At 41.0% G+C, this 1,152,375-nt stretch overlaps 5 protein-coding genes and 1 long non-coding RNA gene across 32 annotated transcripts; 2 read left to right on the forward strand and 4 right to left on the reverse strand.

Moving 5' to 3' along the window:
- Positions 1 to 14,320: 14,320 nt before the first annotated feature.
- On the reverse strand, positions 14,321 to 716,419 carry LOC144602333 (serine/threonine-protein kinase BRSK2). 13 transcript variants are annotated; one of them, XM_078415328.1, is made up of 21 exons: positions 716,152 to 716,419; positions 484,713 to 484,807; positions 345,814 to 345,899; positions 314,702 to 314,842; positions 193,739 to 193,855; positions 175,195 to 175,228; positions 163,243 to 163,311; positions 136,711 to 136,857; positions 117,497 to 117,530; positions 113,660 to 113,840; positions 106,146 to 106,243; positions 102,839 to 102,989; positions 102,093 to 102,158; positions 100,321 to 100,381; positions 99,280 to 99,883; positions 93,761 to 93,809; positions 73,683 to 73,806; positions 66,908 to 67,088; positions 60,715 to 60,804; positions 58,688 to 58,735; positions 14,321 to 15,418 (listed from the first exon to the last, which is right to left on the reverse strand). In XM_078415328.1, the coding sequence occupies exons 1-21, from the start codon at positions 716,240 to 716,242 to the stop codon at positions 15,408 to 15,410; spliced, it is 2,478 nt and encodes an 825-aa protein (XP_078271454.1). In that variant the 5' UTR covers positions 716,243 to 716,419; the 3' UTR covers positions 14,321 to 15,407. The 13 variants fall into 13 exon arrangements, with proteins under 13 accessions (XP_078271454.1, XP_078271458.1, XP_078271451.1 ...); XM_078415332.1 differs by lacking the exon at positions 14,321 to 15,418 and adding an exon at positions 15,519 to 16,111 and having other exon boundaries at positions 99,280 to 99,487; positions 113,660 to 113,824; positions 117,499 to 117,530; XM_078415325.1 differs by lacking the exon at positions 14,321 to 15,418 and adding an exon at positions 15,519 to 16,111 and having other exon boundaries at positions 113,660 to 113,824; positions 117,499 to 117,530.
- Positions 716,420 to 757,353: 40,934 nt separating this feature from the next.
- On the reverse strand, positions 757,354 to 846,359 carry LOC144602336 (uncharacterized). The gene is made up of 5 exons (XR_013548436.1): positions 846,134 to 846,359; positions 828,466 to 828,532; positions 818,495 to 818,561; positions 759,744 to 759,801; positions 757,354 to 759,645 (listed from the first exon to the last, which is right to left on the reverse strand). It is a non-coding gene; the product is annotated as an uncharacterized LOC144602336 (long non-coding RNA).
- Positions 846,360 to 846,756: 397 nt separating this feature from the next.
- On the forward strand, positions 846,757 to 861,666 carry tollip (toll interacting protein). Of its 3 annotated transcripts, none has more exons than XM_078415343.1 (7): positions 846,759 to 846,938; positions 848,300 to 848,449; positions 851,066 to 851,248; positions 852,973 to 853,125; positions 855,700 to 855,790; positions 859,170 to 859,190; positions 861,065 to 861,666. In XM_078415343.1, the coding sequence occupies exons 1-7, from the start codon at positions 846,903 to 846,905 to the stop codon at positions 861,277 to 861,279; spliced, it is 849 nt and encodes a 282-aa protein (XP_078271469.1). In that variant the 5' UTR covers positions 846,759 to 846,902; the 3' UTR covers positions 861,280 to 861,666. The 3 variants fall into 3 exon arrangements, with proteins under 3 accessions (XP_078271470.1, XP_078271469.1, XP_078271471.1); XM_078415345.1 differs by having other exon boundaries at positions 846,924 to 847,027; XM_078415344.1 differs by lacking the exon at positions 859,170 to 859,190 and having other exon boundaries at positions 846,757 to 846,938.
- A 9,149-nt stretch (positions 861,667 to 870,815) lies between these two features.
- On the reverse strand, positions 870,816 to 977,645 carry ppp6r3 (protein phosphatase 6, regulatory subunit 3). 7 transcript variants are annotated; one of them, XM_078415351.1, is made up of 25 exons: positions 977,463 to 977,645; positions 964,389 to 964,621; positions 962,623 to 962,809; positions 960,166 to 960,303; positions 959,688 to 959,753; positions 956,419 to 956,531; positions 952,414 to 952,527; positions 951,309 to 951,438; positions 947,759 to 947,911; positions 945,084 to 945,242; positions 942,547 to 942,611; positions 933,833 to 933,948; positions 931,767 to 931,852; positions 930,766 to 930,852; positions 929,938 to 929,984; positions 918,338 to 918,392; positions 916,907 to 917,037; positions 915,907 to 916,034; positions 906,820 to 906,970; positions 904,685 to 904,782; positions 901,614 to 901,812; positions 898,616 to 898,633; positions 898,204 to 898,320; positions 896,904 to 896,993; positions 870,816 to 873,145 (listed from the first exon to the last, which is right to left on the reverse strand). In XM_078415351.1, exons 2-25 carry the CDS (start codon positions 964,613 to 964,615, stop codon positions 873,094 to 873,096), a joined length of 2,727 nt encoding a protein of 908 aa, XP_078271477.1. In that variant the 5' UTR covers positions 964,616 to 964,621; positions 977,463 to 977,645; the 3' UTR covers positions 870,816 to 873,093. The 7 variants fall into 7 exon arrangements, with proteins under 7 accessions (XP_078271477.1, XP_078271475.1, XP_078271473.1 ...); XM_078415349.1 differs by having other exon boundaries at positions 929,938 to 930,017; XM_078415347.1 differs by having other exon boundaries at positions 929,938 to 930,035.
- A 37,227-nt stretch (positions 977,646 to 1,014,872) lies between these two features.
- Positions 1,014,873 to 1,026,553, forward strand: syt19 (synaptotagmin XIX). Its single transcript, XM_078414811.1, has 4 exons — positions 1,014,873 to 1,015,265; positions 1,017,441 to 1,017,560; positions 1,018,552 to 1,018,663; positions 1,026,246 to 1,026,553. Exons 1-4 carry the CDS (start codon positions 1,014,873 to 1,014,875, stop codon positions 1,026,551 to 1,026,553), a joined length of 933 nt encoding a protein of 310 aa, XP_078270937.1.
- Positions 1,026,554 to 1,053,772: 27,219 nt separating this feature from the next.
- On the reverse strand, positions 1,053,773 to 1,106,405 carry chka (choline kinase alpha). 7 transcript variants are annotated; one of them, XM_078415356.1, is made up of 13 exons: positions 1,106,140 to 1,106,405; positions 1,105,760 to 1,105,960; positions 1,099,181 to 1,099,289; positions 1,086,415 to 1,086,471; positions 1,075,330 to 1,075,443; positions 1,074,480 to 1,074,613; positions 1,068,796 to 1,068,900; positions 1,067,423 to 1,067,481; positions 1,067,123 to 1,067,207; positions 1,064,051 to 1,064,159; positions 1,060,121 to 1,060,227; positions 1,056,661 to 1,056,742; positions 1,053,773 to 1,056,511 (listed from the first exon to the last, which is right to left on the reverse strand). In XM_078415356.1, the coding sequence occupies exons 2-13, from the start codon at positions 1,105,942 to 1,105,944 to the stop codon at positions 1,056,452 to 1,056,454; spliced, it is 1,206 nt and encodes a 401-aa protein (XP_078271482.1). In that variant the 5' UTR covers positions 1,105,945 to 1,105,960; positions 1,106,140 to 1,106,405; the 3' UTR covers positions 1,053,773 to 1,056,451. The 7 variants fall into 7 exon arrangements, with proteins under 7 accessions (XP_078271482.1, XP_078271484.1, XP_078271485.1 ...); XM_078415358.1 differs by lacking the exons at positions 1,105,760 to 1,105,960; positions 1,106,140 to 1,106,405 and adding exons at positions 1,093,082 to 1,093,221; positions 1,093,328 to 1,093,398 and having other exon boundaries at positions 1,099,181 to 1,099,233; XM_078415359.1 differs by lacking the exons at positions 1,099,181 to 1,099,289; positions 1,105,760 to 1,105,960; positions 1,106,140 to 1,106,405 and adding exons at positions 1,093,082 to 1,093,221; positions 1,093,328 to 1,093,398; positions 1,097,013 to 1,097,029.
- Between the last annotated feature and the right edge of the window lie 45,970 nt (positions 1,106,406 to 1,152,375).

Here is a 1,152,375-nt window from a genome sequence, read left to right on the forward strand (position 1 = left end):
GCTGGGTCCCCATTGTCCATTCCCACAGATATTGCCCGACCTGCCGAGTATTTCCACCATTTTCCTTTTCTAACTTTCACTTCAAGCATGTGCTGTTGGCTTTGATATTTGATTTCAGTTTCTCCACTTGACAATACCCAAGCAGAAATGGTTTTTCTCATTTATTTGAATTGTCCATTTTATGAAATGCAATGACAGATTGTACTGCTCTTATTCTCCTCTCCAAGTCTCCAGTCATAGATTAGTCAAACTAGCGTAACTTTGTCCCCGGCATCCTAGTCACTACTTGCTGTGCCACATTTGTGAGTTTTCCACTGCTTCCACTCCTGGTTCCCCATCATGCCACTGAGCTTTTAAAATCTTCCACCTCCAGATTCCCATTCCTGAGAACTGTCAGAGAAATGTACCATTTTATCCAGTAAATTTAATTTCAAGGTTCCAAGAGCTTATCTGCTCTAGCTTAATGCTTTTAAGAAATTCAACTCCAACCACCAAGTTTCCCATCGGGCAAAAGGTATAGATGTATGAAAACGCCCCCCTCCAGATTCAGGGACAGTTTCTTCCCAGTTGTTATCGGGCAACTGAACCATCCTACTACAGCCTGAGAGCAATCCCGTGCTACTATCGACCTCATTGGAGACCCATGGATTATCTTTGATTGGATTTTACTGGACTTTATCTTGCCCTAAACATTATTCCCTTTATCATGTATCTGTACACTGTTGTTGGCACGACTGTAATCATGTATTGTCTTTCCGCTGACTGTAACAAAAGCTTTTCATTTTAGCTTGGTACACCTGACAATAAACAAAACTAAATTTGATTTGAGTTGAATACATCACTTCCCAGGACCACTCCTTTTTTCCAAACCTACACCAGGCAGTGCCATCCAGTTAGTGCCATCCTAGAATGGTGGCTCTAGTTTAAAGCCTGTTCAAGCCCTCAGCCACTCATGCTCCCACTCTTCCCATCTGTCCTCACCCCTCCCAGCTAAAGGTGTCAAGAATGGCCCAAGGGGGTGTGATGATGGGAGAATTACAGCTGACAAGGGAAGTCGTGATCGAGGAAAAACATCCAGAGGAAAGGATGCGCAGGTAAGGGGAAACAAATGTGATGTTTCCTACTTAAGAGAAGAGGAAAGTCATAGTCATAGATCTATCAGCATGGAAACAGGCCTATGAGCCCATCACATCCACACCAACCAAGTTCACTAACAGAGCTAATCCCACCTGTCTGCACCTGGCCTATATCTCTCCAAACCTTTCCTACTAAGTAACTGTCCATGTCTTTAAATTTCAGAATTTTACCCGCTTCCACCATTTCCTTTGGCAGCTCGTTCCATGTCTGCATCACCTTGTGGAAAACTTGTCGCTCAGGTCAATTTTAAATCTTTCCCTTCTCACATTAAACCCATGTCCTCTTGTGCTTGTGTTCCCTACACTGGGCCAAAGACTGTGACCATCTGCCTTATCTAGGCCCCTCAAGAATTTATTTACTTCCAAGGTCACCTCTTAGAGGCTGGGCCAGAGGTCTGGTGCAGGGCACTCCACAGAGAAACAGCTGCTGAACAGTGACCATCCTGTCTGCACTTCTCTCATGGCCACAGGTTTTGGGTGACCATTGATAACTTCCAGAATGTTGAGTGTTGCAAAAGGTTTGAAGACATGTGTAGGGCAGGAAGGGCACCAGCATTAAATTAAACCCCTCCATGCAATGGCTGGAGAGGTGACTAAGTCACAACAAACTCTGGCTCAGGGGACTGCTTACATGGAAACATCTGTCCAACATTCAGGAATGAGCCATATTTCTTTACAAAATATTGCGACGGATTCATACGCAGCAGGACAACTTGATATGAAATAAAACCAGCGGACAATCTGAGCCCATGACAGTTTATATCATAAATGCAAATGCCCAAAATTCTCAACATTTCTATTGTTAAATGCAAGAAATATTGGAAATGGAGTGACAAGAACGAGAAGTGTGAGGGCAGTGATATACATATTTTTAAAATATCATCTTCTACTTTGCCAGGAGCTTTTTGTTTCATTTCATTTCCCAATTTAGTTGTACTGCCAGGGGGTGATAACATCGCAGTAGGTTTAGCAGATAATCAGAAGCTTCATCTGGTTACCTTGGTGTAGATGCAGGGTGTCAGAAATAATTAAGTTAGTAGAACATATGAAAGGGAATGAATAAATAAATATAAAAAATTTCCAAAACTAAATTAAGATAAAAGATACAAGGTGCTTGATTTTTCCTCTGCAATAAAAATATGAATTACAGAAATGTCTCATTTATCCAATATGTATTCAATTCAGCTAAAATATTCCAAGGATATTAAGTGATTTAATGTAGAATTGCAGTGTAAGCCATTGTGGTTTAAAGCGTGAGGAGATAGCATACACAGACAAACCCCGCATAATGGCTGTTCGGGTGACAATACCTTGCCCTTAGAGAATTCACAAATCACTACCAAAATATTCGGAATATGGAATAAAAATTCATTCTTATGAAATGTATGTGAAAAAAAAATGGCATTACAGGCCGTTCGCAAGGAATGTACTCCCTGGCCCCTCCCGTAATGCAAAAGTCACCTGTAGATCGACTATTTATGTCAAGGTTTATGCATAGAATATTAGTGTGTGATATACAGTCATACCTTTTTGGAACAATTCTCGTGAAACCAGCACACTCATGCACCACCACCATCGCATTCCCCATGGATGCCAATGGCTGAAAATATATTATTAAATACAAGTTATTAAATATTTATTAAATGAGAACTCATCCCCATGTTACACTTAGTTCTCGCAAAAGACTGTGATGCTTTGATATCTGTATAATCTCACCTGTCTCACCAGTATCCAGCTATCTTTAACCACCACAGCAAGTCCTCAACCTTATGCACATCAGGGATGTTGAATAAAAGCACAATCAGTTAAATGGTATTTATTTCAATCATGTACCCAGAATCCTTGGAAAGAAAATTCCTTGGACAACTCATGTGAAGTGAGTGGTGGAGCTCTGGGAAACAGAGGGATCTAGGAGTGCAGGTACACAGTTCCTTGAACGTGGCATTACAGGTAGATAAGGTAGTCAAAAAGGCTTTTGGCACATTGGTCTTCGTCAGTCATAGTATTGAGTATAGAGGTTTGGAGGTCATGTTACAGTTATATAAGATATTGATGAGGTCGCATTTAGAGTATTATGTTCAGTTCTGGGCACCATATTACAGGAAAGATGTTGTCAAGTTAGAGAGGCTACAGAGAAGATTTACAAGAATGTTGCCAGGATTCAAGGGTCTGAGCTATAGGGAAAAATTGAGTAGGCTGGGACTCTATTCCTTAGAGCATAGGAAGATGAGGGGTGATCTTATAAAATCATGAGAGGAATAGATCGGGTAGATGAACATAGTCACTTGCCCAGAGTAGGGGAATCGAGAACCCGAGGACATAGGTTTAAGGTGAAGGGAGAAAAATGTAATAGGAATCTGAGAGGTAACTTTTTCACACAAAGGGTGGTGGGCGTATGGAACGAGCGGCCAGAGGAGGTAGTTGAGGCTGGGACTATTGCAATGTTTAAGAAACAATTAGACAGGTACATGGATGGGAGAGGTTTAGAGAGATCTGGGCCAAATGCAGGCAGATGGGATTAGTGTGAATGGGACATGTTGGTCGGCGTGGGCAAGTTGGGCCCAAGGGCCTGTTTCAATCTATGACGCACATAACCAACTCATCCATGATCCCAAAAGATTGCCCAAGAAGAATTTCATGAAACTAAATGGCAACTGCAAGATAAATAAGAAAGTATAAGCCAACAGTCTCTTCATTTTCCTTGCAGTAACCTGGATAAAAGTATCACATCGATGATATGGCTTACGCCAACACATTAAAGGCCATCTCTTCATATTTGTACCATTGCATTTCAGCAATTCTGCAATTTATATAATTCTATCAATCTGTGTTTAGAATCATCAAATTACACAAAAGCAATGACATTTCAGGAATAGATACCAACTCATCAGGCACTGGATTCACACAGAGCCAATAACGAGAAACATACAAGTCATATGGTCTACAGGGGAAAGTCCAGCACCAAGAGATTATTTCACTGCCACATATATTCACAAAAGAGACAATTACAGAAGCATATCAAATCATGTAAAACTGCTGGGGAGGGGTGGTGGATATAAGCTAATACAAAGAAGAAACATAGAAGAAACCTACTCTAACACTCTTTCAGGATTTTATTTTTTCAATTGAAAGAAATGATGAATGCATCTTACATTTTGTTTTATTAGTGCGCTCCATCTCGTAAAAGTGCTGAGATAAAAACATTTTTATAACCTCATCATTACTGTGACAATGTTCTTAAATCTACTTCGAACGTGGAGCAAAACTGAACTGAACAAAGAGACAGGAAATTTGGCACTCCTGCACAATGCCAATGCAAATTCTTCATGAGCCTGCTCTTCCAACTGAATAAGCCAACTTTGTATCTGTCATGTTATATTACTTTTCTGCCATGTTATGTACCTTCCAGCGAATGATATGTTGGCATTCATAGCAAGAGGATTTGAGTTTAGGAGCAGGGAGGTTCTGCTGCAGTTGTACAGGGCCTTGGTGAGACTGCATCTGGAGTATTGTGTGCAGTTTTGGTCTCCTAACCTGAGGAAAGACGTTCTTGCCTTAGAGGGAGTACAGAGAAGGTTCACCAGATTGATCCCTGGGATGGCGGGACTTACATATGAGGAAAGACTGGATAGACTGGGCTTGTACTCGCTGGAATTTAGAAGACTGAGGGGGGATCTTATAGAAACATATAAAATTCTTAAGGGGTTGGAGAGGCTAGATGCGGGAAGATTGTTCCCGATGTTGGGGGAGTCCAGAACCAGGGGTCACAGCTTAAGGATAAGGGGGAAGTCTTTTAGGACCGAGATGAGAAAACATTTCTTCACACAGAGAGTGGTGAGTCTGTGGAATTCTCTGCCACAGAAGGTAGTTGAGGCCAGTTCATTGGCTATATTTAAGAGGGAGTTAGATGTGGCCCTTTTTGCTAAAGGGATCAGGGGGTATGGAGAGAAGGCAGGTAGGTACAGGCTACTGAGCTGAATGATCAGCCATGATCATATTGAATGGCAGTGCAGGCTCGAAGGGCCGAATGGCCTACTCCTGCACCTAATTTCTATGTTTCTATGTTTCTATATACGCATATAAATTATGTATCATTGGAGTATTGTATTATAAAATTTTAACAATTCTTTGCAAGAAGTAATTCTCCAAAAATATACGTATGAATGTAATAATGGCTATTTTTGTGTGGCCTTCAGCTTTGATCTCTCCCACATGGAAACATCATTTAATTTACAGGAAGGACCAGCTGCACACAGAACACACCAAGCGTAAAGTCAGAATTGACCAACAAACCATAAATCTCAACTGCAAGCTCAGGGCCTTTGCTTACCTGAAAACTCAATGGCAGAACAGTATTCTTCAACAATATGATGTTTAAAAAAACAAGTCAGAAAAAAATCGGACTGCACAGGAATGTTGAACCTGGTTGGCTTTTAACCAGCAGTTGGGTTTCCAAATTGGGACGTGGATTTAAATACAATTAATTAAATTTATGAGGAAATGCAATGTTGTTTTAAACTGTCTATATTTTTAATAGAAAATAGTCATTTAAACGCGCTGATTAAACAATAGACAATAGGTGCAGGAGTGGGCTATTCGTTCCTTTGTGCCAGCACCACCATTCAATGTGATCATGGCTGATCATTCTCAATCAGTACCCCATTCCTGCCTTCTCCCCATTCCACTATCCTTAAGAGCTCTATCTAGCTCTCTCTTGAAAGCATTCAGAGAACTGGCCTCCACTGCCTTCTAAGGCAGAGAATTCAACAGATTTACAACTCTCTGACTGAAAAAGGTTTTCCTCATCTCTGTTCTAAATGGCCTACCCCTTATTCTTAAACTGTGGCCCCTGGTTCTAGACTCCCTCAACACTCCCCCATGTTTCAATAAGATCCTCTCTCATCCTTCTAAATTCCAATGTATACAAGCCTAGTCGCTTCAGTCTTTCAACATACGACAGTCCCGCCATTCCGGGAATTAACCTAGTAAACCTACGCTGCACGAATATCCTTCCTCAAATTTGGAGACCAAAACTACACATAGTACTGCAGGTGTGGTCTCACTAGGGCTCTGTACAACTGTAGAAGGACCTCTTTGCTCCTATACTCAACTCCTCTTGTTATGAAGGCCAACATACCGTTGGCTTTCTTCACTGCCTGCTGTACCTGCATGCTTCCTTTCAGTGACTGATGCACTAGGACACCCAGATCTCGTTGTACGTCCCCTTTTCCTAACTTGACACCATTCAGATAATAATTTGCCTTCCTATTCTTACTACCAAAGTGGATGACCTCACACTTATCCACATTAAACTGCATCTGCCATGCATCCTCCCACTCACACAGCCTGTTCAAGTCACCCTGCAACCTCGTAGCATGTTCCTCACAGTTCACACTGCCACCCAGCTTTGTGTCATCTACAAATTTGCTAATGTTACTTTTAATCCCTTCATCCAAGTCATTAATGTATATTGTAAATAGCTCGGTGTTGGGACCGCAGCTATTTACAATATACATTAATGACTTGGATGAAGGGATTAAAAGTAACATTAGCAAATTTGTTCCTCTGGCTTCCCGCTCTTTTTTGCTATGTTATACTTATTCTCTTTTATTTTTATGCTGTCCTTGACTTCCCTTGTCAGCCACGGGTGCCTCTTACTCCCCTTAGAATCTTTCCTCCTTTTTGGGATGGATTGATCCTGCAACTTCTGCATTATTCCCAAGAATACCTGCCATTGCTGTTCCACCGTCTTCCCTGCTAGGGTCTCCTTCCAGTCAAATCTGGCCAGCTCCTGCCTCATGCCTCTGTAATCCCCTTTGCTATACTGTAATACTGACACTTCCGATTTTCCCTTGTCCCTCTCAATTTGTAGAATAAAACATATTATGATCACTGCCTCCTAATGGCTCTTTTACCTTGAGTTCCCTTATCAAATCAGGTTCATTACACAACACTAAATCCAGAATTGCCTTCTCCCTGATAGGCTCCAGTACAAGCTGTTCTAAGAATCCATCTCGGAGGCACTCCACAAACTCCCTTTCCTGGGGTCCAGTACCAACCTGATTTTCCCAGTCTACCTGCATGTTGAAATCTCCCATAAGTACCGTAGCATTACATTTTCAACATGCCACTTTTAGTTCTTGATTCAACTTTCACCCTATGTCGAGGCTACTGTTTGGGGGCCTGTAGATAACTCCCATTAGGGTCTTTTTACCCTTACAATTTCTCATTTCTATCCATACTGATTCTACATCTCCTGATTCTATGTCACCCCTTGCAAGGGAGTGAATATCATTCCTTACCAACAGAGCAACCCCACCCCCTCTACCCACCTGTCTGTCTTTTCGATAGGTCGTATACCCCTGAATATTCAGTTCCCAGCCCTGGTCTTCTTGTAGCCATGTTTCTGTAATTCCCACAACGTCATACTGGCCAATGTCTAACTGAGCCTCAAGCTCATCCACTTTATTTCTTATACTTCGCGCATTTAAATACAACACTTTAACTTCGGTATTCACCTCCCCTCTCACACCGGTCACCATTGGCCCTGACCTTACTCTCTTATCCCATCTAGAACTTTCCTTCCCATTTATTCTAGAGTCCTTTGCAATATCTCCTGTATTCGCTTCCCCTTTAACTCCATCTTCATATTCACAATTTGTCAATCCCTCCCCTCCACTACTTAGTTTAAAGCCACACGTGTAGCACTAGCAAACCTGCCTGCCAGAATATTGGTTCCCCTGCTGTTAAGGTGTGACCCATCCCTTTTGTACAGGTCACCCCCTACCCCAGAAGAGATCCCAGTGGTCTAGAAATCTAAATCCCTGCTCCCTGCACCAGCCCCTCAGCCATACATTCATATCCCCGATCTCTCTGTTCCTGCCCTCACTAGCACGAGGTACAGGAAGCAATCCAGAGATAACCACCCTCGACGTCCTACTTCTCAGTCTTCTTCCCAACTCTCTAAACTCACGTTGCACTACCTCCTTCCTCTTCCTCCCGATGTCGTTCATGCCCACATGCACAACTACTTCCGGTTGATCGCCTTACCTCGGTAGGTTATTCTGAAGCCTGTCCATGATGTCTTGTACCCTGGCACCAGGGAGGCAACAGACCATTCTCAACCTGCAGCCACAGAATCTACTGTCCCTACCTCGGACAACGGAGTCACCCACTACTATGTTTCTTTCCGACTTTGGTCTCCCCGGTCTGGTCTCCTTGCCTGGATTAAAGCCACCGACCTGTCCGCCGCTCGGACTGGAAGCGCCTTCTGCCCCGACAGCTCCCAAGAGGGTGTACCTGTTTGCAATAGGCACAGCCACCGGGGTCTCCTGTAGTCCATGTTTATTCCCCTTTGAAACGGTCTCCTGCCTTCGCTCGACCTGGACCCTTGGCGTGACAGCCTCACAGTAGGTCCTGTCCAGGAAACTCTCGCATTCCCGGATGGCTCTGAGATCATCCAGCTGCTTTTCCAACTCCACCACATGTCCATTCAGGAGCTGCACCTGGACACAGTTCTTGCAAGTGTAGTTCCCAGAAGCTCCAGCTGAGTCCCTAACTTTCCACATCCTGCAGGAAACACACTGTACCAACTTGTCCGCCATTACTTTAGTGTCAAAAAACAAATCATGCTCAAAAACAAGTGTATCCTCCTCACCTCAGCCTCCTCGCCGAAGACTCGCAGCCGAAGACTCGCACTTTTCTCACAGGGCACTTCCCTCCACAGGGCCGCACCCAGACAGGGCCACGCCCCTTCAGCAAGCCTTGTTTATATCAGTCACTAAATTGACTAATTGGCCAATTTACCAAGCTAATTTAATACTCAGCCAATCCCTGCACTCACTCCTATCCTGCCTTCCTCTGGCGAGCTTGGAGGTGTGCGCTCCACTGAATGCCTGCTGGTGCTCTTTTTTAAACAGACTTTTACCTGTAATTCACACTTACTTTCTTTCAGCCAACGGTCGTCCTTGCTCCTGCTGCTGCTCTCCCGACCTTTACTGACTGACTGCTAGCGTCCCTTTGGCGCTCTCTTTTTAAGCTTAAACTGTGAAAGGAAAGTAAGAAACAGCAAAAGAATAAAAATAATCCAATAAAGATCACATTTGCAATAAGTATATCGATAAATGGAATAGAGGAGAAACACAAGGTTTTGTGGATGTTGGACAGGCAGTGGAAACCCACAGCCCGCAGTTTCTGTGCATGTGGGAATCTCAGGATGTTTCACACACACTGAGGGACCAGGTACAAGGTATCTGCAGCTGATGGATTTCCAAGAACGAGGAGCAGCTGGAGACACTGCACTGAGAAGGCAGGGTTTCTGAGATCATACATCCAAGGGGTGGGCATCCTGCAGCAGGAAGACATCAAGTCAACAACAGGGTGACACGAGACACTGCATAATCATACTCCAAACATTTCTGCAACAGTCAACCTGAGTCGCTCAAGATGTATTCTCTCCTCGGGGCCAAGTAAAGGACATCACAGAGAGAAGGGAGGAGATAATTCAATAGAGGATGGGAGTGAACTGGAAAAAAATGGTGAACATTGGTACCAACAACATTGGTAGGACAGGGATTGAGGTCCTCCAGTAAGATTTCTTGGAGGTGGGAAGTACCTTGAAATGTAACACCTCAGATACTATGAAACCATGATACGTGTATGATAGATCACAGAAATGAAATTTGTGATCCCCATGATGGCTGGGAAGTTAAATTCAAGCAATGAAATTATTCAGTTTTTTTAATGTCATGCTGCTGGTTCCCATGAAACTAACAGGCCTGGACTTGGAAAAGTCTAACTGGTCCGCTGAACTACTTCAGAAGAGGAGATTGGATTAATCTCCATGAGGACGGGGGGAGATTTTCTCATGGGGCAGTTCATAAATAGAGTTGGAGAGGATTTAAATTGGATGGGCACCAAAAACACAATGGTGGACAAAGGAGTCAGGGCAGCAACATCCCTAGAGTAGGAAACTTTGGTCGGAAGTAAACTACGTGAAAATGTGAGGAAAACAATGTCAGGTTTAGAATCCATATGTGTCAATGCACAGTGTGATGAACAAGATGGATGTGTAACCATAACATAATCACAATAACCAAAATGTGGCTCAAAAAATGTCAGGATTTGGCTCTGGCACAGTTAATAGATCGCTATCTCACAGCTCCAGTGAAACAGATCCAGTAAAATCTTGATAGTGCTGTATGCGTGTAGTTTGTACATTCTCTTTGTGACTGTCTGGGTCTCCGCCTGTGCTCTGGTTTCTCCAACATCACAAAAGCATGTGGGTTGATAGGTTAATTGGCTGCTATATATTGTTAATTGGATGGATTGGATATATTGCCCTAGTGTAGAGATGAGTGGTCGAACCTTGGGAAGAGTTTGCAGCATGGAACAGTACAGTACCGGACAGGCCCTTCACTCCTCAATGTTTATGCCAAACTCAAGTTAAACTCATCTCACCTGCTTGCACATGATCCATATGATAGGCCGTTGATGAGTGGAAGGGAAGGTGGGGTGAATAAGAAACAGGTTTAGTGTAAATGGAAACTTGGTTGACACAGGATTAGTTATGATCCAGTTTCTGTATTGTGTGACTCTTCTTACAAGTTTTACATAAAAACTTGGGAAGGAAAGAAAGATAGCAGTTGGCACTACTGGTTAAGGATAATCTAAAGTTCTGGTGAAAAAGAGTAAGAGAGAGAGAGAGAGAGTTTTTTGTTTGCGGCCAAGGAGAGAATCCATTTAGTTGTAGATAGTAAGTAAAGCAAGTGTCCTCACATTACTGGAGATGGTTCAAATGTCACCAAACAATGGGACAGAGATAGAGGGACACATTCACAGGGACATTTTAGGGATGAGGAAGAATGATGGATCGGTAGAAAGGAAGGAGTCATTGTTTGAACTTGTTCTGTGCATGAAGTGGTGCAATTGACCATATGTCAGTGGGGAATCAGCTAAGAATGCTTGATTATCAGGGGCAAGGACAATCTAAAGAAGAGGGTATTAATTGAAGAGCAACTTTAATGGAATGTTAAATGATTTGGCCAGGTTAAAGTCGAAGTAAATTTTTAGGGAAAGTTCTAATAGAACAATTGGAGATATTTGAAGAGATATTACAAATTCATTTTGGGTATATTCCCATAAGGAGGAAAGTTGGGAAACCACAGCCAGATGTCCAGAAGTCCCTGGATAACAAAAGATGGAGAATATAATGAAACAAATAAAAAGCATGTATGATTCATGCCATGTAAACAATTCAATTGAGAACTGCGTTGAGTATAAAAAGCCAAAAGGGGAGATAATGAGGAAAGTAATACAAGTACAGAGAGAATGTAAGTGTGGGAAGTGCAAGTTTTGTATTGCATGAGAATAGTAAATATATGTAGTCAGTGGGGTTGATTGGAAACCAAAATACAATCAATGTAAAGAGGCAGAGGCTTGGGCTGGAATGCTTGAATACTTTGTGTTGGTCTTTCCCAAGGAGGAGCTTCCTCACTTCAATCTGAGGTATTAGAGATCTCACTGTGATCTGTTCTCACTGTGACCATAATATTCCACTCAAGGTAAAGCAGACTAAACTCACAATAGAGAGCATGAATTTGAATTTGAACATAAAAGGTTTGTCTCACCATGAAGTACATCTCCCAATCTTCATTCCCTCCGAAGTCCAGAGAAATGAATGAGTAATAGATTTTAAATAATCCAATTAATACTGTTGGCAGAGTTATTATCCCATTATTCTAGAAGGCAATATTTACCATCAATGCCCGACAATAAATTGTGGATTTAAACCTGTCATCACATATGAGCTTGCACAAAGCACAATCAGTCCGAGAATCAGAGGGCTTGGAGGGAGGAGTGGAATAGTGGTGTGATTTAAAACAGTGGAAACTATTGCTATGAAACAACACTAAACACTCACAATTAAAGAAGCGAAATTGTAGTTACCTCAAAAACCTGCTAGTGTCAGAATTAATTGTTAGCATTAATTGTTAGCATTGTTAATTAAAAGTAAGGTAGAAAGGAAAATGGATGATTTATGAAATGAAAATGTGCAGGCTGACAAGATTCAAGATAGCTTTATTTGTCATCCAAATTGGACGAAATTCAGTCACCCACAGTCCAACAATAAGGGGCTGTGAATCCAGGAAGGAATAACCTTGAGCCTCATCATCCCCCAATTCACTTTTTTTTAAAAGGTAAACACTGCACTTTATTGCTGGTAGACAACTGACATTAAAGTACTCACAACATACCAAGAAGGTAAGTACTGGACTGGAGAACCTGGAACTAAGGGATAGACTCAGCACAATTCCTGCTCATCTCGGTCCAAAGATATTAGGGAATTCATAAAACCCAGTGGCCTGCAGATGTGAGTACATTATAAGGTGAGATCAAAAGAAGTGTCAAAACTAAGGGCAATCAAGATATTTGAGGATTTGATGGTAAAATTCAGTTTGAAGTGCAGGATCAGCTATCATTGCACAGAGTGGACCACTGTTAAGGGGTTGGATGCTCTACCTCTGCTTATTTGGAAATCTTGTGTTCTATGTATGTGGTTGTGATAAATATTCCATGTTGAGAAGTGAACATTCTTGCATGCAACACAATACAAACCCCTGTGTAGGAGTATTTAGTCACCTTCCCATTTTCTTTCTTCACAAAGGAAAACAAAGTTGGAAAAGAATGGGGCTGCCAAGAAATCTCCTTCCTGTCACCACACTCTAGTTGCAATTGAACTGCGGAGCCCCTCAGTGGACAAAGTTAAACCTCCTGGAGATGAACTCATGTTGTTTGTCATATGGTTCTGCTTAGCCAGCTTCTTGTGTGCATGAAGTAAATCTGAAAGCAGTTTTTATCGCGCAGCACTGCAGCCAAATAGGACAAAAAATGGCCGCACTGGAACCGTGAAGAGGAATTAAACTGTTGGATAAACAATAACACAAATAAATACGTGATTTAAAAAAATTATCATTTTCAAATAGCCTGAAAAAGTTGTAAATCAGCAATAAATTAATTTATCTATTATACAACCGATCTACTGGACACAACCTGAGGCCACGCACCAGACCTTATACTTGCCTGAGAGTGACCAAGCAGCAGATTTCAGCATTAATAAAGTATTTGATTTCATCTTCACAAAATGCTGGAGGAAGGCAGTGGTTAGGCAGTAGCTGTGGAGGGAATGGACAGATGACGTGAGTGAGGTCTGGGACCCTTCTTCAGACAGAGTAGGGGGGAGAAAGGAAGAAAAAAGCGGTAGGACTAGGGCAAAGTCTGGTAAGTGATAGGTGGATGCAGGTGAAGCCGGTTCGAAGGCAGAGAGATGGGTGGAGTAAGTGGCAAAGGCTGCAGGTAAAAAGAAAACAAAAGGGTGACAAAAGGAGAGAAGAGAAGGTATTAAATGTAAAGTCGGAGGGAGGGATATGGCGATTTGGTGAAAGTCGCCTAGTCTATGCTTGGTCTTGCCAATGTAAAGGAGCTCACATTGGGATCACTGAATGCAGTAGAAGTAGTTTGTGAAGGTGCAAGAGAACCTCTGTCTCAACTGGAAGGGCTGCCGGGTCCCTGGATGGAGGCTGGAGAGTACGTGTAGGGACGGGTGCAACATCTTCTGCGGTTGCAAGGGAAAATCCCTGGGGAGGGGCAGGTTGGGAAGGGACGGATGTGCGAACTAAGGAGTTGCAGAGGGAGAGGCCTCGTGAAACGTGGAAAGGGTTGGGGATGGGAAGATGTGACAGGTGAGGGATCACGTTGAAGGTGGCGGAACGGCTTCCGTTTTTCTCCCCCCACTACAATCAGACTGTAGAAGGGTCTGGACCCAAAACACCACCCGTCCATTCCTTCCACAGATGCTGCCTGACCCACTGAGTTTCTCCAGCACTGTATTTTGCTCAAGATTACAGCTTTATGTAGTTCGTTGTGTCTTGGTCTTGATTGCATTTTTGGTCCATCTTTGGCCCCTGTGGCAATTTTTCTGTTTGCTCATATCAATTAGATGTTCAGATATAGTATGTTTGTGACACATGGTTGAATCAATGTAGTTGCTACTTGTTCTGCAGACCCCAAGTGTTCCCATTTTAATCCGCAGAAAGCTGGAGTCTTATTTCCACTGGGCTTGAAAGAAGAATAAAGTAATCCTGCCATCTGGTGGCCATCAGCAAAATATCAGCAGACAAAAGTAGTGGAATTGAATGAATTTATTGATCTTGCACTGAAGTTGCTCACAGTTATATTACAAGGGGGTGGGGTGGGTGGGTACATTTTGATAGTTGGTCTGTTAAATAAGTTTTTTTTTTCTCCAAAGTACAAAATAGGAAGGATATCAATATAAGTATTGCTTTATTTCTTCCCCTTCCTGCTTGTACCGTCCATGTTGTAGTCCAGCAGTTTTGCAGAGGTACAGTGTAAGGAAGCATTAATTAGTGTGGGCACAGAGGAGAGCAAGAAAGAGGACAGAGCATTATGGGGACAATTACAGCAACATCATGCAAAGAAAAAACCATGTCTGACATGCACACAGTTATACAAGATAAATTCAATAACAGTAACTTCCAGTGGTTCAAAGTCCATTGTTAATTTACTTATGTACAGGAACTGGCTCAATAATTTACCTGTGGTACACGCACACTGATATGAAACTAACAAATAGCAATATAAGTTAATCATTTCAGACACTACTGCTATTCTACATTCTTAAATTACTGTTTGCTTTTTAAACATATACTACAAGTTCCTTGAATTGGGACAGAATAAGTTAATATTGTTCACAAAGCTCTGATAAATTGGACAAAATATTTTTTTTTCCTTTAATACAGTAAGTGTTGCCTCTATAAGTCATTCACAATGAAAGACAACATTCATACACCGAGACATTCTGTTGAATTACTGGGGTTCAATAAATAAGGTCAGAAAGGGGGGAAAATATATATAAAATGTCCACAATAAATGTAGCCTTTTACACTGGTGGGTGATCAAACCCCCATGATAGTAAACCAGCAACACGGTTCAGTTGAACATGGTGCCCTTGTGAAATGATGAAAATATATATATATTATATACACATATATATTACCTTGAAAATAAATAATACTGACAAACTTATAACTGGCAACACAGTGTTTGAATCTGTTTTTTTTCTACAGCTAAACAAGGTGTCACAACGAGACAAACAGAAAATATACAGAGAGGAGGGTTGGTACAGTTGTTCGTGCTTTATTTGTTGCTGCTATGTTGTCTGACCCTCCGATCTCTTACCAATCAGCAGCAGTCTCACCAAAGTCCTGCTTCAACAAAGAAAAAGTCCACTGTAGCTGCCGGAGCTCATATTAATAATGCAGTGCTGTTTAGTTCATCCCCTCCCACCCGCCCCCATACCCCCTCTCTGGTGGACATACTGCTGCTGAAGGGTGTCAAGTCTCTCCCAGGAATTCCGTTCCTTTTCCTGGGATGCAGCAGCTCCGGTTTGGTCAAGTGTTAAGCGTCAAAAGGGCGCCAAGTTCCCACATGCACCAAGATATCAGCTGCCTCTCCTTCGACAAATGTCCGCAGCCATAGGATTCACCAGAGGAGAGTTAACAAGTTTTCTGGACAATTCCTGGCAGTAGAGTGGAAATAAATCAGGTCATCATAAAAGGAGAGCAGAAAAACAGGGAAACAAATGTTGTAGAGGGCTTGCACGTGCTAATCCTTAGTTACATACAATCATTCCACCATACAAAATCTGTCTATGGACATTGTACCGAAATAGTCTGGTATTTACATCCTTTTAGAACATGGGACTAATTCTAAATGGATTTAAGGTTGTTCCTGTGTCCCAATATTTGGCACCATCTTTGCCTTCTCTTTCCCAGCTGGAAATTTAGAGTCTCCTCTAGAACCATTGTCAACTGAATCAGAATCATTCCGCTTGCTGTTTGTGCCATGTTTGGTTGGCGTAGCTGGCAGATGAGCTACTTGCCCATTGTTCTTCTCGTCTGAAAAAAGTTGTTTAATTACGTCAAAGAAGTTACTCAATGGGCTGCCTGGGTACACAAACAGAAAGAAAGAAAGAACAAACAAACAGATGAACAATGGGTCACGAAAGAAGTGAAATGAGATCCATAGCCACAATGTGCCTGAAATAAAAAGCAAGTCCCTGCTAAGCCCTTGAAATCACAACTATTTTGTTCAGTTGGCTGGTTGTTTGGAATCAACAAAGTCCAATACTTCACATAGCTTTATAGATATGATTTTTAAAGTGGCTTTGGAGTCTCAGTTTTTCTACTTGAATGGAATTAGTTGACGGAAAGAATGGAAGAGAGTACTGAAGATGCTGGAAGAGCATTGGAAGAAAGGATGTTGCTGAAAAACCTCTGAGGACTCAGCTACCAGACCTGATGGAGTGCAGACTTCAATACAGAGACTCAACTCTCTTACATCTTTCTAAATTGTGACCTTCTTACCAATCTTGGAGATGGAGGGAGGGAAAGAATAGGAAATGTAATCCTCTGCAGATCAGGGCTTTTCTGAACAGTAGATCATTCATCAGGAAGCACAGTACATTACAGTATCTGGAGCTACATTACTAAGCATGACTGAAGTCAAAGAAGTGCATACTGGATACATTTAGTGTGTTTACAGTCTCATTGCCACAATTAATGACTGAAATATTTGTACGTTTTCTGGATGGAGACTGTTTCCTAAACTAGTTACCATAGTTCATTATCATCCCAACCGCTAAGCCATTACTTAAAAGAAACCATTTAAATTTATATTTCATATGACCAAGTTTATGACTTAATAAAATCGTCAATTTATTTGTAAATGCACAGTAATTTCCATCATGGCCCCAATTTAACTTTTATTTCTTGAATGCCAAGGTACTGAATATGTTTCCTAATGTGGAACTGAATTTCATGGAGCAATGGCCCATTGGTCACTAATTATTATTGGCCTATAGATTCTGAGGTTCCAGCTCGTTGCTGTAAAGTAGGTTGATAATAGCATTTTGGGAATCAGGAATGAACTAAATTTTCATAAATCAACTCACTCCTTAACCACTGCTCATAATCTCTCCCTAACATCGCTCCACTCCACTCCACCACAGCAATGTATCCTGCCAACATTCTCTGTCTACATTCACACAAAGAAAATTGTTATTTGGGCAAGATAACAGAGGCTTAATGTTGTCTCTAACCAAGGAATATGTTTGAAGAGGAGGAGAGGAAAGAAAACAGATCAACCGCTACTTGTTGCTTAAATATATAGAATTATCATTAATTACAAACCATGTAATGGAAGATTCTCTCATTAGAGCTTCTTTAATTACATGGTTTGTAATTGATTTTTTTTCGTAAGTGGTGCAATGCCATCACTGTTCAAAAGACTTGCTTCTAGCTTTGCATTTCTATTTGACATGAGCTTCCTCAACATGCTGCCGATAAATTAAATAGGTTGCATTTCCCAGCTCAGGGGGATGGAGGTTCAATTGGAAGGAAAGGAAGTAGGACTGAATTACATTTTCAGAAACTAGACCCATAATCTTCCCCTAACATTGCTCCACCCACACCATAACAAAGTATCCTGCCAACATTCCCTGTCTACAAAGCCGAATGGTAAACCTGCTTGAATGCCACAGAGGAGTCTGCAGATGTTGGAATCTTGAGCAAAAAACAAAGGAATGCAATGGGTCAGGCAGCATCTGAGGAGGGTATGGACAGGGGACGTTTCAGGTCAGAATCCTTCTGTCTGATGCTGCTTGACCCTCTGAGTTCCTCCAGCAGTTTGTTTTTTGATCATTAATGATGCAATGTGAACACAAAATGTTGCTGTGTTTTTTTTAGAGATAGTGTGGAAATAGGCATTTTGGTCCACCGAGTCTACACTGACCAACGATCACTCATATACCAGTTATATCCTATGCACTAGGAGTAATTTACAGAAGCCAAATGAACCTACAAACTTGCACACCTTTGGAATGTGGGAGGAAACCGGAGCACCCGGAGGAAACCCACAGGCAAAACGCACAAACTCCAAACAGGCAGCACCCGAGCTCAGAAATAAACCCGGGTCTCTGGCGCTGTAAGGTAGCAACTCTACTGCTGCGTCACTGTGCTGCCCTGGTCTACTGAAATACAGAGGACTATATTTTTCACTAGAAAAGCCATGTTACACTTTTATCATTGAAACAATACTATTTGTGTTGTAGAGGGTTTTTTTTTCTCTCTGAACAAAGGCAGGGCTTGTTTAAGATTATAGTGTGATCAAATCACAATTGATTCAGATTCCTTTAACTTTTTGATATAAAGTTTGCACCACATACTATTAAACAAGTCACAATCAGAGCAATAAAGAGATGAGCAGAATTGGACACCCTGTACCAATTGTTACATTGTACCAAGGTTAAAGAAATCCATACCATGAAATCATACCCTGAAATGTTTATTTCCCAGTGCAGAGCCTTACAACTCAAAAAGGCGAATGGTCAACAGACCAGAGCACGTTAGACCATGTCAACAGACCTCAGGCAGGCCACTGAGAGGAAGTTGATCAAAGGCAAAGTGATGGTTGGGTTAGAGATGTGAGACAAGGTTAGAGATGGAATTATAATCTTAATTAAAGGTTGACAATAAGGCTACAGACCCAAAATATGTTAGAGAGGACTAATACACCTTACGCAGGTTACAGAATTGTACACTGACACTGAAGCCCAGGTTCTGCAGCAGGAGCTTTCTCCAGCAGCAGAGCCTCATTATTTTGTCCCTTGAAACTCTGTTACCACTCAATTATTCATTACCCATTGGCCTGAATGCAGCTCCCAACTGCCACCGCTGTTCCCCAGTGGTGTCAGGTTTTTTTTGTGAAGTACTTAAATCAGGATTATATTTACCAATTATAGTATCATTTTGAAAAATCAAAAAACAATCTCAGACTCAGGCTGGTGGATTCACAGCTGAGGTCCTTAAGCTATCTCACACAGATCAACCTGTAATAAGTAATTTCATCCCAATTCCATCCCAATTTCACAGTAAATTTTGCTCCGCAGGTGAACATGTTGCAAGGCTCTCGGCAAGCACCCCGGAGAGTGACCTCTGGAGCTAAATGAAAGATCAGCACTTTCATTTCCCACTATTCACATGGCTCTCAGCAGCCACCCCAGAGAGTGGCCTCCAGAGCTAAATGAAAGATCAGCACTTTCTGTTCCCGCTATGCAATTCCTCATTTAACTCTATTCTGAGGAAAATAATCAAAAATGACAATTTTCTATTCAAAATAATACGAATGCCTGTAAATTATTTCAGGGACAACGCACCATCTTTAGTACACCAGAGAATCAAATGCCTTCTTTTGAAATGTTATTCCTACAAGTATGTGTGTAGGTTAACAAATCTAACCTGTCTTTCAGCATTAAGCTCCATTTATCTTCCTCCATAGACACAGCCTGACTTGTTGACTATTTATTTCTGATTTCCAGCCTTAACAGAGTTTATACTTCACAGTTGCAGTCTTGTTTCTTTTCCTCTCATGCACCCTCATTCCCTTTTTAGTATTTATATTACCTCCAGAAAGATCGACCGTGATTAACAAGCCCTCTCTCAGCCTCTTCCACCACTGCTTGTGTCAGTCAGTTTCACACGTAATGCAAACTGTCTCATGACATAGGAGGCCATTCAGTCCATGGGTTCTATGTTTGCTCTTAAAGCATTTCCATCAGTTCCACCCTCTTAGTTATATCCCTGTAACCTATTCTCTCTCATGTGCCCATCAACATCATACTGATTTTCCTGTTACCCATCTACATTGGGAGACAATTTCCAGTGGCCCACACTGGGAGATCATTTACATGCGGGGAAAAAAATTGGAGCACCCAGTGGAAACCCATCCAGTCACAGTGAAAATGTGTAAACCTCATACAAACATAGGTCAGGATTAAATCCAGGGCACTGTGGTTATATGGCAGCAACACTGACTGCTACCCACTGTTTCTCTCGTAGTCTCCACTGTATATCGGACAATCACTTTCTTATTACCTTCCATAACCTCTCTTATAAATTTCTATTTTTTCCAAGTACTGATGAAAGATCATCAATTCCATTATCATGTATCTATACACTGTAAATGGATCGATTGTAACCATGTTTTGCCTTTCTGATGACTGGTTAGCACGCAACAAAAGCTTTTCACTGTACCTCGGTACACGTGACAATAAATTAAACTGAACTAACCTGAAACATTGATGGTTGACTTTTGGACTGCAGGAGAATTGTGGATTACGGGGATTTGTCAGGAAAGGGTTGAGATCAAAGATCAGCTCAACCATGTTCTTATTGAATGACATTGCGGGCTTGAGGGGCCACATGGCCTACACCTATTCTTATTTCTTATGTGCTTATGTTCTTAAACATGTAATGGCTTCATCTTTGCAGTCAAACAACTCTAAGGCATTCTATGTTGCTATGTTATTAAAGAGGACATTATGGAAATAGAGATGCTGCTCGAACTGGCCCGCTCCTCCATCAGCTGCACAAATCCAACATCTAACCAAAAAACATATCACCTGAACATGTGGGATGGCTTCACCTACTCTGATCTCTTTACAGGCACACTCTTAATGAACAAGCAAAGGTAAGCACTTGTGCATACATGAGTCCTATTAATGCTGTGATTTGTTATTATTGCCACTAAATTATCTCTCTGGCAGTGAAATTGTTCTTTTTCCTCTTTCCGTTAAATTTTAACGAGGTTTGAAGATTTAAAAAAAATCTTTTGGGGCAGACCATCCTCATTCCCATCTCCATCACCAGTTTGCACCAGAAGCACTTCTCTTGTAGCCGTATTTACAAATGACCCACGAACCGGGGTCACGAGCAGCAACTATTCCTTTAATCGCGGATACTGATGGCCACTGCTGCTAGACCTCTTTAAACAGTTTACAATGTCCCCAATGGAGATTTATTTAAACATTTTTCCAACCGATGTAAATAATTGAAATAAATTATTAATAAAAATTACTTGGAAATACCTTCATGTATGAAAAATTAATTAAAAGCATTAAATAAACTAATGAAGCCACAATTGCATGGGCTTATCTCTATTTTTTTAATCCTTCAACGCAGGATGGGTTGAGTCCAGCAGTGGACATGATGGTCAGGTTCACCACCATTCATACCTCCACACCAGCTGTAACCTCTGCATTCCTGTGGCACTGCTGGAAAAATGAAAGTATTATGTTTTTTCCTCTCTTCTCATTCTATTGAACTTCCTTCTCTCCTCTGCCCACTCAATAACTTTCCAAATATTGTAATCAAACCTGCCGAGAAGGGAAGTGTAGAGGTTTGGCAGGCTGACTTCTATCGTACTGAGGCCAGGCGCCAGCTCTTGGACACCCCCTCATACCTACCCCTGGACGATGACCCCACAGATGAACACCAGGCCACCATCTCCCAGAACATTACTGATATCACCTTTCGCCATCTCCCTTCCACACCCCCCAAATAGGGAGTACCCTATTCCCGCACTGCCCACTTCAATCTGCTTCTCATAATCTACAAACAAGACTGCCCTGGCAGACCTATTGTTTCTACCTGCTACTACTGCACATAGCTCAACTTCAAAAACATTGATTCTACCTTGTTCTCCCCCCTCTCTTCCCCCCCCCCCCCCCCCCCATTGTCCTGTCTCTTCTGACAATAATAGTCTGAAGAAGGGTCTCTCCATGTTCTCCAGAGATGCTGTGTTACTCCAGCACTTTGTGGGGCTTTTTCAAGATTCCAGCATCTGCAGTTCCTTGTGTCTACATCTTCCTTCCCTCCTTACTCCATACCTAGATTGTGTATGCTTCATTGAGAATTCTTCAGCCTGATGGACAAGACCATACAAAGCTGCTGTCCCTAAACCTCCTGCTGTGTGAAATATGCCAAAGCAGCATTATACTTTTAGTATGTTCTATCTTAAAAGCAGGCAGAAAATTTGTGAATAAATGCAAGTATTACAATCATTGGTGCTCTTGATGACAAAGTACGAGTTGATTCCAAAGTGCATTAAAATGATCCAAATCTATATAATATGGATCAATTTTAGAAACTGCTGAGGTGGGTACATAATTTGTACTTGGTTATTTTGAAATATATGAAATGAAATAACAAAGTTGCACCTTTTCTGAAGAAGCATTAAAGAAAGGGCCTATCTGTGTTCTTAGGATGATGGAACTGATCCCACAGCAAGAAACACAGATTACTCGGTGTCCTGGACAAAAAATAACCATTATATCTGATCATTAGCACTTGCTGCTAATGAAAGTTTGCTGTGCACCAATTTGCTTCAATAATTCCTATGTTACTATAGTGATCATACTGCTTTAAACACTTGAATGGCTGGAGAGCACTCTGGGGTGTCCTAAAGTTACACCCTAATAAGTGCACGTCTTCTGTCCTTTGCACAAACATTCCATTTTCAATTTCTTTCCTTCACAGATATTCCAGCATTTTAAACAGTGATTTAAATTTTCCCACCCTCTGGTAATGCTTGGATGACAGAAAGTTTGTGAATAAATACAGACCTTACAATCACCGGTGTTCTTGACAACAAAGCACATTTAAACGATCTAAAGCATTAAAGGACGACAGGTTCTGAAATACTGACAAGCATATTGGATGTGTTGCCTCTGCCCTGATGCTGCTAAGCTATATTTATCAATTATGTCTGTTGACAATCTGCTTACCCCTGTCATGTGACTCTAATATGCAGCTGTCCTCAATGAGATGCCACTCTTCCAAAAAAGATGTGCAGGAAGGAACTGCAGATGCCGGTTTAAACTGAGGATAGACACAAAATGCTGGAGTAACTCAGCGGGACAGGTAGCATCTCTGGAGAGAAGGAATGGGTAACGTTTCAGGTCAAGACCCTGAAGAAGAGTCTCGATCCGAAATGTCACCCATTTCATCTCTCCTGAGATGCTGCCTGTTTAGTTGAGTTACTCCAGCATTTTGTGTCTATCTTCTGCCGAAAAAGATTTTGTACTTGACGTTCCAACTATGCTCTGGCTGAATTACAGCAACTGGGAGCAGAGGCGATTAGTGTGGAACAGTTCTTCGGGATGAGAATCAAATTCAAGCTAATGCACCAGGGAAAAGAAATGGACAAAGTATTGTGAACTCTGGGACCCATGAGACCATCATTACAACTGCGTACAACCATTACAATATTAGCATTGATTTCAATTCAATGTCAGATCAATATTAAATTAATTCTACCTCAAAATATAATTTTAAAAAGTCAAAGTACAAACAAAATTAGTAAATTACTCTCCGTCAAACAGGATCATATCAATCAATAAAAGTAAATACCAAAATCAAGAAAAATTAAATTTATAACAAATAATTGAAGAAGTGCGTTAGTTCACAAAAACTATTCTTTTGATGCTGTATTATCACAAAATTCTACTGATGAATCCTGGCATGTTGTCAAAGCAATATAACTGTCAGAAGCTAAACCGAGGACTGTTAAGCTGCTGTTGTCTGAATGCAGTTGAGCTCACAAAGAAATACAGCTGGCTCAAACAACACAAATGAGGGTGCTGTCTGAACTTTGGTTAGTTAGTTGTCCAGTGTATTCCTCATTACAGTGAGATATCAAGAACTGCCTTTCTAACTCAATCCATGGTTTCATTCATTCTTAATTGGGCTACTGTGAAGAACTTTCTTCAGTAAAAGGCTGCTGTTGGCTGTTCTCTCAAATAGTTTCCATGACCCATACTAATGTTACAACGATGCTAATCATTGTAAATGTTAATTGCAGGTCTCCATATCTCTGTGCCGTGTTGAAATACTCACATTGCCACGTCATTTTTTATCTCGCAAGGAATTTTTGCACTTACAAAACTGAGCTCCGTGACTTCCTCTCACACCATTACCGAGGCTCAACTATATAATGACTATTGCTTTTGCAGAAAGATGGGAAGTGAAACTGCTGTAATTAGCTTTGTATAAATAAGTAGTATGTTCCTTCTTCTATATCCTTAAGAAATGTTGCATCTATTTCCAGTCAAAATATATTATTTTATTTGAAGTACTCCAAGTGCCAATATTAACACCAATGCATTGAAGCACTAATATATTGCTGCTTTACATCTAATTTATTCACAGGATCTTGCTGGCTAGTTGCTCCTTACTTTCCAAAGATTACCATAAATGTTAACTAAAAACACTTGCAATTGATGACAATTATGACATTTGAAAGACACTTGGACAGGTACATGGACAGAAAAGATTTAAGATGTAGGCAAATGGTTGGTTCGACACTTTGGTCGGTTAGACACTTTGGTTTGCAAGGACGAGTTGAGCGAAGGGCCTGTTTCCAAGATGTATATGACTCCCTGATCTTAAATATACAAATAATAAACCCTATGGTAATCAATAGCCTTTTGGGTTCTATGCTTAGAGTCAGGGCCGTCTTAACCATGGGCCTGATGGGCACTTGCCCGGGGGCCCACGAGCATAGGGGCCCCATGCTGATCTGTGTATGTTAAGTGACTTGCAATAAATAAATACTACTTTAAAAATGTAGGTTCAATAAGTGCTTTTTTCGCAACATTTTCGGTCCCAGTGCTTCTCACAGCGATCTGTAAGTGCTTTTTGCAACAATGTAGCACCCTAAGTCCATCGCTAAGTGCTTTTCGGTAAGTGCTTTTCGCCGGCACGACAGGGGGGGGCTGGTAGGGAAAGGGGGGTGGGGGAGAGTAACGGTAGGGGCCCCAGTACACTGCTTTGCCCGGGGGCCCATAATGCTGTAAAAACGGCCCTGCTTAGAGTGATGTTGTGTGGAATTTGAGTGGAGATGATTTTCCTCCAGTGATGTCTGATGGCAGAACAAATCAACAGGTTCAGCCTTCGGAATCAGTCCATAGCTCCCAAACTTCCTTGTTTGATAGCTCTTGTTTGAGAGTCTGTGAGTTACTGCAGTTTAAATAATTGAACTCCAGCAGTTCCATTTGACAACTACTAGTTTAGTTTGGAGATACAGCACGGAAACAAGCCCTTCGGCCCACCGAGTCCGCACCGATCAGCGATCCCAGCACATTAACTCTATCCTGCGCACACTAGGGAAGATTTACATATATATACCAAGCCAATTAACCTACAAAACCTGTACGGTTTTGGAGTGTGGAAGGAAACCCACGATTTCGGAAAAAAACCCATGCAGTCACAGGGAGAACGTACAAACTCCGTACAGACAGCACCCGTAGTCGGGATCGAACACGAGTCTCTGGCGCTGCAAGCACAGTAAGGCATCAACTGTACCGCTGTGCCACTATACCGCTATGCCATTGTACCTCTGTGCCCTATCACACTGATACAGTTTTGAATCACACTGCAAGAGAACAGGAATACTGTGACAGTTAGCACATTCTGCCATAGACCTCTGGTACGTAAATTACTCACCAATATTTTCCAGATAAGTATTTATTGATGCCAATAACCTAATGCAGTCTGTCACTGTTAGCTGTTCCAACATGTGGACACAATTCTGCAGCTTGTTATTGTTGCTGGCCTTCCTGAAGGGATTGCAATGAACAACTGTCTTTCTTTGAAAGCGTTCAGATACACTTACACCTGAGGCCTGTGGCCTAGGAACTGACATTTCCTGACAGAAAGCTTGTAGTTTGACAAAACCCTGAGGAAATGATTATCTGCTTTTATACCAGAAGGAAACAACAAAAGAGCAAAGCATCTGTCCCGAGCTATCTGCCAGAGGAATACTCCATGCTCCAAATTGTTATTTCATTATAATTGTTCCTGACAGATGGATGGATTTAAAAATAAGCAAAATTAAATTACATTTACTTTCCAACTTTGCATTTACAACATTATGGGGATTAAAAAAATATTACAATTGCAAACATAATAGAGGAAAACAAACCCTTTGCCCAATAAGTATATTTAACACTTGTGTTTCCCGGAGAAATCAAATTTACATGCAAAGAAAACTCCTGTAGCCAATCATTGGATGCACCAAAAGTCCATTAAAGTAAAAAAAAAAAATCAAAACTACTGGTTATTCAATGGATTAGAAAATTATACCTATTATCCAAACCACATCCCCTCCGCCACCTCATCTAAAAAACAAAAAGACGGAGGACAACCCAGAAAGAGAAGTGAAAGCCAGTTTACATGGGTAAAATATCCACACTAACTCCATATATTTTGGGGAATGGAAGGGGGGAAATAAAAAAATTAAAGAGGGAGAATAAAAAGGAGGGACAGAGATCAGGAAGGAGGAATAAAGAAAGGCTGGAGGGAGGGACGGAGGGAGAGAGGCTAGGAATGAGGGACGGAGACCTCTGAGGGAAGCAGGTGCTTTTGGAAAGACTAATTTCTTGATGAAAGAAATTCTAGCAAATGTTTTTTATCTGTTTGATGGTTTGACTGGAAGTGATCATAAGTTCCCCATGAATCAAACTCTATTCTCCTACTGTTGGTCTCTTAGTTTCTCATCTACACGCTGTGAAATATAAATACTGCTATCAATAAGCACTTTTTTTGACAACTTCAAGGTTTTTTTGGTTTTTTGGAGGATGTTGCCAGGACTCGAGGGTGTGAGCTACAGGGAGAGGTTGAGTAGGCTAGGTCTCTATCCCATGGAGCGCAGGAGGATGAGGGGGGGGATCTTATAGAGGTGTACAAAATCATGAGAGGAATAGGTTGGTTAGATGCACAGAGTCTCTTGCCCAGTGTAGGGGAATCGAGGACCACAGAACATAGGTTCAAGGAGAAAGATTAAAAGATTTAATAGGAATCCGAGGGGTAACTTTTTCACACAAAACATGGTGGGTGCATGGAACAAGCTGCCGGAGGAGGTAGTTGAGGCTGGGACTATCCCATCGTTTAAGAAACAGTTAGACAGATACATGGATAGGACAGGTTTGGAGGTATATGGACCAAGCGCAGGCAAGTGGGACTAGTGCAGCTGGGACATTGTTGGCCGGTGTGGACAAGTTGGGCCAAAGGGTCTGTTTCCACACCGTATCACTATGCTTCCACATGGGTTTCTATGCCAGAATCGTAGTCTCTAATGTAGATGAAACTCCTTCACAGTGCAAGGTATCTTCAATGAAAAGATATAATCCCAACAGGAACTTAAGTAGGAAGGAAGTTTATATTTATTTCATTGATTGATTGAAAGATACATCATAGAAACAGGCCTTTCCCCTCACCGTCCACGCCGACCATTGATCACCGGTTCATACTAGTTGTATGTTACCCAATTTTCTCATCCACCTCCTACATATTAAGGGCAATTTATAGAGACATTTTAACCTACAAACCCGCATATCTTTAGGATTTGGGGTGAAAGTGCAGCACCCAGAGGAAATCCACGGGGTCACAGGGAGAACATGCAAGGGCAGGATCAAACCCGGGTCTCCGGCGCTGTGAGGTAGCAGTTCTACCAGCTGTTTTTCAACCTCAGAACACCCTAAAGCACTTTGCAGTCACTGATGTAGACCTAAAATCTAGCAACAGTGCTAACGAAAAAAAAGGCTGGCAATTTGGATATAGTAATGTTCCAAGAACTGCTGTAAGACAAATAACCAAACCCTTCTAGTGATGCTGGCTGAAGGATAAATATTAGCTGGTATGTACAGAATTCTTCCAGGTTACCCTCTCTTCTGGAGCTTTTACATCTATTTACAAATCAAAAGGGATTACCTAATAGGCAGCACAGTATTGAAATGTCATCCTAGATTATGTGCAAGTGATAAAAACCACAGCTGAGAATGCCATCATTGAGTGAAAGTAACAACTTAAAAAAGCTATCAGAACACCAACAAAATGGAAAAATAATCAAGGAATTTAAGCACTAGAAAGCACAGCAAATACTATAAAACTATTTGGCAAATGATAAAAAATAAGATAATAGGTCAAAGTTCAGGTGGATTATGTGACATTTAATAAGATACAAGTCTTTGAGAGCCTCTTCGGGTTTTCGAATAACGATGGACTTAGGTAGACTTTCAATTAAACCTTCAATGAGAAAGTGCAATATGATGCCTATCATAAATAGTAATGTGTAAAGAACGACAAATGCCACAAGGAACTTTCCGCCTTAAATGATACACAAAAACTTGATGCATTCTGGACTGCACAGAGGGACTCTGATTATATTCTGATTTAAAACTATAAATCAAAAAAATCAAAGGGTTTTCACCGGTTTATGTCCCGAAGGCTTTTTGAATTGGAATGTGCACTTAAAGAAATGTTATGGAAATAATTTGAAATTTGAATAAAGAAAGGCCAATGTTCCTCCAGCATCTAATGGATCATTACAAATCACTTTTATATTTAAAAAAAATATATACATTTTTATTTCTTAATGGAAAGAAATGCATGAAAAATTTCCTTCTGAATATAGATTAACAGTAACATAGCACAGATTCATTTTCGAAGATGCTCAAGGATTGCTATATCCGGGCATTTATAGCTGGAATGGAAAGCTGAAAGGTTGCCATGGAAATCCCATGTTTCAGCAGTGCATTGACTGATGACTTCTCTAGGTATTAAGGGCAGTATCAATCTTGGTTCTGCGAGCTACAATTTAAAGCTCTGCTTCTTGCCTCCTTGGGCTCAGCGTTGAAGATATTTCCCTGTGACCTTTATTGGTTTCATTTTTCCTGATTTAATTAATCTGTTGCCGCAGTAGTGTGCTCGGAGTTAAACTGAAAAGAGTGGGGCATTATAGATCTATATAAAGCTTTTGCTTTTGCTTTCAATTCAGTATTCCATTTCCCCTTTAATCAGATTATTTTTGACAGCTTTATGTTGATTTGGGAAAGTTACCCTTCTTTGTGAAAGACAATAGACAATAGGTGCAGGATTGATGGATTGTTGTCAGAATCCAGACAAGAATTGGTTATTTGGCTTGCTGTCAGAATACTTTTGGTGCAGAGTTGAGCAGACTTTACTTGTGATTTGAATGCTTGAAAAATGGTGGAAACTGATTCAACGTAACTTTCAAAAGAGAATTGGCAAATGTTCAAACTGTAGTCAGTGGAGTAAAAGCTAGTGAGAGTGATTAACTGGAGAGTGAAATGGCACTGGCATGATAATACCAAATATTTTTATAACACAAAGACAAAAGTTAAATCAGCAACAAACTAGGCTACGTCAATACTATTCTCAGAAAATAATCAAATTATTAATTTTAAAGTATTTTTGGGAAAAACATTTGCCTTGAAATTAGATTGCATTGCACTACAGCACCCAACTTTTAGGGCAGTAAAACACTTGTGTTTAGCACCCATGCCAAATTCGGACTTTACAAAAATAATTGTAAAGTTGGTGAAAATCCAAAATGAAATAGATTTAGGGAGGGTCAGATCAGAAATAAGTGCCAAAAAGTGGGATGAACAATTTTTAACATGACCTCAATCAATTTTGTGACACTTTGCTGTGCAGCAACCAGGAAAAGGCACATTCCCCATGGCCACACCCATTCGAGAAGGCACAGGTTACAGAGCATGGGGGAACAGCTCCTACATTCATTCAAAGGACATGCAGGCTTTGCTCAGTGAGATGCATGCCGAAAGCAAGATCCTGTGTGCTGGAGTGGGGGAAACAGGAGGCATAAGAAGGGCCTGAGGTGGCTACAGTTGCCCTTTCTCCAGGAGTAAGAATCACCTGCATAATGGACAACATTAAAAGAAATATCACATTATTTTGATCTGCACGCTACTGTTTACTTCATGGTGTTGCGGGTTTGCCACTGTAGATTACACTAAGTATAGGTTAATGGCAAAATGCATTAAAGGAGATTTGATGGGTATGTGAGCGAGAACGTTACTGGGAAATAGGGAAAGATAAAAGATGAAAGATTGCTCTGCTCGAAATCAAATGGGCTGAAAGCCTTTATTGTAATAAACAGGTAAATTATGTAATTACTATGATTTCAATAGGAAATAAATGCTTGTGTGATATTCTCTGGATAAATTTGAATTGTATTTGATTAGTGCTTAAAAAGTCATCGAAGTTTCAGGCAATAATTCTTTTGCTGCAGTAATTTTCAAAGACAGCAGCAGTTTTTAATGCTTTAGTATTCAATCATGAAGTAACATCTTTTTTGGAGGCTGAGATCAAACATTTGAGTTCTGAACAGCTCCTCCCATGCATACTCACAACACGTGTGCAAGAGACCTCCAGGGAACACTTCAAGAATTCAGGTAGGCAGGAGCATCGATTCAAAAAGATAACTTAAAAGAGCTCCACTGGAAATATAAAATGCTATGGAAACAGGCAGGATGCCCTGGGTATTTTACATATCAAATTTACATCTCACTTGAGTTATATTGCAACAATTATCTCTCTTTCCGTCTCCAGAGGCAGCTTGAGTCTCAGCTACTGCTGCGCTCTCAGTTTCGGATGACTGTAAATTAGATGAGAGGTTGCATACCTTAACCCTTAGTCCTAACTCTGAGATAAAGTACAAAGACCTGACATTAACCGTTTTTCAATTTCATTAGACATTAAACATCTCACAGTGGAAAGATACATTCTGGGAAGGTCCAAGTGAGCAATTTTCTACTTGGATTCATGCAGTATATTGCATATTCCTCCATATATACGAGATTCCTCCGTATATTGAACTATAGCACACTAAGGTAGTGACTTCGACTGATCTGTATGATTGGACAATGTCTATGCAATTTGGAATCCCAAAAGATTCATACACACTTATATGAATCGGTCCGGACCAGCGGTTAAGGAGTCTTACTCCAACCCCCTTAAGAATAATTAAGGATATGGGGAGAAGGCAGGAACGGAGTACTGATTGTGAATGATCAGCTATGATCACATTGAATGGCGGTGCTGGCTCGAAGGGCCGAATGGCCTACTCCTGCACCTATTGCCTATTGTCTATTTGTATAAATTCAACTATGTATTTTTATTGCTGCTGGTTACTTTTTGGGCTTGTCTGCTTTAGTTTATTGATAAACATTTCATCTGATAATTCTGCTACAAAGTGTCTTAGCACTGTTATTACTTCATTTCATTGAAGCTTTATGAATTTGTTCCCATTTTCTCTCATTGTGGTTCCTTATGATTAGGCTATTGTCAAAGCATCTCCCATACAACAATTGATTATTTTTGATTTCAAACCTGTTTCTTCATCTCTTTCTTCTTATGTGTTGATCATGTGTTAAACTTGATGCAAGGCTACAAATGTTAACATCTTTCATCTGCCTACTGGTGCCATCCAGCCCAGCCCACTGTTTTCCTATACTTTTTGGTTTTGGATTGTTTTGTGTGTTTGAGAACAATCAGTTGGGGTTTTCTTTGATTATGACATATTTAAAAGAATGGGCAGTACAAAGTTCACAGCATTAACACCCAGCCAATTACAGATGCCCCCCCAGGTTATGGTGGCCCATGTTATGGAAATTCATCTTTATAGAATTCACAAATCACTTCAGAAATTCAAGGTCTATAAGAAAATTCAAGGTAACTAGGCAAAATGTATAGGGTTTGCTGAAAGGAAAGTTGTGTTTGACATAGTGGAGTTCTGTGAGGAAGTGGAAGGTTGGTATACAGACAGGTACAGCAAGTGATTAAGAAAGCTAACCAAATGTTGCCATTTATCTTGAGGGGTGGCACGGTGGCGCAACGGTAGAGTTGCTGCCTTACAGCGAATGCAGCGCCGGAGACTCAGGTTCGATCCTGACTACGGGTGCTGTACTGTAAGGAGTTTGTACGTTCTCCCCGTGACCTGCGTGGGTTTTCTCCGAGATCATCGGTCTCCTCCCACACTCCAAAGACATACAGGTATGTAGGTTAATTGACTGGGTAAATGTAAAAAAAAATTGTCCCCAGTGTGTGTAGGATAGTGTTAGTGTGCGGGGATCGCTGGGCGGCACGGACTTGGTGGGCCGAAAAGGCCTGTTTCCGCGCTGTATCTGAAATATGAAAATAATAAAATATGAAATGTTAATGGAAGTTAAGCAAGTGTTAAATAGTGCGGACATATTATGTACAGTAATTGCCTCTTTATTTAAGGAAGAAGTCAAGAGTGTTTTATTGTTATATGTCCCAAAACAGAACAATGAAATTCTTACTTGCAGCAGCACAACAGATATGTAAACATAATTTACATTTGAGTTGGAAGCAGAGAAGGTTTGCTAGACAATCACAGGAATGGATTGGTTGTTTCCTGAGGAATGATTCGATTGGCTAGGTTTGTATCTGCTGGAGAAAGTGAGAGAGGAATGAATTGATATTTTTAAGATCTTGATTGGTCTTAACAGAGTAGACATGGAGAAGATGCTTCTTCTTACGAGAGAATCCAGGCGTTACTCTTTAAATATGGGAGACTCATTTAGGCAATTCTTTTCCTCAAAGAAAATGGTGAGTGTTTGGAATGCTCTTCTTCAAAGGGTGGTGAAAGCAGAGTCTTTGAATATTTTTGAGGCAGAGGTAGATAGGTTTATGATACATGAATGTGTGTTTTAATAAGTGTTACTGTGGATAGGAAGAATGTAGTGTTTACAATAAGATCAGCCACGATCTTGATGAACAGAAGAACTGACTCGTTGGACTAAGTGGCCTATTCCTGCTGCTAATTTGTATGTTTATATATTACCTGAATTTGATTATGTTTGTAACAAAATCCGGACAAATCATACACAACTGCTAAGCTGGCACCTAAAGTGTGCACAAGATATTATTTATTGCATATAATTTCCTGCCTGGCCTCTTCAGAGGATCAGGTGGCCCTTGAAGTTATTTCATGGGACTATCATTGCTTGTTTGAAATATATCTTAATTATATAACTGGACAAATTATATCAACAGTATTGGTGTTCATGTGCCAACCTGTTAAGTGGAATTTCAAATACTTAAACGGAAAAGGAACATTAAGGCAATAGTAACACCATAATATTTTGCTGAAGTGAATTAAAATGCAGGCACGAAATCAAGCAAGAGTAAAGTAATTCAGTAAACTAAACAAACATCAGCCATGCTATGACATATCTGTATGTCAAAGATTTATTCTACTGCCTTCACAATTGGTTGCTTGTACTCCAGTTGATCTCACTCCATTAAAGGCATTTTTAATAAATTTCCATCCTACTATGAACGCACTCATCATGTCTGTGGGAATGGGGCCTCCAGCACACAGAGGGAGTACACAACTCGATACAAACACGTCTGACATGCTGAGTATTTGCAACATTCTCTGTCTTTATTTCGGGTTTCCAGCATCTGTAGTATTTTATTCCTCCTTTCCATTCTGTCAGCTTTAACAGTACGATTCATTAATAGGGGCAGCAGTGCTGAAATACCAGTCCCATAGCATCACAGGCAGATTTTCCATTTTGCTGGTTAAGTGTAACATTTTGAAAGGAAAGACAAAAAGAGTTAAACCAGCCAAGAGCCAGCATGAGAGGCGCTGAGGAAGACCAGAAGGGTTGTTGTGGTACTGCACAAAGCGCCACTCCATCTGTTGATTTATTGAACTGCTCACTCGGCAGGCCCTATGGCGGTATCCATAGAATGTATCCACCATATCCATGGAATGGGATCAAAGCTAAATACAGAATGAAACTGACAGCATGGTACGAATCCACCCAGACGGTTAAATACACACCTTGACCTTACAATCAGCATCAATGGTCATGGAATGGATACCATGGGAATAATATTTCCCATTCGAACATTCTGTCTGATACTGACTGATCTGCAGCTGAGATTTTGTTGTTGTTGCTTCTGCTACAATACCATGAAAGCGTTCTTTACTTATAAACAATCTATGTCCTGAGAAACAGGAGAGCTTTAAAAAAAAAAAAATCAAATGCAATAGGAGGTGGTGTATCATGAAAAATATATTTTTCCATCCATCACTTTTTCTGCATAACATGAAGCATTAATGACCCTTCCATAAATTGTGATTCCATTATTTTTGTGCCTTCTTTGATCCATCAATGCAACACAGGTTACAAATTAGATGAAGATGCATACAAAAACTGGTGTTTACAAATCTGCTCAAAACCTCCCACCTTCCTGAATTGCAGTCAGTGATGCGGCAAGTCCCTGGTGATACATTTTCCCTCAAGCTTACAAGTGAGCCAAACAGGACTTGTCCAATTACACATCTTCCAGGACCAGCATGCTGTTACGTTGGTTGCTCGTACAAATTGCAAAAAGATACCCTTTGGTTAAATACACACTGAACTTCATTAGTTTTCAAGAGCACTGCAATTTGAAATGTCACATCATGGAAAGAGTATTGTCATGTATTCAAGAGAGAGTTAGATGTAGCTCTTAGGGCTATCGGAATCAAGGGATATTGGGAGAAAGCAGGAACAGGGTACCGATTCTGGATGATCAGCTGTCATCCTATTGAATGGCGGTGCTGGCTCGAAGGGTCGAATGGCCTACTCCTATTTTCTATGTTTCTATGAAACTGGGTAAGAGCAAATCAGTAGCAAAGACAGACACGAAATGCTGAAGTAACTCAGCAGGACAGGCAGCATCTCTGAAGAGAAGGAATGGGTGACGTTTTGGGTCGAGAGCTTTCTTCAGACTCTGTGGCAAAGTCTGCTTAGGTCATCTGTTGCCAACCATAGGTAAGGCAATAGTCATAGTATCTCAAATATTCAACAGCATTTCAAAGTAGTATCCTTTTTCTTTTTATTCTGCACCGATTGCAAAGATTTACAGAATTCTTTCCTCCCAGATATATTTACTTCACCTAAAGAGATTCCATTTTGGCCCTTAATCATTCCATTACTTCTGATTTAATTATTCTGTTTCCAAATATATTACAACATTGGTAAACTTAGAGTTAAACTAGAATGAATGGAGCTCTAAACAACTGGTACCACTACCATCAGAACAATGCTGATCTCATGACTGAAATATAATGTTTATGTTTTTAGTACAAACAGATTGCATTGCAGCAACATCTGTTTTTGTGGCATGGTTGAAATTTAAATTCTCTGGATCTGCAGAGAAAAGTAAATAAAAACCTTGCATTTATACTGTGCCTTTCATAATCTCAAGACTTTTCAGTGAGTGAAATACATTGGAAATACAGTCACTGCAAGAAACACGACAACCAATTTCTACAAAGAAAAATTCCATAATGTCAATTTTATAACTGTTGAACTGTCTTTAGTGATTTATTAGTGTTTCAATAATAATGTCATGGGATCGTTCATGTTCACTTGCAGTGGCAAATGGGTAGGAAGGGACTGCAGATGCTGGTTTAAATCGAAGATGGACACAAAATACTGGAGTAACTCAGCGGGGCAGGCAGCATCTCTGGAGAGAAGGAATGGGTGACGTTTCGGGTCGAGACCCTGCAAATGGGTTTCAGTTTTTGATCATTTGACAAGCAGCACCTCCGTTCACTTGTTATGTGACAGCGCCCCCTTCCTTGGATGTCACTCTGATCCCGATCACTGGCTGACAGGCCAGGAGAGGCCAATCCCCAGCATTATTGGTCACAGCTGGGCAATGTTACCAATTAGCTGATATTAGTTGGTTACTTGAAGGTATCACAAAATGCTGGAGTAACTCAGCAGGTCAGGTTACTCCAGCATTTTGTGATATCTTCGATTTGTACCAGCATCTGCAGTTATTTTCCTATATTAGTTGGTTACTTGAATCTTGTCAGCCTACTCCCTATAAAACCCAGGCATTCTCTCCAGATGGGAGAAGATGGGATGCCTCCCTGCTAGCTGTGTTCCCCTGTTGCAGGTTTGAGGAACACTCAGCCACTGGTATAAACCGGTGACCGCCAGTGTGGTCAAGACTAGGTTGTGGTCCTAGTGTGGTCAAGACTAGGTTGCTGGGAAGAAACCCTTGACACCCAGTGCCTCTACTGAGGTTAAGACTGAGTGACTGGGGAAAAGCCTGAGATGCAAGAACCTCTCTGCTCACAGACAAGGAGGGACTGCTGCCATACACAAACACAGGCAAAGGCTGGCTGCCAGGATATTCCAGAGATCGCCAACATTGCAGTTTCAAGCCCAAAGCTGAGCTGCCTGGCAGAAATCTGAGACTGCCAGTGCGTCCTCTCGAGGCAAGGGTGAACTGCAGGAAAGCCTGAAATTGCCACGTCTCCTCATTCAAAGTCTAGGACTGAGGTGCTGGGACAAGCCCTAGAACCCCAGCATCATTGTACATGTGGTCTGATGGTGAGGGACAGTGCCCCCATGTGGTCCAGGACTTTATTGCCACTTTAAATAAAATATATCACGTGAGCTCATCCTACTGCATCTTAAGTATCAGTGTGGTCACTACCGAACCATGTGTCATCCCTGATGCCACAATGAACAAAATGGTATCAGAAACAGCACACAACAAATATGTTGAATTGACTCCTTTCTATAACTGAATATCACCTATCATTCATATGTTCAAAGAGACAAGTTGTATGGTTCCTTATTCTGTCACAAAGAAAGCTTCATTCAGTCCTCACCTCCATCCAAAGTGAGAACACGCATCCAGAAAGTTGAATCGAGCACGCACAGTACTTGGACCAGCACCTGCAAAATGCCTTTCTCAGAAAATAACCAGAATGTTGGCAAGATCCATTAACCTCATAGCTGATAAATGTAATGTTCTTGGACTGGGTGCACCTGTCAACTGAAATATGAATAAATCGGGCCTATGGGCTTCTGAAAGTGAGAAACGTGCGACCTGAAGAACACATGGTGGGTAGAAAGAGCATAGGAGAGCCAGCATGTACATGTAGCTGGTAACAAAGACATGGACGGATTCTTCAGCATTGTCAGGGCTATTTCCAGCCCAATCACCAGACTCAACCCATTGAGAACCACTGAGTGCCTCCAAGCATCACAATCTACAGGATGAGTGGAAAACTGTTTAACCTTTTTGCCTCATCGCAGAGCAAAGATCATCTTGAGCTACACTATACATAAAATATTCATGCCCGCGCACACTGGCAACCAAATCTCCAAACTATATGTTGATTCTTTCACTTAAGTTTACTTCATACAAAATACCCAGAAAGGAAAGGTGACCACATGGCCCCAGTTAGGGGCAGGAAATAAATGCTGGCCTTGCCAGTAACGCTCAGGTCCCAAAATGTCAATAAACAAACAAATAAATAGATCTATAGATACCCAACACCAGTCTCCTGAAACAGATACTCCACTCCAAGCTCTGTCACAGCATAGGATCCAAGGAGGGCAAAGAAAGCACTTGGGAATCCCTCGCCCAAGATTGTTGAAACTGGTGGAGGGGCATCTGTAAAGGCACCAAGCACTTTGAGCAAGTGGAAGGAGAACAAGAAGCCAAATAGTCTACTCAGCAGTTCCATCCATCTGTCCCATGTAAAGTAAGCAAATCATCGTTTGTGACTGTAATAAAATAAGTATTCCTGAATTCAGAACAAGGTGGACCTAAAGCAGAAAACGGCCAGAACTCTTGCTTTATTTTCTAGGATTCAATCTCATTCATTTTTGTTTTTCACTTTTGCTCCTATCTCAGTTTTATATCCCGGAGCATCTTTCGGGGAAGCTCCACACTATCTAAGACCACAGCAGAAGTCTCACTCACGGATACCTGGTTTGAGATTTGCTGGAGGTCCAGCAAAGAAACCAAACTTGAAACAGAAAGAAGTCATCAATCTCAGAAGATCTGCACAGAAAGGAATCCTTTAATAACTGCGCACATTGCAGATATCTTTTAGTTTTTATTTTCCTTTTAGAGAAACAGTGCGGAAACAGGCCCACTGAGTCCACACCGACCAGCGATCCCCGCACATTAATACTACCCTACACACACAAGGGACAATTTTACATTTTATACCGAGCCAATTAATCTACAAACCTGTATGGCTTTGGAGTGTGGGAGAAAACCGAGGATCTCGGAGAAAACCCACGCATGTCACGGAGAGAACATATAAACTCCGTACAGACAAGCCCCCGCAGTCAGGATTGAACCCGGGTCTCTGGCACTGTAACACAGGAGCCCTACCGTTATGCCACCATGCTGCCTTTTTGCTTGAATTAACTCTGGAGAACCTTGGGGTATTCCACCTTATGGTGGCGGATCCAGATCTGATTAATCCTTGTGATTTCTCACCTTTTCTGCGTACAACATAAAACAAATTGGTAGCACTTACTGAAGCTCACAATGTGCAATGTTAAAGAAGATGCTCGTGTAATAATAGATGTTGAACGTAACTGCACTGGTTAAAAGCAGGAATTCCTCTCAGTCAATCACACTGCTCAGGCATCAGTTTTACAGGATTTAATACGAATCAAATGTAAATGTTAGCCGTCTAATTTTCTGATGCTGGGCTAATCTAATTCATTATCTTTTGCAACCATCTAGACTTCGGAAACATGGTCCAATTCATGTTAATATGAAATGACATTTGTTCACATACACACAAGGGCAATGCAAATGCAAATAGACAAGCTTAGCTGTTTTGATGGTGATAATATTTCTCCCTGTCCCTCCATACACATTGCATGGAAAACAAATTATTATAATTACAGGCATTCAATATGATCATGCAAATCAGCATATCAATCTGAGCATGCCATTTTTAAAAATTATACAAAATGTATTTGCTTTATCAGCATGAAATTTAAATGATGCAGGGCTGAATGCAATGCCAATTCCTGCTTAGCATCCAGTGAATTATAACTTATTTATCAAACCTGCTCTGACTTTTTCACATATACTTACAGCAAGGAAATAATAATTCATTGATAGTCATTAACATGCACATACTTACTTGAACCCTCTTCTGTTGATTCCTACTCGGTTTGAAATGACAAAGAATGATTTGCTATACAAATAGTTCACAGTGAGCATGCAAAAGGAGAGGCGGACAAATACAGCATCGACATTGGGGGCTGAAGAGCCTCTTTCAATGCTGTAGTTTCTAAGCAAAATTCTTTGGAGCCACAGGGTTCTGCAATCACATTATACAACACTAAATTTCAAATTGGAGATTGTACTAAATATGGAATTTAACTTTGTTTTTCAAGATGACTTAATAATTCAAAGACTAGGTTAGATTTGTTTATCTAAAAGTTAAGTTTATTTGTATAATTTGTTTTCAACATAGTCCAAATGTCAAACTAAGATCTGATAACAATACTAATGTACACTTAAAACCAAAGAGAGAAAGGGTTAACTGGGTTAAAATAAATAATGGCTACAATGGGGTTGTATAAAGAGGTGCACTGTCAAGAATATAGGAAGATTAGGTATTGCCATTATTTATTGAATGTAAATACATCTACATAGAAATTTAGTGTAAAAAATATTAAAATGTTAGGCGTTATTTGATAATAATGTGTAAGTCAATTAATTGGGACAGGCAGGGCTTGCAACTAGATTCTAAAAAGTGTCATTTATACATCAAAGTCTATTTTAATAGAACATTACAGAAAGAGTCTGCAACATTCATTTAAAGAGAGTTTCCAAAAAATAGTGAACAGGGCTCATAACAAAAAGGACAACTTCTCCCAATGAAAGCAGACCAAGTTCAGAAGGAAAATGCAGTAAGTGGAGGTGTTACTAACAAATTTCATGTGCAAAATCAATGCTATCAAGGTATGTGGATTTAAATTTAGTTAATAATCTGGAATTTGGGTAAAAAAGTACATATTGTTCTCTCTCCCAGTTATGACAAATGGTTTTCAACCTGAAATATGAACTCCCTTTCTTTTTCCACAGGTGCTATCTGACCCACTGAGCATTTTCCATTTATATTTCAGATTTCCAGCACCAGAAGTTTTTGTGTTATTCACTAACAACTACTCTTAGTAATTCACTAACAACTACTCTTAGTAATTGATGATCAAGAAAGCTACCAGAGCGACATAAAACCCAATCGAGATCAGTCTATCTTTCAGGGGAAGAAATTTGCCATCCATACTAGGACAGATTTATAAACATAGCACAAAAAAGAAGGAAATTTGTGTTTGGTAGATTATTTCTTTGTTGTAACAATGCTTCTTGGCAATAAATCTTATACCGTTGGAAAGCCTGTTTATTTTCCTTTTAAATGGTGCCACATTTGTAAGGAACATGCATTTGTGGGATGAGCAGCAGAGCTGAGTATGTGGGTTGCGCCCATGAAAAATCTGCCAAATCTTCTCTGCCAATGCCAAACAGCTTATACTGCCATTGACTCTTGTTCGGTGTTGTTTGGTGGATTGGATGATTGAAGTCTGAAGAAACAAGACATATTGGCAATTTAACAATTTATTCATTTAATAAACAGGAGCCACAGTAGCGTGTGGAAGAACCATACACAGCCATAACAGCCTGGCACCTCCTCCTCATGCTGGTCACCAGCCTGGTCACACACTGTTGTGGGATGGCATCCCATTCTTCAACCAGCATTTGTCGCAAGTCAGCCAACGTGGTTGTGTTGGTCACTCTGGCACGAACAGCACGCCCAAGCTGATCCCACAAGTGTTCAATGGGGTTGAGGTCAGGACTGCTGGCAGGCCATTCCATCCTCTCCACTCCCAAATTCTGGAGGTAGTCTCTCAGAAACCCTGCTCTGTGGGGGCGAGCATTGTCATCTTGGAGGATAGAGTTCGGTCCCAGACTGTGGAGATATGGGATTGCCACTGGTTGCAGAATCTCATCTCGATATCTCTCTGCATTGAGATTGCCTCCAATGATGACAAGCCTCGTTTTTCCAGAGAGGGAGATGCCGCCCCACACCATCACACTGCCTCCACCAAAAGATGTTACTCTATCGGTGCAGCAATCAGCATAGCGTTCTCCGCGTCTTCTCCACACTTTGACCCTATGATCCAACTGCCGTAGGCAGAATCTGGACTCATCGCTGAACATAACGTTCCTCCACATGTTCAGGTTCCAGTGCACGTGTTGCCGACACCAGCGCAAACGGGTCTGACGGTGAAGGGCAGTCATGGCAGGCCTCCTGGCAGCCCTATGACACCGGAGATCGGCTGCGTGCAGTCTGTTCCGAATTGTCTGGGCAGAGAGCCGTCGGCCATATCATCCTGCAAACCTTGACTGCAAATCTGTAGAAGACAGCCTACGGTTCCTAAGTGCTGACAGGGTGAGGAAACGGTCTTCTTTGGGTGTCGTCTTCTTGGGATGCCCACTTCGCGGCCTGTCTCTGAATCCCCCGTTATATGGAACTTGGCCTTCACTTTGGAGATGGTACTAGGACTCACTCCAAATAATGCCGCAACTTGGTTTTGCGGAACACCAGCTTGAAGTTGCCCTATCGCACGGGCCCTATCCAGATCAGTCAAACGTGGCATGCCGATTCTTGGAGCAGACACCTACTGACCACTGTAGCAGGGCCCATGCTCACAGATGCTGCCAATCAGGTGCCAAACAGGCACCTGATTGTCAGCATCTGGAGGTACCAGAAGCTCAAAACAAGAGTCAATAGCAACAGCAGAATAAGCTGTTTGGCATTGGCAGAGAAGATTTGGCAAATTTTTCATGGGCGCAACCCATATACTCAGCTCTGCTGCTCATCCCACAAATGCATGTTCCTTACAAATGTGGCACCATTTAAAAGGGAAATAAACAGGCTTTCCAACGGTATAAGATTTATTGCCAAGAAGCATTGTTACAACAAAGAAATAATCTACCAAACACAAATTTCCTTACTTTTTGTGCTATGTTTATGTGACTGCATGCATTTCAATGCCCTTTGAAATGGGGCAGCAAATCACTCAATTATCGCTAAATTCTGATACTGCTAAATTCAAGCAGAGAAAGAATAAAATCAGATGGTGTACCCAGTATCAACCTAAACACCAAATACGGGCAAGGCAAAGTTGCTGGCAGGCCAGTCGATCTTGCATAGTCCTTGAAGTTCAAATTGGGAATTTGGCCCACAGACAAGTCAAGCAATAGTCAGGGATAGTCTCACTCATAGAATCAAATTTTACAAACAATCTGGCTGATTCTTCCATCACAATACCTTGGGTTCTGATAGAGGTGGCATCACAGGTTTATGGGCAAGAGGAAGTGATCCTTAAGAGTCCTCAAAATTGACTCTTGGCTCCTTACAGTCAGACCATCAGGTCAATAAGGGCAAGATCTTGCCTTCATACTGAGAACATGCTCCATTGTGTTGCATGGTGCTATAATTGTGCTGAATGGGACAGATTGAGAACAGATCCTGCAGGTCAGAACTGGGCATCCATGAGAAGCAACAGCAGAATTATACACTATCCCAACCAGTATATACAGAGCCTTTTTTGGTATATCCTTCACTCAATGCCATTACTATTATGTCAAGGGATCAAGCCTGATTCAGTGTTTAGTGCAGTGGGTGTGCCAGGACTAGCGCTAGGCACATTGAAAGTGATGAGGTGCCAGCCTCATGAATTTACAATTCAGCACTGCATGCATATTTAAAATCAAAAGCAGGATGCAATTGGCCAAGTTAATCATTCTCACAACCAATGGATCAAAGCTCTGCGCTTTTGTTATAAGCCATCCTGCTGCTAACAGATTACTGCACTGTTCTCTCCTAAACAAATGGTGTAGTCCCAATCCACCAACCTACCTTTGGCACTTTTTCTTTTATCTTTTTGTTGTAAACCTTGCTGTTATATATTATTATGTTGGCAGCTATCCAACAATGTGGAAAACTGCCCAGGTGTTGCTGTTCACAAATGGTCAGACAGATCCAAACTAGCTAATAACCACCCAATCACCAGCAAACTGATGGAACCAATTACTGACAATATTCTCAGTGGCACTTAGTCACTAATAACTTAATCACCAAGATGCAGTTTGGATTTTACCAAACTCTTTGAACTCCAGATCTCATCGCCGTCTTGGCCCAAACACGGCCCACAGAACTAAATTGCAAAGGTAAGATGAGTGTGATTGCCTTTGACACCAAGGAAGCATTTGACTGAGTTAAATCCCTCAACAGCAAGATTTCAGGAAGCATCATTGAGCTGATCCATACTGGATCAACCAATATAGGTGTTCGAATGTATCAGGAGATCGATACTCTTGTGGCCACTGACCACAATTCATTATTCATAGGGCACAATTCAGAAGTGTGATGGATTTACATTCATTTACAAGAACGAGTGCAGCTCCAACAACTCTCAAGTAGCTTGACACTATCCAGGAGAAGCTGGCCGATTTGGATTGGCACCCCATCCTAAACAATTAACCTCTTCACCAGTGTGTAGCGCTTATATAATGCATTTACACTACCTATTTAACAGCACTACCTACCTAATCTTTAGCAGGAATGCAACATTTGGAAGAACATTCATGAGAAGGACCACCATATGCTCAATGGCAATTAAAGATGTGCTTCCCCTTTACTAGAGATTTAAAATCTTTAAATTAATTTTTTTTAAATGGTTGTCATAGATGATTAATGGATGAAACACACAACCATAACCTTTTCAATCTATCGCCAATAGAAACAGTTTAGCTCAGCTCTGAGATTTAAGGAACTTGGCCAGAAAATTTCAGCCTCTTCATTTGGGGAATTAAGTCAGCTCTTGGCTAAGCTGCCAAATGGAACATCCCATGACGAGAGAAAAACTGACTTTATTTTAACAATTTTTATTGACTAATCAATTTAGTTCAGTAAAATTAATCACCACAAAAAGCTGGCAATGCTCTGATCAGGTTAGCTGGCAAAGTACTAAATTCTCCTAATGTTTTTCACGTTGAAAGAGGCATATTGCCAGGAGTCTTGCAGAATGTGCCCTGAGTGCAATTTACTTAAGTCTGACTGAAAGGAGTTTTCACAATCCAGAATTAACTTTATATTTGAGTTAATTTTTTCCCTTTAAATGTCCTTGATGTTATATTCAAAGGAAATGCTACTCATTCAACAAGATCACTGATGCCTGCACTTAAAAATGACACATCCTGGTGAATAGACCTTTATTAAATTCAGAAACACTTAACATATTACCCCCAAATTGAAATGTCTTGCTACTTCTACTTTAGTTACTGGATTATGTGACTGTAATAAAATAAATTATATATGTTTACAACTATTGCAATGACAAATTGTGTAACAACAATAATCCAGTTCGCGTGGGTCAGATTGGCAATGAAGTAAAATGGAGAGTAGGGAGCTGGCACTCTGATTACCACTTCATCTAATTTTCCTTTCTAGTTGTGAAAGAAATAAAAATATCTGCACAGTGCATAAATGACTGTGAATCTGTTTAGTTTTTTAGTTTCGTTTAGAGATACAGCACGGAAACAACCCCTTCGGCCCATCAAGTCCGCGCCGACCAGTGATCCCCGCACACTAACACTATCCTATACACACTAGGAACAATTTACAAGTTTACCAAGCCAACTAGCCTAAAAATCCTGTACGTCTTTGGAGTGTGGAAGGAAACCGGACTTCCCAGGGAACAAACACGCAGGTTATTGGGAGAACGTACAAACTCCGTACAGACTGCACCTGTAGTCAGGATGGAACCTGGGTCCCTGGCGCTGTAAGGAGGCAACTCTACCGCTGTGCCACCCTGCCACCCACAATCACAAAACATAATTTAAAAAGCACGCCTGGCATCAAAAGTAAAATACTTCACAGAAGTTACTGTGATAATTGCAATTAATTAAAATTAATAATAGAATGATTAAAGGATATAATGTACATCATGATCTCATGCTCTTCCTCATATTATCTAATGTCACTTTGTCTCATTTTAATCCAGGGTTAGTGTCTGATTGGCTAAAAACACACCTTTACTTTTTAGTTACTTTCTCACAATTTTTTAAAAAGTAGTCTTCAAATCCAAACAATCAGGCAAAAGCAGCAGCAAAAATGCTTATTTTTGCATTTAAAACCCAAAACTGTTTCAATAAACAAAATCACCTTGAATATCTCCTTTGCATATCATTAATCAGAATACTTATTCTGGAAAAAATATTGCATTCTCCAATTTCTTATAGTGGATTGATAAGTTTTATGGAACCCATTGATATTTGGGTTCAAACTATCAGAAATAATTTCATCCTTTTTCTGCCACCTTATTATGCTTAATGTGTTCTTATCTGCTGTTGGTGTAACTGAATTGACCAATAGCTATAGACAAAAATGATTCATATGGTCATGTGTGTGAATAAACGTGTGTGGACTTGATTGTAGACTTTAGGAGAGCTCCCCCTCCCCTTCCCCCACTCACCATCAACATCTGTGGAGTCATTTAATTTCCCTGGAACCATCATCTCCAGGGACCTTAAATGGGAGGCCACCATAGACTCCACAATCAAAAAGGTCCAACAGAGGATGTACTTCCTGCGGCAGCTGAGCAAACACAATCTACCACAGGCAATGATGGTCCAGTTTTATACTGCCATCATAGAGTCTATCCTCACCTTTTCCATCGTGGTCTGGTTTGACTCAACCACCAAGCATGACATCCGGAGGCTGCAGCGCATCATTCGATCAGCCGAGAAGGCTGTTAGCTGCAACCTTCTTCCCATTGACGAACTGTACACTGCAAGGGCCAGGAAGCAAGCGGGTTAAATGATCTCTGACCCTTCTCATCCTTGCCACAAACTCTTTGGGTGTACTTCCCTCTGGGAGGCAACTCCAGACTGTCAAATCTGCCAAAGCCAGACATAAAAACAGCTTTTTTCTATGAGCAGTAGCCCTACTCAACAGCCAAAAGTCTGAAGCCTCCTTTTTCTCTGGTATTTTATTTTATTCTTCAAATGTTTAAATTATGTTTTATTTTTAATTGTCTACTGTATATCGTGTTGTTATCCATGCGAGCAAAGCACCAAGGCAAATTCCCTATATGTATACATACTTGGCTAATAAAATTTATTCAATTCAATGATCCTACATTTTGGATATTTTTAAGGCAGAGTTAGATAGATTCTTGATTAGAATGGGTGTCATGGGTATTGGGGAGAGGCAGGAGAATGGTGTTAGGCAGGAGAAATAGATCAGCCATGATTGAATGGCTTAATGGGCCGAATGGCCTAATTCTGCTCCTATCACTTATGACCTTATTTTGACTTCAACCACAGTAACAGTTTATAGACAATAGACAATAGGTGCAGGAGTAGGCCATTCAGCTCTTCGAGCCAGCACCGCCATTCAATGCGATCATGGCTGATCACTCCCAATCAGTACCCCGTTCCTGCCTTCTCCCCATACCCCCTCACTCCGCTATCCTTAAGAGCTCTATCCAGCTCTCTCTTGAAAGCATCCAACGAACTGGCCTCCACTGCCTTCTGAGGCAGAGAATTCCACACCTTCACCACTCTCTGACTGAAAATGTTCTTCCTCATCTCCGTTCTAAATGGCCTACCCCTTATTCTTAAACTGTGGCCCCTTGTTCTGGACTCCCCCAACATTGGGAACATGTTTCCTGCCTCTAATGTGTCCAATCCCCTAATTATCTTATATGTTTCAATAAGATCCCCCCTCATCCTTCTAAATTCCAGTGTATACAAGCCCAATCGCTCCAGCCTTTCAACATACGACAGTCCCGCCATTCCGGGAATTAACCTAGTGAACCTACGCTGCACGCCCTCCATAGCAAGAATATCCTTCCTCAAATTTGGAGACCAAAACTGCACACAGTACTCCAGGTGCGGTCTCACCAGGGCCCGGTACAACTGTAGAAGGACCTCTTTGCTCCTATACTCAACTCCTCTTGTTACGAAGGCCAACATTCCATTGGCTTTCTTCACTGCCTGCTGTACCTGCATGCTTCCTTTCATTGACTGATGCACTAGGACACCCAGATCTCGTTGAACTCCCCCTCCTCCTAACTTGACACCATTCAGATAATAATCTGCCTTTCTATTCTTACTTCCAAAGTGAATAACCTCACACTTATCTACATTAAACTGCATCTGCCATGTATCCGCCCACTCACACAACCTGTCCAAGTCACCCTGCAGCCTTATTGCATCTTCCTCACAATTCACACTACCCCCCAGCTTAGTATCATCTGCAAATTTGCTAATGGTACTTTTAATCCCTTCGTCTAAGTCATTAATGTATATCGTAAATAGCTGGGGTCCCAGCACCGAACCTTGCGGTACCCCACTGGTCACTGCCTCCCATTCCGAAAGGGACCCATTTATCCCCACTCTTTGCTTTCTGTCTGTCAACCAATTTTCTATCCATGTCAGTACCCTACCCCCAATACCATGTGCCCTAATTTTGCCCACTAATCTCCTGTGTGGGACCTTGTCGAAGGCTTTCTGAAAGTCGAGGTACACCACATCCACTGACTCTCCCTTGTCAATTTTCCTAGTTACATCCTCAAAAAATTCCAGTAGATTTGTCAAGCATGATTTCCCCTTCGTAAATCCATGCTGACTCGGAATGATCCCGTTACTGCTATCCAAATGCTCAGCAATTTCGTCTTTTATAATTGACTCCAGCATCTTCCCCACCACTGATGTCAGACTAACTGGTCTATAATTACCCGTTTTCTCTCTCCCTCCTTTCTTAAAAAGTGGGGTAACATTTGCTATCCTCCAATCCACCGGAACTGATCCTGAATCTATAGAACATTGAAAAATGATCTCCAATGCTTCCACTATTTCTAGAGCCACCTCCTTAAGTACCCTGGGATGCAGACCATCAGGCCCTGGGGATTTATCAGCCTTCAGTCCCATCAGTCTACCCAAAACCATTTCCTGCCTAATGTGGATTTCCTTCAGTTCCTCCATCACCCTAGGTTCTCCGACCCCTAGAACATTTGGGAGATTGTGTGTATCTTCCTCAGTGAAGACAGATCCAAAGTAACGGTTTAACTCGTCTGCCATTTCTTTGTTCCCCATAATAAATTCCCCTGTTTCTGTCTTCAAGGGACCCACATTTGCCTTGACTATTTACAGCCATGAGGGCGATTTAAGTTAGGTTATTCACAGGCCTAGAATTAAACCTAGTAAGGTACATTGGAATCAATGCTTTTATTTATTGTGTTGGCTAACTAAGCCTGAAGAGAACTTGATGGGTAGGAAGAGAACTTGATGGGCATATAAAAATAGCAATTCCTTTACGTTTGATAAGTCAATATAATTGGATTTATAGGTGTGAAGTTATGACTGGGCAGCTAAGGACAAATGATCTCATCTTGATCCGTTGTATCACAAAATGCTAGAGTAACTCAGCAGGTCAGGCAGCATCTCAGGAGAGAAGGAATGGGTGACGTTTCGGATCGAGACCCATCTTCAGAAGAAGGGTCTCGACCCGAAACGTCACCCATTCCTTCTGATTTTGTGATACCTTCGATTTGTACCAGCATCTGCAGTTATTTTCCTACTCATCTTGATCCTTTGAGCAGCAGCTGCTCCTGACCAATATATTATAGGATTATATTCAAAATATGGTCACGTAGAATATCGTAGTTAAGTATAGCTAGCTGGCCCAAAGGTTTAAGCACATGCCTTGAATGAAAAATGAAGAGTAAATGTTTCACAGGTCCTATCAATATCAGAATCATGAGGAAAAAATGAAGGCTAGACCAATGAAAGAGACATTAGGAGAAATGATTTCCAAACTGTTTGTGGCACCTTTTGTATTTATAAAATAACAAATATTTGCTGTACCTCAGAAAGTACTTGACAGGTTATAAAGCACCTTTGAGTATGAATTTGCAATGTGTTAACATCAACCTTACTTTCAAAGGGGAGAACTAACTTAGTTTAAGGCAAGCATTCCATGGATGGGCTTATCCACGACCTTTTAATAATAGGATCAATCGTGGAATGAGAGAGAGAGAGAGACAGAGCAACAAAGGGGTCAAAAGAGGAAAAGGGAATGGGGTAAAGGATGAAAGGATACAAAGATATGTCCTGATTTAAATGAGAACTACTCAGAGATGTTCTGCATCTGCATCTGTCAACAAGAGACCATATCAGAAGTGAAAGGCTAGAATTAGAGAGCACATACTTTGTACATTGGCATCTTAGGAAAACACTTGGGGTAATGCAGAAGCAATTTGTATGTGAAGGCAAATGTTATTACAGGGGTTTAAAAAACTACCTTCATCAGATAGGGTGAGTGGCTGAGTTGCACAGGCAAGGATCATGTGTTAACTGTGGAGGGAATGGGTAAAATGTCGACATCAGAAGATAAAGCCAGTAAATGGATTTACTCAGAGAAAAGCTGTCAACATGATGGCAACGTGATGCAATACAGCAATTGTACTGTAACATACAATCCATCTATTGTATGAAAGAGCAGACAGTTCCAGCAGCTGAGATCTTTTCCTCAATGGGATCTAGAGTAAGACATTTTGTGTTGCATTCACCACACAAACACGATTCCCAAATCCCAGAGAGAGCATTTTCAGGAAATCCTCAGATCAAATATGCACTGGAAGTCGGTTTCAAAAATTAATAGAGTACTGAACTGTGTTGACTGAACAGACACGCTTATATCAGTATTGAGTTTGTTTCCTGAGAAAGTATATCTGTGTTATTTGCCATACTGATCCAAATTTTCTTGGAGCAATTGAGAGGCTGGCCTTCCTGTGGCAAAAGAATTGGAAAAATGAACTATTAAATTGAAGATAATGTTGGGCGTGTGGTGTTGGAGGTGGAGATTGGCTACACTTGGCCTCACCTGGAGAGTCACAGCAGATATTGGTAGTTAAATGCTGTGTCGTTCCAATGTTGGCTGACCTGAACAACCATTGGTCCTTCTTCACACAAGTTATGGGATACGACTTTCAAAGTAATGTGGAGACATATGACTAAATCTACAGCATAATGCAGAAAGCCAAATATCAAAACAAAAAGGTCACCAAAAGCAGGCGAGAATTAACCATCTGATTTGATAATGATAGTTCCTGTAAAAAAAATCCTCGGGATGAACAGCAATCCTAGTTGACTATTTTAAAAGGCAAGGGATCAAATGAAAAGAAATGGAAATTTCAAATGATTAGGGACATGAAGCCATTTTCACCTCGTTTGCCAGCATGCGTTCAATAAATCAATAATTCAACCAGTGGCTGGTGAACATTAGGGCAGGAAATATCTGTGAAATTCTTCCAGAGGGAAAAGATACATACCAACTATCAATGCCCCTGACACAATTCCTCCAAAGACCTTATTATAAATTAGCTTTGGTTGGGATAGGACAGATTATAAAATGCAATTATTGCTGGATTTTCCAGTGATTTAATCATTGTTTTTTTTGGCCGAACTACTCAGGCAGGCTATTTCCACTCCAGGAAACCAATATGTCTATAAATCTGTTTGACTGGCTTAAACCTGTTGAGCAGTACAATTTCCTATTGCTGCCTTGTACAATACATTAATATTGAAGGTGAAACTAAGCACCTTGTCAAATGTCGAGAGCCTCCAAACTGACTTCACTGCTTTCACATCGACAAATACATGCATTTTGCCCCAGTAACCTGAAGGACTGTGTAATCTGAGGCAACTCTATATTGTAAATCATGACAATAAGTAGATAGTCAAACAGGGTCAATACACATCCCCACACTATACATTCCATATGATGTTGGGAAAATATCAAAAACCCTCATAAATCATAAAATGTAACATTATTTTTTCTTTAAGAACAGAATACTACTCATGTTTTTTGCTTTGCTATACTCTCCCTTTTTAAAAAAATAATCCTTTGCCCTGCCTGATGTGTAGCAGTCAACATGATTTTTCACCAAGGGCACCTTCCTAAGCATGCTTTGCATTAAGCATGGTACAAGATTGTGATTTTCAGCCTTAACCATAGTCTGCCCAAGGTTACCTGCAGAACCATCGTAGGCAATTGATGATGGTGGCGTAGGACTTTGCGTGAATAACTTCAAAGCAATGTTGACTGAGAAGCAAAGCCCCTGATCCTAACTTTCAATCAGTGTCTCAAATTCCACTTGTCAATATTGATAACGTGTTCACTGAAATGGATGAATAGTGTCCATGGCAGATATCTTTGGATAAAGATGTTGTGGTTATTAGCCATGTCCCTCGAGTCATCCACCAATACATGTTTGCTAACAAATGGTTAGAAGATAGTTGGATCTGTATTCTTTGGAGTTTAGAAGAATGAGGAATGATCTATATTGAAATATGTAAGATCCTAAAGGAGCACAACAGGGTAATGGATATTCCATTCGAGGGAGAGTCAAATGAAATTACCCGAATGTTCAATCAAAATGGAGGTATGTAAGAATTTCTTATTGTGGGATTTAGTGTATCTCTGGACTTAAAGTGTAAGAAAATAACTGCAGATGCTGGTACAAATCGAAGGTATTTATTCACAAAATGCTGGAGTAACTCTGGACTTAAAGTACTATTTTTTGCTGGGGTTTATGGATCATTACAAATAGTTAGAGAAGGTGGATGCCTTACTGAAATTCTGGGGAATTGGGGGGGGGGGGGCTTGTAGAACTGGCCCAGAAGAGAACTCGTCATCTAGAGCAGACCAGCAATGATCATAGAAACATAGAAAATTGGTGCAGGAGGAGGCCACTTGGCCCTTTGAGCCAGCACCGCCATTCATTGTGATCATGGCTGATCATCCACAATCAGTAACCTGTGCCTGCCTTCTCCCCATATCCCTTGATTCCACTAGCCCCTAGAGCTCTATCTAACTCTTTTTTAAATTCATCCAGTGAATTGCCCTCCACTGCCTTCTGTGGCAGAGAATTCCACAATTTCACAATTCTCTCATGTTATATGACAAGGCAGATTTGAGAGGTGAGTGGCCTACTCCTGCTTCTATTATTTGTGTTTTTGTACACAGATAACATGGTGCAGTAGAGTGTGTACAGGGACACCGGAGCACCAGATGCGACCGAAAATTTTAAAAATGCAGATGAAGGAAATCTGAAATAAAACAAAAAAATGCTATAAAGACTCTGAAGGGGTCAAGCTGTGAATGGTCAACTATTTCCTTTTGCACAGATGCTGCCCGAATGGCAGGGTTTCCTCGTATTTCAACCTCACGGCCATGATTTGAGGCACAGAGAAGCCCTCCAAAGTGGCGATGGGAGTGTGCCACCTCACAAACTACCCACCCAACTACCTCATCGGGCACCTGCTGCTCTTTTGGTTTGAAGGGTCTGTGGTTCCCACATTGGGCCCATTGATCACCTCAGAACCCACCTTAGAAGAAGCAAGTCATCCTCAATGCTGAAGGATTGCCTGCGAAGAAGAGGAGCTCCTCATGCAAATGTTGTTGCTTGTGTTTGGAGAAAATCTAATAGCTTAGTTGTGGGTTCATAAGTTGCCAGCACAATAATTTTCAGCACTAATTGATGACCTAATGATAATTTTCCATGAGAATTCAATAATTTACTTTAAGTTTAAAGGAGAATTTTGCAGAGGTAAATGTAACTTGTTGAATCCTAGACAATCAAGTAATTCTGCGGAGTCTATTTACTATGATTGGTGCAACATAAATATGTGCCTGAATACACACACCTCTATCACTATGATGCTGTCCTTGACTATATGTATTTAGGCAGTAACTCAAGCTTAAAATAAATATTTGGTTTGAAAGACTGAGAAAACATAGGTATTAAAGTGCAATTACACTACACTACACTCAAATTCCTTCATTCTTTTATGCCTGTCCATTAAACCCTGCCGCCTCTTGTCATGGTTCTGTCATCAAACATATATGCCCTACATGCAAATTTTGCCCATAAGATTCACCCATAATTTTAGGCAGGGAATAATTTTAGGAGCAGTTTCAACGACATTTACGTCTTTAACTCCATTTTTCAGTTGTGAAAGTGCATTGCAATCTTTTAAAGCCAAAAGTCTTATTGCAGCACCAAGTTAAGATTGCTGTGAGGTAGGAATGTACATTTTCCCTTTCACCTTCAACAACAGGATTCTCCAAATGCTTTTGACAATTTTACATAATTCTAAGCAATTTGAAGGTGATTTTGACAAAACTGTCACATGAATACAAATCCACTTGCATTAACAGAACCTATAAAATGTAAGTTTGTCATTTTAGATGCATGTGACAGAAAAAGATTCTGCTATTGAAAGAATCAGAACCCTTTCCCTAAAAGTATTATCCAACAGTGGCTTGTCTGAACAGCACAAAAATAGTGGTCAATCTCAAATTACATTGGGAAGCGCTGCATTGATGCAACATAAAATGTTAAAACCAGTTGAGAATTGCAGGATTTCTCTATAATGGCACTGTGTAACTGTATTACACTATTGATATAGGGATCCTCCAATATATCTGCACACAAAGTTTAGTTTTCACTTTTCCATGGCTAGATCATTGGCAAGGAACAGCATTTTCTGTAGCAACAGGGGAGGTCACAGCAGATCTTACTAACTTGATCGAGCTGTTTGTGGAGGTGACAAAAGTGATCAATGAGGGCAAGGGCAGTTGATGTTGCCACCATGGATTTTAAGAAAGGATTTTAGTGATAAAGCCCCCCATTGTAGGCTGCACAGGATTCACAGTCATATGGATTCAGAACTGGCTTACTAATGGATTCAGGCTGGAGGTCTATGTCAAGAGGAGTGCCAAGGGGATCGGTGCTGGGATCTCTTTTGTTTGTGATATACAGAAATGACTTGGACATAAATGTAGATGGGTTGGTTAGCAAGTTTGCACACTATACTAAAATTACTGAAGTTGCGGAATGCTAGGAAGACAGTCAAAATTTACAGTGCGATATAGATCTGCTACAGAAATGGGTGGAGAAACAGAGATGGAATTTAATCAGAGCAAGTGTGAGGTGAAGCACTCTGTAAGGTTGAGGGGAAAATATATAATTGACAGCAAGACCATTAGCACCATTGATTTTCAGTGGGAACATAAGTGGCAACACGTGGATGGAATGGTAAAGATGACATAGGGTAGGCTTGGCTTCATTGGTTAGTGCATTACGTTTAAGAGTCAGCAGGTTATCCTGCAACTTAAAAGAACAATGGGTAGGCTGCAGATAAGACACAAAATGCTGGAGTAACTCAGCGGGACAGGCAGCATCTCTGGAGAGAAGGAATGGGTGACATTTCGGGTCGAGACCCTTCTTCAGACTGGCTAGGGATAAGGGAAACGAGAGATATAAACGGTGATGTGGAGAGATAAAGAACAATGAATGAAAGATATGCAAAAAAAAATGATGATAAAGGAAACAGGCCATTGTTAGCTGATTGGATGGTGAAAATGAGAAGCGTGCTAATTGGGTGGGGCAGGGATAGAGAGAGAAGGAATGCCGGGGCTACCTAAAGTGAGAGAAATCAATATTCATACCACTGGGCTGTAAGCTGCCCAAGTGAAATATGAGATGCTGTTCCTCCAATTTGCCTTTAGCCTCACTCTGACAATGGAGGAGACCGAGGACAGAAAGGTCTGTGTGGCAATGGGAGGGAGAATTAAAGTGTCCAGCGACCAGGAGATCAGATTGGTTCAAGCGGGCTGAGCGAAGTTGTTCCGTGAAACGATCGTCCAGCCTGCGTTTGGTCTCGACAATGTACGAGTCCACATCTTGAACAACAGATACAGTAGATGAGGCTGGAGGAGGTGCAAGTGAACCACTGCCTAATCTGAAAGAACTGCCGGGGTCCCTGGACAGAGTCGAGGGAGGAGGTATAGCGAGCGACTGGTGCTGCATCTTCTGCCATTTCTGGGGAAGGTACCTGGGGAGGTTTGGGTGGGAATGTATGAGTTTACCAGGGAGTTGCGGAGGGAATGGTCTCTGCAGAAGGCAGAAAGGGGTGGAGATGGGAAAATGTGGCTTGTGGTGGGATCTCGTTGGAGGTGGCGGAAATTTCGAAGGATAATGTGTTGCATTTGGAGTATTGCATGTGGTTCAGATCGCCCCATTACTGGGAGGATATGGATGCTTTAGAGAGGGTGCACGAGGTTTGTTATATGCTTAACAATTCCCAGGACACAATACACCTGATTAGAGGATATTAGCTGCAAGGTGAGGTTGGATAGACTTGGATTGTTTTCTCTGGAATCTGGAGATTGGGGTGAGTGTATAAAATTATGAGAGGCATAATTTAGGGTAGACAATCAGAACTTTATCTTCAGGTGGAAATATTAAAGACTAAAAGGCATGGCTTTAAGGCCAAAGGGGTCAAGTTTAAAGATGTGCGTAACATGTTTTTTTTAAACACAGAGGGCAGTGAGTGATGGTAATGTGCTGCCAAGGATGCAGGTGGAAGCAGATACGATAGGCATTTAAGGGACTTTTAGATAGGCATATACAGTGGATTCAGAAAGTATTAGACCCTTCACTTTTTCCACATTTTTAAAAAATGGATTAAAATGGATTAAATGGATTAAATTCTATTTTAAAAAAATCATCAATCTACACATAATACCCCATAATAAAAAAGTGAAAACAGGTGTTTAGAAATTTTTACAAGGTAATAGTGAAATATCACATTTACATAAGTATTCAGACCCTTTACCCAGTACTTTGTCAGCGATTACAGCCTCAAGTCTTCTTGGGTATGACACTACAAACTTGGCACACCTGTATTTGGGTAATTTCTCCCATTGCAGATCCTCTCAAGCTCTGTCAGGTTGGATGGGGAGTGTCGATGCACAGCTATTTTCAGGTCTCTCCAGAGATGTTCGATCGGGTTCAAGTCCCGGCTCTGGCTGGGCCACTCAAGGACATTCACAGACTTGTCACGTAGCCACTCCTGCGTTGTCTTGGCTGTGTGCTTAGGGTCGTTGTCCTATTGGAAGGTGTACCTCTGCCCCAGTCTGAGGTCCAGAACTCTCTGGAGCAGGTTTTCATCAAGGATCTCTGTGTACTTTGCTCCGTTCATCTTTCCCCCGATCCTGACTAGTCTCCCACTTCTTGCCACTGAAAAACATCCCCACAGCATGATGCTGCCACCACCATGCTTCACCGTAGGTATGGTTTTGGCCAGGTAATGAGTGGTGTCTGGTTTACTCCAGACGTGACGCTTGGCATTCAGGCCAAAGAGTTCAATCTTGGTTTCATTTGACCAGAGAATCTTGTTTCTCATGGTCTGAGAGTCCTTTAGGTGCCTTTTGGCAAACTCCAAGCAGGCTGTCATGTGCCTTTTATTGAGGAGTGGCTTCCGTCTGGCCACTCTACCATAAAGGCCTGATTGGTAGAGTGCTGCAGATATAGTTGTCCTTCTGGAAGGTTCTCCCATCTTCACAGAGCAACTCTGGAACTCTGTCAGAGTGACCATCGGGTTCTTGGTCACCTCCCTGACCAAGGCCCTTCCCCCTGATTGCTCAGTTTGGCCGGGCAGCCAGCTCTATGAAGAGTCCTGGTGGTTCCAAAGTTCTTCCATTTAAGAATGACAGAGGCCACTGTGCTCTGCAATGCTGCAGAAATTGTTTTATACCCTTCTCCAGATCTGTGGCTCGACACAATCCTGTCTCGGCGGTCTACGGTCAATTCCTTCATCTTCATGGCTTGGTTTTTGCTCAGACATGCACTATCAACTGTGGGACCTTATATAGACAGGTGTGTGCCTTTCCAAATCATGTCCAATTAATTTAATTTACCACTGGTGGACTCCAATCAAGTTGTAGAAACATCTCAAGGATAATCAATGGAAACAAGATAAACCTAAGCTCAATTTTGAGTGTCATAGCAAAGGGTCTGAATACATATGTAAATGTGATATTTCAGTTATTTCTTTTTAATTACTTTGCAAAAATTTAAAAGCACCTGTTTTCGCTTCTTCATTCTGGGGTATAGTGTGTAGATTGATGATAAAAAAAAAGAATTTAATCCATTTTAAAATAAGGTTGTAACGTAACAAAATGTGGAAAAAGTGAAGGGTCTGAATACTTTCTGAATGCACTGCAGATATGCAGGGAATGGAGGGGTATGGATCATGTGTAGGCAGATTAGATTAGTTTATCTTGGCATTATGTTCCATTTAGACATTGCAAGCCGAATGCTCTGTTCTTGTGCTATACTTTTCTATGTTCAATAAGCATACATGTTTGCCTTTAAATTCTTTACAATTTACTATAAAATATTAATATTTGAAATGTCAATGAAAATGTGAATCAAATATTACAGATCCTGTTCGGTATGATGAAATGAAGCAAGTGGGAGGAAGCTTGATTTGACTATAAACTCTGACATAGACCTTTTGGCGAAACGGCCTTATTCTCAGTCTTGATACATAAACCACACAGTGGATTGTTATCTAATTTGGGCATGATTATTTTACAAATGTTATTTCTTTCACTCAGCTTTGTGGCATAGTTAATCATATCTCATCAGCCAGTAACCTAATTAAAAAAATCCTTTATATTGAAATGAGACATCAACCATACCTTAACTTGTCAGTACTTACTAATACATATAAGTTAAAAGGTCACCACAAATTCAAAATATACTTTACCACTTTATATTTGTAATGTTTTGGGGAACGATAACCATAAATAACCACCGTACCCCCTCCCCCCCCCCCTTTTCCTGTGTGGGCATTGGCTTCATGCTGAAACATGGATACTATTAATCCTCTGTTATCTTGCTCAACTTTCTAACATTTCCACATGAACGTAAAGAGAATGTCAAAGCAGAATCTGACTGTGTCCTTAATCGTCTCCCATGCTCAGTCAACGTTTAAAAGGCATAATTGGATAGAAATTATCAAACCGGATTTTACCTAATTTGGAGACAAAAGAGACAATTTAAGCACGATGGTCCTGGTTAAGAATGGCCGATTTACCACCAGCCCAGTTTGTCCAACTTTCTGGCTGTGTACCAGATTAGGCTGGGGAGTTCAGAATTGAATCACAAGGGGACTTACATTACCAACACCATTGAAATATGAATACAATATATGCACTTTAATTTCACTACACATTTATGTGTATGTGACAAATAAAATTGACTTGACTTGACTTGACAAGAAAGGTGCAACAGTTCCTTCCAATGAATGTCAATACTATTCAAGGACTCAAAAGGTTATCAATGATGAAATTTTCAAAAGCATTAATACAAAGAGCCCAGATTTATAAATACGCTATAAAACAATAAAAGTTACTTATAAAATAAGATGCTTACAATTCTTTTTTAAAATTGATAAACATATACATATATGTATAAAAATTAAAATGTAGAAATATTTTGTGGGATATACTTAAACACAAATTGTACAAATAAAATAGACTTTAGTCTTTGTGGAATCATGCACAATTCAGTGGGGGTGTTAGATGTGTTTTCTTGTCCACTTAGCATTTTATGGGCATTGGAACATGAGCAAAGCAACAGCAAATCCTGAATATTAGGTTAGTGTGCAACTGCCTCACGGGAAAAGCAGTAATAATCAAGTAATTGAGGTTCATCTTGAAAGGACTATTAAAGCTGCGATCTTTTCATTCACTGCCAAAACAAAAATGCAGTAAGGCATCTCAACGCACCACAAGCCTATCTGGCAGGCAAAGTCACCCAGCGGCTGCTGTGTAAGACGGTGCTAATTATAACATATTGCAGCATGCAGCACCAGCAACAGAAGGAACTAAAGTGTGATTGGAAGCGTGGTTTCAAAATCTGGAAACTTAAAAAGACATAACATAGTGCTCTCCATGGGGTAAGAGTGATTGGTGGATTGGGTGGGGGGGGTGGGGTTGGGGGGGGATCTTACCACATTTTGAAAGTCTGCCAGTCAGCAGCTGCATACAGTGAGAAGTTGCTGGATTACAGGAGGAGAAAGGTACATGTTTCTTTACTGCATAAACCAATAATCCAAAACAAGAATATGCAGACAAATAAATCATCGCTAGATTAGCACTAAAAATTTTAAAAATAAATAAAGACCCCACAATATTTTCTCATGGACATGGCCCCATTTGAACTGAATCTGTTGAATGGCAGATCTTCTTCGATATAACTAATTCAATCTTCCTGAGGATGACAGTGGCAGGGTTGATGAGATTATAGTAATCCATCAAAATGGAGAGAATGAGCAAAGAGAAGTGAAAACAGTTCATCAGAGAGCTGAAAGATGTGGAATGGAATGATCGCACGCACAGATATAATGTTGTAATCATGTTGTGTTACATGGAGATGAAAAGCAACAGCAGAGGAGGTATTAGAATATTTTGATTACATAATGTTAATGTTACCCAGGAGACCAGAGGGAAATTGTACTTGTTTAGATGAGGCAGATACATTCAAATGAGCTAAGGTTCCATTACAATTTGCTAAGGTCACCTAAATATCATTATTAAAATTTCACAAATCCCAATCCTTGCAAAAGCAAAAGGTAATTTTACATTGAAATTGCGGGCAAATTAATCATTTTAAAATCACATTTTACGAAATATTTTACGTGAAATATATCTTGGTAAAATTCCACCATAGAAACCCTGGATGAAGCCTAATCTTTCCACTTAATCACCTAACCTTTGGAGCATCAAGGTAAAAGTAAAGCACCAGCTGCATAGACAAAGCTATAGATGGGACCCAGTGGTACAAGGAACAGCATTCCAGTGGAGGGAAGTAGGATTTGCTCCTGGAGATCTTGGTGTACAACTTTAGCTGCCGTGAGCAGTCTGGAGCAATATAGGCTATAAAATGCCAATGTTTACCACTAGATTTTTGCTGTATTTCAAACATATTCATAACTGATTTCAGCTGCAAGACTAATGATTGAAATGCATCATCTGGAGACAAAGTATGTGTTCAAAATGACATCATTGTGAATGCAAGGTTTTCACATGTTACCCATTGGTTAAAACGAAGAATGGCCCCAATGGCCCCACACTTTAGAACTATCACTAGGATTTCAAAACATAATTGTTTTTGGAGTTAGGACTTCATATTTCAGCACCACTGCAGCGATCACCATTCTCTGCTAATCTGCTTGGTTGAGTGTAGGAGATCGCTAACATTTATTTTGCTGTATGCACCTTAAATAGCTCAGAAATATTATTCCATTGTTTGCGCGCTGTAGTGATCTGCACAGTTAATACTGTTTCTGAAATTATGCTCCATTGACTTTGTGATGCTATTTCATTATATATTAGGTTTAAACAACAGTGAACTAGCCTCCCAATGTGACCTTATGCTCTCATTCACTGTATCTATATCTCACTTTTCTCATTGAATTTTACATATATGATGCAGTGCTGTTGTAGCTCACTCCAGTATATTGTCCTTTTGGTGCTTAGGATATCTTACCTTATGTTTGAAATAATGTTGTTTTCAATCCAGGAGCAAATCCTTTTATTTTGTTTTTCATTTTTTTGAAGTTGATAAAACTTGTGTAGCTTGCAACACAACTTCAAAGAAAGACTTTTTACTCTTAAAAGGTGCAATGTCGTTCACAGTTTGTAATAAGCTTTTTGTTGCACTGGCCCAAAGTGTAACATTGATGTCATCAAATTCAGTTATGTAAAAATAGTTAGCACAACAGAAAATTTGGTCATTATGCAAAGTTCTGCAAATTTCAGGGTAAAAACCTGACAAAAGCCAAACTTCTTATTCCATTAATTTTACAAAGAGATTACCAGAAGATTAAAGAGTTGATTATTTGAGTGTTAACACTCAGAGATCTAAATGGCATGTCATGATAGAAATAGTGAAATCACTTTAGGATTGTTTTTATAAGCATATAAGATGGCATCAATTTAGCACATTTTTCATTTTGCAAGAAAACGTAATATTTACCAGACAACTGTTGCACGGAAGGCTGGTCATGTGTACTTAACAACTGGACCTGAATTGTTTCCACGACTCTTTTGAACCGACGACTTGGACCTATTAAAAGAACAAAGGTAAAAGGAATGACCCATGTATTCTCAATGTAAGCACAACAGGCTCATCACATGGGCACAGCGTATCGGGTGCATTGCATGATTTATGTTTTTAGAGCTTGACCACTTTCTGAATCTCTGTAAATACTAACCACGCACATTTTATCTCAATTTCATTATTTCTACAGTGTAGAAGTGAAACAATGAAGACTGAGTGCAATCATTGCAATGTGGAGCTTTCCCGAAAAATAATGTAGCAAACATCAGCTCACTTTTGATTTATATATTCCTTCTTTTCTCCTGGGATTTCCTTTCTCCAGTGGAAGCCTGAGCCCCGCTAATTAACTGCTTAAATCCAGACTGGAGTCATAGATTCATAGAGCAGTGAAACAGGCCCTTCGGCCCAGCTCATTCATGATGATCAAGATGCCCCATCTAAGCTAGTCCCATTTGCTTGTGTTTGGCTCATATTCTTCCAATCCTGTTCTATCTATGTACCTGTCTAGGAAACTTTTAAATGTTTTTACTTCAGTTTTAGTTTATAGAGATGCAGCGTGGAAACAGGCCTTTCAGCCCACTGAGTCAGCACCAACCAAGGTCACCCACACACTAGTTCAATCCTACACACTGGGGAGAATTTACAGAAGCCAATTAGCCTACAAGCCTGCACGTCTTTGGAGTGCGGGAGGAAACCGGAGCACCTGAAGAAAACCCACGCAGTCACAGGGAGAACGTACAAACTTCAGACAAACAGTGCCAGTAGTCAGGATTGAACCCAGGTGACTGGCGCTGTAAGGCAGCAGCTCTATCACTGCACCACTGTGCCGCCCACCTATAGTTCCTGCCTCAACAACTTCCTTTGTGTATAGGTATGGAAAGTGTAAGGCACATTAACACCCATATGTCTCATCACAAATGCCTAGCCCACAACCCCCATTCCCCTCCCGAAATACACTTACACTCACTCTCTCAAAGATGACTACAAGGGAGCAAAAGACTCTTGAGTTCTAAAGAGTGACTTTTTTTGTCTTGAGTACCAGGTTAGTGACAGCAAAGATAATGCTGTCCAAATGAAATCAATTAAATTAGATCAGCTTGGCAATTAAACACATGATTTTCTGGCCAGTGTGCTGCCTGCCTCTGAATCTTTAACAAGTGCTATCGATGTAATATTTCTAAAGTGTATCACTGGCAATTTTAGCTGCTTCTGGGAAGCAATTGAATACAAATTGATTGGTAAGATTGGCAGGAAATGGCTGCTTTTTCTGGTTCTCCACATAAAATTAAACATGGGTCGTAACTGCTAAATTACAAGACGTTGGAAGATCTTGAGCACAAATTCAATTTAATTGATTGTGCATGCTTTTGTAATTCCTTCAGTGGTTCATTGGACATAGCATGACACAGTGTCTGATCGTTCAGAAATAAGAGTATTTTTGATCAATGGGAGAATTAGAGACCTCTTATGGAGGGGATGGTGGAGTACACTGTCACACTCTTCAGGTTATAAGGAAAATCTTAGAATTGCTCAATCCATCATGAATAACCACTCCCCAACATCAAACGGACCTACAGGAAGCACTGCTTCAAGAAGGCTGCTTATATCATCAATGATCCGTACTACTCTGGCCATCCTCTCATCTCATTGATACCATCTGCGAGAAGGTATAGGAGCCTGAGAACTGTTAGATCCAGGTTCAAGAACAGTTTCTTCCCATCAATAATCAGGCTCTTGAACCACACAACACGTGGAATTCTTTGCCACAGAAGGCTGTGGAGGCCGTCAGTGGATATTTTTAAGGCAGAGATAGATAGATTCTTGATTAGTACAGGCGTCAGGGGTTATGGAAAGGCAAGAGAATGGGGTTAGGAGGGAGAGATTGATTAGCCATGATTGAATGGCGGAGTAGGCTTGATCGGCCGAATGGCCTAATTCTATTCTTATTATTTATGACCCCAAACCAAAACCCTATCTCAGCATCAAACTACTGTGAACTGTGCACGAAGGTTCTCAGCACCAAACTACTGTGAACTGTGCACGTAGGTTGCACATGTACCTTGGCTTGAGCTATCATGGTCTGGTTTACGTAGAATAACTGATCATTTATTGTATATTTATCTGTTGTGCTGTCATGCTTAATGTAGTAAGTTAGAATTTAATTGTTCCGGTCCCTGGTGCATGTGACGTTTAAACACGCTTGACTTGACCTTGAGGTAAATAACAGATCATCATTGAAATCTAAGACATCAGTGCTTGCAAATGAATAATGGTGAATCTTATTACCCTGAGATTAATATAAATGCATTTTGTAGGAGTAAGTTCCTTATTTTACCAAGTTAACAAAAGCCCTCTCCCATTCCTCAACCCTGCCTATGCAATACATTAATATTTTATTCGAAAATAAAATGGTGGGGTGGAGCTACAGCTAATTCTGCACTAAATGTGCTGGTGGACAGATATATGGAATGTTACAGCACAAGAACAGACCCTTCAGGCCACCATGTTTGAACATGATGCAAAATTAAAGTAATATATCTTCTGCCTACACGTGATCCATATCAATCCATTCACTGCATGTTTATATGCCTATTCAAAAACCTCTTAAATTCCGCTACCATTTCTGCTTCCACCACTACCCCTGGCAGCATATTCCAGGTATCTGTTACTCTCTGCAAAAAAACTTGCCTGCACATCTCCTTTAAATGTTCCCTCTCTCACCTTTAGCTTTGCTCTCTAGTATTTGACATTTCCAGCTGGGGAGAAGATTTTGACTCTCTAGCCTGTCAATGCTTCTCACACATTAAAAAAAATAACTTCCACCTGGTCTCCCCTCAGATACCGATGCTCCAAATAAACACAATTCAAGTTTATCCAATGGAGACACAAGGAACTGTTGGTGCGGTTTTACAAAAAAAGACACAAAGTGCCGGAGTAGCTCAGTGGGTCAGGCAGCATCTCTGGAGAACAGGTGATGTTTTGGATTGGGTCATGGTACTGGGACAGGCCCCATGGCCCCAACCTGAAACATCACCCATCGATGTTCTCCAGAGAGGCTGCCTGACCCTCTGAGTTACTCCTGTACTTTGTGTCTTTTTCTCCAAGTTTATCCAAACTCGGCTTATAGCTATTATCCTCTAATCTAGCCAGCAGCCTGGACGAGCATTCCTGAAGTTTGCTTTTCTGCTTTCTTTGATAACAAGGTTCCTGCTACAATGCTAACAGACACTAAAATTGCCACTTCCTCAGGCTTAAACACTGAAGGTTCTGACCTGTTGCTAATATAAGACCACATTGGGAACATAGCAAGAATACCCAGCCAAAGGAGGTAGGGATCTATTTAATATATGTTGTTGGTCTTGATAATAACAAACACTGAGAAATTTTATTAGCGAACTTGTGGAAAATGGAAGATGGTTTACTGCAAAGCCATGACAATTTCAGGGATCCAGAAGCCAAATAAGTTGACTCCTATTCAAAGTGATGCTAATATAGGGTCAAAATATGGAACATGACTGGTGGTATGCCTTCGGATATTGGCTGCCATTGATTACTCCATGCCTGGATTTCTAATTAGTAATGTAACTGAAGAACTTTGCAATTTTCTTTGTTAACTTAAAACTAAGATGCTATGACACAAATTGCACCATGAGTCATTTAGCACAAACGTATGATTTGCAAGTGATGGTGCTTTTAAAATGTTGCTTCCTCTTCCCCAGGAGTGAAGTTAGTGCCACTTTAATGAAAGGCTGTCAGACACTAATGATTACCTGTGGAGTCCTTTATTGTGCTGTGAATTTAATTTTACAATTCACTACTTTCTCTTCACCAATCACTGAGCTACTGTCTTTGGATTTAGTTTGAACTAACTGTCATTCTGAATGCAGTCAGGTCAGAGATTTTTTTTGCTGGTAATATTTCTTAAAATAGATTTTTTTTAAAAATGCAAGCATTTCGTAATGCCTCTCTTGACTTAAAGAGAATTGGATCAGGCAGGGCTCAGGGAGGGCATTGAATTTATGCAAAATGAAAATTAATTCGTAACTATGCTTCATTAAACACATAACACTGGTAAAATATGAAAGTATCTGTGCCAGCAATGGAAAGAGAGACCAATCGAGTATCAATCACACACGGTCAATATTAAAATAGATTTCGAGTGTCTCTTTAATACAATTGCAATCCTATCAGGTATTAATTTTGCTAGACAGTGGCAAAGAATTATGCTCATATTGATACACAAGTCATTCAATCAACTACCAAAATCTAAGAAAAGCTCTTCTGCTGCAAATCTGCACATGTACTTTTTTCTCCACCGACATTTAAAAGGAAGTCTATGGAAATTTGAATTTCATTAATTACTCACAAATTATATACCATAAATTATAATGACTTGGCATCGAAAGGCTGTTGATCAATCTGCAGCCTGCCAAACATTTATAATTCACTCTGCCTTTCCACCACTACCCTCCCCCTCAAACCCCCCACCCTTTGCTGCTAAGAATAAAAATACTACAGATCTTTTGGTAGACCTTCCTTACTGGAAGTGTAGTGTCTTTTATACTCATCTAAAATTTAACAAAGCTACAAATCATAACCTGTCAACAGCAGCAGTGATTGCTCATCAGTGTTACATTTAAGTGGCCCGTTCCAAAAAAAATCTTTTTTTTCATGGCCTCTGATGATTTTACAATTAATTGGCATGTTAATCAACATATTTCATTTTGGTTTCGGGTCATATTTTGTATAAGCGGGTTCAGTATTCCGACTGAGCGTGCGCAGGTCATAGGTCGCGGGGGCATAGAATGGTCGGCAGCTGATCCACTATGTGTAAACAAACCTTCGTTTCATCCGTTTTTTCCAGTTTTTCTCCGTATAGGTAAGGAAATACTGCTTTCAAAACTGTTAATTTGGTGTATATATGGTTAATTAGTAAAAACGATGATGATTTTGTAGGTTTTTTTGCTTTATGCGGCGAGTTCCCCTCAACTCTCCCCAACACTTTAACTTGTCCCGGAGCTGTGGAACCGCGGCAGTTCTCCCCTCTCCCCTCTCTCTCTCCCAGCGAGATCTGCGCCGCTCCTCCATTCTCTTCCCCGGCCCCGTCTCCCTCTAACGCAGTGAAATAAGAACAAACACAAGTGTTGTGCTTGTTGTTCAGAAGCCCCGCATCCCCGGGGAGAGCGGCGGTGGCGAGAAGGGAAGTTCCCTTGAGTTTGTTGTTTGCGAGGGGGCGCTGCGATCTCTCGCCTTGTCCCGGCTCTGGGTCAGTGGCGATCCGCTCTCCGGTAACCTTCGCCGGCAGCTTCTGCCTCCAGTCCACGCTGTCGCCGCCGCGGTTCCATGGCTCCGGGACAAGTTAAAGAGTCAGGGAGAGTTGAGGGGAACTAGCCGCATAGAGCAAAAAAACCTACAAAATCATCGCAGTTTTTACTAATTAATGCTCAGTTGGATTACCAAACTCACTTATTCTGCTGGAATAATGACCCTTTGACAGTACATTTCAGAGAAAGAAAGTATATATATATTTAAAATTTGGGCAGAGATTACTAATTTATATTTCAGCTCTTAATGCCAAATGAAGTTAAATGCATTGTTGTACAGGCATAATTTAATTCAGAATGTCATAATATACATAATGTGAGTAATTCACGAGAACAGGGCACTACAGCTACTTATTAAAAGCTGCGAAAGGCTAAACATTGATAATGTGAAAAGAAGCTGAAGGTGTTTTTTTAACCAGGATTTATTTTTATAATTACAATGAAATGATTTAAGAAATGAAGAATCAATATTTAATTTTTAGAATACATTCCACGTTCAGTTCTTATGTTTTACAACTGTGGAATTCCTTCAAAGCTGTTTTCTGCCAGCGAAGTTTTCTTTCCCCACTTGAATTCAATAAGCATATCCTATCTGTTCCTGTGTCTGCAATACTATAATAAATCATGGATGACCTGAAGAGACACAGAACGCAATATTACTCAGAAATGAAATATTATGCATAGGTTCCAGTGATAATCAGAGTGTGTTCAAAAGGCCTGCCTACTTCCCTTCCAGTCATTAATAAGGTTATAGTTACTCCCATTACCCTTGTTGTTGCTGTTACCTGACAGCAGTGTGAAGGTGACTGAATAAATCCCATTCTCCTTCCGTGCTTCTCTGCCTTCTGTGTAAGTGATGTCCACCTGGAATTTAACTGGCTTCTGAAACACAGCTGGTCCCCCAGTGGATTTGTACTCTGCCCGGAAACTTGTCTGAGACATGACACTGTGACTTAGGCTGGGGATCTGCAATTTAGAAAATGAACAAAGCATTTGTTATTAACGGAGAAATGGGCTTGAATTTCTTTAAGTAACATCGGTGTTATACAATGGGGAGTTAGGTATTTCAGACAAGGTCACAGGTATAAGCTTTTTAGAAATGTTTGAAATAAATTAATCATTTCCTGATGGCAAAATAGAGAAATTAGCATTCATTTTCATAATACTACGAGGTCGTAAAAGTGACCTTCATCAGAATCTTGCAGAAGAGCACAAGGTTGAAACATGCAAAAGGTTTTGGTCACCCTGTCCACCCACCTAATGTAAATAGTACCTATAAATTGGTAAGCAGAATGTATATGTTAGGTGTGGACAACGGAATGAGTTGGTAAGTTTATCAATAGTATTCCCCCAGGTGAAGTCATCCGCGTTCAGGTATATTAAAATTTTAATGCAATTTTTCTGAACATTGTGGCCTGCAGAGCCAGAAAGTGCTCACTATTCAGATCAACAACCTTTATTGCTGGACTAATATATCGTTTGTACTCTTTCATTGCTCTCTGCTCTGCAAAGTCTAAGATGCTTTTGTGATGTGAGCGAACTGGAGCACTACATACATAAAGTTAGAGGCAGTGATCTCCAACAATATATATGTACACTGCATCGAACCTGAGATGAAGAAAGAGCTTAACTGAAAATATTTATATATATCTCCAAGATTATATGAAAGGCTTTAAGTTTACACCCGGCTGGTTGAAGAAGATGGACTTCTACGGACTGGTGAAGAAGGGAAAATCTGGCTGGGGTGGAGACTGCAGTAAAAGCAGCCTCTTCACTCAGTGGTCATTAGGTCAAATTGCATTGGCTTGGAACTGCTATCTAACTGCAATGCAAATATCAAAGGGTTCTGGATTTCCATGTAGATGGCAGTGCATCTAACATGCTGTATTGCTGGATTCTGTACCAAGCCTTGGAGTGATTCACCATCATGCTGAGCTAAAGAGCCGGATACATAACTGGACTCTCAGCATCTACCACAGCCTCATTTATTTAAAAGGGTCAGCTACCTTCATCAAATCAGTAATATCGTTTGCCCTTTCTGAATAATATTACTGCTTTAATTACACTTGCAAATGTAAATGGGTTTTTTAACACATTTTTGTATAAATTTTAATTCAAAAATATATTTGAATCTACTTCTGCCTCCAATCATCTGAGGTAGCAAATAAGAGTAGGAGAAACCTTTGATCACGAGTTTTGTAGGTCACATTGCTATCTGGAGGGCTGCAGCCTCTGGACACAATACTTAAACCTCACTGAAACAGCTGTATCAATGACATCTCTGGGACAATACATAATGGCTACATAAGGTTTATGCATTCACTGGAATATTGCAGCAAATTAAGATAAGGTTCGGAGGAGTATTATAGGGGATCAAATTATGTAAACCTTTCTTGAGAGATATAAAACAAATGGAAAATAGTTTAGTTTTGTACTGAAAAATTAAATATTGCATTGGATATTAGCATTTAAATATGGTTTATTTTTAGGAGATCATTCTGATTAATCTGTACAACAGAAAATAGTCTAAGGTGAAATTGTAATAAGTCAACACTTTGCTGTAATCTCTCCGTGCCTTGTCTGGCCATGTTCCAGACTGGCTACATGTACCTCATTAATAAGCAGAGCATGATAATAATCAGTTCATTCTAATATTTAATTGGTGTGTCAGGAACTTATCATAGCAAGCAGTGAAGTCATTGGGGATATGCAGTGACTTTCCTGCAAGGACTGCCTGCAAAGTCCCGCTGCCCCTTGCAGTTGTACAAAATGTATGAGCACTCAACTGGAACTGGGGTTCGGAACAAATCCTGAATGAGGCGTGATGGAAGGGGACACGATATTTATTAATGATGTAGAAGGGAAGGACAAATAGGGTATGGAAGGACAAATGGGGTAGGGAGGGAGACAGGAAGGGGAGATAGGTGCCGAGGTGAAAGTGGTTGGTGGGAGGTGAAAAAGAGGGAATAGGGAGATTAAGGAAATATGCAAAGAGATGAATGAAGGATGAGGGGGATGAGGGTAGATTACAGTGTGGATTGAAAAGGGAAGGAGGTAGGGGAGGAGAGGGGAAATTGGGGAACATGGGGAAGGAAAAGTGGGGAGGGGAGGGGGAGGGAAGGTGAGAGGCAGAGCAAGCAGGAGATAGGAATAGATGGCTAAGGGGAGTGCCAGGCTGGGAGGTGGGACACGATGAGGAGCAACTCAGTACTTTCCTTAACTGGCTTGCACTCTTCCCAACACTTAGTGGCCACCTTTTTTGTAATATTTGCTGCTCCCTGGGATAAATGAGACAATTGATGACTCCATTTTCCTTTGGGAGAACCAGGAGCAGGCCCAGGCTGGTATTCACAAAGCCCCAAAACGGATGAAGGTTGGAGGGAGTAATGACTGTCTTTCTCTATGCTTCACCCAATTAGTGCCCAGAACCTACATTATCCAAGTGTGGTCTGTTAATGCAAATGATGCATGTGCAGTTCTGTTGATGCACATGCCCTAACTCTCTCACACACACGTGCTGTTGTGTTATCTCATGCATTCTTCTTCTTCTCTCTTCTTCCTCTTCCTCTTCTTCTTCTTCTTCTTCTTCTTCTTCTTCTTCTTCTTCTTCTTCTTCTTCTTCTCTTCAAGCAGTCTCTTGGCATTCTGTGTTTTCTGAGGCCAAGATGCAAGAAGCACAGATTGTGTTAAATGTAGAACAAGCGGAGCTCGAGCAGATGGATGACTCCATTGCCAAAACATGGCCTCCATGTGCTTCTATTAGATAAACAAAGAGGTTGGTGTCTTTCTGGATACTTGTCTATCAATCTGTGCTGTCTAGGGTCAATGATTACCATGAAACAATGACTTAGAGAGAGCCTGTTTCAGGTGTCTGCTGCCAGACATGCAAACAATGTGGTTCCCCAAAGTCTCAGCCATACCCTTCCATCACCTAATGCAGCTGGTATAGAATGATCAGAGCCTCAAAACTTCAACTATCACCCTGGAAGAGGGCAGCGATCTTGATGCTGGAGGATTTAGTGGAGATGGTGTTGGTAGTATTTCACGAGTTCTTGGAAATATCTTTTGTAGGTTATAGAAACATAGAAACATAGAAAATAGGTGCAGGAGTAGGCCATTCGGCCCTTCGAGCCTGCACCGCCATTCAATATGATCATGGCTGATCATCCAGCTCAGTAGCCTGTACCTGCCTTCTCTCCATACCCCCTGATCCCTTTAGCAAAAAGGGCCACATCTAACTCCCTCTTAAATATAGCCAATGAACTGGCCTCAACTACCTTCTGTGGCAGAGAATTCCACAGACTCACCACTCTCTGTGTGAAGAAATGTTTTCTCATCTCGGTCCTAAAAGACTTCCCCCTTATCCTTAAGCTGTGACCCCTGGTTCTGGACTCCCCCAACATCGGGAACAATCTTCCCGCATCTAGCCTCTCCAACACCTTAAGAATTTTATATGTTTCTATAAGATCCCCCCTCAGTCTTCTAAATTCCAGCGAGTACAAGCCCAGTCTATCCAGTCTTTCCTCATATGTAAGTCCCGCCATCCCAGGGATCAATCTGGTGAACCTTCTCTGTACTCCCTCTAAGGCAAGAACGTCTTTCCTCAGGTTAGGAGACCAAAACTGCACACAATACTCCAGGTGCGGTCTCACCAAGGCCCTGTACAACTGCAGCAGAACCTCCCTGCTCCTAAACTCAAATCCTCTTGCTATGAATGCCAACATACCATTCGCTTTCTTCACTGCCTGCTGCACCTGCATGCTTGCTTTCAATGACTGGTGCACCATGACACCCAGGTCACGTTGCATCTCCCCTTCTCCCAATCGGTCACCATTCAGGTAATACTCTGCTTTCCCGTTCTTGCCGCCAAAGTGGATAACCTCACATTTATCCACATTATATTGCATCTGCCATGCATTTGCCCACTCGCCTAATCTATCCAAGTCACTCTGCAGCCTCCTAGCATCCTCCTCGCAGCTAACACTGCCACTCAGCTTCGTGTCATCCGCAAACTTAGAGATGTTGCATTCAATTCCCTCGTCCAAATCATTAATATACACTGTAAATAACTGGGGTCCCAGCACTGAGCCTTGCGGTACCCCACTAGTCACTGCCTACCATTCCGAAAAGGACCCGTTTATTCCTACTCTTTGCTTCCTGTCCGCCAACCAATTTGCTATCCACCTCAACACTGAACCCTCAATACCGTGTGCTTTAAGTTTGTACACCATTCTCCTATGTGGGACCTTATCGAAGGCCTTCTGAAAGTCCAGATATAACACATCGACTGGTTCTCCCTTATCCACTCTACTAGTTACATCCTCGAAAAATTCTATAAGATTCGTCAGACATGATTTGCCTTTGGTAAATCCATGCTGACTTTGTCCGATGATTTCACCACTTTCCAAATGTGATGCTATCACATCTTTAATAACTGACTCTAGCATTTTCCCCACTACCGATGTTAGTCTAACTGGTCTATAATTCCCCGTTTTCTCTCTCCCTCCCTTTTTAAAAAGTGGGGTTACATTAGCTACCCTCCAGTCCTCAGGAACTACTCCAGAATCTAAAGAGTTTTGAAAAATTATCACTAATGCATCCACTATTTCTGAGGCTACTTCCTTAAGCACTCTGGGATGCAGCCTATCTGGCCCTGGGGATTTACCTGCCTTTAATCCATTTAATTTACCTAACACCACTTCCCGACTAACCTGGATTTCCCTCAGTTCCTCCATCTCATTAGACCCCCGGTCCCCCGCTATTTCCGGCAAACGATTTATGTCTTCCTTAGTGAAAACAGAACCAAAGTATTTGTTCAATTGGTCTGCCATCTCCTTGTTCCCTATGATCAATTCACCTGTTTCCGACTGCAAGGGACCTACATTTGCCTTAACTAATCTTTTTCTCATGACATATCTATAAAAGCTTTTGCAGTCTGTTGTTATGTTCCTTGCCAGTTTTCCCTCATAATCTATTTTCCCTTTCCTAATTAAGCCCTTTGTCCTCCTCTGCTGGACTCTGAATTTCTCCCAGTCCTCTGGTATGCTACTTTTTCTGGCTAATCTGTATGCTTCATCTTTTGTTTTAATACTATCCTTGATTTCCCTTGTTAGCCACGGATGCACTACCTTTCCTGGTTTGTTCTTTTGCCAAACTGGGATGAACACTTGTTGTAGTTCATCCATGCGACCTTTAAATGCCTTCCATTGCATGTCCACCGTCAACCCTTTCAGCATCAATCGCCAGTCTATCTTGGACAATTCACGCCTCATACCCTCAAAGTTACCTTTCTTTAAGTTCAGAACACTTGTTTCTGTATCGACTTTGTCACTCTCCATCCTAATGAAGAACTCTACCATATTATGATCACTCTTGCCCAAGGGGCCTCGCACAACAAGACTGCTAACTAACCCTTCCTCATTACTCAATACCCAGTCTAGAATGGCCTGTTCTCTCGTTGGTTCCTCGACATGTTGGTTTAGAAAACCATCTCTCAAACATTCCAAGAAATCTTCTTCCTCAGCACCCCTGCCAGTTTGGTTCACCCAATCTACATGTAGATTGAAGTCACCCATTATAACTGCTGCACCTTTAGTGCATGCATTTCTAATTTCCTGCTTGATGCCATCCCCAACCTCACTACTGCTGTTAGGTGGCCTGTACACAACTCCCACTAGCGTTTTCTGCCCCTTAGTGTTTCGTAGCTCTACCCATATCGATTCCACTTCCTCCAAGCTAATGTCCTTCCATTCCACTGCTTTAATCTCCTCTCTATCCTTGTCTCTGATCCAAAAAGGAATATGGAGTGTTCTGTGATTTCGAAATCTTCCATGGAACTGTCCAACTTTTGTCCATCATAACAAGAGTCCTTTGCATATACTTTGAAATTTTGGTGAATTGTCATATAGATGCAATATTGACTCTAGTCTGCTATATCTGTCCTATTATGAACAGATAAGTACCTGAATAGGAGAAGCACATGCCAACCTTTGGCAAATTGTTGGAGCAATGGAGAGGAGCTCTTGGGAAACACTCACCTTTTACATGTTCCTTCCTGCAGATAAATAAGTAGTGATATACCAATGCCAAGAGCTACACCTCCCAGTTCCTCTCTAAGTCACAGACAATCATGACTTGGAAATATATTACTTCAAGCTTCTTTGTTTTTCAGCCAAAATCCTGAAGCTCCCAACCTAACAACTATGGAGATTTAACTTGATCACATGGACATCAGTAGCTTTTTGAAGGGTTGCCACCATCAGGTGGGGATCAAGGAGTATTCCAAAATAAATATCATCCTTAAGTCAGATTGCAGATGAGAGGTGAATATGGTTTGTTGTTAGAAAATAATTGTTCACATAATCTAGCATTCGTAGTTGAACATCATGTATAGATACTTTCTCAAATTTTGGCCATACTGCATTTATTAAAAAATATATATTTTAAAAGTTGTGCAATTACCCAACTTCATCAAGCCAACATCCATTTAACTGGCTGGCAATGATAAAAAAATGTTTTCTAAGAATTCCCCTCATATATTCAACATAAATTGATACTTACTGAGAGAAATGCATGGACAATGTCGGCCTTAATGGAACTCAATGGCTTGTCCTTGATCACCACAAAAATCTGTTCCTCTTTGTCCAGGTTGATGAAGTTACCAAACCATGATTTTTTGGCAAGTCTAAGAAGAAGCAAATATTTTTATCCCAGGTTTCTGAAGCATTCACCGTCATTCATTATTTCAGTGGTGCATGTTTCACTGAAGTGTTAACAAGAAAAATCAATACAACTGATGGCTTGGTAAGTTACTGGACCAGAAAAGGAAGAGCTGTCAATTTTGAACAATTCTTCAATATTCTTGCAAATGACTCAGATCAGAATTTGCCATAATTATCACGTTATCAAAAAGATTTCCTCATGGAACCAGGCAAACTTTGAAGTTTGTCCTCCTGTTCTGTGTGCTAATGACACCAGCTTAAAGGCACCCTTCTCCCAAACAAATGCATTTTCAACTTCACAGGTGATGCCTGACACCTGAATTACTTCTTATTCTTTCTTATACAACAACGAGTGTCAACTGTAAATGTCAAATTAAAGCCACTGTGCTAAGTAACCGCCTGAGAAGTTAATTATTATGGTAAATTGACATTTATATCAATAAACCACAATATAACATTCTTTGCAGAACTCTTATTTATATTCAAAATTCTGACCCATCTTGAAGTGTGCTCCAGACATTTTCAATCAACTTGCAGATTACTAACTCCTGAAGGATATGTGGGAAAGTGGTACTCTCAAGGACAGGAAGCTGGGGGGAGGGGGGGGGGGAGAAGGAGGAGGGAACAGGGGGAGAACGCCAGACAGTGCAACTAGATATCCATGCTGCTCCTCTGTGATGGGAATTCTGAGGTCTGGAATGTTATTGCTCCATCTCTCCATTATCCAGCTAGCAAGTTCCTAACCCTAACCCCTAACCCTAACCCTAACCCTAACCAAGTTTAAACATTGTCAGCTTCCTCTCAAACGACGATCTAACATTGCTTAGCATTTACTTTAAAGCATGCACAAAATTAGGACCGGAGAAGATAAATGGGAAGAATGTAATATCCTCCAAAATATATATACATAGGAGGTCCACATGGCATTATTTCCACCTACGCTAACCACAGTTTAAGACATAAATTTTGGAGTCAAATGACATCCTCCATCCACATTGCAAGCATAGGCCAGTTCCTCATCCAGAGCAAAACAATGAATGAGATTAGTCGGTATGTGGCTTTCTCCAGATGATCTTAAGTACAATGATGTATATCGGAGGCACTTTTTTGGGTAAGAGTAACAGGATTTATTTCTTAGTAAATCCTGTGAGTTGTACCTTGTACGAGTCGGCACATGAAAGCATCCATGAAAACGCAATGAATGGCAGGACAGAAAAGATTTACATGGATATTGCCAGAACTCGAGGGCCTGAACTATAGGGAGAGGTTGAGCAGGCTTAGACTTTATTCCTTGGAGCGCAGGAAGATGAGGGGTGATTTTATAGAGGTGTATAAGATCTTGAGAGGAATAGGAGAATCGAGAACCAGAGGACATAGGTTTAAGGTGAGGAGGGGAAGATTTAATGGGAACGTGATGGACAATCTTTTGTTTACACAAAAGATGGGTAGGTATATGGAATGAGCTGCCAAAGGAAGTAGTTGAGGCAGGTACTGTCACAATGTTCAAGAAACATTTAGACAGGTACATGGATAAGATAGATTTAGAAGGATATGGGCCAAATTCATGCCGGTGGGACGAGTGTAGATGGGGCACGTTGGTCAGCATGGGCAAGTTAGGCCGAAGGGCCCATTCCACACTGTATGATTCTCTATGACTCTCTCTCGAATAGTAAAATATCTTCAGTAACATCATTAGTTTTACTTCAGTTTCACTGCTGTTTTTTTTATTGTGGTAATCTTTCTCAAATAGGTCTCTCTTGCATCTTGCTGGAGAGTGAAACGAGTAGAGTCAGATGAATGCTAACGACAAATGGAGGTGCAAAAAGAAAGTAAGACAGAAAAAAAAAATGGAGGATAACGAGGAAAATGAATACATCAAAGTCATTTGGCTGGTTTCACCATCCGCAGCATTTGCATGTTTTAGCTATATTTGTAATGTTCATTTGAGGTAAGAGCTTATGAATGAATAAAAGCTGCATCTAGATTTTAACATTTGGAATTTATCCAGTATTGAGAACTTTGAATGCAAGTCTGAAATACAGGTGCTTTTCTGGAATAGTAGAACTGAACTTAAGATTGAAATGTTAAAACAGGAACCTAAGATAAATCATTTCCACCAAGAATTCAAGGGCAAATAATAGATAATTCAGAGTCAAGACAAAAGAGGTTTCCAATCTTGTGATTGCAACTCCAGTCTTTTTGGAAAGGTTAGAAATGGACTATTGGAGAAACATCAGTAAATCCCCCCAAACTACCTTGTTAAATAGATACAATGCCCTGATATGTAGTAAAATCTGTTAAAAACTGCACCAGGGTATATTCTGCTAATGCGTATTTTGTGAATATCTTTAAATCCTCAAAAATGTTGATGATAGTCATGAAAACAGCTGCACACACCGAAGTTAAAGACCCATCAATATAGTATTACGGCTGCTGCATAGTAATAAACATTCTGCTTATGATGCTCAATTAACAAAGCTGATTGTACTGCAAGGCTCACTGAATCCCAAAATTGACTGTGGACTCATCGCAGTAAATTAAAAAGTGGACTATTATGTTGCCTCATCTTTTTCTGTTATAATGTTCCAGCTTGTTACTGCTCGAGCTGCAGCCAGAACGCTGATTAAAAGGGCACCGCGGCTGTTCCTTTGTGTAATGAATATAGTTGGTGTCCATTGCAAAGCAACCAGAATGGCATCTGTGCCAATATGTGAACCACACAGTGATTAAACTTGTGAGGACATATACACTGTCATTCTTGTCATGTAATACCCCTCTAAAAAATGTACTTCTGTTCACAAAATAACAAAATAGGGACTGAACGACTCTCCATTATAATCCTAATTTCTTTAGAGTTCCAAATAGTGAATTTAGTGAAAGCATATTTCCAAGATGTCCGAATGTGTTTTATGACTTTACGACAGCATGGCAGAGACTAGAGATGGGCATTATGGCAGGGTGTACCATTTCCCCGTTAGCGTTTACAATGGCGATGGAGCTAGTGATTAGAGCATCACAGTGGGTCGTCGGCGGGGAGAGACGGCAGGATGGACTACGCCTCCCTCCAATCAGGGCCTATATGGATGATATGACCTTGCTGACCACAACAGTAGCTTGTACAAGAAGGTCGTTAGAGAAGCTAAATGACAATCTTAAATGGGCTAGATTCAAGATTAAACCTAGTAAGTCACAGAATATTTATTTGGCAGGAGGAAAGGTAGTAAAGAAAAGGTTTTGTGTAGATGAAGAAGAAATCCTGCCTATAATGGAGAAACCAGTTTAAAGTTTGGGTAGGTGGTATAACAGGAAGTTGGATGATACTGAACTGGTTCAGCAATGTAAAAAAGGACGTTACTGATGGGTTAGAAAAAATAGAGAAGTCAGGGTTTCCCGGCAAGTTGAAGTTGTGGTGTTTGCAGTTTGGGCTATTCCTTAGGTTGATGTGGCCTTTGCCAGTATATGAGGTGCCAATTTCTAAGGTGGAAAGGTTAGAGAGTTGGTTAGTTCATATATTAGGAAATGGTTAAGAGTTCCACGGTGTCTTAGTAATGTAGCTTTATATGGGAAAGGTATTTGGGAGGAGGAAAGTACAGGTGAATTCAGTTGGCATCAAGACTCGGAGTGTAGCAGTTCATTTTGTCCGTGAGGGGTAGAAAGGTAGAGTAGGGAAGTTTGCAGATAGGTATGAGTCAGGCCAGTTACGGGGAGCCAATGATTGGGAGATGCGGGTAGATTTAGAAGGAACGCTTGTTGTTCTGCAGGAAATAATTACTACTAGTTTGAGGCCTGATATAGTGTTAGGGTCAGTTAGTCAGCGGATAGTGTATTTTATGGAACTGACGGTGCCTTGGGAGAACTTAGTGGATGAGGCTTATGAAAGGAAAAGGCTTAGGTATGTATTGACAGCAGAAGTTGAACAGCAAGGATGGAGAGCAAGAGTACATCCTGTAGAGATGGGTTGGAGAGGTTTCATAGCGAGATCAACCACTTCGCTATTTGGAGAGCTAGGAATTCGTGGACAGAGTTTGCGTCAGGCTGAAAAGCAGATGCCAGAGGCAGCAGAGCAAGGTAGTAGGTGGATTTGGTGGAGAAGAAATAGTGTCAGTTGGGGGCAGAAAGGAAAAGAATGACATGTGGTATGTGTATTTCTTTGTAATTGTAGTCTGTGCAAGTGTACCCTGGTCTTATGCAAGGGTGAGATTTGTGGTGTTTCGAAGCTTAATTAGGCTAGGATTAGTGGAAGATAGAATGCAGGTGTTTAGCATTTGTTAGAGTGAGTTAATTGGCTGCAGCTTCTTTTATTTAGTAGATACTGGTAGCATTGGTGGTGAGAGTAGGTATTGAGGGGGTTGTTCTGGGACGCCAGAACCAACTGTTGAGCCTTCCCGAGGTGTCATGGGCCTAACTCAATGAAACGCCAATGAAAGGAGGTGCCCACTTGATAACCCTAATGCTATACTCTAGTTTAGTTTAGAGATGCAGCGCGGAAACAGGCCCTTCGGCCCATCGAGTCCACACCGACCAGCGATTACCCCGCACATTAACACTATCCTACACACAATAGGGACATTTTACAATTATACCGAGTCAATTAACCTACAAACCTGTACGTCTTTGGAGTGTGGGTGGAAACCAAAGATACTAGAGGGACAAGATGGACCACTCCATTTAAATCGCCTATACTGAAGTGTAGTACGCAAAGGAGCCATTTTAGTAGGCAAAACCCACCGTTCGTTATGCCTCTCGCAGTGTAATCAGTATTTTGGGGGAACAGTATGTGTGATTATACCATTAAAATGCAGAATATATCTCATCTATCAATTCACAGATTTTTGTTATTTTTGTTTTAAAATGTTTCTGCCTACTAAAATGGCGCCTTGACGTACTACGTTTTTTAGGGTCAAGTGGTCTATCTTGTTCCTCTAGTATCTTTGGTGGAAACCGGAGCACCCGGAGAAAACCCAGGCAGGTCACGGGGAGAACGTTCAAACTCGGAACAGTTAGCACCCGTAGTTGGGATCGAACCTGGGTCTCTGGCGCTGTAAGGCAGCAACTCTACTGCTGCACCACCGTATACTTGCATTTACGGGGTTTGTTTTTGTTTTAAAAGAGAATTAATATTTAGGTAGCTGGGTTTTTTTCACATATGGAGTCATTTATTGTAAGTTGGTGTATATTGGTAGATAATATTTTGGTTTTGGGCTTGGCTTTCTTAATTGAGCGCTTATCCTTGAGTTATAGCACAAGTACTTTGTGTTTTAATTGTAATTTATCGATAAGATGTAAAGTTACTCTTGGAATTGAAATTATGAACTGTATAGACAATAGACAATAGACAATAGACAATAGGTGCAGGAGTAGGCCATTCAGCCCTTCGAGCCAGCACCACCATTCAATGCGATCATGGCTGATCACTCTCAATCAGTACCCCGTTCCTGCCTTCTCCCCATACCCCCTCACTCCGCTATCCTTAAGAGCTCTATCCAGCTCTCTCTTGAAAGCATCCAACGAACTGGCCTCCACTGCCTTCTGAGGCAGAGAATTCCACACCTTCACCACCCTCTGACTGAAAAAGTTCTTCCTCATCTCCGTTCTAAATGGCCTACCCCTTATTCTTAAACTGTGGCCCCTTGTTCTGGACTCCCCCAACATTGGGAACATGTTATCTGCCTCTAATGTGTCCAATCCCCTAATTATCTTATATGTTTCAATAAGATCCCCCCTCATCCTTCTAAATTCCAGTGTATACAAGCCCAATCGCTCCAGCCTTTCAACATACGACAGTCCCGCCATTCCGGGAATTAACCTAGTGAACCTACGCTGCACGCCCTCCATAGCAAGAATATCCTTCCTCAAATTTGGAGACCAAAACTGCACACAGTACTCCAGGTGCGGTCTCACCAGGGCCCGGTACAACTGTAGAAGGACCTCTTTGCTCCTATACTCAACTCCTCTTGTTACGAAGGCCAACATTCCATTGGCTTTCTTCACTGCCTGCTGTACCTGCATGCTTCCTTTCATTGACTGATGCACTAGGACACCCAGATCTCGTTGAACTCCTCCTCCTCCTAACTTGACACCATTCAGATAATAATCTGCCTTTCTATTCTTACTTCCAAAGTGAATAACCTCACACTTATCTACATTAAACTGCATCTGCCATGTATCCGCCCACTCACACAACCTGTCCAAGTCACCCTGCAGCCTTATTGCATCTTCCTCACAATTCACACTACCCCCCAACTTAGTATCATCTGCAAATTTGCTAATGGTACTTTTAATCCCTTCGTCTAAGTCATTAATGTATATCGTAAATAGCTGGGGTCCCAGCACCGAACCTTGCGGTACCCCACTGGTCACTGCCTGCCATTCCGAAAGGGACCCATTTATCCCCACTCTTTGCTTTCTGTCTGTCAACCAATTTTCTATCCATGTCAGTACCCTACCCCCAATACCATGTGCCCTAATTTTGCCCACTAATCTCCTATGTGGGACCTTGTCGAAGGCTTTCTGAAAGTCGAGGTACACCACATCCACTGACTCTCCCTTGTCAATTTTCCTAGTTACATCCTCAAAAAATTCCAGTAGATTTGTCAAGCATGATTTCCCCTTCGTAAATCCATGCTGACTCGGAATGATCCCGTTACTGCTATCCAAATGCTCAGCAATTTCGTCTTTTATAATTGACTCCAGCATCTTCCCCACCACTGATGTCAGACTAACTGGTCTATAATTACCCGTTTTCTCTCTCCCTCCTTTCTTAAAAAGTGGGATAACATTTGCTATCCTCCAATCGACAGGAACTGATCCTGAATCTATAGAACATTGAAAAATGATCTCCAATGCTTCCACTATTTCTAGAGCCACCTCCTTAAGTACTCTGGGATGCAGACCATCAGGCCCTGGGGATTTATCAGCCTTCAGTCCCATCAGTCTACCCAAAACCATTTCCTGCCTAATGTGGATTTCCTTCAGTTCCTCCATCACCCTAGGTTCTCCGGCCCCTAGAACATTTGGGAGATTGTGTGTATCTTCCTCAGTGAAGACAGATCCAAAGTAACGGTTTAACTCGTCTGCCATTTCTTTGTTCCCCATAATAAATTCCCCTGCTTCTGTCTTCAAGGGACCCACATTTGCCTTGACTATTTTTTTCCTCTTCACGTACCTAAAAAAACTTTTGCTATCCTCCTTTATATTATTGGCTAGTTTACCCTCATACCTCATCTTTTCTCCCCGTATTGCCTTTTTAGTTAACTTTTGTTGCTCTTTAAAAGAGTCCCAATCCTCTGTCTTCCCACTCTTCTTTGCTATGTTATACTTCCTCTCCTTAATTTTTATGCTGTCCCTGACTTCGCTTGTCAGCCACAGGTGTCTCTTACTCCCCTTAGAGTCTTTCCACCTCTTTGGAATAAATTGATCCTGCAACCTCTGCATTATTCCCAGGAATACCTGCCATTGCTGTTCTACCGTCTTCCCTGCTAGGGCCTCCTTCCAGTCAATTTTGGCCAGCTCCTGCCTCATGCCTCTGTAATCCCCTTTGCTATACTGTAATACCGACACTTCCGATTTTCCCTTCTGCCTTTCCATTTGCAGAGTAAAACTTATCATGTTGTGATCACTGCCTCCTAATGGCTCTTTTACCTCTAGTCCCCTTATCAGATCAGGATCATTACACAACACTAAATCCAGAATTGCCTTCTCCCTGGTAGGCTCCAGTGCAAGCTGTTCTAAGAATCCATCTCGAAGGCACTCTACAAACTCTCTTTCCTGGGGTCCATTTCCAACCTGATTTTCCCAGTCTACCTGCATGTTGAAATCTCCCATAACCACCGTAGCATTACATTTTTGACACGCCAATTTTATCTCCTGATTCAACTTGCACCCTATGTCGAGGCTACTGTTTGGGGGGCTATAGATAACTCCCATTAGGGTCTTTTTACCCTTACAATTTCTCATTTCTATCCATACTGATTCAACATCTCCTGATTCTATGTCACCCCTTGCAAGGGAATGAATATCATTCCTTACCATCAGAGCAATCCCACCCCCTCTGCCCACCTGTCTGTCTTTTCTTTTTTTTATTTATTTTTTTTATTTATTTTTTTATTGGAGATAGGTACATAACCTGTTTACATCTTTACAGTCATACATTTTTAAATTGATAATATTGTCAATTATTATTATATTGTCTCCAATACCTTTTGCCCCTTTTTTTTTTTTTAAACAAGATAGAACTAAAGAAATAGATGAAGTAAAGAAAGAAAAGAGAGAGAAGAAAAATAAAAACAAAAACAAATTTTAAAAAAAACAAAAAAAAAAAATAAGGAAAAAGTTAGTTAAAGAAGAATGGAAAAATTTATTAAAATAACAAAAACTTCATTCGAGATATATTCGTACATTTCAAAGTATAGCATTTCATCCATTCTTTAGTCCGAGTGCTAGTCAGGTTCCTGTGCTGAACTATTCTGACCCTTTAAGTAATCAATAAAAGGAGACCATGTTCCAATGAATAATTCCTGTTTGTCCAACAGGGAAAATCTGATTCTTTCCACGTTTAAGGTCTCCGTCATTTCTATAATCCACATTTTGATTGTGGGGGCCGTAGTGCCTTTCCAAAATTTTAGAATTAATTTTTTTCCTGTTATTAAACTATAATCAATAAAGTTTCTTTGTGTTGTTCTAAATGTTTGATTTAATTCTAATATTCCGAGTATAATTAATTTTGGATCTGGGTCCAATTGTGTGCTGGTTACTTTAGATATTATGCTAAAAATATTTACCCAGAATTTTTTAATTTTTATACAGTTTGCAAACATATGAAATAATGTAGCTTCTAAATGTTGACATTTATCACATTTAGGTGAGATATGTTGGAAAATTTTATGTAGTTTTGTTTTTGAATAGTGTAACCTATGTATTACTTTAAATTGTATTAGAGAATGTCTGGCGTTTAGTGAACACTGATGTATATGTTGCAAACTTTCTTCCCAAGTATCTTTCGTTATTACTTGGTTTAATTCTTTTTCCCATTTTTGTCTGTATAAGTCCGTGGAGGGAATGTCACTGTCTAATAAGATATTATATATATAAGATATTAATTTTTCTGTATTAGGATGTTTGTTCCAACATTCATCAAGAATTTCTGAATTTCTAATTCGAAAATTTTGGGAGTTTGATTTTACATAATCTCTAAGTTGAAGATATCTGAAATAATCATTTCCACGAAGACCATAAGTCTGTTGCAACTCCTGAAATGTCAGAAAGGTGCCTTCCTTATAAAGTTGTCCCATATTTTTAATTCCATAATCCTTCCATTGTGTAAAACCCCCGTCTACCCATGAAGGCTTAAACAAAGGATTATTCACAATTGGAAGAAAAAGTGATAAATTATCTAATTTTAATGTCTTTTTTAATTGTTTCCAAATTCGTATAGCACTAAATATTATAGGGTTTTCCCTATAAATTTTTTTGTTTAATTTAGACGTAGCAAATAATATCGAACCAATATCAAAAGGTAAACAATCTTCCTTTTCCATTTTTAACCAGTCTGGTTGATGATCTATTTCTTCCAACCAGAAATTCATATTTTTAATATTAACTGCCCAGAAATAAAACAAAAAATTGGGTAAAGCCAGGCCTCCATTTATTTTTGATTTACACAAGTGTCTTTTGTTTATCCTATGATTCTTATAATCCCAGATAAAATCATTAACAATAGAGTCCAATTTTAAAAAAAAGTTTTTTGTCAGATATATCGGAATTGTCTGAAAAAGGTATAATATTTGCGGTAAAAAAATCATTTTTATGGCATTAATTTTGCCAACCATTGAGATAGGGAGTGTTTTCCAATATTGAATATTCTTATGTAGTTTGTTCAGTAATGGGGGGAAATTTGCTTTAAATAATGATGTATATATCTTAGTTACATAGATACCTAGATATTTAAATTTTTCATTTACTATTTTAAATGGAAATTGTTGTATTATCTGTTTATTATGTCCCCTTATTGGCATAATTTCGCTTTTATTCCAATTTATTCTGTATCCTGAAAGTGAACCAAATTGGGTTATTAGCTTTAATAAGTTTGGAATACTAATTTCTGGTTTTGTAATGTAAATTAATACGTCATCTGCGTATAGAGAAATTTTATTCACTGTGTCCTTTGTGTTATATCCATGTATTTCCGGATGCCCCCTAACTCTTTCTGCCAGTGATACTGATTCAACATCTCCTGATTCTATGTCACCCCTTGCAAGGGAATGAATATCATTCCTTACCATCAGAGCAACCCCACCCCCTCTGCCCACCTGTCTGTCTTTTCTATACGTTGTGTACCCCTGAATATTCAGTTCCCAGCCCTGGTCCTCTTGTAGCCATGTCTCAGTGATCCCTACAACATCATACTTGCCCATGACTAACTGAGCCTCAAGCTCATCCACTTTATTTTTTATACTACGCGCATTTAAGTACAACACTTTAACTTCTGTATTTACCTCCCCTCTCACATCGTTCACAATTGGCCCTGCCCTTAATTTCTTTTCCCCTCTAGAACTTCTGTTCCCATTCTTCCGAGAGTCTTTTGCAATATCTCCTGTATTCCCTTTTACCTCATCTTCATATTCACAATTTGTTAACCCCTCCCCCCCACTACTTAGTTTAAAGCCACAGGTGTCACACTAGCAAACCTGCCTGCCAGAATGTTTGTCCCCCTGCTGTTAAGATGCAACCCGTCCCTTTTGTACAAGTCACCCCTAGCCCAGAAGAGATCCCAGTGGTCCAGAAATCTAAATCCCTGCTCTCTGCACCAGTCCCTCAGCCATAAATTCATACCCTCTATCTCTCTGTTCCTGGCCTCACCAGCACGAGGTACCGGTAGCAGTCCAGAGATAACCACCTTCGACGTCCTACTTCTCAGTGTTTTTCCCAACTCTCTAAACTCCCGCTGTAGCACCTCCTTCCTCTTCCGCCCGACGTCATTCGTGCCCACGTGCACAACGACTTCAGGTTGATCGCCTTCCCTCACTAGGATTTTCTGAAGCCGGTCTGTGATGTGTTGAACCCTGGCACCAGGGAGGCAACAGACCATCCTCAAGTCCCTCCTGCTGCCACAGAATCTTCTGTCCGTCCCTCGGACTATGGAGTCACCGACCACTACGGCTCTTCCAGACTTCGGTCTCCCCTGTCGAGTATCCTTGCCAACAGGTCCGCCACTCGGACTGGAAACGTCTTCTGCCCCGACAGTTCCCAAGAGGGTATATCTATTTGCAATAGGCACAGCCACTGGGGTCTCCTGTAGTCCACGTCCACTCCCCCCTGAAACAGTCTCCCACCTTCGCTCGACCTGGACCCTTGGCGTGACAGCCTCACAATAGGTCCTGTCGAGGAAACTCTCGCATTCCCGGATGGCCCTGAGGTCATCCAACTGCCTCTCCAACTCCACCACACGTCCCTTCAGGAGCTGCACCAGGACACAGTTCTTGCAGGTGTAGCTCCCAGAAGCTCCAGCGACGTCCCTGTCTTCCCACATCCTGCAGGAAACACACTGCACCAACTTTTCCGCCATCACCTTGTGCCTATAATCAGCTCTGGCTTAAAACAATTGTATCCTCCTCACCTCAGACTCGCAGCCAAAGACTCGCACTTTTCTCACTGGGCACTTTTCTCACTGGGCACTTTTCTCACTGGGCACTTTTCTCACTGGGCACTTTTCTCACTGGGCACTTTTCTCACTGGGCACTTTTCTCACTGGGCACTTTTCTCACTGGGCACTTTTCTCACTGGGCACTTTTCTCACTGGGCACTTTTCTCACTGGGCACTTTTCTCACTGGGCACTTTTCTCACTGGGCACTTTTCTCACTGGGCTGCACCCGAACAGGGCTGCACCCTTTTGCAAGTATTGCTTATATCACCAATTAAATTGCCTGATTGTCCAATTTACCTGACTTCTCACTTAAACTAGCACTTACTTTTCTGCTCAGCCAACGGGCGTCCTTGCTCTGCTCCCGGACTTTTCAAATTGACTACTAGCTTCCTCTTGGCGCTCTTTTTAAACTGCCTGTTCAACTGTAATTAGCACTTACTTTTCTGCTCAGCCAACGGGCGTCCTTGCTCTGCTCCCGGACTTTTCAAATTGACTACTAGCTTCCTCTTGGCGCTCTTTTTAAACTGCCTGTTCAACTGTAATTAGCACTTACTTTTCTGCTCAGCCAACGGGCGTCCTTGCTCTGCTCCCGGACTATACAATCCATACAACTCACAAAATCATTACTGCTCTTTTGGGAGCTGCTACTCCACATCAGTAAAAGAGAAAATAATCTTAAAATATTCATATGCTGTGCATCAATCAAGATGGACAACTGGATGCAGTTTGAATAGAATTACACTGAATGGTTTCATTAAAGCACATCATTATCGCATGACTACATGGCAGGTCATCTACTTAAATAACCCCTTTGATCTCTTTTGTTAAACTAAAAGGTTTGATGAAAGACAAATGTCCACATGGTCAAAAAGAAGATGGAAATATAAAATAATTTCAAAATAACAAGCATTAATTATTAAACATGGTTCATCATCTGCCCTAAATTGAAATAAATATTATTTTATTCTCTTAATGATTCTCAGAAGCAAATATATTGTCACAAAAAGTTGGAGAAACTCAGCGGGACAGGCGAGAGAAGGAATGGGTGACATTTCGGGTCGAGACCCTTCTTAAGCAAATAAATTGTTGCCTGTTGAAATTCTAAAAGTGGCGTGAAAGTAGTAATTAGTCCAGTCACATGGATATTTCTCAAAGGAACCATGCTGATTCTGTTAGACAATAGACAATAGGTGCAGGAGTAGGCCATTCGGCCCTTCGAGCCAGCACCGCCATTCAATGTGATCATGGCTGATCATTCTCAATCAGTACCCCATTCCTGCCTTCTCCCCATACCCCGACTCCGCTATCCTTAAGAGCTCTATCTAGCTCTCTCTTGAATGCATTCAGAGAATTGGCCTCCACTGCCTTCTGAGGCAGTGAATTCCACAGATTCACAACTCTCTGACTGAAATGGCCTACCCCTTATTCTTAAACTGTGGCCCTGGTTCTGGACTCCCCCAACATTGGGAACATGTTTCCTGCCACTAACGTGTCCAACCCCTTAATAATCTTATACCTTTCGATAAGATCCCCCCTCATCCTAAATTCCAGTGTATACAAGCCTCGTCGCTCCAGTCTTTCAACATATGACAGTCCCGCCATTCCGGGAATTAACCTAGTAAACCTACGCAGCACGCCCTCAATAGCAAGAATATCCTTCCTCAAATTTGGAGACCAAAACTGCACACAGTACTCCAGGTGCGGTCTCACTAGGGCCCTGTACAACTGCAGAAGGACCTTGCCACTAGATTTACATTACTTGGAATAACACAAAAGTGTAGAGTTAATTTCAAAGTTGATGATGTGGAGAAGGTGCGAATGGGTGAGCAAATTGGAAATAATTGTCAGTTTGAAAGATTTAGTTCTGAACAATGACAAGGAAAAATCGAGAATAAAAATGCATTGCTGGAGGCTGAGTTCAAACAATTGAGGAGATCTGTCCCAGTAAAATTGGAGTCAAGGACTAGCAATTGGAAATGACAGGAAACCTTTAATGATGAGAGAGTTCAGGTGTATTCCAGGTAATTCCTCACAAAGAAATATGAAGATACAGTGGTTCTTGGATGGCAAAAAGTATGAGAAGCAAATGTCAGCTCTGTATTGGAAGGGAAAATCAGACTGCATATACTAATTTCAGAAAATAGTGAAAATCAAAATGGGCCAGAATGGGATTAGATTATCAACTGAGGTGTTAAATTGAATATTTTTCAATGAGAAGATTAAACACAAGTGGGAAGCTGTGATCATAACGATGGAAATCTATTGGCTGATGTACTAAGTGAGTACCATGCACAGGGAATTTACCAAGGAAAATATATTTGTTCCAAGTATTGTGTTTTAAGATTCATGTTACTCCTTTCCTACATTTTGAGGTGAGAAAACATATATTGTGGACCACTGAGGATGGTGAAGTCTGTTTCAGAGAGGCATTTAATGAAGCTGTACACGAATGAACACCAAAATAATAATGTGTAGGGAGGAACTGCAGATGCTACTTTACACCAAAGGGAGGCACATTTTGGTAGATAGACACAAAATACTGGAGTAAATCAGCGGATCAGGCAGTATCTCTGGAGAAAAGGAATAGGTGATGTTTCGGGCCGAGACTCTTCTTCAGAGGGAGAGGGAAATTGGTAGTGTAAAAAGGTACCGAACAAATCTGAGCCGGCAACGACAGAAAAGAGCTCACAATGGCCCATTGTTGGTTGTGGAGGAGATGATAACGAAGAGATACGAACAGTGAAACTAGTAGGACACCTAAGGTGGGGGAGGGACGGAGAGAGAGGGAATGTAAGGGTTACATGTTCTGTACCTTTTCCCTCTCCCCTGACTCTCTGTCTGAAGAAGGGGCTTGACTAGAAACGTCACCGATTCCTTTTCTCCAGAGATGCTGCCTGACCCACTGAGATACTCCAGTATTTTGTGTCTATCTACCAAAATCATGATCTTTTCTCTCTTTCTTTCTCCAGCCAGACAGTTGTGGATTTCTCTGAGTACAGTCTTCCTATCTAGGCAGCCATCAGTTGACCAGAATTGAACAAGTTAAAAATGCCGATACATTTCTGATTTTATTTTGCTCCTGCACATAAGAGATGAAACTCAAGTCAAAAGATTTTTTTAAAACGTAATGAAAATGAAGCTGAGAAAAAGTCACAGGAAAAAAGAAAAATACACTGGAAATCAGAAATGAAACAAAACATTTGCAGGCAGACAAAACTGTTAATGTTTCAGTTCTGATAAATTTTGAGCAGTAGTAATTTTATAACTGTTTCTCTTTCCACAGATGTTGCATGATAGACTGGGCATTTCTAGTAGATGGCATAGATTAAAGAATCAGATATTACATCCCCTTTCTCTTCCTCTTTCAGTTATAAAGTGAATTAAGAGATAATGAAAATTGATAATGCAACATTAACTAGTACTGTCAGTGTAAAGCTACAGTGGATCAGAAAGAACTAAAGTTGCATTTTTAATCTCCTAAATTTAATTAATTGCTGAATGTATGAAAAGGTTATGTTATCTTTGGAATTAATTAAATAATGCTCGAGTTTCAATTAGTACGTAGTAGCATTTGTTTCGAACAGCAAGAAAATTACAAAATTGACTTGAACTTTGGCATCCTGGAGAAAACCAATTAACGATACGCAACATTTTTAGTGTTTAGCCATTTTTCTATAGACTTATTATACTGGAAACACCATAACATTTGTCATCCGCGGCCAAAAAAAAACCAGCCGTCAGTATTACAGATTCAAACGCTATTCGCTCTCGGTGAAAATCTAGTTATATCAGGCTCTGTGTACATGGACCGATCGTCAGTTAGCGAAAACTAATCATGGAGACTAATGGAACAAGATGTCTCAAACACAAAGTGTAAGACGGTGTGCTACAGTGGTAAAATCCCTAGACAGTTCACACCAATGGGTCCAGTGCAGGGCACATCTTCAAAAGGAAAATAATAGTGCTGGCTCAGACACAGTGCCGCTCTTTAAAATATCACCAGGACTCCAAAGATTAGATTAGGAGAGGTTGCATGAAGTAGATTGCCTTTCGTGTGTTGCGCAACTTGCAAATGGTAACTTGAATAAGGCTCACAGGATTTTGAAAGGTATTTAGGGGTTAGATGGACTCATTTCTCCCTTGGTGAAGAAGTGTAGGATAACAAGGCATAAAATTTGCAGATGCATATAAACTGAAGTTGTTCAGACAGAACTTTGTTTTGAAATACCTGGAAAGATTTACTATATTAAAGGCCCCACATTAGAACATAGCAATCTAAATTTAACACAGATGCATGGAGTGAATGATTCTAGCAAGGTGATTGAGGAGAACCAATGTAATTCGAAACACTATCATTTTTTAAAAAGCCATAGGACCAGAAAGGTTAAGGTGGCAGGACAGGTTGAGAATGTGATCTTTGGGTTTATATAGTTTGTGAAAGCAAAGGTTGTGACACAATTATGAAGTAATGGGTAAGCCTTGGCTGGAATACTGTATTCAGTTCTGGACACCACGCTTTCCTAAGCCTGATTCATCATGGCCTCAAACATCCGCTCCATTGAAAGCATCTATTTGCGGCGCTACCTCAAGAAGATGGAAATTATCATTAAGGATCCGCAATATCTGGGCCATGTCCTCTTCTCACTGCTACTATCAGTCAGGAGCTACAGAAGCCCAAGGTTCCATATCACCACATTCAGGAACAGCTACCATGACTACCATGTTCTTGAACAAACCTGCACAACCTGGATCCTACCTCAGCAACAGAACACATCTCTTGCCGTTGTGGAATCTTTTGAATGTGGACATTTAAAAAAAACATTTTTAGAAATGTTTTGGTGTTTTTGTGTGTTTGTCTAAGTCTGTGTGTCCGTGATACTGCTGCAAGGAATAGTTTCATTGTGCCTATACCTCCATGCTTGTGCATACGGCAATAAACTCAACTTGACTTGTTATCATGACTTCAGAGTGGCTGGACAGATTTTTCTAAAATGATACAAAGGATAAAATGTATGGTTACACGTAGATCAGGGAGACTGCCATTCACTGCAGGTTAGAGAAGGATAAAGGGAGATTTGATAAAACATTATTTTTGATTGAGTAAATATTGAAAATCAGTTTCCTGTAGCAAAGATTCAATAGCCAGAAGATATAGGTTTAAGATGATTGGCAAAAGAACAAGGCAGTAAATAAAGAAAAGTAAATTAATGCAGCAAATTGTTGTATTCAGGAAAAACAATCCTGAAAGCAAAACTGATTCCACTTGTAAGAAATAACTGACTAAATATTGAAGTGGAAAATTGTGCAGGCATTAAGTAAAGAACAGAGCAAGGGACTAATCTGATTTCAAAGAAATGACATAAACATAATTGGCCAAAAGTAGAGATTTCATCATATGAGGAAAGATTGGAAAGACTGGGCTTGTATTCATTGGAATTTAGAAGGATGAGAGGGGATCTTATAGAAACGTATAAAATTATAAAAGGACTGGACAAGCTGGATGTAGGAAAAATGTTCCCAATGTTGGGGGAGTCCAGAACTATGGGCCACAGTCTAAGAATAATGGGGAGGCCATTTAAAACTGAGATGAGAAAAAACTTTTTCACCCAGAGAGTTGTGAATTTGCGGAATTCTCTGCCACAGAAGGCAGCAGAGGTCAATTCACTGGATGAATTTAAAAGAGAGTTAGATAGAGCGCATGGGGCTAGTGGAATCAAGGGATATGGGGAGAAACCAGGCACGGGTTATTGATTGTGGATGATCAGCCATGATCACAATGAATGGCTGTGCTGGCTGAAATGGCCTTCTGCACCTATGTTTCTATCACACAATTCTGAAAACCAGAAGCTCTGTGATGTTGAAAATAAATTTAACCGGAAGAGGAGCAATTCTGAACTTATTTCTGCCATTTTAGTGGCTACTGGGAAATATGTTTTCTTGTTTTTCAGTGGTACTTAAGAGCACTTTTATTCTTCAAGTAATGTGAACAATAGCCCAAGTTAGGAACAGGGGACGTACAACGAGATCTGGGTGTCCTAGTGCATCACTCACTGAAAGGAAGCATGCAGGTACAGCAGGCAGTGAAGAAAGCCAATGGAATGTTGGCCTTCATAACAAGAGGAGTTGTGTATAGGAGCAAAAGAGGTCCTTCTGCAGTTGTACAGGGCCCTAGTGAGACCGCACCTGGAGTACTGTGTGCAGTTTTGGTCTCCAAATTTGAGGAAGGATATTCTTGCTATTGAGGGCTTGTGGCGTAGGTTTACTAGGTTAATTCCCGGAATGGCGGGACTGTCATATGTTGAAAGACTGGAGCGACTAGGCTTGTATACATTGGAATTTAGAAGGATGAGAGGAGATCTTATCGAAACGTATAAGATTATTAAGGGGTTGGACACGTTAGAGGCAGGAAACATGTTCCCAATGTTGGGGGAGTCCAGAACAAGGGGCCACAGCTTAAGAATTAGGGGTAGGCCATTTAGAACTGAGATGTGGAAAAACTTTTTCAGTCAGAGAGTTGTGAATCTGTGGAATTCTCTGCCTCAGAAGGCAGTGGAGGCCAATTCTCTGAATGCATTCAAGAGAGAGCTAGATAGAGCTCTTAAGGATAGCGGAGTCAGGGGGTATGGGGAGAAGGCAGGAACGGGGTACTGATTGAGAATGATCAGCCATGATCACATTGAATGGCGGTGCTGGCTCGAAGGGCCGAATGGCCTCCTCCTGTACCTATTGTCTATTGTCAACACACAAAATCATTTGCAGTGAAATTTACGACCCCAGACCAAAAAAAGTTGGTATTTATATCCTCATGGAATAAGCAGATTTTACTAATTCTGATCCACCTGAAACTATTTTATTAAAAGGGCAATATTCAATATTGCATTCTTTTTTCTGAAATCTGTTAATCATAGGACCTTTAATACACCCTCACCAAATGGATTGTTCAACTCATGGACTAGACTGCTGCCCACAGCAATTGCTAGTACATTTATCTTCCTGCAAGGAAGAAGGTGGGTCAATGGTGTAATACCTCTTTGGTCAACAAAGCACAGGCCCTGCAACTTCCTGTTTATTAGCAAAACAAAGCCCTTGCCACCCTGCTGAGAACTTAATTTCCTTTGTTCTTTGGTGAGGTGTGGTTCTTTGATAAGGTGGTGTATTTTCCACAATCTACCTCTCTGAGAGTCTTCAGTGAACCTGGATCAATCCCAGAAATCAGAAGATCCACCTTCATGCAAAGCATGGCTGGACACTGAAGCTCTCACCCACAAAATGCAACAAATGCAATCAAGTTTTCAGAGGACACAAATTTGAAAATGCTGTGTAAAATAAAGTGATAAACTTTAAGAGAATATACACAGAATTTTATTTGACATTACTGCAGAAATCAGCCTTGGGACTACCTTAGGAAGGAATGAGTGGTTTCAGGATTAGTCTGGATATTGTTTAGACTGCGGAGAGCTTCCCTTGAGGAATGAATACAATGCTGAGATCGGGTCTCGGGTGGTATTTATGTAAAACCAGCTGCAAGGCTTCTTTTTGCATTTGCTAAATATATCCTTCCTCTGGGCGATTAACCTGGAATGTCAATCTTTGGAGTGTCTGTGGCATAGCAAATTCAGTCACAAGTGACAAGCTGTGACATGATCAACAGCAATAGACTGGAATGATCAGAGGCCGGGGAAGCTGAGAATGACATGACTTTGACTCCTTGGGTGGACATCTAAGTGCCATGCCACCTCTGATCTTTTAGGTCAGCTGTCTGGAATAGGATCTGAATCTCAACTGGGTATTATCATGACTGACAATAATACAATGATTTCAGAGTTGCTGTTTCATCCTCACCAGAAAGTCAGATATTATTTAGGAAAGAATTCCTGGCTCATACAATAAATAGCCAGTTCCATTGTCATTTATAACCTGCATGGATGTATAGGTGAATGCAGAGAGCAGCAGCCTGCCAACTTAAATATCTTTACCTGACTCGGAAGTTGCAAGTTAAGGTATCTTTCAGAGACATGGGACACAAGAAAATGGCAGGAATGGGCTACCAGGCCACTCAAGCCTTTTCCACCATTCAATAGGATTATAGTTGATCTATTCAGGCCACCAACTGAAAATAGCTTAGCAGGGGTATTTAAAGCACAACAATTTTTAATGAGGAGAAGGAAGGCCGCAAACAAATTCCTTGATATTCTATAGTAATCTATATCTTCCCAAAGTGGACAAAGACATGCTAGTGTAAGCAGCGGATGAAAGAGCAATGGTAGTTACTTACTCTGGGGAAGACTCCGGAGTTAAGCTTGACATCTCCTCTGGCGTCGGTACTGCATGAAAGATTAGAAAAAACATATTGTTCAATTCAGATGTGGAACCACCGACATCTCAGTGATTTACACCTTTATAGGAAATGTTTCAAAAAGCTATACATTTATTAAGTAATTGAATACTTCAATAGCTTTGATAATTGCTATGTGTAGGAAGGAACTGCAGATTCTGGTTTAAACTAAAGATTGACACAAAAAGCTGCAGTAACTCAGTGGGACAGGCAGCATCAGTGGAGAGAAGGAATGGGTGACATTTCGGGTTGAGACCCTTCTTCAAGGGTCTTTGCTATTGCTTTGCTATGTCTTTGATATTGCTTTGCTATGTCAAAAATCAGATACATAGAAATGTAAAGAACAAAACTATCAAAGCTTCCTTTTAACAGCATTTTATGATTGCCAGGCAAATTGAAGTCTTAATATCAGTGAATCTGAACAGATTTGAATAATTTGATAATTTAGGATCCACTAGTTTTAACAGATGTGCAAAACTTGATGCTTAAATACATCCAATCAATTTTGGCAGCCTTTGAAAGACAGACCTTTTTTGGATTGATGCAAGCAGAGATAATCTACAACACCAACTCCTCAAGCCACAGTTATGATGAACCAAAATAGCCCATGTCTGCAATGAATGGAAGTGGGGAGGAGGGGGCCTTAATCAAGTTTGGAAACGTTAAAATGTCAGATTGGCTGATGATAATGACAAAACAAAATTGCCAATGAGAGAATTGTATATCTCGAGGCATGATAAATGTTAGCACAATCCGAAACTTGGATTGAAAGTCAAAATTCCCTTCTGATATCTAGATTCCATTACTGTGCTCCCACCTACATGATATTTTGATTTATTTTGTTCTGAAAATTGTATGAAGAGTAGGAAACAACACTTACTCTAAAGATACCACTCATTGTGATTTTGACCAAAAATTGATCTTCCTCCTGACTCTTACACTGGTACATTCTTATAGACAATAGACAATAGGTGCAGGAGGAGGCCATTCGGCCCTTCGAGCCAGCACCGTCATTCAATGTGATCATGGCTGATCATTCTCAATCAGTACCCCGTTCCTGCCTTCTCCCCATACCCCCTGAGGGTCTTGGTATGGAGACACTTTGTCTCGCTTTAGAATGTGAGCCTGATATTTTCTTTCTTTATTTGTTGGGAAGAGGGCATTGTTGGCCAGACCAATATTGACTCCCAATCTCCGACTGGCCAAGGAGGTGGTGGTGAGGCATCTTTTTAAACAACTGTAGTCCTCCTGGTTAAGATATTTACACAGTGCTGATAGGAATGGAGTTCCAGAGTTTAGACATTGAAAGATCAACAACATACTTGTCAAGTCAGGAGCATGTGTATATTAGTGTGGAACCTACATGAGGTGGAGTTTCCATGTGCCTAAAACAGCTGCTCTTAAAGGTTCAAAGGTCTTTTGTTGTCACGTGTACCAATTAAGGTACAGTGATATTCAATTTTTGGTTGGTGTAGTTTGAGGATTAGGTAATGCTGAACGAGTAACTTCCTGGGGTCAGAGAGTGCATTGCCAGGGGAGGTATGTGTGTGTAGGAAGGAACTGCAGATTCTGGTTTAAACCAAAGGTAGACACAAAATGCTGGAGTACCTCAGCGAAACAGGCAGCATCTTTGGAGAGAAGGAATGTGTGACGTTTCAGGTCCAAAGAAGGGTCTCATCACAAAACTTTACACGTTCCTTCTCTCCAGAGATGCTGCCTGTACCGCTGAGTTACTCCAGCATTTTGTGTCTAGCCAGGGAAAAGGACCACAGGTTCTGCCATTTGAGACACGATTGTCACTTGCAGCCAACTCCAAAGGCAATGGAATAAAGGTCACCAGTGCAACAGATCCCAAAGGAGTTGCAGCAGCAAAGGTTCTGTTGGGGCTGGTTGTAGGCAGTGGGTGGGATTATGTACAACACTGCCGAATACTTCTTGGTGTTCTTTTGCAGTCCCTTTGTTATCCAAAAACAAGTTGGACAGTACATTCTACTGTACATTCTACAGTACATTCTCCTAGCGGCACGGTGGCGCAGCGGTAAAGTTGCTGCCTTACAGCGAATGCAGCGCCGGAGACTCAGGTTTGATCCTGACTATGGGCGCCGTCTGTACGGAGTTTGTACGTTCTCCCCGTGACCTGCGTGGATTTTCTCCGAGGTCTTCGGTTTCCTCCCACACTCCAAAGACGTACAGGTATGTAGGTTAATTGGCTGGGCAAATATAAAAATTGTCCCTAGTGTGTGTAGGATAGTGTTAATGTGCAGAGATCGCTGGGCGGCGCGGACCCGGTGGGCCGAAGGGCCTGTTTCTGCGCTGTATCTCTAAATCTAAATCTAAAAAATCTAATAGAGATATTTTCATTCAGCGTGTGGAGGTGTTGTGGAGAACAACAATTGCATTTTCTTGTATCATTATATAAAAGTTAGAAGGAATGCAATGGCAGATATGCATGAAAATAAAATCTTTTCCTTTACCCATTAATTACATTTATACACTTTACTAAGAAAACAAGGAAAATATAGTTATATCAAAATTACAGGCACCAAGTAAAAATTATTCATCTAATTTTCAATTCACTCTTGTAATAAAAAAACCAACTTGCATAATCCTAGTTATGGTCAGGTAACCTGGAGTAATGCTATTTATTGTAGACTGAAGCTTTGATTGCACTGTGAATGTAATGCCTTCATTAAATTTACACAGAAACGGCCATTAAAGATGCTTAGTTACAAGTTCTGCTCTGGTGGATCTCAAAGCAGAAAAGCAAGATAAGCAAAACACCAATTTTGTAATAGAGCTTGAGGAAAGGTCATTATATATTAAAGAAATTAATGAAGAAAAAAAAGTCAACTATCCATAAAAAATACATTGGAGTTCGATATAGACAAAAACATAACAAAGCTCCCCTCCCCCAATTGTTGCCTTTCCTGGAAAAAAGAGCAGACCATTTTCAGTTGCTTTCGCAAAAACAGTTTATAAAATAATTGTTTTAATAAATCAATATTCACCGGAATAGTTTGGAACATAGGGTAATAAGTTTATACATCTTCAAATAAAATTGTATGTGTTCAACTGGTCAGAGATCCAGTTCATGGTATTGGTGGAATATAGGGAGGCTTACTGAAGACCTAGCTACCATTCCTGAGCGACTTTAACAGCATGGCCTGCTGTCAGCCTACCTCTACTGTAAACATTGGGTAGAAAGTGACTACCAGCCCTGTGAAGCTGAGTTTGTGGAGTCAAAGGAGCACTTTATTCTCCCCGGGGCCAAAAGTAAAATGAAGTAGTGTTTGCGAAGGAGGCAAGATTAATTTCACACAGCTAGTGTCTAGAGTTACTCAAGATCTTAAAATATTCTTCATTTCCAACAGTGCACTAGAAATACTCAGCATGGAACCAAATTTCTATTTTGTATGAGTTCGTTCTTTAGTAATTATTTTAATAATATTAATTGTATTTCCTGTGGTTTTAATTTCTTCAATTAAATTCAAGACGTCATAGTGAAAATAAATCATTGTTTAATAAATTATACACCATTGACGGACTGGTTCCTATTGTCTCCAAAATTTCATTACAACTCTGCTTCTAGAAATTTGCCAAGTTCATGATCTCTGGTGATATGCTTTAAAATGAAAAAGATTGTTGAGTGGACTTTAATTGAAAGTGTGACATTTAAAGATACTCTTTCCACCTTTCTGGTAGGAGAGACAAAATCCTGATGAAAATAAAGGTCTCAATCTCAAAGACAGAGGAAGCAAGGGTGGGGATAACATAAAGAAAGAAGGAATCATGTTCCTTCCAATCATGAACTAGCCTTTTAGCATCCACAAATCTTAAGGCATTTGAAACTGAAATTTGACAGGACTCAAATTTCCACACCAGCATTAGTTCAAAAAGCCATTCGACTTAGAAAAATTCAAAATACCTATTTATATTGAGTTGAATTGATTGATATTTTTAAGGAGGTGATGAAGGTGACAGATGAGGTTAGGCCAATGGTTGTTGTCTACATAGACTTTAGTAAGGAGTTTGAGAAGGTCCCTCATAGAAGACTGGCGCAGAAGATCAAGATGTACAGGAATCACAGTGACTTGGTAATTTGGATTCAGAACGGAGTTACATATAGTAGACAGAGGATAGTGCTGGAAGGAAGGGTAATATTTTGACTATAGGGATGTGTGCTTGGATGTCTCTTGTTTCATATATAAATAAATGACGTACTAAAGTGTTGATGAGTTGGTTAGTGGGCTTGCACACCACACAAGAATTGTTGTAGTTCTGGACAGTGAAGAAGGTTGTCAAAGGAAACTGCAGAATATAGATCTGTTACAGATATGGGTAAAGAAATGGATGGCAGATGGTATTTAATATAGGCAAGTAGGAGGTGCTGCACTTTGGGAGGTCATATGCAAGGGAAAAGTATACAGTTTATGCAGGACCCTTAACAGCATTGATATTCAGAGTGATGATAAAGTGGTCTAAGTTTATATCTCCCCAAAAGTAGCAACACAAAAAACATGGTAAAGAAGGGTATGGGATGCTTGTCTTTATCAGCAGGGCATTGAGTATTACAGTCAGGATGTCATGGAACTATAGCTTGATCGGACATGGGTTAGCCACATTTGGAGTATTGTGTATAGTTCTGGTCGCCCTTCAATACAGGAAGGTGTGGAGGCCACGGAGAGGGTGTAGAGAGGTTTACCAGAATGTACCCGAATTAGCGGGTATTGGCTATGAGGTTGGACAAACTTGAAATGTTTTCTGTGGAGCGTCGGAGGCTGAGTGATGACCTTATAAATACTTACAAAATTATGGGAGGCATAGATAACGTAGACAGTTAAAACTTTTTCCTAGGGTGGAAAAATCAAAGACTAGAGGGCATATGTTTAATGTGAAAGTGGCAGTTTAAAGGAGATGTGCGAGGCGAGATTCTTTTTATACAGAGAGTGGTACATGAACACATTGCCAAGGGTAACAGTGGGAAAACACATGATAGTGTATTTATGAGGCTTTTAGATAGGCAGATAAATATCGAGGGATTGAAGTGATATGGATCACATGCGGGCAGAAGGGATTACTTTAATTTGGCGTCATTTTTGTTACATTCATTGTGGGCTGAAGGACCTGTTCCGTGTTGAACTATTCTATGTTCTATATCAGTCATAAAAGAAATGTGTAGGAAGGAACTGCAGATGCTGGTTTAAACTGAAGATAGACACAAAAAGCTAGAGTAACTCAGCGGAACAGGCAGCATCTCTGGAGAGAAGGAATGGGTGACGTTTTGGGTCGAGACCCTTCCTCAGTCTCAACCCGAAATGTCACCCATTCCTTCTCTCCAGAGATCCTGCCTGTCCCGCTGAGTTACTCCAGCATTTTGTGTCTATCTTTAGTCATAAAAGAGATATGTCTGGAGCATTTCACAGAACTAACACAAAAGATAAGGTTTGAAAAGAACCTACCTTGTAATTTCCTGCGGTGAAACCGCGGCGAGCCAAGGAAACTGTTTTTGATTGAATTCAGCCGCGTCCTCCAAGGCATTCCTCCAATGCTGGGGCTGGACGGTGGTGTTGCATTCGGAGTACTCGCTGGACTGTCCTTGGGAGTATGGACTGGTGTGCCCTTTGGGGTGGGGAGGGGACTTCCCCTTGGGGAAGGATGAGGGGTCACCTGTATTATAGGGATAGATTTGGTGCTTGGATCAGTACCGGGGATCAATCGGACAAGAGACAGGGGTGTGATCTGGACTGAGGGAACAAACAATTGGGTTGGTGATGTGACTGTGGTTTGCTGACTTTGTACGTTTTTAACAGGAGGGTTCTGAGGAGGGCGTGTTTCCGATATTACAACAGGATTAGATTTAGTGGCTTGCAAAGGTTTATCTGTGAGCTTACTCTTAGAAGGAAGAGTATGAGTCATTGTATTCGATTGAAACCCTATCTTTGGTTGAAGCACATTACTGGGCTTTGTTGTATTTCTATGACAATGAGGAATTATGGGGGAATGTGGTCTGGGCCAGGGGTTAAGCTCGGGACTACGGGCGGGAGCAAAAAACCTTCTGATAGGCTACACGGCAGACAGCATCATGCACGGACAGTCAAAGGAGAAAAACATACAAGACATAGCGTGGCACACAGACATAAATCAGGAGGGTGGGAGTGCAGAAAACAAAAATACGTGCCGTTAGCCGGTAAGCAACAGATCATAACAAAAAAGTGAGCATAAAATACAATCAAATGTATAGGCATTCAAAATCATAAGATTTACACCAGCAAATTAATAGGAAGAGAAGCAGCACATTTTACTCAATACGTTTGATTAACCAAGACCAATAAAAGGCAAACACATAGCCAAAGCGGCAGTAATGTAACTCATGGCTAAAGGGTTCAACCAATCCTGTAATTGTTACTTTTAGATGAACAAATCAAGACACAGAAGCTGTAGTCAATGAAATGTAGGACAGCTGACAGTCTAGAATGGAAGATTTGGTCATTATCACTTACCCTTGGACTGCTTAGCGGGCTGGTGGAGAGGCCAGATGATGCTCCACTTATTGATCGTGATCTACACAGAGAAAAGGCACACCAGAATCACCTCAGCTTTTAAAAAAATCTTAATTCTTTGAAAAAAAAGCATTGATCACAATCATTATCTTCTTAAATAAGGTGGATTTGGGCATTTGTCCACCCGTCTTCCATTCATCGTTAAATTACAGTGATTTTAAATGACAGAAAGCAGTTACCACATTCAGACACCATGTTTCTGTGTCCCTCCAATTCGCGCCCCCTTCTCTCCTGGTACTACTTACTCTTACTGTGGTCCGCTTTCTCAAACCTTCCTGTACCTAGATCAGTTGTTCTAGACAGTTAGCATGTACTAAATTCTGTATAGGTGGCCCCAGCCGATATCCATTCATGCTAACCAATGGTACTGAGCCAAATTATAGCACACATATCAACGTTCCAGCCGGAAGCAGGTTGGTAAACTGAATATTGGACCATTATTGGACCATTGCATGTCGTAAAACTTTGGGTTCCGGAGTACTGCACTTACCAATTAAATCATCAGTGGGGTTTGTCACATTTCCTTAAATTATGTATTCTTTTTGTACCATTATGTGCTCTGCATGTACAAATTTTTCAAGTCAAGCAACAAATTGCATCAAGGGAGAGAATTAAAATGTGCTGCTGCAATTAGTAAAAAATATATAAATTCATCAGAGGCAGTTCAAAGAAGGTTCATTACAATGATCTAATAGACGGAAGAATTTTCTCATGAGGAAAGGTTGTGAAGATTGGATCTATGCCCATTGAAAGAACATGATTCTTATGAGGCTTGACAAGATTAATGAAGTGAGATGTTTCCCTTCATAGGAGGGCCCAGGCTAGAGGGCATGATCTCAAAACAAGAGGGTGATCACCTAAGAGAGAGGTGAGGAATAATTAATTTTCCTGAAAAGGCTGAGTGGTGTTGTAATTTCTTGCCTCAGAAAGCTGCGATGGGCAAGTCCTTGAATAGATTTGTAATCAGTAAGCGAACCAAAAGTCGTAGGCTGAGGGTGAGAAAGTGGACTTGAGGAATGGTGGATTAACTGTGATCATATTGAATGGTGGACCAATCTTGAGCAAAAATGTCCTACTGCTGCCTCTATTCCTTATGGTCTCATGGTCTTACTTTAAGTCGTACTTGTCAAACAGCATTCCAGCTACAGCCACCAATGAGAAACATTTCACCCTACTACAAAATTAGCATTCATATTTGCTGATTATTACCTCTGAATATTATCAATTAATCTGAGTTTTAATATCCCATGAGGAAGAAGAATGCACATTAGGAAAATCGTACATGCAGATACGTCAAGCACTTTTAGACCCATCATGGTATCCAAGGTAACACCTTGAAATACATCACCAGAATGCCATGCAGCGACTTAAGGAGAGGAAAACAGCAAAGATCAGGGCATCAAAGCAACTAGTAATTATTACCCAACAATATCGACTAGAAATGCTCAGGCTTTTAACAAATAAATAAAAAAAGATTTGGGGGAAGAAAAAAGAGGGAAGGTGAGAACTACCCAAGCCGGTGGTTAATTAATACTGTGGACATAGTGTGCAACAGAGGAAACTCTTGCCATTCAGATGTGGGGGTGGAAATCTTCAGGGAGTGGGAAAAAAAAGAGAAGCTAATTTAGCTATTTCAACAACCATGTGCACTTAAGGGCTTCTAAAGCAGCTATCCACAGTGAGGGAGAAATCATGTGAAACACTTTTACTACCTTTCTTCTTTGTTGACTCTGGGATTGGCATCTGTGATATCCAAGCTTTTACTGAACATACTTTTACTACAGTAGGGACAGTAAAACAAAAAAACAAAAACAAAATTACATTGGTAACGAATTTAAACAGGGGCTATTTTAAAACTAGATATATATAAATATTTCAAAAAAGAAAGCTTTTTATATCACTATTGAGAGCTATTGACATTGAAACAAACAACTTGAGCATTTCACTATGTAAATCTTTTAGGCTTTGCAGGATACTAAAATGAGCTAATTGTTGGCTGCAGTGCACATTATTTTAGATATCTAGTTGAAAAACATAAGGTGAATATTGAATTAAGATTAATATTGAAAATGGTGCAAACATGTATTTTTTGGTAAGAAATGGATTTGAATGTGCAGCATGAAGGTCGACTGTGATGTAAAAGTGCACATCTTCCCTTGACACACCTGATTCTTTGCCATGTAATGCCGAGTCTGATCATTTTCAGACAAATTCAGAAATCCCTGTGCTGTACAGTCAGCATTCGGGTTTGTCGCACGCTCAAATAGAGCGTCACAAAGTGCAAGAGTACAGGGTTGAAAGGCGCCTCTCGACCTGTGCTCTCCAATTCACCATGAAGCTTTCCATTCTTGGTGGAGTGAATGGAATAACAATGTAAAAATAAGAAAAAGCCTAAGTTCATTCCCTTGGTTAGTCTGTGAAATAATGTTTCATGATTTGATACAATACGACGTTGTACCTCTGGCCGTGCTGTGCCATCTCTATAGCACGCCGCGCTGGAACTGGAGAGCCCCCGTCTGTCACGCTCAGTACTTCCATCGACTTCCGTTCAGGTCGCCGCTTGCCATGCCGATTTAACATTGGTGAGTCTACTCTTTTTCTAGGTGGATCTTTCAAGACCCATGATAATTAAAAATTGCATATTAAAAAAAATCTCATCATTATAACTATTTTGTGTATCTTAGACTACCTCTACACAGAACATCAACGCTGTTTAAACTCGAGCCGAAAAGAACTAAGCCTCATACAATATATTATCATGTCCGTCTTTATTAAATACTAAGCAGTAAGAAGCAAACACTTAATTGTGTACACAAAGTTTTTTTTTAGTTTTAAGCCTCACTTTTTAATCTAAATGCAAGTCCTTTATTTTAAAGTGCTTTAGTGTAAACCTTTGAAAACATTACAATGTGTTTAAAGAGGAGAAATGGTAGATGAAACGAGTAGATGGTAGGAGGTCCTCGAGTACTATTGCTGGTATTGATGACAATGATACAAATTTAGGGTTGATCAAACTACCAGAATCAGAAGAGAAAGGATATCATGTGGGAATAGATTACACTGAGAATAACACAGGCATAATTTCAATTTTATAACAATGACAATTTTGCATAATTTCAAATTTATGGTGGACAAAGGAGCCAACCAGAAACAGACAAGTCAGGAGGTTTAAAAAAAAAAGCAGACACAGATGGATGGAGTCAAGTGATGGAAATAAGCCAAGGATAGATGTTCCATAATTCATGTAGAGGACATCAATAATAACTTTGATCTGGTTTGGTTTCATTCAATTAACAGGCAGAGTGGCAGTGACACACAAGCTAAAGATCAGAGTTCTTGCTGAGAATCAAAAGACAATGACTCTAATCTTCCCAATAATTAGATAGAATAAATTTCTGCCTATCCAACATTGGATTTTGGGCAACTGACACACTGAGAAAGAATCCAGAATCCAGAGATTGTTAGGTAGAAATGGCTGTTTTTGTCTACATGGTGAAACTAGCTCCATGTTTTTCGATGACTACGGGTGCTGCACTGTAAGGAGTTTGTACGTTCTCCCCGTGACCTGCGTGGGTTTTCTCCGAGATCTTCGGTTTCCTCCCACACTCCAAAGACGTACAGGTATGTAGGTTAATTGGCTGGGTAAATGTAAAAAATTGTCCCTAGTGGGTGTAGGATAGTGTTAATGTACGGGGATCGCTGGGCGGCACGGACTTGGTGGGCCGAAAGGGCCTGTTTCCGGCTGTATATATATGATATGATATGATATGATCTCAAAAACCAACAGTTGAGAAACAAGAGGGGAGAACGGGTATGTTTGTGATGGTGGTGGTGATGATGGGAGGGATGGGTAATGGAGATCCGAGATAATTGTTTGGGAATAGAGGGTGAAGTCATTGTTGGTGGTTCTCTGGTTACATCTTGATATATGTCCCATCCAGTTGGACAACAGTGGAGAAGTGCTAGAGAAGGATGGTGTGGTCAACCATGGTTGGAGACAGATCAAGAAGGATTGGGAGGGATAGATTAATTCACAAAATCACATGGAGCATCAACATTACTTTGGAATGAGTTGTATTGGCTAGGATTGGGCACTTTTTTTGGGGGGGGGGGGGGATGAAATAAATATTTTTGGACATAAATGTGAGAAGCTTCAACATATTCACTTTAAACTCAATGTATAGGTCAGCGGGCTTGTGCATTGTGGACCAATAAGATTTGGAGCAAATTCTGTATGTACCATAGAGCATTGATTAATCATAAGGTTTTGAAGATAAATGGTGAGAAGCAGGCCAAGAGACCACTAGAACACTTAAGTCTGCTTGGATAAGAATGTAGGTGGCAGTTTTTTTGGAGTCAGGTGAGGTTACCAAAGTGGAAGTAGGAAATATTATTGATGGAGCAAAAAATGTTTTGTATACGTACAAACTCGGTTCTAGCAAATAACACCACCATGGTCTTGAACTATTGGCTCAGTTCCAGTTTCCTAGTCTGGGAATGGTTGCCTGGGGAATAAATTTGTGGTCAAGACATTGGGTTCAGCCTTTCCAGATATTATTACAATAAATTTTTGTGCATTTCATATTGTTGCTGATGAATGGATAGCTTCAATGTTAGAGTAGAAAATCAAATCCATGAGTTCTTCACACTTATTTTAAGAAATTAAACTGGTGGAGGAAGACCAAAATGTAGTTTGTGGTGTAGAGAAATTAGGGATGCGTCTGGATTTCTCAATAAATTTTGTAATGAAATACAGGACCCAGTAATGCGTTGTGTGTCCATCTGGTCTGACAGTACTTAGTTAAGTCAGCATCATCAAAAACTAGGACCCTTGGTCTTAAGTGACCAGAGATGACTGCCCATGAGATCTGATAAAGGGTGAAATAAATAGTTGTAATGGTTTTAATGGTGAGAAAGGAATTAAAGTCATTGCAAATGATGTGACTTAGCAAATTGGTGGCTTCAAAAACATCAAGATTAAATTAAGTTGTTGGAGGCAAGGGAATTGGGAATTTAAAAGTGTGGCAGTAAGGGATTTGAGAGAAAGTATTTCTTCAGGGGTGGATTGGAGGGTGAAGAATGAATTGAGAAATTGATCAGAGATTATTTCCATCTTTGAATAAGAATACACCTTACTGATTAAATTTTCAGAAAATGTTCAACTGGCTAGAATTCAGAAATGGATTGAATCATATTATATTGATCCTTAATCCTCGTTCTTTTCTGAATAAAATCAGCCCTGCAGACACTAGAAACCTTTTGAGGCTTCATGAAAGACTTAATCCTCAATGTGTGAACCTAAACAGAGAACCTCATCAGGTTTTCCAATTGTGGGGCTTCACATCCATCCTGTTCTCACTTTGTAGTTCATACAGGACTCGGAGATGGCTATTAGATGGTAAACATGAGAAGATATTCATTATTTTATGCTCCAGGCACAAAAGACAAAAAAGGTCAATTTATGTTGTTTTGCCATAGTTCTGAGTGAGATTAACTAACATCAGCATAAATCCAGGATTGAACCATACAGGTTCTTTTTATAAAGAGGCTCCATTCAAAATGGCTGAGCACTTTTCCACTCATTCACTGAAGTAACCATAAATATAGTTCAAGCATGCAAGGCAGTGAATGGAAACTATTTGGATTATGTGCAATTCATTAATTGAGATATTTAATTATCTTTGTGTACAGCAAAGTTTAAATTGTCAAATGAGGCTCCTCTGCAGATGTTATCTGTAAAGCTTACAGTTACCCAAGATGCTCACCTATATCATTTTGAGGAGGCAAGTCTTCATCTTCATGGCTTGGATACCGCTCTTTCCGATCAAGAAGAAGAAAATAAATCATTTTTTCCTGATTTTCTCTGTGTTGGAAAATAAATCAAATCAGGAGTGCATCAGTAATATTATAATACAATCTACAAGCACGCTGCACTAATATTATCTTATAACATAGCTACATAAACTTTTTATATCGCAATAAGACATATTGCAACCCACACACAACTTGAGTTTGTCCTGCATTTATGAAGAAACTGGTTTAAAATCTTATAACTTGCTAAGATGATAAATTACATTCACCGAATGCAAGCCCCAATTTTAATGTAACCTGCTCGGGATAAGCTGCTAGAATTGTGAAAAATGACTTATGGCCACCTTGGAATTGGAAATCCACCAATCAGTACTGTAACAACAGATCTGCTTCAGGTGGAAATACACCTCCCAGAAAATGTCCCTTATAATAATTGGGTTTTTAGTACTCTGGTATGATTTTAGTAGACAATTAGGAAGCCCAATTCTGCTGAGCCCAAACTCATGGAATGGCTTCAGAAACTGACTGAAGCATCTTTTAAAAAAACTACCCGCATGCAAATACCCAGGATCTCAGAGAATAGTGCATTTGCAAGGCAGTTGTCTGACTCTATGCCTGTTATATGGTGTGTTTGCAGCTATATTCTAGTTCACCTCTGCTTCCATACCAACTACTTGCCTTTCGCAATTGGTTATTTAGAAAATCAAGACAATATGAGGAAAGGTCTTATGAAAAGGAAGACGTGTTCAACAAACATATTTGAGTATGCAAGAGCAGAATTGACAAAAGGGAACAAGTAGATATAATATAGACAAAAGATACTGCCAATGCTGGAAACTTGAGTAAGAAACAGTCCTGGAGGACTCAGCTGACAAGCAGGTTCTTGACAGGAAATTCAGACTGAAGAGAGGTCCCGATCTGAAATGTTGACTGTCCATTTCCTCCCCAGATGCAGACTAACACACTGAGTTTAGTTTAGTTTATAGATACAGTGTGGAAATAGGCCCTTAGGCCCACCAAGACCATGCCAACCATCGATCACCCGTACACTAGTTCTATGTTATCCTACTTTTGAATCCTACACACTGGAGGCAATTTACAGAAGCCAATTAACCTTCAAACTTGCAAGTTTTTGGAATGTGGACGGAAACCAGAGCACCCTTGCGATCATAGAGAGACCGTACAAACTCTGCACAGACAACACCCGTAGTCAGGATCGAACCCACTTCTCTGGCACTGTATGGCAACAGTTCTACAGCTGCGCCACTGTACCGTAAAATACTATGCATTTTGCTGAAGTACATCTAGTACATCTGGTTTTCCAGATGTACTAAATCAAGTAGGTAACTTGAGCATTCGATGGAAGGAAAATATGGTAATATCGATACAGGACTGGTAACTAACAGAAAAAAACCCATCAGGATAAGTAGGTAATTTTCAACTCGGCAAACTTAAGAAGCAAGTAGTTATAGGGATCAGTGCCCGAGTCATTGAACATATTTTAAGTTGAGATTGGTAGATTTTTGGTATATAAGGGGGACCAAGTATTATGGGAAATAGACGGAAAAGCTGATTTGAGACAAAGATCAATTCAACCATGATCTTATTAAATGGTAGAACAGGCTCAATGGGTGGGGTAGCGTACTGCTGCTCCTGCTTTTGAATGAATGAATGAATGAATGAGTTTATTGGCCAAGTATGCATATACAAGGAATGTGCCTTGGTGCTCCACTCACAATTGACAACACAAACATATAGTTAACAATTAAGAATAAAGCATAAACACATCAAAACAATAAGGATACACCATTACGGTCTAAACATGTGGGTGAAAATAAACCAGAGCAAAAAAGAGACTACAGACTTTGGTTATTGAGTGGAACTATCACTCGTGGGAAAAAAAGCTGTTTTTAATGTCTGGCTGTGGCTGCTTTGACAGTCCGGAGTCACCTGTCAAAATGGTCACATAGACAAAATGGCGGCACTGCCCTAGCAGCTGCCGCTCACCTGCGGTCCATTTGTCTTTGTGATTTTGTTGTTTTTTTTTTGGTCTTAATTGTAGTTGTGATGTGGTGTTTTTGTGTTTGTGTACTGTGTGTGTATGTGGGGGGGAGGGGGAAACTAACACTGTAAATAGATGTCCCTTCAGAACGGAGACCCGACCTTTGTTTTCTGGGCCGTGTCTCCGTTCCAGCTGCGGCCTACCATCGGCCCAACTCCTGGAGCTGTCGGCCTCCGGGGCTCTGGTTCGCGGAGCCCGCGGATCGGACTTACCACCACCGGAGCCGGCCGTCTTCGGAGGCTGCGGGAGCGGCTGCGACTCGCCTTAGGCTCGGGCCGCGTGGATGCCGACATCGGGAGCTCCAGCAGCGGCAGCGGGTTCGCCCGCCCTGGATCGCGGGGCTTGGGGCGCGGACATTTCACCGTCCGGCGCGGCCTAGGATGGCCGCGGGATATTTCTCTGCTGGGCGGGGGCTTCAATGTCGGGAGCCACGACCGCCCGACGTGCAGCAACAGCAGCAGCGTGTTCGCCCGCCCCGGATCGGACTTATCATCGGCGGAGCCGGCCGTCTTCGGAGGCTGCGGGAGCGGCTGCGACGCGACGCGCCTTGGGCTCGGCCCGCTGTGGACCGTCCGGTGCGGCCTGCAACCACAACAACCTGGCTGCGGGCGAGGACAGCGGGAGAAGGGAAAGACATTGTGGCCTTCCATCACAGTGAGGAGAGGACTGGAGGAGACTCACTGTGATGGATGTTTCTTTGATGGATGTTTCTTTTTTGTGTGTTTTTTGGGGTTGGGTGGTTTGAGTGCCTGTTTGATGCTTTTATTGTTGTACTGTGTTTTTGGGGGTTTTGGGGTGTGTGATTTGAATGCCTATTTAATGCTTTTATTGTTGGACTGTGTTTTGGGGGGTTTTTGGGGTTGGGTAATTTGGGTGCCTATTTAGTGCTTTTGTTGTTGGACTGTGGGTGATTGAATTAACATTTTGTTCAAGATGGCCGCGCCGTTGTGTTTGGCTGCCTGCCACTGTATGTTTCTTTTTTTTTCCTAGTCAGATGTGCAGCACTTTGGTCAACGTGGGTTGTTTTTAAATGTGCTATACAAATAAATTGACTTGACTTGACTTGACCTTCCAGAGGGAAGTCCTTCGAATAGTTTGTGGCCAGGGTGAGAGGGGTCAGAGATGATCTTGCCCGCTCGCTTCCTGGCCCTTGCAGTGTACAGTTCGTCAATGGGGGGAAGGTTGCAGCCAACAACCTTCTCAGCTGTGCGAACGATCCGTTGCAGCCTCCGGATGTCGTGCTTGGTGGCTGAGCCAAACCAGACCATGATGGAGAAGGTGAGGACGGACTCAATGATAGCAATATAGAATTGGACCATCATTGCCTGTGGCAGATTGTGTTTCTTCAGTTGCTGCAGGAAGTACATCCTCTGTTGGGCTTTTATCATATCATATCATATCATATATATACAGCCGGAAACAGGCCTTTTCGACCCTCCAAGTCCGTACCGCCCAGCGATCCCCGCACATTAACACTATCCTACACCCACTAGGGACAATTTTTACATTTACCCAGCCAATTAACCTACATAATAGTTATATATTCATTTATCTTCATTAAATAATAATTGCTCATCTTGGGTGTTGTTTTTCATTCACCCTTGGTGGAAGAGTAGCTATGTCCACAAGCCAAGAACACCAGTTGCACTTATTGGAAAAGAGCAAGAAGTCTTTACACACCGAGTCTTCACACAAATCAAGAACGACAGTTACACTTATTGGAAAAGAGCAAGAAGTTTTTACACACTTTTCAAATCCTCTAGACCCAGCAAAAGGTGTTTTTTTTGCTCCCTTTTCTTTAAGGATATCCTTCCTATAGAAGAACAACATCACTCCAAATGTGGCCTACCAACATTTGTACATCTGCAACATGACATCCCAACTCATGTGCTCAATATCCTGACCAATGAAAGCAAGCATGCCATTGTGTCCTTCACCACTTTGTCCTCCTTTGTCACCAGTGTCACATACTTGCTTACAAATTGTGAAATCTCTTCTAGGATTCTGATGAAATGTTAATAACCTGAAAGATTGTTTGTCTGTCTGCAGACAATTTCCTGAGTACATATTTCCTACGTAATCTCCAGGTTGCCAAATATTTTAACTCCCCTTCACATTCCTATACTGACCTTTCTATCCTGGGCCTCCTCCACTGTCAGAGTGACGTCCTACGTGCAAATTGGAGAAACAGCACCTCATATTTCCCTTGGTCAGTTTACAGCCAGCGGTATGTATATTGATTTCTCTAATTTCAAGTAGACCTTGCATTCCCTCTCTCTCCACCCCTCCCCCACCCTCGTCATCTTGCTAGTTTCACAGTTCATATCCCTTCATTATCACCTCCTCCACAGCCAACAATGGATCATTGTGGGCACCTTGGCCATTGATGCCTGCTCTGATTTGTTCTGTACATTTTCATATCTCCAGTTTCCCTCTCCCCTGACTATCAGTCTGAAGAAGGATCTAGACCCGAAATGTCACCTATTTTTTTTCTTCTGAGATGCTGCCTGTCTCACTGTGTTACTCCATTTTGTGTTGATCTTCGATATAAACCAGCATCTGCAGTTCCTTCCTACACATATTTCCGAAATCTGTTCTGCTGTTTTTCTTGCCCGCTCAATTACAAACACCCCTTCCATATAAGTTGTGTTAACATTTGGAGCATTGAGATCCCACAAATGATTCGCATGCTCAAATTGATCCATTCCATTTCATCGAGGAAACACAACAGAAACGAGGGGGAGAGCTCAGGGGAGAGAGGGAGAAAGAGAAATGAAACGAGAGAGGGAAAGAGGAAATGAGAGGAAGAATAAGGGAGCGAAGGTATGGCAGGATGGGAGAGATGGATAGAGAGACAGAATGCATTTGTGCACAGTGAGAACCAGCCACACCCATGAGTATGTTTTATTTGGATAGAAATTGTCTTGTCAGGGGGTATGTTGAAACGTAATAATCTCGGAAGGGTTGAATACTGTAAATCTCTTTAATCGACGGAATTGTAGCAATTCAATTATGTTCAGGTAATGATATCTGACAGTTTTTACATATACTTCACAAATCACCAAGATTATACTAGATGAATACACTTAGTGACCGCGTGTCATTGCAAAAATCACTGCATTATTCTTTCTGCAAATTGCCATATTTAGGATGAAAATAGAACTTTCATACTGCGTGATAAAATAGAAATGGATTTTTTTTAAATGCACTGCCACATGTGCACACCGTGAAATTTTAAACAGTGAAATAATGGGCCATTAAAAGGCACAATAAAGGGCTGGCCGACCACTGTGCTGGTTAGTAATTGTCCCATGCTTGAGATGACGAATGTGGGATGCATTCAGAATGTTCTGTTCAAGTTTTCTGTGTTTGAAATGGACCTACATTATATTTAATTTACTCAGAATTAAATTCTACCGTTACTGTCTGAAAGGCTTTAAAATTAAAAGCATATTTATTTAGTTCTCCAGTCAACCTCCCCTAACAACACAATCTTTTAAAAATGTGTGTTTTTCTGTTCACAGAGCAAAAGGATGGAATAATGTCAAAATCACCAGAACAATTAATATTTCACAGCACTTTGACTACTGGATGTCTTGAGCAATATATTAAATTGCAGTCACAATAGAGGCCTATGAATTTTAATATTAACTATGCATGTGGATTTCACCACTGTGACAAATAAAATGACCAGTATATTAAACCGCTCTAGGTTGCAAAGATCTAAGGGATTTGGCAAGAGATGTGTTTGTGTGCAGATTTATGCCTGTTGGAGATTAGATGCTCACTGGTAATCATTTCATTATTGGCTTCTCAATGTAAAAAATATAGCCGATTTTCACCCTCAATTCCTTTCCTTAAATCGAATAGTTCTGATGCCGCGGTGAATCTGGTGTCTATTCTGCAGACTGTATATTCTACACTAAATCATTCCTTCCATGAAGGAAAACAAGTTGAAGACATGAATAGAAATCAGGTTGGCTTGGTGAAGTGGGTTTTAGTGCAAGGGGAATAAGCTTCAAGATAGCAATTCAAGCATATATATGGGTATGATGTGCAGTTCGGAGTGTATCTGCCTCCTATGTTTCCACTATGTAAAGATTGCTTGGTAGATTGGCACAGCATGGAAATGTCCGAATGAGTCTGTGCAGACCATCAAGTACTCATTTACCATATTCTATACTAATCATATTTTTTTCTCCCCACATTGCCATCAATTTCCTCAGATTCATCGTTCACCTTTACACTTGGGGCAATTCGCAATAGCCGATTAACCCATCAACCAGCACATTGATGAGGAAGGTGAATGCAATCTAAACATTAATTTCAAGAGGACTAGAATATAAAAGCAAGGATGTGTTGCTGAGGCTTTATTAGGCACTGGTTGGGTCATGTTTGGAATATTGTGGGCAGCTTTGGGCCCCATACTGGAGGAAGAATGTGTTCGTATTGGAGAGGGTTCATAGGAGGTTTATGAGAATGATCCCGGGGATAATTGGGTTAATGTATGAGGAGCATTTGATGGTTCTGGGCTTGTATTCGCTGGAGTTTAAAAGGATGAAAGGGTATCTCATTGAAACCTGGCGAATAATGAAAGGCCTATAAAGAGTGGATGTGGAGAGGATGTTTCCACTAGTGGGAGAGTCTAGGACCAGAGTCACAGCTTCAGAATAAAAGAATGTACCTTTAGAATGGAGATGAGAAGGAATTTATTTAGCCTAGAGGGTGGTGAATCTGTGGAATTCATTGCCACAGACAGGGATCGAGCCAAATCAATGGGTATTTTAAAACGGAATTGATCGATTCTTGATAAGTAAGGACGTCAAAGGTTACGGGGAGAAGAAAGGAGAATGCGGTTGTGAGGGAAAAATAGATCAGCCATGATCGAATGGCGGAACAGGATCGATGGGCCGAATGACCTAATTCTGTGTCTTGTGGCCTAAATCCCATGAGTTCACAGGAAGAATGTGCAAACTCCAACCGACAGCATCGGAGGTTTGGATTGAACTGTAGCTGTGAGAGAACAGCTCAACTAGCTGCACCACTGTGTTGCCACTGAATTATTCTAATCAGCGTTGCCCTACAAATACCATGTTAATTTAGCACTATGCCAGGATGTGTCTGTGATATTCACAAGCATCTTGCTTGGGTTTAGTGCATCTTATCAAGAAAATCAAGCTCTTTAATCCAAAGTATGATAGACTATTTAAACATCTGGGCTGTTCCCTTTCCCATCCCAATTCCATTCCTCAGAGCATTCCCATTCAACGGCCGCCAGTAAAAAGTACTTGCTGAATCGGCAAATGGACTAATTCGGCAATTAATGTGAGCCAAAGGTAGTTAGTGTAACAAATATAAAACCAGCACGATGCATTAATACTATCAAGAAAACAAAACGATACTTACTCTTCTGACACCAAATCTTGCATTAGCTTGTTTTTATCTCTAAAACAACCCAGTGAGTGCATGCTGTCCAAGACATCAGGGTCGATGTCCTCCAGTGACGGCAGTGAGCGGATCTGTACCTTTCTTGCAACAGGCTGCTCTGGTTCAGGTTCATTCTTACCCCCACTGTAAGAACATAAAAACCCAAAATTCCAATGCTATAAATTAGCATAAAGTTCTTAGCAAGTGGAATTAATTTTTAACTAGCTATGGTAGTTTGACTTAAAATTTCATAATGAAGAAGAAAATCACAAGCAGGTCATGATTTATCTCATATCTGTAGGTAAATTGCCCTGCCCATTGACTCAAATAGCACTGGCTGTCATCCCCACACATAAATCTTTTCCTATCGCTTTAAATATCTTCAGAATAGATTACGATCTGATTCATTCATGCTCAGGATTCAGGACTGTTAAAAATGTTTTTTGTTAAGTGTTTTGTTACTGTCTGGCCCAAATGGAACATGCAGTCTAAAAATAAATTCTTAAGTTCTTAGTTCCCAGTGTTATCTTGGAATAGCAAGGAGTGAGGTAAGGTAGAGGAATTAGCTTGTGCAACCCTTTCATATATGGGTGTTTCCGTAAATACAGCACTCAGTAGTGAAACTGAAGGTCTCCAAACTTCCAGGTTATTTTCCAGTTTTTTATGTAATATTCCCATTGTTTCATATCCTGTGTTTTAAGTAGTATAGATCATGGTGTACAGTCAAAATAATGAGATGAAGCAAAAATAAGTAAATCTGTTTTTACAAAGAAAAATATCAGATATGTCCCTGTATTTTCTTGCCTTTTTTTGTGACATTTTTCAAGCAGGATTTCATCAAATCCTTAGGCTAATTTATACCAGAAAGATTACATTAATTTTGCAATTAAATAACTCTACATAAGCCAAATTCTGACTAAGCTTATGATTTTTACCATTTATCACCCGATTAGATGGTTTTCTGATGCCCCAAGTTTTTGCAGCAGAACATGAGTAGCAGTGTCCATTTGGTCACGTGTGAAATGTGTGAATTAAAAGCAGAGTAACCTTTTTGTAATATTTGTTTCTTTTTTATTGTTTATATTTTGCGTTTAAGCTTTCCGTTGAAATACGTAATAATGAATAGAACTTAAAATCCTGAAATAAAAATCTAGATTGCTGACTTATTTTATCGATGTCTCATTCTGTAGTCCCTCCCGTTGCGTAACATCGTCAATACTATAACTGGTTTTTTTTGCACTCGTCGCGATTAAATAAAATTTCAAACAACGCGATTATAATGACCCTGACGTGAACTATGGGCCTCGTGGTGGGTTATGTGCCGGAATTTTGTAGGGGAGCTTGGAAATTAGTATTAATAGACAGTGTCCCATTTGTCTTTTATGTCTTATCTATCTATATCTATAGATGTATATCACTAAAACTTTTCTTGTATGTTTGTTTGTTTGTATATATATATATATTTGTTCCCGAAATACAGCCAAAACGGTATATGATAGCGCAACAATTCTAGGCTCACCTTATTCACCATTGCTCTGAGGTGTGCAGTAGCAGGTTACGTTCAAATTGTTGTTATATTTTAAAAGTTATTGACATTTTAAACTTTAATAAATCCCTTTTCCACTTGCTGTGCCCGTCAGCCGCGCCTACCTCTGTTTTCAACGTCACAATGGAAGGTCAAAGAAGATAGCTGCCGGATCCGGGCGTACGCAGTTGGGAGCTCGGAGGGGGCAGGACCCGCCCAAGTGACGGAAGTGGCGGCTAATGAGGGGGGTGAGCAGAGCGGAAGAGGCGGGACCGGAAGGGGGGGAACGGCACCCGCACGCGTGATGGGAGCGGCGGCCAATGAGGGATGGGGGAGTGGAGCAGAAGAGGCGGGAGCCGAAGGAGGCAGAGGGGGAGGTTCCCGCCCCCCAATGAAGAGAGGAACTGCGGGGCGGGAATAGTGGCGCCGCCGGAGAGCCCCTAATAGTGGAGGGGGGGAGGAGGGGGGATAAGGGGGATTGAGGGGGATGGAGTGGGTGATTGGGTGAGTGGGGGAGGGGAGGGTGCTAGACCATGCAGGAGAGGTTTGGGGGAGTTTTAAGGGGAGTTGAGGGGGGATGGAGTGGATGTGGGTGAGGGGAGGAGGGGGGATAAGGGGGGTTGAGGGGGGATGGAGTGGGTGATTGGGTGAATGGGTGAGTGGGGGGGGAGGGGAATGGGGAGGGGGAAGTGGGGGAGGGGAGGGTGCTAGTAAATAAAAAATATCTCTTTTTTTTCCAGATTTTAGAAGTATTAAATTTTGGTCGATTCTGATCACAAATTAGCTCAAAAGAATCATAAGGAGGCCCATTTTTAATGCTGTGTTATTTCATTATGATTTAATAACTTTCAAATTTGGCCAGCCATGCCACAGGTTGGTACCCTTATTAACGGAAACACCCATATCTAATGTCCAGGTGCACAGTTCAGGCATTGGCACTAACAACACCAGCAGCAGTACATAGACTATTAAGTAATAACAGCATATAGACTATTAAGGCAATATCAGTACATAGATTACATTATTTGTCTTACAAAGTCTTTGAGTGATACAGTGTGGAAACAGGCCCTTCAGCCCAAATTTACCCACACCGGTCAACATGTCCCAACTACACTAGTCCCACTGGCCTGAACTTGGTCCATAACCTTCCAAACGTGTCCTGTCCATGTACCTGTCTAACTGTGTTTTAAACATTGGGATAGTCCCAGCCTCAACTACCTCCTCTGGCAACTTGTTCCATACACCCACCACCCTTTGTGTGAAAAAGTTACCCCTCAGATTCCTATTAAATCTTTTCCCCTTCACCTTGAACCTATGTCCTCTGGTCCTCAATTCCTCTACTCTGGGCAAGAGATTCTGCATCTACCCGATCAATTTCTCTCATGATTTTATACACCTCTATAAGATCACCCCTCATCCTCCTGCGCTTCAAGGAATAGAGACCCAGCCTAGTCAACCTCTCCCTTTAGCTCACACCCTCTAGTCCTGGCAACATCCTCGTGAATCTTCTCTGAACCCTTTCAAGCTTGACAGGATCTTTCCTATAACACGGTCATCGAAGGAGGAAGGTAAGGTTGAGCGAAATAACATTTAAAATCTGAGAGCATTCCATAGAAATTGACAGCTAATCCACAGGGCAATTAAACTACACAGATTACATGTGCAATTTGACACATCTCCTGAAGACATCGAACTTATGATTGGTTACAGGTACCTGCCTGCTGATCATTCATATTCTGTACAAGTCTAGGTAATGAGTGGTAGCAGGTTCTTCAACAATATCTAAGCATAATCCAACCCAGTCCTCGCTTGCTGACAAGTAAACATTCTGGTATGTGTAACTGATTTTTAGTCTGGGATGAGAGCAATATCATCAAATGAATTCCCATTATGTGATCCATCTGAGACTGAACAACCTAGTTCAGACTAGCAATGTATTCTACGATCCTGATTGACAGTAATGCCTTTGTTTCATGTTAGGGTTTGAGGTTATTTGCTGACCTATTAGGAAAGCCATATTTTCTTATTTTAATGATTTTGCAGGCAAAACTCTCATGTGTCAAACATGTCCAAGAAAACTGAAAATCAAAAAAAATGAAGTCCATGTTTTAAGTTCCAAGCCTGCCATATTGCCAAGCTATATTATTCCATTAGACTTTAATATACCAGCAATGTCACAGATGATTTGTGAGAGATTAGGAAAATCTAACAGGTTGTATTTGCCAGAAGAAAAAAAGAGACAGAAACAAATAAAGATGCTAATAAATGTAGCCAAACTAATAGTTGTACTTACATATACCAAGAATGTTTTTGGATCTGGTCTAGCTGTAAAGGAAAATAAATTGAGTAATATATTACTTAATGACAAGGGGAATGAAGAATCACACAATGTATAAATATTTTAATAGAAAATTCTATCACAACATTGTAATATAATTTTTATATCAAACTGTTTTTCAATAACTAAAGCACTGACATCTGCAATTTCATTAGGTTTTCACTTCATGTGATAGGTACAACAGGATATGTTTTATAAATTAATTTAATAGATAGCATTATCTGTTTTGGACATGTCCTGTTTGTTCTATTTTTAATACACTCATTCCTTGGCCAGAGGCACCATGAATGTTCGTCCTTCAATGCAAACACAATAGGTGTTCAACCTTTTTCAATAATGTGAGGAAAGTATTTGTATTTTCAAACTCGAGTCTTTTTTATATAAAGATCGCTTGCTTAAACATTGTTTCAAGCCTCCTCTCAATAAGAACTAGCAAAAACAGATTGATATAGGTAGTTTATTTTGAAGCACTTTGCAGACAATATTTTAGTTTGGACAGGATAAAGAATTGGTGTTAACGTTTAATATGCCGATTAATTAAATGCGCTAATATACGAATATGAAACAATCAGTTATATCACTCCTCGTACGATTAGTTTGTGTTGGATGACAGATACACAGAGCAAGGCAATGAAGAAGTCATGAACACATGTTTAGCGTTTCATTTTTGCCTAACTAATGCTTCATGGAACACAATTCCAACTAGCCAACCAAACAAAAAGTGATTTGTGAACAGCTGAGAATCAGCAAGTGGCAATCTTTTGGAAGGACTGTACAAAGTGGTTGTTGCAACCAAGAGCTGCTGATGTTGTTTCTTAATGTTATCAGTTCACACTGGTTTGGAATATTAGTTTTGTACTTGGTCACACATTCTATTTCTCTCACTTATCACCTTGGGAAAACGAAACCCTGATCTATTTCTTTCAATGACGTCCTGTGGTCTTAATGTCCTGTGGTCTTAGTGGTCTTACCTTAACATGGTGAACCACATTTTTACCATGAGACATGCACTTGAATTGTTAACACTCAAACTCAAAAGACGAATATAAACAACAATTCAAGGATAGATATGCATTAATCATGGCAACATCATATCTATCTGAGATGTCTCAGAAGTGCTGTCAAGGTTTAAAAAAATTGACATTGCTAATATTTCTCAGCGAGTTTATTGTATGAATAAAATAACCTTCAATGAGGCGGCCTGTCATTATGCTAATTGACATATTTTATCTTTCATGTTACATTTACACAAAATAGGATTAAATAACACATCACCCAGCCTGTTCATGACATCTGCTGCCAGGTACACAGCAATAATTTTCTAAAAGCAATACACTGTTTTGATTGTGAGAAGCATGCAGTTCTGGCAGTTATGAGAATCAAAAGGGTAAAACAAATAAAGATTGCAAATAATTGTGGTCGGACGTAAAGGTATAAGAGAGAGAAAGATTTACAAGAATGGATCTCACAACAGAAGGCACTGTTGCTCTCCTTACAGCAAAGAAGTTTGACAGGAGATTTGAGAATTACACTTGTGAAAAATTGCTTTACTGTGGCAAATAGAGCAAAGCTGTTTCCATCGAAGGCTGATCAAGGAGCCACATTTAAAGTGAGACGCAAAAAAATGGAGGTGTTGCAAGGATTTCGCTTTCAACTCGAAGATAAGTTATGGTCTAAGTAGAAGGATAATTGAAACAAAGATGCTTCCAAGTAAATGGAAATAAAAAACATCCACTTCATGTATGAAAATTTGCCTGTCTGGTTTATATGTGACTCCAGACCTACTAATTTGATTAATTTTAAATTGCCTAGCAAGCCACTCAGTTGTACCATAACCACTACGATGAAACAGAGAATGAATAAAATCAAATGAATCATCCAGAACCACCCTAGAATGTAAATTTAGAAACAAGAAATTCAACCAAACAAAGTTCTCCTCACAAACATGTCAGGTCGAGCGCCTAAATTTAGACTGCTTTCAAACAGACTAGTAACAGTTGTCGCCATAGAATCATTCTTTCCGAATGCCCCAGTCCCCCATCACATTTCCTTCCTTCCTATTGGCAGGACAGACCCATTGGAGGTATTGGCATGAAACAGAAATGATTCTTCATTTGGAAACATTAACTTTGCTTCTATGTCCACAAGACATAGAAGGGAAGTCAGGGACAGCATAAAAATTAAGGAGAGGAAGTATAACATAGCAAAGAAGAGTGGGAAGACAGAGGATTGGGACTCTTTTAAAGAGCAACAAAAGTTAACTAAAAAGGCAATACGAGGAGAAAAGATGAGGTACGAGGGTAAACTAGCCAATAATATAAAGGAGGATAGCAAAAGTTTTTTTAGGTACGTGAAGAGGAAAAAAATAGTCAAGGCAAATGTGGGTCCCTTGAAGACAGAAGCAGGGGAATTTATTATGGGGAACAAAGAAATGGCAGACGAGTTAAACCGTTACTTTGGATCTGTCTTCACTGAGGAAGATACACACAATCTCCCAAATGTTCTAGGGGCTGGAGAACCTAGGGTGATGGAGGAACTGAAGGAAATCCACATTAGGCAGGAAATGGTTTTGGGTAGACTGATGGGACTGAAGGCTGATAAATCCCCAGGGCCTGATGGTCTGCATCCCAGAGTACTTAAGGAGGTGGCTCTAGAAATAGTGGAAGCATTGGAGATCATTTTTCAATGTTCTATAGATTCAGGATCAGTTCCTGTGGATTGGAGGATAGCAAATGTTATCCCACTTTTTAAGAAAGGAGGGAGAGAGAAAACGGGTAATTATAGACCAGTTAGTCTGACATCAGTGGTGGGGAAAATGCTGGAGTCAATTATAAAAGACGAAATTGCTGAGCATTTGGATAGCAGTAACGGGATCGTTCCGAGTCAGCATGGATTTACGAAGGGGAAATCATGCTTGACAAATCTACTGGAATTTTTTGAGGATGTAACTAGGAAAATTGACAAGGGAGAGTCAGTGGATGTGGTGTACCTCGACTTTCAGAAAGCCTTCGACAAGGTCCCACATAGGAGATTAGTGGGCAAAATTAGGGCACATGGTATTGGGGGTAGGGTACTGACATGGATAGAAAATTGGTTAACAGACAGAAAGCAAAGAGTGGGGATAAATGGGTCCCTTTCGGAATGGCAGGTAGTGACCAGTGGGGTACCGCAAGGTTCGGTGCTGGGACCCCAGCTATTTACGATATACATTAATGACTTAGACGGAGGGATTAAAAGTACCATTAGCAAATTTGCAGATGATACTAAGTTGGGGGGTAGTGTGAATTGTGAGGAAGATGCAATAAGGCTGCAGGGTGACCTGGACAGGTTGTGTGAGTGGGCGGATACATGGCAGATGCAGTTTAATGTAGATAAGTGTGAGGTTATTCACTTTGGAAGTAAGAATAGAAAGGCAGATTATTATCTGAATGGTGTCAAGTTAGGAGGAGGGGGAGTTCAACGAGATCTGGGTGTCCTAGTGCATCAGTCAATGAAAGGAAGCATGCAGGTTCAGCAGGCAGTGAAGAAAGCCAATGGAATGTTGGCCTTCGTAACAAGAGGAGTTGAGTATAGGAGCAAAGAGGTCCTTCTACAGTTGTACCGGGCCCTGGTGAGACCGCACCTGGAGTACTGTGTGCAGTTTTGGTCTCCAAATTTGAGGAAGGATATTCTTGCTATGGAGGGCGTGCAGCGTAGGTTCACTAGATTAATTCCCGGAATGGCGGGACTGTCGTATGTTGAAAGGCTGGAGCGATTGGGCTTGTATACACTGGAATTTAGAAGGATGAGGGGGGATCTTATTGAAACATATAAGATAATTAGGGGATTGGACACATTAGAGGCAGATAACATGTTCCCAATGTTGGGGGAGTCCAGAACAAGGGGCCACAGTTTGAGAATAAGGGGTAGGCCATTTAGAACGGAGATGAGGAAGAACTTTTTCAGTCAGAGGGTGGTGAAGGTGTGGAATTCTCTGCCTCAGAAGGCAGTGGAGGCCAGTTCGTTGGATGCTTTCAAGAGAGAGCTGGATAGAGCTCTTAAGGATAGCGGAGTGAGGGGGTATGGGGAGAAGGCAGGAACGGGGTACTGATTGATAGTGATCAGCCATGATCGCATTGAATGGCGGTGCTGGCTCGAAGGGCTGAATGGCCTACTCCTGCACCTATTGTCTATTGTCTATTGTCTATTGACATGTTGTCTCCTGCAGTTTTTGATTTTTGTCTACAATTGTGCTGCATTGATTAGATTAAGAACAAAAAATGATCACTGATGAGTTATCTTGAACAAATAGCAACATCAGAAATATATTCTATGTATATATTCCCATGGCATGCATCTCATTCAGCCATTACTATCACGTCTGAGGATCTGGAGGTTTGCAGATTGGATTTCTGCAAACCACGTCCATTTGTGACCTTAAATTTCAATGAGCTCAGTGTCTCAGGAAAAACAACCTTCAGCAGAACAAAACTTGATGGAAAAGTCTCACCCTCACTGGCTTGTCCATGACGATAAGAGTGTCTTCAAATGTTCTTTCTTTGATCAAAGAATACAAAAGGCTTAAGATTCCCAGAGAAGACTGAAGTAAAATGCTAGCTGTGTTACTAATTATAATTTTCTTTGACAAGCAGAGAGTTATCTATTTTTGAGATATTGTGGTGAAGGAATTAGTGATTCTGGTGAATTAGTAACATGCTGTAGCAGTTGGTACTGTGCCTCATAGTTCCAGGGACCCACGTTTGATCCTGACATCTCGTCTGCGCAGAGTGTATGTGTTTCTCAGTGACCACGTATGTATTCTCCTGGGTGCTTTGATTTCCTCCCTCATCAGGTAAACATGCAATTGAGCAATAGATTGGGTAAACGCATAGAGTTACTTGCCCAGAGTATGGGAATGAAGAACCCAACAGAGGGCATAGGTTTAAGGTGAGGGGGGAAAGATTTAATAAGAACCCGAGGGGTAACTTTTTTACACAAAGGGTGGTGGGTGTATGGAACGAGCTGCTGGAGGAGATAGTTGAGGCAGGTACTATCGCAACATTTAAGAAGCATTTAAGAGGTACATGGATAGGATAGGTTTAGAGGGATATGGGCCAAATGCAGTCAGATGGGACTAGTGTAGATGGGACATGATGGTCGGTGTGGGCGTTGGGCGGAAAGGCCTGTTGCCATGCTGTATGACTCTATGACTCTATCACAAAGACATAGTAATAGGTTTACTAATTACTGTAAATCTCTCCTTAATATAGGCTCATGGGAAAAACAATCAAAATGGCTGGTAGCAAGCATGGCCATGACAGGCTGATTAGGAATGGGCTGAATGGCTTCCTTTTGTGTCTTTATAATATGATTTAAGGAATGAAGCTACAACATTGGACCACATTTAGAAGAATACGAATAATAAACCAAACAATTAAAGTGCCAAAACCATAAGAACATAACAATCTTCAATTTTACTGATATACCTTTGAAACATATAGTTATATACTTTGATGGCATTAGACTGAAACTTGAAACGTTGATTGGGAAAGGCTGTTAGGAGGTAAAGAGAAACAGGAGGCTTTTGAAAGTGAGATAGGGAGAGTTCAGGAAAAGCATGCTCCTGTTCGAGTGAAGGACAAGTGAGCTGGTTTAGGAGGGATATTGAGGCTTTGTTCAGGGAAAAGAAGGCATAGGTCAAGTATCAGCAGCTGAGATCAAGTAAGTCCCTTGAGAAATATAGTGAATGTAGGAGTACACTTAAGAAGGAAATCAAGAGGGCAAAAGGGAGACATGAAATATCCTTGCAGATAAGGTACAGAAAATCTTTAAAGATTCTAAGTACACTAAGATCACAAAGGTAACTGGGGAGAGAATAGATCTCCTTAACGATCAGTGTGGTTATCTATGAGGGAAGTCATGGGAGATGGGCTAAGTCCTAAATTAATACTTATCTTTATTTATTGTGCTGAAGGTTGTGGAAGCTTGAGAGTTCAGGGAGGAGAACCGTGTTATCCTGAAATATATTGACATCACAAGAGAGCTGCTGGAGGAGGTAGTTGAAGCAGGTACATCACAAGAGAGCTGCTGGAGGTAGTCGAGACCACTGTTGGTGGTCCTGAAGCACATAAAAGCGATAAATATCCACAGCATGATCAAGTTTATCCTAGGATGTTGTGGGAAGCAACAGAAGAAATTGCTGGGGTAATGGGAGAAATGTTTGTATTTTCATTAGCCACATGCCGGAAGACTGTAGAGTGGCTACTTACACAGAGAAAGGCAGAACTCCAGGGGAGTGTTGTAGAACAGAGAGGCTGAGGATATAACTACATTGTTTGCGGAAAGTGGTGATATAGTTAGACAGGCTGGTGAAAAAGGCATAACACACTCTTGCCATCATCGGTTAGAGCACAAAGCACAATAATTGGGACATCATGTTACAGCCGTACAAGATATTGGCGCGATGACACTCGCAGTGTTGTGTGCAGCCCTGGTCACCGTGCTAAAGGAAGGATGTAATTAATCTAGAGAGGATGTAGAAAAGATTCATGAGGATGTTGCCAGGATTGGAAAGCTAGAGATATAAAGAGAAATTAAATATGCTGGGACTACTTTTCCCTGGAGGAATGCAGGCCGAGGAGTGACCTTGAAGAGATTTATAAAATCATGAGGGACATAGATAGGGGTAGATAATTGTTTGTTAGGGATTACTCAGGGATTATAAAATTATGTGGTAGCAGCAGCCATTAATTCAAAACAAAAAAAGTCATCAGAATATTTGTTCTAATGTACAGTGCAAACAGACAATCTGTCCGTTCCTGTACGTATCAGCCACGCATAAGCCAACATCAAATCAGAAATCTTCAGCTTCATCTATTTCATGCCATTGTGATAGAGATGAAGGAAAGGCCCAGACCAGACTAATTTTGTCACTGCACATCAAGCATGGTCATAGAAATATTTGACCGTCTCTCAATAATTGGTGAATTTGTGTACTCAAGAGAGTCATCCCTCACAACACTAATAAAGGGCATCTGGATTCCCTGTCCTCAGAAGCTTTTAGACCATCCATTTGATTAGCTTTCAACTAACAAAGGTGTTGGAACATTCAGAGAGTCTTGTCAGCTGCATTGAAAATGTGTAATTCAATTGAACTCTTTTGTCAGACCCAAAATATCGGAGTAAATAATATAATTGTAGCTGTTGACATTATGCTGAATTACCTGCTGTTATTTTACAAATATAAAAATTTAATGTACTTTGAGTCGAGAAATTCTACCAAGAGGATCTCCAAGAGACTCTCTGTATCTCTTGATGAATAAAGACGTGACTTTGTGACTCAGTTCAAAGGTAACAACAGTTGAAATGGTCTCCTAAGGTGAGGAAATCTAAAATTATAGTGCATAGTGTTAAGATGGGGGGGGGGGGGGGGGGGGGGAGATTTACAGGAGAACTGAGGGACAGGTTTTTCATGTAAGGACAGTGGGTGAATGAAAAAACTGTCAGAGGAAGTGGGAGAAGTAGGTGAAATTATAACTTTTAAATTACTTGTACTTGGAGAGAAAAGGTTTATAGCAATAAAATGCTGGCAAATGGGATTAACTTGGGTAGGCAGCTTGGTCGGCATGGATGAGTTGGGTCGGTGGGCCTGTTTATGTGTTGTAGCTCAGACCTTATTTTGTATTACAAATATAGTTAAATTAATTAAAGGACAATTATAAGATATTGAATGATTAGCATTTTCATGGTTGTCAGCACCACACACTATTAGTTTTCCAGTTCATTTCCAAACTAATGACAAAATATGAAAATAGATTGGAGAATAACATTACTTTTACAATATTCTTAACAACCCCCTCGATACCAATTCTTTCCAAGAAATGCGAGAACTATTAGATCATTAATGAACAAGAAAGTTTGCCCTAATTGATGATTAAAGCACACCCATGCAGAAAGTGAAGGCAGTGCCTCAGTGCCCCAAAACAAAACATTTTAACTTACAATTAATATACACTTTGCTACAACAATACTCTTGTCTAGGCAGAAAGTTAATATTGCTGATTAATGAGCGATATGCAATCCATCATACTTTTCTAAGGTTTGGTGCTCCATTACTTTTGTAAACAGTTTGTTCCTCCTAATTAGACCTCTCCAAATTCCATCTACTGCTTTATGGTTGTTGAGACAGATACGGTTAATGAAGATACAAGAGACTGCAGATGAGGGAGCCTGGAGCAAAAGAAGCAATCTAATGCAGGGTCTCAAACTGACATCTTGACCGGACCTTTGCCTTCACAGATGCTGCCTGACCCACTGAGTCTTCCAACAATTTGTTTTAGCTTCTGCTGATTCTCTACCTTTCTTTGTAGGTGTCTAGAATCTTCTTAATATAATATCATGATAGATCAAGTAAAATCAGGTGGATTTTGGATGCAAAAACGATGTTTTTTTGGCACCCAAAAAAGGGTAAAAGGGTGATAAACTGCAGATTGTTACTTGAAATGCATGGAAATTGCCAAAGGATAAATAGGATTTGAGAGGCAATTGCAGGGCTCAAAGTTTGGTGTGGGCAGAACAGGAACTGATTCATGGGATAATGGAGAAGAAGAGATGGTTTATTGGAATAGGCTCGCCTGAAATGTGCCTGAAATGTGCTGGACCAGTGTCTTGTCACATCGCAAAACGATTGTAGAAATAATTAGAGGAATCAATCCCTAATTCTCAAGTAAACCATTCCATAGTGTCTGAAGAAGGGTCTCGACCCAAAATGTCACCTATTCCTTTTCTCCAGAGACACTGTCAGACCCGCTGAGTTACTCCAGCTTTTTGTGTCTATCCTTAGTTTTAAAAAGCCTGATCCTCTGAAAAACATATTTTGCAAACTCTATTTAAAAGAAAAACAATGTGTTCTTTTGTGCAGAGCAAATAAAAAAAAAACCCACAATGTTCAGAACAAATTCTATGAGGAGTTCAGTTCAACAAAAACAATGGCTGTGCTCAGGCATGACAAGGTGATGTATTGCAATGCAAACAGCCTTCAACTTCAGCATCAGCAATGATGAGTAAGCAGGTATGCAAACACAGCAGAGCCAAGCCAGGAGAGAAAGTGGTGGCAGTGTTATTGAGGTATTCAATACATCCAACAAGCTGACTGTCTTTTTGAAAAAAATAGATATGTTAAGAGTGCATGAACTTGCAGTCATCTAATTAGTTAATGTATATACAATAAAAAAACACAGTTGTAGGATATTTCATTCACGTTAGGTGTTGGATAACTGACAATTATATTCCTTGCACATTTAGACTATATCTTACAAATTCTAGGATATCCAATTTTATCAATGCATTAAATGATATTCTGGGCTTAGGTTTTGGTTTATTATTATCACATGGACCAAGGTACAGTGAAAGGCTTTGTTTTGTATGCTATACTGTCCTGCTGGCTCTGTCCTGGGGGTTGGAGTTGGATTCACTGGAGATGGTCTAGGAGGGGAGGATGCTCCTCAAACTATAAGAGCACCTTGAACAATACAGCTCACCCCTTCCATGACACACTGATCAACCCGAGGAGCACCTTCAGCAAAAGACTAATTCCACCAAGATGCAGCACAGAACGCCACAGGAAATCCTTTTTCCCTGTGACTATCAAACTGTATAACTCCTCCCTCTTCTGTCATGGGGTAGACTGACTCCCCTTCCCCCCCCCCCCCCTCCCCCCCAATTTTTGCACATCCCCAATCCTGGACTTACCACTTGTCACTTTAATTTCATGTATCTTGTTGTGTTTTATGACTGCTGGAAGACCAATTTCCTTCCTGGGATAAATAAAGTTCTATCGTATCCTATCGTTTACCAAACAGATCAGATATACTATAAATCAATACCATCAAGTCAAATTCAAGTACAATACACAGAGCAAAGGGGAAGATACAGAGTGCAGAATATAGTTCTCAGCATTGCAATGCATCAGTTCCATGAACAAAGTCCAAAGACCACAATGGAGTAGAAGTGATTACTCCAATGCTCAAGCTAATGGAAGGACTAATCAGGAACATGTTAAGAGAGAGGAAGAAGCTATTCCTGAGTCCGATGGTGCACACTTTCAAGCTTTAGTATCTGCTGCCAGATGGGAGTAGGGGGAAGAAGGAAAGACTGGGTGGAACAAGTCATTGATTATGTTATAGAGTCATAGTCACAGAGTGGAAACAGGCACTTCGGCCCAACTTGCCTGCACCGAGCAACATGCCCCATCTACACTGGTCCCACCTGCCTGCGTTTGACCCATATCCCTCTAAACCTGTCCTATCCATGTACCTGTCTCAATGTTTCTTAAATGTTTCGATTTAGGACATAAAAGGAAATGAAAAACTACAGGGCAGGGATAGAAGTAATTAAAATGGATATGCTTAGTTTTATTTTATTAGAGGCAGGATTTCAAGTAGTTACCATGTATGTTTTCATTTGGACTAGTCTAGGAGTCCTATCTACTATCATTTTCTTTAAATTTTTCCTACATGATGTTTTTAAGTGCCAAAATGTGTTAAACTAAAATAAGAACATATCATACTGACAACTTTATGGAGCCATGCAACAAGATGCTAATCTGTTTGCAATGTTATGCTATGGAAATGGTCTTTTTGTTTCAATATGGTCTCATCATGTTTTGCATAAATGAATATTCCGGAAAATATTTTTATTTCATTTGGCTCTCTATACCTTCATTCCATTTTCCTTCTTTCACCTACCAAGTCTGATCTTTACTACATCAATTACTACTCATGAATTAAATAAGTTTACGTAATATAATTTCTATTCATTCCACCAGATGGGATTAGATTGACTATTATTTAATATTCTAACTTTACTTCAATGGGAAGTCCACATGAGGATGGCATGAAATAGGTCGTTGATCCAATCTGAATACTTTCCTGCAAAGTGTTTAGAGAAAGGTTATCCAGTCTATCAAGGGCAGTTTCTCTTGTTCTCCTTTTCATATTCCTTACATTTATTGTCCTCATTCTAAACACCTTGCCTTCACAAAATAATCTATTCTGCTACAAACGCTCGTATAGGAGCAGGAATGGGCTATTTGACTCCTCCATCTTGCCTCACTATTAACTAAAATCATAGCTAATCATTGCTCATAATCTTGTAATTCTGTATGCCTGCCTATCCCCTGTAATCTTTCATCCTCTTCATTATTATATAAATGCTATAAATAAATACTTAAAATGTAATTTATTTTTCCCTTCATTCGCTAATCCCTATTTATCTGCATGGGGTTGAGTGGTTCTTGGATGCAATATTCCATTGAGAAAATGCTCAAATGTTGAAGTAAGTGTTTATATTTCCTTATACCAGGTGCCTTAGTAATCATCAGTTTGTGCCCACTGTAAAATCACAGAAGTTTTCCAATATTTTGCAGTCCACTTTCACAGTCAGCAAACTCACCAAAATGTTATGAAGGCTTTACTGAGAGTGCCATAATTTACAATACTGGGATACACATTTATTGAATTTTGGTTCTGCTCTACCAATTCTCTTTCCTTTCAGTTTAGCGACAATCCAGCCCCAGTTACCCCTGTGTAACTCCTGCTCTCAGTACAGTTTTCTTCTTTACTCCCAATTTTCACTAGATTAAGGGATTTCATTCTTCAAATATCTTCCAGCTCTGATAGATTAGGCTGAGATGTTACCTTCTGTTTTCTCACAGAAGAAAGATCAAATTAATAAATTCAAATCTCAGCTCATTTTGAACTTTACCTAATATATTTTATTCCTGATACTACCACTTCAATCAGATAGCGGCATTAGTGTCGAAAAATATGGCAAAGCAGCTCACAAAATCCCAAAGATCACATAACTCAACATAAACTTGGTCAAAGAGTGAGTTCTGCCTTTCATTTTGATTTCGAGGTGACCATACACTGTGTTGTCAAATGAAATAAAAAAATAAATCAGAGCTTTCATAAGATTTTCAGCAAAGTGCTGAAGATTACTAGGATTAATAAATTATATATTTGACAATATTATCATGGGCAGCACAGTAGCGCAGCAGTACAGCCGATGCCTCACAGCTCCGGATACCCAGGTTCAATCCCGACTACGGGTAAAGTCTCTGTGTAGTCTGTACGTTCTCCCTGTGACTGCGTGGGTTTTCTCCAGGTGCTCCAGAATCCTCCCACATTCAAAACACATGCAGAATTATAGATTAATTGGCCTAAGTAAATTGCCCCTTGTATGAAGGATGCAAAAGTGGGATAGCATGGAACTATTGGATGGGTGATCAATGGTCAGCTTGGACGGTGGGCCGAAGGGCCTATTTTTATGTTGTACCTCTAAACTAAACTAAAAATTATGTGGAAGCATTTTGAACATTTACGGAAATATTATGAACATTTTACTAGTCGGCTAAAAAACTGAATTCACACTTGCTGTGCAAACTTTCAGAAGAACTGATCTGGTCAGCATGGATCCATGACCTCCATAACACTATGTTGAGATTCTTCAGTGGACAGGCATTTGGTTCCCAGTCGCTTCGCCTCTAGATATCTCCTTATTTGTGTTAATTTAGTGTACACTCTTGCAGCTACTACCAGGGCTAAAGTGAGTGTGAGCACAAATTTACAATGTTTAAAAGTTAAACCAGTGTTAAATTGCCAGGATCATATTGAGTTTCCAACAGTTTGATGCAATGGATGAATTATGTAGAAATATGTAGGTATGACATTTTCAAAATTCCAAGAATAGTTTTGAGAGCATGACATTGAGAAAAGCCAGAGTAGTAGGCATCTTCTTCAAACAACTTTCATAAATCCAGAAGAAACAATGATTTACAGATGCTGGTTTACAAAAAAAAGACACAAAGTGTTGGAGTAACTCAGCGGGTCAGGCAGCATCTATGGAGAACCTGGAAAGGTGACATTTTGGTTCGGGACCCTTCTTCAGACTGATTGTGGTGGTGGGGAGGAGGGGGAAGAAAGCTAGGAGGAGTAGGACAAAGCTGGGCAAGTGATGGGTAACAGGAGAGCAGCAAGCATCACAAAAGGGGAGCAATGAGAGTGGGTCTCACAGAACACACATCAGAGAGTCAAGAGTGTTTTACTGTCAAATGTTCTGAAACAGAACAATGAAATGCTTACTTGCAGCAGCACAACAGATTTGAAAACATAATACTCTGTAGACACCATAATAAACATGGGTGGTGTAATATGCATAATGGATATTCTATTCTTTGAGTCAATGTCCAGAAAACTGAAAAAGTAAAAAAGAACAAATACATCTGAGAATCACTGCCGCAGAGCATGATAGGAAGCTTGAGACCTCTCTTGCTCTTTATAGAGTAATCTACTCACTCCTGTTCCCAAATGCATAACCATGCTGATATTAACCTTCTAACCTATATTTCATTTTACTTTGAAAATTATAATCAGGTCTGCACTGGCCATATTTTCTGAAAGTATGGCCAGTGCAGACCTGATTATCATTTTGAAATCACATCATAACTACTTGCTTTGTAAAAAATGGTTTTCTGCACATCACTCCTGAAATTTTTACCACTCAACAGTATTTCCCTCCCTCACAAGTGGGCAGAATATGAAAGAAAATTCTGGTACCAGTTAATGTTGAATGCAAAATATTTCAAAATAATGACAGCACCTCAATTCAATATGCAGTGCAAACTTCAACATAGTATCCTGAATATGCTTAATTAAAAATGAAATATCATGTGTAAGAAATAACTGTAGATCCAGGTTTAAACCGAAGATAGACACAAAAAAGCAGGAGTAACTCAGCCGGACAGGCAGCATCTCTGGAGAGAAGGAATGGGTGATGTTTCGGGTCGAGACCCTTTTTCAGAGAAAATCATGTGCTGCCTATACTGTGCTACCACAGACACACAATACAAACTGGGTCAATTATCCCCTTACCATTAAATGAGATTTCTACTATTCTTGTTACAGTGCAGTGGTTCGTGATCATTTGAATATTCTACAAATGATCTTTTGATTATCCTGAAGAAAAGTATTGTACTAAAGAATTTTTAAAAAACCTCTCATGTGGCTTCCCAGGAACGGCACTTGGCAACCTTAGACCTCGCTTATTCTAAGTCAAAAGTTTTATTTCACTCCTCCCATGGTATCACAAAGCTGTATTTTAAACGTCGACCATACCCTGCGGCTTTACTTTACTTTGTGCTAGATTTTTAACGTTTTGATTGATTTTATTGATCACATGCCAACTTAGATTTAAATTTAGAATAATTTCTGCTGCAAATGTGCACAAAGCTACCCTGTGTAGTTCAGGTGCAAGTAGCCTCACAAATTTATTTCAAGAGGCAGAAGTATGTTTATGAATGTATGTGATGAGTCCAAAAAGCACCAGTTTTCATATCACTTATATCTCGCACGTTATGAGCTGGAAATTATGAGAACTAAGAAGGTTAACCACCCATTCAAAAGAGCAAATTAAGCTTTTCTTAAAAATATTGAATTTGGTATCAAAATCAAAATTGCATTGAGATGAACATTTAATCTTCTATTGCACATTGCTGAGAAGGACAAAATATTTATTCTTTGATTGCTATTGGAATAGAACAGCAATTTTGATACTTGGTAAGGATTGCATTGCCGATCAGTAGCATGCAATTAGAGAAATGAATTTTTTAATTGCCGGGTCTCTTTGAAGCTGGACCAAGAAGTATAAGAAACATTTTACAATTTGCTACCTACTGCCTTGCAAGGGAGCTCAGTTCGACTCTATCCAAAGTAGACTAGCATATTGGGACAAATAAAAGCATGCAACTTTGTTAGGATTGGAGGAGTTCCCCATACTGCAAGATGAGACTGATTGCAACCATGAATCCAAATTATTCTGCAGGGTCTGCATGTCACCTCTGCCTTCTACTGCCACTGACATGGCTTCCACCTACATAATGTTCATCTGATCAGCAACTATGAACAGTAAATTATGCAGGTCAAAATCTGGGATGCAGACCGCAGTAATAATACTTGCCCTTGCACCAGGTCACAAAACCAGCTACATTTGAGCAATCATAGCAAATTGTAAGGTGGCAAGGAAAATTGGCTTGACTCATTTCCCATGCCTAAAATGCATGGAGCCCATGAAATCCGATGGGGGATAAGAACATAAAATGGAAACAGAAAAATGGCATTTGGCTGACAAGCGTACTCCATCATTCAATAAGATCATGCTCTACCTTCCACCTCAGCATAACTTTCCTGTTTTATGCCCTCCAAACCCCTTGATTGCTCTAATAATATGTTTGAAAAGTAGCTTGAATTCTTTAAATCTGTATTTGATTAAATTATAATCAGTACTTTAAGTTGACTTCTCGTGGACAATGAAACCTGATCATCTGGGTGGCAGAGAGGTGCAGCAGTTGTCATTGCTGTCTCACTCCTTCAGAGACCTGGGGTGGCACGGTGGCACTGCAATAGTACTGGACCCCAAGAAAGGGAGTTTGTAGAGTGCCTCTGAGATGGATTCTTAGAGCGGCTTGTACTGGAGCCTACCAGGGAGAAGGCAATTCTGGATTTGGTTTTGTGTAGTGAACCGGATTTGATAAGGGAACTCAAGGAACCATTAGGTGGTAGTGACCTTAATATGATGTTTTAATCTGCAATTTGAGAGGGAGAAGGTAAAATCAGAAGTGTCAGCATTGCAGTTGAACAAAGGAGACTACGGAGGCATGAAGGAGGAGCTGGCCACTGTTAATCGGAAAGGGACCCTAGCAGGGATGATGGTGGAACAGCAATGGCAGGAATTTCTGGGAATAATCCAGAAGATGCAGGATCATTTCATTCCAAAGAGGAGGAAAAATACTAAGCGGAGTAAAAGGCGACCGTGGCTGACAAGGGTAGTCAAGGACAGTATAAAACTAAAAGAGAAGACGTAGAAGGGTCTTGACCCGAAACATCACCCATTCCTTCTCTCCCGAGATGCTGCCTGACCCGCTGAGTTACTCCAGCATTTTGTGTCTACCTATAACATAGCAAAGATGAGTGGGAAGCCAGAGGATTGGGTAACTTTTAAAGAACAACAGAAGGTAACTAGAAAGGCAATACGGGGAGAAAAGATGAAGTACGAAGGTAAGCTAGCCAAGAATATAAAGGAGGATAGTAAAAGCTTCTTTAGGTATGTGAAAAGGAAAAGATTAGTTAACACAAATGTGGGTCCCTTGAAGACAGAAAATGGTGAATTTATTATGGGGAGCAAGGAAATGGCAGACGATTTGAACAGGTACTTTGGTTCTGTCTTCACTATGGAAGACACAAACAATCTTCCAGATGTACTAGGGGACAGAGGATCTAGGGTGACGGAGGAACTGAAGGAAATTCACATTAGTCAGGAAATGGTGTTGGGTAGACTGATGGGACTGAAGGCTGATACTCAAGGGTACTCCCAGGGTACTCAAGGAGGCGGTTCTAGAAATCGTGGAGGTATTTGTGATCATTTTCCAATGTTCTATAGATACTGGACCAGTTCCTGTGGATTGGAGGGTGGCTAATGTTATCCCATTTTTTAAGAAAGGAGGGAGAGAGAAAGCAGGGAATTATAGACCAGTTAGCCTGACATCGGTCGTGGGGAAGATGCTGGAGTCAATTATTAAAGATGTAATAGCAGTAATAGGATTGATCCAATTCAGCATGGATTTATGAAGGGGAGATCTTGCTTGACTAATCTTCTGGAAATGTTTTGAGGCTGTAATAAGTAAAATGGATAAGGGAGAGCCAGTGGATGTAGTGTATCTGGACTTTCAGAAAGCCTTTGATAAGGTCCCACACAGGAGATTAGTGGGCAAAATTAGAGCACATGATATTGGGGGTAGGGTATTGACATGGATGGAAAATTGGTTGGCAGACAGGAAACAAAGAGTAGGAATTAACGGGTCCCTTTCAGAATAGCAGGCAGTGACTAGTGGAGTGCCGCAAGGCTCGGTGCTGGGACCGCAGCTATTTACAATATATATTCATGATTTAGATGAAGGAATTAAAAGTAACATTAGCAAATTTACAAATGACACAAAGCTCGGTGGCATGTGAACTGTGAAAAGGATGCTCTGAGGATGCAAGGTGACTTGGATAGGTTGGGTGAGTGGGTAGATGCATGGCAGGTGCAGTATAATGTGGATAAATGTGAGGTTATCCACTTTGGTGGCAAGATCAAGAAGGCAGATTATTATCTGAATAGTGTCAGATTAGGAAAAGGGGAAGTGCAACGAGACCTGGGTGTCCTTGTACATCAGTCACTGAAAGTAAGCATGATGTACAGCAGGCAGTGAAGAAAGCTAATGGCATGTTGGCCTTCATATAGAGAGGATTTGAGTATAGAAGCAAAGAGGTCCTTCTGCAGTTGTACAGGGTCCTGGTGAGACCACGCATGGAGTATTGTGTGCAGTTTTGGTCTCCTAATTAGAAGAAGGACATTCTTGCTATTGAGGCAGTGCAGCGTAGGTTCACAAGGTTAATTCCCAGGATGGTGGGACTGTCATATGAGGAAAGAATGGAACGACTGGGCTTGTATTCAGTGGAATTTAGAAGAATGAGAGGGGATCTTATAGAAACATATAAAATTATTAAGGGATTGGGCACGCTAGATGCTGGAAACACGTTCCCGATGTTGGGGAAGTCCAGAACCAGCGTACCCCTTAAGTGTAAGGGGTAGGCCATTTAGAACTAAGATGAGGAAAAACTTTTTCACCCAGAGTTGTGAATTTGTGGAATTCTCTGCCTCAGAAGGCAGAGGAGGCCGATTCACTAGATGCATTCAAAAGAGAGTTAGATAGGGCTAGCGGAATCAAGGGATATGGGGAGACGGCAGGATCGGGGTACCGATTGTGGATGATCAGCCACGATCATATTGAATGGAGGTGCTGGCTCGAAGGGCCGAATGGCCTACTCCTGCACCTATTTTCTATGTATCTATGTAATAGAGTTGCTGAAAGGTTCGATCCCGAATACGGGAACTGCCTGCATGGAGTTTGTACATTCTCCCTGTGACCATGTAGGATTTCTCCGAATACTCCGGTTTCCTCCCACATTCCAAAGACGTACAGGTTTTTAGGTTAATTGGCTTCAGTAAAAATTGCAAATTGTCCCTAGTCTGTAGGATGGTGTTAGTGTAGGGGGATCACTGGTTGGCGCGGACTTGGTGGGCCGAAGGGCCTGTTTCCGCGCTGTATTTCTAAAACTCAAAAGACCCGGGATCAACCGTAACTTTGGGGGCTATCACAACAGGGTAGTTAAAGGAACCTTCTCTTTAATCAGTCACCTCCTTTCTTTTGAAGCCTATGACTCATACTGCCATATGGCTGCATGAATGCCAATAATCTGAACTATATTACTCAAATGCCAATCTTCTCATGTGCCCGGGCACCGAGAATTATCAGGTTATCTGCTGTAGAGGGCTCTGCATCTGAGCCTGATCTTATTTACACTTACCGTACACATACTACATTTTTCTAAACAGTGATTAAATTAAGAACTCTGGCTAATTTTTCTCACTTCCCCTAGTCTTTTACATGCTGAAGCTGAGCTGGGTAGAGGGGGAAGGGTTGAGACGCTGGTAGAGGGCAAAGCATTTCTGCACCATCTGGCTGAGATCAGCAATCTCCGTGTGCAGATCGTGGATTCTTGTTAGTCTGTGTGGCTTGGCTGCATACTGGACAATTAAGTTAATCATTAAATCAGCAGGGAAGCGGCTTTATTGAAAAGCAATCATCTTCTCCAATCTACCATAACCTGTGTTCCCTAACCAAGAAAAGATGCTTTTACGCAACAGTGGCTTTGCCTTGTAATTGATCATACCTCACCTCGTATAGTTAGATATTCCTCTTTACACTTCACTAGAATTTCAATGGATTGTGACAACCAATGCCTCAACTTTAAATGAGAGATTTAGTCAGCCTACATTTGTATTAAAATTTGCAGCAAGCAAGAATGCTGAAAAATAGGAACGTGAATCGCTGACATCTGTGGAATTATGAATGCTGAATTTTATTGAATTGTCATTCTGAAAAATATTTGACTCAACTATTGTTATCACTGTTCTCTTCTTTTATTAATGTGTTCAAAATAAATTACCAAATGTGCTGTGCGTGGTCAAACATGAGATTGATGTACAACCATTTGGAAAGAAGTGGAGATAAAGAAAACCAATACTTACAGTCAAGCGTTTTGAAGCATCCACCTCAATCATTCCCTTTAAGAGGTTTTGGCAGTCCGGTGGTATAAAGTGTGGCATATGAAACACTCCACGTTTTACTTTTTCCAATAACTGTCTCAGATTATCATCGTCAAATGGCAGTGCTCCCTGCAACACCAGGAAATCTCCGTTAACATTTTTCCTTAGCAAGCTGACATAGAAAAAAACCCATAAACTGATTTTCCTTTTTTGAAAACTCTGCATCAAATGTCCATTACCTAGAAAATCTGAAAATGTCTGGGGGTGGGCGTTAGGATGAAATGGTGAAATATAAGATAACGATAGTTAAGGGTTAGTTTCAGAAAATTATCTCGATTTTCTCCAGGATCAAATGAGTATTTACATTATGCTTGTGTTCCACACAAATTCAAGTTAACACCTTTCATGAACCTACTGTGTTCCAAGTTACCAAATAACTAAAAGCAACTTCTGAAATAAATATTACAAGGTAAGAAATAAGGAAGCCAATTGATCCACAATGACCTTTCTCAGAAAATAATGAGTTGTTGCTGGTCAGATAACAAGATTTTAATGATATTGGTTTGCGGAAAAGCAGAATGCTTTGGAGAGCTCTTCTGTTATTATTTAATTGGTGAGGTGGGATCTTTTTAAAAGCCAAATAGAGAGGGCAGATGGAATCTTGATTTAACAGCACATGGAAATCCACCACTCTTGAGAGTGCAGCACTCCTGATCTGCCAGCCCAGCTGAGATGTTCAAGTCTCGGGCGGGAGACGGGGGTGGGGGTTAACATCAACGGAAGTAGTAGCTGTATTCAGCTCATATAAGATTAATTATATGAGGAATCTGCCTATAAAGTTTGTATTTTATATCGATCACTAAATTAATACAGAAATTTCAATGTTGACATTGTCAGTACGGGCAGAGCAGCAGGTTAGGAAGAGGAGAGAAAACATACGAGGTTTCTCTTATATAAATGATTGTTTCTGGTCTGAGGCCAGCATCAGTAAGGATAGGAAATAAAGGATGTAGGAAAGAACTGCAGATGCTGGTTTAAATCGAAGATAGACACAAAATGCTGGAGTAGCTCAGCGGGACAGGCAGCATCTCTGGAGAGAAGGAATAGGTGACGTTTCGGGTTGAGACCCTTTTCCAGACTGTCTCGACCTGAAACATCACGTATTCCTTCCCTCCAGAGTTGCTCCAGCATTTTGTGTTTATCTAGGAAATAAAGGAGTTGGTTGTAATGCACTACAGGAAATTAGACATTGGCTACCCTTCTAGCAAAATCAACGTGATAATGGAAATCATCGCAATTAAACATTTTGGTGGTGCTTATGGGTTTCAACACAGATTATTTTGCAGGTAACACGAAACACCACAGAATTTTCATTTGCTGCCGGAAGAATACTGCTTTTTTTTGTCACCTAAATCATTTTTTGGTTCCGGTTAAAGCAAAGGTGTAAAGAAAGTACCAGCGATAATGATAAATGTCATAAGGCATGGAGTGGGTCACCCAGCGACAAATGTTTAGCCCATTTCAGGCACTCACTGAGCAAACTATAATAAAATGGTGCTTTCCGGGTGAGATAGAATTCTAGTTTCACTATCAATAAGCATCCTAACTCGAGTAAGACATGAGTCCATTACAATCCTTATACATGGTAATATTAAGACCTAAAGGAGCTTGATGGATCTAATGTTTTCCATATTTAATAACTTGCAGAGTTGGTTCTCAATCTACTCAGTCACAATTTCAGATGGGGTCACTGATATTTAATCTAAGGCCATAATGATATCAGATAGAAAATTAAATTTAAAAAAGGCTCATCCTCAAGAAAAATAAGTCAATAAGTGATTCCCAATGCACTTCAAAGAATGAATGATTTTTTTTGTTAATGAAGCTGACTGCATCACCATGGACAATTAACTCAAGAAGGGTTCATTATTTAGTTTTTCTTCAATGATTCATCAGATTGATTATTTTCTTAGTTTTATATAATAAAACAAAACTGATAATATTAATTTCCCCATTTTGACATAATTCTGTTGAAAGCAATAGTTTTGATGCTTGAAGCCATATTGACCAGAGCATACATGGGAATGGATGGCAATGCATCCAAAAGGTTTTTTGTCTTTCTATCCCATTGTAGTATTTGGTCTAAATACCTTTCTTCTTCAATAACAAAAATGACTTAGTTTTGATATAAACATAGGTGATAATGTCCCCAAATTATTCTTGTCTAAAGGCAAGGAACTCCATTTAGAATTTCCTCATTCTTTGATAGTCCCTCTGGATCAAAGATGAATTACTTCGATGTCATTTCTGAGAGTTCTGAAGGGGCTGAAAGTGTCAATGTGGTATTTCCAAACTCTTCCACAAATATGGCAAGAAGTTCCTGATGGGGCAGGTTGGTGATATGTTCTTGCCTTCATTTATATTTCTGTCAGCTCTTAATGCATGGACTCAAGGCTCTGAAGAACAACTTGCATGGCTCCTCTCCACTTAGGACAGTAATGAGCCAGAGATTCTTCCGGTTAGAGGAAATTCACATTTTTCATGGAGGCTTTCAGCATAACCTTGAGCCTCTGTCCTTATGGTAATTCTTGCCATGGCAGAACGTGGAATAGAATTTCTATTTTAAAAGTCTCGTACTGGGCATTCAAAATGGTATGGCCTGCCCAACAAAGACAACTAGGTTTAACTTGAGTAAAACCAGGTTTATTGTCATATGCCCTAGTGGAGTGAGATACAGGTATTCTGAAAATCTTGCTTGCAGCAATATCACAGCACATAGACTAACACAACACACAGCATATATGCAGAAACCTACACACAAATTCTGCAAGACAGGGAAAATACAAGGCATTTGTGCAAAACACAATTAGAAGATATGTCCATGGTAATGCAAGAGGTGGTTAAAAGTGTCCATGCAGAGGTAAGATTCGGGTTGTGCAGGTTGGTTCAAGAACCTGATGGTTGTAGCTGTTCCTGAACCTGGTGGTGTGAGACTTCAGGTTTCTGTCCTGCCTGTCGGTCAGTGAGAAGAGGGCACGGGCCAGAAGGTGGGGATCCTTTAGGAAAGATGCCAACTTCTTGAGGCAGCCCCTCTGTACTTTTATTGGGTGCAGGGCTGTGATAGTGCAGGGCTGTGACTGTGGGCTGAGTCCACCACTGTCTGCAGCCTTTTGTATTTCTATGCTTTGGAATTGTGCACCGTGATGCAACCAGTCAGGATACTTTCAACAGTGAAGAATTTGTCATATTATTCGCTGATATGCCAAATCGCTTTAAATTTGTAAGATTGTACCCTCATGTTTAGGGAAGTTGAATGGAGGCAGAACTGACTTTTCTTTCATTTATCCTTCCAGTGAATTTGAAGGACTTTACATAGACATTATTGGTGGTATCTTTAAACTGGTATGGTGCTGGTAGTCTATGTCACAAAAGTATACCGGAAGAAGGGTAATACAAAATAACGAAATCCTCCAATGTACTTGGTTTCATTTTCTATCTTTTCTAGAGTGAGGATGACTGAAATGCAGGAATAGAAAGAACTAGACCAAGTGGACCCATTGGGCCCAAACCTCTCCTGCATTGGTGCAGCACCTTCTCCTTCCCCCTCCCCCTCCCCTCTCCCCTTCCCTCCTCCCCTTCCCTCCTCCCCTTCCCTCTCCCCCTTCCCCTCCCCTTCCCTCCTCCCCTTCCCTCTCCCCCTTCCCCTCCCCTCTCCTCCCTCCCCATCTCTCCTCCCCTCCTCCTCCCCCCTCAACCCCCCTTATCATCCCCCCTCCCTCCCTAGGAGATAGAGAGGCCCAGAAGCGGTTGGAGGCGGTTGGAGCAGCGTCCGGGCGGTAGGTTTAAAAACCCAGCGCGGGGCTTTGTTCACCCTGAGGCCCAGAAGCGGTTGGAGGCGGTTGGAGCAGCGTCCGGGCGGTAGGTTTAAAAACCCAGCGCGGGGCTTTGTTCACCCAGAGGCCCAGAAGCGGTTGGAGGCGGTTGGAGCAGCGTCCGGGCGGTAGGTTTAAAAACCCAGCGCGGGGCTTTGTTCACCCAGAGGCCCAGAAGCGGTTGGAGGCGGTTGGAGCAGCGTCCGGGCGGTAGGTTTAAAAACCCAGCGCGGGGCTTTGTTCACCCAGAGGCCCAGAAGCGGTTGGAGGCGGTTGGAGCAGCGTCCGGGCGGTAGGTTTAAAAACCCAGCGCGGGGCTTTGTTCACCCAGAGGCCCAGAAGCGGTTGGAGGCGGTTGGAGCAGCGTCCGGGCGGTAGGTTTAAAAACCCAGCGCGGGGCTTTGTTCACCCAGAGGCCCAGAAGCGGTTGGAGGAGGTTGTAGCGGGGGATAAAAACGTTCCCACACACTTTAAAAGAAGTGTTCTGGAGGAAGCCGCTGATTGGTGGAAGCGGACTAGAGGAAGCAGCTGATTGGGCGTTGTAATTCTGCTTTTTATTCGTACTTTTAGTTAAGGGTTCGGTGAGTTCAGGGTTCAGGAAGTTAAGGGTTCAGTGAGTTAAGGGTTGTGCTTTTTAGTAAAGGTACAGTTTAAAGGATTAAGAGGGATTTGATTTAATTTGGGGGTAAGACATGTCAGATGAGATCGGCCCCGTGGATTGCTCATCCTGCAACATGTGGGAGATCAGGGATATTGTCGGTGTCCCTGATGACTACGTGTGCAGGAAGTGTGTCCAGCTGCAGCTCCTGTCAAACCGCATTGAACGGTTGGAGCTGCGGTTGGACTCATTCTGGAGCATCCACGAGGCTGAGAAGGTCGTGGATAGCACGTATAGTGAGTTGGCCACACCACAAGTAAAAGATAAGCGGACAGAAAGGAAACGGGTGGCCACTAGCCAGCATAGCAGTAGGCAGGTAATGCAGGAGTCCCCTGCGGTCATCTGCCTCCTAAACAGATATGCCATTTTGGATACTGTTGGGGGAGATGCCTCATCAGGGGAAGGCAGCAGCAGCCAAGTTCATGGCACCGTGGGTGGCTCTGCGGCAAAAGAGGGGAGGAAAAAGAGTGGAAGGGCTATAGTGATAGGGGATTCAATTATAAGGGGAATAGATAGGCGTTTCTGCGGCCGCAAACGAGACTCCAGGATGGTATGTTGCCTCCCAGGTGCAAGGGTCAGGGATATCTCTGAGCGGCTGCAGGACATTCTGAAGGGGGAGGGTGAGCAGCCAGTTGTCGTGGTGCACGTTGGCACCAACGATTTAGGTAAAAAACAGGATGAGGTCCTACAAGGTGAATTTAGAGAGCTAGGAGATAAACTAAAAAGTAGGACCTCAAAGGTAATAATCTCTGGATTACTACCAGTGCCATGTGCTAGTCAGAGTAGGAATAGGAGGATATTTCATATGAATATGTGGCTTGAAAAATGGTGCAAGGGGGAGGGATTCAAATTTTTAGGACATTGGAACCAGTTCTGGGAGAGGTGGGACCAGTACAAACAGGACGGTCTGCACCTGAGCTGGAATGGAACCAATGTCCTAGGGGGAGTGTTTGCTAGTGCTGTCGGGGAGGATTTAAACTAATGTGGCAGGGGGATGGGAGCTGGAGCAGAGAGACAGAGGGGTGTAAAATGAGGGTAGAAGCAACAGGTAGCAAGGTGAAAAGTAAAAGTGGCAGGCAGACAAATCCAGGGCAAAAATCAAAAAGGGCCACTTTTCAACATAATCGTACAAGGGGTAAGAGAGTTGTAAAAACAAGCCTGAAGGCTTTGTGTCTCAATGCAAGGAGTATACGTAATAAGGTGGATGAATTAAATGTGGAGATAGTTATTAATGATTATGATATAGTTGGGATTACGGAGACATGGCTCCAGGGTGACCAAGGCTGGGAGCTCAACATCCAGGGATATTCTATATTCAGGCGGGATAGACAGAAAGGAAAAGGAGGTGGGGTAGCGTTACTGGTTAGAGAGGAGATTAAAGCAGTGGAAAGGAAGGACATTAGCTTGGAGGAAGTGGAATCGATATGGGTAGAGCTACGAAACACTAAGGGGCAGAAAACGCTAGTGGGAGTTGTGTACAGGCCACCTAACAGCAGTAGGGAGGTTGGGGATGGCATCAAGCGGCACGGTAGCGCAGCGGTAGAGTTGCTGCTTTACAGCGAATGCAGCGCCGGAGACTCAGGTTCGATCCTGACTACGGGTGCTGCACTGTAAGGAGTTTGTACGTTCTCCCCGTGACCTGCGTGGGTTTTCTCCGAGATCTTCGGTTTCCTCCCACACTCCAAAGACGTACAGGTATGTAGGTTAATTGGCTGGGTAAATGTAAAAAAAAATTGTCCCTAGTGGGTGTAGGATAGTGTTAATGTACGGGGATCGCTGGGCGGCACGGACTTGGAGGGCCGAAAAGGCCTGTTTCCGGCTGTATATATATGATATGATATGATATGATAAGCAGGAAATTAGAAATGCATGCACTAAAGGCGCAGCAGTTATAATGGGTGACTTCAATCTACATATAGATTGGGTGAACCAAACTGGCAGGGGTGCTGAGGAAGAGGATTTCTTGGAATGTTTGAGAGATGGTTTTCTAAACCAACATGTCGAGGAACCAACGAGAGAACAGGCCATTCTAGACTGGGTATTGAGTAATGAGGAAGGGTTAGTTAGCAGTCTTGTTGTGCGAGGCCCCTTGGGCAAGAGTGATCATAATATGGTAGAGTTCTTCATTAGGATGGAGAGTGACAAAGTCGATACAGAAACAAGTGTTCTGAACTTAAAGAATGGTAACTTTGAGGGTATGAGGCGTGAATTGTCCAAGATAGACTGGCGATTGATGCAGAAGGGGTTGACGGTGGACATGCAATGGAAGGCATTTAAAGGTCGCATGGATGAACTACAACAAGTGTTCATCCCAGTTTGGCAAAAGAACAAACCAGGAAAGGTAGTGCATCCGTGGCTAACAAGGGAAATCAAGGATAGTATTAAAACAAAAGATGAAGCATACAGATTAGCCAGAAAAAGTAGCATACCAGAGGACTGGGAGAAATTCAGAGTCCAGCAGAGGAGGACAAAGGGCTTAATTAGGAAAGGGAAAATAGATTATGAGGGGAAAACTGGCAAGGAACATAAAAACAGACTGCAAAAGCTTTTATAGATATGTCATGAGAAAAAGATTAGTTAAGGCAAATGTAGGTCCCTTACAGTCGGAAACAGGTGAATTGATCAGAGGGAACAAGGAGATGGCAGACCAATTGAACAAATACTTTGGTTCTGTCTTCACTAAGGAAGACATAAACCGTCTGCCGGAAATAGCGGGGGACCGGGGGTCTAAAGAGATGGAGGAACTGAGGGAAATCCAGGTTAGTCGGGAAGTGGTGTTAGGTAAATTAAATGGATTAAAGGCAGATAAATCCCCAGGGCCAGATAGGCTGCATCCCAGAGTGCTTAAGGAAGTAGCCTCAGAAATAGTGGATGCATTAGTGATAATTTTTCAAAACTCTTTAGATTCTGGAGTAGTTCCTGAGGACTGGAGGGTAGCTAATGTAACCCCACTTTTTAAAAAGGGAGGGAGAGAGAAAACGGGGAATTATAGACCAGTTAGCCTAACATCGGTAGTGGGGAAAATGCTAGAGTCAGTTATTAAAGATGTGATAGCATTACATTTGGAAAGTGGTGAAATCATCGGACAAAGTCAGCATGGATTTACCAAAGGCAAATCATGTCTGACGAATCTTATAGAATTTTTCGAGCACACGGTATTGAGGGTTCAGTGTTGAGGTGGATAGAAAATTGGTTGGCGGACAGGAAGCAAAGAGTAGGAATAAACGGGTCCTTTTCGGAATGGCAGGCAGTGACTAGTGGGGTACCGCAAGGCTCAGTGCTGGGACCCCAGTTATTTACAGTGTATATTAATGATTTGGACGAGGGAATTGAATGCAACATCTCTAAGTTTGCGGATGACATGAAGCTGGGTGGCAGTGTTAGCTGCGAGGAGGATGCTAGGAGGCTGCAGAGTGACTTGGATAGATTAGGCGAGTGGGCAAATAACAGGTATAACAGAGCTTTATTTGTCGTTCGGTACCGAAGTACCGAACGAAACTACATAGCAGTCATAGAAAAAATAAAAGAACACAAGACACATAACCCCAACACAAACGTCCATCACAGTGACTCCAAACACCCCCTCACTGTGATGGAGGCAACAAAACTTCCCCTCTCTTCCCCACGCCCACGGACAGACAGCTCGTCCCCGACCGACCCACACAGTCCCCGCACCGGGCGCTGAAAATTGGTTGGCGGACAGGAAGCAAAGAGTAGGAATAAACGGGTCCTTTTCGGAATGGCAGGCAGTGACTAGTGGGGTACCGCAAGGCTCAGTGCTGGGACCCCAGTTATTTACAGTGTATATTAATGATGGCAGATGCAATATAATGTGGATAAATGTGAGGCTAGATGCGGGAAGATTGTTCCCGATGTTGGGGGAGTCCAGAACCAGGGGTCACAGCTTAAGGATAAGGGGGAAGTCTTTTAGGACCGAGATGAGAAAACATTTCTTCACACAGAGAGTGGTGAGTCTGTGGAATTCTCTGCCACAGAAGATAGTTGAGGCCAGTTCATTGGCTATATTTAAGAGGGAGTTAGATGTGGCACTTTTTGCTAAAGGGATCAGGGGGTATGGAGAGAAGGCAGGCACAGGCTACTGAGCTGAATGATCAGCCATGATCATATTGAATGGCGGTGCAGGCTCGAAGGGCCGAATGGCCTACTCCTGCACCTATTTTCTATGTTTCTATGTTTCTATTTAAACTTTAAAATGTGAATAACTTTAAAAATATAACACCGATTTCAATGAAACTTCTTCCATTAGCACCAAAGGGACGACGGTGAGTAAGGGGGGGGGGGGGGAGGGAGGTAAAATTGTCGCACTATCGTGTACCGTTTTGGCTGTAGTTCAGGAACAAACAAACAAACAAATGAGAGTTTTAGTATATAGATGAAACAAGAAGGAGGACATCTTTACTGTGCAGCACAATGATAATTTTGTGTTTAAACCAAAGTGATAGATGACACAGGCAGTAGTCAAAACAAACAAATGATCAAAGACATTAATAAAAGGTTATTGGATGGTCTCTGCAATAATACATATAGTCTTGACAAAAGAAACATGAATAAATATAAAACATAAATAAAAATGGATCACGCTGTTTCCTTGCAAAACCTATGCTATGTTGGCCAACCATTATCTGCAAGAGAAACAACGTAGTCTGGGGGTAAAAAAATAATGTGGCGTGTGTAAGATAGCAAAATCCATTTGGTTCTAAATTGCTGTTCAGAAAATCTTCCTGTCAATTAAAGTCAATTTCTCTGGAATCAGGACAACTCATCCATAAAGAAGAGTAGAGTTAAACTAATTACTCTTGGAGTGTTGCTTTTGCCGTTATAATGGTCTTTTGCCTCAAATAGCTCAGGTAATCATAAAAGTGAGGGAAATAAAAGACAGCTTTGGCAATATAATAACTTTGACACGATGAATCATTTGGGATTGTATTTTCAGGTTGCTCAGAATAGATAAATAGGTGCTGCCTCAATGAAAATAAATCAAATGTGAAGTGAATGATCTTGGGAGTATTTTAATACTGGCCACTAGCAGAAATTGGGACAATGGACATTTATAATGGTCAAAACTTGTTACCTGCCTGACCTTACTACAGTTCTGTGGGCTGTGATTTTTAACTGGGGAGAGTCACACAATTGGGACCACCTTATAGATTGGAGTTTGCTGATGTTTCAGAGACCAAGTTCCATTTTATCCTTCTTCAAAAGGTGCCAGGAAAGAAGACTCATTGAAGAATTTAATTTATTTTCCCTGTTAATGAGAAAGAGGAGTAGTCTTCCACCTGATCCTTAACTCATTGGCTGAGATACCCATCTGACTTCAGCTCAGTCATTAGAGACATAGAAAAAGTGAAAGGTCTTTGAGGTACTTAGGGTAGGGCAGTCTAAAACTAAAGGTCACAATTTAAGGCGAGAGGGGGAAAAATTTAACAGGTGCCAAAGGGCCTTTAGTGAATGAAGAAGTGGGAGAGGCTGGTACAATTACAACATTTAAAATACATTTGGAGTAGTATATGGATAGGAAAGGCTTAGATATATGGGCCAAACTCAGCGAAATGGAATTAACTCAGGTAGGCAACTTGGTCGATACAGATGAGTTGGGCCAAAGGGCCTATAAAATCATGCAGTGGAGTTCAAAATGGTTTGCTGCTTGTTTCATATATATACAGCCGGAAACAGGCCCCCTCGGCCATCCAAGTCCGTTTCAGTTCCCTAATGCATGATGGTACGTAGATCGCATATTCTAGCCTCATTTTTCTGGCAGAATAATACAAGCTTTAGTTGGATTCAAAACGTTTGATAGTGTTTGACATTTATTTGGTAATTATTGTGTTTAAAATTTTAAAACTAAACACTCTTATCCCAAATTCAATCCAACAGTTTGAATTCTCTTATTTACCAACTATAACTGGGGCTTTAAAGTGTGTGCAATGTGAATGGGTGTTTAATGGCTTGGCTTGACACATTTGCCCACTGCTCACAACAAAGAAAGTATTTTCCATATGAACCAAAGCATACACACATTTATAGGAGCTATTAATGGAATAAAGTGCCATGGGATTCGCAATTACCCGGCATTACTGAAAAATTGCCAGGAAAGTACATTTAATGCCTTGTATATTCTCCTAGCAGCCAATAACAACAATAATTATAGTCTGAAAGTCACATTCAGTTTAAACTAATAAAGAAAAACGTCAACATTATTTTAAAGTAAGGCAATTTAACAACAGGAGAAAATATTCTGGCAAACCAATTGTATACCAGCCTAGAAATACAATCAACAAAAAATGTATTTGTACAATTCTAAAAAAAACAAGATGCTATTGAAAACTGGCTTATCTGGGGTAGAGCAATATCTATTCCTGGGTCTCACCTGCCAGGCATTTAACCCCAGACAATTTAACATGATTTTCATTTGTGTTAGCACTGTTACTTGAGTGTAATACATGGCCAAATTATATCAACGGTGATAAAGTGCCCAATATTTGTTTCCAGCATAATTTTCAATCTTATTGTCTAAGAAGTAAGAATAACTCACTGAATAACCAGGTTCCACTGACCCTGTTTCACAGTCTTTCTTCTCACTGACATTATTGACCTCCTATGTTCTCAAACAATGCTTCATTGTTGTGTCTGCATTGCTTTGCCTGTGTCACAAATTATTCTCTCCCAGTGGAGAAGCATGAACGGCTGGGGTTTAAATCGTCCTTGATTATGTTGGCCATTTTTCCGAGGTGGTGAAGTGCTGAGGTAGTAGTTTAAGGAGGGGCTTTTTTTGTGTGATAGACTGGGCTGCATACATAACTCTGCAATTTCTGATGGTCTTGTACAGAGCAGATGCGAAACCAAGCTGCGATGCAGCCTGTTAGGATGCTCAGGGCATCTATAGAAAATAGTGAGAGTCATTGGGGACATGCCAAATTTCCTCCGTTTCCTGAGGGGGTAAAGGCATTACTGGCATGCTTTCTTGCCAAAGCATCAGTGTAGTTGGATCAGGGCAAATTATTGGTGATATTTACACTGAGGAACTTGAACCTCCAAGCGCATCTCCACTTCAGCACCATTGATGCCGACTGAATGAATACCACCCCATTGCCTGAAGTCAATAACTAGCTCCTTCATCTAGTTCACATCAAGGAAGAGATTGTTGTTTTAACACTATGTTACAAATTTCTATCTCCTTCCTGTAATTTATTTCATTAATCTTCGAACTCCAGACCACTACAGTGGTGTCATCGGTAATAGAGGTAGAGCAGAATTTAGGGGCACAGTTGTGAATGTAATGGGAGAAGAGTAAGTTGAGCATTAACGTGGAGGATATTTTGTCATCTATTGTTACCGATTCTGATTTAAACAGGCTGTTGATGGTCCAATTTTGGAGACTACTCCGAAAGCTTAGGGCACATGGGATCCAGGATGTTGGCAAATTTGATCCAAAATCAGATTGGCAACAGGAGATAGAGGGTGAAGGGTAGAGTATTGATTTTGTGATTAGATGGCTATGACAAGTCGTATTCAACAGAGATTGATGTTAGGACATTGGCTATTTGTAATACACGTGAAAGATTTGGATGTGGATGCAGGAGACACGATCAGTAAGTTTGTAGATTACACAAATGTTGGTGGAGCTGTTGACAGTGTGAAAGGTAGTCTCAAATTATAGTGTGATATCAATATGTTAGTGAAACAGGCTGAGAAATGGCGGATGGAATTTAATCCTAAAAAATGTTTTGGCAATTCATGTTTAGAGTAAACATGTGAGGCTACAATTTACACCATGAAAGGCAAGGTCCAAGGGATTATTGAGGAAAAGAGTGACCTTGACATGCAAGTCCAAAGATCCTTGAAGGGCACAACGCAGGTGGATAATGTGGTCAAGAAGGCAAATGAGATATTGGCCTTCATTTGTTGTGTTATTGAATACAAGAGCAGGGACATTATGCTCCAACTTTATAAAACAGTGGCCAGACCTCCGTTGTGCAGTTCTGGTCAATCTAAAGGAAATATGTGATAGCATTGGAGAGGGTGCTTAGGAGATCATCGGGATGTTGCCAGCGACAGAGTGTTTCAGTTACAATGAAAGACTCAGAACACAAGGATAAATGCCATTTTGTGGAATCAAATATATTCTAATCAGTCTGTGGATCAGTCTGTGGATAAAGCTCTGGGTACGATTCCGTTCTTGACCTTCTTTAATTTAGCAGCATTGTGCTTTACGTTTCTGGACTTGTTGTTTCTCATATGACTCAAATATGCTTTGATTTCTTCCTCCCCCTCCAACTGCATTATGTTCCATGGCCTGCTTCACCAAATAATTTGTTCTCATTCCACATCCTGAGAATGGCCAGACTATGCAAATGATTATCTCAAAGGTAAATAGCAATTAAAAAGGAATATAAATCACAGTCGATGGCACTTCATCTTGCCATCCGGTAACACATGTTTTTCCTAATTTTGTTGGTACTAATTTGATAAAGTGACCAGCTTGGGGTTCTTTGTTGTCCAGCTCAGCTGATTTCCAGAATCACCCAGAAATGTCTCTAGTTGACTGTCTGGACAAGCTGGGAGCAGTGAGTCAAGATGGACATTCCTGTTCCGTGAAATATATAGGAAGGAACTGCAGATGCTGGTTTAAACCAAAGATAGACACAAAATGCTGGAGTAACTCAGCGGGACAGGCAGCACTTCTGGAGAGAAGGAATGGGTGACGTTTCCGATCGAGACCCTTCTTCAGACAGCATTTTGAGTCTATCTTTCATGAAATATATATATATATTCATAAACTTTAATAGTATTTAAACCTACCACCATATACTGATCCAAAAATAACATGCAGCAAATTGCTCATGTGACTTTAATTATCATTGATCAGTCTGTCCTCAACTGCATGTATTCTTTATAATGAAAGTCAGATTCCACCAGCCATTGCTCAATACGTCAATGTACAAAATAATAGCAACAGTAGTTCTAAGGGCTGATGATTGCAGTGATATTTTCAACTTGTGCCACACATGAAATAAATCTCATCAGGTGGAACATGACTCAACACTCAAGCACTTTGAAAAGTCACAGTGTTGGGAGTTTTTTGTTGTGTGCTGTTTTTAATATTTCGTCATTGATGAACTCTTATGGATAGTACACAAAAGGCAACATTCCAGTGAATTAGTAATCAATACCGATATATTTTATAGTCCACATAAGCACAGATTTAAAAGATAAAAAGAATTAATATAAAATTAAAAAGAACAAATAAAAACCAGCATTGAAGATAACTTCAAAACTAAAAAACAAACAAACAAAGCTTGTATACACTGGAATTTAGAAGGATGAGGGGGGATCTTATCAAAACATATAAGATTATTAAGGGGTTGGACACGTGAGAGGCAGGAATCATGTTCCCAATGTTAGGGGAGTCCAGAACCAGGGGCCACAGTTTAAGAATAAGAGGTAGGCCATTTAGAACGGAGATGAGGAAAAACTTTTTCAGTCAGAGAGTTGTAAATCTGTGGAATTCACTGCCTCAGAAGGCAGTGGAGGCCAAGTCTCTGAATGCATTCAAGAGAGAACTAGATAGAGCTCTTAAGGATAGTGGAATCAGGGGGTATGGGGAGAAGGCAGGAACGGGGTACTGATTGAGAATGATCAGCCATGATCACATTGAATGGTGGTGCTGGCTCGAAGGGCCGAATGGCCTACTCCTGCACCTATTGTCTATTGTCTATAAAGCTCCAATATTTAAGTACAAGTGGATTTTGCCTATACTTAACTGACCCACAATCAAGGTGTCAGATCAAGAGCCTTTTGTTCTCCTGCGTACAACCACAAATGGTGTGGACAAATTACCAATCTATGGGGCAATGGTCCAAGAACCTCTCATCCTTCACACAGAAAGAACACCCCATGGAAGTCCCAAAGACAATGCTGAAGCATTTGCAACCAGCCAGAAGAAATTTAAGGATAAACAAACTTGGTCTCCTCTTGAGAGTCAGGAGGGTTTAAACTAGACTGGCTAGAAGATGGGATCCGTTACAGTAGTGAGGGAGGTGAGAGGCTGGAAGTCATACAGTAGTCAATGACAGCAAGTTCAGTAGAAAGGATAAGCAGGAGAATAGGAGGGAGTGCATGAAAAAACTGTTGGATTAAATTGCATTTATTTAAATGCTATAGATCTGACGGGTAAGATTGTCGAATTCAGGGCATGGAAAGATAAGTGTGTCGAGGATGTTATAGCCTTTGCAAAAATCTGGTTAAAGGAGGAACAGAACTGGCAGCTTAATATTCTAGGGTATAGGTGCTGCAGACAAGATAGAGATGAGGGTAAAATAAGAGGAGTTGTTTCATTGATTAAGGTGAACATCATGGCAGTTGTCCAAGGTGACATTACTGAAGGATCATCCAGTGAGGTTTTATGGATAGAGCGGACAAATAAAAAGGGGATGATCACCTTGATAGGATTCTACTATAGGCCCCCATTTAGTCAATGGGAATTTGAGGAACTAATATGCCGGAAGGCTTTCGACTGCTGCAAGATTAATAGTGTTGTCACAGTAGGAGATTTTAACATTCCCAATATAGACTGGAACTGCATAGTGCCACTGCCATAGACGGGGTGGACTCTGTCATGTGTGTTCAGGAAAGTTTCCGTAGGCAATATGCAGTGGGTCTGTGGGGGTTGCAAAGAATTGATGGGGTTTGCAGAGAATTGCTGGAGTGAGTGAGTTTTGTTACAAACTGTTGACTCCTTGAAAGGAACAGTTTGGGGACTTGAGCACAGAGACAAAGAACAGCTTGTGAACTCAAGGTTACAACTGATAAGAACCGAGACAGAACTGTGAACAACAACCCTTCACAGGTCGAAGGTAATGAGGTAATGCCATCCAGCCCCCTGGGATCACGACCAATAAGGAAAGGACACAACATGGGTAATTGGGTTTGAGCCAGTAAGAGGTGCCACAAAGATTGATAGCCTAATACATCCTAAGCAGATACAAAAGTCCATTTTTCAGTTCTTTGTTCCGTAAGTTCAGTAGTTATGTGCTGTAGCTTTGCTCTGCAATTTTGCCCTGTAGTTTTTTACTTTTGTTCTGAAACTGTAACACCTGTAAACTGTAAATAAAGAAGACTTGTAACTTACACCTGCACTTTATTTAAAACTAGAAAAGGGTGGACTCGTTAGGCCCAACCCTCTCCTGCATTGGTCACTCACCCTCCCCTCCCCCACTCCCCACCTCCCCCCTTCCCCTCTCCCCCCCACTCCTCCCATTCACCTCCCCTCTCACACTCACCCATGACAGAAAGGGGGAGGAGTTATACAGTTTGATAGCCACAGGGAAAAAGGATCTCATGTAGCTGGGGTTAAGTGTAGCCCTAGGCGAGGAGATGGGATTGAGAAGGAAATCAGGAAGGCAAAAAGGGAGCATGAGATTGTTCTGGTAGATAATATTAAAGGAGAATTCAAAGATACTTTCTGAGTATATTAAGGGTAAATGGGTAACTAGACTGAGAATAGGGCACCTCAGAAACCAAATTGTTTGTCTATGTGTGGAGCTACAGGAGATGAACAAGGAACTGGGATCAGTAGGGCAATTGGGCTAAGGAATGGCTAATGGAGCTTTATCCAGATTAGTATAAGGTGTTGCATTTTGAGAAGTCAAACCAGGGCAGGACCTTCTCAGTGAATGGTGGGGTCCTGGGGAGTGATGCAGAGCCACTTAGCTCTGGACCTCATTGTATCTGTGGTCCAAACATGGAACTAACAGCTAAATCCAAAGACTAAGTGAATGAGACTTGCTACTAAAGCTCAAGTTAACTGGGCACGTAGCAAAGAGCACAGGGCTCTTTGAAATCAATGGAAATCGAGGAGAAAATTGACCACTAGCCTGTTCCATCTATCTTGATTCCTCAAAGATATTTCCTGCCTTCGAAGCTCAAAATTGGGATGCTAATTGATGATCCACAATGTTTAATTCCATTCACAGCTCCTCAGAAAGTGAAAGCCGTCATCTTACAAAATTCAAGTCCAGACTGATAAGGCAAATAACTTTTATTCTACATGCGCCAAGCAACAAGTATCGAGATGAGAGAGTGTAAACATCTTTCCTTGTTAATCAATGACGTTACCAACAGTGAGACCATTCCCATCAATGGCCTGGAGTGAGTGTGATGATCACTGTTGACCGGAAACGTAACAAGCCACATAAACATCCTAGCACTTGAGCAGGTCAGAGCCACCTATCAAATGATGAATGATTCACACATTGATTCCCCGAAGCTTTTCCACTATCTATTACTCAAATGTCTCAAGAAAATAATCTCTAAGAATTCAATTAGTTGATTCTTTCATGCTTCTAAAGTAAATTTTAAATCATTCTTTCAAAATTAATGTTGCCCTATGGGTTTTTATAACATTAAGAAATAATCAGAGAGCTCTCTGCATTCTTCAGGTTAAGATCAAGCATCAAATGCAGGACGCTGTGTGCAGCAATTTGTCCTTGGGCCATGATTAATGATGGATATAAATAAAAGGTTTCTGATCAAAGGACAACCCCATGTAATTAATGTCAAACGAAAAGAAGCAGAGATCATGCCCCATATTAAATAATGATGAAAGAAAAATGGCTGTTCTATAATGTCAAATTATATGTTCTTGTTATGTAAAATAAGTTTAATATAATTAAGCTCACCGTAATTCCAAAATGTAATGGAATGTTAACACACTATTTCTGCAGCTGATTCGCAACGAAAACAAAAGAGAAATGAAAAAGACAGTATGTATCTTTTCCTTTGGAAAATTACCCACTCAATTTAAATTAACAATCTATTTCTAAGATGTTGTGATCCTCCAACTTTGGAAAATAAGGCTTCTGGTTAAAATAACAGAAAATATTCCTATCCCAAATGTTCATGTTTTCAGTGAATATAGAGTCATTGATTTGCAACATCATACTTGACACAACATCAACAAACATATTTATGCGAAAAGGAAAACCTGAAAAGGTAGTTTCAACTTAACTGCATTTTACAAGTACTTTGAATATACATTGGAATATCTATTAATATTTGCAGCATCTAGATAGATAGATCTGGCAAAGAAAAGTGATTGATGATCATGAGAGACAGAGCAGTGTTTTTTCAAACTGGGGATAGGCCATATGGTTTGTAATCTATTTCTCTCAGCAGCAAGCCCTTAAGAGATTCAAAAATTCTAAACCACTTGCCAGTATTTATGATCAGTCATGGCAATCTGAATTTTGATACCAATCTTGATTAATTTCATATTTAGTCACAATTGGTTGAAGCTGATAAATTGCAATTGCACAAATGGTGCTAAGACTAAAGAATAACAGACACTACTCCAGAGCGATATCATGACAAATCTACAACAGGGATCAAGAATTAAAAACATTTCAACATTTTAGGAGTTAGAAACATAGAAAAATAGGTACAGGATTAGGTCATTCGGTCCTTCGAGCTTGCACCGCCATACAAAATGATCATGGCTGATCATCTCAAATCAGTACCAGTTCCTGCTTTTTCCCCATATCCCTTGATTCCTTTAGCACCAAGAGCTAAATCTAACTCCCTCTTGAAAACAGCTAGTGAATTGGCTTCTGTGGCAGAATTCCACAGATTCACAACCATCTGGGTGAAAAAATGCTTCCTCATCTCAGCCCTAAATAGACAATAGACAATAGGTGCAGGAGCAGGCCATTCGCCCCTTCGAGCCAGCACCACCATTCAATGTGATAATGGCTGATCATTCTTAATCAGTACCCCGTTCCTGCCTTCTCCCCATACCCCCTGACTCCGCTATCCTTAAGAGCTCTATCTAGCTCTCTCTTGAAAGCATTCAGAAAACTGGCCTCCACTGTCTTCTGAGGCAGAGAATTCCACAGATTTACAACTCTCTGACTGGAAAAGTTTTTCCTCATCTCTGTTCTAAATGGCCTACCCCTTATTCTTAAACTGTGGCCCCTGGTTCTGGACTCCCCCAACATTGGGAACATGTTTCCTGCCTCTAACGTGTCCAACCCCTTAATAATCTTATATGTTTCAATAAGATCCCCTCTCATCCTTCTAAATTCCAGTGTATACAAGCCTAGTCACTCCAGTCTTTCAACATACGACAGTCCCGCCATTCCGGGAATTAACCTAGTAAACCTACGCTGCACGCCCTCAATAGCAAGAATATCCTTCCTCAAATTTGGAGACCAAAACTGCACACAGTACTCCAGGTGCGGTCTCACTAGGGCCCTGTACAACTGTAGAAGGACCTCTTTGCTCCTATACTCAACTCCTCTTGTTATGAAGGCCAACATTCCATTGGCTTTCTTCACTGCCTGCTGTACCTGCATGCTTCCTTTCAGTGACTGATGCACTAGGACACCCAGATCTCGTTGTACGTCCCCTTTTCCTAACTTGACACCATTCAGATAATAATCTGCCTTCCTATTCTTACCACCAAAGTGGATAACCTCACACTTATCCACATTAAACTGCATCTGCCATGCATCCGCCCACTCACACAGCCTGTCCATGTCACCCTGCAATCTCATAGCATCTTCCTCACAGCTTTGTCATCTGCAAATTTGCTAATGTTACTTTGAATCCCTTCATCCAAGTCAGATGGCCTACCCCTTATTCTTAATCTGCGACCCTTGGTTCTGGACTCCCTCAACATCAGGAACATTTTTCCTACATCTAGCCTGTCCAATCCTTTAATCATTTTATATGTTTCTATAAGATCCCCTCTCATCCTTCTAAATTCCAGTGAATACAAGCCCAGTCGACCCATTCTTTCATCGGCTGTCAGTCCCGCCATCCTGGGAATTAACCTGGTGAACCTATGCTGCACTCCCTCAATAACAATAAAGCCCTTCCTCATATTAGGAGACCAAAATTGCACACAATACTCCAGGGGTGGGCTCACCAGGGCCCTGTACACTGCAGTAGGGCCACCTTGCTCCTAAACTCAAATCCTCTCGCAATGAAGCCCAACCTTCCCTTAGCTTTCTTCCCTGCCTGCTGTACCTGCATGCTTACTTTCAGTGACTGATGTACAGGCATACCCAGGTCTTGTTGCACCTCCCTTTTGCCTAATCTGACACCGTTCAGTTAATAATCAGCCTTCCTGTTCTTGCCACCAAAGTGGATAACCTCACATTTATCCACATTATACTGCATCTGCCATGCATCTGCCCACTCACCCAACCTATCCAAGTCACCCTACAGCCTCATAGCATCCCCATCACAGCAAACACTGCACCTAGCTTTGTGTCATTTGCAAATTTGCTAACGTTACTTTTAATTCCTTCATTTAAATCATTAATATATATTGTAAATAACTGGGGTCCCAGCACTGAGCCTTGTGGCACCCCACTAGTCACTGCCTGGCATTCTGAAAAGGACCCGTTAATTCTTACTCTTTGCCTCCTGTCTGCCAGCCAGTTCTCTCTCCATGTCAATACCCTACCCCTAATACCAGGTGCTCTAATTTTGCACACTAATATCTTGGGTGGGACCTTGTCAAAGACTTTTTGAAAGTCCAGATACACCACATCCACTGGCTCTCCCATATCCATTGTACTTGAATGAATGAATGAATGAATGAATGAATGAATGAATGAATGAATGAATGAATGAATGAATGAATGAATGGATGAATGAATAAGTTTATTGGCCAAGTATGCATATACAAGGAATGTGCCTTGTTACATGTACTTGTTACATCCTCAAAAAATTCCAGAAGATTAGTCAAGCAAGAAGGTCCTGACCTCAAGCATTTAATCCATGCTGGATCTATCCATCCATCTATGACCTATCTGTCACTGCTTTCCAAATGCGCTGCTATAACATCTTTAACAATCGACTCAAGCATCTTCTCCATTACCGATAGCTAACTGGTCTATAATTCCCAGTTTTCTCACTCTTTCCTTTCTTAAATAGTATAGTTACATTGGCTACCCTCCAGCCCACAGGAACTGATCCAGAGTCGAGAGAACATTGGAAAATGATCACCAATGCATCCATGATTTCTAGGGCCACCTCCTTGAGTACTCTGGGATGCAGGCCCAGGGGATTTTATCTGCCTTCAGTCACAACAGTGTACCTAACATAATTTCCTGACTAATGTGGATTTCTTTCATTTCCTCCCTCCCATTAGGTCTTCGGTCCCCTAGTATTTTTGGGAGATTATTTGTGTCTTCCTTAGTGAAGACAGAACCAAAGTACTCCTTTAACTGTTCTGCCATTTCTTTGGTTCCCATTATAAATTCACCTGTGTTTGATTGTAAAGGACCTACATTCGTCTTCACTAATCTTTTCCTTTTTACATATCTAAAAGATATGCTTTTAGTCAGTTTTTATATTCCCCTCAAGCTTTCTTTCATGCTCTTTTTCCCCCCTCTTAACTAACCCCTTTGTCCTCCTCTGTTGAGTTCTAAATTTCACCCAGTCCTCTGGTTTGCTGCTTCTTATGGCCAATTTATATGCCTTTTCCTTGGAACAAAAGGTGCTAAGACTAAAGAACAACAGATACTACTCCAGAGCGATGTCATGACAAATCTACAACAGGGATTTTTTTTATCTACAACAGGAATCAAGAATTTAAAACATTTCAACTTTTTAGGAGTTCTTCTGGAATGCAAAAGGCATGAAGTAGTGTCCATCAATATATATTTTTTAATTGCCTTTGCTATATTCAGAAGTCTGAAGAAGGTCCTGACCTGAAAAGTTGCTTATTCGTGTCCTTTAGAGATGCTGCCTGATTCACTAGGCACTTTGTGTCTAGCACTTTGTGTCTTTTTCTGTCAATGCTCTAACATTTTCAAGAAGTCTAAACTAAATTAAAAGTCCTTCATTACCTTATATTTTAATCTTTCATATTTTATCTGACAATTGCAATCATAAAGCAATCAAAATGCCCAAAAGTAATTTGTGACCATATTTCCGGCGGTGAACTAATCATTAAACCAGTGAACTGTGAAATGTGTCAACATGAAAACCTGAAAACTAAGTGTAATTTTTATGCTAGGTTACTTTTCGGTATACATGATATTCATATCATATCATATATCTACAGCCGGAAACAGGCCTTTTCGGCCCTCCAAGTCCGTGCCGCCCAGTGATCCCCGTACATTAACACTATCCTACACCCACTAGGGACAATTTTTACATTTACCCAGCCAATTAACCTACATACCTGTACGTCTTTGGAGTGTGGGAGGAAACCGTACCCGATGAAAATGAAATATTACATTAGTCGTATGAAATCCAGCAAAATGGCTGGCACAGGCGGCAGACTGATGCCCAGCTCACAACTGTTAATCTGAACAGAATATTGCAAAGGAGGAATCGGACAGGTATGGAGCATCAACATGCCATGTCAGGGTGAGGAAAGGTAGATGAGGTTCAAAATGCCCTGACCTCAGCACTTAAGACGTCAGCAATTTTAACTCCTGAGCCAGTTTTAGGCTGCTGGTCATCTCTCCATCTGTAATGGGGTAAGCAACGAACAACCGGTAGCTGGTCGCCATGATAGTTGGCAGAAATTTGTTTGTAGCTAGTGGTTTTAGTGAAGGTTTTACAGGACAGAAGGAAGGGAGCTGAGGGCAGAGGGGGGCTTGTGCACTCCCAAGGGCCACTCCTCTCGTTGTACCATGCTCACTCAGATCAATTAAAATATCAATCAGGGTCTTTAAAAACAAAATACTCATATTTCGAGAAGGTTCCTTCTCCGTTTAATTGTTCCACAATCACCTGAACACTCGATCTATCCTTCACACTCGGGACAATTTACAGAAGCCACATAACCCACAAATTTGCACTTCTTGGGAATGTAGGAGGAAACTGGGGCTCCTGGAGAAAATCCATGCAGTCACAGGGAGAACGTACAAACTCACTACTAGCAGCACCTGTCGTCAGGATCAAACCTGGGTCTCTGGCACTGTAAGGCAGCAGCTTAACCGTTATGCCATCGTACTGCCCCCTATGTCTCCTATCGCTTTGCCTTGAAGGATGCCGCTTGACCGCTGAGTTCTTCCAGAGGTAGTTTAAGTTACAATTACCAAAGGTTTTCCTTGCCTCTCTTCACCAGGGTTTTCCCTCAAACAAATAATGGCCAAGAGCAGTTGCCTGAACTGCACAGTGGGTGTAGTCTTCACTATGTAACAACGTTAAAGAATAGCAGGGAGTATCACTTGCAGTTGCCCTACACTTTTCACTATCTTTCTCACTGCAAAGCCCTGCCTCACATCAAGTGGTGCGAAGTGACAGGCCTAATAGAAAACTAGGAACTGCAGATACTGGTTTACAAAAAAGGACACTAATTGTTGGCATAACACAGCGGGTCAGGCAGCATCTTGTTACAAAATAAGACACAAAGAGCTTAAGTAATTCCTTCTTTCCAGAGATGCTGCCTGTTCCGCTGAGTTACTCCAGCTTTTTGTGTCTATCTTAAGTAACTCCTTGTTCAGTCCTGACCCAAAACATCACCTGCCCATGTTCTTTAAAGGCACTGCCTGACCCGCTGAGCTACTCAAGCACTTTGTGTCTTCTTTTCTAATGGAAAACTGTTCAACCTTGTTCACACCGAGGGTGCAGGGTATGTGGACTGTGCTGCCAGAAGAGGTACTTGAGGCAGAAACTATAACAATATTTAAAAGCCATTTGGACAGGTACATGAAAAGGAAAGGTTTGGACTGATATGGGTCAAACGCAGGCAGGTGGAATTAGTGAACATGGGGCACCTTGGTTGGTATAGGCAAGTCGGGCCGAATGGCCTGTTTCCGTGCTGTATGACTGTATAACGTCATCTAAGTGCAAATAAAGATCAAGCAACCTCATCAGTTGAGCTGCAGTATGCAAAAGCTTTATGTGTATATGTGTTCGGAGCCAAGCTCCCAGTTAGTTCCGACAAAGAATCCCTGACCCGAAATATTAACTGGTTTCTCTTTATCTCATCCAGACACTGCTGGACTGGCTGAATTAGATTTGTTGAGTCATGGAAAGACACAGCACAGAAACAGACCCTTCGGTCCAACAAGCCCGTGCTACCATCAATCACTTATTGACACTAATCCTACACTATTCCCATGTTTTACTCCATCCACTTTCTCATCAATTCCACCTAGATTCTATCATAAGAGGCAATCTACAGAACCAATTAATCTACCAAACTGCACATTTTTAGGGTGCGGGGGGAAACCCACAGATTCACAAGGAGAACTAAGACTCCACATGCAGTATCCAAGGTTAGGGTTAAACTCTGGTCTCTAGAACTGTTGATTAGGCAGCTCCATTACCGGTGCCACTGTATTGCATTTTATGTTCTTGTCCAGGTCACTGGAGACTTGTTCAATGAAACACACAAAAGGATGGCCTAACACTCAACATCTGGAAAACAAAGGTCTATTATTAATCTGCCCCTGCCGTGCAATACAACCATCTGATGATAAATGTCCATAATGAGACCCTGGAAAATATGTACTTCTCAAATCTTGGAAGCCTCTGTTCAGTAAATGTAACCATTGACAATGAAATTCTCCATCACCATCAGCACAGTCTCTTAATATCAGAAGAAAAACGTGTTTAAAGATCAATACCTCAAAGTTGATACAAACGCATGGTCCAACAGGCAGCAGTGGTTCCTGGTTTCCAATGTTCTTCTGAAACTATACTACAGCAGCCACCTCAACGCACTGGGAAGATACCAGAGATTTGAGATTCTGCAAAATCCTGGAAACATTTTATCAGGATGAATCACAGCATGGTTTGGGAACAGCTCCATCCAAGACTGCAAGAAATTGCAGAGAACTGTGGATGTAGACAAGACCATCTGCACAAACCAACCTCCCTTCCATTGACTTTATTTGCACTTCACGTTGCCTCGGCAAGACCACCAGCATAATCAAGGACAAGTCGCACACAGGCTGCTCCCTCTTCTCCCCTCTCCAGGCAAGAGGTATAGAAGTACAGCTGTTATCAGGCAACTGAACCACCCTATCAACAACTAGAGAGCAGCCCTATCTACCTCATTGGAGACCCTTGGACTATTTTTGATCGGACTTTACTGGGCTTTATCTTGCACTAAACGTTATTCACATTATTCCCTTTATCATGTATTGTCTTTCTGCTGACTAGTTAGCATGCAACAAATGCTTTTTATTATACCTCACTCAGTACATGTGACAATAAACTAAATTCAAACTCAAAATGAGCTGACAGGGTAAGTGAACCAACAACAGCACCAGCATAATATGCACAGCACCGAGACCATGATGACACTTGGTTTGCTTTGAGGCTGGTCTCCCAGAAGAGACACTCTGTCGTGTGAAGGGATTACCAGGTGGATAAACTGAAAATTCACAGATGTCATCATCCCACTGACTCCCACGATTTCTTGGATGCATTCTCCATAGCACCATGAACTTCAAGTCTATGATCTGGGAGCACGCAACAGCTCAGAGAAAGCAGTGGAACAAACTCACACCTCACAAACTACCCCCTGGTCCATTGGAGAAGAGAAGCAATGTTGCACATTGGCCTTATCAGTCACCACATGCACTAGCAAACTGGAAAGCAAACAAGTCACCCTCTATCCCAAGGGACTGCTTAAGATTTGTGATCCCTAACTTCATGCACTAAATTATATTGCTTAATCGCTAGTCATAACACCAATAGATTATTCCTTGATCTATATGAATTCTACCTAATTTTATATCTCTTTTAACTTAACCTAACATTTAAGGCATGAAATGCTCTCTCTGAATTGAATCCAATTAGAAATGACATTTCTACTGTTGCACATGCATGATCTGAAGAAGAATTTCTTTCACTCATCATATATTGAATCATTGCAGATCATTGCAAAACACCAGTTCAGCCGTCCTTCTCACAGGCATAGTATAAGATTATTTAAAAATCTACTGATCAAGTGGTTCCTTTGGGTCCTTCTGCAGTTGTTTAGGGCCCTAGTGAGACCGCACCTGGAGTACTGTGTGCAGTTTTGGTCTCCATATTTGAGGAAGGATATTCTTGCTATTGAGGGCGTGCAGCGTAGGTTTACTAGGTTAATTCCCGGAATGGCGGGACTGTCATATGTTGAAAGACTGGAGCGGCCAGGCTTGTATACACTGGAATTTAGAAGGATGAGAGGGGATCTTATTGAAACATATAAGATTATTAAGGGGTTGGACATGTTAGAGGCAGGAAACATGTTCCCAATGTTGGGGGAGTCCAGAACCAGGGGCCACAGTTTAAGAATAAGGGGTAGGTCATTTAGAACGGAGATGAGGAAAAACCTTTTCAGTCAGAGAGTTGTAAATCTGTGGAATTCACTGACTTAGAAGGCAGTGGAGGCCAATTCTCTGAATGCATTCAAGAGAGAGCTAGATAGAGCTCTTAAGGATAGCGAAGCCAGGGGGTATGGGGAGAAGGCAGGAACGGGGTACTGATTGAGAATGATCAGCCATGATCACATTGAATGGTGGTGCTGGCTTGAGGGGCCGAATGGCCTACTCCTGCACCTATTGTCTATTGTCTAAAACTAACCAAATATTCTGTGTAGGCTCCAGTCCTTGATGGAATTCCGGTTTAGGCAGGCCAACCCGAACAGTTGAGCATCATCTCACTTTAATTGCTGAAGATATCTGATAGATTACTAGGGGCCAAATATATCCATCAACATCTCTACACGTGCAGACAATCTGATATGGAGACAAATGATAATGCTGTCAAATTAAACCCTCTGGGTACCGCACTCACCGCTGCTTTGCAGCACAGCAGCACATCTTCACAACAGAATAACTTGAACAAATGCACTGCATAAAATTATCATTAATTCCAAGAGCAGAAATGGAAGAAAATAGTTGAAAGTACAATAAGCCAACACATACCAAAACAGTAATCTTCTGCGCATCAAAAGATCATTCCATATTTTTCAGAAGGAAGTAAAATTCTTTAAAGACTTACCACCAAGAGTGCAAAAAGGATGACACCACAGCTCCAGACATCTGCTTTTCGACCATCATACTTTTCTCCCTAAATAGAACACATTTTTCAATTAATTATTTTGTTCATAAATATGCGACAGTTAAAATAAATATCCTGTCACAACACCACATTGAAGTTCTTTTAATTTTCGGCATCATTATTATCATGTTCATCGGTCTGCATCTCTATGCAAAGTACTGGAGCTTCTACCTTGTGTGGTAGAACCTTCCAAAATGAAGGTTTTGCCGACTTATATTTGTCTTTTGCTGGAGAACCTTAATGTACCTGGTAGCCATCCTGGTGTGTTTTTACTGTGCAAGAGTTACGCAGATATATCTGGTTAAAGAAGTCTTTATGCATGCTGACAATTTGAATCATTTTTGCAGGCAGCTGTAGAACACCCACAGGATAGGAGCCAGCTGCACTTATACTGGTTCGAGGAATACAATTTTTTTTAAATTTAAAATTAATCATTATGCTCAATTCAATTACTTACATTATAATAGAGAGAGCTAGGTTTGCTTAATAACAATAAAATATCAAATATTTGTGTATTTATCAGTCAATATTAAGCAAAAATATTCCACCCCACCTCAGATTCCGGAGAATGGTATACATTAAGATAATGAAAAACAGGCAGATGAATTCACTTCCTGTCCACTGGCAGGATTTGACTAATGAATTCCCTAGGGATCTGTACTGCGTTCTTAACTTTTCATTATGTTTTTGAATAGATGAAAAAATAAGGAGTTGCATTGCCAAGATTATACTGAATTGGGAAGCATTGCGAAAGAGAGATCCAGATTACAAAGAGATAGAACTAGATCAAGTGGGTAAAAAAAATTCTGTTCATTAAGCTTTAATATTCTCTTTGATCATTCCCTTTGAAATTGTATCAAAACCATGCAGAAACAGATGGGCTATCCCTTATTTTCTTGTGTTTTTGCAGAATAACAGAATGGTTACAGAATGGAAAGGGGCCATTTTGCCTCTCATATCTGCACGGGCTCTCTGCAAGAGCCATCCAGCTTCACATCGTCCAGAAATGTTTCAAGTTACACACGCATGCAGCTTCCTTCTGAATGCTGCAATTTATTTGTTCTTCGCTAAACCCACCACCCCCCCCCCCTTCCAGACGTGCATTCCAGACTTTAACAGTTGCTCTGTAAAAGAAAATGATCCTCGTGTCACTTCTGATTATTTTATCAATGACCTTCCTTCTATGTCCCTTAATTCTTGCCTCCTCTTCTGACAGCAACAGTTTTGCTCTGTCAAGACCCTTTTAAATACTTCTACAAGTTTTTCTCAGAAGCTGTTTGTACCACAGAGAATATGCCCATCTTTTCTAGTCTACTGCAGTCGAATAGACTACTAGTCTATACGGCCAGACTAAAGTTTGTCAAGCCTGAAATCATTACAGCAGTTCTTTGTTTCTAAAATCATTTTACTCATCTCCAAAGCCTTTTACTTAGTTCTTAAAACATGGTGCCCTTTAGGGATTGTTAGCCATCGAACATTGTTCAAGAATTATGCGGACAGCAGACAAATGAGAAGCAGTCTTCAAAAACAGTTCAAATATAAACTACGAGCAGTAATCAACTTTGAAATGAAAAGGACAGCTCTGTAACCAAACAGTGCTGTGTAGAGAGGACAGGCTATTGGCTTTCAGCGGGAGGCTGTTCAAGTGATATGGTTTGTAAACTGACATGACCACGAGACATTCTGGTATGCACAGACCAAGATAACGAGGTTATGTTAATTGACCGACATCAAGCCAGGCATCAGACATCTTCAGCCAAGTTGTTTTGCATCATTGCGATGAGATCAAAGCACCGTTGTGTCAGAAATCAAAGAAAGTTCCAGAGCAAACATGTTTTATCATTTAGCACATCAATAATTGTATTTGCCCTGTCTGTCAATCATTGAGATATTTGTGTACCCAAAGAATCAATCCTCACAATAATAATTTTGGTGTTTGGATTTTCAGTCCTCAGAAACTTTTAGACAGTCAGTCTCTATCGATTACTTTATCCTATTAAAGGTGTTTGAATATTCAGAGGTATCTTGTCAATTTAGGATGTTAGTTTAGTTTATTGTCATACACACCAGGATGAATGAAATTCCTTGTTCACAGAGTAAATTATAATGATAAATCATAAGATCATAAGTCAAAAGATCATAAGATTCCTGAGATGCGGCCTGGCCCGCTGAGTTACTCCAGCATTTTGTGTCTACCTTCGATTTATACCAGCATCTGCAGTTTTTTTCCTACACAATTTTCTTTAGATATGAAGCCCAAAAGTGCTCATAATATTCCAATGTGGTCTGACCAGCATCTTACAAAGCCTCAATATTATATCCTTGCTTTTATATTGTTGAAATGAATGCTAACATTGCATTTGCCTTCCTTCTTATCTTTCTTTCTTTCGTCAGAGGGTGGTGAATCTGTGGAATCCTGTGGAGGCCAGGTCAATCGACATTTTTAAGGCAGAGATTGACAAATCCTTGATTAATTTGGGTGTCAGAGGTTATGGGGGGAAGGCAGGAGAATGGGGTTAGGAGGGAGCGATAGATCAGCCATAATTGAATGGTGGTGTAGACCTGATGCGCCAAATGACCTAATTCGGCTCCTATAACTTATGAACTTATCTACTCCTGCAAAGTAATATTTTCAAAAATCCTGCACCAGCACTCCCAAATCCCTCTGCACCTCCAATTTCTAAATCCTTTCCCCATTAAAAAAATTGTTTACTCCCTTTTCCTTCTACCAAAGTGCATGACCATCCACTTGCTACACAGTATTCCATTTGCTATTTCTTTGTCCACTCTCCCAACCTGCCCAAGTCCTTCTGCAGACACTCTGCCTCTTCAACACTGCCTGCCCCTCCATCTGTCTTCATATCATCCGCAAACCATGCCACAAAGCCATTAATTCCATTATCCAGATCATTAAAACATGTACCATGAAAATTAGAGAACCCAACCCCAGCCCCTGTGGAACACCATTAGTCACCACCCGCCAACCAGAAAAGCCCCCCTTTATTCCCACTCTTTGCCGTCTGCCAGTTTTCGATACATGCTAGTACCTTGCCTCTAATACCCTGGACTCCTATCTTGTTTAGCAGCCTCATGTGCAGCACCATATCAGAGGCCTTTTTAAAATCCAAGTAAAGAACATCCACTGACTCTCCTTTGTCGGGCAATCCTGCTTGCTACTTCCTCAAAGAATTCCAACAGATTTGTCAGGCAAGATATATATTATCGACCTATATTATCATGTGGTTCCCAGTGTCCTAAAACCTTATCCTTAATGATGGACTATAAAATCTTACCAACCACTAAAATCTTACCAACTAGATAAATGGATATGTGTGTAAAACAGCAGAATGATGCAAGGTTGTAGGATTGTAAGATATGCAGTCATCGTAAATATGTAATTCAATCAAATCATTTGTTTGCACCCAAAATATTACCAACACTCTGTCGTTGTTGTTATTGCAATTGCTTTTAAACCTGCTGGTCTCTTTGTTCATAAGAGTCTATAAACTTGATGTACTTTGAGTTGTAGGAGACTGTCCAGAGTATTTGCAGAGCATCTCCAAAGGGATAGATTCTGTAGAATGCCTTCTTGTCGTGCTGAATAAAGTAGTCAGAGAGAGCCTTTTCACTCTGGTGGGACACTCAGCACAAGAGGAAATCACAGTAAACCTTTTAAAAAGTGAACTTATGAAATTCCTTCTCCACACAAGGTTTATTATGTCCCTCAAAAAGCTGTGGCTTTCAAAGATTGAGATTGCAGACTTGTGCTATGATGATTTCTGGGCATATAAAGGAGAAATGTGAATAAATGTGAGTGAGGTGCAGATCAACTTTACAGGCTCCATGCTATTCAAATACTGAAGGCAGCATCTGACTTGGCTGGTGGCTCCTGTGTACCTTCAAAGTTATACAGATCTAATGAACAAGTATATTTATATTGACAGTGATAGATGAGTTGTCAACAATTCACAATGATTTGACTCACGGTGCTACATTGGGAACATGTTTCCTACCTCTAACGTGTCCAACCCCTTAATAATCTTATATGTTTCGATAAGATCCCCTCTCATCCTTCTGAATTCCAGTGTATACAAGCCTAGTCGCTCCAGTCTTTCAACATATGACAGTCCCGCCATTCCGGGAATTAACCTAGTAAACCTACACTGCACGCCCTCAACAGCAAGAATATCCTTCCTCAAATTTGGAGACCAAAACTGCACACAGTACTCTAGGTGCGGTCTCACTAGGGCCCTGTACAACTGCAGAAGGACCTCTTTGCTCCTATACTCAACTCCTCTTGTTATGAAGGCCAACATTCCATTGGCTTTCTTCACTGCCTGCTGTACCTGCATGCTTCCTTTCAGTGACTGATGTACTAGGACACCCAGATCTCATTGTACGTCCCCTTTTCCTAACTTGACACCATTCAGATAATAATCTGCCTTCCTATTCTTACCACCAAAGTGGATAACCTCACACTTATCCACATTAAACTGGTTCTGCCATGCATCCGGCCACTCACACAACCTGTCCAAGTCACCCTGCAACCTCATAGCATCTTCCTCACAGTTCACACTATCACCCAGCTTTGTATCATCTGCAAATTTGCTAGTGGTATTTTTAATCCCTTCATTTAAGTCATTAATGTATATTGTAAATAGCTGCGGTCCCAGCATCGAGCCTTGCGGTACCCCATTAGTCACTGCCTGCCATTCTGAAAGGGACCCATTTATCCCCACTCTTTGCTTTCTGTCTGTCAACCAATTTTCTATCCAATTTTCTATCTAAAGACTGCTACTTTAATGAGAATAGAACTCCACTCTGTGCATTAAATGAATGAACTTGGGTTATGAGAATTATTCATGACTCTTCGGCCATGGGCTGGAATCTTGAAACCCTCAGAAGAGGTGGCTATTTTGAGCTCTGATGTAGGAAGAGATTACCCCAGGCAGATAGAGGAGAAGATTCAGGAGGGTGCTCAAAGCTTCTTTGAAGAAATGCAGCATGTTTGTTATTTACTGAGAATCTCTGGCCCACGACCACAAGGTTGTATAACCAAAGGATGGAGCAAATCACCTCCCAACCCCCTACTCGCCTATCCTATCAGGCACCTCCTGTCTTAGAGTCATAGAGTCCTACGGTGTGGAAACAGGCCCTTAGGCCTACCTTGCCCACGCTGACCAACATGCCCCATCTACATTAGTCCCATCTGCCTGCACCTGGCCCATATCCTTCTAAACCTATCCAATCCATGTACCTGTCCAAACGTCACTTAAACATTATCGTAGTACCTGCCTCAACTACCTCTTCTGGCAGCTCGTTCCATACTACCTCCTCCAACTGATCGTTCCATATGACCTATATCCACACTTTCCATGTCTTATCTGTGGAGGAATCTGCATTTCGCATATTGACAACCTGAGAACCCATAAAGCTGCACAGGAAGCAAATCATCCTCAATCCCGAGGGACTATCTAAGGAGTACGAGGTTACTCATCAAAGAACGCATCAATTCGGTACTAAACTTTAAAGGTGGGATAGAACTATAGAATTTACTTGGTTCTAGGTTTTAAACAAAGCCACAGAGAAATAAATTGAATTTTTGAAGTATAAAGCAAATCTCCCCCTGCCCCAGGATACAACTTGTTGAAAATTCTCAAGGGATTGTTATAATGAGGTATGATTGTATCAAACTGCTGAAACATATAAAAGATTTACAGCATTCTTCACATTACTATGCATTCAAATGTGTCACAGACTTTGAAGAGAGTATGATTATGAATATAATCTACATTTATCTATCTGCATGTTCCCATGCATTTATTATCAAACAAAGTTTCGCAAATGAAGTGCCAGTTACAGCAACGTCCCAGAATAGTTGTTCTAAAGATAGCTGAATCGGAATATTTGTATTCATTCGGCAGTTATATTTTATTCCATTCTTTAGAGTGACACACATAGGGCCAACAGTGGCTAGTGGAGATTTCTATCTAGCAGACAATAAAGACCACCACCCACATTGTCGGACACATGAAGATACATCTGCAGTGAAAGAAAGAAATATTTTCATCCAAGTCCAGGCTTGGCATTGGGTCTTTTAAATCGGCTGCAGTAAATAATGGGTTATGAACACAGATAAGTACTAGCTTGCCTTATCAATTCTGCATTACAACAAGTTAGCTGTTTCTGGGTATTGCATGAGCTAAAAGCCAACCCATTGAACTGAAATGTAATTGTGCTACGCTGCCTCAATACAGCAACAGTTTACAAAATGAATTTGTATGAAAATTCTGAAAAGTTTCAGTAATTTAGAGGTCTGCAAAAGAGTACAAAAAAAACCCCAAAGAAAGAGAACAATATTATGTCCTAGAATTCAAAAAAATAATAATTTGTCATAGAAATTAAAAACTTTATTATCTTCAATGACATTGGTGGAACAATGATTCTCAAGCATCAATCGAACGAGGAAGCTGAAAACATTTAGCATAAATCCGGTGATGAAATCTTTCAATAATATACTATGTAGCAAAGTGTAATGGATGTGGCTGGAATATGCTGGAGTAGGAAAATGCATGACATTTCTTGCTCTGAGGGCAATTTCTTGCATCCTTCAGCTCAAAAGCTTTTACTTGCTAGAAGTGGGTGTTGATGACAGCACAGAAAGGACTATTTGATACTTTGATGAACTACAGGGCAAACATGCATCTCCTTGAGCTTTAAGAATCACAAAATAAACAGTAGAAGGAATGAGAAAGGAGTTAAATTAGATTGGGTGAGGTCAATATTAAATCTGGTAACAATATTAGAAATACAAAAACCAAAAGAAAAATTCAATAAAGGGGAAGAAGAAATAACAGAAAGAAAAAGTAAATAAATATTTAAACAAAAAGCAAAAATACCCATGCACAGTGTCCAACTGGCATCCCTTTCACTGTGGTGCGAAGAGATTTGGATAATATATTGGCAGCCTTAGGAGAGTGGCTAACAAATCGAAAACAGACTGAGCGGATATATTGGTCATTTAATGAACTGGTAATCAGTAATTAGTCAGGTGCTACTCATTATACTATATTAATGACTTGGACTGAATGTAGTGGGGTATAGATGGGTTATGTGAATGAGCACAAAGTTGGCAGATTGTGAGACTAGCCACTTTAGGAGGAAGAATGCAAAAGCAAGCTATGCAACGTTATTACAAAAAGGGGATTTGGGACTGCTCATTCTTGCAACACCAGAAGTCATCATGTAGGTACAGCCAATAGTTACAAAGGCAAAGGAGTACGAAGTTAAACAATAGGGAAGTATTAATCAAACTTTACATGGCACTACTGAGATACAATGTGGGGTACTGCAAACAGATTGGGTCTCCATATTTAAGAAAGGGTATATTTGTATTGGAGGTAGTCCAGAGAAGGTTCACTTGGTTGATTCCTGGTAAGTTGAGTAGGTTGGGCTTACACACATTGCAATATAGAAATGGGAGCTGATCTTACTGAAACATATAAGATACTGAGGGCCATTGACAGGGTGGATGCTGGCAGTCTGGAGTGGATGTTTTCCACTGAGGATGTTTTCCCCAGTGGCGATATGTAGAATTGGGAAGCATAGTTTCAGAATAGGTGATTTCCCTACAAGCCAACCCTTCCCACAAGGCAAATATGGAGGAATTTTGTCTCTGGTTCAGGTTATGAGTCTCTGGAATTTTCTACAAAGCAGAGTTATTGAATATATTCAAGTTAGAGATTGAAAACACTTAAACGACAGGGTACGGGGAAGTTCAGAAAAGGGGTGTTGAAGCAAGATTGGATCAGCCATTATCTTTCTGAATACCAGCGTTCATGGGGCCAATTGATTTGTAAAAGCCAAAGCCAGGTGTGAGAGGCGAGTTAAAACGATTAGTAAACATGAAGAGTTTCACATAACCCTCCCCTGCACCCCCTCTCTTTCTTTTATTTTCTCTCTTTCTCCTGCTCCTGTCCCCACCCCAGTCATACTGCTACTTTCCCTTCCTCCTTCTGCTCACCTCCCAACCCTCCCATCCCCAAGTTCTCTATTTTCCTTCTAATCCTGCTGTTGCTCGTCCATGCTGAACCCAGTCTCCCATATCTTTTCCTTTGGTTTTACTTTTCCACTCCTCCTCTTCTTTCCTTATCTGACACCCTTTTGTCGCATTTTCACCTCTAACCTTTATCACTCTACCATTTTTACCATTCGCCAATCACCCCCCCCCCCATCCTTACTTATATCCACCTATCACTTACCAGGCTTTGCCCAACCCCTACTCTCTTTTCCAGCGTTCTCCCCATCAGTCTGATGAAGGGACCTGACCCCAACGCTGTCTGTTTATTCTCTCCATAGATGCTGCCTGACCCGCTGTGTTCCTCCGGCATATTGTTTTTTGCAGAAGTGGCACATGCTCAACTGGTTTTGCAACTGTTTAGTGAATGATCCACACAGATCTCTTAGATAATATTCGAGCATGAGTGGAAGTAATTTTGTAAACCCTCATTTTAACGGAACCCCTTATAACGAATGGAGCTGCCAACACTACCCCTGGCTTGCAAGGTGCACCAGTGCAACATTTTTCACTCACCGCACATGTTATAAGGTCATAAGTAATAGGAGCAGAATTAGGCCATTCGGCGTATCAAGTCTACTCTGCCATTCAATCATGGCTGATCTCTTCCTCCTAACCCCATTCTCCTGCCTTCTCTCCAGAAGCCGTAACACCCGTACTAATCAAAAATCTATCTATCTTCAGCCCACTTTTAGAACTAATTTATTTCAACTAGAATATTTTAGGACTTTGCAATGCTACCAGTAATTTTGAATTCCAATGTTTTTTGATACTTCATACCCTTATTTGATACACTGTATGACCCTGAAGGAGTACTGCTTTATCTAGTTGCTCCAAATCTGAGGTCTGTATTCAAGGAAATAAATTGAGAATAAATCTGTTACGTGACAATGGGACAAAGTATATTCTGTAAACAACTGTGATGATACTAATTATCTGCTTTCTTTTTGTGAATAGGAATGCCTATGTACCATGTATTTATAACATTTTTTAATAGGCCTAATCTTATTCTTCATGTTTGCAGCTTCTTCTGAAGTAACCAGAATTATCTAGGTCATGAAAGTCCCCCGGCTCATCATCAACGCAATTTTGGAATCTGCCTCCTCTCTGTTTATCTTTTTGGATTACTCATTGCATCAGGTTCTTCTTTTGCTCCCCTTTTCTTTTTCTCGTTTGTTTCTTCTTTCCCAATTATCCCCAGTACTGGTTGTGCTGCTATTTCTTCCAACAAATGTAGGGAAGGATCACAGTATCTTTACAGCACAGCAGGAGGCTGTTCAGCCAAATGAGTCTGCGCTGGCTCTGTAGAGAAACCTGTTCAGTCCTATTCCTTGCAGCCCTGCAAATTATCGTTTCTCAAATCCCCTCTGGCCACCTTAATTGTTTCCACCACAACAAGCAACAAGTCTTCACCACTCCCTATGCAATTTTCCCCTCACATTCCCACATTTGCTCATCACTTTTCATCTGTATACTTACATATTCATTGAACCATCTGCTTTTGAGCACACTTTCTTTCCTTTCAACCCATCTAAACCAACAATGATTTTTTGGTGCTTTCTTGGACATTCCTTGCAGCTGAGATCCTTCATTTCTGGAATCATTTCATTAAATCTGTTCAGCATCTTCTCTGAGAGGTTTATATTCGTCATGAAATGTGGTAGGGTCATTTGAATTAAATAATTCAGCTATGGTTCAAAGTACAAAAGACATGAAAGTTTGTCAAACACTATTTGTAGTGTTTGACAAACTTTCATGTCTTTTGTACTTGATGCCTTTATTTATGAATCAGGAGGCCCCATATGCATTACTAACTGCACTCTAAAAATGCCTGTCTCTTTCAAAGACTTGGGTACGCCAAAACCCAGGTCCCACTGTTCATGTGCATCCTTTAAAACTGTTTTATTTAGTCTACATTGTTTAGTTTAGTTTAGTTTAGTTTAGTTTAGTTTAGTTTAGAGATACAGCGTGGAAACAGGCCCTTCAGCCCACCGAACAATAAGGAGAACAAGGGAGGCACCCACAGTGCTGCTCTTGTTCTCCTTATTGTTCTCCTTGTTCTTTCTGCCAAAGAGCATTATTTCACTCTTCCTTGAATTAAATGTCAATTGCCACTCAATAGCCAGCCTCTCTGCATTCTTTAGTAGTCTACTACTAATGTTTAGTTTAATTTCGTTTAGAGATAAAGCGCGGAAACAGGCCCTTCGGCACATCAGGACTACGCCGACCAACGATCCCCACACTAACACTATCCTACACGCACTAGGGACAATTTACATTTATTATAGCAAGCCAATTAACCAACAAACCTGTACGTCTTTGGAGTGTGGGAGGAAACCGAAGGTCTCGGAGAAAACCCACGCGGTCACGGGGAGAACGTACAAACTCTGTACAGACAGCACCCATAGTCAGGATCGAACTCGGGTCTCCGGCGCTGCAAGCGCTGTAAGGCAGCAGTTCTACCGCTGCGCCAATGTCTTCACTGTTTACCATATCTCCAAACTAGATTTCCTCTGCCAATTTTGAAATTTAATCCTGTATGCCTACATTCACCTCATTGGTACGGATCAAACTAAACAGCACCTCACTGCTTGAGTAGCTTACAACCCAATTCTATGAACATTGAATTCTCCAATTTTAAGTAACACCCTGCAGTCATTTCTCCACTGTTCTATCCCACTTTCTCTCCCCCACCCCTCTCGTGTATCCTTCCACTTATATTCTCCCTTTTGCTTTACATTTCACTCCTCTTCTTCTCTCCTTTTCTGACAGTCTTTTGGCTCCTTTTAAAATTATAAACTATTCAACAGTTAGTAAATATACTTGTGATTTTCAGAGGTTGCAAACAAATCTCAATCTGCAAACTCAAGTGTCTGCAGTGTTCTCCAAATCAAGATGACCTTCACTCTCAAAATCCTTGCCTCTGGTCCACAGAAGGATGCATCTGCTGATAAATGGCATATATGACACTTTGTTGCTCACTGCTGCTTTTGAGTCATTGTGATTTTATACTCACATCTGGACAAGACATTTGGCTGCACTGCAGTGCTTCCAAAATACAGGCATTCTTGGAGGGCCCTGCAGATACCTCCCTGGCAACTTCTGCCATAAGAACACTTTGCATAAAGAAGCCATCTCCATGAATCATTCTTCTAAAACCTGAGCTAGTTCCGCTGCCTCCCTGGGAAGACTTTTCCTCCCATCGTGGTAGCCCACACTCATTATTAGCCAATGTTCCCAGTGGCCATTGGAGTGCTGACAGTATTGTAATGTAACTTTAAGGACTCCGTCCTGAGGTCAGAAATGTTTCTAATGTAGGAGATTTTAACCGAAACACCAAGTGTTTCTGAAACAATGCAGCACTACCAGCACTGTCATTACAAATTTGAGGTTCTGTAAGTACAGTGTAAAGGAGATTATTATTCCTTTCTGAAAGCTGGAAAAGAGCACCAATTAATTTCTAGGCCTGTGAGAAATTATCTCAAATTTGCAAAAAGTGAATATTAGCTAAAGCTGCTAGATATTTCCTACTTCGGCCCAAAATATTTCCTGTACAAAATCAAATACAAAATGAATTATGTACAGGATCTGAAAGGCATTCATTATAGTAATAAATATGTTGTTCTTTAGCCCGCTTGTTTTCCCTATTTTGTGTCTCTTCAAACATGACTTATTTCTTTGCTCCATTAGACAAGATATTTATCAGGTAACAGAAGAAAACAATATTTGGTTGAACAGACTATTACTCTTCTCATGATGGTTTTATATTCATATTAAAAAAACAGCTACAAAGTTTTTCCTTGGTAGATACTTACCCTGATGACTTCAGGACAGGCGTAATGGGGTGAACTGAAAAAATAAGAGAAAGCAACACAGTCAGTATATTATACAGTCGAACTAAAGACTCCTTAATTTTTCACATTAGGTGTTGAGCACTTCTCACCGACAAGTAATACGTAGGTTTGAAGATTTATGGATTTATGTACTTAAATGGATGTGACAAAAACATGAAAAAATATTGGTTATACAATCTCTCACCACTAATGTTTAACTTACACATTAAACAGAATTTAATGCTGTATTATTTTAAGTCATGTAGAAAAGGGTGCCTGAAACTATTCCTAACACCCACTGGTGTTTTGTGTTGAGAATGCAACAATCGTCCTTCATATTCTTTCCCCAACTCATTTCTTGTACAAGTGGGTAGTGCAGTCTTTTGGTTGAGTTTCTGATAATAGTTCGTCTCTCTCTCTCTATGGCCTTTCCTTGTGAAGTATTTTACTGATTTGTATTACATTCTATTTTTGGATACACTCCAACATTGGGAGCAAGAAATTTTACAAAGAAGGCTTGTTGCGTGATAGCAGTTTTTCTCGCAACAACATAATTTGGTCACTTGAGTTACCTCACAAATGGAAATGTCCAAAAAGGTAGCAACAAGTCAATGGCGGCATGAAGCACTAAAGCCAGTACATTTACAGTAAAAACTGCCCACTAATGGATTGGCTTGCCCACCTCATTTTACAAAAGTGGTGATGGATGTAAAGTGTTCCCTCAGTGCAAAAGAAATAACTAATGCATTTTGCAGTACAGAGGCCTGGAGTTAATTGCAGAGCAAGCAGATGGTCAGTTAAGTACTAATTACAAATTACCTTCCCAATATACACTTAACAGCATATAATTGCTATTGAAAATCATTATGATCCCAACAATTGAATGTGTATTTAACTGTGCATTATTACTTTAAATCAGTAAGTTAACCATCCATTAAAACTGGTGCATATATGGCATATTTTAACAGATACTAATTCCGAGTTCTCTTTACATTGCTAACATCAGATGAATATTTTTTTTAAGTAAATCACACATGAAACACAAATTATTCTGTAAATCTTGTCTTTGTACACTAAAATTAATGATCTGAAGATATAATAAATTCATTTTCATATTCATTACTACCAGATGGTGAGACACTAAACATCAACATTTTTCATGCCACTTATTGGCTCGGACTTTGCAGTCAGCAGTAAGCTGCTCACACTGCTGATCCCTGGGCTAAATTAGAACTACTTATTCACATGGAAAGAAGATTCACTTCACTGCAATCGGGCCTGCCATGTATAAATCTCATTGTGTTTAGTGAGGGGCTGGTGCTCATCCTTTTACAACTTTTACAATCTTTTACAACTGATGGAACACACCCCTGAGGTTAGTTGACTGTCAACGATGTTGAAAAATAAGATGCTTCTGATGCACAAAAGTTGGGACATCATGATGTAGCTGTACAACTCGTTGGTGAGACCACATTTGAAGTACTATCTGCAGTTCTGGTTGCCCAGTTGTAGGAATTATGTCATTCAGTTGGAAAGAGTGCAGAAGAGATGCCAGCTGGACTTGTGGGCTTGAGTTATAGGTAAAGGCTAGATCTATTTTTCTTTGGAGCGTAGGAGGCTAAGGGGTGACCTTATTGAGGTGTACAAGACCCATGAGGCCCTGAATAAAGTTTACAGATAAAACCACAAGGCACAGTCTTAAAGTTAGAGGGAAGAGATTTAAGAGGAAGCTCAGGGCAACTTTTTCATCCAGAGGATGTAGTCCATGTCTGAAATGAGTTGCCAGAGGAAGTTATTGAAGTAGATACAATTACAACTTTTAAAAGTCATTTTGATAAATATATGGATAGGAAAGACTATGGTCTAAATGCAGGCAAAACTGGCATTAACCCAATAAGTCAACATGGTCAAAATCGGCCAAAGGACCCGTTTCTATGCTGTGTAGCTCTATGTTTCAATAACTTTGTTTATTCATTTATGCTTATTTGTTAGTGTTTTGGATTACCGAGGGTCTTTGATCGTACCAGGCCACTCCAAGGTTGAGACTCTGGAATTTGCACCTTAAACCCTCTTTTGTCTTAATTATGCAGGTTCCAAATTTCCATGACTGAACAAACTAGAGCCCGGAAAAAAGCAGGGAAATTTCCTAGGTTTTTCTTCCACAGTTCTGAATAACCTAAACTTCATGATGAACATAGATTTAACTTTGGTCAGTGACATACTACTGGGGTATCGGCTAAAACCCAAATCTGGAATCCACGTATGCTATTTGGAACCGGTAAAGTTCTGGGGTATAGGGTAAGTAGAAAATACTGAGCTAATCAATAGTGCTGGCTGCTGCTCCGCTCTCTGTTTCCTATTTATTTTCTTATGCCCTCTTTCACAGGGTGAGTCCATGCCACACCATTGTGCAGTCAATGGCATTGGGTTGGACATTTCCTCATGCCTAGATCTTGGCCAGGATGGCACAAATGAACACCTGGCCACTATCTCCAAAATCATCACCAATGTCCAGTGATCATCTCTCTAGTCTCCAGTCTTATAATTCCGCAAACCCACATTGGCCCTTTCTATTTTCTCCCCAAAATCCATACCTGGACAGGCCCATTGTCTCTGCCTGCTCCTCCCCCACCAAACCCATCTCCAAATACCTCAATTCTATCTTGTCTCTCATTGTTCAGTCCCTTCCAACCTACATCTGAGACAACTCACAAGCTCTTTACCACTTTAATAAGTTCCAATTCCTGGGCCCCTATCGCCTCGTCTTTACCATGGACGTCCAGTCCATTAACAGCTCCATCCCCATCAGGAGGGCCTGAGGACCCTCTGGTTCTTCCTTGAACAGATATCCAATCATTTACGCTCAACTAACACTCACATTTAGAATAGAAAAGAATAGAATATCTTTACTTGTCATTCAAAACAAGTTTGAACGAAATTTAGTTACCATGCAGTCACAACACCAAAAAAGCAACAAAAACACACAACTACATAATTCAACACAAACATCCATCACAGTGACTCTCCTCCAGGTACCTCCACACTGTGATGGAAGGTAAAAAAAAGTCTTATCTCCTTCTTGCCGAAGCCTCCGAAGTCAGACAGCTTCGCCATGGGAAGTAAGTCTGGAGGCCACCAGCTCCCTGTTGCTAGGCCGCAGCACGAACAGAGATGCGACGCGGACAAAGGTCGCATCCCCGTTGAAGAAGGATTTTTAAAAAACGTTTCCCCCATCCCCCCCCCCCCCCCACACATAATACACAACTAAAAGTAAACTATAACATACATCTAACATTAAGAACAAGACAAGAAAAAAAAAGACAAACGGACCGCAGGCGAGCCGCAGCTGCTAGGGCAGCCCCGCCACATCCGGGTCCTCCCATAACAACTCCTCTTTTAACTCCTCATACTTTCTTCAAGTTGAAACTGTAGCCATGGGCACTAACGTGGACCCCAGATGTGCCTATTAGTTAGTTAGTTACATTGAACACTCCTCGTTCCAAATGTACCCCGGCACCATTCCCCAACTTTTTCTCCGTAGAGAGGACCTATTGGAGGGTTTGTTTACACACTAAGGTGACATGGGTAGAGCTCAAAAATAAGAAAGGTGCAATCACTCTAATTGGATTGTTCCGTAGGTCCCACCAACAACCAGCAGGAGATAGAGAAACAGATGCGTAGATAGATTACTGAAAGATGCAAAAGCAACAGGGTTGTCGTAGTTGGTGACTTTAACTTCTGCAATATTGACTGGGGCTTACTTATTGCAAAAGGCTAAGTTGGGGCAGAATTTGAGTTTAGTTTGTCTCCCTCGTTCCTTTGTTTAAAAAAAGAATTGGAGAGAATCCAAGGAATTACAGGCCAATGTGCCTCACATCAAGTGGTCCAGACCTCCCAACATTTGATTTTACAAATTCATAAATTTGATGTCCAATATGGCGCATAATGCAACTTTTCAGCAAAAAAAATGTATGCACACCAAATGCACATATGCGTTGCGCTACATTCATGTGTGAAAAATGACTATTATTTCCAACAGTCTGTAGTTCTTGGACTACATGTACAATGTCAGGCCTATCATGAGTATATTCTGTTATTTATAGATAGGTTATGGAACAGAGATACCTTTTGCAACACAAATAAAAAATTGTTTTGTTTTGCTTTTTCTATTTTGCTTTTCCCTTACACATCCCAATTCTCTTGGTATTGAATAAAAGAACAATGGTCATAAAATGTATGACTAAGTTATGAAGAAAGAATTGATATATGCCATTCGACTAAGCATACGGAAGTACTTGTTGAAGTAAATTCGCACATTAATTGATAATCAGCCCAAAAAGGTGGTAATTGGTTTTTCTGCTGTGTTTTATATTTTAACACCGCTTTAATGAATTAATATAGTTATATAATTTTGCACTTAAATTTAATATTTACTCATTGCAGTTCCACCACTGATTTTCTGGCACTCTTGGTTCCAGAGCTTTGCTGGTTTATCCAGCCAGCCAAGGAAGTTGACTATGGGGATAGATGTGCTGGCTCCAGCTGGGCTGGAGTTCCAGAGCCCCGGCCGCAGTTTGCAAATTCAACCCACCGATCAGCCTTGGAAGTCCCGATGAGGTCGAGATTGGCTGTCTTGCCCAGCCTGGGTGCCGCATTTTCGGGGAGACTTCCAGGGCGTGGGGGATTTCTCGCCGAACCCATAGCGACCTCTAGTGGCCGAATTGACAAATTGCAATTATCGACTGTTTTGCGGAAAAATGTGAGGCGAAATCGGAATGGCGGAAATGAAATAAGAAAGCGGAAACTTTCCGCCAAATTTGGAAGGGTTGGGAGGGGTAGTGGTAGGAGCTATTGGAGAAGATTCTTCAGGATACGATTTACTCCAATTTGGAAGAGAATGGATTAATTAGGGACAGCCAGGTTTTGATTGTGGCTTACCAACTTGATTGGATTTTTTGAGGAGGCGATAAAAGTGATCAATGAGGGTAGGGCAGTGGATGTTGTCTACATGGATTTAAGTAAGGCATTTGATAAAGACCCCATGATAGGCTGATCTAGAAGATTAATGGTGACTTGGCCAGAACTGGCATACAATAGACAATAGACAATAGACAATAGGTGCAGGAGTAGGCCATTCAGCCCTTCGAGCCAGCACCGCCATTCAATGCGATCATGGCTGATCACTATCAATCAGTACCCCGTTCCTGCCTTCTCCCCATACCCCCTCACTCCGCTATCCTTAAGAGCTCTATCCAGCTCTCTCTTGAAAGCATCCAACGAACTGGCCTCCACTGCCTTCTGAGGCAGAGAATTCCACACCTTCACCACCCTCTGACTGAAAAAGTTCTTCCTCATCTCCGTTCTAAATGGCCTACCCCTTATTCTCAAACTGTGGCCCCTTGTTCTGGACTCCCCCAACATTGGGAACATGTTATCTGCCTCTAATGTGTCCAATCCCCTAATTATCTTATATGTTTCAATAAGATCCCCCCTCATCCTTCTAAATTCCAGTGTATACAAGCCCAATCGCTCCAGCCTTTCAACATACGACAGTCCCGCCATTCCGGGAATTAATCTAGTGAACCTACGCTGCACGCCCTCCATAGCAAGAATATCCTTCCTCAAATTTGGAGACCAAAACTGCACACAGTACTCCAGGTGCGGTCTCACCAGGGCCCGGTACAACTGTAGAAGGACCTCTTTGCTCCTATACTCAACTCCTCTTGTTACGAAGGCCAACATTCCATTGGCTTTCTTCACTGCCTGCTGAACCTGCATGCTTCCTTTCATTGACTGATGCACTAGGACACCCAGATCTCGTTGAACTCCCCCTCCTCCTAACTTGACACCATTCAGATAATAATCTGCCTTTCTATTCTTACTTCCAAAGTGAATAACCTCACACTTATCTACATTAAACTGCATCTGCCATGTATCCGCCCACTCACACAACCTGTCCAGGTCACCCTGCAGCCTTATTGCATCTTCCTCACAATTCACACTACCCCCCAACTTAGTATCATCTGCAAATTTGCTAATGGTACTTTTAATCCCTTCGTCTAAGTCATTAATGTATATCGTAAATAGCTGGGGTCCCAGCACCGAACCTTGCGGTACCCCACTGGTCACTGCCTGCCATTCCGAAAGGGACCCATTTATCCCCACTCTTTGCTTTCTGTCTGTTAACCAATTTTCTATCCATGTCAGTACCCTACCCCCAATACCATGTGCCCTAATTTTGCCCACTAATCTCCTATGTGGGACCTTGTCGCCTATGTGGGACCATACTTAGAGAAGACAGTGGATTGTGGAGGAAAGGCTTTACTCAAGCCGTATATTTTCCACTAACATTTGACTTCCCAAAGAGCAATACCCCCATTGCTAGGATGAAACTCCATCTGCCATTTCTGTAACTGATCTACATTTATATGTCCATACATACACACACTGTGAGGAAGGCATTATGTTCGGTACAGACATTTTGGGCTGAAGGACTGTTCCTGTTCTGTATTTTTCTATGTTCTACATTCTCTGTACCTCTTTGGGGAAGCTTTCAGTACATACTTGAATCTTTCACTCTGTCTCCCTAGAAATGTTGTCCTTCAACAGAGCCTAGAACAGTGTGTTTACATTGGGAGTCTGGTGTGGGGCATGTAAATGATGTCTCAGTCAAACATTACAGATTAAGAATAACTAGAGCCTCACTGGTGGGGTCGTCGGCCTGGAGGAGCTCACAAATATTCAGTGACTGCCAGTGAATTTGAAGGAGTTTGTGGGAACTGTGATGGCAGTGTTTTTTCAGTGTCTTGAGATGTTTACTGTGACAATACGTTGCAGAAGCATACTATTGCGCTGGGGTGGGGGAAATTGCTGCCATCCAGTAGACCATGTGCCTGGTTTGCAGTCTTGATCTTCAATGATCTTTTCCCTCAGCCGATTAAAGGCTGTATTAGCTCACTGAAGTTAAAAAAAAATCAAACTAATGTTGTACCTCCAAATGTTATTGCAACCCCAAACTGGGTGTAGTGTTGCCTTCAAATTGAACATGATTTGAGCTGGATGCAGATACTGTGTGCTAGAAATTGAATTATTCCATGTCATACACTAACGGCTTTGACCTTTATGGCTTAAAAATTTATGCATACAAAATCATTACTTCAAAATTAATAAAATGTCACCAATTAACTATAACTGTCAAAACTAAGCGAAGCAAAGCAAGCAAGTTCGAGGCAGTTCTTTTCTGTCAGGTTTACTTCATAATTAGGTGGCTGGAAGTACTGCTAAGAGACTTACATCTACTTATGCACTTCATTTCCACACAAGTGCCTAGTCTCCATCCTCTGTCAGCAATTAGAAACTGATGAGTAAAAACTCTACTGCCATGGCTGAGTGCAGCGCCAAGTTCAAATGGGAGGCAGCCTACCACTGACTGTTTATGTTTCCACTATTTAATGAAGAACTCCCTTCAACAGACCAGCAGGTGGAAACTTGTCCTTGTACTCTGCTTCTGCAGTTCCTTTCCATAAAAGACAATGGAACAGCGTTTGGGGAAACGAATAGCTGCAAATAACCCAAATCAAATTTGTATCCAAGTACTCCAGAAGAACAGCTGTAACTTTTTGCTAGAGCTATTCCACATTAAAATTGATTATCTGAATATTCATTATCAATGACTGATGAGAATATTCATTTTTTAATTCAATAATCATTCATTGTGATAAATAGCTCCATATAGAGAGCAATTAATGCAGCTACCTCTTTTCAGAAAATTGGCAGAAAAAAGATGTTCAAATAAATTAAAATATTCAGACATTTATCATACTATTAAATGTTCATTTAATTGCTAACCCTCCAAAGAATTGTATTGTAATTTTATTGGAGCTCAATATTGTTATATCACTGGAATCAAATTCTTCATCCTTTCACTGGGGCAAAAGAGGATGCATTTATCAGTCAACAATATTTTTCTAGATCCCATTAATCTAAATGTGAATCTCACAAGTGTTGTCCCAAAAATATTAATATTTTTAAAATTTATTTGCCGACAACTGTACATTATCGTTGCTCTGTTTGTTTCCTCTTTGTCCTTGACGTAAGTAACGTCTTAAGTTTGTGCGCGAAGAGCAAATTGTTTATGAGAATTCTGATTTTCTTTTTCCGTTAGTTTGGTAACATAACAATGTGGAGTCAAACTTTGAGGAAAAATGGGATAATCAAGTTCTATTTGGCAGGTTATTTTGAACTAGTCCAATATTTTGTCTGTGTTGATTTGATTTTTTGGATGCACATATCACAATAGGACATTGCATTTAAATTGCAATTGTCGTCAAGCAAAAACATCCCATGCACTTCAAGCTTTAACCAAATCTGAGCAGGAAGAGGAGTGGAACTAGTGATGAAGGCTAAAAGGCTGCTCAGTCATTGGAGGTGTGACATTCCGACCAATACCACTGAGGACAATTGGTGAATGTGCATGTTAATGGTGTAATTGAAACCAGGAATTACATTGTGGCCATCTCATCTATCAATATTCTGTATCATTAAAAGCATTGCCCTGCTATTTAATGAAGTATATCTGGGGATTTAATATTCTGTCATTAGTGCATTCAGAGAGCTGTCCCTCGACACTGTATGAAAAGTAGCATGATTTCCTCTTATTGGGTTCTGTCCTCAGAAACTTCTAGACCATCCATATGAATTACTATGTCCCAGCAAAGGTGTTTGGATATTCAGAGGTATCTTGGCAGGTACAATGTAAATATGTAATTCTGTGGTTAACTGACCATACTCAAAATGTTAAACTAAGTAGATAATTATAGCCATTGAAATTGTAAATAATCGTTTATTGTTGTCTTTGTGTTAAAATAAAAAAACTCAATGGACTTTGCGTTTTGAGATTCTACCAAAAGGAAGAATGCATGCTTCCCCTGAATAAAGACTTTTGTAATAACTAGTTTCAGCCTCCGAGTAGCTTACTTCACATGTCACAACAGTAAAAATATAACAAGAAGATATTTCACCTTCTGGAAAATATTGCCACCTTTGGTAACATTGACCATAATGAGTCAAATATGAATCCCAATTTGGAGTTACAAGAGACTGTAGTGGCTGGATTCTGCAGCAAATGGATGAAGGGGCTCAACCCAAAAGATGGACTGCCCATTTCCCTCCACAGATGTTGGCTAGCCTACTGAGTTCCTTCAGCAATGGAATTTCGAAATCCCAATTTGTTAATACATTAATCCCAATATTTTAATTCTCCCCCCGCGCCTCAGCTCCCCCCAGATTCTTCCACTCACCTACATGTGAGAGACAATTTACATTGGCCAACTACCATATACCAAGCTGCACATCTTTGGGATGAGGGAGGAAAATAAAGCTCCTGGAAGCAACATGCAACATCATCGGAGGAGATAGGAATGTAGAAACCACTACTCTAAATCAGAATTTCAGATGACGGGTCCCAACCTGGACCATCGACTGCGCATTTGCTGCCTGATTCAATGAGTTCCTCCAGCAGATTGTTTGCTGCCGAAATGTCTCCACTACCTGAAGTGACACTTAGCATAAACAAAGATGGGTGCAGCTGTTGCAGCCCTGGATGACACAGAGGGAATTCCTCAGAGTAGAATCTTGGGGGCATTTTCATTTTTTCTTTAATGATCTTCCTTAAAGTCATAAAGTTAGAATTGGGCACATTTCTAGTTTAGGAACAGTATCAAATATTTGACATCCGCGATGTCCTCTTTCTTTAGAAAGCATGGTTTCCCCCCTGGTGTAGACATCCAAGGTATCCTCTTGCTTTAGTAAATGTGGTAAATTTAGTAAATGAACAGCACGTCATATCCCTCTTGAGTAGCTAACAGCCTAACGGGGGTATGAACATTGAATTCTTCAATTTTAAGTAACAAACAACCCCCCATTCCTCTCCCTCTCCCCCCCGGTGCCCTACCTAGACTTGCATCAATTTCTCCCCTACCCTCTTCTACCTATATTCCTTCCTCTGACTTCACAATTCACACCTTTTCTATCCTTATCTCCAACCTTTTGTCTATTTATCTCCAGCCTTTGTCTATCCAACTGTCAATAAAAACAATCCCCTCACCTGTATCCACCAATCACTTGCCAGGCTTTGCCCTGTCCCCAACAGTCAACCTGAAGAAAGCTCCCGACTCGAAACATCAAATATCCATGCCCTCTAGAGATGCTGCCTGACCCACTGCAATACTCCAGTACTTTGTGTCTTTCTTTGTAAATCAGCATCTCCAAGATTTTCCTCACCTCAGAAGAGGTCAGCATGAATGAAACCCTCTGCACCATTGGAGAAGATTGCAGCTCTGGAGGTAGCTCGTGAGCTAGACAGCAGCTTATCGGTGACCTTCAGACACTGCTGCCTGTTGCTTTTTAGGAGGTTCGGGGCTTGTTGGGAATCATTCCGAGGTCAGAGTAATGGCCGCAGCTGGAGTCACCTTGCAGGAGCTGTAGTTTTACATGACAGCAGCACAGCCAGCATTGGGCTCAACCCTCAGAACTCCACACACGTGGCCAAAGGGAGAAAAGCTAAACATTGCAGGGATGTAGCTCATAATAAGTCCTTTTAAGCACCAATCTGACCTGCAAGACAGATTAGTCTGAAAGTTCAGTCCTGGGAACCATTTGCAAACACAGGACTAACCAAATACAGTGCCCTCCATAATGTTTGGAACAAAGACCCATCATTTATTTATTTGCCTCTGTACTCCACAATTTGACATTTGTAATAGAAAAAAATCACAGGTGTTGAAAGTGCACATTGTTAGAATAAAGGCCATTTTTATACATTTTAGTTTCACCATGTAGAAATTACAGCAGTCCTGATACATAGTCCCAGCATTTCAGGGCACCATTATGTTTGGGACACAGCAATGTCCTGTAAATGAAAGTAGTCGTGTTTAGTATTTTGTTGTATATCCTTTGCATGCAATGACTCCTTGAAGTCTGTGATTCAAGGACATTGCCAGATACTGGGTGTCTTCTCTGATCTTGCTCTGCCAGGCCTGTATTTCAGGCGTCTTGAGCTTATGCTTGTTTTGGGGCCTAGTCCCCTTCAGTTTTCTCTTCAGCATATAAAAGACATGCTCAATTGGGTTCAGATTGTGTGATTGACTTGGCCACTCAAATATTGACCATTTTTTAGCTTTGAAAATCTCCTTTGTTGCTTTAGCAGTATGTTTGGGATAAGTGTCTTGCTGTGGAATGAATCGCCGGCCATTGAGTTTTGAGGCACTTGTTTGAACTTAAGCAGATAGGATGTGTCTATACACATCATAATTCATTATGCTACTACCATCAGCAATTGTATCATCAATGAAGATAAGTGAGCCAGTTCCTTCAGCAGCCATACATGCCCAGGCCATAACACCCCCACCACCGTGTTTCACAGATGAGGTGGTATGCTTTGGATCTTAGGCAGTTCCTTCTCTCCTCCATATTTTGCTCTTGCCATCACTTTGATATAAGTTAATCTTCGTCATCTGTCCACAAGACCTTTTTCCAGAACTGTGGTTGCTCTTTTAAGTACTTTTTGGCAAACTGTACCCCGGCCATCCCATTTTGTGGCTAACCAGTGATTTGCATCTTGCAGCGTAGCCTCTATATTTCTGTTCATGAAGTCTTCTGCGGATGGTGGTCTTTGACAAATCCACACCTGACTCCTGAAGAGTGTTTCTGATCTTCGGACAGGTGTTTGGGGATTTTTTTTATTATAGAGAGAATTCTGTCATCAGCTGTGGAGGTCTTCCTTGGCCTGCCAGTCCCTTTGCGGGTAGTAAGCTCACCAGTACTCTCTTTCTTCTTAATGATGTTCCAAACAGTTAATTTTGGTAAGCCTAAGGTTTGGTTGACGTCTCTAACAGTTTTATTCCTGTTTCTCAGTCTCATAATGGCTTATTTGACTTTCATTGGCACAACTTTGGTTCTCATGTTGATAAGCAGCAATAAAAGTTTCCAAAGGTGATGGAAAGACTGGAGGAAAGATTAGGTGCTGAGAGCTCTCTTATACCTGTATTAAGGAGGCAATTAAACACACCTGAGCAATTACAAGCACCCGTGAAGCCATGTGTCCCAAATATTATGGTGCCTTGAAATGGGGGGACTATGTATAAACACTGCTGTAATTTTTACATGGTGAAACCAAAATGTATAAAAATGGCCTTTATTAAAATCTGACAATGTGCACTTTGACCACATGTGATTTTTTCTATTACAAATCTCAAATGGTCGAGTACAGAGGCAATGAGTGCTTATCTGTACGGAGTTTGTATGTTCTCCCCGTGACCTGCGTGGGTTGTCTCTAAGATCTTCGGTTTCCTCCCACACTCCAAAGACGTACATGTTTGTAGGTTAATTGGTTTGGCCAAAGGGCCTGTTTCCGCGCTGTATCTCTAAACTAAACTAGTCACAAGAACACGAGTAAATAGGAGCAGGGGTAGGACAACTGGCCCTTCAAGCGTGTCATGTGATTCACTGTCTCAACACCTCTTCTGTGGCCAGTTTCCTATAGCCCTGAAATCCACAATCTTTCAAAAAATGATCTACCTTCTCTTTAAATACAATAAGAGATTGCAATGCTATGTTCTTGCCAACAAGTGCAGCCTTATTTTTTTGCGAAACCAGCTGCACAATAAAATAGCATCTCCATAGATGCTGCCTTCCTGGCTGAGTTTTTCCAGCATTTTGTGTTCTGCTGAATCTGCAATTAGAGTCATAGAGTCATACAGCACGGAAACAGGCCCTTCGACCCAGCTTGCCCATGCCGACCAAGGTGCCCCATCGACACTAGTCCCAATTGCCCGTGCTTGGCCTATATCCCGCTAAACATTTCCTGTCCATTAACCTGTCCAAATGCCTTTTAAATGTTGTTATAGTTTCTGCCTCAACTGCCTCCTCCAGCAGCTCATTCCATATACCCACCACCCTCTGTGTGAAAACTTGCCCCTCAGATTCCGATTAAATCTTTCTTCTCTTACATTAAACCTATGTCCTCTGGTTCTTGATTTCCCTACTCTGGGTAAAAGATTCATAAGGTCATAAGTGATAGGAGCAGAATTAGGCCATTTGGCCCATCATTATCAATCTACTTCGCCACTCAATCATGGCTGATCTATCTCTCCCTCCTAACCCCATTCTCCTGCCTACTCCCCATAACACCTGACACCCTTACCAATCAAGAATCTATCTATCTCTGCCTTAAAAATATCCATTGACTTGGCCTTCACAGCCTTCTATGGCAAAGAATTCCACATGATCTATGTGTCTACCCTTTCTTTATCCATCATGATCTTATATATCTCTATAAGATCTCCCCTCATTCTCCTAAGCTCCAAGGAATACAGTCCTAGCCTGCCCAACCTCTTCTTATAGCTCAGGCCCTCAAGTTCTGACAACATCCTCATAAATCTCCTGTAGCATCTGTACCCTGGAACATTAAAGTGCCAGACCTGGCCCTCTCTTAACCATGTTTCCGTGATGGCTACAATGTCCCAGTCGTACATACTTAAAGATCCCTTGGGTTTATCTGCTTTACCCGTCAGGGCTTACACATTAAAATAAGTGCAATTCAAACCAACAGTCCTTCCTAGCACCCAGGCATGCTCGTGCTTATTCTGTCAATTGAACTTTCTTTCATCACCATCTGTACTGACTTCCAGCCTCTCATCTGCCTTAGCCCTGGTTAGGATCCCCCCCGCCCCCGGCCTATCTGGTCCAAACCCAACTGTGCAGCACTAGCGAACCTGCCTTCCAGGATATTGGTTACTCTTCAGTTCTAGATGCAACCCATCCCTCTTGTACAAGTCACCTCTGCCCCAGAAGAGATCCCAATGGTCCAAAAATCTGAATCCTTGCCCGCTGCACCAAATCCTCAGCCACACATTCATCTGGCCTATCTTCCTGTTCCTACCCTCAATAACATGGCACTGAAAGTAATCCAGAGTAATCCACAATGGCACAGCGGTAAAGTTCCTGCTTTACAGCGCTTGCAGCGCCAGAGACCAGGGTTCAATCCTGACTATGGGTGCTGTCTGTACGGAGTTTGTACCTTCTCCCCGTGACCGCATGGGTTTTCTCTGAGATCTTCGGTTTCCTCCCACACTCCAAAGATGTACAGGTTTGTAGGTTAATTGGCTTGATGTATGTGTAGAATTGTCCCTAGTGTGTGTAGGATAGTGTTAATGTGCAGGGATCGCTGGTCGGTGTGGACTCGGTAGGCCGAAGAGCCTGTTTCATGCTGTATCTCTAAACTAAACAAAAATGAAAAATCACTACCCTGGAGGTCCTTCTTTTTAGCCTTGTACCTAATTCCCTGTAATCATTTTGCAGCGCCTTTTTCCGTATCCTACCAATGTCATTTTATGTCAACATGTACAATGATTTCCGGCTGTTCACGCTCCCTCCTTGAGAGTGTCATGCAGCCATTCAGAGACATCCTGAACCCTGGCATCGTGGAGGCAACACACCATCCTGGAGTCTCGACTACTGCTGCAGAATCTCCTGCCTGTATCCATAGTGGTAGTCACCTACCACTATGGCTCTGCCTGACATTACCCTCACTACTGTGCCTTGGTGCCAGGCTTGGTGCCACAGCCCTACCTGATACTGCTGCTCAACCCTGACATGTCATCCACCTGACAGCATCCAAAAGGGTGCACCTGCTTTGAAGGGGGACGACCACAGGAGTTAACTGCACTCCCTGTCCGTTTCCCTTCCTCGTTTTCACCCACCTCTTTCTTCCTTGACATTGGGAAAGACTGGAATTCACTGGAATTTAGAAGGATGAGAGGGGATCTGATAGAAACATATAAAATTCTTAAGGGATTGGACAGGCTAAATGCAAGAAAAATGTTCCCGATGTTGGGGGAGTCCAGAACCAGGGTCATAGTTTAAGAATATGGGGTATGCCATTTAGGACTGAGATGAGGAAAAAGGTTTTCAGCCAGAGTTGTGAATCTGTGGAATTCTCTGCCACAGAAGGAAGTGGAGGCCAATTCACTGGATGTTTTTAAGATAGAGTTGGATATAGCTCTTGGGACTAACAGAATCAAGGGATATGGGGAGAAAGCAGGAATGGTGTACTGATTTTGGATGATCAGCCATGATCATATTGAATGGCAGTGCTGGCTCGAAGGGCTGAATGGCTTACTCCTGCATTCATTTTCTATGTTTCTATGACAACCTTGCCACACATCTTACCCAAGAAGCTTGCATTCTCTCCGATGATCCTTGAGTCTACACAATAAAATCTATTGGCTCTGTGATTTAGATGTCAAACTGATTTATCATTTTGTTGTCACATTGAATGAATTCTCCTGAGAATGTTATCAGCACCCTGACAAGTGATCAGTTGATGTTCTGGTTATGTCCTCTGACACTGTTGGGAATAAATTGGTGGGCTTGGGTGTGCTGGCTTTCTGGTTATTATTTCTCTTGAACTATGTTTTATTCTCAATTTTTTTCCACTTAGTTGGTGCATGAGCAGGAGTGTCCCGGAGAGACATTCAGACATTTTATAGTACTCTATTATTTGAAGTGTCAGAATTTGACGGGCAATATTCAATTCCTTCATCTTTAAGAGATCAAAATTGATCAGAATGAATGCAACAACTTTCCACTTTCACTGCATGAAGGTGCCCTGACCCTCAACACCATTGTCTCTGAGAGCAGGAGGCACATATAGAGATGGCAGGAAGGAGGGTGCCTTGTATGCTAAATGGAAATGGAAAGTAAGGTGCCAATTTGGTAACTTCGGATTCACACATACATCACCAATAGCTGGAGAATTAATTCATTAATGAATTAATTCATTTCTCAGACTGCCATGGACTTCCCAACAATTCAAAAATGCTTGTATGCTTTATATAATGGAACAAACAAAGGGGTTGTGACCACTTAAGGACATAATGTGGCATCTGAAATCCTGCTCACATTGTCCCACTTTGGGCACTTAGCTTGTCATCCACCCTGTAGCAATCTTGCATGGGTAAGAAGATTAGCTATTATGATATAAAGAATATTATTTTATTAAAATGAAAACAAAATGTCTGCAAATAACATTATCAATGGGCAGTGTTCTAGCTATAAGAAAACATCACTGAAATAAAAAGCACTGCTTAAATCCCTGCCATCTGATCACTTCTTGATATAGCCTTGTAGCCTGAATAGTTTTGTACACGGCATGCACTCTTGTTAAATATAATACTATATTTTTATATTAAAGCTCATTTTTATATCACATTCAAAGCACTGTAGGGATGGATTCTCAATTTATTCAGATGGTGTAAACAACAGTGAGAAATATATAGAGTTTTAAAGAAAACATTTATTAATATCATATCATTGTTACCAATTGATGCTACATTGCAATGGTAAAATTGCATACTCTGCTTTGTGGTGATTATGTTCATTCTATTAATGCAATGAAATGGAAAGAAACTGAGATGGAGAAACCCTCCTCTTTCTGAATAATGTAATCATTATAGTGAAGCTGTAGCTTTGTGCTTTATAACTCTTTGAGCTAGGATTAATTTAGCACAGAATGATGAGACTACAGGCTCTCCTTAATCTGATGCCTGAATATGAAATTAATTTCCGGTGGGAAACTGCACAACACAAAATAATGTACAATTTAGCACTAATTTGCAGGAGGAAACATGCTGGGCTGACTCCTGAAAATGCTAAACTGCTATTGCCTCTTGGATTTGATTTAGTTTAATTTGGTTACACTGGACACGGTGATATCTGGTCATGTTGATATATAATACAAAGCAAAAATGTTGAAGTTACATTGAACTACTCACCACAATAGTTAAAAATAAGTTTATGAAAAGGCAACGCATACAGATACTTTGATTGAGGCATCCTGGCTGGGTATACATTGAATTGGCTCTTCTCAATAGCACCAAGAAGGGATTGATATTTTTGGATGAGGGAGGGAAATATTGAATGTGTGCCCTGCTCTAATTGCTTTGTAGTAAGTTCTTCTGAAATTTCCATATCTGAGTACTGGATGAAGGACAGATTGTAATGGTTTACAATATCTTCCTTGATTGAAAATCCCAATGTCACTCACAGTACAGATACACACATGGAGAAATATCACTTGGAAAAGAATAGAATACTTTATTGTCACAGTGAAATTCTTTGCTTGCGTACGTTGCCAGGTATGCAAGTAGCCGCCCATAAAGGGCGCTTACAAAGTTACAAATTCCCCCAACCCCTGCGCCAGTTCCCCCTTTATTCTTCCCCTCTCTCCCCTCACTCACGGTGGTTCCTCCACGCTGGGTCCTCCATTGTCCATTGTTCAATCTTTGACTGTGCATTGCTTAATGTAACTTCGAGGTGTCAGCAAATTAATGTCACCATGTTCCAAATTGGAATTAAATTGCTCCATTTTGTCAGCAAAGGGCTGAATTGCCTCCTTCCGTGCAGTACATTTCTATGATTCTGAGAGTAGGTGGGATATGAACACCTTCTTGATCGCTTACAATACACTTGAACACAGCAGTGACTGTGCATTGTACTCTGTTGCCAAAATTTAGTTCCTTGAATGAACTTCAAATGAATTCCTTCCCAATGTTCATGAGAAAGAATCAAAACAATATTGAAAAAGGACCAACTGGTCTGCTTATATATTATCATGTTTCAAAATCTGACATTTCCCCACCCAGGTTTGACAATAATTCTGTTAAACTACAAGCATCTTTGACCAGAAATTTTAAATCAACTTGTACCTATTGGTCATGATGTGTTGTGGAAATTTGGTATTATTTTTTGAGTTGAATCACTTCTACTTTTTTTCCTATTGCTATACTCAAAAGTATCATATGTAACAAGCGCAACAAAGGCATTACTTTTCTTTTACATACGATAAATGCTATTGTAATTAATACTGGAAAGGCTTATGTAAAAATGTTTTAGCATATCTTTGATGATCCATACTTTACAGCAAGTTTGAACATAGAAGGACATCAGTATTCCTTGCTGTTTAATGAGATGGATTAGGACACATTCTGCAATTAAAAATTATTTTGCATGACATTGTCATTGGGAGGCAATAGCCTCATACATTTTAAAGAATTGCCATTTGTTGTTGTCAGTGTTATAAAGAGTTGCTTGTCTGACCCGGTGTATGTGAATTATTACTATCACCATTGTTTGAATTAAAAGCAACAGCAAACTCTGTTTGTAATAGTTATATCCTGCCAAAACAATGAGCACTCTCAAAAGCTAAATCAAGATTAATGGAAGTTCACGATAAACACCTTTCTGAGGTTTGACAACATCTTGGTAAATCACATTGCATTGTGCTTCGAATTACAATAGACAGCAACAAAATGGATTACTTTTCAAAACTGGTGCTTGTGCAACTATGCTGAATATTTGCATTAAAACAAATTGTATTTGTTTAATGTAGAAGCTAACCTTCAGAAGCAATCGATTATTAAAATATGTTTTTTGTTTTCTTTATTACAACAGCAAAATGTGAACTCACCCACAGCTGGTTTCTAACAAGCTGTCGCCAACCTGCAGTGATGCCATTCCAAAGTCTGCTATCCTAATGTTATTCTTTTCATCCAACAATAAATTTTCTGGTTTCAAGTCCCTGTGGCTGGAGGGAAAAGAGTTCAAATTACACGTGGATAGAACCTTCCAGTCTAGTCCTGCTTAAGTAATTTTACATTCAATTATCACCATATGTTACAGTTATTCAGTCAAATCAGTGAGGGTTTTGCCATCTAAGGTAAGATAAACTTATAAAAGAACAATTTTCTAACAAGATAAAAAGAAAAATTCTGCAAGAATAAATGACAAAATAACACATAGCATCTCAAGCAGTATATTGGCCAATTTTACATCCCAGTCAGATAATCGAAACAGTTCACACAGAGGTTCTCATTCAAAAATATTAGAGTACCTTACAAATGCTGGCCAATATACTATGTACTTTCATGGGCATAAATTCTGCAGCAATGTCTTTATGTTAGGAACATAAAGACAATGCAATAATGATTCATTTTGCAAACCAATGGATTAAGTTCAATCTGCACTTGCTTTTTGCTATTGTTAAATTCATTAGGACTTTTTTTTCTCCAGCTCTGATGACTGTGAGAAACAAGAGCAAGCCTTCCTTGAATGTAAATGTAGGTTCTGTACCAACTACAGGAAAAATGTGTACATTTTGGTTACAGTGTGGGTTGTGTGCATTATGAAGGATTTTTCAGGCTTAATGGGAATAACAGTCTTTTAAAATTCTTTAGGCCAAAGCACCAGTTTGTTTCAAATGTGTCGTGGAAGTAAAACTGTCCCCCTCGTTAATACTTTGGGTCACAGCTGAGCCCTCTGCATATCCCCCTTCTCACTTATATGGTTCAATGGTTCTTTATTGTCAATAATGCACTGCACAGTGATATTCTTTTTGCATTGCTCACACGTGCATAAGTCGCCATAGTTTGGTGCCATTTACAAAAAGTCCAAATTCCGGTTTACGTGCTCGATGTACTGGAGCAGCTCCTGATCAAGGTAAGCCCCAGGCCATTGCAGGGCCTCCTCTGTCATTCTCAACTGACTCGGCCCATGAGCCAACATCCCTCTCCTCGCCCAAACGCCCTTGTGCCACGGGGATTTCGGGAACTGAGGAGCAAACTTAAGAAGGAAGTCAGGAAGGCAAAAAGGGGGCAGGAGATAGCTCTGGTAGATAACATGAAGGAAAATCTGAATAGAGTTTATGTACATGAAGAAAAAGAGGATAACCAGAGAGAGAATTGGGCCTTTCGGAAACCATAGCGGGTTGGTGGGGGTGGAAGGTGATGGTGGAAGTCTGTTTTTTTTTGGACTGGAGGCCTGTGACTACTGGCATGTCTCAGGAATTGTGCTGTGTCATGATTTGGATGAGAATGTAGAAGGCATGATTAGTAAATTCACAGATGACATTAAAGTAGGTGGTATCGTAGAAGGTGAAGATGGTGTGGAAAACAAAGCTGGTTTCAAAGGTTACAGCAGGGTCTTGATCAGTTGGGCAAGTGGTCTGAGGGATTGTGTTAATGGAGCTTAATGCAGATCAGTGCGAGATGTTGCATTTTGGGAAGTCAAACCTGGGCAGGACCTTCACAGTGAATGTCAGGACTCTGGGGAGGGTTGTAGAGCAGAGGGATCTAGAATTGCAGTTCCTTGAACATTGCTTCACAGGTAGATAGAGTGGTCATGAAGACTTTTGGTACAATGGCTTTCATGAGTCAGGGTATTAAGTATAGACGTTGGGCTGTTATGTTAAAGTTGTGCAAACATTGGTGAAGCTGCATTTGGGATATTGTGTTCAGTTTTTATCACCTATATATTCAGTTTTTTTTGGGAGGATGATTGTTAAGCTGGAATGAGTGCAGAGAAGATTTATGAGGACTATTTCTTGGAGCTTAGGATGTCACTCTGGCAGGATGCCTTCTCTGCCACAGAAGGCAGTGGAGGCCAATTCACTGGATGGTTTCAAGAGATATCTAACAGAATCAAGGGATATGGGGAGAAAGCAAGAATGGGGTACTGATTTAGGATGATCAGCCATGATCATATTGAGTGATGGTGCAGGCTCGAAGGGCCGAATGGCCTACTCCTGCACTTCTTTTCTATGTTTTTATGAAGAGCGGAGATCATGAGGAGAATACAAAAAGTGAATGCACAGAATATTTTACCCAAAGTAGGGGAAGCAAGAACCAGAGAACATAGGTTTAAGGTGAGAGGGGAACGATTTAATGGCAACCTGCGATACAACTTTTTCAAACAGAGGGGGGTGGATATATGGAATGAACTGCTTGAGGAGGTAGTTGAAACAGGTGCTATAACAACATATAAAATAAATTTGGACAGGTACATAGATAGGAAAGAGTTAGAGGGATATGGACCAAATGTGGGAAGGTTGGTCTACTGTAGAAAGGGCATTTTGGTTGGCATGGGGAAGTTGGGCCATTGGGCCTGCTCCCATCCTTAGGATATGATTCTATGTCTCTATGACCCTGACCATTTCTCTTGAACCTTGCGGAGCATGCTTGAGAGAATGGATGGTCCATTCCTTGTGGAAGCTCTATTATGATAAAGGTTAAGATAGCTGTATAGCACAAAGACCGTTGGTCTTCCTTTGACATACAGCTAGCTATAACTGTACAGTACATGGTACTTGAGAGTCATCTTTACTAAGATTAAATGCAAATGGGGGATTGAATAGCATGTAGTTTTATTAGATAATAATTATGTATAGAGCATATATTGTGATTGTTAAAAAGAAATTCGAGAGCGCGCAAGATTTCAATTGATCAAAATCTGTATAAAAGTTGACACTTCTGAGCATAATTTCAGAGTAGTACGGCAACTGGGATTGTGCTGCTCTCCTTGTGCACGTAAATAAACTGTGACTGGAAAATGAATGCAAGTTCTCAGAGTCCAGTTGATCGGCGACAACATCCTCTTAATTCATGGTTTGTCCATTATGGCTCTTAATTGTTAACCTGTATGGTTAACCTCCTTTACTCTATCTGCATACTCATCTTGGGCCTTCAAGGTTGCCAAGTACATCAGGAAAAGTTTTGTTTTCCTTTATTATTTGCACCACTTCCACTGTGGTAAGGAGTCCTGCTCTATTGCATCTCTTCTCTAGATAGTCTTTAAAAACACAACCATCTTTTCTTCCTGCTTTCCTCCTCCCAGTGGTGTCACTCAAAATAATAACTTTACCTTATTCCACATAACCTGCTGTTCTAAAAACACAAATTTCCCTTCCCTTCAATAGCCTGATTTAAGATTCTCTCATCCCGTGATCACTCTTGTCAAAGTGGTCTTTGACTGACTCTTCTCCACCATTTTCTGGTATGATTGAGAAGCTTGAGGAGATCCGATAGGTCAATGAATACTCTCTTGAACTTATATAGGTGTACATTGGAGGCCATATTCACTGGTTGCATCGCTGCCTGGTTCGGCAACTCGAATATCCAGGAATGAAAATGATTGCAAAGAGTGGCCAACATTGCCCAGTCCATCACGAGTTCTGACCTCCCCACCATTGAAGGCGCTGCCTCAAAAAGGCAGCTAGTGTCATCAGAGTCCCACACCATTGAGGCCACACTCTCAATTCACTCCTGCCATCGGGCAGAAGGTATAGGTGCCTGAAAGCGGTAACGCCATGTTCAGGAGCAATTTCTTCCCAACAGCCATCAGGCTGTTAAACATTACAACCTCCAGCTGAGCTCCAAATTACATAGTTTTGGCACTATTATTATTTGTTTGATTTTTTTATACACTCAACTTCTTTTTTGTTGTTCATTATGGTGTTTACAGAGTACTATGTTTACATATCTGTTGAGCTGCAGCAAGTAATAATTTCTTTGTTCCATTTGGGCTTGTATTTACTGGAATTTAGAAGGATGAGAGGGGATCTTATAGAAACATATAAAATTATTAAGGGATTGGACACGCAAGATGCAGGAAACATGTTCCCGATGTTGGGGGAGTCCAGAACCAGGGGCCACAGTTTAAGAATAAGGGGTAGGCCTTTTAGAACTGAGACGAGGAAAAGTGTTTTCACACAGAGAGTTGTGAATCTGTGGAATTCTCTGCCTCAGAAGGCAGTGGAGGCCAATTCACTGGATGCATTCAAAAGAGAGTTAAATACAGCTCTTAGGGCTAGTGGAATTAAGGTGTATGGGGAGAAGGCAGGAACGGGAAACTGATTGTGGATGATCAGCCATGATCACATTAATGGCTCGAAGGGCCGAATTGCCTGCTCCTGCACCTATTGTCTGTGTATCTATCTATCTAGGACATATGCCAATAAAACATTCTGGATTCTTTACACAAACGTGCAATTCTATTTATCTACTCACGATAGTGCAAGTCAGCATGTATATCAAGAGTCTATTCTGGACTATTGCAATTATTCTACTTCATATCGTATACATTGTGGGCAACACAGTGGCGCAGCGGTAGAGTTGATGCGTTACAGTGCTTGCAGCGCCGGAGACCCGGATTCGATCACGTCTGCAGATGCTGTCAGTACGGAGTATGTACCTGCTTGGGTTTTCTCAGAGATCTTTGGTTTCCTCCCACACTCCAAAGAGGTACAGGTATGTAGGTAAAATGGCTTGGTAAACGTAAAAATTGGCCCTAGTGCGTGTAGGATAGTGTTAATATGTGGGGATTTCTGGTCGGCATGGACCAGGTGGGCCGAAGGGCCTGTTTTCACGCTGTATTTCTAAACTACACTAAGCTAAACTAAGCATAGAACAACATTGAAGTAGATCATACTGCCTATTGGGTCCATGTCAACTCCCAGTAAATACTCCCATCGGTGCCATTCTCCCTCCCCTTATCATCGCTGCATCCCTGCAACTTATTCCCTCTGACAGAATCTGTGCAAACTCCACAAAGACAGCACCCCAGGTGAGGATTGAACCCAGGTCCCAGGAGTTGTGCGGAATAAGCACTAACTGTTTCACCATGGTGGCACCCTCATAGTGTAACTCCGTTTCACTGCTCATCATTTACGGTGATTTATATTCTCACATTGGGAAAGGTGAAACATTGGGGTGATTATGATGTTGCTCCATGGACAAATCTATTTGAAGGGTGACCATGAAACCTTTTCCCGAAGTAATTACCACCTTCAGGAGAGGAGGGCTAGGAAAAGGATGTAAAAATTTAAATCTGAATGAAACATTTTGGGATTCAAAATAAAATTAAAGTAAACCTTGTCGGTTTAATCAGTTTTTCATAAATTATTCTATTGGATCAATAAAGAGGTGTACAGTCTAAATACTGTAAGGAATTGTATTGAACATACAGGATAAAAAGTTTACATAAATATAAAAGTTTTCAGAATTGATAAAATTAAGTTTTTTCACACTTAACATAATAAAAATTGTATTTCATATAAACAACAGGTCATAATTCCTCTTTCGGCAGCTCTGCTTCACCAAGCATTACACAGATTCAGCAGATCAGATCAAAATGACTAGTCACAGATGGAGAGAGTGATTAACATGGCCATCCATCTTCCATTCCACATTCACAACGAGGAAAGAACTTCCATCAAAAATAAACTTTAAATTGCATCAATCATCAACAATGTGACATTGCAGGCTGAATAATCAATGCCATTATCACTTTCGAATTCACCAGACTATGAAGGAACTAATCATCGAGACAAGATATCTACTGACATTCATTTTGCACCAACATGAAAGGTTCTAAAACATAATCCAACTCCTGAAGCAAAATTAGGGTTTTGCAAAAATTATTCCATCTGCTGAAATGTACCTAAAAAAATTCTTATTGCTAACACACAAGAGCACGACCTAAAAGGCTGCCACTACTTACAGCATATATTTTGTCTCAAGACTGATTGAAGATTATGAATGTAGGGTGCAGCAGAGGTAGGTGACTGGGAAACAGATGGCTGTGCTAACAGCTCTAGTGACTGCTTTCGTGACAATGGCTAATTTTTCCTGGATTCACTGATGTTGGCACTGATGCTGTTGCAAATATCTCCTAGCAATAACTCAGAGACGGACAGGGTAAATCACACATGAGAGCCTTTTCCCCAACAATGAACAACCTTTTCCTTGCAACAGGTGCATCGATAAATAAAATATCATCTGTGCCTGTGTTTGAAGAGGCAATTTCTACTTTGTGCAGCAAGTAAAATAAAATATTATGTCCTTTATGGCTGAACCCAATGGCTAAATGAAGGCCATTGAAACTGAGCGATGATAATCTATACAGCTAGCAGTAGTAGGAGGGTTGTTAGCTCTGTGACATAAAGCCTCTAAAGTCAACTTGATTAAGTGAAGCACAAACACTATTTTCGTGAACTGATTCAAGTTTTTAGAAGGAGCATGTTCAGCTCAATAACACTTCTCAAGTTGGAGATTTTCAGAACTGTTCTATAGTCCTCGAAAGAAGACAGGGCATTTAACCATGAGCTGCAATTCTTTTTCACGTTCTTCGGTACCCCTTGTCTCGTGAGAGGATAAATATCAGCGAGCATTCTTAAATCACTGCTTCGGTAAAGATTTTGTAACCATTTTCTTCATCATTGTTGAGAATGATGGTTCGCTGTCCTCAATACAAACATTAACGTCACTAATAGCACATTGTTTGATTTTCATCACTTCTGGAGTTATATTCATCAGACCAATTGGGAAGGACGGGGAACTGGTCCAGACGACCATGTGGTATGATATTTGTGAATGTAGAAAAACAAAATCACTTATATTGAAGCAGGCAGACTACAAAGAAGGAGATTCACCTCTCTCCATTGGATGGGAAAATTGATCCCAGTATTAGAAACCTTGTATTGAATAATCAACATGACCATTATGGAAGGAAGGAACTTATTCACTACATTGAGGGGAGAAGCAGATTCCTGAACTAGGGGGGAAACTGATGCAGATAGGCAGCAGATAGGCTGAACTGCTGATCAATCGGCCATTGACAACTTTGAAGAGTTTCAGATTGTTAAGCCAGAGGGAGGAAGTTCAATTTTCATAACGTTGGGTTGTAAGCTACCAAGGAGAATATAATAATAATAATAATAAACATTTATTTTATATAGCGATTTTCCAAGTGCTCAAATACGCTTTACAAAAACAGTCATGACATCAAAACAAACAGACGAACTATCCTGACGGAGAAGCGGCGAACAAATAGCGCCAGCGTCCTCTCACGTCAGGGTCCGGCAGTAGACAATAAAAACACAGGACACACAATTACAATTTTAACACAAACAGCCATCACAGTGATTGCTCCAGGCACACCCTCACTGTGATGGAAGGCAAAGAAAAGTCTCATCTCCTCCTCATCCTTCTCCTGTGGTGCCACGAGGCGATCGAGGCTCCCGACTTTTGAAGCCCCCACCGGGCGATGGAAAGTCCCAGGGCCGAGCCGAGCAGGCCGATGAAGGTCCTGAGCCCCCACCGGGCGATGGAAAGTGCCGCGGCCAGGCCACGCAGGGCGATGAAGGGCCTGCAAGCGGGTCGATCAAACCTCGCGCTCCGGGGCGGTCGAAGCTGCTACGGCTGGAGCTCCCGAAAGCCGGTCGCCAGCCAGGGACCTGCGAACTCCAGATGTTGCGGTCTGCAGGGCCCACGGCCGAAGCCTCCGAGATGGTAAGTCCAGGCCCTGCGACCGGAGTCTTCAAGGTCGATCCCAGCTGGAGGCCGCCGACTCCACGGTGTTAGGCCGTAGCGCGAACGGAGATACAACACGGTAAAGGTCGCATCTCCGTTTAGGAGGAGATTAGAAAAAAAGGTTTACCCCACCCCCCCACCACCCCCCACGTATACAGAGTTAAAAATAAATCAAAACATACATTTAAACGATAACAAAAGACAAAATCAAAAAAAAAGACAGAGAGACTGCCGGTGAGCCGCAGCTGCACAACGCAGCCACGCCCCCATTAAGCGCATATGAGATGCATTAATCCAGTTACTGAACTCAAAGCTAGAAAAATTTAACTAAATGATGTCTTTCACCTGGGTTTATACCATTTGAATCATTATGAATCCAGCCTATGCATATAATTTATTCAGTGATATTGCTCTTGAAACTTTAAAATAACTTTATTCAGTGAATTATATCATAACACTTCTTAGCTCTGAATATGTTCTGTATTTAGGTAGCAATATAATTGATACGATCTTAAAAGTGGTACAGAAATACAAAACACTAATTATGTAATGTGGAATCAAATTCATTTGTACTGCTTTGTTGAGAATGCCCATTGTTAAAAGTAGGGAAACACAATGAACTGCAGATACTGGAATCTAGAACACAAGGTTCTACGCAAGATTCCAAAATTTGTGTTCTTCAACAGTAAGGAATGCATTGCTAGCTTGTGGCAACAAAACACTAGATAAATATACATCTTGGTAATTAAAGATCTTCGACTACGTCATAGACCTAGCTGCAATCTCTGTTCTTGTCCCCTCTAGGTCTGATTTATTGTGCTTTGATTAATTGCTAACTTACTCGTGGCACAACACCTACTCTCTTTCCCCCGGTGGTGCTTCCATTCTGTATCTTCTGCATCTTCTACTTCGAGGTGACCAGTGTTCCTGAGCAATTTAATCCGCCATTGTCTGCGGGCCCAGTTTTTCCTATGCTGATGATCTAATCATCCCTCTTCAGCCTACCACTTTTATTAATAAAAAATCCCTTTCCTGGATGCAGCCCAGTGGTAAAAATTCAGCACAGTGGTAAGATGCATCGCTATGCTTCTGAGGGTTTACAGACCTACGACGCAATAACTAAAATAGTCAAATTAAGTGATTTTTCCCTAAGATATCTGTTGCAGATGCTTGTATCTTGAACAAAAAAACAAATTGCTGGGGGAATTCAGGGGGTTAGGCAGCATCTGTAGAGTTCAGAGTCTGAAGAAGTGTTCTGAGCTGAAACATCGTCTGCGAACTTGCCTCCACAACATCTGCAGTCTCCTGTGTCTCCATGTTAGTTGAATATTCTGGAATTCTCCCTATCAAGCCCTGTGCCTCTTTAAAACTTTCTTCAGAGCAACCCTTTTAATCAAACGCTATCAGTCAATTAAAAAAAATGCGTGGGTATGATTTCTATGTGAATCATAATTTCTTACTACTCTTTATCAATTTTACTAGACATCTGCTAACATTTGAACTCCAAATGCAGTGATAGGCAGCATTTTTTTTTATGGGGTAGATGATCTTTTTTTTATTGATTGATAATAATCTGATAGAACAGATCACCTGGCTGTGTTGGAAGCTGTCTGATTCCTACTTCAATGATTTTATTTCAACAGCCTGTCAAATGAGTGGATGATCTGCCCCATCAGATCACTGCCCGGGAATGATGATAAAAATTCACTTGCACAATCCAGATTAATCATCAAAAAACCTGGCACTCAGGCCTTCATGTTGAATCGAATCTGAGCAGGTGTACATTTAAATTAATAAAAGTTTCACTTTGGTACTAAAACCAGCCTGCTCATGTTGAACCAGTGATATTTAAATACCATGTAGGTCCAAGCAGTATATTAGGTGGGATGTGCCTAATGCTCCCCACTGTCACTGCACCATGACTTCAGCGTACACCATGAACTAAATACATTAGTCTCCAGGCAAAACGTTTATCAAAAAACATTGCACCTCTTTTTCATAACTGCTTCATTTCTCACTACTAGTTTGTTGTTTCGTCCATTTTCAAGATGATCTCGTTGTTTATTATATTACTGCTTCTATTACTTTATCATTGTTATCTTTTTGCATATCTTTCATTCATTGTTCTTTATCTCTTTACATCATCGTCTATATCTCTCATTGCCCTTTTCCCTAACCAGTCTGAAGAAGGGTCTCAACCCGAAACGTCACCCATTCCTTCTCTCCAGAGATACATAGACAATAGGTGCAGGAGTAGGGCATTCGGCCTTTCGAGCCAGCACTGCCATTCAATGTGATCATACTGATCATCCACAATCAGTACCCTGTTCCTGCCTTCTCCCCATACCCCTTGATTCCACTAGCCCTGAGAGCTCTATCTACCTCTCTTTTGAATGAATCCAGTGAATCGGCCTCCACTGCCTGTTCCGCTGCATCACTCCAGCTTTTTGTGTCTATTTTTGGTTTGAACCAGTACCTGCAGTTCCTTCCTATACATCTATTACTTTGTTGTATATAAGTTGTCTGCTTTATGTCCAACTTTAGTAAATGAGATTCAAAGTTACTTCAAAGTATAGCATCCTGGGAAATCCTCAACACGTAAAAGGTGTTGCTCTAATGCATGTCTTACTGAGTTTGCCCTTTCTAATTGCCACTTCCCTCTGTGTCCATCCTTAGTTACTTTCTCATCAACTATCCGTTTCTATTTTCCTTCTCAGATACTTGTGTTTCCCTTTTCCCCTTACACTTCCTGAGTTCAGAATATATTTCACTCCATCATTTGCTCTCCCTAGATACAAAAACATTATCAAAGATTTAAGGCTCTTATTGTGGTTGGCTTTAGGCAGAGGGCCATCTGGGTGCACAAAGTGGAATGTGGGAATGTATGGACTGGAGAAAAGCAGGGAAACCCTCTGATCAAATATCAGTTAACTTTACAATTTTAATTTTAATGAAGAGCCCAGAAAACCCTCAGAATGGTCTAGGTGAACCTTAACAATGGGCTGAATCCTGGAAAGAAATTTTACATGAAATCAGCAATAGGCTTAAAGGGAGTCTGCTGGGTGATCAGCAGTGGAAAAACTGGAGCTGGGGAAACTGGAGGATTAGAGAGCACAGAACCTGCGGTGATCTTTAAGTAGAAGAATTAGAAGATACAGAATAGAAGCACCGCTGGAGGAGAGAGTGCAGGAGATGAGCCAAAAATGAGATAGTAGATGATCAAAGCAGAATAGATCAGACCTAGAAGGGGCAAGAACAGAGATTACAATGAAAAGTCAAAGATATTTAATTACGTAGACTTATATTTATCCAGTTTTTTGTTGCCACTAACTAACGTTGCATTCCTTACTTTTGATGGCTAGCAATCTCAACAAAGCAGTATTAATGAACTTGATTCTACATTAGATAATCAGGATTTTGTATTTCTGAACAACTTTTAAGATTATATCATTTATACTGCTATCAAAATACACAGCATATTCAGAGCTAAGAAATGTGTTGATATAATTCATTGAAATAAAAGTCATTTTAAGTTTCAAGTGTAATATCATTGAATAAATTATATACACAGACTAGGTTCAGAATTATTTAAATGGGGTAAATTTTTTTTACTTTCATTCAATTTTTTCAGCTTTGCTTTCTGTAACTAAACTAACGTAATAATAGTACATTTGAAAGAGAAAACAAGATTGAAAGCAAAGGATGTGAAGGATCACAGCTACAGTACATGCTTACAATTGTTGATCAAACAGACACTAATGCAACTCAGTAATCACCCATTGATAAGATCATCATTTGAACAGACATGCTAATTTTAATTTGATGGAGATTGAGATAAGAAAAATAGGTCAGCTGCTTTTACAAATGCATGCGACTTCAAAAGCAGTTAACTTTATGTAACAAAGTTCAAGATTTTATATTAGCGAACTTTGTAAGATCTTTGTAACATAGTGATTGGGTCACAGCTAACTATTAACGATTGTGTTTTTATATGTATTTCAGATTTCAAATGGAATAAGCCTAAAGGAAAGTCATTTGTTAGTTCTGAGGGAGAGATCTGAGAATCCTATTAGCGCAGAGGAGATGAATGACTAAGCCACTATTTTTGAAGTTCGAAAGTATGTAGATTACATGACTCGGAAATCATAGAAAATTTACAAAGCGAAGGAGGCCATTCAATCCATCTTGTTTATGCCGGGCAGAAAGATTACTTAATCCCATCCCACCTTTCAGCACCACATTCCAAACGCTGCAGCTCACAGTTCTTCACTTTAATATCCAGATATTTTTAAACGCGTGAGTTTTTGCCCCACCAGAATTCCAGGCATACCCAACCAATCTCCAGTTAAAAACACATTTTCCTTATTTCCCTTTTAATTTGTATTAACAAATACTTTAAATCTGTCCCCCTATTATCTTGATTAAGTCTTCCCTCAAAATTGTCTGTTCTGGCAAAAACATCTCCAGCTTATCCAATTTTCATTGATACAATTTTCCAGGCCTGACAATATTCTTGGTAAACTCCTTTCCAGCATGATTACATCTTTATCTAGGCAAAACATAGATCTAGATCTACCGACTAGAGGGCAGGCCACCCTAGACTGGGTATCATGTAATGAGGAAGGATTAGTTAGCAATCTTGTTGTGCAAGGCCCTTTGGGCAACAGTGACTTTAATATGGCGGAAATCTGCATTGGGATGGAGAGTGACACGGCTAATTCAGAGACTAGGGTCCTGAAGAATAAAGAAGACTTTGAAGGTATGAGATGGGAATTGGCTAGGATAGACTGGCAAATTATACTTAAAGGGTTGACAGTGGAGATGCAATGGCGAAGATTTAAAGCCGCATGGATGAACTCCAGAAATTGTTCATCCCTGTCTGGTGAAAAAATAAAACTGGGAAGGTGGCTCAACCATGGCTGATGAGGGAAGTCAAGGATAGTGTTAAAGCCAAGGAAGAGGCATATAAATTGGCCAGAAGAAGCGGCAAACCAAAGGACTGGGAGAAATTTAGAACTCACAGAGGAGGACAAAGGGGTTAATTAAGAGGGGGAAAAAAGAGTATGAAAGAAAGCTTGCGGGGAATCTAAAAACTGACTGTAAAAGTTTCTACAGGTATGTAAAAAGGAAAAGATTAGTGAAGACGAATGTAGGTCCTTACAATCAGAGTCAGGTGAATTAATAATGGGAAACAAGGAAATTGCAGAACAGTTAAATGAGTACTTTGGTTCTGTCTTCACTAAGGAAGACACAAACAATCTCCCGGAAATACCAGGGGACCGAGGATCTAGTGAGAGGGAGGAACTGAAGGGAATTCACATTAGTCAGAAAATGGTGTTAGGTAAACTGTTGGGACTAAAGGCAGATATATCCCCAGGGCCTGATGGTCTGCATCCCAGAGTACTCAAGGAGGTGGCCCTAGAAATCGTGGATGCATTGGTGATCATTTTCCAATGTTCTCTCGACTCTGGATCAGTTCCTGTGGACTGGAGGAGAGCCAATGTAACTCCACTTTTTAAGAAAGGAGGGAGAGAGAAAACGGGGAATTATAGGCCAGTTAGCCTTACATCGGTAGTGGGGAAGTTGCTGGAGTCGATTATTAAAGATGTTATAGCAGCGCATTTGGAAAGCAATGACGGGATTGGTCAAAGTCAGCATGGATTTATGAAGGGGAAATCATGCTTGACTAATCTTTTGAAATTTTTTGAGGATGTAACAAGTAGAATGGATAAGGAGGAGCCAGTGGATGTGGTGTATCTGGACTTTCAAAAAGCCTTTGACAAGGTCCCATACAAGAGATTAGTGTGCAAAATTAGAGCACATGGTATTGGGGGTAGAGCATTGACATGGATAGAGAGCTGGTTGGCAGACAGGAAGCAAAGAGGAGGAATTAATGGATCCTTTTCAGAATGGCAGGTAGTGAATAGTGGGGTGCCGCAAGGCTCAGTACTGGGACCCCTGTTGTTTACAATATATATTAATGATCTAGACGAGGGAATTAAATATAACATCTCTAATTTTGCGGATGACACAAAGTTGGGTGGCAGTGTGAGCTGCGAGGAGGATGTTATGAGGCTGCAGGGTGACTTGGATACGTTGGGTGAGTGGGCAGAAGCATGGCAGATGCAGTATAATGTGGATAAATGTGAGATTATCCACTTTGGTGGCAAGAATAGGAAAGCAGATTATTATCTGAATGGTGTCAGATTAAGAGACAGCGAGGTGCAATGAGACCTGGGTGTGTTTGTACATCAGTCACTGAAAGTATGCATGCAGCTACAGAATGCAGTGAAGAAAGCCAATGGCATGTTGGCCTTCATTGCAAGAGGATTTGAGTTCGGGAGCAAGGAGGTCGTACTGCAGTTGTATAGGACCCTGGTGTATTGTGTGTAATTTGGTCTCCTAATTTAAGGAAGGACATTATTGCTATTGAGGGAGGGCAGTGTAGGTTCACCAGGTTAATTCCCCGGATGGCGGGACTGACGTATGATGAAAGAATGGGTCGACTGGGCTTGTATTCACTGGAATTTAGAAGAAAAAGAGGGGATCTTACAGAAACATATAAAATCCTTGGAGGATTGGACAGGGTAGATGCAGGAAAAATGTTCCTGATGTTGGGGGAGTCCAGAACCAGGGGTCACTGTTTAAGAATATGGGGTCGGCCATTTGGGACTGAGATGAGGAAAAACTTTTTCACCCATAGAGTTGTGATTCTGTGGTATTCTCTGTCACAGAAGGCAGTGGAGGCCAATTCACTGGATGTTTTCAAGAGAGAGTTAGATTTAGCTCTTAGGGTTAAGAGAATCAAGGGATATGGGGAGAAAGCCGGAACAGGGTACTGATTTTGGATGATTAGCCATGATCATACTGAATGACGGTGCTGGCTCAAAGGGCCAAATGGCCTACTCCTGCACCTATTTTCTATGTTTCTATCTGGAAAATTAAGAAAGAAAGAATTGCACCATTTTCTTCCATTAATTTACATAAATTTTGCCTGGGCTGTGTTACTTTTCAATATTTGCTGCACCCATTTGATCCCATACTGCCAATGAATCTTTTGAAAATATCCTCTTGCTTCTGTTGGACTAAACCTGTTAGAGCCACGAAACAATGTACTGAACGTATCTGCATATCCCAGATTTGAATTCTGCAGAATTTGCTTAGAGCTAACGATATAATCGCCGCGGTCAACTAATGGTGGTAAATTTTACACGTAAGCACTGCAAATCTTAAAATACAGCAATTGTATTAATGTGTCTAGAAATCCAAGGCATGATTACATAAATTTCAATGTGCACGTCCAAAATTTATGATAGTTGTTAGTTCAGGCCACACAATTTTAACAAAAGGAAAATCTTACAAGAAGTGTATTCCAGGTTGATGATAAAAAACAAGGTGAAAAGCTAAAGTTCAAATAATAACCCCACCGTATTGACATTTCAATAAGTAAATAAAAGAGGCTAGCTGGTATGTGTGGTGGAATTCGTGAATTCTGAGTTTATTTATGATGTGAGTAAAATGTCCAAGAATTTTACTTCAAGTATCAACCTTGGTTCAATGTTACTTTTGTCACCAGAGTCCGGAGGTCATAGTCCAGGTACTTCCAGCCAAGGTAACATTTGTATTTCACTGTATTTCTCTGGGGAACTGCTGCAGTCAGAGGTGCTGCCTTCCAGAAAGAAATTAAGCCAACATTCCATCTGTCCTTTATCATTGGTGCTTATAGGAACTTTCTGCTTGCAAATGAGCTTTTATATTTCCTTATAAATATAACTTATAAATAAGTTACGGAGTTAAATCTATGTACTTAAATTGTGAGAAATACTTTGGGGAATTCCTGAAATCAAGAAAGGGCCCAATAAATATACACTTCATACATGGTTAGTTTTAATTAATTTTCATTCAATTTTGTTTTTTTTGTTGTTGAGGAAGTGGTCCTGGGCACAATGAAAGAGACTACTTAGAGTCATAGAGGGATACAATGTGGAAACAAGCCTTTCGGCCCAACTTGCCCACACTGGCCAACATGTCCCAGCTGCACTAGTCCCAGCTGCACTAGTCCCACCTGCCTGCGCCTGGTCCATATCACTCTAAACTTGTCCTATCCATGTACCTGTCTAACTGTTTCTTAAACGTTGGGATGGTCCCAGCTTCAACTACCTCCTCTGACATCTTGTTCCATACACCCACCACCCTTTGTGTGAAAAGGTTACCCCTCAGATTCCTATTAAATCTTTTCCCCTTCACATTGAACCTACGTCGTCTGGTCCTCGATTCCCCTTCTCTGGGCAAGAGATTCTGTGCATCTACCTATTACCTTTCATATCGTTATGTGCGGTATTGATCCTTTCCCCCCTCCTCCAAAGATAAGCCACCATTCTGTATCTGTGCACTGGAGGAGCACAGCAGCAAGAATGCAAAGATTTCAATGTTAATTTATCAGCCCCCCAAAATAATTAAACTGACCAGGAACCAAACTGTAAGATGCATGACCATGACCTTCAGATGAAATTTGGTCAGTGATAATTTAAAATGAAATAAAAATTGCAAGCTGAATCTGCAGAAGTATTTCATTCTGGGAGAGGTTAGGCTGTTGAAATAGAGGTTAATGTAGTCATTTCACAGTCCCCGCAGGAAATGTTGCATACATTCTGTTGCTGCGACAGGACTTTTATCCTGCTTTTCACTTACTTTTAACAAATCGTCTGCACAACATTTCCATTAATATGCTTGCTTGTCATTTTTGGGCTCTAAAGTTTGTAGAGCTGCATGAGACAATTTTAAGCTTCCCTGCATGGCCAAAAACTAGGTACTTGGGATTGGGTCCAATCTTTCAGGATTCTGCTCTGCTTTGATTTAACCTGCTCTGGAAAAGGTAGATGGGAAGGATATCTCCTGGAAACCTCAGATTCTTGCTTAAATCCATAGATTGAGCCTGTCTCTGCACTGGGAAAGATAACATGCAGCCCAGCACAGCCCCTGCCTAAACAATTCCTGTTTTGATCCAAAAGACTATCAAGGAATTTACAACCACATTGAGAGAGCTAACAAATCTCTATAACTCAGCCTTTTTATTAGTGAATTACTTCTCTTTCACCTATCAATGTTTTTATCAATGTCCTAATCTCAATCTCATTTCTGGAACTGGTTCTGGGCACGGAATGCACTGACCTTAATCTTCCAATTAAAAGCAGACCATTGGATTAAAATCTCTGGCCTTTACCAATGTGATTTACCAATGTGTCAGGGCTCCCAAGTGAAGGCAGAAGTCCTAATCTTTTGTTGAGATGATCACTGCTCCCCGGACAACTGCACATGGGTTTGAATTCCCAGTCAGCCAGAATTGTATTTTTTCTCCTTGACAATCTATATTTTGGTGATGATCTTAACTCTTTGACTCTGATGTATCAAGCAGTTCTCAACCAGTGCTGAAAGACTCTGGAAGCTCTACTCAGAATGCTGCTCATGCCCAGTGCTGTAACTGTATTTGGATAGTAGTCACTTATTTTATCATAATCAAATGGGTGTGCAATTTTACAACATAAATTGAAATATACAGGTAATAGTTAACAGGTGACTAAAGGCTGCTTGGAATGATTTAAATGGCATAAGAACATAAGGAAAATAATTCGTAGCCCATTCCATTCTTTATTCCATAAGATTTTGGCTGATCTTTTATCTCAACATAATTTTTCTGCACTAACTCTACACTGATGAGCCAAACATTATGACCACCTACCTAATATGCTGTTGGTCCTTCGTGTGCCGCCAAAACAGCGCCGACCCGCCGAGGCACGGACTCTACAAGACCCTCAAAGGTGTCCTGTGGTATCTGGCACCAAAACATAAGCCGGACCCAGGATTTCCTAGCAGAACATTGCACAGAGCATCACACTCCACCGGCTTCTCACATTGCATCCTGGTGCCATCACATCCCCAGGTAAACGGCGCACACGTACACAGCCATCCACGTGATCTAAAAGAAAATGGGACTCATCGGACCAGGCGACCTTCTTCCCCTGCTCCAAGGTCCAGTTCCGACGCTCGTGTGCCCAATGTAGGCGCTTTCGACAGTGGACAGGGGTCATCATGGGCACTCTGTGGCTACACAGCCCCATACGCAGCAGGGTGCGATGCACTGTGTATTGTGACATATTCCTCCCGTGATCACCATTAAAATTTTCTGTGATGTGCCACAGTAGACCTTCTGTCGGTTCAGATCAGACGGGATAGCCTTCATTGCCCTCACGCATCGATGAGCCTTGGGCACCCAACACCCTGTTTGTGGTTTGTCCCTCCTCGGACCACTGTCGTTAGGTACTCACCACTGCTGACTGGGAGCACCCGTTTCAGAGATGCTCTGACCCTGTCATCCGGCCATAACAATTTGGCCCTTGACAAATTCGCTCGGGTCTTTACTCCTGCCGATTTCTCCTGCATCTAACACATCAACTTCAAGAACTGACTGTTCACTTGCTGCCTAATATATCCCACCCCTTGACAGGTGCCATTGTAACAAGATAATCAATGTTATTCACTTCACCTGTCAGTGGTCATAATGTTTTGGCTCCTTGGTGTATATTCCTTTATTTGCAAAGAATGCAAAAATCTATTGATTTCATTGATGAACCAAGTTGGGAAAGATTGTGTTTAGAAAGTATGAAAAATACTATTAATGTGAGATATTAATACTGGACTACTGCAACAGCCTCCTCTATGGCTCACCCTCAAAAATCATCAGTAAACTTCAATACATTCAAAACTCCGCTGCCCGTCTACTCACCCACTCCCCGATCCGTGACCATATCACCCCCGTCCTTTACAAACTCCACTGGCTCCCCATCCCCCAGAGAATCCAATACAAAATCCTCCTCATGACCTACAAAGCCCTCCATAACCTGGCCCCATCCTACCTGACTGACCTCCTCCACAGGCACATTCCCACCTGCACCCTCCGCTCTGCTGCTGCCAATCTCCTGTCCCCCCCCATCTGGACCAAACTCAGATCCTGGGGGGACAGGGCTTTCTCCATCGCTGCTCCCACCCTATGGAACTCACTACCCCAAACCGTCAGAGACTCCTCCTCACTCACCACATTCAAAACATCACTGAAGTCTCACCTCTTCAGCACTGCCTTCAACCACTGAAGGTCACCTCACCTTCTGTCTCCTTTCTCTGTTCGTTTACTTATTTATCTATTTATTCACTTCTCTATGTTCTAGAAATCCCTGTAAAGCGTCTTTGAGTGTTTGAAAAGCGCTATATAAATGTAATGCATTATTATTATTATTATTATTATATAGTTTAGTACAATATAATTTTTTACATCAATTATATTTAACTCCGAAAAAGTTAAACAATTTAAATCCAAATTTACCTGACATTTGTTTTAGATGCAACCAGGATGTGGGTACTTTTTTACACTCCACATGGGCATGTCCGAAGGTAACTCCTTTTTGGAAAGACCTAAAAAGCTTTTTGGAACAATTGATGAATAAGACCATACCATTGGATTCAAGGTTGTTTTTATTGGGAGATACTAAAGGAATATTACCAAGATTAATTTTAGATAAATATCAGGAAAGATTTCTCAAAATAGCAATAGCAATAACAAAAAAATGTGTGGCGGTCACTTGGAAAGATCATAAGGAAATAAGAATTGAAAGATGGTATGCAGAAATGCGTAGTTGTATCCCATTAGAAAAAGCTACTTATAATCTGAGAAATAGATATGATTTCTTTTTGAAACTTTGGAACCCATTCACTTTAAAACTAGGATTAAGAATTGGAAATATTTAATTTCAGGATTGTTTTGATACCCTTAAAAAGAATTTAATAAGAAATTAGCCGGAAGTGTTTCCTTCTTGTCTCCAGGTTTCCTTCTTTCTTTCTTTCTTTCTTTTTTTTCTTTCTTTCTTCTCCTTTTTCCTCTTTTTTCTAACTGGGGGGTGGGGGGAGGGGGGTTGTGGGTGGGGAGATAATACAAAACAATACATGTATAATTGAATTTATAATGTATAATCCAATTTATAATGTAGCTACCATTGGGTACGATGAGCTGTAACATGTATGTGTTTTGTTAAAATTTAAATAAAATTAATTAAAAAAAATAAAAAAAATCTATTGATTTCTGCCTTGAATCAGCTCGGTGAATCAGCCTCGAATCAGCTTCTATGGTCCTTTTTACATAAAGAACCCCATCAGTTCACTGCCCATTGAATGAAGAGATTTTTTTTTCATCTCACTTTTGGATGCTGATCTTTTATTTTGAAGCTCCGCTCCTGGTCATCAAAATCCTTTTGTAAATCTGCTACATTAATCAATGAGAAAATGATTCTTTTATTTGAATTTTCTATTCAAACAATGAAGTCAAGTGATTGTCTACAGTGGTGCCTTTGCAATCATGTCTGGTCATCTAGTGAACTATCATTTGACCGACGTGCCACCTCTTTCACCCCTTTGCCGAATGCTTTTAGACCTAACTTCCGAGAGTTCCACTGACCGCATTTTGTTTTACATATGATACGGGAGGAGGCCATTTGGACCATTGAGACCCATGCCATTTTTCAGAATAATCCCATCAGCCTTCCTCCCTCCTTGATTTCCATGTAACCTATTAACTGTCCCATGCCCATTAACTCCTCCCTGATTCTCCCAGCACCAACTGGGAGGTGGGAGGGGAGGGGTTAATTTACAGCAGCAAATTTACATACCAGCACGTCACTGGGATGTGGAAGGAAACTGGAGCACAGTCAGCTTCAGAGGTCAAATGGCACCCAGAATGCTGGTGCTGTTAGGCAGCAGCTCAACCTCTGCACCCTTGTGCCACCTGTGGTCAACTCAGCCAACTAAACCCTTCTTTGCAATAACATGATCTAGATTGTTGAAGGTTGGCGAGCTTTTTAACTGTACAAAGCATCACAATTAATCCTGATGCAAAACTGTTATGGCATCATCAACTGTCTTCCTGCAAGATTCACAGGATAATGATGAAGAATTGGTTGATTTATTTTTTGTTTCTAATGGCGTCACAATGGCGCATCGGTAGAGTTGCTGCCTTACAGCACCAGAGACCAAGGTTCGATCCTGACTACTGGTTCTTTCTGTATGGAGTGTGTATGTTCTCCTTGTGACCGCAAGGGTGCTCCGGTTTTCTCCCACACTCCATAGACATACAGGCTTGTAGGTTAATTGGCTTCTGTAGGTTGCAAGTTGTCCCTAGTGTGTAGGATAGAACAAGTGTACGGGGTGATCACTGATTGGCACGGAATTGATGGGCCATAGGCCTTTTTCCATGCTGTATCTTTAAACTAAACTAAACTAAAATAAAATGACAGAATATAAACATAGAGAGATGAAGATTAAATTAATATGAACATACACAGGACATCAAGAAATTGGTCCTTCAGCCTGCAACATGATTACAATTTAAACTGCATATCTGCCTGCATATGATCCTACGTTCTTACATTCTGTCTGTCTAAGTGCCCCTTAATTGCTGTTATCATTGCTGCTTCCACCAACTGCTCCAGCATGTTCCAGGTACTTTGTGAAGGAAAGAACTGCAGATGCTGGTTTAAACCGAAGATAGACACAAAATGCTGGAGTAACAGGCAGCACCTCTGGAGAGAAGGAATGGCTGACATTTCGGTTCGAGACTGTTCCAGGTACTTGCTGCCCTTTGTGTAAAAGAATTGCCCTGTCCATCTCCTTTAAATTTTCCTCCTCTGTGTCCTCTGGTATTTAACATTTATGGCCTGGGAAAAAGACCCTGATTATCTACTCTATCTATGCCTCTCATTATTTTATATACTTAGAGCAGGTTGCCCTTCAAGCCTCTAACACTCGAGAGAAAACAATCCAAGTTTGCCCAACCTCTTCTTACAGCCAGCAAATATCCTGGTCAACCTCTTCTGCTTTCTCTCCAAAAGTCTCCTTATTGTTCCTGTAGTGTGGTGCCCAGAACCTTACATACGTGGTCTAAATGAAGAATACAGCTGCAATAAGTTTAGTTTAGAGATACAGCGTGGAAATAGGTCCTTCGACCCACTGAGCCCACGCCGACCATTAATCACCCGTACACTAGTTCTATGTTATCCCTCTTTCTCATTCTACACACCAGGGGCAATTTACAGAAGCCACTTAATCTAAAAATCTGTATGTCTGGATTGTGGGTGCAAAACAGAAGACCTGGAAGAAACCCATGCAGTCACAGGGAGAATGTACAAACTCCGCTCATACGGCACCCATAGTCAGGTTTTAACCCATGCCTCTGGCGCTGTGAGGCACAGCTCTACCGCTGTGCCACCTTAAAAATCTACCTGATGTTTATACTCAACACTCCAACCGATGTGGAATGTGGATGGAAAGATGGAAAAAAAGCTGCTGAAACTAATTGTAATATTTGCAATAGAATCAGTAGTTTTATACCTGGGGCCTGGGGGTTTATACATTTGCTGACTGCTGCACACATTGCATACACCAACTGGGACCCTGTTGAAGGTTTGCATCACCTGATGCACAAGCAAAGGTGTCATAGAAAGCACCACAATCAATATAGCTCAGCAAAATCTGTATCTAATTAACTTTCAAACAAAATGGATTAAGTCAGAGCTACTTACTATTGTCTAAAGCATGATTAAAAAAAGATGCAGTGCCATACCAGGTCACATTGGTATGATCTGTTATGAAACTGATTAGATTATATTCAACCAAAGAACAGTTAAATGTGGGCCACATTATTTTTGGTTCTTATAGAAAGAGTAATGAAATTTCCTTTTTTGCATCTAACAAAATGTCAGATGAAATAGTTTTCTTCATTTAAATGCATATATCAATGCATATTCCATGACAACTTTTGCTTGTGATACAAAGTCTAATAATATCGTTTACAGACCTTTCATTATTTGCTGCAGCCTGTGCTTCACTTGTGCTTCTAATAGCTATCGAATTAGTAAGCGTCATTCATCACAATTGTATAAGGCCTGAAGATATGGTTGAAAGTTGGCCTTGAATTATGAATGTGTGAGTGGATGCCATCACAGTCAATGGTCTATCATAATGGACTGATAATTCACCAACATTATGCAAAAAAAAACCTTGAGCACTCTGCTGTATGAAAAAGTGTGGGTCACAGAAAAGGTAAAAGTGGCCATGGTGGTAAAATCTGTAACTTGGTTAAAAAAAAGCAGTACAAGCCATCCAAAACAGAATGACATTTATCCAAGGGAACAAAATACCGTGTTTTAATCTGGTACGAGTCGGTAATACATTTTATTAATGGGAAAATCTAGACTGAAAGAATGATTCTAATAAAAAAGACTATGACCTAAGTAATCTTTCTGCCAATGTTTAACCAGGCAGATGCACATGGATCACCATCACCCTACGGCCTACACTAACAATCACGTATTTCAATTTGTTCCTCTTCTATTCAATCTTCTCCCATATGAAATCTCAGGACAAAATTAAAATCAAATCCCACCTTTTCTATTCTCTCTTCCAATGCTGTTCAGTGAATTTAACTCAATACTCTTCTTTGTGAAGTTTTAGAAATCGGTTTCCTTGGTGGTCCAACGTATTCTTATTATTTGCATGTTCATAGTTGATTAGTTTTTATTAATAAGTTCTCATTGGCATATTTTCTGTTCAGTGGTGACTTTTGGCATTATTATGAGTATTAAATTTGAACTCACCCAGGTTTAACTATTTTACACATCAAGCAAGCATAGAAGGGATAATGTTGGCCCAGAGGCAAGAGCACTATCAAATGTGTCAGGGTGTCAGACCAAGGACAGTGAACAGACAGAAATCTTTCTGAAAACATCTTTGAAACAAAGAAATGACCTTTCTGTGTAACACATGTCATACCATGGAGAAATGCATGCTATTACAAATCAAACACATCACTATAAAGGCAAGCAATTGGATGAAGGAAGTATGCCTCCAGCTGTCAGCAAAATTCAGACATAAAATGCATACATTAAAGAAGTCAGAACACTCGCCTATAAATACAGTAAAAACTTGGATAATCTGTGAGTCCAGTGCATGGAATTCCCAATGGTTCGACGGCCCATTCCCGAGCTCCCTTTAAATTTAGCGGGGACTGGTTCCCAACGTTTGATAAACCTAGCATAGCCCTGTTTCCATCATTTCCTTTAAACACACTGCCCATCTCTTCCTAAAACTCACCAGTACAGTTTCCTGTGGCTCCCTCTGAATTCATAGTTTCCCATGCTCATTTCCAAATCATCTAACCCTGTTTCTTGCACTCCCTGTAAACATATTAAGGCCATTTTCCACTCTGCCAGTTAACACACTATGGTCCTGTTTGTCACGCTTTCTTAAAACTCTTTGGGCCCCTATTTCCTGTGCTTCCTTTAAACACTTCAAGGGACTTGTTTCCTGCATCCCATTACATTCACCGAACCTGTTTCCCATGGCCCTTTTCAAACCGTATTTCCCACACTCCCTTCAAACTCACCAAGAACCTCTTTCCATTGCTCCCTTTTTAACATACCTGGGCATCATTCACTGGTTCACTGTGCTCTCTGTAAACACCAGGTTCACTGGAACATTTATTTTACTTGTACATGACATCTAATAAAGTGAATTAAAAGTCAGGAAATCTATGAGTCTTACACCAGCAAAGTCCTCAGACAATCCACCCATCAAAGTTTTACTGTTCTTCAAGTTTTTGCTGTAGACTGAGTGCTGCAATCAGTGTAACATTGTTTACAAGGCAAACGTACCACATGTTGATACACAGAGTACATTAATATATGTCCATGCAAGTTTCCAGAATGGCACATATACCACATAAAGACTATCACTGAACTGTCAACGTGCCATATGTCTGGAGTCTGCATCCTTCATGACATTTACCACATATTACAATTTCTGCAGTTCAAGGCAGAGGTTTATCACCACCTTTTCAAAGCCAATAAGAACATATCTTAAGAACAGGTCCTAGGCCACCTGGCTCCTTAAGCCTGCCCTGCTATTGAATATGATCATGACTGAGCTTCTCTAGACCTCAACTCATCCTCTGTACCTGGTTCCCATAGCCCCCAATCTTTCAAAAGATTTTCTAACTTCACTTTAAATATTTCAAATAGGTGGCAGCAAATCCTGTGATTTACCCTCCCCTGCAGGAGGGAACTTTTTCATACCTCATTTTAAAATAACTGGCTACTTATCTTGAAACCATATCCCCTTGCTCAGGTTTTCCTCACCAGTGAAACATCTCAACATCTATCTTGTCATGCCTCCTCGGGATCTTATATATTTCAGTATGATCACCCCTCACTCTTCCAAAAACCAAAGAATACATCCCCAACCTATTTAGCCTCCATTGACAAGACAGGTCTTCCTTCCCTGGAATTACCTTGCTGAATCTCTATTTTGTCTCCTTGCAATGGTACCATATTCAGCAAGGTAAATATTACAGAATCTTTGACAGAATTCACTTTCGGTGATTTGGCCACTTTCTGTGCAAGAATTAGAAAAACATTTTCAGATAACTGAGTTGCAAGTTGGGTATATAACAAATCGAGCCACTTACCAATGAGAGATATACTACTGTGCACCAAAAAATGTTTTGTTGATATTGACCGTACGTTAACCAAAAAGAAACCACTGGAGGAACTCAGTAAAATCAAAATCAGGCAAAATATGTGGAGAGAATGGACAAACTATGTTTCAGGTCGAGACAATTCTTCAGAATGATGGAGTCGAGGGGGAGATAGTTGATAGGGTCCCAAATCTGGAACATTGTCTGTCCATTTCCATCCACAGATGCTGCTGACCTGCTGAGTTCATCCAGCAGTATGTATCTTGCTCAAGATTCCACCATCTGGACTCCTGTGTTCACCTGGACGCTTGTTTGTTAGTTTCTTTTTTAAAGAGGAAGCTATAAATGCATTCATTATTTGTGAACTGAAGACAAAAACTGTGAATTTTACTTCAAACTGCAGTAAATTGTCAACCTCAAGTATCAGAGTATTTATCATTTTTTTATTGGGTTTAACACCATGAAGCGTCATTCTACCACCCTACACTTTGCAAACTACCATCCATATTCTGTTCAGGTGTTTGGTCCACATATATCAGTTTTGGGTGATGTTGCTGAGGCAACAAATTAAGAGCCAAAGGGATCTCCTGGACTAGTGCGATGACACAGGGAGGTGTTCACGAGTATTTTTTCCCAACAACTGGATTTTTTTGGATTTCTTTTAATATATCTCCCAGGAAAACAAGTGACCTCAAATGGGATGAACGGTTTACATTTTTTTTGTTGCACAAGGTGTTACAATTGTGCGGAAGAGGCTTGATGGACTAGTCTCTACGTATCTGTCATTTCTCACATTTAGTCTTTTCACAGTGAATTACTATACGAGTACTAATCTACAGCTCTAGGGTGCATTACCCTGTCCATTGTTAATATCTAAATACTAAATAATAAAATACTAAATACTTTCTGTAAAATGTTTTAGGTCACCCTTAATTCAGTCTCCCAATCAGTGCTTTCAGCTCATATTCAATATGTTCTAATTGGCTCTACTGCCTTTGAAGTTAGTTCCAGTTGTGTTGCTGAGATGTCAACAGGATTTTTACATGGTACTTTTAAAATGCACAACTTTGTGAGTTAGTGTCACGTAGGCTTACTGCATGAACTTCTATCTTCTATCGCTTTATTGCATTTCCTCTTCAGTTGGATTTCAGACTCATCTGTACTTCCACCTCAATTCCTCGTGAATTACTGCTCCATTGGATTTTCCCCTTATTCTCCTGGCTCTCTTTAACCTAATGGCCTTTCAGAAGCTCGAATCAATGCCCCCTTCACCCACCCTCCCACTCCCAGATTTTGACTGTAGCCAACAATGCAAGGATAAAATACAATAACCATTACACAGTTGATGATAGACACAAAATTCTGGAATAACTCAGCGAGACAGGCAGCATCCTTGGATAGAAGGAATGGGCGACGTTTCGGGTCAAGACCCTTCTTCGTCTGAGGAAGAGTCTCGACCTGAAACGTCACCCATTCCTTCTATCTAGAGATGCTGTCTGTCCCGCTGAGTTACTCCAGCATTTTGTGAGTCGATCTATTCTATGAACCCTGACAGGCTGTGACGGCAGGATCGGAACAGTTGCCACTGCTCCACACTATTCATTCCTGCTGTACACTTCTTGGCGCAGTAGCACAGCAGGTGGTGTTACTGCCGCACAGCTCCAGTGATGCAGGTTCAATCCTGCTTTCTGCCACTGTCCATGTGGAAGTTGCACGTTCTCCCTGTGACTTTATGGGTTTCCGCTTGGTGCTCCAATTTCTACCACATCCCAAAGTGGTGTTGGTTGGTAGGATTCTATTTAGCTACTGTAAATTATCCTTGGTGCAGGGGGTGGCTGGAGAATCACAGTAGAGCTGATGAATATGAGAGTGAGAATAGGTTACAAGGATATAAATGGGGGGAATGGGACTGGTGGGATTGCCCTGAGGGCCTGATGATGCAGGGAAGTATGAAATATTCAATACAGATATGTTATTCAGCTTACAATGCAAGGGAAGTCTTGTATTTCAGGCAGTGTTGAACGATCACCATTTATCACAGTTTAAGCAGGGACCAATACTATTCACTTGTTTCAATTTTGGCCTCGGAACACTGCAGTACAGAGATGCACTGATACTTAGTTTTCAGTTGATTGCTGAGCAGGTTAGAATGTTCTCCTTTGGTATTTATATGTATTTTTAAGTTTAGCCATATGCAACCACTTTGTCAAAGAAAAATGCCAAATGTACTCATTCATATATATGAATGATCTTCAAGCTGTTCCAAAACACCTCAGTCAATGAAATGTTTCTTCAGCAGAATCACTTTTGTGATGTAAAGAAGCACAAATGAAAATTAGATGAAATGATAACTCACAATCAAATATGAAATAAATGAGCAGAAAATCCGTTTGTCTTAAAAGCTAAACCAGGGACAATAGAATAGATCGAGACACACCTCTGACAGGGCAGCATTCACTAGGCATTCACTAAATTATGAGCATACATTTTTGGGACAGTTTGAACCTGCTACCCTCAGACCTAGAAATGACAGGAGCATGAGGGTCGACTCATATCCATGTAAATACAGCTGAAGTGATTAAACTTAAAAAGCACCCTTGTGACACCACCATCGGAAGCATCCACATGAGGCGCTGCCTCAAGAAAGTAGCATCTGTCCTCAAAGATCTCCACCATCCAGGCCATGGCCCCTGCTTGCTGTTGCTGTTAAGCAGTTGGCACAGAAGCATAAAGTCCAATACCACCAGGTTCAGGAACAGCTACTCTCCTACAACCATCAGGTTCTTGAACTGTCCTGCACAGCCCTAATCTTATCTTGGCAACAGAACATTATGGACCACATCTTACACTACCATGGACTCATTTTATAATTATGTTTGCACCACTGTCTTGACTGTTGCAGTTTTTCTTTTTAATATTTTGCAGAATTTTTGTGTAATTTATGCACAATTTATGTTCTTGTGCGTTGTCTATGTGCTTGCGTTGCTGCTGCAAGCAAGGCAATAAACTCAATTAGACTTGACATTGGACTTATTGTTGGACTGTGGGTGATTGAATTAACATTTTGTTCAAGATGGCCGCGCCGTTGTGTTTTGCTGCCTGCCACTGTTTGTTTCTTTTTTTCCTAGTCAGATGTGCAGCACTTTGGTCAACGTGGGTTGTTTTTAAATGTGCTATACAAATAAATTGACTTGACTTGACTTGACTTGACATACTATGAGTGCAATGCAAGAAGCTATGCTAAGCATTAAAAGTACACGGAGGAATAGCTTTTGCAGTCCATAAAAATATGGATTTGTACTTAGGGCATGCAAAGTCACACAAGTGCAACAAATAGCGCTATACAATCCCAGAAAATGTAGCATTGTTGGCAATTTTAATTACATCAGTGTCCCACTTGTGGCCATCATCATACCGCATACATTGCCACATGTTAGTGGCAAACCGACACACACATTGCACCACAACCCCTTATTAGACAATCCCTCAGGATTGAGAATGACTTGTTTTCATTCCATTTTTGTGATTTCTGAGGTGGACAATGGCACACTGAAGACACATTTCATCAGTGTTATCTGTCTTCATTCTGCCATAGATCCAAAGATATGGGGAATTACTCATCTTTTCCACGGTAACTTTCACAGTTGAAGGAGAACAGACATACACAGGCTTGGGCCTTTCCCGCTGTCTCCCTCCTTGCTTTTCATGCACTTCCTCAACCATTTTCCCAGCTACAACTCTACAACTCTTCTGGCAGATCGTTCCAAATAACTGCCACCTTCTGTGAGAAAAACTCTCCCCTCTCTTTCCTCTTAAATTTTAATTTTCGCCATTAAGTTTCCCTCTTCGCACCACTAGTTCTAGACTCCCCTGCCTTGCGGAAAAGTTTCTGAGTATCTATCCTATTATGTTTCTCATAATTTTATAAATCACTTTAACAACTCATCGGGAAGTCTCTCACAGTTCCAGTGAGAATAAACCCAGCCTATCAAATCTCTCCCAAGAGCCTCATTCCTCCATTCCAGGCAACAGCCAGGTGAATGTCTTTTGCACTCTCTCTATTACTACCACCTCCTTTCTGTAGTGTGGTTGCCAAAATAATGTAGAATACTCCAAGTGCAGAGTAACAAATGTTTTGTGGAGTTGCAGCACAACATCCCAACTCTTATACTCAATGCCTTGGCCTAGGAAGCAAGCATTCCAAATGCCTTGGATAGACACAAAATGCTGGAGTAACTCAGCAGGACAGGCAGCATCTCTGGATAGAAGGAATTGGTAACGTTTTGGGTCAAGGTCTTTCTTCAGCTCAGTCTTATGTATATTTGGTGTAAACCAGCATTTGCAGTTCCTTCCTACACATTCCAAATGCCTTCGTCACTACTCTAGCCACCTGTATCGCCATTTTCAGGGAGCTATGGACCAGCATCCCAAGGTTTCTCAATACATCAATGCTTCAATGCTTCTAAGCTCCTTGCCATTTACTCTATTTAACTTTCCAAATGACAAAGCTCATTCTTGCCTACATCTATATACTAAAACTCTTGTTTGTTTGTTTGTTTGTTTGTTCCTGGACTACAGCCAAAACGGTAGACAATAGCGCAACAATTTTAGGCCCACCTTACTCACCGTCATCCCTTTGGTGCTAATGGAAGAAGTTTCATTGAAATTGGTGTTATATTTTTTAAGTTATTTACATTTTAAAGTTTAAATCTATCTCCTAGGGAGGGGTTTGGAGGGAGGGAGGGGGGGGAGAAGGGAGGATAAGAGTGGTTGAGGAGGTTGGAGTGGGGGGGAGTGGAAGGGAAGGGGGAGGGGGAGAGGAGGGAGGGGGAGGAGGGAGGGGAGGAGGGAGGGGGAGGGGAGAAGGGAGGGAGGGAGGAGGGGGGAGAGGGGGTTTGGGGGGTAGGGGGGGTGGGGGGTAGAGGGAGTGAGGAGGGTGGGGGTTAGGGGGGGGTGGGGAGGGGGGAGGGAAGGGGACGGGGGAGGAGGTGGAGAGGGGAGGGTGGGGAGAAGATGCTGCACCAATGCATGAGAGGTTTGGGCCCAACGGGTCCACTTGGTCTAGTTAAATTCTTTTTGCCATTGTGTCGCCCAGCATTCCAACTCATCTGTCCACAACACAAATCTTTAGACAATCTTCTTCCCTGCTTACGACTCCACCAACTTTTATGACATTGGCAGATTAACTTATCTAAGTAATTTATATAAATTACAAACAACATTGGTCACAGCACTGATCTCTGTGCTTCAGTCAGATATACACCCATCCATCACTATCCTTTGCGTCCCATCGCCCAGCCAATTTTGGATTCAGTTAGCAAGATCCCTTGTCGCTTGTACTCTTCCATTGCAACAAGATTAATCTGGCTGCTTTTGCATCGCTCCTGTTCTTCAAACAAATAGATCATAGAAAACAGAATTTCCAATGGGAATCCTGATGCTCATCTTTTTGACACCACTTAGTGATCCTCATCAGGAACAATTTGTTCTTGTTTAAAACATGAGCAAAAGTTTCCCAGATAAAATACCTATTCTAAAAGCTTCAGTGAGCCTAATGATAAAAATCAAATGACTCCACAAGTATTTTCAGTTTAGCTGTACTATTTCGATGGACTGACCCTGACACACTATACTTCACAAAGTTGGAGGAGAAAGGAGAGGCAACAGTACTTAGGATGGATACATTTTAACTTAATGTTCTGCTTATCTTTACTCAGCCACTTAATCCTTACAAGGCTTGAGAAAGCCTACACCCACTCACAGGGCCGAGCCTCAATTACCTGATCTAATTCTAGGGATATTATGTAGAGATCATAAGTTTTAAGATAGTTATGAATAAATCTGGACCATGAGGGAAGGTACTAAATTGGAGGAAGGTACTAAATTGGGGTAAAGTGGAATGTTGGGTAAATCCACATCTGCCCCATGGGAATCGTTTAAAAAACAGCTGATCAGAGTTCAGACCTGGCCTGTTCCAGTGAGGAGGAAGGATAAGGATGGCAAGGTGAGATAACCTTGGATGATCAGAGGTGGTAAATTTGGTCAACTTTGTAAGGTTTAGAAAGATGAAATCAGACAGAGCCTTCGCCGAATATAAAGCAAGCAGGAAAGAAAATCGTCAAACGGAAGGGCCGAAAGGGGCCATGAAATGTCATTGGCGAGTCGGATTAAAGAAGATCCCAAGGACTGGAGAGTAGCTAATATTAAAGGTAGACACAAAATGCTGGAATAACTCAGCGGGTCTGGCAGCATCTCGGTAGAGAAGGAATGGGTGACGTTTCCGGTCAAGACCCTTCCTCAGACTGAGGATATCTGAACAAGTGTCTCGACCCGAAGCGTCACCCATTCCTTCTCTCCCGAGATGCTGCCTGACCTGCTGAGTTACTCCAGCATTTTGTGTCTACCTTCAATTTAAACCAGCATCTGTAGTTTTTTTCGTACACGAGTAGCTAATATTGTTCCTTTGTTTAAGAAGGGAAGTAGAGATAATCGAGGGATTATAGCTGGTGGGCCTCGTGCCTGTGGTAGGGAAGCTATTGGAGAGGCAGCATGACTTTGTCCATGGCAGGTCATGTCTTATGATTTTGATTGAGTTTTTTTGAAGAGGTCACAAAGGTGATCGATCAGGGCATGTGGATATCATTCACATGGATTTTAGTAAGGCATTTGATGCCTACCCCTTGGAGGCTGAACAGAAGATAAGATGCATGGGATTCATGGTTACTTTGTCGTATGGGTTCAGAACTGGCTTGCTCACACAAGACAAAGGGTTGTGGTAGAAGGATGTTATTCTGGCTGGAGATCTGTAACCAATGGAGTTCAGCAGGGATCTGTGCTGTGACCTCAATTGTTTGTGATGTATATAAATGACGAATGTAAATATAGATGGATTGGTTAGTAAGTTTACAGACAACAACAACATTGGTGGAGTTGTGGACAGTGAAGAAGGCTGTCAAAGTATACAGCAGGATATAGCTTGTATACACTGGAATTTAGAAGGATGAGGGGGGATCTTATTGAAACATATAAGATAATTAGGGGATTGGACACATTAGAGGCAGGAAACATGTTCCCAATGTTGGGGGAGTCCAGAACAAGGGGCCACAGTTTAAGAATAAGGGGTAGGCCATTTAGAACGGAGATGAGGAAGAACTTTTTCAGTCAGAGAGTGGTGAAGGTGTGGAATTCTCTGCCTCAGAAGGCAGTGGAGGCCAGTTCGTTGGATGCTTTCAAGAGAGAGCTGGATAGAGCTCTTAAGGATAGCGGAGTGAGGGGGTATGGGGAGAAGGCAGGAACGGGGTACTGATTGAGAGTGATCAGCCATGATCGCATTGAATGGCGGTGCTGGCTCGAAGGGCTGAATGGCCTACTCCTGCACCTATTGTCTATTGTCTATTGTCTAGATCGGCTACAAAATGGACGGAGAAATAGCGGATAGAATTTAAATGTGAGGATTTGCACTTTGGGAGATCGAATTTAAGGAGAAAACTTACAGTTAATGGCAAGACCCTTAACAGCTTTGATGCACAGAGGAATCCTGGAGTCTGAGTCCATAGCTCCGTGAAAGTGGCAAACACAAGTAGATGGAGTGATAAAGAAGCCATTAGTAAGCTTGTCTTCATTGGTCAAGGCATTGCATATAAGAGCCAGGAAGTCATGAAGTAGGTTTGTAGGACATTTGTTAGGCTGTATTTGGAGTTTCAAATTTGCATTTGAACTGCGTGCATTTCTGGTCACCCTGTTATGTCGAGGCTTTGGAGAGCGTGTGGAAGAGGTTTACCAGAATGATGCCTGAATTAGAGGATGTTACCTATAAGGAGAGAAGAAAACTTTAATTGTTTTCTCTGGAGCTTTTGAGGCTGAGGGTAACCCTGATATGAGTGCATTAAATTACAAGAGGCACAGATTGGGTAGATAGTTAATACCCTATTCCTGGGGCGGAAAAGACTAAATGGCATAGCCTTACGGGTATGGGCTAAAGTTAAAGAAGATGTGCCAGATAAGTTTTTTTAAGATACGGAGAGTGATGGGTGCCTGGAATGCGCTATCGGGGATGGTGGTGGAGGCAGATCCAATAATGGCGCTGAAGAGGCTTTTAGACTAGCACATGGATAAGCAGGAATGGATGAATATGGATCATGTGCAGGCAGAAGAGTTAGTTTAACCTGCCATTGTGTTCGGCATGAAGACTGTGGGCCAACGGGTGTGCTCCTGTGCTGGTCGGTTCTATGTAGAGTGTAATAGTGAATGATCCTCCTGATGAACTCCAACCACTATGGAACAGCAATCAAGAATAATGAATGGTGATTATGAGTGTTTGTGAGTGCACGGTCGGTGCTCACTTGTCCTGATGTGCAGCAATGTTTGGTCTTCGATGGTGCTGGCATCTGTCAGCAAGTATTCATTCAGTCTTAGTCCCAAATTGTCTTACCAATAGCTGCAAAATCTCTGCCTCATATGGATACAACTCAATGTATTCCTTCAGCAATTGCAAACCTCAAAGGCTTCAGGGAAAAATAACTACATCATGTTAAATTCCAGAATTACAAAGTAAATTTCTGACTGGCCACGACTACAGAGAATGATGCTCGCACATTATTTTTTCCTGCATCTTCAGTGTCATCGGAATCATATCTGATTTGTTCATAAAGTTTCAAGTTCACCAATTAACCTTTCTAATCTAAACTCTTTTCCCTTTATTTTTAGGTTTAGCAACTGCAGGAAATACTTTTTTTTATTAAGAGAACATGACTAAACCAACATGCAATCTATAAAAATTATCTCAGAAAAGTTCCTATCAGCAGTCTGAATAAAACCAAAAGCTCATTTCATTTTTGCCAAAAGACCTTGTAAGATTAATCAATGAAGTTCCTCACCCACTTTCTCTCTTCTAATTCACAATAATTGATATTTTAGATTGTGATTAATCATGTCATCACCATCCTTGAGGGTGCAATGATGCTTTTCATCATTGTTCCAAACTCTTTGACACTGACTGTAAAAACAGTATTTCGAATGAAATGCTTCACTGACCCATTCGATTTGTGTCCAAGCATTTATTGCAGTATTCGTAAATATTGTTAACTTAAATTCCAACAACTTCAGACTTTGTTTTCCCTCCACGTAACATGAAGATCCCACTGGAAAAGCTTCCCACCTCCTTATGGAATAGAATCATAAAATCATACAGCATGTGCCAGCTTGTCCACGCTGACCAGTGGGCATCCTTCCATTTTAATCCAATTGACTGATGCTTGGTCCATCGTCTTCTATGCCAAAGTGCTCCAGGTGCTCATCCTGACACTTAAATGCTATCAGTGACCCACCCTCAATCACTCCTGACATCTTCTCTAAATATCGATTCAGGATCAGTTCCTGGGGGATTGAAGGGTAGCTAATGTTATCCCACTTTTCAAGAAAAGAGCGAGAGAGAAAACGGGGAATTATAGACCAGTTAGCCTGACATCGGTGGTGGGGAAGATGCTGGAGTCAATTATTAAAGAGGTAATAAGGGCGCATTTGGATAGCAGTAAAAGGATTGGTCCAAGTCAGCATGGATTTATGAAGGGGAAATCCTGCCTGACTAATCTTCTGGAATTTTTTGAGGATGTGACAAGTAAAATGGATGAAGGACAGCGAAAACCTTTGATACGCTCCCACATGGGAGATTGGTGAGCAAAATTAGAGCACATGGTATTGGGGATACGGTATTGACATGGATAGAGAATTGGTTGGCAGACAGGAAGAGAGTGTAGGAATAAACGGGTCCTTTTCAGAATGGCAGGCAGTGGCGAGTGGAGTGCCGCAAGGCTCGGTGTTGGGGCCGCAACTCTTTACAATGTATATTAATGATTCGGATGATGGAATTAGAAGTAACACTAGCAAGTTTGCAGATGACACAAAGCTGGGTGGCAGTGTGAACTGCGAAGAGGATGTTAGGAGGTTGCAGGGTAAGTTGGACAGATTGAGTGAGTGGGCAAATGCATGGCAGATGCAGTACAATGTAGATCAATGTGAGGTTATCCACTTTGGAAACAAAGAGACAGATTATTATCTCAATGGTGTCAGATTAAGTAAAGGGGAATTGCAACGAGACCTGGGGGTCCTTATACACCAGTCACTGAAAGTAAGCGTGCAGGTACAGCAGGCAGTGAAGAAAGCTAATGGCATGTTGGCCTTCATAACGAGAGGATTTGAGTATAGGAGTAAAGTAGTCCTTCTGCAGTTGTATAGGGCCCTGATGAGACCACATCTGGAGTATTGGTCTATTTATTCACAAAATGCTGGAGTAACTCAGCAGGTCAGGCAGCATCTCGGGAGAGAAGGAATGGGTGACGTTTCGGGTCGAGACCCTTCTTCAGGAGTATTGGTCTATCTGTGCAGTTTTGGTCTCCTAATTTGAGGAAGGACATCCTTGCTATTGAGGCAGTGCAGCGTAGGTTCACGAGGTTAATCCCTGGGATAGCGGGACTGACATATGAGGAAAGATTGGAAAGACTGGGCTTGTATTCACTGGAGTTTAGAAGGATGAGAGGGGATCTTATAGAGACATAAAATTATAAAAGGATTGGACAAGCTAGATGCAGGAAAAATGTTCCCAATGTTGGGGGAGTCCAGAACCAGGGGCCACTGTCTAAGAATAAAGGGGAGGCCATTTAGAACTGAGGTGAGAAGAAACTTTTTCACCCAGAGAGTTGTGAATTTGTGGAATTCTCTGCCACAGAAGGCAGTGGAGGTCAATTCACTGGATGAATTTGAAAGAGAGTTAGATAGAGCTCTTGGGGCTAGTGGAATTATGGGATATGGGGAGAAGGCTGGCACAGGTTACTGATTGTGGATGATCAGCCATGATTACAATGAATGGCGGTGCTGGCTCGAAGGGCCTAATGGCCTCCTCCTGCACCTATTTTCTATGTTTCTATGTTTATCTTTCCCAAATACCCTAAACCTATATCCTCTAGTTTTATCTATTTTTAATAAGAAGAAAATAAATGATATGGAAAGGATTCCATTCATTTTTTGATTTGTTTTCTATTACTTCACAAGTATAGCATCTTTTGCATAAACAACAGCTGCATACTCAGATGTCTCACACACACGCATGCACGCACACACATACACGCAGATCAGAGGTGCCCAGGCCATCACCTCATCTGTTCCATTTGATGTCACCAGAGAAAGAGAAACAATTTCATTGAATCTGGGTTGCCACAAGCTATGCTACGAAGTGACCCTTAACCAAACTATTTCAGCAATCCTAACATTTCTCATTTTACAGCTGAACCAATCTGCTTTCATGCAGACCCCAGGGATGATTAGGTACTTTAACCCCAGCTGAGACATATTACCACTCTTTCTATCTGCTCCTGTACACACAACTGACACTTTAACAAAGACACTGGAAAACTAAAAGAGAAAGAAGAGCTTGTCCCTGACACAAATGGTAGAACTTGCATTTGATTTAAAGAGTACACATGCTGGTGTCCGGGGACCTGACCTGAACAATGGGAAATAATGAATAAAGAATTATATTTTGAGAAAGTCTGACATTCCCCTAGTCCTTGAGGAATTATGTACCCACCTGTTCAGCAAAAGGATGCATAGGAGATAGAAACAGAGAGAAAAACTAAGATTCCAGGAGTTTTCTTCATACTTGAAAGTTAGAAGCTTTTATTGAAAATTTGAAATTATTTCACTTTATTATATTGAATATGCAAGTCGTAGTGGAATGGTGAGCACCATTGTCTAAATGCGGTCATTTTGAAACAGGAGTTGGATGAGTCATTAAAATAATAATACACAAAATATTAATGATTGTGCAATCTGTTTTACTGTGATCAATAGTGCAGATCAAAGCTTCTAGAATTTGGACTTGGTTACTATTTTAACTGCTAATGTGGAGAGCTGGCTGAATCAATTATATGCTAAATTACTTTTTAGATATGTGCTGCCTGAAACCTACTGAAAAAATAATTCAGTATTTCTGTCCCTATGGATACCCTGGTGTAATTGCAGCTTAGCTTTTACAATAGACAATAGACAATAGGTGCAGGAGTAGGCCATTCAGCCCTTCGAGCCAGCACCGCCATTCAATGCGATCATGGCTGATCACTCTCATTCAGTACCCCGTTCCTGCCTTCTCCCCATACCCCCTCACTCCGCTATCCTTAAGAGCTCTATCCAGCTCTCTCTTGAAAGCATCCAACGAACTGGCCTCCACTGCCTTCTGAGGCAGAGAATTCCACACCTTCACCACTCTCTGACTGAAAAAGTTCTTCCTCATCTCCGTTCTAAATGGCCTACCCCTTATTCTTAAACTGTGGCCCCTTGTTCTGGACTCCCCCAACATTGGGAACATGTTTCCTGCCTCTAATGTGTCCAATCCCCTAATTATCTTATATGTTTCAATAAGATCCCCCCTCATCCTTCTAAATTCCAGTGTATACAAGCCCAATCGCTCCAGCCTTTCAACATACGACAGTCCCGCCATTCCGGGAATTAACCTAGTGAACCTACGCTGCACACCCTCCATAGCAAGAATATCCTTCCTCAAATTTGGAGACCAAAACTGCACACAGTACTCCAGGTGCGGTCTCACCAGGGCCCGGTACAACTGTAGAAGGACCTCTTTGCTCCTATACTCAACTCCTCTTGTTATGAAGGCCAACATTCAATTGGCTTTCTTCACTGCCTGCTGTACCTGCATGCTTCCTTTCATTGACTGATGCACTAGGACACCCAGATCTCGTTGAACTCCCCCTCCTCCTAACTTGACACCATTCAGATAATAATCTGCCTTTCTATTCTTACTTCCAAAGTGAATAACCTCACACTTATCTACATTAAACTGCATCTGCCATGTATCCGCCCACTCACACAACCTGTCCAAGTCACCCTGCAGCCTTATTGCATCTTCCTCACAATTCACACTACCCCCAGCTTAGTATCATCTGTAAATTTGCTAATGGTACTTTTAATCCCTTCGTCTAAGTCATTAAATATATCGTAAATAGCTGGGGTCCCAGCACCGAACCTTGCGGTACCCCACTGGTCACTGCCTGCCATTCCGAAAGGGCCCCATTTATCCCCACTCTTTGCTTTCTGTCTGTCAACCAATTTTCTATCCATGTCAGTACCCTACCCCCAATACCATGTGCCCTAATTTTGCCCACTAATCTCCTATGTGGGACCTTGTCGAAGGCTTTCTGAAAGTCGAGGTACACCACATCCACTGACTCTCCCCTGTCAATTTTCCTAGTTACATCCTCAAAAGATTCCAGTAGATTTGTCAAGCATGATTTCCCCTTCGTAAATCCATGCTGACTCGGAATGATCCCGTTACTGCTATCCAAATGCTCAGCAATTTCGTCTTTTATAATTGACTCCAGCATCTTCCCCACCACTGATGTCAGACTAACTGGTCTATAATTACCCGTTTTCTCTCTCCCTCCTTTCTTAAAAAGTGGGATAACATTTGCTATCCTCCAATCCACAGGAACTGATCCTGAATCTATAGAACATTGAAAAATTGTCTCCAATGCTTCCACTATTTCTAGAGCCACCTCCTTAAGTACCCTGGGATGCAGACCATCAGGCCCTGGGGATTTATCAGCCTTCAGTCCCATCAGTCTACCCAAAACCATTTCCTGCCTAATGTGGATTTCCTTCAGTTCCTCCATCACCCTAGGTTCTCCGGCCCCTAGAACATTTGGGAGATTGTGTGTATCTTCCTCAGTGAAGACAGATCCAAAGTAACGGTTTAACTCGTCTGCCATTTCTTTGTTCCCCATAATAAATTCCCCTGCTTCTGTCTTCAAGGGACCCACATTTGCCTTGACTATTTTTTTCCTCTTCACGTACCTAAAAAAACTTTTGCTATCCTCCTTTATATTATTGGCTAGTTTACCCTCGTACCTCATCTTTTCTCCCCGTATTGCCTTTTTAGTTAACTTTTGTTGCTCTTTAAAAGAGTCCCAATCCTCTGTCTTCCCACTCTTCTTTGCTATGTTATACTTCCTCTCCTTAATTTTTATGCTGTCCCTGACTTCCCTTGTCAGCCACAGGTGTCTCTTACTCCCCTTAGAGTCTTTCCACCTCTTTGGAATAAATTGATCCTGCAACCTCTGCATTATTCCCAGGAATACCTGCCATTGCTGTTCTACCGTCTTCCCTGCTAGGGCCTCCTTCCAGTCAATTTTGGCCAGCTCCTGCCTCATGCCTCTGTAATCCTCTTTGCTATACTGTAATACCGACACTTCCGATTTTCCCTTCTGCCTTTCCATTTGCAGAGTAAAACTTATCATGTTGTGATCACTGCCTCCTAATGGCTCTTTTACCTCTAGTCCCCTTATCAGATCAGGATCATTACACAACACTAAATCCAGAATTGCCTTCTCCCTCGTAGGCTCCAGTACAAGCTGTTCTAAGAATCCATCTCGAAGGCACTCTACAAACTCTCTTTCCTGGGGTCCATTTCCAACCTGATTTTCCCAGTCTACCTGCATGTTGAAATCTCCCATAACCACCGTAGCATTACATTTTTGACACGCCAATTTTATCTCCTGATTCAACTTGCACCCTATGTCGAGGCTACTGTTTGGGGGGCTATAGATAACTCCCATTAGGGTCTTTTTACCCTTACAATTTCTCATTTCTATCCATACTGATTCAACATCTCCTGATTCTATGTCACCCCTTGCAAGGGAATGAATATCATTCCTTACCATCAGAGCAACCCCACCCCCTCTGCCCACCTGTCTGTCTTTTCTATACGTTGTGTACCCCTGAATATTCAGTTCCCAGCCCTGGTCCTCTTGTAGCCATGTCTCAGTGATCCCTACAACATCATACTTGCCCATGACTAACTGAGCCTCAAGCTCATCCACTTTATTTTTTATACTACGTGCATTTAAGTACAACACTTTAACTTCTGTATTCACCTCCCCTCTCACATCGGTCACAATTGGCCCTGCCCTTAATTTCTTTTCCCCTCTAGAACTTCTGTTCCCATTCTTCCGAGAGTCTTTTGCAATATCTCCTGTATTCCCTTTTTTTACCTCATCTTCATATTCACAATTTGTCAACCCCTCCCCCCCACTACTTAGTTTAAAGCCACAGGTGTCACACTAGCAAACCTGCCTGCCAGAATGTTTGTCCCCCTGCTGTTAAGATGTAACCCGTCCCTTTTGTACAAGTCACCCCTAGCCCAGAAGAGATCCCAGTGGTCCAGAAATCTAAATCCCTGCTCTCTGCACCAGCCCCTCAGCCATAAATTCATACCCTCTATCTCTCTGTTCCTGGCCTCACCAGCACGAGGTACCGGTAGCAGTCCAGAGATAACCATCTTCGACATCCTACTTCTCAGTGTTTTTCCCAACTCTCTAAACTCCCGCTGTAGCACCTCCTTCCTCTTCCGCCCGACGTCATTCGTGCCCACATGCACAACGACTTCAGGTTGATCGCCTTCCCTCACTAGGATTTTCTGAAGCCGGTCCGTGATGTGTTGAACCCTGGCACCAGGGAGGCAACAGACCATCCTCAAGTCCCTCCTGCTGCCACAGAATCTTCTGTCCGTCCCTCGGACAATGGAGTCACCGACCACTACAGCTCTTCCTGACTTCGGTCTCCCCTGTCGAGTATCCTTGCCAACAGGTCCGCCACTCGGACTGGAAACGTCTTCTGCCCTGACAGTTCCCAAGAGGGTATACCTATTTGCAATAGGCACAGCCACTGGGGTCTCCTGTAGTCCTCGTCCACTCCCCCCTGAAACAGTCTCCCACCTTCGCTCGACCTGGACCCTTGGCGTGACAGCCTCACAATAGGTCCTGTCGAGGAAACTCTCGCATTCCCGGATGGCCCTGAGGTCATCCAACTGCCTCTCCAACTCCACCACACGTCCCTTCAGGAGCTGCACCTGGACACAGTTCTTGCAGGTGTAGCTCCCAGAAGCTCCAGCGACGTCCCTGTCTTCCCACATCCTGCAGGAAACACACTGCACCAACTTTTCCGCCATTACCTTGTGTCTGGCTTAAAACAATTGTAACCTGCTCACCGAAGACTCGCAGCCAAAGACTCGCACTTTTCTCACAGGGCACTTCCTCACTGGGCTGCACCCGGATAGGGCTGCACCCTTTTGCAAGTCTTGCTTATATCACCAATTAAATTGCCTGATTGTCCAATTTACCAGACTTCTCACTTAAATGATCAACCAATCCACGTATTCTCTTCTGACTGACTTATTACACTGTAATTCCCATTCACTTACAGCCAATGGTGGTCATCTCTCCAACTTCCCGACCTTTACAGACTGATTAACAGTGCCCTATTGGCGCTCTTTTTAAACTGCCGTTTCTACCACTATTAACAGGTACTTACTTTCAGCCAATGGTCGTCCTCTCTCCAACTTCCCGACCTTTACAGACTGATTAACAGTGCCCTATTGGCGCTCTTTTTAAACTGCAGTTTCTACCACTATTAACAGGTACTTACTTTCAGCTCACAGGTACTTACTGTGAGGGTGAGAATATTAAATTGATTATTTCCCATTAAGATAGACTTTCATGTCTTAAAAAGTGAGACCATTGAGAAACAAAAGCTGGGCCAATCACTCTGACTTTTGCATGCAATAGTGCAAAGTTGAGTTCAAGATAATGCACTGCACATACAGCAGCATCATAAAACTATGAGTGTTGGAAACATAAAATAAAAGCAGAAAATAAAATATCCGATATGTTTGTCCAATATGTTTGTAAGCATCAATTAGGAAAAGATGTCTTAACGTTTGAAATGTGATACTTTTCTCAAAACCAATCTGCTCTATTGGAACAAAAAGTTGACAAACACAGCAAAGGGAGGCAAAGGAATAGTTGATGTTTGAGGTCAAGAAGTCAATTTGAGGAAGGATATTCTTGCTATTGAGGGCGTGCAGCGTAGGTTTACTAGGTTAATTCCCGGAATGGCGGGACTAGCATATGTTGAAAGACTGGAGCGACTAGGCTTGTATACACTGGAATTTAGAAGGATGAGAGGAGATCTTATCGAAATGTATAAGATTATTAAGGGGTTGGACACGTTAGAGGCAGGAAACATGTTCCCAATGTTGGGGGAGTCCAGAACAAGGGGCCACAGTTTAAGAATAAGGGGTAGGCCATTTAGAACTGAGATGAGGAAAAACTTTTTCAGTCAGAGAGTTGTGAATCTGTGGAATTCTCTGCCTCAGAAGGCAGTGGAGGCCAATTCTGAATGCATTCAAGAGAGAGCTGGATAGAGCTCTTAAGGACAGCGGAGTCAGGGGGTATGGGGAGAAGGCAGGAACGGGGTACTGATTGAGAATGATCAGCCATGATCACATTGAATGGCGGTGCTGGCTCGAAGGGCCGAATGGCCTCCTCCTGCACCTATTGTCTATTGTATAATAAGATCCTTCCTCAGGACAGGGTACAAATGTTTCCACTTGCCACCTCCCAGCCTCCATCATTATTTCCACCCTTCCTCCCCAGTCTGGCTCTATCTGCCCAGCAAGCCTTTGTCACCTGGATTCACTTATTGCTTTCCAACACCTGTTTCATCCCTCAGCCCCACCTCTTTATACTGAGTGTACACCCTCAGTCCTTTTACAGGGTCTCAACCCAAAACATCGACAATGCCTTTGCCTTCATAGATGCTGCCTGACCTGCTGAGTTCCTCTTGCAGTTCGTTTTTTAAATTCCGATTATGCAGTCTCTTGTGTCTCCAGAGCTAATGGAGTTTAATTTGTCTCACTACTCTTCCAAATTAACGATTCAGATTTGAAACAAGAAATAGTGAATAGCCACAGATGATTTGGGCAAGGAGTACCAAATATACTTATGCCAATATACTTATGCCAAATATACATCTGGCGGCTCTTTGATCATTGTTGGAGAGGGTACGTCAAGAGATATTTAAAACCATTCGTGATCAATGTTTCAACAGATTCATTTCCATTGAAAAAAGAATACTGCTTGAGAATACAACAACTCACTGTGAAAGCCCCTTTTGGCAGGACAATGAAATTTCTGGCATTTGTGTGCATCACGTTATCACACTCAACAGCCATTATCCATGTTTTGCTCTCTTTGGAACAGGCTGGGAATAAGACTTTCCAGTTGAGAAATAGAAAAAAAAACCAACCACAGTATTAAGTAATGACAATATATTAAAATTTAGAAAAATATCTGATGTTCCTACAAAATAAATTAGCACAAAATTTGGAAAGCACATTTAAATTTCCCTTTTGAGAAATGCTAAACAAGGTGAGCTTTTCAGTGCTGGCATCAAAGACCTGACAAAGAATAAGTCTTGTACTTCTGTCTCCACCATCAGGTTTCCATGATGTGAATTTTACTTTGCAGACAGTCTTCAGACTTGTGCTAGACTGGCAGTTGGTGCCAAAATGCTCTGCACTGTGGGCAGCATTGTAGCACACAGACAAGCCAAATGTATTCACAAAAGATCCTTTCATCCTATTCCTTTCATCTGTATTTCACATCTTAATCCCGAAATGAATAAACAATGTTGGCTCATTGCACCAACCAGCCAGCTAGATAAATATTTGACTCTCCAGCTGGTGACCACCACATTAGACTGATCTTTGTGCAGTGTTAGAAAACTGCCATAACTGTTACTATTAAAAAGCATCTGTATGAAGACCAGTGAATCACAATCTGCGGGTTGTGTTTCCTTTTACAACATTTATACATTCCTTATACAGTATTTTCTATCAGAGTCATACAGCATGGAAACAGCCCCCCTGGCCCAATTTGTCTATGCCAAACAAGATACTCTGTCTATGTTAGTCCCACCTGCCCACATTTGGCTAATATCCTTCTAAACCTTTCTTATCCATGTACCAATCCAAAAATGTTTTGAATGTCATTATAGTACCTGCCACAATTACACCGTATGGCAGTTCATTCAATATACCCACCAGCCTCTGTATGAAAAATCTTCCGATTAAATCTTTTCACTCTCACCTTAAGCCTATATCCTCTAGTTCTAGGTTCCCTGCTCTGGGTAAAAGACTGTGCATTCACCCGATCTATTCCCCTCATGATTCGTCAGAAGATGAATTTATTTTTAATCATTTTCTTCCACAACTTTCACCATGAAACACTCAAGAAATCTTGTGTTGTTTTTCCAACTATCACATCCTGGAAAGAATGAAGTTAAGGCCAATAGAGGCATAAAAGCCCTGGAATGATTAAGTAGTAAAAGCTATCTGGATTTCTACTACTACTCATCGTCCATTGGCTTCAGTTGCAGATTAAACTAGAGCTAAATAAGAATTGAACATGACCAGAATTGGAAAATTGATATCTACCTTGCAGAGAGTGAATGTCATCTTTCGGACACCTACTCATATCTCCCATGACCCCACCACTGGACATCATGCTATTGCTTCCCAGATAGTCAGTGACTTCATGCCTCCATTGAAATCTTCCCTTCACACCTTTTAAACTGTTTCCATCTCCTCTATATTATCCACAAGCAGAATTGTCTTGGCCAACCTATGGTTTGAACCTGTTCTTGTCTCCCAGTACTTATTTCTTCCCACTTTAATGTTCCTCTTTCTCTGTTCATGCAATCTCTGATGCCATCTGCCACACTGACTTTCCAATTTCTTCCTCCCTCCCAGCGCATTATTAGCATGGATATCAAATCCCTCAACACAGGATTGTGTCAGGGGCCTTTGCTTCTACCTTGAATGGAGACCCAACCACTCTCTGTCCATCACCATCCACCTTCATTTGGCTGAACTCATTCCCACTTTGAACAACATCTCTTTTAACTCTATTCACTCTATTTCCAAATCAAAGGTGCAGCTGTGCACCTGCATTAGTCCAGGCTCTGCACATCACTTTGTTGTGTAAGTCATTGTTTCAGATTTCTTCTCAGGCCTCTTCCCAATCCTCTTTCACCAGGATACTGTTGACTGATGTGATGCTGCTTCATGTTTTTGTACCAAACTCATAATTTCTCCACTTTTGTTTCTAATTTCCTCTATTCTCACAGTAACATTGTCCATTTCTGACTCTTCACTTCCTTTCCTCAATTTGTAGGGGTTAGGTTAGCAATCATTATTATTACAAACTCATTGACTCACACAGCTATCTTGACTTTACTTCTTCTCACCCAGCTCCCAGTAAGGACTGCATTTCATTATTCATATATTTCTGGCTCTATCACATCTGCTCTAATGATGAACCTTTCTCCAGCAGTGTTACCAAGACATCTTTCTTCTTTCTCAACTGTGGCATCTTCTTTATTATCAGCAAGAGGGCACACAACCACGTACTCCAATGCTTGCATTTATGCTTTCAGTCTTTTTCTTCCCTCTTTAATTAAGGAATGGTCCCTTCATTCCGACCCGTCCATTCCAACGTCTCTGCTACCTTCAAAGTGATGCCTCCACCAGAAGCACCTTGCCCTTTCAGCATTCGAAACGGACCAATCCCATGGTTTTCCTTCCACAATGACCAACTCCAAACATGGAAAATAGGAGCAAAGGAGGCTATTTAGAATTTTGGGCCTGCTTCACCATTCAATATAACCCTATTGAGATAACCATCTACTTTAATACTCTTCTTACCTTTTGTCCCTCAATCCCTTTAGCACTAAGAAATATATCTACCTCCTTGAATATGCATTCAATAACATTTCATGGCATCTCCCATGCAACCAGGGATAAAGAAATACTTGTCCTTTTATCTCCTCCTTTTCCACCATCCAGGGACCCAAACACTTTAGTTTAACTTAGCTTGGTTTAGTTTAGTTTAGTTTAGTATAGTTTGGATTAGTGTAGTTTAGAGATACAGCGTGGAAACAGGCCCTTCGGCCCACTGAGTTCGCACTGACCCGCAATCACCTGTACACTTGTTCTATCCTACACACTAGGAACAATTTACAGAAGCCAATGAATATAAAACCTGCTTGTCTTTGGAGAGTGAGAGGAAACCGGAGCACCCACATCATGCGGTCACAGGGAGAACGTACAACTTCTGTACAACTCAGTGCCCATTGTCAGGATCAATCCCTGGTCTCTGGCGCTGTAAGATCTGGGTGTCCTAGTGCATCAGTCACTGAAAGGAAGCATGCAGGTACAGCAGGCAGTGAAGAAAGCCAATGGAATGTTGGCCTTCATAACAAGAGGAGTTGAGTATAGGAGCAAAGAGGTCCTTCTACAGTTGTACCGGGCCCTGGTGAAACCGCACCTGGAGTACTGCGTGCAGTTTTGGTCTCCAAATTTGAGGAAGGATATTCTTGCTATTGAGGGCGTGCAGCGTAGTTTCACTAGATTAATTCCCGGAATGGCGGGACTGTCGTATGTTGAAAGGCTGGAGCAATTAGGCTTGTATACACTGGAATTTAGAAGGATGAGGGGGGATCTTATTGAAACATATAAGATAATTAGGGGATTGGACACATTAGAGGCAGGAAACATGTTCCCAATGTTGGGGGAGTCCAGAACAAGGGGCCACAGTTTAAGAATAAGGGGTAGGCCATTTAGAACGGAGATGAGGAAGAACTTTTTCAGTCAGAGAGTGGTGAAGGTGTGGAATTCTCTGCCTCAGAAGGCAGTGGAGGCCAGTTCGTTGGATGCTTTCAAGAGAGAGCTGGATAGAGCTCTTAAGGATAGCGGAGTGAGGGGGTATGGGGAGAAGGCAGGAACGGGGTACTGATTGAGAGTGATCAGCCATGATCGCATTGAATGGCGGTGCTGGCTCGATGGGCTGAATGGCCTACTCCTGCACTTATTGTCTATTGTCTATAAGTCTACCAGTGTGCCACTCTGCTGCCTCGGATGAAACAGTGATTCATTTGTACATTAAATTTAGAGTGCTGCATCTTTTGCTCACAATTTAGTCTCCTTCACATGGGAGAAACCCAACACAGATTAAATAATCACGGCACAACACCTCCATTAATTCCATAATGACAACCCTGAGTTTCCAATTGCTTGTCTCTTTAATTCTGCATTATGTTCCCACTTAATCTTTGATCCCTTACATTGTTCCGACAAAACCTAATATAAGCTCAAGGAACAGCATTTCATCTTTTATTTAGTCATGTTGTGGCCATCAACTTTCAACACAATTCACAATTTCTTATAATGAGCTTTTACAGTTTGTCTCAGAACTGCTTGTAGCACTTTTTCAGTTTTTCTCTTCTCCACAGATGCAGCCTGACCTGCTGACTCTTTCTAATATTCTGTTTTATTTCAGATAACCTGCAACAGGATTTTTTTGTATCTCACAGTTTCAGGATTGTTTTCTTCTCCCTCTCCTTTGAACTAATTCATCTCCTTATACTTCCATTCCCACTAGATGGAACTGTGATGATGAAGCCCTCACCCGTTTTCTGACAGCATCTCTAAATTTTGTGTCATTCATTCTACAATATATCACAAACATTCCCCTTATTCCCTTACTCCTTCTCTGTAACTTAAAACATATTTAGTTTCTAACTTTTCCCAATTCTGATGAAAGGTCAGTGACCAAAATCACTGACTCTATTTCATTCTTCACAGATGCTGCCTGACTTGCTGATTCTTTCCAACAATTTGCATTTGCATATCTGAATGTGTGGTTTTGATACAGTTCTGACTTTTTATTTCTTCACACTTTTCCATTTCCATTTTGGAAGGTTGAAATAAAAGCCATTTATTCACCACCCCCTGTGAATGGGAGTTCCTGCAGACTGCTTTTGAAGTCTACCAGCAGGTGGCATTCAAAGTATTTTTTTAAACATCAGAAAAATAGGTTCTAAAGAATGGAAAATACAGGGGAAAAAAGCATTTGCATTTGATTTTTACATGCAAACCTTGTTAAGAAAAGTTTCTCGTTTCTGTTTTTGAATGCATTGTGCACATTCTTGTTGAAGTCCCACCAATGAGAAAATTGGACTGGACCCTTAAAGCGGTATTCACCTTTGTGCAGGTGTTAATATCCAATCGTTATTTATGCAAATAATAATGCCATTAAATGCTGCAAAAATTCAACTGCCAGTTTAATAAGAAAGTTTTTTAGCAGGCTGCAGAATTGAACAATCTTGATTTGAGCAAAATGAGGATGCATTGAGAAAGGTTCTTCACAATGCAGTGTAGATGCAAGAAGTGCAGAGGTCAATCCCTTTTGTATTACTGAATGTTTATTCCCAAACACAGGCAAGGTAATTTTGAATGAAGGGGGAGCTTCTAGCTAGTGTTGACAAAATTGCTTGTTCACAACAACATTTCCCTTACATCATTCCAGGAAAGCAAAAGTTTTGTTGGAAGTGCATCTTACAAGTTGGGAACTGCGCTCGTGTTTTGGATATCCTTGAGGTTTATGGTGCATTTAGAGTTGCAGAGGGACAATAGGTTTTGGCTCAGAAAAGACAAATTAGCTTCTAGGAACAGCTGGGAGCAATAAGGAAGTGCAAATTCTGGATTATGATGCCCAAGAATTTCAATAAATGATGAATCACAGATGGGGTCATGAAAAGCAAGAGGCGCGTGGTTGGGCTCTTGAGAGAAAGAATAAAACTTCCGATGAACACATTTTCATTACCCTTTGAAGGACATGGAGAGGATCCAAATACAGTAAATCTGTTGAGTGAAAAAGTAGAGCCGTCTGCAACGTAGGAGCTGAGGAAGTTAATAGATTTCGAGTGGATTTGATTGAAGAGAATGAATTGAATTTGATTAAAGAGAATCTGTAGAAAATGAATGAAGGAATAAAGCAGGTGGCTGATGGAATCGTTGAATATATGGTTAAAGGAGTCAATGGGGTCAGGCATTAACTGCATGTGGGAGTTGAGAGAAACCCAAATGATGTGAACATAGATTTGGTGGAACCTAAACGATAGTGACCTGATTAAAAGTACAAGGTACCAAGAACACATTAGAAAAGGGAAATTACAAGTGAATTTATCAAAGTTTTCCAGACCAGAATCCCAGATGCAGCAAGATATATCACCAGAAACAATTAAGCTGCAATCTAAAATGGTCACAATGTGATGGAAATTAACAGAAATTTTCAGATGTCAGAGAGCCCAAACTTGCTACAAGTTATATTGGAGACCACTGAAATTTTTGGCAAAATTAGTCATGAGACTTGTGACGCCAGAATTCCGGGGATTTCAAACCATATCAATAGGATATAGAATGCATCCTTGAAATAATATAGCATTATGGAAGTGATAACATTGTGATGACCACATCCAGACAAGTTTGGATAGCTCAAAGTACCCATGTCCATTAAGTAATTTCATGGTCACCTGAACTCTGCAGTGTGCAGTACCGTGGTACAAAAGAGCACAACCTGGCATTAATGTCTGTGTTAATAGAACTGGCGCAGTATTTCATCGCACCTGTAAAAGTCATATTATATAGTTACTACATGGTGATCATATGAGAATTTTGTTTGCTTGCTAGAAAATTCAAAGGCACCTGTGGAACCAATTCTTGTGCACTTACCGAGTAAGAGCTGAGCGCAGGGGTGCGGTAGAGACAAATGACGTCCAGTTCTGAGGCAGCAGGATGTATTCATGGGCAGCTGGGGCTGGTGGGTTTGCAGTGGATGTAGGAAGGAATATTGGGGATTGACTCAGTCAGGAGAGTGGTTGAATAAAATAACGGCTGCTTGGGATTGGCGTAAGTGAGAGGGGAAAGTAATCAACTATTGGGGACTGTTTATGGCAGGAAAAGGGTCGGGACTTTTTATTCATAGCTGAAACATTGAACACACAAATACTAGGAAATTGCAGCAGGAAGTGGGCATCAGGCACTTCAAGCATATCCCTGTATTTAATATGATCATGGCTGATCTATGTTGGCCTCAGTCCTCTTCTATGCCATTTCTCACATGATCTTTTTCTTGATCTCGCAAATATTTATCCACCTTCACTTTAAATACTTCCTGTGATCGAGCTTCCACCATCCAGTGGGGCTTAGAAATTCAGACATTCACCACCCTCTACGAGAACTTTCTACGTAACTCAGTTTCAAATGACCATCCCCTGATCTTGGACATGTCCTCTTGTTTGAGAATCTCCCACTTTTGAAATGATCTGAACATTTACACTATTAAACGCCGCTTAGTATCTTAGATGTTTGAATACGGTTATCCCTCGTTCGTTGAAATTCCAAGGAATTCGGGCCCATATTATTTTGTTTTGCTTGGTAGAACAACCCTCTTATCTCAGGAATTAGCCTGGTAAATCTCCTTTGTCATGCTTCCAAAGTTATTATATGTCTTTTGAAGTAAGTGGATCAAATCTACACGTAACATTCCATCTCTTCTTGGAAAATGCTAGAAATAAAACTGAGCCTTGATCTCCTTACGCCTATTGAAAGGAAAACTTTCAGTAGGCGTAAGGAGCTCAAGGGCCCGGCCCCCTTATCGTACTAACCACAACGACAATTTGCCAAGTATCTTGCTCCTATTATCTTCTAACATTCGTATAAAAATCCACTGATTTCACATTTGTCCCTCGATCCCTTTAGCACTAAGAAATATATCTACCTCCTTGAATATGCATTCAATAACATTTCATGGCATCTGATTTCACATTTCAGTGTCTGGCATACAATGACATCAATATGACAAATAATTGTATTGCAAAATTGCATTTTCAACACAGCACGGCGTTAAATCAAAATCTGTCTTGATGCATTCATTCATGATCTCACTGCTTTTGCTGTTATTAACCGGTAAATTGAATACCTGTTCATGATAGGAAAAAGCCCATTAAATCTGCACAGTTCAAGAGATTGTTGTTTAACACCTTAAAACATAAAACCAATTTTCCCGCCAATTATATTATTGTCCTTATTATGTAGATCGACCTGATGTTGCTTAGAGCCATGTGGCTCCATTCTATTTCTCAAAACATTCCTAATTTAGAGGATAGCTTCTGTAAGTCTTTCTCTGATTGTTTTTTCACTAATGTATATATAGAGTTCTTTAATGTAGTCACATTTAGGATTATGGCAACAGGAATGTGCAATTTAGTTTTGGAGCATACTGCCATTTTAAGTCAAAGGAATTTTACCTAATTTCTCTAACATTTTATCGTATTCATAATTTTGCAAGTAGGAATTTTGCAAGTAAGCTGTTGTTCATAGACTACAGCACAGCATTCACCATTATCCCCTGCAAATGGTTACCAAGCTCACAGAACTAGAAGGTAGACACAAAATGCTAGAGTAAACATAATTAGTTCTCTGCGCATCCCTCTGCAACTGGATCCTCATCAACAAAACACAATCAAGAGATTGTTGTTTAACACCTTAAAACAACAGTTCTTCCTTGATAACTATCAAGGCTACGTGCTCAGCCCCCTGATCTACCCACTCTATACCCATGATTGTGTAGTTGGACACATTTCCAACTTCAAATTCATCGACGACACCACTGTTGTTGGACGGATTACAGATGATAATGAGTCAGAGTATAGGAGGCAGATCGATCGACTGACCAAATGGTGCCCGAACAACAACCTTGCTCTCAACATCAGTAAAACCAAGGAATTTATTGTTGTCTTTGGTAGAGGAAGGTCAAGGATTCACAAACCTGTCTTCATCGACAGTATGGTGGTGGAGAGAGTCATGAACTTCAAATTCTTGGGCGTGCATATCTCTGAAGATCTATCCAGATGCAATCATAATGAAGACCTATCAATGTCGGGTTCCAAACTGCATAGAGGGGAGCATTGATTTATTTATATACACTGATGAGCCAAAACATTATGACCACCTGCCTAATACGCCGTTGGTCCTCCGTGTGCTGCCAAAACCACGCCGACTCTACAAGATCCCTGAAGGTGTCCTGTGGTATCTGGCACCAAAACTTTAGCAGCAGATCCTTCAAGTCCTATAAGTTGCGAGGAGGATCCACCATGGATCGGACTTGACGATCCAGCACATCCCACAAATGCTCAATCGGATTGAGATCCGGAGAATTTGGAGGCCAGGGCAACACCGTGAACACTTCATCATGTTCCTCAAACCATTCCCGAACAATGTGTGTGGTGTGGCAGGGCGCATTATCCTGCTGAAAGAGACCACTGCCATCAGGGAATACCATTGCCATGAAGGGGTGTACTTAGTCTGCAACGATGTTTAGGTAGGTGACACGTGTCAAATTGACGTCCACATGAATGGCTGGACCCAGGGTAAACGGCGCACACGTTCACGGCCATCCACGTGATCTAAATGAAAACAGGCCTCCGGACCAGGCAACCTTCTTCCACTGCTCCAAGGTCCAGTTCCGACGTTTGCGTGCCTAATGTAGGCGGTTTCGACGGTGGACAGGGATCATGGGCACTCTGACCGTCTGCGGCTATGCAGCCCCATACGCAGCAGGGTGCGATGCATTGTGGGGAGAGAGGGAGTGAGGGGGTGAGGGGGGTTGGAGGGGGGAGAGAGGGGGAGAGGGGGAGAGAGAGAAAACAAAAGCAATATAGAGAGAGTGCTATTGCAGACACTGCTTCTGCTCCATTTGATGTCCTCTCTGACGCAAATAAACTTGTTGCAGCTTTACGTTATAATTGTTACATCTACATAAACTATTCATAAACTTGTTTCTCAAGCCTCCAGAAAATCTGTGAGCCTTCACCTAATGTAAACACTAACACCAACGAGATCCAGTCCTTGAAATATTAAGAAGCTTCATTATACATTGGATTCACCATGCACCACTTCCCACCCCACTACACCCAATTAAGGGTTAAATTATAAACTTTAATGGCTCTCCTTTTGAAATTTTCTTCTAAACCTGTAGAATTTATGTAAAGGTAATTTTAATTCATCAAAGTTCAGCAAATTACTGTTTCTACCTTAATCTGATTGTTTATTTCACTTGGTGAAGAGATTTAAAAAAATCATTAGTAAGCGTTGGTGAATTTTCTACATTTTCTACAGAATGTAAACATATTGTGTTAGCCCGACGGTGCCCACACTTCTAAACCATGCATCATCCCATACCCCCAAATGATAAGAAGCTTCAAGAAAAAAACCTACTCATGATGCATCATGGTAATATTTGGTTAAAGCACAACAAGGATAATTGCTTTACAATTCATGGAATATTACAATATAAATGGTTAATTTGATCTCCATCCAATTGATCTTTCTGGCACTTTATTGTGTACTCCTGGTTCTTACAGAGGTCATCTTCTGTTTCATGAACACATACTTGGAATGCTTCGATAGATTAAACTCCTCTGCAATATCAGCAATTAATATCACCCAGATACCCATTGCACAAAGCAAGGTCCAGAAAGGGATGCATTGAAAAATCGTGCTACGTAACCGGAGATGTTAGCATATAGGGGGGTTGCGCGGCAGACGAGGTCACGACCCCTGACCCGTACTGTTGCCACGCAACGCCTTCTGGAGTGCAAGCAGTGAACGTCAGGTAAGCAGTTACTATGGCTGACAGTTTCTGTCCCAGCATCAGCGCATTGAATAGTTGGGATATTTGCTTAGTCTTTTGTTTAGAACGACTTCTGTTGTGGAACAATTCATCCGTCCTAATTTGAGAGGGTGTTGCAGTTGAATGTTGCGGCTGCATTTTGCTGCTGCTCGGCTTCCCCCCGACCATCCGGTTGGTCTTCTCCCATCAGCGCGTCTCCGGCTCCCTCCCGGCGCTTCGAGTGTCCCGCCACCTCTGCTCGTTTCTGCGCTCCTCGCTCCTCCAGGTTTGGCGCCCCTGCTCCGCGCCTCGCTTCCTGCAGCTCTTCGGCCCATCGCCGCTCCTGCTGGCCCCCCAGCCCTTCTCCCCGCTCGCCCTCTCCGTCAGCTGGGCTGCCGGGCTCCGTTTCCACTTGGCCGGCACTCAACAGCTCGAGGCTGGGGCTGCCAAGCAGTCCTTCGCCTCGGCTCCCAGCCCAGCTCTCGCTGCTGCTCAGTCTCTCCCCGGCTCCCCTTCCTCCTCCTTTTCGGGCTTGACACCCTGCTCCTCCTCCTCTTCCACCGCCTCCTCCTCCAAGGCCGACGAGCACGGCTCCCTGGGCCCTTCGCCCTCAGGCCCCGGTGGGTCGCCGACCTCCAGCACTCGCTGCTTCTGCCCCTGCAAACCCTCCAGGCCTCTCGGCTCGGGTTCTTCCCACTGCTCCTCTCCCAGCTCGCTCAACCCCGTCTTTTCCTCCTCGTCCTCTTCTTCTCCCTCCGGTCAGTGGCCCTCTGCTTCTCAGCCTTGCTCTCCTGCCTCCCTTCCCAGCCGCGTTTCCCCTTCTCCCACCGGCTGGCCAGACATCTTCCCAGCTGCTTCTTGCATCTCCGGGCGTTGCAGCCTTTCTCCCGGTTCCTCTTCCTCCACCGGATCCTCCAGCTTCTTCCACATTTTTTACAGCACAAAAATTGACCTTTTTGGCATTTATTTCAGGTAAGAACGTATGTGTTGCATGTGTTACTAATGTATGCCGGAGGTTGCCATGTACTCCAGAAGGCTTGAGCGACTCCGTGCGTCACGCCCTTTGACCTTATGACCTTCTGTGCAATCCCCCTATAGCGCAGCATTTTGCAGTACAAATAATGACACTGTTATAATGGAGTAAATAAATTGGACAACTTCCAATGTACGAGGTTGATGTTCACTTTTCCCATTCCTCTTGAAGATACAGTAACACCTCGATTAGCACTCTTGATACATTCGAAGAAAATGTAGTGATAAATGAAACAGCGCTCCACAGGGTCATTGTAACGGCATAAATGGAGATGCAATCCGGATAAGTTATTTTCAACTCACTTATTGCTAACTCACTTGTAAGTCTGTATACTTTTCCACAATGTGTACTGAATCCAAACTCACCTTTCACTCTCTCACTGCATTTTCACGGCTTGTCACGTTGACCTTACTCTCCCTGGATGTTTACCTGCTCATTCCACTTCGATTCGCGGCTCCAGTATAAAGAGTTGTGAAAAGACCAGATTCGCTCCTGCAGCTTACTCCCGGCTTGACACCCAACCAAAACTTTCAATAAATGGTAGCCCATCAAAACACTGCTGTTCATGTCCAGAACTCATGATTGTCCCTCACTCGCAACTGAGACTGGCCGGCCTGCACCTTCAGTCTGCCAGATGGGATTTGGCATTCTTGTGTTTGGAATCTACTTCCATGTCGGTCTCTTGCTGTTCTCCTGCAGTGGACGGAGCCCACATGATTTCAGTTTTACCGACCCAATAGTTCTCTATCCCAGCACTTGTTCCACTGAAATCCTGCCACTTTCCACCCCTTCCCTGTCCTCTCCCTCGTCTACATGCTCGTATGAGACATATCTGATCTTGGCTTCCTTCGTCCACTGCCTACGTCTGACTGGAGCTTCGACCGCACATGTGAATCAATTATTGCACGTGTGCTGGTGACAGCAGTATCAACATTCCATCCCTCTCTTAAATACTTAAGAATATGAGGAATAGGTGAAGGAGTAAGAAGAGCTGTGCTTTGTCTTAGAATATGATCATAGTTAATCGGATCTTATCGTCAGCTCAGCTTCTCTGTCTGTTCCCAATAATTCTTGCCCTCTCACAGATCTTAGATGTGTCAGTCCCACAGCTCTCTTAGTAGGAAATCACAGGCATCTGCTGACAGAAGAAATTCCTCCTCGTTTCCCTCTCAAATGGATAACCGCTTATTCTGAATACATATCTGTTCGGTCTAGGTTCCCCCATCTGAGTTGTTCTCAGGTTGGCCAAATCACAAATCACTTTATGCTGCCAAATTCTGCGGTCTATTTATCATTTTATTTGTTGGGGGGGGGGGGAATAAGGCTCCAACACGAAAGGGCGCTATAGTGAAGCAGCGCTTTGAGGGTGGTGTTACTGTAATGGCCTCTTGCTAGAACAGTTTTGTATCCCATGTAGTGCCCATATGAAGTGTAAGTTGCAGTATTTAACTGAGAGAAACTCAATACGCATGCATGCCCAGCAAAACATTAAGCTTGTCCATTTATGTGTACCTGAATTTTTAAAGGCATGATATGGTTGAGTGACTTTCCTAATTGAGAATTGAAAATATATTTTAATAATTGAGGATATTTACTCTATCAAATTTTAATTATGGCTTGAGATTTTAAAATACAATTTAATTTTGCTCTTTTTTTGTCATTTTTTCTTAATCCTAGCTTTCGTTGTCTTGGTCTATTTCACTTTCTGTACATGATTATATATTGATTCCAATATTCTAACCATTTCTTGCTGGTTTAGACAATCCAAGTGTCTGTGAACTCTTCAATTGCGAACTAAGGAGCGGATTGCCGCTCGCTCTGTTGATGTTAGATTCAGATCATCTGCAGTGGGTGATGTGACATTTTGGATTTACAATCATAGTAATAACCTGTGTTATACCCCTCCACAGTCTGCGGACAACTGCAGGCATGATGCCTGATGAGTATTTGCTGCTGACATAAAATCCCAGCTATTATTCCAATTGTGCAAGCTCTTGATTACAAAACAAATCCGTTAGCAATGGTGTTGTTGCTGTCAGAGCACCCGAGACAGTTTGATGAATTGTTTAGAGTTTAATTGGGTCAGGAGCTGCAACAGTAGAATGCCAAACGGCCTGATAATGTAATTCTTCATAAGCTGTTTCAACACGGATAATGACTCCTGGTTGCTTGGTGGTTACTGGGCTGTTATCTCGAGCACTGGGCATTGATCCAGAGGTGTGAGTTTGAATTCCGCCAAATCGGACGGGGAATTTGTTCCAATAATACAGTGATGAAGAAACTGATGGATTATTCCAAAACCCCAACTGGTTCATAGATGTCCCCTAGGGAAGGAAAATCTTGCATCCTTACTCAGTTTAGCCCATATGTGGTTCTGACCCCAAGTTACCTGTCAATCTGCTCAAGGCCAGTTAAGAATGGAGAATAAATTTTGACCTGAGAGAAAGACTGGCCCCTGGAATGCTTTTTAAAAAAATCAGGCATTCAAGGAAACATAAAAGATATTAAGCCAAGGAAAATTTGAGAGATAAACCCTTACTCACGAAAATAAGTTTCAAATAGGAGAGAGATGGAAAGACATATGAATGTGCAGAAAAGATTTCAGCAAGAACCCAAAGGTGGCTGAAGGTATGGTTGACTACACTTCTTCCCACCCTGTTTCCTGTTGGGACAATTTACATTTATACCAAGCCAATTAACCAACAAACCTGAACATCTTTGGAGTGTGGTAGGAAACCGAAGATCTCGGAGATAACCCACGCAGGTCACGGGGAGAACGTACAAACTCCATACAGACAGCACCTGTAGTCAAGATTGAACCCAGGTCACTGGTGCTGTAAGGCAGCAACTCTACCGCTGAGCCACCATGCCGGCTGATGGGGTGGTGATGGGGTGCTGGGGTAAAAGGAGGAGGAATGCATAGAGGCCTAGGCAAGAACCTGAAGGACTCTTCATTAGGAATGCTACTTAATTTACTGATTTGGCCAACCTGTGTAGCTTCTTGTGCGACCTCTCCCCCTGGTTATCATGGCTAATGCCATTGGAAGCATTTTTGTCTGCATATCCCTCCAACTCTTTTCTAATTACTATCCAACTAAGATTTTACAAATTCACTTTGTTACCCAGACTTTAAGCCACATCTAATTAGATGACATACATTATCTATCTGATTATTCACTGTGAATGGCTTGAAGATTTGTTTATACCAAAGGTGCTAAAAAAAAATCAATTTGCTTTTGCACAAATGATTCTGGTGACACGATTGATATCTAGAATACATGACTTGTGCCAATGCTTGATAGTCCATCCTGTCTCTGGGTGAAGCCTGTTCCTGAACAAAACCCCGACTTAAAATGCCTTTCCAGTCGTTGACCTGTTATTCTCAGGAACCCGCAGCACAGTGATAGAAAATGGATAAAGATTAAAGCTGCCGCTGGATATACTTTCTCCAGAGTAGGGAAAAAAAGATAGAAGTACAAAATATACAAAGCAAATTTGTAAGTATCAGAAAAACAAATGATTTTCCCAGGTAGTTAGAGACATTGGATGCTTCGTCTACAATCCACGTTTACTTTTTTCCCCATTTTAGATGCTAGCAGAGCAGTTTTACTTTACCGACAATGGCTATTTCCACTTCAAACATGCACTTTGGTGACCTGGTGTAGAAAAATCCATCCCATTCTATATCCTTACAAATCATATTCACATGCTTCATTATGCATTGTATGATCCAGCATTGTTTACTTCCAATCAACGCTACTTTTAAAATGAAGCAATGATTTTGTGCAACAGTGGCTGAGAGCAGTTTGCTGTGACCTTCCAGGAAGGTCATGCAGACATTGTTAACTCTGTCCTCCCTTTACTTTCTTTCCCAACTAAGCCCAGACCCTTGCCAAACCATGCACAACCACTCCTCACTTCCCCTACTTCTTATCAGTCACACTTAATTATCAGTACTGTGGCAAGAACAAGCTGGAGAGTTTGAAAGCCAGTATAAGCCTTTCAGCACTCAAAAATTAGTTTAAAAAAAGCATTGTTGCCTGTATTAATAATACATAAAGAATAAATTTCACATGATGAATGTGTGACGTTGTCACTCACTGCAATGATATGAAAGTACAAGTCAGATATGTAGAAATGATAGTCCCTGTTTTATTTATGTGCAGGACGCTGCTGTCACATTTTTTTTCTGATCTCCTGGACATATCTTTATAACCATTCCAATTACCTTCCCTCAAAGTGATTGATGACAATAATGAGGCCATAGCAAAGCACACTTAACTTTCACATTACTGTACATACTTCCTGTCTAAAGTCTATTCATATTTTATGAAGCAGCAATACTCTGCTTTTAATCACACGGTAGAAGACTTCCAATCGGATCTGCTATGCAGATCTGGGGAGAAATAGCTCTGGGCATAAGGGCCGACACAAAACACTAAAGACATCGCTCTGTTGCTATCCAATCAATGCTAAAATGGAGCCGTTTCTCAGAACTATAATCAAAATGCCAGGGCTGGATGTCGCTAATACCCAGTGCGTCCAACTGTTATTATTCTTCATGAGCTTTTTTCAACAGGTAGAGTTATTTTTTTAATTATATCTTCCCTGTCAGTTCTGCTGCCATGCATATAATCCAACTGAAAAGACAGCATTGATAATAAAAAACAAATGAGCTAATAATAGTCACGTGCTAATCCACAGTACTCTTCAATTGTTCAAGCAGCTTGTTCTAACGAGGTGGCCTTCAACTTCTACAGGAAGATACTTATTCAGAAAGGGTAGCACCAGTGAATTTCCACTTTTTGGGAACAATGAAAACTTAAGGGTCTTGTTCCTGCAACTGTTTTCGATTAATATTTGAACTATTTCATAAAGAATACTAACTTTTCTGTCAGAACTCCTACATCAAGCAGTGAATAACCACAGGGAAAATGAAACAGAAACATTGCACGAACACCTTCCATCACTGATGACGTGTGTACAGACAGAGTAATGTCAAGTCATGTTACGATATTTCACATGTTTGTACAGAGACATGTCACAACTTTTATATCAAGGACCGTGAGATATCACTGTGAGTCCAGACACAGATATAAAGCCAATCTTGAGCTACAATATTTCCCAGTTTCACTTTTGTTTTATTTTACCACTCACAATGGAGGAAAAAAAGCTAGCCTATTATTTCTAATCATGTTTCAGGGAACACCATTCAGTGCTCCATAGGACATCTTTATGATTTAATGACCAGAATTTCTGCATGGAATTATTTTCATATGTCTCTCCAAACACACATTACATTTCAAGGGCCTCAAGGGACTGAGGTCCATCTTCCTCACTTCATCTTAGATTCTGTACCAAACAAGGATAAGCTCATACAATACCTAGTCCATAGTATAAGAATTTTTACTTAATAAAGCATGAGCTACAAAATCTGAGGTGACAAAATATACCAACATAGGAACGAACATATATAAAATCATTCAGTATTCAGTCTGTTTTTATCCACCCACACATGGATAATATGCTCAAAACATAACAACTTTAAAATAAATAGATTGGAATCAAACCATCACAATAATGTGGTTCACAGGATAAACTGTGGGTCAAGAATTCAAAAATCAAAAATAAACTGCCTGTTATTAGAATGATAAACTAAATTAAAGGGAAAATCCTATTTTGAAGCTACATAAAACTCTGAACAAAGCATGTTGTCATTTAACTAAAGTCAGTTACTTGCAGAATCCCAGCAATAAGAAAAAAAACATTCACATTTCCACGTTGCTGACCCTGAGCAGAGGGATGATTTAAATGTGCCATTTGCAAAAGTCAACCTTCACCTACAGTGAACTTTGAAGTATTTTAGCCCTATGCTGTTACTGATGGTTTTTAAGTGAGAAAAGGCACGAGAATGCATTCAATGCTCAGAGTGCTTCACAAAAGAAATAGAAATCATATTCTAATTTTCATTTTCTTAATCAAAAACTCTTGTTATGGACCACATCTCTCTAGCTGTATATTAATCTGGCATACATACTTTTAAAATGTTCATCATATGAATAAACTAACATGAACTTCTCGGGATTTTTCGAGTAATCATATCTCTGTCAAACACTGTATATGTTTTCTGCTGTGCTTGAACCTAATTGGTTCTACTAAGTTGTGAGTGGATTTTTGAAGACTTTGACAGAGCTAAAGGTATAGTAAAATTTAGTGTGTCTTATACAGATGTTGAAGTTTAGTAAACACAAATCAGGCAATAACAATCATATTTTTAGACACCCCAGACTTGGCCATTTTTTCCCACAGAATTATTTTCCAAATGAATCACCATTATATGTGTTCAGGATTCTTGCAATGTATGCATGAACATGATTCAGACATTTCACCAAATGTTCGTCATTCATTGGTTATGACTGTTGCCTGCTTCTTGTAAACACAAAGCAAATACATCAATTTAATAGCAAAGATTGCTATGCAAAATCCTTATTTCAGTTCTTCTTCCAACAGCTGTAATGCCATCAACTACAGGGAGATGTAAAAAGCATAAATATATTTGGCCTGTCCTTCAAACCAGAAGAGTGATCCAACATTCTGTTTATGTTCCATTTTGGCAGCTTTGAATTGTTTTCCATTAATAAAGTCCCTTTGGAAATGTGTTATGCATGTCTTCCAAAAGGATAGGATCACATCTCTATTTCAAGCATGAAAAACATAATTTCCACAAGCTATAAGAAATTCCGGTAAAATCTATGGGAACATTAGAAAGGTTTACCAAATCATGCAAAGGTGGAATGCTATTAGGTCAGTTAAGAAGGATCTAATCTGAATCTACTGAAAATACTTTTGTGGGTTGAGAAAGGTTTGTATGTGAGACAAAAATGACAAAATCATACAACACAGAAGGCCATTTAAGGCACAGGGTGACAGAAAGGCAAAGTTATTCATCAGGTCAGGAAGAACAGCCTGAGCCAGTTGTTTTAAAAATAAAAAGGCTTAGGGATAACCAAAATGGGGTGTGTAAGAAGGAACTGCAGATGCTGGTTTAAACTGAAGATAGACACAAAAAGCTGGAGTAACTCAGCGGGACGGGCAGCATTTCTGGAAAGAAGGAATGGGTCGAGACCCTTCTTCAGACTTAAAATGAGGTACTTGTGCTGGACCGTGGCAGTTTAAAACTCACAAGTGCAGATTAATGATCTGGAGATTAGATCACACTGAGACAGTTTTTGGTGGCTTCAAAAAAATCCATGGAAAAAATGAGAATATGGTACCAGTTTATAAATACCACTATCTCTCATGGGCCCAGAGAGGCTGTTGAAAGTGACATGGTGTACTGCATTAAATTTCACCGTACCAACAATATTCTCATTTTGGATAAGTGACTGCGGGGCAAACTGACAATTCCTCCTTCTTATAGGAGAGGCCATGAACAGATTTCTCAAAGGTTAATATTTCTGGAGAAATTATTGATTGTTGGACTGTGGAGCTCTCCAGGCAAGGTGTCAAAGGCAAAGCTATCAAGTGCACCTTGCCTCGGGGTCAGCATTCCAATTAACGTGGGATTTGGATTATGAAGGGCTACTGTGGGATTCTAAAAATAAATGACTGCCAGATTAGCAGATTAATCTGGATCTGCAAGCAAAGACAGGCAGATACAATCATTTCCAATTGCCACTGGAAATTTGTTACATAATCTCCAGCAATCAAATCACCAAATTAATCTGATACATTCACACCAAAAGGTCACAATGGTAACTGAAACAAATCGAGAGAAAATGTAGAATTGGGAAATAGAGTTTGTCACCCATTTAACCTCCAGGGAAAACAATTTTTTTTTTCTTGAATCTCAAAAAATGGTACACTCCACACCATCTCCACAGATCTGTTTGTGTACACTTTCATCACTTAGTATCCCTTAATCATCTTGATTTTTCGAAATGCTCGAGTTCTATTTCTTGCTTACACTTGTTTAGTTTACTTCTCAAGGAGCACATCTTCATATATTAACAGTACATGCTGGGAATCTGTTCACATAGCTAATAACTTTGAACCTTCTCTCAATTTATAACATTTTTGATTTCTAATATTTCTTCGTAAATGCAAATTGTTTCTCCTTCCTCTATAGCTGCCGGCATTAGCGTTTACCAGGCCATTCTCCCATCCACAAATGCACAATTTACTTTTACTGTCATCTGGAACATTCATAATCTTCATGGCAGCCCGCAGCACTGTTTTCTCCTGAAATTGACAAGTTGTCAGCCATGGATAGTCTAAGCAGGAATCCCCACAAACACAGATGCACTCACCTACACAACTTGCTGAGCAGAAATGCTTCAAACAGTAGGAATCAGCTTGCGGTGTAGTACAAAAAAGGAAATAGACAATAGACAATAGGTGCAGGAGGAGGCCATTCGGCCCTTCAAGCCAGCACCGCCATTCAATGTGATCATGGCTGATCATTCTCAATCAGTACCCCGTTCCTGCCTTCTCCCCATACCCCCTGATTCTGCTATCCTTAAGAGCTCTATCTAGCTGAATGAAAATGATAAAGATAAGTGGAAATATAGGGACTAGGAATGGGACAGAAACAGAGACTGGTGCTGATGGAGAAAAAGGGTTAAAGCGGGGAGAGATGCTTTAGATTGGAGGAAGAAGGTAAGCTCAAATAATCATGGGAGAGGGGGAAGTGGAAGACAGATAGTAAAGATAGGCCAACAAAGTAGAGAAGCAGTGACAATATGGTTCAGAAGGGCAAAATGTCAGCTATAACTGAACTGAAAGTGGAAGAATGAAATAAGAACAGCAATTAAATTGTGTTGGGAATGCAAGGTTTATTGAAGGGAAGGATGTTTGTTGACTTCTACATGACAGGGGAATAAGTACAAATCTGAACGTGTACTGATGGAGAAGAGATGTAGTACCATTTTCCTGAAGGGAATAACAGAGTGGAAAAATGGCTCTGCAAGGGGGTAAAGGGCTGGATTTCAAAGAATGACATGGGAAGTAACTTCGGAAGGTTAGATGTCTGTTTGACAGATTTAACATAAGAAACTGAGTTAACATTACAAGTTAGTTACCTTTCATAGGAACTAACTAGTTCTAACACAAACAAGAAAGGTAGGTTATCCGAAATGTGTGCATTCAGTGTTGAGTCCTGAGGAACAGAAAGTAGCTAGTTGGAAGATGACATGAAAGTTCAGATAGCCAGCCTTTCCAGTTGGTGCTAGGACTGGCCAATTCTCAGGAACGTGTGGATGTGGACAGGATGTTTCCACTAGTGGGAGAGTCTATGACTAGAGGTCATAGCCTCAGAATTAAAGGACATTCTTTTAGGAAGGAGATGTGGAGAAATTTCTTTAGTCAGAGGGTGATGAATCTCTGGAATTATTTGCCACAGAAGGCTGTTGAATTGAAGTCAGTGGATATTTTTAAGGCAGAGATAGATAGATTCTTGATTAGTACAGGTGTCAGAGGTTATGGGGAGAAGGCAGGAGAATGGGGTTAGGAGGGAGAGATACATCAGCCATGATTGAATGGCGGAGTACACTTGATGGGCCAAATGGAATCACTTATGACCTTATGAAAGCTAAGTAAATTGTTTCCTCTACACAGATATTACATTCCTTTTTGTTTTAGATTTCCAGCAACTGTGTTTTGTATGCCATAGTTCCTTAATTATTCTGCCTCTCTCCTCTACTATCCTAAACAACTCCTCTTTACAGAGAGCTGTAATTCACAAGCCATCACCACACTCTCACAGATGACTTTCCTACCTTTTATTCCATTCAGTAACTCCTGTTCACCCTATCAGTGACATTCCTTACGTTCTCCAACCTCCCTGTAATATCTTGCATTTCTGCTATGTCCTTGTTCTGATGAAAGGCTATCAATCGGAAACACTGTTTCCCCTTCTATGGATGCTACTTTACCTGCTGAATATTTCCAGCAATTTCTGATTTTATTTCAGATTTTAAACATCTGTACATTTTTTTTGCTTTTCAATTTGTTAAAGCCACTCTTTTTTTTGCCACCAATGCTGATATTGTTTTCTTAGCTCAGTGTTAAATATTGTCATTATTTTCATTTGATTGTATTTCAGCTACTTGCTTTAGGAATTTAGAAGTGCATTGCAAATGCGAGATATTGGGAGTGTTAGACACAAAAAGCTGGAGTAACTCAGTGCGAAAGGCAGCATCTCTGGAGAGAAGGAATGGGTGACGTTTGGGTCGAGACCCTTCTTGAGTCTCGACCCAAAACGTCACCCATTCCTTCTCTCCAGAGATGCTGCCTGATCCGCTGAGTTACTCCAGCTTTTTGTGTCTATCTTCGGTTTAAACCGGCATCTGCAGTTCCTTCTTACACAAATGGGGGGTGTTATCAGATATCTAATCTAAAAAAAATATTAATTGCAAAACAAAAGAGATTGAAATTAAACAGAATGGCTTATTTAAATAAAAATATAGAAACTCTCAACAAATAAATCCCTGCATCAGTCTTCAAATCAACCACTCATTTTTCCCCCTCAATATTTGTGCTTTTCCCTGCTTAGGGAATGTTTCCCTGCTTAAGCTATGTTTCATTACTCCAAAGCAAGTGAAGTAATGTTCCCATCTTGTACGTACAATTGTTAAATTTCACACAAAGAGGTACAAACTGAGCCATTATTGAGATGCCAGTCAGTATATTTCATAACTTCTAACTGTCTTGGATACTCATTCTTTAGGAGAATCTGAAGTATTTTAAAACAATCCACTCCAGTTATTTTAATCAATTTTCTATTTCATTATTGATATCCTTTTTTTTAGTGTAAACCTGACAATAACTATCTACAACGTGCATTTAAAAAAAAGTTATAGATAGATTTTTGGCTTCTGTTTGACACCAAAGGCCATAATGTTCGAAAAAGATTTACATAATTTTTAATTAACAGTTGTAGTTGGAAATGGATATCAAACACCAGTTATTGTTATACTGGAATCAAATCTTTTAGGCACATAAGAATTCAACACAAGGAACACAAGTGTTTTGGCTTCTTGTTTCATTCTTTGGCAGCTTTAATGCTCAGGAAGTGCGATGCATATTGTTTCAATCCTTCCCCACCTCTGGTTGTCAGTTTATTTTAGACTCTCTTCACGTAATGCAAACCTCCAGTTAGAGACAGGTTAAAGATCTGAGTTAGACACGTAAAGGACTGTCAGACAAGTGGCATCTAACTCCCAGTGGGATTTGTTTGACAGGAATGATAGGATAAAGGGAAAGTTTTACTCCCCACAGACATGATCCCTGAAGAGGTTTCTTCTGCCTCCCTAAGAACCGTTTCAGCCATCATGCATGAAAATAGCCATAACGCAGATGTCAAAAACCATGTCAAAATATACATCATATGACATGAATTATTGAACCTACTTTTGGCAGCACATTTATGTTTAATGCATTTCTACATTTTCATTATCCGTGGCTCTGGCTGTGCTGCAGTGACAACTGATATACCATGATGTAAAACCAATTGAAAAGACTAAGAATTTGCAACATTTAATTTGCTGTGGTCATATTTTCTGAACTGTGTCAACAAATGCTTCATTTTAAAAGAACACTGCTTATTTAAAGATAATGGCAGAATGGAGGGCACTTGCTGCATTAGAACTATCCTGATGACATTTACAAAACAATAGTCTGAAAACTGGATGGCTTACTTTAAAAGACTGTTATCCAAAATCAATTGTATCTGTTCATACCATGTTGGCAATCATTTCTAGATGAAATAATTCCTATCGTGAAATTGGATCAGGAACATTTTGGCACAACCTGCATTATTGTTTGAAGATACAAGGAACTGCAGATGCTAGTTTACAAAAAAAGACACAAAATGCTGGAGTAACACAGCGGGTCAGGCAGCATCTCTGGAGTATATGGATAGGGTTGTTTCGGGTCAGGACCCTTCTTCAGACTGCAAGCAGGGTCTCAACCTGAAACGTCACCTATCCATATTCTCCAGAGATGTTGCCTGACTAGCTGAGTTACTTTAGCACTTTGTGTCTACATTAGTGTATGATTTTTTCCCCCCGATATCTGGCATGCACCCAGTGCACACCAAACATTTACACTTTTACTAACATAAATTGGAGTGAAAAGCACCACAATGCACACATTGTGGAACTGGTCAATACATTTAGGAGCCTATATTGCTGTAAAAGGTATGTTGGTGCCATCAGGACATAAAGATGGGTAGATGGAATATAGAATGGAATGCAGATTGCTCAAACATCCTTCAAAGCCCACAGCATAAGCCACATCTGACAGTGATATTTTCCTTTTCATTTACCTGCTGAGAAACTCAATGGGCATCTTAAGTGGTGATAATGTTGGAAGAGCTGCATTGCTGGAGGCTTTAGGATAAAAGTGCCAGGTCGCTCAACGAGGTTGAGGACATTGGGGTCAAACGCAAAATCCTTCAGCAAAGATCCCATTCCCAGAGAATCTTCCCATAGACGTGCCTGATGAGCAATGTATTCTCAAGGTCAGGTTTTCAAAGTTATTCATTAATGGGACATGTGACATTTTGTGGGAGGATCTTTGGCCACATTGTCATGCCTGGGCTGCCCACTGTGCAGGACAACATGAAGATGATTCTTTACCTACTGGGCATTGCGGTGTTTCCAGCAAGAGATTCATACCTTCTAGTTTGTGGCTCACCTTGGCATTAAAGAGGAACAAAGGAACACCATCATCCTTTTTGATTTCGGTGAGGAGAAGGTGGTGGCATCTTGGGAACTGGGACCTGCCAGCATCGCTAAATTCCTTTACCTGCACACGCCTACTGACTGCATTTATGTGAGCACAAAGTCTCTCATTAATAACCTGGACCTTATCAATATAAACTGAAGGACAATGAAGGTTACAAGGAATTTGTGTCCACTTAACATCATTATTCTGCCAGTTAAAGACATATGAACAGGAGCATGATTAGAGCACATGCAAACTCCATACAGACAGCACTGGAAGTCAGGATTAAACCCAGGTTGCTGAAGCTGAGAGGTAGCATCTCTACTAACTGTAACACTATGTCCAAAGATGTGACATAAAGCTCATCTTTGAATGGCTCATCTTTAAATTGAATAGGTGAAAACAAACCTGTCGATGGTGGATACCTTAAAGAGTTACGGAAATGGAGGAAATTACAGAGACATGTTGCTAGGTCCAGATCAAAGAAGGATTTAAAAATTACAGTGAGAATTTTACAATGTTAAAGTTAATGTAAGTCATTAATCATAAAATGATGAGGAACAGAATTAGTTTGAACACAGCAGCTGAGTTTGAGGTGATTTCACATACAGAATAGATTGACGAAAGCCAAACAGCCAAGCATTGGAATAGTTACATCTGGTGGTAACAAAGGCACAGGTGAAGGTTTTAACGATCTAATTGGGGTCAAGGTGTCCTTAGGGGGATCCTAACCCAGTGTCAGAGTTTCTTTCAGGAATCCGCCTTTCAATTAATCACATGAACATAGTCAGTGACCATGTGGTGGAGAAGCAATAATATGTGTTCTGAAGCACAATTAATATTTCTGGAACACATCCCCTAAGCAAAAGCAATTACGTAATTTTAAATTTTAAATCCTCTTTGGAAAAACAGTGTGTCTCTTCCTTCCTCAGATGCTGCCTGATCAGTTGAGTTCCTCCCTCACTTTGTGTGTTTGCTAAAGATTCCAACAGCCATGATCACATTGAATGGCGGTGCTGGCTCGAAGGGCCAAATGGCCTACTCCTGCACCTATTGTCTATTGTCTATAACATCTGCAGTTTCTTGTGGCCGTATTACATTTTTTTCTATTTCTAGAAAATCTAAGCAACTTCGTCAAATGCTAAACCATAACTCTAAAATATTAATAAGGCAGGGTTTTTTGCTGTTTTGCTTCCCTGCATGGGATTGTTGCAGACTGTCTCCACACATTTATACCCAATAGTTCTGTATGTAAAGGGCCTATTTAGCAAGCACAAATTATCCCAAATTCCAGCATTGTGATCTCAGTGGTGTTGTAAGGATCTCTTCCCTCTAAATGCACTCTTTGACAGCTGGCAAGGTCTTGCCTCTAGATCAGCCAGTTGTAAAATTTGGAGACATTTAAAACCTATTATATTTAAAGCCAATAGTTTAAAACATAAAATAAAGGAAAGAAGTCCCTTTCCTCCTGATTCTTTGCCCAGCAACCACATCGAAATCAATGGAGCAGGATCCAAGAGGCAATTCGCATTTGTAAATGCTGGAGAATTTTCATTAAATGCAGTTGGTCCAGAAATTGACAAATTCAATTTCCTGAATCTAGTGTTTGGTCTATATATAACTCTACATTTGACAGCATTTGTGTGGTTGTCCTACACTTGCTTCCCTTTAAACTGGAAACCAAAATACAGCTTTTAGCTTGAGCACCATGCCATTACTTTGCACGATAGTTATTAAGCATTATGGGTCTGGAATGTTGGATCAATATTTCCCAATTTTATTTAATCACATAGATATGACATCATCTTATTTGCTTATTTGTGTAATAATTTCAACAAGGTAATTTAACTGAGATAACCAGTTAGTGAACAATTGCCAGGAAAGAGTATTTCAGCAAAGTAACACGTTAATTTATGCAACAGAAAAATAAGTTAATTATATCCCTACACCCATACTTCTAGCTGCTAATGAAGAGACTGCTATTCCTTAATCTGGACACCAGAAATGGTTGTAAAAAAGACAATTAGTTTGGCCTCTGAGCACAAAACAAATGACTAAATATAACCTTCATGTCTTCACCATTGACGTACAGGTATGTAGGTTAATTGGCTGGGTAAAATGTAAAAATTGTCCCTAGTGGGTGTAGGATAGTGTTAATGTACGGGGATCGCTGGGCGGCACGGACTTGGTGGGCCGAAAAGGCCTGTTTCCGGCTGTATATATATGATATGATGATATGATGATGATTGATCTCTTATGATATTGTCAATGTGCATTATATTTTGAAGATGAAAAATGCTTGAGTATTGCCAATTATCTAAAGCGAATGACAATATTAGGTGTAAACCCTTCATAAACTTAGCGGAACAATCATCTGCTTTTAAAGTAGTTTCAAATTTGTCATGCGGAAGCAGTTTCAGGATAATTGGATTCTGCCAACCCAACTTTATCAGGCTCATAATCACGATCCAGTTCAAAAACCTTGGAAAAGATATCTCCATTCCAATCCTCAAGGACTTTATTCCAAGCACTTTTAATATCTGTAAATGGAAATCTGGGGATTTAGGTAATTGCCATCCAATGCTTAATACCGATTTGTTAGATATATATTAACTAATGTAATTTCCCATGCATTGTTTCTTTTGCCACATTGCTAAGAATTATAGTGCACTTTGCTTCTTGGACTCACTCCTCCCCCAGGTAGATTTTAATAATACTATTTTGTGCTGTGGCCCTCCCATTAAGGCCATTCCATGACTTGTTCTCTCATTAAGGCCTCACATGGTACCAACTCACCATGTACAAATCTTACCCACCATCCCCAATGCCCAGAGGTCCATATGCTCCAGGCCCTACCATTCATACTTCCTGATACCACCAAGCCATTACACTCTCTGAATTTCTGATCAGCTTAAGTGACAATACCAACTCCCTTACATTTCACCATCATCAGATCCAATCAGGCCAGTGATGTCTGGCCACTCACCACCTCACCCAGCCACTGACCCAAGGACCAGGCTCCAATCTGGCTCCCAATTGCCAGCCCTCTTTTGCTTTACTCACCTCCACCTCCATACTTTCTGGATCCTGCCCAGTATGTTGCATTTTCCTTTGTGTAATGAAATTGTGCAACAGCTCAGTAGCACTGTAGGCGATTGACCTTCTGTTGCAAACTTCTGCAGTTTCAACCACTACCGCAGTTCACAAACCAAGCTCACAAATGAAGTACTTATTGGTGCACACTTTAGGACACACGTCAATTTGTGGGTCCATGCTTGAGAAATTATTTAATTTGCCAAAGTTCATTACCTTTTGTATCACACCATGAAATCGTTACTTCTTGTTTTTGCACAGCGCCAGGAAAATTGACAGCTTAACCAAAGGGCAGGTTTGCGGATAAAGAATAAGCCATTTTGGATCATTCAACTGGATGCATCAACTGGAATTCTAATTTAGCAGTTCCAATGGTTTGAGCATACAACAGGGAGTTCATATCATATATCATATCATATCATATATATACAGCCGGAAACAGGCCTTTTCGGCCCTCCAAGTCCGTGCCGCCCAGTGATCCCCGTACATTAACACTATCCTACACCCACTAGGGACAATTTTTACATTTACATTTACCCAGCCAATTAACCTACATACCTGTACGTCTTTGGAGTGTGGGAGGAAACCGAAGATCTCGGAGAAAACCCATGCAGGTCACGGGGAGAACGTACAAACTCCTTACAGTGCAGCACCCGTAGTCAGGATCGAACCTGAGTCTCCGGCGCTGCATTCGCTGTAAAGCAGCAACTCTACCGCTGCGCTACCGTGCCGCCCATGGATTATAGCACATGAGGGAATGCAGGATTTTGTTTGTCATTCCTAGTCTGCATCACTTTTGGCAATTAACCCTTGGTGTGCTGAAGATGATTGTATAAGATTAGCCAATCTACTATTGACAGGAATCAAATTCAGAGATTTCCTCAGTTTGCATGATTCAATAATTCACCAGACAGCATGTTCACTCAATATGTGACCAAAGGAGCCCAAGTTGTTCAATATTTAATTGCAATTTTAAAAAAATCCCATAAATGAATAGTGCCTTGAATACAGTGCAATTTATTTACATCATCCTTGGCAATTCCAAGTGGTTTGGAATATTCATTTAGCCTTGCAAATTTTCAATCCACTATGCATTGTAAATGAATTTATTTTTCTTTTTGTTTCAGGATATTCTTAACTCAGCTCCAAATGTACTGTTTATTTCATCTATCATCACAAATTCTTCTTTATCCAGTAAACGTCTTTTAATTAGCTGTTGTTCAAAACCTGTTGATGTTTGTACATCATAAAACCATTGAACAATAAAGACCGTTCATAAATGAACAATAAATTATGACAAGTGTGATGATATAAGTGGTTTATTCATCAAATATTTTATGATGGATTATTCAGAGAATAATATGGAAACATGACCTTTGGCCCAACTTGCCCATGCTGACCAACATTGCCCATCTCCATTAGTCCCAGCTAGCTGCTTTTGGCATATATCCTTCTAAACGTTTCCTATCAAGGTAATTGTCGAGACCTAGCACAGACTCGGCGATCGTTTCGCTGAACTCCTTCGCTCAGTCCGCCTTGGCCTACGTGATCTCCCGGTTGCCAAACACATTAACTCCCCTTCCCGTTCCCGCACTGGTCTGTCTTGGGCCTCCTCCATTGTCAGAGTGAGGCCAAATGTAAATTGGAGGAACAGCACTTTATATTTTGCTTGGGCAGCATACAACCCAGCAGTATCAATATTGATTTTTCTAATTTCAAGTAGCCCTTGCATCCCCTCTCTCTCCATATGTACCTGCACTCCTAGATCCCTCTACTCCACAACACTCCAGAGTTCTGCATTTATTGTGAAAGCACTGCCCTGGTGTGACTTCCCAAAATTATATATATGTATATATTTGCCTGCTTGTCTGTTCCCGAAATACAGCCTCAACGGTACACGTTAGCGCAACAATTTTAACACCACATTACTCATCATTGTCCTGTGATTTAAATGGTTGTTATATTTTAAAGGTTTTTCACTTTTTAAACTTCAAAGATCACCTTTTTAAACTTTAAAAATCCCTTTTCTACGTGGCCTGCCCATCAGGCTTGTTCGACGTCACAATGGGAACCCAACGCATCCGCTTCTGCACAGTTGGGGCTCATTGATCTGATACTTACGCAAGATGGCTGCCGGATCTGGACGTGCGCAGAACAAACAGGTCCGTGCCTGCGCAGTTGGGGCCCATTGATCTAATACTTATGTAAGATGGCCCCCTCCCGCCTGGCCCCAGACCATCACCGGCTACAACATCCAGCGGGCGGGTGAGACACAGACACAGACAGACACACACACACACACACACACAGAGACACAGACAGACACACACACACAGACAGACACACACAGCGGCTGCTCTCCTTCTTCTCCTCCTCCTCCCTCGCCGCCATCTTGTGCACGCCTCCCACTGCCACGCTGCCTGCCGGGAGGTGTAGTCCCCGATGGGTACACCCTGTTCTAAACTCCATTAACCACTCCTCAGTCGATCTGCCCGACTGATCAAGATCCTGGTGCAATTCTTGATTATCGATCTATTCCAATTCATTTATAGAATTTTTAAAAAAACTTTTGCAAAAAACTGAGTTTATGTAAAACGGAGATACAAGAGACCAGCTGATGAGTCTGGAGCAATAATTAGCTAGAGGAACTCAGAAGGTATAGCAGTATTGTGGGAGGAATTGCACAGCCAAAATTTTGTGTCGGCAACCTTCTTCTGTTCTGAAAGATCAGAGGGATGATGGCTAAGAGAAAGTAGAGAGGGGAGAGGACGGCAAGAACTGGCAAACAATAGTTAGATGGATCCACATGAGGAGGGTTTGATTGGCTAGTAGAGACATTTGGAAGAGGAAAGGAAACTACCTGTATTTGAAATTTGATTAAATAGCTCAATTTTTCTCCTACTTCTCACTATATGGGAGGCCATTCAACACACTGAGTCACTGGCAGCCCTCGGTGCAGCCTCATTTAAACCATTTCCCCACTTATTTCTTTTTCACATGCTTATTAACTTCATCCTGGTTCTCCCACCTCCACCCATACTTGGGGTAATTTGCCATAATCAATTAATCTATCAATCAGCATATTTTTGGGATGTGGGAGGAAGCTGGGGAGAACACACTTGGAAATATCTCAAACTTGAGCAACCTTAGGGGAAATCCCCAAACATTTTATTATCAGGCTAAGAGGACAACCATGGAAAGAATAGGATGGGATTGTTAAAATGTTTTACTTGCATTCACATGAAGAAAAACAACTGTTGCTGAAGAATAAGGGACATGGATGGTAGAATTCAATAACGTTACCATCAAAAAGGGGGAGAAAAGATGAAAAGTAACCATCTAAGGAAAAATATAACTATCATCCTAAGAATTCATAAAGAGAGACTCCAATCAACGTTCAGTCACTATCAATGGCATCAAGGTCCTGGAAGAAACCCAGTAGAACTAACTGGTTCCAACCTTCCAGTGGGTCTAAATTCAGTCCATTGGGTCCAACCTTCCTAAGGTCTATGTCAAACCCTATTTCCAATTCATCTGGTGCCTCAACATTTTTATTGTGCTTGTAGAACATGTCCATTCAGGGTCCAGAATTTACAGGAATTAGAGGGAGGCCACCATATAATTAGGCTAGAGTGGAAATCATGAGACTGAGCGGCCATTTTAAACAGAGGGAGGATTAAGTCCGTCCTTAAAAAAATAGCTGAATTATTTTTACACGACATTTCTTATCTCCTGTTTGCAAAAGAAGTAAAACAATAGCACAGCAGACCATATATTTCAGCCTGGCAGATATAGTCTTCCCACAACAAATTGCACTGTGTTGCAGAACCATCACTAAACTAGGTTATTAAGTTGACCCTTGCATTTTGGTGCAGCACTAGTTTGTCTGGGAGCATGAAGAGCAGTCTCAGTACAGACACATGGCAAATCAACTCTCCAAAAAACTAATCTAACTTAATGTTATTTTACCACTTGTCCTAGTGAAATTGTAAATGAACAGAATCTAGCAAATGGACCAATTTATGTGTTTAGTTTGCTCACTAAATTTTTTTTTACATGGTTTACAAATTTAATTTGAATTCATAATCTTTCTCTATTTCCCCAAAAAGAAATAAAGCATAGTTCAGTGTTTGCAGTTCTCCTATTCATGTGTTGCGCATCGGACCACCCAAGGTTTTCAGACAGGTTAAGTGACCGGCACAGCAACAAATTCCTTGGTGCGGGGGTTTCATTACGTTGGAGGACAGGTAACGGGGGTAAGAGAATGTGACAGCTCAGTGACAGTAATATCCCTAATAAAGCCTTGCCGGAAAACACAACTTCAGAATTATTAGTGATTTTAGCCTCTAGCCGTTTTGGAATGAGGCATTGCTCTCCCTCTACAATGGATGGATGAAGTGCAGAGTGGCATCAATCAAATCTGAGAGAGAAATGAGTGGCAGCACTGTGAGTGCTTCCAAGGGATGTTACAACTTATACATTTGGAGCAAGTGGAATATGTTCCAGATTTTTTTTATACCATGGAGAAGCGAACTAAGTATCAGAACATTTTCAGCAGATTTCAGACTCAGAAACGCATTCAGAGCTCACAATCGTTTCAGGCATTACCAACCCAAACAATAGGCACATATCTTGATTTGGAAAGCTTTGTAATGATATACAGATTACATATTATTACGTTTACTTTTGCTGTCAATACTTTCCCTTTTGATAACAGGCATGGTTCATCATGATCTTCCATATTTCTAAATGACTAATGGTAAATAAAGCAGCATTTATGCCACTCAAATGCATTTTACAACAGGTTCATACAATGAAGAACAAATTACCAATACAGCTAGATTGTTTGGTCACACATAAGTGTCTCAAGTACCGATGGTGAAGTTTAGAAGGATGTAGGAAAATAACTGCAGATGCTGGTACAAATCGAAGGTATCACAAAACGCTGGAGTAACTCAGCGGGTCAGGCAGCATCTCAGGAGAGAAGGAATGAGTGACCCTTCGGGTCGAGACCCTTCTTCAGACCCGAGGCATCACCCATTCCTTCTCTGCTGAAATGCTGCCTGACCCGCTGAGTTACTCCAGCATTTTGTGATACCTTCGTAAAGTTTAGAATATTCTTTAGACAGTTCTCCTCAAAAAAAAAATCCCTTAGGAATTGCTGTAGAGTGTGCATGAAAGGAGTATTACATCACCTGCAACCCTGAAGAGACCCAATTACAGAGCAAAAATCAGCCACTGCAAGAAGCCTATGTAATACAGTCTAAACTGACATGGGAGCCATCTGCCATCCCAACAATTGGTAGTCTAAATTCACCAATACTGCAACTCTAGATAATCCAAGTATGTGGAAGTATTACAGCTAAGAATTGCCTAAATTGACACAAGCTTACTGACAACACATGTATGGTTAGAGATTTCCAATGAGAAATGGAATGGTGAAGATTTTAAGCACAAGTGACCTTTGTTTACAAAGAAGTCATGAAGAATGGCTGGCACAAGTATGCTGGTATTCAGTTGTCAGATAACTTTGAATTGTGTGGCAGAAATCACTGTATATTTAATGAAACCAAATAAATTAGTAATTTGTGGAGTACTGGTAGCCCAAGGGAAGAATGGTTTCACCTGATAAAATGAAGCCTAAACACAAAGCATGACAGACACTGACGACATGACAACATTTATTGGCCAAATTGTCAAAAAGGATCAGAGTCAAAAGCTTAAGCCTGTCAGTACAAATACACAGTTTTTATAATTGTAGAGTTTACCAGAGCTAAAGCTGATTATCATGAATGAACAAATATTCTTTCCCCAAAAATTATTGCTACAACTGGGGGGTTTCTATTTTAGGCAGCCGATAAGAGCATACGGTTTTATCAGCTCAGGTACTGCATAATTAACTGCAGTGCAAAGCCTTTTGACTTCTTTCCAACAGAAAAGGCCTGTTTCCGGCTGTATATATATGATATGATGATGATAATGTTCCACTTCATTCACAAGCCATTTTCAGGTCTTAACTGAAGGAAATTGCTGATCCTGTGCCACATGTTTAGAATAATTTTGTGCTGCAAGAACTGAGAGGCTATCCAAACACATTTCACATATGTTCTTTGCAAGCAGCTGATAAAGGAGACGTTCTATCAGTTTGGGCTGGATTTGAACCTGGTGAGCAGAGGTAAAAGCTGGTCCACTCAGTTCCTTAAAGTGTCTGAAGAACTAAATTACCTCGGTTTCTGCAGAGAGATGACAGATTAATCCGGCGACGACATAGAGCAGGTTAATGCTTAGATGTCGTAATCATAGGAGGCAGAACACCCAGAGAGAGATATATTCAGGTGGGTCACTGAAGGAGTAGCATTCTATACTTCCTCTGTTTCATGTAACAATATTGTAAATGTGTTCATCAACAATTTGAAGTATTCTAATCACAGTGCAGAGGATAATTTCCCCCATTCTTCTGCCATATGGAGTAGAATTAGCCTGTGATAGGAATTTATTGCAACAAGGTAAACCAATGCTGATGGTTTGGAAGTAAAATGAGAAACGAATCCCACTGCCCCGTATTATCTGCAGATTTGACGACTTCAATTTGCTCCACAAAATCTCCACTCCCAATAGAGTGCAGCAGATAACCTTTGCAGCAAGAACGATACGCCTAACCAATTTATCTGAGCAGCTTTTCTGTGTTTCCATTAGATCAAGTCAGTGATTCAGCTCCTAACAGAATTGATATCCCTTGATTTTGACATCGATGTAGATTGATAGGAATATTACCAAGAGGATAACACATTGGCTGGTATATATTGCAATATCCTGCCATTACAAATACAAATTATCTGAAAAGTTGCAAAGAATGGCACAATAGCATTTCTATAGAAGTATCCTGCACACCTTAATATATTGTTGTTAACACAAATTCTTACCACTATGTTTTCCTGCGCAATACATACCAAGTGTATGTATTGCAGCACAGTGACGCAGCGGTAGAGTTGCTGCCTTACAGCGCTGGAGACCCGGGTTTGATCATGACTACGGGTGCTGTCTGTACGGAGTTTTTTCTTTCTCCCCGTGACTGCGTGGGTTTTCATCGAGATCTTCAGTTTCCTCCCACACTCCAAAGACGTACAGGTTTGTTGGCTTATTGGCTTGGTGTATGTAAATTGTCCCTAATGTGTGTAGGATTGTTTTAATGTGTGGAGATCGCTGGTCGGCGCAGACTCGGTGGGCCGAAGGGCCTGTTTTCGCACTGTATCTCCAAACTAAACTAAACTAAAGTTGAACTTCTCATTATTTGAAATGAAATCTGCCCCAGAACGACAGGTTCCATGATTTAATTTAAAAAGTGAAGCCAACTTGGACTATAAATGCAGACGTCAGCAACCCTAATTTTATTTCCGAAATTTTAAGACAGCAAAGGTTGTTAATAATCTGGACAGTTTATCAGCATAAACTGAAAAATACCCCTTATTATTTACAATTATTAATTACTAGACCAAGTGGACCCATTGGAGCAGCACCCTCTCCTCCCCCCTCCCTCCCCCCTCCCTACCCCCCCCCCTCCTCCTACTCCCTCCCTCCACCCCCCCTCTCTCTCTCCCTCCCCCCTCCATCCCTCCCTAGGAGATAGATTTAAACTTTAAAATGTGAATAACTTAAAAAATATAACACCAATTTCAATGAAACTTCTCCATTAGCACCAAAGGGACGGCGGTGAGTAAGATGGGCCTAAAATTGTCATGCTATCATGTACCGTTTTGACTGTAGTTCAGGAACAAACATACGAGTTTTCGTATATAGAAGACTTATCAATCAGGAAAGATTTTAAGAACAATATCTGAAAAGTACCAAAAAATAGCAATTGAATTCAAGGTCATATGAACTTTACTTTTCTATTTTGTTGGTCAGAATTCCTGCCTCAGAGAACAATGTGGTAAATAATAGAAAATCTCACAAATTCTTCAATGACGTGAAAAATATAATTTTTTTGCTATTGAGCTATGAAGAAATGATGAAACAACTTGAAAGTAGGGTTGCCAACAGTCAAGTAGAAAAAGACTTCCTGCATCTGAAAGGACCCATTGCCCTTCATAAAGGCACTAATTATCCTATAAAATCAACAGAAGTTATGGAATAGGGATCAGGAATCCTCACAACAGATGGATCCTTAGGTATCAACCTTTGAAATGAGCTCTTGTTTAATTGTAAAGTTAGTGCTGTGTCATGGCCTCCTGGACCTGCTGTGGAGATTGTGGCAAAGACCCCAGGCAAGAACTGGACTCTTCTCACTGTCTGCGCATTCTTCATGGCTACTGGATTTGGTGCTCAAGCTTCATCCTTGCCCTCATATCTAGGTGATGCAGACCACGGTAACCAGGGCTCATTCAACGTTGTAATAGAGTTTCAGAGTTCAGCCACTGCCTCAGTTTGTCGTCAATGTTTCAGCTGAGTCCTCGACAATTGCAGGCTTCAGAGCGCACCTCCTTTTCATGCGGGACTGGATCTATCCAATGCTGAGTCTGCAACCACATCTGATGCCAGGATAGGCCCTTCCTAATAATCTTACAATAACACAGATCATTGTCATTCAGCTGATTGGGTCAATGCCACTTCCAAGGGAAATACACATATCATTCACATTCCTCCTCTCCATATTTTTCTAGACATCTGAAACGTATTCGCTCCCACACAACACCATTCACACTTCTTTGGTTTGTTTTGCTGTTAAGCTACATTGAGTAGGTTACAGCAGATAATTAATCTGCAAGCAAGTTTTTTGGATGTGGGAGAAAACTGAAGCACTCAGAGGAAACCGTGGAGGTCACAGGAAGAATGTCAAATCTCTGCACATTCAGCACCTGTGGTCATGATTGAATCCAAGTACCTGGAGCCGTGAAGATGCAGTAGTTTCTACATGACTGTAGCATTGGGGCCAGTCCAGCATCAGATCCACTTTGGAAGTTGGGCCCAAGACTCATCAGGAACAACACTGGGCCTTCCTCCAGGGAGAAGACAGCACCACTAGTCATCCCATTGGGTACTAAAGCTATCTTCTCCAATCAAATACAGATATAGGTCCACTTCCAGCTCAAGTTCCAGAGTATTTTTTCTTGGTGACCATAGTCCAAGAATATTTAATACTAATCTATTGGGCACATGTTAGCCACATATAACACTGAGCTGCAACACTGATAAAAAAAGGTTTGCCCCAGGAAAAGCAGTTTTCTGCCAATTTAAAACTCAGGTAGAGGAATAGTGGGCACAGGTGCACACTGTATAACACTGGGTTACAGTGCTTGCAGATTGAGAGCAATTGCCTTTGTTTTCAATGTCATATCATATCATATCATATCATATACATACAGCCGGAAACAGGCCTTTTCGGCCCTCCAAGTCCGTGCCGCCCAGCAATCCCCGTACATTAACACTATCCTACACCCACTAGGGACAATTTTTACATTTACCCAGCCAATTAACCTACATACCTGTACGTCTTTGGAGTGTGGGAGGAAACCGAAGATCTCGGAGTAAACCCACGCAGGTCACGGGGAGAACGTACAAACTCCTTACAGTGCAGCACCCGTAGTCAGGATTGAACCTGAGTCTCCGGCGCTGCATTCGCTGTAAAGCAGCAACTCTACCGCTGCGCTACCGTGCCGCCCAAATGTTGTTGCAATAAGAAGCCATGGTAACATTGAAGTCAAAGGAGATTACGGGTAAATCATCTAATGGTTTGGAGTCATAGATTTGCAAAGGAAGATGGCTGTGGTTGCTGAAGATCAATCATTCTAGTCTAAAATAATGGTGAGATAGTTCTTTGCAGCAGGTGTCCTCTGTCTAATAATTTTTAGCCGCTTTTATCGCAAGGTCAGAAGTGAAGACATTTGCTGATGAGTGTTCGATTGCACTTTCAATTAATGAACAAATAAACCAGTCCAAGCCTGCGTGCAACAAACCAAAGCAACGTATGCCATTGATACAATTTATACCATTGATATGCCAGGCAATGGCCATTTCCACTACAAGTCCCCACACTATCACAATTTTACAGGGTCCACGGATGACAAGAAACTAAGCTGGACAAGCTGCAAAATGTTGTGGCTACAAGAGCAATCAGACACTGTGTATCCAGTGTGAGTGACTTAACTGCTAACACCTCAAAGGGCTTTCCACCATCTGCAAGAAACCTATCAGGGGCATGAAGAAATACTCTCCACCTGGCTACATGATTGCCACTTCATCAACAAATAGGAAGCATGATAACATCCAAGAAAAAAAACAGTCTGCTTGTCTGACACATATCTACTGTTATTTATCTATATATATTTATATTACTAAAACTCTCATCTTGTATATTTGTCACTTTGTTTATACCCGAAATACAACCAAAACGGTGTACAATAGCCCAACACTTTTAGGCCCACCCTACTCACCATTCCCCTGCGGTCTCAATTGATCAAGTTTTGTTACATTTTAAAAACAATGAACTTAATAAACTTTAATAAATGCGCCCCCCCCTCGCTGGGAGAACCGGCGCATATCCCGGCGTGCCCCTCGCCTGACCTTCCTCCTGTGGTACTGCGTGGCGGCAGAGGGTCAAAGAAGATGGCCGTCGCCAGGAGAGGTTTCCACCCAACGGGTCCACGGCTCGCTCTGGCCAACGCGATGGCAGCCCAGGGGCAGGGTGAGTGGCTCCCTCTCCCCTTTCCTCTCCCCCTCGCCTGCTCACGGCCCCGGGGACGAATCCCCGGCCTGCAACGGGTCTACGGGTTGTCAGTTGGGGAAGGGTTGCCGGGCCCGCAGGAGAGGTTTGCACCCAACGGGTCCACGCCCGTCTAGTAAACATTAATTCTCTTCATCACTGGTGCACTATAACTGCAATGTGTAACCTCAAGACATCTAATGCATTAAATTTATACGCCTAAATTATTCTGACAGTACTTTTCAAACCAACAGAAGGACTGCAGCGGTTCAAGAGGGCCGTTCACCAATCACCATCTCAAGGATAATTTAGGATGGGCTACAAATTCTGTCCTTGCCATCACATTTGCATCTTGAGAAGTGAATAGACATGAAAAAAAACATATTCCAAACATATAGTTTATAAATGGTCAGGCTTTTTGCCTTGAGGGTTTACCTCTTAATATAATTACACACACTTAAGAAATGCAATAGTTCCAATCAATGGTCTGCTTCCAGGAACAGGTAGCTGGCAGATATCATATATTGTATTTCTCTTTTGTCTTTCCTTTATTCTATATCATGTCATCGAATGTCAATGTGATTGGAAACAGTTTGGCCAACTTAACCCGGGCTGCTCCCAAGATCTTTATTCGGGCTGCTGCATCACTATCCAATGAGCTGGATTTGATCCTGATCTCAGGTGCTGACTGTGAGTGGTTGTGAAGCCACAAACCTGTCTGCAACGTGACCCACCTACAACTTATTCCTTATCGATGGAAGATAATATTAATAACTCTACTCACAACCCAAGCTATAGGTTATCTCAAAGATAGACACAAAATGCTGGAGTAACTCAGCGGAACAGGCAGCATCCAGAGATGCTTCCTGTCCCGCTGAGTTACTCCAGCATTTTGTGTCTATCATCGATTTACACTAGCATCTGCAGTTCTTTCCTACACATATAGTTTATCTCATCTCTGTGGCTCTTTTTTCCTAAGCGATCTCGTGTCTCTCTGTGATTAATCAACCACAGTTAGAAAGTAATTATCAATACTCAGCCCCATTCATTATCATCAAAATGATTGTGATTTTCCAAGATTGGTGTTAGATTTTCACACCAGTGCTACTTGTAGTTAAAAGTGATAGAGCTGGAGCTAGAGTCTAGTAGTGGCTTGATTAATTGGCGTAGAGCATATCCTCTGATTGCATTTTAATGATTTGTTAATGGGGTTGCCAAATGGTAGATGTTGTGTTGGCTGATTGGGACTTTTTGAAAGACAGGTTCTTATTACATTGATATATGATTTTTTTCAGGCACTTGTTATTGCTGATCTGTTACATCACAAACTAGTTTAGTTATAAAGGTTGCTAAAGAATAAATACAGGCTCAAAATAATCGCTTTGACAATTAACAAAAGATATGCAAAAGTTTATTCTTTAGGAATTGAAACCGAGTCGGGAAAGGACTGTTTTTCTTCAATATATCAGGAATTATTTTCAAAACGACAGCAAGTACTATGGTGAACTGCTGAGATTTCTGACTCACCAGTGTTTGGTGTGGGGCATACTAATTAGAAATTCATGAACATGTATTAAAAGATGAGATCGGAGTACTGAATGGTGGTTTATGGTTAAAAGTTGCTAATCTTGCTTATTTCTTAGAAGGTCCCACAGTCAGTAACACAAACCAATAGTGAGATGGCAATGCTTTGTTCTGATTTTGTGGTTTGTATGTCTTTCCTTTGCATTTATTTCTACTTCAAAGCAGAGTCGCCCTTACAAAAAAAAACATTTCCAATTAGATTTAAGGTTAATTTTTAAAGCCCAAGGCATCAATTTGTGAAATAGTTCAGTACCTATAATAGTCAATGTTTGGTAGGAAAATAATACCTCCTGGGTGTAATAACACAAAGTTTAGGGTAATAAAATATTTACACAAATTTACAATCCCATCCATGTAGCTGTAAATTAAGCTCTTCAAATATTTGCAAAGATTTAATGTATTTCTCTGAAATTCCTCTGACTACTTTTCTAACAGAAATGCTAATCTATCTAAAAGCAATGGGTTGACACCTCTATTAAAATATCATACAGGGGAATTTTATTGACGGCATCAAACATTCATATGCTAATATTCAAAGAACCAATTTCAAAGCAATAGTTGATCTAAAAATACTACACTCATTTCCACTCTAGTCTTATAAGAAAATAACTGCAGATGCTGGTACAAATCGATTTATTCACAAAATGCTGGAGTAACTCAGCAGGTCAGGCAGCATCTCGGGAGAGAAGGAATGGGTGACGTTTCGGGTCGAGACCCTTCTTCAGACTTCTCCACTCTAGTCTTATTGGAACCAATTCTTTAGCTGTGTTGAGCAACACAAATTTTATGCAGCGATATCAAAAGAATCATTGGTTAGTTTTATTTTATGTCCCAATTGCCAGGTTGATCATAATTCACTCTACAGCTGACATTCATGAGTTATCAGGTCACACCATTCTTCTGATGTAACTTGTATCGATAGATCATTTATCTTCCTTTTCTAAATTGAGTGGCAAAAATGTACGTTGGTTTATTTTATTGAGCAATTAAAAGAGTATTGTTGTTACAAAATATAAAATTTGATGCAGCATAAAGTGAAACTGTCAAATACTTGTATTCAGGCCGCTTTTGACATGCATCGTGCAGGCAGTGGTGTGTTCATTTAAAGAAAAAACAGAGTAAGTGAAGGAGAATTAAACAATGGTTCATCATAAAATTTAACCTTTCAAAATTGACAAGCCACTAATTTATCCACGCTTGGCCAGCTAGAGTTGTGTGGGCAAGCTATGTATTGATTCAGCCTTCATATTACACACTTCTATTCACCTAACCGGAGACTATGGATTTTAGTTCATCACTCATGCAGATAGTTTTCTCATAAGCAGACAGTTTCTAATCTATGGTCATCCTGACAAGGTCACAACAGAGATCTGAGGAAAACTATTAAACAAAAGCAAGCTAAAACCTGATAATAAATTTAGTAATTTCAGAGCTAGCTCTCTCTTGCTTCAGTGACAGCACTCTTAACGCAACCACAGAAGGATATGGTTGGTTGACATTTTCGGTTGAGATCAATCTTCAAATCCTAAACGTCGCCTATCCATATCCTCCAGAGATTCTGCCAGACCACTGAGTTACTCCAACATTTATGTATTTTTTCTAAACCAGCATCTGCAGTTCCTTGTGTCTTGTAGCACTATGGAAATGTTAATGGAATTATTTTTAAAATGAGATAAAAATGAGATATTAAGTTAAGATGCCACCTTGTCTTCCAGATAAATATAAAATAACTTATGAGACTATGTCAAAAATAGATGAAATGCCCACCCAATGAACATTAAAACGTCAAGTAAAAATAACAAATAAAAATACTTTCTGGTAAGTTCTCTGACTGCTGTTTGTGAGACTTTGCTTTCTGCACATTGGTTACTATATATGCTACAGTAAAATATTCATCACACATGAAAAACACATGGTCTTCCAACTATTTTAGTATTTTAATTAAACAAAACCTGGGAACATCACTACTCTGTTGCAAACTGACATGAGTTTATTATCCAAGGAAAATGGATAGAAAACTACATGCATATCTGCACCTTAGGCCGAGCAAATTGCACTGGAGAAATAGAGAACATTAACCCTATGTTTCCACGCCTCATGGATTAATAGATTAATAGATGAGATTTCATCTCATCATAATTTAGTTAAAATAGTCATTTCACATTTTATTATGATAGGGCGTTTTTAGATTGCTTACTGCTCAACTCCATTTCCTTGAGTTGAACCAGTAACAACTGATTAATGATATGGCATCTGCAAGTTGACAACAGAGCAACTGTAAGAATTCTGGTGGGAATGTGTGGGAACATTTTAACTGAAACTAAATATATAAAAACTCACAAACAATTAAAAACAAAGTGGAATTCTTTTCATTCACTCTGTTCAAATATTATACTTTCTATTTCGATTTTATCTCCCAGAGATTAGCACAATTGCAATGGCTAAAACTAAAAATTAATTTTTACAAAAGAAATTCGTTCAAGGTATGTGGCAATTTGTGATGCTGTAACGTAAAGTGAACATCTTAAAAAGGATGGAAGCCTTGTATTTCGCGTGCAGTTATTGTCAGTTTACTCAAGGGCAAGAGGCTAAAACTACTGCCATAATTTTTCAACATTCTTCCTTGTATTAACTACAAAGAAATGAAATCATAAAACTCATTATTATGAGATGAAGGTACAAAAAGATGATGTAATGTCCAAATATAAACTGTACGGCAGTTTAAAAATCTTACTGTTACAATCATTGCAATGAAGAGTTTACTTTTCAGCTGAACTAAGACCGGTAATGACATGAAGACTTGAAAAAATAACTCTGTGGCCGCAAGTCTGAAATGGGATCCTCTGCGATAAACTCGATTGTGGAATAGTACTTGAGCTGTTCATTTTATTATTATTCTTCAACCTGGATAAAATATATAATTTCGATTTAACGGGACACTAGTCTTAAAACCTGCTGCAAACCTACTGATTGCAGAATATGCTGATATCCCGGCCTACCTTCTTCATTTCCAATAGGTTGTTTTTAGATGAACAACTACTGTAAAATACTAACATTACAAAAATTCATGGACCTAGGATCTAGGTACAACAGCAGCACTAGGAATCCTGAATATTTTGGGGATTATTAAAGTCATATTTCACTGATTTGAAACAATTCAAAACTATAAAATAAAGAAAAATGGGAGGGAGAATTTCCAATTTGACAACAGCACGATATTGACTAAATATAGAGGTTAAACAAAATTCCTAAAATATTCTGAATGCTTTCCTAAATCATATATTTCATACAAGTTATATTTAAAAACTGTCAACACTAAAATTTGTGATTATTATAAAAGTCCAATTGCATATAAAACTAGACTGGTTTACAGAATGGAGACAACCCAAATGGACCCCATTGTTCCCTGTTGGTTTTCATGCTTCACTCAAATCTCCTCCCATCCTTCATCTAACCTTCCTTGGATATTTTTCTATTTTCTCACGTGCACTTAACTAGCTTTCCCTTAAAGCGTCTTAATCTGTTCACCATCAGCACACAGCAGAAGAAATTTCCACAGCTTGCAGTCAAGCAATTTTAATTTGAAAATCTCCAGGCCCTTGCCTTCCAAATGGTATCTGGAATTGGAAGTGATATCAATCAGCATTTCATGCCAACAGAAACTTGCTGATGGGCATTGTTGCTGATGTCAGCAGACTGCGGAGTTTACAGACAAGAAATTAAATTCCGTATGGAATTGCTTTTATTATAAATTACCTCTTTTACTTGCTTTCCTGAGAAGCAGTTCTACATTTGAAACATTCTGCTATAAAAAAAAACAACTTTTCTCAAACTATGGAAGGAAAACTTCTTGACATTTAAGAAGTAAAATGCTTTGTATTTTGGAGGATGTGGTTTGCTTCTGCATTCTCTTATTGAAATGTTACTTCTCTGGACAAGTCAAATGATTTCCCCGAGTTCTGAATGATCTTCCACTTTAAAGTGGAGGCAGTTGAGAGATCATGTAGCATGCAATGTGACGGAACACTCAGTTTGCAACTAAAAGACAGTACCTACTCAAGTTAGTGAGGTTACTTTCATTCACTTGAACACTGGCATCATTGCAACCAAGTAGACTGTGCAACTTTTTTTTCTATTTCTGTCTGTCTGTCTGTCTGTCTGTCTGTCTGTCTGTCTGTCTGTCTGTCTGTTGATCTCTGTAATTTCTATAAGGATAAATTCTACATACTCTGATTTTCTATCTCCTTAAAACTGGACTGTAGCTGTGATCTTTCTCTTTAAATCTGGCGTGATGAAATTGGAAGTTCCCTTAGTCAAGAACAAAGCTGTTATCTTTTCTCACATTGAAACAACACAATAAAACAAATTACTTTTGAAGTGCATTTGTTATTGTAGAGCCAACTGTTGAGATGAATGGAAGCATCATTCTATGAATTGAAAGAAGTACTGATACTGAAACATTAATAATGTATACAATTTGTGAAATGTTGTTGTAGATTTTGGTGATGGTGGAGCTGTAAAGCAGTATGCTAACCTTTCCAGGTCCAGTCAGAGGAAATTGCAAGACCCACTTTCTTACAGGTATTGAAATGGTCTTCCCATTTGAGACATGTTATAGAACTTGGAGTGAGGAACTCCAAGTGATGGTGGACTATCAGCATTTGTAAAGAGAAAAGGTGGCTGGATATTGTGGTGTCAGTCACGTGTCAAATTTCTAAATATTTCTGACAGTCAGATGACGATCCTGCAGTCAAAACGTCCAACTGTCTTTTTCCTGTCACAGATACTGACAAACCTGTGGAGTATAGCCAGCATTTTCTGATTTTGTGCCAAATTTCCACCATTTGCCAATCCTTTCTATTTACTTTCCATGCGTAGGACAGTGCTAATGGATAGGGTGATCGCTGGTTGGCACGGAGGGTCGAAGGGCCTGTTTAAACACTATTTCTATAGTCTAACGGTAGAATAAGCTTGAGGGGCCCACTGGTCTATTAGTTCATTTTCAGGACCTGGACATTTCTGGAATAGCCAACGTTTACTTCCCATCCCTGGTGGGAGTTGAACTAAAATCTCCGGATTACCATGTTAACATCACACCCACTGCATCACCACCACACTAGTGTTCTTAATTCATATGGTCATATGAAACCGTAACTGTTTCTCTCTCCATTGATGCTACCTGACACTATCCCATGCATTTTCAGTTTTTATGTCACATTTCCAGCAACTACAGTTAATGATCATTTTTGTAAAAAGATATAGAGTCACGCAGTGTGGAAACAGGCCCTTTGGCCCAACTTCCTCATACTGACCAACATGTCCCATCTACACTAGTTCCACCTGTACCCTACACTAGTACCAACATGTTTACATTGGTACAATACTGGATAATGCCAAATGGGACATTCTCTAAATTCTAATATTTCTTTTTTAGTGCCTTTTGAAATAGACTTTTCTTGCGTTATTTTTCTTCTTAGCATTTGATAGAATACACTGTCACCCAGCTGCAGCAGTTCATCATTGTAAAACCTTCATGTATTCTTAATGTATTGTCACCAGTAATTTATAGTATGAATGTAAAATTAAAGAAGTATGTTCTGATGTTACTGCCAATTGCTACTTTGCTGCCTAGCAACTGCTGAATGCTCTAACAAAGCTTTTCAACAACAGAATTTGAGTGGGCGACCGAGGTTAACCAGCATCGACAATGGATTAAGCCAATGAATACAATATTCATATCAGTTCATTTCTTAAATAATATTGGTTTGGAGATGCGAATTTAGCATTAGGATTTTGCATTTTGTAAAGTTGATTGCTTCTATCTATGTTCACCACAAGCAATGGTTTCACTGTTGCTTCATTGTTACAAGATGCACACCGCTTTGTAGTATGGGTATAACAATGGTTTTACTTCATGTTTTGTCCCATGATCCTTTTATGACTTATTGTTAAGGCTATTCTGGTTTGAAACTGGTCTGTATCAGGGGTCTTTTTATAACTTGTTTTCAGTATAAAGCCCTGAGAAAACTCATCATTATTTTTGAGTAATAAAGTGTGTTTGAAGTTGGAAACACCCAAAGCCTTGCAAATTTGCTCTTTTGACATTCTCACATCTGGCTAAAGGCTCGATCATTTTTCTGGAAGTGCATGTATGCACTTATTTTTCATCGACCAATGTTCTTTTTCTCCCATCGTCACCAGGAAGTGGTCGATGCTTTGCTGGGGTGATGCTCAATGGTGGCTCTGATGAGACTATTCTATCTAGATATTCAATGGCATAATGCTTTTCTGGCCAATTTAAAAACTTGCTGCAGTACTAAATTTAGATCTCTAAAAGCATTTAAAACAAAATGATATGCAATTGAAAATCAATTTTTCTATTAGTGTAGCTCACATAGTTGATTTCCAGGTTATTTTGTACAACTCGGAAAATACGACCAGGCATTTCCTGTCACGATTCTCTCCCTCCTACCACATCCGCCCCCACCACCCCTGTATCAAACAGCATGCACCAAGCGTTACTCTCACCTTTCCTCCTTCACTCCCCCTCCAATGCCTCAAGTCTGCTGGAGTGACACAAGTAAATCATTGACCGAGAGCTCACTACTCCTGCTCCTTCCAACTCAATCAACTTCCTCAAACTGGCTGCAAGTGAGAAAGATTGGGTGGCACTGTTTAAAATATGACAATGTAGAATGCTTGGTTTCTTGCAGCCATTGTCAGTTCACAAATATACTCCCATAGGTCAACCTTTAGGTGTACTGACATTTCTCAGCATCCATTTTTTGCCAAAGTTCTTCACATTTCATGTGCATCAGCAAATAAATACACTATGTTCCAGCACTATTAGCAATTAGGAGTGAGAATGACATCAGAATATTCGTTCTCTTATTCCAGGAATACTGAATGAAAACAGCTACGATGGCAAATGCAAAAAACTTTCCTGGCCTGACCAATCCATTAGCTCATTAGAAATGTTAACCTTTCCAATGAAGAGCACTCCGTGTATACGTAATCTAATTTTGTTCCAACACTCATGCTTTTACAATAATACAGCAGGAAATTGAGCAAGATTGCATATTATTTATAGACAGTGAATTAAAGGATCACTGAGTTATCACCATTTACAATGTCAATGTGGAACTATACAGTGGATTTTCTAGGGACTTTCTTGTGGTATAAGGGATTCTAGTGTGTGCAATATGGATCTGATCTGATATAACCATCTAGCAGATGCATCAACAAAATTCAGTGATTCAATTTATTTAAAGGACATTCTTTTAGTTTAGTTTAGATCGGAGATACAGTGCGGAAACAGGCTCTTCGGCCCACCAATTCCTCGCCGACCAATGATCCCCACACACTAACACTATCCCACACACACTAGGGACAATTTACAATTATACCAAGACAATTAGCCTACAAACCTGTATGTCTTTGGACTGTAGGTAGAACCCGGTGCTCCTGGAGAAAACCCACAAAGAGAACGCACAAACTCCGTACAGACAAGCACCCATAGTCAGGATCAAACCCGGCTCTCTGGTGATGTAAGACAGCAACTCTACCACTGCGCTACCATGCCGTCCATAATTTTTGATTAACTTGGTCACTGTTGGTATAATATGCAAGCCAGATAAAAGTATAATATAAGATCAGAGGTGGCTAAACAGCAATGGTTCAAAGGTACTTTACTGTCACATGTTCCTAGTTAGTGAAATTCTATTTTTACATATCTACATATTACTAAAACTTTCTGTTTGTTATTCTGAGGGATGTTCATCGATTCTGTGATGTAACCATATTTTTGTGCCCCCATCACACGACAGCACAACAATTTTAGGACCACCTTACTCACCTTTGTCCTGGGGACCCTTTCATCCAAGTTTCATTTAAATTGGTGTTATATTTTTAAAGTTAGAGAGATTTTAAAGTTTAAAAATTACCTAAAAAAAAACTATTTCTTGCCATGTTCAGCATGTGACGTCACAATGGGACCCGCCTGAGTGACGGCCAATGAGGGATGCGCAGTTTTACATGCACGTGCGTGCGCAGTTGGGTCCCGTTCATCTAATACTTACATGTCGGGTGGGGGTGGGGGAGTGGGGATGGGGGAGAGGAGGTGGGGAGGAGTTTGAGTGTGGGTGGGGGGCGGGGAAGGGGTGGAGGGGGGAGTGTGGGTGGGGGGGGGGAGGGGGAGTGGGGGGAAAGAGGAGGGGGCGTGGGGGAGGGGAGGAGGGGGGATAAGGGGGGTTGAGGGGAGATGGAGTGAGTGAGTGGGGGGGAGGGTGCTGGACCAATGCAGGAGAGGCTTTGGGTACACGGCTTGCTCTAGCCGCAGCACTGGCGGCATGGGGCCGAGGTGAGTGGCACCCTCTCCTCTTCCCTGTCCCCCCTCACCCACCCACGACCCCGGGGAACACTCCCCGCCCCGCAAAGGCTTCGTCAGTTGGAGAGGGTTGCCCCAGGAGAGGCCAGAAGGAGAGATTTGGGCCCAATGGGTCCACTTCAGTCTAGTTCTTCTGTAAAAATACTATCCAAAAACAACATGTGTAAAGTTAGAAGTAAGTAAGCCCACAAACAAGATCCGATCCAACTTCTGCAGTTCTGCCAGAATTATTCATGAAAGGTGGTGAATAATTCAACAGTTACTGCGAGGTGGAGGCTGCAAGCCTATTATCATCCTCAAAGGCAGAAAAGTCAAGACAGTGAAAGAAATGATATGTTTGTAAACATCTTAAGCCAGAAGGGCCAAATAGAAAATTCAACTCAGCTTCCTCTTCAGATCTCCAATATCATAAAAACTAGTCTTCAGGTCAAGTCAATTCACCCCGCCTACTTTCACAAAACAGCTTTGTGAACTCTTCAAATAATGAAGTATACAACATGCCTGAACAGCACATCTTCTGGCATGCCCAACAATATCTATGCCCAAACAAAAACAAAATGCTGGAAGCACTCAACAAGTGGCATCCAGAGGGAGTCCTTGAACTAAAACATTGACTCCGTTTCCCTTCCCATGGTGTAATGTACATCGCAGTCACAGTGTAAAGGGCACCCTGATTAATTCATCGCTGGCTTTATCTCAATAATAAAGGGAGAGATTGAACTGTTTTTCGCCTTCCATCACAGTGAGGAATGTGGAGGAATCACTGTGGTGGATGTTCATGTTAAAATGTATTTAGTGTGTCCTGTTGCTTTTTATTGTTATGACTATGGCAAATGAGGTTCCTCGTATGTTGCAAAACATACTTGGCTAATAAAGTATTATTGTGATTGATTGTGATTGTGATAATGAATTAAAGGGCTACAGATAATGATCAATGATAATGGCCTAACTTAAAGAAATTTACAAAAGAACTGAAATGAAAGAAATGCTAGAGGAAAAGTTTGTGGGTTTACACCGAAAATGTTGGAGCAATTCAGCGGGACAGACAACATCTCTGGTTAGAAGGAAAATTTGCTTAATTTGTAATCTCAATGTCATTCAGTACACAGCAATCAATAAATGTACACTAGTGAGCCTGCCAACACCAAGAACAACTCAAATTTCAACAAACTGAAGACTTGGCATCAGAACTTGTTCGTAAAAAACTTCCATTTATATCTTTTGATGATTGCACTTCATATTATTTTCAGGATATTTAAGCACTTTACAAAATCTGGATTATGCTTGAAATCAGTCACTGCTGTTATGTGGGAATCTGTAGACAATCTGCACACAAAAAATGTAAATCACAAATTACATTTGGATGTAATTCAACAGGTTCATTGGCCCACCGAGTCCACGTTGACCATCGATTGCTCCTTCACACTAGATCTATGTTATCCTACTTTCTCATAGAAACATAGAAAATAGGTGCAGGAGTAGGCCATTCGGCCCTTCGAGCCTGCACCGCCATTCAATATGATCATAGCTGATCATCCAGCTCAGTAACCTGTACCTGCCTTCTCTCCATACCCCCTGATCCCTTTAGCCACAAGGGCCACATCTAACTCCCTCTTAAATATAGCCAATGAAACTGGCCTCAACTACCTTCTGTGGCAGAGAATTCCACAGACTCACCACTCTCTGTGTGAAGAAATGTTTTCCCATCTCGGTCCTAAAAGACTTCCCCCTTATCCTTAAGCTGTGACCCCTGGTTCTGGACTTCCCCAACATCGGGAACAATCTTCCCGCATCTAGCCTCTCCAACCCCTTATGAATTTTATATGTTTCAATAAGATCCCCCCTCAGTCTTCTAAATTCCAGCGAGTATAAGCCTAGTCTATCCAGGCTTTCTTCATATGAAACCTAGTCTATCCAGTCTTTCTTCATCCACTCCCTACACAATTTACAGAAGCCAGTTATCCTATAAACCCACACGTCCTTGGGATGTGGGAGGAAACCAGAACACCTGGAGGAAACCCATGCAGTCACAGGGAAAACGTGCAAACTCCATGCTGACACTCCTGAGGTTAGGATTGAGCCCAGGTCTCTGGCGCTGTAAGGCGGCAATTCTTCCAGCTGTGCCACTGTGCCACCATTTTAGTTTTGGGCGATGTTGCAGAAGAAACCAGTAGTTCATAGGACACTGGGAAAGCTCTGTAGAAACTTCCTGTAAACTCCCAACACTTATTAAATGCTGAATTTTGAAATTAGTTCAAAAATTATCCATGACAGCAACATGTCTTTGAAAACCAAATACAAGTATCGGAGCTGGGAGGTCCTACTGCATTTCTTTCTACAGGGCCCTGATGAGACCACATCTGGAGTATTGTGTGCAGTTTTGGTCTCCTAATTTGAGGAAGTACATTCTTGCTATCGAGGGAGTGCAGCGCAGGTTCACCAAGTTAATTCCCGGCATGGTGGGACTGACATATGATGAAAGAATGGATCAACTGGGCTTATATACACTGTAATTTAGAAGGATGAGAGGGGATCTTATGGAAACATATAAAAGGGATTTTAAGGGATTGAGCAGGTTAGATGCAGGAAAAATGTTCCCAATATTCGGGGAGTCCAGAACCAGGGGTCACAGTTTAAGAATAAGTGGTAGGCCATTTAGGACTGAGATGAGGACACACCTTTTCACCAAGAAAGTTGTGAATCTGTGGAATTCTCTGCCACAGAAGGCAGAGGAGGCCAATTCACTGGCTGTATTCCAGAGAGTGTTAGATATTGCTCTTAGGGATAACGGAATCAAGGGATATTGAGAAAAAGCAAGCACAGGGCACTGATTTTGGATGATCAGCCATGATCATATTGAATGGCGGTGCTGACTCGAAGGGCCGAATGGCCTACTCCTACTACTTTCTATGTTTCTATGTTTTTATTAACAATTCTGGACAAGAATTTAACAAAAGGCAGCAGAAATCCACATTCTAACCACTAAGCAGTTTTCCGATTTTTTGCCGAATGGGCAAGGTCCATTTGAGTATCATCTGTATCTCATTTTTTGTGTGTAATCTTAAAAATGGGGAACCTCGGAAAACACAGGCATCCCTCAGAAATATCAGCCCGGCTGAGCTTTAAACCACAACTTTGAAGTGAAGTGTTACTATTTTAAGCAAGAGGAAATTAATTAGGTTGATTATAGAATCAAATCTCCAAACAGGTGTAAATTGGATATCTGATCTCTTCATTTCCATTCCCAAACTTTCACGTTATATCAGGCTTTGGGCTGAGAGATCACCAGAGGAATTCGATCAGCCAAATCGAAATAGGGAATTAACAAAGGAAAGCAAGTGCAAAGATTGGGAAATGTCCTTAAAATTATGTCCATAAACAATGATAAAAGCTCCATACTTTCTTATTTGGCCATGTAGGTAGAATGGTCAGGAGATTGAAACATTTTAAAATCTTCCATTTAAATTACAGCAAGAAAAAACGAAGAAAATGTGACAATCCGAATAAACCATTTTACAGAGAATAGAAACATCCTTGAAATAAGTACTGCCTACTTCAAGAATGCATTTTCATTTTCCCATATATCAATACAAGTCATGGCTATTGAAGAGGCTACTGATGTGAGTGCCATTTGGGGTGTCCGTGGCAATGCAATGTATGCACCTTATCTAAGGGTTATATTAATGCAACCCCATTGCAATAGAGTGTTGTACTCAGCCTATTGATTCACTCTTGTTATACAATGAGCCAATATTGTTTTCTGAAAGCAATTCATGCCCTGCTCTAGATTATAGCAGAGATTCTACTGCTGTTCGTCTTCATTTTCATTGCCTTGAACACCTGAATGGTTTTTCCTGCTGGCACAAATTTTCAAGCCTCACCGCTGCTGCTAACTTGATGAACTCCTATACAGTACTCTAGAAAGGGCTGTTCAACTGGTCTCTTACATGGATATAAATAGAAAACATGTTCAGAATTCTTAATAAGCTGTGCATGATTTATGATATAACTGTTTGCTAACCACTGAATCACACAGTTGAGATTCCCATTAACCTGCCCACATGTGGGTAAAAAGTCTTTCCTCTCCTTCACACAATCGCAAACTCATTTTCTCAGGTCCTTAACCATATGATCTTCACCCTCAGAGCTCTGAAAAAAAATAATAATTGTGAAGATGCAATCAATTCAGATGAAGGTATGGAAAAGACAGCTTCTGATTGCATTCATTAGCATACAGGCAGAGAAGCAATTCTGCGGTTTTAGATGTAATGCCTGATTTGTCTTCAAATCCATTCATTATTCAGTGTTTCATAAAGAAAGAGTTTTCTATAGCCTTCTCATCTAAACCTGCAAATAACAGAATGGAAAAGGATTGCCTTGTACATATGTGGAATGATGTGATCAAGCAAATGAGGGAAATGTTATTTTAAATGATTATCCTAGGGAAATCCAGGGTCCAGCGCCCTCAACATGATTTGCTCACTATTGCAAAGGACTGAATTAAAACAGTGATTTAATCTGTGCCTTGGAGTCCTATGATAAGACATTTTCTCCATATTTCAGAAAACATTTATCCAAGACTTCATCATATTCTTTACAAAATTATATAAATGTATGATTCAGAAAAAGGTTGGAAATTATGCTTAGAAAGTGCAGAGAAATAACGCACTACCAAAACAGAACCAACATTGTACATTTTAGGAATAAATACACCAAATACAAAGAACAAATAACTGGAATACCATGGAGCACTTGCTACAATAACTCAAGCGCCCTGCTAAGCCCTCGGTGGCTCATATATCTTTTCAGGGGGCACTCATTCTTTGGAACATGTTAACAGACTAAACAAAACAGGAAATATGAGAAATCTATTCAACAAATCAAAATATAAACCTATAACATGTATTTATTCATACTTAATTGTAATAAATCCTTTCATCCTACGCTAAACCACCACACCATGCTGAAGGCAGATAGGCAATCAGATGCAGGATCTCTGCAAATCTGTGCTTATGCTAGATATTGTGGGGTTTTCTAAATATGATTCATGGGAATTAGCTTCATCTTCACTGTCTCTTCCTTTCTTTAGAGAAACAGTTAAATATCACTTGATTCTATCAACCACATAATCCAGATTAAAAAATTAATGTCGTCTGCGCCAGATAAGCACAAATGTTAACCTCCATTTTAGCAATCCATTTCAAATGAAAGGAAGTATGTAGGACAATTCATTCCCATCAATTTCTGAGAATTTTTTTATGTCTACAGATATTACAGTAGATGTAATTTATATTCCAATCATTTCAGATGGAAAACAAACAATAGGATTTAGAAAGGGGATTGAAGGAGACATCAGGTGGATTTTCCCTTCTATGCCTGTTTAAGTCACAACGGGGAACAAAGAATTATGTATAATACTTATAAATACATTATTTTTACCCCTGATAAAAAATAAAGCAGGATAACACATTGCAGCACCAATAATGTTTTATACGGTTCACAGAGTGCCTATAACACAAAGTTTCTTGAACACAGTCATTTCGCATACAACATTTAGCTCTCATCAATCTGAATGCAAAACTTGTGACAGGTAGAAGAGAACTTTCTGCAAACAATCCCAATAGTTGTGTGGAGATACCATTTTCAAAGTCTGTGGTTTTTAATTCTTTCACAGATGTGAACATTGATACTTATGTCCAGGTTGTTCTACATGTTGCACACAAGGAAATCAGGAGTGAGTGGAACCAACAGTCAGAGAACAATACATGAACTAAGCTACATCAGAAGTGGTTAAGAATCAACCACATTACCACATATCGGTCAGGCTGGGTAAATAAAGCAAATCTGCTTCCTCAGAGGATATTTACGAAACTGCTGAGCTTTCACAGCAATTAAGTAATTTCCTGATAGCACTTTGCATGAGGTCAAATCATGCCGAATTGGCTCACCATATGGACACTTAATAGTTTCTACCTAGGTATCATCAGGCAACTGAACTAGCCTCTCATCAGCTAGAGTGCAGTCCTGACCTCCCATCTACCTTATTGGAGGTCTTTCAACTATTTTTTATCTGACTTTACCGGACTTTATCTTGCACTAAATGTTGTACACTTTATCCTTTATCTGTGCACTGTGTACAGTAGAGAGAATATTGACTGGTTGCATCACGGCCTGGTTCAGCAACGTGAATGCCCAGGATCGAAGAAGACTGCAAAAAGTTGTGAACACTGCCCAGTCCATCACCGGCTCTGACCTCCCCACCATCGAAGGATTTTACCCGAATCGCTGCCTCAAATAGGCAGCCAGCATAATCAGAGACCCACACTACCCTGGCCACACACTCATTTCACTCCTGCCATTGGGAAGAAGGTATAGGGGCCTGAAAACTGTCAAGTCCAGGTTTAGGAACAGCTTCTTCCCTGCAGCCATTCGGCTATTAAACACTACAACCTCAAATAAGCTATTATTGGTATTATTGCACCATTATAGACAATAGACAATAGACAATAGGTGCAGGAGTAGGCCATTCAGCCCTTCGAGCCAGCACCGCCATTCAATGCGATCATGGCTGATCACTCTCAATCAGTACCCCGTTCCTGCCTTCTCCCCATACCCCCTCACTCCGCTATCCTTAAGAGCTCTATCCAGCTCTCTCTTGAAAGCATCCAACGAACTGGCCTCCACTGCCTTCTGAGGCAGAGAATTCCACACCTTCACCACTCTCTGACTGAAAAAGTTCTTCCTCATCTCCGTTCTAAATGGCCTACCCCTTATTCTTAAACTGTGGCCCCTTGTTCTGGACTCCCCCAACATTGGGAACATGTTTCCTGCCTCTAATGTGTCCAATCCCCTAATTATCTTATATGTTTCAATAAGATCCCCCCTCATCCTTCTAAATTCCAGTGTATACAAGCCCAATCGCTCCAGCCTTTCAACATACGACAGTCCCGCCATTCCGGGAATTAACCTAGTGAACCTACGCTGCACGCCCTCCATAGCAAGAATATCCTTCCTCAAATTTGGAGACCAAAACTACACACAGTACTCTGTTGTACTTCGTGGTCCGGTACCTGTTGTACCTTTAGTGACTCTGGACGGACCACAAGTACACGTGTATAAAAGGTTACAATGCTGGAGCTCAACTCCAGGCTGTTTATTCCGTGGTCATCTGGATGCAGCGTGACCACCCAATCACACCAACCTCTTATATACGCACTCCTGCACATGCAAACAAAGTAGTCCTTGGGATACACAAAGTAGTCCCAGGCAATATCACAACATCCCCCTTGTCTTATAAAAGAAATATCTATATATATATATATATATATGTAACAACAAACTCTAAACACAAACGTTTTTTTGAAACACCATATAACATTAACAAATATCAACGGTAACGTGCAGGTTTCTTACTGGCACGTCCCGAGCGTGTCACATAATCCCCATCATCATTACGGGCCGGTCGTTCCTCCGCTTCACATTGGGTCTCAACCCTATCGCTGTCTGGGGGGACACAATGGGGACCAACCCCTGGCTTCTCCAGTGGAAGATCTCTCAACTGCACTCGATTCCTCCTGAACCGATTTCCATTCGGCGTCTCAATAATGTAAGACCTTGACTGGGGTTCGTCGCAGACCGATCTCACTTCTGCTGGAACCCAGACCTGATTCGCTTTATCCAGAACCTGGACCTTCTGTCCAGCGTGCAATGGCAACAAGTCATGTCTCTTGACCGAACTGTCAAACTGTGCCTTCATATTCTGCTTACGCTCCTCAAGTCGCTCAAAGGTCCTCTGCCCTTCGTATGCCTTGTTCATGTCAAGGTTCGTGGGGAGAGGCGTCCGAATCTGTCTTCCAAACATCATCTCCGCCGGTGACGGTAACTTGGAATCAATCGGTGTAGTGCGCAAGTTGAGTAAAGCTGCTGCTACACTCTGTCTCGTTGCCAAGGACTTCTTGATAACAGACTTCACCGTTCGTACCATGTGCTCAGCCAGCCCATTCGACTGAGGGTACCTAGGCGACGACATTGTATGGGTGATTCCCCATTGCTTGCACATGGACTGGAAAGCTTCACCCACAAATTGTGGACCATTGTCGGAGATGATCTCCGTCGGTGCTCCTAGCAGACCAAACATTCCAGTCACCATATTAGCAACCATGGCACTCGTGGTGCTAGTCAGTCGGTTGACCACCGGAAACTTGGAATGGTAATCCACCATGACAAGATATTGAACGTTGTCAATTTCAAACATGTCCATTGCTATTTTGGTCCAAGGTGTGACTGGTATCTCATGTGGCATGAGAGTTTCCCTCATTTGCTCTGGCATGTGCATCTGGCACGGACTACACCTTCGGACAAGGTCATCAATGTGTTGGTTCATGTTGGGCCAATAGACCATTTGTCTCGCTAGAAGTCTCGTCTTCTCAATGCCTTGGTGGCCAACATGAAGTTGCTGCAATACATCCTGTCTCATCGACTCAGGAATGACTACTTGCCGTCCTTTGAAAATGGCCCCATTTGACATGCCCAACTCATCTCGAAAAGACCAGTAGGGCCGCAGGTCGGTAGGTATCTCCTGTAGGGTCGCCGGCCATCCGGAATGGACATACTGCATAACCCTATGCAGTATAGGGTCACGACAAGTTTCTGTCTGCAGCTCCACCCTTTTGAGTTTGCCGAAGTGTATCAAGTCGACACCTAGCGTGTCCTCGATGTTGTCGAAGAAGATGCTCTCTACATGTACATCGAGATCTATGCTCTCTGTCTTCTCCGGATTGGGCAGCCTGCTGAGAGTGTCAGCAATGATCATCTCAGCCCCAGGTCTGTGCTCTATGGTGAAGTTGTATCCTTGCACCTTGATGAGCAACCGCTGCAGTCGGGGTGGGGCACTCGTGAGTGGTTTGCCGCAGATAGTGACAAGAGGCTTGTGATCAGTCAGCACCTTAAAATCCCGCCCAAATAGGTATGTATGAAACCTTGTGATGCCAAAAACCAATGCAAGGGTCTCGCGTTCAATATTGGAGTAGTTGGACTGGCATGAAGACAGTGCCTTCGAAGCGTACGCAACAGGCCGTCCTTCCTGCGAAAGGCATGCTCCCACTCCTTTCATTGACGCATCTACCTCAAGGGTGACAGGAGCATCAGGGCGATAGTACTGGAGGACAAATTCCCCCTGTATGCAGCTCTTCAGGTTACAGAACGCCGTTTGGTGGTCTTCTTGCCACAAGAATGGGACATCTTTCTTCAACAAATCCCTCAAAATGGCGACCAGGTCAGCATACTTTGGGATGTAGGGCGATAAAAAATTCATCATCCCCAGGAACCGTTGTAAATCTTCCTTATCTTGTGGTGTTGGCATCTTATGAATGTCCTGCACCTTACCAAGATCTGGCCGAATGCCTGTGTCTGAATACATTGTCCCGAAGAAGTTGATGGAGTTAGCCTTCACTACGCACTTAGCACTGTTGAAAGCTAGCCCTTCCCGGGACGCTGCCTCTAACAGCTTCTGTAGATTATAATCATGTTCTTGCACTGTGGATCCCACTATGACAATATCATCCGCAATGCAGACGCATCCAGGAACCTGTTCTATGATCGTGTCCATACGCTGCTGGAATATATCCTGACTCACCGACAAACCGAAAGGCAACCTCCTATAGCAATACCTGCCAAAAGGCGTGCGGAACGTGGTAAGTTCCTGGCTAGCCTCATCAAGTCGGACAGACCAATAACCCGCTTTAGCATCGAGTTTGGAGAACAATTTCCCATTGGCAAAAGCCGGATTGATCTCCTCAAGTGTCTGGATCTTGTGCGGGCAACGTTTGAGACTTGCATTCAAACGCTTCGGGTCTAGGCATACCCTGATTGACCCATCCTTCTTAACGGAGGTGGTTATTGAACTGCACCAGTCCGTATGGTGAGTCACCTTTCGGATGACTCCATCATCTTCCATTTTGTCCAACTCAGCCCGCAACTTGTCTTTGAGATGGATACTACATTTCCTTGGCGCATCAATGTGTGGTGTGGCCTCCTCCTTGAGATGAAGGGTGGCTGGCCCCTTGAAGTTGCCAATCCGATCAAACTGATTAGGCCACCTCTTCATTAGGTCCCCCACCGAGTTGAAACTGTCTTGCTCCTTCCGAGCATCTGATGGGTGCTCCTCTGTTCCCATAGCATGTATCGTGACAACCTGAAGTTGCTTAATACCTGGGAGGCCGATGACAGCGGATCCTGCCACGTCTACCACGAAAAATTCCTGAGGACACCACATCGACCCTTGGTATCGGCACGAAACGGATATAGTGCCAACACACATGATTTCCGTCCCATTATATGCTGTCAGACGGACTTTGCATGGTCGTAGGTGCTGCTTGTATTTGTCATTGGGATACATGTCTCGTATGATCCGAAGGGGAAGAGTATTTTCTCCAGCCCCGGTGTCTATCTTCACCTTCAGTCGATGTTGCCCCTTCATTGACGGGCATTTGATGTTCAACACCGCAAATGCCTCATCACCCATTGGAGGCATCCTGTCCATACCTGAAATGGTGATATTATGGACATACATATCCGATCCTTCCTCTTGACTGTCACAGCACGATGCATCACCGTCATGGGACTGCTGCTGCACCTCGTCAACTCGCTTGTATTTGCCCCTGGACCATTTAGATGGGCGCACAGGATCCACTTTATTCCTACAGCATTTTGCCCAATGCCCTTTCTTGCCACACTTCTTGCATGTGTCGCGATACGCCGGGCATTGCCTGGGCTTATGAAGCAAATCACAGTAGCCACAAGGGTTTTGTCTCTCATCCTGCGACTTCTGTTTCGTCGACCCTCGTGTCTTGACAGCATCAATATGGCTAGACCCGGGCTCTAAATTTGCAATGCGCTGTCTGCCCGCTGCAATGGCCTCATACTGCCTGCCTAACGTAAGCACCTCTGGAATGGTGTGACCTTTAGGCTTCTGTATAAGCTCTCGCTGTAGACCTTCATGGGGCGTGGACGTGATTACCAACTCCATGACTCTGTCAGTGAGCTCCTGCTCAGTGAAGTCACACTGGAGGCTTTTTTCGCGACACCGGGTCACAAACTGAGCAAGCAACTCCCCCGGCTTCTGGCGATACCGCATCAACTCCAACCTGTGGACCCTGAAATTTACCTTCGTCCTCAGCTGGTCCTCAAAAAATGCCCATATGCACTCCGGTTTGCTCCGATCCTCCACACTCAGACCTGACGCATTCAAACGACGAAGGCCTTCCACTCCCAAAGGGATTTTTATCTTCATGGCCTGCTTAGATTCCGATGCAACTTCTAAGTCTTCCAGGCACAGTTGCAACCTTTCCTTGAACAGGGAGAACTCAGTGGGGATGTCCAGCACTTGCCAGTTCATTTCAGGTAACCGAGACATATTATTTGCACTATATGGCGGAAACACGGTAACTTGAACAATTATAAATAAAACCAAAAACAACGGTATCACAGGACCCCAACCCTTGCTATCAGCAAATCTATAGCACTATATGCATTCACAGAAATAAACATACATATACCATAGTATCAAATGCAAACAGTAATCTTGCAGTATTACACACAGATAAGCACACAAAGCAATGTCCAAAACTTCCCTTCAAGAAGCAGACTGGCCGTGTAGATCAGCGTAGCGTAGGCTCTAGATGGGTGAAGGTCGCTGCTCCACTGCGATGATCTGCCTCGCAACGATGGGCCCGCAACGATGGGCCCGCAACGATGGGCTCACAACGATGCAGCTCCCAGCTGCTGTAACCGCGTTGCGATCGGGCCTCGGCTGCGGTGCGCGTTGGCCCCGCCCACAGGTGCTCCCGGCCGCTGCTACTCAGTCGACGCGTGCTGCCGCTGCCTTGGGCCCAGGGCCTTCCCGACTCACCGGTCGCCGCGCCTGGGTAAGGATGCAGTGCCTCGACCTTACCGGTCGTCGCGCCTCCGTGGGTGGTCGGTCCCTCCGGTCGCCGAACTCCCCCGCGATGTCGGGTCTCACCGGTCTCTGCACTCCCCCGCGATGTCGGGTCTCACCGGTCCCTGTCGGTGACGGTGTCGTCGTCGGTGTGGGCCTTCACACACCTCCCTCAGCAGTTTGCAACGTCCCGTCGGCAGCTCAGCGCTGACTGCAGATCAGGTAAGTGCACATACACGGTAGGCCCTGTCGAGAGGCAATCCAGCGTCCCGTACGAGCTGGAAACTACTCTTTATTTCTGTTTCTTTCCCCTAGGGCACTAGTTTAATTATTTTCGTAGTATAGTTTTCACCAAAAAAAAATTCTTTTAAATTTAAATTTTTTTTTTTTTTTTTTTTTTTTTGACTTGTGAACCTTTTCCGCTTGGGTTTCTCTTTACCTTTCTAGGCAAATCACCAAACCGCTGCCACCATGTTGTACTTCGTGGTCCGGTACCTGTTGTACCTTTAGTGACTCTGGACGGACCACAAGTACACGTGTATAAAAGGTTACAATGCTGGAGCTCAACTCCAGGCTGTTTATTCCGTGGTCATCTGGATCCAGCGTGACCACCCAATCACACCAACCTCTTATATACGCACTCCTGCACATGCAAACAAAGTAGTCCTTGGGATACACAAAGTAGTTCCAGGCAATATCACAACATACTCCAGGTGCGGTCTCACCAGGGCCCGGTACAACTGTAGAAGGACCTCTTTGTCTGATTTTTTGTGTGTGCGTATGCATGCATGTGTGTGTGTGTATATAAATATATATATATATATATATATGTATATTAGATTGTATATACACACACACTGAACTTTTTTTCTCTCTATTATATTATTCAAGTGTACTATGTTTACATGTTCTGTTGTGCTGCTGCAAGTAAGAATTCAATTGTTCTCTCTAGGACTATACTAAAACTCTAGTTTGTTTGTACCTGAACTACAGCCAAAACGGTACACGATAGCGAGACAATTTTAGGGCGACCTTACTCACCGTCATCCCTTTGATGCTAATGGAAGAAGTTTCATTGAAATCGCTGTTATATTTTTAAAGTTATTCACATTTTAAAGTTTAAATCTATCTCCTAGGGGGGGGGGGGGAGGGAGGAGGGAGGGAGAGGGGAGGGAGAGGGGGGATGGAAGGGGGAGGGGGAGGGGGAGGGAGAGGGGAGGGAGATGGAAGGGGGAGGGGGAGGGGGACGAGAATGCAGGAAAGGTTTGGGCCCAACAGGTCCACTTGGTCTAGTATATGAAAATAAAACTCTTGACTCTCTCTTGACGGTTTCATTGTAATCATGTAGTCTTCATTTTATTGGATAGCATGCAAATAATAGCTTTTCACTGTACCTCGGTACACATGACAATAATAAACTAAACAATCCATCTCTGGTACTCGGCTCAGTTAGCTGTCTAGGATTCCTTTCATTCATAAAGAATTTACTGTTTACACTTGGGATTTCCATTTCTGGAACGGGCATATTGCTAACGTGACCATTGTGAATACTTGAACGAATATTCAGTTTGAATATTTATTATTTTATTCTTACCCAATTTAAGGTGGTGTGTATTGCTTGCTGTACAAACAAACAACATGCAACCAGTCAACCATCTTCCAACAGTGAGTTAACAAATAATTCCCTTCCTCTCCACCACCACCTCACCGTCAGCACCATTTTTAATTTGCTTAATTGCTACTTAGGACTGAGATGAGGAAAACCTTTTTCATTAGGACTGAGATGAGGAAAAACTTTTTCACCCAGAGAGTTGTGAATCTGTGGAATTCTCTGCCACTGAAGGCAGTGGAGGCCAATTCACTGGTTTCAAGAGAGAGTTAGATTAGCTCTTAGGCCTAAAGAAATCAAGGGATATGTGGAAAAACCAAGAAAGGGGTACTGATTTTAGATTATTAGCCATAAACATATTGAATGGTTCACTCGAAAGGCCAAATGGCCTACTCCTGCACCTATTTTCCAATGTTTCTATGTTTCTACCTCATTGCAACAAATTTATCTCCTTTAAGTTACATCCCAATTGCTTGACCTTAGCGACTTCCCACTCCCAGATAATGCAGGATTTTAGAGTTCTGTGGCAACTGATGATATCCTCTTGCTCCAACAGTCCTGTTCTGACTTCTACATTCACCGCACTTTCAAGTCATAACCCAACACCTATTCACAATGAGCATTGCTTCAAGTGGGTGAAGAAGAAACCATGCACATTTTCTTATTCTGAATCTATATTACACCTAATTGAACCAATTAAAACATGCTGTCATGTCCGAGCACTGAGGCTAGGCTGGAAACCCAATGCAGAATGTAATCTGGCATTCTACTTGTGATTTTCACATCTTCTACATTTTTCCAGCTCCAGCTGAAATTGACATGAAACAAAAAGAGATTGGAAATATAATAGTCAAGAAGTTCTCAGGTGTGACAAAATGGAAAATTCTGGTATCGGGACCGCTTTTGTAATGAAAATTGAAAATGATAAAGGCAACAATGTTGATGCACAAAATTTATTTTCTTTCCAGAATGATTACTATCTGACTTTTATTTTTATATTGAAAGATCTTATGGGGTAGGAATGCAGGGAACATGGGGAGGTGGGGTGTGATCTTTTTCGAGGCATACAATAGTATTAATTGAAAATCTGAAAAAAAGCAAGGATCTGGAGTTTTTAAAACAGCATTGGGCTTGGATCACAATGAAAAATACAGTTCCTGTTTTGAATATATCAAGAAATGCATTATGTAGGAGGCACAATTGTTTAGAATATACCTCAATTATTTCCATAAAACCTCAAGATCAGCGCATGTTAATAATTCTCGTGCTTAATGTAAGTTCTGAAGAATAATTTCAGTTATGTCCATCGTCAGTAATTACAAAACAAAATCATTAATTGGTCCCTATTCCTTAACACCTGGAGAAATCAACAAAACTGAATGACTAATTAGAACTATCGATAGGTAATGCCTACCCAGCCATGAAGACATCACCCGTATTTAATTAATATTCACAAGTGTGGTTATGCTGTTTGTTGTACTTTGCCGGTGAATCTGGCTTCATTAAAAGGTCACATTTTACAGAATCAGAAATAGAAGCATGTCAATCAACATATGGTTAGACTCAGTGTTTTGTACATGCTTAGTTTCCCTGGGATCCAAAGATTATAATGTACGAGTATACTTCTACATTTTTTAATTGATTATAACTCAGACACAATGACCTTTATACTTGAGTTGATCTCAGCCTGAAATATTTCCTCTCCAGAATAAATTATGTAGGATACCTATCAACCCAGTTTTACATCAACAAAAACAAAGATACTGAGGCAAAAAGGACATTTTTCAAAGTATCAGTTCACATTATTAAAAAATTTTCAATGGAAACCATCAAAATCTGCTTATTAATTAAGACAACTTCAATAATTAATTATGTAACTGAACTGAAGTGAGCAGGAGGTCTTGCTTTAAATTTGATAATGACACATGGCCTTAGCGGATTGAATCTGGTAAAATCAGGAAGGAAATGTGCGATCTAACATGAAAGGAGATTAGCCAAAAATATCATGTGTCTTTTATTGGATTATTACATACATGTACATTATAAAATTATAGCATTCTTATTACTGGTAATTTTGTTGAAAAATAGATACAAAACTAAAACTGTTATCTTATGCTCACACTTTCTATAAACTGCAATTATTAGTGGAAATTTGAAATGCATGACGATTTAACCTCATTACCAAAATTTTATCACTTTTAAAATAAGAACCCTAGCAGAATATGAGTTGATATTCCATAAAGATTAATAATTGCATTGTGTCAGATGGTAATCATTTACACTAGTTAAAATACAAGACACACCAACACATTTATAAATTATTTTTTGAATTCTCTGCACTTTGCAATGAATTCCAATGGGATTTTAAAGCTTACATGAACAATGGGCACTGCATGAGTAGATGTAGGTGCTGAGTGACATGCAATTATGACCACTCAAAGCTTTCCGAAAAATACTTTCATAAGTCACTCATGTCAATCATGATTACAAGGGGATATTTTTGCATTTAAAAGAGTTGCATTGCAACCTAACCCAGTATTTATTCCCTAATTTTATATTGATTTGCATTTGAATGCCAGTTTTGCATATTTGTCAAAGTCATTGAATCAACGTGACCAACATGCAGCATTTTCTTTGGCCAGGAATAATTTTCTACAAAGACAATGACAAGCAGTTCCCGCAGAACACGGCACTGTTGACACTTTTAAAATTCATGTCAGCTCTTATGCTGATCATTATAAACTCATCAGGTATACATTTCTCAGTTCCAGATTTTGGATTATCTTGGGATTTCTCTTCAAGCTGCATGACAATAGTCCTAAACCTGTATACGAGCCAAAGATTAGTTACTGCAAAGGTCCAGCCAAATGACATTTCCTCGGCAAGATAAGGATGCATCAATTCCTTTTGTTCGAAATCCTTCATTTGCAACGCAAAATTCATCAACCTCTTTCAGAATAGAAATATGTATCTATCAAATTATAGGACAAGTATTGCAGAATGATTTGAAACACATCTTGTGAAAACAAATGTTATGACCAAGTCTGTTTATTAAAGATACTTTTATAAGGTGACCATATTGCAGGGGGGCACAGACTAGGAGCACAACAAAGACATACAAACAATATTGGTTTGCAGTTTGGGCAGGAAATTATATTTTAAGTAGATTGTATCAGGCACTTCAAATGCAAACAAATGTACAGATTATGAATGCAGAGGTGATGCCAAACCACTGAAGTATAAACACAATTTTAAAATAATACTACAACTTGGTTCAGATTCACCAGCACCTCTTTAATTAAATGCTGCCGAGAGGCAAGATTTCTGTGGCGTCTATGTGCAGTGGATGCTGTGTGTTGTGTGAGGAGTCTTGCTTATGCCCTGCTTGTGTTTACTTCTATCTTTGCTCTGTTTACATCTCTTGGTCTACTCCCGTCTCTTTTCTTTTTCTTTTTTTTCTTTTTCTTTTGTTTGTTTGTTCGTCCGTATCAAAAAATGTTTATTCAATTACGATACAAAATAATGCTTACAAAACAAAACTGTGGTAACACACCTATCACCAAGGTACAAAATCACCAAATTATCTAAGACACTAAATTTTCAAATAACTACAATACAATCCTTATTGAGGATACATTCCCCCCTCCCCCCCCCCCCCCCCCCCCCCCCCACACACACACCCATCCCGCGGGTGCCCAGCGGTCTAGGAAATCTCCCAGAGTGCCCGTGGACAGCGTGTAGTCCTTTTCTAGTACCACCCGGACCAGACGTAACCCTGGAAAAGGGGCAGGCAGTCGGCTCCGGGCAGAGCCCTCTTCCGCCTGGCGCCGTGACTCGCAAATGGCCAGCTTGGCCAGACCTAAGAGCAGCCCAACCAGGACATCTTCAGCCCTACCATCTCCCCTACGCACAAGGAGTCCAAATATGAGGATGGTGGGTGCAAACTACTCCCTTCTGTTGGTATGTTCCCCTTCATGCACCTACACCCACTTCAATAGCTTGTCCTCTCCTTCCTCCAAACCGATTGCCCCCTCTTCACTGTGATTTAATATCCCCTGCCCTGAACTACTTTATATTCTTTCTCATCTTTCGCAAAACTGATTATTTTCCCCATCTCTCTCCTGCAACATTTTCCTCTTCTCCCACTCTTCAAGGATTTCTTTCACCCGATTGCCTCTTTACCCCCATACTTTTCTTTCCAGTTTGATCTCTGCTCTTTTCCTCCCACACAGATCATTTCTTACTTCTCCACCTCCCATCATCGATCAAAAAAGTTCATTGATGATTGTCCCGAAAAAGAGGAATGGGTGATCACTGAATATTTAAAATTCAATTTGCAAGCGCTATTTGTTTATGGATTCTTCAGACATAATGGGCCAGGAATGGGAAAAGGCACCTGCCACGACATCAAAGTAGATCTATTTGTGTTTCAGTAGGAGTGTGCTTCAGGTCTTATGCAAACTATAGCTCCACCTTCAACACCACAATCCCATCCAAACTCATCTCCAAACTCCTCAACCTAGGAACTGGCACCCCACTGCCACTGGATCCTTGTCTTTCTGACCCATAGAGAACAATCAGTGAGGATAGTTGGCAACACCTCCTCCACAATAATTCTCAACACTGGTGCCTGCAAAGATGCATTGTGAACCTCCGTACTATATTCCCTATATTCCCTATACATTCAGGACTGTATGGCCAAATTCTGCTCTAGTCCCATCTACAACTTTGCAGAAGATACTGTGGTGGGCTAGATCTCAAACAATGACAACATGGAGTACAGAAAGGCGATAGAGAATTTAGTAGCATTGGACACTGGACTTTCTTTCAAGAAATGTTGTGCTCCATTGCTGAGTAATTGTGTTTTACACTGTGGTATTTTTCTCTTTGATCTACCTGTTGCGCCTAGTGTTATCTGATTCGAATGGATAGCACACAAACAAAAGCTTTTCACTGTATCTCAGTACACATGGGAATAATAAACCAAAACCCAAACCAAACTAGACAAATAAATGTGATCCTACTGAGGTTTGGTCCCCAAAATACAATGCCTGTTCACGAGAGATGTTGCCTAACCTGGTGAGTCAGGTCTCTCACCTGCTATTGCAGCCACTGTATTTCATACCTTGAAAAACCACTATACTGGTCCCATGCCAGCAATGATTGAACCAGCTCCACTTAACTCGATTCTATCCTACCCCACCCCCCTTGTCCAATCCTTCCCATCTAACACATACCCTTCAATTTTTTAATAACTTTCAGTTTCCAGGCCCCTGTTCATTCATCTTTACCAAGTACGTTCAGTTACTTCATACCTCCATCTCCCACCAGGAGGGCCTTAAGGCCCTCTGTTTCTTCCTCGAATAAAGACCCAACCGATTACCCTCTACTAACAGTCACCTGGCCTAGCGGAACTTGTCCTCACCATCAATGACTTTTCCTTTGAATCCGCCCATATTCTCCAAATCAAAGGTGAAGCCATGGGCACTCACATGGGCCCCAGCTATGCCTGCCTTTTTGTCGGTTACATTCAACAGTCCTTATTCCAGGCATACACTCCCCCAACTCTTTCTCCGCTACATTGACGGCTTCATCCGGCCTACCTTGTACACCCATGCAGAACACATGGACTTTATTAACTTCACTAACTTCTAGCCTGCCCTCAAATTCACCTGGACTATCTCGGACCTCTCTCCCCTTTCTCTATCTCCATCACAGGAGACAGACTATCGACTGACATCTATTACAAACCTACCAACTCCCACAGTTATCTGCACTAAACATCTTCCCACCCCAGACACAACAAGGACAGAGTTCCCCCGGGCCTCATCTGTCACCCAATCAGCCTCTGCATCCAACACATTATCCTCTGACATTTCCATCACCTCCGATGTGATCCCACCACTAATCACATCTTCCCATCACCACCCCATCCCACCTTCTGCAGCGACCGCTCCCACCACATCTCCTTGGTTCACTCATTCCTTCCCACTCAAACCACCACCTCCCTAGGTACATTCCCCTGCGACCGCAGGAGATGCAACATCTCTCCTTATACCTCCTCCTTCAACTCCATCCAGGGACTCCAAATGTCCTTTCAGGTGAGACAGAGGTTCACCAGCAACTTGTCCTGGACCACCCATATTGGAGCAATGGCCAAGAAAGTACACAAACACCTCTACTTCCTAAGAAGGTTTAGGAAGTTTGGCATGTCCTTACAACCTCTCCCAACTAATACATAGATACATAGACAATAGGCCATTCAGCCCCTCGAGCCAGCACTGCCATTCAGTGTGATCATGGATGATCATCCACAATCAGTACCCAGTTCCTGCCTTCTCCCCATATCCCTTGATTCCACTATCCCGAAGAGCTCTATTTAACTCTCTTTCGAATGCATCCAGTGAATCGGCCTCCACTGTCTTCTGGGGCAGAGAACTCCACAAATCACAACTTTCTGTGAGAAAAAGTTTTTCCTCATCTCAGTTCTAAATGGCTTGCCCCTTATTCTTAAACTGCGGCCCCTTGTTCTGGACTCCCCCAACATCGGGAACATGTCTTCTGCATCTAGCGCGTCCAATCCCTTCAATAATTGTATATGTTTCTATAAGCTCACCGCTCATCCTTCTAAATTCCAGTGAATACAAGCCCAGTCGCTCCATTCTTTCATCATATGACAGTCCCACCATCCCGGGAATTAACCTCGTGAACCTACGTTGCACTCCCTCAATAGCAATAATGTCCTTCCTCAAATTAGGAGACCAAAACTGCACACAATACTCCAGGTGTGGTCTCACCAGGACCCTGAACAACTGCAGAAGGACCTCTTTGCTCTGATACTCACCTCCTCTCGTTATGAAGGCCAACATGCCATTAGCTTTCTTCACTGCCTGCTGTACCTGCATGCTGACTTTCAGTGACTGATATACAAGGACACTCAGGTTTTGTTGTCCTTCCCCTGTTCCTAACCTGACACCATTCAGATAATAATCTGCCTTCCTGTTCTTGCCACCAAAGTGGATAAACTCACATTTATCCACATTATACTGCATCTGCCATGCATCTGCCCATTCACCCAAACACCCAAGTCACCCTGCATCCTCACAGCATCCTCTTCACAGTTCACACTGCCACCCAGCTTTATGTCATCTGCAAATTTGCTAATGTTCCTTTAATTCCTTCATCTAAATCATAAAAGCATATTGTAAATAGCTGCGGTCCCAACACTGAGCCTTGCGGCACCCCACTAGTCAATGCCTGCCATTCTGAAAGGGACCCGTTAATACCTACTCTTTGTTTCCTGTCTGCCAACCAATTTTCTATCCATGTCAATACCCTACCCCCAATACAATGTGCTCTAATTTTCCCCACTTCTCTCCTGTGTGGAACCTTATCAAAGGCTTTCTGAAAGTCCAGGTACACGACATCCACTGGCTCTCCCTTGTCCATTTTGCTTGTTACATCCTCATAAATTTCCAGAAGATTTGTCAAGCATGATTTCTACAGATGCGACATAGAAAGCATTTTATAGGGATGCATCACCGCATGGTTTGGGAACAGCTCCATCCACGACCACAAGTTGCAGAATATGGTGGACGCAGCCCAGACGGTCACACCAATCAACCCCCATTCTACTGACTCCATTTACACCTCACGCGGCCTCAGCAAGGCCCCCAGCATAATCTTGACTGAGCTGCACCCTGGCCACTCCCTCTTCTTCCCTCTCCCAAAAGGCAAGAGGTAGAAAAGTGTGAAAACGCACACCTCCAGATTCAGGGAGTTTCTTCCCAGCTGTTATCAGGCAACTGAACCATTCTTCCAACAACTGGAGTGCAGTCCTGAGCTACTTTCTATCTCATTGGAGACCCTTGGACTATCTTTGATTGGACTTTACTGGAGTTTATCTTGCACTAAATGTAATTCATGTTATTCTCTTTATCATGTATCTGTACACTGTGGATGGTTCGATTGTAATCATGTATTGTCTTTCCGCTGACTGGTTAGCATGTAACAAAAGCTTTTCACTGTACCTCGATACACGTGACATTAAATTAAACTAAACACATGGACCTCCTCTAAATTCATCTAATCCGCTGTTGCCAATGTGGGCTTCTGTACATCGGCGCAACCAAACGTAGACCCGGAAGCTACAAAGCTGGAATGGAAACAAGTTATCCTTTAGAGGGACTGCTGGATAGAAACATTTTAGTCCGTCTACCTGAGTGTCCCAACACACAGCATTTACTACAAAAGCCACTTCATGGGCAAATAGGATGAAGCTTTAGAGGTGCAGTTATGTTAATCTATTGCTTATGTGCTGAATTTCTGTTTTGCACCAGTTGCAGACACGTGTATTATTATAGCCTGACTTCTCCCTCAAGAAGGACAGCATTTCCTCCTTCATTGAGTGGCTTAGAGCTTATGTTCCAATGTTGACTGACACTCTATGGAACCCCATGGAAGCTTCTAGTGTTTCCTTGCAGGGCACAAAGAGATAGATGTACTCCTTCTAGCCCACATGGGAACAACTGTAACACCTTTGAGGCTGCTTATATAACTCGCCCTTCTTAGATCTAATTTGGTCCATGAGTGATCTGGGTACAAGTCAAGTCAAGTCAAGTCTGCACTCGGGCCTCACCAACGTCAGCAAAGCCCAGTATAAAAACTTAAAGCAAAACTCCATGCCTTCAAGCAGCCACAAATAACCTGCTCAAAACAGCAGGTTAAAATGTCTCCACTCGGAGGAGAGGCAAGTTCCAACTGTTATTTTAAGTGCTGAAATCAGCGTCAACGTCTTTATCTGATGTCAGCCAAGCATACGTTCAGATTTATTGCCAATTACATTTTTCTAATAACGTAGCTATGTGTAATTTATTCCATTAGATCTGATACATAATATTTATGAAAATAATTTAAAATATTAATACATGCACTGGCAATGCAGAAGATATCTATAGTTTATCTAACACAGGGTGCTGCAATGACCCGAGGCGACGCTCTCTGCATTAATTAAAACAATATGAACCTCAAGCAGTCAACTGGCAGGGAGAGATATCCTCGCTGCAGAGAAAAAAACATTTTTGATTTCAGAAATAAGGGGAAAGGCCCTCAAACGACCACAATTGTGAACCGAACATCTCCACTATGAATAGCACTTACCCCCAATTTTACCATGATGTGCACCACCCACAATTATCCACCGATCCTGACAACCACTAATTCCGAGGCAGCTTCGCTTCTGCCTACCCTCTAAAAATATTGAATTCGTGTAAATGGATGGTTGAAGGTCAACTATTTCCCTTTATCACTACTGGCTCCCATGCCATTTCCTCTTTCCCAATCATTTCATCCCCATCTTGAATACACATCGCTCCTCTTCATTTCACGGACTCACTCTGACATCAACCAAGTGAATAAGTAGACAAGAAATTTTCAGGCAAAAATAACAAATTCCTACCAATAACATAAGACTGAATATCGAAAATCTTCAATATAAAAGCCATCCATTCCCTACTTCTAACACATTGCATTAAGCCATGACTATAGGACAAGCTTTCATTTCTCTTTCAATGATAGCTTTTTTGTTTGGGAGTGGATTGCAGGAAGAATCTATGGACCCTGACCTCAGAAAGTTCCATTTCATTTTTAACACATCATCTAGCAAACATTGCCAGTTTGCAGTCAAATGAAATAAAACAAGAACTGCCAATGTCAACAGTGAACTAGGCTGAGAGGATAACAGTATTGCAAAATTACATTAATCTACTGAATAGGATTCCTTTAATTGATGAGTTGCTTTATAGTGGTGCAACAAGGTTGAAGTCTCATCATTTCTACATGTCAAATAAACTTCAAAGTTTTTCTACAGAATACATTATTAGGACATTAATATTTTTCCAGATCTTCATTTAGTTAAAAAATACCAAAGTGACATTGTCTTAATGGTTGATAGACTGTCTTGTTTAACCTGCTGCCTAATTAACCTCAAGTAATTATGCCTATATTAGAATACATTTACATCATAATCAGTTTCACATTAACTTTGATGAATAAATTCACTTCAAATTACAATGTGTTTTATTTTAAAACTTAAAATGAGGAGTTGGTTTTGCTTTAAACATTTCTGTTATTTACCTTTCCAACCAATACTTGCATTTTGCGAGAGGTTAATTTTGTGGAATAGAAAAAGATTAAATCATTTACCATGTTTAATTAGTTTTTCTATGTGTCATTGGGCAGTACATGCAACTTTCTATATGAGTAGCGGGATATGTAAAACCCATCAGTCTGAAACACTGTAGTAATAAAATCAGAAGTCAGTAGTCAGCAGGATATGGATCAACAAATACACCGGTGAGTGCATGCAGCTCAGATGTTTGTAAAAGACTCAAAGCTGTTCTCATCATGAAGATTATTTATAATTCCTTGAACCCTGCCAGACATTATTATCAAACATGCATTTCCTCCAGTGCTCCACAAGTAATCTTCTATCCGTTAATCTTGGCAATCTTTTCCAAGGAACTCAATATGAAGATTATTTATTTAATTGAACAATTGCCAGTCAATTACCACATAGGCATTCAGCCCCTCTCTCTAGGTTCTTTTGATGCTCATTAAAATGTTGATTTCAAAGCATTTAACATTTTGCATTCTCCTTCTGGTGATAAGTATTCCCTGACGTTGTTTTCTTTTCTTAATCATTTTGTCAAGCATTAGTTGCCTGCTATTTGGCTCGCTGCTCCAGCATTGCAATCGCAAATGGCTTAAACTTGTAAATTGAAAGTAATTTCTGCATCCTCTAATACGGAGGTCTATCTCAATGAAAAGTGAGTGAGATTTCCATCAAATATTAGGCTCCATTAATGATAGTTCTGGAAGCGATGTTTGCTTTTTTTTATTTTTAAGAATTCTACTTCTCCCATTTATAACATTACTATTCTCTTGGGTTTTGCAGCATCATCCATTTGGGGATGAGGTTCTCCTGCATTATATCCTATCACAAACATTCTCTTCTGATATCTCTTCTTGTACTCAACATCTCTACCAGCATTGTGAAACTTGTTTTGTTGCTAACAATTTCCAATTCTGGTGAATGATCATCAACCTCAAAATATTTCTCTATCCTTAGATTCAGCCTGGTTGCCTGATCAACTGTGCATTTCTCCCCGTTATCTGCTTTTTTAATACATAGGGATTGTTCTGTCAATTCGGGTTACAATTTGGGAAACAAGTACTAGTTTTTTAAATATATAAAAATATCTTGCTGTCACTCTGCCCTAAGACCACTGGACATGCTAGCTTCAATAAAATAGCAAAAGAATTCTAGTGCAAAATAAATTTCAGCCATAAAGTAGTGACCACAAACTACAGTCATATTTTGGATTTCTGATGGATTCACTGATCTGAGAACTCCAACCTATAATTACTGCGTAGTTGTCTTTCCTTAACTCACTGTGCCATTATTTTATTTTATTATCTCGATATTGCTTGGTTTATTTATTTAATATGATTAATATGAATAGAACTGGAAATAAAAGTTTATAAATTATTTTAAAACCACATTAAACCATTGGGTAAGACGTCAAAAACTTGTTTAAAGAAATAGTTATAAACAATTTTTTTTAAAGTCACAATAATTCAGTACCCTTCTGGTAATTCTGGTCACTGAAAGGAAGCATGCAGGTACAGCAGGCAGTGAAGAAAGCCAATGGAATGTTGGCCTTCATAACAAGAGGAGTTGAGTGTAGGAGCAAAGAGGTCCTTCTGCAGTTGTACAGGGCCCTAGTGAGACCGCACCTGGAGTACTGTGCGCAATTTTGGTCTCCAAATTTGAGGAAGGATATTTTTGCTATTGAGGGCGTGCAGCGTAGGTTTACTAGGTTAATTCCCGGCATGGCGGGGCTGTCATATGTTGAAAGACTGGAGAGACTAGGCTTGTATACACTGGAATTTAGAAGGATGAGAGGGAATCTTATCAAAACGTATAAGATTATTAAGGGGTTGGACACGTTAGAGGCAGGAAACATGTTCCCAATGTTGGGGGAGTCCAGAACAAGGGGCCACAGTTTAAGATTAAGGGGTAGGCCATTTAGAACGGAGATGAGGAAAAACTTTTTCAGTCAGAGAGTTGTGAATCTGTGGAATTCTCTGCCTCAGAAGACAGTGGAGGCCAATTCTCTGAATGCATTCAAGAGAGAGCTAGATAGAGCTCTTAAGGATAGCGGGGTATGGGGAGAAGGCAGGAACGGGGTACTGATTGAGAATGATCAGCCATGATCACATTGAATGGCGGTGCTGGCTCGAAGGGCCGAATGGCCTACTCCTGCACCTATTGTCTATTGTCTAATTCATCGCATATTACTCGTGCTGCAGCGCTAATTATTCTGGATTAGGCTAATCTCATTTGACTACAGTATTGTCATGCATATAGCAGAACTCCTTCTCATAGAAAGGCAAGGCAAGTTTATTTATATACCACATTTCCGCACAAGGCAATTCAAAGTGCTTTACATAAAACATTAAAAAGCAATTAAAATCAATTTAAAAACAGTAATTGAAGAGAATAGAAAATAAAAACAAGCTAAAATAGAATAAGACAGGTATAAAATACAAGAATAAAAGTTACAGAGCAGTGTAAGAAATGAATAATTATTTGATTTAATAAAAGGCAGCGTCAAACAGAAAAGTCTTCAGCCTCGATTTAAAAGAACAGAGTTGCAGCGAACCTGCAGTTTTCTGGGAGTTTGTTCCATATATGTGGTGCATAAAAACTAAACGCTGCTTCTCCATGTTTAGTTCTGACTCTGGGGACAGAAAGCTGACCTGTCCCAGACGACCCGAGAGGTCTGGATGTTTCATAATGGAGCAGAAGACCAGAAATGTATTTTGGCCCTAAACCATTCAGTGCTTTATAAACCAACAGTAGTATTTTGAAATCATTTATTTGACAGACTGGAAACCAGTGTAAAGACCTCAGAACTGGAGTGATGTGATCCACTTTCTTGGTCTTAGTGAGGACTCGAGCAAGAATAGAGAGAAAGATGAAACAAATGAAAAGTAAATGACTGCCAATACAGAAGATCACACAACATCAGAGATAATGATGTTAGATGGTCTCACCTTAAAACATGCAACTTAAAAAGCCAAGTAAGGACACAGTTACGAAGAATAGGACTGGAACTCAAGAAGTAATCCTGTCATCATCTATAATTGGGCTCTAATGCATAATGGACACCAACGGCTTGTCTTCCAGTAGAAGGACAAATGCATTGTTTTCTACTTTGTCTTGGGACCAACTACTACAACACCACTATCAGGGATGCTCATCATTCCATCCCTCGACCACACTTTGGGTAATCGGACAACTTGGCAGTGCTCCTTCTTCCTGTATATAGGCAGTGGCAGAAGAGCACCCTCTCAGTGGTGAGGACTGCACTGAGCTGGTCAGGGAAGACAGAGGAATGACTCCGGAACTGCTTGGAGTTGGTAGATTGCACAATGTTCTAGGATTCGGCAACGGCCCTGAATTAATAGATTACAGTTGTTGCCGAGTGCATTAGGAAATGTATGGAGGAGTGCATTCCCATGAAAACTATCTGAGTGTTCCCCAACCAGAAGCCTTGGATGAACCAGGAATTCTGCATTCCACTGAGAACTAGATCTTGGGCATTCAAGTCTGGTGACACAGATTCACACCAAAAGTATAGGTACAAACCTGATAAGGCCATCAAAAAGGTTAAAGGAGAGTTTCACTGTAAACTAGAGGATGAGACGGATGTTCGGCAGATGTGTCAGGGCTTGCACACCGTAATTTCCTACAAGGCGAAACCAGGGGGCAGCTCAAACGACAGCAAAGCTTCATTCCCAGACCAGTTCAATGTGTTCTACGCACACTTTAATAGGGAGAACACTGATGTGCCTACCGGGCCCCCATGGCCCCAAATGGTATTACAATATATGTCACAGAGGCTGACGTCAGAAGATCCTTCAAGTGGGTGAAACTTTGGAAAGCTTTTCGACCACAAAGTATACCTGTTGCGTTCTTAAAACCAATGCAGACCAACTGTCTAGAATTTTGCGGACATCTTCAACCTTATCATTACTGAGGTCTGAGGTTCCAATCAGCCTTAAAACGGCATCAAAAATACCAGTGCACAAAAAGAGTAAGCTCACATGCCTCAATGACAACCCGTGGCACTAACTTTATGAAGTGCTTTGAGAAATTGGATATGATGCACATCAACTCCCACCGTAACAAGATCCTGGACCCACTACAATTTGCCTACCACCACAACAGGTCAAAGGAGGATGTGATCTCACTGTCTCTCCACTCTGCACTGCACCACATATGTCAGGCTGTTGGTCATAGACTGTAGCTCGGCGTTCAACTGTTCACCAAGCTCATGGGACAGAGTTTCTGCAAATCCCTTTGCAACTGGATCCTTGATTTCCTCATCAACAGAACACAATCAGTACGAATTACCAGCAACACTTCCTGTTCAATAACCATCAGCACAGGATCACCTCAAGGCTGTGTGCTCATTCGCTTGCTCGACTCACTCTATCCTATGACTGCGTAGCCAGGCACAGTTCCATCTCCATCTTCAAATTTGTCAACGTCACCACTGTTGTTGGACGAAATACAGATGCTGACGAGCTAGAGTATAGGCCGCAGTTCGATCGACTAACCAAATGGCACCAGAACAATAACCTTCTCTCAATTGCAATAAAAACCAAGAAACAGATTGCTGACTTTAGAAGAAGGCCGAGGATCCACAAACCTGCCTTCATCGACAGGACGGTGGTGGAGAGAGTCAAAAGGTCAAATTCCTGGGCATGCATATCTCTGAAGATCTGTCCTGGACTCAGTACATTGATGCAATGCCTTCACTTTCTTAGAAGATTGAGGAGATTTGGCATGTCAACAAATACTCTCTTGAACCTCTTGAAGGTGTACAGTAGAGACCATATTGACTGGTTACATCATGGCCTGGTTCGGCAACTCAAATGCCCAGGAACAAAGATGTTTTCAAAAATTAGTGAACATTGCCCAGTCCACCATGGGTCCTGACATCCCCACCATTGAAGGGATCCACAGGAGTTGCTGTCTCAAAAAGGCAGCCAGCATCATCAGGGACCCAGTCCACCCTGGCCACGCTCTCATTTCACTTCTGCCATCAGGATGAAGGCATGAGAGCCTGAAATTGTAACGTCCAGGTTCAGGGAAAGCTTCTTCCCAACAACCATCAGGCCATTAAATACTACAACCTTCAACTAAGCTCCGAACTACATAGATTTGGGAGGGCATTGTTTTTTGTCTTAACACTATTATTATTGTTGGTTTGTTTTTTAATATTCTGAATTTTAGAATATTGGTGTTTATTATTATGTTTACAGTGTACAGATGCTCCCCGACTAACGATGCCTCGACTTACGATATTTCGACTTTACAATGGTGCAAACGCTGGGCAACGGCAGCGACCCGTAGCTCGCTTCCGGCCATGTGATCAGGTGTATTAAACGCATTTCGACGTACGATATTTTCGGTTTGCGATGGGTTTATCGGAACATAACCCCATTGCAAGTTGAGGAACACCCGTACTATGTTTACATATCTGTTGTGCTGCTTCACGAAAGAAGGAAAAAAGACAATAAAACACTCTTGACCGAGTGTGATGGGGATCCCAGTGGGCAAACTGGATATGAATCAGTGAACTGTAACATGTAAATAAAAAAACAACAACAATTCAGAGTTTAAATATCAGGACTATTAAGTTACTTCAATACCATTTATATGGTCAGTGTTATTAATTAATTCTAGCTTCTGGCAAAGTGCTCATTTTCAGCTGTTTACCAAGTAAATATGACTTTAGTTTTGGATGTTACAATAAGCTATTTTACCAATAAGGAAACTTTCGAAAGTCAAATTCAACAGCTCTGAAGGAATCTGACTAATTATCATGTTTTTGATGCCAGTCTCAAGATGAATCCCCTTCCTGGTGTACTCAGATGAAAGTCAGATGGTATCAAAAGATTCTAAAATTATTACTTTCATCAAATTTTAATAGCATCCCCATAGTAAAGAGCCTACATGTCCACAGAACCTTTTCTCGATTGATGTGATCAATCTCAATAACTGTTGAATAGTTGTCTGGCAACATAGCATTCTGTACACTGCATTAAAACATAAGCAGATTGATTTTTCTGATTAATGTTACAGCAATGTTTGTAGCTTACCATATTGAATGACTATGGCAGAAATCTAACGCAGATATGATTTGTCTGAAGAATTTTCTGGCTTCCTTTGGTGTCAATCGTCCCTTTTTCACAAGATAATCAAAGAGTTCTCCCCCAGAAACATGTTCTAGCACCAAGTACCTGAGAAATGAAATAAAACAGAGTAAGATAAGTAATGAGACTCTCTGAGGAGCTGTGCAAATATAACATCTTGAATTGGCAGAATAGTTCTATTGAGAGGTTGCATCTCAATGAAAGTGACAACATTTTACCCTATTATCCACTTTTCTATCCCTTTTCTCTGTAAAGCGTCTTTGAGTATATGAAAAGCGCTATATAAATAAAATGCATTATTATTATTATTATAAAAGCAAATACCTGTTTGAATTAAAAATAACATGCAAAGACATCAAGAGATTAACTCCACAGACACAAGAGACTGCAGATGTTGCAGTCCAGAGCAAAAAACAAACTGCTGGATGAATTCAGTAGGTTGAGCAACATCAGTGGAGGAAAGAGGGTGGTCAATGTTCAGGGTAGACTCACTGTATTAGGACTTAACCTTAACCTTATGAGAGATTAACTGTCCTGCACTGATAAAGGAAATGGCTCTTTAAGACATTTATGGGACATATTTACTTATCCCAAATGTACAATTTTAGATTAGTAATTATTGGGAACTGTCAATAATTGGCAGTTAACTGTCAACTACTGGCTCGAAGGGTCAAATGGTCTCCTCCTGTACTATTTTCTAAATCCTCAAAAGTCGAAGCCAATGTAAGATAGGACTAATTTCCCCTCTAATTTTAATCAAAATTATCACTTTAGTTTTGTGTTGTATGATGATGTTACAATGATGGGTTGAAATATTGATGTGTGATAAAAGTATTTTAGGGTACATTGTAAATGGAGGAAATAAACGATACTTGATGATGAGCAAGTAAGAATGTCATTGGTCCGGTTCATATCCGCTGCATATGACAAATAAATAAATGCACACACTAATGGCATAACAAGTAGTGTTTATGAATAATAGCACTTTGCCATTGGTTTAGCAAAAGTGTTAGTCGATTTCTAGTCAAAGAATTATATAGCACGGAAACACGTCCTTGCACCCAACTTGTCCATGCCGACCAATGAGCTAATCCCACATGTTTGTGCCTGACCCATATCTCTTCAAACATTTCCCATCCGACCATATGTACGTACCTGACCACATGTCTTTCAAATGTCATAACTGTACCTGCCTCTAGTACTTCCCCTGGCAGTTAGTGCACCATACCCAAGGTACTCTCAGGTCCCTTTTAAAACATTCCCCTCCCACCTTAAACCTCTCGTTTTGGACTCCCTGACACTTGAGATAAATTGTAGCTATTCATCTTGCCCATGCCCCTCATGATTTTATGTACCTCTGTAAGGTTACCCCTCAGCCTTCTAGGCTCCAGGGAAAAAAAACCAATGGCCCATCCACTCTCTCCTTATAACTCAAATCCACTCTCCTTATAACTCAAACCTTCTGGGCCCAGGATCATCAACATCAATCTTTTTTTCACCCTTTCCAATGTAATAACATCCTTCTTTTAAAAAGATTTCCAACTATATTAAAACAGTAGATAGAAATGTTGGAATTCTTCCATTAATATCGGTAATAGTAACTTCCTTGCACTGGAAAGAATAACTAAGACAATAACATATTAATAAATAATAAGTTTGAAATTGATAATTGTCTGAAAAACAGAGAGCTTTTCACAAAACAGGCTGATGTTGCCAGGGATTGATCCTGCCTGCTCGTATTTACAAATCATCCTAAAGGTATTAAAATTAAAATTAAATATTTGAATAACTAATTATAAATATGTATCATGGCCTTGCCAGAACTGAAGTTGTTAACTGATTTTAGAAAGGTTTTTTTTTTAGCCTCATTTTACTTTTTAAAAAATAGTTAAGGAAACTATGAAGGCAGAATGGAATCCCAGTGTGCCAGCAAGCTGGCACATACTTGGTGACCTTGCCTGGTTGTCATGCTGAGACTGCAAATTCAGGAACAATGATTCAGCTGACATCGTACTTAATGGCATTTTTACATTTTCATAATAAAGGGCCTTGGGAAAAAAGAAATCCTAAAGTACTGACTTGCGTGCTGTCCCTTGCTCACTTTAACTGGGGCACCGCTGGCAATCAAGCCCAACAGAGATCAGCAATTTGCAATTACCATGGCTAACAGTGAGAGAGCTGCCCTATGTGCCCCAGAAGTCAGTGCCTTTAAGCTACTGAAAACTGTTTGTCGTAGAAGTGCTGACTGGTTGACCTCCATAACACTCCTTCAATGTACGTTCCTCAATAACACTTCCTGGCATGTGGCAAAAAGCAGAATAAAAAGAGTAGAATAAAAAGAGGGCAGGGTAGATTCTGGCTACCTCTCAGCACTGCATAGTGAATTATTGCAGGAGCTGAGAAGAGGGGGAAGAACAAATATAAATAAGATAATAAAGAACAAAACGAATGAAAATTACATTATATAGCAAAGAACTAATTTCATGTCAATTTGATAACTCGTCATGTGCCAGGAGTAGGCCACGTGACACCTCGGGTCCGCACCAACATTTAGTAACATCAGTACTGATTTGTCAGTAATCTCAAATTCACATTTCTAACTATGATGACCTTTCACCCCTTTGCTTATCAAGTATTTATCTCCGCATTAATAAGATTCAAAGATTATGCTTCCACCGCCCTTGAAGAGAACGCCAAAGACTTAATGCACTTTCTGTTAGCTATCCAAACTAGTTGCTCCACCCACATACCAACATTTTCAAATCATTCACCAAATTATCCTGTGTCAAAAGTCTGTAATTTCTCACCATTTAGAATATGTACAATCTTCTTCTCGACAAATTGAATAGTGTCACACTTTCACACATTATATTCCACTTGCTGGATCTTTGCCCACTCACACAATCTATTTATAACAATCTGTAACCTTCTTATATTATCTTCAACAACTTTGGTAAATTTGATAAATTTGCTGCTGAGACAAAGACAGGCACTTTGGTAGCTTCATCCAAATCAATTAAATAAACTTAAAACGATGAAGTTCCAGCAACTGTCTCTGTGTTACATCACTGGTTACATCTTGCCAACCATGAAACTACCTACTTATGCCCTTCTCTCTTTCCGGTTGGCCTTTGATGGGGCATCTTGTCAGAGGCCTATGGCAATCTTAGTGTATTCATGCTTCCACTTTACCAACAGCACATTATTTCTTCAAAGAACTTAAATAAATTAGGCAAAAAAGAAACCATGCCGACTTTCTCTCATTACCTTGAATTTTTCCAAAAGCACTCCTGTCATGTGTTTATTAATAGAAACATAGAAACAGATTAAATAGGTGCAGGAGTAGGCCATTCAGCCTTTCAAGCCAGCACAGCCATTCAATATGATCATGGCTGCTCATCCAAAATCAGTACCCCGTTCCTGCTTTTCCCCCATATTCCTTGATTCCTTTAGCCCCAAGAGCTAAATCTAACTCTCTCTTGAAAACATCCAGTGATTTGCCCTCTACTGCCCCCGTGGCAGAGAATTTCATTTGACTTGACTTGAAGATGCCAGTGACAATCCTGTCTCCTAAGATGGGGACAGAGAGTTCCAAAAAAGAAGAGATTTAAAGACGATGAGATGTGGTGTAGGTGAGTTTCAGGGCAGGGTTGAAGACGATAGCAAAGGTGGTGACATTGACCTAAGAGTGCAAGAGACAGCATCCCCTCCCCTCCCTCCCTCCCTCCCTTCTACCCCCCCCCCCCCCCCCCCCTTTTCCTCCACTAAAAGTCGGTTAACCAATTCCACGGTTCACTGCTATACGTCTCTAGCCTACAGTCACTTATCAGGGAACCTCCATGCCTGTGGTCATCTGTTGCCGGTCCCGATTTGTCTACCGTTTCCTTTGCTCTCAGCTTTGTCCTCCACTCTCCCTACTGCAATCAGTCTAAAGAAGGATCCTGAACCAAAATGTCACCTATCCTTCAGGGATGCTGGCTGACCCACTGAGTTACTCCAGCATTCTGGGGTAAAGCTCCTGTACCAACTCCAAAGCCTCCACATCCCTTGAGTGATGAGGTGACCAAAACTGCAGACAATATTCCAAATATAGTCTACCCAAAGTCATAGACCATATAACAGTACAACACAAGAACAGGCCCTTCGGCCCACAATGATATCATGAACATGATACCAAGGCCATCTCTAATCTACTTGCACAAAATCCATATATCTCCATTCCCTGAATATCCAAAAGCCTACCCAAAAGCCTCTTAAATGCCTTCACCATGTTAGCCTCAACCACCAACCCTAACAGGATATTCCAGTCACCATTCACCATTCTCTGTGTAAAAATGTTGGCCCGTACTTCTCCTTTTAACTTTGCCCTCCCAGCTTAAAGTTATGCCCTCTGGTATTTGATTTTTCCATCCCGGGAAAAAGGTTCTGACTGTCTACCTTATCAATGCCTCTCAACCTTTCAAGTAAGACTGATGTACAGGAGACTACCCACCCACCCTCTCCCACCCCACCATTCTACGAGCAAGTGTTCAGACACTGGAAAATAAAGTGGAGGATTTAAGGATAAAGGTGCTTTATCAAAGGGAGATGAGGGGATGTTGCATGCTCTGTTTTACAGACATGGCTCACCCCCAGAGACATGGCTCGCCCCCAGCTCCCAAACTCCCCAACGAGAAGCCTTGGATGAACCAGGTGGCGCGCAATCATCTAAGGACCACATCATGTGCAGTCAAGTCTGTTGATGCAGATTCATACAAGAATTCCAGATACAACCTTGGTTAGGCTTTCAAAAAGGCTAAAAGGGACTTTCACTCTAAACTGAAGGATGAGACGGACGTTCAGCAGCTGTGGCAGGGTTTGCACGCCAGCACTTGGTGCAAGGTGAAAGCCACAGCGAAGCATCACTCCCAGACGAGTTCAATGCCTTCTACACTCGTTTTGATAGAGAGAACACTGATGTGCCTACCCGGGCCCCCATAGCACCCGATGGCATTACAGTCACAGTTACAGAGGCCGATGTCAGAAGTTCCTTCCGGGGGATGAACTCTCGGAAAGCTTCTAGAACTGATGGTATACCAGGTCACAATCTCAAAACCTGTGCAGATCAACTGGCTGGAATTCTTTGCTGACATCTTAAACTTCTCATTACTGTGTTCTGAGGTTCCCACCGGCTTAAAAAAAAAGATCAATAATACTGGTGCCTAAGAATAGTAAGGTGACATGCCTCACTATCTACCGACTGGTGGCACTAACACCCCTGGTGATGAAGTGCTTTGAGAGTTTGGTTATGGCACATAACAACTCCTACGTCAACAAGCACCTGGACACACGACAATTTGTACTTGCCACAACAGATCAAAGGAGGATGTGGTGTTGCTAGCTCTCTACTCTGCACTGGACCAATTGGACAATCAAAACACATACGTCAGGCTGTTGCTTATACACACGTTCAACATGATCATCCCCTGCAAACTGGTTACCAAGCTCAAGGAACTGGGTCTCTGCACATCCCTCTGCAACAGGATCCTTCACTTCAGCATCAACAGAACACAATCAGTCTGAATTGGCAGCATCACTTCCTGCTCAATAACCATCAGCACAGGAGCACTGCAAGACTGTGTGCTCAGCCCCTGCCCTCTTCACTCTATACCCATAACAGTGTAGCCAAACATACTTCCAACTCCATTGTTAAATTTGCTGATGACACTACTGTTGTTGGGCAATTTGGCCTGAAAACTGAAATGTTCAAGTTCAGGAACAGCTTCTTCCAAACAACCATCCTGAAACACTCTGAAACACTACAACCTCCAACTAAGCTCCAAACTACATAGACTTGGAGGGGAGGGAAGGGGGGGGGGGGGGGGGGGGGAGGGGGCATTGTTTTCGTCTTTGCTCTATTATCGTGTCTGTTTTTATATAATAAATAGTGCTTACTACTACGTTTTACATATCTGTTGCACTGTTGCAAGTAAGATTTTCATTTTTCTGTTTTCAGAACATATGACAGCAAAATACTCTCAACTCTCTCTTGACTCAACTCTATACATCTATCAGGTCTCCCTGCAACCTCCAGCATTTCAGAGAAAACAGTCCAAGTCCGACCGTGTTGCAAATACCCCCTAATCCCGGCAACATTCTGGTAAACTATCTCTGCGCTCTTTCCAAGGCCTCCAAATTCTTCCTGTGATGCGGCGAACTGAACTGCATGCAATATTCCATTGTTACCTAACCAAAGTCCAATAAAGCTGCATTATGACATCCTGACTCTTATACTCAGTGACCAGACCTATGAAGGCAAGCATACCGTTTGCCTTTTTTACCACTCTACTTAAGTTGCCACTATCTATTTGAATTGCCACTATGTACTTGAGTTGCTAATTTCAGGAGTCAATGAATTTAAAGTGGAGTTGAACCATTTTTCAAAGCAGCTCATCAGTTTTGATTTATATTTATCTATTTAATTTCTTTTAAATTGCAGAAATCTGGGTGGCACAGTGGCTTAGCGATAGAGCTGCTGCCCTACAGTGCCAGAGACCATGTGGGTTTTCTCCGGGTGCTCCAGTTTCCTCCCACACTCCCAAGACGTGCACATTTGTATGTTAATTGGCATCTGTAAAAAGTGTAAATTGTCTCGAGCGTGTAGGATAGTACTAGCGAAGAGGTGATCGCTGGTCGGCGTGGACTCAGTGGGCTGAAGGGCCTGTTTCTGCGCTAAAGTCTGAATCAAAAAGAGTTGCTATGTCCTTTCACGGAGAATGAAAGGATTTCATTCTATTTCCACGCAATTAACTGCACACCTCAGGAAACAAAAACTAAACAAATCGTCCGCATTCGGCTTGGAAAGTTTCTGTATTAAGGCTTGCAATGTAAAACAAGCACGCGGTGGAACAGCATGTTCACAGACGGAGCTCAAACCACTTTAAATCAGTATGTAGTGCTTTATGATTTGTGCAATCTATATGGGGGGCAATTTAGAAACAAAAGGAAAGACACAAATTGCATGAAGATTACAGCTCCACACTACTGGTTATGGCAAAATATCTTGCTGCTTTCATAATTGTTCACTCAACAGGAAAATTTAATTTGTCCTCTGATGACCTGGTTTTTTACATAAAAGCAGATTGTGATGGAGATGCTTGTACAATTACTTATACCGCATGTGTGGAGGTTATTTTGAGACCTTTTTATTCTGCCAGAATTACCTTGGATCGACTGAGCCAACATTGACAGCTGCTGGAATCTCACTTTATATCACACAACTGAGGAGTTTACAATGCAGACCAGTGATAAACTACAATTCTCATGTTACCCAATCCCAATAAATGTAAACATTGCCAATTTTAACTGGAGAATAAAGGGGAAATTCATTCTTATTTTCTGTTCCATTCCTTCATTGAACCCAACTCTCCATGACTCTTAATTTATTCCCGTCTCTTTCTCTTTTCCATGAACCAATCCATTTAATTCATAGAATCATACAGTCCTACGACACAAAAGCAGGCCTTTCGTCAAACTCGTCCATGCCAGCCAAGTTGTCCCATCTAATCTCGCCCCATTAACCCGTTTTCGGCCCATATCCCATTGACCTGCTCCTATCGATGTACCTGTCCAAGCGTCTTTTAAATACCTTTATCATGACAGGAGCAAAGAGGTCCTTCTGCAGTTGTATAGGGCCCTGGTGAGACCACATCTGGAGTATTGTATGCAGTTTTGGTCTCCTAATTTGAGGAAGGATGTCCTTACTATTGAGGCAGTGCAGCGTAGGTTCACGAGGTCAATCCATGGGATGGAGGGACTGTCATATGAGGAAAGATTGGAAAGACTAGGCTTATATTCAATGGAGTTTAGAAGGATGAGAGGGGATCTTATAGAGACGTATAAAATTATAAAAGGACTGGACAAGCTAGATGCAGGAAAAATGTTCCCAATGTTGGGGGAATCCAGAACCAGGGGACACAGTCTAAGAATAAAGGGGAGGCCATTTAAAACTGAGGTGAGAAGAAACTTTTTCACCCAGAGAGTTGTGAATTTGTGGAATTCTCTGACACAGAAGGCAGTGGAGGCCAATTCGCTGGATGAATTTAAAAGAGAGTTAGATAGAGCCCGAGGAGCTAGTGGAATCAAGGGATATGGGGAGAAGGCAGGCATAGGTTACTGATTATAGATGATCAGCCATGATCACAATGAATGGCGGTGCTGGCTCAAAGGGCCTCCTCCTGCACCTATTTCTATGTTTCTACACCTGCCTCAACTATCTCCTTTGGCAGGTTGATTTATAAACCCACCACTCTGAGTGAAAAGGTAGCCTCTCAGATTTCTATTAAATCTTTCCCCTGTCACCTTAAACCTAACTCCTCTGGTTCCTGAGCCTCCTTCTCTTGCGAGAAAATTTCTGTGCATTCACCTGAACTATTCCCCTCATAATTTTATAAGATCATCCCTCAGCCTCCTTCCCTCCAATAAATAAATAATGAATAAGAACCAAAAATGTAGATTATTCTCCCACTCAGACACTACATGGCGTTAGCTATAGATCGAGCCAAGGTAAAGCTCTGCAAACCCGGTGGAGTGTTAAGATTAGGAATGCTTCTTGAGTGCCTGAGACATCTATCAAAAGATATGGTTCTCAAGGTTTCTACAAACACAAAGAGTTGGAAATGAATGATGTGAAAACATTGGTTGTATTTTTAAGGAATATGGCAGCATTTAGAATTTCAATGCATGCACATACCCAGTTGGAATTTCCAAAGTTCCAAACAATTATTTGCAGACGATCCTATAACCATCCCATGGAGTCCGACAACACTGAGCAAAGATGCAGCAATTCTCCAACACTTACGCCATGAGGATTTAATTTTCCTTGTTACTTTTCGACATTTACAATTATTTGATATTTTTAACAGTTCTGGAATGCTTTGCAATATTGGTAACATTTAGAAACATAATCTGTATTGTGACTGTTTAAAGAGCAGGCTAAGCAATGAGGTGCGGTTTGCCTGCGGTTAATATCAGTGTTTTCAGGGCTTTCATGGAGGGATCTTGTTCTACCACATCTGTATATAGTAGGGAACTGCTTCATGACTCTAAGCTTGCCATTGAATTTGGAACCAGCTTCATCCAGCATATTTTCACCAGAGTATATGGAAAAGGTGAGGAGTCAGTCTGATAAATAGGAAGCACAGGTGGGCCACCACTGTCTGCACAATTCTGGCTCATTAACTGTGTGTGTCACTTCGCAACTGTGAGACACTACCTGTCCTGCTGAGTGAATCCAGAATTTGTTTTTTATTTCGTATTTTCAGCACTAGTTTTTGCTGTTTTATTAAAATTGTGCAACCCGTGATTCTTGTCAACATTGAAGTGAACCATTAAATGCATTACCTGAGGGGTTCTCTACTAATAATAATAATCAGTGAGGCTCCAACTTAGATTTTTTACATTTAGGCATTAGGAATTTAAATACACACTTGGAGGTCTGACTATGTGCCTGAAATTACATCAAAAATATTTCAATTATGCTGAGCAATTACTCATCTAAACATTAAGTAAGAGCTACACTTCTCTGCTTTACAAGCCAGAAGACTAAGCACTCCCATTTTATCTTCGGCAGGATTTTGAAGCAAAGCACAATCTCAACTTAGAGTTCACCCAAGGTTAGCAATTTCAATTTTCCAGTGTCTTTGAATTTCAATTCTAAATCCACCTGCTGCAGTATTGATAAATAGTTTTGCATTGCTGACATGCCCATATAAACCATTTTAAGACTCTTCATAGTTTCTATTATAGTCATGACAGTTCTGGTGAAATCTTCGGTTGAGTTACCTTATTTATCTGTGCCACCCAATCAGATGCCAGTCAGATTGTTTCAATGAACTCAAGTGGGAATAAAATATTATATGTGTACAGTTGAGGTATTCCATGAAAAGGAGAACATTTGCAATACTTTGCTGGTTGTGAAGTTGATCCTAATGAGCGTATTTTTCTTTTAAGTGATCACGAGCTTGTATGTATCTATCCAACAAAGTTAAGACAGAAAATGATGCAATATCCAATATATCTGTGAAAAGGTCTGATGTAGAAAATGGACCTTCAATACAAAATATAAAAATGTATCATATGAACTGTTTAATTTGTTTTTACATTGAATATTTTATATCTTAATATTTCTCTCTGAAACCAACAGCTGACATGCGAGGTACTAATTTTGTGGATTTATATCTTGCTGGAACTAGAGCATCTATATATGCATTTCATGCATCATGCATTATTACTCCATTGATCATGCCATTTTACTGGACAGATTGCTTAAAAGAAACCTAACTGGAGGAAATAGCTGCGTCTAACCATTTAGAGTTATTATCCCAATCTTGCTCTATGCATGTGTTCCAGAACTACAATTCTACAGACGCTGTCAGTCGAAATAAAAACAGAAAATACTGGAAATACTCAGCAGATCTGGAAAACTAATGTCTTTAATTCAAAATATCTATGGGTTGTCCACTTTGGTAATTCCAGCTTCAGTACTTGTCGGAACTCTAGACTATCCATGCGTATGTGTGTATAAAAGTGCATGAATATCAATGATTCCATGATACTTTATTGTCATATGTATCTAGGTACAGTGAAATGCTTTGTTTTGCAAACAACCCGGTAAAATCACGTAGCAGACCTCACTGAGGCAGTACACTAATGTCGCCATGTTTTGGCACCGACAAAGTTAAAGGTTCACCAAACAGTCCAATCTACTGCCTGCCGCCGCACCTGGCAGCGGTCAGGCCTCACCAGGGCCCCCTTTGTCCTCGGCAACCCCCGCCAGGTCACCCCTTCATTCTCATGGGTCCTCCCCACCTGGTTCCTCTTCGTTCTCCGTGGCCCCTGCCGCCCCACCTCACCTCCCCCAGGTCCCCATGAAATACCATTTCATGACAGAAGTATAGAGACATGACTTGAAATTCCTATATCTTATAAATATCATGGTACCTAAAATGTGTAATATCATTGTATTATCTGTTAACTAATTTCAAATGTGCTGGAGCTTTTATGTATGTCGAGTTTGATAATAAAATGTACTTTGTTACAATGTCAGACCATCACTGCAGCCACACATCCACTCAAAAATACAAAATTCTTGAGGCATATGCTGCGAAAGATAGAAACACGAAGAATGAAGGCTAATGAATTAAAATCCCACAAATCCCACATTTCAAGATCAAATTGTGGATCTAAAGCCTCCAAAATTAATTTCTCCTTAATGAGTTTCTTTTCCATAAAGAATATTCTAACATGGAGAAACATATGCGCATTTTTAATAAAACACATACTTCAAAACATAAAATCGGATTTGCGTGCTTTCAATATCTATATATGTACACTGTATATATGCAGTATTGTACTTCTACCCATTCCTAGTTAGTAAAATTATGACCAGATTTTCATTTTCAGCAAGGCTAATTAACATACAGGCTACATAAAAAATTTAAAGCATGTAAGAAAACAGCCTTTTATTTCAGTGGAAAATTTATCTGATATTAATTGTGCTTGTAATTCTGAACAGATAGTATTGCTTAAGATTGGATAATACTGACTGATATTTTGCATCCTGAACTATGCAAGTGAATTCAGATTCTAAAGCAATAATCTTTTTAAAATAAAATAAAAGTAAAATAGTATCAAATTTTCCCATTTTTAGGAAAAATTAACTTCAAAAAGGTGAAATGCTAATATTTTTCATCATTACTGTTTCTATCCAGTATAAGGAATTGATACCTCCAGTATCGTATATGCTACAGCACTAAAGTATATAGCTTCACTGCTGAACACACTGTGAGCTGGTCAAATGTTCTTAAAGTTATTCATTATGAAAGTTACAAATTCGTGTGAAAGGAAAGAATTGGAGAGTTCCTCAAGCTCAATGCTGAATTACAAAATTGGTTCCTTTCGGAATGTTTGCAATATATTTATTGTAAACAAATAATAGTGTCAGTGTGTCTCTTGCCATTATTTTGCATGGATATATTCCTTAAGTCTTCATGTGTTTGGTTATCATGCTTGAGGCCTTGCCTTTCTCTCAGTTAAGAAATCCCAACTAATTGGATGATCTGGGTCTCAGACTTCATAAATGCTGGAACTAATGATGCTCTAAGGACAACTGGCAGGAACTAAAATGTAAGTGGAGACAGAATTCATTCATATTTCATTGCAAAATTGTCTTATGTCCATATAGTATTCTATCTAACATTCCAACTAAACAATAGAAATAATATCTAATCATTCCAAGTATGTCTATGAGAGACAGGATTTTGGAAAATGGATGTAAGCCGAGCTCTGTAGTAGTACGGCTGTTCACAAGGCCTGAATACACAATGTTAAAATGCTTTAGGAAAATAGTAAGAAGTTGATAAATTCTGGCATTCATTTTAGAAACATACTGTTATAAAGGCACACAACATAGAATGGGGTCCTTCGGCCTAATGAGTCAGCACTGATCATCAACTTCTCATTACCACTAATAATAGATTAATTCAATATTTTTGTGTTTTCCCCACATTCATATCAATTGCCTCAAATTCTACCACTCACCGACACAGTAGGGGCAATTTACAGCTACCCACATGTGTCTTTAGGATATGGGAGGATTATTTAAGAAGGCCAGTGAGGACAAATCAGGGAACTACTGGCTGGTGAGCCTGACATCAGTGGTGGAAAAATTGTTGGGGACAATTCTTAGGGACAGGATATACATTTGGATAGGCACGGATTCATTAGATATAATCAACATAGTTTTGAGTATGGGAAATCGTGCCTCACAAATCGTTTTTTGAAGACATCCAAGAGGATTGATGAGGTTGGGCAGTTGTCTACATGGATTTTTGCAAGCTCTTTTACAAGGTCCGGCTGGTTAGGCTTGTCTGGAAGGTTATGGTGGATTGAATTCAGAATTGGCTTGGAGGAAGCAGTCAAAGGGTAGTAGTGAACGGTTGTTTTTCTGACTGAAAGCCTGTGACCTGTGGAATGTCACAAGGATTGGTGCTGTTGTCTGTTTTTTCTACATTAGCGATTTGGATGACCATGTAGTTAACATTGTTAGTAAATTTGCAGATAACAACAAAATTGGTGGGATAGTAGACAGTGAAGGATGATGTGTAAGTTTACAACAAGATCTAGATCAATTGGGAAGGTTGGCCAAGGAATAGCAGCTGGAATTTGATTCTGACAAGTGTGAAGTTTTGTAGTTCAGAATGTCAAACCAGGGCTGGACTTACATAGTAAATGGTAGAGCCCTTGATCATATTTTAGAAGAGGGTAGTGTGGCAATACCAGTGCATGGTTCTTAAAGGTGGTGAATCATATGAACAGTATTCTGAAGAAGGCATTTGGCTCACTTGCCTGCATTGGGAAGGGTATTGAGTTCAAAAGTTGGGACATCATGATGCAGCTGTACAAGTCGTTGGTGAGACCACACTTGGAGTACTGTGTACAGTTCTGGTTGTCCAGCTACAAGAAGGATGTCATGAATTTGGAATAGGTGCAGTAGAAATTCACCAGGATGTCACCTAATCTTGTGGTCTTGAGTGATGAAGTGGTTTGATAAACTGGGGACTGTTTTCTTTGGAGCGTAGGAGGAAGAGGAGTAACCTTATTGAAGTGCACAAGATCATGAGGGGGCATGGCTAAGGTGAAAGCTCACAGTCTTTGTCCCAGGGTACATGATTCTGAAAGTAGACGGCATTGGCTTAAGGTGAGAGGGGAGAGATTTAAGGAGGACCTTAGTGGTAACTATTTTATTCAGTGTGTAGTTCGATTCTGTAATTTGCTGTCAAGGAAAGCTATGGAAGCACTTACAATTCTGACTCTTAAATTACATTTCGACAGATACATGGACAGCAAGGGTTTAGAAGAGTATGAGCCAAATGCAGGCAAATGCAGTCAAATGCAGACAAATGGAACTCGCCTAATATGCCAACTTGGTCAACTTTGGAAGTCTGTGGACATTTAGGTCCTATGAAGGGTGTAGATAAAAGAAATTTAATCCTTTGCCATCTGATGATTATGTAACGCTTTAAACATTTTCACAATGTCTTTTCTATGGCCATATACATTTGTCATGTGAATTTGCACTCTTTTTTTAGTTACGCTGGATTACATTTTGGTTTTGAACTGTAAACATTTCCCGGGGTTGTGGCCTGATATGCATATCACATGGCTCAATAGTACCAAATTGTAAAAATGTCAACATATTGAACATGGTCAGTTTAATTCAATTATTAGCATTGTTTAACCTATTTTATTGGGCCAGAATGCAATTCCAGTCATTACAATTGTGGGAAGGATTCTAAATTTAGGCATGACACGACGATATAAACAGCAATTTTAAATTTCATTAATACCAATTAATTCTCTGACAGCAATATAGACCCACTTAATAACTGAACTGCATTATCAAACCAAACAAACAAAATTTAAAAGGATACAAGTGAAATAAGTATGGCTTTACCTTTATTCTTTCTCAGTTGAGGAACCTTTAGAATATGCCCAGTAACTGACTCAAATACACACAACTGAAAACATTTTGCCTCGCTGTGTTCTGAAAGGACTTTATTCTCCCAGATCCTCCTTCTCTGTCACATCTACTCTTAAGAAGATATAGGAGCTTTTGAGATGTATTTCCTATTGCCTTAACTATGGCTTCCTCTCTACCATTACAGACAGTGTTCCTGCCTAAGCCTTGTCTATTTCCCCATACCTCTGCTCTCCCTCTCCCTTCCGCCAGATGGAGCACAGATAAAATTCCCCCGCTCTTCATTTTCCACCCCACTAGCTTTTGAAATTTCTACCAACCTCAACAAGTTTCCAACACCGGATATATCTTCCTTTACTCTCCTTGTTCACCATTCCAAAGAGACTGTTTCCCTCATCACTTCCTGGTTTGCTCTTCCATTGTCACTAATAAAACACATTTCTCAAAGCAATTGCAGAAGATGCTCTTTTACATTGATTCACCTACAGTACTTCCAAATAGCACATGATGTAGTCTCGTCCACACTGGAGAACTCCAGTGCAGATTGGATGAATGTCTTGCACAACATCCTAGTGGCCCATAGGAGTGATCTTTGCCTGTCACTTTATTTTTCTATTGTACTCCAACACTGACTTATTTGGCTGTGACCTCCTGCAGTGTTCCAGCAAGGCTCAATGTAACTGGAGGATCTATGCCTCATTTCTGTTTGAGCCTATTATTATAGTCCTCAAGATTTAATATTGGATTCAACAGTTGACCAGGTCTTTATTTTTCTGCCAATATTAGAACTTGGAAGTTATGATGTATGAATATCCATTTGTGATAGTAACTGATCTTTTCTCTGTCCACTGACATTACCTCATCTGCCTGGCATTTCCAGCATATTCCTGATAGCTTTAGTTTCAACAGCTCTGACCTGTACTTCACAACTTTTACACGCCCCCTTGTTTTGCTAACAGCCCTCATTCGTCTATCAACCAGGCAGTTCTGCAATCAATAGAACAACAGCACAGAGCCATTAATTACCTCATAGCGCTGGCGACACATGTTCAATCCTGACCTTAAATGCTATCCATGTGGATCTGCGTGGATTTTATCCGGGTTCATCCGGCTGGCGGATAGGTTAAATGGTTAATGCAGGTTGTCACCAGGGGGCTGATATGAGTGGAATTGATGAGAAGATAAAGAGAAGTACAAAAAAACAAGGAACTGAAGTATTATTAGCGGAAATGGGTAGCTGATGGTCGGTGCAGATTCAGTGGGCCAAAGGGCTTGTTTCTACACTATGTTTTTATGACTATGTCTGCAACCCTAGCCTCACCTTCAGAGATATCCCCTTTCTCTTTTCCTTCATCCCCCACAAACACTGCAACCAAAAACTATTTATTTTCTTTCTTTCCCAGTTCTGATGAAAGGTCTTTGACTTGAAATATTTAACTAGTTCTCTTTCCAGAGATATTGACTAATCTGCTAAGTGTTTCCAACATTTTCTGTTCTGTATGACAATATTTAATTCTGCATTCTTACAAATATATAGGTGTTTCTTCCTGTCAACAGCTATCATTTATTTACTTAATAAGTTCTATAATCACAAGTGCAAATTTATTCATTTGGTATTATTAAATATTAAGCGTTAGAAAGTTGGGAATTGTGGAATACTCGCAAGGATTATCCACTTGGTAAGGTAATGGAAAAATTTTAGAAAGTCAATCATTTTCTTGCACATTTGGATAAATTCAGATTTTTGTACAAATTTCTTTTCGACGAAGACAAAATTTAATGAAAAACTTTGAAAAAAGTGCTATGTTTGCTTTTGTAAATGTGCCAAATTATGTGGACACCGCTCAGTTCTCTGATTTACTACTTGCTGTGTCACTCTTCTCATGCTTTACCTTTTTTGGGTGTAGAGAACCAAACAACTTGACTCTCCACACCCAAAAGATATCCTTGGGTGGTGCATGTGCCCTGAAGCAAGTAGGCCTCCGTTGGCAGATTTCAAAAACTTATCAACCAGAAGGCCTGACAGTGTTTGAAGCTGCCCAATGTAATGGTTAGTGACATTTTAAAAATATTTACAAACATATTTAAACAACTTTAAACATTTAAAACATCTTTAAAATAGCACATTTATTATTTGCAATTATCGCAGCTGTCATCATTATCACCTGTGAATGAATCATGTGGGTTAGTGTTGGACAAAAGACATCTTGTTTCAATGGTCACCTCAGCCCACTAAAAGTCTCTTTCAAATCAATTTCAATTTTCTTGACACAATACACTCTCCTAATAAACGTGTTATGTTACTCATGTAATGAAGCAACATAGATGCATGACATTTTATTACTTTAGTGCTTTGTGCCCTTGCAGAATTGGGATTACAGAAAAATACTTTACTCCTTCAGCCAGGATATAATCTTTGATAAAGTTAGTTAATATTTACAAGTTTTAATAAAGTAAAATTATTTCTAATATCTAAACGGCCACTTCATACCTAACATATAGGTCCTGGTGGGAAATTCTGGGGCAACATCTTTGTTCAAAAGCTCTAGGCTATGAATGGCATTTGTTTTATTAACAATCCTGCAATTTCAATCACGAGACCTGATGAAGATAAGGTTGCTAAATTAACTGATGATAGGAAAGAAAGTTCTGAAGAGGTAATAAAGAGGTTATTTAGGGATAATAGTTGGTTGGCAAAACAGGGTCCAATGTGGGAACTGTAAAATTGCCCATTTTGGCTGGAGAAATATTACCATCCAAATTGTTTAGAAATTGTGTCATTAGAGATGCAGAGGGATCTGAGTGACCAAGCGCATGATTTGCAAAAGAGTAATATTCAGATACAACAAATAACAAGAAAAGCTAACAGAATGTTATTATTTATTGCTCAGGGAATTGAAAATGAAGATAGGGAAGTTACCTTTTGGCCATAAAGAGAATTAGTGCAATGAAATATACATTAATGACTTGGATGAAGGGATTAAAAGTACCATTAGTTATCCTTCATCCATTTTACTTGTCACATCCCTAATAAATTCCAGAAGATTAATCAAGTAGGATTTCCCCTTCATAAATTCATGCTGACTTGGACCAATCCTTTTACTGCTATCCAAATGCGCTGTTATTACCTCTTTAATAATTGACTCCAGCATCTTCCCCACCACCGATGTCTGGCTAACTGGTCTATAATTCCCCGTTTTCTCTCTCGCTCCTTTCTTGAAAAGTGGGTTAACATTAGCTACCCTCCAATCCACAGGAACGGATCCTGAATCTATTGAACATTGGAAAATGATCACCAATGCGTCCACGATTTCTAGAGCCACCTCCTTGATTACCCTGGGATGCAGACCATCAGGCCCTGGGGATTTATCAGCCTTAGAGCAATCAGACTACCCAATACTATTTCTCGCCTAATGCAAATTTTTATCAGTTTACTCTGTTTTTCCTAGATCCTCTGTCCTCTAGTACATCTGGGAGATTCTTTGTGTCTTCATTAGTGAAGACAGATCCGAAGTACCTGTTCAATTCTTCCGCCATTTCCTTGTTACCCATAATAATTTCACCCGTTTCTGCCTTTAAGGGACCCACATTTGTCTTTACTAATTGGCATCGATAGACTTGAGGATAAATTCATTGGCTATATTTACAAGATTTCTTAGAGCAATACAATGGGGGAAACAACCAGGGAGTACACTAATTTAGATGAGATATTCGGAAATGAGACAGGATTAATTCATGACCTTTCTGCAGCAAGACCCTGGACAACATTCAGGCATGGGATAATAAATAGCGAGTAAGATTTGTATCACAAGATGAGCCACTGCAATAAGAGAGAATCTAACTACCTACTTTTGACAATCAGTGGCATTACAATTGCCGAGTCCACCATCATCAACATGCCTGGGTCGTTGCTAAGCAGAAGTGCAACTGCTACAGCCACATGACTACCATATAATAAGAGTAGGTAAATATCTGAATTTCTTGTGGTGAAGGTCTCACCCCTGACACCCCAGAACACCGTAAACAAGGTATAGTCAGGACTGGGGCACAGGCATGTCTGCAGATTCCAAAACCGTAAATCATCCCAACTGGACATCAATATTTCTGACCTAATGACAATGAAGTAACTAAGTCCTGAAACTCCCTACTAAACAGCATTAATTTCAACAGGACTGTAGCGATTCACCATCTTCTCAAGGGATGGGTAATAAATGTTGCCATTGCCAGTGTTGTCCACATCAATGAAATGAATGAATAAAAGCAATGATAGGGTTCTGGACTACTGACCAATGAAATGAATTCAAATCCCACCATAGAACTGGGAGTCATACAGCTAAACTGCGCGTTGCTTATCTGAGCAAGTCCCATTTACATCGCTCCATTCTGTCTTTGGTGTTCACTAGCGATCCCCCATCAATGAACTAATGAACCCCTTGCTTCCAGACAGGTACACAGAAGCGTCCCTTGGAAATCCAGTTCGGTTTTCAAAACTAAATTTTCGAAATAACTTGCTTTTTAAAATAGTACACAGTTATAAATTTTGGAAATATTCATGTTGGAAAAGGGCATTGCCGGATATTTTCAAAATTATTTCTGAAAGGAGGATGTTATCCAATCAGTTTACCAGTTAGACACCAGCTCAACAAAAACGAGAGGAAAATATACAGCACGATGCATTTATAACAGTAGAACTGTATGTTGATTGGTACTAAATTGCACAAAATACAATGCCAGCAAATCCTCAGAAAATAATGAGAATAGATGTGGATGGCTTTCTAATGATGAAATCTAACCTTGCTCTGACCCAGATATTCTCATGTAAATCTGCTTATTATTTAAGCATCTCATGCAGTTAACAATTATGTAAATAAATTAGGAGGTCATAAAGGTCTGATTCCTTGATGACATTACAATAAGAACCAATAGCCTTTGCAGTCTATTTCCATACTTTGCATTCATACAAGGGAACTGGAAAGTAGAAAAATGCTGTTTTGCACTTATAGGATAAAAGGAAATGTCTCATCGTACTGTAGCAAATTAGTTTCATCATTGTGTACGAACTTAACATTGAGCCGAGTTTCAAGCAACAAATTACGTACATTTGTTCAAAGGCTAATTAATGTACATTGCAACACCAGTCAAAAATTGAAATTCTCATAAGGCTGTTTTGCTAGATACTTTTGTATTGATTAAAAAATCTATAATAAAATATATTAAAATGTAGCTTTTGTTGCAATTTATAAATAATGTAAAAGTTATATCCATTCTGATATAATATCTTGTTTTTTTTTTAATCCTTCAGGCAATAAGCCAAATCTCTTTGTTTTAAAGAAACAACAGCCGCAAAATCTAAGAAATATTTTCAAAGACTCAATAAACTAATTGTGCCCTAAAAGATTTTTCATGATCTTCAGAAGACTTTTGAGGCTTTCTGTTGCCCCAGATTATTTTGAGCGCAATTACCACTGCAGTTTGAAACATGAAGTTATACACAGAATAAAGTTAGCTATTAGTTGTTCAACCTACGATCACTTGCTGAGATCTTAATGACTGGCTAATTTAGGTTGTGGCATTTTTAATAGAGACACATAAATATTAACAATAGTAAGCCATAAATGTTAGAATCCACTTGTTGGATCACGATGAACCTTTCCGATCCTCATGCTCGCTCCCTTGGTGCTAGCCCAATGACCACATTAAGCCTCTGCTATCAAAGCTCTTTACATCTGTCTCTCTCTGGTCATCTGTGTCCCTGATAATCAGAGATGTTTAAAAACAGTTGAAATAGATTTAAATATTTTAAAAACAACTATATTGAACCTTTTTATTCACAAAATGCTGGAGTAACTCAGCAGGTCAGGCAGCATCTCGGGAGAGAAGGAATGGGTGACGTTTCGGGTCTCGACCCGAAACGTCACCCATTCCTTCTCTCCCGCGATGCTGCCTGACCTGCTGAGTTACTCCAGCATTTTGTGAATAAATCGATTTGTACCAGCATTTGCAGTTATTTTCTTATACAACTATATTGAACCTGTTCTGCTGCTTATAAAATGGTGTCACACCATGGTGCCATTAGTTTTTCCTCTTTGGCAGTCAACATTGGAGCACCTCAAGGCTCTGTCACTCAGTCCCCTGATCTACTCTCTCTATACCAATGGCTGCATAGACAGACACAACTCCAACGCCATCTTTAAATTAGCCGATGTACCACCGTTGTAACAACAAATGAGTAATGATGAGTCAGTTCACAAGAGATTAAAAATCTGATTGAATGGTGCCAGTAAAACTATATTGCTCTAGATGTTAGCCAGACCAATGAGTTGGTTGTTGACTTCGGCAGAGGAAAGCCAGGAAACCCGGGAATCCACGAACCTGTCTTCATCGTAGAACGGCACTGGATCTCCAAGTTCCTGGGCATGCACATCTCTGAAGATCTATCCTGGGCCTAACATGTCAATGTATTCATGAAGAAAACCTCATTAACACCTCTACTTCTTTGGAAGATTGAGGAGATTCAGTACATCGCCAAATAGTCTATTGAACATCTTCAGGTATGCGGGAAAGAGCATACAGCCTGGTTGCACGAGGCCTGGTTCATCAACTCTGGATCTATTGGCCTCCAAAAGGCAGCCAATATCATTGAAAACCCCACCGCCTTGGCCATGTTCTCATTTCACTACTATCATTAATGTACACTGTTCCTTTTCAAAAATAAATTATTATTATCAGGAAGAAGATACAAGAGCCTGAAAATTATGACCACCAGGTTCAAGAACAGCTTCTTCCCAGCATCCATCAGGCTTTTGATCATTACATAACTTAATTTAAGGCGGCACGGTAGCGCAGCGGTAGAGTTGCTGCTTTACAGCGAATGCAGCGCCGGAGACTCAGGTTCGATCCTGACTACGGGTGCTGCACTGTAAGGAGTTTGTACGTTCTCCCCATGACCTGCATGGGTTTTCTCCGAGATCTTCGGTTTCCTCCCACACTCCAAAGACTTACAGGTATGTAGGTTAATTGGCTGGGTAAATGTAAAAATTGTCCCTAGTGGGTGTAGGATAGTGTTAATGTACGGGGATCGCTGGGCGGCACGGACTTGGTGGACCGAAAAGGCCTGTTTCCGGCTGTATATATATGATATGATGATGATAACACTAACCTCAGCAGCTATGATCCTCTATGGACTGTGTGTTTGGTTGCACTCTGACTTTGTTTTTTTGCACTATCATGGTTATAAGGTCAAAATTAAAATGAATTAATTAATATTAATTATTTGAGCATTATTGATTTTACAAGTCTGGTACAATGCAGCAAGTAAGAATTTCATTGTTTCGTTGTTGGCACATTTGACAATTAAATAGTCTTGACTCAATCTTGACTTTCAACTCTAAATATTTATTTTAAACTTGGGAGTTATCAGTTTATTTGTAAAACAGTTAACTGATATAAATGAATGAAAATAGAAATATTAATTAAATAAAGAAAACAGCTACCATTTATCTTATCCATCTAGGTTGATGATCCCATTCCAACAAAACGTGTCATGCTAGATGTGCCAGTTACGCCAACTTAAAACTAAGGGGCCAGATTTTAGTCGATCGGAACTTCCGTCTCATCATAACAGAGCTCCACGTCATGACTTGTAATGAACCAAATTTGATTAGGGAGCTGAAGGTGAAGGAAACCCCAGGAGTCAGTGATCATAATATGGCAAAATTCAACCTACAGTTTGAGAGGGAGAAGCCATAATCAGATGTATTGGTATTACTGTTGAGTAAAGGTAACTACAGAGGCATAAGGGAGGAGCTGGCTAAAGTTGATTTGAAAGAGGCCCTAGTAGGAATGACAGTGATGCAGCAATGACAAGAGTTTCTGCGAGTAATTCGGAAAATGCAGGATCTATTCATCCCAAAGAGGAAGAAACATGCTGAGGAGGGAATGATACCACAATGGCTTACAAAGGAAGTCAAAAACAGCCTAAAAGCAAACAAGAGGGAGGCACAGAGGTGCAACAGGAGAGTTGCTGCCTTACAGCACCATGATACATGATTCCCTTGAGTTTAGGACCAGGGGGCATAAGTGAGAATAAGGGAGAGGCTGTTTATGGCTGAGATGAGAAATGTCTGCATTCGCAGTGAACACCTGGAATTCTTTACTTGGACAGTAAATGGGAGTAGCTCAGATTAGAGAAGAACTGAAAGAAGTCTGGGCCCACTTTTGTTCACAGTTGCAGAAGAAAACCTCTATTTAAATTTGCTGGAATTAACTAATTTGGAGCACAGTTGCATCTGAATTGTGATAATGCAAACGTGTATAACTGCTAATCTCTCTGTCATTAATTTGCAGGTAGTCAATTCAGATAACCCGTCATCTCTGAAATCAGTTTAGTGAATCTTTGTTATTCCTGCCGCATAGATATTTTTTTTAGGTAAGAAGCTCAGAATTGCACACAGTACTCTAAATGCGGTCTCATCAAGACAACACAACTACAATAAACTCATCTGACATTTCATCACCTCCAACGTGATTCCACCACAAATCTTTCCATCTCCACCCCTTTCTGTCTTGCGCAGAGACTGCTCCCACCGCAACTCCTTGGCTCACGAATACCTTCCCACCCAAACCACCTACTCTACAGTTACTTTCCCCTGCAACTGCAGGAGATGCAACACCTGTCTTTATACCTCAACTCCATCCAAGGAGCCATGACAGTCCTTCCACGTGAGACAGAGGTTTGCTTGCAGCTTCTTTAACCTTATCTACTACATCTGGTGTTCCTGGAGTACGCTCTTGTACATGGCGAGACAAAGCATTGACTCGGCAAACATTTCGCTGAATACTTACACTCAGTCTGCTAAGGCCCACTGGATTTCCTAGTTGCTAACCATTTTAAATCCTCTTCCTATTCCCATACTCACCTTTCTGTCGTGGGCCTTCTCCATTGTCGAGTGAGGCCACACGCAAATTGGAAAAGCATCTCATACTTTGCTTGCATAGCATACAAGCCAGCGGTATGAATGTTGAATTCTCTAATTTTAGGTAACAAACTTCTACAAACACCTCCCTCCCCCCCCCCCCCTCCACCCTGCCTTCTCCCTCCCTCCACTAAGAGTCCATATACCAGTTCCACAGTTCACAACTTTGTATCCCTCTTGTGCTCACGCCATCTCTAGCCAAGAATCGGCCTATCAGAGAACCTCGTTGCCTGACGTCATCTTTGCCAGCCTTGATTTGTCCTGTTTTTTTCTCTCGCTTCCAATTGCCCCCCACCCCCACTACAATGTGTGAAGAAGATTCCCGACCCGTCCCATTTTCCTCGGAGATGCTGCTTGCTCACTGTGTCAATCCAACGTTTTGTGTCTATCTTTGCACTAAACAGTTGTCAGATTAAAAACAACTGTGGGTGTAGAATGTGACTGGAACACATCCCGCCAGTTTCTAGAAACTGCTAAGTTCGGAGATGATGGTTGCTGTTTTATTGATTCTAATATAAGTCTCATTTATCACATTTTGCTCTGTCCTATTCAACTCCTCACAGATTTCTAATGATTATAATGAATTATTTATACATAAATTAACCATCTCCAAGCAAATGGTTTCAGTCATCTACAGGAATAATTTGAAAGGGAATTCAGTTATTAAGTGAACATTGCAAAAGAACATGAACATATACCTAATGCAGTGGGAGAAGAATGATAGATACTGCAGTATATTAAACCAACAATTTAAATCTACAAGTTTCATAGCATATGACCTACAATTGCAAAAAAAAGAAATATGATGGAGCCATATCTCCGCAGTTATTTGGAACATCAGTTCTTTACCCCGACAAAGCAAATTAAATTAGCAGTCAGAGCAGAGCTTACATATAAAATAAATAGCTCTGAAGTACTTGTGCCTGCACTTGCAACAATGGATTTTCATTTAAAGTAGGTAACACATCAAACTAATCTATTCATGTGTGTGATTATTACCTAATCATTTACAGGACACATATGCAATTGTGTGGTTTATGTTTCAGGGTTTGTTGGAATACGTTTTTAAAGAATGACAATGTTATTAATTATTGATTGAATGAACAGTCACCACTGTGTATAGGAACAAAATGGCCTAGAATTGATGTTGCAATGACAGGAAAATGACCAGTAATTACCATCATTGCAGTGTGAATCCAATTCCAAATTCTAGAATAAAAACACGCACAGTCAAGGGCAGAAAGCTGATTACAGTTGCAGGGATTCCATGTTCAATTATGAGAACTTCAGCTAATTGTGAATTATAGTTTAGTTTATTATTCTCACGTGTACTGAGGTACAGTGAAAAGCTATTGTTGCGTGCTATCCAATCAAAGAAAAGATTACCCATAAATACAATCATGCTGCTCAGATAAAGGTGACAACATTTAGTGCAAGATATAACATTGATATAAATATTCTCCTTGTAATAATTAGTCTTTGTATTATCAGTTAAAACTAAGTGCTGAATCGTGTCCTGAGCCATATTAGAGATTGGTACACTCTGACAATATAAAATTAACTTAATACATGTGGATTGTGAGTCCCATTAAATATTTGAGATTAATGGATTTGAAAATGATTATTTTGACTTTATTGTTTACATGATTACAGTTTCTTCCTTACTCCTGTGTGTTTGATTCATTATTATTTTGGGATGGGGAGGGGGAGGGAGAGGGGGATAAAATGCTGCATAGATGAGGGTTATATAAAATTGAAAATTAATATTAAACTCTGAATCATGTTATACATACTGAATTAAATTGGAAATGTTAATTAGTTTTTACATAATCCTGAATGTTAAAAATTACAATTGCTTCTACTTTAATAATAAAATTGGAAGTAAATTTCAATATCATCAGTGATCCATGCCACAAAGTAAAGGCACTTATTCATACCAATGACGTGACAAGAACGTCCATCTTGGATTCTAAAGCAGTCAAAATTGTGAGCACTCTCTGTCAATAGCCTGTCCAGATAGCATACAAAAACCCCTCAGGATTACAAGGAATTTTGCAGGAGCAAAGTATATTGCCTGAGAGATAATGTTCAAGACTATATTGAGCAGTAAATGGGCACTGAAGAGCCGGAGTCTAGTCGAAATAACGCCATGTATTAAAATGAGATGACCAGTTAACAAAGTCCAAAGTAGAGACAGAATGAAACAACTGCATTAACTGATAAAGGCAGCATACACTACAGTGGATGATTTATGACAAACATTAGAATTCAAAAGGAAGTTAGCAACAAGCTGCAAGTGGATTCCAAGATGCAGTACCGAAAACCACAGGAGATCCTTTTTCCCTGTGGCTATCAAACTGCTCCCCCCCAAATCTTTGCACATCCCCAATCCTTTCCATTCATCACTTTAATTTCATGTTTCATGTATCTTGTGTTTTATGACTGTTGGCAGATCAATTTCTCTCCGGGGATAAATAAAGTTCAATTGTATCGTATCGTTTCGTGAAAATTCTATGTGGTGTTGTGGACTTAACCTACACTTTTGGAACAATATCACAAATGAGGTGAATTAAGAGGTTAAGAAACTGAATAAAGAACTATAAGTAGAAGGGGGGAAACAAAGTTAGAGTAAAGGACATCTTTTTCCAGAGTGATGAGTGGATAGAAGTCTCCCTCAAAACTCCATTTGAGGGCACTTTTGTTCATTGTGTATATTTTAATTTGGCCATAAAAATTTGAAGATATTTCCCAAGTATAGGAGACTGTGTGGAGATAATTACAGAAAATAAAAGAAAAAATGTCAAATTGATTAAAAAAAGAAGGGAGAATGTTCCAAAGAATGATTGATGACATTCAATTTCAGTAAACATGAGGAGATGCATTTTGGCCAAAATATTGTAACGGTTACCAGTTAAGTTTAAGTAGATCTGCTGCTTTAGGACTTGCGAACATAGAATCACTGAATATCAAAGGAGCATCAAAAATTAGAAACAATTTGAAACAAAATGGCAGCAACAAATGCTGACAAGATTGCTCATAGCTGACAGCATTCTAGGCTTTATCTACAAGATCTCAACATTACAAAAGCCAAGACCCAGTGATGAGCCCATAAAAAAACCCGTAATAAGTGAGGATCTGGCGTAAATAAATAAAAAATATGATCAAAGGCTTAAGTGCTACCCTAGTTTGTTTCTGTTTCAGCAAGGTATTGTGAAAAATTTGAAGCTTTTGAAGTCTAGGAAAGATTGGACAGGGTAGATAGAAATATGTTCCCAGTTGTCATAGTGTCAGGTATAAGAGGTTATACTTCATTGATATATTGGAAAAGGTTTGGAAAAGCGGGAGAGATGCATAGAAGGTTGTAAAACGATTGAAATTATGTTCATGATTATGGACCAAGTCAGAAACATAGAAACATAGAACATATAGAACAAAGGGCGGCACGGTAGCGCAGCGGTAGAGTTGCTGCTTTACAGCGAATGCAGCGCCGGAGACTCAGGTTCGATCCTGACTACGGGTGCTGCACTGTAAGGAGTTTGTACGTTCTCCCCGTGACCTGCGTGGGTTTTCTCCGAGATCTTCGGTTTCCTCCCACACTCCAAAGACGTACAGGTATGTAGGTTAATTGGCTGGGTAAATGTAAAAATTGTCCCTAGTGGGTGTAGGATAGTGTTAATGTACGGGGATCGCTGGGCGGCACGGACTTGGAGGGCCGAAAAGGCCTGTTTCCGGCTGTATATATATGATATGATATGATATGATATATTATTCAACATTTAAGATAACTTTTTATAAATGGCTAAAATAAGTGAGTGGAGTGATGAGGAAGGCAGGTAGGTAAATATAAATCAATTTTTTTTTTACGAAGAAGATAAGTGTTTGGTACAGAATATAAATTTCACATTGTGAACCTTACTGCAATTCTATGTCCTTGTTTTATGCAGACAAAAAGAAAATGAACAGATTTTGTTTCCAGCACCCTGTGTTATTCTGAACAAGACCAAATATTCAGTCCATCGGCGAAAATCCCCTGCAGCAGAATTTCTCAGTCTTGAAGACAGTGTGGGAAAACTTCATGTAAGGTGGTTGTCTATACATTGGTTCAATACAGGTTCTCAAAAGTACACTGCTAATCTTGCACAAACAGTGTGAAAGTTGAAAAAAATGCAGATATTGATAAATCTGAAATAAGGACAAAAAGTGCTGGAAACACAGTAGGTCAGGCAGCATCATTATAAAGCAAAACAGAGAACTGGCAAACAGTCTTTGACTAAGAACATTAATTCAGTATTTTTCTGCCTAAGCAATTAGTTCATCACATACCAATTGCAATTTATTTTCAATAGAGAATAAATTTTGTTGAGGCATAAAGTGCACCTTTCATTTGTGGCAATTTCACCTCAAAATAAAAACAGAAAATTCTGAACAGCCTCCAATTCTACTGTATCGGGTCTTGGTAAGTCAATGCACAGTACTCTGAAGCGACTTCACCTATACTTAATATAAATGTAACAAAGCTTCCCCATTTCTAAACTCCAACTCTTTTGCAATAAAGACCAGCCTGCTATTTGCTCTCCTAGATACTTCCTGTATCTGCCTGTTAAGCTTTTGTGTTTCATGGACAATATCTTGATCCTTCTGCATTTCACTCATTTTCAGATTTCATTTAACTAATATATAATGTTTATTTCCTTTTACCAACTGCATGACTTAGATTTAGATTTAGAGATACAGCGCAGAAACAGATTTAGATTTAGATTTAGAGATAGTGTAGCAACTCTACCGCTGTGCGACCATGCTCCCCACACTAAACTCCATTTACCAGGTTTTTGCCCACTCACTCAATTCATCAATTGGCCATTTTAGACTCACAATACCCCCATCAAAACTTGCTATTTCACCAATGTTCACATCCTTGACAAACTTGGATACCTTACATTCTGCCTCCTCTTTATTTGTTTTCTTTGTGATAACCAGTTTTCAATTACACTAATACACTTCCAGCAATACAACAAGCTCTTATCTTGTGCACTAGCCATTTATGTGTATTTTGTAGTTCTCCCCTGACTCTCAGTCTGAAGAAGGATCTTGACACCCATTCCTTCCATCCAGAGATGCTGCCTTTCCGCTGAGTTACTCCAGCATTTTGTGTCTATCTTCGGTGTAAACCATCATTTGCAGTTCCTTCCTTTGCACTTATGTGGCACCTTGTTAAGTTGCCTTTGGAATTGCAAATGCAGCAAATCTATAGGACTCCCTCATCTACACTAATTTGCTACATGCTACATCCAAGCAAATGTATCAAACATGATTTGCTTTTCATGAAACCATGTTGACATGGTTTTATTAGATTGTTTTCCTAAATGATTCATTGTTTCCTCATTGCTTTTTGACTCTCACCTTGCCACAATAAATGTTAAAATAACTGGTATAGAACAGAGCTGGAACATCTCAGCAGGTCAGGCAGCATCACTGGAGGACACGGGTAGGTGAGGTTTTGGGTTACAGCCTTTCTTCAGACTGATTGTAGCAGGGGAGAGCAATCTGGAAAAGAGGTGGGGCCACAACAGAACCTGTAAACGATAGTTGGATACAAGTGAGTAGGTCATCACTTGTCGAGACCCTTCTTCAGACTGATTATAGTGGGGGTGAGAAATCTGGGAAAGGTGAAGACCAGACAATCAATCGGAAGAAGGGTCCCAACCCAAAATGGCTCCTATCCATGTCCTCCAGGGATGCTGCCTGCCCCTCTGAGTTGCTCCAGCATTGTGTTCTGTGCAAGATTCCAGCATCTTCAGTTCCTTATGTATACTTAAAATAACTAAGATACAGTTCCGTTCCTCAACAAAAAAACGCAAAGCAGACTGTAATACGCTGTCCAAACTAGTTGCAAAAATATATTATCTTCTTAGGAGGTAATGAATTATTTTCCTTTCAATAGTTTGCCCTCTACAAACATTGAACACATCACAGGTTGAAGCATACGAGCTGTAGCCCTCTACAAAAACTGCTTGAACATAGGGTGAGGTATGCCAGAGGAAAACCTTTTCATTTGACCAGCCCTCAAAACAGCATGAACGAGACCAGGAAGATCATTGTACAGAGGATCAGTATCCCAAGTCTGTCACCATAACTTTTCATTCAGTAGGAGGAAATGCATAAAAATATCAAAACTACATCTACCATGATTAATGTTTTTATACTTTTTGGTTCCAAGAAATGTACAACATATTTTGCTTGGTTAAACCAATAGGCCACAACACATCAGCAGGTCAAGGACAGCACAGAATTCCAGTAAAGAAATGCATAGCAGTGACCAAACCATCTGTACAAATCCCTCTATCTCTTTGACATAAAAACAGGTTTCTAAATGTAAGTCACCATAGCAGCTTGCATTTTTTAAAAATAAACAGAATCTGTGTAAGACATTGAGCCAGCGCAATGGTGCAACTGATAGAGCTGCTGCCCCACTAATCCAGTGACCCAGAATCAATCCTGACCTCAGGTGCCATCTGTGTGGAGTTTGCACAATCTTCCTGATTTCCTCCAGGTGCTCCTGGATCCCCCCACATCCCAAACAGGTTAATTTGCTATTTAAAGTTGCCTTTAGTGTATTTGTGAGTGGTAAAAGCTGGGGGGAGTAGATGGAAATGAGGGAAGCATAAAACAAGATTAGTATAACCGAGTGCTTGATGTAGGCATGGATTCCGTGGGTCAAGAGTCTATTTCCATGCTGTATGATTCTGACTCCTGATGATACCGTCACTAAATAGGGCTACAGATTTAGCACCATGGATAGAATCCTCTGGTATTCTCCAATCTTGATTGTCACCGAGAGACAAGATCCAAGCTGATCTTTTAAACACACTTTAACTAAAGCAGGAAACTTATAAACAATATGTGGCAGTCACATGCACAGATATTCATTTAGATTTTTTCAGTAATTTATTTTCACAATGTTAGATAGAGATGCTTTGTAGCCTTTGCACTTAGTGCTTGGTCTGTCAGTACACATGAAATGCATAGAGGAAGCCCTCTACTTCATCCCCGGTCTCTATTTCACAGACTAGTCATCCTTCAAATCACTCCAAGTGAGAAAGCTAATGTACTGGAAAATTATGCAGTTTAGTTATGTGAATTGATAACAGAACACTAAAGAATCTTATCTAAACACATTCACTTACATCTCAAACATTTGCAATATAAGCCAGACCTTGGATGTGAACGGTTGATAAAATAATCCACTTGTGCTACCTCCTCATATAATGTATCTATTCCATTGATTCCAAATTTTGTTAGCCGAACATACCTTCACTGATCTCAAAAAATTTAAGTGTCCAGATTGAAAAAAAAGGGAAATTCAGGTCTTTCAGGTATGCAGCAAACTACAACCCATTTTAAAAGACAATGTTCCAATTGGAATAAACTATTTTGATTATTTGCAAATACCTCAAAATTGAAAATAAAGTGAACAGAAGCACATTCATTATAAAGCAATTCACTGTAAATCAAGAGAAATGAAGCAGCATAATGTGCATTCAGTTAAATACTAAATATATACCTACAAATATTTTTTATTTTCATAGACGTCATGTAGCTTTAAAACATGTGGATGTTCTATTAACTTCAAGATGGCGATCTCCCGTTCCACCTAAAAGACAAAAGAGAAAAGTCAAAATACACATACAGAAATAATGGAAGATTTCTGCTCTTTCTTGAAACCTAGATTTATACACCAGCTCTATTAAAGACAACATAAATATAACAAAAAGTAGAAATATTACAGGTTAACACACAAACCTAATGCAACTTTTCAAAAATATTATTTTGCATAGTTAATTAAAGGAATTATTGACATTATGGTCAGATGATTGCACCAAATGTGAACATGTTGCAATTTCAGTCTTTATTCAGCTTTTATCAAAGATTATCCAGCCAATTGATGATATTTCAGGGCATAATGGCCCATAGCATACACTGAATGGTGAAAATGGTGAATACTTGTACTCACCATTCACCCGCCTGCTAAACTTGTTCTTACTTGAAGCTCGCATGAACTTTGGCATGATCATCAGACCTTGCTGATCAATAAAGCCCAATACAGCACAGGGTCTTTCTGTGTAGGAAAGAACTACAGATGCTGGTTTAAATTGAAGGTAGACACAAAATGCTGGAGTAACTCAGCGGGACAGTCAGCATCTCTGTAGAGAAGGAATGGGTTTCGGGTCGAGACCCTTCTTCTGGTTGCAGTATAGGAAGAATGTGGAAGCTTTGGAGAGGCTGCAGAAGAGGTTTACCAGAACGCTGCCTGGATTAGGGAGTATTCGCTACAAGGGGAGGTTGGACAAACTTGGTTTGTTTTTTTTAGAACAAAGGGAGACCGGATATAAATATATGAGAGGCCTAGATAGGGTAGGCAGTCGGAACTATTTTCCCAGGTGGAAATGTCAAAGAAGGTATAGCTTTGAGGTGAGACAGACAAAGTTTGAAGGAAATGTACAGTTTTTTTTTTACAGAGAGGATGGGGGTGCCTGGGACTTGCTACAACAATGGTGTTAATGAGGCTTTTTGACAGGCACATAGATATGCTGAGCGTGGAGGTGTATGGATCATGTGCAGGCAAATGTAATTCGTTTATTTTGGGATTATGTTCAGTACAGTAATTATGAAGTGCTAGTTCCCGTGCTGTACTTTTCTATGTTCTATGTTCTAAAGGGAAATTTGAAAGATAAAAAATGTAAAGTTATTTATTTTAAATGAATTCACATGGGAATGTATGATACACAGTGGTAAACTGTAAAATATTAATTAAGTTTATCATTTAAGTTAGTTTAAGTTTTCATTTTGTTTTAGTTTAAATATGAACATGAGCTGTTGTAACACTGGACATCTGAAATAAATGCAAGGCAATGATTTTTTATTTCTCTCTCTGAACATTTCCTTCAATTTCTGTTTTTAATTGCAAGATTTCAAAATGTTTCATTCTCTGGTTTAGAGTTGTTAATTGATATTGGATTAGCAACGTCATTAAAACATATTTATGCTTTCAAATATCAAGCCTGACTTTCTGGGGTATATTTAATGGGCTCATCCAGTGTGTAATAATGGTGAAGCCTAAGCTGAGGTGCCATTAATATTGAGGGACATAGTGGAGCAGCATAAATTGACCAGCAAGTTCAGGCAGACTTGCAACTCTCGGTATACATTTTAACTGAGAGAATTTTAACTGAGAGAGTAGGAAAAGGGACCAACTAGACTAATGAGTGGCACTGTGGCACAGTGGTAGAGTTGCTGCCTTACAGTGCTTACAGCGCCGGAGACCCAGGCTCGATCCTGACTACGGGTGCTGTCTGTATGGAGTTAGTACGTTCTCCCATGACCGCTTTGGTTTTCTCAAGATCGTCAGTTTCCTCCCACAATCCAAAGATGTACAGGTATGTAGGTTATATAAGAAAATAACTGCAGATGCTGGTACAAATCGATTTATTCACAAAATGCTGGAGTAACTCAGCAGGTCAGGCAGCATCTCGGGAGAGAAGGAATGGGTGACGTTTCGGGTCGAGACCCTTCTTCAGACTGATGTCGGGGGTGGGACAATTGGCTTGGTGTATAAATTGTCCCTAGTGTGTGTAGGGTAGTGTTAATGTGCGGGGTTCACTGGTCGGCGTGGACTTGGTGGGCCGAAGAACCTGTTTCCGCACTATATCTCTAAACTAAGCTAAACTAATTTGATGACCAATTTGGACATTAACAACTGCATGTGGCTTGTACACACCATTATTTGTTCAAGCAAGATTTCTCTTATTATAACAATTTGTAAACCTTGAGAAGAGGATGGGGAACTGTACATATACATGCCGAACAAATAACATCAATTTACCACTTTTTACTACAATAATCTTATAACGGTTGTCTGGAATAGCTGTTTCATGCTATCAATACAATGTGATAGTAATGTAGTAAAATCTGTGACACTCATTATCATTATAAAAATATACTATCCTTGGTACCAAATGCATGCATTGCCAAGTGTGATATGGAAGAAACGTTTAAAGTACAACCAGATATCCTATCCTGAGAATACAAAAGTAACCACAGTAGCCTTGATTCTAATTTTAATAATCTAATTAACAGGCTCTGACATAAATGGAAAGAGGACTAAAACAACTTACGTTTTTAAAGGCATTTTAAAATGGCAAATTATCCTGAGGTGCTCCACAAGAATGTAATCATTCACAAATTTCACTATGCCAAAGAAGCAGATGAAGCAAAGAGCTGAATGGAAAGGCAGAGACATTTGCAGATGCAATTTCAAAGTTTAGAGTCAACAATGGTAGAATGAATGTCAGGCGACTATGCAAGAACTGCAGGATTCTTGAAAGGGAGAAGTTAAAAAAAAATTGACTATTTACATTAGACTCCAGAAAAATACTTTAAATAGAGCAAGTTAATCTTACTTTGATACAACAAAATGGAAACACAAGGAACTGGCAGACAAAGGCATTTTGAGATGGGGCTGTGACAAAGCCTGGCAAGTGACGGGTGGACGGGGTTTGATTGGCAGATGAATGGACAGGTAGAGACAAAGACAAGACAAAAGGGTGTCAGATAAGGAGAGAAGAGGAGTGAGATGTAAAGCAAGAGGGAGTGGCATAGGTGGAAGGGGATGGGAGGTGGAAAGGAGGGGAAAGTTAGTGGGAGAAATGGATGGACATTGGGGTGGAGGGCCACAGAAAAGAGAGAGGGGTGAAAGGGCTTCCCTAAAATTGGAGAATTCAATGGTCATACCATTGGGTTGTAAGGTACCCTAGGGGAATACGAGGTGTGTTTGGCCTCACTCTGTAATGGAGGAGGCCCATGACAGAAAGGTTGGTATGGACATGGTAAGAGGAGTTAAAATGTGAAAAAAGAGTTCATTACCCAGTTGTACTAGAGTCTTGACCTCTTTTCTAGCTTTCTCCCCCCTTCTACAATCAATCTGAAGAAATGCCCCGACCTGAAAAGTCACCTTTCCATTCCCTCCAGAGATTATGCCTGACCTGCTGAGTTACTCCAGCACTTTCTGATGCAGCAAAGATATTTTATAAGGAAAGTTATTTCAAACAGCAATAGTCAATCCAAAGACACATTTGTCTGGGCTAATTGTTGGACGAATTCACTAATTTGAAAATTAAATTTCGAGTTGGTAAACAAAAAAAAAATAGGACAACTGGTGAATAAATCGCATACAAGTACAAGTTTGAAAAATATCTTCCTGGTTGTTCAAATGCTGAAGTGTCATGAGATTATCTTGTCTTGCACATACAGGACGTCAATTAATTATCCCATGAGACATTTTGGAGTCCTTCCCAATGACTCGAGCTGGGAAGCAACTTAGAAAATCAGCAAAATGGCCAGAAGAATAAACCTTGAATTGAAAGAGTAGCTGAACCTCTGACTGATTAGCAATAGTGAACTGTCTGTGCTCCATCAGGGAGGTGAGAATTGGAAGCTGACAGAAGAACTCAAATGACAGCCCCATTCTTCAAAATGTTCTGTCAATCTGTCTCACTTCAGTTCCCCAGTAAAGTACGATCAGGCATTCATTATTAATTGTGCAACATTTCACTTCACTGATGTCACTCTTCCACTGTGCAGGTGTAATCAAAAATTTCTTCCACTCACAAGGTGTCATGATTGCAGCCTCAATGTACAAGGCCACATCACATTTAAAACTGACTCATGAATTATTCTTTGCTTTCTGATGTTTTGTTCTGTGAGGAGGTGGAGGGGATTAGGAAAAGGGACCAGCTTTTATTAAATGCACCAGTCCTGAATTCTGGTCAGAAAAGCCTAGGGCATTTTCAATAACAAAGCTGAACATATTGCAACAGTGCAAAATTAATTCCTGTGCTTTTAAAATTATATTAAATTGCAGCATATTTAATAACATTACAATGCTATTATAATAATGCTCATGGTGTGTTATAGCAAATAATTGTACAATTTTTGACTTACAGCTCACATTACTATACAACTTTAAATTAATGCTAAATTATTATTTTTTTAAATAATTATTTTTATATCATGAGCACTTACCCATGAATTATTGCCCACATTAAATGTTAAAGTAGTTTTATATAATAGATTTCAGGCTACTTTATATGCCAATTTATTTTCTGTAAACACATTTATTCAAATATATTATAATGAATAGGCATATATGATTTTGAGAATTATATTGCAATAATTAAATATAAATGTTTTTTCTAAAGCAGTGTATTATTCATGGGAGAATGTTTAGGCATGTCCAGTTTTATCATCTCCTCAGCTTACATGACATTTAGAGGAGCATTCGTATTCAACAGGAGCAAGCTAATCTGCAGGTTCTGCTCCCTTTACCAAGAAAATGGTTGAACACCTTTTCAGGAAAGGAGCGAGAGACAAAGCAGGGAATTACAGACCAGTTAGCCTGACATCGGTGGTGGGGAAGATGCTGGAGTTAATTATTAAAGAGGAAATAACAGTGCATTTGGATAGCAGTAAAAGGATAAGTCCAAGTCAGCATGGATTTATGAAGGGGAAATCATGCTTGACTAATCTTCTGGTATTTTTTGAGAATGTGACAAGTAAAATGGATGAAGGGGAGCCAATGGATGTAGTGTATCTGAACTTTCAGAAAGCCTTTGATAAGGTCCCACATGGGAGATTTGTGAGCAAAATTAGAGCTCATGGTATTGGGGGTAGAATGTTGACATGGATAGAGAATTGGTTGGCAGACAGGAAGCAAAGAGTGGGAGTAAACGGGTCCTTTTCAGAATGGCAGGCAGTGGCGAGTGGAGTGCCGCAAGGCTCGGTGTTGGGGCCGCAACTATTCACCATATATATTAATGATTTGGATGAAGGAATTAGAAGTAACACTAGCAAGTTTGCAGATGACACAAAGCTGGGTGGCAGTGTGAACTACGAAGAGGATGTTAGGAGGTTGCAGGGTGACCTGGACAGGTTGAGTGAGTGGGCAGATGCATGGCAGATGCAGTATAATGTAGATAAATGTGAGGATATCCACTTTGGTGGTAAAAACAAGGAGGCAGAATATTATCTCAATGGTGTCATGTTAGGTAAGGGAGAAGTGCAGCGAGACCTGGGTGTCCTTGTACACCAGTCACTGAAAGTTGGGTGCAGGTACAGCAGGCAGTGAAGAAAGCTAATGGCGTGTTGGCCTTCATAACGAGAGGATTTCAGTATAGGAGCAGAAGGCAGGCACGGGGTATTGATTGTGGATGATCAGCCATGATCACAATGAATGGCGGTGCTGGCTCAAAGGGCCGAATGGCCTCCTCCTGCACCTATTTTCTATGTCTATGACCTATCTACAAGTCTAAAAAGCTGACAACAATGAAGATCCCTTTTTCAGATCCCTTCAGACCTTGGGTTTCTACCCAAAACATCACCTATTCCTTTTCTCCAGAGATGCTGCCTGGCCCGCTGAGTTACTCCAGCATTTTGTGTCTATGTTTGGTGTAAACCAGCATCTGCAGTTCCTTCCTATACAAGATCCCTTTTTTAAAATCTGATCACAAGCCAACACCAGTTCCTTCACAGCCCATTAGCCTCTCTATAATTCCACTGTAAAATGGAAAGAACTTTGTACCAATGTAAAAATAATCATGAGAATATTAGAGAAAAACACAGAAAATAGCTGGTGCATCTCATAGTCAGTCACTGTCATTGTAGAGAGAAAGATATTATTGCTTTATGACATAATGCTATTTGTATCATGCTGCATTATGCTGCATAGAACAAGCCCCATTATAATAATAATAATAATAATAATGCATTACATTTATATAGCGCTTTTCATACACTCAAAGACGCTTTACAGGGATTTAAAGAACATAGGGAAGTGAATAAATAGATAAATAAGTAAACGAACAGAGAAAGGAGACAGAAGGTGAGGTGACCTTCAGTGGTTGAAGGCAGTACTGAACAGGTGAGACTTCAGTGATGTTTTGAATGTGGTGAGTGAGGAGGAGTCTCTGACGGTTTGGGGTAGTGAGTTCCATAGGGTGGGAGCAGCGATGGAGAAAGCCCTGTCCCCCCAGGATCTGAGTTTGGTCCGGATGGGGGGGGGATAGGAGATTGGCAGCAGCAGAGCGGAGGGTGCAGGTGGGAGTGTGCCTGTGGAGGAGGTCAGTCAGGTAGGATGGGGCCAGGTTATGGAGGGCTTTGTAGGTCATGAGGAGGATTTTGTACTGGATTCTCTGGGGGATGGGGAGCCAGTGGAGTTTGTAAAGGACGGGGGTGATATGGTCACGGATCGGGGTGTGGGTGAGTAGACGGGCAGCGGAGTTTTGAATGTATTGAAGTTTACTGATGATTTTTGAGGGTGCGCCTTAGAGGAGGCTGTTGCAGTAGTCCAGACGGGAGGTGATGAGTTCATCCTTGACTCTTTGTACAACCAACTGGTATAATATACATTTTTCTCCAGCAGTTGTTTTTTCCTCATTCACTATCCTTTTACACAGTGCATTCCAGATCGTTAAAAAATTGCTGATGAGAAAATGATTTCATAAGACACCTTTTAGTCCTTTTGCCACTGACCTTAAATCTGTCACCTATGATTACTGACGCAAATGTTATAGGTTTTCGTTGTTTACCAAAATTCTTCAAGGTTCTTAATAATTCAATTAAACCTCCTACTCCAAGGTGAAAATCCCAATTTTCTCTAACTTTTTAATACCCCTCTAAAGTCTGGAAATAGCGCACCATTAAGTTAATATTCATTTTATTCACTCTTTATGTCACGCTATACTACTCTGCATTATAATTCATCCACCAGGTCCTGTCCATTTCATCTTATTATTAGTATTGTGGTCTTTTCTATGTTTCTGAATATTGTCTCATTTATCAGCTTTGAAATTATCGCTCCATGCTCAGCTTTGCATCACAAATAGAAATCAAAACTCCCAGCAGCCCTGTGCTGATCCCTGGGGTACACCACTGTATAGTCCACCGTGGTCAGAAAAATAGTCATTCTGCTTTCTATGCCTTGATCAATGTGGTGCCCACAGTTACTGCTCGTTTTGTCTTTGCTAATAGGTTTTGCCAAGATGTGCCACTTTATCAAATACTTCTTGTAAATCCCTGAATATACTGTAACATCAGCCACACTATTTTTTTTCAATTTTCTTCATCAGGTTAATCAAACACGATTTGCTTTTAACAAATCCCAGCAAACCTATGCTTTTCTGAATGTCAATTATCTTTGCATGGATCTTGGCCCGAAAATCTGTTTGCATTGGCATTAAGCTGTCTTGCTGAGGGACTTGTGGTGGTTTGCTCTAGTGCTAACTGCACATCTGGTGCAATAATTTGTAAACCTAAAGAATACCATTTGGTTGCTTTTTCATATGAGCGTAATTTCAATGGAGAGTGATTTCAGGATTCTTGTACTAGCTGAAATGCACCACAACGGACTGAAATCTCTGAAAAGGAGAAGTGTTCACTGCCTCAAACCACTGCTGGAACTCACTGAGCAGCCTGGAGCCATCAAGAGGAAGACTGATAAGGATACCGACTTGTGCTGATTCTTACCAGCATTCCACTGAGCTGTGCCTTATTGTGGAAAAGGTGGACACCTCGAGAGATATTATGAATGTTTAAGGACCCATGAAGCCATCCATGAATGATAATGAAGTGGTACTTGGAGTGAAATTATGACAAAGAATAGTGCCATGAGGACCTGATCCCAGCGCACAAAGAAGTTTAAAAAGCTCCATGTGTGGTCAAGGTCAATGAAATATCATCTCCCAACAACTTTGCAACCACACTCTTACAACCATCACTACTCCAACTCTCAAATATACATATCACACTTTACACATGCTTTAGTATTTCAATCATGGTCGGTGTGCCACAGCACATCAATTGCAAACACTCCTTACACATTGCACACAAATAGGGATCTGCAGTCTTAAATCACTGCTTACATTGAATTTCTACCCCAATGTTTCTGAACCTTTCTTCACCAGTACTTATTGGCTGATGGCAGATGACTGATGACTTATTTCTGGGAGAAAAATTTGAAACTTTCCATTCTCCTGTGCAGTGAAAGACTGACTAGTATGTCAATAACTTCACCCTTGCCCCTTTCTGCAAGGGTGAAAATTATGAAGAAAATATTAACCACTCATTTCATACTCACACATGCCCTCTCTCTCATTTCATCACTTTGGTCCCTAAATTTGCTCAACCCCCTCCTTTGACTACCATTTTCCACTTTATGGTAATAGAGTACTTTAGTTCCCTTTGATGCTACCCGTGCTTAGAAACATTCTTTGTTCCTCCTAATTCCTTTCATCACTCAATCCACCTTGATTGTCCATTGAATTACAAATTTAAAATTTATCACAAGCTTCCACTGTATGTTCCATCTTTTTTCTTGGTACATTTAATCACCAAGAGTAATCCAGCCTTTAACACTTCCACATCCTCCTCATGCATAGATTCCATCTGGCCCTTCTTTGTTCCGTGCTGTTCACATTGTTGTACTGCCCATCTTTGATTCCTATCTACCAGGGCCAGTTCCTTTTTTAACTCAGAATTAATTTTTAAAAGTCCTTCTCCAATTCAATTTTTTAATGTTTGATTTGTCCTTGACCTTTTCCAATAACTACTAAAATACTGATATAATCTACAGCATTTGTTTCAGTGAGTAAACCCAATTTCTGTTTTGCACCTTCAACATTATCTGTAATCTGTCAATAACTAGAGACAAGGAAGAAATAAACAGTACAAAATGTCTGAGACATAGTGATCCATTTTCCTCTTCTGTTGATGGCTTGGCATATACTCTAAAGTAAATGGAGAGTAATAATGAATAACTCATGTTATGCTATGAATTCCTGATAAGTGGAAGCAATTTTGTTACAAGCACATTATTTACCACTGACAGCAACAGCTTGTGTCAGTGATAAAATTTGTCTCTGAGTCAGAAGAATGTGGTTAACTCTCCACTTCATGACGAGGACATAACTTGGGCTGTCACTTAAGTGCAGGACTGAAGGAATGCTACTTTGCCAACACTGCCATCTATCAAATCAATAATGGGAAAGTCCATCTGTCGGACAAGATGAATATGTATATCTTGAAGAAGGACAAATAGCTATTGTGACTAGATATCATTGCTCATGCAACCCCACCACAAATTGATTAAATAATGAGCATTAGTAGGAAAAAAACCTGCAGATGCTGGTTTAAATCGAAGGTAGACACAAAATGTTGGAGTAACTCAGCGGGTCAGGCAGCATCTCTGGATGTACAATTTACCTGCCTGCTAATCTTGCTCTCTTTGACTACAGGATCATGTCTCCTGTGCCATCAGGCACCTTGTGTCCCATCTGGGAAGAATCTGATCCCACATTAGTTCATCAGTCAGCTCAGAACCCTCAGGGCTAGGTGGAAGCAAGTCATTCTTGATACTAAGGGAATGCATAAAAAGACAATTGTCATTCACAAGCTGTACTGGTTGTGTTGGAACATGCCAAGGACATGATTTGTTCTGCAAATCATGTTTGTGATAAAAGAGTATTTATTAAAATTGATTTTGGTTGCGCATGCTGCTATTTTCATGAAATATTCTTCCAGGCAAATGGAAAATAATGAAAATAATAGTAAGCTTCTTCGCAACAGATGCATAATTACTTAGTATAAATAAAGTTTATTTTGAACAGATATGCAATTGCCTTGCAGAAATAAAGTTTTATTTTCCTCATAAAATGATAATGGTAAACTGATATTTGACAGAGATCTTTAAAGAAAAAAAGCTAAAGCGACAACAGCTAATTACTGATTCATCTAATTGCGCTCCGGTAAGTCAGGCTCAGGTTCAATCCTGTACATCGGTGACCCCTGGGCTATTAGCCTCATCTGGTGCGGCTAATTAGCTACTCATGAAGCATGGTTGCAAGTGCTGAGTGGTGGCTTCTAACTGTTTTCTGCATAATATTTACAAGGAGGTTGAAAGACGGCAAAGCAAGCAGGAGGAGTTCGCTGGTGCTCTAGCAATGTAGAATTAACACTCCCACTGCAACAACAAGGAACCTCCATCAAACCAATGTGCTCATTTCCTGTTGGGCTCTCATTGCCGTGAACAACACCAATAAAGCATAGACAATGACCAAGAAAACCAATGCACAAATGATAAAACAAACAGCAGATTGCATTTGAAATTACCAGCTCCTGGCCCTCACTAGGTGGTAGCACTGGGACAGAAGATATGAGGCTCAAGTTCCATTCAAAAACTTCAGCAGGTAACCAAGCCTGACAATTCAGTGTAGTCTTAAGGGAAGGCAGCAAAGTTGGAGCTAATATTTTTCAAATCAAATTGTTTGTCACTGCTTTGGAAAGGGTGCAGAGTAAGTGTATCAGAATGATGCCTGGATTAGCGACAGGGACAGATTGGACAGACTTAGATTATTTTCTCTGGAATGTCAGAGATTGTGGAGAGATGTGATAAAGTGACATTAAATTATAACAACCATGGTTAGGGTAGACAGTCCAAACCTCTTTCCCCAGGATCGAAAAATAAAATACCAGAGGGCACAGCTTTAAGATGAGAGGGGCAAAGATTAAAGGAGATGTGCAGGGCAACTTTTTTATACAGATGATGGTGAATGTCTGGAAGGCCCTGCCAGGGGTGGTAATTGCAGCAGATACAATAGTGACATTTAAGACATTTTTGGATAGGCACATAGATATTCAGGGAATGGAGGGATATGGATTATGTACAGGTAGATAAGAGATGGTCTTGGCATCATGTTTGACACAGAAACTGTGGGCTAATGAGCCTTTTCTTCTGCTGTACTGTTCTATAAAATACTCAATCTGAATATTTGTCACTTTATTTGTGAGCAGTCTGACATTCTCCTTGGTTTCCCCTCTTATTTTTAATGTATAAAAAGACAACGTCACAGAAATATCAGAGAAAAGACTGAGCCTCAAGGAGAACACACAGAGTTGTTAAAGATACACAGGAAGGAAGCTGTTGTGGATTTGTTTAGGTTCACATTGAACATCAAAGAAAGTGAAAGTGGAAAATGCAAATTATCAACATAGGTTGTCTCTCTACCAAAGTGAAAATTATAAAACTTAGAGATATAGTTTAACTTCATTTGTATCTTAAATAGGTGATCTTTTTAAACAGTGATCCCGAGTTCTAAATTCGCCGCCCAGAGGAAATATCTTCTTCACTTTGACCGGATCATAACTCTCGAAATCTTCCAGCTTTTGGTCAAGTCTCTGTAACTCTTGTAAATTCCCGAGGACACAAGCCTGGTCTGTATAACCTCTCCTCATAAGGCAACCCATTTCATCCAAGGCAGTAGTCTGGTAAATCTTCTCTGAACTGCTTCCAATGCTTTAGCATTCTTCCATAAATAAGTGGACAGATGCGGAGCCATTTCCTCATATAACTGAAACATTACTTCCTACTTTTGTATTTAATGCCGTTTGCAATAAACAATAATATTCTGTTAATTAGTTGCTTGACTGCATGATAGCCTTTTATGAATCATTTACTGGGACATCCAGATCCTTCTGCGTCTCAGGACTCTGTAATCTCTCGCCATTTGCAGAAAATGCATCTTTTTTTCCTTTTCCTGACAAAGTACATAATTTCACATTATTTTCCATTTGCTAAATCTTTCACAACTCACTTAATCTATCTCTATCCCTTGGTAATCTCCTCAAGACCCCATCAAAGTGAACTTTCCTGTCTAACTTCGTACTATAAGCATATTTGGCATCCATACGTTTGGAGCCTTCGTCTAAGTTAGATATACAAATTGTAAAGAATTGATGCCTCAGCACCAGTCCCTGTGATGCACCACTCAAAGCAATGTGCCATCCAAAAAAAGAACTATTTATATAAGCTTTCTGTTTGCTGTAATCCAATCAATCTTTTATGCATGCCAATACATTACCACTGAGACAATTGGCTTTTATCTTTTGCAATACCTTAATGGTGGAAACAGTCTCAATTGTAACTTCAAAAAATGTATTTAATAAATATTTCATGGGAGGAAGTTGCAGGAATTTGGGGGAAGGGGAGAGTGAGCCAAATTGGACAGCTCTCTCAGAGAGCTGGGCTAAGCTATTTCCCACTATCTAAAGCACATGTTACTTCTTCAAGTTACTTCTTCAAGTTACTTCTTCACTTCTTCATGGAAATCTATTTCCCATTATCTGCAGCACATGTTACTTCTTCAAAGAACTCCAACAGACAGGTCAATCATGATTTCCCTTTCGCGAAATGATGCTGATTTTGCCTTGTTAGCTTGTATTGTTTTAATGCCCTGCAAAAACATCTTTAGTCATCATAGCTTCTAACATTTTCCTCACCAACATTGATAGGCAGATGTGCAATTTTGAAATAGTCAATCTCACAAAATGAGGAGAAGGGTTAGACTAATTGAATGGGAATAGATTTATTTCATAATGGTACACAGGAATCATGGAAGCTCACAATACTGACGAATGCCATTCATTCCATCGTGCTTAGCCCAGCTCTCTGAGAGAGCTGTCCAATCTGGTTCACTCTCCCCTTCCCCCAAATTCCTGCAATCTCCTCCCGTGCAATTTTTATTGAATACACTTTTTGAAGTTGCTACTGAGACTGTTTCCACTATCATCTCCGCATAAAAAGAAACCCCATGACCCCTCTGCCTCTCGCCAAGTGGCTTGATGCCACTTTTAAGACATAATAAATACTGAACAGGATAAGTACAGAACCAAGAGTAAAAAACAGAATAAAGAAATTAATTAGTTTAAATAAAAATGTCCAACAAATGTTACAAATTCTGAAGAGAGGTGCAGGGATGTCATAGGGATGAGTCATAGTTTTACAGCATGGAAACAGGCCCTTCATCCTAACTTGCCCACACCGGCCCACACGTCCCGTCTACATTAGTTCCACCAACCTGCATTTGGCCCATATGCCTCCAAAACTGTCATATCCTTGTACCTGTCCAAATGTTTCTTAAACGTTACAATAGTACCTACCTCAACCACTTCCTCTAGCAGCTCATTCTATTCATGAATTGCACAAAAAGATGTTAACATTTTGATCGGTATTGTGCGCCCTATTAGGATTGTGAATCTTAATGCAAATTGATCATAAAGTTCAGAGTGGCTGTTGATTCTATGGAGACAACGAGGGAAGTCAAAGGCAATTTATTTATACTACTATAATAATAAACTTAACAGAGCAATATTATCAGTCACCCAGAACTACTTTAATACAATATGGGCAGCCTAATTACTGGGTAACAGCATGTCAAACATGCAATGGCCTCTTTTGGGTTCAGCTCATTGTCTAGCTTTTGTCGTCCCTATGACACATACTCAAAGTCAGAAGGGTTCCGGTCCGAAATGTCACCCATCCTTTTTCTCCAGAGATGCTGCCTGACCCGCTGAATTACTCCAGCACTTGTGTCTATCTTTTATAAACCAGCAACTGCAGATCCTTTCTAAGTTATTGATGTTGGTAGAGAAAAAAACGAGTAGCAGATTACTTTTTTTAAAAAGGTGAGACACTAAAAATCGTTCATGTTTAGGAGCTCTGTACTCAAGTCACTAGAAGTTAACAAGTTGATTCTGCATGCAATTAGAAAGACAAATGCTTTGCTGGCCTTTATTGCAAAAAAAAACTGGAGAACAACAGTAAAGTAATCTATTGTTAGTCCAGGAATATTGAGTGCACATCTCACCCTCAAAGGGAATGCAACAAAGGCCCACCAGATTGGCTCTTAGCATGAAGGTATGGTCCCATGAGCAAACTGGTCCTATACTTTACTGGATTTGGAAGAATGCAGGGTGATCACCTTGAAACATAGTCTTTGTACAGGACTAGAAAGGTAGTAGCAGTGTTGATTTTTCTCATGGATGGAATGTCTATAATCTAAAACTATGGTCTCGAAATAAGTAGTCCGGCATGAGGAGAAATTCCCTCACATCAGAAACAAGTGAAGTAAGAATTTCATTGTTCTATCTGGGACATATGACAACAAAACACTCTTGACCTTCGACCTGTAGAATTCTATACGCAAAAAGTCTGTGGAGACTCAATCATTTAATTTATTCAAGGCAGATAAACAGGTTTCTCGATATTAAGTAAACCAGGACCATGGGGTTCAACAGGAAAATGGCTGAGGTAAAAGATCAGCGATGATCTTGTTTACTGTATGTTCGTGTTGTTACTTTTGAGCGGAGCACCAACGCACATTCCTTGTATGTGTACATACTTGGCCAATAAACTTATTCATTCATTCATTATTGAATGATCGAGGATTCAAGAGGATCAACTTATCTCCTGTTTTCTCTTTTTCTTCCGTTAAGTCCTTATGTTAAGTCATGTGGTCACATGCACACCCATGGTCTGAAGAAGGATCCCGACCCAAAATGTCACCTATCTATATTCTCCAGGGATGCCAGCCTGACCTGCTGAGTTACTCTAGCATTTTGTGCCTTTCCTTGGTAAACCAGCTTCTGCAGTTCCTTGTTTGCACATGCAGAGCTGTGGCAACAGTTTAAAGAAGTGAAGCAGCATAGACTCATTGGAGGGTACATGCATTTAGGATTACATGGGCCATTGGGATAAAAAACTACAGCAATCATATCTATTCCAACAATGAGTTAGTATAATAGGTTAACTGTCAATAACACCTTGAACACCAACTGACCTGGAGGGACACATTTACAGTTATGCTAGCATTTAATGAGCACATACTCATGTAGATCCCAGCAGATAACTGGCACATACACATAATTGGCAGCAGTTAACCAGCACACACTCATGTACGAGCAGCAGTTAACTAGCATGTACCATGTAAATGTCAGCAATTAACCAGTGCATCCTATGTAAACACCAGCAGCTAGCTACCCCATACCCATATATATGCCATCAGCTGATACCTTCCTATGTAAATACCAGCAGTTAAAATCCCACACTCATGTAAACACTGCCAGTTAACCAGCACTGTTCATGTAAATGCCAGGAGTTAACTGGTACATACCCACATAAACACCACGGGTTTCAGGATTTTGGCACCTTCAGGATGTAGACCTCAGCAAAGAGTGGAGGCAGCTGAACAAGCAGCAAAATGCTGTGAATGCTGCAGGTAATCCACTACAGTTGGAAGCACACATTAACACTGCAAAAGCAATCACATCCAGTCATGTGTTCACATCCTGTATTCTATAAATTATGGTAGGCCCATTAACATTGATAAGAAGCATGTCCGAACAAAGACAAACTAATCAAGCTATATCCTATACAATAAATTACCTCACTGTTTGTCTGATACCATCATATCTAATTGAAATGTCACCCTGTGACTCATGTCACATTCTCATTATCTTGTTAACCTCTAAAACAGAATCTATTATTTTCCGGTAAAGAACCTTTACCTTGTCTGCTCACTGCCATGATACCCTAAGTCTTCCCTCAAAGTGTTGGAAAACACATCCATTCTTTTTCATGCCATGGAGCCATATTCCAAAACAATAGCAATCAACAGAAATGGACGTGGTCAGTGCTTCAGTGTGAAAGTGCCACACAAAAAATGTTTAGCCAATCCTCAAAGAAATAATGTTACAGGATACCTCACCAAAGTTATCGAAGAAGAACCACCCAAACCCAAGAAATTACTGTATCTTGCTCTTTTCAATGTTTGATGGTAATCAGATCTGTGGTACACTAACCATCCACCAGATTTATGACTGTTTTGAATTTTTTTAAATATGGCTAGATTTTATTTCAAATGGCAATAAAACCTCACTGTTCATATTCTTACAAAATGTATAAGGTCTACATTCACAATTGTTTTAACGTAGGTATTCTCTCCAGAGATTATCATATGCAGAACTGCACCTTAAATTCTTCGTTGCACTAAAAGCCATAAAGTTTTGTTTGACTATATAGCCTTTGGTTCATCTGGAATGGACACAATGGACTAAATGGCAGGCTCATTCACTAAATATTCCATGTGTCTATAGTTCTACCCAACTTTCACTTAGACAATAGACAATAGGTGCAGGAGTAGGCCATTCGGCCCTTCGCGCCAGCACCACCATTCACTGTGATCATGGCTGATCATCCACAATCAGTACCCCGTTCCTGCCTTCTCCCCATACCCCTTGACTCCGCTATCTTTAAGAGCTCTATCTCTCTCTTGAAAGCATCCAGTGAATTGGCCCCCACTGCCTTCTGAGGCAGAGAATTTCACAGATTCACAACTCTCTGGGTGAAAATGGTTTTCCTCATCTCCGTTCTAAATGGCCTACCCCTTATTCTTAAATTGGTTCTGGACTCCCTCAACATCGGAAACATGTTTCCTGCCTCTTGCGTGTCCAATCCCTTAATAATCTTGTATGTTTCAAAACAATTCCCTCTCATCCCACTAAATTCCAGTGTATACAAGCCCAGTCACTCCATTCTTTCAACATATGACAGTCCCGCCATCCCGGGAATTAACCTCATGAACCCACGCTGCACTCCCTCAATGGCAAGAATGTCCTTCCTCAAATTTGGAGACCAAAATTGTACACAATACTCCAGGTGTGGTCTCACTAGGGCCCTTGTTATGAAGGCCAACATGCCTTTAGCTTTCTTCACTGCCTGCTGTATCTGCATGCTTACTTTCAGTGGCTGATGAACAAGGACACCCAGATCTCATTGTACTTCCCCTTTTCCTAACTTGACAACATTCAGAAAATAATCTGCCTTCCTGTTCTTGCCACCAAAGTGGATACCCTCACATTTATCCACATTAAACTGCATCTGCCAGGCATCTGCCCACTCACCCAACCTGTCCAAGTCACCCTGTATCCTCATAGCATCCTCCTCACCGTTCATACTGCCACCCAGCTTTGTGTCATCAGCAAATTTGCTAATGTTACTTTTAATCCCTTCATCTAAGTCATTAATGTATATTGTAAATAGCTGCGGTCCCAGCACCGAGCCTTGCGGTACCCCCACTAGTTACTGCCTGCCATTCTGAAAGGGGCCCGTTAATCCCTACTCTTTGTTTCCTGTCTGCCAACCAATTTTCTATCCATGTCAGTACCCTACCCCCAATGCCATGTGCACTAATTTTGCCCACTAATCTCCTACGTGGGACTTTATCAAAGGCTTTCAGAAAGTCCAGGTACACTACATCCACTGGCTCTTCCTTATCCATTTTCCTAGTTACATCCTCAAAAAATTCCAGAAGATTAGTCAAGCATGATTTCCCCTTCATAAATCCATGCTGACTCGGAACGATCCTGTTACTGCTATCCAAATGTGCCGCTATTTCATCTTTTATATTGACTCCAGCATCTTCCCAACCACCGATGTCAGGCTAACTGGTCTATAATTCCCTGTTTTCTCTCTCCCTCCTTTCTTAAAAAGTGGGATAACATTAGCTACCCTCCAATCCACAGGAACTGATCCTGAATCTGTAGAACTTTGGAAAATGATCACCAATGTGTCCACGATTTCTAGAGCCACTTATGTGCGCTGGGAGGCAGATTATCAGGCCCTGGGGATTTATCAGCCTTCAGTCCCATCAGTCTACCCAACACCATTTCCTGTCTAATGTAAATTTCCTTCAGTTCCTCCGTCACCCTAGGTCCCCTGACCACTAGTACATCTGGGAGATTGTTTGTGTCTTCCTTAGTGAAGACAGATCCAAAGCACCTGTTCAACTCGTACATTTATGTGAATAACTTTGGTGGCAAGAACAGGGAGGCAGATTATTATCTGAATTATTGTCAGATTAGGAATAGGGGAGATGCAACGAGATCTGCGTGTCCTTGTACATCAGTCACTGAAAGTAAGCATGCAGGTACAGCAGGCAGTGAAGAAAGCTAATGGCATGTTGGCCTTCATTGCGAGAGGATTTGTGTTTCGGAGCAAGGAGATCCTGCTGCAGTTGCACAAGGCCCTGGTGAGACCGCACCTGGAGTATTGCGTGCAGTTTTGGTCTCCTAATTTGAGGAAGGACATTATTGCTATTGAGGGAGTGCAGCGTAGGTTCATCAGGTTAATTCCCGGGATGGCGGGACTGACATATGATGAAAGAATGGGTCAACTGGGCTTGTATTCACTGGGATTTAGATGAGAGGGGATCTTATAGAAACATAAAATTCATAAAGGATTGGACAGGCTAGATGCAGGAAAAATATTCCCGATGTTGGGAGAGTCCAGAACCAGGGATCACAGTTGAAGAATATGGGGTCGGCCATTTAGGGCTGAGATGAGGAAAAACGTTTTCACCCAGTGAGTTGCGAATCTGTGGAATTCTCTGCCACAGAAAACAGGGGAGGTCAATTCACTGGATGTTTTCGAGAGAGTTAGATTTAGTTCTTAGGGCTAAAGGAACCAAGGGATATGGGGAAAAAGCAGGAACCAGGTACAGATTTTGGATGATCAGCCAAGATCATATTGAATGGCGGTGCTGGCTCGAAGGGCCGAATGGCCTACTCCAGCACCTATTTTCTATATTTCTATGTTTCTATGTTGTCGTTCCACAGGATGAGGCAGATTCAATCCTATATTTATAACTACCTTCTGCTACATTTGATATTGTCCTTTTGCGCACCCTTTCTTTTGTTTTGGTAGTGATGACATCAGTTATGTTGGTACCACACACTGGAATTCTTTGTTCAGGGTCTCTTTCTCGCCCACCCTATTTTCCCTTTAAGTCCGTAATTAAAATTTACAACTTAGACCAGTTATTCAATCATTTCTTCTAAGACCCAACATCCATTTACTTCCACTATTGTTAAGTGCCTTGGGGCATTTTTCTGTATTAAAGTTGCAATATAAATGTAAATTGTTGTTCAATCTGAAATCCTAAACAAATAAGTTATTTTGTCCTCGCCTTGATAACATTTCTCTAGCTTGTAGGGATTAAAACAAGTCCTTTGCTGGTATCACTGCTCCAGCAGATTTCTGTCACCACATAATCAATTTACCTGCAGAGAATCAGAAAAGGTTTTGACTTTTAAAAAGGATTCCTGGATGCATCTTGATCTATAAATAACAACCTTTGGTTTCTGCCACATTGGAGTACAATCAGGAAAGGGAAAACTTGCATTATTTCACCATCTCAGGATTGTCCAAAAGATTTCACAGCCAATTCAAATGTTAAATGGGAAATGCAGCAGCCATGTTAGACACAAGATCCCACAACAAAAAGTATGATCATTAGACCGTCTTTGGTTTAGTTATGTTAGTAGAGGGATAAACGTTAGCCATGGGGAACCTTAACCTTCCTGCTCCTTTTCAAAATAGTGCCATGGGATATTTGACATGTAGCTGAAAGGTGTGATCCTCAGTCAATATAAAAGGCAGGAGGATGCAGTATTAGCCAAGATATTTAGGATTATCATCCCAATACAGACGCCAGCTCTGTATTACAGTAGGAATTACTGACGCATCTGCTGACATTGCAGAAATGTGGGGATTTCCTTGACAGCAGTAATAGATCTATATTTACCACATGAGTGATTTTAAGTGTTTGAATACCAAAGTGATAAACATAAAATGTAATTAAATTCAATTGATTTTGCCATGTATGCAAATGAAATGTATATGATGCATTCAAAATGTAGATTGAATGATTCTTAATGGTCACAATTTCTTGAAGAAATTATATGTGACACTGCAACAGAGGATATTTTAACTCACCTTGTATGTTATATAAAGTGGTCTCATGGGAACAGCGTTCAAACAAAGAGCAATGCTGCATATTTCCTGCGGTCAGATTATTTTTATGACACTGGAGGATATCATCAACAGTGTGGGTACTACTTGTTGGCTAACTGTAGCATTTCATGCTCTTTGGATCCAGGAAAGGCCAAGGAGGCTATTAAACCTGTCATTTACATTCGCGTATCAATGGCATTTAAAATCAAAGATGCGTAACTCAATCAATGATCCCAAGAAATAATGAGGAAAAAAGGAAGTGAAGAAAGAAATTAGGAAGGAAAAATTAAGGAAGAAATCCGAAGGGAATTGTTAAGTGCAGTCTACATTATTATGCCGACAATTACATGGCCAACTTCTCAGAAGTGGTAAAAAGATAACTATTTGATATTGGCTGGATTAGCTGATGAAAAATTGTTGGCTGAATAAGCAAAATAATTTCCTGATTTTCAACATAGTGTTATATGATGGATCGGCAGCAGAAGCATAGGTAATATATATAGCAGGAATAGCTCATTATTATTTATTTCAATTAAATAGTCCACTATCAGGCCTACTCTGCCGGATCTTGGTTTGCAAAATAATGCAAGGGAATGAAACGAATAATTTTTGACTGTTTATGAAAGATCATGAAAAAGAGGGTAGAGAAAATAAAACTAATTTGAGTATACTACGGCTATCTCACATCCGAATGCAATTATTGTGTAAAGATCTGATAAAATTGACACAAATAACAGGGCTGTGCAGTTCAGAACCCAGGATTCTGAACAAAAGGTGATTGAATTATCTATGGTAAAAGATGAGCTGGAAATAGTATTACTATATACTTCCCTGGACATTGGCTAGATCATTGCAGCAGTCTGTAAAATTAGTTCATAAGGTAACTTTATCTGTGAGATCTTGCCTAAGAAGCACCTCCAGGGTTTAATTTAATTGACATTAGCAAGATAAAGGATAAATAACGGTTTGGTAACAGGAAAGGAAAATAGGTCTTGTTAATCAGAGGAAATAGCACACTTTATTAATGCTCCTGAATGTTTAAAGTAACCCAGGAGGTATCTGTTTAGCGATTGGCAGTATGGTTATTTATTTTGTTTTCTGAACTTACGTAAATGAAACACCATGTAGTTTGCCATAGCATCAGTCAAATATAAAGCAAAAACTACCTCTTGCAAGATGTACCTCATTACCATGATGTTCAAACCCCAAAAATACAAGAGGATAAGCATGTAACACATTCACTGGATCCTTTTTCCAAGATCTGCAGCAAACAACTTACATTATGGATCTTCATACCAAAATTAGCAACGGGTCATGGAACATAACATCAAATAATTCACTTGGAATTAAAATTGACCAGATCTCACTTGGATAGTTCAAAATGGGAAACAAATTATGTTTCAGCAAATTACAGTGACTCTGAATAAGTTGGAATACAATTAAATGAATTCCACTAGAGTTAAGATACAGTTGTGCAAGTTTAAAAATTGATCACTTGCAAGGCAGTGGTTGTGCCTCACAGAATCTAAAACCCAGGTAATTCAGTCACAGCAACACAGAGAGATTTGCACTAATCGTAATGGGACAGATGGCAATGAAAAGGTAACAAATGAGGAAATGGAAGGAGATGCTCTGATCTTTGCTTCACACTTGTACTTCACATTTTCTTCTCCAAAACAAGTAAATTCAGATACGAACGTTTGCAACCACCAAATTCAAATGCAACTCCAATCTTAAGATCACATCATACAAACCCACCACCCCACCAAGAATAACGTGAACAGCAGATGCATGGGAATGACCATCAATGCAGTTTCCCTCGAGGTACAAGTTTCCCTCTAGGTCAAACACCATCCTGACTTGGAAATGAAGGCCATAGCTTAATTATTAATCATAGAACTCTTTCCCCAAAGTCATTGTGGGAGAATCTGTACAAAAAGGAATACACTGATTCAAGAAGGTTGCTTACCATTGTCTTCTCAACACATGCTACGGTTTGATTTATTGCAAGGTCTCGTAGCCGCCATAATTTAGCCTTAAAGGCACACATGCTGGAATGCATGCTTACACGTATCCTCATCATTAACAATATTTATCTCCATTTAGTATCTGAGAAAGATAAATCCTTCACAGCGACCACTCTGTCATGGGCAATTAGAGATGGACAAATACCAATGGAGCTAATATATAGAGTGGATGTGAACTCGACAATGACGAAAGGATAATGTGATAATGCTCTTGGGGAATTAGAGGCTGGTAAAAAGTGTCTGCGGGAGTATGTTCTTTCAGACCCTTCATCGCTATAATTACAAGCTCCTGACAAGAGGTTTTCAGGGAGGTCAATGTAAGTAGTAATACTGTGTGAATGTATTCTATGGATACCAGCACTTGGGGATGCCTGCAATGCAGGCAAATCCTCATAATCACCCTGTTTGCTCCAATCAGCTGATAAAATGGTGAAAATGATTTAAATCAGGGGGAGGAGAGGAGGGAGGGGGAGTTTGTTTGTTTGTTCCTGAAAAACAGCCAAAACGGTACATGATAAAGCAACAATTTTAGGCCCATCTTACTCACCATCGTTCCTTTGGTGCTAATGGAAGAAGTTTAATTGAAATCGGTGTTATATATTTTAAGTTACTCACATTTTAAAGTTTAAATCTATCTCCAAGGGAGGGAGGGAGGGGGGGAGGATGGAAGATAAGGAGGTTGAGGGGGATGGAGTGGGGGGGATGGCAAGGGGGGAGGGGAGTGGGGATGGGGAGGGGAGGGGGCATGTAGGGGGAGGGAGGGGCAGGGAATGGGGAGAGAAGGGGGAGGAGAGGAGGGAGGGGGAGGAGAGGAGGGAGGGGGAGGAGAGGAGGGAGGGGGAGGAGAGGAGGGAGGGGGAGGAGAGGAGGGAGGGGGAGGAGAGGAGGGAGGGGGAGGAGAGGAGGGAGGGGGAGGAGAGGAGGGAGGGGGAGGAGAGGAGGGAGGGGGAGGAGAGGAGGGAGGGGGAGGAGAGGAGGGAGGGGGAGGGGGAGGGGGGAGGGGAGGAGAAGGGACGGGGGGAGGAGAGGGTGCTGCACCAATGCAGGAGAGGTTTGGGCCCAACGGGTCCACTTGGTCTAGTGGTTATTAATTTTTCAATTATTACAGTCACATTGTAATTATAGCACCAACCACTTTCCTACAAGTATTTATTCTGGCACATACTGGCTTACTTTCACCCTGGACTAAAAGAAAAGTAGTTAAAGTCTCCGCTCCTTTAATATAATTTTGGATGACCTTTGATAACGTTGCATGAGCAGCAAAAAGTGAGATGTGACAGCACAGATTAACATCAGTAGCCTGGAATCATCGAGGGGTTAGAAAATCAAGAGTGGACATAACCTCATCTTCAATGCATAGAGCACTCAAGACACCAGTAAATGTCGGCATTCGAGGTTGCAGGATTTCACAGACGCCAGTAAGCACAAAGAATGCAGCTTTAAGTAGAGTGGTTTCAGTTAAATAGTGTGAAATTATGTTTACATAAGTTGTCATTTTGTGAGCAAAGAACAGGTCGTTTTGCAGATCAGTGAGGTTGAAAAACCATGCTGCCGATGAACTTTGGATGTTGAACTATTGACAACATCTTGAGAGAGTTTTACTTCAGAAAAATAATGCAGAGGAAAATTGAGATCTTACCAAAAGGTTAGAAGCTGAATTTCCTTCTGGGTGTTGATGTCCAGAACTTAACACAATCTGTTCTGGGTTAAATTGATTCTCAGCAATGTAGTGCAATATATTTTTTGGTGCTATAGGGAGAAACTTCTAGGCCAAAGTACCAAATCTAAGAGTCAACTTAGCCCTTCATATAATGTGGTAACAAGCATTTGGTGTGGAAAAAAGAATTTAGAAAATTAAGTGTAGAACAGATCAATTACTCAGTATAATATGAACCCCATGGATAACATAGAAAAAGTGTTTTCCACTGGGCAATACTAAAAATGTTAAAGTCAAGGATTTGAATTGTAATGCACATTTATTAATCTCTATGTATAACCCCCAAATCGAATCATACTTTTATGTTATAAATCAAATACATTGCACCATTCATCAATTTTAATGACAAAAAACAGCTGGCTGCTGTGTTAGTCACATTCCTTATCCACAACGGTGGGACACTTATGTCAGACAAAGCACAAGGTTATATTTGCTATGTTTATAATATTTGAGAATTTATACTAACTTTCAGGAATTTACACAGGAAAAAAAAATGTTAAAAGAAGTGCACTTTAAGGTTTTGGCCCAAAAGGTGGTATTGGAATAGGTAATCATCACAACATTAACAAACAGAAATTTCCATTACTTGCATAATTTGATCCAATGAATATATGTGGGTTGCAGGTAGAAGCTACAGGTCATGATACCAACACCTTGGAATGACATTTCACTGCAAATTGTAATACAGAAGTTTTAAAAATTAATTCAGTTGATTGATTACTTTAAATAATGACTAAGCCTCTGTTACTTTCCCTGTATTCCTTCAACTCCATATTTAAAGAAAACACAATTTAATTTTATCCTGCCAATATTAGAGACATAGAACTAGTCATGAAGCATGATTTGCCCTGTCTCTTCTTCCTCCTGTTCTGTCTGATTGAAATCGATAGGATCACATTTCAGGAGCAGAGTTCATGATGCATATGTTACTACATTGCACACTAAGGCCCCACAGTAGAGGAAGAATTTCTACTCCAGTACGTTTTGCTTTAATGGGAAAGGCCAGTCTCAGGTCTGCCAGTGACTCCTCTGCATGTGGCTGGAGGACATAGCTGGAGGACTTGCAGAAATATTTGCACACTCATCACTCAATGACCTCCATAAAATCAATTAATTTTGGCACAAGATTAATGGAAGAATTAATGAACCTTGCAAACGAAAACCTCTGTTCTTTAACTGGTAAGGATCGCATGACAACCAGAACATCCGACAACACAAGAAAGTAGCCCCTGATCGCAAAAGCCACTTCTGGTTAGTAAATAAATATCTCAAGCACTGGTTTCATTCTTCAACATCTTCTCACTTCACATTGCAATATTCTACAGACTACTCATAATATTGAGCACTATCATTCAGATGATTATTAAAAAGTCATTATATCATATCATATCATATCATATCATATATATACAGCCGGAAACAGGCCTTTTCGGCCCTCCAAGTCTGTGCCGCCCAGCGATCCCCGTACATTAACACTATCCTACACCCACTAGGGACAATTTTTACATTTACCCAGCCAATTAACCTACATACCATTACATCTAACGTGATCTTGCACCTTTGATATGCCTTTATTCGTCATAGTTTTGCAGTAATCTAACCTTGAAAAGAATATGCAGTTAGATGTGCAGTATGGTGCCTCTCACTTCTTGTGTTTCATCATGAGGGGATGTACCTTGCCATTCACTCAGTATATCCTCAAAGGCATACTGCTGAGATTGACAATAAGCTCGGATATTTTTCTCCCCAAATGCCTTAATGAAGTAAGCAGAGTTCCAACCTAAATATTTTAGATCTCTATCTTATGCTCCATATGAGCACTCCAATGAAGCAAAAACTCAATGGCAGTAAAATTAAAAATCTGTAGTTTGAAAATTCAGTAATTTCACTCCCAATTAGCATCCCTATAAAACATTCATCCACTTATTATTGAAATCTCAAATTTGCTTTGGGTTAAGGGAATAGTGTGCGAGTTCAGCATGGTTTAAACTATCACTTCATAGTCTTTCATTCCTGGAAATTGGCAGCATAGCAGATTAAAAATAGAGAACGTCTGCTGTCATCCCACTGTGATATAAATATTTGGCACTAAATCAAGGTTATGGAGTCTGTTGCCTTCGACAGATCTATCAACATTCTGAAGTGAGCTCCCGTGTGCATGGGGATCAGGGTATTTCTGTCTGTGGCAATCGCACTGTGAGAACTCCTCAGGCTGACAGGAGACCTGCTGCGTGGATTCTGTAGAATGATGTCTGCTTCTTTAGTTGATCAGGAGATGGAAGTACCTATTCACTCAAGACTCTCAGAGATCTCAGCAGACTTCAAAGTAAACTTCTACTTTAGCATTGCAGAGTGGAATTATCTGAGCTACAAGTTACAACGGTGAGCTGGCACATCAGAGACTTTAATATAGTGTAATTATACACAAATACTAGCATCTATCTCTATTATACAATTCAACATGGTTTGGAATACGATTCATCTGCTACCCAACCATTAAAGTATAGCATTTTTTTATTTTTTTATTTTTTTTTCAACTGTAACTGTCGAAATAAGTCATCTTCAACAGTGGACTGTTTAAAAGAAAGTGCAAAAAAAAAATCTCTGCAGAGTATTTTACACTTCACCAGGCCTGGTACAAAATTGTTGTTTGGTTAAACAGTACTTTATATTTAGTCCTTATGCTCTTATTTCAAACCAGAGAGTTTCCATAGCTAGGCATTCCCTGGAATAAGCAGTAAAGCCTGAAAAATTCTCCATGTTTGCACTTTTCTTGCATCTTATTGGTCTTTGGTACACATGGTTGGATGGAACCACACAACAAGGGAACATATTGAAATACATGAAGGAAAAAAAAGTCAGAGGACTGGTGACGCGATTTTGGTATAGGTTTAGTCTATGATTTGGCGACTTCGGTCACTGATAGAACCAATCGTCAATTGAGTGTAAGCTGCAATCACTAACACTTAAGGGATACAATTTGGACAAATGGATATTATCGGTACCATCTACTGCAAGCATAATTATGAAGAAGTGCATATTACAAATCATTTTTAATTGAATAATTGAATCACTCACAGAAAACCTGCTTTGGGATTATTCAGAACACTGCTCCTGAACCACAGGAGTCCAAACTGGAATATTAATTCAAAAGGGTATGGTCAGCAGAATTTCATTATATTTGTGAAAAGACGGCCATTCAACATATGAAATTTTGTTTATTCAATCCACCACATAACAGTGCCTTCCAACACTGCTGCATTCTCTCTTTTTCATACGATCAAGTTTCCAGATGATCCTGTTCGTAGTACAGTATAAAATTGATCCATGTTTCCAGCTATTGAACTGTACACTCCAACTACAATTGCAGGGACACACAAAGTATGCCGCCGAGATGTTTCTTTCTATATTTAAATTGCCTTATGTGCCCAGCTGTACTGGAACTACGCATAAAACCTTCAACCCTGCTGGGCACAACTTCATCATCGACTGGAGGAAATGAGAGCAGTTTATGTCTTTCTCCTTCACTGCTTTTTGTTCATTTTCTTTTTAGCTGTAGTGCAATTCACAGGGGATGGACTATGCTGTTCACACAATGCGCTGGAGCCCCGGAGGGAGTTCTACAACAACTTATATTATTACGTGGCAGCTGATGGCCACTGCATCAAGATACTCATTCACCAGTGCCTTTGCACCAAAGTTAATCATTCAAAAGCTCTGCCCCATTGCAGATGTGCAGGAGTGAACTACATCATCAAGTGTCCGGTGCAACACAGCAGTAAGTCTCCTAATCAAAGGCAATGAAAAAAGTGTCATTATCTGCACAGATTGAACATGAACTAGGGCTACTGGCAACTAGCATTTTAAAATGCACCATGTTCCCAAGGTACAGATGACATTTGCTATCCAATTAACATTTACAAGCAGAACAACCTTCATCACTCGATCAAAAAAACTCAAAAGGCATGTTGGGAAATTGACCTTGTGGGTAGAAAAGGTGTCCTTGTGATATCTTTGGTCATGCAATTAACTCTCATGGACAAAATGAAAATTGCTTACAGGGGCATGATGTGAAAAGAGTACTTTGAAGCAAGCTAGAAAAGTTAACACTTTATTCCTGATGATGAATGAGTAGAAAACCTCAGCCAAAGAAATTCAGGGAAATTAAAAATGATGAACTTCAGAATATGTAAATCGCTACTGCCACAGGCACTGAGCTACACAATTCATCTAAATTTAACGATGAACATCTCAATCCTACTCTCCAAAGTCTGTTCTTCTGTGCATGCCAATCTGGACCAAGCCTCATTTGCCTGGCTTCATTTTCAGGCAGTGGAACTGTAAAGCAGGTTCAGTTCATCTTTTTGCCTGGAGGGGCAGCCTTCAACACAGAGCGTGGGAGTTTTAAACCAAATTTCAACTGTTTGCACAGGTTCAGCATTGACATTCACAAGAAATAGCCTCACCTTTGTCACGTATGCAGTGCACTCCACTGACTGCTGGCAACTATTTATTTCTGAGGTATTCAATTAGAAGAACACCTAAACAGTCTTTATATCCGTCTCCAATATTGATTTAGTTTTGTTATTCTTTTGTATAATCAACTTCATTAACATGTTCACCAACTTTTGGTGAACTTGACATATACTTATTGAGCTGTGGATTGTGCTAATGTCAGAACTGACACAAGGTCTTAGACTTGAAATGTTAGCTGTTTGGCTTTCCAAAGAAGCAGTGTGACATGCAGAATGTTTCCAGGATTTTCTGCTACTAATATCTACATCCAGATTTCTTTTAGGCCTCAACACTACTAAATCTATTATTAATATCATCTGCAAATTTTACTAGGATTTTATTCAATACAATGTTCAAATAACAGGTGAATTCAACTATTAGTTTCAATATATAGGTATATTTTTAAACACTTTAGACATTTACAGTGTTTTGCCCTTTCTACCTAGCTTTTAATCTAATTTTCTACACTTTTCTTAATCATTTTTTTTGTTGTGTCTCCAATAGAGTCCTTAATTTTTCCTTCCAACGCTACAGCAATGCAAAGTTTAATATTCAATTTGTCATTAAAATTGAACCAGAGCCACACTAGTTAACCGTCAGTGGCTGCAACAGCTGTTTGTTTTCATAGGAAACCAGAGAATCCTCTGTCCATCCTCTTCAACCTAACCAAACACATTCATGCATAGTGCAAATCACTCGGATGAGCGGTGCATTGCAAAGTGAAAATTGCCTGATCCCCCCTCCTCCTTGCAATCTCAGAGGCCCCCTTCGCTCTCCATTGGCCTTTCCTAGCACTTTGAGGTCCTTCCTTGCTCTCTGAAGGCTCTCCAAAGGCCCTCCTCAGCCCTCTGACGGCCTTCTGCACTCTCCGACGTCCCTCCTTGCTTTCTGTCGGTCCCCTCGCTATCCAATGACCTTCCTCACTCTCTGATGGCTCTCTTACAACCCTCCTAGCTCTCTGATGGCCCACCTCGCTCTCTGCCGGTCCCTCCTCGCTCTCACTGTGTGGGTCCAGTCAACGTCTGCGGTGGGCAAGCCAGGCCAAACGGGCCTACGGGAGGGCTTGGCCCAGCTCACAGGGAACACTCCTGATCGCGCTGCTCGCTAAGAATACACCCAACGTAATCACATTATTTCATGCATTGACATATTTATACTGCACCATTCCCTCATTGCTTTAATTCCCGATTCTGATAGGTTTCCACTTGAGCTGCGATCTCCATATGCAATTAGCAAGGAAGATACTAGAACAGTAACGCTGCACCTGCTGGGAAAGGTTGGCCTGCCTTGACCTCATTTCCTTTTGAAGGTAGGGAAGGCTGAAGTGTGACAACCAACACAGGTCTTTGAAATTATTGAAGATTTTAAAAATTAAAAATTAAAAACTTAATTTCAACTTGTGTCAAGAAAAAAAATCGAAGTACATTGACAGTGACTAACCAGTGGTGAATATCAAAACAATCTGCTTTACTATACATCGCCTTAACATTAATTTATTTTCCTTCAGATATATTTTGTGTTAAACAGCAAAATCAAGGAACTATAAATTATTTCACACCATGTTGCGTATCCTGGGAAGGAATCTAAAGCTCTCACCGTGTAATTTGGCGTAAAATATGCTGAACACATGCAGAGAAGCCTGAGGGCACTTGCAGAGGTGGCAAGGGTGTGTTATGTGTAATCTGATGTCATGAGCAAAAATTCATTTTATGCCCAATGCCTATGAATTAAATGGACCATATGCACTGAAGCAGCTGTTAACTACAGACCTGGGGCTTCCAACAACATGGTTTAAATGGAGGCCTTAACCTGTAACTAACATGCCCAATGAGTGTACATGGCAGGCAAGTAGATTTTCTAAGAATTTAGGTCTGCACCTCTCCCACCACCCACTCCTAATCCTCTTGATGATGTTGCTCATGCCTTTGTTAGAGTCCCTGACCCCGAACCTCCTCCAACACCATACACGAAGTTGAGGCAAGGTTTTAATGAGCATTTTTGCTCCTAACCCCCTTTCACTGTGCATGATACTTGGGTCACCTATGCAAAATAATATATTGGAGTCTAGCGCCATCACACAAATTACTGTAAGTGATTGTTTAGAGATACAGAGATACAACGCGGAAACAGGCCCTTTGGCCCATCGGGTCTGCGCCAACCAGCGATCCCCGCACATTAATACCATCCTACACCCACTAGGGACAATTTTTACATTTACCAAGCCAATTAACCTACAAACCTGTATGTCTTTGGAGTGTGGGAGGAAACCGAAGATCTCGGAGAAAACCCACGCAGGTCACAGGGAGAACGTACAAACTCCGTACAGACAGCACCCGCAGTCGGGATCGAACCCGGGTCTCCGGCGCTGCATTTGCTGTAAAGCAGCAACTCTACCGCTGCGCCACCCTCATGACGCTGTGTGGTGGTTTGGACAACCTTTTAAGAATTTTGAGGTCAAATAATTGATAGAAGCTAAAGCTCCATAGAGTGTCGAACAAAATACTTCATGCTCTCTTTACCTTACCACAATTTTCTTCAAGATGATGACCCAAATTTGATACGAACTCTCATGCAGAAAAGTTTTGTCTTCATCCCCATCCCCTTGTTATTTCTCGTTGTTTAGTTTTCTTTCATTTAGTTCAAAGATACAGCATGGAAACAGGCATACCAGTCATCATCATCATCATATATATACAGCCGGAAACAGGCCTTTTCGGCCCTCCAAGTCCGTGCCGCCCAGCGATCCCCGCACATTAACACTATCCTACACCCACTAGGGACAATTTTTACATTTACCCAGCCAATTAACCTACATACCTGTACGTCTTTGGAGTCCAATTATGCCGACCATCAATCACCCTTTCACACTAACTCTAGGTTATCTCACATTCTCATCCACTCCCTACACAATAGGAGCAATTTTACAAAGACCAATTAACTAACAAACATGCACGTCTTTAGGATGCGGGGGGAAACTGGAGCACTCAGAGAAAACCCGGCTAGGCAAGTGGACTGAGGAAAGGTTGATGGAGTTCATTGCAGAAAAGCTCACAATGCTGCATTTTGGGAAGTCAAACCAGGGCAGAACTTACACAGTGAATGGCAGGTTCTGCCAAGTGTAGAAGAGCAGAGGGATATAGGAGTGCAGGTACATAGTTCCTTGAACGTGGCATCACAGGTAGATAGGGTGGTCGAAAAGACCTTTGGCACATTGGCCTTCATCAGAGTACTGAGTATAGAAGTCAGGACATCATGTTACAGTTGTACAAGACATTGGTTAGGCCACTATAGAAACATAGAAAATAGGTGCAGGAGGCCATTCGGCCCTTCGAGCCAGCACCGCCATTCACTGTGATCATGGCTGATCATCCAAAATCAGTAACCTGTGCCCAACTTCTCCCCATATCCCTTGATTCCACTAGCCCCCAGAGCTCTATCTAACTCTCTCTTAAATTCATCCAGTGATTTGGCCTCCACTGTGGCAGAGAATTCCACATATATGTGGAGTATTGTGAGAGTATTGTGTTCCCCCCTTCTGTTATAAATGAATCCCTCACCCGCATCTTCTCTGTGTTCCATAGTTCTGCTCTTCCTTCCCTGACCCCAGACAGAACAAGGACAGAGTTGTCCTGGTTCTCACCTTTCAACACCAGCCTCCGGATCCAATACATCATGCTCCAACATTTCCATCACCTCCAACATGTTCCCACCACTAGTCACATCTGCCTATCTCCACCTTTTTTTGCCTTCCGCAGAGACCGCTCCTTACCCAGCTTCTTGGTTCATTCATCCCAACCCCTCCCAAACCTCCTGCTCTCCAGGAACTTCCCCCTGAACAGCGGGAGATGTAACACCTGTTCCTATACCTCCTCCCTCGTCTCCATCTCGGGGCCGAATGGCCTAATTCTGCTCATATTACTTGACAAGACCCAGCAGTCCTTCTTGGCGAGACAGAGGTTCAGATGCATCTCCTCTAAACTCATCTACTGCATCTGGTGTTCCCAATGTGGCTTCCTGTACATTGGCGAGATCGAGCATAGATTTGGCAACTGCTTCGATGAACACTTGCACTCGGTCTGCCAAGGCCTACTGGATCTCCCAGGTGCTAATCATTTTAACTCCCCTTCCCATTCCCACACTGACTTTTCTGTCCTGGGTCTTCTCAATTGCTAGAATGAAGCCACATGCACACTGGAGGAACAGCACCTCATATTCCACTTAGGTAGCTTACAACCCATGGTATGAACATTGAATTCTCCAACTTTAGGTAACCCCCCCCCCCCCCCCCCCAATAACCCCCACTCTTTCCACCATCCCCCTTTCCCTCCCCTGTGCCCCACCTGGACTACCATCTATTTCTCCCCTCCCTCTCTCCCCCCCCTCCCCTGCCACAACGTTTCTCCCGCTGGCTTTACAATCCATGACTCTTTAAACCTGTTTCATTCCTTTCTTTCATTTCTCTGGACTTTGTTTCAACCATCTGCCTATCAAACCCACCCTCACCTATGACAACCTATTACCTGCCACACTTTGTCCTGCCTCTCCCCTTTTCCAACTTTCTTCCGCCCTCCTACAATCAGTCTGAAGAAGGGTCTCCACCCGAAATATCACCTATCCATGTTCTCCATGGTTGCTGCCTGACCCATTGAGTCACACCAACACGTTGTGTCCTCCTGCATGTCAGCATCTTTAACATACTGTCACACGACAGCTGTCAAATTCAATTGCACAGTGTTTGTTAATATTTGCCTATTTGTTGCATTGTTATAAAATATTCCAGAAGATTTTTTAACATAATTAACATGTATTGTAAAACAGTTGCTCTTATATTCCACATGATATTTTGCAATCTGTTAAAAAGAGCAATCATATCAAAAGAAGATGTGCACCGATTCTCACATAGTTTATAGTTTGCTAAATCTGATATCAAACTCTCCTCAACAAATTGGGTAGGAGAATATTTGTAATTGTGAAATAGTGTGCAAGCATTTATTTGCTTAGGAAAACATTGAATAAAAATAGCAAGATATGGGGAAATTCTCTGGTTTAAAAAAAATCTATTCATCAAGCTATGGAAGCCACCACTCAGCCAGGTTAATCTCAAGCTCAAAGCCGTAACCTATAAAATAATCGCTCCAAAACATCAAACATGCCTTGGTAAATGTAAAAGAAACAATATTTATGGTCATCAGTTATAACCCATAAACCACGTTCATTCTTTACAATGATAAATGAGATTAATAATCAGTACGAAATGAAGCAGTGTTGCTGCGTTGTGGATAATAAACATCTCCATAAAACCATTTGCTTTGAACAATAACCAAAAATCAAGTCCTAATTTTGAAGTACTTTAATAAAAAAGTAAACATTTGTTCAAAGTTTCCACATTGTTATATTTGCAGGAAAATGACCTGCCAAGATGTAACAACTACAGCGTAGATCAAATGTGATAGCATGGTAGCTACAAGACAACTCTGAAATAAACAGGGAGCAAAGAGACAACCTCTTGAAGCAAACAACTTCAAAAGGTCTGGCAAATACAATGCTCTCTATAAGCAGACAACTAGAAAATTGAGTTAAATAAAATCCTTCATTAAAGCCATGGCTTGAAGGCAACAAATAAATTAAATGTAGAAACAAATGCCTTTTATCACATATGATATTTAGAAGTTATTTTAAAATTGTATTTTGGGGCTGCAGTCTTCAATCCACGAAGAATTGCATTCACCAACAAGTGTTTGAAAGTAGAGATATTGCACATACCTTGACAATGGCTTTATTAATTATTCCTCATTGAGGAAGTATAAATAGCTGTCATACTGCCCTGATCCCCAAGATTTTGTGTGTTACATATACTGGTTTACCCAAAATCATCCATTGTTGTTTATTCTAAAATTGCACAACAGGCCGATCATTTATAGGTAGCTCTCCATTTTAAAGACAATTGCAAATGTTTAATCATTGCCAGTGATGCCCAGATACTGAAAAATAAATGGAAGAATTAAGTGACGTTGCCTACTTTTGAGAAGGTAGGGGGGGGGGGGGGGGGTAATAAGTTGAGTGAACATGTAATTGCTGGAGCTCTAGCCCATGAGTCTGATAGTTGCTGAACAAGTGCCTGGAAGGATCATTTGGTCAAAACCTAAAGGCAAAACAACATAGACGCCACAATCTGTAATTAGGGACTAAATTCAGAAAAAACTATAAAATCCTAGAAGATCAAAAGCTATTAACAAGATGTTAGCATTAGGAAGATGTCTCTGAGTGAGTGCTTGATGGATATTGATGGACAACGTTTGGATCAGTTTAGAGTAGTGCCTGAACAGCATATGAGTGAGGTTCATAATAGTTTGGAAAATAATAGACCCGCTGTCCAGTCACAACACTTTCATCTGGTAAAGCCAATCACTTGCATTCATGTGCATCCACAAGCCCCCCCCCCCCCCCCCCTATAATCTCACTGTGGCTAAAAAGGTAATGTGCAGTACAGTAAACCCTTGCAATAATGACCACTATCTCGTGGATTTCAGTTATAGCGGACCGAGGCTCCCATTGAATTGCACCCCCACTTCCGCCATTTCCCCAATGAGCCGGCGTCACGTGGCGTGCTTCTGGTTGTGGGAGCGGAGAGAGCGAGCAGCGCGAGTACCAGGACCGTCCCTGGCGCACCAAGTTTGCGGCCAATGGCTCTGCGGCTTCACATCCTGTGAATTCCCATTTGTTTCACCCCCCTTCTTCTCTTCTGGCCTTGAGTTAAACTTTACCCCCCCCCGCTCACTCGGTTACAGCAGACAATCGGCAACAATGGACACCATCCTCCACCCCATGGTCTATTATTGTGAGGGTTTACTGTATTATAATAAAGTAACATTATTTTAACGCAACAAGTTATATGTGCCACATCTCTAAAATGTTATCTCACATCAACAGAGCAAAACAAACATTAACAAATAGAAATGGAGTACAAATTCTGAAAAACTCCCCACAGATTATCTCCATTATTCAAAAATAGTGGAGAGAAAATAGGGAAGATAAATCAATCAGCCAGACATATTTGCAATCAGACAAAACATGAATGACTATAAAAAAAATAACCATTAAACTAAAATAATCTGGTAAATCATTACTTTATCATGTCATTAATAAAGGAAAATCATATTTGACAAATCTGATCCATTTTTTGAGTTACAATTATGATGAAAATAATGAACCAACAGTAGTAGGGCATTTGCATTCAAGAAGAGTTGAGGTCCCACACAGTATGTTATTGCATAAAATTAGGGTTCCAGCAATTGAGGGATATTAGTCTAGTATGGTTCATTTTCTTGTGGATATGCTGTTAGTATTGGGCATGGTAAGAATTCGTGCATGCTTTGGATTTAAAGGACTGAGTATGATATATCCAAGTTTACTATTGCTAAAAACCTGTGAGAAAGCAAGCTGTGAAGAGGATGTAAAAATGCAAGTAGGAGGTAAAGATAGGTTAAATGAGTGACAAATAACTCAGCAGGTGTAATATAAAGTGGGGGAATGTGAATTTACCTAGTTTTGTATTATAAACAGAAAAAGCAGAATCATTTTTCAAATGATGGGAGATATTCAGATTGTCTTTGATGTCTTTTACACAAATCCCATGTGGTTACGTTCCAAGTACATTAAACAATTAAGAAAACAAATGGTAGATCAGCCTCTATTCCACATAAATTTAAATGCAAGAGAAAGAAAGTGCCCTGCAATGGTACAAGAGCAGGTGACTCCACAAGAAATTTTGGTTTTGTACCAAGGGAGGGATATTTTTGCCTCTCGCCTCAGAATATTCCATTTATTTGCTGGTATTTTTGCTTAAGAATTCTCGGAGGTATAGATTCACATCTATTGTATATGAAGTCACTTAAAGGTTTTGATAGAATTCTACTTGGAGTGCACCGTGGAAAGATGAGCTTCTTAGGTCAATGATCCCTTGAATGACATAAAACATCTAAATGTCCTATGGGGCTTAACAGAGAAAATAGAAAAACTAAAATAATAGATCACAATATCAGAATCAGAGGTCATTCATTTAGAATGATGACAAGGAGAAATCGTTGAAATTCTCCTTCTCATCGGGCCGAAGGAGCTTTGCCACTAAGTATATTCAAGACAGGGTCAATAGATTTTAGGATACCCGGGAATTCAGGATTGTGAGGGTTGGCATGAAAATGGAGATAAAGAAAAAGACCAGTCATAAAATTGAATGACAGAACATGCTTGACAGACCAAAAAAGGTCTCCTCTGGTTCCTATTTCTTAGCTGGGATAAACTGAGAATTTCTATTAGAAAGAGGAAAGTGATTGAAGAGAAACAATGACATCTTGAAACATGGGGAAATTAGGACCTTGATCAGTTAGTGCTGATAACTGTCTTATTTCATAGAATTGGATGGCTGGAGGAGTCGTTTATACTTTGTTCTAGGATTTGAGTAAATTACTTTGATGTTTCAGTTGAATGCTTCCACACATGTACCTATTTCTTGCTCTTGTTGTGGCGAATTCTCCTTGATATCTTTTCAAACTTTAAAGAATTACCTTTGGAAGGCCAAGCGAGAGAAATAGTAATCATTTCAAAGCATGCCACGTTTCAAGATCCTGAGAGCTGCAAAATGACAATCCACACTCTGTTTGGTTTAGTTTAGTTTAGAGATACAGTGCGGAAACAGGCCCTTCTGCCCACCGAGTCCGCTCCGGCCAGCGATCCCCGCACATTAACACTATCCTACACACACTAGGGACAATTTACACATACACCAAGCCAATTAACCTACATACCTGCACGTCTTTGGAGAGTGGGAGGAAACCAAAGATCTTGGAGAAAACCCACGTGGTCACGGGGAGAACGTACAAACTCTGTACAGACAGCACCCGTAATCTGGATCGAATCCGGGTCTCCGGCGTTGCATGCGCTGTAAGGTAGCAATTCTACTGCTGCGCCACCATGCCTCCCTCAGAGTAAGAACCAGATGTAAAAGTTGGATCTAATTCACGTGGTGCCATCCTAATTGCTAACATTGTTAATTTAACTTATTTGTATCAATTGCATCAGCCACCTTTAATCAGAATGCTGTTGGATAATACCAGCTTACTTTCACCCCTGTCTGGTGCACATTAGATTTGTTTCCACAACATGCCAAAGAGTACCCAGATAGGCTAAAACACAGAAGATCTTCTTGTTCTTTTGCCTCTGTGGATGACGAAATACAACAACGATGATGCTTATTTAAGCTGTAACAATATTAATTGTGGATAGACACAAAAAGCTGGAGTAACTCTGCCCATTCCTTCTCTCCAGAGATGCTGCCTGTCCCGCAATGTTTCGGGTCGAGACCCTTCTTGTCTCGGCCCGAAACATCACCCATTCCTTCTCTCCAGAGATGTTGCCTGTCCTGCTGAGTTTTTGTGTCTATCTTCGGTTTAAACCAGCATCTGCAGTTCCTTCTTTCACAATATTAATTGTGGATCATTTTAAGATCAGCATTATGAACTAAATTTCAGTCTGTTCTGGGATAATGGATCCTGCACCTGTATGTTCATTTTATCCTTGAATTACAGAAAATGATATCCAGAACTTAATTTAGTTTTTTTTTGAAGGGCAGATGTATTCAGAATTTTATGTCCATAATTTTCAACTCAAAGCTGTTATATCCTTAATGGAATATCCTAAGTATTTTTTCCAAATATCTCTGTAGATTTTCTGCATGCATAATGGATTGCAAATCATAATGTATATACAAATGAAAGTATTTCACAGAGTTGCAGAACATTTACAGCAAAAGAGGGGGGCCATTTGGCCCACAGAGACTATACTGGCTTTCAGTAGGACCTCCAGCTAGTCCCACTGCCCTATCTTCTCCCTACAGACCTCCAAGTTCATTCTTGCCAGATAGTTATTTGAATACTATAATTGAATCTGCATGGGTACTATGACTATTAATATATTCTAAATCCTACACACTTACTGTGTAAAATAAAATTGTCCCCTGACTTTTCTGCCATTTTGCCAATCTCCTTCAATCTATGTCATCCCATGCATGTCCCCTCTTCCAAAGACAACAGTTTTTCTCTTGACTTGGCCTAAGCGATCTCTCAGTTGCCAAACATTTTAACTCCCCTTCCCATTCTGACCTTTCTGTCCTGGTCCTCCTCCACTGTCAGAGTCCACACACAAATTGGAAGAACAGCACCTCACATTGCGCTTGAGCAGCTTACAACGTATGATCATTGATTTCTCTAATTTCAAGTAACTCCTGCATTCCTTCCCCTCCCTTCTCTGCCTCCCCCCCAACCCTCCCCCCCCAACCAACCCCCCCAACCCAACCACCCCCCCCCCCCCCACCAACAACCCTCCTACCCAAGGAACCCTACCACTTCCACGAATCCCTATTGTTATAAACCCTTCCCCAGCGAACAATGGGCCATTATGTGCTCTACCCTTCAGGAAGTCATCTGTTGCCGGCCCTGTTTTCTTACTCCAGCATTTTGTGTCTACCTTCTCTCTAAATACTGTTTATACCCTTCATGCTTTTAATACTTCTATCAGTTACCTTTGCAAACTCAACTGTTCCAAGACCAGACCCAGCTTCTATCATTTTAACAAAACGCCACTTACTAACAAGTCCCTCATCCCTTTGGAATAATTTTACTAAAGTTCTTTTGCATCCTCTCCAAAGCCTTCGTATCTTTCTGAAAGAATGACATCCAGAACTTCACAACAAAAGTTATGATCAACCAGTGTTTTCTAAAGTTTCATGACAGCTTCCTTGCATTTGCACCCTGTGCCTTCATCTACAAAGCCCAGGATTCCATGTGGGTTTTTTTACACCATTTTCTCAAGCTTCCCTACTACTTTCAACAAACAATGCATTTAAGTTCATGGAACACTATTTTTGTGTTCCTGTTAGAACTGTGATCTATAATTTATATTGCCTCATCCATTCTTCCAAACATGTAACACTTCTCGTTTCTCATCATTAAATTCCATCTGCCATGTTTCCACCCATTCTAACAATCAAGTATTTAATTTGTTCTCACAGGTATTTTGCCTCCGAATTTTCAAAAAAAGCAGTAAAACATTTAGGCACCAACATTTTGGACAAAATATTGTGGAAGTAGTACATCGATATATACTGCTTTTATTGGTCTAATTATGTCTGCAGAGAAACACAAAGTAAAAGGCTGTGCCATTATGATCTTGGTTTCTTCTGTTTGATTAGTTCTAGTTCTATTTTCTGCAATTTGGCTGATCCTTCAAACATTCCTACATAAGATGCACAACCCAAGATTCTTTTCTTTAAAAAAAACAAAATGCTTATCAAATATCTTTTGTCCATGTCTGCCATAAATATGTTATTTAGGTTCATACCATTTTGCACTTTTGTCTGTACTTCTTACGTTAGTGGGCATTATATGATCAATGAATCTTAGATTTTACAAGAATTTCTGCATCCACCACCCTCTCAAGTGGCGAGTTCCAGGTCCTCAGTGCTCTTTGGTAAACATGATCCTCGTCTCTTCATTACTCTTTCTACCAATGACCATAAACCTGTTGTTATTGATCTCTTTATAATGGGAAATACATCCTTCCAGTTAAAGACCCCTTGACTCTCAAAGGTTTATACAGGTCGTATAGGGACATTGAACGTCTAATTTATGTAAAGCCCTTACATACTAAAGAGCATTTGGGAGACTAGCTGGATGGATTTGCTGGTTGCTGTCAAACTGCAGGCATCTTCTGCCATGTGGGAGATCAGTTTGTTGCAATATCTGAATGGTTGAGTTAAATGCCCTGGTTTAACCTTCAGTTTCCCTTGGTTGCTCTATGTTTTATCCAGCTATTTTGCTGGGAAGTTGCATTTCAGGTTATGAACTGTCCTCATGCAGCCTGTTGGGAGACTGGACACCTAGAATAGAATTTACCTCAGCCTCCTTTGTTCCAGAGAATCCCAGTTTGTCCAATTGTTGTCGTATTTAGCATTGTCCAATACTGGTGAGATCATGGAAAAAACCCTTTGTCTCCATATGTAGACAATTAGATGCCGTTTTTGCTGGCTTTAAAGGGCCAATAAATTTTCAACCCCTTTCCCCGTCTTATTACTATTCCCTTTAAGTACCATCATTCTCACTTGATACTTGTTTTTCCACTCTGCATTACATGTTTGAGTGTTCTACTGTGATGATAGATGAGCAATATTTACTATGTGTAAGAAAGAACTGCAGATGCTGGTTTAAACTGAAGATAGGCACAAAAAGTTGGAGTAACTCAGCGGGACAGGCAGCATCTCTGAAGAGAAGGAATGGGTGACGTTTCGAGTCGAGACGCTTCTTCAATATTTACTGGTCAGTTTCTCATTTCCTTATAACATTTCTCCATTTTTGCCTCAAAGGAACAAGATTTAATTTTACTACTGTGATTATGTATTTCTGTATTATGTATTTCTAGAACCACATGATTTGGTATCATGTTTCTTGCCTTTTTTTGCTTATATTGTTTTTCCTCCCATATCAAGATTTTGGTGAACATGTGTTTGCTCCTCTGCAGCACTCCAATGCTTTAATCTAATAGAATCTATAAAAGATTTTATTTCTCAATAGAATGCATATTTTCAGAATTATGAGGTCATTCTTTAAATGTTGCCAATTATTGGATATTGACAAACATTTACATCTTAATTTCCCAATCTACCCCAGCAATTCACCCCCTCACCAACATTACTGGCTTTAATTAAGTTTTAATTTTGGAAATTAAGTACATCACTTGAACTCAAAATGAAAATCGATCATATTATTACAATTCCTAAGTGACGCCATTAACAAAAGATTACAAATTAACCTTACAAGGCAATATTAATAATATTCCAAAGCAAAACACTGCAGATGCCATACATCTGAAATATTTTTTTAAAAAGTGCTGGAAATGCCCAGTCAGATAGGCAGCAACAATAAGAGAAAAAAATAAATTTAATGATTCAGGTCAGTAACTCTAATTCCAGGTTGCTTCTACAATGTGTTGCACTAAAAAAACATCACAAATGCATTTTGCGAATCTGTCCATTAAACTACATAGTATAAGAAAATAACTGCAGATGCTGGTACAAATCGATTTATTTCCAAAATGCTGGAGTAACTCAGCAGGTCAGGCAGCATCTCGGGAGAGAAGGAATGGGCGACATTTCGGGTCGAGACCCTTCTTCAGACTGATGTCAGGGGGGCGGGACATAGGAAGGATATAGGTGGAGACAGGAAGATAGAGGGAGATCTGGGAAGGAGGAGGGGAAGGGAGGGACAGAGGAACTATCTAAAGTTGGAGAAGTCGATGTTCATACCACTGGGCTGCAAACTGCCCAGGCGAAATATGAGGTGCTGTTCCTCCAATTTGCGGTGGGCCTCACTATGGTACTGGAGGAGCCCCATGACAGAAAGGTCAGACTGGGAATGGGAGGGGGAGTTGATGTGCTCGGCCACCGGGAGATCAGTTTGGTTAATGCGGACCGAGCGCAGGTGTTCAGCGAAGCGATCGCCGAGCCTGCGCTTGGTTTCGCCGATGTAAATAAGTTGACATCTAGAGCAGCGGATGCAATAGATGAGGTTGGAGGACGTGCAGGTGAACCTTTGTCTCACCTGGAAAGACTGTTTGGGTCCTTGGATGGAGTTGAGGGGGGAGGTAAAGGGACAGGTGTTGCATCTCGTGCGGTTGCAGGGGAAAGTGCCCGGGGTTGGGGTGGTTTTGGTAGGAAGGGATGAGTGGACCAGGGAGTTATGGAGGGAACGGTCTCTGCGGAACGCAGAGAGGGGAGGGGATGGGAAGATATGGCCAGTGGTGGGGTCCCGTTGTAGGTTACGGAAATGTTGGTGGATGATATGTTGGATCCGCTGGCTGGTGGGGTGGAAGGTGAGAACGAGGGGGATTCTGTCCTTGTTGCGAGTGGGAGCAGGGGGAGCAAGAGCGGAGCTGCGGGATGTAGAAGAGACCCTAGTGAGAGCCTCATCTATAATGGAGGGGAAGCCCCGTTTCCTGAAGAACGAGGACATCTCGGAAGCCCTAGTGTGAAACACCTCATCCCGGGCGCAGATGCGGCGTAGACGGAGGAATTGGGAGTAGGGGATAGACTTTTTGCAGGGGACTGGGTGGGAAGAAGTGTAGTCCAGATAGCTGTGCAAGTCAGTGGGTTTATAGTAAATGTCCGTCACTAGTCTGTCTCCTGTGATGGAGATGGTGAGGTCCAGAAACGGGAGGGAGATGTCGGAGATAATCCAGGTATATTTAAGGGCAGGATGGAAATTGGAGGTGAAGTGTATGAAGTCAAACTACATATGCTTGTTTGATTACTAGATTAAAGATCCACATAATCATTGTTAAAAGCTCTTCCTATTTCAAATAGTAGAATTACCTTCAGGGTAGTTTTTTAAAAAAGTCAGAATTCAGTCTTTAAAAAAGATATTTAATCAGTAACTAGACCAAGTGGACCAATTGGGCTCAAACCTCCCCTGCATTGTTGCAGCACCTTCCCGTCCCTCCTCCCCCCTTCCCCTCCCCCCACACCTCCACCCTCCCCTCCCCCTCCCCCTCCCCCCTCCCCTCCCCCCTCCCCCCTTTCCCTCCCCTCCCCATTTCCCTCCCCTCCCCCTTTCCCTCCCCTTGCAACCATTGCAAAGTCCGAAGTTGCTTTCCTCTCCGGCAATAGCAACCATTAGCTTCTCACATAATCCAAGTCATCTGTACCCGATCATGGAATTGTCATGTTATTGTCATGTTTGTCATGTTAGCTATTGCCTATAAATTATCACAATAATTATATGACGATGCAGAAAACAATTCTCCTATTTTTTTTCATATCATATTTTATCAAAATTTGAAATGGCATGAGACACAATGCCAGAGAAATGTTTAAGCTCTTGCAGTTTCAAATGTTATGTTCTAGAATGATTGGTAGGCAATTAATCAAACTGTTATACTTTTGATCCAGTCCCACCTTTTGAAATTCAGCATCTTTTTGACCGTTCCAGGTGAATATTGTTACAGAACTGTAACCCCTGAGTGGGTTGGATAGATAAAATCCATTTTCTGAATATGACAATTAACACACCAGATGCAGTGACCACCCAAAGTAGTTCAAACAAAGTATTAATTTTCAAAATAAAACACTTTGGCAAGTTCTCAGATCATCAAAGATGCGATATAAAAGGAACCTTGTTCCTTCTAAATAAAGACGACTGAGAGCTTTTATTGTCCCGTGACTGTTGGACTGCTGACCCAGGGTCATGCTGTTTCTTCTGGTGTAGCCCGAGGCACAGTCATTCACAGGGAGCCCGAGTCTGAACACCTCAGCGGAACAGAAAGCAGCATGAGGGCTGTCTCAGTGTAACGGGCAGCTGCACTTGCAAAACAGCTTTGAAAACTAGAGAGACCCCAAACCATCCATGCTGCCTCACTTATTGAAAGCTATTCACAGTCATTCAAAATCACTTTGGGCCTCACCAAAAATAATACTGTTAAAAATTGTTGTTAATGATAAGGCACACACACTTAAAAAATGTAAACTCAATTAATTTAACAAAAGCTGACATCTACATATTTGCATGGGATGGTGTAGTCGTATATTTTCCATAACCTAACCACTTTAATGTTTAATATTCCAGTTTAATTTAACACTATATAACTCACTAACGAGTGACACAAAAAGATGCTGCTTGGCCCATAATTCCAAACAATCCCGACAATCCTATTCCCCCCGCTTCCTTATTTCCCTATAGCCCTTCAAATTATTCTCTCTCACGTGTTTATCAACTCCTGTTTGAGAATTTTACCTGTGCCAAGGGATAACTTACCTACTATGGGTTACTCGAGTAACAGGCGGGAAACAAGTCATTTGCTTCCATTTTGCATGTATCATGGGGAGAAGGGTGAAGAAAAAAAAGTCTAAAATCCAGTGAGAATAATTTTATACTTTGGTTGGGCTCTAGAAGTTCTGTAGAATACCATAGTTAATTTAACTTTTCCTGTGCATATCTTAGGGACATTGTGTTAAATTTCAAATACTAGCATGTTCCTCTTTGTATTGCGGCTTTCAGGTGATATACCATTCCACACTTCCATAATCAATCTAGCTTCTCTACGCAGTAAAACAAAAACACAAAGTGCTGGAGTAACTCAGTGAGTCAGGCAGCATCTCTAGAGAACATAGATCGGTGATGATTCAGGTTGGGACCTTTCTTCAGGCTGATTATGGTGGGGTAGAGGGAGCACAGGGAAAAGGGGGGGGGGGGTAAATATATAAATTTAAAAGGAGGGTTGTTTGTAGGTTTGTTACCTAAAATTGGAAAATTTTCCATTGGATGAACATTGAATTCTCTCTTTAGGTAATTAACCTACAAATAACTCTCCCCTCTTTTAACTCTCTATCAATCTCTCCATCTACATATCTACATATCTATCTATTTATTTATATTTATATACATAATTTATATACATATATTTCTCCCCTCTATTCCCTGGATTCATAACCATTTCTCCCCAATCCCTCCACTTGTATTCCCTTTTCTGGCTTCACAATTCGTATTTCTTTATCCTTATCTCATGCATTTGGTCTTTTCATCGCTACCCTTCATTCAACCATCTATCAATCAACCCCCCTCCCCCCACCTGTCTCCATCTATCACTTTCCAGGCTTTGTCCTGCCTCCACCTCTCTTCCAGCTTTCTCCGCCCCTACCATAATCAGTGTAAAGAAGGGGCCCAACCCAAAGAGGCCCTGTCAAGATTCTCAAGAGATGCTGCCTGGTCCATTAAGTTACTCCAGCACTTTATATCTTTCTTTCAATGAACCAGCATCTGAAGTTCCTTGTATCTCCTTCTCTGTGCAGTGTCATTCAAATAAATTTCTATATCCGCTGAAAGTCCTTTTTTGTTTAGGATGGGAGTGTCAGAATACAATAAATGTGCTGTTATTCCAGTGAATTCAATCAGGCTTTTTTTACATCCAATGCTGCCAGTTTCATTGGGAGATATTTACAATGGTGACTCATCAAGGTTCACTTCTAACACACTGACAGTACTTTCACATCTGCAGGATGCGCAAAATTGCAAGGTACCTGTATTTCACATATGAACTACTTATCGGGAGCAGAGCAACTCATAAATAACACTGGAAGAAGGGATCAACCTATTGTGGCCACTGGCGGTTACAATGTCTTTAAAGGGTGAACAATGCCAGGAATTATTTTTTGTTCATTTTTCAGATGTTACATGAAGCTGAAAACATAAAAAGACATTAATTTGTGAGGTTTCCCTCTGTTACAGAAAAATTAAGAACACTCTTTTGCTATGATGTGCAGGGCAGAAGAATAAATTACCTACCTGGTCACTGAAGACTTCACTCATTAGTCAAGTATTGAAAAAGTGCAGAACACACTACCACTGTATATGTCATTTCAAGGACAGTCCAACACCTAACTCTTCAGACTGAATGATGGATACCAGGAGCAAATTCCGCCTCTAGATATCATCACATTTAAATTTCTAAACGCTAATTTTGTGGAGGGGTGGGGGAAGGGTTTTCTTTATAACTGAGTTAACTTTGCACGTTTTGGCTTATGATATTTTAAGTACTTTTTTTTCATAAAACACAGAGATATGTAAAATCCATTCAGGAATAACTAACTCAAAGGATTCAAATTTATTAAAATGTATTTATAATAAATACATTTATTCAAATGTATTAAAATCACAGCCTTTTCTTGATATTTCTTGGCAGAAATTTAAAATTACTTACAAAATGATTTAAATGCTTCTGTGGGATACACAGCTAATACAAAGAGTCAGCATTATGCTCTAAAGGTTTTTCACACTGGCTCCTGTTTCAGCATGCATAGCAATGGACTGAAATATTATTTTGTTGCAGTCCACAAAAGACTTCTGTTAAAACTGTTTCTCACCTATTTCTCTATCTTAAAGCACATAATTCATAACTTACAAGTCACACAACCACAATATTTGGCATGCTGTGTAGAACAATGGACTAACTACCCAAAGAAATCAAGGGTGACATCACCAGAATTGCAACCTAATTAGGGATGGGTGCCAGTGAATTCTATTCGCATACATTCCCAATATCAAAATGAAAAGCAACACTTTTTCAATTTGTGATTGGGCATTTATTTATTTCAAATACGATTTTTCACTTTGCAAAATAGATTGCAACACAAGGGTTACAGACATTTATTCTGGATTGAATTCCTGGCATGTAACTCATGACGGAAACACGTGCTGGGATTTGCGATCTGCTGCACATTAATAGATCTGTTAATCCTCATTTGGAATGATGAGGAAAGAATTACAGAATGCCAAGTCGCACCAACAACGCCATGCCCTTTCCACAGAGGAGCAATGTGTGTAACATTGATTAATGAAGGCAATGGTTGCAACTGAGAGGAAACTGAAGCACATTCACGAACATTAATGTCACAGTGTACTGGAGCTCCCAACAGATAAAACATTTATTAGTTAGAGCTCCCCATTGTGCACAGACAAAATGGTGCTTGAATGCAAAGGAGAATTTAAACACTCAGCACCATTAAAATATGGCCTTTTCTATTTTACAACTCAACATACACTGGGAACGGATCATTGCAATTCATATTGTATTTTGGGGTATTTGTGGTGATCCTGGTGAAATACATAGAAAAATGTATAGACATTTCTGCAAACATTATCCAAGTGATATACACAAAGTTAAATATATATAATTTATATTTTTCTTCAAGTCCCTCAACTATGATACTTATTTAATTCCATGCATCGAAACAAAATGCTCAATTCGACTATTATACATCAGCTAGTTTAGTTTAGTTCAATGTCAAGTGTCAGTGATACTAAAGTCCATGCCTCCAAACAAAATTTAGTAAAACTTCACTGACAGGTAAATTGCATTGACTTGGCCAAAACCAAGCATTATGAGCAGGGGAACATTAAAATAAAGGATAAATACACCTTAAGAATGCTCAATATGATCATTTGTCATTCTGTGTCTCGTGGCTAGCCTTTCTCACAAAGCCAACAATGAAATGAATCAGAACGATACAGTTAATGAGGATGGTCACATTATTAGTCATTATGGTAAATATAACATCTTTGATCAACTAGTGCCTATGATAGGAACAAAGTTAGCACAATTAATTGACCAGAGCCTACAGTATTAAGTAAAATAAGATTGAACTGAATGTTGCAAGTTTGCGTCAATGATACTAAATTGATTGACGACCAGTTTGTAATAGCACAAGAGTGCTATTTCGCCTGGGCAGTTTGCAGCCCGGTGGTATGAACGTCGACTTCTCCAACTTCAGATAGCTCCTCTGTCCCTCCCTTCCCCTCCTCCTTCCCAGAGCTCCCTCTATCTTCCTGTCTCCACCTATATCCTTCCTTTGTCCCACCCCCGACATCAGTCTGAAGAAGGGTCTCGACCCGAAACGTCACCCATTCCTTCTCTCCCGAGATGCTGCCTGACCTGCTGAGTTACTCCAGCATTTTGTGAATAAAAAGAGTGTTATCTATTATGCTTATGGTATTAACTAGTGTTAATTAATTGATCCAAGTCAAGTCAAGTCAAGTCAAATTTATTTGTCACATACACATACTCGAAATGAAAGTGGCAATGCCTGCGGGTTGTGCACAAAAAGACTTACAATTACAGCATATAAATAAAGTTAATAAGTTACTAAACATAGCACAAAAAGTGTCGACAAAAATTTAGTCTCTGGGGTTATCAAAGTTGACAGTCCTGATGGCCTGTGGGAAGAAGCTCCGTCTCATCCTCTCCGTTTTCACAGCGTGACAGCGGAGGCGTTTGCCTGATCGTAGCATCTGGAACAGTCCGTTACTGGGGTGGCAGGGGTCCCTCATGATCTTGCTTGCTCTTGAAAACCAACCTGCAGGAGAAGCTCATGTTGTCCTTCTATCGCTGCTCCATCGAGAGTGTGCTGGCATACTGTATAACCACATGGTATGCCAGCTGCTCAGAAAAGGACAGGAAGGCCCTTCAGAGGGTCATCACGACGGCCCAGAAGATCATCGGCTGCTCACTGCCCTCCCTGGAGCACCTGTTCAGACTACGCTGCCTCAGTAGAGCAGGCAAAATAATAAAAGATCCATCCCACCCCGGCCACCGTCTGTTTGTTCATCTGCCCTCTGGTCGACGTTTCAGGTCGATCAAATCCCGAACAAACAGACTTAAGAACAGTTTTTACCCCAGGGCCATACGAGAACTGAACACTACCTTTGCACTAGGCAACACCGTTAAAAAATCTTGTACTTAATATAATTGTATTTAATTGTATTTATGTATTTATTTGTTTTTGCATTTATTGCATATATGTTTGTACGCACCGTCAGGATTGGCTATTTTTTAATTTCGTTGTACTCGTTGCAATGACAATAAATGAATATTATATTATAGGTCCTGCAGGGGGACGAGTGTAGTTCCCATGGTGCGTTCTGCCGAACGCACTACTCTCTGCAGGGCCATCCTGTCCTGGGCAGAGCTGTTCCCAAACCAGACTGTAATGTTGCCGGACAGGATGCTCTCTACAGCCCCAGAGTAGAAGCAATGAAGGATCCTCAGCGACACTCTGAATTTCCTCAGTTGTCTAAGGTGGTAAAGGCGCTGCTTAGCCTTACCCACCAGTGCGGCAATGTGCGTTGCCCACGTCAGATCCTCTGCGATGCGGACTCCCAAGTATTTGAAACTGCTCACCCTATCCACAATAGACCCATTTATCTCCAGTGGCGTGTACGTCCTTGGATGTTTAGCCCTTCTGAAGTCCACAATCAGCTCCTTTGTTTTAGTGACATTCAAGAGGAGGCTATTGTCCTGACACCAGAGTGCCAGATCAGCCACCTCCTCCCGGTAGGCCTTCTCATCGTTGTTGGAGATCCGGCCCACCACCACAGTGTCATCAGCAAACTTGATGATGGAGTTTGAGCTGAACCTGGCCCTACAGTCATGTGTGTACAGGGAGTACAGTAGGGGGCTAAGGACGCAGCCCTGGGGGGATCCTATGTTCAGGGTGAGGGAGCTAGATGTGTGTTCCCCCATCCTGACCACTTGGGGCCTGGCAGTGAGAAAGTCCAGGACCCAGGCACACAGAGGGGTGCTAAGCCCCAGTTCCAGCAGCTTCTCAACCAGTCTGCTGGGGACTATTGTGTTGAATGCTGAACTAAAGTCAATGAACAGCATCCTCACATAGCCCCCCTGGCTGTCCAGATGAGAGAGAGCGGTGTGTAGAACCTGGGAGACCGCATCATCCGTGGACCTGTTCGGACGGTATGCGAACTGTAGTGGGTCCATGTTGCGAGGAAGGAGGGCGCAGATGTGCTTCTTGACTAGCCTCTCAAAGCATTTCATGACAACCGAGGTGAGGGCCACCGGTCGGTAGTCATTTAAACACGCTGGAGAGGCATTCTTTGGCACCGGTACAATGATGGATTTGATCTTAATGACAGTGATATCTGATCAAGTTATGTTTATGATGAAGATTTCAAGAATTCTATTCTGCCCAACACTAACTTCCTGATGAGTACACTGATAATGATACTCTGTTGATAACACCAGTACAATCAATAACAATAAAGTGATTGATGTCATGGTATTAAGGATTAGCATGATGAAATGGTGCGTAGAATATTGTTTCATCATGAAAACATCTGGCTGAAATGCCACTGAATTTGCCAGTGGCAAAGCCACTAAAATGCAGTTGTTTTTAATCAAAATCTTCTTAACTTTTAATATTTCATGTCACTGCTCTGAAAATATCTCTTTAGTGTACTGGTTAAAATCTTTATAGGCCATTTAAAGAACTATTAGTTGTAAAATTCTTTGCTTTATTACTCCCCCAAGGTTGTGTTGCCTAGAGTAGACAGAATGATTAACATACGGCATAGCAAACGTCAGTGCGCATTCTAATGGGTGTAACTGTGATAATGGTATCTTGGCTTATCCATTTAGAAAATTCTGAAAAGAGAGCTGACAATGTGACATTTTGCTACTGCATCCTATGGATATAATTTTTTTACAAATCTTAAAGATCCTAAATTGTGTAAAAGTCAAATGTTTTATACATGCATTTATTGCATGGATTGATATCCTTGGAATGTGCTGCAATCAATAATATCATCATTGACCATATATTTACAAAGAATGGTGTTGTACATAGAAGTCTAAAACTAATGGAGGAATTGCCTTACCTAACTTCTTATTTTATTATTGGGCGGTTAATATTAAAAATATAACCTGCTGGTTGGATGATTCTGATCAACAATCGGATTGGTTAAAGATGGAGAAAGAGGATTGTTTACCATTTGATATTGGTGCGATCCTCTTAGCTCCAATAAATTTAAATAAAAAAACATATGGAGGTAATCCCATCATACACAGTGTTATCCGTACCTGGAAACAATTAAATCTTACTTTAAAATTGAGTAAATTATCTGTTTTCCTTCCTATTGCGAATAACCCTTCTTTTAAACCGTCTGTCTTAGATAGAGGATTTGATCAATGGAAAAGTTATGGAATTAAAAGGGTGGGAGATCTTTATCATAAGGGAACTTTTCTTTCTTTTCAGGATTTACAGCAGAAGTACGGATTGCATGTTAATAATTATTTTAGATATTTACAACTTAGAGACTATGTAAAATTACACATGCAAGAATATAAGTTTAGAGGTCCAGAAACACTTGATGTATGCCTGAATCGACATTATAATTCAAATAAATTAATATCCTTTATTTATAATACTCTCCTAGACACTGACATTCCGTCATCAGAATCTTATAGACGAGCATGGGAGGACGAATTGAATCAACTCATAATGCAAGATATATGGGATGAAAGTTTACAACATATACACCAATGTTCATTAAATACTAGACATTCCTTAATACAATTTAAAATAATACATAATTACATTATTCGAAGACGAAATTAAATAGGATTTTTCCTAGTATCTCTCCAATTTGTGATAAATGTCAATTTCAGGAAGCGAATTTAACTCATATTTTCGTAACTTGTATAAAAATGCAAAACTTCTGGTTGGAGATTTTTAAAATAGTTTCTAAAGTTATCAACAAGCAATTGGATATGGATCCAAAATTAATTATATTAGGATTATCAGAACATACTACAAACTTTACAACAAGTCAGGTACATTTTCTTGATTACAGTCTAATAACTGCGAAAAAATTAATACTTAAATTTTGGAAAAAACCAATAACCCCCACAATTAAAATGTGGACTACGGAAATGACAGAGACCCTGCATTTGGAAAAAATAAGATTTGCCTTAATTGACATACCCGAGTTATTTTTTAAAATATGGTCTCCATTTATTGAATTTTTAGAAAAGAAAATGGGTTTGGCGCAGGACTAAAATAAAAAATTTAAATTAAAAGTTGAAACTTGAGTTAAGGGTTGGATGTACAACTGTGGTTATTGTCTCCCGGATCTACTCCCTTTAATTTTTATAGTTATATCTTTTTTTTAATCCTCTTATTCTCTCTTCTCAATAGTTTAGTTTTTTTTGTTGTTTTTTTTTTCCTTTCATCTTTATTTTTTATTTTCTCTCTTTAAAATTTTAAAAATTGAAGCTATGTAAGAACTCTGTAACAAATGTGTCTTTTATTTCTATTTGTACATATGCTTTTCAAAAATAAAAAAAAATAAAAATAAAAAAAAGACGACGTTTTATGTCTGGTGCACAGTTTGCTTCGACCACCATGACTTGCCTAGCTCTCATGGTATTGTAGCATTAATGAAGGCTATTTTTTAGTGCACTGAGGAAGTTCTCCTGATGCACTTGACCTGCAGCTCACCAATGTGACCTTCTGAACAACGGATAATTGTAGGAAGAAAAAATAGTGAGGAGTGAGGAATATAAAAAGTAAAAGCATTATGCACAGGAAAGACGACAATGAACCAAGGATATCTAACAATAGAATATTCCAGGTAATATTTTACTAGCCCAAATTTTTTAAATGTTACTTCTCCCCAAGGAACTTGTCAATTATGAGAAAAATAAAATCCGAGCTACAGAACTAATCATTTGAGAGCTCAAACATACAACAGAATTTTCCAAAGCTCAATCACTATATCTTTATTTCTATTTTTGAAAAAAGTTGTCGCAATTATGAAGGGAAAATCATTGCAGTGCTCATCCGTCCTAAAATCTTTGTTATAAAATAACATTGCACATTAAAAAGTGTAACCTATACGCACCAGATATATTAATTATTACATGCCATGAACAACAATTTATTCTTTGTTCTAAATGGGCATCTCATACAGAGCCATCCCAATTTGTGTGTGAAAATTCATAGCACTAAACAAGTCATTAGAAAGACAATGTAGACGTAAAAAAAACAATGCTCCAAAAGAGATAGGTAAGGGATTTTAGATCACAGCAGTCATTTCCAAAACGTAATTTGTATTTTGGTTCCATTTCATTAATAGTTTTCAGGTGTACTAAGCTCACAGTGTCCTCCAAAATGTTTGGGACAAAGACCCATAATTTATGTATTTACCTCTGTACTCCACAATTTGAGATTTGTAATAGAAAAAAAAAACCACATGTGGTTAGAGTACACATTGTCAGATTTTATTAAAGGCCATTTTTACACATTTTCGTTTCACCATATAGAAATTACAGCTGCGTTTATACATAGTCCCCCCATTTCAGGGCACCATATTGTTTGGGACACATGGCTTCACAGGTGTTTGTAATTGCTCAGGCATGTTTAAATGCATCCTTAATGCAGATATAAGAGAGCTCTCAGCACCTAGTCTTTCCTCCAGTCTTTCCATCACCTTTGGAAACTTTTATTGCTGTTTATCAACATGAGGACCAAAGTTGTGCCAATGAAAGTCAAAGAAACCATTATGAGACTGAGAAACAAGAATAAAACTGTTAGACACATCAGCCAAACCTTAGGCTTACCAAAATCAACTGTTTGGAACATTATTAAGAAGAGAGGACACAGGTGAGCTTACTAATCACAAAGGGACTGGCAGGCCAAGGAAGACCTCCACAGCTGATGACAGAAGAATTCTCTCTATAGTAAATAAAAAATCCCCAAACACCTGTCCGGCAGATCAGAAACACTCTTCAGGAGTCAGGTGTGGATTTGTCAAAGACCACTGTCCGCAGAAGACTTCATGAACAGAAATACAGAGGCTACACTGCAAGATGCAAACCACAGGTTTGCCGCAAAAATAGAATGGCCAGGTTACAGTTTGCCAAGAAGTACTTAAAAGAGAAACCACAATTCTGGAAAAAGGTCTTGTGGACAGATGAGATGAAGATTAATTTATATCAGAGTGATGGCAAGAGCAAAGTATGGAGGTGAGAAGGAACTGCCCAAGATCCAAAACATACCATCTCATCTTTGAAACACGGTGGTGGGGGTGTTATGGCCGGGTATGTATGGCTGCTGAAGGAACTGGCTTACTTATCTTCATCGATGATACAACAGCCGATGGTAGTAGCGTAATGAATTCTGAAGTGTATAGACACATCCTATCTGCTCAAGTTCAAACAAATGCCTCAAAACTCATTGGCCGGCGGTTCATTCTACAGCAAGACAATAATCTCAAACATACCGCTAAAGCAACAAAGGTGTTTTTCAAAGCTAAAAATTGGTCAGTTCTTGAGTGGCCAAGCCAATCACCCGATCTGAACCTAATTGAGCATGCCTTTTATATGCTGAAGAGAAAACCGAAGGGGACTTGCCCCCAAAACAAGCATAAGTTAAAGATGGCTGCAATACAGGCCTGGCAGAGCATCACCAGAGAAGACACCCAGCAACTGGTGGTGTCCATGAATCGCAGACTTCAAGCAATCATTGCATGCAAAGGATATGCAACAAAAAACTAAACATGACTAGTTTCATTTACATGACATTGCTGTGTCCCAAACATTATCGTGCCCTGAAATGGGGGGACTATGTATAAACACAGTTGCGATTTCTACATGATGAAACCAAAATGTATAAAAATGGCCTTTATTAAAATCTGACAATGTGCACTGTAACCACATTTGATTTTTTTTTCTATTACAAATCTCAAATTGTGGAGTAACAAGCAAATAAATAAATGATGGGTCTTTGTCCCAAACATTATGGAGGGCACTGTAACTACTTTCAACTGATCCAAAGCAACCATAAAGAAAACAGGTCGAAGGTATTACAAAAAGCTGGATTAACTCAGCAGGTCAGGCAGCATCTCAGGAGAGAAGGAATGGGTGACATTTTAGGTCGAGACCCTTCTTCAGACATAAAGAAAACAAATGATCTAGGAAAAGGTAAGCAATTCAGAAGAACTGCATCACCCCATCTCTTTATTTTTATAGTCTTGAACCAATTCTGAATGAAAGCCCTGACAAAACATCACTGAAACATTAACTCTGTTTCACTCTTCATAAATGCATTTTCTATGATAACTGCATAATAAAAAACCTGGCTGCCAGTGATGCCTCTATCTTGGAAATTAAACAGATGTATTCTCATATGCTTGATGAGTTCTTATAGTTCGTTGAAGAGAGCTGAACAATAATCACAAATTATTTTAAAGGTATTATTTATTGACTGGCTTGTGCAGCGTATTTACCACAAATCAACCATGATTCACTTAATATTGCTTTAGTCTTTTGTCAATAACATGACTTCCATTGCCTACGTTTTTTTGCAATCTTTTAAGTCTTAAAAATGCAGGAAAGCCTGTTTTATTATCACAATGTTTCAAATATTGTTAGGAAGAAAGAAAATGTTTTATTTCCTAAAAGCCAAACCAAATCTCTCAAACAATGATTTTTTCAGACTCACTCAAGGAAATTGATTTGGAAGCAGTACTTTGATGAATATTTAAATGACACTGAGGAATGTATGTTTTAAGTACAGATGGCTTAGTTGGTCATTTGAATGAAGGGTAGTCAATTATAATAACAATAATATTTTCTACTAACTCTGATAAAAAATGATCTCAGCAATCAATTTAAATGTTAACTAAATTGAGAATTAATGCAAATCTTACTCAGTGAACAATGCACCTGAACAAGATGTCATTCATGCAAAAAATAACTCAGATTGGTATCTTCCATTCCTGATGCAATCTTTGATTAGGGCTTCCTGTTATTTTTTCTTTTAAATAGGCAAAGGTAAAGAACTAGCTTTAAAACATAAATTTATGTATTTATATAACTTGGCATATTAATAGTTAGCTGTCGATTACTGAGATGATTATCCTGGGGAGCCAGAAAATATTGTGACTATTCGTTTTTCAGCAATTATGGTCTCTAAGTGTATTAAATATTTATCTTAAAGTCACTCAGTAAATAAATAATTGCTTCATCAATGTTTCTTTCACATTTTTATTTAAAATGGTGATTTTAATTGGTACCAGAAGCATAAGCGCATATAAAGATGAGTTGGAAGGTTATGAGAACTGAAAATCTGAGACTCAAAATGGGAATTAAGGAAACATATACATAAAGTTTAGTATAGATAAATATTTTGCCCACAACTTCCCAATAATAAACTTGCAGTGATTGGTCTGATGTCAGAGTAATACATTGAAACATCCATCTATGCCATTAATTAATTAATTATGTCTGCTTCAGCTGTTTGTCAAGATAGTTCCCTCAAACCAAAAAAAGACTTCAACTGAAATATAAACAGAAATTGGAAGAAACACTCAGTAGATCAAGTAGCACCCAGACCAAGAACCTAAAAGAAACCTAGACTTGAAATGTTAACTATTTCTCTTTCCACACCTGCTGAGTTTTTTCTGCTTTCCTTTTCTGTTTTCAGTTTAGATTCCCAGCATTTATCGCTTTTAATATATGGAAGGTAATTGCTTGCAATGTTTCAGGAAGATGGTAGGTGCAGTGCGAAGTTTTAATCTTTATTGTCAAAAACAAAATCTAAATGAAAGGTTTCATTTTTCACTTCACATGAAACAGTTGTATAAGGTCAAAAATGATACTAAAATATAAAACCAGTTTGTCCAACCTGCACCAACAGCTTCAGAAATACCATACTTCTGATTGGAAAGGGTTAGATTTTCAACATCCACCAGTAATCGCCAATTCACTGACTTTCCACTACGAGTTGAAATCTCGTGGCCAGTGCAAGTTCCATGGAGAATTTTGTTTGTGAAACTGGTTCACGGAGTGGTGAGAGATTGCTGAGAGGAAGGAACAGTTTCTCTAGATCACTTTAGGACTTTATGCATGGTTGAGTGGCTGACTTGGGATTGGAGTGGGTTGGGTTTAGGATAGGTAGCTGATAAGGTAGGGATATGAAAAGAAGGAAGATAATTCTAAGGAATAGGAAAAAACAGATAATTCTAAGTTTGGTCTCATATTAGGACAATATTGATGCATTTTAAAAGAGGGTAAAGCGAGGCTGCAAAGTTAATTATTTTCACTTTTTAAATACATCCATCATTCCAGATGACAGGTACGGAAAACACTGCAGACAATTCTCAGTTGTGCTCGTATGTGGGATGCGATGGGTTTGAGGCCACTTCGAAAAAATGACACGGTTGAAAACATTTGCAAGTATTTCCCATCCATGCAACAGGGAGAATGCCATCCGCTTGCATTCATCCATGATCGATGAACATATAAAATAAAATAGTACTCCTCAAGAATAGGCCCTACGGCCCACAATGTCTGTGCTGAACTTGATGTCAAGACGCACATCTCCTTTAAACTCTACCCCTCTCGCTTTAAACCTATTCCCTCTGGTATTTGATGTTTCCATCCTGGGATAAAGGTTCTGGCTGTCACAAAGTTACTTAAAGGGACAAGCCTGTTGATTTTAGTGAAGGATGTTGGCAGGCCTGCTGCTAAAAAAGCAGCTGGCAGAAGAAGGCTCTTGACCTGAAACGTCACCCACCCCTTCTCTCCAGAGATGCTATCTGGCCCGCAGAGTTACTCCAGCATTTTGTGTCTATCTTCAGCTACAAACCATTATTGAGTCATGGGTAGATATCCAATTGGATTATCCCCTTTATAATAGCAATCAATGGATAATCTCCCCCAATATGTAATGAATGGGATTGTAAAATACTCCCAAATCATACTCTGGCAACATCAAATATATTGCCCAAACAAGTTACTTCAAAAATAATGAAGGATAAAAAAATTTAGGAATAATGACAGATTTAATTCTAATTAATTTTTTGTTTGTTAAATTTTTTAAGTAATTCCGATGGTGTGACTATCTATTAAAATGGCACATGCTGGTGGGATAATTTGGGGAAATAGGTTTGAAAAGTAACCTGCATAGATTAGTACCTTAAGCACAATAAGACATTCCAAGCACTATATGAAATATAAACTGAAATATTTCACATGCTCCAGAAAAGGCAACATTGTAAAGCTGACCATCAGTTTAAACATTGAGGTACAATTTAAGGAGTTATAAATCAGAAGAGACAGAAAGATTTAGGGAGGGAACTCTAAAGCTTAGAGTACAGATGGCTGAAAGCATGGCTGCCAAACATTACATACACCAGTATCTTCCTGTTTGGTTGAAAAGTCATTGAGCTGAAATTTTAAATCAGTTTTTCATTTTTTACAGATGTTTCCTGCTGGATATTTCCAGTATTTTCTGTTTTTACCTCCAACTGTTCTTGTTTTATTTACTCTTGCTTGCACATAAAAAAAGGTTTATTCTGCAGGGAAATGCATTTTCCAATATTTTTAAGGATGTTACACCACTTTTATTTCTTACAACCAATATAAACCACTATTCCCACGACAAGGCAGACAAATTGATTTTTCTGCCATTTAGAGACTGAAACACACGAATGGATAATACAGCTATCAAGCATGACCTTTATAGCTCCTCGCAACTGTGCAATGAACTGACAATGTGTACATAGAGTCAGAGTGATACAGTGTGGAAACAGGCCCTTCAGTCCAACTTGCCCAAACTGGCCAACAAGTTCAAGCTACACTAGTCCCACCTGCCCGTTTTTGGTCCATATCCCTCCAAACCTGTCCTATTCATGTACCTGTCTAACTGTTTCTTAAATGTTGGGATAGTCCCTGCCTCAACTACCACCTCTGGCAGATTGTTACACCCACCACCCTTTGTGTGAAAAAGTAACCCCTCAGATTCCCATTAAATCTTTTCCGCTGCACCTTAAGCCCCATGAACCTATAAACCTAAACATGAAGCGTACTATTTTATTTAATGTATGCAAGAAGCAACTTGCCAAAGCCAAACTCAAGAAACATGAAAGTAGCAGGTGTCGGCCCGCCCAGCCCTTCCACCCTGCCCTGACATTCAAAATGATCATGACTGATCAGTCCAAGGCCTCAGTTCTCTTCTGCACCTCGTCCCTATAGCCCTAAATTCCCTAGTCTTTCAAAAGTCTAGCTACCTCAGATGGCAATGCAACAATGCCATTCTGGGAAGCTTGCATTTATAGGACCTTTGAAAAATATCTTTAAGGTGACACATATCAGCAGGCTTAAAATGTGCTAAAACAATTTCTAAGCCACCAAAATATATTGTGTTGACAAATTTTAACTATATGTGAAAAAGGTGCTGAATTGAAGGCTTTGCACCCATTTAAAATGGACACCCAAGCAAAATAGGGGTACACTTGAGTGCAAATGCTACAGAGGTTTTTAATGTGTTCGTGAACAAAAATGTTTTGTCCCTATTGGCTTCCACCACCACCCCTGGCAATGTGTTCCAGAGCCTCACCACCCACTGTGCAAATAATGTACCCTGCATATCTCCATTGAACTTTCCCCCTCCCACATTATAACTATGCCATCTAATATTGGTTATTTCCACCAAGGGAAAAACGTCCTCCCTGTCTACCTTATCTATGCCTCCCATAATTTTATATACTACCAGAAACCAGGCTTTGATTCTGACTACAGGTGCTGTATATACATTCTCTTATTATACATTCTCCCTGTGACTGCATGGGTTTTCTCCGGTTGCTCCACTTTCTTCCCACAAAGACATGCAGTTTTGTAGGTTAATTGGCCTCTGTAGATTGTCCCTTGTGTGTAGGATAGAACGAGCATAGGGGTGATCATTGCATCTCCAAACTGTATCTCCAAAATTTACTCAAAACCTCCTGCAATCTCAGAAACATAATGTGGTCTGATAGGATAACAACTGAGGATTGCTATAGTGCAACAAATGATTGGCAACTCTGTCATAATGGTGAAAGTGAAGCTGGATGTAAGAAAATGGTTAAATTTTGAAATATTAAGAGGGAAATATCAACAGCCTGCATTCTTATGGCTGCCACAAACTCATTATGTGGAAGGGAAAAATGTGGAACGTTTCCAGTTCAGGGAAAAAATAGTTCGTCACTAACCTCACAGCTCAGGTCGCTGGTGTTGAAAGAGTAGATGGCCTCAACCATAACCTGCATAAGTCATGGATAATGTGGCCACCTGCTCCACTAATTGAAGGTTGTAATTGATCCAAACTGTGATTATTGCCTTGGGTCCCATCAAATCAACACATCCACTAAAATGAAATGTGGGAGGGACCTCACTGCCATCTGTCACTGCAGGAGGCCATTAGTTGGACTGAAAATCTGGTAATCCAATTGTGAAGCTTCTCAGGTTTCACAATAATTAAGTCCCACCATGATTGCCAATGTCCTTGTATATAACACGCCTTTACATGATGTTTTTAATCACTTGGTATCTTGGTTTCAGAATTTTTTTGCAATGCAGGCCTTACTTGGATACCTCATGATGCACATCATAAACACAGGATTCCTTTGATAATCAGAGAGAGATTTCCTCTTTCACCAAATTGTATCACATGGGAAAAAAAGTAATTTGCGGGGAAAGTCATGCAGGATATATATGCTGAAACTAAAGACAATACTGTAATGTGAATATGGAACAAGCCATTTTCAGTTTGTCAGAGTCCCTGACAAACTGGAAACGGCAGAAGCAGACTCACAATTAAACATTAACATGGATTGCATCAATTCCTCACAATGAAACAGCACAGACATGTTGTAACGAAGGTGACAGATATGATGAGATGAACTGTCACACACTATTGAATTCTTAATTGGACCAAATGTTCAACATTTGAAGTTAGCATTAATGTTTCCCACAGCAGAAGAAAATGTCAAAAGTAATACAAGTTGATGCATTTGTCTGAAATCTTGAATGACCTTTAGTTTCATAGGTTGTAATTGAATAGTTATTCAAAAGGGTCAAACGTTGATCATTTAGCATATTTCATTCTGTTACGGTCATTCATAAATTCATCCATTTCAATTCAGCTTGAAGGTCAAGATTTGACATGTGGAATGATCTGAATTTAGGGGCAGTAGAATGAGCACTAATTTATTTCTCTTATACCATGTGTTGATGGAAAAACTGATCAAAGTCAACATAAAATAATACCTGGTTTAATTTAATCATGATTTTGAATTAGTCAAGGGTTTGCATGTATATGAGGTTGAAGAAACCCCCCAAAAATTAAGGATAGTCTACAAACCTGAAATGTATCTTTTGTCCACTTATCACGTTTCAAACAAGGTACATTTTCATGTATGTAATGTAGGAAAAAAACTGCAGGTGCTGGTCTAAATCGAAGGTAGACACAAAATGTTGGAGTAACTCAGCGGGTCAGCCAGCATCTCGAGAGAGAAGGAATGGGTGATGTATCAGGTCGAGACCCTTCTTCAGACTGATGTCAGGGGAGGGGGCGGGACAAAGATAGAATGTAGTCAGAGACAGGAAGACTAGTGGGAGAACTGGGAAGGGGAGGGGATAGAGAGGGGAAGCAGATACGACCTGAAGTTAGAGAAGACCATGTTGTTACCGCTGGGGTGTAAACTGCCCAAGCGAAATATGAGGTGCTGTTCCTCCAATTTGTGCTAGGCCTCACTCTGACAATGGAGGAGGCCAAGGACAGAAAGGTCTGATTAGGATTGGGAGGAGGAGTTGAAGTGCTGAGCCACCGGGAGATCAGGTTGGTTGAGTGGGACTGAGCGGAGGTGTTGAGCGAAACGATCACCGAGTCTGGATCTCACCACCTCCATCACAGGAGACAGACTAGTGACCGACATCTACTACAAACCCATTGACTCCCACCCTGTTTCCTGTAAAAACTCTATCTCCTACTCTCAATTCCTCCGTCTACGCCGCATCTGCGCCCAGGATGAGGTGTTCCATACTAGGGCATCGGAGATATCCTCATTCTTTAGGAAACAGGGGTTCCCCTCTTCCATTGTAGATGAGGCTCTCACTAGGATCTCCTCAATATCCCGCAGCTCCGTTCTTGCTCCCCCTCCCCCCATTCGTAACAAGGATAGAGTCCCTCTTGTCCTCACCCTCCACCCCATCAGTCGACGCATATAACAAATTATCCTCCAACATTTCCGCCACTAATGGGATCCCACTACTGGCCATATCTTCCCATCTCCACCCCTTTCTGCTTTCTGCAGAGACCGTTCCCTCCAAAACTCCCTAGACCACTCGTCCCTTCCCACCCAAACAACACCCTCCCCAGGTACTTTCCCCTGCAACCGCAGGAGATGCAAAACCTGTTCCTTTCCCTCCTCCCTTGACTCCATCCAAGGGCCCAAACAGTTTTTCCAGGTAGGGTAGAGGTTCACCTGCACCTCCTCCAACCTCATCTATTGTATCTGTTGTTCTAGATGTCAACTTCTCTACATCGCCGAGACCAAGCGCAGGCTCGGCGATCGTTTCGCTGAAAACCTTCGCTCAGTCCGACTCAACCAACCTGATTAACGGTTGGCTCAGCACATCAATTCCCCCTCCCATTCCCAATCTGACTTTTCTGTCTTGGGCCTCCTCCATTGTCAGAGTGAGGCCCAGCACAAATTGGAGGAACAGCACATCATATTTCGCTTTGGCAGTTTACACCCCAGCGGTATGAACATTGACTTCTCTAACTTCAGGTAGTCCCTGCATCCCCTCTCTATCCCCTCCCCCTTCCCAGTTCTCCCACTAGTCTTCCTGTCTCTGACTACATCCTATCTTTGTCCCGCCCCCTCCCCTGACATCAGTCTGAAGAAAGGTCTCGAGATGCTGCCTGACCCGCTGAGTTACTCCAGCATTTTGTGTCTACCTTCATGTACGTAATGTTGAGTTGACTGTACAAGTGAGTAAACCTCATATACTGTGTAACTATCACCCAAAACATGATAACTTGGATTTTGCAGATTTTAGATTTGGAACTTTCACTCACGAAGTTCAACCTATCCAGTTAACAAAGAATGAAATAAAAGCTGCCATCCCGCCAGAATCAGTTGTCCCACTGGGCTAATTAGAATCAGATACAGGTAAAATAACGAGAGAGCAGCATTACCCTAGATTAAACGTTAAACATTGACAAAAGCCAGCCAACTAGCTTTGAAACAAAATACAATCAAGCTTTACCAATCAAACCCAAAATGTACGGATTTTGGGCCATTACATCCATTCTGCATTCCTAACTGAGTAGCGGATGGAATAGCACAAGGAATATTTGAAGATTCCAATAAAATACCAACAGACCAGCGTCCTTAGGAACTTGGTAAGGCCAGACATTTTAATACCCAAGCACGTTCTTATTTCATTCATTTTAATATGGAAGCTGGAAATATACAACGCTCCGGCCGTCAGATCCTGCTGCAAACCTGCCCACATCTCTGACCCCTGGTGTCCTGGCCTTAGTTCTGCAGCACACCATGTCCACAGCACCAGTTGCACTCTCACCTCTGGCTGCACTCTGACCACTCATACCCAGGATCGCCACCACACATTCTCAATTAACAAGTGAGCCACTTGCCAGATCTTCTAGATTTTTAACAATCAAATGCCGGATTATCCGAATTTTACTGTGGTTGAAGTTGATTAGGTGCAGCTTGGCATGGTTAAAGAGTTTATTGAGCTTAAAAAAACTTTAAAAAAACTATGGATGAAATACTATTAATTGCTGAAAATCTTGTTTAAACATTTAATTGACAGAAGAGAATGCAGGATTGTACAGGCTGGCCTTATCTGACGAAGGGTCAGCCTGAGGCAGTGATGCCTTTAAGTGATGCTAATGATTCAGGCAGACAAAGCTAACAACTGTAGGTCTTGATCGACAAATGCAATATAATTATATTGCAACTGTTAGATTGTACGGTAGACAACATGAGAGTATTTCATTATGTGTGTTCTTATGTGAATCTACAACAATTTTTATTGTGGATAAATGTGTATTTGTATATATAATGTATACAATATAAATGTATATTGGACGAATAGCAGTAGGGGGGGTTTGCTGTTAAGTACTAAAGGGGGACAAAATTGGTATCAAATAATCAACGGGAGAAGTAACATCAATAATCAATAGCTAAATTGTAAGCTGCTAATGCTAGATAGAGGACAGTCAGTGCTGGCTAGAATGTTGAATTATTCTTTGGAATACCAACAATTACACAGAGAAATAAAAACTCACAAAGTAAATGTACAGCTCAGACAGTACAGTAACAATGTACAGTACAAGAGACGTTTGGGCCATAAATTTGGCCCCTTGTGTATATTGGTTAACGTCTTATTTTGGAGCTTACAGTCTAAGACTACTTAATAATATTATAATGAAGGTACATGGGACATAGGGTACATCCAGTAATGAATACATCAGGTGATCAAATAAAACCTGGTGATGTTGCTGATCATGCAGACATAGGACAGAAAAGTAGGATAAAGAGGGTGAGATCTGAACATTGTCACTGCAGTTGAGTGGACAGTGAATTGATTTAGTCAGGCGACTTCAGAAAGTATGTTTGGCCTAGGCTTGCTGTGAGAATGATATTCATAAAGAGCAGCTAACAGGTAGGATGAGGTTTTATAAGTTTGATAGATTATGTGGTTTGAAAGTAGAATTGTGATTTGTAGCAGTGTTGTGCATTGATAAGTGGAAAGTAACACATATGAAAAAAGCTATTTTGTTAAAGGATCCCTTGTCTGCTTATGGTAAATTGCAAATTTATAAGATAAGACAAAATTGTTCATAGTTTTTTTCCCTGTAGATCATGACAACCATGGCAGGACTTTGTCATTCAAGATAAATTATCGTAAGATGCACTCCTAAATTGGGTAAACCAGTTTCTAAATGGTGACAGGATAGTGTGTGGGGAACATTAACATAAAAGATCGACAGGTACAGGATATATGTGAGATGCAGTATCCTCTCCAAATACCAGAGAGAAATCAGGCAATGGGCCCCACTGCCTCTTCTACTCTCCTCCCTTTTACATTATGGTTGTTAAAACTGGCCACACAATACCTGTGAAAAGCCAATTGGAGAACCAGTGACCCCTTGATGCCCAATAACTGGAAAGGGGAAGGAAAGGGAAGCTTTCAAATCCAAACACACATTTGTTTCGGAACCCACATGCTGGAATCAATACATAAATAAATAAATAAATGATGCTGTTTTTATCAATGTTATATGTTTCCTATTTACTCTATAAGCTTCATGCAAACAAGGAATTTCTTTGCACCCTGGCATATATAGCAATAAACTAAGCTGTATCAGAATCTGATCTGAAATGACTCTGCAGATATGCTGCTGATCTGAAAAAGATAATGTAAACAACTTGCCTTTTTGTCCTTTTGGAAAAAGGCCAACATATCAATCGATAGCGTGGAGAAAACTCTGCACCTTGAGTAGCTAACAGGCAATGCTCAGAAACCAGGACATCGACAGTGCCACCTGGGGCTTGTAGAAAGAGGACAGATGCCTTAATGATGAACAATGCTTACGTGCTTTCCTGTGCAGAATTATTAATCAGCTTAAACTGTAAAATAATACCTACTATGACATGTTGTATCAAGTCAGAACATGACAATAAACAAATTGAGAACTGTAACAGTAATCAGTGATGATTGTACAGCAAGGATTGATCATATTTCCCACTAACATATCTTGATGAGACCCCTGGATAATGGAAGGTGGATGTTATATAACTATTCATTGTTAGAGGTAACAGAAATGGATGGAGCAGCTATGTTACAAGTACAAGAAGGTTTAAAGATATCATCTAATTGTAGGACTAATTCTGAAGTGTAGTCATGACAGCAGTTTGGAAAAAAAAACTTGGAATGATCCGGGAGCCAGACTTGAAAATTACAAATAATCTAAATGTGTTGGACCTTTTGAACTTCAGCAATATAGCCAATGTTAATAATTAGATTTTACTGCTAACCCACATATGGACAGGTTTACATCATAGTCTGCTTAAAATCAAGTAGCAGATCCACTCTTTGACAATCAAGTGTTGTCTTTGAGGATTTACTCAGATAACATGTTTGAAATATTTTATGCTGTAAGCACAAGAACATTTGAGGAGAAACCCTGGAATTATCTTCTGCAACACAAAGTATTAAATGGAGAAATATTAACTTTCAATATAAAAGTGCAGACAAAAGGACTGCAGAATCTAATGCAAAATATTTTACAATCAGCAGATGCAGTGAAGTAATAAACCTGTCACAATTAGTTTATTGCAAACAAAATTTTGCATGTTGGAACTAACAGTCCCAACAAGATACTGGGAAGAAGTATGGCATAGATGGCATACCATACAATCAAAACACTAGGATGGCCCAGTTCAGGTGACCATTCATGAACTGATCATTTGGCTGATGACAGTAACAGACAATTAGGATAATGGGCAAGAGGTTTGAATATCAGTTAGTTGCAGGTGGAGGCAGTTGAATTGGAATCAGAAGAGCAGTCAACATAATCAGTTGATGTGAGAACTATGTTTGATCCAGGCACATTATCTGAGTGACATTTATACACAACAAACGTCAGTTACGTTGGAGATCTGTGAGTGGAAAGGCATAAATGGTTTGAAATTAGAATAGTAATATGTAATAGTACTAAGAATATTGGTAGCATATTAAGAATCAAAGACTCTTCTGCAACTCATGAACTCACCAGGATTTCCCATAGAAACCACAGTTGCACTTGGGAAAAAAAAGGATTTATGTACTAAACAGAATCTTATTTACCAGTCACAAAGTAGTCTCCAAGATAGACGCTGCTCTTTTAGATTGGTAAACATTTCCGGATGCCTAAATAATCATATGCTGATATTTAGTACATTTGTATCATTTTAGGTTTACACATTTTACATCACTTTGAAGATGATACTGGACATCCTTCTCTTGCAGATTTTTCTTTCATACATTCGGAACATTTATTTTTCTCTTCAGTACAATTTGCATGATTAGTCTCTGAAGGTCTGAAGTACGTGCAGCCCTTGGGTGACATTTCATCATTAGCCACCATGGAAGTCAATGTGAAGCAATGAAAAGCAGTCTTCAGGGCAGCTTTGGGCAACTTAAGAAGACGAGTCAGCCAGTTGGCCAAGATTTGATTTTTTTTCTTCAATAAAGTCTAACATCAATTCTTTTGAAGTTTTACAGATCTCTAAGAGCAGTATATCACCTGAAGAAATCAGACCACACAGTGTAAAACTGTTCCAACTTCTGGCCCAAAGAGTTTGAATGGCATCACATTAAAAAGCATCACACCATTAAAAAGCAATTATGTTCTTAATTATCGAACTGCGGGGAGTTTAATGGGCAATTAATGTGCAAATCCAACAGGTCGAGAGTGAGCTGCCAAATAAGCAGAGCAGGGACAACGACCAGCAAGTCCTTGAATTTGTAACTAATGGCAAATCTCTTGACCGCTTGAATTTGTTGGTTGATTTGTGCTTTAATGACAATGTCTGCTGTTGGCACACCATTCTCTTTGCCAGCAAGGCAGTCTCACTCATGGTATATACTATAACTTTATCGGATCTCTTTTTGGATCATTCCCATGCACAGCGTTTGAATGGTGTAAAATGGTGGAATTCTTGCACAAAACTGCATTAAAGGCCCACACACAAATGGAGATCAGTATCATTTGCAAACAACGTGAGGGAAAACAGATACAATAGTGTAGTAGGAAGGAACTGCAGATGCTAGTTTAAACCGAATAGACACAAAATGCCGGAGTAACTCAGCGGGACAGGCAGCACCTCTGGAGAGAAGGAATGGGTGATGTTTCAGGTTGAGACCCTTCTTTAGTCTGAGTCAGGGGAAAGGGGGAGTCAAGAGTGTTTTATTGTCATATGTCCCAGATTGAACAATGAAATTCTTACTTGCAGCAGCACAACAGAACAACAGAATATGTAAACATAGTACACAGTAAACAATATAATAAATGAGAGAGAAAATAAAAGTTCAGTGTGTATGTATATATACTAGAGGTATGGAGGAATAAGGTGTGAAAGCATACAATAAGTGAAGACATGTTACTACTGGATGTTTTGCTTTCACCAGTGATGAAGACAAAACCGACAAGACAATATCTTAAGTGGCCAATAGCCAGGTTTAAAGACACGTGACCACAGATCCTTATTTGCTTCCAGTCTTCAGTCTGAATGGAGCGAATACTTTTAAAGGCACACTAATATCGGGAAGATAGTTTAATGATATAACTCACAATCAATAATCGTGACCATTTAAATTTACAACTTGCACTTAAACTTATAAATCTTGCTTCAAACATCTTGAGGTTAAATAACATATGCTGTAATATTCTATGACTCCATGTCTCTATGTCTAAATTATGTTTATTTCGTAGTATATTTTTTCATCTGATCTCAAATACAATATTGTTGTTTGGTCACGGAGCAGTTTGAGCTGTATAATGCAATCATGAAATATTTTACATCCTTCTCAATTATTACAGAGCAAAGAAACATCCTCCCAGCAGAGTAATACACTGTGCTTATGTTTATAGCATACTTCATGTGTTAAAGAGCAATTGCAATAGCAATTAATAAAAAAATGTTATCAATGGTTCCAAATCTGATTAAAAAATGTAGCTTTGGCTATTATGCTCCTTAGTTTCATATACAGAATAAACAGAATGTGAAGAATATTTTGTCCAGCAAGCCTATTTCCTTAACAGAGGAAATTTTCCTCAACAGAGCATGCAACATTTGACAAATCTGAAGTGCAGTAATGAACTGATGCATCTTTGCACGCCAAAAACAAACTGTTAGAATTGCAGTCCCTCTTGATGCCTTCTCTTCACATTCAACACAGTTGCCAGCTCCAAAGGAAAACCTGTGTTTCCACTGGACCAAAGCACACCTTGTGTGTAAAGTCATCTGAGAGAGTTCTGCATGAACAGTAAACCCATTTGTAGTTTCTAGATTACATAGAGGGTTCTGTCTACCAATAATAGATGATCGTGAGCCATGCCAAACGCTCACAGTTTTCACACAGGGAGCTAATCACAGAAATAGGAATGTGCAAGGAGCTTTTATGGTCAGTACAATTAACAGAACAGCTTGTAACCAGTTCATTAAAAGATAAAACAAACTGATTTGTTAACCTTTGGCCAGATATCTCTGCAGAAACTTAAAATGAACAATTACTTCTCAGAAAAACAAGAAATACTGATGACACCAGAATTATGTAGGCGTCTTAACTATGAAACTGTGTTTTGCTTTGCGGCTTCTTTCACAGGAAAGCAAGAAACAAAGGAATACTCGGTCCATGAAAGCCCATTGGATCTCATAGTGAGTTATAGCGTCATAGAGTGATACAGTGTTGAAACAGGCTCTTCGGCCCAACTTGCCCACAGCCGCCAACATGTCCCGGCTACACTAGTCCCACTTGCCTGCACTTAGTCCATATCCCCCCCAAACCTGTCCTATCCACGTACCTGTCTGACTGTTCCTTAAACATTGGGATAGTCCCAGCCTCAACTACCTCCTCTGGCGGCTTGTTCCATATACCCACCACCCTTGGTGTGAAAAAGTTACCCTTCAGATTACTATTAAATCGTTTCCCCTTCACCTTGAACCTATGTCCTCTGGTCCTCGATTCCCCTACTCTGGGCAAGAAACTCTGTGCATCTACCCGATCAATTCCTCTCATGATCTTGTAAACCTCTACAAGATCACCCCTTATCCTCCTGCGCTCCAAGGAATAGAGACCCAGCCTATTCAACCTCTCCCTAAGACCCTATAATCCTGGCAACATCCTCGTAAATCTTCTCTAAACCCTTTCAAGCTTGACAATATCTTTCCTATAACATGGTCCCCAGAACTGAACATAATACTCTAAATGCAGTCACACCAACGTCTTACACATCTGCAACATGACCTCCCAACTTCAATATTCCATTCTCGGACTGATGAAGGCCAATGTGCCAAAAGCCTTTTTGACTACCTTATCTACCTGCAACTCGACCTTCAAGGAACCATGCACCTGCACTCCAAGATCCCTCTGCTCAACAACACTCCCCAGAGGCCTACCATTCAATGTGTAGGTCCTGCCCTTGTTAGACATGCCAAAATGCAACACCTCAACAGCTCCCGGTTATTTTTTTTGTAAACTAGCATCTGCAGTTCCTTGCTTCTACATGAAGACTAGGGAATGTGGGACAGTTAATGGGAATGTCTTGAGGACAGTCAGTATCGCAGTCGAGGAAGTGTTGAACGTCCTAAAGCATAAAAAAATAGACAAATCTCCTGGGCCTAATTCAACAAAGTGTTTGCAGTGTCTACGCTTGGTCTCCTAGACAATGAAGATGGTTATCAAAAATTACAACAGGATCTTGATCAGTTAGGCAAGTGGGCTGAGGAATGGTTAATGCAGTTTAATGTAGATGTGCGAGTCGTGGCATTTTGGGAGGTCAAACCAAGGTGGAACCTTCGCAGTGAATGGCAGGGCCCTGGGGATTGTTGTAGATCAGTGGGACCTTGGAGTGCAGGTACATAGTGCCTTGAAAGTGATGTCACAGGTAGACAGAGTGGTCAAGAAGACTTTCAGAAAATTGGTCTTCATCAATCAGGGTACTGAGTATAGAATGTAATAAAAAGGATCTGTGGATGCTAGTTTATGCCAAAGATTGGCATAAAATGCTTAAATAATTCAGGGGGTCATGCAGCATCTCTGGAGAAAATAAATAGCTTATATTTCAGGTCGGGACCTTTCTTCGGACATTGTAGTGGAGGGGTGGCGGGGGAATAGTAAGCAAGAGAAAAACCAGGACAAATCAGGGGTTGCCTTCTGCAGAGACTGCTCCCTCTGCGACTCTTTGGTTCACTCGTCCCTTCCTGCCCAAACCATTAGAATCCCAGTTACTTTCCTCTTCAACTACAGGAGATGTCACACCTATCACAAGATCAAACGTGACAGGAGCAGAATTTGGTCATTCAGCACATCAAGTCTACTCCGCCATTCAATCATGGCTGATCTATCCCTCGTAACACCATTCTCCTGCCTTCTCCCCATAACCTCTGACACCCGCACTAATCAAGAATCTATCTATCTCTACCTTAAATATATCCACTGACCTGGCCTCCACAACCTTCTATGGCAAAGAATTCCACAGATTCACATCCCTCTGACTAAAGAAATTATTCCTCATCTCCTTCCTAAAAGAACGTCCTTTAATTCTGTGGCTATGACCTCTAGTCCTAGACTATCCCACTGGTGGAAACATCCTCTCCACATCCACTCAATCCAAGCCTTTCATTATTCTGTACGTTTCAATGAGGCCTCCCCTCATTCTTCTAAACTTCAGCAAGTTCAGGCCCAGTGTCGTCAAACGCTCATCATATGTTAACCTACACATTTCTGGGAATATTCCTGTAAACCTCCTCTGGACCCTCTCCAGAGCCAGCACACCCTTCCTCAGATATGGTGCCCAAAATTGCTCACAATATTCCAAATGCGGCCTGACCATCACCTAATAGAGCCTCAGCATTACATCTCTGTTTTTATACACAAGCCCTCTCGAAATAAATGCTAGCATTGCATTCGCTTTCTTTACTACCGATTCGACTTACAGATTAACTTATTGGGAATCCAGCACTCCCAAGTCCCTTTGCACCTCTGATTTCTGGATTCACTCCCACTTAGAAAATAATCTACATCTTCATTCCTACTACCAAAATGCTGGACTCCACACTTTGCTGCACTATATACCTCTGTTCTTATACCTCTTCCCTCAACTCCATCCCAGGATCCCGACAGTCCTTCTAGGTGAGACAGAGGATCACATGCACTCCCTCTAACCTCATCTGCTGCATCCAGTGTTCCCGATGTGGGCTCCTGTACATTAGTGAGGCAAAGTGTGGACTCAGCAACCGTTTCACTGAACACCTACGATCGGTCTACAAAGACCTATTGGATCTACCAGTTACTGGATCTCCCGGTTAACTTTAACTCTCCTTTCCATTCACATACTGATCTTTCTGTCCAGAGCCGCCTCCATTGCCAGAGTGAGGGCACACGCAAATTGGATAAACTGCACCTCACATCTTGCTTGGGTCGCTTACAACCCGGTTGTATGATTTCTCAGATTTTAAGTAACTTTTACAAATACCTCCCTCCCCTCCCACTTCCCCCTTCCCCCTCCTCCACTAAATGCCTGTTAACCAGTTCTAAAATTTGCAATTGTGTATCTCTCTTGGCCTCAAATTGTCTCTAGCTAACAATTGGCCCATCAGGCAACCTCCTTGCTTCTCGCTTCCAGTCCCCCCCACCCCCACCAAACCTCCACTACAATCCATCTGAAGAAGGGTTCCGAACCAAAACGTCACCTATCCAGTTTTTTTGCTCTGCTGGATATTCTTCATTTTAGTTCCAGTTTCTTATTAAAATCAAAAGAACTTTCAATCTACCAAATGCAGACGCTGCCTTTTCAAAAATAACTATCCCATAAAAATATAATGCTGCTTAGTGTCTCAACAGTTAGAGAATGCCATCAGATGTTCGGTGAATTATAGTGAGCAATGGGTGGTTGTTAGAAATATTCCATATGATATCACGATGCAATGCGTCAGCACCCTCATTCTTTGAAACAAACATATAAATGGAATTTCCAACTGGAAATCCAACAAGTAATAGGTTTTTTTTAATATTAAGGGAGCAAATCATGAAATAATAATGGTGTGTTTTATGAAATAAGAAATGTAAGTTAAACAACACATCTTTCACTGTGTTTCTTTGTATTTTAGTTAGCATCCAATGAACATATCGTCTATATGTTGCTTACTCTGCAATATTTCTCAATATATATTTTTTCATTAAGTATGAAAAGTCCACACAGGCATTAAAAATGCCATGATACATTGTCTTTTAAAATTGCAGCTGTTCAAAGCCGAGGGCCATTAATGCAGCGGTCCAAAGTAATTGTCTTATAATGTGTATCAGAAATGGTGGTAATGGATGTGGACCCAATTGTTTCGATGTTACAATGTCAAAACAAATAATTAATAAAGCCAGGAAGAATGATAAGTATCTCTGCTTTCATGCAATCGGATAGCAGTACAGTGCGATGCTCCACTGAAAAGAAGTGTAATCCCTTTTCAATGTCACAATAGATTTACATACAGTTCAATGATCAAGTTGTTATTTAGCTGAAATTTATTTTTCAACCTTTAATTTAGATGAGCCAATCTACCATTTGTAAATGTAGTAAATCCTAAATCTGTGTTGTGTAATGTAGTAAATCTTACAGTAAATCCACATTCTAGATTGGATGTTGCATTCCTATTGTTTTTAAACTAATTTGAAAGTAATGTCAGTTCAAGTCATGTCTTTAACAATCCTGGGCTTGCTGTCCACACTCGACCTGAATGGTGTTCTTGTGGCCACCTTGAGCTTTTGCAGCTCTGCAGATCCACTGGAGCTCAAGGGCTCTCAGAAGTGCGGCCACGATGGCATAGCAGTAGAGTTGCTGCCTTACAGCGCTTGCAGTGCCAGAGACCTGGGTTTGATCCCGACTACGGGTGCTGTCTGTACGGAGTTTGTTCGTTCTCCCCGTGACCGCTTGGGTTTTCTCCAAGATTTTCAGTTTCCTCCACACTCCAAAGACGTAAATGGATGTAGGTTAATTGGCTTCGTGTATGTGTAAATTGTCCCTAGTATGTGTAGGGTAGTGTTAATGTCCGGGAATCGCTGGTCAGTGCAGACTCGGCGGGCTGAAGGGACTGCTACTGCCTTGCTATGGAGTGGCCACAAACAGTGACTTGGCCTCAGACGGCAGTCTCTGTCTCTGAAATGCCTTGATAAGCTTTTGCAGCTGTCAAAGGAGTAGATAATAAGATACTCAAAAGTAGTTTGAGGAGATCTAAGTGGTTTGAAGAAATTAAAGAAATCAAAAAAAGTTTAAAAAAAATTAAAATAACTTGAAACACTAGAAATTGAACAAAATTTAAAATAACAAAAGGAAAACAAACAAATCGTTCACATTTCCAGTCCAGGTCAGGGACTCAACTGTGTTTTGTCGAGCAGTAGATCTGGTGTTCAGATGTGCTGACAGTCAGCATCAAGCTGATATGTGTACAAAATATTGCCAACAACTGTCAATGAAACTGTTGGCCACAGATAGGCATGATTTGGTCTTGTGTACTAAAGCTACCAACATCGACGAGCAGCCCTGCACACTTTACAATATGGATTTAATCTTATGCATATAATGAAAGGAAGGCGGCATGCGCATATGACAGAGAGAATAATCTACTTTTTTAATAATGGATTTTCATGTAAATTGAACATTATCAGCAAAATATTATTTGTCTTAGTTATGCAACTTACTGACACATCAGGCTGTACTTACTTCTGAAAAATTCACACAGAAACAAGTTGAAGTGTCAGTCAAAGTAGAAATGCCTGTATCTTTATGATATCTTCTAGCATTTTCTGAAACCAAAATAATATGTCATTGAAATAACTGTCATCTTTCCTTCCCTTCTATCTACCCACCTTCTTCCCAATATCCATACCTGCAATGACTCCACATTTTTCAACTGAGGTTATTTCATATTTTTTCCAAAAGCAATTACAGGGGCTGGCATTCACTGAATTGCATTCAATTATGCTAACTTGGAGATACAACTTCTCCATTTGAAATAAAGATGAGCAGCAATTTCAAGGCTTACTTACCAAAGAAGCCTCTTTTTCTTTTATTCCACAGGAGCAAAATGTTGAGACTGCAATTATTTTTCAAGGTGATACCCCTTAAGTGGATATCCAATGTGAATAAAAGTTGAGTTTATTTATCGGAACTGATGATTCATGTCTGATATACAAGTCTGAAGTAGCGTCCCTACTTGAAATGTCACTTTCCCATTCCCTCCACAGATGCTGCCTCACCTGCTGAGTTCCTCCAGCACTTTTTTTGCTCAGGATTCCAGAATCTACAGTACCCCGTGTTTCAATTGAAATATGGTTCAAGCCAATTCTTGTTCCAAACTCCAGGAATATTAAATAAGATGGTATTAGTTTATTATTGTCACATGTACCAAGATAGTGACAAACTGAGCTGCCCCACTGTGGCCTCAAATCGACTTTTAATCAGAAAAGCTGATTCGGGTCGAGACCCTTCTTCAGATGTCTCGACTCGAAAAGTCACCCATCCCTTCTCTCACGAGATGCTGCCTGACCCGCTGAGTTACTCCAGCATGTGTCTACCTTTGATTTAAACCAGCATCTGCAGTTTTTTTTCCTAACATAATATTAATGTTTGTCCAATCATCAACTAGCTATTTATCGTACAAAGTGGATACAATTTACTTCAGTGAAGGAAAGTCAACTTTGTACAAAGTAGATGCAATTTACTTTAGTGAAGGAAAGTCAACTTTTGAGTGATGATAGGACTTTTTTGCCTGCAAAGTTATTAGGCAGTCATTCCCAGATCAAACACACGAACATGCATCGTAATTTTTTACAGTCTGATCCACTTCATGTTCTGTGTCAACTGAATACTTTTCCAACTGTTCAAAAATACATTAGTATTCAGCTGAAGGGACTTTTACATTTAGCACTGCATAATGCACCATTGCTGCAGCAGAGCCATCAAGCTAAACAATGGAAAGCTACATAGTTCTAATTATAGCCAGCAGCAAATAGACCCAAACCCTACTTGAACTCAATTTAATGCGGTTACATGCACTCTCATCATGTCCCATTGCAGATAACAAAATTGAAATCACTTGTAATGTTCAACTTCTGCAAAACCAATTTGCATTTTTTTTTCACCACTGATTGGTCCAGAAATTGAAAATATCACAGACAAGCACAGAAAATAAAATTATCCCAAAATGTGTCTTTACGTTAGAAATAAACCAATTAAAACCCTTTGTATCTGACTGAATGGGCATTCTATGTTTCTCAGAGTAAAAGGACATTATCTTTAGAAAGGAGATGAGGTGGAATTTCTTTCATCAGAGGGTTGTGTATCTGCAGAAGCCATTGCCACAGTTGGCTGTGCAGGCCAAGTCATTGGGTATTTTTAAAGTGGAGATTGACAGATTCTTGATTAGGAAGGGTGTAAAGGGTTATGGGGAGAAGGCAGGAGAATGGGGTTGAGAAGGAAAGATAGATCAGCCATGACTGAATGGCAGCGTAGACTCGATGGGTCAAATGGCCTGATTCTGCTCCTATGACTTGTGAACCTATGAAATATCAGACAATTGAGATCATACCTCACCATGGCTGGCATAGTTGCTCATGTTACAGAACTAACAGGTCCAATCAGAAAAGGAATTAGTTTTTTTAATCTATTTTGAATGCTAAAAATAGGATAATAAAGAGGACACACGTATACTGTATTTTTATATGGAACTAGACGGGCGTGGACCTGTTGGGTCCAAACGTCTCCTGCGGGCCCAGCAACCCCCCTTGGGTTCAAACCTCTCCTGCGGGCCCGGCAACCCTCCGTCCAAACGACTCCTGCGGGCCCAGCAACCCCCCTAGGGTCCAAACCTCTCCTGCGGGCCCGGCAACTTTCCGTCCAAACCTCTCCTGCGGGCCCGGCAACCTTCCGTCCAAACCTCTCCTGCGGGCCCGGCAACCCTCCGTCCAAACGACTCCTGCGGGCCCAGCAACCCCCCTAGGGTCCAAACCTCTCCTGCGGGCCTGGCAACCTTCTCCCAACTGACGTCCCGTGGACCCATTGCCAGCCGGGGAGTGTCCCCTAGGGCCGGGGGCGGGCGAGGGCGGCGTGGAAAGGGGAGAGGGAGCCACTCACCCCGGCCTCGGGCAGCCATCGCAGCGACCAGCAGCAAGAGAGCAGCCGCAAGGTTTGTCCTGCCAGCAGCCATCTTCTTTGACCCTCTGCCACCGTGCTGCACCACGGGAGGAAGGTCAGACGCAGGGCACACCAGGATGAGCGCCAGTCCTCCAGGCGGGGGGGGGGGAGGGGTGGAGCGCATTTAAAGTCTAAGTTAATTGCTTTTAAAATATAACAAAACTTGATCAATCGAGACCACAGGCGAATGGTGAGTAGGGTGGGCCTAAAATTGTTGCTCCATCATGTACCGTTTTGGCTGTATTTCGGGTACAAGCAATCAAACAAACAGACAAATATACAAGATGAGACTTTTAGTTTTATATTTATATATATATTTATATATATATATATTTTTATATATATAGATGTATGCTCAATGACAAGGCTATTTATTGAGCCTTGCTGTACACTTTAGTGACAATACTCTGCTTAAAATGATAGTACAATTTCATCAGCAAGTTGCCTTATATTGTCGAAGAAAATGAATTTGGGGTTCACGACTGAATTGATAAATCATGATTACTAGGTTCCTTTTCTAGAAAACTGCTTGGTTCAATGTCCATAAAACTAATAGTCAGTGAGACAGCAAACGTATTTTGAGAGATGGAGGTTGGTTAGTATGTGCATTTGGTGCATTTAGCTTTAGGCTACAATTATTACTACTGATGCCTTGGAGATCTGTCGCATCACCATGACTGCTTTCCTCTCTTTAATCTCTGATGTCAAGGCCCGTCAGCGAATTCTAACGATATTCCGGAGGGGAATCTGTTCTGAAATCAGCTTGGTAATGATGTGAGCGGTGTGAAATGCCAGAGGAGCTGTGCCATTCAACATACCACAAACACTTTCACACATGGTCCATAGCTGAGTGTGCAAAGACTGAGCAGTCACTGCACAGAACTCATTCTGCTGAGACCGTGCAACTCAGCCATGCAAAGCTTATACCATGTGGAATAGATTAATTTCTCCAGAACCAGAAGCAATTTGTTACAGAAATGCATTTCTGATATATTTCAAGCAATCTCAGTGGGATGATCTGACACATCTTGTCCACCGTGTGCTGCACAATAAATCGACAACTCCTCTGCTAAACAACAAGATTGTTAAGCTGTCTATGTTTTTTATATTCATAAAACGGTATTTATGGAAATGACTCTGATCACTTCTAGTCTTCACCACCAACCATCCATAAGAGCGCACTTATACAGCCTGTCCCACCCACCAGAGATGCATTTAGGACCTACTATTTACAATCCGCATTAATGATGTAGCTGAGGGAACCAAATGTAATTGTTTGAACTTTGTGGATGACACAAAATAAAGCGAGAACGTGCGTAGTAATTAAAATGCAGAAAGGGCTACAGGCAAATGAATAAGCAACAGCATGGCACGCTGTCTGCTTACTTTTTAGGTACTGAGTGACTGAGAAATGTTCATATCATCATATCATATCATATATCTACAGCCGGAAACAGGCCTTTTCGGCCCTCCAAGTCCGCGCCGCCCAGTGATCCCCGTACATTAACACTATCCTACACCCACTAGGGACAATTTTTACATTTTACCCAGCCAATTAACCTACATACCTGTACGTCTTTCATGTTCAAAGAGACCTAGGTACCCTTGTATACAAGTCACTGAAAGTTACCAATGCAGATGCAGAAAAGCAATTTGGAAGGCAAATAAATTTGGAGGCCTTCAATGCTGGATGCTACAAGAATAAGGATGCCTCTTTGTATTAAAAAAAAAGACCTTGGTGAGCTGCTGGAGTATTCTACACATTTTGGTCTCCTTTCCTGGGAAATAATATACTTGCTATAATAGGGAGTGCAATGAAGATTCAATAGACTTGTTCCTGGAACTGCAGGTAAGGACTAACAATGGAGAATTAGTAGATTAATTAGTAGATATATATATATATATATTTGCATGAATTAGAATCAAATATATATATATATATATATATATATATATATATATATATATATATATATATATATATTTGATTCTAATTCATGCATTTGTATTTTTTCAATCTCCGATATGGCCAACCCCTCGTTTTGAGACAGTAATCCCAGCTCTCGACCCAATAACCTGGATCCACTGCATTGAGCCCTCGAATAATTTTATCTCAAATTGCAGTGAATAGAGAATTAATCTACTAAATCTACTAATTCTCCATTGTTAGTCCTTACCTGCAGTTCCAGGAACAAGTCTATTGAATCTTCATTGCACTCCCTATTATAGCAAGTATATTATTTCCCAGGAAAGGAGACCAAAATGTGTATATATATACATTCCTTTTATTCGTCCCACACCGGGAATATTTACAGTGTTACAGCAGCAAAGTGAATAGCAAGAGAGCAAGGGATCATTCATTATAAATAAAAGATACATAAATTGTCATCAGTTTTCTGTGTGTTCTTAGCTGTTATTTTTGACTCGTCTGCTGGGAACAGTGCTGGTTGTGCAGTCTCACAGCAGCGGGAAGGAAGGACCTCCTATATCTCTCCTTCACGCACTTGGGGTGAAGGAGTCTGTCACTGAAGGAGCTACTCAGTGAAGGAGCTACTCAGTGCAGTGACAGTGTCCTGCATGGGGTGGGAGTCGTTGTCCAGCAGCGATGTTAGCTTTGCCATCATCCTCCTCTCTCCCACCACCTGCACTGAGTCGAGGGGGCAACCCAGGACAGAGCTGGCCTTCCTGACCAGCTTGTCGAGTCTCTTCCCTTCCGCCGCTGAGATGCTGCTGCTCCAGCAGACCACTCCATAGAAGCTGGCCGATGCAACCACCGTGTTGTAGAAGGTCTTTAGCAGTGTCCCCTGCACTCCAAAGGACCCAAGTCTCCTTAGCAGATAAAGTCTGCTCTTACCCTTTCTGCATAGCGCATCGGTATTTTCAGTCCAGTCCAGTTTATTGTTGAGGTAGACACCCAGGTACTTATAAGAATCCACCCTCTCGATGTCCATTCCCTGGATGGTCGGTGTCGGGGGGACCTGGCTGCGCCTGCAGAAATCTACCACCATCTCCCTGGTTTTCCCCGCGTTGATCCGGAGGCAGTTCCGCTGGCACCAGTCCACAAACTCCTTGATCAGTTCTCTGTACACCCTGTCCTCGTTGCCCGTGATGAGGCCAACAATAGCAGAGTCGTCAGAGAGCTTCTGTAGATAGGAGTTTGCAGAGCTGTGCCTGAAGTCCGCAGTGTACAGGGTGAACAAGAATGGCATTAGCACTGTTCCCTGCAGAACCCCAGTGCTGCAGACCACCATGTCCGGGACCAGGTGCTTTGTCCTCACATACTGTGGCCAGTTGGTGAGGCAGTCCAGAATCCAGGATGTGAGGTGGTGATCCACTCCTGTGCCCTCCAGCTTGCCCCCCAGGAGCCTCGGCTGGATGGTGTTGAATGCACTGGAGAAATCAAAAAACATGATTCTCACAGTGCTATCCGGCTTCTCCAGGTGTGAAAGAGCTCTGTTCCGTAGGTAGATGATGGTGTCCTCCACCCCGATGCAAGTCTGGTAGGTGAACTGCAGCGGATCCATTGATGGTCTCACCAGGGGGCGGAGATGGGCGAGGACCAGACGCTCCAGTGTCTTCATCAGATGTGATGTCAGTGCCACCGGCCTGTAGCTGTTGAGTTCCTTCGGGTGCAGCGTCTTTGGTACCGGTACCATGCAGGATGTTTTCCACAACTGTGGAACTCTCCCCAGTTTCAGGCTCAGATTGAAGACATGCTCCACTATTCCGCACAGCTGGTCTGCACAGCAGGACTTGAGGAGCCTCGAGCTGATGCTGTCCGGACCAGCCGCCTTCCTCGCATTGATCTTCCTGAGCTCATTTCTCACCTGGTCTGTGGAGAAAGACAGATTGGAGCACAGGGGCTGGGTGCTCAAGGGTGTGAGAGGAGGAGGGGGTGTGGGGGGGGATGGGGTGGGGGGAGGAGGTGGGGGTGGTGCGGTTGGGGCAGGAGAAGCAGAAGCAGTGGGTGGTGACTGTGACCCAAGTGCTGTGGGAGGGGAGGTGGGGCAGTGTACTGGACGTGCAGACAAGGGGGGCTGCAGCAGGGGTGACTGGACGGGGGAGGGGTAGGTGCCTGATCGAACCTGTTGAAGAAAAGGTTCAGATCGTTCACCCACCTCTGGTCCCCCGCGGCCCGGGAGTCCGGTTCCTTGTACCCAGAGATGGTTTTGAGGCCTCTCCAGACTCCACTGATGTTGTTCCTCTGCAGCTGGTCCTCCAGCTTCTACCTGTAGCTGTTCTTCCCCTCTCTGATCTTCCTCATCGGCTCCTTTTGCACAGCCTTCAGATCCTCCTTATTTCCCGACATAAAGGCCCTCTTTTTCTCCTTAAGGAGATCCTTTATGTCAGGGTTGACCCAGAGTTTGTTGTTGGAGAAACACCGTACAGTCCTGGTGGGTACAGTGTTCTCCACACAAAAGTTAATATAGTCAGTGAAGCACTGGGTTAGACCGTCAATGTCCTCCCCATGGGGATCACAGAGTTCCCCCCACACAGTTGTTTCCAAACAGTATCTCAGGGCCTCCTCCGTCTCCTCGGACCATCCTCTAACTGTGCGGGTCACCGCTGGTTGCCTGTGCACGAGAGGTTTGTACACAGGCTGGAGATGGATCATGTTGTGGTGGATCTCCCCTGGGGGGGCTAACAGCTAACAGCTCGATGTCCCTGCAGCAGAGCTGCTCTTTAACAGTGATGTGCCCAGGGTTACACCATCTATCATTTACAAACACAGCCAGTCCTCCTCCTTTTCTCTTACCACTCTCCACTGTTCTGTCCAGTTCAATGAACGTGAGGCCAGTTTATTGGCTATATCTAAGAGGGAGTTAGATGTGGCCCTTGTGGCTAAAGGGATCAGGGGGTATGGAGAGAAGGCAGGTACGGGATACTGAGTTGGATGATCAGCCATGATCATATTGAATGGTGGTGCAGGCTCGAGGGGCCGAATGGCCTACTCCTGCACCTATTTTCTATGTTTCTGTGTCCGCCCACCTCAGGTGCAAACCGTCCAGTGAGGCGTTCGTGTCTGGAGTTAACGTGTTCAGCCAGGTCTCTGTAAGCAGCATGATGCTGCACTCCCGATATTCCCTCTGGTGCTGGGTCAACGCCGCCAACTCGTCCATCTTGTTGGGGAGAGAGCTTACATTTCCCATAACGATGGACGGGAGCACTGGTCTGTAGCGTCTCCTCCCGACTCGACGCTGGATTCCAGCACGGCACCCTCTTCTCTTCACGGGGGACGTCGGGTCTCTCCTGAGGCAGCACCGCTGGTTTACGGAACGCTAACAGGTGCTCCCTCGTGTGAACAAATAGGGCCCTGGCTGCGCGTGGGATCTCCGGACACGGTAGGCGAAAACAATAATACAAAAAACATCGGCTTTGGTCTCCATACCGCGCTAAAGTTACACAAAACTAATACGCAAAACTAATACACAAGAATAGTGAGAGAAATAACGTAACTAACTACTAGGAAAGAGAAAAAACGCTCACCAGTGAGCAGGAGCTGCTGCAACGGCTGCTGCACAGGGAGGTGCCATCTAGGCTGTTTGGTCTTCAGGCCTCATCGCAATTCAATAAAATTATGACTGATTAGAAGTACATTCCTGCCTAGTTGTGGAAACCTTTCATTGCATTGCTTATTGAGAACTGATTTACCTCTGCCTTGAAGCGTTTGAAGTGGAGAGTTCTTTGAGAAGAAAAGAAAAACACCTCATCTTCTGTCATCGTCTGTCCTGAAAAGGACGCGTTTCCCAATTTCTAACTGCCAAACATGACTGCAAGGTGAAGCAGGAGACAATAGTCATTCCAGCTTATTTGAGAAAGCATGAAATACGGAATGTTGTCCTGTCACATAACTCAGACAAGTTCTTCATGTTAAAAAAGTACAAGGTTGGCATTAGATGCTATCTATGATTTAGTTGGTAATATTTTCACCTTTGAGTCATGAGGTTGTGTGTGCAAGTTCCACTCTAGAGATTTGGATATCAAAGTCTTGGCTGACAATCAGCTGCAATGTTCAGTGCGTCTGCTGTATGTGTAATCTTTCAGATAGGAAATAAAAAAGTATATATTTTATTATTCTGTCAGGTAGATGGAAAAATGTGATAACATAATTTTGGGGGAAAAAGGCAAGGAGAAGGTTTGATCCCTCAATCATTATCAAAAAAAGTAAAACAAATGATCTACTCATTATCGTTTCATAGTCTGTGGGATATGCTGCCAGATTTTCTATATTACAACAGAGATTATTTCTCAAATGCACTTAATTGGCGGTAAAGCAGCGTTAGCTGTTCAAGGATAATAAATTACTTAATACACTTAATACTAACGTATTATTTCTATTTCCATTTACATGCATATCGATAATGTAACTGGCAGAATATGCAGGTGGAATTCCTTGCAATCAAGTCAAGTCAACTCAAATCAAGTGTATTACTATATGCATAAGTATGGCGAAGAATGCGTACAATGAAAAACTTCTTGCAGCAGGCACATAGACTCAGTAACATAAATTATAAATAAATCATTTCTAAATTCCATGAGCAATGAAAAGAACAAGACTGTGCAGAAAAACAAGACACGAATGCAAAACACAATTAGAGAACAAGTCCAGGGTTGTGTAACACATGGCCGTGTTCCATTGCAGTGGTGACATTCAGGTTTTGCAGGTCAGTTTAAGAACTCGATGGTAGTAGGAAAATAGCTGCTGCTGAACCCGGTTCAATGGGAGTTCAGACTTCTGTACCTCCTGCCCAAGGGCCGCAGCGCAGAGATGATTTGGTTGATGGAGATCCTTGATGATAGATGCCACCTTCTGGAGGCCATGCCTCGTGTAGATGCCCATGATCAATCGGGTGGAGACCGGCTGTTTGAGCTTCTAAATGTTGGAATTGCAACAATTGATGCATCAGTTATGTTATAATTGCAAATGGATAAGCTCAGAACCAGCTGCATCAATTGTTCTCCTGAGCTGACAACATTCCTTTGAAATTATACATTGAAACTAAAACACATTGCTGGTCTTAACTGAAAAGTAGACGAGAGATTATATTATTTCCAAATGACCTGGCCTCTGGAATTGTTTCAGCTTATCTCTACAGCATTAACCATCTGCTTCCCAAGATATCTAACTGCAAAAATATACAATTGAAGAACTCAGATTCATATAACATTATCAGTAACTCGGTCACAATTGCTGCACAATGAAATATTCTTGAAATATAGGCACTATTCTCATAATAGAATGAGAATCCATATGTCCTAACTTTAAAAAGTAACATTTTTCCTCTGATAAGCCACAGTGAAAGGATATTCTCTGTATATTTCATTAATATCAGTTGATTATTATCAAGGTTAAGCTTTTTTTTGGCATATTTAAGTTTTTCATCCAGAAAAACAATGAAAACTGGTGTATGATATCAACAGATTGCATGTAATTTAATGCTGTTTTCCTCAGAAAAAAACATTGCATATTAATCACAATACAATAAACTTACTGTGAAGCACATTGATCACACTACAGAAGGTGTAATGGAGCTCTAAGGAGATCCGGACTGCACTGTTCATTGAAAAGGACCAACAAGCACATGTGCCTGACAGATGGTGGCAACAGAGTAAAAATTAAGTAGTATAATTCTTCCTCCTTACCAAGAAAATAATGAAATGAATAGGACAAAAGTTGACAGGTAATCATATTATTTTTTGGAAGTGAACAGAGATCTGCTTTTAAAAATAAGCTGGAAAACTATTGTCAAATGAAATACATCAAAATAATGTATATCTTGAGTCATGTGGAAATTTGCCATAAAGCAAACTTCAAACTGCAACAGGAAGAGTAAATGGATTAAAATAGATTAAAATAGAATTTGAACTTTACAATGGTTACATAGGCCAAGCCTCATGTTGTATACAATAACAGAATTTTGGCCACCATGAAAATTGGAGCAGTTAAATTGCAACCGTAAGCATTAAACTAACTACATCTTGCTAGAACAAGCTTATAGCTCTGCACCCCTGAACAAAATATTTTTTTTCAGTCTGTAAACATTTGTATTTTTGCAAGCTTTTAAAAAAACATTGAATTTGGATTAAGCATTTATATTTGACATGCAGACTTTCTCCAAACTCTCACCTCTGAGATTTTTGTGGTGCTCAATAGTAAGTTACACACGTCAGGATCAAAAAGATCAACTTCCGAACATGTAAAAAGGTATAAAAAGGGCGAGCGCCAAACTAATGGCTACTTGCAGTGAAATACATCACGAAAATTGTCAAAGTTAGGAACCAGTAAAAAGGGTGCACCGTGAATCAACACATCATGAAATTCTCCCTAAATGACATGGAACACACACGTTATTCAAGCAGGGTCATATGTTTTCGTGTAATAAGCCATTTCCTGCCAGGGGAGAGTCATCACATTGACTGATTTGGCAAATCTGAATCGATCTGCTGGTGTTGGAATCCTGTAAAAATCCCAGCCCAATCTTCAATGGCCAGGGACAGATGTACAGACGTGAGTGGGTGGGGGTGGTACAGGCAATGCAAACCCAGTGTCCAAAAGAACTGCAAAATATGTTGACTAAGCAATGCCACACTATTTGGTCAGCTATCATGCCTGATTTTTTTTAAAACGGTAAATATTTCTGACATTAAATATTAAATGGGAATATTAAAAATATTGTGTTAAAACATTTAAAAATATTACTGGACCATGCAACAATTAGAAACAAATAAAGTTAGTTTGGGCAAAGAAAAGTAAATTACTTAAATACTTAATTCCTTGCAGCTATTCCTCTACTGAAATGAATTGAAATGCTCTTCCTGTTTAATCTCAATTAATCTTGTCTAAACTGACAGAGGTCATGGGAAAAATCTTCCATAGGTGGAGAGAATGTGCCACAACCTCTTTCTCTACTTCACCGCTGAACTGCACAAGGAATCTAACATCAGAGTGCATTCAGGAAAATGCTGGTGAGGAACTGCCAGCAAATTCAGGATATTGCACATGCACACTCAGCAACACTGAACGTTCTGGCACTTTCACAGGGTAACACCAGAAGTCTCTCCCATGGAATTGCTAGCATTTCTCTGCAAATTCCAGATCCTTCACCCATGGTTAATATTTGAACATGTTGCTGCCTCAAAACTATAATATCTCCCATATATATTTATATGTTAAATTACTCGCACAGTATTTGCAACATCCACTGAAGGATTAAAGCAAATAATTCTGGCTTCCTCAAGTTTGAGCATATGGTTAACATTACAAATTATTAAAACCTCCCATTCATTGGAGTAGGTAAGCCCAGCTCTAATTATCGCAAGGATGCGTGATGTAACACCTTCATTTGCACCAATGTACTACAGCACATGATTCAATTTATTACGACAAAATTAGAACTGGGCACAGAATACCTGCAATAGCGTGGAAAAGATATATCTGATTATTAAATGCTGCACTAACATATGTCACTTAGAAAGAAACCGTGAACTACATGAATGTGCTCAACATAACAGTGATAGTGTGAATGGAATTAGAACACTTTAATCAGATTCAGGAAAACAATATTGCAGGGTAACCAGACACAGTTTAGTTTAGAGATACAGCTTGGATACAGGCCCTTCGGCCCACTGAGTCGGCAGGCCAATGATCCCTGCACATTAACGCTATCCTGTGCACACTAGGGACAATTTACACTTGTACCAAGCCAATTAACCTACAAACTTGTATGTCTTTGGAGTGTGGGAGGAAAGCGAAGGTCTCGGAGAAAACCCACCCAGTCACGGGGGAGTACATCCAAACCCCGTACAGGCAGCACCCGTAGTTGGGATCGAACCCGGATCCCCGGTGCTGCAAGTGCTGTCAGGCAGCTACTCTACCGCTGCGCCCCAGAGGTGCAGGAACATAAATAGAATAACTTGGTTATGCAAATGAGCGTTTGAGTGCTCAACTTTATGTCATAAATCAGGTCTTCCATTTTTCTTTTGATGTGTACATGCAAGAACTATTTTATTCTTTTGAATTTATGATCATTAGAGAATGGGCATTATACTTAACATGCACAAAACAAATGTCATCAACTAACGTATCCAAAGACGTACAGGTATGTAGGTTAATTGACTGGGTAAATGTAAAAATTGTCCCTAGTGTGTGTAGAATAGTGTTAGTGTGCGGGGATCACTGGGCGGTGCGGACTTGGTGGGCCGAAAAGGCCTGTTTCCGCGCTGTATGTGAAATATGAAAGAAGAAAAAAAAGAAGAAGAAAAAAACTCTGCCACCATGTATTGCACTATCTCCAATGCCAATAAAGTTCCACAACCAAGCCCTGGAAAACATAGAACACTGCTCATATCTTTCAACAAAGGCAACTGCCGGTGATGAAATTCACCTTCACGTTCAGTATACAACTTTAGCTGTTAGCAAAAAAGAGCTTTTAAGATAAAGACCTCAAATCCAACTAAAAGCTCAGTCATCTCTGCCCTCTTTTCTGCCTCTGACCCATTGGCTTCTTACACCGGGTAGTTCAAAGCATTGAATAAATATCCCCAACAAAGTGTCTGCAAAATCCTCCAGATTTACTGGCAGTTTAAGCACGGTAACATCAGCATTCTCTCCAAGCTACCATCTGCAGCTGCGGCTCACCGGCAGTCTCTCCGTTTTTTTTTGTGTTTTTTTGTCATTGTTGATGTTAAATGTACGTTTTGTTTTATTTTTAATTCTGTGTATGTAGGGGGGTGGTGGGGGGGTTGGGGGAAACCTTTTTTTAAATCTCCTCCTCAACGGAGATGCGACCTTTACCGTGTCGTATCTCCGTTCGCGCAACGGCCTAACATCGTGGAGTCGGCGGCCTCCAGCTGGGATCGACCTTGAAGACTCCGGTCGCAGGGCCTGGACTTACCATCTCGGAGGCTTCGGCCGTGGGCCCTGCAGACCGCAACATCGGGAGTTCGCAGGTCCCTGGCTGGCGACCGGCTTTTGGGAGCTCCAGCCGTAGCAGCTTCGACCGCCCCGAAGCACGAGGCACGATCAACCCGCCCGCAGGCCCTTCATCACCCTGCGTGGCCTGGCCGCGGCACTTTACATCGCCCGGTGGGGGCTCAGGACTCTCATCGCCCTGCGTGGCTCGGCCGCGGCATTTTCCATCGCCCGGTGGGGGCTCAGGACTTTCTTCGGCCTGCTCGGCTCGACCCTGGGACTTTCCATCGCCCGGTGGGGGCTTCAAGGGGTTGGGAGCCTCGATCGCCTCGTGGCGCCACGGGAGAAGAACGAGGAGGAGATAAGACTTTGCCTTCCATCACAGTGAGGGTATGCCTAGAGCAATCACTGTGATGGCTGTTTTGTGTAAAAAATTGTATCTGTGTGTCTTGTGTTCTTTAATGTCTACTGCTGGACCCTGACGTGAGAGGACGCTGGCGTTGATTATTCGCCGCTTTTCCGTCAGGATAGTTTGTCTGTTTGTCTGTTTGTTTCTATGTTAATTGTATTTGTAAAGCGCTTTGTGCATGTGTTAAGGCGCTATATAAAATAAATATATTATTATTATTATTATTATCTGCGGCATTGAGCCTGCAATTACACATTGCCAGCTCTGGTCATTAGGTCATGTTGTTCACAGGTTCTACACCAGACCCCAAAAGTAGGCACTGTCTTCTGGGCTCCATCACAATAAGAAATTGCCAGGCAGGCAGAGAAAACAATTCAAGGTTGTACTCAAACCTCCACCATAGAGTATTACATCTCCATCAACTCTGGGCAATTCCTGGCCCATGTCTGCTCAAGATGAAGGAGGAGCAATCAGAATGGCATTGAGAACCTTCAGTCCATTTATTACCCATGTAAATGGCAAAGGGTGTGCACCATCACCCAAAGTACTCACCTGCTGGCCCAATCAAGCACTTCCAACCCCTGCTGTGGCAGAGTTTGCAGATCACGCATTGGTCTCCTCAGCAATCACAGAACCCATAGGGATGGAAGCAAATCAGATTTGATCAAGATGGATTGCCTGAGAGAAACAGCATCCCTCACTATACTTACATATTACAGCTGACATTGCTTTTTCACAAACTGCAGGGTTTTTCTCTGATACCACGCTGTTTGCAATATGAATAATAGAGCGTGAATGTCCTTAGGAAGAATAATGAAGAATGCCGCACGAGCACTCGATATGCCATTTTCACTGCTCAGTATAAATCAGATGCTCCAAATTATTCAGAATACAATTGACACTGGTACAGTTCTGGTACAATTTAAAGATTGCACGGAAATGGCTTGAGTGCAATGGGACCATTGATTGTTGAGGTGGAGGCAAGGGTAGTGGAGAGGACAGAACACCAATGTATTTGGATTAGAAAAGTCAAAAACATCACGGCTAAGAAGATCAGTGAAACTGGCATCATGTTCAAAGAGAGGAGATATGGAATGGCGGTTGAAGTATAAGGTGTGCGCGCTGCAGGGATGGGGGCAAGAGACCTGCACTGGTAGTAAAGGGGTGGGGCTTCAAGTCTCAGTGTTGGTGGAACAATGTACTGAAATTGAAATTGCCGTCCCATCCAATCAACAGGAACAAGCAATGGTGAGAAATGCAAACCAGCCCGTCCACTGGTTAGGCATCTTGATTGAACAAAACAGTAATTGTGAATGAAAGGTTTGTACTCAAAGTCTTATTAAAGCTGCAATGTAAAACTCTCTATATGGGAAATGGAATAAATGAGATAGCAATAAAACATATCATCCACAATTTAAAAAAATAAACAAAACAGGACTGTTGAAATGGTCACATCAAAAAATAACAGTGATTTCAAACAAAAGAGCACAAATGTCACTGAGAAAATATTTGTGTTTCTAGGATCTCAGAAAATAGATATTATAAGGAGAATCACCACCTTTTTCCACTTACAGATAAAATAATTTGCAAATTAAAATTCCTTGAAATATGCCTTTTCAACAAAAGGTTAATATTAGTTTAATTCAGTTATATAAAGAAGCTTCAAGATTTTTTTTGTTCTTCATATCCTTTACATTTAGTTCAACCTCGGTAATTTCTTTAAAAATTATAATACTCTGAGGCAAATATGTACACAGTGATATTGTTTTACCTCTATTTCTGTGACCATATTGATTTTGCACCAATTCCCACACATTTCCTCTGCCCCACACAGTGTGGCACATGACAGCTTCTATAGCTTATGTTTCCAAAGCCTCTGAAGGGCTATAAAACAATACATATTTTACCTGACAGAAACTTGGGCAATGCTTAATACATTGACACATCAGTTAACCCAACAGAAGGAAAAATATGCTGCAGGGACTTGAAAACAATAGTTGTGTACGACAAATGTGAAATCAATTTATTAGAAATTCAGTCGGCTTTGTTTAGCAAATTTTTTGTGGCTTTGCCTGGAAGCAAACTACAAGGCGGTGAGACATCAAGGGCTTCAGAGGGCAAATTATGCCATTAAATCTCAAGTAGTGTGCGACTTATCAAAAGCTGAGGTAGTTTTATCCCCACAGAATCCATCATGGTCAGTCTTTTGGGTGATGGCAGGACATGGAATTTCAAGAGGCTGTTAACAAGGTGGAGGCATACTGCCAAGCTGAATTCCATTAACCAAAATCTAAAAATATGCATTCTTCAATGGATTAATAGGTACAAAACAGAAGCAAAATGAATCGCTAATTTTTCCTATCCCTTGCCCAGGGAAATGAAATACTTCACTAGGATTTTATTGAGAGCAAATTGAGAGCATTAATCAGTGCTGGAGTCACCCGAGGCCTGTATGCCTCATCGCCACATCTTGCAGTGGTAAGCCAAAGATTATCCTTCACAAAGCAGAAGGCATCAAACCAGGCTTTCCACACATAGCTTTAGGAGAGCAAAGTAATTTAAGGATATAAAGCTGAACATCAAGTTCAGGAATATGTAACATGACTGCTTATGGTATTTAATTTATTGAGCGATTTAACAACAGGTTCACTTAAAGATTTACATTTCAATAATGCAGCTCATCTCCAATGTTATCTGTGGTTTAGTAGTATTACTTACACAATGAATCACAAGGTTATGGGTTCAAGCCCCATTCAAATGGGGGAGAGTGTGGCAGCTAATTTGTATACAGCAAACAGACACAATTTGCAAAATGATAATGTCACGATAATATATATTTCGTTATGTATATTGAATGATAAATATTGGTTAGGTTACTCGAGACAACTTCCCTCGTCTTCTTCAAAATGGCACCAGATCTTTAATGTCCACCCAAGATGGAATCTTTGTTTAGTGTTACATGAAAAGACCCTTGACCTGTTCAGTACTTTAATGAGGTCTTGGCCTAATTTTTTGTACTATATCGTGGCTTGAACCCATAACCTTGTGATTCAGAGGTGTCAGTAATGCCTATTAAACTGCAGGGGAGATGCAGTAGGTGAGATGCAATACTAAATAGCAAATCATTCATGAACATGCTTTTATTTCACTCAATATGAGGTGAACATGGCTTGAAAGCAAAGTATATGATTGCATCCTGGTTGATGGGAACAAGGAAGTGGAAGGGTAAAAACAGAAACTGCACAAAAACTGTTATGGGATGTCAGGCTACGATCTGGCAGCTATAATTCAGTGGCATTATTTTCAGATACATAAACTAGTCAATCTTTAGTACGCATTTAGTCACCACCAGAAATAAACTGAGGACTAGTATATCCCTCTCTCCCTCTCTGTCCAATGTTAGTTCTTGTAATAATAAAAAGAATGATGAAAATACACAATCTATCTGCAGTCAACAAAAGGGGCATTGGATCTAAACAGGCTAAGGTCCATTTCTAGCTAGAACACAATATTTGATCATTTGTAACTGAACAAAATAAATTATTTGAGTTCCATATAAATTAATTTGGTGTATTTGAAATGATAATTTGCGACTTTAACATGTCTTTAACATTAACATGGCTTTAATGTCTTGAAAAATACATGATGTATAATCAATGAGCAATATATTTGATATGGTGTAGGAAAATAACTGCAGATGCTGGCACAAATCGAAGGTATCACAAAATGCTGGAGTAACTCAGCAGGTCAGGCAGCATCTCTGGGGAGAAGGAAAGGGTGATGTTTTGGGTCAAGACCCTTCTAATATATTTGATGACACTAATTCAGCAGGATCTTCCTCTTTTTCATGGTTTATTATTTAATGTGATCAGTGTTATTCAACTTAATTCACTAATAAATGCAGGTCCAGGACAAAAACTGATCTTCAGTTTACATTAATTCAATTTTGCCCAGTGATACAAAAATTCAATGCCAAAAAGTGATTTAAAATGTTTTATAAGAAAACAGTCATTGTAGATCTAAAATGCTGCAGGTTAGTGCAAAGGATAACAGATACTTAACAAAACATCCAATGATTTCAGCTTTGCATCTTTGGTTTACTTTCCTCAATAGTGATTTATTCTGCTGCAAGAAAACAAATGACATGAAACTGAACAGTGTGTTCTCTGTTCATCTGCACATGGTCATGAGAACTGCATATGCTTTCAACACATGAACATGTGCATATTTCCCCAACAAAATGCATGCTTTGTTTGTGGAATAGCAAACACGTATGAAAAACAAGACAGCAAAAGATGGCAAAGCAACAAAAATGGGCAAAAATATGGTTGATAATTATTCACAGGCTACTGGATTCCACTTGTTTTAGATGCAGAGCAGTAGAAGTGACTTTGAGAACTGATGTGTGGAAAAGGGTCTTGTTACAATGGGGTGCAGTCTAACAGAAGGTAGACACAAAATACTGGAGTAACTCAGCGAGTCAGGCAGCATCTCTAGAGAGAAGGAATGGGTGACGTTTCGGGTCGAGACCCTTCTTCTGAAGGTCACGACATGAAACATCACCCTACTCCAGCATTTTGTGTCTACCTTCGATTTTAACCAGCATTTGCAGTTTTTTTCCTATGCAGTCTAACAGGTCTGGGTGCCATACTGTCACAGCAGCACAGCAGCCCAGAAGGAGCTTAACATCTAACATATGCTCAGCGTTCTCAATACTTGACCTTGATGTTCTCAATATGCTGGCATGTGATAAAAAAGGGAAAAAAGTCCATTGCATCGAAATAGCATCCGTCACCTCATTGAACAAAATACTTGCATTAAAAATATTGCGATTGGTAATGAACTGCCACAAGCTGAGACATTCTGTATTTATCAGCAGGGTGCAGAGCCAAATGGCAGAGTTCATAAATTCAATTTGATTTGTGGTTGGGAAATATTTTGACGATGCTTATTGATAGATGGCTCTTCTTGGTTTTGAATTTTAGACATGAAAACAGCATAGACACGAGGAAAGGATGTTCTGAACATCAAGCATTTAATTCCCAATCTAATAGGAGTATGGTCCAATCTTTTTTCTATGACTATTGCACATTTCTGAAAGCAAATGTGTCCTGAATCAGCAATGTTTCATATAATCTGTGCAACCTACTGTCCTAAAGGTCCCTGTGGGAGTGTCTGCTTGAGCCATGGTGCCATTTTTGCAACATCATAATTTCTTACATGGGAACAATTGTGTAGGGCTTCACAATATAGAAGTTACCTGAAAAAGCATAAAAAGTATCAAACATGGAAATTATATGAAGCAGAGGGTGAAAGTGGCAATGGTTGTTCTTAACCAACATCAGATGCTGATGGAAATTTTAGCTGCACTAATATTGCTAGGGGCTCCAAAATAGTGAAATGTTTTTAGCTTAGAGCTCCTCTATACTAAAAGTGCTCTCAGCCATGTCACTTTAATCCAAGTGGTCATCTGGGAGCAGTCATGAGTTGCCTCCAGCATGACATTGGGAACTACACAGTCCTCTAGCACCCAAGGTCAAGACATCATAATGTGTACACACGCTGTCATTTGTACCAGTCATAAAGAATTGACCTCATAGGTTAACTGATAAATGTTAAGGTAGATAATAAAGCATCAGTATGGTACTTGCTTCCAGCGCCATTCAAAACCTGACAGATTGTAACAAATGAGAGACATGTGTGTTACACGTGTTGCAATGGGATTTATGGTACTGAGCTTGAGGGGAAACTGGAGCAGGAATTGCAAATAGGATGCATACTATGGCATCTGAAAATATGTTTAGGCAGCCTGTTTGCAGTGATAATATCGAACAAAGGGGTTTAAATCTTGAGCAAAAAAGATATTCTAGAGTTAACAATTTCTATGTAAAATATACCAACATCAACGGCTGATATTTATTTTTCAAGATTGATCCTGTGTTTTGCCAAACACAAGTAACACAGGTGCAACATTATCATCGGGTACTGGCGACTAAGAATGAATATGTCAATAAATACCTCTTTCAAAAATAGGCATCAGAAACCAAGCCAGTTAAAAAAAAGCCTGGAAGACAATCCAGTTGGACCAGTGCCTGTACATGCTAAAAGCACAGCTGTATTGTAAAATCTTGCATTTACATAATGCTGTTCACAGGTAAAATGGGCTTTGAGTCAAAGAAAGTAATATTAGGAAAGGTGACTCCTGGGAGCTCAGATATAACACATTCAAGAAGATTTTAAAATAATATAATTAAGTAAGAAAAAGAGAAAAACGAAAGGAAAAATTCATGGACTGATAGTAGGCCAAAGAAGGTACAGTCCAAAACAGAAGGCAGCAAGAGAGGAGGCAAGCATAAGCTAAGCGCACAAAAATTCTAGCGGAACATACTGTATATTGTAGACTTTTGAACAATCAGAGGTCGAAAAAAGACAATGCCATTTGACAATAGAATGAGAAATTAAATCTGACCAAATGAAAATATGGGTGCTGGGCCCAATGATGTATGTGGTTTATATCAATGATTTGGATGAGAATGTAGAAGGCATGATTAGAAAGTTTGCAGATGACACCAAAGTGAGTAATATCGTAAATAGCGAAGAGGAATATCAAAAATTATGGCAGGATCCTGATCAGTTAGGCAAATGGGCTGAGGAATGGTTAATGGAGTTTAATAGTCAATGGAGTTTAATGCAGATAAGGGATATGGATATGGGATAGATGGATATGGGCCAAATGCGGCCAGGTAGGACTGGTGTTGATGGAGCCTCTTGGTCGGTGTTGGCAAGTTGGGCTGAAGGGTCTGTTGGCATGCTGTGTGACTCCATGACTCTATCCCTGACCCCACTTTCCCCAATGACCAGAATGTTTTGAAATTACCTAGGAATACATATTTTTGTTAAGAAACATTAATTATTTCTTAACAAATCCTAATTTTTAACAGCTACTTACAGTCAGTTAAATTTGAAGAAAATAAAGCTGAGGGAAGGCCCTAAATTAACAGCATGATAATTTGTTTTTAATATCACAGCTGGGCTGCAGACAAACTGGAAATATTGCAGAAGAGTAATACTTATTTTTATTCATTGCGGTCATTTGCAAAAGACAGTAAGCATTCTTTTCTGTGGGGAATACAGTATATTTACATAAACACGATTTAAAAAAACACTTTAATCATGCCATTATGATGGTGGTTTTACCTTATTAACAGGCTCTTTTTTTTTCAAATATGCATTCCTTGGTACACTTTATTATTCCATGTTTATTATTACAAACTCGGGAAGGCACTGGTTTGGCTTGTGAGCTTTGCTGCAGTAACAGATGAGTTTGGGGGCTGTGATTGGGTTTCTAGGCAGCAAACCCCAGGAGCAACTCAGAGAGAGATCAGAAACCTAGAAGAGGCTGAGATAAAGGCCAGAGAATATAAAAGAGGATTGATGTGGTGGCCTGATATTGCAGTATTCACAATATCACAATTCAGATTGGCACTTAAGCATGGTTCTTAATCTTATATGGTAATTACCCCCAATTAAATAATTCTATCTATCTACACTACCTACCTGCTAGTTGTTGCTTTGAACTTTTAGAACTTAGAACATAGAACTGTACAGGACAGGAATAAACCCTTCAGCCTACAATGTTTGCTCTGAACATAATGGCAAGTTAAACTAATCTCCTCTGTGTACAGAAGATACACAGGGGCGGAACACTCTCCAAGACAGACGTAAAGCCCACTGTTTGACCTGTTTTTACAAAATGTTAAATGGTCAGCTCAACATAGATTACCACATCTACACCAAACCCAAACCTATCAGGAGTAGATGAGGGCATTCGATTCAATTTGAGATACCAGCTGTCAAGACAGATGTGTATAGCAATTTATTCTTCCCTCGCACAATTAAAGCATGGAATAGTCCACCCTATTATAATTACTCAACCAGACGCAACTAAATTTAAGGCAGCTCTTCTTCTCCAAGAAGCCCTTCTTGCTTAAGTCCATACTCCGCCACCTCCAGTTTAAATTCCATTCGGAATATTTTGGAGGACCAAGAACCAAGAACCAAGAAGCAAGAAGCAAGAAGATCTATATCCCTCCATTCCCTGCATATCCAGGTGGCTATTACCATATTACCACCCATGGCAGAGCCTTCCAAGTAACCACTACTCTCTGTATTAAAAAACTTACCCCACACTTCTTCTTTAAGCTTTACCCCTCTCACCATAAAGCTATGCCCTCTGGTCTTTGACATTTCCAATCTGGGAAAAAGATTCTGACTGTTTACCTTATCTATGCCTCTCAGAATTTTAAATATTTCTATCAGGTCTCCTCTGAACCTCCAACATTCCAGAGAAAAGAATCCAAGTTTATCCAACCTCTCCTCATAGCTAACACCCTTAAATCCAGTTGCCATTCTGTTTAAATCGAAGGAAGACACAAAATGCAGGAGTAACTCAGACAGACAGCATCTCTGGAGAGAAGGAATGGGTGACATTTCGGGTCGAGACCCTTCTTCACACTGAAGGGTCACCTCCTCAAAAAAATCAGTCTTTCATTGGACATGACCAGCCATGAACAAACCCATGCTGAATGTCCCTAATTAGCCCATTCCTTTTCAAATGCAAAAGGATTTTTTATTCCTTTATTCTCAAAGCCCTCAGACACATTTTCACAAAACATTTTGTGGCTGGCAATATTCTACATGTGGTGTTACAACATTTTCAAACAAAATTGGACAATCCATAAAGACCTAAACTTCATTTATAATGGATAATTGCTTTTAACGTGTTAAAGCCATATCAGCCTCAGTAGGGATTTTATCATGTCTTCTCACAATGCCGATGACATTTCTACTGTTCCAAATAACTGTTCATATTCATATAAAGGTGGGGATAGATAATATTGAAAAGATTGAGGAATTGCGGGTTCGGAGGAACTGGTACAGAAAGGGAGTTGCAGCCAGCAGAGGTAAGATATGATCATATTGAATGGTGGGGCAGGCTTGAAGGGCCGACAGGTCTACTCATTCTCCTATTATCTTGTGTTCATGTCATACATTCAGGAAAGGAAATGAAGAATTAGAATAAGAGTTGTAATCACCATCTCAATGAAGCCGTTCTCTAGATTTATTATGAGGCTTCAATCTACCTAATCAAAGGTACTGTTAGATTATACATGATCTAGTTCACTCAAAACAGTTATATTTATGTCATTCCACAAGGTGGTTACACCTACAGTTGACATCTTGCTGTCTTCAAAACTGTACATAAAAATCTGATACCTTGCAGCCGCACAGTGCTGGGAATACGGCCATAATTGTTTTCCAAATTTACAATCTTCAGTCGCCTTGAGGTTTGAGGTTCTTCCTTCAAAACTGAAAACTGCTAACATTCAAGTTTTCCATTAAAAAGGTTATAGCCTGAAACTCCAAAATCTGTACAGCAACTTGCTTTTGGTTTTATAACAGCGCCACATCAGTATAGTTATGATTCACATGTAAAAGAGAGAAATGGGATGATGCTAAATAGACGGCCTATTCAGCCTAATACATCTCTATTGCTTCTTTGTTGAAGTTATCCAATTAATTCTTCTCCTTTGCTGTTCCCCATAAACCTGTATTTTTAATTCCTTATCCTATAATCTTATATTTTAACTCCCTTTAAGTATACTTTCATATATCAATATTGAATGTGCTTCCACCATACTCTTTCACAATGCATCCCAGATTATAACTTAATTTGTAAAAAATGGTGTCCTTTAGAAATCAACTTAAATCAATGTCATCTGAATCTTGACATCTTCTGTGATTAACTTCCCAATTTTCTTCACTCAATGGAGAAAAACACAAATTTCACATGTTTTTTTTCACACAACTCATCTCTAATCTCTAGTAACATCATTGGATACAGGTGAGGTGATGGATAACTGGAGTGTGGCGAATGTTGTGCCTCTGTTTAAGCATGGCTGCAGGGAAATATACAGCCTAACATATGTGGTAGGCAAGTTACGAGAGATGATTCTGATCGATAATATGTATGCATTTGAATAGACAGAGGTCGATTACGTATTTATTCACAAAATGCTGGGGTAACTCAGCAGGTCAGGCAGCATCTCAGGAGAGAAGGAATGGGTGACGTTTCAGGTCGAGACCCTTTTTCAGACTGAAGTACAGTCGATTACGGATAGTCAACGTGGTTTTGTATGTGGGAGATCATGTCTCACAAATTTGATTGCGTTTTTTGAAAAAGTAACCAAGAAGGTTGACGAGGGCAAGGCAGTAGAAATTGTTGATATGGAGCTGAAAGGCATTTGACAAGGTTCTGCTTGGTAGGCTGCTCTGGAAGGTTCGATCGCATGGGATTCAGGGAGAGCTAACCAATTGGACAGAGACTGTGTTTCATGGAAGGAAGCAGAGAGTGAGAGTGGAAGGTTGTTTTTGGACTGGAGGCCCATAACAAGGATCAATGCCGGGCCTATTGCTATTTGTAGATGAATATATACAAGGCATAATTAGTTTGTTAGAGAAAGACACAAAATTCTGGACTAACTCAGTGGGTCAGGCAGAATCTCTAGAGAATATGGATTGGTTACATTTTGGGTCAGGACTCTTCTTCAGCCAGATTGCAGGGGGGGCAGAAAAGAAAGCTGGAATAGAGGAGGGGCAAGGCAGAGCATAGCCAGTAATAGGTGAACACAAGCGAGGGGGTTTTCTGATAAGTAGGTTGTTGGACAAAGGCTAGAAATGGAAAGACAGCTGTGAGCTCAAAAACAATAAAGAGCTGCGAGTTTTGAATCTCAAGGGGAGAAAAGTATCTCTGAACTAAAAGTTGTGAATTGTGCAGCCAGTGGGAGAGATGCCAGGGGAGGGGAGAAACCGGCCCAAGGTCAGCTAGGGTTCAAGGGGGAAGGGAGATGGTTTAGGGGAGAAGAGAGGGGGCTGTTTGTGGGTTAATTAAACTGAAATTGGAGAATTCAATGTTCATACCACAGGGTTGCAAGCAGAATATGAGATGCTGTTCCTCCAGTTTGCATGTGGCCTCATTCTGGCAATGGAGGAGGCCAAGGACAGAAAGGTCAGTATCAAAATGGGAAGGAGCATTAAAATGAGAGATCCAGGAGGTGATCACAACCAAAAAGGCCCATTGAACAGAAGTTCCTGTCCCTGTACTTATGCTAATAGACAATAGACAATAGGTGCAGGAGTAGGCCATTCAGCCCTTCGAGCCAGCACCGCCATTCAATGCGATCATGGCTGATCACTCTCAATCAGTACCCCGTTCCTGCCTTGTCCCCATACCCTCTCACTCTGCTATCCTTAAGAGCTCTATCCAGCTCTCTCTTGAAAGCATCCAACGAACTGGCCTCCACTGCCTTCTGAGGCAGAGAATTCCACACCTTCACCACTCTCTGACTGAAAAAGTTCTTCCTCATCTCCGTTCTAAATGGCCTACCCCTTATTCTTAAACTGTGGCCCCTTGTTCTGGACTCCCCCAACATTGGGAACATGTTTCCTGCCTCTAATGTGTCCAATCCCCTAATTATCTTATATGTTTCAATAAGATCCCCCCTCATCCTTCTAAATTCCAGTGTATACAAGTGTAATAAAGCCAGAAACTTGACCAGACACCTCAGAATTTTCAGTACATATTGTTCCAAGCTCTGTCTCTTTTTCTCTTGCCAGGAAATTGTACCATTTCGTTACCTATTTAGTTACTGCTGGTTGAATTGGCCTTTAATTTCAAACTCTTTCAAAAGAGGAGCTTTCCTGGCAGCCTCAAAGCTATAATCTGTCACTGTGGAGAACAATAGGCAAGAGGACACAATTAAGCTGTCTTCTTAAAACAGGTGGTAACAATCCTCCAATGTGTTAATTATGGTGCTGCTTTGAATTAGCCCAGTTAATAATATGGACTGGATTTGATCTTCAAAGAAATATGGATATTCCATTTATGACAATACTTTTTTCAGTTCTGGGATACCACTCGATATTTTACAACCAATCTATTATTTATGAAATTCATTATCTCCCAGCTGACAATATGCAACTTTACATGCAGCAAAGTCACAATGGACTGAATAACTAGTACAGTGTACAGTTAGCAATCAAAATGATTTTTCTATGTGGCATAACGAGATTCTTACACAAATGAACCATTGTTTTGGCCAGAGCTTTTTTATATATTAGGATTTTTATATATTCATGACATCCGACAAATGTTTCACAGTGAATAAAGCACACTGCTGTTGTAAATATGTTTCAGAACATAGAAGCTTCTTGATTAAAATGACCAAGATTTATCTCACTCACATTCGACTGTTCTGATAGAATGCACGGTGGAGTAATCTCTGCTGTCTGTTATTGATTGCGAGATAAACGTTGACTAGGCTACAAGGTTTATTTCACTCACATGTTTAAACCGTAATGTGTATTCTCAATGTTTTAATGTTTTATGCTTTATTCTTAATTGTTTACTGTATGTTTGTGTTGTTACTTGCGAGCGGAGCACCAAGGCACATTCCTTGTATGTGTACATACTTGGCCAATAAACTTATCCATTCATTCATTCATTTATTCATTCATTCATTCATCTTCACTAAAGGTAGCTCTTCCAGAACCTAAACATAATTTCATTGGGGGCACCAGTTTACAAGGTTTGCTTAGGAGCTAAAGTACAACAGTTAGCTTAGCGGCAAAATTACCATCACGGAGACACATCATTTATTTGCAAATGTTTTACAAGATCCAAGAGAGATTTACGACCAAGTTTGTTGCTTTAATATCTTCCTTAAATTTGAGAGTGGTTGGCAATAGCAGTCAGCCTGTCTGAAACAACCTGGCCAGGTTGAACATTAAGCTTTTCTGTCAAACCTAATTAAAAAGAGGCAGGCTATAGCATCACCAGCAGAGGAGGCAACGTTCAACAGATTTCCTCTGGTTGCAGTAGTGATGCAGCTATCTCTCAAATTTAAATCCTGCTCCAAGAGGCACCTGTCTCTCATTAACAACATGGAGCTGTATTGTGAATGCAGCATTAGAAATTACTTTTAACCTTTAATTTATAACAATTGGCTTCAAATAGCAACCCTAAAATGTTAATCCAATTCATTAACTGGCATATTTGCAGTTTTGCATGTGAAAAGAGGTGAAGCAGGTATAGATAGCATCAGGGACACATTTGTAAGGAATCACAATTGGATTCCCACCTAATTAAATAACTTCAGGTTGAAGATTTGATTGTGTGAATGTAGGAAGATATATGGATACATTTTCTGCTGCACAATATGTTTCTCCGAAATAGTTTGTAGTTAAGCTATATCCAAGTAATTAATTTTAATTATGCAAGGTCTAAAACACTGAAGATATGCTAATATTATACTGTGAGACTGTTGTGTAAAGATCAACTCCCAACATGAAGGACACAAATCACAACCTGGGAATTTGAAGCATTTTAAATAGCCCTGGAATACATTAGGAAGACATTTGCATGGAGAACACAGTGTTTTTGTGAAAAATTGCCCTTGATGGCTTAAAAATTCAGAACACAATTGTTTTGAAGGTCATTGAATTTGCTTAATTAAAAGTTCGCCATTAATTCTTTCCAATACACAATAAATAACAATAGAAAGTTCAACTTGCACAACTCTGGGGTGGCACAGTGGTGCAGCTGTTAGAGCTGCTGCCTCACAGCACCGGAGACCCAGATTTGATCCTGACCTCAGATGCTGTCTGTGTGGAGTTTGTGCATTCTCCCTATGACCATGTGGGCTTCCTTTGGTTTCCTCCCACATCCCAAAGACGTGTGGGTTTTGTACGTTAACTGACCTCTGTAACTTGCCTTTGGTGTGTAAGGAGTGGATGGTCAATTGGCATCCGTCCATCTGCGAGAGATGATGGCGCTGCCTCAACGTTGTCCTGCTTGCAGAGGGGAAAGTTTAATCGGTGATTGCATTTCCTGCTGTGGCTGACTCGGCCTATCCTTGACAGGCAGACCCTCCCACAGGAGAGGTTGTCTCTGGCCGTTAGATTGGGGAGTGTGTTACTGTTGCTCTTGGCCATTTTGTGGTGTTGTGCTGTCCTGTTGCTTTGTGCCCGCCTTTCTTCACTTCTCCCAGTCTTCAGCAGTCAGTTGTCAGTGTCAATTTTAAAACTTTGACACATCTCTTTTAATTGTATCCTTGTAGCAAAGCTTTTATCTTGCTCTTGGCCTCCATGCATTGGCAACCTCCCCATCAAGCACATTTTTGTGGATGCGTCCATTTTCCATCCTGTGTACATGTCCAAACCAGCAGAGATGCTTCTGCTTTAGCAACACAGGGATGCTAGTTATGTTGGTCAGGGAGAGGACAGATTTATTGGTGAATTTGTCCTGTCAAGAAACTCCAGAATGCGATGAAGACAGCAGAAATGAAATTATTCCGTTTCCATTCTTAATGTAGGTAAGTGGTCCAAGCTTCACTGCTGCATGATAACATGCTCAAAATACATGCTTTCTATACAGTTATCTTGGTCTTCTTGATTGTGATATTCCAGCTATCCTGTTGAACTGTATTATTCATATATTGACTTTATCACAGTACATAGGTGAATTGTTTTGCAGAATTTACCTGCACATATTTTGTCAAAGATGCAAATTATGTTTCAAATTTTGATATGAACTGCTTGCCGAATCGTCGAACAAAAACTGCATTTAGGAAGCTTCTCTGCAACTCAGATATTTTCATTAAAAAAAACTCTCAAATGCCAGCAACAAATTTATATTCAAGGCCTGTTGACAACAAATGACTAACTGCATTTTTACATCATGGAAGAAATACTACTTGCAGAGTTCAATATTTCTTCATGAAGCAAGTACCTACTTAGATTTAATCAGAAGCGTGGTGAAATGGTCTTCCTGCTGGCCTTCTCTCTATAGGTGTGAATCAAATTAGAATTGTGTGGCAAGCTCTAATGCATTGGTTATTTAACACAATTTCTGGTGACTCCCCCAGATACCAGCTATCCACTAATAGTCAATACACTTCAGTTTCCAATTATACCTACATTGATTGATAATGGCACTGCAAAGATCTGCAGTATTTCCAGTATATTTCTGCTTCCCATGCAGCTAGCTCCATGACTTTAAGAGCTCTTCAAAGAAATGCCATTCACATACTTAAGTTCAAGGAGGGAGCAACAACATGCCAGGAACATGTTCTGAACCAAACCAATAGCTGAATGACATATTTCATTTCTTAATGTTAAATAGGCCTATTTCAACCTACAGTATAGTAATCTTCAAAACAAAACAATGTGCATAACACAAATTTAAATTTATGCAAACTGATGCATTACCTTTAGAGTCAGAGAGTCAAACAGCATGTAAACAGGGCCTTTGCCAACCAAAATGCCCTATGTACACTAATCCCACCTGCTCATTTTGTCCCATATCCCTATAATTTTTCCCTATCCATATACCTATCCAAATGTATTTTGTATGTTGTTAACCTGCCTCAACTTCTCCTTCTGGTAGCTCATTCCATATACCCACCACCCATTGTGGGAAAAAAGTTACCTCTTCGATTCCTATTAAATCTTTCCCCTCCCACCTTAAACCTGTGTCATCTGGTTCTTGACTCCGTAAAAGACTCTGTGCATCTACCCTATCTATTCCTCTCGTGATCTCAAACACCTCTATCAGATCAACTTCCTACGCTCCAAGGAATAAAGTCCAGCCTGCCCCACCTCCCGCTATAACTCAGGTCCTTAAGTCCAGGTAACATCCTCGATTTAACTAAGAACATTTTATCACAGTGAGATCTAATTTCTAATTTCTTTCTGTGGCAAGTCTTATTTCTTAAAAATGCCATCAGAAGTTTCCTTTCGACAAACGACCTCTGCTTCAAGCACAAGGAACTGCTTGAAACTTACACAGTGCACAAAGTGCTGGAGTTCTGCGATGCAGAGGGATTTGAGTGTTCCAGAGCATGATTCACAAAAGGCTGGAGAGATAGACACAAAATGCTGGAGTAACAAAGCGGGACAGGCATCATCTCTGGAGAGAAGGAATGGGTGACGTTTCGGGTCGAGACCTTTCTGCAGACTAGTCGGGGGAAAGGGAAATGAGAGATATAGACAGTGATGTAGAGAGATATAGAACAAATGAATGAAAGATATGCAAAAAAGTAACAATGATAAAGGAAACAGGCCATTGTTAGCTGTTTGCTAGGTGAGAACGGGAACCTGGTGTGACTTGGGTGGAGGAGGCTTGGAGAGTGAGTGAGTGCAGGGGTTACTTGAAGTTAGAAAAATCAATATTCATACTCCTGGGCTGTAAGCTGCCCAAGCGAAATATGAAATGCTGTTCCTCCAATTTGCGATTAGCTCACTCTGACAATGAAGGAGGCCTCGGACAGAAAGGTCAGTATGGGAATGGGAAGGGGAATTAAAGTGTTTGGTAACCGGAAAATCAGGTAGGTCCAGGCGGACTGAGTGAAGGTGTTCAGCGAAACGATCGCCCAGTCTACGTTTGGTCTCGCCGATGTATAAGAGTCCACATCTTGAACAACGGATACTGTAGATGAGGTTGGAGGAGGTGCAAGTGAACCTCTGCCTAGCCTGAAAGGACTGTCGGGGTCCCTGGACAGAGTCGAGGGAGGAGGTATAGGGCCAGGTGTTGCAGGGGAAGGTACCTGTGGAGGGGGTGGTTTGGGTGGGAAGGGATGAGTTAACCAGGGAGTTGCGGAGGGAATGGTCTCTGTGGAATGCGGAAAGGGGTGGAGATGGGAAGATGTGACGTGGTGGGATCCTGTTGGAGGTGGCGAAAATGTCAGAGGATTATGTGTTGCATGCGACGGCTGATGGGGTGAAAGGTAAGGAAAATGGGGACTCTGCCCCTGTTGCGACTAGGGGGAGATCAAGGGGTACCGAGGAGACACGAGTGAGGGCCTCATCTATGATTGAAGAACCCCCGTTCCCTAAAGAATGAGGACATCTCGGATGTCCTGGTATCAAATTAGGGAGACTGTGCTTCAGTTATATAGGGCACTGATGAGAAGACATCTAGGGTACAATGCAAGTTTTGGTCTCCTCATTTAAGGGAGTTATCAATCCATTACAATCAATTCAAAGAAGGTTTATACTTGGTATGGGTAGTTTGTTTAATAAGGGTAGGTGACACCAGGTAGGCTTGTATTTTAATCATGATGTTAGACTCGGTTGAAACATACTATACAAGATCCTGAGAGATCTTCATGTTGAGAGAATATTTGTGTTGTGGGAGAAACTGGAACCAGAGATCACCATTTAAAATTAAAGGATCATCAATTTAACACAGAGATATTGTGAAAATCCTTTGGTCTGAGATTTATGATAATTTGGAACTCACTTCCTCAAAGGCCGGTTGAAGAAACTGAATATTTTTGAGGCAGAGATAATTTGATTCAGAATAAGTAGTGAAAATTATTGTACTAAAACAGGATTATGCAGGTGTAATTAAAATCATTTCACCCTAGATCTTTTGCATCTTTCTTTGTAAGCCTGTTATGCACCTCCTCTTACCTCCTATATTGCATCTGGTGTTCCTCTTGTGGCCTCCTGTACATTAGCCAGACCAATTGTCGACTCGGCAACTGTTTTGCGTGCCAAGGCCTACTGGATCTCCCAGTTGCTAACCATTTTAACTCCCTTTCCCATACTGATCTTTCTGTCCTGGGCCTCCTCCATTGCCAGAGTGAGCAAATTCTCCACGGAAACTGGAGAAACAGCACCTCATATTCCACTCGGGTAGCTTACAACCCAACCGCATGAACATTGATTTGTCCAATTTTTGGTAACCTCACACAACTCTCCCCCCCTCCCCTTCCCCTGGACTTGCACCTATTTCTCTCCTCCCACTCCCCTACATTCCTTCTCCTGGCTTCACCATCTGCAATTCTTCAAACTGTCTGTCTCACACTATTCTGCTCTAATCTCCTGCCTTTGTTCCAACTATGTGGCTATCCAAATCGCCCCTTGCCTGTGTCCACCTACTGTTTGCCATGCTTTGTCCTGCCTCTCCTTTCTAGCCCCCCCCCCCCCCCCCCCCACCTCCACAATCAGTCTGAAGAAAGGTCCTGACCTAAAACAACACCTCTCCATGTTCTGCAGAGATGCTGCTTGACTTGCTGAGTTACTCCTTTTGCTTTGTAAACATTTGTGTTGACATCTATCCTGATCGACAACTTTCATTAAAAAATAGAAAATTATCCAGTCAAGAGCAGGAATGAAAGTTATAATGTGTGAGTTAAAGATTCCTTCATGGATCCTTAATGATCTTAAATTGGTGGGCCCATGGGAAAAGCAGACTAAGAAGCAATCAGTCAACATTGTATAAACATATGATGTTCGGCTGAGAAGAATTGGATAGCTTAGCTTGAAGGAAAACCTCTCCAAACCTTTTCTCTGAAGAGTTTTGTAATATAATCAACAGTGATTTTCTTGCTATTTACTGTTGAGGAGATATATATAACAGCCAGATAATTTCATTTGTGTGGATTTTTGACACTGATTACTTCATAAATGTATAAAAAAACAGTGGAGTCAATCATCACAAATTCTATTCACTGACCATTGATTCTTTCCCCTCTTGGGTACTGTCTGAAACTGACATCAAATCCTGTCACAGAACCACAGCCTGAAATCCAACCTTTGGATCCTACCCTAAACTTGCTGCTGATATTACAAGGTTCCATCATGTGAATCAACTTATCAAAGGCTGTGTTTCTGTGCCAGTGATGCTGAGTTTGTTTCAGACAGTGGTAGGAGAGGTAGAATAAATGGCTAGTAGACAGAATTAGTGATGATTTACTCCACTAGTTTCTATACAGTTATAAAGTCATCAATGATAAAAATCCATGCAAATTCTAAAAGTCAGGTAGACAGCATAGCTACATGGAGTGCTTGGTGGTCAGTGTGGACTCAGTGGCCTGAAGGGCACTCTTTCTGTGTTGTATCTCTCTCTATGATTCGATGACTCAAATGCGCTTCTCCACTATCTTAAATCTTGAATACATTTCGGTATCACCTGCAGATCGACATACCAAACTCCCAAAATCATTGTCCAGGACTAAGATGGGCAACATTACTAGAAATGTGCTTCTATAATGAATCCCATGTGTTAAGTAAAACTTTTGGTTTGGGGATTTCTATCTCAGAATTTGAAATTGCTGCTGATACTATAAGATTAGAAACATAGAAACATAGAAAATAGGTTTAGGAGGAGGCCAATCGGCCCTTCGAGCAAGCACCGCCATTCATTATGATCATGGCCGATTATCCACAATCAATAACCTCATATCCCTTGATTCCATTAGCCCCTAAAGCTCCTAGGAAAGCTTTAGGGGCTAATGCAGAAAGGAATATGGGAAGTTTGTTATTCTGAGGTTCCTGGTAATGTCGAGTCCAAAAACAAAGTTCCTCCAGTTTGCGTGTGGCCTCACTCTGGCAATGGATGCAGCCCCGGACTGAAAGGTCAGTATGGGAATAGGAAAGGGAGTTGAAATGATTATCAATCGGGAGATACAATCGGCCTTGACAGACTAAGCGTAAGTGTTTGACTTGGTCTCACTGATGTACAGGAGCTCACATCAGGAACACCACATGCAGTAGAAGAGCTTACAGGAGACCACATCAGGCTAATTACGTTCCCTGCATGACACGGCATAGGGTTACGATGGGTTCAAGTCACAACCCATCTTTCAAATGTTGTACTGCACAACATATGCTATCTACAATCAATGGCCTTGCTGTATGCAAAACATTAAGACCAAGAGACCATCAATAAGTATTATGAGTCAATAGGTATTATGAGTCAAACGCACAACATTATTGAGACAAATGAGAAAATACAAATACTCTCTGGTGAAGACATTGGTTATCTGGTTCTAAAGAAGCAAAAATTATCAGACATGGAAAGGACAAAAGTAGTATGAAACATGAACCCAGATTAAGGCCCCGTGATAATCATCATTTCCCTTTACACAATATATTTTTTGTTAATTAACATTGCACGGGATACCCATAATCCCCCCAAATCAAATAAATAATTTGCAAACTCTCGTTGAAACTGCTGCTCAATATGTTTCTGTTTTCAGCAGATATGCCTTCTTTGAAATCTGCCATATAAAACACATGGAAATTAAAACAATCAACAAGATGGTAAAACAAAACAGTGCAATAGATTAAACAAAGAAAGTCTGTGGTGGAACTCGTGGTATGACAGGAATGAATAGATAAGAAAAATAATAACAACGTAAGCGGAAATGATGGACAAAGGAAAAAAAAAGAGACATTTAGGGTTTTCCAAATTAAACATCAGAAAGATGCCAGTGTATTTTAACAGCCTGTGTTACAAAAATAATGAATCCTAGCCCTGGAGGTCTAGTCTGATTCAGATTCCCATTTCTCTCTTTTGTCCCTTTTCTCTTAATCTACCTCCACCTTGAACCTCACAGGATAATGTTTCTGCATAGGCTCTTTGTAGAGCTTTACCTTTATTTGCTGAGAAATGCCTCATTCTGGAACCTAATTAGCTGTAGCAGTTTGAAAATGCTGCTGATTAAAGAGGTTCCACAAAGCTGCCTCTCTCCAGGAACAGGACTGCGGGTCATCAGGGAGGGAATGGAATCCAACAAAGAAACAAGAACAGACAGCTGTACAATTGCCCAGGAGAGGCTGAGTTTGGACAAGTCAGCAAAACGTAGATTTGTTCAGATTCAATTGGAAGATATCTCACAGTCGAGTATTTTTGTAGATAATCTTTTAATTGGTTTTCATGCTCTAGAGGAAAGGAATTGGGTTACGGAACACTTCCTTGAATATTCAGCAAAATGTTACGCTTTTCACTGCAATATACATAGATTTTAAACTTGCCCATTGCAAAAAAAAATCTCAGTATGGCAACAAGAAATTGTTGAAAATACTATTTGCCCTTAAAATAAATCTATCAGATATAAAATACAAACTCAAAACATGCTAAATACCTAATACTTGCATTGTGACATTTTAACGTGAAAATATTACCCATTTGTAAAATTTCGGAGTTGATTTTTAAGAGGTAAAGTCCTCCTCTGCCTATATGAAGCTTCAGTTTCACTTCTCGATTGCTGCTGTCATGAGAGCCAATATAAGACATTTAATTTACAGACATTATTCTAGAAAGTAGCAAGGCTAGAAATGTCAGTATCCCTCAAATAATAGAAGATTACATATATTATTCTGTACTTGTATAAAATGTCTATTACTTCCAAAGAAAATAACTATAGCGGAACTTGAAGTGAGTGAAACAAAAGGTGCTTCGAGTGGCTGTAAAACCAATGCTGAATGAATATAATGGTTGCAATTTAATACAGTGCTCAGACGCAAACGGATGAGCCCCATTATTCCTATCACCAGTTCAGTTCAATAGACAAAAGAAAATTAACAGCATTGCGCTGTAAAGTCCTCTTTCAAGCATTCAAATTACCAATTGAAATTAAATTGTAAACTAATGTATTCACTATTAAAACGAGATAGCTGGCACAGGCTACCATTAACACTCCCTGAATTTCAAGCTTTTGTTTCTGTTCAGTCAACAGGAATTTACACCTTTGTTTATTATTTCATTGACAGCTCATTAAAACATGAACAAATTTGATATGCTTTAAGGCACTAATAACACGGTGGTCATTAATTAAAGGTTAAAACCATTTACCATCAGTTAAGGTTTAAGTAATGTTCAGTGACAAAATTGACTTTTAAAATTATTGCAGATTAGTAAAAAGATTCAGACACCTGATTCCATCGTGATCAGGAGCATGCACACTAAGGTGCAAAAACACTACAGTAATTATCACTAACAACTTCCTCCCAAACAACAGAGTGATAGAAGAGTTATTTACTCGACCATCTTCAAATGCTTCATGAATTATACTCCCAGTGTTTTCAAGAGAAGTTGATGCCTTATCTATAATCTTGCATGGTTCTCTCGTACCATTCCTTTCGATGGGAAGATTGCTCATGCCACTCTGTGACTCGAAAGGTGAGAGACAGAATGCAGTGAATTACAGATCGGTTTGACTAACATCTGTTGTGGGGAACTTCCTAGAGTCTATAATTAAAAATGCAGTGATGGAACACCTTGCTAACTTGATCAGCGTTGGTTTCCGAAAGATAGGATATGACACGCAAACTTGATTAAAATTTTTGAAGATGTGCTAAAATCGGTTGACAGTGAAATGCCTTGAAATAATTACACATTTTATTTATGTGATCTTCCAGAAAGTATTCAATGGATTTCCACTGAGAGATAGTAGTCAATTGATGAAAAGGGAACTGAAGCCAATTATATTGAACTGTGTCCCCACAACAGATGTTAGTCAAACCGATCTGTAATTCCCCGCATTCCGTCTCTCACCTTTCAAGTCGCAGAGTGGCATGAGCAATTTTCCCATCTAAAGGAATGGTACGAGAGAACCAGGCTGAACAGCATGAAACCGAAGAGAGGATAAAGGGGAGGTACTGAAAACTGCAAGGAGGGGTGCAGGACTGACGAAATCATACTGCTAGGAATTGGCATTAGACTTGATGGGCTGAAAGTGTCCCAACAATTCAATAATCCTCTGCAAGAATACGTGTCGTCATCACCTTCTCCAAGAAATGTGGGAATGTCAATAAATCTGGTAGTGCCTTTATTGATCACTTTCAAAGATTTATAATACAATACATGAGAAAAACAGTACATTGATAGGAATAAACAAAAGCTACATTTGTACTGTAGCTTATCTTAATGAAATAACTTTGCAGGCTTCATACAGTGAATTGCTTTTGAGTGGCCTGTTGGCCTCTGCTCAACACTTAAGTGGCACCACAGGGCAAAGGTACCCAAAGGAGATTCGTGCTCATTCACCCTTGACACACCATGTTAATACCAATACACATTCCTTCTCTCCAGAGATGCTACCTGTCCCGCTGAGTTACTCCAGCATTTTGTGTCTACCTTCGATTTAAACCAGCATCTGCAGTCCTTTTCTACACATGTTAATACAAATGTTACGCTGCTCAATTCTTAATAGTGTGTGTTTTTTGGCTCACAGTTTTTATTCATCCAAACTAGAAACTTCAGAAAAATTCTAGTTTCAGATTCCTAGCTATTTTCCATGCACTACATAAATTAGAAAAAATAATTTAGAAAAAAACACTGTGCTTAATTTACATCATGTAAAATGCAATGCTACCAGTTAACACAGCAACAGGATTATGAACTTTGCAAACAGAAATATAAACAAGAAGAGCAAGGAAGTCATGATAAACCTCAATAAAACACAAGTTTGCCCAAAGTGGAGTACTGTTATTTGTTTATACACACTACTCTTCAGGAAAGATATGAAGACTTTAGGAGGGTAAAAAAGAGATTTATAATGTTACCAGAGATGAGGGATTTTTGTTACACAGCTGGACCGGCAGGGAAATTCAGAGAGGTACTGAAAAATATATTTTAAATTAGACAGAATAAGTTTGAGAGAAAATGTTCCCAATGGTTGGAGACTGAACAACCAGAAAACAATGAAAATAATTAACAAATGAACCAAAGGTGCAGAAGAAAAAACCTCTTAAACAGCAAGTGGCTCGGATCTGGATTGCATTGTCAGGGTGGCTGTGGAGGCAGATCCAAATATTATTTGAAAGGAATCTGGATAAGAAAACACCATGTAATTGTGGGGTGAGAGCAGGCAAGTGCAACAAGCTATATTGGCCTTGCAATAGATCAACATAATCTTAATGGTCCAAATGACCTCCTCATATTGCTACCTTTACATGATCTTAGACAAGTGCAACTAGTTATATTGACCTTGCAACGGACCAACATGATCTTAAAGGTACAATACAATACAATACAATACAATACAATATATCTTTATTGTCATTGTACCCAGGGGTACAACGAGATTGGGAATGCGCCTCCCATACGATGCACTAATTTAGGTAATTTAGACAGCAGCAACCCAACGAAACGAACAGTTGTAACAGTTTTGGACAGGGTAAAGTGCAAGTTGATCTATGCGTTGTGGCCATCCGGCTCAGCAGGACCGGTTCATAGCAGCTATGGCCCTGGGGATGAAGCTGTTCCTGAGTCTGGAGGTGCGGGCATAGAAGGCCTTGTATCGTCTGCCCGATGGAAGGAGTTCGAACAGACTGTTGCAGGGGTGTGAAGAGTCTTTGTGGATGCTGGTGGCTTTTCTGAGGCATCGTGTGTTGTAGATGCCCTCCAAGTCTGGTAGCTGTGTTCCGATGGCCCTCTGAGCTCTATGGACTACCCGCTGTAGAGCTTTCCTTTCTGCCTCCGTGCAGCTGAGGTACCACACAGGGATTCCATGCGTTAGGATGCTCTCTATGGTGCAGCGGTAGAAGGTCTTCAGCAGCTGTTGGGGTAGACCAGACTTTTTCAGTGTTCTTAAGTAGAACAGTCTTTGTTGTGCCTTCTTGACCAGCGCAGCAGTGTTATTGGACCATGTTAGGTCCTCCGAAATGTGAGTGCCCAGAAACTTGAAGCTGGACACTCTCTCCACACTGACCCCATTGATAGAGATCGGGGCATATTCCCCGTTATGTGACCTACGGAAGTTGATGATCAGCTCCTTGGTCTTGGTGGTATTTAGGGACAGGTTGTTATCCGAGCACCAGTCCGCCAGGTTCTGCACCTCCGCTCTATAGTTTGTTTCATCCCGTTGGTGATCAGCCCGATCACCGTTGTGTCATCTGCAAACTTGACAATGGTGTTGGTGTCGAATGCAGGAACACAGTCGTGTGTGAAGAGGGAGTAGAGCATGGGGCTCAGAACACAGCCCTGTGGTGTGCCGGTACTCAGGGTGATAGTGGAGGACAGGTGCGGGCCCATTCTCACTGCCTGCGGTCGTTCCAGCAGGAAGTCCAGGATCCAGTCACATAATGACGAGCTAAGGCCTAGCTGGTGGAGTTTGGTGATGAGCTTGGTGGGGATGACCGTGTTGAAGGCGGAGCTATAGTCTATGAATAGCATCCTCACGTACGTGCCCTGTCTCTCTAGGTGAGTCAGGACAGTGTGAAGAGCCAGTACAAATGGCATCCTCATATTGCTACTTTTACGTGATTCTGAAATGATTCTTTATAGAGCATCATTTATAGAGCACTATTTTGTGGGCCCACTCAGGCTATGCATTCCCAAACTATTTCAACTATTTTGAGTGTTATCTGCTTTTTACTAAGGAGCTTGTTGGTGATTTGTATTGTGTATTGTCGGAAGTGCAGCGCAAGATGAGATAAATACAATGAAAGTATAGACACCATGTTCCACCATCTGCTACTAACCAGTTTTCTCTAATGATAATAATGCTACTTAAGGGGAAAAAAAACATTCCCTCAATTAAAATTTATGGAGCAGAACAATAACAACAACATTTTGCCCCCTCAAGGATAGATCATAAAGCTGAGAAAATATGCAATGATAACACCATTCACTCTTCTCAATTTAGTTCACAACATTTCCCTTGGAAAGAAAACTTATTCTTTAATTTTATGCCAATACAAAAGACAAATAGATTGCCGTCTGGAGTGCATTTGTGGAGGGTTGAAATAGTCCATCATGTCACTGTGTTTCATTTCATGCATCTGTTCCCGCATTCTCAAATTAAATTTACCACAAAGCAGCAAAATCATGCTGCCCTAGACTTGGCAGTTATGTGGATTGATGTAGCATTCATGTCTGCCAGATGTAGGTGAAATAGATCTGAAGGGTTCCCTAAGCCCATGACATCTGTCCAAGGCCCCGATGTATTTAGGAAGCTTTGACGGTAGGATAGGAATGTCACTCTTTGAAATTAACAGGCATAGTTTGGGCACAGTGTTAGTCAGGATCCCACAGTACTTAAACAAAACTATGGGGAGCAGATATATTCTTATGTCACACACTACTGAGGGTAAGGTCACCAATGTGCTTTTTTTGAATGGCAGTCTACACACCTGTTCAGTGATTGTGTCATCATTTCATTGTCCAGCCTCATGGCACATACATTTATGAATCATGCCACTTTGTTGTCAACAGAAAGCACTGGTTATATAAAGATCAGAAGATCATAAGTGATAGGAATAGAATTAGGCCATTCGGCCCATCAAGTCTCCTCCACCATTCAATCATGGCTTATCTATCGCTGCCTCCTAACCCCATTCTCCTGCTTTCTCCCCATAATCTCTGACACCTGTACTGATCAAAAATCTATCTATCTCTGCCTTAAATATATCCACTTTGCCTCCACAGCCTTCTGTGGCAAAGAATGCCACAGATTCACCACCCATCCACGGATTCACCACAGATTCTTCCACAGATTCCACGTTAGATAGGTCGGGGGGGGGTTAAATAATAATCTATGAAAGAAAGAGATGGTAGTTGAGAACTTAAACCTACACAGTCCATTTGTTGTACTATGTTGTTTATTGTGGGGATGGTCTCTACCTTCTAAACGCACAAAGTTATTAGTGCTCACAAGGTCACTGGATACAACGATGAGGCAAAACTGAAGATAATAAAGGACAAGTTCAGTCATTTGCTACTTAACAACCATTTTTTCTTCCTTCAGTTAATTACAGCGCAAATAATTTGAATAGCTGCTGGGTATGGAGGCCAGGAATCTTCACATAAAGGAGGGAATGCAGTATTATCTTAATGCCTTTGCAAATTTGCAAGCTGTATTTGCACTGCAGAATAAAAAGTAACACTATGTTAAATGCTTTGAGACCTTTCAAAATAGTGATAAGGCCTTAAATAACTATCTCCATACTTCCTAACAAAAATAGTTACTATACTACTGCCCTTCAGCATCCAAAAGATAGTCTAAGAATAAAATGCTTGGCAACCTCAAACTCTCACGTTTGGCATTGCTCAGGGTTGGTTCAGGATGGTGGCAGAAACAGAGATAAAAAGGAAAGCAACTCTGAACAACTGACAGGAAAAAAAAATACCAATAGAAACCATTTCCATATATTGGACAGTGAGAAAACACCTCCCTTTGAAGGGACATGTGGCACTCAGGTTTTTTGGTTCAGTCACTCAGTTGAGTGTTTTCCACATACCATAGCTTGCTGTCAAAATTATTTAAGCGCACAATGTTATAGGGTTGGTATACTTATTACTTTTTGGCTATTGCACAAAAACTACTGAAATCAGCCAAAATCTGAATAAATCTGAATAAATGTCACTTATAAAATAATCCATAGCGCAATGCAAAAAAATAAGGTCAGCTTTAGTTATAAGTTATGTTTCAACTATTAAATATTTTCAGTTCATACAAATAGCAATGTTTAAATGGTTCTTGGCAACAGATTCTCAAATGTTAACTATATTTGTCCTGTAATTTTTCTAACCTAATTTATTTGGTGCAAATAGGAGGCCCTGGATCTGAAGAGTCTATTATTCCACGGACGAGATTTGCATTAATTGTCACTCTCCTGCCTTCAGATGATTTGTTACAGTTTTGGAAGTGCAGATAATGAAAAAAAAATCAGATTATAACACACATCTCATTGACAAACATCGTGAAGAAAACAAAACAGCCTGGGTAGAATAATTTCACAAAATGAATTTGTGTCCATGATATTCAATGAGATTACTAATGGATGTCCTCAAAGCCTCCTTAAAAAAAAAGTCACATCCCCACCAATTTCTTGAAATCCTTGACACAAGATAACTCAAATTGGAGAATGAGCATTCAGGATGGTAACCACAAAAACATGCATTGCGGTCACACAGAAGCCCATGTGAACAGCAGAACAAATGCATTATCTCACAAGTTACCCACCTACCCACTACCGCCTGGACTGTCTATGCAAGAGTTTGCGATTCTCACATTGAGCTCATCAGTTACCTCAGAATTTACAGAATCAGACTGGAAAAGAGTCACCCTTGGACATCCAACAAAGAGGGCAAAACTGAATTTATCTGCAGATCTTTTCATTTTACTTTCAAAATATCCATGTTTGTAAACGATTCCAAGAATCTTCAATCAATAGAATGTATTTTAAAATGTGGAGCGCTTCTATTAATTAGCAAATTAAAACATGAATTACAATGAAGTAAACAGAAAAATTACCAAAATGAATTTTCATTGGAAGGCAAAAAACTAATTTAAATGAAAATGGTGGAGGGCCCACTTCATTAACGTGAAACCTCCAAGGGAAGCCAGACATGGTGGATGAAATTTACCATTGTCTTCAATGCATCAGCATAACCTTATTGAAGATCAATAATGCCATGTCCAGGACATCGCTGCAGGCATTACTCAGGGTGCTGTGCCAGGCCCAGCCATTTTCAATTGCTTCATCAATGACTGTTGTTCCTTCAAAATGACTATGTTCATTGATAGTGACACAATGAACAATTCCATTCACAATTCCTTAGCAGATGAATTAGTCCATACCTGCATGCAGCAAGACCTGAATAACATTTAAGCACAAGTTGACAATAAGAAATTTCTGTGCCATAAAAATGCAAGATAATGGTTGGGCCTGGTGCGGTGACCAGGGGAACAAGAGCACTGATGTCCTGGGGTTGGATGATAGATCTCAAACAAGGCTGATAATTAAAAATATTGGTGCCATTAGACTGTCAGACAATGACCGGCTCCGATTGCCTGTCTCAGTGCAGCTTGTAAACTTTTCAAGATGTTCTACATCATCACAAGCAAAACATTATGTGTATTCCACTCACCATTAGAGTCTGCAGAGAGCTCCACCTACTAAAATCTACTGCAGTTAGTTGTCTGGGCCATTCTGACAGCACCCTTTCAAATTAACATCCTCAACCATCAAAAAAGTCAAACTCTTCAGGCAGATGAGAACACTGCCACCTGCAGGTTCCAATTCAAGTTACACACGATTCTGACTATCTGAAATATATCATCATTCCTTCATATCTGCTGGGTCCAAATAACAAAAGAACATAAGAAATAGGAAGTTGGAAATGCCAATTGCTTCTGCAAGCCTGCTCTGCAAATGAACATCAGGATTGCCCCGATCCTCACACCTTGTTGTTTAAATGTCAATCTCTTACTTGAATATATTCAATGCTTTTTCCTGCACATTTCCATAGGGTATAGAATTCCAAAGATTCATGACCTACTAAGAGACGACAAATTTCTGTAACTGGGCCATTCCGTATTTTGAAAATATGCTCCACAATTCTTGATAATCTCACAAGGGGCGACATTCTCTCCGCATTCACCCTCTCAATTCTGCTCAGAATCTCATCTTTCATAGAACATAGAAGAGTATAGCACAGGATCTGGCCTTTCAGCCCATAATGTCTGTGCTAAACATGATGCCAAATTCTGCCTGCACATAATCCATATCCCTCCATTCCCTGTACATTCATACACCTATCCCAAAGTGCAATAAGATAAATTGGAAGATTGGCATATGAGAATTCCATGCAAGAGTTTGATAACAGCAGGAAAGAAACTGTTCTCGAATCTGGTGGTATGTGATTGAAGAAGTTCTCGTAAACTCCAGCCAGTTGGTCCACACAAGTTTTATGAATGTGGCCAGTCACATGATTGGGGCCAGATGCTTTCTGAGGTTTACCCTCATGCAGGATCTTCTGACATCAACCTCGGAGACTGAGATCACATTGTTATTGGGGGGCTGTGGTGACCCAAGAAGGTACACTGATGTTTTCCCTTTTGAAGAGAGTGGAGAAAGTACTGAGCTCATCCGGGAATGACGCCTTGTTGTCACTTGAGCTATTTGGTTTTGCCTTGTATGCAGTGATGGCAAGCAAGCCCTGCCATAGCTGCCAAATGTCCATCTCATCCTCCAGGTTAGACCAAAAATGTCTTTTCATTTGGCTTTGTCAAGGTCATACCTAGACTTCCTAGAAAGCCTGCATTTGCCAGATTAGAATTCCCATGATCTGGTCCTCAATGGGTTGTCAGCCTCCAGGTTCATCCAAAGCTTTTGGTTATGGAACATTTGAATGGTCTTGGTGGGAACACACTCCTCCAAAAAATTCTTGATGAAGTCAGTCACAACTGCAGCATATTTATTCATGTCTGTCGCTGAGTCTTTGAATATTGCCCAGATTACCAATGTCAAGCAGTTGCGGAGTCGTTCCTCTGCCTCCCCTGACCAGCTCTGTGCAGTCCTTGGCATTGGAGCTATACTCTTCAATCGCTGCCTTTAGAGGGGGGGGGGGGAGGGGGGGGGATCTTGATGTAGCTCAACCTGAAAACTCAAGTATCCCTTGCCTCCATGGATGCCACCTTACTCAATGTTTTCATCCAGCTGTTTGTTTTTGATCACTTAAAAGCCAATTACAACAAGCATGCATTCAAAGTCAGAATCCTGTAGACCACCCTACAAATTACTCCTTTCACTGCACATACTTAAGACTGATATTTCCTTACATTTTCAAATATTTTCTTGCCTATCGATGCCCATTTGTCTAAATGAGTATTCTTCCTTATGGATGAGAATCCCCTGCTATTTCCCTGACTGACACATTTGTAGTGCCACAAATTTGTTTTCAAGAAAGTTTTAAGGAGAGCAAGGTTAAACTCAGATTGTTTTGAAGATAAACCACTGCTTTTATGTTTTATGGAAATATACAAATATAAAATATAATCATAATAAATGTACATCCACTTCCTATTTTTTGGATTAGCATGACACGTTACTAAAATAAAATCAATGAAAATGCATTAGGCAATACGTTTTTGTATTTAAAAGTGCTGACAATCATCAATTGTATTTGGTATCAATGCAGTAAAACTTGGCACACGGAACCTCTTCCTTATCAAAGACAGAAAGTTTTTCATGATCAGGAATAAAAGCAGAAAATAATGGAACTACATACCAGGTCAGCTTGCACCTGAGGAGAGCTGGCTTATGAATATTTAAGTTATCAGGTTTGAACTGCTCTGTTGACACCAGTGACCAATACCTATGTCCAAGGTATTGTCATAATTTTCATTAGATGCAAAAGTGGACTCAATCAAGGAATGCTTAAAACTAACATCTATCCAACATGTCAATAGTCAATAGTCAATAGTCGTTTATTTGTTACATACACATAAATGTGTAGTAAAATGAAACATTACCCGCAGTTGAACAATAAGACCAATAAGATTAATCAATAAAAATGCAATAACACATACAATCACACCTAACACCAAACAAAAAGAAACATCCATCACAGTGAGTCTCCTCCAGTCCCTCCTCACTGTGATGGAAGGCCAAAATGTCTTTTTCTCTTCCCTGCCGTCTTGTTCATAGAGCCGCAATTAAACATATATATATCGTCATCGATGGTTCGCAGTATCTCTGCTTTAACAGGCAAGGAAAATGTGGTTTAAGAGTTGAACAAACTCATATCATGAGCACAAGATAAGTTTAAGGGAAATCCACCACAAACTGTAAATGGAAACATTTCCTCACTATTGTCTATAACATTTTCTGAACTAATACAAACAGGAAATGTTCCTGGAAGGCTCATTTAATCAACACAAATGATCTAAGGAATCTCCATAGCACTGGCTCCATAGCAATGATCTATTTGCCTAATTTAACAAAAGCAATAAATGCTGGAAGAGCTCAGTGGAGCGAAAAACTGAGCCAATGTTTCTGGCTATGTACCATTTACAAGAACTGGATATTGACAGGAACTATCACTGGCAAAACATGGCTCACATCCAACAAAATGCCAACTGTCAATTACAGCAAAGAAATTTAATCTTCCCAAATTCAACTAAAGATAAAATTGGTCTGGTTAGATAAAATAGTTCTGATTACTTGCAACACATTTAACTTGACTGAAGGTCAATTTATTAATAACGTTGACTATACCAGCTCAATCCAAGAAGTAAAATTTTACCTTCCCTGTGGAAATTAGGCAAGGGGGCAGTTAAAACCATTCAGATTTGTCACCCATCCTTTTTCCCACCAAAAGTTATTTTTAGATTTGTGTCTCTGATATCCGACCACAGACAGCAAAGTCACCCTTTAAATATGCTGGTAAATGTCTATTCACGTCATTATGCCCAATTGCAATCTAAACAGTCAAGATCTTCCAGAAACTTGCAGTGCCAAAGCAAACTTCTACAGAAGATGAAAATCAGAAGATGCTGGAAATGCAGGGCAGGCTAGACTAAGGGGATTGTAAATAATTTCCTCTGTTTTTCTCTTCACAGATGCTGCCTGACCTGCTACTGTTTTCCAACATTTTCTGGGGCGTGTGTGTCCTGGGAAGAGCAGTAGTTGTTCAGCCAAAGGCTTTTGTCATCCCTATCCTCAATTTTATCTTCCCCATCTCCTTCCCTTCCTGTGACATCCTATTAGAATTCCATTCTCCATACTTACTATAGTAGCAGCACCCTCATAAGCATTCACTTCTCTGGAGGCAAACATCCATTCCCCTTTCATTCCAGATCAGATATTGGCAGAACCATCTTAATGCAGACCAGAAATTAAAATAATCCTGGCCTAATATTTCCAGTAATAATTAACCTCTATCCAACATGCCTAAACCTTACCAGTATTAAAATCAAGAGCCTTAGTTGTTTTCATTCATAAACAGATCAGGATAAATAACAACATCATAAACATTGACATTCCTGTCACAGATTTAGTTGTAGGATGTACGAATGACCTAAGGTCCCTGGTGTGAAATGCAAATTTGATGTTTGAGATTGTTCATAATCACTATCCAATAGCAACTATTAAAACAAGATATGAAATGCCTCCAACTACAACAATAATGTACATTGTAAGATGGTCACTTTGATAAAGAACATGCTGGTGTATTGATTTAAATTCAAATATCTTGAGAAGATATGGGAAAGGTTCGAAGGAAGAATAACCAATATTTGAATACAATTGTTGAAAAGAAGTTAATGCTTACCAATTATCATGAATTTCAGCTCGAAACCCAAGGTCAAAACCCAAAGGCAGGTCACTATTTCGTTCAGAGATTTTATTTTAAAATAGATGCCAATATTTTCATGGATTTTCCAAGCATGTTACAACAAATTAAACACAAGTATTCTTAGTTTTACTAAAGTAAATTCAGAAAGTGGTCATTGCTGTAATATCTTCTTCAGGATTCCCAGCTCCCTGAGGACGCCTATTTTTTTACACCTCAAATCGCTCAGTCAATAAAACTACTGTCAGGTGCAATCATTTGAGGATTAAAAAAGAAAATGATTCGCACAATGTTTCTGGCAAAATGTTTCAGTTTACAGGTTTGTTCATATCAAAGCCCTGCATTTTTCGACTTGTAATATACTTTTTGAAAGATTGACATGTCTCAAGTTTAAGAAAAGGAAATGATTAAAAAAATGACAGACTTATTTGCAGTAAAAGGGTGTGCGTGGTGTTGGTACTTTGCTCCCTGGCTGCATTCTCCTACTTGAATGATGCTCCAAGGTGACAGAAAAGATCACTTGTATTGTGCTGGAGATAGCTGGGACAGGCAGGAGAAATGGGTGGCGTTTCAGGTTGAGACCCTTCTTCAGACCGTTTCTTCCTACACACTTGGTTTAGTTTAGAAACAGCATGGAAACAGGCCCTTTGGCCCACCGGGTCCGCGCCGACCAGTGATCCCTGCATATTCACACTCTCCTGCACACATTAGGGACAATTTTCACATTTACAAAGCCATGTTACCTTCATACCTGTACGTCTTTGGAGTGTGGGAGGAAACTGAAGATCTCGGAGAAAACCCACGCAGATCACGGGGAGAACGTACAGACAGCACCCGCAGTCAGGATTGAACCCGGGTCTCCGGCGCTGCAAACGCTGTAAGGCAGCATCTCTACCGCTGCGCCACCGTGCCACCCCTTGCATTTAGGAATGTGCGATGTGGCGGCGCTGCCCTAGCAGCTGCGGCTCGCCTGCGGTCGTTTGTCTTTTTCCTTCTTGTCTCTTTTTTAATGTTAGATGTATGTTATAATTTACTTTTAATTGTGTATTATGTGGGGGGGGGGGGGGGGGGGGGACTTTATTTTAAACTCCTTCTTTAACGGGGATGCGACCTTTTTCCGGGTCGCATCTCCGTTCGTGCTGTGGCCCAGCAACAGGGAGCTGGCGACCTCCAGCTGGAATCAACCTTGAGGGCTCCGGAGGTTGAGCCCTTGGACTTACTTGCCATCGCGGAGCTGGCTGACTTTGGAGGCTGCGGAGGCTTTGGCTGCGGGCCCTGTGGACTGTGACATCGGGAGCTTGCAGGTCCCTGGCTGGCGACCGATTTTCAAGGGCTCCAGCAATGGCATCTTCGTCCACCCACAATCGTGGGCCTTGGGTCAGCCCGTTCGCGGGACTTTTCATCGTCCGGCACAGATTAAAATCGGCCGCGGGATCTTCTATCGCCCGGCGGGAGCTTCAGAGTCGGGAGCCTCGATCGCCTCGACGCAGTAGTTTTGACTGCGCGATCGCGAGTGAAGAAGCAAGAAGGAGATAAGAACTTTCTTTTGACCTTCCAACACAGTGTGGAGGTGCCTGGAAGAGAGTCACTGTGATGGATGTTTGTGTTGAATTATGTAGTTGTGTGTTTTTGTTGTGACTGCATGGTAACTAAATTTCGTTCAAACCTGTTTTGAATGACAAAAAAATAAATTCAATTCAATTCATTTCAATTTTGGAGGCAATTCTGATGAAGTTCAGAAGCTGTTCAGTAAAGGTTGATTCCCAGTAGAAAGGGTTTTGATTATGTGGAGCTGAACCTCAATTCATTGGAATTTAAAAAGATGGCAGGTGATGTTTTTCAAATAGATACAATTCTGAGAGGAGTTGACAAGTTTCATACCGAAAGAATGTTTCCTTTTTGTGGTATGACTTGCAAAAGTAAAGCAATTAAAATTAAAGATGCTCAAATGATGGGAATTGAAGTAATGCAAAGGGCCTGAGAACTGGAGGAGATTACAGAGATAGGCAGAGAGAGTTTTGAAACAAAGTCAGGAATTTAAAAATAAGTTGAGGGTTTATTCAGGGTCAAATCAGGATGTGAAGGAGTAACAGATCAGCAGGAACTAGAGTGAAGTAGGGCATGAGCAGTAGTATTTTCTATTACCTTAAATTTATGCTTGTGTAACTCTGCAGGCCAGGATGTCAGATGGAAGAAGAAGTTGCATGGAAGTTGCATGGAAGTTGCATGGAAGTTGCATGGAAGAAGATTGATACCAGAAAAAAAAAAGCAAACTGACAGTTGTAAAAACAAGCAAACTAGTCCTTCCAAACCATCAAATGAAATGACTTGCAGGGCTTTTCTCGAGGCAACAACGGAACTCCACATCACAGAAATAACATAATTCACTTAGCAGCCAAATTATTGAAGTAAATTACATAATTCACTTACGTAAAATTGAATTATGCAAACATTTAGGTGGGAGAAATACTGAAGTATGTATTGTTTCTTATGTTTTATTCTCCAAGTAAGTCATTTTTTAATCAAAGTCTTCAAACTCAAATGCTGCAAAATCTCCTGTTTCTCTTTGTTCTTCAAAATGAAACATAGTAATAGTGTGGATGATTTGAGTGTGGTCAAAACTCAGTCCAGAAGCTACAACAGTGACTGACAGTAATTGACATCCGCACATCAACTCAAACTCTGTTCTTTATAATTCATAGGAGACAGCTGCAATAACATTGTGTAGCTGTCGATGGTACCAGAATATCTCTGCACTGCTCTGCAACCTGACCCACCGAGCTAATCATTACTCTTAATATCTTGGTTGCTACAGACAGGCATGATCAGTTATATTGTGCAAGTCAGGCACCATATTTGACATACTGTCACAAGCTCAATGTCCAGCTATCCATAATGTACTAATGACCAGGACTGCTAGGTCTTGTTATCTCTTCATCAGTTCTTTTCCACGTGTCTGTGGATATTGGCAAGGTAACTACAGCAAGAAGCACCGTACCACAGAAAGGTCACTGGAGCTTGTTAAAAAGCAAGCTGTTCCCCCTAATGATGCTCTGACTACCAGGTGTAAGAATATGATGCATGGAACAAGATTGTACACAAAAAAAAGCATACTGACAGATGTAAAAACAGGCAAACTAATACTTCCAAACCATAGAATAAACTTAATCACATGGCTTTTCTCAAGGCAGCAATGGAGTTCCACATCACAGAAAAAAAGCCTAATTATTAAAGTGAATTACATAAATTATTTTGAATTATGCAAATATTTACAAGGAAGACATAAATCAGTCACCAAGCTTTGATAAGTTTTCCAAAATTTTATGATAATTCACAAAATAAATAAAACACTTTACCCCCATCTTTCTTTAACGTCCACTTTGGAGCTTTACCGTAGGATTTCTTCAAAAAGTCAGACTGAGTTCTGTTCCACATGCTAGTAGGCAGTTTGTTTCCCCAAATGTAATAAATTCCAGTTATCCTCTGCTACCACCACCCAATTCATTATTTTAAAAAAATTATACTGACCCCTCAGTCAACTGTGACTGAACCGAAGATATTAAGGCAAATAAGCAGCTATGTCTTCAACGCTGCCCAGCTTTCAATAAGGTGGAATGTTATTTAGTTTAGAGAAACAGCACGGAAACAGGTCCTTCGGCCCACCGAGTCCGCGCTGACCAGCGATGCCCACACATTAACACTACCCAACACACAATAGGGACAATTTACACTTATAACAAGCCAATTAACCTACAAACCTGTACGTCTTTGGAGTGTGGGAGGAAACCGAAGGTATTCCTCAACACAAGGTATTCACAACGCATAGATCAACTTGCACTTTACCCTGTCTAAAACTGTTACAATTGTTTCGTTGGGTTGCTGTTGTCTAAATTACTTAAATTATTGCATCGTATGGGAGGCGCATTCCCAATCTCGTTGTACCCCTGGGTACAATGACAATAAAGATATATTGTATTGTATTGTATTGTATTGTATTGGAGAAAACCCACGCAGGTCACGGGGAGAATGTACAAACTCCATACAGACAGCACCCGTAGTCAGGATCGAACCTGGGTCTCCGGAGCTGCAAGCGCTGTAAGGCAACAACGCTACCGCTGCGCCACCATACCGCCCTGGAATATTGCATTCATATATTTTTAATTATTGCATTAATATTTTTAGAAATAACTACATGAAGGCAGTGGTTATTTTATTTCTAAGATACAATGGGCCTGTTAATTAAAATTATTTATTCACCTTTAAGTTTAAAAAGTTGGTCCATGAAGCTTATGATAAATGGCACAATGAAGAAAATGCAGCATTTGCAACTTTGGTGAAAGATGGCAGCACAGCATCTGCTAAATTCTTCTGCTGTACTTTTGTATAGTTTGACAGGGTCGAGAACATATGCTGAAATGTATATTGTACCTTCTTAATCAAAGAAATCTAGGAGAAAGAAGGTAGTAGAAGAAGAAATAAGGAGTAAATGAATTAAATATTAGATTAGGTTCTAAAGAGATATAAATAATAATATAATAATATATTCCTTTATTCGTCCCGCACCGGGGAAATTTACAGCAGCAAAGTGGATAGCAAGAGAGCAAGAGATCATTCATTATAAATAAAAGATACATAAATTGTCATTTGTTTCTGTGTGTTCTTAGCTGTTATTGTTGACTCGTCTGCTGGGAGCAGTGCTGGTTGTGCAGTCTCACAGCAGCGGGAAGGAAGGACCTCCTATATCTCTCCTTCACGCACTTGGGGTGAAGGAGTCTGTCACTGAAGGAGCCACTCAGTGCAGTGACAGTGTCCTGCATGGGGTGGGAATCGTTGTCCAGCAGCGATGTTAGCTTTGCCATCATCCTCCTCTCTCCCACCACCTGCACTGAGTCGAGGGGGCAACCCAGGACAGAGCTGGCCTTCCTGACCAGCTTGTCGAGTCTCTTCCCTTCCGCCGCTGCGATGCTGCTGCTCCAGCAGACCACTCCATAGAAGATGGCTGATGCAACCACCGTGTCCCCTGCACTCCAAAGGACCTGAGTCTCCTTAGCAGATAAAGTCTGCTCTGGCCCTTTCTGCATAGCGCATCAGTGTTTTCAGTCCAGTCCAGTTTATTGTTGAGGTAGACACCCAGGTACCACCCAGGTAAAGAGAGGAAAAGAAAGATTGAATAAAGATTAAAAGAAAAATATGCCAAAATAAAGTTTTTTAAACCGAAATAAATCAAATTTACTTAACTGTTGAGATTACAAGATTTCTGGTAGATGATTAACAAAATTTAACAATCATTACTTTGCTAAAGGAGCACTTAATTTGCACTGAAGAAAAGTAAATTCAGTGCCAATGCATACTTTACCTTACCCATGCAATTTTCCCTTCAACTATTTATCCAATTACCATTGGAAAGCTATTACTGAGCATATCCACCACCCTACCAAGCCATGGATCCTTGCATAAAAAAAGTTTTGTATCTTCTGCGGCTTCTGTTAATCACCTTAAATCTGTGCACACAGTTCTGTTTATTTCCTCAATCTATGGGTTTTAATCATCTTGAAAAAATCTCCCCTTGGTCCTCACTGTTCTAAGGAGGACTACCATAGTTTCTCTAGGTAATCCACGTAACTTGTATTTCTTGTCCATCTCATCTATATGCTCTCGAAAGCTTTTATATTTATTCTGTAGTGGTGCTGAGAAATGCACAGAGTACTTCAGCTGGAGGCAAGCAAGTGCTTATACAGCAAAACAGGAAATGCTGGAGGAACTCAGCACGTCAGGTAACGTCCGTGGAGGGAATGGACAGATATGTTTTGGGTTGGGATCATAATCCCCAAATATTTGTGCTCTATGTCTCAATTTATAAAGCTTGGAATCTCATATGCTTCAGTAACTCCTTTGTGAACCTGCCCTGAGAAAATTCATATATTTCCAGGTCTTGCACTCTCTGGAAAATGACCAGTGTTGTCTTTCCCCATTCTTCTTACAAAAATATGCATTTTAAAGTGTTAAGCTTATCTTTGTGTTGTGAATTCAATGGACAAATGGAACTACTTCAGCCGCACAGCACCAGAGACCCAGAGGGCGGCAAAGAGGCTCAGCAGCAGAGTTGCTGCCTTACAGTGCCAAAAACCCGGTTTGATCCTGACTACGGTTGCTGTCTGTACGCAGTTTGTACATTCTCCCTGTGACTGCATGGATTTTCTCCAGGTGCTCCAGTTTCCCCCCAGAATCCAAAGACGTACATGTTTTTAGGTTAATTGGCTTCAGTAAAATTGTAAAATTGTCCCTAATATGTAGGATAGTGTTAGTGTACAGGATGATCGCTGATCATCGCGGACTCAGTGGGCCAAGGGGCCTGCTTCTGCACTGTATTTCTACAGTCTAAATTCTAAAGACCCAGATTCAATCCTAACTTTGGGTACCGTCTGTGTTAAATTTGCACACTCTCCCTGTGACCAAATGGGCTCCAGTTTCTTCGCACATCACCAAGACATGTGGGATTGTAGGTTAATTGGCCTCAGTAAATTGCTCTTAGTATGTAGGGAGTGGAAGAGAAAGTGGGATAGCAAAGAACTAGTGAGAACGGGTGATGGATGGTCAGCATGGACTCGTGGGCAGAAGAGCCTGTTTCAATGCTGTACTCTAAACCAAATTTCATGGGGAGGTTATGTGTAAAGTACCATTTTTGAGAAACTAAGCGAGAAGAGCTGAAAAGTATAAGGAAGTTTGTGAAATTCACAATTCACTTGTCTCTTCCTTGTGACAAGTTATTCACTGATTTGTCAATGGTACGTGTGTCATTTTAATGCTTTAACATTTTTCAACAAATTCCAGTTCAACTATTTTTTTATAAATAGATTTTAAGCAAGACTTATATTCCTTCTGCACAATTAATTATTTTTGATCTTTCTCTACCCATCTAGGCCATCAACTTCCAAGAAAAGTGGGCAAGTAATCTGTGATGCTATTGACTAATGTTCTTGATCAAGCCACTGTCCAGACTTGATAGAACTTGTGCTGCAATTTGTATTGGTCAGGATTCCTCCATCAATGGGGTAGACATGCCTTAGAAATAAACTTTAGATGATCTTTCAGAATAAACTAACACCTAATACAAAATAGTTACTAATTTGTCTGGCCAACAGGAGAAACTAGAGAGTCGTAGAGTAATACAGCACTGAAATAGCCCTTCAGCTTCAATTTGCCCATGTCAGCCAAGATGTCTAAACTAGTCCAATTTGCCAACATTTCACTAATATCTCTCTCAATCTTTCCAATTCATGCATTTTAAACATTGTCATTGTACCCAACTCCACAGCTCTCTCTGGTAGCTCTGTCCATAACCCACCATCCTCGGTGTAAAAATGTTGCCCTTTAAGTCCCTTTTAAATCATTCCAATCTCACCTTGAATCTATGCCCTCCAGTGTTAGACTCCCCAACCCTGGGAAAAAAAGACTGTGATCATCCACCTTATTTATACCCTTCATAATGTTATATACCTAAGGTCACCCTCAGCCTCCTGCTCCAGAAACAAAAGCACCAACCTATCCTTATAACTCAGGCTCTTCCAGCCCAGTAACATTCTTGTGATTCTTTTCTCTACCCTTTCCAGTTTAGTAACACCTTTCCCACCATTGGACAACCTGAACCGCACACACTACTCTGTGTTGTTTCACCAATGACCTGTGCAATTGCAACATAACAAACCAACCCCTGTTGTATTCAGTGTCCAGATCGATGATGGTAAGAATGTTGAATGCTATCCTTACCATCCTTGTGCACCTGTGTCTCCACTTTCAGAGAAGTAATATACCTGTACTCCTCATTCTCTCTGATCTACAACAAAGACCTTGACATTTACTGTGCAACTCTTGCCCTGGTTTATCTTATCAAAATATAACACCTTGCACTTGTCTAAATTAAATTCCATATGCCATTCCTTGTCCCACGTCCTCAGTTAATCTAGATCCTGTTATAATCCCGGATAATCTTCTGCACTGTCCACTACACCATCAATTTTGGTGTCATCTATAAACTTAGTTATCACGTTAAACATCGTCATCCAAATCGTTAATATAGATGACAAACAACAGTGGACAGAGCACCAATTCCAGTGGCATACCACTGTTCAATGGCCTCCGATTGGAATAAAAACCCTCACTCCCAATATCTGCCTCCTTTCACCGTCAATTTTGTACACCTTGTCAAAGGCCTTGCTAAAGTACACATGGACAACTTCTACCACATGCCCTCATCAATCTTCTTTGTCACTTCTTCAAAAAGAAATCTCAAATCAAATTTTAGAACAGTCTGTTCTCTGCATATCTGTTCTCTGCATATCTTTGAAGAAATGTGTAATTTCTTCTTATTGTTTTCCCTAACAATACTAAATATAAAGAAATATGCAGTCAGACTGGAATAATGGCCCTGTTGGGGATACTTTTGAGCATTAATAATAGAGATGGTCTTAGATAATTGGAAACAACTATCCCTCATCACCAAAGGGTCCTCCATTGGTGTCCAAGTGTCTGTTGCACGTATTGTCACTAGTTTAATCATTTGAAAGCTGCCTGATGATTTGCAATGCTTTGGCCTGGAATGCAAGCAAACTCAAGCAAAAAATATTACTCTACAGAAACCTCAGATATAGCAACAACAGAAATAAATAAACGTTTGATTCAGTAAAACCTGCTGGGTCAGTACTGATAAGTTGTGAAATAGTGGGCCATTAGCCACCAGCCAAGCCTCTGAATAATTGCTGCTTTATTGTCTCATCTGGATTCCCAAAGTTAAATCTAGTTTTGTCACGGGTATAGAAAGAGACTTCAGATGAAGTTTGCAATTAAATCAACTCTTAATACATAATGGCTATCAATTTGAAAACCAAGATGCCAAGCTGTTACGACAGATAATGTACACCTACCTGCAGATGTGTAGCCGGGCAGCGTTCATTTTAAATTAGCCTTAAATGTGTGATTGAAAAATTAATAAATGTTGTGTTATCTCTCCCTTTAACATACAGAAATGGTCTGGTGTGCAATGTTGTGTAGAGCACTGCCCTGCCTCCAAAGCAACCTGGTAATCTTGAAAGAGTGATGTGTTTATATTGCTATCAAGCTGACACCATCTGGCACTACACTGACAAAACGTTTTCCACCGAGTTTCACAGCAAGAAGACCTCTAGTATTTGATTAGGTTTCGGGTAAAACTGCCATAATTAAGCTTCTGTCTAATAACACACTGTGATTAATAAAATCCACAGGAATAACAAAACTGCTCTTCTTGTCAATAAAACCACCTACTATTTGTTGCAGTATTTTTAAAAGGACATTCCTATTAAATTATTACTGTACTTAAAATGCCAGAACCACATAGTGTTGCTCAAAAATTGAATTTGCTCATTCAGTATACTTCTAATTCTTGTTACTGCTGACTTTATATCATGACACCGTGAAGCATTGAATTCTAAATCCTATTTGCTCATATCATTAAAAATATCATGTTGCTTCTGATTCTTTGGCCAATCAGTTCAGATCTGAAAAGTAAAAAATGGTACAGGCTGGAAATCTGAAATTAAAAAAACCTGAAAATGCAGGAAACATAGTAAGTCAAGCTGCATCTGTGGAAAGGAAAGCGGAGCTAACATTTCAGATCATGGACCCTCCAATGATGCTGTCTGATCTGCTGAATATTTCCAACATTTTGTATTTTAATTTCAGATTTCCAATATCTGTTTCCAACATTTTCTGTTTTTGAGATTTGTGTCCTCTTTTACTTTAGGTTTTCCTTCTCTTCCTCACTCTCTTTGGTATGAAATGTTCCTTCTTCAATGTGTATTCAAGACTTGGTACTTTCTGAGCAATCGAATACTGGAACTACAATCATATTTGTTGTATGCTTCAAAAGGAAGAAGAGAATGTACACATTCTAGTATTTGGTCAGACACTAAATTCAAAGTAAAATTTATATTTTCTGCTGATTATAAGAAATTGTCCAATAAAAGTTGATTTTGCAAACTCGCTGTGCTGGTGCCGAAGGTCGACTTTTCACTTTCCTGCTGACAACAGCACGACGACAGATTCAGAATAGTAACTTATTCGGCAGTTGTATGTGCTCAGCATAAAATTTACATCTTTCTCCTTTGAATACCTTGCCCGCAAGCATATTGTGCCTTATTGAATTTTACAGGATTCTACAAATGATATCTTTCCTCAAAGGGTACTCGAGATAATGCTAACCATGGAGTGAAGAACCATGTGCTGTCGCCTATAAAGGTTTAAAACTGGGACACAAGGATTAACATCCAGTGACTTGCTGTAAATTATGGTGAGGATATTTTCAAAGAGGATGGGATACGTTCATTAGATTGTCGAGTGTCTATAAAGTTAATCCACCTTAAGGGTAGTTAGTTATGAAGCTCAGTTAGAATTTTCAGTTTGAAACAATTATTCTTTTAATTTGTCTTTTACTGTTTCAAACTGAAAATTGTTTAAGCATCAAAATCTCCCTTCATTTTGAGCCACACCTATCTCCATGTTGGCAACATCACAATTGTATTAGTTAGTCATGCAAGAAAAATTCAGAGAATGGCCATCACATTAAATAAGTGAGATTTGCACTGAACAAGAGGACATATTGTACTGGGAAGGGAAATAAAGTGAGATTATTAAATTGCAGGCACACAATGGTCAGTTTAGAATAATATTCTTTGAAGAACAGGAAAAGATATGCACATTAATTTACTTAATCCTCTTAATCTACATGACTGTTGCACATTCCACTTTAATCATTCAGATTAATCATGGAGTTTAATGCTGATATGGAGTTTAATGCTGATTATGGAGTTTAATGCTGATTATGGAGTTTAATGCTGATAAGTGTGAGGTGCTGCATTTTGGTAGGGCAAATCAAAATAGGACGTACAGGGTAAATGGTAGGGAATTGAGGAATGCAGTGGAACAGAGGGATCTGGGAATAACTGTGCATTGTTCCCTGAAGGTGGAATCTCATGTGGATAGGGTGGTGAAGAAGGCGTTTGGTATGCTTGCCTTTATAAATCAGAGCATCGAGTATAGAAGTTGGGATGTAATGTTGAAATTGTACAGGGCATTGGTGAGGCCGAATCTGGAGTATGGTGTGCAGTTCTGGTCGCCAAATTATAGGAAGGATGTCGACAAAATGGAGAGGGTACAGAGGAGATTTACTAGAATGTTGCCTGGGTTTCAGCACTTAGGCTACAGAGAGAGGTTGAACAGGTTGGGTCTTTATTCTTTGGAGCGTAGAAGGTTGAGGGGGGACTTGATAGAGGTTTTTAAAATTTTGAGAGGGACGGACAGAGTTGACGTGGGTAGGCTTTTCCCTTTGAGAGTGGGGAAGATTCCAACAAGGGGACATAGCTTCAGAATTCAGGGACAAAGGTTTAGGGGTAACATGAGGGGGAACTTCTTTACTCAGAGGGTTGTGGCTGTATGGAATGGGCTTCCGGTGGAAGTGGTGGAGGCTGGCTCGATTTTATTATTTAAGAGTAAATTGGATAGGTATATGGATAGGAGGGGATTGGAGGGTTATGGTCTGAGTGCAGGTAGATGAGACTAGGTCAGGGAGAATGGTCGGCGTGGACTGGTAGGGCCGGACAGGCCTGTTTCCATGCTGTAGTTGTTATATGTTATATGTTATATGTCAAATAACAGAGTGAATCAACGGTGGTATTATGTCTTATAAATGACATTATTGAACAACAAAACCAGTGTTGCATGCATTAAAATACTTATTACAATCGCTCCTGTGGTTCTCTTATTGAATGGCACTTTCAGCTTATTGTTTCTTTTCCTTTATTAACTGAAGCTGAATATACCCATGCTTAGGTTCAGTCATTAAGCAGGATGTCATTTTCATCAGAAATATTAAAGCAACTTCCCAGTAGTTCATGCAGAAGTGAAAAATTCTAATCAGCATATTTTTCTCGGGGTTACATTTATAGCATCGTGGAATGGTTACGCGACAGAAAGAGGCCATTTGCACTATCATCACTACACTGGCATTTTTCCAGAACAACTCACCAATTGCATTTACTGTATCTTTCTCTGTGACATTTGCTTCCACCACATTCCTATCCAAAACTCTCCTGACAGCCACAATGAAACCTGCCTTCACCACATCTACAGCAATGAATTCCAGATTCCACCACATCTCAAACTATATGTCTCCATATGACACTCTCAATTCTCCTCCCCGTTATTTTACTCCTGTGATCTCTAGTCCTCTACCTCTCCAACCATAGAGTTCCCTCTATTCACTGCCCAGACCATTATTTTATATACTTATGACAAATCTTCCCTCAGTCTTCACTTCGTCAAACAGTGGAGGCGCAAGAGGCAGCAGATGCTGGAATCTTGAACGAAAATCAACTGCTGCTCAGGCGGAATCCATGGAGGAAAATCGACAGATGATGTTTCACGTCAGGAACCTTCTTCAAGACTTCAAAGAAAATGGTCCCAGTACCACTAATCTATCCTGTGGCATTTTTTTCAAATACCTTCACATTCTTCCTATAAGGTGACAATTAAAACTGAGCACAATACTCCATTTGAAGTTGGACCAGCCTACTCTAAAGATTCAGCATTACTTCCTGCTTATATATGCTATTCCTCTCTTGATCAAATCCAAAATTGTCTTATTAAGCGTTTTCTAGTTCTGCCCTACCACTTTCAAAAGGTTGTGCATACATCCCCTGGTCCCTCTGCTCCTGAAAACAGGATATGTTATTCTATATTGCTTTTCCTCATTCTTTATACCATTATGCATCACTTCACACATTGGCAGCACAGTGGTGCAGCAACAGGTGCTGCTGCCACATAACTCTAGCAACGTAAGTTAGATCCTGACCCTGCATCATGATGTCAGTGTGGAAATTAAAAGTTTCCCCAGTAATTGTGTACGTTCTGCCTGGGTGGGCCGGTAAAACACTACCAGTGTTAGTTGGTAAAAGGATCGGGATGGAGGCAGTGACTCAATGGGCCAAACAACTTCCTTCTATGTTGTAAGAAAATATGAGAAATATTTAACTTCATCGTTCCCTATTGTTAATTCTATCAAAAGATTTCATAGCTATAAGCATATCCAATAGCAAATTAAGCACTTTCTCATAGGAGACTGTATTAAAGCCAAGCGCAGCCCAGCAAGTACCGGAATTTACTGGTGATATTCATTGATCAAACAGACTTTGAGGCAAATCAAGTCACAGACTCACATATACCAATTTTCATAAATTAATATCTTGTTTGTGGATAGTAAATGTATCAAGCTTAGAAATCACTGACAGACTAGAAAGAGAATCCCATCTAGGGCAGGGGAGCTAACTCATTGCAAAGAGCTAAAAAGAGGCAAAAATGTTAGTTATGTATGATATGGCTATTTTATTGAGCAGTATGAATTATATAATTTGATATGAGTGGATTACTTTGGCAAATTATGCTCATCATTGAACCCCAAATTGGAATTATTTGTAAGTTATTTATGGGAAATGCCAGTTTTTATTGCATAGCACAATGTTAGTACATTTCCAAATCATAATGTGCACAGCACAGAAGGAAATTTCAAGATGTTGCAATTACTAGATAATTGCTCCCTTTTTTCTTTCTAAATGAAAAGATTAAGGGATTTTGCCAATGTTTTGAGATGCATTTTATGATTAATTGAAATGGCATTGTTTTTGTCTTGTTACATTTCTATAAGGTGCAATTTTACCTCAAAATATTTTTTTCTGAAGTAGTGTCCTATTCCAGAAAACACACTGAAATGATGTAGGATACATTTTTAAGGAACAATTTCTGCATTGGAACTTTATTTTATGGTGCAGAGCAGAGCAATAGATAAAACACCTTATTTACCAGTAACATTTCTGTACAGTATGTTATCATATCATATATCATATATCTACAGCCGGAAACAGGCCTTTTCGGCCCTCCAAGTCCGTGCCGCCCAGTGATCCCCGTACATTAACACTATCCTACACCCACTAGGGACAATTTTTACATTTACCCAGCCAATTAACCTACATACCTGTACGTCTTTGGAGTGTGGGAGGAAACCGAAGATCTCGGAGAAAACCCACGCAGGTCACGGGGAGAACGTACAAACTCCTTACAGTGCAGCACCCGTAGTCAGGATCGAACCTGTGTCTCCGGCGCTGCATTCGCTGTAAAGCAGCAACTCTACCGCTGCGCCACCGTGCCGGTATATTCATTGTAATTATTTTCTATCATTAAAATTTAAAACATATAAAAACTGAAGTTTGTGACTATTTCATTTTAATTGATTGATATGCAAAACAAAACATTGGAAGTAGCATGCCTGGCAATGAGCAGTATTGGAAAATATGTGTGAGTTTTTTTTGCAGCACTGGGCGATAATTGTGGCTTTATTAACACAAGAAGGTAGCTCAGTGGTTGAACAAAACTAGAGTTGAGCTCCTAAAGTATTGACAGCAAATGAAGAGCAAGGGAACTCTGCATCAAAAAGGATGACAAAAGCTACAGAAAACCTCAAATGAAAAATCACTAATGATTTATTGAATAATAAACTGTTCAATTAATGAACAGATGAACCAACAAAAAACATGAGGAGGCTTGAAAAAGAATGAAGACATTTTCTCTAATTGAGAGATTTAATGCTCAAGATAAGGTTGAGCAAGCAAGGCTGGGCCAAGGATTGAGATAAAAGATGGTGATGGTGGCGGACGGAGGAAAGCCACGTGCCGGTGAGCGGGATGGGGTCTCACCCGCATCCTCGGAGGTGGAATTCAATCATTCACCTCCTCGCACAAGTCACATTTGTGCATCTGATGTAATTTTCAATCAGATGTGCATCAAAGTATAGAACTCCTCAAGTGATGTTGCAAGAGAAGCACTGAAGAGAAAATTATTGTCCTGGAACCAACTAATATTAAAAAAAATAGATCTGTGCAAAGGCTTGGGCACCATTAAGCTTCATTTCAATCTTTAATGCTTTATCATGAATCCATAATATGCTACACAATTCCCTGATCCGACCCACTAAATGATCCAGTCTCAAACAACTATCGCTCATCCCCACCAATCTCCCTCAGCATCAGTGCAATTGCTCCAACGCCCTATCTCCCTCCACCCGAGGATTCCCAATCCTTTCCATTTGTGTCACTATTGTCAGTCCTTCTACGTCCTCCACTTACCTTGTCCCAACTAGCCTAAGCCCTGACTTTTCCACACCTATCAATCTTCCGCACTCTGACGTGCCCAGGCCCCAAGTCCCCCTACCCACCAATTTTACACCAAACTCAATCAGTGATTTGCCCCAAACTCAAGCTCAACTTTCGAACCCCATTCATCTATCTCCCTTTTCAATCTGCCCGAGCTGCTAATCTCCCGATCATCACTGCTAAACATCTCCTGCTTGGCCATGTCCACACACTCCTCAATTCCAAGGCACCCCAATTGAGACTTCCATCTCCACTTCAAATGAATTCTCCGACCAAACCAATTATCTCATCCGATCCTCTGGACTGATCCTCTGCCCAAATCAGGCCCCTGACCAACACAACACCCATAAGGGCAGGCAATAATTTCTTGGCAACTATTCCTTCATGACATTTTCAATTCATGTAATAAAAGCTGTTAATATTAATTGTAAACATTTATTTCAGCTGCAATCTGCTTTTTTGAGATTGAACCACTGTTGCTGCTAAAAAAGGACATCAACTTTGAACTGCATAAAATCAGCAGTAAATTGATAATTAACTGGCCTGAATGCTTGTATGTGCAATTTAGCAGCAAAATAGGATCACAAACATACGCTACAGGAATATAAACTTTGAGTGCCTCTTGGGGAAAGTGGTGGAAAATTAGATTAGAACAAAGCTCTGCAGTGGGAGAGCTTTTCTAAATGTAAAAAGATTATACAACACTAATAGTCACATGATAAGCCTTAACATCCAGATCAAATAGTATTATCACCAATTAGACCATTCTTGTTTCACTATTGCAATCTAACCTGTGCTGCTGGTAAAGTTTAAATGAAGTTAATTTGAAATTTTATCTGGTCATTTACAGGTAGGTTAATATTTTTCATTCTTGCAGAATTTCTTTGCCGCCTTTTACGTTGTTCTAGTTATGAAATACAAGAGAAATTCACTGAAGGTTGGTGGATAGAGCACTCATTTGTCACACAGTAAAGCAAGAACTCTCGCAGTGCACTGATAATGTCCTGTGACTACTTACAAGATTTGCTCAGTGGGGGTGCAGGTCCAGACTGTGCAATTTAATAAAGGCGTGCAGATACACAATATTAACAATTCTATTGGCAAAACTTCTTAAACTGTTTATAGTACAATCTAAACTCACCTGATTTAATTAGATCCTTACAGTTTCCCCAACAACAAACTATCATAAACTGAATTTGTTCCACTTGGGGTTTAATTTCACAAGTTTTGTGTCAGCCCATTTGTCATTAAAATAAACTTCTCACTTGCTTTCTCTTGGCATTAAATCTATCAACATACATCCTAGGCATGAAAAGTAATTGATGTGAATTTGTCCCTCAGCTCCTCTCTGCAAATATTTTGCTTTGTAAATCTCCCAATATAAGTATAAGTAGGGATCAGAAAGCAGTGCACTTATAGTAAAGATGGTCAAATTTTGAATAGTGCACTAATCGTAAACATGAACTATAGACAATAGATGCAGGAGTAGGCCATTCGGCCCTTCGAGCCAGCACCGCCATTCAATGTGATCACGGCTGATCTTTCACAATCAGTACCCCGTTCCTGCCCTCTCCCCATACCCCCTGACTCCGCTATCATTAAGAGCTGTATCTAATTCTCTCTTGAAAGCATCCAGAGAATTGGCCTCCACTGCCATCTGAGGCAGAGAATTCCACAGATTTGCAACCCTCTGAGTGAAAAGGTTTTTCCTCATCTCCGTTCTAAATGGCCTACCCCTTATTCTTAAACTGTGGCCCCCTGGTTCTGGACTCCCCCAACATTGGGAACATGTTTCCTACCTCTAGCGTGTCCAATCCCTTAATAATCTTATATGTTTCAATAAGATCCCCTCTCATCCTTCTAAATTCCAGTGTATATAAGCCTAGTCGCTCCACTCCAGTCTTTCAACATATGACAGTCCCGCCATTCCGGGAATTAACCTAGTGAGCCTACACTGCACTCCCTCAATAGCAAGAATGCCCTTCCTCAAATGTGGAGACCAAAACTGCACACACTACTCCAGGTGTGGTCTCACTAGGGCCCTGTACAACAGCAGAAGGACCTCTTTGCTCCGATACTCAACTCCTCTTGTCATAAAGGCCAACATGCCATTATCTTTCTTCACTGCCTGCTGTATCTGCATGCTTACTTTAAGTGACTGATGAACAAGGACACCCAGATCTCTTTGTACTTCCCTTTTTCCTAACTTGACACCATTCAGATAATAATCTGCCTTCCTGTTCTTACCACCAAAGTGGATAACCTCATATTTATCCACATTAAACTGCATCTGCCATGCATCTGCCCACTCACACAACCTGACCAAGTCACCCTGCATCCTCATAGCATCCTCCTCACAGTTCACACTGCCACCCAGCTTTGTGTCATCCGCAAATTTGCTAATGTTACTTTTAATCCCTTCATCTAAGTCATTAATGTATATTGTAAATAGCTGTGGTCCCAGCACCAAGCTTTGCGGTACCCCACTAGTCACTGCCTGCCATTCTGAAAGGGACCCGTTAATCCCTACTAAATTTTAAATGTTGTGCCAACAGAACTCAAAAGCACTTCATAATGCAATGTAACCATTGGATAGTTTACAATGTGTTATTTTTCAACAAGAAGAATGTAGCTTTTGTTTCCATTGCGTCTCTGTAATAATTTTTACATTTACATATGGATAAAGGACAGGTTATAATTGGCTATTTGTTCAATATAATGAATAAAATTAATTTTGTTAAGAGCCTGAAAGTGGAGAATTCTATTGAATCCCTCCCAATAGACCATTACCTTCATTAGCACAGACTCACTGAGCTTCTCCCTGTTGACGATCTTTATTGCAACCTTTTGACATGTTACACAGTGGACTCCAAGCTTCACCAACCCTGTTGTAAGAAAAATATAAGAAGAACATCAATTAAGAACCATTTAAGAACCATTTCAATATCAATGCTTTTAAGTTATACAGAATAGATATTTATCATTATGAAATTATTGCTAACTACTTGATTTAAAAAAAACCCTAAGCCTAAACATTCAGAGCTTCTGCAACTGTCACTGCAAAGAAGGTTTACATAATTTTGAATGTCACTGGTGAATAGGGTGGCAAAGGCTGATATATGTGAATAAAAACTTCCATTGGTGTGTACTGACTCTAGGCATAGAATTTCTGCAGAAATAGACTGACATTGGCTCCTTGACACAATGTTCATAATGTAGTCAATTCAGCAACTCTATTGAGCTTAAACAAATCGTTTTACCTCTGAAACATAATTATTTCAAGTGAGTTATCAAGTATAAGCAAAATGAGTTAACAGTGTTTTATTTATATTTGATTGTCTTTTCACTTTTGAGCTGAAGTTTATTCTTTATCTCCTGTTTAACCATGAACTATCCATTCGGGAATCAACGTTATTAGATGTAGAAACATTGGCTGCTCAAAACTCAGGTCTTTTTTCACTTTTTAAATGCAATCATCTGATCTGCCTAAAAGAAAACTTCATTGCATTTAAAAAGCAGTTAAACTACAGATATACACTGCAGAAAGAGTTGAAATTCAATGCAGGTTAGAAGAAAAGCTATCTGGGGTCTGTAATCAGACAAAATAGCCATATTCAGAGAAAGTTAAATGCAATTGAACCAGGCCAAATGGTTCATGAAAGGTAAATAATTTTGAACAAATTTGTCACAGTTCTTTGAGAATGTAACAAGCAGAATTGATAAAGATAAAACTCTGTAGATGTGATGTATATGGATTTTCAGAAGTCATTTGACAAGATGCCATATCAAGGACTAGTGCACAAGAGCTCAAGAGTATTCGGGGAAGTGTTTCAGCATGGTTTGAAAATTGGTTATTACAGAGAAGATAGAGAGTTTGATTCAATGGTTTTATTCAGACTGGAAGAATGTAACTAGTGGAGTGCCTTGAGGATCATATAATGGACAGCAACTATTTACTTTTTATATTAATAACAATAGACAATAGACAATAGGTGCAGGAGTAGGCCATTCAGCCCTTCGTGCCAGCACCGCCATTCAATGTGATCATGGCTGATCATTCACAATCAGTACCCCATTCCTGCCTTCTCCCCATACCCCCTGACTCCACTATCTTTAAGAGCTCTATCTAGCTCTCTCTTGAAAGCATCCAGAGAATTGGCCTCCACTGCCTTCTGAGGCAGAGAATTCCACAGATTTACAACTCTCTGACTGAAAATGTTTTTCCTCATCTCCGTACTAAATGGCCTACCCCTTATTCTTAAACTGCAGCCCCTGGTTCTGGACTCCCCCAACATTGGGAACATGTTTCCTGCCTCTAGCATGTCCAATCCCTTAATAATCTTATATGTTTCAATAAGGTCCCCTCTCATCCTTCTAAATTCCAGCCTATACAAGCCTAGTCGCTCCAGTCTTTCAACACATGACAGTCCCGCCACCCAGAGGAAGGATAAGAATGTAAGGTATTCAAGTTTTCAGATGATAGCAAAATAGACAGAGAACATGCTGCAATGTGGATATTAGGACTCTGCAAATTGATGGAGATAGTTTGAGTGAGTGGGTGAAAATTTGGCAAATGGAGTTCAATGTGGGCAAGTGTGTGATTATGTGTGTGATTATGCACTATGGTAAGAAGAATCAAAAAGCAGAAAAATTGCAGATGTGCGAAGTACAGAGGGATCTGCGTGTTTTCTTGTGCGTGAATTGCCGATAGATAGCAGACAGGTACAGTAAGTGGTTTGGAAGGCAGTTGGCATTTTGGCCTTAAACGCAAGAGGGTTTGAGCTTACAAATAGGTGTATGGTTACAATTGTACAGGGTACAGGTGAGGTCACACCTGGAGTGCTATGTACAGTTTTGGTTCCTTTGTTTAATAGAGGCATTGGAGATGGTCCAATGAGTTTTACTAGGCTAATTCCTGAGATTAGAGGTTTATTATAACATAAGCAGCGGAAGAAATTAGATCACTATTCTTTGGAGTTTAGAGGAATGACCGATGATCTTACTGAAATATATAAAGAATTCTGGGAAGCATGACAGGACATATAGAGATATTTCCACCAATAGGAGAATTACAAACATGGGGACAAAATTAGAAGTTTAGAGGGTGGTCATTTAAAACTGAGGTAGGTAGATACTTCTTATCACAAAGGGTGGTGAGTCGTGGATGCTTGATCATTTGAAGTACTAAAAGAGAAAGTACATAAATATTTGAAAGATAAGGAAAATAAGGTTTATGTGAAACTGGCACAAAAGAGATGAGGCTTGGGCAGATCATCCATGGCAATACTGAATGGGAGGATAGACTTGATGGGACATGGCCTAGTCCTGCTAAAGTTTTCCTAGGTTCTTCATGTGATCTTCTCAACGTGCGGGCATCTCATTGAATCAAGGCTCTCAAAAGGTTCAACAGTGTGGATGATCTGAAATTGCTTTACTTGATGGAGAGATCATTTAGGGACAAAATCTGAGAAAACGTGGTCAGATATTTAATTGTGTTTGTTGTGTGGGGGATGTCTTCACCGAGAACAATGAACAATTCATATTTTCTACAGGTCTATTATAGCTCAGTGATTGAGTATTTTCAAAGCTGCAATCCAGGATTATGGAACATGAAGGAAATCAAGGAATATGAGATTGGAGAGAAAACTTAAGTTCAAGAAAGAGAGCAGCTATTATTCCTTGAATATTCAATGGGTCCCATATAATAAATCAAACATTCAAACATGGCAATACCTTTGCTTTTTTCAATCTTATTTCCTAAAGATCATTAGACAAGTTGCAAAGGATCTCTAACGCAAGTGACAATACATCTCTTTTTATGAGGAACTTGCTGCATCTCAAAGGTAAGTCAGCTTTATGTTCAACCCTATCATATGAGGAATTTGCATCAGGTTATTTTTACAATTACCAAGAGAGGTAATTCAGAGGTATCTGCCATTCATTGCCGACAATACATGGATGTAGAAAAGGTACTTGCATGACTGCAAAGTTCTTTGCCACAAAATAAGGTCATGAAAAGTGCTATACAAATGCACATCCCTTTACTACTTTTGTTTAGCTTTACCACCGGCTAAAAGACTTACTTATGAGTACTTGACTTAATTATAAAATGAACTAGGGTAGATTTATATCAAAAAATGCAAGCCAAACTCTGCTGAGGCATTTAATTGAAATTTATGGAGCTTCTTCATTTTTTGTTTCTTGCTGACAACTGACGACTGTTGCAATCAGTGCATCCAAACATTTCAAATATTACCCATCATTCTGAATGACAAAATGGCCTTTCCAATGAGCAGTCAAGGAAATTCCCCACCACTTAGCGGTTTTGTACCTCTCCATTTTCTGAGGGAACACAGCATTTTAATAATAGCTTATGAAGTTGTGAGACAAATGGACAACACTGGCAGCTCTGCAATGGTTCTTCTTTGCCTCCAGGTTCTCAAATCAGGATAAATAAATGAGCTCTGTAGGACGTTTCTACAGACATTCTGCCACAGGATTTGGTGCAGAACCCGGCACAAATCATGGCACGATTTCTGCATGAATAACCCTGCTACTTTGCAATGCAAATGAGCCAAAGGTTTAAGTATCAAGAGGTAGAAAATGGTGGAACAAATGTGTTCCATCTGTTGCTGCTCTTTTGCCAGAGGTGAAGCTTTTGATCATCAACTCTACCCAGCTCTGAAATCGGCTTTGGTTCAGACCACACTCACAATATGAGATTTTTTATTTTTATTTTAGGTTTTCCAGATTAATCAGAATTTACAAAAGCATCTTTCACTCTTTGGCAACACTTTCCCTGTTTTGAAAAGCATCAGGGGTCATGTGGAAGAACTATTGGGAGCATTATACACTCAAGTGTTTGGGTTGAAATATTAACCTGACTCAACTAAAATGGGGCTGCAAATTTTCCAGTCCTTCAAATGAACCTGCTGAGCTTGCAGGGGAGGCCATGGGAATGAAAGAAAGATTTCGCTTAGCATCAAGTTTCATCTTTTGTGCTTATGTTGCCACACAAAACATGAGTTCCTGTTGGAGACTGGTACTTGCGGCAAGCTCAGATACTTCTGTGACTGTAGTGAATGCTGCCTCATTCTCCACAAATAAAACATGACAGGAAACTAAACATAATCTACAATTTGCAGGGGAAACAGGTCAACCTGTGCAAAGAACCCAAAGGATCTGGCACATTTTCTATGTCGGGGTATCCTGCTGAGTATATCATCATTTAGAGGCTGTAACATGTATCCCCAAGCTAAACATGGTTTGCACTGTGAGTTGCCAGACCTGCAGGGTCAGTGGGGCATCTGCAGCCTCACTGAACAGCAATCACTTTACCCACTGAGATAGAAAAATGGAGTTAGAAACTGATCAACAAGACAGAAGGTGCATCAGTCTCAAACCAGATATGGAGTGAGATGGTAAAAATGACTAAATCTGAGCAAGACAAATGAGACAGAAAGACAAGGCCAGAGTTTATTTTAATCTAAGAAGATTACATTTTTAATAATTATTCTTTGAACCTCATGGTTAACTCTCTAGCATACAGCAAAAAGACAAAACAAATTAAATTCTCTCTTTATTGACTACGTTAAGCACCAGCTCTAACTTCTTACAATCACGTTATTCGGAGCTGCTAATTGTCCACATGGAACAACTGAAGGTTGAGGGTAAAAATCCTTCTGTGTAAAACACACAAAAGTCTAGTATTAACTGATCAATAAGTTGGGACCTTTTTTAGCTTCCAGCTTCCCTCAAAACTTGCTGCCCTTTTTTTTGCTTGTTATTTAAGGCATATATTTAGTTCTCATATTGATAACCCACTTCCCTTTCACTGCTGTGCTACAGGGAAGGAGCTTACGTTCCGCTAAAAGGTTGTTACTCAACTTAGCGTTTTGCATCTGGTGATGAGCGAGATATCGGCCAATTCAAGGTAATCAATGGACTACAACAGAGCATTGTTTCTTGCTATCCAGTCTATAGTCAAGAAATTGAAATGGAGCCATTGTGGATTAAATTGCCTCAGAGTGTAGAAAAGTCGGACCTCATTCAGTGGACAGGAATATAAGATACGAGGGATTCACAAATGGGTGAGATTGAGCACAGAGGCTGGAAATGCGCCCCTCTCCCAAAATACAAATCAGCTGTTCTTCCACGAACAAATGACTGAAATTGCAAATTCCTTTCCTCCATTCTGCGTCCAAGGAGACCCCATGCTCTAAATTATCTATCCATCTTTGGAGCAATACAGTCAGGTGCCATCTGGTGCACAGGTTCTCGTATCGCCCGAAGTGCAAGTTTGTATTAGACACCACCAGAGGTGTAGGCACATGTCGGCTTTTGCCTCACAGCTTCAGTGACCCAGATTCAATCCTGATCTCCAGTGCTGTCAGTATAGAGTTTGCAGATTCTTCCAGTGAACATGTAGGGTTTCTCCTGATGCTCTGGTTTCCTTCCACATCCTAAAAATGTGTGGTGGTTGGCAGGGTAACTGGCCCTATGAAATTGTTAGCAAAAGCTGAAATTGCCCCTGCATCGAGGAACAGTAAAAAGATTTTTGTTGAATTGAATTGAATTGAATTGAATTGAATTGAATTGAATAAGTTTATTGGCCAAGTATGTGCATATACAAGGAATGTGCCTTGGTACTCTGCTCACAAATGACAACACAAACAGACAGTTAACAATTAAGAATAAAGCATAACCACATCAAAACAATAAGGATACAACATTACGGTCTAATCATGTGGGTGAAAATAAATCAGAGCAAAAAAGAGACTACAGACTTTGGTTATCAAGTAGAACTAGTACTCGTTGCTTGCCATCCAGTCAAAGAAAAGGCTAGACATGATGACAATCAAGTCATCCACAGTGTACAAATGCCAGATAAAGGGTACAACGTAATGTTCCACATACTAGCCACCCACCATGTGAAAACGTTGCCCCTCTAGTTTCTATTAAATCTTTCCCCTCTCATGTTAAGCCTATATCCTCCAGTTCTCGATCCCCCAGCCCTTATAAAAAGACTGAACTACTTTCCTCATGTTTCTGTAAACCTCAAAATACTGTGAGGCAGTATGCTGCACAGGTCCCTTTTGGTCTTGTACGGGCAGCAAGCTCCTGTCATCCACACATGACAGAGCCAGTAATCTGTCAGACTGCATTGTTCCTGTCAGACATACGCATGAGAGGAAATTGTGTCCTGTCAACTTGGATAGTTGGAAAGATTGCGTAAGGGATTCACCAGGAACCTGTACTTGCAGTGGGAGCTTGGATAGGCTGGGACTTTTTTCATTGGAGCGTAGGAAGCTGGGAGGTGTCCTTATTGAGGTGCACAAGATCAAGGGGGACATGGATAAAGTAAATGCTCACAGCCGTTTTCCCCAGGGTAAAGGATTCTAACACTTGAGGGCACGGGCTTACGGTGAGAGGGAAGATTTAAGAGGGTTTTCAGCGGCAACTATTTCACTCAGCGGGTAATCCATATCTGAATGAGCTACCAGCAGAAGCTGTAGAAATTGATACAATTATGACTTGGACAGATGTAAGAATAGGGAGGGTGTGGAGGGCTATTGGCCAACTGCAGGCAAAAGAGACTAGCTTATAATGTCAACTTGGTCGGCACAGACAAAATGGGCAGAAGGTTCTATTTCCATGCTGTACAGCGATGGAGGGAGATCGATCGACTGACCAAATGGTGCCAGAGCAACAACCTTGCTATCAATGTCAGTAAAACCAAGCAACTGATTGTTGACTCAGGAAGGGGATAGCTGAGGATTCACAAACCTGTCTTTATCGATGGGAGAGAGATGGAAAGAGTCAAAAAGCTCAAATTCCTGGGTGTGCATATCTTTGAAGATCTTCCAAAAGTGGTGAACTCTGTCTAGTCCATCACGGGTACTGACCTCTGCACCATGAACTAGGGTCTACGAGTCACTGCCTCAAAAAGGCAGCCAGCATCATCAGAGACCCACACCATCTAGCCACACTCTCATTTCATTCCTGCCACTGGGAAGAAGACAGAGGAACCTGAAAACTGTAACGTCCAGGTTCAGGAGCAGCTTCTTCCCAACAACCATTCGGCAATTAAACACTATTAAATACTACAACCTCCAAATGAGCTCTGGACTACATAAACTTGGGAGCATTGCTTTTGGCTGGGCACTATTATTGTTTGGACACATGACAATAAAACACTCTTGACTACGATTAACAATAAAATAGAGCACAGGATTCTGACACCAATCGTAAACAGAGCACGGGCTGCCTTCGAATATATTGAATAGGGTGGAGGCTATTGCTCTGATGTGTTGCAGCATATATTCCAAATGTGACATACATTGCAGATTAGAGGCTGCTGTAGGTTCTATTTAAGGGCAAATGCAGATTAACTGATAATTATCTTTCAATCAATGACAGATAAAAACATTTAATCTGCCAGTTGATTGGCAACACTGCACTTGATGGGAACCCATTTGTAAATGGTCAGTCTGATTTCTCACATTACAACTGTGTTAATTTCACGAAGGTTCTTAATGGGTTGTAAAGTTTTATGAGATGTCCCAAGATCAGAATTGTTAAATAAATGCAACTTGTTATTGTATTTATGAGGCACATTTATTTAACATCTCTCCCTCAGAATATAACATTGACACTTGGTACTCAGAAATAACTAATTAATGTGGATTATGTTCAACTTGCTTAACACCAAAAATCTTAATATTTGTAATTTCACACTGAAATAAGCATAGAACCGGAAAATAAATCTGCAATTACTTGAGTAATAACTGCAAACATTATTTACAATGAATTCTGAAATTAACTTAATTGGTGATGCACAAAGCAAAGCCCTCATCATCCAGATATCGCTTTAATCACATGACGTGACTGACAGTCTAACCACAGCATCATGACCAGACCTATTATTTTATTTTAATTATACATTGTTTAAGATTACCAGTTGTGTTCTAATCTCTTGGTTACTTAGATTCTTTAATAACCTATGCTTAGCTTCCAACTGAGCAAAATAACCTTCTCCACAATACAACACAAGTGTGTAATTTATTTGCTTCCAGATTGATTTTGAGTATTATGAGGATTGGGGAAAAAAGAAACTTATTTTCACACCGTAACATTGAATGTGCGCACTTCTCGCAGATTGATCCGAAGAAATCCGTACAAATGTTTTCCTTCTATTTCAAAGCAATGGATACATTTTTTGATTGTTTAGAACCCTAGGATGGTGTGACAGTAATTTAGTTCCACTGCGATCCGAAAGGCTGAAGAAGAGCCTTCAGTTGAGCTTCATGGACTTGCTACCCTGATCCAAAGTGATGATTCTTTTATCCCTGTACTCGAAAATGTATTCCTTGCAGAGAGCGATCCCAATGATATCTGCAGCTTTTTGGTACCTTGGACAAGTTGTGTTGTAAGCTACCGAAGCAGAATATGAGGAGCTATTCCCCTCAATTTGCATGTGACCTCAATGTGGTAATGGAGGCAGCCCAGGATAGAAAAGTCAGTTTTGGGGTGGGAAGGCGAGTTTAAAAGGTTAGCAATCGGGAGACCCAGCAGGCCTTGGCGGCCCGAGCATATGTGTTCGATGAAATAGCTGCCTCATCAATGCTTGGTTTCCCCAATGAAAAGGAAATCACATCAGGAGCATAGAATGCAATCGATGAGGTTAGACGAGGTGCTTGTGAACATCCGTCTCACTTGGAAGGGCTTTGGGATCCAAGGGTCCCTGGATGGATATGAGGTGTGTGGGCAGGTGTTACATCTCTTGCGTTTGCAGGGGATAACTGCCTGGGAGGGGGGGGGGGGGGGGGTTGGTTTGCGTGGGAAGGGATGAGTGAACCAAGGTGAGAGCAGAACTACCAGAAACGAAGGGGACACAGGTAGGAGATCCATCTACAACAGCTGGAGGGAGGGGGGCATGGTTACTAACGAAAGAGGACCTCTCGGATGTCCTCAAATGGAAAGCCTCATCTTGGGAGCAGATGCAGCGGAGACGGAGAAATTGAGAGTAGGGGATGACATCTTTGCATGAAGCATAGAGGGCAAAGTTGTAATTCAGTCGATAGTCTGTCCCCTGTGATGGAGACAGATAGATTGAGATTGGGGAGAGGGATGTCAGAGATAGTCCAAGTGAATTTGAGAGCAAGGTAGAATGTGTGGTAAAGTCGTCAAAGTAGCGGAGAAAGAGTTGGGGATGGTGCCAGTGTACCTTTGGAACAAGGAATGTTTGACATAGCCAACAAAAAGACAGGCATGGCTGGAGCCCATATGAGCACCTTTAACTTGAAGAAAGTGAGAGGAGTCAAAAGAGAAGTTGTTCGGGGGTGAGGATAAATTCTGCCAGATGGAGGAGAGTGCTAGTAGAACAGTTCTGATTGGGCCCTTGTTCAAAGAAAAATGGGGGGCCTACGACCTTCCTGGCAGGGGATGGAAGTGTAAAGGGACTGGACATCGATGGTAAGGATGAGCCAATGGGGGCCGAGGAATTGAAAGTTATTGTGGTGATGGACAACCTGCGGGGTGTCCCGGATAGTTTCCTCTACTTTGATAGTTGAGCAAATGACTGTTTAGAGCAGAGAAGAGGAGAGGAAGGAATGAGGGAACCAACTGGCATTCAACCAACATGCAAATTCAATTTTCCCCACAGTGGTCTCTGGAGGGTAATGCTTTCTGCTCTCTGCATAAAGTAGACTCGATGAACATAATGACCTTGCTGAACAGTTCAGCTGACTACTGACTACCAACTGCTTTTACTCCCCACCATTGTTGATTCCATCTACACTTCATGCTGCCTCAGGAAAGCAATGGACATAATCAAAGACTTGTCCCACCCCGGTCATCCCTTCTTCTCCCCGCTCCCATTGGGCAGAAGATACAGTAGCTTGAAAGCAGGCACCGCCAGGCAGTTATCAATGAAGTCAAAGTTGATCTCAAACAAAAGTACTAAATTCTCTCTGCAGTTAAATGAACTATTTCAAATATCTTAATCAACTGTATAACCCAAATTCTTCCCAGCACTTGAAAGTGGAGCTGTATTGGATGCCACAGCAAGAGTCCAGGCAGCATCCAATCAACGGATGCACTCAAACACTGAGTTAAAAAGGGTCTTAGTTTAGAGATACAGTGCAGAAACAGGCCCTTCGTCCCACCGAGTCCACACCGACCAGTGATCCCCGCACATTAACACTATTCTACACAACTAGAGACAATTTACACGTATACCACGCCAATTAACCGACAAGCCTGTATGTCTTTGGAGTGTGGGAGGGAACTGAAGATCTCAGAGAAAACCCATGCGGTCACGGGACAAACATACAAACTCCGTACAAACTCCGTACAGACAGCGCCCATAGTCTGGATCGAACCTGGCTCTCTGGCACTGCAAGTGCTGTAAGGCAGCAGCTCTACCGCTGCGCCACCGTAGAGGCTGTTTAAAAGGCAAAGAAAGTAAAACCTGCCGATAAATGGGAAGGATGTAATAGAAATAAAATCAATTTCAGTCAATCATAGCAGCGTGGTCAGCAAGCTTAACTGACAAAGGAATTACCCTATCATTTCTTCTCTGCCTGTCTGTACTATTATCAATACATGTAGAAGGTGAATGGATCGCTTAACATTAAACAGTGTACAAAGTGAGAATCCTGTGGGATAGGGTCTCGACCGAAACATCACCCATTCCTTCTCTCCTAAGATGCTGCCTGACCTGCTGAGTTACTCCAGCATTTTGTGAAATAAAAACCTTCAATTTGTACCAGCATCTGCAGTTATTTTCTTACACAGCCTGTGGGATAGAATGGACAAACAGAGTTATGAGGCTTTAAGACAATACAATGCCTCTTGGCAAGACACCAAGCTGTGCTGTGCATAGCTAAAGGTGCTGTGGATTCACTGGAAATAACAAATGCTTTACAGAAGTGACAGACTTAATATTTAGGTCTTTTGCTTTTAGAATTACAAGTAGCATATGGTAGTAGGAATTGATTTTTTTGTTTTGTTTTAAGAGCAGCAGAACTTCCATAACTGGTTTCAATCAATCAGTTTCACTCCCAAGTACATGATTACAACCATATAACACTGCTTAAACAAAAATCAGAGGCACAGCAAGAAAGCAGGCTTTTCAGCCCACCAGGACCGCATTGACCATCAAGTAGCCATTTTTACATTGATCATATTCTAACCCATTTTATTCTCCCCACATTTCCATCAGGTCACCCCAGATCTTACAGCTCATCTAACATTTACACAAAGTCACAGGAGAACCTGCAAACACTACACACAGCACCTGAGGTCAGAATTGAACCTGGGCTTCTGCAGCTAAGAGGCAGCCGCTCTGTTAGCTGGTCCCACATTGAGGCCCCACTGCACATCTTATGGCATATTTAATCAGTTCCTTATCCTGTTTGCGTTTACTTAGACAAAATTATCTGGACGTAGAATCATCAAAGTTCATCATTACATTTGTAAATCATGAATATTTTCTAATTTGAGATATGAAATATGCAACTTATTTTATTACTAATAAAGAATTACTGCAAAAATAGAAGGGATGATTATTGTTAAATATATTTCAAACTCAGATTAGGCCTAGTACAGTTCAATATAGAGAAATATTGTCCACACTTTAAAATGGAAAAGATGATTAAATATGCAAACTCATATTTTGCTCATCGGCAGATAAATGAAAAATGAGGCAGATCTCTTTGCTTTCTCACAGAGATAACATATTTTTAAAAAAAATTTAGTCCACAGTAAATGATGCTATGTCTAAACATTAATTTGTTAGTCATAGTGCTAATATGAATTTGGCATCACTGGTTGAGTTGCACGAGTTGCACAGCTTCTGCATGAGTTGCACAGCTTCTAATGTCTAATCCACAACTGCTCATTTATTATTGATGTGAGGATCTTTTATTCTTCAGTGTATATGCCAGGATCTTAAGTAATTTGAACTGGAAGATAACTGGAACAGAGACTCTGAACTATTCCTTAATATGTCATTATAGTACTCCGATAGTAACAGTGTAAAAAGAAAAACTCAGAAGCCAAATAGAAACAAAGAAACATAGAAAATAGGTGCAGGAGGAGGCCATTTGGCCCTTCGAGCCAGCACTGCCATTCATTGTGATCAAGGCTGATCATCCACAATCAGTACCCTGTGCCTGCCTTCTCCCTATATCCCTTGATTCCACTAGCCCCTAGAGCTCTATCTAACTCTCTTTTAAATGCATCCAGTAAATTGGCCTCCACTGCCCTCTGTGGCAGAGAATTCCACAAATTCACAACTCTCTGGGTGAAAAAGTTTCTTCCCACCTCAGTTATAAATGGCCCCTTTGTTCTTAGACAGTGGCCCCTGGTTCTGGACTCCCCCAACATTGGGAACATTTTTCCTGCATCTAGCTTGTCCAGTCCTTTTATAATTTTATACATCTCTATGAGATCCCCTCTCATCCTTCTAAAGTCCAGTGAATACAAGCCCAGTCTTTCCAATCTTTCCTCAAATGACAATCCCTCCATCCCAGGGATTAACCTCGTGCACCTACTGCCTCAATAGAAAGGACGTCCTTCCTCAAATTAGGAGAACAATACTGCACACAATACTCCAGATGTGGTCTCACCAGGGTCCTATACAACTGCAGAAGGACCTCTTTGCTCCTATACTCAAATCCTCTCATTATGAAGTCCAACATGCCTTTAGCTGTCTTCAATGCCTGCTGTACTTGCATGCTTACTTTCATACCCTCATACCTTACTTTCATACCCTCATGCACAAATAGTGTCATACCCTCAACAACTTCTCCTTCGATTCCTTTCACATCCTCCAAATCCAAGGGGGTAGCTATGGGCACTCGCATGGGCCCTGGCTATGCATGCCTCTTTGTAGGGTACATCGAACAATCCCTGTTCCAGGCGTACACTGGCCCTATCCCCAAACTCTACCTCTGCTACATTGACAAATGCATTGGTGCTACCTCTTGTACCCATGGAGAACTCACTGACTTCATCAACTTCACCACTAATTTCCATCCTGCTCTTAGATTTACTTGGACCATCTCCGACATCTCCCTACCGTTTCTGGATCTCACCATCTCCAGGATGAGGTGTTACATACAAGGGCATCAGAGATGTTCTCATTCTTTAGGAAACGGGGGTTCCCCTCTTCCGTAATAGATGAGGTTCTCACTAGGGTCTCCTCAATATCCCGCAGCTCCGCTCTTGCTCCTCCTCCCCCTATTCATAACAAGGACAGAGTCCCCCTTGTCCTCACCATCCACTTCATCAGCCATCGCATGCAATATATTATCCTCCAACATTTCCGCCACCTCCAACGAGATCCCACTACTGGCCACATCTTCCCATCTCCACCCCTTTTTGCTTTCCGCAGAGACCATTCCCTCCGAAACTCTGTGGTCCACTCGTCCCTTCCCACCCAAACCACCCCTTCCCCAGGTACTTTCCCCAGCAACCGCAGGAGATGCAACACCTGTCCCTTTACCTCCCTCCTCGACTCCACCCAAGGACACAAACAGTCTTTACAGGTGAGGCAGAGGTTCACCTGCACCTCCTCCAACCTCATCTACTGTATCCGCTGTTCCAGGTGTCAACTTCTCTACATCGGCGAGACCAAGCGCAGGCTCGGCGATCATTTCGCTAAACACCTCCGCTCAGTCCGTCTTAACCAACCTGATTTTCCGGTGGCTCAGCACTTTAACTCCCCCTCCCATTCCCAATCTGACCTTTCTGTCCTGGGCCTCCTCCATTGCCAGAGTGAGGCCCAGCGCAAATTGGAGGAACAGCACCTCATATTTTGCTTGGGTAGTTTCCACCCCAGCGGTATCAACATTGACTTCTCTAACTTCAGATAGTCCCTGCTTTCCCTCTCTATCCCCTCCTCCTTCCCAGTTCTCCCACCAGCCTTCCTGTCTCCTACTGCATCCTATCTTTGTCCCACCCCATCCCCTGACATCAGTCTGAAGAAGGGTCTTGACCCGAAACGTCACCCATTCCTTCTCTCCAGAGATGCTGCCTGACCCGCTGAGTTACTCCAGCATTTTGTGCCTACCTTCGATTTAAACCAGCATCTGCAGTTTTCTTTCCCACTCATAGTGTCATTGTAAATGTATTCAAACTCTCACAGCTGTTACTTGGCATCATATGCTATTATCATACATTTCACTATGATATTATTCTATTTATCATTAAAGTGATGGCTAGAAAGAGTGGTTCTATCCCATTCTACATTAATTGGAGATCTAAATTTAAACCCCAAGATTCTTAAAATTATTTCCGCTTTGGCAAGGCAGAAGAGCCTTGAACAAAGCCAAGCAATTTATGGTTGCTTCAGTACTGTATGATAAAATATTCAGGTGGAATTTAGGATTGTGGTCGAAATATATTAAACATGCCTCCTGGTGAACTTAGGGCACTGAATATAGAAAAAAGGAACTGAAGATGCTGGTTTACAAAAAAAGACACAGAATGCTGGAGTAACATAGCAGGTCAAGCAACATCTCTGGAGAACATGGATTGGTGACATTTCGGGTTGTGACCCTTCTTCAGACCTCTTCATTGGAAGAAGGGTTCGTACCCAAAACGTCACCTATCTATGTTCCCCAGAAATGCTGCTTGACCCACAAAGCACTTGCTGGGAATGTTGGGAGGCAGGAAAACATTGCCAGAGGATACAGATTTAAACAGATTTATAAAATGAGGATTTTTTTTAAATTTACACAGCAAGTTATTTTCTTTTGGATTGCATTGCTTAATGAACGGTGAAAGCAGATTCATCCATTCCTTTGAAAAATAAACTGGATTAGTATTTTAAGAGAAAACTTAGAACGATGGGGAATGGGAATGGTTGGAAAAAAATAGTTTTGCTCTTGCATTGAGCCAGCAAGAATCAAAGGACTGAAAATCCTCGTGGTGCACTGTTAACATTCAATATTCTTTTTGTGAAATTTGCGACTGGTTTCCCTGCCTTTTCAGCATGCGACCTATCGTGAAACATGCTGCGCAAACTTTCTCTAACTAATAACTAAGCAAAGTTAGGATTTACCTGATATGAAAAAAAAGATGAGAAAAGACTGTTTATGGATACACTTCAAAGCCATTGGCATTTTGACAATCTCAGTTTTGGTGTAGCCTGGATTAGCTGATCTGAAAGAGACTATTGAACATTGATGCGAGTAAGAATTAGCCAACTCTTGGCCAAGAAATCACAACTTTTATCATGAATGATATTGTATTGACTGCCCTTTGACTTTTTATGCTGATGCACACCACCACTTAGGTTCTCTCTGTCGTAAGAACCCCAGTGGAATTTTTAATACATTTTCTCTGATAATCAAGTGGCAATAAACACTATCATTATCAAATGTACTTTACATAATACAGCTTTCATACAATGCAGTACTGTTTTAGACCAGCAATGACACAATCTGATCCATAATTTAATTTTCTAATTTCTTAGCTATTATATAGAGCATATACTATGTTATAAACATCGGAAGATCGCATTCAGGAATATCAGCTGGTTAATCATGCCTGCTCCACACCCATTGTGCCTGGAGCATCACAACCCTTTCCACCACCTTCATCTGCAACAGTTTAGTTTTGTTTATTATCACGTGTAGCGAGGTACAGTGAAAAGCTTTTTACTGACAAAAACCACCCTGGCACCAACCCTCACCTCAGTTCCCATAACCACCCTGGCACCAACCCTCACCTCAGTTCCCATAACCACCCTGGCACCAACCCTCACCTCAGTTCCCATAACCACCCTGGCACCAACCCTCACCTCAGTTCCCATAACCACCCTGGCACCAACCCTCACCTCAGTTCCCATAACCACCCTGGCACCAACCCTCACCTCAGTTCCCATAACCACCCTGGCACCAACCCTCACCTCAGTTCCCATAACCACCCTGGCACCAACCCTCACCTCAGTTCCCATAACCACCCTGGCACCAACCCTCACCTCAGTTCCCATAACCTGGGAAGAGCAAAATCAAACTTCCTCATTTAGTTTAGTTTGGTTTAGAGTTTAGAGATACAGTGCGGAAACAGGCCCTTCGGCCCACTGTGTCTGCACTGACCAGCGATCCCTGCACACACCCTAGGGACAATTTACACTTATACCAAGCCAATTAACCTGTACATTTGAAGTGTGGGAGGAAACTGAAGATCTCGGAGAAAACCCAGGCAGTTACGGGGAGAACATACAAACTCCGTACAGACAGCACCCGTAGTTGGGATCGAACCCGGGTCTCTGGCGCTGCTAGGGTTGTAAGGCATCAAATCTACTGCTTCACCGCCCTGCCGCCCTTTCCTACATTTGTGACTCTATTCATTTTATGTGTGTAGCTTTGTGCAGAATTAAAACATATGTGATGTTATTTGAGAAACAAGTTCTCCTTAAGAATGTGATTCTGTTGTAGAATATTGGACTGTTTCACAAATAAATTTTGAATGTTACTATCTTCACATTAATTTTGGTCCTCCAGCATTTAAATGTGCTGTAATAATGCCGTTGAATACATTTCTCATATGTTATAAATTAAAAAGAAATGTTAGAGAACAGTTAATACGATTGGTAGGCTATTTTACAGTGATTATTGCTATGTGCAATCTTAAGCAGCTGTTCCATCTTCATTACTCCTGAAGGGATGCTTTTAATCTTTCGCTTGTTGATAACTGGATACAGGGCACACAGATTTATTTTCCCCTTTTCTTGATCTGCTTGGCGCTGAAAGTGACTACGTATAAATACAAAGCAACAAGCAGACGTCAGTACCTCCTACAATGGGATAACAGGGACCATCATAAGACGAGAAGCCAGTGTATGGTCATATCTGAACATTAGAACAGATAGCTCGGTTAATGAAGGTGAAAGAGAACATACCATGGAGAATCTTTCAAACCACTCTGCAACTACCTCCCAATATAATCTCACCAACTTGATAAGGGCTGAAACCATTACTGGCAACAGCCAGCTGTGATGAAATTGTTTTATATATGGTTATTTACTACAAGTAATTATTTTGCAGTTGATAATGTGTCCTGCTCTGTTGGGGATAGTGATACATACTCAAAGGTGGTATGAAAATAACTATCCAACCACTACCAGTCAAGGGACTCCCGCTATTCCTCCGACTTTGTCACTTAATTCTCCCAGTTTGTCTGAAGTTGAAACTCAAATTGATCTATCTGCTTAACGCTCTGGAAAGTATCATCTGATACAGAGCACCAGAGCTAATTAAAATACTATGTTTCCTCATTTATAATATCTCAAAGATAGCGCATAAGTCAGGCTCAATGCAAATTGTACCTCTAAAGCCTTCAGCAAAGAGCAACTCCACATGGATGAACCAATAATGTTAACAAACACTTATTTTATTATGTTTCACTGGTAAGTTTTGCCCTGATGATCATGCACAATTCATTAAATTAGGAAGTCTGATAATGTCTGCTAAATTCTCGTGGTTCACTTCAACATGAAAACATTTCAGCTGGTGCCAAATGTGAAGCCTGAGGGGCAATATAATACATTGAGTTATGGGACCTGCAATGGAAGATGCTTTTCAATGAAGCAGCAACTGTATAGATTATGCAAAGTACAAAAGCTTTGAAGGAATTGAAAATTATTTCCACTTCCCAGAAGAATTTTCTGTTGAAATTAATTAGTGCCCAAAGCATTGCTACAGGAATCCTTCCTACAAAATAAATGTCAGACTTGCATACTCAGTCCTCCCCCAGTCTAAACAGTCAAGAAACATCAGTGGCCCAAGAGCCCTGAAGCAGCATAAAAAAAGTCAAAGTGTTTTAATAGCACTTTTCTTGTCCTAAATAATTTGGATTTGATTCTGGTTTCTCACAGGACCGTAGACAGTGGTGTTACTGAAGCCCGAGTATCACATGTTCACAGAACTGGAGCCATTCATTATCAATTCATTTCTTTGCAAACACAAGTTATTCACTTCAGAATAGAGCAGCGTTAAAAGGATTCAAATTTCCCAGCAGGTACAATAAATAAAATATAATGGGCTTAATGGACCACAACAACAAATCTGTGCATCATTCAATCACAGGTCTGAACCAATTTCACACTCTCATTGAAATATCATTAGAATACAAACTTCTCATGGGCTGAACAATAACACATTTTCAAGTTATCAATTTATTAAAAATCTGACTGCACCGATTTCAATTTTTTCTCATGCCTGTATCAAGAACTCATGGAACAATTGAATACGAATCAAAGGAGCAGTTACTGAAATAGGACTTTAATGAAGAGCTATTACCTGAATAAAATTATTTCCATTAGTAGCATGACGTGCATGACAAATCTCTATTAAGGCGTACATGTTACTGCACATGTTACTGCACACTGAAACCCAGTATGGGCAAGATTCTGAGTCTTTTCGAAATGTATTTATTGAAACTCCATGGTGATGTATTGTCAAAATTGGATGATCCCTAACATAGAATATTGAATTGATGCACACAATAAAAAAATTACCAATCCAAGTAAAACACATCCATTCCAAATGAGCTAATGAGGGAGCAGGATCAATTAGATCACACACATGAACTGGATGTGTAAGAAAATAACTGCAGATGCTGGTACAAATCTGAAGAAGGGTCTCGACCCGAAACGTCACCCATTCCTTCTCTCCCGAGATGCTGCCTGACCTGCTGAGTTACTCCAGCATTTTGTGAATAAATACCTTTGATTTGTACCAGCATCTGCAGTTATTTTCTTATGCAGAGTTACTCCAGCATTTTGTGAATAACCACATGAACTGGATGATGTGTGCTGAGGTAACATAATTTGGAGCACCAATAACGTGGTCCACATTTTATGCCCATGTATATTCTTATTACCAAACACATTTGGGATTTTCCAAAGTGCATTGGATAACAATGTCAATTACATAACAATGCCAAACAAGGTCAAATTAGGTGAATCCATCCACTGACTGCCAGAAGTATGTTCAAAATTTCATAAGTTCTCGGAACAGAATTAGGCCATTCAGCCCATCAAGTCTACTCTGCCATTCAACCATAGCTGATCTATCTTTCCCTCTCGGTGGATGTAGTGTATCTGGACTTTCAGAAAGCCTTTGATAAGGTCCCACACAGGAGATTAGTGGGCAAAATTGGAGGGTAGGGTATTGACATGGATAGAGAATTGGTTGACAGATAGGAAACAAAGAGTAGGAATAAACAGGTCCCTGTCAGAATGACAGGTAGTGGCGAGTGAAGTGCCGCAAGGCTCGGTGCTGGGGCCACAACTATTTACAATATATATATATGATATAGATGTTGGAATTAAAAGTAATACTAGCAAATTTGCAGATGACACAAAGCTGGATGGCAGTGTGAACTGCGAAGAGGATGCTAGGAGGTTGCAGGGTGATTTGGACAGGTTGAGTGAGTGGGCAGATGCAGTATAATGTAAATAAATGTGAGGTTATCCATTTTGATGGCAAGAAAAGGAGGCAGATTATTATCTCAATGGTGTCAGATTAGGAAAAAGGGAAGTGCAACGAAACCTGGGTGTCCTTGTATACCAGTCACTGAAAGTAACATGCAGATACAGCAGGCAGTGAAGAAAGCTAATGGCATGTTGGCCTTCATAATGAGAGGATTTGAGTATAGGTCCTTCTGCAGTTGTACAGGGCCCTGATGAGACCACATCTGGAGTATTGTGTGCAGTTTTGGGCTCCTAATTTGAGGAAGGACATCCTTGCTATTGAGGCAGTGCAGCGTAGGCTCACAAGGATGGCAGGACTGTCATATGGGGAAAGATTGGAAAGACTGGGCTTGTATTCCCTGGAATTTAGAAGAATGAGAGGGGATCTGATAGAAAAGTATAAAATTATAAAAGGACTGGACAAGCTAGATACAGGAAAATTTGTCCCAATGTTGGGGGAGTCCAGAACCAGGGGCCACAGTCTAAGAATAAAGGGGAGGCCATTTAAAACTGAGATGAGAAAAAACATTTTCACCCAGAGAGTTGTGAATTTGTGGAATTCTCTGCCACAGAAGGCAGTAGAGGCCAAGGATATGGGGAGAAGGCAGGCACGGGTTACTGATTGTGGATGATCAGCCATGATCACAATGAATGGTGGTGCTGGCTCAAAGGGCCAAATGGCCTCCTCCTGCACCTATTTTCAATGTTTCTGTTTCTATGAAAGTTCAAAGTGATCAGTGTGATTCGTAATGCTGCATAACCCATCGTCTAATGACAAATGTATTCTTCCTTAAATTAAGGAATGGCAAATTACAGCAGTAAATAGGAAACACAAGGAACTGCAGGTGCTGGATTACCAAAAAATACACAAAGTGCTGGAGTAATTCAGCGGGTCAGGAAGAGAAGTGGAGGCAGAACAAAGCCTGGCAAATGATAAGCAGATATAGATGTGGTCGCATTGAGCATCTACGGCATTCAGCATTCCCAATGTGGCCTCCTGTACATCAGCAAGACCAAGCCTAGGCTTGACAACTGTTTTGCTGAACACTTGCGCTCGGTCTGCCAAGGCCTGCTGGATTTCCTGGTTGCCTACCATTTTAACTTCCCTCCCCAATCCAATACTGATCTTTCTGTCCTGGGTGTTCTCCATTACAAGAGTGAGGCCACATGCAAACTGGAGGAATAGCACCTCGTATTGCACTTCAATGTCCAACGGTATGGACATTGAATTCTCCAATTTTAGGTCACTAACCTTCAAACAACTTCCCCCTTTTCTTCATCCACCACTTCCCTCCCCCCCCTCTCCCACTCTTCCCTGTGCCCCACCTGAATTCCTACCCATCTCATCCCTTTTCCCTCTGCTTCCACCTATATTCCTTCCTCTGGCTTTACAATTTGCATCTCTTCTATCCTATCTCACACTTTTTTGTCTTTTCACCTTTGGCCTTTGCCCAACCATTTGCCAATTAAAACCCATTCTCGTCGATATCCACCTATCACTTGCCTGACCCCATTCTCTTCCAGATTTCTCACCTCCCCCCTCACAACAGTCTGAAGAAGGATTGTGACCCAAAAAGTCACCTCTTTTTCTCCTGAGATGCTGCGTAACCCACTGAGTTACTCCAGCACATTGCATCTGTTTTTACAACAGTAAATAGATCTTTTTCACAATCTCTTCTTATCGGCAACAATTTCCATTTGTTAAAAATCGCAATCATTCGCCGTGTAATAAACATATTCATAATGACCATGTCCACCATGACGGCCATGGTTTAGGGGTTGCATTTTAAAGAATGAAACGCGACAAAACACACACCATGTAACCTGCCTAAATGTGACAACATTATATTGTGCTAGTTTTCTCATTGATTGTTCTCATTTTATATCAGCGGAGAAGCTATTTAACTCCTTATTGGTGAAGTTTACAAATGATGACATGACATCCCATGTCAAATAGCATACTTTGCAGTGTATCAAAGGGAAGAGGTTGATTTCAGGTTCTATGGAGGATCTGTCTCAAATCAATAGTAATAAACATGGACAACACAGTAAATCCCTTGTTCTGCTCAATGGCATATCAGGGGACAGCAGCTGTTATAATCACTTCCATTAGATCATTTTTCTTAACACCAGGTGTCCATTAGCAATCACAAACCCACATCGAACAATGGCTTCATTGATTTTTAAAAAAGTAAATATCTAAGGGTTTACAATATGCTGTGTGAATTAGTACTGACAAAAATCAATCTTTGATTATTTTCCGCATAAATTTAAATTCTAAATCCATAATAATTACTGACGGAGAGCTAGAACACTCATCCAGATTACTTTGAACACTTCAGTGTCTCAGGTCACACTGGAGGAAGTCACACAAAGAGATGAGGAACATCTTCCGCGCTTTTACTGTGAATTATTTAAATATGAACTACTTTGAGATATGACAGTTTGCATACTCAGAACAGCCGGTGGCATTGGACCTTTGGATTCTGAACTTTTCCATTACAGGGCCTTTTATTTCATCATGGCTGGGTACTCCATGATTGAGCTTGATTGTTACAGCGTGACAACAACTACATAGTCATTCTCTCATACAGCTACCAGCATGTTTGAAGGTGAACTGCATAGACATCAATCTTTATGAGTGTGCCAAAGTTCTATGTAATTCTCAAATGCTCAGTTTATCAGGCAATCCATGTCTCTTGCCCACAGAACAAGTGGCAGTCACCGATCACTCAGTAAATCAACATGGATGTGTACATACAGATGTGTACAACATGATCTGGCTTGAAAGAACTACCATTTGCACATTCAGATATTTACAGTCATTGCTTCAGCATTTCAATGCTCCTTTCATTGAGTAGCTTTATATGCCGAGTGCCTTGTTTTGGCAACAAGCAAAAAGCTGGGAATTAAGACAAAATAGTGCAAGTACTCAGAAGGTCAGACAGCATCTGTGGAGAAATTCTTCAAATTCTCCAAAGACGTACAGGTATGTAGGTTAATTGGCTGGGTAAATGTAAAAATTATCCCTAGTGGGTGTAGGATAGTGTTAATGTACGGGGATCACTGGGCGGCACGGACTTGGTGGGCCGAAAAGGCCTGTTTCCGGCTGTATATATATGATATGATATGATATGATAGACATACCTTGAGGAGATTTTGCAGTGGAGCAGACAAAATGTGCAGGAAAGAACTGCAGATGCTGGTTTAAATCGAAGGTAGACACAAAATGCTGGAGTAACTCCACTGGGCAGGCAGCATCTCTGGGGAGAAGGAAGAGGGGTCCCGATCTGAAAGAACACCCATTCCTTCTCTCCAGAGATGCTGCTTGTCCCGCTGAGTTACTTCAGCATTTTGTGCCTATCTGTGAAGAAAAATGTATTTTATTAGAATTGCAAAAAATAGAAATCAGACTTGTTTTAAGTTCCTGAGCAGGATGAGAGAAAGAAAATGTGGAAGGATGAAGGATGAAGTCCAAAACATACTAAATGACACAAGTTAAAAATCAAGAAAACCCACGAGGGGAAAAATGAAAACAGATAAAGCTGTAGGTACTCAGCAGGTCAGGCAACACTTGTGAAAAGTGAAACAGAGTTAACTTTCAGGTTGAATAGCTTTTAAAATATCTACTCTCTTTCACTTTACAAAGAAGCTGCCTGGTCTGCTAAATGTTCGAGCAATTTCGGTATTTTTACTGAATGCTTCAAGTTGTTGTGGTGCCGGCTAAGTGAAAGTGCTTAAGGCTTGTTTAACAAACTGTAATTATATGTCATGAAATGTAAATAAAAGAAAATAAATTAAAGAGAATAAAATATCTCCAATATACCCTTTGTTTCCTCCAACTCTCTCCCTTCTCTGCAACTCAAAACATTTGATTGCTAACTTTTTTTTAGTTCTGATGAAATATGAGCTGCTCGACCTGCTATGTATTTCCAGCATTTTCAGTCATTGTTATGAATGACATGACCATTTCCCTCAAATGTAGTGGGAAAGTCTAGAACTAGTCATAGCCTCAGAATTAAAGGATGTTCTTTTAGGAAGGAGATGAGGAGAAATTTCATTAGCCAGAGGGTGGTGAATCTGTGGAATTCTTTACCACAGAAGGCTGTGGAGACCAAGTCAGTGGATATTCTTGATGCAGAAATAGATAGATTCTTGATTAGTGCAGGTGTCAGACGTTATGGGGAGGAGGCAGGAGAATGGGTTTAGGAAGGAAAGATAGATCAGCCATGAATGAATGGCGGTGTAGACTTGATGGGCCAAATGACCAATTCTACTCCTATTCCTTATGACCTTATGACATGCTATCTAGAGATATCACTGAGGAAGGCTCACCATCTCAATGTAGAATTCAAAACAAAGATATCTAGCACCCAAAGCATCTACAAATTGGTCAGTGCATGCCAACCTAGAAAACTGGAAAACTATTGACCAAACACTTCGGAAAAGGTACCATGACCTCAACATGTTGCTAGTTCAAAACCAGCATTGAAGAAAGCTCTTAGGTACATGGATGTACAGTATTCACAATGACTTGGTTGTGTAGATTCAGAATTGGTTTATTCACAGAAGACAGAGCGTTGTGGTGGAAGGTAAATATTCTGGTGGGAGGTCTGTGACCAGAGGAGTTCCACAGGGATCTATGCTGGGACCTCTGCTGTTTGTGATATATATAAATAACCTAGACATAAATATAGATGGGTTGGTGAGTAACTTTGCCTGTGACACCTAAATCGGAGGAGTTCAGACAGTGAGGAATGTTCTCAGAAAATACAGTGGGATATAGATCGGCTGCAGAAATGTCAGATGGAGTTTAATCTGAGCAAGTGTGAGGTGTTGCACTTTGGGAGGTTTGAATGTAAGGAGAGAGTACACAGTGTAATGGCAAGACCCGTAACAGCATTGATATGCAGAGGGAACTTGGAGTCCAAGTTCATAGCTCACTGAAGGTGGCAGTGCGAGTAGATCGGGTGGTAAAAAAAGGAGTATGGTATGCTTGCCTTCAATGTTAGGGACATTGAATATAGATTCATGAAGTCATGATGCAGCTCTATAGGACTTTGGTTCGGCCACAATTGGATTATTGCATGTAATTCTGATCGCACTATTACAGGAAAGCTGTGGAAGCTTTGGAGAGGGTGCAGAGGTTTACCAGAATGCTGCCTGGATTACAGAGTTTCAGCTCCAGGGTTGGATGGACTTGGATTGTTTTCTCCGCAACATTGGAGGTTGACGGGAGACTTGATAGAAGTATACAAAATTATGAGAGGCAAGATGTCCACCACTAGAGGGCATAGCTATAAGGTGAGAGGGGAAAAGTTTAAATGAGATATGCGGGGCATGTTTTTTTCACAGAGAGTGGTGGGACCCAGGAACGCGTTGCCAGTGGGTGGTGGTGAAGGCAGATACGTTGCTGCAGTTTAAGAGGCTTTTAGATACACGCATAAGTGCAGGAATACAGGGATATGGATCATGTACAAGAGATGAGATCAGTTTAGCTATGGCTTCATGTGTAAGAAGGGAGAGCTGAAGAAGTTTGAAGAAGGGTCTCGACCCGAAATTTCACCCATTCCTTCTCTCCAGAGATGCTGCCCGTCCCGCTAAGTTACTCCAGCTTTTTGTGTCTATCTAACTAAGCTTCATGTTTGGCACAAACATTGTGGGTTGAAGGGCCTGTTCCTGTGCTGTACTGTTCTATGTTCTATGTACCAATGTTGTCAAGCTGGAAAAGGTACAGAGACAATTTACAAGGATGTTGCCAGGACTAGAGGGTCTGAGCTATGGGAAGAGGTTGAGTTGGCTAGGCTTTATTTCTTGTAGCGCAGGTTGAGGGGTGATCTTACAGACGTGTATAATATCATGAGAGGAATGGATCAAGTAGATGTACAGACTCTTGCCCAGAGTAGGTGAATCTAGGACCGGAGGTCATAGGTTTAAGGTGAAGGGGAAAAGATTTAATAGGAATCTGAGGGGTAACTTTTTCACATAAAGGGTGATGGGTGTATGGAACAAGCTGCCAGAGGCAGTAGTTGAGGCATCCCAACATTTAAGAAACAGTTAGACAGATACATGGATAGGACAGGTTTGGAGGGATATGGACCAAACGCAGGCAGGTGGGACTAGTGTAGCTGAGAGATGTTGGCCGGTGTGGGAAAGTTGGGCCGAAGGGCCTGTTTCCACATTGTATCACTCTATGACTGTATGACTCTACCCAAACAGAATATGAGGTGATGGTTCTCCAGTTTGCATGTGGCCTCACTCTGGCAATGAAGGAGGCCCAGGACAGAAAGGTCAGTATGGGAAGAGGAGTTAAAATGGTTATTTATTTATTTATATTGAATGATCTCTTGCTCTCTTGCTATCCACTTTGCTGCTGTAACACTGTAAATTTCCCCGGTGTGGGACGAATAAAGGAATATATTATTATTATTATTATTATTATTATTAACTGGGAGATCCAGTGGGAGATCTTGGCAGACTGAGCTCATGTTCAACGAAAGAGTCGCCGTGTCTACGCTTGATCTCACCAATGTACAGGAGGCCACAATGGGAACACCGAATGCAGTAAATGAAGTTAAGGAGGTGCACGTGAACCTCTGTCTCACCTGCAAGGACTGCTGGGGTCCCTGGATGGAGGCGAGAGAGGAGGTTTGGGGACAGGTGTTGCATCTCCTGTGGTTGTAGGGGACAGTACCTGGGTAGGGAGTGGTTTTGGTCAGAATTGATGAGTGAACCAAAGAGTTGTGGAACGAGCAGTGTCAGTGGAAGGTGAAAAGGGGTGGAAATGGGAAGGTGTGACTGGTGGTGGAATGGGATCCCGTTGGATGTGACGGAAAAACCAGAGGATGATGAATTGGATGTAGTGGCTGGTGGGTGAAAGGTAAGGACAGGCGACCCCACGAGGAGGGGGGACGACGCAAGGGGGGCTCCGCTGCAGCACTGGAGTCCACCGACGGTCCCAGTTTGCAGAAGGTCTGCATGAGTCCAGTATCCTTTGGAACCGCTGGCCACAGCTGGCACGATGCCGCCCAGTTAATACATGATTGAATACATCTGGAAATGACCGGATGATAATAACACCACATGCAGTAAACTAGTGGTGAGACTGGTCCAGCTCTGGGGCTCACTCTATTCAGCTCATGCCAGGATCTCTTTCTCTGGTTCCTCTGTGAAAAAGACTGCATTGGGGAAAGTCTCATTCCGATTCCCCGTAGCTACGCCCATCATTCCAATTCGGGATATAGCGTGTGGATAAAATTCTGGACCATTGATCCAGAAGTGCAAATTGGAATCCCACCATGGTAACGATAAATGCAAGTAATTATGTTAAATCTAGATTTTTTTTAAAGTCTCAGTAATGGCTATCTCAAAGCCATTTGATTTGTTTAAAACCTAGGTGCTTTACAACAGCTACAGTAAGCACACACTCATTTCTCCAGCACATTTAGGTCTCGTTGACTTCTTTACATGTAAAATGACCACCCTGCAGTGGTACAATTTACATCAAAACCATAAATCTTAAAATAAACAATGACTACAAAGCTGAGTGTTAAATGCTCTGATGTAAAGAATATGCTGAGATTGGTGTGCACTTAATGGAATGCACCACTTGGCCTGCCCTATGCAAAACCACCACAACTTGTGTTTCCATTGCAGTTATTACTGGCAGACAGATGTATAGATTTCCTGAGAGTCTCCTGCAAATAAGCTAGTATATTTTGGCTACTACTTAATTAAATAGGCAGCACACTCGGATAGCCCTGCTGAAAGGTTGGGGGGGAGGGGGGGGATCAGTCTGAAGAAGGGTCTTGACCCGAAACGTCACCCATTCCTTCTCTCCTGAGATGCTCCCAGACCTGCTGAGTTACTCCAGTATTTTGTGAAATAAATACCTTTGATTTGTACCAGCATCTGCAGTTATTTTCCTACATTACAATTTGTTCACTCTGCCCAAACCAACGATAGATCCAGAATACCTCATAGTCTGCACAACACAGATATCCATTGTACAAACATTTACCAGCAGAATAGTCGTTTAGTTTAGTGACTACCTCTTTGTAGTCTATTAGCAATATGAAACCTTTTGCACCTTGAGGATACATTTTCTCTTTTTTATTTCCATCTTGAAGCACCTACCAAAGTGAGAAATGATGAAAAAGACCACTATAATTCAATAAATATCCACGAGCTACGGATGCAACTAAACCAAGTATTGCTATGTGGCAAAAATCAATAGCTTATTATGTGTTCTGGTAGTTTGGAACTAATGAAACTAGTTTAAATTTTGACCTCAACATTCACATGCAAGGACAAGTGTTGGGTGATTCATTTTCAACATTATACATGGATTGCCATTATTTTATGGCACCCAGGATTTTTTTTTCATCATTTGAAAATTACTGATAAATAAAACAAGGGATAAGACAACTAAAACAAATCAATGCAGGTATTTCAAATTGAACAGATCAACCTCGCATTACAAGAGAGGCCCATGGGCAATCTATTGTTTGAGTGAATTACTGAGAAACAGAAAACACTTATTCATTATGGTTGTTATATAGTGTGGACAGTCTCACCCCACCCTCATATACTAATGCATTGATGATTTTAAAATGTCATTGACCTTCTGGCTATATATTACTCACTAGTGTCACAAACCAGCCACAGTTTCTATGGAGCAGAACTATATCATTGAATTGTGTCAACCGAGAAAGATGCAGTAAACATGTCCTCAGTAAAATAAGATTGTGCACTTAGGCCAACCTAGTGAATGATAATCACCATAGACCATGTTAATATACTAGTTACGATCTACCAATAATAAAATGAAATTGTTATTAAACATTTATAGCTGATCATTAAAATAAACTATTGCAATTAAATTTATTTGTGTTGGAGCAAAATAAACATTGTGTCACACCAATGTCTAAATACTGAAAAATGTATATATTTTTCTAAAAAATGCACACTAGACTAGGCCAAATATGCCTACTTTCTTTCAAATCTAGTATTCAGTTGACATGACAGTGAAAATGTTGGGATGTTGAGTGAGTTTATTCTGAACAATGTTTCCAAAAATGACAGTAATTTCTTTGTGAAGTCAGAAATGTGTTAACTTGTGACAGTTTCTTCTCTACTATCTCTTTGAAACAAGAACAATGTTTTATTTTTCAACTCCTGGACTAATAGACAAATTTGCTAATCCTAATGATAGCATGAGAAAGTGCATACTATCTTGGTCTATGAAAGAGCAAATGTTCCTGGTGGGAGGAATACCACAGCTGAAAGCAATGTCTGAAGAAGGCTCCCAACCTGAAACATCCACAATCACTGTCCTTCGGGGATGTTGCCTGATGTACTGAATTACACCATCAGTTTGTGTTCTAAGCAGCTCAGTGGGTCAGTCAGCATCTCTGGAGGACCCGATCATTCTCTCCAATGTCTGCTGCTGACCACAAGGTGGCATTTTCACAACAGAAGCCTATATCTAACCGATGCAGTTCAAGTTTCTCTCAGCCTCTCTACCTGCCATTACTCCACTAAATCTTAAGTTTTTCATTAGAGTGAAGATGCAAACACAAAGGTTAATTTGAACATTTTACCAAAGGGTTAATAAATGACCACATCATAACCAATCACATAATTTAAATAGAAGATAGATACAAAAAGCTGGAGTAACTCAGCGGGACAGGCAGAATCTCTGGAGAGAAGGAATGGGTGACGTTTCGGGTCGAGACCCTTCTGCAGACTGGTTAGGGACCGTAACCAGTCTGAAGAAAGGTCTTGACCCAAAACATCACCCATTCCTTCTCTCCAGAGATGCTGCCTGTCCCACATAATTTAAATACTGTTTAAAGTATTTCTTCATTCTACCACAAGGTAGAATGAAAAATTGGAATGAAAAATTCTCCAAGAAACGAAGTCTTCTTTGGGAATTGAATTAGGATTTCACTCTCCGCCCATGTGCATTTTCAGGCATGTTTGAGAAATAAAGAAAAATGTACAGTTTTTTAAAACCTGAAGAAGAAATTCCAAAGTAAATGTTTTCACAGAATGAAGAAATACACTGTTCTATTAATTCTTTACATCCATTATAGTAATGTAGTTTGTGTAAACTAGTAAGAACAAAAAAAAACAATCACCGTCATATATATTGTTTGATAAGAATATGTCTTCGTGTATTGTATGCTACAAATGAATTAGTCAGCGAAACGTACGTGCAAGGTCAAAATGCTTTGATAAATATTCAAAATAATTATTTGTTATATTTCATGTATAACAATAATAATTAGGAATTGTTATTAGTGTTTGTTGCAGTACTGAAGTACACTTAATGTGATAATGTAAATACAAGCATTTCAACAGTTTTAAAATACTAATAAGTGCGTCCATTTGAAAATATCATGCTTGGTTCTGCTTTATTTAAAAATATCATATTGGATGAATTTATGTGGTAGTAACCCACGATAATGCCTTGCAGATACACCTTCATAAAGATGTATGTTGCAACAGATGACACAGCTTTATTTTGACTATGTTTTGTTTACGTTTTAAAAGTTGTTCAAGTATCTGTGACATTCTATTTCATTCACTCAAGCTTGTTAGAAAGATAAATAAATTACCCAAAGAAAAGTTACTATCCTTTGACAATCAAAATAAATCCGAAGAAAACAATGTTAAAAGGATAGTGATTACTGCAGATTATACTGGATCCCCATACACCAAAGAGTTACACAATTTGTTAGGATAATACACCATTTTTAAAAATTCTTCTTAACTTTTGGCGTTGTTAAACTACAGCAATGGGCTTTTAGAGAATTTTGAGATTACTGGTTCTGGCTTCTGACCTTTAACTATTTAATAAATACCTACAGTGCCCTCCATAATGTTAGGGTCAAAGACCCATCATTTATTTATTTGCCTCTGTACTCCACAATTTGAGTTTTGTAATAGAAAAAATCACACGTTAAAGTGCACATCGTCAGATTGTAATAAAGGCCATTTTTATATATTTTGGTTGCACCATGTAGAAATGACAGCTGTGTTTATACATAGTCCCCCCATTTCAGGGCACCATAATGTTTGGGACACAGCAATGTCATGTAAATGAAAGTAGTCATGTTTAGTATATTGTTGCATATCCTTTGCATGCAATGACTGCGTGAAGTCTGCGATTCATGGACATCACCAGTTGCTGGGTGTCTTCTCTGGTGATGCTCTGCCAGGCCTGTATTGCCGCCATCTTTAACTTATGCTTGTTTTGCGGGCTAGTCCCCTTCAGTTTTCTCTTCGGCATATAAAAGGCATGCTCAATTGGGTTCCGATCGGGTGATTGACTTGGTCACTCAAGAATTGACCATTTTTAGCTTTGAAAAACTCCTTTGTTGCTTTAGCAGTATGTTTGGGATCATTGTCTTGCTGTAGAATGAACCGCTGGCCAATGAGTTTTGAGTCATTTGTTTAAACTTGAGCAGATAGGATGTTTCTATACACTTCAGAATTCATTATGCTACTACCATCAGCAGTTGTATCATCAATGAAGATAAGTGAGCCAGTACCTTCAGCAGCTATACATGCCCAGGCCATAACACCCCCACCACCGTATTTTGCAGATGAGGAGGTATGCTTTGCATCTTGGGCAGCTCCGTCTCTCCTCCAAACAGGTGTTTGGGGATTTTTCTTTATTACAGAGAGAATTCTTCTGTCACCAGCTGTGGAGGTCTTCCTTGGCCTGCCAGTCCCATTGCGATTAGTAAGCTCACCAGTGCTCTCTTTCTTGTTAATGATATTCCAAACAGTTGATTTTGGTAAGGCTAAGATTTGGCTGATGTCTCTAACAGTTTTATTCTTGATTCTCAATCTCATAATGGCTTATTTGACTTTCATTGGCACAACTTTGGTCCTCATGTTGATAAACAGCAATAAAAGTTTCCAAAGGTGATGGAAAGAAGGGAGAAAAGACAAGGTGCTGAGAGCTCGAAATACCTGCATTAAGGAGGCAATTAAACACACCTGAGCAATTAATTAGATTTTTAAAAAATTGGATTAAAAATGAAATAGAGTAAATGCCTGTTTGAAGGTCGGCATGGATTTACTGGGCTGCAAAATGGTCCTCCCAATCCTGAATCATTTAAAGCTGTAGGTTTGATTTCTCTTTAACCACTATCTTTACCCGAGTTGTTTACAGTAGGTTTCAAAGTCTTTCAATCGGTGTATGAAGGGCAATAATGTCATTCGGTGTGTAATATTTATTTTATTTTACACATTGTGACTTTTCCAAAATATTTCAAATTTTAAATAAGATAGTTTCTACAGACATCTTCATTCGCTTCTGTAAATGCAGCGAAAGATGTTTGGTAAAAAATATTAGACCCATGTGACAGACTTGCATTGCCCTCCACTTGTAGCTTAGTTGAAAGAATTTCAGTCAGCAGACACAGTTTAGGTAGATGAATGAATGGATGGTCAGATGGATGAGTGCATCGGATATATCCTAATCCAGCTGGATGTAAGGTCACAAACCATTCAGTTGACCATATGCTCTTGTCACCTCTTGGCTTGGGCCTTTACAAATGAAGAATTATTGAGAGTTCCCAAATTGCTGTGTATATAGAGCACAACCATTCAAAATTCAACCACAAAAGAGCAAACTAGATTGGTCTTACAGCAATGTGAATAAATTGATTAAAAAACAATTTTTTTCCCCCGTGTGTAAAAGTTTAAATTAAACTAGATTATTGAAGATAATAGGATATAATTTGTTTCTTTGAGTACAATCAAGCAGCTTCTTCGGACATTATATCAGTTTCCTAGCAATTAGTCGGGCACCCAAGCTTGATCCCAGCCTTCAGTGCTGTGTTGCCAAGTTTGCACAATCTCTGCATCACAGTGTGGGTTTTCTCCTGGTGCTCCAGATTCCTCCCACACCCCAAAGAGGAGGGGGGAGGGGGGAGAGGGAGGGGAGTGAGGAGGGATGGGGGAGGGGAGAGAGGGGAGGGGGGAGAGGGGAGGGGAGGGGTGAGGGGAGGGGGGAGGGTGGAGAGGGGAGGGGGAGGGGGGAGAGGGGATGGGAGGGGGGAGGAGAGGGTGCTGCACCAATGCAGGTTTGGGCCCAACGGGTCCATTTGGTCTAGTATGACCTAAAATTTGGTCCATCACAAGAATAAATATTTTTAAACAGCATAATTTATAACCTGTGAGTAAGCCCTGTAAATTGTTTAAATGACCTTAACAATTATACAGAATCATTCATAAGCTTCAATGGTATACAATAGTCAGCTTCTTGATGAATTGACTGTATCTTATTAACTGTTTTAAATTGATGCTTTTTAGTGCCCCAGTACATAACAAAGATTATTTTTAAGAGCACTTTGAAAATTCAGTAATGGTTTCAATTTGCAATGTTAATTTATCCACGTTGGTGAATGAACAGTTTTGTGTGTTGTTTTGGAACTTGAAGGTACTTTTTAAATTGGTACAAGGAATCACATAACTTAAAGTTGTGATGAATGTGACTTTTTTGACGACCCACAATCTTTTGCGTTTGTGTGATCAAATTGGATGAATGGAACCACCAGTTCAATCTATTAGAACTCAGTAAGACTTTCAATTTCTCATTGAGAGATGGAATCATAAAACACAGGACAATCTTCTTCAGTCCATTACATCCATGTCAATCATCAAATACCCATCCATACTACTCCCATTTACCAGAACTCGATCCGTATCTTTCAATACCTTGACAATTCAGTGTGCAAGATTTGTGATTTAATTATGGAGGGAGAGGGAGAGGGAGATGGGGAGGGGAACTGGGGAGGGGGACAGGGGAGGGAGGCAGGGGGGGGGGGGGGGGGGGGCGTGTAGGGGGAGAGAGTGAACCAAAACCTAAAGAGTCATTTGATAAAATTCTCATGGAAGGAACATTTCAGAAATGCCAGAATATGGTATGATGGTGTAAAGTTGATGGGCAAGAACTGAATAGCTGGATCTAATGGATTTTGCGTGGATTAGACAAGTGATGAATATCAGGACTGAATGGTGGGGGGGAAAAGGTCACTCTTTACGGAAAATGGAACTAGATCAGCACTCGTGAACTCAATTTTAAAGATTGCATTCATATAATACTGTTCCTCCATCCATATATATTGGAAATTGTCCATGTAACATTGTCATTTAGATGCTTTTCTCATCAGTCAATGCTGGCACCATAGAAAGGCTGTAAATACAATGCAAAAATCTACCATGAACAGTATCCATTAAAAAAGAATCTATCATTGAAATGCTGACAAAGTGCACATTAATACAGGCATAATGTCGACACACATATAAAAATGGATGCCAACGCACTACATGAACCATAAAAGATTTCAGAAGTATGGGAAAAGATTAGTATAACAAACATCACATGTAACCTAATTGTTTAAATTTGACCAATTTTCAGGTTCTGGGCATGGTAAGGCTGGCATTTATTGCCCATCCCTTGATGAAGTGCTGCCTTTTTGAACCTCTGCAGTCCTTCTGGTGAAGATACACCCATAATATCGAAACAAGTGACTGCAGATGCTGGAATCTGGAGGAAAAAAACAAACTGCTGGAGGAATTCAGCAGGTCATGCAGGGAGGGGGAGGGGGAGGGGGGGTGGGGAGGGAGGGGAGGAGAGAGTGCTGCACCAATGCAGGAGAGGTTTGGCCCAAAGGGTCCACTTGGTCTAGTAAAACAATAGAATTGGTTTTGGTGAAATGATTGGATTTTTATGAAAGGCGACGTTGTACACAAATGTCTTCTAGGGTTTGCTGCCCTCCCTGGTTTGGGACTCCAGTCACACAGGAGGACTTTCAATTGCCCTCTCAAATGGCCCAGAATTATCCAAACTTCAGAAGACATGGGACAGACGATAAATAACCTAGGAATTTGGTGTAACGGTCCATTAGAACAACAAGCAAAAATGAATGTAAAAAGAAGTTAATATTAATATCTTTACATTTTCGGGCAAAATACCACTTAACATCCCAAATTCCGGGGAATACAACTTTGCCTTCTGTAAGTCAAAAATAAACCTGTAAATGCCAGAAATCTAAAATAAAAACGGAAAATGCTGGAAATGTTCTGCAAGCCAGGCAGCCTCCGTGGAAAGATAAATGAAGTTAACGTTTCAGTGGGTCCACAGCTTGAAATGGTCATTCGGTTTCTCTTTCCACAGATGCTACCTGACCTGCTGATTTGTTCCAGTATTACCTGATTTTGTTCTTCAGCAATTCTGGAAGTTAACCTATGAGAAATTTAAATATCACTTTCTTAAATATGTACTACATTCTCTTCAATACCAATTTCTCTGACCAAATCTGAACACAGGAATCAAAGTGCGACCCTTCCAGTGTTCTCAGTAGAAGCTGCAGAATACCTGATGCCAACCACTGTTGACATTGCTTCAGCAACACTGTACTGCATTTAGTCTTTTGAACTTAGAAGTTGTCTTCCAAGAGACTTCTTTAATTTTAAGGAATTGAATTTTGAAACTAGGGTTCAATATGCATGGTCCATTATTTCAAGCTACCCCAAAATATCTAACATACATTGACTTCATCATTTCTGAGGTGGGTGTTATGCCCAGAAGTGTGAATGCATTCCTCCAGATGTTTTCTGATTAATCTAAATAATTAAGAATCACGTCCTTAGTTTCAATTTCCACCCACTCCACTCCAAACTCCACCCCTTTCCCTCTCGAGATAAAACTACAACTCATTAGCCTTTTTCATTAGTTTTTTTTACCTGCGTACCAGCTCTGAGTGCTTTGAACACACAAGCACCCACATTCCTTTGTTCTTTCATAGTTGCCAGTCTCTTGCAGAATAATAACTTTAACATGATTCAGTGGTACAGAATGCATACATACATTTTTGTTATGCAAAAAAAATATGATTTGCAATTAGTTGTTTAATAGGGCAACAGAAAACAGGATATGTTAATTATGCATTTCATGGAATGCTTCAAAGGCATTGCTTTAATTTAAAATAATTAGCTCAGCGCAGGCCCAGAGATAAGTTAGATGTTGGTATGCTGCACATTAATGAGGTGAAGGCTTTGAAGAGGTTTCCTCAAATGGCACATCATTTATTTAGATAAGTTGAAGCTAGTACCTCTTCTAAACTAAGAGGGAAATAGCTGTCAATCTTTCAAGAAACATTCAGTGTAATTTATTTTTAAATGGGCTACCATTTCCAAAGTATTATTTACAGGTTTCAGATTATTATCAACTCTACTAATAAATACATACGTCCATTGATGCTGCATGAAATGGTGGCCTAATCTATGTGTCTCCTATGGACCATATGAATTTGGGCCTCGATGTGCTAACCTAGGAATTTGGTGTAACAGTCCATTAGAACAACAAGCAAAGTATTGATCATAAAGTTTAGCTGGCATGGAGGGAACTGGCTAATCCCATGGATGCGGAAGTGGGGGTGGTCTAGGCAACCAGGACAATATGGAGTCCAAAGCTTAGCTTGGGGTCAACAGGACTTGTGAACAGTCAATCACCAGGGGATTGTAACTAGCAGATTGGGAATGGTGTTGGTGATAGGAACTGAAGATAATTTATTTGGCCTTCCCAACATTTAATTTTTCAATAGCTTCAGTCTATCCAAATTGAAAGTCAGACAAGTCTTGTGATAATAATGAAACGGTGGAGGGGTCAAACATTTGTGGTGGCAAGATCAAGCTTGATATGGTCAGCAGAAGTCATGCATTTTGGGATTAATGATCAAACTGCTAAAGGATCACAGGGATATTCCTTTCGGCAATTCCTCCCCCTCTCCCCCCACCCTGCAGATGGTGCCTGACCAGCAGTTTTGTTTTATTGCTCTGGGTTCCAGCACAGCATCTGCAGTCTCTTGTGTCTGCATTTTGGGATGCCGTCTTTAAATGAGAAATCGAAAGCCAAGCATCAGTCCTTGAGGAACTCCAGAATTCAAGGTGCACGAGATAAATAAAATTACTGCAGACTTGAAGCAACAATTCACACATCAAACTGGTAAGTGTCACAGATTTGATCAGTGTTCCATTCCTTACCGAAACATTGTCACTGTGTTAAATGGGCATTCAGCGTTTCTCCCTGGGTGGAGTGAGAAATCAAAAAGATATTCTGCGCTGGTTGAATGGCTCTGAGCAGCTGGTTCTGAATGACGTCATCAAAATCTTGAGCACACTTTTTCCTCTCTTTTTTTTTCTTCTTTTTTTCTCTCTTTTCGTTTTTCTTTTATCCTTATCTTTTTCATATATATACCGACATATCTTCTAGGTATAGATAACAATTTGTTTTACACAACCTGGGGATATTTATGTTATACATTGCCATTGCTTATGCTTATGTATTCCCTTATATTTATCCACTTATGTATTTTTGTATGCCTATTGAAAATACTATAAATAATTTTTTTTTTTTTAAAATCTTGAGCACAGATCATTTGCCCAAGCAAATGAAAATGCAGAGTCCCTCAACTGGTACCACATTGGTTTTAAAATATTTTTGTCTAGATAATATAAGCAAGAAAGTTGCAGTGGTGTCCTTTCAGCAGTTATCTCTTCAATATACCCCACGATGGCTGATTAAACACTTTGATTTTCAAATGTGAGAATGAATCAGAATTCCATCAGCTCAAAAATTGCTTTTAGATGTAATGTTCTATTCAAGGATGCAAAATATATGCAGCATTTCTATTTCAATTTGATTGTTCATCAGTGCTAATATTACCATTTGAGTATAGACAAATTAATTCTATATTTATAAATTTCATGTTATTTTTAAAAAAATACAATAGATTTCCAGGTGTGGATAGTCTAGTTTCCAGATTATTGCCACATTGAACATTTATCCATTGTGAACAAAGCATCTCTTGAAACTAAAACAGGAAGTGAATACATCTTCCCAGTTTTAAAAGGCAATGTAGGCAGAAAATATATAATCTCCTTTGAAAGTACGGTTTTAAAAAAGAATTGCATCACTTCCAAGTTGGTGCCAATTAGTTCACAGGCTGCATCCAAAATTCAAGCCTTGAACTTATGAGCTACATGCACTTCCTATTCTGCCCCAAGTGTAAAATGTAAACTGCCTAGAAAATGACAGATGGAAGGATCTTGAATAATTAAGGAGTTTCAGCAGCTTCTCATCTAGAAACATAACCAATATCAAACACTGTAAAGTATGACAATAGTAGTTGACAATGTCAGACATACAGATAGAATCAATTAATGAAACACTGAAATAAATAAGAATTTAAATTTAAATAAGAATTACCAAAATGAAAACCTTAATTTTATTATGCATCTGTTGCAAAGATAGCTACTGTTCTCTTGCACCCAAGAGTAATTCCATTCAGGGCAAGTTTTATGGCAACAATCAAGAACTTATATGGAGCTCCAGATCATTCCCTTCTATAAGCAAACCTCCAAACGTAAGTACTAGCTTGATAACATCTTTATATATTATTTTAATTCATATCAATGTTAGCCAATTCACTAAACAGTAAGTGCTGATGGTATGACCATGAAATTGGCAGTTACTAAAAATATTATTGTAATAGAGCTAAATGTCTACTGTGTTAAATCTACTATTGTAACATCACTTTGTCAGGCTCATCAGCTCTTGTTCATTTGAATCCCATCAAAGGTCACAATATAGAATTTTCTTTGGAAAACTCAATAACAAATATAAAACAAAGAAATTGATATTCCACATTTTGCCTTCAGCAACAAAATGCTGGTGCTCGACAAGGGCCTTAAAGAAACCCTCTTCACTAAAATCTAGCAATCTTTGGTGCCACAGTTTCTCCTTTCACCACATCAGTGAGCCACAGAGGATCACTGGCACCTCTGCAAAGGCAGTGCCGCTGGGCAAGCTGAGCATCTAATCACACTGCAGAACTTGCACAGAAAGAAGCGAACCAAGATGTAGAAAGTAACATTTTCAACTATCTTTAAACATTTTGTAAAAGATAAATAAAAATTATGATACACATGATTAGATGAGAGCTGAAATACCAACACGAAAATTTAAAACAAAAATAAAAATTAATATTCATTTAAAAAAAGTTTGGAATTTTGAAATAATTATCTTTAGGAATTAGTGTACAAAGTTATATAATTATCTTATTAGGGCCAGAGGGCTTGTTAGTGTATAAATATGACTTTGTCTGACCTACCAAGCTCTGTCCTACCTCTTCTCTTTCCCAGCTTTCTTCTCCCCTCCCATATAATCACTGAAGAGGTGTCACCTATCCATGTTCTCCAGGCATGCTGCCTGACTCGCTAAGTTACTCCAGCACTTTGTGTCCTTTTCTAAATGCTTATTCAAGGTAAAACATTTTCAGGATACGTTTTAGTTAGCATTGTTGAGTTCTTGTCAATTCAGTGATTTCTGCTGACTGCAGTGGAGAGGGTTGCTTTTGCACAGGAACTATTCACAGCACTGACTGTTTTCCCAAACAATGTGTAAATCATAGAAATTGCTGTCAGATTTCCTCCTTCAAAAACAGTGACAGTTGATATCCATGTGGTCAGTCTCACACCAATTCCAGGTGTGGAATCAACTGAATCTTCCACAGGAGCAGCCGAAATTAAAGACCCATTATTTCAAGGTTGCAGCATCAATCCGAGATAAATAAATTATTAAAACCTTACAAGTTGCAATAGTATCTTTTGACCCAAAAGTGAAAAACTATCCAATGATAATATCAGGAAAACCATTCTTATATTTTAACAGTTGCAGGGAAATGTAAAGGGCCTGCCCCACTCAGGCGATTTTAAGGCGACTGCCGGCGACTAGGCTGTCGCCGAACGTTCGCCGGGGTGTCGCGGGCATGATCGTGAGGAGTCTTCTAAGAATCGTAGCGGATCTCGGCGCGTCGCGGAAAAAAATTCCAGATAGAAATTTCTCGGCGACAGCTGGCTTGTCGCCAGGTATCGTAGCTTATTGCGGGCGCTGTCGCGTGCTGTCCCCAGGTTTGCTAGGTTGTCGCAGATGTATTTAGAAGCAGGTAATATTAAATTAAGAAAAGGCATTTGAAGATACCAGAAGATAGTTTTGTTTAACCAATTTATTTACCATCAGGACATTTGACAGGTAGATTGAAGGCGACAGTTTGACGGTCAGGCAAGCGTGGGAATTTTGCGATGTTTCCGAAGATGGTGTAATCTCTTAGCCTGGTGCTAGTTTCACAAAAAAGGTAACTTGTATCGACCTGACTCAGCATTGTTGTGATCATTGTCGTAGGGTAAAAGAAAATTTTGGGGATCTGCTACGTCTTTGACAGTCGCCGGCAGTCGCCTTAAAAATCGTGTAACTGGGACAGGCCCTTAACCCACTATGAATGAAGCAACTAAATTTATTTTGTTTTTGTTGGTCATTATTACTTTGTGTTAGTAAAAGTCAGAATAGATAGATAGATAGTGTAGAACCTACAAAATTACTATGCTCATTAAAATTAAAAAGTTAACAGGGGTAACTGAGGGGTAACTTCTTTACTCAGAGGGTGGTGGCTGTATGGAATGAGCTTCCGGTGGAAGTGGTGGAGGCAGGCTCAATTTTATTATTTAAGAGTAAATTGGATAGGTATATGGATGGGAGGGGATTGGAGGGTTATGGTCTGAGAGCAGGTAGATGAGACTGGGTCAGAGAAAGTGGTCGGCGTGGACTGGTAGGGCCGAACGGGCCTGTTTCCGTGCTGTAATTGTTATATGGTAATATGGACACTTTGTAATGCCTTTCTAAGGTCGTGCTTGTGGAATTGTTTCATTGTATAATTAAAAAGGCAAGGGAATTGGCTGAATGTACTAATAATAATTAAGAGAATAATTTGTAGTGATAACCGGAAGATACTATAAATTACAGATGGAAATAACTTTATACTCAATGCATACATTTATTCTTTGAGAAAGACCACAATGAATTGTTAACCCTATAGATTTTTACACTGAAGTGATTATTACATTGAAGAGTTATTGTAGAGATTATTGTTAATTAAATAATACAGGCATACACTTGAAAATTTCCTTTTATGTCCAGTTGCCTGGTATTTACTTGAGAGTAAATTCAAGTCACATCTTGGATGCGAGGGCAGTAAGATGCACTGTCTTTTGGCGAACAATGATCATTGGAGATGATCATACATTGCACAGGGTGTATTTGTTAATAGGTAGATCCGATAGTCCCCTGATCTGTCATCATGACTTACCTCAGTTCCACATTTACCCATCTTTTTCCATCTAGTTCCCCCTTTAAGTTCTCAGCTTGATTACCTTCTCGTAAGCAATCTAGGTAAGTGAAAGACACATGCTTTTGGTTTTCTAAACACATATACATTGAATGGCTGTTTAATTTGTATTGGAAGCTTCCGAAGGAGGAACACAATGATTCAAAACAAAACACAGGACAGAAGATACCTACCTACAGAGAATAGTGCTGCAGAATAGACTCACAGGTAAAGCATTATAATTAGAATTTATGACCCAACGCTGAAGAGATTAAATGAATTGGCCAGGTATCCTGTTGAGACTATATCACTGGAGATGTTTACAGAGGAAATAGTTACGTTTTTGAAAGATATGGGAATTGAGGACTCGGTGGGGCTAACACTGAAGAGGATTTAAGGCCTGGGGCATATCCACCATGGTCATATTAGCAAGGCAAGGCAGGGCAGGGAATCTGCTCCTGCTCTTACATTCTCGTGCTCTTGTGTGTTCATTATCAACTGAGCCAGAGTGGTGTTTTGCATCTCACACACCTGTTATTTTTCCTTCTCTATTCTTATTCTCTATTTAAATTTCCCCCGGTGGTGATTAACAAGCCTTTATCATCCTATCTCACCCAACACCACAAATGTCATGTAATTTACTTTCTCTTGGTCTTAACGCTTTCACATCCATTCCCTTTTTCTTCTCTCGAGCCCTCCCCCATCTCAGCAACATTATATATTTTTTACTTTTCTCAGTCGGAATGAAACTTCATTGACCTGAAACATTAAATGGAGCATGGTCCTGGATACCTCCACCATTTGTTGACTTTATTTATGTTTTCCTGCATCTGATTTTCAATGTGTTGAGTGTTATTTTAGACGTACTATATATACGTTTTACACCTCAGTCCTGAGAACTGAACATTGCAAGACATGAGGGGAGATTTTCCCAGCTCTATGAGTACAGCCCATGATTAGCTTCATCATCTGTCTTTGCAAGAAAAAAACAAATCTGACCACTTCAACTCACACATTGGACACTGCAGCACATCACCTGAGGGTCAGTCCTCATTGTCCTGATTTGTCATCTATGTACCCGCAAGGTCAGCTCTCTGCCATATCTTGATTATTTTTTCAGATCTTTCACACTATATATACATTGTGTCAATATTTTGACCAGTTATCAGGCCACTTGAAACAAGTGTCTGCCTGCTGCACACTGTTCAAATAGAGCAGTCTTTCTTCACACAAATGCATCTTGTGATTTAAACTATCACTAATTGTAAGTATCAATACATTCAACAGAAGTATTAATAGATTTTTTAAAACGTATTTAAATCATTTAGTGTGTTAGTTATTAATTCTTAATAGTATGCATATTAATTATTTTAGAATATATTCTTTAAGAACATATAGGGCATATTCGGGTTTACTTCAAGGTTGGGATAAAATGTTGGGTACAATGGAGAGATATTTAGTAGCATCCAAGTTTTTTGTTTTCCACTGGAAGTCCTCTCTCTCGTAGATGATGAGGACTTGGTGTACACCTGTTTATTCATCCTAGCTGTAGCAAATGAAAATAGTATAAGCAGAGTGCAAAGTTCTGCCATGTGAAATGTATAGTATAGGACGAAAAGAGTTAATTTAAATTACTAGCTTGCAGATTTCTTTGCTTTGCACTTTGACAGTAATAAGCTCAGGTTGAACTTATTACTCTTGAAGTAATGTTTCTTCAGATAACCATGTCCATGTCATATGTTAAATTTAAAGCCAATTACAAGTTTCCATTTGAAAATACTTTGTAGTCAGTTAACAGAGGCTAGGCATTACATTGAGCAGCGCCATTTGATCAAGTTCCTATTCTGTGAACACCGTGTAACAGCTGGAATGCAAAACCTACCCCATATTAAAAAGAAGCCAGGCACAGGCAACTTCAACTTCCCTGTGAATGAACTGGAATGGAAGTAAGGCACCTTGGATTCTGAAGGACTGTCTCAGAACAAGGGGACTGTCTCAGAACAAGGTGACAGTGACAGCAGTTCAACTGTAGTTCTGCTCTCGCTCCCCCTCCCTCCAGATAAGGGAAAAAGTATAGAGATCCTATGGACGTTACCTTTCATCATTTTCTGGCATTTACGTCATTTTCAACGTGATCCCACCACCAGTCATATGGTCAATGGTTTCCTTATTGTCACATGTACCAGGTACAGTGAAATACCTTTTTTGCCTACAGCTCAGCAAGACTATCCTGGTACATAACCACAATCACCCAGTTAGTACACCGTGCACAGAACACCCCTCAGACTAGATTTGCAAGAGGTGTCATTTTACAGTCCAAGTTGCAGCTGGCCACTAAACCCGTTGCAGCCATCACCTCCATTCTGGTCTTCCAGTGATCCAATGGTCCTTCTCCATGCCTGGCCCTCTTCAGCCCTCGTTCCCTGGGGGGCTCCACCCACAGACGACCTTGAGGCTATGAAAGGTGAGACTCCCCCAGTTCTTCTTACTGGGCCATTTGTCCAGCAAACGCCACCGTCTCCTTCCACCCCCTCTCTGATTCCCAATCCACGGGGCGAGCAGGGGCTGGGCTCAGTGGCCTTCCCTCTCCGGGCGAGCCAGGCCTGCGGTTGGGATTCAGTCGCAGCTTGCCCTGCCCAGCCCTAGCCTGCTGCGGGGTCTGCAGCGGTCCTCTCCACAGTTTGGATTCTCCAGTTTTACATAACTAACCAACAAACGTTTCCTCCCATTCCTTCTCTCCAGAGATGCTGCCTGTCCTGCTGAGTTACTCCAGCTTTTTATGTCTATCTTCGGTCTAAACCAACATCTGCAGTTCCTTCCTTTACATATATAGTCATACATTGCAGAAACAGGCCCTTAAGCCCATTGAAACGGCACCATCCATCAAATACTCATTTGCACTATTCCCTCTGACTTATTTTATTCTTCCCACGTTACCATCAACTCCCCCCAGATTCTACCATTCACCTCCATATTAGGGGCAATTTACAGGTAGGTTCCAATTAACCTACATACCTGCACACCTGTGGCATGTGAGAGGAAACCTATGCGGTCACAGGGAGAACACACACGCATCGCTGAATGTCAGGATCGAACCCAGGTGGCTGGAGCTGTGAAGCAGCAGCTCCATCAGCTGTGCCACTGTGCCGCCCCAACTTGGATCACCAGATTCAAAATCCAGAATGCTGGCCATTACATCAAGTTTGACATCAACTTTGTGGAAGCATTCTAGAGAGTTTCCCAAAAAATATATGTTGTGGATCCAACCAGTGAACGGGCACTTTAGATCTGGTTATGCATGAAGAGAGAGTACTCTCTTAGTAACGGATCCTCTGAGGACGAATGAAAGAAATGATAGAATTTCACTTTCAGTTTAAGAATGACAAACTTAAGGCAGAAATTAGAGTTCTTAAAATTAAAGAAAGGCATTTGTGGAGATGCGAGTGATAAACTGGCTCTGTGAATTAGGAACATTTAATTAACTGCTACAACTGTGGAAATAGTTTATCATTCTCAACAAATATACATGCCATTGAGATATAAAGTCTCTACAGAAAAGAGGTCCATTGTGGTTAACTATAATAGTTTATGTTGGACATTGAATGAAAGAAAAGGCTGAAAATAATAAAAGAATAGAGGAAAAATTGGAACATGGGCATAAGCCAGCAAAAACCCAAGAACATAGCTCCTGCAAATCTATAATACGGAACAGAATAACTTTGGTCTTTTGGAAATACTTATCAGTTCTTCAAATTCCTGTCTTCCATCACCAAACTCTCTTAACCAGGTCAAAAACTTCTTCATTTTCTTAAGTTTCACTTTCAGAATTTTAGACAAAACGTCTTATTGAATGCCTTTGAAGATCGATATAAACTGAAAGCTGATATTCACCTGTCTCATGCCTTTTGTTACTTACTCAAAAAATTAAATTTGAACCATTAGACATGATCTTATAGAATTTTTCGAGGATGTAACTAGTAGAGTGGATAAGGGAGAACCAGTCGATGTGTTATATCTGGACTTTCAGAAGGCCTTCGACAAGGTCCCACATAGGAGATTGGTGTACAAACTTAAAGCACACGGTATTGAGGGTTCAGTGTTGAGGTGGATAGAAAATTGGTTGCCGGACAGGAAGCAAAGAGTAGGAATAAACGGGTCCTTTTCGGAATGGCAGGCAGTGACTAGTGGGGTACCGCAAGGCTCAGTGCTGGGACCCCAGTTATTTACAGTGTATATTAATGATTTGGACGAGGGAATTGAATGCAACATCTCTAAGTTTGCGGATGACACGAAGCTGGGTGGCAGTGTTAGCTGCGAGGAGGATGCTAGGAGGCTGCAGAGTGACTTGGATAGATTAGGCGAGTGGGCAAATGCATGGCAGATGCAATATAATGTGGATAAATGTGAGGTTATCCACTTTGGCGGCAAGAACAGGAAAGCAGAGTATTACCTGAATGGTGACCGATTGGGAGAAGGGGAGATGCAACGTGACCTGGGTGTCATGGTGCACCAGTCATTGAAAGCAAGCATGCAGGTGAAGCAGGCAGTGAAGAAAGCGAATGGTATGTTGGCATTCATAGCAAGAGGATTTGAGTTTAGGAGCAGGGAGGTTCTGCTGCAGTTGTACAGGGCCTTGGTGAGACGGCACCTGGAGTATTGTGTGCAGTTTTGGTCTCCTAACCTGAGGAAAGACGTTCTTGCCTTAGAGGGAGTACAGAGAAGGTTCACCAGATTGATCCCTGGGATGGCGGGACTTACATATGAGGAAAGACTGGATAGACTGGGCTTGTACTCGCTGGAATTTAGAAGACTGAGGGGGGATCTTATAGAAACATATAAAATTCTTAAGGGGTTGGAGAGGCTAGATGCGGGAAGATTGTTCCCGATGTTGGGGGAGTCCAGAACCAGGGGTCACAGCTTAAGGATAAGGGGGAAGTCTTTTAGGACCGAGATGAGAAAACATTTCTTCACACAGAGAGTGGTGAGTCTGTGGAATTCTCTGCCACAGAAGGTAGTTGAGGCCAGTTCATTGGCTATATTTAAGAGGGAGTTAGATGTGGCCCTTTTTGCTAAAGGGATCAGGGGGTATGGAGAGAAGGCAGGTACAGGCTACTGAGCTGAATGATCAGCCATGATCATATTGAATGGCGGTGCAGGCTCGAAGGGCCGAATGGCCTACTCCTGCACCTATTTTCTATGTTTCTATGTTTCTATCCATCCTTTACAAATCCATTTGGCTTTCTCAAAGCAGTTCAAATTTCTGTTCGCATTGAGTCACTCAGTCGTTAAATGTAGATTCCAATAACATTCTCAAACACTATAATTTATTGTTTTCTCTCTTTCACCTTTCTTAAATAATGGAGCCGCATTAAATAAATGAGCTATATTTGCAATTTTCCAATCTGAAGGGGTGATATCTGAATCATGAGTATTTTGAGAGATTCTGAAAATGTGAATGGATTTTCTTCTTTCAGTTATTTTCTGTGATTTACATAGAAACATAGAAAATAGGTACAGGAGGAGGCCATTTGAGCCAGCACCGCCATTCATTGTGATCATGGCTGATCATCCACAATCAGTAACCCGTGCCTGCCTTCTCCCCATATCCCTTGATTCCACTAGCCCCGAGAGCTCTGTTGTTGATTTCAACCAACTTGCTTAAATTCACAAATAATTCCCATAATCAGCATATTTACGGACCTTTTGACAACATAGATGTTCATAATATTCAAAGTAAATGTTTTGTACTTAATAAACTACCATCCAAGCTTGCATCTTCTGGCCATCAAAACATATTGCGGACTCAGGATGAAAATGTTCCTCAGTGTTCACATATCTCAATATAAAGACCTAAAGAATCTTATTGAAGCACCAACAGTACACCGTTAACCTACGAGTTTAGGAGGAAATGTTTGGCAAACACACAAGAAAATGTAGTCATTTATAGGCTGTCCATTGGGAGCACCAGCTCAGTTAATGACATTCTGGTCAATAATGGTCAATTTTTTGAGGCCGTAACAACTAGTCAAATTAAAGAGTCAAATCAACACTAAACCAAAATACAACTCAGTTGGGCAACTGTGCCTGCTTGAAAAGCTAAGGAGGATCTAAGGTTTGCACCATCTGATACGAATGAAGAATGTCCAGAATTTTGTAAAGCTTGTTATTTAAGAAGACAAATTTAAAAGTATAGTTCTCTCGGGTTATACATATTTAACATTACTCATTAATGTTTTCAATTAAATATGATCATCAATAAACCAAACACAGAGTTAGTTTTAAGGGTTGCTTTTAATTTTCCCTTAAATTAAAACAATATTTAACAAAGTACAAGACATTGGTAAGGACTCATCTGGAGTACTGCATACAGTTCTAGATGCCCTGCAATAAACTGAAAAGGGTAAAAACAAATTTACAAAGATGTTTCCAGATCTGAAGAATTTGAGTTATAAGGAGAGACTGGATGGCCTGGGTCATTTTTCCCTGGAGTGTCAAAGGCTGAGTGGTGACAATGAGATTTATGAAATTGTGAGTGGCATAGATAAGGTGAATAACTGAAGTATTTTCCCCAGGATAGAGGAATCCAAAACTAGAGGGCGCCGTTTTAACATGAGAGGAGAAAGATTTAAGAGGAAACATTTTCACACAGGGGTTGTGCATGCATTGAGCGAACTACCAGAGGAAGAGATAGATCTGGGTACAGTAACAACAATTAAAAACATTTGGACAGATGCATGGATAGGAAATATGGGCCAAAGGGATTGCTTCTGAGCTTCAGTGCTCTGTGCCTGTCTATGACTTTATGCCTTTCATTTTCTTTCAGCAACTAATTTGACGCTAAATCTCTATCCCCATCTTGCTCTTCTGCTTATTTCCCAGACATATATGATTAAGGAGATGGACTGATTGCATCATTCACAGAGATCCCAGAAACCAGAATGCCTTGCCATTCTCAGCTCACACTTCCAACAAGTTGGAACAGAAATAACATTGGAACCAAAGGATGCAAGGAAATCCCCTCAAATGGTAAAACGGTGCCATGTCCTGTTCCCGCAAGTGTCAATATTGCTGCTTATTTCTCATACAAAATTCAGCGAGGCTTAATGCAATACAATGCTTATCAGGTGTGCATGAAAGTATTAAAACCAATTGCGTTTATTGTTTTAAGTTAGTGTTATAGTGTGGAGATACCAACAGCTCTGCTGTAAACAGCAAAAGCTTTGCATTCTGACAGACAATTTCTTTAATATACTGGTTTGAGAACAAGACTGTTCTTGTAATAATTCACTTTGTGGTATTTTTATATATGCTGGATATAATGATAACAATGCATCCAAATATACAGAAGTTGTTTGGATAGTACCCCTACTAATCCATAATCAGGATTATATAATGGAAATGACAAAATGGCGTGTAGGATTTATGTCATTTTTAAACATAGCTAAAGAAAATCACAAAGCAACCCGAGACGTGAATAAAATCTAATCTGCTATTGTTGATCCTACAGTATTCTTTGTCATGTTTGGTAAACTATCTCCAAGCAGTGGACTCTATTCCTCTTACAACAAGTCTAGTTTCAATGAATAAGTTGGGAGGGTGCCTCAATAAATGAGCTTCTTATGCAATGAGGATTAATTTCAACTAACCTATCGCCTTACACTACGTTCAATGTCCTTCAATGTATTTGAGCAAACCTTTTCCAATTTGCCCCAGCAACATGGTACAAGCTGTCAGTATTCCATGAATGGCAAGTACAGACAATACCCACATTATGGGAGATTATGCTCCTAGGAAACAGGCCATGCCACTATTTTCCGTAAAGTGAAGATACCTCATCTGCACATGCGAGTTTTAAAAAAAAATCTTGCTATTTTCTGTTTTTCACATAAATTCTGTGAGACCAAATTTTGTCCCGTACCTCAAACCTTTATGAATTGTGTCGGGGGGAATTTTCACAAATTGAATTGCAATAAAGTGTGGATAGCCTGTATTACTGACAGCAAAACCACTGAAAGGAGATCAATTTTACATAGCATTGATTCAAATTCCTGCTGTTGAAAAAATTCATAGAGAAAGCATCTTACAACACAAAATGCCAACACATAGATGTAAAACTGTATGCATTGAAGAATGATACTTCCAAGCTGGCAATTTTGAAATCTACATGACAAACGCTTAACTGTGACGTTATAAGCACTGGCTGTCTAATTATCTCTCGCATAAATTGTTGTAATTTTTGTGTGTGTATCAAGAGTACACAAGAAAACTGCAGCTCGTGGGGATTGCGAGAGAGAGAGTGAGCGAGAGAGCAGCAAGGCCAGAGAACGAGGTTACATCAGTTTTTGCATTTCGCTGGTACAGAGATGCATGGCAATGCATGCATGCAGGGAAAGAAAAACAGTTTGTAAAATGGACAATACCATAAACTTCATACTGACCACCCGCCACACACCCGCTCAAGTTCTAATGACTGCTAAATATAGTATCATTTTGCTGTGTCCATCTGCCATCTTTTTATTCATTCACATCCCTCCTGCAGTGGGCACTTTGGCCACATTCTGTTATCTCTTTTTACAGGTCTGCCACTTTGTGCTGCATACATTTGCAGGATTACCTGCTGCCATTCTTTTCCCAAATCTCTCAAGCACTGCAATTAGGCCAGATAAGCCCTTTTCATTGAAACTAGACTTTTCATCCACTAAAAAGGGTAAAGAAACTCATTTTGATCTGCTTATTTTTAAAGAATATGTTAAGCTCTGTTAGAAATTTTGTTTTAATAATTGGTATTATAGCACGCATCCAATGTCCAAAATTAATTTATCCTCTGGAGGCACATTTGAGACTAATTTATACAGCTTGTATATGCAAGCTGATTGCCAGGCTCAGTAAATGAGATTTCCATGCCTAGAATTTAAAACTACAAATGCTTAGCTTTTAATTTTGGTAATTAAAAAGGCATGCAGCATTATTGCAAAAACAAAGGAGCATATTACAGTAAACTCTGCCTAATATTTCTGCAACCAAAAGTCTCATGCAACTGACAAAAATTGGAAGAATATTTAGCAATTTCAATTTTTTTTCACAAAAAGTACATTTGTGTTGAAACGAATGAAATGCATTTAGAGTATCCAGAACACAGAAAATAAGTTGCACTGTCCTTTTGCTGCTACCATTGGGAAGAAGGTACAGGAGTCGGAGAAAATTTACCTCCAGGTTCAAAAACAGTTTCTGCTCATCAACAATCATGTTCTTGAACAGTCTGCACAATCCAAACCACAACCTTACCTCAACCACCTCAGCCCTACTGAACCATGGCATACTTTGTTTTTTGCACTATCATGGTCTAGTTTATTTAGAATAACCGAAAAATTATTGTATATTTATTGTTGCCTCTAATGTGCCTGTAAAGCTGCAACAACTAAGAATTTCAAGTTTATATTCAATGTATATGACACATAAACACTCTTGAATCTTGCTCGTAACAGACATGTGCTTATCGTGAGTTGCTGTGTGCATTGATCGGTTAGGGAAGAAAAAAAATGAATAAAATACGTAATATCACAATTAGTTGCACATCTTTTTTTAAAAGAGCAAAATTCACAACAATAAACCCATATTAGTGAAGGCGTTGGGCAAACTACAGGATTCTGATAATGGGGATGACCTACGAAGCCATCAATCACTGTGGTTTGTGACCTTTTACTCAACAGTGCAATGCAAAATCTAGCTAGTGTCTTGTGGTTTGCTGCCCAACGCTGTTATGGATCAGGTTCAAATGATGACAGTGGCAGTAGGGACTGAACTGCATCTGGCAGATGCAGCAAATCATGTTGTAGCTCAGAGTACCAGACCGAGCTTTGACAAGATAAAATATTATCTGGTCTTTTCTCTTTATAAATTCTGACAGATGGCCATGTACTTTGTGCATTCTATGCTTATATTGCTGGTAACCATCACCTAAATTTGACTTTTTTTTGTCAGTCATTTGATCACAGTTTCACTTGCTGGAATCAAGAGAAAGGGTTCAATACCTTACGAATAAGACGATGACATTTTGTTCAGTGCATCAGGTGGAATTCATACAATACCGAATAACTAAATATCCCATTCCACATAACAGATGTAGGATACAAATAACACATGTGGTTCACCGTCAAAGATTTCTGGTACCTAATCGAACTGGTAACAAACTGATGTAAATATCAATTGTATCATTTGGCTTACACCATTTTATTCTTGCTTATCCTGTTCATATTTTCTTGTATATCTTGTTTTATTTGTTAACACAAGCAGACATTAGTTTTGTAAACTTCAGTGTCACAATAAATATTTCAAAAATAAATCAGTTGACATTTTATTACGTTAATCTTTTTTTTATTTTCCAATAATTAGCATCAGAGTGGTTACCTATTTTTATGAGGTCAGAATCCCATTAATGTTTTGCTTGAACACTCTAATACATCGCATTATGCAGTGATGGTGAAGCAGAGGATTCATCCGTATTTGAATCACAAATCTGCAAACCTCTAAGCTAAAGGCTAGATACTCAACCCAAGCAAAGAATAAATAAAACTAAATGATTAACAATTTTAGGAGACTGTTTTGTTCTAATAAAATCTGCCTCACTTATTTTCAGCCAAAATAGGAATTCTGATGGTATTTCCTCACCTTTCTGTTTTGCAGAAAGGAAACTTTAGGAAAGCCATGAATCTACATGGAAAAAACATTTCACAGCAGGACTGTGAAGGTGACAAGTTATGGGAGCTAGGTTGTCGAATTTAGACAATAGACAATAGACAATAGGTGCAGGAGTAGGCCATTCGGCCCTTCGAGCCAGCACTACCATTCAATGTGATTTTCTCCCCAACACAAGCCCAATTTCTCCTCAACACAAGCCCAAACCCCATTCCAAACGATGACCATGTTAACAAATATTACTTATGAATCCCACTCTCGAAGCGTCTACTAGAAATACTTGTTTGAATTGCTTTTCAATATGGGATAGGTTGATTTAGAAGCCCAGTCGATTTTCACCTGACAAAACACAAAATTTATAATTTTAAAAGCAATCTGGACTTTTTGTTCAATTTGACACAATGGCATTTTAACTACAAGTATTATTAAAACTTAATCATATTTTCCCCAATTCTCTAATGTACCTTACGCTACATTTCACACTTTGTCCAAGCATAACAATTTATGGAACAATGGTTCCATTGACAACACAGATTGAAAATAAATGATAAAAGCAGGCAGAAGATGGGAGAGTATTAGGTATAAGCTCAGCAGAACCTATTCCCCAGCCCAGCAAATACAATTGGCCCAATAACCCATAAACAGAACTTGAAAAACCCTGCTTTTCAAAATAATGGAGAACTGCCAGAGCAGAAACAGTTTAAAATGATCAAAGCCTTATTTTTTGCAACAATTACACTTTTTTCAGAGTGATTCATCTCACAATAAAACATCATTTCAGCTTGCTAAGAAAGCGCTCAGTCTTTGTCTTGTCTCATCTTTTTCTATGATTTTCAATTTCTTGTCATTACTCATCCCCATTGAGAGCTGCAAACATCATGTCTACATTCTTACAATTTAAAAAGCTGAACAAAGCCTACTTTATTCCATTAAGCTCTAGCTGATCAACAATTGCTCTCCATTACCAATGCAGTTCAGCTGTCTTTGTTTTAAATCGAGTTAAAACCCGTGGAACATTTCCAGTCAAGATTCCGAAACTAAATTCTAGCAGTTCTCCATTATTTTGAAAAACTAAATTTCAAAATAAACTTATCAGAGGTATTTGCAATGTAATGCTTTGGATCACACATCACAGTGATAGATAGGTTTCAGATAGACGCCTCTGGAGAATATTGACTTCACACGAGTAAGTTCACTGTTTTTGACTAGGAGTAACTTAAGTGTGCACTTGATGGGTCAACAAGAAAAAGACAAGTGAACTCTCCCGATGATGTTTATTTAATGTCTATCTTCCGGTTTCAGCATCCTCTGAGAAGCAGGCTACTGAAAATAGTAATCACATTAAACTACCCTTAGATCCATCTCAAGAGTTCAGAACAACTCGCTGCAAAATATTTTAATACATTTAAAAGTAAGTAACTACATTACTTTAATATTGACTTTAATTAAACCCTACCTAAAGTGAGGGTTAGACTTCAAAAACATGTATGTTTATTTTAGGGGCTTACCGCACAATTTTTGTCTACAAAAAAATGGGGCACAAATCTGTAACATTCTGTCCAAATGACAAGAGTGGTTCAACTAAGCCATAACAGTTTATGGCAGTTAAATTACAGCAATCTTATCCATCTGAACAGATGACCTAGGAAAATAACTGCAGATGCTGGTACAAGATGCTGGTCAGTCTGAAGAAGGGTCTCGACCCGAAACATCACCCATTCCTTCTCTCCAGAGATGCTGCCTGACCTGCTGAGTTACTCCAGCATTTTGTGAAATACCTTGAACAGTTGACCTGATCCACTGTAAAACAGAGAAAACCACAAAACTAAGGATATATCTAAGGTGTATACGTAAAATAGATACATCTCAATAGTTAATTCAATTAATGTTGATATGAGAGAACTCCTGGAAGACTACAATGTGACCAAAAAGGTTGATAGGGGCAGAGCTGTAGATGTTGTACACATGGATTTTTGCAAGGCTTATGACAATGCTCTGCATGGTGGGCTGCTCTGGAAGGTTAGCTCGCATGGAATCCAAGGATAGCTGACTGAATAGAAAATTGGCTCCATGGAAGGAAGCAGAGGGTAATGGTGGAAGGCTGCTTTTCAGACTGGAGGCCTGTGACCAGTGGTGTGCCTCAGGATTCGGTGCTGGGCCCACTGTTGTTTGCCATCTCTATCAATGATTTGGATGAGATCATGCAAGGCACGATTAGCAAGTTTCCAAATGACACTTAAGTGGGTGGTATCGTAGATAGTGAAGATGGTTGTCAAAGATTGCAGCAGGATCTTGATCGGTTGGGCAGGTGGGCTGAGGAACATTTGATGGAATTTTGTTAGTCCCTCAGACTAGCATCCCTCAGAATAACAAACAAACAGAGTTTTAGTAATATATAATTTAGATGAGTCAATTGCATAGAAGGGGCATGTTGGGCGGCGTGAGTAAATTGTTTTCGCACTGTGTGACAATATGACTATAAACCATGAAGACAGACATTTCACTTTGAACATTAGATCAAAATTTCAAGAATTTATTTTTGTGAAAAGTAAAAGTCAATGTCGATGACTGATAACACGATATCACTGCTGGAATACATATCACTTGTATAGACCAGTGAATAAAAAATAGCATTTTAATTAAAATTGTCAGATATAACAAGTTTTAAAGTTTAAATAATTGTGCACAGCTAAAATGATTTGGTCCTTCCAGATGCTTTATTAAAAACTGATGATATTTTGCCCTTGCACAATTTTGTAGCAACACGATTCAATGCATCCCTTCATCCTACAGCAAAGCAGCATTTTTCCAGTCTGCTCTAGAGTTACTGTTACTGCCCTTGGATGATGGTTTATGATTTTTTACTCTTCATCTCAGTCTTTTTTCCATGGTTTGCAAACCACAAAGTAGAGGGCATAGGTTTAAGATGAGAGGGAAAAGATTTAATAGGAACCTGAGGGACCAACATTTTCACAGAGGATGGTACCTATGTGGAATGAGCTGCTAGAAGAAGTGGTTGAGGCAAGTACAGCAACAGCATTAAAACAACATTTGGATGGGTCATGGATACGAAAGGGACATGGGTCAAACATGGACAAATGAGCATTTTGATGGGCATCTTGGTCAGCATGAACAAGTTGAGCCATAAGGTCTGTTTCTAAACTATATTAATTGACGATTCGATGAGTCTACTCCCAGGTCCAACAACCATTCAGGTTCAACTTAACTTGAACAAGCAAAAACATTTGGGAAATGACACTTCAACCCTTTTGAAAGATTAGTGGTAAAGAAATAAACATAATCATATTGCAATTTATGCTAAACACAACATTTTGTAACCTGGTGAGATTTATTTTCTTCTCCAGTTCGAAGTAACATGAAACGCATCAAGAATATATTATCAGTCTTGTAATTTTCTTTATATTCCTTGGGTTTCCAGAGCGAGAATGAGAATGCAGGCTACCAGTTGGTATGCAGGCCTCGACAAAGCTGAACCAGTTATAGAGACTGCCAGTGACGATTGTTAACCATTCTACATTGGAAAGTACCCAGACTGGTGCTATGACAAATCATGAATAAATTGAGATTTTCAATTGTTTTGCCTTCATGTTGAAAAATGGCTTTGACTTGTTCCAGTGCATAATTATGATGTCACTACATTACTAACGACACCAATGTGCTTTGCAATGCAATTTATCATGGGACATTATATATTTAAAAGAAGTGCGTTAATAACCATGTAAAATATGTATGATTTTATTTTAACTATATAAATTTTAGGGTGAACATAAATAGTATCTACCGTGGAATCATGAGTCCCAAATTTTATTTATTGTAATGAATTAAATTTTAATGTTCTTTTATGAAAATGACTCACTCACAATTTGGAATTAAAATTTGACTGTAGTTCTGCTGCAATCTGTAGTCATTGACCAAAATCCGTTATATGGTTTACTCTAAATCTAGTGTAAGATTAAAAAAATACTATTTTCATAATTTAAAAGTAAATCTAGCCAACATATTTACTCTCCATTACCCTTATTCTCACCATTTATTCTGCACACATATGTCTAAGCAGGCTGCGGTAGAATTTGATCAGGGGCCCTGGAGTCAACCCAACCTGGCCTTTCCTGTTGACTCCCCTGCTCACTTCATCACTGAGGACTTGCCATGCTAAGTAATCAACAGTTCACTGCAGCAAACCCCTGCCTGGCAGCAAGAGGGGCTGCAGCATAAAAGAGCCACATGGAGATGATTCACTGCAGCTACATTTCACAAGGAATTACCTGGGGCAGGGACAATATATGGCATATGAAGAATTATTTTTAGCTGGTGTTGGGATAAAATTCCCAAAGCAGATCAAACTTGCTCTTTTTTAAATTATTAATTGATAACACTCATCTTCAGTTATTGGCTGGCACGCCGATAAAATACTGAGGGAGATTGTACTTTCAGAAGTCATAGCATCATAGGTAGTACAGCATGTTTGCCCCACCTTGTCCATGCCAAGGGCATATTGGATAAGTCCCATTTTGCCTGGATTTGGCCCTTAGCCCTTCCTATCCATAGATCTGTAAAGATATTTTGTAAAAAGTTAAAATTGCATCCACTTCTATTGCTTCCTTTGGCAGCTCATTCCAGATAGGGACTACCCTCTGAGCAAAAAAGTTACAATTAAATTATTTCTCTCCACTTTCACCATAAGCCTATGCCCTCTAGTTTTAGAATCCCTAAAGGACACTATCCTGGCAAAAAAAACACTGCACTCACTTTATCCATGCATCTCATGATATTGTTTTATTGTTCAATAAAGTCACTCCTTAGCATTCTACACTCCAAAGAAAGAATTTATAACCTATCCAATTCTCAGTGTAACGCAAGCCCTGAAGCCCAGGTAACATTTTGGTGAATCTCTTTTGCACCCTTTCCAACATAATGGCATAGGTGTTTTACATAAGACCTTAAACCAATTGAACATAAAAGATGCAATGATGCTACCCTTTTGTCTGAAGAAGGGCCCCGTCCCAAAACATCACTTATCCATGTTCCCTATAGATGTGAGATGCTGTCTGACGTGCAGAGTTATTCCAGCACTTTGACTTAAATCAGGAAGATGGTGTCAGACTGGGGCTTCATATGTCTGGTGAACGGAAACGATTGCAGAAGGTAAAATATTCCAGTGCTTTGGAGATTCAGGAAAAAAAAATACGCGTCAATGGTCAGTGCGACAAGTCTGTAATTAGCTTGTGGACGCTGAAGATTGTAAAAACCAAGAGAGTAGAATGCTAGAGAAATAGGACAGGCAAAACATGATGCAGATTAGTTATGAGAATACAAGCTCTTTTCATTCTTTATCTTAGGCTTACTCAAAATACTTAAGGGAAAAAAACATATTTTTATCACATTTCATGTTTTATCCCCAAGGATAAAGAAAGTTCAGTCAATGCAGCAGCACGTTAACTACTAGCAGCACTTATTCTCTCTTTAAAATATGATGGTAATTATGGTTATTGGATTCAATAGGTTACATAGATTCATTATATCGATGAATACACTCTTACAGGTGTAAACTTTTGTTGTGTGCTAATTAGTCAGCGGAAAGACAATACGTGACTACGATCAAGCCTCTACAGTGTACAGATACAATAGACAATAGACAATAGGTGCAGGAGTAGGCCATTCGGCCCTTCGAGCCAGCACCACCATTCAATGTGCAAGATAAAGCCAGTAAAGTCCGATCAAAAACAGTCCGAGGGTCTCCAATGAGGTAGATAGATTCAGAACTGATTTCTAGTTGTTGGTAGGATGGTTTAGTTGTCTGACAACAGCTGGGAAGAAACTGTCCCTGAATCTGGAGGTGTGTGATTTCACAATTCTATACCTTTTGCACGATGGGAGTGGGGAGAAGAGGGAGTGGCCAGGATGCAACTCATCCTTCATTATGCTGGTGGCTTTGCCGGAGCAGCGTGAAGTGTAAATTGAGTAAATGAAAGGGAGATTCATTTGTGTGATGATCTGGGCTGCATCACAATTCTCTGCAATTTCTTATGGTGTTGGATGGACCTGTTCGCAAACCATGCTGCGATGCATCCTGATAAAATGTATGAGACTAAACTAAACTCAAACTCAAGGTAGAGAACATATTGATTGGTTACCACATGCAACTCAAATGCCCAGAAACGAAGATTACAGAGACACTGCCGTCCATCAAAGGTACTGACCTCCCCACCATCAAATGATTTTATAGGAGGTGCTGCCTCAAAAAAGGCAGCTAGTACCATCATAGACACACATCACCCTGACCACCCTATCATTTCATGCCTACCATCAGGAGGGTATGAGCTATATGGAGCGGTTGAGTAGGCTGGGTCTCTATTCCATGGAGCGCAGGAGGATGAGGGGGGTTCTTATAGAGGTGTACAAAATCATGAGAGGAGTAGATCGGGTAGATGCACAAAGTCTCTTGCCCAGAGTAGGGGAATCGAGGACCAGAGGACATAGGTTCAAGGTGAAGGGGAAAAGATTTAATAGGAATCCGAGGGATAACTTTTTCACACAAAGGGTGGTGGGTGTATGGAACAAGCTGCCAGAGGAGGTAGTTGAGGCTGGGACTATCCCATTGTTTAAGAAACAGTTAGACAGGTACATGGATAGGACAGGTTTGGAGGGATATGGACCAAGTGCAGGCAAGTGGGACTAGTGTAGCTGGGACGTTGTTGGCTGGTGTGGGCAAGTTGGGCCAAAGGGCCTGTATCCACACCATATGACTCTATGACTCTAAGAAGGTATAGGAGTATGAAAACAGTGACCACCAGATTTAAGAATAACTTCTTCCCAACAGTTTAGGATCTTAAACACAACACAACACTAATCGCAACTACGAACTGTCTTTGGTTGCACTAAGAACTCTGGGTTTTTTTTGCACTAGTATTAGAGTAATTAATTAATAGATTTTTAATTGATTTTATTTACTATATACTATCTACGTGTATTGTGTTTACAGGCCTGTTATGCTGCTGCAAGTAAGAATTTCATTGTTTGGATGACAGTAAATATGACTATTAAACACTCTTGACTTGTATAGATTCAAGATATCTCATGCAGTGAAGTTATTTCGTTGTGCTTCCTCTTACTTTAAAAAACACTTCATCTTTCTCTTTTATTATTCTTATTTATTAATGCATACTGATATGTTCATAGAATTGGAGTGGAACTCTGGCTAGGTGTATTAAATTATACTTCATTGATTTTTATGCAACTTAAGGCAAGACCATGGGAATGAAGGCAAGCTTCAACCTATCACCACACTATTATGCATTAAGTGCTTTCTTTCCAATGCCTGTCCTTGCTCTTACAAACATTTTGAATGCAATGGTAATAGCATTAATGATGATATTCACTCCATGGAATATACTTCAGATTCCATAAAATGATTTGAAATTGATAAAAACAATGTATAAAAAGTTTAAAAGAATGTATCATTATCATATGGCATGTCCTGCGATTTTAAAATTCTGAGTTTTGAATTAACATGTTACAAACAGAATAAACATGACTTAATGGAGGACAAATGTATAAATCATGTCTTATGGTTCATCATGAATCCTATAATTCGAGGGAAAATGGTTTATTTTAAATGTTCATCATTGGTGGTCCACGATAAGCTGGCTTCCAAGATAGAAATTTGTATTTGATTTTTTAAAAACACTTGTTTGATATACAGTGGTTTAAATTGGTGAGGGGATGTGAATCCATCAAAATTTTTCAGTGTTCATTCTGGCACAATTAAACTGTGCTGTTTTCCTACAAAAGCTCCTGGAGTCACTTCAAAAACATAATACCAAAGATTGCAGTGGAAATGCAGCAGCTGCCACTTTGTTTCCACTGAAAGCTCGTGGCAATTTACGACCAGCAATCAAGCAATCGCCGATGACTATTCTCTAAAAATATGTTTTAGGATTTTTTTCACTGCCAACTCACCAGGAGAGGAGAGTAGATGTCCCTATTAATAAAGCTGAAAATAAATCGAAAAACAAGCCGTCCTTTTGGGTATAAATTGTGAACAGAGAAACTGTTTCCAACTGGTCCAACCCAGTTAACAGTGATTATTTTTGAATGACCATAATTCTGCCCATAATCTACAGGGCAACTCACTGGCACAGTACTCTGTCCAGCTAAGAACACATATATTTATGTGTTAAGCCCTCAATGCAATCTTCCAAGTTATAATAACAGCTTTGTACAGAATTTCAGTTTCTTTAAATGTCAGTAAAATAGAAAGCTCGAGATTTGGTTTTGCCCAGCCCCAAGTTAACTTCTAATTCCATGGAGTGGAGAGATAACTGCCTGTGTGACTTTAGATCCTGGTTTCAAAACCTTGGTTGTGAGGAATCACGGAGAGAAAGCATGGCATTTGCCCACTAGGAAGAAAGTGATGAAGCAAAGCTATCAGAGAAAGTAGGCTAATTGCATGTTACTCAGTTCATGAAAGTCAAAGATGATGGCTCAAAGCAGGATCTCTTGGCTGAAATTATTGCTCATTCTGAAAGATCAGGAATAAGATGAAGAATTTATGAAAGAAGTCGAAAGGTTTTAATGCAAAATCTTCATGGATCTATTCTTGAACAAAAAATACAAGTTCTACATTCTATAACACATGATAAAATAATAAGAGTTTATTAATGCAATTTTCCCACAAATGTTATGCACGTTGCAAATGGAACAGGAATTTTAATCTAAAATATGTGTTATGGGAGAAAAAATATTTCAAATTTTAAAGATAGCTCCTTTCCTTGTGGCATGTGAATCTTAAAACTGCTTCTGCATTATGCAATAACCAGTATCCCATGTTATAATTAACATAAATTATCCAACTGAGGCGTGAACATTTGAAGGATTCACAAATCTACCAGGCCAGACTCCGTAATAGCTCACGTAAAATCAAATAGACTAAAATATAGCTGAGCACAGAACTTAGTACACCATAAGGGTGGTATGCATTCAATTCAAATTGTATGAATGATAAGCAAATTTTAATCTGGAAATATTCTTGTCTCTTTACATCTGCATAATTTTCATCATTATCTTCCAAATTTTGATTGGTGCAATAAGTTACGAACTGATAATGGTTGACTGGAACATTCCTAAAAACAGCAATTATTTAACCCCATAATAAAACTGGTTTATCAGTGGAACCAAATTATATTCTGTATTTTTATATTTTGTGAGAATAGTTTAACATTGGAGAGAAGATGGAAGATATTTACCTACCCAGATGGTTGAAATAAGTCTGGACCTCACTCCCTGAAAGCATATTGAAACAGAAACCTTCACCAGTTCTCATGTGTGTACCTGAAAAGTAAGGTCTGCTATCGACCTAATGTCAGAAGCTACAATTAAGCTGGGTGACTCTATTTCAACTGACACTGACTGACTCAATGTGCCAAATAGCTTCATTCAGATGTTGTAAATTTCCATGATTCCAGAATAACCAAATTAACACAATACGTTTAATTTACAAATGTATTTATCACCATTGTAAGATCTTTCAGTTGTGCAATGATATGTAAACTTAAACAAGAAAAGGCTGCTTGATTTAAACGTTAAGGGCCTAGAGTTTTAACATAAGTTCTATTTACGCAGATGTATACAACCATAGCCAAAAAAGTAATGCAGGGCACAAATATTAAACGCTTCTAGGGAATTTTCCACAAGACCAATCAATGGGCATGATGGAAAATGAGGAAACAGTTTGAAATACAATTAATATACATCAGGACATTAATGTTGATATATTTTGTTTTAAATGTTACGCTAACATTATTAAAATACAAGCTATATCAAATCGTAAAATAGATAATTGCATAGTGGAAGTTAGACTCTACAGTTTGATGCAAATTAAGTTAATTGAATATTTATTGACTTGACAGCATGTTACCCAACTCTCCATCATCTTCCTGTACTCCATCTCATCATTGTTTGAAACCCAGCCCATTATGGTGCTATCATCTGCAAACTTGTAAATGGAGTTAGAGTAGAAATTTGCCGCACAGTTATGGATTGTTATGGATGATAGTAGATCCACTTCTGGAACCAGCACACAAAGACTTGCCATACTTAACCATCTTGCAAACTCTTGTTGTAGAATGCGGAGGCTGCAGGCTTATATTCCCTCCCCACTACCTTATCTCCAATCTCCCACCCACGAGCTGCAACATTTAGGGTTGGGTCGAGCCAACCAGAGCTGGTAGCACTTAGCTAAATCACTTGCTCACTGAGTTGATGAGGTTAGCTGGCAACCACTCTTCTGGCATCTGCTCAATTTCCCTTCACAGCTGTTCATATGATCCTCTCCAACACACTGTTCTTGTTTATTTCTGACTTCCTGACTGTTCGGGTTATGAACAGTACTCAGGAACAGAACTCTGTCATTACTTGGGGATTTCGTGTAGTTACAGTGACAGTTTTCATGAAGAACTTAATGATCACCATAAACGATTATCAGGATGTAGCAGTTTTCAAGCACCATGATTGGTAATTGATGGAAATAGACATTGGTCACCAGGAATACTTATTTGAATAGAATTGAAAACTGGCCCTTCAATTCAAATCTTAGACATAAACAGAATGCTTCCTCTGCATTTTTATCAGAATTTAATAAGCTTAATGACCTTAAATGGGTAGTAGATCATGGGATTAAAATACAAAGCAATATATAGTCTTCAAAAATGTTATCAAACAATTGTGTGATGTGAAAATAATCTGTATAAAAATAAACTGTTTAAAGTAATCTAAATATGAAAAATGAACATATAATGTTACAGAAAAGCTGCAAGGATTCATCTAAAACTTAAAGTTGCAACTTCCAGTTTTATTATGGGAAATTCTTTTTTTTTTAGCTGGCTTCCTTTTACTTAATAATTCAAGTATAAAGTGACTGCAAAGTATTGATTTTTGACTTCATTTTTAATCTGGTATTTACAGATTGCAGTTTACACTTAAACATTAAAACTGGAACAATCCAAATTGTTTCCAAGGCTTAAATCACCAGGATCTTAAGTTTACATTCAGCATCTAATTTCACTTTGAGGATATATATTTAAGGTGAGAGGGGAAAGATTTAATGGGAACCTGCGGAGCAACTTTTTCCTCACAGAGGGCGGTGAATATATGGAATGAACTGCCAGAGGGTTAGTTGAGGCAGGTACTACAACAATGTTAAAAAGACATTTGGACAGGCACATAGATAGGAAAGGTTTAAAGGGATATGGGTCAAATGTGGGTAGCTGGGACTAGTGTAGATGGGGCATCTTGGTTGGCATGGTTGTTGGACCAAAGGGCCTGCTTCCATGCTGTATGACTCTTATGATTCCCTATGACTCTAAGAGCATAAGGTGACTACAAAGGGATATAGATAGGTTGAGTGAGCAAAGATATAGCTAGTGGAGTGCAAAGCTGGAAATTGTGAGGTTGTCCTTTTTGTCTGGAAAAAAAAATGTCAGAAACTGTAGAGTTCTGAGATGCGGGTGAACTGGGTATTCTATTGCCTTATTCTCAAAAGGCCAGAAATTGGAAAAGCTAAAAGAATGTTATTGTTTGATGCTTGGGGAAATTAATAGAAAATTAGTGGCAATATGCTTCAATTATATGGGGCCTAGGTACCCCACATCTGGGGTACTCTGTGCAGTAATGGTCTTTTTTTTAAGGAAGTGTGTTAATGCATTGGAAGCAGTTCACAGGTGGTTGATTGGGCTGGTAAATCAGAGAGGAAAATTGTCTGATGAGGAGAGATTGATGTAGTTAGACTTGTACCCATGGTGTTTTTAGAAGAGTGGAGGGGACTTGATTGAAGCATACAAAACCCACAGGTATTTTGACAGAGTGAATGTAAAGGGGATGTTTCCTCTTGTGGGAGAATCTAGAAATGGGGTCAGTTAAAAAATAAGGGATCTGTCATTTAACTCAGAAATTACCCTTTGTTTCTCTCATAGGAACATCAGTCTTGGGAACTCTCTTCCACAAAGGACAATGAAAGCAGTATGTCTCTTTTTTTTTAAGGCAAAGGTAGATAGATAATTGAAAACAAGGTGTAAAAGGATACTGTGGGTAGACTGGAATGCAGACTTGAGTCTACAATCAGATCAGCCATGAGGAACCAAGTGGCCAACTCCTGCTCCTAATTTGTATGTTCATAAACATATGAAGTCAGAGTAGCGCCGGAGGTAACTCTGAGAGCCAGTGAGTGTCAGGCCTCTCCAACTTTCAAAGCAGCTCTGTGAGTGAAGCAGGCTGCCTACTTTGAGAGAGACCCCCTACTGCACTCGTCCACACCAGTGTACTGAGAGCCAGGTTCCCAGCAGAGGGCCGTGCCGAGGGCAAATTGAAACAAACAGGATGGATGTGATTCAGGCAGCCAGGGACTTTGGGGAAATGGATGGTACGTCTCATTATATTTGTCCATGTTATGCTGTTAAATGGTGATGGAATGACTCTCACCACTCACCCTTCTGACATTTGGCCAGAATTTCCACCAACTTGTTTGTATGTATTTCCAATGAGATATTTACACCACAGCGCGCAGATACAGTCAAAATACTAGGTTCTTTAATCAAACAGAAGAATCCTCAAACAAAGAATAAACCAGGCTGGACAAAGAAGAAAACATGAATTAAGATGAAAACACAAAATTAAGTTCTAATTGGGGAAATATAGAGACAATGGAGAAAGGTAAAAGGGTTATCTTAAACGTTTTTAAAAACAGTTCTTACTTTGTTTAGACCTCCAAAATTCATTTTCCCCAAAGAGCAGAGACTCAACATATGTAAAATTACTTCCTTAGAGCAAAAGCAATTGATCAACAGTATTTATCATAACTGAGGTGAGAAGAAACTTTCTCACCCATAGAGTTGTGAATTTGTGGACTTCTCTGCCACATAAGGCAGTGGAGGCCAATTCACTGGATTGATTTAAAAGAGAGTTAGTTAGAGCTCTAGGGGCTAGTGGAATCAAGGGATATGGGGAGAAGGCAGGCACAGGTTACTAATTGTGGATGATCAGCCATGATCACAATGAATAACAGTGCTGGCTCGAAGGGCTAAATGGCCTCCTCCTGCGCCTATTTTCTATGTTTCTATCTATGTTTCTATGTAACATGCTCTGAAAAACTTATTTAAACTCTGACAAACCTTTTTAATGCAAAATTAGTAGTGATGTATTTGAAGTCCAAGCCATCGTACTCATGCTAATGTTGAGACTATTTGCAGCATTACCAATAACTCTCTGTGGAGGAGCAGATTCTCTCCCAAAGCAACATATGGATTTCTATGTTTAATTCAAATGTGCATATGTCAGAAGATCCTGTCATAAGTAGGTGTCGATGGCCTCATCGTTATTACTGTCACAAAATATTACTATTATTGAATATGTTAGAAAAAAAACAGCAGAAGCAAGGAAGGAAATGCAAGAGTGATCACAAAAATCAGGTTCTAGCCATAATTTACACTTGAGAGTTTTGAGGTTATCATGTCAAAAGTGAAGGTACTTGGCATGTGCTTAATCTATCAGTTTCCCCTCGCCCAAACCCGCCGACCCACTATCAAAGCACTAGTCAATGCATGCTCCTTTAATACAGTGCGATAATGTCCTCATGATAATCTAATTTACAATTCAGCCCATGCACCTCCTCAGGGAATTCATTCTCTGTTCAAAGCAGTCTCAAGCTACAAGGCAGAGAGATGTACATTATGTATACACAGCAGAAGGCATTAATAAGGATTGCAGTTGTAGTGATCCCTGGGCCTGCCTGATAAAGGTGACTCACACCCATAACGCATTTTCACTTGCAGCAGCATCAGGAAGGTTAACCGTGTCACTCCATCAAACACGACAAGGCAACATCATTTATTCTGACAGCTGGTACTCTGAACACTTGTAGAAGGACCGAGAAAAGAACATAAGATGTTTCAGGCTGCTGATGATATCATGCCTCAAAATGAACAATTTGTATTTTTATTCATTCATAAATGAAAGGTGACAACGCATGATCTTGCTCTCGGCAGCTGCTCCAACACCCCCACAGTTTTCCCAATAGAGACCTTCACAAAATCTAATTTCACTTCCAGTTAAGAGGTTTATGAACCAAAGCCCACTCCGTTGCAGGCTGCAGGAACAGACTTGCTCTCATTATTCATCCTTTTAAGATCAATACAATATTGAATGGGAAAAGGGCAGGCTCCCATGCACAAGACAGGTGTTGTAAGACAATCAAACTGTGCAACCAGCCTAGCTTAACACAGCATTTTCATGAAATGCATTCAATTGCAATTGGCATATGCAAAAAAAGAGGAATCGCTGTTTGCTGAAATCTATACAGCTTAAAGTTAGCTATGAAAGTACGAAAACCATAAACAGGACTGAAGTAGTTTAGCAATGTATGGACAGCTCTATACTTTAGTGCATCTTATTTGTGATGACTCTTATTAATTAATTTCCATACATTAATTCATTACCACACACATCCCTTTCTACACCTTCCCCTTATGTTCTATTTTTCAAAAACATGGAATAAATTCAGCACGATTTGTTGAAAGCTAAATCTATTATGCCATTATAAAAACCAGCACTTTATAAATTCGAGCCATGTCACTTATACTGGTTACATTTATTTTACTCATTGTTGGTCAGCGCATTACACAGTTTTTCAGAATCTCAGGATAGTGGTAATGTTTTATTATTATTTGCTTCATAACAACAAATATTCGCAGGTTTCTAAATATTTCTGAATTCCCAAAATAGGAACTGCACTTCAAAATCTTTACTCTGACTCAAAGTGCTTGGAATGCCCTGAGCCTCCAGGCCATGTCATGTAAAGGCAAGACTTCCTTGTTTCTTTTTGTTGGGATATGGGTCCATTAGTACATATTGGTGAAAACAAGGGAATACACAACCTCTATGGAAGCACAGGAGTCATTCAAGACTTATTCCTGTCTCCAGATCAGAAGGATACTAATTCAAGAGTTATTCCAGAAATTTGAGCACTCAAATCTAGCTTGACCCTCAAATACAGTATTGATAATGCACTTCACAGTTGGAGATGCCATTGTTGAAATGAGAAGTCAAATGAATTGTCAAACAGAAGATCCACCTGCTCTCTGAGGTGAACATAAGAAGAAACAGTACCAATATTTTGAGGAGGAAGAGAGGTGACACTGATGATTCCTCAACTAACATCACTAAAATAAATTATTTGTTAATTACCAGATAATTAATTTTCTGTCATACAAATCTATAGCCACCTTTCCTATATTATTCTGGTGGCTCTACTTGTATTTAACTCATAAACAGCTTGAGAGGTCTAGAGTTTGATATGAATACAGGTCTTTATTAAAGAGCAAATATGAGTCCTTTAACGTTACTTTGATTTTTTTTTAAATGGTGCAGGTGAACTGTGGTCAACACAGTGGATCTGGTACTTAAATTGAACCAACAACAAGATTACCTATGGTAGTGTCTCAACTCCTTCCTTATTTACCAGAGATTTAAAGCTGTCTCAACAAATGGAGGAATGAAACTCTGCACTGTGCCAATATGTGGGTGAAACATCTTTTTGAGAATATGCAATCTATGCAACTGAAATAGCCTTTTAGCAAAATAGGATGATATGGTCAAAATAAATGTGGTACCATAGCGGACTTCAGTACCCCATTACATATACAGCAAAGTTTTGAAGCCAGTTTTTTACTTACATTTATCAATTATTTAAGTTTAGGCCCAAAGTTGCACAGACTACTAGAGTACAGTCAGCATCAAATCTCTGCAACCATCTCTTTGGCAATTCTGGATTTTAAAAAAGAATTATATCACTGATTCTCTACTGGAGCAAATTTACATAACACTGGAAAATATCTCATAACGAATCCAGTGAGTATCAATTGCCCTCAAAGGTCCTCCAGAAAAGTCATAATGCTTAACAGAATGGAAGAAATCTTTGAATTTTAATAAGTTCCAAATCATTTTCAACCCATGCCCACCTTGTCAAGGGCCTGCGAATTCACAATTTGAATAAACTGATAAATGGTAGTGGACTCATTTGTAATTCCCACTCTGCACATCGCTCCCACCTCACATCCATGCCCAAAACATATTTTTCAGAATCCTCTTCAAGGACTGAGAGATCAGGCTACATGGCCATTAATTACCCTCTCGATCAGTACTGTGTGAAAATGGTTTGAACTTTTCAACAAGACTGTAACATGGATGATTAAACAGAAGAGCAATAACCTGGACTTTCTTGCCATGTAGAGTTTGGTTCCTTGAGTGCTAGTCTATTCACCCACCACAGCTTCCCACAAGTAACTGCAGGATGCTTCTATATTTAAAGTTATTCCTAGTTCTTCTTTAAAATGACTTCTTTCAATTTTGTTTGTGGACAATACACTGCCAAACAATTCAGTGTAAAGAACATTTCACAAAGATCTTTATTTTACACCTGCAATTATTAAGACTCATGTGTCTTCTGTTTTCAATAATGCAATTGAATAGAATTCATCTTCTTTCCAATTTGCGTCACAGCAGGCAAAATATCAGGAGACATATTTTATTGCTCTTTCTGCTGAGAAAGAACTCTGAACATCACCTATTTTGTGTCAGCTTAAAATGTTCTTTCCATTCTTAAAATACAACTTTCCTAAATTACAACATCAATGGTGCAATGTTGCGAATAAAGCTGTTAAGTTACCATCGCTGTTGCAGAACAAATTACCGAAGAGCAAATTTGCATTGGTGACTGGTATTTCAGAATTAGCCATGTTAAGACTGCTCAAACATAGCTCACTTTCATTCACTTTGGTAGCTGCATGTACTTTTGCGTAAAAATTCATATACAATGTATACATAAAATGATTCTTGATTTCATGTCAAGCTGTGTGCATGACCAGTAAGTACGAGAATGCCATGCAGCCATGTAGATGGGTTTTTTAACGCATGGTGCTCGAAAGAAGGTGCAATGACTTGCTTCAGATCAGATAAATGTTGATTTTCACTAACTTTTTCCATGTGTAGATTCTGAGATCCTGAAACAAAAAGCCTGTGTAGGAAGGAACTGCAGATGCTGGTTTTAACCGAAGAGAGACACAAAGAGCTGGAGTAACTCAGCGGGCCAGGCAGCCTCTCTGGAGAGAAGGAATGGGTGACGCTTCGGGTCGAGACACTTCTTCAGGCTGGTTAGGTATAAGGGAATCGAGAGATATAAGCGATGATGTAGAGAGATAAAGAATAATGAATGAAAGATATGCAAAAAGGTAATGATGATAAAAGAAACAGGCCATTATGAGCTGTTTGTTGGGTGAAGACAAGAAGCTAGTGCAACTTGGATGGGGGAGGGAAAGAGAGAGAGGGAATGCCGGGGCTACCCGAAGTTAGAGAAATCAATATTCATACCACTAGGCTATACGCTGCCCAGGCAAAATATGAGATACTGTTCCTCCAATTTGTGTTTAGCCTCACTGTGACAATGGAGGAGATGTAGGACAGAAAGGTCTGTGACAGAAAGGAATGGGAAGGAGAATTAAAGTGTTTAGCTTTAATTAAAAAAATTGTTGATATTTCCTACATTAAGAGTTCAAAAAATAGGATATGTTGTTTTTTTGTGTTTCAGGTCAGACTGCCATGGAACTCCCTTAACGTCCCTGTCTCACCTTGCACCCAAAGTTGATTCCTATGTTCAACCAAAGATGAATAATCTACCCTATTAAAGAGGGGTTAGCATCACAGAGAAGCTGTGCATATTACATACACACGCTTGCATATTTCCAGTATGCTATTGTCAAGTTCAAGAAACCAATTCAAAGACTTGAAAGAAATATTAGAACAACCGGGGGTATTGCTGGCAGAGGATACACTGACATTCAAAGATGTGTAAGAGGCACATCTTTTACAATACTTACTGGTTGTCTCAGAAATTCCACAAGAATTCCATCTGACCAGCAAGGTTTGCAGGCAAAGAAAAGAAAGTTGTAAAACCAGCAAATAGTTAATTCTAGTTCTTCAGGCAAGCAAACCATTTTTGGAAGTTTATCAGAAATGTTATTTTGCAAATGAGTCAGGAAATCTGTCTTCCCCTTCAGCTGACTGTAAAATGTCTGAAAGCACAATTTCAAGGAAGGGCTTCTCCATGGTATTCTTGCCAATATTTAACCTTCAGTTAATGTCATAATTACAAAGTACCCATTATTTACCTACTGCAGTTCATGAATGCATGTATAACCGACTGACTACATTAGGGACTAAACATCGTAAAAGTTGCCTTTCAGCAGTTTCAGAGAGGGAAAATTTCCTTCCTAATCCTGCAGGTCTTTCTCTCTGCCTGCTTCTCCACTTTCAACATGCACCCTTTAAACAACAGCTGCACATCTTGCTGCTGCAACTGGTTTTCGCCTCGCTATTGCAAAGCTCATGTATTTCATCAAAGTATTTTAAAGCCTGCGTGCACCAAACACACTCTTTCTACTATTGGTAAGCATTTCTCAATATACCTTTTAGCATTTTCAACTGATTCTCAACAAATCCCTCAGCAAAAATAAACAGCACTTGTATGTGTACTTGTACTTGTATGTGCACTTATGTGTACATGATCTGTCGGGCTCCGTCCCAAGTGCTGCAAGCAGGATAATGTGGGGAGTTTTATCAACTGTTGATGGGTGCAAATCTTGGACTTCTCGTCCCACAAACTCTATGGAAATATCTTCACCAGAGTGTCTTTTGAGGAAGTGATGAAAGTGATCAATGAGGGTAGGGCAGTGGATGTTGTCTACATGGATTTTAGTGGGGCATTTGATAGAGTCCCTCATGATAGTAATAAAATTACAACAGCCATAGCTAGATAGTTAGAACCTTTTTCCTAAGGTGGAAATGTCAGAGACTAGAGGGCATAGCTCTAAGGTCAGATGGGCAAAAATTAAAGGAGATATGTGGGGCAAGTCTCTTTTGCAGAGAGTAAAGATTGCCTGGAACACACTGCCAGAGTTGGCAGTAGAGGCAGATAAAATAATGATATTTGAGAGACTTTTAGATAGGCCAATGGATATGCAAGGAATGGAGTTGTATGGGTCATGTGCAGGCAGAGGAGGTTAGTTTAACCTGGCACCATGTCAGCACAGATATTGTGGTCCAAAGGATATGTTCCTGTGCTGTGCAGTTTTTAATGTTCTAATGTTCTTAATTTTCAGTAGTCATTCAAGGTGGCAGTTCGACAACATCGAGGGGAGGGGGGAGGGGGAGGGAGGAGGGAGGGGAGATGGAGGGGGGGTGGAGTGGGGAGGGGAGGGGTGAGGGGGGAGGGAGGAGTGGAGGGAGAGGGTAGGGGGGAGGAGAGGGTGCTGCACCAATGCAGGAGAGGTTTGGGCCCATCGGGTCCACTTGGTCTAGTAATTGATTAAAAAGATGTCCACTGGCTTATGCCAATTGAGCTCCAGGGCCATAATTATTGTTATTTGCCTTTTTAAAATGGAAAATATGAAATGTTTAATAGTTGGCAGCATCTGTGGTGAGAGAAAGAGAGTTCATATTTCAGGCAATGACCTTTCATCAGATTTTGTATGTGTTCATTCGTATATTGACAATTAGAAGTCACTTTAAATTATGGCTACTGCCACAATTGGTATTCAACTCAAAAGATTACAAGCCATTGTAGATATAAACTACAGTTTTGGTGTTCCGTTAAATGGACACTGCATTTTTCACATGCAAACTAAATATATTTTGTAGTTTATAGCTCAAACACAGGCTGATTGCATTTACTCCACCAAACTCGGAGATAATAAAGAAGCTCGAGATGATTTTACAATAAATAACAAAGAGCAAGGGGAGACACATAGTGCTGGAGTAATTCAGCTAGTTAGGCAGCATCTCTGGATAACATAGGTGACATTTCAGGCCTGGACCCTTCTTCAGACTAAAGAAAGGTTCTGACCCAAAATGTCACCTATCTATGTTCTTCAGAGATGCTGCGTGACCAGCTGAGTTACTCCAGCACTTTGTGGTAAATCAGCATCTGTAGTTCTTTGTTGCTAGGTGTAGCATGGGGAAAGTGTTAAATTTCAAGCCCAATGAAAATGCAGGAAAAAAAGTTGAATTTGGACCCTTCTATCTTTTGGACCCTATTGAAGAAGGTCCAGGCCTGAAACATCACCTATGTTGTCTACAACTGTCCAGAAGAGCCTGCCTCACCTCTCTCTCTCTCTCACTGCTATATACTGGCTTTCATCTCTATGAACTCTCAGAGCTGAAACATGGCCTCTACCTGAAATGTCGACTGTCCCTTTGCCTCCACAGATGCTCTTTGACCTGTTGAGTTCATCTAGCAGTTTACTTTCTGCTCCAGATTCCAGCATCTGTGGTCACTTGTGTCTCAATGTTGAGGTTAACTTGCTTGTTGTACCACAGTGAAGCCACAATCAAGTTTCAACATAGAGCGAGTGAAATTAATTTCGATCAACTTTGCTTTATGGTTAATAAGAATCATATTTACAAATATTTTAATTCCTGGTCATTCAAAATATAGATCTTGGCCAAATACTTTAATTGTTGTAATAATTGTAATTTACATATGGTATTTTTCAATGGAAGATGCCAAAGAGTTAACCAGTAAGAGAAAAGATTGTCACTCTTGCTTACTTTGTATATCATTAGTCTCTATGGGATCTTCCAGTATTTGGGAAATAATAGAATAAAGACAACCAAAAGGCCATGGCCATGGCTTTACCTATGAACATTTTAGTTTGTAGGTAGAGAATGTTGACTTAATTTTTGGAGTTTTCTATATTGCTTCAACAACCATTAAGAACTGCAGAAATAGACTGCAGGAACCAGTCCCATATAATTGCTCCCATAACGGCTTATTGATGGCGGTGCTGGCTCGAAGGGCCGAATGGCCTCCTCCTGCACCTATTTTCTATGTAACCAAAGATAGTTAAGTCAAGAATGCTGCTTTTTATTAGTGGAATGGAAATATTACTGATGCAATATTTAAAGTGTGCTTAGCTGGATGATCTGGGTCAGTTCCACTACTGCAATGTGCATTAGTTTGAAAGGTACTGGAGCACTTAAAGGACTGAAGGAAGAGTGAGTAAGAATTGTGGCAATGCTCGTGTCACAATTCTTCTGTATACTTGAACCATAAAATTGCTCCCATAATGGCTTATTGATAATCATTCTGAACAAAAAAAGGAATTTGAAAGGTTTATTTATTACACAAATAGTTTCAATTCTTCTTAATAGAGACGCCATTTAAGAAAAGGGAAGAATATTAGTAAGTACAAATCACACCCAGCTGATAAAGTAATATTATCAGTAAGTATAATTTTGCTGATGTTTGAATCTGTTTTCTTCAATAAATATTGGTACATGAAATACAGTTCAAAATAGATAATATGCAGTAGTCCCTTAGGGCAATTATTCTGCTCTTTCTACTAGAGGAGGATAGAGTGAATGCCATTCTTTGGACCAAGTGGTAAGTCACTGGATGAGGCTAAAACAAAAGTCACCATTGGTGCTATTGCTCTTGCAAGCAGGGACGCTTGTGCAGATGGACGGGACATCAAAGTGATATTGTTCAAATGCAAACACATTAGGTAGGAAGAACTATAATTTAGATTATATTCCATGGATTCCTGTGATCCAGTTGATAATCAGTCACATGTAGCAAACCATAAGGTACTGCAATGCCAGTGAGCTAGCTGTCATTCTGGCCCAATGTCTTAATATTGTGCATCTTGTCACAGATGTATTGCCCTCAGTTAGGCATTTCAGAATTTCAAAATAATCTGTCAGGGATGACTGAGAGTTTGGCTTTTCTTAGCTAAGAAGGCAACATCTTCTACGGAGTGGTGCCACAGACACTCAACAAACATTTGAAGCTTCCTCGGTCAAAGCTTCGGCAAAAGCTGACAACAATTCAAACACATTTAAAATTAACACATTACACAGACAAAGGAGAATAAATGTCCATTCAATGACAACATTATACAATCTGTTACAGACATTCCCTTTATTCCACCCATCGCCTTCCCTGCCACTAAGACTAACTTACTTTCTCAGTTCTGTTGAAGGGTCTTCAATGCAAAACGTTAACTGTTTCTCTTACCGCAGATGATGCTTGACCTGCTGAGTTTTTCCAGTATTTTCTGTTTTTATTTCACATTTTAAGAAAAGGTAAGTCTGAATTGCATTACATTATTGCAGAACAGAATTAATGGCCACTGCGCACTCAGGTCATTTTACCCTGAAAGTAAACGCCTCTCTGCTCTAAACATTTGCTCAGCACGCAGCCAGTCACACGATCACAAGGATGATGATTTTTGCCATCTTCAAACTAGAATTAAATTCGATAATTCAAACTAGAAACTGAAATTCCTAATAATTCCAGATTATTCAGACAAGGGACATCATTGTTTGAGATGTAAAGTACTTCCACCCTGTATGCAATTAAAACAACACTCACTATGTTGGCACGGTGGCACAGTGGTAGAGCTGCTGCCTTACAGCCCCGGAGACCCTGGTTTGATCCTGACCTCAGGTGCTGGCTGTATGGAGTTTGTACGTTCTCCCCATGACCTGCCTGGGTTTTCTCCGTGATCTCCGGTTTCCTCCCACACTCCAAAGACTTACAGGTTTGTAGGTTAATTGGCTTGGTGTAATTGTAAATTGTCCCTAGTGCATAGGATAACGTTAGTGTGCAGGGATCGATCACTGGTCGGCATGGATTTGGTGGGCCGAAGGGCCTGTTTCCATGCTGTATCTCTAAGCTAAACTAAATAAAGGTCAGGCAGGTAATGGGGCATTCTCCTGATGGTTAACTGTGGAAAAGAAAAACATAGCCGATCAATTCAACTAGGTGATGAGTAAAAGATACCCATGGTATTGTTCCTCAGTGTGAAACACTGGCTATAGGAAATGGGGAAACTAAAATTAAAATCTGTATTGAAGATTAACATAAGATCCAACTGAAAAGATAGCACTTCAAAACAATTGTATGACCCATGATTCCATAATAAATAGCTGTACTTGTTTAGCAGGTGAAGTTTCACTCGGTAAAATATGAGGTGATATGGTTTAGTACGAAGAATGCAACGAGGCAATATCAAATTAAAAATACTGTTCTCGAAGGAGTGCAGGAACAGAAAAACCTAGGGGTATGAGTATATGTCATTGAAAGTGGCTGTAGATTTTGAAAGAGATTATCATGATACACAGTTTTGAGCTTTATTAATACAGACAGTGAGACTAAAAGAAGAGAAGTCATGTTGAACTTTTAAAACACTGGTCTGGCCTCAATTGTGTTCAATTCCAGTCATTAATGTATATTTACGATATACATTAATGACTTAGACGAAGGGATTAAAAGTACCATTAGCAAATTTGCAGATGATACTAAGCTGGGGGGTAGTGTGAATTGTGAGGAAGATGCAATAAGGCTGCAGGGTGACTTGGACAGGTTGTGTGAGTGGGCGGATACATGGCAGATGCAGTTTAATGTAGATAGGTGTGAGGTTATTCACTTTGGAAGTAAGAATAGAAAGGCAGATTATTATCTGAATGGTGTCAAGTTAGGAGGAGGGGGAGTAATCGAGATCTGGGTGTCCTAGTGCATCAGTCAATGAAAGGAAGCATGCAGGTACAGCAGGCAGTGAAGAAAGCCAATGGAATGTTGGCCTTCATAACAAGAGGAGTTGAGTATAGGAGCAAAGAGGTCCTTCTACAGTTGTACCGGGCCCTGGTGAGATCGCACCTGGAGTACTGTGTGCAGTTTTGGTCTCCAAATTTGAGGAAGGATATTCTTGCTATGGAGGGCGTGCAGCGTAGGTTCACAGGGTTAATTCCCGGAATGGCGGGACTGTCGTATGTTGAAAGGCTGGAGCGATTGGGCTTGTATACACTGGAATTTAGAAGGATGAGGGGGGATCTTATTGAAACATATAAGATAATTAGGGGATTGGACACATTAGAGGCAGGAAACATGTTCCCAATGTTTGGGGAGTCCAGAACAAGGGGCCACAGTTTAAGAATAAGGGGTAGGCCATTTAGAACGGAGATGAGGAAGAACTTTTTCAGTCAGAGAGTGATGAAGGTGTGGAATTCTCTGCCTCAGAAGGCAGTGGAGGCCAGTTCGTTGGATGCTTTCAAGAGAGAGCTGGATAGAGCTCTTAAGGATAGCGGAGTGAGGGGGTATGGGGAGAAGGCAGGAACAGGGTACTGATTGAGAGTGATCAGCCATGATCGCATTGAATGGCGGTGCTGGCTCGAAGGGCTGAATGGCCTACTCCTGCACCTATTGTCTATTGTCTATTGTCTATTAATGTGGAGGGAAATTGTGAAAGATTTGGAGCGAGTCCAAAAAGAAAATAAGAAAAGAAAAGGGATTTGGACAGAGGGGATAATGGGAGATTGTTCCCATTGGTACAGGGGTTAAGGCAAGAGTCACAGTTTTGAAACGGAAGGGGAAGAGACATGAGGTAAGGTATTTTTAGTAGCGGGTAGTTGGAATGCACTTGCTTCTTATGGTGAATACAGATTCTATTATGGCCTTCTAGAGAGAACTGGGTAAAAACATACAAAGGAAAGATTTGCATAACTATGGCGAAAAGGCAGGGGATGTAAGGGGGAACTAGTGAAATGCTCTGGTAGAGAGCTATTGTGGACATGATGGACAAAATGGCCTTGTTTTGTGAGGCCAAGTAATCATGTGCCCATTACATGATTCTACATGTTCTATTATGGGCTGTTGGGCTTATCCTATGTAATAGAGATTGTAGGTTTGGGAAGTGTTGTTGGAGGATGCTAGGTGTGTAGCTACAATACATGTTGTAGATGATGACATGCAGCCATGGTGTGTCGGTGATGAAAGAATTGAATGTTTAGGATGGTGAATGGTGTGCCAATAGAGTGAACTGTTCTGTTCTGGATGGTGCTGAGCTTCTGAAATTTTATTTCAACCATATTTACCCATGCAAGTGTAGATTATTATGCCATTTCCTGAGTTTTATATTGAAAATTGTGGAATGGTTTTGGCGTGTCAGGAGGTGTATCACTTGGTGCAAGAAACCCTTGTATGCATTCAAAGTATTTGTGTGTGTGGTTCAGTTAAATAGTTGGTTAATGGTGACACCTGGGATGCTGAGGGTGAGCAAGTTAGAGATGGTAATGCCAAGGTTAGCCAGAGAGATCTTTCTTATTGGAAATAGTTATTCCACTTTTCTACTCCGAATATTGATACTTTTCAGCCGAGATCTAGATTAGTTTTGCAGCATGCAGGTTAGACTGCTTCATTATCTAACAAGTTGCAAATGAAATTGAAATAGTGCAATCATTAGCCAACATCCTACTTCTAAACTTATGATGGGAGGAAGGTCATTGATGCAATGGCTGTTCCTCCGTGAACTCTATAACACCGGGTCTCAGACTAACATGACAAAATTCCAAAAGCACAACGATTTTCCTTACATTGAACACACAAACAAATTGATAAAGCTGCACTGGGACTGCTCGCTCCCTCTGGAATACCATTTAGTAAAAAATTGCATGCCTTGAAACAGACGCCTTCTCTCTATGCCACCAGTTAAACTCACTGAGGAAGATAAGAAAGCTGCCAGTTTAAATTTATATAAATAATTCCAGGCACAAATACTTCAATACTGCTTTCTATCATGTGAATTATTTTGGTTTTGAGATTACCTTGTTTGTTTCAGTACAGCTTAACAAATACAGTTGCTGAATTGTGGATTTTTTTTTAAGCTGGGCATGCATCACCAGCCAGAGCTGTCATTCCTCTGATTTTAATGAAGGTGAATGAATGCTTTAAAAAAAGCGTCCTGGTAAATGATTAGAATTGATCAAAGCACATATTCTGAAATTGCACACAGCTCCAAAATTAGTCTTGAACAGAGCTCTACAGAAAAGGTTTTGTGTGCATCCATCATATGTAGGACTCTGAAATGTCAAACTGCCAGCCAAGCACTATTTCATGGATCTGTTCCACGTCGGCAAAGCCTGGGCTGCAACAACACTGCTCAGTGGAGTAGAACCATCTGATGGATAACAACACAAAAAAAGAAACTTCCCTTCGCTCCTATTGAAATGAAAATAACAAATGGTTTATAATGAAACTCAGGCCAATCAGCAACTGGACCACATAGTTCGGGATAAGCAACGTTTTGTACATTCAGCAAAAAAAAAAATTTCAACCTCAGAAGGGGGAACGTAAATACAGATGAGGGTTGTTCAATGGAGATCACAAATCAGTTACAAGTTGCAGAACAGACTTGAATAACTAATGGTGCACTGATAATCCTATAATTATTAAATTAATCTCCTTGCATTATTTTCCTAAATTACAAAACACTGCTGCCTTTCAGATGATGAGCCCCAAAATACCTTGGCACCTTGGGTGGCATGGTGGCGCAGCGGTAGAGTTGCTGCTTTACAGCACTTGCAGCTCCCAAGGCCCAGGTTCGATTCAGACTACGGGTGCTGTCCGGACGGGGTTTGGACGTTCTCCCTGTGACTGTGTGGGTTTTCTCCGAGATCTTTGATTTCCTCCCACACTCCAAAGATGTACAGGTTTGTAGGTTAATTGGCTGGAATAATTGTAAATTGTCCCTAGTATGTGTGGATAGAGTTAATGTGCTGGGATCGCTGGTCGGTGCGGACTCGGTGGGCCTAAGGGCCGGTTTCCGTGCTGCATATCTAAACTAACCTCACCCACTTGACCATTCTTCAGGTGTAAAATCAATCGGGACTGCTGACAAGTAATTCACATTCATGGCAGATCACTGCTGACCCAACAGCAGGAGTCATAGTTAGCTTTCAGGGAAAGGGAAGCCTGAGCAACTTGGCTATTTTAAATAGGATTTGTTCCAGGAATAAACTACAGGGTGCCAGGCGGCAATGCAATAGATTAAAGCTGAAAGCCACACATGTACCTCAGATGTCCAGCCACTAGCAGTGAGATAAAAACAGAAAATGCTGGAATTACTCAGTAGTTTGGACAGCATTTGTGGGGAGAAAAACTCAGCTCAGGTTCATGACCTTTCATCAGAATTGGGAGACCTAACAGGTTTAAGCACCTGGCAGGAAGGCAAGGAAGGAGAGGAGTGGGAGGAACAAACTAAAAAGTTTTGTATAAGGATGAAAAAAGCAAGAGAGATAAGAAAACAAAAAGGAAGATTTTTGATTAGTACAGGTGTCAGAGGTTATGGGGGAAGGCAGGAGAATGAGGTTAGGAGGGAGAGATCCATCAACCATGATTGAAAGGCGGAATAGACTTGATGGGCCGAATGGCTTAATTCTACTCCTATCACATGACCTTATGATGATAGGGTGCAAGGTTAACAGGTTTGCAATGGTCCAAGTGGTGCAAATCAGAAGAGCAGAATAAAGTTGCTGATGGAAAGACGTTGAAATTGATTTGAATAGCAGCCAGGGCTTTCTGTGTAGCCCAGCAGGCCACCAGAGTCTTGAAGACTGAAATCTCCAAGAAATCAAATAAGAACAAAATGGGAGCTGCCAGAACGAACAACTAGGTAATAATGCAAAATCATAGGATGAGCAATGGCCTCCATATAGTAGTATTATTTGTAATTTTAAACTGTGTATAGAATTAAACTATGCCCACTTAGGAATCGTTTATAAGAAGTCCATGACAGCAATCATGTGAAGGCTGATTAAGTGTAAAAGATAACAATAAAGAAAGCTAATGGAATGTTGGCCTTCATAACAAGAGGATTTCAGTATAGCAGTAAAGAGGTTCTTCTGCAGTTGTATAGGGCCCTGGTAAGACCACATATGAAGTATTGTGTACAGTTTTGGTCTCCTAATTTGAGGAAGGACATCCTTGTAATTGAGGCAGTGCAACATTGGTTCACGAGATTGATCCCTGGGATGGCGGGACTGACATATGAGGAAAGATTGAAAAGACTAGGCTTGCATTCACTGGAGTTTAGAAGGTTGAGAGGGGATCTTATAGAAAAATATAAAATTATAAAAGGACTGGACAAGCTAGATGCAGGAAAAATATTCCCAATGTTGGGCGAGTCCAGAACCAGGGGCCACAGTCTTAGAATAAAGGGGAGGCCATTTAAAACTGAGGTGAGAAAAAATGTTTTCACCCAGAGAGTTGTGAATTTGTGGAATTCTCTGCCACAGAGGGCAGTGGAAGCCAAATCACTGGACAGATTTAACAGAGAGTTAGATAGAGCTCTAGGGGCTAGTGGAATCAAGGGATATGGGGAGAAGGCAGGCACGGGGTATTGATTGAGGACGATCATCCATGATCACAATGAATGGCGGTGCTCGCTCGAAGGGCCAAATGGCCTCGTCCTGCACCTATTTTCTATGTTTCTAATAGATGCAGTTGCAAATGTTACGATTTTCACCAACATGATGCAGGATACCTTATGGCTGCTTCCACAAAACGTACATAAATTAAACGCTAACGACCTGTGGCTCAGATAAATTTTACACAGTAAGTAAATGTATCCCTTCTGACCTTAGAAAACTTCTATCAAGACATTCCAACTTCAAAGGTTTAATTTTGATGCTACAAAAGAGTCAGACCACAATACGGCCATCACACTTTGAGCTCCTGATGCGTGTTTACAAAGAATGAGTTCATGCTACATGGATGTGCAGGAAGAGCAGAAACCTCCCAGCAAGAAAGAGGCTACTTAGGAACACTGCATGTCAAGTCAAGTCAAGTCAATTTTATTTGTATAGCACATTTAAAAACAACCCACGTTGACCAAAGTGCTGTACATCTGATTAGGTACTAAGGAAAAAATGAAACATACAGTAGCACGCAAACATAACAGCACATACAAAACAGTTCACAGCGCCTCCTCAATGAGCCTCAAACGCTAGGGAGTAGAAATAGGTTTTGAGCCTGGACTTAAAGGAGTCGATGGAGAAGGCAGTTCTGATGGGGAGAGGGATGCTGTTCCACAGTCTAGGAGCTGCAACCGCAAAATGTACCTCATACGAAGGGAACTTCAGGCAGAAAGTTGCCAGGGTTTTGTTTTTAAGGCCCCTTTGACAGCCTGGACTTATGGGAGTCCTGCAAAGTAGATAAATGCCTCTTGCAGATATGAATACAAAAATCGCTGTGGCCAGACATTAAAGGTTCCCCTTTTGACACTCAAACTTTTCAATACATCTGTAAGGTTGCACTGAGAAACACAGTGCCAGAAGTGACATGTATTCGCAGAGACTATAAATCGGGTGATCTTCAGAGTGAGCATGACATTGACTTTGAATCTGAACGCTTTGTGAATTTTTTTACAGCCTCACTAAGGACCAAAAGCATAAAACTGTAGATGTGGGAATTCTGTAATAAAAACAGAAAATGATGGAGATATTCAGTAGATCAGGCAGCATCAATGGAGAAAAAGGTGACCAAGAGAATCCAAATGACACAATTCGGCTTGGTCTGTGAACATGACAGATCCTGACAAATCAGCAACAATTAACAAGTATTCAACAGCCACATTTAGATGGCACCAACAGCATTTGTGCCATTTCGATTCTCTTGATCTTATTGAAACATATAAGATAATTAGGGGATTGGACACATTAGAGGCAGATAACATGTTCCCAATGTTGGGGGAGTCCAGAACAAGGGGCCACAGTTTGAGAATAAGGGGTAGGCCATTTAGAACGGAGATGAGGAAGAACTTTTTCAGTCAGAGGGTGGTGAAGGTGTGGAATTCTCTGCCTCAGAAGGCAGTGGAGGCCAGTTCGTTGGATGCTTTCAAGAGAGAGCTGGATAGAGCTCTTAAGGATAGCGGAGTAAGGGGGTATGGGGAGAAGGCAGGAACGGGGTACTGATTGAGAGTGATCAGCCATGATCGCATTGAATGGCGGTGCTGGCTCGAAGGGCTGAATGGCCTACTCCTGCACCTATTGTCTATTGTCTATTGTCTATTCCCTTCATTCTCTCCAGGCCTCTCCGTTTTCTACAAGTCACAACAGGCTTACTTTATCACTTTCCCAGTTCTAATGAAAACTTGCTGAACCAAAGGGTCAACTATTTCTGACTCCACATATGCTGCCTGACCCACTGAGCATTTCCTGCACTTTCTGTTTTGACATGAAGGAGGCCTATCTAATTGAAGGCGAATCAGCATTAGACCGAGTTCCTAGAGGATGAACAAGGCACTACTGTACCTTTTGCAGGTGAATGTGGGGAAGTTACTTAAAATTGGAGAATTCAGTGTTCATACCGTTTTTGGTGTAAGCTACCGAGAGGGCCCTGGTGAGACCACACCTGGAGTACTGTGTGCAGTTTTGGTACTCAAATTTGATGAAGGACATTCTTGCTATTGAGGGCGTGCAGCATAGGTTTACTAGGTTAATTCCCGGAATGGCGGGACTGTCATATGTTGAAAGATTGGAGCGACTAGGCTTGTATATTTGGAATTTAGAAGGATGAGAGGGGATCTTATCGAAATGTATAAGATTATTAAGGGGTTGGACATGTTAGAGGCAGGAAACATGTTCCCAATGTTGGGGGAGTCCAGAACAAGGGGCCACAGTTTAAGAATAAGGTGTAAGCCATTTAGAACGGAGATGAGGAAAAACCATTTCAGTCAGAGTTGTGAATCTGTGGAATTCTCTGCCTCAGAAGGCAGTGGAGGCCAATTCTCTGAATGCATTCAAGAGAGAGCTAGATAGAGCTCTTAAGGATAGCGGAGTTAGGGAGTATGGGGAGAAGGCAGGAACGGGGTACTGATTGAGAATGATCAGCCATGATTAACATTGAATGGCGGTGCTGGCTCGACGGGCCGAATGGCCTACTCCTGCACCTATTGTCTATTGTCTATTGTCTATTGTCTAATATGAGGTGCTCTTCCTCCAGTTTGCGCGTGACCTCACTCTGGCAATGAAGGAGGCCCAAGCCAGAAAGGTCAGTATGGCCAGGGGAAGGGGAGTAAAAATGGTTAGCAACCAGGAGATCCAGTAGGGCTTGGCGAAACGAGCACAAGTGTTCGGCGAACAGTCACCTAGTCCACACTTGGGTCTTGCCAATGTACAGGAGGCCACATTGGAACCACCGGTTGCAGCAGATGAGGTCAGAGGAGTCTCAACTGGAAGGACTACTGGGACCCCTGGATGGAGACGAGGAATGAGATATAGGGACAGGTGTTACATCTCCTGCAGTTGCAGGGAAAAGTACCTGAGGAGGGAGTGCTTTGGGTGGGAAGGAATGAGTGAACCAAGGAGTTGCAGAGGGAGCGTTCTCTGGAGAAGGCGGAAAGGGATGGAGATGAAAAAATGTGATTGGAGGTTGGATCACATTGAAGGTGACGGAAATGTCAGAGGATGATGTGTTGGATGCAGAGGCCGGTGTGGTGAAAAGTGGGGACCAGGGGAACCTAATGTTTGTTGTCTCTGGGGGGAGGGTGGGCGAGAGCAGAACCATGGACACAGAGGAGACGCGTCAGGGATCCATCTATGACAGCAGGGGGGAAACCATGTTTACTGCAGGAAGAGGACATCTCGGAAATCCTGCAGTGGAAAGCCTCATCTTGGGAGAGGATGCGGTGGAGATGGAGGAATTGAGAGTCGGAATAGTTGTGCACTTTGTCTACGACTGCAAGAGAGATGTATTCCACCCTGTAACTGATCATTTTTTGCCTTTGTTGTTATTAAAGTTGGCTCTTTTTGTGGGTGAATTGCATCAGGTGTAATTCAGACCGATATGGTGCAAAATCTTGCTGGAGACAAATTTTGGACATGCCAGCAGTGTAGCAAATTCTCACACAAAAATATACTACCCCATTACAATTGATCCCAACTTTCTCAAAAACAAACAGAAAATTGAGTGCTGCCCAGTATTTCATTTATGAAATGGTTCATAAATTATTTTCATTTGTGCAGATATTTTTAATGTGGCACAGAATGATTTCTAGCTATACTATTTAACATATTCAGATATTTTTGCAGTATTTTACAGCTTCAGTAAATAGAGAATGCAATTATACATTCATCAACATGAAAATAGATGCATACATGAGCTGAGATCTGGCTGCAAAAAACCGCTATAAATGTTCAGTTAAATACAGCTGAAAGTAGTTTTAAATCATTTTGAATTAGGTCACGGGGTTGTAACACCTTTTTTTGCCAAAATTAATTAATTATGCATTAACAACTCATGATTTGGAACAGAGTTAGCAACCACATTATAGCATGTGCTTATCAAGACAAGGATAATTATGGTCAACTGAAGCCAAAAACTCCCATTAAACGTTGCAATTTCAGGAAGGCTAAAGAACAGTTCCATATCTCCCTAGTCAGCACACACGAGTAATCACATTTAGAGTCGTATAGTCTGGATTATCATGTAAATTCCCCAGCTGTCGTTCAGAAAGTTTTGCCAAGTGTTGACAAGGCTACAAGTACCGTGTAAGATCAGAGAGTTTGGTCGCAGTGGGGAGAGAGAAGGCATTGACAGGATTAGTCTGGCTGAGTAGAAATAAACCTCCTGTCAACCAAATACATTGTTGGAAAACAACAGTGATTGGTGGATGGAGACACTAAGAGGCTGCAGATGCTGGAATCTGACGTAAAAAGCAAACTGCTGGAGGAACGCAACGGGTCAAACAACATCTGTGGGGAAAGGATCTTTTAAATTTGAAAAATAAATTTTATTATTTACAATTAAATATATACAGCAGTATAACAAGGAAAAGAACAGTGCACGGCTCTTTCCATTTGTGGTGCCGTTCAGTCTAAATGTTCATAGTGTTATTGTTTTTTGTATACTGGTGGTGTTAGCACATTTTTGTGTACGCAGAACCATTGTTACTCGTGAGGCCTCCTGAGGAGATATTCACAAAATGCTGGAGTAACTCAGCAGGTCAGGCAGCATCTCAGGAGAGAAGGAATGGGTGATGTTTCGGGTCCAGACCCTTCTTCAGACTGATGTCAGGGGGATACAGTTGTTTGAGGGACAGCCACACAGACGGACTCAGCCCCTCAGTCAGTGACAGAAATCAACATTTTAGGTTGCATCAGGGCCCTGCATCAAGTCTTAGGGTTGGGTTGCATCAGGACCCTGCATCAAGTGTGAAGAGAGACACAAAAAGCTGGAGTAACCCAGCGGGACAGGCAGCATCTCTGGAGAGAAGGAATGGGTGAGGTTTCGGGTCGAGACCCTTCTTCAGACTGGTCAGGATTAAGGGAATCGAGAGATATAGTCAGTGATGTGGAGAGATAAAGAACAATGAATTAAAGATATGCAAAAAAGTTACGATGATAAAGGAAACAGGCCATTGTTAGCTGTTTGTAGGGTGAAAATGAGAAGCTAGTGTGACTTGGGGTGGGGGAGGGATAGAGAGAGAGAGAGGGAATGCCAGGGCTACCTGAAGTGAGAGAAATCAATATTCATACCACTGGGCTGTAAGCTGCTGTTCCTGAGATGAGATGCTGTTCCATGAGATGCTGTTCCTCCAATTTTCATTTAGCCTCACTCTGACAATGGAGGAGACCTAGGACAGAAAGGTCTTTGTAGGAATGGGAAGGAGAATTAAAGTGTCCAGCAACCAGGAGATCAGGTATGTTCAGGCGGGCTGAGCGAAGGTGTTCCGTGAAACGATCGCCCAGTCTGCGTTTGGTCTCGCCAATGTATACGAGTCCACATCTTGAACAACGGATACAGTAGATGAGGTTGGAGGAGGTGCAAGTGCCTAACCTGAAAGGACTGTCGGGGTCCCTGGACAGAGTCGAGGGATGAGGTATAGCGACAGGTGTTGCATCTTCTGCGGTTGCAGGGGAAGGGATGAGTTAACCAGAGAGTTGCTGATGGAACGGTCTCTGCAAAAGGTGGAAATGGGAAAATGTGGCAAGTGGTGGGATCCCGTTGGAGGTGGCGGAAAATTTTGGAGGATTATTGTTGTATGCGACAGCTGATGGGGTGGAAGGTAAGGACTCAGGGGACTCTGTCTCTGTTGCGACTAGGTAGTTTCCCTTATCCCTGGCCAGTCTGATGAAGAGTCTCAACCCAAAACGTCACCCATTCCTTCTCTCCAAAGATATTCCCTGTCCCGCTGAGTTACTCCAGCATTTTGTGTCTAGCCAGTTTAAACAAGCATCTGCAGTTCGTTCTTACACACTTAGAGTGAAGAGTGTAGGTTGACAGACTAAGGAGAAGGGAAGGAGTGAAACAGGGGCCAGTAAATGAAACATAGGAAACAGGTGAAATTGTAGGCTAATCAGCCTTTTGAGCCAGCACCACCATTCAATATGATCATGGCTGATCATCCAAAATCCTGCTTTTTTCCCCATATCTCTTGATTCCGTTAGCCCTAAGAGCTTAATCTGATAGATGGAAGCAAAGAAGGAAAAAAGGCAGAGGGAGCTAGGAAGGGGGAGGGTGAAGGTGGAGGAGACAGCTGCTGGAGGGTGATAAGCGGTGACACAAATGCTGCAAGTGCTGGGATCAAGATAAAGTTATCAAGAGGGTTTATCTGTCATATGCACCAGACATGAACTGGAACAATGAAAGTCTTACTTGCTGCAGCTTTACAGGCACATTAGATGCAATAACAAAAACAAATAAAGAATCAATAAATTATCAGTTAGTCTTTGCAAACAACCTGGTAATAGGCAAAAGCCAAAGTATGCAGAGCAACCATAGTGGTATAAAGTTCATAGTGGTTCAGTACTGAGTTAGTGTTGTGGTTATGGTTGTTTGGGGTGTTTCAAAAACCTGATGGGAGGAAGTTGTTCTTGAATGTAGGGAACAGTTCTCAGGCTCTTATATCTTCTCCAGGGTAACAGTCAGAAGAGAGCAAGATGTGGGTCTTTGAAGATATTAGCTGCTTAATGCAGTGCAAACTGGATCCCTTCGACAGTGGGGAGGTCAATACGCGCAATGGACCAGACAAAGTCCACTGCTTTCAGCAGCTTTATTCATTCTTGAGCATTCAAACTGAAGAAGGGTCTCAAGTCGAAAAGTCACCCATTCCTTCCCTCCAGAGATGCTGCCTGTCCCGCTGAATTGTGGTCTATCTAAGGTGATAATGGGAACCAGTAAAGGAGAGACAAAGGGCATATGTGCTCAAAATGGAGCAGTATGGGATCCAGTGGGTGAAATGTGTGGGTAGTACGTGGATGGAACCAGAAAGGGGGTGGGGGACAAAAGTGGGTGATGGATGAGGCTGAAAGAGGATATGGAAATGGGAATAAAAAATATGGAAGGAGCCAGAGATCGATTGGAAGTAGAGAGAGAAGGGAACACAGTAAGTAAAGGTTGCCGAAATTGGAAAATTCAAGGTTCATACCATTGGGCTGTTGACTGCTCAGGCAGAATATGTGGTGGTGTTCTTCTAGTTTACATTGGGCCTAACTGTGACAGTGGAGAAACCTGTGGATAGACAATTCAGTGTGAAAATGGCAAGCGGAGTTAAAACGGCATGAAACTGAGAGTTCATGTTGGCCAGTGCAGACAGTGCCCAGGTACTCTGCAAACTAGTTGCCGTGTGTGCGTTTAGTTCTGATGACGTACAGTGCTAATATGATTGGGGGTTGGATCTGCTGGTGTCAATGGAGAAATTGAAGATGCTAAGATTTGTGGATAAAAATGTCAGCTAGAGGAGATAAATTGCAGAAGGGAGTTGATGGAAAAATAATTTTTACAGGATATTAGTTGTTGACCTTTGAGAACTAAGCATGGTGGATTTTAATCAGCTTAATCCATTATTCTTCACATAGTGTGAATCATTCTTGTATAATTTGGCAAATGTGGAAAGTCTTTTAAACACAGTCCAGAAAATTGCTTATAAACAACCGATTGGCAAATGCATCAAGTTAGTTTGCAATCATTTCTTTAATATTAAAAAAATATTATTTATTGATTAAAAGCAATGTGCTCTACAATATAATGGTTTTCAAAAGAGGCAACATGACCTCAAGTTTCTTGGTATCCCTTAAACTTTCAACAACCTTCTGGTTTGTTCAGCAATATCTGTGTCTCAACCCATATATATTATTTAAAAATAGGTTTTGATGCTCAAATTATAAATGATGGATAACACCAATATTAATCGTTTTTGCAAACAATCTTTAGTTTCTTAATTGAGAAATCAACTGAAAACTAAATGCCCCTCCCCCCACCCCCTTTGTTTGAAAGCAATACAAAAATATTAACTGGTTTACATTTAAATATGTAAAGAAAGATATAAAAGACAAAAATGTAATTGTGTGAAGGAAAGGGCGATCCTTCCTGTGTACATTTTCTGATACTATTCTTTTCATTGTGGTTCCATTGGCAGTGGTAATGCTACATGGCATGCCCAAATTATCATTCTTCATCTATGATCCTTGACAACTGATTAACTGTGTGGGCAAAAGAAGAACCACCAGCAAGTCCGTTCCTCAACAGCAACACTAAATCTCGATATGGACACACATGGGCACTTTTCAGCAGAGGTTACTGAGGGGGGATCTTATAGAAACATATAAAATTCTTAAGGGATTGGAGAGGCTAGATGCGGGAAGATTGTTCCCGATGTTGGGGAAGTCCAGAACATGGGGTCACAGCTTGAGGATAAGGGGGAAGTCTTTTAGGACCGAGATGAGAAAACATTTCTTCACACAGAGTGGTGAGTCTGTGGAATTCTCTGCCACAGAAGATAGTTGAGGCCAGTTCATTGGCTATATTTAAGAGGGAGTTAGATGTGGCCCTTGTGGCTAAAGGGATCAGGGGGTATGGAGTGAAGGCAGGTACAGGTTACTGAGCTGGATGATCAGCCATGATCATATTGAATGGCGGTGCAGGCTCGAAGGGCCGAATGGCCTACTGCACCTATTTTCTATGTTCCTATGTTTCTATGTTACAAGATAGTAATCAGGAATATAAACACAAAATGATCTTCCCACCTAAACAGTAGTGCAAATGAAGCTGTTTCAGCGTTCAAAATTAAGATTTTAAAAAATGGACACCAAGCCAGAGTTGGGCCTATAAAGGTTCAGTACATCTAGCATTATATTTGTCAAATACGGCTGGATTATCTGGAAGTTATTTGTGGACTTGCCACATTTATAGAGATTTTAAGTGCATTTGTGATAGGGGTGATGGGCAGTATTTTATATGACAAAGGAATTAAAATGAACGAGGGGTTTGAGATTATTCTCATTAATTCTCATTACATAAAACCACAAATATGACATCCCAAAATAGCACCAAGAAGGAACTCTTCATGAATTTTATTTTGATTATTTATTTCAATGCAAATGATGAGTTTACATTGCCATGGAGCTATCAGCTTTATTCTACACAGATTAAGTTAATGGTAATAGCTATTATTAAAATCATCCCTATAGAAAATAATGCTCATTTCCTCTTATCAGACATCTCAAGTAAATGTGAGCTCAATTATGAACCTCTCTCACTCTATTATAATCTGTTCATAGAACTTGAAGCATCAAACTATTTATAATTAATTTCTACATAATCTATCCTCATTAATGTTGAAATAGACCCGTTTCAATGTCATTTGTTAAAGATATTCTATTGGAGGCATTTGCTAAACTTGAGAGCAGATTTATAATCCTGCTAAAATGGGACAAAGATAAGGTTTCACATGGTAGCTGTTTTGGAAGGTTAAATCATTTGGGATCCAGGGAGAGCTAGCTAACTGAATACAGAATTGACTGCATGGTAGAAAACGAGGCATAACACAATAGACAATAGACAATAGGTGCAGGAGGAGGCCATTCGGCCCTTCGAGCCAGCACCACCATTCAATGTGATCATGGCTGATCATTCTCAATCAGTACCCCGTTCCTGCCTTCTCCCCATACCTCCTGACTCCGCTATCCTTAAGAGCTCTATCTAGCTCTCTCTCACAGAACTAGTGTGTGAACGGGAGATTGATGATCGGCATGGATTTATCTATTTGTTCATGGAATGTAGACATCGCTGCATTTACCCTGTATCCCTAACATCTCCTGAATAGAGGCAGCAGTTAAGAGTCGAGTTAAGAAATGGCTGTCTGGAGGCCACGTCAATGGCAGATTTTGCTGGAGGACATCAGTTATCCCAGAGTTATCATTGCCTGGAACAACTTTATTAAAGCAATTAATCTACCAACATTAATTGAGCATTATTAACAATTTCTGATTTGGAAATGGACATTCATATCAAACTATTATATACCACTGGTCACACCTAGCTTTTAACAGCGAAAACATACAAACTCCACACAGACAGGTCTCAGTCTACCAGCTGCACAACTGTGCTGCTCTAAGAAGGTGGCTTTTGGCATACAGGTCTTCATCGATCAGGGAATAAAGTATAGAAGCTGGGACATTATGTTGGTGAGGCCGTTTCTTGGAGTATTGTGTTCAGTTTCGGTCACCCAGCTATAGGAAATATGCCATAGAGAAGATTTACAAGGATGTTTCACGGACTCGAGGGCCTAAGCTATTGGGAGAGGTTGGGCAAGCTCGGAGTTTATTCCTTGGAACGTAGGAAGCTGAGGGGTGATCCTACAGCGGTATATAAAATTACAACGGGAATAGATAGGGTGAATGTACAGAGGTTTTTTCCCCCAAAGTCGGGGAATCAAGAATTAGAGGGCATAGATTTAGGGGAGTATAAAAATGTTAATGGAACCTCAGGGGCAACTTTTTCCACTGGTTGAGACTGGTAGAATAAGAACTTTTAAAATGCATTTGAATAGATAAGTGAAAAGGTTTAAAGGGATATGAGCTCAACATAAGTAAATGGGATGAACATAGATGGGGCATCTTGGTTGGCATGGCCAAATAGGGCCGAACACCTATTCCAGAGATGTCATTGCAGAGAGTAAAATCCCAGATCTTTCAATTATTTGATTTTTGGTCTCTGGATGGTACTCCAGCAACATAAGCACTCTGCTACTGCACCTTTTCAGAGATACAGTCTTGTGTGCAAGATCTGTTCTGGCTTGCCTATATCACCTGACGATATTTGCAATGCCCTGCTGCTAGTTTTGACCTTAACTTGTAAAGATTTTTTTTAAACTAGTTTTAAACAGTGGCCTTTAACAGATTTTTATGAATGTCCATTCCCAAATCAGAAATTGTTAATAATATTCAATTAATGTTGGTGTGATTAACTGCTTTAATAATCCTACAGATGCATTGTTGCAGTATACTAGCCATCTATTCTGCAATCAAAAACAGATAAAAACATCAATGAATCACATATTCACTTAGACTGCACCTGGCTGGTGAAATTGGCAGATTAATGTGCCGCCATGCCTTGGGTTTGTGTCTCAAGAGGCATCACCTTCACCTTTCTTTGTCTGGGGGGAGGGGCATCAAGCGGGAAAAGCATTATTTCTATTCCACGTCTGTCCCACATAACTGATGGATTGATTCAAATTGATGTGATTGATCACGATGCACTGATCACGAATATAAATGTATTTTGCCAGGGAAAGGTGATCGTTTAGCTGATCACCTCCACTCAGTCCGCCTAAACCTACCTGATCTCCGGTTGCTCAACACTTTAACTCCCCCTCACATTCCCACACTGACCTTTCTGTCTTGGGCCTCCTCCATTGCCAGAGCGAGGCCCAGAGCAAATTGGAAGAACAGCACCTCATATTTTGCTTTGGTAGCTTACACCCCAGTGGTATGAACATTGACTTCTCTAACTTCAGGTAGCCCTTGCTTTCCCTCTATCTCCATCCCCTCCCACTTCCCAGTTCTCCAACCAGTCTTACTATCTCCGACGACATTTTATCTCTGTACCGCGCACTCAGTCTGACGAAGGGTCACTCAGTCTGACATCAGTCTGACGAAGGGTCTCGACTCGAAACATCACCCATTCCTTTCCAGAAATGCTGCCTGTCCCGCTGAGTTACTCCAGCATTTTGTGTCCATCTTCAATATATTTTGCCAACTATGCTTTCAGGAAGAGGGAAGGGTTAAAATAATTTGTATCTCAGGAATGTTGTCACACATATATTACCATGATAACTATATCATAACAGAAAGACTGACAGACTTCAAAAACACAGACAATCCTCGATAGACATAATCTTTTTGTGGTTAGAAGAGTAAATATCATGCTTCAAAAGCAGACTCAAAATAGCACTGCTGGCAGATCAGTCTCCGGCTGCACTTAAGATATACACGTCCACTTTCAACATATGCTGTAGACTTCTAGATGGTCTCAGGACTAACCATTTTTATTTCAAATTTTCCCCATCTGTGATGTTTGCTTTTTGTTTTATCCCTAAATTATAATGAAAAATTATGTTATTCAGACCACAATAAATTATTCATAAGCAAAGTCCCTCTGTTTCATTAACAGAGTAAGAAGGGATCCATACAAAGATTCTTTTTTCACTTCATAATCTGTGTTTGTCTGCTCTACTCAGTCAACCATGCACATGCCTGAGTTTACCCTTTTAAATACAAGTTCAAACACTTTTCAGAGTTTGAATATTCAACACAAGCTTGCTTTAATTAGTTAAAACAAGTCAATCAAGTGCAGGGCAACCTTCTGGGAACATCTCAAATTCTCATTACTTGCTTAACCTATCCCAGTCAATTTTCAGCATCTGTCTTGAAGGAAATCCTTTGAGAAGGTCTTAATAATGATGATTGGATACTTGGCCCAGTTCAGAAGCCTGCACAAAGGGCCAGGTCTTAAATTTAAAATGTCTAACCACTGAGTTAAGTGACCCTAGGGCATTACACAATTACTTTAGGGTAGTGTGCAGCCCAATCTATATATCAGAAGGACCACGAAAGTCAATTAAATATTCCCTTGCATGGTACCATCATAACATGAACAATGAAACAAAACTAAATGATACCGACTCTTTGAACACGTGACATGTTTTTATTTTAAAAAATAGCGGCCTGCATTTTGTAGCAGTTGTGAAGGTAATACTCCCTGTTTTCCACTTACTATCCCATGAAATTTACGGTAACTTCACAGTTTCCAAGCATTTCTAATTTATTGCACACACTGAAGCTGCTGTTGGTTCCAGCTGTGTGTTTTGTATGCTCCATTGTAATCAAGAGAAATCAGCTGAATTGACAAAAATTTCAACAGTTTACAATAGGCACAGCAGTAGAGTGGTCTGAAAATGCTACCCTGTTTGTTTACGATGCACAAGCAGGGTTTTAACTGCATGCTTAGCCAGAATTATTGCTTAGCCTTCTCTCCAGCTCTTAAAAACAAAACGTAAGGTAAGTGGTGATATAAATGTTTTAAATGTATTTTACTACAAATATCTGTGCTTTAAATATTTGAGCTAACCTCTTTCTAATATTTCAGTATCTGTCTCGGCAGTTCGATGAGACTGCCGACATGAGAGAAAGACGGAGATCACCAGACCCCTGCAGGAAGTTTTCTTCTCAGTCAGTGGAAAGCACAACTATTTGGCCGCTGACCATAAATTCTCGGCCAACAAAGGTAGAGCTGCTGGAGGAGCTCAGCAGGATAGGCAGCATCAATGGAGGGAAATGGGCAGTCAAAGTTTCAGATTAAAATCCTTCATCAGGTCTGGAAATGTCCACCCCAGATGAACAATCTCAACCCGAAATTTCCGACTGTCCATTTCCCTCCCTAGGTGCTGCCTAACCCACTGGGCTCCTCCACCAGTTTCCATTCTTTTCTCCAGATCTCCATTATTTGCAATCTCTTTTGATTCCCAAGCCAAGATCAACTTCCAATAGAACAAAAATCAAATGTATTTACCCCATTATGTGAAAATCAAATATTTTTATAAGATGGTGTTGCCGTACAATAGCAAAATATATCAGAAAATTAAATGTTCAGAGATTTCATAATTGGTCAAAGCACAATAATTCTAGAGCAATCCTAATAAATTCAAAACTTGAAGGCTGAAAAAAACCTGGATCATTATTATAGCGATTTCCAGCAGATCTATGGCAGTGATCGGAGAAGTGTAGCTCATACATTATACACTGCCATTCATGAACAAAAAATGAGCACAGGGGTTTCTGAAATCCGTTTCTCATAAATTATATATCAGTGACTTTATTTACCTTTACATATAGCTTCAAATAAGATTCAGCTCACACAATGAAAAACTTGTCCTGGAGTTTTAAATAATGCAAGTCACTGTTTTAAAAAATGATATCAGCAACTATGTTTTCAGATTTCAGGGCAGGCAGGGAATAACCCCATGCTGTGAAGTAAAATGACAGCTTAGGGCAGAACAATATAGTATCTCTCCATCACTCGTGGTCACCTCTGCTCTGGGTGCTCCTCCGTGCTAATGAGGTAAAGGACATAATTGTATTGAAATTAATGCAATACATTATTCCAAATATATATTTTATCCATAAATTTGCACTTATACAATACAGAATGTACAACAGTCAAATGTTGTACCAAGCATGTCGTTATATTTGCTTTCAATATTTACATCAATATGCCATCATTTTATTATTCCAAATGTTCTAGCAGTGAGAAGTTTGACAGGTTATTACACAAGGCACAGCCTTTTGATGAACAGTGGTATGAGGGTCCTACGCCTTCCCCATGGAGCCTTTGTAGTTGGTGTACCGAGCTCATGGGAGTCTCTCAGCAGGCAATCCTGTATCTTGGAATGTGCCAGCCTGCTGTTTTTAATTTTCCTTTACAATGGAAGACCAGCAAGTTTCTGGCAGTCCATTTTACATTTTTCACCAAGTACATGATGTTATAACATTAGTCATTGTTGGTCTTAGTATACAGACCACTGAATATTTTTCAAGATCTCTTGGCAAATACACACTCCAGCAGAAATGCCCATAACATAACCATTTCAACAGACTGAAGTCAACAGGGGTCTAATAAGTGTGCAAAGGGCAATGATGTTGGCTTCCCAACTTCTTAACATTGTGGTTAAATGTCATCTGATGGCTATTCCATCTCTTCTTCATAATTCTGGTTTCATCCTTTATGAATCTGCTCCATCACCAGGGTTGGTTCACTAATTCCACTCTCACTCCCACCCTTCATGGCTGTTTGCTCCTTCATTCACCCTTCTTTCAACTTCTAAGTTCCCTTCCAAAGAAGCTTGCCATCTTTCTTCCAGCTAAAAAGCTCATGCCGGTATTCTATTACAAGCCCCCTTTTTTTTCTCCTGCCATGCCTGAATTGACTGGAAATTGTTGTGATGACAAGTATTTGGCACCACACTTTTCATGACACTAAAGGTGCAATCTTCCCGTGTGCATTTCCAGATTTTAGTTTCAACATCATCACTTCAGTAACCAAACTTGGTCAACTCTCAACGATGTTGCTCTGAGACGCCGTCTACTGTAACCCACATGATTAATCCCCGAACAGGGACATTTCCTGCTTCTCTTCAAACAATCCTTTTTTAAAGTTCTCTAGTTTGCAATGGGATCTCCATCTCTTATTAGTCATCCATCAAGATCCCAAGTATTTTAAAATTAATCTCATGCATGGAGACTGCGTAGGATGTCGAAAGGAAAACAAATTCACCCACGGAATGAATCCAATTAAGGCTTTATTTTAATGCTTCACTCCTATAATTTTGGTTTTCCTCCCCCACATTCTAAATTCCTCCTCAATTCTCCTAAAAAAGGCGAGTTGTACTGATGCATATTTCCACCAACATTCAATATACTTCAGTGCCCGATGACTCACATTATTTGCATGTGCCTCAAACGCAGTCGCAGTTAACAAGAATGGTTCACAGATTAACCCATTTTAGGTGTGATATGATATCCATAGGTACTCACTTTTTAGTAGTATCCAATGGACTGCAATAAAGGAATGGGAATCCCAGTTGTTTTGTCTCAACCTGGCATGGGAATGCTAAAACCAATTATAGCTGCCTCCATCAGCCTAACGATCAGAGAACAGACATAAAAAGGGTATTCTACATAGCTCTTCTGCTTGCCGCCTACACCAAATCCTCATTGATGCTTCAAGCCTGTTTCAATGGTTTTTATTCGGACTTTAAGCACAAAGAGAACAGCTGGGCTCTCAAAACAGTACCAGCATTCCGTTCTCTACCCACAGTCATGCATTCGTCCTTCTTCAAATCTTATTGCACTTTGCTTAAAATCAGTAAACTGATGCCGCATCTTCTTTCTGCAACAACACATTTCATTCCATTATAGGTTAGTGCCAAATAACTCTTCTAAATCTTCTTATGCAGAGTGACAATTTGAAAATAAGAATTCTACAACAACGAATTCCCACCAGAAGCAGAGACCTTTACTCATTCATATGACAAACTCCCTTATTATTTTAGAAATTAAACCTGGATTAAATCTCCTCTCGTACCCTAGCGAAAGTGGTTTTAATGACTTACTTACTTTAAAGCTATAGATTTCCATCTATGCATCATCATGATGAATCCAGGGAATATTCTCTGTGAATGATGTACAACAGGGCATCCATAATTGCACATGGTATTCTGTGTCCCAATCTCTGCTTCACACAAATTTATCACTGCTTTATTACTAAGCACCATAGCTCTATTTCCAAAACCAATTATTGTTCTTTCCATGGCTTTATCTGTCTCACTCTCATTTTCAATACATGATCTACTTGCTCTCTTTGATCTTTCTACTTATCTACCTTTCAGTATCTTTCTATTTAGTTTTTACTCATATTCCTTGCATTACCTCAGGCAATCTCTAATGTTTACTGTTACGACACACACACACAGATGTCAGAAAAGGTATGGCCAAGCAGGAGAAATTGCCTTCTCTGCAGCTGCATCTGGATAATATAAATTACAGTAACTATGACTGATGATTTAGGTGCCTTGAGAAAGGTAGTGATTTTCTGTTGTACAAGATTATGATCGTTCTACTGATTTACTGCTAAAATACCGCAGCATTATTGCAGGTCCTGTCACATGATCTGTGCACCTTCAGATTCACCATGATTGAGCTGGTGATACCCTTTGCCCTTTAGAGATGAAGAACTATTTAATCTTCAAACGGCATTGCAAAGCTGCAAATCTGACAGCAAGGAATCTCTCCATCCTATCTCCAAAAGTAATTTTGAGCTGAGGATGAGCATTTTGTGCAAGGAAAATGATAACACATCCACTTGGGACTGCAAAGTAATCGTATGCTTGTTTACGGTGATATCATTTGGCCCCCTAACATGATCGCCTTTAATGTAATTGTACTAATACCTGTGATCAGCAGTTCATTATACTCGATAAACGTACTTTATATCATATATATATATATATCATGTATATCATTAGATTTTGTGGAAGTTATTATGCACAAGATGTTGAAGGCCATAGGGAAGATGACTCTGAAACAACTGATTCACAGCATCCCCGGAAATGTCCAACTATATAGATGACTCACTGTACAGATTTATTAACCCCTGGTACGATGCGTTGCCATAATCTCATTTTAGGAGACACAAAGAACTGTAGATGCTGGAATTTTGAGAAAAACACAATTGCTGGATTTGGATATATATGAAATGCAAGAACAAAAACATTGAACTTCAAAAAGACCACAATCTATTAAAACATATAAGATATCCGGGATTGCTCAATTAGATTCCCAAATAATAATCACTACTAGATAATAATTAGCCTATTGTTAAAGAATCAGTTTTCTTTCATGGTGCAAAAGGCAAAGGGGAATACTCAGAAGGGTATATGCTTAGAAATCCATTTGCATATGGAAATATGCACCGGCAAAGGTAGATTGTCCTGTTGCTGTGGATGTGCAATTTTCATCCATTGAGCAGGAACAGGAGAATTGCTAATTAATGTCCTTTCTCCCATCAACGCACAATAACTTCTGGAGTTCCACATATAAGCTTGAACAAAACTCTGTGAATTAGCGTTATGACTGCAGGAGATAATCCTTGAAATCAGCATTGGACAACTTTGAAGGTTGGAGAGTGTCTCTTTGAATAGTTTAGTTTAATTTAGAGATACAGTGCGGAAACAGGCCCTTCGGCCCCCCTAGTCTGCGCCGACCAGCGATCCCTGCACATTAACACTATGTTACACACACTAGGGACAATTTCTAATTTTTACCAAGCCAATTAACCGGAGCTCTTGGCGAAAATCCATGCAGGTCACGGGGAGAACATACAAACTCCGTACAGCCACGCACCTGTAGTCAGGATCAAACCTGGGTCTCTGGTGCTGTAAGGCAGCAACTCTACTGCTGCACCACTGTGCTGCACTAGATGATTGCAGAGACATGAGTGCAGGCACTCTATTTCAGATATGCATGCCTAGATCCCAGTGGAAAAGATGTAGGTTAGACAGAACACCATGCACGTTCAGGCCCCCAGGCGGCCAAAGGTCTGAGTGAAGGTGTAAGGAGGTGGTAGACGACAAAGAGCTCATTGCCATTTATGATGCCCTCGTGACTCGGTCCCAATGTCTGAAAAACATGCAATGGCATTATATGTATGATTATACATAGTGGAAGCAGCACTAAATTGCATCTGTTTGGGATAGCGATCACAGTTCCATAAGTGTTAATAGACACAAAATGCTGGAGTAACTCAGCGGGACAGGCAGCATCTCTGGATAGAAGGAATGGGTGACTTTTTGGATCGAGACAAGTGTTAAGATTGTTTTGAGCACGGATAAGTCTGGATCTGGCAGGAAAGTACTAAATTAGAGAAAGGCAATTAGTTCATGCGATTAGTTCAGGACAGGTACAATGTATAAAATTCAGGACAAGTCACAGAGAGGAGAGGTATCAAGGGCGATGGGCTAATTGTGGGCAAATGGGACAAAGTTAGATGACGCATCTTGGTTGGAATGGACGAGTTGGGCTGAATTGCCAGTTTCCATGCTGTATAGCTCTATGTTTGTGAGCTATTCTACTAACTCTTCTACTTTATTCCACTAACTACTAGTCATTCTACTAACGCTTCTATTAACTCTTGCATTCCACTCTACTAACTCGTGCACACTTAGCTCATCTACATACTAAAACTCTCGGTTGTTTGTTTGTTTGTTCCTGATCTACAGCCAAAACGGTACACAATAGCTCGACAATTTTAGGCCCACCTTACTCACCGTCATCCCTTTGGTGTTAATGGAAGAAGTTTCATTGAAATCAATGTTATATTTTTAAAGTTATTCACATTTTAAAGTTTAAATCTATCTCCTAGGGAAGGGGGAGGGAGGGAGGGATGGATGGGGGTGGAGGGGGGAGAATAAGAGGGGTTGAAGGGGATGAAGTGGAAGGGAGGGGAAGGGAAGGAGAAGGGGAGGGGGAGGGGAGGGGCAAGGGGTGGAGGGAGGAGGGGAAGGGGTGGAGGGGGAGGGGGGGAGGGGAGGGGGTGAGGGGGGAGTGCTGCACCAATGCAGGAGAGGTTTGGGCCCAACGGGTCCACATGGTTTAGTGTCTTACAAAAACCTTCAATCTTTCTACTTTTACTGGTACATCATATTTACACACATTGCAGCAGACCGGTTAACACACTTATTGCTCCCTCACAGAAAGTACAAGCAACAGACTGGATAGGCTGTACAGATCCCAAGGGTGAGCCGCCTTGTGGAGGGGATTCATACATTTATCCTGCCTGCAGGTTCAGCAGGCAGTGAAGAAAGCCAATGGAATGTTGGCCTTCATAACAAGGGGAGTTGAGTATAGGAGCAAAGAGGTCCTTCTGCAGTTGTACAAGGCCCTAGTGAGACTACATCTGGACTATTGTGTGCAGTTTTGGTCTCCAAACATGAGGAAAGACATTCTTGCTATTGAAGGAGTGCAGCGTAGGTTCACGAGGTTAATTCCCGGAATGGCGGGACTGACGTATGTTGAAAGACTGGAGCGACTGGGCCTGTATACTCTGGAATTTAGAAGGATGAGAGGAGATCTTATTGAAACATATAAGATCATTAAGGGATTGGACACGCTAGAGGCAGAAAACATGTTCCTGATGTTGGGGGAGTCCCGAACCAGGGGCCACAGTTTAAGAATGAGTAGGCCATTTAGAACAGAGATGAGGAAGAACTTTTTCACTTAGAGAGTTGTGAAGCTGTGGAATTCTCTGCCTCAGAAGGCAGTGGAGGCCAATTCTCTGGATGCTTTCAAGAGAGAGTTAGATAGAGCTCTTAATGATAACGGAGTCAGGGGATATGGGGAGAAGGCACGAACGGGGTACTGATTGTGCATGATCAGCCATGATCACAGTGAATGGCGGTGCTGGCTCGAAGGGCCGAATGGCCTACTGCACCTATTGTCTATTGACTTGCAGCAAGACCATGCAGTCTGAAGCCTGGGCTGCTCAGCCAGAATTGAATTCAGTTCACCCTTCACAGCTGTACAACTAATCTCCATCAGCCTGGCAATGGCCGCAAGATGAACTCTGTGAAGAGGAATAAGGATAGGTAAACAACGCCGATGACACACTAAGGTAATTCACAGGGTGATTGCTCATTGAATGTATGGCTGTGGTCTTGATTGGAAGTATAAAAATATTTCTCACATTGAATGATTTAATTCTGATCACATGATTGGTGGGATGATCAATACAATATAACCGTTGTCATCGGAGATTAATGTTTCTCAATGCACATAAAACCTAAAGTCACACATAGGTACAGTATATCATCCCCTGAACTCCGCATACCCAACGATCTAGGTAAATATGTGTTGCCAAGCGGAGGAAACATTTTGATGAATCATCTTTACTCGTTGAGTATAAAGCATCCATCTCAATGCAGCTTTATACTGCAAACTACATTACGTGGCATGCACCAAACGCTGCTGTGTGAAAAGATCTGAAAGTTACGTATTTCTCGGCAACCATTACTTTATTTCCATAGAAAGAGCAGGCCAGCCACAAATTCCTATCTGCAGCTCTGCCTGCAGAAAGCGGCATGGTGCAGAAAATCTAGCCTTCAGATGCATTCCTACTCAGTTTGGTGATGGAGGAGCACGGTTCCATGCAGAGCCCAGTAAAATGAGACTTCCTATCCTGAGCCCTTTATACCCGACCACTCCTGCTTGCTCTGTGCGATAGTCATTCCACTCTTGAACAGTAGAAGCAGAATCAGAATCTGACTGCAGCAATGGAGATTTAGCTGTTCGGGCCAAGGGAATCAAGGGATATGGGGAAAAAGCCGGAACAGGGTACTGATTTTGGATGATCAGCCATGATCATATTGAATGGTGGTGCTGGCTCGAAGGGCCAAATGGCCTACTCCTGCACCTAATTTGTATGTTTCTATAGTTTTTATCGGAAGTAAAAAGGGTTCACATCAAAAATGCTCTGAAACCTCCAGGGGGGTTTGCTGTTTCAAAGTTCACTGACTCCATTGATTTTTGCTCTTACCAACACCCTGACAAACCTGTAAATAACAGGTAATCTCTTTATATGTGTGTGGGGATGCATCCTTCTTTTCAGATATTCTGAGTTCATTACACATGCATGAATTTATTTCACAGGACATGCATCAATTGTGCATTGTACTATGATGGATAGAATGGTCTGCATGCTTCTAGTTTTATGAGCTAAGGAACAAGCTGTAAAGTACCAAAAAGATTTCCTATTTATCATATCATATCATATCATATCATATATATACAGCCGGAAACAGGCCTTTTCGGCCCACCAAGTCCATGCCGCCCAGCGATCCCCGTGCATTAACACTATCCTACACCCACTAGGGACAATTTTTTTTACATTTACCCAGCCAATTAACCTACATTTGATTTCACAAATCTATTAATTTATTTTCTGGCTTCTCGATTTATGAATAAGTATACCGATTTGATATTTTAAGCAAACTGGAGAAAGAATTTCAACACCTGATTCCTTTGATTCTCCAACCTGCAATTATTTAGATAACAACAATTCCTCAAATAGAGAAGCCGTGAATTTACCAATAACTTGCAAACTGCTGGATACATCATCAGCATTAGGACTGTAGAATGAAAGAAATAGCTTCACAAGGATGTGTCTACCAATCCAAGAGCCACAGAAAACAATTATCCATGCACTATGCTCCTTTTGTCTGCTCACATTGCCACTCTGAGTACACACAACTCTCAATCTACTTAATTCTCATCATTAAAGATCACCAAAGTATATTTTGCATTTCAATATTTTGGGAAATTCTCGCAAGTTTCATTATTTTAATTATACTGTGCTGTTCTTTTGAAAACAACGCGGGAGTTGCCTTCTGGGCTTGCAAGGTGAACAATCAATACAAGTTCTCTATCCTGATTGCCCTTCATTGCTTTCAATTTTAAAAAAATGATTTGGGTTGAGCTACAAAGCATTTTGACAAGTGCAGCTTTGATTTATAAAATGCTGGTAATCGTAACTCTACCCAAAAGGAGTATGCCAGTATCACGACATGTGATATTGAATAGACACGGCATTTTGTTAACTCTTCCTTTCAGTGGTCTTTTGCAACAATGCTTCTCAGCAATTGAATATGAGAAATTATAAACATAAGGACATGAGAATTAGCAGTGGCGGTAGGCATCCACCCTTTGATCCTTCTCCACCAATCATTAAGATCATGTTGATCTTCTACCTCAGTATCATTTTCCAGTAACATCCCCATATCCCTCCATTCCCTTAATGAGTTAGTGACCCAGGATGATTTGATAGACTTCTCTTCCTTTGCCCTGGCATTCAGCCTCCTTGCATGCTTCTGAACACTGGCTTCAAATTTCAGATTTTATAAACATTACGTTTTGCCATCTGCCATTTTGCTTTCCATCATTATTGTATCTAAATTGTATGTCTTTTTGGTATCTATCTAAATCAACCAAGTTGGTGGTATAGCAGATAGCTCTGTGAATTCAGGTGCTATTTGCATGGAATTTGCTCATTCTCTCTGTGGTTATGTGGGTTTCTCCCAGGTGATCTGGTTTCTCCCACATACCAAAGATAGGGTGGTAAGTTAGTTGGCTATATTAATTTGCCCCTAGCGAAGGGTGGCAAATAAATCATGGGAAGGAGGAGTTGATTAGATCACATGGAGGCTAATTGGGGAATGGGAATGAATTTCAGAATGCTCTGAAATCTGGCATAGACTTTGTAAGAAGTTGTAACGACGACAAGTCGTTTAACTTCATATAAAGTTCTGTATTAGCTATAAGCTTTGGAGACCGCAGAGAAAGAGTCCCACATTCACAAGCATCTCGATTGTTCTAATATCTTATCAATAAAGCTACGTCCACGCATGTGCAAAACACATACCACAGGATGTCAGTCTGAAGATCCAGCCTGGATCAGGAATATAGTGGCTGATCGACATCCTCCTTCTTTAGCACATGCCTCATAAAATAAAGCAAACATGCATGCAAGCAATATGGCGAAGCTTATAAAAAAAACTGAATATACTGCTTAACAATCTAACAACTATATCAAAGCAAAGCAAACCAAAGCAATATCCGCACCAACGGTCATGTATAAAAACATTAAGTCATTAGTCTTTGTATCTGGGATTTGGTTTGCAGACCCATCCTGCCCGAGTTTTGTAGGGCCCTTCAGTGGTACTTCTCACCGGAGATGCCACCACCGGCACGAGCTTTACAGGCAATTTCTCTATCGGTACCAGATTAACAGGTGACTTTTCCATGGGTGGTTCCTCCACTGCCAGCAACGTCACCGGTGGTTCTTCCGCAGGTGCTGACACGGGCACCTGATTCCAAAGCTGTTCACGGTCCACTGTCATGTGTGGCATCGCCAGTGTGAAGTACCCCTGAAGGGCCTAATTCTGTTCCTATCACGTGACCTTATGTCATACAGAATTAGGCCATTCAAGAATTAGCCCATCAAGTCTACTCCGCCATTCAATCATGGCTGATCTATCACTCCCTTCTAGCCCCATTCTCTGACCTTGTCCTCATAACCCCTGACACCTATACTAATCAAGAATCTATCTATCTCTGCTTTAAAAATACCCATTGACTTGGCCTCCACAGCCTTCTGTGGCAAAGAATTGCACAGATTTGCCACCCTCTGTGCATGGTTATGCTTCTATGTCTTAAAGAATAGCCCTCAGCTAGTATCACCGTTGTGCAAGATCACAGACTGGAGTAATGAATTTTAACTTATACTCAAGGAACTGTTGTTTCCAGCCAGATTGTGTGTGGTATGGCAGCCTGTCTAATGATTTTTTTACAGCAAGCTTACGTTGTGCATTTGGAGTTGACTTTTCTGTGTAAATTTTAGCCAGATTGCCAGGTCAACTGCTTGGTAGAAATGGATGATAATAACTTGATCCTCTCACTGTGCTCATCACGTCAGTGATTAGCGGAGCCATGTTGATTAGAAACAAGCAGCCTGGGTCAGCTCACTCTCTCAAGGTGAAAGGCTAAATGATGTGATGTTCATAAAACTAATATCATCGACATCTTTATTTCATTTTCATTTCTGGAGTATTTCAGTAATTGCAGAATTCCAGTATCTCACTACACTACACACTACACGGACATTAAAATAGTTACTGCACCCTTCATATAATTACTTTTGGTCTGGGCTTACCAGGATTTTGGCTGTGTAGAGAGGCTATTAAAAGGAAGTATTCCAGATAATTTTCAGGTATCTGTGATCAATTTTCCAATAATCACCCAGGAACTGACTGTAAGTACAGAACATAAAAATGGGCCCACTTAATCATTCATTAAAATTGTAGGGATTGTTCAACATATAGTAACATACAGGGGTCAAATTATATATTAGAACAAGATCTGAACACTGAATTATTTTGGATTTTGCCACATCAAAAGTAAACAGATCAATCTCTGTCTCTGGAAATGAATAACTATGGTGCCAATTGCAAGCCAATTCATAAGCTATGTACATCCAAGTTTATTAAAAGCATGACCAAATACTTTAGCTACTTCTGAACACTGGCTTCAAGTTTCAGATTTTATAATCGTTATGTTTTGACATCTGCCATTTTGCTTTCCATCATTATTGTACCTAAATTGTGCGTCTTTTTGATATGAACCTAAATAGTGGAGCAGACTTCTTCTATGCCAGTCCCTCAGATTGAGGATGACTTAACGTTACTCTAGTTTTGTGAGTTCCGTGATGGATAATGAGGTGATCATGGAGACCTAGGTAGGGCAAGTGGTAGCTAATGAGACGGTTGGATGGGCAGTTTGTGTTCTGCTCCCTCCATCACTTTAGCAGAGCTTCTATGTGTTCCCGATTCAAGGTTCTCCATACCATCCCAAATCCTCCTTCGCAACTTTGAGCGGTCATAAGAAGAGATTCCCAGGAATCAATGGAGATGTTACATCCCTTCAGAGGATTTGGAACAGATCTTTTCATCTGTTCAGTTCAGTTTTGTTTAGTGTCACGCAACAAAAGCTTTTCACTAACCAGCAGAGGAAAGACAATACATGAGTCTGAAGAAGGGTCTCGACCCGAAACATCATCCATTCCTTCTCTCCCGAGATGCTGCCTGACCTGCTGAGTTACTCCAGCATTTTGTGAATAAATACCTTCGATTTGTACCAGCATCTGCAGTTATTTTCTTATACTTACAATACATGATCACAATCGATCCATTTACAGTGTATAGATACATGATAAGGGAATAACGTTTAGTGCAAGGTAAAGCCAGCAAAGTCCGATCAAGAATAGTCCGAGGGTCACTAAAGTGGTAGATAACAGTTCAGGACTGCTCTCTGGTTGTGGAAGGATCTTGATTCCTATACCCAGGGAAAAAGACTCTGTGCGTTAACCTTATCTATTCCCTTCATGATTTTATATACTATTATAAAATCCTCCCTCAGCCGCTTGTGATCAAGAAATAAATCTTCTCTGCATCCTTTCCAGCTCAATAGCATATTCCCTGTAGAAAAGTAACCAAAAATGAACAAAATTTTCCAAATGCATCTTACCAATATCTTGTACAACTGTAACATGATGTCCTGACTCCTGTACAGAATTCCCCGAGCAATGAAGACCAACATGCCAAAAGCCTTCTTTACCAACCTGTCTAAATGCGAAGCCACTTTCAGGGAGCTATGTACTTGTACTCCTAGACCCTTCTGCTCCTTAACACTTCTCATGGCTCTACTGTTAACAGAGAAGGTCCTTCCTTGATTTGACTTCCCAAAATGCAATACCTAACACTTATTTCAATTAAACTCTGGTGTTGGGCATGCAAACAACATGGCCTGCCCATTCTAGCCAACTGAGCGGATCTAGGGCCTCAATATTGAGGATATTGGCTTAATAGGTATAACTGATTTTGGTTTCCTTATTCTTCCAGTGAATAGGGATAATTGTATGAAGACAGTATCAGTGGTATTTCTCCAGCACCTTGAGATGGCTACTGTAGGTAGCTCAGCTCTCAGAAATGCTTAGGAACTGACAGCCTGCAACATTTATTTAGGGTGGAGAAAGGAAATCAAATACAATGATTAAGACTTATCCACCCACAATAATTATTAAATCACTCTATCGTTTATTAAATCATTAAATCGTATATTTAATCGTTCATCAGTAACTAGGAATATTTCACTGAGTTGCAAAAGGAAGAACAGTTATTTCTTTAAACCTTTGCGTTCCTCTCAGTAATAGAAATTTATTCCATCTCTGTGAGGTGCCAAAAGCTTTACTAGCTCACCTTGCCAACCTCTGAATTTTACAATGCAATGATAAATTGCACAAACTATTTCTGCCATTATGTCTAAATAAATCAGTAATCCAGAGGCTGCACTAACAATCTAAAGACACATTTTCAAATGTCACTGTAGCAGCTGCTGCATTTAATAATTTGGCATTAGAAAAAACACTGGTCATGTGTGGCAATGACTACAAAACTACCAGATTGTTGTAAAGATTCATTAGGTTCACAGACGTCACTCAAGGGAAGAAACCTGGCATGCATAATTAGGATTACAGACCCACCAAAATGAATGATTCTGAAATGGCCTAGTAAGCTACCCAGTTCAAAGGCAACTAGGATAGAGAATGAACAGAGGCCTTTCCAGCAGATTATTGATTCCAATCTATGAATAAATACAATAATTTTAGAACTGCATCTCCATACAATGTTGTATACATTTCCAATATTACTCACAACTTAAATTTCAGCAGTGAATGAGCATTTTCCAAAACAAAATCTAATTTTTCATTTGAATGTATCGCTGCTACCTGACAGCCCTGGGTCATTTTCTTATCTGGTAGCTTTGTAAAAGGAAAAAAATACTTTCAAAAACATAATCACATTTTTTTCATTATGAGAGGAATTTGTCACGAGAATACATGTGCTCCTCAAGGCGTGTTCAATTTACTGCATTGTCTGTGGCTTTGGTGCAAATTTCTGAGCAATCTTATTGCTTGGAGACCATGTTCACTAAGAGTTGCCTAAACCCCGTGATGTGGCATGTTCACCCAGCAAACTGACTAAACATTCCCTCTTGAAGTTGGAGTGGATTTGCACCTTTGTCTCAAATCAAACGGCCAATGTTCCCCTAAAAACTCTCCGCTAAAATTGATATTGTACTGAGAATTGAACAAGTAATATCTTACCACCTACCAGAAAACAAAACTTTACTCCCAACAATTCTCTTTGCACAGAGATGTCATTTTTAGACATTTGTGATTTGTGGCAAAATTTAATGAATGCAATGTTTTATTCATGTAAAATCACAAATAAAGTCACGTGATTAGTTAAAATGATAGCGGATGCCAATTATCTTTCTTAAAATACTTCTCCAAGTGTTTCCTTCCAATAGCCCACTGACAGTCAGCATTCACCTGCACATCCCCTCAGGAATTCTGTCGCACCGGCTGAGCATAATTCGTGACTACAGCTGGTGACGCAAACAGGGGAAAATCTATTCTGCCTTTCTAATCCTGGAACCAAGAAAAGCTTATCTGAAGACAGTTGGGAGGCAGATTCTATTCTTAGACTTTAATTTCACTGCACATCATAACCAGATTTTCCAGCACAGTACAGCAAGCACTTTTAGCTCATCTCCTTTTAACCAGCTCAGCAGTCAGAAGAATTAATCCACGGCAAGAGAATGCAAAAAAGTTCAGGCAAAAGAGTAAAAAAAAACAACACAGTGGTCTTTGGGAATGTCTTGACCAGATGTTTCGGAAAAAAAACAGCATTTATTATTGATTCTGCTTCCTCTTCACTAAATAATGCTTATCCCTGAACACAGCACTGTGTAGCTTGAGTAATCAGTGACCAGGAAAATTCTCATGAAAACCTATTAAGGACAGCCATTATTCAGTCTGCAATCAGTTCTTCACTTAATAATGGACAGAATTGAATCCAATTCATTTATATTCAAATAGTGAGTGAAATGCAAGCAAAGATTATGGAGAATTTACATTAAGAAATTATCCCATAATTAATTTATTACGGTAAAAAATTAAAAAAGACTCCGAGACCCACAGTAGAAATGCATTACAATGCAATGTAACTGCACTTCAACTGCAGTGAAAGCCAGTATTCACGTCTGTACCACACAGGTGGTGACTTTCACATGAGACACAGACTTCAGTATACTTCTGGCCTACAAAATATAAATTTGCGCTATCTACCCATCTGGGGGATAAAAGCACCATGTAGCCTGGTGGTGTGTAGAAAACTTTTAATCTATAGATTTATGGTTAAAAAAAGGAGTAACTAGAATCAGTGAAAGCCATTATCATTCTAGGATCTTATCCATGCAGAAAATTGGTAAGTACGGAGCCGAAGGTAGAATAATCCAGAAATGTTGCTTTTTTTTTCAAAATCATGTCGCCTTAAACTGCAGAAAATTATAACATCTCCTTCAAAACACAAGGTCAACCCTGGACCTTTAAGAAGTGTAAATAGCATGACAATGCCCTGGTTGCTTCATTACTAAAAGGGCAATTAAAGTGTGTGGATTAAAATCTTCACATAAAATCTGGGCTATGCAATGCTGAGGAATATTGGTTGAAGCATACTTTCCTAGATTTTAGTAGTACTTCAAGATCTAGGATATATTGGACTTCAATAATGTTATTATGCAGTGAATTCAACCGGCTGCTAAGATATTCCCAAATGAATTAAGACACTACAATATCTGACATGATAACATTACTTCTGACAGAACAGCTGCAGTTTTTTTAAACCAAAGTCACAAATCCTACACAGCAAAGGAGAGGATAGGTATAGAGCAGGTACACGGATAGGATAGGGTTAGGGGGAATATTCATTTCGTTTATTGCTGTCACATGTACCGAGGTACAGTGAAAAGCCTTTTTGTTGTGTGCTATTCAGTCAGCGAAAATACTATAAAAAAAGACTATCAAGCCGTCCAAAGTGTACAGATGCTGGATAAAAGGTGTAGCGTTTAATGCATGATAAAGACCTGTAGTCTATGAATTAAAGCCTGACGTAGGTGTCTTTCTTATCCAGGTGTTCCAGGGATGAATGTCGAGCCAGGGAGATGGCATCAGCCATGTACCTGTTGTGGCAGTAAGTGAACTGCAGTGGATCAAGGTTGCTTGGCAGGCTGGATTTAATTTGTTCCATAACCAGCCTCTCAAAGCACTTCATGATGGTGAATGTCAAGGCCACTGGATGGTAGTCATGAAAAATATGATCGGGGGTATGGGGAGAAGGCAGGAACGGGGTATTGATTGTGAATGATCAGCCATGATCACATTGAATGGCGGTGCTGGCTCAAAGGGCCGAATGGCCTACTCCTGCACTTATTGTCTATAAATGGGACTGGCATAGATGGGGCATCATGGTCAACATGGACGAGTTAGGCCAAAGGACTTGTTTCCTATTGTGTTACTCTATGACTCTATATGTACGTCCTTCTGATTGTCCAAACAGGCACACCTGCATACTCTGCCACCGGGCCATTTCTATTTATCACTAGGCGTATCAGTCAATCTCTCGCTTTTTTAAAATTTTATTCATGAAACTTGACAGGAATATAAGGTCAAGAAAAGACAGAAAAATATTTGAAAAATCACAACAGTTGTTCAAATTTTACCTTGTTTATTTTTATAACATAAGCATGACATTTTGAGTTCATTATTCACTTGGAATGTGCTGCATGCTGAAGGAAGAGTGCTAAAAAAGCATCAAACAGTAATGTTTTTTCTTGTATTTCATTAGCATTGAATTAGATCAAGGCTTAATTATTTTTTCTTTAGGTTAATTGCAACTGACATGAAATATTCTGTGATGAAGAAATCATCTTTTTTCCAGATAATACTATTTGGTATCTTCTAAACGTGTCCCCAAACAGCAATGATCACAAACTAAAAAGCAGGCATGTTCCCTCTCCCCTGACTCTCAGTCTGAAGAAGGATCTCGACCCAGAAACATCACCTATTCCTCTATTCCTTTTCTATAGAGATGCTGCCTGACCCGCTGAGTTACTCCTGTTTTTGGTCTCTATCTAAAGCAGGTATGGATGGCATACCCAGGCTGGAGTACGGAAAGTCAGGGTCCCTCCCTGTTCACTATCCATTAAATAACACTGAAAGTTGCAAAGTCAATGTCAGCAGGGAACCACTTGCAAATGCCTGCAATGCTTTCCAGTCACAAGGCTTGCTGATCATTTCTACCGGAGCTCACAAATGAAGCGCCGTTGGATAAGAGCAGGATGTTTAGCTTGTCCAGCCTGTCTCAAGAAAGACAGCATAAGAGGAATCGAGGGTCTCGACCCGAAACATCACCCATTCCTTCTCTCCCGAGATGCTGCCTGACCTGCTGAGTTACTCCAGCATTTTGTGAATAAATCAAGAAAGACAGCGGTGGCCACTCAGCCATTTTATTCTGCCTTGGGTCTGCCAGCCTATGAAAACATTAGATGCTGGAGGAAGAGTGAAAACAAATCTCCTCATTTAAACATATGTAAGCAAGCTCCAGTTCTCCAGAAAGATAACTCAAGGATTTAAGGGATACTTAATCTTTCCTGCTGCCATAAGATCAGCCTATTTGTTAAACATCCTGCAATTGAGCCAATGGCATTGTACTGATGTAGAAAGACAAAAAAATTTTTTTAAAGTGACACAACAGAACTGAAATCTAAGCAAAACAGCATTGCATTCTCAATAATTTACAGACACTGGGCTTTTTGTTACAACCACATATGACAAAAATCCCACATTGCACATTTCCAAAAGCTTTTTCTGGTTTTATTTTTTGTCCTGACCAAGATAGATGTTCATCTGTGGTTCACTGGTAGTACACTTATCTCAAAGGCACGAGGTCATGGATTCAATTCACACACCAGAAACATGAATGTGGGCTGACACTTCAGTGAATGCTGCACTGTTAGAAGTACACATCCATTATTCAAAAGAAACCACAGGAAATCTCGGAGTTTCCTGGTAAAATGTATCCTCGACCAACTCCTGAATGGCAAATCTAATCATTTATTCCAATACTATTTATGGAGCTAGCCATAGGCAAATTGGTTGTCAAGTGTCCTGCTTTGCAGCACAGGCTGCTCTTCAAAAGTAATAAAGTTGAAATTTTAGAGTCCCTAAAAAAGGGTGCTAAATAAATGCTGGTCCGATTATTAAAAAATCATGGAAAATATTTGGAACTAAATATAATAGAAATAATTTTATTGATTTCAACTCAATTTCACGCCTTCCCGCGGTATGATAAAATACAGTATTCATCGCAGTGTATTTGCAGTTGAATGCATTTACATTTACACACTTCAGTACATTTTGTTGGTACTAATTATTTGAGTTGACAGGGTTGAAGGGACTTGTATTCGGTGAGAAAGATCGATTGCTGGCTCACTGTAATCCTTCAATTGTGTAATGTGATGTTTAGTTCAAGAATCCAACAGACCTTGCCAGCTGTATATTCAAAACATTCCCCAAGGATATAAAGGGCAAGGCCCAGGAGATGCACTGAAAATACTGCTGAAAAAGAATGAAAATAAATTGGAAATTTGCATTTGGAAATGAGGATCAAAAATGTTGATTTTAAGCTGGTTAAGGAACTAGGACTTGTAACAGAATTATTTAACAAAACAAACATTTTCCAATCAACTGCTGGACCAAACAGATCAGGAGAAGAATAAAGATTTATTGCTGTGTGTTTAACAATTTTAACAGTTATTTTCTGGATATATATGATAAAAATATTCTACACTCAAGAAATTAAAATGTTAAAAGGTACATTATATGTCCACGGTCAACTTCATCAGACTACAAATGTGAAGTAGAATATTGAAATTATTCCTGAAAGATTATAACAGTAACATTATGAGCCGGAGGCAATCCGCAGTAGCACAGAGATAAAAGATTGGATACAGGATCACAGTCAAGCCGACAAAACACATATAACTGGTTGAGTTGAGCTGAACGATGACAGTCCTGTAGTTATACATTCACGGAGTCCTACAGCATGGAAACAGGCCATTCATCCCAGCTCATCCATGCCGACCAGCAGAGAACCTGGAGGATGGCTGTCAACCATTCTCAATTCACCACTTCTCAGAAAACCATTTCTACTGAGCCATACACGCAAGTCCAAAATGTGTAAGAAGGAACTACAGATGCAGGTTTACACTACAGATAGACACAAAATGCTGGAGTAACTCAGCGGATCAGGCAACATCTCTGGAGAAAAGGAATAGGTAAACGTTTTGGGTCAAGACCCCTCATCATACTGGCAGTTAGGGAGTGGGAAACTAGAGGTATGGGAAGGTACCAGACATGTAATCAAGTGTCGATGCATTTTCTTTCCTACTCTAACTTTGGAAACATCACTTTGCAATGCTGCGGAGAGGATCTAGATCCATTTAACATCCAACCCCACATATTTAAAATGGATTTGCCTGCTGTCAGCACAATAATCCCATTCATTAAATGCTATTGCTGACCCTGTGGAAAAAAGGGCAAATGCAGGTAAATGTTCAACTTACTATATGCTGTTTTACTTAAATGTTTTTAAGCCATGTCCACTTTTTTAAATTATTTTATTTATTTAAATCTATTTGAATGGCTTTTTAATTATCTCCAACTATGAGAGACATTTTAAAAGCAATCAAAAAGCCTCATGATACACCACCCAAATCCTATTCACATCTTGGAGCTCGCTCAGCCTTGTGGAACTGGCACTGGAAGTGGAGCAGGCTGTTTGATCGGCTGTCCGCAATCAGAGCTTCAGGCAGATGAGCTTCACAGACGGCAAATCCGGGCAGCAGGGAGAATCCAGCACTAGCCAGCCCAATGTCACCTACCCAGACATAGGGCTCTAACAAGTAGATGTTATCAGAATGACAGCCTAGAGCCCCAAGATCTTGCCTTACTTCATTGCAACTCATAATAGCTTTTTATGCCGTGGAAGCAACAAAGGTTTTGAAACAATATGTACAGTATGCAGAGAAATGAACAGCAGTAGAGGGGAAATAAAAGAAAATGACAGGATTTTCCATCTCTTTCACTGCCCAATTAATACCCATTTCTCCTCTCATCCATTCCCGCAGAGGGCAACTCATCTCAGAGGTTGTTTCAGACCAGTGGACATACATTTAAGGTAAGCAACAAGGGGTTAAGAGGTGTTTGGAGGTGATTTTTTTTCACTCAGAGATTATTCTAATCTGAACAGACTAGCTGAAGTGGTGTTGGAGGCAAGTACTCTCATTACATTTAAACATCACTTGAATCACCATGGCAAGGTAGGCTATGGATCAAGTGCTGATGAATGGGATTAGTATAATAAGTATTTGGTGGTTAGCATGGATATGATGGGCCAAAGGATCTGTTTTTCTACTCTATGATGCTATGCGTCTAACTCCTTGAGTTATGTCCTCCACCATCCTCTGCAGGTTTTGGGTCATTAGAGTTTCAAAGCTATATCGAGGTGACTATAATATCACCACAAAATCTAATCCATTTCTCAACTGAAATTAGCAGATTCAGGGGTCAGTAATAAGAATTTTGATTAATTTTCTTCACTTAAGTCTAGAGCACAGGAACCAACTGTGCTTCCTCTGGTTGTGATTAACTAATGTAGTGTGGATTTAGAGCGCAATCTGTGCCCTTATTTGTCTCCATGGCGCTGCAATTATAATCTTAATACAGATGAATATTGGGGAAGTTTAACCAGGGCAATCAGCATATGTCACAGTACCAGCTGTAAACACTTAAATCGCAGAAAAATTATATGCAACTTTGCCAATAGTTGCAACAGCTTCCCCTCATTTCCATATATTCTATGACTGCGAACAATCAAGACAGATATTCAAAATGAACAGTAATTTAAAACAATTCTTCCATAGGTTGAATTTGAACTTCTGTATTAAAGAGGAATGCATTCAGTTTTTAAGGTTAATCAGGAAGATTTGAATCAAATGCAGGCAAATGGGACTAACTCAAATGGGGCATTTTGGTCGGCATGGATGAGTTGGGTTGAAGGGCCTGTTTCGTGCTATATGACTCAATGACTCCAGTCTTAGCCATTGACATTCAGCTAACTTTCATCAACTATAGTTCTGTGGGACAAAATGGATGTTCTTTCAATAGTTTACAGTAATACTATTGTCAGATGCCCAAAACGTGTTTCCAATTTATACTCTTGTTACATCTTTGTCAAGAGTGGGCTGATTAAGTATCAAAATATTATCGTATTGTTTTGTTCGGGAATATGAAAAACATAGTGTTCTTGACAGAGGAATGGAATAGTTCCCATGAGACCCAGGATTCACAAGAAAAATGAATCTGGGTATGAATTGATGAAATGAATGGAGTAAAATAATAAGGTGAAGATGGGTGAGGGTGTAACTAGACAGAAGCCACCAGTGAAGGATACCAAGCGAAAGGGTTGAACATCGATGGTGAAATGATGAGAGTAAAGTCAGGAAACCCAAAACCACAAACAAAGCGCAGTTCCTAGTAAGATGGAGGTGGGAAAAGACTGGACCAGGGAAGGGGAAAAGAAAAAGCCAATTTAGGAAAAATAAGTTCCATGTGACAAGAACAGACGGATACAATGAGTCACCTGGAGTAGTCCTGTTTCTGTTGGATATAAGTAACTGGGCATCTCTGAAAGTAGAAGAATAGGAATGAAAGAAAGACATTGAGAGAAGATGAGATGAGTGTTTGATCCAGAAAATTATCAATGGAAGGATCATGTTCCAGGAAAAGTTGAAGAAGGTACATGAGAGTTGGCACTCCTCAGAAATATAAAAGTCCATTGTTTATTGAAGTCTAACTAATTAATCTGTTTCAGATGGTGAGTGAGTGTTGTGAACTTCCCAGCTCTTTATCAACTAGAGCTTTAAGTCTTTTGCATCCATTTTAATAGATGCGCAGGGACCTTAGTTTATTTTCTACAATGAAAAGGAAAGTGTTGACACTCAATTAGTACTGTACTGAAATGCCTGTGCGGATTATGTGCTTAAATCCTGGAGTGGGGTTTGAATTAACTTTTTAAGAGGTGAGAATGCTGCCTACTGAGCCAGGCTGGCACATTAAAGATTGTGGATGGCAACTGATCCATGCATAAAATAAGGTGGCATTTGGGAAATCATCCATTGTGAGGGGGGTTTTATAAAGGAAAGGACCCAGTTACAAAGCTGTGAATGGCAGGGGAAAAAAGAGCCATTTAAGACAAACAGGGACATCTAAGAGAGGAATTAAAGGGAAATGTGCGAAAAAATAAGTAGGTTTGAGGACAAAGAACAGAAATCGGGAAAGTATCAGAGAGCTTGTCAAGAGAAACAAAAGGCCTTGAAAATAGGAGCGGTGTACAGAGAAGACAAAAAAAAACATTACCAAAGAACTAAGAAACAGATTGGCTAATAGGGAACAGACAACCTAATAAAAGATAGAAAAGCAGGTAGTTCTTAAGGATAAACATCTTTTTATTGTGCGTTGTGTCCATAATGATTGTGAAAAATTCTGAATTTAAGGGATTATTTTGAACAATGGAATAAAAATAATTCAGTGAGATTTGTGAACATAATTCACAAGCGGCAACATAGGAGCAGCCAAATATAAAATGATTCTACCCACACATCCATTTAAATTTAGCTTATTTATTGTCCAGATAATCAGACCAATATTTCAGTAGTAATGTGTACAGGATGCTTCATGGCATGTTGCATGTACAGCACATGGACATTCCGAAAATTAAAAATTAATAACAAATTTTCTGACAATGACATGTTGATTACTTTGAAAGTCTATTGTTGCATCATCACTGAATTAGTCAGTGACTGTCGACTGAAGTCAACCAAATTAACTATTTACTGTTCAAGATATTTGAGTTAAGGCCTGACAATGAAAGAAAACATAATGTGCTCAACCATGACAATGTTGACTGTATAGGGCAGGGATGCCCAGAATTTTGGACTTGGAAGGCCGTTTTTCCGGTTTCAGTGGAAACCACAGCCAAAACTGTTGCTGACACTTTTTCGTACGTGAAGCACTGCCAGCCAACAACCAACCATTCTCTGTCTCTCTCTCTCTCTCTCCTATGTTCATTCTCTGATCCCCTTAATTCTATGCAATGATGGAAGAGCACAGAGCAATATCTAAACCACTTCACTGAGGTCTGCAGGCCAACTCCACAGTTGCACTGTGTTCATCTGGCCCATGTTTAATTTCGAGGATGTTCCTGTTGTGACTTTATAACCTCTAACTAAATATTTTAAGGGGCAAGAAGAAGAAGTAGATCAATGTCACAGCACACACAAATGCATCAAGCTTAAATACAAAGGTTGAAAACATTTCATATTGTTAATGTTCTAAACCATTTTATTAACATTTTCTACATTTTTAACATTTTGAAAAATCTCTCTGAAAATTATCATAATAATTGGAGTATCTCCCTTCCCTTGATGCTATTCTCTTGATGGAAAAGGTTTAATTTGCTTTTGACCTCAGGGAGGAGACTGAAAACAAGATTTAAAAAACATTAGAAACTTGATGAAGGTTTCTAGTTTTTTTCTTATCTGAAATGTTTCATTCTATTGTCCGCAAGACAATCAGTTTGAATATCTCAGTAGCATTTAATGTTCAGCTAATAAATGTCTGGTATGGTTTCATAAGATCATGGCTGATCTATATTTCCCTCTCAACCCCATTCTCCTGCCTCACCTTTGACACGCTTACTAATGAAGAACTTGTCAATCTCCGCTTTAAAAATACCCAATGACTTGGCCTCCACAGCCATAGCATGGAAACAGGCCCTTCGACCCTACTTGCCTACGGCGATCAACAGGCCCCATCTACACTAATCTCACCTACCCATGCTTGGCCTATATCCCTCTAAATCTATCCTATCCATGTACCAGTCTAAATGTCTCTTAAAGGTTATGATAGTACCTCAACTACCTCCGCTGAAAAAATGTTCCATTCGCCCACCACCCTTTGTGTAAAAAAAGTCACTCTTCAGGTACCTATGAAATCTTTCCCTCCTTACCTTAAATCTATGTCTCCTGGTTCTCAATTCTACTCTGGGCAAAAAACTGTGCATTCACCCTATCTATTCTCCTCATGATCTTGTACACCTCTATAAGATCACCCCTCATCCTACGTTCCAAGGAATAGAGTCTTAGCCTGCCCAACCTCTCCCTATGGTTCAAGCCCTCGTAAATCTTTTCTTCACATTTTCAGCTTAACAACTTATTTCCTATAAAAGGGTGACCAAAACTGAAAACAATACTCCAGATATGGCCTCGCCAATGTCTCAAACAACTGTAACATGACCTCTCAAGTTCTATACTCAATACTCTGACTGCTGAAGGCCGATGTGTCGAAAGTCTTTTTGACCACCCTTTCTACCTGTGTTGCCACTTTCAAGGAACTATGTACCTGCACTCCTAGATCCCTCTGCTCTACAACACTTCCCAGAGCACTGCCATTCCCTGTGTAGCTCTTGGCCTTGTTTGACTGCCAAAAATGCAACACCTTACACTTCTCTGTATTAAATTTCATCAACCATTCCTCAGCATCTTCTTTAGCCATGGATGACATACCACAAGGCTGGAGTAGCAGCTAATTTTATGGTTCCCATATTTAAGAAAGACGTTAGGAATAAACCAGGAGACCACAGATCTTCATGCCAGTAGCTGAAAAATTGATGGGAAAAGTTCTTAAGGATGAGATTTGTGATAACACTGCAAAAACAGGGTCTGATTAAAGGAATCAGTGTGGTTTTACGTGTGGGAAATCCTGCTTCACAAATATGATTCACTTCTTTTGAGGAGGCTACCAGGAAAATTGATTGTAAAGCAGTAGACATGGTATATATGGACATTAGTAAAGCTTTTGACAAGGCCCCACGTGGTAGACTGGTCCAGAAAATGAGGATACATGGGATCCAATGTATTGTGGCATACTGGATCTGAAATTGACTTGGTGATAGCAGGCTGTACCCAGTGATGTACCACAGAGAATGGTGCTGGGACCTTTACTATTTCTCATATATCTAAATGAGTTGGATGAGAATGTCTGTGGCTGATAAATAAATTTGCAGATGACACAAATATTAATGAGTAGTGAACAGTGAAAAAATGTTGTGAAAGGATGCAGAGGTACATGGATCAGGTCGATTCTGAACAGATTGGTGACAGATTAAATTTAATTCAGAAAAATGGGTATATGGAACAAGCTGCCAGTGGAGGTGGTAAAAGCAAGTACGCCTACAGCGTTTAAAAAGAATTTGGACAGATATAAAGATAGGAATAGAACAGCAGGATCTGGGCCAAATGCAGGAAAAAGGGATTAACATGAATTGGCATTTTGGTTGGCATGGAGCAGTTGGGCCGGTGGACCTGATTCCATGCTGGATGACTCTGGGTACTGCATAGGTTGACAAGGTGGATGTAAAGAGAGTATGTGTGTATGGGTGAATCCCAAACTGGTTACAAATAAAGCACAAATTAACAAGAGGATTTTGAAAAATAAGACTAATTCGGAACAGACAGAAAATAGTGCTTCTATTTTGGAAAAGAGCAAAATCTTGATACATACGTAAAAGATGGTCCCTTAAAAATAATTCAATGAACACCGGTGAGAATAGGGAAATTTGCCCCCAAGGGAAATTGTTGAGATGAGGTGAGTAATGCACTTAATGTCTTATTGTGATGATCCTTGAGGAGAAAAGATGGGAGGAGGTTCAAATGGTACCTGATCTGGCAACAATGCAAAATTGCATTTTTGGAGTTCCATTTCCATCATCACCCCTGCAATGTATAATGTTGACACTGACATTTTTGTGGATAGGTTGTCATGCCCATTGGGTTTAGATCGTTTGAAATCTGCTTGTTTACATGGTTGTGGTGGAGATCAGATGGCTAGCACCCACAGTTTGTATTACACTATTCAAGGATTGGGAAGTGGCATTAATAATTAACAGTAAGCATAATAAGCGGCAAACTACAGACTGGAGAGAATCCTTTGTGACCACTTGAGAATGAACAATCACCTCCACTGATTTCTGCAAATTCCCTTTGCATTTATAGATAATGTTTGCTGTCTGTAAATGCAAACATAAATGCAGTATGTATTGATTAGCTCTGATGAGAAAATAATGCTTTTCACATGATCACAAAAGCATTACAAGCCAGAAGATAGAGTTGATGATCCACATGCTGAGATTCTTCTTTCCATTATTTTAACAGTAATCTTCCAGTGAAATTGAAACCAGATGATTGCATTATCAATGCACAAAACCCTCCAAGCACTTTGTCACTGTCATTTTAACCCATCATTAACAGTTTTCTCATGTGAACTCCAGAAGATAGTCTGAATGTGGGATTAGGGATACAGGGATACAAAAAATAAAATATGCATGTTTACATAATTGTCCAACACATCTCAAAAGGGTCTGAAGAAGGGTCTCAACCCGAAACGTCACCCATTCCTTCTCTCCCGAGATGCTGCCTGACCTGCTGAGTTACTCCAGCATTTTGTGAATAAAAAGAACATCTCAAAAACTGATTCCTGAAGAACTGAAAACAGGACGTGGCGGTGCTGCACAGCAGCTGCGGGCGGCTCACCTGCAGTCCGTTTGTCTTTTTTTGGCTTTTTTGTTGTTGTCTTAATTGTAGTGTTTGGATGTGATGTAGTATTTTTTGTTGTTGTGTACTATGTGTGGGGGGGTGGGGGGGGGGGACTATAAAAAATGTCTCTTCCGTACGGAGACGCGACCTTTTTTCTGGGTCGTGTCTCCATTCACGCTGCGGCCTACCATCGGCCAAACAGCTGGTGCTGGCGGCCTCCAGCTGGGACCACCTGGGGCTCTGGTTCGCAGAGCCCGCGGACCGGACTGTACTCGCCACCTGCGGAGCTGTCTGTCTTCAGAGGCTGAGGTGGCGCTGCGAGTGCGGCTGCGACTCGCCTTCGGAGGCTTCGGCCGCGGGCCCTGTGGGCGTCGGAAGCTCGCAGGTCCCTGGGTGGGGGCCGACTTCGGGAGCTCCGGCAGCGGCAGCGTCTTCGCCCGCCCCGAATCGCGGGGCTTGGGTCGGCCCGCTGTGGACCTTTAACCGTCCGGCGTAGCTTGGAGTAGACCACAGGATTTTCCACCGCCTGGTGGGGCTTCAATGTTGAGAGCCCCAACCGCCCCGACGTGGCAATTTCGACTGCCTGACTGGGGGAGAAGACAGCAGGGAAAAGAAAGACATTCTGGCCTTCCATCACAGTGTGGAGGTGACTGGAGGAGACTCACTGTGATGGATGTTTTTTTGTTTTATGTTGGTTTTGTGATTGTGGGTTTTATTGCTTTCTTTTTTATTGCTTCTCATTGTTGACTGTGAGTAACGTAATTTTGTCCAAAAACATGTTTTTGGATGACAATAAAAGCTATTCTATTCTGAAACTTCAAGGAATGGACAAACAATTAGGTAAATTAGGTCTCTTTCAACAAAGTGCCTCTTTTCCTATTCATAATCAACAGCTCAAGTTCTCCCCATTTATCATTCATTACTCTCACTTCATTGTTTTCAATTTCTCTTTCACCATGTCACGCATTCATTCCATCATATCCTCCCTCAAGAACTAACAACATTAAAAAAAATGAGACAATTTAATTCGCTGTTTGAAAATATTCCTCAGTTCACACAAGACAGCAAGGATGTAGGGACAGAGAAGAGAGAGCGAGCGAGAGAGAGAGAGTCAGAACCAGGCACAAGGCAATAAAGGGATACAGAAGGAGAGGCAAAGAAATGGAATTTAAACTGAGAGTGAATGAGCATGACAGAGAATAGACAGATAGAGACAAAGAGAGTGGGAATCAGGCAGGGAGTTATCAATTCAAGTCAAGTTTATTGTCATTTGCAGAAGTTTGGCAAGGTACATGTACAATGAAAATCTGGCTTGAAGCTGCATCACAGGCACATAAACTCAGACAATGCACAAAAACGTAAATTCTACATAAATTCTACATGACAGTTAAAAAAAAACAAGGCCAGAGTATTCCATTGAAGTAGAAATAGGGTTGGGCAGGTTGGTTCAAGAACCTGATAGTTGGAGGAAAGAAGCTGTTCCAGTGCTGGTGGTGTGGGACTTCAGGCTTCTCCTGATGGAAGGTAGCAGGAGGACAGGATGGCGGGATTCCTTGATGGTTTCGATGGGAGGGAGCACTCTCTGCAGTCGCTCGTGTTCCTGTGTGTTGGAATTACCCATACCAGGTCATGTTGCAACCAGTTAGGATATTTTCTCAAAAACTTCTGCGGAAGTTTACTTGAGTATTTTGATGACAAGCCGAATTTCCTTAAACATCTAAGCTAATAGAGATGCAGGCGTGCCTTCTTCGTGTTTATGTCTATATGCCAGGCCCAGAGCAGGTTGTCCAATATTAAAAGGATGGCTAGGAAAATAACATGTCCTCATAAAGATCAGCACAATAGCATTTGTGTAGAACCACAAAAAGATGGGAAAGATATTAATGAATACTTCTCACCTATTTTTAACTGAAAAGAGCATTGAAGCTAAGGAAGTTGTGATGTCTTAAACTATATATGAATTACAAAAGAGGAGAGATTTGTGGCTTTAAAGTGCAATAAAGTGGATAAATTCAAAGTGTACCTTTGAACCTTGTAGGAAGCTATGGAGGAAACTGGGGAGGCTCTTGCAGAGATATTTACGTCATCGTCAGCCACAGGTGAATTTCCAGAAGACTGGAGGGTGGTTAATGTTAAACATAGTACTCTGTAAACACCATAATAAACAACAAAAAAGTTCCATATATATAAAACATATGTAACAATAGTGCAATACGACTTTCAAAAGACATTTGGACGATTTAAGGATAGGGTTTAGATGGATATCACCAAATGCCAGCAAATAGGACGAGCCCCGCATGTCAACTTGACCAGGGGGCCGTGGTCTGTGTCCATGCAGTGTAGCTCTATGGCTCTATGTTTGTACAGAGGAATATGACACTGCCAACTCTCTCCACCTAAATCCATCTCTCCACATGGCCTGACATCCCCTTTCTGGGCAACAATTAGTTCCTTCGCTTTGTTGACATTCAGCAAGAGTTTATTTTACTGCATCAGTCAACTAGGTATTCTATCTCTCCTTCCGCTGTAATAAGAGCGAAAGGGAGATGGACTGGCAGAGAAATAGGAATAAAGAAAGAAAAACCTCGACAGTGACCAGGACAGAAAGAATGAACAGAAAGGAGGTGTGACAAAGATGATGGAGAATGACACCATAATGAGAGGAAAAGGGAGGCGGGAGAAAGGATGGGGGGGGGGGGGGAGAAAGGGAAGGGAAGGGAAAAAGGGGGTGTAGGGAAAAAGGGGGGAGGGCAAAAGAGGGGGGAGGGCAAAAAGGGGGGAGGGGAAAAAGGGGGAGGGGAAAAAGGGGGGGAAGGCAAAAGGGGGGGAAGGCAAAAGGGGGGAAGGCAAAAGGGGGGAAGGCAAAAGGGGGAAGGCAAAAGGGGGGAAGGCAAAAGGGGGGAAGGCAAAAGGGGGGAAGGCAAAAGGGGGGAAGGCAAAAGGGGGGGAAGGCAAAAGGGGGGAAGGCAAAAGGGGGTGGGGAAGGGGGAAGGAGAAAGGGAGGGGATTGGGGAGGGGAAAAGGAGAAGGGGCAGAAGATGTTCCTTTGCAAACATAACAAATTTTCGACAATGGTCCGAGCCCACTTACCAAACAGCTTCCTTACAATTATAAATATTTGACAAGCTTGGGAATGTGGGACTGAAACAGGTGGAAGAAGACAAGCGGTTGGGGAATACTTTCTATTGGGACAGGGAGAGATTGAGCCCATTATCAGCCTTCGCTGTGACATATCAGCTTCAAATCTCTCACCTTAAGCTACAAAAGAAATTGTGGTTTACAATCAGCTACCAGGCTTTGCCGCAATGGATCAAAAGCACTGCACAGGTCTCTGGGTAGCCCTGCAGTGCAAAGATATATCAATGCCATTTATTTTAATCAGCTGGTACTGTTGTATCAGCAGATGTGGAGCTGCCCGAGGCCCAGCTCAGGTCTCCAAGACAACTAATGGAGCAAATGAAGCAAGATCCTAAATCCCTAGATATTTGAGGGTTAATGGCAGAAGAAAGCTTAGCCAAAGCTGTTCCATTTGAGCTTGCCACATCAGTATTTATTACTGTTCTGTCTGTTGGTGTTAATGTAAATTAAGTTATTTATACTAAGTTAATTCTAACAACAAAGTGCAGCTGTTCTGAAGTAATTTAAACTAATTTGAATTCATTTTAAATCACCCCTCCCAGCACAGTCACCACCCCATGTTGTAAAAGCCACAGGTGGCCCAGGAGAAAGAGCAAGTAAATTGTCCTTGAAGCTTCAATGAGTAGTTTTGGATGTTCCATGGGCATTGGCTAGAGTAGAGTCTGAAGTATATTGCATATTTGTCCAATAATAGTCTTCAATATGAAAGGTTTGCTGTTTTTTTTCATTCATCGCGTCAGTTATGCTCAATTTGGTGACACTAAGGTAACCCCAGTGAATCCGCATTTTAATTACAACAGAAATTCATTGTTTGTTGCTAGGTGTTGTATACAAAACCAGAAAGAGCTCAATTTGATCTTTTATCTGTGTTGAACAGGAAATTAAAAGACAAAAAATAAATTGTCACCATAGTTCAAAGAGCCCTTTATTTACTGATTATGAAGGGCTTTGGATGCCATGAAAGGTTCTATATAAATGCACAGCTCTATTAACATGCTGTTATTTCCATTGCTGTTCAACTGGGCCACCAGCCCAGATTGTGGTGTAAGAAAAGGGTTTTTGTTGCTCTTATTCCCTGTCCACAAAAGCAAAACTAATGCATAGGAAGGAACTGCAGATGCTGGTTTAAACTGAAGACAGACACAAAAAGCTGGAGTAACTCAGCGGGACAGGCAGAATCTCTGGAGAGAAGGAATGGGCGACGTTTCGGGTCGAGACCCTTCTTCAGACCCTTCAGACCCAAACAAAACCAATCATTAAGTTTAAGGATTGTCACTTAGGCATTAAACCTAACCGGGTGAGGCTAACCTAACCATTGAAACACCAGGTAGTGCCAGCAATGGCTGCCTTGCCATTACTGTCTGTCCCTTCCTTCTTTGGTGTTTTTTTAGTATGTGTTAAATGTATGTTTTACTGTTCTTTAGCTTGTTTTATGTGGGGGGTGGTGGGCAGGGGGGGTGGGGGAAACCTTTTTTTAATCTCTTACCTCGACTGAGATGCGATTATCTTTTTTTCCATATCGTATCTCCTTCCGTACTGCGGCCTAACATCCAGGTGTTGGCGGCCTCTGCTGGAAACCGACTTCAGGAGCTCCAACCGCGGGAGCCTGCAGGACTTAATATCGCGGAGCTTGCGATCACTGTCAGGGATTGACCTCGGAGCTCCAACCGCGGGAGCCTGCGGACTTTAACATCCTGGAGCTCGTGGTCCCTGGTTAGAGACCGACTTTGGGTTCTCCAAGCCGCAGGAGCTTCGACCACCCCGATGCGGGAGCTTCGATCGCCCCGACCTTGGGAGAACAAGGGGCCACAGTTTAAGAATAAGGGGTAGGCCATTTAGAACGGAGATGAGGAAGAACTTTTTCAGTCAGAGAGTGGTGAAGGTGTGGAATTCTCTGCCTCAGAAGGCAGTGGAGGCCAGTTCGTTGGATGCTTTCAAGAGAGAGCTGGATAGAGCTCTTAAGGATAGCGGAGTGAGGGGGTATGGGGAGAAGGCAGGAACGGGGTACTGATTGAGAGTGATCAGCCATGATCGCATTGAATGGCGGTGCTGGCTCGAAGGGCTGAATGGCCTACTCCTGCACCTATTGTCTATTGTCTATTGTCTATAATAAAGAGGAAGAAGCTTGGACTTTATTGCCTTCCATCACAGTAAGGAATGTGGGAAATCCACTGTGGATTATCATAAACTAATGTTTATGTTAACTTTTATGTAGTTGTGTGTCTTGTTGCTTTTTTTGGTATGGCTGTATGGTAATTTGAATTTCACTGTACCTTAATTGGTACATGTGACAATAAACTGAGCTTTGAACCTTTGAACCTTTGAACTCAAGTCATTTTGACAGGATATACCAAGGATAAATCAACTTTTAAGGTCAAACATTTTTCAATCTGGGCATTGGATTACCTTTCCAGTGCAATAGATCAGCAATTATTTCCTGACTAAATTGAGGCAAAAATGAACATGATTTTTACAAGCCTTATTTACTTTTGTTTTTAGTTCAATCTTCTTCCCATGAAGTTAATCAGTTAAGACGCAGTTTTATAAAACATTCCCCAGAAGCCATTTTTTGGGTATGCTCTGCCATTTATTTTAAAATGAGAGCAAGCCATTTCACCCAAATGTACTGGATTAATGATTCTGAACCCCTTTCCAGTCTCTTACATCCATCTCCAGCAGCATGTTGTTTATCTATTTTCCTTTTATGGATTTCTCCCGTTGAATCCTCCAGGGTATTTCTTCATAATTACTGCATGTTGTAACAAATATCATATTATAAGCACTCTCAGGTAAAGTAGTTTCTCTTGGTCTTTAATGGATTTGGTAGTGACCATTAGATTTTCATGAACTTTAGGTTTGCATACACATACACAAGTGCAAACACCTCTCCCTATCACACATTCCCTATCAAATGACTTCATCATTTTAAGGACCTCTATTAAGTCACTCCTCGACATTTATTTTCCTGAAGGAAAAAGTCCAGCCTTGCTTCATAGTAATGACTTCTCCCTTCCGCTGTCCTTTTTTTGCAAATATTATTGACACCTTCTCCAGTGACTCCATATCCTTCTTATAATATGGGTACAATATTATGTGAACATTTATTTAGTTACAGCTGCATTTTGAGATAAGGAAGATGATCCCTGCTGCAAATGTACTAGCTGTCATTTTTGAGTATTCCTGTCGACGCTCTTATAAAATTGCCAGGAACTGGAATTACAAGAGGCAGAGAAGATAGAGTGGTACACAATTTAGAAAATTAAATTGACATGTCCACATTGCGAGTAACAGTACAACCGCAATTACGATGTGTGATGCATGTATTAGTTTGCTTCTCTGCAACATACAAGTTATGTCTGTTAAATCTGAAACACCATCCACATTGGAGTGGCCAAATCATTAAGTGCTGGAAAATTTCACCGATGACAGACCAGGATCTTCAGTTGAAAACATACAGAATAAGATTACACCAAATGACCCCTGCAAGCACACTCTGCCGTTCAAAAGGATCATGGAAGTTGTGACCTTGGCCTCGGTTCCACTCTCCCGTCTATTCTTCATAACCCTTGACTACCCTTTAGACCAATAATCTATCAGAGCCTTGAAATCATAGAAACATGGAAAATGTCAATTTTGGAGGCCATTTGACCCTTCGAGCCAGCAACGCCATTCATTGTGATCATGGCTGATCATCCACAATCTGTAACCGGTGCCTGCCTTCTCCCCATAACCCTTGATTCCGCTAGCTCCAAGAGCTCTATCCAACTCTCTTTTAAATGCACCCAGTGAATTGGCCTCTGTGGCAGGGAATTCCACAAATACACAGCTCTGGGCTCTGGGGGGGAGGGGGAGGGAAGGGGGGGAGATGGGGAGAGGGGGAGAGGGGGGAAGGGGAAGGGGGGAATGGGGGAGAGGGGAGGAGAGGGTGTTGCACCAAATGCAGGATAAATTGGGGCCAACTTGGCCTAGTTTATCCTAAAATTATCTTCTACAGTTCTAGATGTTTTGTAAAGTAAAACCACCCACCTGGCATTAATCCGGTCAAGATACCTCAGAATGTTATGTTTTAATTTCCCCATTCTTTTAAACTTCAGCAAGTCTAAGGTCAATCGGCTCAAGCTTTCATCATAAGACAGCCCCTTTTCTGAACAAATCTTCCCTAAACCGCATGTGAAGCAAAAATATCCATCCTTAAAGACAACTCCTGACTGCTCTCATACATTCTCATCAATTGGAGATGCTGAAGTCTTAGAATGATGCACGATGGATAGTGGTTATTCAACAAACTGGTGCTGTGATTTTCTTCAGCCAATTAATTTGATTAGGCTATTATGTATACTTTTACTGATTACTGATTAAGAACTTAAGGAAATGCACAATTGCATTTTAAAAGAATTCAGAGTTTTAATAATGGTTTGGTGCAAATATTTCCAGCTTTTAATTATCTTTCTCGACAAGTATTTGAGTGCTTATAATGTGTCCCCTTCTAACCTTCCTTCATGACCTGTGCAGATAATCTGTCGCTATTTATAATGAAATCTTCAGCACATCACAACACCCTTTAATCTTCTTGCAGAAAAAGTTCTCATTGCTGACAACTCTAACCATCATTTTTTTTGTAACAATATGACTACTCAAAACTGGAAGACCCTGTATTTTCCATTCTCACACACATTAATTTTCTATTCTCCCAAATTAAAAAATAAAAGTTATTTGACCTTTATGACTTTGTACCGCTATCCTTAATATCCTGTGCACCTATCCAATTTTTCTGCCTCTAAAGAATACGACTTTGCCCTATGTTTATTTTAAATTTAAAAAACATCCCTTCACATCTATGGAAATAACCGCCACCTATCTCTTCATTTTGCTTTTGTCCACATTCTCCATTTGCCTTCCACGATCTCATTACCATTTGCCAATCCCCAACCCCATCACGTTAATATTACAGCAAATTTTCCTAACATGATATCACTGCAATATAAAATAAGTGCACAATATTTATTTTTACTCTAATAGGAAAATGAATATTGTGCCTGTGGGAGGATTTTTTTTAAATGTCTTTGTCTTCCTGGCCAAAGCACTATGTGAAGCAGCCTTCTCCAAATGACAATGGAGGAAAAGTTTTGAATGGTCAACCACTTCAAAGGCTGCAGAAAGTGGATGGCTTTTTGGGGTGCCTCTGTGACTGTGATTGGAGCCATTAGTGCTATGACCTTTTTCCAAATCGTCTCAAAACCTGCTACTCATTCCATCTAATATCACTTCCTTCCAAGAGCATTACCCAACCCATTGGCACTATGTGTATTGCTCAGAGACCACTATTTTATTCAGCTATGCAGCTTGATAGATTATTTCAATTTTCTATTGGACAGGAAGTATTTAGTTTATTTGCAAAGGAATACATTCCACGGAGGACTATGATGCAACACGGCAGGATTTGAAACAGACCAGAAAATAAAGGACCAATGTCGCTATCATTTAGGAACAATACCTGTGTTGCATACAAATGAGACTTTATTATTTAATAATATATTAATTGATTTATTTTATAATAAATTAACATATTTTATAAATTAATGGACTTGTTATTCATCTTAAATTCCCCTGAATAAAGAAGGCAAATTATTTCTGCCTCCAAATATGTCTGAGGTAGACAAAAAATACTGGAGTAACTCAGCGGGTCAGGCAGCATCTCTGGAGAGAAGGAATGAGTGATGTTTCGGGTCGAGACCCTTCCTCAGACTGATGTCAGGGGAGGGGGCGGGACAAAGAAGTCTTTGTCCCGCCCCCTGCCCTGACATCAGTCTGAAGAAGGGTCTTGACTCAAAACGTCACCCATTCCTTCTCTCCTGAGATGCTGCCTGACCCGCTGAGTTACTCCAGCATTTTGGGTCTACCTTCGATTTAAACCGGCATCTGCTGTTTTTTTTCCTTCCAAATATGTCTGTCAGTTCATTAACGAGGCCAAGTAGTAACATTCGCAGTGACTAGAGGGGAATTTGTAAATTATGATATGCCCTTGCACCTGCTGCTCTCATGCGTCTCAGCAGTAGAGGGGTAGGCTGTCACAATCTACCATTGATAAAGGGAATTAATATTCAGGGTTGGGGATTGCTTTGTTCTGCACAGTACTAAACTTCTTGAGAGTTGTTGGACCTGCACTCATTCCTGATTCGTGTGTTATTGATGGTAGAAAAGCTTTGGGTATCAAGAGGTGAGTCACATATCACAGGAAACCAAGCCTCTGACCTGCTCTTGCAATGACCTCCTGGAATATTGATGATGGAGAACTTATTAACGCTAATGCCAATGAATGTTAAGGATATATAGACTCTTTCGTGTCGAAGATAGACACAAAATGCTGGAGTAACTCAGCGCGACAGGCAGCATATCTGGAGAGAAGGAATGGGTTTGGGTTGAAACCCTTCTATTAGACTGAATCTCAAAGGTAGAACTGAGAGAGATTTATTGCTGCAATGGTATGAGGAATTTTTATTAAACAATTTACCACATAGTCTCTGGATTATTACTCAAACCATCTGCAAACTGGCATAAGAACTGTCAGATTAGGGAGGTGAATGATTTGAGTTGAGTGCATGCTTCACAGAACAATAGACAATAGACAATAGGTGCAGGAGTAGGCCATTCAGCCCTTCGAGCCAGCACCACCATTCAATGCGATCATGGCTGATCACTCTCAATCAGTACCCCGTTCCTGCCTTCTCCCCATACCCCCTCACTCCGCTATCCTTAAGAGCTCTATTCAGCTCTCTCTTGAAAGCATCCAACGAATTGGCCTCCACTGCCTTCTGAGGCAGAGAATTCCACACCTTCACCACTCTCTGACTGAAAAAGTTCTTCCTCATCTCCGTTCTAAATGGCCTACCCCTTATTCTTAAACTGTGGCCCCTTGTTCTGGACTCCCCAAACATTGGGAACATGTTTCCTGCCTCTAATGTGTCCAATCCCCTAATTATCTTATATGTTTCAATAAGATCCCCCCTCATCCTTCTAAATTCCAGTGTATACAAGCCTAATTGCTCCAGCCTTTCAACATACGACAGTCCCACCATTCCGGGAATTAACCTAGTGAACCTACGCTGCACGCCCTCAATAGCAAGAATATCCTTCCTCAAATTTGGAGACCAAAACTGTACACAGTACTCTAGGTGGGTCTCACCAGGGCCCGGTACAACTGTAGAAGGACCTCTTTGCTCCTATACTCTCAACTCCTCTTGTTATGAAGGCCAACATTCCATTGGCTTTCTTCACTGCCTGCTGTACCTGCATGCTTCCTTTCAGTGACTGATGCACTAGGACACCCAGATCTCGTTGAACATCCCCTCTTCCTAACTTGACACCATTCAGATAATAATCTGCCTTTCTATTCTTACTTCCAAAGTGAATAACCTCACACTTATCTACATTAAACTGCATCTGCCATGTATCCGCCCACTCACACAACCTGTCCAAGTCACCCTGCAGCCTTATTGCATCTTCCTCACAATTCACACTACCCCCCAGCTTAGTATCATCTGCAAATTTGCTAATGGTACTTTTAATCCCTTCATCTAAGTCATTAATGTATATCGTAAATAGCTGGGGTCCCAGCACCGAACCTTGCGGTACCCCACTGGTCACTGCCTGCCATTCCGACCCATTTATCCCCACTCTTTGCTTCCCAAAATGGGAGAAATAAATTTGAATGCATAGTGCATCAATTCGGTAAAAAAGTCAGACCAGTTCCTTTGAGATAGGCTTGGATTGAATAACTAGGGGTTTGGGTAAGGCTTCAAACAAAGAAACGGGTGGGAGGTTTCGGATAATGGGGAAACAAAATGGGTCTAAGTTAAAGGTCAAGCCAATAGCACAGAGTATTGATATGGGTAATGATCACAGTGCAATGGAAAGGGACAGAATGCATAAAGAGAAGAGTGCATCTGCCAACAGGATCAATGTAGGGAACATTAAAGATTTGTTTTTTTTAATTCAGAGCAAGATCGAAGAATTGACAACATAAATAGAAGCAAATGGATCTAACTGCCATCGTAGACATATTGCTGCGTTTACTGGGCTGGAAATGGATATTCTGGGCTTGACTTTTCAGAAAGAAAAGGAGATAGGGTAGCTTTGCGAATGAAGTATGGGGTTACCATAATAGTGAAAAGTAATCTTGGCTCAAGAGATCAAGCAGGAGACTCAATTTGGGTGGAGATAATAAATAGCAATAGATACATGATTGGACAAGAAATAATAGCGACTGATAAGAAAGATAATGCAACAATCATGTGCAACTTAATATTCCTTCTCAAGTATAGTCCTCAATCCCCTAAACTCCTCCAGGGATACACTTGATCCCTTTATTCACAAAATGCTGGAGTAACTCAGCAGGTCAGGCAGCATCTCGGGAGAGAAGGAATGGGTGACGTTTCGGGTCGAGACCCTTCTTCAGATCCAGCATCTGCAGTTATTTTCTTATACACTTGATCCCTGCTGCCTATTGGTGATCCATGCCTTATTTTTTCCTGCAGAGAGCCTCAATTTCTATTGTCATCCAGGTTTCCTTGTTCCCAAGCTGCCTTTCCCTTCATTAGAACAGGAACATGCATGCCTTGCACTCTCGCTTTTAAAAGCATCCCACTTTTCTGACATTCCTTTACCCACATATAACCTACTACAATCAACCTTAGCAAGTTCCTGTCTAATAACATGTCGGGGGCAGCACAGCAATAGAGTTGCTGCCGTAATGCGCAGAGAACCTGGTTTGATCTTGGCTAAGGGTGCTGTCTGTACGGAGTTTGTACGTTCTCCCAGTGACCGTGTGCGTTTTCTCCAGGTGCTCTGGTTTCCTTCCACACTCCAAAAACATGAGGATGAGTGGATGGATGAGATGGGATCTTACAGAAACATATAAAATTCTTAAGGGATTGGACAGAAAAATGTTCCCGATGTTGAGGGAGTCCAAAACCAGGGGTCACAGTTTAAGAATAAGGGGTAGGCCATTTAGGACTGAGATGAGGAAATGCTTTTTCACCCAGAGAGTTGTGAATCTGTGGAATTCACTGCCACAGAAGGCAGTGGAGGCTAAATCATTGGATGTTTTCAAGAGAGTTAGATATAGCAATTAGGGCTAACGGAATCAAGGTATATGGGGAGAAAGCGGGAATGGGGTACTGATGTGGAATAATCATATTGAATGGCGGTGCTGGCTCGAAGGGCCAAAAGGCCTACTCCTGCACCCATTTCCTTTGTTTCTATACAGGTTTGTAGGTTAATTGGCATCTGTAAAAATTGTAAATTGTCTCTAGTGTGTAGAATAGTGCTGGTGTACGGGGTGGTCACTGGTCGGCACAATCATGATGGGCCAAAGGGCCTGTTTGCACACTGCATCACTAGAGTCTAGAGTCTAAACAACAAAGTTAGCTATGCCCCAATTCTGAACTTTAATTTGTGGGTTCCTGCCATTATCCATAACTATTTTAAAGCTAATAACATTGCTGCCGCTGGTCCCAAAAGACTGCTGCTCACTGACTTACATTTTGCAATTTCCCAATAGTAGGTTAAGCTTTTCCCTCTTGTAAAAACTTTTCTGAACACATTGGACTGCACAGTGGTGCAGCTGGTAGAGGTGCTTCCTCACAGTGCTAGTGACCCACCTTCAATCCTGACCTCGGGTGCTGTCTGTGTTTAGTTTACACATTCTCCCAGTCACTGTGCAGATTTTCAGGTGTATTGGCCTCTGTAAATTGCCCCTAGTGTGTAGGGAGTGCATGCAAAAGTGGGATTTTGTGGGTGGACCATTCAGGTGCACCCCATCCCTCCTGTACTGGTCACCTCTGCCCCAGAAGAGGTCTCAATTGTCCAAAAATCTGAATCCCATCCACCCACACCAACCTCAGAGCCTCAAAACGCCAAAGAAAGCATATTATCTGAATCACAGCTTGGTTTGGGAACAGCTCCATCCAAGATCGCAGGAAATTGCAGCGAATTGTGGACTCAGCCCAGACCATCACACAAACTAACCTCGCTTCTATTGACTCCATTTATACCTCACGCTGCCTCGGCAAAGCCTGCAGCACAATCAAGGATGAGTCACACCCTGGCACACCCTCTTCTCCCCTCTCTCATCAGGCAAAAGGCATAGAAGTGTAAAAACACACACCACCAGATTCAGGGACAGTTTCTTCCCAGCTGTTATTAGCCAACTGAATTATCCTACCACAACCAGAGATCAGTGTTGAGCCCTATCTCCCTCTTTGGGGACCCTTGAACTACTCTAGATCAGACTTTGCTGGCTTTACCAACGTTGTTCCCTTATCATGTATCTATACACTGTAAATGAATCGATTGTAATCATGTATTGCCTTTCTGCTGACTGGTTAGCATGCTACAAAAAAGCCTTTCACTGTACCTCGGTACACGCGACAATAAGCTAAACTGGATACAGAACTGAGATTCACCTGTTGTAGCTTCCTGTTCTTACCTTCACTAGCATGCGTCTTTGGGAACAATCAGGAGATAATACCTCGAGGTCCTGCTTTATAACCATTTGCCTCGGATCTGAATGTAAAACCCTGGGAAAAACGTAATAGCACTGAAAGTACTGATTATGAGTTAAATCAACAATATTCTTACCCACTCAAACTACCCACTGAGTCAAGACAATTCCTCGATCTTCCCCTGACCCGACTATGGCCTTTCTCGGTAAACACAGTATTAATATTTAAACATTACATGCAGTGTTACAATCAACAGCAACCTTCAATAAGGAACGTGTTGAAATAAATATAAGAAAAATGCACAGTGTGTTTACTTCAAGAACCTACTGATGTACAATTCCTAAGATTTTTTAAAAAACATTTATCATTGCCAAATGTGCGGGTGACTATTGGAACAAAAGCAGCCAAATTCCCCAATTTAATAGAGTTGCTGTTTTCATGAAAATTATTTGATAAACTGCTTTCCATTCACTAAACCAAGGACAAAATCATGCTGAAATGTATCACGGCAACTCATGGATGTAATGTCCTTGCAATGAAAATGATGCACAATCCTCATTCCAAGGGCAAAGGAAAATGTTAACACATCTACTTAAACATAGAAAATAATTATTGCGATCGATTTGATCAAAACCATTGTTCATCATTCATCTCTTCAAAGACCTTTCCATTACACTAATAACAACAATAATTTCCCCAATACCTGTATTATTTTAAACAAAATAGAATGTGTTCATCCAAAATTTGGGCTAACCCCTGGGCTATGTCAGTGCAGTGGTGCACTGAATGGTCCATACACATCTCCCCTAAACACTTCAGACAGACAGAAAATCATATTCAAAAGGTTTACTCTTTACTACTCTTTACAAGTTGAATACTGGTTACATAATCCAGAGTTGATCGGAGGCTTGAAGTAGGAATAGTTATGGATGCTTGAACCTGGCTGAGCTAAAGCAACTGCACAGTGGCGCAGTGGTAGAGTTACTACCTTACAGCGCCAGAGACGCGGGTTCGATCGTGACTCTGGGTGCTTGTCTGAACGGAGTTTGTACTTTCTCCCCGTGACCTGAGTGGGTTTTCTCCAAGATGTTCGGTTTCCTCCCACACTCCACTGACGAACAGGTTTATATGTTAATTGGCTTGGTGTAAATATAAAATTGGCCCAGTGTGTGTAGGGTAGTGTTAATGTGTAGGGATCGCTGGTCTGTACAGACTCGGTTAGCCGAAGGGCCTGTTTCCGCGCTGGTATCTCTAAACTAAACTGAAGTAAACTTCTTCCTCAGTAAATATACATCAGATAAAAACACAAAGTGCTAGAGTAACTCAGTGGGTCAGGCAGCATCTCCGGAGGACATGGATAGACAATGTTTCGAGTTTGAACCCTTCTTCAGGTTGATTGTACAGGTTGAACACCGATTTTCCAGCACCCTTGGTGTATGAAATATTTTTCCGGACCAACAGAGGTGACGTTGATAATGAAACGACAATACACTCCTGGCCTGCTAAAGACACCCTCCTGTGTCTCTAAAGCACCATGGAGTGCCAGAAACTTAAATAAAAGAAATCTAAACTGAATGCAAATGTAATGACTTGCTGACACATCCCTCTATCCAGCCATTTGGAGTCCTGGCTTCTGATGCCATTCATGAATCACAAAGTGCACCTGTGAGCCCTTCTCCACCCACCGCACTTCCAGTGACACGGTTGTTGTTGTGGCCCACTTGAGAATAGCACTCTTAATGGATCGCTGTCCCCTTCCCACCTCCTTCTCTCTCCCCCTGTCCCCTCCTCTGTAACCTCCCGCCCACTAAAAACTGCAAATGCTGAAAATCTGAACCAAAAACAGAAAATCCTAGAAAACCTCAGTAGTTCAGGCAACACTTCTGGAAAGAGGAACGGTCAAAGCTTTAGATGTTCGACGCTGTTTTTTTGTCTTTTTTAAAAAACAGATGCTGCCTGACACGGAGCTTTTCCACCATTGTATGAACGCTAATTTGCTGTGTATAAAGATGACCTATTCCATTAATTGTCTCCAGAGCTGTCTCCAGAGTCAATTACCATATAAATCAGATAGTATCTGCAAAAGGATCACAGGATTTTGCTTTTTTTAAAAAATTTAAAGCACTTCTGTACTATAGGGAGGTACAGGTACATTGATGCCTCAATGATCAAAACAACCAACTTTTGCATTTCTACATATAACGTGAATGCTTGCAACAGCAATTCTCTGTCTTGAAAGAGCACAAGGCTGATTATATTTTATGAGACTCATGTAACAAAAATGCACTAAGAATCACTAATGATATAATTACCATCATGAGTTGAAACAGGTATGGTACTCTCACTTCACTCATTAATGCAGCTAACATTATAGTAATAATTAATGGAATCCTGCATTATTATCCTGTGGTGTCATAAAACCAATCTTTATTGTCCTAGATGCAAAAAGTAAACTCTGCTGATGCAATCAATAAAGCCATTAAAACTGTCTCAACTTAGTTTGAAATTTCATAATTGTTTTTATAACCAAATTATACTTAATTAAATATTTTAAGAGGAAACTTTAATATCAAGATTTGTAGCACTAATGCATTTGGCATTTTATACAGAAATCTGCAAATAATGTCCCAACAACCTTATCAAGAACTATTAAATCATAATTGCACGGCTTTTTATTTACCTGCAATAGAAATCACTATTCACTTTCCACTCAGCCTCTTGGACCCATGACAATGGTTAAAAAACAGTCATTAGAGTTAACCCCTTCTAATGTACTTGTATATTTATATGATAGCAGCAATTTGTATTACACCAAAACATTAACATTATAGTAATATCTTTGGATGAATGCGTTAGAACACTATCTTTGACTGGGAGTTGAATCTAGCTCTAAGTGTGGCACAAAGGCATAACAGGTAGTGTGTTATAGCTTCAACTGGCAGAAACAATGGGTCTGCAAAGGCTGTCCTGTCTGTGGATTTGAGGAAGAAATTGAAGGCGGGCAGTGCGGGGCTGGTGAACCATAAGGTTGTCGGCTTCAGAGGGAAGATCGCCAGAGGTGCTGAGATCAGTAATTCTCTGGGAGATAATGACCTGGTGTTTATCTGTGGAGTCATGGTTAAGGCGTACATATCGCCAGGCTTCAGGTAGCAAGACGAGGTTTTATGGTTTTGTTGAGCCTGCTTTGCTATTTAGTAAGAGTCTAGCTGAATTACCTCAATTCCACTTTCTCATTCGAGTCTCATATCTGTCAATTTCCTTTATTCATCCTCAGCACAGCTATACAACTCAGTTTAGTATAATTGACAAGCAATTGAATTATTTATGCCTAAATCTGAATCATTAATGTAAATTATGAATAAAAGCAGTATCTGTTCTCGTGCTGATCCTTTGGGTAAACCATTTTCTATCTTCCTCTAATCTGCATAACCACCTTTAATGCTGACCGTTTTCTATTTTTAACTAACTTTGCCTCCATGCAGCTATTTCCATCATCCAAAATCAGTCATTTGTTCCTGATTTTACCCCATATCCCTTGGTTCCATTAGCTCTAAAAGCTAAATCTACCTCTCTCTCTTCCAAACACTGTGAATCTCGTACATCTCATCTTCTGGAACAGCCCACCATTATCAAATGCCTTACTAAAATCCACGTAGCCTGCCCTACAGTCATCAACCACATTTGTCACCTCAAAAAACTCGATCAAGTTAGTAAGACATGCTAATGATTTGCTCATTAGCCCATTCCCTTCCAAATGCAAGTAAATCCTATCCCCAAAATTCCTTTCCAATAGCTTCCCTAGCACTGATGCGAGGGTCAGCAGCCAATAATTCCCTGGTTTCTCCCTACTTCCCGTTTTATCAAAGAAACAAGATTAGCTACACTCTGGTCCTCCGGGACCTTGCCTGTCGCTAGAGAAGACGCAAAGATTTTCGTTAAGACTCCTGCAATCTCCTCTCTTGCCTTTCTCACTAACCTGAGATAAATCCCTACAGGCTCCGGAGATTTATCCACATTCAAGTTCTTCAAGAGCTTTCCATCTCAAATTGTCCTTGCATATTAGTATTCTCACCACAGATCTCCCTGCGCTCCATGTCCTTTTCCTTGGTGAATACAGATGCAAAATACTTGTGTATTACTCGCCTACATCAAGCATAGGTTACGTGTTACGCTTACCACCCAGGCGGAGGATTTAACCCTCTTCTATCTCCCCAAGTTAGAGATGTATTTTCTCCTTTCAAATCCATCAATATTAATCATCCTTTTTGGTTCATCATCCAGTGAGATACTCTATTCCATTATTCTATCTCAATACGTACATTTCAACAGGACATTTGGGCCAATTAGTCTATATAAATGTACACACGCCACAAGCCTCCTATTCCCCCTCTTTATTTCAGTCATATGTGTCGTATGATTATTAAACTGTCCATAGTTCAACAGTTACTCCATTCTTTGGCCAGCATTCCCCAAGGTCATCAACCCCATTAACATTTTTTGATTCTATGCTGCTGCTATTGTGGATCCTAGCACGATATAGCTAAATTGATCATCTTCCTCCAACTTAACTATCACTCTTAACCCTCTCCACTATATCACTGCATTTCATCTTCAGTCTTCTCCATCCCTCTTTCCCTAGCAGCCGACTACCAGGCTTGATCTGAAACCATAAAATGCTCCTGATGGATACAACCCTTGCTTTCTTTTCCCAAATGCATCTTTGTTATTTGGCTTCCAAACTCATTTGGGTATGGAGTTCAATTTATCAATCATTTTCAAAATAGAGATTTTAGGCACGGTAGCGCAGCGGTAGAGTTGCTGCTTTACAGCTAATGCAGCGCCGGAGACTCAGGTTCGATCCTGACTACGGGTGCTGCACTGTAAGGAGTTTGTACGTTCTCCCCGTGACCTGCGTGGGTTTTCTCCGAGATCTTCGGTTTCCTCCCACACTCCAAAGACGTACAGGTATGTAGGTTAATTGGCTGGGTAAATGTAAAAATTGTCCCTAGTGTGTGTAGGATAGTGTTAATGTACGGGGATCACTGGGCGGCACGGACTTGGAGGGCCGAAAAGGCCTGTTTCCGGCTGTATATGTATGATATGATATGATAATGGTAGAGTTGCTGGCTTACAATGCCAGAGACCCAGGTGCGATCCTGATTCGGGGTGCTGTCTGTACGGAGTTTGTACGTTCTCCCTGTGACCGTTGGAATTTCTCTGGGTGCTCCAGTTTCCTCCAAAGACGTGAAGGTTTATAGGTTAATTGGCTTCGGTAAAATTGTAAAATTGACTAGTATGTAGGATAGTGTTGGAGCATGGGATGGTCACTGGTCATGGTGGACTCGGTGGGATGAAGGGCCTGTTTCTGCGGGATATCTCTAAAGTCTTGTGAATATGCCAATGAATGTATTGAGTCATTCGAATAAATAACAGCCTTGTCAATAATACCTAGATTCCAATAAAAGAAAACCAGACCCACCAGTTCCAGTTATATTATTGAGTACAACAATTTCAGTTGATTGCTACAGCTAGTTTTTCAGCCACCAATGATTCTCTTTGGTATTTACTGTCCCACTGGCTCATTATTGGTTCTTGTGTGCTTCAATCATTATTCGTTGTGCATGTCATCAACATTTCCTTTGAATCTTTTACAACTCCTGCTTTCTATTGCACAATCCTTCCCCCATCTGTTTCCTCGTCTTTACTCTTGTTTAAAGACTCTTGAACCTCTAATTCATTCTATTATTAATGATCAGTGATCAACATGAAATAGTAACTGTTTCTCTCTCCATGAATGCTGCCAGACTCCTGTATTTCTAGAGTTTTCTGTTTCAGATTTCCAGCATCCACAATGTTGTGTTTTAGTTGCAGTCATGCTTGGCATTACAATTTTGGTGTTCTGCTCTGGATTTATTGAAAGCGTGAATAATGACTTTGCTAACCAAGCAACCAATAGATCACACCATAATCACACTGACACAGTGTTGTGCATCGTTTGTGCATTGAGTATTTTGCATAACTTATTTCAGTAGAACTAAGAACAAGGCAGCAATCCAATTTATCATGAATAATCTCCAGTAAGATAAGAAAATTCCTTTACATATACATATATTAAACAGATGCGGCTGGATTACTAACACACTATTCTGTATAATTTAATCTTACAAAAATAACTCTTATCAATTGCTCTTCATTTAATAAGGGTGCGAAAATAGCAATGCCAAAAGGTTGAATGAAGTACTCTCAAATACGATACTCTCATGAGATTTGTGGCATTTACTGGTTCACGTCATCGCACTCTTTTACCCAACTACAGTCAAACTTAATCTGGCATGTACAGGGCTTTGGCAGTACCAGACTTGCAGATTTTCCTGATGTTATTTTATTAACATAGAAACATAGAAAATAGGTATAGGTGCAGGAGTAGGCCATTCGGCCCTTCGAGCCTGCACCGCCATTCAATATGATTATGGCTGATCATCCAGCTCAGTAGCCTTCTCTCCATACCCCCTGATCCCTTTAGCAAAAAGGGCCACATCTAACTCCCTCTTAAATATAGCCAATGAACTGGCCTCAACTACCTTCTGTGGCAGAGAATTCCACAGACTCACCACTCTGTGTGAAGAAATGTTTTCTCATCTCGGTCCTAAAAGACTTCCCCCTTATCCTTAAGCTGTGACCCCTGGTTCTGGACTCCCCCAACATCGGGAACAATCTTCCCGCATCTAGCCTCTCCAACCCCTTAAGAATTTTATATGTTTCTATAAGATCCCCCCTCAGTCTTCTAAATTCCAGCGAGTACAAGCCCAGTCTATCCAGTCTTTCCTCATATGAAAGTCCCGCCATCCCAGGGATCAATCTGGTGAACCTTCTCTGTACTCCCTCTAAGGCAAGAACGTCTTTCCTCAGGTTAGGAGACCAAAACTGCACACAATACTCCAGGTGCAGTCCCACCAAGGCCCTGTACAACTGCAGCAGAACCTCCCTGCTCCTAAACTCAAATCCTCTTGCTATGAATGCCAACATACCATTCGCTTTCTTCACTGCCTGCTGCACCTGTACGCTTGCTTTCAATGACTGGTGCTCCATGACACCCAGGTCACGTTGCATCTCCCCTTCTCCCAATCGGTCACCATTCAGGTAATACTCTGCTTTCCTGTTCTTGCCGCCAAAGTGGATAACCTCACATTTATCCACATTATATTGCATCTGCCATGCATTTGCCCACTCGCCTAATCTATCCAAGTCACTCTGCAGCCTCCTAGCACCCTCCTCGCAGCTAACACTGCCACCCAGCTTCGTGTCATCCGCAAACTTAGTTATTCCAACACACTTTTAATTCATGCTTTTGAAAATATATCACAGTAAATTTCAGTGAACTCATTAAGCTTAAAAGGGGACACAGAAAACAGCACCCCTCCTGCCCCCCCCCCCCCTCCCCCCATGAATGTAAAGTGAGCTTGGGAACTTTGCAAGTGTATGTGGAGTGCAGAACCAGACCCCAGTGAGTGGTGGGATAATGAGCATACAGGGAGCCTGCAAGTGGTCAAAGACTACTGGAACTGGGGATTCAACGAGCGGTTAGCGAGTGTAGAAACCAAGGCCTGATGTGATCCAAATTGAAAGAACGAACCAAAGATGGTAGGATTTACCTCAGCATACATCTTAACCTGAGTTAATGGAAGCAGCCTATTACCATTGGAGTCTTTATATTTTCTTTACCTCTAATATTATTTATCGCTGAGGATTAAAAGACAACTCCCATCCAATATATTGACATTGTCTCAGATTATTCAACAAATGTCACATCAAAGAATTATTAGCATTGGTTAAATGAGCCTCAATCTAATTTTCTATTAAACTACTAACCAGATATAATTGGATGGAATCTGCCTGCTATACATTAAAATTGATGCTTATATGCTTTTTCTTATGGGTTTAATCCATTTTACCACATTTTATATCAAAATTTATAATCAACGGTGCTGAATCATATTGTAGTTATGTTATTTTGTCTTTGAAACATGATAGTAAAACAAGCCTGCTGGCAGCTCAGATAAAAGATTCCATGCACTATTTTGAATAACAGCAGAGGAACTTTCCCCATGTGACGGCGCTAATAATTATCCCTCAATCAACATTACGAAAATAAACAGCATGATTATTTATCTGCTTCAGGTTCTGGGGACTTCTTCTGTGTGCAAATTAGCTTAGGTATTAACTACACTGCAACAGTGAGACCCCTTCCTTTATTGGTTGGCTTGAGCTTATGAAGGGCATTCTCTAGAAAAAATAGAAGAAACTATACTTATATAGATCAGTTACAGGTATGGCAGAGAAATAGCAGACGGAGATAAATGCGGGCAAGTGTGTTCAGTTTGTTTACTGGGTTAAATTTGGTCACCGTTCTGTATGAGGGATGGTATCAAGCTGGACAGAATGCAGAGAAGATTTACGAGGATGCTGCCAGGATGAGAGGGGCTGACCTATAGGTAGAGGTTGGGCAAACTAGGTCTTTATTCTTTAGAGTGCAAGAGGCTGATCTTATGGAAGTGTACAAAATGATAAAGGGTGTAAAAAATGTGAATGCACAGAATATTTTACCCAGGGTAGGGGAATCAAAAACCAGAGGACATAGGTTTATGGTGAGAGGGGCAACATTTAACAGGAACTGGAGGGACACATTTTTCACACAGTGGTTGGTGGGTATAGGGAATGAGATGCCAAAGAAGGTAGTTTAGTCAGGCACTATAACAGTATTTAGAAGAATCTTTAGATTACTAATTAGGTGGGAAAGATTTAGAGGGATATACGGGCCAAACGTGGAGAAATGGGACGCTTAGACGGGATATCTTGGTTTCTCCCCCCGGGCCCTCCCCCACCCATTACAGCAGTTCAGGTAATGGAAATTTGCCTTTACAGAATTCACAAATTATTGAGATTCAGAATAAAAGTAGCTTTTGTGGAATTTATGTCAAAACGTTAAATAAATAAGCATTTTTGCATATGTTGATGAATGTGCAAGGAACATCGTTTTGCAATACGGCTTATTTTCTTGGAAAGCCATTTTAATTCACTATCCAACTCCAATCTCTCTGGTCTGTGGCCTACTGCACTGCTACAATGAAACTAATGACGAAGAACAATACTTTAACTTCCATCTGGTTATGTTAATTCTCTAACTTTAGATAACAAACTCTTTCTTCATGTAACTTCTGCCATTAAGCCACTTATCATATCACTGACATTCATTTTGTTCCACATATCCCTCCCACGCCTTGCCTCCCACACTTTCTCTCTTATTGAAAAATAATTTGCATCTCTTTTTTCAAGTTCTAATGATGAGTCACAACCCCAAAATGTTAATTGTTTCTCTTTCCCCAGATGCTGCTTGACTTGCTGAGTTTTTCCGGCATTTTCTATTTTTGTTTCAGATTTTCAGCATCTGCAGGTTTTTTTTCCAGCAACGAATCAGGGCCATGCTGACGAGAGGGCAGGAGGTGGTGGTAGTTCTCACTGGAAACACTGGCCATTGGCGAGCATGATCCAGCCTACAAAATGTCAACAAATATTTCAAATCCACTATTCATCCATACCCTCCCCCTCAACTTGGTCCATAAAAACAACCTCAGCTTTTAAATAAAGGTTAAAATGTGCACACAATCATGAGGTATATGTTAATTTAATCCGTTTTCTAGCTGGTGAATTTCCCAAGATAATATCTAATATTATTCTTCACAGCTGAGAATCTCTCTGTTAGACAATCATCAGTAATCAACAAATTTATAAATTCTATTTCTAATCTTGGAAAAATTGTGAAAATCTGTGGTAGACTGTCTGATCCCTGAAGATTTACTAGTTAACAGCTCTATCCAGCTTTAAAATGTAATGAAAACCAAAATCTGCAAATGCATCTCAGAACTAACTCGATTTTTGATTGTCAATCTAAATTTCTGTTTTTAGCTTTGTTTTAGCCCTTTTTAAAGGCAATATTGCTCACATCCAAGTAAGCATCTTCATACAGATGGATAGTCATAAACTGAAATCATCAGATATACAAAAGACTGTATCCATTCAATACCGATTAAAACACTTTGCTTTTACTTGCATAGTACCCTGTACCTCCTCCCTCGACTCCGTCCAAGAACCTCGACACTCCTTTCAGGTGAGGCAGAGGTTCACTTGCACATATTACCTCATCTAATGTATCCGCTGTTGTAGGTGTGGACACCTATATATCGGCGAGACCAAGCACAGGCTCAACGATCGTTTCGCTGAACACTTTAACTCTCCCATCCATTCCCATACTGATTTTTCTGTCCTGGGCCTTCCTCCATTGTCAGTGTGAGGCCAAACGCAAATTGGAGGAACAGCACCTCATATTTTGCCTGGGCAGCTTACAACCCAGTGGTACGAATATTGATTTTTCTCTAACTTCAAGTAACCCTTGCTTTCCCTCTCTCTCTGTCCCTCCCCACCCCAGTTCTCTGACTAGTTTCACTGTCCTCCTGATTAATTTTACTGTTTATATGCATCATTGTCACCTTCCCCTCAGCCATCAATGAACCACTGTACATTTCCTTGATCACGACTGCTTTGATCTGTCCTTTTCACACCTTACATTCTCTTTGTGCCATTCCATATCTCCAGTTTCCCTTTCCCCTGACTCTCAGTCTGAAGAAGGGTCTGAACCCAAAACTTCACCCATTCCTTCTCTCCAGAGATGCTGCCTGTCCCACCGAGTTACTCGAGCATTTTGTGTCTAACTTTAAAATACAGTTCATTTCAAAATGCGTTAGAGCCAATAAAAAAAAAACTGAAGGCTACTTGTTCCTAAATAATTTGAAAAACTTCTTATAATGATGAGTGGCAAGGTGGTTGTGTACAACAGCAACTCATATTTCACTTGGATAGATTATAACCCAATGGTATAAACATTGAATTTTCCAGTATCCAGTAATACATCTCACCAATATGTATACATTTCTCCCACCACCCCATCACCCTGTTCCTTTCCCTATCTCCTTCCCACATCTCCCTACATCGATCCCCATTTCCCTTTTATCCTGCTCTTTCCCCTTCCGTCCCTTTCCATTCATATCCCTTCCTCCAGCTTTACTTTCCTTGCCCATCTGCAAATCATCCCCCCATAACCTGTATCCATCTATCACTTGCCAAACTTTGCCTCACCCCTCTCCTTTCCAGTTTTCACCCCCCTTCTCCATGAATCTGAAGAAGGGTCCCAATCCGAAACATTGTCCGTCAATTTCCCTCCAGGGAGGTTGTCTGATCCGCTGAGTTACTCCAGCTCTGTTTTTTAACCACAGGAACCATGTTGGAGGAAGTTAACCAGCATCTGCAGTTCTTTCCTACACAGTTTGCACAAATGCCTGGATTACTTTGCCAGAGGAGTTGAAGGTTCCCATCACTCTCAGCATACTTGCTTTAGGATAATTCCAGCAGCTACTACTGACCTCTGTCACATTGCAGTCTGCTGCATACTGCAGCATTAGTGAGGTCACACTAGCTCTACTTTCAAGGAGCAGGACATCAAAGACAAATGAATACAAGAAGCAACATACAAGTGTACAATGAATGCAAATGAACTACACAGTGAGGTCTGGAAAGGGATAGTATTTATTTCTCTTTAATGTTCAGATGCGTTTGCTGAAACAATTATAAGTGTTGATGGAATGTGTTGTGTAGAAACCATTCCATAACTTCAAAATGCACAGATCATACTTTCAAAATGTATTCAAGTATGTTTGCTATTCATAAAATGGAACAGTCACATTGGAAAGGATACAGTAAAGAGTCACTACCTTAATCAAGTATTCAGGCAACGAGCCAGGAGGGAAGATTAGAGAAGCTTAAATTTTACAATTAGCCAATGATGAAGCTATGAAGATCAAAGGATATGAAATCTTAAATAGATAGCTAAGCTAAACACAGTTTATTGTTTCAAAGTAATGTAGGAAAATCAGACTAAAGCAAATGCAGGAATTAGTAAAATATAAATTTAGAACAGGCAACAAGAAAACAAAATACTCAAAAAGTGATTAAATTATAATCTTCCACTGGACAAATTAACAGCAAAGAGGTTTGTATATTTCAAACACACTTATATGCTATTGATTGATAAGTTAGTGGATTGGCAGGTTTTCAGGAACTAAATATCTTTTATCTTCTGGCTCTTCTCCATTTTGTGTACTAAAATACATTTTTAAAACCTATAAAAGGAAGGAGGTAACTGCTGGAAGAAAACAGATCAACAAAGCTTCTCTAATGGGAAAACATGCAAGCGGAATTACATTTTGTAAGGTACTTTCAGCGATACCAATTGAAAGATTATGTATGTATAACATCATGAAAGTCGGTCATTCCACGTTCATGGGCAAACTAAAATCATAAGCATTAAATACTAGTACATGGATATATACAGTAACATAAAAGCTTAGAACAAATATTGTAGACAATGATGCGCATCTTAAAGTTTCAAATGTAAACTTAATGATTTTATGTCTGTAGTTGAATTTGATTTCCACATAAACCTCTCTCCACTCCCAGTTTCCAAGTGCAAAATGTGACAGTGTCAGGTTCTATGGACATATTTATTTTCTACTATTGCACCTAAATGAGGTTTGCCAGTAGAAACCTAAATAAACTCATTGTCTCGGAGTGAGATGGCTTGAAGAGAAATTTACACTAATCGTGAGTGGGAACATTGGCTGGAAATCTATAGATTATTTTTCCTTTTTACTTGTGACAGGTCCATTATTTACAATGTTAAAATCCAGTGATAGAATCATAGATTTCCCATTAATGTACTTTTGTCTCCATCTCCATAAGACTTATATATTAAATGTATTATATTAAGTGGAAGAACACAGATACAGGAAAATACCCCCACTGCAGCTAAACTTAGTTGACTCAGAAAATGTGGAGCAAAGCATATTTCTTTGCTGCAATCCAGCCAGAGAGGTTAGCTTTATATATTATTTATATGCATTTAGTTTTGTTTTGGATGCCATTAAAGAGAAAATGGCATGAAAAAGCTTTCTGTTATAGTGCAATGTAGTCTTGGCCATCAATTTTGAAGCTAGATTGAACATTCATCAAATGTATTCAGTCTGAGGTTATAGATGTATCTGTAGCAGCAAGGACACAAAATGCTGCTGCTTTGGACTGTGTGCTTTCCCCACAGGCTCAAAATGTTCAGCAGTACCATAATCTGATTATTAGGGATTTCCACTGACTACAGCAGTAAAGGAAGATTAAATGAAAAGAACTGTGTGGTGATAAAGAGTCAGAAACCCATCGCTGAGAGTGAATGTTAGAATTACTTAATACTTGTCGTTCAGTTCATCCAGATTTGATGTTAGCGTTCAAGTATTCAAAGCCTGCAATATTAGGTATCTCACCAAATTTGTTTCCATTGGCATCAAAAATACAATTACAACTGCGAAGTTCCTGCGAATGCACTATATTAGGCGATATTTAAACATAATTAAACTGCCAATGAAATTAAAGTCAACTTTAAAAGATGTATCCTAAAATAAATGCTGAAAACTCTTAGCAGGTCAAATAACCAACATCTATTGAGAAACTAGGTAACTATTTCAGGTCAATGACCTTTCATTATAATCCAGGATGAGGCTAAAACTAGTCAGATTAGCAGGTATTATGGTCACCAGTTGACTTGTGTCCTCTGCTATGAGCATTAATATATTCTCTAATACCTTGTTGGTACACTGCTGATTTATAATCCAACGCGTGATAGATGGCCCAGATTCCAGAGTTGGCTTTTTTTGATCTTTGGAAATTTCTGCTAATATTCACTATATTTGTATTGGAAACAGGTTTTCCACATATTAAAAAAAGTTAGAAAAAGTGGACTTTCCTTCCTTTGCCAACTTTATTTTGGTGAGTAATTTGCTTCGTGTCTTCCTGGTTCTACATTTAATTTAGGGAGTGAATAGCCACTGTTAATGTCATGAAATCAGAAATATTAGCCTGATGTAAAATCTCTCATGAAACAATACTGAAAAAGGGCACTCCTGAAGAAGTGTCTCAACCTGAAACATCACCCATTCCTTCTCTCCAGAGATGCTGCCTGTCCCGCTGAGTTTCTTCAGCTTTTTGTGTCTATCTCCTGAAAAAGGGCACTGTTCTTTAAGTAGAACAGCTCGATACAGTCCAACAGCTTTGACTAACGCCAGTTGCTCAAGATGAGACAGTCTTGCTGAAGGTGAAGGTTAGGGTTAACCAAAATTCAATGCCTCGCCAATAAACACCTACAACTACACAAAAGATATCATGCCACAGAAATCAATTGTCATCTTTGCATGTTTGGGCATGGTAACACAATTCTTACCAAACAATTCTGGCACCATTGAATTGTACTTTAACTGAATGTGGGGAATCGGTGTCAGGTGTTTTGGGTCAGCAAAAAAACCTGGTGTCTGCTGCAAGGACATCCACAAAAATGCAGCAAAGTGCTGGCATAGACAATGTCCTTACTCATCATTGAATCCAGGCACCACTGCAACAACGCATTTTATTGTTTTATAAACCATTATCATGTGAATATCAGGAGTCAAATGCAATCAGATCATGAATTGCATTAATACTGGCCTGAAATACTGCTTTAGTGCACATGGCACTGCAGGTAGTGCAGCTGTTTCACAGTTCCAGCGACTAAGTTCCACCCTGGCTTCGAGTGCTTATTGTATGCAGTTTGCACATTCACGCTGTGAATGTCTGGGTTTCCCTGGTGTGGCTCCCATATCCAAAGACACACTGGCTGTTCCTGTAAATTGTCCCGAGTGTTGGTAGTCAATGGGAAAATCAGAGAGGCATTAATAGGTATCTTTGGAAAAATAGGTTACAGGAAATTAAATGTCTGATGGAATTTCTCCAAGACTGATGGAATTTCTCCAAGACTGATGGAATTTCTCCAAGAGCCAACTTAGACTCATTGCCGAAACAGCCTCTTCCTCCTTCATACAAAAAAGAAGGGGATTATTTTCCTCTCTCATAGTCTTTTTACTCTGAACTTTGGCAAAGGACACTGAACTCGACCAAAATATTCTGATCCCCCTATCATTGGGGGAAAAAAATGCGACCATCTATAAGTATCAAAACAAAGAAGATGTCTGTATAGCTACCCAAGGAAGCGATCATTTAAAGGTTGAGGTGCATGGAAATGTTTTTCCTTGGAGTGTGGTAAATCCCTGGAATTCACTGACCCCGAGGTTGGTGGAGCCAAATCATTAATGTGAGAGGGGTAAGATTTGGAGGAAACCTGAGGGGCAACTTTGACACATTGAAAGTGGTGCATGTGTGGGCAAGCATGTGTAGGAAAGAGTAATGGAGGGGGTATAATGCGACATTTGGGAGATACTTCAACAGATACATGAATGGAAAAAGTTTTGAAGGATATAGCCAGGTGCATACAAGAGGACTGGCTCAATTAGGCAATATAACCATATAACCATATAACAACTACAGCACGGAAACAGGCCCGTTCGGCCCTACCAGTCCACGCCGACCACTCTCCCTGACCTAGTCTCATCTACCTGCACTCAGACCATAACCCTCTAATCCCCTCTTATCCATATACCTATCCAATTTACTCTTAAATAATAAAATCGAGCTAGCCTCCACCACTTCCACCGGAAGCCCATTCCATACAGCCACCACCCTCTGAGTAAAGAAGTTACCCCTCATGTTACCCCTAAACTTTTGTCCCTCAATTCTGAAGCTATGTCCCCTTGTTGGAATCTTCCCCACTCTCAAAGGGAAAAGCCTACCCACGTCAACTCTGTCCGTCCCTCTCAAAATTTTAAAAACCTCTATCAAGTCCCCCCTCAACCTTCTACGCTCCAAAGAATAAAGACCCAACCTAGTGCTTTTATTGTTGGACTGTGGGTGATTGAATTAACATTTTGTTCAAGATGGCCGCGCCGTTGTGTTTGGCTGCCTGCCACTGTATGTTTCTTTTTTTTTCTAGTCAGATGTGCAGCACTTTGGTCAACGTGGGTTGTTTTTAAATGTGCTATACAAATAAATTGACTTGACTTGACTTGACTTGTTCAACCTCTCTCTGTAGCTTAAGTGCTGAAACCCAGGCAACATTCTAGTAAATCTCCTCTGTACCCTCTCCATTTTGTCGACATCCTTCCTATAATTTGGCGACCAGAACTGCACACCATACTCCAGATTCGGCCTCACAAATGCCCTGTATAATTTTAACATTACATCCCAACTTCTATGTAGTCTGCATGGACAGATTGGGCCTGTTGCCGTGCTGTGCAGCTCAATGACGACAAATTCATGATTCCAACAGATTTTTCAGATTTTATGGTCATGTCCTAAATCCTTATATTTAGCAACTGTAATTTATCATTTGAAGTACTATTGTGTACCCAGAACCCATCCAAACCCAAATGTGGAACAAAACATGACAGGAAATTGAATGCTTATTTCTACCTGCATCATCAAACAATCCCTTCTAACTGCTGGCTCTTAAAACGAAAACCACCTCTTGACTTTGGAGATTTAAAATTGCTTCAATTTCTGAAGAAGGGTCTTGACCCAAAACGTCATCCATTCCTTCTCTCCAGAGATGCTTCCTGCCCCGCTAAGTTACTCCAGCATTTTGTGTCTATCTTCAATTTCTGAATCCTTGTTCACAATTAAGCAAAGAATCAAAGAACCAATAGATTTTTCCAAGTTAAAGAATGCTGGAAGAACCAATGTGGACTTTGATTTTCTGTGGCCTTGATTGGTGACAGAAGTGATGAAAAAAATAATGCAATAAAACAAATAACATTTTAAAGAAAGTCTTTCTTCTGCAGCACAGAGCTCTGGGATAAATCTGAAACAAATTAAATCAATGATTGCCTCCAACATCTCAGAGTTGATTTGAAATGATAAAGAACAATGATTCCCAACAACTGCAACCAATCTGCACGATTACCGGTTAATTAAAAATTCTACTCTCCTTTGATAGATTAACTAAGGCAAGCATTTTATAGGACCTCAGCCAATTGTCATTTCATTAAAAAAGTAAGCCTTGACAAAGGGAAATCTTTCACAATCTCAAGTAATATTTCATAGTTGCTGCCAAACAACAAATTAACAATTACGCAGCATGGTCAAATGGAACAGAAATGAAGCAAGTCTTAACATGCCATTTGATAACTAAACTTTTATCCTGCAGGAATAATGATATCCATAAATAGACTTTTCTCATGGAAGGTTTCTATTATAAATCAAGCTAAATCTTAATTATTGCTCCGAATCCAACATTTGGTGAAATATAATAATGGCACATTTATGACGAGGAAAATCAAACCATTTCTTCCACCAGTTTCAATTTGTGTGAGACGAGAGGGGTGATTGATGCATATATTGCCCATCAACTCTCCACTGCTCTTTCTCCCAACAATCAGAAAGGACAGCTCCATAATTGACACAATTTTTTTAGAAACTCAACCCCACCTATTACTGCAATGATTACATAGTTCACTACAGTGCAGTTAGCCACAGTCAGAATCGTTCAGCACAGAAGCAGGTCCTACTGCTCACTATGCCTATGCAAGTACCCATCTGCACTAATCTTATTTTTTACCCTCTCACATTCCCCTCAATATCAGCCAAAGACGCCCAGGTTTGTAGGTTAATTGGCTTGGCATAATTGTAAATTCTCCCTGTTGTCTGTAGGATAGTGTTAGTGTGCGAGGATCGTTGGTCAGTGCGGAATAAGTGAGCAGAAGGGCTTGTTTCTGCGCAGTATCTCTAAACTAACTAAAAATCCCCCCCCCCCCTCCCCTCACCCATGAAAATTTCCTACCACCCACCTACAACAAATGCAATTTCCAGTAGCCAATTAATCTATCAATACATACGAAGATAGACACAAAATGCTGAAGTAACTCAGCGCGACTGGAAAAAAGGAATGAATGACGTTTCGGATCGAGACCCTTCTTCAGGCAATACATACGTCTTTATAACATGGAAGGGAACTGGAGAATCCAGGAGAAATATATTGTGTGGGATCTAGGAGTCACAGGGAAATTATGTAAACCTCACATACACAGTACTCAAGGTCAGGATTGATCCAAGCATTCTGGAGTTGTGACAGAGGAGTACTAACCATTGCACCATGGTGCTGCCCTAATGACCAACTTTCAGTCTGCTTGTGCACTGCAAATGAATTCACGAGGATTTATAATTTTCTCAAATACAGGTGTCAAGAATGTTTTCTTTTTTCACGCATTGCTCCTTTGTATTCTTTATCATCTCCTAATGAAGGGGATAACAACATAACTGCTGCTTTGTGAGCTAAGATTGGGAGTGGTGTAGATTCGCAAAATGGGTTCACATCCCATTTCTCCATGGAAGGTGTGGCTTTTTTTTATTGCCAGGCAGCAGAAACAAAAGGGCATTGATTTAATGTACTGTAAGTGGAACGAATTTTAAGGCAAATCTCAGGGGTAAGTTTTGATTTTACAGAGGGATTGCTATCCAGAACATACTGCGAGGGAAGGTGGGAGAATCAGGATCAATTATTACATTTAAGAGACATTTAGATGGTCACTTTAACAGTCACAGTATAGAAGGAGATGGTCCTACCGTAAGCAAATTGGAATAGGACAGATAAACAAAAAGGTCGACATGAACATGCAGAATGGCCCGTTACAATACAATACAATATAATATATCTTTATTACAACGAGATTGGGAATGCGCCTCCCATACGATGCAATAAATTAATTAGCTAGTCAGTATTAATTTAAACAACCCAATGAAACAAATTAGAACAGTTTTAAAACAGAATTAAGTGCAAGGAGATCTGTGCCGGTTCACTGTGCGATGTGACCATCTGGCTCAGCAGGACCGGTTCATAGCAGCTATGGCCCTGGGGATGAAGCTGTCCCTGAGTCTGGAGGTGTGGGCGTAGAAGGCCTTGTATCGCCTGCCCGATGGTAAAAGTTCGAACAGACTGTTGCAGGGGTGTGAAGAGTCTGTTGAATAGCTCAATGACTGAGATGATTTGATATTAGTAAGTTATTGTTTTGAAAGAACTTGAATATACTCCAAGTAATAGAGACGGCAACTACCATAATTCATAAGGTTAGTCAACCTTCTGAGGGCATGTCAACAAGGCTAGGACTATGTAATTATGTTCAATCCAAGCATTATCACAAAGATATGAATGTAGACTCCACTGGATTTGAAAGCCAAATACTTATCCTACAATAAAGTTATTTCCTACATTAATTAATTGATTACAAAACGGAATTAATATGACTTTTTAAGTAAAAAGCTGGTTTACTGTTAAATCCCATGATTACATCCATCTTTGTTGCTAAAAATTAGAACAAGGATTTGCTTTAGTTCTTTGAAATTCTGCTGTTAAGGTTATCAGACACAATTTTTGTAACAACAGGATTTTTTATTGCAAGAAAATAATATGTCAGAGTTATGTCAAAAATGTTTCACACTGTAAGCATTTGACATGGCTAGGTTATAAAGAACAAATTTCATTTAACGACCACATATACAGCTGCTCATCCTCACATCCTAGCTCCCTGATACAAAACTCAGTAACAAGGTCTGTAAACCAACTCAAGAATTAAAACAAATGATTATTAAAATATTTTAGATTCAGAATGAAAGCACCCTTGGTTATAAATAATTCAACTGATTATCAACTTCATAGATTCTAAATCTTTATAAAATCAAGGAAAATCTTAATAAAGATGCAACTTGCAAACACCATTTCAAAGAGCAACCGCAAAGAGTTAAGAATATCTCGAACTTTATCAATAGCTTGTTAAGTTACAAAGCCACATGTAATGAGAATTAATTGGGTGCCTTTGAGTTATTAGATCTCAAACCAAAATTAGAACATTAGATTCAGACCAGAATGAATGGTGTACTCGCATGTTTCAGGATGTAGCTGTGCATGAGCTGTGATTGAGGCTAAGTGCAGAGGATTGGGCAAGAAACTTGAGCGGCGGGAGATGGTCAGTTAAGACAGGGACTCTCCTCTTTCACCTTATCATCGTTAGGGTGACAGTGAGGGGGTGTCATTGGTATGTTCCCCCTGCAGGAAGTGGAAGTTCAGGGAAGCTTTGGGTGGCCCTGGTGACTACACCTGGGAAGTGTGGCCAGCTGCAACTCCCGACTGACTTTATGAAGGAACTGGAACTGGAGCCAGACACATCAGTATCATCCGGGATGCTGAGAGCATCGTAGATAGGAGTTTTAGCAAAGTGGTGGCACCTAAGGCACCTGTAGAAAGCAACTGGTTGGTCACCAGGAAAGGTAAAGAGAGTCGGCAGAGTGCAGGAATCCACTTCGAATGTAGCCATTCGCCTTGAAAACAGATATACCATTTTGTATAATGCTGAGGGGGTTGGCCATTCAGGATAAAGCATCAGCAGCAGCTAGGTCTGTGGCACCACAGACTGAAGCACAACAGGAAAATGTGAAGTGAGACAGGGCTCTAGCGATAGAAGACTTGATAGTTAGGGGGACAGGCAGGAGATTCTACAGCTGCAAAACAAGGATAGTATGTTGATTCCCTGGTGCCAGGATCGAAGATGACTCTGAGCGACTGCAGAGCATTTTCAAGGGGGAGGGCGAGTAGCCAGGTCATTGTACAAATGATATAGATAAAAAAAGTGATGAGGTTTTGTAAAATGAATGTAGCAAATTTGTCAAAAGGTTAAAAGGCAGGTTCTTGAGGGTAGTGATCTCTGGGTTACTCCCAGTGACACATGCTAGTGAGGGTAGGAACAGGAGGGTAAATTAGATGAATGCATGGCTGAAGTGCTGGTGCAGGAATTCAGATTTTTGAACCTTAGGATCTCTTCTGGGTCAGAGGTCACTGTAGAAGGCAAGGCAAGGCAAGTTTATTTATATAGCACGTTTCAGCAACAAGGCAATTCAAAGTGCTTTACATAAAGCATTAAAGAGCAATTAAAAGCAATTAAAAAGTCATTAAAAAGAATAGAAAATAAAAACAGGCTAAAATAGAATAAGACAGGTATAAAATACAAGAATAAAAGTTACAATGCAGTGTAAGAAATGAATAATTATTTGATTTGATATAAGGCAGCATCAAACAGAAAAGTCTTCAGCCTAGGAGGACAGTTAGCACCTGAACTAGAGGGGAACCTCCATCTTGGGCAAGTTGGGAGGGTTTCAACTAAATTGGCAGGTGGTTGGGATCAAGAGCAAAAATGAGGCAGATGAAAGGCTGGATGTTGAGTTGATACAGAAGTCAATGACAGCAAATTCAGTAGGCAAAAGAGGAGGAAGCATTGCAAGAATGATGAAATTCTCAATGCAAGAGGTCTGACAAGCAAAGCCAATTAACTCAGGGCAAAGATAGATACATTGGACTGAATCATCGCAACCATTATAGAAACATAGCTAAGTAAGGGACAGAACAGGTAGATTAATGTTCCTGGGTAGAGGCGCTGCAGGTAAGATAAAGGTGGAGGAAAGAGATGGGGAAAATTGGTCATTTTGATTAAGAACAACACAGCACCAGTTTGAAAGGAAATGACTCAAGGATCCAGTGAGCTTTTATGTATGGAGCTGAGAAATAGGAAGGAGATGATCACCGTGTTAGGATAGTGATGAAGACCATCAAATAGTCAAAGCGAATTAGAGGAAAAAACATGCAGGGAGATTGTAGAGTTGCAATATATAGAGGGCACTACTAGTGAGAGGGTAAAGTTTAACCTACTCTTGAAGTAGGTTCAGGCAGGACAAGGCAGAGGCATCAGTGGGGGTGCACCTAGAGACCAGTGATAATAGTTCTACTAGTGTTTAAATAGTTATGGAAAAGGACAGAACTCGGTTAACTAAGTTAAAGTTTGCACTTGGGGCAAGATGAATTTTGATTGCAATAGACAGGAGCTCGCAAAAATTGATAGGAATAAGTTACCTGTGGGCAAAGGGACTTTGGGCAAGTGCAAGCTTTTGAAAGTGAGATAGCACGAGTTCAAGGTCTGCGCATTCCTGTTAGAGTGAAGGACGATGGCAGGAATAAGAAACCCTGGTTGTCAAGAGATTGAGGTTCTAGTAAAAACAATGACGGCGGCAGAGGTCAGGTACAAGCAGCTGGGGACCAAGTAAATCCCTGGAGTATAGGGGATGCAGGAATATGCTAAGGAGGAAATCTAGGGAGACAAAAAAAGGCATGAGATAGCTTTGGCAGAGAAGATCAATGAGAATAGAAAGAGATTTTATAAGTATGTTAAGGGAAAAACTAAATAGGGAGAGAGTAGGGCCCCTCAAACACCAAAGTGGTCATCTATGTGCAAAACCACAGGAAAGGGTGGGGCACTCAACAAAAATATTTCTCTCCTGCCAGAACTGTGGAGAAAGACATGAAGACTAGGGAACAGGAGAATGTTAATGGGGATGTTTTGGGGTAGTCTACATTACAATAAAGGAGGTGTGCAGAAAAGAACTGCAGATGCTGATTTATACAGTAGACAAAATGCTGGAGTAACTCAGCGGGTCAGGTTGAATCCTGCCTGAAAAACAGTCTGACCCAAAGCATCACCTATTTGTTTTCTTCAGTGATGCTAAGGATGAGTTGGGCCGAAGGGTCCGTTTCAGAGTTGTATGACTATGTAATTTTTCTATTCATAATGGCACAAAGCTGGCATGTTTTATTGCAAGTTTGATACATTGGCTAAATACATGCAGTACCCCAATTACACTAAACAGAAACTTGTTTGCTGAAAAGTCAAATGTGATTTGGATAAAATTGTGGGTTTAAAACAAAATACATGTTGGAGCCTGTTGATTTTATTATTGACAGACAGCTACAAAAATCATTTTACATTGGTAAGTTTGGTAAGTGGCCTTGTGAGCTTGCACCAATTAAAATGATAATAAAACCTGGTGTATTATTCATAACAAGAAGCCTGGAGAATTTATGACGCAGGAGCCTACCATTCGGCCTATTGCATATTTCAGAATAAAAATCTATCAGATTAATTCATTTATTCATTTCAGAAAATGGATAGTCTACCACTACATGGCTGACTCAATGCTCCCTGGCTGCCAAATAAGGATTGCTAATAAATGCTAGTATGACGCACATCCCGAAAGCAAAGAGATTTAGGACAGAAATAACTGCAAATTCTTAATGCTGGAAAATATAAATATAAAATGTTAGAAATACACAACTGTCAAATAGTGTGGGGAAAAAGAAACAGAGTTAATGTTTCAGCTTAATAGTCTTTCATCAGACTGACAACCATAAGGTTAAAAAAGAAGGATAAAATGAGGGAAAAATAGGTAATCTGTGCTGGGGTAGAATGGACAGGAGATTAAATGACTAAAAGCCTGCTGCAGGAAAGATTGGTGGAATTAGTTAAAATCTGCAAGTAAACAGATATTAAGGAAAACTGTTATACCTTGTCATCTGATTATAATATGATTTTTCTAATGTTTCCAGCGTGGAAGTGCTTTGTTTTATTTTTCCTTCAATGCCAAGCCACTTAAAACACATTTAAAATTAGAAGACAATAGAACATAGGCTATTAGTGGGTTTAAATTTTGCAGAAAAATGTTGTATTCCTCTTCAGAACTTTAAAGAAAGCAGTCATAAGTAGATACTCTGTTTAAGGACATAAGCAGTCATACATAGGTATTTGTTTAATTTTTTTTTAATTGATTTGTGTCTTTGTCACTCAAGGCCAAACTCAAATATAATCTTGAACAACTAAAGCCAAGACATAGATGTAATTTAGACCCTACTTTATTGTTACTTATTCTGTTGTTACTTTAGACATCAATTTTAAATTAGAATATAGAACAGAGATTATAACTGATTATCAATTATAAATGATTATATCAACAGTTTATTCTAAAAATTGCCAGTGCAAATTTGTCATGCTGTATTGACATTCTCCTGCAGGCTTTCCGGGTCTGCTCAGAAGCAACTCATTGAAGACTCGCTGAGCAAAACACAAAATCCTGGAGGAACTCAGCGAGTCAGACAGCATCTTTGGAAGAAATGGACAGACGTTTTGGGCCGGATACCTCCATGCTATTATCTGTGAGATTCTATGGATCTGCTGATTCAAATTGGAAATATTCTATCGTTAAGTACAACTGAGACCACCTAATTACATTTTCTAATAAAACTGCATAATTTGCACTTTACATAGTTTAATGCTGTCTCTTTGTAATATAGGTATTCCAGCCCTTACACATAGGGCTTGGATACCTACTAATTCTGAATACTGAATAATCTGTTCAATGGGCTTGAAAAGGGTCCTTCCATCAGCAATTCTCCACCAAGCCTAACTGACTGTTTCAAAAATGCATAATTCTTCTTGGGGTAATTGCATAAGCAACCAATTTCTGTTTCCTCAATGTTTGTTATTCTTTAGGTGATTCTCCGTATAACAAATATCTAAGGACAGTTACACTTGCAACATCTTCACAGCATATGTATCAATCAGAGGAAATTAACATTAAAGAGATTGTGCAGTTAAAGGCAACATTTAGATTTTGATTTCCTCTTCCAAGTCGGTTGACAAAGTAAAAAGTAAATAAGACTGTCAAAATAGAGTAGAGAATATTTGAGATATTGTACTTGAATGATTGATGGGAATTTACCAAATACAATGCATACTTATTCTCAAACACTAAAAAAAATTCACATAAACTTTTGACTTAATCCAGAGTGAAGGCCTAAATGTGTTTCACCATTTGAGGATTCGGTGTGCTTACAACGCTACCTTATAATACTTGTACATAATCATATTTTTTCAATATATTTTAGAAGATGACAATAAAATTATCTTGATAAGTCTCCTCCAAATGTTTGCCCCCCTCGAAAACCATTATATCCTGTTGCTCCTAATGTTTTGGAGCTACAAATGCACCCAATGCTCCAGATGAAGCTGATCAAGGGTTTGTTTTTATAAAAGGTTTTTCATGATTTCCTTTCTCTTGGACACTATCCTTCCATTTACAAAGTCCAGGATCTCATCTAATTTTTCCAATCACTTTCTCAACTCGGCCCAGAACTTTCAATGAAATACATCTTAGATTTATTTGTTCAGGTGCCCCTTAAAAACTGCACCACCGTGTTTATAATGCCTCCCTAAATGTAACACTTCACAGTATTCAGTGTTAGATTTTGCCTTTAACGTAAGTTTATAAGGTAACACTAGCCTGTTATTTTTTCTTGTCTATTTCTCCCTTCGCCATAGTTTACTTCGCCTCCAAGTTTTATGTCGTCTACTAATTTAACAATTGCGCACCATACTCCCAAAGACAAGTCATTTATATTAGCAGTGCTCTTTGAACTGATTTCATTGTTCGCTTCCCCCCAGTCCACAAACAACCTTTCACCACCACGGTTTCTTGTTACTTAGCCAATTGTCTATCCGTAGGACGACAACAATTTATTATATGAACTCCATTTTGATAACAAGATCGAGAAAGGGCAAGGGGAGGAATAAGGCTTTAGTATCTTGCTTGTGTTTTGGTATCTTTCCTACCTTTGTGTGATGTCATTCAAGCAGTAGACATTAAAGGAATACCCAAGAGTCAGATCACAAGAATCCAATTTGTGTGCTTTACCAAGGCATCTGCTAACTCCTCAGGAGATGACAAGTGTAAAGGGAAGGCCTGCTGGGAGGGCAATGTACCGTTGTAATAAAAGTTGATTCTTGTTAAGCACTCAGCTCAGTGCTGAACTCCAGCAGTTTCCCATTATACTGGATCACTTGAAAAATGCATATTATTCTGTAAACAACTCTCCATTTATAAAGTCAAATATCTTAAACAGTTACTGTGAAAAAAAAAATTCTCCTTCATGAGATACTGCAGATATTTGGTTAAATCTCTCAGACATGATTTTTGCATGCTTTCTCTGCTGCAGTAACCAGCTGTGGCGTCGTGACTCAGATGTCATTATGACTGGTAATCTGGGAAATAACAAGACACAGTTTTATATAAATAATTAATTAATGCTTTCATCTAAAATTTGATGCCTCTGAAATTGTTCTAGTTTTGAAAATATCATGTCCCAGCAGTGATGGAACCCAATATGATATTGATAATGAGATTTCAAAGCAATCTGAAAATAGTTGCACCCGTTCCTACCCCACCTACCCTTATACATAAAGCTGCATCACAAACAAATGAATATAACAAATTTATCACCTAAATGTGCCAACATTATAAGTTTGTTTGTTTTTAATGTTTCATTCTCACTTAGCAGATATCCTTTGGCTTTGCTGAGCAAAGATTTTGGCGCAATGTTATGGTGCATCAGATTTTTTTTAAATCAAACTATAATCCTGTTACATAGTACCATTCAGAACAGAATTCCGTAACAGTGAAATCATAGATGACTGGCTTTCCTACCCATGTGACCCTATCATCTACATCTGTGGGGTGTGTCTTTTAGTGTCGGACTTACAGAGCATGGAAACAGGCCCTTCGACCCAACTCATCCATGTCAACCAAGGTGTCTATCTAAGCTAATCCCATTTGAGCCATCTTCCTCTAAAGTTTATCCATCTATGTACATGTCCAGATGTATTTTAAATGTTGTAATTATGCCCACCTCTAGTTTCCTCTGGCAAATCGTTCCATATACCCACCATCTCCTAGATTAAAAGATTGCCCGTTAGATCCCCATCAAATCTTTGCCCCCTCACCTTACATCTATACACATGTTTTTGACTCCATTACCCTGAGAAAATGACTGACCAGTCACTTTATCTTTTACCCACTTGATTTTTATAGCTCTATAAGACCTTCTGTATCTGCTGTTCCAGGTGTCAACTTCTGTACATCGGTGAGACCAAGCGCAGGCTCGGCAATCATTTCGCTGAACACCTCCGCTCAGTCCGCCTTAACCTACCTGATCTCCCAGTTGCTCAGCACTTTAACTCCCTTTCCCAATCTGACCTGGGCCTCCTCCATTGTTAGAGTGAGGCCCAGTGCAAATTGGAGGAACAGCAACTCATATTACCAGAACATTGGTAAGAGCGATATGAACATTGACTTCTCCAACTTCAAATAGCCCTTGCTTTCCCTCTCTCTCCATCCCCTCCCCCTTCCCAGTTCTCCCACCAGTCTTACTGTCTCCGACTACATTCTATATTTCTGTCCCGCGCACTACCTCATAACAGTCTGAAGAAGGATCTCGACCTGAAACGTCATCCATTCCTTCTCTCTAGAGATGCTGCTAGTCTTGCTGAGTTAGTACAGCATTTTGTGTCTACCTTTGATTTAAACCAGCATCTGCAGTTCTTTCCTACACATTTTATCCAGCCTCTCCTTATAATTCAAGCCGTCTAGTTCAGGTAACATCCTCATTAATCCTCTCCGCACCTTTTCACCTTAATGACAACCTTCTTATAGCCTGGTGACCAAAACTAAACACCATACTCCAATTGCAGTCTCACCAATGAATTGCACAGTTGTACCATGATGTTCCAACTCCTATATTCAATGCCTTTACCAATAAAGGCAGGTGTGCCAAATGCCTTCTTCACCACCCTGATTACCTATGCCACCATCTTTAGGGTACCCTTTGGTCACTCTGTACCCTTTGACTTCAACATTCTCCTGGACCCTACCATTTATTCTGCAACTCCAACCCTGGTTTAAGTTGCCAAAATGCAACACCTCACATTTGTTAGAGTTCAATTCCATTTGCCATTTCTTAGCCCATTTACCCAGTTCATCCAGATCCTGTTGTAATCGCTGATAACCTTCTTCACTGTTTTGTACTTCCAGTCTTTCTCAATAACATAAAACTTACTGCAGTGCACTAAACTGTCTGAAAGATTTTATCTGATTGTAAAACTTACTGCAATAGATACAGCCAGCCTATTAAAATGAAGCAGGGCTTCACTTCATAGGAGTGCCTGTTGCAAATAGGAAAGCATCCAAGTACATAACTAGGGTGCGAAGGGAGAGGCTGACGAACTGAAACTCTATGGTGGATCGGACTTTGCGATAATGATTTTCTATTACTTTTCAGTATTGTAATCCAGAATGTTATGCTTGTTCTGTAGATATGTTAGAGACTCTCACTGTTCCACAGTTCTTCCAACACAGCCCAAAATCAGATACTTCCAAGAGCAAGTCCAATCTCAAAAATGTGGAGTAAACAAGTTAAATAAGAATACAAGAATAAAAGTTAGCCAGATGCCTTACTGCGAATGCAGCGCCGCAGACCCAGGTTCGATCCTGACTACGGGCGTCGTCTGTATGGAGTTTGTACGTTCTCCCCGTGACCTGCGTGGGTTTTCTCCGAGATCTTCGGTTTCCTCCCACACTCCAAAGACGTGCAGGTTTGTAGGTTAATTGACTGGGTAAAATGTTAAAATAAATTGTCCCTGGAGTGTGTAGGATAGTGTTAATGTGCGGGGATCGCTGGGCGGCGCGGACTTGGTGGGCCGAAAGGGCCTGTTTCCGCGCTGTAGAATCTAAATCTAAAAAAAATCTAAAGAACGCAGGAGCATGCAAGATGCAGAAGAATGCAGAAGCATGCAAGATGCAGAAGAACACAGAGCATGCAAGATGCAGATTCTGTTTTACAAAACTGCTTTACATAAACAAGCTATTTTATCCCCTGGAAACCAAAAATGGGGCAATGAAAATTAAATATAGCACAGAATAAAATGGTATCTACTTCATTATTAAACATGGTCAGAGCAGTTCAATCTGACCTTTCATCTGCTATAAAACATCGCAGTGATTGAATTTGTTCCGAAAATTAGTATACAAGCTTTTTTCTTCTGCCTGATAATTGAAAACAGTGTTTGAAGTTTAGTTTATTAACAAGGAAGGCACTGCACTTATGATCAGACAACTGTGTTAAGAATCAAATGGAACTCTGTTTATATCTTAGCACTAATTACAGGAGCACAACACCTAAGAGAGCAAAACAATGAACAATAATCAGCTGGTGGAGAACAACTATGCTTTGAATGAAACGCTGTACTTTTATTTAACCACACAAGGCTTCAGCAAATGCACAGGTATCAAATATAGAAATTAAGCTGAAATTACAAAGACTGCTATCTGAAAAATAAGATCAAAATAATAGATAATTTATGATTTAAACACATTTTGTGGTCTAATTTACTAAATTAATTTTCTGTTTCAATCTTATTTTATTGTTTCCAGACACGCCTTGTAAATTACAACTCTATGCTTTCTCTGCCAAGGTAATCTGGTCTTCCAGACCGTAAAACAGTATTTATGCTTTGGGTTCCCTCGCAATTTCTCTCGTCTGTTTCATCCTCCCTTAGAAGGTTCCATTAGTCAGTTTTTACATCACATGCTGGAGTCACCAATAGCTGCACTCGCTGAACTCCAACAAGAACATGCAAAATCATGAACAGAAGTAAGTCAGCTGCCATTCATCTGCTCTGTCATTTAATAAGATGACTATAACTTCATCACCTGCCTGTGGTAATTTTTCACTCCCATTGGAGTAAAAATTCAAAAGACTCGCAACTTTCTCCGGGAACATTTTGCCTCATCGCTTAAACGAGCACCATTCCGAGGATAGGCACAAATGCTGGAGTAACTCAGCAGGACAGGCAGCATCTCTGGAGGAGGAGGATGGGTGATGTTTCGGGTCTAGACTCCTCGTCAGACCATTCAGAGCAATCATCGTCACCACATCCACCCTGTGAAGACTGTTGTCCTGGGGGTATCAAGGCACAATTGTGCCTGCCCATGTGCCCAACATGCCATTTTCACAGTAAAATTTTAAATGATTAGAGACCACACAGAGTCAGGAATGCACATAAGAAAATAAACGCTTGACTTACTTAGCAGGCAAGAGTCATGGAGAGAGAACTCCACCAGATACTTTGACGGAAACACAAAATAAACCCTAGTGTTTGAGGCAGGCAGGCAAATCTTCTTTTTAAACTGAATAAATAGTCCCATCAATACTGGATGAACATGGTATACCATTTAAGAGTCCACAATCAATAACCCGTGCCTCCCTTCTCGCCATATCCCTTGATTCCACTAGCCCTTAGAGCTCTATCTAACTCTCTCTTAAATCAATCCAGTGATTTGGCCTCCACTGCCCTCTGTGGCAGAGAATTCCACAAATTCACAACTCTCTGGGTGAAAAAGTTTCTTCTCACCTCAGTTTTAAATGGCCTCCCCTTTATTCTAAGACTGTGGCCCCTGGTTCTAGACTCACCCAACACTGGGAACATTTTTCCTGCATCTAGCTTGTCCAGTCCTTTTATAATTTTATATGTTTCTCTAAGATCCCCTCTCATCCTTCTAAACTCCAGTGAATACAAGCCTAGTCTTTTCAATCTTTCCTCATATAACAGTCCCGCCATCCCAGGGATCAATCTCGTGAACCTACGCTGCACTGCCTCAATTACAAGGATGTCCTTCCTCAAATTAGGAGACCAAAACTGCACACAATACTCCAGATGTGGTCTTACCAGGGCCCTATACAACTGCAGAATTACCAATCAAATTCAGTCATTTCTATGTGGATTGTCCAATGTTTAAACTGAAGTTTACCTTATTGTAAGTTTCCTTTTCCATACTTAAGGGTCCCAAGACAAAATAAGAGTTTCTTCTATGTCAACTGAGTCTATATTCTGAAAATGTTTCCAAGAAAAAAATTGACCCGAGCAGAATCAGATGAAAATAACCTTCTGCCCAAATAAACAGCATTACAGATTTAACTCCTCTCAACCCATTGTTTTTTTCCATTTAATGACAAGCTTTAGAAATTGTGTTGCTTTTTATATTAACAATTTACACTAAGCATATATTTTTGAACTGAGATATCTTCATCACAAGAACAAAATTAATTTTTAATGTACAAATGGCTGAAAAATATTAAGTATGCTGGAGACCTTGGAACCTCCATTGAAGAGTCCAGTAGGTCCAACATTCCATTCTCACAAGATCATAAAATATTTAAGATATGGTCATCCTAATTTCTCTATTCATTGAAAATCTAATCCGCTGACACATGCAAGCGCTACTTGAACGATGTAAGTTTTTGCCTTAATGCAAAGGTATCAAAGGAAAAAATATCTGTGTCTACTTAATTACCTTTTTGTATGATAACCCGCTGCTAAATATACTGGTGCCTCCATAGTATCCACCAACATTCACTCAACATTTCACAAACATTTTTGCTCTCTCAAATACTGTCTATCTCAAGAGATTTATTTGTGTTAAGCCATTTTAGCTTGTCTAGGATTTATAATGAAATATGAATTTTGCCTTGTATTTTTTGGGGGGGAGCAAATTGTACTGGTCTTCCCTTGTGAATACTTGAAGAAGTAATTGTTCACAATATTTATCCCTCAATCCCTTCTCCCAGCACAAACACATTTAATTGCCTTTTGAATCTGCTTATATTGTCTGCCTCAAATGTCCTCCTTGGTGACTTTCCTGCACCATTTAGTTTCTTTGGATGAAAATTTCTACCCGACTTCTTATTCCCATCTAATGTTTACAAGTGTTAGTCCATTATTTGATCACATTCCCATAACAAATAATTTCCCTGGGTCAATTTTCTTCATATTCTTTCAAGCTTTGATTGAATCACCAAAAACAAAATTACATTTTACTTGGTATACAAGATTAACTCAATTAACATTTTCTCATAACATAAATTGCTGATATCCAGAATCCTTAATTGGTTGTGTCTGCACTTCTCAAGGGTAATAACATGTTTAGTATTAAGTGACCAGAACTGCCTGCAGTACTCCCCTGCATCCACAATTAGCCCTCACATCATTGGTAGATTAGAATTACATTTTATCTTAAGCTTTCTTATGAACAAATCAGTCTATCCAGATATTTTATTTGCTAAAAAGGTTAGCCTATAAAACACATCTAATGTGGCACCTGTACAATGCTGAGAAACAAATTATTGTAATAATTTACTGCGCTGAAAAAAACAGGTAATGATCCAACATAAATCAATTTTTTTAAACTCAGCACTGGTATTAGGGTACCTGAGAAATTATTGTACGCTCCAACAAGGGTGACCAAAAGGTCAGAACCAACAAAGAATGCTATGAAAAAAGATAGTCTTACTTTCCCACATACTTAGGAAAGTGATGTCATTATGACTAATGTAATTTAAAATTACATTGACATGTCTAATGTCAGCTTGGCATTTCTGGCACTTAAATTAAGAAATATGATTTAGCATATTCTATGTGCTGAATTAGCAGCCCTCCCAGTGTGGTTTATATGCAAGCTTCCACTGATAAATTGAGAGTTCAGAAATATAAATCATTACATTTCCCAAGTTTCCAATATTCCGTACATTTTACATATCATTGAATAGAATATGATTTGCTGCTATTTTTTACTATTGCACACATTTTTTTTATGCATGCTTGGACAGGAGGAGATTTCATTTTATTTTTGTAACTAAACTTCAGCGTTAATATTCCAGATGGCGAACTTGATCGTAGGATCTTACTGATGAAATGATAGCAAATGACACAAACATTTGAGGATAACACTTTGATTTCTGTTCCATTGCCATTATCTGATAGCAACAAGGCCAAGAATTGAAAATCAACACAAGAAATCTACATTTCATCAATTTAAACACCCATTGTCCCAATTTAGTAGTGTCAAACTCTTGCAAAAAATACAGATACACTGACTGTTTTGTACACCACAACATTCTTGCATACTTACATGAGGAATGATTAAAAATAAAGCAAAATGTTAAAGAAGCATAATGGTTGGTTCAGGTACCTGGATTACTGTTTATCGCAAGATATCATATAATTCTAATATCCCAACTAAATCACATATAAGTGCTGAAATTATGGCCAGTAGCCCAAAACATACATCAATCAATACTGATTTTTCTTCATATCACTACATTCACAGAGGTGCACAATGAGAATTTCCACCAGGGCCATTACTGTCAGTTCAAAGACTGACACAAGTAATTAATATGGACAATGTTGATGTCAGTTACATTTTAGGCTATCCAAGCAAGCATACTTAAATGAGAAATTTCCTTCAAAAGCTCCAAAATATTGAGAAGGTACTACAACAGTGCAAATCATAAATGAGTCAAATTTCTATTGCAACATGAATCCCGGGGATATATTGTTCTAAGTCTAATATCTCCAGATTTGAAAATATGATTACTAGACAGAAAACTACCCACAAGAAAAAAGAGGAAGTCAAATTCATCATTAAGAGAAAATATTGGAATTCAGATCAAAGCTGGAAAGTATGTGTGATAATGATTGATTGGCCTTGAGTGAATTCTTCTGTTGATCTTGACAGCCACTCCAATGTTTTGAAAGGGAACAAAACAAAATGGGGAAGATTGGTCAACTCTGCCTTTGATAAAGTCCCACACAGGAAATTAGTGAAGAAAATTAGAGCACATGGTATTAGGGGTAGTGTATTGACATGGATGGAGAATTGGTTGGCAGACAGGAAACAAAGAGTAGGAATAAACGGGTCCCTGTCAGAATGGCAGGCAGTGGCGAGTGGAGGTGCTGGTTCTGTGCTCGGTGCTCAGGCCACAACTATCTACAATATATATTAATGATTTAGATGATGGAATTAAAAGTAACACTAGCAAATTTGCAGATGACACAAAGCTGGGTGGCCGTGTGAACTGCAAAGAGGATATGAGGAGGTTGCAGGGTGACTTGGACAGGTTGAGTGAGTGGGTAGATGCATGGTAGAGGCAGTAATAATGTAGATAAATGTGAGGTTATCCACTTTGGCGGCAAGAACAAGGAGGCAGATTATTATCTCAGTGGAGTCGGATTAGGAAAAAGGGAAGTGCAACGAGACCTGTGTGTCCCTGTACACCAGTCACTGAAAGTAAACTTGCAGGTACAGCAGGCAGTGAAGAAAGCTAATGGCATGTTGGCCTTCATAACGAGAGGATTTGAGTATAGGAGTAAAGAGGTCCTTCTGCAGTTGTACGGGGCCCTGGTGAGACCACATCTGGAGTAGTGTGCACAGATTTGGTCTCCTAATTTGAGGAAGGACATCCCTGCTATTGAGGCAGTGCAGCGTAGGTTCACGAGGTTAATCCCCGGGATGGCGGGACTGTCATAGGAGAAAAGATTGGAAAGACTGGGCTTGTATTCACTGGAATGTAGAAGGATGAGAGGGGATCTTATAGAAACGTATAAAATTATAAAAGGACTGGACAAGCTAGATGCAGGAAAAATGATCCCAATATTGGGGGAGTCCAGAACCAGGGGCCACAGTCTAAGAATATTGGGGAGGCCATTTACAAATGAGATGAAAAAAACCTTTTTCACCCAGAGAGTCGTGAATTTGTGGAATTCTCTGCCACAGAAGGTAGTAGAGGCCAATTCACTGGATGAATTTAAAAGAGAGTTAGATAGAGCTCTAGGGGCTAGCGGGCTCACTTAAAATAAGATGGATGCCACAGATTATAGACCAGAGTGCACTGGATGTAGTTCCTGTTGAAAAATCATGAATTAATAAAATGTTAGTCATTAGCACGAGATAGTAAGAGAGGATTATTTACCCAACAGTAGCTTAAAAATAGAATGAGAACACTGTGGGAATGTAAAAAAATAGGGAAAGAAGAGGAGAAACTTGAATAAAGGGAGCATGAAATAAGAGAGAGAATAAAGAGAAAAGGACAGGGTAAAATCAAGACTGCAAATATGTAGCTATTAAAAGAAATCTCACATTGTCAGGTGAGATTTCAAAATAATTACCATACAGACCACAATATGAAAGCAGTACCTATCCATTTACCATTAAGCTGGAGGTCCAACTCTGTTCTTTAGTAGCCATAACTACGTTGCTTGCACTGTCATCACCAAGTCATAAAACTGTGGGTTCAAATCCATTTCCAGAGACTTACACAGACAAATCACCATAGACATAACACCATAGTGTAATATTAAGGAGGGCTGTACCATAGGATGAAACATTACATTGGAGGTTGCATCCGTTTCCTTAGCTGAACATGAGGGAGTAACTCATCTGCTCTTCAATATAATACCATAATGTGTTTTTTTTAATGTTCTTGGTTAATATTTTTTCTTAATAAACATCACAAAGAAAGCTAAAGTACATTTCAGAATGTACTTCATTGGCTAAAACATATCATGGGTTAAGTCATCAAGGCTCTAAAAGGCACAATATAATTGTTATTCTGCCTCTCATTTCAATAAGTATTAACAAACATGCCAGGAGCAGCACCAAGTGGACTTGTAAACAAGGTGGTAAAGTGGTAAAATCACAATACAGGACTACATGCTTGCTAAACAGTGTAAACAGCATGTCATGGGCATTGCTGAGCAATTATGCAACACTGGATTAGATTAAAAGGCTTCGGAATTGCCAAATCAAGGCATGAATGGTGATGGACAATTAAACAACTAATGGTAGGAGGTAGCACCACAAAAGTCCTCACTGATGGCAGAGCTCTGCACAAGAGGAAAAGCCAAAACCAAAGTATTTGCAAACATTTTCAGACAAAGGGTCTAGTGAGCGATCCAACTTGCCTCCCCCTGACACCAGGTTTGAGCCAATTTAATTCATTCTGCGATATCAAAGCTTAAGCATACTGATATCATCCTGGCTGTCGTGCAGGATGTGTTCAAGAAACAGCAGTGCTTCTGGCCAAGTTGCTCCAGCTGCAGCATTAGCATCGACCTGACAATGTGGAAACTTGCCCAGGTCTGCATCCACAAAAGGCATAAGAAATCCATTGGGCTAATTGATGCCTTATTTGTCTTCTCTTGATCATCAACAGTCATGGAAGTTGATTTTCCGACAAGACTTTCATCAAATAGTAGGTCCACTACCCATTCACTCCCATGCCTTCACTGAATGCCCACACGCTGCCATTAACTTAAAAGGGGAAAAACACGGTGCCCTAGTTGGTCAAATACTTAATATCACAACATTTACTGCACATCTCCTTTGCAAAGAGGCAGGCTCCAAAAACTTGCTCACCCATACTTAGTTTGACTTCTTCAGGTTCACATGGCTCCATCAGCCTAGATCCAAATGTGAACAAGGCAGAGAAATTTTATGGGGAGGTGACAGAAATTGCCTTTGTATCAGCGTTTGACCAAGTGGGACATCGAGGAGGCCTAATGTGATTGCCATCAAGGGGAATCAGAGTGAAAACTTTGCATTGAAATCATGTCTAGAGCAAAGGAAAATAGCTGTGGTACAAGACCACGGAACGCTTTTGCTGGATTTTCTCGGGACTATATACCATCTAACTCCCATTGGATGCAATATTGAATCTGGGGCTTCTTCAGCAGAATTTCAACCTGTGCCACCAAAACATTACTGCAGCAACATGTCAAAGCTACTTTAACATGATTCACCAGTCTATAGCACCACCACTAAAAGGAGGGATTCTCAATCTGTGGAAGACTTGCGTCTGTAAATCTGCAAGATATCTCGATGGAATTCATGGAAGAACATGTATACTATCCAATTGGTTTACCTCTCGTGGTCTATCGGGTAATTTTTGTTCTTCTCAACAAATCAAGGCTTTTGTAACAGTGAAGCAATGCACTGTTGGCTGTTGTAAAGTTGTGCTCAGGATCCGTCAGTGCTAACTCAGACTCTTTAGAGATAAACATACAAGATAGTCTTCAATAAAGCAGGTAGCAAGGCTTCTTCAATACTGCTCAAGCAAGTGTAACAATATACAAGACCCTCCAGAATATAAATCGCACACCTTTTTCATTTGGACATTCTTTCTCATTGAGTCAGAATCCTTAATTGCACCAACTTTATTGCATGCAGACCTCACCGAGTTCCAGTAGTAACAAGCAACCATTTATTTTTCTGGAAAAAGGCTATTTCTCAAATTCCGTAGACTTTATGGAGGCAGCAGAATAGGTACTCAATGCTTCACTGGTCAGGACAGATTCCTTCTCACGAACACTGTGGGAATATCTTCACCCCAGAGTGCAGCAGATCAAGGGATGACTCATCACTATGTTTTTGAGGACAGTTAGGAATGTTCAATAAATGGTGGCGTTGGCACTAAAGGCCACATCTTTGCATGAATACATAGAAGAAATTAGCACAGGTACACATGAACATTTAAAATTGTGCATTTTTGTTGCAAAGTACGACAAAAACACGGCACAGTGAGGCTAGTGGCCACTGCCTCACAGCAACAGAACCCATATTCGATCCAGATCTCGAGTGTTGTCTGTGTGGTGTTTGCATGTTCTTCCTGTGATTGTGTAGGTTTCCTCTGGTTGCTCCATTTTACTCTCACATCCAAACACGTGTGGGTTTGTAGGTTACTTGCTCTCTGTAAAGTGCCCCTAGTGTGTAGGGAATGGAAGCAAAAGTGGGATATCATAGAACTAGTGTGAACGGGTGATAGATGGTCGGCATGAACTCGGTGGGATGAAGAGCCTGTTCTTAAGAGCCGATAAGATACAAATTATATTTATGACTATCACTCTGAGAAGAACTCGGCTGGATATTATAAAAAATGGCTCAAGTTCCTTGATATAAAACCCAGGCAATTCTAACTATTGAGCATTTTAAACATTTCACATATATGCCCCATTGTTGCCTCCACCCTTCTTTTCACTCACCGTACAGCATCCAACAATGCCAATCCCTTTCCAGTAAGTCCCAGTCAAGGAAAGGGAAATAGGAAATAGCGGCTTTGAGGAATGTCCTCAGGAGAACACAGAGCGCACATGGAAAGCCCTGCACATTGCTGAGCAACTGTTGTGTCGATGCTTAAAGTCAAAGGGGAAGTTTACTCACAGATCGGTCTTGCAGAACAGAACATCAGGGAACCCTGTCAGCAGACTGGAATAAGCCAAAGGTAATGAGTTGAGGGCCACAAAAGCTCTTTAAGATATTAGTAAGCAACACCCACCCAACCCAGCAAGGAGCAGGCCACATTAGAAGAGGCTGCAGAGATCTGAAAGCTGGAAGCAACTCTTGCTTCTCTACTGTAGTAGGAAGGAACTGCAGATGCTGGTTTAAACTGAAGATAGACACAAAATGCTGGAGTAACTCAGCGGGACAGGCAGCATCTCTGGACAGAAGGAATAGGTGACGTTTTGGGTCGAGACCTTCTCTACACCCTTCAACATCTCCAATGGAGTCAAACTGGGCTGTGTTCCCGCCGCAGTACTGTTCAACCTCTTTTTCAGTTGTGTTCTGCGTTATGCCCTCCAAGATCTTGATTGCGGTGTCTTATTCAAGTACTGACTCGACGGCTCTCTCTTTGATCTACCTCGACTGAACACCAAGACCAAAACTCTAGAACGCTTTATCTCTGAAGCGCTCTTTGCGGATGATTGCGCCCTCATGGCAAACAAGGAATCTGACCTCCAATTTATCGTGTCCAGATTTGCAGAAGTGGCACAGCTGTTTGATCTTAATATCAGTCTCAGTAAGACAGAAGTCCTCCACTAACCAGTCCCAGGCTCTTCAGCACCACCACCAAGTGTATACATTGACAACGCACAACTGAAAACAGTTGAAGCTTTCAAGTACTTGGGTAGCGTGATATCTTCTAATGGCTCGCTGGACAAGGAAATATCGACCAGAATCAGCACGGCCAGTCAACCACTTGGTCGACTGCGAGCACGAGTGTTAAACCACCACAACATCAGGCTGCCAACTAGGCTGAAAGTCTACAACGCTGTAATACTCTCCAGCTTGCTGTATGGATGCGAAACATGGACCTTGTACTGAAAACACATCCGCCAGCTTAAGAAATTCCACATGCGCTCTCTGTAGTTCGTCATGGGCATTCGCTGGCAAGACAGGGTGACCAACGTGGAAGTGCTGGACCAGTCTGGCTTCACAAAGCAATAATCATGAAGGCCCAGCTTCGATGAACAGGCCATGTGATCTGGATGGATGAATCCTGCATGCCTCGTCAACTCCTGTACAGAGTTCTGTCACAGGGTCAAAGGAACCCAGGGCGCCCAAAGAAACGGTTCAAAGACTGCATCAAGGACCACCTCCAGCACGCAGGCCTAGCCCCAAAAGAACTGGAAACCCGTGCCAGTGACAGGACGGGCTGGCATACAACCACTGGGAAGGCGGTCAGCAGTTTTGAGGACAATCACCGAATCCGACTCGTTAGTACCAGAGACAGGACGAAGGCTACAGCCCTAAATCCACCCACAGCGGCCTTCATGTGCCCCCACTGCTCCCGTGTGTGTGGCTCATGCATCGGTCTCGTGAGCTACACCCGGTCCCACAAGACATCAGACTGCACAACCATGCTATCGTCATCTACAATGGGCCACAACCATTTCCAGCATTTTGTTTTATTTTAGATTTCCCCTACCTGTGATATTTAGTCTTGTAATTATGGCTAAAGAGACAGCAGTTCATATATTCAATAAGTGCCCAAAGAAGACCTTAAAAGCCCATCAGTCTACCCTGTCAAATTAGCATGGTTAAACAGGAACTACTGTTTTATTTCTCACAAACAAAATAATCAGTAGCTACCTACTTATTAGAACAAGGCCCATGTCACTGTAGTGAATCGACTGCCTGCACAGAGTTAAAAATGTTAGGGAACCCAAAGGCATTCAGACAGAAATAATGGCATCAGCAATATCTTTATCTTCCAGAAAAATCAATATGTTACACTGTTATCCAGAATGACCAGGAATCCTCAGATTAACAAAAGACAACTTCACAATCTCACTGCAGCAAAATCCCATCAGTGAGAAATTTGTCAAATCAAGTCCTTCTTGTAAAAATACTGCATGCCACTAAAAAGCTCAGTAATAGCACTCTCCATTATGCGGCATATCAGGAAGTTTATAAGGAGATTATATCAGAAGAATGAATGCAGAAGAAGCCAAAGGACAGACTCCTCTTCAATCAAAAGGCACATAATGCTTGCTAGTTTTCCGAAAAGCGACAAGATATTTTTAGCATCATTTATTTGACATAGGTTCAAATAAAGTGCTGATCCCAAGAATGATATAGGTAGCCACCCAAACAACATTACGCTTGTGAAGGTAACAGCACCCACACTTACCATTCAAATTATTCCTGCAACAACTCAGAACATTCAAAGTGCTGCAAAACCTGTGGACGTAATGGCTACAGTGACCATTTCTCAGAATGATTAAACCGAAAACACCTTTTGCAAAAATGACTGTGCTTTAGCCATTTTTTGTGGTTGGAAATTTCTGCAGCCCCAGCGCAAGGAATTCAGCCTGCCCCAGACTACACCTTCCAATCCCAGCAAGCAAAGGTTAATTGTTGGAAATAAGTTTTTTTAAATCTCAAATTCAATCGAAGCCGTTTAACGCTGGTACATAAACACAGGCAATGGGTTGCACTGCCACCACCCTCTCCTTTAAAGAGATGCTACAAAAGCTACAACAACACCAAGCTGTCCCATTACCATTAGTCACGAGCCTGAATTGTCGTGAACCTCACACACACACTCCAGTTATAAGAGCCTAGATACTTTTTAAAAAATCTTATAGAGAAATTGATAGTCTCCAAGATATTACTCAAGTGTAATTGAGGGCAGCATCCATATATGTTGATATAAACACTGGCATGCTGGAGTTGTGGTCATCTAATGGGAGGTGGGTTCTCAACTGCTCGGTGAAAGGAGACTCTCTGTCAAACCCAATACACAGAACACGTTCAGAAGTGTGGGAATTCTCCACTTCTTACTCCACTTCTAAACTAATCAGAAAGAGACACAATTTCAAATAGTGGTGGGGAACAAAGAGAAAGAAAGGGAAGGCAACATTCAGGGAATGTGGGATGTATATCTAGTAGCTACATGCATTTCCCTTGTCTTTGAATATCTCGCTCTGAGACCATGTAACCACAATGCCTGAATAAAAGGTTTTAAACCCTGCCACTGGACTCTGAGCAACATTAAGAATTCAATGATCTAACAGGACCAATGTCAGAAAAATTCAGGAATATTTTGGTACTTAACCTGGGAGGCGACATGGCTTGGTCAGGTGTCAGTTTTCACAGTATTTTTAGGTGGGTCATCCTCTGACCCTATGTGTTGGCCTTAGGATGTGGAAGGTTCCACCTCAGGGACAGACTATCCACTGATGCGTACTACAAACCCACAAACTCACAGAGCTACCTTGACTGCACCACCTCTTTCAAGGACACCATCCCTTACTCTCATTTTCCCGGATGAGGCTTTCCATTCTAGGACACCCGAGATGTCCTCTTTCTAAAGTAAATATTATTTTATCCCTGCTGTTGTGGATAAAAGCCTCACCCGTGTCTTGTCTGTGTCCCACAGTTCTGCCCTCGCTCCCTCTTTCCCTCGGACAGAATAAGTATAGAGTAATCCTGGCCATTACCTTTCATCCCAATAGACTTTGCATCCAACAAACCATTCGCTGACAATTCCGTCACTTTCAACGTGATCCCACCACCAGTCACACCTTCCCTAACCATGCCTTTCCGTTTTCCAGAAGGACCATTCTCTGCAATTCCTTGGCTCACTCATCCCTTCCCACTCAACCCACCCTTCCCCAGGCACTGCTCCCTGCAACCATAGGAAATGTAACACTTGTCTCCATATCTCCTCCCTCACATCCATCCAGGGACATCAGCACCTCTTCCAGGTGAGAAGTTCACATACATCCCTTCCCACCTTGCGTATTACATTTCGTGCTCCCAACATGGCCTCCTTTACATCAGCGAGACCAAGCATAGACTAGGCAATCGTTTTGACGAACATTTACGCGGTCCATCGAGACGTGCAGGATCTCCCGATGGTAACCATTTTAACACTCTTCCCATTTTCATACTGACCTTTCTCTCCTCTGCCTCCTTCATTGCGAGAGAGTACCCTCACGCAAACTGGAACAGTACTTCATATTCCAATTGGATAGCTTACGATCCAACGTTATGAATATTAAATTCTCAATTTCAAGTAATACCTCCCAACACCTCCCTTTTGCCTGCTCCCACACCCGAGTATGCACACATTTCTCTCAATATCCCAGTCACCCCATTCCTTTGCCTCTTCCGTATGCTCATTTTCGATCCCCGACTCCCATAGTCCCCTTTTACTCCCCGCCCCCTCCTTACCCCTCCCACCCATATTCTGCCCTCCTGCTTTATATTTCACTCCTCCTCCGCCCATTTATGTGGCTGATCTATATCCCGCTGAATACTCAAAGTCTGCAATCCAACAATCTTAGTATCATCTGCAAACTTACAAATGACTTCAATCTGCATTTACATCAAAGTCATTTATATACATTACAAACAGTAGAGGTTCCAGCACAGATCCCTGCAGAACTCCACAGGTCACAGACATCCAGCCTACATAAAGCCATTCTACCACAACCTCACCTTCCATCAATAAGCCAGTTCTGAATCCAGACAAAAGTCTTCTTTCCTTATCTGATGCTCTTCTGTACCCTTTTCAACCTAGGCTTCCTCACATTCTTCACCCATCTGTCAATTACCCCTTCACTCTCCTGTATCCACATATCACCTCTCTATTCCAGATTTCTCCCCTCTGTTGCAATCCATCTGCAGAAGGGTCCCGACCAAAACACTGTCTGTCCATTTCTCTCCACAGATGCTGTCTGACCTGTTGAGTTCCTACAGCACTTTGTTATTTGCTTGATGTGGAAGATTCTGTTGTTGGAAAGGACCTTGCCATAACTGATAGAGGTGGATCTGGCCCACTAGTTCAGGAATGTAGAAATTGCATCAGACGAGTGCGAATTTCCTTTCTGGGCAGCTAATTGGCCTGAAGGTTTTCTGGGTCAAAGTTGTTGCAGGTCAGCAGTGGTGTCTCTGGATAGTCAAGGCTGCTTGGAGGATGTAAACCAGTGGCATTGCCACAGAATAAATATTTGCATCTCCCAAAAACAAAACAAGCTGGAAATCTTTCCAACTCATAATGTAGGTACTTTACCTTTCTAAACTTTAACCTTTCAAATCAAGTTTCAATAAATAATTGTTCAAAACCCTTTTATGGAATGACGCTCCAGTGCATGACAGTATTTCATAATCTCGGTTGACAAATGATTACTGCACAGTTGGAGTTAGCTTTACACACCAAATATTAAACTAACTTTCGATAGCTCCTCTGTCCCTCTCTTCCCCTCCCCCTTCCCAGTTTTCCCACTGTCGTCCTGTCTCCACCTATATCCTCTCTTTGTCCCACCCCCCCGACATCAGTTTGAAGAAGGGTCTCAACCCAAAATATCACCCATTCAGTCTCACCAGAGATGCTGCCTGACCCGCTGAATTACTCCAGCATTTTGTAATACCTTCAAATATTAAACTAAAGTCACCCGAGTTCACCGTTATGTTCAGTGGATTATAAACAATCCTTGGAAATTATTTAAACCCCAAGGAATTTGCTCATTGCCCTTGATACCAGAATGAAAAGGTGGAAGTAAGTTTGGTTTCCCTTGGGGCTGTGCTGGCTCCATAAACATTGGTTATAATCTCTCACTGCAAAACCTATTTAACTCTTCTGACCAATTCCATCCAAGCAGATCCACGCTATTGGATGAAGGGATTAAAAGTACCATTAGCAAATTTGCAGATGATACAAAGCTGGGTGGCAGTGTGAACTGTGAGCAAGGCGCTATGAGGTTGCAGGGTGACTTGAACAAGTTGTGGGAGTGGGCGGATGCATGGCAGATGCAGTTTAATGTGGATAAGTGTGAGGTTATCCACTTTGGTGGTAAGAATAGGAAGGCAGATTGTTATCTGAATGGTGTCAAGTTAGGAAAAAGGGACGTACAACGAGATCTGGGTGTCCTAGTGCATCAGTCACTGAAAGGAAACATGCAGGTACAGCAGGCAGTGAAGAAAGCCAATGGAATGTTGGCCTTCATAACAAGAGGAGTTGAGTATAGGAGAAAAGAGGTCCTTCTGCAGTTGTACAGGGCCCTAGTGAGACCGCACCTGGAGTACTGTGTGCAGTTTTGGTCTCCAAATTTGAGGAACGATATTCTTGCTATTGAGGGCGTGCAGCGCAGGTTTACTAGGTTAATTCCCGGAATGGCGGGACTGTCATATGTTGAAAGACTGGAGCGATTAGGCTTGTGTACACTGGAATTTAGAAGGATGAGAGGGGATCTTATCAAAACATATAAGATTATTAAGGGGTTGGACACGTTAGAGGCAGGAAACATGTTCCCAATGTTGGGGGAGTCCAGAACCAGGGGCCACAGTTTAAGAATAAGGGGTAGGCCATTTAGAACGGAGATGAGGAAAAACTTTTTCAGTCAGAGGGTTGTAAATCTGTGGAATTCTCTGCCTCAGAAGGCAGTGGAGGCCAGTTTTCTGAATGCATTCAAGAGAGAGCTAGATAGAGCTCATAAGGATAGCGGAGTCAGGGGTTATGGGGAGAAGGCAGGAATGGGGTACTGATTGAGAATGATCAGCCATGATCACATTGAATGGTGGTGCTGGCTCAAAGAGCCGGATGGCCTACTCCTGCACCTATTGTCTATTACCCATTATACCAGCTTGTGGTGAATGAAACCTAAATATTTAGACCAATTCTGATAGAGCTTCACATAACATACAAGTCTTATAATTTAGGTGGACTTAGCCGAAAATTGAACTAGTGATCGTGGGTGGCACAGTGGTGCAACGGTAGAGCTGCTGCCTTCTCCCTGTGACCGCATGGGTCTTCTCCAGGTGCTCCGGTTTCCTCCCACATTCCAAAGACATGCAGGGTTGTAGGTTAATCAGCTTCTGTAAATTGCCCATAGTATTTAGGACATAGAACTAGGGTACGGGAGATCAATAATCGGCTTGGACGGTGGGCTGAAGGGCCTGTTTCCATGCTATATCTCTAAAATTAACCAGGCAGGTAAGCTTTACAAAATTTGATGATTAAACACCAGCAGCAAGTGGAGCTCATAATTCTATGTCCTTAATGTACCAAATCTTTCTGGATTTAGTAAACAGGAAATGAGAACAGATTATGAAAATCAATCTGGGAAATGAGAAATATTACAAAGAGGTGTAAATACTTGCCTGCTTGAATTTGATATTTATTTTTTAGTTACTCAGCTTATAAAAGGTCATTCTCAATATAGCTGAAAAGCTGTTTTTGTTAGAACAGAGGAAATTAAAATAGAAGTGATTAAAAAAGGGATTGGATAGCTGGAATTGGTCAATTTCAATGATTCAGGGGTTCAGAATGGACAGAGGGAAATAGTTAAAAGATTAAATATATTTGAATTTAAAGTTTTTTTAAACACTCAGGTGCAAGATACAGAAAGTATTACTGCTGGTTGATATTATAGTACAACCCACAGCAAAATTTAGATATACTAAGCAGGATTTTAGAAGAAAGCCAAATAGTTTATTAGGTGCAGGAATAGATTTGGTATTGGTCAGGTCTTTTTCCTCCACATCAGCAGATATCCTTAGTAAAATATATAATTTCCCACCCAACCAATGTACTATTCATTTAAATTCTGCTGTACAAGTGTCTGGGGGTAAGAAATACATCTGGATAGGGTAAACCTGGGAATTGCAGGAGAAAATTAACAGGAGGGGGAAAGTTAGTCAAATAAGTTAGGGGTAGGATTAGCGTGGATGTCTCCCTAGAATTCATAGAACTTTGAACAGTGCAGCATTACAGGCCCTGTGTCCCACAAGGTCCATAAAAAACAGGATGCTAAGACCATTGTGTGCAGTTTTGGTCTCCAAATTTGAGGAAGGATATTCTTGCTATGGAGGGCGTGCAGCGTAGGTTCACTAGGTTAATTCCCGGAATGGCGGGACTGTCGTATGTTGAAAGGCTGGAGCGATTGGGCTTGTATACACTGGAATTTAGAAGGATGAGGGGGGATCTTATTGAAACATATAAGATAATTAGGGGATTGGACACATTAGAGGCAGGAAACATGTTCCCAATGTTGGGGCAGTCCAGAACAAGGGGCCACAGTTTAAGAATAAGGGGTAGGCCATTTAGAACGGAGATGAGGAAGAACTTTTTCAGTCAGAGAGTGGTGAAGGTGTGGAATTCTCTGCCTCAGAAGGCAGTGGAGGCCAGTTCGTTGGATGCTTTCAAGAGAGAGCTGGATAGAGCTCTTAAGGATAGCGGAGTGAGGGGGTATGGGGAGAAGGCAGGAACGGGGTACTGATTGAGAGTGATCAGCCATGATCGCATTGAATGGCGGTGCTGGCTCGAAGGGCTGAATGGCCTACTCCTGCACCTATTGTCTATTGTCTATTTACCTACCTGCGCATAATGCACATTCCTTCCCTCCTTGCATATCCATATGCCTATCTAAAAGTTTTTTATATGCCACTTATGCATCTTCAACTACAACCCCGGTAGCGCGCTCTAGGCACTCACCACCATGTGTGTAAAAAACTTGCCCGGCGCATCTCTTTTTCTAAAAGTTTTGATGGGTTTTGGAAAGGTTTACCAGAATTATAGGTAGACACAAAATGCTGGAGCAACTCAGCGGGTCAGGCAGCATCTCTGAAGAGAAGGAATGGGTGACGTTTCGGGTTGAGACCCTTCTTCTTACCAAAGTTATGCCTGGATTAGAGGATTTTAGCTACAGGGAGAGGTTAGATGGTCTTGGATTGTTTTCTCTGGATTGCCAGAGTTTGCTAGGAGCCTAATAAAGTATTTAAAATTATGAGAGGCATAGATAAGGTAGACAGTCAGAATCTTTTACCCAGGATGGAAACGAAATGAAATACCAGATGGCATAGCTTTAAGATGAGAGGGGCAAAATGCCGTCTCTCCTCTCAAAATGGCTGCTCACCAACTCTTTCCTCAACCTTTGAAGATTAAAAAAGAACGAAATCTGCCACAGATCTGCATTTTCCCTGCTTCTAAGTTAGAGCCAGATTTGGCCATACAGTCATGAGTGTATAGGGAGTATAGTAGGGACTGAGAATGCATCTTTGCAGGGCACCAGTGATGAGAATTAAATGCCAACTTCTCAATTAAAAGCAGTTTGATCTTCTCCAAAACAATTTCAAGTTTAACCTCCCCATTCATCTAGCTGACATTTTATCTCAAAGCAGCTTAATTCACAATTACATTCTCCTACCCTTTCCAGCACGTGCCTTTCTCTCTCCATATTTTCTCTTATGTAAACTGCACAGCACTCCTTTATTCCTTCCCAACCCAAAGGTTAACTTACAGTTAATCACTTTCACCCACCTCTGCAACTACAGGCACCAATCTATTCAACCTTTGCTCCTGTTTCTTTCCCTTGAATGCTGCCAATTATTTTCTTTTCTCCTTTCTTTTCTTCTCATCCATTACCCCCTTCCTCCTCTCACCTGGCACTGCCTCCTACCTGACAAGACGTTGATCATGTAAATGGTTTTCATTATTGCGGCTTTAGTTGCAAGCTGTTGTACTGATAGAAATTCCTGCCTGCAGTCAGTAACGATTGTGATCACTTGCATCATTAACAAGATGCTCACAGGAACAGCACTGAAGAGAATGGGGCAGATAACAATGCTGATTTGTGTTAGCAAATATTAACATGTGGACTGAATCTCAACAATGCTAGCAGTTGGTATGCGTGCTCGTAACAGTATCGTTCAATTTTGTTTTAACTCTGAAAGGCTTGACACAATGATTGAGTTTTTTCCTGGAAGGCCTAATATTTTTTTTTGAAAAGGTAAAATTTTAGTTCACTTAAAGACAGAATAAACCTAGCTCACATAGTGGCTTTCATCACCTTAGGCTATCTGAAAATGTTCTGCAACCATTGTTTCTAAAGGTTTAGTAGCCACTGTAATGTAGGAAACACATCAGTTAAATTACACACAGGGGAGTTCTACAAAAAACAATGATAGAAATAACTATATACTAGAATCTATACCTGTAATCTACTTTGCAGAAAACGATCTGTAGAATAGGTGCCCACTTTGTAGAGTACACATGTTTGGTTCGCAGGGGTGACCTCAAGCTTCCAATTGCCAGTTACTTCAGTTATTCTGGTCCATTTGTGACCTTCTGTACTTTTCAAATGAGCCCCATGCAAGTTTCAATCTGGATACATACAGTCCAGAAGGCTATAATTTATGGCAATGGTTTTCTCTGTTTATATCAGAACTGGCTTGCATTTCGGTAGGTTAGACATCTGCAATATAACTCATTTTGCATCTGCCTCACAATGGCATGCAAGCCATAATCCTAATCCACAAATCTACAAAAGATCCAATGTTAGTGCAGACCAGTGTCAAGATAGATCCATTATTGCTCCAAGTTTTCTTCAGTCTTTCTTATTGCAATACTGCTCCTTACCCCCAACAAGCTTACACCTGGTGTGACACTAATTTGCAGAATTAATGGGAAAATTATTTTTCAAATGTTGCTGCCCAGTTTTGAGCAACCACGGGCAAGGTGGACCCATGTCACCTCCACTCCAGAACCAAGATCACCCCAACCTCTGTAGTCAAGCTACAGCAAGCAGAGACAGAGATCAATATTATCGTCTTGTAATCAACATCTGCAAGATAAATGTCATCCAACAACCCACCCCCACAGTACAAAACTGCCCTCTAATAATAAAGAACTGAAAAAAGGCGTCAATTTTCTCCATCGGCAAACACTGATAGTGAAATTGAGCATTACTTTCAGAGTACCAGCACAGACTTTGGTCATCTCAGGAAAATGATGCTTGAAGTTTAAGACTGAAATCTGACAAAACCAGGCTGCAGTGATTCATCCCTTTTTTAATTTCCCATGACATGAATTATCAACAGCAAGCACCTCAAATAGTGGTAGATTGCATTTTACATTAGATAACATTTTCCCTGTACAAGCCTCCAAATCCACAGAAAGGATGAGTAGACCAAAGTCAGCATCCTCTCCCAGGCCAACTACCCTAGAGGCTCTGGGCATGCCACATCATTAGCAGGTCCAACTCAACCATGACTAAAGCAGAAACTCCCCGAGATCACAGGAAGAAATTACAAGGTGGAAGAAATAAAAGATTCCAAGAGGTGCACAAATTCTCCTTGAATATTGCAACATCCTTACTTAAGTGAATACCTGGCCCACGACTGCTCAAAACGGGACAGCAAGATTTGGAATGGAATACGAGGAGCCAGGTGCTGAAAAGCATGTGGGAAAACTGGCATCAGTTACACATGGAGCATACCACCTCCCAAATTACCCACATCCACTGAGCTCCTTCACCTCACATCTCATAAATCCACATTGGTCACTGTTATCTCAGAACCCACAGAGATGGAATGGATGCAAGTCCGCCTCAATCCCAGGGGGATTAAGACTGCTGTAATGACAGAAATCCAAAAGCTGTCTTCATTTTGCATTCAGCCGCAGAAGTGAAATGGATTAGAGTTGCTGTATTCTCACTAAAAGTAACCAAAATCGAAATAGAGTTTTAAAAAAAAGTATGGGAAATCCCAATTGATGCCAGATAACCACACAGCCACAGAAAATTGAAATTGAATTCTCTAACAGTAATGCTGGGATTTGAACCTTTCAAGGAAACAAGATTACAACCACAACCTCTGAATTATTGGTTCAGTGACATGACTGCTGCACTATTACAACCCAATTATTAATTTGAATGCATTTAATAAGACTATTCTAGCAGTTTCTTATTAGAATTTTTAATTGGTTCCTTGTTATAAAAGCTGTAGAAGCAGTATTTTCCAAAACTGACTTAAAATTGAGCCCACTAGAATGCATTCAAGGAAACCAATATTGGTAATTTTCAGATTTGCCAAAATAAAGCGAAAATGGGAACCAAAGAGGGTATCTTCTCAGGTACCGAGAGATCTGTTTATTTCTCACATTTTCTGTTCTTTTAAACTAAAGATTTGCTTTGCTGTTTGGAAAAGTTGTTAATTTACATAATTTATCTTCAAGTGGTGCTTTTCCCTAATTCAAAGAAAATGAGGATTTGTGCCCTTTTCAAAATTGGACTTCCTGACACTAAATTCAATGTCACATAAATGAGAAAATTGGGGGGGGGGTGGGAGGTAGAAATGGAAGCATGTTCATATTCCATAGATACAAGGCTCATTTAACTTCAGAAAAAAATAAAGTAGATTAGTCATTAAATGTGAGCCAAAGCATTCTAGAAGAGTTGTCATCATATTTAAAAATGGAAGAGCCTACAGGATGAACAAAGCTGCTTTTGCATGGAGGAATAATCCTTGGAGAATATTATTTTTCTTCTAAGCATTCTGTGTTAATAAATAATTAATTTGTGGGCAATAAGTTCCTTTGTCACTTTTTCCCCCAAAATAATCAATGATGCTAGTGATAGAGAAAACCTATAACCTGTCCTTCCATTTTCTAGGTCATTCTACTGATGTGACTGATGGGGATATGCCTTCTACATCCAAAAGGAGGTTAATAAACCTTAGCTTGGAGTGGAGGAGCCTGGGAGGAGGGGTGGGAGATAGAAAACTTCGGAATGGATTGAGCACTTGAGGAAATAACGTCAAACAAGATTACCAAAATCTCCAAGGAAGCAGTTGTTGTCATGAATCTTCATTCATGGAGCCATTTTCTCAAGATTTTACTGCTGAAATGAAAGCACTTGGGAATAAAATTAATGGGTGTAAATTGGGAAATAAATTGGCTGTTTAATAGGAAATAAAACAGCAGTGATCAATGGTAATACTTCTAATTGGATAGGTGCACAGCGTCCAGGGAACATCCTGCAGAACACACTCTTTACAAATGATGCTGATGAAGACATTACAAGGTTAATGCAGAGGGTAGCAAGCAAAAGGCACGAAGGAGGATGTTTTAATATTTAAAACATACTAAAATAGTAACTACAATTGAAGTTAATAAGCAAACAAAAATAAGACGACTGTCAAAATATGGATGTAAGCAAACACAGCAAAATACTACAGATAAATTGGTTTCTGCAAGTCAAAGCATCACAAATGTTACTTCAGACACTCGAAAATAGTTTTTGTTATGGATGAAGTTGAAAAACTAGAAGTGGGAAAAAATAATATTTTTAAAAAGTAAAATCAGTCATCAGGATGACAACACATTAGAAAAACCTAAACAAAACTAATATTGAACATGATGAAATCTTGAACAAACAGGGCAATAATTCCCATGTTGAGAGTCACTGATTTATAAACATCAATCACTAAATTAAACTTCAAGACCTTTATCATTCACACTTTTGCAATCTGTTATTCTCTTCAAGCTTAGTTCAGGCTAATGAAGAAAATGAGCAGAGCACGTTTCTAACGAGAATACTGCAGCTTGAGACATACTACAGTTTGGGACTGCACTCAGGAAAATTTATGGAACCTAATGGTGATTTACAGATCATAGTTCATTATCAAAATAAATCTACCTTTGTGTAGTCTACACTTCCGATCCCCGAATTCCATCATTAACATCTGCAGCAGGCTTTTGGTTTAACCATTAGCTCCGAGGTGATGCAAAACCATGTAAACCACAACCTTGCTCTCCACTTCCAAAATTCGCCTAATTTTCCAGGATTATGATTATCTTACCTTGCAAAAATGTTTTTCTTCTCCAAATGAATCTCTCCCTACAAAAAAATATTGCAAGGACAGCATGAACAACTTTGTTACTAATACCAAGATATATTCAGCTGTTCCTCTTCTTCCCTCTCTTCCCCAGACTAAGCTAACCCCTATAATACCGGGTGGCACCGTCAGCGATGACAGCCTCGTCAACGGTCTGTTCAGCTTGTTTGTTATTTTTACAGTGTATTAAAAAGTGTGTTAATATTCTCTGGTTTGTTTTATGTGGGGGTGGGCATCGGGGGAAACTTTTTTTCCAATCCCTTACCTTGCCGGAGATGCGATTGTTTTCCGGATCGTATCTACGGTCGCTCTGCAGCCTAACATCATGGAGCTGGCAGCCTTGCTCGAGGCTAACTTTGAGCCGCCCAAAGTGGACTTACCATCGGAGTCTGCAATCCCTTGCCTGGGATCGACGCTCCAACCGCAGCCGGCGGATTCCAACATCGAGGAGCTCGCAGTCTTGGGTAGGGACTGATGTCGGGAAGCTCCAGTCGCATGAGGTTCGACTAGCCCCGACCCGAGGCCCGATCGTCTGGCGCGGAGGAGCTGAGATCCCCCAATGTGGGAGCATGATTGCCCTGACGTGGAGGGCCTGACCACTGGCTGCAGAAGCCAAGATTGCCACGACAACGGAAGGCTCGAGGCCCCCAACCGTGGGAGAACAAAAAGAGGAAGAGATTTAACTATTTTTTCGACTTCCATCAAGTGAGGAATGTGGAGGAGTCCCTGTGGTGGATGTTTATGTTAAAATGTATTTTGTGTCTTGTTGCTTTTTATTGGATGTTGCAAAACATACTTGGCTAATAAAGTATGATTATGATTATGATAGCACCAGTTCCTCCTTGGCCTAAACATCACAGCTTTCTCTAGTTTCATTCTAAACCTCGTGACAGAGTAGGTAACACTACTGCCTCAGAGCTCCTGTGTGCTGTATTTGATTCTAACCTCAGCTACAATGTGAACTTTGCACTTTCTTATGACAATGGGCTACCTGGGTGCCTGTTTCCACCCATACCCCAAAGACATGTGGTTTGCCAGGTTCGTTGGCCTTTGTAGATTGCCCCTAAAATGTGGGCAAATTGTAGAACCTGAAAGAAGTTGATGTGAATGGGGGAAGGGGGACAGGGGGAGAATTTGTGTTAAAAAAAACAGGATTAGTGTAGATTGGTGCTTGATGATTGACAGAGACTCGATGGGCTGATTTCCATTCTACAGATCCTCCCTCGTGTAATCTCCTTTTGGCTTTGGCATTTATTTAAATTTTCTCGGATGGCTTCAACAATGTGGCCCATTATTGCAATCTGGTGCAGAGGAATATATTTCTACAATGATCATTAGTTTCTTGATGGTTGACATTCCATTTCATTCATTTTTTCAATAAAAGCAAACAGCTTCTTCATTGTAACCCAATTACACACGTTTACAATGACATTAATTACTTCCTCTAACCTTTAATTGAATAGAAATCTCAAGAAACTGCTAAACACATTACAACAGCTGCTGTATAACACTGTCCTTTATGACTGGAACCCTTGACACAATCATTGATTATAGGTAATTAATGGGATGTTTAAAGAATGCGATCCTGTGCATCCAAATTTTCATGCAGTTTTGAAAGTGTTGAAGAATTTTCCAAAGCATTCCAGTGCTCCCAAATGGCTTGCACCAATTAACTAATTACACGTGAATTAAAGTTTACATTTACTTGAAAAAATTATTTGATAAGGGAACTCAAGGTAAAAGAACCATTTGGAGGTAGCGACCACAACATGATAAGTTTTAATCTGCAATTTGGGAGGGAAAGGGTGAAATCATATGTGTCAGTAGTGCATCCGAGTAAAGGGAACCACAGAGGCATGAGCTGGCCAAAGTAGGCTGGAAAGGGACCCCAGCAAGGGTGACGGTGGAACAGCAATGGCAGGAATTTCTAGGAATAATCCGGAAGATGCAGGATCTTTTCATTCCAAAAGAGGAAGAAAGATTCTAGGGGGAGAAAGAGACAACCGTGGCTGACAAGGGAAGTCAAGGACAGTATAAAACTAAAAGAGAAGGTGTATAACATAGCGAAGATTAGTGGGAAGCCAGAGGATTAACAAAAGGGTTACCTTTTGTTTTTAAAGAACAACAAAAGGTAACTATAAAGGCAATATGGGGAGAAAAGATGAAATATTTTAAGGTAAGCCAGCCAATAATATGAAAGAGGATACCAAGAGATTCTTCAGTTATATCAAGAGTAAGAAAGAGGCAAGAGTGGACGTTGGACCACTGGAGAATGATGCAGAAGAAGTAATAATGGGGAATCAAGAAATTACAGAGGAGTTGAATAACATTTTTTTATCAATCTTCACAGTGGAGGACACCAGCAACATGCCTGAAATTCAAGAGAGTCAGTGGGTGGAAGTTAGTGGAGTGGCTATTTCTAGGGAGAAAGTGCTTGGGAAGCTGAAAGGACTGAATGTGGATAAGTCACCGGGACCGGATGGACTGCACCCCAGGGTTTTGAAAGAGGTGGCTTTAGAGATTGCGGAGGCATTGACAGTGATATTTCAAGAATCACGCGAGACAGAAGTAGTCCCAGATGATTGGAAAATTGCCAGTAGTACTCCGTTGCACAAGTCAAGTCAAGTCAAGTCAATTTTATTTGTATAGCACATTTTAAAAACAACCCACGTTGACCAAAGTGTTGTACATCTGATTAGGTACTAAGGAAAAAATGAAACATACAGTAGCACACAAACATAACAGCACATACAAAACAGTTCACAGCGCCTCCTCAATGAGCCTCAAACGCTAGGGAGTAGAAATAGGTTTTGAGCCTGGACTTAAAGGAGTCGATGGAGGGGGCAGTTCTGATGAGGAGAGGGATGCTGTTCCACAGTCTAGGAGCTGCAACCGCAAAAGCGCGGTCACCCCTGAGCTTAAGCCTAGACCGCGGGATAGTGAGTAGCCCCAAGTCGGCCGACTTGAGGGACCTGGAGTTAGAGAGGTGGGTTAGAAGATTTTTGATGTAGGGGGGGGAATGTCCATTTAGGGCTTTATATGTGAATAGGAGGAGCTTGAAGTTGAACAAGAAGGGAACAAAGCAGAATTGTGGGAACTATCGGCCGGTTAGTCTGACTTCGGTGGTTGGTAACATTTTAGAGTCCATTATAAAGGATGAGGTTATGGAGTACATATAAGTTCACCATAAAATAGGCCGAAGTCAGCATGGCTTTGTGAAGGGGAGGACTTGTTTGACAAATTTGCTGGAATTCGTTGAAGTAGTAAATAGCAGGACAGACAAAGGAGCTTTGGTAGAAGTTGTTTACTTAGATGTTCAGAAAGCCTTTGATAGGGTGCCACGTGTGAGGCTGCTAAGGAAGATGAGAGCCCACGGTATGAAAGGGTAGATACCAGCATGGATAGCAGGTTGGCTGGATGCCAGAGAAAGTGCACGATGTTTTTCTCCACCTAGAAACAATTTCATGAAACATTTGTTCCTGAACTTTTAAATACAGGAAAAAAGCAAGCCAATGGTTTTAGCATCACAAACAATGAAATATTTCCATATTCCTGAATTATATATTACAAAAGGGAAAATGAAATAAAATCAATAACCTAAAAGAGCAAAAGTTAAACTGAAAGATCACATCAGGTGAATAAAATACTTAGTCTATGATTACAAATATTCAACAGTAAACTTATTACTTTCATCTTACCAACGAGGTACTTCTCCCATCACTCACCATGAAATAGGTTTGTTAATTGTTATAGACCCAAAGTTGTCTTTCTGAGATTGATTACAGAAGACAAGGCTACCATCTAGGGATTAAAAAGCCTTCACAGGCTGCTTTAATTCTGGTCAGTGCTAAAAAGTCAATAAATCATTACTCAATCATTCATTGGTACTCAAGAGGCATCTTTAAATGTAATGTAATGAACATTTGGCAAGAAATTGACACAAAAGAGCCAAATTTGCCTCAAAATACTTATCACTGACATGGATAATCAATTCTAGGTGCTTCGTAAAAAGAATGCAGATACAACATGCACAAAATTTGATCGAAAACATTGTCGTGAAAATACAGGTTATAACCAGAATTTGAACCAATTCTGGTTAATATAAATGACAGGCAAATTGACAACTATATATTTTCCGTCTAAGATGGAGTTTGCATTGAATAAATGGAAGACATCTGCCCAAATGGAAAATATTACAAAAGAAAAAACTCAATTGCCAATTTATTGCTACCTATTTTTGCTTTTTATTGACAATTACGTCTAAATTTTAGAAAATCCATGCACTTTTCCAACAGATTGTCATTATTTCAGTTCATCTATTCAGGCTCAATTCAAATGCAATCCAAACATTTGCACTTCATTTTGATCTTTCCTTCTCCAAAGTTTTTCCTGTTTTTAAGTATTTATCTAATTTTCTCTTAAAAGATGGAACGGTCTCAGCCTCAATCATTCTAAATCAAAGTACTCTATTCTGTAACTATCATGCTGATCACTCTTAACCATTTGCCCCACTATCAAAAACAATTTGAAATTAATGACAATTATCAAATTGATTAAACAGGCAAGACAACCTTTCCCTTGTTAATCTAGTATTTGAAGTAACTTCTCACAACTAAAATTCCTCATCCCTGGTAGCATCCTAATAAAACCACAAATATATACCTGTACTGCGGCTTTAACAATCATGTTTTAATTCCTTGAATGAGCGAGAACTGCATTATGAAGGCAAAACAAGTAAAATGCCTATATTTTCTAGACATTCAAAGAATCAGAGGTGATCTCATTGAAAAATAGATTCTGAAGGTGGCTTGACAGGATCGATGCTGAGCTGTGGTTATCTTTCCCCAGACAGTATAGAACTAGGTAAAATAGTTTCTGTATAAAGAATCAGACCGGGAATCAGGAAGTATTTCTTCAAAGGGTCAAAAGTCAAATACTATTTATTCTAATCAATTCAAGCCTCTGCAACCTTCATAGATTGCTCCTTTAGAACAATTCTTTGCACCAAATTCCAAATAAAACTTAATATCGCCAACAAAAGAGGGAATTACAGCCTCTGAAAAAGGTCATAAGATGGTTCCTTACTTATATTTTCTCACAGGAAATAAAACGGTGCTGGCATTTAATTTATTGCCCAGATAAGTGTCACCTTCTCATTTGGGAGCCATTGAACTTTGAACCACACTTGCCAACTCAAATGGCCATCTTAATGATTCATGCTTTGAACATTTTTAATTCAAATAGGTTTTTATGATTGGTTACATTATTCAATACATAAAACATTGAGCAGCAAAATAATTTGCTTCACGATATCAGTCTCAGAAATTACTTTGCTCAGTGAAGAACAAAATCAACCACTTAAGAGAGGCTGCTCCAAAACAAACCAATATTGTCAAGCTTCAAAAGCATTCCTCTTGTTTTGTCAGGATGGAGATAGACTGGGGAGAACAACTTCTTTTAAATAAAAACATTGGTTTTCAATCTTAGCAAACCAATTTAATCTATTTAGTTAAAGGTTTTAATTTCTTACATTTAAACTCTCCCCACCTTTCAATGTTCCCATTTCATTCTGTTAATGTACTATTTTATACCAACTCTATTCCACGGTCACAAATCGCTTTCCATTTACTTCAAATTTGACCAGGTATATTGGGATATGGGCCAAACACATGCAGGCAGAACTAGCATAGATGGAACATTTTGGTTGGTGTGAACAGGTTGTGCCAAAGAGCCCATTTCCATGCTGTATGACTAAACACTGTCCTTTCTCCATGCAAGGGCCTTAATTCATACAGAAATCTGATGGCAAAAGACCAAGGATAATCCTGACCTAACCATGTGCCACATTCTGCTTCCAATGACAAGAATTGTGGATGATCTGACCTGTCTACCCTCAGAACAGAGATCAATTGCAGTAAATTTTCTCCTACCAGGCAAGATCAACTCGCTCTGAGATGAAATCAAGGATCTATTCTGAACAAAGTACCACATTATCTCATAGGTATTTAGAGGCTTCCACGTGCAAACATTCCAAAAGATGCAAATCTGTTTTCTGGAGAATATACAGTGTGTATCAATCTAATCAATCTAGTAGTAGTGTATCAAACTAATTTATCAAAGACACGCATGAGTTGTGTTTTCGCAATAACCATTTTACATAGACAAATGTGAACTGAATGATATTTCCAGTTGGCATTTTAAGCACCTAGTTTTAAACTGATTGTAATGCACATCTGCGCCCAGGTTTTCCATACCAGGACATCAGAGATGTCCTCATTCTTTAGGAAACAGAGGTTCCCTTCTTCCATTATAGATGAGGCTCTCACTTGGGTCTCCTCGATATCCCACAGCTCTGCTCTTGCTCCCCCTCCCCCACTCATAACAAGGACAGAGTCCCCCTTGTCCTCACCTTCCACCCCATCAGCCGGCGCATACAGCATATAATCCTCCAACATTTTCGCCACCTCCTACGGGATCCCACTACTGACCACATCTTCCTATCTCCACCCCTTTTCTGCATTCCACAGAGACCGTTCCCTCTGCATTCCACAGAGACCGTCTCCCTCCCTGGTCAACTCGTACCTTCCCACCCAAACCACCCCCTCCCCAGGTACTTTCCCCTGCAACCACAGGAGATGCAACACCTGTCCTTCTACCTTCCCCCTCGATTCCATCCAAAGACCCCGACTGTCTTTCCAGGTGGGGCAGAGGTTACTTGCACCTCCTCCAACCTCATCTATTGTATCTGCTGTTCCAGGTGTCAACTGTACATCGGCGAGACCAAGCGCAGGCTCGGCGATCGTTTCGCTGAACACCTCCCTTCAGTCCGCCTTAACCTACCTGATTTCCCGGTTGCTCAGTACTTTAACTCCCTCTCCCATTCCCAATCTGACCTTTCTATCCTGAGCCTCCTCCATTGTCAGAGTGAGGCTCTGTGCAAATTGAAGGAACTGTACCTCATGTTTCGCATGGGTATCTTTCACCCCAGTGGTATGAAGATTGACTTTTCTAACTTCAAAGAGCCCTTGCTTTCCCTCTGTCTCCATCCCCACCCCCTTCCCAGTTCTCCGACCAGTTTTACTGTCTCCGACTACATTCTATCTCTGTAATGCCCACTCCCCTGACATCAGTATGAAGAAAGGTCTCGACCCGAAACATCACCCATTCCTCTCCAGAGATACTGCCTCTCTCGCTGAGTTACTCCAGCATTTTGTGCCTACCTTCGATTTAAACCAGCATCTGCAGTTCTTTCCTACACATGAGAACCATAATAGTTATTTTCATCTGTGAATGTACAGAATTTCACAAAACAGAGGTCTGCCTTCCATTGTGTCACAGTCTTCTCTGGCCAAGGACACTGTCACACAATTTTTATGTTTTCAATCATGCAGCCAGAAACGTTTTAATCTCGTGAACAGCTCCTGAAGCTTAGTCCATTCCACTTAACATACAATAAGATCAGTTTAAACATTTAAGCATTTACTGCATGAACATGATCTTCTTGTAACACAGACAAATATCTTATATTATGTCTTACTGTCAAATAAGATTATTCCTTGTTGCTACACTGTAATTGTGTCTCCAAGGATTTCCTTAAATAGACAATAGGTGCAGGAGTAGGCTATTCGGCCCTTCGAGCCAGCACCACCATTCAATGTGATCATGGCTGATCATTCTCAATCAGTACCCCGTTCCTGCCTTCTCCCCATACCCCCTGACTCTGCTGTCCTTAAGAGCTCTATCTAGCTCTCTCTTGAATAGGATATACCATTGAATTTATATTTCAGAACATGGAGTATAGATTAGATAGCAGAGTTGGTTGCCATATGTTAAAAGTGCAACACAGAAATAACAATATTGAAATGCATGTGTACAACTTCAAATGGCTTCAAGTAATTTATGAAGATCTTAAGATTTGTAAATGATATTCATACCGTAGACGCTGGAAACCCACAAAACTAGAGGCTATAAATCAAAGATAAATCACTGAGAAAAACAAAGTCAAATGCATAAGTAACTTTAATTGGAGACCAATGCAACTGTGTAAGTTACAACCATAGGGAATGATTGAGGGTTCTGGTGTCTTAAAAAAGTCTAGAAACAAGGTTATGCTGCTTACTTAATTAGGAAAGCTGCATGTCACGTGGGGTGTAAACATCTTATACAGTTGAGCTTGCACCATTTGCTGCATATGTTATCTAATGCTGTAAGATACAAAGACAAACTAAACTAAAATAAAATAAGGCTTAATGCCTAAATAGTTAAACTCTTGCCATGTATTTTGAGAATTCCAGCCTCCAATGAGACAATTTAAGTCCCACGGCTATCCATCCTTCACTTAATCTTCTGCTGATACAATTCCTGGGAGAAGTTTCAGAAAGCCACTAGATGAAATGTGATATTCCTGCAGAACCTCAAAAAGTGGAAAAGTAGCACATTTGTGGTGACAAATTGCACGTGGACATTAAAATACCCAATGGAGATATTTGTTGCATTTCAGACATGGTCATTTATATTTAACCATACCCTTATTACCAAATCAAAATAAATTATCTTCCACACATTTAACCGGACTATGGATTAAAAAGTAAGTACACATTGTGAATCGTAAAAACAAAAATTGAGTAAAATCATGATCTAACCCAAGACATCATAATTTAGAGACTAAATTAATCATCTCCGCAAGGAATTACTCGGCTTAAAGATATTACAGGGAGATAAATATGGATTTTTGGTGAAACAGTCACTTTTCATTTTTACACTTCATGGGTATAATTTCGCATACATACATTTGGATTATGGTAACATTTTAAAGTATCATGCATTTAATTGAATGAGATGTTGCAAAGCTTTTAACTATTCCAAGCCATAATTAGTAAAAACTCACTATTCCTGAAAGACTAATTTTGTGTGCTTCTAATTCTTAGTAATTATTTCAAAATTCCATGAATTAAAAAATTAAATATATAATACTTTAAGTGTTACCATAACCCAAATGCATGTCTTGCTCTTAATTTTACCCTTTGCAAGGTGCTTGAAAAGATATTAAAAACAGGACTTCGCATTTCCTGGCTCACTCTGTGAATTCTTAAATGTAATTGGTTCCTTTTCCAGTCTGATGGCATTACTGTTGCTGGATGCTACAGATTCAGATTAGATAATTGTCATAAACACTGATACAGCATTCAGCTGCATGTCATCATCTTACTGAAGTCTTTAAATTGAAATCAATGCGATTTTTTGGCCAGATTTGAAAACTTTCAAAATCTTGGAAATAGAACAACAATCCTCAGAAACTCTGCAAAACCATTGAAAGCAATGAAGATGCAGTTACTGGAAAGAGATTGCAAATCTACAGCATATACCTTCAGATTACTATGGCTGACAAGTGAGAGTTTGTTCAGTTTATTCACGATTTAGATTTATTCCACTAATCTACACCAAAAGATGTACACTTCACTTCAAGATAGAGCTTGTGCATTAAATCATGCTTTCATCTTTTGAATAGCTATCTATTGCCTGCTATAAACAAGTCTGCTGTACAAGGAAATTAAATATTGACTGACATAACTCAACTATAATTTTATCACCTACCGTTCTGTTTTACAGGGACTTCAGTTTTACAGCTGAGAAAATAAGAAACCTCTTGTTCATACATCAACAATGGGCAAAATAGTTGCTCTGAATCACCATTTTCTGCTGAAGCCATCTTTGCAACCGAGAAGAATACTAAATCCCATGGATCTTAAATGGTACACAGCAGTTACAGAAAGTGGTTGAGAAAAAAAACAAATATTCCAACGGTTACTGAAATGCAACAAATAGACAATAGACAATAGGTGCAGGAGTAGGCCATTCGGCTCTTCGAGCCAGCACCGCCATTCAATGTGATCATGGCTGATCATTCTCAATCAGTACCCCGTTCCTGCTTTCTCCCCATACCCCCTGACTCCGCTATCCTTAAGAGCTCTATCGAGCTCTCTCTTGAATGTATTCTGAGAATTGGCCTCCACTGCCCTCTGAGGCAGAGAATTCCACAGATTCACAACTCTCTGACTAAAAAAGTTTTTCCTCATCTCTGTTCTAAATGGCCTACCCCTTATTCTTAAACTGTGGCCCCTGGTTCTGGACTCCCCCAACATTGGGAACATGTTTCCTGCCTCTAACGTGTCCAACCCCTTAATAATCTTATACGTTTCGATAAGATCCCCTCTCATCCTTCTAAATTCCAGTGTATACAAACCTAGTCGCTCCAGTCTTTCAACATATGACAGTCCCGCCATTCCGGGAATTAACCTAGTAAACCTACGCTGCACGCCCTGTTCATCTATCCTGTTCAGATTTTTTAAATCCTTTGTCTTTGCCCAGATTACTCAGTTGAGGTTATGCAGTTCTGTAAAGTCATTCATATATTGTAAAAGTCGCACACAACAACTGGAAATTCTGTTTTTATTTAATTTACATTGAACATAAGGAATTTTTGTGGGTCCAACATTTATTGTTTGAGTGCAAAATTTCCAGTCGCTCTCACGTGCTTGACACTTACAATATTCACTCTGCACCTCTCACTGGTCACATCTCTCACCTGCAGGCCAATTCCTCCAGAGGTTAGAACATTTTCTAGCCCATCAAATAGCTGAGGGTCAACAGAACATGCTATGGCACAAATAATTCATTGGTAGCATTTAAATAGAGCTGGAAATCAAAAATATATCTGGTCTTGCCAGGGCTCATGATGAGCCAGAAAAAGTTGGTTTAATATGACACCCAACAAACACTATCGGTAAGCAAATGGAAACACAACCTGCACTTCAAAGTTGAAATGTACCCATGGAAATTGCCCAATGCTTTTTGCAGTTAGGTTTTAGTCAAAGTAAAACTTTATTCCATTTTCTTTAAAGATAATTCAAATGATCTCCCAATACCCTGTGGAAAATCTCAGGCACTGAAATGCATCTGCACAACTTATCAATTATTAAACATTTCCAACTTTATAAGCAGCCTTTTAACTCTGTAAATCAGATGAGAATGTGCACAGCGAAATCAAACAATAACATCAGATATACTTTTCAGGTGATTTAAACATAGGAATGATAAAAACTTTTTTTTTTAAAGGCAAAATGCATGTCATCACTCAAGGGCAAAAAGGACAAACTTGAGACATCTCATGATGCAACAGGGTTTCTTTAAATCTTCTTATAGACTCGTGAGGTTAATAATGTACTTCCAGTCGTTTCTGTGGGTTGCAAGGACACAATACTGAGATGCATGCAGATTTTGCCAGAGATAAAACACGCAATGTTTGACAGGCTAGGTAAATGAATGGTAGGAGAGCTGGTGATATTTTTGCTGCGTTCTGCATGCTCATGGACACAAAGGTTCTCTTTGCCTTTCCAGATACTGCTTCTCCATTTTGCTTGGTCACAACTCAGGGATTCCCACAAGTTGAAGATGCTACATTTCTTCCAGAACATTCAGGAACAGTTTTTTGTTCTCTTGATAATCTCTCATCACAACAGAACTTTGAGTATGGGCTGATATCAAAGCATGTGAACTGCATTGGGCCATCTCCAATCGGGAAGTGGTCTGGTTAATTAGATACTGGATATTGCGGATGCTCAAAGAACTACAAATTCTGTCTTCAAAAAATCCTCCAAATCCCTTGTGTAGGGAGGAGCTGCAGTTACAGGTGTACACTGAAGAAAGACACAAAATGCTGGAATAACTCAGCTGGACAGGCAGCATCTTTGGATCAGAAGGAATAGGTGACGTTTCGGGTTGAGATCCTTCTTCAGACTGAGAGTTAAGGGAGAGGCAGACACAGAAATGGAAGGATAAATTGTGAAAATGAGACAAAGTGGATGAAGTTCAAGGAAAATGTAGAATAATTCATTGTTAGCAAGAGGAAAGTGACGAAGCATACAAAGATAAAATGTAATTAGGAAGACAGTCAGACTGGTCAGAGAACTAGGATGGGGGTGGGATGGAGAGAGGGTGAAAGCAAGGGTTTCTTGAAGTTAGAGGACATTCGTACCACTGGGTTGTAAGCTGCCTAAGCAAAATATGAGGTGCTGTTCCTCCAATTTGTGTTGGGCCTCACTCTGACAGTCGAGGCCCAATTCCCATAATGACTTTTCTGTTCTGGGCTTCCTGCACCGTCAGAGTGACCCGAAATGTCACCCAGTCCTTCTATCCAAAGATGCTGCCTGTCCAGCTGAGTTACTCCAGCATCTTGTGTCAATCCTCCAAATCCCTTGCAGTTTAAGTGAACTGACAACAATGTCCTCCACAGGACAACGTCCTGAGCATCAAGGAATACTGAGTGCATGAACAGATTAAACTGAGTAAGCATCATGAAAGCTGTGAAAAGAGGCAGCAACAATTGCCAAGATCAAAAATATATAAAATAGAACATGAAACCGCATTTACACAGAGTGCAGTAGGGGTGGATTCACAAGTTTCACTCCAGTGAGCCTGAAAAAGAACCAAGAAAAATCAATGAAACAATGGGAATGATCTGCCAGCCAGCCATTTGTCCAATTCAATCATTCTACTTGCTTAGCTAATGTGTTTTGCAACTAGCGTGCACCTAATAAATTGTGCTCTTAATGACTCTTACCAGATTGATTTGCACTCAAACCTTTAACAGTGGAATAGGATAGACTACTCTCAGTTCCAACAGCTGTCGTTTTTGTGCACAACTTGATCATTTACCCAAATTCAAAGGAAAGAGAGTTGGTTCGGTTGGATGGTCATCACTAAAATAGAAACAATAAAGTTCAAACCTTCAGGATTTCAAATTTGGATTTGCAATTCAGATTCATAGCAAGTTGTAGTTTTCTCTTTGAATTTTATGCACAGGTTTATAATTTGTCAGATGCTTATGATTATGGCAAACATAAATTTATCCTTGTTGCATTTCAAGTGGTGTTTCTGGTGATTAATTCAGGAAAAAATACACAAGCTTGATTAAAATCAAAATACTAGTCATTGCTGCAATGGCCACCACAGATGATAAACAACTAATATCCTTGGACAATAATAAAATTGAAATAAGTGTAACTGCAGTTAACTTTCTGCAACTAGGTTTGCCAGTTGAGCACCTAGAATTATGCCAGGATTCCATGACAAATGCATATCTATATAGTGCCATTCACAATTTCAGGATGTCCAAGAAGCACTTTTGAAATGTAATCCTTTTGTCAGTAACGTGGCAGTCAATTAGTTCCCCAAATTCCCCAAACAGCAATGTGCTAACAACAAAACTTGCTACATGGTCACCGCTTACAACCCAATGAACATTGATTTCTCTTATTTCAAGTAACCCCCACATTCCCTCTCCCAAGAAACAGGAAATATGGATGAAATACAGGGTGGTGAAAGAGGCAAAAGAAAACATAAAATAAATGAGGGTTACTGTTCCAAAAATAAAATCCAAATGTGTAGTTATGGATATGCATTCATTGTGTTTAAAGCAAAAGGAAAGTGGGAAAATAATACATATTCGGATACACAATGCATCACTGACTCTATGACCTTAACTTTGAAGGGAAAATAACTTTGGATAGGAAACAATATCATAACGAAGATTGTAAAGAATGAAAAGGAGGTTTAGAGCAAAGCCTGATGAAGTGTTCTATCACTGCACCAAAATGCAAGAATACCTAAGGGATTGCATTAAGTTGAGATCCATGCAGATAGCATTCAAAAGTACAAGGGACATTACAATTCTTTATATGCTTTACAAACCAAATGGCTGAGCAAAGATAGGGATGGAAATCTGCAGAACACTCAGGATGACGAACATGCAATGAAAGTGGAAATTTTAAATATCCCCAAGGCTGAAATAAAAGTAATGAAGGTGGCCTTTTTAGAATGTTTTCCAAATTGGTTTTTGCTTGACCAACGAAAGAAACATTCTTTCAATTAGTCATGGAAACTGATGCGATTTAAATAACTGTATAACAGAGGGAGAACAAATGTAAAATAAAAACCGAACATGACTGAAAAGAGGAAAGCTCTATTGATATAAATGGGCCAAGTGGATAGAAAATTAACAATCAATCTTAAAGATCAGTAATGGAGAATTCTCATTGTGTACAAAAATCTATTCCTGCTGGTGAAAAGGAGGCGCAGCTATGTCATGTGGATTAAATAGCTATTAAAACATAATTAAATTTTAAATTAAAACCAAATGATGAAATTTCCAACAGTTTCTAAAATTGGTTTTGGTGACTGGAGAAAGGAAGATTTACCTTTTGACTCTTTATAAAGGCTAAGTAAATCAGAAAAAAAACTGATATCTGGGTCTATAAAATAATAATCAACCAACAATAAACAACAATTATTATGCATCACCAAACTATTTGTCAATGATATAATCTTTTTAGAATAGCTCTACTGTTGTCAGCACTCTTCAGAGCCCACAAGTGCTGACTGGCATCCTTTAATGCACATGTAATAGGATTTGTTGTCCATTGTTGGAGGAAAGCACCTGATTCACAGATGACCATTTCAAAGTCAAAGCTTCATATTTCAAATATTTTTTAGACACGAGGACTCAGCTTCATTGTTTGGCTTGCAATGTTTGCAAAACAACCATCGGATGCTACCTTTACAAACTGTGAAGCTGACAGGAATTCTTGGAACCTATCAATCAAAAAATTGGTGTCACCAATTCACTGCCCTTCCACTGGCTCCATTGCGCTGCTGCCTCCTCCAATTTAATTATAAGAAATCAGCAAACAATCGATGATATAAGCATTTATGAATGATTTCTATTGCAAAATAACCAAAAATTCTTGTTGCCACAAATATTGCATGAGGTATAAGTAAGTGTTTCCAATGAATTACTAAAACTTCTTCCCCTTACAGCATTGTGTGTATATGGGTTGCAAATTCTACAAATAAATATTTCAAAATATTTCATGCATCATAAAAACAGAAAATGGTTTTTTTATTTTTTGGATTCTACATTGATTTGTTGCATTCTTTATTTCATAGTAAAATGTACAAAACATGATCAAATTGTGTGCTTTTTCCTTTATGGTTTGTTTTCTGAGAGAATTTTAATTGGCTCTTCACCCATCTTATTGACATAATTGTTAATATTGTCTTAAAGTCATTCTGCACGGAAACAGAACCTTCGGCCCAAGCTCCCAATGCTGACCAACACGAGTCCCACCTGCCCGTGTTTGGCCCATATCCCTCTCAACCTTTTCTATCCATGTACCTGTCCAAATGTCTTTTAAACGTTGTTAATGTACCTGCCTCAATTACCTCCTCTGGCAGCTCGTTCCATGTAGCCTGCACTGTCTATGTGAAAAGGTAGGCTCTTATTAAATCTTTCCAACCTGGTTCTTAATTCCACTACTCTGGGTAAAGGGGCCTTATCTTTTCCCCGCAATATCCCTGTAAATCTTCTCTGCACCCTTTCCAGCTTAACAACATCCTACTGCAGGGTGATGAAACCTGAACACAACACTTCAAAACAACATCCTGTACAACTGTAGCATACAATCCAACTTCTATAAAATACCCTGACCGATGAAGGTCAATGTAATGACACATTCGTCCACCCGATCTAACTGTGATGCCACTTTCCAGGGAACTATACACCTGTACTCCTAGATCCCTCTACCCAGGGTACTTGCTATTCACTTCCCAGGGACTTGCTATTCACTGTGAAGGCCCTGCCGTGGTTTAACTTCCCAAAGTGCAACACCTCGCATTTATCTGCGTTCAATTCCTTTAACCATCCTTTGGGTCCACTTGCCCAACTAATCAAGATCCTGCTGTAATTTTTGATAACGATCGTCAGTATCTATGATACCATTGACTTTAGTGTCATCTGCAAACTTACTAATCATGCCTTCTACATTCTCATCAAAATCATTAATATAAACCATAAGTAGCAATGGGCCCCAGCTCCATTCCCTCATGCACATGACATCAGAGGTCAAAAAACAACCTTCTACTATCACCCTCTGCTTCCTTCCATGAAAGTCAATTCTCTATTCAGTTGGCTTGCTCCCTGAAAATTCCATGAAATGCAGAGTAGCCTACCATGCTGAATCTTATTAAATGCCTTGCTGAACTCCATTTTTGCAACGCCCACGGCTTTGTCCTCATCAACCTTTTTGGTTACTTCTTCCCAAAACTCACAATTCATAAGTCATGATCTCTCATATACAAAACCATGCAATCTTTCCTCTAACTTCCCACAGTATCTTCAGCTATATCTGATCAGGCTCAGGATTTTGTATCTGCCTTCATACGCCATAGGACGTTCCGCACCTCCTCACCTATAATACGGACTGTCCTCAAGACATCTCTATTAACTGTCCCAAGTTCCCCAGTTTTCTTGTCCTTCTCAAATAAGTCTCCTATCACCATGACTCTGCCTGACATTACCCTCCTCCACTGTGCCTCAGAGCCTGGCTAGGTGCCACAAACTTGACTTTACCTGTGCTCACCCCGACAGGTCATCCACCCTCCCCCCCAACAGTATCTAAAAGGGTATGTCTATTTAGAAGGGAAATTGCCACAGAGGTTACCTGCACTCTCTGTCTACTCCCTTTCCTCATCATCACCCACCTACTCTTTTTTGGTACCTTCGGCGTGACCACCACGCTTTTACTCATATCTATGAAGCTCTCATTCCCCAGGATAACCCAGAGGTCGTCCAGCTGTAGCACCAGTTCCCTAATGCGGCCTGCAAATAGCTCCACCTGGACATAATCCCCACCGGTGCAGCCAACAGGGACACCAGTAGTATCCCTGACTTGACCACATCCTGCAGGAGGAATAGTGCACCATTCTACTGGTCATCACTCCTGCACTAAATCCACAAGGAAAAAAAAGCACAAGAAAACAGCAGACTGTCCCTTTATTTCCTGTCCTCCTCTGCTCAGCCTCCCCACTGACACCTCTTGAGCCAAAGTCTAACACTTACCTTCAACGCAGCACCTCACCGAGACAGTCTCTCTGAACACGACCACTCCCAAAAGGCTGCACTGCGACACCTTATTTTCTTTTATGGCTGCTTAATTAGCCAATTTCTTTCACTCAACTCATCCAACTATTGCCTTTTGAAATCTCCTGCAGTTGCTCCAACACTGAAGTGGACGCACTCTAGCAATCCAGCGGCTGTCTTTTTGCCTGTTAAAGGTGTAATAAATCTACAGCAGGTGCACATTTAACTCATAGTAGACCTACATGGACTAAAAATTGAACAACATTTGAACAGTTTGTCAGATGGAACCAAGATTTTTTTTTTAATTAAGCAAATATAACTAGCTTAGATGGGCATGCTGGTCAGCATTGATAGTTCAAGCCCCTTTCTGCGCTGTATATCTTTATAACTCTATGAGTGATTGTCAGGATGAACTATGTGCAAGATTATCTCGAGTTAAAAAGAACCATATTAAAAAGTAATATTTGACGATGAAAAGCTGCAGACAGGGTGATCATGTACAAAATCCTTTGAGCCCAGAGGTGCATCAAGGGTCAAAATCAGTTATGAGCATAGTTGAAGGTTAAAGTCACTTAAGAACATTAGAGTAGAGGTCATAAAAGTGCACAATATTAGAATTTAATGTAAAAACATAAGGTGTTTCAAGAAACCGTGAAACAATAAACTACGCTTGTGCCTGTATTTACAGCCATTCCCCAATTTACAAAAGATATTAAAATCATGCTAAGATTAAGTCAAATAGCTAAAAATAGTTATCTTGCACATGAAGGAAATCAAACTTAAACATGGCCAGAATCAGATCCTAATGCAATTCTAATTCAGACAGTAAGCAATATTTCTAACTCAGTTAAACAAAATAGGTCAGTGGACAAGAAATCATATTCAGCAGTGAGCTCTTGAGAATTTTAATAACCATATGCGCTAGTAATAAACATCAAATTCCACAAATCTGTCTTATGTAGTTGAAGTGATGTTTGAGATTTTTTAGGTCCTTGGGAGTATTATTTCCTACTTGCACCCCTCCTATTCAAAATAAGACAGATTTTCCAAAACTTAAGTCAAGGTTTGTGTAAAGACGAGAAATGGAGAACAATGTATTTCCCAATCACTAAATTTTGTTGTAAAATATAAACAAATCTTATGTGATACCAGGCATTGTAAAATCAGAATTGAACCTAGCTGATTTTTTTCCTATTTTAAATATAACATTGAGAATATTAAATAATATTAATATTAAAAGTACAAAGTCAAATAAATATAATTGTCGACAATCTAGTTTCTGATTCAACCAAATTCACTGAACATTGCAAAAGAGGGAAAAATGGAACCAACGGAAAGTTTACAGAAAAAATGTTAACAAGTTGAACATGCAAAAGACTTGCTATTCTACATGTAATGTGTACCTCAAACTACAAATTCTATAGCATATAAAGACTAGTTTGTTAGATTATGGATTTAATTTCCAGCAACGTATTCCCGCCATAATTCAGAAAAACAATGGCTGCCTGTGGTCATGTTGCAGAGAAAATGAATTCCATTACTTTCCTAGTACATTATGGACACATTAGTCGGCCATGTCGAAAGGTCTATGAAGACAAGCAATGACAAGGCAAAGATGACAGGATCACCCTCACTAACTGCACTGCAATCTTCTCTCAGCAGTTTAACAAAACACATTAATCTTCTTCCAGCCATAGAAAGAACATCATCATCAAATTAGATGCTTTCAGCAGGATTTTACATGCAAGTTCATTTTTCTTGATATTATAATGAATGATAGATGTAAAAGAAATTATCTTGCAAGAAAAAAACCTCTAAAAATAAAAATCACATACAACTTGGAGAAACTCCATTCCATCATCATTCTATGCATTTAAACTATAATCATTATTTAGAATAATTTGATCCTTTGGAGTATTGAATGCCACCGAGTAGCTTCCTCAATAGAATGCAATAATTTGTAAATACAAAAAACAGATAGAAATGGGATGGGAGAAAATAAAATCATTCTGCCACTATTTCGTTTTATTTCAAATTAGATAGGTTAGTTTAGAGATACAGTGTGGAAACAGGCCCTTTGGCCCACTGAATCCATGCTGACCAGCAATCCCCACAGACTAACAGTATCCTACAAACACCAGGGACAATTTACAATTTACAATTATACAGTTCCACATAACCTACAAACCTGTACGTCTTTGGAGTGTGGGAGGAAACTGGAGATTTCGGCAAAAACCCACGCAGGTCACGGGGAGAATGTACAAACTCCAAACAGAGTTGGCTCACAGTTTTGCTCAACAATGCAGTTGGTGACGATCTCAGAATATTTTCACTCTTGCAAGAAATTGAATAAACAACAGACGAGCAAAGATCTCTTCCAAGCATATAAAACTGTGTCCAAATTGTTACTGATAATATAAAATAGTCATTCTAAAATCAAATTAAATATTAAAATTACAGTGTGAATTATTCTGTACAAAGCTGGATAAGGTTCATCATGGAAGGAAGCCTACATAGCATAGGTTTGGGGGTGCTGTTGGAATAGTTCAAACAAATAATTGCAGTGCACTTTGTGGATGGTACACCATAGCTAAAATGTGGAGAGAATGGATCACCAATCCATTACAACTCAAAGAAAAGAAATCAACAGGAAAATAGTTCCATACAATAAGCTTTCAAAACTTTGATAACATCTTATTGGCACAGTCTCAGGCACATGATAAATTAACCTCAAATGAAATATTTGGTTTGGTTTTTGTCAAGTCTCATTTCTGGTTGGTTGCATGGGACCATGCATTGATACCTGTTTTGTTTTTAAACAATTTTTTTTATTTAACTGTTCCAAAAAACAAATTCTAGCAAATTTCAAGTAAATGCCATGTACAGAAAATGTCATTTATTTTTACTGGAAAAGTACTTACTACCTGGCAGTTTAATTTACCTAAATTAATAATCCCATTTTCTCCAATTGATTAACCATGGCAAATATGAAACATTGCTGTGACAAATTACACTGCACAAGATGCTGATTTAGCAAATGGATTGAGGAAAATTAAAATACCTTTCTTTGTGATGATGACAATGTTCCTCGTAGGTAAAAAATAAGAGCAGTTTTACATTCACGTGAAAAACAGACAGTTCAAAACGCTCACTTGCAGTGTGATCTGCTTATGTGTTGCGCAAAAGCTTCAGAAAAATACTCTTTATGAATGGGTAGTGATATAATGTAAAACAAGTTTGTTATTAACTTAGCCACAAGCCAATTAAATTATTCCTTTCTATGTTCATTAATATGTGACAGGTTGCCAAGAGAAAGAGTCCATGAATTGTTTAAAAAAGCTGAAGCATAATGTGCTAAAGACTGTTTAGATTCCTTTCAGAGGCCTTAATGCAATGAACCTCAATGAACGTAACACTGAAAAAGCATTCTGGACAGGGATCATTTCTGGTATTTCTCTCTGCCATAATCATTTTATTAATCTAAAACATTATGACCTTCCGTAGATATTTATTACTGAGCTAATCCCCCAACACCCACTAGGAGATCCTTTTCAAATGTACCATTTTCATGTTCACAAACAATGACTTTGAGATAGAGCAACTTCTATCGTACATGCAAACAACAGCAACCCAGTTCTGCAAACAATGATATAAATGGGCAATTAATCTGCTTGTAGTGTTTTGGCTGAGGAAGGAATGTTGGCTGCAACGTTGGCCTCCCCATTGGTCAAATATTACCACTTTGCTGTCTGAAAAGTTAAACACAGGGTCAGTTTAACAATTCATCCAGTGTGTGTCAGCTTCAGTATGCACTGGAGTGTTAATTTATGTGTTTAAGACATTTATTTAGGGCTCAAACCCATAATCTTCTGAAGAGATAATGCTGTGCCAAGCCGACACTAATAGTCGCTTTTAAATAATAATTTGCACTTCACTTTACCCAAATAATTAGAAATTTAGTAGTTACTGTGTAAACAGTCTCACTTTACTAATATATTGCAGCCAGGTATGTGGATTTAAATTTCAAACTAGCCAAATCATTCTATTATTCCAAAAAGCAATAACTCCAAATCTACCCATAAAATGCCTGAAAAATATTCTCCTAACTTGTCTTTACATAAAGTCAAATTCACAAGACTTATTTATTTTGTTAGAAATGTTTTAAGAATTGAAATAATCGTGAAAGATCTCACTCAGTACAGCAAAGTTACAGTTACAGTCATGGAGAGACACCTCAGGGAAACAGCCCTTCAAGTCCACACTGATCATCAACATAAATCCTATGTTAATCCCATTTTTTTTTTTAAAGTTGCTGAAATTTGAGCTGCCCACCTAAACACGAGGGGACGATTATAGCAGCCAATTAATCCACCAGCCCATATGTTCGGAAAGTGGGAAGAAACTGTAACGGGCAGAGAAAACCCGGGTGATCACAGGGGAAACGTGCAGACTCCGCGGACAGGAAAGGTGAGGATTGAATTTGGTTCTCTCGTGCTGATAGACAATGTCTTTACTTGTTGTGCCACTATGGTGTTGATCATTGAAGGTTAGAAACATTTCCCAAATACTGAATTCACCCTCTCTCTGGAGACCAGTTCTTGAGGGGATTTTTTAACAATTCAGAGCTTGCACTGGCAACGTAATCCTAAATGAACCATGCAAAACTGACATGATTATTGTACTTTTAACATAGCAAACTTCCAACAAGGTAAGTACTGCTATTCCACTCTGCCAGGAAGTGACTTGATGACTCAATTCATTCGTTACTAAAAACCATGACAAACTGCCCTCATCTCCACTCAATGCTGTTACTTTAAGAAACAGAAGTCCAAAATTTGGAAGAGCACTGAGAATTCTTGCAAAGAGCATTCTTGCTCATAGTTTACACAAAGACAGAAACTCTTCTATAAGTATAAAAGCTTTTTCTTGAATGAGATATAACTGAATGGATGCCATTAAAGGGATGGAGATGATAGAAAAGGCAGAGTCTAGTAGCAGAGGATCTAAAATGGGGAAAGCTATAAACAATGATTTGGAGAAGTGAGGGTGTTTGCATTATCTGAATATTTATGAAGGGCAGCAGTCAGTGCCGGTTTAAACTGGGGGTGACAAGGGGTAAGCAGCACTGCTAATAATTGGTTTGAGAAACAAAAAAGGAAGACATTTTCAGGGATTAGATAGTGTTGAAAACTTGAACTGTGTGTAAAGTTAGCAAAGAAGTACAATGAATTGGAGAATAAATCAGCAAACCATTGGGAGAGCGAGAGAAGGGGAATGTAGTTGGGAACTTCAACCTCTCAAAATGACAGAACAAAAATGCCTTCGATTCCAGTCCTTTCCCAACTTAGGCACAAAAAGCTGGAGAAACCCAGCGGGTCTGACAGTATCTCTAGAGAAAAATAAACGGTGATGTTTCGGGTCAAGACCCTTTTTCAGACTTCCCATCTTTCCTTTTTGTTGACTCAAAGACATGTACAATGGTGAAAGATTACTTCTGCCCATTTATGTTCCTACAGAAATTTAAAGCCCAATCCAGTAGCTTTAGACTGCTGAATCTATTCTATAGTAAAACAATATTGAGTATACTTATTGCTTCTAAGAAATAATTTAATTATTTTCTTTCAAGAGCAATAGGTTTGCAATCAGAAGCATACTTTGTTTCCCATGCTATCAAGTATATGAAGAAGCTCATCTAGGCGGAAGACAATGTTTCCTAAAATATGTGCACCACAAATAGCTGACACCTCCTACTGAGCTTAATGAATCTTAATGAATGAAGCTGGGTGCACAAAATCATTTTGGCATGCACTGAACAGTCAATTTCACTGCCACTTATGTAGTTAATATTAATCAGGAAGGCCATTTATTGATTGTTTTTTCCCCTGTTCTGACAGGGAGATGAAGAAGGTATTCAGCATGCTAACCTTCATTGGCCAGAGTATTGAATATAGGAGTTAGGGCTTCATGTTACAGCTGAACAAGACATTGATAAGGCCACGTTTGTATTACTGTGTACAGTTCTCATCACCCTACTATAGGGTTGTCATTAAACTGGAAAGGACGCGAGAAAGATTTACGAGGATGATATTGGCTTTGAGCTATGAGGAGAGGCTGGGCTAATTTTCCCTGGAGACAATGAGGCTGAGGGATGCCCTTGCAGAGATATACAAAAACCATGAAGGGTATAGATAAGGTGAACAGCTACAGTCTTTTCCTCAGGATAAGCAGGTTTAAAACGAGAGGGTGTGGGTTTAAGGTGAGAGGGGAAAGTTTTAAAAGGGAACCCAAGGAGCAACTTTCTTCCCACAGGGAGAATGGTGCATAAATGGAATGAGCTGCCAGAGGAAGTGGGAGAGGTAAATCCAATTACAACAATTAAAAGACATTTGAACAGGTACATAGATAGAGCTGGTTTGGAGGGCATGAGCCAGGAATAGGCAAGTGGGATTAGCTCAGTTCAGCAACTTGATATGCAGTGACAATCTGTACCAATGAGAGTATGTTTCCATGCTGTCTGGCTCTATGACTCGAGCTCTGCAATCCGTATTGGTTCAATAGACAATAGGTGCAGGAGTAGGCCATTCGGCCCTTCGAGTCAGCACCACCATTCAATGTGATCATGGCTGATCATTCTCAATCAGTACCCCGTTCCTGCTTTCTCCCCATACCCCCTGACTCCGCTAACCTTAAGAGCTCTATCTAGCTCTCTCTTGAATGCATTCAGAGAATTGGCCTCCACTGTCTTCTGAGGCAGAGAATTCCATAGATTTACAACTCTCTGACTGAAAAGGTTTTTCCTCATCTTCGTTCTAAATGACCTACCCCTTATTCTTAAACTGTGGCCCCTGGTTCTGGACTCCCCCAACATTGGGAACATGTTTCCTGCCTCTAACGAGTCCAACCCCTTAATAATCTTATAATCTTTTCTCAAAGCAAAACAATCCAGATTCTTTGTTACCCACTAGCTGTACAACCATCATTATTCATATTCAATTTTAAAGACTATGAGCAGACTATCCTTCTGCCACAGTCACCTCAAATAATTTAACATGTTTTTTTATAAGACATCTCAAATTAATTACAAAAACAGATCAAGGAATAATTAATACAAAGTGAGGATGACTTTAAAACAAAAGTTCTCAAAGCATGATCGATTTTCTATCAAACTACCACAGCACACGGAGGGGCTATCCAGAGCAACTCCACGGGAAACAACAGGAGTACCAACCAGAATTAGTGGTTCAAACCAATGAGAATTCCCTGGGATCACCATGTTATTGATTCTACAATATGGAAGCCCAACTGCTATGGAACCCTAATATTTCTCAGATCTCCTGAAGCCACTCAAGAAGAAACCTTTCAACCTCTGAGATGTTCCAAGTACACAGGAACATTCCTGGTTGGTATTTCTGACATTGGTTATTTGGCAAGTTTGACATTTTTTCTCTCAATTTTGATTCTGAGGATCCATGTTTCTACTCCATTCCAAACCCCTTCTCATGCAAATGTCTGCTTGAAGTATAAATAAAAACCCTGGAACAGTCTGACTGCTATGTTATTAACCTTGGCCAAAATCTGACTAATACAAATTTCATCCATGTTAGCATAATATACACAATTTGTAAATACTTCACTGTACAGTCTAGGCATTAAAAATAAATCATCATCAAATAAAAGTGTGGAACATAAGTATCAAATTTATCAGTTCCAAATATTTTACTTATAACTACATACGTTTATAAAGCAAGTAACCCCTATATCAAATGCAGCTTTATGCTGTTATCACAAATGCAGCTTATAAAGGTGTTGAATGGAACAAGAATAAATATTGTAATATCCTATTATAAATACACTAGATTTTCATTTTAGCTTCGATGTCTCCATTTAGTCACAACTGTTAACTGAACGACCCTTGTCATTGGAAGCGACATCCTTTCTACCTCTCTCTACAAATCAAAAATCTTTCAGATAATGTGGCCTGCCTTGAAAATTATGATAAATTAGACACTTGGCTTGCATTTCAAACTATCAATCAAAATGCATCATATTAGTTGTGAGACTCGCGTGTTTTCTCTTCATTCAATTTGTTTCCATTTACAATATTAAAATCAAGGTTCAAAATACCTGTATATTAAAAACAAAGTTTCAGTAATCTCACCAGACTGCCATCACCATTAAAGTCCATTGCAGGAAAAAAGCATATTTTCTTTTCCATTTCTCTCCAAGGACAGTAAATCTTAACCAGTTTTGTCTTTGCTTTGTAGAGCATTATAATCCAATTTGTTCAACAAAAGGTAAATAACACTATTACAAAAGTTTAGTTTAGAGATGTTTGTCACATGGACATTTAAAGTTACTTAAAACATTTAACACCAAAGTTACTTAAAACATTTAACTGAAGGAAAAAGCTAATAATCACAAAAAAACAAATCCAATATTTAGTTGAGCCCTGTTTCACTGCACCTACTGGATGTTAAATCCAAAGTATATTCTTACTTACCTGAATTGGCAATGACCAGAAATGACAAATGACTTCCAAACATAATTAATCTATATAATTTGCTGCTATTCGATGGTACAATGGTGTCTCAGCTCCATTCATATCCCAAAGATGTGCAACTTGGTAGATTAATTGGATACTATATATAATTTGCCTCTAATATGTGAATGAGTGGCACAGCGATAGAGTTACTGCCTTACAGCGCCAGGGACCCGGGTTCAATCCTGACTACAGGTGCTATCTGTTCGGATTTTGTACGTTGTCGCTGTGACCATATGGGTTTACTCCGGTTTCCTCCGACATTCCAAAGATGTGCAAGGTTGTAGGTTATTGGGTTCTGTATTAAATTGTTACTAGTGTATGCGTGATCGCTGGTCAGCGCAGACTCGATGGGATGAAGAACCTGTTTCCAGGCTGTATCACTAAAGACTAGAGTGGTAGAATGAAGTATCAAGAAGTTGGAGAGCAGGTGATTAGAATAGTTGGGAATGTGGAGAAAATAACATGGGATTAGTGTAAAGTAAGTGCTTGATGGTTATGGCTGGTGTGGACATGGCTGACCAAAGGCCTGGTTCCATGCGATGCAACCTTGGGATAATCATCTGCTAAGTAGTTACTTCCAAGTAATTTTTACTTTTCAAATTCAGTAATATTTTTTCTAAAATACTTTAGCTTTAGCATTTTAAATCTACTATGGGCAGCACAGTGGCACAGCAGTAGAGTTGCTGCCTTACAGCGCCAGAGACCCGGGTTCCATCCTGACTACGGGTGCTGTCTGTATGGAGTTTGTACATTCTCCCCGTGACGGCGTGGGTTTTCTCCGAGATCTTCGGTTTCCTCCCACACTCCAAAGACGTATAGGTTTATAGGTTAATTGGCTTGGTATAAATATAAATTGTCCCGAGTGTAAGATTGTGTTAATGTGCGGGGATCGCTGGTCAGTGCGGACTCTGTGGGCCGAAGGGCCTGTTTCCGCGTTGTATCTCTAAACTAAACTGAACTAAACTAGTGTTCAGGGTGATTAATAGTCAGCGTGGACTCGGTGGACCGAAAGGCCTGTTGTGCGCTGTTTCTCCAAGGTTATGGCGAGTCTGGAGGCTTGTACTTTGTTAAAGAAGTTTATTGCGGCAGCAATATTCAATTACAAAGGATAACAAACGAGATTACAGACAACCATTAACTCAAACTGTTCACATCGAAGTTCTCTTCCCACTACCCGGTTTTTGGGCCCCAAAACCACCACCTGACCTTGCTGGCCAATCAGCGGGTTCGACTCTCAGGACCAATCCCTATGGGCGCACCACCATGTGACCTTGCTGGCCAATCCGAGGGTTCGACTCTCAGGACCAATCCCTATGGTCGCTACATGACCCCCCCCCCCCCCAGAACCCGAGGTACGGAACCTAGCAGGGAGCCGGATTTCGCGACCAGAACGAGTAAGGAGAGGGGCTGCAGGAACCACAGGAGCAGGGGGTCCCGGATCAGGTGGAATTCCAGGAGGACGGCCCGCCGAGGCGGTTGGCCGACCAGGACAGGGCGGTCCTGATCCAAGTGTGCAGGTTTGAGCCTGGACACAGAGACGAGCTCACTCCTGCCCCCAACATCCAAGGTGAAGGTGACCGTCCCTTTACGCAACACGCGGAACGGTCCTTCATAGACCCTCTGCAACGGGGAACGATGGGCATCTCTACGCAGAAACACAAATTCACAGTCCTTCAAGGCAGGCGGTTCGTGCACCATGGAACACCCGTGACGTGAAGTAGGAACCGGAGCCAGGGAACCCACTCGCGCCCGGAGGGATGCTAAAACCGACGGAACCGAGGGCTGCTGACCAGAGGACTCCGGAAGGAAATCCCCGGGCACTCTGAGTGGCGAGCCATATACCAGTTCTGCGGACGAAGTTCCGAGATCCTGCTTAGGAGCAGTACGGATGCCCAAAAGGACCCAGGGGAGCTGGTCTACCCAGTCAGGGCCGTCCAGCCGCGCACTGAGGGCCGCCTTAAGTTGCCTGTGAAACCTCTCCACGAGCCCATTAGCCTGTGGGTGGTACGCCGTGGTCTGCTGCAACCGGGAACCGTACAGCTCCGCAAGCGTAGCCCAAAGGGCAGAGGTGAAATGGGATCCCCGGTCGGTGGTAATGATGGACAGAACACCGAAACGGGCCACCCAATGGAGGGCCAGGGCCCGGGCACAAGAGGCGGCGGAGGTGTCGGACAACGGGAAGGCCTCCGGCCAACGGGTAAATCGGTCAACCACCGTGAGTAGGTGAGTGTAGCCCCTGGAGGAAGGTAAAGGCCCAACTAAATCAACGTGAATATGAAAAAAACGGACCGCAGGGACCGCAAACTCCTGCACCGGAGGTTGGACATGCCAGTGAACTTTAGCGGTCTGGCAGGGAACACAGGAACGGGCCCAAGCGGCTACTTGTTTCCGCAGGCCATGCCACACAAACCTAGCGGCCACTAAGGCAGAGGTGGAGCGGATGGACGGGTGCGCCAGCCCATGAATGGCATCAAACACCCGGCGATGAAGGGCGGCCGGCACCACCGGCCTAGGGCGGGGAAGGGAAACATCACACCAGACTTTTGTACCCGCAGGCCCGCAAGCCACTTGGGCCAACTTCAACCCCGACGTGGTGGACTTATATGCTGAGGCAGTGTCTGCCAGGCGCTGTGCCTCCGCAAGCTCCTGGAAATCTACCTCGCATTCCACCGCTGAAATTGGGGAAATGGCTGGCCGGGACAGGGCATCAGCAACGGCATTAAGCTTACCCACGACGTGCAGTCACGTGCCTCTGCTGGCGGGCCGACCATGGGTCGGACACTTTCGAAAAAGCAAAAGTCAAGGGTTTGTGGTCCGTAAAGGCCACAAATGGGCGGCCTTCTAGAAAATACCTAAAGTGACGGACAGCTAAATAGAGAGCCAGAAGCTCTCGGTCAAAGGCGCTATACTTCAGCTCAGCCGGATTAAGCTGTCGGCTGAAAAACGCCAAGGGCTGCCAACTGCCATCTATCTGCTGTTCCAAAACCTACCGCCACGTCCGACGCATCGACCGTCAGGGCCGTGGGGGCGGAGGCGCTTGGGTGGATGAACATGGTGGCGTCTGCCAGAGCCACTTTAGCTGCCTCAAAGACCGTCTCAGCGGCCGCGGACCACTCCAACTCGACAGGTTTGCCTGCGAGACACTGGAAGAGCGGACGCATGACCCGTGCCGCTGCCGGTACGAACCTATGGTAGAAATTCACCATGCCCACGAACTCCTGCAACCCCTTTATTGTGGTGGGTCGCGGGAAGGCACGGACAGCCTCCACTTTTTCGGGCAAAGGAGTGGCGCCGGCAGAGGTGATCCGGTGTCCTAAGAAATCAATAGAGTGGAGGCCAAATTGACACTTGGAGGGGTGGATGATGAGCCCGTGGTCTTGAAGCCGCCGGAACACGGTCCGCAAATGGACCAGGTGTTCCTGCTCCGAGCGACTGGCGACCAGGATATCATCCAAATAAAAGAAAACAAAAGACAAATCCCGACCAACATGGTCCATAAGCCGCTGGAAAGCCTGTGCCGCGTTCTTCAAACCGAAAGGCATATGCAACAATTCGAACAACCCGAACGGAGTGATCATGGCAGTCTTTGGAATGTCTTCCGGACGCACAGGAATCTGGTGGTAGCCCCGCACCAAATCAATTTTGGAGAACACCATGGCACCTTCCAGCCCAGACGAGAAGTCCTGGATGTGCGCTATTTGTTAGCGGTCTGCCGTGGTGACGGCATTAAGGCGTCGGTAATCTCCACATGGTCTCCACCCCCCAGATGCTTTGGAGACCATATGCAACGGAGAGGCCCACGGGCTGTCGGACCGACGGACAATGCCCATTCGTTCCATCTTCTGGAATTCTGCACGCACCACCACCAGTTTGTCCGCCGGTAACCTCTGGGCCCGAGCGAAAACGGGGGACCCCTCGGTGGGAATGTGATGGACAACGCCGTGCCGGGCAGAAAGGGCGTCGAAACGCTGAACGAGCAGCTCCGGAAACTCAGCCAGGACCGCAGCATACGGGTCGGAGGCCGCGACAACGGCCTGGACAGTCGGACTGGGCGGGGTGGCCGGCGGTGGAGCAGCGGGCTCATCGCTGCTAGCGGAGGGTCGAAGGCCTTTACCTCGGACATCGGGAACTAGCGAAAAGGCCCAGAGGAAATCTGCGCCCAGGTTCGCCTGACCGACTTCCGCGACGATAAACGACCATTCGTACTTGCGGGTGCCGAAAGCCAGACATTGCCCGCGTACCATACGTGCGGATGGGGCTACCGTTAACCGCGATGAGGGTGGGCCCTCTCTTACCCGATCGGGCTTCGAGGTCGGTTGGCGGCACGATGCTGACTATGGCTCCCTTGTCGATCAAGAATTCTGTGTCCATGAATCGATCTCGGACGTAGAGGCGTCGGTTCTGGCCAATCGCAACCGCCTCTATGTACGATCGGCCGAGGCATTTCCCGAGAAGGTGCAAGGTGAGCGGCAGTTGCGGGCTTCTCCACCCCATCGCAGATGATAATAACACCAGCCGCGCTTGTGCGGATCTTTTTGGCTGGGTTTTGAAGAAATGGCGGGAGTCGCGGCGCCATCTTGGTGCCGCTGCGGGCTGCCTAATGGTGCCGAGACCCTGTTGATCGAACTGTGTTTTTTCGATTTGGACGCCATGAGTGCATCAGCTTTCTCCGCATATGCCACGGGGTCCTTAAAAGAACAATCCGTGAGCATAAGCCCAACGTCTTCTGGAAGTTGCTCTCGGAATGTCTGCTCGAACATGAGGCAATCCTTGTGCTCACCTGCCAGCGCCAACATTTCGGCCATGAGGGCGGACGGCAGCCGATCTCCGAGATCCGGCAGGTGCATAAGCCTCTCAGCTCGATCATGCCTACTGAATCCGAAGCTTCGAAGCAAGAGTACCTTCAGCGCCTCGTACTTGCCGTCTGCAGGAGGGGAGGTGATGAACTGCATCACCCGCGTGGACGTCTCAGGCGGTAGAGCGCTGACCAGGTAATGATACTTTGTCTCGTCCACCGAGATGTTTCTCAGGTGGAACTGTGCTTCAGCATGGGCAAACCAAAGTTGTGGTTGATGCGCCCAAAACGGAGGAAGATGAACGCTGACCGCGTTTAGCTGCGGTACGCCGGGCGTTAGAACCAAAGAAGGGGCGTCTTGTCCCTCCATGGTAGATGATCGGCTAGATCACGTCGGGGTTACCTATATGGCGAGTCTGGAGGCTTGTACTTTGTTAAAGAAGTTTATTGCGGCAGCAATATTCAATTACAAAGGATAACAAACGAGATTACAGACAACCATTAACTCAAACTGTTCACATCGAAGTTCTCTTCCCACTGCCTGGTTTTTGGGCCCCAAAACCACCACCTGACCTTGCTGGCCAATCAGCGGGTTCGACTCTCAGTACCAATCCCTATGGTCGCACCACCATGTGACCTTGCTGGCCAATCCGAGGGTTCGACTCTCAGGACCAATCCCTATGGTCGCTACAAGGTCTACACATTAAAACATTCAGTTCAAAGTTTCAGGAAAGGAACAAAATAGCATCAAAATGTTATCCATTTTAAGTGAAAGGATTCAAGTGTCCTTTTAGAAAAAACCTCAACGTCCACTGAAAAAAAAAGACTAGCTGCTTCAGTGGCTGCTTTTCATCTATTGTCATTAGGGGGGTGCGTGTTATGGTCACATGCAAAGTGAAAATAAAGGAAATTTCCCAAGTATCTCTGCCTGATATTCTAATCCAAAGTTGATTCAATACAATATCCATGGGAAGGTTCACAAAGTTTGCTGAACAGGAAAATAAATGCTACTATTATTTTCTCTTCACATGAACAAAATGCAAATGCCACAAGTAGTATGTTGATTCCAGACCACATTTACTTTAGACCTTTAAACCATCAGTTAACAAGGCAGTGGGCAACATCAGCAGCCACCATTTTTGTGGAAAAGGTGGGGGGGGGGGGGGGGAGGTGAATGGGGGAAATAATTCACAAGTAGATGAAAAATTGTTTTGTGTTTTCAAAAATGAAATATCCAGACGTTCATAGATTTGATGAATTTCAGAAAATTGTACATCTTGCAGTTCAACTATAATTAAAAATGTAAATAGAAACTTACCAAGTTTCTGGAGCACTTCCAACATCAAAAAAGAATCTTAATGATCATTGTAAAAACAGAGAATTCAAAAAGCACAATGTGCAGATGCTTCAAATGCCTTACTAATTCTGTTTTCTTAAAACAGATTTCCCTTTGATATTTTTTAATTTGAACTCTCTTTACCATCATTTATTATTGTTATTATTAGGTTCAGACACTATAACTGCTTTATTGAACACAGTCTACACTATTAAGTGTTTGCCTCATCAAAAGAGTTTAAAGAAAGACACAGGGTGCTGGAGTAACTAAGCTGGTCAGACAGCTTCTCTGGAGAACATGGATGGGTGACTTTTCAGGTCCTGACTTCTGTTAGACTGATTATAGGGGGGATGGGTGAAGGGGTGGGGGGAAGAAAGCTGGAAGAGACGAGGGACAGGACAAAGCCTGGCAGGTAATAGGTGGATCCAGGTGAGGGGGTGGGGTTGGTTTAAGCAGATGGTGCACAGATGGTGGCAGAGATGAAAAGACAGAAGATGTGAGACAAAACAATGAAGAGCTATGAATTGTGAAGCTTAGCAGTGACATGGGTGATGCATCCATCTCTGACAGCAGGGGGGAAACCATGTGTACTAAAGAGCGAGGACATCTCTAATGTTCTAGAATGGATAGTTTCATCTTTGGAGTAGATGAAGTAGAGACGGAGAAATTGAGTTAGGGATAGCATCTTTGCAAGAGATAGGGTGGGAAAATGTGTAGTCTAGATAACTGCGAGAGTATGTAGGATTGTAGTTGACGTCAGTCGATAGTCTGTCTCCTGTAATTATAATTAAGTTAAAATTATCCTGGTACCTCTAAATTCTAATCCCTACATTTTCACACTCTTTGCTACCTGAAGCTCCTAGATAGTGTGTGAAGGTGACTCCTCATCTATTCCATGTTGCTCCGTCACCTTTATGCGAGTTATCGAAATGAAATGAAAAAGCCATCACCGTCACAACCTTGCTAAAACACACATTGTGTAAGTAAATCCAGCTGCCACACATTCCCACTTTCCACTATTTAACAAACAGTTTTGTCTTTTTTCAATAAATATTTGGAGATTCGAATTGACCAGAAAGAGTTACTGCAACCCTCCTATAGCCACCATTGACTAGGAAAGAAAATATGGAAACGATAAATACAAAATGTAGTAATTTCCTTATACCACAGCCAACATAACATGCATAAATTTTATATGACTGGCTCTTACTGAGAGCAAACAGTGAACCGTGTTCCACTCTATAATTACCTATTTATTCAAGTGTATTTTTTAAACCCCAATGTAAATATCATAGATAAGAGCCTCACCTTTTGTATGCTGAACTATTCATTGCCCCAAAGGTTTAAAAAATGGATATTTTACCATTGCAGCATTCGATGTGTGCATCATTCTCCAACTTTGCTCAGATTCTTTTCACATCCAAAACAAATAGAGGTAATGATTCATTGACTTGTTTCAGACTTTATCACATGCTTCATCAACAAATTTGCCAAAGCCCCTTCAATGGTAGATTATAAATTTGAGAATAGTGTCCATACCATCCCTCTTCAAAACTATTCAAAATATAACTGGAAGCTTAATTTCACTCAAATGTTAGGGCAGACCACGTTTCATGATGCCTAACTATTAGTGACCTGAAAGTCAAAGTTGAACTCCAACACATTCAATTTAAGGAAGTACATAAAATACCTTCAACAATGGATTCAAACATGTTCGTTCAAATGCCAAAGATTTAAAAAAATTGAAAGAAAACTCTAAAAGCACGTTATAAAACTTGGTGTGGATACTAAATCAAATACAATCAGAGAAATAAATTGTTAAATTCTAGTATTCATCAACACAGGATTGCAAATTATTGTCACTAAATTTATTTGAACCAATTTTGAACTAAAATATCTTCCACCCTGGCAATTTAGATTCATAAGATTTCACAACAAAGCACCGTAAACCAGATAGGAATTGGTGTGTATTGAAAGAGCAAAATATTTACATATTCCGGATAATGCAGATGGTAGAACATTAGCCAATTTACTTATCCTTCACCTACTAAAGTCCCCAACTTCAGTTGTGTAACACTGCTTCACCTCAGCAAAATAAAGAGGACTCACTTGGAAGATATATTTATATTTTTCCAAGTATTTGGCTTCATGAAACAAACTGGTGATGCCCGAAGAGCGGGTCTTTTGCACTCTTGGACACACGTGTTTAGTTGAAGAATAGACTGCACAATTTACACAGTAGGGAGAAGCTTCCCTTTGATAAACTGGTAAAACGTCTGTCAGAACAGCTGCAGCCACACAAAGCTTTCAATGGAGTTCAGTTTTTCTTTTAAAATATGGTCAAGATTAAGGACAATTGTAAGTAAGCTGTGCATTCACAATCTTTGCTGTCTCTGAAATTCGGGGAAAAACAGATAAAAGGCTTGTTTTTGCATCATATTACAAATAAAAGGCTTGTTTTTGCATCATATTACATTTGGGCAATGGCCACATGTCCAGTGATCCGAACCTACCATGATCAACCTATTTATAGGATCCAATAATTTTTTTTAATAATTCAGTGGAATATTGCTTAATCATTCAATATAAGTTTGTTGCAAACCACGATATGCATGAAAAATTTCCATACTTCAGTTTAATAAATGGCTTTTTATGAGTTTGAACCAGCTAGCACAGCTCCTTCATTTTAAAATTTCAATTGTTGCTGCAGTGTGACCTTTTCTATCCATTAACAAATATAAAACATTGACAGGATCGCCGATCAAATGTTTCCCGTCCCATCTCCCGCCCCCCTCCTCCTCCCCCCCCCCCCCCAAAGGAAAGAGACTAGGTTTCTCACGTCTTCAATATAACTCTGATCCCCAACACTAGAAATCATTGTGGCTCATCTGTGCATTGCCTCAAGCATTTGAGCACCCATCATTTCTTGGCAACAAAAAGAAATAGACTGACTAGAGTTCTGAGTTTTATAAATGCTGCTTATTGGATTGACACAAAGCATTAAGCTTGAGAATTTCAGCTTTTCCATTTCTGTTTCAGCATCATGCTCTATGCCCCTTTCCAATGTGTAGTCATTGAGATTTGTCTGCTTAAATACTTAAGGATGCTTAAGTATTCTGCCCATTTACATACTTTGCACACCTTATTCTTCCATTTTTAGATATTTCTGGCAAACCCAGTGTTGCATCATTTGCAAAATTAATGGAGTTCAGACTTAGTTCGTGATTAAACCTAATAGAATGCAATCCATGCATCAAGCACTTCCACCTCTGCTTTCATCACAAGTCCTGTAAACAACAAAGATTCTTTGACCTGAAGGATTAGTTTAGTTTCTCTCTTCACAGATGATGTGTGCTGATTGTTTCCACCATTTGCCATTTTTACTTAATCCTCTTAAATATTTTTATTTAACCTTCAGCCAATTTCCTATTGATACCCAGGATGTTGTCCAAATTCACAGGTTTCAAGGTGTACTGTGTTATTAAGTTTCTCAGCCCATTTTCGTATCACTTGTAAGTGGTCAAGATTGGTCAGATTATATTTTCCTATTTCCGTGATTAACTATATTACTGATGTAAATATGATTTAAAGTTAATCAATTCTGCTAATTCCATGAATCAAAAAGCTATCTAATGGTTCTGTATACATGTCCATTTTGTCACTTTCTAAAATATGGACATATTAATCAGTTTTCATCTATTGGCACCTCCTCGGGGAGCGCAAGTTTTGTTTTAATATAAGAAAATAACTGCAGATGCTGGTACAAATCGAAGGTATTTATTCACAAAATGCTGGAGTAACTCAGCAGGTCAGGCAGCATCTCGGGAGAGAAGGAATGGGTAACGTTTCGGGTCGAGACCGTTCTGTTTTGTTTTAATGATCATTAATTATTGCTTGATCAAATTCGTTTGAGGAAACGTGACATTATTTCTTAGACAAAAGATGTAAAGCATGTTACAGTTACCCAAATTGTAATAGTAAATGTCAACAATTTGGAGCAGAGGTGACTTTGACATGTTCCCAATGTTGGGGGAGTCCAGAACCAGGGGCCACAGTTTAAGAATAAGGGGTAGGCCATTTAGAACAGAGATGAGGAAAAACGTTTTCAGTCGGAGAGTTGTAAATCTGTGGAATTCTCTGCTCAGAAGGCAGTGGAGGCCAATTCTCTGAATGTTTTCAAGAGAGAGCTAGAGCTCTTAAGGATAGCGGAGTCAGGGGGTTATGGGGAGAAGGCAGGAACGGGGTACTGATTGAGAATGATCAGCCAAGATCACATTGAATGGTGGAGTAGGAAAATAACTGCAGATGATAGTACAAATCGAAGGTATTTATTCACAAAATGCTGGAGTAACTCAGCAGGTCAGGCAGCATCTCAGGAGAGAAGGAATGTGTGACGTTTCGGGTCGAGACCCTTCTTCAGACTGAAGAAGGGTCTCAACCCAAAACGTCACCCATTCCTTCTCTCCTGAGATGCTGCCTGACCTGCTGAGTTAACCCAGCATTTTGTGAATAAATACATTGAATGGTGGTGCTGGCTCGAAGGGCTGAATGGCCTACTCCTGCACCTATTGTCTATAGAATTACTTAAAGCATTTTCATCTGCACTAGTTTAAATACGTTAACAAAATTTCAATTTTCAAAGAAATTACTCCATCTAAACAGTGTAAATATGGAGCAAAAATATTAGTGGTAGAATCAGGCGCTTAATCTTGTTTCTCTCAGCGAATGCAGAGATATAAAACCAAAAGCGCACATGAATAACATAAAGCCGCCTGCGTTAATGTTGATAATAGGTAAATCAATCCAAAATCGCAGTCCTTAATAGATTTTTTAAACATGAATTCATGAATGAGGTGTATCTATCGGCTGAGTAGGAAGAGATATTTTAATGACTGCGCAATTGTCAATACCGTCACTTCAGCCTGCAACAAGTTTTACCATGAAGGAAAACTAAAGTTTGTATAAATTTCCATACTAAAAAATGGATTTAAAATAATCGATCTATGTCAATCACAATCCATTGTACATGCTGTATTTAGATTAGAATGCCTTTGAATATCTGAAATCACTTGAATACAGGCTTTAAAACATAAGTATCTGAAACAATGCTTACAGAATTAAGCACAAAATCAAAAATGAAACTGAAATATAACCTTTAAACCATTATAAAAATCATGTTATTAATGCATCAGATACTGGTGAGTAAACTCAGCTACTGTCGTTAGAAAATGTGTTATTGTTGGTGTGTAGAAATGGCAAGAATTTGGAAATCAGCTTGTATTAAAGTTTATTTTTCCTGTAAATTCTTAGACGGTAAACAATTTCCCCATGAATAATTACTGTAATTTTGTACGAATATTAAGAAAAAAACCTGGTGCAAAGTGGATTTTACAGTGAACACATAGTCGTTGGCTGCCGCATTGATAAATGTTTTACTGTTATGCCAACTGAATGGGCACAGATAGAGACAGACAAAGGAGGGACAATAAAGCAAATTTGAAATAAATAAAACATTAAACATTAAAACATCTGATCAACATGAAAAGTTTAATCCTTATTACCATCTTTACATAAATGTTGTTGAATCTGGATTCTGCACAATAGGTATCTGACATATCATTCTCCTCAAATATAAATCCACTATTAATTTGTGGTGCGGGTGGACAGGAGTAAGGATTATTTAATAGTTTTAGTTTCTTCAGGAAGTTCTTTTCCCAATAATATAAAAACAGGGAGCCATTTTAGTTTCTTTGAAACAATAAACATCAGCAAGCTGGAATATACAGGCTGATGATTCACTTAACTGATCTTCATATATAATTTCATTCTACAAAATCTTTTCCATTTTGTTCAAGCATAATTCTCTTTAAGGGATATATAATGTACACACTAATGTGGTCGCAATTGAAATTGCCAGCAGAATGTAAAATGTTACAATTTCCACCATCTAACATCCAGGTAGTTAACATCAAATTACATGTTTTGCCAAATTCCTACAAGGTTCAAATCAGATTTGTTTTGTGGTACTTTATGCTTTAAAGGAAAAGGATTGCCACTTGTGATAAAAGGATTTTTCATCGCCTCTGTATTGTGCTTGATGTCCAAAGATGAAACATAAAACAGGAAATACTGAATGTCGTTTTAGGAAATAAGCGTTCCAGCAATTGATGTTTCCAATTACCAATGATACATGAAGAATGGAAGGCAATACATCAGAATGTACAATAACCAGCTGCTTTGGAATGGCTTCAGAAGTTAGATGTTGCTTCCGTACCATGGAATTCTCCCTTGTGGCATCAGGGAATTGTTGCTCTGTAACATTTCTAAAAAGAATGAAGCTATAAAAACAAACATTTTATAACTTTGCACCCTGGAGGTGCACAATATATGGAAAAGTACTTTTACTCACAAAAATACATGAAATCTGATTTTGCTTCTGAAGTTAGAAAATCTATATCAATGGGACATCAAGAACTTGCTTTGAAAATGTAGTATTTGGCCACGGTGATCATTCTAGAGATTGCATTTTGAAATAGCAAGCAATCATTCACCAAAATTCAACAAGAACTTCAACCAACAGGAATCATTATGATATCAACAATGATAATGACAATCCTCTACAAGATTTGAAGTAACAAGTTTACCTATCTTGGGAAATGTCGATTCTATTGCAAATCAAAGGGCAAAAGGCACATTCGATGCCTTTCAGATTACATCCAGCCTGGTCCATTGTATGATTCATGAGCATTTCGCTTTCTCCAATGTGTTCTGAACTGATGCAGATTACAGCAATGGCACAACACCAAAATGAATGTGGCAATTTATTTTGTATTAAAACTTGTTTTAAGTTGTAACACTGCAAATATTTTTCTACGTGGTATCCAGTCAAGTAAAAACTAAGTTGTGCATTATGTTTAGTATGTATGATTGTTCATGGAGTTATCATTCATGAAAGACCTGTGCTGCTGTTCTAGACAATAGACAATAGACAATAGGTGCAGGAGTAGGCCATTCAGCCCTTCGAGCCAGCACCGCCATTCAATGCGATCATGGCTGATCACTCTCAATCAGTACCCCGTTCCTGCCTTCTCCCCATAACCCCTCACTCCGTTATCCTTAAGAGCTCTATCCAGCTCTCTCTTGAAAGCATCCAATGAACTGGCCTCCACTGCCTTCTGAGGCAGAGAATTCCACACTTTCACCACTCTCTGACTGAAAAAGTTCTTCCTCATCTCCGTTCTAAATGGCCTACCCCTTATTCTTAAACTGTGGCCCCTTGTTCTGGACTCCCCCAACACTGGGAACATGTTTCCTGCCTCTAATGTGTCCAATCCCCTAATTATCTTATATGTTTCAATAAGATCCCCCCTCATCCTTCTAAATTCCAGTGTAAGAAGCCTAATTGCTCCAGCCTTTCAACATACGACAGTCCCGTCATTCCGGGAATTAACCTAGTGAACCTACGCTGCACGCCCTCAATAGCAAGAATATCCTTCCTCAAATTTGGAGACCAAAACTGCACACAGTACTCCAGGTGCGGTCTCACCAGGGCCCGGTACAACGGTTATTCATCAGCCAAAGTCATCCCTGTCCCACCTCCGCACCACAATCACCCCTACTCCTTACAAATAATGTACCCAATCTTGCTTGCTACTTCTAAGCCTAGATCCTAAACTTGCCATTATCAACAAATCCTTCCACCATAGACAAGGATGGTTCAAATTTCCTCAAGCTCTCGCATGTCAGCCCTTCTACTGCCCTTCTAATTTTGGCTGGGGACACTCTTTTGCTATCGAATTTCCCCACCACTGGCCAAAATGAAAAAAAACTGACGCATTTCTCAAATACCTTGAGTAAAAGAACAACAAAACCCTGTATTCCAGTCTATGGAGCAAAAACAAGTATCTCTGCAGTATTCCTAGTCTAATTGGTTTCCATAAGTGAATGAAAAGCGAGGAGTGAGGCAAAACAAACACATGCATCAAAAGACACCAACTTTGCAAGATTAAAAAGAACATAAGACAATTTACATCTGGTTTAGTACAACAGTACCATTACCAAACACTTTGCCAATTATATTAAAATGAAGCCTCTTAAAGAACAATCCTGCATACAATTTAGCCAAAACAATTCTGTTTGGCATTTATTATCCTCCATAATCTTTGAAATGTGGGCCCTTAATTGTAACACTTAATCGTAAGATTTAAGGAACACTCTTCATGCAGCTGAATGTTCCTAGGTGCTTCAAGGTAGTTATATAAAATTTAATCACAACTGAAGATAATTATAGCAGATAGATGATAATGTTTAACAGAGTAGGACTAATAGGAATTTTGGAGAGGCTTCCAAAATTGTAAGCCCTGGAAATCAAATATGATCAACAAATATTAAATAACCAGCAATATTCACAGCACATCAAAAGGAATTTTAGACAAAGAATAGTGAAGGGTGATAGATTTGGGAAAAAAAATTATTCTATTTATTGAGACCTTCCAAAAATACATCAGCAAATCCTATTACTTTGGTAGCTTTAAGTGGTCTCTTGAGTTTGAGGGCGACTTGCTTCCACCCCATTTTCATGGATTCTGAGAGAACTGTAGAAGTCAATGTGGGAATGGAAGCCAAGGACGGGATGATGAGTAAATTGAGCATCTTTTCCACAATTAATGAAGGGTTTCTGTATGCTCCTGATGGGCGGACTCTAGCTTCCTAATGCTATTATAATTGCTCCTCCTCTACTTTAAACTGTCATGAGACAGGGATCCCCAAGAATGTTGGATTGTCCCCACCTCTCCTTGGAATTTTTGAGCACTTCCTTGATTCTTTTCATGTCAGCCTAGTAACCTCTTCAATGCAAAGTGACAGGATGATCAAGTAGAAGTTTGCCTGAACAAATTGGACACTGGAGATGAGAAGATAAATGCAACTTGACAAATACTAGAATTATCTCTTTGATCTTGAAAAACCTTACTCAGAAGAACACGTGTGATCCTGCACATCATTTGCTTTCCCAACTGAATCTCATATCCCTCTATTGGAGAAATCTACTCATCTTGGCCTTAAGTGTATTCGTGACTGAGAGTCAATAAATAATTCCAAAGATTCTCAGCCCGCTAAGTGCTGAAATTGATCCTAGTCCCTTATCTGGAGGTTGTGACCCCAAGAGGAAACAGCCTCTTAACAAATATCGCATCAATCACTCTCAGAACAACGGATAATTCAACACACTCTTCTAAAATCCTGTACGTATGTTACTTAAGCAACAACCTTCTAATGTCATAAATTTAATACACCTGGGCTGCACAGATTCCATTACAGGAAACTACTTCCTTGAGAATGCAGAACAAAACTGCACAATGAAGCACAAATAAGATATTCCTAAAACCCCACAACTAGATTATCAAGATTTCCCTACTTCCTATTCAAAATACCTTGCAACAAGGCCAACAGGCTATCTGCTTTCTTGTAATGTTTTGTTTCTCCATTTCAAGATTCCTTGGTATCAAGGGCGGGTGGGGACAGAGAGAATAGTTTGCTCATGATAGAAGATATCGGAATTATCTGTCCACATCAGAATCTTGGAATGATGAGCAGTTTTGACAGACTAAAGGAGGACATAATACTGCTTTATTTGTTCCAGCCTCCTCTGGCAATTAATGACTCAACAGCTGTCCACCATATCCATTCAAATCTGCATTCCCTACACTTAGGATGTAGCCACAGAAATGGAAAATATTTGTTGCCAGATAATTATATTTTCACTAATTTTATCCTGGTTACCTTATTCTTAAGTTGCCTTCTTCAGAGAAAAATCAGTTGGTAACTACTGCCAAAGTAAAATAATCCTTTAAGAATGATAATAACTCAATTACAACTGCACACCTGAGCTTGGTTCAACCAAAATAAACTTATTCAATCTGTTGTAGAGAAAATTGCACATTAATGTGGAGAATCAGTCTAAAATGGAATCCATTGTATTCAATAACCCAAAGGAAGTTTATTCCTCCACTAAAGATAGACATAAAATGCTGGAAGAACTCAGCAGGACAAGCAGCATCTATGGGTCTCGACCCAAAACATCACCCATTCCTTCTCTCCAGAGATGCTGCTTGTCCCGTTGAGTTACACCAACATTTTGTGTTTATCTTCCATGTAAACCAGCATCTACAGTTCCTTCCTACACATTATTCCTCCACTGTCAAGACAACTTCACTAACTTTAATTCTGTATTGCATGATTTGGAAACTACGCAAGATTTTGGGAATCCTCATCCAAGACATGCATCATATCCACACCAGCTTCAAATTTAACACCTATTCCAAAAGGCTATCTATTGGTCGGTATAATGCCTAATATCAGGAACAAATTCAAACCCACGTATTAAAACTTCCAGCTTCACGACATGATACCTTTTTAGAAATCTGCAATTCCAATTGGATGACATTGGCAAACATTTAGTGATATCAACCCTTCTACAATTTTGGATTTCCTTATCACTCTTTCCATGATAATCTAAAATGAAAGACAGAGCTTGGGAATGTGGAAAAGGGTGCTGTAGATATGCTGACATAAATTACACAAATTCAACATGATGGTGAAAAGAAAGTGTGTGATATAACAAGATATTAGTGAAAAAAAAGACACAATCAGAAAACAAATGCATGAGGTAGTCATAGTATCCTGTTCCAAGTAAAGGTTTTTGATGATGGTGGGGGTGGAGTTGGGCCCATGATGCACTGGGCTGGGTCCACAACTCACTGCATTCCGCATGTTGGAATCCCTATACCAGACCACGATGCAACCAGCCAGGATTTTAACAGAATACAAGATCTGTTTACATAAATCTCTATAACATTCTTAATTGCATTGGTATCATTTAATTTATTAGCAAGACATTTCAGTGGGTTTAAACATTTACCATTCACATCTGAGAGAGACAGCTGAATCCATAACACTCTATTGAGTTTTAAATTTTGTCTGTTACTTCCAATATTTTAACCCGAGGAGATTCTCTACACGGCCGATCAAGCTCAAGTTTCCATCTCCTGTATCGAACCGGTGAAGATGCTAATCAAGGTTAATACTGTATTGGGTTGAACCCTAATGCTGGGCCCCCAAACTCAAAATATTCCATTTAACAGGAGCCATTTTTTATCTAATTCACAAAATATTGTACCTTTTTGTATCTACAGAAAACATCTGTTCGGACATCTAAGACCTCAAACCTACTACAAAAGTCCTAGTCTACCAGACAGCAGTGATTCCTGCTCTCCTATACAGGCCTGAGACATGCACCATTCATGGCAGGAATTCAAAACACTGAAGAGGACCCCCAACGCTGTCTCCACCAAATTCTCCACATCAAGTGGCAGGATAAGCAAACCAATGTCAGTGTCCTCTCCCAAGACAACATCTTAAGTGGACCACATAATTCAAAAGTGACATCAGACCGCCAAACAGCCACTCCAATCCTCACAATGACAAAAGAATATGACAAAAAAAAGCTTCATAAGGTGATCTCAAAGCCTCTCTAGAAATAAAACCTGCAATTCTGTCATCAACTAGTCCACGAACTGAGACCAGCATCCACAACGGTATTCAGAATCTCAAATCTCTTTATTAGAGTCAGAGTCATACAGCATACAAATAGGCCCTTCGGCCCAACTTGCTGATGCCAACCAAGGTGTCCCACCTACACTAGACCCACCTGTCTGCATTTGACCCATATCCTTCCAAACCTTTCCTATCCATGTATCTGTCCATACTATTGGAAGCATGTAGAAGACTAACAACAAAAAAAGTGCACTTCTTTCCTTAGTATTCACCCACCTGCCCAGTCAAGTACCTCCTTCCTAGTCCACCTGTGGTAAAATGTGTGGATTCCACATTAGCCTCATTAGCCAATTAAGAATCCATAGAACTGGAGTGACACCAGAGGATTGCTTCAGTATTCACAATTAACAAACAATATCAAATTTTCTTGAACAAGTATTTCAACAAGATTCAGGTAGTTGCCTCAAAAGAAGCTAGTAAAACGTTTTTGTTCTGCAAGGCATGGTGGTTGGGGAAAAAAACATTGTAGAGATTCACCAATGGAGAATTAAACACCTGATATTACACCTAACCTACTAGATCTGGCCAGATGTACAATAATCATCTGTACTGTATCCAATGATATCACTACCATTTTGATTCTGAGCAATGTATTCCCATTGATGTTTCTAATTGTGGTGTTATTGCACTCTTCCTTCACCCACTCCCCACCCCACCCCACATAGGCAAACCCCCATCAAGGTCAGTTCCCTTGTAGGCAGACTAATTTATAAAACAAAACATAGGTTGAATAACAAACTGTAAACAGTGTTATTCACTACTTTGAAACATAGTGCAAAATTTTGCATTGTTCCTGTCGAACAAGATAATTCACTTTAAAATGACTGTATACCAACTCTGTTGAGGTGGGAGTCGTAAACCAATCTACCTCTGCCACTCAAAGGATTTTTGCTTTGATTACAATCTATAGTTTTGCCTTTTACCCGATGTCAGTCCCACGTTCCACTAACACCCATCCCAACAACGGAAAAATGTGTTGGTACAAATTAAGCTTTAGCGAATCTCAAAATATCTCCTGCCATACAGCAAGATGTAGAAAGGTTTATTTCAAGAAAAGTCATTACGACAAATTACTTTATTTTGCTTCGGACGCATTATTGCAGCCTGCAAAGGACTTAAATTACCAATAAGCAACTCTAGCCAAAGGCTGTAATAAAACAAACGGCAACTTTATGGTTATGTGCTAAAAATGTACCTCCGGGGTTAGATACGTGTTCGCTGTTGTGCTGTACCGCCAGCTGACCATTTATAACACATTCTCGCCTAGTTAACGTAACCCTGGGCTATATTTTAAACATTATATCGGCCAGAAGTAATAAAACTACGTGGTCATTTTTTTTGTCTTTCCGTGAAATTACCATTGCTCCATCAAAAACATTGGGAACCCTGAACAGGTTCACCATGTCTCATTACACTGTTAAAATATAGCCCTAACTGGACGCGAGTTGGAAAACATTCCCAACTGTACGTGCCAAATTAAGGACGATGTCTGCCAAAAACGGCATCAGCTGAATTCGCTCCATCTGCCATTTACCAAAAAGGATTCGACACGAAGCGTTTTAATCCTGGTGCGAGGATGGACTCGCAGGACAGCACCTGGCGCACACAATCTCACTCACTCCAAGATCATCCTGCCTAACAGGGGAAATAATCAGCTTTCCTGGATAATGAAAATCGCCCATCTGTTAAGCCCTCTGCAAAAAAATTGACCTTTCTCCACATATTATCTTTACGTTCTGTCGGAAACAAAGAGATAAAAATCAGAAATATATATATGATTTATATCTCCAATATATATATATATATATATTGAAAACAATGGTATTTTAAATCATTGTCCTCTGTTAAATGAGAGCCCGGACTAGGGTGTGGGTGACAGGAGGCAATGTTTCCGCGGATAATAAACAGGAGGTAGGGGCCGTTCGCCAGCCGGTGTTTAGACAAGAGAAACTGGACAGTTAATGCCAGGAAGTCGGCACAGATACTCAGATCCGCAGCGACACGTGGGTCGGAGAATCGCTGAAATAGAACTATGCCGATTCATTGTTTCCATCCCAGGTCGGCAGAGGGCATTTACATATAAATCTTCCAGCGAGTGAAGCGGCGCTGATGCTGGTTACCACTGATGGGACCTCTGTCCGGTGATTCCCGTTAGAAGCTACATTATTAGCCCAGCCTGGTTTGCGCATACCACCACAAACAGAATCACCGGATTGAAAAGCTCTCCCTTACTATGCAAACACATCCAACATTAGGTGTTAATACAATATATACGCGAACCCAAATATTTATTTAGTCATCTTCCCCTCCTTTTACAGGGTCCGTGGACAGCTGCGCTCTCTGGCGATTCCCTTCTCTCATCCTTTAAACACACCTTTTTTTTTAAGGTACAGTACAGAGTTACTTTATTCGTAGCCACCTGGTACATAGAAAATGCCAGAAAACCAATGCACTTTCCTTTAGGAAATCCTCACTCTCCTATGCAAGACTTCCAAAAGTATTGGTTTTTAAAAAAGAGACACCGAGAATCATCACCCACCCATGAATACATAATCATCTGCTGTTCTGGATCTGTCGTGACTGTAGCTGGAGACTTGTCGGTCAATAAAACCGCAGAAACGTTATATCACACCACCGCTAAGAAGATTAACAAAGCTAAATGCCTTGCAATTGACTAAAAGCCTGGCTTCAAGAAGGTTGGGAATACATGACTGTATTTGATGAGTCCAGTACTATCTACAATGCAAAAGAAACAGGGCATGCCCAAAAACTGCAAATGACTAGGACAGCAGCTGGTGAGGTGACGCCTATTGTAGTCTCAGACAACAGATGGACAAGCTTTGCGTTTGTACTGTGTGGTATAACGCATCAATTCTTTCAAGCACACTTAAATAATCTAAAACATTACCCACATCCTTTCGGAAGCACCCGAAAAGATGGCAGAAATATTCAGATTTTAATTATATATATTTTCTAACAACGCAGTTTAACTTGACATAACATATTACATCACAATTCTATTTTTAAAATTCCAATTTGATTACACTTAATCAACATTGTTCAAAAGAAAGCACAGAAAGGGATATCCCCGGACTCCAGTTACTACAAAGTACACTCAAGCTTGGCAGTACCACAGATGAACATGCAGCAATGCTGCTCAGCAATACTTCGAACAGAGAATAAAACTGTTTCCTATGTAGAATTTCTCAACAATTACAAAATTAAAACGCTGTTCGCATTACAAAGAAATATTTAAATTGTGCAAGATATCATTACACTACAAGCTGCATTATAAGGCACTCCATTAGCCTGATACAATAATAAGTGAAGCAGTTATTGATATTGACTAGTGAATGTCATTAAAATTTGCGCAAACCTGTCTGTCCCTTTCCAAGCGTTTTTTCCAGTCGATATGGTCCCACATATTGAGCATGTTGGGCTCCCCCGATTTCTTTACCCGTTGACATTTTGACCGGGCTTTTACAAAACAAAATCCTTTGCAGATCCACTAATTGGTAGGTTTAATGCAAATTTGCTTTTTTTCTGCAATTATTCTTTGCAAAAAATAAAACGAAAAGGGCTATGATCCATACACCATTGTGCTGCTCGCCAGTTCTACACCATGAAACAGTAGATACGATGCTTTACGCTGAGCAACCCAAAATGCTAGCGGAAGCGTCTTGACGCGAAATGATTGACATTACAACGAGCCACACATTGCAATGAGGCTCCACAAGAGCCGCTGCAGCAAACACCAGCCAGATTGCAATGTAATAAGGAACTTCAGGGCGAAGTCACTTTTTAAAATAAAAAAAAAGTTAAATATTTAGAAAGTGACTGATACAAGGAATAAACTCGGAAATGAAAGCGATACCTCAGAAAATAATAATGCACATGAATGTTTCCAAGACAAATGCAAAACTACAAAGCCCACAGTGCACTGCTTCTAGCAGGCACCTGTTCACTGCTTTCTGTAATGTCGAGCTGGTGATTTTAAAAATTCCGCCCTCAAACGTTGTAGGAGCCCATCGACTTTACACAGAAGTCGAAATATATTTTAGCATGAAGCTGTCTGTCCCTGGTTATGCAATAGTTTGTGGGTGGGTGTCACTTTGAACCCAGCACGCTGTGGTTGGGATGCTCCACTGAAAGGCGGCTGCCCTGAGGAGGGGCTGCACTCTCCACCAGGGCGCGCAAGCGCGCTTTCTCCCCCGGGTATCAGGTGCATCGCATGGAGCTCAGCGGGTTTACCAAGAAAGAAAGAACATGGGGTGGAAATTATGTATTCATTTATCATCCACAACAGCAGGCTGTCGCAATTTATGTTTATTTTGAAGAGAAATCGAAACACTGTTGCTCTTAAAGAAACAGTGACTTCAATCGCCTCTTAAAGCAGTAATGAATTGACAATATTTCCTTTTGTACGAACACGAATTAACTCCTTCAATCCCCCGATCGTACCTCAATTCATTTGCCTGCCTTCCCTCCGAAATGGTCTGATTCTAAGACTGCGCACTCTTGACTCTCCCACGACAGGAAATAGTTGCGCTGTATTAAATCTAAATCCCGGATTCATTTCAAACACTTTGATCAGGTCATCCCCAAGGCTTATAAGATCAATGGGATACAACCAACTCCTACAATATCTTCTCATAATATAATCCTTTAAACCCTGGTATAATTCTGGTGAAGTGTGGTGCCCCATTTCAAAGTCAATAGATTTTTCAGATTCGATGCCCAACGTTTTATTACAGATGGGATGTGACCAAAGCTGGATAAACTGCTGCATCACTTCCTCAATTTGGAATTCCAAAGCCCATGAGATGAAAGCTAATAAGGTATTAATCTTTTGATACTCGTGGACATAAGCAGCTCTTGCGCAGCTCCGAGTTTCTTATCATGAAGGAAATAATCCAACCTTTTCCCCCGCACTGCCATAGCTCTTTCCCAGTTAATTAATACTGCGCCTTTCCATTGAACTGTCTTGAGTGCATTTAAGCATCCTAGTATTATCTTCAAATCAGCCATTTAACTCCCCGTTCACTTCATCCAAATCAGTAAGTCAAGTCAAGTTTATTTGTCACATGCACATACATACACGATGTGCAGTGAAATGAAAGTGGCAATGCCTGCGGATTGTGCACAAAAAAGAATTACAGTTACAGCATATAAATAAAGTTAATAAAGTTAATACAGAGAAGATAATATATGAAACAAACAAGATAGGATCCCAAGGAACAAATATTTTCACATTTATTTCAATCACTGTTTTGCTGATAATCATAATTTTGTGCTTTTGTGACACTTTACATTCTTTGCTTATTTAATAGATACTACTTAAATATCTGCTACATGCTTATTTTAGAAAAAAAGAGTTACAAGGAAAAAGGAAACATTATCTAAATAATGTTTATTTCATTGTTAGCTTTAAATACCAGAGTCATCAGTTTCCACATTCATTGTTCCTAATGATACCCATGAGATAGTTTAGAAGAACACCATTGATAAACCTTGAGTGGAATTCTATTATGTTTGTAATATTCATTTTCACGTAGGTTCTGATGAAAATAAAATACTTTTCCATGTGGTATAAGCACAACGTGTCTGAGAGTAGATATATTTGAACGGATTTTCTGTTATTCTTATGGGATATTCATAGGAAATGCAATTTTTACATTAGTGTGGATTTTGTAACAGCCCATATCTCTTGTGCCTTTGAGGCTTGATTTCTTTCTTCTTAACTTCCCCTGCTCTTTGAATGCAGCAGTAGTAATGAACATTAATAAAATGTTCTTGGAGTCAGCAAGGGTCTGCTTTATAAGATTTTTAACCAGATGTGCTTATGTTTATCATATTTTCCAACTGCCAAAAATGAAATGAGCACTTCCTGAAATTAAATGTCAACTCATTTTTATTTCCACTTTATTAATTTGATCCAAATCCCACCTCCAATACCCAACCTTCCATTTGTTAACAATATTGTGCTGTTTTGGTCACCCTGCAACAGGAAAATGCAATTAAGCTGGAAAGAGTTTATGAAGATGTTGCCAGGACTGGAGGATCTGAGCTATAGGGAGAGATTGGGTAGGCTAGGACTTTATTCCTTGTAGTGCAGGAGACTGAGAGTGATCTGATAGAGGTGCATTGAATTACAAGGAGAATAGAAATGGTGAACGCACAGTCCTTTTCGATGATAGGGGAATCAAGAATTAGAGTGCATAGGTTTATGGTGAAGGGTAAGATATAAGAGGAACCTAAGGGGCAACCTTTTCATACAGAAGGTAGTGGGGATTTGGAACATCCTGCCAGTGGAAATAGTTGAGGCAGGTACAATAACAACACTTAACAACATTTGGACAGAAACATGGATAGGAAAGGTGGAAAGAGATATGGACAAAAACAAGGGCAAATAGAACTAGCTTAGATGGGGTATCTTGTTCGGGATGGATGAGTTGGACCAAAGGGCCTGTTTCCATGCTATGATTCTATGACTCTAATAGAAAATAACGTCAAATTTCTTCCACTGCTGTTCTTATTGACATTTAATGTGTATGGTGTATGTCACCCCTGGACCCTTCCGACCTTTGTTCCTGCTAAAAGTTGTTGAAATAGATGTCAAATTAGTATAATGATCTCTCATGATTCTAAAGCAACACTTGTTAATGAATGTTAGCATTAGCAATCATCAGCAGTGGTGTAATAAAACCCTTTAACAAAGGTTCACAAGAACCCAAGACAAAGGTGAGAAAATTCAGGATTTTTGGCTTAAACTCAATTTCTTCCAGATTAATGGTACCTACTAATTTCAACTTCATTTCCCTGCGTGTATGCAATTCATTTCCTCAAATAGTTTTATTTTAATTTGCTACATTATAACCTCTACGTGCTGTGAAAGTACCTTAAGTACTTTTGTACAAACGTATAGATTGCACTAAATATTTCCTGAATTACATTGTCAACCGTTTGAAAATATAATAAGACCTTGGCTGGGTTTACTATAAACTAAGATGTCATACATAAAGTCACAACTTTTTTATTGTTTGAACAATGGACTTTAAAAGTGCTTTTATGAAGCAAGGCCAACTTTAAAATAAACAATCTTTATTTCATATGTGGTAAATAACAAACAGAAAACACTTCACACTGCAGAAGTCTAACTAGCATGCAATTGTTTCCCTTTTATCTGGCATTTATTATGAATAATGCAGTGTTTGAAGTTTTCTGGTTGAAATCTGATGGTTTCCCTGGAAGAGACAAGTTCCAAGACAAAGCTTGAATTCCCAAATGTTACTGTTTCTTTTGTGATAGACTCATTGACTGAGCTAGCAATCAACTTTACCATAGCACAAGAAGACTACTCTCTATGTAGTATTGTGTGGGTTGGATCATGTTATTTACGGCCTGTTGCTTAACCTTTTAATGAAAACACCATTTCATCATTAAAAGTAGTAATATACATTGTATCCTCTTTGGCCACAGGCAAGGTTGTAAAAGACTGGTGAAGAGTTAATATTGTTCCTTGTTTAAGAAGGGCAGCAGGGAAAATCCAGGAAATTATAGGCTGGTAAACTTCACATCTATGATAGGGAAATTACTGGAGAAGATTCTAAGGGACAAGATTTTGCCACATTTGTAAATCATGGACTTATTATCCAGTCAGAATGGCATTGTGCAGGGGAGGTCCCATCTCATTGCGCAGGGGAGGTCTCATTGAGTTTTTTTGAGGAGGTTTTGAAGATAATTAATGAGGGTAGTGCAGTGAATGTTATTTATGTGGTGTTTAATAAAGTATTAATAAGGTCTCTCATGGTAGGCTGGTCCAGAAGATTAAATCACATGGAATCCGGGGCGAGTTGGTAAGATGGATAGAAAATTGGCTTGGCCATAGATGACAGATGGTAATGGTGTTTGTCTGTGACCTGTCGTGTTCCACAAGGATCATCGTTGGGACCTCTTGTTGTATTATCTATAAATGATTAGGTGGTCCAATCAGTAAGTTTGACATGACATGAAAATTGGTGGAATTGTGGATTATGAGAAAGATTTTCAAATGATGCAACAAGTTATAGATAAGTTACAAATTCAAGCAGAGAATTGGGAGGTGATGCATTAACTAGCAGTTTCCTGAGGAGCATTGATATACAGAGGTATCCTGGGGTGCAAGTCCATCGCTCCCTGAAAGTGGCAACTCTAGTGGGTAGGATAGTAAAGAAGGTGCACTGTGTGCTTGCCTTTATTGGTCAGGGCAGTCATGTTGCAGTTATATAAGACTTTGATTAGACCTCATGTGAAGTATAGTATTGTGACTAGTTCTGGTCACCAGATAGGGGGAAAGTGGGGTTATTTGGAGTGGACGCAAAAGAGGTGCACCAGAATGTTGCCTGGATTGAAGTGCATTTGCAATAAGGAGAGGTTGGCAAACCTGGGTTGTTTGTTCTGGAGTGCCGGAAACAGAGGGGCAATATGATAGAAATATATAAAATGATGAGAGGCATGAATAGAGTAGATAGAGTCATAGAACCATACAGCATGAAAACAGATCCTCTGGCCCGCTGACCAAGATGCTCCAACTAGTCCCATTTACAGTACCTGCATTTGGGCCATATCCCTCTTAACCTTTCCTATTCACGTAACTGTCCAAATGTCTTTTAAATGTTGCTATTGTACCTGTCTCCACTATTTCCTCTGGCAGCTCATTCCATTTACCAACCACCCTTTGTGAAAAAGTTGCCCTTCAGGTACCCATTAAATCTTTCCACTCCTGCCCTCCAGTTCTTGATTCCCATACCCTGGGAAACAGACCATGTGCATTCACCCTATCAAGGTTCGTCATGATTTTGATACACCTCTGTAAGATCACTCCTCAGCCTCCTCTGTCCCAAGGAATAAATTCCTAGTTTGCCCGACTCCTCCCCATAGCCAATGCCCTCCAGTCCTGGCAACATCTTCATAAATCTTTTCTACACTCTTTCCAGCTTAATAGAATTATTACTACAGCAGGGTGACCAAAACTGAACACATTACTAGAAATCATAGGTTTACGGTGAAAGGGAGAAAGTTTAAAGGAGGTGTGCACAACAAGTTTTTTTCACACACAGGTGCCTGGAACAGGTTTAAAGGGTAAGTGGTAGTATCAAATATAATAACAACATTTAAGAGATATTTAGACAGACACTTGAACAGGCAGGGAACAGTAGGATGCAGACCATATACAGGCAGATGGGATTTGTTTAATTTTGCATCATGGTCAGCATGGTGGGCTGAAGGGCCTGTTCCTGGGCTGTATTTACTGTTCTCTGTTAACTTCCCAGATAGCTTCTCTGGGAGTCAACTTTAAAGATAAATCTCAATGACAAAAAGTGAATCAACCTCTCATTCATGAAAATAAAACAGAGCATTATTTATTTAATCAGATTACTATCAATTTGTCACAAAGAAATGCATTAATATAATCAAGTAATGATATAATGGGTACAAAACAGCCTTTACAAATGTAACTCTGCAAATAATATTATCTCCGGTTCAGCACTGCAAAACAGTCCTTTCAGTGGCCACCCGGTCTTCTATTGTAGCTGGAGCAGTCCAATTTTTAATCATTCTACATTGTATCTTGTGATTTGAGCTCGATAGAATATTACTCACAATTTACATGAATGCAACTTATTTTTGTTGCTCATTAGGTCATAATGTCATAAGTGATAGGAAGAATTAGGCCATTCGGCCCATCAAGTCTACGCCATTCAATCTATCTCTCCCTCCCAACCCTATTCTCTTGCCTTCTCCCCATAACCTCTGACACCGGTACTAATCAAGAATCTATCTATCTTTGTCTTAAAAATATCCACTGACGGTCTCCACAGCCTTCTGTGGCAAAGAATTCCACAGATTCACCACCCTCTGGCTAAAGACATTTCTCCTCATCTCCTTCCCAAAAGAACGTCCTTTAATTCTGAGGTTATGACCTCTAGTCCTATACTCTCCCATTAGTGGAAACATCCTCTCCACATCCAATCCACCCAAGCCTTTCGCTATTCTGTATGTTTCAATAAGGTCCCCTCTCACTCTTCTAAACTACAGCAAGTACAGACCCAGTGCCGACAAATGCTCATCATAGGTTAACCTACTCATTCCTGGGATTATTCTTGTAAACCTCTTCTGGACCCTCTCCAGAGTCAGCACATCCTTCCTCAGATATGGAGCCCAAAATTGCTCATAATATTCCAAATGCAGCCGTACCAGCGCATGTTTTTAATGGGATAAAATTCTCAAAGTGCTTAACTGGATAAAACTTACGATTAAACCAAAAGAAACAAGTATTTTCTGTTTTATATCAGATTTCTAGCATAGGCAGTTTTGTTTTGCTTTTCAATTTGAAAAATCAGATGATAATGTGAGAATGTAATTTATCATCACAATGTATTTAACTCACTTACTATAAAACTCTTCAACATAAATAAGTGAAAAAGCATACATTATACATATTTTGTGTAACATTTCCTTTGGGCCCAGTCTAGTTTCCCTGTACAGGCAATAATCAGTGTATGATTATCGGAAGCCTGAAACAAGATAACAAATTAACTACTGTCCCCAGTGGTTATATAAATATACCTTCAGTGTTTGATTCATTGTCTTGGCAGCCGCGCAGCATGTGGCCGGAAGCAATACTGTAAACTTATGTGAACCTACTTACATTTAAAACACACCACCTGAAGGATACCTAATTGCATTTTTATCGGTGGAAAAATGTTGCACAATATTCAAAACACCATTGCTCTGACATCAATAGGAATTGCCAGTGTCCCTGATTTAGCTCTGTCAGACAAATTTACAAAAAATATAGGTGGGACAATATATGGGACTATCATGTGGGGGTCAATAAAGGGGTGTTAATTTAATGCTTTGCATTAACTTTTCTGTAGGATCAGACTGCTCTGTTTCTCCCGAGTTCCAAGCAGAATATAGTTATCTACTTTTTCAACTGATATGTCCATCAAAGAATTTTGTCATTTCATCTACCTCTGGAGAGGTTTCACTACAATAATTACAGTGGAATCCATAATTTGTCGGATTTTTTTATGTTCCTTGGGATGATGTTCTATGACCTCAGACCTTCAAAGGGCTATTTAATTTGTCATGTTTCTCTGATCTAGATTGCTTCCTTGAAAGTTTAAAGAAAGAACAGACAAGGACAGGATCCTCAGACCCGTAAGCTTCATGTCACCAACCTCCATGAGTGGCATGTATTTGTATTTCAGTGGAATAAATCTTACACAATGAAGATATTTTCTATCTATCTAAGATCTTAATCTATTTTTCGAAGTATTGTTAGATGTGAACATTTACTTCTATACTTTTGATATCTGGTAGCCTGGATTCCATTCCGAAGCTTTTCTTTGTCCACACTAACATGCAACCCAACCCTTTTTCAGATGCAAAAGAAATGCAAAACATACAGATTAAACAACCATAAATGAATTCCTGCTAAATTTACAGGGACTTCTTTTAAGGATTATTTCTTATCCCCTTCTTTCTTATCAGGGTTACATTTTTATTTATTGTTCACATGGAGCAAATCTTTCTAGCATTGTTTATGATCATCACATTTCTGTTGATACTTGGTCTGGATGCAGAGGGCCCACTTCACTAATCCAAAGCATCTTAGACTCAAGCAACAAGCTGTGTCTCCAACAGTGAACTAAATAGGACATGCTCACAAAAAACGTAAAAAAGCTAGCAAAGCACCACCTCCAAGTATGGCCTGCTGTCAAAGTTGCATATACTTTTTAATATCTCTGACACAGACCATATTAGATATTGAAAAACTATTTCCAAAGTAGCAATTATGTTTTATAACTAAATAAATAGCATTATAGACAAAATATAATAAAACAATTTGATTAAGTACAGTAGCACAGTGGTGTTACTGGACTAGTAGACAGACTTCATTGATACAGAAACACAAGTTCAAATCCCATGGCAGCTGGGCAATTTAAATTCAGGTAATTAATTAAGTCTTCGATTTAATAAAGAAAGGTTAGTCTCAGAAGCGGGAAGTAAGAAACTCCAGGATTGTTGCAGAAAAAATCATTTGGTCCACTGATGTCCTTCAAAGAAGGATATATGCTGTGCTTCTCGCCTGATTTCTATACATGAGTTTAGTCCTATCAAGAAAGTTAAATATTAACTGCCTCCTGAATTCAGGAGGATGGGCTGGAGAATAAACATCAGCATTGCCAGTGATGTCCATGCTTTGAGACTGATTTTTAAATTTAAAAAAAGCTCTTAAAAAAGCACTTTCACACGTGAATAATTAAAAAAACATTAAGCTAAAGCTTAAGCATTAAACACAAAGAACTTTTGTTCCCCTTTTCAATTTTCTTCACAGCTCTTCAAGTCCCATAATAATCCATAATGAGTTATGGATCCTGTGGCTGGTTTAAACTAACCCAGGATCATGAGAGGTGATTCTCCAGCAAGACTGAATTGGAATCCACATGGAATGTATTAATGGATTCATGCCGCAAATGTGTTGGTAACTTAAGAAACAAGGAACTGCAGATGCTGGTTTACACAAAAGGACACAAAGAGCTGGAGTAACTCAATGGGTCAAGTAGTATCTCTGGAGAGCATGGATATGTGATGTTTCAGGTCAGGACCATTGTTGAGACTTAGTCTATTGATAATGTTGGTATTTTTCATTTTGCTATCATTTAAACAGGCCCACAATCTTATTAGTATAGAAAATAACAGAGTTGTTTTCAAAATTAGCTCTGGAGGTTAGCAAATTTCTGAAACTAATCAGATCTAACCCAAGGAGATAAATGTCTCCTTCTGAGATGGTTCACTACAAAATTCTTAGACTTGTTGGAAAGTACTTTAACATGGAACAATGCAAATATAGATTCGTTCATGAAAGCTGGGAGCATATCTGGAATTAAACTTGAGTCCATGCTTGACTCTGGAAAAATTGTCTTGGTGTTTAAAGAGGTGAGCTAATAATCTAAATGGGTAAAATGTTGTTGGATTGGAGCAGTGTCAGAATTAATAACATGTCTTGCAAGCTTCTTGAGACTAAGATATTAGTACAAAGGCAATATCATGGCTGAACACTGAGTAGAGAGTGGAATACTTGGTGCTCAAGATGCTACTGAGAAATGTATGCTCACAGCACTGAGGTAAGAAGTTACCTTCTATAATTAAAGACAAGAACAGGACTAGACTGTTATCTTTCTCCATTATTCATCAAGATCCTGGCTAACTTTCTACCTCAATGCCTGATTCCTTCATATCCAGAAATGTATATATCTTTGCACTGAATGAACTTAATGACTCCCCTCAGTCCTCCAGAGTAAGGAATTCCAAAGATTCACCAAAATTTAGAGATGTGAGAGGAAAAAATACTTCATCTGAGCACTCACCATCTCTGAACGATGTAGTAAATGGTAAACCACAAAAGCATCAAGAGTGTATATTGCTGGGATGCAAGGAATTACACATACCTGTATGGTTCAGCAATTTACTCATACCCCCACCAATAAAACAATGATGCTTCCAACAAACCATCCATTGTAGTCACTTTCTCCCCCCATCAATGGATGTTTTTTCTTTCATCATTGAGCATTTGAAATGCCAGAAGGCAAAGAATGGCCAACATGAAAAAGTGTTGCAAAACATAAAATCATATATTTAAATGGAATGGGAATTATAATTTCTTATCAGATGCTCTAAAGCTTTTAAAACATAGCTGCAGACATTGGCATACACATTTATGGTGAAAACTGCATGTCATAATATTAATTTGATATCAGGAGTGATATAAGTATACCATAAGACGCTGTTCCAGATATCAACTTCTCTACATTGGCGAGACCAAACGCAGGCTCGGCGATCGTTCCGCTCAACACCTTCACTCAGTCCGCCTTAACCGACCTGATCTCCCGGTGGCTCAGCACTTCAACTCCCCCTCCCACTCCCAGTCTGACCTTTCTGTCATGGGCCTCCTCCATTGTCATAGTGAGGCCCAGCGTAAATTGGAGGAACAGCATCTCATATTTCGCTTGGGCAGTTTACACCCCAGCGGTATGAACATTGACTTCTCCAACTTCAGATAGTTCCTCTGTCCCTCTCTTTCCCCTCCCCCTTCCCAGTTCCCCCACAGTCTTCCTGTCCCCTACTACATCCTAGCTTTGTCCCGCCCCCTCCCCTGACATCAGTTTGAAGAAGGGTTACCCATTCCTTCTCTCCTGAGATGCTGCCTGACCCGCTGAGTTACTCCAGCATTTTGTGTCTACCTTCAATTTGAATCAGCATCTGCAGTTATTTTCCTACCCATAAGACAACCTCATCATTCCATTAATCATTTTGGTGAACTTCACTCCACTGTTGCCAAGGCACTTACTTATGTCCTTAAATAATGTCACCAAGACTGGAATCAGTCTCCAAATACAACTGTAACAAGATTACTTTACCTATGTATTCCATCCCTCTACTAAGAGTCCAACATTCCATTTGCCTTCATTGAAAAACAGATCATCATATTGCTATGAAAGTAGATGAGGATGTATCTGTAACATATGTTACATGTGGCAAAATATATTTGAGAAGCATTGGTGGATGGAGTAATGGAACACAATTATCATCACACAGATATACTTGCCTTACTTATATCACAGATATATTATCAGCAACTACGGTTGCATTATGCATTACTTAGGTTTAGATTCCAGAGGTGCTCCTCAGAAAAAAGCCTTGACCAGATTTTAGGTAAGATTATTAGGAATAGTCCTGTGATCCAACTGATTGCCGATGACGAGCAGGTACAACCACCTTCATGCTTGAAACTTCCTTCATTAATAACGTTACTAGTGTATAACATGGTTATGTATTTATACTTGAAAGTATTTTAGATTTGCAATTTTTTGTACCTATGCCATTGCAAATTTCTTTTATTCTCAAGTACATTTATACATCAGCATCGTCTATAGTTTAATTTCTAAAATTCTTTCCATGCTTTCACACGTTAACCATTTTATCAATAATGTTTGTCAGCCTTGACTCAATGTTTATATTTTTACTTAAGTTCAAATGTTGTGGTTTCAAGCTGCTGTCTGGAAATCAGGCACTTAATCTAATCTACACCAGTTCAGTACTAAGGAATTCTACTTTTCCATCTACTTTCTCAGCTGGGTGGAAAAGACATCTTTAGCCAGATCTTCAAACTGCAAATGCTGAGAAAACTATCTCAGCTAAGCATTAGCCCTCAATCAATAATACTAAAATACATTTTCTGGTCATGTGTTTCATTGTTACTGTGAGCTTATGGTAAACATATTTAAGCCATATTTGCCCACGTTAATCAATAATATCTTGTAGCTATTTAAATGAATGTGATGTGTTTTTAAATATTCTGAACAAATGAAAAGCACAATGAATGTCAATTTTCAACCTCAGAGTAATCAGTTTTATGAAGACCAAAAATCTTAAAATTATGACACTACTATGACATCCAGATCTTTGTTATTCTATTTCTTCATTACATTTCTCCCAATATACCAGATATTAACATAACATTTTCCAATTCATGTTTCTTTTAAAAAGAGGCTTACCACCACTGTTACAATAGCACTGTTCAAAATCTTAATCATCTTGGTAAGTGGATGGTCTCCTGACAGGTTTCAAGTCTTCAATCCACACAGTTCTCTAATGAACAGGAAAAAATCTAAATTAAATCATTTTATCACCATTTCTGATAACGACTTTGTCTGGGATCCCTGTGAAAGGTTAGTGGAGATCAGAATGTGATTCCACACTGTTGACTTGCTCTCTTAAATGGGGTTTGATCTAAACACAGTACAAGTTGTATGAAATATTTCTAACAATTACACAAATACTAAGGACTTACAATATATCCCAGAAAAAAAAGCAAAATTAGATTATGTTGCACTATTCTGCCAGGCAGTGGCTTTAACATGAATTTGTGGGTAAGGCACTTTCATAAACCATGCAAGACCAAGTGGCCTGTGGCACACCTCATCCACCAGCAACTGAACGATTTATAATCCTTCTAAATTCCACAACCTAAAACTTATTTAATAGTGTGCAGATTTACAATCACACACCAATTGCTTGTATTTTTCGTTTAAATTAATATATTATATTATTATATTAATTTATATTTTGAAAGCAGAAATGTACTGCAAAATAAAGTAATTTTATTCATCAAGGTAGTTACGAAAGACACAAGAAGCTGCAGATGCTGAAGTCTTGAGCAAAACACAGATTGCGAGAGTAACCCAGCGGATCAGGAATCAATGGACTGGTGACGTTTCTGGTCGGGGCCCTTCAGACCTAAGATACTAGTATCCTCTAGTATCTTTCATTCAGACCAATTGGGAGAGGGTAAAGAAAGCTGAAAAGGAGAAATGGGGGTGGAGCAAAACTGCAAGATTGCGTGTTTTACTGAATATATTGAACATTTGGTTTTAATGGTGTGCAAAAAGGGAGCGTTGTTCTTCTTTGACCTGAGAACTTGAAAAACTGCTGCAAAGTTTGCCCTCCGTTATATATATCCGCACAACCATGAACTGGTTTATTTTCAAAATGGTGTTAAGTTTAAAATAAAGATGAAGACTTCTCTGAGAAAATGTTTGACAAGTGAATGTTGTTGTGTTGCACACAGGGAAAAATGGTGGAGCAGAGGAACAGGCCCTCCGGCCCACAATGTCCGCGCCCAAACATGATATTTTTAAACCATCACACGATGCGGGAAGATATAGTAATTACCCATAATCATAAGTTATATCCAGCCCAGCTTTTCTCACATAGAGTGTCTCAGGAGCATCCCAATAAGGAAATATGGTGGGAACCGAGAGACAGTTTCCGAGCCACCAGTGTTCAGTCGCTGGAATGAAAGTGCATCCGAACTTCATTCCGCGTTTCCCGCTCAAAGCCCGCGATTGCCGCCGCACTTCGTGTATCCCAGTCAGAGAGGAGCACGGTGGTCCTCACGGGATCACGCTTAGGCTGTCGAAAACCGCACTCATTTCCAACCAGATTCTCCGCCTGCTGAATTGGTAGGCATAAATTATTTTACCTATTCCTTTTATTTAAAAAAAAAATCATATCTATTGCTTTAAACTGATTTTAATCAACGTTGTTTTTCTGGGGTTTAAAAAAAAAATGTACTTCGATTTTAATTGCTTTGAGATACAGTTCAAAAACCGTTAGAAGTCGCCGCCACTTTGCCGAAGCTTAGCCCCGAGCCTTGGGTTTTGGTCAAACTCCTCCGGGTGGAAAGTCTCTGCCTCTTGCCGCCTGATCTCGCTGTCCGGTTTTTGTGTGAGGAGATCCAGCGAGATCAGCTAAGTCCGGACTCACAAGGACAGTGGGCAGCGACTCCAGGTGGCGGGCCAGGCCCAGCAAAATCCAGCTCAAGGTGTTTACTCCCAAAGGTCTATTGTGAAACTTACATTTTATTCCGAGAAACGAATCCACCGGTGCAGTAATTTCATTTATCCCTTGTCACATTTTAGACCTGACAGCATAACTTTACATCAGGTTGCATTTCTTCTACAAGATGCACTCATTAAAAGGAGAAAGTTGAGAGAAAGCAGAATAAAAATTCTGGGATTTCTGAGAACGAGTTTTAAATTGAAGAATTTATGCATACTAAGAATATGTATTTTAGTTCCTACTTTAATTATTAATAAAATTGTATCTTATTTAAGTTTTGATGGTGCTGATTTTGAATCCCTCAAATTATCAATGGAAGAGTAGCTTAAAGCTTTTTGAGGAATGAACAACATGATAATTTATGAGAAAGATAGCACCAACTCAAAGGTATCTATCCAACACCCTTACAATTCAGAAAGATACTCTTTAAACTTTGTTATGTGAAGCACCACCCATCCCCCATCATGCTCCAAAATCTGCCCCAGAACACTCAATGCACCGACCGAGTGGCTCACTAAAATAATTCAGGTATTCAATTGAAGGTAGACACAAAAAGCTGGAGTAACTCAGCAGGTCAGGCAGCATCTCGGAAGAGAAGGAATTGGTGACATTTTCATGGGTCAGGTATTCAATTTATATGCTGCATTGTTTCAGGAGCCATAGGCAAATATAAGTCAGTCCACAGTACATCTATGCATCCACTAGATATCAGACATCTTAACTGCTCAGGCAAGTCAACGCCCCCATTTCCTCCCCCCCCCCCATATTGAGAGAAGAATACACAATGCCCTTACTTTCTGCCAAATTGTTGGTTTACCACAGTGCAGAACTTGATTGGTTAGATCATTTTGGCTTCCTTGCTCCCACAGAGAGAATTGTACCAGACATGAATCAAAAGAGATATAGGAATAGAACTTAGTCAAATATTTGTGTTAACATGCAAAGGGTCCCTGGCCACGTACATTTTTACCTAATTGGCAACCGGAAAATTAATTTGTGCCTTCTGCTACTTGGCCTGTTGATTCCTGCAGCTGTGTGCATGTATCTGTGATGAATACCTGCCTGAAGCACACGGATTATGCTGGGGTGATGTCAAGCCTCACGGAACATTCATGTGATGCCTCATTGCCACTTAGCACCGTTCCATTGCACAGGAATCAATCTCAAACAGCCTCCACTAGATAAAAAGGATCTGTAATTATTTTCAGTTTTGTTGCAATCAGCTTGCTGGAGAGTACATAGTGTTCTGTGGAGCTGGAGTTGGAACTTTGAGGGTCACAATTTTTTATTTCTCTCCCACTTAGTGTAAACCTCCATCTCACCAAGTTGACAAAGTTGTCTATCTGTAGAAACAAAGATCTGTAGAAGCTGGTCAATACACAAAAGGACACAAAGCGCTGGAGTAACTCAGCAGGTCAGGCAGCACCTCTGGCCGGGCCGGAGTTCCAGAGCCCCGGCTGCAGGTGACAAATTCGACTCGCCAATTGGCAGCGGAAGTCGGCTATGGGAACGGATCTGCCAGTTCCGGCTGAGCTGGAGTTCCAAAGCCGCAGCCGTAGGGGGAAAATTCAACCCTCCGATCAGCGTGGAAGACCCAATGAGGTCGAGATCGGACACCTCACCCGGCCTAGGCGCCATATTTTTGGGGGACTTCCGGGGGGGATTTTAAGTGTGCTCTCGTAATTTTGTCCAGATTAAAGGAGTTGCAAGACCATCAGTTGCCAGAAAATTGGTGCTGGACCTGTATTCACTAATGGGAAAGATTTGCTGAAAAACCATTTAAGTAGTGGTCAAGCACTATATCTACATTGTCAAGGCTCTGCATTCATTCAGAGATTCAGAATGCTCTGCATTCAAAGCTCACTTCATTCATTCCTGTTGTTCCTACTTTAATCACTGCAACAGAACAGTAGATGGTTCTTGGTGCATGAATTGCTCAGGTGCATTCTGCATTTCATCTAAACTGGAACTCCCATCGCAGAATATTCCAGTCTTGCTCTTGTGAGCACGACGCAGTAGCCCGATGTCCTGCAGCAGCAAAAGATGGAGAGTGGAGCAGGAAGGTACGCCCTAATGAAAACAAAATTGCCATACTTCTTATTCACATGCAGTTCAGCTGTCACCCCACTCCTCTGTACATTGGTTTATGTAAGAAGGCACTCCGTACCCACATGCAGCAAGACCATACAGCAGTTTAGAGTTGGGGTGATGTATGGCATGTTAACCATGCCACACTTCTTAGCAAAGACTAACTCCAACAAGAGGAAATCTAAATGTTAGTAGAAACACAGGAGGCGACATAAGAACTTGACCTTATTAGGGCTAACAACCCTTTGCAAGGCACAACTCACTGTTACTGAAGACTGGGATCCCTTTATTCTCGGGGCAGTTCCAAAAGACCTGATTTAACGAGCTCATTTGGCACAAAGCAGCATGCAGCTCAGCCTCCGCCATCAACCATTGATAATGCCTCTACTGTGTGCAGTGTGAAAAATGGATAGCAACAATTCATCAAGGTTTTCTCATAAAAACATAGAAAATGCTTCCATTCTACTGTCAATGCCGATAAGAGCAGTAGTCTCCTGTGTACATTGATTCCTGAAAATCACTCACAATCCTGACCTGAAAATAAAGAATACACCTACCTGCTTCCTCGTTTTACGGAGCTTCTCAATATTCCGCATCGTGGATGTTCCGTCATCACACTCATTAAAACAGGTAAAGAAGGTTTCTCTTTTCAATGGTTTTTCGGCAATATGACCTCCCAAAGACGACCATTTCTCAAAAGTGACTGATTATAATAAATGATGCAGTTCCTCATTACCATCCCAGTTTTACTGCTCATTTCAGTGTCTGTTTGAACACTGTGGATACTAGAACCAAGCAAATCAACAAACCAAACAATTATAGACATTGAATCAATACTAAAATCAAACAATAGCTAAGTAATTATCCTGTGCACTCTATTAAAATGTCTATCTTCCAAGTGCAATGGTCCATTCTACCATTTCATTACAGAGACCGCAGTAGCTGCAGTGAAGTTGGTGGATAGATGCGGTCTAGGAATGGGGGAGAACAGAAGGATTTCAAGGGTGATGGAGAACAGCTCTGATCTGAGATGCTCTGACTCAGTGCACTTCTTCCAGGGACCTTTAGCAACAGCATTGCAAGCTGGACAGCTGTTTGTTTATGCATCTCAATCTGCATCAGCCTTTGTCTGGGGCCATCCCTTCTCTCCTCAGGTGGAGATCTGACGAGTGACCTCATTTTCCAGGGACCTAGCATGCTAGTTATTCAAACCCCTACTTCAATCCATTTGTGCATGGGGACTCATCACAAGGAGGTGATATTTCTAAACTGCCCTTTCCTGCCAGTTATTTCTTCAATCTTCTTCTGCTTTTGGCATCAGCTCCAGTATGTGGAGTGGATTTTCCCAGCGACTGAAATTCCAAAAGTATGAGGGTATTGTCATGAAGAAGGACAAGCACTATACATTTCCATTTGATGGTCAGAATATTGGGGGTTTTTGAGACACTGTGTAATGTGCTTAGTGTTAGAGTACATTCAAGAACTGTGTGTACTATGTCACACTTTATACTTTGTTGAACAAGCTGATTAGTTGAGCTTAGCTCTGCTCGTGTTATTTTCCTTTGTAAGTAGCAACACCAAACAGACATTACAGTTCACTCAGCACAAAATTATACAGGTGTATGCCAGGTTCTCCTGCATCTCACATGGTGTCTTCATCCTCCATTCTGCCTTTGTTTGAGAAAGGGCATGGATCAGATTTGGTGCTAAAAGCTGATGACAAAATCGCTATGGTTAATGACACCCTTTTGGGTTCCACCTAAAGAAGCTGAGCAGAGGTATGATTACTTTAATTCTTTCACTCACTTTTCCAATATTTTGGCCAATCTGCAGAATCCATATATATAAAATAAATTTATCCATGATCACAGGGCTCTTTACATACTCTACAACCTCATGTTTGATAATTGCATTCTGCTAACCAAGCAATAAGTGGAATAAGCAGAGAACAACCAGGATGAGATACCAGTTGTGAAGCTTAAAGCTTCAAGGAGACCACAAGACAATCATATTCTTATTAATTTAATTAATATCTTTGAACTTTTCTCTGAATAGCCTGGTGCAAACTATACATTCCTAAAAATTAAAACATTCCCATTAAAAAAAGATTTTTTTTCATAGGCACTTATCAGCACAGTTCCCTTTATTGTAATAACCTCATTCCCAGGTAACATTAAACAATGTAATAATTGTACAGGAAGGTAGAGAAGACTAAAGAACATCAGACCTCAAGATAGGATTTATATTATTTGAGAACAGCTTTATCAAACATTATCTTATAGACTTCAAACATCTCTTATAGATGGGTCTCTCTTCTATAAAAGTAGCCTTGTCCTGCAGGGAAACACAAGACTTTCATTAATAACTTCTGTGGCAGGACACCCTTGAGCAATAGCTCATTCGTTACCATATATATCAACAGGTTATTGTGGTTGAAATACTTCATGCTTTTGTGCATTTGAGCTTTTCAAGTACTTTTGTGAAGTGCGTGTAAATTGTGGCCAGGGAAACATGCCAAAGTGATTAAGACACACCACTTTATTTTATTTTGCACAATAAAATAAGCACATACAAATGAGAAACATGAGAAACAAATGGTCATTGTTGGGTGGCTCAGACACAGTTTGATATGTGTGTGAAAGTTCACATTTGCTCTGTCTTGAGAGGAGGTCTTTTAGCATTGCATTAAATAATTCTGGATGATGTTTGTGCGATTGAGGCCTTCAGCGATCCCTTGTTAATTTCTGAACACTGCCACCTTGGTGTCGTGGTATGTTCCTTCCATGACATGCATCCTTTGCAGCACTTCCTGCAGCATCAGTTCAATCATGACATGATCAAAGCAGATAGCCCTTGCGACTGACATAGAAAATAGTGACAGGAGGAGGCCATTCGGCCCTTCGAGCCAGCAACGCCATTCATTGTGATCATGGCTAATCATCCACAATCAGTAACCTGTGCCCAACTTCTCCCCTTATCCCTTGATTCCACTAGCCCCCAGAGCTCTATCTAACTCTCTCTTAAATTCATCCAGTGATTTGGCCTCCACTGCCCTCTGTGCCAGAGAATTCCACAAATTCACAACTCTCTGGGTGAAAAAGTTCCTTCTCACCTCAGTTTTAAATGGTCTCCCCCTTATTCTGTGGCCCCTGGTTCTGAACTCACCCAACATTGAAAGCATGTTTCCTGTATCTAGCTTGTCCAGTCCTTTTTATAATTTTATATGTCTCTATAAGATCCCCTCTCATTCTTCTAAACTCCAGTGAATACTGACAAAGTGATGAATTGTAATACAATCATAACATCGTCTTTTCCTTGCCCCTTTCCCTTTTTTTAAAAATGCTCTGATGTTAGCAATAATCTCTCAAAAACACTAAATGCTCCACCTTTCCCAGTCTATAGTCTTTACTTCATAGGTTCTCACAAAGACTGAAAATGCATTGTTCCCTTTAAGAAAGTGAGGATATTTTGGCTACAAAGAATTGCCATTATTTCTTATAGAGGCCTCCAAAGCCGGGCACAGGTAAGTTCCATACTGCATATTTGCTGCAACAGTAATTGGATCTGAAAGGACTATTCTTCAGGATGCATGATTCCATTGGCGTGCCATGTTTCCTATTCACCATCATAGGCACAAGGACAACTTCAACGTCTTCCTAACTCTTCCTTCCCTTAGCGAAATGGTCAAGAAGTAGGGATAATTGGTGAAGGAGTCAGAACAAGGGGCCACAGTTTAAGAATAAGGGGTAGGCCATTTAGAACTGAGATGAGGAAAAACTTTTTCAGTCAGAGAGTTGTGAATCTGTGGAATTCTCTGCCTCAGAAGGCAGTGGAGGCCAATTCTCTGAATGCATTTAAGAGAGAGCTAGATAGAGCTCTTAAGGATAGCGGAGTCAGGGGGTATGGGGAGAAGGCAGGAACGGGGTACTGATTGAGAATGATTAGCCATGATCACATTGAATGGCGGTGCTGGCTCGAAGGGCCGAATGGCCTCCTCCTGCACCTATTGTCTATTGAGTCATTGGTAGAAAAAGTAGAAGAAAACACATTGCAACACCTTTCTTTCTTACTCCAAGTACTCTTCTTTGGAGGTTTTCTTTTCGCCAAACACCAACAAAACCAAATTGCTGAAATATTAAAGACGATATGAGGAAAATTATATTTTTGTTCAGTGGACGCCAGGAATGTAGAAATCTGAACCTGAAAAGATGGGAGAGCCAGAAGCATTCACCACATTTAAAAGCACACAAATTTGAAGTGCTGTAATTTGCAGCATGATTCACTAGTAATACAAGATGGGATTAGGTTAAGTTGCTCTTTTTCAATTGACTTAGACGTACAGTATGACAAATGTCTCTTTTTCTGCAGTAACTCCTCCATGATTCTTGCATAAATATTGAAAATACTTTATTTTAGAATATTAGAAATTTGTGGTCTTGAATTTCAATATTTGTCCCTTTAGAATAGCAGGAACGGTGAAGATTTATAAAGGGAAAAATAAATTAAGGAAGTTGCTTCCCATATTATCTTCCCTTTTTCCTATTATGGTATGTGTAAGCTACTGTTTAAATCTGTGTTAAAATTTCCTGTTTTAGCATTTGAATCTACAGTTTAATGTCATGAACATTTATGTCACTGATGCAACTTTACAGTGATATTCAGAATTTAACTCAAGTTGCTATTATATGTCTCAGGCACACCTGCTTATTTGCAGTTTAGGGACTCTTTGAACACTAGTCACAAGATACCAAGGCAACATTTTCAAACAAGATTTAATGTTTTTCTTAGAAAATAATAGAAGTTTGGAGCTCATTTTCTAGAATCCTAAAAAGACCATGAAAATCCAATAACAAAATCGAATTTGTATTATTGAATCATTATAAACAAAATAAATTAAATATAAACAAATGTTTTCCTAAACACCATCAAAACTCCCTCAAAAATGAAATAAAAACAGAATGCAATGTATTCATTAACTATTAATCAATAGCCCTTGCAGTGTATTGTCCCTGAAAAATAATTTTGTTCCTTGCCCGTAAGCAATTCTCTAATACAATTGCACACTCCACATCTGGATTAATGATGTCTGGGAGATTTATACTGCTAAAGTGGCTCATTAGCTGCTTGAGAAGTGTTAAGGCATCATTATTCCAGGTGGACTATAATTGGTTGATATTTGCTCATTGCCACTAGCAAAATCTTTCCTGCAGAAACTGAATATTTTAGTTTTGTGATACCCTTGTTTCATTATCTGGTTATGATTGTTGTAAAAAAGGTAGGTTCTCTAACACTGGTCATCAAGAGAGGATTTCTGGCTTCCACCCGATTAACATTCATAAACAGCAGACTTGCAGTACAGCATATCCAAAATAGCAGCTCAATCCTCCATGGAATTTCTTCTCTCTTGATATCAATTGTATAGGTCTAAATTTAAAATAGAAGGTTAAGAAAGGGAATTAGAACATGGAGAACAACTTCAGTTGTTAGTAAGAGGGTCCTTGAAAGGCCATTTAACGTTCAATTCTTGTGTCTTTTGGGTTGTGGTGTGACTTAATGGTAGCAGCAATGAAAATTCTTACTGTGTTTTACTGTCAATGTTCAGTATATAATGGTTTACATCACAAATTATTTCCATTACTGGAAGAACTTTCAACAAATCCATTCTACAAGCATTTACAATGTTTTTATAGCGGGGTTTTACACAGGGTTTTGTTCATCGTTTAATTATTTTTCTGCCATTAAATTTTGTTTCTCTTCAGCTTCTTTAATTATTTAGTTTCTTACTGACAGCAGTTCAGATGTCAAGTCAACAGCTTGCACATGTGGTCACTGTTGCTTCTAAAATAACTAGAAGAAGGCGGTGTGGTGGTGCAGCGGTGGAGTTGCTGCCTTACACGCTAGAGACAGGTTCAATCCTGACCACGGGTGCTGTCTGTACGGAATTTGTACGTTCTCCCTGTGACCGTGTGGGTTTTCGACAGATGCTGTGGTTTCCTCGCACACTCCAAAGACGTACAGGTTTGTAGGTTAATTTGGCTTCTATAAATTGTAAATTGTCAGTGTGTAGGATAGTGTTAGTGTGCGGGGATCACTGGTTGGCGCGGACTCAGTGGGCCGAAGGGCATGTTTCTGTGGAAACATGACCGCAAAAGGAGAGAGTGTGGCATCTGCTGCTGAATAACAACAGCCTCACTTGGAGAATGCCACAGGGAGCGAGTGCAAACTCCTCACACAAAGCACCATACAATGTATTCAGAAAGTATTCAGACCCCTTCACTTTTTCCACATTTTGCTATGTTACAGCCTTATTTTAAAATGGATTAAATTTATTTATTTTAATCATCAATCTACACACAATACCCCATAATAAAAAAGCAAAAACAGGTGTTTAGAAAGTTTTGCAAAGTAATTAAAAAGAAAGAACTGAAATATCACATTTACATAATTATTCAGACCCTTTGCTATGACACTCAAAATTGAGCTTATGTTCCATTGATTATCCTTGAGATGTTTCTACAATTTGATTGGAGTCCACCAGTGGTAAATTAAATTGATTGGACATGATTTGGAAAGGCCTATACCTGTCTATATAAGGTCCCACAGTTGACAAAAACCAAGCCATGAAGACGAAGGAATTGTCCATAGACCTCCGAGACAGGATTGTGTCGAGACACAGATCTGGGGAAAGGTATAAAACAATTTCTGCAGTATTGCAGGTCCCGAAGAGCACAGTGGCCTCCATCATTCTTTTGTGGAAGAACTTTGGAACCACCAGGACTCTTCATGGAGCTGGCCGCCCGGCCAAACTGAGCAATCAGGCGAGGAGGGCCTTGATCAAGGAGGTGACCAAGAACCCGATGGTCACTCTGACAGACCTCCAGAGTTCCTCTGTGAAGATGAGAAAACCCAGAAGGACAACTATATCTGCAGCACTCCACCACTCAGGCCTTTATGGTAGAGTGGCCAGACGGAGGCCACTCCTCAGTAAAAGCCACATGACAGCCCACTTGGAGTTTGCCAAAAGGCACCTAAAGGACTCTCAGCCCATGAGAAACAAGATTCTCTGGTCTAATGAAACCCAAGATTGAACTCTTTGGCCTGAATGCCAAGTGGCACCACTCATCACCTGGCCAATACCATACCTACGGTGAAGCATGGTGGTGGCAGCATCGTGCTGTGGGGATGTTTTTCAGAGGCAGGAACTGGGAGACTAGTCAGGATCGAGGGAAAGATGTACAGAGCAAAGTACAGAGCGATCCTTGATGAAAACCTGCTCCAGAGTGTTCTGGACCTTAGACTGGAGTAGAGGTTCACCTTCCAACAGGACAACGACCCTAAGCACACAGCCAAGACAACGCAGGGGTGACTTTGTGACAAGTCTGTGAATGTCCTTGAGTGGCCCAGCCAGAGCCTGGACTTGAACCCGATCAAACATCTCTGGAGGGACCTGAAAATAGCTGTGCATCAATGCTCCCCAACCAACCTGAGAGAGCTTGAGAGGATCTGCAGAGAAGAATGGGAGAAATTACCCAAATACAGGTGTGCCAAGCTTGTAGCGTCATACCCAAGAAGACTTGAGGCTGTAATCGCTGCCAAAGGTGCCTCAAAGTACTGAGTAAAGGGTCTGAATACTTATGTAAATGTGATATTTCAGTTATTTATTTTTAATTACTTTGCAAAAATTTCTAAACACCTGTTTTCGCTTTTTTATTATGGGGTATTGTGTGTAGATTGATGATTTTTTAAAAAAGAATTTAATCCATTTTAAAATAAGGCTGTAACGTAGCAAAATGTGGAAAAAGTGAAGGGGTCTGAACACTTTCTGAATGCACTGTTCATCATTAATATTAATATATTCCTTTATTCGTCCCACACCGGGGAAATTTACAGTGTTACAGCAGCAAAGTGGATTGAAAGAGAGCAAGAGATCATTCATTATAAAAACAAAGACAAGGATAAATTGTCATCAGTTTTCTGTGTTTTCTTAGCTGTTATTGTTGACTGTCTGCTGGGAGCAGTGCTGGTTGTGCAGTCTCACAGCAGCGGGAAGGAAGGACCTCCTATATCTCTTCTTCACGCACTTGGGGTGAAGGAGTCTGTCACTGAAGGAGCTACTCAGTGCAGTGACAGTGTCCTGCAATGGGGGGGGGGGGGGGGGGGGGGGGAATTGTTGTCCAGCAGCGATGTTAGTTTTGCCATCATCCTCCTCCCTCCCACCACCTGCACTGAGTCGAGGGGGCAAACCAGGACAGAGATGGCCTTCCCTTCCGCCGCCGAGATGCTGCTGTTCCAGCAGACCACTCCATAGAAAATGGCTGATGCAACCACCGTGTTGTAGAAGGTCCTTAGGAGTGTCCCCTGCACTCCAAAGGACCCGAGTCTCCTTAGCAGATAAAGTCTGCTCTGACCTTTTCTGCATAGCGCATTGGTGTTTTCGGCCCAGTCCAATTTATTATTGAGGTAGACACCCAGGTACTTATAAGAATCCACCCTCTCGATGTCCATTCCCTGGATGTTCGGTGTTGGGGGGACCTGGCTGCGTCTGCGGAAATCTACCACCATCTCCCTGGTTTTCCCCGCGTTGATCCGGAGGCAGTTCCGCTGGCACCAGTCCACAAACTCCTTGATCAGTTCTCTGTACGCCCTGTCATCGTCGCCTGTGATGAGGCCAACAATAGCAGAGTCATCAGAGAACTTCTGTAGATCGGAGTTTGCAGAGCTGTGCCTGAAGTCTGCAATGTACAGGGTGAACAAGAATGGAGCTAGCACTGTTCCCTGCAGAACCCCTGTGCTGCAGACCACCATGTCCGGGACCAGGTGCTTTGTCCTCACATACTGTGGTCGATTGGTGAGGTAGTCCAGAATCCAGGATGCGAGGTGGTGATCCACTCCTGTGCGCTCCAGCTTGCCCCCCAGAAGCCCCGGCTGGATGGTGTTGAATGCACTGGAGAAATCAAAAAACATGATTCTCACAGTGCTATCCGTCTTCTCCAGGTGTGAAAGAGCTCTGTTCCATAGGCAGGTGATGGTGTCCTCCCTCCACCCCGATGCGAGTCTGGTAGGCGAACTGCAGCGGATCCATTGATGGTCTCACCAGGGGGCGGAGATGGGCGAGGACCAGACGCTCCAGTGTCTTCATCAGGTGTGATGTCAGTGCCACCGGCCTGTAGCTGTTGAGTTCCTTCGGGTGCAGCGTCTTTGGTATCGGTACCACGCAGGATGTTTTCAACAGCTGTGGAACTCTCCCCAGGTTCAGGCTCAGATTGAAGACATGCTCCACTATTCTGCAGCTGGTCTGCACAGGACTTGAGGAGCCTCGAGCTGATGCCATCCGGACCAGCCGCCTTCCTCACATTGATCTTCCTGAGCTAATTTCTCACCTGGTCTGTGGAGAAAACAGATTGGAGCACAGGGGCTGGGTGCTCAAGGGTGTGAGAGGAGGACGGGGTGTGGGGGGGGGGGGGGAGGGAGGAGGTGGGGGTGGTGCGGTTGGGGCAAGAGAAGCAGAAGCAGTGGGTGGTGACTGTGACCCAGGTGCGGTGGGAGGGGAGGTGGGGCAGTGTACTGGACGTGCAGACAAGGGGTGACTGGACTGGGGGAGGAGTAGGTGACTGATCGAGCCTGTTGAAGAAAATAATTTAATCCATTTTTGATTGAATCCAAGTCACTGGAGCTGTGAGGCAGTCGCGCTGTTCGCTGTACAAATTTGCAGACCACAGTAAGCTATTTCTCCTCTGGTTAGATTGGGTAAAACAGACTCAAACCACAGCCATGTAGAATCTCGTGTCAGAGAAGCACATATTTGCTATTACACTTTCCCACAGATCAATGTATTTGATAAGGTTCAAGTCTGTAGCAACGCTTTGGGAAAATTACTTGTTACCCTCTCAGTTTGTGTGCTATATCTCTCTTGAAATCTGTAACTGTATATTGAATGTGATTAACAAAAGTGCATGGAGCAACATGAGCAAATATGAGCACAGTTAATTCAAATTTAGAATTTACTGCATGATAAGGTGATGGAAACCCATTCTGTTGTAAGCCTCAAAAGGGAATTGTGTGAATATGTGAAGGAAAACAAACTGCAGAGACATGAGGAGAATGAGAAAGACAGTTGTTCTTTAAAAGAGCTAGTGCAGATTTCATGTGGCAAAAGGAAAATAAATCTGTTATTGCATGTATGATTTTAAGCAATTAATTCATCGGTTCATCTTGTCTTCCATTAAGCGTTACATTACCTAATTCACCCAGTGACAGCTGGAACTCTGTTCTGTCAAATGGAATACACAGTGACCATAGTTGTTTTTAATTCATGACATTGACAGGTAGATTATTGAATTACTATATTGTTACAAGTATACACTTATTTTTTAAATTAATGTCAGTTTACAAGCATTTTAGATCTGAACAATAACCCACTGGAAGGGATAAGTTAAAATGACACCACTACAGTGGTCTCAAGCATTTTCACACTTACTGTCCATTACCAACTTCATGTCCTATATTTTTGAAAATGTGGATAGCATATATCATGCAGCATTTATGTGTTAAGCAAAAATGGTTTTAAACAATAGCTTTCTTAATGTTTCAATGCCATTAATATTCATAGGTGCATCCCATCTGGACCATGTATTCTGAAGATAACTAGGTGTCTCAATTATTGCTGGTGGCACGTAATCCCTTGTTATTTCAGCAGGTATACAATCTCATTTAAAATAAGCTGTATAATATCAACATTAAAACTACAGAGAAGATGTAATATCACAAGAACAAATTAGGTACTAGTCTGATAATACCATGTCGTAAATGTCAGTATTTTAGTTTATAGTGCAGACTTACACAGGATGAACAGTCCATCAGAAAAAAAATGTTGCATCAGTTACGCTGACCATGCATTTTCTGAGTTGGGGAAAGTTCAACTATCATCTCATGTCTCCAATGCTACAACATTACTTGATGTCCATTAAGTTTGTTTTCCTGTTATTTAAATATTCTTAATTGTTTTGGTACTTGAATTAGTCACCACCAAAATGTAGTTAACATTGAAGCAGACTTGAGCAGATTCCATGCAGGTATCCAAAGTTATTTTTCTTTGTTTCAATTCAATTGAACTGTGCAACATCAATGCAATGTGACTAATGTACTAAATATTTAGTTTTCAATTGATCACAATTTTATAAATTGGGCCTTATGAGCATCAGACTGAAGATAGTCATTAAGTGCCATCTTGTAAAATTGTCACATAAATTACTTCGTGAAAAATGCCATAACTTCATTTGAAAATAACGAGCAACATGTCATGTCAATTTGTACTTTCCAAAGTGGCAAAAATGGTATGAAAATAATTATTTTCTTCTTAATTTAATTGAACAATAAGTTAAGTATCGTTCTCAATATCACTGATATAATGATATCAAATGTTTTTTTGTTTGAACAAAATATATACACTCAGTGTAAAATAATGAAATCCACACCATAAAAAACTTTTTGGTGGGTGATGACCATGTGGTGTGCCCGAGTTACAGTGTAGGATGCTTTTCCTCAGGGGAATGTGTTATATGCCTTCAAGTATTGGCCCTTCCAATGGTTTGGTTGGTCTGTAAGCGGTGTCGGAATTTATGTAATTTATGTGTCCTTGTAGAACATGATGAATGATGTAAAATGGAGGAAATTAAGAAACATACTCAAGTGAAAACATATTTATATTTAAGTGTGACTTTGAACACCATGGAAAATGGTATGTATGTATAAACACAATGTATAAATATATAAAATTGTGGGGAGTTACTGTGATGTTACCCTTTAATTGTTTCAATTGTAATAATTTCCTTTGTATTGCACATGCATTCATGCTTCAGAAAAAGGGTGTTACACAACAAATTATACTATTCAATTATTCTTTGTTCTGTTGGCAATTGCAAAATGGTCAGTGCCGACCCAATGCAGAGCAACTAATAATGCTAGGATATGGGGGGGTTGAGTGAGGGGGAGGGGGGGAGGAGGGGGGATGGAGTGGGTGAGTGGGGGGGATGGAGTGGGTGAGTGGGGGGGAGGGGAAGGGGGAGTGGCGGGTGGGGAAGGGTGCTAGACAAATGTAGGAGAGGTTTGGGCCCAATGGGTCCACCCTTTTCTAGTTATCTATATTGTTGATTACAGCTATGTGCAGGACATATTGTCAGAAATAGCAAATGCTCTCTCTGAAATATATTAATGAAATGATTTAAACTCGGTTTGATACTGGGGATCACGAAATAAAACATGTTAACTGGCAATTCAGAAATAAATATGATTTAGGCATCGGGGAAAATTTATCTGCCCTTCTTTGAAATAGTGCCACGGAATTTTTATTCTACTTGGTTTTCATTTCATCCCAAAGATAGCATCCCTAACATCTTTTTACACGAGAGTCTCGTTTGCTGCCACATAATCCCCTGCCTGCGTCTCTAACAAATCTCTGATCACTTTGTCTGACAACTCCCTTCCCCGCTGTGCCCCAGAGCCAGGCCCGACACTGTAGGCTGGTTGCTGCTGCTGTTCTCCCCTAACCAATACTCTGCCAAAACAGTATCCAAAGGAGCAAAGCTGTTGTCAAGGGGAACGTCCCCAAGGGATTTCTGAACTTTCTGCCTATTGCCTTTCCTGGTAGTCACCCATCTACTTCCTGCCTGTACATTAGGCATGATCTCTTCACTGTAACTTATTTCTATGACACTCTCACACCGAGATCATCCAGCTGCAGTTTCAGTTCCTTAACGTGGTCCTTAAGAGAGACTGTAACTGAATGCACTTACTGCAGGTGTGGTCCTTGGGGGGGGTGTATGTTTTTTTTACACAAAGTAGGTTGAAAGTGCTTACAATGTACTGCTGGGGGTGATGTTTGAAGCAGAGGCATTAGTGGCATTTAAAAGACTTGGATAGACATATGGATATGCAGGGAATGGAAGAATTGGTTATGTGCAGGTAGATAAGTGATGGTCCAGGTATCATGTTTGGCAGAGACATTGTGGGCTGAAGGGCCTGTTCTTGTGTTGTACTGTGTTCTAGACGCTAAATGCCTTTTAACTGCAGTTCAGGACACCCCTAGTTTATGCTCATTCAGGTTACAGAAACCTGCCCTTACAGAATGAACCAATCACCCCAAAAATTTAAGATACTAATTCAAATTCATACATTGATTTTTTTGTGGAAAAAAAAGTAAATCAACACATTTTTTTTTCAACTCTTGTTTCTTGACTCGGGCATAGGGGATGGGGTTGATGACACAGAAAATCACGGTATGGACTAATGTCTAGGACGCCAAATACCCTGTAATTTGGGGGTCTCCTGTAATTGTGTTTGATTCCACCAATTCCTCTGACAGCATGTTCCAAATATCAATCACTCTCTGTGGTGAAAAACGAAGTGCCTGTCAACTTCCCTTGAAAACCCTTTCCCCTCACCTTAAATCCACACCCTCTTCTTTTTATGTTGCTAAAATCAATGCAGTTTCATAATCCACATGCATTTCTACTTGTATAGTAAGTAAATTAGTTTATTGCCCCAATTCCACTCCTGGTACCGGGCTCCATTGTTCGAGATTTCTAACACGCACATATACAAAACCATTGCCAAGTCACAATCGGTGATGTTTATAGAAAGAAAAGAAAAAGAAGGTAGAGCTTTTGCTTTATCAACTTACTGCTGCTGAAAATGAAGGAACATACAGTTTTGTCATAAAATTACATCAGGAAGATGAAGAAGACAGAAAAGTCATCAGACATGCGTTATCTGCAGTGGATGTGCCATCCAATTCTTTTGATGTGTTTGAGAAGCTTGGTGATCAAAACTGAGAATTATGACGGCCCATATATTGAAGGTGGGTAATTCTGTGATGAAGTAGTATGGCTGTCTACTGAGAGAGTGCAACATCTGCTATTCCATGAACTTCCATACAGTGAAAATAAATTTAATGGCTTCATGAGAATGACTAAGATAAGCGTCTGTTGATGGGTTTGGAAAGTGCTGAATTTGCTAATCTCTGTTCAAATGTAATGGTAAAATCGGTTAATTTTGTGTTTGTGATGTCAGAGTGGTTTTGTGTACAGATCAGCAAGTAGAAATAACTTGGGTTGATACTGCCGTGCTATAATGATGAACCTTTGTTTTATTGGAAGTAATATGCCTCAGGTACCACACATTATAGAAACCCTAGCTGACTTTTCAAATGATTAATTAAACTAATAAAGAGCCATTGCATATTTTGGAGAAAAGTAGAGAAGTATGACTCACCTGTGCAAGAGTAGCAGAACTGTGTAAGAACATATTTGACGGCCAATTCATGTTATAGCTATCCGAGGGATTCTCCAGCTGCAGTGAGCACTAGCATTTGCTGGCATGTTGAATCATTTCAAAGCAAATTCATTTCCTATAGTTTGACCTCAAGTGGATGGTATGAATATTATCAATTATTATTTTCCCACAGCCAAATAGCCTACTGACATTCCATTATCTGATCACTTAGGTTCACACATGAAAAATCCGCGTATAGTTAAGCCAGTACTTTGGCCTAGTTCAAATGACCGTAAGAGAACTTGATAAAATGATATAGACTTCACAGTAATAAATGTGACTATTAATGTTTTCATTGTGACAAATTTTGATTTTAATACAGAAACATCAGTGTAACATATTTTAACATTCGGTAGAAAACATGCTAACATAAAGTACACAGGTCCACGTGTGTTCCAAGTTGTTCTTGTCTCTTAATTGAAAATCATTTAATGGAGATAATCAGTGACAAGGACCACAACAGAGTCCTTATTGTGTTATAACTCACTTGCTGCAAAGACTGATGAGTGGAAGGTCTTCTGTTAATTTGGTTTAATCAAGACATTAACCATAAAATCAATATTTGATCTTTAAACCAGTTTATTGGCTGGATGCTCTAATACTTTCACAGCAATCCATTTTGGATTATTGACAAATACTGGAATTTCCAATATTTGAGGATTACATGCAGCCAATAAAGTGAATAATTGATGTCTGCCATAAAGAAAGTATATTGATCATGTAACCACAGGTTTCTGGAACTTATCAACAGATGTAAACAGAGGTAGGCAATTTTTAGCTCTTTAGACTTAATCAACAAATACAAAACAATTCAATCTTCCAATGTAAAAATCGATTAAACAGCCTCTACATCACAGAAAGCCAGCAATGAATTCACATGCTGGCTGCCTGTAAAATAATATGTTTGTGAAATTTTCCATTCCACACTCTGTAACATGATCAAATTAGTATACTGTACATGCAATAACATTGCCCTACATAACAAGATGCTCTCAATATATTTGTATTTTGTAAAAGCATTGTGTAGGAGCCATGTGTGTTTATTAGCTGGCTTAGCATATTATATTATTTTGTATCCTGCTGTTGTGGCGGTGCCCGGGGGCTAGGCCACTCCCTTGGTCATTCCCCTCGGCACTGAGTGGACAGGGGGGATTAGGTCACTCCCTGGGTCATTCCCCTGGGGACAGAGTGGTCTGGTGTACGGGGTTTGTCAGAAGGGGTTATTGTTTTGACTCGTGGGGATTGCTGAGTGAGTGTATGTTCAGATACTGCATTAAAGTTATTGTTACTTCTTACCTGGCGTCTGGCCTGATTCCTGTCGCGTCCAGACCCACTACACTGTATTATTTTTGGACACTTGGGGGTTGTCATGAGATGAATACATATATGGGCATAATGGGCATGTATGGACTGGGAGGAGCCAGAATTATGAGTACATCTGGGTATGCAGAGATGTGATGTGTCAGACACGAAGGAGCTATGGCTAGATACAGTTCTTACCAGATCTATGACGGGAGAAATACTAATCTGTTTGTATCACTACTTCAATAAATGACTAATTAAACTAACGTGGTGAAGATCTCTCTGTTGTTGGTCTACGTCAAGAACATTCACTCCACTCCTCCGTGAAGTGGTGGCAAGAGGAGAGGAGTTCAGTGGGAAGGACTGAAGTTGCTACTACAATATTGTAAGAATTTCCTCAGCCGAAGTGAATAACTAAGAACTATCCTCATTGAGTGAAGATAAAAGTAGACCTGTCTCTAAAGAGTCATTTAAAGTTATAATTGGCTCTATGAGTGAGACTGGAGCTTGTGAAGCGACTGAACGGAACAAGGATTGTTTATTGCAAAAACCTTGAACCGAATTCTACAGACTGGACAGAGTCATTACCTGCGCTGATCTGACTAACTTCGAAAGCCAGTGAGTACAGCAATAAGCTATTGGAAAAGCTGTTTTTCAGAAGTTGTATTGGAAAGCTGCTACTGAAAACTTTGATATGCTGAGAACAAATAAGTGACATTGAGCATCGCAAGAAATCAGTTTGTTTTGAATTCCTTTTAAGATACGACAATGCGTCTTAAAGGGATAGTGTACAAATATGTCTGTAGCAAGATCTGATGTTCAGCCACAAGGTGGTGACATCAGAAAAGATTCTGAAAAGTTTGAAATCGAAGAAGAATACGAAGCATTGAAACAGTTATCACTGCCTGAAGATGACCTTGAAAAGCAAGATCAGTGGATGCACCGAACAATGGACGCTTTCAATGAGTTTACACAGGATACTGATGCGTGGTTATGCAAGGTTGGTCATCACACTACACATTCCATTGCTGAGAGTGCCACACAACATAGTGGTGTAAACTAGGATGTCATTGAACCTGAAGACAAGTGCTTCAAAGGTCTCAAAATCTAAATTGAACCTCAAATCTCTTTCTTCATCATGTGCATCTTCAACGCTCTCTGCTCATATAAAAGCTGGCAGATCTGGCCATTCTCGAAGAACAGGTTGCCTCCATGAAAGGCAGGCATGATATTGAGGCACAAGAAATAGGAAGAACAGAAGAGAAGGCAATTGGAAATGGAGGAAGAACAGAAGCAAAGACAATTGGAAATGGAGGAAGAAAGAACAGCTGAGAAGACGGAAGGAACAATTGGAACTAGATGCTGAAATGGCAGCAACCAAGACAACCCTCAATGTACTTGATGCAATGAAATCAAGACGCAGCTCGATAATATCTGATGGGGGGAACTCTTATGTGGCAAGGGGAACTGCTCAAAAGCATCAGCTAAATTAGAGCCACATGCAGCTGAATACTTGCCTGATCAAGGGCAAGAGGTTGTTAGACCGAAACAAACAACTCTGGGACCATTTGCTAAAGCTCGTGATACGACCAATCTAACTCAACACCCTCTTCAAAGGCAAAAGGCAAAGATCAAGAAATGATAGAACTGGAAACTTTAGGAGATCCTGCACCAGAAAACACAGCACATCTTGAAGATGTTTCAACCAAAGTAATTCCTGAAAAAACTAGTTCCACAGAGAACTCTACAGTTTTTGTCGATGGTGGAAAACTATGAATCCATCACCGGCAAAACTGAAGATGACCATCCAGAAATCGCTGTTACAAATGGAACTACTCTGGATGGTGAACTGCGAAACCAGATCACAGTGGAAGATAAACATTATTGTCTAGACTAACCTTTCAAGCAAGAAAACGCCAGCGAAAGTGCGACAGGACTGTTTCATATCTAAGACTGGAAAACAATAGCAAAGAAATGCACCACAAAGTTAGGTAACACTTAAAAGCCCTCCAAACCTGTTTTCCATCTGACTGTCAATCTGATTTTGTATATTCAGACCACAATAGCAGTCAGGAAGTCATAAAGCATGTGTCTATCCATTACCAATGGATATTCAACAATCAGTACAGTTTTACTTGAAATATCTGTGAGATTTTATACACAATTTAAAGACTTGTTATCTTTGGCTTTCATTTCTTTCTGATAAACGCACAGCTGATCTGATAAGACACTGACGCATAATTATACATATGTGTCTGGAGAGTGAGATTATCTGCAGCAATAAGGATACAACCAACCTCCAGCCAGCCTTATCTCAGCTCATTGGAACCAACACTTAAAGAAGAAAAATCTAAACTCTCAGGTTGATTGGATGTGAACAGTCAAAAGACTATTAGGAAAACAGCTTAATCGTGGGAGATCTGGTTCAGCAGATGGTTGGTTTCTGACATAATATTCAGGCAGAAATTCTTCATTCAATTAAAACAAAATCTGAATTGAATTCCCCATGCAATCAAACAATAATGTAAAATGTGTAGAAATTGGGAAATGGGATGGGGGGGGGGGAGGGTCGTAATATTAGACTTAAAGATTTCAAATATGAAAAAAACATTTGAACATTTGTTAAATGCCATTCATCACTAATTTATACAAGGTTATATGAATCTAAGGAACTGCAGATGCTGGTTTACATAAAACACAATGTGCTGGAGTAACTCAGCGGGTTCGGCAGCATCTCTGGAGAACGGATGGATGACGTTTCGGGTCTGGACCAATTACACAATGGCACATGTGGGAGAGGTGATAAAGTATTCCATGTATTGTATTTATATGGACGACGTCTATGGATAAATGATTATTTTGCACATGAGGTGCCATCTCAGTATAGATACATTTTATACATTAAAAGGATTTCTGCCAAACTTCCTTCAATATTACAATGGTGAAGCTAGAAATTGAAATGTGCGAGTCAAACTGTGTCAATCACACCCACATATATACGCTCTGCCCTAGAGCATATATGTGGATGTAATTGACAGTTTGACACTGTTGCTATCTCTACAACATGCTCAGCAAAGGAATCAGCAAGACATAAATAGCCCTATGGATTTTTGTGCCACCTTCTTTTATCTCTTTGCTAATTATTAAATCAACACATCAGCCATGTGATGTTTCTTTTCTGCAATATTCAAAAATAAATTTTGAACACAAGTGTTGCCATCGACTTTAATGATTGTAAAGTCTTTGAACAGTGAAGAATAACATTAATCTATAACTTTATGCCATCATTAGATGACAACTTTTAATGCATGCTTACAATACTTAAAACATTGATTTCAATAGAATGCACACCCCAACAGTTTAAATTCACCATTTCCTACAAGGTTTTAATTGGCCACTAGACAGGCGTGGACCCGTTGGGTCCAAACCTCTCCTGCAGGCCCGGCAACCCTCCCCCAACTGATGACCCGTGGACCTGTTGCCAGCCGGGGAGTCTCCCCCGGGACCGTGGGCAGGCGAGGGACTCACCCCAGCCCCGGGCGGCCATCGCTGTGGCCATTGCGAGCCATGGACCCGTTGGGTGCAAACCTCTCCTGCAGCCGCAGCTCAACAGCGACGGCCATCTTCTTTGACCCTCTGCCGCCGTGTGGCACCACGGGGGGGAAGGTCAGGTGCAGGGCACGCCGGGACGCCGCCCCCCCCACTCACCCACTCCATTCCCCTCAACCCTTCTTATCCCCACTCCTCCCCACTCATCCACTCCATCCCCCTCAACCCCTCCTCCCCTTCCCCCTCACCCACCCCCTTAAAATTCCCCAAACCTCTCCTGCATTGGCCTAGCACCCTCCACTCCCCCCTCCCACTTCCCCACTCCATCCCTCCTCCCACTTCCCCACTCCATCCCTCCTCAACCCCCCCCTAACGCCTCCTCCCCTCCATCCCCCCTTATCCCCCCCCTCCTCCCCTCCATCCCCCGTCATCCCCTCATCCCCGCCTCATCCCCCCCCCCCCCAAATTGGCTGGTTCTGCGGTCAAGGAAGAAACGGAGGGCTTTAAGACCCTCCTGGTGGGGGATGGACGTGTAGAGTGACTGGACATCCAGAGTAAAGATGAGGGAGTGGGGGCCTGGAAAACGGAAGTTCTTGAGGAGACAGAGCTTGTGAGGTGTCTTGGACATAGGTAGGAAGGGATTGGACCAGGGGGGGAAGGATGTAGGTGGACATGAACAGGCAGAAACAATGGGTCTGCCAGGCGGCACGGTAGCGCAGCGGTAGAGTTGCTGCTTTACAGCGAATGCAGCGCCGGAGACTCAGGTTCGATCCTGACTACGGGTGCTGCACTGTAAGGAGTTTGTACGTTCTCCCCGTGACCTGCGTGGGTTTTCTCCGAGATCTTCGGTTTCCTCCCACACTCCAAAGACGTACAGGTATGTAGGTTAATTGGCTGGGTAAATGTAAAAATTGTCTCTAGTGGGTGTAGGATAGTGTTAATGTACGGGGATCACTGGGCGGCACGGACTTGGAGGGCCGAAAAGGCCTGTTTCCGGCTGTATATATATGATATGATATGATATGATATGATATGATATGATATGATATGATATGATAACTTCACAGTCCTTTTTAAATGATCTTTTTTCCATGAATCTTTTTGTAAATACCTTTGGAATGAGAGGTTAGCCCAAATGTTACAATGATTACAATAAAATCTCTCCTGTAAATCCCCATAAATAAAATACCTGAATGCTTAAGTCACTTACTCCAGTGTCAAAATGTCTCCCAGATCAATGGGAGTCATTGTTGCTTAATCCTTTAAATGGTTTCCATTTAAAAGAAATACTTGGCCTATTGTCACTATTTAGGCTGGAACTGGAGCCAGCAGACAGGATGTTTAAAGGACAGAAAATTGCATCAACTTGCTATCACATTGGTAAATTTTACAGAATATACATCAGCCAAAACATTATGACCTGATGAGCCAAAACATTATGGCCACCTGCCTAATATGCTGTTGGTCCTGCGTGTGCAGCCCCATACGCAGCAGGGTGCGACGCACAGTATATTGTGACACGTTCCTCCCGTGATCACCATTAAAATTTTCTGTGACTTGTGCCACAGTAGACCTTCTGTCGGTTCGGACCAGACAGGATAGCCTTCGTTGCCCTCGTGCATCGATGAGCCTTGGGTGCCCAACACCCTGTCCCTCCTCGGGCCACTGTCGGTAGGTACTCACCACTGTTGACTGGGAGCATCCCACAAGCCTTGCTGTTTCAGAAATGCTCTGACCCAGTCGTCTGGCCATAACAATTTGGCCCTTGTCAAAGTCGCTCAGGTCTTTACTCCTGCCCATTTCTCCTGCATCCAACACATCAACTTCAAGAACTGGATGTTCACTTGCTGCCTAATATATCCCACCCCTTGACAGGTGCCATTGTAACAAGAAAATCAATGTTATTCACTTCACCTGTCAGTGGTCATAATGTTTTGGCTGATCGGTGTAGTTTAGAATTGTTAAGATGGGAACCGTAGCCTCAACTGTTAGGAGGAATGGGAAATAAAGCAGGATTCAAGGTGAGCAGAAAGAAAGTGGTATAATTTTCTCTCTATATCCTTATCATATCATATCATATATATACAGCCGGAAACAGGCCTTTTCGGCCCTCCAAGTCCGTGCCGCCCAGTGATCCCCGTACATTAACACTACCCTACACCCACTAGGGACAATTTTTACATTTACCCAGCCAATTAACCTACATACCTGTACGTCTTTGGAGTGTGGGAGGAAACCGAAGATCTCGGAGAAAACCCACGCAGGTCACGGGGAGAACGTACAAACTCCTTACAGTGCAGCACCCGTAGTCAGGATCGAACCTGAGTCTCCGGCGCTGCATTCGCTGTAAAGCAGCAACTCTACCGCTGCGCTACCGTGCCTTATAATCTACCTCTGCCTATATTCCAGACAAATCATTAAGGCGTTTAGTAAGGGAGTTATCAAACAAACTCTGACATCAAACCACATGAGGAGATTTTAAAACAATTATCAAAAGTCTAGTCAAAGAGATGGGTTTAGGAAGGGTATTCCAGAGTTTCTGCTCCAGAGAGATGCCAATGATAGGGCAATTGAAATTAGAAACTTGCAAGAGAAAAAAAACAAATATTTCCTTGTGAAATATTATACTGGGGGCAATTCTAAATAGAAGGAAAAATGAAACTATGGAAAGATATGAAAACACGGGCAGGGTAGTACTGTACACCCTCTTGCAGGAATGTGCCATTTAACTGTCACAAATCCTTTCTGTGCTCTTATGTCATGTGCTGACATCTATACATTTTTTCAACTATTTTTATACCTTAATTTCTTCACATTTTATGCTCTATGTCTGTGGTATTCAGTGTCCATCATAATATTTTTTGATAAGACTGCTCATGCAACAAAATGAACTGGAATACAGAATGATGTTTTTGGCAACCCATTAGTGTTTCTATTTAGTATCTGTTGCCAGAACATTTCAAATTTGCATAGTTTGCTCCATGTGGTACACATCCAATCCAGTCAGATTGATTAGTATAACGAGTGCTTTCATCAAACAGAGCGGCAGAATAACTGAAACTCAGATCCTATCCAGTGCTGATTAAAAAGTTTCACACCTGTACAACTTTATTGATTGTAATCTGTTCCCATTTGTTACTATTATTGATGATTTCTGCTCCAAGACATCGATGACGGTTAATCTGTTTCTGTTTATCTATCCCAAGGTATTTATGTTTTGCAAAGCTGGGGTCTATCTCCTGCTGTTTTTTAGGCAATACTCTAGTTACACAATTTCATTCTTATCAGATCAAGCGAATAAGTACACAAATTGGGCATAAACAACCCAGCAGTTACCTCTCCCAGTTTCGCTTCCATTGACTTTAAAGTTGAAATTGATTCCTTTCCTGTGAACATAATTTACCTTGGTGAATATCCCAAAAAGGATTTGAGATAATACATAATTGTTTCATATAATGATCCTACGTGGGCAACTGTAGGCAATTCATGTAGCCTCCTCTGCTCTTGGTAATTAATTTTCTGTTGCATATTGGAATTTGTTCTTGCTCTTTTGTAATACTTATGGCAAACATTTGTATTTATTTTTTGTAACTATTCTATCCACCTCTTCTCTATTTGCTATTGTGAAGCACCTGCATAACTCAGGCCTTCCCTAATTTATTTTTCTGTTGTATTGTTTTTTATTCTTCTGATGAGTTTTCTAAGACCATGCTCCTTTCAGCTGTTTCTTTCTCATTGTGCACCTCTGTTCAATAGTCAATATCTTTTTAGAATGGATGACATTTGTAGCTTCAGTTTTACGTGTTCATTTCGCTTGTACATCTGTGTAAATGATTATCTGACCTTTTTATGATTATTACAAGATCATGCAATTTCCCTGCAGGATAACTCTCCAGGGAATTGCAGTCTGGTAGCCTTGCAGCACATCTCTTAAGGAAATTGCTTAACTGACGAGCACCAGGTACCTAACAGGAATACAACAGATAAAACCTTTCTGGATTTTTGTCTTAGTTAATTAAGAAATAAGTTTTTATAATTAAACTAGACCAAGTGGACCCGTTGGGCCCAAACCACTCCTGCATTGGTACAGCACCCTCTCCTCCCCCACTCTCCCTCCCCTCCCCCCTCCATTCCCTCCTCCCTCCCTCCCCTCCTCCTCCACCTCCCTCCCCTCCTCCACTCCCCTCCCTCCCCTCCTCCACTCCCCTCCCTCCCCTACTTCACCCCCTCCCTCCCCTCCTCCCCCTCCCTCCCCTCCTCCCCGTCCTCCCGCTCCCTCCTCTCCCCTCCCCTCCCTCTCCTCCCATCCTCCACCCCTCCCTTCCCCTCCACACCCTTCCCCTCCACACCCCTCCCTTCCCCTCCAAACCCCTCCCTTCCCCTCCAAACCCCTCCCTTCCCCTCCCCCGCTCCCTCCCCCCCTCGCTCCCTCCCCCCCTTCCCCGCCCCCCTTCCCCCAACCTCCTTCCCCCACCCTCCTTCCCCTCCCCCCCCTCCCCCCTCCCCCTCTCTTCTCCTCCACCTCCTCCCTCCCCCTCCCTGCTTCCCCCTCCATGCCCCTCCCTCCCCCCCTACCCCTCCCTCCCGGGAGCAACCCGTGGTTGCTGTAGCAACCCGCCTCCCTGCGGCCGCCATTGGTGGAGTGAGGGTGGGGAGAGATTCCTGTCCCGTCCCGGTGCGTGGATGTTCAGTGGTAGATGGCGGCGGCTCTCCCATTGTTGTTGAGCCGCTGAACTCTCGGCGGCATGGGGAAGGCGCTGATCCGGCTGGGGAGAGGAGGGGGGACGGGGGAGCCGAGGGCAGGTCCAGCGCCAGGCCTCACTGCTGCCGCTGCTGCTGCCGCCTTTCCCCTTGGCCCACCTCAGGCTCGCGATTACCTGGTCACGTCCAGGCCTAGGCTCAGGTTGCTTCCCCCGGCACCAGGCCTGGCTACCCGGCCCCAAGAGACAAGCGGCCAAGCCCTGCTCAACGGGCCCCAACTGAGCAGGCGCGGACACGGTTTGTTCTGCGCACGCGCGGATACGTCAGCCATTTTACGTAAGTACCAGATCAACAGAGCCCCAACTGCCCATGCGCGGTTTTAAAAACTTTAAAATGTGAACAACTTAAAAAATATATCACCGATTTCAATTAAACATCTTCCATAGGACCACGGGACGACGGTGAGTAAGGTGGGCCTAAAATTGTTGCGCTATCGTGTACCGTTTTGGCTGTAATTCAGGAACAAGCGAACAAACTAGAGTTTTAGTATATAGATGGGAGATTTTGTTTTATTTCTTTATGTTTTGATTTTCAGAACTACCTTAAAATTGTAAAAGCAGTTTTCATAAATGGGCTTCGTTTGTGACAAATTTAAAGCTGAGTTAGTCTACACTTCATCTTTTTAGAGGTGTGTTCTTGTTGACCTTACTTCTATTCATGATAAAGTGTAATTTCACTGGTTTGTGGTCCTAACTGTGAGCTTTGTCCCAATATATTCTAGAAATGCTGATGCGCATTTACCAGTTTCTCAACTTAATGTTTACAGATAAAACAGTATAAAAATATATTTGAAATAACAGATAATACCACACAGATTACTGATTTACAGATGAAAGTATATGACTATTTAGTTGTATCTATGGGGAGGTCAATATTCAGCAAATGATTAAAAGATAATAAGTATAATATAAAAGAGAATATTCTTCTGGAGCAACCTCTCTAAACATAATTTTAATGCAGAAGCAATGCTTACAATAGGTGTTTTTACTGTGACTATTTGATTTCCACATCAGATACCACACGAACAAGGTGTTAATCAATGCAAGCTTTATTATGGACAAAGCATCTATGCTCAACAACTTATACTTCAGGGCGGCAAAGTAGAGCAGCAGTAGACTTGTTGCATGTGGCTGTGTGCTAACAACTCTTTTTTGGCTGATCCAGTTTAATTAACCCTTTCCCTCCAAGGAATTACTACTCAACATGTTACAAACTAACCCTCTTCTTATAATCATCAAATCAAACATTTTATCGTCATAATCAGGTTTATTTTTGAAAGTATATATCATAGTTAACACCTGTGAAGATAGGGAACATGTCAATGTACAAGTGTCATCTTAAAGACATTTTCACAGTTTGGTTTTATAAACAGCCAACAATTAGCCACAAATTGACTTCAAGATGTGCAACTTTTCAGTTAGAAGATCAAGGCTATCATCCAACCTGGTTTGACTTGGCTGTAGCACAATACGTTTTTTAAAAAGTGCCTCTGATCACAGTCAACTGACTGAATGATCATTATGCATTTTCAGCATCTGCGGGCAAGGCATGCCAGATTGGGAAGGAGTTTTGCTGTGACTTTAGCTGCTTATAGAAACTGAAGTCTTAATAAGAATTTTGATCCAATGCGAATTTTGCACCATGAGTATTTGCAGAGGCTTTGATCTATCCTATAATTATTTTTAGGTCTCCAACTGCACAAAACAATAGTTGAATACTTGAAGGTATACTTGAAGCAATACAAGTCAATAGATTGGCAAAGAAAACATATGGTATTCTTACCTTCATTGGTCGGGGCATTGAATATAAGAGTTAGGAAGTCATGATACAGCTCTAAAAGATTTAGGTTTGGCTGCATTTGGAGTATTGCTTGCTGTTCTGGTTGCCTCATTACAGAAAGGATGTGGAGTCTTTGGAGAAGGTGCAGAAGAGATTGATCAGAATACTGCTTGGATTAGGGGGTATTAGCTACAAGGAGAGGTTGGAGAAACTTGGATTGTTTTCTCTGGAAGGAGGGAGGTTGATAAAAGTATATAAAATTATGAGAAGCATAGATAGGCATCCTTTTTCCCTGGATAGAAATGGCAAGCCTTACCAACATAGTTTTAAGGTGTGAGGGGCAACGCTTAAAGGAGATATATGGGTCAAGAATTTTACATAGAAGGTGGTGGATGCTTGAACATGCTGTCTGGGGTGATGGTGAAGGCAGATACGAGAGTGGGTTTTTAAGGCTTCTAGATAGGCACATGGATGTGCAGGGAATGGAGGGATATTGATCAGATAAGATTAATTTAAATTGGAATCATGTTAAACACAGGCATTGTGGATTGCATGGCCTGTTTCTGAGCTGTACTGTTCTATGTTATTAACACAAGAAAATGGGAACAGGGGTAGATCATCAGGGCCTCCAAGCTTGCCCATCATTTAGTACGATCATGAATGATTAGTGCTGGCTTCAATGTTCCTGTGCCCCTCTGTTCCTCGATCTATCAAATATTTATTCATTTCCACTTTAGGTGCTACTAATGATCTAGTTTCCACCAGCCACAGGGGCAGAGATTTTCAGAGATTCATCACAAGTTATGAGAAGAAAGTAGTACGTACCTCAGTTTTAAGTGACCGTCCCGAATCTCGTAACTATATTCCCTTATTCAAGTCCCTCCCACTTGTCAAAACATCCCAACATCTACCTTGCCAAGCCCCTTTAGAATCTTATGTTTGAATAAGGCCATCACTCGTTCTTCTAAAGTCCAAGAAATACAGGCCCATATCTGACTTCAACATTCTGTGCAACCAGATTCATAGAAAGCAGGAACATGACTTCATAGACTTTACTGATGCCTGAAGATCTAGACCTAGAAATTACTCAATACCCAATTTCTGGTATTAAAACAGAGTTATAGCTCACACTAACATAGTCTGTTTTAGTTGTACAAAGATAAATTGCACGGTTCACAAAAGAACGCTGCACTGAAACTGACTTTGTCAGTGGAAATGCAGTATTTCCTATTCAAGTTCTTGTAATTCACGCTATGCATGATCTTTGAGCTGCTTATTAAAGGCGCATACCACAATACAAGCAAAAGGTTGCCAGCTACAAGGTAGTGTTGCTGCTAAATACATGCATGCTTGCGGCGAGAGTGAGACAGGCTGCTGAAGAAGAGTATCATAAGGTGGCATGTTCTTTGTATAAGGAGGCCATGGTGATCTCCCCGGACAACGGCCAAGCACTCCTATCAGAAGCTAGCATGGGAGTACTTTGCAAGGACATCAATGCTGTCAACGGTGCTTGAGGATGCCGGCAACACAGGTAAATCTCTGTGCCCAATATGCTTGCTCCTTTGTGCTGAAGAAAAAGTAGACGTCCTCTTGATTCAGGTGTCTGCATGACCTAATGCAGCAGGGAACAGCAAACTGTGATAACTGGCAGAGATCAGCAACCTGGCTTGTATTTTAGATTCAGAAGCCAGGAGTGGCTGTCATACTAACCTCCAAGGACTGAGCTGTCAAGCCATACACGCGAGGTTGCATTTTGAAGTCGTAAGATCTGAGAAAAGACAAGGATGCAATTTGAGTGTGGGATTTTTAAATGATAATGTTTCAAGGGAAACACGGTTAATAATACCAGGTCGTACTGGGGGAAAATAAGTTTTCTTATCATTGAGTCTGAATAGCTTCATAACAATAGACAATAGGTGCAGGAGTAGGCCATTCGGCCTTTCAAGCCAGCACCGCCATTCACTGTGATCATGGCAGATCATCCACAATCAGTACCCCCGTTCCTACCTTCTCCCCATATCCCTTGACTTCGCTATCTTTAAGAGCTCTATCTAACTCTCTTTTGAAAGCATCCAGAGAATCGGCCTCCACTGCCTTCTGAGGCAGAGAATTCCATAGACTCACAACTCTCTGACTGAAAAAGTTTTTCCTCATCTCCATTCTAAATGGCCTACCTCTTATTCTTAAACTGTGGTCCCTGGTTCTGCACCCCCCCAACATCATATCATATCATATATACATACAGCCGGAAACAGGCCTTTTCGGCCCTCCAAGTCCGTGCCGCCCAGCGATCCCTGTACATTAACACTATCCTACACCCACTAGGGACAATTTTTACATTTACCCAGCCAATTAACCTACATACCTGTACGTCTTTGGAGTGTGGGAGGAAACCGAAGATCTCGGAGAAAACCCACGCAGGTCACGGGGAGAACGTACAAACTCCTTACAGTACAGCACCCGTAGTCAGGATCGAACCTGAGTCTCCGGCGCTGCATTCGCTGTAAAGCAGCAACTCTACCGCTGCGCTACCGTGCCGCCCTCGGGAACATGTTTCCTGCCTCTAGCGTGTACAATCCCTTAATAATCTTATATGTTTCAATAAGATTCCCTCTCATCCTTCTAAATTCCAGTGTATACAAGCCCAGTCTCTCCATTCTTTCAACATATGACAGTTCCACCATCCCGGGAATTAACATCGTGAACCTACGCTGCACTCCCACAATAGCAAGAATGTCCTTCCTCAAATTTGGAGACCAAAACTGCACGCAATACTCCAGGTATGGTATCACCAGGGCCCTGCACAACTGCAGGAGGACCTCTTTGCTCCTGTACTCATAACAGACTAATTTTGTATGTTGTACAATTGCTGACATAGTTTGAGGAAATGATGTGCTGCAAGTGCTGGGAACAATCCTGTGGGAGAGTGAGAAGACTCCAAGTCGCGCAGAAATCTGCACAAAAATGTCTATATTTCCATTTATGTCAGCTTTTCAAAACAGCATCGCTGTCGTTTTGGAGGTGTGTGAATGAACTTCCGTGCCCTAATTTCATATGATTTAGTTTGGGGGAGTGCCCACCGGCTGTGTAATACTTGAAGTAGGGGCAGAGGTAACTTCATTGTTTCTGAAGTGGAGTTACATCTGGTACATTCAATAACCATGTTCCAATGACTGTAGATGTGCCAACAAGTCGGGGGAAGTAGCCAGCAGCAGTGGAGATTGCTGAATCAATTGTAGGGCCATCACATGAAACAGCACAGGATGTTTCAGACTATCCAAATCCCAACCAGCTGTCACTGAAACCCTGCAGCCAGCTGGCACATGAAACTCATTTCACAGGAGAATCACTTGAAAGTAGTAGGCTTGGAGTTAAGTATACAATCCACTAACACTAAAAATCACTGTGGTAAAACACAGCAATACATTCCTCATACATCAAAGAAAGCAAGAAAATAAATCTGTTTGTTTATTTGTAATTCATGCACCAACTTTCTGATTATGAAAATTAGAGCAGCAGTACAGCAAAGAATAGTAATGACTGGCATTGAGTGCGCATTGAGCATGGCACTGCAGATAGTATTTTGAGCTTTTTATGTGTGAGAACAAGAGAATGCCTTATGCAGTTCAGGTAATATGCCACGTATGCCTTAGTTACATTGGCAATTAGTCACCAAATATTCAGGATCCTGTTCTCCACTAATATGGATTCTGTTTTGATTCCCCTCTATACTTAGGACATCTTTGTGATGGTGTGGGTAACAGACATTAAAGATCCTGAAGACCTTGTATCTAATCTGTCCAAGTGTTAAAAGATCAATGTGCCAAAGGTTTCGTGGAGGTGACTATGCCTTGTTCTGTCGGTTCTGATTAAAGATTATTGAGAACTGAAACATTATCTCTGTTTCTGTTTCCAAAAATATGAGTTGATTGAGTAATCAAAATATTCCATGGTTATTTCAGATTTCCACCACCTACAACATCTTGTATTTGTTCTGTAGTTTCTATTCTGTTCTGATCTGAGAGTAGGTGTTAACATGGATTCAGAGGAGTTAGGTTCTTAAAAGGCAGCCCAGATTGTACATACTAGTGTTTCTACAGGAGCTCCCAGCTGGGTGCTGAGACTAGTCCCATTTCTACAGGAGCTCCAGCTCGGTGTTGGGACTGGTCCCATTTCTACAGGAGCTCCCAGCTTGGTCCTGTTTCCAATTCACATAATTAACTTTGATTCGAAATGACAATGCCATTGGTCCCATTTGATAATGACGCCACACTGAGACATGTAGTAGTGGCTTTCGAAGCAGCAGCTAAGAACCTACAAAATAATTGGGGGCATGATATGTGAATGAGTACCTGAGGGTAGAATCAATAGAAAATAGTTGGAAATCAAAGATCAAATGAAGCGGTATTTACAAAAGTAAAGAGGGCAAAAGTGCATGGTGACAGGAGTTACAACATTATGAGTGTAACAGGAAGGAGTAGAAAGTACCAGCATAAGATTGCACCAACAGGTAGTCATGGTACGGAAAGATGAGAAGATAATATGAAAGACATTTAATCTGAACGTCATTTATAGCAAGATAAATAAGTTGAGAGCGCAAATCCATCTCCATACACCAGAGCACCTCCTGCAGCCAATCTTGGAACCCCCAATTGTGTTGAGCTTTGCATTTCAGATATTAAATGTGTTCTACATCCCTGTAGATTCTGGGCTCAGTAAATTTCAATAACCAGCACTTAAAAATCAGGAAACATCTCCACCTTCCAATCGCTCCAGCAATGGATCAAGGGTAAATGTTCCCACAGTTTCCTCATCCTAAATCTAACCTTCTTCACCAATGCAGCATAAATTAGTAATACTGATTGATGGGAGTTTATCACAATTACTTAATTTCAAATTTTAATATTTATAGTCAACTGTATCATTTGACCCGAGGCTAAGACAAAATAGTTAAAAAGAGATAAAATCAATTCACAATTTTCTCAAAACTTAATTGAAACTATTTTATTATTTAATGTCATTGTTTCTTGATATTTAGAGGGCATGCAGTTCTGCTGAGCCAACATATTGGATGTGTTTTCCAATTAAATCCTACACTCGCTCACTAATGCTTTCCTTTGAAATTCTGAAATTTAGTGCAATAAAAGCAAGTTTAATGTTTACATAGCCTGGATCACAGGCTCTTCTTCAGTACTTTTTCTCAGAAGTATATTCAAATTTGAGATAGTATCAAGCCTTTTGAAAATGTTTGTTAGAGGTTTTTGTACATTGGTATGGTTTCGATATACTGCTGGCATGCATGTTCTAGTTCTGAGGGAACCTGCAAAACTACAGATTGTTAGTCCTACAATGTACAACTTTAGTGGGCTTAGGCAGTCACGTAAAATGTAAATGAAAGTGAATAGAAAGTGGCTTTAGGGATGAGTTCCTGAAAACCCAGCTTTTACGTAATTGAAAAGCTCAGACCTTTAAAAGACCCTCGTACTTCCATCTCAAAAACTTAAATTTGAATATAAAAGTCTAATCTTCAATCATATGTGCTCAACTCTCAGTAATTAGACTGCCAGATGGAGTACTGTAATAGATTTACTACTCAGGGGAAGAAATTGTGTCAAATTGCAGCGTTTACAGATGATACATACCATCTTTTTCCAATGCACACACAAGATTATGATGTGAAGAAACAATGAAAATATAAATAACGGAAAAACAAATACCTAAAATTGGACACTTCGTATATATAGAATGGAGAGTGAGGAATTTGAGGATTATGGAACTTTAGGGAATTGCTGGGTTGAATGGAGTTAAAAGGTGCAAAAAGAAAGTGCTTATGTAACTTTGGTACACGAAGGTCACAAAATGTTATGAGTTTTGTGTTCGAGAATGACTTGTCTTCAGTCATATTTACCAATAAAACAGTCAGCTCAATATTACTACATCATTTGATGACAAATATCAAGAAGAAAAATAAAAGGTCACTGTATTTTCCCCACAGAGGGATAAAACAGAGAGTTGTATTTTTCCTCACAAAATCAATAGCAAAGGAGGCAGACAAATATAACTTGCTCTCCTCCATAAGAACATTTCCAGTGATATCAGAGAGTGAACTTGGAAATTCAAATGGTTCCCAGATCATAAGTTTACAAAGTCTATGCTCGTGAAATTTGAATACAGGCTTGCTATTTATCCCCTGCTTTAAAAAGGTAAGGAATAATAATTTTTTACATAGGTAGAAATATATGGGAAAATGTGTCCATTTATGAAAACCATAATAATAAAGGAATATAACAACAATCTAGGTTTATAAATCCTATTGAACATTTTGAAGACCAACTACTCCATTATGCCTGTTATATTCTGTTAAAGTGTAAGTTCTAAGCAATATCTTGCCATTTTTATGCTTCCTCACTGACCAGCCATAAAATCACTTGGGGGAACTCAAGGTACAAGAAGAACAGACAAGCAATCCTAAACCTAATCCTAATCCTAAACCTGAGCAATCCAATCCTAAGCAATCCTAAGCCAGACCTGCTGAGTTACTCCAGCATTTTGTGATGAAGAAGGGTCTCGACCCGAAACGTCACAAATTCCTTCTCTCCTGAGATGCTGCCTGACTTGCTGAGTTACTCCAGCATTTTGTGAAATAAATACCTTCGATTTGTACCAGCATCTGCAGTTATTTTCTTACACTAGCAATCCTAAGAAATTCCTTTCTGATATCCAGTGATTACCAAATTAACTTCTAGGAGTCAGCAGTTCTAGAAAAATAAATATTCTCTAACGTCAAATTTCCATAGGCATAGAACTTCTGCAAAGTTCCAGGTTTTGTCAGGTAAGTGACGAATCACAAACCAATTTAGCATATGTCAAAACTGCACTGCAATGCAATGCTCAGGCAAATAGGGCAAGCTGTAAAAGCATATATTCTTTGCATGATCCCCAGAGAGCACAAGCGAAATGCAGAGTGCTGGCCATAAAAGTACAAAACACTGGATCAGGAAAGCATTCAAAATTCTAAAGTACCAAAGTAAAAAAACAGATTAATTGGCAACTTTTCAAAAGTTAAATTTCTTGAAGTAAAATGATGCACCGAGTCCCAGCTGAGGAGGTCGATAGGCAAAGGAACACCTTTAGCTGAGGGTGCAGCATCCAAGTTAAGAGAGTGACTGCAGGCCTACCAATGGCATCAGATCGGAGTGAAGCGATTAAGGTGGTCCTACAGGGAAATCAGGGACATTGGGTGGTGACAGCTTCTCACTTTTGATTCCTATTATAAATATGAATATAATGAATAATGGGAAGCAATTGGCAATAAAAACCAAGCACATAATGATCAGTGTTGGCATGAAATACATGCAGTTGCAAAATATTTAATAGGTTCTTTCAAAGCGCACATATTCTGTGTTGGTCCAAAAGATGTTCCTATCAAACCATGCACTTAAGGACCATATGGGAGTGGGAAATATTTTGAGATGGATTATGTCCATTTTGGCCTCCACCTCAAATCTTACATTTTCCATCCCAACCATGTTCCTTGCCACAATCATTTTACATGTGGTTCTACTTCACCCCTCAATGTACCAGTTACTTTTTCATTAAAAAATTGTTCAAAAACTAGTTTCAGCTGAGGCAAAATAAAATAGGAAGTTCATAACAAAGAAAATCGAGTTAAGGAATTAATAAACCTAGCAGCATGCAACCAAACAAAGCCATATACATCACATTCTGGAGGAACAAGAAGTACTTGAACGCATTATAAATATTCACAGAGACACACGGAAAGCTCGGAGGCACTGCAAGTAAAGACTAATCCCAGAAATGTTGCTGTTCACTGTTTGTTTCTCAACGAAAAATAAGATGTTGCATTTAATCATCAGCATGGGACTGGAGTATTCACAACCTTTTAGGCTGTGATCTGAATGGTTCCCATGGTGTTCTTTGTGGTGCACTTTGTGCTTTCTGAATAACAATTGTTAGTAAAAGACTTCACTGCCGAGGCTTGCGTTTCCATCTAAAAGACACCACCAGTATGAGAACTCTGTTTTGAACTTTGTTTCTCATATTTATTTCTTACATTTCAGTTCTCAACTTTAAAAAATAAGTCAAACATTGAAAATTATTAAGTTGATGGTATAAAAAACATGTTGCCAGGCAGATGCATCTTGGGTTTGAGAATGCATTTTCTTTGAGAATGCTTAAGCAGAATGTTTTGAATACAAGAGAAAAGTTGCGATAGGACATCCTACCTGGTACATGCTAACTATATTTGGACCTGACCCAAGGCATACAGGGTAAAGCTAGCCAAAACAAAGATCGTTTTTAAAAGTTAATTGAAACTAAATAACACAGCCACTGATATAATGCAAAATGCTGCATATAATGTTCAGATACAGCTTAGTTTATTGTCATATACACCAGGGTGCAATGAAATTCCTTGTTCACTTGAAGCTCACAGGGTAAACTGTATTTACATACGGTAATAATAAATCAACAACCAGTATAAAAAAGCAGAACAGTGCAAGATTATAGTGCAAACTGAAGTAATGCAAAAAAAATTGTACAACAACAGAATAACAAAATGAGCTAGAAGTAAAAGTGTTGTTCCTCTGGGAACAGGCATGAGAGAGGTTACTGGTTCAAAAGTGTAGTAATGGAGAAGAAGCTATTATTAAGTTTGGATACCCAGGATTTCAACCTCCTATATTTTCTCGCAAGGTAGAAGAGAAGATAGAGCAGAGCCAGGATGGCAGACATCCTTGATAACATCTCCACCGCACTACAACATGCTATGAAGCAGTGATGAGGAAGTGATGAGCCTGTGATGGACTGAGCTGTGTTCACCACACCCTGCAGATCAGGGGTCAATAACAAAGCAATTGGTCGATATTCCTGATGTGGCCTAACTTCCCAGTTGGATGCCTTTTCAATTTCCTTTCATTTCTCCTTACTGATCTGTCCATCCTCATCCTTCTCCATTGTCAGCGTAAGGCCCAATACAAACTAGTGAAGCAGCAGCTCATATTACGTTTGAGTAATATAACCTAATGATATGAATATTGAATTTTCCAATGTTAGGTAACTCTCCTCTCTATTTTTTCCTTCCCTCCTTCCGATTCTCCTCTGGTCCTTCCAAATTTGTCCTCTTTTCTACACCTCCCTCCAATCCCTGCTTCTCCTATTTTCATTTCCCCTCTTCCTCCTACTTCCATCCACCCACTACACACTGTTCACACACAGGCTCCTGCCCTCTTAATTGGGTTTTGGTTCCATCTATCATTCTCCTCTCCCCTGATGGTTCCCATCATCACATTCCTTATTTATCAGATTCCATCACTGGTAGCCTTTGTGTTCCTCCCCTTCACCCTCCTCTCATCCATTCTGGTGCTCTTATTTTCTTTTGTCAGTCTTCATCTAGCATTCACCTGCCTCTGCCTCCCCGTTTCACCCCTGCTCCTGGCTCGACCTGCCCTTGATCTATTCACCAATCACTTCTGGCTCCTGTTTCACCACTCCACTGCTCTTTATTATACTGACAATCCCCCCTTTCCACTCTTAGTCTGGATGCAGGGCTTTGAACTGAAACGTTGACCATTTCCCCTTCCAGATGCTGCTCAAGCAACTGAGTTCCTCCAGCAAATAATTTGTTGCTCCAGATTCCTGTGTCTGCAGCCTCTTGTGTCTCTTTGTTTCCCAGGTCTCTTGTAGTTTTTCTTAATAGTGAGGTGGAGTACATTTCATTGTAGGTTGAAACCACTAGTGCATCCCATCCACTGACATTATTAATGTGCGCCTTATCGTACAAAACTCCTCATTCCGCACAACCATTTTTCCCTTCATCTTCCATTGTTCTCTCTTCAGGGCTTTTCCACCATATATCTAATGCATTCTCTTCTGCAATAATCTCTTTTTATCTTTGCAATTTCAATTGTAGGAGTCCAATCTCTGCCTTGCATGCTGAATAGTCAGCACAGGTATTTGATTTTGTTTCGCTGTCTCGCATCATGTGGATCACTACCTTTAAATCACTGAGATTGTGAAACAGATTATTTTCATCCTGTTCACTATTCACATCCTCTCTAATCTACTGTCCTCCTGCTGCCTGTGCATCCAAATAACTACACATTGTCCTCATTTGTTTCCTTCCAACTTTTCTCTCCTGTCTAAGCTTATACAATTTATTTTTTTAACTGCGCTGTTAGAACATACTTTTCCTGAAATTTTGTCACCTTGTTCCTGAAGTTTTTTAACCTCGTTTTCAACAGTTGAACATCCTTTTACTTTAACATTTCAACTGTTTCCTTCAACATTTTATATTTCTTCCGAAGTCCCTGCAATAACTATTGCTTTTTTATTCATGTACTAAGAAGCACAGAGATTTTATCCTTATTTGATTTTTCTTAATTGTAGACGTTATCTCCCATTTTTTCATTGGATCTGGTACAGCTACAATGATATATATTCATTCCATTTTCAACGGTTACTTTTTCAAATATTGGTCTGTCCATCAAGCCCCAACCAGGGAGCGAGCTATTCTGTAGGTTATCCCAATGCCCAATATCTGTGTTGAGCCCTGAACACATCCATCTGGAATAGAGCTTGCCAAGATTCACTGAGCAACACAACTCAAAACTTAGAAATCATTTCAAAAAATATTAAAACTGAGTAAAACAACTACTAATATAATGTGAAATACTACAAATAATATAACAAAAGATAATGCAAGAATCTACAAAATAACTATGATATAAAATTAGGTGGTAAAAATCTTTAAAACTATAATTAAATAGCATGACTGCCACAAATTTTGTGCTGTAATTTTCTTAAGCATTTTGTTAAGACTTAACTGTAACTATGTAATTATCTTTAACTGTCATTCCAAGTATACATATTGACCAGACCCATCCATGGTTTCTTTCAATTTGTCCTGGTCCACCTCCAATTCCTTTTTCATAACACAAAAGTATCATTCCAATGATTATTGTAATGTTTATGTGCTATAATACTGAGAACTATATTCGGCACTCTGTATCTTTCCCTTTGCTCTCCTTATTGTACTTGATTGTATTTACATAAAGTGTCATCTGATTTGATTGGGTAGCATGCATAACAATGGTCTTCACTGTACTTCAGTACATGTTACAATAAAAAAGCTAAAGCTATCCTCGCTAACCCTGTTCATTTCTTATGCATGCCTAGGGCGGCACAGTGGCGCAGCAGTAGAGTTGCTGCCTTACAGTGCCAGAGACCTGGGTACAATCCTGACTGCGGGTGTTGTCTGTACGGAGTTTGTACATTCTCCCTGTGACCGCGTGGGTTTAGTGTGTAGGATAGTGTTAGTGTACAGGGTGATCGCTGGGCAGCGTGGACCCGGTGGGCAGAAGGGCCTGTTTCCATGCTCTGGAGTAAAAAAGTAAAGAAGCCTACAGCCCAGTTAGTTGTGTGTCATCAATTTTTACAGAAATATTGGTAAGATCCTGATTTTATCGGCTCCTTGAAAAGTTCCTGCAGTACAGAGGTTCCATGGATGGTGAGATTGCAGAGAAAATGGATACATAACTTGCGTCAGGTTAATCTTATTTGTGAACCGATAGGACTTTTCTTGCAGCTTCTTGAAATCGTAACCTGATCAAAACAATTATTTCAACAAGATTGTGTGGTGCCCCATTGCATTCTGGAAAAGAGTTTGGCCATTTTTGGGCAAATGATAATGGTGGTCAGTAAGTTAAATACAACTAGAGAAAAAGAATTATTCAACAAGGTAAATTGGTCAGACATAAAGACAGAAAAAGCTGAAAATGCTCAGCAGATCAGGCAGCAGCAACAGAAAACGAAATTGAGTTAATGTTTCAGGTCAAAGAGCCTTAATCACAACTGAAACAATATTTTTTTCTCTTTGCACAAATGCTAACCTGATCGCTTCCAGCAATTGAAGAAACAAACAATACAGATGCTTTACACATAAAAAATAAATAATGATGTCCTTATTTTGGAAGATACATATGATGGATGGTGAGACATTAGTTTAATGTGTCTATACGTCATCAATGGATGCTCACTGATTTTCTAAAAGTGCAGATTTTTGAGAATCAGCAGTGAGATTGATTTGCAATTCACTCTGTATCTCTCCCTGGTAAAACATCTGACATTTGGCACTTCAGCACAATGTTACCGTCTTCAGTGACTAAAGAGGGTTTTGGTGAAGAAAATACACATGCATAAATCTCTCTTCTGATAGCTGATCCTGTAGTCAGTTAAGTTAACCAATTCCCAGTTCTTCATTCCAACATAGTTTAACCAAGCTTATAAGATTACACCTTTGCTCCTTTATAAAATTGTAAGTAATTTATCAATGCTGTAAAAAGGCCCATTACTCTCATGGGAATGGACTCATATAAAAGAAGAATCCCAGGTTATATACAATCTTTATTACATGATTTAGAGGCAAATTGGTAACATTTTATAGAAATATAGGAAATAAAGTTCAGGGCAAGAATTTCTTGAAGGTTCAAAGGAATAGTAAAAATCTCAATTGCCCAAGTATTTAGGATGACTCTTTAATTTTTTTTCTAACTAAATGATTCCTAAACCTTTAGAGCAATTCTTAAAGAAAAATCAACAACCTTCATGTAGATTGGTCCAATTTCGTTCTTCTGCTCAGCTTGATCTAGTTTTCCCAGGTTCTTATGATTTGCAACATTCTTGATCATATCAGCAAAATGTATTTAATATTTTCCCTATGCCTTTTCTCTGCAATAATCAATCTTTACTCTTCAAACTCTTATCATACTCAGATATCTCATTGATTGTTCTATCTATGTTGCCTTGAAAGCTCATGTATCTTTCCATTAATAAAAATAGGTCTTCTTGAAGTTATCAACTCCCGATCTTAATTTAAAGCTCCTCATCTTAAAGGTTGAGGATAGGTTTTTCTTTATATTTTCCAGGATTTAAAAAAAGAATTCTGAGGAAGCTTAAAGGAGATTGTACAGGGCAAGTTTTTTTACACAGAGTGGTGGGTGCCTGGAGCACACTGCCAGGGATGGTGGTGAAAGCAAATACAATAGCTGCATTTAAGCGGCTTTTATATAGACACATGAATATGCAGGGAATGGAGGGTTATGGATCCTGTGCAGGTAGAATGAATTAGTTTAATTTGGCATCATGTTTGACATAGGCAACAAAGTGCCTTTTTGTGCTGTACTGTTCCGTGCACTTAATTCATATGTGGCTTGACTTGCCTGACAAGGTCCTATTTTAATCTATTTTTAACCCACCAATCATTATTCACAAACGCTGGTTAGTGAAAGCAAATTGGAAAAACGCAAGGATAAATATTAATTTTAGATTAAATCTTAAAGTAAAGAACAGTAATTGTGAAAGAGTAACAAATATGAAGTTGAAATAAATCTTCAAACATACAGGCCATGTCTATCGATCAGTGTCTTAGGAGAAATAGCTGGATCTGGAATCCTATCTGCCTCCACTTCCTAAGATTGCTAGCGAGAGACTTATGCCATCTGGTGCTCAATGATCTGCAGACATCATCTGGATCTGATATGACTTTTCCTGTGGAAGTGACAGTTGTCTCAGCAGGCAGCTTTCATGCCATTGCATTCTTCCAAGTCACCATGGGAGATATATGCCACATCAGGCAGTTTGCAGTATGGGTGTAGATCAAGCAAATGACTTCTATGATGTATACAAGAGGCAACGACTTCAGACTTATGTGGAAAGGAGACATTAGTTGGACAAAGCAAACAGGTTTTAGTAAATAGCAGGATTCTTTGGTGGACAACAAAAATCAAATATTTATATATATCTGTATCAAAGCCATTCAGTCAATTTCATGAAGAAAAAAACATTTGCACTGAAATAATTTTCAGTTGGCTTTTGACTGTGAAAATGTAATTTGTTTAGGAAATAACCAAGAAATCTTATTTGCACAAAGCTACAACGAATCTATACTACTTTAAGGAGGAGTAACTGTGGTTTGATTTTAATTTGAAAACCAAGGTTGTTCTTGACGTCAATGCAAGGCTTGCTGGGAAAACTCATGTCAGCAAGGGAAGATCTCAGTTTGTGCACCTCAGAATTTGTTTACTCATCATCAGATGGCATCTTTATTTTCAATAAATCTCCCAAATGCACAGTGAAAAAAGTGCATGAAAAGCAAACTTATTGTGTGCAATGCTTGAGATGGAATTTCCCAGAGGAGGCAGGAGAGTCCAATCTAGATTTATCAAATTGTTGACAAGTAATAAAAATGTGAGTAAAAGAAGAGAACAGATTATTTTCAACTATTTTCGCCTGACAGTATGTTAGATAGAAACATAGAAACATAGAAAATAGGTGCAGGAGTAGGCCATTCGGCCCTTCGAGCCTGCACCGCCATTCAATATGATCATGGTTGATCATCCAGCTCAGTAGCCTGTACCTGCCTTCTCTCCATACCCCCTGATCCCTTTAGCAAAAAGGGCCACATCTAACTCCCTCTTAAATATAGCCAATGAACTGGCCTCAACTACCTTCTGTGGCAGAGAATTCCACAGACTCACCACTCTCTGTGTGAAGAAATGTTTTCTCATCTCGGTCCTAAAAGACTTCCCCCTTATCCTTAAGCCGTGACCCCTGGTTCTGGACTCCCCCAACATCGGGAACAATCTTCCCGCATCTAGCCTCTCCAACCCCTTAAAAATTTTATATGTTTCTATAAGATCCCCCCTCAGTCTTCTAAATTCCAGCGAGTACAAGCCCAGTCTATCCAGTCTTTCCTCATATGTAAGTCCCGCCATCCCAGGGATCAATCTGGTGAACCTTCTCTGTACTCCCTCTAAGGCAAGAACGTCTTTCCTCAGCAACAATCGCCAGTCTATCTTGGACAATTCAATTCAATGTTGGTTTCCTTGGTTGTAATCAGATACAAGAAATCTATATGACTCTCTTCATCTGTAGTGACTTCCCTCTCTAGCACATGTACTTTCATAGGTGGGATTGCCTTTCCCATCAGACTGCCATTCAAGCCAGTTCATAGTCAGTAAAGGAAATGGTAGCATTATACCTACATTCCTAAACTAAGATTAGATGGTTAGCCCAAAGATCTGGAAATGTGAGTTTACATATCATCTAGGGAATTTGAATTTAATGAATTGAATGATCAGCACTTTCCCCTGCAATCGCAGGAGATGCAACGCCTGTCACTTTACCTCCCCCCTCGACTCCATCCAAGGACCCAAACAGTCTTTCCAGGTGAGACAGAGGTTCACCTGCACCTCCTCCAACCTCATCTATTGTATCCGCTGTTCCAGATGTCAACTTCTCCACATCGGCGAGACCAAATGCAGGCTCGGCGATCGTTTCGCTCAACACCTTCGCTCAGTCTGATTAACCAACCTGATCTCCCGGTGGCTGAGCACTTCAACTCCCCCTCCCACTCCCAGTCTGACCCTTCTGTCATGGGCCTCCTCCAATGTCATAGTGAGGCCCACCGGAAATTGGAGGAACAGCACCTCATATTTCGCTTGGGCAACTTACAGCCCAGCGATATGAACATTGACTTCTGTAACTTTAGATAGTTCCTCTGTCCCTCTCTTCCCCTCCCCTTCCCAGTTCTCCCAATATCTTCCTGCCTCCACCTATATCCTTTCTTTGTCCCGCCCCTCCTGACATCAGTCTGAAGAAGGGTCTCCACCCGAAACGTCACCCATTCCTTCTCTCCTAGATGCTGCCTGACCTGCTGAGTTACTCCAGCATTTTGTGATACCTTTCGATTTGTACCAGCATCTGCAGTTATTTTCCTACACATCTATTGAAACAAAGTTCATTTTGACATCTTCCAATGTATTATGTGGCACTATGAACGTGCTAAGGGGGATAGATTTGGAATATATCTAGAGGGGAGAAATTGGGTATCTCTGAGACAATGTGGACCTTTGAGGCAATGTGGCAGGAACAGAATATTTAACAATACAAGTACAGTAGGAACTTCATGGATTGACACATCTCTCAACGACCATTACCATCAGTTCAGGGGACAACCTGGGTTGATAAAGAATATATTGAAAACCCGCTGGGATTGGCAATTTGTATAAATGAAAAAAGGTGCCAAACTAATAAAGTTACAACATGAAACTACATGCACACCAAGCAGATGGAGCCAAGCTAAGATTGTAGCTCTGCAGTCTTGTCACATTAAATCATGAACAGTGGCGGACAACCCCAAAACTGATGGGAGCAGGAGGTTTCATGAACATACTTGTAGAGACACTGATGGAAGGGCCCAGAATAGTAATGCAACAGCAGATGGTGTGGCATTTGCGAACATCTTTACATGAGTGGATGATATTTCTAAGCCTCCTGCTGAAACAGAATCACCACAGAAGCCAGTCTTCAGGAAATTAATTTTTACTGCATATGATTTCAAGCAGCAGCAAAGGCTATATTGGCCCTGAAGTAGCAATGAAGACTTATGCTCCAGATATAGTTGCATCTCTAGCCAAGCCCATTAATATTACAATATTAATATCTACCTAAAACAAAGGATTTTTTTTGAGAAACAGGATAAATGCAAGCCAGCCAAATACCGTCGAGCTGCCATCTAGATGGAATTATGTCTGATACAAAGTGTAAAGGTGTGGTTGGTGAAGTTTAAATATCTCAGCTGCAAGCTATCACTGCAGGAAAATAGAATAATGCCAAACCACCCTCAGTTGCTTCTTAATGACTCTCCTTCCATTGCAAAACTAGAAATGGGGATTTTGCTGATGGCTGCATTCGCAACTCAAGTAAAGAAGCACCCTGGGCGTAACAAAAACTGAACACCATTCAAACATTATACAAAGTGGAATAACTCAGTGGGTCAGACAGCATCTGTGCAGGGAATGGATAGGTGATGTTTCAGGTCGGGACCCTTCTTCAGACTGATGTTAGTAGGTAGGAAAGAGAAGGGGGCGGGACAGAGCCTGGCAAGTATTACGTGGTTAGATGTGAGGAGCATTGATTGAGAGATCAATGGAGTAAGTGACAAAGGTAGAGATGAAAATGAGACTAAATGTTTCAGATACAGAGAGAAGAGGAGTGAAATGTAAAGTCAAAGGGAGGAATATAGGTGGAAAGGGATGGCAGCGGGGGTGAAGGGAGCAAAATGGTGGGAGAAACGGATGCCCACCAGAAGGGACAGCACAGGAATGATAGAGGGTGCTACTTATAGTTGGACAATTCAACATGCATACCATGGGGTTGTAAGAAACCGAATTGAAGATATGAGGTGCTATTCCTCTTGTTTGCATGTAACCTCACTCTGGCATTGGAGGAGGCTCAGGACAGAGAGGAAGGTATGGGAATGGGAAGAAAACTTAAAATGGTTAGCAACTGGAAGATCCAGTAGGCCTTGGTAGACTGAGCGCTTGTGCAATGAAATGGCCACCTTGCCTACATTTGGTCTTGCTGATGTAAATGAGGTTCTGGAGCACCAGATGCATTAGACAAGGTTTGAAGAGGTGCATGCGAGCCACTGTCTTACCTGGAAGGGCTACTGGGGTCCCTGGATGGAGGTAAGGGAGGAGGTGTAGGGATACTTACATTAGCAAATTTGCAGGTGATACAAAGCTGGGTGGTAGTGTGAACTGTGAGGAAGATGCTATGAGGTTGCAGGGTGACTTGGACAGGTTGTGTGAGTGGGCGGATGCATGGCAGATGCAGTTTAATGTGGTTAAATGTGAGGTTATCCACTTTGGTGGTCAGAATAGGAAGGCAGAGTATTATCTGAATGGTGTCAAGTTAGGAAAAGGGGACGTACAACGAGATCTGGGTGTCATAGTGCATCAGTCACTGAAAGGAAGCATGCAGGTACAGCAGGCAGTGAAGAAAGCCAATGGAATGTTGGCCTTCATAACAAGAGGAGTTGAGTATAGGAGCAAAGAGGTCCTTCTGCAGTTGTACAGGGCCCTAGTGAGACCGCACCTGGAGTACTGTGTGCAGTTTTGGTCTCCAAATTTGAGGAAGGATATTCTTGCTATTGAGGGCGTGCAGCGTAGGTTTACTAGGTTAATTCCCGGAATGGCGGGACTGTCATATGTTGAAAGACTGGAGTGACTAGGCTTGTATACACTGGAATTTAGAAGGATGAGAGGAGATCTTATCGAAACGAATAAGATTATTAAGGGGTTGGACACGTTAGAGGCAGGAAACATGTTCCCAATGTTGGGAGAGTCCAGAACAAGGGGCCACAGTTTAAGAATAAGGGGTAGGCCATTTAGAACTGAGATGAGGAAAAACTTTTTCAGTCAGAGAGTTGTGAATCAGTGGAATTCTCTGCCTCAGAAGGCAGTGGAGGCCAATTCTCTGAATGCATTCAAGAGAGAGCTGGATAGGCAGGAATGGGGTACTGATTGAGAATGATCAGCCATGATCACATTGAATGGCGGTGCTGGCTCGAAGGACCGAATGGCCTTCTCCTGCACCTATTGTCTATTGATATGTGTTGCATCTTCTGTGGTTGCAGAGGAAAGTGCCAGGGAAGGGGTGAGGGGTTTGGTTGGGATGGGATTAGTGAATCATGGAGTTGTGGAGGGAGTGGTCTCTGAGAAAAGCAGAAATGGGTGGAGATGGGAGGATCCCCTGCCTGCTAACCATTCTAACTCCCCTTACCATTCCCATACTGTCCCTTCTGTCCCCGGTCTCCTCCATTGCCAGAGTAAGGCCACATGCAAACTGGAGGAACAGCACCTTATATTCTCCTTGAGTAGCTTACAATCCAATGGTATGGACATTAAATTCTCCAATTTTAAATAATATTCCATATCCCCCTTCTCTTTCCTGTGTGCCCCTATCTTTCACACGATCCCATCCACTTGCTCCCCTCTCTGGTTTTACATTTCATTGCATTCCTCTCCTTATCTGGGGCGGCACAGTGGTGCAGCAGTAGAGTTACTGCCTTACAGCGCCAGAGAATTGGGTTCTATCCTGACTACAGGTGCTGACGGTACGGAGTTTGTACTTTTTCCCTGTGACCAGGTGGCTTTTATAACCATATAATATAATATAACCATATAACAATTACAGCACGGAAACAGGCCCGTTCGGCCCTACCAGTCCACGCCGACCACTTTCTCTGACCTAGTCTCATCTACCTGCTCTCAGACCATAACCCTCCAATCCCCTCCCATCCATATACCTATCCAATTTACTCTTAAATAATAAAATTGAGCCTGCCTCCACCACTTCCACCGGAAGCTCATTCCACACAGCCACCACCCTCTGAGTAAAGAAGTTACCCCTCATGTTACCCCTAAACTTTTGTCCCTTAATTCTGAAGTTATGTCCCCTTGTTGGAATCTTCCCCACTCAAAGGGAAAAGCCTACCCACGTCAACTCTGTCCGTCCCTCTTAAAATTTTTAAAACCTCTATCAAGTCCCCCCTCAACCTTCTACGCTCCAAAGAATAAAGACCCAACCTGTTCAACCTCTCTCTAGCTTAAGTGCTGAAACCCAGGCAACATTCTAGTAAATCTCCTCTGTACCCTCTCCATTTTGTCGACATCCTTCCTATAATTTGGCGACCAGAACTGCACACCATACTCCAGATTCGGCCTCACCAGTTTTCTCCAGTTTCCTCGCACATTCCAAAGATGTGCAGGTTTGTAGGTTATTTGGCTTATTTCAATTGTGTCTCGTCTGTAGGATAAAACTATTGTATGGGGATCACTGGTCTATGTGAACCTGGTTTCCACGCTGTATCCTTAAAACTAAAGCTAAAACCCTTTTGGCACCTTTTCATCTCTAGCCTTTGTCACTTATTCCACCCATCAGCCAATCAAAACCACTCCACTGTATCCATCTATCATTTGCCAGGCTGTGTTCTACTCCACCTGTTCCCCCCCCCCCTCCCCCCTTCTCTGAAGAAGGGTTCCAACCCAAAATGTCACATATCCATTCGGACCACAGACGCTGCTTCACCCACTGAGATACCCCAACACTTTGTGTTTTGCTCAAGATTCCAGCGTGTGCAGTTCTTTGTGTTACCATTCAAGCATAGCAAGTGGCAAGTAATATTCAAGCCTCAGAAATACCAATCGATGACCATCTTTAAAAAGTGAATTTAAGTACTTCCTAACATCTAATAATATCAAAATCCTCAAATCCCAAATAATTAACTTACTTGTTATTATAGATCCAAAGCTTGATTGGGCAAGATAGGCAGGTAGGCTGGCTGCAGAGAGCCAGAAACCAGGTATTCTCTGGCAAGTGAGGCCATCTCTTCACATCCTAAAGCCTTATTTACAATTGCAAGATACTTCAGGAGTGTTGTGAAATACTCCCCACTTACTTGGGTAAGTGCAGCTCCAATAAAACACCTAAAGCTTTGCACCACCCAAAGCACAGCAATGTACTTGACCAGCAACCTTCCCACTAGCTTGAACATTCAATCCCGATATCACCTGTACATCATGTCCACCATTTACAAAGAGGATTTTAGCAGTTATTTCGATGATGGCATCCTTTAGAAGATGCCATCATAGAAGTCTTGTGTAACTTCAAAGACAGCAGGGATGTATGAATGGCCACTTGCATGTACCCCTCCAAGATGCACACAACAATCCAGACCTGGTCATATATCATTATTTTAAATTGCAATTGGGTCAAAATCTTGTAACTTCTCTATTTCAGTGTCTGTATATACAGCACACTGACTGCACTGTTCCACCAAGATGGCTCAGCACAACATTCTTAAGGACACTTAGGGATGAACAATAATGCTGGCCCGCCGATGAGGCCAACATCTCATGAGAAAATTAAAAATATCTTCCAAACCATCAGCATTAATAAGCCAAATATTGTCAATAAATCTCCACCAAATCCTTTTCTGAAACTGGCCAACTACCTGGTATCATCGGAAATCCTCTTTTTATTACTAGATCAAACCAGTTCATAAATAAAAGCAGAATAGTTGGAAATATTCAGCAGATATGCTTCTGGCCTGCTAAATATTTCCATGTGTAGGAAGGAACTGTAGATGCTGTTTATACCGATTATAAAATGCTGATTATAAAATGCTTGAGTAACTCAGGAGATCAGGCAGCATCTCTAGATGAAAGGAATAGATAACATTGCAGGTCGAGACCTTTCTTCAGGTTTTCATCATGTTCTCTTTTCATTGCTATAGCAATTTGCTTTTGTACCAACCCTTTAAATGATACACCTGCATGGGATTTTGTGATTCACGCCAAAGCATATGCAAATGAAACCGAGTGAACTTTCCCTACATGTGCAACTTAGCCAGAACAGAGTTCACACATGTTCAGACGGACTGTGCCATTCTAATGCCTGAAAGGCACAGATGTGGGCAAGTAATGGCTTATAATGGCTACTGTATAAAGGAAAAAAAAAAATTGTGAACTATACATATATTTCTTTAAGACACAAAAAATAGACAAAATGGACCATTTGTGGCTCACAAGAGAAATTAAATAAAGTATTGTCAAAGGTAGAGACTTACAAAATTAGCAGAAATAGCAGTAGTTCTGAGGATTGAGAACATTTCAGCAAAGGAAGAACAAAATGCTGACAGGTAGGTAATGAGAGTGCCAAGAAACATAAAATTGGATTGTAGGTGTGTACAAAGGAAATCACTAGTGAGAGCAAGTGTACAGCTCTGACCGACACGAATAGGAGAATTAATAATGGGGAAATTAAGGAAATGGGAGAGAAAACTAATAAATACTTTATTTCAGTCTTCATGGAAGACACAAAAATATCTGCCAGATATACAGGAAAATTTAGTGTTTGGTAAGAAGGAGGAGCTGAAGGAAATTAACATTAATAAAAATAAATATATAGTTCAAGGGAATTTGTTGAAACTGAAGGCTGATCATTTTCAAGGAACTGATCATCTATAATCCATCATTTTGAAAGAGGTGGCAATCAAAATAGTGGATACATGCTCTGACATCAGCCTCAGAAACTGAGGTCATAAGGGCGTTAGGGGCTGGGGCACTCATGTAGGTGTGTCATTGTTCTCCTTTTCAAAGCGTGCACAAAAGGCATTGAGCTCATCTGGAAGTGATGCGTTGTTGGCCTTTTGCTACTCAATTCCACCTTGTAGGAAGTGCAATCCCTGCCACAGCTGTCCAATGTTCTTTTGTGAATTCAGCTTAGTCTGGAATTGTTTCTTGCAATAGGTTCAGGGGTTGTACCTGGAATTCTTGTATGACTCTGAATTGGCAGTCCAAAATACCACAGATCTAGCCTTCAACAGATTACAAATCGGTTCATACAGGCCTTCTGGTTGGGGAAGACTTGGAATGTCTTTGTAGGTATACACTCGTCCACACATTACTTTATGAAGTTGGTGACGACTGTGATATATTCATTCAGGTATGCTGGACAAATTCTTGAATGTGGACTATATCTTTTAAATAGATGACAGATTAAGAAATGTGGATGTTCTGAAAAGCAAAGGTGTCCTTGAACACAGAGCTATTGAAAGCAACCATGTAGGCAATCAGACAATTAGGAAGGCATTTTGGTCTTTATTGCAAGAAAATTTAAGTGAAAGAGAACTTACTGCAATTTTAGAGAGCCTGGTGAGATGGTGCCTGAGTAATGTATACAATTTTGATTTGTTTACCTAAAAATATATAATTGCGGTAAAGGGTGTGCAACAAAGATTCACCAGACTGGATCCTGGGGTAGCATGATTACTGCATGAGGAGAGACTGAGTACACAAAACCTGTATTCTCTAGAGATTGTAATATGAAAGGTGATCTCATTGAAACACACAAAATTCTTACATGTCCCAATAAGGGATGATTTCCCTGTCAGATGAATCAAGAATCAAGAGTCACAATCTCAAAATAATGGGTAGTCCATTTAGACTGAAATAAGGTGCAGTTTCTGAACCTTTGGAATTTTCAATAGCAGGGGACTGTGGAAGCTCAGTAGATGAGTTAATTCAACACAATGATCGATAGGCTTCTGGCTATTCCAGGAATCAAAGGATATGGAGATGATGCAGGAAAATAAGTTGAGATAGATCAGCCATGATCCTGATGAATGATAGAACAGGCTTGAAGAGCCAGATGACCTATTCATACTTCTGATTCTTATGTTATGTTTAATCAGCTTTATATCTAGCCAATATTCATATATCTAAATCAGTTTCCTTCAGTGTAATAGGCTCTTGCTTTCTGTGAGAAATCAAAAATGGCATCAGAATTTTATAGACACAATATATAACAATGATTATCCCCTGTGTAATGCCTTGGATATGTAGTTCTCAATGAATTACCTCCACCAGGTTTCTTTGAAGGCCAAATTGCTTCAAGTGCTCATAAATACAGCCGCCTGTCAAGCAGACAGACTTCTCAGCATCCAATGGGATTTTATAATCAAGTTAAAGAGCCTGCAGGCTGCAGCTAAGAGGTGCTAAAATTGTTGTGTATTAAATCCCATCTTATACAAACATGAATCTTCTGGGAGAAAAACACTAACCAATTAACCAGTATTTTATGATATCTTCTAATCAATATTGAGAAGTAAAGTAGGACTATAACTAATGTATTCCATCAAATATTTTTTGATGGAATATGATATACATATTGAATTAGACACCAACACCATCACTGTCTTTAACATATGAAAATATACCAAGAGGAATGTACACACAAATTATTTGCATGCGCAGGAGACTTATAAAACATTTAGTTTCCTTATGATTTGTAAATCTGTTTCCGAATACTAGAGGATGAAGATTTTCAATATTTAGAGGCCTAAATTTCCTCAGGATTAGCAACAGCATCACATCTAGTAATGACCAGTGCTGCTGATGATTGCAGCTATCTGTGCCTTTGGTGACTCATTTCAGGGATATGCATGGAAGTAAATGCCACAAAATGCAGCAACATTCAGAATGCAGCTCCCTGCCCCTTCAGTAATGGAGCTGAATGTTATTCCCTTCAATAAATGTATTTTCAGGTCCAATTCTTGACAAAGGGCAACAACAGAAGACAACATCAGATGTAAACCATTGGTATTTCCAGTGTTTGCAACCTCTGGCATGTTGAGCTTGTAAGGTTGTTTCTTTCAAGTTTTGTCTGAATTGTTAAAGGTGATGAATAATTAATTTCTCCAAACTGTGAGAAAACATGCCTTTCGACATAGGTGGCCATTTTTTGGAAACACCAAATTTAACTCAGGGTCTCAAGTAAAATAACTGTCACCAGTTCTAGATGAACCCTTGGACGGGTAGTTATTCACAAAATGCTGGAGTAACTCAGCAGGTCAGGCAGCATCTCAGGAGAGAAGGAATGGGTGACGTTTCGGGGCGAGACCCTTCGTCAGACTGAAGAAGGGTCTCGCCCCGAAACGTCACCCATTCCTTCTCTCCTGAGATGCTGCCTGACCTGCTGAGTTACTCCAGCATTTTGTGAATAGATACCTTCGATTTGTACCAGCATCTGCAGTTATTTTCTTATACTACCCTTTAACTCATAGATGAGTTAATGTTCAGCTTGCACTGAAGATCCCAAGTGTGTGGGAGGCAGAAGACAAAGAGATTTCCCACACGCTGTGCTTGGCAAATTGTGTTTAAGTGTTTTTGTTTAATGGCTTATGCATTTTTTTATTAGTCTCTCTAACACAAACATTTGTGCTTAAACTGTAATTAAACAAAGCATAATAATTACTCTGTCATTAATTTAATATAGGATTGAAGTCGTATAATTTTAGAATGCTTTATTTAAAATAGAAAGTGCACTGAAATCATCCTTAAATTTTCAGGCATACTTAAAAATATTTAGAAGTAGAAAATGCTTTTGACTTCAATGGAGCATTATGTGCAAAAATTGAATTAAATCAGCAGCCAAGCTCAGTACTAATGACCACCAACACATTTTGCCCCTCCAATCCAGGGCCGGAAAGTTTCCAATGCATGAAAAGTTTTTCATAAATGACTGCAAAGAACAACAACTTTTTTAGAAGGGGTAACTTCACAGCCTCAGATGTAAATCAATGGTACCCCCCAGTTATTGTAAACTCTGGAAAGTTGAGCTCTGTAAGGGTGTTTCTCACAAGAACTGTATCTAAAAACAGTGCAGTTTTGCCCGAATTGTTGAAGGTAATTAATAATTAGGTAGATTTTTTTTGTGGCTGGAACTCAGACACTCAATTCTGATGATACAGTAGCCAACAGAGCAGGTCAGAGACTGTGTATTCTAGGCTGAATGACTTACCTAGTGATAACCCAAGACTTTTCTGGCATCCACAATGCACAAGTCAGGAGGGTGATGGAATTCTATGTTCATCAGAATGGATGAGCTCAACTCCAATGGCACTCAAAATACTCGACACCATAAAATCAAGCAGCCCACAACCCCATGAACCTCGCCTAAATATTATTTTCCTCTTATCACCAGCACTCAATGTATTAATTACAAAATGCAAAGCATTACCTGCTGAGGCTATTCTGACTGCACTTGCCAGATTCGCAATTCTGGAACACCCTTCCAAACAGCATTGTTGGAGTACTTGGCGGGGCAGGCAGCATCTCTGAAGAGAAGGAATGGGTTACTCCATCATTTTCTGTCACTCTTCGGTGTAAACTAGCATCTACACATTGTGAGAGTACTTTCAGGAGAAGGGCTTCAGAATATCCAGCCCCTGACCTGCTCTGTAGGTGTTTATATGGCTAGTCATGTTGAAATGATGGTGGATGGTAACCCCAAGGATGTTGATGGTGGTAACAGTGATGGTAATGTTAAAGAATATCAAAGGTAGGTGTTTAGATTCTCTCTTGTTGAAAATGCTCATCGTCTGACACTTTTATAATGTGAGTGTAGTGTTACCGACCACTTATCAACACATGCCCACGTGCTATCTCTTATCAGTGAATGGAATTGAACATTATTCAATCATGAGCAAACATACCCATCTCTGAAGGAAGGAAGATTAAAACCTCCCTGCCATTAAGATGTTAATAGTTGGGCATAGGTTACTGTTTTGAAAAACTTCTGCATTGATGAATGATTGATCTCCAATATCCACAACTATATTCCTTTGTACATTATATTATTCCAACCATTGGTGTGTTTCCCCATTGATTCTTTTTGACCTCAGTTTTATTTGGTCTCCTTCATTTGACCCTTCATTGGGACGAAGCCCCCACATCGAGGCGATCGAAACACCCGCGTCAGGATGCTCGAAACTCCTGTTGCTTGGAGTTCCCAAAGTCGGTCTCTAACCAGAGACTGAGGGCTCCAGGATGTTGACTCTGCAAGCACCCACGGTTGAAGCTCTGAGGTCGACCCCTGGCAAAGGGATTGCCAGCTCTGCGATGTTAAAGTACGCTCCCCGTGGTGGAGCTCCTGAAGTACGTCTCCAGCAAAGGCCGCCAACTCCTCGACGTTAGGCTGCAGTGCAGACGGAGATACGATCCGGAAAAAAAAATCGCATCTCCGTCGAGGTAAGAGATTAGAAATAAATTCCCCCAACCCCTCCCCATCCATCCCCCACAGAAAACACTAAAAACATACATTAAACGCATACAATTAAAACACAAAGAAGGAATGGACAGACAGACTGTTGGCGAGGCAGACTTGCTTCTTCACGTTGACAATGCATCATGTTGTGTGGTATTTTTGTCATGCTGAATGAGATGTAATCAGAACAGGTAAAGGGTCTGTCCCAGTTAGGCGATTTTAAGGTGACTGCCGGCGACTAGGCTGTCACTGAACGTTTGCCGGTGTGTCGCGGGCATGATCGTGAGGAGTCTTCAATGAAACGTAGCGGTTCTTGGCGGGTCGCGGAAAAATTTACCTGCTAGAAATTTCTCGGCGACAGCTGCCTTGTCGCCAGGTATCGTAGCTTATTGCGGGCGCTGTCGCATGTTGTCCCCAGGTTTGTTAGGTTGTCGCAGATGCATTTTGAAGCACGTAATATTAAATTAAGAAAAGGCATTTGAAGATACCAGAAGATAGTTTTGTTTAACCAATTTATTTACCGTCAGGACATTTGACAGGTAGATTGGAGGCGACAGTTTGACGATCAGGTAAGCGTGGGCATTTTGCGATGTTTCCGAAGATGGTGTAATCTCTTAGCCAGGTACTAGTTTCACAAAAAAAGTAACTTGTATCGACCTGACTCGGCATTGTCGTGGTCATTGTCGTAGGGTAAAAGAAATTTTTGGCGATCTGCTATGACTTTGACAGTCGCCGACAGTCGCTTTAAAAATCGTGTAACTGGGACAGGCCATTAACCTAACTCAAAGCTGGGTACCGTAAGGCAGTATCAAAATTATATTCCATTACAATCTGCAACCTGATAGTTTGGCAAAATCTAGCAATTGCTATCAAGCCAGTGGAACAATTCTGCCTCAATAAAATGTGACAGAAGAATATACTAAGTGCAAATCAGATGTAGCAAAATCAACATGGCAAATTATTACACAGTAATGTGCTTTATATAAGCTAAATAATAGAAGCTATGTAAGTGAGCTCACAACCAATGCATTAAATCTAAGTCAAGGATTGTGATAATATTTTCAAGCATGAATGAGCCAGCTTTTAAGTCCAAATGATAAGGCTTTGGAAAACATGAAGTCCAAAATCTATCAAAGTCAGGATTTGACAGAGTGTAACATCAAGGAAGTCATGTATAATTCATATGCAAACCAGCGGGATAGTTCCCCACTAGTTGTTGTTCCCAGCACAAAGGAAGATGGTCGTCAATGTTAGAAGCATGTCCTCTCAGCCAATATTCAAGCTTAGCCCGACCAGGGCATATTAACTTTCAAAAATGGTATTCCAGCGGCATCGCCTTGACACTGAATGTACAATAATGTCAATATTGTATGAATGATTCAAATAAACTATCTTACGTGTACATAAACATTTGGGCACACAAATTAGGAGCAAGAGCAGGTCAGTTGGCTCCTCAAGTCTGCTCTTACATTTAATAAGATCAGTGGATAGAGTTAAGAAACTGCAAGGGTAAAAAGACCCTGATGGGAATTATATACAGACCTCCGAATAGCAGCCAGGAAGTAAGGTACAAATTACATCAGGAGATAGAAAAGGCATGAAAGAATGACAATGTTACAATGGTAATGGAGGATTTCAATAACAGGTATAACAGAGCTTTATTTGTGGCAGCGGCTGACTAGCAGTCTGTCCGTCTTTTTTTTTCCCTTTTTTTTTTTTTTTTTTTTTGTTGTGTGTCGGTGTTGGGATGGTTTTTATATATATTTTTTTGGTTGTGTATGTGTGGGAGGGGGTGGTGGTGTGGGTGGGTGGGTGTGTGGGGGAACTTTTCTCTTCCTCACGGCGCGGGGTGCGGCTCGGCTGCGGGGCCTAACATCGCCCGCTGCGGCTCGGCCGCTGGACTTTACATCACCCGGTGCGGCTTGGCCGCTGGACTTTACATCCCGGTGCGGCTTGGCCGCTGGACTTAACAGTGCCCGGTGCAGCTCGGCTGCGGGGCTTAACATCGCCCGGTGCAGCTCGGCTGCGGGGCTTAACATCGCCCGGTGCAGCTCGGCTGCGGGGCTTAACATCGCCCGGTGCAGCTCGGCTGCGGGGCTTAACATCGCCCGGTGCAGCTCGGCTGCGGGACTTTTCACCGCTGGTGCGGCTCGGCTGCGGGACTTAACATCGCCCGGTGCGGCTCGGCCGCGGGGCTTAACATCGCCCGGTGCAGCTCGGCTGCGGGGCTTTTCATCGCTGGTGCGGCTCGACTGCGGACTTGACATCGCCCGGTGCGGCTCGACCACGGGACTTAGCTGCGCAAGGCTTGGTCGCGGGCATTTCATCGCCCGGTTCGGCCGCGAGACGTTTCAGCGCCCGGTGCGGGGACTGTGCGGGTCGGTCGGGGACGAGCTGTCTGTCCGTGGGCGTGGGGAAGAGAGTGGAAGTTTTGTTGCCTCCATCACAGTGAGGGGGTGTTTGGAGTCACTGTGATGGACGTTTGTGTTGGGGTTATGTGTCTTGTGTTCTTTTTTTTTCTATGACTGCAGGTAGAATGGGAAAATTAGTTTTGTACTGGATCCCTAGAGAAGGTATTTGTAGAGGGCCAACGAGATGGCTTTTTAAAGCAGCTTGTGGTCGAGTCCATATGGGAAAAGGCAATTCTGGTTTTGGTGTTGTTTAATGAACCAGATTAGATTAGAGAGCTTAAGGTGAAATAATTACTAGTAGGCAGTGATCATAATATGATAGAATTCATCCTACAGTTTGAGAGGGAGAAGCTGAAATCAGATATATTGGTATTACTATTGAGTAAAGGTACCTACAGAGGCATGAGGGAGGAGTTGGCTAAAGTTGATTAGAAGAGGACGCTAGCAGGAATGATGGTGGAGCAGCAATTGCAGGAGTTTCTGGGAGTAATTTGGAAGATGCAGGATCTTTTCATCCCAAATAAGGAGAAACATACTAAGAGGAGAAGGAGGCAACCAAGGCTATCACAGGAGTCAAGTGCCGAATAAAAGCGAAAGAGAAGACTTATAATATAGCAAAGGCTCTGGAAACGAGGGTGCTGGAAAATCGGTGTTCAACCTGTTTCAACATTTTTTTCAGATATATAATTACAAAAGAGGCAAGAGTGGACATTGGACCGTTGGAAAATTACACTGGAGAAGTAGTAATGGGGAACAAAGAAATAGCGGACAAACTGAATACGTTTTTTGCACCAGTCTTCGCCGTGGCAGACAGCAGCAACATGCCAGAAATTTATGAGTATCAGGGGGCAGAAGTGAGTGCAGTTGCTATTCCTGAGGAGGAGGTTTTTGGGAAGCTGAAATGTGTAACAGTGGGTAAGTTATGTGAATTTGGTGGACTACACCCCAGGGTTCTGAAAGAGTTAGCTGTAGAGATTATGGAGGCATTACTGGTGATCACGAGATTCAGGAATGGTTCCAGAGAACTGGAAAATTGCTAATGTAACTCCACTGTTAAGGTGAAGGAGGCAAAAGATTCGCCAAGGACTTTTACCTCCTCTTATTGTTCCTCCTCACCAGATGATTTGCAAAGTTATTTTACCCAGCTGCAAGGAATATTTATGCATCAGTTTTCAGAAACATTTGAAACAACAATTTATCTGTTCTATCACCATAATTCTGTCAGGAATAAATTCTGCTTGAGTAATACTAGTCCATTAAACTCCATTTTGCATTTCAGAATTCCTGCAGTACTTATGTCAATTTAGTTTTCATTTTGTTTTGAACTCAACATGATAATGCTGACTTGCTTGCTGGTATAGATGTTCTCGTAAAATGGATGCAGAACCAATAGGTTATTTATCAATCTATATTAAGAATGGAAAAACACAAAATATTGGTCTCATTAGAAAATTATTAAAATCCTATCACTTTTATTTTGACAAGATTTAGGCGCATGTTAAAAAGTAATTGTATGGAAGGTGTTGTCTGATGCATGTATTGATTCAAGAAGTAATCCAATCATTTCTGACGGAAACAATGGATGTTTGGAAAAGAGTCACCCTGGGAATGTATTGAATATAATGTCCAGGAAATAGATGTGCCTTTGTGATTGGATTCAATTTCCTTCCAAAACTTAAGAGTTCAATTCCTTCTCCCTATTACAATGTTATTACATTTTAATATCAAATAGAGTTTACCTATTCTGTTATTCCAGCAAAAGATCAAAAGAAGCTTAAAATTTACCATCATGTATTACTGGTGAACCTATAAACTGGAAATGAGTTGAACAGACTTGTAAAAACTCAACGAATCACCATTAAAGGCATAAAAACATAGACAGGTAATCATTGGAGCCCATTCAAAAGCATAAATATCACTTTGGGGTCTGTTTCTTGATAACTAACTTGAAACATGAATTGTCTTACAGATTTAATTTTTAAAAGGTTTGCATACTGCAAAATCAGTTGTGACTCTTACTTTTTGCATAATTAATTCCTTAAGGGAATTTATGTCCAAATTATTTTTCTTTTAGCATGGAAGAAATTTTCTAAAATTTCTCCAATTATGTGTAAATGTATTGCTTGGTGTAATAAAGACCAATAGTGCACAGGAAAGCTTCAGGTTTAATGAAGTCGACTTCAACCTGGGGCTTTAGTTAGAATATAACTGGAAGGTTTCTGCTCTTAATCATTTTTCAAATGGCCATGGTAATTTAAAGAGAAAATTTAGTTTATCTGTGGTGCATCTCATAGTCAAAACTTAATTTGAAGCAATATCATGGAGATTGGATACAGTCCGTTTCCACCAGTGCATTAACAATGCCCATCTCTACCTCACTATTACTCTTGACTCCTATTCATTTAAATTATCACACTCTCAGTACAGTATAAGCAGACATTGCTCTCTTCTGGATTTCTTCAAAATAGTGTTCAATATGGAGGAACATTGTTCATTCACTGATGGAGGGCTGTAAGTCGTAATCAGCAGGTTTACCCTAAATCCATATTCATTTATCATGTTTAGGGCTCCGAGAAACACAATGTTCTGATAGCATATCAATGGTTTCCCATCAATGAAGAGAGTTAATAATTACCCATGCTCTTGCAGGATTTGAGAGTTAAGAACAATAGACAATAGGTGCAGGAGTAGGCCATTCGGCCCTTCGAGCCAGCACCACCATTCAATGTGATCATAGCTGATCATTCTCAATCAGCACCTGCCTTTTCCCCATACCCCCGACTCCGCTATCTTTAAGAGCTCTATCGAGCTCTCTCTTGAAAGCATCCAGAGAATTGGCCTCCACTGCCTTCTGAGGCAGAGAATTCCATAGATTTACAACTCTCTGACTGAAAAAGTTTATCATCATCTCAGTTCTAAATGGCCTACCCCTTATTCTCCCCCAACATTGGGAACATGTTTCCTGCCTCTAACGTGTCCAATCCCCTGATGGTCTTATATGTTTCAATAAGATCCCCTCTCATCCTTCTAAATTCCATGTATACAAGCCTAGTCGCTCCAGTATTTCAACATACCACAGTCCCGCCATTCCTGGAATTAACCTAGTGAACCTACGCTGCACGCCCTCAATAGTAAGAATATCCTTCCTCAAATTTGGAGACCAAAACTGCACACAGTACTCCAGGTCCTGTACAACTGTAGAAGGACCTCTTTGCTCCTATACTCAATTCCTCTTGTTATGAAGGCCAACATTCCATTGGCTTTCTTCACAGCCTGCTGTACCTGCATGCTTCCTTTCAGTGACTGATGCATTAGGACACCCAGATCTCGTTGTATGTCCCCTTTTCCTACCTTGACACCATTCAGATAATAATCTGCCTTCCTGTTCTTACCACTAAAGTAGATAACCTCACATTTATCCACATTAAACTGCATCTGCCATGCATCAGCCCACTCACACAACCTGTCCAAGTTATCCTGCAACCTCATAGCATCTTCCTCACAGTTCACAGTGCCACCCAGCTTTGTGTCATCTGCAAATTTGCTAATGTTACTTTTAATCCCTTCTTCCAAGTCATTAATGTATATTGTAAATAGCTGCGGTCCCAGCACCGAGCCTTGCGGTACCCCACTAGTCACTGCCTGCCATTCTGAAAGGGACCCATTTATCCCCTCTCTTTGTTTCTGTTTGCCACCCAATTTTCTATCCATGTCAGTACCCTACCCCCAATACCATGTGCTCTAATTTTGCCCACTAACCTCCTATGTGGGACCTTGTCAAAGGCTTTCTGAATGTCAAGGTACACTACAGCCACCGGTTCTCCCCTGTCCATTTTCCTAGAAAGTGGGAGCTACTTGGGTTTTGCAACCACCCAACAGTTTCATCACTAATTTTACCTCTACAGCTTTTATTTCCAGCTTTAATTCTCAAAGCCTAATTTTAAATTCACAACTCCAGAACTATTAAATCAGGATTCTGGACTATCCACCGAGGAACAAAAACACAAGGCTACACAATTCTATGAGATGTATAGTTATTGGTCAGAGACAAAGTTGCCTCACAACCATCCCAGTGAAAGGAATAAAAGACTTAGAGAGGAAATTGAAATGAAGAAATAAGGAATTCACAAATTTGAAAAAAAGAAAATGGTTCCAAGCAGTAATATTGAAGTGTATTACAATATTCAAAAATCACAAAATTATCTTCAATAACAGCCTGAAGGAGAAACAAGAATTAATTTTCAGTCAGAAACATGAAATTTAATGAACATTACATTGACTTTTATAGGACTAACTACTACAAAAATGTGACATGGATGCTTAGTAACCATCTAAACAGTTCCTGGCTCTTCACTGGCAAAGGAATAGGATCGATAGCTGTCGTTTGACTATATGTGGTGAGTCAATAATCCTGTTGTATCCTTTGCAAATCAATAATAGAAATTGTGTGTATCCTTATCGATGTTTAGCTAAGATTTGGAAATTCTGAGAAATGTACACAGTGGACTATTACAAAATAGATATTCATCAATACCCCAAAGTGATCCATCTCATTTGATTAGACTAACAAAAGAAAAAATGTAATTGCAATTAAATCTGGAAAGAGCATTTGATTTGGCAGATGTTAAAGTTAGCATTGTAGCTGACTCTGACCTACAGTGAGGTAACAAATTAGAGCCAAAAAAATTGTTCAGCTCAGAAATGAGCAATTTGGCACACCACGTCCATGGCAACCTTTATCCATTTGCCCGCATTAGGTCTGTATATTTCCATGCCTTGCTATACAAGTATATGTCTAAATCGCTCTTAAACATTGTATCTGGTTCCCCACCTCCTCTAGCAGGAAGTTCCAGATATCAACCACACTCTGTGTAAAAACATTTTCCCTATATTTTCCTTTAAAATTTCTTCCATAAAACCTAAATCTGTGCTGTCTTGTTTTTGATACCTACCATGGGAAAAAGATTCTAACTATCTATTCTATCTATTGCTCTTATAATGATACATAACCCCTATCAGGTCATCCTTCACCACAGAGAAACAAATCCAAATATCTCACCATAACTGAGATTTTCCAATTCAAGCAATATCCTGGTGAACCTTATCTGCACTCGCTCAGTCCAACCACATTCCTCCTGCTGCATAGCGACTGGCATGACACACAGTACTCCAGGTGTGGTCTTGCCAGTGTTTCATAATGTTCTAACATGTTGTCCCAACTTTCATATTGTAGGCCCGGACCAACGAAGGCAAACATGCTGTAGGCCTTCTTAACCACCATATCTACCTGTGTGGCAAACGTTCAGGGAACTATAGAGTGATGAGTGGTGAGTAATCAGTGACCAATCAGGATCTTGCGCATAGTTTTGCATAAAGCTTGTGAGATATTCTTCAAATATGGGGAAGATAATACATCCCAGTACTAGGAGAATTGGATAAAGGTTGAAACTATTCGCCTTTAAAGAGGCATTAATGCTGACAGAAAGGCGCAGAGTTACAGAGAACTGTGGGCTGAAATGTCTCAATCTACAGGAAAGGGAAGATCACTCCAATTCTACAGTTTACAGAACATAAAAGTGAATTCCAAAATTGACCTAGTGTGTGTCGCATCAGGCTCTTTAGGATCTTCGAACACAAAACAGATAGCAGTGCTGAGGAAAACAGCAAGCCTGGAAATGGCAGTGAAACCCATTAAGAATGCCTGTTATGAAAAAGCCGATATGAAATTAAAAAAATTAAAGGCCCAGTAAATTTGCTGATGGCACCACCGTTGCGGATGGATTACAGATGATGATGAGTCAGAGTATAGGAGGGAGATCGATCGATTGACCGAATGGTGCCAGAACAACAACTTTGTTCTAATCACCAGTAAAACCAAGATACTGATTGTTGACTTTAGAAGAAGAAGGCCGAGAATCCACAAACCTATCTCCATAGACAGGACGGTGGTGGCGAGAGTCAAAAACTTCAAATTCCTGGATGTACATATCTATGGACCCAGCATATTGGTGCAATCATAAAGAAAGCCGATCAATGCCTCTACCTCCTTAGAAGATGAGAGAGCAAATTGACTGGTTGTATCACTGCCTGGTTCGGTAACACGAACGCTTGGGAGTTTGAAAAAGATTGCAAAAAGTGGTAAACACTGCCCAGTTCATCACGGGTACTGACCTCTCCACCATCGAAGGCGTCTACATGATTCATTGCCTCTAAAAGGCAGCCAGCATTATTAGAGACCCACACCAACTTGGCCATGCACATCAGGAAGATGCTATAGAAGCAGGAAAATTGTAACAACCGGGTCCAGGAGCAGCTTCTTCCCAATTTCCATCAGGCTATTAAGCTATGCAACCTCCAACTAAACTCCAAACAATATAGACTTGTGGGATAGACAACAAATGCTGGAGTACCTCAACGGGACAGGCAGCATCTCTGGATAGAAGGAATGGGTGACGTTTCAGGTAGAGACCCTTTTTCAGACTGAAAGTCAGGGTAGAGTGAGACACAGCGATAAGGAAGGGGAAGGTGTCAAAATGAGACATCAAACGAGATGAAGATTCAAGGAAAATGTAGAATAGATCATTGGTAGCTAGGAGAAGGTGACAACAAAGCACATAGATAAAATGTAATCAGGGAGAGTCAGACGGTCGGAAAACTGGGAAGGGGGAGGGATGGAGAGAGAGGGAAAGCAAGGGTTACTTGAAGTTAGAGACGGCAATATTCATACTGCTGGGGTGTAAGCTGCCCAAGCGAAATATGAGGTGCTGTTCCTCCAATTTGCGCTGGGCCTCACTCTGACAATGGAGGAAGCAGCGTGGGAATTGGAGGGGGAGTTAAAGTGTTCAGCAACCGGTGATCATGTAGGTTTAGGCAGACTGTGTGGAGGTGACCTGGGGGAATTGTTTTTGTCCTTGCACTATTATTGTCTGTTTTTTATATACTGAATCTATTTGGCGTTGTTTATTATGATGTTTACAGAGTTCTATGTTTAAATATCTGCTGCATTGGGACATATGACAATAAAACATCTTTGACTCTACTCTTGAGGGTCTTGGGAATGCCCAGTGGTGGGTTCTCTAAGATAACATATTGCTTAGATAAAGATGTTATCACAAGCATACATAATGCTCAGTTGCATTTCATGATTTGACCTGGAAATGGTTGCAAATCAAATAAATTAATATTCTCCATGGATTGTCACCTTGCCGTGGTGGAGAAGCTTGTGTGGTCCTGAGATCCTGAGAGCGATGCCGTCTGGAGCGATGCTCTTGGTAGGGTCACCCATGGCAGTAAGGTCCCTGACAAAGAGCAATCCAACCAAGACCTCAACGGTGAAACAGACGGAGCATGATGGCTGAATTTAGTGGAGGGTCACAGCGGCTGGAAAGGTGGATGAAGGCTGCAATGGGCAGGTGCTATAGACGGGAAGGTAGATGCTCCCGCCCCCACGAGTCTCGGGCAGATGAGGCTCATCAGCCTGGGGAGGCAGTCCATCTAGGAGAGGGAAAACCCTAATCTAAAACCTCCACTGCCTTGTGGCCATATCCATTCATGGAAAAGGCTCCAGGAATAAACCTCAAGAAAAATCCGGAGTCAGAGTCCCGAAGGCAGTTTGTCGTTGTCTACAACTTCGTTCTGGCAGCTCTTGCGACGGCGTTGGTGCCAAACTGTAACGGCTCTGCTGTTCCTTTGGTCAGCCATGACCGAGGGGGGCCTTAGATTAATATCCAAAACAATAGCAACAAATAAATCATTGCTAGGTGCTCCTTTTCTAAGGTAAATGAGTTTTGAGGACGGATATTGCTTTTAATGGAATGCATTTCGAGCTTAAAAGTGTGAGCGCTTTTATTTTCATAAATATAACCACCAAATGGCGCATTCCACATAATCCCCTCAACCATACACAGAATACATTCTGTCTCATCCCATGTGGCCATTATCGTCAGAAGGTGGAAGGCGTCTGAAACTATCTGTGTTTTAGCCTTTGATGTGACTACGGTCACACGTAGGGGCTCCAGACTCCAATCTCTTCACATAAACTTATAATCAATGAACAAATATGGTTTCAAGCAATTAATTAGACCATGTAGAGAAAATGAAATAAGGTGGAAAAAATGAAGAAGGAAAAGGTTTTTTAAAATGTCAATAATAGTTAAATTCTGAAATAATGCCTTGATTTTCAGTTTCCCTGTGGTCATTTGGTAGGCATAAATGGGAACAAAATTTGTTGTTAGCTTTGAAGAAGGTTGGCCCCCTCCTTCCCAGCAAAGGCCTTGTTTGTCCCGGAGCTATCGCATGAGGTGGCCAACACAGGCCCCACTCACAAATAGCAAAAACATGCTTGGTCACCTCACTAAGTCAAGCCCACTGACTTTATAAGAATGGTAAGGGATTGAATATATTTAAATGGTTCAGACAGTGAAAAACAATTGAAATGTATTGAAATTCCATTAAAACTTGAAATATATATTTAAAATGTAAAATCTGTAAAAACAAAAATAAAACACTAAGAAATACATTAACACACTTTAACAATTTAAAATACAGCGCAACACTTCAACAAAATCTAAATTAACAAATATTACTAAAGTTCATTACAGACAATTTTCTCCATTAAAATCAGTGGGAATGCACATTATGTTTTCCTTGCACTTGGCATAGATTTTGATGGTAACTTTGAGATACAAATGCAGGATAAATGCTCAAGTTGTCCCACCATCAGAGTCCAGCAGCAGAGTGCATTCAATTGCATAGCAGGGTTGTCAAAATGTCACTTAAAACCTGAAAATACTAGCTTTAATCAGTTTTGTTTTGCAAATTCACACTTTTGCATGGATTTCAATACCAGGTGTCTAACATATTCAGTTATAGTGCAGGCTGTGGAAGAGCATTTCATTTGGACTCCAGCTTTAACATTTGGTGGCTGTGATTAATCATGTAAGGTTGCCCTCTGGTACTTATATACAGTTTACTCTAAAATAAAGGGCGGCACGGTGGCACAGCGGCAGAGTTGCTGCCTTACAGTACGCAAGACCAGGGTCCGATTCTGACTACGGGTGCTGTCTGTACAAGTTTATACGTTACCCCCCGTGACCTGTGTGGGGTTTCTCCCACACTCCAAAGACGTACAGGTTTGTAGGTTAATTGGCTTGGTAAAATTGTAAATTTTCCCTAGTGTATGTAGGATAGTGTCAGTGTGTGGGGATCGCTGGTCGGCGCGGATTTGTTGGGCTGAAGGGTCTGCTTCCACACTGTATCCCCAAACTAAACTAAATTAAACTAAACTAAACAGTAAGCACTTTAAATTACAGTGCTATTCTCTGGTAGACACAAAATGCTGGAGTAACTCAGTGGGACAGGCAGCATCTCTGGAGAGAAGGAATGGGTGGCGTTTTGTGTCGAGACCCTTCCTCAGACTCCTATTCTTTGGCTCAGCTGCCTTCGAATGATCCCTTTTAACTGAGGAATATGTGAAAACCACCAGGCCATAAACAAAGACACAAAGTGCTGAATTAACTCAGCGGATCAAGCAGCATCTTGGGAGAACACGGATAGGTGACGTTTCGGGCAGAACCCTTCTTCAGAGTACAAGCACCATCCGCTCAGAATAATGCATTGTATGCCAGTTTAACTTCATCTTTACCTGGCCACTATGAATTACAATACGATCTAATTGGCTATATTAGAAGAAGATCCTTTGTTGTGCATTACAAATAATAAAGAGTTAAATTATTTCCAAGTAAAAACAAAACAAAATAATGCTAAATTGCAATTGTGTTCACAATGGATATCAACTTAAATTTAACAAAAAAATATTAAACTGATGGTACATTTGGAATTCCATGATCTCTGTTTTTAAGCCAATTGATCACCACAGTCCCTCCGGCTTTGCTGTATATGTTACTTTTCCTATAACAATTAAGAAAGTACCATGTGCCCCAATAATCTATCTGTCTGCACTGGCTAGCAATACTGTCTGCACTGTCTGCTCCAGCATGATTTAGTAAGCTGGCTATCTTCACTGATGTGTTTTTCAGCGTGATACCATGTTTTCCATTGATGGAATCATATTCTGCAAGGCAAAATTGCTGAAACACCATAAGCAGAAAATAAAAAGAAACAAAACACTTTCTGGAAATCAAATACAATTTGTGATCTCTTATATTACAGGAAGTAATGAAAAAGTACAGTAATCCTCAACAGATTAAAATGCACTCTAATCTTCCATGGTGCTGAGGTACCAGTTCATGACGATCAGAGGTCATAGCGCATTGTGAGTGAACGGGGTTGCATCTGGGAATGATACACAGGCTGGGGTCAATTTGAAAAGGTCAGAATCAATATATAGGGTAGTATGAAATCTCAAAGTGAGTTAGTTGATCTATGGTGCGTGGGCTTGGGTCACACTGAAAGTGAGGAACACATCAAATCACTGTCACGATGCAGTAGAGACTGGATAGTAAAGATATAGATTGTCTCTAAAATAGATTAGATTAGATTAATCAAGACATAAACAGAGTATTGCACATAGAATCCTGACTGTTATCGATAGAATAAAACAGAGTTGAGTAAAAAAGTGACAGTCAAACTTAAAAAGAAGACCCTAGTCTTACTCCTTACATGAGGCACCATGCCTGTTTTTACATTTTTTAAACTCAAAGTTTAATTCTGATGCAATTGACATTAATTTTCACGGTCTTCCCCATTACATATTTTGAAGCGTTGTTTCAAAAATTGTACATGTTCCATGTGTGATGAATCTGATGATTGTCTGAACGAAAATATTGTTACTGTTTGTAATTTCCTAGATTTTTCTCATCAGCTGCATTTATTGATTCCATTAATCAATCTTAGATCATTGCATTTTAATAACCGTCGAGGTGAACTTTGTGCCAACAGACAACAAATAAATGTCACCATTTGACACAGGATCTTTGGTCTTACGTCAACAAAGTTTATGCTCGCTCCGTACTTCCTGTGTGGTGGGTAGTCTCTACTAATCTGTTACTCTTGGCTGTGGAGCTACATGTGAAGGAGAAAGCTAACTCTGTTCTTTGCCTCCTGCTCCAATTGGAGATGTTGCTGGTCCATCTGCTCCTGCTGATGCTCATTTTGCAACTTCTATTCTTCAGTGTGCTTTCCCTGCAGTTCGAGCTCCCGTCGGTGCCATTCTTGCATCTTATTCTGCTTGTATGGGAGCTGTGCCTGCAGTGTTACTCCTTGTCATGCTCCTTTCCATACTCTTGCTCCTGTTGCTGTTTTCAGTCAAGGTGAGGTCAAACTAATGTACTTTTTAAATTTATTTTTTAATCCTCATCACTTTGTACTCTTTGGCAGTTTGTCTTTTTGTGATCCAGATTTCCAATCAATTGGACAAAAAATGTCAAAAACAGCAGGTGGAGAGAGAAACAGTTAACATTTCAGGCTACCATTTGTCAGAATTACTACTTTTTTAAAAATTCATGGAATGTGGGTATTGCTGTCCAAGATTTATTGCCCATCCTTCATTGTCCATGAGATGCTTGTCCATGTGCAATATGTGGGAAGTTCCAAGATTTCCAGTCACTGCAAATAAATATGATATACTTACAAGTTGTGGTGGTACTGATGGGTCAGGGTACGGGGGGGGGAGAATGATAATCTGGTTGAGTGGTGCCAGAACACCAGTCTTGCTCTCAATGTTAGCAAGATCAAGGAGCTGATGGTTGATTTCAGGAAGTGCAAACCAAAGCTTCATGAACATGTCTTCATCGGTGGGACAATGAGGGAGAAAGTCAACAGCTTCAAGTTCCTGGGCTAGTACATCTCTGAAGATCACTCCTTCGCGCAGTATGTTGATGCAATCACAAAGGAAGCTCGACACCCTATAGGTTTGAGGAGATTCGGCATGTCACAGAATACTCTGGCCAATGGTAGAGAACATACTGACTAGTTGCATCACTGCCTGGTTTGGCCCACTGAAGGGATCCACAGGGAGCACTTGCTAAAGAAGGTAGCTAATGTCATCGAATACTCTTACCACCCCAGTCATGCTCGCATCTTGCTGTTACCATTGGGAGAAGCTACAAGAACCTGAGAACCATCACTTCCAGGTTCAAGAACAGATTCTTTCCATTCACCTTCTGTCTCTTAAACCACACTGCATAACTCTTCGCACAACCCTATCACAGCACCGAACTGCTCCAGACTTTGTATGAGGTTTCACTGTATACTTCGGCTTACACTGGTTACCTGGAACAACTGATAATTTATTGTACTATTGTTTATTGTAAATTCATTTGATTGATTGAAAGATACAGTATGGAAGCAGGCCCTTCGGCCCACCAAGGATACACTGACCTGTTCACACTAGTTCTAGTTATCCCACTTTTGTATTCACTTTCTACACACTTGGGGCAATTTACAGAGGCCAATTAACCTACAAACGTGCATGCCTTTTGGATGAGGGAGGAAATGAGAGTACCTGGAGGAAACCCACACAGTCACAGCGAAAACGTGCAAACTCTACATGGACTACATTGAGTTCAGGATCGATCCTGGCGCAGTGAGATAGCAGCTCTACCAACTACACCACTGTGCTGCCCCCTTTGCTACATTGTGGTGTTAACATGTCTGCAAAGCCATATCAAGTAAGAATTTCATTATCCCAGTCGCAGTGCTTAATACAATTAAACACACGTGAGTTTGACTCTTGGTGTGTAATTTGGAGGAGAACATGCAGACCACATATTCCCATGCACATACTGGGTCTGTGTAAGTATGTGTGTGGAGGGGGCGGGGGTGGGGGGGTGCAGTCAGTGGTTTAGGAGGAACTATTGAAGAAGCCCTAGTAAGTAGCTGCAGTGCAGTTTGGAGACGGTACAATTTCTTAACACTGGTGATTGTCCTATTCAAGTTAACATTCATAGTGTGCAATATACTTGAGAAGGCCCACATGCATTTGTTGCTTTTGATATTCCATACAGAGGCCTGTCTTTTCATGGAGGAAGACATCCTTATGAAGACGTGACCTATGGCCAGTAATGCTTGAGTGGGACTTCTCCGAACTCTGCAAGAATGAATAATGGAGCAGGAATGGTTGCATGTTGGGGGAAGTTGATGGGTGGGGGAGGTGAGGGGGAGGTCTCCATTATAAGTCACCAGGTGAAATTCCTGTTTTCTCACATAGGCATCAAGCCAAGAGAATTTGAATTAGTGTTTGGTCTGTGTGAGTCCTGTAACATAGACTCTCTGAGTGAGTTATCTGAGTCATATTGTTGTCATCCTTATCCTCCCTGCAGCAGGAATTGTCAGGTGAGAATGCTTTTAGTGATCATTGTGCAGATAATCATATTTCACTTTCTGATGACATCAATTCATTACAAATGATAGCAAGAAGTCATATGTGCTCTTCATTTCTGGTAGAAAAACACACCACGACTTATCTTGTCCAATGCCGCTTCCATGTCATCTGTCAATTGCAATAAATGGCCACTTCTGCTTCTCTGCTACCCCCCCCCCCCCCCCCCCCCCATTTGCTGTGCTTTTTCCCCCTGATAAATGGGAGGAAAAGACCCATGAGTAAAACTAATGGATCTAAAAGTACAAAGGAGAGTTGATGGTTTGGACGGAGAGCATTTTTTGAGGTTGATTGTGAGGAAGGTATGACGATACATATAAATGAGAGTGGAAGTTAACATTGGATAGAGAAAGGAGAAAGTACATTGACAGAGGAGGTTGGCTTCAGTTGCAAGGGAGGATTGTTGTGCAGCAGTCAGAATAATAAATGAATGGGTAGCATTGATTGCATATAAGAATGCAAGAGCATGAACTCACCATCACTGCTCTGATTAGGGCATGGAATCTTTATCAGCGTTCAGTCAGGAGCATGGTATCAGGCTCCTGTGGTTAACTTAATTGGCAATTACCAGCCATGCCTCCACTGAAAAGCTTTGTTCCAAGAATAATATTTTCTTGTAGGTTCTTACAAACCCCAGCAAAAAACACCCAGAGAGGCACCACTAGAATAAAGCCCAACCTTTGAACTTCAGAACACTGTACAATAATGTAGAAATAAAGAACTGCAGATGCTGGTTTACCAAAATACTGGAGTAACTCAGCAGGTCAGGCAGCATCCATGGAGAACATGGGTAGGTGATGTTTCGGGTCGGAATCATTCTTCAGACTGATTGCAGGGATGATGAAGGAAAGGTGGACGAGGGTAGGGGCAGAGCAAAGCATGGCAGGTGAACACAAGCAGGTGGGCATGGTGTTTGATAGGCAGATGGTTGGAAAAAGGCCAGAGATGAACACACACTAGGTGCGAGTAGAAGAACTAGAGATAGACACAAAATGCTGGAACAACTCAGCAGGACAGGCAGCATCTCTGGATAGAAGGAACGGGTGACATTTCAGGTCAAGACCCTTCTTCAGAAGAACTAGAGAGTTACGAATTGTGAGGCTAGTTTAGGAATGAAGGTAGAGGGGGAGGGGAAGGGAGAGATAGGTGCAAGATCAGCCATGGCTCGGGGAGGGGAGGGGGAAGAAAGTGTATGGGGTAGAAGCCCTTGCACCTATCCCTCCCCTCCCTACCCATACCACCTACATTCCTAAACAATTTGCACCTTGTCAATCTCCTTTCTTCACAATTCGCAACTCTCTCATCTGTCTCACACCTTGTGTGCGTTCATCTCTGGCTTTTGTCCAACCATCTTCCTATCAGAAACCTCTCTTACCTGTAATCACCTATAACCTGCCATGCTTTGTCCTGCCCCTTCACTCTTCAAGCTTTCTTTCCCCTTCCCCTGCAATCGGTCTGAAGAAGAATCTTGACCCGAAACATCACCAACCCGTGTTCTCCAGGGATGCTGACCTTCTGAGTTACCCCAGCCTTTCGTGTCTTTGCTTCATATACAATAATGGTTTGACTCTGAATGGTAACCAACCATCATCTGGTGTCATTTAAATGGTGGTTGAAATTGACTCATGTAGGCAGGTCATCGTCATGCTTCCTGACATTAATTAGTTGGGAAAGCTATTCTGTAATGCAGTGGCTTAGTTAGAAGATCACTGACCATCAGAATTCACCTATTTCCTGGGTTCCTTCATGTTACTACAATGCCCTATCACCATCCATCCCCCCTTCCTAACAAAAAACCCTACACATCCACTTTCCACCCTCAGTTCATCAGGAAATTAAAATCCTGCCCAATGCCTCTGAAGCAGAATTGGTATTGTTTTGCCTGAGGTCTGTGGTTTATTTCCTTCCCTTTAATCGTAGGTTCCAGTTCATGCCACTTCTCCTTATATTCAGTGAACACACCCTGGGGTGAATGGCTATACATGTGCATTTCTTTTGCCAGGCTCCTGATATACTATTACATTTTAATTTAATCTCATAACCGCAGGGATAAATAGCTATTAGTGTTGCACTGGCTTGAAAGAAATGATTTAATCCTGTAGTTTAATATGTATGAAGACAGATAAATGTGTAAATTTGCTGAAAGATCCATGCAAGGTGGAGCAGTGATTATAACACAATTTTTTTCTCTGTTTTGATTCACATTTCTATGTGCTGTGTCATCTTATGGGACTATTAAAGGAATTTTCTAATTATATGTAGAAAAGTGAGAATACCTTTAGATGTATTGGCTCAAGTTTTCTTTTTTATTTGTTCAACGTAATTAAATTTTCATTAGTATGTAACTGACTATATTGAGATTCATGAAATAAACATGCAAGCCATGCAAGCCACAGGGAGCACAACTGACCCTGAAGATTTCAAATATCAATAAAAACCTACAAGACTCTGGGTATCTTCTGCCTGCTTTTCTAAAAACATCATGGTCCAAATATGGAGAGAGCAAAGTATTTTGTGGCAGAACCCTTCAATTATACATCTCCTTCAGCTTTCAGCTTAAACAGTTTTTTCCTGTAAGTCGATGAAAATGTCCACAAATAATGATGTGTATGAGACTATGGCAAAGCAAATCCTGGCCTTGTTTTTTAAATTTCTGAGGAAGTATGTTATTCTTACCAGCACTATATGGGTTTTGTCTCCAAAAAATTCTTGTTCTCCCTCTGCTGACTGGTTAAATGTAATGTAATGGCAACTTTCCGACTTTTCCAATAACTTATTTTCCAATTGCCATTACTACACAGGGAGTAGGAGTGATCTTACGCAGACCCAACAGAACAGATCTTCCAGTCGTTATTTCCAGTTTAATTAGCTGTTTATTGAAGTAGTTGCACAAACAAGGAGAAGAACATACCAGGCTTTACTTATTTCGCAAACAAGTCGTAGCTGGCTGCTCTGTCCCTGGTCTGGTCCCAAGTCTCAGGTCTGTCCAGTTGTTGGTCTGTCCAGGTCTGGTGAGAACTGTATGCTCTCCCTCCCTTTGTCTGGCAGTTCTTGTCCCCTATGCGCATCTAATGACCGCCCCCAAGTGTCCAAAATAATACGGCAAGGTATATCTAGACAAAAATATCTAGACAAAAAGTTGGCACTTTAAGAAGCCAAGCTGCAGCAGTCTTCAGATTCCTCCACAATGAGAAATAGGTGAGCAGAGAGTTTGTGGGGTTCAGTGGATTTTTGACAATGACGTTCATTGTGATGTCTTGTTTGATTCCTGGATCATTAGCAGAGATTGCAGATTCCAAGTGAGGTTTTAGCCATTCTCTGTTTGGCTTGCTGAGAAGCTCTGGTCCCTTTTACAGCTTAAGAAGCGGTCTGCTGGTAGTCCTCTAGAGGCTTCATCTGCAGGATTTTCCTTTGTGATAACATATCTCCATTGCGATATGTCAGTAGCACCCCTTACAAAAGAGATCCTGTTTGCTACAGATTTTGAAAGCGTTTGGTTTCGTTGTTGATGTATTTAAGCACTGTTGTGCTATCGGTCCAGAAGATGGATATGTCTAGTTGAAGCTGTAATTCTTTTCACAGCATTGTGTCAAATCTGACAGCTAGGACTGCAGCTGTAAGCTCCATTCTGGGAATCGTCATTTGTTTTAATGGTGCCACTCTAGAGTTCTCCATTATGAATGCAACATGCATTTCTTTATTATCGTTTTCCAGTCTTAGATATGAAACAGTACCATAGCCACTGTTGCTGGTGTCTGAAAAGTTGTGCAGCTGTGCATATCTGATTTGACTAAAGGCTTAATGCACTGGTCTACTTTAAACTCCGCCATCTTGTTGAGACCTGCTAGCCATCCTGCCCATCGCTGAGAGAAGGTTTGGGGTGTGTTTTCATCCCAACCAAGTTTTTCCTTACCGAGTTCGTGCATAATTAGCTTGGCTGGCAGAGTAAATGGTGCTAGAAATCCTAAAGGGTCGTGTGTAGAGCTGACCATGGACAAGATGCCACGTCTAGTGTATTGTCGTTCCTGTGCAGCGATTTTGAACTTGAATACATGTTTCAACAAACCAGCGCAATCCCAGTGCTCTTTCCATTGGTAGATTGTCTTTGTCCAGTCCAACTCCTTGATCTCTTTGGTTCTGTTTTCTTGTGGAATGGATGCCAATGCAGCACGGCTGTTGCTGATCCATTTTGACAGCATGACTCCTCCCATTTGGCAGATGGCAATCAGGTCTTTCACCATCTGAACTGCTTCCTGTTCCGAAGGCATGGATTTTAAACAATCATCTACGGAGAAGTTGTTCTTTACTGTGTTTGTCACCTCTGCTGGAAAGTGAGCTTTGTTGTCTTCAGCAGTTTTCCTTAATGTAAAGTTTGCACAAATTGGTGACGACACGGCTCCAAAAAGATGTACCTTCATCCGGTATTCAACAAGATCTTGCTGCACATTACCATCGGGCCATCACAGGAATCGCAGATAGTCAATATGCTTTTCTGATACCTTGACCTGATGCAACATTACTTTGATGTCATCCATTTCTGTGAGGAAATATATATATTCATTATGAAATTTCTCATTCTTTCCAAACTTGCGTTTCAGGCTCTGGAATGCAACGGTTATTTGGTATGCTGGCGTTTTCTTGTTTGAAAGGTAAGTCTAGACAATAGTGTCCATCTGTCATCCTTGCTGAGCGATTCACAATATCCAAGAACTTTACATCTTCTCTGGATATTTCCTCTGTTTCCTTGCTGGTTCTTTCACTGAAGTCGTGATTGTACTGTTTGACCAGTAGCTTCTCTAGGCTTGCAATGGATATTCGATTGATAGCAGCAGCAGGGCAGCCGTTTACATCCCTGTTGTCGTTGTCTCTTGCGAACACGATGCTGTCCGTCAAAGAATGAGGCAGCACACGAAGTTAGTCCAACACCACTTTAATTTGCTACACCACTCCTCTCCTCTCTGCCGCGCGCCAGCTTCCCATACTCCCCGGGGTACCTCATGACCTCTCCCTAGCCAAAGGTTATGTACTTTGCGTGGTTCACCACCAGGGGCCGCTATAGCATCTCCTTTTAGAACTGAATGTCAAAGCTTTCTAAAACGTAGCAAGCAAATGTCTCAATAACTGTCCTCAAAAGAATGTGAGGTTTCCTGTAGCTGGAAGTGAGAATGCAAATAGGTACTGTTTGATTTTGCAAATCGATGATTGCATTATCCACTTCCATTACCACTAGAATCTGTGATGATTTCAATCTGCATATGCTGAGATGCAGCATTCCAGTTACTCCTTTGAAGATACCTTTAATAAGCATATCTTTAGGCTGCTATAGTGGAATTAAAATGGGATAAGTTAAAGTAGCCAAGAGCTATGTATGTTGTTAATAAATTTAGTCACATATTTCTGCTCAGCATGTGCTCAAAAACTTTAATTTCTTTGTCAAAGATTATCTATTTGATCAGCCCACATCCCCGGTTTCGCCTTCAGAGAGATGCTCCTTTTTAAATTTATTTTGCTGCACAGGGAAAATGTGAGTTAAGCAATTCTCAGATGCTAAAGAATAACATTGTTGCATTTGATGAGGTAGGAACTGTTACAGTACATATGCAATAATGTCAAATATTTTTTGGAAGATAAAGTGTCTCCTAGACTGTTATGGTCATGCTTCCTTAATATAAGTATGAATCTATCACTAGTGGATATTGCAGCTAGGATTCATGGCATGAATTAAAAATGGATAAATCCACCAGTGCAAAAAACAAACTGCTGATTGAATTCAACGGGTCAGGTAGAATCTGTGGAGGGAATGGACAGGTTCAGTTCTGTCTCTATGGAGTTTGCATATTTCTCCGTGATTGTGTGGGTCTCCTCCAGATGCTGTGACTTCCTTGTTCAACCCAAAAACGTGCCTGTAGACAATAGGTGCAAGAGTAGGCCATTCGGCCCTTCGAGCCAGCACCATCATTCAATGTGATCATGGCTGATCATCCACAATCAGTACCCCGTTCCTACCCTCTCCCCTTACCCCCTATCTGATCAGTCTGAAGAAGGGTCTCGACCCGAAACGTCACCCATTCCTTCTCTCCCGAGATGCTGCCTGACCTGCTGAGTTACTCCAGCATTTTGTGAATAAATACCTTCGATTTGTACCAGCATCTGCAGTTATTTTCTTATATTCTTATATTTTCTTATACCCCTTACCCACTAACTCCGCCATCATTAAGACCTCTATCTAGCTCACTCTTGAAAGCATCCAGAGAACTGTAGATTAATGGGCCAGTGTAAATTACCTCTCAGTACTGGTTAATGATTAAAAAAAAGAACCAAAGGGTAGATGATGGGTATATGTGAGAGAAAATAAATTGTAGTAATGCAGGAAATTAAAGGGAAGGGCAAGGGGACTAATGGGATTGCTCCTCCTGAGAGACAGCATGGATCCTATAGTCTGATTGGCCTCCTTCTGTGCCATTATAAGTAAGTATAAGAAACATTTGTCAAAAAGATAAAGATACAACATTAACCAGGAGCTTTGGAGGAAGTATTCAAAACCATGAAGAGTTCTAAGTAAGTAGGGACTGTTTTCAGCAGCAGTCACCAGCAGGCACAACTTAACCATTAGTCAGTAAAAATATTACACAAGGAAAATAATTTTTTCATGCCTAGTTTTAATCTGGAATGCACTACTTGAAAGAGTAGTGCAGGCAAATTCAGTGGTAAATTTTACAATGAAATTTGTCATACCACAGGGTTGTGAGGATAGAGCAAAGGAGTTGGATTTTTCTCCCACAATATTGTTACAAACATCTTCAGTTAAATGACTTCCTTCCCTACGGTATTAATCCATAATTCTACAACCAACAGATGGCCAATACAGTTGTGACAGAATAATCATGTGATGTGAAGGATAAAAATATAACTAAATGTGTCTTCTTAATCGAAAATACGTTTTTATTTACACAAGGGGGAAGGGAGGGGAGGGGGGGGAGAGGGGAGGGGGAGGGGGGGAGGAGAGGGTTCTGCACCATTGCAGGAGAGGTTTGGGCCCAACGGGTCCACTTGGTCTAGTGGCAACTAAAATTTGCATCACACAAGGGCCAAACGATCAATGCATGACCAATGACAGGGTTCTGTCTGCCTTTGATACTCAACACACCTATTACTAAATTTCACCTGATCCCTTAAACCTTTTCATCTGTAGAACCTGAGTCAGGAGGGTCAAATAATTTCCACTTGGATTAATGAGTGCCACTGAGACCATACAATACAATACAATATATCTTTATTGTCATTGTACCCAGGGGTACAACGAGATTGGGAATGCGCCTCCCATACGATGCAATAATTTAAGTAATTTAGACAGCAGCAACCCAACGAAACGAAACAGTTGTAACAGTTTTGGACAGGGTAAAGTGCAAGTTGATCTATGCGTTGTGGCCATCCGGCTCAGCAGGACCGGTTCATAGCAGCTATGGCCCTGGGGATGAAGCTATTCCTGAGTCTGGAGGTGCGGGCGTAGAAGGCCTTGTATCGTCTGCCCGATGGAAGGAGTTCGAACAGACTGTTGCAGGGGTGTGAAGAGTCTTTGTGGATGCTGGTGGCTTTTCTGAGGCATCGTGTGTTGTAGATGCCCTCTAAGTCTGGTAGCTGTGTTCCGATGGCCCTCTGAGCTCTATGGACTACCCGCTGTAGAGCTTTCCTTTCTGCCTCCGTGCAGCTGAGGTACCACACAGGGATGCCATGCGTTAGGATGCTCTCGATGGTGCAGCGGTAGAAGGTCGTCAGCAGCTGTTGGGGTAGACCAGACTTTTTCAGTGTTCTTAAGTAGAACAGTCTTTGTTGTGCCTTCTTGACCAGCGCAGCAGTGTTATTGGACCATGTTAGGTCCTCCGAAATGTGAGTGCCCAGAAACTTGAAGCTGGACACTCTCTCCACACTGTCCCCGTTGATAGAGATCGGGGCATATTCCCCGTTATGTGACCTACGGAAGTTGATGATCAGCTCCTTGGTCTTGGTGGTATTTAGGGACAGGTTGTTATCCGAGCACCAGTCCGCCAGGTTCTGCACCTCCGCTCTATAGTTTGTTTCATCCCCGTTGGTGATCAGCCCGATCACCGTTGTGTCATCTGCAAACTTGACAATGGTGTTGGTGTCGAATACAGGAACACAGTCGTGTGTGAAGAGGGAGTAGAGCATGGGGCTCAGGACACAGCCCTGTGGTGTGCCGGTACTCAGGGTGATAGTGGAGGACAGGTGCGGGCCCATTCTCACTGCCTGCGGTCGTTCCAGCAGGAAGTCCAGGATCCAGTCACATAATGACGAGCTGAGGCCTAGCTGGTGGAGTTTGGTGATGAGCTTGGTGGGGATGACCGTGTTGAAGGCGGAGCTATAGTCTATGAATAGCATCCTCACGTACGTGCCCTGTCTCTCTAGGTGAGTCAGGACAGTGTGAAGAGCCAGAGAGATGGCGTCCTCTGTGGATCTATTTGCCCTGTATGCAAATTGATGTGGGTCCAGTGAGTCAGGGATGCTGGATTTGATGTGTGAGAGGACCAGCCTCTCAAAGCACTTCATGACTATCGGCGTTAGGGCAACCGGGCGGTAGTCGTTCAGGTTGGAGATCTTTGCTTTTTTCGGCACCAGAACTATGATAGCCGACTTCAGGCACTTGGGGACCGTAGCCAGAGATAATGACAGGTTAAAGATCCTGGTGAATACCTCAGCCAGCTGTTCAGCACAGTCCTTCAGTACCCTTCCTTGAACTCCATCCGGTCCTGCAGCCTTGCGTGGGTTGACCCTTTGCAGAGCGCGTTGTACCTCCTGTGTGCTCAGTTGCAAGACCTGTCCCACCGCCTCGGCTGGGGTTCTTTCACTCTAGGTGGTTTTGCCAGTTTCAAAGCGGGCAAAGAAGGTGTTAAGCTCGTTGGTCAGTGCCATATCGCTGTGGGGGCAGGCAGGGCTGCTCTTGTAGCCAGTGATGTCCCTGACACCCTGCCACATGCTTCTGGTGTCCGTGGTGTTGAAGTGGTCTTCCACCCGTTGCCTATGGGTGTCTTTGGCCCTTTTAATACCTTTGTTCAGGTGTGATCTGGCAACACTGTATGCTGAAGTGTCACCAGATTTAAAGGCAATGTTGCGTGCCCTCAGCAGGTTCTGTACCTCCTTGTTCATCCAGGGTTTCCGGTTTGGGAACATCCTTATCTCCTTGTCCTCCGTGACATTCTCCACACAGCAGTTGATGTAGGAGAGCACAGTGGATGCGTATTCCTCGAAGTCTACCTCTGAACCGTAGGTGGCCTGTTGTGCAAACAGGTCCCAGTCGGTGCGATCAAAGCAGTCCTGGAGTTGTAGGGTGGCATCCTCGGGCCATATTTTGACCGTCTTTATTGTGGGTTTGGTCATACTCAACATTGCCTAGGACAAAGTAACATTTGTGGTCAGCACCTCACTTCCCTTCCACCTTAAACATTTACTCCTCCTTCCTCTACCTTTAGTGCATTGTGGCTGCAGTGTAAGTCATTTACAAGGCGTATTGTTGCATGGATTTCTTTTTTTGGCAATCACTAAACCTTCAACCACCTTAACCCAAGGGGAGAAACACATAAGAAAATAAACCACCTGCAAGTTCTTTATATATCTTTATTTTTATTTTTTTAAGAGTATTATATTTACAGATCTGTTGTGCTGCTGCAAGTAAGAATTTCATTGCTCTATGCCGGGACATTTCATTGTTCTATTTCAGGACAGATGACAATAAAACACTCTTGACTCTTTCTCTATCTCACATACCCTCATCACTTGAAAATACATGGTTGTTCCTTCACTGTCTTTGAAATGTCTTGAAACTCCTTACCCTACTGCACCAGATAATACTCAGAAAGGCAATTCATGACTACCTTCTCAAGAGTATTAGCAATGAGCGATAAATGTTGGCCTGCTAACAATCATAGCTTGTGTAAATAAAAAAGTATTTTCGATTAAGAAGACAAATTTAGTTATATTTTTGATGAGTAAGGTGGGCCTAAAATTGTTGCGCTATCATGTACCGTTTTGGCTGTAGTTCAGGAACAAACAAACAAACAAACAAACAAGAGTTTTAGTATATAGATTTATCAGTCAAGTATTTTTACAAGCAGACATGGACAGTGTCATTATCTGAGGGTTTGAAAATGGAACCAAAAGCTTTAAATCATCAATAAACGCCCCCACTTCTCTTTATGATGTAGGCGGGTTATTGATGATATAGTGGATAGTGAGCCCAGGACACTGCCCTGAGAAACTCCTGCAACAATGGTCTACTCATGAGATGACTGTTTTTCAACAAAAGTAACCCCTTCTGATGGTTTGAAATTCACCATTAATTAGCATTCCCTCATTCGCACAGATTTCAATTTTACCAGAGTTCGCTTGGGAAAACGAGGCAGACATTAGTTGGTAAGGAAAGAACATTTCTTTCCCCAAAAGACAATATGAGCCAGATGGGTTTTTATTACAATCTGGTGGTTTCATCTTCATCATTACTGATATTTTAAAAAATTCTACTTTATTTAATTAACTGAATTTGAACTCACTTGCTGCCATGCTGGGATTTGAACTTCCGTCTCCTGATCATTAGCCCAAGCCTCCAGATTACTAGTTCAGAAACATACACTCTCCCGCAGTCCCTAACAAGGAACTTCAGTTATTAATTTTTGTACTGGCTCCATAATGATAGCCAAACTGGGAATACAACAGGAACACTAATTAACCTTGTCTGGAAGATGGGGAATTCTGATGCATTACTTAGATCTGTACCATGGTGGATTAAGTTGACCTTGTTTCATAACATTCTCTGCTTTGTGAAGACAAGTCCATTTTATTGTAATCTATGAAAAATGCTGCAAAAGTGTTCATTCTAGGTTGGTGCAAAGATCAGAATAATAATACTTAATTTCAGAGACTTGGAATTCCATAGATAATGTATCCGATAATATATCAGTGTCCTTCTGCTGTACAATGTTGAACATGACTCTTTTGCCTTATTACATTACATTGTTCTGAAGTAATAAAGTGACTCTTGGAACTGGTCACAACCAAGATTTTAGTTCTACATTTAAGAAAGCAGATGGTTCATTTATCTTTCCAGTAATCTTATTTCATCCTGGGTTGTTGCACCATGCTGTTCACACTTAATTGTGTTGTTTGCATACTGACCTAAATTATAAGGATCATGAGGTTTTTTCAGATCCTAAATATTATGAAGAATCTTGAACATGGGATAAATAATAAAGGCAAGACCCAAAATGATAAACCTGCTACATTTTCAGTTATACCAAGCCTGTTGATTTTACTTCACTTCACTTCACTTTACTTTACTTCACTTCTCTTCTGTTTTGAAATGTTAACTAGCACAAATTAGACTCAGTAGAAAGGAATTTACTCTGAATCTATCAGATAGTCTATATTTTCAATGAATCAATTCATCCAAATAACTTGCTATGATGTTGGTACATTGAAGCTACAATATGATGAGGTTACTCTAGTTAGTTGTAATGATTGATTTATTCATAGCCCACTGTTTTCATTTAATAACAAACATATCAACTGTATTTTTCAAAGCAACACTTTTATCTAGCAACAAAAGAAGTACCTTTGCAACAAATAGAAATAACCATACCAGTGCACAGTGGAGGTTCACATGAAATTCCAGACCGATAACAAGATTATTAAATGGTTTTATTGTTGACAATCTATAAATATCCATAATTAAGAAATGCCTGAATTGTTTTGTCATGAAAAATCAGTACCTTTGGTTCAATAAAATTCACTGAACTTTTAGTTAAGTTAAAAAAGGGTTCCCTGACAACAGATGTATAATGAGCCAATTCACCAAACATCAAGCTGTCATTATCTTCTACTTCACCTCATTTAACAATTATGCCTAATAATTCTCTTCTGAAACTAAATCTATTAGAATGAACACATTGGACATCATGAAAATTAAGTCCACAAATTTCAATTCCCTGTACATTGATTGCATTTGTGCATTTTGTGTTGTTTTAATGTTGTGCTTTCCCACGGTGGATATTAATGGTACAAACCTTTTGGCTTCAGATTCTTTCACTTCAGCGGGACACTTATGTGGTATTGCACTGGTAAATAAAACTGGACACAGTTACGAGATGGCTGGTAAGGCATAATGGCTACTCCAATAAACTGCAGTAAAAAGAGACTACAAAATCTGCACTGAAGCCAGTAAAAACCTGATTCATGGTTTTGTCCAAGGTCTCCATCAGCTCCAAAAGAATGTTCTTGTTCAGAATGTATGTTAAACAAGACTTTGAAGCAGATAGTACTCAGGGATAGATGGAAGTTTTTTCAGATGGTCAAACAAACTGAATTATTGCAAAAAGCATATTCCTCGGCAGCAGCTATTTCCAATGTCTTAGATAGTTTGCATAATGAGAAATTTGCACAACGTCTTGGATAGTTTGCACGTCAGACATAATGTGCTCCATCCACGATCATGAGTAGAGTATTGACTTTGCACATCCCTCCAGTCTATAGGCTCCTGGTCTTCCTTTCAACTCCATATCCACTTTCTGGTGTGCTTTTTCTGATCATGGTTAGAAGTGAGCATCTAGTTTAATTTTGAAATATATTTTTGAAGCAACATCTTTTTCTTTTAATACTGAAATTACAATTGAGGATTTTAATACTACAGACATAGTGTCCTCATAGAATATTGTAATTTTTCTGTAGATTATTAAGTGATATTCACCCAACAGTTGATGGTTTCAAACCCAGACACCAGTGAGTTTATTGATCCCCCAGTTTATTGTCATCTCTGCTGGAAAGTGATCTTTATTGGCCTCAGCAGTTTTCTTTAATGCAACGTTTGCACAGTTTGGTGATAACACAGCTCCAAATAGATGTACCTTCATCCGGTATTCAACAAGATCTTGCTACACATCACCATCGGCCCACTACAGAAAACGCAGATAGTCAATATGCTTTTCTGATATTTTGACCTGATGAAACATTGCTTTGATGTCAGCCAAAAAAGCAACCGGTTCTTGTCTGAATCTGATGAGAATGCCAATGAGTGAGTTGGTTAGGTCTGGACCCTGCAGCAGTTGGCAGTTAAGTGATGTTCCTTTGAAGACTGCACCACAGTCAAAGACCACCTTTCTTTGACTGATACACCCCTGGTGAGGGATGTACCAGAGGTCTCCATCACTTTGATTCATCTGGTCCACTGGTACCCTTTCAGCATAACCACTGCCAATCATTTCTGTGAGGAAATTTCTGTGGCCTACCCCTTATTCTTAAACTGTGGTCCAGAACAAGGGGCCACAGTTTAAGAATAAGGGGTAGGCCATTTAAAACGGAGATGAGGAAAAACTTTTTCAGTCAGAGAGTTGTGAATCTATGGAATTCTCTGCCTCAGAAGGCAGCGGAGGCCAATTCTCTGAATGCATTCAAGAGAGAGCTAGATAGAGCTCTTAAGGATAGCGGAGTCAGGGGGCATGGGGGGAAGGCAGGAACAGGGTACTGATTGAGAATGATCAGCCATGATCACATTGAATGGCGGTGCTGGCTCGAAGGGCCGAATGGCCTACACCTGCACCATTTGTCTATTGTCTATTGAAAGATGTATATTTATCATTAAATTTCTCATTCTTTCCAAACTTGCATTTCAAGCTCTAAATGCGCTGCTCTGGAATGCAATGGTTATTTGGCATGCTGGCGTTTTCTTGTTTGAAAGGTAAGTCAAAAGTGTCCATCTGCAATCCTTGCTGAGCGATTCACAATATCCAAGAACTTTACACCTTCTCTGGACATTTCCTCTGTTTCCTTGCTGGTTCTTTCACTGAAGTCGTGATTGTACTGTTTGACCAGTAGCTCCTCTAGGTTTGCAATGGAAATTAAATTGATAGCAGCAGCAGGGCAGCCATTTACATCCCTGCTGTCGTTGTCTCTTCCTAAGGGACCATAGATGACCCATCCCAGTAGCGTCCTCACAGCCTATGGTCCATCCCCTTGGCTGTTGACCAGCTCCCAAGGTTCCAATACCTTTGAAGCATTTGTCCCGATGAGTAGGTCAATGCCAGAGTCTATTTCAGGAATCTTGATATCCTTCAAGTAAGGCAATTGTATCAGGTCTTCCTGTCTGGGTATGTTTAGCTGAGAAACAGGCATGGTCTTATGTATGAACACATCAGATAGATGAATAAAATCGTCCTTGTCCAGGCTAGATATTTCCAAACCTGAGATATGACGACTGATCACAGGCTTCACTTGGTTCATTGTACGCAAGAGAATTTTGGTCTTTTGACCAGTAATGTTCAGCCTTCTCATCAAGCTTTCTGTGCAAAAGGTGGATGAACAACCGGGAACCAAAAATGCATATGTTTGCAACACTGTGCTCCCCTTGTGGCTCTTCACTTGTACTGGTACAATGGAGAAGATGCAGGTTTCATCACCAGCCCCAAGATACCCACACATATGAGGAGAGAGAACAGCATTACTCGCAATTGGTTTTTCATTCTGTTCTGTATGTTCTGGTTTCTTTTCTTTGTCCTTGTCCATGTGAAGTGTTTCAGGATGATTTTGGTTGCACACATCACGTCAAATGACTCTTGCAGTCTTTGCTCATGTGACCTATTTTCAAACATCCAAAACAGACTCCCGTCTCCTTTAAGAAGTCTACCTTCTCTCTGTGCCCCTTCTTCCTGATCTGTGGACATTGCCCCAATGTGTGACCACTTCTATTACAGAACAAAGAGGAACCTTGCGGCTTGGTGGTAGATACATTTCTTTTCATTCCATTTGTTGTCAGATTTTCTTGCACCTGCGCTTCTACAGGTATTACAGTTGTTGCAAAACTGTTTCCTCTTAGTAGCTGCCTTTCTCTTGTCGTAGAAAAGTAGAGCTTTTGACAGTTGCAACTGGCTTAGCATCCTGGATGTTTCCAAAAAGGGGATCTGATAGTATCTTCACTTGTTTCTCCATAAAGTCTATCAGGTCAGAAAATCTAGCTCGATATCCACGCTGCCCCTGTAGCTCACAAGCCTTATCCCTCCACTTGTCTCTGAGCTTGTAAGGCAGTTTTAGAAGGATAGTCTTCATTTTGGAAGCGACATTCATTTCCTCCATATAGGTGAGATGTCCCATTGCATTGCAACAACCTCTAAGGAACAGTGAGAACGCTTGCAATGCTTTCACATCCTCTGATCTGATCACTGACCAGCCAAATGCCTTGACCATATATGCAGTGGCAATCTTATGTTCATTACCAAAGTGCTCGTTAAGCAGATCTTTTGCTCTTTGATAGCCCTGGGCTGGAGGTAAGTGTTGGCAGCTGCGGACTAAGTCTTTTAGATGCCCTCTTGTGTATTGCTCTAGAAAATGTATACGGTCACTGTTATCATTAGTCTTTCTTTCCACTCCTCTCTCAAATGCCGTGATGAGAACTTCATACTGCAAAGGATCACCATCATAAACAGGAATGTCTCTTGGTGATAGAGTAGAAGAGAGATTTTGTTGAGCCAGAAGACCAGTGATGTCATTTTGCTTCTGAATTAGGTTACAGATATCAACTTGGTTTTTCACCTTTAGGTACAAGAGGGGGGAGGGGGGGGGGGGGGGGTTGTGCGAACACGCCCCTGCACACCCTTTTGCTTTTCAGTTTTTACATTTTGCCTTTTAAGAGAGTGTTGAGTTAGATGAGTCTTATCATGAACTATAGCAGATGGTCCCTGAGTTGTTTGTTTTGGTCTAACAACAACACATTCTGAATTGGTGCACTTGATCAGGCAAGTATTCAGCTGCATGTGGATCTAATTTAGCTTATGTTTCCTTTTGAGCAGTTTTTTTTTCTCAAATAAGAGTTCATCCCATCAGATACTTTAGAGCTTCTTGATCTCATGGCCTCAAGTACATTAATTCTTGCACGTTGCTGCCAGTTCAGCATCCAGTTCCAGTTGTTCTTTCTTTCTTCTCAGTTGTTCCTTTATTTTCAATTGTCTAATTTTTAAACATATAAAATTCTTAAGGGGTTGGAGAGGCTAGATGCGGGAAGATTGTTCCCGATGTTGGGGAAGTCCAGAACCAGGGGTCACAGCTTAAGGATAAGGGGGAAGTCTTTTAGGACCGAGATGAGAAAACATTTCTTCACACAGAGAGTGGTGAGTCTGTGGAATTCTCTGCCACAGAAGGTAGTTGAGGCCAGTTCATTGGCTATATTTAAGAGGGAGTTAGATGTGGCCCTTGTGGCTCAAGGGGTATGGAGAGAAGGCAGGTACAGGTTACTGAGCTGGATGATCAGCCATGATCATATTGAATGGCGGTGCAGGCTCGAAGGGCCGAATGGCCTACTCCTGCACCTATTTTCTATATTTCTATGTCTTCTCTTCTGTTCTTCCTCTCTTTTCAATTGATCTTTTATTTTGAATTGTTCATTCTTCCAATTGTTCTTCTTGTGCCTCAATCTCATGCTTGTCTTTCAGGGCGGTAGCGCGTTTCATGAGAGCAGCCTTATCTACCTGAGCTTTCGTGTGAGCAGAGAACATTGAACATGCACATGATGAAGAACTAGATTTGTGGCTTAATTTAGGTTTTAAGATATTTGAAACACTGTCATTAGGTTCAATGTCATCTGAGTTTACAACATTCTGGTGTATGGCACTTCCAGCAATGGAGTGTGCGGTTTGCTGACCAACCTCAGATAACCACACCTTTACATCTTGTATAAAACCGATAAAAGCTTCCATTGTTTGTTGAACCCACTGATTTTGCTTTTCGAGTTCATCTTCAGGCAGTGGTACTTCACCAATGAGTCGTAATTTTCTTTGACTTCATCACAGAGCTTGATTCATTGAATCAGGTTAGATTGTACTTCATTTATATTTTCCTTTGATTCCATGAGTTCTTTCAGCATTTCCATTAACTTCATAGCTTGTTTACATCTCGAGTTTCTTCTCTTCTGGTGCTTTTCAATGAGCAATTCCAAGCCTTTGGCAGTGTGTTTAATAACCCTTTTTTCCTTTTCAGAATCCTTTCCAACATCGTCATCTTGTGACTGAGCATCAGATCTGACCACAGACATACTTGTACACTATCCCTTTAAGATGGGTTGACGTAAAAGTCATAGCAGCACAAATATTTTAAACAACTGATATCGTGCGATTCTCTAGGTCACTTCTTTGTTCTCAATTCTCCATTACATTAGCCGTTTTCCAACACATCTTCTCACATATAGCTTATCCAATAAAGATTAATTCTGTACGTACTCACTTTCCCTGCCCGTTGGCTTTCGAGGTTTTCAATCTCCATTAGTCAGATTAGCGTAGGTGGCGACCTTGTCCAGTTGTTTGGGAATAGCGGCGTCATGATTGTGAAATAAAACAATCCTTGTTCTGTCCAGTTGATTCACAAGCTCCAGTCTCACTCATAGAGCTAGTTCTTACTTAAGATGTAATGGCAACTTTCCGACTTCTCCAGTAACTTTTTTCCCAATTGTCATTACTACACAAGGAGTCGGAGTGATCTTACACAGACCCAACAGAACAGATCTTCCAGTCGTTTTTTCCAGTTTAATTAGTTGTTTATTGAAGTAGTTGTATAAACAAGGAGATGAACATACCAGGCTATACTTATTGCCCCAAAAAATACACTACCTTGTGCATCTAATGACTGCCTCCAAGTGTCCAAAATAACACGGCAAGATATATCTAGACAAAATAATATAACATGCCAACAGTAGCTAGTCTAAACATAAATGGCTCCTACGGATAAGCTTCAGAATCACTTCTAATTTCCAAATGATCTGTTTTATCTCATTTCCAAAATGTTCCTCAGCTACGTGACATCTAAGGTTGCTCCATTAAAAACATTAACTAATTTAAATCCAAATAATACATTATAATTGGAACTGGAACTCAATTACTCAGAGCGAAAAGGATTTGTGAGCTAAATCCTTACAAATAACATATTCATTTGATTCAAAGTGTTCTTTCTGACTGTAAGTACATACAGAAAGAAAAGACAGGATTAAAAAACCCCAGCTATTTAATGTACTTGGTGTTCCTCAATTATTACTTGGAATCCTGGATAATTAACCCTGAGTCAGCTAGCAGTTTTACATAGACTAATGTAATTATACCAGGCTATGGCTGACAATACAGATGAAGTGAGGAGCCTGACTACCAACAAAGACGAAACACCCATAAATCTTCCATCTCATCTTATATTGTAGTTCCACGTACCAGCTGGTCTTGGTGCAGCATCATTAGGGGCCACAGATCTTCTTTGTTAACGTGACTCTTGTTTATTCTAAGAAGGAGGGAAGAACAAACAAAACATTTTGTTGTGAGAGTTTAATTTAAAGATTTGTTAAGATGAGAATTAACATTGAGGATGCAATACCATACTTGCCCGATGAAGAATTTGCACTGGTTCAAATCTGAATGGATTTTGAATTATGTATGGTGCTAATTCAGTGTCAAAGCCCACAAACAGGATTTATGTTTTGGAAAACACTGTCATGGGTCCTGAAACACAGGTAAGTTATTCCATGTAGCAGTATCTTATCAGAAATGTTGTCACTGTAAATTTCTTATCATTGATGTCTAGGTCCTGAAAAATCTACTCTGAAAACTGCAGAAACAGAACGAAGCAAAGTCGGATTGCTCCAATACTATAGATACTGAAACCAAAAATCACTAGTTTCAATATCAGCAATCAATTGGTTTTCAAATTAATTAAAAATGGGATAGGCAGCTACAAAAATCACACTGTGTGCACCTCTGCATGGTAGCAGGGAACTCTATGCAGCCTCCAGTAGAATATTATAAATATATGTTTTTTTAATATACCTCCTTAGGTCACAGCGCTGTCCTGCACTGCACTTGTTATACACAATCTCACTGGTGGGTTTCCCTGACACCTGATGAAAGAGAAATTTGATTAGTAAACAGTTGAACGAGTTCATGATTGTTGAGTAGGTGCATGTTGGTGCAAGTGACAATGAGCTTTTTCAGATAACTTTGTGCATGTATTTGGTTTCTTGTTGGTAGTATCAGATATTATCTGGATGGTGGAAATATTGCTGACTGGGATATATATGTGTCTTCTATTGTGCACAGTAAATAAGCGACGTCGAGAAATCTGCGTATGAAATTTGGTTCCATTGATTACACTTAAATTGAATTTTAGAGGTGGAAATCAATGTACATTTATTACCTCATTATATAGTTAGTATACCTATGCTGTTGTCTGTTGAAGTGCCTTCTTCTCTGCCTGTACCACCCTCTAATGAAGTTTATATGTTCAATAACCTTACTCTTTTGACCTCTCTGAAATACCTTCAAGAATACATTTTAAATTCTGGAAACTGCTGTTATGTCAGCAAACTATTAGCAAACTAATCAAACTTTTATCCAAAAGATCTCTATTTTAAGAAGGTACATTTAGCTCTTGTTTTCTGACCTATGTTTAAAGAGTTGTGCAAATGTAATACCCTCATATAATCCATCATTTAAACTGTAAGCAACAACTGTAGGTTTTAGTTGTTAAGACATTAATTGGTCAGATTTGGTATTTTATGCTTTGGAAAGAGGCAAGAGAACGCGTGGGCATCTCATGATCTGCAGGTCTGTGATTTGGTGGGCTTTTTGCCATTCACAGCAAAAACAAAGATGCAAGTCTCAGATCATTAAAAATTCATCCTGCCTATGGCTTGTGAAGAATTCAAAATCAGAGAATTATTGACAGCATGAATGAATGAATGAATAAGTTTATTGGCCAATTATGTACACATACAAGGAATGTGCCTTGGTGCTCCACTCGCAAGTAACAACACAAACATACAGTAAACGATTAAGGATAAAGTATAAAACATTTAAACATTAAGAATACAACATTCCGGTTTAAACATGCGAGTGAAATAAACAAGAGCAAAAAGAGACTACAGACTTTTGGTTATTGAGTAGAGCTACTACTCGCGAAAAAAAAAGCTGTTTTTATGTCTGGCTGTGGCTGCTTTGACAGTCCGGAGTCGCCTTCCAGAGGGAAGTGCTTCAAAGAGTTTGAGGCCAGGGTGAGAGGGGTCAGAGATGATCTTACCCGCTCGCTTCCTGGCCCTTACAGTGTACAGTTAAATTTAGTTAAATGTAGGACAGTGGCAAAAATATATGTTTAAATTAAAATAAACCAGCATATTATGATGATGAGTGGAGTCTGAAGATTCTGTCAGTTAAAATTGCTGGTCTGCTGTGCAAGAAATCTAGTACCACCTTGAAATTAAAATGCATGCATTGGCAACACAGGGAGAAAAGAAATATTGGAGCCAGGATGAAGCAAAGTTGGGTGAGCATGAGATTGAGGGAAAGAATAAAGGTGGGTATGAGCACCTAGAGGAAGAAAAGGAGAAAGTAGCACTCTTCAAACTGGCAGAGATGTTTATGGGTGAGTGAGAGTCGATGGCTTCAACCTGTAATTCTCTTCAATGAAACAACACGTTGAACATTTGTGACTTCAGAATAAGGGATGGCATATTTTAGTTAATAATGAGTCTAGAATCTTCAAAAACAGGCAGGATTAAGATACTTAACAGGCAGGTTAAGGACAGAAAGGCCTGTATTCATTTAGTATTCTTCACTGTACATCCATTGTACTGTGGGAATCAAAATGAGGGAACAACTCATACCTTTCATTACACCAAACACTACAAAACTACAGTTTACGAGTTTGCCAATAGAATGGAAAGGTGTACGGAAGTCATGCTTAGAGGCGGGCTGTGAAACCGTACACAATGATGCGTAAGAGTTAATGTTGAAATAAGTTTCCTTCTTCAATATGAAAATAAATAGAATTGCAATATAAAAATAAATAGCACGAGTCATCTTGACATAATATTGTTCTTGCTCAATGTTATTAGGTTTTCTAATGTTGTATTATTTATTTTGTGTCTTAAGCATTGTTCAGCCATTCTTCACGGTGCAACACATTTCTTTGTCAATTAGAATCCAAATTATGGTGAATGATCATGTGCCAGGTTATATTGTCGGAACATTGGTGAGGCTAAAAAATCTATGCTGTCACTGAAGAATAAATAGTATAGAAACCAGTCACAGGGCATATGTGAGATTAAATCTAAAAATTACTGTTTAATTTGTGCCACGCTGCTAATAGCATTGTGAAAATGGCATTTTGCTGTCTGTACATGTTGGAATGTACAGAAACCACTGTGTTTATAAGGTTGATAAGAATTAAATGCAGCACATTTATTAAGAGATAATAATTACAAATGCAAGTACACTTTTAATGATGTGATTATTAAGGAAAGCCAATTCAGCCTAGAAATTCATTAGCTGCTTAACAGCAACATTCAACATCATTGCAGTTAGCCTTTGCTGTTCCAGAATGCGGCATTAGGATTGCAGTTTCAAAACTGTCTGAAGAAGGGTCTCGACCCAAAACGTCACCCATTCCTTCTCTCCAGAGATGCTGCCTGACCTGCTGAGTTACTCCAGCATTTTGTGATACCTTCGATTTGTACCAGCATCTGCAGTTATTTTCCTACAGTACAACTGTGCAAGCAGGTATCCCAAGGGAATGCTTTCTAACAATGAAGGCAGCATTCATGATCATTATTACCAGATCATGTTACCATGCATCTAAAATGCAGGGCTCCAGCCCTTAAAGGTATAGTCCAGCGTTTCTCAACCTTTTTACCCTTGCAGAACCCTTGAAATAATTTTCATGTCTCAGGGAAGCCCTACATAAAAATTCATCACGTACAGCTCCGGTCCACTGACCACTAAAGGCCGTTTCACACTGGCGCCCGATAGACGTCGCTAAATATATTCCCTGTGATTATTATACTTTAAAATGATATAACAGGTTGAAGACTTTATTATAATACCCAAGAATTTTCCAAGAATATGCCGTAGGTGTATAATAAAATTACGAATATGAAAAATGACTCAAAAATCCATTTACATATGATTAGCAAGGATGTGCATTTCTGCTCTACATTGGTTCTAGTCCTGGGGAAAACAAACCCACATATGACCACTAATTGCAGTAATTTAGAGTATAATGTCATCTTGCTTATTGAAGTACATATTGAAGTACTTGAAGTAAGTTCACACATTAATTGATGATCAGCCCAAAAAGATGATAATTGGCTTTTCTGCTGTGTTTTATATTTTAACCCCACCTTAATTAATTAATATAGTTATAAAATCGTGCACTTAAATTTAATATTTACTTATTACAGTTCCACCACTGATATTTTGGCACTCTTGGTTCCAGAGCTTTGCTGGTTTATCCATTTTACCTGACCAAAGGAGGTCACGGCTTCCGAGAGGGATACAACGGTACCGGAACCGTCCACCTAGGTTGCTGGGGGGAGTGGGGGCGAGATGCCGGCCAAGGAAGTCGGCTATAAGGATAGATGTGCTGGCTCCAGCTGGGCTGGAGTTCCAGAGCCCCGGCCGCAGGTTGCAAATTCAACCCACCGATCGGCCGTGGAAGTCCCGATGAGGTCGAGATTGGCTGCATTGCCCAGCCTAGGTGCCACATTTTCGGGAAGACTTCGCGGGGGGATTTCAAGTGAGCTCTCGTAATTTTGTCCGGATTTAAGGAGGCGCCAGACCACCAGTTGCGGGAAAATCGGTGGCGGGCCTGTACTGAATAAATAACTGAGAATTTTCACCCAAACTTTTCAGATTTACATGCAATACTCAACTTTTTAAAAAGTGCATTTGATCTGGTTTGAAATGATTAGCGGCTATTTCTCGTGGAACCTCTAGCGGAACCCTAGTGTTCTGGGGAACCCCGGTTGAGAAACGCTGGTATTGTAGCGACAACTACAAGTCTCGGACTCGCCATAGTATAGTTAATACACCATTGAGAGGCTAGGGACCATTGATTTGGATTCATTGGCAGGAAGTGCAGTCAAGGTCTCCACTGAATGTGTAATTCTCGAGAGTGTTGACCAATGCCAAAATAAATCTTGATATGGATATTGCTCAAGATATGTTATGGTAAAGGTACAAACTTGCACTAGCTATCCAATTGTTCTGCTATCATGTAACATAGTCAAATCCCTACAAATAACCACACACACAGATAGATGCGCGTGCATGCACACACACACTTACACATATACACATGCGCACACATACAAACACACTTCAACAGTAGAGGCCCCTCCTCGTCATGGGTACCATATCAATGGTATTTAAGTATTCATTGTCCCTGCCTTCCCTATTCAAGTAACCATACTAAGGAAAAGTCTGCATCTATGGTGACCACCTTCCACTGAAAAGCAAGCACTATTATCATTCCTATTAATTTCATATTTATCTTTGTGGACGCACCAGAGAGAAAGCATTGCCTAAATTAACTATACAAAGAGAGTAGGAGGAGTAGGAAAGGGAGAAGGCAAAGGAGAAGACAGAAAAGATGAAAATGTGGAGGAAGGGCACCTTGCGCTTTTGATCAAAGCGCAGCTCAATTGCTGGCACGACAAGTGCATGTAGGTTAAAGCATCAAATTTCATGAGGACAGCTACCTGTCATTAGTTTGCTTAAGACATGATCCTGAAATATGGAAGCATTCAAGTGTAGATACACAATGAAATGCATGGTGCATTGCCTAGGCTGTCATAAGGAATGCATGAGATGGCTGGGAATATTTTTGTCACAAATTATATTCAAATCTAAGAGAATCAAAATAACATTCTTTGTATTCTCAGGAGACTGTGACACTTCATATTTTCAACCGATCATCGGGTTTGATACTTTTGAAATTACCTATGCAGTACCTTCCAATAACCCCAACAGTCATGAAGACAAGGTCACAGATGATGATATTGAGTGAAATTAAAACTACAACAAAGCAAAGGATTGTTGTATAATTTTGTAGAATAGCCATGCAGTGCAAAAGTAGAAAAGCGACTTGGAAACCATTCGTACATGATATTGCACAAACACTGCGACATTTGCATGAAATTCACTATAAACTCACTATTGAACCTCTTTCAGACGTGCTGTGAAGTAATTGCATTGTCAATCTATAGTCACTAGCTGAACCTTTGCGGATATTTCTCACAAATGTAATCAAGGTATGGTTGAAGTAAAGCAGTTGTTAAGAAAAGAAAATAAATATGGTTCCCAGAAGCAGATACTTTGCTTCAGCACAAAATCGACAAACAGCTAGCATGATGTGCAATAATGTTAAATGGCAGGCACCAATACAAATGTCAAGTTTATTCAAATATTAACTTTGGCATGGTTTTGCAGACCAACACACTAGTAATCATTTGCTTGCCATTACAGGTGGCTAAAGTAGTCTTGCCATTACAGGTGGCTAAAGTAGTCTTGATGAAAAAGAAATTGTCTGCAAAAGCGAGCATTCTAAATCTAATTTAGCTTATGTTTCCTTTTGAGCAGTTTTTTTTTCTCAAATAAGAGTTCATCCCATCAGATACTTTAGAGCTTCTTGATTTCATGGCCTCAAGTACATTAATTCTTGCACTGGTTGCTGCCAGTTCAGCATCTAGTTCCAGTTGTTCTTTCTTTCTTCTCAGTTGTTCCTTTATTTTCAATTGTCTAATTTTTAAACATTTAAAATTCTTAAGGGGTTGGAGAGGCTAGATGCGGGAAGATTGTTCCCGATGTTGGGGAAGTCCAGAACCAGGGGTCACAGCTTAAGGATAAGGGGGATGTCTTTTAGGACTGAGATGAGAAAACATTTCTTCACACAGAGAGTGGTGAGTCTGTGGAATTCTCTGCCACAGAAGGTAGTTGAGGCCAGTTCATTGGCTATATTTAAGAGGGAGTTAGATGTGGCCCTTGTGGTTAAAGGGATCAGGGGTATGGAGAGAAGGCAGGTACAGGTTACAGAGCTGGATGATCAGCCATGATCATATTGAATGGCGGTGCTGGCTCGAAGGGCCGAATGGCCTACTCCTGCACCTATTTTCTGTTTCTATATCTTCTCTTCTGTTCTTCCTCTCTTTTCAATTGATCTTTTATTTTGAATTGTTCATTCTTCCAATTGTTCTTCTTGTGCCTCAATCTCATGCTTGTCTTTCAGGGCGGTAGCGCGTTTCATGAGAGCAGCCTTATCTACCTGAGCTTTCGTGTGAGCAGAGAACATTGAACATGCACATGATGAAGAACTAGATTTGTGGCTTAATTTAGGTTTTAAGATATTTGAAACACTGTCATTAGGTTCAATGTCATCTGAGTTTACAACATTCTGGTGTATGGCACTTCCAGCAATGGAGTGTGTGGTTTGCTGACCAACCTCAGATAACCACACCTTTACATCTTGTATAAAACCGATAAAAGCTTCCATTGTTTGTTGAACCCACTGATTTTACTTTTCGAGTTCATCTTCAGGCAGTGGTACTTCACCAATGAGTCGTAATTTTCTTTGACTTCATCACAGAGCTTGATTCATTGAATCAGGTTAGATTGTACTTCATTTATATTTTCCTTTGATTCCATGAGTTCTTTCAGCATTTCCATTAACTTCATAGCTTGTTTACATCTCGAGTTTCTTCTCTTCTGGTGCTTTTCAATGAGCAATTCCAAGCCTTTGGCAGTGTGTTTAATAACCCTTTTTTCCTTTTCAGAATCCTTTCCAACATCGTCATCTTGTGACTGAGCATCAGATCTGACCACAGACATACTTGTACACTATCCCTTTATGATGGGTTGACGTAAAAGTCAGAGCAGCACAAATATTTTAAACAACTGATATCGTGCGATTCTCTAGGTCACTTCTTTGTTCTCAATTCTCCATTACAGTAGCCGTTTTCCAACACATCTTCTCACATATAGCTTATCCAATAAAGATTAATTCTGTACGTACTCACTTTCCCTGCCCGTTGGCTTTCGATGTTTTCAATCTCCATTAGTCAGATTAGCGTAGGTGGCGACCTTGTCCAGTTGTTTGGGAATAGCGGTGTCAGGCTTGTGAAATAAAACAATCCTTGTTCTGTCCAGTTGATTCACAAGCTCCAGTCTCACTCATAGAGCTAGTTCTTACTTAAGATGTAATGGCAACTTTCCGACTTCTCCAGTAACTTTTTTCCCAATTGTCATTACTACACAGGGAGTCGGAGTGATCTTACACAGACCCAACAGAACAGATCTTCCAGTCGTTTTTTCCAGTTTAATTAGTTGTTTATTGAAGTAGTTGTACAAACAAGGAGATGAACATACCAGGCTATATTTATTGCCCCCAAAAATACACTACCATGTGCACCTAATGACCGCCTCCAAGTGTCCAAAATAACACGGCAAGATATATCTAGACAAAATAATATAACATGCCAACAGTAGCTAGTCTAAACATAAATGGCTCCTACGGATAAGCTTCAGAAGATCCATCATTGTACCGGTGCCAAAGAATGCCTCTCCAGCGTGTTTAAATGACTACCAACCGGTGGCCCTCACCTCGGTTGTCATGAAATGCTTTGAGAGGCTAGTCAAGAAGCACATCTGCGCCCTCCTTCCTCGCAACATGGACCCACTACAGTTCGCATACCGTCCGAACAGGTCCACGAATGATGCGGTCTCCCAGGTTCTACACACCGCTCTCTCTCATCTGGACAGCCAGGGGGGCTATGTGAGGATGCTGTTCATTGACTTTAGTTCAGCATTCAACACAATAGTCCCCAGCAGACTGGTTGAGAAGCTGCTGGAACTGGTGATTAGCACCCCTCTGTGTGCCTGGGTCCTGGACTTTCTCACTGCCAGGCCCCAAGTGGTCAGGATGGGGGAAACACACATCTAGCTCCCTCACGCTGAACATAGGATCCCCCCAGGGCTGCATCCTTAGCCCCCTACTGTACTCCCTGTACACACATGACTGTGGGGCCAGGTTCAGCTCAAACTCCATCATCAAGTTTGCTGATGACACTGTGGTGGTGGGCCGGATCTCCAACAACGATGAGAAGGCCTACCGGGAGGAGGTGGCTGATCTGGCACTCTGGTGCCAGGACAATAGCCTCCTCTTGAATGTCACTTAAACAAAGGAGCTGATTGTGGACTTCAGAAGGGCTAAACATTCAAGGACGTACACGCCACTGGAGATAAATGGGTCTATTGTGGATAGGGTGAGCAGTTTTAAATACTTGGGAGTCCGCATCGCAGAGGATCTGACGTGGGCAACGCACATTGCCGCACTGGTGGGTAAGGCTAAGCAGCGCCTTTACCACCTTAGACAACTGAGGAAATTCAGAGTGTCTCTGAGGATCCTTCATTGCTTCTACTCTGGGGCTGTAGAGAGCATCCTGTCCGGCAACATTACAGTCTGGTTTGGGAACAGCTCTGCCCAGGACAGGATGGCCCTGCAGAGAGTAGTGCGTTCGGCAGAACGCACCATGGGAACTACACTCGTCCCCCTGCAGGACCTACACATCAGGAGGTGCAGATCCAGAGCAAGCAAGATCATGAGGGACCCCTGCCACCCCAGCAACGGACTGTTCCAGATGCTACGATCAGGCAAACGTCTCCGCTGTCACGCTGTGAAAACGGAGAGGATGAGACGAAGCTTTTTCCCACAGGCCATCAGGACTGTCGACTTTTATAACCCCAGAGACTAAATTTTTGTCGACACTAATAGTAACTTATTAACTTTATTTATATGCTGTAACTGTAATTCTTTTTGTGCACAACCCGCAGGCATTGCCACTTTCATTTCACTGCACATCGTGTATGTGTATGTGACAAATAAATTTGACTTGACTTGAATCACTTCTAATTTCCAAATGATCTGTTTTATCTCATTTCCAAAATGTTCCTCAGCTACGTGACATCTAAGGTTGCTCCATTAAAAACATTAACTAATTTAAATCCAAATAATACATTATAATTGGAACTGGAACTCAATTACTCAGAGCGAAAAGGATTTGTGAGCTAAATCCTTACAAATAACATATTCATTTGATTCAAAGTGTTCTTTCTGACTGTAAGTACATACAGAAAGAAAAGACAGGATTAAAAAACCCCAGCAATTTAATGTACTTGGTGTTCCTCAATTATTACTTGGAATCCTAGACAATTAACCCTGAGTCAGCTAGCAGTTTTACATAGACTAATGTAATTATACCAGGCTATGGCTGACAATACAGATGAAGTGAGGAGCCTGACTACCAACAAAGACGAAACACCCATAAATCTTCCATCTCATCTTATATTATAGTTCCACGTACCAGCTGGTCTTGGTGCAGCATCATTAGGGGCCACAGATCTTCTTTGTTAATGTGACTCTTGTTTATTCTAAGAAGGAGGGAAGAACAAACAAAACATTTTGTTGTGAGAGTTTAATTTAAAGATTTGTTAAGATGAGAATTAACATTGAGGATGCAATACCATACTTGCCCGATGAAGAATTTGCACTGGTTCAAATCTGAATGGATTTTGAATTATGTATGGTGATAATTCAGTGTCAAAGCCCACAAACAGGATTTATGTTTTGGAAAACACTGTCATGGGTCCTGAAACACAGGTAAGTTATTCCATGTAGCAGTATCTTATCAGAAATGTTGTCACTGTAAATTTCTTATCATTGATGTCTAGGTCCTGAAAAATCTACTCTGAAAACTGCAGAAACAGAACGAAGCAAAGTAGGATTGCTCCAATATTATAGATACTGAAACCAAAAATCACTAGTTTCAATATCAGCAATCACTTGGTTTTCAAATTAGTTTAAAATGGGATAGGCAGCTACAAAAATCACACTGTGTGCACCTCTGCATGGTAGCAGGGAACTCTATGCAGCCTCCAGTAGAATATTATAAATATATTTTTTTTTAATATACCTCCTTAGGCCACAGCGCTGTCCTGCACTGCACTTGTTATACACAATCTCACTGGTGGGTTTCCCTGACACCTGATGAAAGAGAAATTTGATTAGTAAACAGTTGAACGAGTTCATGATTGTTGAGTAGGTGCATGTTGGTGCAAGTGACAATCAGACCTTTTTCAGATAACTTTGTGCATGTATTTGGTTTCTTGTTGGTAGTATCAGATATTATCTGGATGGTGGAAATATTGCTGACTGGGATATATATGTGTCTTCTATTGTGCACAGTAAATAAGCGACGTAGGGAGATCTGCGTATGAAATTTGGTTCCATTGATAACACTTAACTTGAATTTTAGAGGTTGAAATCAATGTACATTTATTACCTCATTATATAGTTAGTATACCTATGCTGTTGTCTGTTGAAGTGCCTTCTTCTCTGCCTGTACCACCCTCTAATGAAGTTTATTTGTTCAATAACCTTACTCTTTTGACCTCTCTGAAATACCTTCAAGAATACATTTTAAATTCTGGAAACTGCTGTTATGTCAGCAAACTATTAGCAAACTAATCAAACTTTTATCCAAAAGATCTCTATTTTAAGAAGGTACATTTAGCTCTTGTTTTCTGATCTATGTTTAAAGAGTTGTGCAAATGTAATACCCTCATATAATCCATCATTTAAACTGTAAGCAACGACTGTAGGTTTTAGTTGTTAAGACATTAATTGGTCAGATTTGGTATTTTATGCTTTGGAAAGAGGCAAGAGAATGCGTGGGCATCTCATGATCTGCAGGTCTGTGATTTGGTGGGCTTTTTCCCCATTCACAGCAAAACCAATGATGCAAGTCTCAGATCATTAAAAATTCATCCTGCCTATGGCTTGTGAATAATTCAAAATCAGAGAATTATTGACAGCATGAATGAATGAATGAATGAATGAATGAATGAATGAATGAAGGAATCATTTTTTTGGCCAATTATGTACACATACAAGGAATGTGCCTTGGTGCTCCACTCGCAAGTAACAACACAAACATACAGTAAACAATTAAGGATAAAGCATAAAACATTTAAACATTAAGAATACAACATTCCGGTTTATACATGCGAGTGAAATAAACAAGAGCAAAAAGAGACTACAGACTTTTGGTTATTGAGTAGAGCTACTACTCGCGGGAAAAAAAGCTGTTTTTATGTCTTGCTGTGGCTGCTTTGACAGTCCGGAGTCGCCTTCCAGAGGGAAGTGCTACAAAGAGTTTGTGGCCAGGGTGAGAGGGGTCAGAGATGATCTTACCCGCTCGCTTCTTGGCCCTTACAGTGTACAGTTAAATTTAGTTAAATGTAGGACAGTGGCAAAAATATATGTTTAAATTAAAATAAACCAGCATATTCCAAACATCTGTTATGATGATGAGTGGAGTCTGAAGATTCTATCAGTTAAAATTGCTGGTCTGCTGTGCAAGAAATCTAGTATCACCTTGAAATTAAAATGCATGGATTGGCAACACAGGGAGAAAAGAAATATTGGAGCCAGGATGAAGCAAAGTTGGGTGAGCATGAGATTGAGGGAAAGAATAAAGGTGGGTATGAGCACCTAGAGGAAGAAAAGGAGAAAGTAGCACTCTTCAAACTGGCAGAGATGTTTATGGGTGAGTGAGAGTCGATGGCTTCAACCTGTAATTCTCTTCAATGAAACAACACGTTGAACATTTGTGACTTCAGAATAAGGGATGGCATATTTTAGTTAATAATGAGTCTAGAATCTTCAAAAACAGGCAGGATTAAGATACTTAACAGGCAGGTTAAGGACAGAAAGGCCTTTATTCATTTAGTATTCTTCACTGAACATCCATTGTACTGTGGGAATCAAAATGAGGGAACAACTCGTACCTTTCATTACACCAAACACTACAATAACTACAGTTTACGAGTTTGCCAATAGAATAGAAAGGTGTACGGAAGTCATGCTTAGAGGCGGGCTGTGAAACCGTACACAATGATGCGTAAGAGTTAATGTTGAAATAAGTTTCCTTCAATATGAAAATAAGTATTGAATTGAATAAATAAAAATAGAATTGCAATATAAAAATAAATAGCACGAGTCATCTTGACATAATATTGTTCTTGCTCAATGTTATTAGGTTTTCTAATGTTGTATTATTTATTTTGTGTCTTAAGCATTGTTCAGCCATTCTTCACGGTGCAACACATTTCTTTGTCAATTAGAATCCAAATTATGGTGAATGATCATGTGCCAGGTTATATTGTCAGAACATTGGTGAGGCTAAAAAATCTATGCTGTCACTGAAGAATAAATAGTATAGAAACCAGTCACAGTATATGTGAGATTAAATCTAGAAATTACTGTTTAATTTGTGCCACGCTGCTAATAGCATTGTGAAAATGGCATTTTGCTGTCTGTACATGTTGGAATGTACAGAAACCACTGTGTTTATAAGGTTGATAAGAATTAAATGCAGCACATTTATTAAGAGATAATAATTACAAATGCAAGTACACTTTTAATGATGTGATTATTAAGGAAAGCCAATTCAGCCTAGAAATTCATTAGCTGCTTAACAGCAACATTCAACATCATTGCAGTTAGCCTTTGCTGTTCCAGACTGCGGCATTAGGATTGCAGTTTCAAAACTGTCTGAAGAAGGGTCTGGACCCAAAACATCACCCATTCCTTCTCTCCAGAGATGCTGCCTGACCTGCTGAGTTACTCCAGCATTTTGTGATACCTTCGATTTGTACCAGCATCTGCAGTTATTTTCCAACAGTACAACTGTGCAAGCAGGTATCCCAAGGGAATGCTTTCTAACAATGAAGGCAGCATTCATGATCATTATTACCAGATCATGTTACCATGCATCTAAAATGCAGGGCTCCAGCCCTTAAAGGTATAGTCCAGCGTTTCTCAACCTTTTTACCCTTGTGGAACCCTTGAAATAATTTTCATGTCTCAAGGAACCCCTACATAAAAATTCATCACGTACAGCTCCTGTCCACTGACCACTAAAGGCCGTTTCACACTGGCGCCCGATAGACGTCGCTAAATATATTCCCTGTGATTATTATACTTTTAAATGATATAACAGGTTGAAGACTTTATTATAATACCCAAGAATTTTCCAAGAATATGCCGTAGGTGTATAATAAAATTACGAATATGAAATTGAACACAAAAATGACTCAAAAATGCATTTACATATGATTAGCAAGGATGTGCATTTCTGCTCTACATTGGTTCTAGTCCTGGGGAAAACAAACCCACATATGACCACTAATTGCAGTAATTTAGAGTATAATGTCATCTTGCTTATTGAAGTACATATTGAAGTACTTGAAGTAAGTTCACACGTTAATTGATGATCAGCCCAAAAAGATGATAATTGGCTTTTCTGCTGTGCTTTATATTTTAACCCCATCTTAATTAATTAATATAGTTATGTAATCATGCACTTAAATTTAATATTTACTCATTACAGTTCCACCACTGATTTTTTTTGGCACTCTTGGTTCCAGAGATTTGCTGGTTTATCCATTTTACCTGACCAAAGGAGGTCCCGGCTTCTGAGAGAGATACAACGGTACCGGAACCGTCCACCTAGGTTGCTGGGGGGAGTGGGGGCGAGATGCCGGCCAAGGAAGTCGGCTATAAGGATAGATGTGCTGGCTCCAGCTGGGCTGGAGTAATAGAGCCCCGGCCGCAGGTTGCAAATTCAACCCACCGATCAGCCGTGGAAGTCCCGATGAGGTCGAGATTGGCTGCTTTGCCCAGCCTAGGTGCCACATTTACGGGAAGACTTCGCGGGGGGATTTCAAGTGGGCTCTCGTAATTTTGTCCGGATTTAAGGAGGCGCCAGACCACCAGTTGCGGGAAAATCGGTGGCGGGCCTGTACTGAATAAATAACTGAGAATTTTCACCCAAACTTTTCAGATTTGCATGCAATACTCAACTTTAAAAAAAGGTGCATTTGATCTGGTTTGAAATGATTAGCGGCTATTTCTCGTGGAACCTCTAGCGGAACCCTAGTGTTCTGGGGAACCCCGGTTGAGAAACGCTGGTATAGTTAATACACCATTGAGAGGCTAGGGACCATTGATTTGGATTCATTGGCAGGAAGTGCAGTCAAGGTCTCCACTGAATGTGTAATTCTCGAGAGTGTTGACCAATGCCAAAATAAATATCTTGACATGGATATTGCTCAAGATATGTTATGGTAAAGGTACAAACTTGCACTAGCTCTCCAATTGTTCTGCTATCATGTAACATAGTCAAATCCCTACAAATAACCAACCACACACACAGATAGATGCGCGTGCATGCACACACACACTTACACATATACACATGCGCACACATACAAACACACTTCAACAGTAGAGGCCCCTCCTCGTCATGGGTACCATATCAATGGTATTTAAGTATTCATTGTCCCTGCCTTCCCTATTCAAGTAACCATACTAAGGAAAAGTCTGCATCTATGGTGACCACCTTCCACTGAAAAGCAAGCACTATTATCATTCCTATTAATTTCATATTTATCTTTGTGGATGCACCAGAGAGAAAGCATTGCCTAAATTAACTATACAAAGAGAGTAGGAGGAGTAGGAAAGGGCAGAAGGCAAAGGAGAAGACAGAAAAGATGAAAATGTGGAGGAAGGGCACCTTGCGCTTTTGATCAAAGCGCAGCTCAATTGCTGGCACTACAAGTGCATGTAGGTTAAAGCATCAAATTTCATGAGGACAGCTACCTGTCATTAGCTTGCTTAAGACATGATCCTGAAATATGGAAGCATTCAAGTGTAGATCCACAATGAAATGCATGGTGCATTGCCTAGGCTGTCATACGGAATGTATGAGATGGCTGGGAATATTTTGGCACAAATTATATTCAAATCTAAGAGAATCAAAATAACATTCTTTGTATTCTCAGGAGACTGTGACACTTCATATTTTCAACCGATCATCGGGTTTGATACTTTTGAAATTACCTATGCAGTACCTTCCAATAACCCCAACAGTCATGAAGACAAGGTCACAGATGATGATATTGAGTGAAATTAAAACTACAACAAAGCAAAGGATTGTTGTATAATTTTGTAGAATAGCCATGCAGTGCAAAAGTAGAAAAGCGACTTGGAAACCATTCGTACATGATATTGCACAAACACTGCGACATTTGCATGAAATTCACTATAAACTCACTATTGAACCTCTTTCAGACGTGCTGTGAAGTAATTGCATTGTCAATCTATAGTCACTAGCTGAACCTTTGCGGATATTTCTCACAAATGTAATCAAGGTATGGTTGAAGTAAAGCAGTTGTTAAGAAAATAAAATAAATATGGTTCCCAGAAGCAGATACTTTGCTTCAGCACAAAATCGACAAACAGCTAGCATGATGTGCAATAATGTTAAATGGCAGGCACCAATACAAATGTCAAGTTTATTCAAATATTAACTTTGGCATGGTTTTGCAGACCAACACACTAGTAATCATTTGCTTGCCATTACAGGTGGCTAAAGTAGTCTTGCCATTACAGGTGGCTAAAGTAGTCTTGCCATTACAGGTGGCTAAAGTAGTCTTGATGAAAAAGAAATTGTCTGCAAAAGCGAGCATTCTAAAGTTTGATTGTGTCTTTTTGTGCTGTTTGGTGTCCTGCCAACAGTTAACCAAGTGTCATTCAACAGCAAAAGCACTAAAGTGTCATAAACAGTAAAAACAGAATTCACCGGCTGCAAATCAATGATGGGGAGATTTATGTGAACATTATTGAAGGTTCTCTGTGCAGCTCATACCAAAGACAAATTATTGAAAGCTGGAACATTATCACTTTTCAGAAATGAAGAACAGGGGATATGTTGGCAGCTATATTTTTATGCACTCGATTCACGCAGATCTGCAAAACCGTGTTCAACATCTTTGTGAGCCTGACAAAGCTACGAAAACCCAGCATGAAAGCAAATGCAAGGAAGGACATGAAGTTGAATTAACATGGGAAGGGATGTAGCGTGAAGATTTGTTTGCACTTATCTTTCAGGACATTGTCTATGGCCTGAGCATATGTAGCATCTAAAGAGTAGTTACTTAGCTTTTGTTACAATTCTAAGGGATAATCTTGTTGAGTTTATAGGAGAGAAACAAAAGCTTTATAGCAGAAAGCACACAAGTAGTTGTCAAAGTGGGAGTCAGGAAAAAAATCAAATACAAAATAAATTGCTACTGAAAAAACAATTTTATATGGATTTCAAAAGAAGCGTATGTGTCCATTGACAAAAAAATCCACTTTTTATCTGGCTAACTGACCTGCAATTTAATGTTTTACCTGAAAATCAGAGCAACAGAATGGCATACCACCTTGAAGTATTGAAATCTACCGCTGAGACTGCGAGATGACGGTTGGGGAAGGGTTCTTCAAGGAAGGACTTAGCATCTGAGCTAGCAACCAAATTGGTTGGTGGGGAGAAGCTATTGATCTCAGGACCTTTCTTGTGCATTCCCGGATCATGGCCTTAGACTGTTCAGGGATAGGGAAGGTGCACAATGGCCTCGAGGGTTTGTGACATCGGGGGCTTTGAAAATCAGGGGTTCAAGGTGTCAGGGGTGAAGAATATGGGGAGATCAGTGGATCAGGGGGTCTTGAACATTGAGTTCGTTATCCGGTTGTCTGCCTTGAGGAAACCAGTAAAATTGACCCATTAACCTCACAACGCTCCAAAGGGGACTGGTATTGTCCTATGCATGATTGACATGAAAATTGCATTAGTGTGATTCAGTCTGGAATGTCCCAGTTGAGTTTTGTGAATTAAACCAGAAACGATTGATACAAAAGCAAAGAAAACCAATATTATTGAATTGGTTATGCTGACCCATACAATTTATCACATCATGTTTGTGATCTGCAGTGCAGACAGCCAAAGGAGGTACATGCGCACAGTATCTTCTGAAATAAATGGAAGTGTTTGATTATCTCCTCGTTCTGCCCTTAGTGGTGATTTATGATGTACAAAGCATCTTAACCTCAATGTTACATAAAAATCTTAGGCTTCAAGAAGCTTGCACAAGACGCTCTTTGGTCTGCCTGAACCTCATTGATCACCCAGCACCGCGAGATGTCCATCAGGGAATGTTGCCGACTAGCCCATTCCAGACTGCAGGAGAACATGCTGAGGGAGCACCAAAGCTTGGTGCAGCCAACGCCAAGGCTCTATGGTGGAGGACCACAGTCTAGGGTCCTTCCATTGCTGCACATTGGGGGGGGGCAGGGTGTGGTGGAGACACCCCTCAAACAAGGGAAGAGATATCACCCCAGGGGGGCTACATGAGTGGCAAGGGTGCCTGGTATAATAGTTATTGTAAACACTACAAAATACAATGCTAAGGAATCTATGTAAAGCCACTAAGAATGTCAAGATTTTTTTTGCATAGTTCTTGTTTTATATATTTTTAAAATTCTGAATAAAGTTCATTTATGGGGAAAAAAACCTCGTGTGGACTGAGGATCATTCTCAGTTTGTGCAAACATGGTTTATTGAATATCCGTAATGTATCATTTTGCATTGGATGTTAATTCCAGTTGGGAGGCAGTCTTTCACAAAGGCTTAACATGAAAACACAGTAATCCCTCGTTATAACAGACTTTGGTGCCCGATGTTGCTGATTGTCCGCTATAACCGAACAGAGAACTAAAGTGAACAGAGAACTAAAGTTGCTTGAATTGAAAAGGAAGATCCAATGATAATTGGTATGCAAGAGTGAAAATCATTTAAATCAAAATGTTGTATTGAACAATCTTGATTCTAGCCAGAATTACACATGGTAGTAATTTTTGAATTGATAACTTGTACCCTTGCATAAAATCGGTGAATCAAATTTCTGAGTAGCATGATTTGAGCTTCTCTTTGTTCAAGATTATGTGTTGACAAACCAGGCAGTGACAGAGTTTGAAAATTGAACAGGAAAATGTACAGCCTCATCAAAGTCTGCCATATTGCCAACAGATTTATACTGTATTGGATAGCTAGAAAACTTTAAAATGTGATCTTTATTCATCGTTGTTTAGGTGCTACTATTCAATTATCAATAGTAATGCAACTATTGATAATTCAAATAGTATTAAGTGACATTTGAGAAAGCAAAAAACCTTGCATCAGATTATGAAGTGAAGCAACAATTCAGCCCATGTTTCTCATCAAAATTATTCCTGTTGATTCTTCGTGTTTAATTTCCTCATTTCCTGATTTGAGGAATTTCCTGATTGCAGGTGTATTGGCTGTTAAATGTGCTTGCATATTGGTTTCCAAATATATGACGCATTAATACAGGCTTTCAATTCATCTTCTTCAGTAAAATTGTGGAATTACTGGGAGCAATTGCAGAAAATCTCCATCCAGCATTTAAGTAATATTTCCCATTAATTTATTATTGTGTTTAAGATCTTGCAACAATCAGTCAAATATTCATAGATCCATAGAGCTATACAGTGTAGAAAAAGGCCTTCCGCATAACTAGTCTATGCTGACCACAGTGGCTATCTGAGTGAGCCACATTTGTCTGTTTGGCTCAAATCTCTGTCACCCTTTTCTATTCATGTCCAAATCTCTTTGAAACTCCCTGTACATGGTTGATGTTACCATCGTCTGCTTCGATCCATGGTTAGTCCATAGACAGATCAGTATCTGCAACCAGTTTAAGTTGGCATCGGGACCAGAAGAAGAACAAGCTATGCTCTTCGGCAACAGACCTATCTTCCATAATTTTAGCATCAGGTCTGACTACATGGAGATGCTGGGGATGTGGTTCTGAGAGGTAAGGCCTGCAACAAAAATTGGCTAGACCAGATTGCCAACATCAAACCAAAATTTTGACTGTGGAAGCGTCAATGCTGCACAACCCATCCTTTGTGGTAAAGTTCTTCCAGCCCAACATCTTTGGGCATGACCATCCGGCAGTGGTCAGCATGGAACATTCTGCAGGGCAAGGACTCGATGGATCCTCTGATGTTTCCCTGAGCATACTGCCCAGCTTGTGTGGCCAAATGTCTCATTGCCAGCATTCACTAACAAGCACCAAGATCTCACATAGATAGCAGTGAGAGGGACCCTCCCAGTCAGATCCTTCCTGTACATTACTTACTGCCGATGAATGCTGCCCTCAGATGGCTGCTATGAAGAGGAGATAGTTGCCGAGTTTTTTGCAAGGTGTAGATTTGCAAAGAGAGTCTGGAGAATGATGCAAGGGTCCTTGTCACGAATTAGCTACCATAGGAAGTGGCAGAGGTGGGTTCAGTTACAATATTTAAAAGACATTTTGGAAAGGTTCAGAGGGAAATGGGCCAAACAATGGAGGCAACTTGGTCGGCGCAAGGAATTGGTCTGAAGAGCCTGGTCTGAAGAATTGGTCTGAAGAGCTGTATAACTTTATGACTGAAGAAGGGTCTCAACCCGAAACGTCACACATTTCTTGTCTCCAGAGATGCTGACTGTCCCGCTGAGTTACTCCAGCATTTTGTGTCTACCCTCTATGACTCTATAACTGTGCAGACAGTCAAATTTTCCCATTTTAAACTCTGAAAGGGCAAAATTTCTTCGACCTTTAACTTTACAATATTTCTCCATACCCAGATTAGCTGAAATTCAAATATATCGTTTTTCCATTTCTTGTTACCTGCATTTGGAAATTATGTCATAAATCCAGCAGATGGCAGTATACATCCACTACAGTATTGTATAAAGGAGTGAATTTAATTCCAGAGTCATAGAGCTGTAAAACACGGATATGACCTTCGGCCTACCTTGCCAAGTTGGCATACTGGGCTAATCCATTTGCTGCCTTTAGCCCATAACCCCCTAATCCCTTCCTATTCATGTATCTGTCCAAATCTATATACTAAAACTCTCGCTTGTTTGTTTGTTTGGTCCTGAACTACAGCCAAAACGGTACACGATAGCGCGACAATTTTAGGCTCACCTTACTCACCGTCGTTCCTTTGGTGCTAATGGAAGAAGTTTCATTGAAATCGGTGTTATATTTTTTAAGTTATTCACATTTTAAAGTTTGAATCTATCTCCTGGGGAGGGAGGGGGGAGGAGGGGGGATAAGGAGGGTTGAGGGGATGGTGGGAGGAGGGAGGGAAAGGGGAGGGAGGGGGGAGGAGAGGGTGCTGCACCAATGCTGGAGAGGTTTGGGCCCCAACGGGTGCACTTGGTCTAGTATCTTTTAAAAGTTGGAATTGTATCCATTTCTATGGCTTCCTCTGGCAGTTAACTCCAGATACAGACTACCCACAGAGTGAAAAAGGGTGTTGCTGAAGTCCCTTTTAAATCTCCCCCCTCTCACCTTAAGCCTATGCCAACAACTTGTACAGCTGCAACATGATGTCCCAAACGCCTTCGGGGATCGCTGGGCGGCACGGACTTGGTGGGCCGAAAAGGCCTGTTTCCGGCTGTATATATATGATATATGATATGATATCACATTGCCCATCTGACTTGTCTGTGGTAACCATGCACCTATACTCCCAGATCTCTCTCTTCTGCAGCACTCCCCAGGGTTCTACCATTTACTGTGCAAGTCCTGTCCTGGTTTAACATACCAAAGTGCAACACCTCACATTTGTCTCAGAATTAAATTCCATATGCCATTGTTTGGCCCTCCTCCTCAAGTAATGTAGATTCTGTTGTAAACTTAGATATCTTTCTCATTGTCCACTAAACCACCAATTTTGGTGTCATCTGCAGATTTATTACGAATGTTAACTGCTTGACATCCAAATCATTAATGCAGACAATAAACAGTGGACCCAGTACTGATCTCTGCGGCACTCCATTCGTCAAAGGCCTCGAATCACAAAGACAACCCTCCACAACTTGGGTGGTGCAAGGGCACAGCCTGTATAGCTGCTGTCTCAGAGCGCCAGAGCTAGGGTGCTGTCTTGGTGAAGTTTGCACATTCACCCTATGACCACATGGGTTTCCTGCAGGTGCTCTGGTTTCCTCCCACATCCCAAAGACATGCTGATTTGTAGGTTAATTGGAGTCTGTAACTTGCCCCCAGTGTTTAGCGAGTGGATATAAAAGCGGGATAACAAATAACTAGCATGAACAGGTGATCAATCGTCTGTTAGTTTAGTTTTAGTTTAGTTTATTGTTACATGTATGGAGGTTCAGTGAAAAGCTTTTTTGTTGCATGCAATCCAGTCAGCCGAAAAACTATACAACCACAGTGTGCAGATACAGGGCTAAGGGAAATGCTGCTGTTGAGTAGAAGTTTAAAAGAGTGGAATGATTGTAATGAATGATTGCAGACCCACTTCTAGGTCCAGCACGCAGAGAATCGCCTGGTTTGGGCACCATCTTGACTGTCGACAGGAACTCGGTGGGTCGAAGGAGCTGTTTCCATTCTGTATCTCTAAACTAAACTAAACTACTTTTTGATTCCTTCCTCCAAGTCATTTTTGAATCTAAACTTAGCTCACTTTGGATTCATTGCGCTCTAACCTTCCAGAGTGGCCTACCATGAAGACGTTGTCAAAGGTCTTACTAAATTCTAGTTAGGCAACGTAAGCGCCCCTTTCCTCATCAACCCTCTTGGTGAACTTTTCAGAAAATTTCAACATATTTGTGAGACATGATTTCCCACCCACAAGGCCATGCCACATGGTCAGTCCATGCCTATCCAACTGCTGGTAGATCCTGTCCCTAAGAGTCCTCTCCAGCAACTTTCCCTCCACTGATGTCAGCCGGCTTGTCTTTGCTGCCCTTCACAAATAACGATGCAACATTGACCACTCTCCAGTATTCTGGAACTTCAACTATTTCTATGAAATTGCACCATCACGAAATACCCAAGTATATAAACCCACAATAAAGATAAACTGAAAATACGCCCTAAATCTACAATATGATATACAAAATGTAAGTGTATTCATTTTGTCCAATATGCCAACCATTCACAAAATAATACTTCAAATTAAAACATAAAGCACCCTTGCTGTACTTTTGAGTCTGGAACATAATTAAAACTGCATCACTGCAAGATAATATTTCATATTATTTCTAACAGAAATATTTTGAGGTTACCAAAGGTAGACACAAAATTTTGGAGTAACTCAGCGGGTCAGGCAGCATCTCAGGAGAGAAAGAATGGGTGACGTTTTGGGTCGAGACCCTTCTTCAGTCTGTAGAAGGGTCTTGACCCGAAACGTCACCCATTCCTTCTCTCCTGAGATGCTGCCTGTCCCGCTGAGTTACTCCAGCATTTTGTGTCTACCTTCAATTTAAACCAGCATCTGCAGTTATTTTCCTGCACATCTTGAAGTTACCAATGTCAGACCTGCTTCCACTAGAGGGAGTAAAGTACATGTTGAAACCAAAGCAGAGAATTGACGGATGCAAGAGTCGATTTGCGGAGAACTCAATGGGACGATCTGCATCTCTGGAGGAAATTGGATAGTCACCTTTTTGGGTTAAGACCCTTAATCTCAACTGAAAGAGTAACCAGTACACAGAAATGAGCATGAAGGGGTGGGGTAAGATGCCTTCATATCGTGGTTGGCCAACGACAAGTCATTGGTAATATTAGTGCCATGGAATTTGAAGTTCGGAACCATTTCTACTTCAGCATCATTGCTATAGATTGGGGCATGTACTCCACCAAGCTTTCTGATGTCGATGACTAACACCTTCGTCTTACAGGCATTGAGGGAAAAGTGTTGAAGGCGGAACTGGAGTTGATAAGTAGAAATCTAATGTAATATCCTTTCTGTCTAGGTGTTCTAGAGGTGAGTTTAAGTTCAGGGAGATGCTGTTGCTGTGGACTTGTTAAAACAGGATCAAGTCTGGTGGAAGGCTGGATTCCAGGACAGGGTAAGAAATTATGCCTTGATCAATTGGCCAAGTGGGCTGAGGAATGGTTGATGGAATTTAATGCAGAAAAATGTGAGGTGTTGAATTTTGGGAAGTCAAACATGGGCAGGACCTACACAGTGAATGGTAGGGCTCGGGGTAGTGTTGTAGAAGGATCAAGGAGTCCTGGCACATAGTTCTCTGAAGGTGGAGTCGCAGGTAGTTTGGGGTGGTCAAAAAGGCTTTTGGCACATTGGCCTTCATTAGCCTGACTATTGAGTATAAAAGTTGGGAGGTCACATTGCAGTTGTATAAGATGTTGTTAAGGCACATTTAGAGGATTGTGTTCAGTTCTGGGCACCATGTTATAGGAAAGTTGTCAAGCTGGAAAGGGTACAGAGAAGATTTACGAGGATGTTGCCAGAACTAGAGGTTCTGAACTATAGGCAGAGGTTGAGTAGGCTGGGACTCTATTCCTTGGAGCGCAGGAAGATGGAGTGATTTTATAGAGGTGTATAAGATCATGAGAGGAATAAATCGGGTAGACGCACAGATTCTCTTGCCCAGAGTAGGTGAATCGAGGACCAGAGGACATAGGTTTATGGTGAAGGGGAAAATATTTAATAGGAATCTGAGGGGTAACTTTTTCACACAATGGGTTGTGGATGTATGGAACAAGCTGCCAGAGGAGGTAGTTGAGGCAGGGACTATTCCAACATTTAAGAAGCAGTTAGACAGGTACATGGATAGGACAGATTTGAAGGGATATGGACCAAATTCTGGCAGGTGGGACTAGTGTAGCTGGGCCATGTTGGCCGGTATGGGCAAGTTGGGCCAAAGGGCCTGTTTCCACACTGTATCACTCTATGACTTGCTAAGCAATCTAATAAGCAACAAGAAAAATAAAAGTGCAGGACAGGTTGAATATATGGGGACAGAAACAGAGCTAACTTCCACTGAAACACCAGTCACCTGGCCAGCTCATTTTCCAATGCAAGGTCTAATATGGTCCTTTCTTGAGTAGGACTAACTACGTACTGTTTCGGGAATGTGTAGGAAAGAACTGCAGATACTGGTTTAAAACGAAGATAGACACAAAAAGCTGCAGTAACTCAGCAGGTCAGACAGCATCTCTGCAGAAAAGGAGTAGGTGACGTTTCGGGTTGAGATCCTTCTTCAGACTCAAAGGGTCTTGAAGGGACTTCAGGATCTGAAGAAGGGCCTTGACCCAAAACGTCACTGATTCCTTTTCTCCAAAGATGCTGTGTGACCCGCTGAATTATTCCAGCATTTTGTGTCTATCTACTGTTTCAAGAAACCCTCTTGAAAACACCAAATAATTTCTGCCCTGTCTAAGCCATTTGCACTCTCCCAGTCAATACTGGGGAAGTTAAACTCGCCCGCTATGACAATATTGTTGCTTTGCATCTTTTCTTAATCTGTCACATATCTGTTCCATATCTGTGGAGTACAAAGTGGTCACCCATTCTGGGTTTAGTTTCCTCAATGTAGAGGAGACCACATTGTGACCACCAAATGTAGTTAATCCACTGTGCTTCCTCTGTGCACCTTTAGTTTAGTTTAATTTGGAGATACAGCCCACTGAGTCTGCGCTGACCAGCGATTCCCGGACACTTACACTATTCCACACACTAGGGACAATTTATAATTATATGACACCAATTAGCGTATAAACCTGTATGTCTTTGGAGTAGGAGAAAATTGAATGGGGAAACCCCACAGGGAAAACGTACAAACTCCGTACAGACAACACCCGTAATCAGGATCGAACCCAGGTCTCTGGCGGTGTAAGACAGCAACACTACCGCTGCGCCACCCTACCTGATGTAATGGATTGATTACTTTTCGTGGTTATAATTTAGTCTCTTTCACATTGGGAAGAACTTGCAAAACTAAATTTTTCACTTTATCACACATGACAATAGTAAACCAATACCAACAAGCATTTTGGGTCTATGGGTGGTGTGGAGAAAGCTGCATCTCCTGTGACTCTATGAGCTGTTGTTGTGAGGAGAAAAATGTGTAGTGATGGAGAGGAAACTAAGCCAGAGCATCTTGGAACAGTCTCTTCGTGATGCTCTAAGATGAGTGGAAGAAATTATGTGTCTAGGGATGTCATCATGTTGGAGATGTCAGTCAGAATTCATTGAATGTGGAAGCTGATGGAGTGGAAAATGAGGACAGAGCTTTGTCCTAGGGAGGGGGGATGGGAAAAAGATGAGAGCAAGAAAAGAGGCATGGTTGGACGTCCAGTTGTCTGGTGGTGGGGAAAGCACAGTTGAGGAAATAGAAAGACACGTCAGAAGCATTTGTATGGAAAGTGGCACAAGAACAAATACTATAGAGATGGAAAAAATGCTAGGATGACATTATTACTGGAAGCAGGATAGGAGGGAATGTATTTAAGTAACTAATACATCCATGGTTTTCTATTCTCTACCTCTCACCAAAAACTTCAAATTATTCAAACTATGGTAACACCTATCCCCCTCAAATGCTGGTTGGGGAATCGTAAGCGGGAAAATTGGATCTGGGATTGGGTTTCTCAGTTTTCACCTTCTACCTGGGGGAGTAGACTAACAGATACTAATTACTTCCATAATGAGGAAACTTTTTTAGAAAGAATGATGAGAATGAAATGGAAAAAAATGGCAGTTTGCTTCAGTATTATCATTTATAAGCAAATAGGAAAAACTAAAACTAAAAGGGAAACCACGTTTGTTCTTCATAACTTTAATATACAAAAATGGTTTAAAATCCCTTAATTAAAGATAGACTTAAAATAATCAAAGAAAATATAGCTTTTGAAATTACTATTTCACATGCAGTTTTATTTATATTTTGAAGTATATTTTGTTAATTACAAGTAACCAAAATAGTAAGTTGCATTTTTAAATTTTCATCTGTTGGTTTATTGACTTAATTGTTTTTAAATGTTATCTCCGTAATGTTACTAGTGCCCAAGGGCTCCAAATCCAGTCTTGTGAGCATCTTATCCCATTTCTGCCATCTTGGCCTAGAACTCCTCCTAAACGTCTCTATTCCCTCTCCCCTCCATTACAGAAAGAAAGGAGTGTTTAAAATGGTTTTCACAACTTCAGGCTATCTTCAAGTGTCTTACATATTACAATGCATCTTTGAATAATGGGCAATTGTGTAATATAAAAGGAGACAGCAAATATACATGCAGAAAGCTCCCGCAAATAATAAAGATAAGGGTCCTGATCCCAAAGCATCTGTCCATTCATCTACAGATCTCCCTGACCTGCTCAGTTCCTCCAGTACTCTGTGTCTTCTCAACCCATATTCCTTCCTCTGGCTTCACATGTGCACGCTTCTTATCCCACTACCTTTGTCTTTTCATCTCTGACCTTGGTCCAACCATATGCCAATCAAACCCTCCCTCACGTACATCTTCCCATCACTTGCTAGGCTTTGTTCCACCCCCACCTGTCTAGTTTACTCCCCCTACTACAATCAGTCTGAAAAAAAGCCCCGACCCAAATTGTCACCAATGCATGGTTCATCCTGTTTTGCTCTGTAAGAGAGGACTCTCTGATTTACGGGCTGTTCCCAGGGACACATTTGGAGACGGACATAAAGTGCTGCAGGAAGATCATGAACTTGGTGAAAGACACTCTTTGGTCTACCAGAAACATGTTGGCCTCCCAGCAGAATGAGATGTCCGTCAGGGAATTTTGCAGACTGGTCCATTCCAGACTGCAGGAGAATGTGCTGAGGGACTCGCTGAAGCTTGGTGCAGCCAATGCTCTGTGAAGGAGGACCACAGTCTTGAGTCCTCCTACTGCAGGATATTGAGGGGCAGAGTCCACTGGGGACACTCCTCAAACAAGGGAATGGAAATCACCCCCAGAGGGCCATACGAGTGGCAAGGGTGCTTGGTTTAAGGATAGTTTACAAACACTATCGAATATGACACTAATGAATATATAGATGCTGAGAATGTCAGAAGAGATATTGTTCTGTTCTTGTTTTGTATACATTGTTTATTCTGAAAAAGTTTATTTTTGGAAATTTAAAAAAATGTTCTCCAGATATGCGGTCTGAACCCGAGTTACTCCAGCACTTTGTGTCTCTCTCGTATCGTGATGTTGCTCGAGGATAAATATTGACAAAAACACCAGAAATTAAAAACCCTTTGAAACAGACTGACGGAATGTTTTGCATTCACCTGGGAGTGCAGGCAGGTAGGTAGGTCTTCGTTTAACATCTCAGCCAAAGACAGCATCTCTCATAGTGCAGCCTTGTATTACACGAAAAAAAACTATTCTCGAAACTCAATCTCTCCCACCAAACCTTGCCATTTCATCCTCCTCGTCGAGGTTCAAACGTCTGTTTGTCTGACAATGCTTTCCTGAAGAGTTTTTGGAGCGTTTTGCTTGGGCGTCCGTCCAGACCAAAGATACCAGAGGAGCAAGATGGACCACTCGACCCTTCCCCCCCCCACCCAACAAAAAACGTAGTATGTCATGGCGCCATTTTAGTAGGCAGAAACTTGCAGAAACTTGCAGAAACATTTAAAAATAAAAATAACAAAAATCTGTGAATTGATAGACGAGGTATATTCTGCATTTTTAATGGTATCATCACACAAACTGTTTCCCCAAAACACTGATTACACTGCGAGAGGCATAGCGAACAGCTGGTTTTGCTTACTAAAAGGGCGGCTCCTTTGCGTACTACACTTCAGTATAGGCGATTTCAACGGAGTGGTCCATCTTGTTCCTCCAGTATCTTTGGTCCTGCACGCAGGCGGAGTGTGGGAAGCCGGGGCTCGGTCGGCGGCGGCGGCGCGCTGACGTCAGCGGGGCGGGGCGCGGGCTGAGAGCGGACGGCGGTCCGCACCCTGCGGTTGTGAGGAGTCCGACAGCAGCAGCAGCCGGAGCGGGCGGGCTGGAGGGAGGGACCGACCAGGGCATTAAACTCACAGTCTCCCCGACATGGCGGCCACTACTATCGCCACCCAGAGAGGCCCGGTAAGCTGTCAGTAACCGACACCCAGCCCGCCGCGACCCATCTCCCAGCCCGGTCCCTCTCCCGCCTCGGTCTACCCTGCCGCGGCCTGGTAAGGAGCGGATATTTGTGGCCCCGAGCGCCGCTTCGGCAGCACCACACCCGGTGCAGCGGCGGCAGTTTCGGCTGGTTGACGCTTCCTTGAATCGTGTTCATGTCCAACAGCTGTTTTGCAATTCACTGTGTGAAATACTGTGCTGCCATTTCCAGTGTGTTATTAGGTTATTTAAACACCATGAAATCTGGTAATCAGACTGACCCGGTCTGGGGAAGGTGTTTTATATCCGTCTACCTGGTAACTCAAAAGTGGCATTATCATGACATGAGACGGTCACGGGATTCCAATATTTGTAAACCTAATGCTATTCACGAAGGCCACACAATTCTCTTTCGTTTTACAATCACGTGTTTAAGAATGTTTTTAATTTTTGTTGTCAGCTGCGATTGAATGTTTTCCTCGGGGTTTCATCACATGACATCTCCACCGATTACCCCATCTGCTGCTCCCGGAATCAGTTGTCAAAGCTTTCATCCGTGATGGTCAAAGATTGTTCCCCTTTTCCAACATCTTTAAATTGGGTTTTTTTTTAAATGATGATGAAGGCCAATGTACCACCTTATCTACCCGTGTCGCATTTTTCAGGGAACCCTCTGTTCAACAACACTCCCTAGAGCGATACCATTCATGGTGAAGGTCCTGCCATGGTTTTGCTTCCCAAAATGCAACACCTGGCACATCTGCATTAATTTTCAGCCATTCTTCAGCCCACTTGGCCAGCTGATCAAGATCCTGCTGTCATTTGTGACAGCCATGTGCACTATCTATACCACCCAGATCATCAAAGTGGAACAGTCTTGCTTAATTTTGCGCAGTAGTCAGTGATAAGGCTTTGCTTTTGTGTTCCTGATGGGACCCTTGCCAAGCATCTGAAATCATTGAATACATGGGGCACTCAAAAAACAGGAAGGGTTAAAATACATGCAATATTCTGAACTAGGAATTACAGACTGTGTTTGTGGTCAGTCATTTAGAAATACGATGTGACTATTTTTCACTTGTTTTTATTAATTTTGTTAATAATTGGTTGTTAATTGTTGCTATTCATAACTGCGGAGCAGTGCAGATTTGTACTCTGTGTATATATATATATATATATATATATGTGGCAGATTTGGGTTTTTTTGGCAAATGAAAGGAATCAAATGGTATGAGAAATAGGAAGGAGGTGTTCAGATTGAAGTGTGGCTCTATTATGTTTTACTGTCAGTTAATTATGGAGTATGTGGAAAACAACTAAATAATTGAACTGTTGCTCTTTTTAAGGTGTTCATTGGAGAATTGCCTCAAGATTTCCTTCGCATTGTACCAACACAGCAGCAGCAACAAGTACAACTTGATGCACAGGCAGCTCAACATTTACAGTTTGGATCAGATGCAGTTACCATGGGCAGACTAAGCATCACAGTGGTACAGGTAGAGAATTTTTAAAGCACAAAACTGCTTTGCTATCAGAAATGGGCATGGGTGCATGTGCGAATCCTGCTTATTTGCTAATAATGAAAAAATGATCTACTCTCCCAAAATGCTGCATAAGTTGTTTGTTGTATCCTGGTAAACCATATCTGCCTATTCCTGCACTATCTTTACTAACTGTAAAGTGTTGCAGTCATTTAATTGGAAAACAGTTTATCTTGTGTGTGTCGACCCAAAACGTCACCCATTCCTTCTCTCCAGAGATGCTGCATGTCCCGCTGAGTTACTCCAGCATTTTGTGTCTACCTTTGGTTTAAACCAGCATCTGCAGTTCTTTCCCACACATGGAAAGTTGCCAGTCAAATGGAATAGTTTGTCCTCGGTGGTATAATTTTTCTTGTGCTATTGGAGCTGCACTCATCTTGATAAGTGGAAAGCATTCCATCACCCTCTGATTTGTGCTTTGTGAAGCACAAAATATGTAGAGGACTCGAAGATGAATATTACAACAGAATATACGGGCCTCCAGACTACTTTCATAAGACAGATTTTGTCTTATGAAAGAACATCCTGAAAGTTTCATAATCACCAGTTATTTTTTTATTGATTAACTGAATTTGAACTCAGAAGCTGGCATAGTGAGATTTGCTGGTCTTTAGTCCAAGTCTCTGGATTATTTCAAAATAACTAGTACGTTGTTATAGCTATAGGCTGCCAGATAGAGAGACAGATTTGTTTATTGTCATATACACCAGGGTGCAATGAAATTCCTTGCGAATATTCCTACCAGCTGGTATGCACAGGTCCTGAGATTGTGGCTAAGGACTCTATCCTGGCCAATTGTTTTCCTTGAGTTCACTCTTAGAAAAGCCGATTTTACAGTGACAGTGGGTATCCCCATTGCATCCGAGGCTGTTGTAGTGGAATTATAGTAATGTAATAATAGTCAAAGGTGTTTGGACCTCGGGCGGGACAGGAGACGTGTCTACAGTATTTTGGTGGCACACTCTTGAGGTTGAGATGGATATTGGCCATACAGTCATGGTTGTACAGGAATTGAGCAAGGCTTGGGTGTACAGGAATTGAGCGAGGCTTGAGCACACAACTTTGAGGGGCACCAGTGTTGAGGATCAGAATGGGCGAAATGTTATGACTAATTCTAACCGACTGAGGCCAAAGTCCAGGATTGTAACTATAAGTTTATTTGGTATAATGATGTTGAAGGCAGAGTTGTCATTAATTAATAGCATCCTGAAATAAATGTTCTTGCTGTCTGTGATCAGGGCTGAATGTAGTGCAAGGGAGATGACGCCTTCTGTAAAGCTCTTCTGGTTGGCAGATTGCAAGGTGTCTAAGTGGGATGGGCGGGGGGGGGGGGGGGGGAGAGAGAGGAAGATGGCAATGTATGGCAAGCGATAGGTGGATACAGGTGAGGGGGGAAAATGACAGATAGTGGAGTGACAAAAGTAGAAGTGAAATGGAGACAAAAGGGGGTCAGAAGAAATGCAAACCTTCTAGCTCTGCATGATACTCCTTTTTCCTTATATGATGCCCTCCATCAGAGTGAAGATGGGTGCCGAACCAAAACATCGTCTGTCCATTTGCTCCACAAATGTTGCCTCCAGCAATTTGTTTTTTTTGCACAAGATTTATTTGCTTCATTGAAAATGCCTACTAATTCAAATTGTGAGTGAGGATCCAATCAGATTATTAGATTTTTCACTTTCAATCATCCTGATTGTTAGTTAAAGATGCCAAAAAATGCAGATTTTATTGAGTATGAAAATAAGACTGGAGTAGAATTCTTGGTATTCTCAATAGACTCATCGTTGCCTTCCTGTTTTGAATATTCACATTTAAAATGATCCCACATGAACTGCAAGCTTAAAATCAAAAAGCTCATGTTTGGAAAAATCCGTCATAGATCTTCACAAATGTAATTAAATGAAAGATTAGAAAGAAATCATGTTTGTTTTTGCAGATGAAAATTGACAAAATCTATCCCACTTTTATTGTGTCCTCTCTCACCCAACTATCTACTTCCCTCCCTTCCTTTGTTATCAACAAAGCCATTTTTTTTGATAACAGAAAATGTTTTAATAGACTGCCTGCTCAGTGATTCGGAAAAGCTGACATTTGGATGTCTATTATGGTGATGATGACATTTAGATGATGACATTTAGTGAGTAATCTATGACTCACTGCAACATTGTGTTTAGGTTTGAAACATTTAAATATTATGTAGCAAGATTTAATTGTCCCCTCTTCTTTACTGTTTTTTATTCACTATCTCCCTCCAACAAAGAGAGTGCATGCTATTCATTAACATATGGAATTGCATTACCCTATTTCTGCATTTGTTTGAAATAATGGCCAAACATCTTTGTACTTTAATAGGAAAGCTATCTACTTGTAGTCTGGAAATTATGTGCCCCTTAATGATGACAGAATTGTAAAATTATGCCTTGCGATACAAGCCCTGATTTGGATCTATATGAGCAATGAATTTCATGCAGTACTTAGCCTGTGTTGGCGTCAGCAAGACTGGAATTTGTGCAGCTTTTTGATGGAACGTGTTATATTTTATTTATCTAATTTTACATGTAAATTCCTCAGGCAAAACTGGCAAAAAACTATGGAATGACACGCATGGATCCGTATTGCAGAATGCGTCTTGGATATGCTGTATATGAGACACCTACAGCTCACAATGGGGCAAAAAACCCAAGATGGAACAAAGTTATACAGTGCACTGTACCACCTGGGGTTGATTCGTTTTATCTGGAGATATTTGATGAGGTGAGTTTCTTAAGGTTTTTCATTCATAATATTTTGTATGCCATGTTTTTCAGCAGAACAATCTTTGCTCAGAATCCAGATTTCAGTTTTAAAATGTCTGCAAGTTTGTAGACTTCCGTACTTTATTCTGCCATCTTGGGCTCCAGTGACCTGGTTACAATTCCAATCTCTGGTGCTGACTACTCAGAGTTTGCACGTGTTCTGCCTATCAGTGAATTTTCTTTGGGTGTTGTAGTTTTCTCTTATTTCCCAAAGGTGTGTAGGTCAATAGGTTTATTGGCTACTGTACATTTCCCCTAATATGAAGGTGAGTGGTGTGCCTTCTAAATGGGGAGCGCGATGTTTGGCATGGACTTGGTGGACCAACTGTTCTGTGTGGGCCTCTGATCTGGCATGGAGGTCCTTGCCGCTGTTTTGTTTACATATTTGCTTAATCTTTTTACAGGTTGAACACCAATTTTCTGGCATCCTCTGTTCCAGAGCCTTTATGGATTATCCATTTTTTCTGGGCCAACAGAGGTCACGTGATAATGAAACAACAATACACCATTGCCCACTAATGACACCCCTCCCGTGTTTCCAAAGCACCATGAAGTGCCAGAAACTTAACTAAAACAAACATAAAATGTAAACTCAATGTGAATGGAATGACCTGCTGACCTAATCCCGGTTCCTACCATTTTCCCTGCCGTTTAGAGCCCCAGCTTATGACATCACTCCCGACTTGCAAAGTGCACCAGTGAGCCCCTCTTCACTCACTGCACAGTTGTAGCCCCTGGGGACAGCACTTTCTTTGGGTTCTTGCCCACTCCTCGTGCAATCGAGGGTTTACTGTATTGTCTTTGCAAAACAGGAAAGATCGAGAGCATAGTTCATTCTTACACAACCGGAAAGAGCACTCGCCACTTGCAATGCCATCTGTAGCCGCTCATGGAATTTCAACTCTCGTAATTTTGTCCGGATTATGGATGGGGGCCGGGGCACCAGTTGCCAGAAAATCGGTGTTCTACCTATATTTTTAAAAATGCTCCTCATAATGGTGATGGTGCTTACTCAGTCATTTTTGCCATTAACCAGTTTGGATAGGTGGTTTTCTATTCAAGCATATGTAATTTCATTAATACGATGAACGCAGTGTGTTCCCTTCAGTGATCCTTAATTTAAGTTAACAGTCTCTTATGAAGACGTTTATCTCGTACCTTGATACACTCCTGTTCTTTTAGTTGGAAATAATTTGTGTTTTACACATCAATGATGGTTTCTACTGGTAAACTTAAAATTTTCAAAGTGTTTGCCACTTTTTGCAGAGTAATGTTCTCGTTTCCTGATATTAGGCAAACTGATCAATAATCTCCAGGTTGTTCTTTCTCGCCTTTAAGCAGCAGAATGACCCATTGGATTTTCCAATCTGAAGGTACAGTTCTGAAACCAAGATGGTAGGGTGCCTGTGTAAATACATTTCTAGTGAACCCTAGACCAGCTTATATTTGAAATTGTCCGGGTTGGAATGATGGATTTCAGCTAAAGAAATTTTCTGTGCTTAGCAGATTTTTACAAACTCTATCCATGTACAACAAATCAAGGAATGTGGTTACATTTTAATTAAATCTTGTTTCTTTTCCATTCCAATCTTTGAAAAAATACTTTATTGACAGATGAACTTTAAAACTTGCCTTTAATTTCATTGGCATATATTTTATTAAACATATATTTTATACTTGCAGCGAGCTTTCTCCATGGATGATAGAATTGCTTGGACTCACATAACTATCCCAGAATCGCTAAAAGAAGGGAAGGTGGTGGATGAATGGTACAGCCTTAGTGGGAGACAGGGTGATGACAAAGAAGGAATGATTAACCTTGTTATGTCATATGCAGTAAGTGAAACCTAAATCTTTTCACTTTTACTTTAAACATGTTGATATGGTTTTTTGAGAAGGAATGTCTTCACTGATTTTTTTTTTTGAAGACTTAACCAAAAAGGTTGATGAGGGCAGAGCTGTAGATGTGTACATGGACTTCAGTAAGGCGTTCGACAAGGTTCTGCACGGTAGGCTGTTCTGGAAGGTTAGATTCCATGGGATCCAAGGAGAGATAGCTGGATGGATAGCAAATTGGCTCCATGGAAGGAAGCACAGGTTGCGTCTCAGACTGAAGGCCTGTGACCAGTCGTGTGCGTCAGGGTTCGGTGCTGGGCCTGTTACTGTTTGTCATCTACCTCAATGAGAACATACAGGGCAAGATTAGCAAGTTTGCTGACGATACAAAACTTAGTGGTTTTGCAGATAGTGAAGATGGTTGTGAAAGGTTGCAGCAGGATCTGGATCGATTGGCCAGATGGGCGGAGGAATGGTTGATGGAATTTAATACAGAGAAGTGTGAGGTGTTGCATTTTGGGATGTTGAACAAGGGGAGGACCTACACAGTAAATGGTAGGCGTCTGGGTAGTGTTGTAGAGCAGAGGGATCTAGGAGTACAGGTGCATGGTTCCTTGAAGGTCGAGTCGCAGGTAGATAAGGTGGTCAAAAAGGCTTTTGCCATTTTGGCCTTCATCAATCAGAGTATTGAGTATAGAAGTTGGGAGGAAATGGTAGTTGTATAAGAAGTTGGTGAGACCGCATTTAGAATATTGTGTTCAGTTCTGGGCACCATGTTATAGGAAAGGTGTTGTCAAGCTTAAAAGGGTTCAGAAAAGATTTACGAGGATGTTGCCAGGACTGGAGGCTGTGAGCTATCAGGAGAGGTTGAGTAGGCTGGGTCTCTATTCCATGGAGCGCAGGAGGATGAGGGGAGATCTTATAGAGGTATACAAAATCATGAGAGGAATAGATCGGTTAGATGCACAGTCTTTTGCCAAGAGTAAGGGAATCGAGGTCAGAGGACAAAAGTTCAAAGTGAAGGGGAAAAGATTTAATAGGAATCAGAGGGGTAACTTTCACACAACGGGTGGTGGGGTTATGGAACAAGCTGCCAGAGGAGGTAGTTGAGGTTGGAACTATCCAATTGTTTAAGAAACAATTAGACAAGTACATGGAAAGGACAGGTTTGGAGGGATATGGACCAAGCGCAGGCAAGTGGGATTAGTGTAGCAGGGACATTGTTGGCCGGTGTGAGAGAGTTGGGCTAAAGGGCCTGTTTCCACACTGTATCAGTCTATGACTCTATGACTAAGTAGAGTGGTAAAGAAGGCATAAGGTATGCTTGCTTTCATGGGTCGGGACTTTGTGTATAAAAGTCAGGAAGTTACGATGCACCTTTTATAGGACTTTAGTTAGGCCTGGTCGCCCCACTATAGGTAAGATATGGAGGTTTTGAAGAGAGTGCAGAAGAAGTTTACCAGAATGCTGCCAAGACCAATTCTTATCTGCCTGCACATAATCCATATCATTCCATTTCCTGCATATCCATATACCTATTCAAAAGACTCTTAAATGCCACTATCGTATCAGTCTCAACCACCATCTCCGGCAGTGCATTTGGGCCATCAACACCCTCTGTCAAAAAAAAACCTTGCCCTGCAAATCTTCTTTAAACTTTGCCCCTCTCACCTTAAAGCTATGCCCTCTAGTATTTGATTTTTCCATTCTGGGGAAAAAAGGTTTTGACTAATCTATTTATGCCTCTCATATACTTTATATACTTCTATCAGGTCTCCCTGCAACCTGTGTCATTCCAGAGAAAAATAATCCATCTGTCCAAAGTATATAAAAATTATTAATTTTGATCATTGGATTGGTGGGCAGAATGGTATGGTTTAAGCTTGAGCAAGGGTTGGAGTTTATGTAGTGAAGTCTGTATTTTAGGGCCTTGTCAATTTGAAGCACAGCTGCCAATAGTGTAGCTATTTAAATTTGGATGACTCTAGCTACCTCAGGAGTTTTATGGGGCTGATTGGGGGAGGAGGAGATTGTGAAAAGTTTTACCGTATAAGAGTTAATGGTTATTGAATGGTTATTGATCAGGGCATAGATGACCTAATTTAGAGGATAGAACATGGGAGGCCAGGCAGGAGTGCTGCAAAACAATTAAATTAAATTTAGCATAACCAAGGGAGATGAAGAATGAGCTAGGATATTCTGAGTCATGCACCTGTATTTCATTTTTGCATGTCCTGACACTTGTTACAGAAATCTACTTGAGGTATTCATAATTTGTACCAGTAACTCCAAATTATATTGGTCATATATTACCCAATATACAGTATATATTACCCATTTTCCAAATTCTTGGATACAGTCATATGCAGAATTTGCTCTGAGATGTTGCTCTAAGTTTTGTTCCTTTCCATTTAGAAAAAAATTCTACCGTGTAATACTGATACAGTTGAAAGAAAGATTGTGTGGGATAATTTGAGAATTAGCTTTTCAATCATTTAATTCATTTAATTTTACAACTTTGGGAGGAAGATGCTGCACTCCTGTAATTCATACTTTCTTTGTTTTTTCCAACAGACATTGCCACCAAACATGTTGGTGCAACCACAACCAGTAGTGCTGATGCCTACTGTCTATCAACAGGGATTAGGATATGTGTCAATTACAGGTATGGTTAAACCTTTCTAATTCTTATTGTAATATTCCAGCCTGTTTGTATCCAGCAAGATGTGCGTAGTTCAAATAACCATCTTAAAATTATTTATGAACTATGTTTAAGTTTGGAGTATGTGTATGTGACAAATAAATTTGACTTGACTTGACTTGACTTAATCTCACTCCTCAATGCTCCTGTATTATATCGTTCATTGATCAGGATAACTAGATCCATACCCCTCCCACTACTGTAATTCCCTAGTTTGCAAATTACAAACCCTCTGGATTTCAAGTGCACTCCAGATTATGAACCTGCCTTGCAGTAAACTGTTCATTTACACCATACTGCTCACTACAACTTGAAAGGTCTCCTTCCGGAACCATAGTTTTGTAATTATCCACCTTGCAGACATAGCCCTCATCCACAAAAGCAGTTCACACAAGACACTTGCTTCATAACAGGAAAGAAATCCTAGCCTGCTTTAATTGCAATTATATCTTCCAGTCACAGACAATGGTTTAGTTAATTTCTTCCTGTTAACTCGCCCATCCTTTCTTATCTGCTTTCATCCTTGACTTTTCCCCAAATGTGCATTGGCCTGGAAGTTTTCAGATTAATTTCCTGAATTTTATTTGTATGTTTCTCAGTCAAGGATGTAGATGCAATAGGAGCTTCATGCAGCCTATGTGGATTTGGCAAGTGGGGAAATCAACTAAAGTTCCTTTCTAATTGTTCTTGATATTTGAATTCATTTAATTTATGAACTGTGGCATGAGGGACGTGCCAAAGGGTGACAATGCTTGTGGAAAGATCCTCATCATGAGCTACTGTATTCAGGAGATTGGGGCTAAATGGGACAGTATCTTAAATTTAAATTCTCATGCCATTTTGTTTTCTTCTTGCCTGTTTGGATGTTGGTGTTAGTTGAAATTTTGTTTGTTTAATTAGTTTTGATTTAGCATCATCTCTCCTATCCGTATTTGTTTTGTTAATGACTATGTCCTTCAACTGACCGGGAATATTTTTTCACTCCAGGCATTCGGTGTGTACAGTATTGAGCAGAATGGACCGTAGAAAACCTGATTACTAGTAATTACTAGTAATTCAGTATCATAGTGGGGAGAAAGAGTGAATCCAAGTTGAGGTTGGGACTGTAATCCTAGGTTTGGATCACTTCCCACCTAAAAGTTAGCAGTGAACATGTACACAAGCACCTCTATAATTTCTAGAATCAGTCTGTTTACAGTCTGAAATTTGTTAGAGGCACCCATTTAAATATTACAGGATCTGCCGTTGAATTTGTTTTATGATTTGAATTGTCATTATCTTTTGTCTTTTTACCTTTAAAATTTTTTTTGAACTTTCATTTAAAATGTAATATAATTTTCCAGTTGCCAAGAATATAATGATTGAAAAGGTTATGAACTTATTGTAACTTTATTAGAGCTCGGTAGAAATCTGCCATGCTAGTTTAAGCGCTACATAGCAGGAAAGAACTGGCTGATTAGCTTTGCTCATCTCATCTCAATCTTTTGAAGCAGTAGAGGGCAGAATTAGCACTTTTGCTTTAAAATCTCAGATCATGAGAGAAATTTAACAAAAAACAATTCTTGATGAATATTCATGCTTAGATACAAATTTGAAAGTGCAGTGAGATGTGAAACTGCAATGGCTATTTACTGCTGCGATGAACAATTTATGTGAATACTTTTAACATAGAAACACATCCCTAGGTCCTTTAAAAATATGAACACCTTACCAACGAATTCCATTGTGAGGTCAGGTGATGGATGAACAAAACTAGGATGAACATGGAAAATCTGCCCAGAAAGCTTTGAAATAATTAACTTTGGAGATTGCAGAAGTTTGAAAGGAGGAATCCAGTAAGAGTTGGGATGTGGCAGGGGCAGGAGGTCTTGTAAATCATATCGGGCAAGATGATCTAGCCTGCCAACAGGCAGTTGTGGTAGTGGCTGCACAAACCTAATGGTGTTTCTGATTTCAAGGTGGGTGAGCTGTTGGAGGTGTGCACTGATTGTTGAACTACTGGCCTTTCAATTTCCAGAGTGGCCCTTAGTTATTGCACTCTCTAGATCTCTGAATCTCTTGGCCTTTGCACTAGAGATCAACTCTACCAGCAGGGTTAGCAACTATGACATTTTGGGTAAATTGTACATCAGGAGTCTTCCTGTTGAGAAAGACTATGAAGGAAGAGGGGAGCTGGTGCAGACAAAGGAGTTGGGTAAGGAATATTGTGGCATATTTCGAATCTCTTGGGAGAATGATTGCCTGTTGAACTGAAAGATAAGCCATTGTTGTCCTCCGAATGAGAGAGAATATATGCATTAAAATATAACCATAATCTCTATTTCACCTATTAACATTTGAAGAGTGTTTTGCAATTAGAAAAGTTAGCTGCCCTGCAGCTTTAATTTTTGCCTCTGCCATCCTTACAAGTATTGCCTGCAGCACAGGGAGCAGTAAAATAGCTCTGATTTTGTTTTAGTTGTTATGTAGGTTGGGTGTGGTGCATCAACTTAATCGGCCCAACATTTTTGTTTTGACAACATTCTCGCCTCTTATTCTTTGTCCTTATATTTGCTTGGCATATTCAATGGTGTAGATTTGGTGTAGAAATTATATTTTTTGTGTCAGTGTCTATGGTTCTGCTGTCATTCAGTTTAGTCTTATATAGAATGATGTGCATTTAAGGCTGTGAGTCAGGGACCAATATTGGAGTAGGCAGGATGTTCTAGTAAGAGAGATTAAGGAGGCCAGATATCCTGCCAGTTGCCTATACTGCAGTGCCCAATTTGGGACTTAGAAGTCTAACTGTAAAAATTATCAACACTTAATTTCTAATGGTAAGAAATCTTCAGTAGCAGCAATCACATGTAATGAATCAATTTACATTTACTTAATGGTTAAAATTTGTTTTGGTCATCCTACTGTGCTCATCTTATTATTAAAGTTAGAGTAGGTTTTGTATATTGTAACATGCTCACAACAGGTTATTTAAGCTGGGCAAGTAGTCATTTAATGTTTGCATACTTAACAAAATGCTCATAACTAAGCTCCATATTTCTGATCCATTTATATTTTAGACGTTGTATAGATTATAATGTTTAACCTACTAGTCATTGTCATCCAGTTACCATTTGAAATCCTTTCTAGTCCATGGCACTTTTACAATGCATATTTTAATATTTGCGTAGGAATGAGAGGATTAGAATCTGCAGTGCATGAAATAATGGGTGTTGTGGCTTGTTGAGTACAATCATTTATAATACTTGTTTTGCTAGCTTACTAATAAACTCAGAATTTTCTGACATGTTATTAATGTTCCTCCTTGGTGTTTTGCTGCTTTCAATTTCCTTATTTCCTACTTCAGGGCTTGAGTATTTTGCACTGGGTAAGTTTTGAGAGAATTTTCTCGCAGGGTAAAATCTTTGCATGAACACCTTCAATATGCATTTGCTTTAAAGTGGCTGTTGCATAATATTTGCAGTATATCAGTAAATGAAAGATAGCTTACGATCTAACTAATTTGGTATCGATAATATTTTTATACTTTGCAAACTAAATCTACACACCTGCCTATATTGCAGGCAACATGTTTTGCTCGCATAATAGGTGCACACTTTATAAACATATTCCTCGCTTCACTACCAAATAAAACTTGCACAAAAAACCTCCCTTACTTGAAAGTTTTTAAATACACCTAGTATTGATTTATAGAGGTACCATTTTTAAACCATCAGTTAAATTTGTAGTTTGTAGTTTTGTGGAAATTATACTGGCATAATAGACAATTTGAAGTTCAAATACCATTTCTGTGAATACTTGTGCACAAAATTATTCAGTTGGTCAAGTGTAGTTTGTAACTTGTCAGAATGACTGTATTAAATAAACAGCCTGTGTTAATTAACTTTCAGAAGTGCTACATGTTATTGATATACCAGTAAAGTAAATGAATCACTTGTAAAATTGCAGGCTGCTTTGTCAAAAAAGGTTTATAGGTACATCACTTAACCCTCGGGATGCATTCCCAACAGCATGAACATTACTGGATAACTGGTAAAAGGGATCATTATACAAGTGGAGGTTATTGTTGCAGTATCAGGAACATAGTATGAATCTCTTCTCCAACAGCAATGTGTTTGAGCACACAGCCCTCAGCTGGCACATCCCCACCAGTGACATGGTTAAAATGATTCTTGCTTCCTGACTCAGTGTGAAGTGAACCACCAAGGCAATATCCAGTTGCTGCCTCATGTTGGGCATTTAGTTACTCAGAGATGCAGAACTAATGGCTGTACTCGGATCAATAAGATAAATGTGGGCAGTACTGGGGACCGACATCTTCTGTTCAGTATGTTGTCAGACCAACTAGATCCGACGGTCTTTCTCATCCCCCTCGTTGGCTTGGAGATGATGGAAATTGATGTTCCAACCATATCCTGCCCCTATCCCTCAGTTTAACTGTATAGTATCTCGGTCATGTAGATACAGCTAGTTTAACCCAGCCCTCACAGGCAAATCTCTGCCTGTTGGCCTAACGACTCACTCCATACAAAGCTCGATAGCGATGTGATCACCATTTTACTGTAGGAACACCAGCTTACAGCAGGAAATTATCCCATGTTTCCGGTGCAGTAGTATCAGAACATAAAGTCTTTTTAAAAAAGGTATTAAGAACCTTAATACATGTGATTGCTCAAACTCCAGGACAAAGAGAGTATTCTTCAATAGTGTTCACATCGGTGTTCTGAGGTATTAGTGTATTGAAATTTAAATAGTTTCATTGACAACGCATACAATTTATTTCTAGGGTACTAACTGGCTATTAATAAGGCTACCTAGAAATCTTTGATGTTTAAGAATATTATTGTAATTTAAAATTATGCTCAAAAAACATACTGATCATTTTAATTTCCATAATCCATGAACAGGATATTAGACAAAATTGTAAAGTTTGATGTCCAGTACAAGCAATTCCATTTTAAAAAATCATAATTTATAGTTTATCTTGCAACAATGTTCATTCTTGCCAGTACTATAAATAGTTTACCCGAACAGATATATGCAGTAAATCTAATTCAATGTGATATTATTAAAGGATTCTTTTTCCCCTAGAATTTCACATTTGGTAAGCTATCAATGTACAAAATGTCACTTTGCTAAGGCTGGTATATTGCATGCTGAGCCATCTTCCATATCATTGTTGTACTAATCATTTACTCCAGATTTTTGGCATGTTGTATTAAATATTCTTGAATTTACTAGGTGTGCCAACTGTCTACACACAAGGAATGATCCCTGTTGGAGCACCAACACAGGTTTCTGCTCCACAAAGTTTGTACAGTGAGGGAGATCTCAAATCCATTCAGGACATGTTCCCCAACATGGACAGAGAAGTGATCCGCTCAGTGTTGGAAGCACAGGCAGGCAACAAGGATGCAGCAATTAATTCCTTGCTTCAGATGAATGAAGAATCGTAGAAATATGTGCAGTCAATGTTGCCAAGACTCCATCATAACCTAAGTATTTCTGCATCAAAGACTTTGAGCTTTCTCTCTGCAGATATATCTGGTTTAAGAATGCACGTGTCCAGTAATCAGCACATTGTACAAAGTTTGTAACTGTATTAAACATGAAAAGCATTCCATAATCTTAGTGCATATGTTTAAGATCAGAAATGCAGATGAAATCGCCTTGTGCATATTGCTTATTGAAAGGTTCCCCACAGAGCTTTAACTTGATGCTTATGTTTTTGCAATGGGCCTGTCATGTATTCTGCAGCATTATGTGTACATTGTTCAGCTGTCAAATGCTTTAACAGAAAATTGTTATGAGTTTATTAAAAATGTATATTAGTTGGAAATATACCAGAGTTAAATAGTCATATTAATTACTTAACTTCCACAATAAAAAACAAAATTGTTTGGGGATGGGGATTAAATGATAGTGGGGAAATTAAAACTTATGCATGGTGGGGAGTGAGATGCAAGCATGCTGGGGGAGTGGTGGAGTGATAAACAGCAATGATATGAGCAGTACTTTACCTATCAGTCATACTATCAAAAGAGTAGTGTTCTGGCATTGTAAAATCTAATTTTCCTGGCCATCCCCACCAGTTGTCATTTCCAGGCAAGCTTTCAAAAGGTTTGAAGTTCTTCAGAAGTGTTGCGTATAAAATAACATCACATGCACCACAGGTGGATATTGCACAATTCTGGGGCCATGAAAATTACCCAGTTGTGGGAAAAAAATTATACAATTGTTTTCTAGGCACTACATGAAGATTGCAGTAGCATTCCCTATGATTGGATTTGATTAAGCTATTGGTAAAATTGTTATCCTCCTTTATAACTCTTACCTGCTTCGATCAAGAACCAGTGGCCATTTTTTTCACACACAATGTGATGAAACGAACTGCCACAGGATAGTTGAGGTGGGTACTATAACAACATTTAAAAGACATTGGGACAACATGCATAGGAAAGGTTTGGAAGAATATAAGCCAAACGCAGGCAGATGAGACTGGTGTAAATGGGGCACCTTGGTTGGCATAGGCACGTTGGGCCAAAGAGCCTTTTTCCATGTTTGTGACCCTAAATCCTAAAACCAGTGAAGACCTTCAGTCACAAACCCACAGCCTTGGAACCCTCTTCTGTATAGGACCTTGAAGATGCTGTAATAATAGAAGTCTCAAAAAAGGAGACAAGCTTGACTAGTAATTAGAGGGTTCTCCCGGCAAGCCTTATAGGGAGTCATTATCAGGATCCTCCTCAACCTTTTGCTCCCAGTGACCAAAGAATAGGTCCCCAAACTACAACATATATTCACTTAATTTAGTGAATTCGCCATCTAACAACTCTAAGGTACAATGCAGGGAGCTGCACTACCCACTATAAATTGTCCTTGTCATCCGATCACAGGAGTTCCTCCCAACCCGCAGTTACGTGGCTCATTTTGTACAATCATTTCCCATCCCAGAGTCCCTCGTTTCTCGTCCTGCTTGCCACACCCCTTGCACCTATATACCTCCCTTTGGTTTTACATTTCAGTTTATGTTTTGTCTTTTTTACCCTCTAGTTTTTGTCACTTATCCCACCCATATGCCAATCACTCTTCGCACCCGTATCCACCTATCATTTGCCAAGCTTTGTCCTGCCGATATTTTCAAGCTTTCTCCCCTCAACTAGTCAGTCTGAGGGTCTATTCCCTCCACAGATGTTGACCGGCTGAGTTCCTCCAGCACTTTGTCTTATGCTCAAAGGACGCAAAGTGCTAGAGCAACTCAGCTGGTAGGCAGTATCTCTGGAGAACATGGATGGGTGACATTTTGGGTCGAGATTCAGATTAACTGGGATGGGGGGGATGGGGGAAAGGAGAACAAAGCTGGAAAAGGACAAAGCATAGCAGTCATAGCTAGACATAGGTTGAGTGCATGTTTTACAAAATGATTGTCTAGTCTGCTTGGTCTTGCCAATGTACAGGAGGCCACATTGAGAACACCGGATGTAGTAGATGAGTTTAGAGGAGGTGCACTTGAACCTCTATCTCACCTGGGAGAACTGCTTCTTATTGAGTCCACATCCACAAGATTAGAAATTGTTCAGCTAGAGCATCTAGGCATCTGCATACAATGGCGTCTTGCGCTTCTTGGTGGAAACAGGGCCACGACGTGAACGCTCTTTCTTTGACCACAGGAGAACTGCTGGGGTCCCTGGATGGAGGCAAGGAACAAGGAATAGGGACAGGTGTTACATCTCCTGCATTTGCAGGAGAAAGTACCTGGGGAGGGGATGGTTTGAGTGGGAAGGGATGAATGAACCAAGAAGTTGCAGAGGGTGCTGTCTCTGCAGGTGCGATCACGTTGGAGGTGACAGAAAAGTCAGACTATGATATGTTAAATGCAGTAAACTGGTGGGGTGGTGAGGACCAGGGCAACTATTCTTGTTCCATCTGGGAGAGAGGGAACAAGAGCAGAACTATGGGATAGATAGATGACGGTGAGGGAATCATCTGTAACAGAAGGGGAGAAACCACATTTACTAAAGAAAGAGGACATGTTGGATGTCCGAGAATGGAAAGTCTCATCTTGGGAGCAGATGAGGTGGAGACAGGATTTGAGCGTAGGGAAATAGCATCTTTGCGGGAGGCAGGGTGGGAGTCTGTAGTTTTACAGTAAAGGGCCTGTCCCACTTTAGGGCGATTTTCAAGTGACTGCCGGCAACTGTCAAAGTCGTAGCAGATCGCCAAACTTTTCTTTTACCCGAGGACAATGGCCACAACAATGCCGAGTCAGGTCGAAATTACAGCGTCTTCGGAAACATCGCAAAATTCCCACGCTGTCAATGTTTCTCCGGTGTCCTAATTTTCGCTGAAATCACTGACAAGTCAGTAAATACTTCAGAGTTTTGAACTATAACATCTTGTGTGGGTTACTTAAAAACCAAGCATCACTGTAACAAGGCATAAACTGGATTTACTTCCAGTTTACTAATAGCTGTATTAGAAAAATTAATTTAAAAAGTGGTTAAATGGATTTTTGTGAAAAGTGTGTGGCCATTCTTTGAAAATGTACGGGAGATGCATATCTGGTTTCTGGATTGCATATCTGGGTTGGAAGCACACTTTAAATGTAATGGCTGATGGCCATAAACATCGCAAAATTCCCACGCTTACCTGTCGCCTCCAATCGACCTGTCAAATGTCCTGACGGTAAATAAATTGTGTAAAAAACAAGCATTTTATGGTATTTGAAATGACTTTACTTATTTTAATATAGTGTGCTTCTAAATGCATCTAAGAGAACCTAGCAAACCTGGGGACAGCAGGCGACAGCGCCCGCAATATGCTACGATACCTGGCGACAAGCCAGCTGTCGCCGAGAAATTTCACAGGATGATTTCTCAGCGACGCGCTGAGATCCACTACGATTCTTGGAAAACTCCTCACGATCATGCCCGTGACACCCGACGACAGCCTAGTCGCCGACAGTCGCCTTAAAATCGCCTAAAGTGGGACAGGCCCTTTAGTCTTTGTTCCTACTTGTCAAATTTGTGATTTGTGTCCAGGACTCCCAGGAATACTTTTAACGGCATTAAAACCCCTAAAATTGTAAAAAAGTTACCCTTCAATTAATCCTATTAAATCGTTGCCCTCTCACCGTAAACCGATGCCCTCTGGTTCTCTGATCAAGGGACTGCATTTACCCAATCAATTCCTCTCACAATTTCGTATACTTCTGTAAGATCATCATTCTTCCTCCTGCGCTCCAAGGAATAGCGTTCTACCCTGCTCAACCGCTCCCTTTACCTTTGAGTCCTGGCAACATCCTCGTAAATCTTTTCTGCATCCTTTCCAGCTTGACATCTTTCCCATAACACGGAGCCCAAAACTGAACACAATACTCTAAATGTGGCCTAACTAACGTATTAACTGTAACATGACCCCCAGCTTCTATACTCAATACTCTGACTGATGAAGGCCAAAGTGCCAAAAGCCTTTCTGACCACCCCATCAACCTACCACCTTCAAGGAAAAATGTACCTGCACTCCTAGATCCCTCTGCTTTACAATTTAAATTTCCCCAGTGTGGGACGAATAAAGGAATGAATATATTACAACACTCCCCAGAGTCCCACCATTCACTGTGTAAATCCTGCCCATGTTGAGATTCCCAAAATGCAATACCTCACATTTCTCTGTATTAAATTCCATCAATATTCCTCAGCCCACCTGGTCAAGATCCTACAGCAATTTTTGACAACCATATTTACTATCTACATTACCACCCACTTTTGCATAATCTGCAAACTTGCTAAACATACCATGTATATTCTCATCCAAATCACTGATATAGATGACAAACAGCAATGGGCCCAGTACTGAACCCTGAGGCACACCACTAGTCATAGGCCTCCAGTCTGAAAAACAACCTTCCACCATCACCCTCTGCTTCCTTCCAGTAAACCAATTTTCTATTCAATCAGCTCTCTGTCCTTGGATCCCGTGCGTTCTAACCTTCCAGAGCAGTCAACCATGCTGAATCTTTTGGAATGCCTTGCTGAAATCCATATATACGTCGACAGCTTTGCCCTCATCAACCTTTTTGGTCACATCATCAAAAAAAAGCAGATTCATGATACATGACATCGCACATACAAAACCATGCTGACTGTCCCTATTCTGCCCTTGTCCATCTAAAAGCATGTATATAAATGGATATTGTGTGAACACCCAGAAGAACAAGGGAACTCAGGCGCCTGTTTAGAATCAATGAGGGGAATGGGAGAAAGATGTTGCACTCCTTTCATTGAGAGACTGGCCAAATAAATACTGAATAAGAAGCTAAATAAAAACATATCACGCACTCAATATGCAAGGTAAACTCGAAGTGTTACTTCAAATATATGATAAAAATGAAAACTAAAACACTAAGATAATATTTTTACTTAACTGACAACATAGTTGTTTCATTACATTGGAAAACAGAATCAAACAATGCAATTATTCTGTGATGATAAAGCAAAAAGAAAAATACAGGAACTACTGGAAATCTGAAACAAAAACAGAAAATAATCGGGAGAAAATTATTATTTCAGGCCAATTGCCGTTCATTTGAGAGGTCAACCTCTCAAAGGTTGGCAAATTGAAACGTTAACATTGTTTCTCACCACAGATATTACCCAACTGCTGATTATTTCCAACATTTTCTGTTTTTAATGCTGTTATACACTAGGTTGAAGCCTTGGAGATTGGGGATTTTAAGCTGGGAAAAAGAGATGGTGGATCCAGAAATTATGTTTTCTTTATGGCACCAGATTCTTCCTCGACGAAAAGGCGATTTATTTTCACTCCTATGTAATATTTTGCTGCTCATAATCTGGCCCCTGTACAACAGAGAGGCCAAATGCACTTTTGATCACAACTTTAAGGAACATCTCTGTTAAATTTGCCCGCTTGTGGACACCCTTTATTAACTTTTTCTTACTCAGTGATTTAAAAAATATATATATTTACTTTTGCATCCTGCCTGGCTTCGTGGCACTCATTATTTTAATACATTTCTACTTGCTTTCTCATTATTAACTATCAATTTCTCATACAATTCTGTCTTACTGAATGCACAAGTGTAGGAAACAACAACATTTGTGGAAAATATTCCAAAGGGGAAGAAAGATTCTAAGGGAAGAGGCAACCGTGGCTGTGGCTGACAAGGGAAGTTAGGAATGGAATAAAACTAAAAGAAAAGATGTATAACATAGCAAAGAGTAGCGGGAAGCCAGAGGATTGGGCAACTTTCAAAGGACTACAGAATGTAGCAAAAAGAGCAATACGGCTGAAAAGATGAGGTACTAAGCAAAACTGGCCAAGAATATAACGAAGGACAGTAAAAGCTTCTTTCGGTGTGTTAAGAGAAAAAGATTAGTAAAGACAAATGTGGGTCCCTGCGGAAGAGTTGAACAGGTACTTCGGATCTGTCTTCACTAAGGAAGACACAAACAATCTCCCAGATGTACTAGACGACAGAGGATCGAGGGATACAGAGGAGCTGATAGAAATTTGCATTAGACGAGAAATAGTATTGGGTAGATTATGGGACTGAAGGCTGATAAATATCCAGGACCTGATGGTCTGCATCCCAGGGTACTCAAGGAGGTAGCTCTAGAAATCGTGGACACATTGGTGATCATTTTCCAATGTTCAATAGATTCAGGATCAGTTCCTGTGGATTGGAGGGTAGCTAATGTTATCCCACTTTTCAAGAAAGGAGCGCAAGAGAAAACGGGGAATTATAGACCAGTTAGCCTGACATCGGTGTTGGGGAGGATGCTGGATTCAATTATTAAAGAGGTAATAACGGCGCAGTAAAAAGATTGGTCTAAGTCAGCATGGATTTATGAATGGAAAATCCAGCTTGACTAATCTTCTGGAATTTTTTGAGAATGTGACAAGTAAAATGGATGAAGGAGAGCCAGTGGATATAGTGTATATAGACTTTCAGAAAGCTTTTGATAAGGTCCCACACGGGATGTTGGTAAGCAAAATTAGAGCACATGGTATTGGGAGTAGGGTACTGACATGGATAGAGAATTGGTTGGCAGACAGGAAGCAAAGAGTAGGAATAAACGGGTCCTTTTCAGAATGGCAGGCAGTGGCGAGTGGAGTGCCGCAAGGCTCGGTGCTGGGGCCGCAACTATTTACAATATATATTAATGATTTGGATCATGGAATTAGAAGTAACACCAGCAAGTTTGCAGATGACACAAAACTGGGTGGCAGTGTGAACTGCAAAGAGAATTTAGGAGGTTGCAGGGTGACTTGGACAGGTTGAGTGAGTGGGCAGGTGGGTGGCAGATGCAGTATAATGTGAGGTTATCCACTTTGGCGGCAAAAACAAGGAAGCAGATTATTATCTCAATGGTGTCAGATTAAGTAAAAGGGAAGTGCAATGAGATCTGGGTGTCCTTGTACATCTGTCACTGAAAGTAAGTGTGCAGGTACAGCAGGCAGTGAAGAAAGCTAATGGCATGTTGGCCTTTATAACGAGAGAATTTGAGTATAGAAGTAAAGAGGTCCTTCTGCAGTTGTATAGGGCCCTGGTGAGACCACATATGGAGTATAGCATGCAGTTTTGGTCTCCTAATTTGAGGAAGGACATCCTTGCTATTGAGGCAGTGCAGCGTAGGTTCACGAGGTTAATCCCCGGGATGGGGGGAATTGTCATATGATGAAAGATTGGAAAGACTGGGCTTGTATTCACTAGAGTTTAGAAGGATGAGGGGATCTTATAGAGACGTATAAAATTATAAAAGGACTGGGACAAGCTAGATGCAGGAAAAATGTTCCCAATGTTGGGTGAATCCAGACTAAGTCTAAGAATAAAGGGGAGGCCATTTAAAACTGAGATGAGAAAAAACTTTTTCACCCAGAGTTGTGAATTTGTGGAATTCTCTGCCACTAAGGCAGTGGAGGCCAATTCACTGGATGAATTTAAAAGAGTTAGATAGAGCTCTCAGGGCTAGTGGAATCAAGGGATATGGGGAGAAGGTAGGCACAGGTTACTGATTGTGGAGGATCAGCCATGATCACAATGAATGGTGGTGCTGGCTCGAATGGCCAAAAGGCCTCCTGCTGCACCTATTTTCTATGTTTCTATGAAATGTTCTTCCTCTGGTGGAAGTGTTACAGATGTTTCTGTATGCCTTATTTGACAAATATTTATCACATAAATTTTGCATTTAGAGTAAATACAACTACAACAACTTATTTTGATCTGTTTTTAACAATTATTCCTCACAGATTTTCTGGCAGGCCTTGTTTTATCATTTTTCTCTTCTATGCCAAATTAGCTTATAGCATCTGTTGCTTAGCCAGCAAGGATACCAGTTGTAGACTCGTCTGCACATTTTCTCCAAACATGCAATTCATGGCTTAGAGCTATCCAGTCAATCACAGCCCTTCCGTCCAGCCTTCTGCAAAGCTCAGTAATTCTAATCTGTGTGACAGCAGGAATCATTCCTAGGTTACTCCACACAATGTCTTCTTGTGTTTTATTCTCAACCCTGAATACTGAAACCAAGTTGGGCGGCACAGTGGCTCAGCTGGTAAAACATGCTGCCTTACAGCGTCAGAGACCTGGGTTTAATCCTGTCCATGGGTGTTGCTTTATGGAGCTTGCACGTTTTCCCTGTGACCTTGTGGGTTTCTTCCACATGCTCTGGTTTCCCTCCATATCCCAAAGAAATGCGATTAGCCAGTTAATCGGTCTCTAAAATTGTTCCTAATGTGTGTGAGAAAGTGGGATAACATAGAACATGTGTGTACGATGTTCAGCAAGGACTCAGTAGGCCAAAGAGCTTGTTTCCATACTGTATCTCTAAATTAAGTTAAAATAAGTCTTTAAAATAATTGATTGTTGCATCAATTACATCTGGCAATTTACATTCTATCTCCAAAATCTTTGACACCATTCTACTTTCTCTCTTTTCTTAAATTTGTTAAGTGACACAATATTTAGCACTTGCGACTATAACAGTAGCTGTACCCATCTATTCCTATAATGATGGAAACCTCTTACGGCCGCTTCCGCAATTCACTTTCTCATTGTGTAAACACCTTTTCTTCAGATTTTGTTTATGGATCTACACATCTTTCAATCTCTCACATATTCAGTATTGAATATCGATTTCAAATGGACATAAGAGAGTTTGCATTGTTGAGTGTTATTCTTGCTGCAATCATTGCAACTCACTGACCTATGGGATGAAATAAGAAAATGCTGGGAACACTCAGCATTGTCAAGAGCATCTGTGGAAAGATAAAGAGTTAATATTTTAGGTCTAGCAATGTGTCAGAAATGGAAAAGGGATAAAACAAGTTAGTTTTAGGTTGCAGAGAAGGTAAGAGAAATGGGATCTTCCAAAATGCATCAATGTCCTAATATTATGGGATGTCACCAGCTCATAAACTCTAAAATCATATTCAAATTCAAGCAGAGGCAGCATGATTGGTAATCCCAGAGTTACAAATTACAACTGTCCAATAATAAAATAAACTGATATTAACCTAGGGATGCAACCTATCAAGTTTTGGTCACATTCCTTCGAAGACAAAGCTCATAATAAATCCAAGCCAACAAATGATGCATTTTTCACTTGACTGGCCTCTTGCTCATTTTTGGTACTTTATTACCATTAAACTCAAACCTGTATTATCTGTAGGGTAGAATCCATTGGCAGAATTTTTTTTAAAACACGCAAAAACACGTTACCTATTAAACGATCCATACCAGTGAGATACAAATTACTCCAAAGTACAAAGACAAATATAAAGATAGCCACTTCAAACACGCTAGTGATAATTTTCCTATATGAAAATGACACCTGAGAGAAATAGCTGTGCAACCTAACATCTAAGTAAAGCAGTTTAAGCTACATTGTAGCAACCTTATACATCCTACAAGGATCCTTTCCTTAAAGCTGTCATTGTACTTTTTAAGGTGCATAAATATTTTTTTTTTTAATTAAAAATACAGAATCCCAATTTGTCATATTTCTTCTGATTAAATTCAAACAGTACAGTGCTGAAAAGCCAATTACAGGGACGTTTGTTTTGTACGTCTGAGCATAGAGCATTTTGTAATAATTTGTTTCACTGGACACAACATTAAAAATGGAACGATGGTCATAAAAATTAAACAATTCACTTTTGTACAACTTAAGCAATTCAGTTTATTGCAAACTTTAACTAAAGGCATTAAATTTAACAAGGTATATTTACATTGTATATTGGATGCACATTGGAAATTGGACAAATGAAAATGTATCATACAACCAGAATAATTTGACAGCAAGAAGCCAATACTTTTTACATTTTGTACTTGCTTTTGTGTGAGTGGTTCATGTCCATCCTAGCAGTGTATTAGAAATGATTGCCATTTTATCGTGCAACCAAACACATAAACCTTGCAAATAAAAGATTGTCAAGATGGAATAGACTTTTATCCCCGATTTGGCAGCCACAGCTATATAACATTGTTACTCCCACAGTTCCATCTTCTCCCAATCTAATTTTTTACTTTAAAAAAATTGTACACTATAATCCTACCACAGCTTTAAGTAATTGCTACACTGTAAAATATGTTTAAGAATCCCAATCTTCAAGTATCTGTGATCAACTATTTTAGAAGTTTAACTGATGAATCAAGCATTAGCAATTGTATTTGGGTTTTATCACCCCAAAGCAGTTTGGAAGATCACAGAAAATTGCATTGCTGGGGTTTGATTTTTTTTCCAATGCTTATTTCTAGAGCTCTAATCCCAAGCTGTTATTTTTTTTAAACAGTGATGAAGTTGATATAAAATATTTCATTGACTACAAAACATATTAAGGTGCTTGAAGGATCCAACAATATAGTTACTGTAGATGCTGCAAAGAACAGGCCACACCAATAGGCGAGTGCACATCTTATTTGACTTTCCTGCAACAGATACTATTTTCTAATGTGAAAGCATTCTTCCACAAATTTATCATGCATTACCATCATCTCATTTCAGACTTAAACCTGTACCATAGGCACTTTGTCAAATGACATTTTCAAAATTGCCTTAGTATAACCCAATGCCAGTCATCGCCTCCATGAACAGTCCAGTAAGGTCTCTTGAAGAGGTCCAATCTGCCAAACACTTTAAATCCCTGAATTCAAAAGATGGAGTTACTGTCATACTTTCCTCAAGTAGGGCTCTTTACTCCGTAGAAATTTATTTCAAAATAATCTTTCAGCCAACTCATATTACGTTAACTGCTCAGGCATCAGTTCACCCTGATCAAGCTCTATTGACCTGGCAATTAAAATAAATGGATCTAAAAAAACAAACTGGTTAAATGGTTCAACGGAATTTTAAAAAACAGTCAAATGATCAGATCTTTAGTTAAGTGAACCACACAATAGCCACGTGTAATTCAAAGCTAATGTTCAGCATTCTTCACCTTTGATTTGAACAATCTGTTGCTCTGAAATTAAAAGATACAGAAGGACAAACATATTTATGGCTATTCAGTGACATACTAAATGACTAACTCATCTTCAGTAACAAATATATTTAAGCTCTGAATTAAAAGTTTCCAAGACTAATCCAGATTTCAAGAAATGTTTACAAATAAAATCTGAAGCAAAGAGTCACTCTTGAACATTTACAATTATTTTTTTTTCTAGCAATTGGTTTAATATCAGCAACTCGATCAAAATAACACTTTTACATTTGCATTTCACCTCTACAATTTACACTGCCCACTTGGAAGAAACACTGAAAGTTAAATTCTTATACAAGATGAAAAAAAAGTATGAAAATTTCTAAACACTTTGGTCACACTATGTGTTCCAATTGGTATACTTCAATTATATACGTTAGGTTTAAGTATACACACTTTTATAAAATATTCTACTCTTATAACCATTTAACTATGGCAACAATACTAATTATCACATGAGTGGCAAGATATTTAATGGACTGATCAACCCATTTAAAAGGACATGTATTCGATACAAATGCACGCAACAGTTCTTTGCATCTGTTAACATGTAATACCCTCATTTATACATTTCATTCAAACTCTTCTTTGCACATCCATCTTAAAAAAAAAATCCGATAAGAATATTGCTGGTCCTGATCTCATGTAAATTTAGTGCAGCAGTGACTGGCTTTGATTGGCCTAAACCCAGTGCCTCCAGTGAACCCCACTGATACCCCTGGATAGTAGCTGCTCAGGCTGGAGTAGACAACAGCAGGCAGAATTATTCATGCAGGTCCATTAATTGAAGCTTCAGGTGACAGGACTTGTTGAGCCATCCTTAAAAGACAAAAAGCTATTTTCAGCAACAGAGGAAATCTTATGCCCCCCAAGCAAAATGGATTCAAATCTCAGTTGAACAGTTACATAAAAATATTTTTAGTTTGCATACAGTGTAAAGCAGTTTCATACAATTAGCAAGCTTCAGTTCTGCGCCTGCGCTGCCCTAGCAGCTGCGGCGTACCTGCAGTCCGTCTGTCTTTGTGTTTTTATGTTGTTTTTTTTGTCTTGATTGTACTGTAAATGTGATGTCGTTTTTTGGGGGTTGTGTACTATGGGGGGGGGGGGGGGGTGACGGGAACTGTAAATGTAAAGTTATCTCTTCCGAACGGAGACGCGACCTTTTGTTTCTGGGCCGTGTCTCCGTTTCCACTGCGGCCTATCAACGGCCAAACACCTGGAGCTGGCGGCCTCCACCTGGGACTCGCCTGTGGAGGCTCCGGCCGTGTGGACGTCGGAAGCTCGCAGCCCCCTGGGTGGGGGCCGACATCGGGAGCTCCGGCAGCGGCAGCATCTTCGCCTGCCCCGAGTCGCGGGGCTTGGGTCGGCCCACCGCGGACCTTTCACCGTCTGGCGCGGCCTGAAATAGGCTGCGGGATTTTCTCTGCCCGGTGGGGGCTTCAATGTCAGGACCCCCGACCGCCCCGACGTGCAGCGGCAGCGTATTCACCCGCCCCGGATCGCGAGGCTTGGGTCGGCCCACTGCGGACCTTTCACCGTCCGGTGCGGCCTGGAACGTGGCAACTACAACGGCCTGACCGCGGGAGAAGACGGCAGGGGAAGAGAAAAGACATTCTGGCCTTCCATCACAGTGAGGTGACTGGAGGAGACTCACTGTGATGGATGTTTCTTTTTGTTTGATTGTGTGTGTTATTGCTTATTTTTATTGCTCTTGTTGTTGGACTGTGGGTGATCTTTCATTTCACTGCACATTTATGTGTATGTGACAAATAAACTTGACTTGACTGGACTTGACCAGCATCATTCAGACTACAAATTAGCACTTTTCTTCCCTGACACATGGTGCACATTTGAAGTCCATATGGAATGCAAGGAATACTCAGAATTTAAGTCAGCCAAATTAGAATTATGGCATGGGTTATTAAATTTGTGACATACCATCAGCCAAGTGACTACATCATTTAACATTTTACTCTGATAAATTAGCACCATTTTAAATCCATTTACTTTGGATGAATTAGTTTGACCCATTTTCAGCTATGCTGCCAAGCGGAATGGAAGTACTCAAGTGGGCCTGCTAATACAGAATACAGAAACCAATCACTGATTCAATCCAATCTGTTTCTGTTGACTTTTATGCTGGACACCAATCTGATTTCTCACTCAAACCATTCCTTTCTCTGTATTTATCTACTCCTTTTCCCATATAATGGCACAATCATCACCTTAATGATCCATTTATTTGCTTCAATCCTTGCAGAGGGACTTCCTACACAATTCCCACAAGAGTTATTTGAATTTGACAGCACGTAATACCCTAACTTACACATTTCATTCAAACTCTTTTCTGCGAATCTTTTTTAAAAATGGTAAGAATTTTGCCTGGCCTAATCCCGTATAAATTTAGTGCACCAGTGACAAGGTTTCATAACTGAAGCTCAGTGCCTACAGTGAACCCAACTGATAACCCTGGATTGTAATATTCCAGGAATTGATATGGTGAGCTTTGCTGCATTCCTCAATAACAAGTATATCCTTCATAGAAAAGGGAGACCAGACCTGTATTTCAGATGTGATATCCCCAGCATTCTACATAATTGAAGCAAGACATTTCTTGTCCTGTATTCAAATTCTCTTGCAATAAAAGCAAACATACTATTTGTCTTCCTTATTGCTTGCCAAGCCAACATGTCAATTTCCAGTGATTTGTGTAAAAGGACACATTGGTTGCTTTTTCAATGTTTCTCCTTTTAGAAGTTTTCTGCCTTTCTATTTTGATACCAAAGTGGATGACCTTACCATTTTCAGATGTCCATGAAGCCACTCTGAAATATTTCTCACAGCCATAACCCCGCCTTGCTTGGTAACATAAGCAAACCAGGGTACATTACATGAACCTATTGTACTATATAGATTGTATCACTGATATAGATTGTGAACAACAGAGGCCCTTGCACCATCGCGCAGGACACATCATGCAGGACATCTGTGGTAACTAAATATGCAATTTGGTATAAAGAGTGGGAACACAATTAGCGTATTCAATCCCTAGAGCCTGTTTTGTCATTCGATGGGATTATGGTTAATCCAACATTCCTCATCTTCATATCATTGCTCCTTCCCTCCAGCGTTTGATTCTGTTATTGATTAGAAATCTATGTCAGCCTTAAATATCCACAATGACTCTGCCCCACGGTTCTCTGCAGCAAGGAGTTCCAAAGACATGAATCTCAAACAAAATCTTTCCCTATTCCAATCTTAGATCGGCACTCCTATACCGAGATCATATTCTCTGGGCCTGGGCTATCCTACGACAGGAATCACCAATGATATATCTTACTTAGCGAAGGACCAAAATTGTTAGCGCCTCAAATGTCTCACTTGTAGTGGGTCTGGATGCGGTTGGAATAAGGCAAGACGCCAGGTAAGTATTAACAGTAATTTAATCCAGCAACAGAACATCCACTCTCTCTTCAGTCTAACGCACGAGTTCTCTAACTAGCCCCTTCGGGCAAACCCCGTAGCAACAGTCCATCCCCCAGCCCTGTCCAACCCGTGCAGAGGGGGATGATCCAGGGAGTGGCCTAATCCCCGGGTACCACTACAGGACCCCCTCCCCCACCAAGAACCGGAGGCACGAAACGGACAGGGGGACGTATGAGACGACCAGCCCGTGTGTGCACCACGACGGTCGCAGGAACCGGAACCACACCGCCAGACGAAGAAGGCTGCGGAGACGCTGGGGGTAAGGGCCGGGACGTAGGACGACCCCGAGGGCGAGGCCAAGGCCGTGCCAGTAGAACCGGCTGGCTAATGTCCACGTGCCCGCTGGCTTCAGCCGCGCAATCGTGACCGTCTCAGGACGACCCCCCATGTTCAAAACGAAGGTGCCAGAGCCACGCTCGAGCACCCTGAATGGTCCTTCATACGGGCCGCTGAAGGGGCGTCCGGTGTGCATCCCGGCGCAGGAAAACAAACAGACAGTCCTGCAGAGCGTAAGGGACGTGCGGCCGAACCGAACCATGGCGAGACGTCGGCACCAGTGCAAGCTTGCCCACCGTTTCCGAAGGCATTGCAGGGCGGCCGATGGTTGTTCCGCCTGACCCTGTGCTGAAGGAATAAACCACTGTCAGCGGGGCCCCGTACACCAATTCAGCCGAGGAGGTGGCCAAGTCCTCTTTGGGCGCAGTGCGGATGCCCAGAAAAACCCATGGCAACACGTCGACCCAGTCCGGGTCAACGAGCCGGGCCTTCAGGGCAGCCTTGAGTTGGCGGTGGAAGCGCTCCACCAGGCCGTTCGCCTCCGGATGGTACGCCGTGGTGCGGTGCACGTTAACCCCCAGTAGGCGAGCCATGGCCGACCACAGTTCGGAGGTGAACTGAGGCCCCCGGTCGGACGTAATGTTGGGCGGCACTCCGAATCTGGCAATCCAGTGTGTTGCCAAGGCACGGGCACAAGTAGCGGCAGATGTGTCTGCCAGTGGAACTGCTTCCGGCCACCACGTGAAACGGTTGACTACGCTCAGGAGTGGGTGAAGCCCCGAGAAGGCGGCAGCGGCCCCACGATGTCCACGTGGATGTGGTTGAACCGCTGGCGAGGGACGCAGAACTCCTGGAGCGGTGCCCGCACATGCCGCTGTACTTTGGCAGTTTGGCACGGGATGCAGGCGCGTGCCCAATGCCCAACCTGTTTACGCAACCCGTGCCACACAAAATGGGAAGCCACGAGGGCCGTCGTCACCCGAATGGAAGGGTGGGCCAGCCCGTAGGAGCATCTCGAACACTCTACGCCGCCAAGCAACAGGAACGATGGGTCGCGGATGCAAGGTGAATACGTCGCACAGCAGCGTTGCGCCCCCAGTGCCACAGGGAACGTTCTCCAACCGCAGGCCCAAAATGGCGGTACGATAAACTGACATCTGGGCAGCTGCCAGGGCTGAGTAGTCAATGCCATTGGCTTCTTGCAGGATGGCGTGGACCGCGGGTCGAGACAAGGCTTCGGCCACTGTTGTCTTTGCCCCCGATGAAACGGATGGAGATGACCTGCTGAGTTACTCCAGCATTTTGTGAATAAACGGATAGAGATAGTGTACTCCGAGACGAAAGCCAACTACCGCTGCTGGCGAGCTGACCACGGGTCGGACACCTTGGCGAACGCAAAGGTGAGGGGCTTGTGGTCCGTGTACGCGGTGAAGGTCCGCCCCTCAAGAAAGTAGCGAAAGTGGCGGACTGCGAGGTAAAGGGTGAGGAGCTCGCGGTCAAAAGCACTGTAGTGCCGCTGCACCCATCAATCTGCTGTTCTAGCACCGCCCCAACCGCCACATCCAAAGCGTCGACTGTCAGGCTGGTTGGTGCATCCGCCCATGGATGCACGAGTGTCGTGGCCTTAGCAAGGGCCTCCTTAGCGTGTTGGAACGCCGCCACCGCATCGTCAGTCCTTTCGACCTCCTTGCGCTTGCCCGCCATGAGGTGGAACAGCGGGCGCATGATCCTGGCCGCAGAAGGCACAAATCGGTGGTAAAAGGCCACCATCCCAACAAACGCCTGGAGGCCCCTCACGGTGGTCGGGCGTGGAAACGTGCACACCACGTCTACCTTGTCTGGGTGCGGCAGTGCCGCTTGCGGAGTCATGAGGTGGCCCAGGAAAGTGATGGACGTCACCCCGAAACGGCATTTGGCTATGTTGAGGGCCAGCCCATGATCGCTGAGGCGCTGGCATAGCTGGCGGAGATGGGTAGCATGCTTCTGTCTCGAGCGGCTTGCCACCAAAATGTTATCGAGGTAAAGGAAAACAAAGTCCAGGCCAGGACACGGGCAGTCCAAAAGCCGTTGAAAGACCTGAGCAGCGTTCTTAAGTCCGAAAGGCATACGGAGGAATTTGAAAAGGCCAAATGGCGTTACGATGGCCGTCTTGGGGACGTCGTCTGGGTGGACGGGAATTTGATTGTAGCCACGCACCAGATCGACCTTGGAAACGGCCCCAGCCAGGTGCGCGTTAAAGTCCTGAATGTGGGGGACCGGGTACCTGTCAGCGATGGTGGCATCATTAAGCCGACGGTAGTCTCCGCAAGGGCGCCACCCACATCCGCCTTGGGGACCATATGGAGCGGAGACGCCCATGGGCTGTCTGAGCGGCGCACAATACCCTGCGACTCCATAAGGCGGAACTCCTCCCGAGCCTGTGGTGGGAATGTTATGCTCCACCCCATGCTTCGGGGCGGAGGAGCGGAACTGGGGGTCGAGGATTTCGGGGAAGTCGGCCAGTATGCGCGAGAATGTAGCGTCCACGGACGACAGGGACCCATCAGGCAGCACAACCGGAGGGAAACAGGTTCCAAAGTGACGGAGTGCACAAAACGCTGCCGCTTGACATCCACGAGCAGTGAAAGTCCGCGCCTAGCAACGGCTGGGACACGTCCGTAATGACGAATGGCCAGGAGAAGCGGCCATCGCCGAAGTTGAGGGAGAGCGTGAGCACCCCATATGAGCGGATTGGAGTCCCATTTGCTGCGGTGAGGAGGGGCCGCGTTTACCATAGCGGAGGTCATCATTTGAAGGGGGAAGAACGCTCACCTCAGCCCCTGTGTCCACAAGGAAACGAGCCCCGAAGCGGCGATCCACCGCAAATACGCGATGAATCTGGCCTGCCGCCAAAGCAATCACTGACGGCCGGCCCCTGCGTTTCCCGGGAAAGAGCAGGGCTGCCGGCATTGACGGGCTGAAGGTCCCCAGCGGCGGTGAAAGTAGCACCAGCCCCCTCTGCTGGCGTCTGTCCAAACGGGCGGCTGTGCGGGCTGATCCGACCACCAGCGACCTCTGGTGGCGTGCGGAGGAACGGACGGCAGGCTGCGCGGGAAAGACGCGCTGGCGGCCGGGTGTGCCATGGCAGCCGGATCCGGCCGCGAAGGGCGTTTAGGAGCGGTGGAGACGCGGTCGATCGAGGCACCGACCTGATGAACGCCGTCTGCCATCGGAAGAACGTCCAGCGCGTCCAGGGCCAGCTGACGGGCCATCCATAGTTCATCGGAGCGCTCGCCCACTGCCTGCATGTCGGTGAACGGGTCGCTTGTGAGCTGCTGGCGGAGATCCGACGGCAGCTGCTGCAGGTAAGCGTGTTTAAATAAAAAGCAGGGCTCGTGGTCGCCCATAAGGGCCAGCATATCGCGCAGCAGGGCTGACGGGCGGCGGTCACCCAGGCCAGTCATCCGTAAGATCTGGGTCGCTCGCTCGGCCTCGCTGAGGCTGAACTTCCGTAGAAGGACCTTGACTCCCTCATGCTTATTAGCCGCCGGGGGGGCGCGGGGGAAAGGTCTGACCCGTCGCGCAGAGGCCTGGTCGAGGGTGCTGATAATGTAAAAGTATTTGGTTGCGTCGGCTGTCACTCCCCGCAGTGCAAACTGCGCCTCGGCCTGGTCAAACCAGATATCAGGCTCGTCGGTCCAAAGGTGAGGCAGCTTCAATGCCATGGCGTGGAGAGCAGCGCGGCCGGCAGGGTCCAAGGGGTGTGGTCTGGCAGGGTCCAGAGGCGGCTGACCGGCAGGGTCCAGAGGCGGCTGACCGGCAGGGTCCAGGGTCGGTTTACCGGCACGGTCCAGGGGCAGTTGACCGGGTAGTGCGTGTTGAGGATCGTTCGGGTCCATCGCGACTTGCGAGGAAATGTTGAGGGTCACCAGTGTAGTGGGTCTGGACGCGGTCAGAATAAGGCAAGACGCCAGGTAAGTATTAACAGTAATTGAATCCAGCAACAGAACATCCACTCTCTCTTCAGTCTAACACACGTTCTCTAACTAGCCCCTTCGGGCAAACCCCGTAGCACGACCCATCCACCTGCCCTGTCCAACCCGTGCCGAGGTGGATGATCTAGGGAGTGGCCTAAACCCTGGGTACCGCCACACACTTATAAAAACTTCAGTAAGAGTTCCTGCTATTTTATTCCAATTCTTTGAATAAAGGGGCAGCATTCCATTGGGTTTCCCTTGTGTGCTGGCTTTCTGTGCTTTGCAAACAAGGGTCCGCCAATCCCTCTGTACTGCAGCTTTACATTGTGTACTCTGATTTTGTTGATGGATTTGTGCTGCATCTTAACAAAGGTTTTCTGAAAGGGTAAATATTCCAAATCACATGATTTCCTTGTTACATCCCCAAATGATTTTTCAGACATGATTTCCCTTTCACATTTCCGTTCACTCTTAGTTCAGTTTAGTTTATTGTCATGTGTACTGAGGTACAGTGAAAAGCTTTTGTCCCAGTAGTATTATTGTTTTCCCAAGTACTCTGTTATCATTTCCTTAAAATTCACTGATGATAAATTAAACTAGGCAAGTCATATTTGAACAAGAGCAAGTCAGAGGCACAGATATTCTGCAGCATCTCATCAGCAAACGTACAAATGTGTTGCCTGCATCGTAAAGTGATAACGAGAGAGTATTGGATAATTCTCCGTTTGCTTGAATGTTCCCATTCACACCAAATCACTGGATGGATTTAAGAGAGTTAGATAGAGCTCTAGGGGCTAGTGGAATCAAGGGATATGGGGAGAAGGCAGGCACGGGTTATTGATTGGGGACGATCAGCCATGATCACAATGAATGGCGGTGCTGGCTCGAAGGGCCAAATGGCCTACTCCTGCACCTATTGTATATGTTTCTATGTTTTCCCATACACACCAAATCACTGAAGGACACACAATGGTAGAGTAACTCAGCAGGCCAGGCAGCACCCCTGCAGACCACGGATATGTTTCAGGCTGAGACCCTACTTCAGTCTGAAGAATGGTCTCGACCTAAAACGTCACCTATCTATGTTCTCCAGAGATGCTACCTAAACTGCTGAGGTACTCCATCACTTTGTGTCCTTTTGCATATTAACCAGCAACTGCAGTTCTTTGTTTCGACACTCAAAAGCAATAATCAGCCTTATTTGATTTTCATCTTGCCTAACATAATAGTGTAAGATTTGAGAAGTTTTCCCTCATTCTGCAAGCAACACCAAACCAAAGAGCTGCAGTTTGGACATTTTAAACGGGAGACTGGGGCTGATAGCGGAGAAAGGCTGCGGTCAGTTTACCAAGGGATGTCACAATCCGTGGGTCCTAAGATGGCCGCGGGACCTCGTGACCAGCCACAAAAGCAAAAACCTTACAGCCCAGTCTCTAGTTTTCTGCAAAGCCACGGCCAGAACAATGGATGGATATTGGCCATGCAGAAACCTGCGAAACCAGGTCGAAGTCCAGACACTGGGGCGCTGACATCAGCATACTCACAATGCCCCAAGCCGACCTACACAGTTAATCTCGTTAAGGGGGCACAATAGCCCATAGAAAACTATCTGGTAGGTGATGGGAAACCAGTTAAACCCATCACCTCTCAACGAAATACCGATTAACATAGCGTCTGGCCATCCCCGGTACCCCCGGACATAACGCAGGACAAAGGGAAAACTCAATACATATCTTTTAAACAAAGAGATCCAGAGATCTGGCGGGAGATAGGACGGGCCAGAATTAGTATAACTGGCCACGACTTTTGGGTTTTAAACTCATGCAAGAAAACCTGCAAGGAACGCAAGCCAGGAGGAAGACGAAAAAGACAGGCAAGAAGAAAACCCTCGCAGCAGGGACAGCAACGCTCGCAACGACTGGCCAGGAACGCAAGAAACGGAAGGAAGAAACTCACGGGACAAGCACGACCCTCACGGAAAGCAGCGGAGAAGCAGCACGAACAGCCAGTAACCCCAGTAATAGCCCCATGGTGAGCATGTACCCCGATCCTGCACATCCTGGACATAGTTTTAGTGTAGAGGGGAGGGTGGTTTGAATAAACGTGGGTGTGTAAATGAATATGTGTTGGTCAATTTTGCGATGTGTCGTACGTTCCCCATCTTACAGTCAAGTATATGTCTAATAGAACTGTGTCTAAGTATTCGTGTAGTTATGCATATGTCTTTTAGAACTGTGTCAAAGTATTCGTGTAGTTATGCATATGTCTTTTAGAACTGTGTAAAAGTATTCATGGACAATAGTCCCAAGTGCACAATAAAAGCCTTTTCCATTTAAACCCTGGTCTTCAAATCTGGTCTGGTTGAGTTTTTTTCTGCACTATCAACGCTCCTGCATCTAAGTCCAGTGTCTAGAACCGTAGGGGGTGAGTGGGTCGAACCACTCACGGGGAACCAGTGTGCGCGGCCTGGTCAAGGGATCAGAGCAAGGCACGGGGACCTTAGGTCGGGCGAAAGCTCGGCGCAGAAACCCCTTACAGATAATGGCGACCATGAAGGGACACTGGCAGCAGGACGATAGTGTACCAGAAAAGGATTTTAAAACTAGGGATGTAATGGACGAGCGCATTGCGGACTATGTTTTTAGCAAGGTGAATATCACCAAACAATGGATGTGTGGTTTGTTAGAGGACAAGCGCCCACTGGATGCAGCGATCCGGTGGACGGCCAGTAAAGCCCACAAGAAATCTGTAGAAAAGGCGGTCTGGCTGACCTGCTATAAAAAGCAGGTCCAGCTTTTGGACCGCGTGGTTGTGGCACAGGCAGCCCAGATCAGGGACCTTCAGGAGGAGGTAGAGGAGAAGGCTGCGGGTGGGAACCAATTGATTGAGGCTCTGGACTCTTTAAACAAGGAGCGCCGGGTCGTGACCAACCGCCACAAGGCTAGGGTAGAACTCATGGAGTGCCAGATCACTGAGGCCATGCTAAGTGAGGGCAAGCTCAGGGAACAGTGCGCTTCCCTGAGCCGCCAGCTGGAGACCCAGGAAGAGAACCTTAAGGGAGTTAGGGCAGCATATAAGATGGTTTTGGAGGACAGGTCGGAAGGGGCCGACCACGGGGCCTGCCTGCAGGAGATAGAGGGTCTGCGGGGTGCTTTAAATAAAGCAAGCGGGCTGGTCTGTTTGATGAACCCCCCCACGGGCCAGTCACTTGCAGGTGCAAAGGTCCCGGTTTCGATCCCTAGAAAGACCATGGTGGCTTCAGCCCCCAGACTCCGCGATCCCCCTAGCTACGAGGCATCCTGGAAAAGGGGTAGTGTAGGGGAAAGGGAGAGAGAGGAGCTCCCGGTCGAGGGCTCGGCACCGGCGCCCATGTGCCCGGTCCTGGAAACCAGACGGGGACCCACCGCGCTGAATGGGGACGCCGGACCCATTCAGAGCGAGATCGTGGTGCCCCACAGCTCCCAGCAGTTAAGAGCTATGATCGGGCATGTAGCAAAATTGTCCGAATCAGGGGACCCTTCGCTGCATTTCAGGGAGATAGAGCAAACCGCCGCAATCAACGGTTGCGACGAGGGAGAACGGGCAAAATTGTTGCTGTTCTCCCTGGACAGCTCGATCCTCCAATGCCTCTCAGATGGAAGCAAAAGAGGGACCAGGACCTACGATCTCCTACGGGACGAGGTCCTGGAAGTCTTGGGGATGGGCGATGAGGGTCCATTTGCCCGATTGGGGAAGACCCTCCAGATGGAGGGAGAACCCCCAAAGGTTTTCGCGGCGCGACTGTGGTCAGTATACCAGAGCAGCTGCCCGCACGTCCCCGCGCGGGATGTCCTGGTCGGGAATGGGAGAGCCCAGTGGCTCCGATGTCTGGTATCAAACAGCCTGGCGGCCGTCAGGGAGCAGGCGAAAGCCTGGTTTGATCCCACAAATAGTACAGAGGAGGCGGTTTTGGACCGTCTCACGGTAGGGTATAGGAACACCCGGGGCACATCCACCCGACTCATAAAAGGGAAGTTGCACGTAGCGGAGGCTACTGCACCGGCCCAAAAGGAGTGGCGACAGGAGGGTAACCCTACCGCACAGTCCAAGTGTTTCAGGTGCGGTAAGGTGGGGCACTGGCGGAAGGATTGCAGGGCCCACACCAAGGAAGATAGGGTTGGCACCACCCTGCGCGCCGATGTCCCAGTTAAGCCCGAGATCATCGAAACGATGATCAAGGTGATGCGGTCCCTCATGGCCGCACAGGGGAAGGTGGCAGTCGCTACCGGCTCCCCGGGTGCGAGGGGGGCACTGGACATTCCCCAATGACATCAGCCCGCGCAGCCCGCCTATCTGTGTCCTCTCCGCTACGATGCGTGGAAGAGGCCGCTTGTGGAGATGGTAGTGGAGAGGCAAAGTGGCAATTATCTGTTGGACACGGGGGCTTCATGCACCGTGGTCCACAGAGGAACCCTTTGACTCTCCCCTGTCCACAGGGGTCCCTTTCGCACTGGCGGGGTTCACAGGGAAGGAACAGGCTGGCGCACGTTCCATCCCGCTGTCCGTTCATTTGGGGGCACTCCATACCACATGGGAGTGTATCCTGATGAAATGGACAGAAGGGGGTGGAAAGGGGATCATTGGATCCTATTTTTTAGTAAGCCATGGGATCCTCATGGACTTACGGAACCACTGCCTTTGGGTGGACAAGGGCGGTAAAGGGGAGATAATAGTAATTAGGGGAAAGGAGGGGAAAGGGACTCTGTGCACCATGAAGCCGCCCGAGGGTTACGACCTCGAGTGCATGGTGGCGGAGGTCCCGGCCGAACTACAAGAGTGTGTGGGGAGCAACCTGAACGCGTTTGCGACCCACAAACACGATTGTGGTAGGGTAGTGGGGTTCGAGGTCAGCATAGACGGGGACCCCATGACCAGACCCCAGAGGCAGTACAATTTCCCCAAGGAGGCGGAACCCGATTTGGAGATAGCCATATCTTCACTGGTACAGCAGGGCGTGCTGAGGCCGATAGCCACACACGTGAACTATCCATTGTGGCCGGTTAGGAAACCGGATAACTCATGGAGGGCCACGGTGGACTACCGGGCCCTCAACAGCAACATCCCCGCCTGCGCACCCACGGTGGCAGCAGTTGCCGACCTCATAGGAAGTATCCCAGCATCCGCGACCACGTTCACGGTGCTGGATATTTCAAATGGGTTTTGGTCCATTCCGCTGCGGCGGGAGGACCAGTACAAGTTTGCCTTTACTTTTAAAGGGCAACAGTATACCTGGAACTGCTTACCACAGGGTTTCCACAACAGCCCCAGCATTTTTCACCAGTGCATGGCGGATAGCCTGAGGGAGTTTAGCCAGCGCCACCAGGTCGTGCAGTATGTGGACGACCTCCTCCTGTTCACAGACACAAAGGAGGAGCACGGTCCACTGCTGGCCGAGCTGCTAGAGCTGCTGGCTAGGAAGGGTTTTAAGATAAACCCGAAAAAGGCACGGATTGGTCTGCCAGAAGTAAAATTCTTGGGTCTGACCATCCGCGCTGGGGAAAGGGCTATAGATCAGGCTAGGAGGGAGTCAGTGCAGGAGTTGCCGATTCCCTGTACAGTAACGGGTGTGAGGTCTTTCCTGGGACTGACCGGGTATTGCAGAGACTTCATCGAGGATTACGCGGCCACCGCAGCCCCGCTACTCCGACTCCTACACAAGGGAGTGGAGTGGTCTTGGGATGAGGGTTGCCAGGCCGCGTTCGAGAAGTTAAAAGGGGATTTGCAAACCGCACCAGCCTTAGGAGCCATAGATGGGGAGAAAGGGTTTTCTCTGGAGGTGGGAGCCAGTGGGGACAGCCTGAGTGCCGTGCTGCTGCAGGAACGGCACGGTAGGCTGCGACCAGTGGTGTACTCCTCCAGGGTGCTCACCGATGTGGAGAGGAGTTTCTCCAATTGCGAGAGGCACCTTTTAGCCACGCATTGGGCTGTGAAGAGGGCTTTAATCTTCACAGGAACCTCTCCAATCACTCTCCTCACCCATCACACACCCACCCAGATGCTTCTGGATGGAAGGATCAAGGATGGGACTGTCAGCAGCGCCCGCATTGCGGGCTGGACCCTCCTCCTTTCACAGATGAATCTGAAGATTGAAAGTCTGTGCGAGCCCAAGCTCGCGGCCAATTTAGTATATCCCGGAACGGCCCATCGGTGTTCCGTGGAGGGGGTCTGGGACGTCGACATAGGTTTACGGGCTGGGATCCATCCCACAGGCCGGAAAATCTATGTGGACGGCTCCAGCACGGTGTCAGCTGGCGAACGACTCACGGGATGTGGAATTTATGACCCCAAGGCAGGCATTGCCTTGGCAATTAAGCTCCCCAGTATCATGAGCGCGCAGCAGGCCGAGCTGTCCGCAGTGGCGTACGTTATCACCCACCCAGAGAGGTTCCCAACCCCGTACACGATCTGCTCGGACAGTATGTTTACCTGCAATTCGTGTACCTAGTACCTGGCCATCTGGTCCCGTCGCGGATACACTTCCTCAGACGGGAGGCCTTTAACTGTTAAACCCCTGCTAGAGCAGATTTTGGCCGCAGTAGGGGAGAAAGGGGAGGTTTTTATACACAAGGTGAAGGCCCATTCCGCCACAGAGCCCCGGGGGGAGGGCAACAAGCAGGCGGACGCCCTGGCTAAGGAGGGCGCCCGCAGTGGCATTTTCTGGGACCCCTATGGGCACAGGCAGATAGCAGCGATCCAGGGTAAGGAGGGTAACGTCGGGACCCCAAAGGTTACATTGCCTCTGGACCTGAGGACCGTCCAAGCTCAGGATCCTGCTTTAAAAGCCGTCCTCAGAGCTGTTAGTGAGGGCAAGCAGGTAGAGGGTCTCTACGGTAAGGCGACCCTCTCCGTAAAAGAAGGCATGCTCTTCCATGCCGAACAGTGGGTTGTGCCACAGCAGCACAGGAGGGAGTTCCTCCAGCTGGCACACGAGGGTCCAGGGGCAGGGCACCCCGGACCGGAGGTTACGTGGCAGCGGGTAGAGCAGGCGGGGTGGTGGCCGGGGCTTAGGGAAGAGGTCCGTGAGTTCTGTGCAAGCTGCCTCGTCTGTGCTGCCAATAACCCAGATCCCCAGAAAAGGAAAGCGCACATGGGACACGTCAGGAGGGTGGAGGGACCATGGCAGTCGATCCAGATCGACTACATCGGGCCCTTGCCCACCACCCAAGGAGGCTATAAGTACTGCCTCGTCCTCATTGACGTGTTCACAAAGTGGGTGGAGGCTTTACCCTGTAAGGCAGCTACGGCACTGGGTACTGCTAAGATCCTGGTCCGGGAGGTGTTCTCACGGTGGGGGCTCCCTCGTTTTGTGGAGTCCGACCATGGGAGTCATTTCACCGGACAGGTAATGCAGAACACCCTCATGCTCCTGGGCATTGAGGGGAAGTGGCACGTAGCCCACAATCCCCAGTCATCAGGGATTGTGGAGCGCATGAACCGGACACTGAAAGAAAGGTTGAGGAAGGAGGCCATGGGCTCGCCCCAAAAATGGGCGGAGGTTCTGCCCCTAGTCCTCATGGGGATCAGGGCCAGAGAGTCTAAGAGCACAGGGTATTCCCCGTACGAGCTGATGACTGGCAGGGTTATGCGCACTCCCACCCATGTTCTGGCCCCGGTGCTCACGGAGGGTCAGCTCGAGGAGGTTAACAGGGACAGGTTTGTCCAGCACCTCTTCGAGCATCTGAAGCAGGTCCACGGGCAGGCGGCTGGGAACATGGGAAGGCAGCACCTGGGCAACAAGCTGTTGCTGGAGCCGCGCAAGCTGCAGGAGTGGGAGGTAGGAGAATTGTTAATGGTTCGGAACTACGCTAGGGTAGGTAGTTTCGAACCACTCTACATGGGGCCCTACAGCATTGTAGATAAAGCCAGCCCCATGGTCTACGCCGTGAAGATGCCCCGGCGGATTAAGTGGTTTCATATCAACCAATGTAAATTGTACAAGCCCGGAGCACAGGGGTCAACCACAGGGGCCAGCCCTGTGAGTGGGGACTCACAGCCAAGGATGAGGCAGGTCACGCAGACAGGCAAGGTTGCCTGCGTGAGGGGGGAGGACATTCTCCAGGAATGGAGAGTCTCGCGTTTTGGGTGGGATTCAGACGAGGAAGAGCCTGATCAGCTCGACCAGAGGCTGGATCCCATTACGGAGGAGTCGGAGTCGGAGGGGGACGACAGTAACGTCCCCGACTCAAGCACCAGGAAGGCGGGGGTAGCGGGCGAAGGCTCACCACCTGTAGGTACAGGCAGGGTGAGGCCGGATGCCGCGGGTATACCCAGCACCAAGGGGGCAGAGCTGGATGAGGAGGGGCCAGGTCGGCAGCTGCGGGGGGTACCCGAGCTGCGGCACGGCAGGAACCGGTCCTCAGCCAGGCTGTCCAGGGGGCAGTGCCTAAGGTGACTCTCCGTAGGTCTAGCAGGGAACCCCAACCTAGAAAGTTTTGGCCAGAGGTCAATCACGCCCCGAGGTACGGGAGCCAAGTAAGGAGGAGGGAGCTTACGTCTCGGAGGGGGCCTAGCCCCCGCCCGGCAGCGACAGGCTGCGGAGGATCAAAGGTGGGAGACAGCGTGGTGCAGCCGCAGGAGACGAACCGCTGCAGCCCTGACAGGGATTAGCTGAGCCGCCCTGGGAAGGCGGCGCTGTATTATATTTTAGATAGATAAGGATAAGTAATTTAGATAAGTTTTGTGGGGATAATTATAAATAAAGTTGATGCGTCCAGGATGTGTGGGTGTGGGGTGCAGGCTGGGGGTCAGGAGACCCGCCCGCAGAGGTGTTAACAAAGCCAAGCTCTCCCCAAGAGGCTGGCTATACCATATTTCTTTATCTGTTTTTCTGGAGTGGAAGGAGGCACTCGTATGGTGGATCGTTGCCACGGCGATCGGATGTGGGTGGGCCTATCGGGACCGCACCAAGGACATCATCATTTACGGCTGCTCTGGGGACACGGCTCCCATCGCGACCGATGGGACTGGAAGGAGAGAAGCGGAGGAGACCGCAGTTCACTTCCATGAAGGCCGGTGGCCGGGGTGGCTGGGATCGAACTCTTCAGAGTATTCCAGCGCCTCAGGCTTTGCTTATCGGGACACTTCGTTATTGTGCCCGAGAGTCAAGATCATCGCCCAAAGGGTAAGCGCCACCGTTGGCAAAAGGATCTGCCTGGTATGCACGGGGAAGGTCCCCACGAGCAGGCGGTGGTGGCTGAGGAAAACGAGCAGGACAATGGCCAACTCCACTGTTGAGTGGGAGAGACTTAACAACAACACTCACAGAACTATTTCTGGGACTAAAGAACAGTTGAGTGTGTGTTGGGAACCGGATGAGGGGATTTATATGTGTATGTGGGGTTCGAGGTATCGTTGCCCCACGGACAACAGCATATTTTTCCAGAGACAGTGGCAGGATGACGGTAAGGGGATGAGGTGGGATGTTAGCTCGCGGGCTTGTGGGGTCCCCCTTTCCCCGATCCCGGTAAACGCCACTGAACTCATCACATGACCACGCATAACACCTCCCACAGTTCCGCTGGCAGTAGCACAGGAGGGTGAGTGCCCAAAAACCACTAAGGGGCCCGGGAATGGCCTGGTACTGATACCGACTGACCAGGTATTGTACCAGGGGGTGCACTACGCGGTAGCCTCGGTGATCTTAAACCTCACCGAGGTGCGGTTGCCGGGGTGGTGCCCCAGGGAAACTGAAAGACTGTACCAGGTGCTACTGACCAACATGTTCCGGCAATTTTACGAGTTCGACCTTGCCAGTGTGGACAAGGAGAGCTTGTATAGCCAAGAGCCGGAGGACTGGGGTCAGACGGGGAGGCATAGGAGGGGTGTAGTGAATGATGTATTTACGGGCTTTAACACCGGGACATCTGTGGTCAACGCTCTAGATACCATGGAGCTGCAGACCCAGATTAACAGGTTAAAGTCGCAGTTAAAAGGCATCCTCACGGATGAGAACAAGGTCGGCGGGTCCGAGCTGCATGAGGACCAGGCGATGACACTACACCTGCGCGAGATAATCGCTGAGCTGGAAAGGCATGCCGGCACGGTGAACGCACTGATTAGGGAAGATCGGAACGCGTCCGAACAGGCAGCGCAAAATGAGGTGTGCGTACTGTACGGGGCATGGTTGCTGGGCGAGGGCCGCAGCAACCTCGAGGACCTAAAAGAAGGATTGGTCCCGTCCTGGATCAGTAACAAACACCTACAGGCGCTGCTACCCTTTCAGAACGCGCTCACCCCGTGCCAGCTCAGGTTAGCGTCGGAGGCATACCCTGTTCCCGTAGATTGTGGCCAGTCAAACCACACAGTCATGGGAATAGTGGTGCGGATGCCAGTGTTGGGCAAGACGACAAGGCCCGCACCAGTGTACAGGGTGGAGAACATTGGAGTCATTCAGGGGGGAGCCCATATTCTCTACGCAGCGGTCCCATCGCACGTCATCCGCTGGGAGCAGTCGATGACGGGTACTGACCTCTCGGGGTGTCGGAGCCGGGGAGCACATATCATATTGTGTCCTCAGCACTTGAATGCCTTTTCGGAACAGCAGTGCGGGTTCAGGACTGCTGGCGCGAAGCCTATGAATTGTACCATGGAGGCAATGGCACAGAGCCATGTGCCCCCACAGGTGGCATACATAGGGGGTGGTACCTATTGTGTTACCACTGCAGCACAGTACTATCGACACGGACAGCACGGTTCGTGTCCGGTAAGAGACAGCAGCTTCTGTTTTAAACCCAGGGCAGAGGTTCAAGTGGCACAGCAGCGAATTGTCCCCATTCCTGAACCCTCCACGGTTCACCTCACTGTACAGGAAAACTTCACCGACCTGCAGCGATTTGTAGCACATTTCGGTTATGCCATTCCCCCTCTCCCCGAACATCTCACAACCCTGTTAAAGGCAGTCGCCGTATCATAAAGGCACTTTTACACCCTGGAGCAAAAGACAGTAGAGATAGGGTCCGAAATATTGGACATTGTGATTCCACCATGGTGGGACTTGTTCACCAATATCGAGGTCCCGTCTTGGGTTAGGATAGCGTCACACGCATTAGTTGTGGTACAAGCAGGGATAGTATTATATTTATTATGTATAAAATGTAAAAGAGGGCAGCACCTAAATAACCGAGTATATCAAGGAGAATGGAGAGACCGTTACATGCGGGTGGGCGAGCAGGACCCAGCCGCAAGCTGCTAGAAGGACGGGCCCCCTCCACACCGAGTGAACTGTGTTTTGCATTGTCCTTTTTCAAAATTGTATAAAGAATGATTGTGTTGAAGGAATGTACAAAATGTATCGTTTTGCTGTTGTGTTGTTTTCATGTCCTACATTAAAGCTGACACCAGTAGGAGGATGGCGGAGGCATCGGCCTGGGACAAGGTGTAGGTGTATATGTCTGACATGAAAATGTAAATGTTTGTAATATAGTTTTGCCCGGGACACGGACAGTAAAGGTCAGCCTAAAAGATGGGGACTGTACGTTCGCAATGGAACACTAGTTAGTTAAAACCTCAGGGGTCTGGATGTGGAGAATCGGGAAAACATTGCTCAACCACATTATTTAATTGATTCGATAAACTGGGGTTATGCAAATCAACAGGAGGGACTGTAAGATTTGAGAAGTTTTCCCTCATTCTGCAAACAACACCAAACCAAAGAGCTGCAGTTTGGACATTTTAAACGGGAGACTGGGGCTGATAGCGGAGAAAGGCTGCGGTCAGTTTACCAAGGGATGTCACAATCCGTGGGTCCCAAGATGGCCGCGGGACCTCGTGACCAGTCACAAAAGCAAAAACCTTACAGCCCAGTCTCTAGGTTTCTGCAAAGCCACGGCCAGAACAATGGATGGATATTGGCCATGCAGAAACCTGCGAAACCAGGTCGAAGTCCAGACACTGGGGCGCTGACATCAGCATACTCACAATGCCCCAAGCCGACCTACACAGTTAATCTCGTTAAGGGGGCACAATAGCCCATAGAAAACTACCTGGTAGGTGATGGGAAACCAGTTAAACCCATCACCTCTCAACGAAATACCAATTAACATACCGTCTGGCCATCCCCGGTACCCCCGGACATAACGCAGGACAAAGGGAAAACTCAATACATATCTTTTAAACAAAGAGATCCAGAGATCTGGCGGGAGATAGGACGGGCCAGAATTAGTATAACTGGCCACGACTTTTGGGTTTTAAACTCATGCAAGAAAACCTGCAAGGAACGCAAGCCAGGAGGAAGACGAAAAAGACAGGCAAGAAGAAAACGCTCGCAGCAGGGACAGCAACGCTCGCAACGACTGGCCAGGAACGCAAGAAACGGAAGGAAGAAACTCAAGGGACAAGCACGACCCTCACGGAAAGCAGCGGAGAAGCAGCACGAACAGCTAGTAACCCCAGTAATAGCCCCATGGTGAGCATGTACCCCGATCCTGCACATCCTGGACATAGTTTTAGTGTAGAGGGGAGGGTGGTTTGAATAAACGTGGGTGTGTAAATGAATATGTGTTGGTCAATTTTGCGATGTGTCGTACGTTCCCCATCTTACAGTCAAGTATATGTCTAATAGAACTGTGTCTAAGTATTCGTGTAGTTATGCATATGTCTTTTAGAACTGTGTCAAAGTATTCGTGTAGTTATGCATATGTCTTTTAGAACTGTGTAAAAGTATTCATGGACAATAGTCCCAAGTGCACAATAAAAGTCTTTTCCGTTTAAACCCTGGTCTTCAAATCTGGTCTGGTTGAATTTTTCTGCACTATAAACGCTCCTGCATCTAAGTCCAGTGTCTAGAACCGTAGGGAGTGAGTGGGTCGAACCACTCACGGGGAACCAGTGTGCGAGGCCTGGTCGAGGGACCAGAGCAAGGCACAGGGACCTTAGGTCAGGCGAAAGCTCGGCGCAGAAACCCCTTACAATAGCTGCGGTGTTACAGTCCATCAAAAGAACTGTTGCAACATAACTCAAAACTGCGAACCTGGAAGATTAAGAGCAGCAAGTACATTGGAACAATGCTGCATCGGCACGTTCTCCTAGTATCCTGGATTAGAAATATATCACCTTTTATTCGTCATCACAGAGGCAAAATCCCAGTACTCTTTACTGAGGCTAATGGAAGTACTTTCACCACATAGGCAGCTAATCACCACTTCCTCACGGAAAATTAAGGATGAGCAATAAATGTTGATCTCGCCAATGATGCCTACGTTTACAACAAATAAAAGAAACATGCAGGATTGAAGAACCTATTAATTAAGACATAGAAATGGTGGAATCTTTATGGGGTGGTGCAGTGCTGCAACAGTTAGTTCTGCTGCTTCATAACTTCAGTAACTTGGGTTTGATCCAGACCTTGGATTCTATCTGCGTAGAGTGATCATATGATGCTCCAGTTTCCTCCTACATTCCAAAGACACACTTAGTAAGTTAACTGGATACAATAAATTATCCCAAGTGTAGATGGGTAGCTGAAGAATTGGGATGAGTTGATAGATGTGAGAAAGAACAAATCCCAGGGAAATAAGAGGAAGAATAGAACAGATGGTATTGCTCTTCTGGAAGTCAACAGAGACATAATGTGCTAAATTGCACCTTTGTGTCATAGTAATTGGGAAAGGGAACAAAAGGTCCCAGTAACAAGCTGTACATTGCAGGCAATTTTTATTGTAATCATTAAACTTGAAAGTGTTTCTTTCAGAATATCTGCCATGATAAAAATAACATCATAGGTTTGCAGAAATTAGTCTAATAGAGAAGCTTAAAAGGAACAAAATAAGCATGAGATTCTAAACAGTGGACCAACTGCCATATCTAGCCAACAGAACACGGTTCCAGAAGAAGCCTAGGCGTGACCAGGAACGTACATTTCGGCACACTACGGCCGTAATTATGGAAGTGAACATAGGTAAAATTAAAATTTAAGATTGGGATTTTCTGTACAATTTTGGGCAACTGTCCTGCTATCCAACTTCGTGTAAATGCGTTCCAGGCATGCATTATTCAAATAATAATGGAAATCCGTAATTGTGCTGTATAAAGAAAACAAATATTGTTTCTTTTAGATTTAGAGTTTTTAGCTCTAAAAGTTGCCTATGGGGTACTGCAAAAATGCCAGTGCTGTTGTGGTAGGAGTGCTGAGAATGAATGTCCAAGATTCCACTGAAATTAGTGGAAAGAACAGAATCCAGTCAAATAACCCAGAACTGGAATCACACTGCGGTCACAGTGGTGGAGTTGCTGCCTTACTGTGAATGCAGCGCTGGAGACCCAGGTTCGATCCCAACTACGAGGGCTGTCTGTACGGATTTTGTACGTTCTCCCCGTGACCTGCATGAGTTTTCTCCGAGATCTTCGGTTTCCTCCCTCACTCCAAAGACGTACAGGTTTGTAGGTTAATTAGCTTGGTAAATGTAAAAATTGTCCCTAGTGGGTGTAGGATAGTGTTAATGTGCGGAGATCGCTGGTCAGTGCGGACCTGGTGGGCTGAAGGGCCTGTTTCCACACTGTATCTTTAAACTAAACATTTGGACTGATGAAGTTAACTTTCCGTAATGACAGTTGAGGCGTTCAAGAATACACATGGTCTTATACCCATCTGTCTCATTTTCTCTGATTCAACATGGATGGCGTAAATCTTTATAACACCAAACTACATAAGAAAACAAAAAAATACAAGCAGGTAGAGGCCACCTGGTCCCTCAAGCTTATCCCAATATTCAGAATAATTATGTGGTCTTCCACAGGTTTCATCTTCTCTTCTTTGCCCATTCCTATAGCCCTCAATTCCCTAAATATTCAAAAGAATTACCGACAATTCTTTTATATACCCCCAGAATCAACTATAAAGTTATTTAAAGAGGAGATAGACAACTCCAGCAGAATCCCTACACACCTCAGTGTAAATTACTATCCACTTATTTTATAATTGTCTGTTTGTTCATGACTTTCCAAATAGTGGAAGCATCTCAACATTCTATAATGCCCCTTTGGGATCTTATCAGTTTCAATTAATTCACCCCTAATTCGTTTAACTCCAGAGATTAGAACTCAAACTTCTTTACCCGTGTGATGGAAAACCTTCTCGTCCCAGGGATTAATCTAGTTAATCTCTTTTGAACCAACTTCTTAAATCCTTTCTTAAAAACGAGATCAGAAACCTGCAAAGTACTCCAATCCAGAGAGGATATGGTGTGGCGTGGCCCCACCAAGACCATGTATAATTGTGACAATACTTCCAATTCCCTTGCAATAACGGCAACAACGGCATTTGACCTTCCTATCTACTTGTTATATTTGCCTGTTAACCTTTTGTCAGCCATATTCCATTTGTTTGCAATCTCTATATTTAAATAATAGTCTGCCTTTCGATTGCTCTACAGAACTATACAACCTCACAATTTCCCATCTCATTCTCCATTTGCTAAAGTTTTGCCTAATCACTCAACCAAATCAATTCTGTCTCAGATTTCCAATATCCTCATCGTAAATATTTGCATATATTTTAGTCATCAACAAACATGGATACCATACACATTTAAAGTTCTGCAACCTGCTTATGTGGATACGCTATAATTACATTACAGTGTAATAATAAGAACTGGATATAACCACCAAATATTCTCGCATTATAACAAATAGAATACTTTCTGACTGTGCTCACTTCTCCATTCTATAAGATTACAGTTGAAATTTTATCTCTTTATCACTTTCATACAATTACTACATATGTTTTGATTCCGTTAATATCTAAATCTATCAACATCTTTCTCAAATACTCTTAGCAGGTGAGCCCCAATAGCCTTCATCAGTAGAGAATTCTAAAATTTTCACACCACAGGGTGAATGATTCTCTTCTTCATCTGCATCCCAAATATCCAAATCCTTCTATTTAGACTGTGACCTTTGTTTCAAGACACCTCAACCAGATTTTTTAAAATCATTTTTACATCTACTTTGCCAAGCTCCATAACAAGTTTGTCCTATTCAATGAGATATTCTAAACACAGGCAGGTCTAGGCACAGTCTCCTCCTACAACAATCCTGCAATCCCAGGAGTCAATCATGTTGTTTGAGCAATTTATTTACATAAAGAGAAACATTTCTACACACTGGAAAAAAGTATGCTATTCGCTTATGCCAGTAAATTCTGTGCTGTAATATTTTAATAATATCTTTTATCAAGATAAACAAAATCAGAAAAGCAATCAGTTATATCCTACAATGCAAATAACTAGCTCAGAATGTGCATACTCATTTAATTCTTTTGTATATTATTATATATAAACATCTCAGTTTAAAAATAAAATTAGACCTTTATTTTAAAAGGAGTATATTATGACTTAGCTCAACTTAGTCTTAAGCAACCCTTGCTCATAACCCAAAACGTTAATACTGATTTTGGATGATCAGCCATGATCATAAAGAAGGGCTGAATGGCCTACTTCTGCACCTATTTTCTATGTTTCTACAACAGGCCATTTTCTGCTTCTGCAACTATTTAATAACCCCATCCATTTAGTTTATTAGGATTCACTACGAATCAAAATAGTTTTAGTGTGGAAGGAATAACACAAATTAAGTCTACCATTTGTCAAAAAAAATCATTTTCAGGCTAGTGAACAGCTTAAGTATTACTATTAGGTATTAATTCTGCTTTTATAATGCATAACTCAGAAGTATTTGACATAAGTTGCCAGCGAATTACTGAATAATAGTGATGTGCAAGTGAAAGATACTGTCCATGAAACAAATATTGTAATAACCATCATAAAATAAATAAGGATACAAAAGTTATACACTGTATCAGGATAATCATTACGTTAGATTCTTACTTGACTTCTTCCATTGATGCTACATTGTCAATGGGGCCATTCAAGGTGTCTTTTGCTCGAGATTTTATATTCTCTTCATCGGGCCTCAAACTGTTGATAAAATAGCTATGTTAAACATGCAGACTAAACTGAAGCATGAAGACATTGCTGGTGACACCCACTAATCTTGGTAACAAAATAGGGATGGTATTTGAATTCATAGAGCATTCCAGTACTCTAGCACTATAAGGTTTGATCACTTAATCGCAAACCATCTGGCCTGTCTTCCCTTATCAGGCTGATGCATGGTAGATGTATGTCACCAATAATACATAGACTTAAAACCTGCCTGTTTTTGATCATTCTGCTGCAGCCCAAGAAGGTATGCTTGACCAGAAACCTTTGTTTATGGACAATTTTAAATTGCTGCATTCGGGCTCAAGGAATAATTATTTTGTGCACTTCAACCAATTCTTATAAAGATCATTTATTACACAATTATGTGAAAATCATCAGATTTTAGTATTGATATGTAATCAAACCACCAATGAAAGAAAAACATCTGATGTTTCAAATGTAAAAATGGAACAATTCACACTTCTATGTAACTTGTTCACAAAATGCTGGAGTAACTCAGCAGGTCAGGCAGCATCTCAGGAGAGAAGGAATGGGCGACATTTCGGGTCGAGACCCTTCTTCAGTCTCAAGAAGGGTCTCGACCCGAAACGTCGTCCATTCCTTCTCTCCTGAGATGCTGCCTGACCTGCTGAGTTACTCCAGCATTTTGTGAATAAATACCTTCGATCTGCAGTTATTTTCTTGCACTCTATGTAACTTGTAGTCATTCTGTATTAACTAAACTAAACGTACTCTAGCATTCAACCTTTACAGCTGTTAATTCAGGTTTGGTTGGCTCTTTTTTTAGTACATCTCACAACTATCTCACTCTGCATCCCATGTACATTTTCCTTAATAAAAAGACATATGCAGCATCAATGTCCTACTGTTCTTTACTGAAAATGTGCACCTTGTGCCAGTTAAGGGTATTTCATTGCACCGCAACTAGATATTCTTTGACAATTCATGCAGCTAATTATTTGAATTTCACAAACATGAAGTACAGATAATAATTAGAACCTGAAATTAAATTAATTTGAAAATAAAATAACCTGAAAATAAAATAATCTATCTAGTAAAAACAAAGCTGTTTTAGTAAATACCCGAAATGGCCCCCTTTCGTGTAAGAAAACAAGTAAACTCTTGGTTAGTTTTTCGTACTTTATCAGGGAATCTAGTTCATTATAATGTGAAATCTGCATACCTATCTATTCGATAATCATTAGACAGTGGCGTTGAGGCGACTTTTACAGCTTCTAAATTATCTGGCAACGTATATTTTGAAGAAACATCTTCAGAGGTAGACAACTTTACGTCCTCACTAAGCGGGAAAAAGACAAGTAGATTATTATTCTGCAAACAGTTATTTAATGTCTTTTCACACTTGTTATGAAACTCACTCTCCAATCATGCAATTTGTGAAAAATTTCACATGCAAATGGGAGGAAATCATGAATGAACAAGGATCATTTTGCAAGCAACATTAAACCTTGATGTATTATTTCAGATGTTGACTCAAAGTCATGCCATAATATGAAAATATATTTATGATGACACAAGTCTGCTTGTTCACACATACAGCATTTGGTTAATTTACACTTAATTGTAATACATACCGATAGGATTTCAACACTCTGAAGCCAAAAGCACGAGAGAAAAAGAAAGGAAGCTTAAATTGTGAAAATCTCCAATTGAACTACTATGAATTTGTTTGTTTTTTACATTCAAATGTTACTTTGTATAACTACAATAAAACATTTGGATTACTTTAATTCTACAGTGAGATTCCACCCCCTTAAGGTTTTCACCAAACACATTGGTCTTGGGGAATATAAAACAGATGTCTGAACTTTAGTATTAACTTAACATTATCCTGTAAGATCATAAACTAAATCTGTAATTATAATAAACATGTCAAAGGCACATTTCAAATTAAAATAAAATGTATGAAGTCCCTTTACTGACAAAAAATCAATTAATTGTTTTTGAATCAGCAAACATCATACAAGTGTTTAATTCCAGTTTCATGATTTTTTTAAATAGTAAATCAATGTCAGTGCAGTTAGTAGTTAATTATAGTTAAAAACTGATAATCTGGCAGTTGGCTCTCCACATTACATTTACCATGTTCCCTTCTAACTGGCGGGTCCTGCTACCCACACTCCCTTTCACCCCTCCTGGGTCTTGTTTCCCGCAGTATCTTCCAACGGGAGTCCCAGTTCCTGCGCTTCATTACAATTCACCAGAGCCCGATTTCCCATACTGCACTCCAACTCACCTATGCACAAATTCCCACACTTCATTCCGATTAACCCAATGACATTGGGTATGCGCGCCTTAAACTGATCTGGTCCCATTTCCCATGCTCTCCTTAAATTGAGCTGGTCCTGTCCCACACTCTCTGTAAATTGACGTAGTCCCATTACCCATTTAAATTTATTAGGTGCATTGGGAATGTGACAATACCATTAATATATATTAAGAAAGTGAATTTTTTAAATGTTGAGTATTTATAGGGAGTAACATCCAATAGTTTGGAAAATCTGCAAATCTGGCACCACAACAGTCCCAAATATGCTGGATTATCAAAAGTTTGACTGTACTCAGAACAGTGCTGTATTATACTGCACTTCTGGTAAAAATACTTCACCAGTTGAATGACAAACGTGTGCATATTCAAACTAGTTTGCCACATTCAGAAAAAGCATAAAACATATGCAATAGAATCGGCAACAAAATAATATGCTGATTAAAATGCATTCACATATAATCTTCCACAGACAAGATCCTTTCAAAAGAAGGCAGTAATGTAAAAGGTTAATTGGAAACTTAAGTGGAATTAAATTAGAAAGCAAGTTGCAGAGATCTGGGTATGAACTACATAAAATGAAGCATTGTAGAAGAACAGAAATCCATTCATAAACATCATCATAATTGATGTCACCATCAGGAAGAATTTGAGCAGTTCTGGTGCTCCTCCTTTAAAATTGAATTTGATGGAAATTTGAAAATGGGTTGAGTAACACGAGAGAGAACATTTGGGACTGACTTGATGGCTACTGGCAGCATTTCAAAATGGAAGGCCCATCTTTTCAGTTCACTCCATCATTGGATTCTACATGGAGCTGATTGGCAACGCTCAATCCTGCTGGAATTTCCTAGTATTATTACCTTGCTCAATTTATTACAATTAAGATAGCAGTGCAAGAATTAGAAAACATAGGAAAAATTCTATGGCTCAGCACTAATAGCTATGATGCTACACAGCTTGCAAAATATAATTATATATTAGACCTGGATTAGATTATGGATGTCACATCAGAAGAGAACAAAAGTAGTAGGAGGAAGATGGGTCTTCTAAACAGAAATTCTTAAGGGGTTGGAGAGGCTAGATGCGGGAAGGTTGTTCCCGATGTTGGGGAAGTCCAGAACCAGGTGTCACAGCTTAAGGATAAGGGGGAAGTCTTTTAGGACCGAGATGAGAAAACATTTATTTACACAGAGAGTCTATTGAATTCTCTGCCACAGAAGGTAGTTGAGGCCAGTTCATTGGCTATATTTAAGAGGGAGTTAGATGTGGCCCTTGTGGCTCAAGGGGTATGGAGAGAAGGCAGGTACAGGTTACTGAGCTGGATGATCAGCCATGATCATATTGAATGGCGGTGCAGGCTCGAAGGGCCGAATGGCCTACTCCTGCACCTATTTTCTATGTTTCTATGTTTCTAGAACGTAACTATTTACCAAACTCCAGAATGGCATAAGAACCAAGACCTACATTCAGAAAGGAGCAACCCTGAATCTGGAATTCAGAGAAAGCTGGGTACCATGAATTTGAGAAAGATCAGCTTGTGACTTGGTGAGTAGTAAACAGAGTTGTCACTGCTCCTATTTTGTCTTTCTAGTTAAGGCACAATACCATAATGTAACATTTACTTCATTAAAGGGCAGTTGTGAATTGGAAAGTCAGCTTGCTTTACTGACATCCAAAGACTCAGAGGCCTAAAGAATTGGAAAAAAACAAGATTAGCCATCTGATTACAGTTAAATACACCTTTCAACAGTTGCCAACGCTGTGGCTCTAGTATCAGTGAAACTTTTGTACCACAGACGCATTAAAAACATTTATCGCTCACCAAATCGACATGATCTCCAAAGCACATAATTCCCTCAAGCTCAGTCAAAATCAAAATTAAGTAAATTTGGGGAAGAATCTATTGTCATTTACTAATGTCAGTATCTCAGTCCAACAAGTTTCTTAAGTTTTATGTTAACTTTTCACGACAACCTAAAGTCTTGAAATGCCCTAATTTTAATTTTAAGGTAAATTTCAAATTTACAACGAATGGAAGTTTGCTAAGTACTTAAATACTCTCAAGATTTAAAAAAAACAATATTCAGAAAAAAAATCAGGGCAGCAACCCACCTTCTAAACACAAATTGTTGGAGTAACTCAGCGGGATAGGCAGCATCTCGGGAGAGAAGGAATGGGTGACATGGTCTCGACCCGAAACGTCACCCATTTCTTCTCTCCAGAGATGCTGCCTGTCCCGCTGAGTTACTCCAGCATTTTGTGTCTACCTTCAATTTAAACCAGCATTTGCAGTTCTTTCCTACCTTTTAAACACAGCAGTTTCAGTTTTGGCATCTACTGTAAGGCTTACTGTCTCCTTCATGGAGCCATTTGTGACAGTCTCTGTTACTTGGTCTGTCGCCGCCTCTTCATCCTCACCATCGGACAAATTGGGTTCTAAATTTAACGTGGCTAACCCTGCTTTTTGTTCTTTGTAGATAAGGTGTGAGGTTGCAACGAAATCTGAAGACAGGATTAAAAATAAAGAATTACATAATTTGAAGAGCAGATAAAAGAACGTTTTAAAACTTGGTTGATCATTCGTTCACAAATTGCGCAATACTGACTTTTGATTTACTTTAACTGATTTGTTTAACAAATTAACAGCAAAAAAAAAAATCTCCCTAAATAGTTATTGCTAATAATTCAGTGGAATTTTTTTTTTAGCACAAATGTCACAGAATATGCTACCTTCCAAATAATCATATTTATTTCACTTCTTTGATATCTGCAAATGATTAAATTGTCAGGATAACTGAAATAATCTACAGACAGGTGATTCATTTACTGACACAGATTTTAGTGTGAGGTTAATGGTCTCTGACATGACAACTATTTGTGCTGAATTTGGTCCACACTTGTGAGAACTTCATGAATAGGCTCTTCAGCCCACAATATCTGCACTGAACATGATGCCAGGTTAAACTAATATCCTCTGCGTGCACATGATCCATATCCCTCCATATCCATATGTCTATCTATCTGCCTCCACCAATACGCCTGGCAATTTCTCCTCCCTTTTCTGTAGCTGACCTATATCCTGCAGAATACTTTGACAGCAATCCTCACTGACTGCAAATCTAGATTTTGGTGGTATTTGTAAACTTATTAACTATCCCATCTACATTTACGTCCAAGTCATTTATATATAACACGAACAACAGTGGTCCTAGCAGATCCCCATGGATCGCCACTGACCACAGATCTCCAGCCAGCAGAACACTCTTCCAACAAAATCCTGTCTTCTTCGAGTAAGCCAGTTCAGAATCCAAACGACCAAGTCACTGTGGATCCAATACATCTTAATCTTCTAGATTTGCCTACCATGAGGTATGTTACAAATGCATTACAATAATCTAGAAGATGCCGACATCCTTGGCAAGGTCCCTGCAATCTCCTCACTTGCCTCTCTCAAAACGTGATACATCTCATCAGGCCCTGGGCATGTATCCACCTTAATGCTCTTCAAGGGCCCACACATCACCTCCTTCTTGATCTCAAACTTCCCCAGCAAACTAGTCATTCCCACACTGATGTCACTGTCCACCCATGTCCTCCTGTTTGTTGAATGCAGATACAAAGTTTTATTTAGTGCCTTGTTTACATCCTCTTTTCACAGGTTACCTTCTAGCTTTTAATGTACATATAAAAAGCCATGGAATTTTCTTTAATCCCACTCACCAATAACATCTCATGGCTCTTTTTTCTCCTAATTGGCAGCTTGAGTTCTTTCCTGCTTGCTTTATATTCTTCCAAGGCCCTATCTGATTTCATCTTTCTAAATCTTACATAAGCTTCCTTTTTCTGTATGACCAAATTTACAACCACTTTGGTCATCCAAGATTCCCTTACCTTGCCATCCTTATCCCTCCTTCTTTCCAGAATATGCCAGTCCTGAACTCGGATCAGCCTTCAAAGGATTCCCATATGTCAGATGCGGACTTACCCAATAACAACTGTTCCCAATTTACCCTCCCTAGCTCCAGCCTAACAACACTGTAATCTCACATACCCCAATTTAGTACTTCCCCCAAGGTCCAGTCTTATCCTTAATCATAACATGTTGAGATCACTGTTCCCAAAATACACTTCCAGTGAAACACCAGTCACCTGGCGAGCCTCGTCTCCAGTCCAAGATTCAGTATAGTCCCTCTTCAAGTTCAACTATCCACAAACTGTTTCAGGAAACCTTTTTAGATACTCCTTACAAGTTCTTCCCCTCTAAGCCCTTTTGCACTGAGTATGTCCCAGTCAATAACGTGGGAGTTAATGTCCACTACAAACTCCCTGTTGCTTTTGCATCTTTCTGTAATCTGTCGAAAATTAGTTACAAATCAATACAATGTTATCTGTAAAGAGCAGATCTCAAGCAGCAAGATGGATTAGCCATCTTCTGCTCTAAACTCCTTGAATCAATTAATATGTCTTAAATTAAATTGATAGCCAGGCAAAATTAGAAGTGGAAGATAAAGCTATAATAGTATATAAATAATGCTTTACTTTGAGGGTCACACAGTTCATAAAACTGTTATCTCACATCACCAATGGCCTGGGTCCAATCACCAGCTTCATTGGTCTACATGTGGTAAATCTGCATTCTCCCTCCAAATGCATATGTTTCCTCTCACATCGCAAAGATATGCTGGTTGGAAGGTTAATTACCAACTTTAAATTGCCCCTGTTATGTAGATGGTATTAGAATCTGGAAGGAGTTGATGGAATATAGGGAAAATAAAAATAGGATTAGTGTAAATGGGTGCTTTATGGTTGGCGCAGGCTCGATGGCTCCGAAGGGGCTTTTTCATGCTGTATAGCTCAATGACAAAATCCTTTCATTCGCACAGAATCAATTAATCAATATCCTGGAGGAAACAGGTCCTGCAGATTATCCAGACTATACTGGAGGCATACAGGATTTGTTGATTGGAACATATGGCACCTACATCAAGATAGTCAGCTGAAGGACATTTTAACAAATTACTTTGAGGTAAAGGGAGGCCAAAGACATGTGGACATAAGTAAAGCAAAGTCTCCAGAAATTCAGCATTCCCACTGACATTGGGAAAACATTGACCACAACTGCTCAATCCAGTAAAGCCTAGTCGAGGTAGAGAATTCACTGCAAGGAGTCACCAAACTAAGGCATGCAAGTCAGGAAATCAGTGTACTCCACTTTTATCTGGCTAGTCGAACTATAGCAACTGTGAGCAGGTTTGCTGTCTAAGTGTCAGGCTCTTCTCACAATACAACCACGATTGTATGACTGAACGTTCTTCATTTTATTGACATTGCTAAATAACACTGTAATTTAGCATTTTAAACAAAAAGGAATTACCTTCATGATGTGCTGCTACACAACTGTGTCGAGCATTCCCTGGGTCCAAACTGGTTTCCATTGCAATTGGGGAGCTACTTCTTAAAGGATCCTTTGAACTGAATGGAAAATATTTGTATTATTTCTGCTTACTCCAGAATGGACTCCAGTTTGCAATATTTATTAAATACTTATGCAGCATTCCACATTGAGCCTGTTTTTCACATAATGAGCTTGAAACTCATAACATTATTAGGAGCTATTAAGCTTCAACCCTGCAATCTCTACTCTTAATAACTTGGGACAGATCCCATCAGACCCTGGGGATTTTCCACCTTAATGCTCTTCAAGAGCCGCAACATCACCTCGTTCTTGATCTGAAATTGCCCCAGTATATTATTATTTTTAACCCTGATCTCACTGTCCTCCATGTCCAACTTATTAGTGCATACAGTTGAAAAGTACTTGTTTAGTACTTCACTTACACCTTGCAACTGCAAGCACAAATTTCCTCCTTTATCTCTGAACGGTCCTACCCTCTATCCCTGGTTACTCTCTTGTCTTTAATGTACATATAAACAGCCTTGGGATTTTCTTTAATCTGACTCGCCAAAGACATTTCAAGGTACCTTTTGGTCCTTCTAATTGCCCACTGGAGTTCTTTCCTATTTGCTTTATATTCCTCAAAGGCCTGATTTCATCTTCTTAATCCTTACACACCCTTCGTTTTTCTTTTTGACCAAATTTATAACTTTTTTGGTCATCCAAAGTTTCCGAATATTGCCATCCTCATTCCTCTGTCGTACTGGAACATGCCAGTCCTGAGCTTTAATCAACTAGGCTTTATACAACTCCCATGTCAGATGCCACTTACCCAATAACAACTGGTTCCAATCTACTCTGCCTAGCTCTTGCCTGATAATGTTATAATCTGTCTTATTCCCATTTAGACTATATCGCCTCAGTAGATGAACATTCCAGTATGTCCTCTCCGAGTCCCGCTATGACTAAAGCAACTCCACCACCTCTTTTATCTCCCTCTCTATTATATGCGATATCAAACCCTGGGATGTCAAGCTGCCAGTTGTGTTCCTCTCGCAACCAAGTCTCCGTAATGGCCACAACATCATAGTTCCAATCACTGATCCTGGCCCTAAGTTAATCCATTTTAGCCACAATGCTCCTTGCATTGAAGTAAACACACTTCAAGCTAACAGTTTCACCATGTTCATTAACTTGTCCCTGGCCTATCTTTAAGACTTCCTGGTCCTAACCTCTACCTTCTCTTCAGTCTTTCCATTTGCTGACCATTGTTCTGATTCACACCCCTCTGCTACACATTTATATTGTTCTCAAAAGAACTCAGTTTTCTAGGTTATCCAATTGTGCAAAAAAAAGCTTTTACATTAAGTTGCAAAAAGGAAATGAATTTGAACCAGGTAGAAGTGTAATAAAACAAAGCAATGATTAGGTCTAAAATTCATTGTACTAACTCAGACTGTCTGATTAACCCACTTCGGAGCCTATTACTACTGGCAACTGAATGCACAAGAGCAGAGAAATAAATATGGCATCATACAGATCCTTTAAGTGCATTTATGCATTCTGACCAGCCTCCAGAGTGGGCATTAAAGCAGCCATACGCATCTTTGGTTTTGTCACAGTAATTAGATAAAGATTGCACAATTACCTTTGTCTAGAGCATGGAACTTCAGTATACTAAAATATCATAACCTTTAACTTATGCTGAACTTGTAATCTTCTCCAACAACAATACAATCAAGTTTATTTTTGAATATTTTAACAGCTGGAGGTAATAATAATTTCAAATGAAAGTACAAGTATTGTAAATAAAATCACAATAAAATCACGTCTTGTTAATGAACACGGAACTTACTTCAATAAATGCACATTATCTACTTTAGTAAAGGCATTTGGTGTTGCAGTGAATGCAAAATAGAATGTAAAATCATGCAGATTTTATTTTTTTAAATCCAAAGAATAAAACTAAATAATGATGAAAATACTAATTGAAGGCATGGAGGATTGGCACGTTTTGCTTCTTGATCAGTCTGCAGTAGATTCGAGGGGAGCATTAATAATTAGGAACATAATTCATCAACAGGATTTCTTTGGATGTACGTAGTAAATATTACCTTAACTGGGAGGAAAAATCTGAAAAAGTAGCCCATCCAGTTTCCTGCGATACTGCATCACCTGAACTCCACAAAGTAGGTCCACTGGAATTTGATGCATTTATGTTTGTGGTTTCCATAGGCACTTCAAAGTTTGCTGTCCACCCTGGGGCTGTAAAAAAAAGTTACTAGATTTAACAATCGGTGACGATCGTTGTCTTTATTTCAAACAAATTGGTACATGCTTGATTCATAAATAAAACATTTGGCTAGTTTTAGCAAAAAGCAAATATTTTTCATTATGTTTCATATGATTTTGAACGTGTTTTTAACTCAAGATTCTAATGTGCTTAAGCTGTGAAGTTTACTTTTCATTCGTCTCCTTCAAATTTACAGCATGGTCTAACAAAGGGCTTCATCAAAGCCATATTGACGCAAGTAGTCAATTCATTAATTCTTTCATCTGGCAAAGTAAAGCTTTGAGGTCTTTCTCCTTTGTGTAAATGTTCAGCATGTGACGTAGAAGTTTTATGAATAAAGTAGACATCACATGCAATCCTAATCTTGTCCTTGCTTATATGTTGTCTGCAAGAGTCAACAGGATTTATTTGATAAATATCACGTTAACGGAGAGAGAAACAAAAATCAGGAAAGGTAGCCCAGTTTCCTTAGGTACTTTAGGCAGCTGGTTGTTTTTCAGAGTTCTCACAATCTGATGGCAGAATTACTGTCATAAAATGTGACCTTAATTTTGAACAAGTCGAGACGTACCATGTCCCATTTATTAGTTACTAGACGACCCATGAACCGGTTGGGTTCCTGTTGTTACTAAAGGTTCAATAGAAACTTGTCAGTTTCTTTCTTTCTAAGGCGCATGTTGTAATCAAAATCGCTTGAACAATTGGTTGGGCAGAAAGCAGCCAAAACAGTACACGATAGCGCAACAATTTGAACGAAACACGACCCGCGGACCCATTGGGTTCCCGTTGTGACAGCGGTTGATGGAACAAAAAGGCACACAATTTTAATATTATTGAGTGTTCAAACTTTAACTTGAAGAAAATTTGAGCATTCACCTCAGGAGTCATCGTTCAATATTTGAACCACAACCCCAATCGGCTCCAAACGCCTTCTGCATTGGTCTAGCATCCTCCCCTTCCCCCAGAATCAGTCAGACCCCCCCCCACATCCCCCTCCCCTGCAATGCACAGCAAGATCCCACTCAGATTATACACAAATAACTCTTGTATTTGAACCACAACACCAATCGGCTCCAAACCTCTCCTGCATTGGTCTAGCACCCTTCCCTCGCCCACTCCAAAAGTGCACAGCAAGATCCCAGGATATATCCGAGGCTGTGGCGGCCGGGGAGTCTCCCCCGGGGCCCGGCGAGGGGAGAGAGGAAGGGGGAGAGGGAGACACTCACCCCGGCCCCATGCAGCCATTGCGTCGGCCAGCAGCAGGAGAGCGGCCGCAAGGCACTGCCCCATATTCGTCCTGCCGGTGGCCGTCTTCGTTGACCTTCTCTCTGCCGCTGCGCTGCACGGGAGGAAGGTCAGGCGCTGGTCCTCCTGGCGCTGCTGCGCGGGCGCACCACCGCCAGACCCAGCAACCTTCCCCAACTGCGCACGCGTGGATACCGAGTCCGGCAAGTGGAAGCGCACTGCACTATAAAGTTATTAAAGTTTATAAAGTGAATTACTTTTAAAATATAATGAAACTTGGCACTGCACACCGCAGGCGAATGGTGAGTAAGGCGCCCCTAAAATTAGTGTACGATTGTGTACTGTTTTGGCTCTATTTCAGGAACATACACGCATACAAAATGAGACTTTTAGTAATATACTAGAACAAGTGAGCCCGTTCAAAGCGGGCCCGTTGGGCCCGTCCCCACACCCCCCATTCTCTCCTCCCCCAGCCCCACTCTTACTCTCCAAGTGTGCCCGTTGGGCCCGTCCTCCTGATCTGTGTATGTCAAGTGACCACTATAACCTCCTTTTTTTTTTTTTTTCCTAATCAGATGTGCAGCACTTTGGTCAACATGGGTTGTTTTTAAATGTGCTATACAAATATAATTGACTTGACTTGACTTGACTTGACTTGCAATAACAAAACAATCAGTGCTTTTCTGGAAACCTTTCGAAACAATGTAGCCGTCACAAGCTGAAAACTAAATCCTTTTCTGGAAACTTTTCGAAACAATGTAGCCGTCACAAGCCACAAGCTGAAAACTAAATCTGCACCGCAGCGCCCCCCTGAAAAAGGGGGGGGGGGCAGCGCTTTAAAACCTCTGTAACTTAAAAAACACGCGACCAAATTAAATGAAAATATCACGGCCGAGCGAGCGCGAGATTGGCGATTGAGGCGGTGCGAAAACCGTCGCGCTACGGTTCGCCGTTTTGCTGCAATCGCTGTTACGAATATATCAGGCCAAACCACAAAAAAATATATACACAAGATCTGAGTTTTAGTATTATACTAGAACAAGTGTGCCCGTTCAAAGCGGGCCCGTTGGGCCCGTCCCCACACCCCTCATTCTCTCCTCCCCCAGCCCCACTCTTACTCTCCAAGTGTGCCCGTTGGGCCCGTCCTCCTGATCTGTGTATGTCAAGTGACCACTATAACCCTCTTTTTTTTTTTTTTTCCTAATCAGATGTGCAGCACTTTGGTCAACATGGGTTGTTTTTAAATGTGCTATACAAATATAATTGACTTGACTTGACTTGACTTGCAATAACAAAACAATCAGTGCTTTTCTGGAAAACTTTCCAAACAATGTAGCCGTCACAAGCTGAAAACTAAATCCTTTTCTGGAAACTTTTCGAAACAATGTAGCCGTCACAAGCTGAAAACTAAATCTGCACCGCAGCGCCCCCCTGAAAAAGGGGGGGCAGCGCTTTAAAACCTCTGTAACTTATAAAACACGCGACCAAATTAAATGAAAATATCACGGCCGAGCGAGCGCGAGATTGGCGATTGAGGCGGTGCGAAAACCGTCGCGCTAGGGTCCGCCGTTTTGCTGCAATCGCTGTTACGAATATATCAGGCCAAACCACAAAAAAAAATATACACAAGATCTGAGTTTTAGTATTATACTAGAACAAGTGTGCCCGTTCAAAGCGGGCCCGTTGGGCCCGTCCCCACACCCCCCATTCTCTCCTCCCCCAGCCCCACTCTTACTCTCCAAGTGTGCCCGTTGGGCCCGTCCTCCTGATCTGTGTATGTCAAGTGACCACTATAACCTTTTTTTTTTTTTTTCCTAATGATGTGCAGCACTTTGGTCAACATGGGTTGTTTTTAATTGACTTGACTTGACTTGACTTGACTTGACTTGCAATAACAAAACAACAGTGCTTTTCTGGAAACTTTTCGAAACAATGTAGCCGTCACAAGCTGAAAACTAAATCCTTTTCTGGAAAGTTTTCGAAACAATGTAGCCGTCACAAGCCACAAGCTGAAAACTAAATCTGCACCGCAGCGCCCCCCTGAAAAAGGGGGGGGCAGCGCTTTAAAACCTCTGTAACTTAAAAAACACGCGACCAAATTAAATGAAAATATCACGGCCGAGCGAGCGCGAGATTGGCGATTGAGGCAGTGCGAAAACCGTCGTGCTATGGTCCGCCGTTTTGCTGCAATCGCTGTTACGAATAAATATACGATATATTCAGGTCAAACCCAAAAAATATATATATATATATTCACAAGATCTGAGTTTTAGTATTATACTAGACAAAGTGGGCCCGTTGGGCCCATTCCCCACTCCCCCATTCTCTCCTCCCCCATCCCCACTCTCACTCTCCCCACACTCTCCCCTTTGGCCCGTCCTCTTAGGGTTTCCATTGTATCCGGGAGGGGGTGAGGGAGTGAAGGGGGGAGGGAGGGAGAGGGAGGTTTGGGGGAGGGAGGTGTGGAGTGATCGAGGGGGAGGGAGTGGTGGAGGGAGGGATGTGTTGAGGATGGAGGGTGGAGGGAGGGGGGGAGGGTGATGAGAGATGGGGTGGTAAGGAGGGAGGGAGGGGGGGGGAGAGAGGGGGGAGGGAGGGATGGGGGAGAGGGGAGGGATATGGACCTCCCCTTTTCCCAGTACCCCTCTTTCCCCCACCACCAATTCCCCTCCGCACTACCCCTGTTGTCCCACTCCCCAGTTCCCATTCTCAGACCCCCCCCCCCCAGACACACTCTTAGCATCAGTTAAAGGCCCGGGGGGGGGGGGGGGTGCGGGTGATCGGATCTGTGAAAAGTCCGGTGGGGGGGGGGCTTCGGGAGATCTCATCATTCAAAGGCCCGGGGGGGGGGGGGAATAGCGGGGAGATGTTCTCCCGGGTGTGGGAGAGAGGAGAGAAGCAAGGGGAGAGAGGAGAGGTGAGCCGGTGATCGCGGGCTGGCGCCGCTAACGGCGTCCATTGTTTTGGTGCGAGTGAGGAGATGCCGCGCATGCGTGTTGAGTACAGAGTGAGGAGATTCCGCGCATGCGTACTGAGCACTGCCGCACCGCAGCGCCCCCCTTCTGTCAAAACTTCGATAAATGAGGGGGGGCAGCACTTTTAAACCTCTGTAACTTAAAAAATATGCGTCCGAATTAAATAAAAATATCATTTTCCAGCAGCGAACCGCATGCTGATTAAGGCGGTACAAAAATCGTGGCGCTACGGTTCACCGTTTTGCCGGAATTGCCGTATTCAGCCGACATCAGTGGAATATATATATATACATACAAGATCTGAGTTTTAATAGTATACTAGAACAAGTGTGCCCGTTCAAAGCGGGCCCGTTGGGCCCGTCCCCACACCCCCCATTCTCTCCTCCCCCAGCCCCACTCTTACTCTCCAAGTGTGCCCGTTGGGCCCGTCCTCCTGATCTGTGTATGTCAAGTGAGCACTATAACCTTCTTTTTTTTTTTTTTCCTAATCAGATGTGCAGCACTTTGGTCAACATGGGTTGTTTTTAAATGTGCTATACAAATATAATTGACTTGACTTGACTTGACTTGCAATAACAAAACAATCAGTGCTTTTCTGGAAACTTTTCGAAACAATGTAGCCGGCACAAGCTGAAAACTAAATCCTTTTCTGGAAACTTTTCGAAACAAATGTAGCCTTCGAAACAAATGTAGCCGTCACAAGCCACAAGCTGAAAACTAAATCTGCACCGCAGCGCCCCCTATAATTTAGGGGGGGGGGGGGGGGGGAGCGCTTTAAAACCTCTGTAACTTAAAAAACATGCGACCGAATTAAATAAAAAACAATTTTGCAGCAGATAACCGCGTGGTGATTAAGGCGGTGCAAAAATCGTGGCGCTACGGTTCACCGTTTTGACGAAATCAGAGAAACCGCTGTTACGCGCATATATATATATATAACACAAGATCTGAGTTTTAGTATTATACTAGAACAAGTGTGCCCGTTCAAAGCGGGCCCGTTGGGCCCGTCCCCACACCCCCCATTCTCTCCTCCCCCAGCCCCACTCTTACCCGTTGGGCCCGTCCTCCTGATCTGTGTATCACTATAACTTCCTTCTTTTTTTTTTCCTAATCAGATGTGCAGCACTTTGGTCAACGTGGGTTGTTTTTAAATGTGCTATACAAATATAATTGACTTGACTTGACTTGACTTGACTTGCAATAACAAAAAACAGAACTTGAAAACTTTTCGAAACAATGTTCGAAACAATGTAGCCGTCACAAGCTGAAGACTAAATCTGCACCGCAGCGCCCCCTATAATTTAGGGGGGGGGGGAGTGCTTTAAAACCTCTGTAACTTAAAAAACATGCGACCGAATTAAATAAAAAACAATTTTGCAGCAGATAACCGCGTGGTGATTAAGGCGGTGCAAAAATCGTGGCGCTACGGTTCACCGTTTTGACGAAATCAGAGAAACCGCTGTTACGCGCATACATATATATATAACACAAGATCTGAGTTTTAGTAGTATATAGATAGATAGATAGATAGATAGATAGATAGATAGATAGATAGATAGATAGATAGATAGATAGATAGATAGATAGATAGATAGATAGATAGATAGATAGATAGATAGATAGATAGATAGATAGATAGATAGATAGATAGATAGATATATAGATATATATATATACTAGACCCAGTGGACCCGTTGGGCCCAAACCTCTCCTGCATTGGTGCAGCACCCTCTCCTCCCCCCCCTCCCCTTCCCCCTCTCTGTCCTCCATCTCCCCCACCCCCCTTCCCCTCCACCTCCGTTCCCCTCCTCCCCCTCCCTCCTCCTCTCCTCTCTCCACCCCCCTCCCCATCCCCTCCCCCCCACTCCACCCCCTCAACCACCCTTATCCTCCCTCCACCCACCTCCCTCCCTTCCTCCATCCCTCCTCCCTCCCTAGGAGATAGATTTAAACTTTAAAAAGTGAATAAATTTCAATGAAACTTCTTCCATGAGCACCAAAGGGACGATGGTGAGTAAGGTGGGCCTAAAATTGTCACGCTGTCGTGTACTGTTTTGGCTTTAGGAACAGTTTGTAGTTTAGGAACAAACAAACGAAGGTTTTAGTATATAGATTTGTTGCAGCTAGAGTTTAACAAAGCAAAAAATAAATGGTTTTCAAAAGCACAGATTAAAAGAGCATTGCGAAAGCACACAATAAAAGAACATCCGTCAAATTACGGCTATCCAACATAAAGAACAAGACAAATTCCACTGTAGCTGTGATACAAAAATACCGCTGCAATAATAAAAAACATAAAGTGCTAGAAATATACAGCAAGTCAGACAGCATCTGTAAAGGTAGAAGTGGAGTAAATACCCCTTCATCACGACTGGTAAAGTAAATAAGAGCATTTTCTTATTTAGTCACACTAATTTTCCCACTTTAAAGTTCTGATGGTTTACTGAACGACAACAATAATATTGTTTTTCTTTCCACAGATGCTGCCTGACATGTTGAATATTTTGAGCACTGTTTTTATTTCAGATTTCCAGCGTCTGCAGTCGCTTTGCTTTTCTTCATTATCATTGTTATGGCTTTTGAACTGTAACATTAGCTTTGTATCTTTTTGCTGACACTGCCAAATATTTCCAGCATTTTCAGATTTTATTTTAGATTTCCACCATTTTGCTTTTTAAATTCACCTCTCTTCCCAAGATTCTAAAGTATAAATAGCCAGGACAGAAAAGTGTAAATAACCGAAGCAAGTCCAGTAGAGGGAACAGGCAGGAGCAGGACAGGAAACAAGGAAGGTCTGATAGGCTAAACTGCATTTATTTTAGTGCAAGAAGTTTAACATGAGGCAGATGAACTCAGGAGATGAACACGCTATTATAGAAACATGGTTGAGGGATTGGCAAGACTGGCAGCTCAATGTATTGGGGTTCAAATGCTGCAGACGTGATAGAGGAAGACGCAAAAAAGAGGAGAGGGAGTTGCAATATTGTTTAGGGAGGTCATCGTGATAGTACGTAGAGGGGATATTCCTGGGGAAACATCCAGTGAGCCTACATGGGTGGACCCTAGAAATAAGAAGGGAGTGATCACTATGATGGGATTCTATTATAGGCCACCGCCTAATAGTCAGTGTGAACCAGAGAACCAAATATGTAGGGATATCATGGAGAGGTGTAGGAAAAAAGGGTTCCAATAGTAGATGGTTTTAACTTCCCAAATATTGACTGGAACTACCACACTGTTAAGGGATTAGATGGGGCAGATGGGGTGTTTGTTAAGTGTGTCCAGGAAAGTAATATATAAATGGTTCTGTGAGAGAAGGCGTACACTCAACCTCCTTTTATGAAATTAGGCTGATGAGTCAATGTGTGGAAATATTTTGGGACCAATAACCATAATTCCATTAGTTTTTAAATAGTTATAGAAAAATATTGGTTCATAAGTTAATGCCCCAAATTGGGGCATGGCTAATTTTGATGGTATTACACAGGAACTTGCAAAGTTAGAAACATTAAAAAATAGGTGTATGAGTAGGCCATTCAGCCCTTTGAGCCAGCACCTCCATCATGGCTGATCATCTAAAATCAGTACCCTTTTCCAGGTATATGGAACAAGCTGCCAGGAAGTTTGTATTGCTATTGATTGGAAGATCAGGCCTATGCCCAAGCTTATTTGTGGAACGTTCAGTGTTTTAACAAGGGGAAGAAGCTGTTCCTGAGTCTGGTGGTACATGCTTTCGAGCTTTTGTATCTTCCCAACGAGCATACTATTGGGTTGTGATGCAACCCAATAAATAGTATGCTTTCTATGATACATTTGTAGAAGTTGGCAAGGGTTAATAGAGACATGTCCAACTTCCTCAGTCTCCTGAGGAAGTAGAGTTGATGGTGTGTTCTTTTGGTCATAACTTCAAGATGGTTGGTCCAGGACAGATTGACAATGATATTCATGCTTTGGAACTTGAAGCTTTCAGCCATTTCCACTTTGGCACCATTGATGCTGATTGGGGCATGTACTCTAACACTCTTCCTGAAATCTATAACTAGCTCCTTCGTCTTGCTGGCATCAAAGAGGAGGCTGTTATCTTGATGCCATGTTACAAAGCTGTCCATCTCCCTCCTGTATTCATTCTCATCATTGTTCAAAATCTGGTCCATTATTGGTTACTGCAAACTCGTAGATGGAGTTAGAGCAGAATCTTACTGTAAAATCATGAGTATATAGGGAGTATGGTAAAGAGCTGAGAACGCTGAGGCACTGGTGCTCAGAATTATTATGGAGGATAAGTAATAATGGCAGTACAGCTACAATGTTTAAAAGACATTTAGGCAGGTACTTGGCTGGGAAAGGGCAAATGAGACTAGATCAGGTAGTCTCGTCTCAGACTAGACTAGTTTGGCATGGATGTGATTGATGGGCAAAGGACCTGTCTCTGTGGTGCATAACTCTGTGACACCAAGAAACAGATGAAACTGATACTGACAATGGACACATTATATTCAACAAATCCTCACTGGAAACCACCACTTCAAAACAAAGTCAACCCACCGTTTTAAGATAAATGAGACATACCACATACAGTAAGTCCCATTCCTTAAGTACTTACTTTAATTATGAACAATTTTCAATAGATATTCGTCACAAGTCACATCCATATCATTCTAAGATTAAAGTATGCTTTCACTACTTGCCATCATTTGCATCAATTTCCATTCTGTCATCTGGATTGGTACCACTGGGCTCAAATGTATTATTCCGTTTATCACCTTCCTCGTCTTCAGAATCTGTACTTTCTTCACTGTCTGTGCTACCTGAACTTCTGCACATAACACAAAATAACTGTTAAAATAAGTTGGCAACATTTATAGTGTTGCCTATCAGCTGAAGCATCTCAATGGCAGGGGCAAGGTAGGGTTCATGTCTGGGAAGCCAGAAGCAAAGGGAAATGATAGTTAATTGCAGGACTTTTAATAGAATTGATGTACAGAAGGATCTTGGGGTCCAAATCCACAGCTCTTTGAAAGTAGCAACACAAGTAGATGGACAAGTAAGGAAGAAATATGATATGTTTGCCTTCATCAGTTGGCCATTGAGTATAAGAGTCTGGACGCCATGCTGCAGCATTGCGTACTTTGGATAGGCCACATTTGCAGATTTGTGTGCAGATCTGGTCACCACATTGCAGGAAGGATTTGGAGAGGATGCAGAAGAGATTTACTGGCATGTTGCTGGATTAGAGTGCATTGGCTACAAGGACAGGATGGACCAATTTAGACATATTTTTAGTGGAGCATCGGAGGCTGAGGGGAGACCTCAATATGAGAGGCATCAACAGGTTTCAGAGTCAGAACCTTTATCCCAGGGTGGAAATACCAAATACTAGAGGACATAGAGTTAAGGTGAGAGGGGGAAAGTTTAAAGGAGATGTGCAGGGCATTTTTTTTTCCACAGTGTGTTAGGTGGGTGGAACACATGTCAGGGATGGCAATGGTGGAAACTGATATGGATCATGACGTGCATACAGAAGGGATTAGTTTAATTTGGCAATACGTTTGGCACAGACAAAATGGGCTCACAGGCCTCTCCTGTACTGTACTCTTCTATGTTCTATGAGTATTTAGGAAACAATGGGAGAAGTCCTGGAATTAACACACTGATAGTTTATTGCTGCTCTTTTCCCAGGCCACGCACCTGTGTCGATTTTTTGCATCTTGTGCAAAGGTAATGTCCTTTTCTCCCCAAATATCTTCTTCATCGGACCCGCTGTCATCAAATTGTTGTATCCTTTCTTTACAGCATGCCTCAAAGAGTGCTACATTAGCCTGGAGTAAGATGGTCATATGTCACAAGTCCCAAACAATAAAATAAAAAACACATTTTTGCATTAGGCTTCAGGAAGCAATTAAAAATCCTCTGAGAATTAATATCCCAAACTACATTGTTCACTAAATTAGCAAAGAAATGAAAGTATCATGATTTATCAGATTGGTGGAACTGAGAACCGTATTTCACAAGAACACTTCAACTCAAATAGTTTCCAAGCAATCAAATAGTTTCCAAGCAATAAGACATGTACTTTAAAACTTCAGAGTGCTTCAACTCTAGGAAATTCAACAGAAAAAATGGGCAATTGTTACAAGTACTGAATAAATGTAGAAATTAGGTTTACACAAAGTAATCTTAGGACCTATGTTCTACTTTGCCACTCCACCTAATCATGCTGGCAGTTGTGACACCATCTCAATTATGCCACAAATTGAATGCATATGAGAATGTGTTCAAAATTGCCTCTATTCAGGCTGGTGACCTTCCACTTCCAAAGAGGTGCTTAGGTGAAACTGTTTACCAAAGATCATAGTAAGGAAACCAAATGCAACCATCACTGTGATGCTTTGGGGACTACTCTTCAGTTAAGCCAAAATGTGCTCCAAGCATCAATTTCTGGTCTTCCTTGGCTTCTCGTAATTTGTGGGGACATTTCTGGACTAATCCAATTCTCACTAGGGTCACACTGTGACCTGAATAAATGGACTAAATGGCTCCTAATTAGTTTTTCCCCCCAAATGCTGCGGCACAGATTGTCTGACTGAAAGGAGACATATCGCTTTTACTCAGAATTTAGCTGAATGGCAGAACCAAGAACCTAAATCTAGCAGCTCAAATCAATGGAATGGAATGGAATACTTTATGGAATGGAATGGAATACTTTATTGTCACATGTGACTAGGCACAGTGAAATCCTTTGCTTGCATACCCAATGTATACAAATAGCAGCAATCTACGGCAAGGAAAAAAACATTCCACAATGTTATTTGCAACTAGTTTGCAGAAAAATACAAAACTATAATAATGGTTCACTTTAATTATTTCAGTTTCATTTTATACCTCCATTTGGTGCATTTCTGTTTAATAGAGACGACGTCACCCGTACCTTCACAGTTAACCCAGACGAGTTATTTTAATAAGGATAGGCAAATCAAATTTGGGTCCCCACTGTATTGTTTGGTAAAAAAGATTAGCCTGACTTTTATGGGTTGAATTTCATTTAACCGATATTATGATTAAATAAACGACTTAATATACCTCCTCTACCCCACTGAATAAAAAAAAGCAAATACTTACACTCTCATTTGTATTCAATGAAAAGTTGATATCACCAATTCGCTCAAAGGGGACACTGCAAATGATGCAAAATGTTGAATAGGATTACAAAACTGTAGTAGAAATAAACTGAGTTTCTGCAATGAGAAATCATTTTATAAAGAATATGCAGATCATCAGAATCAGCAGAGAATCTCTGAATTGTTAACATGTCTTCCAAGGATTGGAATTAATTAGGAAAACAAGAACTATACTATTTTCATTTTAACCAAACAAATGTTGTACAGCAATAATTTACCACTGCTTGCATTTTGTATTGTTAAGAGGAAAAGGTTGGTAAATGACAAATCAACACATACTAGACCTAAACAACAAACTTGAAGCTTAAAGAAATATTATAACAGGCATTTTCATAAACAGATACCTACCTTCTGGAACATCATCTTTCCTTGTATATAGTTGCTTACACATACGATAAAATAGGATAGGCCTACTGTCCATAAGTTGGAATGTTACACATGCAAAATTCTACAAAGATTCTATGCTTCATGGGTGTATCATATACACACAGCATGGAAACAGCCTCTTCAACCCAGGCTTGCTCATACTGTCCAAGGTGCCCCATCTACACTTATCCTGCCTACCCGCATTTTCCCCATATCCTTCCTATCCATGTATCTGTCCAAATGTCTTTTAAATGTTGTTAACAACCTTAACTACCTTCTCCGGCAGCAAATTCTATATACCACCACCCTCTTAGTGAAAAAGTAGCCTCCCAGATTCCTATTAAATCTTTCCCCTCTCACCTTGATCTATGTCCTCCGGTTCTTAATTCCCCCACTCTGGGTCAAAGGCTGTGTTTCTATCCTATCTATTCCCCTCATGATGTTAAACACCTCCATTAGATCACCTCTCATCCTCCTACACTCCAAGGAATAGAGTCCTAGCCTGCCCAACCTCTCCCGATAGCTCAGGCCCTCAAGTCCTGGCAACGTCCTCGTAAATCTTCTTTGCAGTCTTTTCAGTGCAACAACATCTTTCCTATAACAGGGTGACCAAAACTGAATAGAAACACCAACTGCGACCACACCTGTTCCTTGTTCACCATAATATAACATCCCAATTTCTATACTCAAAATGCTGATTGATGAAGGCCAATGTGCCGAAAGCCTTCTTGACCTCCTTATCTACCTGTGATGCCACTTTCAAGGAACTATGCACCTGCACTCTGAGATCCCTCTGTTGCACAATACTCTCTAAAGCCCTGACATTTAATGTGAAGGTCCTGCCCTGATTTGACTTCCCAAAATACATCATCTATCATTTTTCTGCATTAAATCCATTAACCATTGCTCTGCCCGCTTGGTCAACTTATCAAGATCCTGCTGTGACCTTAGATAACCATCTTCACTATCTACAATACCGTCACTTTAGTGTATCTTCAAACTTACTTATAGATCACAATAGGTCACAAGCAGCCACAAACTGAAGATGGCAAATTTATCCTGCATTCAAACCCGTGATGGAGAATGTCAAGAACTCATACTAAAGGTAAGCTGCATTTAACGGAGGGAGACAGTTGAAAGAAACCTAAATAATTTCCCAAATGCTTTAGGACTGAATTAATTCTCGCAAAAGAACAACAAAGCTCTGCAGTATTTTTGAAGTATCTTAAGGCCTAACAAGAATTTAATCATGCTTACAATATGAGAATTACACACATATGCAGCACAGGAACAGGCCCTTCAGCCCATGATATCTGTATCTCTCATGGTGAAAATTTAAACTAATCCTATCTGCTTCCAAAAGGTTTATATTTTTCCAGCTCTTGCCTATTTATTATTGAGACGTAGAGCTTTATAGCATAGAAACAGTCCCTTCGGTACTTGTCCATGCCGACCAAGTTGGCATTCTGGGCTCGTCCCATTTGCCTGCATTTGGCCATGTTCCTTTAAAACTTTCCAATCTATATATTGGCCCATATATTATGTGCCTGTCCAATTGTCTCTTACACATTGAGATAATTGAAGTGATCACATTATGGGGCAGCTAAAACAAGAGCTCCTTCCTTTGCATTATCAATTAACCGGCATGCAACCATTCTATAGTTTACTTGGCAAGGTATACCCTGGCAGGGAGATTATAAATGTTTTATCTCTCATCAAAACCATCTAGATACATAATTTCCAGCAGGATATTTCAGCCAGTAGTAAGTATAGTTTAATTTAAAAGTAAATTACATATTGTGTCTTTAAATTGGAATCAATTACGTATCATGTTGAAATTACACATGCATCGTTTATGTACTTTCTATTAAGTCCAGATGAAGGATTGCTATAACTCATGAACTGCAATGAAGAATATGTTGTGATAGCAAACAAATGTTGGCATCAAAACAAGAAAGCCTCAATAAATAACTGTATAGGAATGAACAATACCATTAATTCACCGAGAGACCAAGAGACTGCAGAAACTGAAATCATTTATTCACAGGTCATTTTGGTGTGAAATTGATCTATCAGAAGATCATAAACTTATCTTGATAGGCACCCCTCTGAAAATCATCACTATACATAGATAGGCTTGGATGAAAATTTACCATCCTTCCAGGAGGGTGGACGCGTCAAGAGATCCTGAACTAACACAGCTAAGCAATCAAGTCTTCTTGAAGTAATCTGGGGGCACTTCTCTTCACGTTGTATATAAATGATTTGGATAAGGGGATTGAAGGCTTTGTGGCAAAGTTTGCAGATGATACTAAGATAGGTGGAGGGGCACGCAGTGTATAGGAAGCAAGGACTCTGCAGAAGGACTTGGACAGGTTAGGAAAGTGGGCAGAGAAGTGACAGATGAAATTCAGTATGGCAAAGTGCGGAAGTGCGGAGTCATGCATTTGGTAATAAGAATAAAGGCTGGTGCAGCACTCCCAAAAAGTTAATTTGCAAGTCGAATCAGTAGTAAGGAAGGCAAATTCAATGCTTGCATTTATATCAAGACGACTGGAATACAAAAACAGAGATGTAATGCTGAGGCTCTATAAGGCATTGGTCAGGCTGCATTTGGAATACTGAGAGCAAATTTGGGCCCCATATCTGAGGAATGATGTGCTGGCTCTGGGGAGGGTCCAAAGGAGGTTTATAAGAATGATTCAAGGAATGAGTGGGTTAACATATGATGAGCGTTTGACAGCGCTGGAATTTAGAAGGGGGGCTCATTGAATCTTACAGAATAATGAACGGAATAGAGTGGAATAAGAAAATAACTGCAGATGCTGGTACAAATCGAAGGTATTTATTCACAAAATGCTGGAGTAACTCAGCAGGTCAGGCAGCATCTCGGGAAAGAAGGAATGGGTGACGTTTCGGGACGAGACCCTTCTTCAGACTGATGTCAGGGGGGCGGGACAAAGGAAGGATATAGGTGGAGTCAGGAAGATAGAGGGAGATCTGGGAAGGAGGAGGGGAAGAGAGGGACAGAGGAACTATCTAAAGTTGGAGAAGTCGATGTTCATACCACTGGGCTGCAAACTGCCCAGGCGAAATATGAGGTGCTGTTCCTCCAATTTCCGGTGGGCCTCACTATGGCACTGGAGGAGACCCATGACAGAAAGGTCAGACTGGGAATGGGAGGGGGAGTTGAAGTGCTCGGCCACCAGGATCGCCGAGCCTGCGCTTGGTTTCGCCGATGTAAATAAGTTGACATCTAGAGCAGCGGATGCAATAGACGAGGTTGGAGGAGGTGCAGGTGAACCTTTGTCTCACCTGGAAAGACTGTTTGGGTCCTTGGATGGAGTTGAGGGGGGAGGTAAAGGGACAGGTGTTGCATCTCGTGCGGTTGCAGGGGAAAGTGCCCGGGGTTGGGGTGGTTTGGGTAGGGACGAGTGGACCAGGGAGTTACGGAGGGAATGGTCTCTGCGGAACGCAGAGAGGGGAGGGGATGGGAAGATATGGCCAGTGGTGGGGTCCTGTTGTAGGTGTCGTAAATGTTGGCAGATGATTTGTTGGATCCGCTGGCTGGTGGGGTGGAAGGTGAGAACGAGGGGGATTCTGTCCTTGTTGCGAGTGGGGGGAGGGAGAGCAAGAGCGGAGCTGCCACATAGAGTGGATGTGGAGAGGATGTTTCCACTGGTAGGAGAATCTAGGACCAGAGGTCATAGCCTCAGAATTAAAGGGTGCTCTTTTGGAAAGGAGGTGAGGAGGAACTTATTTAGTCAGAGGGTAGTTAATCTGTGGAACTCATTGCCACAGAGGGCTTTTTAAGGCAGAGATAGACAGATTATTGATTAGAATGGGTGTCATGGATTATGGTGAGAAGGTGGGAAATTGGGATTCGGAGGCAGAGATTAGCATGATTGAATGGCAGAGTAGACTTGATGGGCCGAATGGCCTAATTCTACTCCTATAACTTGTGAACTTGTAATCAAACCAAATAAGAAGGATTTGCACATCATACGAACACAAAACTTTTCCCACTGTTTGACAGTTTCTGATTCTTGTTAATAAAGATTTTATCTTATAATGATCCTTTTGCTCCTAAAGGAAATATTATTTTTCAAAAGCAGGCAAAGAGGATAGGAGACCATGGTCATGCAGGATCGGTAGACTATTTCTGTATGATTTGCTAATCAGGATGTGCTTAGGTATGGCAATACTCTACTGGACTGTTTGTAAGAAAATAATTTCAGTGTGCATTTGCACTTCGCACAAGTGACAATAAAAGCACCATTGAACACTGAACCATTGAACACTGAACCATTGAACACTGAACCATTGAGGTGTGTTTTCAAATCGTCATCATCCAGATGTAACCAATACATTGTCCACGACAAAATTTTAGTACTTTCCTTGAACACAAATGGCTGATACACAAGGGGAACAAGGCAGTCTATTTTACCTGAAGTAATAGAATAAAATTGCAAACTATTTACTCTTACCAAATTTGATCATGATCAACAAACAGTAGTTCAGCTGTTGAGACATGGCCTGCACAAAGCCACATACCACTGCCCATTGTGCAAAGAACAAAATAAACAAGCCACAAAAAGTTCTTGCATGTCTCAGACTCTCTCCTTCTATTCCCCTTTACCCTTTCATTACATCTTACCATTTCTCTTCTTAGTCTTATAAAGTCTCTTTTCCTTCTCCTTTCCTCCACTGCACAAAGTCTGTTCCACTATCCCAACATGGTCTATATCTTCATGCCTTCAGGAAATCCTTCACTTCCTTTGTAGATTTCTTTCATCTATTCTCAAAAAATACATATGTAATTTGGAATTAAATGATTACTTCTAGTTTCCCTCTTCTCTGTCCTGTAAAAAGACTAGGCCCTCTTATGCTCCCAATAGTGAGAGCAATGGTGAGATATAAAAGTCATTCATTAAAAACTCTCTAATATGAACATACAAATCAGCAACAAGCTGCTGTAAACCTTGCTGGTCACCCATCAATTGATTTTCTTAGTTGAATACATCACTCTAACACTGAATGGGGATACTGTTTTGCACTCTAACTAATCATTCAGATTTCAGCCAACTAAACTGTGTTCTTTTCCCCCAAGCAGCTGATCCGGCAGATTGAAGGTCTTCTTCGCTGGAAGAGGATTCAGGAGACCAGAGGTCACACATGCAGGGGTGGCAGCAGCGAGGCTGTGGAAGTAGCGAATGCAATGAGGAGGAAAGAGGGGTACAGGAGGTTGAAACCTCAAGCAATATAATCTCACATGCAATGAGAGAGAAGCGCACTCTAGGAAGAAGCAACTAGAATTTTTTCCATTCCTCCTGAACCCAAGTATGTTTGATGCAGGAAATCAGAAATAAGACCCAAAACCGCTGAAAATACTCAGCAGGTCAGGCAAAGTTGCTTTTTCACATCTTAGACCCTAACAAAGGGTTGGTTTCTCTCTCCACAGTTATTTCCTTAAATGCTGAATATTGCCATCTCTTCCTGCGAGTAGATTATCTGCTCATCCTTTACTCTTCACCTGTTAAAGCCGCCAATGGGCAAATTTAGTTCCCATTTCATACTGGCAAGACACAACACACCTCGTTTTGAAAGTAAAGGTTAGCTTAATGCTTTTCTTCAATCTCGAAAGCCTGAACATTTAATATTCAAGTACATTTACTTTTTCCTTTTCAGCGTTGTTTCCTGCTTCTGCAATACTTAATGCAATTCAAGTGCCAGTAGTCTTCGCTCTAGTTGATACTATTAAAGTCGGTTTACATAATGGGCTGATGTTTCCCTTTCCTCTACTATTCAAATTTGTCACTTTGTCAACATCAATTTAGATTCAATTTATCAGGACCAGTGAGAGATGCATAAAGAGATTGAACTAACTCTGGAGTAGATGAGTGAACAAGAGACAAATCATAGGTCTGACCCGGAAGAGAGTGCTTTATTTGAATCTGCACATGCACTCGAAAAATAGTTCCCAAAGATTTATTACCAGGCTGTTGATAACATTTGGCAGTGATGCATCCATAAAAATATGCAATGCCTTAAGATTCCAGTTGATGCAGGCAAAGTGCAAAATTCTTCAATTGTATTCTAGATTTAACCAGTTATAAAAGAGCATGCAATGTACAATTTAATTAAACTGTGTCCTGGAAAGAATATACAAATAAATTCAGCTAATAACCTTGTCATTTGTTTATCAGTGTTCATATCAATAAAGTTTATCTGAAATCTCATTTTCAAAAGGGCAAAGTGAGATTACATTTCGAAGATGGAGCTTCTTTACTGAAGAAGGCAAAGTCAAGGATTTCCAGCCAAGTTTAGAGTCAAAGACAGCTGACAATTCAAAACATATGTGCAACATCATCTGTGACAGTGCACACTTTATGATCAGATGTGTCCTAGAAATATTTAAAATCCTCATCTGCTGATTTACCCCAATTGAACTGTGAGAAGCTGAAGGATTGAAGTGAGTTATTTTTTATATCTCTTGCTTAACTAATAAATGAAACCCAAGCAGAACACAACATTTATTGTATTTGTAGCTTGGGAAGTAGTTAATTTTGTTAAATGAAAAAGAATGTTCCTGGGGTGTTTTATTTCAATTGCTTTATCAAATTAATCAAAAATTAGCAATTGTATAAACAAATGAATGTGGATATTCATCTAAACTTTGGGTTCCATGCTATGTAACCACAACGTCAAAAGGCTGAGCAATGAACTAAACTCCTGTAAGGTAATTCTCCAATCAGTTTTAGATGTAGCCTTGTGGCAAAATACCAAAACAGGTTTTAAACAAGCATTCGATCTAAGAAATGACAACTGGTTATCTTTCGTTATGTTATTTGCTTACTTATGATGACTCATAGTTAAATTTGTAAAAATGTTTTAGTTTTTAAGCAAATGAAGTTGGTAAAATTCAATTTTCTGCAGAGACAGAAAAAATACCGTAGAACAAATCCACGTAAATATGGAAATTACCTCAATTGAGCTAATTGTTTGACTTGGGATGTGTTTAATCTCTGCATGAGCAGAAGACGCAAGATGTACCCTTTCATTCACAGGATGCACTGTATGACTGTGGGAAGAGAAAATTATACTTTAAAGCCCCAAATCATAGAAAGGATCAACAGTATATGGTTGAACAAGTTCACCAGTTAACATATTATCCAGCAGTGGAAATGACTTTTCACAAGGATTTAAAGTCTCAGCCACTGAATACATTTGTTTACATCCAGTGAAAGTATACCTTTCCAATCCGTGTACAATTTCCTCAAAATGTATCGTTACATTTTTCAGAAGATATCAAACTCAGAATGCTCTTCACTCTTAAAAAGAACTGCCACCAAGCACCACCAACACAAGTAAAAGTGTCTCCAAACTTCATCCACTGCTATTTGCAAGTGTCTTCTGTACAGAATCTATGACAGACCATAGAGAAGATCGAAGTTCAATGCAGAAATGATCTGAGAATTCAGAAACTTCGGCATGTCCAAGAAACAGCAAACAACCTGACACTATAACACATATACTCAAGTATATGTTAGAGTTGCCAGAGTTTGAGAAAATGGTGCAGGTGTACTGAAATGTCATTCTCAGATTCCAAGTCTGGGAAATTCAATTAAAATTCAGCAAGATTAAAGAGTCCATGGCATGAAAAATTACAAATTGATCTGTGCAGCAAAGTCTACCATGAGTAAAGACAAAGTGTAGACCAGACCATATCGTGAATACATCAAAAGACAAGCCCAAACACAATTTCTCAAGACTGGGCCAAAAGTGACTCTACGCAGAAGAATTCAGCCATTTATTGTACAAAAAAATGTTTCATAAAGGAGATAGCACCATTGTCCAGGAATTATAAATTAATTCTACTTTCTGGTCATCTGAAACCTATGACTTATGCTGGTACTTTAACCAATGAGCACCAGAAAATGTTGCTTATTGCAATTGACATGCAAGCTTTAATGCAGCCAGGTTTTGGAGAGCACATATCATTTCATGGTCAACTTGATAACTACGATTATTGATGTAAAATTCTCAAGGAATCATGAGGTTTTTAATTCCCTTTATAAAAAAGATTCACTTTGCAAATCATTTCTGGAGGAAATTTATAGTCATTACGGCTGACCATCAGACCTTGTCTTCTTCAAGTGAGGTATCAAAAGGGACAATTTTCTGTGCAAAGATAATTCATGGAAAACAAAATATATATTTTTCACTAAATGCGAAACAGCTTCTCTTCAACTGCAGATATCATTGAAATAAAAAACAGATTTATGCAAACAATGGGCAACATCACATATGTATTGATCTTTCCACTGTCATCAATTCTCATCACAATTGTGCATCTATTCATTCAATCTGGCTCATTCAGAGAACTTCAGTATTACAAGAAGGAATCTAATCACTAATGGGTACTTTTGCACAGCTGATCTAACACCTTCAACAGTTGCCAGAATTATTTTGGTGTGATCATTGCATAGTGTGGAGAGATAATGAGTAAGAATTTGGCACAAATTATAACCAGTGGAAATATGACAGAACAGAAAGAGTGTAGTTAGTTGTAGTCCAAAAACTAAGATGCTGCAAAGGATAGACTGAGCTTCAGCTGTGCTATCTCTTCACAATGCATGGGGAAAAAAGAGAAATGCATTTGTATATCTAATATACGATGGATAGCATTAAATCCAAACCTAATGTAAAATAATTTACACAAATTTTAAAATAAAGTAAAAGGGATGAACTGAATTTATAATCTGTAAATCTGCTAGTTGTACACAGACAGAAAATAGGGATAGTTCCATGTGATGACTAAAGATCAAGGCTCAATGATAAAATCAGTACAAAAATCAAAATTTTCACTTTTTCCACTATTCTGCCTTAAACAAGTAATTTGTGGACAGATCATCAGATGACATGGCCCATTTATACTTATTTTGTATGGATGATGATTAGGATGGGTTTGTGCACAAAATGTCAGTGGTTCGAACAATAGGAAGATGGCAATTAAGTATATCACCATATACTTATCTTTACAGTGTTCGTTAAAAGACAACAAAGAGATATTTTGGGAGTGTAGGAACCGAAAGAATCAGAATTATAATAGTTTAATACTAGGAACTAGTTTTAAACTGCAATTGCCATTTGATTTACCTAAAAGCTGCTTTCTCGTGAGAACATCTTAACAAAGTATAGAAATAAATCACACAAAACAAACTAAAATTTCAGAATGCTCTCCTTCCTGGCCACCATCCAGGGATCCCAGCAGTCCTTCCAGGTGAGACAGAGGTTCATGTGCACTCCTCCCTCACATTCATCCAGGGACTCCAGCACTACCACCAGGTGAAACAGAGGTTCACGTGCACTTCCTCTAATCTCATCTACTGCATCCGGTCTTGGTACTCCTGATGTATCGGCAAAACAAGCGTAGACTAGATGACCGTTTTGACAAACACGTGCTCGATCTGCCAAGGCCTACCAGTTCTCCATATTGCTATTCATTTTAACTCTCCTTCTCATTCACATATTGACCTTTCTGTCCCGGGCCTCTTCCATTACTAGAGTGATGCCATTCGTAAACTGGAGAAACAGCACCTCATATTCCACTTGTGTAGCTTACAACCCAATGGTATGAACATTGAATTGTCCAATTTTGGATAACCTTTAACAAACCCCTCCGCCCCGTGCCCCACCTGGACACACCTATTTCTCCCCTCCCCCTCCACCTTCATTCCTCTGGCTTTACAATTTGCAACTCCTCAGTCCTTTTGTCTCACACCTATTTTTTTCATCTTTGGTCTTTGTCCAAACATCTGCCTATCAAAAACCCCTCTCACCTGTGTCCACCTATTATCTGCACATCCACCCCACCTCCCCTACAATCAGTCTGAAGAAGGGAACGTATATCAGATCATTTTTCCCAATATTAGGCGAGCTACATCATTCTGAAGTTAAAAAGATGAAAAGGAACTTTTTTTTCTCAATAGTCTGTGAATGAAAATGATTCCAACCCCACAATGCCAAAGTTTAAAAAAGAGTCCTATGGCTGGATGACCAGATGTAAATGCATTCAGCATACCTTAGTTTAGGTAGTTAGAAAGCAAAGTCTGGACAATCACACACAAAAATTCAAGATTTAGTGAATCAATCTAATTATTGATCAGAATTATTTAATTAATAACAAAACAACAGTGAAGTCCAACATATAAACTCATTTATGCAGCTCATAAGAACTCCTCTAGTTGCATTCATTTTGGTCAAAGATGGTTTTACTTTCAGCTTTAGATATTCCATTTTTTTTAAACCCGAGACCCTTTAACTAATCAATCAGACCGTACAAATCAAATATTTATTTCACAAAATGCTGGAGTAACTCAGCAGGTCATGCAGCATCTCAGGAGAGAGGGAATGTGTGACGTTTCGGGTCGAGACCCTTCTTCAGTCTGAAGAAGGGTCTCGACCCGAAACGTCACCCATTCCTTTTCTCCTGAGATGCTGCCTGACCTGCTGAGTTACTCCAGCATTTTGTGAAATAAATATCTTCGATTTGTACCAGGATCTGCAGTTATTTTCTTACATTACAAATCCAATAGATTTTTTTGCTTTTGTTGAAATAATGAAGGGAATGAGAGAAAGAGTTCAAATGTTTTCTTCTTCAGGTCGGGAAAATAAAGCAGATTAGATTTTAATTTTGTAAAAAAAGTTGTACATTGAGCAGCTCAGATTTTTTTTGTGGACAGGCTCATTTCTACATTACCAATGCAGCCTAATCACTGGTTTGGATACTCGTATCTAGTTGGCACCTCCAAAATGTTGGACATCCCTGTAATGTGTTGCCGTTACTTTTACTAAACTGAAATAATTAGCAGAGATTCAAAATTAAAAGTTTCACACACAAGATTAAAATAAATCAATTCTACAATACATGCTATGTAGAAGTAAATTCAGATTCGAAAGGAAATTGCACCCAAAATGCCAAAGCAGTTTAAAGAAATCAGTATTCCAATAGAGGAGCATTTTAATGGCAATAAAAGCGGAAAGTAGGCAAGCAGGCTCCAATCTCCCGTTAATTTTTTTATTTTATTAAAATTCATGCTACCAGAAAAGATTTATAGCTCGTCACCCAAATCAAGCTTATATATACACCAGTGTCAAGCAAGGCATACTTACTTCACCATGTCTTCCTGATCAGCAAACTCTTCATCGTTGAAGCCGAACTGGTCAATAAAATTGGACGTCATTTGTTGCATCTGATAATCAGAAAAGGCCTGGCAAACCCAGGACCAATGACAGGGATATAATCTTGATACTCAACCATATAGAAATTTACTTTATTGGGGACCCAAATACTCCAGCAAAATTCTTGCAAACAGCCAACAATCCATTATTCATCTCTCAACCCACTTGCCCTACTGATCAAGATCCTGTTGTAATTTTTGATATCCATCTTCATTATCTACAACTTTAGGGTCAAGTATATTTCATCAATTTCAGCTTTTTGTAATTTGTTATGAAAGGATTTAATGGATAGGATGGACCTCTTTGGAGAAATAGTGGCAATCTTTCCAATGATCTATTTTGGTAGGCTACATTGTTGTAAATTGTCTTTAAATTGCACTTCCAGAGTCTTCGATTTATGCCAAGCTTAAATAAGAAAATGTGATGAATTCTCACTGTTGAGGGTTTACATACATACCGAAAAAAAACCTAAAAAGCTGTGTATATTTAAATCAATCTTGCATCAGCATCACTCTGATGCGGCTGTGACCTTTGCATAATTCTACTATAAAGAATCGATTAAATTACATTTCACATTAATAATAGCAGAAACTGAAATGTGAATTGAGCAATTATCTATTCAGCTAAACAAAATATATTTACTATTAGTATATAGGGCAGAATGAACAGCTGAGGTCAATTTATATATAATTTATATAATCTACATTTCTGCAAACCATTAGTATTTTACAAGTAAAATAAAATTATGCAATGACTTACTTGCTGTAACCCTGAGTCTGGAGCAAAACCCTGTTCTTTAAAATCAACTTCATCATCACTGGATGAATGTATATTGTGTGTGCTAACCTGGAATAAAATGTAAACAATTAAGTTATTCCACTACATACCATAGGCTATCTGGTTCCACCCTAATAGACAATAGGTAATAGGTGCAGGAGTAGGCCATTCAGCCCTTTGAGCCAGCACCACCATTCAATGTGATCATGGCTAATCAAAGTAGATTTCCGATTAGTATAATCACATAATGACCATACTATGCCAAATAGTTTTAACATATTTTGCAATTCCAAACTTCTTTCAAATTCAGTACTTGCATGTATATAATACATAACTCTTTTTTTGTTTAATAGCAAGTCTCCATTCCTCAGAAAATATTTTAATAAACTGAAATGCTTGAACATAAATAATTTTACCTCAATTCACATACATCTCAAAAATATAATCTCACCTCACTGAAGAATGTGAAGTTTTGCCTAAAATACAAAAGTTAGAACCCTGATCTAAGAAATGCTTAATAGTCAATTTACTTTGCAAAATAGTTTGAAGACAACTTCAAATTTTAAAACAATGCCAAAACCTTAATCCAGTTACCAATTTAAAGTAATGGGAATATTCGACACAAAAACTTTACAAATAATTAATTTGCTCATGTTGCTCCATTTATATGAACTAATTTAGTTATCCCAATTTTATGGCACATTCAGCCACAATTAATGCAACCATTCTTGAACAATTATCCACGTTACAATAGCACTGATAAAATAAATGAAGAAACTGAAGTGACCATTTTCAACCCTATATAAACTCTGCACTTTCACCACCAACTCTATCCCTCCATCTGTCTCATTGTAAATCATGCTGTTTGCAGCCTTAGAGTATTACTAAATGGGAATTAAGCTTTCAAGCTTCATATTTCCATTACCTACTTCAACGTGTGTAACAAAAGCTTTCAATATTTGCAATTATTTTCCAAAACCTACCAAATCCACAGTATTCTTCTTATTGGTTTCTGTCAATGAACCCGTGGTAAACGTTTCCCATCTTTCCCTGTAATCCTCATCAAGATCTGAAAACAAATTCAAGACACAATATTAAAATTATTAGAATTAGCTAAAATGTAATCCCTCTCCACCCAGGTTTTGCCATTTCTAAACATACATTTAAAAAATAGTTGACATATAGCAAAAAGCAAAAGCTAACTCCTTGCACAGATCTGCAGACATTACGATTCGGAAGAAGAGTCTTGGCCCGAAACGTCACCTATTCATGTTCTCCAAGGATTCTGCCTGACCCGCTGAGTTACTCCAGTCCCTTTTTTTTTTAAACGGTTCGTTTGTTTGATCTTACAGAAAATCTCTTGGAAATTAGGTCAGAAAATTCAATCCTCCTGGATTGGATATTTTTTGCTTATTCTGCCATAAATATTTTGACCTCTCTGGGCATTTGGGGATCCGGGGACAGACTGATACTTCTGGGTTAAGACTGCATATAAATTAACAAGCGACAATCTTATCTAATAATATTCCCTGCGAAGAATGTGGGGAAAAAATTAGCCGCATTTTTACAATACAGATGCTCCCCGACTAACAATGCTTCGACATAATATTTCGACTTTACAATGGTGCAAACGCTGGGCAACGGCAGCGACCCGCAGCTCGCTTCTGGCCATGTGATCAGGTGTATTAAATGCATTTTGACTTCTAATATTTTCGGATCGCGATGGGTTTATCGGAACGTAACCCCATTGTAAGTTGAGGAACACCTGTATTAGGTTTGTCTATTTCTTGTTTGCTTGCCCAAGTTTTACTTATAGCATTTTCTTCTACACTTACTTATTTATGCAAACACATTGTGCTCTGACAAGCAGCGTGCAGGGAGTGTCCTGGCAAGCAGCACGTCGGGAGTGTCCCGGCAAGCAGCGGCCAAGCTCACCAGCAGGCCCATTTCACTCGTCGAGGACGGAGGACCTGCCAGGTAGGCCTGGCTCACCCACCACGGCGACAAACTCGGCCATGAGTCACCAGCAATGACGGGACAAGCGCCGCCGAGAGCAAGGAGGGACCTGTGCGCAACCGTCGAGAGCGTAGGAAGACTGCCGAGAGCAGGGTAGACTATCAAGAGCAGTGTGCACCTACACTACCGATTGCAATGAGGGCCATCGAGAGCTATCCAGCGGTGTACCACTAAGATGGAAGGGGGACCCGGTGGAGCCCGCTGAAAATGAAGGGGGGACCTGACGGGGGTTTGCTGAGATTGAAGGCAGGCCTTGGTAGGGAGGCCACTGAGGGCTGACCCGGTGGGAAGTCGCCGAGATCAAAGGGGAGACCCGGCGAGGGACCGCCTGCGGCCACATTTTGCAGCAGGCCTGGTTTGCAGCTGCAAGCAGAACATAAAACTGTTCGATGAACTCTGTAACTTTGTCGGAGCCAGAAACCTGGCGACTCTTGTGCACTGCCTAGGTGAGGTCTGCTGTATGATTTTACCCAGTTATACGCAAAACAAAGCATTTTGCTGTACCTAGGTATATTTGACAATAATATATAGTGTAGCTGGGACATGTTGGCCATTGTGGGCAAGTTGGGCCGAAGGGCCTTGTTCCACACTGCATGACTCTAAATATCATTGAATTTAATTTTAAAAAACAGTAATTCAACCAAGTAATGAAGCTACATCGTGTTGCAAAGAAGTATAATTTGGACCTTCATTTTCTTCCAGCGGCCTTAATCAGGTTTATTAAGAGCCGAGTCAATGCAGCAGAGACCAATGATTAAAGCTCTCAGTTCATAAATCAGATCCAGTCTGTGGTGCAGCTATTGACAAGTAAAAAGCAGAAAGGCCAGAACCTTATCCTTCACATGTATATGCACATGGAAACTAATTTTCATCTTCCTTGCCACCTTTTCCAAATGTACATTCAAGGAATTTAAACTGCTGAGTAAATGTTTTCTAAGCTGTCAACTGCCAGTGTAAACTTTGAATAATAGTATAGAATGAATGACAGCCGTGCTGAAATATATGTTCTCAGAAAAAAACACATGGATAATACCTTTAAGCAGCTGATTTATTAATGCACTGTTTGGCCCCTTCTCAGCATTATGCACAACAGCATTGGCTATCCGTGTTAAGTGACCCATGTACCCTTTTCGTCTTCCACCTTCTGATCTGAAAGACAATATAATAGAGTACGATACAACTGAAGGTTATCATCCCAGAAAAACAAAAATGGTCCTCTAGCTCATTGCTGCTCTTTAAACCATTGCATTATTCTTGTTTCTACCACCAGATCTAAAAGTTAATTTCAAGCTTTTGTTTGAAGAACTTCCTGACGTCAATATTTCTCCATCTTTGATCCCATTACTACAAGATTTTAATCAGGTTTCTGTATTTACTTTCTGTATTATAAGCCTATTGTCTTTAAAAAACTATTTTTAAGTGTGAATGTTTTTTGTGTGTATCAAACCCAAATTATATTCCATGTAAAGACTTGCTGCAAGATCCAATTGCATACTCAAATACAAAATTCACATGTCAATGTACTTGTTGGAGGGGAATTTATCTCATGAAAATCTTGACAACTTCATATTAAATCCATGATGCAACTATTCCTTCAAATTTACAGTCTAAAAGCTTCAAAGAAAGTAGAGTAATATTGTGTCTTATAGGAAGTAAATATATTTTCAATATTTAGCACACCGATGATAGACACAAAAAGCTGGAGTAACTGGCGGCATCTCTAGAGAGAAGGAATGGGTGACATTTCGGGTCGAGACCCTTCTTCAGACTGGTTAGGGATAAGGGAAACGAGAGATATAGACAGTGATGTGGAGAGATAAAGAACAATGAATGAAAGCTATGCAAAAAAAGTAACGATGATAAAGGAAACAGACCATTATAGCTGTTTGAAGGGTGAAACTGAGAAGCTAGTGCGACTTGCGTGGGGGAGGGATAGAGAGAAGGAATGCCGGGACTACCTGAGAGAAATTAATATTCATATGACTGGGCTGAAAGCTGCACGAGCGAAATATGAGATGCTGTTCCTCCAATTTGCATTTAGCCTTAATCTGACAATGGAGGAGACCTAGGACAGAAAGGTGTGTGTGGTAATAGGAAGGAGAATTAAAGTGTTAGTAACTGGGAGATCAGACAGGTTCAGGCGGACTGAGGGAAGGTGTTCAGCGAAACGATCGCCCAGTCTATGTTTGGTCTTGCTGATGTATTAAGAGTCGACATCTTGAACAACGGATGTAGCAGATGAGGATGGAGGAGGTGTAAGTGAACCTCTGGCTAACCGGAAAGGACTGTCGTGGTCCCAGTACAGAGTCGAGGGAGAAGGTATAGGGACAGGTATTGCATCTTTTGCGGCTACAGGGGAAGGTACCGGGGGCGGGGGTGGTTTGGGTGGGAAAGGATGAGTTAACCCGAGTTCCAGATGCAACGGTCTCTGCGGAAGGCGGAAAGGGGTGGAGATGGGAAAATGTGGTGGGATCCCGTTGGAGGTGGCGGAGATTTTGGAGGATTATGTGTTGTATGCGACGGCTGATGGGGTGGAAGGTAAGGACAAGGGGGACTGTCTCTGTTGCGACTAGGGGGAGGGGGAGCAAGGGCGGAGCTGCGGGATACCGAGGAGAAACAAGTGAGGGCCTCATCTATGATGGGAGAGAGGAACCCCCGTTGCCTAAAGAATGAGGACATCTCGGATGTTCTAGTATGGAACACCTCATCTTGGCGCAGATGCGGCGTAGACGGAGGAACTGGGAGTAGGGGATAGAATCTTTGCAGGAAGCAGGGTTGGAAGATGTGTAGTCGAGATAGTTATGGGAGTCAGTGGGTTTGTAATTGACGTTAGTCAATAGTCTATTTCTCGTGATGGAGTCTGTGAGATCAAGAAAGGGGAGGGAGGTGTCAGAGATGTTCCAAGTAAATTTGAGTGCAGGAAGAAAATTGGTGGTGAAGTTAATGAAGTCCATGAGTTCTGCATGGGTGCAGGAGTTCTGCATGGGTGCAGGAGGTTGCACCGATGCAGTCATCAATGTAATGGAGATAGAGTTCGGGGATTGGGCCAGCGTATGCCTGGAAGAGGGATTGTTCAACGTACCCTTAAAAGAGGCAGGCATAGCTGGGGCCCATGTGGGTGCCCATAGTTACGCCTTGGACTTGGTGCACGTGGGAGGGATCAAAGGAGAAGTTGTTGAGGATGAGGATCTGTTCGCTAGGCGGAGTAGAGTGTTAGTAGAGGGAAATTGGATGGTTCTGCAGTCGAGGAAGAAACAGAGGGCTTTAAGGCCTTCCTGGTGGGGGATGGAGGTGTAGAGTGACTGAATTTTCATAGTAAAGATGAGGGAGTGGGGGCTCGGAAAGCGGAAGTCATTAAAGAGACAAAGACATGCGAGGTATCTTGGACATAGGTCGGGAGAGATTGGACCAGGGGGGATAGGATGGAGTCGAGGTACGTGGAAATCATTTCCGTGGGACAGGAACAGGCAGAAGCAATGGGTCTGCCAGGGCAGTTGTGTTTGTGGATTTTGGGGAGAAGGTAAAAACGGGCTGTGAGCGGCTGGGAAAGGATAAAGTTGGAGGCTGTGGAAGGCAGACAGCCAGAAGTGATGAAATCAGTAATGGTGTTTGAGATTTAGGCCTGTTGCTCATCTGTGAGATCATGGTCCAAGGATAAGTAGGAGGAGGTCAACCACACCGATGTTGACTGTTTTATAAAATCTGGAAATCACATGGCACAGTATAGTCTGGATTCAAACAACAAGGAAATATGCAGAGAATCCTACACATTTCACAGTGTTTATGTTCAGTAATAAGCCATATATATAAAAAGATATTTAAAAATGTACTTAAATATTAATATCCTATAAATTCAGATCTACTTAGATAATATTTAATCATTGAACCATTGAACACTTATTAATAGTTCTGCTTCAATTTACCTAATTTACTATGAGCTTTTTTCAATTCTGATACCCAATAATCCTGATTAATATTCACAAATGTACTTTGAACTGCTCGAATCTGTACCAGATCAAAATAACGTAAAACAGAAGAGGCAAGTAAACAATTCAAAGCCAAGCAATCAGAATCCAAAAGTACTACTGCTTTAAATCTGGAATACCTATCCCTGAAACTCGCATTAACATAGCACATACCCAACAACTTGAAAACAGATTTTCAGTCACAGTGTAGGACAAATCTTTTGACCACCACATATCAAATATACTAGCCCTGACAGCAAAATTAAATTATTTACTGAAGTGGCATCTAATAAAGAACAGGTACCCTAATAAAGAACAGGTACCATTAATCAATCCAGGCTCAGTAAAAGACAGCTTATAAAGTAACAATGTACCATTTTTTTTCGAGGATCGAAAACATGGTTATCAAGTTGTATTCAGTGGACAATACAGATGTTATTTCAAAGCAAGAAGCATACCAAGGAAATCCTGCAGTTATTAAAGTTATGGTTGCGTTATCAGCTGCCTATTTCATACTACTTTTAATATTTGACATATTTCTGTTTATTATCTGGAATTATTATGATGAGTGTCTCCCTCTCACTCAAACTTGTTGCTACATACCAGAATTTTAGACCAAGTTTATACTTAGGCATTCAAACAAATTCTATTTACAAAAGTTGGAAAGTCACGTATTTACCAAGAGTGATAAGCTCTTTGCACAGTTATTATTTTATCAGGATGCATTTTATCAGGATGCATCATAGCTTGGTTTGGGAACAGCTCCATCCAGAACCATAATAAATTGCAGCAAATTGTGGACGCAGCCCAGGCCATCACAGAAACCAACCTTCCTTTTATTGATTCCATTTATACCTCACGCTGCCTCGGCAAGGCCAGCAGCATAATCAAGGACAAGTCGCACCCGGGCCACTCCCTCTTCACCCCTCTCCCATCAGCCTACCACAACTAGAGAGCAGTGCTGATCTACTATCTACCTCTGATGTCTCTTGACAGGACTTTGCGGGCTTTACCTTGCACTAAACATTATTTCCTTACCATACATTGTAAATGGATTGATTGTAAGCATGTATTGTCTTTCTGCTGACTGGAAAGCATGCAACAAGAAGCTTTTTGCTGTACCTCGGTGACCATGGGACAATAAACTAAATTTTAATTAGATAGGCATGCTTTCTTAATGTGCTTTAAGAGGCCACTCCCTCTTCTCCTATCTCCCATCGGGCAAAAGGTATAGAAGTGTGAAAATGCACACCTCCAGATCCAGGGACAATTTCTTCCCAGCTGTTTGGAGGCAACTAAATCATCCCACCACAACCAGAGAGCAGTTCTGAACTACTATCTACCGCATTGGTGACCTTTGGACTATCTTTAATCAGACCTTGCTGGCTTTACCTTGCACTAAACGTTATTCCCTTATCATGTATCTGTATACTGTGAATGGTTAGTTTGTAATCATGTATTGTCTTTCCGCTGACTGGAAAACTAAACTAAACTACTATAAAAATATACAATACCCGAGTAATTGTCTTTTCTTGCCTGTCAGGTATAATATGCAACAGCCTAAAGGCACATATTACCAGGTTTAAGAACAGCTTCTTCTCTGATGGTTAATTTTAGTTTAGTTTAGAAATACAGCGCGAAAACCAGCCCACTGAGTCCACACCGACCAGCGATCCCCGCACACCAACACTGTCCCACACACACTAGGGACAATTTACATTTATACCAAGCCATTTAATCTACAAACGTGTACGTCTTTGGTGTGTGGGATGAAACCGTAGATATCAGAGATCTTCAGGGTCCACAGGGAAAACGTACAAACTCCGTACAGACCAGCACCCATAGTCAGGATCGAATCCACGTCTCTGGCGCTGCAAGGCAATAGCTCTACAGCTACGCCACCGTGCTGCCCAGTTATAAGACTCTTGAACAATCTTCTCATATGTTAAGGATGATTTCCTGACCTAATCTATCTTGTTGCAGTCCTTATACTTTTTTAATAACTGCACTTTCTCTGTCGCTGTAACACTATATTCTGCACTCGTTTTATTTTCTCTTTTGGACTACCTGATATACTCATGCATGACAAAATGTGTAATCCTCCGAATTTTTCACCGTCTCCAACGGGATCCTAACAATAGTCACATCTTCACCCCTTTCCGTCTTCCGCAGAGACCGTTCCGTTTACAACTCCCTGGTTAACTCAGCCCAGTGGTATGGTGGTATGAATACTGATTTCTCTATAGACAATAGATAGACAATAGACAATAGGTGCAGGAGTAGGCCATTCAGCCCTTCAAGCCAGCACCGCCATTCAATGCGATCATGGCTGATCACTCTAAATCAGTACCCCGTTCCTGCCTTCTCCCCATACCCCCTCACTCCGCTATCCTTAAGAGCTCTATCCAGCTCTCTCTTGAAAGCATCCAACGAACTGGCCTCCACTGCCTTCTGAGGCAGAGAATTCCACACCTTCACCACTCTCTGACTGAAAAAGTTCTTCCTCATCTCCGTTCTAAATGGCCTACCCCTTATTCTTAAACTGTGGCCCCTTGTTCTGGACTCCCCCAACATTGGGAACATGTTTCCTGCCTCTAATGTGTCCAATCCCCTAATTATCTTATATGTTTCAATAAGATCCCCCCCTCATCCTTCTAAATTCCAGTGTATACAAGCCTAATTGCTCCAGCCTTTCAACATACGACAGTCCCGCCATTCCGGGAATTAACCTAGTGAACCTACGCTACACGCCCTCAATAGCAAGAATATCTTTCCTCAAATTTGAAGACCAAAACTGCACACAGTACTCCAGGTGGGTCTCACCAGGGCCCGGTACAACTGTAGAAGGACCTCTTTGCTCCTATACTCAACTCCTCTTGTTATGAAGGCCAACATTCCATTGGCTTTCTTCACTGCCTGCTGTACCTGCATGCTTCCTTTCAGTGACTGATGCACTAGGACACCCAGATCTCATTGAACATCCCCTCTTCCTAACTTGACACCATTCAGATAATAATCTGCCTTTCTATTCTTACTTCCAAAGTGAATAACCTCACACTTATCTACATTAAACTGCATCTGCCATGTATCCGCCCACTCACACAACCTGTCCAAGTCACCCTACAGCCTTATTGCATCTTCCTCACAATTCACACTACCCCCCAGCTTAGTATCATCTGCAAATTTGCTAATGGTACTTTTAATCCCTGATGCACTAGGACACCCACCGGCGATGGAAGGCCCCGAGGAGTTGGCTGCGCCTAACGGCTGCGGCTCTCTGGCAGTCTGTTTGTCTTTTTTCTTTTTTTTTTGTTTGTGTCGGTGTTGGGATGGTTTTTGTTTCTGTTTTTGGCTGTGTATGTGTGGTGGGGGGGGTGGGGTGTGGGTGTGGGGTGTGGGGGTGGGGTGGGGCGGGGGAAACCTTTCTTTTATTAGGTCTCTTCCCCGGGGCGCAGCTCGCCCGCGGGGCCTTCCATCGCCGGTGCGGCTCGGCTGTGGGACTTAACATCGCCAGCGCGGCTTGGCCGCGGGACGTTTCAGTGCCCGGTGCGGCTCGGCCGCTGGACTTAACATCGCCCGGTGCTGCTCGGCCGCGGGACGTTTCAGTGCCCGGTGCGGCTCGGCCGCGGGACGTTTCAGTGCCCGGTGCGGATCGGCCGCGGGACGTTTCAGTGCCCGGTGCGGCTCGGCCGCGGGACGTTTCGGTGCCCGGTGCGGCTCGGCCGCTGGACTTAACATCCCCCGGTGCGGCCGCGGGACGTTTCGGTGCCCAGGGCGGCTCGGCCACGGGGCCTTGCGGGGGCTGTGCGTGTCGTTTGCCTCGGTAGGGGTCGAGCTGCCTGTCCGTGGGTGCGGGGGGAAGAGAGGGGAAGTTTTGTTGCCTCCATCACAGTGAGGAGGTGTTTGGAGTCACTGTGATGGATGTTTGTGTTGGGGTCGGGTGTCCTGTGTTCTTTTCTTTTTTGCTGTGTTTTGTGTGACTGCTGAAATTTCGTTCAGTGTAAAATGCCGAGTGACAATAAAGTGTTGTTATGTTATGTTATGTTATGTTATGTTATGTTATCTAAGTCATTAATGTATATCGTAAATAGCTGGGGTCCCAGCACCGAACCTTGCGGTACCCCACTGGTCACTGCCTGCCATTCCGAAAGGGACCCATTTATCCCCACTCTTTGCTTTCTGTCTGTCAACCAATTTTCTATCCATGTCAGTACCCTACCCCCAATACCATGTGCTCTAATTTTGCCCACTAATCTCCTATGTGGGACCTTGTCGAAGGCTTTCTAACTTCAAGTAACTCCGGTATTCCTTCTCTCTCTATCCCTCCCTCCCCAAAGCTGTACCAGTTTCTCATTTTCACCCAACAAACAGCTAACAATGGCCTATTTCCTTTTTGTTAGCTTTTTGCATATCTTTCATTCATTGTTCTTTATCTCTCAACATCATCGTCTATATCACTCGTTTCCCTTATCCTGAACTAGTCTGAAAGATCTCGACCCGAAACGTCATCTATTCCTTCTCACCAGAGATGCTGCCTGTCCCACTGAGTTACTCCCGCTTTTTGTGTCTATCTTTTGTACTCATGCAAGATATGATTTACCTGTAGAGCAAGCAAAACAAAGTTTTTCCACTATATCTCGATACACATGACAATAATAAGAAATCAATCATGATGCTTAAACCCACTGGAACAGCTATTTACCACATCAAAATTATGGATCACATGTGCTTTATGAACCACTCTCTCAACACCACACGCCAGGATATTATGGTTATTTCTACCTTGGCCGCTGCTTCTGCCATTTCGTCTAAATTTGTGCCATTATTTCTGCAGTCATCTCACGTTTTTCTGTATTAAATTCTATCACTTCCACTTGTTAACTTCTATTTTGTGTTTTCTTGTAGTCTATTGTTGTCCTTCTCATTTATAATTCCAGGCTGTGTGTAAATGTTACCCTACAATCTGTGCTTGTGATGGATATGCATCTTAAAATGTCTGATCCCAAGGTACCATGACTGTATAACGTCATCAAAAATGAGAAATAACTGTTTACCACAATTCTAAGAAGATATCTACTGCATTCATTTAATCAACCACCAACCATCTTAATCATCTGTCTTGCAATACATTCAATGGATAACCTTGATAATAAGAACATTTATGATCAGGATGCTATTCACTGACTACAGCTCAGCCTTCAACCCTTTAATATAAAACAAGCTCATCTCTAAACTTCTGGACTTTGGTCTTGGGACTTCCATTTGGCAACTGGCTTCTGGACTTCTTAACTGGTAGATCTCAGTTGGTTAGAATTGGTCATCATATTTCCTCCACCCTGACCCTCAACACTGGTGCCTCTTAGGGTTCTGGATTTAGCCCCTTGCCTTACTCCGTAAACCCATGACTGCATGGTCAAGTACAACACCAACTTGATCTTCAAGTCTGCCACTGACAATTGTTGTCTGCTGGATCTGTAACCAATTAGTACAAGGGAGGCATCGAGAACTTAATGTCATGTTATCAGAAAAATGACCCCACCCTTAAAGTCAGCAGGACAGAAAAATTGGCTGTTGACTTAAATAAGTGAGAGAGTGACCACATTCCTGTTCTCATTAACAGAGGTGCTCAAGAGATGGTCGACAGTTATATGCATCTATACCACCAGCAACCTAACCTGACCCCTTTACACTGATGCAGTGATCAAGAAAGCCTATCAGCATTTTTACTTTTTTAGGTGTCCGAGAAGATAACAAACTAAAAACAAACCAATATGTCACTTACTGTTCTTTTTCATTATTGTCCCATGCGTCGAGTATTCTCTGAATTAATTGGCACTTCTGCAACAACTGAATAATGAAAATCTAAGTTAATATATATTTTTCGATAAAAACAAAAATAACATTTCTCGTGAATTTATTGATCTTTAGAATAATGGTTCCGTTTTGTCATTTCCAACTCAGCTGCTTTGAGGCAGCAGATACTCTTAATTGATTGGAAGGACTGTTGAAAATAACATACGCATGCAAACAAAACAAAAAAAGTGCTGGAGGAACTCAGCGAATCAGACAGCACTCTGGAGAACATGGATAGGTGATGTTTCAGGTCGGGACCCTTTTTAAGACTGCAAGCTTGGGGTAACGTAAACTTGAAGAGAACAGAGGCAGGCAAAGAGTTATTGGTATACACAGTTGAGGGGGATTTTTTGACGGGCAGATATATGGAACAAGGGACAGAGATGAAAGCAGGAGATGCAAGACAGATGGATTAAAGAGTTGACAATTGTGAAGCCAGAGAAAAGAATGTAGGAGAGGGGGAGGGGGAGTGTTAGAGGTGACCTAACATTGAAGAATTCAATTGTTTGTACTGTTGGCTTGTATGCTATCCAAGGTCAGTATGGTATGGTTATCGAAACGTATAAGATTATTAAGGGGTTGGACACGTTAGAGGCAGGAAACATGTTCCCAATGTTGGGGGAGTCCAGAACAAGGGGCCACAGTTTAAGAATAAGGGGTAGGCCATTTAGAATTGAGATGAGGAAAAACTTTTTCAGTCAGAGTTGTGAATCTGTGGAATTCTCTGCCTCAGAAGGCAGTGGAGGCCAATTCTCTGAATGCATTCAAGAGAGAGCTAGATAGAGCTCTTAAGGATAGCGGAGTCAGGGGGTATGGGGAGAAGGCAGGAACGGAGTACTGATTGAGAATGATCAGCCATGATCACATTGAATGGTGGTGCTGGCTCGAAGGGCCGAATGGCCTCCTCCTGCACCTATTGTCTATTGTCTAAGAGGAGTTAAAATGATTAGCAACCAGGAGATCCAGTAAATTTTGGTAGACCGACCGCAGGTGTTTAGCAAAATAGTTGCGGAGTCTACGCTTGGTCTCGCCGATGTGCAGGAGGCCACATTGGGAACACCAGATGCAGTAGGTGAAGTTAGAGAAGGTGCATGTAAACCTCTGTCTCACCTGGACTGCTGGGGTTACTGTAAGGAGGCGAGGGACAGGTTACATCTCCTGCGGTTTCAGGGGAAATTATTTGGGGAAAGGGTAGGTTGGATGGGATGAATGAACCAAGGAGTTGCGGAGGGAGTGGTCTCTGCAAAAGGCAGAAAAGGGTAGAGATGAGAAGATGTAACTGGTAGTGGGATCACAATGGATGTGACAGAAATGTCGGAGGATGATGTGTTGGATGCAGAGGTTGGCAGGGTGGAATGTGAGGACAGGGGAAGTCTATCCTTGTTCCACCTGGGGGGGGGGGGGTAGGAGGGAGAGCAGAACCACGGGACACAGAGGAAATGCGGGTGAAGGAAAATAGAAGGCCTCATCTTGGGAGCAGATGGGACATTGACATAGGAATTGAGAGTAAAGAATGGAGTCTTTGCAAAAGGCAGGTTAGTAGGAAGCATAGTCCAGATAACTGTGGGAGTCAGTTGTAGACGTCAGTTGATAGTCTGTCCCCTGTGATAGAGACAGACAGTTCAAAGAATGGGAGGAAGGTGTCAGAGATAGGCATATGGTATGCTTGCTTTCATTGGTTGGAACATTAGGTATAATAGTCTGGAAGTCATACTGCAGCTTTATAGGACTTTGGTTCGGTCGAATTTGGAGTATTGTGTAAAGTTGTCGCCCTATTACAGGAAGAATGTGGAAGCTTTGGAAAGCAGGTTAACCAGAATGATGCCTCGATTAGGGGTATTAACCACACAAGTTTGGACAGACTTGGATTGCTTTCTCAGGATATAAAAATCAAATACTAGAGAGCATAGCTTTTAGGTGAGAGAGTCAAAGTTTAAAGGCTATGTGTAAGAAAGGACATGTTGTTTTTTTTCAAAGGGTAGGGAATGCCTGAGCGCCCTACCAGGGATGGTGGTTGAAAGAGATACATTAGTGGCATTTAAGAGACTTTTGGACAGGCATCTGGATAGTGAGGGAATGGAAGGATATGGGTTATGTGCAGTGATGGTCTTGGCATCACGTTCGGCAGACGGTGGGCTGAAGGGCCTGTTCTTGTGATGTACTGTTCTATATTCTATCATTTTGCACAGAAGGAGCAATGAACTAATCAAAATAAAACACAAAAATAATCTTATAAAGAGTCACATCAAGAAATACTCCTAAATTAAAAGAAATATTATAAACACATATTTTTTAAAGATTAGTCACAATATCCAAGCACATTTGTAAAGTAAGTTTTTCTTTACTCAAATCATGATTGAGAAAATGCTATGGTAGCATGACTGAACTTAATTGATCAACGATGAATTTCACCAAATAATTAATCTTTAACAATGCAATATCTAATAATACATGAAAGTCTCTTACATGTTTAATTAATATATTTTCTCTGGCAGTATCAAGATTTTCTTCTATGTTGTTTTCTATGCTGGTGTCAAGAGGTGGAGGACTTCCTAAGATTGTTGCAATGCAAATTTCTACTTGTACATGAAGAAAATTATTCCAAATGTATCTGAAGTACATGTCCTTTTTAAAATAAAAATAATTATTTATATTTATGATTTCAGGAGGTGGCAAAAGTAAAATTATGCTAACATATTAATCATACATTCATGGATGACAATTATTTCCCAAACAAATCATAAAACCACATAATGGAGGTAGCCGCCACATGGACCATCATTATCGTGCCTGATCTTTCTGTTATCTCAGCAATATTTTTTAAACTTCATACCCAAATTCCCGTTTGGAAATCACTGTTTTAAGAGCTTCCCCTATTCTTTAAATCAGTATGTGGCAAATCACAACTAAAACAAGTCTAATCTCTTCCATTTCTGTCAATCATTTTCATCTAATATGGTAATTTTCTACCCTGAGGAGCCAGCGCTGCCGTCGCAGCTGCGGCTTGCCTGCAGTCCGTCTGTCTTTTGTGTTTTTTGTTGTTTTTGTATGAATTGTAGTTTTAATATGGTGTAGGGTTTGTATGTTATGTGTGTGGGGGGTGGGGGTGCGGGGGGAAGGGGAACTGTAAAATTCTCTCTCCCGAACGGAGACGCGACCTTTGTTTCTGTGTCGTGTCTCCGTTCCCACTGCGGCCTACCATCGGCCATGCACCTGGGACCACCTGTGGCTCTGGTTCGCAGAGCCCGCGGCCCGGACTCACCACCTGCGGCGCTGGCTGCCTGCGGATGCTGCGGGAGCGGCTGCGACTCGTCTCCGGAGCGGGCCGCATGGACGTCGGAAGCCCCAAGGCCCCAGGGTGGGGGCCGACATCGGGAGCTCCGGCAGCGGCAGCGTGTTCGCCCGCCCCGAATCGCGGGGCTTGGGTCGGCCCGCCGCGGACCTTTCACCGTCCAGCGCGGCCTGGAAAAGGCCGCGGGATTTTCACCGCCCAGCGGGGGCTTCAATGTCGGGAGCCCCGATCGCCCCGACAACAGCCTGACCGCAGGAGAAGACGGCAGGGGAAGAGAAAAGACATTGTGGCCTTCCATCACAGTGAAGAGGGACTGGAGGAGACTCACTGTGATGGATGTTTCTTTTTGTTTGGTGTTAGTTTGTGATTGTATGTGTTATTGCATTTTTATTGATTATTCTTATTGGTTCAACTGCGGGTAATGTTTCATTTCACTACACATTTATGTGTATGTGACAAATAAACGACTATTGACTAAACTCCCTCCAATTTCAAATACATCTGTACCTTACTCTGGAATAACTGATTATTGTATATGGGTGTTTCTGTAAATACAGCACTCAGAAGTGAACTGAAGGTCTCCAAATTAGGTTATTTTCCTGTTTTTTATCTAATATTCCCATTGTTTCATATCCTGTATTTTTAGTATAGGTCATGGTGTATAGCCAAAATAATTAAATGAAGCAAAAATAAATAAATCTATTTTTACAAAGAAAAATCTCAGTGTTTTCTTGTTTCTTGCCTTTTTGTGACATTTTTCAAGTAGGATTTCATCAAATCCTTAGCCTAATTTATACCAGAATGATTGCAATAATTTTGCGATTAAATAACTCTATATAAGCCAAATTCTGATTATGCTTATGATTTTTATCATTTACCACCCGATTAGATGGTTTTCTGATGTCCCAAGTTTTTGCAGCAGAAAGTGAGTAGCGGTGCTCCTTTGGTCACGTGTGAAATGTGTCACGTGTGAACCTTTTCTATATTTATTGTTTCTTTTTTTATTGTTTATATTTTGTGTTTAAGCTTTCTATTGAAATACTTAATAATGAATAGAACTTAAAATCATGAAATAAAAGTCTAGTTTGCTCACCTATTTTAGCGATATCTCATTCTGGAGTCCCTCCCGTTGTCAATGCTATTTATAGCGCTATAACTGGGGGTTTTCAAACAACGTGTGAACTATGTGCCACGTGGTGGGTTAGGTGCCGACATTTTGTAAGGGAGCTTTGAAATCAGTAAGTGTCCAATTTGTCTTGTATGCTTTATAAATCATTTTTTTCTCTTGTTTTTTTTCCAGATTTTGAAAGTGTTACATTTTGGTCGATTTTGATCACAAATTAGCTCAAAAGGATCATAGGTAAGCCTGTTTTTAATCCTGTGGTATCTATTGTGATTTAATAACTTTCAAATTTAGCCACCCAGGTCACAGGTTGATACCCTTATTTATGGAAACATCCATATGTATCTGTTGTATTGTTGCATTCGTATGCTTGTAAAGCATCGGCATGTAACAATTTCATTATTCATGTCCTGGTGCATATGACAATTAAATACTCTGGGGTCTTTACTCTAAAAGACCGGCAATCCCAGTTTTGCTATTCTCACCACCGGATGTCCCTATGCCTGGTACAATTCTAGCAAATCTCCTCTATAGTCTTCTCAGAATCCAAATAATCTTAATCGCCTCTACACCCTTTTCAAATGTGGTTTTCTAACTTCTCTCTAGTCACAAAATCAGCTCCCAAGAAAGAGAAAACTGATTTACAACATAATTGGCTCCAGTGTTTCAAATAGTTAAAGAATCCATAAATGCAATATAAAAACATCAGACTGGTTAAATCCTCACCAATAAAACATCTATAGTGTTAAGTTCTACAAGTTCTGCATTAATACTGTATGTGTTTGTTTGCAGAAGGCTGGCTACAAGTCTGACCACATTTAGACGGGTATTCCCCACTGGCGTGTTTAATATTCCCCATGTTGTTTTCATTGGACTTTTCTACAAATAAAAGGAATACAAGATTAGGAACAGACAATATAAATTACCAAATTGGTCTTAAAATTTTTTGCAGTAATTAACAAAATCCAGTTTAACAGTTTAAAAATAACGTTACCTTCACATGCATTAGAGATTTTTCACCTCTTCCTGGTACTCTCATTTAATTACTTTCAAAATCAGCTGCATAATTTTACAACGGAGATATACTAGTGCATGATAACTTATTTTTGGAAATGTCTCATGGCGATGTACAGCAAGCAACCACTGACAGCAATGATTGTTCCGGCAATGCTGACTAAGGGACAAGTATTGGCCAGGGAACACAAGAGAATGCATGCTCGAATCTTGAGCAAAAAAAGAACTGGAAGAACTCAGTGGGTTATAGTCAGACAGCGTGGAAACATGCCCTTTAGCTCAACTTGCCCACGCCAACCAACATGCCCTATCTACACAAATCCACCTGCCTGCATTTGGCACATATCCCTCAAAACATATCCTATCCATATACTTATCTAAATGTTTTTTAAAAACATTGTTATAGTACCTGCCTCAACTACCTACTCTGGTAGCCTTTTTCATATTACCACCCTTTGTGTAAAAACACCGCTCCTCAGGTAGCCATTAAATATCCCCCCTTCCCCCCCCTCCCCCACTCACCTTAAACCTACGGCCTCTAGTTCTTGATTCCCCTACACTGGGTATAAGATCCCAGCCCCCCACCCTCCTGTGCTCCAAAGAATAAAGTTTGAGCCTGCTCAACCTCTCCCTACAGCTCAGGGTTAAATCTTCTCTGCACCCTTTCCAGCTTAACATCTTTCCTTTAACAGGGTGACCTAAACTGAACACCATACTCTAAATGTGGCCTCACCAATGTCTTTTTCAACGTAACATGACCTCCCAACTTTTATACTCAATACGCTGATGAACAAGATGAACATCTGACCAGTGTACATTGATATAGATGATAAACAGCAATAGGCCCAGCACCAAACCCTGAGGCACACCACTAGTCTTAGGCCTCCAGTCCAAAAAAACTTCCACCATCACCCTCTGCTTCCTCCCATGAAGCCAATTTTCTATCAATTTGTCTAGCTCTCCTTGGATCCCATGGGATCTAACCTTCCAGAGCAGACTACATGCAAAACATTGTCAAATGCCTTGCTGAAATTCATATATACGTCTACAGCTCTGCCGTCATCAACCTTTTTGGTCACATCTTCAAAAATCTCAATCTTATTCTTGACCAGAGCCCGTATTTCTCTTGTTGTCCAAGCTTCCTTATGCCCACTTGCTCTACCCTTCATTCTAACAGGAACATGGATGTCCTGGACTTAAAGCCATCCCATTTCCTTGCATTCCTTTTGCCACAATCTACTCCAATCAACTTGAGCGGGTTCCCGTCTAATAACTTCAAAGTTGGTGTTGCCGATTTAGAATTTTAACTCATCATCCTGTCCTGTCTCTATCCATGACTATCTTAAACCTAACAGAATAGCGGTCACTGGTCCCAAAAGGCTCATCCAAAAACACTTCATCCACTTGCCCTTCCCAATATTCTAAGACTAGATCAAATATCTCCCGTGTAGGGCCCTTTACATATTGGCTGAGGAAACTTTCCTGAACACATTTAACAAATTCTGCCCGGTCTAAACCTTTTGTACTATGACATTCCCAGTCAATATTGGGAAAGTTGGAACCCCTACTATGATGACCTCATTAGTTCTGCAGCTCTCTGCAATCTCCTGGCATATTTGCTCTTCTAAATCCCATTGACTATTTGTGGGCCTGTCATACACTCCCAACAAGGTGATCACCCCTTTCTTGTTTCTGAGCTTCACCCATATAGCCTCACTGGACAGCATCTGCAGAGGGAAATGGATAGACGTCGTTTTGGGTCAGGACCCTTTTTCATTTCAGGACACTGTGATGAACTACCTTGCTCACCTGCTCTTCTGGTAAATAGTACCATTGGATCTTTTAATGTGCCTAAGAAAGCAGATGAAGGCATGCTTGAGCAACTTCGTGCTAGTTCAACATTATAGTAACAATGACTCCTTTGCCAAATTGGTAAGATTGGCATGTGAAAGCCAAATTAACAATAAATTACAACAATGTGAGTACTTACATAATAGGAAAGTACTACTCTACGACCACATCTTGACCCAGACTCGCTACCATAGCCACATCTGCAAGACTAGTGACGGACATTTACTACAAGCCCACCGACTCGCACAGCTATCTGGACTACACTTCTTCCCACCCGGTCCCCTGCAAAAAGTCTATCCCCTACTCCCAATTCCTCCGTCTACGCCGCATCTGCGCCCGGGATGAGGTGTTTCAGACTAGGGCTTCCGAGATGTCCTCGTTCTTCAGAAAACGGGGCTTCCCCTCCTCCATTATAGATGAGGCTCTCACTAGGGTCTCTTCTACATCCCGCAGCTCCGCTCTTGCTCCCCCTCCCCCCACTCGCAACAAGGACAGGATCCCCCTCGTTCTCACCTTCCACCCCACCAGCCAGCGGATCCAACATATCATCCACCAACATTTCCGTCACCTACAACGGGACCCCACCACTGGCCATATCTTCCCATCCCCTCCCCTCTCTGCGTTCCGCAGAGACCGTTCCCTCCGTAACCCCCTGGTCCACTCGTCCCTTCCTACCCAAACCACCCCAACCCCGGGCACTTTCCCTTGCAACCGCACGAGATGCAACACCTGTCCCTTTACCTCCCCCCTCAACTCCATCAAAGGACCCAAACAGTCTTTCCAGGTGAGACAGAGGTTCACCTGCACCTCCTCCAACCTCATCTATTGCATCCGCTGCTCTAGATGTCAACTTATTTATATCGGCGAAACCAAGCGCAGGCTCGGCGATCGCTTCGCTGAACACCTGCGCTCGGTCCGCATTAATGCAACTGATCTCCCGGTGGCCCAGCACTTTAACTCCCCCTCCCATTCCCAGTCTGACCTCTCTGTAATGGGCCTCCTCCAGTGCCATAGTGAGGCCCGCCGGAAATTGGAGGAGCAGCACCTCATATTTCGCCTGGGCAGTTTGCAGCCCGGTGGTATGAACGTCGACTTCTCCAACTTCAGATAGCTCCTCTGTCCCTCCCTTCCCCTCCTCCTTCCCAGATCTCCCTCTATCTTCCTGTCTCCACCTATATCCTTCCTTTGTCCCACCCCCGACATCAGTCTGAAGAAGGGTCTCGACCCGAAACGTCACCCATTCCTTCTCTCCCGAGATGCTGCCTGACCTGCTGAGTTACTCCAGCATTTTGTGAATAAAAAAAATAATAGCTTGGGCATATGTGAAATAACCAACTTTACGTGTCAATCCCCTATACCTTAAACATAATCACATATATCTAAGAATTGAAAGCTATTAAATCCATTTTACCTTTGGAGGTTCCAGTAGTATTTGATGGAAGTCTTTAAGCCTTTCTCTAATGGCTTGCAATGTGCTATTACTCACAGAAAAGGCTGCATGATTCATACCAGTTGGACAAATCTCTAGCTGGCCTTCAAAACTTGGAAAAAAAGGTTAAAGCATGTTACATTATTATTGTGCAAAGAATATGGGGAAAGCCAAAAACCTGATTCTCAGCTCAGGCGCTATCATCCTTAAATTGCCAATATCCCGTTAAAAATCTGATTAATTTAGCAAAAACATTTCTCAATTTCCTCCGCCAATCCCTTATGACAATCAAGCTTATACAGACTACAATAATTCAGAAGCCTGCCTATTGTCCATAATGTTCATTTCAGAACTTAAGCATCCTTCCAATGGACAGGAAACCGATAATGCCAACTGAAAAGGTACTCTGGCATCTAACCCAATATTCCTTACTACTTTACACATTGAATAATTAGGAACAGGAGAATTAATGGATTCAAGTGGCCAGAATGTACACTCTTCATTGTTTAAAACAACATTCATAAACCAAGCTTAAATTTCTTCAATGAGGACAGGATTAATCCTAGAGCCCATTTGATAGCCAAAACCTCTAATCTGAATGACCATTCATGTGCTGCAACAATGCTGCGATTCTGTACGTTTTCATTTTATTTGCCCTCTTCTTTCAGCAGAGCCTCAAATTCTCCCATGCAGTATGATTAAAACTATATTCCTCATGCCTCATGCAGCAATCCTGATTTACTTAGCACAGCCCCAGTAAAATCTATGTGATTTTATGCGGCATTGGCAATTCACATTTCATTTTCCCCAATACCCAGAACTATAACTGCTAGCCTTGTTTGTCACAATGCTAATGGGACTTCAATGATCTCACATCTCTTTGTTCAAAACCTCGACATGATAGAAATATGCATGGACCTCGCTTCGGCATTTTATAGGCTGTTCAGTTTCCTAAATCCAAATCCATAACACAAAAGTGATCCAGAAATTGTGTCATTGTACACCGCAGATAACATGTAATTGTAATATTAAATAACAAATATTCTAATGACAGTGTTATAAATGATTTGTATTAATTATGACTTACGCAGGCCTTCGAGTCTCTAGCAATGTCAATAATATTTGAATACAATTCACAATTGCTGATTCGATCTTCTCCTTATCGAGGACACTTGCAAGCAAGTATTCTAAAGTTTCTTGCCTGTAAAAAAATCCCTTTTTAAAATTACAACAAACATTTTTTCAATCATTACTATTGGTATTAAACACTGCAATCAAAATCTAAATTGAAACTGAAAATAACCAAGTAGGCGAATGAATTCTTCACTCAAGTCATTCAAGCTCATTGAATGATGGAATCTATGATTGCCCAAGAGTCTTCAATAAAATAAATTACTTCTTTCTGTTTGAAACATGTGCATAACATTCCGGACATCCACATGAGGTTCCAACTGGTGAAATGTACAACTATCTTCCAGTGCTATCAATCTGGCTCTTTGAAACTACTTTGCCCAAGCTGCATTGAATTTTCCCGAGCTGAATTTTCCCGAGCTGATCGAAACAACTAATTGTTTTTCTTTAAATTGAAGATTCTATACAGTTTATAATGCTCGGATGAGGAGGCACATTGAAGAAGGCTGCAATGAGAAATTGAGATTGACAATGATTTCAAAAGATATGAACAAGGGAAGGGAATGCAGCAGTGATGAGAACATTATTGTTGGACGGATTGTTGGGTAGCACTAGTTTAAGTTATAAGTCATATAGTACAGAAACTGACCTTTTGGCCTAACCCATCCACGCCACCAAAGATGCCCATCCGTCCCATTTGCCCATGCCTGCCCCATATCTCTGTAAACCTTTCTTATCCTTGTACCGGTGGGTCCAAGTATCCTTTGAATATTGGTATTGTACCTTCCTCAATGCTTCATCTGGCAACTCGTACCCATCACCCTGTGTGAAAAGGCTGTCCATCCGTTTCTTATTAAATCTTTCTCCTCTCACCTGAAACCAAGTTCTCGATTGCCCTACCCTGGAAAAAAAAACCCTGGCTATTCACCTAATGATTTTATATATCTCTATTTGATCACCCTTTTTTTCCCCCAAGAAATAAAGTTCTAGCCTGACCAACCTCTCCCTAGAGTGCAGGCCCTAGAGTTCTGGCAAGATCCTCATCGATCTTCTCTGCACTCTTTCTAGCATCAATGGCATCTTCACCACTCTAGACAAGTAAGGGAAATATATAAGACATAAGAGCAGAATTCAGCCATTTGTCTCATCGAGTCTACTCCACCATTCGATCATGGCTGACCCATTTTTCCCTCTCAACTCCGTTCTCCTGCCTTCTCCCCATAACCTTTGATGCCACTACTAATTAAGAACCTATCAATCTCTGCTTTAAAAAATACCCATTGATTTGGCCTCCACAGCCATCCATGGCAATGACTTTCACAGATTCACCACCCTCTGACTAAAGAAATTCCCCCTCATCTCCATTCTAAAGGTACGTCCTTTTCTTTTGAGACCTCTCTCCCACTACTGGAAACATCCTCTCCACGTCAACTCCGCCTGGGCCTAACATTATTCGGTAGGTTTCAATGAGATTCCACTCATCCTTCTAAACTCTGGAGTACAGGCCTAGAGGCATCAAACGCTCCTCATATGTTAACCCAATCATCCCTGGGATCATTCTTGTAAATCTTCTCTGCACCTTCTCTAACACCAGCACATCCTTCCTCAGATATGGGGCCCAAAACTGCCCTCAATATTCCAAATGTGGCCTGACCAGCATCGTATAAAGCCTCAGCATTACATCCTTGTTTTTATATTCTAGTCCTCTTGAAATAAATTTGCTTTCCTTACTATCGACTTGACTTGCAAATTAACCTTTTGGAAATCCTGCATCGGCACTCTCAAATGCCTTTGCACCACCGATTTCTGATTCCTCTCCCCATTTAGAAAATGGTCTACACCTTTATTCCTTCTACCGAAGTGTATGACCGTACACTTTGCTACGATGTATTCCATTTGTCACTTGTTTACCCACTCTCCCAACCTGTCAAAGTCTTTATGCTTCCTCAAAACTACCTGCCCTTCCATCTACCCTCGTATCATCCGCAAAGTTGGCCACAAAGCCATCAATTCCGTTATCAGTCTGAAGAAGGATCTCGACCCGAAACATCACCCATTCCATCTCTCCTAGATGCTGCCTGACCTGCTGAGTTACTCCAGCATTTTGTGATAATTCTGTTATCCAGATCATTAACGCGTAACATGCAAAGTTGCGGATCAAACACCAACCCCTGTGGAACACATGTTACTGTAGACAAACAGAAAAGGTCTCCCTTATTCCTTCAAAACTTCTGGCCTTCTGCCAGTCAACGAATTTTCTATCCTTGCTGGTACCTTGCCTCTAATACCATGGGTTCTTATCTTGCTTAGCAGCCTCACATCTAGTACCATATCAAAGGCCTTCCGAAAATCCAAGGAATTGTCTCTCCTTTGTCTGCTTGTAACATCCTCAAAGATTCCAACAGATTTGTCAGGCAAGATCTCCGCTTAACAAAACCCTGCAGACTTCAGCTATTTTATCATGTGCTTCCAAGTACCCCGAAACCTCATCCTTAATAATGTACTCTAAAATCTTACCAACCATTGAAGTTAGACTAACCGGCCTATAGTTTCCTTTCTTTTGTCTCATTTCCTTTTTAAACGGTGGAGTTACATTCATGATTTTCGCGTCTTCTGGAACCATTCCAGACATTAGTGATTCGTGAAAGATCACTACTAATGCCTCCACTATCTCTACAGCTACCTTTATCAGAACTCTGGGGTTTAATCCACCTAGTCCAGTTGACTTATCCATCTTCAAACCTTTGAGCTTCCTAAGGACCTGCTCTTTAGCAATAGCGACTGCAAGCACTTTTGCCCCCTGACTCTCTTGAATTTCTGGCAATGTTGCTGATGTTTTCCACTGTGAAAATTGACAGAAAATACTTATTCAGTTTGTACTCCGTTTCTTTGCTTCCCATTACTACTTCTCGAGCGTCATTTTCCAGTACAGAAGTCAGGATGTCATGAAACTATTGTACAACTCATTGGGAAGACCACATTTAGAGTGTTGCGTGCAGTTCTGGTTGTCCATGATGTCATTAAGCTGGAAAGGGTGCAGAAAAGATTCACAAGGATGATACTGGGACTGGATGGCTTGAATTATAAAGAGAGGCTAGATATGCTGAGACTTTATTTCCTTGGAGTATAGGAGATTATGGGGTGACCTTATAAAGATATAGACAATAGACAATAGGTGCAGGAGTAGGCCATTCAGCCCTTCGAGCCAGCACCACCATTCAATGTGATCATGGCTGATCATTCTCAATCAGTACCCCGTTCCTGCCTTCTCCCCATACCCCCTGACTCCGCTATCCTTAAGAGCTCTATCTAGCTCTCTCTTGAAAGCATTCAGAGAACTGGCCTCCATAGAAAATGATGAGGGGTGTACATCAGGTGGATGGTCCCATTCTTCTTCCCAGGGTAGGGAAGTCAAAAGATTTAATATATACAATATAAAAAATATATTTGCACACAGAGACACAAGGGTCAGAGGGAAAAGTTTAAGAGAATAATATGGGGCAAATTTTTTTGTAAAGCACAGAGTGGTGAGTGCCTCGAAAGTGCTGCCGGGGTGGTGGTGGAAGCGGATAAGATTGTGACATTTAGAGAGGAACATGGATATCAGGGAATAGAGGGACATGTAGGCAGAGCAGATTAGTGTAACTTGGCATCACGGTCAGCACAGATATTGAAGTGCATGCTCCTGTGTTGTGCTGTTTTATGTTCTCTTTTTTAATATTTATTGATCAAACACGAGACATATTAATTGTTAATCCAATCTTAATACTGCTGAACAAATACAAATATATTCAAGAGGTAATGCAAGCATTTAGTTTCCCAATGTATGAAACCATTGCTTTTCTTTTCCAACAGATAATGTTGAAATCAAATAATTTTACCTGCATAACATTGGCCTTCATGAAAAATTCAATACGAATTGTGCAATTTTAAGACAATTATTTTCTATCAAACTACATACTTCTCTATTGTGGCCAAAAGTGGATCTGGTTCTGGTAGGCTCTGCATTTGAATCATCTGGTCTCTGCTAAGTCGGATGATTTCACACAACGATTGTGATGCATTGGAGTGCCTCTACAAAAAGAAATTGATGTTTGAAGACAACCACTTTAGAATTTTTAAAAAATTAAACAGTATTCCAAATTCTCCAAAAATGCTGCCTGACTTGCTGAGTGATTCTGGCACTTTGTGTCTTTTTAAGGTAGGTATTTCATATGCTTCTTAACCATTTTATATGTTCTACTGCTTTCAGGCATAAGTAAACTTGCATGCCAAGATCCTTCTGTTTTCAGACAGTAATAGTAACAGACAATACAGTGTATTTATTTGCCTTCTCCAGGTGTACCACCACTCACATTTCTTGAGACAGTTTCTTGTTCACTACTCCCCTGCTGTAGTTCTGCAGTCCAATACATAAATAAGAGCATGCCAATAGTGTAGGATTTTATAGATATATACTAGCGAAGAGGGCCCGTTGGGCCCATTCCCACACCCCCCATTCTCTCCTCCCCCAACCCCAATCTTACTCTCCCCACACCCCCCCTTTCCCCACGACCTCCCCTTTTCCCAGTACCCCTATTTCCCCCACCACCAAGCCCCCTCCGGACGACCCCTGTTGTCCCCCTCCCCAGTCCCCATTCTCAGACCCCGCCACCATTCTCTCTCCCCCAGACACACTCTTACTATCCCCCACCCCCCCTTTCCCCAGCACACCCCTTTCCCCTACTCTCTCTTGCCCCCAGCACCAACAGGTCCCGGGGGGGGGGGGGGGGGGGGGGCGGGGAGCGCATCAGTGAAAGTTCCCGGGGGGGGGGGGGGTGCGCATTAGTGAAAGGTCCGTGGGGGGCGGGGGAGCGCATCAGTGAAAGGTCCGGGGAGGGGGGGTGGGGAGCGCATCAGTGAAAGGTCCGGGGGGGGGGATAGCGGGGAGATGGTCTCCCGGGTGTGGGAGAGAGGAGAAGCAAGGGGAGAGAGGAGAGGTGAGCCCATACGCACAGACGCACAGCAGCGCCATGCTGAAAGCCTTCAATAAATCAGTAGGAGGGGGGTTGCGCGAGCTTTTTGACGTCACACGCTGAAGGCAATTGAAAAAACGGCTGGGTTTTTTTTTTTTTACTAAAACCTCTGTAACTTAAAAAATACGTGACCGAATCAAATAAAAAAATCATTGTCCAGCAGCGTTCAGCGTGGTGATTAAGGCGGTGCAAAATTCGTGACGCTACGGTTCACCGTTTTTGCCGAAATCAGCCGAAATAACTGAGAGGAAAAAAGTCTTGACTTTTAAACCTCTGTAACTTAAAACATAAACGACCGAATTAAATTTAAAAAATCATTTTCGGCAAGCGTTCAGCGTGATTAGGCGGTGCAAAAATTGTGGCGCTACGGTTTACCGTTTTGCCGTAATCAGCCGAATGAGTGAAATATATATACGCGAGGAGATGCCGCGCATGCGTACTGAGCACAGACGCACCACAGCGCCCCCCTAATAACTTTCAATAAATCAGGGGGGGCAGCGCTTTAAAACCTCTGTAACTTAAAAAATATGCGACCGAGTTAAATTAAAAAAACATTTTCCAGCAGCTGTCTGCGTGTTGATTAAGGCGGCGCAAAAATCGTGGCGCTACGGTTTACCGTTTTGCCGTAATCAGCGAAATCACAGATATATATATATATATATTCATACATACATTTATTCACAAGATCTGACTTTTAATAAGATAGAAGATATAGAAGATTGTGAATACCTACATATTTTTAAAGCATCCTATAGAATTGTAACACTACAGAAATAATTCTGTCAGGAAATAAAATTAAGCGAAGTGCTTCATTATCCTCTGTTAACCACTAATTAGAAATTAGTTACCTTGACATTTTGTTTTGGTTGGGGGAGGGGGGGAGAGAGAAGAAGGGTGACAGGTAGAAAGGTAGTAAAACAGATCATTAGTTTTGTGATATGTGAAGGATATTATGGATATTTTTAAGGCAGAGATAGATAGATTCTTGATTAGTATGGATGTCAGGGGTTATCGGGAGAAGGGGTTAGGAGGGAGATATAGATCGGCCATGATTGGATGGCGGAGTAGACCTGATGGGCCGAATGGCTTAATTCTGCTCCTATCACTTATGACCTAATGGTCACCCACGGACACACACAAGGGTTTTACTAGGGGGTTAGCAATACAACATGTTAGTAGACACCAGTGCATCAGTACCAATAACTGACCTACACCTACCTATGACTGGAGGCGGTATTTATTTCACTGGTGCAGGGGGAAAAACAGTGATGGGCAGAGAGTAGCGAGTCACAGATATTTGAAATAAGGGGAATGCACCTCCCTGTGTATTTCTGGGTCTGCCCAAATAACGAGGATACTAACCTGGAAATAAATTAACTAAGGGAGGCAGAACTGTTATAGACTCAGCAAAAAGAGAAATAATGTAGACAAGTCAGGGACAGCAAACACGCATAACTAATTGAGTACAAAACAAAACATGGAGCATAAAAGTAGTTATCCAATTAAAATTCAATTCAAGAGAACTGGCACTAGGCAAATTGACATGCAGGTACTACTATAAATTGTGCCAGAGTGTTACCATATGGAAGCCAGCTAATTCCCAACACAGTACAGAAAAACAATTACCAAAAAAAAAAAATCAAGGATGTCATTAGGGATCTCCTAGGAGGCTGATTTCAATACTATTTTTGTGCAAACTTGGTATATTGTCCTTCAAATTAAATCTACTCGTCCAAAGGGGAACTATATGTTTCTGGAAATGAATGATCAAATGAAGGTCCAAAGGCATTCACAATAGTTCTTCTCAAGTTTCATTTCAGTGAAGACTACCAGCAACAACTTTAATATAAATAAAAACATCAAATTTGGGCCGATTCCCGTCTCTATTTTGTCTTCAAAAATTTGGGTAAAAAGCTTCCTGATATTTGATCAATAGTTCTAAATGAGACCAAAGATAATACTAACTGGCAATCCTTGTTAAAATAAGGTAAGTGGAGGACTTCCACACTGAGTTTATTATGAATTGAAAGATCTCATTTCATAAATGACCATCTTAATGAAAGAAAGGTTCCAACAAGAATGATTATCAGAACTTTGGTTAAACTTCAGATAAAAAAATATATAAAACCAACTAGATTATTTACATTCTTCAGTACCTAAATGCCCTCATGACCCACACTTATTCCCAGCAATACCATAATTTACATCTACTTACATCTTCATCTTGAGATGGTTGTATCATTTCTATTAAATGTTGAATAATCTTTTCCTCATTCAACCACTGCAAAATATAAATGTCACCAGTAAAAAGATGTTGCAAAACTAAAGATGAAGTTAATGCTAAGTCAAAATTTCCTCCGCCTTCATCTCAAATTTATCCTTCACAACTATAGATCCTTCATATATTATTTCGTTCACTTGGACATATAGTTTAAATGTGTTCTTAAACATGACCCACTACATTGCCCACTATTCAACAATTAATAATATTGCACCTGCTTGCATCCACATTCTCCAGCCCAGAATTAACTAATCACATTCACTTTTCACATTATTTAACAACACCTACCCCAACCTCAACTGTCAAATGCTGGAAATTATAATTTAAATTCCATTGACATGCAAAAAACATCCAATAAAGACATCAGTTATACATGATCTATCCATATAATACACAGAATTTTTCAACTTACATTTAAAACATCTTGCCTTAGCTGTGGTGGCTCAATGCATGTCAATAACCTGAGTAGCAAGTCCATAAGTGCCGACGTCCCAATGTGTTTGAGCATTAAACTTACAAACGCATCTTTCTTTCGTAAAAATGTAATAATCTGCAGAAGATGATTTTTTTTTTTAAAGCACATTTCTTGAATGACAATAAAATACAGTCCCATCAACTGTAGGCAAAAGTGAATTAATTCTCTTCTTTCTTTATCCTTCCCGCATCAAACCTTGGGTGCAATTAGTAATAACTCTTATTTCCAACTTCATAATTATTTTCATTATCAACATTTTCTGCCTCAAAAAAGCGAAGTTCATAAAATGAAATTGAGGCAGATCTTAAAATAATGTTTAAATTTCAGTAACATAAAATAACTTGCAATTTCATAGTATGTTTAATGTAGAAAATTGTCCCAAGGCAACAAAACTATTGAAATGAACACCCAAGGAAATAACAGAAAAAATAACCAAAGTTGTGAGAATTAGGTTTTCAACAGCATCTTTAAATAACTCAAGAAAGTAGAGAAAGTTACTGGAGGAAAAAATATTAACCTTACAAGTAAAACAAAATAATACAATAACTTAAATCATAAGAATATGAAAGCCAACAGTAAAAATTGATAATCTAATCATTTATTTAACCTTAGCATTATTCCACCGAACTATGCAAAGATATGGGTGAGCTTGAGAAATCTTCAGTTAGTATCATTCTTCCTGCTCAACTACTTCCTGCATAACATTACATAGAACATAAAATACAGCACAGCACAGCACAATGTATGCACTGTACATGATGCCAAATTAAACTAATCTCCTCTACCTCCACTTGATCCATACATCTCCATCCCCTGCATATCCATGTGTCTATCTAAGAGCCTCTTAAACGACACGACTGTACCTGCTTACAACACCACTCCTGGCAGCAAGTTCCAGGCACCTATCACTCTGTGTGAAAGAACACTGGCTCAACACAGCTCCTTTAAACATCATTTTAAAATATTTTATGGCATTCAAATAGCCAAATATTCAAAAAAATAAGAGAAAATTCTAACTACCAATTTATGAAAACATTTATGTACTGTGAACATTGTTCTGGTGATGACAGATCTGATTTGCAGACATTTTTAACTCATTGACAATATTTGACCAGTATACTGGAGTAATAGACTCCTACAGTGTGGAAACAGGCCCTTTGGCCCAACTTTCCCGCAACGGCCAACATGTCTCACCTTGCACTAGTCCCACCTGCCTGTGTTTGGCCCATGTCCCTCTAAACCCGTCCTATCCATGTACCGGTCTAAATGTTTCTTAAATGCTGCAATAGTACCTGCCACAACTACTTCCTCTGGCAGCTCATTCCATACACTTACTACCCGTTACCCTTCAGACTCCTATTAAATCTTTCCCCCCTCACCTTAAACCTATGTCCTCTTGATTCCCGTACTCTGATTCTTGGTTCCCGTACTCTGGGCAAGAGACTGTGTCTACCTGATCTATTCCTCTCATGATTTTTCATACCTCTATACACCTCTATAAGATCCTCCTGCGCTTCAAGTAATAGAGTCCTAGCCTGATCAACCTCTCCCTATAGCTTAGGTCCTCGAGTCCTGGAAACATCCTCGTATATCTTCTATGCACCCTTCCCAGCTACTCATCTATGAAAGTCTCTGTATTTCAAATTTCATCACAAAACCATTTCATTTTACAAAATTCCACTGTTGGCAACCAAACAGTCATTTAATGAATGAATGAATGAATGAATGAATGAATGAATGAATGAATAAGTTTATTGGCCAAGTATGTGCATATACAAGGATTGTGCCTTGGTGCTCCGCTCACACATGACAACACAAACATACAGTTAACAATTAAGAATAAAGCATAAACGCATCAAAACAATAAGGATACAACGTTACGGTCTAAACATGCGGGTGAAAATAAACCAGAGCAAAAAATAAACTACAGACTTTGGTTATTGAGTAGAACTGCCACTCGTGGAATAAAGCTATTTTTATGTCTGGCTGTGGCTGCTTTGACAGTCCAGAGTCGCCTTCCACAGGGAGGCATCTTTGAAAACATGTACAATAAGTTGAGCACATCAAGTCCATATTCAGAATGAGTAAATGCTTGTGTGATTACACTTCTCAGCAATTGCCAACCCAACATGCCCTCAGTTCATAACAATTAAGCAGGGCAACAACAAGTATTACATAAACGTCTATAATACAATACTTTTCGCTGGAAAGATACCAAAAGAAACTTGAAACAAAACTGCATAAGGGGATAGAAATGGAATAACAAAGTTCTGATCATTCGGACCAAGTAAATTTACTATGTTTCCCTTCTATCTCTTATAGTATTAAAACTTGGAAACAGTTAACACCTTATAAAAAATAATCAAATACTAAAATTTAGTACACATCCCTTACCTGTTCAGGTTTCCTACTGATAAGAATGCTTAGCACTTTACTGAAAAAACTTGCAAGCAAAGGGTTAAGTGGTGGCTCATTCTGCAGAAAGCTGTAAAGTTTTGTCAGCAAAGGTTCATCTTCTGCTAGTCGGTCATTTAGTTGTGCTACATCTGAAGTAAGCAACTCACATGATATGTTGGGATATCTAGAAAGAAAATTTAGAACATTATGACAGGTATAATTAAGTATTTTGCAACAACCTGCTCTTAATTTTACAAAAGCACAAATTCTAACGTAACATACTTCTGTCATTTCAAAACATTTACAAGTATATATTGTAGCAAATGTCTATTATTGGAAGCAAGTTCTTCTTGGCAATTCCATTAAAATCTTAAGACTCCTTCAAACAACATAATGGCCAGACTTTCCTTACAAACACTACTGAGCGGTGCTGGCTCGAAGAGCCGAATGGCCTACTCAAGTCAAGTCAAGTCAAGTTTATTTGTCACATACACGATGTGCAGTGAAATGAAAGTGGCAATGCCTGCGGATTGTGCACAAAAAAGAATTACAGTTACAGCATGTAAATAAAGTTAATAAGTTACTATAGTGTAGACAAAAATTTAGTCTCTGGAGTTATAAAAGTTGACAGTCCTGATGGCCTGTGGGAAGAAACTCCGTCTCATCCTCTCCGTTTTCACAGCGTGACAGCGGAGGCGTTTGCCTGAACGTAGCATCTGGAACAGTCCGTTACTGGGGTGGCAGGGGTCCCTCATGATCTTGCTTGCTCTGGATCTGCACCTCCTGATGTATAGGTCCTGCAGGGGGACGAGTGTAGTTCCCATGGTGCGTTCTGCCGAACGCACTATTCTCTGCAGGGCCATCCTGTCCTGGGCAGAGCTGTTCCCAAACCAGACTGTAATGTTGCCGGACAGGATGCTCTCTACAGCCCCAGAGTAGAAGCAATGAAGGATCCTCAGAGACACTCTGAATTTCCTCAGCTGTCTAAGGTGGTAAAGGCGCTGTTTTGCCTTACCCACCAGTGCGGCAATGTGTGTTGCCCATGTCAGATCCTCTGTGATTAGGACTCCCAAGTATTTAAAACTGCTCACCCTATCCACAGTAGACCCATTTATCTCCAGTGGCGTGTACGTCCTTTGATGTTTAGCCCTTCTGAAGTCCACAATCAGCTCCTTCGTTTTAGTGACATTCAAGAGGAGGCTATTGTCCTGACACCAGAGTGCCAGTTCAGCCACCTCCTCCCGGTAGGCCTTCTCATCGTTGTTGGAGATCCGGCCGACCACCACAGTGTCATCAGCAAACTTGATGATGGAGTTTGAGCTGAACCTGGCCCCACAGTCATGCACCTATTGTCTATTGACTACAGTTCCAGAATGCTGCTTACCATCCCAAGTTGGGCCAAAGGGCCTGTTTCCATGCTATATCTCTCTATGAATGTTGTTACTTCACCAGCTCATACAAATTACTTTTTACTGGACTATTTAACCAGGTACCATTCAGGAGCTAATGAACTCTCCTTAAAAATATGAAATTCTTCAACATACATTACTAATTTAATAACAAGATTTTTGGCAAATATTGGCAAATATTAAAAATTAATAATGTGATTAATTTGGTAATTCCCATCCTCAATAAATGAGAGTTACAAGTTTCCAGTCACCACATTAAGATAGATTTAGAAGCCACACCAATCTAGCTTAATAAACTTCATGTAAGTATGAAACCTTCATGTGAAAGTATTTCCTACAATTAGATTTTCTTACTTGTATTTCATCTTTTCTTCCATGTCATCTGGTGGTTCCTGGGTGATATACGTTACCAAATCATGCATACTCTGTGATCTGACCAGAAAATCCAAGAGTTTACGGTTCTGAGCTTTACATTCCTGTAAAACATCTTCCTCGTCCATTAATTCAGTAAGGGTCACATCTTCCTTCTCCAGGAGTGTGTCTATATGGGATGATGTGTGAAGATCAAACTTCCAAAACATGATGCACTGATTTAAAAGATAAAAAGATCAATGTCAATACCGCAACTACTGTTCAACTGTTTAAAATAAACTAATCTGATTGATCAGAAAACATCATGCGCTTCTTCTAGTAATTTAGCAGGTAAGTGTACAATATTTTGCAAAGAAAAGTTAAACACACAATGAAAAATAGGTTAATTTTAATCTCTAGTTAATGCCAAGTGATTTTTTAAAATCTTAGTCAGAGAAAGAGATTAGGCACTATATTTGTTTTTTTTATTGTTTTGGGAAAATGTAGAATGCAAAATGAACATTAGCAGCAGATGAAATGAATTCATCTTCAGCCAATTCAGTTCACTCTCGGTGACATAAAGAACAACCAACTGCATTGCATACCACAAAGGTTACGGACAATGACAAAACCCAGTCGTGTTAATTACTTGTACTCAAAATCTAGCTGTGGCTCTGCTCACATTCACTACAGCTCTAGAACTCTGCCATCCACCCAAATGGAAAATGGTCCAGTTATGTCTCAACTGCAAAAAGCACCGTGAATCCGGTAACTTAACAACATATCAATACAATCTGAATCAATGGTGAAATTTCAAACAGAGACTTAACAGAATGAGAAAAGCAATTAAACGATCCGTAAGGCTGCTTTTTGTTTTAATGAATTCAATTAACGGCATGGGAACAGGCCATTCGGCCCACCAGGTCCACACCGATCATCCATCAACCTTTCTCACACTAATTCGATATTATCTCACTTTGTCATGCACTCCCTACAAACTAGGGCAAATTAACCTACAAACTTGTATGTCTTTGGGAAGTAAAGGGAAAATAGACCACCATGGGGAAGCTCTTGCAGTCACAGGGAGAATGTGCAAATTCCACACAGACTGTACTCAAGATCAGGATCGAACCAGGGTCTCTGGCACTGAGGCAATAGCTTTACCATCTGTGCCATTGTGCCACCTTTTGCTAGGCTTGAAACCTCTCCAGGTTTAAATTGCATAGTGGCATAGCAAAGTATCATTTGTACAACAGCTTTTAGGTCTGCTAAAATGCATGCATCCAAATATCAGGGTTAATTAATGACGACTGGGCCATCAACTATTTATCATTTAGGTGCCAACATTTAGTTTTTTAGTTTAGAGATATAGCGCGGAAACAGGGTCTTCAGCCCATCAAGTCCACACCAACTAGCGATCCTCGCACATCAACACAGGACAATTTACATTTATACCAAGCTGATCAACCTACAAACCTGAGCGGCTTTGGAGTGCATGAGGAAACCAAAGATCTCAGAGAAAACCCACACAGGTCACGGGGAGAACGTACAAACTCCGTACAGACAGCACCCACAGTCTCTGGCTCTGAATGACAGCAACTCTACCGCTGCGCCACCGTGCCCCCACCATTAGCTTTGTAATTTTCTCAAGAGTCTTAAGATCCAAAAAGCCCCACTCCAGAAATTCACCAAATTCCAAACCGACATTTGGTAAGTTTCATAAGGCCATCTCTCATTCCAACCCCTAATGGCAGAGTCAAGTACAAGAAGACATTCTCAGAATAAGGGGGGGTGCCCATCTAAGATAGAGACTAGGAAGTATTTATTCTCTCAAAGGAATGCAAGTCATCAGAAATCTCTGTCCAAGAATACTTATGAAGGCAGAATCCTTGAATATAATCAAAACTGAGATAGACAAATTTTTAATTAGTGAAACAATCAAGGCTAATGGGATACATCAGAAAATTGGGCAGTGAAAGTTAGAGCAGCATGATCTGACTGACTAACAGAATATACTCAAGGTGCAGTCTAATGTTTTTACTTTAAAAAAAACATCTGATCAGGCGGTGTACAGAACCTGAAATTAACCCCAGATTGCTCCTTTACTGCATGGTGCTGCGCCAGGAATCTGACATGCACCTCCTCTACCATTGTCTACTGCATTCGATGCTGCCGATAAGGCCTCCTTTACATTGGCAAAATGAAGTTTAGGCTAGATGACCATTTCGCACAACAAATGTGCTCTGTCCACCAAGGCATGCTGGAGCTCCAGGTTGGTAACCATTTTAACTGACCTTCCCATTGACATATCGCCCTTTCTGTCCTTGGCCTCCTCCATTGCCAGAGAGACCACACACAAATTGAAAGAACAGCACCTCATATTCCGCTTGTGTAGTTTACAACCCAGCAATATAAACACCGAATACTCTAATTACAAATAACAACCCTTCCCACCTCACCCTCTCTTTCCCTTCCTATAGTCCACATACATTTCTATCACCATCCCTATCGATCTGCTTCTTTCCCATCTTTCCGATGTGTATTTCCCATCCCAGAATTCCACAATTCCCTTTTATCTGCCCTCTTTCCCCTCCCCTGAACCCTTTTACTAATATCCTGACTCCTGCTTTACATTTCACTTCCCTTGTTTTCTTATCTGACAACTTTCTGCCTCCTTTTCACATCTAGCCTTTGTTACCTACTCCATTCGTGTGCCAATCAACCCCATCTCACCTGCATCTACCCATCACATCCCAGGTCCTGAACTACCCTCTCCTCTTTTCCAGCTTTCTCCCCCTACTCCAATCAGCCTGAAGGGTCCCGATCAAAAACATTGTCTATTGTTCCCTCATGAGTGCTGCCTGACCTGCTAAGTTCCTCCAGCACACTGTTTATTAATAATGCCTCCATTAGAAATCAGCCATAATCTATTTGTCTGGTAATCCAGTACAAATACTATTGGAAACTAATGAAACATAGAAACATAGAAAATAGGTGCAGGAGTAGGCCATTTGGCCCTTCGAGCCTGCACCGCCATTCAATATGATCATGGCTGATCATCCAACTCAGTATCCCGTACCTGCCTTCTCTCCATACCCCCTGATCCCTTTAGCCACAAGGGCCACATCTAACTCCCTCTTAAATATAGCCAATGAATTGGCCTCAACTACCTTCTGTGGCAGAGAATTCCACAGATTCACCACTCTCTGTGTGAAAAAAAACTTTCTCATCGCGGTCCTAAAAGACTTCCCCCTTATCCTTAAACTGTGACCCCCTTGTTCTGGACTTCCCCAACATCAGGAACAATCTTCCCGCATCTAGCCTGTCCAACCCCTTAAGAATTTTGTAAGTTTCTATAAGATCCCCCCTCAATCTTCTAAATTCCAGCGAGTACAAGCAGAGTTTATCCAGTCTTTCTTCATATGAAAGTCCTGCCATCCCAGGAATCAATCTGGTGAACCTTCTCTGTACTCCCTCTATGGCAAGAATGTCTTTCCTCATGAGTCCCTTTCTCACCTGCTGCACGCACATTGGCTATTCCAACGGACTGGGATTCCAAACATACATTCTTTAAGTATTTAAAAACCATAGACACTAATCACTGTTTCTTAATTCACTCCATGGTGTTTCAAATATGGAAATATGATAGTTTAGATTTCATCCCTTCAATCATCTTCACTATAACTGTCAAATTTGGGGCAAGGCTTCTAGAGTTTTGCTTCCTGTTGGTGCTCAATATTTTGTAGTTTCTGGGGATATCCTGTTTGGTATTCCCTCTCCCTCCATTTTCACAGAATGAAAACCAAATCAGATAATCAGATTCTCTTGGCGTTTTATTTGATCCAAAGTCTACAACATAAAATACTTAAGGCTCTAGATTGCACAGGCAGAGGTTAAGATCACAGTACACGCCAAATGCAATTTTAGCAGGTCATAGTCAGTGAGTAGTAAAGAAATAGCAATAATGAAGTACTCCAAATAAGTTGACGCTGTCATTAACACAATGCCCATAAAATGATGTTTGAGTCTACATGCCTACTTTGCTACAATATAATTCTGTGACTGACAGGGGTCAGTCTATTTGGATGCTGCATGTGTAGGCAATGCTATTCAATAAAGCGATTTGTAATCAAATAGACAGCAATTTATAGTTATCTCTAATTTTTTTTACTAAAACAGTAATTATACTTAACAGTTATTATTATGGCTGCAACATTTCAGGTCAGTGGATTTCTGAATATTTGACATTCAGGATACTGGAAACCTACGCTGTGATGCATGCTAGGTAAATAATGTTTTTTATTTATTGAGTGATCTAAAATGAGGGAACACATACACAAAATTAAGCGAGAATTCTTTTAAACATGTGCAGAGATTAAATTCCAAATGCACATGCACACTATGGAGTGCAATATATAGTGAATGGGACTGATTTTGAATTCCCACACAAAATCTGTAAATAAAGACAAGTAAACTCATTCAAATTATAATTCGGGATTATCAAAAATTAGAACCAGTCGCATTAAAAAGTAGACACAAAATGCTGGAGTAACTCAGCAGAACAGGCAGCATCTCTGGAGAGAAGGAATGAGTGACATTTCAGGTAGAGACCTCTTTTGTTGTTTTTTTTATATAGCAATAAAAATGTCCACATATGATTCAACAAATCTGCCCTTCACCACAACCTAATAAGCTTCACTGTAAACTCAAATAATATTTTTTGTTACAAATACTTCAAAACAAAGCAACAGGCTAGTCTTTTTGACTATGGAGAAAGGCAATGTGAGGTGAAAATAGACTATTCATAGAAGCTTGTTGCCAAAATATTTTTCTGAAAGAGGAATTTGGCATGAAGTCAGCAACTTAATTTTAGAACGGAAAGTGAAAGGGTTTCCAAATTGGAAGATACAAAAATTGTTCAATTACAACAGTGAAAATCCCTTTGTGCCAATTTGCATCCTGGTTCAGTATTGTTCATAAGAGATCATTCACTTACTGGGGTCAAGGAAAGAGCGTTCACGTTGCAGCCCTGTTTCCACCAATCATTCCACCACTACGCACAAGAAGCGCAAATTGCCATTGTATGCAGGTGCCGAGAAGTGTGTTCAGCTCTGGCTCAACAATTTCTAATCTTGTGATGTGAACTCGATAAGATTCACTTACTCTTGACACAGTGAAGGGAAACCCCCCCCTCAATGTAACAATATTTACACAAACACACTAATGTATTTCATGTATATCCTTAAACAGTGCTGCCCAGTAACCATTAAATTAGGAAAGTTAACAGAATATTATTGTTTATTGCAAAGACAACTGAATAAAAAAGTAGGTAGGTTATGCTTCAGTTATATAGGGTATTGGTGAGACATTTTCCAGCTCACTGTATATAGCATTGAGGGTACATAGTATTGATATAATTTAAGGAAGGATGTGAAGGCATGTAAACAGTTTAGAGGCTAACTAAATTAATGCTTGGAATGAGTGGCTTGCCTTATGAGAAAAGTCTGGAGAAGCTAGGCTTATGTTCATTGGTGTTTAGAAAAGCAAAGGAATGACTGGAACATACAAGTTCCCAAGAGATCTTGATATGTGAATGTGGAGTGGACATTTCTTTTTGCTGTAGAATCTAGAATTGGTTAACCTTCAAAAATAAAGTGTTGACTATTTAAGACATGGCCGGTGACTGGCCATTAAGAACATCCTTCCTTCATCTACACTGTCTAGTCCTATTAGAGCTTTTTGGTTTCCATGGGATCCCTCTCATTGTTTGAAACACTAGAATACAAGCTTAATTGACCCAAGGTACACACAAAATGTTGGAATAACTCAGCGGGACAGGCAGCATCTCCGGAGAGAAGGAATGGGTGATGTTTCAGGTCGAGACCCTTGTTCAGACTGATGTCAGAGGAGTGGGCGGGACAGAGATAGAATGTAGTCAGAGACAGTAAGACTGGTGGGAGAACTGGGAAGGGGAGGGGATGGAGAGAGAAAAAACAAGGGCTATTTGCAGTTAGAGAAGTCAATGTTCATACCGCTGGGGTGTAAGCTACCCAAGCAAAATATGAGGTGCTGTTCCTCCAATTTGCGCTGGGCCTCACCCTGACAATGGAGGAGGTCCAGGACAGAAAGGTCAGATTGGGAATGGGAAGGGGAGTTAAAGTGCTGAGCAACCGGGAGATCAGGTAGGTTAAGGCGGACTGAGCAGAGGTGTTCAGTCAAACAATCGCCAAGCCTGCCCTTGGTCTCGCCGATGTACAGAAATTGACAACTGGAACAGCGGATACAATAGATGAGGTTGGAGGAGTCGCAAGTGAACCTCTGCCTCAACTGAGAAGACTGTTGGGGTCCTTAGTTGGAGTCAAGGGGGGAGGTAAAGGGACATGAAGGTACTTTCCCCTGCAACCGTAGGAGATGCAACGGGAAAGCAAATGTCAAATTTTCCCGTCAAAATTCACAAATTATACAAATATAGGTGGGAGGGCATGTTGCGATTGGGATATTTGGACTCTGCAATAGGATGAAGATAGATTGAGTGAGAGGGCAGAATCTTGGCAAATAGAGTTCAATATGGGAGGTCATGCATTTCAGTAAAAGGAGTCTAAAGACAATCTAAGACTGCAAATGAGCAGTACAATAGGATCCCAGTGATCTTGTGCACAAATTGCAAAATGTTTGAAGACAGTATTTGAAGCCAGCAGCTGGGAAGGTGTATGGCATATTCGCCTTTATTGCAAGAGGGAGGGTGTTTAAAAATACAGGCCCTCCACAAGTTACGAACATCTAATGGACAGCCTGTATATTTGAACAAGTGTTTGAGAGAATATAGACAATAGACAATAGACAATAGGTGCAGGAGTAGGCCATTCAGCCCTTCGAGCCAGCACCGCCATTCAATGCGATCATGGCTGATCACTATCAATCAGTACCCCGTTCCTGCCTTCTCCCCATACCCCCTCACTCCGCTATCCTTAAGAGCTCTATCCAGCTCTCTCTTGAAAGCATCCAACGAACTGGCCTCCACTGCCTTCTGAGGCAGAGAATTCCACACCTTCACCACCCTCTGACTGAAAAAGTTCTTCCTCATCTCCGTTCTAAATGGCCTACCCCTTATTCTCAAACTGTGGCCCCTTGTTCTGGACTCCCCGAACATTGGGAACATGTTATCTGCCTCTAATGTGTCCAATCCCCTAATTATCTTATATGTTTCAATAAGATCCCCCCTCATCCTTCTAAATTCCAGTGTATACAAGCCCAATCGCTCCAGCCTTTCAACATACGACAGTCCCGCCATTCCGGGAATTAATCTAGTGAACCTACGCTGCACGCCCTCCATAGCAAGAATATCCTTCCTCAAATTTGGAGACCAAAACTGCACACAGTACTCCAGGTGCGGTCTCACCAGGGCCCGGTACAACTGTAGAAGGACCTCTTTGCTCCTATACTCAACTCCTCTTGTTACGAAGGCCAACATTCCATTGGCTTTCTTCACTGCCTGCTGAACCTGCATGCTTCCTTTCATTGACTGATGCACTAGGACACCCAGATCTCGTTGAACTCCCCCTCCTCCTAACTTGACACCATTCAGATAATAATCTGCCTTTCTATTCTTACTTCCAAAGTGAATAACCTCACACTTATCTACATTAAACTGCATCTGCCATGTATCCGCCCACTCACACAACCTGTCCAGGTCACCCTGCAGCCTTATTGCATCTTCCTCACAATTCACACTACCCCCCAACTTAGTATCATCTGCAAATTTGCTAATGGTACTTTTAATCCCTCCGTCTAAGTCATTAATGTATATCGTAAATAGCTGGGGTCCCAGCACCGAACCTTGCGGTACCCCACTGGTCACTACCTGCCATTCCGAAAGGGACCCATTTATCCCCACTCTTTGCTTTCTGTCTGTTAACCAATTTTCTATCCATGTCAGTACCCTACCCCCAATACCATGTGCCCTAATTTTGCCCACTAATCTCCTATGTGGGACCTTGTCGAAGGCTTTCTGAAAGTCGAGGTACACCACATCCACTGACTCTCCCTTGTCAATTTTCCTAGTTACATCCTCAAAAAATTCCAGTAGATTTGTCAAGCATGATTTCCCCTTCGTAAATCCATGCTGACTCGGAACGATCCCGTTACTGCTATCCAAATGCTCAGCAATTTCGTCTTTTATAATTGACTCCAGCATTTTCCCCACCACTGATGTCAGACTAACTGGTCTATAATTACCCGTTTTCTCTCTCCCTCCTTTCTTAAAAAGTGGGATAACATTTGCTATCCTCCAATCCACAGGAACTGATCCTGAATCTATAGAACATTGAAAAATGATCTCCAATGCTTCCACTATTTCTAGAGCCACCTCCTTAAGTACTCTGGGATGCAGACCATCAGGCCCTGGGGATTTATCAGCCTTCAGTCCCATCAGTCTACCCAAAACCATTTCCTGCCTAATGTGGATTTCCTTCAGTTCCTCCATCACCCTAGGTTCTCCAGCCCCTAGAACATTTGGGAGATTGTGTGTATCTTCCTCAGTGAAGACAGATCCAAAGTAACGGTTTAACTCGTCTGCCATTTCTTTGTTCCCCATAATAAATTCCCCTGCTTCTGTCTTCAAGGGACCCACATTTGCCTTGACTATTTTTTTCCTCTTCACGTACCTAAAAAAACTTTTGCTATCCTCCTTTATATTATTGGCTAGTTTACCCTCGTACCTCATCTTTTCTCCTCGTATTGCCTTTTTAGTTAACTTTTGTTGCTCTTTAAAAGAGTCCCAATCCTCTGTCTTCCCACTCTTCTTTGCTATGTTATACTTCCTCTCGCGAGATGGTTTTGAGCATATTCTGCCAGGTGGGAGCAGGGCATTTGCACATGCCTCCTCTTCCCAAAACCGAACCCCGGTGCCAAATGGGAACAGAACGGTTCCGCGTTCCTTGTTTCTCCAACCCACAAACTCACCATCCCAGAACGCAACAATTAGAGGCTGGGTCAACCCAAGTAAAATTGAAAGCATGGAGTAGACTCACTCACTCAATCAGAGGCAGAGGTGCCAGCTAACAGCCACTCTTCCCGTGCCTATTTGCTCTCCCATCACCTATCTCTATCCGGTAGTTTTTGGAAGGAGGTTTATTACAATTATACAGGGTATTGATGAGGCCACGTGTAGCGTACCATGCACACTTTTCATCCCCTTACCTAAGAAACAATATACTGGAATTGGAACCAGTCCAAAAGAGAAGTACTAGGCTAATTTCTGGTATCACAAAAAGCTGGAGTAACTCAGCAGGTCGGGCAGCATCTCAGGAGAGAAGGAATGGGTGACGTTTTGGGTCATAGAGTCATAGTCCTACAGCACAGAAAGAGGCCCTTCGGCCCATCGTGTCCGCGCCGCCCGTTACCAAACACAGTCTAATTTTAATCCCATTTTCCCGCATTTGGACCGTAGCCCTGAATGTTGTAGCATTTCAAGTGCCCATCCAAATGCCTCTTAAACGTTGTGAGTGTTCCCGCCTCCACCACCACCCCAGGCAGTGAGTTCCAGACTCCAACCACCCTCTGGGTGAAAAAGTTCTTTCTCACATCCCCCCGAAACCTCCCTCCCCTTACCCTGTATCTATGTCCCCTCGTTGTTGAACCTTCCACCAGTGGAAGAAGTTCCCCGCCATCTACCTTATCTATGCCCCTCATGATCTTGTACACCTCGATCATGTCCCCTCTCAGCCTTCTCTGCTCCAGGGAAAACAACCCCAGTCTGCTCAGTCTCTCCTCATAGCCGAGGCCCTTCATCCCTGGCAGCATCCTGGTGAATCTCCTCTGCACCCTCTCCAAAGCTATCACATCCTTTCTATAATGTGGTGACCAGAACTGTACACAATACTCCAGCTGTGGCCGTGACCCTTCTTCAGACCCTCGACCCGAAACGTCACCCATTCCTTCTCTCCAGCAATGCTGCCTGACCTGCTGAGTTACTCCAGCATTTTGTGATACCTTCAATTTGTACCAGCATCTGCAGTTATTTTCCTACACAGTCTAATTTCTGGGATGGGTAGGCTGTAGAATTACCTGTGGCTGAAGAAATTATATCCATGAGTTTACAAGGATGAAAGTGATCTTAATGAAACATGCAAAAACTTCTGGGGGCATGAAAGGGTAAATCTAGCAATGTTACCATAAATGAGAGACACAAAGTGCTGGAGTAACTCAACGGGTCAGGCAGCGTCCCTCGAGAACACGGATAGGTGATGTTTTGGGTTGGGACACTTCTTCAGACTGATTGCAAGGACGGGGAGAAAGAAAGCTAGAAAAGTGTAGAGGCGGACAAATCATCTCAGGTCATAAGTAAACACAAGCGATGGGGCGTTTTGATAGGTAGATAGCTGAACATAGAGCAGAGATGAACACACTCAGGGTGTGAGACAAAAGGATTAGAAAGTGGTGAATTGTGAAGCTAGAGCGTTGACGAGGTACAAATTGTATAACTGGGAGAAGGATTGTAGGTAAAGGGGGAGGAAAGGGCAGGATTTATGATGGGGGGGATTTATGATGGGGGGGGGGGGGGGTTTATGGTGGGGAGGGAGGTGGTTGTTATGTAGAAGTTACCCGAAGTTGGAAATTCAATATTCATATCGTCGGTTGTATGCTACACAAGTGGAAAATGAAGTGCTGCTCCTCCTGTGAGTGGCCTCACTCTGGTAATGGAGATGGCCCAGGAAAACTGCCGAGTCTACGCTTGGTCTTGCCAATATACAGGATGCCACATTGGGAACACTGGCTGCAGTAGATAAGCTTGGATGAGGTGCACATGAACGGCTGCTTCACCTGGAAGGACTCTCAAAGTCCCTGAATGGAGGAGAGGAAGGAGGTATAGGGACAGGTGTTACATCTCACGTGGCTGCAGGGAAAAGTGTTGGGATTTTGAGGGGAGGGTTGTGTGTTCAGAAGGGGGTGAAATTAGAGTGGGTAAAGGGCATGGAAAAGTCAGGACAGTTGATATCACGCTGGCAGTTGGATTTTATATATTTTCTTGGTAAACCAGTATCTGCAGCTCCTTGTTTCCACCTAGTTTCCGTTTACTAATAATTACAGAAATTACAACTATATTTTTGATTTTTAAATTTAAAAACAGAATTTAAATATATTTGTAAATACGAAAAACACTAACATTGGAGCTCAAGTAGTTAAAGTAAATCTCCAAGTACGTAGTCTGGCAATTTAAATATCAAATATTTGCTTACTTAAATATCTCGCTGAACTAATCTGTAGAAATTAAGAGTAGAAGAGTTTGGAAAAAAACATTTTTATATTATTTTAGTTTACACACAATGAGCCATTTTTTGTACCAGGATAGGCCATGGATTGGCTGTAGATTAATAAAAGGAGCAGATCCATTAATTTCCTTTCACCTCATTCACTGTTTAGCCTTGGTCCTCATATGAAATACATATCATGATAAGAAGTTAAAATCAGAATATCTTTCCCGTCAAAGCACAACAAACCATGTGAGATTTGCCACAATTAAAAATTGTTCCAGCAACAACATTCAATGTAACATATAGGCAATTAAATTTACACAGCAAAATGAGCAACGTTTCAGTCAAATCAGTTCCAGGGAAACTCAAGATGATATCCTTTGCTCACTACATCTTCTACAAATGTACTTTTCTAATCATTTTGATTTATTGTGGTAAAGTATGGCTGATGCATGATCTAATGCTTTACTTTATCACTAGATTTCCAAAAAACTCAACAAAAAGTTATCTTCTGGTTATGAGAACTACTTGTGATGCTATTGACAAGTATACAATATAATTCTAATTATATTGTCCTGTCCATTCAAGTTCAAACAGTACAAACGACATATCAAGTAATTCTTGTTATCTTACAATTTTTTTAAAATCTGCTGATGGTAAATCACATGGCTTTAAATAATCATTTAACAAATTTGACACATTACATTAACTTTGGAGAAGGAATCAAGATGTCAAACACAGCCAGCTTTCACACAGAACAAATACGTCTTATAAACAATATTATTATGGGTGGATCCTTGCAGACAACTGGGATTACTCTGGGTTCTGACTCGATTTTCTTCAAGTGTGTTGCACCAACTACAAATGTGAAATAAGATTCTCAGTTCTTAATCCAAGATTTATTTTCATCATTTTGTGAATTAAAATTTAATCCCAGTGGTTAAATATTTGAAAGTCATTAATTATGCTGCAAAGCAAATTTTTGTTGCAAATCTCCATTACATTTAATGAAAATCACCACAACATTTCAATACAGCAGTGGACCTCAGAGATAGTCATCATAATTTATTGTACATTCCTTATTTACAATGAGTTTTGATTAATTCAGCAACAATATAGAGAGTAGAGTATTAATATTTATGACTGCAGAATAGCATTGTCTATCAAAGACATTGAAGAGAGCATAAGATGCATGTTACACATGTTTGAAAATAATCAGCACATGATTCAATTTCATTTACTTGATACAACTACAGCAGACAAGAAAACAAATACAACATTTCACCTGAAATACTATATGCCAAGGAAATTTGGGTTAAATTATTTTTTTTAAATTGATACCAATGCAAAAACAAAACATGATTATTTCCTAAATTCCTAACATCGATCCAGAAAACAAGATTTTCCATATCAATTTGGAAAAGTAACAAATATAGCAAGAAAAAGTGTAATTGTTTAGATGTAAATGTTGAATAGTGTCAAACCTGTCACAAGCACTGTGCTTTGACAGTCAACTTGAACCACCGCTCTGAAATCAACAAAACTAAAACACGAAGTAATCTGTCACTTTTCTATAAACAAGAAATAAAGACAAAAATACTTTATAAACTCAATCTAAATGGAATTTCTTTTCGTTCAGTTTTTCTTACCAGAAGTGAGGGGGGTGAGGGAGAATGGGATTGGTGGGACAGTAACTAACAACCTCCGTTCTGCAATTATTGGAACCAAACAGAAACAGCAACAGGGCCCGGCCGCAACAAACTCACCAGATCCCTTCTCTCTAATACAAAAATACAGTAATAAAAAAAACTACATTCATACGTACCCAACGGTTTCATATATTTATTATGCGTAGTAATTAAACCGGGACGGGGATTGTTTTAAATAAATTTAAAATGAGAGCAGGGAACTAAACTATCAACAACATAGATGCATTTCTGTAGAGAGATCGGCGGGAAAGAACAGCAACAAGCCCAAGTTTTCAAGATGGCGTCTTTGCCTGTGTGAATCTAACCTCAGAACGGACGGATGCGGCTTGTTTTGGCAATCCCAGCACCCACCGCGCCGAGACAAACCGAAGCTGTCGATCAACCACCACCTTCATGATGGTCCCGCCTTTTCGACCAAGGAAATCCAACGGCTCTCGCTTCAGTGGTTTCCCCTCCCGGAGAATAGGCTAATCGGCGGGCGGGGAGAACCCACCGTCTGTCACGGAGCCAGTTCGCCGCCACAAACGAAGGGAGACCATCCAATCATGGGATGTTAGGACACACAAAATGCTGGAGTAACTCAGCGGGACAGGTAGCATCTCTGGAAAGACAGGAATAGGTGACGTTTCGGGTCGAGACCCTTCTTTTCCTACTGAGATTCAGGGGAAAAGGGATGTAGACTAGAAATGAAAATATAGACACAATTAATGCCGGAGTCACTCAGCGGGCCAGGCAGCATCTCTGGAGAGGAAGGAATAGGTGACGTTTCGGGTCTAATGGAAGATATGCAAAAAAACAACGATAATCAAGGAAATGTGGGGCACACAATAAGCCATGTTTTTGGCTGTGGGATAGGTGAAAAATATGTTTAAATAGGATGATAATCTTGGATGTGCTGAGTCCGAGTGAGGTCCCCCCTCCCCCTCTGTTCTGAGCCGTTTTTGATTATTGAAAATGGCGGTGTGATTTGAGTGGATAGTGGTGGCGTCAATCGGGACATTTGAGGGCAGTTCATTTTGGTAAAAGTACATGAGAGAATGAATGACTTGTGAAGGAACAGACACGTGGGGAGTCGATACAAAACCGATCGAAAAGCGAAACTATGAAAACGAGAGGGCCATGGGTTAACGCAGCTCGGTCGGACGGGAGACCCAGTATTTATTTTAAGCGCGCGATGTCTCCTTGAGCGGTCTTTTGAAAAAACTCAATTTTCTGCAAGAGTCTGGGTCACAAATTCAATTGTGTTACGTTGTGGGGAACCTCTGTAAACGCATTTTATCTTAAGTAGTTTTCGCAGAAATATGATCGTAAATAAAAAATATCGCGGAAGACAGCGGTCGGATCCATTTTATTGCATTATAATATTCGATTTACACCATTCTTAAGTAGTCTATGCATTTTTAATTCTCCTTTGAATAACATCACATAATCTTCTTTCGCTAATCTGGCAACCAGAAATTTTAGCTTGCAACTTTCAATGTAGGACACGTTTATTATAGAATCGTACAGTACATAAATATATATACTCTTCTGCCCTACACGCCCATGCTCACCAGCAAGTACTTCGCTATGAAAGTCCCATTTTGTGGCCTTCAATGTCAGTTGATTCAAGTTGCATGTTAAATGTGAGAGTACCTACGGTCATTTTCTCAACTAGCATGTGCAGATCATTGCAGTCATCTCCGGGTGAAAAATAATCTGCTCTGGTCTGGACACCTCAACCATGGGGGGGGGGGGGGCTTGATTCCCTTAACCCTAAGAGCTAAATCTAATTCTCTTGGAAACATCCAGTGAATTGACCTCCACTGCCTTCTGTGGCAGAGAATTTCACAGATTCACAACTCTGCGTGAAAAAGTTTTTCGTCATCTCAGTCCTAAGTGGCCTACCTCTTAAACTGTGACCCCTGGTTCTGGACTCCCCCAACATCGGGAACATTTTTCCTACATCTACCCTGTCCAATCTTAAGAATTTTATGTTTCTATAAGATCCCCTCACATCCATCTAAATTCCAGCGAATACAAGCCCAGTCAAACCATTCTTTTCCCACCATCCTGGGAATTAACCTGATGAACCTACACTGCACTCCCTCAATAGCAATAATGTCCTTCCTCAAATTAGGAGACCAAAATTGCACACAATACTCCAGGTGCAGTCTCATCAGGGCCCTGTACAATTACAGTAGGACCTCAAAGGTAGACACAATGCTGGAGTAACTCAGCGGTTCATGCAGCATCTCTGGAGAGAAGGATAAGGTGATGTTTCGGGCCGAGGCCCTTCAGGCTGAAGACGTTACCCATTCCTTCTCTCCAGAGATGCTGCATGACCCACTGAGTTACTCCAGCAATGTGTGTCTACCTTCGATTTTAACCACCATCTGCAGTTGTTTTCCTATACAGTAGGACTTCCTTGCTCCTAAACTCAAATCATCTCGCAATGAAGGTCAACATGGCTTTCTTCACTGCCTGCTGTACCTGCATGCTTACTTTCGGTGACTGGTGTACAAGCACACCCAGGTCTCATTGCACCTCCCCTTCACCTAATCTGACACCATTCAGATAAGAATCTGCCTTCCTGTTCTTGGCACCAAAGTGGATAACCTCACATTATACTGCATCTGCCGTGCTCCTGCCCATCCAGTCACCCTGCAGCCTCATAACATCCTCATCGCAGCTCGCACTGCCACCCAGCCTTGTGTCATCCACAAACTTAGAGATGTTACATTTCATTCCCTCGTCTAAATCGTTAATATATATTGTAAACAGCTGGGGTCCCAGCACCAAGCATTGCAGCATCCCACGGGTCACTGCCTGCATTCTGAAAAGGACCAGGTAATTCCTACTCTTTGCTTCCTGTGCACCAGCCAGTTCTCTATCCATGTCAATACCCCCAATACCAATTTTGCACACTAATCTCTTGTGTGGGACCTTGTCAAAAGATTTTTGAAAGTCCAGATGCACCACATCCACTGGCTCTCCCTTATCCATTCTACTTGTTGCATCCTCAAAAAAATCCTAAAGATTAGTCAAGCATGATATCACCTTCATAAATCCATGCTGACTGACTGATCCTGTCACTGCTTTCCAAATGCACTGCTATAACATCTTTAATAATCAACTCAAGCATCTTCCCCACTACCGATGTAAGGCTATCTGGTCTATAATTCCCTGTTTTCTCTTTTCCTCCTTTCTTAAAAAGTAGAGTTACATTGGATGAGTTCCTGTGGACGGGAGGGTAGCCAGAGTCGAGAGAACATTGGAAAATGATCACCAATGCATCCACGATTTCTAGGGCCACCTCCTCGAGTACTCTGAGATGCAGACCATCTGGCCCTGGGGATTTATCTGCCTTCAGTCACAACAGTTCACCTAACACCATTTTCTGACTAATGTGGATTCCCTTCCGTTCCTCCCTCCCTCTAGATCCTCGGTCCCCTAGTATTTCTGGGAGATTGTTTGTGTCTTCCTTTGTGAAGACAGAACCAAAGTAATCAATGAACTGTTCTGCCATTTCCTTGTTTCCTATTATAAATTCACCTGTCTGTGACTGTAAGGGACCTACATTCAACTTCACTAATCTTTTCCTTTTTATATACCTATAGAAACTTTTACAGTCAGTTTTTATATTTCCCATAAGCTTTCTTTCATGCTTTTTTTTTACCCCTCTTAATTAACCCCTTTGTCCTCCTCTGTTGAGTTCTAAATTTTTCCCAGTCCTCTGGTTTGCCACTTCTTCTGGCCAATTTATATGCCTCTTCCTTGGCTTTAACACTATCCTTGACTTCCCTCGTCAGCCACGGTTAAGCCGCCTTCCCAGTTTTATTTTTTCGCCAGACAGGGATGCACAATTTCTGGAGTTCATCTATGTGGTCTTTAAATCTTCACCATTGCATCTCCACTGTCAACCCGTTAAGTATAATTTGCCAGTCTATCCTAGCCAATTTTTGTCTCATACCTTCAACGTCTCCTTTATACAAATTCAGGATCCTAGTCTGAATTAACTGTGTCCCAATGCAGAATTCCACCATATTATGGTCACTTGCCCAAGGGTCCTTGCACAACAAGATCGCTAACTAATCCTTCCTCATTACACAATACCCAGTCTAGGATGGCCTGCCCTCTAGTCGGTTCCTCTACGTATTGGTTTAAAAACCCATCCGTATACATTCCAGGAAATGCTCCTCAGTACTGTTACCAATTTGGTTGCGCCAATCTATGTATAGGTTAAAGTCACCCATGATAACCGCTGTACCTTTGCTACACGCATCCCTAATTTCCTGCTTGATGCTTGATGTTTGGTGGTCTGTATACCACTCCAATAAGCGATTTCTGCTCTTGGCTATTTTGCAGTTCTAACCATACTGATTCTACAGCATTCAAGCTAATGTGTCTCCTTGCTATTGCATTAATCTCCTCTTTAACGAGCAATGCCACCATACCTCCTCTTCCTTTCTGTCCATCCTTCCTGAATATCAAATACCCCTGCATGTTTAGCTCCCAGCCTTGGTCACCCTGGACCCATGTTTCTGTAATTCCAACTATTTCATACCCCTTAACTACTAACTGCGCATTCAATTCATCCACTTTATTTTGAATGCTCCTCGCATTCAGGCACAAAGCTTTCAGGTTAGTTTTTCTTATCTCCCTTCTACCTTTTGCTTCTGTCTTTTTATGGCCCTCTGTCTCCTTGCATTGGGTCCCATCCGCCCTGTTAGTTTAAACGTGACCTTTCCTACACTCTCCTGTTACCTGCACGGATACACATCCACGTTGTTGACTCCACCCCCCCCCACACTTTTTAGTTTAAACCCGCCCGTGTAGCACTAGCAAACATGCCTGCTAATCCCCTTCCAATTAAGGTGCAACCCGTCCCTTTTGTACAGGTCACCCCTGCCCCAGAAGAGATGCCAGTGAGCGAGTAATCTAAATCCCTGCCCCCACGATCCCCTATCTCCCTGTTCCTACCCTCACTAGCACAAGGTACTGGAAGCAACTCAGAGATAACCACCCTAGAAGTCCTGCTTTTCAGTCTCCTACCTAGTTCTCTATACTCATGTTGCAGAACCTCCTTCCTCTTCTTACCCATGTCATTTGTGCCTACATGCACAACTCTTTCTGGCTGTTCAGCTTCCCTCTCGAGGATGTTCTTAAGTCAGTCTGAGACATCTTGGACCCTGGCACCAGGGAGGCAACACACCTTCCTCAAGTCTCACCTGTCACCACAGAACCACCTGTCCGCACTTCAGACAATGGAGTCACCCACCACTATGGCTCTGGCTGACGTCGGTCTCACCGGTCGAGTCTCAACGATAGGATTCGAGTCACAAAACTCCACCACTCAGACTGGAAGCGTCATCTGACCCAACAGCTCCCAAGAGGGCATATCTGTTTTCATGAGGTAATTCCACAGACCAAGAGGTCTCCTGCACTCGCTTCATCCCCTTTCTTTCCATCTCTACCCGTCACACCTCCTGCACTGACTCGATCCTGTCCAGGAACCTTTCTCGTCATCCTCGATGGACCACAGGTCATCCAGCTGCTGCTCCAATTCCCTAACTCAGTCCTTGAGGAGCTGCATCTGGACACAGTTCCCACAGGTATAGTGGTCAGTGACACCAGCAGTGCCAGTGACTTCCCACATCGTGCAACAAATGCACTGCAATAACATTCCTGCCGTCACAGGTTTAAATATTTAAATTAAATTAAACACAACCGATGCAAGTGTAGCCTCCTTGCTGAAGACTCTTGAACCAAAGACTCGCACTTTAACTCACCAAGGTACTTCCCCTCACAAACCACTCCCCTAGACCTGAACTTAATTTTATCTAATCAAGTCAACTATCCACTCAACTAATTCGGATGTCTCAGCCAATCCACTCATTCGCTGGTCTGGTTGCTGCTGCTCTGTGATCTTCCAGGTAATTGCCCCAGGTTGACTCTAGGTGCTCTTTTTAAACCACCCGAACTTTACTCACCTTAACTTCACACACACCAGCACTATCCACACATGAGGGACAATTTACTTTTTTAATCCAAGCCAATTAACCTACAAACCTGTACGTCGTCGGAATGTGGGAGGAAACCAAAGATCTCGGAGAAAATCCACGCAGATCATGGGAGAACATACAAACTCCATAAAGAAGTACCCATAGTCAGGATCAAACCCGGGTCTCCGATGCTGTAAGGCAGCACTTTTGGGAACTAATGTTTGCCAAGACCACGGCAATTGCCCTCTGATCATCATCTTTCTGTGCAGTTATTATTAAATATGGGCATCCATTGCGCTACTTGAAGATTTCATGAACTGTTGGTAACCTGAACATTTTGTAAAAAAGTCTTTGTAGGATGAAAATGTTATCTGAGATTGTAAAAGTTGAACTGGTAAGTTAATTAGCTACATATTAGTGCAGATCCTGGTTAATTTTAGACCTTAGAATTAGTACAAATATGTACTACAGACTCTAAACATGCTGGACCAGAGAGTTTCAACCTGTATATGTCCTTCCCTTGATGGACCCTCCAAAATGCATCAGCACACACCTATCAGGATTAAATTCTTGTCAGCCATGGACCTGCCCAAATTACCAGTTGATTAATGTCTTTCTCATAATCAATAACTCCACCAATTTTTCTGTCATATGTAAATTTACTAATCGTACCTTGCACATTTTGGATCAGCCATCCCTTATGAAAGCCCATTCTAAAGTCTGTATAAACCACATTAACCACAATGTATTTAGTTACGTCTTCAAATAGACAGGATCTCCCACCAGTAAATTCATGTTGTTTATGCCTCATTAATTTCTAACTCATGTTCATTCTGTATCTGACAATTGCCTTGTATCTTTAATTCTCTGGTTAAAGATAGTTTGCCCTTTCAAAACTATATTCCATAATTATTTTTTATGAAACTTCATGAGAGCTTCATTGAAAAAAAAGATTTTTTTGCCTCATGTACTAGAACTAGAAATGTATCTTGTCAAGAATTGGGGTGGATGATTATGCAGCTTACAATATAAGCAGGCTCTAAGAATATCCCAGTGCCAATGATGATAGGATCCACTATGGGAATAGTAAAGACAAAGCTGTAATGGTTGAGGCCACATTCAGTCAGCAGCTCTTGAGATCTCCACCATCACAGGACCAACTTTCAACCAATTATATTCACTGCTCATGATATCAAGAAGTTATCAAGAACACTGAACACAAAAGGCTAGTCCACAAGCATTTCTTTCCCATCCCTCACTACATCATTACCTAGATGTTTTTCTAAAACACCGAAAAGGGCCATAAAGACAGAACATATTATATTAGTCACTGTGACGTCTCAAATATTGGTATACCAGGAAATACGATCACAGCCAGGACATTAGAATGAGAGAGGTTTTGGTGTTATTTTTCAGATGGAGCGATCATATCTTAGGCTTTCAAAGAAAATAAAATCCTAAGAATTTTGGATCAAACAAAAGCATCACTGCAATTATGATGCATTTTATGCAGGTAAATAACATTGCTTATTTGAAACCTTTGGAATTCCCCAATCATTTTCCTCAGTTTACAGCCATATAATTGATTGCTTAAGATGAAATTGACTTGCAAGCAACAAGATAAACATTCACCATAAATATTGGTACTCGGATATAATTAATGTGGCATGATTCATGACAATTCTAACAGTTCATGTTTATAAGCCAAAGTAATTATAATTGTACTGACAACAGAGATAATGCAGCAAGCCATCTCATCACACATTCCTTCTCTCCCGAGATGCTGCCTGACCTGCTGAGTTACTCCAGCATTTTGTGAATAATATCATCACACAACACAGCAGCAGCACAGTGGCACAGCTGGTAGAGTTGCTGCCTCACAGCACCAGAGATCCGGGTTTGATCCTGACTTCGGGTGCTATCTGTGTGAAGTTTGCACATTGTCCCTGTGACTGCGTGGGTTTCCTCTGGTTGCTCCAGTTTCCTCACACATCCAAGAGAAGTGCAGGTTTGTAGGTTGATTGGCCGTAGTGTGCAGGTAGTGGATGAGAAAGTGGGATAATATAGAACTAGTGTGAACGTTTGATCAATGGTTGATGTGGACTTGTTGGGCTGAAGGGCCTGATTCCATGTTGTGTGTCTAAAAAAACATAATGAAGATGAAGTGGATTATTTATTCAGCATTTTATATACATGCAATAGCTATAAAGACTGCAAACTGTTTGTGTGAAAGATAATGTGTATAACTGCAGGCCATGCATCTTTGTTAACTTTTATACAAAGTACAATATAAACTAGTTTATTTTTTTAGAATTTAACACGTGTGGGTGGTTAATAATAAGGTTAGTATTTGCTGTCAGAAAATGTATCCTTTGGATCTGTCTTTTCTGGTTTTTGAGCCATCTACTAATGGGAACAGATTCTCTATTGCCCTATTTAAATAATCATGGTCTTGTACACCTCCATCATATATCTTTTCAACCATCTTTGCTTCAGAGAACAATCCCAGTTTCTCCAGGCAAACCTTGCAGCTGAAATCATTGTCTCTGAAGCCATTCTGTAAATCTTTTCTGCATTCCTTTAATGACTTTCACATCTTCCCTAACGTGTGCTAACGAGAAGTGGATACAATACGCTATAACGCAATTGTGGCCTAGCCAATGTTTCATGAGTATTCAACATCTCAACTGCTTTTGTACTGTATACCTTTATTTATGAACCCAGGGGTCCCATCTGCTTTTGAATCCTTCTCTTAACATGACATGTCACCTTCCATGATTTACAGTGCATTCAGAAAGTATTCAGACCCCTTCACGTTTTCCACGTTACAGCCTTATTTTAAAATGGATTCAATTCTTTTTTTTTAAATCATCAATCTACACACAATACCCCATAATAAAAAAACAAAAACTGGTGTTTAGAAATGTTAGTAAAGTAATTAAAAATAAATAACTGAAATATCACATTTACATAAGTATTCAGACCCTTTCCTCAGTACTTTGTTGAGGCACCTTTGGCAGTGATTAGAATCAGAATCAGAATAGCCTTTATTGTCATCCAAAAAACATCTTTTGGACAAAATTCCGTTACCCACAGTCCAACAATAAGAAGCAATAAAAATAAAGCAATAACACACACAATCACAAAACCAACACAAAACAAAAAAAAACACAGCCTTCATGGGTATGACACTACAAGCTTGGCACACCTGTATTTGGGTAATTTCTCCCATTCTCTGCTGATCCTCTCAAGTTCTGTCAGGTTGGATGAAGAGCGTCAATGCACAGCTATTTTCAGGTCCCTCCAGAGATGTTCGATCGGGTTCAAGTCCGGGTTCCAGCTGGGCCACTCAAGGACATTCACAGACTTGTCACGAAGCCACTCCTGCGTTGTCTTGGCTGTGTGCTAAGGGTCGTTGTCCTGTTGGAAGGTGAACCTCCGCCCCAGTCTGAGGTCCAGAATGCTCTGGAGCAGGTTTTCATCAAGGATCTCTCTGTACTTTGCTCCGTTCATCTTTCCCTCAATCCTGACTAGTCTCCCAGTTCCAGCCGCTGCAAAACATCCCCACAGCATGATGCTGCCACCACCATGCTTCACCGTAGGTATGGTATTGGCCAGGTGATGAGCGGTGCCTGATTTCCTCCAGACGACGCTTGGCATTCAGGCCAAAGGGTTCAATCTTGGTTTCATCAGACCAGAGAATCTTGTTTCTCATGGTCTGAGAGTCCTTTGGGTGCCTTTTGGCAAACTCCAAGTGGGCTGTCATGTGCCTTTTACTGAGTCTGGCCACTCTACCATAAAGGCCTGATTGGTGGAGTGCTGCAGATATTGTTGTCCTTCTGGAAGGTTCTCCAATCTTCACAGAGGAACTCTGGTGCTCTGTCAGAGTGACCATCGGGTTCTTGGTCACCTCCCAAACCAAGGCCCTTCTCCCCCGATTGCTTAGTTTGGCCGGGCGGCCAGCTCTATGAAGAGTCCTGGTGGTTCCAAAGTTCTTCCATTTAAGAATGACAGAGGACACTATGCTCTTCAGGACTGCAATGCTGCAGAAATTGTTTTATACCCTTCCCCAGATCTATGTCTCAACACAATCCTGTCTCGGAGGTCTAGGGACAATTCCTTCGTCTTCATGGCTTGGTTTTTGCTCTGACATGCACTGCCAACTGTGGGACCTTATATAAACAGATGTATGCCTTTCCAAATCATGTCCAATCAATTTAATTTACCACTGGTGGACTCCAATCAAGTTGTAGAAACATCTCAAGTATAATCAATGGAAACAGGATGAACATAAGCTCAATTTTGAGTGTCATAACAAAGGGTCTGAACACTTATGTAAATGTGATATTTCAGTTCTTTCTTTTTAATTACTTTGCAAAAATTTCTAAACACCTGTTTTTACTTTTTTATTATGGGGTATTGTGTGTAGATTGATAATTTAAAAAAAAGAATTTAATCCATTTTAAAATAAGGCTGTAACGTAGCAAAATGTGGAAAAAGTGAAGGGGTCTGAATACTTTCTGAATGCACTGTATGCTCATAAGAATTATCTGATGCTGCACACCCTTTGGAACTGTATCATTTAGTCTACATTGTCTTTCTTCATCCTTTCTGCAAACTTAATATTTCACATCTTTCACTTGACTGTTCATTCTTGCTTATCTATAATCTCTATTAGGTTATTACCATAGTCCTAACTGTTTACCGTTCAACTGTTCAACTTCATTGTTTCCAGACTTCAACATTTTACTCTGCACACTCTTATGCATTTCAATGCATGAGAGAAAAATATAATGGTCCCAGCACCCTTGGGAAACATTATTGTCTAACATTCTTCAGTCAGTAAAACAAAAATTTACGGCAACTTTTTTTCTGTCCTGTTGGCTTTGTTAAAAATCTATGCTGTCACTGACTGTCTTATTCATTGGGCCTCCATATTGTTACTAGCTTTTTATAAGGGATCCGCCAAATGTCTTCTGAAATCGATTCAGCAATATTTAGTATTCCTTCGTCTACATTCTACAGCTTTGCCTTTGTCCACTTTATTCTCTTCTTCAACGTTCTGTTATTTCAAAATAACATTAATTTGGTCAAACATAATTTACCTTCACAAAATTTGCAAGTTTTACTTCTATTAACACAAACTACTCAAGCTCCTAATTTTTTTCCTGGTTATTGTTTCATCAATGAGATCAAACTCACCATTCTGTCTTTCAGGGAGTATTGGCTTTGGTTCCCCCTTGTGGGAATATATATCATTTTCACTTTAAATATCTCCTCTGCAGGTAACCTTTTGTTGCATCATAATTTTACTTGTCAGTTGAAGTTACTACTTCTACAGTTAATTCCTATTTTAGATTGTTCTTTATTATTTTCTATTACTAACTTACTGTAAATCATATTTGGACCATTTGATCAAGCTCTTTCTCTGGAGCCAGTTCAACAATGCCTCCTTTCACATTAGGCCAGTAACACACGTGTCAAAATGCTCCCAAACATATTAGTTTCTAAATCAGTCTAATGACATTCCAATATTTCAAGAATTGTTGTCCTCAATATCAGTACGCTGCTGATCATGAACATCCCTAATTTCCTTGCAGATCTGCTCCACTATTCGGTGATGAATCTGCCTTTACCTATCTCATAGTTTTTTACTCTTTTCTCCTCCAAAATTGGACCACTTTCTACTCCAGTGTTACTGAACATTCCACTTGTTTGTACAATTTATTCTTTTTTTTGTTATTACTAGCTGGTTCTACACCCCTGCAAATTCAGTTCCACCCTACCATAGTAGGAAATCTCCTTGTCCCAATCTTGTTGAGGTGTGAACTGTCTATCTTGACTAGCTCCCTTCTGCAGCAATCAACAATCTGCTGAAGACACCCAGTGGGTCAAGCAGCATCTATAGGGGAAAGGAATCCGGACAACTTCCTTCTGCTCTGGAATTAGTCCAGGCGTTCAAGATACTGAAATCCTCTCCGAAACCATGTCTTTTGCAATACATTACCTATTTCAATCTGAAGAAGGGTCTCGACCCAAAACGTCACCCATTCCTTCTCTCCGGAGATGCTGCCTGTCCCGCTGAGTTACTCCAGCTTTTTGTGTCTATCTTCAGTTTAAACCAGCATCTGCAGTTCCCTCTTACAGAGAGGAGACATTTTATTTAAGTTTTAGGACAAAGGAAAAATTCTGATAGGAAGACATGAGAACAGACCAACGAACTATGAAAGGAATGGTTACTTCTGAATGCTGAAAATGGAGGGAAAGATTTGTTTAGTGAGGGAATCAAGCGAAGGTGGTGGAAAGAATGTTCCATTGAATGTTAAAGCTGGTGAGGTGGAAGATGAGGTCGAGGGCAAGTTTTTCCCTGTTCTTTCCAGGCAGAGAGGGGCTGTCTATTCTATCCTATCTTACTTAATTTGTATTAATTATTTTGACATTAAATATGGGGAGGATGTTAGGTTTTTTCTCTGATACAGAATTTCATTAATTTATTTTGGCTTATTCTGAACCATTATTTCACATTTCACTTTTTAGATTTATCCTGTGCCATCCCATCAAGACTAAAACAAAAATTCAAATACTCATTGGAAATGGATCTAGAGATCTGTCAAATAATATATTTCAGAATGTTCCCCATATTTTTGCTTCTTGATGAATGAGGAATGACTTTAAAAGTAAAAATGAAGAGAGGATACTGAGTAACACTGGCAACCACAAAGGTAAGCACTAGAAATTCCTTTGCACAACTCCATTGGAAAATTAGACTCGAGGCTGCATCCGTGGTGGAAACGGATAGGTGACATTTTGGGCCAGGACCCTACTTTAGTCAAGTCAAGTCAAATTTATTTGTCACATACACGATGTGCAGTGACATAGTAGACTCAACAGAAAAGTGTTGTGCAGCGGAAAGTACACTTAACCCAACATGCACTTAACCCAGCATTGAGTCAATTGCATCCAAGAAAATCCAGTCCTTATTTTCTAGAAAAATAATTTTGTATTAATACAATTTCATCTGGCGAAAACAAAAAAGACAAAAAACCAGAGATGGCAGCCTCGCCAAAGGTCTGTCTGTTTTTTTTGTCTTTTTTGTTATTTTTAGTGTGTTTTAAAAGTTTGTGTTAATGTTCTCTGGTTTGTTGTATGTGAGGGGTGGGAGAGGGGGTCGGGGGAAACTTTTTTCAATCTCTTACCTTGCCGGAGATGCGATTGTTTTCCGGGTCGTATCTTTGGTCGCTCTGCGGCCTAACATCATAGAGCTGGCGGCCTTGCTCGAGATTGACTTTGAGCCCCACCGCGGGGCCATGGACTTACCATCGGAGCCTGCAATCCCTTACCTGGGTTCGACGCTCCAACTGCGGCCTGCGGATTTCAACATCGAGGAGCTAGCAGTCTCGGGTAGAGACCGATGTCGGGAAGCTCCAAAGACACAGAAGTTTCGACTAGCCCCGACCCAGGGTAGACCGCCTGGTGCGGTGGTGCTGAGATTCCCCCCCATGTGGGAGCTTGATCGCTCCGATATGGAGGGGTTGACCACCGGCTACGGGAGCCAAGATCGTCCCATCAACGGAATGCTTAAGGCCCCTGATCGCGGGAGAACAAAGAAGGGAAGAGATTGAACTTTTTTCGCCTTTCACAGTGAGGAATGTGGAGGAGTCGCTGTGGTGGATGTTTATGTTAAAATGTATTTTGTGTGTTTTGTTGCTTTTTATTGGTATGACTATGGCAAAACAAATTCGTCCTATGTTGCAAAACATACTTGGCTAATAAAGTATGATTATGGTTACGATTATGATTATCTTAAATTCTACTATTTAATAGGAAAATATTCTGTATTTTTGTTCTCACTATGCCTTCGTGATTAGTAAAGGTATCATAGGTTATGGGGAGAAGGCGGGACAATGAGGTTGAGAGGGAAAGATGATTGAATGTCAGAGTAGACTCAATGGATTGAATGGCCCAATTATGACTAATGAATTTATGAACCTGTCTCCTATAACCTCAGGGACATCCTCTTTTGTATACATAAAATGTTGTCCATTTCAACAGAATTAAGTTGGAAGGCAAGTTGAAAGTGCCTCAAGTAAAAAATGTTGGCAAAATTACAAAAAGTGGTAAGGAAGCTGTGTTCTTGTATCAGTCAAACAAAATTCAATACATTTTAGTTTTAACCCATTGACATTTTTAGTCCCAAAATAGAAAAAGAATGACAGCAAAAAAACAACAACATTTCTTCACCTTCATAGTTTGAAGGAAGTGCATTGAAACTAATCTTTTTCAATTAATAATTGTAGGGTAGGTGTTGAATTAAAAAACAAGAATAAGTCTGTATACATTAAACAACATTTGCACCTTTATACTGTAGTTTATTATGGCATTTCGTCTTGACAGAAGAAACCACTAGATGGCACACTTTATTTTAAAATAATTTCACTTGTCTTGGAAACCATGGAAACTGATGAATTGTAAAACCAGTGCCACGGAGTGAAAATAAATATACACAATTTACATATTTTGACTTTATTCAGTCATTTCATGACTGGAAAATTAGAAGAGCATATTGATATTTGTTAATTTCAGTACTTTATTCAACATTTCACACAATCACTGATAAGTTACACTGCACCCACTGAAACAGCCGAGAACTCTCTATATTCTTAAAGAGATACGCAGAGAGAACCACAACCTGGGTGGAGTGAGAAATTATAGTCTTCAGATAGACTCATAAGCATTAACACAATGTCAACTTTGTTTCCTTTTTTAACTTAATGGTACCAAACTCAAGACTCAGCTTTGTGCTCCATTTCTAAGCCACAAGCACAAATGATCACGCACTGTCCTGCAATAATTCACTATGTCCGAGAACCACAACCTGGGTGGAGGTAGTCAGTTTCAATTTTTCATGCACCCTCGTCACCCTACAAGTCCCCTGACCACTTTTAAATGTATTTAATGTTAAGTTGGACATGTGCCAGGAAAAAGGGCTTCTTGCATGTCCTGTTAGTTTCAGAACAAGCATATAAAACAATGCTGCAGAGAAGGAAACTGTTTTGAATGCCAGTTTTTTGAAAGTCATCCAATTAATCCTAATGCTCTAAACTATTCCCCAGAAGCACAATTTCTTTCCCTTTCAAAGAAAACGTTACAGATAGTAACAGCTTGCTGCAGAAAAGAAAATTCTCATCTCTCCCCAATTCTTTTGCAAATTAACTTGAAAATAATGATATATTTACAATGAAACATAAGAAGGATCAAACCCAAAGTGAAGTCTTGCATATGTACTGCATTGAACAAAACTATAGAGTTTGTGAAATTAATTCTGCCACAATGCAAGACCAGGTATTTGGAATATTTATATCTTATTATTTATTGCATAGTGAGTTAGGGTATGAATGTACAATATTTCAATCATTATTTGGCCCAAGCTAGATGTCTAAAACATCACAGAACATGCAATAAAAAAGCTTTCTTCCATTGAGCCCTTTCTTTTTATAGACCATACTAAACAAGAAATCACTGAGATGGAAATTCTTACTGCTAATATGTAATATGTTGGAGATGGAAAAGGTAAATATATTTCAAATTAAATCTTGACATTAGGATAAGGATGCAAGTTGTAGCTTATGAAAGGGGAAATTATGTCATCATGTTTAATTGCTAATGATAATAGAGCTATAGGTTTTTCCAAATGGAAAAGACTGAATGGAATATTAGGTGGACTTTTGGAAGGGCCTTGATGAAAGACTGGCCAGTAAACTAAAAATCCATTGGGTCCAATGAAAAATTATATTGGATCCATAATAGACTCTAGTTGGAAGCAAAAGTCAATGGCTAATTGTTTTTATGATGTTAGTTTAAAACAATGGGGCTCAACATGGCCACATGGCATGAGGTTCACCGATTTCTCTGACTGATATCATTGACATAGAGTCCATCTCTTAGATGGCACAGTAGACAACTGTTCGACAGTAGAGGAAAAACTATACATTTCAGGATCATATAAATGGACTGATTACACCTTCCCCACAGCCAACAATGGACTATTGTGGGCTCCACCTTTCATTGACAATCGTTGCTGGCTTTGATCTGCCTTTTTGCAAATCTTTCATTAATTTATTCTATGTACCTTTTCATATTTCTCTGTTCCCTCTCCCCTGATTCTCAGTCTGAAGAAGGGTCTCGAACCAAAACGTCACCTATTCCTTTTCTCCAGAGACCCCCTGACTTACTCCAGCTTTGTGACTATCTGGAGCGTAAACCAGCATCTGCAGTTCCTTCCTACACTTATTGATGAAATAACCTTGTTTACGGCTTATCCCAAAGTCTTCTCTATAAATACATTCCTGCACCCTGCAGCTTAACAAAGCACTTTGCTCTCTTTTCCAGTTCTGACATAGGGACTTCTACGTGAAAGAGTTAACTGTTTTTTTACACACAGATATGGCCTAGCCCGCTGAGTATTTCCACCATTTTGGACTCATAGGATGGGCATCCATATCATGCTTGTCCCTGAAGTTCATTCTTGCCTCAAAAGGAGATGCTGGCGGTCTCAGGTTTGTCCTGGCAGCTCAGTTCAGGTCTCGGTACTTGCTACCCTTTTCCTTCCTCGCTGGCTGGAATTGCCTTGGTTTTTCAGGGAGGAGGGTGATGTGGTGTGGGTGGGTCAATCCAATAATAGCTAATTGGACACAGCTGTTGTTCTTTTGGCTGCCGCCTCAGCTCAAACAGGAACTCTATCCAGGATGCCGGTGTTATCCAGCAGCCAGGCACTGTTTATGGTGCTGATTGTTGGCTTTTCCTGGCCTGATTGTCGATGACAAAAATCAGAGCAGCACGTGAGGGTGGAGGTACTGTCACACTATGTACACCAGCATTCTGTAGTCAGAGCACCACCTGGATTCATTGTTCCCCTATCAACCAGGTCTGCATTTCACTTCTGCAAATTTGCAAGTGGACGTGGAGAGGTGAAGGTCACAGTAATCCAGAACTCCTGGCATTCCAGATAATTTCAGTGGTGGTGATTGACGTGCTCTGTTTGCAGCCTATTACTGCATTTGTAATTCACAGAGGTCCGGAAGGGAATTTTGTTTTCTTTCTTTTTGACTGGAGAGCAGCAGGAGATGCAGGCAAATAGATTTGTTCAGAGAGCAGGCTTCACCCAGGTTCTGGAAGTGACAGACTGCACATTTTTGGTGCTAAAGACTGCACATCCCATGCTCGCAGTTCAACCATGGGCCAGTCCGATGACAGACTCCACAGTGTTCATCAGCACATGACCAGCACTCGTGCACACAATACATGCCCCAATCAGCATCCCAATGGTGCCAAAGCAGAAATGGTTCAGAGCTTCAAGTTCCTAAGAATGAATATTACCAACGATCTGTAGTGATGCGATAACCAAAGAGGCACACCAATACCTCGACTTCCTCAGGAGATTCTACAGATGCACCAAAGAAAGCATACGATCAGATTTCATTACAGCTTGGTTTAGGAATCGCTCTGCCCAAGACCGCGAGAAACCGCAGAAAGTTATGGATGCAGCCCAGTCCATCACACGGGCCAGACTCCCCACCACTGACTCCCTCGACATTTCACGCTGTCTCAGCAAAGCGGCCAACATAATCAGAGGCCTTTCCCATCCCGGTTACTCCTTCTTCCTGTTCCTGTCGGGCAGAAAAAAAAGAAGCTTGAAAGCACACACTGACTCGGAAACAGCTTCTTCTGCTCTATTATCAGGCTTATGAATGGTCCTTCAATAAGCTAAGGTACAGTCCAATTTTCGTCACCTCATTGCAGACATTGGACTTTGTCTCTTGAACTGTTGTGTTATAATGCTGAGAACTAAATTCTGCACTTTTGTACCCTTCCTTTTCATTCTACTTATTGTACTTGAGTTTAGCCTGATTGTATTTATGTATAGGATTATCTAATTCGAATTGATTGGATACCTCGGTACACGTGACAATAATAAATCTTGCCTAACCTAACATAAAATGTGGCACAATAGTCACTCAGGGGGTCAGGTAGCATTTCTGGAGAACATGGATAGGTGAAGTTTTGGATCAGACTTACCAGCGATGCTCTCCAGAGATACTCCTGACCCACTGAGTTATTCCAGCACTTTGTGTCTTTTTTTGTAAACCAGCATCTGCAGTTTCTAGTGTAACCTAAAATGTGCTTATTAACAATAAATATAATTGGAGTACTCAATCAGCCTGCACACTGCGAACAGTGTGCTGAGGACCCAATTTTGTACCTATTGTATGCATCTGAGCAGCATCTTAAAGCTCATGAGCATTCTCCATCTTTTCTTGCTTCATGACTAACAGGGAATTAAACATTTAACCAAAGGCAAAATACTGGGAATGTTGTAAAGCTGCAATAAAAAACAATCAAAATTAGAAATTCTCAGCTTGTCAGTTAGCATCTCGGAGAAATAGCTTATTTGCATTTCTTATTTTTGACCTTGAATCAGAAATTAAATGTTAAATTCTGATTAGCCTTGTCTTCAATTTTGGCTTGGTGATAGCAAGATTTACTGGAAATTACAGGTTGTTAAACATCCCCATCAACTTTGGGCTAGTTGGAAAAAAACTTATCATTTATTTGGTTCACTACAAATTATATCAGAACATTAAGTAAAGAGAAATGTATGTGCATATTTTTTTTTAATGAATTAGATTTTTCACAAATGTGGTAATCCTTGGTTGTCTGGGAGACAAAATGTGAGGTACTTCCAATTTATAACATAAAATTATTGCGAATTGTAATAAAACCAGAAATGCTGTAGTTACTCAGCAGATCAGATAGCATCTATGGAGAGACATACAGTTATTGTTTTTGGTCAATTCCAATCATCAGAATTGTAAAAGTGAGGAAGTAAGTGTGCTTTAAGTTACAGAATAGTGGGCAGTGAGATTTTAGTGGCTGGAGAAGAGAACAAAAGCCTTTGACAGAATGGAGACTAAGTTTGCTCAGATGACAGACACCATTGTCTTTAATTCATCAAATAAAGGGGAATAGATTATAGTTAGTCATGCATATATGTCAACTAGAGTGGAAATTGAACAAGATGAATGAGGATAGGAGAAAGAATAAAATAAAACATACTGGAACCGTGAGTTTCTGGAGCTTGAGGAACAGCACTTCATCATATACTTAAATATAGTATGGATATTCAAAGGTTTCAAAGGTCTTATTGTCATGTGGACCAATTAAGGTACAGTGATATTCGTATTCAGCAATATTAGACAAGTTGGTACAATATTGAGTTCAATAACTTTTGCTAATAATCCTATTGTAGTGGCCTGGCGGAGGCCAGAGAAAAGGCAAGACGCCAGGCAGTGTTTAGTAAGATTCTTTTATTAGGCTGTGAGCTCCTGCCCACAGCGTAGTTCTCCTAGGGATAAGATACGCCTTCCCTTGGTCTGGCTTTTAACCCCTTTCGCCTGTCCGTCACGTAACGAGGGGGCTGACCCAAGGAGTGGCCTGATCCGCCACAGGACCCCCCCCAAGAACCGGAGGTACAAAACGGACAGGAGGGCGCACGAGGCGACCAGCCCGGGTGCGCACCATGACCGGCGCAGGGACCGGCGACTGACCGACAGGTGGAGGGATCGTAGCAGACACTGGAGGGGGTAGCTTGGACGGGGGGCGACCGCGCGGGCGGGGCTGTGCAACCGGCACCGGCCGATCAATGTCCACGTGTGCCGGCTTCAGCCGTGCGACCGAAACAGTCTCTCTGCGACCCCCCATGTCCAGAACGAATGTGGCCGAGCCGTGTTGCAGGACCCGGAAGGGGCCCTCGTACGGCCGCTGGAGAAGTGATCGGTGTGCGTCCCTGCGCAGGAACACAAACTGGCAGTCCTCCAGAGCGGCAGGGACGTGTGGCTGGAATGTCCCATGACGTGACGTGGGCACAGGTGCCAGCCTGCCCACCGTCTGCCGAAGACGTTGCAGGGCGTCAGAAGGCTGCTCCACTCGACCCTGCGCTGGTGGGATGAACTCCCCGGGAACCGTCAAGGGGGCCCCGTACACCAACTCGGCGGAGGAGGAGGCCAAGTCCTCCTTGGGTGCGGTGCGGATCCCCAGCAAAACCCACGGCAGGGCGTCCACCCAGTCTGGGCCCGTGAGCCGAGCCTTCAGGGCAGCTTTCAGCTGGCGGTGAAAGCGTTCCACCAACCCGTTCGACTGTGGATGGTACGCCGTAGTGTGGTGTAGGCTGACACCCAAGAGTCTTGCCATGGCCGACCACAGTTCCGAAGTGAACTGTGGCCCCCGGTCGGATGTAATGTCCAGTGGCACCCCGAACCGGGCGATCCAGGTGGCCGTCGAGGTGTCTGCCAGCGGAATGGCCTCCGGCCACCGCGTGAAGCGATCTACCACAGTGAAGAGGTGGGTCATGCCCCGGGACGGCGGCAGCGGCCCCACGATGTCCACATGAATGTGGTCGAAGCGCTGCCGAGGGACACGAAACTCTTGCAGAGACGCACGCACGTGTCGCTGGATTTTTGAAGTTTGGCACGGGATGCAGGTGCGTGCCCAGTGTGCGACCTGCTTACGCAGCCCGTGCCACATGAAACGGGAGGATACAAGGGCCACCGTCGCCCGAATGGAGGGGTGAGACAGCCCGTGGAGCACCTCGAATACCCTGCGACGCCAGACGACAGGGACGATGGGCCGAGGCAGGCCAGTGGAGGTGTCGCACAACAGTGTTGTATCCCCGGGGCCACAGACAATGTCCTCCAGCTGCAGGCCGGACACGGCTGTACGATTGGCGGCCATCTCCTCGTCCCCCAGCTGTGCGGCTGCTAGGGCGGAATAGTCGATCCCCCCGGCCATTTGTAGGACGGCGTGGATCGCGGGTCTAGACAGGGCGTCGGCCACCCTGTTGTTTTTTCCCTCCACGAGCCGAATTGAGGTGGTGTATTCCGACACATAAGCCAATTGTCTCTGTTGCCGCGCAGACCACGGATCCGACACCTTGGCGAACACAAAGGTGAGTGGCTTGTGGTCTGTGAACGCGGTGAAGGGTCTCCCCTCTAGGAAGTACCGAAAGTGGCGTACCGCGAGGTAGAGGGCGAGGAGCTCCCGGTCGAACGCGCTGTAATGCCGTTGGGCCCCGCTGAGGTGCCTGCTAAAGAAGGCGAGTGGCCGCCAACACCCGTCGATGTGCTGCTCTAGCACCGCACCGACCGCCACCTCAGAAGCGTCCACGGTCAGGGCGGTTGGGGCATCCTCCTTAGGATGGACGAGCATCGTGGCCCTGGCTAGGGCCTCCTTAGCCTGCTCAAAGGCCGCTCCTGCTTCGTCGTCCCACTCGACCTCCTTGCGGCGACCAGCCATGAGGTGGAAGAGTGGGCGCATAGTTCTGGCCACCGACGGCAGGAAGCGGTGATAGAACGAGACCATCCCAACGAATTCCTGCAGGCCCTTGACAGTGGTCGGTCGGGGGAAACGGCGGACAGCTTCGACCCTGTCCGGAAGAAGTACCACCCCTTGTGGGGTCACCCGATGGCCGAGGAAATCGATGGCCGTCACCCCAAAACGGCACTTGGAAGTATTGATTGACAACCCGTACTCGCTGAGGCGTTTACACAGCTGGCGGAGGTGGGTGCAGTGCTCCTGCTTTGAGCGGCTGGCCACGAGTACGTCGTCCAAGTACACAAAGACGAATTCCAGGCCACGGCACACACAGTCCATAAGCCGTTGGAAGGCCTGTGCGGCGTTCTTCAACCCGAACGGCATCCGTAGGAACTCGAATAGGCCGAACGGGGTGATGATGGCAGTCTTGGGGATGTCATCGGGGTGGACCGGGATTTGATTATATCCACGCACAAGGTCCACCTTGGAGAACACGGATGCTCCGGCCAGGTGGGCATTAAAGTCCTGGATGTGCGGAACCGGGTACCTGTCGGGAACGGTCGCGTCATTTAAGCGCCGATAGTCCCCGCACGGTCGCCAACCCCCGTCCGCCTTGGGGACCAAGTGGAGTGGTGACGCCCACGGGCTATCGGAAGGGCGCACGATGCCCATTGACTCCATCCGACGAAACTCCTCTCGAGCTAGACGGAGCTTGTCTGGAGCGAGACGCCGCGCTCGGGCGTGCACGGGTGGCCCGGTGGTGGGGATGTGATGTTGCACCCCGTGCTTGGGAGCGGAGGAGGAGAAGTGGGTTTCCACAATGTCCGGGAAGTCCGCCAGGATGCGCGCGTACGGTGCATCCACGGACGACAGGTGTCCGACGTTGGGGGAGACCGGCCTCAGCGTGCTGGAGTGCACCAGGCGCTGCCGCCTGACATCCACGAGCATGGAATGCGCCCGCAGGAAGTCGGCGCCCAGCAGCGGCTGGGAAACATCAGCAATGATGAACCGCCACGTGAACCAGCTGTCGCCGAAGTTAAGGGCGAGCTGGCAGACCCCGTAAGTTTTGATGGGGCTACCGTTCGCCGCAGTGAGGAGGGGGCCGCGTTTGCCCGTATGGATATCGGCGGTGGAAGGAGGTAGGACGCTCACCTCTGCTCCAGTGTCGACGAGGAACCGACCCCCGGTGCGGCGATCCCGGGCGAACACACGATGGATCTGGCCGGCCGCCGAAGGGATCACTGACGGCCGGCCCTTGCGTTTCCCGGAAAGGCACAGGGTAGGCGACATTGCTTGGCGTTCGGTCCCCAACGACGGTGATAATAGCACCAGCCGCTTTTGCTGGTGTCCGGTGGTGGTGCAGACTGGGATGCCTACCAGCGACCTCCGGTGGTCTCCAGCGGTATTGGAGGTGGTGCTGCTTGGGCCGACCACCAGCGACCTCTGGTGGCGTCTGGCTGAATTGTCGGCGGGCCGTGCGAGAAGGGCGTGCCGGCACCGGGGTGCCCGATGGCGGCCGGATTTCGCCGCGGGGGTCGCCCTGAAACGGGGTCGACGGCGGCCCCAGCTTGCTGTTGGCCTTCCGACGCCGCGGAAAAGACAGCTAGGGCTTCCAGGTCCTCCCGACGGGACATCCAGATTTGATCAGCGTGCTCGCCCAGCCGCTGCGTGTCGGTGAAGGGATCCTCAGCGAGCTGAGAACGGAGGTCGACCGGGAGCTGCCGCAGGTAGGCCTGCTTGAATAAGAAACAGGGCGGGTGGTTGCCCATAAGGGCGAGCATGTCCTCCAATAGGGCCGACGGCCATCGGTCCCCGAGCCCCCCTTGGCTCATAACGCGAGTTGCCCTCTCGGCGTCGCTGAGGCCGAACCTCCTGATAAGGAGTTCTTTAAGGCCCTTATATTTGTCATCCGCGGGGGGGTCATTAAGGTAAGGCTTTACTCGCCTTGCTGTCGCCTGGTCCAGGGCGCCGACGACATAAAAGTACTTCGTCAAGTCGACGGTTACCCCTCGCACAGCAAACTGTGCCTCTGCCTGCTGAAACCAGACCTCAGGCTCTTCGGTCCACAGGGTCGGGAGTTTGAGGGAGACGGCCTCGAGGTCGGCAGGACCGGGTTGCACGAGGGCGGCAGGACCGGGTTGCACATTATCGTTTGACATCACTACGTGTGATGTCCGTCGAGGTCACCAATGTAGTGGCCTGGCGGAGGCCAGAGAAAAGGCAAGACGCCAGGCAGTGTTTAGTAAGATTCTTTTATTAGGCTGTGAGCTCCTGCCCACAGCGTAGTTCTCCTAGGGATAAGATACGCCTTCCCTTGGTCTGGCTTTTAACCCCTTTCGCCTGTCCGTCACGTAACGAGGGGGCTGACCCAAGGAGTGGCCTGATCCGCCACACTATACTGTTTATATCAGAGCTGGCCAATTCTAGGGAAACACCATCCACCTGTTGTATTTTTCTCTCCATTTGAAGCTACCTGACATGGTTTCTCTTTATTTTCCAGATTCACAGTAGCTGCCATGTTCTCTATCTTACAGATTCATCATGTTTTGCTTTCAAACATCTTCCTCTAGTCATATTGTTCAGGCAGATTGACTATAATTAATACATGTTTATTTCACAAAATGCTGGAGTAACTCAGCAGGTCAGGCAGCATCTCAGGAGAGAAGGAATGGGTGACGTTTCGGGTCGAGACCCTTCTTCAGACTGATGTCAGGGGTGCGGGACAAAAGAAGGATAGAGGTAGAGACAGGAAGATAGAGGGAGACTGGGAAGGGGGAGTGGAAGAGAGGGGACGAGAGTTTAGCAACATGCTCTCTCGTTGCTCCCCTTCTGTTATTTCTCCTACCCTCCTGCTCTACGACCACATTTTGCACGCCTTAACCAACCTGATCTCCCGGTGGCTGAGCACTTCAACTCCCCCTCCCACTCCCAGTCTGACCTTTCTGTCATGGGCCTCCTCCAGTGCCATAGTGAGGCCCACCGGAAATTGGAGGAACAGCACCTCATATTTCGCTTGGGCAGCTTGCAGCCCAATGGTATGAACATTGACATCTCCAACTTTAGATAGTTCCTCTGTTCCTCTTCCCCTCCCCCTTCCCAGTTCTCCCTCTATCTTCCTGTCTCCACCTATATCCTTCCTTTGTCCCGCCCCCCTGACATCAGTCTGAAGAAGGGTCTCGACCTGAAACGTCACCCATTCCTTCTCTCCTGAGATGCTGCCTGACCTGCTGAGTTACTCCAGCATTTTGTGAAATAAATACCTTCGATTTGTATCAGCATCTGCAGTTATTTTCTTACAATACATGTTTATTTGTCTCTTGAAAATAGCTCCAAAAGCAATTACGGAGCAATAACGTCATCTAGACGTTCAGGATCTCCACCCTATCACAGATATTTCTAGTGTCCCCTCTATTTAGTTTAGTTTGGTTTAGAGAGACAGCACGGAAACAGGCCCTTTGGCCCACCGAGTCCACACCGACCAGCAATTCCCACACATTAACACTACCCTACACACACCAGGGACAATTTACTCATACACCAAGCCAATGAACCTACATACCTGTACGTCTTTCCCCCCCAACCAACCCCTTCCCTGCAACTTAAATCATTATTTTTCTCATTTACTCAGCAGGTCAGGCTGCATCTATGGGAAGAAAATCAAGGTCTTTGGTGAACTTTAACACAGTTTCTCTTTCCACAGTGCTATATGACCTGTTAAGAATCCCCATTATTTTCTGTTTTTATTTCAGTTACCTAGCATCCGTAGGGTTTTTGCTTTCTAACTGAAATTATACTTGCTTACCTGTAAAGTATCTGGTAAGAAAAGTTTTACGTTGATCCTATTAAATTTTTGGAGACATTGGAAAATTATCAGGCTGTGTCAGCCACTGCCTGTGACTAAGGACAATGAAATATACTGGCATTGTAGGACTGTAACTTCAGTTATATGTACGAAAATTAAATAATGGTTTTCGGAAAAATGATTTTAGTATTAATAACCAACTCAAAATGTTGTAAACACAACAAAATTGGACATCACCCATTTATGCTGGTAAAGTTCATACAATCAACCATCTTAACACTTGTTATTTCTAGCATTTTGTCCCTGTGTAATTTGCATTTTGTTTCCTGATTCTATACACTGCCAAGTGGTATCAAATAACTAAACACAAGGGAATACATTCTCATACTTTATTTTTGGCTTGACTAAAGTAGGATTGTTTAAATATTAACTAAGGCATACACTGATTTGAATATTTCCCCAATTGTTCCACATGTGTCCATTGGCATTTTAATCTTAGGTACAAAGTCAGCTGAGATTCTTCTTCTCCAATGTATTTTGTATTTCAGGTAAAGTGAATGGACTTCTTACATTCCTGAACTTAAAATTTGGGAATTATTTTCATGTTATTCTGTTAAACACTCCATCTCGCAACATGTGAAAACATTCCACTGTAAGTAAAACAAGGTACTAAAAGTAATAGGTTTATTTCCATCAACACTAAAGTTGCAAGTATTTTTTTAATGATTCAGATTTAAATTGAATGTCTTTATAATCTTTTCGCAGCTCCCTATGTTAGTGTATTAATTCACATCAGCAGTCTGTTGATGTAAGTTTTCAGAGATTTTCTTCTGCGATATCGAGTTCTTTGCAAATGTTACAATACCATTGTATGAATAAATGGTTGTTTACACTCAAATTTCACCTCAGCATTTCGTGTACCAAGCCACATATTTTGAGTGCAGCTAAATATTATGTTTAATGTGTTGTAATTGTCTCCAACAACCCCTGATTTACGAAGGGTAAACCATATGAGATCGCACTCTTGTCTGTAACACAGTTATTACTGCCGGTAGTGAGTATAGATATTAAATTAGAACAAGATCAGACTTGACTGTTGAATATTATCAAGGCCCAGAGGAAAATATCTGTGCAACTATGATCCTATATATATAAACATTGCCATCTCCAAAGAAAAGGATAGCCAACAAAAAGCTTTGTATTTTACAGTTCCATTATTCAGTGTCGATCCGTTGTTGAAACTGCAGAATTCTGAAGTTCAGAAATTTGCTGCTGAAGTTTGAAGGTCTTGCTGATATTTAGGTTACTTTAACTGCAGCTCAACAAAGTTATTTACAAGGGGATTCTTTTTTTTGTATATTCTAATCTCAGATTGCAAATTGAGAGCTGCGCCTTGTATATATTAACACAGATTCCTGTCAGATTGCTGAGGTATAAATTAGGAATAAGCTATTCTTTGTGTTCTTTGTTAGATGCCTTTTTAGCTGCTTTCAAATGCGCCTAGTTGAAAACATTAAAAATAATAGATTCTACCCTCGGCTCTTTTCCTGAAAGCTTAGTGTAGAGTCAAATGGACGGAGCATTCAAAGGCTCCAAATCCCAATGTTTTTGGATCCTTGGTTACTAACCGAATAGATATCCATGATTAAGTCAGTAATCCATCAAATTTACAAACTCCTAGTGATACAGAATTATTTCAGATTGCCAGTCGAATTGCCATTAACTTTAGGTAATCGGCTGTGTACAAATGAGTAAAACAAGCAGCTGCCAGATTAGAATAAGCAATTTCATATCTTTATCTGTAAACTATGTGCATCACCTTGATAGAACACTACAGTTTTGCAGTGACAGGTGCAAGAAGTCAGAGATTACATCCATGCTTTGTACATGGTACCTTTTTCCTGCAAGCAGGAAAGAATTCCATTCTTTCATCCATTCCATATACAATAGCTTATATGATTTCTGTACAATGCTGTGCAATTGACTTCTGCCCGCCCAGGGAGCTGCAATGAATTTATCTATGTAGTTCCATAACCTAGAGAGCTTCTAATAGATCAATATTCTTCACTTCAGTATGAGCTGAATATGACAATGTCCCTTCATCATGCTGAACGCATGATAATGTTGTGATCCAAGTATCTGATTGAAGGTGAGGCATGCACAGTATACTTAGTTGTAGAACTCTGCCTTATTCTGGAGCACCAGAGGAGCAAGCAAGGAGAGCAGTAAGCTTGAGGATGATAACAAAGCCAGGCTCTACCATTTGCTGAACCTGTGCTGCCTTTCATAAAATTTACCATTTCTCTCAAGATCAAGATCAAAAGTGCTTATTTATCTTTTGCACCAAAGATGAACTGGAACAATAAAATTCTTACCTCTGCAGCTTTACAAGCACATTAGATGCAACAGCAACAATAAATATATAATAAATTATCATGATAGTACACAAAACATGCTTCTCTGAATTTTCTTCCAAGTAAACCTGGCCAGACAATCTGGGACACTTTCTAATTATTACTGCAGCAGAAACAATAACAAGAAAAGTAATAATAATAATAATCATCATCATCTCTCTAAGATGTTCCATTCATTCAGTAGCACAATATACCTTTATCAATGTGGTTAACTATTAAAATGACTCCAGTGTCTACATAATTTACACACTTCAATTCACATCATTTTTTTCAGTTGAATCTTCAAGAAGAGACACAAAACAAATGCAGAGGAAATGTGTTTCATTACAGTAATATATTATGCAACGTCGAAGTAAAAACAAAATAGACTGTTAGCAAAATCAATGAGCATGGTAGGAAGTTAAGATTGGGTCATTTTCATTTTTGATTTTCTTCTAGTTCAAACTTTCCCTGCTGCATTACCAGTACTGGCTGGTAATAATGTTATTTGCTATGGCCAAATCTATGACAGCGACCAGAATTTTTATTAGTAGCATTTGCAATGTCACAAGGGGCTTTGTCAATACATGAATGCATTCGGCTCATTAGATCATCTGTTTCCCTAGGCAGTAAGCCTAATCCACCTGGTTTCTCCAGGTGGACTCTCACATAAATGATAATCAAGCCTAAGTCTGCTTAACCAGGCACTCATACGGAGGAAGACGAGAACACAGATCCATTCTTGACCAGACTGCCAATGACTTGCAATTATTTCTCTTTGATATAATATCAATACCTTATATTAAAAATATAAATCAAACATTAACATTTCTTTTTTGTAGCAACATCAGAAATACTCTTAATTCTGAGTGCTGATACATTTGAATAAAACAATTATTTCAGAGATACATGAAACTGCAGATTTTTATGACAATGTGACAGAGCATTTTGAATGGATGGTAAAAGATCAGAAAATCATATGATTCTATGTGAACTCATAACGCAGTAATTTGCATACATATGGCAAGTAATTATTTCCATGGAAAACCAGCCTGTTCACTTACATTCCCTTTGTGTCGGAATGCACAAACCCAGAGCTGAGGTCGGAGGTAGCCAGATTTCATTTGCTGTGGACTGCCATTGACATATTTATGTTTGGAAGATTTTGGGATCATTTTACTAAAGAATTAAAATGTTTGCCATTTCATTCTGAATAATATCATCTGGTTATATTAATTCCAATTGATGTTACTTGACATATTTGGGAAATTGGCTTTTAGCTTAGTTGAGTTTACTTTAGTGATCCAGCATGGAAACAGGCTCTTTGGCCCACTGAGTCTACGCCGACCAATGTACATTTGTACACTAGTTCTATCCTACACGCTAGGAATAATTTACAGAAGCCAATTAACCTGGCACGTCTTTGAGCGTGGGAGAAAACCGAAGATCTTGCAGAAAACCCACGCAGGTCACAGGGAGAATGTACAAACTCTGTACAGAAAGCACCCATAGTCAGGATCGAGCCCGTCTCTGGCGATGTAAGGCAGCGACTCTACCGCTGCGCCACCGTGCCACTCTGATAGCACCCATATCGGTTTTTCATTCGTACCTTCATCTCTCATGTTTCTCCATCTAATCTTTAAAAGACAGAAAGAAAATAAAAATGTGCATTTAAATAATGTCTTTCACAGGTGGGAAGTGTTTTGCAAAAGCTGCATTATTTTCATATGTTGGCACTGGTATAATTTTTTCTTATTAATTCCATGAATATATGGATAGCACAGGCAAAACCAGTACTGTATATATTACAAACCCACTGACTCTCACAACTATCTCGACTACACTTCTTCCCAGCCTGTTTCCTGCAGACTCTATCCCCATACTCCCAATTCCTCTGTCTACGCCGCATCTGCGCCCAAGATGAGGTGTTCCATACCAGGACTCCGAGATGTCCTCATTCTTTAGGGAACGGAGAACATTATGCCTCCTCACTGACTTCAGGACTTCAAGGCTACACGTTCAGAGACTACAAACTTTGTTCATGATAAATGAAAGTGTGGCTTCTTGCAGCAATTAAGCATGTGCCCCTGGAGAGCATGTGGGGTTCCCCTCTCCCATCATAGATGAGGCCTTCACTTGTGTCTCCTCAGTACCTCACATCTCCCCCTTCCCCTAGTCGCAACAGAGCCGGAGTCCCCCTTGTCCTTACCTTTCACCCCATCAGGCATCGCATACAACACATAATCCTCGGAAATTTTCGTCACCTCCAACGGGATCCCAACACTAGTAACATCTTCCCATCTCCACCTCTTTCCACCTTCCGCAGAGACCATTCCTTCCGCAACTCTCTGGTTATCTCATCCCTTCCCACCCAAACCACCCCTTCCCCAGGTACCTTCCCCTGCAACCACATAAGATGCAACAACTGTTCCTGTACGTCCTCCCTCGACTCTGTCCAGGGACCCCAACAGTCCTTTCAGGTTAGGGAGAGGTTCACTTGCACCTCCTCCAACCTCACCTACTGTATCCATTGTTCAAGAAGTGGACTCTTGTATATCAGCGAGACCAAACGTAGACTGGCCGATCGTTTCGCTGAACACCTTCCCTCAGTTCGCCTGAACCTACCTGATCACCCAGGTGCTAAACACTTTAATTCTCCTTCCCATTCCCACACAGACCTTTCTGTCCCAGGTCTCCTCCATTGTCAGATGAGGCCAAACGCAAATTGGAGGAACAGCATCTCATATTTCGCTTGGACAGTTTACAGCCCAATGGTATGATAATGATTTCTCTAACTTCAGGTAGCCCCGGACATTCGCTCTCTCTCTAGCCCTCCCCCACCCAAGTCGCACTAGCTTCTCGTTTTCACCCAACAAACAACTAACAATGGCCTGTTTCTTTTATCATCATAACTTTTTTGCATATCTTTCATCCAGTTCTTTATCTCACTACATATTCATCTATATCTCTCATTTTCCTTATCCCTAACTAGTCTGAAGAAGGGTCTCGACATAAAATGTCACCCATTCCTTCTCTCCAGCGATGCTGCCTGTCCCGCTGAGTTACTCCAGCTTTTTGGGTCTGTATATATGTATTGCTGGGCCATTTCAAAGGACAATTGAATATTAACCAGGTTGGTGAATCTAGAGCACAATAGACAAGGTTAACTACATTTTTATGTCAGTTCAGTAGTTTCATGGTCATTAATAATGATGCTTTTAGTTCACCATGGTAAAAGCAGAGGAGAAATACTCATTGAAAACTTCCCCATCTCCTGCAGATCCACACAGAGTTGAGCAGTTTTGATTTCTGAGGGGGCCTATTCTCTCCCTAGTTACCCTCTTTCCCTAAATGTACATAAAATCTTTTTGCATTCTCTTTAAAATTATCTGTCATAGCTATCTCCTGCCCCTTTTTGCCCTCCTGATTTCCTTCTTAGGTATGCTCCTCAGTTCCCCAAATTTTTCCAGGGATTCATTCGAATAACAAAAGGCCTAGATAGAGTAAACGTGAGGAGACTTTTCAAATAGTAGAAAACTTCAAATTCCTAGGAGTCAATATCACCAATAACTTCTCCTGGACCACCCATATTGAAGCAACAACCAAGAAAGTGCACTAACGCCTCTACTTCCTTAGAAGGCTTAGGAAATTTGGCATGTCCCCCATAACTCCCACCAACCTCTACAGATGTGCCATAGAAATCATTTTATCAGGATGCTTCACTGCTTGGTTTGGGAACAGCTCCATCCAAGACCGCAAGAAATTGCAGTGAATTGTGGACGCAGCCCAGACCATCACATATACCAACCTCCCTTCCATTGACTAAATGTATACCTCATGCTGCCTCGGCAAGGCCAGCAACATAATCAAGGATGAGTCGCACCCTAGCCACTCCCTCTTCTCTTCTCCCCTCTCCCATCAGGCAAAAGGTATAGAAGTGTGAAAACGCATACCTCCAGATTCAGGGACAGTTTCTTCCCGGCTGTTATCAGGCTACTGAATCATCCTACCATAACTAACAAGCAGTCCTGAACTACTATCTGCCTCATTGTTGATCCTCGGACTATCTTTGATCGTACTTTACTGACTTTACCTTGCAATAAACGTTATTCCTTTATCATGTATCTATACACTGTAAATGGCTCGATTGTAATCATGTATTGTCTCTTCCCTGACTGGATAGCATGCAACAAAAGCTTTTCACTGTACCTCGGTACACGTGACAATTAACTAAACTAAACTAGTGGAAGACATGAGGACCAGAGGGCACAGCCTCAGAATAAAAGGACGTACCTTTAGAATGGAGATGAGGAGAAATTTATTTAATCAAAGGGTGGTGTATCTATGGAATTCATTGCCATCAACGGCTGTGAAGGTCAAGGCGTTGGGCATTTTTAAAGCAGAGATTGATAGGTTATTGATTAGTAAGGGTGTAAAAGGTTGTGCGAAGAAGGCAAGAGAATGGGGTTGAACGGGAAAAATAGATCAGGCATGATCGAATAGCAGAGCAGACTCGATGAGCCGAATGGCCTAATTCTACTCCTATGTATTGGTCTAATGCTCTTATTATCCCAGCTGTCTATACCTGTCCTCTGTCTACTTTTTCCTAACCAAAGCCTCAATTTCTCTTGACATCCAGACTTCCTTACTCCCACCTGCCTTACCCTCCACTCTCACAGGAACATGCATACCCTGAATTCTGTTATCACACTTTTAAAAGCATCCCACTTTCTGGATGTTCCTTTGCCCAAGAACGTCCTACGCCAATCAACTTGAGCAAGTTCCTGTCTAATACCGTCAACATTGACCTTACCCCAATTCAGAATTTCAACTAGTAGTGTCTAGCCTGTCTTTATCCAAAACTATTTTAAACCCAATAGAATTGTGGTTGCCCATGGACTTTTCAGTCACTTGCCCTTCCCATTTCCAGTAGATCAAGCTTTTCCCTTTACCTTGTAGGGGCCTCTACATATTGCCTGAGGAATATATTTGCCTGAATATATTGGACAAATTGCAGCCCTTTTACTATGGCAGTCCCAGTTCCTAGTGCAAAAGTTAAAATTCCTGAAAGTTAAAACCGATAACCCTATTAGTCTTGCAACTGTCTGCATTCTCCTGGCATATTTGTTCTACTAATTGCTTTTGACTATTTAGGGACCGAACGTCCATACCAACAAGGTGATCATCCATTTTTTATTTCTCAGCTCCATCAATTTAGCTTCACTTGACAAACCATCAGTAAAGTCATCTCGGACTGCTGCTGTGACATTCTCCTTTAGCAATAAAGCAACACCCCCTCTTCCATTGTCCCCACCTCCATCTCTCCTATAGCACCTGTACCCTGGAACATTAAGCTGACAGTCTTGTGTGCCTCTCATAGTCAGGTTTCTGTTACATCTACAATGTTCCGGTCACATGTCCCTTAGTTGCCCTTAAAAAGGTGGCAATGGGCTGCTCCTTTCAGCTACTACTGTCCTTCTGGTGAAGGCAGGGCCGTCTTAACGCATGGGCCTGATGGGCACTTGCCCGGGGCCCCACGAGCATAGGGGCCCCATGCTGATCTGTGTATGTTAAGTGACTTGCAATAAATAAATACTACTTTAAAAATGTAGGTTCAATAAGTGCTTTTTTCGCAACATTTTCGTTCCCTAAGTGCTTCTCACAGTGATCTGTAAGTGCTTTTCGCAACAATATAGCACCCTGTCCATCGCTAAGTGCTTTTCGGTAAGTGCTTTTCGCCGGCACGACAGGGGAGGGCTGGTAGGGAAAGGGGGGTGGGGGAGAGTAACGGTAGGGGCCCCAGTACACTGCTTTGCCCGGGGGCCCATAATGCTGTAAAAACGGCCCTGGGTGAAGGTACTCCCAACAGTGCTTTTGTGGATGGAGTTCCCGGATTTAGATCCAGCAATGATAAAGGACTGGCTATTTCTTTCCAAGTGAGTGTGTTATATGATTCAGATGACATTCTGGGAAACTGACATCTAGTGATGTTTCCAGATACCTACTGTCCTTGTCTTTATTTGTAGAAGAGGATATAAGTTTGGAAGGTGCTGTTATAGTAGCCGAGGTAACTGCAATATATTTTGTAGATCGTGCTCACTGCAACATTGTGTACTGGTGGTGGAGTTAATGAATGTTTCCAGTGCTTGGTGGGCTGCCAATAAAGCAGGTCACTTTGTCCTGGTAGAACCATGCAATTGAATTTAATTTTATTCTCCAGAGTTCTGAACTTCCAATGCCACCACATATTATTTTCCAGGCATGCATAGCGAAGATGCAAATACAGTATTTGAAAACATTTTCCAAATTGTTGGTGCTCTAAATGATTTAAATGGGCTCAAACAATTCTACAGATCACAACAGATAATGTGCTGCTAATTGCTATAAAGGTAATGTGCAAACTTAGATTTTCCCAATAAGGTTTTTTAACAGCACCCGCTAACCCGGACCTGATAAGATCACCTTGACATACATTGCATGCAACGCTTCACTTCATTGCAGATGAGACAAATGTATGTGGCATTAAAGGGGAAGTTGCCACAAGCAATGAACATTCAGTTAAACTATTATCCAGAAGTTTGAATCATGTGTTAGAAGTTTATAACTAACAGTTTATCAATGCAAAAGAAAAACAAATGCAAGCAAACACAATTCTTTAGTCAAGGTGTGCCAAACAGAAAGCTGATTTAATACTTAGGAGTACTATAAGTGATGAAATCTGGAAAATTGAATGCAAACCTTTCAAAATTTAACTTTTCAAGTTCTTCGCATTAAAGGCATCTCTCAAAGGCCTCTTTGTTTATTATCCAATGATGCAGGCAACGTGAAGTGGAGCAATCAAAGTGAATCCACACAAGGGATTTGCTTCTCATTATTGATGACAATGTAATCAAGACATTTCAGTATGTACAAAAGGCAATTAGTTACTGTAGCTTTAAATTTTAAAAAAATCCACTGTTATTACTTTATAAGTTTAATTGAGTTATAAATGTGCCAAAAATTGCATCCTGGCAAGATCCTTTCCAAAATGGCTTCTCAAGATTTTCTTGAAAAAGCTGGTTTATAATTAACCATATGGAAGCTTTTACAATGAAAGCTGGACACCACTGCCCAGAACTTGGATTGCATGTATTTTTGATGCACTGAAACATGGTTCCATTTAGTAATAATATCTAATCAGATCAGCCACAATAAAATTAAAAATTTCCCAAATCCATTTTGAAATGATACTAATGTATTAAAAAAAAGAACTGCAGATGCTGATTTAAACCCAAGATAAACACAAAATGTTGGAGTAACTCAGTGGGTCACACAGCATTTCTGGAGAAAATGGATAAGTGACGTTTCGGGTCGATCTGAAGAAGGTCCCGATCTGAAAGGTCACATCCATTTTCTCCAGAGATGCTGAGTTACTCCAGCATTTTATGTCTATTTTTTCAATTATACCAGAGTGCTTTACACCCAGAAACAAGAGCTGAGATAGGATATTTATGTTTCCCAACCAGACTTCATCCACTTTTGCACATCTCCCAACACATTGCTGAGCAGCATTCAGAGTCAATGAATGTGACTATCATAAATACATTGATATTATGAATTATAACCTGCAACTGGCAATGAGATTGAATTGTTGGTTGGTGTAAAGTGGCCTGCAATCAATGTCATTCAAATCTTTGAAATTGCATGCAACTACAAAGTTTGCACCACAATAAGAGTATAAACTATTCTGTACAAAATGCTGGAGTAACTCAGCAGGTCAGGCAGCATCTCAGGAGAGAAGGAATGGGTGACGTTTCGGGTCGAGACCCTTCTTCAGACTGAAACTTCTCGTCCCGAAACTGAAGGGTCTCGACCCGAAACATCACCCATTCCTTCTCTCCTGAGATGCTGCCTGACCTGCTGAGTTACTCCAGCATTTTGTGAATAAATACCTTTGATTTGTACCAGCATCTGCAGTTATTGTCTTAAACTATTCTGTACAATATTTTCACTGTGTATTTTTTAAATCTTTCAACAAAAGCAAGCCAGCTACAGTATGTTCCTTACTTTATTTTATTTTATCTTTCATACACAGGTGGAACATGACAAGAACTGGCATAATCTTGGCGTTTGTTCAGAGTTTAAACATTCATCTGGCCAACACAATAAAAATTGGCCTTTTGGGTGCAGCTGTTCTTTTTTTTCTGATATCCATGATAATTCTTGGATGGCAGATCTATCTCAACTGCAAACATGAAAATGCAAAGAAAACAAGAGGTGGGTTCTGGATAAGCTTTCAAAAGGATTTAAGATTGCTCAGTGCATAGTATGATTTATTAATCCTTATCTGTATGACTTGGCAGAAATCCATGTATTGTAAGGAAAGCAACATCTTCTCTCCTCAGTGGTAGCATTAGATTTTATATATGGCGGCACAATGGGATAGGGGGCATCATATTCAGGGATCAACGACGTACAGACTAATATTTCTTTTAAGTAATAATCATTTTTTACATGATGCTCCAACTTCATTTCCAACTATACGCCATAGCCTTATCTCAGCTTCCACCTTGGAGACATTGACACAACAGCACCTCCTTAATTAGTCCTACGCTAATCATGTTTTGAACACCCAGAAAAGTTGGGAGGTAAGGGGTGCTGTAGTTATGCTGTTTAACACCGGAAGGGGAAGGACACATGTATCCATATGCTTGGCTGCTTGTGTCCATCCCCTTTTGTACCAAATTGTAGAAAATGAAAATAGTTCAGTATTTAGTTAATGAATTTAGCTGGTTGAGTGAGAAGCAGACTTATTTAATTTCTTCTTCCAAGACCTTTACATAAATTACAAAAGGGTCAGAAATTTACACAAGATTAGTACAGAGTACTGTAGAATCCACTACAATTTATATAAATTAATATTCCTTGACCCAATGAGAATGCCGTAGAGTATTTACACGGATGATCCGATTAAGATTTTGGTCAATATATTTTTCTCAATGTTTTTTTAGGACTTAGATGGAGCTATTTAGACCATTGAGTCTTTGGTGACACTCAGGGAATTTCCATCAGTCCCCTTTCCCCACATATTTCCCTATAACCTATTTTCTCTTGTGTTTAGCAACTTGCTCTAATTCTCCTGGCATCTATCTCTACCACACGTAGTTCATATTGGCCAATTAACCTACCACGTCTTTAGGATGTGGAAGGAATACAGAGCACTATAGAAAATCGACAGTAATAGAGAAAATGTGTAAACTTCAGAGGGACTGCATCTGAGCTCAGGATCAAACCTAGGTCTCTCGGGATATGAGGCCATAGCACTAACCAATGCATACTGAATCTGGTGACGGTAATGTTACTAAATGACAGGATAACATAATTAGAATTATCATTGTTGGAGAGAGTAGTTTGGCATTTAGCTGAAAAAAGATGAAAGCAATCCAGATCTTGCTGCAATTGGGTACAGTCCTCTCCATGAACGATTTGCATTTGGCACTATTGAAGGCAAGAATGATGTCAAAGAGTGTAATATCCTACTATCCTGTGAGTGTTACTAAATTCTCCCCAAGCACAAGGGGTACACATTACAGTGCTGCGAGCATTAACGCTGCGAGCCGTTGACTTTCCCAAGACACTCATGTCTTCCAAAATGCTACATTGGTGAAAGTTAGATCTCAGCTTTAAATTTACAAGTTCCCACAAAATAACCAAATAATTTTAACCACTCCATTAATGTACATTTCTTATATAACTTTTAACCATTATTATATTTATAGTTACAAAGATTGAATCCAAGAAACAATATGCAGAAGAAAGCAACTTATCATCACAAAATAACTATTCAGACTTTCTGAGCACGTCAGATAAAGACAAGTATTCAGATATGAAATTACACAATTACAAGGCAAGTGAATGTCAGGATTTGAAAATACGTATTGTATTAATTGATGACAAATTTATATTTTACATTGATTAATGTGTACATGACTTTTCTTAAAGATGTACAAACCCCAAGAGAGTCTACAAAAGCTGAATCTTTATCTACAATGTGATCGTGTTGGCCTTAAGCTGATACAATCAAATGAAGACCTTGTTGCTGAATCAAAGGATGAACTTACAGGAAAATTGAGATTTTCTCTGTCATACGATAAAAAACAATCAAAGCTACAACTGACAGTTTTACAAGCATCTAATCTTCCTGCTCGACATGCCAAACAGAGCGTCGACTCTTTCCTTCGGATAAAGCTATTTATTAGTTTACCTCGATACCAATGTATTCTTCAGCAATGGGACACGAAGATTGTGAAGAACACCAGAAATCCCTGTTTTGGAGAACGCTTTACCTGTTCTGTGGAAAGAAATATCCGCAAGAAAGCTAATTTAAAACTTGAGGTATATTTAACCTTCCAGTCCTTAAATCCTTTTGGTGTTCTTTTTATTCTCAAACATTATCTCAGTTCAGCAGTTATTTTCATTCACCAATATGAACAAAATACTAAGTTTAAGTTTCAGGTAAGCCAATCTTGGTACATTAGGCTCTTTCATCACAGTGTAATCCAAATCATAGTCATACAGCATGGACATAGGCCCTTTGGCACAACTCGTCCATGCCAACCAAGATGCCAAATCTAAGGTAGGCCCATGTTTGACCCCTATCCATCTACTTGCACAAATGACATTTAAATGTTGTTATTGAATCTGCCTCAACGATTTCTCTGGCAGTTTGCCCACCAACTTCTGTGTGAAAAGGTTGCCACTCATGTTACTGTTAAATTTTTCCCCTTTCACCTTAAACCAATGCCCTGTAGTTCTTCATTCTCCTACCGTAGGGAAAAAAGGAAAAATGGCAATATGCATTTATCCTTTCTATGCCTCTCATGATTTCATACTTTATAAAATTACCCCTCAGTTTCTTGCCCTCAAGAAACAAAGTCCTAGCCTATCTAACCTCTCACTATAGCTCGGGCCCTTGTAAATCCACGTCATGTCACAACCTATGTGAACCTTCTAACATAGAAACGTAGAAAATAGGTGCAGGAGTAGGCCATTCGGCCCTTCGAGCCAGCACCGCCATTCATTGCGATCAAGGCTGATCATCCACAATCAGTAACGCATGCCTGCCTTCTCCCCATACCCCTTGATTCCGCTAGCCCCAAGAGCTCTATCTAACTCTCTTTTCAATGCATCAAGTGAATTGGCCTCCACTGCCTTCTGTGGCAGAGAATTCCACAAATTCACAATTCTCTGGGTGAAAACGTTTTATCTCATCTCAGTTTTAAATGGCCTCCCCTTTATTCTTACAGTGTGGCCCCTGGTTCTGGTCAATAGTAAAAAAATAGTAACTTGACAGTGAACAAGTTAAAGGGATATGGTCCAAGCACAGGCAGGTGGGACTAGTGTACTTGGCTGGTGTGGGCAAGTTGGGCCGAAGGACCTGTTTCCATGCTGTATGACTCTATGACTATTATAATAGTTTTGAATAATAATGGAAACAATTATGTCACGATTCCAGCAACTTTAACACAATACCCTGCAACTTAGCTGGATTTAATATATATAATTTATTGAACTGGATTTAACATAAACCAAGTGAGTGATTGACTATTTACTTATTATTGCATGATGACAAATAGATTAGCATTCAAAACTCTGGTAAAAAAATAGCTCTGATTGCTGATAATGTTGAATTAATCCAAATCCTCAAAGTACTCTAACTGCTAGATGGATAAATTAACTGAAGTTAAAGTGTATTCCAATGTAGCGAGAGTTAAAACATTAATCACTAAATTTTGGAAACAGCATCTTGCCTTGTAATCCTTGGGCCTCGGAATGACACCAAAAGGTTTGCCTACTTAAAGATGACTTACAATAATAAAGAAGGTATCACAAAATGCTGGAGTAATTCAGCAGGTCAGGCAGCATCTAGGAGAGAGGGAATGGGTGATGTTTCGGGTCGAGACCCTTCTTCAGGTTGATGTCAGGGGGGCGGGACAAAGAAAGGATATAAGTGGAGACAGGAAGACAGTGGGAGAAGTGGGAAGGGGGAGGGGGGGAAAAGAGAGAGACAGAGGAACTATCTAAAGTTGAAGAAGTCAATGTTCATACCGTTGGGCTGTAAGCAGCCCAAGCGAAATATGAGATGTTGTTCCTCCAATTTCCGGTGGGCCTCACTATGGCACTGGAGGAGGCCCATGACAGAAAGGTCAGACTGGGAGTGGGAGCGGGAGTTGAAGTGCTCAGCCACCGGGAGATCACGTTTGGAGGCTGCAGAGAATGGAGGACTCATCCTGGTCCATCACGGGAACTGCCCTCCTCACCATTGAAAGTATCTACATGAGGCACAGCCTCCAGATGGTGGCATCTATCATCAAGCCTGCAAGGACATCACATTCACTTTTTTATGTAATGGCAAAACTTCACTTCACTATCAGGATAGAAGCAAACATTACTATTCTACTACCAAACAAAAATCTGGATAACCCATCTCTTGTTGACATTTAGTTGTCTGTCTTTTTTGAACATTAGTCCTTTGTACAATATGATTCCTTGTAAATAATCTCTTGCCAGGTCTTGGATTTTGACAAATATTCACGATTTGACGCTTTCGGGGAAGTACGGATATCATTCAGCAACTTAGATTTATCAAATGCAACTGAATTCTGTGAGGACTTGCAGAAGATCCAAAAGGTATAAATTATGTTACTCCTTTGGCTTTTCAGGACATGAGTATATTTATTCCTGTGCTATTCAATATTCATTGAGAAATATGTTTCTGGGTGGAGTAACTGAAAAATTTAGAATGAAATAATAATAATCTGTACCCATAATTTGCTACAGAGTTTAATTTGTTTCTTCGAGGTGTTTTTGAGGTGATATCAGGGATTATGCACCGAAGGGGAGGAAAACAAAACACCTATTTCAGTCTCATTACATTCTTCCATTCTCTTTGAACATCTTAATTTCTAGAATGGGAGCTGAGTTATTCATGCTTTCCAAAAAGGTGGAAAGATAAATCAATATCTTACGGCAGATTAAAGTAGAGTCATAGAGTCACAGAGCTTGGAAACAGGCTTTTCAGCCCAACTTGCCCATGCTGACCAAGATGCCCCATCTGCACTAGTCACGTTTGCTTGCCTTTGGCCCACATCCATCTAAACCTTTCATATCCATGTACCTGTCCATCACTACCTCCTCTGGCAGCTCATTCCATATAACCACCATGTTCTGAGTGAAAAAGTTGCCCTTCAGGTTCCTATTAAATCTTTCCCCTCTCACCTTGAACCTATGTCCTCTGGTTCTTAATTCCCCTACTCTGGGTAAAGATCTCATGATCTTATACACTATATAAGATCACCCCTTTCCCTCCTACACTCCAAAAATGTAGTAAATAAATTATGAGATACTTGTGAAAGAGATATGGGCCATAAATGGCCAATAGTCTCAAAAGAAGCTCACCCTCGCTATAGTATGACTTGACATTTGTTCGAAGAACCAGTTAGCTAAAAAGAGGTTGCTTGCAAAGATTACTCTTTTAAGAATCTGGTAACAGAAACATACTAAACTGGCAGTTTTAGCAAAAGAGTTTATAATTATTTAAAACTGACAATAGATGGAAAAATTAAGGCACATGTGTAAACAGCAAATTTACTATTATTTTAATTGCATTTGGTTCCCTCAGGATGTCATTGGAGAAATATTTGTATCTCTTAAATACCTTCCAACAGCCCAGAAATTGGAAGTTACACCACTGAAGGTGAAAGTTGGTTGCCTGAGCAACAGTCCAGATACAGGTATACAAAGTTCTAATGTTTAAACTACATTGATCCAAGGCCATTTGGAGAGTAAAACATAGAATTTATCAGCCTTGTTTTCATTAAAGTTTACATTCAATTAATGTTCTGCCTCAGGTATACACCTTTACAGTTCTTTCAAAAGTGATGCACTTTCTGTTTGAACCTGGAAACTTAAAAATTCAGACTCAAAATGCTACAATATTTGAAATTGAAATTAAAACAGAAAATATTGAAAAAGCTCAACAAGTCAAGCAACAAATGAGTCAATTACTTTTTTCTAATCTGAAACATTTACTCTCTCCACAGAAAAATGTTGATCTGCTGAATTTACAACATGTTCTAGGGTCATTTTGAATTACATTGAGTGGATAAGTGACAGAATCATGGATTATTATGTTTATGCACTGATATTCTTGTGTGTACAACAATATTCCTGGACCAGGTGACAGGGGTGCACCAGATCGTGCTACTGCCTCACCATTCCAGAGACCTGGCTTTGATGTACAAAGTTTACACACTCTCCTGACAATCACCTAGGTTTTCTCCAGGTGCTGTAGTTTTCTCCCACATCCCAAAGATATGTTGCTTAGTAGGTTAATTCACATAATTACCCCTACTGTGGTTGGATAGTGGAAAAATCATAGAGATTTGATGGGGATGTGAGATAGATTAGATTAGGGGGGAAAAATACACCAATGGGATTGTTAAGATTGCCCTGAGAGATGGCATAAACTCGATGGTCTGTATGATCTCCTATTAGCATGACAAATATTTGAAATATGAAATAAATCAGTCTTAAGTCGAGGTCCTGCACAGAAACACAGGGTGCTCCACTGCGGTTTGTGCACCATCTAGTGGCTGTACGTCTGGAAACTGCAAAGGTAAAAATCGCCATTCCGAGCTAGCAAAATAAAGTGGAAAATACAAATCACAAACAGCAATATGTATTTTATATCCTATATTTACTGTATTTTATCAAGAATTAGTCCTATTTATAATTTAACATTTTATAATTTCATTGCTTCTTCTGGTAAACATTATATTTAGAATATGTCTACGCTATATTGAATATTTCTATTTAATTGTATATGGGGGCAATTAAAAACATCAATTCCATGGAAGGAATGGAATGGAGTGTAAAAAGTGAAAGAACAAATTTGGAACAGAATTGTAATGGCTCTTTAAACTGGATAATGTTTTTAATTCATTTGTCAGGATCTTTTGTCTGGGTAGACTCTTTCATTAGCCAGAAAGCTGAAACATTCACCAGAAGGATAAGTCAATCAAAATCACTGTCTCCTTCCAGTTCCTATCCCAGATACCCAAGTCCTGATTCATTTATAATGTGGAAGCTGGGATAATCATATTTTTCTAAAAGGATAGAGAAATGAATATCTAACAATGAGTCATAAGTAGAAAATAAATTGCGAGACACTTGTGACAAATCATCTTGTATTTCTTTGTCCTATCTCTACTAGACACTATGCACATATCATTCATCTCAATGTAGGCTGTTGTCTACATTGTCTACATTGCACAAGCCACATAATTCCTTATCTGATATTAAATTTCCAAAATAGATATTCCATTCTAAGTTCTGTCAGGGGAAGTGATATCTGCCACACAGATTAAAAAAATAAGGAGCTATTCCATGCCTCCATGAAGGCATGAAACATCCAAACTGTCTTTAGGGAATCTCTGGCCTTTGACTGCTCATCTCCACAACCTTCAAAACCAACAACAAGAGAGTGAAAGCCCACATAATCCAATGTTAAGCACCCACCAACGATGCAGAGGAGGAGGTCAAAGACTGGTTCTATGACAGCTTGAACCACCTACTTGCTAGTATTGGAGCCAGAGACCTCATTATCCTGATGGGTGACTTCAATGCCTAGATTGGAGACCAAAACGAGGGATATGAGGCAGCAATGGGAAAATATGGAGTGGGGAAAATGAATGAAAATGGCGAGATGTTTGCTGAGACCTGTGTTAACAATAACCTAGTGATTGGGGGAATTGTATTCCCCCATAAAACAATCCACAAAACAACTTGGGTGTCACCAGATCATGTCACAGAAAATCAAATTGACCATATTTGTATCTGTAAAAAGTTCAGAAGGTCAATCGAAGATGTCAGAACAAGAAGAGGAACAGGTATAGCTTCAGACCACCACCTCCTGGTAGGGAAATTCAAGCTAAGGCTGAGGAGACACCACTGGGCCAAAAGCCAATGAGCGAAATACAACACTGAATACCTCAGCAGTGCTCAAGTGGTGAAGAAGTTCAAGGATATCCTCTCACGGGAAAATACAGAGCTACAGATGAGGAGGAAGGAAGGATGGACAATAAATGAGGAGTGGGAACATCTAAAAGCTGCTTGGAGCTCAACCTGTGAGGAGGCCCTGGGGAGAAGGACCCAAAAGCACAAGGAGTGGATAATACCAGAAACCCTCAACACAATCCAACAGAGGAGAAAGTTCAAAGCGAAGGTGAACAACTCAAGAACAAGAGCTGAAAAGGCTTTGGCCCAAAAGGAGTACAACAGATGCCACAAAGAGGTGCGAAAGAACATTAGGAGGGACAAGAGAACACAGGTGGAGAGGTTAGCCAAGGAGGCAGAAATTGCGGCAACTCAAAGGAACATGAGGGGGTTGTATACCATCACAAGGAAACTGTCCGGGACATACCTGCACAGTAATAAACCAATTAGAGACAAGAAGGCCAACTGCTTTCAACCCAGGAGGCACAGCTCGACAGATGGGTAGAGCATTTCTAAGAAGTCTTAAACAGGCCACCACCAGCAGTGCAGCCACATATTCCCAAAACCAGGATACCACTGCATATTAAGTGTGATAGACCAACAAAATCAGAAATAAAGGCTGCAATCAAGCAACTGAAAACTGGCAAAGCTGCTGGCCCTGACAAAATTCCACCTGAAGCCCTTAAAGTAGATATAGACTCATCGACAGACATGCTCTACGGTTTCTTTGGGAGAATTTGGGAGGAGGAAAAGACACCCACAGAATGGGCAGAGGGATACATTGTGAAACTGCCAAAAAAATGTGACCTAAGAAAATGTAACAACTACCGAGAGATCACCTTACAATTCTGTACCCAGTAAAATTCTCAACCGGGTCATCTTCAACCGTCTTCAGGAAGCTGTAGACGAGAGGCTCCGGGACCAGCAAGCAGGATTCAGGAAGGATCGCTCATGCACAGATCACATAGCAACACTACGCATCATCATTGAACAGTCTATTGAATGGAACACGTCCCTGTACATCAACTTCATCGACTTTGAGAAAGCGTTTGACAACTTAGACAGGACAACATTATGGCGCCTAATGGACCACTATGGAATTCCCACCAAGATCATAAACTTAATCAAGAACTCGTATGATGGAACGTCATGCAAAGCTATGCTTGCAGGCCAGCTCACCCAGAGCTTTAGTGTCAAGACGGGCGTCAAGCAGGGATGTCTACTGTCACCATTCCTGTTCCTCCTGGCAATTGACTGGATCATGATGGAAACAACTGAAGAGAAAATACATGGAATTCAGTGGACAATGTGGGAACAGCTAGATGACCTTGACTTTGCAGACGACATAGCTCTCCTTTCACACACAGATACAAATGCAGGAGAAGACAGACAGATTATTACAAGCTGCATCAAAACTTGGTCTTACACCCAATACAGCAAAGGCACAGGTGATGAAGATCCACTCCAAAACCAGCAACTCTATCCTCATGCACAACACTGCTCTAGAGGAGGTAGAAACATTCACATACCTAGGCAGTGTTGTGGACACCACCGGAGGGGCAGATGCAGACGTTAAAAGCAGAATCAATAAGGCTAGGGTGGTGTTTACAATTCAAAATACAATCAACACCAAAATACGCATCTTTAACTCCAATGTGAAGCAGATAATGCTGTATGGATCAGAGTTATGGAAAACAACAAAACACACAACAAAAACAGGCTGCAAACATTCATTAACACCTGCCTCAGGAGAATACTAAACATCTGGAGGAGAGACAGAGTAAGCAATTGGGACCTGTGGAAAAGAACAAGCCAGGATCCCATTGACTTAAATATTCGAAAGAGAAAATGGAGTTGGATTGGACACAACCTCAGAAAACCTGCCACAAACATCACCCGGCAAGCCATGAAATGGAACCCCCAAGGAAAAAGGAAAAGAGGTCGCCCCAGTAACAGCTGGAGAAGAGATGTCCAGGCAGAAATGGCTGGGAGTGGGCTCAACTGGGGAGATCTCGAAAGAACTGCCAACAACCGAGTGAGGTGGAGGACATTTGTCAATGGCCTATGCTCCCTAGAGGAGCCAAGGGCTTAAGAAGAAGAAGAAGATACAGAATAACTTTGGAGGAGACCATAGTGGTCGTGGTCTGTTGTCCTTAGACGTCATCTGTCAAGTCAAAACAGTGTTTTAAAAGGGATACTGGATTTTTTTCTCTGATTCACAGAAACAGGTCTTTGGGCCCAACTCATGCACACCAACCAAGATATCCATTTAATGTTTTTAAATTGTAATACCTCCTCTGCCAGTTCATTCTATACATCCACCACCCTCTATATAAAAAACATGCTCCTCAGATTTTCCTTAAATCTTTCTCCTCTTGCCTTACATCAATGGCTTCTATGTTTAGACTATGCGTATTTATTCAATCTATACCTCTCCTAATTTTATAAGCCTCCATAAGATCTCTCTCAGCCTCCTTCGTTCCAGGGGAAATAGTCCTAGCCTATCCAATCTCTTTATTTAAGTTCCAAGTGCAGTCTAACTAATGTTTTGTACAACTGTAACATGACATCCCAGCTCATGTACTCAATGCCATTGCCAATGACGGCAAGCATGCCAAAGACCTCCTTCGCCAACCTGTTTATCTACGTTGCTATTTTCAGGGAATTATGTACCTGTATTCCAAGGTTGAACAACACCCCCCTCCCATTCATTGAGTATTTCCTGGCCTTGGTTAACTTCTTAAATACTAGCTACTAACAGCTTAAATATTGTATATAGTACTGGTCACCACATTATTGGAAAGACACATTTATCCTGGTGGGATTTATGAGGATGTTGCCAGGACTAAAAAAAAATCTGTAGCTGTGGGAAATGATTGGATAAGATCTGTTTGGTTTCTTTGGGACAGTGAAGATTAGGGGAAGACTTAAATGAAATGCATAAAATTGTGAGTGACTTAAATAAATAGGATGGTCCTGCTTCCTTTAGCATGGGGCTCAAAGCAGGAGCATAGATTAAAAGTAACCATTCAAATTATGAGGAAAATTTGTTTTCATCCAAAGGGTGATAGGAGTCTGGAACTTGCTCTGATAGGGGAATAGTGGCAGAACCACTCATTAAACGTTAAAAATAGTATGATGTATATGTGAATGGTCTGACCTGCAGAGTCATGCACTAATTGCTGAATAAGGAGACAGGCCAGGTGTGTCTTATTCAATGTTACTGACACGATAGGCTAACTGGTTTGTTTCTGGAGTCTAAGAGCACTGGTTTCCTGAGCTAACAAAGATTGGGCAGTTTGTTAAAGTTTCATGTTCTTGCGGACATAGTGCCAAGGTCTGAAATCTTGATTAGGTGATTAAAAAAATGAGCATTTATAAAGTGCTACTCACATCCCCCTTCAGGACATCAAAAAACGCATTTTAGCCAGTCAAGTACTGATGAAGTGTGACCACTGGGTAATGGAGGAGGACAATCACAAGGATTGAAGGACTAGGTTTATGCATCGAGGTAATCCTGTCAGCCCTCTAAGGACATAATTAATAGCACACCCAAAGTGAAGCAAGGCCTATCAAAGTAATACATGTTTGAGAATATTATCAGAAAAGGTTCACGTTATAATATAGACTCCTCGAGATTCAGCGACCAAGATATTTAAAACTAAAAATAGTAAAAAGTTCATTTTCATTTAATGAATGTTCCTCTACTTCTCATTCTGACATAGTTGAAAGTATTTGTTGAGCTGGCAAGGTGAGCAATTGATGTGGGAGATTGAAGAAGACTTGCATTGGCGCAGCGCCATGTCAGGTCATGCTGGTCTTCTTTCTCGTGATCCAAATAGTGTACTGAACCTGAAAAAGCAAGGATAACTACTGGAGCATTTTAAAAATAATTGATACAAGTTAAGAATACTCTTCTGAGTGGAACTTAATAAGAATTAATCACTTATCTATTTAGTCATTATATTACGCTGATGAACACCAGGTATGAAAAAGCTGATGATTACCAGAAGATCCTGTATGGTTGTAATAAAACTGAAAAACATAGAATTGTAAGGAATGAGAGGATTGTCCTGTTCTGTTGCTCCAGAAAGGCTCTACAGAAAAATCTAAAGTGATTTTCCCAATTAAAGGGATAGGAATATTAAAGAAAGCTTTGCCAAACGAGTGAAAATAGGAAAAATGAACATAAAAGTAGGAAAAGGAATATATTTATTTAAACATTAATAAGTGATCAGCGAATCACATTGGTGACTGAGCTGAATATGAATTTAGCAGAGGGAGAATAAAGAAATGTATGGAAATTATAACAGCAAGAAGCAAACCACTACTATTTGTATTCACCAGTAGTTTAATCATCCCCTCTTACTTTAGCAATTTTCCTTATTATAATTAATCTCTCCTTCTTCTTCCTATCACAGGCATTCATCTCTCTCTAGCTATCTCCCAGTCTCTGCATCTTGAATCTTACTTTTATCTAAAGCTCAACAGCCTGGAACTACATCTCAACAGCCTGAAGAAGGGTCTCGACCCGAAATGTCACCCATTCCTTTTCTCCAGAGATGCTGACTGACCCCCTGAGTTACTCCAGTTTTTTTGTGTCTCTCTTCAGCCTGAAACTACATGTGTGTAAATGAATGCTTATTCACCCACTAAGTTTTTTTCAGCACTTTCCATTTTATTTCAGATTTCCAGCTCCTGCAGTACTTTATTATCCATTTTAAACACTTTCATCTTCCCTTCTTCCTGCTGTGATCCTATTGCATTCAAACTCTACCCTGGTTCCTACACTAAGCCATTCATTTATCCCACCTTCCTGGGTACAATATCCACCTCCTCTCACTTTGCTGCAAACTATAGACTTTAGTCCACCATTGGTGTTACCAGACCCATGAGCTGCCTCAGAAAGATGAAGCCTCATTCCCATTTCCTTTACCTCCATGTACACCTTTGATTGATTGCAGTGTCGTTAAATATGTTAGTCTATTCTCAACAAAGGCACAGCATACATGCCAGTTATGTCTATCCTACAGATGTGTATTTGTTTAAATTTAAATAACACCATGGATTAGTCAGACTGATTCTTCAACTAGTTTTAACTAATTTTGCTCTTAAAATCTAAATCATTCCAACAGAAGCATTTCATTCCTGAATTTTTTCAATTTCATTTATGAATAACCAATGTTGTGAATTATCAACTAGAGTCCACATACTATATCCTTGCCAATAGTGAGGCTGCAGTCATTGCCAGTGTTTGTTGTAAATTGCTTTAAATCCCATTTGGTTCAATATGACCTTGTTTATTCTATTTCCTTTCAGATATTTACATAAGAGTAGATTTCTACATCAATCAACACAAGATGAGGCACCAGAAGACACCAGCAAATCCAAAGTCTGAAATAACAGTGTTCAATCAGGTCATATTTTTCACTGTATCAGAGTATGCTATAAATCAGTCCACGATTATAACTTCTGTGTATGAAGTTGCACTCGCCAAAGTCAGTACAAGGCAGCTTTTAGGACGTGCATACATAGGGAGGAAAAACTCCAAAGAGAATGATCACTGGCTGTCCATGCTGCAGTCCTTGCGACAACCTGTGTCAGAATGGCATCCACTGTTAATCTAAGCCCATTCTCTGCAATTTGTGTTACCAACTCTGCTCATGACCTCTTGGAAACAATGGCAATATAACAGTGGATAACTAAAGCACTGTGTCATCTTTTCAAACTAGTGCAATGCAATATTGTGTGTAATATGTAATTCTGTAATACATATGTTTCAGTTGAAATATTCCAAAATTCTCAGGAAAGCTAATGGGAACACATATAAAATGAAATTGATAGATTGATTCTGCGGTACATAAAATAGAATATTGAGAACCTAATGATCCTCCTATCCAGCAGCCTACCTATTAACGTCGACACCTACTTGCATGCTTAAAATAGTATGGGACAAAGGCATTCCATCATTCTATCCAAACATTGTTTAAGCTGGTTAATGCAGCTTTTAGAAGTTTCAGGGCCAGCCATACAAACACACAACTGAGCAACAGTAGAAAAGCCTCTACTTGATAGTTTTGTTCCTATCAGAGCCCTAATATTTTATAACTATTCTTCATTAGTTTCAAGAATAAAGTTTAGTGAAATGGAGATGTGAGTTGAAAATATATATCTATTTTAAATTTCTGAGTGATGAAATTAATCACAAGATTTTTATTTCACCATTTTGAGCCAAACAGCTAGAAACAAGAATTAAGGAAGATAAATGCATCTTTCAAGAAGTGTGGATTCAAGCCATGGTGAAGATGGATGCAATACTATTTTTTATAAAGATCAACTTTGTTAAGTTAATGCAATACCAGCCAAAAAGTTTACCGCAAAGAGGTTTCTCCTAGGGGTTTTCAGCTGTGTTTTAGTTGGAGGGAATTAATTTGTTGAATGACTGAAACTTTCCATTTTTACAATGGTTGAATAAAATTGCCAGTCTGTCTCTTTGTTTTTCCACTTTTACTAAGGTTGCTTTATCTGTCCTTTTTCTGTATTTCTTGAATTACTGAGTGTTCATTTATTGCAAATACGCCTTTGGATACAATCCTAAAAAATGGCTACAGAATTATGGGTGTTTGGGGTTTCTGGCTATTTGCAAGAATACAATTACATTAAAGCACAATTTAAAACTATACTCATTTTTATTTGTGATACTCGATATCCCACTAAAATAGGAATGTGAAATCATTATCATTTTTTAGGATCAAGACATTTTGCACTGGAAAATGAAGGTTGGATTTCTTTCCTCATTTTCCAGCTTCAATTAAACACTCCACAAGTTACGAGAAGTGAAAATTGATAAAGCAGTTTTGACTTCAATACTCTGGACTACTTAAACAATGCCCAACAGTTATTCCCTTTGATTGACACAAATTGCTGCAGTAACTAGGCAGGTCAGGTAGCATCTCTGGAGAAAATGGATAGGTGATGTTTCAAGTCAGGACCCTTCTTCAGGGTGATTGTAGTGAGAGTGAGGGTAAAAAAAATGGAAACATGAAAATAAAAGGACAAATCAAATGACCTCAGGAAAGGAGGTTCCCTGATAAGCCAATTGTTGGCTAGAGACAGGCGTGAGCCCAAGAGGGATACATAGTTGCCCCATGTGGAGCTGGTTAACAGATTTTGTGGAGAAAGGGGGGAATGGGGGGGGGGGGGGGGCAGGAAGAGGGAGGGGGAATGGAGGTGTTTGTAGAAGTTACCTAAAATTGGAGAATTTAATGTTCAAAATATAGTCATTTTCTTTAACCAATTAAACCATTAAAGGAGAGAGATAGTTTCATATTAAACAACTAAATCAGAGTTAACTTTTGGTTTGGTTTATTGTGGTCACTTTTATGGAGATACAGTGAAAAACTTTGTTTGCGAGCTATCCAATCGAGTCGTACTCTGCATCAGTACAATTTACCCATACACAAACACAACAGTACAAAGAGAAAAGTACCAGAGTGAAAAATATAGTGTTGCAGCATTACAGTGTTAGTTACAGAGAAAAAAATCCCAGGTCCACAATGACATTAGTTGGAAGATTGGGACTAGGCCCTTTATTATGGAGGATTGTTTAGTAATCTGATAAATGCGGGGAAGAAGTTGTTCCTGAATCAGGTGGTAAATGGTTAAATGCTTACATATCACCCAGCCGACTGAAGAGGGAAGAAAAGGGGATAATCAGATGAAAAACGTCCTTAATGATGTTGGCTGCTTTCCAGAGACAGTATGAAGTGTAAATGGAGTCGATGTTGAGGATGCTGGTCTGTGTGATGGACAACACTACTACACAACTCTCTGTAATTTCTTGCAGTCTTGGGCAGAGCTGTTGCCAAAACAAGCTCTGATGCACCCGGATAAAATGCTCTCTACGGTGCATCGGAAGAGGTTGGTAAGAATCGCTGGATATACTGCCTTTCATTAGTCTTTGTTGTTAGAGCTTTAATGTGGTTGGTTCAGGATAAATTGTTGGTGACCTTTATACCTTGGTACTTGAAATTTTCAACCATCTCCACATCATTGATGCTGATTGGGGCATGTGCACCACTTTGTTTCCTGAAGTCAATAACTAGCTCCTTCGTCTTGCTGATACAAGGTACAACTTTGAACCAAGGAGTTAAATAAAGCAAGGAAGTGTTGACTTACCAGAGACAAAAAAAAGATGGAAGGAATAAATATATATTTAAAACTTTGAGATTAATTTATTGGACTGACTTTCACTTGCTTGCTTACTGGGCTACAGGAGTATTGCAGCAACGTAAACCTCATCATTAAAAGTGTCCAAGCCGTATAAAATATCAGTGTCAACTTTCTGTGGCAATTTTTTGAGGCTTATGGGTCAGCTGAGAACAGATGGTCTGCTAAATTGAGGGGATTTATAATCCATGGTATTTCACTTTCGATACTTTAATGGGATTTTTGTGCACCAATAACATTATGGAGATAAAACATATGCTTGCCAGAAAACTCTGGCCCGATGCAACGATGCAGGTTACCACAAATCATTTCCACAAAGATATAGAGAAAACCAGCAGACATCAACATTAGTACATTATATATCAGGCCACTTTTTGGAGTGATATGCATGCACTGCCTGACCTCATTGACTTCTGAACTGATCCCAATATTATTTTGCCTTTTTATAATCTCACAAACTCTCACAAACTCCAATCCACTGTTCCCGAATTTTGAACTGCTTTGATATTTGGAATTACACCTCTCTTTTGACTTTTTAATTTCTGTCATAAGTGTAAAATAATGCATGAAGTACAGTAATATTTCTGCTCCAATATTCACAGCTTATGTAGAGAGTGATGTAATTTGTTTCATCGAAATGGTTCAGTTGCTAAGTACAACACAGACTGCAAGAATGAGCAAATTGTTCCTGGGTTGGATCTCTCCATTAATGTTGAGTTGGTGAACGACACAGACACAACTGTCTGCTCAGTTATGAAGGAAAATAAACTAATAGCAAAGCTACCTGACTGACTGTTATTCAAAGACGTGTCCACACGAATGTTGGTTTTTGGACTGATTTTTTTCTGTCATCCTTGCAATGATAGGTTAAAGTATTACCACCAATGATTTTGGCACACAGACATATATGAGCATTTTGGAAGAAGTACTAGTGGGCATTCAGTGTCTGGAAGGCCATATTCCAATTGTGAATTAGTGTGTTCAAAAGATTTAAGAGTTTTAAAATGTAAGGACCTAGAAGTGAGCTGTCTTTGTTCCTGGTCAGGTCATAAGGAATAGGAGTAGAATTAGGCCATTCGGCCCATCAACCACCATTCAATCTTGGCTGATCGATCTCTCCCTCCTAACCCCATTCTCCTGCCTTCTCCCCATAACCTCTGACACCTGTACTAATCAAGAATCTATCTGTCTTAAAAATATCCATTGACGGCCTCCACATGCAAAGAATGCCACAGATTCACCACTCTCTGACTAAATAAGTTTCTCCACAACTCCTTCCTAAAAGAACGTTCTTTAATTCTGAGGCTATGATCTGTAGTCCTAGACTCCCCCACTAATGGAAACATCCTCTCCACATCCACTCTAACCAGGCCTTTCACTGTTCTGTATGTTTCAATTAGGTCCCCCCTCATTCTTCTAAACTCCAGCGAGTACAGGCCCAGTGCTGACAAACGCTCATTATAGGTTAACTTACTTATTCCTGGGATCATTCTTGTAAACCTCCTCTGGACCCTCTCCAGAGCCAGCACATCCTTCCTCAGATATGGTGCCCAAAATTGCTCACAATATTCCAAATGCGGCCTTACCAGCGCCTTATAGAGCCTCAACATTACATCCATGCTTTTGTATACAAACCCTCTGGAAATAAATGCTAGCATTGAGTTTGCTTCTTGAGAATCACATTCAAGTTCATTTTTAAAACTTAGGAATTCTATATTTATGTTAATCTGAGCAACCTGAGAACAATAAGAATTTAATGAATTTGCACATGATGTGTAAAAAGGTGAGAATTACAATAAAAATAACTATCAGGTGAAAACAATTGAATGCGTTATTTTGCATTATTAATTATTACATTTGTATAGGATCATTGAATTATACAAACTGAAGGCAGTTCAGTGGACGACCATTTTGTCCACACTGTCCATGCGATCAATAGTGGTGCTCTTGCGTTTCTACCACTTCCTACCTTGAGGTCCACAGCATTTAATTTTTACAGTCAGAAAAACTATGGTTTTAATGATGCAACAAAAACCAAAAACACACTTTATTCACTTCATTCATTGGAGCAAGAAATGCATATAAAATTTTGAAACTTGTTCATGACCGTACCGAAGCTACAGGAAGAACTTCAAAGTGTTAAAGCTGAGTTGCAGCAAGCCAAACAAAATAGCAGAAAGTGATTGACTTTGCATTGGTTGTAAGTGGCAAGCAGACATGTTTGCTTCTGTGGGGAAAGCAGCTGAAACTACATTAACACTTTTCATATAATTTTAAACATTTTTAGACCTGCTAATATTTCTGATCATCAAATATCTGTTGCAAAAGCTGAAAAGATCTAACTTTTTGGTAGTGTAATTTGCAAGGTTTATTTGCTTGCGATAAAATGTTTGAACTACATAAACACTTTGTGGTGTAACTGTCAGTGAGGAGGGATTTTATTTTCAATTCATTCCTCAGTACACTGTAGTTTCTTTGTTCGAATTACCAAGGGTGTGGATGGTCTGGTTTTGTGAAGTCTGTTACAGGAACAGGTGGATCGGGAGTTTGGATTGGGTAGACAGATTGCAAGTCCCAGTAGTTGTCAGGAGGGAGGCCAGAAAATCAGGAAATGACCAAGGAGGAGACCAGGAACAGGAGTGCTGGTGCCAAAAGCATGGGATCAGGAGGTTGGACAACACAGCTCATTGGTGTGGGAGGGTGTTAATTTCAAATGATTGATTAAGCACTCATTGCCTACATAATATGAATGAAATCCAAGCACATGAAACACAAATACATGTTCAGCAAGAAATACTAATATTGACCGTTGTGCCAGAACTCCGGTAGTGTGGTTTTACAGAGGACTCCTGAGATTGTGGTTGGAGACATGAGAGAGTGGGGAAATGGTGTCGAGGCCAAGATTGGATCTTATTGATTGGTGGAGCAGACTCAAGGGCCTGATCAGGCGGAGCATAGAGCCAAGGCACGTGGGCACCAAATGCCACTACCTGCTGAGGTTCTACCTGTCCCCGGTGTTGCGAAGGATGGGCCTGGCGCAGATGCCACGCAATGTGCCAGTCAGCTGGACATTGCCGAACCATCTGTCGTTTGTGGAAAGGTTCTTCCGGACCAACACCTTTGACCACAAGCCCATCGGGCAGTGGTCAGCACGGAACATCCTGCAGGCACTGTAGGGGAATGACTCCATGGATCCTGTGGCGTGGTTCCCAAAGCAGACTGCCCAGCTCGTCTGGCAAAATGCCTCATCGCCAGAACTAACCAACAAGCACCAAGACCTGGCTTGGCTGGCGGTGAGGGGAGCCCTCTCAGTCAGATCCTTCCTGCACCGCCAGAACCTCACTACCAGCGCACGCTGCCTCCGGGACGGCTGCTACGGAGTGATGGTGGCCCACCTCTTCACAGAGTGTGGATTTGCCAAGAGAGTCTGGAGAGGTCTGCAGGGGTCCCTGTCACGATTCATTCTGAGCAGCTCCGTCACAGAGGACTCTGTGATCTACGGACTGTTCCCAGGGACGCATTCCGAGACTGACATCGAGTGCTGCTGGAAGGTCATCAACTCGGTGAAAGACGCTCTTTGGTCTGCCCGAGCTTTGTTGGCCTCCCAGCGGAGCGAGATGTCCGTCAAGGAATGTTGCCGACTGGCCCGCTGCAGACTGCAGGAGTACGTGCTGAGGGACGCACTGAAGCTTGGTGCAGCCAACGCGAAGGCCCTGTGGGGGAGCACAGTCTAGGGTCCTTCCGCTGCTGGACATGGGGGGGGCAGGGTGTGGTGGAGAGAGACGCCCCTCCAAATAAGGGATACTGGGTAAATGTATGTAAATGTCTAAATGAATGCCTGTATCGAATGTAACCTCCGGAAATGTCGGATAGGCTTGTTTAAAAATATGTTTTGTGAATGATATTTATTATTTGAATAAAGTATTTTTTGATTAAAAAAAGACTCAAGGGCCTGACTGGCCTGCTCTGACTCCTATTTATGATCTTAAATTCTAGGAGATTCTATCCCCAAATCACCCTAAGGGGCTTCACAGCCAGCAAAATCCTGCCATGCTTTGCCAGCTGTTAGAATTGAAAGTGAATATTAACCATTTTTAAATCTCTGGTATTCAAAGCTTTACAAATTGAAGAAAATAAAGTAAATGATTAAAATATGTAAACATTTATTGTTATACAAAGAAAGCACAAAACTAATTACAAATAGTAAACACAAAGTGCTGGAATAACTCAGCAGGTGGGTTAGATTCTCTGGAAGACATGGATAAGTGAAGTTTTAGGTTGGGAATTAGGTGGAGGGTGGTCAGGCCAAACCTGACAAGTGATATGTGAGAGTGGATGCGGGAGACCTCAATTTCTCCAAAATATGAGGCTGTCCACTTTGGGACATATGAGGTCTTCTCTCTTTACAAAACATGGTTTCCCCCTGTTGTTGTAGGTGGACCATACTCTGCACTCCTCTGACTCTGGCCTCTTCACAGACCGACCTCTCATCAACGCTCCATTGTTACTGTACTTTGTTGCCGTCAACTTTAAAAGCTAACCACTGATATTTTATAACAGAGAAATTACATTACAACATTTCACAATCAATCAGCTAACAGCTTTTAAACAGCTACATTTGAAGTAAACCATCTATCCAATTTATAACAAGTGCAATTGAAACATAACTTGGGGAAAATAATTCTTGAATGTCCTGGTGCATAAAATACATTACAGGGCGTGGACGCCCGAGTCTTGCTTTTGCAGTTGCCTCTTGCAGTAGCCTTTTATGAACACTAGGTGGAAGTGCCTTCTATTTTAGGTACAAGTGTGAATGCAACAGAACAAAGGCATATTTTAGCCCTGCAAATACTCTGCAGGAAATTATCTTGAGAACATTTGTGTGTTAGAAAATTTGGTCTGTTATTTTCAAAGTATTTGATTCCATTGTTTAAGGATCTGAGGCACAAGGCCATATTTAGTTTAGTTTAGATATACAGCAGACACAGGTCCTTAAGCCCACCGAGTCCACGCCAACCAACAATCACCCGTTCACACTAGTTCTATGTTATCCCTTTTTCTCATCCATTCCGTACACAGTAGGGGCAATTTTGCAGAGGCCAATTAACCTACAAACCCGCATGTCTTTGGGAAACCGGAGCTCTCGGTGACAACCCATATGGTCACAGGGAGAGCGTTCAAACACTGTACAGACAGCATCCAACGGTCAGGATCGAACCTAGGTCTCCATCTCTGTGAGGTAGCAGGTCTACTAGTACTGACCATCAATCACTCATTCACACAAGTTCTATCATCCCATTTTCGCATTTACTCCCCACAAACTAGGGACAATTTATAGAGGCAAATTAATCTACAAATTCACACATACTTGAGATGTGGGAGGAAGCCAGAGCACTCAGATGAAACCCATGCAGTCACAGGGAGAACCCTCAAACTCCACATAAACAGGACCTGCGATCAGGATCAAACCCGCGTCTGATGTTGTGAGGCAGCAATTCTACCAACTATGCCACTGTGCCACCCTTGCTTACCACCTTGAACTTGTTTTGTCATTCATTTGAACCACAAGTAGCAATTCGTTATGTTCACCATTGTTTCTTGCCCTTTATTATTCATATGTAACAAAAATCTATGATCTCACTGTCAACGATTTCAGTTTGACAACCATTTATGTGTAAACCTCTTACTTGCCAAGTAGGCAAAATCTATTTTTTTTTAGATGATGTCCTGCTGCTCTGGATGCCTGTAGCTGAGGCAATTATTTATCTATTGAATTATTTTATAAGATTCAAAATATTCATTAAATAAGTCAATGAACTTTCAAATTCAAAAGTGACCAAAGTAAATTTAACACTTTGAGCCACAGAGTAAAATTCTCGTGGATCTACCAACATTGATTCCATAGAACACAGAACAGAAAAGCACAGGAACAGGTCCTTTCGGCCCAGGATGTCTGTGTCAAACTTGATGCCAAATTAAACTGCTCCCTTCTGTTTGCATATGATCCATTTCTCTCAATTTCCTGCATATTCGTGTGCCTATCTAAAAGCCTCTTAAACATCACTCTCACATCCACAATATTCATGGCAAAAATCAAACACAAACACTCCACGTAGAAATTATGAGAAATCGTGGACTGCTGAAGGTTTACTTCCTTACTTTTGTATTCCAATCTCCTGAAATAAAAGTCAGCATTCCTTTAATGATGATTTCTTTTTGCACTACGGTGCCCTTAATTATTTGTGCACAAGAACATATGATACGATACGATAAACTTTATTTATCCCCAGAGAGAAATTGGTCTGCCAACAGTCACAGCACACAAGGTACACAAAAACTTGCAATTAAAAGTGAAAAAAAGAAAAGGACAAGTGACTGTTGGCTGGCTGCCATGTGCACAGTGCCTCAACCGGAACAAACCGGAACGAACGAACAAACAAACAAACAAACACAGTCTTATCCCCTGGGCGGAGGATTCTAAAACTTCAGTTTCCACTGCCTGTTCAGGCAGCATATCTGAAGATGCAATCACTTGCTGTGTATAAAATTGTTTCCCCATGTCACCATCAGTTTTCATGCCAGTCAACTTAAACCTCCTTCTCCAGTTATTAAGCGTTATTTGAAAGGAGTTTCTCTCAATTTTAACTAAACTCTTCAGGATTTTAAACACTGCTGTAACAATCCATCCAATCCAACAATATAAAAGATCATAAATGCATATCTTTCTTTCCAGTCCCTCAGTTCCTTCCCCCTCATTCACCTCCATCTGCTCATCACCTACCCTTCCCTACTCGTCTTCCATTTTACTTCCCTTCTTCCCCGTTCCCTCTATCCACCATTCCTCCCTCCAGTTCTACATTTCACTCCACATTCCTATCTTATCAGATTCCACCATATGCACCCTTTTGTCTTCTCCATTTATCATCTCCAGCCTTGGTTGCTATCTCCACCTAATTCATCTGTAAATTAACCCCTCTTCACATCGATCCACCTATCACTTGCCAGCAATTTCCCCTCCCCCCACCCCACCCCTTTCCTTTGACCTCATCGCTTTCTACTGGCTATCTGTCCTCTACTCCATCAATCTGAAAAAGGGTCCAATCAGGAAATGTTGTCTGTCAATTTCCCTCTATAGATGCTGCCTGACCCACTGAGCTACTTCAGCGGTTTGATTTTTTTTTTATCCACGGAAAACATGCCAGTCTATCTCTTCCATATTTTCTCTGAAACCTTTAAATTCCCCTAAAGTGAGGACCCAAAACTGGACAGATGAACTGCCATTATCTATTCAATGGTCCAGCCATCCCATAAATTGGGCAGCACAGTGGCACAGCGGTGGAGCTACTGCCTCACAGGGCCAGAGACCAAGGTTCAATTCTGATTACGAGTGCTGTCTGTGTTGGGTTTGGACGGTTTCCCTGTAACCACGTGAGTTTTTTTCGGGTGCTCCGGTTTCCTCCCAAATAGACAATAGACAATAGGTGCAGGAGTAGGCCATTCGGTCCTTCGAGCCAGCACCGCCATTTAATGTGATCATGGCTGATCATTCTCAATCAGTACCCCGTTCCTGCCTTCTCTCCATACCCCCTGACTCCGCTATCCTTTAGAGCTCTATCTAGCTCTCTCTTGAATGCATTCAGAGAATTGGCCTCCACTGCCTTCTGAGGCATAGAATTCCACAGATACACAACTCTCTGACTGAAAACGTTTTTCCTAATCTCTGTTCTAAATGGCCTACCCCTTATTCTTAAACTGTGGCCCCTGGTTCTGGACTCCCCCAACATTGGGAACATGTTTCCTGCCTCTAACGTGTCCAACCCCTTAATAATCTTATATGTTTCGATAAGATCCCCTCTCATTCTTCTAAATTCCAGTGTATACAAGCCTAGTCGCTCCAGTCTTTCAACATACGACAGTCCCGCCATTCTGAGAATTAACCTAGTAAACCTACGCTGCACGCCCTCAATAGCAAGAATATCCTTCCTCAAATTTGGAGACCAAAACTGCACACAGTACTCCAGGTGCGGTCTCACTAGGGCCCTGTACAACTGCAGAAGGACCTTTTTGCTCCTATACTCAACTCCTCTTGTCATGAAGGCCAACATTCCATTGGCTTTCTTCACTGCCTGCTGTACCTGCATGTTTCCTTTCAGTGACTGATGCACTAGGACACCCAGATCTCGTTGTACGTCCCCTTTTCCTAACTTGACACCATTCAGATAATAATCTGCCTTCCTATTCTTACCACCAAAGGGGATAACCTCACACTTATCCACATTAAACTGCATCTGCCATGCATCCGCCCACTCACACAACCTGTCCAAGTCACCCTGCAACCTCATAGCATCTTCCTCACAGTTCACACTATCACCCAGCTTTGTATCATCTGCAAATTTGCTAATGGTACTTTTAATCCCTTCATCCAAGTCATTAATGTATATTGTAAATAGCTGCGGTCGCAGCACCGAGCCTTGCAGTACCCCACTAGTCACTGCCTGCCATTCTGAAAGGGACCCATTTATCCCCACTCTTTGCATTCTGTCAACCAATTTTCTATCCATGTCAGTACCCTACCCCCAATACCATGTGCTCTAATTTTGCCCATTAATTTCCTATGTGGGACCTTGTCGAAGTCTTTCTGAAAGTCGAGGTACACCACATCCACCGGCTCTCCCCTGTCAATTTTCCTAGTTACATCCTCAAAGAATTCCAGAAGATTAGTCAAGCATGATTTCCCCTTTGTAAATCCATGCTAACTCGGAACGATCCTGTTACTGCTATCCAAATGCTCCGCAATTTCGTCTTTTATAATTGACTCCAGCATCTTCCCCACCACTGATGTCAGACTAACTGGTCTATAATTTCCCGTTTTCTCTCTCCCTCCTTTCTTAAAAAGTGGGATAACATTAGCTACCCTCCAATCCACAGGAACTGATCCTGAATCTATAAAACATTGGAAAATGATCATCAATGCGTCCACAATTTCTAGAGCCACCTCCTTAAGTACCCTGGGATGCAGACCATCAGGCCTTGGGGATTTATCAGCCTTCAGTCCCATCAGTCTACCCAACACCATTTCCTGCCTAATGTGGATTTCCTTCAGTTCCTCCGTCACCCTAGGATCTCTGACCACTAGAACATCTGGGAGATTGTTTGTATCTTCCTTAGTGAAGACAGAACCAAAGTACTGGTTCAACTCGTCTGCCATTTCCTTGTTCCCCATAATAAATTCCCCTGCTTCTGTCTTCAAGGGACCCACATTTGCCTTGACTATTTTTTCCTCTTCACATACCTAAAAAAGCTTTTACTATCCTCCTTTATATTATTGGATAACTTACCCTCAAACCTCATCTTTTCTCCCCGTATTGCCTTTTTATTTATCACAAATCGGAAAGAAGTGCAGGTTTGTAGGTTAATTGGCTTCAGTAAATTGCCCCTAGCGTGGAGGATGTGAAAGTGGGATAACATTGAACTATTATGAACGGGTGATCAAAGGTGGCCATAGGCTCGGTGGGCTGAAGTCCTGTTTCCACGCTGTATCTCTAAACTTAACTTAACTGACATAACTATTCTGTGCCTCTTTTATAAAAATCGTGATTCTATGTGCTTCATTGGCCCTTTTGTAATTGTCCAAACAATTTCAAAGATTTGTGCATGAACATTCCAAGTTCTAATTTTTTGAACCTTTTCAGAATCACAGCATTTATTCTGTACCATGCACGGCCACGCACATTCATGCATTGAATGTTATCTGCCATTATCTGTTCAATGCGCTAGCCATCCCACCATTTTTAGGATTTATTATCACCTTCCTCATTGTTTACTCTGGAACTAAGTTCCCTTATCATCTGTAAAGTAGTCCCATCACCAGTAAAAATGGCATCACTCCGTGGCAACTAGTGGTATCAGTCAGTGAAATTGGCTAGTTTTGTGACCCAGGCAGCAAATACACATTTCAAACGTTACTTTGAAAAATGTGATATTTAGAAGACTAGACCATGTGGACCCATTGGGCCCAAACCTCTCCTGCATTGGTGCAACACATACTACTCCCCCCCTTCCCCTCCTCTCCTGCCTCCCCCCCCCCCCCCCCCCCTCCTCTCCCCTCTCCCCACTCTATCCCCTTTATCCTCTCTCCCTAGGAGATAGATTTAAACTTTAAAATTTGAATAACTTTAAAAATATAACACCGATTTCAATTAAACCTCTTCCATTAGCACCAAAGGGACGATGGTGAGTAAGATGGGCCTAAAATTGTCACGCCATCGTGTACCATTTTGGCTGGAGTTCAGGAACAAACAAACAAACAAACGAGAGTTTTAGTATATAGATAACGAACTTATAAAGCGTGGAAAAGATATCTTGAATCACAGGAAGCAAGATGTGCATTTAAACGTATAATGCTTATTTCTTTGTTATATATTTAAATCTGCTCATTGGGAATCGACGTGAGTTGATGCCAAATACATAGCTGTATTTACAAACTGAAGTTGGGCATGTGATTTTAACCTTCAATGTCGTGATATATGATTTAATGTAACAAATACAATGGGTCTGTGAGTATTGCACCACTGAAAAAAACGACCCGATCTCAGTTTTCTCTAATAGCTTCGCCCGAGCTCTGCAGACAGTAGGTTTTATTCATGGCATCTGGGCTGGATAAACCGCGCCAGTAACTCGAGAGCCCCCCCCCCCCCCCCTTGGCAAATCCTGTAGAGAATGCGTTCCAGCTCAGCAGAAAATAATCCCAGTGCAAAAGTCCTTTGGAACTAACCTTCGCACTCGTGCTAGAAATTGGGTTTTTTTTTTTGCTTTAATTTTTTTTTTTTTATGGCATTAGTCACCCTTGATTCAGCGCCTCGTCGGGGTACGGTGCTGGGGTTGTTGTGAGGCAGAGCTCGGCCGCGTTCAGTTAGTGCTGTGGTCGGAGCACAGGGACAGGTTCACCCACACCGGCAGCGCGCACTGCATCTCTCACTGCCCCTTCGAGCACAATCCATGCACAGATTCCAACGGCAGCGCGCACTGCCTCTCTCACTGCCCCTTCGAGCACAATCCATCCACAGATCCTTCGAGCACAATCCATCCACAGATTCCAACGAAATAATCTGATTACAGAGCCCCCCCCCCCCCCCTCCTCTTTGATGTTCTGTCCCCGTGTGCATTCGTGTTTTATTCGACTTCGATACCTCAACGTGTGCATTTTAAGTGACATCTTTCAACGCTGTAACAAACGCCCATCGAGCACTTTATACCGTTTCCAATCGGCAGCGTCTTCAAGATCGAGCCCCTCACTCCCTTGTGCTCCTCTAGTATCTTTGGTTCGACCCCCACTCGTCTGCGGCTGTCCGACACAGCCTCCAACTCTGAAATATGTTAGATTAAATATGGCCGACGAGTACTGACCCGCTCTCTGTAAATGAGGACATGTATCCGGGAGAGTGCTGGACAAAGGAGACAGGTGGTGAGTTGTGTGAGCGGCATTGCACAAAATAACATCACCTGCTACCTTCTGGAGAATAGCAACCACACGAGAGAAAACATCTCGTTAGATAGTCCCTCAGGATTAAGGATAACGTGTTTCTTTTCCAGTTCAGTGAGTTTTGGGGTGTTTTTCGAGACCAATGTAGTGAATCTGTGGAATCTCCAATGTGGATTTACTCAATAACAACTGCTCCTATTTTAATCTGCCTAACAATGACGTAATCAACTGCACCCCAATTTAGTACCTTCCCCCAAACCCCAGACTTATCCTTTTTCATAATTGTCTTAAAACGTAAGGAGTTGTGATCACTGTTCTCAAAATGCTCCTCCACTTATACACCAGTGACCTGGCCACACTCGCTTCCCAGTACAAGGTCCCTCCTTGAGTTGGACTATCCACATGCTGTTTCAGGAAACTCTCTTGGATAGGAAAAAAAACCCTGCAGATGCTGGTTTAAATTGAAGGTAGACACAAAATGCTTGAGAAACTCAGCGGGTCAGGCAGCATCTCAGGAGAGAAGGAATGGGTGACGTTTTGGGTCAAGACCCTTCTTCAGTCTGACGTAATCTCAGACATAATCAGACATTCTTCAGTCTGACGTAATCTTCACCACACGTAATCTGAGAATGACAAAAGTCAGAGAGAAAAAAACCCCAAGTTGCACACAGAAGATGGTGGGTACATGGAATGAGCTGCAATACACAAGGAGCTGTAGATGCTGGAATCTAGAGCAAAACACCAAGTTTAATCTAGTATTCACATTCATCTCTAGTTAGCCAAAGATGGATCTTATTTTCCATGGAGGCTTTATTTTACACTAGAATCAACTTCTTGCAAATTATGAAACTTTTAAAAATCAGTCTTTTTAAGATCAGTTTGAAGAAGGGTCTCGACCCTAAACGTCACCCATTCCTTCTCTCCTGAGATGCTGCCTGACCTGCTGAATTACTCCAGCATTTTGTGAAATAAACTTTTTAAAATGTTTGCCATTGTTTATCTACCAGCAGACTCTTTAATCTAGCTTTCCAATTTATGAGTCACCTTGCCCCATTACCATTAATTTATCAAAGACTCTGTAACATTTATTAATTTAAAGGTGTTGCAATAAGTATATTGCCTCACTGCTATTGCATTGTTAAATATTAAACTTGAATTTTGCTTGCGAAAAGCATTAAAAAAAGCATTCTTACAAATAAACTGCTGTTAAAGATCAATCTAAGTTATGCAATGGTCTTCCATTTTTCTTGTGCTTTCAAAGTACATTCAGAAGCATTCTGAACTTTAGTCATCATAATGAGGCATTTACAATGACATTTAAAAGTGCTGATGGGTCCCATTTCTATGTATTTGTTTCATTTAACAAAAAATATCACAAGGAAATTCATCAATAACAAAAAACTAAGAAAAATGAATAGTCAAATGGACTTATACTCATTAGATTAGATATTTTGTTTTACAAATTTTCTTAGCTCACAAGTTGAATATGGCACTTTCTGACATTGAAATGGTGTTTTAAAATGTTAATGGTTTGCACTATTATTGTTCCAGTATTAAGCCTATTGCAGAATGTCATTATTATGACCTTCTTCCCATCCCTACGAATGTCTTATCAAGATCATAGCTTCAGCTACAGGAAAGTCCTGATCAGGAAATTCATCACTTTGATATGCAACCTGAAACATATGGATCATGTAGTGTGCATCTTTCCGGATAGGCATTAATAGCATGCAGGATAAGATGGGATCCTCTCATACTTTTTGTAGGTTTACTAAGGGATTCCCATTGGTGAAATTGAGAGAATCACAGTATGAGATTTTTAATACCTCATGTTCCATTAGTTTCTTCCTATGAGGAGAACCCTCCAAACTATGGAGTTGGGGTTAGTTGTACCTTTTGTTTTATAAATTCCATGGACAAGGACAGTATGCAAGCCGCAATGCCCATCAGCAATCTTCTTCGTCACTTCAGGTAGCCCCGGCATTCCCTCTCTCTCTCTACTTCTCCCCCATCCAAGTCGCACTAGCTTCTTGTTTTCAAACAGCTAACAATGGCCTGTTTCCTTTATCATCGTTACTTTTATGCATACCTTTCATTCATTGTTCTTTATCTCTCTTGACCCGAAATCTCACCCATTCCTTCTCTCCAGAGATGTTGCCTGTCCCGCTGAGTTACTCCATCTTTTTGTGTCTATCTTTGGTTTAAACCAGCATCTGCAGTTCCTTCTTACACAATCTTCTTTGTAAAGCAGGTTGCTGCCACAAAGCCATACAGCCTGGAAACAGGCACTTCAGACAACCTTATCCTTGCTGACCAAGATGCCTACCAAGCTAGTCCCATTTTCCTGCTTCTAGCCCATATCCCTTGTGGCATCAGAGATGACGCTAGGTTTGGCAGTGACCCCCACACCGACACTCGCAGTAGGGTGCAAAATTAAACATTATTCAATTCTCTTGACAAATTTATCAATAGCCTACTAACTTCTGCTACTGCAATCACAGTGAAAACAAAGTATCTCAAAACACAGGCACTCATCAGTTTCATAAACCATTTAGTTTAGAGAACGTTTCGTTTAGTAATGTGAGTTAATTTCTGAATGGCACAAAAAATAACTATCTGCACGCAATCAGCCACAAACTGCCACTTTCCACCTGCAGACATTAAACCTGGAGTGTCAAATGAGAGTGTAAAGCCTAATCCAAAAATGAGTGGGAATCTTGTGTAATGGACTTTTTTGATCAGTTATTTACTGCTTCCTGCCATCAATCTCTACACTGAAATGAACTCTGGTATACACAAATCTGGTGTAACTTTCTTCTTACTGGCACATTCTGGCAGGAAACATATTGTTTTGCGGTGGAGGGGAGGTTTTCCCAAGCTGCAAACTTTGTTAGTGAGAGCAGTCGACATGTTTGGAAGAGGGGAAGTGACTGTTGAATATCTAAAGTGGAACATGAAAGTCTCAAATGTGAATATATCAATACCTCCAAAAATACTGAACTAATTTCTTCAAAGTAGATCTACTAACTAAGTTAGTGTGCAACTAACAATAAATACAATTAACAAATAAAAATATAAGCCAAAGGGTGTTAAATTGCAGGCAGTTAATCCCGTCTCCTCATGTATCTTCTCAAATTCCTCCTTTTTCTTCATCCTCATCCCAATTCCTTTGTCATTTGTTCACTTGCTCTGTATTCCTAAACCATCTAACGGCATTCCCTTGTTCCTCTTGAAATTTCTCTTCCCTCTCTACTTTCACTCCATCCTTTTCTTCTTCCTCTAATTGGAAGACGTGCATTTAGTTTACTACAAGTTTGCAATAGTTTGTATCCTCCACAGTAGGAAAAAGCTTTACTGAGGAGGACTTGAATGGATACTTGTTATTTTCTAATATAACAGTATCAGCGGAGAGATGGGAAGGGGGTACGATAGCAATGTGGAATTTGTACCTCCACAGTGGCTTGCCATTTCCTGATCATAAAACAGTCCTGTATTCTGTCAGTTCATTACGTTAAGTAGTCATAAAGCTATTTTTATCTTCTTGACACTTTGATCTAATAATGTTTACGTGTCATTTCAGTGTCACTACATCCACACTACATCAATACAAATTAATACTATTCTAAGCAATTCACTTTATCACCTTCCTTGGTATTTTTATGTACATCGAGTACAATAGAGCTGATTTTTTTAATTGAAATTTTCAAACTGTCGGGTTTGGTGAACTTTTAAAGAAAATGTCAAAGGGTTCTTACTAAATCTGATGAAATAAGGCAGTAATTAAAGAAAAAATAATATTTAACTTGCTGTCGACTGGCATAAGGTACATTTAGAGTAGAAAAGTTTCAAATAAATGACCAGCTACATGGCCTTTTGTGGACAAAGAAGCTTTTCTTAGGTTGACCTGGACATTAACCGGTTATGATTTACTTTCATGTGACTGTTTGGAAATAGTTTTCCGTATAAATACTCAATCCAAGAATAAGAGGTAACGAACAATAATATTTACTCCTTCATTTTATGTACAGGTCCACTAAATATTATGTGAAATATTACAATATATTTATATAATACTTGTTATTAAGTATAACATCCAAGGTGTTTCACAGTAACAGATTCAAACAAGATTTAAAACAAAGCCATGTCAGGATATGGTGGGGTAGCAGAGTGAAGTGGCTTTGAGGAGATTTTGAAAGAAGAAAAAAGTGGTGAGGAGGCATCGGGATTTAGAGAGGAATTCCAGAGATTAGGCTACTGGCAACTGCAGGTATGGCAAACAATGTTAAAATAATAGAATTAGAGAAGCCCAAGAAGCCAAAGTTGGAAGGATGGAGCAGTGGGTGAATAGAGGGAAGGGGGAAAGGATGGTGCAAGCATAGATAGTGGAAAAGCAGAGAGACCAAGGGGTGGGGGTGGAGGGGTGGGGGTGGAGTGCGAAGAGAATGAGAGGGAGAGGGAAAGCAAAGAATGGGGAAACAGACAAAGAGTGGGGAAACAGAGAGAACACTTAAATTATAAACATTAGTCTGCCTCATGGTTCCATAAAGTCTTAGAGTCGTAGGGTCATACAGTACATAAACAGGCGCTTCAGCCCAACTTGCCTATGCCGACCAAGATACCCCATCTGTACTAGTCCTACCTGCCTGTGTTTGGCCCATAGCCCTCTAAACCTTTCCTATATATGTACTCGCCTATATGTCTTTTAAATGTTGTTACAGTACCTGCCTCAACTATCTCCTTTGGCAACTTGTTCCACATACCCACCACCCACTATGTGAAAAAGTTGCCTCTCGGGTTCTCTTTAAATCTTTCCCCTCTCACCTCAAACCTATGTCCTCTGGTTCTTGATTCCCTTATTCTAGGTTAAAGATTCTGTGCATTCATCCTATCTATTCCTCTCACAATCTTTTCACCTCCAAAATATCATCCCTCATCCTTCTGCGCTCCAAGGAATAAAATCCAGTCTGCCCAACCTGTCCCGATAGCTCAGGCCCTCAAGTTCTGACAACATATTTGTGAATCTCTGCACTCTTTCCAGCCAAACAACATCATTCCTCTAGCAGGATGACCATAACTGAGCACAATATTCCAAATGCGGCCTCACTTGTAAAACTGTAACATAATTTCCCAAATGCTATACTCAATACCCTGATTGTGAAGGCCAATGTACCAAAAGCCTTCTTGACCACCGTATCTGCTTGGGACGGCACTTGCAAGGAACTATAAACCTGCATTCCTGGATCCCTCTGCTCCATGACACTCCCCAGGGCCCAGTCATTCACTGTGAATGTCCTGCCCTGCTTCGACTTCCTAAAATGGGAGGATTGGAGGGATATGGGCCAAACGCAAGCAGGTGGGACTACTGTAGCTGGGACATGTTGGCAGGTGAGGGCTAGTTGGACTGAAGGGCCTGTTTCCACGCAGTATTACTCTATAATCACGTCACAGTATCACTCTATGATCACTTGTCACAGGCCTCCAGTCCAAAATACAACCTTCCACCAGCATCCTCTGTTTCCTTCCATGAAGCCAATTTTCATTCCAATCGGTGAGTTCTCCTTCAATCTCATGTGCTAACCTTCCAGAGCATCCCACCATGCAGAAATTTAGTAATTTGCATTAAAATGGAACTTATTCCCACAAACATTTTGTTGCTCCGTATATTCATATTTTGTTCATCAATATTGTAATCAAAAAATTACTCTCTGTAGTCACAATCTTACCCTTTTCATTCAAAATAAGAAACAAATGTTTGATTGTGCAATATTTGAACTGGAATTTGATGAGACATGCCTTCTCCAATCATATAAACTTTGAACCTGTAATCTTTATTTACCAACTCATATGACTTTGACCTGGTTTATTGCACAATGTGTTTAGAATGATTTCATAAGTGATCGCATTTACTCATGAAAAGGTCAGCACAAGAAATATCACGTTATTGCAAAACAATGATTCAACTGATCTGCATAATTTCAGTAGATTAGTTCTCCTGCAATCTATCTTTAGGACACTATTCCTGTTATAAAGAAAAAGGTTGATGTGATATATTTGCATTTTAAAAGGCATAATCACTATTGCAATTCACACATAGTAAAGGAAATTGCTGTCCAACATATTTATATAAAGCAGTTGCATTAATGCAAAACTGCTGAACTTTTTGCAAAAGAGGTTAAAATGGAAATGCACAAAAGTTACTAAAAATACCAAATATAAAATTTGTGTTTAAATACGGATTAACTGACAGTCTTTAACGTGATTTAACAGAAATCTAAACACTCAACTAGAAAAGCAGCTTTCTCCAACACATGACGCACATTTTCTATGGATGGCACAAGTGTTTTAATAATAAGCGGTCTGACTCACAGATCCAGCAACTTGGGTTTGATCCTCACTTCCAGTAATGTCTGTGTGAAATTTGCACATTCTCCCTTTAACAGGTGGGTTTTCCTCAGATGCTGCAGTTTTCTTTCACATTCCAACAATGTATGGCTTAGCAGGGCAATACAATAGGCTATTTCAAATCGCCACTAGTTCGGTGGTAGGTAAGAGGGGATTTGATGACAGGTCACAGACAAACAAGTGGGGGTGTGAGATTGCTCTGATGGCTGGCATGGACTTGAATTGCCTCTTGTGAGGAAATATGAGAGGTTAAAGATGATATTTTCAATGTTTCATAAACTGGGCTCTCATATTACAAATCAACAACCTTCATCTTTTCATAGAATTACAGAAAAGTACAATGCAAATCAATGCCATTCTATCAATTATGCTTCTGTTGGCTTTTTAGTTGAACTAACGAAATAACTCCACTCTCACAACATTCTGGTTTGTATCCAATTCCCTTTTGAAGTTTAAACCTGAATCTGTTTTTCGAGTAGGACTTTCCAGATCTGTATCCTGCTGTAGTGGGTCTGGACACAGCAGGAATCAGGCAAGACGCCAGGTAGGTATTAACAGTAATTTTAATGCTGTATATTTTGACAGACTGAGTTTGCAACCCCAGCAACTTTGGTGTCATCTGCAAACTTACTAACCAACCTGTCTATGGTACGACCAAGTCATTTCTAAATACCTTTTCTGAATATCAACTTTGGTTCTTGGAACAATTAACAAATCTAGTTACTAATTTTTCCGAGGCATCCGCATTTCATTCCAACAGCAGTGAAGTGCGCAGAAATGTTTTGTGCCGAGAGCATCGGAAACAAAGGCAGAACCTTGCAAATCTCCAGATCAGACTAGAATCTACCTTGCCTGCATAAAAATAGGCCACGACATTGAGACTCTCCTGCTCTATTCAATCTCAACCCAAAATACAGCAACTGCCATTATTACAGTGACATTTGTTGTATGATGTACTTTGTCTTCTGATGCTTTGCTGGAGAGGGTGCAGACAATGCAAGTTGTAGTTATAAGAGACAGTTGGATTGGTTGCGTGACTCTATTTCAGTGTCGATGCAGCAGCAGGAGATTCCAAAAAGCAGCTGGTAGATTCGTTGAGTGATCAAATTTGGCTAATTGAGCAGATAATTTAAGGTGTGAAGGCAAGGTGCAGCGGAGCAGCCTATTGCGAGCAGCTGTGGTTTCCTCTTAGTTTTTATGCAGTAGTCATGGTGGGGAGAATGGTGAAATGTTCCTCGGCCGCGAGACGTTTCAGCACCCGGTGCGACTCGGCCGCGGAGACCCATCCCCTTGCGGGGACTGTGCGGGTCAGTCGGGGACGAGCTGTCTGTCCGTGGGCGTGGGGAAGAGAGTGGAAGTTTTGTTGCCTCCATCACAGTGAGGGGGTGTTTGGAGTCACTGTGATGGACGTTTGTGTTGGGGTTATGTGTCTTGGGTTCTTTTTTGTATGACTGCTATGCAGTTTCGTTCGGTACCTTGGTACCGAATGACAAATAAAGCTCTGTTATACTGTTATACTTGCAGGATGTAGGAAGTCAGGGAAACTGATGGCATTCCTGATGACTAAATCTGTGTCTAGGTGCTGCTATGGAATGAGGTTGAGCAAGCTAGTAATTTATTCCTTGGAGCTCAGGAGGATGAGGTGTAATCTTATAATGGTGTATAAGATCAGGAGGGGAATGGAAAAAAGTAATTGCATAGAATCTTTTACCCAAAGTAGGGAAATCAAGAACCAGGGGTCATAGATTTAAGGTGAGAGGGGAAAGATTTAATAGGAACTTGAGTGGCAAATATTTCACATAGAGGGGAGTGTTGGTATACCCACACGGTATTGTGGGTTCAGTATTGATGTGGATAGAGAACTGGCTGGCAGACAGGAAGCAAAGAGTAGGAATAAACGGGTCCTTTTCAGAATGGCAGGCAGTGACTAGTGGGGTACCGCAAGGCTCAGTGCTGGGACCCCAGCTATTTACAATATATATTAATGATTTGGACGAGGGAATTGAATGCAACATCTCCAAGTTTGTGGATGACACGAAGCTGGGGGGCAGTGTTAGCTGTGAGGAGGATGCTAGAGACTGCAACATGACTTGGATAGGTTAGGTGAGTGGGCAAATGCATGGCAGATGCAGTATAATGTGGATAAATGTGAGGTTATCCACTTTGGTGGCAAGAACAGGAAAGCAGACTATTATTTGAATGGTGGCCGATTAGGAAAAGGGGAGATGCAACGAGACCTGGGTGTCGTGGTACACCAGTCATTGAAAGTAGGCATGCAGGTGCAGCAGGCAGTGAAGAAAACGAATGGTATGTTGGCATTCATAGCGAGGGGATTTGAGTATAGGAGCAGGGAGGTTCTGCTGCAGTTGTACAGGGCATTGGTGAGACCACACCTGGAGTATTGCGTACAGTTTTGGTCTCCTAATCTGAGGAAAGACATTCTTGCCATAGAGAGAGTACAGAAAAGGTTCACCAGATTGATTCCTGGGATGGCAGGACTTTCATATGAAGAAAGACTGGATAGACTCGGCTTGTACCCGCTGGAATTTAGATTGAGGGGGGATCTTATAGAAACTTACAAAATTCTTAAGGGGTTGGACAGGCTAGATGCAGGAAGATTGTTCCCGATGTTGGGGAAGTCCAGAACAAGGGGTCGCAGTTTAAGGATAAGGAGGAAGTCTTTTAGGACCGAGATGAGAAAGTTTTTTTTCACACAGAGAGTGGTGAATCTGTGGAATTCTCTGCCACAGAAGGTAGTTGTGGCCAGTTCATTAGCTATATTTAAGAGGGAGTTAGATGTGGCCCTTGTGGCTGAAGGGATCAGGGGGTATGGAGAGAAGGCAGGTACAGGATACTGAGTTGGATGATCAGCCATGATCATATTGAATGGCGGTGCAGGCTCGAAGGGCCGAATGGGCTACTCCTGCACCTATTTTCTATGTGTATATGGAACGTACTGCCAGAGGAGGTAGTTGAGGCAGGTTCTATAACATTAAGTTGAGACATTAGTTAAGACAAATGTGGGTCCCCTGAAGACAGAAACAGGTGAATTTATTATGGGGAACAAGGAAATGGCAGTCGAGTTGAACAGGTAATTTGGATATGTCTTCACTAAGGAAGACACAAACAATCTCCCAGAGGTACATGGCCAGAGGACCTAGGGTGACTGAAGAACTGAAGGAAATTCACATTAGGCAGGAAATGGTGTTGGGTAGACTGATGGGATTGAAAGCTGATAAATCCCCAGGGCCTGATGGCCTGCACCCCAGGGTACTCAAGGAGGTGGGTCTAGAAATCGTGGACGCATTGGTGATCATTTTCCAATGTTCAGGAACAGTTCCTGTGGATTGGAGGGTGGCTAATGTTATCCCACTTTTTAAGAAAGGAGGGAGAGAAAACAGGGAATTATAGATCAGAAAACCTGACATTGGTGGTGGGGAAGATGCTGGAGTCAATTATAAAAGATGAAATAGTGGCACATTTGGATAGCAGTAACAGAATCTGTCCAAGTCAGCATGGATTTCCAAAGGGGAAATCCTCTTTGACAAACCTTCTGGAATTTTTTGAGGATGTAACTAAGAAAATGGACAAGGGAGAGCCAGTGGATGTAGTGTACTTGGACTTTCAGAAAGCCTTTGATAAGGTCCCACATAGGAGATTAGTGGGCAAAATTAGAGCACATGGTATTAGGGGTAGGGTACTGACATGGATAGAAAATTGGTTGGCAGACAGGAAACAAAGAGTAGGGATTAACAGGTCCCTTTCAGAATAGCTGGCAGTGACTAGTGGGGTACCGCAAAGCTCAGTGTTGGGACCGCAGCTATTTACAATATATATTAATAATTTAGATGAAGGGATTAAAAGTAACATTAGCAAATTTGCAGATGACACAAAGCTGGGTGGCAGTGTGAACTGTGAAGGAGGATGCTATGAGAATGCAGGGTGACTTGAACAGGTTGGGTGAGTGGGCAGATGCAGTTTAATGTGGATAAATGTGAGGGTATCCATTTTGGTGGCAAGAACAGGAAGGCAAATTATTATCTGAATAGCGTCAGGTTAGGAAAAGGGGAAGAACAACGAGATCTGGGTGTCCTTGTACATCAGTCACTGAAAGTAAGCATGCAGGTACAGCAGGCAGTGATGAAAGCTAATGGCATGTTGGCCTTCATAACAAGAGGAGTTGAGTCTCGGATGCAAAAGGGTCCTTCTGCGGTTGTACAGGGCCCTGGTGAGACCACACCTGGAGTATTGTGTGCAGTTATGATCTCCAAATTTGAGGAAGGACATTCTTGCTATTGAGGGAGTGCAGTGTAGGTTCACGAGGTTAATTCCCGGGATGGCGGGACTGTCATATGTTGAAAGAATGGAGCGACTGGGCTTTTATACACTGGAATTTGGAAGGATGAGAGGGGAAGTTTGAGGTCTTAGATTTTGGTAAATTGAACTAGGGCAGGACTGACTTGGCAAATGGCACAAACTTATATCCTCTAATATTAATTACCACAGGAAAAAGACACTCTACCTTGTCTATGCCTTTTATAGTTTTGTTTACTTCTATCAAGTCACCTCTCAGCTTTGGATGCTCCAGAGAAAATAATCCGGATTTGCTTAATCTTTCCTTTTAGTAAATGCACTCCAATCCAGGTAGCATCCTGGTGAATCTCTTCTACATTCTCTCCAAAGCCACACATCCTTCTTGTAGAGATGCAACTTGCCCTGCATACAATACTCCAAATGTTACCAAATCAGTTTTATACAGCTGCAACATGATGCATCAACTTTTATATGATCAATGCCTTGACCAAGCAAGCAGACCATATTTTGAGAGGGTTTATATACAAAAATGCTCAGACACGATCATATTGAATGGTGGTGCTGGCTCGAAGGGCTGAATGGTCTATTCCTGCACCTATTTTTCTATGTAACTCACAAGTGTCCAGATTAAACTCCATCAGCTATTTTTCTGCCCAAATTTAAAATTGATCCATATCCTGCTGTATTCTTTGACAACCTTCCTCATTATCATTAACTCCACCAATTTTCTTGTTTGCAAATTTATTAATCAGACCATCTACATTTTCATCCAAATAATTAATAAATACTACAAACAGTTGGAGTTCTCTCAAAGAGCTGGCACAGGAGCAACAAATTACTTTTGTATTGCATCTTTGCAATGATCACCATATCAGTACGGGAGCACCTCAAGGCTGTGTGCTCAGCCCCCTGCTCTACTCACGACTGTGTAGCCAGACACCGTGCAAACTCCATCTTCAAGTTTGCCAACGACACCACCGTTGGGGGATGAATTACAAATGATGATGAGTCAGAGTATAGAAGATAGGAGATTAAGAACCTTGTAACTAGGTGCCAAGACAAGAAATGTCAGCAAGACAAAGGAGTTTGTGATTGACTTCAGAAAGTGAAGCAATGCGCCCACCCAGTAAACATTGATGGCGCCGAAGTAGAGATGGTCAAAAGCTTCAGGTTCCTAGGAATAAATATCACTAATAATTTGTCCTGGACCAGCCACATCGAATCTATGGCCAAAAAACTAAACCAATGCCTCTACCTCCTTAGAAGGCTTAGGAAATTCAGCATGTCCTCAACAACCCACACTAATTTCTACAGATGCACCCTGGAATTTTTTTTATTGGGAGGCATCACTCCATAGTTTAGGAACAGCTCCATCCAAAACCGTAAAAATTTGGTTGTGGACGTAACCCAGATCATGCAAACCAACCTTCCTTCCATTGACTCCATCTGCAATTCATGCTGCCTCGGCAAGGCCGCCAGCATAACCAAGGGCCAGTCTCACCCTGGTCACTCACTTTCTCCCCTCTCCCATCAGGCAAGAGGCACAGAAGTTTATTCCCCCCCGTTATCAGGCAACTGAAAGGTCCTCTCATCAGATAGTTAAAAGGTCTCCAATCAGACTGTCTCTTTCACTAAATATTGCACCCTTTATCTATGGACTGTGGATGGTCTGATTTTATTCATGTATTATCTTTCCTTTGACTGGAGGCATAGCTGGGTCTGTCCTGTTTGTGGATTTTTGGAAGGAAATAATCAAAGGTATTTGTATAAGTGTTTAAATCCTCATACCTACCCCTTGATCATGGGGCCCCAGCCAAGCCTGCCTTTTTGTTGGTGAGCGCAGACTATCGACTAATGATAGTACAAACCCACCGACTCCTCGTTATCTGGACATCTCGTCCCACCCTGCTTCTGACAAAGATGCTGTCCCGTACTCTCAATTTCCTCTGATGCATGTTCTTAACATGAAGCTTTCCATTTTCGGACATCCGAGATGTCCTCTTTCTTTAGTAAATCTGGTTCCCCCCCCCCCCCCCCCCCCAACTCTCCTCTGTAAACTTTAGTACTGCTCTCACTCCGTGTGAGTGAGATAAAATTGCAGTCAGCTAAAAATCACATCAGAGTTTAACATTAAATCGCAAAGTTAAAATCTTCCCTGAAAGATGAAGGGGCAACATATTGCTATGCTACTTTTCCCAACATTGTCTGAACTAATATTTAGAAGTTGACCAAAGGCAAAATACAACAATCTTTCTCAAGGCAACATCCAAATGACAATGAAAATAGTCACCAGGACTGGAACAAACATTTGATGGTTATGAATTTCACAACCAGTAGAAATCATTATTGTACATATCAGATTTTGACACCATTTTGAAAATTAATCAAGTGACTGTTTATGATTTATTAAATTTGTTCACACATCTTATTTAATAACAGATCAGCAGCAAGACCCAAACATTTGCATCAGGTTTTATACGACTTATAGTTTCTAACAAGGCAGGAAAGAACAATGAAGTTGCATCCAGTTAAGAAATTTTATTTTGAAAGCAAAGCATTCATCATAAGCACTGCTCCAAATGGAACCATTTGTATTCAGAAATTGTCATTATCTTGATAGATCATCTTTGGCCACATTGAGAAAGTCAAGTGCATACTCTTCAATCATATTTCCTTATGCTGTTAGGAAAGCTTTATTAAAAGATTTGATGCCATACATAAACTGTGCATACAATGACGTTTTACAAAAATACAACTGATTTGGCATTAACATAAACATATCACACCACATCACTGCATTATAAAGTTAAAAGCATTCATCACATTTTCTTTACAGTCATAAACAAAGTCAATACCTCAACATACAAGGTAAATTTTGATTGCTTATACTGCAATTCCACCAGTGCAATTACGCTATCTTACTGAAAAGGCAGGACCTGGCCAGTAAAGCTGAAGCATGACACAAAGGTAACATTGTTGACTTTTGTCATTAACAGTGTAACTGTAAACCAAGATTTATTTAGTGATACCACATGAAATACAGAACTAAAATTTTACATTTCAACTTCAATTTTGTTGGCATAGTTTAAGTTGGTAATAGCATTTCACACTGTATTTTAAACAAATAGGTTGTACAAAACTCTTTAAAAATAGGATTTAGAGCTTTACTGGACTGGCTTCTATCTGCATCTTGGTAAGATATTCGATTGGTGTGAAGAATTAAAGCCCTAATCTGGTGACCAAAGTTCAAACATGTACAAAATATATGTACATATTAGCTCTATATTTGCATTAACTTCATTAATAATATTTTGCTCTGGATGATTCAATGAATAGCTTCAATGCTCATAAGACAAATGTTAATTTGTAAACTTTCCCATTCCAATCAATCTTGCCTTTGGTCTTAATTTCAGAGCTCAAACTACTTGCACATTATACTGTACAAGACAAAGGAAATGGCTCAGGTATTAGCTTACTTGCCTTCATGTGGGCACATCAACTGAATTACAGACAATAATAGAATACTTAGTTACTGATAAATATTAGTTACTCTTACTTGACCTCAGGTACAGCAAACTGACAACAGCAGAACTTGAAATTCACAATCTAGTTGGCTTGGAAATGAAAAAGTGTTGAGGAAACTGCAAAAGATATTATCTCAATAGATGATAGAAAACAACATCAGGGTTGGAAATTCAACTTTGTCAAGACTGCAGACCAGCTGCCCATTACAAAATCCTGCCTGTTCATCCTTAATGGATTCTTGTCAATGTTGAACTTCAAAGACAGTCAATTTAATTTAGTGATTCAGTTGCAATTAATATAAGATCCATTCAACTCATTTAAAAACATTGAAGATATAACATCATATCATGTTTATTCACATTATTATTGAACAAAGGAACAGCAAAGATTGAACATATTCCTCCAAAAATAGTCTTCACGATGTAATGACATCAGAATGAAAGAAAAATCAAAACTGCTACAATTTGATATCGTAAACTATAGTTTAAAAAAAAACTATATCAACTCAACATATTGGAAACTATGGTCCCATATCAGAGATCAAACTCAATCCACTACACCTTTCTATATGGGATTCCATAATACCCTCCCTCCACATCCTCTAATCCCAATACTCGAGATTAAAATAAATGTTGGTACAGATGTACTACCCAAGAACTAGACTTATCCAAGTTTGTTTAGGACTACTTCTAACGTTCAAATGACTGAACAATATGAATACCAGCAAAGAACACTGCAAAGGCATCCTGGTTCATTAGCAGCTTGGACCATTTTATTGCAAGATTATCTGAAGATGACTAGGAAGATTTAAGGACACGATGAAAGAACAATCTCACTAGGTTGTTAAACTATGCTTGCTATTCAATCATTAATAGGGTTTAGGTACTTTTGCCCTATATGGCTCAGGCATCAGTCAGATTACTGAAAGCATCTAGTTCTATTCCTCCCTTTGACAATTATGTTATCATTAACAAAGCAAAATGATACTATGTTGTATATACAAATTTAACTTAAGTTGCTTTAGTTTCCCAATTATTATGAGATAAAATGATTAAACTGTGTTTCAATCTATATTTATAGGTAAGTGCTTCAGCAAATAAATCAACTTGTTGCTTATTTGCGTTGTCACGTTACCCAAAAAATATATTTTTACTAAAAAACAGAAGAGTAATGTAAAAAAGCTTTCGTAAAATACATGTCAGATTTTCCAGATGGAAGAATATTTTGATGTACACTATCCAATATTTTGTTCATTGAATATCTAACAAATAAAGTTGCTCCAGTTGAAGGATTAGTTATTTTGTACTGGTTTATATTACTGTGCTTTTTGAAATTCTATTTATAAAGCAGCTCTAAAAAAGTAAACATAACATTTTGCATTCCATAAATTTGATTTTTCTTTTAAACTCTACAAATCCGTATTCTAAACTTCTACCCACATGAATCAAATCCCCACAGTCAGATCCCTGCTGGACCTTGTTGTGGTTTTCCATAATTGGCCCTGACAGTGTAAAATTACTCTTCTGCCTTTGTCTTTACTTCATATCACTGGTTCATCCCATAGGCTTTGTAATCAAACACCCAGTTGCCTTTTCTGTTCAAAGTAAGTTTCAAATCTTGCAATGGCATACTCCTATGGAAGAAACAATTGAAAACAACAATTGAAATTTCACTAAATATTAAAGAAAATACGTTTTACTCTAATGCTTACGTATTAAGCGCAAAAAAATCAAAGAAAGGCATTCATAAACTTTTCACCAAAAATGACAGTATTGCACTTACCAAATATCCAAATTCAATAGTTGAAATCCGAGCTTGAATAATAGACCATAAGCCCCAAAAGAAATGAGATGCAAGTGCATATCTGTGGTTTTAAACAGATAATTCAATTTATGCATACGTTGCTGCAAGACTACAAAGAAATATATTGAACATAACAATGTAGAAATATAAAAGACCAGAAAGAACTAATGGCAGGTCATTTCACTAGTTTAAATTTAACACTGAAGCATCTCACTATCCCTTCATTTGTATTATCTGCTGATGCTATAAAAGCATTAATAAAAGTTAATAATTTTGCCACTAATGTATTTCATAAACATGGCCGATTTAAATATTTTTAAAGCACATACTTCAAGTACTTGTGGCTGATCAATTAAACAGTTCCCCGTGTTACAATGAATAACTCATTCTTCATGAAAATGCACTTGAACAATAAATATTAAGGTTCCTTTAGAAGTTATTTCCATTTTTCCATATATTTTTTTATGGTTCTGATTTTAGGTGATGCTTTGCTAAATTACGCTCCGTGATAAGATGTATCAGTCATTTGGGAGACCTTTTGTGAGGTAGTTTTCATTCCATTTGATAAACTGGATTCAAACTTATTGCTGAACAGGCATGATCTCAAATTTTCTGGCACAGTGCTAACTGTCATGTTGATGCTTCCATTAAAAAAAGATTGGGTGTCTACAAGTGAATACAATCTGCTTTAAATATTTTAAAGTGCTTCCCTCATTCCTTTTCTGCCATTTAATTAGATCAGTACCCCTTTCTTGTGTTTGCCCAATAATCGTTGATTCTAAAAACTCCATACCTTATTATATACCTTCCATACCTTGAATGTACCAAACAATTCATTACAAAACTATTTTTGGTTCATTACAAAATAAACTTTTCTTCTCTCCCAGTTTTTCTATCTTAATGCCAGATCTGAACTAAAGAATGAAAATAAATTTAAAATACTTCCAGCCAAACTCTGCCCAGCAAAACATGAATTTTCAGCAACTGCAGTTATTGAAACACCAAATTCTGCTGTGGTTTGATAAGGTAGATGAAGGGATGATGCCTCCCGAGCTGGGGTAAATAGGTTGCAGACTCAAAGGAAGGGCTTAGTCATTCAGAACAGACATGAGAAGTGATCACCCACAGGGCAGTGAATCTTTACAATTCTCGAATCAATTGTTTGATATATTCAAGGCACAAGCCAGAGTTTCGAATTTATTAAATTGAATGAATTTCTATTGATCACAAAAAGTCTCTCAAATGACTGATACATGTTACCACACAGCGTGATTCAGCAAAGCATCACCTAAAATCCGAACCCTGAAAAATATGTGGAGTGTGAGAAATGGAAATGCTCACACTGGTGAAGAAAATATTAACTTTACCAGGATTAGAATTTCGTATTTATTGTTCAAGTGCATTTTCATGAATATTAGAAGTTTTCAGAATGAACGAATTGTCCCCATCTGATTCTGCTCACTTGGAGTAAATTACACCTAAATGTTGTAGTTGACTAACCCTTTGCGGGCAGAGCATTGGTAATGCCTAACTGCACATTGTTGTTGCTTAAAAATAGGTCTAGCCCCTTAATAATTATTGCCCAAGTAACTAAAGGATTCATTTTAGTACTGAAATTAACATTTAATACTTCTGAAACCCATTTTGGTTACAGGATGTTTCGTAAAGACTAGTGGCCAGCACAGTAACTATTGCATCAAGAATCAATCATTATTAACATCCCTAAGATGGTGGGCAATGAGATGAGATGATAGCATGGAAGACAGTCTGGCTTGTCATTGAAGGCACCCTTTCAACAGTACAACACTAATTCATACTCAGAAGGAAAGAGAATGACTGTTGGATGAAATTGGCACGACTACAACCTACCAGGTCAATAGCTCTATCTGCAAACACAGATGACTGCACAGCAAAAGATAACTGGAGTTAACTCTACGAGCCCCAGTGAATATCATGAGTAAACAGGCATTCTTATTTATGAACCTACAATACAGCTGCTGGAAACAACTTGAGATTTAACATAGAAAACATAGAACATAGAAAAATAGGGAGTTTACTGTGGTCATCATCATGGCCGCATACATTCCCCCCACAGGCTAATGCTAACCTAACACTAGCACAGCTGCACTCGGCCATCAGCAAGCAGCAGGATGCCCACCCCGACAGTGCCTTCATTGTTGCAGGAGACTTTAATCAGGTCGACCTACGAGCTGCGCTCCGCAAATTCTACCAGCATGTTCAGTGCCCTACCAGGGGCTCAAACACACTGGATAAAGTGTACACCAACGTAAAGGACACCTACAGAGCTCTCCCGGGCCCATCTCTGGGACAATCCGATCACCTCTCACTGTTTCTACTGCCCGCATACAAACCCCTCATCCGCAAGACCAAACCTACAATTAAGGCGGTCAAAATATGGCCCGAGGATGCCACCCTACAACTCCAGGACTGCTTTGATCGCACCGACTGGGACCTGTTTGCACAACAGGCCACCTGTGGTTCAGAGGTAGACTTGGAGGAATACACATTCACTGTGCTCTCCTACATCAACTGCTGTGTGGAGAATATCACAGTGGACAAGGAAACAAAGATGTTCCCAAACCGGAAACCATGGATGAACAAGGAGGTACCTGCCTTGGAGGGCATCTACAACACACGATGCCTCAGGAAAGCCACCAGCATTCACAAAGACTCCTCACACCCCTGCAATAGTCTGTTCGAACCTCTACCATCCGGCAGACGTTACAAGGCCTTCTACCCCCGCACCTCCAGACTCAGGAACAGCTTCATCCCCAGGGCCATAGCTGCTCTGAACCGGTCCTGCTGAGTCGGATGGTCATGTCGCACAGCTACCCGGCACAGACCTGTTTGCACTTTATTCTGTTTTAAAACTGTTCCTAATTTTGTTTCTCTGGGTTGTCTAAATTTACGTTGAGTAGCTAATTAATTTATTACATCATATGGAAGTCGCATCCCCAATCTCGTTGTACCCCTGTACAATGACAATAATATTGTATTGTGTATTGTATTGTATTGAAATATGCAATTTGTCAATTTTCCGTAATTTTGGTATGCAGCACTTAGATTATCATATAACATGTTAACAAATGAGTGGTATTAACAAATGTCTGAAGACTGGTCATTAGTTAAATGAAATGTTTGTGTTTTCTCACTTTACATTTTGATATATCCATCATGGTCCTGATGTCACCTATCCACGTTTTCCACTGATGCTGTCTGACCCGCTGATGTGCTCCAGCACTGGGTCCTTTTGTGTAACCACCATCTGCAGTTTACGCGGTAATAGCGGACAATTGACAATAACGGACACCAGTCCGCCCCCCATTCCCCACTGGCCCATTATAACAGGGGTTTACTGTATATTGAAATGTTGTGCTTAACAGGTCAATTAAAAACTAAGAAAAAATTGTTGCATTACCTATTTATTTCTTCCAGCATTTGCTCCTCCATTTTTGCAATCTGTTTTTCATCCAAGACTTCAAAGGCATTCTGCAGCTCAGCATTGTAAACTCTAATAAAATGGAGCTGTCAGAAAATGAAATACGATAAATAACAACAAAATTATACAAATTAAATCTAAACATTTCATACATGGATTGTTTGTTTATATTCTGCCTGGTAATTATATTCCAATATCACACCATTTGGGTCCATTGAGAACTGCAGTTTGAGACAAAATAAGCAAGGTAGTCCTCAACAATATATTATGTTTTTAACCTATAATTGCAAGACAGGAACATGGGTACAAAATAACAAAAGGCAAGTATGAGGCTGAAGTGCACCTCTTGATAAATATTTAAGAACGAACCGGATCTTTGATGCTCAATGCGAGATTAATACTGCACCTGCCTGTTGCAGAATATATGGCGTACTTTTAGAGTACTCCACAGATGTCTATACCACAATTTTAAATAAAAACAGCAGGTAGTTGTGCTATCCAACACCATAGAGACTGCCTGAAAGTTGCAAGGTCTGATCCCTGACATTAAGGATGAGAGGGGATCTTATAGAAACATAAAATACCTAAGGGATTAGATAGGCTAGATGCAGGAAAATTATCCCCATGTTGGGCGAGTCCAGAACCAGGGGTCACAGTTTAAGAATAAGGGGTAGGCCATTTAGGAGTGAGATGAGGAAAAACTTTTTCACCCAGAGAGTTGCGTATCTGTGGAATTCTCTGCCACAGAAGGCAGTGGAGGCCAATTCACTGGATGTTTTCAAGAGTTAGATATAGCTCTTAGGGCTAATGAAAACAAGGGAAATGGGGAGAAAGCAGAAATGGGATACTGATTTTGGATAATTAGCCATGATCATATTGAATGGCCATGCTGGCTTGAAGGGCCAAATGGCCTACTCCTGCACCTATTTTCTATGTCTCTATCCATTTAAGGGAGTAACACACAAAGTGTTAGATTAACCCAGGTCAGGGAGCATTCAGAGGGAATGGCCAGGTGACGTTTTGTGTCGGGACTATTCTTCAGTCTGATTATAGTAGGGAGGTAAAAGCTAGATGTGGGGACATGACAAAGCCTGGCTATTGATAGGTGGACAGGTGGAGGGGGGTTTTGATAGGCAGATGAGTGTACAAAGGCTAATGATGAAAAGGAAACAAAAAATTGTCAGAAAAGAGTGAAATGTAAAGCTGGAAGGAAGGATATGCACGGAAGGGGACGGGGAGCAGGAATAGTGGTAGAAAGCGGTGCACACTGGGATGAGGTAACAAATAAGGTCGTTGTGGTGGGGGGCAGGGAGAAAGTGTATTACCTAAAATTGGAGAATTCAATGTTCATAATGTTGGGATAGAATAAAATGGGTGAGTAGAACAATATGAGGTGCTGTTTCTCCAGTTTACGTGTGGCCTCACTCTGGCAATGTAAAAGGCACAAGACAGAGAGGTCGGGATAGGAATGGGAAGGGAGTTAAAAGAAGATACAGCAGGCCTTGGCGGACCGAGTGTCAGTGTTCAGCAAAACGGTTTCCTAATCTACGCTTGGTCTCGGCTGTACAGGATGACACATCGGGTACATTGAATGCTGTAGATGATGTTAGTGGAGGTGCACATGAACCTGTCTCACATGGAAGGGCTACCAGAGTCCCTGGATGGGGGCGAGGGATGTGGTATTGGGACAGATGTTACATCTCCTTTGCCTGCAGGGGAAATTACCTGGGGAGGGATGGTATGGATGGAAAGGGATGAGTGAACCAAGGAGTTGGAGAAAGAGTGGTCTCTACAGAGAGCAGAAATGATTGAGGATGGGAACGAGTGTTTGACGGTTGGATCACGTTGCGGGTGGCGGAAATATTGAAGAATAATGTGTTGGATGTGGAGGCTGATAGGTGAAGGAACAGGGGAACAATCCTCGTCCCATCAGGGGGCGAGAGCATAACTGCGGAACAGAGGAGACAAGGGTGGGGGATCCATCCACAACACCAAGGGGAAAACATGTTTACTAAAATCTTGCATGTCCTAGAATGGAATGCCTCATCATGGGTGCCAGCATGGTGGAGACGGAAATTGAGAGTAGGGGATGTGGTCCTTGCAGAAGTGTAGTCAGGATAAATGCTGGAGTCAGTGGGTTTGAAGTTAGTGGCAAAGTTGATGGAATCAACGAGCTCTGTACGGGTGCAGGAAGCAACCCCAATGCAGCGGAGAAAGAGTGAGGGGATGGTGCAGTGTATGTTTGGAACAAGGACTGTTCGACTAACCAACAAAAAAGCAGGCATAGCTGGGGCCTATGCGAGTGCCCTTGGCAGCACTTTGATTTGAATAAAGTGAGAGGAGTCAAATCAAAATTTGTTAATGGTGAGGATAAGTTTTGCCAGGAGGAGGAGAGTGTTAGTAGAGGGAAAGTGATTGGGTCTCTTTTCACAGAAGAGCAGGAGGACACCAAGACCTTCCCGGCAGGGAATGGTAAAGGGACTAGATGTCCATGGTATAGATGAGGTAATGGGGTCCTAGGAATTGAAAGCTATTAAAGTGTTGAAGAGCGTCTGAGGCTTTGATGTAGGACAGAAGGGACTGGACAAGGGGAGCCAAGACAGAATCAAGGTATTTGGACATGAGTTTGGTGGGGAAGGAGCAGGCAGAAAACAATGGGTCTGCCAGGGCAGTCCTATTTATGGATTTTGGGAAGGTGATAGAAACCAGCACTGCTAGTTTAGAAACTGTAAGGCAGAGGTGATGGTATTAGTAACAATCTGGTAGATGATTGTCTGATGTTCACCCATGGTCAATGGGATTTATGAGGAAGTGTCCGAGAATAGGAGCCTGGCCTCAGCCCAGTAGAAGCCAACCTGCCAGACTGCAAAGGTATCCCCCTTGTCGATGGGGTTCATAACAATATCTGGATTGTTACAGCGTGAACATAGGCCTGTGTGCAGAGGGGTGAGATTGGAGTGGGCAAGATGAGTGGAGAAATCAAGATGGTTGTTGTTGAGCCGACAGTTTGAAATAAAAGGGCCCAAAGAGAATAGAAGGCTGGCCGGAGGAAGTACAGGAGAAAGATGTTGTATACGGGAGAAGGTGACTGGGAGGCGTGACTGGGAGGCCAGAGACCTACTGAGTTACTCCAGTACTTTGTGTTTTACTCCAGCATCCGCAGTTCTTTGTACCTGCCACTTAAAGGAAATGGACTCTCTAAAAATATGATTTACTTGAGGAGGGGTATGTATTTCCTTGCATGGCCACTTTTGGCTACCACATTTACCGGTGTCAAAGCTAAACTTTAGAAATCATAGGACAGTTGTACAGCTCACGTTGAGTTACCTGTGCCTTTAAGCACATCAACAGCATTTTAAATCAGGTTGCTTTTTGGACTAGACATTCATCAAGGCTAAACAATGCGTGTTGTAGTTTCCTGGAACTATGTGCTTGTCCCTGTAGAAAATAAAAGTCATTTGCGCGTCTTTGATTAATAGGGTAGGCCCTGTGTTTGCCAATGTTCAGAAGAATGAGATCTCATTAAAAATGACACATTTTCTAAAGGGAATCAACAGGGCAGATGCAAGGAAGATGTTATCTGACTCAGAGGTCTAAAAATGTCAAAAAGGGTAGGGCATTTAGAGCTGAGATGCGAGGAAATGTCTTCACTCAGGATGATGAATCGTTGGCATAATCAGTAATCAAGTTCATTCAAAACAGCAACATATTTCTGGATGTTGAAGGAATTGAAGGATCATCATCAGTAACTCACTAAAATATTATCAGCATTCTAAATTAACACCAAGTTAAAGATGTAGAATCACTGCAGGTTATACCTAGGAACAAATTAAATTGGATACAATAATTTGAACACATATGCAGTGGATTAAAATGTACACTTGAAAATGCAGTACTGATAGAACTTGCCTGTTGCATTTTGGTGGGGTATTTCTTGATGTCAGCAATAAAAAACGGATACTCATCGCAGTTGTAGTCATACATCCATTCGCAGAAATGATTCCCAAAATCAAACCCTCTAAAATAACAAAAACATGGTAACTGAAATGTATCATTTTCGCATGCAGGTTAACTTTGTCACATAATCGGAGAAAGTTAAAATATTAATATTTTGCAGTTATGTGGCGTAAAAGGTATCTCGATGCTTCAGAGACGAGTTATATAAAATACATACTCCATGTGAAAAAATGAAAGAGAGGCTATTGGGGGGGGGGGGGGGGGGGGGGGGAATATTTCACACAAGAAATCCTACCTCTGGCCTCACCTGCCACTCAGTATAATCATGACTGATCTGCTCCACGTCTCAACTACTTCTCTGTGCCTGATCCCCATTGTCCTCAATCCCCCAATTTCTCAAAATTGATCTTACTTCCAATTTAATATATGAGCCTCATTAACTCTGGTGTAGGGAATTTCAGAGGTTCACTATTCGTCGTGAGACAAAATTTCTACAAATCTTGTTTTTAAACAGCTGGCCCTTTATCTTAGGTCATAAGTGATAGGAGCAGAATTAGGCCTTAAAAATATCAATTGACGGCCTCCAAAGCCTTCTGTGGCTAGAATTCCACTGATTCACCACCCTCTGACTGAAGAAATTCCTCCTCATCTCCTTCCTAAAGGAACATCCTTTAATTCTGAGGCTATGACGTCCATTCCTAGACTCACCTCCTAGTGCAATCATCCTCTCCACATCCACTTTATCCAAGCCTTTCACTATTCAGTACATTTCAATGAGGTGCCCATTCATTCTTCTAAACTCCAACAAGTACTGGCCCAATCGTCAAATGCTCATCACATGTTAACCCACTCATTCCTGGAATCATTCTTGTTAACCATGCCTTAATCTATTAACGACCCAAATAAGAAGTATTATCAGAGTTAACTTCAAGTTCAGAAGTCCTTGCATTGGAATAGCATCTCCATTATCTGTTTGTGACTTCATTCTCATTTGCTTGTTTTGGAAAAACCTTTAATTTTGACATGTTGCACTGAATTAGAATTACTTTTAAAAAATGCCTCTAATTAAGACTTGCACAAGCACTTTTAACAAATTTTCAATTTCAATGATTTCATATTCCAATTTTGTCAAATCTTCTGTACTTTTAATGAAAATCGAGTTGTAACTGTAGACACAATGAGAAAAAAGACATTTTCAATGTGTCTAACATATTAACAGCTTTTATATCACAAAGTTGTTATATATGACGTGTACATGGAAGATGAATTAATTTGGAGATCCCCCACAAAATATTAATCAGCGCTTTACACCATCAACATATTTTTTATTTCCTATTTTCAACAATCCATACAATTTATATCCAGTCACCTAATTTTATGAAATTGGGATAGTGAAATTAAGGGGTATGTTTTGAGTTAGTCAAGTAAGTTAAGCTAGTTAATCACCAAAAAGCAGAATTGATATCACGATGTATAATTAACACACACCCACTCAGTGAATCACAGGCAGGATGTCGACTTCCGCACCATCAGATCTTGGTACTTTTTAAACTGTTCAGTTAACCAATACAACATCCTGTCGTGACAGAGCAAGACAGTAATGAGGAAAATGGTTCTATGGTTCAGCACTATGGTTCACACTTGCAACCACAAGCTCAAATAATGGCAGAATTTACAGCTAATGTGGCACAAGCTTCTATTGCTCCAGCCAGGCCTGGGGTGAAATGATGACGGTGGAATGCTGTGTGCAGCAATCATTTAGTGGCATCAGATAATGTGGCATGAAGGACAGATTTTCTGGCAAGGAGCTTTGAGGGATATAGCAGTGGGCCTGTCATTTCCAGAACAAAAGTGCAAGTTTATTTCCCAGGTACACTCATGGCACATGTGATATCTGTTTCCTGAACTTTCATTGCAACACCAGCAACATCCATCCAAATTGACAGCTGTTTTTGGAAGTTCCCCTGTAGTATGTTCTCAGTTTGCCACTATGACAAACTTGCACTGCTGCTATCGTCTTTAGATTACACAGCAAATTAACTTCACGGATAAATCAGCATTCCAGAAATCTATTCTTTACCACATTTGCTGCAAGGTAACCATGTAAAGATGTCCTCTCGCTGCTCTCATTCTTCCCCACCTCCGTTCTAGCAGCCTGCCTTACTCTAAATAACCTCTGCTCCTTTTCTTGATCTTTCTCAGTGTGGTCAAAACTAGGAACAATGAATACTGATGGATAAGAAACAGCTTCCTGCGCACATCCTTGTACACAAAGGTACTATTTCATTGACGTTCTCATCATCCCCAGTAACCTTAAAACACAAAAACAGCAAGTGTCTTCGAGAATCATGGCAACATTTGAAAGAAATAAACCATCAACCAACAAGTTGGCAATCGATAATCAATTCAACCAAAATTGACACAAGGCCCTTCATTCTGCTTAACCTCACTAAGTGCAGGGACTGAAACACACTAGCATGACATCAGTCAGCATGATCTGCCTGTTCTCCATGCTTCCAGCAGGAAAACGGGCTGTGGAGTCAGCTGGCATGCAATACGTGAGAAATGTGAGTGTGTGCATTTGTGATGTTACGGTCAGTTTAGACCTCATCAGATGGTGCCAAAAAAAAGTTACCAAGCAAAACTTTGATCCCATAGAGCTTTTGGTAAACACGATTCCAGAAACCATAAGCTTTCTTCCAGTAATATTCTCAACTCAATTAACTCAACTCATGAGTTGAGATATCAGTAATATCAGAGACTTCATGATCAAGGGAATAAATAATCGATGTTAATCATGCCAAAAATAATCATTATTTTTACCGATTCATGAGATAAACAGGCGAGTTTAATCAAATGCTTCTGAAGGTCATGAATTACTATAATAAATAACTTTGGGTTCTAGTCATCTGCCCAAATGTCATGATAGCTGGTTATCGATGTCAGAATATTATAAATATCCACAATTACAAAACAACAATCCTCAATTAATCACAGCTACTTTTAAAACAGCAATACAATTACCTAAAGTTGTAGCTACTATATTCAAAGTCAATCAGCATCAGTTTGTTATTAGAGTTCTCAGCATTATCCAACAGGAGAAGGTTTCCTAGGATGAAAAGTTCAAATATTAGAAAACAACATCATCATCCAAATAATCTGTCATAAATCATAATTTCCATAGCGATTGCTATGGAAAATCAATTTTCCATAGCAATTGTCCACAAATGCAAATGAAAAATTAAATGGATATGCCTTCAAATTAACACAATACTAAACATTTTATTTTGACATTCTTATATAATGTTCAAGATAAATTCTGACCTTCCTGGCAGTCGTTGTGGCAGAAAACAATTGGTGAAGGAGTTGCTTGAAGTAAACACCTAAAGTAGAAGGGGAAATCTGGTAAGTAAATGACATGGTAAAGATTGCACTTTCTCTTCTGGAATTCTTGAAGCAACAATTCTACTTCCTTGTGAAATTCTTAAACCTCTGGAAAAACGTTATTTTAACCACCAAGCAAAATGTGCTTATACAAATTAATTTGAGATATGGATGGTTATATGGATACAAAGTTTTCCTGTTTGAAAGTGCACTCTTTAGAAGTATTTGGTAATTTAAAGCGCTCCGGTTTCTCATAAAATGCCATGTTGCCAATTAAAGAAAGTTAATATTTGAAACAGGTGACCAAAATATTGTCAACCCAAAACATTAACAGTATCTCTTTCCACAGATGCTGCCCGACCAGCTGAGTATTTGCAGTACCTTATTGCCAGTACAATCAAAATATTGTTGATCTTCCCTACTCTATCTATTGTGACTGCCACTTTCACCCTTCTCCTTTTATGAGTACTACGTTTATAGACCCGTTATGCTGTTGCAACAAGAATTTTATTGTTCTGTTTTTGGTACATATGACAATTAAATACTCTTGACCCCAACCCTATCAATATATTTGAAGAATATTAGGAATTTCACTCATGCATTAGTAGTATTTTATTGGTTTTGCTCTTAGGGAATACCTTACTTTCACAGGTTACTCCAGCATCTATTTTCAGGGTGCAAATCGGAAAAATCACTGAAATACATTATTCTCGAGAACTAAAACTAATTTGCCATCTGTATGCTTGACATCATTTACCCCGTCACCAAATCAACTGTGAACTGCAATTATTAAACTTAAATCATTCTCCCAATTGAAATAGAAAGGGTTTCATTTGTACATCTGGAAAGGAAAATCACTGATCATACACAGACACACAGCAGCCACCAATATTCAGTGGGAAGTGTGCAATTCAAAGTGGTAGCTCGACAGAATTATCTACAAAAAGAGATGGGAGAGCTTGAGGCAGATTTTGTTTGGAAAATAAATAGAATGCAGTGGAGAATGGGCTGCTAATTCACTATTGTCAACCTGCTTTTGTTGAAATTTGTTATCATGAAAACAGAGAGCATAGGGAGTAAGACAATGAAAGTTTGATAACAATTCCTGGTTATGTTTTTGATTCCCCCTCGATAGTATTTAGTCAGTAGAGACGGATTTCATATCACAGGAGATACTAATGTGCTAATTAAAGTGAAAGCAGTCACTGATTCGAGCAATACGAGTAGTTTACAATGAACATGTCAGTTTCATTTGTTGAAATGCAAATCATGGTAATATTTATATTTGTGCTTTCATAATCTCAATGCCTTACCGTAGCTTCTCAATTTCCTGAGGCAGGTTGTAACTAAGAAGCTTGTGGAATGCACCAATGTGTGACTCCTTTGTGAAGTTAATTCGCATCACTTGCTGCAAATATCTGTCATTAATGATAAAGAATATTACATTGTTAGAGATAATATTGTGACAGAAGATAAACAGAAAAATAAGATCAAGATAAAAGCCCCACTTCTACTGAACTTCTTTTGCTCTACATACACAAAACAATAAGCAATGAGTTTGAAAAGTAAAATGGCAGATAGTGGAAATCTGATAATCAGCAGATTGGGAAATAGCCGTAGAGAAAAACAGTGGTAACATTTCAGATTGATAACCCAATCTGATAAAGATCATTGATTTCAAACATTACCTGCTCTATCTACATGGATATTGCCTGAATTACTAAGGATAGCCACTATTTTACGTTTTAATGTGGCAATAACAATGAGCATTGCAGCTTTCCGAATGCTTGTTAATTATATACTATCATCAGTTAGAACATAGAACAACGGTTTGGCTCATAATGTCCATGTCCAATATGATGCCAGGTTGAACTAATTTCCTCTCCGGCACGTGATCCATATCCCTCCATTCCCTGCAGATCCATGTGCCCATCTAAAAGGCTCTTCAATGCCACCATCGTGTCTACTTCCATCACCATGCTTGGCAGCATATTCCAGGCATCCATCAAAAACCTGCCCTGCACATCTACTTTAAACATTCCCCTTCTGACCTTTTTCCTCCCCCTAGTCCTTGACATGTCCACCCCGGAGAAAGGTCTGACCCTCTATCCCATCTATACCTCTCAATTTTATGTACTTCTATCGTGTCTCCCATCAACCTTTGATGTTCTGGAGAAAATAATCCAAGTTTGCCCAACCTATCCATATAGGCAAAACCCTCGAATCCAGGCAAGATTCTGGTAAACTTCCCCAAAGCCTCCATATCCTTCCTGTAATGAGACGACCAGAACCCTCATTTTAACAGACCTTTTCTACTTTACACCTGAGTTTTGAGATACAGCACGGAAATTAGCTCCTCGGCCAACTGTCCCCGCCCTGTGGGTGTCACAAACAAGAGAGGTCCCATCACAGAACCCTGTGGAACACCAAAGATCACAGACCTCCAGCCAAAATAACACCCTTCTGCCACAACTCTCTTTTACGAGTAAACCAGTTCTGAATGATTAAGTCATCCTGGATGCCATACATCTTCATTTACACAATAGACAATAGGTGCCGGAGTAGGCCATTTGGCCCTTCGAACCAGCACCGCCATTCAATGTTATCATGGCTGATCATTCACAATCAGTACCCCGTTCCTGTCCTCTCCCCATTCCCTGACTCCGCTTTCATTAAAGGGCCTGTCCCACTTAGGCGATTTTTTTGGCGACTGCTGGAGACTGTCAAAGTCGTAGCAGATCGCCAAAATTTTCTTTTACCCGACGACAATGCCGAGTCAGGTCGAGATTACACCGTCTTCTGAAACATTGCGAAAATTCCCACGCTGTCAATGCTTCTCCGGCGTCCTGATTTTCGCTGAAATCACTGACAAGTCGGTAAGTACTTAAGAGTTTTGAATTATAACACCTTGTATGGGTTACGTAAAAACCAAGCTTCACTGTAACAAGGAATAAACTGGATTTACTTCCAGTTTACTAATAGCTGTATTAAAAAAATTAATTTAAAAAGTGGTTCAGTGGATTTCTGTGAAAAGTGTGTGGGCATTCTTTTAAAATGTAAGGGAGATGCATGGGCGGCACGGTAGCGCAGCGGTAGAGTTGCTGCTTTACAGCGAATGCAGCTCCGGAGACTCAGGTTCGATCCTGACTACGGGTGCTGCACTGTAAGGAGTTTGTACGTTCTCCCCGTGACCTGCGTGGGTTTTCTCCGAGATCTTCGGTTTCCTCCCACACTCCAAAGACGTACAGGTATGTAGGTTAATTGGCTGGGTAAATGTAAAAATTGTCCCTAGTGGGTGTAGGATAGTGTTAATGTACGGGGATCATTGGGCGGCACGGACTTGGTGGGCCGAAAAGGCCTGTTTCCGGCTTTATATATATGATATGATATGATATGATATCTGGCTTCTGGGTTGCATATTTGGGTTTGGAGCCCACTTTAAATGTAATGGCCGAGGCCAAAAACATTGCGAAAATTCCCACGCTTACCTGACTGTCAAACTGTCACCTCCAATCTACCTGTCAAATATCCTGACGGTAAATAAATTGGTTAAACACAAGCATTTTATGGTATTTTGAAATGACTTTACTTATTTTAATGTTATGTGCTTCTAAATTCATCTAAGAGAACCTATCAAACCTGGGGACAGCATGCGACAGCGCCCGCAATAAGCAACGATACCTGGCGACAAGCCATCTGTCGCCGAGAAATTTCAAACCGGATGATTTCTCAGCGACGCGCCGAGATCCATTATGATTTTTGGAAGACTCCTCACGATCAAGCCCGCGACACCCGGCGAACTGTCGGCGACAGCCTAGTCACCTTAAAATCGCCTGTGGGACAGGCCCTTAAGAGCTCTATCTAGCTCTCTCTTGAAAGCATCCAGAGAATTGGCCTCCACTGCCTTCTGAGGCAGAGAATTCCACAGATTTACAACTCTGAGTGAAAAAGTTTTTCCTCATCTCCATTCTAAATGGCCTACCGCTTATTCTTAAACTATGGCCCTTGATACTGGACTCCCCCAAAATTGGGAACATGTTTCCTGCCTCTAGCGTGTCCAATCTCTTAATAATCTTAAATGTTTCAATAAGATCCCCTCTCATCCTTCTAAATTCCAGTGTATACAAGCCTAGTGGCTCCAGTCTTTCAACATACAACAGTCCCTCCATTCCGGGAATTAACCTAGTAAACCTACGCTGCACGCCCTCAATAGCAAGAATATCCTTCCTCAAATTTGGAGACCAAAACTGCACACAGTACTCCAGGTGCGGTCTCACTAGGGCCCTGTACAACTGCAGAAGGACCTCTTTGATCCTATACTCAACTCCTCTTGTCATAAAGGCCAACATGCCGTTAGCTTTCTTCACTGCCTGCTGTACCTGCATGCTAACTTTAAGTGACTGATGAACAAGGACACCCAGATCTCTTTGTACTTCCCCATTTCCTAACTTGATACCTTTCAGATAATAATCTGCCTTCCTGTTCATACCACCAAAGTGGATAACCTCACATTTATCCACATTAAACTGCATCTGCCATGCATCTGCCCACTCACAACCTATCCAAGTCACCCGGCATCCTCATAGCATCCTCCACACTGCCACCCAGCTTTGTGTCATCTGCAAATTTGCTAATGTTACTTTTAATCCCTTCATCTAAGTCATTAATGTATATTGTAAATTGCAGCGGTCCCAGCACCGAGCCTTGCAGTACCCCACTAGTCACTGCCTGCCGTTCTGCCTGCCCATCAATCCCTATTCTTTGTTTCCTGTCTGCCCACCAATTTTCTATCCATGTCATCACCCTACCCCCAATACTGTGTGCTGTAATCTTGCTCACTAATCTCCTATGTGGGACCTTATCAAAGGCTTTCTGAAAGTCCAGGTACACTACATCCACTGGCTCACCCTTGTCCATTTTCCTGGTTACATCCTCAAAAAGTTCAGAAGATTTACTTGAGGGGTGATGGAGTGCCAAGTATAATTTGCTTCAAAATAGAATGAGTGAATAATTGAATTATTCTTCATATGAATGTGGCTGCTTGTATCCCAATTTGTCACAGATAAAGATTACTAATACTATGCCATAATAATCACAAAGAAGATCCTCTTATTAATATTAAACAGCGGCTATCTTCAGAAACAAAATTAACATTTTTTTAAACAAACCAATAAGTTTTAAGCTTGTTTGAACATAATTAAATCACGTCAGTAAATTAAACTGTTACATTGAAACATATACAAACTGTCATTTCTGTTATGAAAGCACAGCAATCAAAGTTAAAATAAATGGAAGTTTTATAAGAATGTTCCAAAGAACACCTAATCTCTGAAAGAAAATGCGCAGACATGCAAGCAATTGGGAATGCAAACATTAGGTTGACCTTCATTGTAAGAGGATTTGATTGCAGGGGTGAGGATACCATGTACCATTATACTTTGGTGCAATTTCAGGGATCCTGGCGAGACGGCCCATGGAATATCATATACAGGCCGGATTTCCCCACAGAAGGAGGGGCATACTACTGATGGAGGTAGGTCAAGGAAGACTGACTAGATTGATTCCTGGGACAACAGAAAGGAGGTTGTCATGTGAAAATTAGGCAGAGTGGGCATATATTTTCTTCAGTTTAGCAGAATGATAGAGGATCTCACTGAAACATGCAACATTTTTACAAGGATTTCAGGGATGATGATGCTTCCTCTAGCTGGGCAAACAGGCAAGAAAAACAGAATGAAAAAAAGTAACTTGAGAGAGAAGTGATAAAGTCTTTTTTCTGTAATTTGAAGTAATAATAGACTGGCATTTTGTCCTAGATCATGCATGCGAGGCAAGAGATACATGGAACTGAGTGATCTATTGTTCTCAAAATAAGTTTTCTTTTCACTTTGAGTGGCAATAGGGTTGATCATTGTATATTATATTTTATTCCAAGTTCCACAAGATAGCACTTTATTTTATAAAAAGCAGAACCTGGAAATACTCAGATGGTCTGATTGCAACTGTGGAGAGGGAGATAAGAGTCAACATTTCAGGTCAATCACCTTTTTTCAGAACTTATGAAAGATCATTGGCCTGAAAAAATTATCCCATTTCCTTCTACAAAGTTGCTGCCTAACTTCTTGAGTATTTACAGCATTATACTTCCATTCTATACAGCATTTTGCTTTTGTGAACAGGCCCAATTGTTTAGTTTACTTTTTCCTTATATTCCCATATTTATACTTAAAGATAATGTAATTGCATTTTAATGAATCAGGGAGAGCATACCAAGTTGCTACTTATAGTAAGTTCTTGAATGATGTAGGAAGGAACTGCAGATGCTGGTTTAAATCAAAGATCGACACAAAATGCTGGAGTAACTCATTGGGACAGGCAGCATCTCTGGAGAGAAGGAATGGGTGATGTTTCTGGTCGAGACCTTTCTTCAGACTGATGTCAGGTGAGAGGGAGGTACATAGTTAAGGAAGTAGAAGGTGTGAAAACAGGACAGAGGGAATGGTGATCAATGAAAATGTAGAATAATTATTAGCTGTGAGAAGTTAACAACAAAGCAGGGATAAAACGTAGTCGGAGACAGTACAACTGGTTGGAGAACTGGGAAGGAGGAGGGAAAGAGATGGTTACTTGAAATTAGAGAAGTCAATGTTCATACCGCTAGGGTGTAAGTTGCCCAAGCGAAACACATGCAATGTTCCTCCAATCTGCGCTGGGCCTCATTCTAATGGAGGAGGCCCAGGACAGATAGGTCAGTAAAGTGCTTGAATGATTGTACGCTTCAATGTTGAATATAAATATAGCCAGAATAAATGGTGTGTATTGCACCTACCAGAGAGTTACTACTATACTTCCCACAAGTTTTTATCTAAAAGTGATATACACCAGCCAGATTAAAAATATACTTTCTTTTCAGGTAGAAAAGTCTAGTGGATTAAGATATATATAAAAAACACATTGAATGCATTTTACATGTTACATATGACACCCGAATACTCACTTCCCCATAGTACAGAACAACCATTTAGGTTCTTTGTTAAACGGCATTGTCATTCTGTGGAATGTGGCCATCTTTTTTGCTATTTCTGTTGAAATACATGGAATAGCCAATTCTCTGGTCTCCAATTTTCGACTCTGGAATAGAGTGATACAGCATTCAGGTAGAGTCAGATACCAGCAATTGTTTTAGACTATCATGCAGTATCTAAACAACATAAACAACAATGCACCCGTGGCTAATTACAGTCAGAATATACTTCTTGCACTGTCAAATTTAGCCTTCTTTATACATTTAAAATTTAAAATTATATTTTTCTTGGCACGTCAAAACTCTTTCTAGTTTCTGTATAGTTGTTTAAATTTCTAATACCATTTTCCGTGTACATTACCTGTACAGGGACAAAGCAACCCTAAATTAATTCAAAGACAGACAGACTAAACAATTTTCCCAAACTAAGCTTGAGATTTGGAGACACTTGTAGCAGCAGGGATTTAAGAGTAAAAATCCATGAAATTTAAATCAGTAAATTAATGATATTAAGAAGCGATAGTTTTCAATTTCAGCATTTGGAGGATACTTGTTTTTTGGGAGATGGTTTCTTTCCTCAGGCTAATGGCCTTAATAACTGCACACATAGAACAAGAAGTCAGTAGGTAACATTTTAAGGTTTTGTTTTTTGAAAGATGCAGAATTTTTACTTGGAAGCATTTAATAACAGCAACATTAATAGAACACAAATGACATTATGCTACCAAGAGATCCCCCTCCCCTCCCCATGTTTTCAATTTTCCACATTCTCTGCAGAACACAATCAACAATTCACAACAAGAAACACTTAAATCGGGCTTACTGCGATAAATTGTTCCAAACGACCCTGAGGAAAAATTCCATATAACTTTGGTCCAAGGGATCGTTCTGCCAAGATTGCAAACATAACACTTTCCAAAACCATGGCTTCCGTTCCCTGTAAGAGATAAGTACCACATCGTTTCTTAATTCCACATTAATCTTTAATTACCTACAAATAAAGAACATATTATAGCATACATTAATTGAGCTAGCAGAAAGAAACTTAGAGAAGGGGGAAGGTGAGGGACACTGAATGACCAAAAGGATATCAGTGCAAGACAAAAGTTAGTGTTCAAGGGATGCAAAAGGAAAAAAAGATGGGTCGAAAGTCACATTACATGGGAACAGTAGGATCGGGATTACCTAAGCAGATGGGTTGATCTAAATTCAATGAATAGCCCATCCTCCTACATCAGTGGAACAGAACCAATGATCATCAGCCATTCCCTGAACGATGGCCAACTTTAAACGTAGTCTAGTAAGTAGACATCAACGTGTTAAAATTTGTTGGGTTTCCTTTGTTGAATCTCCCCCCCCCCCCCCCCCCCCCGCCTATTTTTTGGCAACCTTATAATTGATTTAATTTGATCTTATGCTATCTTTCACCTCTAATCATCCATAGGTAGGGAATTTTCCTATTGGAGTTTAGTGACTGAAAAGGGATAGGTATTTGTTCCAAACTGTCCACTAATTATTAAAATGTTTTCTTTAACTATAAAAATTAAAACCTGTTTTAGATTAATCTAAATTACACTTAACCTGTGTACAATATATCATATTATAACCATTCTTCCATGAATATCATTATTAATAGCTTCTCATTCTAAATTTTTAAATGACGTATTCCATTGTTGGTTTTCTAGATTAGTACGCAGAGGAATCATCAAATATTCCACAAATTTATCCTCCATGCTATTACTAATTTAGTGTGTCCAGTCTATGCTGATTAAAGACATCATGACTGTTGTATTACTCATTACATGCGCCTCTGCTTTCCTGACGGAGATGCCAGTGTTCTGGCTGCTGTTGCCTTCCATTCTCTGTCCATTTTGTAGAGCAACTTTGCCCTGCAGCTAGGCTGCTTACCTAGCTTAGCCAGTAATTCTCTTGTGGTTGTGGTGACACACTAGACATTAGACAGAACATTCCACTATGCAGTTGCTATGGTGAAACTAAAACTGAATGAACTGAGGCCAGGGCAGGGGGCTCCAGAATGGTGTTTGCAGCCCAAGTGCACTACTGCACTGTTCCTAAGGCAGACAGGAAATGATTTTAACATAGTATGTGGCCTGGTGGTCACAGGAAAGAAATACAGTAAGGTCACCTATAATTTTTGCACCAGATTTAGTTTTATTGTATACACAGCTATCTTTAAATCTCACTTGCTGCAACACCTTAACTCATTCCTCATGTATTTGCAATATCTGCTAGTTAACTTATGTCATATTTGTTTTAATCACAGCACAGCAAAAATATACTCCTGTGGCTCTGCACTGTCAAGAAAGTCCTAAGCATAGCTTAGGATTGCTTAGGCCGAAATGCTGCCTGTTTGAGCTCAAAGGAACCAACTGTATCACGTTCGGGTAGCAAGCAAAATTACAAGTCCTCAGGCAGTGGTTATTTCTTGTACCCCAAGTGGTCATCCAGAAACATTTATCTGACAAGCCTCAAAATAAAAGACAATAACTCCCACAGATCATCATTTAAAGTCCTTCCTAACTGAACCTAAATTCCTAAATGCTCATTTAAAATAAAGCAAGTAGTGTCCCTGGGGAGGAAAGATCAGGAACTGACTATTACATCCTTGAACCTTAAACAAGCAAATCTACTTCATTTGAAGATGTGAAGTACAGATAAAGCACAAAGATTAAACAAGGTAGTGCACCAATTTGTTTTAGTATGTGCAAGGGAGGAACAGGAAATGTTGTTCTTCATTTTTTAAAAGATTAACTTTGAGACTGGTATTTTGGTTATATTTCAATCATACAAATTCTGAGTAGCAACTTTTCTGTGGTGCTTTTCTTTATTTTTTTCCCGTTGTCAGGAGCTTCAGCTTTTTTGTAAAATTAAAAACCCAGCAGGTAATAGAAAAGGCCAAAGCATTGTACCATTTTCATAACTACAATGATATTCAGCAGCTAAAAAAATAACTCATTCAGCGAAAGCTCCAAAAATACAATGTCACAGGAAGGAATGTGTTGAGCGTGGAATACTTGGCACAATGCCACTGTTTTAAAACTTAATCCAAATTATTTGGTTACTAAATTTTACATTATTAATCATGCATTTTAGCAGTAAAACAATTAATGTAAAGGTTAAATCTGGAGTTCAACGTAATATTAAAAGATTAAAACTGAAAAAGCATTAACATTTGGAGGCAACAATTAAAGTTTGCCACCCCATTGCCAGATTGTCACCCTCGATCTGCTTAACCATGCATATTTTTCACGACGTCTACTTGCATACAGTGTTTTTCCACTGTGGTTTATTGGAGCAGACTAAATGAGATTCTGTGCAAACATCATTTATTCCCCATGGTTTCACAGGATCTTGACACAAATAAGAGCTGAAGTGTTCCACAGAATATGCTACTGCAAAGCAATTAATAATGACTAATTCTTAATTCAAGGTTTTACCAGAGCCATAACACAGATATAAGAGTTTCAAAATAAGCATAAAATTTCCAGAGATCTATCAGAACACTGAATTCCAAGGTCATAATATGGCCTTGTTAAAACCACCATAAATTCACAATTGATATGTAGAATGCAGAATATCTGTCTCATTTTACACAGCTTTCACCTAGGGAATAAAACGGCCCAGTTTTCTAAATGGTTTTCAAAATCTAATAATATATATATTTTTGAATTTCCAGTATTTAAATACTTAAACAAATACAAATTGCTAATGATAGCTAAAACAATTGCAGGTTTTTGTTCTTTCCATTCATGAATATCAATTCCTGTGGAGACTGAATAAGCCAGAAAACATCGATGAGTAAGATATACACCCATATATTTCATGCAATTCAAAGCAAAAAGCAGTGCACAAATTTCCCACGCGAACAAATTCTACAGAAAAGATTAAAAACCTATGCAATTGATATTTGACGAAACTGTAAGCTTAAAATTGAGTTCGAGAATTATAATCTTCATGTTGCAACAATGTTTCTTTCAGAGCCAGACGAAGAACAGGGAGTCTGAATTGTAGTATAGTAGAAAGCACAGCACATTCAAAACTCCCAGTGAAAAATTAAGGATGAAAAATTTGCTCCTCATACAAATTGCACACTGGAGTTAATACTTACAATGCGATAATTAAAATAGAGTTCAAGATTGCGACGGTGTTTTAAGGATTTATTCGGTTGCATTAAAATACTTTCCGCAGAGACTATCTACCACACATCTGATAAATATTGTTTATGAAATTGACCATCTAATTGTTTACAGGAAGGTTACATACATACATTGTGCTTCATAGTGGCTATTCAGACCAATACTGTTAAGGTACAAAGGGGAATCAGAGGAATGTCAAAATTCTCCAGCCGCAATGATGCCCATCACGTATCAAAATATCAATCCATCAACATTAGGCTTTCAACAGTTCCAATGAAAATGCAGCTGCCTGAAATATGAACTGTTTCTCTATAGAAACCATCTGACATTTTGTATACCCAGTCATCTGCAGTATTTCGCTTTTTGGCTGTTATTACTGATTCCTCCACTGAGTGACTTGTCAAATTTTCTGTGTTCTGTTTCCAACATATATGATGCAAATGATATATAGTTAAAGCATTAAACTTTCTTTTGCATTCCTGTTAAACATTAAATCTCATCCCCTTTACCAGAGGGGATAGTCATGGGAGCAGTCTGCCTTTCTCTGCACAGGTACATATGGTGTCCTTTAGGGACTTGGATTCTTTCTAAAATTAACTGTTTACGTCAACACAAATGGTAACATTCAGACGACTCAAGTTTCTGGTCATTAAATGGCCTCTCCCTACTCTTTGGACAATTTATGCAGTCTTCCTTTAAAAAAAAAGTCTGTCTGTCTTCAGCCTTTCCATTGCCAAGGCGAGGCTCAAAACATGCTAGAAAAACAGCCTAATATTCTGCCTGGGTAGTCGACAACCCAATGACACGAACACTGAACACTCCAAATTTAAGTAGCTAACTCACCCTCTGTCCCTTTCTCTCCCCTTCTGATCTACCCAGGTCATATAATCCCTTTGCTTTCAACCACTCCCTCCCAGCACCTTCCACCCATTTTCCTATCCCTTCTCCCACCTAACCTATCTGCCCACTCCTCCAGCTGGATCCCCTACCTCCTGCCTTACGGTGCCATCTGCCCGACGTCATCTCTTTATTTGGTTCCACTCTTTGTACCAGATTCCATTACCTGCTGCCTTTGCTTGCATCCACTAATCTCCTCCCAGCCTGTGTTGTTAACTCCACCCCTCTTCTCCAACCTGACTCTATTTGTTCAACTCTTCCTCCTCTATCTCCACCTTTCGCTTGCCAGCTCTTGTGCCATCCCACCACCTCACCTCTTTATGCTAACTACTCCCATCTACTGTCAGTCCATAGAAACAAATAGGTGCAGGAGTAGGCCATTCGGCCCTTTGAGCCACCACCGCCATTCATTATGATCATGGCTGATTTTCCAAAATCAGTACCCAGTTCCTGCTTTCTCCCCATATCCTTTGATTCCATTAGCCCCAAGAGCTATATCTAACTCTCTCTTGAATACATCCAGTGAATTGCCCTCCACTGCCTTCTGTGACAGAGAATTCCACTGATTCACAATATCTCTGGGGGAAAATGTTTTTCCTCTTCTCAGTCCTAAATGGCCTTCCCCTATTCTTAAAACGTGACCCCTGGTTCTGGACTTCCCCATCATCGGGAACATTTTTCCTGCATCTAGCCTGTCCAATCCCTTAAGAATTTTATATGTTTCTATAAGATCCCCTCTCATCCTTCTAAATTCCAGTGAATATAAGCCAAGTCAATCCTTTCTTTCATCATACGTCAGTCCTGCCATCCCGGGAATTAACCTGGTGAACCCACGCTGCACTCCCTCAATAGCAAGAATGTCCTTTCTCAATTTAGGAGACCAAAACTGCACACAATACTCGAGGTGTTGTTTCACCAGGGCCCTGTGCAACTGCAGTAGGACCTCCCTGCTCCTGTACTCAAATCCTCTTGCTATGAAGGCCAACATGTCATTTGCATTTTTCGCTGCCTGCTGTACTTGCGTGCTTATTTTCAGTGACTGATGTACAAGGATACTCGGGTCTCGTTGCACCTCCCCTTTTCCTAATCTGACACCATTCAGATAATAATCTGCCTTCTTGTTCTTGACACCAAAGTGGATCTCACATTTATCCACATTATACTGCATCTGCCATGTATCTGCCCACTCACCCAACCTATCCAAGTCAGCCTGCAGCCTCGTAGCATCCTCCTCGCAGCTCACACTGCCACCCAGCCTTGTGTTATCCGCAAACTTGGGAGATGTTACATTCAAAGTCTAGATGAAGGGTCTCGATCCAAAATGTCAAATGCCTATTTCCCTCTACACGCCATGCCTGGTATGCTGAATCCACACTGGATTTTTTTTATCCAGCACCAGCAGTCTCTTGTATCTCTTTTTTAAAATCTTTTAAATGCTGGCACTGGCATAAAAAAAATCCTGGTAGGTTTTACATAAAATGCCTTATTGTGGAATAATCTGTGATGTTAAATTTTTAGAACATTTTTTTCAGGCCAATGTACATAATAGTAACAAACTACATATGCAAATATTATTTGTGATCCATAATCCATCCAGGTTTTCATACATGTTCTGAATTAATCAATTATTCAGCCCTAATACTCTTGTAATCAAAATAGTCTTTTCACACGCATTTTAGTCAAGCAATAATCTATATTCAACCACTCATATTGCTTTCAGCTCTGAACATTTAGTTAGTTTTATGATTTCATCCAGGCACTTTATTCAGTATCATTCTCACCAACCCCAAGTCTCTGATATCTACAATTGTTTTTGTGCCAAGTTATTTTGCGAAGAATCTCATTCATTTAGTGTCCCAAGATATCCTGTTCATGATAATGCCATAAATACCAGCTTCGGAATTTAACCTTGAAAACAGAACAACTCTCCTAGCCCGTTCATTTTTACTGCGTTGATAAAAAATAGAAATTAATATCTAGTTCAAAAATATGGTGTAGTCTATGCACAAATTTATATTAATTTAAATGCACGGAGAGTCATTGGCCCTATAAAGTGCCAAACTGGTCACAATGAAACAAATCTGTATTCTCAAAGGAATACATTCCAAAATGCTCCAATTAAACTTATATTGTGTTAAACTCAAAATACCCATCTTTATAAATAAATAAATTCAGAAAATAATTAAAGAATGCAAATGATTTCACTTATAATGGCTCAGCAACTGCAAACTGAAGCAGCAAAATGTGTAGTCTGCAAGATTCCAGGGTTGATCATTGGTCTGATCAGGCTTGACTGATCATCAGAGCTGGTCAGCTTGGATGACTCAGTTGGCACTTGCCCTTGCCCTTAGATTGGAAGAGGAATAATTAATCTTAAAATAAAGTCAACTTCAGAGTATACTTTATGTTCCAAATGAGATACAAGGTTTGGAATTTGTTCTTAACTGGAATATACATGCTTGAAAAATGAGAATAAAAACCAAGTGCTGTGGCAATAATGGTACTCTTGCTCAAATTTGGTCATGGGTGTAAGCCCTTTCTCCAGGACTTGAGCCAATATTTTAGCCTGACACAGATAAGATGCACATCCAATTGTTGAAGCAATTTGCGACATAGGTATCCACTCTTGGCCTGGTTCTACCTTGTGAGCTCCAAAGCACTCGATTCATTTCCTCCACCAGAGTGCAGGACGATGCTTCTTCATTTTAAGAGGTGCAAGTTGCCTTACCCCGTGGGAAATTTCTTTCTGGTGCTACCCATGAACAAATTGGATCTGATGGTGATCCACAATCAGTAATAATGCCATTAGCATTATTAGCTCCAAAGTACTACGGTTTGGAATACACTATCGTACAGGTGCAGCAGATTTCACGGAGGACATACTTACTGAAGTACGAATATCCTCACAAGTTGTTAACAAAATTCCTTCCTAAATAGTCTGGGTGAATATGGCTTCCTGTTGAGAATTGCTCCTCTGCTCCTTCACATATATTGTCATTTTCTGTATATCCTCTGTTCATTTACCCAGTCATACTATATTACAAAGGAAATGACTACAATGCATTCTATTGTAGAAATTAATAGTTTATGCAGAAGATTCAAAATAAGAACAAATTCTTCAATACCTGGCATTCAGCTCCTTGCAGGGGTTTGCAACTGAAAAGCAGCAAACAATGAATCACAACAAAGTCCACTCTTGTGCTAGTCATTTCACGGAGATTCTCCATTCAAAAAGAGGTAACTACATTTCATGCCTCTTGCCAAAAAGCAGCAGGCAGGGCGAGAAAAGTTTCTTGTGAGAGGAAGCCCATATGGTGCAGGGCCCAGGGACTTAAGCACATTTGTATTGTGCTGCCATAAATCAATCCTGTCCAATGCTGCACTGTGTACATCCAGAGAATTTAGCACCTATAATGAGCGGACAGAACAAAGCTAGTGTGTGGCCTGCATTGCAATCATTCGGCAATCAGTAAGCTGCCTCCATGCCCCTTGTCATTGGCTCTCTATTTCCCAAGTTTAATGGAACTAACAAATTCCGTAGAAAAAAGTAACTAGCGTTACTTTTCCCTAAATAAAAGAGGGGGAACAAATTAAGTCATTCTAATTTGTTCTATTGATCTGATACTGTCATAAAATCTATTGTAATTACTGTTTCAGCAGCAGATGAGTTGAAGCAAGGGTAGAGAAAGTCAATACTACAGAAATGGAACAAGTTTGGTCACACCAGGGTCAGCCATGTGAGACATGAAGCCAAGTCTGAAAACTGAGCAAAGAAGGAATCATTGCCCAAGGAACACAACTTGTGACAGAAGCTGGATAGTAACTGTCGTCATTTCAACATTTGTAAAGGTTTAATATACAGAGATAGACAATAGGTGCAGGTGTAGGCCATTCGAGCCAGCACCACCATTCAATATGATCACGGTTGATTATCCACAATCAGTACCCCGCTCCTGCCTTCTCCCCTTACCCCTTGATTCCACGAGCCCTAAGAGCTCTATCTCTCTCTCTCTCTTGAATGCATCCAGTGAATCGGCCTCCACTGCCTTCTGAGGCAGAGAATTCCACAAATTTACAACTCTGTGTGAAAAAGTTTTTCCTCATTTCAATTCTAAATGGTGTCAAGTTATGAAATGGGGAAGTACAAAGAGATCTGGGTGTCCTTGTTCATCAGTCACTTAAAGTAAGCATGCAGGTAAAGTAGGCAGTGAAGAAAGCTAATGGCATGTTGGCCTTTATGACAAGAGGAGTTGAGTATAGGAGCAAAGAGGTCCTTCTGCAGTTGTACAGGGCCCTAGTGAGACCTGCCTTCTAAATTCCTGTGGATAAAAGCCTAGTCGCTCCATTCTTTCATCATATGACAGTCCCGCCATCCCGGGAATTAACCTCGTGAACCTATGCTACACTCCCTCCATAGCAAGAATATCCTTCCTCAAATTAGGAGACCAAAACTGCACACAATACTCCAGGTGTGCTCTCACCAGGGCCCTGTACAACTGCAGAAGGACCTCTTTGCTCCTGTATGCGACCTTATCCAAGGCTTTCTGAAAGTCCAGGTACACTACATCCATTGGCTCTCCCTTGTCCATTTTACTTGTTACACCTTTCTTGAAAAGTGGGAAAACATTAGCTACCCTCCAATCCACAGGAACTGATCCAGAATCTACAGAACATTGGAAAATGATCACCAAAGCATCCAAGATTTCTAGAGCCACCTCCTTGAGTACCCTGGGATGCAGACAATCAAGCCCTGGGGATTTATTAGCCTTCAGTCCCATCAGTCTACCCACCATCATTTCCTGACTAATGTGAATTTCCTTCAGTTCCTCCATCACCCTAAGTCCTCTAGTACATCTGGGAGATTGTTTGTGTCTTCCTTCATGAAGACAGAACCAAAGTACCTGTTCAACTCGTTTTCACCTGTTTCTGTCTTCAATGGATCCGCATTTGTCCTAACTATCCTCGAGTCTCGCCTGCCGCTTCAGAACCTCCTGTCCGCTCCTCGGACAATGGAGTCACCTACTACTATGGCTCTGCCCGACGTCGGTCTCGCCGGTAGAGTCTCATCGCTAGGATTGGAGCCACCGACCCGTGCGCCGCTTGGACTGGAAGCGTCGTCTGCCCCGACAGCTCCCAAGAGGTTGTACCTGTTTTCATTAGGTACAGCCACCGGGGTCTCCTGCACTCCACATTTACTCCTCTTTCTCACAGTCACGCACCTTCACTCCCCTGGTATAAATATCTGCCATTTTGGTTTTAAATTACTTCAGCAGATTGGTTGGGTTTGAAGATTATTTTGTGATTGCATCTCTTGATGTTTGTGCAAACCTTAACAGTTAATTACATTTTAATATATAAAGTTGTAGGCTTAAACTGTTAACTCACAATGCCTATAAAATATAACCTTTCTGAGAAAACACATTTCCAGACTGCCACAGAAAATACATAATGTACCAGAGCAATATTTTAAACAGAAGTCTATCAAAACAACAGCAAGTTAGGTTATATTTCTCAATATTACATTATAGGACACTGAGGGTAAATAATATAAAGTTATTTTCTCAGTCCCTTCCTTCTATAGTTAGTTAGTTTCATATATCATGCACCACGCTATGGGGTACAATTTTTCTAGTGAACTATTGCAAAAATGTGAACTCAATGTGCTAAATACTTAAAACAAATATAAAGAAAAGTAATTAATTTAATAACCTTGAAACAATGACCTTGTTGACTGATCATTATTAGGGATACTTCTCAGTTATACATTGGCTGTTGGGTAGGCAGATTTTTAGGAGACTGTTCTCGAGTTGACAAGAACCCAAGAGCTCTGACCCAATAGGAAATAAATATATGGCATTGATATCATCAAAGTTACTGTCATTAAATATTTCTAGATTTTCATTAAACCAGATACAAAAGCAATTGCAGCAGAATATCCTGAAAGAAGTACTTCCAAACTTCTAACAAAATGTGGACAGTTGGAAGGGAATTCAGCAACAGATGACCCCAATGGAAAAGGAAATGGCTTCGTAAAGGTGAGAACAGCATTAGCCACCTGAAACAATATCAGTAATAAATCTGAACCACTCTAGTTGTGCCAACATGATACTTAGCAACATGTATAATAAAAATTTGCAAGCCCATAGATTGAACTATTACCGACCGACAGGAGCGAGAAAGAGAATTAAGTATGCTTTCCAAATTTAGAGCAATTGATGGTATCATGGCAGTGTTACTATGACCTGTTGCAGAAAATTGTCCTATCGATTATTAACCCTACATTTTCCTTTTACAATTCAGTTGAAATTTCTGACTTTGTAAACTAGTAGCAATTTTCCAATCTCATCTACAAGTACAATAGTGCACTTCCCTTTGATTATTACCAAATCAGATTAAGCGAGCTGTATGCCATTGCTGTTTATATGCTCTCTTAAAAAAAGAACACAAGACCCTAGGAAAAGACTTCTCTAGTCCTTCTGGGCTGCTCCAACAATCAGTATGATCACAGCTGATTCTGCATAAATTTAGTAGCAAAACTTCTCGATTTATGCATAAAATGGACCGAGATCAATTTTACCTGCTCTAATTTCTAGCCTTCAATGTCACATTCATAATTTTGCTGAGACAAATTTGTGGTCACATGTGATATTAAGGCTGCAGGTAATCTGGTACAACCTCAGACCTTTGCCTAAGAAGGCGATGAAGTTGGCTTGAAAGCAGTTTGGGCAGGGAGCAAACAAAATGGCTTCAGTATTCCCAACATTTGGCTGAGGGGAACATTTTGCCTCCCAAACAAATATGCATTAAAAATTCACTTTAATTGTTAAAATAATCTCGAATCAAGACAAGCTTACCCGAACATTAAATCCTTCATCGTTATTCTGTTTTGTCTCCCCTTTATTACAGGTCATCTATCAACAAGACAGAAGGCAACACATTTAAAAAAAAATTAAGTACACTGCAAGGGCAAGTTCTATTATGAACAAGTCCTTTCCTTACCCCAGAAAAATCACTAATACCTTATTTAAACAGACTGAAGATCCAAAATCTAAATCTAATGACAGGGTACAAACATTGCTGTGCCACCAGGCATAACTGGAATTTGGTTATTGTGTATTTTGTCAAAAGCTGTGCCATCTGGGACTGACCCAGGTCAATTGCAGGAATAAAAAGGATAATTGTCAGCACTTGCAATAATTTAAAGTTCTGCAGAACATTAAAGCAGCACTTGCCATCAAAAATGTTCACTATGAGAGGAGGGGGGGGCGGAGGCAAGTGGGGAGAGAAGCGAGGGGGCGAGAAAGGCGAGGGTGGAGAGCGAGGCGAGGGGGCGAGAAAGGTGAGGGTGGAGAGCGAGGCGGGCGGGGGAGGAGCGAGGCGGGGGGGATCGAGGCAGGGGGAGTGAGAGTGAGAGATTCACGTTTTTTTTAATTGTTAGAATTTAAACGATCACAGAAATGGGCATTTTTATTAAATGCCTATGTTACAGCAAAGTAAAAGCATGCATAAACCTATGGAGAGATAGGTTCATGAGAAAATATGGGGACACAGAAAGTACACAAAAGGGAGACATACACTGGGACCATTTTGCTGATCAATTTATATTTATGTTTAATTCTTCAAAAAATATATTTTTCAAACCATGGGCATGAGCTTGGGACAGAAATAATCTTAATTTGTAATATATAAAAATAAATACACGTGGTGTGATTAGGAAATTTGCTGATTACATGAAAACTGGTGGTATATATAGCAAGGAAGGTTGGCAGAAGACACAAGATAGAGAATAGCTCGAAATTTGGGCGGAAAAATGGCAGATGGAGTTCAACTGGACAAGTGTTCACTTATGCATTTTGGGAGGATAAATGCAAGAGGAAAGTATACTGTATTTAGAAGATATACACGGGGATCTTGGGGTGCAAGTTCATAGCTCCCTGAAAGTGGCAACACATATTAATTGGGAATATAAAAGTCGGTACGTCAAGGAGAGATTGGACAAACATGGATTGTTTCCTCTGAGGGTCAGAGGCCAAGGAACAACCCAATAAATAAACAAAATTAGAGGAGGATTAGATCGTCTTTTCTCCAGGATGGAAATGTTAAATACCATAGGGCCTAACTTTGTGAGAGTGGGGAAATTTAAAGGAGATGAATGAGGACATGTTCATTTTTATTTAACACTGAGAGGATGCCTGGAACACGCTGCCACAGAAGGTGACAAAAGCAGATATTACAACAGCTACATTAAAAGGCATTTAGACAGATACGTGAACAGGTAGGAAATAGAGGAATATAGACAGTATGCAGATAGACAGAATAAATTAGATTGGCACCTTGGTTGGCACAGACATGATGGGCTGTAGGTGACCTGTTCTTATGCTGTACTATTCTATGTTAATCAAATCCAAAAACTTAAAAGATTTCATTGACTGCCTCTCAATTAACATTCATGGAAACAGACTTTTGGTGAAAGATAAGTAATTCATTTAAGATATCTGAGATTTATTCAAACCCAGTAACAGGATGGCCACAAAAAAATCAATGTTATTACTTCACATGGTTACTCTTATGGCTTTGGGTTACAGTGGAGAGTAAAATTAGTCTAATGGACACAGCAGCAGCCAGGTTGTCATGCTTTGCAGTATCAGAATGCCAAGAGAGAAGACATTCACTAAATTGTAAATAGTAATTACCAATGGACAAGTTTGACTTCTCTGATCAAATAGGTTCTAATCGAGTGGCATTACATGCAAGATTTGCGAAAGCATATTTAACGTTTTATTAATCTTTCAGGATTATAATTTTTTTTTAAATCGGATTTTGTTTTGCAAGATAAAACATTTATAATTTTAATAAATCACCGATTATTATATATACAATATTAGTATGTTAAGCCGTTTCCTAGGTGGCACATCGTTTTTTAAACAAAATAAAAATTTGAACTTTTTCTTTAAAAATGGGCATTATTCTCTCTTTCTGCTCCTTGTGTTATTTTCAGACTGAGTGCAATCAAGCGCCCCGCTCCCAGGGCTCTCCTGATGCCACATTAGTTCATCCACAAGTAAGTTATACAAGAGCAGGTCAAGCTCTCCAAATAAATCTCTGAAGGAAGTGTTCTCTTTTACTTGACAGTGTTTCTCTCTATGTTTGGGAGTTAATCTGAGCAATCACAGGTGTTGGTCCTGCATCCAACCACACTGAGATACACCCTTTAACTAGTCAATACTTTGCATTACATAGGCCATTATCTTTGAAAGTTCAGAAAAATGACATATTTCCATACTAAGCCGCACTGTACTGCTAATGAGCACATTACAAAACTTGTGTAAACCAGCTTTAATGAAGCCCATATAGAATACCAAAAATAAAGAAAACTCGAGATGAGCAAAATATTTTACCACGAATTAAAAGTCCAATTTATATATAGACAAAAATGAATAGAATAGTATTTGTTTACATCTGTAGAAGATGCTGCAACGTCAGAGATCAGATACTGTACCGTGAATCGTGTCTGTCACCTGGAAACCAGAGTGCTCAAGGCACGATCGCAAAGGCACGATCGCATGGGCAAGCCTGCAGCAAAGAACATATGCAAGTACAGCCAAGGTGGTATAGAACCCCCCGTAACATACTCAACTCCACACAACAGACATTCCTGGAAAGCCTCACCATAAATTGAGGTTTAAAATCTGGCTTTTTGCACAAAAGACAATTCTGAATGTATTAACAATTTACAAGATACGTTTTAAAATTATTACCATATATTAACAAACTAATTTTGTCCAGTCAAATTTTGCCTGGGCATATTTAAACTTTAGAGAAATAGCCCATCACATTAGATGGGGCTACCTCAGCCATATATATGAAGTCAGAGAGATTTTTTAAGCAATTAAATTCAAGTTATACACATTTTATTTAAAAAAATGCTTTGCTAACATAAGCAAATTAAAAAGTAATGATATTGTGATTTTTGTTGTAAAAGATTAAATTGTTACAAAATAATCTCCATCTTACTGTTCTGAACTCTGAAAATGTCAGAAATTGTCCAAGTTGATTAATTTTTGTTTAAATACTTGCACTGTTTAAATTGAAAATAAGAAGCTGTGCATACTATCACACTGTAACTGTTTTGAATGATGGAACACAATGTTCAATGCTGTAATAGATGAGGCAACAGCAAAAAGAGAATTGCACAACCTTTTTCCACTGCACATCAGCCTCAAGATACTAAAGAAATAAGAATTTACACAAAACTCTTTCCATTTGCTCTCCATAAATTTTGGAAGGAGAAATTAATTATGGACAGTGATATTTTACCCGAATTATTCAACCCACTTTCTATTCAGCTACACTAAGATCAATGATGCTAAATACCAGTGATTATGTTTAATGGTCAGTCTTGCTCATTCCATGATCTAATGCAAGGCAAATCTCTAGTTTTATTCAGTGACATCCAATGTTGTATTTTGGGGGGCATGAATCTTCTGCAACTCCCATGTTCATTGTACGATATACAGCAGCAAAATAGAGGGATGTCAAATTGATGCATTTCAGCAATATTTCTATTAGTAAAAAATTGAGATTAAACTGGCAAATGTTTTTGAATTCCTTCCTTCAGAAAGCAACTACATTTATGTGACATTCATTGTTACACCTATACTTCACATTTCAGTATTTTTGGCTGCATAACTCGCATTAATTCCAGAAATTTAACTTTTTTTCTGCATTTGTTAACCTTGCGCTGGAATCTCTTAAATACAAATGTGCTTCATTTTTTTTGCAACCCCAGGTGAGACTGTTAAACCTAATTTCAGGCTTTTAAAAAGCCCCCAGAACAATTGAAATTTTTCCTCCTAAAATATTTCCACAAATATCAGTCCCTCTGATACTTTGCTCAATAGCCAGAGAACAGTGACCTTGGTATCAGCAAATCATTTGGTGGAGGGGGGGGGGGGGGGGGGGGGAGGGAATACCACTATTGCTCAGATCTAAAAATCACCTAATGTCATATTCATATTATTCCAGCAGGGATGACAGGGCAATGATGAAGAACAATGTAAAGTTTCCCCATCTTAATTTGTGTTGTGGTCAATAGGTGTGCTCCACTTGAAAGCAGTTAATCCTGCATAGATTTGACATGGATTCTGTGATCTTAAACTTTATCTCGACCACTATTCATTAGATAAAGTGTGAAACAAAACAAATGGCTATCCTCATTATTATTGCACAATATATAATAATTACAGGGTTAATATAAAATTACCACCTGAGTTGAGATCTCTCGAATAAAAAGCAACACAGGACCTCAGTGCAACATAACTCACTCACCCTTCAGGACTGTGGATCAAGTCTCATCACACCGATTCCCCAATCAGTAATCCTCTGCAAGTGCTCAACAAAAACATAACTTTTTCATCCTGAACAAAGACTGCAGTACTCCTATTGCTATCCTATTCCAGATGTTAGCAATTAAAGATTTAAAATATGCCTTTGTGCTTTCAAAGCCATCACATGGATGTATATTTTCATTGTTGAAGTTTCCTAACATTAAATATTTAGATAGCTTCTCAGTGTCCGTCTGCAAGTTCCCTAGTTTAAAACTTGACAACACTTGTCCAAAGCCACTGGAAGCAAACAACTTGCATTGAATTCGTGGGAATATAGTAGAATAGATGCTAGGAATGCATTGGCACAATCTCTGATAAATCAAGCGTTATAAATTAGGGCACTGTCTACTTTTTACTTCTCTTAGCAGCTCCTGTGACTATTTAGTTTCAAATCTACTCATGAAGAAGCAGCATGTGCATGCAAAATTACATAATTTTCTTCTATTTCCATCGTATGCTATACTTGTTAAAATCGAAGATATTTCCAAACAAGTTGTCGATTTCTAATTGTTTTCAGCCGGCAATAATAAATTAAATAAATTTAACAGGTAAACCTGAAGACAAACAATGAGAAGCCACATTATTGTACGGAACATCTCTGAGTGTGAAACAACTGGAGAATATACTTACTATTTATCTTTCGGAAGGCTTAACAATACCAGATGCATTACACATTAAAACTGATGATTATGTTTCAAATTCAAATCGTACTCTTCAATTTCAACCTGTACTATAGGTATCGACTGGCTGCTCCAACATATATCAACTGTTTAACAAAAATACTTGATATACCTGAAAACATGATATGATTGCATTATTATAATTTTATGTTGCTATTCAATTTGCTATTATTGGAGGTTGTGATTTTGCAGCCATTGTGTAAGTATTTAGAATAACGTAAACAACAAATCAAATTCAGTTATTAGAAAATCGAATTTTATAAGTGGCCAGAGCTAAAATTCTGCATGATAATGTCCAGCATAATGCTCATATATACTTTCTCTAAGTGAAAGTATAAACTACTCCCTTTTATACCTTTACAGAACTGCTTGATATTCCATCAACTAATACATTGGGCACTTTCCACTGTAAACTCTGTGGATGCATGTGTAGTCAGGTGTAATAAGACAAACAGTTAAGGAAGGTTAAAACCCATTCTCTGCTGATTTAACCGCAAGTGGCTTTTGAATATTGAATTAACCAGTGACCCAGAATAACTTGAGGTAAATGGTAGAATATGGTGGTAATAAGTCAATTTAGAAGGGTTGTGGATTGAAAGAGATGAAAATGAATCTGCCCATTCAGAAATATTTTGGGAAAACATGTGGTAATGGCTAGGATCCGAATTAGACTCTACAAAGAAAATGCAACCATCATCCCTCAGGGAGGTAGCCTTCACCATTTACCATGTGGACACATAAACAAGTGAGCGAGTTACATAGCCCCAATGCACTTTAGGAGGTGGGTGAGGAAACTAGTTAAAATGCTTTATTTTCTACAGGCTGAAGATCTGAAAATCTGCTGATTAGTAAAATCATATGGCAAAAAAAGCAGCTATCTTATGGTTATTTTCATATCAAATTTTAGTTTGACTCTGAACCAAATATTGTTTAAAACTCATTTTTAATATATTACTTAAAGGCAACAGGGAAGATCACAACTAATAGATTTTGCCACTTTATTTGCATTTCAAAGGAATTCAAGCTGATAAGGAACAGGCAACTAAATATTTAACTCAAACCTTCCAAACCAAATGAAAGACACAAATTGCTGGTGTAACATAGCCAAATTTAAAGTTTTTATATGAGTTGTAACATGATTCTGAACATGCTTAACTTCATGTATCAATTATGATTTTCCACATTTTTTTTCTGTGGGTACTTTTACACAAAAGGTCATCAATTTCTTAACATTTATTTCCAATATCCAACCATACCAATGTAATGAGTGGAAGGGCAGCCAACCATTTCATTCCCATGTCTTATTCACGTGTGAAACTAGATTGCAAAGCAAGTTTTGTCATAGATATTTACATTGTGTCTTCTATTGAACAATCATCCAATTTCTCATTTACAACTCTCTAATCCCAGCAACTAAAATGTGATATTCACTGAAAGAAAATATGAGAACACACCTTTTGGTAACCACAGTATCTTACAGCAAATCCCTGGTAAATTGAAAAATATAAATGTGCTCTTATAAAATTAGAACTGCAAGCATACATGCCACGTCATGTCAGCTTTGGCACATTAAGTTTGATATCATCCAGATTTTCTGCAGAGAAACAAAACAGAAAAACTTGTAGAATACTCACTACATGATTCCATAGAGAATGCAATCATAAGTATTGATAAGAAATAGAATATGGACTTGCAATTACAATGTTTGGGTGCACTGACGCTGTTTTGCTGCCAATGGTATGTTCCTAGTTTTAAGTGGACATGATACAAACTGCAAAGCCAAAGGAAGATTGAGATATTTAACCACAAAACTGATATGCAAGAACATTTAATAATTAAAATGTTTATAAAATTAATTCACTCCAATAAAATAATTTCAATAACCGAGTATCATAGTCATTAATTTTAATATCTGCAGAATTTAAAAATCAATTGTCAATGTACTTTCTAAAAATAGACTGCTACAATTATCATTAAACCCTAATATAAAAATGGAAAATGACCAATTGATCAGGCAATATTTGTGGAAAGTTCCAGGTCCAAGACCATTTTGCAAATGCTGTCTTAGGGTCTTGGACCTGAAACATTTAACTCCGTCTCTTTCCAGAGATGCTGACTGACCATCTGAATGTTCGTGCATTATCTGTTTTTATTTTAGATTTCAAGCACCTGCAGTCTGTCTTCTACCTCAACCAGCTATTCAGCTGGGTCATCGCATAATTTTTTCAGTAATTAGCCTGGGCATTGGCTATGGAACAGTGTATCATAATGTGGACTAATTATACTTAGACTAATGTCGATAGAGTTCTGGCTGAGAGACGTTTCTACAAATATAAGTTGATCATGTAACCACTCGTATTACTGATTACCCTAGACCTTGAAAATGTCAAACTCGTTACAATATTTTGCAGCAAACAGGGGTAAAAGTCACATTCTTGCATAAAATGTGTCAGTCAGAATGAAATTAAGTTTCTTATTGGTAAAGGCGTGCATGCGCAACAATTTCATCTTACAAAGCTTTAGAGTCATACTAAGTTCACCTGGCGATTTCCTCTGCCTGTGGTCATTGAAGGGTTTTTGCTAGTACATGAGTATGTTTGTTGACATGGTCCATTCCAAATGGCAAATAGTCAAATTTAGATTAGTTCTTATGAGCAATATATTTTACGTTAATTTTTCTTCCTGATGAGAAAGCTTTTGACGTATTAAGATGCTGACCAAATTTAAATTTCCAATGAACATACCCATTTGCTCAAATAACATTGATATATATTACTGGAAATGTTTTAGAAAGATCTACATTGCAATTTTTAGAAAAAAGCTGAAATAAGTAGCATAGGTATACAATTGAAGCTGTCAATTAACAAGCAACTCTTCAATCTAATCATACTTGGAAACATTATCAGGAATTGTAAAAGCTCAATTAGGAGTAAGTTTTTAAGTTGCTACAGAACGGCAGAAATGGACCTTTCGACTTTATTATTGTTAAGTGCCGATCAAGATTACACCTGGAAAAAATAAAGTGCAATTAAGCTTGCACCTTACACATTCTCTGGGGTAATTGCCAATAATTTCTAACCCAGCTATTCTTATAGATGGAATGGGAAAAAATTACAAAATTAACCTTTTTTGACCATTTAACGTGCAACTTAAGTGACCTGGACACTTTCATTTAACTTATTTTGATGTCTATTTATATCTTACAGAACTAAATAAAACACCAATTAGAATCAAGAAAAACAGCTTTCTTGATATCTTTCCCTCACCCCACAAAAATGTGATTGCCAATGTCATGTTATTCTTTAAGATGAATATATTATTTCAACTATTTTAATATACAGATGCAGAGCACTACCTTTATCAACTGTTGTGCATCGAAGGACATCAATTCTCTTAAATTAGGACTGCAGTTTGATTAAAAGGCCTGCATAATGAAAATGCTATTATCTTTGGAGGTTTCTGTCCATGTTCCACTGCACAACTATGTATCATTGCAGCCAGAAGAGTGCAGTGCATAAATGAAAACAAAGCCAAAACATGACAGATTCATATTGAATTAAGATTGTCTACATGGGTTTCAATTAAGGCATTTCATCAAGTCACCCACGGTAGGCTGATCCAGAAGATTAAGAGGCATGACATTCACAGTGACTTGGTTGAATGAATTCAGAACTAGCTTACTAATAGAAGACAGGGGGCTGCGGTTGAAGGGCATTATTCAGGCTTGATGTCTGTGACCGGTGGAGTTCGCAGGGATCTGTGCTCAGGCTTCTGTCGTTTGTGATATGCATAAATGACTTGGACACAAGTTTATGGATAATGCCAATATTGTTGATGTTGCAGACTGCGAGGGAAGCAGTCAAGGTATACTGTGGGAATAAAATGTCTTCAGAAATGGGCAGAGAAATGGCAAATGAGGTTTAATCAAAATAAGTATGAAATATCGCACTCGGGAGGGGGTCGAATATATTAATGTGATAGAAGAATTAGGCCATTTGACATATCAAGTCTACTCTGCCATTCCATCATGGCTGATTTATCTTTCCCTCTCAACCCCATTCTCCTGCTTTCTCCCCATAACCCGACATCCATACTAATCAAGAATCTATCAATCTCTACCTCAAACATTAGTTCTGTTTTCCTGCTTTTGCATCCACTCCCTAAGGATAATTTACAGAGATCAGTTAACCTACAACCCACATGTCTTTGGGATATGGGAAGAAATCTATTTGGTCGCAGGAAGAACGTGCAAACTCCACTCAGACAACTCCCGAGGTCGGGATTGAACCTGGGTCTTTGGCGCTGAGGCAACTGCTCCATCAACTGCACTACTGTGCTTGGCTTCATTAGTCGGGACATTGAATATGACTGTTATGAATTAGGAAATCATAATGCAGCTTTATAGGACTTGGCTTGGGCAGCATTTGGAGCACTGCGTGCAGTTCTCATCACCTCCTTAAGAGGAAGAATGCGGAGGCTTTGGAAAGGGTGCAGAGGTGGATTACTAGGGTATTAGCCATGCGGAGACTTGAATCTTTTCTCTGGAACGTTACAGGTTAAGGAGAGACCTAATAGAAGTATATAAAATTATGAGACGCATCAACAGGGTAGACTGGCAAAACCTTTTTCCCCAAGCTGGAAATGTTACTAACTGGGGGACATGTCTTTAAGGTGAAAGTGCAAAATTTAAGGGAGATATGCTTTTCGATAGGCAAATGGATATGCAAGGATTAGAGATGTATACCATGAACAGGCAGATAAGATTAGTTTGTCTTGACATTGTGTTCGGCGCAGACACTGAGGGCCAAATGGCCTGTTTCTGTGCTGTACTTTTCTATGTTCTAAGGTCTGTGATAGTTATAACTGCCTTCAAATTATTAATAATAAAACTCGACTCAACAAATATCAAGCTATTCTGAACTTCTATATGATCATACAAATAACCCTTATTAGTTCTGGGCACCTCACCTCAGAAATATAGCAAAGACCTTCAAACTTGATACAATGAATATTCACCTTGGGCTAAAATACAAGAAAATTGTAGAAATTGCTGAAGATCAAGTTTGCAAATTGACCGTTAAAACATATTAAGGGCACTCCTATCTTTGATGGTGAAATGCAGATCAAAGGTGCATACTTTTACACTTAGAACCGGTTCATTCTGAGATAAATTTCTGACAAGTCCTCACATAGAGAATAGTTAAAGTTTTTCCCTAAAGGAACCGGTGAATGTACATCAAATAAAAAATTAAAATTTAGTCTGGTTTGTTATGATTGGCCATGGACATTGAAGAATATGGAACCCTGGCATGTGACCAGATTTGATATAGATCAGTCATGATATACCTGAAGTATTGAACAAGCTTGATGAGCTGAATAATTTACCTCATAACTTGTATTTGGTCACACCTTCAACATTTGTCATTTCAACATTTGTCTGTACAAGCAATCAAGATTTCCACTAGAAATTTGACACAAATTATATTTTAAAAGCACAATGCAAAAAAATTGAATCACAATGTAATACAATCATTTATTTTAAAAGGATCCCATGCCCTCGTGAAAATAATTTATTTTTGAACTGGTCATATACAAAATAAATTGCCAGTTAATCTATAAAAATCCCCATGCTGGACAATGCATAGTTATAAGGAGGAATTCCATTTTTTCATAAGCATGTCTCAAGTGAAGAGATTTGCTTCAGCCATTTAAAATTTGTACTGTAATAGTTTTAAAAGTCTTGCAATACTCTAGGTTTTCCTGATGATGAGCAAATGGCAGTGAATTCAATATTGCTCAGGAATTTACTAATCTACAAATGAGGGAGGAGTACCAGTGTCAAATTGCATCAACTGCAGGGAAAAATCATAGCATTCATTATTTTGATGATGATACTTTTGAACTTTGTGTAGATAAAGTGACAAACATTTCACAATATCGTAAAACATTAATAGGTTCCAATTTCCATCATCTGATTTATATTAAAGATTTGTAGAAACAAACTCTCTTCACTCACACTGAATTAAAAGTTACTATGTTTAAAAGGTAATAAGATTGGTTCAAAACAATGTACAAAGAATAAATGCTCAAAAGTTATTTTTTTTACAATGCCATATCTCTGTTGATCAAAGAATAAATGGACGATTATTGATGTTTCCTCAGAGTGGGAAAATAACGTGGGACATACCAAACAGATCATTTAATATATGAAGGTTGCACAAAGTTTATCTCATCAATAATTGAAAATAATTTTATATTTTAGTTCATTATTTATCTGACAAGTTAATTGAACCAAAACAAACTGTTCAATGTTACGTTTACATAGGTCCAAATAAATAATGCAATTATTCTAGTTTCATCACATTAACTGATAATATGGTTCAGTGGCATATCTATGTCTCTTGTTTGATCTTTAAGGGTTGAATGTGTGGCAGTCTGGATCAGTTCAATCTACAAGTTGAACATTCAAAATCTTCTGAAATCACATCTGTTGGCATTAGCTCCCAATTGCCAGACAAACACTGGATGTCAACAGCAATTGCACTTTTTGTAATGATTAACTACTGTGGAAATACACAAAGGTCAGAAGATGAATGAATCATCTTCAATTATAACACTTATAAATATCCAATGACATGTGCATAGCCATCATTAAGTTTTGGATACTCACCATTAAGTTCAACAGATGTGACTGTACAAATGTAGAATCCTACCTTTTGACCATTTGTAACAGGTCTCTTCTAAACTCTAACATTTGTACAGGGGTCTTTGTTCTAAAGAACATGAACTAAGCCAAACCATTTTGTAATAACCTGAAGTTTGAAAATCTAGTGACATGCCTAACAATTTCCGGTAATCAAAATTAAATATAATGAAGTGATTTTACTTTATATGCAATTCCATGATTAATGTTTCAGTAATCTGTTGGGTAAGTGGTCATTTTCACTTGTACATTTTCTGAAAATAAGCAAAGTTCTTATTAGCTACAATATTTTGCAATTCCTGTTAATTATTAATGTTTCATGAAAACCTTTACATCAGTTTAGGTTACCTTATATTCTATTCTACACCTTCCACAATTGTTGGATAAAATATTGAATGTTATAAATGATGATTAAACTGCATTTCACAGCTCACTAGGTTAAACAAATCTGAAATTTATGATGTACATTTTTTCATGAGATTGTAACCAGTATCTCTAATTTGCCATGGCTCGTTTCTATTTCTTTTGGTATTGTAAATTAACAATTGAACTATAGTTGGTACATTGTTTTGCAATTTAAGTTTTATGAGAAACATTCATTACAATTTTATGAATGAAAGTTATTTGCTCTTGCTCAGAACAATGCAAAAAGGTTTCTACAATTTCAACATGGTAAAACCTGAATTGTTCATACAGAATGGCTTGAATTCACATCTCGTTACAAACAAGTTTAGTTACCAAAATGAAAATTATTCAATCATTTTCTCCAGTACAATTTAACATTAGTTTCCCATTGAATAAAAATATCTCAGCTCTCAAAAACAGTTCACCATCACAAATACAATCTCACCTGAAGAATTGCTCCATACAATCGAAGGAGAACACAGTGTGGTTCATCCGCTACACAGCTTTTAGTATCAGGTAACGAACAAAGAAAAAGCAGATTACTAAGGCCACCCCTGAAAAATAATCAGCAAAATAAATAATAAATTTGATTAGTACATTTATTAAAAAGTAAAGTAGTTAAATATTTCTATCAACTTCTCTAAAACTTGTAGAACAATTACATTATAGTTACTGGAAAGTCAGAATGGGCAGTTACTCCAAAAAGTGGTTGAGGTACTTGAGGTAGAATTTCAGGATAGTCCATGCGAAGATTGAGAACTTTTAAGTGCACAAATACTGTGCAATGTTTGTCCAGGATTGAAGTAGTCTGCTCATTTCGAAGGCCACAACCCACACTGAATTAATCATCTTCACAAGTTTCATTGGACACAAGTTTGTGTGCACGTTAAGAAGCTTATTTTAATTAAATTATATCAATTACTTACTGGCTTCCAGTTTGTGAGAATTAGTAATTAGGTAGATATTATTTGTTGGACCCTTTGAAAATGATGATGGGATTCAGGAGAGTCAACATGGAATTATGAAAGAGAAATCACATTTTGTAAATCTACTAGAAGTTTTTTTTCAGGTCATTACTAGTTGAATGGATATGAAGAACCATTGTATTTTGGACCATTAGAAGGCAATTCATAAGATACTACACAAGAGGTTATTAAAAATAGTAATAACTCATGAAGCACACAAGTAATCCCACAATGATGCAGCAGTTGATGCTGCTACTTCAGTTTCAGGAGCTTTGGTTTTGATCCTGACCTCATGTGCTGTCTATGTGGTTTGTTTGCATTCTCCCTGTGACCATATGGGTATTCTCCAGTTTACTCTCACATCCTAAACAAAACACAAAGTGCTGGAGGAACAGTGGGCCAGACAGCATCTTGGGAGGGAATGGATAGATGATATTTTGGGTCAGGTCCCTTCTTCAGACTGATAAAAACAGGAAGAGAAAGCTTGATCTCTTCCATTGCCAGAGTGAGGCCACTTGGAAACGTGAGGAAAACCATCTGATATTCTACTTGTGTAGCTTACAACTAATGCATGAACTGAATTCTTCGACTTCAGGTAATACCCCAACTTTCTTTCCCATGCCCCCCACCACCACCCTGGTGTGCTCCCATTCCTCCATGCCACCTGCTTCTTTCCCTCACTTTGCACTCGTTATCTCATCCCCGGACTTTCCATTTCACTTTTATGCCCCCTCTATTCACCTCTCGTCTGTTACTCACTCCATCCATCTGCTAACCCCCTCATCTGCAGCCACCTATCACTTGCCAGGCTTCGCTCCACCCACCTCTTTTTCAGCTTTTTCCTCCCATTCCAATCAGTCTGAAGAAAGGTCACAACCCAAAGTGTGCCTATGCATTCCCAGATTCTGCTTGACCTTCCGAGTTTTTCCAGCACTGCTTTGCTCAAGATCTGCAGTTTCTTGTGTCCACACATCCTAAAGATGTGCTGGTAGGTTAATTGGCTACAGTTAAGTACGATAATAATGATGCAAGACTAAACTGAAGTAAGAGGGAGTAAAGCACGGCCCTGTTGGGAACCAGCATCCTTCTATATTGTACTGTTTGTTTAGGCATACACTGACTAGAATTTAGAATGAGATCTCATTGAAACATCCAAAGTTATGACATTTTCCTTGACCAGTGACAATCTCAAAATAAGAGGTTGACCATTAAAGACTGAAAGATGAAGAAATTCCACACTCAGAAGGAAATACAATTTTTGAAATCCTTTACCCACGAGGGTTGTGGGGACATGTACCAGGTATTTCCAAGACAGATCCATAGGTTTGGGCATAAAAGGAAAGAAAAGTACATGGGGCTAGTGCTGGAAAGCACAGCTAAGGTAAAAGATTAGCTCTGATCTTTTTGACCAGCACACCAAATGTAAGGGGGCCAAATAGCTTATTTCTGTTTTTATGCACTCATCACGGAGACATAAGAGCATGAAAACAAGCTATTCAGACTAATACATCTGCACCAATCATTAACACCCTGCCATCTATCTCCATCCACTCCCCTCCTAGATCCTTCTCTCACCCATCTCCAGCAGGCAATTTAAAGTAGTCAATTAACCTTCCAGTGGAAGGAAACCAGAAAACTTGGGAGAAAGTCAAACACTGACAGGGAAAATGTGCACACAGCTCCCACCCACACCCGAGGGATGAGCCTTCCTGAAGATCTTGCCCATCAGCCCTTCTGCAAGGCAATGTGGGTTGCAAATTGGTGACAGCTTCTGGTGGTGGAACCAAGGACCCATCCCCAGCACAAGCCTGATGGCCTTCAACAGTCTGACACTGTAAAAAGACCTTTTGAATTATTTTACATGCCACTGATATTCATATAATAGTTTAAATAATTAAAATAATTTAATTGAAGATACAATTTGAATGCTGAATGTTCAATGCAAGTGGAACAAATACTTAACCTAATCTTACCTTTTTGAGGAATTTCAGCAACCCTCTCAAATAGATGGAGTTGCTGCTTGAACAGATATGAAAGGGCTCAAACATGAAAGACATCCAGTCACTCAGTTCAGTACAATCTGGACCTACCATTGGAGTGTGGTGCACATTTGCAGAGAAATACTGTTTGTTGGAGAAGCAGACAGCTCAATTGGACTGGTGGTATCAGACTAGATGGAAATAATAACGCGACAATTCCTGTGATGCCAAATTTGTCCTACACGAAAAGTTAAATATATCGGGCTTGCACTGAAATATGTTTAGAAGAATGAGATGCAATCACATTGAAATACACATTTTATTTTAATAGGGCTAGTGTGGTAGTGATCAACCAGATAGCCTCAGCTGCAATGTCCACACCAGGGGCACCGTCTCAAAATAAGGGTTGGACATTCCAGTTCTGCCAAATGCATGGAATTCTCCACCCAAGAAGTTTGTGGACAGTCATTTGCAGAACATATTCAAAAATGAGATTGATAGATTTTGTATGTTAGGCCAATCAGGGACAAAGGATTAGTGCAGGAAAGGGGCATGGAGGTAAAAGGTTAACCATTATCCTACTGTATGACAAAGCAGTCACGAGTGGTAAAATGGCATACTTCTGCTTCCATTTCTTTTGTCCACTGCCTGAATTATGGAAGGAACATCAACTACAGTTCACATTTTTGTTTATATCTGACGAGTCCTGTGGGAAGAGAACAGTGTGCATGTTTAATATATTTAGGAACAGGCTCAGCTGCAATCTTCCCCAAAGTTGAAAAGCTTGCCAAAACCGTGGTATTTTTATAATGGACAATTGGTTACATGCAGAAAGCACTCAATGCCAATTTAACTGCATCAGCAAGGAAGATAGACCTTGAAAACAAAATGAAAGACACGAAAATGATGGAGAAATGTGCAGGAAGGAACTGCAGATGCTGGTTTAAAACGAAGAGAGACACAAAAGTGTAGTGACTTTTTTTTGTAGATATATTCGCCTTCATTTTGAAGATAGACACAAAAAGCTGGGGTAACTCAGCGGGACAGGCAGCATCCCTGCAGAGAAGGAACTAGTGATGTTTCGGGTCGAGACTCTTCACCAGCCTGAACCCGAAACGCCACCTGTTCCTTCTCTCCAGAGATGCTGCCTATCTCGCTGAATTACTCCAGCTTTTTGTGTCTATCTTCAAAATATGCATTTGCAAAAAAAGTCACTACAGTTATCCATTAATTAAGACTGGACAATTGATTTGAGATGAAGCAAAACTATGTCACAAATTGACTGTGATGAATAAAGATGAAGGAAATTTCTGAGTTAATATTTGGTACCTTAAGTTAGATGGGATAAATACTATTGGGAAAATTCTAATTTCATAAAATTTATCTTTCAGCTGAAAGTATAAGTCATCATGCTGGGAAACAGCAGTTTATACAATGCACTGGTTTGATCAATCAGCTACATTACCTTTTATCTACAAACTAACATTTCAACAAGGAAACATTCAGGTTATCCAGCCCATCCTGGGTTTATCTTGGTACATTTCCAATTACACGGAATACTGCCTGTGGTCAGGAAATTCTAGAACCCCCCCAAAATTCTCATGCAACACTTTCTTCATAAAGATCACTAAAGTTTACTATTCCACCACCCAGGCCAGTGGTCAACTTCATGTTATTAACATCCTTCTAATAACAAAATATCCTGTATTATCAATACTGCACATATAATCACCAATTATTGAATTTGCAGTATAGATAATACAGGATTTCTTTATGATTAAAAGGGTGTTAACTCTTTCTTTGAATTACTCCAAACTTTTCATATCTAATGCTGTGCATTTCCTCCTAGTCTCTCCAATTCTGGGCTCAACCATGCAAATGTAATCCCTCAAATTAGTAGATTACTTGTTGAAATACAAAAACATCAAATATGCAGTCAGTCCTCAAGCCAAATTTCACCAGAATCAAATACCTTGTTATAAAAAAACCCACCCGATTTAGATTTTTAGACTCATATCCTTTGCAATGAATCGGACGGAGAATACTATCTGTTCTGCGCCAATGCACATTGATATTCAACATATGTAGGTTAATTGGCTGGGTAAATGTAAAAACATTGTCCCTAGTGGGTGTAGGATAGTGTTAACGTACGGGGATCGCTGGGCGGCGCGGACTTGGTGGGCCGAAAAGGCCTGTTTCCGCGCTGTATATATATATATGATAAGCTAGTACTCCAAATCTCCCAACCATTTGCCAAATATTTGTTTCATTTAGGGATAAACATCATGGTTGACCATAATTAGTGGGATTTTGTCAAATAGCCATTTCAAATGCAGACAGGTAACATCATTACTCCCAACTGACCCCTCTCCCAGTCTATTCAGTAAGTCTTCTCAAATAGTTCCAACAAATAAACCAATCAAACCTTTAAGCCCAAAAATCATGCTGCCATTTTTGATCAGCGCCTACCCCTCAAAACTATTTCTCAGTGTTTCATCTTAATTTGTGGTTAACTTTATTTACAATTTGCTCACAATACTATGATTATGTGGTATGTTATTTATTTAGTCGAGAAGAGTCCACAGTGTAGATACGAAAAATATCAAAATTAGATGTGATTGTGGTTTGGCATGAAATTGCAGACTATAATTCATTGGATAATTAACCTTCATATGGGGAGAATTACTGTTACTAAAAGTCAAAAGAACTGGAAGTAAACTCGAACTATAATAATGTCAAATATTTTATAGCAGACAAACCTCAAACTAAACCGCTTCATTTGCCAAAGACTGAGCCACACCCATCGAGAAATCCAATCCCTTCACTTTGCTGCATTTTGCTGCAATGTATTCTGCATAGCATGGATGTTTTAACCCTTTTCACCTCCAGAGTGAAATTGAGCATGTCAAGTTTGGTAGTTTTTAAAACATCAAATGACAAATTACTGAGGATTAATGTCAAATTTTGAAAACCTACTAATTTGGTTCTTATCCCCTTGAATATCTAAGATTGAGAAACATCAGAGATGCTTTTAAAAGGTTGAAAGGATTTCAAGAGGTACATGTGGAAAAAATAATTTCCCTTGTTGAAAGGATTATCAATAGTATGGAAAAATTAAATTAAAGACCAAAATCAGCCAACAAATTTTCATATGAATGTTTGTCGAACGGTCATGTTTGCTCGGGTTATTTTCAGTTTTCAAGACCACAAAGACAATATTTATTTTAGGCTGTGTATCGGGAGCTATGGGGCAATGATGTTGTAGTAGTTATATGGTTTGATAAATTGAGATATCATTGGAAGATGGACCAGTTGACTAAACTTGTTTCTGAATGACTACGGCTAAATCGAAGCACCCATTAAATATTTTTACTGCAAAAATAACAAGGGCTCCATATATTAAGTTTAGCCAATTTATTCCACCTGTTTCTTACATTATAATTCAAAATCAGAAAGAAATTAACCAATTTAATTGAGAAACTTCAAGTAGAAACAGTGTCGTGATTCTGACCATTTAAGACGGAAAGCAACGTTTTAAATACTGAATACTGAACTCATTTTTTTCATTACTATTTCCATTCCTTCACTCCGCCAGTTTATATATTCAATTTTAATCAATCCAGTTATTACCAAATTCCCCCCAAACCGCCAACACCCTCCTCTCCTAATAACATCTCCTTCATCATGTACGTGCGAGGGACAAAATGACAGGCTGATCAGATAACAACGCAATTATCCGAAACCTTATTGACTTTTAATATTGTTTCCTTTTTTCGCTATGTTTTAATTGTATGAAAGGCATAGCCATACGTATTGGGACGATACAAATCATTGATCAGCACTGTATTCCGACTCTAGGCTCCATCTTATCCGAGCTCCATCACTCGTGGGCAGAGAGGCGTAGCTTCCATTTTTAAACAAGTCTTATTTTTTTGTGCATTTTTTTTTTTTTAACATCCTCCGTCAAGGATTCAGTTTATTTAGATACCAGCAGGCGACCCCATTTTTAAAAAACATTACAAAATCCCCCGAACGTTCTGGAAAATTTGGTTTAGAAAACACACACATATACATACAAACCTTATGATACTAATTTGGAATTCCTCCTCTGTCAAGGTTTTCCAAGCACCTCGAAGAAATTCTTTACACCACAGATAAGCTTTATGCTTGGTCTGTTGGTCGGGTTCGTCCTGTTTTCCCGCTTTGTAGTCTGTGGCTTCTTCATGCTGAACACGGAGCCCATTCTGTGCGATCAAGAGCCCCATCCCCGTGGCGTCCGTGCTGTTGGAGAATTTGGTTTTCATTTCTACCGATCAGGTTTCAGAAAAGAACAGAAAGTGCGTTTGTAAAAGCACGGGGCAAAGCCAAACGGAAATAAATTCCTCTCACTCGTGCAATGACAAGAAACTCAAGAGTTGAAAGACAAAAAAAAAAAAAAAAAAAGAGAAAAAATAGCGAACCTTGTTTAAATAGCCCACACCTAAGAGCAATTATTGCTCTGGAAGACAATAAAAAAACGTTTCACAGTTGATTTTCAATTATATGCCGAAAAGTGCAGTTTTACGATGTATGCAAAATTAATCGCAAATGTCAGCAGAGAAAAAAATATATCTACGGATCCTGAAAGAATCAGTGCTTTTGTCCACTAATTGCTGCAAATGCGAGTGAAATTACTCTTCTCTCGGAGTGCAGACAACTGTATGCGCAGCCCGCCGAGAGGCACAGAACAAAACTCCTTCGTCACGTCTTTGGAACAAAAGTCATAAAGAACATGATTGGAAATTGAGTTCGCCCCGCCCTCACAACAGCCAATGGATGAAAGCCTTTCATTTTAATCGACGCCCTCACCTCAGCAGACCGGTGTGATCAGGATTCGTCCTCTGCTTTTGTTATGTTCACTTAGTATTCTTTGTTCGATTCTTCTGTCAGTCACTTTTTATTAAATGGGAAAAAAAAACTGTTCCGAGGTGCGGCTACTTGAGTGACACGACTAAACACTTGAATTTAGACGTGTGGGGGTTTTCCTGACCAAAAAAACCACAACTGAAAATTTGGAAGAATAAAACATCAGATGGGTGAGCTGGGAAAAGAGACGCCCCTCCAAATAAGGGATATGTATGTAAATGTATGTAAATGTCTAAGTAAATGCCTGTATTGAATATGTAACCTCCGGAAATGTCGGATGGGTTTGTTTAAAAAAGATGTTTTGTAAATGATATTTATTACTTGAATAAAGTATTTTTTGATAAAAATAAAAATAAAAATTTTATGACCCAAGCTAGTGTGGAATTTTGACAAAATGAGAATTAAACAACACCAGAGCTGGAAATTTGAAATAAAAACAGTAAGTGCTGAACATGACGTGCTGCCCAACTTGTTAGGACGCATTTGAGGAAAGAGAAACTAAGTTAACGTTTCAGTTCGAAGACTTTGTCAGAACTCAGAAAGAGAGCAACATAGCTTTGTGTTGCAGGGAATATGTGGAAAAGAATAAAAGGAATATTTCTGACAGGATGAGGTCAGGGTTACCTGGGGATACGTTGTACTGGTCATCTGGTTAATGGGAGCAGTTCGAGGGAGAGAAAAAGATGAACAAAAGCACAGAAATGGGAGCAGTTTGAAAGCCAAACAAAGGAATACAAAACGTTGCAAAATGCAACACTCTATGACTTGCCCAGCAATTCAGCCTATGATAATAGGGAACAAAAAACAGCCATTATCACAGATGGATGGTTTACAGCAGTGACCAGTTCCAATGCAGAGAGGGAAGCCAAGTTTGCTGAAGTCAATGATTTTGATGTCGATTCTGGAAGATTGCAGCCTGCCAAGCCAGAAGATGAGGTGCTGTCCCTCAAGCATATGATGGACCTCACTGTAATATTGCAGGAGGCCACAGACAGATAGGTCAGAGGAGGAGTCAGATGGAGAGTTAAAGAGGCAAACAAAATAAATCTCTGAATTACCCCTAAGGTCTGTACACAGGTGATATGCAAAGCAAACACCCAATGTATTATTCCATTCTAAGGAGAACTACAAAAAGGCAACAAAAGCTGACCTTGCCATCAACACCTAGATCCCAATCAATCCATAGATAAATAAGCCCGCAAGTTGTTTAATCATCTAAGATAGACATAAAATGCTGGAGTAACTCAGCGGGACAAGCAGAATCTTTGGAGAGCATGAATGGGTAATGTTTCGGTTCAAGACTCTACTTCAGACTGAGAGTCGGGAGAGGGAGGAGACTAGAGGTATTGGAAGGGTCAGGGTGTGAAAACGACAGATCAAAGCAGACAATTATCAAGGAAATGTAGAATGGTTCATTGTTAGCTAGGGGGAAAGTGACCAGTGGGCATACAATCAGCAAAATTAATCAGGACAGTGAAACTAGTCGGAGAATTAGGGTGGGGAAGGAACGGAGAGAGTAGGGAATGCAAGGGTTACTTGAAGTTAGAGAAATCAAAATTTATACTGCTGGGTTGTAAACTGCCTAAGCAAAATATGAGGTGCTGTTCCTCCAGGGTCTCGACCTGAAACGTCACCCATTCCTTCTCTCCCGAGATGTTGCCTGACCTGCTGAGTTACTCCAGCATTTTGTGTCTACCTCCAATTTGCATTCTCACCTTCCCTTCGGCTCTACACCCATGACTGCTTAAGCAGACACAGTTTAAACTCCATCTTTAAATTCGCCCATCACACAACCGTCATTGAACGAATTACAAATAATGAGGCAGACTATAGGAGGGAGATCGATCATCTGACTGATTGTTGGTTTTGTAAGAGGAATGCTGAGGATTGATAAACCTGTCTTCATCGATGGGTTGGCGGCGGAGAGAATCAAAACCCTCATGTTCCAGGTTGTGCATATCTCTGAAGATTTGTACTGGACCCAGCACATTGATGCAATCATTTAACACCCACTCCAACCCCCCTCAACCCCCATCCTCCCCCCATTCACCCACTCCATCCCCCCTCAACCCCTGTTATCCCCCCTCAACCCCCCTCCCTCATCCGCTCACCCACTCCATCCCCCCTCAACCCCTCTTATCCCCCCCCCCCCCACGAACAAAAGTGGAAGCATCCATAAGTCGGGGAGCATCTGTATTTGATCGACGGGCCCCAACTGCGCACGAGCGGACTGACGTGGAAAACGCAGTAGGAGGCAATCAGGACGCGCTGGCGACCACGTAAGTATCAGATGAACGGGCCCCAACTACGCATACGTAGAGCCATTGGGTTCCCATTGTGACGTCAAACGTGTGCTGGAACGGGCGGCGGTCTTCCCGGCAAGAGGGGGGCGCGCATTTATTAAAGTCAGCGGTAGCTCGATTGTTCAGCTTAGCGGCCATTCCCATCACTCTGGCGGGTCCCATCCCTTGCGGACCATCGTGGGAACCCCCTCCCTGATTGGCCGCCACTCCCGTGACTCGGCCGGGTCCCATTGTGACGTGAACGCTGAAGACGGGCAAGGTAAGTGGGAGAGTGAATTTTTAAACTTTATTTTTAAACTTTAAAATGTCAATAACTTCAAAAATATAAGACAAATTTGAATGAAACCTGGCTTAAACACACCCCAGGACAATTGTGAGTAAAGTGGGCCTAAAATTGTCATGCTATCATGTACTTTCCCGGATGAAAACCGTACAAAGAAACATACGGGACAAGGACAAACAAACAAACAAACGGGGGAACAAACAAGAGGTGAGTTTTAGTAATATACTAGACCAAGTGGGACCGTTGGGCCCGTTCCTCGTAGGGTTTCCATTGTGACCTGGGGAAATCGCATTTTTTCTTTAAAATAAATTGTCTGTTAAAAAAAAAAAAAAGAATCTCAATGGGGGGGAGAGGAGGGGTGGGGGTGGAGAGGGGAGGGGTGGGTGGAGAGGGGAGGGGTGGGTGAAGAGGGGGGGAGGGGTGGGTGAAGAGGGGGGGAGGGGTGGGTGAAGAGGGGGGAGGGGTGGGTGAAGAGGGGGGAATGGGGTGGGTGAAGAGGGGGGAATGGGGTGGGGGGGAGGGGAAAGGGGAGAGGGAGCCATTGACACCGTTCTGTCAGCGGCAATCTTGTTTCTCCTTCACTGTGGTGCCGTGCTCCTCCAGGGGAGGGGGAGCGCAATTAAAGGCGGTACAGGGAATGGGAGAGGGTGTGACCGAGGAGCCCTGGACCCAAAGCCTCTCCTGTATTGGTGTAGCACCATCAACCCCCTACTCAAACCCCCTTATTCCCCCCCCCCTACCCCCCACTCCCCCATCCCTACCCCCCACTCCCCCATCTTCTCTGCCCCCCACTGCCCCCCTTGCCCTCCACCCCCACTCTCTCATCCCCCCCACCACCACTTCCTTCCCCCCACCCCTGCTGTCCCCTTACCCCACCCCTCCTCCCTACCCCCACTCTTCCCTCCTCCCCAACCCACCCCACCCTCCTCCCCAGTCCCACTCTCCCTCCCACCCCCACTCTCTGCTCCTCACAACCTCCCCCTACCCCCCACTCTCCCCTCTTCCCTGACCCCCACTGTCCTCCTTCCCCCCACCCCCACTCTCTGTTCCCCCCACCACCACCCCCCTCCCCCACCCCCCTCCCCCACCCCCGCTGTCCCCCTCCCCTGTCCCACTCTCCCTCCCACCCCCACTCTCTGCTCCTCCCAACCCCCCTCCCCCCATTCTCTCCTCCATGGCCCCTCTCACTCTCCCCCATCCCCCCTCTCTCCTCCATCTCTCCTCCCCCCACCCTCACATACCCCCACCCTCCCCTCCACACTCACCCCACCCCCATTCTCATGGTCCCCCTCCCCCCACCCCCACTTTGCCCTCTTCCCCACTCCCACTGTCCCCCTTCCCCCCAACCCCACTCTCTTCCCCCCACCACCACCCCCCTTCCCCCCACACCCTCTCTCTCCCCCCCCAGCCTCCCCATCCCCTCCTCCTCCTTTCACTCTCACTGTCCCCTTCCCCCCACCCACCAGCCCCCCCTTTCCCTCCCTCCCCCTCTTCCATGACCCCCACTGTCCCCCACCCCCACTCTCTCTTCCCCCCACCACCAACCCCCTCCCCCCACCCCCGCTGTCCCCTCCCCAGTCCCACTCTCCCTCCCACACTCCCCCACCCCCCATTTTCTCCTCCCCAGCCCCACTCTCCCCCACCTCTCCTTTCCCCACCACCCCCTCTCTCTCTCTCCTCCCCACCCCCCGCCTCCCCCACTCTCTCCTACCCCCACCCTCACCCCCCTCCTACCTCCACCCTTCCCTCCACCCCCACATCCACTCCCCTCCGTGGAGCCGTTGGCGGCAAAAGGCACTTACCGAGCGTGCAGGGAGGAGGAGGGAGCGCCGGACTACTGGAGTCGGGCGGCGGAGGTGCGACTACTGGAGTCGAGCGGCGGAGGTGGGACTACTCGAGTCGGGCGGTGGAGGTGGGACTACTCACGGAGGGCGGCAGCGGATCTGGGAGAATGGGGAGGGGGAAAAAGCAAGGGGAGAAAGGCGAGGGGAGAGCGGCGTGGCGGGAGGCGCGCACAACATGGCGGAGCGTGAGGAGGCCACCATCTTTCTGAAGTCGCGACGGGGCCGTCGGTGGCCGCGGCCCTGGTCGACGCCGCCATCGGTGGAGGCGGCTGCTGAAGGAGGAGGAGAAGCTGCCCGCTGCACTGCGGCCTGCGTGCAGTAACGGTGCGCTGGGCCCGGGCGGGAGGGGGGACTCGACAACGCCGTGGTTGAAGGGACGGAAGGGAAGGATGAATGGACCATCAGTCAGACCATCTCCCTCCTGCTCAGGAGTGTCCCCCGGGTGTGGGAGAGCGGGGAGAGGAGAGGGGAGCCCGTGATTGCGGGTGGGCCGCTCCGCTAACTTGTTATAAACAGTCGCCAGGACAGTGGTGATTAAGATGGCGCTAAAATTGTGGCGCTGTGGTTTACCGTTGTGGCTGCAGGTCCACATGTTATACATATATCTGCATGAATTGTACGGGGGGTGGGGGGAGCGCGAGCTCATCTCACAGGCGCGCGGGTCCCATTGTGACATCACATGCTGAAGCCCTTCAATAAATCGGTTAGAAATTAAATGTTTTAACTTTAAAACCTCTGTAACTTAAAAAATATACGGCCAATTTAAATGAAAATATCATAGGCACCAGCGGGGAGAGTGGTAATTAAGGTGGTGCAAAAATAGTGGCGCAACGGTTTACCGTTTTGGCGAAATGATAGATAGATAGATAGATAGATAGATAGATAGATAGATAGATAGATAGATAGATAGATAGATAGATAGATAGATAGATAGATAGATAGATAGATAGATAGATAGATAGATAGATAGATAGATAGATAGATAGATAGATAGATAGATAGATAGATAGATAGATAGATAGATAGATAGATAAATAGATAGATAGATAGATAGATAGATAGATAAATAGATAGATAGATAGATAGATAGATAGATAGATAGATAGATAGATAGATAGATAGATAGATAGATAGATAGATAGATAGATAGATAGATAGATAGATAGATAGATAGATAGATAGATAGATAGATAGATAGATAGATAGATAGATATAGATACGGATATATATACAAGATAGATAGATAGATGGATAGATAGATAGATAGATAGATAGATAGATAGATAGATAGATAGATAGATAGATAGATAGATAGATAGATAGATAGATAGATAGATAGATAGATAGATAGATAGATAGATAGATAGATAGATAGATAGATAGATAGATAGATAGATAGATAGATAGATAGATAGATAGATAGATAGATAGATGTCACTCTTGAGGACGATATGTACAGTCCTGTTTACAATAAATAAATTAGTGTGACAGTAGTCTTTTGAATCCTTCCGAGTCTGAAAGCCTCTCCAAGGCTCAAGTTAAGACTTATGTAATACACACTGCTTGTCGGGGAAGGCTTGCCAATTATCTCTGACCTATAGCATCACTGCAGGAGTTCCTCAAAGCAATGTCCTGGGTACAGCAATCTTCACCTGCTTCATCAATGATGCCCCTTCTATCATAAGCCAGAGGTGGGGTTGTGGGCTGATGAATGCACAATGTTGGATTCCCTTTGCAACCACAGTACAATAAGTATATTCCAAAGATGTACAGGTATGTAGGTAATTGGCTTGGTGTATGTGTAAATTGTCCCTCGTGTGTGTAGGATAGTGTTAATGTGTGGGGATCGCTGGTCAGCGCAGACTCGGTGGGCCGAAGGGCCTATTTACGCGCTGTATCTCTAAGCTAAACTAAATAACATGTAATTTGCTATCTCTCTAGTGCACAAGGCCATCCAGGTTTCACTGTCACTCGCCCTTTTCGAATCTCACACCATTCAGATAATAATGTGCCTTCCAGTTAATTGCCACCAAAGTAGATCATGTCACATTTATTTACACTTCACTGTAAGTGCCATTTATCTGCCCACTCCCTCAAATGTCCACATCACTCTACCACCCACACTTCCACCTATCTTCGTTTCACTTGAACATGTTGATATCCAAATTAATATACATTATAAATAGGAACAGTCCAATCACTGAACATTGCCGTACACCATTCGCCAATTGCACGAGGCCTGTTTATTCCTACTCTGTTTTTTATCTCCAATTAAAAACACAAAGTGCTGAAGTAACTCAGTTTGTCGGGCAGTGACAGGCAGCACGGATAATTGACGTTTCGGGTCAGGACCTTTCTTTGTCATGATTGTAGTTGGCGGGGGGGTGGCTGCTGAAAAAACAGGTGGGGGGATGACAAAACCTGGCAAGTGATATACGGATACAGGTGCTGAGAGTTTTTGATTGGCAGATGGATGAACATTAGCTAGAGATAAAAAAGAGTGTATGGTAAGGAGAGAAGAGGAGTGGAGTTTGAAGCCAAAGGAAGGGATATAGGTGGAACAGAATGGTGGAAAGGGTGTGGGGGGGACAGGATAATGGAAGAAATACGGGTAGGACAGAGGGAAGGACCCGGGTAGGACAGAGGGAAGGGGGGGGGGAGGAGGGGGGCATTTGTTATCTAAAATTGGCGAATTCATTGTTCAAACCATTAGGTTACAAGCTACCCAAGCAGAATATGAGGTGCTGTTCCAGTTTGCATGTGACCTCACTCTGGCAATGCAAGGGGCCCAGGACAGAAAGGTCAGTATGGGAATAAGAAGAATTAAAATGGTTAGCAACCAGAAGATCCAGCAGGCCCAGGGGGACCAAGCACAAGTGTTAGTCTACGCCTGATCTTGCCGATGTATAGGTGGCCACATCGGGAATACCAGATGCAGTACATGAGGTTAGAGGAGGTGCACTTGAACCTCTGCACCATCTGGAGGGATTGCCATGCCGGGGTCCCTGGATGAATGTACGGGAGGAGGTGTTACATCTCCTGCGGTTACAGGAGAAAGTACGTGAGGAGGGCTTGGTTTAGAAGAGAAAGGATGAGTGAATCAAGGAGTGGTAGAGGGAGTGGTTTCTATGGAAAGTGAAAAGAGGGGATGGGAAGATGACAGGTGATGGGATCATGCTAAATCTGGCGGAAATGTCAGAATGATATGTTGAATGTGGCGGCTGATGGCGTGAAAGGTGGGAACCAGGGGAACTCTATCCTTGTCCCATCTGGGGAGAGAGGGAGTGAGAGCAGAACTGCAGGACACAGAGGGGACACAGGTCAGGGATCCATCTACAACTGCAGGGGACAGTCCCCTGTGATGGGGGCAGGGTCCATAGAGTTATACAGTGTGGAAACAGGCCTTTCTGCCCAACTTGCCCACACCGGCCAACATGTCCCATCTACACCAGTCCCACCTGCCTGCATTTGGCCCTTATCCCTCTAAACCTGTCCAATCCATGTACCTCTCTAAATGTTTCTTAAACGTTCCGATAGAACCTGCTTCAACTACCTCCTCGGGCAGCTCGTTCAATACACCTTCCACCCATTGCATTTGACGGATGTTTTTTTATGCAGGAGTGGTTAATATCTGGAACTCATTGGCAGAGAAGGTGATGGAATTAGATACAACCACTGCGTCTAAGAGACATTTCATCTGCCTTTTGAATCAGTAAAGCACAGAAGAAAAAACCCCAATTGTGGGCAAATGGGATTAGTGAAGATAGGCAAAATGTCAGCATGGCCATTTTTTTGTATGTCAAACTTCTCTAAGACTGTATGGAACATAGACACAAATGCTGAAGTAACTCAGTGGTCCAGGCAGCACCGCTGGAGAAAAGGAATCGGTAACATTTTGGCTTGGAACCCTTCTTCAGACTCAAGAAGAGTATGAGATAGTGTGGCCTGTTGCATTCAGTCGACAATGGTGGTTAGGGCATGTCACTCACATACCCAACACTATACTCCTGAGGCAGACACTCTATTCCAAGCCATTTCATTTTGAAAAAATGATCAGGCAGATGGAGAAAAAGATGCAAAGATGTGTTAAATGATGAAATGCAATATCTCCACTGACTCCTGAGGACCTCTGATCTATCAACACCCATTGTGGAAAAGGAGCAATAAGGAGAATATTAATAAGAAGAGGATTGTATGAAAACTGTATAAGAAACAAAGCAGTGGTTTCAGGATAATTTCTACCTAGGGTAATCAGGAACAAACAATAAATATGGTCACGTTAGTGTCAATAACATCCTGAGGTCAATTAAAAAAAGTAATCTGCGAAAGTGACACGATCCTATAAAAACTAGAAATGCTAAATCAACTACTTTGGTAGTAAGAAATGCAAATGCAATGTTATAATCATAGAATCATACAGTGTGGAAAAAGGCCCTTCGGCCCAACTAGCCCACACCAACCAACATGTCCCATCCACACCAGTCCCACCTGCCTGCATTTGGCCCATATCCCTCTAAACCTATCCTTCCCATGTATTTGTTTAAATGTTTCTTAAACATTGCAATAGTATTTGCCTCAATTACCTTTCCCGGTAGCTTATTCCATATACCCACCACCCTTTGTGTGAAAAATCCCACCCCCCTCTCCCGGTTTCTCATTAAATCTTTCCCCCCTCACCTAAGTCCTCTGGTTCATGATTCCCCTACTCTGGGGAATCTACACCATGCACTCCAAGGAATAGAGTCCTAGCCTTGTCAACCTCCCCATATGGCTCAGGCGCCTGAGGACTGGCAACAATCACGTAAATTTACTCTGCACCCTTTCCAACTTGACAACATCTTTCCTATGACATGATGCTCGGAACTGAACACAATAATCTAAATGCGGCCTCACTAATGTCTTATATAACTGCAACATGACCTCCTAACGTCTATACTCAATATGTAGGAGTCCAAAGAATCTGAGAATCTCTCAGTCTAAAGAAGGGTCTTGACCCGAAACGTCACCCATTCCTTCTATCCAGAGATACTGCCTGTCTCACTGAATTACTCCAGCATTTTGTCTATACTCAATTCTCTGACTAATGAAAGCCAATGTGCCAAAAGCCTTTTTAACCACCCTATCTACCTGTGACGTCACTTTCAAGGAACTATGTACCTACACTCCTAGATCCCTCTGCTCTACAACATTCCTCAGAGCCCTACCATTCACTGTGTTGGTCCTGCCCATGTTAGACTTCCCAAAATGCACCACCTCCGCATTAAATTCCATCAACCATTCTTCACCCCACCAGCCCAACTGATCAAGATCCTGCTACAATTTTTGACAACCATCTTCATTAACTACGATACCTCCCATTTTAGTGTTGTCTGCAAACTTGCTAATCATGCCATGTACATTTTCATCCAAGTCATTGATATAGATGACAAACAGCAATGGGCCCAGCACTGATCCCTGAGGCACACCACTAGTACCCTTCCACCATCACCCTCTGCTTCCTTCCATAAAGCCAATTTTCTATCCATTCAGCTATCTCTGCTAGGATCCCATGCAATCTCACCTTCCTGAGTAGCCTACCATGCTGAACCTTTTTGAATGTCTTGCTGAAATACCTATATACAACATCTCCAGCTCTGCCCTCATCAACCTTTTTGGTCATGTTAGTATTCATTTCGAGAGGACTAGAATATAAAAGCAAAGATATAATGCTGAGGCTTTATAAGGTGTTGGTTCGACCATATTTGGAATATTGTGAGCAATTGTGAGCCCCATATCTGAGGAAGAATATGCTGGTGTTGCTGGGATGATTGAGTTAATTTATGAGGAGCTTTCAATGACTCTGGGCCTGCATTTACTGGAGTTTACAAGGATCAAGGGGGATCTCATTGAAACGTACTCAATAATGAAAGGCCTAGATGGAGTAAATGTGGAAAGACTGTTTCCATTAGTGGGAAAGTCTAGGACCAGAGGGCACAGCCTCAAATAAAAGAGCGTATCTTTAGAATGTAGCTGGGGAGTCATTTCTTGAGCCAGAGGCCGGTGAGTCTGTGGAATCCATTTCCACAGATGGCTGTTGAGGCTAAATCATTGGGTATTTTTAAAGTACAGATTGATAGGTTCTTTATTAGGGAGCCAAAGGTTATGGGGAGAAGGCAGGGGAATGGGGTTGAAAGGGAAAAAAAGATCAGCCACCAATGAATGGTGGAGCAGACTCGAAGCACCAAATGGCGTAATTCTGCTCCTATGTCCTATGATCTACTTTAATATAATTTTAATTGTGATCTTTATCTGAATAATTAATGTATTTTTAATAGTTATTGTATCATAAAATATTAATTTACTGAGAAATCACAATTTTACAAAAATACCTTTAATACAGAAAATAATAAAATACGCAACCTTGATGTTTCTTATAAACTGACCAGAGGCCGGGTTTAAACACTTTCTTAAGGAGCTCCCCTAATTTCTGCACATTAATGTGACTAATCTCGAATTCTCAGATTTACTATACCCCTAAGAGTATATGGTTGCTTGATGTGGTCAACAATGGTATTATTTTGGGTAGCTTCAATTATTTTCCATCCCATCCTATACACCTGTGGGTTTTTAGTTTCTACTGGAATAATATAGAGTATGCTATTTTATATGTCTGGAGTCTATGTGCCAGAGTCTATGTAAACCTTAGGGATTGTAACATCTAGTCCTACTAATCAATAGAAAACACAGATACTTCCAGAATTTATTTTTCTTTTTATTTCTAACTTTCCCGGTTCTGATTAAACATCTTTGGCCTGAAATGTTAACTGTTTCTCTTTCCACAGATGCTGCCTGACCTGATGAGTGTTTCTAGCATTATCTGTTTTTGTTTCAGAATTCCAACATCTACAGTTTTTTAAATCTCCAGTAGATATGCTTGGTTTATTCAAGATTTGTATCAGACTGTGAACATGCACTCAAGGAAATGCTCGTGAGCAAATATATAATAAATCAAATTGCATTTATTTACATTTGATGCATTGATGAGCAAGCAACAGGATGTACCATTGTAGATGTAGGAAAGATCCCATGGGGATTTCAGAGTAATAGTGAAAAGCATGAAGAGAAGCCATAGGAATATATAATCTCGCCAAGAGAAGGCTATTCAGTCATCAATCTAGCTTGAGCTATGCTGGATGATTCAGAAATGTAGTTTCTGCCCTGTCTCAAACAATATTTATTCCTGAGGCTTCACAGACAGGATTTGGCAGCTACTGTAACACTAATTAAACTTGCTGTGTGGTGGTGAATTTGACAAAATCATCCTCGACATTTTCTGAGCTGGGCTTGATTTTTAAGATATTAATTTGCAGGCCCCTTAAGTTTGAAGAAATTGTTTTGTCATCCATTGAATTGGCTCTTCTCCCAAATCTGTTAAGAAAGTTAATGTTTTGTTATTCTAATCGTTTCTAAATTCCAGAGTTTTATAAACTTGGAAACTCTCAGCCCTGTGAGGCACACCAAGGGAATGATTGCAACACAGCCAAATCTAGTGCAGTTCCCATGTTAGCTAGAGCTGCAACATGTGGAGATTTTACCTTAATAAAACCCGGATATAAATTACTGTAAATCTGCAATCCATCAAAACTTCCAAATCTAATCATCACAAAATCAGCAGATATTCAAAAGCCTGGCTGCACCTTTTGCCTTCGTTAAAATGGTCAAGGTAATTTCCAAATTCACAAGGATTCACAAAACAAAAACAGGAAACTGCAAACTGCAATGGATTCAGGGTGAAGTGCATTTGCCTGATTTGATGTGTTAGTATACCAGATAAGAGGTGTGCACACTTTAATTAAAATATAATCACTTTTGTGGTTAAATAGATGCATGTATTACAGGTAAGTATTTAGGAAAAATGAACAAAGGTACATAAAAATGATTAGGTGTGGCACCATTCCTCAGCTATCCCGCCATGGACATCGACATACTACTGGGTCAGACTCGTGACAGGCACTGCAAGAATAATGGACAGGACCAGAGGATGCATGGGAACTTAATATAGACACTCTGGCTTGATGATGACACTTGTTATGTGGATTCTGAAGTGGATAATGAGGCCAATGTGTGATCCATGGACTCTGCCCTGCATGGGGCAGGATGCTTATGGGTTTGGCAGGTGGACAGTTTTGGAGCTGGTGCACCACTTCTCCTGATGTACAGAGCTTCTAATCTGGGTAGGTGGCAAGAGTTGATGAACATGTGAAAGTGAAAAAGTGCAGTGACATAAATGGGCGAGGGAAATGTCTGAGAGCTGCATAGGCTCAAAGAGCTACATGGCCTCAATGTCATTAGAAAATAAGAGAAATAAACTTTAGCCATGATTTCAGCAAGCTGTGCATCCACTGCAGCTATTAGATAGTGGGTGGATTCCACTTGTGCTGTGATGGAAGCTGCAAGCTCATCCTACACATGCTGGATTAACCTGAGGCCCACAAGTGCAGTTAGTGGAAAGGACTGGCTTTCTGAAAATCCCTGTGCCAAGTCACTGATGGACTCCACCATGTTAATTGAAACTGAACTCAGGCCATGTTGGTTGACATAGATGACATTACCTTAGTAATATAGGTATTAGTATATAGGATTACGAGCCATCATTCTTAAACATATTCATTCTCCACTTAATCAGAAATGTGACTTCCTGACACACCTGCTTCACCACTCTATCTACTTGTGTTGCCACTTTCAGGGAGTTATGGGCCTGGACCCCAAGATCTCGCTGTACATTAATGCTATTAAGGGTCATGCCATTAATTGTATGTCTTACCCTTATATTCAACCTCCCAAAGTTCAACACCTCACACTTGCTCAGATTAAACTCCTGCCATTTCCCTGCCCATTTCTGTAGCTAATCTATATCCCATTGTATACTTTGTCAGCCTTCCTCACAGTCCACAATCCCAGCAATCTTGGTGACATTTGCAAGCAACACAACTCATTTCCACTTCTATCTATTTGTCTTTCCACCACAACCCTCTGTCCTCTATCAGTAAGCCAGTTCTGAATCCATACAATTCAATTACTGTTGATGATTTCAAATGTCACCAACCCATCTATGTTGACATCCAAGTCATTTATATCACAAACAACAGAGGAACTCCATTAGACGCAACCTCTAGCCTAAATATTATCCTTCCACCACAGCAATTTGTCTTCGATCGATAAGACAGTTCTGAATCCATACAACCAAGTCACTGTTAATCCCGTGCATCTCAATCTGGATCAGCCTACCATGGGGAAATTTATCAAATGCTTTACTATAACCCATGTAGACATATATCACCTTCGACACCTCCTCAAAAAACTCAATCAAGTTAGTAATATATGGCCAGCATTTACAAAGCCATGCTGACTCTCCCTAATTAACTAATTCTCCACTAAATGTGAGTGTATCTATCCTGAAGAATCCGTTCCAATAGCTTCCCTATCAATGATGTGAAGGACACCAGTCAATAATTCCCTGGATTATCTCCAATTCCCTTCTTAAACAAAAGAACAACATTAGCTACTCTCCAGCCCTCTGGGTCCTCACCCATTGCTAGTGAAGATCCAAAGGTCTTCATGAAGGTTCCCGCAATCTCCTGCCTTTTCACTCTCAACAACAATCGGGGGATTTATCCACCTTAATGCCTTTCAAGAGCCTCAACATCACCTTCTTCATCTCAAACTGCCCTTGCATATTAGCATTCTCCACACTGATCTCACTGTTCCCCATTTCCTTCTCCCTGGTGAAGACAAATGCCAGGTACTTGTTTAGTACCTAATCTACATATCCAGACTCCAAACACAAATTCCCTCATTTATTCTTTTCTTCCTTGCTTTATATCTACAAAGGCCCTGTCTGATTTCATCTTCTTAAACCGTGCATATATCTCCTTTTCCTTTCTGACCATATTCACAACCTCTGGTTATCCAAGGTTCCCAAACTTTGCTATCCTTATCTTTCCTCCTTGCTAGAACCTGCTAGACCAGAACTTTAATCAGTAGACCTATAAATAACTCTCAAATGTCAGATGCGGACAATAGACAATAGACAATAGGTGCAGGAGTAGGCCATTCGGCCCTTCGAGCCCGCACCGCCATTCAATGTGATCATGGCTGATCATTCACAATCAGTACCCCTTTCCTGCCCTCTCCCCATACCCCCTGACTCTGCTATCCTTAAGAGCTCTATCTAACTCTTTCTTGAAAGCATCCAGAGAATTTTTTAGATTTAGATTTAGAGATACAGCGCAGAAAAAGACCCTTCGGCCCTCTGGGTCCGCGCCGCCCATCGATCCCCGCACACTAACACTATCCTACACACACTAGGGACAATTTTTACATTTACCAAGCCAATTAACCTACAAACCTGTACGTCTTTGGAGTGTGGGAGGAAACCGAAGATCTCGGAGAAAACCCACGCAGGTCACGGGGAGAACGTACAAACCCCGTACAGACGGCGCCCGTAGTCAGGATCGAACCTGAGTCTCCGGCGCTGCATTCGCTGTAAGTCAGCAACTCTACCGCTGCGCCACCGTGGCCTCCACTGCCTTCTGAGGCAGAGAATTCCACAGATTTACAACTCTCTGAGTGAAAAAGTTTTTCCTCATCTCCGTTCTAAATGGCCTACCCCTTATTCTTAAACTGTGGCCCCTGGTTCTGGACTCCCCCAACATTGGAAACATATTTCCTGCCTCTAGCGTGTCCAATCCCTTAATAATCTTATAGGTTTCAATATGATCCCCTCTCATCCTTCTAAATTCCAGTGTATACAAGCCCAGTCACTCCAGTCTTTCAACATATGACAATCCCGCCATTACGGGAATTAACCTATTGAACCTACACTGCACTCCCTCAATAGCAAGAATGTCGTTCCCCACATTTGGAGAACAAAACTGCACACAGTGCTCCAGGTGTGGTCTCACTAGGGCCCTGTACAACTGCAGAAGGACCTCTTTGCTACTATACTCAACTCCTCTTGTCATGAAGGCCAACATGCCATTAGCTTTCTTCACTGCCTGCTGTACCTGCACGCTTACTCTCAGTGAGTGATGAACAAGGACACCCAGATCTCTTTGTACTTCCCCTTTTCCTAACTTGACACCATTCAGATAATAATCTGCCTTCCTGTTCTTACCTCCAAAGTGGATAACCTCACATTTATCTACATTAAACTGCATCTGCCACGCATCTGCCCACTCACACAACCTGTCCAAGTCACCATGCATCCTCATAGCATCCTCCTCACAGTTCACACTGCCACCCAGCTTTGTGTCATCTGCAAATTTGCTAATGTTACTTTTAATCCCTTCATCTAAGTCGTTAATATATATTGTAAATAGCTGGAGTCCCAGCACCGAGCCTTGCGGTACCCCACTAGTCACTGCCTGCCATTCTGAAAGGGACCCGTTAATCCCTACTCTTTGTTTCCTGTCTGCCAACCAATTTTCTATCCATGTCAGCACCCTACCCCCAATATCATGTGCTCTAATTTTGCCCACTAATCTCCTATGTGGGACCTTATCAGAGGCTTTCTGAAAGTCCAGGTACATCACATCCACTGGCTCTCCCTTGTCCATTTTCCTAGTTACATCCTCAAAAAATTCCAGAAGATTAGTCAAGCAGATTAGTCATTACTGGACTTACCCAGTAATATTGGGGAAAGTACAGTCACTTACTAAAACAACTTTCTTGCTTTGACATCTTTCAGTAATCTGTCTAAGTACTGTATCTATTCCGCTACTACACAACCTACTATTTGGGGGCTTATATTACAATTCCTTTAGAGTGCTTGCACATGTCTTATTTTTAAGTTCAACCTATATCATCTCAGTGGACAAATCCTCCAGTATGTCCTCTCTGAATGCCACTATGACAGTCGCCCTGATTAGTAGAGCAACTTCATCATCTCTTTTCCCTTCCTCTCTATCACGTCTGAAACTTCGAAACCCTGGACCATTGAGCTGCCAGTCGTGTCTCTCACAACCTAGTTTCTGCAATGACCACCACATCAAAGTTCCAAGCACTGATTCAGGCTCCAATTTCACCTGCTTTCCCCACAATTCTTGCATTGAAAGAAACTCAGCCCTGTGGGGCACACCATCAGCTTTGCCCTACTCCTTCACCTCTCCTCGTCTGTACTTCCTTAGAGACTTACTGTTCCTAACCAATACATTCCTATCCTTCCAATCTCTGACATACTACTCTGTTCCCAACCCCCTGCCTCTCCAGTTTAAACTCTCCCGAGTTAAGGATTACTTCCTTGTACAGGAAGTAATTCACTTAATAAACCCATTTTGCTTATTATAAATCTACCTGTAACCATAATGATTTGTTGTTATCATGAACAAATCGCGAGTGTGAAGTGAAATTCAGTATAAATTGGCAAATTCACAGAGCTTTCTGAACAGAGCCAGCTTCTATCTGAGGAAGCCTTCTCAGTGCAGGCAGGGCCTTTTCAGTTTCTGACATTTATACACGTGCAGACAATATTCACGGTTAAATGTACTGTTAATAAAGTTTGAAAACTATTTAAAGTTTAAAAAACAGGAATAGAAACACAAAACATAAAAAGGGCTTCCTGCTCCTGCATATTTAAATAAGACTCCAGTCTGAAGAAGGGTCTCAACCCGAAAAAAATCAACCATTCCCTCTCTCCAGAGATGCTGCCTGTCCCACTGAGTTACTCCAGCATTTTGTGTCTATCCTCAACTTCCTGAAAGTTATGAGGGGAGCTGATGCCATTTATCAGGATATAAGCTATTACTTTACACACTTTGGATCACTCAAGATATTTTCAATCAGTTGCTTTGCATAACCTGCTAAAAGCAGGTGTGTTCATCTAAAAAGTGAAGAAAAATGTTTCTGCTTCAATTTTGAGTTATATAATTTTTCTATGCTCCATAACTTTATTTGCCTTTGTAATCTATCCTTAATTGCAGTCATTCTGTTCTTATGTTTGCACTTTTGATGGAAATTTATAATGTCCAGAACTTGCAACCAATTGAAATATCTTTACAGCAAATAATTTTGTCACCCCTTTATTTGATGTCCTATTTGTTGAGAATTGGATTGCAGAGTAGAAAATGACTGTGGCAGCTTCACATCTGATATAACTCAACTGTCCTCAAATCCTAAACGTTACTATCAAATCTCAGTGCTTTTGTGAAAGGGGATTGCACGGGAACAATTTCTTTACACAGAGAATTGAAAAGGTCTATCCTAGGTGCCTCTGAAAGCTAGCTATTCTCCATAAGAATATCAGGCAATGTATGAGCACTTTTACACCAAAAATGCTGCAGCCACATATCCATAGCAGGAAAACTGTGGCTGTACTGTTACAAAGCATATTGCCTCTTGTTATATGTGATCACTGTTTGGGTCGACAACTAACTATGTGGTCTCCTGTTTAAAGGTATACATCCCCCAAAACAATTCTACCTGCACAGAGTGACCCATTTGTCCTTCCACAAATATCAGAAATTCAGGGGGAAATTCAGAGAGCTTTCACACATGATGGGTGACTAATTCCTGAGTTGCAATTTTCCTTAAAAAGACAAAATGCTAGAGTAACACGGCAAGTTGGGCAGCATTTCTGGAGAACATGGATAGGTATAAGAAAATAACTGCAGATGCTGGTACAAATCGATTTATTCACAAAATGCTGGAGTAACTCAGCAGGTCAGGCAGCATCTCGGGAGAGAAGGAATAGGTGACGTTTCGGGTCGAGACCCTTCTTCAGACTGATGTCAGGGGGGCGGGACAAAGGAAGGATATAGGTCGAGACAGGAAGATAGAGGGAGATCTGGGAAGGAGGAGGGGAAGGGAGGGACAGAGGAACTATCTAAAGTTGGAGAAGTCGATGTTCATACCACTGGGCTGCAAACTGCCCAGGCGAAATATGAGGTGCTGTTCCTCCAATTTCCGGTGGGCCTCACTATGGCACTGGAGGAGGCCCATGACAGAAAGGTCAGACTGGGAATGGGAGGGGGAGTTGAAGTGCTCGGCCACCGGGAGATCAGTTTGGTTAATGCGGACCGAGCGCAGGTGTTCAGCGAAGCGATCGCCGAGCCTGCGCTTGGTTTCGCCGATGTAAATAAGTTAGAGCAGCGGATGCAATATATGAGGTTGGAGGAGGTGCAGGTGAATCTTTGTCTCACCTGGAAAGACTGTTTGGGTCCTTGGATGGAGTTGAGGGGGGAGGTAAAGTGACAGGCTTTCGTTCGTGCGGTTGCAGGGGAAAGTGCCCGGGGTTGGGGTGGTTTGGGTAGGAAGGGATGAGTGGACCAGGGAGTTATGGAGGGAACGGTCTCTGCGGAACGCAGAGAGGGGAGGGGATGGGAAGATATGGCCAATGGTGGGGTCCCGTTGTAGGTGACGGAAATGTTGGTGGATGATATGTTGGATCCGCTGGCTGGTGGAGTGGAAGGTGAGAACGAGGGGGATCCTGTCCTTGTTGCGAGTGGGGGGAGGGGGAGCAAGAGCGGAGCTGCGGGATGTAGAAGAGACCTGAGTGAGAGCCTCATCTATAATAGAGGAGGGGAAGCCCCGTTTCCTGAAGAATGAGGACATCTCGGAAGCCCTAGTGTGAAACACCTCATCCCGGGCGCAGATGCGGCGTAGACGGAGGAATTGGGAGTAGGGGATAGACTTTTTGCAGGGAACCGGGTGGGAAGAAGTGTAGTCCAGATAGCTGTGCGAGTCAGTGGGTTTATAGTAAATGTCCGTCACTAGTCTGTCTCCTGTGATGGAGATGGTGAGGTCCAGAAACGGGAGGGAGATGTCGGAGATAGTCCAGGTATATTTAAGGGCAGGATGGAAATTGGAGGTGAAGTGTATGAAGTCAGTGAGTTCTGCATGGGTGCAAGAGGTAGCACCAATGCAGTCATCGATGTAGCGGAGGTAGAGTTCGGGGATGGGGCCAGTGTACGTCTGGAACAGGGATTGTTCGACGTACCCGACAAAGAGGCAGGAGTAGCTAGGGCCCATGCGAGTGCCCATAGCTACGCCTCTGGTTTGGAGGAAGTGGGAGGAGTCAAAGGAGAAGTTGTTGAGGGTAAGAACCAGCTCTGCTAGGCGGAGGAGAGTGTTGGTCGATGGGGATTGGCTGGTTCTACGGTCGAGGAAGAAACGGAGGGCTTCGAGACCATCCTTGTGGGGGATGGAAGTGTAGAGTGACTGGACATCCATGGTGAAGATGAGGGAGTGGGGGCCTGGGAACCAGAAGTTATCGAGGAGATGGAGAGCGTGTGAGGTGTCTTGGACGTAGGTGGGGAGGGATTTAACCAGGGGGGATAGGATGGAGTCGAGGTAGGTAGAGATAAGTTCGGTGGGGCATGAGCAGGCAGAGACAATTGGTCTGCCGGGACAGTTCTGTTTGTGGATTTTGGGTAGGAGGTAGAATCGGGCCGTGCGGGGCTGGGGAACTATGAGATTGGAGGCACTGGGGGGTAGATCGCCGGAGATGATGAGGTCCGTGATGGTGCTGCTGATAAAGGTCTGGTGTTTATCGGTGGGGTCATGGTCCAGGGATAGGTAGGAAGAGGTGTCTGATAGTTGTCATCTGGCCTCGGTCCGGTAGAGGTCAGCACGCCAGACTACCACAGCCCCTCACATGGATAGGTGACGTTTTGGGTTGGGACTCTTTTTCAGACTGCATTCGGTCGGTACATTTCTTCAGTTTAATTGACCTTTCTGGTTCCAGGTTAACTTTCCTGCAATATTAATGAATAATTAGACTTATGTTAATCAATATTCTGAAATCAAGTTAAAAATGCTCAAGTTAATAAATAATACATTTACACATGCTAACAGGATGGATTTATATTACCATGCGAGTCTTTAACTCTCCCCTCCCTGCTCCAGTAACTGCCAGGGTAGACTGATCCTAATTTCAGTCAAATTATTGACTTTTTTAGCTCTGCAAATACGATTGACATGCAGGGGACCTTTGATTCCCCACCCTGGCATGTTATTGGCCAATGTACAGTCCCTAGAAGATAAGGTTGAGGACGTAAAGGCAAGTATGTTTTATAGACAATAGGCAATAGACAATAGGTGCAGGAGTAGGCCATTCAGCCCTTCGAGCCAGCACCGCCATTCAATGCGATCATGGCTGATCACTCTCAATCAGTACCCCGTTCCTGCCTTCTCCCCATACCCCCTCACTCCGCTATCCTTAAGAGCTCTATCCAGCTCTCTCTTGAAAGCATCCAACGAACTGGCCTCCACTGCCTTCTGAGGCAGAGAATTCCACACCTTCACCACTCTCTGACTGAAAAAGTTCTTCCTCATCTCCGTTCTAAATGGCCTACCCCTTATTCTTAAACTGTGGCCCCTTGTTCTGGACTCCCCCAACATTGAGAACATGTTTCCTGCCTCTAATGTGTCCAATCCCCTAATTATCTTATATGTTTCAATAAGATCCCCCCTCATCCTTCTAAATTCCAGTGTCAAAGGGGAAATGAGTGAATGCTGTATGTGCTGTTTCACATGTTACAGAGATGCTTCAGAGATATGGCTCCAGACTCCAGACTCAGCCCTATGAGTCCAAAGGCTTCTCCGTTCATCGAATGGACTGAACAGCAGCATTGGGGAAAGGGAGAGGAGGAGACGGCGGAGACATACTGACATAATAGTACATATGAGCGCTGCAAAGATTGATGAACTCTTTGTAGTGCTCAGACAAAGCATTCCTGTCCAACACCTGCTTTCTGCACCTGGAACATCTAGCAGTGAAGTGTCATCCTTTATAGACAATGGTGTAGGAGTAGGCCATTCGGCCCTTCGAGCCAGCACCCCCATTCAATGTGATCATGGCTGATCATTCTCAATCAGTACCCCGTTCCTGCCCTCCCCATACCCACTAGCTCTTGATGAAATTTACTTGACCATAGTCTACATCCCACCCCAGGCAGACATTTGCCCAGCACAGGAGGAGCTGCACGATGCCGTCAACAAATACCAGCCGTCGTACCCCGAAGCCTCGATAAGGCCATCAGAAAGGCATAGGGACACTTTGATAGACAACCTCGTCTCCGCCACCCACGGCAAGCTGTGTCTATCTCCCCCGCATCAACTTCCTGTCAGACAGGAAGCAGCATGTGAGGCTGGGAAAGCACATCTCGGACCCGCAGACCTTCAGCATAGGAGCACCGCAAGGCTGCGTACTCCCCCCTCTCCTTTACTCTCTTTACACCAATGACTGTACCTCCACAGACTCCTCTGTCAAGCTTCTCAAGTTTGCAGATAACACAACCCTGATTGGACTGATCCAGGATGGGGAGGAATCTGCCTACAGACAGGAAGTGGCACAGCTGGCATCCTGGTGCCTTCGTAACAACCTGGAGCTCAATGCTCTTAAGGCAGTGGAACTGATTGGAGACTTTAGGAGAGCTCCCCCTCCCTCTCCCCACTCACCATCAACAACAGTCACATCTGTGGCGTCATTTAAGTTCCTTGGAACCATCATCTCCAGGGACCTTAAATGGGAGGCCACCGTCGACTCCACAGTCAAAAAGGCCCAACAGAGGATGTACTTCCTGCGGCAGCTGAGGAAACACAATCTGCCACAGGCAATGATGGTCCAATTCTGTACTGCCATTGTAGAGTCTGTCTTCACCTTCTCCATCATGGTCTGGTTTGGCTCAGCCACCAAGCACGACATCCGGAGGCTGCAACAAATCGTTCGATCAGCTGAGAAGGTTGTTGGCTGCAACCTTCCACCCATTGACAAATTGTGCACTGCAAGGGCCAGGAAGCGAGCAGGCAAGATCATCTCTGACCCCTCTCACCCTGGCCACAAACTCTTTGAAGCACTTCCCTCTGGAAGGCAACCGGACTGTCAAAGCAGCCACAGCCAGACATAAAAACAGCTTTTTTTCCGCGAGTAGTAGCTCAACTCAATAACTAAAAGTCTGTAGTCCCTTTTTGCTCTGGTTTATTTCCCTCACATGTTTAAACCGAAATGTTGTATTCTAAAGGGCATGTCCCACTTTAGGCGATTTTAAGGCGACTGCCGGCGACTAGGCTGTCGCCGACAGTTCGCCGGGTGTCACGGGCATGATCGTGAGGAGTCTTCTAAGAATCGTAGTGGATCTCAGCGCGTCGCTGAGAAATCATCCGGAGTGAGATTTCTCGGCGACAGCTGGCTTGTCACCATGTATCGTTGCTTATTGCCGGCGCTGTTGCCAGGTTTGCTACGTTCTCTTAGATGCATTTAGAAGCACATTATATTAAAATAAGTAAAGTCATTTCAAAATACCATAAAATGCTTGTGTTTAACCAATTTATTTACTGTTAGGACATTTGACAGGTAGATTGGAGACGACATTTTGACGGTCAGGTAAGCGTGGGAATTTTGCGATGTTTATGGCCATCAGCCATTACATTTAAAGTGGGCTCCCAACCCAGATATACAACCCAGAAACCAGATATGCATCTCCCGTACATTTTCAAAGAATGCCCACACACTTTTCACAAAAATCCACTTAACCATTTTACTGTATGTTCGTGTTGTTACTTGCGAGCGGAGCACCAAGGCACATTCCTTGTACATATACATACTTGGCCAATAAACTTATTCATTCATTCATTAATAATTATTAAAAAATGTTTAGAATCAGTGGATGCACAATTTCACTACTGGGACTAATCTACAGTTGATAAGCTAGTGGGAATGATATTGTGGACAAATTTCAAATGTGGAGGAAAATTTGAGAGATGTGCAGAGGGCATGAAGTAGGAACAATGCACGTTTCTACATTCCAGGCATAGGCTGGAATAGTAGTATCCCAAGAGGCAAAGAGCAGGAGGAGTTGATTAGCTTGTCTCTACTCCATATTCTGGGTAATGAACTAGGTCAAACGATGCAAGCTTCAGTGGTGGAATATCCAAGAAAAGGTAAACATCATCTCATAAGTTTTAGAACAGCAAAGAGAAAGGATGTCAATCGCAGTCAATTGAACAGCTAATTTCAATGGGATGTGAGCACATTGGATCAAGAGAACTGAAACCAATATCTGGCAGGCAAAACTGTAATTCTGCAATGGAAGGACTTTGTGTGGAGATGTTTTATGAACAATCTAGGCACCTTCCCTTGAGAAAAAAGGGAAGTTAAAATCAGAGCTCATGAGCAGATCAAAAATAGAGAGAGCATAAACTAGAGCAGAAAAATTAGTGTATGACAGGTTGGTAACACAAGTGAAAACAAGGCCAGTTGCAGGATGTTCAGAGGAAAGTGAAAAAAGAAATGAGGAACACACTGGGAGATTATGAGAAAAGACAGATAGGAAATCCATAAATATTCTACAGGCATAGAAACATGAAAACGGAATAGGAAAATCGGAGCCAGAGTTCAAAAATGAAATCAAGTCACAGAAATAAAGGAGGTTGTTAGGAGATTTGATCAATGCATGCAAAATCATGAAGAGTACAGACAGAACGTACAGAAATAAACTTTAAACTTGTCAAAAATCAGGGAACATAGAATGAAGGACATTGGCAAAAGAACTAAAAGTGACATAAGAAAAACAACATGTAACAAATAGTTGTGACTTTAGAACACACTACCAGGAGTCATTGTGTAGGCAGATTCAATGGTATCATTCAAAAAAGAGCTGGCTAAGTATCTGAAAGGAAAACTATTGCAGGTCAGTGGGGAGGGGGCAGAGGACATGGACTAACTGGATGCAGTTACATGGATCCATACTGGTTTACAAAAAAAGACAAACTGCTGGAGTAACTCAGCGTGTTGTGCATTATCTCTGGAGGACATGTAGAGGTGATGTTTTGGGTTGGGACTCTTCTTCAGACTGTATCCAACAGGCTGGCTCGCCCTTGAACCCATCCCAGCCTTCCATGTGGTACCGTGTCAAAGGCCTTGTAGACATGAACCACACTCCCTTCGACAATCTCCTTGGTCACTTGTTCAAAAACCTCAATATAATTTGTGATTTGCTATTGCCCATAAACTGAGAATATGCCAGGAACACTTACAGTTGTGCAGCATTAGTGGAGAGAGAAAGGGAGCCGATGTTTCAGGTGGAAGAGTCTGAGCCCTGTTATATTTTCCACAAATGCTGCCTCACCAGCCTCCAGCTTTCAGCATTTTGTATTTATTTCAGTTGCCAGCATCTGCATTTTTGATATTTACTGACCAGTTTAATTATTGGGACTTTCCAAAGACTTGACAATAAACTACAATGGTGAGGGAAATTTCATCGAATGCTTTATTTAAAATCAACCAGTTACAGTAAACAAATGATAGAATAGCAAGACAAAACCCAAAAATATAGAAACACAGAACTGCTGATGTTGGTTTACCAAGGATAGATACAAAATGCTGGAGTAAGTCAGCAGGTCAGCCATCATCTCTAGAGAATGTAGATAGGTGACGATTCAGGAACCTCAGACTGATTGTGGGGTGGGAGGGGGGTAAGGAAAAGAAAGCCGAAAGAGGGGAGGGGCTTTATGTCAGCACGTACGTCAGCTCGGGACTTTACACCAGGACGGAAGTATTCAAGTACTCTCACAGAAATCAACATGAAAGTTTGGTCATAATATTGAATCTTTTGATATTTTATCACTTCTTAAATATTAATTTACCTTAAATTCTTCATTAAAATTTCCCATTTTAATTGCACAAAACCATTCAAGCAATATAGAGCCGTTCTGTCCCTTCTTGTTTAATAATCTCTTTTCTAGAATTGTTTTTCAACAATAATCTCAAGGGGCGGAAATTGCCATTGGCATGTATCCAGAGACTTCTGTAAACCTCAACGATATGTTTGTTCTCAATGCATTTCAGATAATGAGTGTGAGAAACTGTTTCCTGAGAAGTCAAAACCTGTCTGTACCAAAACCACAAAGATACCAAGTTTATCTGTCAAGTTGTGTGTTTGGCTGAGGAACTAACAGAAAGGATTCATTAGAGTTTAGCCAGGTGCTGGCCAGACTACATGAGTGTGAAATTATCTTTTTGGGCATCAGCAAGATTCTTTATGAAAACATTATATGTGAACTGAGTAGATGGATAATAGAACTGATGTACCAATTTAACTGAGATTGCTTCTGGCCAGTTAAATCTGGAGGGCAAAAACAAAAGGATCAGATAGTGCTGAGTGTTTCAAGGAATTCCTTTCTCTGCCTTTCAAATTAATTAGTAATTGTTATGACAATATTATTTTGTTTTAAAAAAAACAGTTCATCATAATCATATCATCATATCATATCATATATATACAGCCGGAAACAGGCCTTTTCGGCCCACCAAGTCCGTGCCGCCCAGCGATCCCCGCACACTAACACTATCCTACACCCACTAGGGACAATTTTTACATTTACCCATCCAATTAACCTACATACCTGTACATTTTTGGACATGGGATACAATCTCCTTGGACATGGGATACAATTGATTCTGTTTTATCAGCAGGTTCTGCATGTAAGGATTCACACTGCCACACTTAGGAGTCTCACATTTAGGAATTTAGTGAGAAAGAAATCATGCAAAAAAAATTAGCAATAGAATTGAGGCGATATGAAGATATGAAATACAAAAAACTGTGAAAGTCAAATTCCTCCCAGAAAACAATATACCTTTTTTCCAACTAATCTGTCTTGCTGCTTGATCTTCTGCTTAACATAGCCACGAAGATGAATTGCAGGTCCACTTTTATCCCACAGGTGGTAGGAGTTTGGAGACACAGTGCTCAAAATTATCGTTGATTTCACAGGGAAGGCTCCTTCTGACATTTCTGTTTGCTGCATTAGTCCATAAGTCAGAGGAGCGTAGGTCGTTCGGACCATCGAGTCTACTCTGCTATTCAATCATGGCTGATCAATCTTTGCCTCTCAATCCCATTCTCCTGCCTTTTCCCCGTAACCCTTGACACAATCACCAATCAAGTATCGGTCAATCTCCGCCTTAAGTATCAACTTGTGCTGAACTGTGTACAAAAATGCATTTCACTGTACCTCGGTAAATGTGACAAATAAAGTACTATACCATACCATTAAAATATCCTATGATTTGGCCTCCACACCGTCTCTGGCAATGAATTTCATAATTCATATCTGTTTCTCTGCTACCCATTGCATATAATATTCCAGTATTTATTTGTCTTCATCTGAGCTTCTTAACACCTGCAGTTTCTTGCTTTTTGTCCGCGATGCAGACAGGTAAGCTTGGTGACCTAAGAAAGGACATCCTGCTTACCTTAGGAAGGACATCCGTGCTTTCGTGGTTATGCATTAAGGATTCACTGGAATGGTTCCAGAGAAGGCAGGAAGTCTGAAACTAAATCAGAAATGCTGCAAATACTCAGCTGGTCAGGTGACATCTGTAGAAACCGAAACAGAGTTAACGATTCAGGCCTTCGACATTTTGTCAAAACTGTAGTAATGATGGCGATCAAGGTGGTTTTGGGTGGTTTATTCTCTCGGAACTCCAATAACTAGGGATGTTGGTTGATAGAACTGATCCTAGTCTTCCTGGTCATCCCACTGCTGAGCTTCCTCACCCCATACGTCCTGCTGCCCCCCCCCCCTCTCCCCATTAGTCTATGATTATACAGTGTGGAAACAATGGCTACAAACCCAGGTCACAATCATAACTGTACTATATGTGCCCATTACTTGACGGCGTTACCCTTGTCAGTCTGTTAGCAGCTGAGTGAATTATAATCTTGGTGGGATAAACCCAAGTACTCAATGATAGCCAAAAGCGCCCATGATGCAGTTTCAAATTATGTTCCCTCAGAATGTATTGTGGACACTGCCACTCACTGCCTTCATACTTCCTCTTATGACAGTGGCGTTTAAGAGGCTTTTAGAAAGGCACAGGGATAGCAAACAATGAAGGAGTATGGATCATGTGCAGGCAGATGAGATTAGTTTAACTTGGGATTATGTTCGGCCCCGACATTGTGGGCCAATGGGCCTGTTCCTGCATTTTTCTATGTTCTATGTTCAGCCCATTGTGTTTGTGCTGATTCTAGCAGCTGGTTTTTCACAAGAATTTAAAGCAACTTTCTGCAAGCATAACTTCTGTGGAAAGGTTAACAACCTGGAAATGTATCCATGTTTCTCTCTGAACAGATACAGCCCAACCTGCTGAGCAATTCCATCATTATTCATTTTCATCTGAGGTTTCCATCACCTGCAATTTCTTACTATTTGTCAGCTTTACAGACAGGTGAACTTGGTGCACCTGCTAACCCGAGAAAATATGTTTGTGCCATAATCGGAACACATCAAGGGTTCAGGGATGGCAGTTTGCCATATAAGGAGAGATTAAATAGATTCAAGGTATTCTCTCAAAGAAAAATGGAAGGAGATCTCATTGAAACTTACATAATTCTGAAAAGGACTTAGTCTACATAGATATATAGATACATAGACAATAGGTGCAGGAGCAGGCCATTCGGCCCTTCGAGCCAGCACCGCCATTCAATGTGATCGTGGCTGATCATCGACAATCAGTACCCCGTTTCTGCCTTCCCATACCCCTTGATTCCACGCGCCCTAAGAGTTCTATCCAACTCTCTTTTGAATGCATCCAGTGAAGCGGCTCCACTGCCTTCTGAGGCAGAAAATTCCACAAATTCACAACTCTCTGGGTGAAAAAGCTTTTCCTCATCTCATTTCTAAATGGCCTACCCCTTATTCTTAAGCTGTGGCCCCTTGTTCTGGACTCCCCCAACATCCGGAACATGCTTCCTTTATCTAGCGTGTCCAATCCTTTAATAATTTTATATGCTTCTATAAGCTCCCCTCTCATCCTTCTAAATTCCATTGAATACAAGCCCAGTCGCTCCATTCTTTCATCATATGACAGTCCCACCATCCCGGGAATTAACCTCGTGAACCTACGCTGCACTCCCTCAATAGCAAGAATGTCCTTCCTCAAATTATGTCCTTCCTCATTTTAGTTTAGTTTAGAGATACAGCGTGGAAACAGGCCCTTTGGCCCACCTAGTCCACATCGACCAGCGATCCCGTGCACTAACACTATCCTACACACACACTAGGGACAATTTATAATTTTACCAAGCCAATTAACCTACAAACCTGTACGTCTTTCAAGCGTGGGAGGAAACCGGAGCTCACTAAAGGAAGCTGCTGGCAATGTGCACTAAACTGGTATCAACTCACTGTCTAGATGGACAAACAGCTGTGATGCATGTGGCACAAAAATCTAATGCCTCATGGACCCCAAAGCAACTGGTCCATTCATTGTTCTGTCAGGGACATATAACAATAAAACACTCTTCAATCTCGAACCACTCATGAACATAGTGCATTGCACTTGATCAAATCCCCATTGGATATGGTCATTGTGGTCAACTGCTTCACAAATGAAGGATGAGGTACAAACTTGAGTGAGATTATGGCCTTGAATTTCAGACATCCACTCATACTCGCCTTTAACATCTACCAAAGGAGCTGCTGTCTCTTTTCTCCAATTAACAATTAAATGGATGGCTTGACGTCCAATTGCAACTTTCCTATCGTATAAAAATCCTGCCATTGAACCACCTCTATTGCAGAGGCAGATTCACAGTGATACCAAATCCCCAATGGAGTTTGGGGATAGATAGTACTGATATTTTAGTCTTCCTCAGTACTAATAAGTTTAATTATTAATCCTGAAAAACCTTCATCTAGGATATTGTACTGGGATAAAAAAGGTAGAGAAGCAACCTGAGCACATTGACAATTATTTTATTCACAAAATGCTGGAGTAACTCAGCAGGTCAGGCAGCATCTCGGGAGAGAAGGAATGGGTGACGTTTCGGGTCGAGACCCTTCTTCAGACTGATGTCGGGGGTGGGACAAAGGAAGGATATAGGTGGAGACAGGAAGATAGAGGGAGATCTGGGAAGGAGGAGGGGAAGGGAGGGACAGAGGAGCTATCTGAAGTTGTCTGGGTTAAGATGTGGTCGTAGAGTAGGAGGCTGGGTTAAGATGTGGTCGTAGAGTAGGAGGGGGGGTCAATTATAGTTGGTTTGCATAATTCGGTGAAGAAGCAGAGTAAAGAGTAATTCACATAATATTGCAAAGCTGGTTTACCGTTTTTAACTTTAATCCAAACATTGTGTATAATCTACATCATGTGTTAAACATAACCCAAACAAAAATGAAAGATAAGAAAAACATTGTTTTGAGCGCTAATATATTTAGATTTTCAATTTATGAAAGCAAGATCACTCCAGGTCATCCCACATTCCAATAAGCCAAATATGAAATTAAAATGTTGCATTGTTGAAAAGGCTTTAATTATGAAGTTTGCAGGTCCTACAAAATTAACTCTACTTTTAAAGTTGAGCGAGACCTGTAAGAAATGTATAATATGAGAGGCAAAGATAGGGTAGACAGACAAAACCTTTAACCCAGGGAAATGTGATGTTAAATGATGTGGTCTCCTTCAACTGAGATGTGCAAGGCAAGTTTTTTTTACACACAAACACAAAGGCACACGCACGTTTCCGGCTCTGACTTGTTCTGTACCCTTTTCATACCTCTAATTTCCCTTTTCCTTGACTTTCATTCTCAAGAAACATCAGCTATTCCTTTTCTTCAGAGATGCTGCCTGACCCGATGAGTTACACCAGCATTTTGTGTCTTTCTTAGGTGTAAACCACATCTGCCCTTCCTTCCTACACAGAAATAGAGGAGGCAGATACTGTTACAATAATTGCATGGCATTCAGACAGGTACTTAGAGAGGAAAGTCAGAGGAATACATGCCTAATGCAAGCAAATGGCATTAGCATAGATTAGCATTACACTAGGCATGCACCTGGTGGGCCGAAAGGGCCCATTTCTGTGCTATGCTTTTTTAATGATTCTATGATAGGTTTATAGCGAGGAGTAAAATGATTACAAGGATGAGGATTTTTTTCATTCACTGGGTGGCTGCAATCTGGAACGCACTGCCTGAGAAGGTGGAGGAGGCAGGTACTGAAACAATCAAAAAGTGTTTAAAGGAACACTTGAAATGACAAGGCATGAAAAGGAGCTGGGGAAGTACTAGTAAATGCGATCAATATAGGTGGGTATGATGGGTTTAAAGGCCTGTTTTGTCCTGTATCCAACAGTGAAATGCATTCCCTACCACCTGCCATGAGAATTCACCTCAGCTATCTTGACAGCATCAACATCCCTTCTCGTGTCGATGTGACCAATTGTCTCGAGACTAAGCACCCTGAAGTCCTGGTCATTGTAGCTGGGGACTTCAATCAGGCCAATCTCAAGAGCGTAGTACCAAAATACAAGCAGCATGGTCCCTTGTCCCACCAGGGGCCAGGACACCCTCAACCACGGCAACACATCCATAAAAACGCCTACCGCTCCATTCCCCAGCCACATTTTGTAAAAACTGATCATCTAATTGTGCTTCTACTTCCTGCCTACAAACAGAAACTGAAGCAGGAAGATCCAATACAGAAAATAATTCAGTGCTGTTGGGCGGAAATGGACGATATCCTGTGAGACTGCTTTGAGTCAGTGGACTGGTTCATATTCAGGTAATGTGCAGCCAAAACTGAATGAGTACTCCACAACCATGACAGACTTCATCAGAAAGCGTGTAGAGGAATGTGTGCCAAAAAAGACAATCTGGGTGTTCCCCAACTGGTAACCATGGATGAACTATGAGGTCCATTCCCAGGTGAAGGCCAAGACAGCTGTGCACAGGTCAAATAATCCCAAACTGTATAAGAAATCTCGCCATGTTCTTTACAAAGCCATCAGGAATGCCAAGAGGCAATACCGGGTCAAAATAGAGTCCTAGTTTAACCTCTCGAACACCCGCCAACTGTGGCAGGGCTTTAATGCTATAACAGGCGACAAAGCAAAGTCAGACAGCATCGCTGGTGATAGTACAGACCTCTCGGATAAACTTAATGCATTCTGTGCTCATTTTGAGCAGAAGGCCAACAGGGCGATGACATCCATCCCAACAGACCCAAGTGTGCCTTTTCCCATAGTGATTGTTGCAGAGGTTAGATCAGCCTACCTATGTGTAAACCCACAGAAAGCAACTGGCCTGGATGGAGTCCCTGGCCGTGTCCTGAGGGACTGCGCGGACTAACTAGTGGGAGTGTTCACGGACATCTTTAATCTCTCCCTACATCTGTTCTGAGGTACTTATCTGCTTCAAGAGGACCACTAACATCTCAGTGCCAGAGAAAAGCAAGATCTCATGCCTTCATGACAATTGTCCAGTGGCCTTGACATTCACCATCATGAAGTGCTTTGAGAGGCTTGTATGACACACATTAACTCCAGCCTACCAAGCAGTCTTGATCCACTGCAGGTCACCTACCGCCACAACAGGTCCACGGCTGATGCATCTCCCTGGCCCTAAACTCATCCCTGGAGCACTTAGATAAGAAGGACACTTGCGTCAGACTCCTATTCATCGACTATAGCTCTGCTTTCAGTACCATTATCCCTACCAAGCTCATCTCCAAATGTGAGGAACATGGAGTCAGCACTCCCCTCTGCAACTGGCTCTTCGACTTTTTGACCCACAATCTGTGAGGATAGGTGACAAATCATCTACAGTAATTCTCAACACTGGTGCCCCGCAAGGATGTGCTCAGTCCCCTACTGTACACTCATGACTGTGCAGCCAAGTACCAATCCAGCTCAATTTACAAGTTCGAAGTAGGCCCAGATGGGCCGGATGTCGAATAATGAGGAGACGGAGTACTGAAAGTAGATTGAGAACATTGTGACTTGGTGCCAAGACAACCACCTCAATGTCAGCAAGGCAAAGGAGATTATGATTGACTTCAGGGAGTGAAGTAATACACACACCCCAGTCTACATTGATGGTGTCGAAGTAGAGATGGTTGAAAGCCTCAAGTTCCTAGGAATAAATATCACTGGCAATTTTTCCTGGACCAGCCACATTGAAGCTATGGCCAAGAAAGCAGACAAATGCTTCTACTTCCTGAGAAGGCTTAGGAAGTTTAGCATGTCCTCAACAACTCTCACCAACTTCCACAGAAAGCATTTTATCGGGAATCATCACACCTGGTTTTGGAACAGCTCCGTCCAAGACTGCAAGAAATCATAGAGGGTTGTGGACGTAGCCCAGATCACTACAATAAACTCTTCCATCTATGCTTCACGCTGCCTTAACAAGGCTGCTAGCATAATGATGGACCAGTCTCACCCCGGTTTTTCCCCTCTCCTATCAGGTCAGACATACAAAAGTTTGAAAACGCATAACCCCAAATTCAGGAAAAGCTTTCCTCTATTACAAATTCCTAATGCTTGTATTGTATAATAAATCTAATTTACATGTCGTGCTCTAGGCTTTCCATGCGATAATCCTGTTTCTTTAACTTCACTTTTTGAAGGAACAACCTTATTGTTTTAATGCTTACACACACTTCAGGTGACCTGTAGGGTCTCGACCCGAACACCCCCGACATCACTGAAGAAGGGTCTCGACCCGAAACGTCACCCATTCCTTCTCTCCCGAGATGCTGCCTGACCTGCTGAGTTACTCCAGCATTTTGTGAATAAATCGATTTGTACCAGCATCTGCAGTTATTTTCTTATCCGACATTGTTCTGATGCAAGCTCAAGGAATAGCACTTCATCATCTGCCTGGGCATATTGCAGCTCTTGAGAATCATACATTTTCTCTTTCCCTACAGCTGAGGCTATACCTATCTGTCAATTTGTCTTTTTTGTAAACTTTTTAAAATCTATTTAAAAAAAAAAAATCTGTGAGATGTTAAATAGTCAATTTCTGGCTCTGTGAAGCAGTGGGAGATTTATAAAGGGAGCCATTGCATTGGCACATTGGGAGGCATAGCAGCCAATAAAAAGGAGGAAAGGTATAGTGGAGTAGTCTATTGGGAGAGGACATGTTGGGAGAGAGGCTGTGTTGAAGTGAAGTGTTTGGTTGAGGGTATATGTTGAGGCTTTGCCGCAAGAGACTTCAGAGAGAGGTCTGAGCAGAGGGTTATGACTATTGTTTTCTATATGTGACTTTTTTTTCCCCACGAAAGTTAGTACAGTGGAGATTGTGGAATGCTGCTCGTGCAGGATGTTGAAAGTCAAAGAGACTTCCAGTGTCCCTGAGAACTACGCCTGCAGAAGGCAAGTTCAGCTGCAGCTCCTCACTGACCACGTTAGGGAACTGGAGCTGCAGCTGGACAACCTCAGGCTGGTCTGGGGCTGTGAAGCCATCACAGATAGGATTTACAGAGAGAGGGACATGCCCAAGGTATAGCCATAGAGTAGATGGGTGACCACCAAGAAAGGGAGTGGGCAGAGAGTGCAGGAAACCTCTGGACATTCCCCTCCAAAAAAGGTTTCCCCTTTTGGACACACTCTGACACGCAGCGGAGAAGGGTAAAATGAAGCAAAGCTATAGTGATATGAGTCTCGTTAGTTAGAGGGACAGACAGGAGATTTTGTGGCAGCAAACGAGCCTCCAGGATGATGCATTACCTCCCTGATGGGGTCCAGGATGCCTCAGAGTGGCGGCAGAACAACCTCAATGGGTTGCAGCTAGAGGCCACTGTGAACAATGGCACAAATTATGTAGCTGGGGAAAGGGACAAGTTCTACTGAGTGAAAATAGAGAGTTGGGCAACAGGTCAATAAAACAGGACAGAGAGTAGTAATCTCTGGATTACTCCCGTGACATGTGCTACTGAGGGCTTGAATAGGAAGATAGGTCAAAGGAAAGCATGGCTGAGGAGTTGGTGCAATGGGTAAGGTTGCAGACTTTTGGACCGTTAGTATCTCTTCTGGGGCAGAGGTGACCTGTGCAAGAGAGATGGGTCAAGAGTCGAGCGTTTTATTGCCATATGTTCCAAAGTGGAACTGAAATTCTTACTTGCAGCAACACAAAAGGTTTGTGTACACAGTATTCAATAGATTATTCAATAGATAATACAATAAAAAAACATTAAAAAGAAAAGTTCAATAAATAAAAAACCCAATATAATGCAAAAAACAAAGCAAAGCTGGAAGTCCCTGGTGCAATAACGCAGTTTGTAGTTTAGCTGGAATTTATAGTGTTCATTAACATGATGATCATTGGGAAGTATCTGTTCTTGAACGTCGATGTTACAGTTTTCAGACTCCGATGCCCTCTTCCCAATGGCAGGAATAAAAGGAGAACATGGCCAGGGTGATGCAGATCATTGAGGTGTAGGTGCAGGCTGTGATGCAACCAGTCAATATGCTCTCTACCTGATACCTGTAGAAATTCAAAGGAGTATTGGTCGACATAGCAAATCTCCTCAAACTTCTAAGGAAGTAGAGGCATTAATGGACTTTCTTTATGAATGCATCAACTTGGTGGGTCCAGGACAGATCTTCAGAGATATGCACAGCCTGGAACTTGACTCTTGCAACCACCGTCCCATCGATGAAGACGTTAGTGGACCCTATGCCTTCCTCTTCTAAAGTCAACAATCAGTTCCTTGATTTTACCAATGTTGGGACCAAGGTTGTTGTTCTGGCACCATTAATCAGATGTTCGATCTCCCTCCTATACCCTGATTCATTATCCATAAAGGTGGTTTTATCAGCAAACTTAAAGATAGAGTTGAAACTGTGTGCAGCTACATAATCATGGGTGTAGAGTAGGGAGCTGAACGCACAGGCTTGAGGTGCCCCCTTGCTGATAGTTATCGAGGAGGAAGTGTTGTTGCCAATTTGTACCAATTGTGTTCTGTTGATGAGGAAGTAGAGGGTCCAGTTGCAAAGGGATGCACAGAAACCCTTGGTAACAGGTTTGGAGGGGATGATGGTGTTGAATACCAAGCAACAGTCTATGAACAATAACCTGACGTATATAAACATTGTGGGCCAAAGGGCCACTTCCTGTGGTGTACTTTTCTATGTTCGAATTACAATATTGACCAATCTTATCTGCACCCTTTCACAGATCTTCCCTCTTCTCTCTGCCTTTCCTTCTCTCTACGGCTAAAATCACAATTCTGCCATTTGGATGAAAGGTACTAGACCTAAAATGTAAATAGTTTCTCTCCCAACATTCACTGCTTGAGCTGTTGAATGCTTTCAGCATTTTCTGTTTACGTCTCTCTGCTCTAATCTTCTTCAGCACCCTCCTGTCTGAAAATGATAATCAGAGCATAAACAATTTCTATTGCCTCCTGTTTCAGACTCAGGAATGGAAAACATATGGTCCTTCGAATTGAACTAGTTTTAGATTCCTTAACTTACAGAGAACAGCTCGGGATAATGTTTGTGCCGAACATGAGGCCATGTTAAACTGATCTCATCTGTCTGTCTACGTCTCATAATTGTATAGAATTGTAACAAGTCTTCCCACAACCTTCAACATTACAGAGAACACAATCCAAGTCTAGCCAACCTCTTCCTGTAGCTGAAACCCTCTAATCCGGCAGCATCTGGCAAACCTCCTCTGCACCCGCTCCAAAGCTTCCACATCATTCCTGTAATGGTGCTTCCAGAGCTGCACGCTATACTGCAAATGCTGCCTAACTGATGTCCGACGGAGCTGTGTCATCAATTCCAGACTCTCATGTTCATTGCCTCCAGCAATGAAGGCAAGCATACCATACGCCTTCTTACCACCCTATTTGTGCTGCCACCTTCTGTGAGCTATGAACTTGGACTCCAAGATCCCTCTGCACATTAATGCTGTTAAAGATCTTGGTATCAACTGTACTGTATACTTTTCCTTACATTCAACTTCCCAAAGTGCAACACCTCACACTTGCTCAGGTTAACATCCATCTGCCATTTCTCTGCCCATTTCTGCAGCTGATCGAAATCCCATGGAATCTTCTGACAGCCTTCCTCATTGTCAACATATCCTTCAATTTTGGTGTTGTCAGCAAACTTACTCACCAATCCATCTACATTTAAGTCTAGGTAATTTATGTATGTCACAAACAGCAGAGTCCCAGTATCGATCTCTGCTGAACTCCATTGGTCACAGACCTCCAGCCAGAATATCCTCCTTTCACCACAACCCTTTCTTCTATGAATAAGCCAATTCTGAATCCATAGGGCTCAATCATTGTGAATCCAATACATCTAAATCTTTTGGGTCAGTCGACCATGGGGGACCTTATCAAGAGCCTTACTAATATCTACGCATACAGCATCCACTGGCCTACCTTTGTCAGTTCCTCATAAAACTCAACCAAACTCAGAAGACACGACCTGCTGCGTATAAAGGTGTGCTTGCTATTCCTAGTTAACCTATTCTCTTCAAAATGGGACCAAATCCTATCTTGAAGAATTCTCTCCAATAATTTTGCTACTACTGATGCAAGGCTCACTGGCCTATCGTTACCTGGATTCTCTCTACCTCCCTTCTTAAACAAAGGAACACCAATGGCCATGTGCGAGTCCTCCAGCACCTCGTCTGTGGCTAGAGAAAATACAAAGATCCTTGTCAAGGCCCCCAGAATCTCCTCTCTTGCGTCCCTCAATAAATGGAATAGATCTCATCAGGCTCTGTAGACTTATCCACCTTAATGCTCAGCAAGAGCCTCAGCACCATCACCTTCTCAATCTGCCCTCTTATTGGTCTTCGCCATACTGATCTTGCTGTTCTCCACGTCCTTCGCCTCGGTGAAAACTGATGCGAAGTACTCATTTAGGACCTCACCCACATCCTCGAACTCCCAAGCATAGATTTCCTCCTTTATCCTAGAGCGGTCCTATCTTCTCCCTGGTCACTCTCATGTTTAACGTCTGTATAAAAAGTCTTGGGAATTTCCTTAGTCTAACTGTCAATTAAATTTCAAGGCCTCTTTTAGCAGGCTAAAAGAGGCTATGAAATTTAATTGGCGAGTTGATACCCCATCAGATGCCATATGTTTAAACCTATGCTTCCTTTTTTTTTCTGACCAAGTTTACAATGTCCTTGGTCATTCATGGTTCCCCTACCTTGCCGTCTTTATCCCTCCTTACTGGAACATGCTGATCCTGCACTTAGAACAGGTGGCTTCTAAAAGACTAGTACATGTCATCCGTGGACTAACCCAATAACTGCTCCCAATCTACCCTTCCTAGCTCCCATCTAATGACATTGTCATCTGCCTTGCCCCAATTAAGTACCTTTAACATCCAGAACACCCCTTATTCAAAACAATCTTAAAACTTATGGAGTTGTGATCACTATCTCCAAAATGCTCTTCCACTGTAACAAGTCACCTGGCCAGGCTCATTTCCCAATACAAGCTCCAGTATAGTCCCACTTCAAGTGAGATCATCCATATACTCTTTATGGAAGCTTTCTTGGATACACCTAACAAATTATGCCCCAACTAATCCTTTTGCCCCGAGTAAGTCCTAGTCAATATTGGGGAGGTTAATCTTCAACAATCCCTGTGGTTCTTGCATCCTTCTGTAATCTGTCTACATATCCGATTCTCTATTTCCTGCTGGCTATTGGGTGACCTATAATATAATCCCATTAGAGTAATTGCTCCTTCTTAATTTCTGAGCTCAACCCAAAATGCCTCAGTAGACATACCCTCCAGTATGTCCTGAGTTCTGCTGTGTCATTCTCCCTGATTAGAAGAGCAACTCCTCCACCTTTTTCACCCCCCCCCCTCTATTCCCCATCCCATCCCCTTTTCACTGTTCTTGGGCATTTGCTAATTTCTTTTACTTCCCCTTTTGGACCGGACTTTTGGTTCTCCAGCACTTCTGTGATGACTTTTATTTTATGCCCGGACAGACACAAAAAGCATGTGGTATTTTTTTACATATCTAGATTCTTCTACCTCACTTTGAGCTCATGATGCAATTCTTGGAATGTGAGTGGTAATGCTGCTAAAAATGGTTGATTTAGCAATATACGGACACATTAATAGATGTGTGAAGGTCAGCATGGGTTCAGTGGGTTGAAGGGCCTGTTTCCATATAGAGTAATTCAACTGCATTCAGTTGATAGATTAAAAAGATATTGAAGACAAAGACCTCAGACATCACATAAAACTCATGGTCTACCAGCTAGCAATGATCTCTGTTCTCCTTTGAAGTTCTGAAACCCTGTTCTACCTGTAGCAGGCATTTCAAAGCATCGGGCAAAAATACCATGTACTCCAAATTCACAGGAAGCATAAGCATGCTAAGCATATAAGCTGTCCTCTTATATCAAGTGGCGTTGAGGCCCAAGTTACTGTATCCTCAGAGCTGTGGTGGGCTGGCTACATCATTCATATGCCAGACACCAAACTGTCAAAATACTTAATTTTGAGCTGTATTGCAAGACGAAATTATCAGGCAGAGAGAGAATATTTCAAGTACATGTTCAAAGTTTTCTTTAAGTGCAACATCCCCACTGATATCTGGGAATCCCAGCCTATGACTGCTCAAAGTGGAATAGGGGAATTCATGAAAATATTGAGAACATCAATCCAAGCATTGGGATTATACAGAAATCCTGCATAAGCAGGGCACCACCTCACAAACTATCCACTTCCTGCCCCATCCGTGAAACAATCAACAGTTCCCACATTGGCTTCACGAGTCATCACAAAATTGGAGTGGGAGCAAGTAATTTTCAACCCCGAGGGACCACCTGGAAAGGAGAATACATCTCGTGGTGCCTTACTTGGTGGGACTGCAGTCTCTGTTGGTGATTGATCAGTTAGCTTCTCACAATAGTGAAATCTCTATTCTGGTACAATGGTACTTTATTGTCACATGTACGAAGTACAAACAGTCCAGTCGAGTATTGACATACATAAGCACAGTCCCGATTAGTAATTGTACAGAAATAGTCTACTGACCCCACTGCAAGAGGCACTATGTTTTGCCGCCAGTTTACACTCCAGTTGTTATGAGTGGTGCCTGATTCAGGCAAACCCCAGGCTGCTACAGCCCTCCAGCCATCAGTCGATCAATTACCGACGACCCTCTCCTCACCCGTCCACTTTTGTGCTCCGGGAGCACCTCTGGCAGCTGACCTTGAGGGCACAGTAGGCCAGACCCTTTTGTTCCCTCTCCTCTACTGCAAGCCTTGCTCCTCTCCAGTCACCTTCCCTCGTTGTCGCTGGCTCCATCTTCCTGGTCTCTGGGGGACCAACAGTGGCAGTTTGGCGGGCATCACTTTCAGGCCGTGTCCTCCGACCATGGGCCGGCTCGGTGGCCAACCCCTGCAGGCCAGTCCACCGGGTCCTACAATCGGCTGAGGTCTGCCGGGTGTTGCGTTCAGCTGCTGTCCACCATGTCTTGCATTCCGCCGAGGTTCTCCAGCTCAACATCTTTCCCTGCGGGCTGTGGCACCTTCTACTGCTGCACCACTATGTCGCCCAAATGTCTACATTTACCTACATTTTCATTTTTGTTTTAAAAGGATCAATGTCATGGTCATCCTTTGGTAAATTCAAAAGCATTCCTAACTGTCAGGTTTACTTTTCTCTGTTCAAATTCTGTGCTTTCCTTAGACAATGTAATTTCTCCTATATTCTGTGGGCGAACCTAAAAGAAATGCATATTTGTTGCAAGTGATGTAATATTTCTCTGAATGCTAACCATCCATCATCAAGTAATAATGTGGTTTCCAAACCTACCACTGCCACCGGCCCTAAAACCCTTTCTATGGTTAGATTGAGTGCAAAAACAAGTAGATCAATCTAACATTCTAACCAATTCTGGTCATTATTTCCCAGGGGCTCCTTTTCAACAAGAATGCAAGCTGGATTTCACACTTTACAAGTGAAGATGGGCAGTTATTAATTGGTGAGATAATAGACAATAGACAATAGGTGCAGGAGTAGGCCATTTGGCCCTTCGAGCCAGCACCGCCATTCAATGTGATCATGGCTGATCATTCTCAATCAGTACCCCGTTCCTGCTTTCTCCCCATACCCCCTGACTCCGCTATCCTTAAGAGCTCTATCTAGCTCTCTCTTGAATGTATTCAGAGAATTGGCCTCCACTGCCCTCTGAGGCAGAGAATTCCACAGATTCACAACTCTCCTCATCTCTGTTCTAAATGGCCTACCCCTTATTCTTAAACTGTGGCCCCTGGTTCTGGACTCCCCCAACATTGGGAACATGTTTCCTGCCTCTAACATGTCCAACCCCTGTGCAAGAACATTAGGAAAAGTGATTAATGTAGTATTGTGTGACTCTGGGGTGCTGGAAATACAAATTTCTACAGACATTATGAAGTGGTTACATCAACAGAGGAATTGACCAAAGTCAAGAATCGGTTTGGAATATTTTTGAGTTACCAAGGATTGAGGAGTGGTAAAGATTGGTGATATTAAGATTAACGTTAGTTATAAATAGAATGGCAATACCATATGGGTTTAGGTCCGAATCCATTGACTGCCATTAGGGTATATCATTAAAACGTGCTCCAAACAGCATACGAGAAAATTTGGGTACTGAATAAGTCAATTTAACCCAAATTTGATCTAGGCTGATCAAGGAAGTGATCTCCGATTTATAAAGACAACATCCAAAATTAATGGATCTCCAGTACAACAGGCCTAAATCTACTAAAATTTAGGCCCCCCAAAAATACAACACCAGCATCTGCAGTTCCTTATTTTTCTCTAATTTTTGGCCCATTTCACTTTCATTTGTTTCTTCCATAAAATAGCCACACTCAGACATATCCAGTGGCATTTTAAATATTGCAGAAGCTGCAGAAGAATTGTAATAAAGCTGCAGATTTCAATATGACAGAGAGGAAGTAGAATTAAGCAGAAGGCATGGAAATTAGAATGTAATATATAAGCATGTCATGATACATTTAGGAGACCAATATAGAAGGACAAGATAATATAAAGGTGACAATTATGAAAAGTTTAGAGAAAGTGCCTGTGACACCAAACTTAGGTGATTTTCCAAATAGGTTTGACAGGCTTAATGGTCTGGCTGTGTTGTAATTTTGTGATTCTACCACCTCAGCAAAATGTTTTCTAGGCCCTTGGTTGGATTCACTCCTTTAACTATGCTTTTGCCCTCTATCTGCCTGCACATAATCAATATCCCTCTGCCTATCCATATCTCTTAAATGCCACCATCATATCTACCTCCACCACCAGCGACAGCGCATTGCTGGCACTCACCGCCTTCCGTATAAAAACAAAATTGCCCCTGACAATAAACTGATCGTGAGTCCTTGAAACATCTAATTTCAACGTTGTCCCTCTCATCTTGAAGCTATGCCCTCTAGTATTCGGTATCTCCATCCTGAGAAAACGACCATCTATCCTAACTTTGCCTCTCATAATTTACATTCAACTTACCAAAGTGCACACTGGCTTGGATTAAACTCCATCTGCCATTTTTCTGTCCATTTCTGTAGCTGATCTAAAAACATAGCACAAAAAGTAAGGAAATTTGTGTTTGGTAGATTATTTCTTTGTTGTAACAATGCTTCTTGGCAATAAATCTTATACCGTTGGAAAGCCTGTTTATTTCCCTTTTAAATGGTGCCACATTTGTAAGGAACATGCATTTGTGGGATGAGCAGCAGAGCTGAGTATATGGGTTGCGCCCATGAAAAATTTGCCAAATCTTCTCTGCCAATGCCAAACAGCTTATTCTGCTGTTGCTATTGACTCTTGTTTTGAGCTTCTGGTACCCCCAGGTGCTGACAATCAGGTGCCTGATTGGCACCTGATTGGCAGCATCTGTGAGCATGGGCCCTGCTACAGTGATCAGTAGGTGTCTGCTCCAAGAATCGGCATGCCACGTTTGACTGATCTGGATAGGGCCCGTGCGATAGGGCAACTTCAAGCTGGTGTTCCGCAAAACCAAGTTGCGGCATTATTTGGAGTGAGCCCTAGTGAAGGCCAAGTTCCATATAACGGGGGATGTCAGAGACAGGCCGCGAAGTGGGCGTCCCAAGAAGATGACACCAGAAGAAGACCGTTTCCTCACCCTGTCAGCACTTAGGAACCGTAGGCTGTCTTCTACAGATTTGCAGTCAAGGTTTGCAGGACGATATGGCCGACGGCTCTCTGCCCAGACAATTCGGAACAGACTGCACGCAGCCGATCTCCGGTCTCATAGGGCTGCCAGGAGGCCTGCCATGACTGCCCTTCACCGTCAGGCCCGTTTGCGCTGGTGTCGGCAACACGTGCACTGGAACCTGAACATGTGGAGGAACGTTATGTTCAGCGATGAGTCCTGATTCTGCCTACGGCAGTTGGATCATAGGGTCAAAGTGTGGAGAAGACGCGGAGAACGCTATGCTGATTGCTGCACCGATAGAGTAACATCTTTTGGTGGAGGCAGTGTGATGGTGTGGGGCGGCATCTCCCTCACTGGAAAAACGAGGCTTGTCATCATTGGAGGCAATCTCAATGCCGAGATATCGAGATGAGATTCTGCAACCAGTGGCAATCCCATATCTCCACAGTCTGGGACCGAACTCTATCCTCCAAGTTGACAATGCTCGCCCCCACAGAGCAGGGTTTCTCAGAGACTACCTCCAGAATTTGGGAGTGGAGAAGATGGAATGGCCTGCCAGCAGTCCTGACCTCAACCCCATTGAACACTTGTGGGATCAGCTTGGGCGTGCTGTTCGTGCCAGAGTGACCAACACAACCACGTTGGCTGACTTGCGACAAATGCTGGTTGAAGAATGGGATGCCATCCCACAACAGTGTGTGACCAGGCTGGTGACCAGCATGAGGAGGAGGTGCCAGGCTGTTGTGGCTGTGTATGGTTCTTCCACACGCTACTGAGGCTCCTGTTTATTAAATGAATAAATTGCCAATATGTCTTGTTTCTTCAGACTTCAATCATCCAATCCACCAAACAACACCGAACAAGTCAATGGCAGAATAAGCTGTTTGGCATTGGCAGAGAAGATTTGGCAGATTTTTCATGGGCGCAACCCACATACTCAGCTATGCTGCTCATCCCACAAATGCATGTTCCTTACAAATGTGGCACCATTTAAAAGGGAAATAAACAGGCTTTCCAACGGTATAAGATTTATTGCCAAGAAGCATTGTTACAACAAAGAAATAATCTACCAAACACAAATTTCCTTACTTTTTGTGCTATGTTTATATCCTGCTGTGATAGCCTTGCCTGTCTGCCACCTCAGCAATTTTGATGTCATCTTCAAACTTACTAACAAACCTGTCTTGTGTTTATGTCTAAGTCATTTATACATTATCACAAACAACAGTGGTCTTAGCACCAACTCTTGTGGAACTCCATTGGTAACAGCCTAAATATGGAAGTACAGCAGGCTGTGGAGTAACCGGTTAGTGATAGACACAATTTAGAGTACATAAGAGAAATATTTTTTCCTTGTCTAATATAGGGCATAGATGAGAGGAGGGATGTACTCGAGGTTTAGAGGGGTTCTGAGGATTTGTTTAGTGGTTGGAATCACCCGAGGTGTTGGTGGAGGCAGGTACTCTCAAAGTATTCCAGCAGCATGTAGATAATCATTTGAATTGTCACGGTATCTGTATCTTGACATATAATCACCATCAATGGTTGTCACATGCATTAGGAGGGTCATGTGCCAAGTCGCAATGAAATATTAAAGTGGGCCTTAAAGGTCAACTTCTTAATATCGATTGTTCCCAACTTGGTCTTGAAGGTCTTAACGTCGGGTGCAGTGCGAATGTCATGGTAGAGATGATTCCATTCGTGAATTGTCTTTGGGTACAGTGAATACCTATAACAGTCTTATAAGAAAATAACTGCAGATGCTGGTACAAATCGAAGGTATTTATTCACAAAATGCTGGAGTAACTCAGCAGGTCAGGCAGCATCTCGGGAGAGAAGGAATGGGTGATGTTTCGGGTCGAGACCCTTCTTCAGACTGTCTTTACTTGTTGGGATGATGTTGTATTTGAAAACCCCCGTTTGCCTGGTCTTTGGTTGTCTGGATGAATTTGCAGATTGAAGACGACTCTTGATAGTGCCTGGAATAAGCCCATGCGTTTCTTTATAGATGGTCGTCAGGCGCAATTTGGTCCTACGGTCTTGAAATGTTTCCCACTCTAGATCAGCAAGAATTTTAGTGATACTGGACTCCCTACTGTAATCACCAACAGTGAACCTTGCAGCTCTATTTTGAAATCTTCCCAACGTCCCCATCTGTTTTGTGTTGTGGATCCCAGACCACGGAGCAATACTCAAATTTGGGGTCTTATGAGAGTCTTGTAGGCTATAGACTTGGTTCTGTTGTTACAATAATAAATATCTCTCTTCAGTAATCCCAGCATTCTGTTAGCCTTGGTGGTTGTTTGGTTGATGCGAGTAGGCCATTTCAAATCACTGTTAAGTTCCACTCCCAGGTAGGGATGAATTTTCACCTCTTCCAGGGTGGAGTGCCCCATCTTGTACTTCATGGTAATCGGATTCCTCCTGTGGGTGACTCTCATACTGAAGCACTTAGAAGAATTGAAAGACATCTGCCAATTTCCTTCCCATTTGACTAAAGCATCAAGGTCTTGTTGGAGTCTCTCCGAATCCTCCATGGATCGTATTCGATTATGGAGAATACAATCATCCGCAAAGAGCCTAAACTTTGAGTGGATCTTCAAAGGCAGATCATTGATATATGCCAAAAATAGTTGGGGTCCTAGGACTGTACCCTGGGGAACCCGATGAGTCTTTAGCTCTGTTGGAAGAAACACCCTCCAACACAACCTGTTGGTGACAGTCTGTAAGGAAAGACTCAACCCACTTCAATACATTGTTTCTAATTCCCATGTGGCAGACTACAAACGGAGTGTTGGTAAATAGGGCTAGTGTAGGCAAGTGCAATATCGACTTGGTGGGTAAAGGGCCTATTTCCTGATGCACAACTCCATCCATTACTGTTCATTATACTTTGAATATTTTGAGATATTCTATGTAATAATACAAATATTAATGTTATTTTTGTTACAAATTAATTTCAATCCAAATAATGTTTACATGGACCCTGCTGAATCGTTACTGTTTGAGCTGCCTCCAACTTTAATTTTATTTAATTCCACTCCATGTGATATGAATGTAAACAACCCAGAGTGCATTACTAGATGAGTGAAGAAAAATATTGATAAAAGAGTTGAGGGCACTGTGTTCAACGTGCGTATAATCTTGTAATTGAGAAACTATGATAAATTAGAATTTAAACATTTCTTTCATTAAAATTCATCTAAGTGCTGGACTGATTATTTTTCAGTAAAAGTTAATAAAGAGGAAACATTTCATCCACACAACATTCCTTTTTTAAAAAAGATTTTCCGCCAGCCTAGCCCAATAAAAATAAAAGTAGACATCGGCTGCTTTTTAATTCTGTAAATAGTTTCAATCCATGAGCACACCATGGACCACTTTGATTTTATGAAAGTCACATTATCAAGATTTGCTT

This window comes from Rhinoraja longicauda, chromosome 18, assembly GCF_053455715.1.
Source record: "Rhinoraja longicauda isolate Sanriku21f chromosome 18, sRhiLon1.1, whole genome shotgun sequence".
NCBI classification, from domain to species: Eukaryota; Metazoa; Chordata; class Chondrichthyes; order Rajiformes; family Arhynchobatidae; genus Rhinoraja; species Rhinoraja longicauda.

What these genes read in the sequence shown, in the direction of transcription:
- LOC144602333 (XM_078415324.1), bottom strand. Translation starts at nt 716,242, where the DNA reads ATGTCAACGGGTAAAGAAATCGGGGGAGCCCAACATGCTCAATATGTG. An exon ending in GCTTGGAAAGGGACAGACAG is followed by an intron (nt 484,808 to 716,151) that starts GTTTGCGCAAAT and finishes TTCTTACAACAG; the next exon opens with GGTTGGTGAAGCTTGGAGTC. An exon ending in TCACCGCAGGAAATTACAAG is followed by an intron (nt 93,810 to 99,279) that starts GTAGGTTCTTTT and finishes TCTTTCATGCAG; the next exon opens with TACCGACGCCAGAGGAGATG.
- tollip (XM_078415343.1), top strand. Translation starts at nt 846,903, where the DNA reads ATGGCGGCCACTACTATCGCCACCCAGAGAGGCCCG. An exon ending in TAAGCATCACAGTGGTACAG is followed by an intron (nt 848,450 to 851,065) that starts GTAGAGAATTTT and finishes TAAATTCCTCAG; the next exon opens with GCAAAACTGGCAAAAAACTA. An exon ending in AGGATATGTGTCAATTACAG is followed by an intron (nt 855,791 to 859,169) that starts GTATGGTTAAAC and finishes TTCCTACTTCAG; the next exon opens with GGCTTGAGTATTTTGCACTG.
- ppp6r3 (XM_078415347.1), bottom strand. Translation starts at nt 964,615, where the DNA reads ATGTTTTGGAAGTTTGATCTTCACACATCATCCCATATAGACACACTC. An exon ending in AAAATATATTAATTAAACAT is followed by an intron (nt 942,612 to 945,083) that starts GTAAGAGACTTT and finishes TTCATTATTCAG; the next exon opens with TTGTTGCAGAAGTGCCAATT. An exon ending in GATCAGGAAGACATGGTGAA is followed by an intron (nt 918,393 to 929,937) that starts GTAAGTATGCCT and finishes CATCATTTGCAG; the next exon opens with TGTCCCCTTTGAGCGAATTG.
- syt19 (XM_078414811.1), top strand. Translation starts at nt 1,014,873, where the DNA reads ATGTACAAACCCCAAGAGAGTCTACAAAAGCTGAATCTTTATCTACAA. An exon ending in AAGCTAATTTAAAACTTGAG is followed by an intron (nt 1,015,266 to 1,017,440) that starts GTATATTTAACC and finishes ATCTCTTGCCAG; the next exon opens with GTCTTGGATTTTGACAAATA. An exon ending in ACTTGCAGAAGATCCAAAAG is followed by an intron (nt 1,017,561 to 1,018,551) that starts GTATAAATTATG and finishes TGGTTCCCTCAG; the next exon opens with GATGTCATTGGAGAAATATT.
- chka (XM_078415355.1), bottom strand. Translation starts at nt 1,105,983, where the DNA reads ATGAAAACCAAATTCTCCAACAGCACGGACGCCACGGGGATGGGGCTC. An exon ending in TGTATGGAGCAATTCTTCAG is followed by an intron (nt 1,086,472 to 1,099,180) that starts GTGAGATTGTAT and finishes TCTTGTTGATAG; the next exon opens with ATGACCTGTAATAAAGGGGA. An exon ending in ATGCTGGAAGAAATAAATAG is followed by an intron (nt 1,056,743 to 1,060,120) that starts GTAATGCAACAA and finishes TTAAAACCACAG; the next exon opens with ATATGCACTTGCATCTCATT.